Source organism: Notamacropus eugenii, chromosome 1 (genome assembly GCF_028372415.1).
Source record: "Notamacropus eugenii isolate mMacEug1 chromosome 1, mMacEug1.pri_v2, whole genome shotgun sequence".
NCBI classification, from domain to species: Eukaryota; Metazoa; Chordata; class Mammalia; order Diprotodontia; family Macropodidae; genus Notamacropus; species Notamacropus eugenii.
Genome location: NC_092872.1, coordinates 311,418,887 through 312,537,911, shown reverse-complemented (window position 1 = coordinate 312,537,911; position 1,119,025 = coordinate 311,418,887). Strand labels below are relative to the sequence as shown.

Sequence of the window (1,119,025 nt, the reverse complement as noted above, 5' to 3'; positions counted from 1 at the left end):
AAAAAGTCAATGAGGAGAAGAATGTCTTAAAAATCAGAATTGATCAAATGGAAAAGGAGGTCCAAAAGCTCACTGAAGAAAATAATTTCTTAAAAATTAGATGGATCTAATGGAAGCTAATGACTCTATGAGAAATCAAGAAATTATAAAACAAACCAAAAGAATGAATAAAATAGAAGAAAATGTGAAATATCTCATAAGCAAAATAACTGACCTGGAAAACAGATCCAAGAGAGAGAATTTAAAAATTATTGAACTACTTGAAAGCCATGATCAAAAAAAAAGTCTAGACATCATCTTTTAAGAAATTATCAAGGAAAACTGCCCTGATATTCTAGCACCAGAGGGTAAAATAGAAATTAAAAGAATTTGCTGATCACCTCCTGAGATTCCAAAATGGAAACTCCCAGGAATATTATAGCCAAATTCCAGAGTTTCCAGGTGAAGGAGAAAATATTGTAAGCAGCCAGAAAGAAACAATGCCAGTATGAGCCACAATCAGGATAAAACAAGAGTTAGCAGTTTCTATTTAAAAGATCAGAGAGCTTGGAATATGATAATCTGGAGGGCAAAGGAGCTAGGATTAAAATGAAGAATCACCTACCCAGCAAAACTGAAAATAATCCATGAGGGGAAAAAATTGACATTCGATGAGATAGATTAATTTCATGCATTCTTGAGAAAACACTAGAGCTAAATAGAAAATTTGACTTGCAAATACAAGACTCAAGAGAAGCATGAAAAGGTAAACAGGAAAGAGAAATCATAAGAGACTTATTAAAATTAAACTGTTTACATTCTTACATGGAAAGAGATGATATTTGTAATTCATAAGACCTTTCTCATTACTAGAGTAGTTAGAAGGAATATATGTATAGATAGAGGGCATGGGGTGCGTTCAATATGAAGGGATGATGTCTAAAAAAGAAAATTAAGGGGTGAGAGGAATATACTGGGAGAGAGAAAGGGAGAGGTAGGATGAATTATTTCACATAAAAGAAGGAAGAAAAAGCTTTTACAGTGGAGGGGAAGAGGGGGAAGGTGAGAAGGAGAAAGTGAACCTTACTCTCATCAGAATTGACTTAAAGAGGGAATAACATACTCAATTAGGGATAGAAATCTATATTACCCTACAGGAAAGTAGCGGGAGAAAGGGATAGGAGAGGGGGGGCTGATAGAAGGGAGGACAGATTGGAGGAGGGGATAATCAGAAGCAAACACTTATGAGGAGGGACAGGGTGAAAGGAGAGAATAGAATAAATGGGGGAAGGATAGGATGGAGGGAAATATAGTTAGTCTTTCATAACATGAGTACTATATAGGGAAGTGTTTTGCATGACTACACATGTATAACCTATATTGAATTGTTTGCCTTCTCAGTGGGGGGGGGGGAGGGGAGAGGAAGGGAGAGAATTTGGAACCCAAAGTATTACAAATGAATGTTACAAATTGTTTTTACATATAACTGGGAAATAAGATACACAGGCAATGGCCTATAGAAATCTATCTTATCCTACAGGAAAATAGAAGGCAAAGGGGATAAGAGGAGGGGGAAGGGGTGATCAAAGGGAGGATAGATTGGGGGAAGGGGTAGTCAGAAGCAAAACAGGATGAAAGGAGAGAGAATAGAATAAATGGGGTAGAAGAAATAGGATGGAGGAAAGTAGTTAGCAATAGTAACTGAAAAAAATTTTTTTGAAGCAAGTTTCTCTGATAAAGGCCTCATTTCTCTAACATATAGAGAACTATGTCAAATTTATAAAAATAAGAGCCATTTCCCAATTGAACAAAAGATATAATCAGTTTTCAGATGAAGTAATTAAAACTATCCATAGCCATGTAAAATATTCTAACTCACTACTAATTGGAGAAACGCAAATTAAAATAATTCTGATATACTACCTCATAGCTATTATATTAGCTAATAGGACAGAGAAGGTAAATAACAAATATTTAAGGGGATATGGGAAAAATGAGACATTGATGTACTGTTGTTGGAGTTGTGAACTGATTAAACCATTCTAGAGAGCAATTTGGAACTATGTCCAAATATAGCCCAAAAGGCTGTGAAACCTTTTCACACAGCAATACCACTACTAGGTCTGTATGCCAAAAGAGATAAAAAACAAAAATGAAAAAGACCTATATGTACAAAAACATGTGTAGCAGCTCTTTTCTCGGGGTAAAAAATTAGAAATTGAGGAGATGAACATCAACTGGGGAATGGCTCAACAAGTATGTAATTATGATGGAATACTATTGTGCTGTAAGAAATGATGAACAGGATGCTCTCAGAATGACTTGCATGGACAGATGCTGAGTGAAGTAAGTGGAATCAGGAGAATATTGCACTCAGTAACAGCAACATTGTGTGATAACTAACCTTGATAGACTTAGCTCTTCTCAGCGAAGCAAGGATCTAAGATAGCTTGAGGGACACTTGATAGAAAATGCTATCCACATCCAGAAAAAGAACTGTGGAGTCTGAATGCAGATCAAAACATACTATTTGCTCTTTCTTTTTTTGTTGTTTCTTCTTTCTCGTGGTTTTTCTCATTGGTTGTAATTTTTCTTTTCTTTTCAACATGACTAATGTGAAAATATGTTTAAAAAACAGAAAGGAAAAGGACCTACATGTACCTACATGAATAGCAACTCTTTTCTGGTGGCAAAGAATTGGAAATTGAGGGGATGTCCATCTATTGGGGAATAGCTGCACAAATTATCGTATATAATTGTGAAGGAATACTATTGTGCTATAAGAAATGATAAGCAAGAAGCCCATCAGAAAAACCTGAACTTACATGAGATGATGTAAAGTGAAATGTACTGTATACAAAGTAACAGCAATATTGTAAGTTGATCAGCTGTGAATGACTTAGCTATTCTCAGCATTACAGTGATCCAAGACAACTCTGAAGGACTTATGATGAAAAATGCTATCCATCCATAGAGAAAGAACTGATATCTGATACTGATTGAAGCATACTTTTTTACTTTTTTTCTTGAGTTTCTGTTTTCTTTCACAACATAGTTTATATGGAAATATTTTTTCATGATTACACATGTATAACCTATATTAAATTTCTTGCCTTCTCAGTGGAGAGTGGGGAGAGGGAAGGAGGGAGAGAATTTGGAACTCAAAAGTTTTAAAAACAAATGTTAAAATTGTTTTTACATGTAATTGGGGAAAACAAAATACTATGTATGTCTTTTAAAAATGTTAACTGAGAAGTTTACATTTTATCCTGGAAGTAAAAGGAAGCCAGCTAATGGAGTTGTTGAGTAGGGAAAATGATATGGTCAAATTTGTCCTTAAGGAAAATTACTTTAGAAAAAGTATGTAGGATTGACTGAAGTAGAGAGAGATGTAGCAGATAGACCAGTTAAAAGGTTGACTCAATAATCTAGGAGAAACTGAGTTTGATGTGAACCTGAACTAGGGTGGTGATAGCTATGTGAGTGAAGAGAAGGGATCAGATGTGAAAGATGTTGCCAAGATAGAGATGGGAAAATTTGGCAATTGATGGGATATGTGAAGTGAGGGAAAATAATAAGTCAAAGGTAATGCCAAGGTTACCAACTGGAACACTGGTGGTACTTCAACAGAAATAGGAGAGTTTGGAAGAGGGGAAAGTTTGGGAGGAAAGATAAGTTGAACTTGAAATGTCTTCAGAACATTCAGACAATAGACAATTAGTGGTATAGGATTGAGCTCAGGGGAGAAATGGGTTGAAGATATAAATGTAGCAGTCATCTTCATATAGATGATATTAGGAACTAATGAAGTTATCAGGAGAGTATAAACAATGAAGAAAAGAGGGGCTAGAATATAACTTTGGGAACACTCAGATTTAGGGGACATGTTATGAATAATGAGTTGGCAAAGGAGAGTAGGAAGGAGAATCATATCATTCTCCATCACAAAAACCCAGAGAAGAGAAAATTTACAGGAGAAGGTTGTCAACAGTATCAAGCACAGCTGATAGGTTGATAAGGACGAGGACTGAGAAAAGACCATCAGATTTGGCAATTAAGAGATTAGTAATTAAGAGAGGAGAAGGAGGAGGAAGAGAAGATAGAGAAGATGGAGGAGAAAAGAAAAGGAAGGAAGGAAGGAAGAAGGAAGGAAGGAAGGAAAGAAGGAAGATGAGCACATCTGATAAATACACTGCAAAAGTCTGAAAATGTTCAGCACCTGTGAACCTTCTACCTCCATGAAGGGATGGTCTTGGAGGTATTCTTTCATACTCATTGAAGTTATGCTTGATCTTTACAGTTTTGTTACACTTTTTGATTTTGTGTGTGTATGTGTGGTACCATTCTTTTTAACTGCATTGTTGTTACTGTGTTTATTGTTTTCTTAGCTCCATTTACTTCACTCTACATCATCTTTCCTTGCTTCTCTATATTCATCATATACATCATTTCTTACAGCACAGTAATGCTCCAGTACATTCATATACCATAATTTGCTTAGCCATAACCCCTCTATTTTGTTTCAATTCTTTGTTAAAGCAAAAATATTTTAATGAATATTGGAACTTTCTTCTCCCTGATAGTTTCTCTGAGTTATACACCCAGTAGTGGAGTGTCTGGTTCAAAGGGTCACTTTATAAGTCATTTTATTTGCATAATTCCAAATTGCTTTCCAAAATGGTTGTACTATTTCACAGCTCCACCAATGTATTAATATGTCTATATTTCCACAATCCCTCCAACACTATTTCCATTTTTTGTCATCTTTGCCAATTAGCAGAATGTGAGGTGAAACCTCAAAGTTATTTTGATTTGCATGTCTAAGCAAAATGTTTTAGTTGGGTGATAAAATGAGCAACCAGATTACAAACAGTAAGAAATGAGTGAGAGGAGAGGAAATAGAGGTAAAATTGTAGGTAGCTTCTTCAAGGAGTTTGGCTGAAAAAAACAGGAAAAATAGAGGAAGACAACTTGAGAGAAGAGTAGGACCCAGCGATCTTCTTGATAGTACCTATTATGTGCCAGGCTAATATGTACTGTGTACTGTGCACTTTACAAATATTAACTCATAACAACCCTGTTAGGTAGGTGCTATTAGTATCCCCATTTTACAGTTGAGAAAACTGAGGCAAACAGAGGTTAAGTGACTTGCCCAGGGGTTACACAGCTAGGATCTGATGCCAGATTTGAACTTAGTACTGCTTGATTCTGGGCCCAGTGCTCTAGCTACTGCATCACCTACATTGATCCCTGAAAACAGATAGTAGAATGTAGGTAGAGGTGCCAGGCACTGTGTTAATTGGTTTTAGTTTAGCTAAGATGGCTTATGGTAGAGACTTGGGGAAATTATAATGCAGGTATACCTTGTTTTATTGTGCTTTGCTTTACTGTGCTTCACAGATAAAACCTTTTATTTTTATTTTATTTTATTTCATTTCTTTTACAAATTGAAAGTTTCTGGCCACCCTGCATTGAGTAAGTCCATTTTTCCAACAGCATGTGCTCATATCATGTCTCTGTGTCACATTTTGGTAATTCTTGCGATATTTTAAACTTTTCTCATTATTATTACTGTTGTGGCAATTTTTGATCATTGATCTTTGATGTTACTAATGCAGTTGTTTTGGGGTGCCACAAACCATGCCCATATATGACAGAAAACTTAATAAATCTGGTATGTGACTCCAATTTTGAAAGAAGTTCTACTATGGGTAATATACTTCAAATAGTTTTGCATGCTGAAGAGAAATCTTTTGTAAAAGGAAGAGTCAATCAATGAAGCACATTTCATTGTTGCCTTATTTTAAGAAATTGTCACAGCCAACCTTCAGCAGCCGCCACCTTGATCAGTCAGCAGCCATCAACACTAAGGCAAGACTCTTCACAAGCAAAAAGATTATACTTGCTGAAGGCTCAGAGGATAGTTCACAATTTTTTAACATAAGGTATTTTTAATTTAGGTATGTACATTGTTTTTTAGACACAATACTATTACACACTTAATAGACTATAGTGTAGTGTAAACATAACTCTTATATGCATTGGGAAACAAAAAAATTCATGTGACTCACTTTATTGTGATGTTCACTTTATTATGGTGGGTTAGAACTGAACCTGTCACATCTCTGAGATATGGCTGTATTCAGAAATGACATATACAAACAAAATCATCATTAACATTTAGTTTTAAAATAAAAATCAACATCAATATCTACTTTACCTTCCCTTGATTTTGTAAACAAAATATTCTATTTTTCTTCCCCTTTAATACTAGAGTAGTCTTAATTTCATGGCTCTATTTATTCCTCAACTTCCTGCAATCTGGCTTCCCTGGTAACTATTCTGTTGAAACTTCCAGCTCCAACCCAAGGACCTGTTAGCTGCCATATTAAATTTTTATTTTTTTTTCTTTCTCAGTCCTCATCCAACTTGTCCTTTTTGTAGCATTTCCCACTGTTAACTACCCTCTCCTTGAGATTTCTTCCATTGATTTTTTTACACTCATATCTCCTATTTGTCTTCTTACCTGTCTTACAATTCCTTCTTGATCATTTTGCGTAATTCATCTTCTCTTTTCCCATAGCTTCAGTTACCACATCTTTATTAATGATTCCCAAATGTTTATGTCTAGCCCTAAACTATTTCCTGAGCTCTAGTTCAGCATTCCCAACTCCCTGTAAGACATCTCTGCCTGGATGTCCTGCTAGCTTATCAAATTTACCCTCGCCAAATCTTTCCCCACAAATCTACCCCTCCTTCCAACATCCTTACTATTTCTGTTCTACTATATTCTACTGTACCATTATCCTCTCACTAATACAGGTTTGAAATTTTAGTCATCTTCAGATGGACTTCAGATGGAGTGCTGAATAACACTACACTTTAACATAGTGCCTGGCCCATAGCAGGCGCTTAAGAAATGTTGATTGATTGATTTCTCTCTCATCCTTAAAGAATCCTCACTTGATCCATTCCCCCCATCCCTTACCCTACATCATTTCTTTTGTAGCTAAACTTGAGAATCCACAATCTGTGCCTCCATTTCTTTTTTCTCACTCTCTTCTTAACTTTACAATCTGGCTTTTGACTGAAGCCTACTCTCTATTCCCTAGACCACCAAAATACTCATAGCAGCAATTTTGTCATAGCAAAGTATTGGAAACAAAGGATAGATGGATGGATATAGATGTAGATATACCTATTGATTATATCATATGATTGTAATAGACCAAAATTGTCCCTGGAGAAGGGATGAGAAAATATACCACTCTTGTGGGACTATGGGTGTGCAGCATTACAGAGAATATTAGACTCAGTTGATATATAAGTTAGTTTTACTTAACTATTTTTTTCTTGCTTTTTTTTAAACTAAAGGATGTCTTTCTGGTAAAGGAGAGAGATATTCTGAAATAAAGGTGAGGTTAAAACAGAAGATATCAATAAAACTTTTTAAAAGGCACCCTGGTCACTTGTCTTTCTTTCTTTCAGTTTCTTCCTCTCTCTTTCTAGCTCCCTCTTCCCCTTTCTTTGTTTCACTTTCCCCTCACTTATCTCTATCTCTCCCTCTCTTTCCCTTTTTATTTTTTCTCTTTTCACAAATTTTTTTCCTCCAACTATCCCTAGCCCAGTGCTTAGGTGATAAAGGAGATACAGCACTGTACCTGGAATCAGGAAGATCTGAATTCAAATCCTTGCCTCAAATAGTTACTAGCTCTTGACTCTGGGAATGTCATTTAACCTCTGGGTCAATTTCCTCATTTGGAAGATGAGAATGATAATAGCATCTACTTCCTAAGATTGTTGTGAGGATAAAATGAGGTAATATCTATAAAATGTTTTGCAAGTCTTAAAGCACTAAATAAATGCTAGTTATGATGATGATAGTGATTGAATGTAGAACTAAAGCAGACATTTTTAGAACTTGTTATATTTATTGTATGAAGTTTTATATCCCTAAAAATATATACATACACATAAAATATATGTACCGTGTAATATATATGCATGTGTGTGTATTTCACACACATATATACATACACACACACACACACACACACATATATATCCTTATCCACAACTACCTGCCAGATATCTCCCCTTGATCATCCTATTGTCACCTTAAACGCAGCATATCTAATACTGATTTTGTCTTCACTCCTAAGCCAGCCTTAGTTTCTAGGAAGTCAAGTTCAAAAACTGAGATTCATCTTCGTATCTTCTCTCTCCTTCTTCCTCCAATCCTATTGATTCTTCCTTTGGAATGGGAGTGTGGTTTAGTGAAAAGAATATGGTACTTGGAGTTAGAGCCCCTGGGTTTAAATCCAAGTCCTGCCATTTATTAACTGTGCGTTCTTGGGTAAATCTTTTAACTTCTAGACTTCAGTTTCTTCATGTAAAATGAGATAGCCTCCAAGATTCCTTCTAGCTCTGTAACTATGATAGTATGATCTGAATGGCAGCAGCAGGAACACCTAGGGCAACCTTGGAAATATGACAAGCCTGGTCCTTCCTCACACCTACTTTAAAAACAACAACAACAACCATGGCTCATGGCCTATCACTGAGGGATCTAACTTTAATTCCTATGATTTGATGAAATATCTCTTAGAAAAACAATAGACTAGCAGAAGACATGGGTTCAGGTTATAATCTCTGAGTCTCACAGTTTTCATCTGTAATGTGGAGATAATATCTACCACATGTAGTTCTTGTGAAGATTAAATAGAACATGAATCAATCAGAACTGTGAAAGAACTTAAGAACTGAAAAGCATACTTTTTTCTCTTCCTCTCTTTCCTAAGCCTTTATCCCCTACACCTCAACTAGTAAAATAGCTTCCTACCTGATCTTTTTATTTCCTGTCTGTACTTTCTCTGGCCCTTATTTTGTTGCATTTCTCTGATAAAAATCCTATAATGGGGCTGAGCCAATATAATAAAAATGACAATTCTACCTAAATAATTTTCTTATTCAGTGTTCTACCAGTCAAACTACCAAAAGAATATTTTACAGAACGAGAAAAAAAGAGTAACAAAATTCATCTGGAAAAACAAAAGGTCAAGAATATCAAGGGAATTTATGAAAAAAAATGTGAAGAATGGTGGCCTAGCTGTACTAGATCTCAAACTGTATTACAAAGCAGTAATCATTAAAACAATCTGGTACTGACTAAGAAATAAGAGTGATGGATAAGTTAAATAGATTAGATATAAAATACACAGTAGTATATGACCATCATGATCTAGTGTTTGACAAACCAAAAGATCCAAGATTTTGGGACAAGAAATCACGATTCGTTAAAAATTGCTAGGAAAATAGAGCACCAACCCTGGAGTCAGGAGGACCTGATTTCAAATCTGGCCTCAGACACTTGACACTTAACAGCTGTATGATCCTGGGCAAGTCACTTAACCCCATTTGCCTTGCCAAAACAAAAAGTTTCGAGGAAAACTGGAAACTAGGAAGAACCAACATCTTTCAATGTTTACCAAGATAAAATCAAAATGGGTACATGATTTAGACATAAAGGGCAATACCATAAGCAAATTAGGGAAGCATGGAATATTTTCCTGTCAGATCTATGGATAAGGGAAGAATTTATGGCCAAACAAGATAGAGAATATTATGTGATATAAAATGAATAATTCTGATTGTACTAAAAAAGGTTTTGTACAAACAAAACCAACGTAGCAAAGATGAGAAGGAAAGCAGAAAACTGGGGGTGGGAGGTAGAATTTACAGCAAGTTTCTCTGATAAAGGCCTCATTTTCAAATATATAGGGAACTGAATCAAATTTATAAGAAAACAAGTCATTCCCCAACTGATAAATAGTTAAGGGATACGAACAGACAATTTTCAGAAGAAGAAATCAAAGCTATTCTATAGTCATATAAAAATGCTTTAAATTATTATTAATCAGAGAAATACAAATTAAAATAATTCTGAGATACTACCTCATACCTATCGGGTTGATTGGCTAATGTGACAAAAAAGTAAAATGACAAACTTAGGGGATGTAGAAAAATTGGGGCACTAATGCACTGTTGGTGGGTTATATGAATTGATCCAACTATTCTGGAGAGCAATCTGGAACTATGCCCAAAAGACTATAAAACTGTTTGTACCCTTTGACCCATTACTATGTCTGTATCCCAAAGAGATCAAACAAAAGAGAAAAGGATGTTTTGTACAAGAATAATTATAGCAGCTCTTTTTTCTGGTGGCAAAGAATTGGCAATTGAGGGAATACCCATCAGTTGGGGAATGACTGAACAAGTTGTGGCATATAATTGTGATGGAGATATTGTACTATAAGAAATGACAAGCAGGATGCTTTCAGGAAAATATGGGAAGACATTTTTAAAAAATTATTATTTTATTTGTTTTCAGTGCTCTATAATCACCTCCATATATCTTAGATTTTTTTCCCTCCCTTTGTCTCTTTTCCTCCTCCCTCCCCACTCTCTGCTCAAGTCAGCTTGCAGTCTATATAGGTTCTACACAAACATTCCTATTAAGTACAATTTCACCAAAGTCATGTTGCACGAAGAATTAAAATGAATGGGAGAAACCATAAAACAAAACAAAACATAACACAAAAGAAAATGGTCTGCTTCATTCTGTGATCCAATTCCATAGTTCTTTCTCTGGATGTGGAAAGTATTTTGCCTCAAAAGTCCATTGGGAATTTTTTTAGGTCCTTGCATTGCTATGAAGAACTAAGTCTACCAGAAAAATTCCTCACACGCTGTGGTTGTTGCTGTTTACAAAGTTTCCTGGTTCTGCCTCTTTCACTCAGCATCAGTTCATATAAGTCTTTCCAGACCTCTCTGAAGTCTTCCTGTTTATAATTTCTTACAGCACAATAGTATTCCATTTCCTTCATATACCACAACTTGTTTAGCCATTCCCCAATTGATAGACATCCCTTTGATTTCCAGTTTTTGGCCACCACAAAGAGAGCTGCTATAAATATTTTTGTACATGTGAGACTCTTTACTATTTTTATGATCTCTTTGGGATATAGTCCCAGAAGCAATATTGCTGGGTCAAAGGGTATGAACATTTTTGTAGTTCTTTGGGCATAGTTCCAAATTGCTCTCCAGAATGGTTGGATCAGCTCACAGCTCTACCAACAATGAATTAGTGTTCCAACTCTCCCACATCTTCTCCAACATTTATCATCTTCCTGTTTTGTCATGTTAGCCAATCTGATAAGTATGATGTGGTACCTCAGAGTTGTTTTGATTTGCATCTCTCTAATCAGTAGTGATTTAGAGCATTTTTTCATATGACTATAGATAGCTTTAATTTCTTCCTCTGAAAACTGCCTGTTCATATCCTTTGACCATTTATCAACTGGGGAATGACTTGTATTCTTGTATATTTGACTCAGTTCTCTATATATTTTAGAAATGAGGCCTTTATCACAAACACTGGTTGCAAAAATTGTTTCCCAGTTTTCTGCTTCCCTTCTAATCTTGGTTGCATTGGGTTTGCTTGTGCAAAAACTTTTCAATTTAATATAATCAAAATTATCCATTTTGTATTTCATAATATTTTCTCTCTCTTGTTTAGTCAAAAATTTCTCAATTCTCCATAAATTTGACAAATACATTATTCTTTGCTCCCCTAATTTGTTTATAGTTTCAATCTTTATACCTAGATTATGTACCCATTTGGACTTTATTCTTGTGTGCAGTGTCAGGCATTGGTTTAGTTTCCGCCACACTGTTATCCAGTTTTCCCAGGAATTTTTGTCAAACAGTGAGTTCTTATCCCAGAAGCTGGAGTCCTTGGGTTTATCAAACAGTGGATTGCTACAGTCATTGACTACTGTGTCTTGAGTACCTAACCTATTCCACTGGTCTACCCCTCTGTTTCTTAGCCAGTACCAAAGAGTTTTGACAATTACTGTTTTGTAATGCAATTTGAGATCAGGTAGGGCTAGGCCTGGGAAGACTTATATGAACTGATACAAAGTGAAATGAGCAGAACCAGTAGAACACTGTACATAATAACAGCAATATTGTACAATGATAGACATAGAATGACTCAGTTCTCAGCAATACAATGATGCAAGATAATTCTGAAGGACATATGATGGAAAAAGCTATCTACCTCCAGAGAAAGAACTGATGGAATCTGAATGCAGATTGAAACATAATTTTAAAAAAATTTTCTTGAGGTTGTTTGTTGTTTTGGTCTGTGTTTTCTTTTGCAGCATGGCTAGTATGTAAATATGTTTTATATGACTGCATATGTATAATCTATATCTAATTGCTTGCTATCTCAAGAAGGGTAGAAGGGAGGGAAGGAGAGAATTTAGAACTCAAATTTAGTGTTTGGGACTTGATAAAAGAGGAACAAATTTGAAACATATGCCCTGATAACTTTAATAGTCAATTAAAGGAGAACAAAAGGATTTCTGTGGAAGAACAAGAGAACAATAGAGATTAACTGACAAATTTGTAATGAATTCAGTCAACAAGATTGAATGACTTCCTCTAGTAGAGTTCAACAGCATGGAGAAAGGGGCAGAAAAAGGGTAACTCAGGGTTAGACTTTGGGAAGGGATGAACAGCAATAAGACCAGGGGGCAAGTGATATGAGGATAGAGTTCAGTATAAAAAGTTAAACTGGTTAGCCTCAGGATCAAGACAATAAAGAAAGAAAAATGAAGTCAGAACAAGAATATTGAGCAAGGGAAGCATAGAGAGGTGAAGCGTCATATAAGGATGAAGCATAGGTTTAAGAGAAGGAAAAGATGAGAAAATTAAGAGGCTATGGTGTGAGAGGAATTTCAGAGTTCTGGATCATGAAGATTGATTGATGGTTCTCTTTAGGGTATGATTAGCCCTGTGGGGCTTGAGGTGGAGTGAAAGTCTAGATCACATCAATTGAGTAGGTTGATAGACTGGGAGACCAGGCTATTTGAGGGAAGATTACACACACACACACACACACACACACACACACACACACACACACACACACGTATGTAACAGAGAAATGTATAATACATATATACTGTCTACGTATGTGTATATGATGTGCATATACATATATAATGTCTACATATACATATATACATATGCGTGTGTTAATTCATTAATTTATTTGTTCATTCAATTCATTTATTCTTTTATTTAGAGATACAGGTGGGGACCTGGGGCCTTGAGGCCACATGTGGCCCTCTAGATCCCCTTAATAAAAGAATTTGTTCTGTGAAGTTTGGATTCAATCAAAGGGCTCCACTTGAGGACCTAGAGGGCTACATGTGGCCTCAAGGCTGCAGGTTCCCCACCTCTGGCAGTAGACAAATAGGAGTATAGAATAAGATTCTGAACCAAGTGCAAATCTCACTGAAAAAGGATGAAGTGTATAAGAATTAGTATCTGGATAATATGAAATATTTAGATAGAGTAAACCTCAGAGGAGATATTGCTGAGAGATGGCAGCATTGGGAAGGTCTGGATGTGCTAGTGAGGAGCAAGGACTATGCCTACTCCTCCTTCTCCTGGCCCACTCTGTTGGGCCAAATGAAAGAAGGTGCATCCAGTGATAGAGAGGATTGTCAGGGATACAATGTCTTCTAATAGTAGCCAGGTCTTCATAAAAGTAAGAAGGTGAAAGGTTTATGACAGGAAGATATCAAATATGAAGGACAGTTTGTTAAAAAATAAAAATATGTGGAAGGGGAAGGCAGAAATAAATAGGGACTTTGGAGAAGTAGGGCTGAGGCTGGAGGTCATGAATGATCATTTAATTGATCAGTGGTCTTTTTTCAGTATCCATCCATCTCAACCTCCCTGTAGCACTTAGGTGACATTTCTCTTATCATGATTCTCTTCCATCTCAGTCTCCTTTGCAGTTTATCTGTTCCAGGTTCTCTCTTCTTTCTATATTCTCATAAACTCCTATGGATTCAATTATCATCTCTATTTATGTGACTCCTAAATCTACATATCTATCCTGCATCTCTCTCCTGAGCACCTGCCCTATATCTTCAACTGCCAGTCTGACATCCTCACCTGAAGTATTGTGTTGTCCATGGTTTAAGAACGTTGATAAGCTGAAGGTGGTTCTGAGGAGAGCAACTAGGATAGTAAAAGGCTTTGAGTTCATGACAGATGAGGATGGTGTAAAGTGACTTGGCATTTTTCCCCTGGAGAAAAGAAGAAAAGGGGATATATATGGAAGATGAATTAGATTTGTTTTGTTTGGCTACCGAGGAGCAATGGGTGGCAGTCTCAAAGAGGCAAATTCAAGCTTGATGTCAGGAAAAGCATCCTAACAATTATAGCTATCCAAAAGTACAGTAGCCTTCCTTGAGAGGTGGTAGGTTCCCTCTCTTTGGTTGGGTTCCCCTCCTTCAAGCAGAGGCTGGATAAGTATTGTCTGCCAGGGCAGCTAGGTGGTGCAGTGGATAGAGCACCAGTGCAGGAGTCAGGAGGACCTCAGTTCAAATCTCACCTCAGATACTTGACACTCACTAGCTGTGTGACCTTGGACAAGTCACTTAACCCTAACTGCCTCATCCTGGGTCATCTCCAGTCATCCTGATGAATATCTGGTCACTGGATTGTTGAGGGCCAGGGTGGAGTGCGGTTGACAAGATCAGGATAGACCTTCGGGGAAACTGTTCTTTGAGACTGTGCTTGTTATCATCTGGAATGCTCTCCATGCCCCCTGGGTGTTGCTGTCTCCACGAGACAAACTAGAGAACTACACAAAACAAGGGATATGTAAAATAGATGCCCTCTAGGCTAACAGTCTTTAAAACAATAAGACTGATCAAATCAAAAGGACAGGAGACAAGCAGATTGTCACATAGACTTGAAGTTTCTGTCTATATATACCCTGACCCTCAGATCAATAAATGGAGTTGGCCTATGTTTTCTAGCCTCCCTTGTCTTTCTTCTTCACCACATCACTGAGCCGCATGGCATCGCAGGCCGTCCACCACACTAGATTCAAATGGTTCTGGAGGAGAAAGTGAGGCTGGTGACCTGCACAGTCCTCCTTCACTCAAAACAAAGTCAAGTGCAAGTCATGTCATCATTTCTCTGATGGCATGGTCTTCTTTGGCAACGAAGGATGAACTCACACAGATTAAGTATTGTCTAATATGCGGATTTCATTTTTTATGTATGGGTTGGACTAAATGACTACTAAGGTCCTTTCTAGCTGTCATATTCTATGATTCTATGATTCCACTTGGATCTCCCATAGGTTTTTCAAACTTATCGCAACCAAAACATCTGATTTTCTCCCTTAAATCTACCCTTCTCATCTGTCTAACTTCTGCTGGGAAATCATAGATTTTTTTATCTCAATCAATTAGTTGCCAAATTATGCTGATTCTGTCTCCTTAGCATCTCTCATGTCCATCCCCTTCTCTGTACTCACACAACCATCCTAGTTCAGACCTAATCACTTCTTAACTTCCACTTAGACTCCATGTATTCCCTTCTCTAAACAGTCCCCTACACAGCTGCCATGTCATCACTGCTTGATAAGCTCCAGGGCTTCCAGTTGCTTCTAGGATCAAATCCAAAGTCCTCTACTGGGCATTTTTAAAGCCCTTCACAACATGGTTTTCAAACTATTTCAGGCTTATTACTCCCATTCATATACCCCATAGTACAGTCAAATTGGCTGCTGCTATTTCTCATATAAGACATCCCATCTCCTACTTCTGTGCCTTTGTCAGATTCCATATGCCCTCCACCCCCCATGCCTTTAATGCACTCTTTCCTATTTCTGCCTCTTGGAATCCCAGGTTCTCTTCAATGCTCAGCTCAAGCACTACCTCCACCAAGAAGCTTTTTCTGATCCTCCCCGCCCCCCCTTTGTTCATGCCCTCCAAATCACTGTGTATTTATTTTGTTTCTATCCTATATCAATCTATATACATTATATCTGCCTGGTAGAATGTAAGGTGCTTGAGGATAAGGGCTATTTTGGAAGTACCTGGCACTTGGGAGACACTTAACATCTTTTGATTTACTAAGGGGGGAGCAGGGAATAAAAAGGTGGAGGGTGAGGGGTAAGTTTTTACCAGTCTCCCACTTTGAATCACAGGGATTTGAAAAGACAAAAGAGAGGAATAAAGAGTTTGCTAGCCTTACAACAGGAGATTGTTGACTGCTTCTCAGTAAGCAATGGTTCTGCTCTGACCACAGTTAGAAGATTTATTTGATTTCCTCCCTTTGTTATGAGATGGAGTTGAAGTTAAAGACCTGATTATAGAGTAGCTGAGTGGCTCAGTGGCAACAGACCTGTGTCCGAACTCTCACTGGTTATAGTAAAATAAGATCTAGGAGTAATTGTGAGATGGTTATTTTTATTTTATAAGATTTAACTGGGACATAACATTTTGTGGTTTCTCTAAACTAGGGCTGTCAGACTATAGTTAAAATGTCCATATCATCAATTCTCAAAGTTTCCATTAAGAGTGAATTTTTAGGACAAGTTGGTGGCACCGTGGATAGAGCACTGGTCCAGGAATCAGTTGGAAGTGAGTTCAAATCTAATCTCAGACACTTCCTAGTTGTGTGACTATGGGCAAGTCACTTAACTGTCTTTGCCTCAGTGTCCTCATCTGTAAAATGAGCTGAAGAAGGTAATGGCAAACCACTCCAGTATCTTTGCCAAGAAAACCTCAAATGGATTTTACAAAGAGTCACACAGGACAGAAAAACAATACATCTTTACAAACAAGATTGCCAAATTCTTGACTCATTCAACAAAAGTAGATTGGGTATAGTAGAATTTGTTGACCAGTATTCCAGGCCTAATCCTGCCTCCATTTATTTGGGGCAAGTAATAGAAACTGTTTTGTAAAATAATAGCTAGCATTTATAAAGCCATTTAAGGTTTGCAAAGCACTTAGCATACAGCATCTCACTAGGCCCAAAGAAATTGAGATTAAGAGAGGTTAAGTGACTTGCGTAGCCCTAGGGTCTCACTACAGCATTTGAGGCCAAATTTGGATTTGGGTCTTTCCGACTCAAAAGTCCAGCACTCCACGCACTGAATCATCTAGCTACCACTAAGTGGACTGGACTAGAGGGCTGGAAGACCCTTTCCAGTACTATTGCCTTAGGATTCTGGGAATTTGCTTGGAATAATTCTGACCAATCCATTGTGAAAAGCAGTGCTGGAATTATGCAAAAAGAGTGACTAAATTATCTAAATTTTTCCACTCAAGAGATTTCTTAAGGAGGGCAATAAGAGAAAGGCCTCAGAGGCCGCAAAATATTTATAATAGCACTTTTTTATGGTTGCAGAGTAGATGCTCTTCGATTAGAGAATTGCTAAACAAATTGTGGTATATCAATGTAATGAAACATAATTACTGTGCTGTACATAAGACAGAGCATCATGGAAAGATTCAAATGAAGTCACATAAACATAACCTGGAAAATAATATACACGACTGCCACAATGTAACTGGAAACAACAAATGAAACAATGCCGTGAAATTGTAAGGATCAAAGGATGCCAAGGAAGAGAAACGGCCCCTCCCCCTTCTTTGGAGAAGTGTGGCCAATATGCGGGTTGTTTTTTGCTAAACTTTTTCCTTTTTTTTATTCTTTAAAGTTTAAGCTCTCCGGGACAGGACACAGGGAGAGCATACAGTGGTAACTGTAGGTGATGCAAAAACAAAATGTATCAATAAAAACATTTTTTAAAAAAGAAGGCATAGTAAAATCCTACACACGACAGTAGCTTTGGAATTAATGAATACAACAGAGAGTAACAGATTAAACTCGCCTTAGAAAGAGTGAGATAGGTACGGGCGACTTTAGCAAAGAACGACCAAAACTGGCAAAGTTCACACAGCTTTCTTTCAGCAGATTCCATGGGAACAATCCTCTGCACGTGGAAGCCCCGGAGCGCGGGGGCCAGCTGGGTGGGGCAGGGAGGAATCCCCAGGGGCTCACTGGCGCGGCGGGCCCACAAAAGCGCTCAGTTCTTTGTCCTCAGGTGAGGGCCGGCGCCACGCTGGCTGAGGCGGTGGAAACAGACCCCTTGGCAGCCAGCGGCCAGTCAGCCGCACCACCCAGGCCTAGGAATAGAACCGCCCGCCCTCGAGAGGAGACACACCTCCCCGCAGCTGCTCTTTCATTGGCCTACCGCACTTACTGGCCTTTGTGACGTCAGGGCCGGGAAACTGGAGAGAAGCCAGATTAGGAGGGGTGGAGTAAACCCAAAGCGAATGCAGGCGAGGTGGGCGGGGCTGTGGAGAAGGTGTGCCGGAGGCCCGCGGGGGGCGGAGCTTCGTGCGCGCAGCCCGTGACGCGGCCGGGGAGGGGGCGGGGCGTTACCGGCTCCGGGCTCGCGGAGGTACCCGAAGCGAGGTAAACTGCTCTCCTCGGAGAGGTATAAAGAGGAGCGGCTGCCGGCTCCCGCTAGCTCTTTGGGCCGCTGGCCTGCCGTCAGTCATGTCCCTGAGGAGCAGCCTCTCGAGGCTTCTTCAGAAGCAAGTGCTTTCCGTGCTCAAGAGATCCGTTCATTCGGTAGCTGTGATCGGAGCCCCGTTCTCCAAAGGGCAGGTGAGACCGGGGACTCGGTGCCGGGGTGCGCGGGGGGACTTGAAGGACCTCTTCCCCCCTTTTCCTGGAAGCCAGCTCACGGTCTCCCCCGCTGAGCATCTGGCGGGCAGCCTGACGGACCCTCCCTCTGGAGGATGGGGTTGGGGGAGGGGAGAAGCCGAGCCCCAGGGTTCCCCTCTTTGGGGGGAAGGTCAGGAGGGAGCACGTGGGATCTTCCCAGGAGCTGAGCGCGGGGAAGCCGGTAAATTTCCGCTGTGTGAGCTCCAAGTTTGGAGGAAAAGGAGGGAGAACACGAGGATATCTCCCTTGCTAGGGATGTTTGGTAAAAGAAAGAGATGGTTTCCCCCTGGGGCTGGAAGAGGAGAAATGGGCGGTTCCCCTCACCCCCCCAGAACCCCGTAGCATCGGGCAGCGTGAAGGAAAGCTAGCCTAGTGAGAATTTAAGGCTGGGGCTTGCAGGGAGGGGGGCTTGTCTTAGATGGGGAGAAGGCTTCGAAGGAGGGCAGCCAGCGGAGAAGACTTGAAGGTGCTGCTACTAGCCCAGGGAGGGGTTGTTTTGTTCTCCTTTAGATACAAGTAGGGGCGGGGTAGTGGAAAGAGCCGGTCTTGGGAATGGGAAGATTCAGCTAGTCTTAGCTCTGTGACCTTTAATGAGTCGTTTTACCTCTCTGGCTAGTCTCGACTTCCTTACTTGAAAATGAACGAGACTACATAAATGTCCAAGTCCCTAGCTCTGAAGTTCTGTGATCAAATTGTTTGTGGTTCTTTTCAAAGTGAAATGTTAATGTTAACGTTTGGTGATTTATTTGGTTAATCGGTGATTAATTGGTGATGTTAACCCTACTTTTCCAATTCTGAGGTCTCTCTGCCCCTATACCCTAGCATTTTTGTAAGCTAATAGAATCTTAGGGGCTGGATGTTATTGCTCCAAATACTTAATTTAACTCACATTCACTGGCAAATCGATCACGTGAAGTACAACTTTAAACAAAGTCTTCGCTCCCAATTTGTCACCAGTATCTGTGTTTATGTGACAGAAACGAAGAGGAGTAGAGCATGGTCCTGCAGCCATAAGAGAGGCAGGATTATTGAAAAGGCTCTCCAGTTTGGGTAAGTGATTTGTGTTTGTGCTCCATAGGGTTAACTGACCAGACTCAAAAGAAGAGAAAACTTTGAGTCGGTAGTAGAGTATAAACTAATGTGGCAAACTAGGTCATTTTCTCTGAAATCTGCTGTTGCCTTCGGTTGTATTATAGCATCAATCGAAATAAACTTTTAAAGAGAGCATATTTCAGTACTGGTCATTAGATCCTTGTGGTTCCAGGGAGTTGGAGCAGAGCTGAACCAAATTGTTAATATAGTCAGTGTTGCTTTCTGCCCTAAGTGACCAGAAAGTAAAGGAAGAGGAGCTCTCACTGGTTTAACCTGGTCCCCTTTTTTTCTCAGCAAGTCAAATAAGATAAATATAAAGGTATTTATAAATATAAAGGTAAAGAACTCAGTCCTCCCATCTTGCTCAATGCAGTCATAGCAGTGCCACTTATGACTCACCAGTCTTAGACCCATTTCCTCTTTTAAAATTCTGCTGTTGTCTCCCCTGGCCAGAGCTACATAGGGAAGTCACGTATTAGTATTACTGGAATAATTGACGTGTGTGAGCATTACCTAACAACTAGCAAAAAAAAAAAAATTAGTTAATGATGCATGATAATAGACAAGGTTTAGAAAGTAAAAAAAATTATTAAGAAAAAATAGTGACTAAAATATCAGTCATGATGTTTTATGATATCAGTCATGGAAAAACAATGTGGACAATTTAAATTTTCCAATTTTATCCCTAGGTTTCAGCTTTTACCAAAGCTGCCAACAAGTAACATGACTGAGTTTTCAGTATGTTGAAATGTTTGAGTGAGCTGGATTATTCAACCACTCCTATTTGCCCCTTCCCCCCCCCCCCCCCCCCCCCCCCCCACTATACTGACCTATACTGACTCATGGTCTATTTGAGTTTCCTGGTATAAATACTCCTCTTCTGTGGGAAGTTATATCAAAGGATCCTTCATTCTTCCCTGTTCCTCTTTGTCTCCCTTAGTTCCACCAAGATAGGGCTTTGGCAGAACATCTTTCTCTTACCATCTTGATATTTTGCCCCGCTCCCTCCACGGTATTCTTCCAATTGCTTTTTGGACAAGTACACCCAGACTAGCCTGTTAGTTCACTGTTTATAAAAAACAACTATACCTGATTCCAAGGGGAAACACTTGAGACTTAATTGAGAGAGCGCAAGAATAGAAAGATACAGTTACCACCTTGGGATCTGTAGGCCAAGATGGGCTTTCAGCAACACAGGCTCTCTCCTCTGACACTTGATCAGCCCAAACCTCATACCCTGTGTCCTGGCTCTCCTTCTTCTGGTAGCTGCTTTTGACCGCACTATCCCACCTAGGTTTCTCATGATTATCTTTTCTTCTCCACCTGTATGTTTCTTCCGGGAACTTCTTTTTTGAGATTGGGTTTAGGCAGGAGTCACTTAGACCAGCTTCACTGGGCTGCTAGCCTTTGCTGCCTCTATCTTCAAGCTTAACTATAATCATTTGCTTGGGGTAATGCAGTATTTTCCCCCCAGAAAGAGCAGGAATCATTACCCTAGTCACTTCTCTACTTCTACTTCCTTGGAGACTTGGCTTTGAGGCTTGCCAGAGAGAACAGCAGGGTGCTCACCCTTTAACAGTTTTTAGGTCTGGGCTCCTTAGTGAGAGAACTTGCTCCTAACTTATGTTGGCTATTTAATATTTGTCAGAACTTCATCTCTGCAAATTAGGCCATTAACTAGCCAGATATTTGCCCAGTAATCACCAAATAGCTCTGGAGTTCAGGGATCCCCAGTTTTTCTTTATACTCTTAAGTCTTTCATGACCTTGCAAATAAGTGAGTGAGTAGTATGAAGGCAATCAAGTTGACTGGGTCAAGTTTGGTATTTCTGCTGGGATGCTCAGTAGATGCTTTTTATGGTTGTTTCTTATGAAAATAGTCATTCAAAACCTCACCTACTTTACTAGATGCAAGGTGATCTTTGCCTCTGGAAAGAGGCTCACCATTTACTAGGTGCAAAATGGGTCTTATTAATTTACAACTTTACATATAAGTTGCAGATAATTTAGATGCTTGTTGTTTATCTACTTTCCTGACTTTCTTCCACTGTCTACATGTTGATGAGGCTGCTGATGATAGGTGAAAATACCTAAAAGGCAGATGGAGGGAGAAATCTGGATAATTATGTCATGAGTACAGAATAAGGAAGACATATATCTTGTGTAATATGCATAATAAATGCTCAGTAAATGTTTGTTGACCAACTGATTTGAAGTATTGTGCAAGAAAGATCCTGATAAGTCACAATAATTAAATCCGCTTGTTATATTCTAGACTAGATTTTGAAGCAGTCTAAGAAAGCTTATTTCTTTTTTTTTAAACTCCAGAGAAGGAATTCCTCCATCCTTAGTTAGAAATTTGTCTCAATTACACTTACATTCACTTACTTACTTGCATTTATTCTGTTGCTCTAAACAGCAGTGACTGTTCTCGTATTTTCAAGAGATCATTTCTGGGTATTTTTTGTTTTTGTTTCACCTACATTTTTCACAGTGTTTCTTTTATTCTAGAAAGCCATCCTTTTTAACCACCACAACAAAAAAAGTTCAAAACTAACCATCATATGAAAATTTGGTATCATACAGAGTTCTATGCCATAGTTCCCTTCCTCCAAAAAGAAGCAGAGGTGGGTGCTGTCTCCTACCCCTTCTTTGGGGGCCGGGCTTGGTTATTATGATTCCACAGCATTCGATTTTGATTGCTTTGTTCTTTTCATTTACATTGTTATTGTATACACTGTTTTCCTGGTTCTGCTTACTTTATATTGGTTCATATAAATATTCCATTCTTCTTTGAATTTTTATTCATATTTACTATTTCTAACAATATTGGTAAATATGCCATTATAGTCATGTACCACAACTTGCTTAGCCATCTCCTAATCTATGGGCAGTTTTTTATTTCTAGTTCATTACTACCACAAAAAATGTTAGTGTCCTAGAAGCTAGCTTAGCTACTTCTGTTTTAAAATTGTCCTTTCCTATCTGTTGAAATATACGTCTTGTACTCCTGCTTTCTTCTCTTTTTCTTTAAAATTCTATTTTTTTAAGCTCAGGAAGATGTCTGGCAGTTAAAACCAGTCTAAGTATCCTTAGCCAACCATTAATTTTCTGTCCTTCATTCTCTGTTTTATGATGGGATATTTAAATTCCAACAAAATTGGGGAAAATCTGGATTTAACAGATCCTGATATCCCAGATGTACTTTTTTCTTTTTTGTCGATATCCAAAGAGGACATAATCCTTTATGCCTAGAATATCACTTTTTAAAAGAAGTATTGTTCTACAGTCTTCTAATGAAATTTGAACAATCTTAAGCATTTCTAAAATGAGTAAATGTTTTTTATTCTACAACAGTGTAGCTGGGCCTTTTTTACTTCCTTGCGTGTATATATTAAGCAGTAGGATTTTTGAGTCAAAGGGAAATAAACATTTTAGTAATTTTTAAGCATAATTTCAAATTGCCTTTCAAAATATTTGAAGCATATTTACAGTTTAACCGACAATGCATTAACATAACTTATCCAGCAGTGACTATTTCCATCTTTTGTCATTTTTGCTAATTTTCTGGGTGTGAGGTAAAACCTTTTGATTTGAATTTCTCTTATTTGTGACTTGGTGGTTAGCAATTTAAAGTTCTTCTTTTGACAATTATTTGTTCATATCCATAGCTTATCCATTGATGAATGAATGATAGTTACTCCCTTTTGATCCCTTAATCTCCTTTGAAGTAGACTTCTCCTGTGAGCTCTATATTCTGGAGATGGCAAAAACAGATTCTGGAAATGGACTTCAAGCCATAAATGACTCAGACCTTGGCACTAACTCTGCTGAGTCATCCTAAGGGCATGAGTCCATTGCAAAAGTAGACCATCCTTCAGAGCCTAAACAATAGGGACCACAAAATCCCTTACCACCAAGATCCAATAACTTCAAGTATTTAAAAATTCTTATGTCTATATGTTACAATCTCTCCTATATTAATATTAAGCCATCATAATTTTCTTGGCATATATATATATGTATATATATATATATTCCTTCACTCCTTTACCCGTTGTAACATCTAATTGAATTCATGTCTCTTTGTGAAATAGTAAGAGTTGCTAAAGGACAAAGTATATAAAATTTAGTTTTGTTTTAAATATTACCAGTTAGGTGTATGAAATCTTTTTTTCCTTTTTTAAACTGATGCTACCTCTTTAAATTGGTTTCTGCATACTACTTTTTAAAAGGTTTATTTTCAACTGAAGAAAGCAGTCTTTTGCTCTAGTAATTGACCTTTTAATTGCTTAAGGGTTCTACAATTTTTAACTGGATCAAGTGGCTATAATGTATAAAAAATCTTCCTTGAGGGCTTTTCTGACAGGTAAAGGTTTCTTCATTCTGCCCAGGAGTCATTTGTGAAGATTCTTTTCTGGCTGCTGCATTAAGTAGAAGGGAACATTTCACATCATTTCCATTATTTATTCTTTATGTTCCTATTATTTTGGTATTTTTCTACCCCTAGAGGTCCCTACATTGATAGTGAAACTTCAGTTTTTATTGTTCTGTCCTTTTCATTTTTCAAACAGGATTTATGTTTTCATTGCATCACCCAATTACTGATTTGTCCAGTATAACCTTTCAGCAGTCTCACACAGAATTCTGTAGTAGCTAAACCGATAACCCTTAGAAGTCATCCAGCCTTCCTGGAACAGAAATAGGGAGAAACTTTAGTATTTGGAATTGTACAATATAACGAAGCAGTACTAATGTAATCTGAGGCCCATGGGCCACTAAGTAAAAAGGCAGCTAGGTGGCATAGTGGATAGAGCACAGGACCTGGAATCGGGAAGACCTCAGTTCAAATTTGGCTTCTGTCAGTTACTGGCTGTGTGATCGTGCACAAGTCATTTAACCTCCATTTGCCTCTATTTCAACTGTAAAATGGGGATAATAATAACACCTGCCTCCAAGGGTTGTTGCAGGATAAAATAGATATTATTTGTAAAAAAACACTTGTGACTGTACCTGGAACATAGTAGGCACTATAGCCTTCCTTCAAAAAAAATACCAAGGAGCTTTCAGACTAAATACATGAAAGTGACATCTCATGGAAAGCAATTGTTCTCCATCTTTTCTCCAACCCTGATGTCACAAGTACCCATTGTTGCCAGGAACCAATTTCTGCTTTTTGGAATAATTATCCAAAGTAGACAGTTCTTGTAGTTGTTTCTCTTTTCGGAGTAGAATAAAGGGAGCTTCTTGGTACATCCTCTCATGGATTTACTCATTTCAGATGGCACAAAGAGCCCAAAGGACCCACATAAGAGGCATTGCCCTGGTAGACTCAGGGTCCTTGTCCCTCTTTTGGGGGGTATTTATTTAGTATTAAAATTTCCCCCAGTTGCATATAAACAAGAGTTTTTAACATTTGTTTTTAAAACTGAGTAATTCTCTCCCTTCCCCCTCTCCCCACATTGAGAAGTCAAGCAATTCTGTATAGGTTATATATGTGCGGTCATACAAAACATACCCATCATAATCATGTTGTGAAAGAAAACAGATTTTAAAAAACCTCAAGAAAAATAAAGTGGAAAAAAGTGCTTCAATCTGGTCCTTGTCCTTTTTTGTAATGTTGGATAGTCATAATAACTACAGCAACTTTTTGATGAGGGTTTCTATTTTAGAATGTGGGAATTCTCTGAGGGAGAACTAAGTGTTCTGTAACTATATAGGAAAACTTAAATTTTAAGTCTCTGCCTTTGTAATTATGGTAGCTTGTCTTGGCTTTCTCCTCAACAGAGATATCCGTTTTTAAGGCAATAGGTCTATAGAATGAGTGGTTAGTTTTGGAGTCACTGCCACTGAGCTTCCTGCTGCTGATAATACACTAATCTTCTGATTCACTTAACCTCTCAGTGTCCCCAGGCAATTGTCTAAAAGAGTTAAAAAATTTGTCCTGGTACAAGGACTTTCACTGGGCATTCCCAACACTAACAGAATCACTTGTCCTGTTCTTTTAGTGACACCCTAGGCTTCCTATATCACTGGTACTTCATGAGACACTAAAGGTGCTATCTGTCTTCTGGGATGAGACCTAAGAATCTGGCTTGTTTTTGAGATAACTATTAACAAAAGAACTGTGACATTGTTTTTATCTGTAAGAAAAATGTGAGTGTCTGAAGTGGGGGAGAGAATGGCTCCATTTAAAAAAGAACGATAATTTCTTTAGTTGCCTACCAGGATGTGTATTAGGGAATTGTGTTTGCTTTTAGTTTTAAGTGTTAAAGATTTTGTCATAATAACTGGCATTTACTTAGCATTTTAAGGTTTGCCGAGTAGTTTACCTGTGTTACCTCATTTGATCCTCACAACTTTGTAAGTAAGGTAGATGTTATCCCTATTTAATAGATCAGGAAAGTTGAGTCTGGGAGAGGTTAAGGCATTTGCCCAGGGACATACGGGGAATAAATGTCTTGAGTCTGCACTTGAACTTGGGTCTTTCTGGCTTCAAGTCCGTCATTCTAGCCACTGCAACTAGTCTTTGTTGCTGTTTTGAAAAGTCCTTGCCATTTTCCAGTTTTTGGACCCCCCAGCTTTTAATGTTTCCATGACCTTCAGGGTACAACCTCAAGTGTTCAAGGGCTGATTTGCTACTGAAAGGGTCACATACGTTCAATTCTTTTGTTCTCGTGGGAGCAGTGGCTTTTCTTCAATTACTTTTTCTTTTACTGAGGATGTTTTTCCTGACAAGGACAATACTTTTTTCCACATTCCTTCTAGTATCTTGCAGTTTGTTTCAGACAGAGGTGTATCTTCAGAGAAAGTTAATGGACAAACGTTTCAGATTCTGTACTTAGAGGCTGAAGTTTAGTTGGGTGCTCATTCTGTAACCTTCTCAGTGTATATGCATTTATACACTGGTTGGCATAACTTTTTTTTCTTTTGCCTCTTTTTCTGTGCTTGGAAAGCCCTTAAATTTTCCAATCCTTTGATATAGATGTTTGGCCCTGTCTGGAACTGTCTTCAAAACAAAAGGGAGATTTTAAGTCTTAAAGTTGGTTCTTCAGATATATATGTTCAACTGGATATGAACTTTCATTTAGGGTTTTGAAGAAACCAGGGAATTGAGTCAATGAATCCTCTCCCCAGATTCTTCTTTGGCAACAAGGCTCCTTTTGACTTATTGATACTTGAACTACTTGCTATGTTAATCAGCTGCAAGAATCAGTAGTATTTCTGGAGATTGAGCCCAGATGTTTATGACAAAACTGCAACCTTGCACTCAACTGCTCTTTTATGAAAATTCATAAAGCATTGTCTCTGAGTATATAAGATGGCCCATTTAAAATAAAATTGGTTCATTATTTTCCAATTTTTAGGACTGATGTAATTCATCCAGAGAGCTCAAGGCTGATTGGATTACTAGGTCTCTGTGTATGCAGGCAGAGGAGGTTTGTGTTTGCACTATCTTCTGGAGTTTGCCATACTTCCATTGAAATCCCATCTGTTTTGCTTTTTTTTCTTCCCTGAGCACTCAGTATTTTTCTTGGGAAAAAAAAATCTTTTCTGATAAGTAATGATGTTTAGGAAGTTCCCTAATTCCTTCACTCTATTCTCAGTTTACTCTAGTTGTTTTTCCATTTTGGCTCTGTTCTGTGGAATCCTGATACAAAGAATAAGTAAGTACACAATCCCTCAGTTATTCTCCTGTTGAATTTGCCGTAGCTTCCCACTATTCGAAGATAGCTTACAATGAAAGGAAAGCTCTACTCAGCCTTTCAGTCAAAGCCTGACAGATATTTATTAATAGGCAGTCATTTTTGCTTAGAAAGAAACTGGCAAAGTTTTCCCTGCTAATTAGAATTCTCTGACTCCAGCAATTTCCAATTACGTTTTATTGTAATCCTAAGCCAAAAGACAGTTCTATCCGAAAGTAAAACAAAGGGATATGGTTTAAGTTTAGAGGTTTTAATTTGCTTAAAGAGAAGGGCAGTAATGTTAATGCCCAATTTTGGAGAAATGTCTTCCTGAACCAGTTACTCTGCTGGTTCTTCATCCCTGCCATGCCTTTTAACTGTGCGTATCCCTGAAGATTCTATCCTAGGTTCTTTATTTTTTTCCCATTCAGTTATATCACTTGGTGATTTCATCATGGATTCTATGTAGATGTTTCCCAGGCCTAGTCTTTCTCCTCAGTTTCAATCATGTATCATCAACTTCCTTTTCAAATCTTGAACTGGATGTCTTTGTAGGCATCTCAAACTCATCTTGTCAAAAACAACTCATCATCTTTTCCCCCTAATCCTCCTATCTTCTGAACCTTCCTATTACTCTTTAAGAACACCACCATCCTTCAAATCACTCAGGTCAGCAACCTGCGAATCACTTTTGACTCCCTGTCTTTCCCTCACCTGTCTAATTGGTTGCCAAATTGTTTTTTCTTTCTTTACAACATCCTTTGTATTTATGTCCCTTTCTCTTACACAGCTACCATCCTAATTTAGGCCCTTTTCACTTCTTATCTAGACAGCAATGAGAGAAATGTAAGATTTCGCCATACACTTAGCAAATTGGCAAAAACAACAAAAAATTGGAACAGGCTTTGGAGGGATTTTGAAGACATAAGTACACTAGTGCATTGTTGGTGGAGCTGTGAATTACTGCAGCCATTTTGGAAAGCACCTTATAATTACACAAATAAAGTGACTAAAATTTCCATCTCTTTTTTGTCTAGAGATTCCACTACTAGGCATATACTCCAAGGAAACGCTGATAAAAAGAAACCCCAAGTACAACAAAATCATTATGGCAACATTTTTTATGGTAGCTAAAAACTGGAAACAAAGTAGATAACTACCAGTTGCAGAATGGCTAAACACATTGTGGTCCATGAATATGATTGTACTGTAAGAAACAATGAATTATGATGAATACAGAAAATAATAGAAACACTTAAATGAACTGATGCAGAGTGACATGAATAGAGCCAGGAAAACAGTAGCACCTCCCCATTACACCCCCACTTCTTTACAGAGGTGGTGGGAAGGGCAGTCTATGGACATGGAACATTTCCTATATTGTCCTTTTTTTTTCAATATGTTCACTGAATTTACTGATTTTTTTTTCCCCCTTCCTCATCTTATAAAGAAAAGATTCCTTGTTTTATGGAGTATTTCTCAGGAAAGGAAAGGAGAGATGGGGTGAAGAGGAGGGCATTGGGCAGTGTAAAAAAGAAATCAATAAATTTTAAAAAAAATACATTGACATTCTTAGTTTGGTCTACATAAATGATAAAATTTGAATCTTATTTTCAAGGACTCAGTATTCTTACCTAAACTTCATTAACTTTTCTAGGCAAGGGTAGTTTATTGATCTTTGATGACCACGGGGTTTAGGTGAGACCAAGTTTAGGTTAGGACCCAGTCATAATTTTATTTCTTCATTTTTATAATCCAGCTGAACCTTTAGTGCTCTGTGCCTTCAGGGAAGATGGTGTCCTTGTGGGAAAGAATCCTTATTAATTAATTGGATTCCTACCTTCTTATGATAGAGAATGGTGCAGAAAAGAGGGAAGCAGCACCAAAGACAGGCCAGTTTTCTACTATTTTACTTGAGAGTTAATCTTGGCACTTTGTAGCTTTTGTTTTTCTGCTCCTGGTATTTTTATTTTGATTTTCTCTAGGCTCCTTGCAAGGGCTTAATTTTGTTTAGTCTTTGAAGTTATCAAGATCTTAAAGTAATTTTGGAGTTGGAAGGTATGGTGTTAGAAATGAGGTTCTCACTGCTCTTTGATTTGGGGACTCCTTCCCTGAAAAAGTCTTTTGTGTGGAGAACAATATGTGCAAGGACCACAGTGCTTTAAATAAAAACAGCACAGAAGGCAAGTGAGCCCACGACTAAATGCACGACTACTGGATCCAGAGGGCAGGTATCCCCAGAAGTGGGGTATGGACAGAGCCAGCTGGGGTTGCTAGTGGTCAGTTCTGCTGCATTGCTAACCTGTGTACAAGGGAGAACTCTGCATGGGTTTGGGGACTGGGGAAGGGAAATGATTGATGTGTGTCTTTTTTTCTTTTTTTGTTTCCCATCTATATACAAATAAATGTACCCAAAGTTTCTTCGAAAACTATATCTCCTTAAGTTTTACTGGCAAAGAGTAAAAATGATGCCCTTTCCTCTGCAATTTTCCTTCAGGCCCACGTACTTGGCCTCCTGCTTTGAATGTTTTGTGTCTTGGTTGTCAAAAATATCTATATCTATAGATGTACTGCGTGTATACACACACACATATATATGTATAGATAATAAATCCTTTTGACAAGAATTGTGAAGGGGAAAACAGGATCTAATTGTGAGTATTTTTATCATCAGAATCCTTATTATTTTAGTCACAAACTAACCCATCTCTTTGATTGTAATGAATATCCATCAATACTATTAATGGTAATAAGCTCACACTGTAGAAAGAGGCAACTGGTTATCTAGATTCTTAGTTTTGTTTTCCAAGAGTGAATACTGTAATTAAGTAAGACTGATATTCCCAAGAATAGGTTAGAGTTTTGTTTTTCAAGTTGATATGACACAGGGACAAAATTCTAACAGGGCATAAATAGTAAGAAATATTATTGCCTTGTGCAAGAGAAAACTCTCTAGGTTGAACATTGGAGGCATTCTGTACATCTGTAGCTGTGCCACATGGGACCTCCACCTTGAGCTAATTCCCTGTGCCTCAGTTTCTTCCATTTGGAACTCAAATAATTTTCTCAGGATTCTTTAAGAAGGTTCGACTAGATTAGTTCCAAGATCCTTTCTGCTTTGGTATCCTTTGATCCAGTGACAGGTCAAGTTGACAGTTTACCAGTTGTTTTCCTCACAATGAACCCATGAGGAACTTCAGTACTTCAAAAGGTACAGACTGAATGCCCTCTCATACTATGTAACTCTGGGTCCATGCCCTTTTGTAAGTTTCTGCAGAGGTTCCACTCAGCGTGTTGGGGGGGGTTTTCCTTTATATCTCTTGATGTTGCATGGATACCAGGGAAACAATCTCTTGCTCTCAGTACATGATTAGCCCATCTTCTTTTCAGGTCATAGATCTCTTGATATTCTTCTCCTGCTCAGTTCCTCATTGATAATATGCTACCTTTCTAATGCCATGGGTGACCCAGGTGTAAACTGGAATTCTTTGATACAGCATCATTGGAAGAATAGTTAAAAACATATGATTAGGCAATGCCTTAAACAAATTGTGGTACAAGAATGTAATGGACTACTACTGTGTAATAAGAAATAATGAGTATGAAGAATATAAAGAAGCTTGGAGAATGATGGAGAAAGGACTTGTAAGTTACGACAGTATGCACAATGGGCACAACAGTGACCACAGAAAGAAGAATAACAAGAAAATGAAAACTGAACAGTGAGCTTGGGTTTGGGCCCTGAAGAAGAGACAGGAGAATAGACTTTCCTTTCCTCTCTGCAGAGGTGAAAGCTTCTGAGTGTGAAACATGGCATATTCTGTTAGATTTGGTTGGTGTGTTAGTAAGTTTTGCAGAACTGCTTTTTGTCTGATTTTTTGTTAAAAGGGATGTTTCTCAGGGTGGGTGAGTATCTTGGGACATGATAATACAAAATAAATGATAACAATCAAAATTAAAAGCATTTTAAAATTGTGGGCTTTTTTGGTTCAGGGAGAAGTTTGAGGTTGATAAAAGTACCGTGCAGTACCCTAAGGGGATTTGAGTTTGTTCTACTTCCTTGGTTCTTTTCTGGGTCCAGTTCAGTGCCTATTCAACTGATAGACCCATCCAACTATATATCATAGTAGCTAAGTAGCACAGTGGATAGAATGCTGAGCCTAGACTCAGGAAGATTTGAGTTAAAATTTAGTCTAAGACACTTTCTAGTGTGACGCTGGCAAGTCACCTAACCCCTGTTTGCCTCAGTTTCCTCATCTGTAAAATGGGGATAATAATAGCACCTACCTCTTAGTATTGTTGTGAGGATCAAATGAGATATTAGAAAGTGCTTAACATGGTGCCTGGCACATAGTAAGCACTATATCAATGTTAGCTATTATTATTATAAATATTAAGTGACTTGCCCAAGGCATCCAGTTTGTATATTTTGGTCTAGGAAGGCTATTGAGACTGTCGACACTTCTTTTATTTCTATATTACCTTCATGTTCTTTTTATCTTTTTTCTTTTTTTTATTTTCTTTTTTTAAATTATTTCAGTTTTCTACAATCACTTCCATATCTTAGATTTTTTTCCCTTACCTTCCTCTCTTTCCTCCCCTCCCTCACCACTCCCTCCCCAAGACAACATGCAATCTGTATAGGTTCTACACATACATTCCTAATGAGTGCATTTTCACCTTAGTCATGTTGCATAGAAGAATTAAAATGAATGGGAGAAACTATAAAACAAAACAACATAAGAGAAAATGGCCTGCTTCATTCTGTGATCCAATTCCGTAGTTCTTTCTCTGGATGTGGAAGGCATTTTGCCTCAAGAGTCCATTGAGAACTTTTTAGGTCCTTGCATTGGTATGAAGCACTAAGTCTACCAGAAAAATTCTTCATACACTGTGGTTATGGCTGTGTACAAAGTTCCCCTGGTTCTGCTCCTTTCACTCAGCATCAGTTCATATAAGTCTCTTCCAGGCCTCTTCCTGTTCATCACTTCTTACAGCACAGTAGTATTCCATTACATTCATATACCACAACTTGTTCACCCATTCCTCAATTGATAGGCATACTCTTGATTTCCAGTTTTTGGCCACCACAAAGAGTGCTGCTGTAAGTATTTTTGTACATGTGGGACCCTTTCCCATTTCTGTGATCTCTTTGGGATACAGTCCTAGAAGCGATATTGCTGGGTCAAAGGGTATGCACATTTTTGTAGCCCTTTGGGCATAGTTCCAAATTGCTTTCCAGAATGATTGAATCAGCTCACAGCTCCACCAACAATGAATATGTTCCAACTCTCCCACATCTTCTCCAACATTTATCATCTTCCTGTTTTGTCCTGTTAGCCAATGTGATAGGTGTGATGTGGTACCTCAGAGTTGTTTTGATTTGCATCTCTCTAATCAATAGTGATTTAGAGCATTTTTTCATATGACTATAGATAGGTTTAATTTCTTCCTCTGAAAACTGCCTGTTCATATCCTTTGACCATTTATCACCTGGGGAATGACTTGTATTCTTGTAAGTTTGACTCAGTTCTCTATATACATTACCTTCATTTTCTCCTTTCCTGAGAGCCATCCTCCATTACAAAGAATAAAAAGCAGTGGCAGGAGGAGAGGGAGAAGGGTAGGCAGTTTAGCAAAACTAACTAATACCAACCGAATCTGATGCTGTAACACCCATAGTACCCACTTCTGCAAATAAGATACTCAACTTGCCTAAACTTCACAGTTTTCTAGGCCTCTTTCTAAAACAAAGATGCGGAAAAGGTGCCAACTTGCCTTGGTAGAGGGAGTTCCTCACTGGGAAATTCCTACACCAATGAAATCTTAAATCTTCTAGGACTTATTGCTGTCTCTGGGACCAACACCATATTCAGTTACTTGTTTTTGTTGCTATTCTTTCTGTCTACATTGTTGTCATTTTGTGCATATTGTTTTCCATACTAGTTTGACTTGCTTTATTCTGCAACATTTCATATAAGTCTTCTCTTGCTTTTCTGATTTTTCAGGTTCGTTATTTCTTCTTTTATAGTAATATTCTGTTGTATTCATACCCCACAGGTTGTTTAGCCATTTTCCAATCAGTGAGCATTTATTTTGTCTAATTCTTTGGTTCAGTAAAAAGTGTGTATTGGCACCTACATTTTAAGAAAAATTTTAGATAACCCTTTTGTTCTGACTTGATACTTGCTAACAATCACCTGAACAATTTTAACTCCTCCTGCAAATCATACAAAGATCCTTCCCTGAAATCAATTAAGCAAGTGTTGATAATAGCCACCCTTGTAACAGATCTACTTCATGACATGTTCAATGACTGTTATTAGAAATAGATTCTAGACTAGCACTCAGTGTATTTATGACCTATCTTTGTCTTCATTTCTCTGCATTATAGACTTATGATAAGAAACAAGCCTGTCTTCCATCTCAGAGGCTGAAGCTCTTGCCTGTGCCTACTAAGGTTGCTATTTCCTGTTTGTGCGATGCCTTCTTACATGTCTTTCAACTCAATTCTAGGATCCTTTGAAGTTGGTAGAGCTAATAGCCTGAACAGAAGCATGTCCTTCATTGGGTTCAGGTTGTGACAATTATTTCTGCTCTGCAGTCAACACATTTATGTTGACTAGCAGCTTCACCACATTAATGGAATCTTAAATTGAAGATATCAAAGACATCTTCTAATCCAACCTGAAGTATCAGTTCTCATCTATGATATTCAGAACTAATGTTCATCTAACATAGCTTTAAGACCTCTGGTGGTAAAGTTCTTCAGTGACTTGGTCATCTCAAGCATGAAAAGGTCATTGAAGAAGGCTAAGTTCTCTTATCATTCCTTCACTTTTTGAGATTTCAGTATCCTCTTAACCATTTTTATTCTAGGTTTCCCAAACTGAAGGTAACAGTGTTCTTGGGCAGTTCTTATATACCTTCAAGGGAATGTCTCCCTATCTTCCCCATCCTCTGATATCTCAAAAAGAAACACAGAGTGGTTATCTTCACTGACAAAATCAAGTTGTTGAAACCAAAAAGACCGAGGACCTGATGTGGCTGTGACTTAAATTGATGTAATATATCCAGAACCAATTTTTCTTTGTTTTGTCTTATTCATTCTAGCCTTGGGGAAATTTGTAGAATGTGATTTTTGTCATTTTGAGTGCATTTTTGCCACCCTGCCATAAAGGCACATAGTTTCTTTGCAGAATTCCTTTTTTTTTTTTAATTTGGTGCTCCTTTCTTGTTATTTTTTTAAATTAATTTATTTAATTTTTAACATTTTGGGTTCCAAATTTTCTCCCCATTTGTCCCCCCCACCCCACCCCAAAACACCGATCATTCTCATTGCCCCTATCACCAATCTGCCCCTCTCTTCTATCATCCCTCCCTTCCCTTGTCCCCATCTTCTCTTTTGTCCTGTAGGGCCAGATAACTTTCTATACCCCATTACCTGTATTTCTTATTTCCTAGTAGCAAGAACAGTACTCGACAGTTGTTCCTAAAACTTAGAGTTCCAACTTCTCTTCCTCCTTCCCTCCCCTCCCATTCCCTTTGGGAAGGCAAGCAATTCAATATAGGCCATATCTGTGTAGTTTTGCAGATGACTTCCATAATAGTAGTGTTGTATAAGATTAACTATATTTCCCTGCATCCTATCCTGCCCCCCATTGCTTCTATTCTCTCTTTTGATCCTGTCCCTCCCCAAGAGTATTGACTTCAAATTGCTCTCTCCTCCCACGGCCCTCCCTTCCATCATCCCCCCCACCCTGCTGATCCCCTTCTCCCCCACTTTCCTGTATTGTAAGATAGGTTTTCATACCAAAATGAGTGTGCATTTTATTCCTTCCTTTAGTTGAATGTGATGAGAGTAAGCTTCATGTTTTTTCTCTCACCTCCCCTCTGAAAAAGAGGGAAAACCTCCACTGAAAAGTCTTTTATTTGCCTCTTTTATGAGAGATAACCTGCCCCATTCCATTTCTCCCTTTCTCCTCCTAATATATTTCTCTCTTACCACTTAATTTCATATTTTTAAGATATGATCCCATCCTATTCAATTCACTCTGTGCTGTGTGTGTGTGTGTGTGTGTGTGTGTGTGTGTGTGTGTGTGTAATCCCACCAACTACCCTGATACTAAAAAGTTTCAAGAGTTACAAATATTGTCTTTCCATGTAGGAATGTAAACAGTTCAACTTTAGTAAGTCCCTTATGACTTCTCTTTGCTGTTTACCTTTTCATGCTTCTCTTCATTCTTGTGTTTCAAAGTCAAATTTTCTTTTCAGCTCTGGTCTTTTCATCAAGAATGCTTGAAAGTCCTTGATTTCGTTGAAAGACCATTTTTTCCCCTGAAGTATTATACTCAGTTTTGCTGGGTAGGTGATTCTTGGTTTTAGTCCTAGTTCCTTTGACTTCTGGAATATCATATTCCATGCCCTTCGATCCCTTAATGTAGAAGCTGCTAGATCTTGTGTTATCCTGATTGTATTCCCACAATACTTGAATTGTTTCTTTCTAGCTGCTCGCAATATTTTCTCCTTGACCAGGGAACTCTGGAATTTGGCCACCATGTTCCTAGGAGTTTCTCTTTTTGGATCTCTTTCAGGAGGGGATCGGTGGATTCCTTGAATACTTATTTTGCCCTCTGGTTCTAGAATATCAGGGCAGTTTTCCTTCATAATTTCATGAAAGATGATGTCTAGGCTCTTTTTTTGATCATGGCTTTCAGGCAGTCCCATAATTTTTAAATTGTCTCTCCTGGATCTATTTTCCAGGTCAGTTGTTTTTCCAATGAGATATTTCACATTATCTTCCATTTTTCCATTCTTTTGGTTTTGTTTTGTGATTTCTTGGTTTCTCATAAAGTCATTAGCCTCCATCTGTTCCATTCTAATTTTGAAAGAACTATTTTCTTCAGTGAGCTTTTGAACCTCCTTTTCCATTTGGCTAATTCTGCTTTTGAAAGCATTCTTCTCCTCACTGGCTTTTTGAACCTCTTTTGCCAATTGAGTTAGCCTATTTTTCAAGGTGTTATTTTCTTCAGCATTTTTTTGGGTCTCCTTTAGCAAGGTGTTGACCTGCTTTTCATGCTTTTCTTGCATCTCTCTCATTTCTCTTCCCAGTTTTTCCTCCACCTCTCTAACTTGATTTTCAAAATCCTTTTTGAGCTCTTCCATGGCCTGAGCCCATTGAATATTTATTTTGGATGTTTGGGATACAGAAGCCTTGACTTCTATGTCTTTCCCTGATGGTAAGCATTGTTCTTCCTCATCCAAAAGGATGGGAGAAGATATCTGTTCACCAAGAAAGTAACCTTCTATGGTCTTATTTTTTTTCCCTTTTCTGGGCATTTTCCCAGCCAATCATTTGACTTCTGAGTTTCCTCTCCACACCCACCTTGCCTTCAGATCTGCCCAGCTAGTGCTTGGGGTCTGAGATTCAAATGCTGCTTCCCAGCCTCAGGGCTTTGGGTGGGGCTGCTATTCAGTGTGAGATTAAGTTCAGGTGCTTGGGTGGGGGCAGGGCCACCACAAGGGGCTCAGTTCCCTCAGGGGGTTTATGTGGAGACCTTCAACAATGGAGCTGAGCTCCTGCCTGCTTTGGGAGCCTCTGTCTGCTGCTGCCTCCTGAGGGGGCCTGAGTTATGGAGACACCCTGCTCCCCTCTCGACAAGCTGAAAAGACCCTTTCACTGACCTTTGGCGCCTGTGGGTGGAGGGACATGTGCGGCCGCTGGAGATTCTGTCCCTGAAGCCTGCTCGGATCTGCTCCTCTTGGTGCTGTGTGGCCAAGGCAGGGCTGGGCTCTGCTCCGGTCTGGGGCACGAGGGACCTTTCGTGTCAGTTTTTCAGGTCTCTCTGGAACAGAAATCTCCTCCACTCTGTTGTTCTGTGGCTTCTGCTGCTCCAGAATTTGTTGGAAGTTCTTCTTTACAGGTATTTTTATGGGCTATGGGTTAGGAGGTAGCATATGTGTATCTTTCTACTCCGCCATCTTGGCTCCTCCGGTCCTTTCTTGTTTTTGTTTGTCTTTTAACACAATATTGTCTCATCCCAGTGATCTACACCCTCCCAAATAACAAGTGTAGTCAAACAAAGCAAAAGAAAGCAACACTGTGGTAATATCTGAAAATACATGCTTCCTGCTACACTAACTCTCTGCCAAGAAGTTGGAAGCATGATCTATCATCAGTCTCCTAGAGTCATGATTGATCATTAATCAGAGTTTTTTTTAAGCCCTTTCAGCGTTTCCCTTTATATTATTGTGGTCATTTCCTATTTATTTTGGTAGCATCAATTTTTACAAGTCTTCCCACTTTATTTCCAGTTCTTTTCTATTACAAAAATTCTGGGCAGGATTTCTCATTTGTATCTCTAAAAGACAGAATTGGTCTCAGAATGTTTTTAAGTGATTAAAATAAAATAGAATTACAAAGGAAACCAAATTCATGGACCCTCACTCAGAAGCCCTGGTCTAAATTATCCTTTTGCTCTAAATTTTGTGGTCTCTATTATCTCTACGAAGTAATTGATTTGCATTTCATCAAAGAATTCTAGTGCCATTCAGTTCTCAGAAGGGGCCCTTTTCCTTGCTAAGGCCGTGCACTCTTGTATTCTATCCCTTTGCTTTTAACCACCTTCTTTTTGTCTCTACTATCATCCTCCCTACCCGCTGCCTACAAAGATGGCCAGCAAAGCATTCCCATTCCTTAAATCCTCTCCGGAGCCTGCTGTTCCCACAAACATTGTCCTGGGTCTACTCCCTTTCTCATTCAAACTCCTTGAAAAAGCTAAATGTCTATATGCATTATCTTCAAGTCCTTTCTCTTGTCTTTTAAAGTTTGTATTTTTAAGCATCAAAAAAAATGAATATTTCCATATGCAAAATAGAACAGAGAATTATACACAAAACCTTAAATCTGTTACATAACATCATACATACTAAAGAGGAGGGAAACAAGCCTACTATGTGCCAGGAATTGTGTACTTTATGCATATTGTTTCATTTGATCCTCCAGAAATCTGCCTGTAGAAGGCAGACAGCAGTTAAGTGACTTGCCCAGGGGTTATGTAGTGAGTAGATCATATTTGAATTTGGGTCCTCCTGAGTATAAGCTCTATCCACTGCAGTATATACATGCTACCTAAGTTACTGAAAATAAATGAAAAAACTTTAAAGCTTGTCTATTTTCTTGTCTTTTGTGCATTAAAAAAAGTTGTGATAATTTTTTTAAACTTAATGTCTTCTAAAATCTATACAATTTAAATTCCAACTTACTCAACTGCAACTGCTTTTCTCAAATTTAATTTCTGACTGCCTACTGGCCATGGGATGGATATACTATTTTAAACTTGATGTCCTAAAGTATCTTAAACTTATGTTCAAAAGTGAACTCACTCTCTCTCCAGATCCCACTTTTTGAATTCCTTATTAAAAATTTCTCATATACATACCTGTTTTTCCACACATCCTAGTTAAGGTCTCCATCACATCTGGCCTGTACTATTACAATAACTTCTAAAAGGTTTCCCTGTCTCCACCCAGCTTCAAAATGATCTTTCAAAAGAACAGGTCTGAGCCTGTCACCCCAACACTCAAACTCCTCTCACCTTTAGGATAAAATACAAAGTCCTCTGGAGGTTTGACATTTATAGCTCTACACATCATTTCAAACTCCGACCCCTTCTCAGCCATTTCCAGCCACTTGCAGGCCTCTTGGTTTCATTTCTAATCTCCTTGCACTTATAGTGGCTGCACTTACTCATTATGTGGAATTCCTTTTTAAAAGACTCCCTCAACTCAAAAGCCTTTCTTGGTCTGTGCCCCTACCCACCCCGACCCCTGCCTCCATCTGCTTTCTTTGTCTTTTCATATACCTAGATGTGTATTTTTTTTTTCTACCATTAACATATAAACTCCTGGAAGATTAATTTGTTCTTTGTAATTCTCTAGGTTTTGGCACATAGGAGCTTAATAAATACTTGGTTGATAGTACATAGGTCAGCAGCAGTGGTTTACATGGGAAAAGGCTGCAATTAGGCCAGGAAAAGAAGGTGCTGAGAGCTATAAGCCCTCTTAGAAAAACCATCGGATTAGGAAGTACTCATCCAGCTGTGGCCTGTAACTCCACTGAACTAAGTTACAGAAAAGACTTAAGGTGCTTGATTTGGAATTAGGAAGATCTGACTTGCAATTCTACCTTAGATACTTGACTAGCTGTGGGACCCTGGGCAAGCCTCTTCATTACTGTCTACTCAATTTCCTTATCTTTAAAAACAGGAGTAATTATACCCACCTCAGAGGATTGTTGTTAGGATCAAAGGAGAATATATGTAAAGCACTTTACAGACCTTTAGCACTATGTAAATACTAGTTGATATCATTATCAAATCTTGACCATGCTTTGATTCTTTTGCTTTGGAGTTTATTTTTTTTCTACCTGAAGATCATCTTACAGCATAAGCTGCTACTAGCATTAATCTGTTTATCTTTATTTCTCTCTAGTCATACGCATGCCTGTTCACTGAATGGGAATTAACTCACTCAAAGTGAGATTCTGAAAAGGCCTTAGCCTAAAATGGGCAGGATCTCTCATTGCATCCTGGGCCATCTCCAGTCATCCTGATGCATATTTGGCCACTGGACCCACATGGCTCTGGAGGAGAAGTGAGGCTGGTGACCTTGCACAGCCCTCCCTCACTCAAATCAGTCAGCTGCAAGTCATATCATCATTTCCCTGATGTCATATTCCTCTTCAAAAATGAAGGACAAACACAACAATGCATTCAGATCCTATGCAATTTGAATTTATATATAGATAAGTTAGGTTTGGACCAGTAATTTCACTGTTATAGGACTATAGCTGCTGTCAGATGAGGAAACTCCCTCTACAGGTGCAGGTCAGCTCCTTCTTTGCACTTCCAGAGGCTTGGAGCACTGAAGAGTTAGGTGACTTGCCCAAAGTCCCAAGACCAGTATGGATGGTAGGTGAGACTTGAGTCCAGGTCCTCCCACTCAGCTTTTTATCCCCCCTACTCTGCACTCCCCTTATTTAACACAAGGTGTATACAGCCAGCATGTGAACATGGCATCTCCTCTCTTTATAAAGTCCCAAAGACCAGGGTCATACCAAGTCCAAATTCTCCATTTTATAGATGAGGAAACTGAGGTCCAGAAGGTGAAGAGGCTTTCCCTGTGTCCCAGAGCGGACAGAGTCAGGAGGTGAAGCCTTTGCCTCCAGGCTCAGCGTGCTGCCTGTTGAACCATAACCTTAGTCCAGCATCTTCATGGCCAAAAGCAATAGTTTTTCATTCCTGGTAGATTGAGGCAACATAGGAGCCAAATAGAGAGAAGCATGGAACTCTAGGCTCTAGGGAGTCTTTGCTGGGAAAAGAATATTAATATTCCCAGTTAATGTAACCTGATTTATTTACTTGCTAAGCTTGGCTTATTCAGGCCAATAATAAGTTTCTGAGCACTCTAAACTACTTGGCTCTGAAATCTGTACATTTTAAAGGAGTATTACCTTACTACATAGAAAATACACACACACACACACACACACACACACACACACGTTTGTTTTAGTGGTAGCAAATTACTTTATGTAGCATTTATAACAATTTACTGTCTTTCAGAAGGTATTTATTAAACTAATTCAGATTGTGTGGGGTGAAAAGGAAAGTTCAGCCAACTTTGTGAGTAATTTGGATTAACACAATATATTCTTAGTTAAGTCCCAATCTAACATTTCAGCCTTGTTGCTCATCAGCTATTTCAGCTGCAACTTTGATAGGATTTTTTTGCAGTTTTTCTAGGGCAGTTGTCCCTATTGCTTGCTCAAAAACACAGCCAGTCAGAGAATTTCTATTTGTAATTAGCTATGTATTTGCTTACTGGAAATGTTGCACAGTTCTGTATCTTTTAAATGCCTGACTAGCACTAGAGGGAACCTTTTTTTAAGTCTTAACAACTGTAACTGCTATAGCCTGCTATAGGCAGAGTATACCTGCCTCAAGTCTCTTCCCACTGCAATTCAGCGTTTATTCAGCCACTAAAACAATTTTCCTAAAGTTTCAGTCCTACCATGTCACATTACCCACCCCCTCAATAAACTTCAGTAACTCCCTGTTGCCTCCATGATCAAATACAAAATGCTCTGTGTGGCATTCAAAGCCCTTCATAACCTAGCCCTTTTCAATCTTCTTATATCTTACTCCTTGATGGGTAAGATCCAGTGCCTGGCTATTCCAAGAACAAGACACTCTATCTTTAGGCTCTAATCTTTTTTTCTGGCTGTTCCCCACACCTGGAATGCTCTCCCTACTTTGCTAGGCCCTGCTGGTCTCCATAGCTTCCTTTAAGTCTCACTTAAAATCCCATCTTTTACTGGAAACTTCTCCCAGCCCTTCTTAATTCTAGTGCCTTCCCTATGTTAATCATTAACTATTTATCTTGAATATAGCCTGTTCTGTATATATTTGCATGTACTTTCCCATAATAGATTGTAAACTCCTTGAAGGCATGGCCTTTTGCCTCTTTTTGTTTTCCTAGCACAAAGTCTGACTCACTAGTAGATATCTGATAAATGTTGACTGATTGAACTGGGATCCTTCTTTGTGTTTCTTAAAAATTGGGAATAAGTTCTGGTGATCCATAGTCTTAAAAGATGTGCAAAAAGGGGTAGTTTTAGAGGCCAATTCGAGTCTATAATCGCTTGGGGAGGGAGATGGAATGAAGCAACAAAGAAACACCTGGAGTGGATGATCAACTTTACATATTAACATAAAGAAATAAGTATATTTGTTTATTAAGCCATTTCCCCTCCTTTTTGAGCAAACATGTTTAGGTAAGATGTAGGAGGTGGGGAATAGGACTGAATTTGGATTAGAGGCCCTGAGGGGACCCATTAAATAATAGTATATGATTCCTGGAGCAATCTCAGCTGGCAGGCTTTTGGGGAGCCAGAAAAGGAAATGGGCAACTATGCATTCTGCCTGCCCTGTCCAGCCCTTCTTTTCAGCAAGGTAAGGTATCATTGTCTAGGTAAGACAGACACTAGGTATCATTATTTGAAGTGGAAAGAGAGAATTGGGAGCCTTGTGCCCTGATTCACTTTCCTTCTATACCCACTTAGTTTTTTGGTTTTCCTCAAGATTCACTGGGCTTATCATTGTTGACGAGCGATAAACTAGAGCCATAGACTACACAGAAGTTTCTGTTTACTAGAAGCTCTCCTGCCCCTGCACTTTCTCCACTTTCTCCAAATACTTTTCTTTGCAAGTTGACTACTAAACAGCTCTCAATTCTGTACTCAGTTCCTTGTTTGCTACTCTGAAAAATATGCTTTTCTTAATTTACCCAGTTACTTGGTAGTGACTGAAAATTTGAAAGCTATAGCATTCCCTTAAAGTAAATCAGAAGTGCAACCATTTAGAAACAAAATGCTTTTGATACTTTATGCTCATTAATTCCTTAAACAAATGAGACTTCAAAATTAATTATTTAATATAGTTTAAGCTTATCATTGGTTGTCTGGATTTTTATTGAACCTGAAAATTAGAGAATTACCAAGGTGAATGGAAACTTTGATTCCTTTCCCTCTCAAGTATTTCTGTCCCCAACTACTTTCCATCAAGGTCAGAAGTAACTTCTAGTTGGTCTAAAAGATCAGAGTTGGGTGCTAGAAGTTATAAGGCTGCCAGGAACTTGTGGGTCACTGTAACTGGAGATGGAATAAGTACAGAGGGAAATAACAGTCCTCATAAATTCAGTAACTGGGCTTGTCCTGGGCTGTTGGTATGAATAACTTCTCTGTATCCCAAAGCTACCACACTTAGTGAAAACCTAGTTTCCTTAGATTCCCCATGCATGACAAGCCCATCACCACAGTGGAGCAACTCTTCCTCTGGCTGCTTCAGGCCTAATGTCTAGAATTTATCTTGAACTCATCTTCCCCTACCTGCTCAGCTTCAAACACATTTTACTTTCAACTAGAACAGCCTGGTTTTTCTCCTTCAACAATCACATTCACTCCTATGAAATTAAATGCCACTTCTATGCGGGACACTCTGAAATCTTTTTCTCTAATCTTGACTTCTGTGCTCCAGGCCTAATCTTTAACTACCAACAGTATATAAGGGATAGAATGATTTCCCTCAAGGACTTTAATAAATCCAAAATTGTGAGCTTATCTTTCTCTTTAAGCCCTGTTCTCTTTTGGCTTCATGTTTAGGATTTGGGGATTATATGGGTTGGCTATAATCCTCTTTCTTTAAAAAAAAATATTTATTTTTAGTTTTCAACATTCACTTTTATAAGATTTTGAGTTCTAAATTTTTCCCCTCCCCAAGACAATATGCAATCTGCTATAGACTATAGATGTACAATCAATTTAACCATATTACCACATTAGTTATATTGTGAAAGAATCAGAACCAGAATCAGAATAGGGAGAAACGATGAGAAAGAAAAAAAAGGAGAAAAAATAATATGCTTTGATCTGCATTCAGACTCCATAGTTCTTTCTCTGGATGTGGATAGCATTTTCCATCATGAGTCTCTTAGAATTGTGTTAGATTATTGCATTGCTGAGAAGAGCCAAGTCTGTTAAAATTGGTCCTCACACAATGTTGCTGTCACTGTGTACAGTCTTCTCCTGGTTCTGCTCACTTCACTCAGCATCAGTTCATTCAAGTCTTTCCAGGTTTTTCTGAGGTCCACCTGCTCATCATTTCTTATGGAACAATGGTATTCCGAGTAATTCTTTCACCTCTCCTCTCCAATTGTGTCTGCTACATGGTGTAACATCTAGGGCACTGAGCCTGGAGTCAGGAAAGCCCGGGTTCAAATCCAGTCTCAGATACTAGCTGTATGACCTTGAGCAAGTCACTTAACTGTCTCAGTTTCCTCATCTGTAAAATGAGCTGGAGAAGAAAATGGCAAGCCACTCTGGTATCTTTGCAAAGAAAACCCTAAATGGAATTGTGAAGAATTGGACACTACTGAAAACAACTGAACAAGCCCTACCAATTGTGTGTTGAAGAGCCATTACATTCATCCCTTTCTCTTTATTCCCACTTCTAAATTTCAGTGCTGGTTACCACCTACCTGCACCATTGCAGTAGTCTCCCAACAGGTCCCAACACCTTCATTCTCTTCTCTATTTTTTTCATACTGCTGCCAGAATAATTTTCCTTGTGCCATATGGTTATATCAGGCCTCAGGCAAAAACCAAAACAAAATGTCAGTGGCTCCCTCTTGCTTCCTTGATGAATGCATCCTCCCTGCCTGGCACCACCCAGCCTTCCCCACCCTGCCTGTTGCTCCTCCCCATATCCTCTACACCTCAACCAAATTAGACAAGTTTCTTCTCTTCCTTTAGCCCAATACTGTTAAGTTCAGTGTGGGATACAGTAACCCTTACTCAAATTAAACTCAGAGGCTTCTCAAGGTAGAAGGCAAAATGGAATTTATTACAATCTCATGAGAAGGGGCACTTCCCGCGAGACCATGGGCAGTGTCAGCAAGGGAGTGCACCTGAGTGCAGTGAAGTGCAACATTATATAGTCCCTAATGCCGAAGCCCACTAGCCTTTCTTCCCATTGGCTGGGAATCCAGGTGTACAGTCTAAGTGCAGGAATCTACCCCAACATGGAAAGGATTGTTGCTCACTAATGAGGGTTTTTGTTACCAGATATGGAACTTAAGGGAAGAATGCTGATGTGGCATTAAAGGAGTGGTGAAGGGGAAGTGAAGTGGCAGAGGTATACACCAGGTTGAGTGACTGGAACTTTGGTGGTTCTCCTCCATCCTGGAACCTTTTTATTTGCCTAAGTGGGATACTTATTTTAGCTTTGGCAGGAAGAGTGAGGGTTTTGGGAAATTTATGCCTGAGGGGTCTTCACTTAACCTGATTTCACTCAATCCCTCCTCTTATTTTTGCCCCTCTGAAGACCCCTCACACTACTCTCGGAAGGCTGTCTCTGCTAAATCATCCTCCCTATCTTCTCACTATCTTCAGTTGGTGTCCAGCCTTGGCTCTTTAGGACCATGAGTCTAACTGACCCTTCAGCTTCAGTTTCTGGCCTAATCATCTTTGAAAGGGAATCTTGTACTAGTCTGGTTATTAGTTGTATCATGCAAGGGAGACAAACTGGGAGGAGTATAACTCCACTGATGGTAATGAGCCCAAACCATAATAGCCGTTTCCACCAGCTATCTCTGAACCAGGACCACCAAGAAGTGTTAAATGATAATGTCCAAGTCTGAACTGGAACATGAGCCAGTTTTCTAATATTCCTAGTGATTTCTTTTACTGCCTTTCCATTGTCATCTATTTTCATACAGCAGGTGGAGAGATTTAGTTTTCCACAAACTCCCTTTTTTCTTCATTAAAATTCCTGTTTCCACACCTAAATCCAATAAATACCTCCTCACATTCTCTCCCCTATGAATTCTTCCTTTCATCTGTCTTCCCTTTATATGAATATGGGAAGGGAGCAAAGTTGACTAATACATTGACAAATTACAAGGGGGCAGGGTCCTTTCATAAGTACAAATACAAAGACTTAAAATACAAAGTTAGATGAATTATCCATTCAGAGGTCCCATCTCATACAGCAGTCTAGGGAGGAACATCATCTGATGCAATTTCCTGGTCTGGATGCTCATTCAAGCTGTCTTCAGCACAGCATCTCAGCATCTTCCTCCCTTTATCTTCTTGTAGAAATCCAGATGTCCACTCCTACAAAACTGACCTTAATACCATTTTACATGACCATTTCTAAGCTTTATAGACTTATCACTTTTACAAAATCAAAACTAGAACTTTGGACAATTGTCATGTTTAAGAAATTCACATTAGAACCCAATTTTTATACATTACATTAATTTACTATTCATTTCCCCCATCAAGAAGATGAGATTTCACTAAGGAGTCAATAACAGGCTCCAATACTTACATAAATACAATAAATAATCATTTTTAACACAGTATCACCTCATAAAACAATTCCAACTTCTGGTCATGTGATACTTCTTTTAAAGCACTTACAATATAGATCACAAACCATTTTTCTTATAACATTAACCAACTGAGACAAAAATAATAACTATGTATGCTAACCTCACAAGCCCTTGACCAAATTTGTCTCTACACTATTAATAAGAATTAAAGGAACCTAACTTATTGTTGTTGGTCTAAAGTACTAAGCCTTATAGCTTAATTTTTGGACTTGAACTCAGATGTTTCCCTACCAACAATTTATTGTTTAATGGATCTGGTATTAAGCTTAGAAAACTTTTGATTGTAGGAAATTGCCACTAAGGGTAGGGACATTTCAGGGAAACAACATCTCCCTAACTAACTAACTAACTAACTTACTTCATGCCAGTTCCAGGCAGGAGTTGACTGTCAGCCGGCATTCAGCCAGGCTTAAAAGTCTGCCAAGTGTCAGTGGGGAAATTGAGTCAAGAGAATCCTACCTCAGCCCAGGCTGAACAGCTGCTCTCTCAACCTTCCCACGAGATCACCTTTTTGCAGTTCATACCAGCATCTCACAGGCTTACTGGCATCATGGATCTGGCTCAGACCACCTTTCTTGCTACCCATTCCTGGAGTTAGATTCAGAAATAACAGTCAATTAATAGTCCCATAAAATCATAAAATAGCAAGCTCCAATAATCAGTTCCAGATATGACTATAATTTCACATTGGCTAAGGAACATCTTTTGAGGCAAGTCTTAAGTGGCTTACATGCCTTTCTATACATGTTCTAGTTCTGATTAAATAACAATTATAAAATTAAATTTACCATTAAAACCTTAAGTTATTGCTCTAATAGATTTCAATCTGTTTCCCAACCTTCTCTATACCTTTCTAACCTCACTCAATCTAAAAGAATGGGCTACACATATAAGTTCAAACACTAACTTCAACTTATGTTCATGAAATGAATTTATATTAAAACAGAAACATTTAACTTTTCCATCAATGCAAAATATTACCAGAGGTTACCTGCCTCTAAGAAACTTAAGACTGAAATTATTTTCCCCAAATTGTCTTCATACAACAAATCTCTAACTCTTTTAAGAACAGTTTATAATTTATCACAAAACCCTCATGAACCTAAATGGCCAAAATTACAAGATCTAAAACCAAGGCCTTTGCATATTTGCTCATAAGCTTCCCTTTGCAAACATACTTTTGTAAGTGCTTGATTCATAGCAAAAACAATTTTAGGTAAAACTTCTTTCTTAACAGCAGAAATAAACTTTTAACATACTTAATATATCCTTAGATGGAACAGACTTGAAAATCATACCCATATATAAAAATGTATATGTATTTTTTCCTTATTTTCTCAATAGGAATTCTACAACACAGAAACTCTTATGTAGAATTTATAACAGCTTTTTAAACCAATTCATCATTAATTTAACAATACAATTCCTAAAATAAACTATTTAAGTTTACTTAAAACTTAAAATAAGCCATTAACCTATTCAGCTGAATGCATTTCCATGTCACTTTGCACAGTAATTCATCTCCTTACCACCATATGGGTGAACTCTATCACCCGAATCAGATAGTCATCTCAAGTTTAATTGAGCTATTAATTATCAAATCAAGTTACATGATTTTTCTGTCTTCTTAAAATACTTCCTCACACCCTCACTACTTACTGAAACCATTTGAAACTCACCCATTTTCAATCAAAACTTTTTTCTCTCCAAATCTCAGTCCCATTACTCAGATTATCCAGTTCCTCCACATCTTAACCATAACTGTCTACACTGGAGTCCCCTCCTAGCTTAAATCTACCATTATATAGCAAACATCAGCATTTTCACTGCTTATTTATAACCAAATCTAAGTTTCAAATTTCTATTACATACTTTTAAAACCCCAATCTACATAAATAACAAACTCCGAATTTAAAAATTGTGTAATGTTGCATCTAACATATACTCATCCTTATGTTAAACACTTTACAATCACAACTCACATGACCAATATTCTGGCAGCTCTTCCTGGCCAGAATCAGTCCTGTCCTTGCTCTGGAGTCTTTTTTTTTTTGACCTCCTGAGTTCCTCTCGTCAGGTGATTACCTGATCAGAATCCAATTTCAAGGACCTCCGAGAAAACCTCGGTTGGCGCCTGGTCCTTGTTAATGGTCTGGGAGACCCCTCACAAAGGGGAATAGTCCCGGGATGAGCCCCCAGAACTCTGTGGGATACAATGACCCTTACTCAAATTAAACTCAGAGGCTTCTCAAGGTAGAAGGCAAAATGGAATTTATTACAATCTCATGAAAAGGGGCACTTCCTGTGAGACCATGGCCAGTGTCAGCAAGGGAGCACCCGAGTGGAGTGGAGTGGAGTGCAATATTATATAGTCCCTAACGCCGACTAGCCTCTCTTCCCATTGGCTGGGAATCCAGATGTATAGTCGAAGTGCAGGAATCTACCCCAGAAACAAAAAACACTGAAAGGATTGTTGCTCACCAATGAGGATTTTTGTTACCTGATATGGAACTTAAGGGAAGAATGCTGATGTGGCATTAAAGGAGTGGTGAAGGGGGACTGGGGGGATACCAGGTCGAGTGACTGGAACTTTGGTGGTTCTCCTCCATCCTGGACCATTTTACTTGCCTAAGGAGAGATACTTAGTTATTTTAGCTTTGGCAGGAAGGGTGGGGGTTTTGGGGAATTCATACCTGAGGGGTCTTCACTTAACCTGATTTCACTCAGTCCTTTCCCCCTTCTTTGTTCCCTTTGCAATTTAATTTGCACCCATCCTTTTATGCCTAGTTTAGATGCTGCCTCCTCTTGGCCTTCTGTGATATGTCCTTTCTCCTTAAAATTCCCTGACGTAATAACTTGTTTTCCGATTGCTAATACACTTAATGCATCATTGTCTTATAGTTACACATTTGTCTTATCCTCCTACTAGAATGATGCCACAAAGCTAGGGACAGTACTTCAGTTTCCCTGGTATGCAGCTCACAGTAGGACCTTAATAAATAGATCACTGGACAAAATCCTCTCTTCAGCCCTAACAGTTGATAGGGTCATATCCCCAACCTTTCTATCAGGGGGCCATTTCTTTCTTAGAGTACACATAGTTGTAGATCTTAAATCTTGAAGAGAGGTTTGGGTTTATTATTTGGGAGGAAAAGGAGCAACCCTAGAAAACAAGTGTTTTACATACTTAGAATTAAAAAATGCCACTGCAATCAATTGCTGATGTTTGTGTCAACAATTTGCCTTCTTTCTATGGAGAAATCATATTCATTCTTTTGCAAATACTATGCTGCATCAAAGTAGAAATGGCTTTCAGGCTGAACTTGTTGGTTTTGAACTTAAGACTGTAGCTTGTGTGGTTAACATGTATAAATGGCCCTTTTAAGGAAGGGAAAGTAGTAATTTGCAGGTGTGAAAGTCAGTTTGTCTTGTCAGGATTTGTAAGTGAAGTATAAGGTGACCTTTGAAATACTCAAAGATAAAGGAACAGCTTCCTAGGTTAAAAGGAGAAAGGTGTATAAAATGCAAATACTCCTCCCATTATCTCAGCAACAACTGACCTTTCATTATCACTCCCAAAGATTGAAATGATCTTTCATCTCTCTTGAAAAAGAGCTAGGTAGAACATAATATATATTCCTTTTAAAAGACAAAGTTTCATGTACACTGTCAATCTTAACGGATTAAATCTTAAAACATTGTTTACAAGCAGCATTCTCCTATTTAGAAACTCACTTTAGCTTACCAGTCCCTACCTAGAAGATAGAGATCACATGACATTACCTTAGAAATCTAGTACAACTTTCTCATTTTACAGCTGAGAAAACTGAGCCTCAGGCTCATGGTAGAGTCAGGTCTTTCAATTTCTTTGTAGTTCTATGGGAAAAAACTCTGGAAATGCAGTACAATACAGGAATGGTAATTTTTGTTTTTCTGACCCTAACATTTAGAAATGTCAGTGGAGAATGCACTGTTAATCTTGTTCCTTTCCCCACTTTGTTTGGCTCTCAGGTTGTCAAGTAAATGATGTGGGAGATCTGAGTTTCACCCCCGTGACCAACGATGAGCTCTACAACAATCTAGTTGTGAACCCTCGCTCCGTGGGTCTTGCCAACCAGGAGCTGGCGGAGGCAGTTAGCAGGGCTGTGTCTTCTGGTCACCGCTGCCTCACTGTGGGAGGAGACCACAGGTGAATGGGATGTAGGGGTGTCACTTTAGTCCCCTCCATACATGTGACTTCGGGCAAAATACTTATTTGTCAGCTTTCTTATGAGGAATAAACTATCTTGCAGGGTTGCTGTGGAGATTAAATGAGATAATATATCTTTATAATTTATATGCTTTACATTATAATTCTTACTATTTATATGTTTTAATTGTATAAAGATAAAATAAAAGTAGTTTCTAAGTGAAGTCATAGAATCTTAAGGCTGTAAGGCCTAGAGATTCTCCCCATTTTAGACTGAGGGTTAGGAAACTGAGAACTGACCAAGTCTTCTATTAAGGAAGACTGACTAGGTCTTAGATTAATTTGAGATCAAAAACTTCTAGAGCATTATAATAATATTAATGTTAATATAACTGATGCCTTAGTTCGGTGTGCTTTCACACTGGAAAGGAGGTAAGTGCAACTGTCCACCCTACATCATTGGTGCTTCTGCTGAGTTTTGAAGGTCAGTCCTTTGAAGTTTAGGCCTTTCTTTGAGAGGTGGTTGTTAGTATTCTTATTCATCAGTTAGCCACTATTTACTGTGCACCCACTCGCTAAGAATAGTGCTTGGCAGTGAGAAATGAAAGGTTTGGGATTAGATTCAAGGAATCCTGTAGGATGAATTCACACTCATACATAAAAGTCAAGATGTAATTCCAAAGTAGGGCTTTAGAAAAGGAAGAGGTCTGTGGGTTGGAGTCTGAGAGAAGACAGGTAGGCTTCAAAGGTCAAAGTGGGGCTTGATAGGCTGGAGTGTGGTGAATGCTTAAAGTGCTTGTTGAAGTTAATGGAATTTGTTGAATTTCTAACTGGAAAATCCAAACATACATAGAATATTGAGGCAGTGATGAAGCAACTAGAAGTTAAGAATCCTACCTTACAGCTCAGTGCCGTGTTCAGTGGGCAGTTGTCACTGTCTTTTCAATCAACTCCCAGTCAATCAACTTCAATCTGTAGATAACCTCCACCCTGTGCTTTTATACTGTCCTTCTGCTAGCTACCTGTATTGCAGTGGTAATTAAGACTACTTCATGAATTCTTTAACATTCTCCATTTGTCATCTATCCCAGGCAAGCCAGGGGAGTTGGGGGTAGGAGGAAAGGGGAAGGGGGACAAAAAATAAGATGAGTCTCAAATTGATAACTTGATAGCAGCAGGTAAGAAAAAGCTTTGGTGGGGAAAGAGGTAAGGAAGGGGCTTGGTTACCTTGCCACCCCCCTCCTTAAATTTTGTTACCTTTTGCTTTGACACTGACATCATCACCACCACTTGCCTTTAACATACCCTGCCCCCAACCATCCTTTTCCCAAAAAAATCTTCCTTCTGTGTCTATCACTCTCAATTACCACGGATTTCCACATACACCCTAGAAAGCATACTTGAACAAATGTCTTCTAGAAAAGAAGTCAACACATTGGTCATGTCTGAAAATAAGCACTTCTGAGTTTCACTATTGGTCTTCTCTCAAGGCTGTTTTCCTTCACATCACTGGAGCTATTTTCTGATTATGTTTACTTTATATTCCTTTACTCACCTTATAAAATGTATTTCTCTTTGTTCTTTACATCACTTTTTACAGTGTACAAAATATCTTAGCAGCCAAGAAGTCCAGCTCTTCCACCTGTCACATTTCACACCTGTATACTGAGGGACATATTTCATCATCAAACCAAGATTGTTTATTCCAGTTCATGAGCTTGGCTAACATTTATCTTTACATTATAGTAGACATTACATATATTTTTATATACTGTTTATTATAAATGACAGATCTTATGTTCTACTTACCTAAAATGCTTTAAATTCAACCAATGGGTATTCAAACCCTGCTTTGTATGAGGTAATGAGCTAAGCTGAGGAGAAAGGAAAGGTTGAGATGAAAAGATTAGTTTCTACCCTCAAAGAACTGAATGCTTTACATGCAGTTCTTTGAGCTCATGGTTCATCACTTGGGTTTAAAGGTGATGAATCTCACCGATTGTGATCCTACAGACTGGACCCAACTACTAGTGAACTGTTCTCTCTTTTTCCAAGTTGGTGGACAGGTCATTTTTCCAGGGTTTTCATTACATCCAGGAAACAATGAAACACTGAACATTGAAAGGAATAAGCATGAGGAATACCTTTTGGTATCTGGATAACATGTAAATCCAATGTAAAATGTCACAAAATAAGGTTTTTTAAATTAATTTTTAAAAAAATTGGTGGCTTTAGTAATGAGTACTAATTTTTATCATCTTTATTTTTTTAAAGAATGTTTTCATTTTGATGCCTTCTAAAAAAATCAGTAATTTTCTCAATATTTTTCTTTTGTAAGAAAAGAAAAATAAGCAAAACTTTTGTTCTTTTTGAACTTCTAGGATAGTCTAGGGTGTTTTATTTTTATCTTATTTAAAAAAGCTGTATGCTTCAAATATTTGAATTTCCTAAATTAACAAATGTTTGATACTTTAAATCTACTGCTTAAGGCACCCTGCAAAGTATCACATGACTATCACATATATACATACAAACACAAACATGGATTCTATTTAGTTATACAGTGAGTGAACACCTATATCACTTATAAAAAATAAAATTTTATTGATTTTTTTCCATTACCAAAATTTCTGCATTATTTTTCCCTCTCTTAGAGAGTCATCCCATATGACAAGAATTATTCTTTAAAGAAAGGGGGGAAAAAGTTAGCAAAACCAATCATAGAAAAAGTATGAACATTTATGTAGTACATACGTCAACTGTGGACCTCCTATCTCTGCAAATGAAGCGGTGAGGGGCAGCTTCTTATCTCTTCTTGTTCCCTTTACATATCTGCAACATTCACTTTGGCTTGTCTTGATCTTCCCATTTACATTGTTTTAATCATTGTATGTGCTGTTTTCTTGGATCCACTTACTTCACTCTGCACCAGACTGTATCACTCCTAATATAAGCCCGTGTGATACACTCCTGACCTGTTAAGGGGTTCTGGTTCATAACTATCACGTGTCAATCACTACAGTACTCCTTTGCATCACTTGTTCTGCATTATCCAAACCCAACCTCATCAGTTTACAATTTTTGTCTAAAGTACAGACTAGGGGCAGCTAGATGGTGCAGTGGATAGAGCACCAGTGCAGGAGTCAGGAGGACCTGAGTTCAAATCTCACCTCAGACACTTGACACTCCCTAGCTGTGTGACCTTGGGCAAGTCACTTAACTCCAACTGCCTCATCCTGGGCCATCTCCAGTCATCCTGATGAGTATCTATCTGGACCCTGGATTCAGATGGCTCTGGAGGAGCAGTGAGGCTGGTGACTGCACAGCTCTCCCTTACTTAAAACAAAGTCAAGTGCAAGTCATGTCATCATTTCTCTGATGGCATGGTCTTCTTTGGCAACAAACGAACACACACCATAAAGTCCACACTGAGATTTAGAGGCATTTACTATGATGTTTACTGTATTTCTTCTTTGCAGTCTGGCAATTGGTTCCATCAGTGGCCATGTCCAGCACTGTCCAGACTTAGGTGTTATCTGGGTTGATGCTCATGCTGACATCAACACACCCCTTACCACTTCATCTGGGAGTCTGCATGGACAGCCAGTCTCCTTCCTTCTCAGAGAACTGCAGGACAAGGTCAGTGGGTTGAACTGGTTACCAGAGTGTTGAATGTTGACTCAAATAGGTAAACACAGCACTAATTATCCAGGGTTTGGGAGGCAGTTGTAGAGGATGGGATGAGTATGATGTGTTAGAGATGTTTACTATCCTAAGTAGAGAAGGAAAGAATGTTGCTCCCATAATGACCACAAACCTTTCTGTTATTTACTGAAGAACTATTTCCCTTAAGGATGCAGCATTTCTTCTGGCAACTTAGACAACAAAGGTTACCCTCATTGTGGCGTTTGGGTATATACATTGCCTTCTGAACTGTACCAGGATGTCAGTATACGTAAAGGACAAACCTCATCACCATCACCCCTGGCCCCTCCCCATTACCACTTCTGCCTTTACCCTCTTTTGGTGCAGGGTGTGTCTTCCTTGCCCCACTTTGAAAAGCTCAGGTATGTATTAAAGTAGCATTAAAACTCTGGCTTATCTCTTGGAAGGGAGCCAAATTAGGACAAGTGGCAGAATGGTATAATACAAGGGCTGCTCGTTATAGCAGACTTGAGCTTTTGCCATCAGCAGCTTGAAACAGCCCTAGTTACGCTTCACTAGGATCTGATCTGTAAACAGCTCTATAACATGCAAAGCAGCAGAGAAGGACTTAATCAGCAGTAGTTATGCTATTTAGATTAGTTAATGAAAAGCTGAGGCTACCCTCCAAGCGAGAGATGTTATTCCCTTTTGGAAAACTAAACTGCTGTTTTTAGCAACTATTTACAGCAAGCGGCCCCTTCGAAGTATTTTTCCAGGTCACCATGTCCTAATCTGCTTTTCACACATTCAGTGAACAATAGGGGTAAAAAGTAGATAGCAAAAGCTGTCCCATGAATGCAGTAGAAATCAAATTATTTTCCTGTTTGGGATCATGCCTATAGTTTTTAAATGATCAGAATGTTTTGGGCCAACAGAGCTACTTCTAATGCTTGTACTCAAAGTAAATTTCCATCTAAGTGATTTTCTTTAAGATTGGGAAATTTCCTGACTTTCAGTGAGAGTGTTAGCCTACCCCATTAAAGAATTTTTAGCTGTTGTATTGGATTCCCCATCCCCCTCACCCTTCCCATCCAGCTTTTTCCCTTGTGAATTTATTAAAGGTAAAGCTATATCATTAAGCATATGACAGGGTTCTAGAAATTATTTGAAGCTTTTAGCCCCATTCTGTACTACTACTTGACTTGACAGCTCTGTTCTGAAATGGAAAGATCATGGAGGAAAGAGTGCCGTGCTTAGCATTAGGAGGGGTTCTAATAGTAAGCAAAGTTTAAGCTTTCCCCTCCTTTTTTCACTTAGGTGCCATTACTCCCAGGATTCTCCTGGATCAAGCCCTGCCTCTCATCCCCAGATATTGTGTATATTGGCCTAAGGGATGTGGATCCTGCTGAACAGTAAGATTTGTAAATGATTGTCACGATTGAACCCTCTGACAGTGTCCTAGGCAGGGGGACTGCACCTTCTGCTCTTGAGGTTCTGGGCCTTCTGGACCTTGCTTGTTTTGAGCTTTGTTCTTTCAGTTCAGCGATCTTACCCAAATCCTAACCTTCCTACTACTGCCAAGAAGCTGGTATTCTTGGTGCCTGTCTTAGAATCTACTCCCGTCTCCTTCTGTGTTCTACCTCCACAAGTCACATGTTGACCTAAAAAAACCCAAAATTAACGTTACTTATGTTGTACTGTATTCTACTTTATTTTGTTAAAAATTTCCTAGTTTTCATCTGGTCCAAGAGCTTTGCAGCCTGAGTCTGATACTTTTGCTCTAGACCACATTTGTGTTTTTTACGCCTTTTTGTAAAGAAAAAGAGCATATGCAAAAACAAAAATAATGTAATACCAGAGTAGGGTAATTAGGAGGGCATTTTTCGTTTTCTTTTAAACTATCCTAAACTAGACTAAGTAGCACCTAAGCTTCCCATCTCAGTCCTTAACTAAAGCTAACCCATTCTAGTTGCTTCTGGGTCATGGTCTCTTCCCTTCAAGAACATATTTAACCCCCTTAGCTGAGGGTTCTAGATCAAACTCATTCACCTTGGTCCACAATTTTTAGGCTCTCTTGGCCAACCAGAAATTCTTCCTGGCTGGTGGATTTTTGAGTGCTCTACTATTACTACATATTTTAATTCACATTTATCTCTTAAATGTTTAGACAATATAAATAATTTTCCTCACAACAACCCCATGAGGTGTAGGCAGTCTAAGAATTAGTATGATTTTTAATAGGAGAATCCAAGCACCCTGGTCATACAGCCATTGTCCAGAACAGACCCATTCAAGTTCTAGGTTCTAAATCCTAGTGCTCTTTTTCTTCTCCATCAGGCTGAATCACTTGGCTAACTAACTAGTTTTCCCTTACTCCAAACAAGGATGTACAAAAAGACAAATGTGACAGGAATCAAAAGCAATTCAACTTGACATGGGTCTCCCTCAAAACTTGTAATAAATGGCTGTTTCTTCACAAGACTGGTCAACTTTCGTTAATGATTGTCTTTCATTTGGGAAGTTGCTGAGGTATGTTTGGCTAGGTAGGAAGTCATCTTTAAATGTGAATTATATTGGGAATGAATAGCTACTTTGGAATCCTTTAATATGCATGAGTTAAAACCAAATCATTAACTCAGGATTTCTTTTCTTTGCCTTTCCAGTTTTATTCTTAAAAAATATGGTATCTTATACTTTTCAATGAGGGACATTGACCGCCTTGGAATCCAGAAGGTCATGGAACAGACATTTGATCGACTGATCAGCAAGTAAGTAACTATAATGGAGAAGGGTTTGGATACTTATGTCCCTGGGTAATGGTGCAGGGATTTGCACATTGTAGGCCAATCTCCATTCTGTTAATTGGGATGTCAGTTCATTTCTGTCTAGTATTAGAGGTTATTTTAAGTATAAGAGAAAGACCTATTAGAATTTCATGCCTGTCCGATATAAAATTTATACTCATATAACAGCTATTACAGCTATTTGCTTTAAAAAAAAAATGCAATAGATCACATTCTAACTATTGCTTTTCCAGAATCACCATGTTTCCCTAAAAGCAGTTTCATTGAGTTTTTTTGAAGTTGAACAATTAGTCTAGAAAGGTAACTTGGCATCAGATTCAAGATTTCCAAGGCAGCCTTTTCCCCTGATATTAGATCTTCATTATTAAGTGGATTGCCATCTACTATTATGCTATGTCGCAAAAAAAGGAAATTTGAGCACTTCATATGCATCATCCTCACATTTCAATTTCAGCCTTTAGAGAGCTGGCATCAGTTGATGCTTGAACCAGAAAAGGAGTGGGTAATAAGATATGATGGGTAAGTTAAGGTCAGAATCAAATCATGCTATTGTGCCTGGTTGAGAGCAACAAACTGTAACCCAAATTAACCCAGTTTAATTTATGTCAGTAGGCTTGGATGGCTCATCAAGGTCACATGTCCAATGGAAGTAAAGAATTCTTTTTGTGGACAGTTCCAGTAGCATTAGGATCTTCTGTAAGGTAGTAAGATGACCTGGGGTCTTTCTGTTCCAGAAATACAGAATAAGTCAAGATTGTCTTAAAACAGTTTACATCCTTTAAGTCTGAAAATAGATACTTAGAATAACTTCCAGGAAAAGGAATCATTTTAAACCTGCAGGTTCAGGAGACCAAATTCCTACATGAGCAGGAAGCTACAGAGCTACTGGGCAGATGCAGATCAAAGTATGACTTAAATGATAAATGCTTCCTATTCTGTCTAGAAAACAAAGACCAATTCATCTAAGCTTTGATATTGATGCTTTCGACCCTTCACTGGCTCCAGCAACAGGGACTCCAGTTGTGGGTGGGTTGACTTATCGGGAAGGCATGTACATTACAGAAGAGATACATAATACAGGTACGTAGCAACTAAGTGCAGAAAAATTTTTGTTTGAATTCTTATGTGCAGGATATTTGCTCAATGTTCTGTGTTACAGATTTTGATTTGGACTTTAAGATATACTGTATTATCAAAAGGGCTACTACTTATTTACATTCATACATGTTACATCAGCACCATCCTGCTCAACATAAAATGGCTTTAAAGACTCCGAAACTTAACACAGAAATTTATCAGTAACCTGACCCTCTCCAAGCATTACTGCTCTGAAAGTCCCCCATCTTAACTCTCTCATAAAAAAAAGGGGGGGGTGGCCCTTCTTCCCCAGATGTTTCTTAGATACAAAAACTAAAAATGGATGCCTAGTCAGCTGGAAAAATCAGAAGTCCCATCATATTAAAAGTCTTTCTGTCTTGTTCCATGGAAGCAGGTAAAAATACAAATCCCATTTACTCAGCAGTAAATGTTTCTCTAAAGTTTTGTTGACTCCACCACCTGTGTTGAGTTTTGGGCAGGTTTCTTGGTCTAATCAAATAAAATCTATAGAAGTCCAACATGTATAATGAAACCCCGCAATCAGGGAGGAAGCAGGGTAGCTTTGCCCCCAAGAGTGACAAGGTAATAACTTGAACCATTTCTGTAGTTCGAGACTTTCCACAGTGATCAGGCAAGGAAGAAAAAAGTTAGAGAACTAGTCAAAGTCTTCCTAATGAGGAAGAAAGCATTTCTATGCTATCACCAGCCAGACAATATGCATCTTTAGATAGAGAAACAAACCTATCTACTTACACCCCACATGATCTCTAACTTTATTTTTCCTCTCAGTCATAATTATAAAGAATGGAAATTGAGCTTCCTCAGAGCAGAAAGAAAATGTGTATACTGGTTGTCTCTGCATTGATTATTGTCCTCCTCAGTGCAAAAAGTATTGGTGAAAAGGGCTGGGAAAAAAATCAGTTTTTTGTATATGGCAAGAACAGAAATCACCTTGAGTGATATTAGAGTAATGAACACAGGTTTAGTCTTAAGCAGCTAGAAAAGGAAAGGTCATATTAAGGTTTGTCTGAGGGTTTTAATTTTTTTTTTTTAAAGATCGAGAAATTAAAAGTGGCCAATAGCCTCTTATTTCAAGGAGATAGAGAAGTTGGAGAAGGCACAAATAGAACTGAGATGCATATTCTTGTGGAAACCACTAAACAAAAAACTCTCTTAGCCCACCAGAGTGTGATAGATGGCTGTATAAGCCTAGCTAGCTGATATTATTTGTTTCATCGAATACTTTTAAATTTCTTTTCTTATGGTAATATTAATGGCAACATAATTTGTTTAAGATGAAGTAGAAGTCAAAAGACTTGGGCTATAGGCCTTTTAAAAGGAGAGGGTTAGACTAGGTAATCTCTAGAAACCACAACCATGCTAGGTATCTGAGGAGGCTCGCAAACCTCACAGGTACTTTCCTCCCCCATTTCCCCCTGGTCTGCTCAGCTGCCCTCCAGCTTGGTGAAATACAACCAGTAAAGAAAATAGAGAGAAATGCTTAGTCATTTCAATTCCACTTTTACTTTCTAGAGCAAAAGCTGCATTCATAAAACATAGCAGCTAAATCATTAAGATATACTTCCACCCCTGAAATAAGCAGTTCAAGGCTGGCTACCTTTCTATCCCAGTCCTATTTACTTGACCTCTTTGGTAGGAGGGATCATATCATATAGTTTGTGTGGCTCTGCTCCCTCAGGTTTGCTGTCAGCCCTGGATCTAGTTGAAGTCAATCCTCTCTTGGCTACTTCAGCAGAAGAAGTGAAAGCCACAGCTGGGCTGGCTGTAGATGTGATCGCCTCAAGCTTCGGCCAGAAGAGGGAAGGCCAGCACGATGGTTATGACCATCTCCCCACTCCCAGTTCACCAGATGAATCCGACAGTGAAGAATGTGTTCGAATTTAGGGAGTCAGTATTTTTTTCACGTGATTTTTCCACAATGGGCATTCCAGAGTTCTACAGAGGCACTTAAAGGGATATTAAAATTGGCCATGTCAATACTGCCCTCATGAGAGCATTTTTCTCCCAATTGTTGAAAAAAAAATCCCTTCTCATTTTGGATGACCAATGTTACTGTATTCTGTATGTAACCGGCTTTATTTAGTTCATTGTGAGTTAATATATTAGAATACTCTATAAATTTAAAGAATAAACACAGCATTTGTTACCTTGGCATAGCACCCCAGCCTTGCTACCATTACTTCACATTTCCAATCGTCGTCTGCCTTCTCTCTTACACACAGTCTGAGTGCTTAAACTGCTAGCCCATAGCAGTGAAGATGGTCCTTTAGCTCTTTGATTTAGAGATCCACAAGGAAGGCAGAGAAGAGGCAGGGAATTTATTTTTTTCGAAAGAACTTGTAATAGACAAGACCTCCCAAGATGATCAGCTCCAGAAGGATAATCACGGAAAGCAGCAGTTTATTGGTTGCCACTCTACAAATGAAAAAAGGTAAAGGGACAGTATTAGGACTTGTAAGCCCCTGCTGGGTAGGATGGAAAAGCATTGTAGTTTAGTGGAATGATCAATATACTAAGTCAAATCTGCCAACTGTCCTCTCTATCACTGGTTATTTATGTCCAAGGGCAAACTCACTAAACTTCTTTAAGTGGAAAATGAGGATAGTATTTGTTTCAAGTGCTTGGTTTAAAGACTGGGGGAAAAAATGAAAGTCCAATATTTATGTTTACTGGGTCTGTTTTCTATAATCTAGCACAATAGCACAGGCTATATGCAATATAACAGGGTAGTGACACTTCTCTCTCCAAGATGTATCATTAGGGTAGCTTAAGTCTTCCATTTCCTTTCTACCCTTGATTTTAGTTATTACACATGGAAAATTGTGTCCTTGTTTTCTCAGATTTCTGTTTCTGATTGTCCACAAGAGTTAAACTAACCAATCTATTTGCCCCCTTTTATCTTTGTCATCAACATTTAACTCAAGAATTACCCCCCCCCAAAAAAAAATCAGCTTCCAACTGCTTTACACACTGTACACATCCCTAGGTCAGGCTACTTGCTGGTGGAGCCATCCACTAGTAACTGTAAGCAGATATATTTTTTGAAACCAATCTTCAAAGCTTGAGGCCAGAGTGGAAAGATGCAACAATAGCCAAATTGTGGGACTTACTATCAAACATCTATCATAGGCATATGATAACTGCATAACTTAAGGCATAACTTAACTGCTTAAGTAGGCCCCTAAAAAGCTGCCACTGGGAAAATCCTCACTTTTCTTCACCCTACATATTTAATCAGTTGTTAAATCTTGTTTCTACTTCATCTCTCCCATATGTTCTCTTGGCTCTACTTACAGCTGCCAACCTAGTTCATGTCTTTATCCTCTGAATTGGTATCTTCGTCTTGAATCATTTCATACAGCTGCTAAAGGGATTTTTTTTCTTCCCTAAAGTGTAGGTCTGACATGTCATCCCTCAATCCAGTGGCTTGCTTTCTACTAACTTAAACTTCATCATTTAAACACTTCTATTTTTGGAGTAAATTTTATAGTGTACAAAATTATATTTCATAAGTAAACAGACCCATGGTGGAGATGACTAAATATAAAGTGTACAAGTACTGATGGAGATGCAGGATCAAAAAAAAGGTTAGAGACCATCATTCTAGATGATTATACAATTCACGATAGAAAGGAAATACTCCTATACACTGCTGATATTTTTGTAAAGGAAAAGAATGGTTTAGTGACTTTTTATATTGTGTAATTTTATATTGTCTAATAAAAGAATGAACTGAATCACCTCATTGCCATACTACAGTCAGCTACATTTCCATCAAAGTGCTTCCAAAAATCTGTCAACAGTCTGTGGGGATCCATGGGATCAAGATTTAGAGCTGGAAGAGTCCTTTGAAGTAATCTAGTTCAACCCTAATTTTAACAAATGAGGACACCAAGGTTAAGTGACTTGCACAAGGTAATGGCAAAATAGGGTTTAAGTTTAGGTCCAAAGATCTTTCCATTGCACAGTGTTTCCTGGAGATAAATGTCATCATCGATTTATTCATAATGACAGAAATAGGAAAGTGTAACATAAATGTAACTGGTATTAATATCCAGTTTTAAACTCACTTTCTAGACATTGAACGCAATATCTTTCGGCTTCTGCTCAAGTTTTCATTTGTATTCACCAGCTGAAAAAAAGGGAGAAAACCTAAGTTATCTTCCAATTGTAGATTAAATTAAAAAAAACAAACAAACAAAACTGATTTTGTGATAGCTGAGAGATCCTGCTGAGTGTATAGAGTGAGAAACAGACACAAGTTCATTTCTTTTCTCTAGCTTAAACAATCTCAGGTCCTGTAACTGATTCTATGACAGTTTTCCAGGCTCCTCACCATTCTTTTCCTCCACCTTCCTTGGGATGTACTTGAGGCTTATCCATGTCCCCTCTAAAATGTACCATTTGGCACTATACTAGATGCATGCTGGACCGTGCATCTTAAACTGTGGGTCGAGATGCCATATGGGATTGAGAAAAATTTGGCAATGTGTAAAAGGTTTCTGAAAGCTCAATGATCAAAAGTTACAAATTACAAATCAAATGTGTAATGAATCTGAGGTGTTGTGGGCAGTGCCTGCCCATACTGCACTGAGCAACTTGACTGCAGCCTTGGTTCTGAATACAGCATGTAATCTGCACCACACAAGCCCTTAGGTCACTCTGCCAATGAACGCTGCCAAAACAAAAAGGGGTCCCAAGTGGAACAAGTTTGAGAGACCCTGAGCTAGACTACCACTTCCTTCCTCTAGAGAGCAGAGTAGCAGGTATTGCTTTATTTGCTGCTTCGTGGAACTTGACTGACAAAGTGCTGCGCCCGTTTGAGCCTGCCCAGTATTCTTTTGTAACGTGAATTGTGTTCTACCTTCTACTAATCCTATACTTGCACTTTTTTAACCCAAATGCACAAATTTACATTGAACTGTTGTTACATTTTGAGTCAACCCCTTAGCCTGTCAAAATATTTCTGAATTCCAATTCTATCCCTCAATGTGTTTTCCTAGCTTCACATAAAATTTGTAAAAGTTTGATGTGTTATCTCCATCTTCAACACTGATGAAAATGTCTTTAAAACAGGAGCAAGAATAATCCTTTGAGAATCTGCGGGAATTACAGAATCATTGCTGTAACTTGTCAGAAAGGGAAATGAATATGTTCTACATGGCATGGCTTTAAAAAAAAAAAACAACCTGCTTTCAAATTCTGGCAGGAATTGAATTTGTTAAATTCTCTTTTTGAAACCTGGAAAGTCTGTCCATATATGAGCAATATTTGTTGGAGGATTTAGGGCTAGAAGGGATCTTAGAGGTCATCCAGCCCTTATTTTACAGGTGAGAAAACAGAAAAATTAAGTGACTTTTTACAAAGGTAAAAAGATGACAATGTTAGTATTGAAATCCAAGTCTTTTGGCTCTAAATCTAATGTTTTTTCCACCAACTCATGTTGTCCACCGTCAAGTCACCAAGATGAAGGAAATGTTCATTGGTGTCTCTCTGGCACTACTCAAGGAAGCCTAGCAAAGTCATGAGGAGGTAGCTCTTAAGAGATGAATCATCTTCAGTTATTTGCTCCTACTCAGCCATGGTAGACTGATCTCCCTTTCTCATTCCCCACCTTTCAAATCCAACCAATCCACTTAGTAAGACTAGAACTTAAACTGCAGAAAACCAGTCTTTTTTCCAGTAGCTTCTTTTATGAGACTCTTGATCAGGGCTTGCTATAAATCTTAGAGAAATAACAAACAGATTGGAGAAAGCTGCCCTAAACCCCAACCAGTCACAATCTCCCTTCCCAGCTCTGACTAATCATTCTTTGGTCAGAGCTCATCAGCTTTATTAAATTCTATTACCACTCCTTTTATTCTTTTGGGAACAAATCAAATAATTTGAAGTGGGATTGTAGAAAATAAGAAATATTTTCATTCTCCAAAACCTTTCTGCACTTGAGCTGCCTACCAGGCAAGCCCAAGGTCAAGTTTTTCCTATAGGAGCCTGGTCTGCAATGTCACTTATGATTCTAGCCCTCATAGCTAATACTAAAAGAAGATGAGGCTACTCATAGCCAATCACTGATACTGCATGGGAAGTACCCCAAGCTAAAAATTATAGGGTAGCTATAGTCTGGGTCAATGAAATAAAAAAGTAACCTGACCTTCAAATATGGGAAAAGAAACAAACTCCTTTTTGTCAAGTGACTTTGAGGTCTCTCCCAACAGAAAAGAAAGATATAGAAATCAGTAAAAGGAATACTAGTCCTGTGACATTCTTCAATAAATAAGCAGCAACGTAGCATAGGGAATAGAGAGCTGGCCTTGAAGCCAATGAAATCTGGAGGAGTTAAATCACATAACTTCACAGTGTTCTAACCTTCTGGTCAAGTCAACAAGCATTTATTAAATACCTAGCATGTGCCAGGCACTAAGTGCTAGGGATACATAGGGATACAAAGGATGGTAAGAGACCTCTGTTCTCAAGGGAATCACAGTCTAATGAGGCAAACAACATAACAAAAAAAAGTTCAATCTTTATCCTCTTCCAACTAAATGCAGAAACTAAGATAAAAAGAGAACGGTAAAAGGTAAACCATCTACCTTGAAAGGTAATCTAGTCCACCTTGCTAAGAGTTCTAGCTCTAGACAGGCTCACAGAAAGCAAAATTCATAGAGCATAGACTCTTTAGAAAGAGACCTCACTCACCTCTTTACTTGCCCTTACCCTCTCACCCAACAGAACTTACTCGGCTCTTTGTGCGTTCCAGCTGGTCTCTTTGGTCCCCTAGTTCTTCAATTATCTCAGAACCAATCTGATCTGTCTCAGCAGCAATGCGGTGGGAGCGTTCAATGCTCTGAGTGGCTCGATTCAGGCTTTCAGTGCCTTGTAGAAGTAATGCCCTTTGAGATTGCAGCCGATTCTGACCAAAAAATGAGAAAGATTTAGGCACTTTAGTTGTTTTTTTCCAATTTGTTGGGAAAGGAGGCAAGGAGACACATTTTCAGTTGGGAAAAAGAATCCAGAATCTAGTCCACTGACTGCTATGATCCAGGATCTAGTAACATAGTTGCTCTCAACTCTTTATCTCCTGCTATTTTTGGGGTAAGTGGGAAAGAAGATATCAAAAAAGGGGAAACTTTTCCTATTTTTAAAGGCCATCATCTAGAAGCCCTCCCAGTGGGAGCTAGGCTAGTTTCAATGTTGTAGGAATGGTGTAGCTTTCTCTGTATTTACTGATAATAATTTTCCCTCTTCACTTATTAGAAATTATAGGTTTACAAAACACTATAGGAAAACAACATGGTTAGCTGAAGGGAAGGGGCTTTTTTAAGCACCTACTACATGCCAGGCACTTTAGATGGTACTGTGTGCTAAGCACTTTAAATTTCATTTGATTTTCGTTACAACCCTGGGAAATAGGTGCTATTTTACAGTTAAGGAAACTGAGGCAAACAGCACTGACTGACTTGCCCAGAATCACACAGCTAGCAAGTGCCCGAGGCTAGAGTGGAACTTGGGTCTTGCACAAGGCCCACATCACTATACACTCTTCACCATCTAGCTGCTTCCGAAGAACAATGATAAATTTTGTGTGTGTGTGTGTGTGTGCAAAATTATTAATTTTTAGAATTCTATACTTTAAAACAAAATAAAATATACTTTAGTTGTGGTCATGAATTTGTACCAACCAAGGAATTCATCTGTCTTGAGAAACAACTCTCCTGAAAGACTGAATATCTGGGAGGCATGGGGCCACAATTATAGTTCTAGGGACTGCATTGAGATATAGGAGGTAAGAGTTTAAAGAGTACCTAGTCTCATGAGAACAGGGGTGAGGAACCAACAGCCTCTAGGCCACACGTGGCCTTCTAGGTCCTTGGGTGCAGGCTTTTGACTGAGTCCAAGTTTTATTGAACAAATACTTTTATTAAGGGGATTTGTTATGTGAAGTTTGGATTCAGTCAAAGGTCCACACTTGAGGACCTAGAGGGCCTTGTGTGGCCTCAAGGCAGGTTCCCCACCCCTGCACTAGAACCTATTCTAAAAAATGACCTCAACAGGCTAATTAATTCATGAGATTTGCACCTGACAAGCTACTGGGAATTCATGTACTAATCTATCTGCCCTGCATATTTATGTTTAAATTGTTCTCATTGCTCTTCATCAAAAAAAAATTTATTACATTCTGGGGTGAGAGACCCATGCAGTTACACTCAGTGGCAATTTCAAGAAAGATATTACATCTCAGACAGCATAAACTTGTAAGTAATTAAACTGGTGATATCTCAAGCTGAATAGTAGCTTCTGTTGTCCCAATAGACCTAATTCCTAATTCTTAAAATCCCCATTAAATCTCCATTTACATTCCTTAGTAGAAGGTAGCCTAAGTACAAAAAACATACTTTTGTAAGAAGTTTTGACATGTTTTGTTTTTTACAATTACAGAATTTCTCCCAGCATGCCTCTTTTCCCCAGAAAGCCATCCCATATAACAAATTTAAAAAGCATATTTTTCTAACTCAGCATAAACAATATAAGATTATAAAACAATGCCAGTGGAAGAAATAAGGCTAGTGAAAGCTTTTTATTCTATCCTATGTATAATCAAAGAAGGGCAGGATCCTAGGAGGCCTACAGCAACTCTCTCATACATCAAAACAGTTGTCTTTCATTGGGCAAACAGTTCAGTAATTAACAGCCAGGTTAAATATAGAAAGAGCACTGGCTCCAGAGTAACAGGATCCAGATTCTAATTCTGCCTCCTATGTATGTAATCTTGTCACTTAACTTCCCTGGGCCTCAGTTTCCTCATTTGTAGAATGAGGAGTGTGGACGGGAGGCCTGAAGTCCCTTCTCCTATTCTAAGCCTAAAGTTGGCTTATTTTATTTAAAGTTGCATTATTCTTCTGATTCATGATCTATAAGGAACTTACTTTGACTGTAAACCTCCACCTTGTCCTCTTTGCAACCTCTTCCTCACCTAAGTCTCAGTGAACTTAATTTCATCCTTTCTGATCCAGAGCATTCATCCACCTCCCCTACTCCTCAAATTTCTCATATAAGAATCATAAACTTTAATATGAAGAGACCTAAAGTTTGAGTCATATATTTCAATCCCTCATTACTTTACAGAAAAAGAAAATAAGCTTATAAAGTGTTTTGGCAAAGCTGGGACCAAAATTCTTGAAACAGCTCAAAAGATGTTAAAAATCAACTAAGAAAGAGGAAAACCGAAAGGAAAGGAGAGTAATACAAAAAAAAATTATGAAGAGACAATTAACAGCTTGGTAAAAGAGGCACAAAAATCCACCACAGAGCTCACGTTTAAATTGGCCAAACAAAAAAAAAGGTTACAAAAATTCACTGAAGAAAATATTGCAAGCAGCCAGAAAGAAACTATTCAATATTGTAGAGCCACAGTCAGTATCACACCAGCTTCCACATCAAAGAACTAGAGGGCTTGGAAAATGTTATTTTGGGAGGCAAAGGAGCTAGGATTACAACCAAACATAACTTATCCAGAAAAACTGAGTATAATCTTTCAGGGGGAAAAATGGATATTTAAAGAAAAAGAGTTAGATATTCCTGATAAAAAGACCAGAGCTGAATAGAAAATCTGACTTTCAAATACAAGACTCAAGAGAGGCATAAAAAAGTAAACATGAAAGAGAAATCATAAAGAAATCAATAAGGGGAAATGGGAAGATGATACCTGTAACTCCTAAGAATTTTATCATTATTAGGGCAACAGGAAGGAGTATACAAAGACAGAGGGAATGGGTGTGAGATTACTATGATGGGATGATTTAAAAAAAAAAGTGAGAAAAAGGGATGTACTGGGAAAAGGGGGAAGGAAGAGGAAGAATGGACAAAATTATCATACATTAAAGAAGTGCAAAAGGAAGAGTTTTTACAACGGCAAGGAAGATGGGGGTGTAGGGACGACAAGCAATTATTATTGCACCTTACTCTCATCAGAATTGGCTTAAAGGAGGAATAACATACACACTCAATTGGGTACAGAATTCCATTTTACACTACAGGGAAGTAGGTGGGAAAGGGGTAAGAGAAGGGGAGAGATAGAAGGGAGGTGGGTTAAAGGAGGTAGTGGTCAGAAGTAAAACAGACTTCAGGAGGGACACGGTAAAAAGGATTAATGGGGTAAAAATAAGACCAATAATGGTAACTGTGAAGGTGAATGGGGGAAACTCCCCCATCAAATAGAAGTGAATAGCAGAATGGATGAGAAATCAGAATCCAACAATGCTACTTACAAAAGCGATAACTTCAAAGAGACAGACACACTAGAGTAAAACTAAAGTGCAGGAGCAGTATCTATATACATCAGTTGAGGTAAAAAAGGCATGGGTAGCAATCATGATTTCAGACAAAGTAAAAGCAAAAATAAACCTAATTATAAATGTACTCATAATGCAGGAACTTACCATGTGCTCGTCTTCTATGGTATATGCCCCATATCTGCTGTCTCCTCGGCCCCCAGGTGGCACTGTCAGTGGAGTGCTCCTCACCTCCCGCTGGAGCTTGGCCAGGTCTCTTCGGTAGCTTCGAAGCTTGGCCATCATGGGGTTACGAAAAGACAGCGGGGCATAGCGTAACTCCTCTTCCATCTCTGCCAACTGTCAAGTCAGGAGTATTAACAGCTTACATTTAGACATCATACTTTAGACAGAAATAGGGAATGCAGGCCTCTCTCAGAATCTCTAGCTGCCATAACAGTTTCTCTTACCAAGTTATAGAGTTGGTCATAACCCAACATAAATCATTAATCAACATTTACTAACCATACATCAACAAATACCGAGTACCTGCTGTGCATCATGGAGAGGTAGTAAGCTCATCATGCAGAGGTAGTAAGCATTCTCTTCAGTGTCACAGTTCCTACATAATAAAGCATCTGATCCCTTGGTCCAGGGTCTCCTAGAAATAGGAAGCCTGCCATCTCCTTATTCCAAATGGAAACTTACCTGGAAAGCACTGCAGGAACTGTAACCCAACAATTAGTTTCTACCTATACAAGTACCTCTCTAACTCGCAGGATCAACTGACCACTTAGTTTCTGTGAGTACTCCAGCCCTGAGGGGTGAAAACAAGTTCAAATTCTACCTGTGACACTAGCTGGGTGACCACTTAAGCCTTTTATCCTCAGGTTCCTCTTCCATAAAATATGAGCTAAATATTTGTTCTTAGGATTTTCTTTTTTAAATTTTTGTCCAGTGGAGGGAAGGAAGAGAAAAAATCTAAGAAAAAAATAATCAAGCTAAAGAAAACCTTTAACTACCTTATAAGTGTTGTTGTGAGGATCAAAAGAAATATGTGTAAAATGCTTTGCAGATTTGCACTAGATAAATGTCGCTTAAAATTATTACTACCAAAGTAGCTAAATGCAACCCTGGATCAAAGTGTGTACACCACTTCCCTAGAAGTCTTTCCTCAGTTTCCCTTCTAAATGATCAAAAATAGATCTACAGTATACACTAGAGAGAGATGACTATCTAATGAGGATGATCCCAAAAGCCTCCTTTGATTCCATTATTTTACTTACACAAAAATTCTTAAAATAAGATTAGGACAGATCCATTTTAGAGCAGCCACCATCACCAGGACCACCCCCAAGCCTCTCTTATCCACAAATGCCATCCAATCCCTCTCTACAGCACCCATCACCAACATTTGCCCCACCATTTAGTAAGGATGATATGCAAAATTAAGAGCCATAAAAGGGTGCAGTCACAGGGCCAGATCTCAGCACTGTTCTGGAGAAGTCAAATACTAGTAAAAGAAAGAAGAACGGATCTCACCGTTTCATTTGCTTCCTGTTGCTTTTCATCAAAATCTCTGATTAACTTCTTCTTCTCTTCTGGAAAAGAGAGAAACACATGTTTGAAATGATCCAATCTGCTATGACCTTTATACATGCCACTCACTCTACTTTGTGGTAATTCTATGGTAATAACCAATTATGGTAATAACAGTAACAACCAATAAATATTGGTATAGCTTTTTCACATTAACTCATCTGATCCCCAAAACAACGTGATGGAGGGAGGAAAGACAGTATCACTGCCTTCAAAACAAACTCAATACTTTAAAAAGAGGACCTTTTAAAAACATCTTTAGCTCTTGAAGAACACTGTGCTATTTTTTTCTCTCCTCAATGGTGGTGAATAGCATCCACCAAGGGTGGATTTGATTTCTCAAAATGGTCAGTAGCACCCATATCTGGAAAAAAAAAATGAGTAATCAATCAACAGGTATTTACTAAGATCTTGCTGTGCCAGGCATTGATGACAAAAATGAAACAGTCCCTACCCTCAAGAACATATACTCTATAGAAAGAGACAACCTAAGTCTTAGTTATATACAAGGTAATTTTGGGAGTAAGCCTCACAGGGCTGGGGAATTAGGATTTGAGTTGGTCTCTGAAACAAGGGAGGGACTAAGAGGCAGAGATGATGAGGGAGAGCAGTGCAGACATGGGCAACAGTAAGGGTGAAGCCACAGCGTCATTCGTGGGAGTTAGTGTCTTGTATAAGGAACAGTAACAGTGAGGCCAATTTGCCTAGACTGTGGGATCCAGAAAGGGAAGTAATATATAATGGACCTGGAAAGGCAGTTTTTACCTATGTTGTAAAGGGTTTTAAATGACAAACGAGTTATTACTTGATACTAAAGTTAACAAACAGCTAATGGAGTTAATTGGGCAGAAGAATGACATCAGACTTTTGTATGAAGACAGTCTAAAGATGAGAGAAACTTGAGGCAGACAGACCAATACTATCAAGCTGGATAAGATAATTTTTGGTCAAAAGCAAGGTATGGCTACAGAGTTATTAGACTCTTTTTCTTATGTGGCACAAATTAGTTCCCATATGGAGGACAGCACAAATCCGTATGCATTTTATTCTGCTTTTTTTAAAAGCTGGTCTGTTTTAGAGTCACAATTCCAGTTACTTTTCTCTTCATTCACAATTATGTATTCTGTACCCCAATTTGAGAGTAAATTTCTTAAAGGTAAGGAGCAGAGATTTGCTATTCATCTCAAAACCCTTCCATAGTATCTATTATAGAAGCTTTGCACAGAGCAGCAAAAAATCCTAATATCTGAAACACACTGACAAATTTAAGAATTAAAAAACACATTAACTCAAAATACACTTTCCCTCATGCTTTTCATTAATCTTCACATTCACTCTCCCAAACTTAATGCAACAGACAAACAACTCCGGCTCAAGAGAATGTACCACTGAAAAAAATAGAAGCTGGGTTTATTTTTTAAGTAGGAAACAAGGTGAGTAGAATCTATCTTGTTTCTACAGTAGTAGAATTCTTTGACAAAAGTGAAGCCAGTGCAGACTTGGGGGCTAGATGAACCCCAATTTACTAACTATAACTTTTCAGTTGGCTTTTCTTGATATTAGTGTAGATATGACCGCATCATTCCTAGCTATTAAGAGTAAAATGTTAGATTCTCCCACAAGGTAAACAACTTCAAAGTAAGTTGTCCCAAGTATCAGATTATCATTGCTTCTTGGGATTAACAGATCCTGGAATACGACCTCTCTTCTGCATACCCTGTCTTCTACCCTTAGTGAAATACACACTGTATAACAGATTTCTATACAGTCATATCTATCCTTCTGGCTCAATTTTTTTTTTTTAATGAGCAAATATGAATTGTCCTTTTCTTCTCTGCATGAGGAAACCAAGATGTGAGATCTTAGTGGTCAGATTCCAAATAGTATAGAAAGGGAATAAGCACTAACAGTAGGTTATGGGGCATGAATAGTGAGTTCTAAAGAACAGATCTCCTCACTGACTTTTGAAACTACCTACATGTAAATTTTTTATTTGGAGACACCTTCAAAAAATCCTTTATGGACATCACTTCTCAAACTGTGGATCATGACCCTATATGGAGTAGCAATGGAATGTGAGGATCTCAAAGAATTTGGCAACAGTAAAAGGTTTATGAACATGCAACGACCAAAAATTAATTAAAAATCAAATGTGCAATGAATTTGAGGTGTTTCTGGGAGTATTTGTCCATGTTATATCCTACAGCGATGCAGCCTTGGTTCTGGACACAAAGCAAGTCCAGTTTGCTCTGCACATGTCTTCAGGTAACATGATACCTAAAAAAGCTGGAAAAAGTTTAAGAAGCCCTGCTCTATGGCATGTGTTTTTTCGTTGTTGTTATCTACTGATTACAAAAACATATTTGCCATTTTTTCAGCCTTTAAAGCCTCTGCAACAGGGAACCTCACATGCATAATTAAGATACAAAATTCCTTGCTAAGTGCAAGCACTGGGAGATTCCTTGTAGGTAGGTGAGGAGCTTCAGTTCTGGTTTGCACCATGACAGGCTAATCAAGCCCCAGAACATGAGGAATCCTATGATTACAAAAAAGAGATCAGCCTAAGAACCAACCCATACAAGAAAAACCAAATGGGTTAAATTTTCCATACTATAATGTGAAGCTGGAGGCAGGAGTATTCTTACATAAGTACACACATATGGTTCAAAACATCTTATGGACAATGAAACTGGGCCCACAAAAGAAGAAAGCAAATTTGAATGCATTTGGGAAATAGAGGCAGTACTATAATTGATCTCAAGTTGCTTCCCAACACAAAAAAATTTATCTTTATTAACATTAATGTCCTCCAGTTCCAAAAGACCCATGAAGAAAATGCTATCCACCTCCAGAGAGAGAACTGATAAACTCTGGATGCAGACTGAAGCATACTTTTTAACCTTTACATTTTGGGGGGATTTTTTGTCTGTTTTCTTTTCAACATGGCTAATATGGAAATATATTTTGCATGACTTCATGTGTATAAGTGATATCAAACTGCTTGCCTTCTCAAGGAGAGAGGAGGGGAGGAGAAGGGAGAGAGTGAATTTAGAACTTAAAATTTTTAAAAAATAAATGTTAATTTTTTTTTACATGTAATTGCAAAATGTTTAACGAAATAAAAATATATTCTAAAAAATGCTGATGTTCTCTTGTTCATGCTGCATGGATGCAAATATGGAAACACCACAATGAATCAAATAAAGTTCTGGGTGTCCAAAAGGGCAAAGGAAAGACATACAGAGAGTTTGCAACGTGTTTCCAGTAATTATCTGTGTGCAAGAAGTGGTATAAGTCATAATTACTCCCTCCCTCCCCCCAATAAGGAAATGTACGATTAGAAAACGAACTTCTTCTTGCTCCAGGAACAATAATCAGACCAATATACCCATTTCACTGCCCCATGGTTCCATTAACAATTCCTGTTAGTCCTGAGTCCCAAATTCCCTTCCCTGGCCACTGTTCAGAGATGTGCACTGTATCTCTTTATTAGAATGTAATTTCCCTCATGGAAGGGAGCGTCTCATTGTTGTGTTTACATCTCCATGCCTAGTACAGTGTCTGGCATGTAGTAAGCACTTCACTGCTTTTTCATGCAATATTTACCCATGCTTAAAACCTCAATATTTCAAACCACTCTTCCACTCTGGGACAAAAGACAAGCTCCAAAAGAGTAGAAAATTGTCTGATTTAAAGGAATGGAGGCAGGAAGCAACGAACACTTTGCACATAAATGAATAAAATGAATGAACAAAATAATGAACAAATAAATGAACAAAAGAGAACTAGGTGATAATGCACTTGGCAAGCCTTCCCATGCTAACACTCTAGCCTGTCGGAAGAATATGAAAGGATCCCATGTATTTATACTGGCATTTCTAGTGCCATGCGTCTTTAGGCCAGGAAGAATGCTGGAGGCAGAGTACCTTAGGTTCAAAAATACCTTTAATGTATACATTGTATTGCTTTAGAACATAAACTACAGGATAGAGGGTAAAGGTAAGGATTATGAGGTGTATGTTTGTGGCACGGTACCTAATATTTCACACATATAGAAAAAATATTTTAAACAGCTAAGAAATGATCTCAGAGGCTAAGGAAAGGCCTAAAAGATAAAGAAGTAACTGACTGGACACAGTGCAATTTGAGTGGACACTACATTTATCTGAAAGACAGTTCTCCAAACCTGTCTCCTTCCTTCTTTGGCCATGATAAAGGACTAGGCAGAGAAGGTCAGGTTGAGAATGAAACAGATGCAATGTACTGAGTTTTCTGGTTTTCAAAGAAAGCTGTACTTATGCATCACATAGCACCAGGCTAGAAATCTCAAGCACTGCATGTTGCCACATGCACCTCTAAGCACAGAGAACATACTTCTTATCTCTAAAATGAATTCTCAAGTATTACTAGACTTTAGACGAAAGGTAAATCAAAAATGCATGCTGTTTTTCATTAATATTGTGGCTTATTTATGATCTCTTAAGTGAAAAGGAATACTATTTCCTCCTTAAAAACAGAAACACCTTGAACCCATAAGGATAAAAATTAGAAGGCCATACCTAAACCATCAGAGTTGAAAATCTATTCTATTTTTAAATATCCAGAAAAACAAGACATTCCTCAACTTCCCTTATTAACTTATCCCTAACTCTAATACCGTTTGACACAAATTCCCCATGTTTTGGCTTCAGCACAGTGCCTAAAGATTACTACTAATGGCATCTAACATTTACATAGGGCTTTGAGGTGTGCAAAGAGCTTAAGAAGTATTATTCTATCTGGTCAAGTTTCTTCAGTTGAATTAAACCAACTTTCTCTAATGCTGCTTCCAGTAAGGAACAGCTGAGATGGTGAGGAGAGCACATAGAAGACGGCTGACTTGACATAACTGAATCAGTTCAACAATGCAGGATACTTAGAAGAGTCTAAGAGGAGCTGTATCTGAAGTGAAGTTCCCAGAACTACAAAGCAGTTGAACTTTTGATACACTAGTACTGAAATAAGACTAGACAGGTGCCCTAAGTAAAAAGCAAAACTAGGGGAGAAGCACATCATCCCCAGCACTAGTCAGCGGCCCCACTAAGTAAGCAACACAAAGGAAGCTATGTTGGAAGGCACAGAGGAGGGAGGTGGCAGTGCCCTGTTGTCAGACCACACGGAATATTTCATTACTTTCCAGGCACCAGATTTTAGAAAGGACTTCAGTAAAGCAAACAGCTTCAGGAGGAGGGCAACCAGGAGAATGAAGGGTCCCATGCCCTTTAATGACACTGCTGCCTTCCCTCTGCAAGTATTTCCAATTTAACCTGTATATCTCCTTTGCTGTCAGAATGTCACCCCCACTAGACTGTAAGTTTCTTGAACACCTGGATTATTTTTTTGACTTTCTTTGTGTGCCTAGGGCTCAGCACAGTACTTGGTACATACCAAGCACAATAAAAGCTCAAAGACGTGACCTGACATATTTGAACTGGTGGAACAACGTAGGAATGTTTAGCTGGGAGAAGAGTGGAAAAGGAACTGGGATGCTGAAATGAGAGGAGGTAGTTTTGCTCGTTCCCACAGGGCAGAATGAAGAGGAATGGCCAAGAGGAAAATATAGGTTTGACTTAATGGAGGAAAAAAAGCTCCCCAACAGCTGTCCTTTGGTGAAATGGTGAGCCTCTGGCTGGTTCCCCAGTGGTAATGACTGTCCCCTCATTGGAGTCACCTCGGCATCTTGATGTCATGTTCCTCTTCGAGAACGAAGGACAAACACAACAACAAGACATCTTCAAGAAAAGGGTCGGGGGGTAGGTAGGTGGCCTACTATGCGCCAAACACGGGGTTAAGCCCGGGAAATGTCAGCTCCTGCTCCCCCAGACGTGGGTAAACTGAACACAACCAGCAGAAGGGGACAGAATTCAGAGGTACAGGGGAGAGCCTCCTGTTGTAGAAGGTGGGGTTTTAGATGAAATTTGAAGGAAATCGGGAGATGTCTACGAAGAGGGAGGGCACTCCAGGCATGGGGGACAAGCCAGAGGAAATGCCTGGAGTCTGGAGACGGCGGCGTCTGGACTTTTGGTTGTTTGTCTTGGTTTTTTTTTTTTTTTGGGGGGGGGGGATGACTTGGTCGGACTTGTGCTTTAATAAGATGGTTCTAGCAGCTGAGTGGTTAAGGACCTTGACGGCAGACATTATCTTCCCTTTTTATCCACTGTAATCCCAGCGTGCCTGGCACACAAAAGCGCTCCCAGAGGCACTTAGGAAACGACGACGGGTTAGCCTGGAGTTGGGGAGCCTCGGTGCCCCCCAAGAGCTTTCCTCGCAACTTTGCGATGGAAGCCCCAGGAGGAATGGAGAAATTTAAGAGAACGGGGGCGGGGGTCCCTGGCACCTCGGGATCCCCGGACACCAGCCCCCCTGGCCCAGAGGACTCACCGGTCCCCCCGGTTCCCAGGAGCCTGTCGGGGACCCCGCGCAGCTCATCGTACAGCCCGCGGAAGATCTCGTGCAACTTCTCGAAAGGCTCTGAGGACACAGCAGCCGCCATGGCGTAGGGCGAGCTTCCCCGACACCGGCAGGGCCGAGGTCCCGGGCCGAGGGGCCCGCTTCTAGCCCAGCGTCGGGCTCAACCGCCGTATTAGCGACTCCATGGCCCCCAGCTAGTTCGACCGTCGCCACAGCGGAAGGCTAGGCGCTTCCGGGAGACTGAAGCAGCGGGGTCCTTTAGAGCCGGAAATCGCTCCACGAGGTCCCACCTTGCCACCCACCGGGGGCAATCCAAGATATGCCTGATGAGAAACCTAAAACATTTCCGCGTAAGGCAGGGAGAAGCCGAAGCCACCCTATCTCTCTTCTCTCGTCCATGAGCCGTGCTGTGATTTGGGCGCCAGACTGGAGACGACTAAGCTGTCACAAGTGGGTGAGCGAGAGTTAAGAGTCACCCGTTGCACTAGGCGATAATGGAAGAGAGAAAAAAAAAAACAGGGCCGTAGGAAAGCTGTGGTTTCGCGGTGCATTGAGGGAGTTGTAGTTCGACGTAAGCGACTCGTGACAGTCCCGGTGATAAGGCGACATGCTTCCCCAAGACGCGATCGGATTGTGCGTCATCACGCATAGTCACGTGCCAGTCCACTGAGACTATCTGCTTCTCTCTTTTTTTTTTTCTCCAGCTAAGACTGGTTTATTAACTCTGAAGGCTTGATGCTTCCTCTTTTACAGGTCGGGCAACTGAGTCCCGGAGAGGATTTACACATAGCAGCCAAGGTGATTTTCCTAATCCTAGCAAGTTTTTATTTTTTAAACTTTATTGATATTTTGTTTAAAATTATAGATTATTCCCGCGTCGTTACGAGGTCTCTTAAAACAGGTACAACTCAATACAGGGACCTCGTCTGAAAGTGCAGGCGCCATATTTTTTTTTACTTGGTTTCTCTTGGGCTTTCTTGGTCTGCATTTTCTTTTGCAACATGTCTAATATGAAAATGTTTTGCCTGACTGCACCTGTATGATCAATATCAAATTGCTTGCCTTCGAGGGGGGGGAAGGAGGTGGAACTCCAAATTTTTTAAAAGAATGTTAAAAATTTTTGTTTGACATATAATTGAGGGGAAAAAATAAAAAATAGATTAAAATGTAATTGAGAAATATTTAACAATAAATTTAAAATCCACAAAAAAGAGGTAAAAAATAAAAAATAAATTAAAATGTAATTGAGAAATATTTAACAAAATAAATTTAAAATCCACAAAAAAAAAGTGCATGCAACACACCAAAAAAATCAGAAATTAACAGAATTAGGCGGATCAGGTATACTGGAATGAAGAAACATGAGAAGACACTCCTGTGGGAGGTCCAGGGGTGTTACACGTTGCACATGCTTTCTGATTTTTTCAGCATGTCAATCAGTGGTACTGATCTTTCTTCCAAAAAAAAAAAAATAACAAACTGCACCTATTTGTTACACAAAAGATGGCTCTCTGGGAAGGGGAGGGAAAAAGGATATGAGGGAGAGATATGTAAGGAAAAGAAAACATCAATAAAAATTTTTTTTTCACAGTAATCTATTTTCTCTCCCATTTTAAAAAAAGATTAAAAAAGGAAAGTTTTTGTAACAATTATACATTGTCAGTTATAAACAATTATAAATTTCTCTATTGACTATATCAAATTGTCTCCTCATCATCTCTCTAATAGTATATTTCATTGTCCCTCTTCTGCAGTTATGAAGTGTCATTGTATTAATCACAGTTCTTACAGCTTTCAAAGTTGTTTTTACAGTGTTTTTGTCTAGAATTATTGTGCTTCTGCTCATTTAATTTTTTAGTAGTTTATAAGAGCCTTCAAAATTGTTCATTTTGATCATATTGATGTTGTAGTATAAACTGTTCTTTTACGTCTTAATTGAGAGAAGGTTTTCACTTGTTTTTCCGTTGTGTCTGACTCTTTGGAGTTTTCTTAGCAAAGATGGTTCACCATTTCTTTCTCCAGCTTATTTTATAGATGAGAAAACTGAGGTAAATAGGGTGAAGGAACTTGCCCAAAGTCACGCAGCTAGGAATTTTCTGAGGCCAGATTTGAGCTCAGGAAGATGCTTTCCTGACTCCAGGCCCAGTGCACTATCCATTGTACCACCTAGTTCAGTATTCACTAAACTACTGTGGCTCCCTTTTATCTCCAAGATCAAATATAAATCTCTTTATTGTCATTTAAAGCCTTTCACAGCCTGACCCTTTCCTACCCTTCTAGCCTTCTTACACAGTTACTCCTCACCACCATCCATCCATACACTGGCCTACTGGCTGTTCCTTGATTGGGGCCCTGCCTGAAGGCTTCTCTGGACCTTCCTAGCTTGAGAGTGATTATCAATAGTAACTGTTGCTGTTTCCCATCCTGCCTGATGGCTTTCTTTTTCTTAACCTCATTAAAGGAGCCATGCCCTGGCTACTTCTTAAACAGACCTATTCAATGAATGGGAGTTGCCTCACCCTAAGTAAGTACCTGCAAAGACCTTGGCCTAAAGGTCTCCCATTGCATCTTGGGCCATCTCCAGTCATCCTGATGAATATCTGGTCACTGGATTCAGATGACTCTGGAGGAGAAGTGAGGCTGGTGACCTGCACAGCCCTCCCACACTCAAAACAAAGTCAAGTGCAAGTCATGTCATTATTTTTCTGATGGTATGATGTTCCTCAGCAGTGAAGGATGGACACAAAATGCCATTCCCTATTCCAACTCCATTCCTTTACATGAAGTTCCCTTCTAACTTCTGCTTCCTGGCTTCCTTCAAGTCTTGACTTAAATTCCATCTTCTGTAAGAAATCTTTTGCAGATACTTTGGGTTCTCTCCTGTATGTCTCAAAGGGATTGTGTATTGTTTTGTGCTTACAGGACCTCCCTTTGTACACAGTGCTGATTCCCAAGCCAAATCCCAAATTACAAGTAGGACTGCGAAAGGTGTTGAGGAGGGTCAAAAATTTTGAATTTTTTCCCAATTAAAAGTGACTGATCAGGAGTCATTTTCCAATCTATAGTAATACAATTTGGTTTTTGTTTAAGTTTGCCTTACTGATTGCAAACAGAATCACATAAGTCCTGGATGTTTGACCCCCTCACCCACTAGGGGCATCCCTTCTCCCAAGAACAAAGGGACATGTGCACCTATTCAGCAGTTGGTTCAGTTAAAGGCATAGCTGGCATGTTAGATCAGACACATAAATATTAGACTCTCCTGTTCTCCCAACCCCAAGGGCATAAAACTGGGCATAAAATGAAAACAGCAAATACATAGTTCATTCTTGAGGATTAGTGACATCAGGAAGGTGATGCCATGACTTGCAAGAGAATTGGAATTAAGTGAGGGAAGGCTGTGCAAAGTCAACAGCTTCACTCTCTCCTCCAGAACCATTCGGGTCCATTGGCAAGATATAGATCCGCACATATGGAGATGGCCAGAGATGTAGTGGGAGACCTTGGCTTTTTTAAGCTAAGGTCTTAGGTCTGTTTGTCTGAGGCAACACCCATACAGTGCTTAAGGATAGGTGGTGTTGTTTGTCCTTTGTTGACCAATAATAACATCAGGAAGGTGATGTCATGACTTGCAAGGGAATTGGATTTACTATGTGGAGTACCACCTCTGTCTCTAGTAGATAACAGGTGAAGGATTAGGTCCTAATTATTGGGTGAAACAAATAAGCCTTCAAAAAACAGTCATTGGTGTTGGGATCCTTTTCCAGGTTAACTGAGTCCATGAAGTCAATCAGGAATTTCTTCCTTTGCTGCTCAGAGGTCAGTCATGGCAGACTGATGTATTCAGGTCTTCCATTTATTAATCTTGGTGGCAGTATAACTGGTCAGCAGAATATGATAAAATCCCTACTGAATGACTCACTTGGTCTCTGTATACCACAACATACCTGTAGCCCATAGGCTTTGGCAGTTCAGCCTGCAGATTTTCTATTGGTACAGCCCATCACCTTCCCCCATTTTGTCACAGTTTTCTTCTTTGAGGAGTTAAACTGTTGACAAGAAAGGGAGCTAGAGACCATGAAATGGGTCTCTGCATTAAACACTGGGCAAACCATGACGTTACAACTTGCAGTTCAAAGTCCTTGGTTCCCAAATCATATCAATCCAAGCAGACAGGTAAAAGGTCCATTACACACATATGGCTAATAAAACAAGCAAAATTACAATAGGATGAATACAAAACCCAATATAGCTGTAGCTTAAAGAGTGTGAAGTCATTTGGCACCGACCATGATCTTCAGAAGTCTGATAAATACCTCTTGTACATCTCAAAGGGCTATGCATGGATCAAGCCAGGTTTGTGGAGGTATTTCCTCAACCATCTTCAGGTTCTAGGCACTTGTAGAGATTCTCTGGGTAATGCCTGCTAGTGATAAGACTTAATATAATTTTGTAAAATGTGACAAAATCTAATCAGATTGACCTTTAAGTAATTAGTTCCTTTGGTGAAACTCATTCAGACCTTATGGATCTAGTCCTATTAACAACAGAATTATAAGAAGAATATCAAATTAGAAACTCATAATTAACCGGGAACTTCAGAGAAATTCAGTTTTCACATAACACTTGTTCTTTCTGTCTTTACTCAAACCCTGGTATCTGGTATGGATATGGCCATCAAAAAACTGAAGGAAGAATCTTTAAAAAGAATCCATACTGTGTCCAGAAGGCTATAAAACTGTGCATACCCTTTGATCCAGCAACACCACTGCTAGGTCTATATTATAAAGATTTTTTTTTTGAAAGGAAAAAGACCTACTTGTACAAAAATACTTATAGCCACTCTTTTTGTGGTGGCTAAGAATTGGAAATCAAAGAGATGCCAATCAATTGGGGAATGGATAAACAAGCTATGGCATGTGATTGTGATGGAATATAATTGTATTATAAGAAATGACAAGCAGAATGGTTCCAGAAAAACCTGAAAAGACATATATGAACTGATGCAAAGTGAAGTGAACAGAACCAGGAAAATGTTGCACAGAGTAACAACAATATTGTAAAATGAAGAACTGTGAATGACTTATTTATTCTCAGCAATACAATGATCCAAGATAATCCCAAAGGACTAATGACAAAGTATACTATCTGCCTCCAGAAAAAGAACAGATATTCTTTGAATACAGACTAAAATATTGCTATTTTTCACTTTCCTTCTTTCCTTCTCTTTTATTCAAGTCTTCCTGTACATATTGACTACATGATTGCTAATGTGTAACCTATATCTGATTGCTTATTATCTGGGGGTGGGGTAGGAGGAAGAGATGAAAGGATAGAATTTGAAACTCAAAGCTTTTTTAAAAAATACAAATATTAAAAAATTGTTTTAATATGCAACTGGGGAAAATAAAACATTTTTAAAAAATGTTTTATAAAAAAGATCCATGGGGGCCTGACTTGGCAAATGAACCCTTTTGTCTTTGGTGAGGACTTCCCCAGGTGGTACAGGCAGATGAGAACAGTTTGTTTCATTAGCCATGAAGAGAGCAGAAGCAGGCACTGTAGAGGGTTTAGAGCTTGGTCAGACATCCACGATGCCAAGATCATCCGTCCGCTGCATCCCAGGCCATTGCCAGTCATCCTGACTTTTATTTGCCACTGGACTTTGATGACTCTGGAAAAAAGAATGAGCCTGACAACTTTGTGCAACTCTGCCTCACATAAATCCAATTCATGTTCGAGTCATGACATCACCTTCATGATATCATTGTCCTTTTTTCAAAACAAAGGACAATCAGAGACTTCAAAATGGGAAAAAGGTGATGTAAAAATTTCTTTAGAATTATAAATGCAATTTTATATATAAAATATTTAGTCCAATTTTTAGAACTTATTACTCATCGATTGTTGCCCTTCATTCATGAAGAGGACCAAAATGACATCACCATGATAAAATCAAGTTTCAGTGTGTCCAACTGTGGCTGATCAGACCAAGACGAGCTCAGAATGCTCTACCACAGGTCTGACATAAGTAGTCTGTGTGAACATTTGGGGTGGATACTCTAAATTTGCGCATCCTGTGTTTCCTTTGAGCTGTTTCAATTCTGCTTTGCCTAAAGAGCACAGCAACTTCTCTTATGTGGGCATGCCATGCTGAGCCATGTCAGTGTCTCCCATGTCACATAATCAGTTCCAGAGTTCTTAAGAGAGACCTTGAGAGTTTCCTTGTATCACTTCTTCTGACCACCATGTGAACATTTGCCCTGTGTGAGTTCTCTATAAAATAGTCTTTTTGGCAAGCATACATTTTGCCTTCAAACAGTGTGGCTAGCCCTTCAGAGTTGTGCTCTCTGAAGCAGAGTTTGAATGCTTGGCAGTTTAGTTCAAGTAAGGATGTCAGTGTCTGGTACCTTATCCTGCCACGTGATCTTCAGAATCTTTCTAAGACAATTCAAATGAAAATGATTTAGTTTTCTGAAATGGCATGGTAGACTGTCTAGGTTTCGTAGGCATACAACAATGAGGTCAGTACAGCGGTTTGGTATACCATCAGTTTGGTAGTCAGACTAATACCTCTCCTCTCCCATACTTTCATTTTGGGCCTCCCGAACACTGAGCTATCTGTGGCAATGTGTGCATCATTATCAATATGCACATCCCTGAAAAGTACACTACCAAGGTAAGTGAACTTATCCACAGCATTTGAAATTTCTCCATTTACTTTCCAAGAATGGATGATGTGATGGTGGCTGATAGAGTAAGTATGTTTTCTTGGTCTTGTTAGGCCAAAATTAGCACAAGCAGCAGAGAATTTATCCATGTTTTGTTGCCTCTCAGCTTCAGAGGCTGCAATGAATGCATAATCATCTGCAAACAGAAAATCATGTACCAGCTCTCCCTCCACTTTGGTCTTGGCTTGTAGCCTTTTCAAGTTGAAGAGTTCACCATCTGTGGGGTAGCTGACTTTGATTGCATGTTCATCCTCAATGAAAGCATTTGACAACATGGCTGAAAACATCACACTAAAAAAGCATGGGAGCAAGCACACAGCCCTGTTTCACTCCACTGGTGACTGGGAAAGCATGAGAGCATTGTCCGTTATCCAGAACTTGGGCAAGCATGCCATCATGAAATTGACATATGGTGCTGATGAACTTCTCCAGGCAACCAAATTTTGACATAATTTTCCATAAGTGCTCACAACTAACAGTATCAAAAGCCTTGGTCAACAAATCAGAGCTTTTCTCTGAGCGGGAATAGTTTGTTGCTAACTTGTAGGGAAAGTTGAGCCAACATGCAGTTGGCAACAGTGGAGCAGAAAAGGAGAAGGCAGCTTTCAGAGATTTGGTCTATGGTACTGCATTTGCCCATCTGGGTCAGAACAGTCGAAAACACCAAGACTAGTTTGATGAAAATGATGAGGAAATTCAGAAGCTTTTAAATGGAAAATCAGAACTCCATAGGGTTTGCCAACAGGATAGTCCATCTGTCTCTAAGAAGGCAGTATTTCATGCCTTCCAAAGTGAGGTACAAGCAAAGCTTAGAGAGATGCTGGATTCTTGACTCCACAAGAAGGCAGCTGAAATTCAGTTTTATGCTGATAATAACAATCCAAAGTACTTTGTGATGCCCTGAAAGCTATGGGTCAAAAACCTATGGTGCATCTCAACTACTCAGTGTTGACAGAGCCACATTGATTAATGATAAGGATATGATCCTAGGAGATGGGCTGAACACTTCCAGTGTTCTCAACAGACCATCATCAATCAGTGCTGAAGCCACTGACTGTTTACCTCAGGTTGAAGTCAATCCCCTCCAGCTGAAGTTCCAACTGAAGAAGAGGTTTTGAATGCCATTAGTCTCCTCTTGTGTGGCAAAGCACATGGTGCTGATTCTATTCCAGCTGAGATTTACAAGGTAGGGGGACCATTGCTCATACAAAAGCTGACTGAAACTTTTCAGGTTATATGGCAAGAGGAGGTTATCCACCAGGAGTTCAAGGATGCCTCCATTGCCCATGTCTATAAAGGTAAAGGAAATAGATTGTCCTGTGACAATCACAGGGGGAAGGGGATGGAGATGGAGATGGGGGGGAGGCTCTCTCTTAGTCATTACTGGCAAGATTCTTGCCAGAGTCCTCCTCAATAGACTGATCCTTCATCTGGAAGATGGTCATCTACCTCAGAGCCAGTGTGGCTTCCAAAAAGGCTGAGGAATGCTCAATGTAGTGTTTGCTGCCCAACAACTCCAGGAGAAATGTTAGGAGCAGAACAGAGGTCTGTTCACAGTGTTTGTAGAATTATTACTAAAACATACTTGAAGCCTGAATTTCCCATTAGAAACATTTGGAAGCCACCTAATCCTTAGATTTCCAACAGCCTAATCTTGTTGCTTTCTCAAAGTATACTACTCCATTAAATTCTCTCTCTGTCTTTTGAGTGTGTGTATATATATACGTATATATACATACATACATACATACATACATATATATATACATATATATATATACACACACACATAATCCTCATATCATTGTGGAAGAATAAGATATTTAAAGGACCCTGTGGAGGTGGATTAGTGCATGTGCAGACCACCCTCTATTGCAGGCTGGCTGCCCCGCTACCCAAAGATCAGACAGTTAAAAACTGGGGTCACTGACTGATTGCACCAGAGGTCGACTCTGCACGTATACACAGTTATTTGCACATTCTCCCATTAAAATGGGACTTCCTTGAGGGTAGGGGCAGTGTTTTTGCCTTTCTTTGTAACCCTAGTGCTTAGAGCATAGTAAACTCAATAAATATTTATTTGTAATGGGACGAGTTAGAGCCAACTCCTGTCCATCGCAGGATGCCACACTGAGAGCCTGCCTAGAAAACCTGGGGGCTTGTCAGTAGGGGTGGAACTAGATGGATTTCAGGAGGAAGGGTCTCGTCTTTGTTGGCAACGTGGCAGTTCTTTGTCCAGTTCCAGATGTGCAGTGGAGAAGACACCCATATAAGGAGTAATGTTAGGTGATAGGTTCAATGTATAGGCTTAGGAATGTTCATGTAATTAAGATTATATATGCATGTGAGCTAGCTGGAATAAACAGAATTCTCATTACCTTGTCTCCCGCCTCATTTCATTACTCACTAGATCAAGGCCTCTTGCTGGACAAGAGCCTTGGGTCGGGGTTTAGGCATTCCCGAAATGGTCTAGGGGACCCCAACAACTGGCACCCATACGCGGGGTGGAAAAAATCTACAGAACACAGCGCAGGGCCAAAAGTGTAGTCCTTTAGCGGGGGAAAAGACACATCTGCATGCCCTGAGGAGCCTCAGGATCAGGACCAGTCCGAGACGAATTTTGGTGCACTCAACCTCAGGAGGACAAGGAAAGGAAGACAGCAATCTGTGACTAACCTGTTCATAGAGCAGTGAAGTAAGAGAGAAAAGAAATCTTACTACGGGGCTAGCAGAATCAATAGAGATGGCCAACAAAGAAACTTTTGTTAAGATAATTTACAAATCAGCTAAGACACAGGGGGTCGTCATTAAATTGAAAGTGATTAGGGAGTTCTTAAAGGAAGTAGAAAGAATTTGTCCCTGGACAAAGGAGAGACCTCTGGTCTCTATAAGCTCATGGAAAGTTGTAGGAGAACAGTTAACTAGCTATGACTCCGAAAATCCTGGGGATCTGGAGCTAACAAGTTTCTTTATGTATAATATAGTAAAAGCGGCCCTTCAGGCTGTGGATGGCTGTTGTGACCGGCAACCCAGGCAATTCCCAGCCTCCACACAAACAACGCCTTCCGTTTCACCAGATTCCTCCCCCGAGCCATCCTGTGCGAATTCTCCCAGTCCACCTTTAATTTATCCTAATTTAGGACAGCTTCAGGAGCAGAATCAGAGGGAGAAGGAGAGAGAAAGAATGCAACAGGAGATAGATGAGTTAAAGAGTGGATTACAGGACTTAGAAGTGGAAACGAAAAAATCAGTGAAGTTCAAAGAGGAAGCGAAAGTTTCTGCCAGAAAAGAGGACACTGAAACAAAGAGAAGAGCAGAAGTTAGTGGGAAACAAAGGGAACTGGACCGGTCTCCAGCGAGAGAGAGCGCAAGGGAGACACCTAGTGGACAAGTAAAGACATTGCAAAATGAAAAATTCTGGTTAGAGGAATAGAGACATCTGATGGACAAGTAGAGGTATTACAGAAAAAGAATTTTTTGAAGGAATATGAGGAGACCCCTAGTGAGTACTTGTCGCTGTTACAATGAGCGATAAGGAAATTACAAAAGGAAGGTAAAGACGAGGTTCTAGAGTATCTTGGCTTTCAAAATGTTTTCCCCGTATTAGAAACACCTAGAGATGATAATAATCTGGCACAAAGGACACACTCTATGGTGTTTCCATATCTGATAAAAGAGCTCAAAAGAGCCATAACAGACTTTGGACTTAAATCACCATATGTGAAAGTCAGGATTAAAGATTTGGCCTCATATGTACTTACCCCCAATGACTGGAAGCTTGTTATGAGGGCCATCCTCACGCCAGGAGAGATGGTAGTATGGTTAGGGATGTTTTCTGAAGAATGCAGATTAATGGCAGTACACCATAATCCTGATGACCCTCAAAATGCTCAAAGATATTATGAGATGTTATTCAGTGGTGAATAGTATAGCACAAATAGGGCACAAATTCAGCACCCTGTGGAATTATATGAGCTGCTAGCACAATGTGTAGAGAGGGCTTATAACAAGTTGCCAGTTAAAGGTGAAAGTAAAACTTCATTGAGTGCCTTAAAGCAAAAACCCAATGAGCCTTTCACTGACTTTTGTGCAAGAGTTCAAGATGCTGTGACAAAGATCATGGGGGAAGTAGAAGGGACTGTAGTTGTAATCAAAGATATCTTGAGAAACAGTTGTAATACAGACTGCAAAAAGGCCATGACAGGATTGAAAAAGGATGCTGGGTTGGAAGAGATGTTACAAAGATGTGAGATAGTGGGTAGTGAGGTCTATGCTGCACAAGTTCTAGCCCAGGCATTTCATGACATGAAAAACAGGCTGACTGAAAAACCAGACAAAAAGTGCTTTCAATGTGGCAAGTTGGGACATTTCAAAAAGGATTGCAAAGTAAGGCCGACACAAAGTGGGGGAGCAAGGCCCAAGACACCCTGCCCAAAATGTAGAAAACCAGGGCATTGGGTGTCAGAATGTTGTAATGGCCCACCTCAGCAATATTTAAACACCCTAACGGACCCCTCCCCAGCCCAGGAACAAAGGGGAGGAAAGGGCTTTCTACCGCCCTCTGCCGACCAATGGCAGGACAATCCCAATGCCAGCACGATGGCATTCCGCCAGAGATATCAGGAATTGGCAGGAATGTGTCCTTTCAAATGGAGGACCTACATAGTGCTGGATATTTTTCTATTAATCCAATGACTACAGTCATGGTTCTCATACAGGAAAAAATCAAGCTCAAGCCAGATAGCATAGGAATACTGTTAGCACCTGCAGCTCATGAATATACAGGCATGATACCCATAACACATATGTTTCCACCTGATATGGAGTTTCAATATATTCCAATGATGAATACTATTAATATGGAGAGTTTATTAGATGCAGGACAAAAAATAGCAGTGTTATTACTATTTCCAAAAATGGCAGATTCGCAAGTATTCTTGACACAGCAAATTACTGTGGAGAGGCCACAACTTACAGTCATTATAGAAGGGAGGAGATGTACAGGCCTCATGGACACTGGGGCTGATCGTACAGTCTTTCTTTTAGAGCAGTGGAATTCTGCGTGGCCTTTAGGGCAAGCACAAAATTTATATGGTATAGGAGGTGTTCAGGCAGCGGTTGAAGCAAAACGGCCGTTGAGATGGGAATTTGAAGGAAAAACAGGAAAGGTTTGGCCACATGTATTACCAGGACTCCCAATCATTTTATGGGGTTGAGATCTGTTGTCACAAATCGGCCTTACCATATCTACAATAGAAAATTTTTAGTGGGGCCCCCTGGAATGGCTGTACAACCCATACCTGTTCCACAATTACCATGGATCAATGATGAACCAATTTGGGTTGACCAGCGGGCCTTGACTGATGATAAAAAGCAGCCTTAAAGGAGATTGTCAAAGAACAACTTAATTTAGGACATATAGAGGAATCTTTCAGTGCTTGGAATTCACCTGTGTTTGCTATAAAAAAGAGATCAGAAAAATGGAGAATGTTAACAGACCTAAGAAAAGTTAATGCATCCATGCTTACTATGGGTTCATTACAACCAGGACTTCCTTCACCAAATATGATACCAAAAGATTATAAAATATGGGTTATAGACATTAAAGATTGTTTTTGCAGTATTCCTATTCGTCCTCTGGATCGGCAGAGATTTGCTTTCTCCATACCTTCCATCAATTTGCAGGAACCCTATATGAGGTATCAATGGAAAGTACTGCCACAAGGTATGAAGAATAGTCCTACATTGTGCCAATGGTATGTGCATAAAGTGCTTCAACCTATGAGAGAGAAATATAAGGAGGCCATAATAAGACATTACATGGATGATATTTTGGCAGCACACAGAAATGGTGAACTGCTAGAAAATATGTTACAGGAAGGGATACAAACTCTTAGCAAGCATGGGCTACAGGTAGCACCAGAAAAAATACAGAAGGCACTACCAATTGATTACTTAGGGTATACGTTATCAGACAGAGAGATTCAAGTTAAGTTTCCAAATTTTGATATACAAAAGGTCAAAACTCTGAATGATTTCCAAAAACTGATAGGAGAAACTCAGTGGTGCAGGCCAAGGCTTGGTATCTCTACCTCTGCATTAGCACCACTATATGAATTATTGAAAGGCTCTCCTGACCTTAATTCAAGTAGGGATTGGACCCCTGAAGCTCTTACATGTATTAAGAATATTCAAAATACTCTCATACAACAAACCACTCAAAGATATGATAAGGGAGAGAAAATAAATTTAACTATACTTTTCACTCCAAACTTACCAACTGGGGTTTTACATCAGCAATTAGGAATCCTTGAGTGTATTCATTTACCACAGGTAAAAAACAGAACATGTTCTCCTTATACAAACCTAGTGGCTAAGGTGATTTGGAAAAGCATACAGAGGGCACAAGCTCTTAGTGGTATGGACCCTGCAAGTATTTTTACTTCTTATACCTCTCAACAATTAGAAAAATGTTTTATGGAAGATGCAGATTGGCAAATTATAATTGGGCAGGATTATCATTATGGCAATCCTATGCCATTTGCTGATCAACTCACTGCATGGCCATGGTCTTGGTCAGACAAGCATTCTGAGTCGCCTGTAGTAGGGATCAATGTTTTTACAGATGCCACAAAACATCAACGAGCATCTTTATACCTACCCTCTGAAAAGAGGTTACAAGTGTTTGAGACATCATTTACCTCTACTCAACAAAATGAACTGTTTGCTGTGCTTCAAGCTCTTTTAATTGATGTCCCTATTAATATTATCACAGATAATAAGTATGTATCAGGGTTAATACCCAATTTAGAGACTGCCTATATTCCTACACGTCAGGATTCTATCACACATCTTACCTTAGAAGCACAAAAGGCTATTAGAGGTAGATTTAATAAATTCCATGTTTTACATATTCAATCACATTCTAATTTACCAGGTTCTTTAACTGAAGGCAGTGCAATTGTTGATGAAGCCTTGCAAGTTTTTCATGTGGAGTCATCTCCAATATTAGCTCATTCCAAATTTCATTTGTCTGCACGATCTCTTAGACATTTATTTGGCATAACAAAAAGGGAAGCAAGGCAGATTGTAAAGGCATACACCCAATGTGCCCTGTTTCTTCCACCACCACCTATACACCCAAAAAATCCTATAGGTGACTGCCCAAATGATATTTGGCAGATGGATGTCACTCACTATTCGTCATTTGGACGTTCTCAACATATACATGTATGTGTAGATACTTTTTCAGGCTTTCTTATGGCAACTGCTCATTCCGGTGAAGCAGTCAAAGATGTGACAACTCACTAACTAGCATGTTTTGCTAATCATGGAGTGCCAAAATGTTTAAAAACAGATAATGGCCCAGCCTATATATCAGCTGCATTTAAAAAATTCTGCTATGAATTTTCCATCTATCATGTTACTGGTATTCCTTATAACCCTACAGGCCAAGCCATTGTTGAAAGGGCAAATTGTTCCCTCAAGGTTTACTTGCAAAAACAAAAGGGGGGAATTACACAAGGCCCTCAGGCATCTCTCAATTTAGCCTTATACACATTAAATTATTTAAAATTCAATGATAAGAATCTTTCAGTAGCCATGAAATATGCTATTGCTATAAAAACATCAAGGGGAACTTCACTTCTAGAAAAAACACAAATAGAGAATGAAGGAAAACAGGCAATGTGGCGTGATGCAGAAGGACAATGGCATGGTCCGGGAAAAATAATCATATGGGGAAAGGGTTATGCTTGTGTTTCCACAGGAAAAGAGAAAGAACAGTGGGTCCCAGTACGCAGGCTTCGGCTGATAGAAGAAAGAGACAACGGGAAGAAAATCACAGGGCAAGAGACTGAGAGCAGCAAAGTGGAGAAAGAAGCTGGAAGAACAAATAAGGAGTCTTTGTCTTCAAAATGAGGAGGTTGATTCTGTTTCTCTTACTAACTCTTGGGACCGGAGGACATCCAACTCCGACCCAGGAGGCAAGTGGGAATGCACATCACTGGGCATTCATCCCGAATCCTCCGTGGGTGAGGGTCATAAGATGGGGTGAAAAGATACCAACACCAGTATTACATGGCAGTTTATCACACATGTTTGGGAGTGCAGGCTTTGAATTTATAGGTAAATCAAATGGTTCACAGCCAAGAATGAACTTTACTGGATTGATCGCAGGATTACCGCTCTATCTTCAAAAGAAGGTTGATGGATGATAGACTGGCACTGCATGGGTTTTTAATGATATAGCGGCCCATATGACATGGTGTGTGAACATAAGTCTGGGACATGAGACTTTGGGTTATCGAGGGGACTCTAGACTCTTTCACCTATGGACTTGGGTCATTGAGGGACAAAATATGGATCTAAAACGAGAAATAGGTTTGAGAAATAGACCATATTGGACAAAAATGGATGGAGCACGAGACATGGGACAAAAACGAGAAATGATTTTAAGATCTGGGCCACAACGTAGCAAGAGAAATGATCCTAATGTCTCCATTTATCGTAATTATTCAGGTTTCGTACCATTTGAAGATTGTCAGTCACATCAATGTCAACAGACTGTGTTATTCTTAAAGCATTATAATGAGAGCCTTATTTCCTGTCACAACCAATTGTATTTTGCGCCAGATCGCTATGTCTCAGGATATCCTAGTCCTAGATATGTTACTAACAAGGGTTTTTATGTAGCAGGGATTGAACGGGTGATTGCCGCTATTGGGGGACAGACAGTACAAGGTTTTGTAGGACCATTTATTATTGTAGGACCAAATGGTACTATAATTACAAACCATATTAGTCTTACGGCACGAGTGTGTTTAGAATCATCTCATGCCTTTATGTGGGATCATGCAAGCCAGTCTACATTAGTGCTGCATATGAATATGACAGGGATATTCAATTTAACTTGTCTGAATTGTTCGGTACATGAATGCATGGGGCCACAATTTGATAAAGGAAGGCTTTACATCATTGCTAGGCCAAAGTATGCACTCACAATAGTGAAAACGCAAGGATGGTATCGCACTCTGGCTGACAATATGATGTCAGTATTAGATCAAAAGATAACAAGTATGATGCGATTCAAAAGATGTATCCCATGTGTGGCGTTAGGTATAACCTTATTAGTTGAGCTAATTGTTAGTTCTACTGCTCTCGCAATGTCTAACACACAGAATAGTGTCCAAGAAGTGAATGTTCTTCATGGTCTCATGCGCAATGTCTCAGAAGGATTTCAACGTCAGGCTTAAATGGATAAGGAATTTTACAATGCTGTTCGTACTTTACAGAAAGCAATACAGTTCTTGGGACATGAAGTTGCATATCTAGAATTACAAGCAAAGTTACAATGTGATTATAGGTATAATACTTTTTATCTTACTTGAAAACAATATAATGCAACTGAAATAGCATGGGAAAAGATTCGGGCTCAATTGCAAGGTGTGGTCAATGATAATATGACCTCAGAGCTCCAACAATTGATTCAATTGGCAGAATGTATCAATCAGGCTTCCCATAAAGACCTACTTCCACAAAAAACTGCTCAACATATCTTAGATTTTTTCCAACATGCTGATCCCTGGCACTCACTAAAAACTTGGCTAACTTCATTGGGATCAGAATTACTAACATTGTTTATATTAGTTGCTATTATACCAATACTATTAAAATGGATATTCATAATTTCCTCTTCTCCACTAAGCATACCATGTTGGCTATGAAAGAACAACTGTACCAAAACAAAAAGGGGGAGTTGTAACAGGATGAGTTAGAGCCGACCCCTGTCCATTGCAGGACGCCACACTGAGAGCCTGCCTAGAAAACCTGGGGGCTTGTCAGTAGGGGTGGAACTAGATGGATTTCAGGAGGAAGGGTCTCGTCTTTGTTGGCAACGTGGCAGTTCTTTGTCCAATTCCGGATGTGCAGTGGAGAAGACACCCATATAAGGAATAATGTTAGGTGATAGGTTCAATGTATAGGCTTAAGAATGTTCACATAATTAAGACTATATATGCATGTGAGCTAGCTGGAATAAACAGAGTTCTCACTACCTTGTTTCCCGCCTCATTTGATTACTCACTAGATCAAGGCCTCTTTCTGGATGAGAGCCTTGGGTCGGGGTTTAGGGATTCCCAAAAAAGTCTAGGGGACCCCAACATTTATTGACTGTTTTTCATTTAAAACCTGTCACTGCCTGGTTCCTGCTACCTTTCTTGGCTTATTTTATTACTTATCACTCCCCTCCGTGCACCCTGCAGTTCAGTCAAAGTGACCTAATTGTTGTTCTTCATCAATGTTAACAAGCCACCTCCCATGTCCATGCCTGTGCCCTATGCTTGGAATACATTTCCTTTTAGAAACCCCAGCTCCGTTCAAAGCTCAGCATATGCCCTCCTATATGAGGACTTGCCTGATTCCTTCGATTTCTAATGCCTCTCCACTGAAATTTCTTTGCATATGTCTATCTAAATATCTGTCTGTCTATCTATCTATCTATCTATCTATCTATCTATCTATCTATCTATCTATCTATCTATTTATATATAGAGAGATCTATATGACATATCCTTTAATAGACCATAACCAACCTCCCTGAGGGTCTTTCTTTTCTTTTAAACTGCATTAGGCTGCTTCTTATTGAGGTACTAGGAAGGAAGGAAAGCAACAGACATTTATCAAGTACCTACTGTCTGCCAAACACTGTACTAATTGCTTTGCAGCTATTATAACAACAATAACCCAACTGCTAGGTGCTACTATTATCCCTTTTTTACAGTTGAGGAAATTGAGGCAGAGGTTAAGTGACTTGACTCAGGTCACATAGCTAGTAAGTATCTGAGGCAGGACTTAGACTCAGGTCATCCTGACTCCAGGTCCAGCTCTTGTCACTGAGCCATTTAGTTGCCTACTGGTACAATTGACTCATAACATTTTCATCAGGCAGTAAGTGTTAGTGTTAAGCTTTATTGATCAGAGCACATTGAACCCCACCTCCTACTACCAAGTCCAAGCATGCTGACCATGCAGTTTCTATGACCTAGGTATCCCAGAGTAAACATCCTTCCATTAGGAGACCTATGCACTGTTTTGCAATTTGATAATTTAACTTCAATTAAGCAACTATTTAGTAATAATCTACTGTAGTATGTAGAGCAGCATGGCAGGAGTAAATATATATATTCAGATGTTAAAGGTTAAAGGGATCTTTTCTGGAAGCTCAACTCAGGAGTCTAGCAATTAAGCTTATTTCATTGCTCACATATGGAAATACTTTTAATTTTTTATACCTTTTTAAGTAAAGTTTTGAGTTCTAGATTCTATCCCTCCCGCCATTGCTCCCATCCTCCCTTCCTGAGCTGGTAAGCAATAAGGTACAGGTTATACATGTGCACTTATGTAAAGCACTTCCATATTAGTAACTTTGTACAAGAAGACATAAATAAAAGAAAAAATGAAAGAAAGTAAAAAATAGCATTCTTTAGTGCTATCAGTTCTTTCTCTAAAGGCAGACAGTGTGCTTCATCATTAGACCTTTGGGATTGATTGTCTTAGATCATTATATTGGTGAGAATAGCAAAGTCATTCAAAGTTCTTCATCGAACAATATTGTTATTATGTACAATGTTCTCCTGGTTCTGTTCACTTCACTAGGCATCAGGTCACATAAATCTTTTCAGGTTTTTCTGAAACTGCCCTGCTTACCATTTCTTATAGCACAGTAATATTCCATCACAATCATATACCACAGCTTGTTTAGCTATTCCTCAATTGACAGATATGCCTTTGATTTCTAATTCTTAGCCATGTGATGATACTTAATGTATACTTCAAGGAATCTGTAATGTACCTACCCACTCAAGCTAGGTACTCTCCTCTCTCCAGTACAGAATGTAACCCATCCATGCCTTTTCCTCCTCTGCCATTCTTTTCCATATTCTTCAATAGATCTTACACAAAAGGTCCAACACTTTCTGGAGGTTTTCTTCTAGGTCTTTTTTACAATACCCTCTGGCTATCTATTATCCTCCACTCTTCCAACAGGTTCAGCCCATTTCCTTGTCCCATCAGACATTGGTTTTTTTTGTAGTTATACCCCTTATAAATTACTTCTTGAATATATGTAATCATTGGAAATATACTACAGCCTGCTTGAATCCTTTGAATCATGTACAACTTTGATTCCTGGCTGTTCCAAGATTTGATTCCTAGTTATTCCAATCATATAGCATTGCTGAGGGAACATGTGCTGAAAAGATGAGTCTTAAGACTCTTTTGCCTCATTTGCTCATTTGACTTCATTTGCTGACTCTTCCACTCATGGCAAAAGACTGTGCTGTAAGGAGAGAAGCCTTAGGACAGATATGGCGTCATTCATGTGGCCATGAAAAGTGGGCCATTATCCTTGGCTTTTTCATTTATTCTTTCCATTTTTAGGTGAAGAGAATGGCATCTCCCACTTTAGGAGTTTCAAAGATCTGGAGAGCAGTCCACAGCAATCCAGTAGTCAGAATCCTGGACAAAGGACAAAGAAACAATGATCTTCGGTATTTGGGACCCCAGTCCAATGGAAAAAATACAGCTGTTTGAGCTAAGTTTTGCACCTACTTTCATAGCTACCAAGGTTGTATAAAGGATAGCATGCCTTAAGAGACACCAGGGAAAATATTTGTACATTTGTCCTTGCAATGTCTTTAAAGTAACTATGACTTCATAAAAACTATTTTATGTTAAGTGGCTAAACAGAACTAGGATGCTAGTCACTGGTCCCTAACGATGCAGGGATATCACCAGTAGGGGTTGTTAACCATGGCAAGAGGAGAAGAGATTCTTTCCAACCCTTCAGGGTACCCTAGATCCCTGAGAAGCAATGCAGCAGACCTGACCCTAAGAAAATGAACCAAAGCCTACTTAGAGACTTAAAAGTTCCCTTCTTGCATGGGAATAAAACTACCTATTCTATACCTGAAAAAGAAAACAAAAGATAGGTCTTGTGCTAGAAAGCAATTTGGGATCATTAAAAGCCCTGAAATTTCCTGAGTGGAATCTTTCAATCCTCTTTTTTTCATATTCAGATCTCATCCCAACTTATGGTTCAACTACAGTATCTCTCCCAAACATATGTATTGATATGTTAACTCCACGAACTGGCCATCTAACTGCCTATTGAAGTCTGGACAATAGGTATTTTTCATCTTTTTATTCAATGAAAAAAATATATGTTAAAAGGTATTTATACTTTTCTTTAAATTCTGATGTTAATGTAGATAAACCTGTATTATTTTTAAAGCAGGCCATTTCTCCCACATGACTTAGGGGAAAAGTGAATTTAATGTTTCAGATGCACAAAAAATAATAATTTGTATTAGTTTGAGTGTTTGCTTAGTTGAACTAACAGGTCATGAGTTAACTGAAATCTGGTCAACAAAAAATCTTCATTGCTGGCTTAAAAACCCTCAGAAAATCCTTCTTCAGCAAGCAGAACTCCATCATCAGACTCAGCATGTAATAAATTAAGCTTAATTTTCAACTGATTTGCATGATGAAGTTATCATTCTTCTAAATTCACATTGGTATTTTAGCTATCAGGATCTACAAGTTTCATTTCATATGGTCAGTCATAATTTGCTTTGGGTTGGCCAATCTTGTAGTCATATACTGTATTTGAAAGTCTCCAAGAGACTTTTTAAGCACAAGTCCATAGGTATCAATACAACAATCTCAGAACTATTAGGAAATAATTTTTATTTAAAATATTTATATTGCAATTTGATAAAAGGAAAAAGGAGGATGTTTTTGAAAGCTTTGCAGAGGGATTTGGAATTTATGATTATGCCACTGCTACTAATTCCATTGAAATAGCTGTATTCATATAGATTTTGCCCACTAATCTTGGATGGGACATTCCCCAAGGCCCTATCCTGGGCTCTCTTCTTTTCTATACTTTTTCACTTGGTAACATACACACTCACTTGGGTATAGAAATCTATCTTACCCTACAAGAAAGTAGGAGAGGAAGAGGATGAGAGAAAAGTAGAGGGTGCTGATAGAAGGGAGGGTAGATTGGGGGAGGCTGTAGTCAAAAGCGAAACACTTTTGAATATAGACAGGATGAAAGGAGAGAGTAGGATAAATGGAAATATAGTTATTATATTTCTGATAAAGACCTCCTTTCTCAAATTTATAAAAATAAGAACTGTTCCCCATTTGATAAACAGTTAAAGACTATGAACAGGCAGTTTTTAGATAAAGTAAGAAAATCTATCTACAGTGATATGAAAAAATGCTCTAAATTACTATTGATTAGAAGAATGGAAATTAAAACAACCCTGAGGTACCACCCCACACCTGTGTGTGTTCATCCTTCGTTGCTAAAGAAGACCATACCATCAGAGAAATGATGAGATGACTTGCACTTGACTTTGTTTTGAGTGAGGGAGGGCTGTGCAGGTCACCAGCCTCACTTCTCCTCCAGATTCATCTGAATCCAGTGACCAGATATTCATCAGGATGACTGGAGATGACCCAGGATGAGGCAATTGGGGTTAAGTGATTTGCCCAAGGTCACACAGCTAGTGAATGTCAAGTGTCTGAGGTGAGATTTGCACTCAGGTCCTGCTGACTCCTGCACTGGTACTCTATCCACTGTACCACCTAGCTGCCCTAACTACCCCACACCTATCAGATTGGCCAATATGATAGAAAAGGAAAATAACAAGTGTTGGAGGAGATGTGGAAATATTGAGACACTAATATGCTGTTGGTGGAATTGTGGACTGATTCAGCCATTCTGGGGAACAATTTGGAACTATGCCCAAAGGGCTATAAAACTATGCATACCCTTTAACCCAGTAATACCACTACTGGATGTATCCCAAAGAAATAAAAAACAAAGAGGAAAAGGATTTATATGTACAAAAATATTTATAGCAGCTCTTATTTCTTGTGGTGAAGAATTAAAAATTGAGGTGATGCTCATCAATTGGAGAATGGCTGAACAAGTTGTGGTATATGATTATGATGGAATACTATTGTGCCATAAGTAATAATGAGCAGGACGCTCTCAGAAAAACCTGGAAAGACTTACATGAACTGATGCAAAGTGTAGTGAGCAGAACCAGGAGAATGTTGTACATAATGGCAGCAATATTGTATGATAATCAAACATGAAGGACTTGGCTATCCTCAACAATATAGTGATCCAAGACAATTCTTAAGGACTTACGATGAAAAATGCTTTCCCTTTCCAGAGAAAGAACTGATGGAGTCTGAATACAGATTGAAGCAAACTTTTTTTGTGTTTTTGTGGGATGGGGGGAATGTTCTGTGTTTTCTTTTACAACATGACTAATGTGGAAATATGTTTTACATGACATCAAATTGCTATATCAAATTGCTTCCCTTCTCAGTGAGGAGATAGGGAAGGAGAGAATTTGGAACTCAAAATTTAAAAAAAGTTAAAATTGTTTTTACATGTAATTAGGGAAAAATAAAGTATGTATCAATTAAATGTTAAAAAAAATTTAAGTTTAAAAAAACTTTTTTAAGTTTTTAAAAAAGTATTTCACTGGTGATCTCATCAACTCCCATGGACTCAATTAGCATCTTATGCAATTGATTCTAATAAGTATTTTTTCAACCCTAATCTCTCTCCTGATCCCTAGTCATGCATTTCCAACTGCCTATTAAGCATTTTCTGAGGCATCACATTCCTCTTTAGTATGCTTTGATCCCTAGGAAGTTTTACCTGATCTAAGTCTCGAAAGGCAACGTGGCATGGTAGATAGAGAATCAGCCTCCAAGCCAGAAAGTCCTGGATTTATTTCCTGCCTGAGATCATACTGGACAAATTCTCTCAGTGTTCTAGGTCAGTGGTGTCAGACTCAAAGAGAAAAGAGGCCACAATCACAAAATCATATGTAAGGATCTCTATTGGTCATATACTGTCTTTTTAAAAAATTAATTTATTAGTTTTCAGTTTTCTACAATCACTTTCTTAAACCTTAGATTTTCCCCCCTCCCTCCCCCCTCCTTCCACCCTCCCTTTTCCTTCCCTCCCTGAGATGGTATGCAATCTTATATGGGTTCTACACATACATTCTTACTAAATACATTTTTACCTTAGTCATGTTGCATGAAAGGATTAAAATGAATGGGAGAAACTATGAAAAAAAACAAAACAAAGTACAAGAGAAAATAGTCTGCTTCATTCTGCAATCCGAAGGCATTTTGCCTTGAGTCCACTGGGAATTTTTTAGGTCCTTGCATTACTGTGAAGGGCTAAGTCTACCAGAAAAATTCCTCGCACATTATGGTTGTTACTGTGTACCATATATTGTGTTTAAAAATCACATAATAACATCATGTATGTTCTACTGCATTTTTATTTTGTTAAATATTTTCCAATTACATTTTAATCTGGTTCTGGCCACAATCAGAACTGTTTTAGCCTGACCCTAATGTCTGGCATCTCTATTTTAGGTCACTTTCTAAAATAAGGGAACCTCTTGGCCTGGAAGCAAATCAAAAACCTCCTTTTCATTTTCTCTAGAAATATTAAGAAACAACTTTTTTCTCTCTAAAACCCTCTCCAGAATTCTTGGAAAAGAATGAACAAAGGATTGACTTGGAAAGTCAGAACAAAAAGGGGAAGAAATGGGTGTGGTCTGAGAGGAATGAGATAGTGGTTTGATTATTCCACCCAGGAATGTTGACTCAGACTGAACCAGGTATTTAATTCAAGATTCCTATCTGTAAATGGTAACTGAAATTTTGGGGCAGTCACGCTGGAGGACATGGGGACAATGTTAGTCTGGACATTTCTCTCCAAGCCAGAGATGGCTTGGACATAGATAAATGATAAATAAAATTATTTGGGAAAGATAAGCCTAAAAATAAGGATTTTGGATTTTTTTCATTAATAATTATTTTTCATTAAAAAATTTTAGATTTGTTTTCATTGGTATTAGTAACATTTTTTTCTTGGATACCAGTGCATATCACATCATCCATGGCTTTTCATTTTATGCATCTCTTCTCCATGTAATCCAATAAATCCTGCAGGTCCTTTGGCATGCTGGTGGGGGGTTGGGTGTGAGACTTTAGATCATTGCATGGATCTATGCCAATGGAGCATAATGATAATCCACTGGTGACCCCTCATTATCATTACTTGATTATCCCACTATGTTTCCTAATCATACATCTCTCCATTAATGTTAAATCTCATCTTCTTAGCTTTGATCCAACATTCTAGCCTGACAAGATTTTTCTGGATATTGTCCTTTACCCAGTGTGTGTTTACTGATTATCGAAGATTTTTGTCATCTCTAAATCTGACAGGTATACTATCTTTGCCTTTATCCAAGTCACTGATAAAAATGTTATACAACATGGGACCAAGCACAAATTCCTGAGGCATTCAGGCACTGGATGATTCCTTCCACAATGACATCTTAACTATTAACAACTATTCTTAGGGACTGACCATTCAACCCTTTTAAAATATACCAAATCTAACCCCACATCTCTCCATTTTTTTCCAAAGGAATAGCATAAGAAATTTTCTCAGATGCTTTGCTAAACTTATTTATAACATTCTCTGAATTGCAAGTTTAACAATCTTATCAAAAAAAAAGAAATAGTTAATCTGATATGACTTTTTTAATTAATTTTTTTCAATTATTGAGCATCTGTTTTTTTTCTCTTACCTCCCTGAGCTCATTGGAAATAAAAAGAAAAACCAAGCCCCCAAAACTAATAAGAATAGGGAAGCAAAACAAAGTTACACATAATGGCTATGTGCAAAATGTGTCTCTTTAAAAGAATAGTAAATTGGCACAACCAGTTCTTAATGAAGAATGATGATGATGACCTGCTCCAGTTCCTGGTGGCCAACATTCTGGTGGTGAACCTCTATGAACTTAGCTGGGTTATTTATTAGGCCATAGAGTCTTCATCATCAAGTTCTTAAAGCCTTTCCAACTTGGTAGGAGCTACCTGAGCTTGTACTACAATAGCAAAGCCTTCAAGAATCCAAGGTCACCTCCATGCTGTGATGAGGCATCATAATAGGATTTTGTGGGAGGTTACATATACATAGCCCATAATTTTACTAGTAAAATACACTTCAGAATATTATCAGAATAAATCAGAGCTTATTTGGTGCTGCAGCTCCCAACAGTCTTTGTTCTAGCCATGGGGAAAAGGAAGGACATGGAATGAGGTTATCTGCTTTCTCTGAGAAAATAGCCACTGAACCACTCTTCTCCACAATCACATCCCTTGCTTGGGGGGGCGGGTGTTGTCAAATGAGATAATATTTTATAAAGCACTGAACACAATGGTTGCACAGTAGGTGCTTAATAAAAATTTTTTTTCCCATTCCCCCATCTCTACCTATAGAAGCTGGGATAAGATGGGAGAGAGTAGAAAGTGATACAGCTTCCCTTAGTACTCAATAGAGGAATGACCCCATTGGTAACCAAGATAATGGGGCTAGGTTCGAGCTGGCTTCCTGACTGGCTCCTTAAGGGCAGGGACTGTCTTTTGCCCTTTTTTGCGGGGTTTCCTCAGCACAGTGCCTGGACCTTAGTAGGCCCTTAATAAATGATAATTGATTTCTTGATTGAGAAGCACAGTAATAAAAGTGCACCTGTAAGGGATTGGCTGTGTCCTTTTGGGGCGCAGGTACCAGCAAGTTTTTCCTCCCTTTTTTTCCTTATAAATCTCTTCATATTTTCATTCTTTTGGTTTTGTTTTGTGATTGCTTGGTTTCTCATAAAGTCATTAGCCTCCATCTGTTCCATTCTAATTTTGAAAGAACTATTTTCTTCAGTGAGCTTTTGAACCTTCTTTTCCATTTGGCTAATTCTGCTTTTGAAAGCATTCTTCTCCTCGTTGGCTTTTTGAACCTCTTTTGCCAATTGAGTTTGCCTATTTTTCCTCCACCTCTCCAACATGATTTTGAAAATTTTTTGGGCTCTTTATGACCTTTTCCCAGAACTGATCCCATTGAGTGGGCTGGGATGTAGAAGTACTGATTTCCGTGTCTTCCCCTGATGGTGAGCACCGCTCTTCCTCATCAGAAGGGAGGGGAGGAGAAACCTGCTCACCAAGAAAGTAACCCTCTAGAGTCTTGGTTTTTTCCCTTTTCTGGGCATTTTCCCAGACAGTGACTTGAGCTCTGAATATTCTGCTCACACCCACCTCGCCTCCTGATCCTCCCAGCCAGCGCTTGGGGTCTGAGACTCAAATGCTGCTTCCCAGTCTCAGGGCTTTGGGTGGGGGCAGGGCTGCTATTCAGTGTGAGATTATGTTCAGGTGCTCAGGTGGGGACAGGGCCACCTCACGGGCTCAGTTCCCTCAGGGGGTTTATGCAGAGACCTTCATCAATGGATCCGGGCTCCTGCCTGCTTGGGGAGCCCCGGTCTGCTCCCGCCTCCGCTGTTGCCTCCCGAGGGAGCCTGAGTATGGGGGCACCCCACTCCCTTCTCGACCCACCAAAGAGACCTTCTCACCAACCCTCATCACCTGTGGGTGGAGGGACCCGTGCGGCCGCTGGAGATCCCGTCCCTGAAGTCCGCTCAGATCTGTTCCTCTCGGTGCCGGGGCCGGTGCAGGGCTGGGCTGGGCTCCGTGTCCGTAGCACGACGGACCTTTTGTGAGAGGTTTGCAGGTCCCTCTGGAACAGAAATCTTATCCGCTCCACTATTATGTGGCTTCTCCTGTTCCCGAATTTACTGGCAGCTCTTTACTACGGATATTTCATGGGCTGTGGGTTTGGAGCTAGCGTATTTGTGTGTTTCTACTCCACCATCTTGGCTCCGCCCCCAAGTTAGCCTATTTTTCAAGGTGTTATTTTCTTCAGCATTTTTTTGGGTCTCCTTTAGCAAGGTGTTGACCTGCTTTTCATGCTTTTCTTGCATCTCTCTCATTTCTCTTCCCAGTTTTTCCTCCACCTCTCTAACTTGATTTTCAAAATCTTTTTTGAGCTCTTCCATGGCCTGAGCCCATTGAATATTTATTTTGGATGTGTGGGATACAGAAGCCTTGACTTCTAAGTCCTTCCCTGATGGTAAGCATTGTTCTTCCTCATCCAAAAGGATGGGAGGAGATACCTGTTCCCCAAGAAAGTAGCCTTCTCTGGTCTTATTTTTTTCCCCCCCTTTTCTGGGCATTTTCCCAGCCAGTGACTTGACTTCTGAGTTTCCTCTCTACACCCACCTTGCCTCCAGATCTGCCCAGCTAGTGCTTGGGGTCTGAGATTCAAATGCTGCTTCCCAGCCTCAGGGCTTTCAGCAGTGTGAGATTAAGTTCAGGTGCTCAGGTGGGGGCAGGGCCGCCACAAGGGGCTTAGTTCCCTCAGGGCAACTGCTTTGGGAGCCCCTGTCTGCTGTTGCCTGAGATATGGAGACACCCCACTCCCCTCTCAACAAGCTGAAAAGACACTCTCACTGACCTTTGGCACCTGTGAGTGGAGGGACATGCGCAGCCACTGGAGATTCTATCCCTGAAACCTGCTCGGATCTGCTCCTCTTGGTGCCGAGCGGCCAAGGCAGGGCTGGGCTCTGCTCCAGGTCTGGTGCGTGACAGACCTTTGGTGTCGGTCCTTCAGGTCTCTCTGGAACAGAAATCTCCACTCTGTTGTTCTGTGGCTTCTGCTGCTCCAGAATTTGTTGGGAGTTCTTCTTTACAGGTATTTTATGGGCTGTGGGTTCGGAGCTAGCATATGTGTATCTTTCTACTCTGCCATCTTGGCTCCTCCCCTATAAATCTCTCTATAAAGGAAATTGTATCCTTCTTGCTAAAGAACTTCTTCTATCCCTGTTAGAATCTTTTTTAGATAGAAGGTGTAATGTATGGATCAAGGGGGAAATTAGAAAATAAGGAAAGAAACTGGGATGAGAAAATTCAGTATAATAATAGTGTCCAGTTTTCAACATAATCACCATTATCTATAGACCTAAATTTATATATTTTTGTCAAGTACATGGTAAACTAAGGGCTTCCCCTAAATAGGCATCTTACCCTGCCTTTCTCATTGGATAGATAATAATCTTTAGAAACAGAAAGCATGGCATAGTATAGCAATTCTCAAAGTGTGGCCCACATATGCCTGGAGGTCTCCAAGATCCTTTCTGGGTGTGCTCAAGGTCTATCTTTATACTAATACTGAGATGTTACTTGCATACTTAAAAACTCCCTTTTCCAAATTTCTATCTATGTGAGGCCAGATTTTCTTCAGGTATTTCAACCAAAACAACATATCACAAAAGACTGAGTGTAGAAGCAGATAAAAGAACCTAGCTGTCTTCTATTAAGTCAGACATGAAAGACATTTGCAAAAAAGTTATAAAACAAACCCACTAATTTTATTTTGTTTTAGAAAATGTAGTTATTTTCCATGCAGTTATTTATTTTAACATGTAATGGATTTGGCAGTTTAAAATTTATCTGTCTTAATTTCTAATACATTAAATACTGATAGATATAACCCATAGTTCTTCCATAATTTTTAAGAGTATAAAGGGTCCTCAGTACTTTTTAAGAATATAGAGGGGTCATGAGACCCAAAAACTTGGGAGAACTGCTGATACAGTGGACTCAAAATCAGGCAGGCTGCCTAGAGATTCTCTGCCTTTGTAACTATGGGAAAATTGCTCCAACCCCACCCAAAAGTGACAAAGGCAAAGACGATGCCTAGCAGAACAGATACTGAACTGTATTGGTGGAGGGAACTTCCTCACCAGGACTTCCTACATCCATCAAAGCACAAGTTCAGTCAAAAAACAACAGTAATACAAAATAAATAGCATTTATTTTTATTTGTCATGGGCCATTCCATATAAGTTAAAAACCAGTGTTAATTCAGTTGTTGTACCATAGTGTCTTATAAAGTGGAACAACCTCTCTGTAGCAGTAGCAGATACATTTTCTAGGCCATAATGATGACAATAAGGAAAGAAAGATGCGAAATGTTTAAATATGTAGAATCACGACTAGTCCCATAATTGTTTCCTTCAAAGTTATCAGTACAGGAAAAATAACATCCAAATTCCAGCAAGTCAACTGAATAGTTGAGGAAAATTTTTCTAATTCCTGTGTTTTATTTTGTAAACATTAATGTTGTAAAAAGTGAAATTCTATAAGTAACAATTCTGCCTGTGTCTACATCATCCCAATGGAAGACAAATGCTTTGAAATAATTATTATTATAATAGCTAACATTTACATAGCACTCACTCTATGCCAAGCAGCACTCTGTTAAGCACTTTCCAATTATTAGCTTATTTGATCCTTAATGCTGTAGGAGGTAGGTGCTATTGTTATCCCCATTTTACAGATGAGGAAACTAAGGTTACATGACTTGCCCAGGGTCACACAGCTAATAAGTATGTGAGGCTGGATTTGAATTTGTCTTCCTGACTCCAGACCCGACACCTAGCTGCCTGGAAATTGAATAAAATGATGCATAATCTCAGTATGATTCAATATCATAGGAAATGATATCTTGCAGTATGAAGGTGCTTTCCCCAGCTATATTAGTGCTGGTTGGGAACACCATTTTAGTTTATCCACTATTTTACAGACAGGTCTTTTTCATTCCTTATAGCCTTCCTCTTTAATCCCACAATCTGCCCTATCTTCTACTATTCATTCAACTTCCAATCATTTCTCTCCCTATTCTTGTCTAGTCTGCCTAGTTTCTCCACATGCTTCCCTACTATCTGCACACAGATACAGCTGAAGAAGGCCCAGTCATTTAACTGGTTTGTAATCATCAGTGGCACAGAAGGACAAAATTACAAAGAAAAGTAGAGTCTGTTGTAGATATGAAGATCAAATACCATTTGTTCCTCCTCTCACTCATATTATCTGTGGTGAAACAATGGCTCCAAGCTGCTCAAAGGAAAGAGCCAAAGTGAAGTCTAAATTTAATAAAGATTTTCCTGAGTGACTCTAGACATCAGTCTCAGACTGGTTTTTACCAAAGGGGGAACCTGACTGTGGTCTTGAAGAAGGATCTTCAGACTAAGTTACAGAACTGTTCTCCTGAAGATCAGCTCAGTAGGAACTAGATACTATCCAAAAAGGTCAAAGAGGGCTAACTTTCAGTATAATCCTTCCCTTTCCATAGTTTGGTCCCATTCACCTAGAGGTGAACAAAAGGAAAGAATGATCAGCACATGTAATATTGGGGTCTTACTATCCTGCATTATTACTAGTAGCCCTGGAAGGGACAGGGACAAGGGAAAGGCAAACAAGTAAAAGATACTTAGAAAGATCTGGCAGTGCATTGGGTTATTACCCAGAAGTCAGGTAGGCAAATGTATCATCAAAGGAAGGATTGGACTCCCTTTCAACCAACCTTGTAGGAATCCTTTTGGCACATTATAACAGAGCAGTCTAAAGCTGTTCTTTGGGATGGGCTACTCCCATCTACCAGTCCTGCTGGATTCCCAGCTGATCACAGCTGACATCCCATAACCGTCTTGCCGTTGTCATGTTGCGTCCCCGGGAAGAAATCCATGCAGGACTGCATTCACTAGAGTAGAAAAGAGAGAGGCTGATGTCACTGAGAGTGCACATGAAGCAGAATTGTTTGGTCCATACTTGGGACAGGGACAAGGCATAGTAATAATAAGTATCTAATATTTATATAGCACCATGTGTCAAGTGCTTTAGAATTATTATCTCATTTAATCCTCACAACAACCTGGTAGATAGGTGCTATCCCTGTCACTTTACAGATGAGGAAACTGAGGCAAACAAAGATTAAGAGACTTGCCCAGGGCCATGTAGCTAGTAAATGTTTGAGGCCAGATGTGAACTCAGGTCTTTCTGACTCTGTGCCCAGTGTTCTATCCACTGCACCACCTAGCTACCTAATATAGTAGAAAGAGCACTGCATTGGGTTTCACAGAACTTGAATTAAAGTCCTAGTCTGAGTCCTGAAACAAGTCCAGAGGATTGAAGATGAAACCCACCACCCACCTCCTGCCAGAAAGATGATAAGCTTAAATAGAGAATGACATTAATTTTTAGACATGGCCAATGTGTGAATTTGTTTTGCTAACTACTTATATTCATTATGAGGAACTTATTTTATTTATTTATTTAGAAAAATTGTCCCAATGGGGTGGGGAGGGAGGGACAATAAAAAACCTTGTTACTTTTACATATATCATGTTACCTTTCTTGCCCTCGGTTTTCTCAGCTGTAAAATTAGGAGGTTGGACAAGATGACCTAAGGTCCTTTCCAGGTCTAACATTTTTTGATTGTTGGATGGTAGTTGAAAACTACTGACTTCTATCGAAAACAGACTTTTACATTTACCACTTGGTAGTAGTTGGCAGTGTATGTTGTCACTATCAATCAGTAAGCCTTCTTAAGTACTTATGTGCCAGGCACTATGTTAGGTACTGCCGATACAAAGACAAAATTGAAAACAATCTTTGTGTTCAAGGAGATTCCATCCTCTCAGGAGAGGCAGCGTATTCATTTAAGAAAATATAAAATATATAGAAAGTAATTACAAGGTGATTTGAAGAGGAGGGTGAAACACAAGCATTTGGTGGAATCAGAAAAGGCCTCATGCAGGGGATGGTCATCAAGTGGAACTCTAAAAAAAGTGAGAGACTTTAACAGAAAGAGGTACAGAGGGAGTATGTTCTAGGCATGAGGAACTGTCAGTGAGAAGGGAGCTAAATTGCTGTGTGGAGAATAGCAAGGTGGGTTTGCTTAGCCACAGAGTGCACAAAGAGGATTAATATATAATAATATATTATATATATATATCTCTCCTTGAGCGCAGGGTCTGGTTTTGCCTTTCTTTGTATCCCTAACACTTAACACAAATACCTGGCACATAGAGGGTGCTTAATAAATGCTTTGTTCTTGCTTGCTAATAATACTAGAAAGGTAGACTGGAGCCTACCTTGAAATGCCAAACAAAGGAGTTTGATCCTAAAAGCAATGGAACTTACTCAATAAATAATTTAAAGATTAGACCTGTGTGGAAGATGGATTTGGCGGTTGGAGAGAAGTGACTGAAGGCAGTAGCTCATGTCACAAATAATGAGGGTCCGAATCACAATAGCGGTGATCTTGATATAGAGAAAAGGTGATGAATGCTAAAAATGCTGGAGGTAGAACTGAAAAGACTTAGCAATAAATAGATCTAAGTAGATTATCTCGACTACAAGCTCCATGAGGGCAAGGACTTTGTTTTATTTATCTTCATTGTATGTCCTATAAAATGTCATAGGTACTTGATAAATGCTTGTTGAATTTAATTACTGCAGTCTGACCAATAAAATCAGAGTAAAATTAAAGTCCATTGAATTGGAAAGGGATCCCTCTCCAAAGACCATCTTTGTCTCCATTCCAAGAAGGCTTTGCTCCTAAGTCAATGGAAATAAAGATTTATCTATTTTTTTAAAAAAAAATTTACAGATAAGGATATTTTAGAGCTGTATTTGGAAACCTGTCCTAGTATATAAGTGACTGGAACCTAAATCTCTTTACTCAAATGTAAATGCCTATATAGTTTATAGCCATGAGCTCTCAGCTAAATCAGACCTCTGGGAAACTGGCAACTCCATAGATGAATGGGGAGTGTCTGGGGGTAGATGTTGGAATACAGCTTAGATTCATAGGACATTAGAGCTGAAAGGAACCTTAGAAATGCCCACTGCAAGGCATGAGTGAAGCTTACTCTCATAGTATGTGGCTTAAGGAGGGAATAACATGTACACTCAATTTGGTATGAAAATCTATCTTACACTATAGGAAAGTAGGGAGGGGGAAGGGAATAAGCGGGGGGGGGGGTTTGGAGGGATGATATAAGGGAGAGCAAATGGGAGGAGGGGATAATTAGACATAAACACTTTTAAGGAGGGATAAGGGTCAAAAGAGAGAATAGAATAAATGGGGGGCAGGATAGGATAGAAGGAAACATAGTCCTTCACAAGGTGACTGTTATGTGAGTGTTTTGCATAACTACACATGTATAACCTATATTGAATTGCTAGCCTCAGTGGGGATGAGTGGGGAGGGAGGAAGGGAGAGAAGTTGGAACTCCAAGTTTTAAAAACAAATGTTAAAAATTGTTTTTATATGCAACTGGGAAATAAGATATACAGGCAAGTCCTACAAGAAAACAGAGGGGATGGGGATAAGGGAAGGGAGGGGTGTGATAGAAGGGAGGGTAGTTTGGGGAAAGTGATAATCAGAATGCACACTGTCTTGGGGTGGGTAGAGGGGAGACATGGGGAGAAAATTTGGAACTCAAAATCTTGTGGAAATGCCTGTTGAAAACTAACAATAAATAAATAAATAAAAGCTAAAAAAAACCCCCCCACAAATTGCCCACTCCAGTGATTCTCAAAGTGTTGGTGGAGGACCCCTTAGGGTCCCTAACACCTTTCAGGGAATCTACAACATGGAAACCATTTTCATAATAATACTGTAACAGGAAAAATCAATAGTTAATACCTTGAGTGCTTTGCTTCACATTGCTTTGCTAATCATCTATCAGCTACAGTCATTTCAGGATAAGAAGTAACCGTGAAAACCTCTGTAACTGAAACTATGATGTAGTCCTAGGGGAACATTCCTGGCTTAACTGACTCAGATATACTTGCTTTGTATGAATGCAGGTGTGCCTATGTTGGTTGACCTTAGGAGTGTGAGTGCCTGCGTTAGTTAGCTTTAGGAGTAGAACTATAATCATTATAAACTGTAATAATAACAATATAACCATTATGAAAATCTTTATATTAATCTTAAAGTAATGAAGAAACAAAGCCCCATAGTTTATTAGGATATCAGGGCTTACTGGAAAACCTTATATCATAAAATCCTGCAATCTTGTAAAGGACAATTGTACAGAACAAAATTGAGCCATACATGAATCAAGAGAACTATAAATAAGTATGAATTTTGTAATTCATGGTCTCAGACCATAGTATGTGGACTGTAGACTACCACCTTTGTTTCTCTTAGTAAAGCTTGGTTTCTTTACCCAGAAAGGCTTGCCATTTTCTTTTTTTCAATACTAAGATGTTACTTGGCTATTAAAATATTCCTCCCTTTTCCAACTCCCTATCTGTATGAGGCTGAATTTTCTTCAACCAAAACAACAGATAAAATGCAGAAGCAGATAGGAGAATCCAGCTGTGTTCTAGTAAATCAGACATTAGAGATTTGCAACAACAACTATACATATACAGATATAAATATACACACATACACATATATGTGTATATATGTAAAACCATGTCACTTCTCACTTTTTTGTTTTAGAAAATATTCTTCATAAAAATGTTATTTATGCTAATATGTAATATATTTATTATTATTTTAAAAGAATGAATAAATATTTTTAAAATATATCCATTTTAATTTCAAATTGGTTTTATTTTAATTTAATTTCAATAGTGGGCAGCTAAGTGGTACAGTAGATAGTGTCCTGGCATGGAGTCAGGAAGATTCATCTTCATGAGTTCAAATGTTGTCTCAGATACTTACTATCAGCGTGACACCAAGCAAGTTACTTAACTCCATTTGCCTCAGTTTCTCATCTATAAAATGAGCTGGAAAAAGTAGTAAACCACTCCAGTATCTTTGCCAAGACAACCCCAAGTGGGGTCATGAAGAGTCAAACACAACTGAAACAAAAATATCAATAGCTAATAATCCACACAATCAAAACCTCTTTGAGATCCTCAGTAATTTTTAAGAGTACAAAGGGGTCCTGGGACCAAAAAGTTTTAGAACTGCTGATCTAGTCCAATGCCCTCAGAGATGAAGAAATTAATGAGTCCTACAAAAGTGATTTCAAGTGATTTGCCCAAGATGGCAAGTATTTTGGGCAGGGATATCTAAGGTGGGTAGCTAGCTGCTGATAAAGTCCTTGCTCAAGTGTACATCTTCAGTGTGATTTGTAAAGGAAAAACAGTTCCGTCAAATGAACTGTGGTATGAGTGATGATAGATGCTCAGTGGGTAGAGCTCTGGGCCTGGAGTCAGGAAGACCCAAATTCAAATCCAACCTTGGACACTTCCTATTTGGGTGACCCTAGATCTACTGGAGAAGGAAATGGTAACCACTCCAACATCTTTGCTAAGAACACCCCATGGACAGTATTGGTGTGCTATGGTTCACGGGATCACAGAGGAAGAAGATGCTACTGAATGACTGAACAACAACAAGGGTGAGGATATCAAGAAGGTAGTACCTTAGCAGGAGCTAGAATCCACTAGCACATTTTCCTCAGCATCACAATTAAGATGCAGAAGATTCACACTTCAAATATGACTTGTTAGAAGAAGTATGATGGACAAACCATTTCAAGGACTGCCCAGCTTTATCAATATGCAAAAAAAAATTATCAATAATATTTATAAATAACATGAAAATCTTCCAATAATTTATATTTCCATCAATATATTAAAATTCTGGATATGTTGTCATACAACTGACATCCTTTGGGGAAAAAAATTTTTCTTCTATAAATAGAATTATACCTGAAATGTTTTCCACTCAGAGGCTCAAGGCCCTCAGTCAAGGCACAGTACAGGCTGGTCTGAGCTCCCTCCTGTGGGGTCTTAATGAAGGAGGAGAAAAGCTTCCACACTAGTTTCATACAAGTTGAATGCCGAATCAATTCAGAGTTGACGGTTCCAGGGTGTACAGAATATGTAGTAACCCCAGTACCTAGAATTAAAAGGACAAGAGTTATGGGAAGCCATATATAAGAACTCAAAATCTTGATGAGGGTAGAGAAAGTGGAAGAACTCTCAACATGAAGGTTTCCCATCATTGGATTATTACCAGCACCATCTTGGAAGTCTAGGGCATAAGGCAAGCTCCTGAGAGATATCAAGGGGGCTTATCTTTACACAGAATAGGCCTGGAAACCAGCTGCTTTGCTTTACTTAGAGATGGTGAGATTCCAAGCTTCCACCTTGATAAATGAAAATCAAGTCCCCAGATTCCTCAGGTTGTGGGTCCCTATATACTTTCTAACTGGCTACTGAATAAGACATGCTTGAGGAAACAGGAGACCAGGCCCAAATTGTACTACTATACATTTTGGAAAGAGAGATTCTGCCTAGGTAAAAGGGGAGGAAAGACAACCTTACCTATGTCTATTCTTCACCTTCTGTTCCACTACCCCCACTCTTCTGAAGGCCTACCTTTTAGTCTCCGAGCTAACTCCTGGGTAAAAAGCACATTGGCCAGCTTGCTGTGACAGTAGGCAAGGCCCGAGTTATAATACTTCTCGCCATGTAGGTTGTAAAAATGGATCCTGCCCAAGTGGAATGCCAAGGAAGACACATTTACCACCCTTGATGGGGCTGATTCCTTCAGCCTCTCCAGCAGCAGGTGGGTCAAAAGAAAATGACCTGGGAAGGGATGCAGAAAAGGAGAAGATTCAGAGTCAATAATAGTAGGAGGCCAATTACAAAAAATGGGAAGTTCAGGCCAAGCTCCTCATTTTATCTCATTGCTAGCATTTATTTACATAGTATTCTAAGATTCACAAAGTGTTTTACATACATTGTCTCATCTGATCCTCACCAAGAATTTGGGAAGATTGGTACTTAAAAGTATTATCATCATGACAGATGAGAGAACTAAGTTTCTGATTTTCCTGATGTTCCCCAACTAGTAAGCTGGGTCAGAAGGGAAATTTTAAGCCAAGTCTTCTAAAGCCAAGTTTAGCATGTTTTTCACTGTGCCATGCTGTCTTTTAAAAGAAAAATTAGAACTATTCCCACAGATAGATGTGCAGTAGCTGACATGACTATAAAAGTTGCTGGGCTTGAGAAGAGGGAACAAATACAGTGGCCTAGGTGGAGTACCAGATTCCAGTTCTTTGAACAAACAGATCTTTTTGTGTTCAGCTTAGATAAGGTGGCCTCAGAAGTCAGCTGCCAGAGAGCAGGTTCCATTCAACAGGAACAGCCAGAGAAAAGGGATTTCTCCTACAACAGGTTTAAAATATGAGTCCTCTAACATGGACCTAATGATAGGGATTATTGCTGAAGCAACCCTAGGTGTCAAAGCAGTGTGGTAATTGTGAAGATCCTAAGCAAAACTGAATCTAAATCAGAGAATTGTAAGAACGAGGGACTTAGTAGTATCTTCCACTTTCTTACCTAAGTGATTGACTCCCATATGCATCTCAAATCCATCTGCTGTCTTAGAGTAGGGGCACATCATCACTCCTGCATTGTTGATCAGGATGTGAAGCTGTTTTTCCTCTGCAAAGCACAACGGAGAAGATGAGGACTTTAGGGAGTTTAATAGCCACTGGCCAAGGCTACCCATGGCCTCAGTACCTGCCTAGCCTACCTGCATATAATTAAGCATGGAAAAAAAGAGACTCAAGTCAAGTCTTTATTTTCCTTTCACTTGCATAGGTTACATTCAATCAATCAATCAATTATCAATCCTGTATCCTACTAGATGTCAGACTTTATGTTAACTCTATATGCTACAAAGGAGATAGATTTACATGAAGAAGGCATGAAATTGACAGATGCAAGTGACCTTCAGAACCTTAAGAAAAGAATTAGAAGTCATCCCAGTGAGAATGACTTCCAGGGGACAGAAGAGACTTGAAATTCCTACCAGTGATTCAAGATCAGAGCCCAGTTCTAGTTATTCCTCCAGCTTACTGTTTCTACATTTGCATAGTTTTTTTTTTTTTTTACAACAACCAAGGGTAGGTCTGATAGGAGCCAGATAATGAGTGCACCATTCCCACCCTAGCTTCATGCCCCCTCTTTGACTCTTACCTCCTAATTGCCCAGTTTGACTCTCACCTGCCAGGAAGGCCTCAGCAAAGGCTTGGATTGATTTGGTGTCAGACAGGTCCAGCTTCCGCACCAGCACCTGCTGGTTCCCTGTCTTAGTCCGGATCTCATTGGCTGCCAACTCCCCCTTTTGCAAATCCCTACAAGCAATATATACTCGAGCTCCTAAGAGTAAAGATATAAATAAGTTTAATTTTTGTGTACAACACAATACAATTTTAATTTTATTTTGAAAACAAATCTGGTGGTGATGCCTCTGATGGAGTTAGAGGAGGTTCTTATACAGTGGAAGTGGCATCATCTCACAAGCCCTATATGCTATAATAGATTATGGGGGAAGACAAGAGGGGAAAAGTTAAATCATCCTGTCTGGGGGAGGGTGAGATGTCCCATTCAGTTCAATTTCTATCAGGTAAGGGAGCCCCACTGCTTTGGGACCAGGGGCAACAGGGGAAGACAAAATAGTAACTGAATAAATCTAAGGTAAGCAAAGGAGACAGGAAGGAGGAGGAGATGCCCAGAGTTCAGTATGGGTATAAATGGGGGTAGTATGAAGAGGGTATGAACATAGAGATTCTTAAAAAGTTAGCTCAGACCAATCTGATTGACCAGGATGAAATGAGTAATGTTCAATAATGATCTTTAATGTTTCAAAGGAGGAATCAGCCCTATTTTACAGAGAACGTAGCTAAGGCACAAAGTATCAGAACTTTATTCAGTAAATGACTAGCATGCCTAGGACACCTATGGTGGGTAAAGCTTGGTAAAGCACAGAGTCAGAACCTAATGGGTCAATTGAAACACAAATTCCAAGAATACTCTTAAATTCCGAGCCATGGGCACCTAAAACTAAGAGTGAAAGATAGAACACAATAAATAATAAGAGGAAGGAAATGGTAGAAGCTGGAGGGGACCCAAGGAACATAAACTTGCCTCTCTGAGCAAGGTCTTTGGCTGTCTCTTTCCCAATGCCTGTGTTGGCTCCAGTGACTATCACTACCTTCCCAGGCAGCTGCACAGTTGATGTACATACTCCTTTGGAAACTGCTTTCCTACACAGGGAGAAAAAAATAAATCATTCAATTTTTTTTCCAGTGAGTTTCTCACCTGTGTGATTAAGGAAATTTATGGTTCAGATTCGCACCTACAATAAGACACACTTGAGAAGAAGCTGGATATTTTATTGATTTACAGAAAAGGCAAATGCATGAACAGTTTAGAGCTATAGCAGAAATAATTAATATAGCCTAATACTAATATAATTATAGCAATATTAATATAGATATAAGAGGAAATAGAAAAACATCACCAATTCAGGGAAGCACCAACACCTGAATTTTCTCAGCTGGGGAATCCCGGGATACAGCTTTCAGGGTCTGAATTGGGAGTAAGTAGTCCCAGGCAGAGCGTCCTCTCCATGGGTGAGATTCCAAGGACTTACGCTAAACAAGGGGATTTTATAGGGACCTAGACAAAGAAGGCTTTTTGCCAATGGCTCTGTATACTGTCCCAAGCTAGTCAGGCACATAGCCATGGGAATGCAGGTGTTTATCCATCAAGGAGATATCATACGGGGGCCACAAGATATAAGTTAATTAATCATATACTGGGAGGATTAGCCAAATCTTCCAAGTATTATCTATGTGTTCCGGGAGTGGCTAGTTCCCAAAACATTAATACATGGCCAACTCGCGCATGTTATGTTCCTTGAGAAGTCACCAAAAGGACAGAGTGAACTTACTTTATTCAAGGGATATGAAATATTCCTTCACCACCTCGGCCTGGGTTTCTTGTACCTCAAGTCTCTCTCTACAGCTCAAGATTAGAATTTGCTTTGATTTTTTTCTATTACAGTGGCTCTCAAACATCCTTTGTTATCCTGTTAAAGATTTTTTGAGGGTGGGCTTTTCTATAGAGGGGAAAATGGGAGGATGATGCAGGGCAAGTTGTCTTAGGGCTCTCAGTTAAATGAATGACATCTTTTTCATGTTGATAGTAGAGGCAGCTACATGGCTCAGTGGATAAGACCTGAGTTCAAATCCAGCCTCATGTACTTACTAGCTATGTGACCCTGTGCAAGTCACTTAACCTCTGTTTATGTTAATCCACTGGGGAAGGAAGCTGAAGAACTAGTGCTAGGAAAAAATGGAAACAAAGTGGGTGCCCATCAACTGGGGAATTGTGGTATATGACTGTAATGGAATGTTACTATGCTATAAGAAATGATGAACCGGATGCTTTAGAAAAACCTGGAAAGTCTTGTAAGAACTGATACAAAGTGAAGTGAGCAAACCAGGAGAACACTTTATAATAGTATAATAATGATCAGAGAATGGTGTAATAATAAACACAGGGATGGAGTTAGAGCTAGAACGGGCATCATCTCCTAAGCCCTATCCACTATATACTCGCCCCCATCTCTAATCTTTCACCATAGGTGGAGGTCCAAAGTATGGGGGAAGCCAAGCCAAGCCAAGCCAAGAGGGATTATATGTAAAAGACTTAGCCATTCTGATCAAGACAATGCCCCAAGAACATTCCAAAGAACCCATGATGAAAGATGCTATCGACCTCCAGAGAGAGACTGATGAATACTGAGTATAGATTGAAGTGTATTTTTTTCACTTTTTTCTGGGTATTTTGATATGCAACATGGCTAATATGGAAATATGTTCTGCATGACTTCACATGTATAATCAATATATTGCTTGCCTTTTCAAAGGGGAGGGGACAGGTGGGAAGGAGAGAGAGAATTTGGAACCCAAAATTGAAAAAAAATGTTAAAAATTTGTAAATATAATTTGGAAATATTTCATGAAATAAAATATATTTTTTAAAAGAAGTAACAAACGAACAAAAAACATGGAAAGAAGTGCATGAACTGATGCAGAGTAAAGAAAGTAAAACATAGTATAGGTTTTTACTATAATGTAAACAAAGACAGCCACTTTCCTAGGAAAGACCAATCGTAGTACCAGAGAACAGGCATTGAAGGATATTTAACACTGAAGTGGAGAGTTTGAAGTACCCTGGGTATAGAATGTCAGAAAGTTGTCTTGTAAGTTGTTTAACTTTTTCTTTATTACAAGTGAGATTTCATTATGGAGGCATATTGGGAAATAACTGTGATGCGAAAGTGAAATTAAAATTTTTTTATGTTAAAATTGCAATTAAAAAAAAGAACTAGGGTCAGAACCTCAGTCAGCAGGGCACTAGGCTTTATTTTCAACAATTACATTCTGTCTTTGTATCCTAATACTGTGCTTGGCACACAGTAGGAGATCACAGGCCTCAGTCTGTAGAAAGATTACATCTCTGTTTGTTCCATCCTGGACATGCTTAATTTTAGGGACTGAAACACCAAAGTACTATGAGAAATAAGGAAGGAGGACCTGTTCTCTGCAAAGTAAGTTAGGTGGCTTTTTTTTTTTTTTAAATCAGCTCATATTGAATAGGAGTTTGTTACAACCATAAACAGCATCTAGGAGTGAGTGTATATTTGCATTGTGTTTTAAGCATTATAAAGTACTTCCCAACCCTTGAAGCAGGTAGTATGGATAAGTATTACCCCCCCTCCCCCTTCCCCCTTTTGCAGTTATGGAAACTTTGGCTCAGAGAGTTTAGCTGCCTTACCCAGGGTCACACAGCTAAAGTCAGCACCAGGTTTCAATCCCAGATGTCTCATTATATTTTGGGGTTTCAGTCCCTAAAGTTAAGAGTGTTTACCCACCTTTTTTTTTGTTTAGATCTGTGATTTCATCAAAGTAGCTTTACCAATGCTAATCAGTAACTTTTGCAATTTAAAGTGTAAGATTTGCCTGTGACATTGAATTTAAGGAATTTTCCCATTGTCACAAAATATTATGTGCCAGAGGCCAAACCTGAACCCAAGTCTCTCAAATCTCCAAGAGAGAGACAGAGAAAGTGAAGGGGGAAGGGAAGGAAGAAGGGAGAGAGAGAGAGAGAGAGAGAGAGAGAGAGAGAGAGAGAGAGAGAGAGAGAGAGAGAGAGAAGAAGGGAGGAAGAGAAAGAGAAAGGGAGAGAGAGAGAGGGAAAGGGAGAGAGGGGAGGAGAGAGAGAGAGGAAGAAGAAGGAGGAGGAGGAGGAGGAGGAGGGGAAAGAGAAGGAGGAGAATATAAGGAGTTGTTGAACATCACCAAATATGTCCGCAAGTGCTATATAATGCCCTTTATTGCCCACCATCTTTTGATGATCCATAACTATTCATTTAGACTGAACCAGTCACATCCTGACACACAGCTAACCCTCTTTAGGTGAAGTCTGTGTCCTCCCCTCCAACAAACTCCTGGAGGATTTAATTTGCCCATGGTTTGGAGGAAATGGAGCCTCTCAAAAAAGTGAGCAGTTTTAGTCTTACTATAACATCTTCTATGAATTTTTTTTAAAATTTAACTATGGGACAAAGAGAGCAACTGAGTATTTTTTTCCCTAGGTCAAACTCCCAGTTAATAATGGAATGGTTTACAAGTCTTTAGAGCCTAGGTCTTTCTCTATGGGATTGTAAGTATACCAAAGGTCAACAGAGAGAACAAGCAAAATATAACAAGAAGAGAGGACAAAGTGATTTTGCAATTTATTGGAGCTGGAGAGGACTAGGGTCTGGGAGAAACATGTGCTCTCTCTGCCTGAAGCCCCAGGTTAAGAATACTTATCTCTTTTTGGGGGGGAGGGATCGTCTACATCTATGATTTCATCAGACTACTCCTACTCATTTTGTAGAGGTTTCAGTAGGACAAAGGAGAACATGGGCTATCTTCTGCATTGGTCTCCCATGGTCTCTCCAAAACCACAACTGCTCCACAGCATCTCTTTGCAGGGCTCAGCTGACTCCACAGCCAAGAGCAAAGGAAACCTCCCAGATTAAAGGGATGCCCTGATCTAGAATTCTGGCCATTTTCAGTGGATCAGAGATTTCTGGAGGCCACCACACTACACCACACACACACTCCCCTCCAAGTTTAGCCTTCCTCTGCATTTGGCTAGGACCACCCTTTACAAGGAAGCACCAATCAGGCTCAGCTCCTAGGACCTCTAGGTATGAGTTTCATCCTTTCTCAGCTTCAGGAGAAGGAAGGTGAGGTGAGGTGAGGGGGAGGAGGATGGGGGGAAGAAACTGCAGCAGAGCAGCCAGTCAATCAACTGTCTCTCACCTGATATAGGGTGCTGCCAAGATCAGGAGGAAGATAAGTGAGGCCAGCAAGGCCAGAGCCCCGAACATCTTTCCCTAAATTTGCGATGGTGGAGGCCTGGACGAGGATGCTGCCGAAGCCTTGGGGCTGTATGTAGCTGACTCCAAATACTATGGCTGACTCTCTCTGGCCACACCCCATTTAAATTGCAATAGGAGCAACTGGGAAAGAAAGCAAAGGCTTCTGGGCAATGTAGTTCAATTTAAACTTCCTGGAAGCCACAGAACCCTGGAATGAGATTACTGCTACAGGATTTCTAGTAAATCCCATCCCAGAGGTCTTTACTTACTTGCGTTACCTCCCTCGAAGTGAGTACATCAAAAGGCCTAGCCTAAAAAAGGTCAAGGTCTCCCACTGCATCCTGGGCCCATTTCCAGTCATTCTGATGAATATCTGGTCACTGGATCCAGACCAATCAGGAGGAGAAATGAAGCTGATGACCTGCACAGCCCTCCCTTACTCAAATCAAAATCAAGTGCAAGTCATGTCATCACTTCTGTGATGGCATCGTCTTCTTCGGCAACGAAGGAGGACCTTGGGTCCAGAAGGGACAAAGATCCTTGGTCCAGACACCCCTCTCCATCTGTTCTGATAAGAGAATGTATTCTGCAACAAGGGAAAATTTTCTCGCAGGACAGGAGCCTACTGAGAAATTGGAAGACTTCCAGAGACATGATTTTAGGATTGAGGCCCAAGCACCCCATCACCTCCACCTTGTTTGCCTCAGTCTCCTCATCTGTAAAATTAGGTAGAGAAGGAATGGCAAACCACTCCAGTATCTTTGCCAAGAAAACTCCAACTGGGGTCGCAAGGAGTCAGACACAACTAATCAATAAAAAAATTATCTTTATCATGATTATTATATAGCTTAGGGGAGAGGGGAAGAGCGGGCTGTGTTTCAAGGACAGTGTCCTGCAGTAAAAGCTGACATTTATATAGTTTGTCAAGTGTTTTCCAAATATTATTACACTGGACTCTCACAACAAGTCAGTGTTATTTATTACCATCTCCCTTTTATGGATGAGGAAACTGAGGGTCAGTGATTTGCTCTTGGTCCCAGAGAAGTATCGGAGGCAGTGACTGAACCCAGATCTTCCAACTCAAAGCCTAGCATTCTTTTTTCACTATACCATGTAGCCTCTCTATTGTCTGTAGCAAACACTTAACTAATTTGTTTCTTGAGTGGAAAAATATTTAATTCAATCCCTATATCATTCAAAGTTAGAAAGCTTAAAATTAAGTTGGATTGATTACAATTTCTAGTGACATGTACATTAAAATTTTTCCGTTGGTTTGCCATGGATCTGCTCTGGGAGTTGCTTTATCAATGAAATCACTGATCCAGCACCTATAAATATTGCTGTTGATGTCAGTATCATTAGAGATATGGATATAGATGTCAATGCAGACACACATGCAGCCACATCTTGGAAAGAAACTACAAATGTATAATGATCTGGGACCAGAATGGAACAAGGGGAAGAAACCAGATTAGAAAGCCTTCAGGAAAATGTACAGTAGTTTTAATCACTCTAAGTTTCTGTCTGAAATAATAGGCCACTTTTTAAACAGTAGTATTCTTTGACTGAGCTATATGGTCATGGGTCATGGGTCAGTGGTTTCTGGTGAAGTAAAGTTCAAACTCATACAAAGAGTAATGAGGACGCACATATGGGGCATGGTGTGGCTTGTACCTCTTACCAAGGGAGAACTAACTACGCATAAGAAATGGCAAGTGACCAGCAAAGGAGATGAGTTGGTCATGTATGACAGTGAAGGGTAACTGAAAGACAGCCCACATTTTCTATTGGTCCCCAAACAATGTCAAAAAAGCTCAAAGAAAGCCTCCCAGTGCCTTGAGTGGAGGATTGGTAGGAGACCTTGAACAACTATTACGTAGGGTAGGCAAGCAGAGATGGGCCAGGATTTGCATTGTTGGAAATTGGAGGAAGCATCCAAATTAAGGAGATCATGATTCCATTCAAGTATATGCCAGTACTGTGCTAGGTGCTGTAGATATAAAGACAAACTGAAGCAGACTCTGCCTTCTAGGAGTTTAGAATCAGGGACTGAGAATGGGGACAGAGAATAACATTCCAAGCAAAGAAAAAAAATTAGGTTTTAAAAGATGAAAATGACAAATGTTTAATTTTATTTTCAGTTCTAATTCTCTCCCTTCCTTACCCCCAACTTAATAGACTTTAAAGAGAAAGACAATTTCTACTCTTCCTCTCTTCTGAACATGTGGCTTTGGACCCATACATCTTTCCTGGAACTTCTCGTCAAGGGAGAAGACGATTTCTTTTCTCTATACCCTCCCTTCCACTGCCCAAATATGGCAACTATGGGTATGTGGCAGTAAGTACATGTGCTTGTGTAGGGGTCCCTGAGATTGGACCTCAAATATCTGGTTATCTTTTGTGCTTTGGGTTTCTTGATCTGAGCATAGGTAACTAAACAGCAATCCTGGTGACTACCTCAAGAGGTCAGAAGCTCTTGGGTCTGAGTACTGATTATTCAGCAGGAGGTGATCTCTGAAACAACTACTTGAAGGAGAAGATGACCACCTCCTAGAGTCTGGGCCCAAGTAGAAAATACAGAACTTGAGCAAAATGTCCAGACATTTCTTATGGTGCAGTAATATCTCATTACACTGATGTACCAAAATATGTTTAGCAACTTCTCAGTTGATAGGTACATAAACATATTTGTTGCTTGGTTGATTGCTGCCCTTTGTTCTCAGAGAGGACCAAATGACAGCACGATGCTAGAGTCAAGTTTCAGTGTGTTCCACTGTGGTTGATCAAACCAAAATACAAGCTTGGAATGTTCTACCACAGATCAGGCACAAATAGTACATGTGAACATATGGGGTGGATACTTTACATGTCACTTTAGTCTCCAAGTCCATTGGTATGGGAACTTTCTCCTCATTAGTGGAGATCAATACACTGCTCCTCACATGGGTACATTAACAATCCTCAGAATTTCCAATATTACAAATAAATCAAATTGTTAGTCTTTGAACTAGTTTTAAATCTGTTTTTTTTAAAAAACAATATCTCATAGAGAAAGAATTTTCCAAACTATGGGTCATGTCCCCTGGAAGGTCACAAAACAAATGCCGCAAATTATTGGATATTTTTTAAGTCAGTTTCTACATAAATGTGGTTGAGTCATTTTTCGGTCATGTCCAACTCTTCATTACCTCATTTGGGGTTTTCTTGGCAAAGATACTGGAGTGGTTTGCATTTCCTTCTCTAGCTCATTTTACAGATAAGGAAACTGAGTCAAATAGGGTTAAGTGACTTGCCCAAGGTCACATAGCTAGTAAGTGTCTGAGACCAAATTTGAACATACATTTATTTAAAAAAAAAGAAAACCAAAGTCAACAAAAGTTAAGCCTAATGAGATTAATTTGTTTTAACTCTTTCTGCATAGGCAGAAGGAGAGTACGCTGGAGGAGGGTTGCAGCAGGCAGTAGACCTAGGTGCCAGGAGTAAGGGATGGTTCATTGAGCCTTGCTTCCTGCCTACTCCTCCGCCTTCACTTCCGCCTTCACCTTTAGCTCAAAACTCTGAGAGCTACACTCAACTCTTCCTTTGACTAGGGAAGGAAATCTGTGGGTGAAGATCACAACCGTTTGCTGGAGGGAAAGAGTAGGCAGTTTTCTGCCTTTCAGTAAGTCCATGTTACTATACCCTTAGTAATATGAAAACTTGCAAAGGTTTCCCAACGGTCATACTCCTTTCAGAGTCTGCTGCAAAGTCTTTGTTGTTGTTGTTCTGTCATGTCTAACACTTTGTGACCCCATTTGGGGTTTTCTTGGCAAAGATACTGGTATGGTTTACTATTTCCTTCTCCAGTTCATTTTACAGAAGAGGAAACTGAGGCAAACAGGGTGAAGGAACTTGCCCAGGATCACACAGCTGGTAAGTGTCTGAGGCTATATTTGATCTCAGGTTTCCTGACTCCAGGAAGTCCACTACATGTCTCAGGTTTCCCATGATCTCTGGAGATGAAGGAGTTTCCTGGAGCCAGGTTAGGCAGTTACTCATAAATGAGGTAGCAACACTGTGCTGTTCTGTTCTCCCACCTTTGGTCCCTGGCATAAGAGATTTAAAGATTTGAGGGGACCTATTTTTCTCATGTTTTCCTTTTCACTTTTTTGAGGCAGTATAGCATGCTGGAAAGCATACAAGATTTGACGTCAGGGGACATGGGTTCAAATTCTGTCTCTGCCACTCACTACTACCTGTATGATCTTAGGTTGGTCATTTAAATCACTCTGCATCTCAAGAGTAAAATAAGGGGGTTGACTAATTGATCTTGAAAGTACCTTTCCTACCTTATGGGACTGTTGTGTGGATAAAATGAAATAATGTGCTAGCACATACTAGGCGTTAGGTAAATACTCAATTCCTTCCCTTTCATCTCTAAATCGATTATTCTATGATAATGTAATACAGCTCTCACTGATGTTATGTCATGCCACTAGACTTCAATGATTCTGGAAGAGAAAGTGAAACTGACAGCTTTGTGCAACTCTGCCTCCCTTAAAGCCAATTCACAGACTAGTCAAGACATCACCTGTGATGTCATTGATTCTCTTCCAGACCAAAGGACCACCACCACCAATAGCAACAATGTATAACAGCCCACTTGTAACAGGGATAGAGACAAATATGGAGCTGTCCCATCTCACATTTTCAAAGAGACGATTTGGATACTCAATCCCTCATTCTCCTACCTGAAGGAGTATTGGACTTGGAATTATACCTCTTCAGAGGTTCTCAAAGTCATTTGGCCTACTGCCCTTTAAAAAAAAACCCAACTATTCAGCTTTCTTTAATTCTTTAATGGCCTCCCAGGGCATCCTGGGTCATCTCTAGTCATCCTGAGGAATATCAGGTCATTGGATTCAGATGGCTCTGGAGGAGAAGTGAGGCTGTTGACCTGTGCAGCCCTCCTTCACTCAAAACAAAGTCAAGTGCAAGTCATGTCATTATTTCTTTGATGGCATGGTCTTCTTTGGCAATGAAGGACGAACACGAATGGTCTTTTTTGAAATTTGCATTATTTCAAACTACTATCACCTTCTTGGATCGTTCCGCTGCCCTCCAGGGGATGGTATTGCCCACCTTGGAAACCTATGCTCTGTATTATAATCAGGTGTTAGAAATATCAACAAATATACTTTTCAGGTAAATTATCTGTAAAATGAGCTGGAGGAGGAAATTGCAAGACCACTCCAACTACCTTGCCAAGAAAACCCCAAATGGGGGTGAAGAATCAGATACAACTGAAATGAGTGAACATTTGGTCTCCTATGCTTTCTGTCTCAGATATCAGCAGATGAACCGTTTATCCCTAGAAAAATTTACGAGTACAATTATGTCCACTTTAAAATAAATTTTGCTCTTTTTCTATGTGTAATGGTAATTTAAATGGGAGGATCTTTCCTATTCATTAATAGACCCATGTGACCTGCTTAGATCATATGGAAACCTAAGTCACATATGGTGGGAGGAGTTTGCTGAACGGTGGAAGAGAAAGGGTGGAGCAGAATTGGGAGGAAGTTGGTGAGAGTGATTGGAGTAGAGGAAAGAGGATATAGGCAGGCAGGCAGGCAGGCAGGCATGCAGGCACAGCTAATCTTTTGAGTGTTTGTGGAAAGGCCACAGCAGGGGTGAGCGGAAGGCTTGGGGATGACTTTTTCTCCTGCAACGGTGATGTGTATTGACTTCTTGGTTACTATGACAAATTTGGTGTTCTAATGTTGAAATTTGTCTTTCTAGTGTCTGAATAAATGTTTTTCTTCTGCCTTCTCTATGGAGAGTATGTTATACTTTGTGATTCAGAATTATGCTGGCATATTCATAGTTGCCCTTGGTGCTATGAATATTGCCTTGGTGATACAGTATATTATTGTTTTAATCCTTCATTTTCAAAGAGGACTAATGACATCATAGGAGATGTATTGATTTGTGCAGGAATTGGATTTAAGTGAGGCAGAGTTGTGCAATGTTGTGAGCTCACTCTCCCTTCCTGAATTATTGAAGTCCAGTGATAAGACAAAAGTCAAAATGACTGGCAATAGCCTGGAATGCAGTAGATAACCTTAGTGTCTTTGATGCCTGCCTGACCAAGGCCTAAGGGCTCTACAGCACCTCCTGTGAACTAATTGTTATCATCTTCCAGTTTAGCTGGGGGAAAGTCTCTACATGCTTGGGGGTAAGTATTCCCCTAACATAACCACAAGTCTGAGGCCTCAATCTGGTTTAGCAATATTCCGAGAAAGTTTTTTACCAGAGTGTGACTGCTATGAGTGCTATAGCTTCTTAGAGCCACAGGTGAGAGTTGAGTGGCATGTAGACACCAAAGGTGGTTAAGTAGTCCTTGTCAAGGGTTCAGCAAGCACTCCCACCAGAGGTGCTAGTCCTTCTGAGCACCTCATACATCTCTTCGATTTATATTGTATATACTGAAAACATTAAGCAAGCAAATCTGAGATGACTAAATTAATTGTACAATTCAAAACATTCGGTAGTGGATTTTTACATTCACATTGAGTATGATACAAATGAGAGCCTAAAAACCAAAAAGAGAACCAAACTAATACAAAACCAAAAGGAGAAAGAAGAAAGAAAGAAAAATCAGTAGGCTATAAAACTCAGTGAAAACAAAAAGTGATTTTCTTTACAAGGTATCAGAGTCTTAAAACCACAACCAACAATTCTTTCCTCAAAATTGTGAAAATAAAACTAAACATAACTCTATCCTCAGAACATCAAAGAAAAAAATGGAATAAAATAATAAAAAGTAATATTTTTCAGAATGAAATTATGTCCAATGCTTATAGCAGTACTGGTGAAAAATACTGCTTTTGAAAAATAGGAAATGAGAAATACAAGTTAAAAACTAAATAAAGAGGGGGCGGAGCCAAGATGGCGGAGTAGAAAGACACATATACACGTAGCTCCGAACCCACAACCCATAGAACATCGGTAAAAAGGAACTCACGGCGAATTCTGGAGTAGTAGAGGCCGCAGCCCAGTGGAGCAAAGGATATTTCTGTTCCAGAGGGACCTGCAAACCTCTCGCAAAAGGTCTGTCGCGCTGCGGATGCAGAGCCCAGCCCAGCCCCGCTGCGGCCCTGGCACAGAGAGGAGCAGATCCGAGCGGAATTCAGGGACGGGATCTCCAGCGGCCGCGCGGGTCCCTCCACCCACAGGTGATGGGGGTCAGTGAGAGGGTCTTCTTGGCAGGTCGAGAGCGGAGTGGGGTGCCCCCATAACTCAGGCCCCCTCGGGAGGCAGTAGCTGACGCAGTGGCAGACCAGGGCTCCCCAAGAAGGCAGGAGCCTGGATCCATTGTTGAAGGTCTCTGCATAAACCCCCTGAGGGTACTGAGCCCAAGAGGCAACCCTGCCCTGACCTGAGTACCTGAACTTAATCTCACACTGAATAGCAGCCCCGCCCCTGTGGAAGCTATGAGGCTGGGAAGCAGCATTTGAATCTCAGACCCCAAGCTCTGGCTGGGAGGATCAGGAGGCGAGGTGGGTGTGAGGAGAATATTCAGAGGTCAAGTCACTGGCTGGGAAAATGCCCAGAAAAGGGAAAAGAAATAAGACTATAGAAGGTTACTTTCTTGGTGAACAGGCATCTCCTCCCTTCCCTTCTGATGAGGAGGAACAATGCTTACCATCAGGCAAAGACATAGAAGTCAAGGCCTCTGTATCCCAAACATCCAGACTAAATATTCTGTGGGCTCAGGCCATGGAAGAGCTCAAAAAGGATTTTGAAAATCAACTTAGAGAGGTGGAGGAAAAGCTGGGAAGAGAAATGAGAGATATGCAGTCAAAGCATGAACAGCAGGTCAGCACCCTGCTAAAGGAGACCCAAAAAAATGCTGAAGAAAATAACACCTTGAAAACTAGCCTAACTCAATAGGCAAAAGAGGTTCAAAAAGCCAATGAGGAGAAGAATGCTTTCAAAAGCAGAATTAGCCAAATGGAAAAGGAGATTCAAAAGCTCACTGAAGAAAATGGTTCTTTCAAAATTAGAATGGAACAGATGGAGACTAATGACTTTATGAGAAACCAAGAAATCACAAAACAAAACCAAAAGAATGAAAAAATGGAAGATAATGTCAAATATCTCATTGGAAAAACAACTGACCTGGAAAATAGATCCAGGAGAGACAATTTAAAAATTATGGGACTACCTGAAAGCCATGATCAAAAAAAGAGCCTAGACATCATCTTTCATGAAATTATCAAGGAAAACTGCCCTGAGATTCTAGAACCAGAGGGCAAAATAAGTATTCAAGGAATCCACAGAACACCGCCTGAAAGAGATCCAAAAAGAGAAACTCCTAGGAACATGGTGGCCAAATTCCAGAGTTCCCAGGTCAAGGAGAAAATATTGCAAGCAGCTAGAAAGAAACAATTCAAGTATTATGGAAATACAATCAGGATAACACAAGATCTAGCAGCTTCTACATTAAGGGATCAAAGGGCATGGAATAGGATATTCCAGAAGTCAAAGGAACTAGGACTAAAACCAAGAATCACCTACCCAGCAAAACTGAGTATAGTACTTCAGGGGAAAAAATGGTCTTTCAATGAAATTGAGGACTTTCAAGCATTCTTGATGAAAAGACCAGAGCTGAAAAGAAAATTTGACTTTCAAACACAAGAATGAAGAGAAGCATGAAAAGGTGAACAGCAAAGAGAAGTCATAAAGGACTTACTAAAGTTGAACTGTTTACATTCCTACATGGAAAGACAATATTTGTAACTCTTGAAACTTTTCAGTATCTGGGTACTGGGTGGGATTACACACACACACACACACATGCATACACGCACACACACATAGAGACAGAGTGCACAGAATGAATTGAAGAGGCTGGGATCATATCTTAAAAAAATGAAATCAAGCAGTGAGAGAGAAATATATTGGGAGGAGAAAGGGAGAAATGGAATGGGGCAAATTATCTCCTGTATTGTAAGTCTTATTAGTGAAGGGATAAAGAGGGGAGGTGAGAGAAAAACATGAAGTTTACTCTCATCACATCCCACTAAAGGAAGGAATAAAATGCACACTCATTTTGGTATGAAAACCTATCTTACAATACAGGAAAGTGGGGGATAAGGGGATAAGCAGGGTGAGGGGGGATGATGGAAGGGAGGGCATGGGGAGGAGGGAGCAATTTGAGGTCTACACTTATGGGGAGGGACAGGATCAAAAGAGAATAGAAGTAATGGGGGACAGGATAGGATGGAGGGAAATATAGTCAGTCTTATACTACACAACCATTATGGAAGTCATTTGCAAAACTACGCAGATTTGGCCTATATTGAATTGCTTGCCTTCCAAAGGGAAGGGGTGGGGAGGGAGGGAGGTAAAGAAGTTGGAACTCAAAGTGTTAGGATCAACTGTCGAGTAATGTTCTTGCCACTAGGAAATAAGAAATACAGGTAAAGGGGTATAGAAAGTTATCTGGCCCTACAGGACAAAAGAGAAGATGGAGACAAGGGCAGAGAGGGATGATAGAAGAGAGAGCAGATTGGTGATAGGGGCAATTAGAATACTCGGTGTTTGCGGGGGGAGGGGACAAAAGGGGAGAAAATTTGTAACCCAAAATTTTGTTAAAATGAATGTCAAATAAATTAAAAAAAAAAACTAAATAAAGAAATAAGTAAAAATAGTAAGGAAGAAATAAAATAGTATCCAAAGTCCCAAAGGTAAAGGAAACAGGAAGCTATTAAAAATTATTTTAAATTCAACATAAGCTCTTTTAATAGTGGTGGTGTGGGGTGGTGAGCTGGATCATCCAGTTACACTTATCTATCTACCCTACTGCTAACTCATTGCTAGTGTAAGACAAATGTCAATGGATCAGGAATTCCCTCCCCTACAAGAAAGAGGAAAAATCATCATCAATTTGAGTCAGTCTCTTACAAAAGATTTTTAGGGAGGTATTAGTAAGATTTTGCAACTTGCTGACCTTCAGATAGAATGCCAGGGGTGGAGTCAGGAAGACCCATCATTGTGAGTGCAAATCTGGCCTCAGATACTTACCAATTGTGCAACTGTGGGCAAGTCCCTGCACCCTTTTGGTCTCAGTTTCCTCATCTGTAAAATAAACTGGAGAAGGAAATGGCAAGCAACTCCAGTATCTTTGCCAAGAAAACCCCAAATGGGGTCACAAAGAATCAGAGATGACTAAAATGTGACTGAACAGCAGCAGCAATTAGCAAGAGTTACACAGGATAACTATGGACAGGTAGAAATCTGTACCCATTACTGGAAAAATCCTTGAAGTCAGATACATTGAACTATTGATATATGTATTCTTTTACCATCTTCCTATTAGGGAATGGGTATTACTTTTATAAATTTGTGTTACTTCCTTATAGATTCTTGAAGTCAATTTATTTTATTTTCAAATTCATTTATTTGTTTTCAATTTTCAACAATTACTTCCTTTTTTCTTTTTCTTTTTTTAATGTTTATTTATTTATAGTTTTCAACATTCATTTCCACAAAATTTTGAGTTCCAAATTTTCTCTCTATCTCTCCCCTCCCCCACCCCAAAACATCATGCATTCTGATTACCTCTTCCCCAAATCTGCCCTCCTCCCTTCCCTTATCCTCATCTTGTCTCTTTTCTTGTAGGGTAAGATAGATTTCTATACTCTATTACCTGTATTTCTTATTTCCCAGTTGTATGCAAAAACAATTCTCAACATTCATTCCTAAAACTTTGAATTCCAACTTATCTCCCTTCCTCCCTCCCCACCCATCCCCACTGAGAAGGCAAGCAATGCAGTAGAGACTATATATGTGTAGCTTTGCAAAAGACTTCCATAATAGTCATGCTGTTTAAGACTAATTATATTTCCTTCTGTCCTATCCTGCCCCCCATTAATTCTATTCTCTCTTTTGACCTTGTCCCTCCCCAAAAGTATTTATTTCTAATTACTCCCTCCTCCCATTTGCCCTCCTTTCTATCATCCCCCACCCCACTAATCCCCTTCTCCCCTACTTTCCTATAGTATAAGATAGATTTTCGTAACAAATTGAGTGTTCATGTTATTCCCTCCTTAAGCCAAATGTGATGAGAGTAAGCTTCACTTTTTTCCTCTCATCTCCCTCCTTTTCCTCTCCATTGAAAAAAGTTTTTCTTGCCTCTATTATGAGTGATAGTTTGCCCCATTCCATTTCTCCCTTTCTCCTCTCCATATATTCCTCTCTCTCTCCCCTTAATTTTATTTTTTTAGATATCATCCCTTCCTATTTAACTCACCCTCTGCCTTCTGTCTATATGGATATAATCCCTTCAACTACCCAAATACTGAGAAAAGTTTCAAGAGTTACAAATATAATCTTTCCATGTAGAAATGTAAACAGTTCAACTTTAGTAAGTCCCTTAGGATTTCTCTTTCCTGTTTACCTTTTAATATTTCTCTTGACTCTTGTGTTTGAAAGTCAAATTTTCTATTCAGCTCTGGTCTTTTCATCAAGAATTCTTGACAATCCTCTATTTCATTGAATAACCATTTTTTTCCCCTGAAGTATTATACTCAGTCTTGCTGGGCAGGTGATTCTTGGTTTTAATCCTAGTTCTTTTGACTTCTGGAATATCATATTCCAAGCCCTTCAATCCCTTAATGCAGAAGCTGCTAGATCTTGTGTTATCCTGATTGTATTTCCACAGTACTCGAATTGTTTCTTTCTAGCTGCTTGCAATATTTTCTCCTTGACTTAGGAACTCTGGAATTTGACTACAATATTCCTAGGAGTTTCTCTTTTCAGATCTCTTTCAGGAAGAGATCAATGAATTCTTTCAATATTTATTTTGCCCTCTGGTTCTAGAATATCAGGGCAATTTTACTTGATAATTTCATGAAAGATGATGTCTAGGCTCTTTTTTTGATCATGGCTTTCAGGTAGTCCCATAATTTTTAAATTGTCTCTCTTGGATCTATTTTCCAGGTCAGTTGTTTTTCCAATGAGATATTTCACATTGTCTTCAATTTTTTCATACTTCTGGTTTTGTTTCGTAATTTCTTGGTTTCTCATTAAGTCATTAACTTCCATCAGCTCCATTCTAATTTTTAAAGAACTATTTTCTTTAGTGACTTTTTGCACCTCTTTTTCCATTTGACTGATTCTGCTTTTTAAAGCATTCTTCTCCTCATTGGCTTTTTGGACCTCTTTTGATATTTGAGTTAGTCTATTTTTAAGGGTGTTATTTTCCTCAGCATTTTTTGGGTCTTGTTTAGCAAGCTGTTGACTTGCTTTTCATGATTTTCTTGCATCACTCTCATTTTTCTTCCCAATTTTTCCTCCATCTCTCTTACTTGATTTTCAAAGTCCTTTTTGAGCTCTTCCATAGCCTGAGACCATTGCATATTTATTTTGGAGGTTTTGGATGTAGAAGCCTTGATTTTTATGTCTTTCTCTAATGTTATGCATTGTTCTTCCTCATCTTCAAGGATGGAAGAAAATACCTATTCACCAAGGAAGTAACCTTCTATAGTTTTATTTTTTCCCTTTTTTGGATATTTTCCCAGCCAGTTACTTGACTTTTGAGTCCTTTGTCAAGAGGAGGGTATACTCTAAGGACCTGTAAGTTCTCAGTTTCTCCAAGGTACAATCAAGGGAGGGGAGTTTACTCCTCTACTGGTCTGCACTCTGGTCTGGGAGCTACTGCAAGCTTTTCTGCCTTGGGTCTGTGAGTAGAATTCCCTGTCCAGAGATTCTACCAGTTCCACCCCCAGCACCCCTCCTTGCCCCAGGGCCACCATTCAGGACTGAGATCCAGATCAGCCTCTCAGTTCCCCCAGAGTCTTTAGGTGGAGGGCTCCAAAAATGGATGCTGCCTCTGTAGTGGCTGCTGCCTGTGCGGCCAGACCACATTTGCTTCTCACCCAAGTGAAAGAGATTTCTCACTGACCTTTGAAGCTGTCTTTGGTGTTTGTGAGTTGAGCAATCTTGGAACCACCAGGGATTCTGCCCCATGAGGCCTGCTCCAGTCCTGTCTCAGTCAAGGCTGGGATGTGCTCTGTTCCATACCTGGTGTGATAGACCTTTCCTGTCAGCTTTTCAGGCTGTCTTGGGCTGGAATTCTCTTTCACTCTGTCGTTTTGTGGCTTCTGCTGCTCTAGAATTTGTTTAGAGTCATTTTTTACATGTATTTTATGAGCTATGGGGGAGAACTTTTACAGGTTTGTCCTTCTACTCTGCCATCTTGGCTCCTTAACAATTATCTCCATAAGTTTTAAATTTTCTTCCCCTCCCCAAGACAGCATGCAATCTTTTATGGACTTTACACATATGCTATTATTAAATACATTTTCACATTAGTCTTGCTTCATAGAAGAATTAAAACAAATGGGAGAAAGCATGAATAAAACTAAATAAAACCAAACATAACAAAAGAGAAAATAGTCTGCTTTATTCTATGTTCTGACTCCATAGTTCTTTCTCTGGATGTGGATGGCATTTTACATCACGAGTCCTTTGGAAATGTTTTAGGATCTTGCATTGCTGTGGAAGACCAGGTCTATGAAAAACAGTTTGAGGTGAATTTTTATCAGCTGTATTTGCATCAAAAGCTATTTTCAAAATCTATTTCTTTTTATTTTGGATACATCAGTTTTCTTATGCAAACCCCTTTATTTTCTATAGTAAAATCACCTCTTCCTTCTACAATAAATTCTTCCATGTCACATATAAGGATATGGGTTATAAACAAATGGTAGTAGAACTGAGAGTTTGGGACTTCCATAATAATATGCTAGCAAGTATATGTGAATCTTGTTTTGTTGAGCCAACCATCTCTGCCTCAGTTTTCTATGGATGATTATGTGCTAGGCAATCTGCTAAGTCCTGAAGATTTGAAAAAAGACAGACACAAGGTCTCTGCTCTCAAGGAACTCACATTATAAAATAGGAGACAACATGCAAACAATTACTTTATATGAAGTACATGCAGTATAAACAGGGAAAGCTAGGTGGTGCAATGGATAGAGTGTCAGTCCTGAAGTTAGAAAGACCTGAGTTCAAATCCGGCCTCAGACACTTACTAGCTGTGTGACCCTAGGCAAATGACTTCCCCCTGTTTGCCTCAGTTTCCTCCTCTGTAAAATGAGCTGAAGAAGGAAATGGCAAACCACTCCAGTATCTTTGCCAAGAAAACCCCAAATGGGGTCACGAAATGAATGAACAAAAACATTATAAATGGGAGGTAATCTCAGAGACAAGGCAGTGGGAAAAGGAGTCAGGAGAGATCAAAAGTGGCCTCATTCAGTGAGATTTGAGCTGAATCTCAAAGGAAGTCTAGAGGCAAAGGTGAGTAGGCAAAAAGTTCCAGGCATTGGGGACACCTATAGTGATGTATGGTCATGTGCAAGAATAACAAGGCCAGTACTATTAGATCACAGAGTTCACGGAACAGAGTAAAGGTAGGATGGACTAGGTTGTGAAGGACTTGGAAAGATAAACAGGATTTTATATTTCATCATAAAAGCAACAAATAGCTACTAGGTTTTATTGAATAAGAAAATGGCATGGTCGGAACAATGTTTTATGAAGACCATTTTAGCAGGTGAGTGGAGGATGGACTTGAGGCAAAGAAACTCATTGTAAAAGTCCACATATAAGGTGATGGGCATCTACACCAGGCATTGACCATGTGAGGGGAGAGAAGAGGACATATAAGAGAAATTTTGTGGAGGTAGAAGTGAGAAGACAGATTGCAAGTGAAGAATTGAGGATGACAGTGAGGTTGTGAGCTTGCGTGACTAGGAGGATATTTTGAAGGATTGCCCATGACACTAAAAGAAATTCTGGGAAGAGGAAGGGTAAGGCAATAAGTTCTGTTTGGACATGTTGAGTTTGAGATGCCTATGGGACATCTAGTTCAAGGTGCCTAATCGACAATTTATGATGTGAAACACCACATATTTCTCAGAAGAAAGGTAAGGGCTGGGTAAATATTTCTAAGAATGATCTACGTAGAGATAATACTTGAACCCAGGAGATCTGATAATATGACCAAACAAGAAAGTATAAAAAGAAACGAGGGCCCAGGACAGGGATATCCCCTTTTAATGGGTGGCTTGGAGGAAGATCCAGCAAAGAAGACCTGAGGAATGGTCAGACACTCAACAGGAGAAGCAGGTTGACAGCAGTTTCACAAAAACCTAGTGGAGAGATATCCAGAAGAGAGTGTTTAACAATATCAAAGGCTTCAGAGAGGTCAAGAAGAATGAAAAGTAAGAAGAAGTCATCAGATCTGGCAATTAAGAAATCATTGATTGCTTTGGAGAAAAGAGTTTCATTTTAATGATCAGGTTAAAAGACAGATTGCAGAGGATTTAGAGGAGAGTTAGAACAGCACGATTTATAGATAGATAGCTTTCTCATGGAGTTTAGACATGAAAAAGAGAAGAGAAATAGAACAAAATTGGAAGGGATTGTAGGGTTGAATGAGGGTTTTTAAGGATGGGCAAGATGAGAGTATTTATAGTCAAGAGCAGCCAGTACACAGGGAGAGATTGAAGAGGACCAGCACTCTGAACCCCCGAGTCTTGGGAATAGCAGTGTCCCTCAGACCACCAGCCCCTATAGCCATCACTGAGGGGATAAATCAGGGTGGAAAGGTGGCCCACCTTCTCATCACCACCAGCATCAACTGCTGATCTGGTGCCACCAACAAGCAGATAAATATAGGATCCCTGAGAATGGCAGTGTCCTCCCTCCCCAGACTTTCAGTCCTGCTTTCAGCAAAGCCCTCATAACCATCATCTGGGAAAGCAACTCTTGAGGAAAAGGGGCCAGACCATCCCACCAAATGCTCACCAACTGTCATTCACAGAGGAGACAAGACAACCTGATGCAGCAAGGCACTCCCAGGAAGAGACAGAAGATAGCATGCACTAGACAGCTCAAATCACCACCACCATCTTGACCACTATAGCCCTCTGACTCTGATGGATACAACTCAGGACCCTGAACCCAAGAGCCTTGGAAATAGCAATGTAGTCTCCATCATGGGTAGCAACCCCAGTGGAGATTCAGTCTGCCAGCTGCTCTTATAGATGCTACATCACAGCCACTGGAAACCCAGAAAGAAAGTTCTTGCTGTTGTTGATGAAGCTGTGATTTCCCCCAACCATTCTGGAATGTAATTTAGAGGTACTTTCCAAGTCTTTAAACCGTGTAGCAAAGAACTAGAAAAAAAAAACTAATCCATAATCATCTGACAAGCATTTATTAAGCTCTTACTGTGTGCCAGACATTGTGTTAGGTTTTTTTGTGTCATCCTTCATCTCTGAAGAAGACCATGCCATCAGAGAAATAATGACATGACTTGCACTTGACTTTGTTTTGAGTGAGGGAGAGCTGTGCAGGTCTCCTCCTGAGCCATCTGGATCCAGTGACCAGATATTCATCAGGTACTGTGTTAGGTACTGGGAATGCAAATACATTGAATGAAACAACTCCTACTGGCAAGGGGCTTACAAAGGTGATACTCTTCAACTGAGGAATGGAGAAAAAGCTGAGCAAATTATGAATAGAAGACTTAAGGGACTATGATGAGGGAAGGGTAGGATTCAAAGACATCTGGAAAGACTTGTATGAACTGATACAGAACTAAGTACAAACTCTATCCAATGACTAACTACAATCTTATGAAAGAATACAACTTTGAAAGACTTAAAAACTCAGTGTCCAAAAGGGCAATGACAAATCATGATTTCTACCTCTTCATAGAGAGGGAAATGACTAACGGTCATTCAGTATGAATGCAACATAAATCTTCAAACACAGCCAATGTGTGGGTTTGTTCTGCTTGGCTCTAATTATATGTTACTAAGAGGTCAGGAGACTGCTAAGAGTTATGGAAGGAAGGGTAGCTGTAATGGTGCAAAAAAAAAGAAAGAAAAGAAAGAAAAGAGCATCAGTGAAACAATTTAAAAGTACAAGGAGATAGCAGAAGGAAATTCAGAAAGAGACAAATAGAAACAGAAACACAGTTAAGGTAGTGCATTTGGATAGAGTGCAGGACTTGGAGTCAGAAAGACCTTAGTTCAAATACTACTTCAAACACTTAATTAGCTGTGTGATCCCCAGCAAGGAGTTTAATCGCTCCTAGCCTCAATTTCCTCAGCTGCAAAATGGGGATAATAACACCATCTGTTATTAGGACTGTTGTGAGGATAAAATGAAACAATATATGTAAAGTACTTTGCAAACCTCAAAGCACTATAAAAATCCTAGCTATTATTATTATTAAAAGCAAGATTATTAGAATTATTGTGTTATATTTATTACATACTTAAAAATAATCTGTATATAATAGAGATTTATAGTTTCACATACAATTCTTTTTTCTACTTTTCTTTGTATATAGGAATGATTGAGTCTGTTAATGTCTGTCAAATCCATAATAAAAAAAAGGAGGAAAATCATAAAAGAATAAAGAATCTCTGAGTCAAAGTAGCTGCTTCTCTTGAGCTGAATATTGTTGCAATTTTGGAAACACAGAAAGATTTTATCCAATATTTTGGTGATGTACAACAAATAGTGAAATTGACATAAATCTCATATGTAAGTGGGAAACAATAATATTATCTAAGTATTCTTTGTTGTTTCTAACTAGTTCGATTGGGAATTACATTGAGGTTAATTGCTCAAGGAAGAATAATGGAGTCTGCCCGGGGCGACTCCCGGGCCTTCGCCTTCTACTTACCTATCCCCGGTCTTCGGACGTCTCCGGTCCCTCTCCCGGTTGGGGGAGGGCAATAAACAGGCAGAGCACCCGAAAGGAGTTGCAGTCAGCAAGCTTTATTGCGTTTCTTCTCCTCTAGCTCTCGTGGTCATCCCCTTTTATTATCCCCTGTCTCCTCCCCCGTACCTCCCATGGGTGGGCGAGCTCCTCCCAAGTGCCTCCCTCTGGGTGGAGCCAGCCTGTTACCAGGGCCATCCCAGTACCCCACAAGGGGGCAGGTTCGGACCCTCAGGCGTCTCACGGTCCTCACGGGGGACCCTGGTCCAGAGCTGTCCCCCAACATCTCCCCCTTTTTGTTTTACACGGGTAGGTTGGGCGATTCCCCCCATGGGGACCTGCCCTCGCGGTGTCTCAGAGACAAGACATTGCCTTTAAGACTCTCCAGTGCCCGTGTCAATAATTGCAGGAGGCACTTCAGGAGGCACGGCAGGACGAGACACATAAGGACAAGAACTGCAACGGAGGAGAGCACGCCAGGCAGCCAATGCAAGTCCAGGATTCGTTGTAACCAATCGAAGATGGAACGCTCTTCTCGTTCACGCTTTTCCTCAAACGTTCTGGAGAGGTTATTCAGCTGATCAATGAGCAAGTCCAACTGATGAATGTCATCTGTGGCGTTATAAGCCAGCATAGCCCCCTGGAGGGCTTTGCGGACCGCCGGCCATTGATTGGGGAAGGTTGAGGAATCAATTGGGAGATTAAGCACGCAAAGCGGGCGATATTTATAATGGCATTGTAACATCTCATAGCGTTGATGTAACGCCATTTGGTCTCCTAGCCAAATTACCGTGTCTTGCAGAGCGGTGATTTGGCTTTGGAGGAGATGGTCTATGTGGTCCTGACGGTGCCACGCCGCTACCTCTGACTTCATGAAAGATTGGAGAGTGGAAGCTAATAATTGTCCTTCCTCTATTAGTTGTTGAATCTGAAACTCTTCATAAGGCGGGGAGTCCCTGTGCTAATGCCCAGTAGGTGTCGCCCCTTTGATCCGCGGCTCGCTGCTCTGCGGGGGTGGCGTTGTACCATTTGGACTGGACAGCCTTGGACCCCGGAAGAAACTGTTGTAAGGCCATCAGAAGTGTGAGCATGGTTATCTCATGCTGTTTGCACACCCGCTTCGGACGGTGCCTTCCTCTCCGCCCTCGTCTCCTCCTTGCTTTCGGCTTCTCGCAGCTCAACTGCCCATCGTGTGGGGATCCAGATCTCCGTCCCTGGGTCGGCTCCATCTGGTTGGACACAAAGATACCCCTGACCTCTCGCTATAACTACTCCAGGGCCATGCCATTTGCCTTCTTGGTCCCTCCACCAGATTCGAGCTCCGGTGAGGCAGGCAGTAGGGGCCTTTAACGGCCTTTCCCTTCTGCCTCCCATCTCGTGGAGATAAAATCTTTGTGCGGGGCATGTGCCATCGTCTCGGATTTGCAAAAAATTGTGAGTGAAGACGGCTTGTGCCAGATCACCTCGGGAGAGGCGCCCAGCCGCCCTTACTCCCCCTTTTTGTTTTAACAGAAGAGTTTTTATAGTGCGGTTAGCACGCTCAACAATGGCCTGACCTGTGGGATTATATGGGATGCCAGTAATATGAATAATAGAAAATTCTCTACAAAAGGCGGCAAAGGCAGAGGAAATATAAGCTGGCCCATTGTCTGTCTTTATGGCTCGAGGCACCCCAACCATGGCAAAGCAACCATAGAGGTGGTCGATCACTGCACAGGCTGTTTCCTTAGGCTGTATAGAGGCCATAATAAAATTGGAGGCCGTATCAATACAAACATGTATAAGAACTTTGCCAAAATGTGTTACATCCATTTGCCAAAGATGGTTAGGGAGATCACCACGGGGGTTAATTGCGATGTCTCGGGCAAGAGGGCAAAATGGGGCACAATTGATACACTGTTTGACTATTTGGCGAGCGTTTTCTCTGGACAATCCATAAAGGCGTCGCAAAGATCGGGCAGATAGGTGATACTTATCATGGGCTGCCTGTGCTTCTAAATGCAGAGGGAATATACGGGCTTTATCTACAATATCATTACCCTGATAAATGGGTCCTATGGTGGACATATGTGAGCGAATATGCAATACATTGAAGCACGGGGATTAATGAGGGCAAAAGGTAAAGCAGCAATAGCATTTGCACAATACAAGCTATCAGTAACAAGGTTAAAGCTCTCATTAGGTAATATGGAGAGAGCATATTGTATTGCCAGCAATTCATTTTTCTGGGCTGAGGAATGCTCGGTGGTGTACACCTTAAGGAATTGCCTGGAAGGGATATAAACCGCAGCCCTATGGTTTTTAGTAGCATCCGTAAAAACAGTGGGTCCCGTAACTGGCTGTAGAGATACAATAGTAAAAGGCATATGGATAGGAAGGACTTCCCATCCTCTAAGCGCTGGGGGGAGCGGAAGCTTTATGGTATTACACATACATAAAAGAGAGGCCCATTCTGGAATCTCATCGGAGAAGCACCTTAAGGCTTCCTCTGATGCCTCTAAATTCAAAATGGGAAATCTGCCAAAAGCCAATAGGCAGCGCTCGGCACCTAAAAGAAAAAATTGGGCGACCATTCGCCATTTATGTGGAAGGGCCTTTTTGTTGCGAGGGGGGTACAGCCACTCCAAAATGCCATGTGATTGATAGAGGCACCCAATGAAAGTACTGGCTTTTAATATAGTGGCATAAATGGGTTGGTTGGGTTCCTGCCGCACAACAACTGTGGAGCATCTGTTGAGGATGCTCTTGGCTGCCAATAAGGCCTCGGATGTCCAATGTCTGGGTGAAAGCAGAGCGGGATCCCCTCGCAGCAAATCATACAACGGGTATAATTCACCATCAGGGATAGGGGTAACTGCCCGCATCCACTGTATAGCGCCAATCAGCTTTTGAAAATCGTTGAGAGTGGTGAGCTGAGAAAGATCAATGCTCGGAGGACGGCGAGCAATCCGTCCTTGTTTCAATTCATGGCCAAGATACTGAAAAGGGGGTGTAGTCTGTACCTTGTCTGGAGCCACAGTTAGCCCGTGGGCAGCTAAGGTATCGACCATAAGTTGAGTAAGCGCCATCGTGGAATCCTGACTAGGTGTGGCAATAAGAATGTCATCCATATAATGAATGATAATGGCCTTGGGGAAGCACTGTCTGAGTGGGGAGAGGATGGCGTGGACATACATTTGGCACATAGTAGGACTGTTTGCCATCCCTTGAGGGAGCATGGTAAAATGATACCTTTCATATGGCTGCTGGCGATTTTCCGAGGGAATGGAAAAGGCAAATTTGACTCTATCTTATGGATGTAAGGGAATGCTATAGAAACAATCTTTGATGTCAATAATTGTCATACTAAAATCTCGGGGGATCGCAGCAGGGCTAGGGAGACCAGGTTGTAGCGCCCCCATAGGCAGCATGCATTTATTAATCTCTCTAAGGTCTATGAGCATGCGCCAAGATCCATTTTTCTTTTTTATAACAAAAACAGGAGAATTGTAAGGGCTTGTAGTGGGCTCAATGCGGCCCTGCTCCAAAAGGGAAGCAACTATAAAGCGTAAGGCGGTGAGCTTTTGAGGGGTTAGGGGCCACTGCTCAACCCACACAGGGGTCTCGGTTTTCCATGTTATAGGTGGGCTGCTCACCGTCACAGTGGCCCCGGAATGTTTAATTGAAGGTGTTCTGGGGTGGTAAGGTGTAACCCAAGTTGCTGAAGAAGGTCACGCCCCCAAAGGGCGTAGGCAAGGCCGGTCAATTTCAAAGGCCTAAAATACCCCTGATGATTCTCAAAGGTCCAATTCAAATGTTTAGCAGCCCGTAGTGCCAAACTGGCACCCCCTACTCCAGTAACCTGGGCAGCACCATCGTTCACCGCCCAACTGGGGTCCCATTGGGATGCATTAATAACTGACACATCTGCTCCAGTATCGAGCAGACCCATGATTGGACGCCCTTCAACCAAAACTTGTACCATGGGGCGATCGCCCACAATGGGAGAGCACCAATTAACTTGATGGGTTTCCTGCCTGGACTCTTCAACCCAAGGCAGAGAGATACCCCTCCCAACGGGAGTTCCTGGGGCAATGTTTATGGGATAACAATGAGGATTGTTCAAATAAATGGTAGAGGATCCGCTAGCCAACAATTGAGTATGGACTATAAATGGCACATAGCCAGAGGGTCCCACCACCAGATGGGGGAAAGGAGCGGGGGGCACGTTGATCCCTTCAGTATGCCAAGGTCTTATAACTAAATTGGCATCGGGGGAATCCGTGGTAGACGTGCATATTAGGGTTGCAATTTTTGGAGAGCCTGTTGATACTGCTGTGGGAACGATAGGGGTACAGAATTCCCGGGCTGGGGGGCAGGGACAGGGCCTACAGCCTCCACTGGGAAGATCTGTTTCTGGGGTCGGGGGCCCCCCCAAGGGAGGCCCCCTTTCCCATTTCCTGACTGAGGTGGTTGAGGCTGCTGCTTTAGACGGCAATGTTTGGCAATATGGCCCGGTTTCCCACAGCGAAAACAGGTGGGCAATGCTCCCATTTTAGCGACAGGGCACTGGCTCTTAAAGTGCCCCATTTGGCCACAGCGATAACATTGTTTCTGGGCCTTGGTACCTTGAAGGGCCTGAGTCACCCCTTGGGCCACCGCCGTCACCATGGCTTGGTGGGTGTCTTTAGGTGGAATGTCTAACAGCCTCTCTACTATCTCTTCGAGGGAGGCGAGAGGTCCCAAGCCCGCTAGGGCTTGGGAGCATTCTGGACACAAGCCATTTCGGACCAGCTGAGCTATCAGGGAATCCGTTCCTGGTCCCGAGCCAAGAGACCGCCGGACCGCAAGCTGGACCCGACTCACAAAATCAGTGGGGGACTCGCTAACCCTCTGCTTTAGCCCTACCAACTTGTCCCTCATAGTCCCCGGGGCGTCAATCTTGGCAAAACCCCTAATATGACAATACTGAACTGCAGCCATCACCCGAGGATCGAATTGGAGCTGGTCAATAAGCTGTGAGTATGGCCCTGCCCCTGTTATCATATTCACAGCGTCCTCTGTCTCTGCAATATTGTGTTCCTTGACATATCTGAGCGTCTCTTGTCTAACGGCGGCGCCATAAGCCACTAACTGTCCTGGTGTAAGGATAGCCCCCGACACTTCCTTCCAATCAGCTGGGGCCCATGGCCAAGTGGCTGTGGTATTCGCAAAGAGATGCTTCACATAAGGTGACGAAGGGCCATATTTGGAAACGGCCTCCTTCAGTTCTTTCAATAATTTGAAGGGCACCGGTCGATGGAAATGGTTCTCGTTTCTCATCGGATCCCGCTCCACAATGACAGGGTAAGCGCTGGCCCCCTCCCACTCCTCTAAATCTATCTCCCGTCCCTCCACCAAAGCTGCGGATAGGCTCTGAGTGAGTACACTCAGAGGCTCCGAGGGCCCGGACCACCAGTAGGTAAATGACCGCGCTCCTTGTGATGATTGTGACAAGGACATGGCGGCTGGGGAGAAGGGGAGGGCATTCAGCCCGACCTCGGGAGGACTGGGAGTTCCCAAATTCCGTTGAAACTTCTTCCTGCGAGTTCCCCAGCCCTCTCTTGCTGTTTCAGGGACTTCCCATTCCTTCTTGAGTGTTCCTGCCTCATCGGACTTTCCCTTTGTCTTGGGAACTTTCCACTCCCTCTTGGGCGTTCCCTCCTCATCAGACTTTCCCTTTGTCTCGGGGGCTTCCCACTCCCTCTTGGGCGTTCCCTCCTCATCAAACTTTCCCTTTGTCTTGGGGGCTTTCCACTCCCTCTTGGGGGTTCCCTCCTCATCAAACTTTCCCTTTGTTCTTCCCCTCGGGGCTCTAGAGACCTGCCCCTTGCTCAGCCATGCGCCATCTGGAAGGGCGCAGTTCTGGTCCCTGCCTGCACATTCTCTTAACATACCCCATGGATATAAAGGCTTGGGGTTGGGATCATCCTCATCGGATTCCTCTTCTTCTTCTGTCGTCCCTTGAAGGGACTGCCCTGTCTGGGTCTCGCCGTTTGATCGCCAGGGGGGACGGGGATCCGAGCACAAAAGTGAGGCGACCACTTGAAAGAACGTAAAGTCCTCCTCTGTTAATACACCCTGGTTCACCCTCTCATAGGCAACCATCTGTTGTCCCACTATGTCCCATTTAGCTGGGCGTAACCCACAATGCTCTAGCCAAGGGGAGACATCCCAGATCTTTTCCACAAATGCTCTACAGTCCCGAATGTGGGGCTTAAGCCCATGGATCTTACAAAGCTTATACAGCTGACAAGCAAGTACTCCTTTATCTTTGGGCTTTAAACTGGGAAAACTATTTCCCTGACCCATCCTGGCCACTTCCCAATATTAAGACTGCCTGAATCTTCCCGCAGTAGCGAGGCAAGGCCACTTCTCAATACTGAGGCTGCCTGAATCTTCCCGCAGTAGCGGAGCAAGGCTACTACTGCGGGGCAAGGTGGATTCTCCTCTCCCTACGGCGGTCCCTGTTCAGGGCGCCAGATGCCCGGGGCGACTCCCAGGCCTTCGCCTTCTACTTACCTATCCCCGGTCTTTGGACGTCTCCGGTCCCTCTCCCGGTTGGGGGAGGGCAATACACAGGCAGAGCACCCGAAAGGAGTTGCAGTCAGCAAGCTTTATTGCGTTTCTTCTCCTCTAGCTCTTGTGGTCATCCCCTTTTATTATCCCCTGTCTCCTCCCCCGTACCTCCCATGGGCAGGTGAGCTCCTCCCAAGTGCCTCCCTGTGGGTGGAGCCAGCCTGTTACCAGGGCCATCCCAGTACCCCACAAGGGGGCAGGTTCGGACCCTCAGGTGTCTCACGGTCCTCACGGGGGACCCCGGTCCAGAGCTGTCCCCCAACAGGAGTCCTTGTTTTAAGAAGTTATAGTTTTTCCATTGGATTTTGTATATGAAATGGACCTAGAAAGGAATGAGGGAGGAGGATTTCTACAGGATTCTAATATTAAGGAGAAAATGCTTCTACTTATCAATTTCATTGTGAATATCACTTATATTTACGTATGTATATGTGCATATACATATACATGCATTTATATATACATATATATTCTATATATATGGGTGTGGGTGTATGTATCCTCCATCAAGCAATATCCAGAAACACTAGTCAGAAGTTACGAAAATTCTAAGTAACGAGAAATTGTGAATAGAGATTATAAGATAACAGAAACCAAACATCATGGAAAGGATTGATTTGTTGGCCCTGTGGCAACAGGGTATATATAAGGTAGGCTAGTTTGTTTGGATTGTAGAGATAGGGTTGGGGGAGAGGTTGGTGGAACAATGGGAAATCATTCTTGCCCTTTGCCTTAGTGCTGTCTGGCTTTTATTGTAAGCTGTTGCGGGGGATAGGATTTGGTCAGGGGTTTTTAGAGTCTAGTACAGCACTATGAGTAAGTAGGCACATGCCTTTTGGTAATGATGAAAGTATTAATTATTATCTTCCTTATGTTGCAATACTAACATGACAGTATCCCAATACTGGGTTGAGAAACATTTGCCTTTTGATATTTTATTTTTTCATTTGAAGAAAGGAATTCTACAAAACCTATTCTACAAAACCTACTTTGGGTTATGAAGATCATGTTTAATAACTATTTTGTCAAGTTATTTCTGTGTTTCCACTTTAGGCCCTTACCACACAACCTAAACACTAGATGACTGAGATGTTTTATATCCCTTTCACCTATTGCCCCATGATACTGGAATGTGTTTCTCTTGGACTTTCCTGTCCCTAGGTCAAGCATGTTCCACTGAATCATGATCAGAGGAGATGAGATTCAATATAAAAAACAATCAGAAGCCACTGTAGATTTTAGTATGGGGACGTCACTTCACCCAGAGTGACAGCTACCTCCTTCCTCATCCCTTTAGTTCCTTATGACTGTCTTAGATTTTCTGGGGCACAGCAGAACTGCTGTAAGGGCCCCTCTGACCTTTGGTACCTCTGACCCTGTGCTCATCCTCCCTTCTCTTCTTCCTGTTTCCACTGCATTCTTACTGGCTCCTTCACCTATTTAATACTTTTTTTTTCCACTTCACCTACCGCTTCCATTTCTGGTTGGAAAAGACAGACTCAGAGTGGGCTAGCAACTCTAAAAATGTTATTTCTCTTGCCTGACAAGGAGTTTGTTAGCTTTTTTTTTTTTTTTTTTTGCTTCCCTCTTTCTCTGTAACACCCCAAAAAGGAAATGTCAACATCAGCTGGTGTGGTATGGAGGAAAAATGTACTCTTTAGGAAAATGTACTAAGAGCCAGATGACCCATATTCAAGACCAAGTTCTGCCATTGACTACCTGTGTGACCTTGAGCAAGTCAATCTGTCAGAGCCCCAATTTCTTCATTGGTAATATGATGATAGAGTACTTGTATGCTTTAGTTTCCTCAACTATAAAATGAAGGGCTAGAAACTAAAGGTTCCTTCTAGGTCTAAATTGTGTGGTATTATTTTTTTGAGTTATTCATTCATTCATTCATCATTCATTAAGTGCCTGCTATATGTCAGGCTCTATGCTAAATATTTTGGATACAAATACAAAATGCAAACGTTTCTGCCCTTAAAAAGTTTACATTCTATAAAAAAGGGAAAAGTACCTATATGTGCAAAAATATTTATAGTAGCCCTTTTTGTGGTGGAAAATACTAGAAAGTGAGGGATGTCCATCAGTTGAAGAATGGTTGAATAAGCTATATTATAGGAATGTAATGGCATACTATTGTGCAAGAAGGAATAATGAACAGGCAGATTTCAGAGAAACCTGTAAAGGCTTGTAAGAACTGAGGCAAAGTGAAATGAACAGAATCAGGAAAACACTGTACACAGTATCAGCAACATTTTGTGATAATTAACTATAAATGACTCAGCTCTTCTTAGTCATACAAAGATATAAGACAAGTACAGAGGACTCATGAAGGAAAATGCTATTCACATCCAGATAAAAGACTGATGGACTCAATACAGATTGAAGCATCCTTTCTTCAATTGCTTTATTTTTTCATATTTTTTTCCTTTTGATCTGTTTGTTCTTTCATAACTATGACCCACATGGAAATATATTTTTACATGATATAACCAATATCAAAAATTGAACTCAAAATGTAAAAATGAATGCTAAAAATAGTCTTGACAAGTAATTAGGATAAAATACTATTTTAAAATGTTTACATTCTATTAAGGGAAACAGTGTTCACACAGATGAGTAAAGACAAAGTAACATGGGATCAAAGGAGACCTTGTCTAGGAGGCCACCTTTGAAGGAACTTGGTCTTTCTCCAAGACAGAGTTGACAAAGAAGCGAAGTCTAGGCATAGAGATGGAAGGGACGGTGCTATAAAATATGAGATATTATCATTGCTCCTTTCTTCTGATTTTTCCCACAAAATGCTCTTAGGAAAACAAGCAGAAGATGAAAGCAGTCACTGTTCAAATGGGGCAGGAGAGATTTCTGTTCAGAGATTAGGTGGACCAGAAAGCCCCTAGGGTCCCTTCCAGCTCTATGATTCTATAAAGAAGAATTAATGTATATATAGCACTGTTTTCATTCTACTGTATTTCAAATAGCATCCCCTTCTATGTCATTTCCCCCATTAGAGTGTAAGCTCCTTGAGGAGAGGGACTCAATTTTTGCTTGTATTTCTATTCCCACTGATTAGCACAATGCCTGGAACATTATTAACATATTAAGTGAAGACTTAATAAATGTTTTATCTATTTATCAGATGATATAGTGGATAGAGCACTGGATCTGGAGGCAGGAAGATCTGAATTCAAATCTGGCCTCCAACACTTACTAGCTATATGACTGTGGGCAAGTCACTTAACCTCTGTTTGCTTCAGTTTCCTCATCTGCAAAATGGGGATAATAATAGTTCCTATCTCCTAGGGTTATTGTGAGGATCAAATGTGTTAATAATTGAGATAACAGTGCTAAGCACAGTGTCTGACACATAGTAAGTGCTGTATAAATGTTAGTGATCAATCAATTGTTGAAGTTGTTTGTAATTGTTTTTTTTAAAAGTTGCCTTTCAATACAAGACCCAGGAATAAAAAAAAAGGAACTGTCATATCTTAGGGATATAAATGTGATGGGATGAGTGAGCTGCAAAGATGTTTCTCCAGTTTCCCTATGTTCCCGCCCCTGAAGGTTTAGTTCAGAATTGGACTACATCTCCCAGCAGGCCATGCTCTCACAGCTCACAAATTTAAATCCGATTCCGAGTCGGGCTCTGATCCAGTCTGCTGGGAGTAGCAGAGAAAGCAGACGGGCAGGAACCCGAGAGTAGTGAGCATTACAGCAGCAGGAGCAGCAGCTTGGAAACATGATAGGCATCTTGGGACTGCTCACCTCCTTCCTTTCCTTCCTGTATGTGGCAGTTCCCTACATCAGGTCTGTGTTCATTCATTGGTTCACTAAAAGTCTTGACTTATTCCTGAATCAAGGACCACTTCTGTTAAGAGAGGAAAAAGTGATGGAAGCAGACTGGGAAAAAAAAGTGGGAGTAGGAACCAGAGGAAGGTAGTAATTATGGATACCACCCTGAAAGATGAGAAAGGAGGTCAAGCCAATTTGCCAAGTGCATCATGCAAGTGGAGGATGGGTGATTTTGAATCCTTTAGGAACTGGTAGGAAGAGTGAATGACCTTAGTAAATGACTTGCTGTTGGACTCTAACTGTATTGATTACTCTTAATGTATGCGTGCCTGCCTGTCTACTAAGCATCCCTCATCCAGATGGCACTGTTGAATGACATGATTGTTAAGGGATTAATTAATGAATGCTTAGGGGAATTCTGGGAAAGAAATGAAAAAATGAATAAACTCTTGTTTCATTTTAAAGTTCCATATCTTGACAAATCTAGTTTCTCATTCTGTTTTGTGATTTCTCTGTTGTGGTTAGACTTTTGTAGATGTCAAGGGCTGCTTGTTCTAAAGGAAAAATCCGGGAATTGTCAATAATTGAAAAATCTAAAGAGAAGGAACAGCCATATCCCATTTTGAAGCCAAAGCATCCCTTTAGGGCCTTGATATTCCTCTTTCATTAATCTTGAGTGACCATCTATGGGCAATAGGGAGGAGCTCTGGTCTCAAGAGTTCAGTCAGTCAGTTAGCAAGTGTTTGTTATTAGCATTACCACTATAGTAGAATAACAGCACTGTACCTCAGATGGCCGGCTTCCTAGACCCGTGGAGAAATGGAGAGGTGACCAGAGTGGAGTATTTCTATGGAGGGTGGCCAAAGGTTGACCCACTGATCGAATTGCTCAGAATTTTCCAGTGGTCCTGGGCAGATTAGTTTATTCAGCTAAGACTTGTTAAGTGTATTATACTTGGCATGATGTATATTATTTATAGGGTATTGAACCTACTTTTAAAGGACCCTACAGAAAATCATAAATACTTCAGTGATGTTACTGAAGGGATTCCTGCTCAATAGATCTGGCCAGGTGTCTTCAAAGTCATTTCTAACTCAAGTTCCTGGGACTCTATGTCCTCTGCTACCTCATGGACTTGATTCTGAGTTTTCATGGTCTCTGTTCTAGTTAGGGAACTTTCTTCTGATTTAGCTTAAAAACATTTTTTAATTGAAAAAAAATTTTTAATTTTAAAACAAAATGTTTAAAAATATTTTATTTTAAATATCAATCAGTATAAGCAAAAGGAATGGTTGCTGTACTTCATCTTTGAAGGGGACCAAAATGACATCACCATGATAAAGTGAAATTTCAGTGTGTCTGACATGACTGATCAGACCAATATGAGCTTGGAATGCTCTCCACAGGTTGGGCACAGATAGTTCGTGTGAATATTTGGTTTGGATATCCCAAATTTTCGCATCCTGTGTTTACTTTGTGCTGTCTCAATTCTACTTTGCTCAAAGAGCACAACACCCTTTCTGATGTGGGCACGCCATGCTGAGCGGTCCTGTGCCAGTGTCTCCCATGTTGTACAGTCAAATCCAAAGTTCTTGAGAGAGACTGTTAAGAGTGTCCTTGTATCGCATCTTCTGGCCACCATGTGATCCCTTGCCTCATGTGAGTTCTCCATAAAATAATCTTTTTGGCAAGTGTACATTTTGCATTCGAACAACATGGCCAGCCCATCTGAGTTGCACTCTCTGAAGCATCATTTGAATACTTGACAGTTCAGCTCAAGCAAGGACTTTAGTGTCTGGTACCTTATCCTTCCAAGTGATCCTCAGATAAGCCAACGAATAATAACAAAGGAAAAATACAGATCAAACAAAGCTCTCATCCTCTTTGCCCAGATGATTATCCCTTGTTCATAGGCATACATCACCTTCTAGCATGAAATTCTAACAGATTGCCCTCCCTGAGCCAAAAGTAATCTGTTGACCTTAAGAGGTCAAATAAGGTGAAGGAGCATGTTCTGTGTGTAATGCTGATTGCATAGAGAAAGCATGTAAGAAATTTATAATTATTTCTTATGCAAGTCAAATAGGTTCTGGGAAAGAAAATGAGTTTTAATAATCTTTTCTCTTGTATCTGTAGGAAATACTTTGCTGGTGGAGTTTGTACATCAACTGTGCAGCTTCCTGGAAAGGTAGTTGTGGTCACTGGAGCCAATACAGGCATTGGAAAGGAGACAGCCAAAGATCTTGCTCGTAGAGGCAAGTCCATACCCTTCCAGTTTTTGTCTTTTTTCCTGTTACAGTCCCCCACTTCCTCCCATTTCACCTATCTTTGCTGCTAATTGCTCTTGTTTTGGAGGCATGTGGCTAGAAGTTCAAGAACATGTTTAATAAGTTTCCTCATGTGTAAGAGAGGGGTTGGACTAATTTCAGTGGTTCTCAACATTTTTTGTTCTGTAAGCCCCTTTCAACTAAAAAAAAAAGTGTTATGAATCTCCAGGGTAATTTAATATACTATTAATAACATTCTTTGCAATTGCTTACTGTTTTATGGTACCATTAAATAATTTTTTGCTCAAATATCATAGACTAAAAGTATCAAACATGGGACCTGAGTTACGTTGTGGCCATGAGTGAGGTTGTAATTGGGAAATGTAATTAGGAAATATTTAATAGAATAAATAAAAATGCAAGAGAGCATAGATAATGTTAACATATAGTTTTCTAAGTTAATAGGAGTTTTTTAGGGATCCTTATGTATAATTTAGTGGCCCCAGTTTCTATTTAAGTTTGACACCTCTTTCTGTTGAAAGACATTGTTGAAAACTCATGAAGGTTGGGGACAACTTAATGGGAATCTCTGATCTAGGTGATCTTGAAAGTCTCTCTGTGGCTCTACTGTTATGATTCAGAACTGGGAGGTTTAAATTGAGTGAGACCACTGACTTGTTTTGTGGCCCTCTGTAAACCTTCTCTCCCTATTGTCCCTTCTCACAGCATAATGGGTGTAATTACTAGCATATTTATATAATTTTATTCTATCTTACTAGAAAAGCTGCAAGCATACATTCAACACCTGTGTTATTTCTCCTCTCCTTCCCATTAATGCAGCATACGAAGAACTAAAGACAGCCTGGAATCATGCTTATGTTAACAGATCTGAGTACACAGGTTCCTGAAAACCCTAAGAGAATAAAATTGTCCCCATGGTATTGAAGAAGATAGCCCATTTTTTCCTTTTGAGAGTACTCAGCTCTGGATACCTACTCATCAACCACCTCCTAACTCATCCAGAAGCTTTTATCCCCAGAAGTGAAATTAATTGGTTTATTTCCTCTTTCTTTTGCCTAGGAGCCAGAGTATATATTGCCTGCCGGGATATATTAAAGGGAGAGTCGGCAGCCAGTGAGATCCGGGCTGCCACAAAGAACCAGCAGGTGTTTGTTCGCAAGTTGGACTTGTCTGACACCAAGTCAATCCGAGCCTTTGCTGAGGGATTCCTTGCAGGTGATGAGGGAGCAGGGTTGTTGCTTGTCTTTCACTCTTGAAGAGGACCATGACATCAGAAATGTGATACCATGACTTGCAAGTGAATTGGATTTAAGTGAGGGAGGTTGTGTAGTCACCAGACTCACTCTCTCCTCCAGAGCCATCTGGGTCCAGTGGCAAGATGTAGATCAGAAAGACTAGAGAGATGACCCCAGATGCAGTGGGGGACTTTTGACCTTTTTAAGTTAAGGCCTTTCTCAGGTCTCAGTTTGACTGAGGCAAAGTCCATTCAGTGATTAAGGCTAAGGTAAGAAATGAGGCAAAGAATGGCCTCTTTTACCCAGTTAAAAAAAAAAAACACAACCCACAACAATCTGGGAGGGGAGGATCCTCAAGGTTTCTGGCCAAAACAGAAACAATTGCTATTTACACTCACTCTGAAGCAATCAGGGCCCAAACAATGACCAGGTGAGGCTTGGGACCTATTGTTGGCCAATCAATGACAGTCAGAGTGATTGTGTGTGAAGCATGATCCTTAAGAAAGAAATTTAGTTCTTGAACCCCATGATAAGCTAGAGAAGAAAGTATATAGATAGGAGTGACTCCTCCACCCAGAGATTTTCCCTTTGCATCAGCACCATCTTAGTCCCCACCCAACTGGTTCTTCTACTAGAACCTGCAGGACCTGATCAGGAGGCGGGAGAAGGGTAGGTGACAAATTAGATGGGGCCTTCTGTTTTCCTCTTGCTTCAGTGTGGGAATATGGGAAATGCCAGGCTCCTTGCCTGGGCTTGAACTATAACATCAAGGTGTAGAACCAGTGTTGCAAAGTCCCTACATTGCCCTTTATTGTTTGATGATCAGAGCCGACAACAGTTTGTGGCTATAGGTATACTAGGTATGGCATATCAATTGGGATCAGGGAAGATGTATAACCAGGTTTTACCTGCTGTTCAAAAAGGTTCATGAGCAAGACTTAAGTGGGGGGGCACAATCCTAGAGGAAAGGCCCTAGATGATGTGGCACCCAGATGGTTACTGGTGGGGAAGGTTATACGCAATGTTTGTAACTCTGTCAATGAGCACACTTTTATGCTTCCTATTTTGTGTTGTCTCCTCTCAATTAGATGCTAAGTTCTTTGTGGGCAGGGACTCTTTTTATTAATTGTATATCCAGCACTTAGGACAATGTCTGGCACATAGTAGGTGCTTAATGTTTATTGGATTAGATTGCATTGGATTAAATGAACCCTCTGTGGAACCAACATCGTGTAGTCTTGAATAAAGGCACAAGGCAGGTGCCCAGGACATTAATAGTTAAGATTGTGGCAGGCTGGTATCAGTCCCCCTTACTCATGTCTCATTCTCCTTTTGTTGTGTTTTTCCAGAAGAAAAACAGCTCCACATACTAATTAACAATGCAGGGGTGATGATGTGTCCCTACTCCAAGACAGCAGATGGCTTTGAGACCCACTTTGGAGTCAACTACTTGGGTAAGTCATTTTCCTATGGTGAATGCTGACTCATTCATGCTCTTCCTGTTCTCAAGCTCACATCTAGAGAAATGAGGCCATTTATGTCATCCTCCTTTGATGTGCGTAAGTGTACCTAGGGCTAGTTGTGGCATGCTCAGGCTTCCCCAGTATTCTTTTTTCCTGTATGGATAATGCCAAGGGCTCAGAACCATGACATCCAGCTGTAGCAACTGACAAAATGCTTTTCCCCAAATGTAAGCATTGTGCTATGGGAAGCTGTGCACTAATATGCACTCAGTTTTACATACTGAACACACAAACTAGGAGTGATTCTCAGTCTTCCCATGGTCCTCCTATAAATCAAGATTCATCCTTGGGACAAACCTGAACCCACTGGGGATTTACACCCAGTGTGCCCAGGGGCGTACATGTGACTACTTCCAGAAATGCATGTACTTTCTACACATTCATGTCATTCTCTAAATCATGCTCTCTCTCCCTCATCCTCACACTAATATTATACTCTCATTTTTGGTACTCATTCAATAACTGCTGTATGTTCAACACAAATATTCAGGGGTCAACTTCCTAACATGTCTGTTACACCAATTAATTACCAGAGTTAAGAGAATATTGTGACCATCCTGCATGACCTCAGGGTAGCTCTGGTTGTAAGTACCTGTGAGCCCTCAGCCCAACTGTGGACCCTTTAAGACTCTCAGCATACCCTGTTCTCCATACAGGGATGCCCCCAGAGAGCCCCAGCTCTGTGAATTCTCAATAGCTCTGTGGCAAGGCAAGGCAAGGGTTATGGCAGATTGAATCAGGGTCTTCAATAAATTGGCAAACTGATATCTAGCAGATTGATTAATGCTGGTTCATGTCTCTTTCCTGACTTCTTCTCTAAGATAGGTTTTTTTCCCCACATAGATCAGAACTTTCAGGAGATACTAGGATGACTAGTATCAGTCTAGTGTGGGGGTAGCCTCAGAGCAGGATATATTGAGAAAGGTCAGGCCTGGAAGGATCAGGCTAAAGGTAGAGTAGTTTATAGGTCGAGTCCAGGGAGACAGACAAGGTTGAAAATACTGGGCAGTCTCACAGACTGAAAAGCCAGTCAGGAAGAGAGGTGAAGGCTGCTGTGTGAATGGACAGCGTGGGAGCTCTTGGAAAGAGTATCTGATTTGGAGGGAAGGTCCTTAAGTTTGAATCTCAGCCCTGCTATTTAATAGGGCAGCTGGGTGACTCACTGGATAGAACACCTGGCCTGAGGTCAGGAAGACTCATCTTCCTGAGTTCAAGTCTGGCCTCAGGCACTTACTAGCTGTGTGACCCTGGGCAAATCACTTAACCCTTTTGCATCAGTTTTCTTATCTGTCAAATGACCTAGAGAAGGAAATGCAAACCACTCTAGTGTCTCTGCCAAGAAAATCCCAAATGGGATCACAAAGAGATCACATGATTGAACAACAACTTGCTACTTGGTACCTGTTTGGACTTAGGCAAGTCACCTAAACTTTGGGTCTGTAAAATAAGGAGGTTGAACTGGATGACCTCACAGATCACTTCGAGGATCCTACGGGGTCTTTGTGTCCTCTGCCCTCTTTTACCCTTCTCATCTATGGCTTGGGTTCACATATATGTAATCATGGCCAGAGAGAGAGGCAAAGGCTATTAGGCAATCTGTTTCTGATTGAGCAGGAGCAGAGATGATAGAATTATCAAGAGGTTATTATAGAGAGGGACAGGATAAATGAAAAAATTGCCTGGCCTTGCCCTTGTCCATTGGTTTGAAGAAAAGGGAAACACTGATTCCCTCATGGTAAAATTTCCCTTCTGGACTTCTTCTCTGATCTCATCCTTTAACAATGGGGCAGAGTAGCAATAACATTTGTATAGCATTTTAAAGTTTGTGGAAGGCCTTCTTCACAGTAGCCCGAGGAGATGGGTGTTGAGAGGTAGTATCATCTCAATTTTATAGATGAGGAAACTTGACCTTAGGTCAAAGTGACCTCAACCAATTAATCAATCAGTCAACAAACATTTATTAAGTAGTTACTGTTTGCCAGACATGGGTCAGTGTTAGGTGCTTGAGATACACCAAAAGAAGTGAAACAATTCCAATCATCAGGGGGCTTATATTCTATTGGAGGAAATAATATGTACATATATAATTATATGCAAAATAGATATAAAGGCACTAGCAGCCAGGGTGGGAGGGAGGGTGGACAGGGGTGGAAGGTGGCAATTGAATGTGAAGGAAACTAGAGATTCTAAAAGGTGGCAGTGAGGAGGGGGTGTGTGCCAGACATAGGGTACAGCCAGTGCAAAGGCATGGAGATGGGAAACAGAGTACTATATAAGAGAAAGAGTAAGAAGGCCACTTTGATGGGACTTTAGGATGCATACAAGGTAGTAATGTATAATAAAGCTGGAAAGATCATACCAAAGGTCAATTAGTATAAACAAGCATTTATTAAATGCCTAATAGGTGTTAAGTACTGTGCTAGGCAATGGATATATAAAAACAAAAAATGATTTTTGTTATTATGGAGCACATATATATGTATGTAAAAACATGTGTACAAGTACATGTATATACATATACACACAGAATGAATTTTAAAAATGAATATCAGGTAGTTATGGAAGGAGGGCACGAAGACTTGGGCAAATCAGGAAAAACTTCACATAGAAGATGGGGCTTAAGTTGAGGCTTGAAGGAAGTAAGGATTCTATAAAGCAGAGGTGAGGAGTGAGGGCATTCTAAGCAGTACAAAGGCATGGAAATAGGAGATGGGGTATCATGTGTGAGCAAAACAGAGGTCAGGTTAGCTGGACTGCAGAACATGGGAAGGGGAGAATATATAATGAGACTGGAAAGATAGATTGGGGCAGATTGTTAAGGACTTTGTAAGCCATCCATAGGAATTTATATTTTATCCTGGAAACAATAGGGAACCACTAGAGTTTATTAACTATGGGAGTGATATGGTCAGGCTTGCATACTTTAAGAAAAATCACTTTGGCAGCTTTGTGGAGGATGGATCAGAGTAGAGGGAGTCTTGACTCAGTGTTCTGCTGGTAAATATTTAACAACCAGCTCTCCAGGAAAAAATGAAACAAAACAAAATGTATGCACAGCTTAACTGTATTCATTTAACTTTAATTTGCATTATTAACATTTTATCCATACTTTCCTAAATCTAGACAATCAACATAACCTTGATTTGTGGCATTTGCTGATTTCTGAAGTTTAAGTGCTGACACTGAAAATTTAACAACTGGTTCAAGGTGGTTCCAGCCCACCCCTGGACTTGAGTCAGGGAGATTGTACAAGTGATAAATGTCGAGTCAGGATTTGAATCTGGTTCTCTCCTGGCTCTATGTCCAGCATTCTTTTTACTCTCAAGTAGGTCTAGGCAGTTTAGCTTCTCATTTCTCATTCTTGGACAACTGCTTTTATCTTCATAACTTTCTCCATCCTTCTAATCTTTTTGTTCTGCTTACAGGCCACTTTCTTCTGACTCACCTGCTCTTGGAGAGGCTGAAGGAGTCAGCTCCATCCCGTGTGGTAAATGTATCTTCCATAATTCACCATTTTGGCAGTATTTACTTCCGTAACCTGCAAGGAGAAAAGCACTACAATCGTTTTTTTGCTTACTGTCATAGCAAGCTGGCCAATGTGCTTTTTACCCGTGAATTAGCTTATCGGCTAAAAGGTGAGCCTAGAGCCTAAAGATGGGGATGGAGGGCATGGATTAAAATTTAAGGAAAAAAAAATAGTGGGAGTAAGGATCAGAAAAAAGTCAGAAAGATCCTCCACAATGGGAGGTCCTCCTTCTGATGAAGTCAAAGGTCTATATGCTGCCCTCTCTTCCCTTCACCTCACCCCCAATGCCCAAGAAAAAAGGAAAAGAAAAAGTAGAGAAGAACATTTCCTTGAATACGTGTCTAATGCTGGGCATAAAGAGAATTACTACTACTACTACTACTACTACTACTACTACTACTACTACTACTACAACTACTACAACAGTAACACTTCTATTACTACTACTATTTCTATCACTCCTAGTAGAACTACTACTACCATCATTACTAGTACTATTTCTTCTATTTCTTCTACTACTTCTATTACTACTAGTAGTACTGCTACTACCATTTTTACTACTACTGACTACAACCTGACATTTATACAGTGATAATGCTTTAAAATTTGGAAAACATTTTACATACATTATCTCATTGGAATCTTAAAACAATTTCATGATGTAGGCATTACAGGCATAGCATTTCTATTTTACAGATGAAGACACTAAGACCCAGAGGTTACATGACTTTCCCAAAGTCCCATAGCTAGTGTCAGGAGCAGGATTTTAATGTCTTTCTAACTCCAAGTACAGCAGTAGAAGACAGTCCTTGCTCTCAAAGAGTTTAAAATTTAATAGGAGCAAAATAGTAGGGTGAGTGGAGGCTTAATCCTGGAAAAATATACCGGAGCCTTGTAGTTAAGTCCTATCTTGAGGAGCCAAGATGGCAGAATAGAAAGATGCACATACACTAGTTCTTCCCCCACAGCCCATAAAATACCTGTAAAGAAAGACTCCCAACAAATTCTGGAGCAGCAGAAGCCACAGAACAACAGAGTGGAGGAGATTTCCAGCCCAGCATGACCTGAAAGGCTGATGGGAAATGTCTGTCGCACCCAGACATAGAGCAGAGCCCAGCCCAGCCTCGGCCACAAGGCACAGAGCAGGGAGGAGGATGCAAGCAGGCCTCAGGGGTGGAATCCCCAGCTGCAGTAGCAGTGGTTCCCACATCCCTCAACCCACAGGTGCCAAAGGTCAGTGAGAGGGTTTTTTCAGCTGGCTGAGAAGGGAGAAGGGCCTTCCCATAGTTCTAGCCTAAGGCGGCTGCAGCAGAAGCCATGGCAGGTGGCAGCAGCTCCCACAGCAGCCCCTACAGCAGCCCACATCCATTGCTGGATTATAAAATGCCAGGGGACACTGAGCAGCTGATTCTTACCTCAGCCCTGTGTATTGGCCCAGCCCCCACCTAATGCTCCTGGAGGATTTGAGCAGCTGATTTTTATCTCACACTGAATGGTGGCCTGGCCCCTGAAACTTATCTGAATCTCAGCCCCCAGTGCTGACTTGTTGGAACCAGAGGCCAGGTTAGCTGTGGAGAGGAAGCTCTACTACTCAGATTCATGGCAGAAAAATTTCTTGTTGCTCCCAGACCAGTCTACACATTTGATTGTGCCACGTTGGAGGAATTGAGATCTTACAGATACCCAGAGTATACCCTATTCTTGACAAAGGACCCAAAAGTCAAGTAACTGGTTGGGAAAATGCCCAAAAAAGGGAAAAAAAATAAAACTATAGAAGGTTACTTTCTTGGTGAACAGATATCTCCTCCCATCCTTTTGGATGAGGAAGAACAATGCTTACCATCAGGGAAAGACATAAAAGTCAAGGCTTCTGCATCCCAAACATCCAAAATAAATATTCAATGGTCTCAGGCCATAGAAGAGTTCAAAAAGGATTTTGAAAATCAGGTAAGAGAAGTGGAGGAAAAATTGGGAAGAGAAATGAGAGAGATGCAAGAAAATCATGAAAAGCGAGTCAACAACTTGCTAAAGGAGATCCAAAAAAATGCTGAAGAAAATAACACCTTGAAAAATAGGCTAACTCAATTGGCAAAAGAGGTGCAAAAAGCCAATGAGGAGAAGAATGCTTTAAAAAGCAGAATTAGTCAAATGGAAAAGGAGGTTCAAAAGCTCACTGAAGAAAATAGTTCTTTCAAAATTAGAATGGAACAGAAGGAGGCTAATGACTTTATGAGAAACCAAGAAATCACAAAACAAAACCAAAAGAATGAAAAAATGAAAGATAATGTGAAGTATCTCATTGGAAAAACAACTGACCTGGGAAAATAGATCCAGGAGAGACAATTTAAAAATCATGGGACTACCTGAAAGCCATGACCAAAAAAAGAGCCTAGACATCATCTTTCATGAAATTATCAAGAAAAACTGCCCTGATATGCTAGAACCAGGGGCCAGAATAAATATTGAAAGAATCCACCAATCACCTCCTGAAAGAGATCCAAAAAGAGAAACTCCTAGGAACATTGTAGCCAAATTTCAGAGTTATTAGGTCAAGGAGAAAATATTGCAAGCGGCTAGAAAGAAACAATTTGAGTATTGTGAAAAGTCCTATCTTGACTACTTACTAACTCTGTGAACTTCCACAAGCCAATTAAACTCTGTAGGTCTAGTTCCCTTATCTACAAAATGAAGGGTCTGGATATTATATTGTCTGTAAAGTTGCTTCCAACTCTAAAATTCTAAGATTCTCTGAAGTTTGAGAAAATTCTGGCTCTGACTTTCTGTAGGTCTTGGGGAAGGGATGAAGCATTTATTAAGTTCCTACTGTGTGGCAGGTGCTGGGCTTTACAAATATTATCTCATTTGAACCTTACAATAATCCTGGGAAATAGGTGCTATTATTATCCTCCTTGTAGAAACAGGCAAAACAGGGTTGAGTGACTTACCCAAGGTTACATAGCTAGTAAGTATCTGGTGAGCCAGGGAGGCTCGGTTTAAACTCAGGTCTACCTGACTCCAGGCCTAGCACTCTATCCACTGCACCACCTAGGTTCTAATTGATTATAGGAAAGAGTCTGTGATTTTATCTGATGAAAAGGAAAGATTATTTATCAATCTATACTCTGGTAGGAGGTGGCTTATATCAAACCCTGCCATAATTCATGTGTATGAAGTCTCTTCTCATCATTGTCCCTCTATAGGCTCTTATTCTATGAATCGTCTTCCACTATAACCCCTGTCCTTTGTGTTGTAGGAACCGGTGTCACCACATATGTCGTCCACCCAGGCATTGTCCGATCTGAATTGGTGCGTCACTCATTCATCATGTGTCTATTGTGGCGTCTGTTTACCTGTTTTGTGAAGTCAGCCCAACAGGGAGCTCAGACGAGCCTCTATTGTGCTTTGGCCGAGGGTATCGAGTCTCAGAGTGGCAGATATTTCAGGTGGGTGTTAGCCTGACTTTCTCTTTGTATGGAGGAAATGAAGGCTGTAAACTTTGGAGAAGAAGCAACAGCTTTTTGGCACAGTGGAAAGAATACTTGATTTAATGTCAGAGGAATTGGGTCCAAATCTCAGCTCAGTCATCTACTTATGTGACTTGAGACAAGTCATTTGTCCTTTCTGGGCTGCGTTTTCCTCATCTGTAAAATGAAGGGAAATTAGTGTGGGGTTCAAAATTGTTTGATCTACAATAAAAGAAACTGAGGCAGAAGTCCAAACCAATATCACTTTATTAAAGGATCCATGGCTCTCTCTACTGAAGTGGACATAAGATCTTCCTCATGATCTGAGACATTCCCTTTCTTTAAAGTCTTAATTTTATAGTGTTTGATTCCCAGATGATATAGAAGACTTAAAGTAAAACATATGGTCTCATTGACTATATCTTGACCTTCCAGGAGAATCTTCAGCTCACATGTGTGATAAATTGGCTAGTAGAGGATATCGAAGCAGAGCTTTCACTGGTCTTTCATTGCCTCATGTTGAGCTATAGATGGAGGAATAAATTCACAGACACCTCCAAATAGGGTCACCCATTGGTCAAGTACTAAGAGGACCTATTGGGCAAGTGCCATAGAGCTGTTTCCCTAGCAAATTGATGACAAGAGTGGAAATACAATTCACAAATAACCGGGGTACTTTCCATGCCATTGAGTCACCCCCTGCCACACTAGGCTTGGTCATCTACTCATCAAGTATCAAACTCATCAGAGTTCATCAAGTGGATTCATTGGATTGACTAAGTGCATATTAGTAGACAAGTATAGCAGTAATAATCATTACCTCAATGAAATCAAACTCAACTGCATAATACTAATTTGAAATAAACAAGGAATCTAAATTAATCATCTCCCATACTAGGTAACCTTGGATATTCCTTCTAGTACTAAATCTGTGAAAAGGAGGGAAAATGTTGAGCTAGTGGCTAGGGATACAGTTTAGAGTTGGAACAAGCTTTATACTAGTCTCTAAAAAAATTGGAAGTGTGAGTAGTTCACAGAATGAAGTTCTTTTAAGGGTATTCACTGGTGTTCTTCTACCTTATGGCTTGCTAACAGGTACCAGGAAGTGCAATATTTTTTAGATGTGCTGTAGCTTCTTCCTGCTCTTTTGCTCTTGGATTCTTGTCATAAATGGTAAGCAAGGAGCAAAATCAAGACAGTGTGGGTTAAGTAATGGCTTTGGTGTTATTATGTAGTCATTTTTCAGTAATGTACAACTCTTCATGACCACATTTGGGGTTTTCCTGGCAAAGATACTGGAGTGGTTTTGCCATTTCCTTTTCCAATTCATTTTACAAATGAGGAAACTTAGGCAAATAGGGTTAAGTGACTTACCCAGGGTCACACGGCTAGTAAGTGTTTGAGGCCAGATTTGAACTCAGGACAATGAGCCTTTTTGATTCTAGGCCTGGCACTGTATCCCCTGCACCATGTAGCTGCTCCATAAGTTAGATCAAGTATGTGAAAATTTAAAGTTTTATAAATTCAAAGTTATACTAGAATCCACATGCCTTTCTCCTTCTGTAGGATGTGTAATGTTCACTTTGCCACTGGTGATTTCCTAGGATTTCCTGGTGATCTAAATTCCAGTTTGTGCTTCTAAAAGTATATGATGGAAAGTCCAGACCCTCTTTGTCCCTCCCCTTCAGCTTTGTGTTTCCTTGTTAGTTTCTTTCCTGATTTGTTTATTCCTATGTAATACAAAGCACTGGGTGAAGGTCAGTCATAGCAGCCTGGATATAGGGCTAAAAGGGACCTCAGAGGACATCTACTTTTTGAACCCAGATCTTCTGAGTCCAGAGTCACTGTTCTTTAAGGTCCATCCTGATGTGTGCTCTGTTCTTAGCAATCAACTTTGCTAAGAAGAGAACTGTCCACCAGGGACATACAAAATAGAAATGTCATTGAACATTTGTCTGAGTTGGGTACCATAAGCTGGACCTCCGCACTTCTCTGTCATACTCTAAACATCTTCCTCTCTCAACCAGTGATTGCAGGAAAGCATGGGTGTCACCAAAGGGTCGCAACAACAAAACAGCCAAGCGCCTATGGGATGTCAGCTGTGAACTCCTGGGCATCTAGTGGGAATATGTGGTGGCAGAAGAGAAGGTGACTTCATATTCTTAGCCTGGACTAATTGAGCCTCAAAGAGAAGGCGCATTGACATGGGAAGGATCAACGATGACTTGTGAAAAAACTTTCTCCATTCTACCTCCATCATCTGTCTGAGAACTGTCCTCTCTGCCCTCTTGCCAGCTTGGCTCATTTGGATAGACATTCACATTTACATAATCTTCTTACCAAAGGGTATAGTGAGTAACATGTGTGCATGTTTGGATTAGGTCTAACAATTAGGTTTGGATTAGGCTGCTCACAAATAGTAACCCCTGAAGGGATTCCAGGGAAGCTAAAGTTGGTTTCCCCACACATCATACTTGATTCCAGCTGGTAGTCTTTCCATTTTAGAAGCACTCAACCTCAGATTCATTGAAAGGGGCCCAGAGTTATACCTCCCAAACTAGCAGGAGACCATGGTCTTCTTCTCTTTAGAAAACCAATGATATCAGGGCACTCTCTAGAAAATCCGCCCCAAATCTGTCTTCCCCTTTGGCCATTTCCTCTGAGCAGCCTTGCATTGCTGCCATGAAGACACTCTTTCCCATCTCCAGATATGGGGACAGTTTCCTTTTATAAGTGTTTTGCTTGTTTTGTTTTTTCTCCTCAATTTTTGGAGAAAATAAAGATCGAATAAGTTCTACATCTCTGCTTTTTTGTTGCTGTTTCTCAGAAATTAAGATCATGGAAGAGAAGCTGTTAGGGGGAGTTTGGGCCTTCTGGTTCCTATTAGTAGCCTTACATCCAACCTACCCTCTTTCTTTTTAGTTCACCATTGATCTGTGATTTCAGCCATTTAGAGAGTTTATGAAGAAACGAATTCTCTCCACCAATGCAGATCTAGCATTTGCTAGGCTCTCTGCAGTCTTGGGAGGTGACTGGGGGCACTGAGAAGTGACTTGCCTGGGGTCAGACAGCATGCTTCACAGCCAGGACTTGAACCTCTCCACTCATTCTTAACACTACTAAAACTGGGACCCATGGGCTCCCTGGAGACCCAGCACACTTTTTGCATAGCCTTAGGAGCATCAAGATAGAAGTCTTCTCATTTGTAACGTATCTCTAAGGTCGTATCAAATCCTAATAATTGATGATTCAGAGTATAAACCATGCTGGTGGTGGCCTAAGTCACATAGCTGTTGCCCTCTCCCACAGATTAAGCAAGAGACTTCTAATAGACAGCACAGGTCTTGGTAGAATAGTGAAACTCAGATATTTCCCTGATCTAGGTTATCTAAACTTTCATCATGACTCAGGCTCAAACTTGACCAGATCCTTACCTTCTTGCTTCTGTAGACAAGAGGTAGGAAGAAAGGAGATGCTATAGCCCCATAAGGGAGTGGTCAACTGATTCATCCCAGGTAGATCAGATCTGGGAACCTAGAGACCACAACCTTTCAAGTTAGTACCCTTCTAGACCTTCATAATAGCCAGATAGCACCAGTGTCTAACCTCTCAGCCAAGTACTAAAAGGAAGCCACATTGTCCTAACTCTAGCTTGGAGACAAATTCCATGAACCCCTTGGACATCAAGTCCCCTTCCATGGAGATGATTTGATTGTGAGATCTTCAAGATTTTTAATGCTATAAGAAAAGACTAGGCATTTCCCTTAACAGGATGGGGATAGGTTATATCACAATGTGATGGCTTTGTTCAGATATGACTTGCTCATATCAGGAGACCCTTGAACTGGGTTAGGTATGCAGGAGACAGGGCTGTGTAGGGATAAGAGAGGACAGGAAAAAGAGAAAGGGAAAAAATTAGCAGTGTTGGGTTGGAGACAGAACTGGTGAGAAGAACTGATGAACAAAACATAGTCAGACATGGAAGATTCTAGAAGATATTTGGAATGTTTAATCAGGAGTGCTGGGATTAGGAAAGAATCTGAGGATAAAGTCTCAGGGCAGAGAGAAAATAGAGAACACAGAAAAGAGTATCCCTGGGGGCAGTTCTAGAGAGATACTATTTGATGACCTCCAAATTCTCTTGATTCTCTAAAGTTATGTGACTCTATGTCATGAGGTAGGTATGTGGTTTTTCAGAAAAGAAATTTACCCCAAAGTCAATATTGCGTATACCTGGAATCCAAATTAGATCAAAATTCGACTAACTACTTATGGGTAAATGCTTATCTTGCTGCTACAGGAACCAGAGGTAGGTTATTTAATGGAGAAATTTCCCTTTGGATAGGTTCTACCCTTCACACAGAAGATGAACCCTAAATGTACCAGAGATAAGATAGGACACTTTGTTCTATTATCATACATCTCCACCCTCTAGAAAAACAAGGTTGTCAATATTCACAATTTTCATATTATCCAGAATACCCACACTGCCCAACTTTTCCCCAGTTTTCTTCTGGGAAAGACTCAACTTGGGATCGTAAGCTGTCATTCCCACAGATTTATGGGAAGGCTTGAGGCACAGTCTGTTCAGTGAGAGTATTGCTCAGATGGGGGAGCAGAGGTCTTCTTCCCATAGGACAGAGTGCCAGCCTTCAGCTGAAGGTAGTATTTCCAGAAGAGACTCTCCCAAAGTACTCTACAAATCTTGATGCCCTCAGTCATGGCACAATCTGTTGTTGATCTTTCTCATCCAGATACTAGTACAAAAACAGACACTATTTCTTAGTCTATCTCTGAGTGCCATAGGCAGGTCTCCAAACACCACCAAAAGCTATTAGGAACTGAGAGAAAAATACCCAGAGTGGCAAGGAAACAACAATCATGGTTCTTTCTTGGTTCCCCTATGCTGCATCTTTCCCTTCTCTATTTGTTCCATGCTACTATGTCTGCCCTGTTGCTGTTGTTGCTAGCTATTCAGAATTGAGGGGAAAATATCCTTTTCCACTAAGTCCAACTGAGACAAGGTGGGAATTTTCCCAAAGGAACTTTCCCTAGAAAACTGAAGGGGAAAAAAATGCAGAATCCCAAAAGGGAAGGAAAGGGGGAAGGGAAAAAGCATTTATTAAATGCCTACCATGTGTTAAGTGCTTTACAAATATTATCTTGTTTATCCTCACAGCATTCCTGGGAGGCAGGTGCTATTATGATCCTACGTATAAAAAAAACCCCAGTTTTTTACAGTTGAAGAAACAGAGGCAGACAGATGTTAAGTGACTTACTCAGAGTCACACAGTAAGGGACAGAGGCCAAATCTGAATTCAGGTCTTCCTGACTCTAGGCCCAGTACTCTATCTACTGTGCCATTTAACAAATAAATATTTGAAGGACATATTCCTTAACTAGGTCAACATTTTAATAAAGGCTTACTAAGTACAAAGTGTTACGTGTGAGATATTATCTAGCCATAGATTGTCTTGGTGAGTACACACAGTCCCTTTCTTTCTTTCTTTCTTTTTTTTTAATAAATTAATTTATTTGTTTTCAGTTTTCAACAATCACTTCCATAAGTCTTAAATTTTCTTCCCCTCCCTCCCCTGTCCCTTCCTGAGATGGCATGCAATCTTTTACCAGTTCTGAACATACATTCTTATTAAACATATTTTCACAATAGTCATGTTGCATAGAAGAGTTAAAATGAATGGGAGAAACCATGAGAAAAACCAAAACAAAACATAACACAAGAGAAAATAGTTTGCTTCATTCTGCATTGTGATTCTATAGTTTGTTCTCTGGATGTGGATGCCATTTTGCCTCAAGAGTCCATTGGTAATGTTTTAGGTCCTTGCATTCCTGTGAAGGGCTAAGTCTATCAGAAACAGTCCTCACACAGTGTGGCTGTTACTGTGTACAATGTTTTTCTGGTTCTGCTCATTTCACTCAGCATCACTTCATATAAGTCTTTCCAGACCTCTCTGAAGTCCTCTTATTCATCATTTCTTATAGCACAATAGTATTCCATTACATTCATATACTACAACTTGTTCAATCATTCCCCAGTTGATGGACATCCCCTTGATTTCCAGTTCTTGGCCACCACAAAGAGATCTGCTATAAATATTTTTGTATATGTGGGACCCTTTCCCATTTTTATGATCTCTTTGGGATACAGTCCTAGAAGCAATATTGCTGGGTCAAAGGATATGCACATTTTTGTAGCCCTTTGGGCATAGTTCCAAATTGCTCTTCAGAATGGTTGGATCAACCCACAATCCCACCAACAATGAATTAGTGTTCCAACTCTCCCACATCTTCTCCAACATTTATCATCTTCCTGTTTTGTCATGTTAGCCAATCTGATAGGTGTGATGTGGTACCTCAGAATTGTGTTGATTTGCATCTCTCTAATCAACAGTGATTTAGAGCATTTTTTCATATGACTATAGATAACTTTAATTTCTTCCTCTGAAAATTGCCTGTTCATATCCTTTGACCATTTATCATTTGGGGAATGACCTGTATTCTTGTGCATTTGACTCAGTTCTCTATATGTTCTAGAAATGAGGCATTTATCACAGGCATAAAAAGGTAAACGGGGGAGGGGGGGAACGAGCAAACTGTTTACATCCATATAAGGAAGGACGATACTTGTTAATCTTCAGAATTGTATATTTGTTATGATATTTAAAAGGGATATACATAGATAGTGAGAGCAGGTATAAATTAATTGATGTGATGATAAAAAATGTGATTTAAGGGTGCAAAGGGATTGTAACAGGAGATGTGAGAAGGCAGAGGCAGGAAAAAGTAAATTACGTCATAAGAAGGGACACAAAAACATATTATAGTAGAGGGAAAGAGGGGAGGGAGATGAGCACTGTTTAAGATTTACTCTCATCTTATTTGGTTCAAGGAGGGAACAACAAAATCAGTTAAATATAGACATCTAACTTGCCCTATAGGCAGTAGGATGGGAAAGGGGAATAAAAGGGAGGGGACTGATAGAAAGGAGGAAAGACTCAGGGAGGCAGTGGTCAAAAATTAAAACTCTTGTGGAGGGAAAGGGAGAAGGGAGAACTAAAAGCATAAACAGAGTCAGGGTGGGGAATAGGATGGAGAGAAACACACAGACAGTAATAATAACTGCAAATGTGAATGAGATGAACTCTCCCATAAAATGAAGGCATAGCAGAATGGATTAAAAAACATAATCTATAAATATGTTGTTTACAAGAAACATATTTGAAACAGGGGGATACACACAGGATAAAGGTAAAAGGTTGGAGCAGAATATATTATGCTTCAGCTGGTTTGAAAAAAAAGCAGGGGTAGCAATCCTAATCTCAGATAAAGCAAAAGCAGAAATAGATCTAATCGAAAGAGATAAGGAAGGAAAATATATCCTGCTAAAAGGCACCATAGACAATGAAACAATATATTACTAAACATATATGCACCAAGTGGTATAACATCTAAATTCTTAGAGGAGAAGTTAAGGGAGTTATGGGAAGAAATAGAAAGCAAAATTATAAATTTTCTATTGGGTTCTGGCCTTTTCATCAGGAAGGTCTGGAAATCCCTTATTTCATTGAAAGTCCATCTCCTTTCCTGAAATAGAATGCTCATTTTTGCTGGGTAATTGATCCTTGGAATATCATATTCCAATCCCTCGCATCTTTTAATGTAGCAGCTGCAAGGCCCTGTGTAATCCTGACTGTAGTTCCTCTATATTTGAATTGTTTCTTTCTGGCTGCTTGCAGCATTTTCTCCTTAACTTGATAGTTCTGGAATTTGGCAACAATATTCCTTGGCATTTTCAGTTTGGGATCTCTTTCAGGAGGTGAATGGTGAATGTTTTTCGTGACCATTTTGCCCTCTGGATCTGGGACCTGAGGGCAGTTTTCCTTGGAAATTTCTTGGAAGATATTGTTCAGGCTTTTTTTTTCATCATGGTTTTCTGATAGACCAATGATTCTTAGATTTTCTCTCCTGGATCTGTTTTCCAGGTCAGTTGTTTTTCCAATGAGATATTTTACATATTCTTTTATTTTTTCATTCTTTAGATTCCATTTGACTGATTCTTCATGTCTCATAGAGTCATTAGCTTCTATTTTCCCAATTTTAATTTTTAATAAGTTGATTTCTTCAACTAACTTTTGCATCTCCTTTTCTGTTTGTCCAATAGTTCCAGTTAGATTTTGTATTTCCTTATCCATTTGCCCAATTTTCCTTTTAAATTCTTCTGTGAATTTTTTTTCACATTTTTAAAATCACTGGCCATTTTTTCTTCTGCCTCTCTAATCTGACTTTTAAAATCCTTCTTGAGCTCTTCTAAGAATGCTCTTTGGGCTTGAGACCAGTTCATATTCACTTCTGAAGTTTTAGACTTGAATATAGTCTCAATGCTGACCTCTTCTGTATTCATATTTTGGTCTTTGTCCCCATAGTAAGATTCTCTGGTCTTTTCTTTTCTGGTTTTCTTCTTGCTCATGATGATTGCCTTTTTCTTGATTTTTTAAGTGGATCTCTCCTTCTGGGGCACAGCGGGGTCTGTCTCACAGTTCTTGTGCTGAGAACTTGAGGCTTTGTGTGTTGTGGTCTCTGGTTCTTTCAGCTAGAAGCTAGAATGCTGCAGCTTACCTGGTACTGAGCTGGCTGGTGTGCCAAGACAGAGGCCAGGTGAAGGCTTTCTGAGTTTCCCCAGCGTTACCCTAAAGCTTGCTGCATGAGGTGGGGGAGAGGGGTGTTCTGGCCTCAGGAGGTCTCTCCTTCTGAGCTAAAGCACAGGCAGGCTCAGTCTTTGGTGAACCCCTGTCTGTGATGGTGTCTTACCAATTCCCCTGGCTGTGGTAAGGCATGCCTAGGGTCCTGGTGTTGGTGCTTATGGGCTTCACCCCCCTGGGGCTCAGGATCTCCTCCTGGTTTGCTGAGGGGGGCTGTCTGGGACAGCTCTGGTCCTGCACTGATTTCCTACAGCCACAGTAAGAGGGACTCCTTGATGATTTTCCTAGCCTCTCCAGCGGCTGAGAGACTATTTACCCCTTCAGCTGATCCCATTATTCCAGGATTTTTCCTGGGAAAATATTCTCTGGGTTTTTCTAGGTCAACAATGGGAGGGTACAAGCACTTACAGATCACTCTGCCATCTTGACTCCTGGAAGTTCAAGTACACAGTGTTTCTTAGTCCTATGTGGGGAGTAAGGATGTCTCTATGGCACCAGGTCCTGGAAATTATCTATCCTTTGATGAAGCTCAGACTATGTAATTTATTAGCAGGGATATGGCATCAATCAATCAGTAGGCATTTATTAAGTGACTGCTGTGGGTCAGACTCTGTAATAAGCATCAGAGTAACAAAGACATAAATACAATAATAGTACTTCACCTCAAATTGCTTACATTCCATGAGGGGAGACAACATGTACATAAGCTATATATGTACATAATTGTAAATAAGCACATATAAAATACGTGCAAGATTTTAAAAAAGTAATATAAGAGATAAGGAACTATAGCAGAGAGTGAGAATTACAAACAAAAAAATATAATGCAAAATAGAGAGTGCTAAAGGCAAAGGAGAGATTCAGAAAAGGTGCTTTAGGAACATTTGAGGGGGAAAAAAAGAACATTTGAGGGAGGAGATAAAACTTTCAGTTGGTGGGACACTGTTGGAATCACAGGGAGTGCTTCAGGGAGGCACCAATAGATAGCCAAACATGCTAATCTTAGTTGAGTCTTGAAAGAGAAAGGAAGGCTTTCAATGGCTGGAAGTGAGCAATGAATGTATTCTAGGCATGTGGAGGAGACTATGTGAATGCATGGGGGCAGAAAAAGAGCATCAATGGCTTAGCAGTCCAGTTTGGCTGGATGTGAAAGAGGATAATAGGGATAGATAGGTGATCCAATGGATAGAGTGCTGGGTATGCGATTAGGAAGATCTGAGTTCAAATCCTGCTTCAGACACAAGCTGTGTGACCTTGAATAAATCAATTAATGCTCCTAGCCTCAGTTTCCTTACCTATAAAATGGGAAGAACACCTACTTCACAGGATTGTTGTGAGGATAAAGTGACAATTGTGAAGCATTTGCAAACCTTGAAGTTCTATATAAATGCTAGCTATTACTGTTATTAGCTTTTGTAAGTCCAGAAAGTTAGGATATAGTGAGATTGCAGAGGGCCTTAAGTATCAGAAGTTTGTATTTTATTCTTGAGGTAATAAGAGGCCACTGAAAGTTTTTCAATAAGGGAGGGACATAGTCAGGCCTGTACATTAGTACAGATGATAACAACAAGAAAAAGCTAGCATTCAATTTGGGGGCAGCTAGGAGGTACAGTGGATAGAGTGCCAAGTCTGGAGTCAGGAAGACCTAAGTTCATCTAGTTTCAGACACTCACTAGCTGTGTGACCCTAGGCAAGTCACTTAACCTTATTTGCCTCAGTTTCCTCATCTGTCAAAGGAGCTGGAGTAGGAAAAGGCCTCCAGTATCTTTTCCAAGAAAACCTCAAATGGGGTTGTAAAGCATTGGACATGACTGAAAAACAACTTAACAAAAGTATTCATATAGTACCTACTATGTGCTATACATTATGCTAAATACTCTGTAAATGTTACCTCATAACAACCTTGGGAGGTAGTGACTATTTTACAGTTGAGGAAAACTGAGGCTAATAGAGGTTTAAGAGACTTGCCCAAAGATACATAGCTGGTAATTATCTGAAGCTGAATTCGAATTCAAGTCTTCCTGACTCTCTGTCCATTCATCTAATCCACTGCATCACCCAGCTGTGGCAACTGTGTGAAGGATGTGTAACCTGTGGCTGTGATTACAGGTTCACACAGAACCCACCCACAGGATCCAATCCTGGAGGCTGACAGTTTCTCTGCTTGCCTTGTTCCAACCTCAGAGTAAAAATTAAAAATTTTTAATTTTTAAATTAAATTAAATCAATATATTAATTAAATGTATTAATTATTAATTAATTAAATTAAAATTTAAAATTTAAATCAGATTCAAAATCCAGAGTACTCACGGAAATAAAATGTACAGTTTGTGTCTGGGTTTCTCCAAAGCTGGGTTGAATTAGATTATGACAAGGTTAGATAACAAAGAGGACATAACTGTCCCTGTTTCTATGTGGATAATCTAAACCATAGGTTCATGCCTTGGGTTGTGATTATTTGGTGGATAATCTAAACCATAGGTTCATGCCTTGGGTTGTGATCATTTGGTAAACAGAGGTCCCTTGAGGAGTATAGTAAGGTCTCCTGTAGGCCCTGGAAGTCACCAAGTACACCTTTTTAGAGCAATGAAGAATTGTGGGAAGTCTTGTACTGTTCTTGTATTATTTGTTGAGAATGATAACCTATCTCACTAAAGCAACTATTTTATGTTGCCTTTGTGTCACTGGAACATCTTTATCTGAACTCCCACTCACTCTGATGGGTCAGGTCCTCTAGAACTCAAATAGAAATGGGTGTCACTAATCTGTACATAAGGATCCCTGCAGATGGCATATTGACTTAGTCTTAAATGTAGTATTATCTATGTTTTATTGTATTTTTTACTTATTTTGTTAAATTTTCCCAATTATATTTTAATCTGGTTATGAGGTGCACTTCGAAGTGTTTCACACCTCAGCGCTTGAAAGGCTACAGCTCCCCCTCTGGGTTCTAAGGGTACCACTGAAGGGTTGGGAATATTTTCTCTAATATCATTGACTTGAGGCTCTATTCTGATGACTCTAGGCATTTTCTGTGGTTGTCTTGCATGCCTGGAATGTTCTGTCTCCTCATTTCCACCTCCTAGTTTCCTTTCTCATTGTTGTTTAGTTGTTTCAATTGTGTCTGACACTTAGTGACCCCATCTGGGGTTTTCTTGGCAGAGATAGAGATGACTCCAGGAAAGATTTCTGAAGTACACTCATTAATAAGGGACATCAGACAAGTAAGGAAGCACCTACTATGTGCTGATCACTGTGATTAAAAAGGTAAAGACAAAATGTCCCTATCCTCAAGTAGGCTACTTTCACTTGGGGGACAAAATACAAATATATGCAAAGTAAACCCTAAGTACTGTGTGTGCAGGGAGAGGGGAAAGGTCATATGTAGTCAGAAGGTATTTAAGCAGAGCTTCAAAGGGAGTTTAGGGGATTCCAAGCATGAATGGACAGTTTCTTACAAAGATATGAAGGAGAGAAATAAACCATCGTGTACCAGGAACAGCCAGTAAATGAGTTTAGCTAGTCATAGAATGAGCGAAAGGAGTAATGTGTAATCCTGAATGGTAGGCAGAAGGCAGATTGTGAAAGGCTTTAAATGCCAGAAGAGTTTGTTTTTTTATCGTGAGGCAAAAGGAACCCATAGTAGCTTTTCGAGGAGAGAGTCAAGATTAGACTTTTGCTTTAGTAACATGACTTAGACAGCAGCAAAGAAAATTGAGGATTTTTTTTTACAGAGGGAGGAAAACTTTGAGGTGTCCTGGAAAGCCAGTAAGGAGTGAGCATTCAGGAGGGGAAGGAACCTCCTGGGATGGGATTAAGGGTATAAGAAGGGGAGCTGGCACTGGCAAAAAGTGTGTCTTCTTTCTTAGGGAATGAGCAAAGGTGGAGATCCTGGAGGTTTAAGTTATTTGCAAATTTATTGGGGAAAAAGTTGGGGAAAAGAGGGCTTGCAACAGATAGCCTCAAGCTTTTCTGTGAAGTGTGAGATGAGATCTTTGCTGAGATGCAAGAATGATGAAAGGGGCTTGAGAGAAGAAATGGTTTGGAACTGATGCTGTGGGGAGTGTGATAGACATCCAAACCAGATCTTAAGTTACCTCTGAGTTTCTCAGGTTTCTAAGCATCACAAAGTGTCTGACCTAGATTCAGTTTTTGTGCCTCTATCTTCTTCCCCTCTGGTGGATTTTTAAAAATGGATAGCTTTTGCTTTTTCATCGCTTTCATTTCCAAATATATCTACCTCTCTCTCCTCTCTAGAGAGTCATTTCTTGTAAAAAAAATTTTTTTTTTAAAAGACCAGAGCAACAGCCAGACTAACCAATACTTCAGTTGAGCAAAGAAGGTAGGGAGATGAATTCTCTCATCCTGCCTTTGAGTACCAAGTTTAATCACACAGCAGTTTCATTTTCTCTTGGTGTTCTTTCCATTTACATTGTTGTGGCACTTGTATATAATCTTTTCTAGTTTCAGCTTACTTCATTTTGTTATCAGATGCACTGAATTCTTCCTATTTCTTACGGGTGCTATGATATTCTATTACATTTATAAACCAAAATTTATTTAGTCAGTCTCCCATCAAAGGGCATCTACTTCATTTCCAATTCTTTGTTACTATCAAAAAAAATGCTGCTATGGTTATTGTGCTGTATATGGACATTTATGTGGACATATATGCAGCTATATGGGCATTTAGCAGTGGGATTTCTGGGTCAAAGGGTACAGGCATTTTAGTCATTTTATTAGCATAATTTTAAATTGCCTTCCACAATGGTTGGATCAGCTTCTGATGGATTTTAATTAGCAACGACTCCATGTGAATTATTTTCAAGGTCTGCTTTTATGGTACAGTGGAGTGGGAGTCAGAAATTTACTATGAGGCCATGAACAAGTTAATCCCTCTGGGGTGCTTAGTTTCTGCATCTTTAAACTATGAGGATTGAGAAAATAGTTTCTAAGATTTCTTCTAGCTCAAAATCCTATGATCTTACTAAGCAGTTATGGTAATTAAAAAAACCTTTATTTTTAGTGTTCAACATTCATTTCCATAAAGTTTTGAGTTCCAAATTTCTCCCCCTCCTTACCTTCCCCACTCCAAGACAGCATGAAATTGGATATAGGCGCTACATATACATTCATCTGAAACATATTTTCACATTAGTCATGTTATAAAGAAGAATTAAAACCCATAGGAGGAACCATGAGAAAGAAGAAACAAACAAAAGAGAGAGAGCAAATAGTGTGCTTTGATCTTGCTGCAGGATGTGGAGAGCATGTTCCATTATGAGTCTTTTGGAGTTGTCTTAGATCCTTGTATTGCTAAGAAGAGGTATGTCTATCAAAGTTAGTCATTGAACAATGTGGCTGTTACTGTGTACGATGTTCTCCTGGTTCTGCTCATTTCACTCAGCATCAGTTCATCTAAGTCTTTCCATGTTTTTCTGAAAGCATTCTGCTCATAATTTCTTATAGCAAGCACAATAGTATCCCATCACCATCAGATACCACAACTTGTTCAGTCATTCCTCAGGCATCCCCTCAATTTCTAATTCTTTGCCAACAACAAAAGAACTGCTGTAAATATTTTTGTACACATATACTCTTCTTTTTTTAAAAAAAATCTCTTTGGGATACAGACCTAGGAGTGATATTGCTGAATAAAAGGGTATGCATAGTTTTATAGCAAAGACGGTCTTTTCTGAGGAAGGCAACTTGATTGCCTTTGAAGTCTGTGTTCGTCCCTCATTGCTGAAGAAGACCATGCCATTAGGGAAGTAATGACATGACTTACACTTGACTTTGTTTTGAGTGAGGGAGGGCTGTGCTTGTCACCAGCCTCACTCCTCCAGAGCCATCTGAATCCAGTGACCAGATATTCATCAGGATGACTGGAGATGACGCAGTTGGGGTTAAGTGACTTGCCCAAGGTCACACAGCTAGTGACTGCCAAGTGCCTAAAGTGAGATTTGAACTCAGGTGGTCCTGACTCCTGCACAGGTGCTCTATCCACTGCACCACCTAGCTGCTCCTGCCTTTGAAGTGGAGAAAGAGAGAAAGGGAGAGGCAGACAGAAACAGACAGAGAGACAGACAGAGACAGGCACTCTGTGTATGTGTTGTATGTGTGCATGCGTATGTGTGTATAAAGATAGTAGCAGCATTGTGCTTAGTGTTTCTGGACTAAGTACTGTGAAGCAAACTTTAAAACTTATAAAGAGATGAAGAATATTCTTATTAAGTTTAAATTATGACTTTAATTTTGTTTTTTACTAGCCTTACCATTCTTGGCCAAAATTATTTTGAAGGAAAGAAACACTGACCATTCACACACACACACTCACACACATGGTGTTCTTTAAAAAAAAGATTTCATTTACATTTCTTTAAAGGATCTTCAAAAGACAAAGCAGGAAAAGATATTTTATTGGTGGTAGCTCTTCACTGAAAATTTTAAGAACATAAGACTGAGGCTTAATTATCTGATGAAGTCTTAACATGCTGCCTATAGTAGAATTAAAAGTATAAGCAGGGGTTAGCTACAATTTAATAGCTCAATATAAAAAGAAAAAATACAAGTTATTCTGAGTTAGATAAAATACTAAAACACTTGATTTTCTAGTTTGCTACATGATTTTCTAGTAAACTGTGTATCCAGTCAAAGGAATCTCTATTTACAGATATAAAAGATAAATGAAGATTTCCATTATATGTGTGTGTATATAATATATATATGTATATTTATATACAGAACCCAAGAGTACATGAGATAGATATTCTGAGCTGAGCAATGGAACTAGAATTTGTATGCACCACACACACACCTTGAACTCAGTATTCAGAATGTTTCAAATCCTGAATGTATTCTTGGGACAAAAGTCAAGACCTAGTAACTGACACAAAAGAGAGAAAAAGAAACTCTTCCTGTTTTAATTTTTCATCTGCATCAGTAGGCCCAGTATCCCTGAGATAGGAAGCACAGCAAAGAGAAGGGAAGATTCCTTTTGTTTAACTGCACTAATACCATTGTGGCCCATGCCCACCTCCCCCCCAGATTTTGGAACAAATACCACTTGCTCCTTTGAAGTTTAAGGTTCACTAGCACCGCGTTGGTTCATCATAGAGCCCCACCTCGCCATCTTCATAGAATAATCTGGTTTCCCACTGAACTTTCTCCTTCCTCTCGTTAGTTTTGTCTTTTAGCCTGTTTTGTTTGTTTAACGTTGCTGCTGCAGCAATATCTTTGATTTTTAAAGTGTGATAGGCTTCCAGAAATACCATGACATCCTCATTCTGGTCTACCTGCTTTCTGACTTTCTTGATTATAGGCATCTTACTCCTGTCTATAGACTTTTCTTTCCTGTTCAATATTTCATATCCACAGTATCGTAGAGATTTCTTGTAATTTGGAGGGAAAATTTCAGTTGTGCTTCTTGCCTCTATAAAAAGGCTTTTATGTGAAGGATGATGTTTGTGCAATAGCTGGTCTTGAAGCTATTAATATTAATATTACATTCGTCTCCTAACTTCACTGAATGTACAAGACAACACCTTCTATAACCGTTGGGAAAGTTGAGAACATAAAGCTCATCATTATGAGACACAACTTAGAGCTATATCAGGTATGCCAATGGAGATCCTCAAGGATTTGGATTTCCATATATGTATTGAACTAGATCCTCCTGCTAAAGAGATTGGACGGAAAAAGCTGAAGTAGGCGATAGGAAACCTGTTCTGCTACAAACATTGCAGTTTTTGGAAGCCCAAAGCACAAGATCTTCTGACATTGGCTCTGCATTCTCTTCATTCTCCATGGGCAGTATACAATGGCCTTGAAAAATTTCACCCAAAATGGAATTGTAAATCTTTTTTAAAAAGTTCCTATCCATCCTGCATAGAAGGCAACAAAGGCATCATTGTACAGTCTGTACTATTTGGTCCTTCAGATCTTTCTGATTACTGATGCTCACAAACAAATCTAGATAGGTGAAAAAAGTCAGCATATATTTCCAAAAGCATTCTTCCTTTGAGAATAAACATTAGGAGAACTATCTTGCTAAGATCTGTTCTTAGCCTAACCTCAGATAAGATGCATGATGCTCTTTTGCTTTTTGACAGAACCGGCCTCTCCGTTATCATAGGAATCAGAGGTCAGCCTTACTCATTCTACTAGATGTGGAAGAAACAAGGGAATCTGTGATATTGGAGTGTTTAAAAACTATACTCTGAACTGCTGTGTGTTAAGACAGAGGCAGACCTAGAGGAATCTCTTAAGTGCTTTAGAGAGGTGCTGCTTTGTTGGAACTTATTAGCATTATAGAAGCAATCTTTGCTGCTACATAACTGAGCAGGTTCTGAAGGTAAGGGAGCCTAGGTAGGCAGTGAGTGGATCACTGGTTCCAAGTGACTAGGTTAATACACTTCACCTACAGGGTTAATAGTACCAGTCATTCCATATGCATGCTTTTCTTCATGACTCATCTTGATACGTCAGTAAGAATACAAGGCAGTGTTTAATTGATTCTGTACTCATTTATAATCTGAGTGTTTTCGTTCTCTGCCATCTTTGCAGTTTTGAAACTTGTTATCAAAGAACTTAAGCTAATCTTTCAAGATTTGTTAGTATGCTTCAGCCTCTATAAGCTTCTTATCAAAATCCTGAACACTGCAAACAAATCCAGAATCCATACCACAGTAGGTGACCTTCAGCAGGACAGCATCCAGCCTACTGCACAAACTGCCCTTGGGCCATCTCAGTTTTGGGTCTGGCAGGTGGGGAGCAGCTAAGAGTGGCAGTGTGGAGCCTGCACATCACCTAGATGCAGTCATAATGAAAATGGTATTAATCATGGGAGGCATTATGGAATAGTGGAAAAAATATTGGCATAGAAGTCAAGAGGCTTGGGTTCTAGCCTTGGCGGTTAATGACTATTAGCTGAGTGACTTTGGGCTTGTTTCCTCACCTGCTAAGGTTGGAGGAAGTGATTCCTAATTCTCTTTTTGGATCAAACATTCTGTGATAAGAATTATTTAATGATGACCCAAGAGCCAGAGGTCACTGGACTTTCTCCTCCAAGAGTACACTACAAGGGGAAATACGGGAAAGTAGAAAGAACAAGAGAACAGAAAGACACATCAGAGGCAGAAGAGCTTGGAGGACAGACACTTTATTGTGATTAGTTTGTAAAAACACAACACATGAGAATGTACTTTCTCACTGGAGATTCCAGCATCAAGCTCAAAATCTTTAGCCCTTTTGCATACTGGGCCACCTACCATCTGGTTTAATTAGTCATGAGAGGGGGACACTGTGAGTTTAAAACCCAGGACTGAGCAGTAAAATCTGTAACTCATTAGTGTAAAGTGCATATGGTTCAGTGCGAAGAGGAAGGAATTTGAAGGGGATAGAAACATTTTCAGAGGGATGTGCCACTGGCCCCATGGAAAGAGTTCATTCTTTGCCAAAGGGAAGGAAAAATTGTTCATACTCTTCAAGTCTTCCCCAAAAAGGAGGTCTAACATTTCCTCTGGACCTCTAACTAGAGAGAAGCAATGTCTGGAAGATAACCAAAGCAGATGGTAGTTTAATTTCTAAAAGGTGGTTTGGAAGGAAAACATACAGACCCTCTGAGCACTACATCCACAGGAGTGTGGAACATCATCACCTGCATCATCACTCTGCATCACATGAGATGACCAGATTAAGTTCCAGTTGGCAAGATGTCTCTATAGGAGTTGGAGGATGGAAGGTCTTGACTGACAAGTCATTTTTAGACTCAAGTCAGTTAAGTACCATTGGCTCTATTTACTGAAGCCACATTTTTATTTGGAATCTAATTTTTTTTTTTAATCTTGGGGAAAACATTAAAAAAAAAGCAGCTTTGTACTACTGAGTGATTTTTCTCTTTTACCTTTTCTTCCTCCTCCTTCTGACTTCCCCCCCCCATAGGCTCAAGAAGAAACAAGTATTTTGTTTACAAATTCTTGACTATTTTCAGTTACAACATAGGGAAGAAACTGGCAACCTCCCTGATGGTGAGGGTAACCCATACCGTGGCTTTGAAGAGATGCCAGGAAATGAGGTAAAAGGGGGATTCCAGTCCACATGGCTCCACAACCCTATTTGAAGGTACAAAACTTCATTTTCTGGCACCAGCAATGAAATGTTGCTTTATTTGGTCAAAGCAGATGTCCAGTCCTAGGCAGTTGTTTTTCTTCTACCCTGAGAGGAGAATGGTGCTCTCTTACCTAATCATCCTCGTTGAAAAGGTGTTTCTAATTTGTGGAACTCACAAACGCCTGTGAATTCCTTCTTCCTTCAGAACTGGTAATCCCTGATTGGTTAAAGGCAGTACTGTGCTTTCAGACTTAGCATTACATCTAGTAAAAATGATTTGTTTCCTTTCTAGTATGCTGGCTTTGCAGTGATATGTACTTCCTGCCCACATCATGAACTGTCAGGCAGATGAGTGGCATGTCTCGATACTGACATTCATTGCCACAATTCTCAGACCCAAGGACCACGAGAATCCTTTTCCTACTCCATGAACTTCCAAAGCTTCATGTGAGAAGCTTGTGCTCATGAGAGAAGAGCATTCTACGGAAAAAAATCAATTTTATTTTGCAATAAACATGATCCTCAAAAAAAGGTCTGTGATTCTCACAGAAGATCTGGGAGAGAAGCAGAGTACTTTCTAGCAGTGCTTTGTAAAATCATTCCAGCTGAGACAATACAAAAACGTTTCTGCACCAAGGGGACTGCGTACAAACAGAATGTACTGGGTTAAGAACTAAAGCACACAGGGAGAGGTTCAAGATTGGCAAAAAGGCAAAATTAAAGTGCCTCTTCTCACTGGAAGAGAGTTTAGTTTGTTCAAAAAAGCCTGGGCACGCTGCGTACACACACAGACACAGACACACGCACATGCGCACACACGTGCGTGCGCACACACACATACATACACACACACACACACACACACACACACACACACTCTTACAATGTGAGGTAGAAAGAAGTGGCCATCCCACACCCACAGATACATGGCACTTGTGTGAAGAGACCTGTCCTTTGTGAAGAGGGTGAGCGGGCTTTCAACTCTACTCATTTAAAACTCAGGACAGAGCCATGTAAGAGCCATGCTTTGGGAAAATGTACAAAGCATGGCTACTATTTCTTGCTGCTGAGTTTCTTCCCAGAAATCACTTCCTAGAACTGAAGCCATGGGGACACCTGGTGCGGGAGGTTAGAAGCCATTGGGCACAGATGTCCTGGACCACTTCATCCCCACTGCTCTGGGCCGCCTGCTGCACCTGCCGGACGAGGTCTGTGGCCCTGGAGTGCTCTTGCTTCACTGCTATCAGGTAGGCGGAACGCAGCTTGCTGCACATCAGGTAGGCCAGTACCTTGGAGTCATGTGTGCAACCCAGAAAAAACAGAGTCCATTAGTAAGATCAGGGGGTCAGTGGGGAGTTTGTTTTATTGTTTTTCTAAATCAAAAAAACCCGCAAACAGCAAGAGGCTCTGGTGTCCACAACTGTCCCAATTCTCTCTATATGTCTCTAGACCAGTACCACAAGACTGACTCAGACTGGACTTAGGATGGTCATTGGCACCATCCCTCCCCAGTCATACTGTCCCCTTAGCCTGCACACTTACCAGCCTTAATGCTTAAGGGTCACTTCCTAGACCTTGAGACCTGGCCACCAGGGCACAAGGATCTCCTCTCTCCCTACTGTCTGACTTATGAGAGAAACGTACTTTGGGTTACTGAGTCTTCCTAGAGAAAGTTAGAGATTTTCAAAAGGAACTTTTACCAAGAAACTAAGGAGATGGGAAAGAATGAGTTTCAAGTTTCTAATCCCAAGCAAAATGACAGTTAAAAAATAGTCTGGCTAATAGCTTATAAATCACCCAGAGTCTGGTTCCTTTCCTTTGCCTCTGCCCACCTGGTTCGAAATGGCTAGCTCCCTTGCCGTTCATTGATCAGGCTGACAGGACTGCCTTTCGAGCTCTAAGATTAGCCTTTCTAATGATCATGTAGCTTTCATGGGAGGCAGTATTTTTACCCAGAGCTTTCCTGTAGTATCATAGCTTCTTCTTATACTCAAAAGGAGACCCTTCTCCTTCTGGCAATGTCAAAAACCCCTGTGCTCCCTTTGGCCCTATGCATCAATTTCTTGTCGGAAGAATGCCTTTAACTTTCAGCTGATTTGTAAAATAGAAATGACTGACAAGTTCTGACCTCAAGAATTATTATGTTAGTAGATTAGCTCACTTCCTTTGGAATGCTAAGGATTCAACCCACGAGTGGTCTTCTAGAATAACATCATTACTATCTGTTAATGTCAAAATATTTTAAACATTTATTAAAAGCAATACAAGTAAAATTCCCAAGAGAAAAGGGGCAATTTTTCTCCAAAGTCAGGCTCTCTCTGATACCTTGGAGGGTGGGGGTTATTGCTACTCAAGTATTCAATACATGCTAACAATCACATTGCCCCTTTTCGTGAGAAAATTATATACTAAGGGTTGAAGGAAGAATAATGATCAAGAACTATGAGTGTTGTCCTCAATGGATCTATCAAGAGCCTGTGTGACACCAAAAAGAATTGGGAGGTAGGGGGTGAAGTCTACCAGCACAGCACAGTTTTGGTTTTGGCTTTGCCACAGGGCCACTCTAGATTGTGGGGAAAATCATTTGCCATGTACAGGGCAACCTCTTCCACCTCTACACCATCCCATCTCCTCAACTTATGAAAATAAGTTAGAATAATACTTTTCTTTATTTCCCCAGGATGTTAAGGTAATAAATGAAGGAATACTAAGCATTATTTGGGAGGAAAATATTCTATAAATTACCTGTAACATCATCCTGATCACAGTTGATGAGATCAGGAGGCAGTTCTCTGAACATCAACTTTGCTCACAAGGGACCCATGGATAAACCAAGACAAGATGGTTGCACTGCCTGGGCCAAGGCAGGATAAAACCTGCCTCCCTGTCTTAGTGGCCAGGGAGGTCTCTGAGGAAGGCTTCATTAGTAACAAGAGTTCTCTGCTACCTAGACAAATAGGTACAAACTTCACACTGACCAAGGCAAGAAAAGAATCCACTAATTTCTGATTATTCCATACTCTTCCTCAATGTCCTTAGAAGTAGAAACCTGCTTTAGGGAATGAGGAGTAACCAGAACGTGTTGAGTAATGGATGGAGGTAGGTACTCCTTGATTGGAGGTAAGGAGACACAGGAAACTTTTTTGGAACCAGATTCAATTAGATGACTGAGTGACTGAAGAAGGCTCTCCACAAATAGGGCTCAATACAAAAAACAAGATTAGCAATAGCTTAGAGTCCCCAGTATATTTGTCTTAGGGATGAGGTAGTATAAGGCTTCCCCCTACCCACTCATTACTAATCCCACCACTAGCTAATAGAGCTAGACAAAAGGGTAACAAGGAGATATATACAGGGGGTAAAAGAACACTATAAGATCATCTGGAATCGGAGGACTGACCTGGGTTTGAATCCTGTCTCTGCTATGCACTACTTGGGTGACCTTAGGGAAATCTATGGACCTCTCTTTGAGTATCACTTTCTTCAGATATAAAAGATAGGGCTGGACTGAGAGGCTAAGGTACTATCTAGTTCTGAGGCTATGATCCTATCATGCTAGGACCAGGGGTAAAGAAGAAAACATTGAGTCTAAAGTACTTCTAATCAACTTAAGCCAGAAATGCAGAAAATTCAGATTTAAAGATGATTCCAACTACAGGGATTTGGGGAGGCAGGGAATTTCTGCTCACCTTGTTGTCATCACTGTGTATTGCGTGGATTAGGCCATCCAACTCCTGTGAAGAAGGAAAATACAGATATCATAAATGGAGGGTGGGGTTAGAGGAAGAGTCTGTTTCCTTCTCAGTTAAGCAATTCTGACACGAGGACTGGGAATGCCTTCCTAGCTCTTCTTTCCTAACTCAGATTCCATTACCAAAGGTAGCTAAAACAATTGTTAACACCAATTCTGGGCAATTTGAGAGATATAGGAAGAAGGAATGGTACCAAAAAAAATCCCAAAACCCAAAACTATGCTTGGTTTTCATGAATGGAAAAGGTAGTAACCTTTTTACCCCAAAAGGAAGATCAGTATAGGAAAAATCCTTTAAATATTGTTTGTCAATGAAGTTTAAAAAAAAAAAAGGAATGGTGGGCCTTGGCTAACTTCAAGATTAACAACTATGCCCTCAAAACTGCTAAACAGAATCACTTTAGAGAATTCCTAATTTAAGGCTCAAAGAAGACCCTATTTCCTTCAACAGAGCACGTTTCCAGTGTTGAAGAGAGGGTACTATCCTGATGTTTTGCCTTGTGTAAGATCAATCTAAAATTTCTAACATTTCAGATCTAAGATCTAAAATTTCATCAATCTGAAGGGCTCCCTACTATGGAAACTTTCTCCACTGATGGCAGTTCATTTGTACCTTACTGAATTGCCTGAAATATTGAGACTTGCTCAGGAACACAGAGCAGAAGTGGTTAAGAGGCAGTACCAGAGCCCAAGTCTTTCTGACTATACTATGTTACCTCTCTAGATTTATCACAAAAAAAATTTCTACTGGCTCTGAAAAGCAGAATTTTCTGTGGTTATAAAAATGACTATTTACAAAGTCATACTAAAGCAACTACTTTCTTCCACAAAGACTTAGTGCCAGGACATTGTCTCTTCTAGCACTGTAGGGAGACAGTATAACTTTTCTCTGGCTCCAAGGACATGTCCAAGGGCAACCTAAAGTAGCTGCAGAGATTGAAGGCTTCTTCCAGAGCTTATAGAAACAACAGAAGTTTACCAAGGCATAAGACTAGCAAAATTCTGTTTCCACAAGGAGAGCAACTAATGGTATCCCAGTTCTACTTAGGTGCTACACAAGCAGTTTTTACATGGAGATATCCTTTTATAAGTATGCCATCACTGTAAAGGGTTTAGGGAAACAAGAGCATCCTCAAGGGCATTAAGAGCATTTAAAGCAAAGAGATTAAAGAATAAGCCATTAGGACATCATAGAGAGAAGTGGATGAGAAGAATGGGAGAGAATGTTACCTGGGATGGGATGCTCCCAAATTTCTCCAGGCAACTAAGGAGTATAGTATCACCATCACTCTTGGCTGCCACACCAGACTCATTCACACACTTGAGTAGCTGGCGTATCTCACTGTATTTCTCTCTTTTCACCAATTGCTGGGCAGTTTTACAGTAAGTGGCAGGTGCATCCAGCTTGAAGTCCTAGAACAGAAAATAGGAGTAAAGCATTTGGGATGTCAGAGGACATGCATAATAGGATGGGAACACTGATTCCAAAAAGTGTTTTGTAAACATTCAGGCTATAACAAAGAGGCTCCCCAGAACATGATTTGAAGAGTCCTGACTAGCTACAGGTTGTGATTATAAGTCCTTGAACAAGCATCAGGTATGGATCTTAGGTTTTTAAAACACTAGTTAAAATATGTGCATCCAAAGAGGTAAGCACACATTTAGGGAGTATCTCCTTAAAATTCGGTATGAACTCCCAAGTTCAGAGCCGAAAAGGAAGGTTTTTGCCTTCTTCCTGGGGTCACTCTCTAAGAGAATTCTCAAGTCAGGACCACTTCACTCAGTCTTTCAGGAATCAATGTCTCTCCTCAAGAGGTAGTTTTTAGCTACTGCTGTCTCAGACAGAAGACTTTCTGATGCTTATATAATTATCTGCTTTTGCTCAGACGGGGCACTACAATCATAATTATGCTTCTCCTGTGATAGGAAGCTCTTGAAGAAAAAATGTTAGCACAATTAGATTAGATGACAGTACAATTAGGTATACTCTGAACTGGTTGAATGAACAGACAGCTGGGCTGTGAGTGTTTGTTTATGGGAAGGTGGGGGGGGGGGGGGGTTGGGAATGGCTTTGTCCTCTGCAGTGTTAACGTGTAGTGACTTCTTGGTTACTATGACTGATCTGGCTTTCTGGTGTCTGAATAAATGTTTTTCTTCTCCCTTCTATATGGAAAGTCTGTTATACTTTGTAATTCAGAACTATACCGGCATATTATCACCCTTGGTGCTGTGAATATTGCTTTGGCAATTCATCTGGTCAGACTATATCTGGAATATATTCGATTTGAGATGTCCAAAAAGGTGAAGATGTGGGCCTGAAGCTTGGCAGAGAGACCAGGACTAGATATACAATATAGATACAGATACAGAAATCATCCATACAGATTGTAGTTGAACCCATAGGAGCTAATGAGGGCCCTGAGAGATACGCTATTGAGCCAAAAAGAGAAGCAAGCTTGCTATGGAGCCTTGGAGGACATCCAAGGTTAGTGGGCATAATAAGATGAAAAACTAGCAAAGGAGGTTGAGAAGGAATGACTGGACAGATATGAGAACAAGTAGAGAGTAATATCACAAAAACCTGGAGAAGAGAGTCCACATAAAGAGGGGATCGACAGTTTCACATACTACAGAGAGTTCAAGGAGGATCAGGACTGAGAAATGGTCATTAGATTTGGAAGTAATCATCAGTAACTTTGGAGACCACATTTTTATTTGAATGAGGCCAAAAGCCAGATCGCAGAAAATTTAGAAGACAATGAAAGGAGAAGTACAGCTTAGGGCAAGCAGCTTTCGCAAACAGATTGTTACAAAAGGGGTGATATATAGGATGATATCTACTGGGGATGGTTAGCGTAAGTGCAGATCTTTTATGGATGGGGAAAACTTGTGCATGCTCGTAAGCAACAGGGAAATAGAGATGGCAGGGAGAGAGAGAGAGAAGGGGAGGGAGAGAGAGAAAAAAAGAGAGAAGGAGAAAGAGGGAGAGAGGAAAAAGATAATAATGGGAGCAATTTTCTGGAGAAGTTGGAAAGGGATGACATCAAGGGATTTTTCTTGACAAGAAGAAGGTTCAACTCTTCATCTAAGATTAAAGTAAAGGATGAAGAGGTGGAGGAAGATGTCGGAGTGACGTGAGATGAAGAGGAGAGGAGAAAAGAGAGCTCTTGATGCATATTTTTTTCAAAGAAATATGATGTGAGATTCCCAGCTAAGAGGGTAGAGCAAGAAGATACTGTGGTAGGCTTGAGAACAAACAAACTATAGAAGGTAGGTTTCCCTTCATTGACAGTCTTCAAGTGTAGGGTGCTGAACACTGATCAGACATATTGTAGAAAGGATTCCTTTTCAGGCATAGGGTGGATCAGATGACTTTTGAGGCTGTCTATAACTCTCTATGACTCTTATTGGACTGGGTTTAGGTACCATGGCCCCTTGGTACAACCTCATTATAATCCAAGCCATACCTGTAAAACGCGGAATGCTATTCCAAAGCCATCTTCCACATTCTTCCCTCCTAGCATTACCTAGAAGGGAAAGGAAATCTTTGACACGGCTGGAAAGGGCCATTCAAGCAAATCAGCAGGGAGCAATGGAAAGGGTGCAGAATTTGGAGTGAGAGCTGGAATCAGATCTCAGCTCTATCAGCAACAAACCGCAAGACCCTCAACAAGTCACTTTTCATCCTGGGCCTCAGTTTCCTCATGTAGAGGATGAGCAGGCTGTACTAAGTGCCTTCTGTAAGGTCCCTTCCATATTTAAGTCTATGATCTTATCACATGTGTGAATGGTTTATTGTGTTAGGCAGAGTCTGTAAAAATTAGCACATACTTTACAGGCAACGTCCATTTTCATGTTATTGTTTCCAAAGAGGGTTGGCAGGGGCAGGGCTGTAATCTGGGAGGTCCCAGCACTCTCACACCGATGTAGAAACCTGGTAACTTCCAGCTGCAGACCAACTGTATTCATGTGCCTGAAATTAGGCAATAAATAAGCAACAGTCAGTCTCCACCTGTTTTCCTAGGAGTAATGTTAACTGAGGCTGGAAACTGAAGCAGCATCAGTAGTAAGAACAGAAAGGGCATATTTTTCTGAGAGGCTACAGGAGGACAAAAACAGATTTCCCACAACACTCAACAGGCACTCGAATGACCCTTTGGAGCTGGAGAATTTGTGGTCTTAACCCTTCTAATTCCCCTCTGCAGTTTCTCTGGTTTCTGGGATAGAAATGACTTTCTGAGCCCTTCTACAATGAGACCTACTGCTAGAGTTTCTCCCTAAAGATCTGGAAATGGGGGAAAACTGCTCAATGTTTCACATGGCTTTCCTGAAGTAACAAACAAAAAAATCTAACTTCCTACCCCAGGCTGAAGTTTGCTTAGATTTTGATACTACCTTGATACATCAGCTGCATTCATCTTTTTTCGAAAAAAAGTGAATTTCTTCTTCCCTGAGCTCCGGGATGTCTCCTGTAGGTAGATCTTAAGGTGATCCTTAGCTTTAAGGAGCCATGTAAGTTTTTCTCCCAGTTCTGTGTATGTCTTTGCCTTATGACAAAAGAACCGGATGCAGGTCATGGCAGCACGGACTTGGTCCTGGCGAAGAGAAAATGGGTAGTTTAGAGAGATCAGGGATTTGGAAATGATAGTGGTGATCATTCCTACTGGGCCCAGGTCCACGAAGCCATCTTACCAGTATTTAGATAGATATAAATTAAAAAAGTCAAATCAATAACTTTTCTAAGTTTTCTCTTTATTAGCTCAACTGAATCACATAATCCTATACGAGACTGAGTTCTGCTTTCATTCAGAGTGATGATATGCTTTAAAAAGTAGGCATGGAGCATACAAGTTGCATGTTTCACTTAAGTATATTTCTGATTATTAGGTTTTTCCTAGTTTGTAGTTGAATAATTCCTTTGTTTTTGTTTTCTTATTGACAACCTTCAAATTTGATTCCACATAAGCATATTCCCTAAGACACATCCAAATTTCTTTTTATCATTGTCCTTTAATTTCTTAAGCATGTCTATAATTCTTTTACCAACTACCCCATGCTTATAGTAATGTGAGTCATCTGTATAAAGATGATAACTGTATCCAAGGTGCTGATAAAATCAAAAGGGAAGAGTGAAGAATAAGAAGAGTGGGTCCTTAATAAGATGAAGACTTACCTCTTAATGAACTGCTACCCATTTAAGAATGAAATCTGGAAAATGTTTAAGGAAGCTATAGAGCACCAGCCTTGCCTCCAAAGTCACTTAGTGGCATACTCAGGAACTAAATTATGGGGTCTTGTTTCCCAAACTCATGTAAGCTCAGCTCAACCAAATTCACATAGTTTCAAGGTTACACCAAAGACAATGGGTGGGGCTACTGTTACCTTCATGAATTGCTGTAGCTCATAGAGAAGGTGGTAGTAGTTTTTTTTCTGTAAGTGTTGGCAGGCAGCAATCAAGTACTTCCCCCAGCTCTCCAGAGTTGGATCAATGTCTTCTAGCAAATTTTCCAAAATGTGTAGCTTCCCACTTGTGTAGCTTGGTTGGAAGATGCCTTCAATAAAGACATCTGGGGGACTCTCCTACAGAAAGGTAAAGGAAGACATCAGAGAAGCATGTGGCAATTTGTGCCTTTAAATCAACATGGTGTAGTCTCCTAGGGCCTTGGGAAACAGATTAAGACTTGCATGCTAGCTGAATTGCCACTGCATAGAGAGAAATCTTCATGACTATTAATCTATACCAGAGGGAATCTACAGCCCAAAGAGATGGTTTCCAAGTACCAGCCTTAGAGTTGGATGAAGTTAGAAACTGCCTGCTGTGACTGCATCACCCACCTTCTTTTGGAGATGCTGCAGGGCTTCTCTCATGCAGTTGTGTCTCATGTAGAAGCTGATGATTGCCAGGTTGGTGCTGTAGTGATGTAAGTAGAAGAGGCACTCCTGGTAGTAAGTGTTGTGCATGGACTTTCCCTCTGGAATCACTTCTAGAGAAAGGCTCTTAGTTCTAAGAGTAGCTTCTAGTTCCTTCAAAGTGGCAAAATAGTCATCATCCTGCTATGAGGAAGAGGAAGAAAGAGCAGAAAAAACATTCTTTTTAATAAGTAATATTTCTTAAGCACTTACTATGTAGTGGGAACTAGGAGAGATACAAAATTTAGATGGCACTTGGACTCTGTCCTTAGGAATTTATAGGTTAAGAGGGGTATACGACACATGCAAAATTAAACATGTGATTGATATCACAGTGATATCTCCTTTTTTGAACTGCTTGCTGTTCTCTTACCACTGACAGGATAGGCTTTACTGTGGACTCCAGGTACTCAATGACATCCTGTACCAGCCTTGAGCCATGAGTTAGCTGATTGAGGTCAAGGGGTGGCTTGAGACATCGAGTGAACTTCTCACGTGCTGCTGTCAGGTTCCCAGCTTTGAGACAGGCCATACCCCAGGCATGCCATGCACCAGTGAGATCCAGTCCAGTTTTTGTGGACACCTAGAGGCAAAAATTATCCATCTGAGGTGTGGGTAGCCAAGAAAGCCAGAGTAACTCCATTTTGTCTGCAGTTTTTCTATCTTGCCCCTGATCCTGCTTGTATGGCAACCTCCTTACCCCATTCCATATATGACCTTATTGCTGAAATGGTAAGGATAGTCCTGTCAGGGTGGAGTTATAAGATACAGCTAACCTGAAGAAGAGTCTTTCCTATTGCTAGACCAGCAATAGGTCCTATTCAATCCTAAGTTAGCCCATACCCAATTTGCTTCCTACCAAAGTCAAAGCCTATATAAATTTTGTCCTTTTGTTCCTTTGAGAAGTCTCTGCCTGTGTGGCTGGGACTTCTTTGCTGGCAAACTCAACAAAACCTTGGTGATGCCTAAACTTATGGTACTTGGTTTGGTTCTAGTTTGCTGAGGCACCAACAATTTTACCCACAGTAAATGGTGGCAGGCAATGGGATTCCTAGACAGACTAGTGGAATTTCAGGGGTCACAACTTGGGAATGCTTTGGGCTCCTCTACTTGTGATAGACTTTATGGGTTGGTAATGAGAATCTGGTAAGTATTTGTACTTAGGCAGGTGAGGATTGGCCATACAGCCTCATCTGCAAATGGCAACAATCCCCCACCCTCTTCTGATCAAACTGGTGGTTTGGTTTGGTTCTGGGTCAGAAAATGGATTCTCTGGATAAACTAGAAATGATTTCACCAAAAAGTGCTGTTTCATCTTTGTTTCAATGGAAGTGTTTGTATTTAACATCAAGTATGTTATCACTGTCTTTGTTTTGAGTCTTGGTAAAAATCCAACTGACTTCTTCCTGTGGTCTAATCAGGCAAAGGAAAAAGGATGTAAAGAATGAAAACTTTTCTGCGGGGCTTTCTAAGCCTTCAAAAGAAATCTTTCTCTGTCTTTCTAACTCTGGCCAAGTTGGTGAGGCAGATGAAACAAAATAGATAAGAGAGAAGGGGATCTTTTCCTAGTCTGCAGAAATTTATGGCATTGTAAACTATAAAAGCAAGGACCCTGAAATACACAGGAGGGCCTGCTATCACAGGTTCTTAGATCTGCATTTCTAAAAGAAAAGCAACTTTTGAGGGGCCAACAATCTCTTTAATCAAGCACATGTGTCACTCACTTAGTTCAGGGTAAAAAGCACACTGAACTTCAAAAAAATACAAAGAAATCAAAATCAACAGACATGTTTCCAAATGTCTGACATAAGCAATACATAAGTTACCAGAGAGGGAAGCACCAACATCTGTGTTTTCAAAGCTGGGGCTGCTTAACAGCTTCCCAGACTCTCACCTAGCACACAAACCTTCTTCCAAACACTAAGCCCCAAAGTAAAACCACATCTCAGTCTTTAAACACTTTTTAAGAGCCAGGGGGCATCACAACCATGGAGAACAAGTGCCACATTAGAAAATCAACAAAAGGTGTGGGCCTTCTTACAAATCTTCCCTGGCCCATAAATGGTTGGGGAAGATCTTCCCTAATCACATTATTCAATTAGAGGCACTTTATACTAAAACAAAAACAGCAAAAGATCCTACTTTGCTTGCCTTAACATAAACTAATTAGAGACTGAATTTGTGACTGAAATGTAAGTTTTCTTCCATGAATTTCAAATTGTGGTCTGTATATTTTTTTATAAGTGTTGAAATATCAAAGTGAGTTTTAGGGTATCACTGTAGAATTTAAGGAAAAATAAGACTAAAATTCTGTGAAAGTTACATGGAAATAGCACCTAGACCATTTATAACTGTCTCCCTGGAGAGTGACAGATTTATTGTTTCAATGCAAGGAAGGAAGGTTATTTCACTGATTAGAGAGAAAGGGGGAAAAAAAGATAATTTGAAAGTGAAGTTCCAAAATGAAGAAAAAAATGAGTTTTCAGTTTAAATTTATCTGGTACTTAAGAGCTGCCTATTATTAAATATTTTTTTGACCATAAAAAGAGAGAAACTTGCTTAAATCAGGAAGCAACATAAAAGTAAGTAAAATTTAATTTGGGAAAATGTTTTGTGTTACCATTGTATTTTCTTCTATGAAGGATATAAAAGAATATAATTATACAGGTGAACTAGAATTAAAGTCACCTAAAAGAAATTGGAATGGCGTATGCATTTTCAAACTCTTCAGAACCCAAAAAAGTAACAGTATTATGATTAATTTGTATTGTATAATAAAAACTTGTGCTAAAAACTTGGAGAAATCCAATGAATTAAAGTTCTATAGAGAGTCTGGGATATGGGATATAATTGGGAAATAAAGATTAGAGGAATTAAGTAAATTTATGTAAGAAAAGTATTGTATAAAAATATGAAAGAAATAAGGACAGTTTTGAAGGACTTTAATCAAAGTTCACTGGAAGGATATTAAAAAAAGGAAGGAAAAAATGGAGGCAAGTAGGGATGAGAGAACAATCTGTAGAAAGTTAAAAAAAGTTGGAATCTGTTTACACTGTGGAGGGTTTTGAAAGTCACAGATTTGGAGTTTTGGAAAAAGGTTTGAGGGAGGTTTTGACCTCATTAAGATAAGAAGGAGGTGAGAAACTGTGTGGTTACTCTTTAGGATACTGAAAATTTTGTAACAGGTAACATTATGGAATTACTTGATGACAGTATACCAAAATTCTGTCCTTGAAGGGCCACTGGAAAGGTATATTTTAGTCATTATGTGAGGACTATAAGATCATGAACCCTACAAGACTGGGCTGAGAATACAAGACTGCCATTTTAAGTCTTTGGCAGTAGACTAAGTGAAAGTAGCAGGCCCTAGAAAGTGCTAGTAGTAAAATGGTCATTAGGAAAACTAAGATTCTGTATAATACCATTTGTAACTATGCATCCAGAAGTGATTTAACTTATTCTGGTCTCATTTTAAATGAGATGCTTTCTCCTATTAGGATAATTGTGATGTTTGACCCTTTATGAGTAAAATAGGCCTTAATGGAAAAAAATACTTAATATTTACAAGTAAAGCAATATGTTTTGATATAAATAACAAAAATAAATTTTGTTAAAGGCATAACTGGATTAAAATTACTCCATACTGGTCTTGAATGCAATCAGTATAGAATGCCAAAAGTGATAAAATGAAGTGACTTTCTGTATAAGATAATGTGGAAACTGAATTGAAACCTTATGACCGGCAATATGTTTTGCTTCATGTTTTAAATACATGATATTGTTATTTCATTATTGTGTTTCTAAATTTTATTGGATTGTAAAATTTGGGAAACCACTGTATAAGAAATCCTGTTAAGAGAATGATGTAATTTTATCATTGGAAAATCTAACTCCTTTTGATCTGGATACTGTAAAATTATTAAGTTAACAGAGTTTATTGTCATAATGTTAAAACCTATTAAGCTTTTAATTGGCAATATTTTTAAAAGGAAGAATAATAATTATTTACTTTGTAGGAAAAGAAAAAAAAGAAAACAACCTTATAAAATCTCCTTGCTTATAAACTTGACAGGTTTCTTGGGATCATTTGCTTGGACAAGGTCCTGAAATCTTATCAGCCCTGTGAAAATACTTGCTAATGTTGTGAAATTCTAAAATAATGAATTGACTTTCTGAGAAAATGGGACTTTCATCACAAACTCGCTGCCAAAGGGGGGAATTTATAAGTTTGCTTATGATATGGAAGTGATTTCTATGATTTGTGATTATGGGAATTACAAAATTATGCCTGGAAAAAAGTATGTACACACACACATACATATGTGCACACACACACACACACACACACCAGTTACATCCTGAGCCAACTTAGTTTCAACAGACTCTAGTCTTAAAGATTTATTTTTGCCTTATGGACTAATAACATACAATACCTTAATAGATGGATATCTGACAGTCTAGACTCTAGAGAATTATAATAAATATCCAGTATTTTCTGGGTTTTGAGTGAACTTTTCACTACCTATGTGGAACTCCAGAATGTGATTATTTTCTTAATTCTAATGATTTATTTTTATACTTATGAGTTTAAAATCAAGAAGAAAAAAAAAGGATGTGGAATGAATTTTTTGTTTTTGAAAAGCCTGGTAAATTCTTCATTGTTAACTGCAATGGCAACAGCACAAGAAATAACAACTATCTAGCCCTAGGCTGTGATCAGTGAGACTTGCTGCTTGAGGCACAATCCTTCGGGACTATAATTTGATATTGCTCTGAGTTCTGAATTTAGGTACAGATGTCTGAATTATCATTAAGGCAGTAGTCTGCCGTTGAAGGGAAATTCCACAAGCTGCTCAAAGGGAGGGTAACCTGAGAATGGCTGTAAGTGGATATCTGTGTCTGGGAAAGTTGAGGGGCCAATTTTGAGGAGGCGAAGGTAGGACCCGCACGACTCAATTTCTTCATTGCATTATTTCCTTTTTGAACAGGAATGTTTTCTACCTGGTTAATCCTAAGTCTGGCTATGCTACCTTGTGAATTAAGGTATTTGCTTTATGAATGACTATTCCAAAAAGTTAACAAGAGTCTTGCCTGAAATCAAATGGAACTAAGGATGCATTACCCTGTTACATTAAGTCACTCTTTGCCTTTAGGTTTGAGGCTGTTATAACCAGGTCCCTGTATCTTCCTTTCATAGGAAATCTTTCTAACCATAGCAGGTAAAACTATAATTTTTTTGTATCATGAATCCTGTTGCTGCAGTACCTTAGCACCTCTGAAGTGCTATAATGTACAAAGTACGAAGTATCGTATTATGCAGTGTACTTGATCGTCTATAGCTCTTCTGTTTATAAGGTTATCTCCATAAGGTTTGAACTGGTTTTCACCACGTGGAAGGCCAATTTGATTAGATTTTGTCATATTTTACTAAATTATCCTAAGTTTTATCACTAGCAGGTATTAGAAGCATTGCCCAGAGAATTTCTACAAGTGACCTTTCGGTTAAAGAGCTAGCTCTACAAACCATCCACAGATACCTGAAGATCACCACGGACGCTGCCAAAGGACTTGACACCCTTAAAACTTCAGCTATATTGGATTTCTTTATTCTCCCTATTGTAATTTTGCTTGTTTTATTAGTTCTCTGTGTGTTACCTATTCTGTAAGCTGCTTATTTGAACTGATTATTGACTTTGGAATTTTTTTTTTTAAAAAGTGAGACTATTTAGAATCTCAAAGGGGGAACCAGGTACCTAAGAAAGCTAAAGTAACTTTATTTTGTTGGTAGTTCCTCTCTCTTGTCCCTGACCCTGTTTGTATTGCAACTCCCTTCCTGTCTGTGATCTTCCTTACTACTGAAACAGCAAGGACAGTCCTGTCTACTCGGGTGGGGTTACAAGAGACAGCTAACTTGAAGAACAGTCTTTTCTGTTACCAGCCCAGCAGTAGCCCTGTCTAATCCTAGGTTCCCTATACCCAATTCACCTCCTGTCTCAATTGAAACCTATATAAGCTTTGTTCTTTTGTTTCTTTTGAGGAATCTGTAATTGTGTGGCTGAGGCTCCCTTGCTGGTGAACTCAATAAATCCTGGTTGGTTCCTGGTATGGCATTAGGTTTGGTTTACCCACAGATAAGTCTAAACTAAAAAACATATTCCACCACTCCAACTTGGCCATTGGCTCTGCTCTGGATACTTCCCTACTCCCATGAAGTGCTGACAAGAGTGATTTTTGAGACTAGCAAAAGGCAATTCATTCTCACGAGTTAGACGTAGTCTGTGTTCCTCTCTTACCTCAACACCCAGCTGATAGTATTCAGCTTCCAAAAGTTGGTTCCTTAGTCTCGTTACCGCAGCTGGTTGCAGGATCTGATCCAGAGATGGTATGTGTCGATAGGCAGCAGCAACTAAAATATTTAGTACATCCACCTTGCTGATGTAGCTATTAAGAAGAAAGGGGCATGGAAATGAATCTACACAGAACTCCTCCTAGAGTTACTGTTGCTTGAGCTCCTGCTTTAATTTTCTGCTATAGTCACTAGGAGCAGGAAGCAAAGCCTTTGCAGTAGCTAGTCTCAGGTTTTCCTTTTTAGGTCAGTCTGTCAACTAGCATTTAATAAACACCTACTGTGCCAAGCACTGTGCTAAACACTAGGGTCACAGAGAAAGGCAAATGACAGTCCCTTTCCCCAAGAAGCTCACAGTCTAAAGGGGGAGACAACCTGAAAACAGCTCTGTGCAAACAAGATACATACAGAGTAAGCTAGAGATGATCTTAGAGGGAAAGTACTAACATTAAAGAGGACTGGGAAAGGCTTCATGTAGAAGGTAGGGGTCTGCATGTATGCTCTTTGTTGGCCTGTTTGCTTCAGTGATGCTCTCACTGGAATCACTATCAGTTTAGATTCTATTTCAGACTAGATAGATAATGCCACTAATTTCTCTGTTCTTTTCACAGTCTCCCTACCCTTTTATTTAGATTCTCTCTTCCCTGCTTGGCTCAACTGAAGTTCTTTCATGGGCCCCTAGGTTCTGTTGCTTTGACTAGTTTGCAGGCACATATTCAAGCCTACAATAAGTTTTCACTTGGGTACCATCCCTGACACAGAGGGATTGTTCCAATATGGCAAAAAAAGCAGAGAGCCCAAAGGTCCATCCTACTCTGTGTGATACTGCTGGACAAATCCTTTCTGATCCATTCTGCCAGTGAAGTCCTTGACTCCTAATTCCAGTTAGGTGAACCCTATGATTCCTGGCAGTAGATTATGGCCTGTACAAGTATACAATCTTATTTGCTCATTGATTTTCCTAGAAGACGATTCTGAGCTATTTTGAGGCTGTACTCTGATACTTTTGCCTGGAAAAAAAGGGTTATTTATGAGCACAAAGTACTTCATAATCACCAGTCCTTCACATATTTTTATTAAGTGAGAAAAAGGTTGTTATGGTATAAGGTTAATGGTGGTTGGGGGGAAGAAGTTAAAAGGTCTTCCCTGCCCATTATTAGGCCTCAGACACCTTTTGTTACTTTCTAACGAGGCACAGGGTCTTGAAGGTCATGCCTTCTAACCTTGAAAAGAGTATATATACTCTGAGGTGAGGTTCTGCTTTGGGCAGCCAGCTTTGAAAACCCCGATGTTGGTGCTTCTCTCTCTGGGAATGATGTATGTATCGTCTATGGTCAGATAGTTGGAAGCCCAGTCAGTTGGTCTTTCTGTTTGTAATTTGTTTGTATGTTCTCTGAAGTTCAGAGCAAGGACTTTTCCCCCTGAACTAAGCAAATGATATATGTGCTTGATTAAAGTAAATTGTTGACCCCTCAAAAGTTGTTTTCCTTTTAGAAAGACAGATCTGAGAACCTGTTCAGCAGGCCCTCTTGTGTATGCCAGGGTCCATGTTGATGTATATGGTTTATTCTAGAGAAAGTGATAGCTATCTCTTCAAAAATTCACAGTATTTTCACACCAGAATGGATCTTAGAAGATCACCTTGTCTAACCCCCTTATTTAAAATATGAGGAAACTGAGGCCCAAATGACTTGCCCGAGATCATAAAATGAGTTAAATGTACTAAATCAATGGTGAGCCTCTTATCTGAAGAAAGATAATCTCTTTGTTTTCCATCCAGGACCACATTTCAGCTACCTATAGTCACTGCTAGATGTCTTTAAGTCTCCATGCATCTCCAGTACTGAATCTACACCCATCTTTTTGGGCCAAGTAGGTGGAGCTATAAAATTAGTTTCTGGTTTGCTTGTAGTTTGTAGGTGGGGATTCTAACGATTGTTGATGTTTATAAAGTAACTGAAAGTTTACAAAATCTTTTATATAGCTCCCTTGATCCTCATGATAACTATGTGAGGTAAATGCTACAGGTATTATTACCTCTGTTTTACAGATGAGAAAACTGAGGCTTAGGGAGGTTAAGTGACTTGCCCATGGTCATACGGCTGGTCAGCATCAGAGGTGGAACTTGAACTCAGATTTCTCTTAAATCCAAGAGCAGCACTCTTTCTACCACACCACACTGCCTTTATAATCTAAGGTACAAAGCAGGTTTATTGTCTGTGACAAAAGTAGGTCTAGAATGTGACACATTTGATATTGGCACTCTATTCACAAAATGACATAATTTTCTTGTTTACCACACCTACCTAATAAGACTCTAATGTCACTTAGTTTTAGCTGTTAGAAAAAGACAAGACTTAGTGAATTTTCCTTGGCACTAGAAAGCATTGGATACTGAATGCTGATCACACTCCAAAATCAAGGTTTGTCTTTTCTTCCTATTCTAGTTTCATTGATACAAATTTTATCCCCAGGGACTCAAGTATAGATACTTAAAGCACAGCGAAATGAAATCACATGGGATTTAGCAATTAACTCATTAACATGAACCAATTAGAGTGGGCTGAATTCCTGTCAACCCTATCTGTTTGAAGAAGGGGTTGTTTGTATAACCAGGAGTGGAGGATATAGAAGGAAACCCTCCTAGACCACAAGACAAGGCTACCTGTCACACAGTGCTAAGTCTTGGCTTTGGCCAGCTTTAACAAACATCATCTTGGCACTGAAGAGCAGCTGCTTCATGATATCTGTGAGTAGTCCAGCATCCACCTCAGGGTTGGTCAGATCTCGGGACAGTCGGCAGCAGTGATCAATCAACTGATGGCCACAGGCTATGCTGTCACGATGCAGGTTCAGGATGGCAATGCACAGGGAGGCACTGGGGGCCTAGTCAGGGAAAAGGAAGAAAGTAGTGTCCAAATGAAACATTTTTCAAGTACTGCTAAGGACTTACTTCCATTTTACAAATGGGCCAAGTGAAGGCCAGCTGTCACCCACACCGTGCCATTACCTGTTCATAGTAAAACTCGCTCCGGACAAGATTATTTTCTTCCTCATTCAAGTCTAGAGTCCACTCTGGCTGAGCTGCTTTGGGGACTCGTACCACAGCCAAGTATGGGGGGCTGTCACTTGAGGGGCTCTCTGAGGCTGAGGACAGAAATGCCATTCATTCATTCATTCATCAGTCAGGGCACCCCAGAAGTCAATGGTGCTCAGTCCTGACAGTAATTAACAGTGCAGACATTTGATTATGGTAATAACCTCCTCCTTTTTGTTGGGAAAATTCTGAAGGGACCAACATCTCTTCTAAGACAGATAGAGCTGAGGAAAGATCTACAATGTAGTACACAGAACTTTGATGCTTTATAGACAGTAGTAAATAATAAAGAATTTGATTCTCTGCATCTGCTCAGAATGAAATTTTTGTTCCCCCATAGTCATTTAACTTCGATTTGTGGGAACTTAAGACTGGAACTTAAAATTGTACAATCTTATATAGAAATCTGGGTAAGTTTTTAGCTCATCTGTTCTGTGGACTACACAACTAAGAAGTGGTCTGATTTCCAGGTAAAGTAATTGGCAGTAATTAAATACTGTAGGAATGACCTGCTGAGTTAAGAAACAGATGTACATGGAGAGGGTTATGGGATTAAATGAATGACTGACAGCAGTGGTTAAGAGAATGTTCTCGACATGCACAATGGATGAGGTCTTCATTGCAATAAGCCCTAAATATACAGGAAATCTGAGCTTAAAAACCAATATAAGAATATCAGAGTATCTTTCAGTCTCACCTTCTGAATGTCCTATACTCTCCTCTGGCAAACTAAAAATAGAAACAGAAAAATAAATTTCCTATCACAAATCTCATAACATAACAAAATAGGATAACAGGATCACAGATTTAAAGCTAGAAGGTACCTCAGAGGTCATCTAGTGTAACTCTCTCATTTTACAGACAAGAAAACTGAGGCCCAAGAAAGTTAAGTGGCTTGCCCAAGGTCATACAGAAAATAAATATTAGAGATAGGATTTGAACCTATCCTCTGACTCCAGACTGAGCTCTTTCCCATCTATGTATTGTCCCTCTGACAGTCGAAGGGAATTAGTCATTATTGTGATGAAAGAATTCCCAACACTGTCCAAAGACACAGAACAAAAGCCAGAGATGTGGACTTAGTCCATACTACCATGAATATAAAACTCTGCAAGTTCTCATGGTTTTTTGAAGTATGAGGCCAAATGGAAGATTTATTTAGGAATGGGTGACTACACAATCTGCTGATGATCTAAAAATTATGGATTACTAGCATAGGTAAGGTTACAATAATTCAAAAAGCTGATGTTTGCATATAACTAGGGTTTACAAAGTGAGTTTCATATATTATCTAATTGGATTTTACATGGTAAGTGGTGCCCAACTGGGATAGGAAACATTTAATTCCATGTAACAAACATTTAGTTAAGCATTCATGAGCTAGCTGTCCTTTTCAGTCAGGTGGGATACATGAGGTAGAGACTTGCTTCAAGTGGATAAGGAGTTAGTCACTTCATTAAGTACAGACACTGACTCTTGTAATCAGAATGAAGAAATAAATTCCTGCCACTGAGGAATCCATGATAGGAACTCTGCACACATATTTCTTCCTATCATGCCTGGAAAGGATTAGCTCTACCTACAGAGAGCTTGCCCTGCTATGAATCCACAAATACCTCACTCCAGAAGTTAATGCACATTTGTTTGAGTAGGCTTTTGGGGACCTGAAGGCTTAGGGGAAGGAGCAGAGCCCTTGCTACCCTTACTCACTGTTTATTGTAGTGACTGTAGCACTGGTCACACACCCGAGCCGGGCTCTCTCTGCTGCCCTCTACGACCATTTTCTTTGTGGAGCAAGAGCCACACACCAACCTGCCACAGCGACGGCAGTGATGACGGCGATTAAACTAAGAAGTAGAAGGGAAAAGCAAAGGTGAGATTAATAAATGCTTCTATCAATGGGATCTCCTTCCCTCCCTTCTTTCCTCAGTTATTTCATATTATATACTCAGAGGACATGGTGGTCTTGGTGCTAAGGCAAATACATTTAATCTGACTTCCCTGCCCTAAAGGAGCCTCTCTTTCAGTTGATTGGGAAAACTTCAAAGCTGCTTAAAGATTCTGCAGTGTTGGGGCTGATCATGAAAACTAGTTTTACCTTCTGGTGGGCACAATACAGTGGGAAAGAAGAGATACCCACATTTCTTTTTAACAACAGCTTTCAATTAAACAATCAACATTCATTAAGTGCCTACCACATGCAAGGCACCGTGCCAATCAGATCAACAAAACCAATCAAATAACCTATATTTCTCAATAATACCACTTTATTAAAGCACTTTTACCTTTCTATCACCTTGTTTCATCCTTATGGTCAAAGGGTGAGGTAGATAAGTTTTGTCATCCCCAATTTTACAGACAAGGAAGTACTTGTTATTGACAGGGTTGGGACTAGAACACAGGTCGTCTCTTTGTTTCAAGCTGAGGGTGCCTCTTGCTTAAGAAAAATGAGGCAGGTTACTGCTTACCATGGTGAAACGTTCACTTCTACACACCATACAGGTGATTTCCATCTCATCTGGTACCCACTGCTGCCTAGATGGGGGCTTTTCAGGGGGCACAAATTCCAAGGGATCACTCTGTGGGAAGCTTCTCTCCTTTATGCTTGGAGATCGTGCAAAGGAGACCCCTAAAGGTCAGAGGAAAAGTGAGAACTAAAGTTAGAGCTTAAATAGAGCTAAGTGGGCATACCCATATATCATCCTAGAACTTCTACATGGCTGTATTGGCTATCTTTTTTTTTTTTTTGAGACAAATATAATTTATTATATGGGGAAAAATGTCAGTCATTGCTTCCTGGTATCCAAGCAGCTTTTTTGGTCCCATTCAGAGCAAAGTTTTCTCAATATTATAGAAGAAAAAAAAATATCTAAGATTCTGAAGACCAGTTCAAAGATGAAAAGCTGCAAATCTACAAAGCACACTGTATCTCTAAATATTATAACATTGCTAATCCACAACTTTTAATCTCAATGTCATAAGACTTTTGGGAACTGCTCAACAAAAGCTAGGCCATAAAAGAGGGATATGAGGTCAGAATAGCAAGACAGAGATTCCAGTGACTGATTTCTACAATATACACGTACAATTGGAATAACTCAGGAGAACTCTGACTGGAGGTCTAGGAAACCAAGTTAGGCTTGGAATTTCCTCTGGGCTACATATCTATGATACCCACCTCCTGATAAAATTGAGAAATCTATCGTTGGACAGGGTTTGATTGGAAAATTTAACTCCTTAAGAGTTTTGAGGCATAAAAGATAGTTCATAAGGGGTTTTTTCTTATAAGGGGGAATCACTCCTATTATTTGGATTTGTAAGCCAGATTAGGCAAAGGGTTGCAATAAGAGACACTGTTTTTATTCCTGGAAGGCTTTATATGACAGTGACCAGGCAAGAACTTGAGAAGAGACCACCAGCTTACTTTTATGGAATAGGAGTTTAGAATATTTTCCTGATCTTACCTGTTATCTTTATAAAAAAGAAAATGATCATTTTTGTTTTACAAATGAGAAAACTGAGATATAAAAAATGTACTGTATCAGGTCTGAAAGTCAGTGAGTGACAGAGTCAAGAATTTAGGATTCCTGATTATAACGGTATTAGAGCATTAGAGTGAGTAATCTGCTCAAGGTCACATGGTTAACAAGTGGTACAGCCAGGTCCAGACAACAGGAGTTCACATTTACAAAAGAGTCCTATACAAGTTTCAAAATGCTTTTAGAGACCTCATCATTTGTTTCCTAGTTACTGACAACTATGAAATCAGTAGAGAATGTATCACTTTTTACAGATGAAATTACTGAGACTTAAGAGGGCTTAAGTGATTTACCTGAGGCCATATGGTTAGTAAGTACTGGGATTAGATAATAGCAGCTCATAGTTATGTTGCCTCTTAAGGTTTATAAAGCACGTTCTTCATAAAAATCTTGTGAGGTAGTAGAGTATTATCCCCATATTTCAGATGAGGAAACTGATACTTAGAGAAATGTTATAGTCCCATAGCCAGGAAGCATCAGAACTGGGGCTAAAACTAAAGTCTTTTGATTCTCAACCCACTGTTCAGATGTCTGTACATGAAGAGAACTAGTACAGAAAAATAAAGGTGCAATGTTGTGATGAAAACATTCTGGGAGCTCTCCACAGTGTCCAGTGCCTTTATCAGCCATACACAACAAGATATTTCCTGAGTACCTGAGCAGTGGTGTGAAACTCAAATAGAAATGGATCCCTGTGGCTGCGTATTGACTTAGAAAACCACAAACTAACATAACGTTTTACTGTATTTTGCTAAACATGTCCCCATTACATTTTAATCTGCTGGCAGTAAGTGTGATACTTCTGTACTTGAGGGATACTGCTTCGAGCACCACAGGGGTTATGAAGAAGTATAAAATATGTTCAGGGGTAATGAAGAAGTATAAAATATGTTCCCTCTCCTTAAGGTGTGGATGATGTAGTTGAGAAGTTGCTGGGCATAGCATAAATACATTTAAAAAGATGACAATGTAAGGACATATCAAAGGGCTAAACGAATAGTACAGATAATAAGTGCTATAGGAACCAGGGAGGTTAAAAATCTAATGGAGAAAGAACTGATAAACACAAGTATGCATGGAATAAATATATACATATATATACCTATATGTATAGGCCATGTCTAATGATAGCCATCTCTAGGGTGAAATGGGGAGGGAAGAAAAAAGGGAAAAAAGAAATTTGCGTGATAATTTGTTGTATATTTGAAAGTAATAGCAAGTTGTGCACAGCACATTTGCAGTTTCATACGCAATCATCTTTTTTATTGTACTATGTTATGGAAATACTTGTTTTATCTCAAATTAAAAATAAAGAGAACTATAAAAAATTTAAAAAGAAATAAAATGCTTGTATAAATCTTAATATTTATGGTCATTTAAAAAAATCTAATGGAGGAAGACTGGACTTTAAGACCAACTGTGAAAAACAGGTAGGAATCAGGAATGTACAAATAGATGGAGTAGGGACAGGCATTCCAGATAGGAGTAATTAAAAACCGAGAGGTTAGAACAGAGAGTTTAGCAGAGATTGGTGGGATTTAAGTTTTGAAAGGTAGGATCAATGGATTGATGGGACTTTAGAGATCATAGCCTAGTCTCTTATTTTTAGAGAAAAAGAAATTAAGTGATTAAAGTCAGAATGTAAAAGGAATTAAACTGGTAACAAAGTTTAGAGTTGAGTCTAAAAGCCTTGGGAAATCTTTGAAGATTTTTAAACAAGAAAATGACATGGGAATGACATAACAATAACATTTATGAAATATCTGAGGAAACTCATCAGATAATCTCTTCTGTGTAGGTACCAAGAGTGTGCCTATTTATGGAGGCTCCCTCCCCTCTGGATTCCTGGTAATGGATGCAGAAGAGTTTACTTCCTCTGCAGAGACAACTTTTTACCTTAGTTCAATAAATTAGGGGAACAGAACAAGATGAATTTAGTTTCTATGGCTCACCCAATGCTTGTTCTTTTCACTGAGCTTGAAAAAACACATTGGTTTTCTGAGTAGGTATCTGGATAGTGAGACATAGCCCCCAAAGCATTCACTAAATCCACAACTGGGTCATAAATTACCATCTCTGGTATAGAAATCTAGATCAAACTCAGAAAGAGGAGCTTGAAAGAATAATCTGCACAATGTCAGATGTGGAGTTTTTTTTTTTAAGAAAGAAGCAAACAAAGTAATATAAAGATAGCATTTGAAGAAAAAACCCCAAAAATTAGGGAAACTTTTGGAAACTTTTCTTACCAGGAAAAGTAGCAGCAGATAACTCAAGTGATGTTGACTTAGACAAGGTCTCAGGTTCTGACACCTGATTAAAAGTCTCTTGGAGGTGAATTGCAGAATCTAAGGAGGAAAAATTAAAAAAAAAATCAGGTAAATTATGGACAACATGTTGTTAAAAGCATAGCTCAAGAAAATATATCCTTGTTCATTTGAATGGGAAAAATTAACTCAAAGTCAGTTCAGTTTGGGTGATGAACATTTCACTGCTTTCTTGAGAATACAAAGAGAGCTAAAAGCCCCTATAACCCAAGAACATGTAGATCTTTCCCTGTGCTTTGGTACCTGAGTGAAGAGAACCAGAGGGCAAACGTAAACACTGAAGTTCTCTTAAACCAAGTCTCAACATGGACAAAGGAGGTGTCCAGATAGAAAGGATGCTACACCTAGAGATTAAACTTAGGTTGCTTCAAATACTGGTTTCACTTTACTTCAGCACTCTAAGAGGCTGCTAGTACCTCAGTAATGAACTGAGTTGTATTGCAATGATTCTAAGAGTAACAGAACTTAAATAATGACTGCCTATACCAGCAGCAGACATGTCATTTCAGACACACTGTTACTCCAGCATTCCTGCTCTTGTAAGCAGGGGCTCCAAATCCAGGGGTTTCATGCACAATAATTACCTTCCTATGACCTTCAGCAACTCAGGGAAACAAAAGGAGGGCAATCAGAAGTGCAGCATGGCTATATTGGTCCTCCGCCAACCCAAGGCCAGAGCATGCTATTGATAGTCACCTACCTGATCGCTTCTCTTTCAATGAATATGGGAAATCAAGTGCTTTCCCTGCATATCTGGAAAGCAGTGTATCAATATCCTCCAGGGTAAAGCCAATTTCTTGCCCAGTCAGCAGGTTGTGCAGGGTTTGCACAGCCACAGTAGCCCAGTCCACTTTCATGTTCATCAGCAGCTGCTCCAGCATGAGCAAGGGGCTGGAAGACAGGTGGGAGTAGCTGGCACGGTGTGGCTCAGGCAGAGTCAGCAGAACCTGTGTGCAAGTTTCATCACAGGAAGAATGGTAACATGTGAACTTTAGGGAGACGCTGAAGGCCTGTGGAATGCAACCTAACCCATAAGAACACAGGTTTTTCTTTGGAGAAGAGAGCCCCAATTCTGATCTAGACCCACAGGTTCTCTAATTCTATAGCCCAATTTCTCCAGACCCAGGAAGGAAGGATTCTGTTGAAATGGTGACTCAACCACCTGTCTCAGCCGTTCTGGTGAGTGAAAGAGTTCAACCACACTGAACTATTTTGGCTTAGCTAAGTTCTTGGATCTTTTAATCAATGGTTTTCCTATGGTCAATATAAACTACCTATAGAGGTTATGAAGGAAGCCCTTAAAAAAAATCAGGCAGAAAAACCTTATAAGACTATTGAAAAGTGAGCCATTATTGTATTTAAAACTAAAGAAAGGCACTGTGGAATAGAGGCTAGAAAACCAGTTCTGGAGTCAATCAGGAAAACCTCTGTTGAAATCTTACATCTTGATACATACTGGCTGCATGACCATAGGAGGCACTTAATTTTTTATCGCCCCAGGCTAGTCTCTAAGACTGCACTGGAAGAACAGATGACTATCTGCAGTAGTAAAAAGGTGTTTGTGCAAGAGAAATTCCCTCTACCAGTGAAATCCTAAGTCAGGAGCAAAAAATGACATTGGAGTCATACACTAATGGATGTATGTGTGTTCTCAAGGAATTCTCAAGAAGTGTTCTCAAAGGGCTCCAAACATGGTTTGTTTTTAAATTATTCAGTGAATCTTTATATTATTTTAGTGACACATGGGATAGACACTGCCATCATTTTAGCCATGGAATAACTGAGGCATTAGGATGCATAAGATCATACAGAATGTTGTAGCTTCTGAGATGGAAACAAGACAGTCTTTTTAGAACAGGATGTTAATCTGACATGTAACACTTGGAGGTCTGTATTTGTTTGAATCATCATGTATTCCATAATTATGACTTTCTGTTAAGGCACAAGCTCAGTTTTCACGAGAATGGTCTCGGGTCAGGTAAAGGTGAGGGCTTCTTGAAACCTCCGAGCTCTCACGAGGCCCCCCAGAAACAGCTGGGAATTGAGGGAGTGAGACACGAGTTATGTTGTTTTCCACCTCTTCTCAGTGGAAACTTGCTGGGGAGAGCATCCCACCCTTGAGATTGGTCCGTGGTCTGAGCACACCTTTTGTTAATTGGCTAAGGGGCTGAGAGCATGCACGGTCCATGACTGAACTATGCAGCTGGGAGAGCTTAAATGGGACCAGGAAAGCCTGAGAGAGGGGTTTTTTTTTTTCTTTTCCTTTCTCGTCAGGAATTTGAAGGGAGCTCTGGTGGGGAGAACTCGCCCTGCATGCTGACATGTAGCTTGTATCCGGAATAAAGCCTACACCTCGGCTTCACTCTGGCAGTCTCTTCTCTCATGTTTATCCGGCTGATCACCGAAGACCTGAGATAGGTAAGAGGACCTGGCAGCCCACGGTATTAGGCCGGACAACTTTCAGTATTCAAACTGTCATACACATAAAATATCATTTATTGGTTTTAAATGCATTGTGATGTCTATATCTGCATCACAGAAACTGCCTGCCAAAGTCCCAAATTCCTTCACAATTAAATATGATTCATCCAACCTCGCCGACATAAATTAAAAAAAGAATCAAGTAAATATTTTCAAAATCACAGGGCTCAAAATATTTTCATTGGCTCCACCCATATGATCAATATCAATATGTCCCACTCCTAAGTATTACTCCTTCACATTACTAGGCTGAGAAAATAAACACTAACCCACTTGCCACTTTCTCATACAGATTATCATTAGAACAAAAAGGAAAAAAAAGATAGGAAAAGAAGATGATTATGAGGTCAGGTATACTCAGTCTTTAAATTCTGGGCAATTATTTATTTTCATGATTGACTGTACCTAGTGCTGACTGCCACGCCCAGCACTACACATAAGTATGTAGCCATGGAGTTAGTATAAGCTGAGGACCCTAAGAGCCTTGAAATCAATCTCACACTATATTACTTCCTAGCCCAGGGTGGGGAACCCAAAGCCTCAAGGCCACAAGCGGCCTTCTATGTCCTTGGGTGTGGCCTTTTGACTCAGTTCAAGTTTTATAGAACAGAAGACTATTCTTTATGTTCCAATGCCAACCCCACATTTCTCAGTGGCAACAGATTAGTTTACGACTCATTAGTTGAGACTCTAGAAATCATTGGAATCTTGAATCCAAGGGAATGGGATTCAAGTAGTTTTTCCCAGTGGCGACAGGCATAGCGAGGATTCATCTAGAGAAGAAAGGTCTGGATAGAGTGGCCTAGTAAGGGTCACAGGCAGTGAAGGGAGGGTTTACAAAGAACACGAGAGTGCCACGTCAGGGAGGACAATCTCAGGGCAGGTAGCTGGGAGGAGAGGGGCTTGATACCTAAATGGCAGGATATCACAAAGACTATTTCTGAGTTCTAGATAGGGCTGGCCTTGCTTCCTTCACAGGGTTGCAGTTTTCTGTATGTGTATAAACTTTATACAATCTTTTCCTTACCTTAGACCCCACATATAGAGCTTGAATCTCATAGTGTCGAGTAGCTGTCAGTTCCCTATAGAAGTGAGTGGTGAGGTAGTTGGCTAAAAAGTGAGAGGCAGTCAGACTGGGATGCTGATCAAGGGAACGTTCCGTGACATCAAGGCGCATAGTGGGGTCAGAGATTCTCTGAAGGAGCTATAAGGAAGATGAGCAGAAGAAGAAGGTGAACCCTGGGGCTAACCACAACTATCTAGGTCAAGTTCTCCCATGGACCTGGAATTTAGTAGAATCCTGAACCTAGCTGTACTTAATAGATATAGAGAAACCTAGCTGGGCAACAGCCTCTCAACATGTCTATGTAACATGTTCTTAATTTCCACACAAAGCAAAGATCTGGGACTACTGATGCACTACACAGCTGTACCACTCCCAATCCCAACCAGCCTTTGGTCTGGACTTGTGTTTTCCCCACCATGTGGTAGTGGTGATGGCAGGGTGGGGATTAAACTCCTGGTGTGGAAATTTCCTTCACTGAGGCAGATCAACAGCTCAGCTGTAACTTCTCATCATCTCAAAGTTGCCAAGGAGTACTGAGAGTGAAGTGATTTGCCCATGCTTGTTCAGACAGAATATATCATAGGAAAGACTTGAACCAAGGTCTCTTTCGACTCAGCCTTTTTTTCCAGTGTGTCTTCATGGAGTTTAAAGTGAAACTTGACATCAGATTTGGCTCACTCTCTTTTCTAACCAAAAGGAGATGAATTTACCTGGAGGGCTTTTTCATGATCTCCACTCTCTAGAAGGTAGAGGAGATGTTTTTGGTTTAAGCTGATTAAATGTTCTCTTGAAATAGGATAGAGGCATCCCCACTCCTCACATAGCTCGTATTCCTGGCATGGAAAGAGAAAACGAAACACATGTACTTTTAATCCAATAAAGCCTTATCACACACCTAACTCCTGCCTGGTTTTTCCAGCATACACTTGGTCTGGGTCTGGGGCAGCACTAAGAAGATTTAGTAAGTGGTAAAGGGGCACTTACTATAGGACTTAAGCTAGAGAGATCAGGGTTAGAGTTGTATGAGGCCAGCATGGTGGTTCCTGGCTTTTGTCCCTGTGGTTGGTGGATTACTTGAGCTCAAGAGTTCTGAGTAACAGTCAGGATAAAAGCAATTGTGTGCCTGCACTAAATGTGGCACCAATATGATGAGCCACAGGGAGCAGGGGGCCACCAGGCTGCTGAAGGATAGGGAATCCAGCTAAGGTTGGGGAAAAAAAGGAGGTTAAAGCTTCTGTACTACACAGCATGGTGGCCACTGCACTTCCATCCTGGGCAAGACAGGGAGACCCAGCATCCAAAAACAAAATCACAAAAGCTGAGACTTGGCCATAGCCACACACCCAGTAATAAGGCTTAGAACTCAAACTTCCTGGTGCCTTTCCCAATACTCCCTTTACTCATGAGAACTGCGGTGCTCAGTCCAGTTTGTCTCCAGCTAATACACTAGCTGGCATCCCAGAAAGATGACAGAAAAGAAGGGGCTCTTTACTTGTTCTAAGTATTCTAAGCTTCTTATTCTTAGTGCTAGAACACCTCCTCATCAGCTAGGTGACACAGTGGATAGGGTTCTGACTGAAGTCTAGAAGACTCATTCATCTAACTGAGTTCAAATCTGGCCTCACACAATTCCTAGCTTTGGGACCTTGGACAAGTCATGTAACCCTGTTTGCCACAGTTCTTCATTTGTAAAAGGAGTTGGAAAAGGTGATGGCAAATCATAATAGTATCATTGCTAAGAAAACCCCAAATGAGATCATGAACAGTCAGACACACAGAAACAAATGGGTAACAAAGAACACCTGACACAGCTTGAGGAAGCCTCAGGCTACTGCCTGGATGAGAAGTCACCCGGTAACAGGCAGAGTGGAATAGTGGGAAAAATGTCAGATTAGGAGTTGTGAGGTAACCTTCGAACCTTACTTGCTGTGTGAGCTCATTTGGCCTCTATGAGTCTTGAGTTTCCTCATCTGCAAAATAGCAATCGCAGCCCCTACTAACAGGGCTACAGTGAGAACTAAAGGAGATCATGCAATTCATAAATCCTGAAATTCACAGGTTATGTGTTCTCATTAGTTCTCATTTAGATCCTTTAGAGACCGGGATAAGATCAAGGCATTGGAAGGAATGCTCTTCAGTCAGACCTACTCTTCTTTTATTTACCATTCCCAAACTTCGGTGCTTCTCACCTCACCTCTCCTCCAAAGGCAAAATGACAAAGCTCAAATAAAGGAGTGAAATGAACGGGTCAGCGAACCCTGAGTCCTAAATATTACTGGTTTTTTTTTGGTAGTTGGAAATGGGTTGAAACAAATGATCAGGGAGGTCTTTTGCTATACCCAAGAGTTCCCCAGACCAAGGAAGCTGGAGACCCACACGATTCAAATATACTAAAGAAGGACAACTTTCTGAGGTGGGGATGAAGGAGGGAACAGTTTGGGAAAACTGCACCTTTGCATCTAGAATCAAGTCCATGACCTCCAGTGGGCTGTCAGCACAACACTTCTTCAATGTCTGCCAGTCAGACCACAGTGGAGTAGACTGTAAATCCAGAATCTAAGGGAAGATAAGAAAAAAACACTAAAAAACACATGGCAGGTTTCTGATTCATAAGCAACTTCCTTGACTTCTGGAAATGAGCTATCCACAGATCCAGAAACACTTGCCAACAAAAAAGGAGGAATCAGATAGCAAACAGATTTAAAAGCTAAAAGCTTTGAGGGATCTGAGGACAGTGGGTTCAGACTCCTATTTTTTCAGCTTCCCTATTCTGGAAGAGGTAAAAGAAAGCACAGGGAGAAGGGAGGAGAAAAAGAGGGTGTAATTCACTGGTTGTGAGAACTCCCAGAGGTCAGGGGTCCATCTGAGATTATTAACTTTTTACAAGCCCCTTTATTTCAGGATTGAATTTAGCTTCTTGCTGGAAAGAAGCTGGAGAGGAGGGAGAAGAGCCTTTGTGAGCTGACATCTTGAGTTCTCCAAGCAGAATTCTGGACTCTATTTTTATTCCAGTTAGAGATTTCCCTAAGAGCCCTTTAATCCCACAGGTGGGATAAAACACCATAATAAACTTTTTTTACATGTTACTTATATGCATTCTTTAAAAACAGGCTTTCAGGTGTTTCTCAATCTTGAGTACAACATAAATCCAAGAGCAATGTTCTTAAAAATGTCACAATCCTTTCAAACTGAACTTTGAAATTTTAACAAGTATATAATCTTCTTTGCACATAATATACATGGAACCTAAATATTCTTTAAGTTTTGTCTGATACGTACTTAAGCATGAAATTGTAGTTGTAAGTGGATCTTATAAAAATAAAACAAGGATAAAGTATGAAGAGCTGAACAGATAGCGAAGGCAAATTTGTCCCAAAGTCCTTACTATCCTCACATAGTCATACAGAGAGAGTCTATACGGTCTATCTATTTTTTGATTGATCATGGTTTTACCTTCTGGTAAACTTGGAGCTCCTTCAGCTTTGTATGCAGCTCTGATAGTAATCCTCCTGGGACAGCTGGTTCCGAAATGCAAAAGGCCAAAAGTTCTAGGCAAGGCTCCAGGGGCCATCTCTCCACAAACCAAAGGGCCATTTGGCTTCTCAGAGTTGCATCCTTTATAGAAAACAGGTACTGCCAGCCATCTTTATCTAGGACAAAGACAGAAATCCCTGTAGTCAGCAGGCAGAGTGCCGAAGAAAGTTAACTCAAGTATCACGAAACAGCGTCAGAGGATTCATAAACTATCTCCTCTAAATTCAGCTCTGTCTTCCTCTCTGACCCCTCCCTCCAACCATCATTCAAGGACACACACTTATCTAATAGCTAATATGGAGATAATACGGACCCCAATCACAAGACTTACATAATGCAAGTTGTTAGCCCTTAAAGGTTTTCCATTCTCTCCCCAGAGGAATGTTTCAGGGATATTTGATCAACAGAACTATTAGGAGCATTCTCTACCATCTCCACCCCTGGGATATTCAACAGAGTATCACATAATTGAGAATAATTCAGCGTATTTGTTCCAATTCTGTTCTTTGCCAATATCATTAATAGCAAACTACAAGCAAACATGTCCCTGTCCAATTTCACAAATGTGACAAATCAGAGGAAAAAAATATCCAGGAGTGGGGACAAAATCTACTAGCTCTAATTTCTCTTATGAAGTATATTTTTCTCCTTCCAAATGCAACCTTTCTGTACTTATGATCCCACTTACCATTCACTGTGGCACAGCTCAGAACTGCATCCTTTATACTGCTTAATTCCTCCATGTCTTGTCCATACAAGTCTATGAGTTGAAGGGCCTGGGCCCAATTTCCAGCTACTAGTGCTTCCTCAAAGGCCTTCGTCAGTACATCCACAGCAATGGGAGAGTGCAAGCCCAGGAGAACAGTAGAGAGACAAGTCTGGCCACACAACCCCCCTGCAAAGCTCTGCTCCTCCTCACGGGTACCCCGGAGAGGCTCCCAGGCAGCCATGAGGAAGGTTTGTAACATAGGGACCTGATCTAGGAGGCTCTCACATTCCCGGGCTACCTGTTCTGGGGCCAAAGGAGCCTCTCTCCGGCCACACAGTTCCTTCCATGATAGACTGGGCTTGGAGACTTGTGGCCCCAGAATAGCTCCTAAGCATGCCAGCGCTGTCAGTAACTTTGAGTGGGACTTGAGGAAAGCTAAGGCAGAAGCAGTGAGAGCAGGGTGGGGTGAGTCACTTGAAAAGGAGGGAGAAGGAGGATCCGACATTGGTTTCTCTTTCAGTTCTGCTGGGGTAGGATTAGGGAGTGGAATGTCAGTCAGGTAATGGGAGGTATGTAACTGTGCTAATGCACCCAGATGGGTCAGAAGGGACCGAGTCTGTTGGCTCTGCCGAGGGGGACAAAGGGTAAGGGGTTCACAGCAGCAGCTGATGATAATCTGTGGCACACTCAGGCTCAGCTCCTCTTGGGCCAGAAGAGATGCCAGCCTGTAGAAAAAGGAGTAAGGGGGAGGGAAACATGAAAACTCACTATTTTGGTACAGGTAAGGGGAGGAAGGAAATCATGAAGATTAAAGTCATAGTGCAAGTGGAAGATGAGAGTTAGTTTGGTAATGAAATCTCAGTTCTAATTCCCTGCATGACTTCAATTTCCATATATTAAGAGCTTTTCTGATAGAGCAGAAATCAAAGGGATCTGTGTAGAACAATAGATCAAAGCACCCACCTGTCTGGGGGAATCTGTCTTTCAAGGAGGAGGTGGGACATGAGTTGGGAAGGGCTCTGATGCAGAATAACAAAAGGGTTCCCCACTTTTACTTTCACTGCATGATCTGTAAAGGATGGAAGGAAAAGGAGAAACATATCAGGGCAACTGTCTACATCAGTGGAAAGACGTATGCTTCTTGGAGGCATCGAGGAATGAAGCTGGAGAATGTGTCAGGAGCATGCTGAAATTCATCTCTTCATTCACACTAGGCCATACTTCTGACTTCAAGTTTACCTTCTCCCTACCAGTCCTGGTATAGGCATGATCTACGGTTAACACAAAAGGAAATGGAATCTGTAGAGAACAGATTTGATACTTCTCAAACTGAACCATTTGTAAATGAGAGACAGACCACCTTTCTTTTTAAGAGCACAAGTCCTACTTCCTGGATACCTAGCCAAACACTCATTATTCTGGGTCAAAGTCACACACCTGTACCGCAAGTCTTTGAGGTCATATTTAGGGCACCTGCTTAGGGTTCTCTCTAGGCTCAGAACCCTTCCAAACTATCAGGATCCCTACTATAATAAACTCCTATCCTCAAGAGCAGACATCTCCCTAAATCTGCTACTTACCAGGCTCAGAACTCAGGCTTCGAAGGAGCACAGAAGCCATGGTATTTGAGTAAGTGAAGAAGGCACCCACATAGTCAACTGGCCCACTGTCTACTGCGATCTGGTTGCTTAGGTTCTTTATGAGAAGATGCGTCTGGATCTTCACAGGGTGGGCTCCTATTTCAGGCAGCTTCTGAGATGCCTGTGCCACCAGTGAAGACAGTGGGTTGCCCTTAGGTTCTGAGGAGAATAATAAGAGAAGCAATAAAGGACTACTGTACATTCTGATGAATTTTCAATACAACTCATGAATTAGGATTCTCTGGCTTTACATCTGGCTTCTATCTGTAGTCTAAACTATTTGCTCATAACGCAGGGATAAATACAAATTTCTCCATATTTCAATTACCTAATCATTTCTCAAAGTGAGTGACTGAAGATTTATTACTGATTTAAATTGAGGAAAAGTTTGTGTCTGAAGGAATCACGTTAGGCAATGCTACACCTTTGTTCCAAGATCACTGTATGTAGAACACCTTAATTAGCGGCACAGAAATACTCAGGTGAAGGGTTTCAAGATTTATTGAACACTTCTGGGTACAAGACTGTGTAAATGGAGGTGATTTTCAACTACTTTGAAGAGCTTTATCATTCACCTTACAGACAGGAAAACTTATACACAAATATATGATATAGATCACCTGGGCAAGTCTCTGTAGAGTTGTCATTTAGCAGAAGGACCAAATTAAATGAGATAATATTTGTAACACGTGCCTGGCACACAATAGACACTATACAGAAACTTATTCCCCTCCCCTTTTTCCTAGACTTCTCCTTTTCCCCACAAGGCAAAAATAAGAACAAGGGACAGAACGTAAAAACTGGTAAAGGGGAGGTGAAATTTCCCTCAAACCTGAGCTGTCCAAAAGTGGAATGGGTTCTCCGTCACTAGAGGTCTTCATGCAAAGAACGCCTACTTGTTGGGGACAGTGCAAAACGAATAATGCCTGGGCAGGTAAGTACCAGTCAGGTTAGAAGGTCGCCAAGATCTCTCCCAAAGCTGGGCCTCTGTCTTAGGTCTCTGTCCTAAATGCCCAGTCTACCACGCCTCTCTAATTCCCAGCTTTATTTTTTCCCCTACTTGAGCCCTTGTTCTTTCTTTTCCATTTGCAATCTTTAGGAGATAGAGAAAGGTGTGGCCAACCTGGAAGCTGCAGTGCTTGCACCAGTGTCTGGAGAATCTGTTCTCGCTGCTGGCTGAGGGTGGCTTGATTTGACACACAGTCTTCCGTCAGGCTTGGGAGGCACATCTGAAGGAGCTCTCTAACACTGAACCGAGGGTGACTGCCTGTTTTTTCTTCTGCATTTTCTATGGGAAGCAAATGAGAGGGAGGTGCAAGAAAGAGCCTAATGACAAACTCCTAATGCATTAGTCCAGGAGAAAAGCATGAAAAGCAACTGACCAGATTTAGTTTGTCCTGCTGGCACAAAAGGGTAGTTGAAAAGTTTGCCAATTTGCTGAAGAACAACTGGAAAGCCTCTAATGCCATGAGAGTTCAGGAGAACACAGTCAAGCTTTCGACCTGGGAGCAGATGAAGGAACGGGAACATGGTGAGGTTAGGTGCATCTACAAATTAAAATTTTCAGTGCTATATGCCTGTTACATTTACTTTTTGATTTTCTCTCCTCCAGGGGAGATGAGGCTATACATTATTTTCTCTTTCTTTGCTGCGGGACCTCAATTGCTGTTAGTTGGAAAAACTTTCCACATGTGGCTCATAATGACAGCAATCCTGGCTTTGTGCCTATGGCCTGGCAATGACAGGCAGCAGTGGAAATGGAAACCTTCTGAATTCCTCTGAATTGTGGCCACTAGTTACTGTGGTACTCTGCCACCTGAGGGGTTTGTTGGGCTTGAATATTAATCCTTATGTTGTCTCATTTCTTTTGTATTCCCACCATCGAACCTGGCACACTGCTAGGAATGTAACAGATACTCAACAAATGACTAACTGATACAAGGCTATTGTTGCTGCAGCCTAAACAGAGCTCACACAATTCTGCTTCCCTTTTACAAAATAAAATACCAGTAGCCTAGTAGGCTGGCTGGTGAGGAAGAGTATCTATTTAATGTGGTAGTAATAAGTGCTAAAAATGAACAATTCTCAACAAAACAAAATGAAATGAAAATCAAATGGTACTTTAACCAAAAGGTCAGAAAGAATTTGGCAGATGAGACGGGACAGTTTTGCTTCTAGGCAGCAGCTCTCACTTCACAACTCATTTCTATTCCCCTCACTCTGCCATCTCTAAGGGTGAACAACTTATTTTTCACTAGTCAGGGTTCTATTAACATGTAGAACATATTGATGAGATAGGTTTAGTTGGATTAAGGCTTAGCTTAGTTGTCTTCTATCCTCAAGTTCCCTAATGCTTCATTAGTTCACCTTAGAGCATCATTCCCTCTCAATTTCCTTTCCTTCCAACCTTCAAGTTCAAAGTCTTTTCATTAAGAGAAATTTAATAAAATTTAAGGCAATGTCTGACTACTATCTTTTCTCTTGGAAAAAAAACCAAAACATTTCTTTCACGAAATTGTTCCTAAATTAGAGAGCATTTTACAAAGGTGATTAAGAACCATACTTGCTTAGATCACATAAATAAATGTGTTTTGTTTAGATATTAGGTTTTTAACAAGGCCATTCCTAATTACACAATTAGTTTGAACCATAGAGATAAAGAAGTAATAAGAAGAGGACTGAGGGGCAATTTTTTCTTCCTCCTGCTTTCAGAGAATCCCAGTTTTCTCCCTATAGAACAGAGGAGAAGAAATTTATTTCACTAGAAGTCAAAGGGACAAAGTACAAAGCATCCTCACCTCGGCTCTCGTGGCTGCTGTGCAAACGTCGTTCAGCTGTTTCCAGAAGCTGTTTGCAAGTTTTCCACAGTTGGCATTGGGTGCAGGCTAGGTCAAATGCAGCCATAGCTGGGGGGCTGAGGTCCTCCAGAATGTCCCTCAAGGGAGCAGTGGGCTCCACTTGCATGTTGCTTATCCAGAAGTCCTCTTGGAGGATGGGGATGGGGTCTCCAGAGATGCTAAGCAGTTTGTCAGTCACATCAGAAATAGAGTAAAATACCATACCTGGAAAAGGTAAAATAAAAAATATAAGAGATTGAAATGAGCATCATCAACCAATCAAATGGCATTTGGTAAGCACCTAATAAGGGTGAGATACCATGTTAGGGATACAAAGACAAAAAATGAACAGTTCTTGTCTTTAAGTAGCTTACACTCTACTGTATAACATGTACTGAATCAACATGTACAAATACAGATATTAAGTACAAAGTAGCTTTCTTTTCTGAGGGAAAAGACACTAAGAGTTGGGGAGGGGGAGATGAGGAAAGGCCTCAGGTAGGAGGCTGTACTTGGGCTGAACCTGGAAAGGAACTTGGGATTCTAAAAAGCAGAGGTGAGAAAGGACATACTCTTACCATAACAAAACCCAACTGTGCAAAGACAGGGAGACAACTTGAAATATTGTGTGTGAGGAACAGCAAGGAGGACAGTGTGGCTGGAACATAAGAGTGTATAAAGGAGAGAACTGTGGAATAAGGCAGGTAAGGTATGTTAGAGTCAGGTTGTGAAGTCAAGGGTGAGAGGTACCTACTTTCTCAAAAAGCAAGTGACATGGTCACACTTAGGTCAGGCTTAGGGCTAAGGTTCTAGGTGCTGTGTGGGGTGGGGGTAAGGGAGGTGAGGGAGGATGGGACAGACTTGAAGCAGGCTGACCAATTAGGAGGTTACTGCAGCAGTTCAGGTCTGATACACCAAATGCTGTGTAGTCAGCAACTCTGCTGACTGTAGCCCAACCACCTGGGAAATATTTAACAAAATAAATTAAGGTAAAATAGGACATAGATGTTAATGTATGGCCCTCATGTATGGTTTAGTTGCCTCATTCCTGTTTCAGCTTGACACAAATGGTATAGGAGAGAGTCAATAAGGGCCTGAACTAGGGAGGTGGCCATATATATGAGTGGGAGAGATGTGAAAATTCTCATTACAACTGTTGTCATTATTAACAAAGTTATGATCAAAATGACAGGAAATTCTTTACAGGTTAGTAGATAAACACATCCCACCCATCAGTGTCAAGAGAAAGTAAGGCAGCATATAGTTAAGGGAGACCAAGAGAAACCCTTAAAAGAGGTCAAGAACAGCTATATTTCCATATGGGATCTAAAAAAAGAAACCAATAAATCAACCAACAAACATATTAGGAGTTTACTATGTGCCAGAAATTGCACTAAGATCTGGGTGATACAAAGAAAAGCACAAATTGCTAAAACAATCTCTGCCCTCAAAGAGTTCATATACTAACAGGAGAGGCAGTATATAAATAAATAGGCACACACATGATACACAGAGCATGAAATGGCCACATTTGTAGGCAACAGGGAAAGGAAGAGATTAAAGATTAGAGTGAGAGTAGGAAGGATGTTGTAGGCATCCTCTGCTGGAGGAGGCCAGAAGGATATGTGTGCAGGGGTTGACCGATAAAAGAAGAAGAGCAACCCGTCCTTGTCAAGTCAAATGAGGATGCTCTTGTAATTGAGTTCTTAACTTCATGGTACCTCTACTAGACTGAATATTGGTAGGTGTGAGTAGATGTAGAAAGAAAAAGAGGGGTGTGAAGACATAGGGGAATAAGGGACCAACTTTCAAGAAGCAATTAAAAGAGGGTCTTTTTTTACACTGGAGCCCAGGTTGGAGTAGATAGCTGACTCCCAGTGGGTGGCAACAGTACTTGGTAATACACTCTTCTCTAAGAGTTGAACAAAATGATGATCTTTATAAAGCCTGAATAACTACAATGGGAAGGAAGCAAAATGCTCAGGCACATACAGAAGCATTGGGACTTATGCAAACAAAATGGAGAAGCAGCATGAAAAAATTTCTTTCAAGTCTAGACACAGTAAATAAGCTTAAAGGAGTGTCTAAAATGGCAGGCATCTGAAATGTATTGTAGTGGAGATGGAACGGATCTGAATTCCATAGTTTTCCTCTTCCCCAAGAAAGATATTACTCTTGGGCAGAAATTCTTAACCTAGGGGTCCATGAATTTGTTTAATATTTTGATAACTATATTTCAACATAATTGGCTTCTTCTATAATGTCATGTATCTTATTTATGCATTTAAAAACATTCTTCTCTTTCACAACATAACTAATGGGGAAATATGTTTACATGATTACACATATATAACCTTTATCAGACTGCTTGCCATCTTGGGGAGGTGAATGGAAGGAAGAGAGAAAAACATTTGGAAATCAAAATTTTATAAACAGTGAATGATCTTTATATGTAATTGGAAAAAATAAAATACCATAAAAAAAAATTCTTCTGAGAAGAAGTCCATAAGCTTTATTCAGCTGCCAAAGTGGTTCACATTCTTGAGGTTTTTTTCCCTCACTTCCAGTACCATGCAACATTTCCTACTTCACCTCCCCTATTTTGAAAAAGTATATCCTGACCTGCTGCAGCAGCACTGCCAATGGCCTGCAGGGTTGAGCGGCCACTGCAGGTTCGTCGAATGGTGGTACTGCCCCCATCTGAGATCGTGTTTTCAATTTTGTGCTCTACTTGGGCCAACTCTTGGATTACTTCTTGATAGCGCTCCATAAACATGAGCTCGCCACAGCTAGGAGAAGACTTCAGGTCAAACAAGAACACCACCTGTCATATGGGGATGGGAGGATGGATTATTTCTATGGCTGCACTCAGGAAATTCATAAATTTCTATGAAACTTAGATCTTGCAATTATCATGATAAGCATCTGACAGATCATGTCTTTAACGTCTGGGTGGACCTGGATCTAAGAGCAGATCAGAGAGTGTTGATGCAGCTCAGCTTCATGGAGGACTCAGAAGAAATAGGCTTGAGTCCTGGCTCTGATCCTTACCATCTGTTTGACATTAACTTTGTGACCATGGGCAAATCATAAGCTTGAATGAGTTTCAGTTTCTTTATCTGCAAAATGGGGATAAAAATATTTCCACTAACTCACATGGATACCTTTTCATTAAGGAAAATGCCATGTAAGCTACAAAGTACTATACAAAAGGGAGCTGTTATGATTGGCTGAAGGAATATTTCATATCCCTTGAATAAAGTAAGTTCACTCTGTCCTTTTGGTGACCTCTCAAGGAATATAACATATGTGAGTTGGCCATGTATTAATGTCCCGGGAACTAGCCACTCCTGGAACACATAGATAATACTTGGAAGATCTGGCTAATCCTCCCAGTATATGATTAATTAACATATCTTGTGGCCCCTGTATGGTATCTCCTTGATGGATAAACACCTGTATTCCCATGGCCATGTGCCTGACTAGCTTGGGACAGTATACAGAGCCGTTGGCAAAAAGCCTTCTTTGTCTAGGTCTATAAACTCTCCTTGCTTAGTGTAAGTCCTCGGAATCTCACCCATGGAGAGGACGCTCTGCCTGGGACTACTTGCTCCCAATCCAGACCCTGAAAGCTGTATCCCGGGATTCTCCAACTGACAAAATTCAGGTGTTGGTGCTTCCCTGAATTGGTGATGTTTTTCTATTTCCTCTTATATCTATATTAATATTGCTATAATTATATTAGTATTAGGCTATATTAATTATTTTTGCTATAGCTCTAAACTGTTCATGCGTTTGCCTTTTCTGTAAATCAATAAAATATCCATCTTTTTCTTCTCAAGTGTGTCTTATTGTAGGTGCGAATCTGAACCATAAATTTCCTTAATCACACATTGGCATGCAAAGGGAAGGAAAGGTAGCCAAAACATATTCAAGGGGAAAGGGACATGGGACTTCCAGTGGTTGGTGGGGATGCTATCTGGATTAGGATCATTGTTATCATTACTAGAGATGAGATAGAAAAGCAAGAAGATGAAGGAGTGCAAGGATGGCTCCTACCATCTGGGATTTTTTCCCAGTGGTATTACTATTAGATGAATAGTTGGCTATGGTTTATTTAGAGCCCCTGAAGAACTAAACTGCTGTCTAGGAAGGAAGTAAAATGCTCACCCACATGCTAAAGATAAGACAACATTGTGTGTGATTACAGAAGCTACAACTCAGCCTGTTTAAATAAGGCATTGACTTTTAGAGAAAAGAAAAGACTGATTCTCACTATATCATTTTAGTTGGCATGGCACACTGAACAGTGGACCAACCTCAGAGTCAGGAACAGTGGAAAGGACTTCAACTTCTAAGTAGTTTTCATAACAAAAAGGTTAAAAAGAACCACAATAGATAGATGGCAGCCCAGAACAGCAACTTAGAGTATAAGTTCATTTACAGTAGAAACACCCCAAAAACCAACAAAGTAGGGGAAAACATGAGTCTGCCAAAAGCTTGTGTAAGAGCCAACTAAATCCCACTATCCTGTGAGGATCTGGTGATAAAAACTGAAGGACAAAAACAAACAAAATCAAATTAGAATAGATCTCCCAACATTCCTATCATGATCTATTCACAGTGATGATAACACTTATGTATCTGTATACTAGGTGGTGACCTAATGTGCTAGGTGTGGGACTTAGGAAAATAAAGCCAGCAACAGTGGCTGGACCTGTCTTGGTACCTAAAAATAGTACTAGGCAGATAGTACACTCTTGATAATTGCTTCCTGATGGATCATTTTGATTTTTGCCTAGTACCAGAACAGAAGAAGGGAACAGACAAGACAAGCTTTGAACAAATGATTTTCTACAGAACACATCTTAAAAGTAAGGCAGTTGACAGAAGATATAAAGATGTTTGTTGATTTAAAAAATGTATTTGACTAGATGGAACAAAATTTATCCTAAAAAGCTCTCCTCAAACAAGTTCTCTCCCATACATGTTAACCTTATACAAAACTCCATGAACATGATGGCAGAGGTAACTTTGTTCTACGATTCTCTGAATACTGACACAAAGAGGGGTAAAAATGAAGAAGATATGATACCCTCTGGTTTTCACCAGTGTCATGGTATAACATCTTATGCAGAGTTCAAGCTGGATTCGAAATTCATGCTAAGGTTCTCCAAAGTGCTACCTAAACGATCCTCCTCCTTCTCCTCTGACTCCATACTCAGCAAGTGATCTTTTTACCTCAATCTGTTATTTCAAACAGGCTCTCCTGCTAGGTAATAGATGTCCTCTTTGGCTGACACAATAACCTTGTACATTTCTTCATAGTTCCATAGTGTTTTCAATAGGGCCAGGATAAGGGATCTGTGTCAACCTTTGGATCATAGACCCTGGTGCTGAGGACTGTGAACCAAATGGTTTTTACACTTTTAAATAAAATTTTATTATATTTCAATTTATTTTTTACTTTAAATTTATCATATATATATATGTATATACATTTTTATATAAATTATTTTTACATTTTAAAATAGTTTTACTATGACAAATGTAAAAAATTTAATGTAAAAACTATTCTTAACTCTGGGCCTTATGATAAACTGGTGCTGCCCCTAGGCAGTAGTTTGCTGACTCCTGATGTAATCTCATTTTAGGCCCAGAAAAATAAAAAGAGTAGACCAATGTGGTAGAGGTAATAAGTAATAGTAGACCAATGTGGTAGTGGTAATAAGTAATAGAAGTTAGATTTAAATCTGTTTCCTCTGACTCCAAACCTGTGAACTTTTGTGAACACATATCCTTTGTGCCCTGAAAACCTCAGCCTTTGCATATAATTTGATATCACAAAAAACTTGTATAGTATTAGAAATATGCCCCTCATTGCATTCTCTGTGTACTGCGGCTTAGGAGTTTGCCTACCTTACAAAGTTCTGGTCAAGCTCTGGGCTTCCCATATGTGTGATCATGTGATCCTCATGATGTTTTGTGAGTTAGGTAGGGTAAGAGCCATGTCACCTCTGTAGAGAAGAGGTATGACTTTTCAAATTTTCAGGTTCTCAGAGAGAACTTTGGAGAACTGGTGCAGTCAACTCTGTAACCCATTCCTGCTTCCTGAGCAACTCTGGCTCTCTACCAGTTTTGGGTCCTCATGGTTGTTAATTTCTTCTAGTTGCTCTTGGAGAAGCTTGAGAAAAGTCTCCATTGCTATTTCGTCAGCTAAAAACCCATTGCTACCACTAGTAAAGTGTCTGAGGTCCAGAAAGCCTTGTCCTTGATTCTTGCCTCTGAAATCAGACAGCTTGGAGAAGTGTGAGGTATGACTTTTCAAATTTTCAAATGACTTTTTCAAAAAGTCTAAAATGACTTTTCAAAGATCACAAGACTCCTTAAGAGCAAACTGAGGTCTTCTCATTCTCAGTCTAGTGCTCCATCACATGCCTACAAGATACCCTGGTCACTTGAAAATTACAGACATCTTTGCTTCAAAAATAAATAAAACAAAATTGATACTTTGGTAGATTGGGTTTTTATAAGCTGAATCCATTTTTGGGGGTCTGATCACTCCTTGGAATAGTTTAATAAGGCCGCAAAGCCTGGAATTTAAACTATGGCATGCCACCATTGAAAGAAGCAGTCACCTGTTGAGTACTGGCCTGAAACAGCCGTTTAGGCCTTCTTGTTTGCCCAGAGACACAGCCTAGATCAAAGTTGTTACCATTTGTGGGGTAGAGATAGTGAGTTCCTCCTTCTCACCTGATGAGCTTCCACAAAGTTCCCTCGGAGAATACAAGAAGCAAGAAGTGACTCAGGCTGAGACAGCATCATAGGGATAAGTAGGCTTTGCGTTTGGGGTTGTAGCTGGATCTGTAGCTCACTGTGGCCAGACATAGTACTCAGACTTCCCTCTATGAGGAGCACAGGATAAGGAGAAAATCAGGGTAGCACATGGTTTGCATTACAAACTCTTTAAATCACTTTCATCAGAATACCCCATGGAAAAACCTGGAGATAGGACCTGACTTCTCTTCAGGAGGAAGGACTATCTCCACATCTATATTAATTTAGCAAGTGACAGGAACTGAGAAACCTCTTTTTATCTTGACTAAAGGTAAGCAGGACTGACAAGGAAGCCTCTGAAAGGCTTTCTATAGTGTCAGTCTCAACCTTCCCTCTAACATCTGCCCGGAACACAGTACGCATTATCTCTTCAGTATTAACACAGAGTCAGGCTGTGCGACCCCAGTTTTTACACCACAGTGACGGACTCCTCTCTGCCAGGACAAAGTTGAGGAACAGGACCCGCCTGATCAATACCTGAGGTGCTCGTGCTTAGTTCACTACTTGTACTTTCTAGTGAGAGGCTGGAGATTCTGTCCCGACCATCTAAAGACATTAGAAAGAAGAGAAAAAAAATCTACCATCAATTTCTTGTAGCATAGAAAATGTCAAGTCCTCTCATTAACAGAACTGAGAGTAGTCTGAGCATGGAATGCATCCATACAGCAGGCAACTGCTGCCACACATACACACATACATACATAAAAACAAGCATCCATACAGCAATACTGGCTTTAGTGAACAGCAGGCAGAAAAGACCTCAGAGGCAGCTGGTCCCCTAATCCCATCTATAACAGCAGTTTTACTCCCTCTCTCAGTCAGTAGCTAATATTACATGTATTAGAGAAAATTACAACTCTACCCAGCACAGAAGTGAATGTATCAGGCTTCTTTGCATCACTTTCTATGACATCTCCTTTCTATAGGTAAGAAGCCCTGTGGCTACTGGGTCATTTTCTGACTGGCTTGGTCACTGCTGACCCCTGTCCTAGACAACGGCCCCACATGCCCTCCAGCTCTGCTATGATCACTGGCAAGCATGGCACACTTGTTCCTATCTGCCATTCTCTCATCTGGAATGGATATAATCCAGATCCATTGTGGGGAACCCATGGAGCTTCGTGCTCCCACATGGTCTCTTTATCTCATCTCTGAGCCACACAGATTTCTCAGATGGTATTTTATGCCACTTGCCCCAAACAAAATGGTCTCTCCTTTCTCATCCACTCATCTAATACATCTTTCAAGTCCCAGTTCAAGTCCTATCTTGTCCAAGAAGCCTTCCCCTTTCATGTTAGTCTATGTAAAAAGTAACCTTTGTTATCTTTAATGGTTGTTGGGAGGAAAATGTTAAATAAATACAAATTATTAGTAGTATTTTAACCCCTCATGCGCTCACAGTAGTAATTACAGCAGCTACCTTTGCAGACAGCATTCTTTTACATGGCACTCCAAGATTTGAAAAGGGCTTTATATATGTTACTTCTTTTGATCCTCACAACTCTGGGAGACAGTTGCTATTGTTATCACCATTTTATAGATAAGGAAACTGAGGCACAGGCTAAAGCAACTTACCTAGCGTCACACAGCTATCTGAATATCTGAAGTTGGATTTGAACTTAGGACTCCTGACTCCAGGCCTGGTGCTCTATCCATGGTACCACCAAATTTAGCACTTACTTGTTTTCCAGTTGTTTGAGGTATGTTACTTCTGTCTCCCTAACTAAACTATATGCTTTTGAGAGTAGAGACTATGCACTGTTGCTTTCCCTTTCCTGTATCTGTTGAAGTTTCCAGTGTGATGCTAGGTATAAATACGTCACTGACTTCAGACACAAACAGCAGCACATAAGTTGGCCAACGTATGGGAAGAAGTTTCTGAGCTCACCTGACTTATTCCTTCTTGCCCGGTGAGCACGGCGGAGACTGGAATGGCATGTGGAGAGGGTGCGGCATTTCTGGGAGGCTGTCAGCTGCTCCTCTGAAATGTTAACCACTACAGGTCACACAAAGAAGGATGCAGGCTTTATACTACCCTCTCCCTTGGGATAGCAGGTGGAGAAAACCTGCTAAGAAGTGGAACAATGTCCAACTTTTACAATATAGGTTATGATGGCATCTGGCCTTCTGAAAATTATCTGAGCCAAAGTAATGTGGGATTCTGAAACCCTTTCTTAGTTTTCTCCCTTTTCTTCCCACCCATCCAGCCTTATCTCTTCTCTTACCTGTGCTCTGGTTGCTGATTACCACCTTATATCTCCACTGTGCCTCAGAGAGAACTTTGGAGAACTGATGCAGTCGACTCTGTAACCCATTCCTGCTTCCTGAGCAGCTCTGGCTCTCTACCAGTTTTGGGTCCTCAGAGGGCTCATGGTTGTTAATTTCCTCTAGTTGCTCTTGGAGAAGCTTGAGAAAAGCCTCCATTGCTATTTCGTCAGCTAAAAACCCATTGCTACCACTAGTAAAGTGTTTGAGGTCCAGAAAGCCTTGTCCTTGTTTCTTGCCTGTTGCCTCTGAAATCAGACAGCTTGGAGAAGTGTGAGGAAGACCCCTGAGCACCTCAAGGGCAGTTCCTTCTGACTTCCTCTCAGGCTGGGGTATATGCTGGCGGTTTTCAGAGGGAGACTGTCCTAGATCTGGAGGACTGTTACCATCAGGGTCATCATCTTCAGCATAGTCCTCAGGCAGGACAGGCTCTGGGTGAAGGTCACTAGAGGTGATGAGGAGCAAAGAAAAAATATTTTCCAGAAGTTCTAGTCGCAGGGAATTTGGAATACTGCATAGGTAATGTTGACACTTGGCCAGGTAGGTTGAGAAGAGATTCGAGGCACCTAAGGGGATGAGGGGTTTCAGAGAAGTTGCCAGAAAAAGAAAAAATAAGTTCACATATATACTCACAGATGCCTCTGAGCCAAAAATAAAAAATAAAAATCATGTCTACTAGCCTCACAAACACTTTCTTATCTGGGGGCCTATCTTCTAAGCCAGGGGACTATAGTAATGGTCAAAAGACTAGTAAGATGTACTGCATGATACATGCCACAATAACACTGTAGTGTACCTTGGGAGGGTTTCAGGATCTTAGCAGAAATCAGAGATACTAGACACTAGTATTTCTAGGACTGACTCACTGGGTTGAAGCCTAGAACTGGCCAATGAGCTACTCCAGGGTCTTCATGCTTCTTGACTGAGGAGAACAAACTCCTCTAGCCCACCATATCTAGCCAGTTCCTTCATGTACCACTCATATGTCTATCTGGGTCACCTGCCCTGCTGTCCCACATAGCTTTCTCCTCCCCTCCCTTACACTCTCTTGCTCTGAGTACAATAATTAAATCAATACTACCACTGCTTTCTGGAAAGGCTACATCATGTAAGTCACCATATGGCTCAACTCACAATCCCAGTAACCTGCCAGACTAAAACTCCCTTCCTCAGCAACTACTCTTGTTTATGTGTTATCCACCCTCCCACCCCAACTCCCATTAGATACCTTGAAGGCAGGGATTGTCTCTTTCCAGTGCTAAATACAATGCTTGGCATATGCAAGTACATATTAAGTACCTAGCAGGTACAGATAAAAGCAAAGGAAGATCAGGAGGTCTGACTCTATTAGATATTGGTCAAATTATTTCTTTTTTTTCTTCCCATTTTGGTTTTTCCCTTTAAAGATAGTATTTGATAATACTAAAATAATTCTTGTGAAGAATAAAACCTCTAAATTGAAAACTGTAGTGAAAGTGATTATTAGTACTAAGAATATATGTTGGATTTTTATTACTAAGCCCATGTAAAAGATGGGGACCAATTACTGCACCTGGGGAAGAAGAGTCCTTCACTGGTTCCTGGTTAGTGGCCAGGTTCTCAGAGAGTCCTTCTTTGCAGACCTGGCACTGAGAGCGTTGGTGAGAATTCACACAGAGGGCATAAATGGCATACTTCATGGCACAGAACCCCTGGAAGAGTGTCAGGTTCTGACATTGGTTCAGATGGTTGGGGATTGAGACATCAGCTGAATATCAATTATGAGGAAGGAGAAAAGAAAGAGGTAAAATTCCTGAGGGTCAATTCTTTCATATTGCCACTGGCTGTAAGCACAAAATGAAGAGAAGGGGATATTCTGAGTCATTTAGAATGTGTCTTCTCTCCATACCATTTTTAATTTTTACTGAACAATTCCTCTTGTCTTTTTCTTTTATACCATTTGAGTTCAACATAATGATTCTTTTTTTCCGTCTTTCATTTACTCCCTAACCATAGAATCATAAAGCCTGAGTTCGGGAAGAGACCTCAGAAGACCCTGTTCTGTCTACCTTCCAAAACAGACAAGGCCTTAAAAATTCTTTCCTATATTCACTTATTGTAATACTTCTGCCCTCACCTGTAACAGAACTGAAGATGAACAGAATAGAATCCACATTGTCCTATACCTCTGACATAGGCATGGTAACATCATCTTTTCTTTTCTAAAGCACATGCCTATGTCCTAACACAAAAAAATAGTGCTCAAAATGAAATCAACTGAAAAAGTTTTATGTTTTTATATAAGAGAACCAGATAATTCTAATTTCTTTGAAGATTTGGGGTGGTGGTGGTAAAGCAGTCATATCTTATTCGCAATTGTGCAGGATCACTCTATTAACTTTCCAATGCCCTTTTCTCAGTCCTTAGCCTCTGACAATGTACAGAATTCAAAATGAAGCTTCTAATTTTGTTCAATTGGGGAATGTACTGAGAGTTCCAAGTTAAAGGCTGCTCAACTGTAACCTGAATTGCATCAGAAAGGCCAGAAGTCTTGTATTTGTGATTCTGTTCCAGAGATTCCCAACATCTCAGAGTTCCTACAAAAGGTGAGGAAACCCCACTTTTCTGGTGTGACTGAATCACTGGTGTTCCCTCAAGTTCAAGGACACTCTAGGGGACCACTGCTAGGTTGTCCATTTTGAGAAGTCATAGCAATAATTCTGATCAGACCTCCAGTTCACAGGGGATGGACATGATCTGGACCACCTCCACTTCAACTTACATTCATCCTGCTGTGGGGCCTTGATGAGCATTTTATGCAGTAGCTTCAGAACATCTTCCTCCCTAAGAGCAGGAAGGTTTGTGAGGTGATGAAGGGAGTAGAGTACCGAATGGCTGTCTCCACCATACAAATGATACAGGACCTCTCTCTCTGGTATGGGAAGGCTGCAAAGAGAAGATTAAGGAAGTGAGGACTGGTTTCATAGTACTGTCGTGGGATAGCCTGATTTCATTTACTCCTTGATCTTTCTGCTTCACTCCTCAGAGCACAGATCTCACCTCTCAGCACTGAAAAAGAGCCAGATCTAGGATGGAAACTGTCAGTACCTATCATTAATGTGCCTCTAGGAGATCTTGAAGGACAACCTTTTTACCACTAAGTCTTCTAATATCTGCTGACAGAAACTCCCCTGGAGTGAAGCACTTTTGGCAAGTGCTAGGATGGTGACCAAACAGAGACTACCATTCTCTTCTACTTCCATTTTCTACTTCTGAAAATCCTGATGAGGTGGGAAGGAGGTGAGCCTAGAACCACAGGTAAGCTGAGGTCATGGAAACATGAGCCAAGATGCTCCTTACATCAATCTCCTATGGTCAAGGAAAAACTAGCAACTTTATGTTTATGTTGAAGAAGACTAGAACAGGTGATGGGCAACATCATCAAAAAAGATTTACTATCCTTATTATAGGACAAGAGAAGGCATCACTTATCCTTACCTGTTTTGCTGCAGACACCACTCTAGGACCTCGACATGTGATGACAAACCATCACAGGCATCTCTGAGGAGCTTATCACACTCTTGATTCTGCTTTCAAATGGGAGAAAGGAGAGATGTTGACTCAGACACCTGGGGCCAGAGACTAGGACTACCCATATTAAGTCTAAGCTTTAAGCCTATAGTTCTAGACATCTCTCATTACTAGAGAAATCCAAGACTTCAGAATAGAAGATTTACCTCTGTCCTATGGAGGGTCTGGAGCAGCAACTTGGCCGACTCCAAGCTCTGACAATGAGTCCATCCCAGAAGCACAAGTAGTTGACTGAGAGGCCTGAATTCTCTGTCCAGCAAGCAACTCAGACTTGAAAAGTCTTCTTCCTTCAAGAGCTTTAGTGCTGTCATCTGCAAGCAAGAAGAGGGTTATAAGAGGCTGACAAATCCAAAAAAGGGGGGATTTGAGGTAGAGGAGGAGAGACTAGATCCTAGTCAGGAAGATGGAGGATGAATGAGTAATACAGATTATAGGAAGAGAAGGAAAAAAGGCAGCTGTATACTTAGAGCTAAATAACAGGCTTAAGGTTCTTCCCGAAGAGAAGGAAGCTCTGAAGAGGAGGCAGCTGCTTGTCCTCCAAGGAATCGAAGCTATCAGAGGGAGAAATCCTAGAATAAGAAATGAAGAGTGGGACAGTGACTGATGAATCCCTGCTTAGGGACACTGAGGTGGTTATTTGCTGGCATGCTAACAATAACAGAGAAGTCTATTGTCTTTCAGTGGCATATATCTAAGATTTATCAAAATGTAAGTCTGCCATGTAATTCTAGTGATTCACATAGGCACAAATAATACTGCCAGAAAGAGCCTAAAAAGTATTGCCAAAGATTATGAGGTTTTTGAGTAAGAGATTAAAGCTAATATAGGCAAAGATTGCTTTTTTTCTCACTGCTATTTACTGAGGGCAAATGGAAGAAAAGAAAAAAGCAATTTGGGAAGTAAGCAGTTGGCTAAAACAGTGGTGTCTGAGAATGGGATTTGGATTTCTGTACCATGACTCAAATGCAGTGATAAGAGATGTCGACCTGGGGATGGACTAGTCTTAATAAAAGCATATAAGAAAGTTAGGTGGGCCTGTGCAAACTTAATCAAAAGTTCTTTAAACTGAAAAAGGATTGGAAAGGGAGAAAATTGGCTAGCTTTAGGCGATTTTCTAAGCTAGATACCACAGATAGCTACAATGAAGAAAGAATAGCAGATGAGTCACTCAGAAATCATAGGAGATAAAATCCAAGTAAGGAGCCAGAGTAAACTCAATGGCCTCAACTACTTATAAATAACCAATGTTTAAGCAAGAAGAATTACGTTGTCCTAACATAAGGTAGCAAATTTGACCTGAGGCATCATTGAGATTGATGGGACAACATACATTATTTGAATATGGCTCTTGATGGGGGTACCTTATGTAAAAAACAAAACAAAACAAAACAGGACAGGTAAAGGAGAAGAATGGGGTACAGAAGTACTGAATATTAATAAGTTATTCTCATTTGAGGAAATCCAAGAATGTGAATGGGTAAGAATAGTGGAGAACATTTGGACAAAGACCAGTGGAAGAAGAAATACAAGCAATTTTGTATGCCACAGACCACCTGAGCAGAAAGAAATAGATGAATTCAGGAAACAGATCATGGATCTTGCATGGAAAAATAATCTAGATATCTTTTGGAACTCTCTCCCAAAAGGAAAACAGCTAATAACATCTTGATTTGCATTAACAATTTTATCCTTCAAAGGGTAGTGGAACTAACAAGAGGACAGTCTACACTATATCGAATTCTTACTAACTGGGAGGAGCTGGTTGCTGGGATGGAAATGGTGGCATCCTTGGAGGAAGTAATCATTCCTTCCTAGAGGTTGTGATCAAAAGAGAAGAAAAGTTGAATGTAGTTTGACATGTACCCTAGGTCTCAGGAAGGCTGCAGGGGAAGGATGAGTAGGACTCCATTCTACAGGGTAAGTTAGCCCAAGAAGAATGAAAAATTCTGGAGATCAAGGGAAATGATCCCAATAAGGAAGAAAAATGGAACCGTCTGAAGAGTAAGCTGTTGCTACACAAGAAACTGACCAAACAACTTATATTTTTTAAAAGACATGAACAGAAGATGGAAGCACAGGTAGGAAAAAGAAGATATATATAAAAATAAAAGAGCGGCATAGTCCTAGAAAAATAGTGTCAGGAATACTAATATCCAGAATGAGCTGACGCTGATAAAGGCAGCTATGGACACCAAAAAGGGCTTTCAAGAAGAGACAGGACTGCTGCTTGGGGTGGAGAGAGCATAACTGACCACAGACAGAACTTTGAGTGACTCAACTTTTACTTTGCTTTTGTTATCTCTGTCCAAAAGAATGACCTGTGGACTGGAAATGACAGAACAATAGCTGACAGAGCTGATATAAGGAGGTGACATCCAAAGTAAGCAAGTAAAATGACAGAAAGAGAGCACTCAGTCATCTCTGATGGATTTAAGTCACCTGGCCCAGATAAACTGCATCCTTGTATGCTTAAAGAATGGCTAAACGTGAGAGGCAAGCAAGCCACTGTAAGTCATAGATGACAAGCTATGGAAATTAGGAGGGGGTAATTCAGATGTGGACAAAAAGGGGAAGAGAATAAAGTCTATAAAATATAGGCTAATAAGCCTGAATTCTTGGGAGAATTCTATAATGGATCATTTTAAAAACCAGCCAGTGAACAACATAGAAAAGTGGCAATTACAAAGAGAAAATGCATGACTTCATCAAGCAATAAGTAATGCTAGACCAAGGGTGGGGAACCTGAAGCCATATGTGGCCTTCTAAATCCTAGGCCTTTTGACTGAGTCCAAGTTTTACAGAACAAATCCTTTTATTGTTCTGTGAAGTTTGGATTCAGTTAAAGGGTTGCACTTGAGGACTGAGAGGGCCACATGTGGCCCTGAGGCTACATATTCCCTACTCCTGTGCTAGACTATTATTTTTTTCCCCACAGGATTACTAAACTTGTAGGTGAGAATGCCTAAACATAGTTTGCCTAGATTTTTTAACAAAATGTGATAAAGTAGTTCAAATTATTCTTGTGCAGAAGATGGAGAAATGTGGACATAACTGCTTCAATGGACAAATTCATGGTAGTCATTCCATTAATAATTCAATGTCACTATGCAAGACATCTCCAAGGCCAGAGTGCCCTGGAGATAACATTTTTATCAGTGACTTGGATACAGGCAAGGAGGGCATGATCATCAAATTTAATGACACAAAGCTAGGAAATATTGTAGCTAATATGCTGGATGACCAAATCAGTATACAAAAATATGGCATCCTTCTTATGACTCATCAGCAGGGTCATAACTAAGCTCTGGTTGACACCCAAGGACAGCCATCCCAGACTGTTGCTCAGCTACTACTTGGTGCAGCTTCTATGTGATAGCAGTTCTAGAGGAAGAGCACTGGATTGAATCTAATTAAATGAAATTTGATAGGAGAGGGGGGACTTATACTTGGGTACAAAAAATCAACTTTAAAAAAGTACGTGACGGGGGAGCATGGTTAGAGAGCAGTTTGTCTGGAAAAGGTCTGGGAACTTTAGTGGACTGCAAACTCAATCAATACCAGTCAGCAGTGTGGGGTGGGCTGGTACTCAGAAAAAGCTGGGGCTACCCCAAGAGAGGCATTTCCTTCTAGGAATGAGGTAATGAGAGCACTTCTGTACTCTGTCCTTGTCAGACACTATCTGCACTACTTAGTTCAGTTCTGGAATGTTAGGCTGGTATCCAGAGAATAATCAGAGAACAACCAAAGCTCTTGCATCCACATCACATAGACTCCTGTTAAAGGAAATGAACATGTTTGGCCTGCAGAAGAAAAGACTGGGGGCACATGACTGTCTTCATGTATCTGAAGGGCTGTCATGTAGAGAAGGGATGAGAGTTCAGCTCTAGAGGGCAGAAACAAGTAGTGGATGGGAAGACACAAATCCAGGCTTGATGTCTTGGCAGACTTTCTAATGACTAGAACTGTCTAAAGTCTAAAATTGTATGAATAAACAGCTGAATTGGGAGGTGATGAGTTTTTCCCTCACTGAAAGTCTTCAGGGAGTCTGGATACCAGAGACAATATAAAGGGGGATTCTTTGGGCTTTGATTGGACCAACAATGCTAAATTCTGTGATTCTCCATGAAATATAGAATAACCTGATATGCCCATACCAGGATCTGCTCCAGGAGGTGTCTGTGGCTACTCAAGCAGTAAAAATAGGCCATCTTCCAGGCCTGGGTTGTATTAGGATTAGAGAACAGACTCAGCATTGCATTCTCAGGATCCAGATGTTCAGATGGAACTAGAAATCAAGAATACAAGAGAAGTTACTGAGGAAAAACCAGGATCCCAATTCCTATGATCTACTCCAGTTAAATAACTGATGTGATAGTTTGTAACTTCATAACTTTCAATAGCTTTCCCATTTCTCTATTTGTTCTGAAAAAACAAAAACAAAAACCTTTCTTTCTTATTGCTAATAACTTATCTGTCTCCTAAACAACAGGAGGGTCATGGTTTATGAAATGTTGCTTTGGCAAAATAATATCCAACACTCCCTAATCCCCATTACTACCTAGTTTTTCTTACCAGATATCATAGCTTACATGGAGGGTATGGACCCCAAAGAAGGTAGCATACCAGAATTTAGCAAAGGAAAGGCTTTGATCTCTGGATCCAGACGGGGTGAAAAGAAAAAAACTTACCTTTTCCAAATGTTTTAGAGCCCAATGGCTTTTCCTTCACCTGTTCTGCATAGATATTGCCATATACAGCAACCAGGCTCCAGTTTGGTCTCCTTATCAGGCACCCCAAGAGTTGCTCCTCTTGTAGGGGACCACCCTCAGTTTCACAAGCTCTAAGCAGCTCCTCACATAGGAGATGCCATTCAACCCCAAGTGGTTCTGCAGGGCAGTGTAGTATTCGCAGAGTCCCATAGATGGCGTCAGCTACCCCAGAGGGGATAGGGCTGGGACCCTTTAGGGACTTCAGTGCTTTCTGAATAAAGTTGATCAATAATTTCTGCAAAGGCCAGCTACAGGCTCCTGCGCCATTGTTGTCTCCAAGCAAGAGATCCAGCAGGGCCTGTGCCTTTGGGGGTGCCTGCCGCAGGAGGTCCCAGAGGGTGGAAACAGCTTTTGTGCTGAGCTGGGGTCCCCAATTCTCCCCCTTCCTAATGCTGTCAGTCAAAGGCTCTGTATCATCTTGTGGTATGACCTCATATAGCTCCTGTGGGAAGAGTAATTGGTCAGAAATGCCTAAAAAGCTACCCCTTCTGTGCTTTTTTTCCTCTTTCCTCCATTACCAATATAGAATTTGTTACCACAACCTGTTCCTTCCTTCAAAATGCCTCGAGTCATCCCTTCCTCTTCATTAGCATAGTTACCAGGCCTCATCACTTCATTTCTCAAACAACCTCCTAGCTGCCTTTCCTGCTTCCAGTCTTTCCCCAACCCAACATACCCTACATTGTTTGAGATAAGGACTGGCCCTCTGATTTCATTTATATAGAGCCCCTCCCTTCTGTAAACAACAGCACTTAAATTTAGTATCATACGGTTTAGTACCTAACTGCTCCAGGTATATTGTCATCTCCCCAATCAGACTTAGCATCTTGGGGATACTGACCATGTTTTCTATTTTTCTTGTATGTTGCATAATTTAGTATAGTGCAAGGTACATAGTGGATCAATAACAGTTTTTATATTCTCAGGAATGGCTCATGGAAATGTAGGGCCCCTACTTATGTAATGTGACAACTTATTTTCCTTTTCCTTCTAAAAACTAGTCTAACCAATCTATAAGCAGTATAGAATGTAGGTAAAATAAGTAGCTATAAGCTCTGGAAGGATGCCTAGAATACTGTAATAGATATGTCTCAAACTCCAATAGAACTTAAGGTGCTTGAAAGGCAGAGAGGGTTTCCTTCTTGTTTTTAGTACCCTGAATGGGACAGGTGATTAATAAATGTTTGCTAAATTAAATCAAACCTACTGGCATGGAAGGGAAAAGAACACTGTGTAGCCACTATCTTGAAAGTCAGCCTCTCCTAGAAACACATTAGCAAGGGGAACAACTTTAAGAACTTAGAATAGCCTGGCTAAAGAAACCTGCAATACAAGCTCCCTTCCTACTTTTTCCCCCAAAGAGGCTCACCTTAAGGATATCTTCTGGAATGCTATTTTGTAGATCTTCTGATAGCAAAAGAAACTCTGTCTTTCTTCGTAAAGTAGACAGGGGAAATTTCTGGAAGAATTGAAAAGGACCGTAGAGGCTAAAGTCAAAGTTGAAGGCAAACAAATTATAGGTAAATATCTTAACTGGATTAGCCTATGAGCTGAGGCTGTCTTGTAATAAAGTACATTTAATGCAGTGAAATCAGAATTGTATGCAAACCAATTACAACATTAAGAAAAAAAAATGGGAAAAGAAAGGAAAACAGGGCTAAATGTGAGAGAACTGTGGACAGACCTGGAAGGAGACAAATAACAAGAGCAACTCGTGTGCTTATTTGTTAATTATTTAAGTTCTGTATATTCCAAAAGTCAACTAAACTTTAGACTGTACTCTACATGACCCAACAATGCCACTACTACACGTATACCCTGAAAATATCAGAGATAAAGGGAAAGGACCCTTATTGTACAAAATACTAATATCATAACTTTTTGTGATACTACTGCTGCAGTAAAAAACTAGAAAATAAAAGAGATGCCCACCACCTGAAAACAGTTAAACAGGTTGTGGCAAGGCAGATGGGCACAGCTAGATCTCAAGGTAGCTCAGCAGAGGTCCAGTAAAGTCAGACCATCCCATACCACAAAGGTGAGGCCCAATACAAGCTGTGAATTCTCTGCCTGGACTCTTCCCCTATGGTTAATAAATCCTTACTTCCCTCTTACTCTCTCAGTCCCAGTGATACTGAATTCCTGTCTGAAAGAAAAATTACACCACCCCCTCCCCCTGTCTTTATCTCAGAGCCCCTTTATATCATCCCTCCATTCTCTCCTCCTTTATCCCAATCTTTTCCTGCCCTTGTCAAAGCTCTCCCCACTACGTATACTCTTGATAGAAAGCAGGGGTTGTTTTGTCTTTATATTTATAGCCCCAGCACCTAGCATAGTGCCTGGCATGTAGTAGATACTTAACAAATGCATGCTGATTAACTGATCTCATCCCCTAATGTCCTCTCCATCATACTGTGCTATCATTCCTTCTCTTTCTCTACTATTCATTCTCTACGTATTACTGATTCCTTCCCTGCTGCTTTCAAACATACTTACCAAACACATACCCTTCAAACACCCCACCCTTTCTCATCTCTGCTTCCTGGCTTCCTCAAAGTCCCAACTACATTTTCACTTTCCACAGGAAGCCTTTTCAATTCTAGTGCCTACCCTCTTTTATTTTTATTTATCTTGTGGATGGTTTGTTTGTACGTATTTGTTTGCTTGTTGTCTCTTATTAGAATGTGAGCTCATTGAGGGAGAGGACTGTCTTCTGTCCCTTTTTGTATCCCCAACAACTGGCACAGTGCTTGGCACACAGTAGGTCCTTAATAAATGATTATTGATTTCCCGGACTCCTGGTACTTCTTATTTGGTCTCCCTGCCTTGAGTCTTTCCCCTCTTCAGTCCTTCCTCCACACAGCTGTTAAAATGGTCTTCCTTAAGTGTTGACCCATGGTACTCTTCTACTCAAACTCCAGCAGCTTTGTGTTGCTTCTAGGCTCAAATATAAACTCTGTTTGGCATTTAAAGTCCTTTGCAATCTGACCCCAATCTACATTTCCTGCCTTTTTAGGAACACTACAGTCCTTCCAGACTGGTCTTCTTAAATGATCTTCCTTTACAACCCTGCATCTCTCACTTTGGCACTAGCCATCTCTCATGCCTGGAACGATCTTCCTTCTTCTTCACCTTAATCTTGTAGAGTCTCTAGTTTCCTTCAGGGCTTAAGTGAAGTGCTACTGCCTATATGAAGGCTTTTCTAAATGTCCCTAGAAACTAGTGGTTTCCCTAGAAAACCATCTTATATCTACACATGTATGAACATGTGGTATCTCCCAGCTAGACTGTAAGACACATGTGGGTAAAAAATGTTTCCACTTTTGTCAGTGTATACTGAAATCCCAACACAGTGCCTGGTACAGAGATGCTTAATAAATGTTAAGTGATTGATAATAAAAGGTCAGTCACTCTTATGCTCAAGTCCCCACTTTACTTCTAACTTGAGCAGATGAGACAAAAGGCCATAATAATTAGCTTTAAACATTGTGGATGACCCCTTTTTGTGCTGATCATGATGAGAAGTGGATAAGTGAATTATTCTCTAAGAATATCAAAGGCTTAAGGAAGTGCTGGATACTCATTTTTCAGTATTCTAGAATGGGTGATTTTATTTTACGTGAGAGGCAATGTGAACTGGCCTCAGAATCGTCTGAGTTCCAGTTCTATCTCTGATGGCACTAGCTCTGTAGCCCTATCCAGGTTCCTTAATTTCTCTGTACCTTAGGAAACTCTCTAAATCTACAAGTTATCAAGAAAGATGGCCATCCACATTGGCAGAAGTTCTTTACTCCACACTGTCTCTGTCAGAGAAATAAGAGGTCCAATTAGAAAAATGAAAAAAGAAGTCTTATCTTCTTATTTCACAATTACATTTAGCCTAGAGGCATAGTTCCTAAACCTTTAAGTTTCACAACCTTTTTCAGTTCAAAAATTAATCTCCTTGTCCCCCTGGACCAATAAGAACAAATCTGTGGTCTGAGGTGGGCCCATGGACCAATAAAAAACAATGCTATATATCAAAACCCTGATAACATCTGTTATAGGTCTGTTAAGTAAGAACTGTATAGAGGGTATCCCAATGTAAAGTAGGACGCACCTGCCAACATGAGGATGGATGCTGGATTTACCTACTTTCCACTCCAAATACAAAGGGATGGAAGGGAAAAGCTCTTCACACATAATCCTATTTCTTTGTTATTGTTTTTCTTGTTATTAATATATTGTTTAAAACTTAATACTGAACATGACTAAAACCAATTTTACTTGGTTAGGAACTAAAGTATTTAGGGTTAGTCATTGTCAAAATGCCCACCAAAATTCTCTGTACATTCATTTTCACTTACTTAGCTTATTTGATTGTAGTTCATGTACAGCTTTCTCGTTTAAAGCTTTTTCTATTTGCATTATTTCATAAGGATTTTTCCAGGTTTATTTGGAAATAAATTTTAATATAACTTATTATATTAAAATTCTGATCTTAATGTCAAATAAGTTAACGATTTTCATATGCAAAGAAAAAAAGAGTACATGAAGCTATGTCTTTAATTTTTAAGTATATAATTAATTCAACATATTTTCAAAACTGTCTTGCTTGTCTGTTTTCTACTAATATTCTCTTCTATGCATCTTTTAAAAATTCTACAAAGATTTATTACTTTTCTTTTTCTTATGTTCTGGTAACCCCGTCACTATCCCCCTTTTGGGCACCACTATACCCCTCCCCCAATGAAAGAAAGAAAAACTTATCAGATGTGAATAGTCCAGCAAACCAAATCTCCACATCAGACACATCTGAAAATGAACATTTCATTCTATACTGGGTTCATCATCTCTCTATCAGGATGTTATCACTGGCCATTTGCAATCTTGGTTTTTGTCACTGTATCAATTGTAGTTCTTAATCTTAATGATTTTCAAAATTGTTTTTTTTTATGATGTTGTTACAATATAAATTATTCTCTGAGTTCTGCTCACTTACCCCTGAATTAGCTGATTCAAGTCGTCCCAGATGTGCCTGAAACCACCCTTTCATTATTCTTTACGGTGCAATAAAATTCCACTACATTCATCACCATAATTTGTTCAACGACTCCCTAAATGAAAGATTTTTGACCATATGGGTTCGTTTTCTCTTTTTATCTCTTTGGGGTAAAGGCTTAATAGGGATTATCACTGAGTAAAAGGACATATGCACAGTTTAGTCAAGTTTAGGGAATAATTTTAAATTGCTTTCCAGAATGGATGAACGAATTTACAACTCTACCAATAATGCATTACTGTGCCTACATTCTTGGCAATCTCAACAACTGCTAACTTTGCCAATCTGAAAGGTATGAGGTGCAACTTCAGAGTTGTTTAATTTGCATTTTTTAAATTACTAATTTGGAGGTTTTTTTTAATGAGGATTTTGATAGCTTGAATTTATTCCTTTGAGAATTGCCTGTTCATATCCTTTCACCATTTCTCTATGGGGGAATGGCTCTTCTTATATATTTGAATCTGTTTCTTATATACGTTAGACATTAGATCTTTGCCAGAATAATTTGTTGCAAAGCAATTTTCTTTGTATCCTTCATACTTATCAGTATCAACGGCATTAAATTTAAATGCTTGTTGAACAAATGGTCTTCTATTCCATAATTTAATACAGATTATTTAATCATTTCCCTATTTTTGGACATTCAGGTTACTTCTAGTTTATTACAGCTACATTTCAAACTTTTATAATGATCTTGGAAGATGTAGTTTTTTCTCTTTTTTAAAAATTTAAATATTTCCATGGTATATTTCCAAAAATGAAACTGCTGGGTCAAAGGGGATGATTATTGCCATAGTTTTTAATGCATACTGCTCAAATAGGGTCTTTTCTTCCACAACCCTACCAATACTAAGCTCCACTGCCTTTTATTATTTTCACAATTCTGATGGGTATAAAGTGATATTTCAAAGTTATTTTAATATGCATCTGATTCTTAGCAAAGCTGAAGGTTTTTGAAGTGATTATTAGCAAGTTTTTTTTTTTTCCTGAAAATGAACTTATTCTTATCCTTTGATCATTTATTCACCGTGGAATGAAGGTTACCACAGCACATTATGAACAGCTCCCTACATATTTTAAATTTCAAGTTTTTTATGTATCACATTTGCTAATAAATATTTCCCCTAATTTATTATGTTTCATTATTTTTAATGTACTAAAGCATACATATTTGTACCTAATAATCCCTTCTATTTGTTGCACAGAAAAAATATTTATCCTCTTTTTACAAATGAGATAACTTCCAGTTTCTTCCAACTTTTTATATTAAAAAAAAAGATTAAATCCATCATCCTGCTGGATTTGGCCAGGGTAATAAGAGTACAAACTAAGAGTCTAAATCCCTTTCCCAAACTGCCAACAAATTTTCTTAAGTTCATAAATGAAATAATGAATTATTTCCCCAATTTTCCCTTTCTACAGGTTTTATCAAACACTAATTTTCCACATACATTTGTTTGGATAGCTGGTGTATTTTGCAATTTTTTGCCTAATACCAATTTTGGTGATAACCTCTTTATAATATTTTAAAACCTGAAAGTGCAAGACCACTTTCGTCAACTTTTCAATGTGCCCTTAGATATTCTTGGCTCTTTTTTTTTCCATATATACTGCATTATAATTTTTATCTCATTCTATAAAGAAAGTTCAATAATTTGATTGGATTAAATGTATAAATTCATTTGGGCAATCTGTCAATTTTACTATAGTAATTTAACCTATCATATTAATACCAAATGTCCCTCCAATTACTTAAGTCCTCCTCTATTTTGGTCATTCTAGTTTTATAGCCCTTATAATGGGTTTTGTTTTATTGTATGGGATTTCTGCTTTAGTTTTTTCTTCTTGATCTTTATAACTAGTGAATAAGAATGCAGATGATGTTTGTAGATTGATTTTTATGTCCTGCAAATCTGCTAAACTTATGTATGGTTTCCATTAATATTTTTGATGAGATAGTTCCTTATTTTTTTATATTTTCATTAATTTAGGTGTCAAAGTCTTTTCAGGAGGAATTAAAAAGGTGAAGGACTATGACAGCTGAAGAAAGAGAATTCATGTAGGAAAAAAGAGGCTTGTATATAGCTGCTGGGGTCTGTGAGATATTCTTAACTGCATATTCTTAATTGAAAGGAACAGGTTAGGGCTTCCACTGAGAATTTTAAAGCCAAGCTGATTAACAGTTATGCTGTTCATTACTTGACAATCATTATTCACAGATTCACAGATTTGATATTCATAGTTTTCTTCAATAGTCAAGAATTTACTTACTCTATCTAAGACACAGGTGCTAACCATCTTGAGTATAAGACCTACTCTGAAAATAATACCCAGAAAAATCATAACAAAATAAAAGGGAGAAAAGCAAAAATGGAACAGAGAAAAGGGGAAGAAGGTTACACACTAAACTGAAAATCAAAAAAGAAACATTTACCAGAAGTTAGGGGGTTTAGAAAAGGAAACACAGGAAGCAGTCTAGAAGAAAGTATGTCTTACTTGTCTGGTTTTGAAGCACTTTGCTAAGGAAGGTCAGAGGTTAATGTTGCAGGTTCTATGTAGGTTTTAGGGTAAGTTTAACAAGTTCCCAGAGGACTCATCACATCTTTGCAGTTGCTTTAGAAAACAGAGCTACTATGGTTTTAAGGGGCAAAACTATTTAGTTTAATCCTGGAGAAACCAAGACAAAAGCCACGCTCAGCCTGTGCAGTGAAATGGAGGAAAAGGACAGGCAGGGAAGGAGTGACTGGGGATAATGAAATCCCCTGTTGCAGGAAAAGTCCTGATCCAGCTGAGCAACCATTCATAAAGGAAGCAAATGAGAAAGGATAAGTTCACTTGGCTCAAGAAACCCAAGGTTTAAGACGGAAAGATCTTTAACCAGGAACAATAAACTTTTTCTCTTCAGAAACTGTTAAACATTTTATTTCAAATTCCTTCCATAAGTCTAAAAATAAATTATAATCACTGCTCTTGCAGGTATCCTGCTTCTTGTGTCTCCTTTTTCTTGCTTGATGCTGGGCATTATGTTGTCATTAGTATCTTCCCCAGGCAGATGGCGGAGGCAGGAAGATGAGGTCAATTTAAATTAGCCATCGTGGTTGCTTTTTGGCATTGCTGCTGCAAAGATTTAGTCTCTGGTGACAAAACCAGAGCAAAAAGCAAATTGGAATTAAAAAAAATGGTCTGAAGAGATGATTTAGAATATAAATGCAGGCTTACAAAAAACTTCTAATGTATACAGTAATTCAAATAAAAGCTAACAAATATTAATCAATATTGTCTCAGAGTAATCTTAAGAAATGTGTTTTGACTGATTTAGTATGTAAACTGTTTCTAGAGGGAAGAAAAAAATTGTTCTAATTAGATTTTTAAAAACGCTACTTGAGCTCTTAATATGGTTAACATTCTTTTAATCATATAAATGCACGCATGTGCATGGGTGTGTGCCTGTGTGTGTATGGATATGGGAAATGGCATCCTAAGCCACATATATTACAATGAGGTTTTAAAAATATTTCTGGATTTCAATTATTTACATATTCTCCCACTATCATATATAATTAACAACTGATTGCAGTTTATTAACTTTATTATTACTATTATGACCTTCATTCTTTCTTCTTTTTCCTATCCATCCTGGTGTTAAACAGTTGTCCACACTCACCAGCCTGTAAGAAGCCCCATTCAATGAAGCACTGTTAGGTAAACTTTGCTAAATCTCAGATGAAAAGAAATCACTAACAATAGACAACTTGAAGATTCCACAACTAACACCTCCTTCTCAATCTCCACTTCAGAGGCTAATGTGAATTGTAAATACTCTTACCTGGTCCCATTCTAGCCATTTTTCTAGCATCAGAAGCCAAATCCAGGCCAATCTTTGGGGACTGCTGTGCTGCCCACACCTGAAAAGGCAAGAAACAGAGTTGCTCAAGGCTTCACTACAGTTTATTTTGATGTCTCCTCTGTGACTTCAGACACAGGTTACCCCATTTCTGCCAAACCTGAAAGGGCAAGATGATTTCAACAGGTAACAAGCAGCCAAAAGTTTAAAAGCTTTTACTGAGGACCTCTCCCCTCCCCATACATGCAATACCCAAGATTTTATTTTTATTTTTTATTTTTGCAATGTGACTTTGGGATCTAAACTCCTCGAACTGGTCTTGGGAGTCAGAAGACTTCGGTTTAAGTGCTGGCACCAAAATACTAGTCAAATGATTGACAATTTTGGGAATCTAAGTTTCATTTTAAAAGCTGAAACAACCTACTTTACACGGCTGTGAATGGGAACAAATTTAGTGAAGACTTCTCAGGAATGTGGAGCCTTCTCCCTGGAGTGGAGGAGACCTTGGACCCAGGTTTCCATTCCTCCAGAGTCGGGTGGTTTCCATATAAGGCTATGTATTGCTTTAGGATCAGTGATTGATATGACTCACTAACTCCTCAATACCTAACTTGCACATAATGACGTGTATTTTCACGGGCTTTGTAACGTCCAGGAGTGGGAAATTTGAACCGAGTTTCAAAACGGATTGGTTAGATTTCGTGCCTAGAATGTAAGACCTTGCTTCTCAGTCAATGAGAATAATGGTCAGTAGTGGGAGGGAGACTTTTGAGTCAGAGTCTATATAAAAATGCCATTCTGCTTCTGTAAGTCTCCTCCCTACTCCAGCTTTACTGGTGAAGGGACAGCCCGGTCTCTCATGAGGACCAAATAAAGGAGATTTTCTGTTTTTACCTTCAGATGCCTCTGAGTAGTCAATTTGAGTAAGGATCTTGCCATCCCATACAGTTATAAAGTAAATTTAACAAATTTTTATTAAGTACTTCCTGTATACAGTACATTATACAAGATAGGAGGATGAAGAAAACATTTAGATAAGACACTATCCCTGCCTACATACTGTAGATCTTCTAGAGTCTAGGGATAAGACATACATAGGTAACTGTAATACAAAGTATTACATGGTAAGTGTATCAAAGTCGTTCAAAGTGCTATGTGACAGGAAGAGGGATGGGGATCAGGAAATGCTTTGTGGAAGTGGAAGAATATGAGTTAAGCTTTTAAAGAATGGGGAGAAATTCAATTGATGAAGAAGGCTAGGGAGGACATTCCAGGACCAGAGGAAAGCATAAAAAGCATTAAAGCAGAAGTGGACTGGGTGTATTCTGGAGAGGGAAAGTTTGTACTTTCCGCAGAATATATGGAAGGTCATAATATGAGATAATGCTGGGATGTAGTTTAGCACACACCTTATTCTAGCACGCCTTGAATGCCAAACCAGGGGGTATGAACTGTAGTTGAAGCTGCTAAGGATTTTGGAGCAGAGAAGTGACCTAACCACACTTAGGTTTGGTCATGAAAGATAGGCTGGAAAGGGAGAGGTAGAGATACCTCTTAAGTTAATGTGATAGTCCAGGGGAGGTGATGATGAGGTCCTATACCAGAAGGGATACATGCAAAGATAATGTGAGGTAAAACTACTAGGACTTGGTAAATGATTTCAAATGAGACGGGGTGGAGAAGTAACAGTCAAAGATAACAGGAAGGTTTTGTAGGGTGGATGGTGCTGGGTTCAGATGGCCACTCATGCAGCACCAATAAGCAGGGAGTCACTAACTAAAATAATTCTAGCATAATGGAGGATCATCAAGTCTTAAAATCTGCCCTGCTGCTAAGTTCTAAGAACCTGTGGGCTTTGCTATGTCATATAACTAAATTTATTCCTATAAATGTAATTTTCCCCAATGAGAAATGTGAATTTTATGAGCAATAGACAACTTTGATTTTCTTGCTTAGCACAGCTCTTAGCACATAGCAACCACTTGATAAAAGTTTTTTCATTCCTTCATTCATCAAATGATTAAAAAAAACAACAACCTGGTGAATTTGGCTATTAAGAAGTCAGTGGGGACCTTGGAACAGCTTCAGAAGTGTTCTGGAGGTAAAAGCTCAAATGACTGAGGCTGAGGATAGAATATGTGGTGACAAAGTGAAGAGACCCAGCATAAACAACTTTTTTCAAGAAGTTTAGCAGCAAATGAGAGGAGAGTGATGTTAACAGGATCTAGATAGGGCAGAATGGCCAAAAGAACGATTCTTTAGAATTGAGGAGACTAAAATATGTTTGTTGGCAGATAGGAAGGAACCAGTAGGGAGAAAATTGAAGATACATTAAAAAGAGGGAGTGACTGCTGAAGTGAGGTCCTAGAAAAGGCAGGAGGTAATGGGATTGAGTGGGATAGGTTTAGTGAAGACTTCTCAGATTGTAATTCTTCTCCCAGGGGTGAGGTAAGACCTAGAGGCTCAAGGTTACAATATTTTTAGAATAGAATAGTTTCATATAAGGATATAAAACTGTGTAGTGTATTAGGGTCTCAATGATTGAATAAAACTTACATAATTCCTCGATGTCTTCATTTCAAAAGGGATTGGTTAGATTTCGTGTCTAGAATGTAAGATCATATTCTCAGCTAATGAGAATAATGGTCAGTGAGGGGGGAGAGACTTGTGTTAGGGTCTACATAAATCACTGCCTTTTCTTTGTCTTCGGCTTTCCTACTCCAGGTGAACTGGCATAGGATTGTCCCGATTCTCGAGAATCTAGTAAATAAACTTTCTGTCATCACTTTGAGAGGCCTCTGAGTAATTGATTTAAGTAGGGATCTGAGCCATCCCACACAGGATCAAAGATGCAAGTGGGAAGAGTAACAAAATCTCTTCTTCTGACATCAGAGGAAAGGAAGAGATGGCAGGTGATGGTGGTGAGAAGTTCTGAGGAATGAAGAACTGAGTGACAAGAAGATGGCCTTGATCTTTTTGGTAAAGGCTACATCTTTCTCTCCTTTATTGATGAAAGCATTCAGCTGCACCCCACAAGTTCTAATAAGTCATCTCCTTATTGTTATTAGGTTAAATCCATCTGCTAAGAGAGCAGTCTATGATTCTGTCCTTGAAGAAAGGTGAAAATTTTTGTTAATAGTCATTCTGTAGAATGAACTTGGAAGTCAATAACAGAACAGAACAGAAGGAATTGAAATTGTAGATGAATTGTGTGAAGAGGACAAAGGATGGTGCAAGAGGATGAACCATCAACTTTACTTCAGCAAAGTCAATGAAGAAGTTGGCAATGACCTTGCTGTTGTGGTTCAGTTATATACAATTCTTTGCGACCCCATTTGGGATTTCCTTGGCAAAGATACTAAGATACTAGAGTAGTTTGCCATTTCCTTTTCCAGCTCATTTTACAGATGAGGCAACTGAGGTAAACAGGGTTTATAAGCCCAGGGTGACACAGCTATTAATTATCTGAAGCCCGATTTGAACTCAGGAAGATGTCTTCCAGACACTATCCAGTGTGCCACCTAGCAGAGACCTAGACCAGTAAAGGACTGCAATAACAAAGCGGATGGGCTGGTATGAAAGGAAGACATTGGCTTCCAAGGGAAAAAAAGGGGGCAACAAACTTAGAGAAAACACCCTGAAGACAATAGGGAACAAAGAACATACCACTCCTTCCTCTTAGCCTTTCTCAGAGTGGCCTCCAAGGGATATGGTTTCAATGAATACAGTAATTTTAGGGATAGTCAAGGTTAAATTAAAGGGAGAAGGGGAAGAAGTATTATTTTAAAATTATGAGGAGGCAGGGGAGTTTGAGAATGGTGAGGTCAAAGCTATGGTTGAAGAGGAGTTTAAGAAATTAAGATGAGAAAGTTAGTAGGATGGATAAATGAGACAAGGGAAGAATTTGGGACTAGGAAGACTTGAATATGTTCATAGGTACTTAGGAAGGAACTATTTAGAGGTGGTTTACTACCTTAATCTCTAGAATAAATTAACTTTGCTAAATAGAGCTGTGGTAAAGAAAGGGCTTTGTAGAACTTGGAGCACCAATTACATACAAGCTAGTATTGTTATTTTGTTTGTATAGGAGTACTGAACTAAATGCCTTTTAATCTTCCCTTTCATCGGCAGATCCCCCAAGCCTTCGCTAAAGTTGCAAATTTCTTAAAGAAAGAAACTATCTTTGTATTCTTAGCACCTGGAGTTGTTTGAAACCTAGTGTTTCCAACTGGGGGAACGTAATTCTTGTTGAACTGAAATTAAGTTTTGCTTCCTTAAAACAAGAATTTATTTTGAGGTATATATTGTTTCTTCAGTTCACTTTCCTTCCTTTCCTTTTTTCTTTGCATACAAAGAAAAGCATATGGGAGTTTGGCTTATTTTTTTGGTAGCTGACACACCAAATCCAACAGCCACAGCCTAGAACAAAACCTGTAAGAAAAGTACTTATCCAAAACTTGTGGAAGAAAGGGATTTATTAAGTTTCACCTCTCTACTAAGCTGAGGTACAAAAGGTGGAATAGAAAAAACAAGAGATTGAATAATATATTCAGCTTCTTCAGCAACAGCGGTTATTGGCAGGAACAATATTATGAATACAAGATGGAATTCCCTTTCATTTTTTTACTTAAGCTGCAACGAAATCTTCACCCACAAACGCGAAGTTAGGATTTGTATTTTTTGAAGGAATGAAAGAAAATACTCTCCAGAGATGTTCTACCCATTTTCTCTCAGAGTCTAGTTGTAAACAAGAGAAAGTTTGTCTCAGGAGTACTTTCTTGGACAGGCTCTGTATCAAGTTTTATATAACAGTCATAAGCAATTGCTTATAAATTAATACATGCCTGATAAAAATAAAGACTTGGAAAGAATCTAGACTTGTGATTTTTCCCTACTGTAAGGCAGTAGATCTCAAACTTTTTGGTCTCAGTACTTCTTTACACTCTTAAAAATTACTGAGGACTCCCTAAAAAGCTTGTTTATGTAGGTTATATCTAGAATGTCTCAGCAATACTATCAAAATAGTTTTACCTCTGTGTACCCCCTGTTGCCAAGAGCTAACTGTCCATTTTACTTTAGAAATATCTCTTGTATATATGCCCTCTTTTCTCCACTGCCACTACCACCATCTTACTGCAGGTGCTTATTGCCTCACTTTTATACTTCTATCCTTGTCCTCTGGTTGGTCTCTTTGTAACAGATCTCTCCCAATTCTAGTCTGTCTTCTACTATACTGTCACAATGGTCTTCTTAAAACACAGGTCTGACCATATTACTCCTCCAGGATCAAATATAAAATCTTGTTTGGCGTCCAAAGCTCTTCATAAGTTGGCCCCCTCTTAAGGTTCTAGTCTTCTTACACTGTATACAATTCTTCCCCCTACATACTCTGTGATCCAGTGATAGCAGCTTTCTTGCTGTTTCTTGCACAAAACCTTCCAGCTACCAACTCTGGGCATTTTCACTGGCTGTCCCCTGTTCCTGAATACTCCCCCTCCTCATCTCTGCCTATTAGTTTCTCTGACTTCCTTCAAGACCCAGCTAAAAATCTCACCTTCTACAGGAAGCCTTTTCCTAAACCCCCTCCATTCTTGTACCTTCCCTCTGTTGATTATTTCCAATTTATCCTCCATACTATATAGCTTGATTGCACATAAGTGTTTGTGTGCTATCATCACCATTAGATTGTAAGCTCTTTAAGAATAGGATTATCTTTAACCTTTAGATGTCTCCCTAGACTCCCTAGACTTAGTACAGTGCCAGACACATAGCAGGCATTTAATAAACATTTATTTATTGATATGAAAAGTCTAGAAGACTCCAAGTGGTCCCTGGATCGTACTTTGAGAACCATTAATGGGAATTCTCTCTATCAATGTAGGTCAGCAACTTCTCTGCAACTCAAGGATCTTAGAGACCTTGCCTAGCCCACTGAGAAATTAAGTCATGACAAATCAATAAGCACTTATCAGATTTGTACTATAGGCCAGGCATTGTACAAAGTACTACAGACATAAAGAAAGGCAAACAGTTTCAAGAAGCTCACAATATAATGGAGAAAACAACATGCAATGAATCACATACAAACAAGACCTATGCCAGATAAATTTGAGATAACCTCAGAAGGCACTAGTGCTAGATGAAGGAAGACCAGAAAAAGCTTCTTGCAGAAGGTGGGATTTGAGCTGAAACCATGAAAGAAGCCAGGAGGTAAAAATGAGGAAGGAAAAATTCTAGGCATAGGGTACATTTAGTCAAATGCACAGTCAGGAGATGGGTATCATATAAAAAACAGGAAGGAGGATGGTTTCACAGATCAAAAAGTACTTGGAGGGGAACAAGGTGTAAGAAAACTGGAAAGCTAGGAAAAGGCTGGGTTATAAAGGTCTTCAAAAGCCAAACTGGATTTTATATTCGATCCTGGAGGTGATAAGGATCCACTAGAATTTACTGTATAGGGGTTTGATACCATCAGACCTGCACTTTAGGAAGATCACTTTGACAGTTGAGTGAAAGGAAGGCCTGGAGAGAAGTAAGACTTGAATTAAAGAGACCAACTAACAGGCTACTGTAACGAAAGCCTGCACTAAGCGGGAGGCAGTGTCAGAGGAGAAAAGAGCTGTATGGGAGAGATGTTAGGAGTGTAGCAATGACAGCAATTGATCAATGACTGGATATGGGGGGTGGGGGAGAAGAGTGAGAAGTTGTTTTGAGTATATATGACTGGGAGGATGGTGGTTGCCTTGACAGCAATAATAAAGTTAAGAAGGGAGAGTTTTGGGAGAAAGATCCTAAGCTCAGTTTTAACTATGTTTAATTTAAGATGCCTAGGTAACATATACTTTGAGATATCCAAGTTAAGTGACTTGCCCAGGGAAACATAGCCAGTATGTATCAGAGGTGTTTCTGGCTTTGAGATTAGCTCTCTCTTTACTTTTAAAAGAAATTTCTCCTCTAGTTACTGAATGTCGGGAAATGCTACTAAATATTTCAGTATAAAGTTTAAGTGGCACTTATGTAAAGATTTATACACTCATTAAGTTGTGAATGAGCAGTGTTGGTGATGGAACACCTGGGGTACTTACCTCATCAGGTCTGGACAAGCCACCAGAGCCTGCAGGATCTGTTCCACCTTCTTGGGGATATCCCCATGTCCCTTGTGTAGTTGAGGGACACACGCCTGTGCCAGTTCCCATTCTCCACGTTTCAGGCACTCACAGAAAAATCCAAAGAGCTCTTCTACGGAGGCGGCTTCCTCTTGTCCAAATGGATGCATTTTCCCAGCACAGAGTGCAGGGGATAGAGGAAAGTGAGCTATACTAAACTGCTCTCCATCTTTCCATTCTTGGAGCACTTCCTAGAAATGGAAAAACACATAGGGAGAGTTAGAAAAGCAACAGAAAGACTTAGATTAATCTGCAATTGCTAGTTCCATCAAAGAAAGGTAGCATTCAAAACAAAAAAGTGATCAATTCTCATTTTGAAAGTTTAATCATTTTCCTCCCTTACCCCTGTTGGTATTTAACTGAACAAATAAGTGCCTGATATGTATAAGACAGTGTGTTACCTGCCAGGGAAACGATGACGAAAAGAATCTTAGTCTACTGAAGGATATACAAAATATACATTAATTAAGTGAAAACATGGTAATTGATGAGAGGCAGGAGAACTAAAGATGAGAGTGGTATAACTGCAGGAATACTGCACGGAGAAGCTAGCTGAGACTAGCTTTACAGGAAGAAAATATTCTAAAAAGGCAGAAACGAGGAGGGCAGGCATGGTGACAGCCTGTTCAAAGGCATGGAGACTGGAGATGTATCTCTTGGGACCATCCATTACCATTACCCAAGGCTGATTCACAACTCCTCACTCCTACCCTTCCTAAAACGACTCCTCCTTCCAGGGTTCAAGTCCCCCAAGGAAAACTCCCTCCCTCCCTCCTCCCCTGGAGGGAAACGTCGGAGGCAGGAAGCCCCTCTGGTTTGGAGAGTTCTGTCAAGACACTGGTTGTGGAGCCTGGACAAGTGCCGGGGCGGAAGGGCTCGGGTCCGAGCCGGGAGCCGGGGTTCGGGAACCGCCCCGCTTCGGGGGGTCGAGGAGGGCACCACGACTCCCCTGGGGCGCTCGGCACTCACCTACTCCCGGCACAGAGAACGGCGCCCAAGCCAGCGCCGCCATGTTTAGAGTTGAGTCAGGTGACAGTTCTCTCCCGGAAGGGAGAGGAATCAGCGACTACGGCCACGATTGGTGGAAGGACAGAAATATGCAAATGAGCCTCCATGCTTTTTAAGGGCATTTGAAGCCACAGAATGGAACCTGGAAAACAACCGGAAGTTTGGGATAGTACTATTCAACAGACTTCCGGCCAGAACCGGACTTAGCATTTGACCTTTGACAGTGCTCTTCCTACTAGTGGAGTGAACTCGGGACTTGTGCCGGGAAATGTTTGGCCACGGTTCTCATCCTCCCCAAACACGCACGGACACACGGACACACGGGTACATGGGCACTGAGACACATACACACTCTCGCTCTCTGTCTGTCTGTCGGTCCCCCCTCCCTATACTTAGTCTTTTATTTCTTTTTGAATTTTGAAGACTTCCGTACCCTTCTATATATATGTACACACACACACACAGACACACAGACACACAGACACAGACACCCAGACACACACACACAGACACACACACACACAGACACACACAGACACACACAGACACACACACACACACACACACACACACACACACACACACACACTCTTTTCTTTGTAACCTATTCCCGATGAGAGCAGGGATTCAGAACTACCAGCCCTCCTCCCCCATCGAATTCCCCTGTCAGTTCTTCATCTCCCTCATCTGATACAAGATAATTACTCTTAGCTTTTTCCCAAATGGTTTTACTTTTTTCAGTTGCATTATATCCCAATCTTGTGAACTCCCCAATTACTAATAGCAATCTTAGACATACATTTTACATTTCAAAGTAAACAGTCTGTCCTTTTCAGAGTCTTTGATGTGTACCGTATATTTCTCTTGGCTCTTGGGATGTCACATTTTTTTAAGTTCCAATATTTTTCAACAAAGTCCCGAAAGTCTGTCAATTCATTGAATATCCATTTTTTTCATGCAGGATTGTGCTTAACTTTGCTGGGTATGATATTTTCAGCTAAAACTTCAGTTCTTTTGTAATTCTATCCATGTTGTTTCTAGACCCTGTGGTCTTTTAGTTTCACCATTGTTACATCTTGGGTGATTTTAATGGTGGCCCTGCCATATTAGACTTTTTTTTCTTGTTGCTCTTACATTTTCAGAATTTGTGGTATTCATGTATTTTTTATGTATGATCCCTTTCAGGTGGTAAACAGTGGATTTTTTTTCCTATTTCTGCTTTAACCTTGTTCTAGAGTTTCAGGACAATTTTCTTGAATCATTTCTTGTATTATTGTACCAAGATTCTTTTTTTAATCATAGCTTTCAGGTTGTCCAATTATTCTTATGTTTTCCCTTCTTGGTCTGTCCTCCAGATCAGTTGTTTTTCTTATGAGATATGTCACATACTTCCATGTTTTCATTCTTTATATTTTGTTTTTATTATTTCTTGGTCTCTTGTAATTTTTCTTGCTTATCCTTGCCCAATACTAATTTTCAAGGAGTCATTTTCCTTAAGATTTTGAATCTTCCTTTCTAGTTGTTTGAGTTTTTTAATCTTTTTTTTTGAATATTTTCAAATTTTTTCTCAATCTTTCATTGACATTTTTAAAATCTTTTTTTTTTAAAGTTATTCTATGAATTCTCTTGGGCCGGTGGCCATTTGACATTTGGTTCAGTGTCCTGGTCTAAAGATGAAACACTTGTGAGTGGGATAGGTTTAGTGAAGACTTCTCAGATTGTAATTCTTCTCCCAGGGGTGAGGTAAGACTGAGAGGCTCAAGGTTACAATATTTTTAGAACAGAATAATTCTGTATAAGGATATAAAACTATGTAGTACATTAGGGTCTCAATGATTGGATAAAGTTTACCTAATTCTTCAATGTCTTTATTTCAAAAGGGATTGGTTAGATTTCGTGTCTAGACTGTAAGATCACATTCTCAGCTAATGAGAGTAATGGTCGGGGGTGGGGGGGGGTGGGGGGGGTGGAAGGGGGAGGGACTTGCATTAGAGTCTATATAAATCACTGCCTTTTCTTTGTCTTCGGCTTTCCTACTCCAGGTGAACTGCTGTAGGATTGTCCAGATTCTCGAGAATCAAATAAATCTCTTTTCTGTCATCACTTTGAGAGGCCTCTGAGTAATTGATTTATGTAGGGACCTGAGCCATCCCGCACACTTGGGATCTTTCTCCTTTGCTTATTTTATTTTTTTTATTTGTTGCAGCTTATTGTAATATCTAATAGGCCTGCATGATGGGGCCTGGTGCCTGTGTCTTCAAATCCTTCACTTCTCCTTTCTGGCCTGCAAAAACATAGCAAGAACTCTAGCCTCCTGTAAGTTCTCACATCCAGCTGTGTCCCTGCCCCACTGCTTCTGCACTCACCAGGTTATGTACTGGTCCTTCTTACCCAGGTCTATTTCTCAGCTGCACAGCTGGGTCTGGTGTCTCATATTAAGAGAGGTTCTCTCAGTCTTCTTCATCAGATGCCCAACTCCCCACACTGACCAAGAGGTGTAAATTCCTATAGCTGGAGCTGAGGCTTCCTTCCAACTCCAGCTAGTCCCAAGGCTTGCCAATTCCTAACTAGCCTGGAGGTGTTTAGATTTCACACTAAACCTCCATCTAGGCAGGATTTTTCTAATGATCTTCTCCAGTTGTCCCAGGAGGACCACTGTTCTGCCCCAACTCTTGTTTATTTTTCCTGCTGTACATTCTCCTGAAGCCTAGTTTGCATTTGTTTGTGTAGAAATTCTGGAGAACTTGAAATTTTCTGACCTTCTTACTGTCATCTTTCCGGAATTTTCCTTCCATCCTTTTATTTCTTAATTACCTGGCATGTACTGTCTTCTCCATGAAGTATCTGAACTCTTCCCCATTTAGAAGTGATTCTCTCCTTTCCCAGAGGGGATAGCAGGGCATTCTAGAAAAAGGGTTTGAAAACTGAGGATGATGAAAGGTGGGATGCCATGTGTAACAGTAAGTAAGTCAGTTTGATGTGTGATCAGTTTGGAAAGGAAGTTTGAAGCCAGATTTTGAGGGCTTTAAACAGAGGCTTTGCCTTTTGTCTTGGATATAATAGGTTCTGTAGCAGGGGAGTGACATTATTTGTGCTTTAGAGCATTATCTATGCTTTAGAGACATCAGATTCACAGCTGTATGGAGGATATATTGGAGAAGGGAATGGATGGTTGCAGATTGAGAGAAATGATTATTAAATAACCAAATGTTGGGCAGATCCAGGATTTGAAGATTTATTTTCTGAAGGGTGAGGCTGATGAGGAGATGAAATTTTGGAGCTGGTGCCCCACTTGACTAGAGAACCTTGCAAAAAATTTAAGGTGAATTCTGGCCCTTTGTGTTCTTAGATTGGCCTGGGGGTGGTCTGGAAATAAATGATATAACCAGTCAGGATTCACAATCCCTCATTAGAATAGGTCCACCTTATTATAACAAATTCTCTCATTACTTCTTAACCAGAGTTTATTGCCACCCTTAAGGAACACCCATTCTTCCAAAGGGCATATAGTCATTGCGTGGGTTCCGTGGGTTTTTGACATTCAAGACTACCACTAACTCTTTTGTTAATAATACTAATCATTATAATAATCATTACAATAATAATAATAACCATTAATAAAATGATTAGTTTTCTGGAAATTATCTCTCAGATTGTTTTTGTGTCACTAGACAGACCAATTAGGAAGCCATGTCAGTAGTAATTTAGGGGAGAGTTGATAAAGCCCAAACTAGGATGGCGGGGCACTGTGAGTACTAGAAAGGGGACTTTGGAGAGTGAATTGAATGGAGAATCATCTTCATCAGTTTCCCAATGGGTAGCTCTTGTTTAAATAGTGTTATTTCATTTCCTAGTGTGTATTTACTTTTTATTAAAATTTCATTACTATTATTATCTATATTTCCCATTGTGTATCTTTCTCCTCATCTCAGACACCCATTCCTTACTATTGAGAATAAAAAAGGGGAAAAAAACCCATTTCAGCTAACATTATATGAATTGTTCCACATTCATATAACCCACTTCTGCAAAGAAGTTCAGGGAAGTGTATTCAAAAGCAAACTTTGAAGGTGGAGGCACTTTGGGTAATTTTAAATAACGTTTAAGGTTTCTGTTTGTCTTTTTCCAATTACAGCCAACCAGACCTCACCTTTTCCTTAGCAGTGTTATTCCGGCACATTGCCAAGTCCACATCTGACTTTTGTTAACTGTATTACTTTTTAGCTTCTTCCCCCATCTTATGTACTGAGGATTTACTTATTGAGACTTAGCAGTTAGGGTTTCATGTGGTGCTCAAGCACCATACCTTATAACTTGGAAAGGAAATGATTGCTTTGGATACAGTTTTAGTTTAGTGGAGTTTAGTTTAGACTACAGACAATTGTGTTTTCTTATCTGTGGAATAATCTTCTTTCCTCTTCAAGAGTTGGCTGTTATTTGTGCTTTCCTGATGATGTATGAGAGCTCTGCATAACTAGTTATTTCTTTCCCACTTTTCCTTTAAATATTTACCTTTCCTAGCCCTTTGTCATTCAAATTCAATTTGGCTGTGTAATCCTAATAGTATTTTATTGGTGTGTTCTGTATGTATATAAATATTGTGTTTAGTTTTGAGTTGCCAGGAAGCAAATGACAAGAAAATTCTAACCCTGGCAAGTCCTCTCTGTTTAATCGTCATTGTTGTTGAAACCAGAAACAGAATTAAAACTGGAAATTTTGTGGTTTAGTTGTTAGAACTATGTGGAAGGAAGATTCTGTACTCTGCTTTGGGCATAAGCCTGCGTGAGATGAATTAGTTAATTAACTAAATTTAAATTTTGGGCATCTTTGCTTAGAAAACATCCAAAGGGGCAGAAATCCAACTAAACATTTATAAGGTTCAAGAACAAAGACAAATTCTGTAATCAAGATAAAACGAAGGGGTAAAGCCCAAGCAGAAGTTTTGATTCACTAAACAGAACAATAGTCACTTAACACTGGGGTCACCCTGGAGAATCAGTTTCTTAAAATCATTCATTTCCTCCTTTATCATTTCTTCTTTTAGCCCTAGTCAAGGTGAACTGAAGAGATAATTCTATTAATTGAATTAATCAAAGACTTTTCTTAGTCTGATCATTTGCCCATATCTCTGTGGTCACACCACAGAGAAAGAGAATACTGACTCTACTTTTCTCTTTTGGGGAGTCATCTCAATAATTGTACATGGAAGTGGAATAGAATTCCTCTCTGGAAGACAAAGGTCTTTAAAGAGGGTTAGACAACGGTATTAAAGAATTTCAAACCATGAGACCAATTAAGTTACAAATAATATTTTCCACTTAGATAGGACCAGTATTAATCTAATATTATTTTGTAGCATGTAGACTGAAGAGAGAACAAAGCAGGGAACACCACCGTGTGCTTTCATTGTGTGTAACTGCCTTCTAATAATAAAAGTTCAGTTTTTCAATGGAAAGTATTTATGTTCATTAAACCTAATAAAGAAATCTGTACCATAATTTATTAGGGTTTGAAGAAAAGGGAAGAGCATTTGAAAAGTATCTGTCTGAAAATTATTACATCAATACTTGATTTCTAATATAAAATACTCAGAACACTGACCAGAGTTTAGTGGGGAAGCCCAGTTACTTCCTTATAGAAGCAGATCATAATATCAATTTCTTCCCTTAGAATATGCTAAATCATAGCTTTAAAGTTTTGAAAATGCAAAGTATAGTTGTTTGAGTCCTTTACTATAGTTTGTTAAAGATGGTTTTATTTCTTTTTTAAGTGAAATGATGATAAAATCTTTTCCACTAAATTTTAAAGCATTTTTTTTGCAGATACTAACCAAGCAATTCTGAGGTCCATGGAACACCGGGAGTAAATTTCTAGTACTTAAAAGATGCTGGTTTCATAACCAATAATTAAAGTCTTGTCAACTTTCCCTACTTATTGATTGAACATGCAGAGAATCTTCACCTTGGAGACCTGTTTCAGATCTGTGTGGCTCAGAATGAGATACATTCTCTTCCCCAGGTTTTGATTCATTAGGAGAAATTCAGAACTAAGCCAGAACTACAACACAAAACGTAGCTCTGGTCTCAGATGAAAGCTGTTGTACCGGTGCTGCCCTCACTTTAATAGAGAAAAGCACTTTCATTTGTATTACCAACCTGGACCCCTAGTGTTACCTCTTGATTTGGGGATTTGAACATAGCTCTAGTTGAAGGTACAGATGGACATCATTTGGACCCTTCCAAATGGCAAACTTTTTCCAAACTTTTCCAAACTTTTTCTCAGCATTGACTGACTAGTCATTTTTCAGTGCTTCCTCTTTGCAGCTTGACTCTAATGGCTGGGGCTGGCTTGCTTTCTTATTTGCAGAGATCACACTCAGTGTTGACTGTAGCTGAACTTTGGCTAGCTGTTTGCTGATTGCCTTCTAATTATAATGATCAGTTTTGATGAGAACATCTAAACACTTTGTAAAGAAGTAAATAGTTTGGGAACATCTTGGTACTTGGAAGACTTTAACACCTTGTTGTCTCTGTTACTTGCCCCTTCTGTAGTTTTACCACTTGGCTTGGGAAGAAGTGACTTGATTGGAGTGTCTGATACACTGTCCCCTTTGCCACTTCACCCATGTCATTTTTATAGAGGGGATTATGTTCATTTTTGCCTCTTCTTTTTAAAAGCCTAGCTGAACATGCAGGACTTTGTAATAATTCTGGTAACCTTTAAGTTTTGATTGCATGCTTAAATTAATAGGTTACCTATATCAATTGGATTCATCGGTGCACCTCTTATCTCCTTAAAGTCAATGATTATCTTACTCATTTTGTGCCTCATTTCCTAGCATTGGAGTTTGTATCTATTACTCTTTCTAAAGATATTTGTGATCTCTTAATTGTTAAATATGATAGCCTTTTCTGAATTCTTATGGATTTTGACCTCTGTTGCACCTGACATGGCTCTCTGTCCTCTCCTGAATACTTTATACTCTGTTTCTATGATACTCCTCTCTTGGTTTGCCTCCTGCCTAACTGAGTTTCCTTTTTTGGGATCATCCTCTGTATTCTGACCTCTAAATGTGAATATATCCTACTGTTCCAAGGCTCCTTGGCTCTCACCATTTGCTTCATGCTTCCTCTTGGTGACTTAATCAGCTCTCATGGGTTCATTCGTCATTTCTATGTAGGTGATTCTACAGCTTATAATTCTATGTCTGATTTTTCAACTGAGCTCTTGTCCCACAGCACCAACTGTTAATTAGAAGTTTCAGACTGAGAATTTTCAATGCAACACACCTAGAACAGAACTCATTGTTTTCTCTGCCCTCACTCCCCCCATTCTATTAGGAACTTTCTTATTTCCATAGAGGATAGCAACATACTTTTGTCATCTCCTTACTCTCTTTTACATATCACATTAGTTCATGCTCTCATAACCTTTCACTTGTTGGATTCCTTTCAACCAATCTCCATCGTCCAGTACATCCTCCACAAAGCTGCCAATATGATATTCCTAAATCACAGATAGAGCAGTATCTCTATAAATGTCACTCACTCATTACTACAACTGTTATGAAATATCCTCTCTTTGGCATTTAAAGCCTTTACCCATTGAGTGGAAGAGGTATATTTAGTGAAGACCCCTCAGTGGCCCCTTTATGTCAGTTGGTCCTGAGAAACCGAATAGAGATTTTTTTTTCTTAAAATTCTTTTTGTGCTACGAGATAGTCCTTGACAGAGACTGATTTTGCTTACTCCCAGACTGCCTTTACTCACTCCCTTATCTTCTTTCCTAGACAATACTCCATGTTACCTGACAGTCCTTGAACAGAAGTTGCTCACTTCCTTACCTCCTCCCTTCCCCTTTTCTAAAAATTACTCTTGTACATTTATTCCTTGTTGCAGGGGTAGATTTTCCATGGATAGATTGTACCGTCAAGGCTCAGCCAATGAGCTAAGAGGAAGGGGGTTAGGGTGGGGGTATTGTGGTCAGGGTCTATAAAAGCTGCTGTGCAAGGCACACCCTCGCCCTCCTCAGCCATCGCCATCTTGAGCACAGGTGGGAGTGCTCTTTCTCGAGAAAGCTGAATAAATATCTTTCCTTTTTTCTCCTTTGGTCAAGACTCTAATTTTATTAAGGGGGTCATCCCACATACCACCGACGTTTTCTGGTCCATTATCATATACTTGTTTGGACAAACTGACTTTCATGGTGTTCCTCGCATGCAGGACTTTCTCCCATCATCTTCTTTCTGCATGGACCATTCCTCATGCCTGTTTGACTTTCCATTTAGATCAGACTACTCTGTTTGTTCCTCCTTCTTCAGCCTTTTTCCTGTTGCATGGTTGGTTGCTGCTGTCTGTGGAATGCAATCTCTCCTCACCCCCCAACTTTTAGAATCACTAGTTTCCTTCAAAGTACAGGTGAGCGTCCTCTTTCTTCATGAGATATTTCCTCATCCCTCTGGCTGCTAATCCTTACCCCTGTGAAAGTACTTTGTATTTATTTTCTACTAATCATATATGTATTTATGTGTGTATACATGATTCTTCTGTTGATAGATTATAAGCTCCTAAAGGGCAGACTTTTATTTTGTCCTTTGTATCCCTCTTGTTTGGCACATGGTAGGAACTTAATTAATACCTCTTGATTGATTAATTAGGAGACAACTCAGTAAATATTCAGGTGTATATAATGACTTCTGGCATGAAAAGACAGGAGTGTACAGATTTTCTCACAAACACTCTCATAAATCACACTGCGTTAGAAAAACAGTGATAAAGAAAACCAATGAGAAATGACTAAGCATCATTGAGTCCTAAGACTTTGTAAGAAGAATGACAAAGACCTGTGGTGTCTCTGAGCAGAGAAAAGGTAGTTTAGGCAGACAAAAGGCCTGGCCAATGTTCAGATACCTGAGGGTGCACTTTGAAGTCAGCTACCAGTGCTGTGGATGACATCTGACTGGGTTCAGTTAGGATCACAGCAGGGGAATGGGGAACCAACTCCATGTTTTGGGATTGCATAAAGAAAAGGAGATAAGAGAAGGGGATGAGGCTACAACTTGAGGCTACAGCTTATAGAAATAATACTGTGATCACCTTCTGAAAGATAGTCTAAAATGAAAATTCTCAGCAATGTCATAGCTAGAAATCAGTCTTTCTAGGTCAAAGGGAAAAAAAATGCAAGCACCCAGAAAGAAAAAAAAGTACCAAGGAATTACAGCTCCGATCACATAATACCTGCTAGCTGATACTGCAGAGGAAGGAAAGTCTTAGAATATTTTTTCAAAAGGTAAAAGATAAAGACTTACAAGGATAGTTTATCCTATCAAAATGAATATAATTTGAAAGGATAAAAAATGGAGCCTTAATACAATAGAGGATTTTCAAGAATTCCTATTGGAAACATGAAAGTTGAGTAGAATCTTTGAAATGCAAACTTGGGGATCAATAAGAAACTAGAAAGGTAAATGTCTTTGGGATTTGGAAAGGGGCTATATGATGGATAAGTGCTTAATATTCAAATAGGGGAAGAAAAAAGGATCACTCCAGAACTCTAAAATGTATTAAGTAAATTTCTTATTTTTTTATCCCCGTAGTTCCTTTACATTATAACAATATGCCCTTCAGATACCAAATTTTAAACATATATGCATTTAGTAATGTCAGTATGATTTTATAATTTAAGATGCTCTTGTTGCGTATATTTAAACTCTTCAGGAATTTTTATCAGAATCTTTGGAACTTCAAGCTTTACATTCTATAGGATAATTTCATTAGTAGAGCATTTCAGTTTGTTTTCCTTTCATTTTTGTTTATACAAATGACATTTCCTTCAGGTCACAGGTCTATCAGGTTGTGGCAAAACCCAGTTTTGTATGATGATGAGTATTTTAGCCATGATGCTCAGTGTCATGGAAAGATTAGAAAGGGCTGTTAAATATATAGACACAGAGTTAGCATTTTGTGCAGAAAGGTAAGATTTTTTTATTCATCTTCATCAGTATATTTTCACTGTTTCAGCTCCTTTTTAATGTAATATAAATATATAAATTTAATATAAATATATAGAAGGGCTCATATTTACCAATAACATAGAAAGTTGAACATGTAGATAGCTAATTGTTCTTCTAATATTCATTCTTAAAAGAGTAAAAAACAAATTTTCTCTTTTTGGGGGGTGAGACTTTCTCAGCTACCTCCCTATTTGCTCTTACTCTTCTGTCCACTAAGCTAGGCTTGCAAAAAGGCAACTAGAATTAGGGAAACTGTGAGGACATGATGCACATGGGAGAGGGAAATTGAAAAAAAGAGAAGAGAAAAGGATGAGTCAGAAAAGACAAAAAGGAAGCTTGTTTTTTTTTGTCCTTACAATGGTAGGTAGCTTTTACGTGCTGAATAAAGTGTTGTGCTTTTGCACGTAGTAGATTTGCTATAAATATTGATTGATTTAGAAATTAGTGATTTTTCACATCTGGGCCAACATCAGAGTCTTGATTGCAATGACAATAAATAAACCAGAGGGAGAAAATAAAGTTATTCTACTTTCCCTTTGATGGCTGCAGCCAATTAAGAAATGATCTCCAGAAGTGATTTAGACCTTAAAGACAAACTGATATTTTCTTCACTTGTCACTGCACTCCAGACCTTTCTTTGTGAAATTTTATTTCCTGAGAGTTCTGCATTTCAGATTTGCCTCAGTGGATCTTTCCTTTCTTCAGTGAGTTCATAATTGAACTCTTTTTTTTTTTTTTGCTAAAACCTTCTTTTGTATTGAATATTTCTCTTTCTGAGAAGGGCAACAGTAGTTACCTGGGATTAGAACTTTAAATCATCTCATTAGGACTTTATGAGATATTCAATTCCTGCCTCATCTTCACCCCACTGACTCAATCAGCTGCTGCATCTTGCTAACTCTACCTCTTACATCCATCTCCTTTCCTCTACACCCTTGGCTAGTCTCTTAATTGTTGTTGTGTTAGTCCTTCACTGCCAAAGAAGACCATGCCATCAGAGAAATGATGACATGACTTGCACTTGACTTTGTTTTGAGTGAGGGAGGGCTGTGCAGGTCACCAGCCTCACTTCTCCTCCAGAGCCATCTGAATCCAGTGACCAGATATTCTTCAGAATGACTGGAGATGACCCAGGATGCAATGGGAGATCTTGGCCCCTTTAGACCGAGGCCTATTCAGGTACTCACTTAGGGTGAGGTAATGCCCATTCAGTGAATAGACCTGTTTAAAAGAAATAGTCTCCCTCCCCTTCCTTCTCCTCCAAAAGAAGGTAAATTTGGATGGCCAAATGATGCCCAATTGACTTGGGTTTTATTGGCTAGTCTCCTTTCCCTTGCTTTGCCTTGCCTTCCCTTCCCTTGCCTTCCCTGAACCTCAGGCCTACTGCACTCTGTAGCTCAGACACCATGGGGCCCCTCCCCTCTGCCTAAAGGCTCTCTTCTGGACCCTCCTGGCTTCAAGGTGAATGTGACAAGTCAGTGAAGACTTCTCAGGGACCTAAGTCTAAAATAAAGCAGACATAAGGCCTGAGTTTCAATTTATCAAAAATTATATGATATGGGGAAACTTGAGGTTGTGAAACTGTCTGTCGCCCCTCTCCCCAGTTTCATTGACTCCCATTTTCTTATTTCTGAAAGTAGGATTGCTTGTTCAGGCTCTTGACCAAAAGAGTAAGGGGGAGTTTTGATCCTTTGAACCTTACATCTGCTTTTGTAAAATGCTTCCCCTCCTTCAATCTGCTTGGAGAGGAGTGAAGTCCGGTCCTTGCAAGAACCAAATAAAGGACTTTCTGTTTAATACTCTGAGATGCCTCTGAGCAGGCAATTTGAGTAGGGGTCTCGCCATCCCTCACAAGAGTGATTATCAGTAGTAAGTGTTGCTGTTTCTCTCACAGACTGATGTTATTTTTTTCTATGCCCCACTAAAGGGGCCATTCTCTGGCTACTTTTTAAAAGAGGACTATTCACTGAAGGGGTGTTACCTCACCCTAAGTGAGTTTCTGAATAGACCTTGGTCTAAAGGGACCAAGGTCTCCCAGAGCACCCCGGTCATCTTCAGTTATCCTGAGGATATCAGGTCCCTGGATTCAGATGGCTCTGGAGGAGAAGTGAGGCTGGTGACCTGCACAGCCCTCCCTCACTCAAAACAAAGTCAAGTGCAAGTCATGTCATCATTTCTCTGATGGCATGGTCTTTGAAAATGAAGGACAAACACAACCCTATGAGTAGACTCAACTCCTCCTCTCCTGTCTGTCTCCCCCTCCCCTTCTCCTCTCCAAAGGAAGGTGAATTTGGATGGCCAAAAGATGCCCAGGCCCTTAATTAAGACTTAGATCATCTGTTACCTGTACTGTTGCAATAGACTGACCATGTCCTAACCTGCTAAAAAAATCTTCTGTGGTTCCTGTTACCTCCACAATCAAATATTAACTTTTCTTGCCATTTAAAGCCATTTAGAACTGGGTTCCATCCTGCCATCCCAGGCTTAGTGTGGAACCAGACCAAGACACCCTTTTTAAGTACACAATTACAAAATAATATTAAAATAGTTCTTTGAGTCCTTGACCTCACTTGAACAAAAAGATAATTAGTTTTCCCTTAAAGAGTGCTGAGGACATCATTTTCCTTTTTTTAGAATCATTTTTAATTCATTGTGAAAGATTTAAATACTTAAAAATGCGTATTTAAAAAAATTTCTATCCCTTTCTTTTTCCACTCCTTGAGAGCCATCCCTTAAAAAACTTCTTTTTTTATAAAGGAAAGGAAAATAAATAGCAACAACTTGGAACAACTTGGAAAATATATGTAGAACTACATATCCATGGACTTCCAACGCCTTCAGCAGTGTGGAGACAGGGATCCACTCATTTCTAATTTGTTCTTTGTAATTTTCCAACGTTCAGTTTTGATTGCTTTTTTTTCAATTTGCATTGTTGTAGTTAGGCATTTTTTCTTGTTTATGGTTACTTGACATTGTATCAGTTCATGTCAGTCTTTCCTTGTTTCTGTTTTATTGCATTCATTGTTAACGAATAGCAATCTATTACATTCACATGCCATAATTTGTCTAGCCACTTCTCCCTTCTTAGTCTATATGTATTAATTTTTTTTGTTTGGAAGATTTTCAATTTCATGTAATCAATTAAGTTATTTAACAATATCTCCTACATCAATGAAGATTGTATGATCTGCTTCAATTCTGTTATTTTTAGTAGAGTGATCTGTAATATTAGGCTGCACAATCCATTTAAATTATTGCTGAATATGATGGAAGATGTTGATCTTAGATTAATTTCTACCAGACTAGTTTTCAGTTTTCTCAGCAGCTCTTAATTAGGGAGTTCTTTTCTAGGTAATTTATATTATATATTTTTTTATCTCTTTTTTTCCTTTTATTTATTTTCAGTGTTCTACAATCACTATCATATAACTTAGATTTTTTTCCCTCCCTCCCCCTCCCTCTCTGAGATGGCATGCAATTTTATATAGGTTCTACACATAAGTTCCTATTAAATATATTTTCACCATAATTATGTTGTATAGAAGAATTAAAATAAATGGGAGAAATCATATAACAAACCAAAAAGTAATACAAAAGAAAATGATCTGCTGCATTCTGCTATTGAATTCCATAGTTCTTTCTCTGCATGTGGAAGGTATTTTGCCTTAAAAGACCATTGGGAATTTTTTAAGTCCTTGCATTGCAATGAAGTTCTAAGTCTACCAGAAAAAAATCCTTGGACACTGTGGCTCTTGCTCTGTACAGAGTTCTCCGGGTTCTGCTCCTTTCACTCAGCATCAGATCATATAAGTCTTTCCAGGCCTCTCTGAAGTCTTCTTGTTTATCATTTCTTATAGCACAATAGTACTCTATTACATTCATATACCACAATTTGTTCAGCCATTCCTCAATTGATGGGCATCCCCTTGATTTCCAGTTTTTGGACACCACAAAGAGAGCTGCTATAAATATTTTTGTACATGTGGGACCCTTTCCCATTTTTATGATCTTATGGGGATACAGTCCTAGAAGCACTATTGCTGGGTCAAAGGGTATGCACATTTTTGTAGCCCTTTGGGTATAGTTCCAAATTGCTCTCCAGAATGGTTGGATGATCTCACACTCCACCAACAATGAATTAGCGTTCCAATTCTCCCATATCTTCTCCAACATTCATCATCTTCCTGTTTTGTCATGTTAGTCAATCTGATAGGTGTGATGTGGTATCTCAGAGTTGTTTTGATTTGCATCTCTCTAATCAATGGTGATTTAGAGCATTTATTCATTTGACTATAGATATCTTTAGTTTCTTCCTTTGATAACTGCCTGTTCATATTCTTTGACCATTTATCAATTGGGGAATGACTTCTAGTTTGTACATTTGACTCAGTTCTCAATATATTTTAGAAATTGAGGCCTTTATCACAGACACTAGTTGCAAAATTTCTTTCCCAGTTTTCTGCTTCCCTCTTAATCTTGGTTGCATTGGATTTGTCTGTACAAAAACTTTTCAATTTAATGTAATGAAAATTATCCATTTTGTACTTCATAATGTTCTCTATCTCTTGTTTGGTCAAAAATTTCTCCATTCTCCATAAATCTGACAAATACGCTATTCCTTGCTCCTTTAATTTGTTTATAGTATCAATCTTTATACCTAGATCATATATTCTTTTAGACGTTACTCTTGTGTATGGTGTGAGGCATTGTTCTATGCCCAGTTTCTGCCACACTGTTATCCAATTTTCCCAGCAATTTTTGTCAAACATTGAGTTCTTATCCTAGAAGCTGGGATCCTTGGTTTATCAAACAGTAGATTGCTGTATTCATTGAGTATCTTGAGTATCTAACATATTCCCCTGGTCTACCCCTCTGTTTCTTAGCCAGTACCAAGTGGCTTTGATGATTGCTGCTTTAAAATACGATTTGACATCTGGCAGGGCTAGGCCACCTTACCTAGCATTTCTTTTCATTAATTCCCTTGATATTCTGGACCTTTTGTTCTTCCAGATGAATTTTGATAGAAAATAATTATCTGGTAGTTTGGTTGGCATGGCACTGAATAAGTAAATTAATTTAGGTAGAATTGTCATTTTTATTACATTGGGTTGGCCTACCCACGAGCAACTGATGTTTTTCCACTTACTTAGATCTGAGTTTACTTGTATGAAAAAATGTCTTGTAATTGTGTTCATATGGTCCCTTGATTTGTTTTGGCAGGTAGACTCCCGAATATTTTATAGTGTCTGCCCTAGCTTTAAATGGGATTTTCTTTCTATCTCCTGCTGTTGAGCTTTGTTGGTAATATATAGAAATGCAGAAGATTTGTGTGGGTTTATTTTGTAACCTGCAACTTTGCCAAAGTTGTTTATTATTTCAAGTAGTTTTTTACTTGAATCTCTGGGATTCTCTAAGTATGTCATCATATCATCTGCAAAGAGTGATACACATTTTATACTTCTTAAATTTCCTTCTTTCCTTTTTTCCCCTTCCAGAGAACTATCCCTTATATTGAATACTGTCTTTTAAAATTTTTAGAATAAATATGTCACTAGCAAATAGGGTTAGTTTTTTTCCTCTTTACTTTTAGGTACACTTGTAGTTTCTCTTTTGCTTTATGGCTATTACTAGCATTTCCATAACTATATCAAATAATAACAGAGAAAGCAAGCATTCTTGCTTGCTCCTATATTTTTACTAAGAAAACATCTATTGAATCCCAGTCCTATGTATTGCTTGATTTTGGTTTCAGGTAATTTTTATGATATTAAAAGAAGATCCCCTTACGCTGTTATACTCTGTGTTTTTAGAATAATTGAGTATTGTACTTTGTCAAATGCTTTTTCTACATCTGTTCAGATAATTATGTGGTTCTATATATTTTTTTTATCATGATTAAGTATATTGATTGTTTTCCTAATGTTCAGTCATCCTGGCAACCCTGATATAAATCTAACTTGATCATAATGAATCATCTTACACAAATTTCTATAGTTCTACAGTATTTCATTTAAAAGTTTTGAATCAATATAATGGTCTTTAATTCTTGTTGACTTTATTTTTCCTTGATTTAGATGTTAGGAGTATATTTTTTTCTAAAGAGTTTGGTAGAGTACTTTGCTCAATTTTGAACATAATTTGCTTAGTGTTACTAGTAATTGTTCTTTTGAAAGCTTTATTGGTTCTCCTGTAAATCCATTGGGAGCATTAGATTTTCCCCCCAGTTGGTACTTCCTCTGTAGTTAGTTCTGTTTTCTTGTTCTAGATTAGGTTATTTAAGATTTCTATTTGGTCTTCTTTTAGTTTAGGTATTGTATATTTTTGCATGTATTCCTTTCTTTTTTTGTTCTCAATTTTGTTTTATGAGTGTGTAGTGAGGCAGCTAGGTGGTGTGGGGGAAGACTCATCTTAGTGCGTTCAAATATGGCCTCAGACATTTCCTGGCACTGTAACTCATTTGCCACTATTGCCTTATTTGTAAAATGAGCTAGAGAAGTAAATGACAAATCACTTCAGTATCTTTGTCAAGAAAATCCTAAATGAGTCATGAAGAGTGAGATGAAAACTGAACAACAAAAAGTTGTGTAGTAGATACTGATAATTCCTTTTATTCTTGGATTTGTTCAGATTTTACATTGTTTACTTGCTCTATTTTGTTTTGCACTTTGTTTTTTTAATTTGATTGCTTAAAAGTTTATCAATTTTATTAGTCTTTTTGAAGGATTGGCTTTCAGTTTTACCATTCCTATAATATTTCTGGATACCAGGTAATTTTTTTTTTAATTTTCAACATCTCTTAAAGCTTATTTTGAGTTTGTTGACTTATTTTGTTCCTAATGTTTGAAAATATATAGTCAGTACATTAATCCTCTTCCTAGTTTGTTAATGTATATTTTTTGGGAATATAATATATCCCAAGTGGACTGCTTTACCTGCTTCTTAGAAATCTTACTATAATGTTTGTCATTATAATTTTCTCTCACAAAATTAGTACTTTTTTCTGTGAGTTGTTCTTTTAAACTCTCCATTTTTGGATGCAATATCACTATACCTTAATAGTTTGTGTAAAAGTGCAATGTGGTACAGAAAAACACAAATGTTCTTTAAAGAGTTTAATTTAGAAGATTCCATAAGTCTTTTACCTCTATTTTCTTCAAGAATTTATTCAATCATATATTTTCCCGTGGTTTCTCTTTTAGTTTTGTCCAAATCTAAGACAAGGACATTAAAGTCTCCTACTATTGCAATGTAAATTTTCTAGGTTCTCTTTCAACCTAATGTAATTTTTTTTTACTTAATCTCTAAATTGTGGATTTTTGTTTTTGCTTTGTATAATGGCATGATTGTAGCTTCTTTTTTTGACTTCACCTGATGCATAGTAAATTTTGTTCCAGCCACTCATTTTTGTTATATATATGGCTTTTTTTAGGTTTGTTTTTTATGAGCAAGAGATTATGGCTTTGTTTAATTAGTCTATCTAATACACTTATTATTTTGTTTGTTTCATCCTTTAACATTTAAAGAGATTAGAATTAGATTTTATTTTTCTTTTGTTCTTTTATTGCTTTTTTTCTGAATTAGAATTTTTTTTTTTGCTTTTCTTTCATCTTTAAGACAAGACTTTATAATCAGTTTTCGATAATCTACCCTAAGGGGGCAACCTTTGTCCTACAAGTCTCCCCTTCTCCTTAATTTGCCTTTTGTATGTTATCTGTTTCTCTAGTTTGGAATTTTTGGTTCCTTTTAAATTTATTTAAGGTAATTCTTTCCCAGATTCCACACCTTTCCTTTTTTCTTTCAGTTAAGTAGGTAACGAAAATCTATCTCATCGACTTTTCTTTGCATTTTTTATTTTGTTTCTAAAAAGTATTTCTGTCTACTCTAAGTTTTATTATTTGTTTCATAGTTTTAAATATTTGTTTAGTATTTTATATTCTTTTTTCTCATAGATTTAAAGTTCTAAGGTGCTAATTTTAAGTTACCTAGTCTTTTCTGTTATGTCTTTATATGTCAGTGATTATATATAATTAAATCCAAAATGAAAAAGAATAGTGTAAAAAAAATAAAAGGTGTTACCCTAATGATGTGTGATTGAAAAAGCATGGTGATATAGTGGGAGTGGGGTATAACAGATGGACCATGCATGTGAATACTATGCTGTGTTGTGTAAAAGACCTAGAGGGAGACCTGTCTAGCAATTTGGGCTGTTTAGCATATAGGTCAGGATAAAAGTTGCACAGTCTGAGGGAATTTGAATAGGTTGCAGTTCATATTGCAATGAGTACCTATATGGATAAAATTAAACATCTGCTGAATGGTATCATTGAGTTAGAATTGGAAGAAATTGTAGCATTCAGTCCTTCCATTTTGCAGAGGATAAAACTAAAGTCTTGAAAGGTTACACAATGCATCCAGAGTTATACAAGTAGTCAGGTGTAGGGTCTGGAATTAAACACAGTTACCCTTATTCATATGCAGTAGTTTTTCAGTGTACCACAGTGAAGTACTGAAACAAAATTTTGATCTCTCATATTAGAAAAGAAAACATCCATCACCAATCTGTTGTCAGCTATAGCAATGACAACTCATGTCCCTAAAATTTAATCATTTGGATTTCTTCTTCTGGCCAGAAATAGGTAATAGTCATGGTTCAGCATAAATAGGTTTGTGAGAGGAGAGGGTAAATGCCCAGAGTTGGCTCCTTTAAAAATGAAGGAAGATGCACAATTTCTATTTGGATAGACTCTATTGCCATGCTTTTCTTTCTTCTTTTTTTTGTCTAGTACTGCTCTTGGGAGGAGATAGACAGTAGTGTCACTGAAAATCACTTCAAGAAATATTTTGGAGTAGAAATCTTTAAAGAGAAAAGGGAAAAACCATGCTCTGTTGGATAGCTTTTTAAAAAATATTTTTGGAAAGGGATTATGATTTAAAAAAGTAAAGCAAGTTATTGTTATCCTCAGAGTCAGGAAAGACTGGTTTTAAGTCCTCCCTATGACATGTCTTAGTTGTGTAATATGGCAAGTTACTTTGCTCCCCAGTAACCCAGGGAAATCTTTTTTAAGAAAGGAAATTGCAGAACACATATCCATTGATAATGGCAGAAGTAGGTATAACCAGAGGATAAGTACAGGTTTCCTCACTGGGAATTCTCTATACCAATGACATGGCATACCAAATTAAATTAAACAATCCAAATTAATAATTAAAATTACTATGCTGAAATAACCTTAGGAAAAAGTTGTCCAGTAGATGTCACTGTTTTCATATATTTGCTTCTACAGCTCTGCATTTTGATGACATCCCAATAAAAAGAGCTCTGATAATTTTTATCATAGTATGTAATCATGATCAATATGAGGCACATGGAACTTTGAATTTCTGTTTGGTTGAAAAGGTTTTGTTTTTCAGGTTTTATTTCCCTTCTAAAATTAAATTGAGGGAAGACATGGAAAATTTTGGGGGGTATGTTTGCATCTGAATAACCCATTTCATGTAGCAGTCTAGTTTTTGGTAGTTGTGAACAGTCAGTCAGTTGATGTCCTTATCTTAACCACCATTCCTTCCATAAGGGCTTAATGGGAAGAGAAACCAATAATCAGTTATAAGATTTTTTTCATTACTTAGACCCTTGTTGTAAAATCCATCCTAAGTCTGAGACTTAATATTGTCCATCAGCAATTCTATAGCCATTACCAAAGAGTTGGAGAGGTTTATGGCTGTTCCTGTTGACCTTGCATCTAGTCTACAAAAATATTGTTGATAGCCCTTTGCCTTATATTACCCACACCTACTCATTCTTTCACATCAGTTGATTAAATACCAGAGTAATTGATCTGTCTTCTTACAACCTCTTCTTATTAGGAGTCTTCTTACTTTAATTACATCTATCCTTTTATATATGCTTCAGAATATTCCACTAAAGTTTTTTCTATATTTTATCCTTTCATCATTTCTCTCATTTCTATTTCATTTTCTTTGCCTCTCCTAAACACTTCTCTAGAATCTTCCCCTATATACTTTTGAGTTAGGCTTGTCACAGACAGACCCCATGCTAGTTTGGGTCTGACAAAAAATAAAATGAGACTTTAATAGCTCCTTCACCAGTTAGCAAAAGGAGGTTTACTTAGCTATAGCATAAAATCAGTCAAGACATGGGTCAGTTGGGCTCTCTTCTACTGGACCAACATTTGAGTAGGAGCTCTTCCTACGTTCATTTTATTCCCAGCTTATTTGACTTTTCTTTCACCTCCTTGCCATCCACTTTTCTGAGTAACCTCTGCACTGACTCCCTATTCTTTCTCACCCAGAACTTCATTTAAGGAGGTAGAATAGTTAGAATATTTCTTGCTCATCTTTGACCCTTCTAGGTACTTGCCATACTGCTAATACTCAGTTACTTTATCTTCCAGCACCATTCTCTACTCAATTCAAATTTAGGTTAGGTTAGGTTAGATTAGGTTGTTGTCCGTCTTCGAAGAGGACAAAAATAATATCACCATCGTAAAGTGAAATTTCAGTGTGTCCAACTGTGGCTGATCAGACCAATACGAACTCGGCATGCTCTACCACAGGTTGGACACAGATGGTCTGTGTGAATATTTGGGGTGAATATCGTAAATTTGCACATCCTGCATTTACTTTGTGCTGTCTCAATTCTACTCTGCTCAAAGAGCACAACACTCTTTCTTGTGTGGGCACGCCATGCTGAGTGGTCCTGTGCCAGTGTCTCCCATGTTGCACAGTCAAATCCAAAGTTCTTGAGAGAGACCTTGAGAGTGTCCTTGTATCATTTCTTCTGGCCACCATGTGATTGCCTGCTCCATGCAAGTTCTCCATAAAATAGACTTTTTGGCAAGCATACATTTGGCATTTGAGCAACGTGGCCAGCCCGTCAGAGTTGAGCTCTCTGAAGCATAGTTTGAATACTTGGCAGTTCAGCTTGAGCAAGTACTTCAGTGTCTGGTACCTTATCCTGCCAGGTGATCCTCAGAATCTTCCTAAGACAGCTCAAATGGAAACGATTCAGTTTCCTGGCGTGGCGCTGGTAGACTGTCCATGTTTCACAGGCATACAACAATGATGCACCATACAAACCTATGGTGCATTTCAACTACTCAGTGCTGATGGAGCCACATTGATTAGTGATAAGAACATGAACCTAGAGAGATGGACTGAACAATTCCATAATATTCTCAACAGACCATCATCAATCAATGCTGAGGCCATCGACCATTTACCTCAGGTTGAAGTCAATCCCTCCTTAGCTGAACTTCCAACTGAAGAAGAGGTTTTGAGAGCCATTAGACTCCTTTCATGTGGCAAAACACCTGGTGCTGATTCTATTCCAGCTGAGATTTACAAGGTAGGGGGACCATTGCTCATACAAAAGCTGACTGAAATTTTATAGGTTATATGGAAAGAGGAGATTATCCCCCAGGAGTTCAATCCAAATTTATCACCAACAACAAGATCCTAATAACTATTATCTACCACCACTCAGGACGCACTTAACTTCCTTAAGGATTTTTGTGCCAGACTTGAAAGATGTTTTTACCTCTTCTCCCAATCTTCAGATCTGTTTATTCATCCCTACTTTCTTCCCTGATTTACAAGTCCAAGTCAGAACTCATTATTTTTTCTCTCCAACCCTCCTTCTTACAAACTTCATTATTATTGTTAAATGTACCACCATACCCTTATTCATATAAGCTTGCAACTTCAATGTCATCCTCTTTTCCTAACTTACTCAACCCACTTATGCAATAGTATACCATGTCTTTTTGTTTCTGCCTTTACAACATGTCTCACAATTCTTCTCTCTACTTATACAGTGACCATCCTGGTATACTTATCATCTTATGCTTGGACTATTTGAATAGTCTTCTGATTGTCACTTCAGTCATCAACTCAGCTACGTCATGGGGGACAATTACAGGTATGATGAAGTCAAACCCCTTATCTCCCACCCCCCTCACACCCACTCTATTAACTTTATTGACTCTCCATCACTTCCAGAATTAAGTATATTTGTATATTAAGTATTTGAAATACTTCATAATGCAGTCTTTTCCTCTCATTCCAGTATTCTTACAACTTACCTCAAGAGTATAATAATACTGCCTTTCTCCAGACTCTAGTGATTGTGGCTGGCTGTCCCTCATGCTTTGATTAATCTTTGTTCTCAACTGATCTACTTGCATTTTAATTAATATTTTATCTTTCGTGCTTATTTTAGGCTTGATTAGTTGTTGGCTTTCTAATTCTTAAACATATATTCAGTTCCTTAATCATCTTTTTTCTTTTTCTATTTTATTGATGTATTTTTATAACAATATGATTTTTCACCTGATGTTGGGATTGGAAGCTCAATTCCGTGTGGACGGTCTCGGGCGGGTAAAAGTGGGACTTCTAAATCTTAGAGTCTTACGAGGCCCTCCATGAACAGCGGGGATTTGAGAAGGTCAGACTGAGCTAGCTCGGCTAGCTCGGGTATTTCCGCCTCTCCCCGGGAGATACGTTATGGGTGGAGTCTCCCTGCCCTTGAGATTGTCCCGGATTGGAGCACACCTAGTTACCTAACAGCACGGTATTGAGATGCAAACTGTGTGGCTGAAGGTTAAGTAGGATTGAGGAAGCCTGAAAGTTCTCTCTTAGCACGTAAGGAGCCAAGAGGACAGTAGGCTCCGCTTCTCTTCTCTTCTCTCTCCCCTACCCCTCTCTCCCCGCTTGTACTTCTACTTCCAATCCCTTAAGATCTTAGCCTCCTTAGGAAATCTCCCCCTCTTCCTCCTAAGGAAGACCCCCCTGCACTTGTAACTAGACCCTGAAATAAAGCTCAACCCTTGTTCGACTCTGGAACGTCCTTTCTCTCATATGTGCATCCGGCATGGCCAGCCGAAGACCTCGGAGGTGAGGTAAGAAAGACTTGGGTAGCCCAATACAGGCCTCTAGGCCTGGCAACCTGAGGACTGCTTTAGCTGTATTTCAGAAATCTTGGCTTGCTTTTGTAGTGATTGTCTGTCACAAAATTGTTTTTTGTATGACATGTTCTTTGAATCACTTGATAGTTAGGATTTCATTAGAACTCCATTTGGGTCTTTGTTTTTTCTCTTTGTTTCCCGAACTGATTGTTACTTTTATTGAGTTATGGTCTCTAAAGAGTGTGTTTACTATTTCTGTCTTTATATTTGTTTGCAATGTCTTTGTGGCCTAATAGATAATTTTTTAATAAAAGTTTTATATGGTACTGAGAAATACATATATTTTGCAGTCCAGTTTAGAAGATTCAATAAATCTTTTTATCTATACTTTCTTCAGCAATTTTTCCCCCCATCCTTTGGCATATCTTTCTGTTAGATTTATCTGAAACTGAGAGAGGGACATTGAAATCTGCCACTATGATATATATATATATGTATATGTCAATTTATTTTTGTAGTTCAGCTAATTTTTCTTTTATGAATTTGCATGCTAAAACATTTGGAGCATATAAATTTTATACTTAGTTATCTGTGGTTTCAGCATGTTTTCTTATTTGTCTCTTCATATATGGTGAATGTTTTTGCATGATAAGCTTCATTGCAGCTACTGATTTTTAATTTACCTGATGCATAGTGTGTAAATATCTATATCTATAGACATAGATATAGATTAGCTATAGATACATATTTTGACCCTTCATTTTTATTCTGCATTTATGATTTATTTTTTTCAATGTGTTTTTTGTAAGAAACTGCTTGAGGAATTTTTTTCTTATGCAATCTGTTGCTTTTTTTTGTTCATTGGGTGCTTTAATCTATTTGCATTTAAAATTGAGATTTAGATTCATGTTTTCCTTTATTTGTCTGTAGTATTGTTTTTCTCTCCCAAATTAGAATTTTTTCCCCCTCTTTTTCTATAAATGTAGTACTTTTATCTCTTTAGTTATTTTATCTTAATCTACTTTAAGGAAATGCTTTTCTTATCTGCTCCCTTCCCTTCACATGCAACCCATACATGTCTTCTTCCTTTCCCACTATTTTGTCTTTTACTTAGTTTTGCTTAATTTATCAGCTTTTATTTCTCTTATCTGGTTATTTAATTTCCTCCTCTTTTTGGTCAAATAGTTACATAAGATCATTCTTTTCTTACCTTTAAACTTGTTTTGATCATTAATTTTAAAACTTTTCAGCACCTTTCCCTTCATTATTTTTTTAAATCCATTTTAGACTTTAATTCTTTGATCCATGGCCCATATACCTTATTAGTTCTAATCTAATCTCTCTACTCCTTACAGAGTGAATGCTTCTAAGGTGTCTTATTTTGAGTTTGTTTTTCTAAACATTTTCTGTTATTGTCTTGTAAGTTTTGTCTCCTGGACTTCATGTTCTCTTTAGCCTCACTTTTAGAAATAGCACTTTCTGTGGGTGAGTATATTGCCTCAGGAGTTTTCCTGTATCGCCTTTCATTTTTAGCCTCTTCATTGTTTTGTTCCCCGCCACACACACACATTTGTCATGTATTATCCTTCCTAGGTCCATTCCTTAGCAATCTTCAGGTTATCAGTTATCTCCCAAAGCTTCTGGAACAAGATGAGTGTTCTCTACCAAATCTCTCCAGATGAAACCCATTGTAACATCTCTGTCTCCCATTTATAGAACATCTTCCCCCCATAAGTATTCATCAGTGATAACCTCTACTCCTGAAATAAGAATTTCCTCCCCTTATTTCCCCTTTTGTCAGTGCCTTCTTTTGCCTCCTTGTCCATTTTCCTGCAGGCTTTCCTTTTCATAGGAAACTACAGGAATTTTTCATTCATTACCAAAGTGATTAGGGTACATCAAATATGTCCCTCTATCTTCTTACCTACTCCCCATTTATATGCTCTCCCATAGCTTAGTCTTTTTACAATGTGTGTGGGGTTGGGAATTTGTGCTACATGAACCTCTCAGGTAATTTAGCGGTGAATCTATCTATGCATATTTATCTCCAAATCTTTTGTTCTCCTTTGGTGCTGATGAATTGGCTATGCTGTGATTTGCAAGAAATTTAGCGACTTGGCTATAGCTATCACTGAATTTTTAAAAAATTTTTATTTTCACAGATTAATCAGGATAGCAGAATTCCATTTTCCCAGCTTTTTCAACACTGAAGAAAAACTGCTTTCAATGAGCAGTAAAATTCATTTGCATCAGGAACTTGCTTGCACAGATATACTGATTTCATCTCTCACATACAGCCATCTTCTCTCATATGTCATTTCAGCTCTCCTGGTGCAGGTCTTCGTCTCATCATGCTCAGACTATTACAATATGTACTGCTTGATCTCCTTGCCCCAAGCCTGTCCCCACTCCAGTCCATCCACATAGCTGCCAAAGTGATTTTTCTGAAGTGCTGATCTTAGTATGTCACATTCCTTACCCCACCCCCATCTTCACTCAGTAAACTCAATTTCTTCTGCATTACCTCTTGGATAGACTAGAAAATCCTCTGTTTGGTTTTCAAAGTCCTGTAAAACCAGTTCTCCATGCCATCTTTCCATCTTCTAATTCCATCTCACACTCTCCCACGTACTCTGAGATCATATGACACTGATCTTTTTGCTTTGCTGTTCTTTACACAAGATTCTACATCTTTTACTTCCAGGCATTTTCTTTTGCTGTCACTCATACCTGGAATGTTCTCTCATCTCATCCCAGCTTCCTCGGGTCCTTGGCATCTTTCAGGTTCCAGCCAAAATTCCAATTTCTATAAGGAAGAACTGTTTAATTGAATATCCCTTGAGTTTACCCTCCTTTTCAATCATCTATTTCTTTGAATGGCATCACTATCCTTCAGTTATTCTGATTTACAAGTTCGCAATTGTTTGTGACTCTTCTTGATCACCCTCTGTATGCCCCATGGCTGAAATGCTCTCCTTCCTCACCTTCACCTCAGCTTCTTTCTCTTCTTTCAAGTGGCAGACGATTTGTGGATTTAAAGCCCAACTTAAGTATTCAGTTAAAGTTTTTATAGCCAGATAAGAGCTCTTATTGACTTGGCAACCTCACCGAACAACTTTTTGGCCACTCTTGCCTTCTCTTCAATCTTATACCAAATTTCTAAATTTCCATCAATTGTCCCCAACTGCCAACTCGGATTTTTCCCAACCTCTAATTGTTCATCTTACCTTTGTCACCTAAAAATATGATATCTAATATTTTTATAGTGCCATGCAATGTATGAAGTACTTTCAAATATTCTCATTTGATCTCATAAAAAATTATAAGAAGTAAGGACTATTATTCCCATTTTAAAGTTGAAGAAACTGAGGCAAAAAGAGGTTGAATTATTTCCCCAGGATCTCATGGCTAGTAAGTTTCAGAGGCAGAACTTGAACTCCGGTCTTTAGGAGTTTAGGCCCAGCACTCTGTCCATTGCGCCACTCAGCCACAATTTGTTTAGTTGTAACCCAGGTGTGGATGGGCAATTTGTCTGCTTTGTTTCCAGTTCTAGACAGAAGATGTAGTGGATAGATTCCTGGACATGGAGTCAGGAAGACCTTAATTCAAGTCCAGGCTTCAGATACTTCTTACCTCTATGACCTTGAATAAAAAGTACTTAACTTCCTGTTTCCTGGTCTATAATAACTGGACAGCCCTCTCCCCAAATTATTGTGAAGATCAAATGAAATAATATGTATAAAGCACTTAGTAAACTGATTTTAAAAAGTACTATTGAAATCCTACATGTTCTTCTTTGCTACCACAAATAAAGAGCTCCTCCCTGTGTAATTTGATATATACTTTTTGGGTACTGCTTTTCATTGAAATCATTTATTTGTGTCAGCTCTCTAACAAGAAATGTTTTTTTTTCTCCAACAAACCCCATGTGTTTATGAAAGTCTACTTACATTGTGTGTCATGCCACCTAACTCTTATTTACATTCTGACGTGTTTTTTCTTACTTGTTCCAGGCCGTCAATCAACACCCAGTTAGTAAATGCTTACTCTACATTACTACAGTGCTAGATAATAGACACACATCCCTTCTCACATCTGTACCACCTTTCAGTTTTCCCCCCTCCCTTTTCCTGTTCCCTACTACCATAAAAAAAATGCTATTATAAATCAGTGTATATGGAGTAATTCTTTTTGTCAGTGACCTTTTTGGGGTATATCCCCAACCATGGAATATTTGGGTCAAAGGGTACAGATATTTTAGAACTTTTATTTGAGTAAGTCCAAATTGCTTTCCAGAATCATTGTATCTGATTGTAATTATAATAATTCAGGATTATGCCTGTCTCTTGATAACCCCTCCCATACTGAGTAGTCCAATCTTTTGACATCTTTGCCAGTTTTGTTGAGTATTACATGAAACTTGAGGGTTTAAAAATATTAGATCTTTACTAATCCTTCTATATCCTGTTTCATTCTCTTTTCTAGAGAACCATTCTTTATAATAAAGAATAAAAAAAGTGAAAATTTTTTAAAAGTAAAATCACTCAGTACTTTGAGAAAATCTGACATTACATGCACTTTTTCATCACTGTAGACTTCCATTTCTGCAAAAGTACACATACCTGTTCTTTTGGATCAAGACTTTTCTTTATAATTAGCCAATATTCATTATCAGTTTTGTCATTAATTTTTTCCATTTCCAGTTTTTGCTCTCACCTCCTTTTTGAGTCATTTGTCTCTCTGATGACATAATTTTTACTACTTGTGCATTTAATTTTTTTATGGTAATTTATTTATCCTTGCCTGTCAAGTTCTTTCCATTTCATTTGCCCTTTTGTATTTCCTCTACACCCTACTTTCTTTCTAATGGTGACAAAACCTATTCACATGAAAAATGAACAAAAATGTAAGTACATGAAATATCATTGATGTAACAAAACACTATAATTATAATGCTTGATTTAACTAAACACTACAATGTTCACAACAGTGTTGCTTTGGGTATAGGAAAGCTAAGGAAAGAAACTTCTTGTAAACTTGAGTACTGAGCAGTCTGGTTCAGTGAGTGACATAAAATAAACAAAATCCTGAGATGCTTGGAGAAAAAAATGTACATTTGAGTACCTGCAATATGGGAAAGGGACAACATGAATTTTTAAAGTTCAGTTTTTAACATTTTTAGTGACCTGTTGTCTTTTCTTCCATACAGTTAAATGTCTGTAAATATTTTCTTTTAAAGAATGGAGTCTTTGGAGGAAGAAATTATCTCCAATGAGTTAAACTTTTGATCATTGATTCCATTGCTTCTGTGGTCAGAAAGGAGTTTGATATACAACTTCAAGGCAATAAGAGAGAAAGAAGTAACATTTTGGCAAGAGAAGCATCATTATTGAAATATTTGGCTGAGGAATTTTCAATAATAGTAAGATTTTCTTTTTTTATAAAGCTCTCGACTTCTAGTATAAAGTCAAAATCATAGAAAGAGGAAAACTACAACCAGATGGCTGTTTTATTTTTAAACAGTCTGTGCAGTCTATTTGCCGTTAGCAAATAGCTTCATGGTGCTACTTATTTTGTTTCAATTTCTGCTTTCAGATTTAACTTGAGACAGACTTTAGAATTTTAGAATGTTTATCCAGTCATTCTTCCTGTACAGTCTGTGGCCACATTTCATATTTCTTTCCCCCCTTTTGTCACATTTGTGCAATTGACCTAGATAGAATTGACTAGGCAGAATCCCAGTTCTATCCCCATTGTTCCTTTATGATAGCATTTTCAAGTTATTTGTACTTATGCTTGATATCTAGAAGAATCTGGACATTAGTTCTAAATCTAGAATTAAAATTGTTAATAGACCCTTGAAGACTGTTGTTGGGATACATATATATTTATCTCATTTGCAGAAATTGTATTGACATCTGGGGATTTTGGTTTGCAAATATGAAAGATAAGGCTTGTTGTGACAGCTCTAAGGCATCATGCCTCATTTTGCATTTGGTCAGAGGTCTGAACGGTATTCTGGATGCTTTCTAATGATTTTAGATGGTGCTTGAATTCAGGGTTGGGATTTTTTTTTCTGTTAAGAGTAGTTTTCCAATTTTGGAAGGTCTTTAACAAAAATAACAAGTTGAAGGACATAAATTTCTAATCAGGTATTGACTTAAATCCTGGTCTAAGAATGATTTCTAATAGGAAGAGAATTCATCTTATCCATCTTGGACTTTTCAAATTATACACCCTTGATCCCGAAACATATCATGCTGGTGTCAAATAAAATGGAAAATAAGTAAAGACACTTTGATATAGTTGTTGACATACAACCAATAAATTAACAAACATTTATTAAGCATCTGCTATGTGTTATGTGAATATATCTGGGAATACTATTTTAATAATGAAAAAGTCTTTGCAATGAGCTTTAAATATATAGAAAAATATATCCAGCAAAAATGTAGGATACCATAAGCATAAATATAAAGTGTAATGTTACAAATATGTACAATGGTGTTGATTACATGCTCTTTTGGGAGGAAGTAAACTTAAGAAGTTGGGGTGGGAATCAGAAGGCTTCATGCAAAAAATGGTCCCTGAGATTTACCTTAAAGAGGAATTTTAATGTGGTGGCATTAAGGAGAGAATATATTGCAGGAACTGAGGTATGGCCAATACCAGAACATGGAGATGATGAGAACAGAGAGAAGGCCAGTTTGTCTGGATAGTATAATACGAAAGGGGCAATAATGTCCATTGAGGCTGGAAAGACAGGTTGGAGCCAAGTTGTGAAGGTCTTTAAAAAATGAAATGGAAAAATTTATATTTTATATTTTCAGCAGTGCATAGGATGAACTGAAATGGAAAGGCAGGGAGAATAATTAGGAGAAACCACTGTGGATCATGTCAGATCATCTGGAAATAAACACATACATGGTACACGAGCTTGCATGTATCTCACTATCCACCTTAGAGTTACTAGTAGTCAGTGCTACCCACAGCAATACTGGGGGAAGGTGGGACAGGGCAGTGTGGGAACCCTATGAACTAATGAAGGTAGATTTTGCAGGCTTTTTGAATGCCTTTCCTGTCAGTCACCACTCCCCTACCCCTATTTGAAGAAGAGTTGAGATGATTTTTTAAAATAATAATTTTAATTTAATTGAGAAAACTTTATGTCTGCATTATTGTAATTCATTTCTATTTTTGATTTCTACAGCTCTTTATAAACAACACACTTTTTAAAAAAACTTTTGCTTTCTACTTGGAGATTAGGATAGAAATACTGGGTTGGCAGTAGTAAATTTTTGTAGCCATAATTATGTGATTTTGAAAAAGGTATTATGTTAACTGTTCCTTTTTAATTGGATTAATATCTTAAACATTTCTTACTTTGCTAAGAACTTTCAAGATGTTCCAACATCCTACTTACTAAAAAGAGGATAAATTCCAAATATAATTCATACTTTATTTATTGTGAATATTGGACATGAGCAAAATAGGGAAAATAATGGAAAAACTTACAAAAATATTTGCTCACTCTTATTATATCCTTCATTTGATTATTTATCTAGATTGCAATTTTCTTGAGGACAGGGACCACATATTTTTTGTTTCCTCAAATTTTCATGTCTTGTGCTGAGTCGGTACTCAAAATATTTGTTGAAAAAACCTTTCTTATGCCTGTGTTCATAGTTCCTTATTATATAAAACATTTTTGAATTTGTGGTTCATGTAGGATATTTTGTTTGCACAATCTTGTTCAATGATACCTTTCATGTGTGTTCTTGGGAGAAAAAGTTTTCAAGAAAGCAGCAGTATCTTACAGATGAAAAGAAAGTATGATTTTGGTTTATTTTTGTTGGTGATGAGTTGTACTTATATAAATCTTGCTTTTTATAAGTTACTTGTCCATTAAAAAAATTAACATGCTTAGTCAATCATTAAAGATTTATTAAAACGTCTGCAAAGTGCCAGGCACTATGCTAGTTGCCGGAGATAAAAAGGCAAAAGCTGAACCAGTCTGATCTCTTAAGAGCTTACATTCTTCATTAGATTCTAAGGATTATTGTGATGAAAAAAATGATCATGCAGCACGGTATCAAAAACATGATTTCATGGGGACAGGGTGGTATTGTGCCTTGAAACTAAGATGAGATTTGGACATGACATTTCTAATGAGATTTCTGTTATCATTTTTCTGTGTGACTTTAGTAAATTTAACCCTTTTTTCTGCATATGAGAAATTGGAGATACCAAGTTTAATTTTTTTGACATTTTATGTAAATAGTATTTTTTTTTCAAATATGTGTAAAGATACCTTTCAACACTGATTTTTTAAATAAGATTTTGAATTCCAAGTTTTATTCCCTTCTTTCCCTCCCCCTCCCCAAGACAGCAAGCAATCTGAATTTGTATTGAAACATTTAAAATTAAGTAAGAAACCTGAAAAGTTTTTATGGTAATCGTTGGTACTCTTGAAAAAAAAATTTTGTAGAGGCACAAAGGCATTGTTTTTTAGATCTTCTGAGTGTAAGAGTTTATGATGTCTACTCTATTGCTAAATTTCCTGGAAGATACTTTTACCACAATTTGTACCGTATATCAAAGAAATGAAGGCAGTCCTAATAGATAAAACTCAATTTTATGTGTGTGTTTACATATGTGTTTATGTACACACCATATTTTTGAATTTGTTTTGATGCAATAGGCAAGCACTGTTGAGATATACTGTGAATGCATTTTGTGACCCCCTCTTGTTATATAGTCTGGGAGATTTAGGAGATGTGGAAGGGAATGTTAAGATTATATGTAGACTATTAAGTAGCAGAAAAGAAGCAATCCTAATATTTAGTATAGGAAAAAGTGAAAAAATCCTGATGATATCAAGGATTCAGAGCAAGTCCCATGGCATAGGACACAGCTAAATTCAGCACAGAAGCATAATTGAAGTACTCTTTATTTTTTTGTCTAATCACTGACTTTAATGTTTTGTGATAGCTTATCTTTTTCTTGTGTTCCTCTCTAATATTTTATGTTGAAATTTGATTGGAGACAAATGGGAGGGTGCTACTGGGCTGTTGTCAACCCCCTGAACTAGCAAAAAAAGACAAAATTTCCTTACCATGTCAGACCTGTTGCCAGAAGTCAAACTTTTGTTATTGTTTTTTTTTTTGTAATAATTTATTATTTTACTAATAGACATTATTTCCTATTCCTCATCATGATTTGGTTTGCTTTGGCCACGACTTTTTGGATTAATTTTTTTTTGGGGGGAATTTTTCATTCTGCTCAATACCTACTCCTGAGTAAGTGGTACCCACTAGAATTAGGCATAGAAGGTGTTATACAGCTCTAAAAGTGATTTGGTGAGCTGTACAAGTAAGTGTTGGGGACCTCTTGTACTATTTGTATAATCTGAGGGAAATGTGCTTACAGATTGATGGTCTTAAGGAATTACTTTTCTTTAAAGCTTTTATCCAATATTTTGTATAACTTGTAGGAAAAACAATGTACCCCAACATAAGAATAAGATTTATGCCTTTTTTTTAATCCTGGAATTAATTGGTCTGTGTTAGTTCAAGAATAACATTAGCTCACATTTGTATGATGCTTTATACCAAATACTTGACTTATAACCACCCTCATAAGTACATAAGAGTATTAATCATCCCCATTTATAAATGAAAGATGAAGGCTCAGAAAGGTTAAGGGATTAGATCCAAATCACACAGCTGGAGAGTGATGAATGTAGGACTTGAATCCAGTTTTTTGTATTTTAAGTCTATTTCCTTTTGTACTGTGCAATTTTATTTGCTAAACCTGGGAACCTCCTCCAGGCAAACAACAGACCCACTTAATCTTTTCTTTCCCATAAACTTCAAAGAATACTGTTTTTTCCTCCAATTACATGTAAAGACAATTTTGGACATTCATTTGGAGAAAAAATTTGAGTTCTAAATTTTCTCCATCCCTCTCTTGCCTCACCCTTCCCTGAGATTAACAATTTGATGTAGGTTATACATGTGTAATCATGCAAAACATATTTTCATATTAGTCATATTAAGAAACAAGACACAGACCAAAATAAAAGGAAGATACAAAAAAATTAAGTGAAAAAATGCTTAAATCTGCATTCAGATTCTATCAGCCCATTTTTCTGGACATGTATAGAATTTTCAACATGAATCCTTTGGAATTTCTTGAATCATTGTATTGCTAATCCTATACATATATAATCCTGTGACATAGCTAAGTCATTTATTATTTATCATAGTACAATACTTCTGTAACTATGTACAATATTCTCCTGGTTCTGTTCACTTAGCATCAGTTCCTCTAAGTCTTTCCAGTACAGATCCACTTGTCAAAGAAAACATTGTACGTCTATCTACAAGAAAATGAGTAAATAAACACCAAAACTTTTTTAAAAATTAAGTATCTAAAATGTATTGCCTTTACCTTTTAGAAGCCAGTATGCCTTTATTTCATGTTCACTTCTTATATCAGTGTCATCTTCAAGTCATCAGTATCACTTGTGACTCTCTACTTTAATAAGAATGAATGATTCAGGAGATAATAGTGACATATATAATATATTCCTTCCCCTACATTAAATACATACAGTAATTTTGCATTTTTTAATACTGGAACTATTCTGTGTTCCATAATACTAGCTCACATTTGTACATTACTCTGTTATAAAATACTTTTCATATAAGAATCATCTCCAGGAGAAGATTCTGCTGCCTTACTATCTTTTAACCTTGGTTATATGTGTAATATTTTTTAATGTTTTATATTTTGTTTTTGTCTGTGCCTGGGTTCTCTGCTCTTAATCTGCTGTAAATCAAGGAGAAAGAAGACTAACAGATTGGTTCAATAAAACACTGTGCTTAATTTTAGAAAGAGACACCTTATTTCCTTCCAGTCTTTATGATGACCTGGTAGTTTATCGGGATGATTGAGGCTGCAGTAAACCTCATTCTTCAATAGGGACTCAAATGTAAATGAGTTAACATGCAAGTTGCAACACAGCCTCAAAATTATTCTTGAAGGTCTTCTTACTGAGTTATGACAAGCAAAGTGTTGGTTATGAGTTGTTTGAAAAATTTTTTTGACTAATCCTTACTTTGCTTCTGAATACTTTATGAAAAAAAAATTAGACCATTTTAAAAAGCATACTGACAACAGGTATTTTTTTGCATTTAATTCAAAGATATTTTGTCACTTCTATATTGTTGGGAGGCTTTTGTATAGTGATAGCTGGTCATCTAGATAAATGTCCCATTACAAATAGGGAAACTGAGGACCAAAAAGAGGTGAAAGGATTAGTAGTAGTTCAAGACCATGCAGGTAGTACATATATCTCACAGGATGAAAATTGACCTTGCAGTCAGAAAGATATAGTTTAAAATTCTACCTCTGTTATATATATATTGGCTGTTTAAACCCAGATAAGTCTAGCTCACAAACTTAATCTGTTCTGAATAGTCTGCTCTCTTCAAGATCATGCGTGGTGGAGTGGTGATCTCTAGCCTGGTTGAAATTTAGTGTGGTACTGAGTCAGTTCCTAAAGGAGGCCTTGGCCAAGGAGCCCATGCCGATCCATATCCTTTCACCACTGGAATCTCTGCTCTTACCTCCTTTAATTCCCTATCCCAAATACATTGCATTATCAACTAAGCTATGCCTTGCAAACTACACTTTTCCTGTTAAGGTGTTAGCAACATGTCTGACATCTCTAACCAACCTCTGGATTGTGTGGGTCCTTTCCCTCCAGTGATTGAAGTATCTGTGAGTCCTCCATCTGTTGCCTTCCATCTTGTATGCCTACTCAAGCACTGGTTTTTCTGGTAGGATATGTTTTCTGTTGTCTGTGAGCTTGTCTGACTTTTTCTGTGGTTCTGGGATGGATGAATTAACTGATTGTTTTTTTGCTAGAGTAGGTGTATGGGAGCTGGGCTATCTTCCTCCATTTTAGTAATCATCTTAGAAATAAGTCCTCTTGTTCATTTATTTAAAAAATAATAATTTATTTTTAGTGATTAGGGGTCTTGTTGCTTCAGTGTTCCATATTTATAGTATGCCTCTAATTTTTGGTTGAAAGACACTTACAAATTGTATAATTATATGACTTCATTTTCTCAAAACCATTTAAAACTGGCTTTTTGTAATCATTTTCTGTTTATTTGCTTGCTGATAGTGTATATGAAATCTTGGCTTTAGCTATAGAGAGTAAAAGTGCTGAGACATATGATTTAAATCTGAAGTGCCTTAAACATTCTGTTCTCTAGGTAGTTTTCACTGATGGATACTTAAATTTCTTTCATTTTGGAGATGGTCCATCAATTTGGAGGCATGCCTGAACTGTTTGCCTCCCTTAAGGCACAAGAAAAATAGATTTCTATCAGTCTAAACCTATTTTTGTTCAGTCTCTTTTGGAAGTAGGTCCCATAACACATTCTTGACTTAAGCTTCAGAACTAACCAATTTACCTTACTGGTGCTTTTGAAAGTCACCAAAGTAGTTTATAAAGGTCACACTGTAGGTGAAACCTAAGGAGTGCTGAGACCTCTTCTCTTCCCCCAGTCTCTTCTCTAGAGTGGCTTGTTCTCCCCATCCTATATTCATGTTGATTGGCAGATTTTAGAGGAATTCTAGAAAGAAGCCGCCACCACATGACTATAACTTCAACTGTCCTCAGGGACATTGGAGAAGCCTGGTGTAGATAGGGACACACTCTTATTATTTCCCACTGTTACTCTGGAGTTAAATTGGAACTCAACTTCTTCTTAAGTTCAGGCGCAGACCTCTATCCAGAGACTCCCTAGCTGCCTCTAACTGCAATAATCATAACATAAATCAATTACTGAGCAGCTACTACGTTCTTACTGTGTGGGAGGAAGAGTGCTAAGCAATATGGAGATAAAAATCTAGGTTTTATTTTTATGCTTAAACAGAGTTCAGTCCTCAGAATAAACCCTGAATAACCATGAGGACTCTGACAAGGGTTCTTATCGACAAAATTAGATCAGTGGCAGAAGTGATTAATTTACATGTTGCAATCTTGTGTACAGTCCTTTTTGGCATAAAAGTATTCCTTTAATGACATAAAAGTTGAACAAACTTAATTAAACAGTCATAATCTCATCCATCCCTTAAGGAAACAAACCTCATTAAATAAGCTATAGGTAAACCGAGTCAGATTACAGATTAAGCAACATTTAGAGGATTCATACACAGACTGATCCATGAGGAGGATTTACATGTTGCCAAGGAGCCAGGGACAGTTGAGATTCTTTCTCTTCTTATTATCTAAGGAATGTATAAAGCCTTGAGCAAATTTTTATACCCCCATAAGAATAGTTTTGTTCATGTGAGGTTAATATTAAAATAGATTTGTTATTTTTCTTTAGTCATTTCAGTCAAGACTGATTCTTTTGTTGACCCCATTTGGTCGTTCTGTAGCTCATTTTACACATGAGGAACTGGGGCAAACAGGGTTAAGTGACTTACCTAAGGTCACACAGATATTAAGTATCTGAGGCCAGATTTGCACTCAGGAAGATAAGATTACCTGATTATTAAATCCAGTGCTTTATCCGGTGCCCCACCTACTTGTCCTTTGATAAAAGACAGACTTTTAGTTAACCAAAATTTGCAGAACATGTGGCCCTGAGTTCTGAATAATAAAAGAAATCAATTCTTTTAATGATCTCACTTTTGCTTGGTAGTTTCATGAATTTCTTGGATTTAGTTATCTCTATAGAGATGATTCCCAGATCCATTTATCTTGCCCTACCCTCCCTCCTGACCCTCTGTCTCACCACCAAGTCTCTTGGATATCTCAGACTGATATCCCATATTTCCTAGATATCTCACAGTCAACATATCCAAAACAAAATTCAATATCTTTCCCTCTAAACCCTCCCCTTTTCCTAACTTTCCTATTAGTTAGAAGGTTCCACCATTTACGGCCAAAAGGGACCTTTGGTTTGGAATGAATCTAAGCCAATGTGTGTGATGATGGTAGTGATGGGGAATGATATGATATCTGAGGAAACTGTCCAAATGTTCACTGTAAGAGCAATGCTATAAGAAAAGAAAAGTCAAAAAAGAAAAGCAATGAGAATTGTAGTTATTTTGCAATTCTTTATCCATCTATATGCCTTGTTTACCATGTAACACAATCATGAATTCTTTTTGGTTCAAACAGGAAACGTTGAAGATTTAGGCTTAGTCTTCATAGTTTGCTGCTTATGCAGTTTGCCTTTCTTGCTTGTAAGTCTAAAAAAAGATGTAAACCCTAATGGGGAATAATAACTCATCAAGAAATGGTGAAAAGCTTTTGCAAATATAAAGGTTCTATAGCTACCTAATGGTCATCGCAGAAAGCATGTTGTCTTCAGTTTCAGGTTTTTTTTCCCTCCTGCTTTAAACTTATTAGCAGCAACATTTGTCCTGTGAGTTTAGCTGGTGGTTTTCTTTTTGACCTGGGATTTTTTCTCTACTGAGATGTTCATAAGCTGTTCCAATAGGAAAATACCTTGCCTAGTTTTACAAAGATCTCACCCTTCAGAAAGTTTCTTTGTAATTGACTTCAGATGACCATGATACGATGGTCACAGAACAGTCAACTTGTAAAGAGCCAAAGGAACTCTGTTTTTGAGAAGTCAAGATTAGAATTTTTACTGCTTCAGATGTTACAGTTATTGTCATTTCGGTAGTGATCAAGCATCTGAACCCTTTTTGTTCTCTTGTTCTAACTTCTTCGTTCTGTTGTGTAAAATTTTCCTAATAAAAGGGGAAAATACTGTTTAACAGTGTGTGAGAAACACAGTAGATTCAAGAAACATTTTGGACATGATTGTTAGAACATGTTCTTGGAAGGCACAGTTTTGTTTTAGTTGCAAACGCCTATTTTTAAACCCTAAACATATTTTGCCAGTATCCAATTATAACCAGTTTCTGTTTCGTTGCTATCTTTGTACTTACTTGGTTATATGTTTTTTGAGAATATGTATCATAAATCCTCATGCTCGTAAAATATTTAAAGCTGTTGAGCAAAAGGAATCAGAAGTACTTATATTGGATATTTTCTCACTTTAAGAAGAGGAAACACCAACCACTAATTGAGAATTTATTTTTTTGAAGAAAAGAAAGAACTTGCCATGTGGAAACTTTTATTCTATCTGTTTGATGGTCTTTGACAAAAGTACCTTAGTCTGTATTTATTCAGCCTGCCTATTCCTTGCACCCTTTCAGGGACGCTCTCCTTGCTGTTCCTTCCACACACTTTATCTCCTGGTTCTGTATATAGTCACAGGCAGTGACCCACTGCTCATAATACTTTGTTTTCTCATTTTCACTTTTTACCTTCAAGCCCCAATTAAAACCCTGCCTTATTTGTTGCTGTGATTCATTCGGTTCACTTTTTGTGACTCCATTTGGCATTTTATTGGCAAAGATACTGGAATGATTTGCCATTTCCTTCTCCAGTTCATAGGAAACTGAGGCAAATAGGATTAAGAAACTTGCCCAACATGACAGAGCTAGGAAAAAGTGGCTGGGGCTATATTTGAACTTGGGTCTTTGATTCCAAGCCCTGTCATTCATTGTGCCACCAATCTGCTCCTCTACAGGAAGTCTCTCAGTCCTTTATAATTCTAGTCCTTCCCTCTGTGGATTACTTCCTATTTATGCTGTAAAAAATATATCATTTTTTTTTTGCATGTTATCTCATCTATTAGATTGGAATTTTTTTCATACATTCAGGGACAAGTGACTTTACCAAGGTCACATAGCTAGTCAGGGTCTGAGGTCACAATTCAACTGAGATCCTCCTAATTCTAAGGATGGTGCTCTAATCACCAAATCACAGAGCTGCGCCTTTCCCTCCATTTGATTGCCTTTTTCTCCCCACTGCTTACCACAGTGTCTGTTAGCTATTTGTTACTTAGTAAATAAATGCTTATTGATTATAAGTCAAGGATGGTATTTGACCTTTGCCTCTGATAAAATTCTATAAAATGGTGCTATGCTAAATAGACTTAATCTTCACAAGGTATATGTGCTCCCATCCTTTGGTATTCCTGAAAAGTTTTGTGCAGTTTGAATTTTGTAAATTAAATAATGTTTAGGGGAAATGTAAAGCAACTTGGGATAAGTCTATTTGATATAAACAATTACACTTTAATTTAGCTTTCTGAAGGAATGACACAACCGTGACACCATCTGCACAAAGGCATTTACATTCCATATTTACCAGTGTCAATAAAGTACATTTCATAATAATAAACCAGAATATTGCATTGGTACTGTCAAACATTTTGCATGTTACAAAATCATTCCCAAGTTTTTGGCACTTTTTTAACTTGTTCACTTCTCAGACTGCCCCCATTGAAATTAAGTGTCATGTCGTCTTGGGAAGCAAAAAACTTCTATTTAAGAAGGTGATGCCTGAGATTGAGATTTTGATTTCTGGACCATGCTTTTAAATATGGAAATATTTAAATATGGCTTCTTGCCAGAATGAATGCCAGGGAATGAAGGCATCTAACCAAGTAGTGGTGAGATTTTTCCCCTCCAGAAATCTTGCAAATCTAACCAAAAACCATAAAATGGAAAAGCAAGGGGCATGTCAGAAAACTGCCTGTGCATATCTGTCAAGTTGGTTGCAATATAGGAATATAAACAGCACCAGATATGCCTAGAAATGAAGGGTGGAAAAAAAATCCAGCAAAAAGGTAAATACATATTGGCCTCCCTCACTCACCTCCTTCTCGTACTTTGAGTCCCAGAAAGCAGCTGACATCTCTTGAGGGGAGTAGGAGTTTTAATATTATCATTTGTGAACTTCCCAGTATTGACTAATCAGTTAACATCAATTAGCTTTTCTGTGTGATTCCAATTATTTTTCAGTTTTGTCAAATTATTCATGAACCCAATTTTTGGGTTTTCTTAGCAAAGATACTGCAGTACTTTTCCCTTTCCTTCTCCAGCTCACTTTACAGAGGAGGAAACTGGAGCAAACTGGGTTAAGTGACTTGTCCAGGGTCACACAGGTGTTAGGTGTGTCTGAGACCAGATCTGAACTCATGCATTTTATCCACTACACCACCCAGCTACCCAAATTAACTTTTACAAAGCTTGCTTATTTTCCCTGGAAAGAATGGTTTAAATTTAGAACATAAAGACCAGTAAGTCACACAAGTAGGGAACATGTGGGCCTAGAGGGGTACATCACAACTCGTGGCCTGTCGATTTCTTTTCCCCCTTTGACACTAAGTTCATTTTAGGGTATTTTGACAAGGGGATGGAGTAAATCCATTGATGGGAAGGATGAAGAAGACCACTAGGCTCTTTGTTGGGCTGTCTCCTCACTGGACTCAGCTGATATTGTTCTGTTTCCCAGTGAGGCATCTTTGATATTTCTGAATATTCTCATGTTTATTCACTTAAGAATAAAAAAGAATAAAGCTAGCAAAAGAAACAGAGGCACCACATATTTGTCAACGTACGGTGGTGCATCAAGAGCCTGTTTTTGCGCATTGTTCATAGCAGTTCTTGGCCTCCAGTAAAGTGCCAAAGGGCAACGGGCAAGGCTTATCTTTGTGTATGGGAACTCAGTTATGGTTCCTTGGTCTTTGAGTCATCAATACTTCTGGCTTTTCATAAGATAAGAAAACTTCCTAGTAGATCTAGTATCCTACTCAGCTGTGGTAGGAAGTAGACACAGTTAAAGCTTCATGTGTTGAGATGGAATAAAGCTGAGAATATTAGACATATTCTATATAACTTACCCAGAAGGGCAAATTTGAGCATGCTCTGAGTACTGGGTTCTCATTAGTCAGTCCTTTTGTTGATACACAAATGGATAGAGTTGAGGTAACAGGTAAGTGAATTAGAAATCAAAATTTTTAGACATGAATGGATTTCCGTAACTCATAGTTCCTGATTTGCCTTAATGGTAGTTTCATCTTTCAAAAGTAGAGTCACCTGTAAGGGCAATTTATATTTTCTAATTTTTACCAGCATGGAGGAAATGGTGACTGTCTTAAGAGAATGGAAAAAATTTCTAATCCCACCTTTGATTTTGTTCTGGGTCAACCTAGGAGTTCATGAAGGTCAGACTGATGGTAGTTTAGGTTTAATATTGGGAAAAAAGTGACTCGTGCTATTCAATTTTACTTAGTCAAGATAGGAGAAAGATGTCTGTAAGAATAGGTATAATCACTTTGAGGTGATTCAGCTGAATGAAAGTTCCTTGACTGAGTTGCCCATCATTTTTTATTAGCCAAACATTAGAATGTGGCTGTTTTTGTACAGAGACAGTTAGGAAAGTGATGCCAGAAGCTTCAGCCTTTAGTACCTTGAACCAGCCAACCAAATCTTAAACATGCCATTAGTACCTTTTATGGAAAAACAGGTCTGACTTAGAACAAGGCAGATGTTATTTCCTACCACAGAAACTAGTCTCAGTTTCAGTTTTCTCTTCTTTAAAATGGGAAACATTTTATAAGCTAATCTTAACATTTCACCCTGTATTTGAGAAGAGTAGATTTTAAAGGGTCTAGAGGAAGCATGAATAGATTGAGCTCTGGAAGGCATTTTAAGAGGTTATCTAGTGCTCCTTTCATTTAACAGATGAGAAGAATGAAGCCCATAGAGGTGCCTTTTCTAGTTTATTGAGGTAGAAAATAGTGGAGTTGGGATTTAAACCCTAACCTGACTGTGTCTTCAAACCTACCATTTTCTCAAATTTCCTTCTAATCTGCCAGTTTTCTCACTTCAGTATTTATCCTTCCCTCCTCCCTACCCCACATCCCACACCTTCAACCATTGCTGTATTTTACTGTTATTACCTTTATGACATTCTCTCCTCCTTGTCAGTGGAGGTGATCAGCTGTGGTTAACTTGTGTACTCGGCAGAAGTTGAAGGATTTTGTCTTTTTCTATTACACACTCTCATACTCATACATATACATACATACACACATACAGAGAGTATAAATAGTTCCTATTAAAGCAAAGTATTTAACGTCAGGTAAAAATAGGAATTTTTTTTAATGAAGCTAACTGTAAGAATTAGCAATGTCTTCTGTTTTTTCCTCATTTCTCATTTCTTTGATGTGTAGTAGTGTAGACACTGTGGCCTTTTTATTTTTGAACTGATTATTTGATTCTATTGAATCTCTGATTTGGAAAGCACATGGTAATCTAGTCTAGTCTGTATCAGAGTAAGAATTGTTTCTGTAACATTACCCCAAATTGGTCTATTGCTTCTGCTTGAAGAATTGTACTTTGGTATCACTTTAATTAGAGCTGTCTTGTATGTGGAACTCATATTTACTTTCAAGCATTTTCCATAAATTTTTCCTATTTTTTTCCTGTGGCCCAGCTAATTAAATAAAATCTTTTCCATAGAGAAACCTTTCAGATACTTGAAGATATCTGTCATAGCCTCTCCAGTCTTTTTTTCCTCAAGGCTAAATTTCCCCAACTCTTTCAAATAATGCTTATTTGAGTCTCTTCATCTTAGTTGCCTTCCTCTGCATTTGTATGAGTTGTTGACAAACATACAAAATAAAGCGTTTAATGACTTAAAAAGTAATTGTATAACAAGGAGCTTTTCATAGTGAACAGAGAACTTTGTGACAGACAAATCAAAGTTCAAGACATGTCATATATATGTATATATATGTATGCACACACACACACACACACACACACACACACACACACATCTACATCCTGGCTGCGTTACCTTGGGCAACTCACATATCCAGATCATGGGATCAGAGGGAAACTCAAAAGGTATCTGATCTAAGGCTTTTATTTTGTAAATGAGGAAACTGAGCACTAGGGCAGATAGCTAAATGATTTATTCAAGATTTCCACAGGTAATGCCTGGGTCAGTGCTCTAAGAAAGCCATTTGCTGAACTTTTAACTGTCTGTATTGGTAGGAGGAGTTTTTTACATTGATCTCCTTTGGATTTTCTCACCAAACAAACAAAACTTGGTGGTCTTCCCCGCTATGTGAATACAGTTTAATTTCTGCTGATTGTTACTGTGAATTACTTCATAAAAAATGTCTTCACATTTTTATACATCTTCTGCATTTATTTTAATATCATAGTTTATCCAAAAGCATTCTCTGATTATTGGATAGTTTTTCATTTTTTATTTAAAACAACACTACAAAGCATCTATGAATATATTTTTATCCAGTTGATTTTTTCATGTTAATTCTAAAGAAAGTTTTGGCTATGGAATTACTGGATCAAAAGATGACTCACATTCTCAAGGTGTAGTAGCTAGTGAATTTTATCCACAGCATGATTATTGCTATTTGAAACAATTTTTCTATCAGTCTGTTGTTCCACCAAATATATATTGAGTAGCTATTTACCTTTAATTTCCCCAAACTGAATTATAGCATATTTTGGGGATACTTTTGCTTTTTGGAGTGGGTTTGGTCATTATTTTAATGTCTCTGATTATTAAGAAACTGGAGCATAATTTTGTATAGTTAGTAATATTTTTTTCTTTAGAAAATTCCATATTTACATCCTTTAACTATTGCTTTTAGTTGTAAGAATATATATGTATACACACACATACACATACACACACACACAACGTTCCAGCTACTTTGTGAATATTGTCTCATTTGATCATTACACAGTCCTTGGAGGCAAAATTTCCATTTTACAGTAGCTTACATGTATAACATTTACTATTTTATATGTTTTTATATTGTGTCTTTCAGACTTTTAGTTGGCATGTTTACTGTAAATACTATTTTGCAGTATGTTTCTTTTCATTTTTGAGATTTCACTATCTCTCTTGAGTATTTGTATTTCATGTGTTTAGGATAATGTTGGACCAGTCTTTCTTTTAGTTTTAAAGTCTATAGTTAAGAAAAGCATTTTTGAAAACTGGGTTTTGTTTTGAAGTCTCAACTTTTGTTTAATTAAACTCAGAGAATTCCCTGAAACATAATCCTTGTTGTTTAAGAGATTGGTCAAAGCATCAGTTTTTCAGTCAGTTTTTCAGAAGACAAATCATTCTTTTGACTTTAAAAAATGCTTTTTAGGCATTCATTAGTTTTTTCTTGAATGAATGTAGCTACTTTCCCTCTGTTATCAGTTTGTCTGTCTTTTTTTGCCTATTTTTAAGCTTCACTCTTTCCCCCTTTTTAAATCATCTCTGATTTCTTTTTTCCCTGAGGAAGAGCTTAAGTAATTTTCTGGCAACCTAAGATTTGACTAAACTTTTGGCAGCTTTTAATGTTTTTATTTCCGTCATGCATTGGTTTATTAAATCAAGTGAACCAGGCTTTCTGATAGTTTGTTTTAAAAGAGTTCTAAGTCTCATACAAAGTTATTGTCTTTTAAAAGATAACATGTGCTGTTTTGACTCTCACAGAACTTTTGAATTTAAGGGACCCCTTGAGAAATATATACATTAAAATCCCCTTGAGAAGTATATATATTCAAATAGGCAATTAGTTTAAAAAAATAAGTTTTTTAAAAAAAGCAGAGGAGATTAATAGGCAGATGCTTCAAGTAACTTACATGCATGTTCTTTTGGTGGCAAAATGATTTGTTGTGTGCTATAACCCTTATGTTTTAATATTAAGAGCAGTTCATTCACCTGTATCAGCAATTCCTAATTACTTTCTCATTGAGTATCTGACCTATACAAAAATTGAATGTATGTTTTGCTAACTGTTTAGATATAAACCATGAAGTATATTTGTGTTTTTGCTTGGTGGAGCTGTTATTCTGCGAGTTAGTGGTGGTAATTCTAGTCAGGCAGATAGAAATGATGACAATACCTGACTTTACTCATCACTTTAAGTCATTTACCTCATTTGATCCTTATAGCTACTCTCTGAAATGGGGAGGGCGTGTATCATTATATCCTATTTCACAGATGTGTAAATAATATGTATTAATGTGATAAAACAGAGAAATTTTTTTTGAAAAAGGTTAAATCTCTTGCCCAAGGTCACAAAGGTAATAAGTGACTGAACTGGATTTAAATGCATATTTTTTGTTTCTTAATCTATTGTTTAGATACCATTCTAAACACTTGTGTTTCTTGTCCATGTTTTAAAGTAATATAATACGGCACATTTCTAAATCCTTCAAATAGAATCCACTTAATGAACTGGAGTCATTCCTCTTGTTTTGTTTAGTGGTATTCCAGTTTTGTCCAACTCTTTGTGACCCCTGTTGGGATTTTCTTGGCAAAGATGGTTTGCCATTTTCTTCTCCAGCTTATTTCACGTATGAGAAAACAGAGATGGAGTAAAGTGACTTGGCCAGGGTTACACAGCTAGTAAATTTCTGAGGCCAGGTTTGAATTCACAAAGATGAGTATTCCTGACTCCAAGCCTGGCACTTTATCCACCGTACTGCCAGGATCACATAGCTAGTGAGTGTTTGAGGTTGGATTTGAACTCAGTCAGATGAGTCTTCCTGATGTTAAAGTCGAATGTAATATCCACTGTCCCAGGTAGTTGTCTTCCTTTTTCCTTTAGGTACTTGGAATTCTGTTGTTATTTTTTATACTTAATTAACTCATTTATGCCACTTTCTGTGCATAGATTGTCAATAACATAATATAGCACTGTGGATCCTTCCAGTGTGCATTTGATTGGCTAATTCAAGGATGTGTCCATCCAGTAGCATGTTGTGATGTGGATAATAGAACTTTTTTAAAAAAAATTAGTTATTTTATTTGTTTTCAATGTTCTATAATCACTTCCATATATCTTAGATTTTTTTCTCCTCCCTCCTTCTCTTTCTCTTCTCCCTCCCTGAGACATTTGTAATCTTATAGATTCTACACATACATTCCTATTAAATACAATTTCATCACAGTCATGTTGAATGGAAGAATTAAAATGAATGGGAGAAACCATAAAACAAAACACAAAAGAAAATGGTCTACTTCATTCTGCGATCCAATTCCATAGTTCTTTCTCTGGATGTGGAAGATGTTTTACCTCAAGTCCATTGCGAATTTTTTAGGTCCTTGCATTGCTATGAAGGACTAAGTCTACTTGAAAAATTCCTCGCACACTGGCTGTGGCTATGTACAAGGTTCTCCTGGTTCTGCTCCTTTCACTCAGCATCAGTTCATATAGGTCTTTCCAGGCCTCTCTGAAGTCTTCCTGTTCATCATTTCTTATAGCACAATAGTATTCCATTACATGCATATACCACAACTTGTTCAGCCATTCCCCAGTTGATGGGCATCCCCTTGATTTCCAGTTGTTGGCCACCACAAAGAGTGTTGCTATAAATATTTTTGTTCATGTGAAACCATTTCCCATTTTTATGATCTCTTTGGGATTCAATCCTAGAAGTGATATTGCTGGGTCAAAGGGTATGCACATTTTTGTAGCCCTTTGGGCACAATTCCAAATTGCTCTCCAGAATGGTTGGATCAGCTCACAATTCCATCAACAGTGAATTAGTGTTCCAACTCTCTCACATCTTCTCCAACATTCATCATCTTCCTGTTTTGTCATTTTAGCCAATCTGATAGATGTGATGTGGTATCTTAGAGTTGTTTTGATTTGCATCTCTCTAATCAATAGTGATTTAGAGCATTTTTTCATAAGACTACAGATATCTTTAGTTTCTTCCTCTGATAACGGCCTGTTCATATCCTTGGACCATTTATCAATTGGGGAATGACTTGTATTCTTGTACATTTGACTCAATTCTCTATCTATTTTAGAAATGAGGACTTTATCACAGATACTAGTTGCAAAAATTCTTTCCCAGTTTTCTGCTTCCCTCCTAATCTTGGTTGCACTGGGTTTGTCTGTGCAAAAACTTTTCAATTTAATGTAATCAAAACTATCCATTTTGTACTTCATAATGTTCTCTATCTCTTGTTTGGTCAAAAATTTCTCTGTTCTCCATAAATATGACAAGTACACTATTTCTTGCTCCCCTAATTTGTTTATAGTATAAGTCTTTATACCTAGATCATGTATTCTTTTAGATGTGTATGGTGCCAGACTTTGGTCTATGCCCAGTTTCTGCCACATTGTCATCCAGTTTTCCCAGTAATTTTTGTCAAATATTGAGTTCTTATCCTAGAAGCTGGGGTCTTTGGCTTTATCAAACAGTAGATTGCTGTATCCATTGACTGTGTATTGAGTATCTAACATATCCCCCTGGTCTACCCCTCTGTTTCTTAACCAGCATTAAGTGATTTTGATGATTTCTGCTTTATAATACAATCTGAGATCTGGTAGGGCTAGATCACCTTCCCTAACATTTCTTTTCATTAGTTCTCTTGTTATTCTGGACCTTTTGTTCTTCCAGATGAATTTTGACATTATTTTTTCTAGCTCTAGAAAATAATTACCTGGTAGTTTGGTTGGCATGGCACTAAATAAGTAAATTAATTTAGGTAGAATTGTCATTTTTTATTATATTGACTTGGCCTACTCATGAGCAATTGATGTTTTTCCACTTACTTAGATATGACTTTATTTGTGCAAAAGTTATTTTGTAATTGTGTTCATATAGTCCTTGGGTTTGTTTGACAGGTAGACTCCCAGGTATTTTATAGTGTCTAGGTAATTAGGAATTTTTATTCAGTTTGTTTTTGAATGTTGATGATTAATCATTCTTAATTTCATTGCTTTGTATTTCACTGATAAAGCTCATCCAGTCAGTGTACTAAGAATCGATACAGTATAATAATACTGTACGAAAAGGAGTATTTGTAGAATCTTACAATCTGATGGTGCAGTTGTTAACTGCTTTAATAACCCTTTGATAGTTGAATAAAACCTATGTACCCTTTCTCAGAATAATCTTTTACAATTCAAAACATGAAAGCCACAAAAGTACCAGCAAATTTGTTGGTATAAAAATAAAAATATAATAATAATAAAATACATGGGTTGTACAAAAGTAACCAGTTATATTGAAATACAGATGTCATTTTTTCCATGCACAGTCATAGAGCTTTTTAAATCTGTGAAATTCACTATAATTTTCAGTGGCATTAATGAAAATTGGTTCATTTGAAGTCAATATTCAGTTGCACTTTGTGTTTAAATATGCCAGTTTTTAAAATGAAGAGACTTTTTTTGTAGGTATTTAAGTTTTTGTACAAACAAATCCACACATATGTATTTATTTGTATCTCTTGATCTCCAGTGAATAAAGTAGAGGCTTGTAAATCCCAACATTTCTAGGTTAGACTTTATTGAGCTTTTGACTGACTTTTTAAAAGATGAATTACATTGCCATCTTTTGTGTTGTCTCCCCAGAACCACCTCCTCCCCTCCTCATAAGCAAAATAAAAAAGAGAGGAAAGAAAACCAGTTCAGGATAACTGACACTTTGAAAAAAGTCTGATTTTTGAAAATTCTACCATCAAAGTAACCTATCTCAGCAAAGGAGGGGAAAAGGATCCTAGGGGTAAACTGTTGTGTAGATATGATATAACAGGAATCTCTCTGAAGGGTTTTTTGTTGCAGTTTTGTACTTTGAGACCTCTGAAGTATACAGAGTTTCTGTAGAATTCTACTAAGAGGTTTAGCAAGAACCAGTGCATGCTGAGATTGGACACCAGGAATTTTTAGTTCATTTCAGAAGAGGGAATTGCATTTCCAGATGTATCCAGTAAATTTTCTACTTCTATATGTTAACATGGAAGCTTAGTGAATTTAATTAAAAGCTCCTAGTAACTTAAAACTTCAAGTAGTTTTTATAGGCATCATGACTCAAGGAGTCTTATGTTGCTTGTATGTACATGTTTTAAGGAACAGCATTACTTTTTAACACTAGAGTAAGGTGATACCCAAATGACTATCTGGACTGAGGTTGCCGTTCATTATGCTTAAGGTTTTTAAAAGTGTGATAGAAGCCAGATTTTCTTCACTCCCTAACTTAAACTTTATAAATTATGTTTTCCTTTATGGAATTGCTTGGAAATGAGGCTTACCGTGTTGTGTTGTTTTATGTTAGAATAGTTTAATGAGTTGTATAATAACCATTTCGTGGGCTTGCCCTGCAGTGTTTGAAAAGACATTTCTCTGTCAGCAGTATAGGTCTCTCTGCCAACTCCGGAACAGGAAGTCACACTACCTCTACCTTTTCTCCTTTGAAATTTAATGCATCAAATTCAAAATTAAGCATCTCTTTGTTGAATAGTGGAAAAAAGGTTGAACTAGTATTCAGTTTATAGACCCTGATCTATTAACTAGTCTTGTGACTTTAGGAAGTCATAACTTCTCTGTTCCTCTTAGAATCACAGAATACCACAATTGGAAGGGACTTTAGGGGTCTTAGCATTATAGGATTATAAATAATGATGTATCTAATTCAACCTGTACTTTGAAATAGAATACTTTCTACAGTATCTCCCATAAATGAACATCCAGCCACTATTTTTTCTTTTTTCTAGAAGAATTATTTTATTTGTTTTCAGTTTTCTACAATCACTTCCATATATCTTAGATTTCTCCCCCTTCCCCACTTTCCAAGATGATGTGCAATCTTATATATGTTCTACACATACATTCCTATTAAATACATTTTCACCTTAATCATGTTGCACAGAAGAATTAAAATGAATGGGAGAAACCATAAAACAAAACTAAACAGCACAAGAGAAAATGGTCTACTTCATTCTGCACTCTGATTCCATAGTTCTTTTGCTGGATGTGGAAGGTATTTTGCCTCAAGACTCCCCAGCCACTATTTTTAAAAATATTTCATTTTCCATTAAATATATATAAAAAATTTAAAAAAACATTTGTTACTGTTTGTCTTTTTTTTTTTTTTTTGTTATGAGTTCCAAATTCTAATCCTTGCTCCCTTTCCCACCAACTTCCTTGGGAACATACACATTCTGATACAAATTGTGAGAAGTGAGTAATAATGTAAAATATTTTTATATGAGTCAGTTTGTGCACGAATACCTAAATCAAAAAAGGAAGAAAAAGAAGAATAGTATACTTCATTCTGTATTCAGACATCACTTCTTTCTGTCCCATTGGACAGTATTTTGTTTATCATGAGTTCTTTGGGATTATCTTGGACCATTGTATTTCTGAGAACAGCCAAGTCATTCACAATTCGTCATCATACAATATTGTTACTGTGCACAAAGTTTTCCTGGTTCTGATTATTTTACTTTTTATCAGTTCATGTAAATCTTTTCAGATTTTTCTGAAATTGTCCTGCTTGTCATTTCTTATGCTAAAATAATATTCCATTATTATCATATTTTACAACTTGTTAAGCATCCCCTCAGTTTTCAGTTATTGCTATCAGCAATGAGTTGCTTTAAATTTTTTTCTATAAATGATTCCTTTTCCCTTTTTATTGATGTCTTTGGCATACTCTTTGGCATATAGTCTTAGTAGTGTTATTGATGTAGGACAGAATGAAAATGAAAGGTAATCTGAAGATCTTCCCTGACCTTTAATAGGACTATGAGACCTGTTTTGAGCTTTGACCCAGCACACAGCTAAAATCACATAGATCATGGATTGTGGGAGGAGCTTTGTTGGAGGAGCTAACTGAACCAGTACAGCAGGAAGGGAGAGTGAGGTAGAGCTGAGAGAGATGGAGAGAGAGAGGGAGAGAAAAGAGATGGGAGAGAGAGATGGGGAAATAGGTGGGGAAAGAGAGATGGGGAGAGAGGGAGGGAGAGAGATATGGAGGGAGAGATGGAGAGAGAATGGGAGGGAGACAAAGAAGAGCAGAGAAGGTAGTGTGAGTGAGAAAAGGAGCTATTTTGCCTAAGGGAGCTCATTTGTGGGAGGGCTGACAGGAGGAAAGATTTGGAAATGGCTATACTGCCTTTAGTGGTAGTGTGTATCAACTTCCTTGTTTCCACCTAGAATTGGCTTTCTGGTATCCAAATAATTAATATTTCGGTTTCATCTTTGAGGAAGAGAATTTTTAGTTTGCAAATTTACCCTGGAAATATGTGGCTTCTGTCAATATCACACTGGCACTACAAATGGCATTGAGGAGGGAATTGTGAAATATAAACCTCTACTTGGAGACACAAGGCTCTAGGGAAGGAAATGGGTATCCCAGGGGAATGGGCTAAAAGCACAGGGAATCTAGCCTGCAGAAGGAAAAACTTAGAGATTTCAAAAGATATTTCCAAGAAATACCAATAGAACTAGAAAAAGAAATGGTAGGAACACATAAAAGAAGATGGGCATTAGCAAGCTATGGCATTGTATGTAAAAGTAGAGACAAATTGCTGGAGGACAAGGTTCAACTTAAAATGGATTTAGTTGATTTGCACTTAAACTTCCATGCTACACCCTCCAAAGTTTTCTTTTGGAACAACAGGCTACAAAGTTATCCTTAACATCAAAGAAAGTTGTGAGAATGACTCAGAAAAAAAGGGAAAGTTAACAACAGGAAAGCGAATGCAACCTTTGTATCCAAAGGGGTTTGATTGGGGCCTAGACACCTGGAAGGAAGATGCCTAGGAGGAAAATGAAAAAAATGTACACGAGGAGGCTTCTGGGAATGTGCCACCCATCTAATTCTACTAACGAAGCAGGAGAACCTGGGGGGTGCCCCCAGTGTTTAAGGAAGTAACTGTGAATATTACTCCGCAGGAGGTCACAGATATTTTAAGTCAATTCACCCTCCAAAAATGGTACAACCATTAGTATCTTAGGTAATGAGAACAAGTTGACTATCTATAGGTGACTGTAGATGCCTTGTTATTTCTAGGTATTAGTCGGAATCCTTTTTTTTTGCACAACATGCTTTTTTAGGGATTACTATATTCATGGAGGTAACAGTGGAACTACTCTGTTATTTTTAGCTGCAGAGGGATGCAGTAAACAGCATCCCACTGACTGTATGTGGCCTAGTGGAGATAGACCCATGTATTCCCTTAGAGAATGTATGAGAAAGTTAAAGGAAGAGGTAATGAAAACTGCAGTAATGGTCAGAGATACTGAGACTTATCATAGCACTCCCTCCGTGGTTCCTCATAGAAATACAATAGTGAGGACTGCTCCTCTTGCACCTAATTCTAACTCCACTAATCAGGCAAATAGGGCACCCTCTTTCTGAGGTGCTGGGTAATATTTCACACTTAAGAGAGAAGAGCAAATAGCCAATGGATTCAAATTAAAAATTGAATAACAAGACAAAGAACAGGAAGAGATCTTGGAAGGATAGAATGTATTCCAACTGGTTAGTTGCTGTCCTTTGTCTTCAGAGATGACCAAAATGACATCACCACAATAAAGTGAAGTTTCAGTGTGTCTGACTGTGGCTGATCAGACCCATCCGAGCTCGGAATGCTCTACCACAGGTTGGGCATAGATAGTCCATGTGAATATTTGGGGTGGTTACCACAAATTTGTGCATCCTACATTTATTTTGTGCTGTCTCAAATCTGCTTTGCTCATAGAGCATAACACCCTTTCTGATGGGGGCACGCCAAGCTGAGAGGTCCTGTGCCAGTGTCTCCCATGTTGCACAGTCAAATCCAGAGTTCTTGAGAGAGACCTTGAGAGTGTTCTTGTATCCCTGCTTCTGACTACCATGTGATCGCCTGCGCCATCTTAATATTAGAATAGGGGAGGAAGAACTGCCCCTGCAGATCCTCCTGAATCACTGTATCCAAATGTGTCACACCTTCAGGGAGAATAGGAAATCCACTAAGTCTCAGCTCAGATTACAGAAATACACAGAAGGGATTACAGACCCTGTATAATTTCAACCATATACTGGAAAAAGGGATCAACTACTGTAACTAGGGCACAGAGTGTGGGGCAGAGGCACCTCTTATGTGTGGAAACCTGCAATTCCAGTGGGTTCCTTATTTATAGACCCTGCTTCTGGTTATTGTTTCTTTTTTCTTTTTGGCCTCTTGTTTGTTTGTTCAAACTGTTTGCTTGATTGGTCTCCTAAGGCTTAGTGCCCTCCACTTGTAGGTGATTGAAAGCTTAAGTTGGATATCACTTTCTGTCCAAGACTACAGTATGTCAGCCCTGGACCTGGCATTGACCAGGTTTCAGCTAAAGGATTGACTCCTTTCATGGGACCTCATGAGGCAGGCACAGCTCTATATCCCATCTCAACAGGAATTAGTTGTAGAAGACAACTTTGCCTCTTACCACAAGGGATTTTGGGCCCAATTTATTTGAGGGGGGAATGATGGAATTTTTATGCTTAAGCCCCACCCCAACATATTGATTTGCATGTTTCTTTTGTGCTTTGCCTGTGCAGTTAAGTTGATACCAGTTACCTCTAAATTCCCATTGACTTATTAATGAAATGAAAGATCTTGGGTCCAGTTGTAATGGTAAGGGAATTTAAAGATCTTCTCTGCCCCTTAATTGGTTCATGTGGCCTGCTTTGGGCTTTGGTTAAACCCCATAGATTGAGTCACATGAAATCCATGGTGGGAGGAGCTTGTAGAGTGGGTAAGCACAAGAAGGGTGGAACTGGAAGAGAATGAGGTAGAGCTGAGAGAGGGCAGGCAGAGCCAAAGCAGAACAGTTAGCTTGAGTGATGGAGGGAGGAAATTTGCCTAAGGAAGCTTGTTTGTGGGGAGGCTTAACTGGAAGGCTTGAGGATGCTGATGCTCCCTTTTTTGAGTGTATGAACTTCGTTGGTAGTGGAATTGGCTTTTTGGTATCTGAATAAATATCTTCATTTCCTCTTTGAGGAAGAAAATTTACTTTTTGCTCATTTACCCTGGAAATACTCATGCATATCCATAGGCTACTGTAGTTATGGCATTTGCTTAACAATATGAAACTATATCTCAACTAGATATAGCCTATTTTTCAAAATGTATTTCAAAATCAATGTACTTACATCAGTTCTGCACTCTTTCTTAACTTCCTGATCTTCTATTGCTATTTTCATTTTCTTTGAAATTATTCATTGAAACTTGCTTCTTTCTTTTTTTCACTATAAATAGTCTCCAAATTTACAAAAAAAATACTCTTCTCCCCCCCCCCCCCCCCCCCGCCCAACTCAAATCCTTCCTTTCAGGAAATATTGAAAAAGTAAAGTCAAACAAAACAAACCTTACATTTGACTGTGTCTTCCCCTCCCTCCCATCCCAATATTGGGCTATTTAAACATATCTTTCATTCTGTTAATCTGGATATTTAATATTTTCAGTAAATAGTCATCTGTTTTTTTCCTACATTTATGTGCATGTAAAATAGTTTGTCATAACTTTTAGTTTCACTTTCACTTCTTGTGAATTCTTTTACAATTTTGATGTAATTTGGTTGCCTCTTTACTTAATCAGACTAGTTTATCAGTAATAAAAACACCTCCCATTTTTAGTTTTTTTTTTGACTTCACATTTTTTAACCTTTTTGTAAAAAAAATTTCAGGATATCTAATTTGATATATATTTGGGGATTCTCCATTTTTAAAAAAGTTGTACTTCTAATTTAGTGATTAGTTCTTTTCCCCTTTTGTTGAGGAAAGAAAGATTTTGGAGATTTAAAAATTTCCCATAACTACTCTTTGGGCTTCATTTTAAAAGTCTTTTAGATTGTGTAATCATTGTAATTTTATTTGAATTTGGTTTTATTATTTTTGTGATTTTTTTCTTTGACCTACATATTCTTTCAGATTATATTATTCACAGTTAAGTTTCAATTGTTTCTTCAAATGTAAATTTATTACTTTGAATTTTTATTTCCCTGTAATCTTTAAAGGATGCATTTAATATTTTTACTTTAATAATTGGTAAATGAACTTTTTAACAACCTATTACATGATCATGAGAGGTTAGAAAACCTCTCATTCACAACTTTTTTATTTCCAATGCAGTAATTGCCAGAGATCTATCTCATCTAACATTTCTAAAATTTACTTTATTATGGTATTTTTTTCTCATTTATATATGTTAGAATGGTCAAGTTCTAAAAGGGACAGTCTTGTCCCAACAATTATAGTTTTGCTATATTTTCTTCTGGAATTGAATATTTTATTTAAGTCATTAGACACTTTGCCACTCAGTGCCTATGTTATCACACAGTGATATCCTTTTTGCATGTGATCTTTAAACATAATGTAGTTTTCTTGCTTATCTTTTTGTTATGTTTATTTTTATTGTTCCCTTATATGAAATTATTACTACTTTGAAAAATTTGTCAGAAACATTATTTTGTTACCATTTCTCATTTTGACTCCATAAATATTTTAATTTCAAGTGTCTTTCTTGTAAATAACATTGTGGTAGTCTATTTTCTAATCTATTCTGCAACTCTTCCATTTTCTGGGTAAATTTTTTCCATTTATGTTCATGGCCATGATTGTTAATTTTCCTCCAAGATATACTCTTATAAACCTTCTAATTTGTTATTGAATTGGTCTTCTTCCATATCATTATCCTCTTTCCTTGGTCTCACACAACACTGATCAGTGATTATCAGTTTTCTTGCTAATATACCATTTTTTGAAATTGAATTTTGTATTTGCCTGTATCTCTTCCATTTACCACACTATTATTCCTCCTTCACAACATTTCATAGTTTAGTTTAAAGTATTTTTTGCACTAAACTCATTGCAGATGTACATTTGTATTAGAGCTTTATTTGTTTCAGATAAAAGTGTATTTCACATGATTCCCACTTCCTCCAATTCATCTTCCACGTTTGTATACTCTCCTGGCACACATCAATTATGAGAAATAGTAATTGTCTATCTCTCCCTCATCTCTTCCCTGATATATTACATTACCTATCCTTTTCCTATAAATATTCATTTCATTAAGATCACTGGATTTATTGGCATATAATTGGGCAAAATGGCTTTTATTTCATCTTCATTGCTTGTGAAATTCACTGTTTTATTTGTTGTTATTTATTTATTTTTTTGTTTAATCTGTCTTTCTCTTTTATTAATCTTTAACTTGATTTTCAAGATTTATACTTTTGGATTTTAAATTTGTTACTTTTCTGTGGTTTTTCCTTTAGTTGTTTGCCCAATTTGTTGATTTGCTTTTTTTCTCTTTTATTGATGTCAGTGTTTTGAGATATACATATTTCCCTAAGAACTGCTTCACCTGCATTCCACCAAATTTGTGATGTTGTTTCATTGTTATTTTCTTAAAAGAAATAATTGATTGTTTCTATGGTTTGTTCTTTGACCTTTTTCTTTAGGATAAAATTATTTGATTCCCAATTTCTAATCTGTGTTGCAAAGGACTTTATTAAACTTTTAAAAATTGCATTGTGGTCTGGAAAGGGTGCATTTAGTATTTTTGCTTTTTGCAATCAGTTGTGAATTTTATCCAATTACATGTAAAAATAATTTTTAAGATGTAATATTTAATGTTTTCAAATTAAATGAAAAAATCAATTTTTTAACATATACTTTTTGAAATTTTTATTTTTAAATTTGCTTCATCTTTCCCTCTTCATTCCCCTCCTTCTTGAGAGACAAACAATTTGATATACATTATACATGTTCAAAACATTTCCATATTGGTCTTATTGTGGAGGAAAAAATACATAAAAACCCACCCAAACATGAAAAAATAAAATATAATAAAAAAATGCTATGCAAATAGTACAATACAATACAATACAAAAATACGGACTCCATCAGAGAGCATTTTTCTAATAAGGCCTTTGGAATTATCTTGGATTTTTATATTGCTGACAATAGCTAAGTTACTTACAATTGATGAACTTAGAGTATTGCTGTTACTGCATACAGTGTTCTGTTCTCTTGGTTTTACTTGCTTCACTTTGCATCACTTCCTGAAAGCATTTTTAGGTTTTTCCGAATGGATGACGTCTGTCATTGTTTTTAGCACTATAAATGTTATGCCTCCACAATCATGTACCACAACTTGTTCAGCTATTACCAAACTGAAGGAAATTCACCCAATTTCCTATTCTTTGACACCTCTAAAATACTGTCTCCAGTATTTTTGTACATAGAAATCAAAGTAAAAGAAAAAGGAACTATTTAAGATACAGATCTATGAATGATTTTGGAGTCAAAGGATACGTACAGTTTTATAGCTCTATTCATTTAATTCCAAGTTTGTGTATATTAGTTCACAACTCCACCAGCAGTACTTTAGTGTCTCAATTTCCCAAATGTTGGAGGGGATCTCCAATATTTGTTTTCCTTTTTTGTCATATTAGGTATTCTGATAGGTGTGAATTCATACCTGAAAAGTTGTTTTAATTTGCATTTTTCTATTCAATAGTGATTTACACCATATTTTTACACTATCTTAGCTAGCTTCGACATCTTCTATCTTTTGACAATTTATCAATTCTGGAATGACTTGCCATTACAAATTTGACTCAATTCTTTAGAAATGTAGTCTTTGTCAGAGAAACTTGCTTTATTCTCTCTCTCCTCCCACATTTTCTGCTTTCCATCTAATCTTGACTGTATAGCTTTTGTTTGTGCAAAACTTTTTAAATGTAATGTAATCAGCCTAATCATTTTAAATCCCTTATTGCTCTCAATGTTTTGGGTTCATTCATAAATTCTCCCCTTGTTCATAGATATGGCAGGTAACCTATATGATGCTCATGGCATCTCCTTTTATATCTAAATCATATACCATTTTTCACCTTACCTTGGAATACTCTGTGAAATGTTGGCTTATAAATCTAGTTTCTGCCAAACTGCTTTCCAGTTTTTCCAGAACTTTTTCTAAAATAGTTCCAAAAATTTGTATCTTTGTGTTTATTAAGCACTGCATTACTGTGGTGATTACCTGTTGTATATTTCGTCCCCAGTATTTTCTAAATGTTCTACTATTCTAAATCTCAACCAATATCACATGATTTTGATGATTACTCTTTTATAATATAGTTTGAGATCTGATATGGGTTTGAGGTTTCTATGTCCTAGTACTTGATTACTTTTTGTCAAAGTACTGTGTGTAGCTGAGAAATAGGTATACTACTTTCTGTTCTCGTTCAGTATTCTCCTAAGGTTTCTCTTATTTAAATTTTCTGAAATTCTTTTCATTTCCTTAATTTCTTCCCAGTTTCTTTTATAGTTAGATTTATGTATGTCTCAGAGGGTTAAACTGAACTCCACTCTTACAATTTTACTTTTTCTGTAATTCATTATTTTTAATTTCCAGAATTTTATATGTTCAGTACTTGATATTTTATTTCCTGTGGTACCTCTTTTTTTAAAAAAGCAAAATAGTTGTCTTTTGTTTTTTAAGTATGCATAAAATTCTTCTATCTCACTGAATGTCAATTTTTCCCCTTCATGAATAATTATACTCAGTTTTACTGGGTTGGTGATCATTGATTTTTAAACTGAACTCCTTTGACCTCTGGAATATAAGATTCCAAGCCCTGAGCCTTTAATGTTGAAGCAATTAAATCTTGTGTTATTCTGATTGTGCATTCACATTACTTGAATTGTTTCTTTCTGGCTACTTGGCAATATTTTCCCTTTGTCCTGGGAACCCTGGAATTTGGCTATAATATTCCTGAGAGTTTTTGCTTTGGAATCTCTTTCAGAAGGTGATCTGTGAATTCTCTCAATTTCCATTTTACTGTCTGGTCCCAGAAAACCAGGGCACTTTACCTTAATAATTTCTTGGAAGATGAAGTTTATGTTCTTTTTTTGGTAATGACCATCAGGTAGTCCAGTAACATTAAAATTCTCTCACCTGGATCTATTTTCAAGGTCAGTTGTTTTTCCAGTGAGATAATTTCATATTGTCTTCTATTCTTTTGGTTCTATTTTATAATTTCTTCATTTTTCATAGTCATTAGCATCCATTTGGCTCCATTCTAATTTTTAAGGAATTATTCTCTTCAGTGAGCTTTTTTAGATTTCCTTTTCTTTTTGGCCAATTCTGCTTTTTAAGGCATTTCTCTCCTCATTTGCATTTTGTATCTCTTGTGTCATTTGGCCTAGTCTACTTTTTTGAAGTGTTTTCTTCAAAATTTTTTTTGGGTCTCCTTTAGCAAGCTGTTGACTAGTTTTTCATGATTTTCTCATCACTCTCATTTCTCTTCCCAATTTTTCCTCTGTTTCTCTTACTTGATATTGAAAATCCTTTTTGAGCTCTTCCAAGGCCTGAGAGCAATTCATATTTTTCTTGGAGGCTTTGCATGTAGGAACTTTGACTTTGTCTTCTTCTGAGTGTATGTTTTGATCTTCCTTGTCACTAAAGTCTATAGTCTTCTATAGTCTGACTTTTTTTTCATTTGTTTGTTATTCAAGCCTGTTACTTGACTTTTTAACTCTTTGTTAGAGTAGGGCTCTGCTTGCTTCCAGGGTGAAGGCAGAACCATCCCAAATTTCAGGGGTTTTGTGCAGCTGTTTCCAGAAATACTTCTAGGGACTTGTAAATTTTCAGTTCTTCCAAGTTACTATGATGCAGTGATGTGTTTACTCATCTCCTGACCTGTGGTCTGGTCTGTGAGTGACTGCAAGCACTCTTTTCTGCCCTGCAGCTGTGAACAGGGTTCCCTCTCCACTGCTGCCACAGGCTCTGCTATGCTAATGTTCCTCTTTGTCCTGGTACTGCCACGCCAGACTGGGACCCAGATGCAAGTATGGGCAAAGCAACTGACTCTTACCAAAGTGCTAACAAAGAGACCCCTGTAATCTTCTTCTGACCAGTTGTTCAACCCCCTTACCATCTCTGGATAGAGCTCTGGAAGCAGTTGCTCCTATTGCCATCACTGGTACTGGTTTGCTGGCCCAGGGCTATACTGTGGTCCTCTATCATCCAGGATCCCGTAGACTACCGACCTTCTAAGTTACTGCCTTTGGTTTTTTCTCGACTGAGAAATCTGAAAACCATGACAGCTAGGAGTGATTTGGCCCTTGAGGCCTACTGTGGATTTGCTGGTGTCCCTTGTGCTAGACTGTGCTCCTCCCTCAGTCTTGTCAACAGACCTTTCCTGTCAACCTTCTAAGTTGTCTTGGGCTGGAAATTTATTTGACTTTGTCTTTTTATGGGAGCTGTTGCTCTAGAATTTGTTTAGAGTCATTTTTTATAGGTATTTGGAAGGGTGTGGGGGAGTTCTCATGTGAGTACCTGCCTTTACTTTGATACCTTAGCTATGGACCCCTCATGTTTACCTTTTAATGCTTCTCTTGAGTCTTGTGTTTAAATGTCATTTTCTATTCAGTTGTGTTATTTTTAAAATTAGGAGTATTAGAAATCCTCTATTTCATGAAATGTCTCCCTACCCCCACCCTGCCTGATTACCTAGGTAGGTATTCTAAGTTGTAATCCTAGTTCCTTTATCTTCTCCAATATCACATTTCATATTCCAGATGCCAGAGAGAGCTTATCACCTTTGCTGCAGTTCTCCCAAAACATTTTCAAAAACCACCTTGAGAATGCCCAAACAAAACCGATGAGAATGCAGAGAAAAGTCATAATAAGTCATTTTTCAAGTCCAGGGAAGTTAAGGAAAATGGAAAAATGTGTGGACCCTGGGGTCTTGTCCTGGCTAGAAGAATAGGGCATAAAAATAGCACCAGGCTAAATCAACAGAAGCAGCAGCAGCCCAACACACTGTTTCTGGTGATAGCTCCTGGTCTTGTGTGATCCTGACCTAATGTGGTTCCATGGTACTTTTAATTCATTTTGAATTCTTACTGTATTTTCTTCTTGATCTGGGCCTCTGGAATTTGGCTACAACATTACTGGGAGTTTTCATTTTAGAAGTTATTGCAAGAGGTGATTCTTAGTTTCTTTCAAATTTAATTTTCCCCTCTGTTTCTTCTTTCAAACTTCATGAATATAATGTGTAGTTTCATTATTTGTTTCTAATTTTAAGGTGGTCCAATGATTCTTAAATGATAATTTCTTAATTTCATTTTACAAGTCCCCTGGTTTTCCTATGAGATATTTCATATTTTCTCTTTTCCTTCATTGCATTCACTTTGTTTTATTTATTTGCATTTCATGATGTCATTGACTTCCACTTGCCTAATTCTAAGTTTTAAGGAAATTATTTTCTTCAGTGAGATTTTCTACCTCTTTTCCCATTTCATTAATTCTGCTTTTTAAGGAGTTTTTTTTTTAATTATTATTTTTTCTTTGTAACTCTTGGACCATTTGAAGAAATTTTAATTTTTGAGGAGTTATTTTCTGTAGAATATTTTGTGTTTCCTTAAGCAAGCTGCAAATTCTCTTTTAGTAATTCACTTGAATTCCTTCATCATTCTTAGGTGATTAAAAAGATTTCTTTATTAAAAATAATTTTCTTTCATTCTCCTATTAATTATTTTTGAAAGGCTTGTGTCCAGTCTCCCTTTTTCTTCCAGTCTTTGCTTCTTCCAGATGTTTTCAGGTTGTTGTGTTTCCCTGAATTTGTATTTTCAGCTTCCCAGTGACAATAGTAGCCTTTATTGCTCAAGTTCTTTTTTAAATTTTGTTATTTGCTCATTTTTCTATCCTACTTGTTTATTTTGGCCTTTATGTCAGAACTGGCTCTGCTCACCTTTCATGTGATGACTGGCTTGAGCATCTATGTTTTATGTCCTGCTGCTTTCACAGCTCAGTCTGGTGACCTGTAAGTTTTGGGGATTTCCATTTGGGTGTAATCGGGAAGAGGTTTCTTGACTGCTCTCTTGGTCTTTACACAGGTAGGACCCTTTCCCCCTCATGATTGCAATTGCTTTTCTCTGCCCTGGAACCATGACCTAGAATTGAAAATGGGTGACCTATCTAGTTTATAGATGTCATCCATTCCTGCTCCCAGTGTTATTACAGAGGTTACCTGGGACTTGTTTCTATCCAGATGTTCCATTATCATTCCCTCAGTGTTGGGCTGCTGCTGCTTCTGCTGATTTTGCCTGGTGCTATTTTTATTGCCCTATTCTCCTGGCCAGGACAAGATTCCAGCGTCCACACATCTTTCTATTTTCCTTAGCTGCCCTGGACTTGATAAATGACTCATTATGACTTTTCTCTGCATTCTCACCCAGTTTTGTTTGGGCATTCTCGAGGTGGTTTTTGAAAATGTTTTTGGGAAACTTCAGCAAAGGTGATAAGCTCTCTCTGGCATCTTCCTTCCCATCTTTTTTTTTTCCTCTCAATTTAAATGGAGATATACCATCCTGGCTCATGTGGACTTTAACTTCTTTTGTGACCCTATAAACTAATATAAAGTTGTGAAAAAGCACTTCAATTTTTTCCCTCATTGATAAGTTGTTCATCAGCATTTAATTCCATCTACTTTTCCCACTGTATGAAATGCTTTTCTTAAATCCCCTCTTTGCATGGATTTCAAATTTCTTCCCCACTCATGGCATTTCATTGGGAGTAATTATTGTAAATCCTTTTTCTTAAAGCTCCTGTTTCTCCTCCTTCACCACCCCCAAATCCCCCTGCCATAGTATCTATACTTATTATTGTAAGGTAATTTTCCAAAATTTTGTTACTTAGAATATAGGAGTATCGGAACCTTTTTTTTAAAAAAAACCCTCGATGGTAGTCCTTTGGTATATCAATTCTTTGTTTCCAGCTCCTTGAAGTAAATTTTTCTTTTCATCTTGTAACCTATGGATTTTTACTGTGATATTTTTCATTTTCAACTTGGTATTACAGGACATGATCAAATGGATTTTTTCCGTTTTCATTTTGTCTTATGCTTCTAAGAATTTGTATAGTTTTCTTTTAGGTTTTACTGAATTTGGTATCTTTGTTTTTGTTTTTTCATTGTTTTCAGCGATTCCAATTATTCTTAAATTCTGAGGTTAGTTGTTTTTGATTGCAGGTACAACATATTTTCTTCTGTCTTGACACATAATATTTCTTGTTTTTTCTTAGAGTCACTGAGTCATGTTTTTGCCTTTCTACTTTTCAGGAAGTTTACTCCTCAGGTAAGGTTTTCTGTTTACAGTTCTAAGCTATTTATTTCTTCCACTTTTTTCCTTTAGATCTCTTAATACATTTTTTTGGGCTTAATTTCTTGCAGTCCTTGTAGATCTTGTAGCCAAGTCTTTTTTTTCTGATTTGAACCTGTTCTTGTAATTGTGGAGCTACTTTCTCGTTTTGCTTTAACCTCTTGTGTAATTTCATTGTTTTTCTTCAGTATGTCCAGAATTTCTTTGTTTATTCACATCTCCAGCATCACTTTCTCATTTCAAACTTTTGCCAAGTCCATGTTACATCCCCTCTTGTACTCTGTATGGGATGGTCATATCCTTTATAGAGTTGTTCTTGCATTTACTGTCTTCTGCTTATTGTACTCAGAGGATTTCAGTCCTGTTAGAGCATTCTTTGTCAGAGGTAGATGTTAGAGCCTCCCCTGTTAGTGGTCTGGTTTTCTGATCCTTGGATCTTTTGTGATCAGAAGACTGGTGTCAATTTGGGGCTCCTCAGAATTATCCCAGGATTATCCCTGGGCTGTAGGTGTCTCCGGTTTCTTCAATATTTTCAGTCAGAAAACTAATATCCTCTAGGACCTGTACATTGTGATTGGTCACAGAACTTCAGGATTTGGGGCCCTTTGGAGCATATTTTCCTTCAAAAAGCTTCAGCCTTTTCTCAGATCCCTGAGGGTCTATATTCAGAGAACTGCTAGACTTTTCAGAACTGTTAATCATACACTTCTGATGGCTTTCTTGGCAGGAACCCTGCTCTTAGAACTAAAAGTCTTTCCTGTACCAGATACAATTGCTAATTTGTCCTTTTTGATTATTTTAAAAACTGAATGTATGGGAGAACCGAGATTCTCTGTGTGACCTTCCATTTCAATAACTTGTATTTCATTAACAAGAACTTGCCATTAGTTTTAAATTATCTTGATATTTGCCTTGCCAAAGTGTCTCAGATCTGGAAACTGATTGGTTGCATGAATAGGAACCAATTAAACAGTAATAGATCAGCATTTCCTGTGTTCAGATATTGTGCTAAAGGGAAAATAAAAGAAACTTGTCTGTACTTATGGAGCTTAAATCCTTCTATTGGGATAGGTAGGACATTAGCACTGAAGAAAAAGTAGATGAAATAACATAACCATTTATTTTTAGTAGAAAACAGGGACACAAAGGCAGATTTGCTACCACAGCAGAATATAGAACCAATTTAAAATCATGGGTTGCAAACATATGCAAAGTAAATTTCTGGGAATGGTAGAACGTACCAATTTGGGCATCAGGAAAGGTTTCATTGTGTGTGAGATGGCATTAAAGCTGTGTCTTTTAAAAAACTAAGGATTCTTGGAACTAGAGGAGTTGACCAACTCAAGTCTAAAATCTAAGAATAGACATGGTTGAGCCAGACATTCCCTTGGAGAATATCAAAAGAAGGCATTTTGTTGTGGTGACAACGGAACCCTTATTTGCCTTTTGACTGGACATCTGTTTATTTTGATTAAATTATAAATCTTAAAATAAATGCTGTTGCATAACAGAACAAGGAATCCAAATGAAGGATGGTTATAAAATATTTCTGATAATCATTTTAATTTTATGCTTATTCTGACTCAGCATTTTTATTGGATATGCTTTGATTGCTAAGGTCATAGTTAGACACTACTTGCTTTTTCGTTTCACTGACTTTTTACTGACAGATTTGTTCAGTGTCTCACATTCAGTGCCCACAGAATCCAGGTTGAAAAGTACAGCTCAACAGATGTAAGCTTTTAGGGGGTATCCTTCATGAGGTCCTCTAATTGAGTCAAGGTAGTTATGATCTGTTCTTAAAACCACAGCTTTTCTATTTCTGCTAGAGTGCAGAAAAAATGGAGAACCCTCATGAAATAAATAGTATGATTTGAAACACTCTTGCATTCCTTAAGTTGTAATACTTTTCTTTTTCAGAGTGTTATCCCTGAATTGTAAGTTCCTTCAAAGAGTATCTCTTCTCCAAATACTAAACATGTATGGTCACTTGTAGCTCAAGCTTTCTCTCTGGCAGGGAGAGTTTTGTTTCAAACAATAAATTTTCCTAGTCCAGGAATTCTCTGAGAATATGTTTTTTTCTTTATTTTACTTTTCTTAAAAATTGAGACCTTAAAGCACAAATTTTTAATTGTTTCTGTCTTCAGCTCTGCCAGCAAGTCTGGTGTTACTTTTGTGGCCTTGATTTTTTTGTTTGAACTAAAAAGTCTATGTTAGCAAACCAGGGTTTCTGTTACCAGAAATCACCCCCTTAACTTTTCCTGAAGTGATGTGTTCTTTTTCATTAGGAATATTTTTATTTAAAAAGTGATCAAAAGTGCAAGAGTGGAAATTCTGGGTCCAAAATATGCTAATTTCTATTTTCTCTTATTTCTATTTTTGTTGCCTTACCATAGCATTAATGACAAAGTCAGAGGCATGCATTTAGGTTAGGATTAATTAAAAAAATTTTATATTAACAATATTTTCATTACTTTTATTTTTTATGATTTATTGAAATGCATCCAGGTAAAGAAAAAAGTTATGAAACAATTCAGAAAGAATAATAAGAATTTAAAATAGGAGAAATAATGGATATTGAACTTAAAGGCAGGCATAGTAATATACTGTTTTTTTTCTTGGTAAGGTTAGAATGGAGAAAGACATTCTTGTTAGAGAAACTGGGATTCCAACAGTCTCTATCATTTTACTCAGCCTAAGGATATATAAAAATAAGTTGCAAATACCTGCATTGATTTTGAAGGAGACCATTACATTGAGACAGTGTGTAGAGTTGAAAAAAAAAAGAGCTCATGTTCCCATGGCATAAATACAGTATTTTCTTAAAATTAACTGAATCTTGAAATTAAAATCCTAACTATTTGTAGTTATATTATGTTTAGCAAACGAAGATATAAGAAATTCAGTAAGTGACATTTTACTTGAATAGCTGAGTGGCGCAGAGGAGAGAGTGTTGGCTCGAATTCAGAATGTCCTAAGTTCAAATATGGTCTTAGACACTTACTAGCTGTGTGACTCTGGGCAAATAACTTAATCCTGTTTGCATCAGTTTCTTCATCTGTAAAACGATCTGGAGAAGAAAATGTCAAACTGCTCCACTCTCTTTACCAAGAAAACCCCATGAAGCAACTTTCACCTTCCAATATGAATCAAAAATTCTTTTCCCATTTGAGTTTGACATAAAACTTTTTTGCGCTTCTGGTCCTTAATCAATATGTATGATGATTAATACTACTCAGTACAAAACTGAATTTCCCTGATTTGAATTGGAAGAGGATTTCAAGCTTTTTTGTTGATATCTATACTTCCTACTTTTGAGTATACGATGAAATGCTGTGGAGTGACAAAAGTCACATATGATCTAAGAATTCAATGTATAAGTAGTTTTGGTTCCTTCTCAATTTGTAGCTTTTCATAAAAATATTTTTAACTTTTCATCTCCTGTTCCAAGCTTTTCTGTATAGAAGGACAAGGAAGAGGAACAAGAAGACTGGCCAGTTCATGAATTGGATGATGATTCTGAAAACAGGTAAATTAATTGCATCTACATACAAGGAGATTGTGAGCTCCATGAGGGCATAGGGCATATTTCATTCTTCTTTGTATCTCTTAAAGTGATTACTATAATTCTTTGTGCATAGCAGGTGATCAGTAAATAGAAATTATTAACAAAAGGTTCACATGTAGTTGAATTGATCATACCTCCATAAGGAATACCTTGGAAAGAAAGATTGATTGATATATTTTCATACTTATTACAATTGAGTGAGTGTCTTATATTGGCTTAAGGTGCTTTGAACAAATTTCTACTCTAGATGGATAATGCTGCATATTCCTTCTCTCAAGAGTTGCCTGTGTGTTCTACCTACACTTCCATGCCACCTACTTGTTCTTTAAATCTTTGTATTCTGCCTTCTGCTTACTACCATTCTGTTGAAATCCTTCTTTTACAGTCACTTTTGCCTTCTTAGTCCATAATTCAGACTTCTAGCCCCATTACTTGACTAAAAGTTTTCTTACAATTTTCTGAACTATCTTTTAAAAAAAATGTCTTTTATTTTGCTGACAATCTTAGCACTTAGCACAGTGCCTATCTCACAGGTACTTAATAAATATTTATTCACTGCTTTCTTCTTTAATTGCCAATTCTGATGACTTTTTGTCAGTTCTCATCCTTCTTGACCTTTTAGGCAGGTTTTTATACTAGTGATCATGTCCACTCCTAGCCTTTAAAAGTTGTTTGTTTTATACCATTCTCCAGGCCCTGCTCATTGTTTCTACTTCTCTTTGACCATCTCAGTTATTTTTTTCTGGTCTCTTCTTTTTGCTCTTTGTTCCTCCCTCTTCCTTCTCTGCAACCCGTTAAATGTTCCCTTAATGTTCTGTAACTTTGCCTCTTAAATGTTCTTTTAATGATCTGTCATTGCTTCTATCCATATTATCTTCCTATAATAATCCCAAATCTGTTTTATGCTTTTGAATAGCATTGATTATTTCAAACTTCTACATTCAGCTCTCTCCCCAAGTTTTAGTCTTACATTTATCTTAACATTTCTAGTTATGTCCTGGACATTTTCACTTGAGTGCCTCAGGTCGTATCTCAAAATCAACATGTTCTAAATTGGACTCCTTATATTTCCTTCTTAACTAGCTTTTCCACATCTTTACTATTTTTATTTTTAGAGTTTGTCACCTAGTTTTCATTTTTTTCCTCCTTATTCCTTTTTTCCTTATCTCCTTTCAAATCCACAATTGGGCTGAATCCTCCTTTTAACTTTTTGCATCTATCTTTTCTTTTCCCTTCCCACTGTTTCCATTCCTAATTCAGGCTCGGTGACTATCACAGTCACTTGTTTTCTCCCTAAAATTTCTGTTGCACATACTGTCAGAGTAGTCTTCAAAAGCACTGCTCTGTGTATATGACTCCGTTTTAAGGAAACCTTTCATAACTATGAAAGTGTGAATTCTTCATCCTATTCATCATTTTAACTTCATGATGTCCTCACTTTATGAAGTCCCTCTTCCAGTAAATCATTAAGGACAAGCTAGGATTTAAGGAGGTAGAGATAGTATGATATTCTGTGTTGGTGAAAAGCGTTATGGGAGGAAGGCAGGGAATAACATCCTGGTTTTCTCAAGATTGTGACCATCATTGTGGTCAGAATAAAGTGGGTTATGAATCCTTAGAGAAATGTTTGTGGCTTACAACAGAACATTAGTCATATTGGCTAGTCTAGAATGAGACAGAAATTGAAGATGAGTAGACAGGGTTTGTAGAGAATGAGGGACAACTTCCATTTTCCCACATGTTACTCCTCCTTGCACACAGATGACCTTATTTATTCTTATAAATTTTGACCTCCTGACTTGCTTTTATAACAAAGGTAGGCAAGTCCTGGAAGGGTTGAATACCACACAGATAGCAGTTATGGTGTAAATGACAGTGATAATTCAGGGTGAAAAAATTAGAGGAAATCGGAGTGGTTCTCTTTAATAGCCATGAACTTCATACAAGCTTTTTCAATAGTCCTGCTTTTATGACTATGCCTCTAGTAATATTACAAACAGGAATGAAAGCCTAGGAATGCTCTTCTGAGACTTCCCTCCTTATCCATCCTAAAAATGTTTGGCAATATACTTGCAGAACACTTCACTCTTTAAGGTTGAGTAAAGTCACAATTCCAAGGGAAGATAGATTTATTTCTCTACTGGATATGTTATCCAGAAGGAAAGCTAATGGGAATTAAACAGAAAGAGGGGAAAAAAGAAAGGAGGAAGAAGAAAATTTGGGATTAATAAGAAACAAATATTTAAGTGTGAAGGGAGAAGCTGATAGTAGTGTTTACACCTTCTGTTAACTCACTTGGCAATATGAAATCCTGGGTTTTGTGATCTTTGTTTTTTCTGTGTATTTTAAGATTTTAAGAGTTAGAGCTGTTTTGGTAAATAATGATAGTCATGAGTATTGGCATGATGAGAAACTGAAAATTAATCTTTGACTTCCTATGTTCTAGTTATTCCAGAAGCCAAGAATTGAGGATGATATAGGTATTTGACAGATGCTTATTGAATGGACAAATGATTGAATGAAAGATTTATGGAATATGTTCAAGAAAATAAAGGCAATGAATAAATTCTTTGGGTAAGTGGAGCGGTTTTAATACTTGCCTCCTTTATTTTCTGATTTGCTGTCCCACTTTCACTCCACAACTGACCTCCCAGTGTCAGCCATTTGCTTCTTTCCTCTCCAACAGCAGATATGTTGTCCCATGCATTGGGGTGACCATACATTTAGGGCTGTTATAGAGAACTTAGAGCTCACCCAGTCTAATTGTTTCATTTTATAGATGAAGGAAGAGAGCCCAACAAGAGTGCTCAAGGTTACCCAGTGTCACATGATAGAGATGGGATTCAAATTTAGGTCTCTCACTCCTAATGAAGGTGTTCTTTAAGAACAATACAAGTTATAGGGATTTGACATTTTAGGTTTTCCTGACAGAAATTGTTTGCCCCATCAATTACTGTTGACAGAATTAAACAAAAGATTTCCCCTCAGTGTTTCTCTTGACTTTTAGGGGTAAAATTTGTGCATCTTCTTTAAACAGTTTACATTGTTGTGCCATGGAAATTAACATTTTCTATTGTCTAAAGTTGCAAAATTAAAAAAAAAAAAAGGTCTCCTTAAATTTTTCAGCTTGCCAGTATAATAAAGAAATACTCCTTTTGGAACCAGAGACCTTTTCCCTCTTTGGCTCTTGATTTAGAATAATGTGCAATTAAGACATTTGAGTAGGAGGAGGGGAAGTAATCGTTATCTCTCCCTCTCCCTCCTTTTTTGGTCTAGTTGCAATATATAATAGTTTTTAAAGTAAACCATTGAAAGAATGATTGGAAAATCTTGGATAAAATCTCATTCCATGTCCCTCAAAAGTCCCCTCTCACTAAGTGAAGATGGGAGGAAGCAAAAATTAATCTTTCAGTAGTGGTAGGAGATTCTAACATGAGTTTTTGTGGTTAGACCTTCATCTTCCTCATTTTGTAAGTAAGAAAGGCACAAAGGAGTTTCCTGTCTCTCAGATTTGTTTGCCTTTATTGAACCAGTCTATAGGTCTGTTAGCTCAGGACCAACTGAGTTTGGTTCTGACAGGTTTATCCCCAAGGTGGCTGCAGAATGATGAATTTTTGTCCACAACTTGTGTTGTGGAGGATCCTTGATTTGCCCAATGAAATCTCCATTCCTCAAAGTAATGATATCATCCCCCTAACAGTGATGGCCTCTCTTCTGCTAATGTAATTCTAACCTGTCTCACATTAGAGCTTAGTCAACATTTCTTCTTTTCCCTTGTTTCTTTCCCCTTCATCCTTTACTTCATCCTTCAGCCCACATTGATTTCTACCTTTTCTTAATTCTTTATAAACTTACCACTGGTTCTACATGAAAGTGCTTATCTCTTCTTTTATTGTTTCACATTCATTAATTGTGGCTCACTCACCAGATTTTAAATCTTAACACTGTTTTTCTCTCAAAATGCCTAGCACTGTTGATTTTCAGTAATAATTGTTTATTGATCCCTTATTCCCAAATAAAATGCATATATTTACAGGCTTCTGTGACAGAAATTCATGATGTTTTTTCTTAGACCTTTATTCTTAAACAAAATAGCAGGAAAATATATATTTTTTTCACACAAAATTGTTTTTGAATAAATTAAAACTCTTTTAAAAACATTAATTTTTTGTATATTGGTACAGGTGAAGACTGGCAAAGTCAGATTTATTTTCTTTGATCCATATTGCTCATGGATTTACTCATTTAATTACTCATTTCCCAGATGAAAATCCCCAGTCTTCTTCCAAATTGACTTTTTGTATGCCATTTCTAATTTATGTTAGTTAATGTTATGTTCTTAGAAGATACTGATGTTGACATTTTCCTTTTTTAGGTGCTTTTTAAATCAAGTCTTTTGGTGCTTCAGGTTGATTTTAAAAATACAAAACAACACAAAAGTTCATTGTTAGTGAAAATTTTGCAATCACAGATAATAATATAATTTGATATATCTCGACACATTTTTTTGGTACACTAGGTGCTTTTATATATTACAGAGGAGTGAAGTGATATATTAATTTTTGTAACTGAAATATAGAAATACCTATTTGGAATTTGTTTATAACTGACAGCTATTATGTGAATATTAAATTGGTGAAAATATTGAAAATTATTGTCCTCAGAATTGAATACACCAGTTTTCCCACTATTTAACTTTTGCACTAAAATATTTTGCAGAATAGGGCCAACTTCTTAGCACTTTATTTCTATTTCTATTATCTTTAATCTACATTCTGCTTATTGTGGTTTTTGTCTTATTTTGCTACTTTGTCTGTATTTAAGTGAATGGCGTTCCTAGAAATGTAAGATACAAGGAAATGATTTCTTGGGAGTAGATTAGAAATGCTTATTTTTATTGTTATTGTATTTTCCCCTTGTCCAGAGACTTGTTACACCTTGCTAAATTTCAAATCTCAGTTACCTCCACGTTCTCTGTTCTTAGTCACATGCTGCTAAACTCTGATGGATAATGTCACATAATCCTTTTCACAGGACTTACTGATTTAATCTTAACTGGACCAACCTCATTGCTACATGATGATTTATTTTTTCCTAATTGCTTTCTATCACACTGGCTACAATAGTTTTTTCAGACCTTTTCTCTCCACAAACCTCTTATAATACCTCTAATGCCTTTTCTCTCTCTTTCTGAGGCAGATAAGTCATGAAATAAATGGATAGAGCATTGGGCTTACAATCAAGAAAACCTGAATTCAAATTCAGTTTCAGCACTTATTAAACATATGACCTAGAAATAGCCACTTAACCTCTTGTGAAAAAAATGGGAGTAAAAATAACAACGACTTTAGGATTATTGTGAGAAACAAACCAGATATTATAAAGCCTTTAGCACAGTACCTGGTACAAAGTACCTGCTGTATCAATGCTTATTCCCTATTTCCCAACTGAGAAAATAGAATCCTTCCAGCTTGAGCTCCTCTTTTTTTTCCTCAGACCTCTTTTCATCACCTCCTATTTTACGCTCCTTTGCTAGAATTTCTTTCTGTTTTCTTTGCTACAATTTGTCGTGAGGAGAGGTCACCCTTTTCCTTAATGAGGGCAACATCCCATTTTATTAATTTTGACACTGACATACCCTTTGGCAACTTGACTCGGTGATCGTTTCTTCTTTCTCATTTACTCCTTCTTAACCACTGTCCACTCCTGTGAAAATGCCCCCATCCATAAAAAATCTTCACTTTGCCCTGCTATCCCTGCCAAATCTTAAGAATTGCCTTTGTTTTCTCAACTCCTGCTATTGCATTTGCCTTCGGATCCAGCTACTCAATAGGAATGTATGTCTCTCAGGTTACCTTTAACTGCTAAATCTAATGGCCTTTTCTTAGTCTCCTTGTCTTCTGTGTAGTGTTGACATTGTGATATGGTAGGATGACAGTCTCCTCTTGGATAGCTTTCTTTGTGTTCCATCACCCTATTCTTTTTTGACTGTACTTCATGTCTGGACTGACAGCTTATAGATTCCTTTTCTTCCTTACTGTCCTCTTGGTCTTCAACCATAATTGTCCTCCTTTTTTTATCCTGCCTTCTTTGGTGACCTCATCAGCTCCCTTAGTTTCAATTATCTTTATTGAGATAATTCCCTTTAAATAAAATGTTTTCGACTGGCCTTGTAATTTCATTGCTATAGGGTACTCCCAGTGAGAAAGTTCCCTTTGTCCATGCAGATTTGTTCCTGGTCTGAAAGTTACAGATGAGGAAACTTGCATGGTTCTTAAGAGGAAAAGTCACTTGTTTAGCATCACAGAGTTAGTGTGTATCATAGGTGGCCCTTAAATTTATGTTTTCTTGATGCTGAGCTCAGCTTTCTACTCATAAAAATGGCTATTTCATGCATGCATGTGTGTATTCATGTATGTATGTATATGTACGTGTTTGCACACACTGTAATCTCTCCTTTGAACTTCACTCAGGCCTGTGTTCCCTAGTTAGGGAATTCTAATTTGACACCCTATAGTCATCTTAAAATCTGCATGCCCACAGGGGAATGAATTTTTTTCTCTCTCCAAGCCATCTTAATTCTTTGAAGTATCATAATTTCTGTTGAGGGTATGACCATTCTTCTGCCCTTCCAGGTTTATCATCAGCAGGCCATAGGACTGTAGTACCCCCTCCAGGCTCACACCATGAACCTTCCATTTAGACCTGGCAGCTAGGTGGTTCAGCGGATAGTGCACCAGTGCAGGAGTCAGGAGGACCTGAGTTCAAATCTCACCTCAGACACTTGACACTCACTAGTTGTGTGACCTTGGGCAAATCACTTAACTCCAATTGCCTCACCCTGGGTCATCTCCAGTCATCCTGATGAATATCTGGTCACTAGACTCAGATGGCTCTGGAGGAGAAGTGAGGCTGGTGACCTGCACAGCCCTCCCTCACTCAAAACAAAGTCAAGTGCAAGTCATGTCGTCATTTCTCTGATGGCATGGTCTTCTTTGGCAATGAAGAAAGAACACACAGTTGGCCGTCTGGCTCTTGAGTCATTGCTTTTGCACAGGTGGTCTCTTCTCTGTCAGTGCACTCCTTCATCTGTATCTCTTACAATTCTTAGCTGTCTTCAGAGCCCAGCTTCTGTCACTTTTCTTCTCATGCCCACAAGTTAATAGTTAAGTTTTACTTATTCAGATGTGTACATGTATTTTCTGGTAGAATGTAAGTGGGCTGACGATTGGGACATGGTATATTTTTGTGTTTGCATCCCCAGTTTGAATGGTTTGAATTTAATTCAATTGAGTTCAGTTAGAAGTTTCAAAATCACTGTTGTCCTTCCCATCATCGCTCTGATAACTTGAACTACACTAGAGACTGAATTTAGAAGCAGGAAAACCTGAGTCCAAATTCTGCCTGAGACAGGTGTGTGATTCTGGACAGAACCTCTTAATCTCTCCAAACCTGTTTTCTCATCTATAAAATGTGTACAAGAATATTACCTATTTATTTCGTGGGGTTGATGAGGTCAAATGAGATGACATATTTTAAAGTGCTTTCCTAAAGTTAAAATGCTATACAAATGCTAGTTTTTGCTGCTATTATTATCAAGCACTTGAAAGACAGGGAATCTGGACGGAACGACAATATTAACATTTTCTTAATGATGTTACTGGAATAGAATAAGTAGAATCTGGGTTACTTTTAAATTTAAATGTAAATAATTAAAGAGTTTTTCAGTGTGACTAGAACAGCAGTTTATATTCTAACTTTTGCTCACTTGTAGATAAGAAAAGGACAAGTGTCTACTATTTGATGCAGTTAAAAATGGTTATCATGAGTGTGGAATACTTACATCAGTTCCAATTATCCCTTCTGAAATGAATGTTTTGTGATCACTTGGGTCTTAGAGGCTCAAGCTGCAGGGAGAATAGCCACCACTAGATGGAGCATTTTCATTAGAAAAGTGGAAAGGCAAGTCTTTGAGGCCAAGAAGTTCAGCCCATTGAAGTCACCTTAGATATCAATCTAATCTCCTCCCTCTTTGAATAAACTTAGTTAAGCAGTGCTTTTGAGTGCCTTTGGTTAGGACTAAGACATAATTATGTGACTGGTGGGAAAGAGATCACTAAGAATGAAGAAAAGAGAAAAAATCCTTACATGGTATAGGGGAGGGAGTGGTAGGTAATGATGATGGTGATAATCCACAGTTTTATAGATAATATTGCTCATTACTCATAATCCATCAAGGTTGTATGGGCTCTGGGGTACAGATTGCTTATCGTTGACCTAAGGAGCAAAAGAAACAGAAATTTTAAATAACTCTGGCCTCCCCCCTTTTTTGGGTCGCTTTTTAAATTAGTTTAAACACATTTAATCACCTTATCAAAGAAAAAATATTCCTTTGAATATAGTTTATATACATCATATTTTTACAATATAATTTTTTACCAATCATTTTTGTTTCACTAAGTATTTCTAAGTTATTAAAAATGTTCAAAAATTCATTTAAAAAATTTTGAGTTCTATATTCTATCCAACTCTACTACTCCTTCTCTGTTCATTCAGAATACAAAAATACACTCATACATATGTATGTAAAGAGTAAAATCACTCGTACATAAGAAGTCATGCAAAACATTTCCATACCATCCATATTGCAGAAGAAAACACAAACAAAACAAGATATAAAGTTTAAAAAATATGCTCTCCATCTTATGTCCTTTGGAATTGACTTGAATCATTGTCTTGATCATCAGAGTAGCTGTCTTCATGAATGTATTTTTTTTTGAAATTTTCTGGATGAGGAAGATTTTTATTTGGGGGAACTTCAGAGATTCTGTACATTGTGCCCTATCAGAGAGAATCTTGATTCTTGGGCTTTTATCTCAATAGATTTGCTACTGTAATAACTAGAGGGATCTCCTTATACTGCTTTCTTCTATAAGACAGTACAACCCTTGGACAGTGAAGCTACAGGCTAAATTGCATATTCAGGTCCTGTGAAATAGACAAGTGTTTACCATTTCTTTTGCTAAGTACTTTACAAATATTTCATTTGATCTGCATAACAAATACTGGGAGGTAGGTGCTGTTATTGTCCCTATTTTACAGTTGAGGAAACTGCACAGTTGAGACAGGCAGCTATGAAGTGACTTGCCCTAGGATTATGGAGCCCAGTACATATCTGAGGGAGGATTTAAATTTAGATTCCAGCACTTTATCCAATGTGCTACGGAGCAGCTAGGACTCAGCTACTTGTTGAATACAAACACAAGTAAAAATAAGGCATACTCTGCTCTCAAAAAGCTTCACTTCCCATGAGAGAAGAGCACACCTAAAAAGAAGCTGAGGGTTAAGTGATGTACCAGCCTAGAGATGGGAAAGCTGAATCAGAAGAGGAGTGTGGGAGCAAGTCTAGAGTGTGACCTAGTTGGAAATGAAGGTCTAGTTGCCCTTAAATGGAGGCTCAGAAAATAACCATTAGAAGGTGTAGCTATAGGGGATGGGAACTGGGTACTTAGAAATGGGAATTCCTGAGCTGAAATGATCTTCTAGGTTTAAGAGAGTCATAGAATGGAGAAGAGCTATGGCAGAGAAGTCAGGATTCTACCCTGGTGAGAAATGAAATATTATTCAAAGAGAATGACTGCAAGTCATACTATTCTGTATATATTCATTTCTTCTTTTTAAAAAGCATTTATGAATAGGGATGATCTTTTCATCATAGTCATTTCCCATTTCTACTCCAGATTCAACTCACCTCTATGTAAATGAAAAAGTATTACGCTGAAACATTTGATTCCCAAAGTGTCTACTGATGTTCTTTTAGTCCTTCACTTTTCTTACATGAATGGGGTGAGTTACAATTTCCACTATTTCTCTGTCCTCCCCACCCCCCAATGCATAGAGTTTAACTTCCGTTTAATGATCTTTTCATGCTCATTGATATAGTAATTCTTTGTGTGGCTGCTGCGCATACTGCAGCTTCTTGGAGCCACAGGTGAGAGTTAGGTGGAACAGGTGGACACCAAAGGTGGAAAGAGCCCGGAAAAGGGCTCAGCAGCCATCACACCAAAGGTACTGGTCCTCCACAAGGACATTCTCATGGTCTCTTTCAAGAACTTTGGATTTGACTGTGCAATATGGGAGACACTGGCACAGGACTGCTCAGCATGGCATGCCCACATCAGAAAGGGTGCTCTTTGAGCAAAGAAGAATTGAGGCAGCACAAAGTAAATGCAGCCTGCACAAATTTGGGATATCCACCCCAAATATTCACACGGACTATCTGTGCCCAGCCTGTGGTAGAGCATTCCGAGCTCATGTTAGTTTGATCAGCCATAGTCGGATACACTGAAATTTCACTTTATCATGGTGATGCCATTTTGATCCTTTTTGAAGATGGACAACAACCAACCAACTAACCAATTCTTTGTGTAGGGCTCTTGCTTCTGTTTATTTTGTTGTATCACTTCATATACATTTTCCTATGTTATTTTTAATTCTTGATATTTATTATTATCATGTAGTAATATTCTGGTACATTTGTAAGCCATAGCTTTTTTAGTCATTTCCTAATCCATGGGCACTCACTTTGTTGTTTGCAATCACAAAGATAATAATAACATATTTCATTTTAAGGTTCGCAAAGAGCTTTATAAGTACTTTTAATATTCCCCTCAATCTGATGAAGTGGATTTAGTATCTCCATTTTACAGATGAGGCTCAGGACTACACAAGAAGTTAGTGTCAGGCAGGATTTAAACTGAGGTCTTCCTGACTACAAGTTCAGCACTCTGTCGAATGTATCCTCTGGCTGCCTTTGTGCTGCCATAAATCTTTTGGTTCTTAGTGGATCTTTGCACTCCTTTAGGTACATATTCCTTGAATTAAGATCAATGGATCAACAAAGCACGGGAAATAGCATTCTTTTTCTTAATTCCAAATTGAAATCTGTTGTTTCATAGCTCCACAAGCTTGATTTTCCATATAGTCCTTCCATCAATGGCTATTTTTTATCATTTCTAATTTGCTTGATGTTAGGTAAAACCTTAGAATTGTTTTAATTTGCATGTCATTTCATAGTAATTTGGTGATAGTTCACAACTTCATTTTGAAAAAGTGTAAGATATATTTTTGAGAATAGCCCTTTTACTTTCTTGTTTATTTTGGATATTATATTTTTTCTCAGTATTTGATGAAATTATTTCCCCAATTCAATGTTTCTTTTCTCTCATCATTGATGTTATTTTGTAAAAACTTTAATTTTATGTAGTAAATTATCTATTTTATCTCTTCTGGTTTTCCTTTATACTTTATTTGATTGAATTTTTATTTTATTTTTGAGCTTATTGTGTTATATGATATGAAGTACTAATCTAAACCTAATTCCTGTCAAATTACTTTCTATTGTTTCTAGCATCTCTTATCAAAAAGAGTCGTCTCCATACTTTATGCTCGTGATTTATCAGATAGTGGAATATAGTTTTCTTTCTCTTTCCTTTTCTCTCCCCTCCCCCTAATCTGATATCTTCCATTGGTCTACTTTTATATTTTTAACTAGTACCAAACACTTTTGATTATCACTGGCTAAAAATAAAAATTGAAGTCTAGTCATGTTGATATCACCTTTGCTCATTTTTTAGTATTCTGGAAATTTTCTTCTTGACAATTGAGTTTGTTATTGTTATAGAAAGTTATCCTCATTTCTTCCCCGATGTTTATAACAATCAACATTTCTATAAATTTATATATTTAGAAATTTATACAGACATATAGTTCTGTTGAATTTTTCATTATGATTTCTTGAAATTTTCCATTTTCTTTTTTAGAGCCTATAATCCTTTGATTGTCTTTATGCATTCTATTGTCAGCTTTAGTATTCTAGTTTTGTTGAGTATTTATGTTCCTTTGATCTTTTTTTAATTTTGCTCCATTATTTTTGCCTTCTATCTTCATTCTCTGGAGCTGTCTTTTCCTATGTCTTTCTGTGTTGGCCTCACTGGCAATTGGCTTGACACCAATACTCACTTAAGAAATTACGTGTTGTTATCAGTGTCTGAGGCCTTAATGCTCTCTGTTCTGCTAGACTCCAAGGTTTGGATGACAGTTTTTTCCCCCTGCAGAAGAGGAAAGTGGTGGTCAACTTGGACATTGCTACATAGAAACTCTGTAAGTGACAACTATTATTAGGCCTTTACCAGTACCTTTCTTCTGAGTTCCCACTGTTCTGTTCTTTTTGGAACTGCTTTTTTTTTTTTTTTTAAACTTTCTCCACAATCCTGCTAGAGAAAATTATGTAGCATCTGTCTGAGAGGAAAGTTCTGGGAAACCGTTGCATTTAAGTCTCTCTCTTATATGTTTCTGTATTACTCAGCTTTTTCTTCTCGTGTTATTTTAATACATTTTCATTATCATCGCATTTCTGGTATCCTCCCTTAGTACTTTTTGTCTCCCAGGCTCCCCAGTACTCTGAATTCATCTCATTTCCCTTTTCCCTTGTGGCTGGTCAGATTGACAGACTTCTGGTCAGCTACCTGGTATTGGGGTTCCTCCATCATTCTACTATAGGGTTATCTCAAAATGTCTGCTCAAGAGTTGTGGGAGCCAGGGAGTCAAGTTGGAAGACTTGGGAAAATTAAAAGTGGGAACCTCCTTGTGAAACTGTAAAGGGATCAAGTGGAAAAACTCAGTGCCTAAAAGTATAGTGTCCTTAGCATGGCTGACTTTCCTGTCATATTTGAAAACAGGGAGTAGAGGGCTGGAGTAGGAGGATTGTCCTGAGTAACAGTTTGGTGAAGTGCTCAGTTAAAGTTTTCAAAGCAGTCAAAATTTTCAAAGGCAGATTCCTTCACTTTCTCTGAAGGATAAGTTTTTGAATTTTGGAGTGCTTTAAAAATTTTAGTGTTGTGGGAGACTTACCTGGATCTATGTGTCATGGATTCTATATACCCATCTGTCTTGAGTTTTCATCCTGGTTTTACCAGTGAAAATTCTAGGGGTGAAGATATCTATGTTTTTCTGCCACTGGCTCAAGGTTCCTATTGAGGACTTTTTACTTTACAAAATTGTCCTGTAATGTCTCCTCCTGTATACTATACACTCTACTAAGCACTAGGGAAACAAAAAGAAATAAAATACAGTCCACTCCCTCAAGGAGCTTAAAATCCAATAGACCAGGGAATACAACATGCACACAGATCTTAACAAAGCCAGCTAAGTAGAGGATAAATAGTAAGTAACTAAAAGAGGCACAGCACTGGAATTAAGAAGGATTAGGGAAAGCTTCTTGTAAAAGGTGGGATTTTAGCTGGAACTTAAAGAAAGCCAGTGCAGTAGTGGGAGAAGGTGAGGGAAAAGTGTTCCATGCATTGGAGACAGCCAGAAAAAATCCTCAGAGTGCAGAGAGGGAGCATCTAAATCACTGAAGTTGCTTCAGATTTTTAAAAACATCTAAATCTATGATGTCATTAAGATTGTGAGCTCCTGTTGAGGAACTTCCTCTACCAATATTGGTCAGAGCCTTCTCTGCACCTTACAGACTTACCACAGGCACTGGGAGATTAAGTCACTTGTACATTGTATATATGAGTGAGTATATATGAGAGTTATCAGAGAAATAATGACATGACTTGCGCTTGACTTTGTTTTGAGGGAGGGAGGGCTGTGCAGGTCACCAGGTTCACCTCTCCTCCAGAGTCATCTGAATCCAGTGACCAGATAGTCATCAGGATGACTGCAGATGACCCAGGATGTACTGGGAGACCTTGGGCCCTTTAGGCCAAGACCCATTCAGGTACTCACTTAGGGTGAGGCATTGTCCATTCATTGGTAAGGAAGGGTGAACACAACCCTGTGAGTAGACACAGCTGCCTGAATGGGGATCCAGCTAGCTGGGTAACTCATCTCCTCCTCTCCTCCTCTTCTCCTCTCCTCTCCTCTCCTCTCCTCTCCTTTCCTTTTCAAACACCTTAAACCTACTGCACTCTGAAGCTGGGACACCAATGGGCCCCTGCCTAAGGGCTCTTCTAGACCCTCCTGGCTTCAGAGTGATTATCAATAGTAACTGTTAACTGTTTCCCTCCCAGCCTGATGTCTTTCTTTTTCTTGGCCTCATTTAAGGGGCCATGCCCTGGCTACTTCTTAAACAGGCCTAATTAATGAATGGGCATTACCTCACCCTAAGTGACAACCTGTATAGACCTTGGCCTAAAGCGCCCAAGGTTTCCCAGTGCGTCCTGGGTCATCTCCAGTCATCCTGATGAGTATCTGGTCATTGGATCCAGATGGATCTGGAGGAGAAGTGAGGCTGGTGACCTGCACAGCCCTCCCTCACTCAAAACAAAGTCAAGTGCAAATCATATCATCATTTCTCTGATGGCATGGTCTTCTTCAGCAACGAAGGATGATCACAATGAGAGAGTTAGGACTTGACCTAGATCTGGTGCTGCCTTCTTGCTTTGTATTGTGAGATTAATTTCCTGAATCTGCACACATTTTCCACATAATACCTTTCTTTAAAACTCTTTGAACAAAACAAGTGTTAGGAAAGTGCTGGAGAGGTGAGATGGGTGAGGAGATCTCCATTCTTCAGAACTACTGTGGTTTTGGTTATAATATATTAAGGGATATTGCTGTGAAACAATATTTTTTTGGCAGCATTATTTAGTGTTTCTTCATTACATTTTAGAAAGACAATCCATAAACTGCCATATTTTCAGGTTTTTTTTCCTTTAGCAAATAAGAGTTAGAAAACCAATCATTTGTGTTGTGGTGTTGCTGGCCCTTCATTAATTTCTTTTGGTGATACTGGAAAACACTTGTGTGTGCTCATTCTTTCCTAGGCACCATAATTCTAGTGGTGCAGTGGGTAGAGCACCAGTGCAGGAGTTAGAAGGACCTGAGTTCAAATCTCACCTCAGACACTTGACACTCACTAGCTGTGTGACCTTGGGCAAGGCACTTAACCCCAATTGCCTCGTCCTGGGTCATCTCCAGTCATCCTGATGAATATCTGGTCACTGGATTCAGATGGCTCTGGAGAAGTGAGGCTGGTGACCTGCACAGCCCTCCCTCCCTCAAAACAAAGTCAAATGCAAGTCATGTCATTATTTCTCTGATGGCATAGTCTTCTTTGACAATGGATGAACACAATTCTACATTTCCATTTTATTTCATGGAAGGGATATTAATTAGATGGAATCCTAATGTTGTTGATCAAATATCACTGACTAATCACTTAGAAAAAGAGCACATCTGAGTATTAATAGATCTTTAAGAAAAAAATTTAATTGATCAGTTAATCCTGGAAAAACCAAACTGAGGGAAAAATGTTTATAGAATTTGTAAGTTTTCTGCTCTTTCCTGGACTTTACCCTCAGGATTACTTAGAAACTTAGAAATTTGCCCCAGTGTTCTGTATAGCAGCTGGTGACTCTTAACTAGCTACTTCATGCTTTCATACCACTTTGGAATTAATTCTATATCCATGGGAAATCTGGGGGTATTTGGTTGGCAGATGATTCCATATCAAGTTGACAAATAGGAAAAAATGGCAGCAAAATAAGTTTTGTTTTTAAAAAGGTTAAACTATTAAATATCTTAAATATATATTTCCCTAATTTTCATATAATACATAGAATACTTGATTATAAATACAAAATCTCTGTAGGCAAAGAACCAACATATTTTCTACTGTCTGCTGGACATCACCAACTGGATGTCCCATTACCACTACAAACTCGAAACATCCAAAACTGAACTCATTGCCTTTCTGGCATCTGGTTTTCTTTCAAGAATCAGCATTTTTGCAACCACTCAGGCTCACATCTAAAAGCCCTATCTTACTAATGCCCATATCTGATTGCTTGACAGGTTTAAGTCGATTCTACCTACTCAACATCTCTGATATCTATTCCTTTTTACATGTGCACTTCAACCACTCCGATAAAGTCTAATGTTACCACTTGTCTAGACAATTTTCAGTGATTACATCACTGTTTCTTTTTTAACTTCTCCTTTTTCCAATATATTTTCTATATTAGCCACCAGATTAATATTCATAAAGCACTCACAGATCTGACCCTGTCAAAAGCTTAAGAAACTTCTGTGGCTCCCTATTGTCTCCAAGACCATACCAACTTACTCCATCTGTAACTTAAGGACCCTTCACAGTCTTGTTCCAGGGTGATTTTGCATTACTCGTTTTCATGTACTCTTTCCTCTAGGCAAACTGATTTATTCACTGCTTCTTTCTACATGGTATTCCATGGTTTTATCTGAGCAATAGGATGTAGTTGCGAGAGTTCTGGAGTTAGTGGAATTGATTAAAAGTTCTGCCTTGACAGAATTTGGAAAAATCACTATTCCTTAGTTTATTTCATCTATAAAATGAGAGAATTAGATTAGATAGCCCTTGAGGTCCTTTTCAACTCTAAATCTATGATCTTAGAATTTTTTCTCTGTGCTTTTGTAGAAGTCTGTGCCTGGAATTCCTGCCTTTTTCTCATTTGTTTCTTTGGATCCAACAAAAAGAAAAAATGGTATTCTTTGGATCCATAGCCTTAGGAATCCTCCTCCATGATCAATTTTACTCATTTTGTATATATCCTTCATTTACCTATCTGAGAACATGTTTTATTCTCCCAATAAAATCTAAGCTTTTAGGGAATAGATTGTTATTATTAATATTATTTTTAAAATCCCCACTATTTACCATAGTTCCTTGCCAATTATACATCCTTATATGTACTCGGTAAATTTTAGACCATTTGAACTGGAAAGTAAACTTTATGCATTTGAAAGCATTAATAGACCCTTTATAAAATACAGTGTTGTGAATTCTTCAAAAGATTTACTTATTAGAAAAATTGAGACCCAAAAAAGGGTGGTAAAATGATGTTAATTTTTCTTTGCCTCCCCCTTCTCCTACCCAAACAAATTACAAGTTAGGTTAGAAGTGTTTTCACATGACCCATGTGTACTATTTCCCTGACCCCTATGGTTATATGCACTTAGTCCAGAACACAACTGATAGGTCAAAGGGATTCTGTCTGGACTAGCTTGCCAGACATTGAAGTATTCATTAGCTTTGCGCTTTCAAAAAAAATGGTGTTTGTGCAGGGTTTAGTTGGGGATTTTGAAATCCATGCAGGGTTCCCCCTCTTGCTGTGCACTTTCAGAATTCAGAGTTGTCAGCAGGAACAAAGAAAGACGCCGTTTCCTCTTTCATCTATGTGCCACATTGCAGTATCGTTCCCTGAAAATAGCACAGGTTTTCTGGGAAAGGGCATGACAGAGACTTTTTCTTACTCTCACCCCTCCTCTCCACTTCATGTTTTCTTCTTACAGATTGGTCATGTGTTTCTCCAAGTCTGTCGTATGAACTGTGCAGGGTATTTGTGGAGGTTTGTTTTTACATTCTACATTGTGCACGTGATGAAGTATTTAATTAGGAATGGGAGCTGAGTTCAGTCACACATACTTCTTGCGGTGTTTATCTTGGAACCCACAAGTGGGAGGGTAGCAGCACTTGGGCATTTTCTCCATCTGGACATTGTTCACAGGCCTCTTGTGACTTGGGAATTCTTTCTGGGGGTAGAATCCAAAGCATAATACTAAAAATATCCCTAAGTTAGGATGACATTTGAATAAAAACCTTTGGGAGTAGCCTCCTTATCCCAACAGAATTTGAGTTTGAGATGATGAAACTCTTCCAGTCTTGTGGTTCTCTGGTGGTTTGAATACATTGTTAGGATTATAGCGCTGCCAGACATCCTGATTTGCCTGAATGATTTCCAGGCCTTTTCATAGAAGGAAAAATAGATTATATATTTTAAAAATGTTTTGTATTGATGCCTTTCTTTTTCATGTGGTGTGATGGATGAGGTGAATCTTTTCCCCAGCCCCCGTACTCTCTTCTGATCTTTGTCTCCTGGGACTTTTAAGGCTCTAGAAATTTTTGCATCTCAGACCTAATAGGCATATTTACCCTACTGCCACTTCCTTCTTGCATCTGGGTTAGAATTGGGAGGTTGTAATTGAGAAGCAAGTCTGAATAACTTTTAGTTCTCATGACACATTAGCTAGTAGTACTCTTGTAAAAATTCTAAGTTAAAACATAGCATGATACAGTCACCCTTGTTATTATAAACTTTCCTTTTACCTAGTGCTTCTGAATAGTGAGAATCCTTTCAAAAAGAATGCCAGTGATTTAGAGATATGAAATGCTGATGCTATGAGACAATGTTTGCATATGGACCTTGTTGCTCTTTGACCCTGGCCTTATTTTCTTTGATTTCCACTTCTCATCTTTTATGCATCTGCTTAGAGCTGACTGAGAAAAGGTAAGGAAAGCCTTGAACAGATTTACACTTGAATAAGAGAAAGAATGATTACCCTTCTTCCTAGCGCTGAAACTGTTTTGGGAAAGAGCTGTTTGTGGGGGAAAAATCAAATAAAATCGTTCTACCTGGTAGTTATAATTCCCTCGGAATTTCTAAAAGCTTTTGATAAGTCTTTCATAAGAGATTATTAAGGAAAATAAATAACCCTAAGGTAAATTCCAACACGCTGTTGGTGATTAAGATCCAAATTGAGTATATAGAGAGTTTTCATTCCCTGGGCCAATCCTAAGAACTAGCTGTTTCTCCTCCCTCCCTCCCACCCCCATTTATCTTTTCCTTCCATCCCTTCTTTTTAACCTTTCTTTTGGGATTTTTCTATTCCGTAATATATTTTGCAAGTTTTAGTTAAAAAATAATCAACCAAAGCTTAAAAACTAGTCTAGGATTGAAATATTGAAATACCTCTCCCAATGACCCCTTTCAGCTCTTTGCTTGTTATCTGTAGGAAGGCATCCCAAGTATTGATACTGAGGTCATCTTTTTTTTTTCATGACTCAGGAGTGGAAATAAGGGAACCTGCTGATTGCATTAAGTTGCTTTTGCTGATGCACATGGAGGAGTTCTGGGAAACTTCAGGGTATTTGGAACATGTTAAGGAATTTGGAGATGTGGTTGAGGGATAAAATGATATGCATGAACCAAAGTCATGGATACATGGAGTTCCCAGTATCCTTAGAAAAAAAGACTAGGAAAGAATACACATAGCTTAGAGAAGGAAAGATCCACCAGGGTTCTTTGTTAGATTAAGACTTAAGTGTGATTAAGAAGGAATGTGATTGATTTTATTTTTAAACAAAGGAAATCTAATATGAAAAATATACATCTAAGTTTTCTACTTCTACAATCTCATGCTTCTTGACTTCTTTTCTGCAAGATGGTTGTAAGGGTCAATTTCTAGCAAGAAGACTGTATAGGAGAAAAGGAAGGTTCTATTTCTCTTCAGAAATTAATCAGAAGATAGAATTTGACATTGGCAGTCATTCTTTTCCTCTTTTCTCTTTCTTTTTGGGATAAAGTTGTATTCTATTTTTTCTTCTACCTGGTGGATAGTAGCCTAGCCAGCTTCCTATCCTTAAAACTTCCCCTTTTATTGTGAAGAATACTACTATCCTCCTAGTCATCCAAGCTAAAAAATCTAGGTTTCATCCCCAAATCTTCACTTTCACACCATATATCTAGCTAGTCAATGCTTAAGTCCTTTCATTTCCACCTTTGTAACATCTTTCATATTTGGCAATCAGTCATTTAGTTAATAAGTATTTTTTCAGCACTTACAATGTACCAGGCCCTGTTTTAAGCACTAGGGGTACAAAAAGAGGTAAAAGACAGTCCTTAGCTTCAAGGAGCTCAGTCTAATGGGAGAGATGATAAGAAAGGAGATAAATGCCATGTTTTGTACAGTTAATAGAGGGAAGGCACTAGAATTAAAAGACATCAGGAAAAAAGTTCCTGTAGGAGGTGAGATTTTTCCTTGAGACTTGAAGAAAGCCAGGGAAAGTAGTAGGTAGAGTTGAGGGAGAGCAGTCTTGGCATGAGGACAGCCAGAGAAAATGCTAGAAGCAAGGAGATATGGAGTATGTTGTTTGCATAATAGCCTGGAGGCTGGAGTCCTTGGGGCCTGGAGCTGGGGTCTAAAGTATAAGGAGACTTGAAAGGTGATGATGGGGGTAGATCTCCACTCTTTATAACTTTACTTTTTTTTTCCCAGTGTACCACTATCTGTGACTATGAATTCCTTGAAGAAGGAATTATGGGGTGTTTTTTTTTATCCCCAGAATTTAGTACAGTGCCTGGAGCATAGTATGTGCTCTTTGAATGAATAATTGAGTGAAGGAATAAATCATGTATTAAGTAGTCACTATTTACATAGTGAGACATGACTTATGGATGTCCAATAGAGAATAATTACAAACGCAAGTCAGATTCCTGTGATTTTAGATCTAAAAACTGTTGAAGAAACTGAGTTTTATTAGTTTATAAAATTTGGAATTTAAAAGACTAACCACAGTTTTGCCCTGTGTGTTTTGTTGTGTTTATTTGGTATAAGTCAAGGAGGGGAAGGCACTTGAAAGGACAAAGGAACCCAGAGGTGTTTCTGGATTTAGAGAAATCAGTATATCGAATTCCATTTTGCAAACATAGGCAGGGGTTCTGCATAAGTTTAGAAAGTTTGCACTCACCTGTAACATGTGAACTATTCTGTCTCCCTAGAGCTCCCTGTGAGATACCCATGTGGAGCATAGTTTTTATGGCTCAGGAGCTTTGCCCCAATTGAAATCACTACTTCTTGTCCATGTATTTCTCTTGAGATATCTCTGGGTCTTTGTTATCTTGTTACACCACTGTATTTCCCTCCTCACCACTTATTTTCTTCTTATCTTTCACCTGGACTACTGTAATGAGGTACTGCTTGGTCTTCCTGTCTCTTCCTGTATTACATCCATTCTGTAGACCAAACTCATGGCATGAGGGCTGCATGCAGCCTTCAAAACTTCAGAGTTTTGTTTTTGTCTCAGATGAAGACATAATTGGAAATGCTTAACAAAATATATAAAATACAATAAAGCATACATGCTATTTTGTGGTTTTCTAAGTCTATCTGTCTTATAGGGATCTGATTCTATTTGAATTTGATATCCCTGCTCTAGGCAGCTGCCAAAACAGTTTTCCTTAACTATATAGATCTGACCTTTTCTCTCCTTTACTCAATAACTTTTAGTGGCTCCCTAATATAAAATATCAATTCTTGTTTGGCTTCACAACTTGTTCCCATCCTATTTTTCTTGTCTCTTTATACATCATTCATTCACTTTCCACACTCTGTGGTTTAGCCAAACTGGTCTTCTGTTGCACACAATTTTCCATTTCCTGTCTTTCTGCTTTTTCACTGATCATTCCCCATGCCTTGAAAATCATCTCCTCTTCACTTCTACTTAATTTAATTTCTCTAACTACCTTGTGTTTTTATATATGTATATATACATAGACACATCTGAACAGAAATGTACACAGATACATGTACACTTGTTTTCTGAGGTAGAATGTAAGTTTCTTGAGAGCAAGGAGTTTTTCTTTCATTTCTTTATATCCCCAATATATATGTAGCACAATTATTGGCTCATAGTATGCATTTAATCAGTACTTCTTGAAAGAATTGATTGGAAATGGAATGATGCATCCAGGGAATATAAGATCAGTTTGGTTGGAATATATAGTGAACATGAAATAAACATGATAAAGGTAAGTGGGAAATATACTGTGGAATTTGTATATTATCGCAAAGAAAGAATCATTAAAGGTTTCTGATTAGGTTACATGTTCAGATCTTTAGGTAGAATGGAAATAGCAGTGTACTTAAAGTCAAAAGACTTGGGTTCAAACTTCTACTTGTTCGTTTAATAGCTATGTTCCTGGTTTAGCCAGTTTAACCAGTTTCCTCATTTGTAAAATTAGCAGATTGAACTAGAAGATTTGAGGCCATATTTTGTTCGAAATTCATGACTTGTGGCTTTGGAATGTCAAGTTTTCTGTTTTGTCAGATTTTAGAGGGCAGAAAATGGGATCAGGGACACCAATTGAGAAAGTGCTTCAGTGGATTTGTCTAGCTGTTTTCAGAGACAATTCTAGGGATGTGTAAATTTTTAGTTCTTCCAGTAGGATCAAGGGAGAAGGGTTTACTCTTCTCCTGTTCTGTCCTCTCCTCTGTGAGTGACCACAAGCAGGCTTTTTTCTGCCTTCAAACTGTGAAGAGGATTCCCTCTTTAGTGCCACCACAAGCTGCACCATGCCAGCCCTTTTCCTTATCCCTGGATGTCCTCCCAGGACTGTGACCAAAATCCAAGGAGAGGCAAAGCAAGAGAATCCTGCTTTAGTGCCAGTAAAGAGATCTCTACCATATCCTGCTCCAATCAGTTGTTTCAGCATCTTCCCCTGTCCCCCCTCAAAAAAATCTGAGTAGAAATCTCTAGGACCAGCTGCTGCTGCTATCTCTCTGAGAATGTGTCCTAACCCTGTCCTTTCTCTTGCATTGGAACATATCTTTCCCACTGGCTTATACTTTGTCTTTGGTCTTTAAGAAGTCTATAAACTTCCACAGCTGCCAGTGATTCAGTCCTCTGAGGCCTACTCGGTGTTGCAGGGGTCCTCTGTTCCTGTGATCCAAACTAGATTATGTTCTTCCGCCATCCCCATGCTATAGACCTTTTCTATTATTCTTCCAGATTTTTTTCAGTATAAATCTTTTTTCACAATTCCATTTTGCGTCCCTTGTGCTCCTAGAATTTGAGTCATTTTTTACATGTATTTGGAGGGTTTTGAGGGAGAGCTCAAAGAAATAGGTGTTGCTCCCTCTCTCCCCATGCTGTCCTAAGGTTAGTTTAGGCACTGTTCCTAACCAACCTCACTATCAAGTTGCACATCTGAGCCACTAGACCCAGCTGTGCTGTGAGGACAGGCAGTGTGGATCAGAAACCAGCACATGCTCATGAGTATAGTCCCTGTCTGTGGTAACTTACAGGAGGTTGGAGATTTCACTTTGGTTCCAGACTAGCAGGCAGAACTGAAGATTTTGAGCAAGAAGCAACATCTCTGAAAACTCAGGGTTACAAAAAAATGAGCTATTAACACAAAAAATGCATTGCAGAGGGGGAAAGAATCCAAAAATAGAGGTTTATGACTGGAATAGAGAACATAGAGTTCATCTTCAGAGGAGGATATTGAAGTACAGAAAGCCCCAGAGAATCTCATTAAAAGGTCACCTCCCCAAAGAGAATTCATCAAAGTCTTTAAAAAATACTTTAAAAATCAAATGACAGAGATGGAGGAAAAACTAAGAAATAATCCAAGAAAAAAAGATGATTATTAAAGAAAAGTCAACCAGTTAGAAAAAGAGATCCAGAATTGTAAGGAAGAAAATAACACCTTCAAACAATTGGGAAAGATGAAAGCCAGGGAAATTAATACTAAACAAAACATGAATAATGAAAAAATAATAGAGAAAGTGAAACTTAAAAAAAACCAAGTGAACTGCAGCATAAGTTCAAGAAGAGAAAACATAAAAATAATTGTACTCGATCTTGATATAATAATACAAGAGATTACTAAAGAATATTGACCTCAAGCATCATAAGAAAGGGAAGATAAGTAGAAAAAGAAAAGAAAATCCATTGATAGCCACATAAAAGAGATCCTATGAAGGAAACTTATCAAAATATTTATAGTCAAATTGTGAATCCCCAACTCAAGGATAAAAATTAAAAGGACCAAGAATAAAACAATTTAAATATGACAATACCACAATTAGAATCACAGAAGACCTGGCAGTGGATACAATAAAGTACCATGGATCTTGGAACACTATATATCAAGGAATAAAAAACTATGGTTCTGGCAGAAAATATCATACTAAAGTTTTATTTAAAAAAAAACCAAACCCTTAATGGAAGATTTGACGTAAGAGTTCAGAGAAGCAGAAGGTATATAACAAATACTGAATGCAAGGATTTAATATGGACAGGACGTTTACTTTTTATATACATAAAAGCAAAAATCCATCTCTAAGATTCATATTAATAATGAGTTAGCTCATAAGAAAGATAGTGGTAATCCTGAGTATGATATGAAGTAAAACCATTTAGGAACAGCTAAAAAGATTAAATATTTTATACAAGTGACATACAAAGGTGAAAAATCCATACAGAGGAATTAGATGGGTGAGGACGACTGGTAGTACTGGTAAACTTACTTTCATTGGGAATGGGTTTAAGAGGGAACATTATATGTATATATATTTATTAGAATATAAAAGTCTTCTAAATTCAGAAGAAATAAAATGGCAAGGGGATAGGTAGTTGGTGAGAGGACAAAGGAAGCATCTTTAGAAGGGATGATGAGGGAATAGATAAAGTGTGATCGTCCTTTGTTACCGAAGAAGACCATGCTCTTGACTTGTACTTGACTTTGTTTTCGAGTGAGGGAAGGCTGTGCAGGTCACCAGCCTCACTTCTCCTCCAGAGCCATCTGAATCCAGTGACCAGATATTCATCAGGATGACTGGAGATGACCCAGGATGAGGCAATTGGACTTAAGTGACTTGCCCAAGGTCACACAGTTAGTGAGTGTCAAGTGTCTGAGGTGACATTTGAACTCAGGTCCTCCTGACTGGTGCTCTATTCAATGCACCACTTAGCTGCCCCAATAACTAAAGTAGGACATTATAGAATGGTGTTTTGGTCAATGAGAATGAGAGTGTAAGGGATGTATCTCTAGGGTGAAGGGGTAAGGAATAAGTTAGAGGGGGCTTTAGAAATGTGTTTAGATTTCTTAAAATGTTAAGATAGGGGCAACCTAGCAGGGTAGAAGCAAGTAGAGGACTTAGGAGGGGTAGAAAATGAGTTATGTACCATCATAATAACAAAGATCAAGAGTAGAATTTTTCTCTGGAAAATCTATATATCTATGTGCATGTATGTATCTATAGAGAAATGTATCTGCACTTCATTGTAGATTTCTGAGAGTCAGGGGGAAGTAAAAATGAGCACAGAAAAAGAAAGTACATATCACGGAACAAAAGAGAAAATTACAAGGAATCAGACATGGACAGCTCAACACTTTAGTATTTATCATACAGCTTTCTTGAAATGAAGATTTATTGTTTCATATTTTGAATCCTATGTTCTTTTCCCCACAACAAACATCCTTCCTTCTCTTCTTCCCCACCATCTTACTTTGTATTTAAGTTTATGATATATTTTTGTTTTTTCTCTCTATTCAGTATTTATGTTCCGGTGTTTGAGATTAAAATAAAATGTAAACAAATTAGAAAAAAATAATTGGGAAAAATGGGCATGTGTTCACACATTATCTAAGTTGATTGCAGATGAGAGAGTACAATGGGAGCAATCAAAGAGGCATATTTTTTAGTTTGTCTTTATTTCCTATTTTGTTAATATAACAATTTTATCTAGTATGCTCTTCTCTGTCCTCTCCTGTCCACATTTTGCCCATTTTTCAAGGTCCTGCTAACTGACAATCCATGAAATCTTCCCTGATTATTGTGGCTTATTTTGATCTGTTCCTTCAATTAAAGGACCTTTGCTTTTAGTGTTGGAGAGGATTTGAAGAAACTGATTCATAGAAGAGAGACCTTAGTAATAATTACCTAGGGCCTTGAGGTTAAATGATTTATCTAGGCTTAGAAATATAGTATTTGAGGTATCATTTGAATCCAGTCTTTCTGACTCAATTCTAGTACCTTCCTCCCTGTGCCATTGTTTTTTTCCTTTTTCACAGATGTGGAAAATGGTCCAGAGAAGTTGGTAATTTAGGTAACAGATGTGGGATTCAAAACTAGGTCTTTCAGTTGCAAATCTAGTATTGTTTCCACTGTATCTAATTATTTTCTTTTGCTTACTGTATCTGTTCTCCTGTACCACTTATGCATTTAAAACCACTTACCATTTAGCACTTAATATTCTGTGGTATGCATAAGTCCCACTTCCTCAAGAATGTGTCCTATCCTCATGGTAAGTGGATGACTCATTGGATAGACCACCATACCTGTACTCAGGGAAACCTGAATTCAGATTTCTCCCCAGACACTTAAAAGCTAGACCCGGGTCTTATAATAAGGATCATGATAACAGTGTTTAACCTCCCACGGTTGTTACAAGTTATTAAATGAGATAATATTTCTAAAGTGCTGAGCATAGTAACTAGTATGTCATTCATTAATAAATGCTTGCTTCTTTCTTTCATGTATTCCCTTAGTATTTACCTTAGCAATTAGAATAGAGGAGACATTGAAAAACTTTTTGTTGTATCACTGAATGTGATATGCCTGATAATGCAGTGGCAGGCCCAGAAATGGAATTAAAAATTTCTGACCTTAAGTTTATTGAATTTTCATCATTTTGAGAAAAAAAATGGAAGGCTTAGCTTCAGATCACATATCGAATTTCTACCTGTTTTACCTTGGAAAGTCATTTAGCCTTGATGAGTGTCTGTTAGTTAATTTGTAAACTGAAATGATTGAGCTATGTGGTTTCTGTGGTTTTTTTTTAGCTCTGCCTCTGATCCTAAAATTTCTATGACTTGTTATGTACGGGAAATGTTTTTCAATAGTGCTGTCACTAATGCCATAACTTTAATATATTTGTATCCATATTTCTTAGTCATAAATGAAATTTCATTAAAAAATGAAATTTAGTCATTTTGTTTTGTTTTGATTCTATTTGTGTTTTTTTTCCCTAACAATGAGAATCAAGTAGGTTTATAAAGTGTTTAGATTGTATTCAAATAACTTAAAATGTAGACATAAGAGTAAGGAAGTACTGAAGTTCAGAGAGTTTGCATTAAGAAACTGAGAGCATTAGCCTTATACAAAAAGGACATGGTTTATAAATTTGAGCTTTATCACTTACCATCTCTGGGGGCCTTAGCCTCAGGTTCCTTATCCATAAAATGAGGCGATTAATGATGGTCTCTAAGCCTTCTTGTAGGACTAGATTTGTGATTTTAGTTTTTTTTAGATGGCTCCCTTTATTGGCAGGGTTCTTAAGCTTTTTTTATGTTATCAAATTCTGTGGTAGTTAGGCGAAGCCTGTGGACTCCTCAATATAATGTTCTACAATAATATACATCACATTGTGAAGAAAAGCAATTTCATTGACAAAAGATATAAATTTTAAAGGTGTAAATCTCCCTCAAATCTATCCACAAACTCCTTGGGGGATTAACAGTCCCAGATCATTGGGAAGACTTTCCTGATTTCTCTGCCTTATTGTTGTGAGAGTTGGGTAGAACAAGTACATACCAAAGGTGGAAAAAGGCCCTGAAAAAGGCTCTGCAGCCATCACACCAGAGGCACTTGAACTCCCTGTATACACCCTATACCTATACCTCAGACTGTACCATGTACAGTGGCCATACTCCTGTAAACTGTTTCTGCAGACAGGCTAAACCATGTTGAGGGTTAACCAAGGGGTCTCAAACCTATTGGTGAGTTAGGGGCTGTCTTTCTCAAGCATGTGAAGACTTCCCCTGGTGGAATGGGCAGATGAGAATAATTTTTTTTTAACAACTATGAAGGCAGCTGTAGCATGTGATGTCCAGCTGTTAGGTTATCCACTGTATCCTTGAGCCATAGCCATTTGTCTTTATTCTGTCATGCCACTAGACTGTGACTCTGGATGAGAGAGTGAGACTGATGAGACTGTATAACTCAGTCTCACTTAAATCCAGTTTACTCATGAATTGAATTAAAAAATGGGGTCTCAAACCTATTGGTGAGTTAGAGGGTCATCTTTTCCAAGCATGTGAAGACTTCCCCTGGTGGAATGGGTAGATGAGAACAATTTTTTTTCACAACTATGAAGCAGCTGAAGCAGGTGATGTAGAGCCATTGGGTTTTTCCAAATAACACCCTCTCAAGAGCTTTGCAATTGATTGTGTTGACATGGGAGACACTGGATCAGGACTACTCAGCATGGTCTGCCCACATCAGAGAATGTGCTGTGCTCTATGAGCAAAGCAGAATTGAAACAGTTCAAAGGAAATGTAGGATATGCAAATTTTGAGTGTCCACCCCAGATATTTACATGCACTATTGGTGCCCAATCTGTGGTAAAACACTCTGAGCTCCTATTGGCCTAATCAACCACAGCTGGACACGTTGAAACTTGACTTTATCATAGTGATGTCATTTTGGTCTTCTTCTAGAACAAAGGACAGCAACCAACCACCTTATAGTAGTTAATTTTCTCTCCCTCCTGAAATTATCTTGCATATCCTGCCTGTACCCCATCTTATATCTCATCAAATTCTGTGGTAATTAGGGCAGGAAACATTCTTTGTTTTTGTTTTGTGTGCCTACCTACTTTCACAAGGTCCTTGATCTTAATACTTAACACATAGCAACACATGAGAAATCTACTGTCATACATTCAAAAGGAAGTTTCAGAAATTTCAGAATCTGGCAGAACTAATATAAATAGGTAATATTTTTGGGAAAATATGTTTTGGTTCATTTGTAGAGAACAAGAAATCTCCATCAGACTGGAGTGAACGTAAAACAGGGAGAATGACTTTTAAACAAACCTTAAGTGTATTCTACAATGCAGTGTAATAAGTTTTTCAATTAATTGAAATGAGACTTTTATAAATGATACCCTTGTATTCATCTGGTATATTCTTATCTAAACATTATAATTCCAAATAATATATTGTGACCATTCCATAAGAGACCCAGCAAGAACTGGTTTTTAGGCTGGAAGTGTCAAACATGTGACCTATTTCACTTGCAAATGGGACCTGAACTGTATTAAAATATATTTGGGAATTATATAATAACATTCAAGTACGATCAAACTTGAATAGAGTTAATATTTGTTTTCAAAGTTAATATGCAGCTACAGAGATCCTTATGATTTAATGCCCCTTGTTCCTGTAACAGGACTGGTTAAGATCTTTCATAATAGACAATAGAAGCAGGAAATGTGAGCCATTCTGAACATATTTTACCCTGAGGATAGTTAAGAAACAAGAATACTTGCACAAGGAAAAGAATTCTGTACAGATAAATCTCCAGCTTGTTGTGTTCCTGCTGGGTTTGCTACTTGGAAAATTTAAGACATAATTTAGCCCTGAGTGTACAATAGGGAGCTGGTTTCTTTCAAAACATTGCCTATTTACTATTTGTTGGTTTCTTTTAATTTCTCTATTGTCTTATGTTTGCATCTTTTTTTTTTGGCCCTTTATTTTTGTGTTTTTTTTTCTAAAGTATCAACGTAAAATAACATTTCAACTACGCAGATTATTATTATAATAGATATATTTATATTGAAGCAGAAACTTAAGACCAACTTTTAAGATTTTTTTCTTCTCCTAACTGTATTTCTATATGTATCTGTATTTCAGCTTAGTGAAAGGTGTTTAAATTGAATGAACTTCTACTATTGTATTTCATGGGTCTTCCCTTTTCCAGGCATACACATGGTTTGTCTTTAGAATCACCCTTTTAAACTTGGCACAGGTTGTGTCTCTTTACAATAAATATTTATTAAATGACTAATACATCCATGTAACTAATAGGTATATGTCAGACTCTGTGGTTACATAAAGAAAGGGTGAAATGACAGTTGCTCGACAATAGCCTCTAATTTATTATTTGCCCTTTTTCCTTATTTCATATTTTCTCTCTTAAGGTATTTAAAATATATATTTTTTAAAAAGGACCCTGGGAATTTTGGACTTTTGGTGACCGAAAAGGAATTTTTTATCCTTGGCTAGTGATCACAACAAATCTTTGGATGCTGTGTTTCACTGCTTGATCATCGCTGCTACATTATTGTTGCATCCTGTATAGACAATTACCTCTCGTGCATTGTGAGTTCTCCGTGAATGTGCATTGTCAATGTTTCTGAAAGTGAACTTATATGGTTTGTCTAGAGCTCTGCAGTAATACCAGTATTGTCACTCAACCCAGTGAAGAGCCATAGCCACAAGGGTAGTGAACCAGCACTCAAAGCTGCCAGGAGTAACTGACATGATAAGGTAAGACTTTCATCTTCCTGCCCTATCTAAATTGTATAGTTCATCTGCCATTGGTATATCAATATGTGAAGAATTTCTTTCTGTTTATGGATGAATATAAAAACTATTCTGTAGGTTTCAAGCTGAAAGTGATTGTGTTTGCTGAATTTCATGGTCACAGAACATCCAAAAGACAGTTTTCATAGAGTAAAAATTTTGTGCAAGACTGGCAGAAGCAAAAAACTTTGTTGTTTGCACCTCACTTTTTTGCAAAAATTTTGCATGAAATCTGTGACAGCTGGTGAAATATGGTGTTTGAATAAACTTGGTTATCTAGGAACAACAGTGTTTTCAATTATAGATGGATATTTGGATGGGATTGAAGGAATCATATAGTCTAGCCTACTTAATAGAGGATTAAGTCCCAGAGAGTTCTAGCGATTTCTGCCAGGTCACACAGGTAATAAAATGGCCGAACTGGATGTTCCAAACACCCAAACTCTCAGTTTTACAGATTAGGGAAGTGATTCTCCCTGATTAATTCAATTCAGAGAACATTTTGTTGCTGTTTACTTGTACTTAGCTCTTTGTGACCCCATTTTGGCATGTTTTCTGGGCAAAGAAATTGGTTTACCATTTACTTCCCTAGCTCTTTTTACAAATCAGTAAACTGAGCCAAACAGGGTTAAGGTACTTGCCCAGCATCACGCAGCTAGTAATTCATTCTGAGTCTTGATTTACCTCATTAAGATGAGGATTTCTGACTTTAAGCCCAGTGCTTCATCCACTGAGCTACTTAGCTGCCCAAAACATTTTTTCGCACTTTAAGTGTAAAATAGTATGGTTACAAAGATAAAAAGAAGAGCACATTATTCAAGAGTTGAAAGAACCTTGGTGTCTCTTTAGTACAATGCACAACTAAAAGAAATCCCCACTGTAAGGTACCCAATAAGTTGCCTGATCCGTTCCTGAAGACCTCCAAGAAGGGAAACCTCTCATTCCACTTTGGGACAACTCTAATTATTAGGAAATAACTTTTCACACGAAGTCCAAATTTATCTCTTTCAAACTTCATTTATGTTATGGTTTAGACCTCTGTGATTACATTGGGTTGTGGCATGTATAGTTTATTCTCCAAATAACTGTCTTTCAAATTCTTGATGAGAGCCATTATTGCTCTCCTCTGGCCTCTCTCCATAATTCTTCCTTTTTAAAATTAATTCGTTTCTTTTCAGTTTTCTACAAGCACTTCCATAAGTCTTAGATTGTCTTCTCCTGTCTCTCTCCTCCCTCCCCGAGATGGCATGCAATCTTATATGGGTTCTACACATACATTCTTAGTAAACACATTTTCATATTAGTCAAGTTGTATAGAGAAAAAAACATAACACAAGAGAAAATATTCTGCTTCATTCTGCATTTTGATTCCATACTTCTTTCTCTGGATGTGCATGGCATTTTGCCTCAAGAGTCTTTTGGGAATGTTTTAGGCCCTTGCATTGCAATGAAATTCTAAGTCTACCAGAAAAATTCCTTGTACACCGTGGTTGTTGCTCTGTACAGAGTTCTCCGGGTTCTGCTTCTTTCACTCAGCATCAGTTCATATAAGTCTTTCCAGGTCTCTCTCAAGTCTTCCTGTTCACCATTTCTTATAGCATAATAGTATCCCTCCATTTCTTCTTGAGCTTAAACATGTCTGGTTTATTGTATTGGTATTCATATTACATGGAGTATGCTTTGTGTGCACTCCTTTGGATACTTTCCAGCTTTACAAAATCATGGGGCCCACAAATGAAACTCAGTACTTCTAATGATGTCTTGGGAGGGCAAAATACATACTATTCCCCTTTTAATGCAGTTTGAAATCATGTTAGTCTTTCTGCCTTACACATAACACTGCTGATTACTATTGAGCTTAAAGCCCATGAAAACTCACAAATTTTTCAGAAAAATTGCTTTATATCCATGACTTCTCTATCTTGATTTTAAGTAGCTGATTTTTGTTAGGCCAGTATAAGTTCACTTTTATCATTATTGAATGTCAGCTTTGAAAAATTCCTGTAATGCTTTAGCCCATGTATCTGCAAAGTAATATTTGGCTGTCATGCTAGATAGGGAACTTTTGCACATTTCATATGTTATCCCAAGCTAAGAATGGTTTGTAGATTTTTCAATACAATGTATTTAAAATACATTTTGAATACATTTGAAATACACTATTGGAAAATGTAAAAATCATTCTAAGCTCCCTGCCCTGCCAGATGTGTCCTGCTTGCCATAGTTTGCTGTAGCTTGTTGTCATCTAACAATATTTGTCCTTCCCAGATTTGTATCATATGCAAATTTGATCAGCATGTAACCTATTTATTCATGACACTGATAAAAATCCATAGTAGCACAAGGTAAAGCACATAATCTGAGTGTACTCAACTGGAGTCAATTCCCTGTTGATATTGAATCTTTGATTTTGTTTGTGCAACATATCTGCAATTTAACATAACTGAAATTATTTTTTTCTTTTCAATTTGTTTGGTTAAACACTCTCGTTTGGCCAAAACAAGATCTCAGATTTGTTTCTTTTCTATTTTTTTGGTGAGTGTTGTAATCATTTTGAAATGAGTGGTATTAATCTCCTCATCATCCTCCCTCTTCCCCTACCTACTTCCCCAGTAAGTAGATATTTCAAAGGCCAAATATCTAGTATAATGTCTTAATCACCTTTTTCCTAGACCTTCACCAACATTCATCAGTGGAACTTTCTCTTTCTTAAGTAACACCTCTTTCCTCTCTCCTTGCTCCTGCCTTTTTCATTTTTTCCTTCTCCTATTGAGACCATGACGTCTCTCCTCATTGTTCCTCTTGATTGGATCCTGGTGCATCACTTTCTCTTCTGCTACACTTCATGCTCATCATTCTGTGTAGTCCCACAAAAGAAGCATTCACCTGTCATCCTGGGGTCTCCCTGTGACGCCACCCCTTCACTGTTACCTCTGTTCACTTTCTACCCTCAACCTTATCTCCTTGGATATAGTTGGAAATCAGTCCTTCACTGTTCTCTGTTTTCACTTTGTTGCTGTTGCTATCCTTGCCTGTTTGTTTATTCACTCCTTCTGTATTTCTGTTGTTGCCTGCATTTGAGAGGTAAATAATATCTTCAGTTCTGATTTTCTTAATAAAAATATTTAATACTCTTATTTTTTGAAGTGCATATGGGATTGATCACTTTGAACTGCACCAGTGCTCATTGGAACACTTTATTTCATCCCCTCTCCTTTTTTTATTGGGTATAGAACAGCCTTGAATCCATTGAATTATTATCTTGTTTTTTTTGCATATGATTCTTCTATTGGCTTGCAGAACTTGCTAAAAGAATTGTTAAACACAAACACTATGTTTCTTCCAGTCTATAGCTGTAGCCTTCTTTCTTCCTATAGGCAATGTGGGGATTTTTTCCACTGGAATTAACTTTTCTGTTTAGAGGTTTTTCCACAGTATCTTTGATTATTTATCATATTAAAATCTTTTTTTGGTTCTCTCATGGTCTTCTGGGCACCTATGTTCCAAATCATTTTCCTTGCATAGTGAGCATGCAATTCTTTTCTCTTTCCTCTGCCACCATATTCAATTAGCTGTTCATAATGTTGCTCAAATATAACCCCACAGTTTTAATTCCTATTATCTAGTTCAAGCCCTTATGACTTTTGTGGAAACAGTTTTCCTTTATTCCTTATGATTAGATATTCAAACATAGAAGTATCATGTATGCTGCTACTGATGCAAATAACTTGCTAAGACAATCTTTCTCCTTCCCAATGTACAAAGTACAACTTAATTTTATGCTTAAATATGGATATTCCTGATTCACTAACAGATTTCTGAGTCACATTAACATTTATTTGCTCACTATTACATCAACTAACCTTTAGTATCTACTATGGGTTAAAAGCATTATTCTAAAAACTTAAATGTTAGCAGTGGTTTTGAATAAAGGAGGGCAAAAGGGGAGAAAGCCCATGTCTGTGTGCCACATAGAGAGTAGCTACACTCAGAAGAACTGTGGTTGAGTACCATGAACCTCATAGGAAAGAGAATCCAGGAAAGGAGGCAGCATTAAAACTCTTCTCTTCAAATGTGTCTGATTGAATGTACAAAGTTCAGGCAACATGAAAGAACCCTTGGAGACTTAATTCAAAGAGGCAAATTTTACCTTCTGGACACTTGGTTAGATGAAACCCATGATTAGAATATCCCTTCACCTGTTTCTTACTTAGAAGAAATAAGGTCATTGACCTTATTTAAAGGTCATCGAAAGGGTGGTATGATATTAATATATTAAGAAGGTATACTCAATGGGAAATCCAGGAAAAATGGTAGGGAGACATAGTAGAGGGCATTTTGGGTGAAGGTTAGTGGAAGGCAAAACAGTAGGGGTTTTGACAGACCACCTGGTTTTAAGGAAAAAATATTTCGGTTTGTGAAAACAAGTAACAGGCTTTTGCACGGAGGCAAGATATTATCTGAATGGAGAACTTCATGTAGACATCTGCATGATATCTCATTCTTATTAAAGTAGAAAAATCTAATAAGTTTTTTTTGCTATTAATTTTTGACTCCTTCATCAGTAAGGTAGCAAATCTTTATTTTATGTGCCAGGAACAGTGATTTCAGGTACCAAGTTTACAAATACAAGCAATTCAAATACATAGTAGTTACTCTCTGCCACTAACTTTTCTGAAAACTCAGATGACTTTAAGGTTGATGGTCCATATTTTTAAGGAGCTTACATCTCTCTGGTAGAGAAACCATAAAGTAGAATTGGACATAGCATGCAGTGAGTACCATGAAGGGGAATGGCATGGAACACTGTGGGACAGGGCATGGGGGATTGTGCCCCAGAAAGATAGGACAAAAGTTTGCCTGATTACCAGTGAAGAAGGACGTAGGAGCAGTCTACTTTAATTGCCCGTACCATTTATTTAGTTAAAAAAATGCTCCATCTAAATATAATTAGGCATAATATCTCCTGTCAATTTTTAATAAAATTTTTTGATTTCATCTTTTACATTTAGATGACATATTCATTTCATGCTTTTTGTGATATATTTTTTATCAGCTAACTCATGTTGACACCTATCTTTTGGAAGTAAGATTCAAAAGGTAGATAATATCACTGAAAGTTGTAGAGGAAGGAAAAGCATTTGTAGCAAACTATTCCTGCAATGTCGTGATAGTTACAAAATAAATAGCATTGTTAGGTCATAATATTGGAAAAGCACTTTCATATTTTCCAGAATATATAAGTTTTCCAATTCTTTGGTCCTGGAATAAAGCTTGGAATTTTGCCTAAACTATGCCTGCTGCAACTTCGTGTGACAAGGCTTCCTCCATCCAGTCTTGTATATATTTCTACTGTAGTTCCTACCATCTTTTCTAGCACATGAAAACAGTTGCCTTATGTTTGCAAATACACCAAATAAATAAACTGACATTTTAGAGTAGAAAGTCTCCATTCATATTACCTTGACAGAAAAAAAATCCAAAACACCACACACAGAAATGGGAATAATGAGACTGGGCAAGATGAGACTGATATGATGAACAATTTGGAATTTGCCAAAATAGTGTGCAAGTCATTTGGGGTTTTGATTCTTGATTTTTCTCCCATATTTCCTATTTTATCTGCTTTATACTTTGAATGCATTATTAAAAATATAATTGCTTTCTCTATTTTTATTAAAGTGTGAACTACTCATATTCTTCCTCTGTTTTATATTTACTGGCAAAAGTTTGGTTACTTAAAGCACTTAAAATTAATTTCAATGAGAAATTTAATTTTTTAAATTTCATTTTTAATTTCTGTACTATTGTATTTTACAAAAAAAAAATGTTCTCCTTAGGTTTCTGGATTTTAGTTTCTTCCCTTTCTAATTGACCCAGCAAATGACTACCATAATAATCTTCCTTAAAGTTCTAATCTCTACCATAATAATGTGACTTAAAGTTCTAATCTGATTTCTTCTCTTTTTTGTTTTTCTGCACATTCTGCTGATTTTGTCTTATGGCTCCTACCCTGTGACAACGTTTCCAACGTTATCTCCCCCTGATCCACCATTCTTCGTTCTGGCCTTCTTCCTGTCTTGCCTCCTCATTGACCTCTTTCTATTTACTCAGGGGAAAATAAACATTAATTCCATCATTACTGTGTAACTTTTTTGGGAGTTCTTAAACTTAATCCATTAAATTGTAAGCTCTGGGAGGGCAGGGACTGTCTTTTACTTTTTGTATCTTCAACACATATGGGACATTGTGCTTAATAAATGTTTATTGATTCATTGCTTATCCCATCTCCCACTTTCACACAATTTGGGTTCCAAAAGGAAGACTTGCAACTAATGATGTTGCAAGCCACCTCTAGGCTTTAGGGATACTTGGTAGAGGCTGGCATGTTTTTCTGATGCTGTTGGATCGATTCTCCACTCTGGTGTGTTCTCCCCAGTTTCAAGTACCAATAAAAATTTAGTTTTCTACTTCATTGACTGACCCAATGATTAGTTGTCCAGAATCATTTAGCCTATTAATATGCTAATGTCCTTTACAGAAGGACATTTTACTTGGAAATTTTGGCAATAACAGGAATAAAAACATAGACTTACAAACCGAAAGTATCCTTTTTCCTCTACCATCTCAGTCCCTGGATAGAATAGGATCCAAACATCCAAAGTCACTTCCAAATCTCGCACTGCCAAAGGATTGAGTAAGTTCCTTGCTAAACTATTGCACTTTACCTATGAGTCAATCCACTGCCTAGATGTTTCAATGGGCATAGTTGTTAATAAACTCTAGGGTAGGACTCTACTTCCAGGACTGCTGGTAGCTTGCTTTCCCAATCCTTGGAACTTCACCATGTTTTAGTTATTTCCAATACTTCACCTAAGAGGAGGAAATATCAGACACATGATTGAAAGAAAGTAGAAGCAGGGCCATGTACTCATAACCTTCACCTGCATGAGAGAGAATGCACACTTAATTTATAGAGTCTCGAAGTAACAGAAGGGGAATAGTGGGAATAACCATTAATTTTATCTTCTGTATGCCAGGCTCTGTGCTAAGTACTTAAAAAATGTGTCATTTGGTCCTCACAACACCTCAGCCAGGGAGGGACAGTGATTAAGTGATTTCACCTAGGTCCAATAACATGATCAGAGATATAAAGGATACATAGGAGAAATGAATTTTTTGGGAGTGTTGTGGAACATGCTGGTGACATGTCAGCAGATAGCACAAAAATAGTTTAGAAATGCATATTAACAAAGCAGTGAATTTTGGCTCCTACCATAGGTTGTGTTCCTTCTGACACAATATCTTAAACCAACACAAAGGTTATATTGGCTTACATGAAGGAACTATTTGGTCATCCTATTTAGCCACCAAATGCTTATCATATAAACATGGGATGGAGTCAATAAATACAGATGTGTATTTTGCATATATGTTACTTATACGGAGTTGTAAATCCATATCATAAGTATGCATACATATCCACAAGTGTGGATATAAATGTGTGCCTAGGCAGACACTATTCATACATAGTAGACATGTGTAGTATACGTCCACACATACACCCACACAACCATATGAGTACATGTACATCTTACATATTTGCATGTGTACAAAAGGTCAACATGCTTACTGCACATTACATGCATGTGTTTCACATGTACCCATCAGTGCATCAGCACATGTGTTCATCAAATGAATATCTTTCACACGTGTGGTGCATGTTTCCCATGTGACACCTGCCACACATGTATTTCAATGCTATATTCAAACTTGACTTATGTGGCATGGATATGACTCATGTATGACACGTGCACTACACATGTGTTATGTGTGACATGGAATGACACATGTCACACGCACCATGTCACCTGCACACTATATGTAAAAGGTGTAGTGAACATAAATACATGTGTAACACATGACATGTAGCTCACAGTTGGCATGTGTCAAGTGACATTTGTACTGTACACTACACATGTGCCATGTATACTGCTGTGAGTACACATGTCACAGTACACTACATGTGTGATACATGTGCATGAGATGTGTTATTCATATGACATGTGAATAAACACAATTGGCATGTATAGTGAAGATATGACACATGGGTGGCATTTGTGGCATACATGTGTGATGTGTAATGCATGACATGTTTAGCATGCATGTGAATGTGTAGTATACATGGGACATATTTTGAGATGGACATAAGTACATATGCATACATATGTACAACTTGTCACATATATATGCATTTTGCACCTGACAGACACTGTATATAGTATACACATATATGTGGATAAATGTGTGTAATTATTTGTATTTGTTCATGTAAATGTTTAAGTACAGATATACAATGCAAGTGTCCACATGTGTAATAATATATGAGCACATTGAATGTGCATGTAACGTGTGTATATATGTGTAATAAATAAGGACGTGAATACATACACATGTGCATATATTTGTTTGCTTGTTGTCTTAACGTGTGAATCACACAAATACAGATGCATATATCTATACATATTACACACACATGTACCACAGTTGTTTAAGTACTTGCATGCATATATATGTCCAATCACACATATACTTATATTCACATGCATATATGCATGCATGCATGCACATGCACATACATGTCTTATGTGTGTTTATATGCATGCAGTATTAGTTCACACTCATTTTGTTATTCTCCCAGATGATTTTTTTCCAATAATTTTTGTATCTTTGTAAAATATTTCTTAGTGATTTTGTTGGTACGACGCCAAAAAAGTAAACTAACTTGTTTACAATACTCATTCTATTAGCTCAACCTTAACTATAAACTATTCGTATTTTTCTGCCTGTTCTGATCTAACTTTATTGTCATAAAAATGTTTTGTAACTATTTTATAAGTTCTTGTGATCGTTCATTGTTGGGAAGAGATGGAAGTGCTAATTTACATGGGTTTATTTTAGTATCTCATGTAATTTGGCTGAAGCTGTTAATTAGATCAAGTAGTTTTTTAGATGGCTCTCTAGGATTCTCTTAGGCATATCATCATGTCATCTTCATAGTTTTTCCCTCATTGCCAATTTTAATTTTTCCAATTTCTTTTTATTGTCTTATTGCTAAAGTTGACACTTCTAGCAAAATATTAAATAGTAGTTGCTATAGCGTATATCCCTTGGTTCACCTCAGATCTCGTTGAGAATGCATCTAGTTTAACCCCGGTACATATGCTGCATACTGTTTTGGAGAAAAATCCCTTTTACTCCTTTGCTTGTTAAAATGTTATTATTTGGATGGATGCTGTATTTGGTCAAAGGTTTTTTTCTGTGTTTGATATAGCCATTTGATTTCTCTTACTTTTGTTATTGAGCTTGGCAATTATGGTAGTGATTTTCTTAATATTAAACCTGACATTATTTCCTTGTACTAAGTCTACCTGGTCATGATGCAATATCCTCATAATGAATTGTTGTAATTTATTTACTAAAATTTTATTTTAATTTTTGTCATTAATATTCATTACTAAATTTGTATCCTGATTTAGGTGTCACCATGTTTTAATAAAAGCAATTTGGTAGGGCACATTCTTTCATTTTTCTTGATCATTCATATGCTATGAGAGTTAATTGTTCTTTAATTCCTTGTCAGAGTTCACTTTTAAATCCATCTGGCCCTGGAGATTTTTTCTTAGGGAGTTCATTGATGCCTTGTTAAATTTCTTTTTCTCACATGAGGATATTTACATATTTTATTTCCTATTCTCTTAAGCTGGCAAATTTAGTTATTTGTAAGTGTTCATTTATTTAATTTAAGACTGTTTATTGCCATACAGTTTGGCAAAATAACTGCCAATCATTGCTTTAGTTTTACCTTTATTGGTGGCTAATTTACCCTTTTAATTTGGTGCTCATAATTTGGTTTTCTTCTTTTTAATTTCCAAACAAATTGGCATTATGTTTGTGTTTTTTCTCCCTCTTAGTTTTATTTGTTAGTTTCTTAGTTCTCTTAGTTTCAGTTTTATTAATCCTTCCTTTTATTTTTCAGAATATTTGTTTTGATATTTAATTGGGCAATTTTAATTTGTTTATTTTCTACCTTTTTTAGTTGCTTGCCTCCTAATTCATTCATGTTGTTCTTCTCTGTACACATGTAGAGACATAAAATTTCACCTAAGATACCATAAATTTTATTGTGTTGTCTTTATTGTTACTCTTTGACATTGTTGATTGTGTCTATGAATTGTCGTTTGTCTCACTCATTCTTTATGAAAACACTATTTAATTTCCAATTCATTTTTGCTCTTTCTATATCCATGGCCTGTTGTGCCACATAATTGTTATTGCACCATCATCTGAAATGTATGTAATTAACATTTCTGTCTTTCTCCATTTGATTCTGAGGTTTTTATGCCCTAATACTTGATTCTTTGACACCAAGTCCAGTGCTATTGTTACTAGACAAAATCTTTTTGTTTTCCTTTCAATATTCACAAGAGAAGTCTAAGGTACTTGTCTGGCCTAAATCCTATGGTCCTGTAAAATCACAAGGTTTTCTTCCAATTATTTTTCATTTCTTCAAAATGCAGAGTAATTAGGTAAAAACACTCACATAATTTTAATTTTTAAGGAATTATGTTATTCAGTCTCCTTTTTATGTCCTTTTACAATTGTATAATTGTACTTTTAAAGAAATTTTTTCTTGGGACTTCCCCTGCCCCAATTTTTTTTTTTAAGGAATTATTTTGGTCAGTTTTTGTCATTTGTCCAGTTCCTTGACTCTCTCTCGTATGTATCTCAATTCTTTCCAAAATTTTTCCTTTTACCTTTCTCATTTGATTTTAAAAATCCTTTTGACTTCTTCCAAGAAGAATTTTAGGTTTTGAAGACCTATTCATCTTCTCATTTGAGAATTTGCATTTTGATGTTTTCCTCTTCAGAGTTTGTGTTTTGATGTTCCCTGTTGCTCCCTACGGTCAGTGCTGTTTTTGTTTTTTTACTTATTTGTAAGAGTATTATTGACTTTTAAAATTAATCTGTGCTCTTGAGCCTCAGAGGGCACTGTCTCAAGCATCTTGTGCTGGTAGTCAGGCACCTGGTCACTGGCTTTGCTGGGCGCTGATAGTTTGTTCATTCCACTGGGGTGGCCCAGCCTAGGTATTTGTGCCTCGAGAGTTCTCAGGCTGCCAGTTTGCTTCCTGCTCCTGAGTCTAGGAATCTGATGACACAAATGCCAAAACCAAAGATTTCAGCAGATTCCTGGTATCAGGCCTCTTTCAATATGCTATGGAGATGGGGAACAAATCACACACTTTTGTATTTAGAAACGTAATGTTTAATTCTCTTTTGTAATTTACATTCTATTTATGTCTTACCTAAATTATTTTGTTATGCAATTTTGGCTTGCTTGATCTCTAAGTAAACAGTATATTGAAATGGTGTGGGCTTTGGCTATGATTTTTAGATGTGATTATCAAAAACATCCCTTTAGATTCAGAGATTTGGATCATTTTTATGGCCTTAATGTTAAAGAAAATGGAAGTCACTAAGCTAACATTTGAACTGAGACACTGGACTTCAAATCAAGTTCTATGGCCAGTTCATCATAAATCATTTGTATGTGCTTCTGGATAGTTTTCATTTTGAAATGTGAATGAGGATCTTTTAGTTGTGTGCTTATTTTCTTTTTCAAGGAAAAGACTTGTGTATTACAATCATATACGGAATGAGCGCTTCCACTGCAGGAGTTAGAAACAAAATTGAGTGGGTCTCTGCCTCATTTGTCAAAGACCAGAAATTTACTGTGGCTACCAAAACTAAAATGAAACTAAAATTTGAAATGTCTCACAAAATAACTCCAAAGAGTTTGTTCATAATGGAGAAGACACCATTTTTTCCTTTTGGGCTCTAAGTCCTGATGGAGATTGTGTGTTATTCCTTTATGTTGCTTGTGTTGATTTCTGTAGTTATGATTTCAATGTTCCTGCAAAGGCAAATCCCAGAAATTGTTGCATAACCACATTGACCAGATGAAATGTGCTTCCTCTCTCTACTCCATTCCTCCTGAATTTTTTCAGTGACACAGGAATGGTTGTTTTTAAATGTTTGCTTTGTTGGTGTGCTATCTCCCAGGGTTGTCAGGATCAAATGAGATAAGAATTATAAAAATGTTTCACACAATGTCTGTCATATAATGAAAGTATTAGTTATTATGTTATTGAAAAGCAAAATAGCAGGGTAGTTGCCCCCAGAAAATATACCTGAAATGAGTGGAAGGACAGACATAGTATACTTTAATGGTTTTAGGTTTGTTTTATAGAGTAATTGGAAATCATTGTAATTTTTTAAAGACGCAGACATAGTTAAAATTGATAGTCAAAGACTGGTTATTAAGGTAGTAATAACAGATTGGAAGAGGAGACAGCAGAGAGATGAAAATAGTCTAGATTCGATAGGAACAGGGCCCAGGCAAGTACTTTACTTTAATTCTGTGGAACCCTTAAGAACATGTGGGTAGGATCTTTGAGATCAATTGGCCTGACCACCTCCCATGATATTATAGATAAAGAAGCAGATCTCTGTGGGTTAAGTGAGTAACCTAAAGTCACATGGGTTGTAATCATCAGACATGAAATTTGGACCTCTGGATCCTGTGTTGCTTCCTTTTACACAGAACTGTTACCTTCCTACTCTAGGGCATGCTTATTGTCACTAATAAAGACTGAGAGAAAGTGAAAAGGATAATAATAGGCCTTTGAAAATAATGATAGTGGAAAAAGTTGTGGATTAGATTTAGTTAGACATCAGCTGTAGTTCTACCTCTAATATTTGCTATCTTTGACCATGGGCACAACATTTAACCTCTTCAAAATTTGGATTCCTCACTTGGAAAGTGAACAGATTGTAAACTATGAACTATATTGGAAATATAATATCTATAATATTCTGATTTTCTCTGTCTGTCTCCGTCTCTCTTTCTGTCTCTGCCTCTCTCTATCTCTCTGTCTCTGTCTTTCTCTCTCTCTCTCTCTCTCTCTCTCTCTCTCTGTTCAGTGAGGTAACAGACCTCAGTGGCGTTAAGTATCTAGCTGCCCTTCACCCATCATGACTGAAATGGTAGTGTCTGACTTTGTGTTCTGTTTATTCCATTGGTTTGTGTCTCTTTCCCTGAATGGCGATTCTGAGCTGCAAGTTATTAGCGTTGGAGATAGTTTTGTCAGTTCTAGATGTTAGGAGCCGAAGGGGTAGTAGGAGAAATGTTCTGCACTGGGGAGGATGTCCTCTTAAATGACAAACCCAATTCTGGCCTGGTGGGCTCAACCCCTTTGGAGTTGCCTTTGCCCCAATTTCTTGGACAAGTCAGGTGCCCCCAAAATAGTTAGTGAATGCCTCCATTAAATGGGATCAGAACTCCTATCACCTACATGGCAGCATGGTGTATAGTACTTGGCAGCAATCATAATGCCTTGGCATTGGTCAACACAGTCAAGCCTTATCAATGGCAATACATATAGCAGGACTCTAGCCAGATAATGTAGCAGAGAAACACTTAGTACAGTCGAGTTTTACTAGTACCCAGAACAGGAGAGTAAAGTACATTCTAAGGAATGCAATGGGCAACAGCAGAGGGGCTACTGTTAAGGAAGCTGCAGAGGCAGTGTCCTATGGCAGAATCATCAGTCAGTATTTGAATTCAAAAAGTGACCAAACAGTCACTCTAGCTTCATGGCTCTTTCTACCACCCCATGCTTCTCTATTTATTTTGTATAAATATTAGAGAATTCCCATAAGTCGTATGGGAAAATTTTATATTAACCCCCCCTTTTTTTATAATGACAGCTTACTGTAATTTGAATCGAGACCTATCTGCAATAAAAACTGTTCATTTGGGGTAGGCAGAGAGGTGGAAAATACCTGGTTTGAGTTTTTTAATTGAAAAGACCAAGTGAGATGTTATACCAAATTCATTAACCTGCCTGGCTAACTCAAAATAGTTCCCAAGATTGGCTGCATCTTTATGAATTCTTCCAGGGACAAGTCTGAGCTCACTAGACCCCATTCTGTGGAATATTATTATCAACACTTTGATGACAGTATAAATAGTTGAATCTATCTGCATCTTATATTAAACATTAGTTCATGTTGCCTAAAAATACTGTCTCTGACCAAGATCTGATTTGTGATACTTTTCGGAATATTGTGTCTGATGAGTACATGAAATTAGAAAATCATCATATAATATATTTTCTATTCTATAAGTAGCTTATTAGCTGGTGATAGAGTGGGAAATTGGCAAGAATCTTGGTTCATCGGCCCGAATAGAAAGTTCAAGAGGAGTCTCTAAACAAGCTTTTTAAAATGTCCTTTGTCTAAATTAGCATCTAAGTAGATATTATGTAGATTCTTCATAGTATATATTTTCATTATATAGTTCTCTTTCTTTGTACTTATTTGATGAAGTTTTTAAACAGTGGTTTTCTGGAGGGGGGAAAGCTAACCAAAAACAGTATGGGACAAATTGAATTACAAACCTGGTGTGGTCCTTTAACTTAATTATCCCTAATTCATGTTATTTCAGTCATCCTGGGTGGCAGCTATTCTGCGTGAATGACCACAAAATTTTTTTCATTGCAAGAATTTGCCCTGATTACTAGGTCTAGGGATTTGTAGGAAGGTATTTCTAGCATTTGAGTGGAAAGGTTTTTTGGGTATATATATGTGTGCCATTTGAGGAAATGAAAAGATTGTAATGTCCTTCAGAATTTCTTTTAATTGGGTCATCACCTTAATACTTGAAAATTCAGTTTAATTCAATCAGCATTTATTATTAAGTGGCAACTCTGTGTAAGGCACTGTCCTAAGGGATGGAAATACAAGATTAAAAAAGTCAGTAATTCCAGTCCACATCAACTTTAATTTCTGGTAGGTAGGAAGGTTTGATGTATACAAGAGATCTCAGTCTCTCTGGTTACTCCGCCTTATTTCCTGCCTCTACCCCTTCAACCCTTTCTGAATACTTCCTAAACTAATGTCCTCCTTATGTCAAATCAGATCATAGGGGCATACGTTTTTTAGAGTTAGATAAGATGTTAGAGGTTATCAGATCTCCCCCACCTTTTTTTAAATTTTTTAATTTTTTTACTGGTGATGAGACTGAGGTCCCATTCTTTCATCTATTCAGTAAATGTTTATTAAATACTTTCTGTGTGCCAGGTACTGTGGTAAATTCTCTGGGGTCACAAAAGGAAGGAAAATAGTCATTGCCTTCGTTGTGTGAAAATATAACGGGGGAGATGACATGCAAACATATATACAAAGTAAGCTATATATAGCCTAAGAAGCAAATCATCGACCAAGGGAATTAAAAGAGGTTGTGAAATGCTTCCATTAGCTGGTGGGATTTTAGATGAGACTTAAAGGAAGCTAGGGAGGTTAATAGAGTAGAGGAGGGAAAGCATTCCAGGCATGGCGGAAAGCCAAAGAAAATGCCCAGAGATAAGGTTTCCAGAGGTTAAATGGCAGATATTTGACATTTGAACTCCAATCTTCTGAATACAAATTTAGTGTTTTTCCCATTATTCCACTTAACTCTTTTCATATCTTCCTTCTCCCTCCTCCGTTTTAGAAATACTCCTTTATTTATCTAATGCACCAGGTTGTTGCTTCTCTGCGGCTTCTAAACCTGCCACAGTATGAGTGAACAGAGCATTGGATTTGACCCAGGAAGATTTCCTGGATTTGAATTCTCCCCTCAGAAATTTAGTAACTGTGTGATCGTGGACAAATTCCTTAATCTCTCCACATCTGTTTCCACATCTATAAAAATGAGGGGATTGGTTTTGATGACTTCTAAGTTCTTTTTCAGTTCTAGATCGATTTGTCAGACTTTTTGTTCCAGTATGGCTGGACTGTATTGTATCTCATATGCCCTATTCTGTTTATTTTGAATTCTGCTTCTCCAAATCCTATTCATTCTTTGGGCCTAACCTTTGTTCAAAAGACTTAGGTTCCAGATTTTTGATCTTTTCTTTTTTCCAAATTTTCCAAATTTCCATTTCACTTAGAGTGAGATGTCAGTACTTGGTTGTACTGTAGTAATTTGATTTGTGTCAATTTTGACTTTATTAACAATATTGAAGACATGGAAAACAGATAGGCCTTTCATATATATATATATGTATATATATAACATTTATATATATAAAATTTATATATTTAAAATTTGCATAGTGTTGAGCATTTGAGTTGCACTAGATATATACTTGCCTATATTTTAAAACAGATTTTAAAATCCTTTTCTGATGATAATATTGATGTATTATTCATCTCTTACAGATTTTTTAAAATTTCTGTACTTAGAGGATTAGTTGGTTCTCCAAGGAGAATATTTAGTAATACTGTATGAAATGATTAATCCAAAGAAACGTTCCCTCTGGCAAGCTATCAAAACTGGCTTTCAGCCTCAAAATATCAAAGTATAGGTTTTCAGCCCAGAGCAGAACAGGTATTAAGTAGCAAGAAGTTTATTGTTTCTGATTCTCAGCCTGAAAAAAAAGGAATACTCCTTGATCTTCTCCTTCCTGAAAGCTTTCCTTAGCTGAGACAGTAAGAAAGAGCAGATCAGTGAAATTGTGTCAGCATGTTGGAATTATTCTCCATGAAAAACCAAGAGTCTATACAACATCAAATCAGAAAGTGAACGTGCGAAAAACAGGAAAGGTAGCAACTTCTTTTCTTCTTAAGCTTGATGGGCTTTTCTTCAGTATGCACACTTTATTACTATTTTTTGAGTTTTAGAGTTGGTTCCATGCAAAGAAATAGAGTGAGAGCAAGAAGCAATATAGTTCTTTTTTTGGTTGAAGTTTAATTCCTAATTTTTGAATCGGTATAATAATTCCACCTTCTACCACCCTCTTCTTATATCCTTTCATTTTTTCTCTCAATGGCGTATCTTTCACTGTCTTTCTCTCTCTCTGTTTCTCTTTCTATCCGACCCTTGTCTTTCCCTCTCTGTCTGTTTCTTCTCTGTCTTTTCTCCCTCCCCCTCCTTATTCCCTTCTTCCTGCAGGGTCAATAGTCTTGGAAGTTAGAATTAGAGGGCACCCAAGTCATTACCCCAGGGATCTCCTTCATTTTACAAACTGGGAAATTAAAACATAAAGGCTGTGACTTGCCCAATCGTATATCAAGCAAGTGTGAAAGAGTGATCATTTGAATCCAAGTCTTAATAATTTTGCCATTAAACCTTGTTCCAGCGATTATATCTGATCTAGTGAAAAAGAGTGCTTGAATATGAATTGCAACACCTGGATTTGAATCCCAGCTTTGCTACTTTACTGCTTGTATGACCTTGGATCATCAATTCACAACCTCCCTGAGCCTTAGTTTCCTTATTTGTAAAGTGAGGAGAGTTAGACTAGATCATCTCCAAAGTCCCTTCTTCCTCTAATCTATGATGTTATACTTCCTTTTTTCCCTCCTGCCACCTTGATTAGATGTGTATTTATCATGTATGAATAGCATGATTTAGAATATTTTTGCTGCTTTTTACTTATTTTAATAAGAATCTATCATATTTTTTTCCAGTTTTAAACCCTCCTTATCTAGTGACTTGATTTTTTGTTACCTTTAAATATCACTTAAAAAAAAGTAAAAAAAGTCTGATAATGTCTTCCTCTAAAAAGAAGGAAATAATAACCCCCCCCCCCCCAATACCTTTTACTTTTTACATTAGATCTTTTATTCTAGACTCTACCTCTTCTTCCAGCTGTCTTTTCTGTTACTCTGTTTCTCTTGGTTACACTGCTTCTATTATTTTGTAAGTGAATTCAGTTGCACTTTGGTCTTAAGTATTCCACTGTTATCCTATGTTTCAAGACCAGTTCTCTATATGCTTAGCCATGTTAACTTCATGTTTCTTTCTAGACTGAGGTTAAATAATATTTTCTGCAGTTATTCTTTCCCTGTTTTGCCCCAGTGTTAGAATCTTTCACTCTGATGAATTTTGCATGGCCCTGCCTTACTGAAATCCAGTTCACCAGGAACTCAAGACACAACCTCCCTGATGTATTTATCCTCGTTGAGAATGAAGGACAAACACTGACAACTGATGGTCCTTTGGGACAAGTAAATAAACTCTTTTCTAATTTTTGTGGGAAGATTTCTTTGATTCTTAGTGCAGAAGACAGGAACAGATCTACTAGGTTCTAAGCAAAAATTGATAAAGGTAATCAACTAATAAAGAAGGCACTAATTTTAAGTCTGAAAATTTAAGTGTCCTCTGGAGGTTAGAATGCATCTTGATCTTATTTGAGAGTTACTATACTGTTTTTTAATCAGTGTACACAGTCTTTAGAATAGTCTCTTTAAAGCAAATTTGAAAATTATCTGTAGGAGAATTTTCATATGCTGAATTATATTACATGAAAATATTTATATTGCCTACTTTAAAATATGATTTTGAGTGTAGTAAAAGTTGAATATTTTGTTCAATTTTTAAATTCACAATCTGGATTCTTAGAGTTGTCAGGAGGAAAAATACTTATGGAAATTCCTCTTTAGCTTTTTTTACCTTGTCTTTTAATATTCCCTCATACTTCAGGGTCTTCTTTATTGTTTCTGACTTTTCTCCTTGATTTCTTTTGTATTGTTAATAATGCTGTCACAGATTCTTTGGCATATAAACTTGGGTCAATTTTTGGCTTGTTCCTTTTCTACTACTACCTTGTCACAAAATCCTATAGATTATTTTCTCACATCTGTCATGTCTTATTTTTTTCTTTGTAATTTTTTTTCAATCAGCAAGAAAATCTCCCCCAGTCCCATTGTGAATGAAAGAAAAGCAAAACCCCTGTTACAAATGCACATAATCAAATAAAACAAAATTACACATTGGCCATACCATATTTATTTGTCTTCCTATCTATCTGTGCATACTTGTACATATGTGTATGTATATATGCTTATGTCTTTTTCTCTATTATCAATAGTTGAATACTTTATCATTAATTCTTTGTAATCGTGGTTGATCGTTCCACTTATCAGAGCAGTTACATCAGTAGTCCCGACATGAGGTTAAGAAGGTTTGTTTGAGGGTTCTGGCCGTGTCACAGAAAAGAGTGGACATAGACAAGAAATGTTATGAAGGTGGAATTAACAAGACTTGGCAACAGTTTCTATGTATTGAGCAAGATTGAGCATTCAGGGATGATACCTAAATTGTGACCCTGGGTGATTAGGAGAAAGATGGAAACCTCCACAATAATAGGACATTTAGGAAGAAGGGAGGGTTCAGGGATGGGGGAAGATGATTTCCGTTTTTGACATGTTGAATTTCATATGTCTCTAAAATACACAATTTGGGATATCAGATAGGCAAATTTGAATACTTGGATTCATAGAATTTAAGACTTGAAGCAACAGGAGAGATCACTGCTGGTGATATTCTCTTCAGTTCTTTCACTTTCTAATGAAGATCTTAAGTCCCAGAGAAGTGAAGTGAATTGCCCAAGCTCACATAGCTCATGTCAGAGCTAGGCTCTGAACTGCAAACTCTGCCACATTAGGCAGCAAAATGTGCGAAATAAATCTCAGAAATCCTTAAACAATAGAGGAAGATAAAGGTTTATAAAATAGAGAGTAAAAAAAGATGAAACCTTGTTTCCTATAAAAAAAATCGACCTGCTACTTAAAAAGTCTGATTGTTCATTTTTTAACAAAGAAGTTATTAACAGATTGATTGTTAAAACTTTTTTCAAAGCATATATTCTTCATGAACATAGTATACAAGGACTTGAATATTCTACCTATCTGATATTTTTTCAGTTTATATAAAGTTTCTAGCCAATGTAAAATAAAATTCATTAACTTATGTATTCAAGGACTAATTCCAGTTTCACTATCTCTTGTTCACTGTGAAGTTGCATATTTTAATGTTTGTTCTTTGTTACCATTTTCTTAAATACAATTATAGTTTTCAACTCAAGATCTTTGGGGGCCTCCTGTTGTGATGATGTGTTTAGCTGGACAGGAGAATTATAACATACCATCACAAATGGGGAAACGTACGAACTAGAAAAATTAAACGAAGTAGCCTGTCTCTGCCCCAGAAGGTAGTGGTCAGTCTTTAGAAATTCATGTAGAATGCTTGATTTTATTCATTACAAGATGTGGTAATGGTCTCTCATTAGGATGAATTTTATGCTATTCTGTATATATCCCCATAATGTGAAAACCTTTTACTATGTAGTAAGTTTAGTGTGAGCACACAGTGAGCTAATTCTCCCAAATCTGTTTAATTGTTGCATGGTAGGAGTAATTTTGTGTAGCAGAAAGTACGAAATGAGCTTTGTTTCAGTTTTAGTTTCTCACTCATTCTAGAAAACTTTCCTTCTGTACATGGATACTAGGCTGTATCCTGAAGGAGAGGAATTCTGCCATCTGATCTAAGTAGCAAGGAAGTCAATTCTAGCACATGCAAAAAGCTGACAATGAGTCAGAGGAGAGGATTTTTGTAAAGAAGCCTGACTAGGATGGATGCAAAAGGTACAGCAATGTAGAAATAGAGAATGATGGCAGCAAGGGAGGATGGAGTACTTTGAGTGAGTTCTTTGAAGTTGTAAGGAGTTGGAAACTCATTTGAGGGAAGACGAAAATGAAAAGGATTCAAGTAGGAAAATGCTAAGCAAAGTGGTGTGTTTGACAGAAGACCCTGAGAAGAGTATGCAGGATGGATTTCAAGAAGCAAAAGATTATAACTATTTTAGTAGATGATCAGAATCTAGACTAAAGGAATGTATTGAGAATAGAAAATGGCTTGTAATTATATAATCACAGTCAAGGTAAAAGCCAAGTTTTTCTTTTAGGTAGTAGTGAGGAGTCTTTTACTGCAATAATAATTTATATTTGCATGACATTTCTTTTCTAAGGATCTCATAACACTTACATATTAATTATGTGTTGGCAAGAGTACATTCTTTATGTTATAGTTAATGAAACTAGAGTGGTCCTGCAGTAACTTGCCTAGGATGCAAGTAAATTAGTGGTAAACCTGGCAATATTCAGTTTTCTTTGATTCACAGATGAGGATAGTGGAACACCTGGTCATTTGACTGTTGGGTAATGGTATTGTGGAGAGAGACTTGGATTAGGAGGCAGACTCTTGGACCTGCCATTCCACTCTTCTGGTCATCAGTTTCCTTATCATTAAAGTGAAAGGTTGAATTAGAAGTTTAAAGTTCTTTTCTAGCTCTTTTGCCATCATCCTTTGAACTAGTAATGTCTATGTTAAAATAATATCTAACTCTCAGCTTCTTCCATGTTGAATAGTGGCAAACATGTGTCTTGTTATAAGATTACATCCTTGGCCAATAGATATGGAATTCAGGCTAGAGAATAGTTGTATAGAACCAGGGTTCAATTAAAGTGCTGATTTTTCTATGGTTTTCTTTTTTATTGGTGGGGATACAATTTACTTCATGTAAATGCCAGCAACTTAAATGATTTTAGGTGAAATTCAATAAAAATATGCCAAATGTAAAAGAAAATAAAATGATATTTTATTCTTAGAAATTAATTTAAGAACTAAGTGGTTTCCATATTTCTAGCCTCCCTATTTTTTTCTGTTCTGAACACAGCATCCAGCTTATGGTTTCTAAAAATAAGCTTTCTATATTTTAATCATTCATGTCACATTCTTGTTAAAAAACCTGCATTATAACAACCAACTTCCTTAGGCTTGGCTTTCAATGCCCTCAATAATCTAACTTACTATTACAATTCTATATCTTAACTGTTCTCACATCATTCTTACTTAAAATGGAGTATCCTAAATAAGCAAGTCATATTTTTACCTCCTCATCTTTGTGACCCTTTTATCACAGTATTCCTCTACCTGGAATGATCTACTCCTCCTCCCTAGTTTTTAATTTTAATGTCCTAATTATGCATTGAGCCCTCATTTAAGTCTCATCTCTTACATAAAGCCTTCCATGATCATTCTGTCCCATAGTGGTCTCTTCCTTCTTCAAACTCTATGTACTTATTATTTTTACCACTCATGCACTTAATCTTTTTTAGTATTGTTTTATATTATTATTTAATATTTACATAAGTAGCCAGATACGTATAAATCATTTAAGGACATAGAAGAAATAAAAGATCCGGAATAAAGAGTAGGTGGATTTGTCACATCATATGGGGACATAGGGACAATCAATGGCCTGTCTCCTTGTTCCATTGGTTAACATGACATGTAAAAAGAATTTTTTTTTAATGTCATGGGTTACTTTGGCTGACTGGTAAAGCCAATGAACTTGTCACAATCTTTTCAAATGCATAAAATAAAAGGATTTTTAAAGAAACTGATTATACCATAGTAAGAAAAAGTTTGTGGACTACAGGTTAAGAACTCTTGACCTAGAGAAAAGTCTCTGTGATGTTGATTTGATATTCTTGTCAGGGTCTGTTGGAGAATCTTTTCAGTTGAGACTGTACAGATGAGTTGAGACTTGAATCAAAAAAGGGAGATATTCATACTGAATAGATTACTGATTCATAGAAATATTTCAGCTAGTTTGTAAGTTCCTTAACAACCTGTACCTGGATTATTTCTTTATGTTACTCACAGAACCTAATACACGGATCTGGAAAAAGTAGTACCTATACCACACACATACAGCATTTTATCACATTGTAAACCAGTTTATCTATGGCAATTGTAACATTCTCTTCTTTGGATTAAGGTGTTTCAGTCTTTAATACAGAGATTGAAATATGTGGTTAATTGAAATTCATTAAAGATGCAGGGTAATGTGGTGACCATACCAATATTGTATTTGACTTATTAGAGAAAAATGGGCATAGTCCACAAAATATTGTGTGCCCTAGAAATTCATAAAAGTGACTTTTATAATTCATATTGCTGTGCAAGCCCTTTCCAAATTGCATTTGCCTCTTATCCAAAGTATGTTAGCTACATCCTAGCTTTTGTAGTTGTCTTGATATTTCAGTGGATGGTAAAACTGTCATGGGAAATCTTGCCTCTTTTGTTAATACTGCTAAAGGTTAGAGATACCTCAGGCTAGCAAAAATTTCTCTGTGTTTATTTTAGTTTGCGGTAGTTTGTGTTATTCCTGTTCTGTTGCCTTAATAAGTGTTCTGTGTTATATGAAAATGATGGATTAAAAACACTGGAGCTGCTTGTTGTTTTCAATTCAAAGGGTTTAAGAATACACTTCTTTAATGTATTGTGACTCTCATGATATACATATCTCCTGATTAAAGGTAGATGTTAAAGTTAAGCACCTTGTAAAGACACTGGATTTTAAATTCACTAAGCTTCAAAACATTGTCTGAGATTTATTTCCCTTTTGGTTTGATATGAACATTGGAATATAAAGGTTTACATAAGAAGCTGCTGAACTAACTACTGTCTGGGGTGGTTTTATATTTCATTTGATTATTTATTTTGGGGAGCCAATGCTAACTCTACATTCATCCAAACTTAGTGTAGAAGTCTTACTCAGCACATACTTTCGTAAAGACATTCTTGGGAGTAACGGCTGACATTTTCCATATTGTGGTTCTCCATCTGTATGCACATGTGTATAACTTGGCAGTTGCATCCTTAGTGAAATAAGAATTATTGTGGTTCAGCCAAAGTTTATAGGAATAAAATGACTGAAGTGGGAGGCTTTCTTTTTATAATGCTGAGTTGATTACATCCTTGATTCTTTTCTCTTAAAGATAATCTTTTTGTTGTGGTATTTTCTTTCTTTCAAAAAAACAAACAATCCCCAGGAAAGAAAGGCATTTTTAGGTTATTTGCCTCTCTTTGCCATTTCATCAAATCAAAAAATTCTTGCCCTGACTCAAATATACTAATACATGGTTGATTTAAATTTAATTTTAATGCTATCTTCTTCCTAATATGTAAAACAATCCCCCTTTCATCTCGCCCTCATCAATTCTTCCAGAAATGGAATATAATGGAAAACTGCTCTTGGTTCTTTGATTTACAAAGTTAAAGTATGGGAATATTTTTATAGTTTTCTTGCTCAGTACTCCAAATATCAAGGAAGAACCCTGAACTAGTAAATAAATGACCATGAAATAAACATGAGGTCAAAGGCCGAGAATTTTAAATACTCAATGCATTAGATCCTTTGTCTTTATAAGCTGTGTGTATATTATAAAATTAGATATTTATCTGCTCATAATGCTTTTTCTTTTATTTATTCATGATCAAAGTAGTACTGATTTTGTGTCTCTGTTGCTCCCAGGCCATAGGAAAGTTCATTGTTTTTTGGTATGTTCAATAGTGGACCAATACTTTATGTATCTATGCCTCAGTTTCCTTATGTAGAAGACTTGATCATATGATCCAAAAGTCCTTTCAAGTTTTTAAATTCTGATTCTGTGAAATACGTCAGATGTGCAAGCACAGTGAAATAAAATGTTTAAAAAAACTATTTTAGTGAAATTATTTCTTTTTTCATTGTCAAGTAAGACAAATAAAAAAATACACAGTTGAGATAGAGTTTCCACTAGGAATTTGATGTACTTTGCTAATATGAATGTCTTAAACTAGGGGTCATTATGACTTTCTTTAAAATTTCCTACTTGTTTATTTTTTCATACCTAAACCCAGATTTCTCCCACTGTAGGCAATTGCATACTCCACCTATGAATGGCCCTTAAATGTTTCAGTCTAATCCTAATTCATCAGTGGGAAATTATCAAGTGATGTTCTTGAGCAGTAGCCAGATTCAGGAACTGAAGTTTGAAAATGAATTTTCACTTTTTATCAGCCTCCCTAATGTGGTAATTTAATAAAATTGCAAATAGATCAACAGTAACACTCATTGAGTATTTTTAAAAGTAGAAGCCCAATACCTTTTTTCTTATTACTCTGTCTTTTCTCATGTACAAAAAAATAAAATGACAACATCTACCTCCTAGGGTTGTTGAAGATAAAATAAGATAATATTTGTAAAGCATCTTACAAGTCTAAAAAATGTTATACAAATGTATGATGATGATAATGATCATATTAATTTATACATTCCATACTTTTTTCTTTTGGTAGTTTTACTGGTATGCAGTGAATTTGTTCATTAGTTTAGGTAGACTTGTTATATTGGAACAGCCCAAATGTAGTCTCTTAATCTCTTGTTAATTGTCTTTTTTTTTGTAAAGAATATTTTGTAGTTATATTCAAATAATTCCTATATATTTTTTGGTAACTACATTCTATAGTTACTTGCAGTACAATCTTTTTCTTTTTCTTCCTGGGTTTTGTTGTTACAAAAAGACCAATTTTTATATATTTTCAAAAAATTTGATCCTTTATATTTAGCTAATTTTCAGTTGTGTTCAATTAAGTTTTTTAGTTGAAAATCTTTAGAGTTGTGCAAGTAATCTATCATCACTTGCAAAAAGTTAATTTTGTTTCCTTTTTGTTTGTTTATTCTCTCAATTTGCAGAGCTTTTTCAAAGGAGTTGCTAACAAATGGTTTCTTCATCTTTTCCTTATGAAGTTGATTTTTGTAAAAATTAAGTGCAAGTCATTGCATTTATTCTTATTGACTTTCAGTCCTAATGCTTGCTGGATTTTTTCTTTTGGTATTTCTCTATTGTTTACCTTATTAGCTATCCTTCCTACCTGTTCAATTTAATCAGCCCTTTTCTATGTCAAGGACAAAAGCAACAGTTACAAGCACAGATCCCTGGGGTCATTTCCTGGAGCCTTTCTGCCACACCAGTAGTGAAATGTTACAATTATTCTTTGTTTAGTTATCTCACCAGTTCTACATCCTATTGAATGCACTAAAGCATTCTAGAATCCTTTCTGTCATTTCTCACTGCTACCTTCCTAATAGAGATCTTAAATGGGTATTTAACCTCGACTTATTGGCTCCTTCAGTTCATTTTTCATGATAGTTTCAGCCAAATTTCCCTGTCATAGCTCTACTCATGTGTCTCCTCTTTTGAAAATTCTGCAGTGTCTTTCTTTGGCTTACTATGTAAAATTAAGAATGCTGTGGCTTTTTTTCACCTGTCCCATGTAGCAATATTGGACTATTTGCCATCACTAAAAGTTCTGCAGTTTCTTCAGTCTCATGCCCCTTTACTAACCCAAATTTGTTTTACTCCCATTGTTCTGAGGTCCCTTCTAAGTCTAGCTCCAAGACTATGATTTTACCCATCTTTTTGTTTCCTACTTTAGAAATTACTTCTTCCTGAGATCTCAAAAAGCATTTGGCTCCCATCATTCTTATATACGTAGCATGTACTGGAGTTATTTGTGTACATGCCATAATCTCCAACTCTAAACTCATTATTTTCAATTTTTATATTCAAAGCCCTCTTAGATCCTTGAATAAAATGTTTATAAAAACAAAAAAGAAGTTATCTAGCTACCTATCAATCCTGCAAATTCTTCTTTTCCTTCAAAGCTATTATTAAGACATTTGAAAAGTGAAAAAGTCTAAGGACTCTACAGCTTTGACTTCTGGATATTAGAAATTCATTTATGAATGCAAAAATGCTCTGAATTTTTAGCAATCTAGTATGTGTATACTACACAATATATACTATACTATATACTATAAATAGGAATTTGATCAAAATGAAGATCATGTAACTACATAATATAACTTCTAGTGATACTATTTTATGTTGCTAAGATGAATTATTTAAAAATGTGACAATAACCATCTATTGCCCCTTTAATTTTCTTACGGCTTAGTTATTATCCATATGTAGCAACTATTGGCAATCTGTATACCATTTTAAAAAATATTTGTAGAAAATCCTGGAAAATCTTGAATACCTCTTAACTAGTTTTTGGTAGCTTTCACTATTATTTAACCCACTTATATGATATTTGTGCTGGCCATATGCTTTCATTACTATAAGGAATTCCCAGTGAATAATTCTTTTCCCATGTACACCTGTGCCAACTCCACAACCAAGAATCTTACAAGATTACCTATGGCAACTAAAAGGTTAAGTGATTTGCCCAAGGTAATTTAACTAGTATCTGTTGCAGGCCTTTAGCTCAAGTCTTCCTGAATCTTATTCCAGCTCCCTATTTGCCATGCAAGACTGCCTCTTAATGATTTAATTCATATGAAAACAGAATGCCCCTTTCTATACAGGATACTATGTGATTTAGTTTTAGATGAAAATTGTTGGTTTGAATTTCACTTTTTTCACAGCTCTCTTTATTTGGAGTTTACCATTTCCCTCACTACTTCAATGTATTTGCTTATATTTTGGAAATGATTAACCTCCCCTTTTACTTTTAAAAGGAAAAATAAAATCTTCTGTGGAAGGTTTGAAAATACACATCAACCACTATTTATTTAAGAAAGGAACATTTCTTATCTAAAGTATGTCTGCAACCAACTTTTATTTTTTGATGTATGTTATTGCCAAGTTGACAGGAATGATCTTGAAGGAAAAAGTCTTTTGAAAAACCAAGTTAACAGAGGAGTTGCCTTGGGGATAAAGTTAATAGTTGAACATATTCATTGGTTGCTCAGCCAAGTTTTATCTTTAATTTGATTTAATTTCTGATATTTATAGTGTTTCATCTTCAAAGCACCCTTGCAAACCAGTAGTAGCTTATTAATCACTGTAATACGCAGGTGAGGTAGACCAGTAGTAAAGTGAAATCAGAAGTTGCCTCTGCTTTACATGACGTTATTAATTAGTGGCTTTGAATTGAGTTCATGGGGTGCTCAACTAAATGACTGAAATCTATCTTGCTAAGTTTTTTGCTATTGCCCTTTTACCTTAGTTTCTTCAATATTTCTTCTAGGAATAGAAGGAGCATAGATGTCCTTTCCCCCCACATTTGGACTCTACTTTCCAGTGTTCCTTTCTCTGTCTGTCTAGCTAGGTTTCTTAAAAATAAAAAAAAGATACCTAGCCATCTTTCAATCCTGCAAATTTTTCTTTTCCTTCAACGCAATAATAATTGATAATAATCAAGATAATCTTGATAATAATCAAGACTTCTGAAAAGTTAAAAACTCTAAGGACTCTACAGCTTTGTCTTCCAGACATTAGAAATTCATTTATGAAAGCATAGCAGATTCCTGATTTTTTCTTTTCATGAAATACATTCACAATATTTTACTTCATACAGTTGTTAACTATAAATTATCATGAATTGTAGAAAGATCTGTTAGACATTTATCGACCATTTCCTTTATTCCAGGCGCATGGCATATAAGCAAAAATAGTGACAGCTCCTCTGCAACAAGGAGCTTACATTTTAATGGGGGAAGCTACACAGAAAGGAGCTGAAAATGTGCCCTTAGAGGGATATTATGGGTAGTGGAGAGGTCTGGAGAGTCAGGAATGGAAGGTGAGAAGTAAGAATGACAGCTCTACTTTAAATGGAGGTTCTTGGGAAGAACTCACTAATTAGAGGATTGGGTGGTAGAGTTGGAGGCATATTTACTTTGAGAAAGACTACATGACCAGATTTTGGAAGGCTTGGATAGGCAGGAGCAGTAATTTTGTGCATTTTCACATACCCTTTATAAATATTTAATGACAAGGTGGGAGAGGCACTTCCTCAAAAGATCCACAGCTGATATTAATGGACAAAAATTTCATAACCTTGTTGTTTATAGGCTTTCACTGTCTAAGATTTTCTGGAAGACTTGTTTTCAAAAAAAAAAAGTATATTTTAAACATACTTCTGATGTGGTGCTTGGGTGCCTGTGCTTTGTCTCCAATTCTAAAATCACCTTACTTTCTAAAAATCACATTTTCGTAGCCTCAAAATACTATCCCTGGAAATTTTCCCCCAGACTAAGTAAGGACAGTCTGCCCTAGCAGAAGTTTTATCTCTGTTCCTGATGGAATAGCCAGCTGCACCTATGGAATTTATTAGTTTGAACCAGCTGTGTACAGGCTGAACTGACTGTGTACTGGATCATAAAGATTTTTACTGCTTACTGACCAATCATATGTATCCAAGACTTAGACATATGTGTACTCCCTTAAGTTTGTCTTGTCTAACCAGATGTTGATGGGAGTAGCCTGGGTATTTATCAGTCAGCCTGGATTGTTTGTTGAATTAGTGTGATTAGCTAATGTTAGTTTTAGGTCTAAAAACACACCTTCATGTAGGCCCACCTCCTACTCTCTCTCTCCCTCCCACTCCTGCTTTACAGGTGAACTCTGGGTAAAATACCTACATAGTAGATACTAAGATTACTTGTTCTTTTAAGAACTGACCTCTTCCTAATGCCCTCTTGAATCACCTAATTAGCATTTTTGGCACATGTTTTACTATGGAATATCCTATATAGACTGTAACTGTACCCCTATAATGTTGCAGGCTCCCTAAGAACTCTTGCCCCCTCAAAGGAGTGAAAATAAATGTTTGCCACCTTGAATTTAGAATACTTAAGTCTGTGAATTCATTCTGGTCTGTTGATCAGGGACTTCCAATTTGTAGTTCCTCCATTTTTCCAACACTAATCAGGATCATTTATTTATTAGAAAATGATTCATCATTTTTCCTGTGTTCCATAGAGTGAGAATTCTGTTTAATTCTGTGACCATATGGAAGTTTAGTAAACATTAATCCAATTTGTGGCATTTATGTATTTGTGTCATTTTTTCTGAATGTATTAATACAATTGTTGTGCTAGGCTGGCCCTGACTTCATTGCCAAAGCAATGCTGATTGACTAAATTTTGGGTATGGCAAAAAATAGAATACAGAGCCCCCAATATTTCCAGTTAACATGGGAAAGGTATTATTGAATAATGCTTGATGCAGATAGTTTACATGGATTCATCATCTTAGGGCATCTAGGTGACAAAGTGAATGGAGTGCTGGGCCTGGAGTCAGGGAAGACCTTCAGACTTCAGTAGTGAGATTTTTGGTAAATTGCTTAACCTTAGATTCCTCATAGGTAACATGGAGATCATAATTATATTTCCATCTCAAGCCTGTTTTGAAAATCAAATGAGATGATAATTACAAAGCAGAATAAGCATTATATAACTGTTAGCCATTATTATTTTCATCTCAGAACTCCATACTTTATTGAACTGTTGTACTTCTTTGAGTTAAATTCTTTTCCTTTAAGCCTTCAGGACTTTATTTGTGTGATGTCATTTTGAAATTACAGAACCAATGGTTTTCAGTATAAAAATTTTTAAGATTTTGTTAGTAGGTGACTTTAAGTATTTGTTCTAGCATAGAATTATGACTTCTTTTGATTTTCTTTTAATTTGGAATATATGCAGGCAAAATGATGGAGAAGAAATTCTGTTGTATCCTTGATAATTGTTGCCATCAGAAATGGAAAGAACATTAATTGTAGCTGCTTGGAAAATTGGCTTCCTGTTTAGAGTTCTAATGTTTCTGATGACCAAGTAACTTGAAAAACCATCTTTAATTTCCTTCTTTTCTTCTGTCCCACTCTCCCTCTTTACTGCTTTGTGAAAAAGATTTTCTGAGACTCCTGCTGTTATCTCTCCTCTGGTACTTCATGGGTGTAGAACCTATAAAGAGACTGCTTTATTTTTATGTTTGTTTCTCCATTTTCTTTTACTGGTCATGGTGAAGAGTATATTGTTTTCCAAACGCTTATTGATTTTAATTAAAGGATATTTTGCGGAAGAATCAGATAAAACAGCCAAAGTTATTCTACAGGATCAAAAGTTGAAAGCTCCTTTTTTTTTGTGGTGGGAAAGGATTGGAAAGAGAGGGGATGCCCATCAATTGGGGAATTGCTTAGCAAGTTGTGGTATTTGGTTGTGATGGAAAGAATGTGCTGTTAGAAATGATGAAAGGGATGGTTATAGAAAAATTTGGCAAGACTGATACAAGATAAAGTTAGCAGAATCAGGTTAACCAATAACAACAGCACAGTCAATTGTAAAAGACTTAGCTACCCTGATCAGTAGTTATCCACAATAATGTCAAAGGGCTATCTACCTCCAGAGAAAAGAAGAGATGAGCTCGGAGTGCAGTTTCAAGTATGTTTATTTCATCTTCTTTATTTTTCTTATATTTTTCCTACAAGATGCCTAATATAGAAACATATTTTCCATGACTTCATATTATTGGAAACATGCCATTCTCATGAAACTAACTCAAGGACAGAGCAGGCAGAGGAAGGCAAATTTATTTACAAGTCTGGACGTGGGTGCTGTTCTCAGCGAATTGAACCGAACAGAAAGTGGTATAGAACCAAAAAGAAGTTTAAATATTGTTTGGGTAATCAGACCTCCCTTTAGAGTCAGTATTGGTCCAGACTTCTCAGGTTCACAATCTTTCTGACAATCTCATTACATAACAATCCTTGGTATTCCCTCCTCTCAAACATGCTTCAACATAGATCTCATGATTAGATAATGGAAGGATAATTTTTTTGTGGGGTGTGTTAGTTTATAATCATGAAGCTTATTAAGCAAGCACAGCTGAGGGAATACCTTGTCCTCATCTTCCCTTTATTTTGGCACTGTCCTGGAAATGCAGGACCTTGAAACTTCTTTTGATCAGTACTCCTACAGTACTCCTTTTCTATCAGTTGGCTACTTCATTTTTCATTCTGGGGAGCACAAGCAAACTTTATCTCTTTCTATATCATATATGATGGGTATCATATTTCTTGCCATTTCAATGTGCGTGGAGGAAGAGGGAAAATTTGGAGCTGGAAGTAAAAAACAAAAATTCAAAAGACAAATTGGTTCTCTAATCTTCTAGAATGCCTCACAGGGAAACTATCATGGTTCAACACTGAGACCAATTTGGATGTTATTCTTCTGAATGAGGACTGTTGTGAAAGCCATGGCAACATTACTGTGGCAGTATTGGTTAGTAGGAAGCATAACCAGTTTTGAGGCACTGTGAGATATGGGTTACAAATCAGATTACATCATCTGGAAAAGACTGTCTTTTTTTTTTTTTTTATTAAATTTATTTATTTAACTTTTAACATTCATTTTCACAAAATTTTGGGTTACAAATTTTCTCCCCTTTTATCCCCTCCCCCCCCAAACACCAAGCATTCTAATTGCCCCTATGACCAATCTGCTCTCTCTTCTATCATCTCTCTCTGCCCTTGTCTCCATCTTCTCTTTTGTCCTGTAGGGGCAGATAGCTTTCTATACCCCTTTACCTGTTTATCTTATTTCCTAGTGGCAAGAACATTACTCGACAGTTGATCCTAACACTTTGAGTTCCAACTTCTCTTCCTCCCTCCCTCCCCACCCCTTCCCTTTGGAAGGCAAGCAATTCAATATAGGCCATATCTGTGTAGTTTTGCAAATGACTTCCATAATAGTTGTGTTGTATAGGACTAACTATATTTCCCTCCATCCTATCCTGTCCCCCATTACTTCTATTCTCTTTTGATCCTATCCCTCCCCATGAGTGTCGACCTCGAATTGCACTCTCCTCCTCATGCCCTGCCTTCTATCATCCCCCCCCACCCTGCTTGTCCCCTTATCCCCCACTTTCCTGTATTGTGAGATAGGTTTTCCTACCAAAATGAGTGTGCACTTTATTCTTTTCTTTAGTGGAATGTGATGAGAGTAGACTTCATGTTTTTCTCTCACCTCCCCTCTTTATCCCTCCACTAATGAGTCTTTTGAGTGCCTCTTTTATGAGAGATAATTTGCCCCATTCAATTTCTCCCTTTCTCTTCCCAATATATTTCTCTCTCACTGCTTGATTTCATTTTGTTTTAAAGATATGATCCCAACCTATTCAATTCACTCTGTGCACTCTGTCTCTATGTATGTGAGCGTGTGTGCATGTGTAATCCCACCCAGTACCCAGATACTGAAATGTTTCAAGAGTTACAAATATTGTCTTTCCATGTAGGAATGTAAACAGTTCAGCTTTAGTAAGTCCCTTATGACTTCACTTTGCTGTTCACCTTTTCATGGTTCTCTTCATTCTTGTGTTTGAAAGTCAAATTTTCTTTTCAGCTCTGGTCTTTTCATCAAGAATACTTGAAAATCCTCTATTTCATTGAAAGACCATTTTTTCCCCTGAAGTATTATAGTCAGTTTTGCTGGGTAGGTGATTCTTGGTTTTAGTCCTAGTTCCTTTGACTTCTGGAATATACTGCTCCATGCCCTTCGATCCCTTAATGTAGAGGCTGCTAGATCTTGTGTTATCCTGATTGTATTTCCACAATACTTGAATTGTTTCTTTCTAGCTGCCTGCAGTATTTTCTCCTTGACCTGGGAACTCTGGAATTTGGCCACAATGTTCCTAGGAGTTTCTCTTTTTGGATCTCTTTCAGGCGGTGTTCTGTGGATTCCTTGAATATTTATTTTGCCCTCTGGTTCTAGAATCTCAGGGCAGTTTTCCTTAATAATTTCATGAAGGATGATGTCTAGGCTCTTCTTTTGATCATGGCTTTCAGGTAGTCCCATAATTTTTAAATTGTCTCTCCTGGATCTATTTTCCAGGTCTGTTGTTTTTCCAATGAGATATTTCACATTATCTTCCATTTTTCCATTCTTCTCTCTTTGTTCTGTGATTTCTTGGTTTTGCATAAAGTCATTAGCCTCCATCTGTGCCATTCTAATTTTGAGAGAACTGTTTTCTTCAGTGAGCTTTTGAATCTCCTTTTCCATTTGGCTAATTCTGCTTTTGAAAGCATTCTTCTCCTCATTGGCTTTTTGAACCTCTTTTGCCAATTGAGTTAGGCTAGTTTTTAAGGTGGTAATTTCTTCAACATTTTTTTGGGTCTCCCTTAGCAGGGAGCTGATCTGCTGTTCATGCTTTGACTTCATGTCTCTCATTTCTCTTCCCAGCTTTTCCTCTACCTCTCTAACTTGATTTTCAAAATTCTTTTTGAGCTCTTCCATGGCCTGAGCCCATTGGGTGGGCTGGGACACAGAAGCCTTGATTTCTGTGTCTTTGCCTGATGGTAAGCATTGTTCTTCCTCATCAGAAAGGAAGGGAGGAAATGCCTGTTCGCCAAGAAAGTAACCTTCTATAGTCTTATTTCTTTTCCCTTTTCTGGGCATTTTCCCAGCCAGTGACTTGACCTCTGAATATTTTCCTCACACCCACCTCACCTCCTGATCCTCCCAGCCCGTGTTTGTGGTCTGAGATTCAAATGCTGCTTCCAGCCTCAGGGCTTTTGGCGGGGGCAGGGCTGCTATTCAGTATGAGATTATGATCTGGTGCTGAGATCGGGGCAGGGCCACCTCTCAGGCTCAGTTCCCTCAGGGGGTTTATGCGCAGACCTTCCGCAATGGATTCAGGCTCCCGCCCGCTTGGGGAGCCCCTGTCTGCAGCCGCCTCTCAGCTTCTACCTCCCGGGGGGGGGCCTGAATTATGGGGGCACCCCACTCCCCTCTCGACCCGCCAAAGAGACTCTCTCACCCACCCCTGTCACCTGTGGGTGGAGGGACTTGTGCGGCCGCTGGAGATCCCGTCCCTGAAGCCTGCTCGGATCTGTTTCTCTCGGTGCCGCAGCCGTGGCCGCAGCAGGTCTCGGCTGAGCTTTGTGTCTGCAGCGCGACGGACCTTTTGCGAGAGGTTTGCAGATCCCTCTGTGGGTGGAGGGACCCGTGTGGCCGCTGGAGATCCTGTCTGTGAAGCCTGCTCGGATCTTTTCCTCTCGGTGCCGCGGCCGCGGCAGGGCTGCGCTCAGCTCCCAGTCCCGGCGCCCAGTCCGCAGCGCGAAGGACCCCCCGCGAGAGGTTTGCAGGTCTCTCTGGAACAGAAATCTCCCTCGCTCCAATATTCCGTGGCCTCTGGGTGCGGAATTCGCCGTGAGTTACTTCCCTGTAGCCATTCTATGGGTTGTGGGTTCAGAGCTATGTGTATGTGCGTCTTTCTACTCCGCCATCTTGGCTCCGCCCCTGGAAAAGACTGTCTTTATAAATCTTAAATTTGAATGCAAACAAGAGAGCAAATCCTTAATACAAATATTTTTGAAACTCCTGGAAATGAGTTGATTATTGACTTCCTAGAATGAGATTCCATAGCAGGAAGTAGCACACTATAGCAACCTCCTCTTGTTTTCAGATGACCCCCTGCACAGGGACATTTCTTTTTGTGGCATCAGGGATAACTTCTGTATTATTAATGTATTCTTGCTTAATTTGATGATTTTTCCACCCATTAATAGGCCCATGTGACCTTGTTAAATCTCATGGAATCCTAAGTCACATGTGGTTGGAGGAGCTTGCTGATTAGATGGAACAGGAAGGTTGCAGCAGAACCAGGAGAAAGTTGGTGAGAGCAGTTATAGGGGAGGAGAAAGAGAACACAGGCAGGCATAGCTAGACTTGTGAGTGTTTGCTTCTAGGAAGGATTCAGGAAGAGAGGAAGTTTTAGGAATGGCATGGTCCCCTGCAGTGCAAATGTATATTGATTCCTTACTTACCATGATGGTTTGGCTTTCTGATATCTGAATTAATGTTTTTCTTCTACCTTCTGTATGGATAGTCTGTTATACTTTGCGATTCAGAACTATGCCAGCATATTCATAGCTAGGGTTGGTGCTATGAATATTGACTTGAGGATACACCTCCAATTTTTAAAAAATAAACATCAAATTAGAGTAAATGATTGAAGCGAGAAAGCAGAAAAAACAGGATAGAATGTCCTATGGTGGTAAATTGCTTAGACTTGTCTGTCAGTCTTTGCTCTCAAGTGATTGGGGTAGCATTGACGATGCCATAAGTTATGATTTATGTAATTTAGACTTCATAGTGCTCTAAATATAAACTGACTGATAGCTTTAGATATTACTACTTTAGTATTTGAATCATTGAACTAATCAGTGAGATGGCATTTTCTTCACCATTTTCCATAGAAACCCATCCATGCCCATGTCTGATTGTACCTAGAGTGCTTGAACCCTTGTGATTATTGTTCTTTAAGTAGTTTTAGAATAACAGTACAACCTTTGTATTGTATTGTGCTTGAGAGAGAGAGAGAGAGAGAGAGAGAGAGAGAGAGAGAGAGGGAAGGAGGGAGGGAGAGAGAGATGGACTTGTAGATTTCAGGACTTGAATATGAATCCCTTCTTATTTGGATACATGTGTATTAGGCATTTGTCACTTAAATTCTCTACATCTCAATTTCCTTAACAGTAAAATTGGGAACATAGTGGTTTCAGCAAGTACTCCATGGGATTTTTCAAGAGAATAAAATAAAATGATTTATATAAAGTGCTTTACAAATTTTATAGCATTTTGAAAACATAAGTTACTGTTGTTATTATTATAAGTTCTTTGGATCATGAACCAAGAATCACACGCAACCTCCAGCTGGGGAAGAGCATGTTGAGAAAAATGAGTTGTTTTTTTTTTTTATTAACAGCTTGGGATCATTAAAAAGTGCTCTGCACAAAACTGCAATCTGGTCTTTTTTATCCTTCTATTAAGTTATTGTCAGGTCAATGTGCTTCTGTGTTGTATGTCCAAGATATATGTACTGATGGACTGGTTATTGGGCTCCCCATCCAACTGCTTTTTATAGTTTCTACAGTTTTTATCCTTCATTTGTTATTTCCTTTTTGGTTTGTATGACTGATCTCTTTTGAGTTATCCTGGATCTCACTGAGGAGGCTTACATTATTATGCAGCTTGATACAATCAACACAGTGTCATCAATTAACAGATCTTCCAGGGCAGATCTCACCATATAAAAGGATATCATTTTCCACTTCTAGTGGGCAAAGTATGTCCTCCATTATGATAAATACCCTTGGTAAACATTATTTCTCATCATTGTACATCTGATAATGAAATGATTGTTAGCCTCTTTGGTAGTATCCAAGGAATCTTGAACTGCACTAAAATAACCCAAGATGATCGATTATGGGAAGAGAGCCTGTAAAGGCTTCATTTTTCTCTATTGAATCAAATGCTTTTTCTCATCCGCCAATACTTTTTTGTAATTTTCAAGTGTTAGAGACAGTTGATCTTGCACGTAAGTGTTTATCAGTTTTTTTTTTGACTAAAATATATTGATTTCTTCTGGAAAATCATCTCTGATAGCTTGCATGTCACATTTTTATACCTTTCATTAATGACAGCCTCAGAATACACATAGGCTGATTCCACAGTGCTTTGATTCAAAAGAGAAGAGCATATAGGTTAATAAATGCCATTCTCTTTTCCTCATTCCACTCCCTTCCTCCCTCCCTTCATCCTTCTCTCCCTTCATCGTTCCCTATCATTCTTCCTTCATCCTTCCCTCTGTTCCTTCCTTTCTTCCTACATTCTTTCCTTCCCCTTTTGATATATCTTGAGTCAGTGTGTGAATGCCTTCATAACTGTGTTACTTGGAGTTCTCTGTATATTTTCTTAAGTCCAGTCATTCTTTCTGACTTCATCTCAGAATTTTCTTCCTCATATAACGGATTAAGTACTGAGACATTAAGCTCCAAATATAGTAGTTCTATTGTCATTGCTGCTAAAAATAGATTGCTATAAAACTGGTGATAAATTTGCTTTATGTTACATGTGTTTGTTGTTCTCTTTTGTTTAATTGTAAGTGCTCTTAGGATAATCTAGCTTAATTGGGACTCATATCAAATGTTTTATAGTCTTGTTTTCTCCACCATTGCCTTTTACCTGTTTTGTATTCGTTATATTTTGTCAATCTCAAAAATGTTTTTTAAATAAGCTTGTACTGTAAACCAGTCTTTCTATTGGCCCACATGATTCTATATTTGTCAAGAGATGAAATATATGCTGATTGCAGTGGTTTACGGGATGTTAAGGCTTCCACTTTGTGGCAACCATCTTAATCAGAGTTCCTGTCTTTCCTATGATCATCTTCCTATTTTTTATTAACTGATTGTTAAAAACATTAGGTTGGAGATGTAACTGCAGCCAGTGTCTTTTTCTCATCTTTACCCTTATGTTAGTTTGGTTGGAGGTGTTGACTGTTGCTCTAGTTACTTGATAAATCGACTCCCCAAAGGCAGCTGGCTTTGTGATAACCAGTAATTAGTTATCACTTATTTTGTGTGCATTAAATTAATTTTTTTGTTAGTGACTTCTTCTCATCAGTAGCTTCTGACTCTTTTCTTTGTAAAAGTATTCATAGTATACAGGTTTGATATGTCTGGGTAATCCTCAAGCCTTTGGCATCTTTCATTTCTTAATTCCAATCCATGTTTTTCACCATATACATTTCAGCATGCTCCCCCTAGACCCAACTTTGTGTTGGTTAAAGGACCTCAAGGTTCTCAGGCCAGATAATTTATTAACTAATGGATTACTTGCTGGTGATAAGCCTCTTTAAACTAACAAGAATGATCATTTTAACAACAGACATGCTATTTATCACTGTACTGTTAAAAAAGCTTTTCCTTGTTCATGGAATCTGCCAAAACTTGCTCTTTGTTGCTATAGTCTTTGAGTGAATCCAGAGTTCCTTCTATACCATGTTGAGACATCTGAGTAGGACTTTTATGGAGCCCTGAAATAAATAAAAAATATCAAATACCATTCCTCTCACATAAACATTTACATCAATATCTTAGATTTTCTTTAACTGTTATGAAGAACTAATGTCAACCACTGTTCTTTTTAGCTGGCATTTTTTCAATATGTTTGGTTCACAGTACTGGATTCTATCAATTTATCTTTATTAGATACTTGCAAGGATATTGAAATCAGGTAAGATCTCAAATGTTTTCACATTTTAAAAATCAATGGTATGTATATCCAAATACTCTTATTCTTTAAATTTAGAAAATGCATATTACTTACTTTAATTTTTTGTCCTTTTGGTAATACTTCAGGCCCAATTTGAGCTTTGAATTTACAGACTACCAGTTTTTCAGATTATTATAGGATGAAAAGTTTTTGTTATTTATCTACATGGCCTTGTTTTTTTTAAGCCTTACATTTTTTGAGATGAGGGGTTGACCATTTGAGAGCACATTGTTAAGTGATAGAAAGCTGATTTCAAGTGTTGGTTTTTTTAAATTTTAGAGGTTTGCAGTACAGAAAATACTTTTGTAAATAGTATTAAGAAGTCTTAGAACTTATTTCAAAGATGTCATCAGTTTGGTTGTTAACCTGTCTACTGATAACTTAATCATTTCTCATTTATTACTTAAAGTTATGATGGACTAACTTCCTCCACCTCTGAAATCTTCAGAATACATAAATAACATATTTCAGCATTGGTAAGAGTGTACCCTTATGTTAGTTAGTGTTGTGCTTAGGTTCTTTTGTTAGCTGGATTTTTTTTTGCTTTTTATTTATTTATTTTTAGTTTTCAACATTCATTTCCACAAAATTTTGAGTTCCAAAATTTCTCCCCATCTCTCCCCTCCCCCCACACCAAGATACCATGCATTCTGATTACCCCTTCCCCAAATCTGCCTTCCCTTCTATCACACTCCTCTCTTCCCTTCCTCCATCTTCTCTCTTTTCTTGTAGAGGAAGATAGATTTCTATATCCCATTACCTGTATTTCTTATTTCCTGGTTGCATGCAAAAACAATTCTCAACATTCGTTCCTAAAACTTTGAGTTTCAAATTGTCTGCCTTCCTCCCTCTCCACTCATCCCCACTGAGAAAGCAATTAATTCAATATAAGCTATACATGTGTAGTTATGCAAAAGACTTCCATAGCAGTCATGTTGTGGGGGACTAACTACATTTCCCTCCATCCTGTCCTGCCCCCCATTTATTCTATTCTGTCTTTTAACCTTATCCCTCTCCAAAAGTGTTTACTTCTAATTACCCCCTCCTCCCATTTGCCCTCCCTTCTATCTTCCCCCCCCACATCCCACTTATCCCCTTCTCCCCTATTTTCCTGTAGTGTAAGATAGATTTTCATACCAAATTGAGTATGCATGTTATTCCCTCCTTAAGCCAAATGTTATGAGAGTAAGCTTCTCTTTTTCCCTGTCATCTTCCCTTTTCCCCCTCCATTGAAAAAACTTTTTCTTGCCTCTTTCATGAGAGACAATTTGCCCTATTCCATTTTTCCCTTTCTCCTCCCAATATATTCCTCTCTCAACCCTTTTATTTTTTAGATATCATCCCTTCCTATTCAACTCACCCTGACTATATGTATATAATCCCTCTAACTACCCAAATACTGAGAAAAGTCTCAAGAGTTTCAAATATTATCTTTCCATGTAGGAATGTAAACAGTTCAACTTTAGTAAGTCCCTTATGATTTCTCTTTTCTGTTAATCTTTTCATGCTTTTCTTGATTCTTGTGTTTGAAAGTCAAATTTTCTATTCAGTTCTGGTCTTTTCATCAAGAATGCTTGAAAGTCCTCTATTTCACTGAATGAACATTTTTTTCCCCTGAAGTATTATACTCAGTTTTGCTGGATAGGTGATTCTTGGTTTTATTTCTAGTTCCTTTGACTTGTAGAGTATCATATTCCAAGCCCAGCAATCCCTTAATGTAGAAGGTGCTAAATCTTGTGTTATCCTGATTGTATTTCCACAACACTTGAATTGTTTCTTGCTGCTTGCAATATTTTCTCCTTGACTTGAGAGCTCTGGAATTTGGCTACAACATTCTTAGGAGCTTTCCTTTGGGGACCTCTTTCAGGAGGTGATCTGTGGATTCTTTCAATATTTATTGAATGTCAGGGCAGTTTTCCTTGATAATTTCATGAAAGATGATGTCTGGGCTCTTTATTTGATGATGACTTTCGGGCAGTCTGATAATTTTTAAATTGTCTCTCCTGGATCTATTTTCCAGATCAGTTGTTCTTCCAATGAGATATTTCAAATTTTATTCTATTTTTTCATTCTTTTGGTTTTGTTTTGTAATTTCTTGGTTTCTCATAAAGTCATTAACTTCCATCTGCTACACTGTAATTTTTAAAGAACCATTTTCTTCAGTGAACTTTTGAACCTCCTCTTTCATTTGACTAATTCTGCTTTTTAAAGCATTCTCCTCATTGGCCTTTTGGACCTCTTTTGTCAATTGGGTTAGTCTATTTTAAAATTGGTTATTTTTTGAGGTTTTCTTTAGCAAACAGTTGACTTGCTTTTCATGATTTTCTTGCATCTCTCTTATTTCTCTTCCCAATTTTTCCTCCACCTCTCTTGCTTGATTTTCAAAATCTGTTTTGAACTCTTCAATAGCCTGAGACAAATGCATGTTTTTTTGGAGATTTTGGATGTAGAAACCTTGACTTTGATGTCTTCCTCTGATGGTATGCTTTGTTCTTCTTAATCTGAAAGGATGGAAGAATATATCTTTTTGCCAAGAAAATAACCTTTTATAGTCTTATTTTTTCCCCTTTTTTGGGAATTTTCCCAGCCAGTTACTTGACTTTTGAGTCCGATGTCAAGTGGAGGATATTCTCTAAGGACATGTAAGTTCTCAGTTCCTCCAAGGTTGCACAATCAAGGGAGAGGAGTTTACTCCTCTCCTGGTCCATCCTCTGATCTGGGATCAACCACAAGCTTTTTTGCCCAGGATTCTCTCCAAAGCCTCCACCAGCTCCACACCACAGCTCTTCCTTTCCCCCAGGGCCATCACTTAGAACTGAGACCCAGATCAGGTCTCTCAATTCCCCCAGGGTATTTAAGCAGAGGGTTCCAAAAATTGACTCTGCTACAGCAGTGACTGCTGCTGCCCTGGGGCTGGGCTGGACTTTACTCCTCTCTCACCCTGGTGAAAAAGCTTTCTGACTGACCTTTGAAGCTGTCTTTGGCTCTTGTGGAAATCTGGGAATCACAGCTGCTACCCATGATTCCATGCCCTGAAGCTTGCTCTGTTCCTATCTGAGCCCTATCATGCTGCCAACGCTGGGCTGAGCTCCACTCCAAGTCTGGTCCCACAGACCTTTCCTCTTGGGCTGGAAATATCTTTCACTCTGTCATTTTGTGACTTCTCCTGCTCTAAATTTGTTTGAAGTCATTTTTTACAAGTATTTTATGAGCTATGGGGGGAGAGCTCTAGCAGGTCTGTCCTTCTACTCCGCCATCTTGGCTCTGCCCCCTGTTAGTTGGATTTTTAAAAAGTAAGTAAATCCATCTGAAAATTTGCTTGCAGTGATATTTTAGGATTATAGGTTAGTTTTGAAGTCTCTGTGTAATTTTCAGATTACACACAGAAACAAATATTGGATAAAATTTGTTGCTATTTAATTTTGTATGTTGGAATCTTAAGCCTAGTAAAGAAAAAAGTTATGTGGAGTTTCTGCTAGAAACAATTTTTATGTCTTCTTTGATATATGTAATGAATTAGTGGAGACTTAAGAAAGATTTTCTAGAGGTACTCTATATTTACAGATGTTGAATTGGATTGAAATATGCACTACTCACTTGTAATGAATATAGTAAATTGCAACATGGTACTGTACTGGTGAATTAAATAATAAAAAAAAAATTGACCTCTCCACACGGCAGATACAGTCAACTTAGGCAAATGAAGAGATTTGACAAGAGAAGAGAGGGTCTAGAACAGGTTGTTGTGGTCATTGGAATAGAGCAATTAATTAGGGAAGAATATTATTCTATCTTAGTATAGTGACAAGTACCACACATTTGTAGTTGACCAATATAGCACTGTTTAATGATTTTCTCTGACTGCACTTACCAGCACATAAGTGAGAATAAAAAAGGGAGTAAAGGGAATAATTTTAGGATGAACATTGAACAAGGTGTTAAGATTTGTAAGAGAGCATGTGCTTTCAACAGGTTTGATGGTCTGAAGTTGTACTGAGAGAAAAAGTAAAGATGATGAACAGGTGTAGTAGTAGAATCATATTATGAGAGATGAAATAATAAAACATTATTTATCTAATGAAGGAATTTCAGAAATCTTGAACATGGAAGCCACTTGTGGATGATAGCACATTCAAAGGTAAGATCATTCCAATGTGTAAGCTGAGGTGCAGTGGAGTTGTAGGTCAATGAAATTGGCAAACCTCTTTTGAAATCCAAATTGTGGTAATAAGTCATCCTTCAGGGCTCTCATTGGTAAATATTAATACTAATTTGTGTGTAGATATTCACCATAGAAAATGCAAAAACTAGAAAAAGTTTATTTCTAATTTCAAATCAGCAGAAAATTCGCAGAACTGATTTATGAAGTTCTGTTTGAGGTGTTGTATAACTTACAGTTAAATAAGTATTACTGCTCACTTTTCTGGCATTAATCTGAATCACTAATTACTAAGAAATAATGGTAATTTACCAATTTTCTTGTTTCTTTGCATTTATTCAGATTTTTAAAAAAACACACCTCCTTGAAATTTTACTTAATTTTTGTTGGTAATGTAACATGTATAATTTTAAAAGAAAAATTGCTTTTGCACCTTTAATAGATGACATCTAAAAGTAGAAATATTATTTCATTTTCTTATACCTTTAAATTTTATTTTGTATTCATTTATATATTTTATAATTCATATGAATCATAAATTGGTGTAGTAGTACACCTATAAATTTATAACTAAATATTTATGTGCTACCTATGTGTCTATATGTAGAGAGAGAGTCGGAAGAGAGAAGATGAAGAAAAAGTATGTAAATTCAAATTTTTTTATTGTTTAATTTATATGATCAAAAAAATTTAGACCTCTGCCTTAATGATCCTCTTTTAATTAATTCTTTTAATTCAAAAATTAGCTACATATGCACATTGATAATATAAATATAACCTTCGTATGATTTCAAGAGAAAAATTGCTTTTGCACCCTTAATTTATAGCACCTAAATGTAGAAATATTTTTTCATTTATTTATACTTTTAGATTTTATTTTGTATGCATTTATATATTTTAACATCAATATACATAATAAATGCAAAAACAGCACACATTATGAACATGTTACATGTTTATACATGTGTGTGTGTATATATATTATACATATATATGAGAGAGAGAGAGAAGGAAGAGAGTAAGAAAAAGTGCAAATTCAAAATTTCTTCATTTTTTAGCTTACATGATTGAAAAAATTTAGAGATCTTTGCTTAAATCTCTTTTAATTTAAAAATGAACTTAAGTATGCACATTGATAATACAATTCCTGAAAAGTTTTTTAACATAGGTATTTTTCCAGGTACATGTAAAATAATTTTTTAACATTTGTTTTTAAAAATTCCATTTTCACCACAGGTTTTTATATACCCCTTTTGGCATAGTTCCAAATTGTTCTCCAGTAGAATTATAATAGTTCACAACTTATAGGATTTATGGAATATAAGATATTCTCTATCCATTAATAACCCTATATGACCACATATGTACTCTTTTCCTTTAGAAGAAGAGCCATTTTCCTACTTCTAAAGATACACAGGTATTTCAACCTCAGATTTCTTGGTGCTCGAACTTAAGCTCATTTCATAGCTGTAAAACATTCTGAGTCATGTAGAACTCTGGTAAGTGCTGAGTCAATTAGACACTGAATCACTTGGGTTTGTTGTGGTGCCTTCTTGCTCTGAGCCTATTAGCTGAAGACTCTCTGTCTGTCTCTTTTCTCTGTCTCTGTTTCTGTCTGTCTCTCTGTCTCTGTCTCTCTCTGTCTCTCTGTCTCTGTCTGTCTGTTTCTCTCTCTCTCTCTCTCTCTCTCTCTCTCTCTCTCTCTCTCTCTCTCTCTCTCTCTCTCTCTCTCTCCCTTTAGAAGGTGATATTTTACTTTGGGACTTACTCATGGGGAAGATTGTTCTCCTGGGGTCTTTGTGTTTTTTCCAGTTGAGGCTCTGGGTAGCCGTTAAGTGTTGGGAGGCTCTCTGCCACTCCACCCCACCGTGAATCCATATTTTAGTGCTCACTTTTCTGGTGATTATGTATCTATTATTCTGTTTAGATAGTTGTATCCCTGTTTATTGGATTCTTGGATACTCATCCCTCTCTATTTAAAAATCTTTCTCATTGTTTATTTAAGGTAAGATTACTAATACCTTTGAATCTATCTTTCCTTTAGAAAAGCAGTTCAAGAACCTGTGTTAGCAGCACTTCCGTATGCTGGTGTTATTAAATTTACACCTCCACAACAGCTACTAGTGGCATTAATGTTATATAACTCCACCAGTATTTCATTAGTGCTCCAATTTTGTCACATCCCCTCCAGGATCTGTCATTTTCCTTTTCTGTTATATTATCCAATCTGAAGGAGTGACATAGTGCCTAAATTGTTTTAATTCTTATTTCTCCAATCAATATTGACTTTAGAGCATTTTTATATGACATATAAGTACAATTACTTCATCTGAAAACTGCTTATTCATTTTCTTTGACTATCAATTTGTGATTGACTTGTAGTCAATCTGACTCTATTTTATATTTGAGAAATGAGGCCTTTGTTAGCAAAACTTGTGATAAACTATCCCCTTCCTCGTTTTTTGCTTTCCTTCTAATCTTGATTGCATTGTTTTTTGTTTTTTTTGCAACATCTCTTTAATTTAATAAAAATCAGTTTTATACCCAGCAGTGCACTCTATCTCTTCTTTTTTGATTCATAGATCTGATGAGTAAACCATTCCGTGCTCCCCTAACTTCCTTATATCACCATTTATGTTTAAGTCACAAACACATATGGTGTGAGATGTTTTCTTCCTTGTTTTTGTGAAACAACTTTCCAGTTTTTCCAGCAATTTCTGTCAAACAGTCAGTGGGATCTTTGTGTTTACTATATTGCTGTGATAATTATGTACACTTTTGATTGGTTGTCATCCTTCATTCTTGCAGAAGAACAAAATGGCATCACCATGTAGCTGTCAAGTACTGTGTGTCCACCTGTGGCTGATCAAACCAATATGAGCTGTGAAATGCGCTTGCACAGATTGGGCACAAATTGATCATATAAACATTTGGAGTGGAGGTGCCTCTAAATAGTGTGATTTACATTTCTTCTGAGCTACAACAATTCTGCTTTGCTATGAAAGTGAAGCACCTTGTTCTCTTGGTGTTGGGGTCTGCTGGGCAGGTATGTCCCAATGTATCCCATGTCTCATGCAGTTTATTCTTGGAGACCTTGATAGTTTTCTTGTGTTGCTTCTCCTGACTTCCATGCGAACACTTGCCTTTTCTTATTTCTCCATGAAATAGTCTTTTAGGCAAATATACATCTGGTTTCCAAATAATTTTTCGAGTTGTGTTCTCTATTGTAGAATTTGAATGCTTGGCAGTTCAACTCAAGACAGGACCTGTGTCTGTTTCCTTGTCTTGCCAGTTGAACTTCAGAATCTTAGGACAATTAAAGTACAAGTAATTCAGTGTGTTGGCATGATGCTGCTATATTGTCCATGTGTACCAGGCATACAACAATGACGTAGAGACAATGGCTCCACAAGCCTTCAGTTTATTATGCAGTCCAATACCATTTCTCTCCCACATTTTGTTTTGGAGCCTCTCAAACACTGAGGTAGCTCTGGTAATAAGCATCAATCTTATCACTTATATGTCCATCGCTGTATACTGCCAAAGTAAGTTAACTTATGCACAGCATGAAGAATTTCTCCATTTGTTGTAACCAGTGGTTCCCTGTATGAATGATGGTGATGACTGCTGGAGAACTTTTTTTTTTTTTGGTTTTAATTGTTTGGCCAAAATTTATAAAAATAACACAGAATCCATACTTTCTTGCATCTGAGCCAAAGACAATGCATTAAGTGCTCATCATATGTCAACAAAATCCATCTTATATTCTGCAGTGCTCCTTATCTCTTGTTTGGTCCTCAAATCATCTCTTTTTCATAGATCTTAAAGTTGTAAACTATTCCATTCATCTCTCCCACCTACTATTGTGTATGCTGTACCTTAACTATGATACATTGGTATTTCTTAGATGGTATCTGATTGGTGTGATGATTACTGCTTTATAATACCATTTGAGGTTACATTTTTTAATGTGATTTTTCATTAATTCCCTTGATATTCTTAACCTTTTACCCTTCAAGATGAATTTTTTTTACTACCTTTTTGAGCAATATTTGATATTGTTTGGTATTTTGATTGGTATCCAATGAATAAGCAAATTTATTTAGGTAAAATTGTCATTTTTAGCCAGGCCTACCTGTGAGCAAAATTAGTATCTTTCTAGTCCTTCAGATATCACTTTCTTAAAGGAAACAGTGTATTAAACAAATTTTGGTATATGAATGTAATGGAATACTATTGTGCTATAAGAAATGAGAACTTGAAGACTTCAGAGAGGACTAGAAGGGCTTATATGAACTGATAATAAGTGAAAGGAGTAGAATCATGAGAACTTTGTACACAGTAACAACTACAGTGTGTGAGGAATTTTTGTGGTAGAATTAACCCTTCACAGCAATGCAAGGACCTAAAAAATTCTCAATGGACTCTTGAGGCAAAATGCCTTCCACATCCAGAGAAAGAACTATGGAATCAGAACGTAGAATGAAGCAGAGTATTTTCTCTTGTGTTTTATTTTGTTTTGGTTTTTCTCATAGTTTCTCTCATCTATTTTAACTCTTCCTTGCAACATGACTAAGGTGAAAATGTATTTAGTAAGAATGTGTGTGTAGAACCCATATAAGATTGCATATTGTCTTGGGAAGGGAGGAGGGAGGAAAGGGGGAAGGAGGAGGGAGGGAGGGAGAGAAAACCTAAGATTTATGGAAGTGATTGTAGAAAACTGAAATCAAATTAATTAATTAATCAAAAGCAGTGTATTAAAATTAAATTCATAAAGTTGCTAGGTTTGTCTTTGCAGGTAATCTTCAAAGTATTTTATTTTTTTCAAAGTTGTTTTAAATGGAATTTCTGTTTAGCTGCTGGACATCTTTTGCAATATTAATACTGAGGATTTATTTTATATTCTGCTACTTTGCTGAAGACGTCCTTGTTTCATCCCTGATCTCACTGAGAATGCGTCTATTTTATCCCTATTACTGACAATAGTTGCTTATGTTTTTTTATACATACTGTCAGACATTTTAAGGAAAACTCTTTTTATTCCTACACTGCCTAGAGTTTTTAATAGGAAAGGGTGCTCTTATCTTGTTAAATGCTTTTTTTTTTTGTTGCATCTTTAGAGATAATCATGATTTGTGTTGGTTTTGTTATTGATATGTATAGTTATGGTGATAGTTTTTCTAATACTGAATTAGCTGTGCACATCTGGTATAATAAATCCCACCTGGTTATAAGATAGGAATTTTTTGATATGTTGTGGTCTCTTTGCTTACATTTTACTTAAATTTTTTGCTTTAATGTTCATTAGGGTAATTGCTTTATAGTTTTCTTTCTCTGTTTTTGATCTTCCTGCTTTAGGTATCAGCACCACTTTTATGTCATAAATCAAATTTGGAGCAACTCTTTTATTTTTCAAAATAGTTTATATAGTATTAGAATTAATTGTTCTTTAAGTGTTTAGTAGATTTCACTTGCGAATACATCTGATCCTGTGCACTGTTTTCTTAAGGAATTCATTGATGGCTTGTTCAATTTGTTTTTTTTTTTGTGATTACTTCAGAATTAACTTTCCGTTTCAGTTGATCTGGCAATCTATGTTTCTATAAATATTCATTTATTTCATATTTTCAGATTTCTTGGTAGCAGAATAGCCCCCTGTAATTGCTTAATTTTTTTCTTCATTGATGGTGAACTCATTTTTTTAATTTTAAAATTTTTTAAAAATTTCAATTTTTGGTACTTAAAACACATTCCAGGAATGGCTTATCAACTTTAAAACAGCTCATAATTTTATTAGTTCAGTGGTTTTCTTATTTCTAATTTTATTCAATCTCTTTAATTTTGAGAATTTCCATTTTATTTTTGAGAATTTTTAACTGAGAATGCTTTTTTTAGTTGCATGCCTAATTCATTGATTTCTTCTTTCTATATTTAATTCGTATAAGCACTTGCAGAGAGATATTTTCCCCTAACTCCTTCTTTGGTTGCATCTCGTAAATATCGGTATGTTGTTTCTTTGTTGCCATTCTCTTTAATGATATTATTGACTATTTCTATGATTTGCTCTTTGACCTACTCATTCCTTAGTATAAGATTTTTTCATTTCTATTTTTTGGGTAATTTTTTTTCATTTTTAAACTTAAATACCAAATAAGAACAAAGAAGCATTGCTATGTACAATGTAGACCATAATACAGTATTCTGTATAAAACAACAAATTTCCATGCAATTAATCTTTAATCTGTTCTTCCATTGCCATTTATAGAATGTAATTTTTATTGCATTATGATCTTTAAAAATGCATTTAATATTTTTGCCTTTCTGCATTGAATTGTGAAGCTTTTATGGTCAATTTTTATTTAAGTGCCATGCACCACTTTTCCAGAGGTTTGTCATGTATAACTCTCATAAAATTCTATTTAGCTTCATCACTTCAAGTTCATTTTTTAGGTGAATTTATCTAGTTCTCAGGAGGAAATTTGATGTCCCTCACTCGTACAGTTTTGCAATCATTTATTTACTCCTTAGACTCCATTAAGTTCTCTTAGATTTTGACTGTTACATTTTTTTAGTGTATGTCTTTAGTATTTATAATACTTCATTGTCTATGGTACCTTGACTATTTCTGTTAATTGGATGTATTTTTGTGTGTTTTTTGTCAGAGACCGCGATTGTTACTCTCGCCTTTTTTTTAAACTTTAGCTATAGCATAATAGATTCTGTTCCAGATTTTTAACTTTATCATGTGCGTGGGTGTGTGTTCTTCAACTGTTTTTATTTCAAAGAAAATAAAAGATTCTACTTTTTAATCTACTCTGCTATCTACTTCCATATGATAAGTGATTTTTACCCCATTGCCATTCACAGTTATGATTGCTGTACATTTCCTTCCATCCTGTTTTTACCTTGTTTATCCTTCACTCTCTCCTTTCACTCTGTCCTTCCTCACAAGTGTTTTTGCTTCTGGCCACTGCCTCCCCTAATCTCCCTTACCCATCATTTTCTCTTGTGTCTCCTTTTTTTGCTTCCCTATACGTTTCTATGTCTCAGTTTTTAAGTTAATCCCTCTTTGAACCAATTGTAATGGAAATAACATTCAAACATTGCCTACCTACTACCTCTACCCCACCCACTGGCCCCCATTTTCCTTACATTGTAAAAAGCTCTTTTAATTTTTTTTTACATGAGATGTTTTACCCCGTTCTAAATAAATTTTGGGTCATTCTTTTAAAGTTCATTAGAGGAGAATTTGGGATCTGAGTTGAAGTCCTTTCTCTTTTCAGTCTTGGCTCTCCCTTGTCTCTATTTAAGCAAGAAATTCACTATTTATATAAATAATCAATATCCCATTCTCAAAGACTTCCAAGATTGGAAGTTCATTGAGGGTGAAATTTGCTGGAATTGGTTCTGTGATGGTTAATCTATTTTTCCATGTCAGTTTAGTGGATATTTTATTGTGCACCTGCTATATATGCAAAATGCTTTGAAATATAAGGATCAACATTAGATGGGTCAAACACTTGTGGCCTGCATGACACCAGTATCACTCCTCAGTGTCTTCTGTGGTAGCTAAAAATGTAATTAGGAAATACTTAGCATAATATTATAAAGTCAAATATAAGTAACATTTTAAAACTAAATCAATATTGGAACCCCAAGGATCCTTATATACTTACTTTATTATGTACATATTAACAAGGGTTTCATTACTATAGTTGGGCATATTAGCAATGCAGGGAATTGATTAAGTCAAGTAAGGTGGAGAGGTTTACCAGATATTTGCTGGAAGAGATACAGGAAAAACATAATTTTAACTACAGAGATGAGGATGTCTTATGTAGAGACAGCAACACCTGAGTGGAGTCATAATGGATGTTTAACATTTAATAAGTCAAGGTAGGTAGTGAATGCACTGGAGTTGGGACACTGAGATTGTAACGGGGCTAGAGTATTAGATTTGAAATCACATAGATACTATTGACCTTAGTAAATCTTTAAACTTTTCTTAGTCATCTTTCCCCTTTGTGAGATGGGGATAATAACAGGACTTACCTCACATGTAGAATAATATGTGAATTACTTTGTTCATGTCAAAGCACTATATAATTTTAATTGTTGGCTGTTATTACTATTACATATTATTGCTGTTACTATTTTTATTAGTAATCATAGTAATTGTAGCTAGTGATTGTATGAGTAGAGGTATAGAATTCAGGAATGATGAGATGAATCTACCTGAAATTTGAAAATTTTATTTTTTCCAATTACATGTAAAAAATTAACTTTAATATTGAGTTTCAAATTGTCTCCCCTTCTTCATCCCCTCCCCCCTCAATAACTTCTACATATGCAGTCACATAAAACATTTCCATATTAGTTATGTTGTCAAAGAAAACACAACACCCTCACTCCTTCCACTCCAAAAAAACAAAAGAAAAATCTAATAAAGCAGTATGCTTTGGTCTGCATTCAGATTCTTTCAGTTTTTTCTCTGAAGGGGGGATAGCATTTTTTTTCCATTATAGATGCTTTAGAATCTTCTTAGATCTTCGTAGTGCTAAGAATACCTAAGTCATTCATACTGCTGTTAATGTGTACAATATTCTAATTTTGTTTATCTTCTTTTGAGTCAGTTCATGTATGTCTTTGAAGCTTTTTCTGAAAACATACTGCTCATTATTTCTAATAGCACTATAGTATTGCATCACAATCATATACCACAACTTGTGCATCCCTGCAATTTTCATTTTTTTCCACCACAGAAAGAGCTGCTATCAATATTTTTCTACATCTATTTTTCCTTTTCTTTCTTTTTTTAAAAAATCTCTTTGGGCTACAAACCTAGTAGTGGTATTGCTGGTTCAAGGAGTATATAGAGTTTCAATTCCCTTTGTGTATTGTTCCAAATTGATCTCCATGATGGTGAGATCTGTTCCCAACTATACCAATACATTAGTGTTAATGGAATTAATTTAAAAGAGCCCTTAAGTAATCCTGTATGGGAATACCTGAAGGGTCAACTAGTATTATTCAATAAAGCACCAAAAACTTATTTTGGAGCCAGATTGAAGAGGGCTTTCAGTTCTAGGTATAGGGATTTTATTTGGTAATTAGGGACGATCTTTTGAAAATTCTCAAGGAGAGGTTGAAGTTATAGGTTTGGAAGATTACTCCAGCTTGGGGTGGTAGGAGGTATTACAGCAAGGAAAAACTTAAGAGATGAGTATTACAGTACTCTAGATAAGAAGTAGCACTTCAACTGGAATGGTAGAAGTTTGAATAGAAACCGGACACAGTTTAGAAATCTTACAAAGAAATGGCAAAAATAATAGTATTTAGAATTGTAAAGTGGCCTCACATTCCATTCAATACCTTTACCTTTGTGTGGGATGAAGGAACCATTTCTACAATATCTCTTTGAAATGATAATTCAGCTTGAAATAAAATACTTTACAAATATATAATTTTGTATGTTATGTGACCCAATTTATTTCATTACAAATCTCTAATTCTTAGAATGTTTTTACTTATTGACTTGAAATCTCCCTTTCTGAAGTTTTTTTCCATCAGTCTTTGGCCTTTTGTATATGCTGCAGCAGAATAAGTTTAACATTTCTTTTACATAATACATAATACTTTTTCAGATATGTGAAGATACCTTCTTAATGCTGACCATAATTTGCCCCTTGGATGGATCATTTGTCATAAAGTTTGGAATCTCCTCATCATCTTTGCTACCCTAAGTCTATCTAAACTCCTATTTGTACATTTCAGTATTTGATTGGATGTGGGATTAAGAGAGAAAGCTGAGTTAAAGACGATTATGAGATTTTAGGTTCTTTGATAATATGATGCTTTTGACCTCTCTAGTTCAACCCAAGAAAGTATACAATGACAAGTTCTTTTGCCCTAAACCCTGAAACTCACACAAATTTCTATAACTAGTAGAGTTCTGCCATGGATATTTAAAATGTCTAAGTGGGCCAAATTTGCCCCAGTTTCTTGGAAGTTTCATTATTTCTTTTTTCAGTTTTTAAGAATTCATTGTTTTATAGCTCTTTTTGAGCTCTTCTTTCAAGTTTCTTTCTTTGCCTAAACGTATATTTTTGTTTGGCTTATCATTAAAATAGGCTTGTCTTTTTGACTGAAATCATTTAACCTAATGTGCAGCTAATCCTCTATGTTTTCATGGGGCCACTTGAGAACATCAGCCTAGAGAAAACTGATAAGCTCTTTTCTTAACCAGATTATGATTTTCCTTAACAACTGCTTTTGTAAAGGACCTTGCAGTTTGACATTGGCTGTACCACTTCAGTTAAAACAAATGGCCTTTTATCCTGCTTCTGTACTAATTAGGAAATTTATTTATTTGATCTAGGATACAGTGGCATAGCCTGTTAGCAGCTACAAATTTGGTTGATTTAGCTATGCATAGAAAAATTTACAAGGGGAATTGTTGCCTGAAAAATTCCAGTGCACTGACATATGAAGGTAGCCTAGCCATTTCTTACCATTTTCCACTCTTTCTTGCCAAATAAAATAAGCATTTTCTTGCAAAGCATTGACACACACTGTAGGTTAGAAGTGTTCAGTGTTTTATCGATTATACTGAGCTGTCTTGAATTTTAGTAAACAAAGAGGTATCCATGTAGCCACTCAGAGCTCTTGTCAGCATTGGGATATAGTATTTATTTGTTTCTGGGAGAGTTACAGATATCTTTTGTGTCCATTAGCCAAGTATATATTAAGAGACACTTAGTAGCATTGGAAACTATAGGATTCTTCAGTTTAGATTTTCACTTAATTGATTGATCAAGATTTTTGAGTTTACTGAAGTTTTGTTTTTTTGACAATCACAATTGGATATACCCCAGCAATAAAGAATGTCCTACTATTTTAAAAAAACATTTTATTGTTTTCATGTTTTATAAGATATATTTTAGGTTTTTAGGAACAATTTTCTGCCCTTTTCCCTTTAGATAGCCAGTGTCTTATTTATACATAATCGTATTTTTTGGGAGGTGTGAGGGATTGTGTTTATTTTAAAAACCAGCTTAAAATTTCATGGAAGCAGGCAGGGTTTTTAGTACAGACTACATGATAAACCTTTACCACTTCGAACTTTTTATTTAATAGAAGACCTTATTAATTTTACATCTCACCTGTGGAACTGTTGATCTAACAATTTCAGTGTACTTTAGATACTTCTTGGTTTTCCATATATTACTATTATTAAACCAGCAGTATAAGGAAATTGAGGGAATTCACATCAGCTGGGGAATAGCTGATTAAATTTTAGTATATGAATATAATGGAATACCATTTAGCTATAGAAAGTGATGAACATGTGGATTTCAGATAAACCTGGAAATATTTATATGAGTGAAGTGAACACAACAAGGTGAACTTTGTACACAGGAACTGTGCATAGGAATAGTAGCATTGTGCCATGATTAGCCATAATAGATTTAGCTCTAAGCAATACAATGGTCCAAGAAATTTACAAAGACATGTTAGAAAGAGCTATGGAGTCTGAATGCAATTTAAGGCATATTATTTTTACTTATTTTCTCCCTCATGATTTTCCCCTGTTTGTCTTTTTTCTTTCTTTCACAGCATTAGACATGTCAGCACATGTTTTTTACATAATTGCATATATATAATCTAAATTAGATTTCTTGTTGTCTTTGGGAGGTGCAAGAGGAGAGAGGCAGGGAAAAAAATTTGAAACACAAAATCACATAAATGAATTATTAAAATCTATCTTTAAATGTAATTTGAAAAAAAATTATTATGGGAAAAATAATAAAAAATAACAAAATTCCACCACACATTATGAAATATTCAACTATTCAGCCATTTTATGATATGTAAGGAGAGGTCAGTCATGTAGGAATCTATCCAAATAGAATTTTAGAGATCAAAGGAAACCCATAACTCTGAACTTCTAAGAAAATATGCATAATAGGGTTAAGGGGAAAAAAATCTCTGATCTTATTTTATTTAAAGCAAAATATATCACAACTTTAGTCTTTTTAAAGTAGGGAATCTAAGACAAACCTTCATTTTCTTGAATCAGGGTACAGCAAAGAAACTTGAGATTTATGCCTTCTTTGGGGTCAGTTGGTACGCGTTGATAGGTGTCTTAGACAAAACTTTGCTGAGTAGTTAGGGTTTTGAAGGCCTGATCCTCTGGACCTGAATCTTTTGTTTGAGGTGAACTGCCCATGTTGTTATTAACAGTGGTGCAAGTCTATAACAACACTGTGTACACAACTACGTGGGACACTACCACCACTTATCCTCCGGATCCATCTGAATCCAGATATCCATCAGAATGACTGGAGATGACCCAGGATGCAATAGGAGGGAGACCTTGACCCCTTTAGGCCAAGGTCTATTCAGGAACTCACTTAGGGTGAGGTAACACCCATTCAATGAATAGGCTTCTTTAAAAAGTAGCCAGGGGATGGCCCCTTTAGTGAGGCATAGAAAAAAATGACACCACACTGGGAGGGAAACAGCAACAGTTACTATTGATAATCACTTTGAAGCCAGGAGGGTCCAGAAGTCAGTCCTTAGAAAGGGCCCTGGTGTCCTCCAATGCGTGAACTTCATATTGCAGTACGTTTAAAGTTTTGAGAAAGGAAAGGAAAGGTAGAAAAGGAAAGAAGAAAGGAATCTAGCCAGTAAAACCCAAATTAACTGGGCATCTTCTGGACATCCAAATTTACCTTCCTTTGGAATGGAGAAGGAATGGGAGGGGAAGACAGATAGGAGAGGAGGAACTGAGTTACCTAGGTAGCTGGGTCCCCATTCAAGCAACTGTGTCCACTTGTTGGGTAGTTAAGTGCCATAGGGGATAGAGCACTGCCCTAGAAGTCAGGAGAACTTATGTTCAAATCTGGCCTCAGATACTAGAACCTGGGTGAGTTGCTTAACCCCAAATGTTTCCACAAACATCTTTTTTATAGCAAGGAATTGAGATAAAAATCCAGTCCTTCCATTTACCAGTGATGGTATCTTTTGGCAAATCACCTATATTGTCAGTCTGTTTGCTTATTCATAAAGTAAGGAGCTAGGATCAGATCACATCTATTGTCACTTCAAGGCTTAGCTCTATGATCGATCACAAGACATAGAAAGTAATTTGTGGTAGGATCAAGGAGATCTTCACATAAGCTTTATCTTCCCTCTGTTTTTCTGAATTGTGGGATTGTGGAATTACTTATCATTTCTCATAATCATTCCTTTTATTGGAACCAATTACTGTTTTACTTCATTTCATTATGTTTTTTGTAATTTCATTTTTTCCTTTCATTTTTTCATTTTGTTTTATCTTCAGAAAATTCAGTTGTAGTTTGTGATGCTACTCTTAGCGGTTCATAATTTTTTTTTACCTTTTCCCTTTGACTTTAATAGAAATCTCATTTTAGCATTCTTGTGAGCTTTCCTAATTTTCCTAATTCAAAAATTATTGGAATATAAAATGGAGTATTTTAAGTACATACATTTCATTTCAGTTAGAAGAGACCAGGGAAAGCTTAAAAGAAAAGCTGGCTTTTGAACTGGGCCTAGAAGCATGGGTGAGATCACAACAGGTAGAAATATAAAAGAGCACGGATATTTCAGGTGTTAGGAATGGCATTATGGTTGTGGGAAATTTGTGGTTGTATTTTGGTGTTACATTTAAATTTGACTAGAGAATAGAGTGTTCAGAGGTTTAATGCAAAGTTATGAAATAGTACAGAAAGCAATAGAAGAGATATTGCAAGTCTGTGCATATAATTGTCCAATGAATGTTGTGAATTCATAAAAGACAGATATCATAGTTGATGTCATGGAAGTGGCATTTGTTTTATGTAAGCTGAGATGATTTTATTTTTCTGTAAGGGTACAAGGATGTGATTCTTGGGAATTGATTGATTTTTGTGAGCAGTGCTTTGACCAGTGGAATTTCTTCCTTGTTATCTGAATAAAAATTCCACGCTATGGAGGTCTGGTATGTAGGAGATCTTAATTCTCTTTAGGATATCACAAGATGAAAGAGTATCAAAAAATAAAAATGTATGTCTTTTAGCAATCAAAAGATCATTGGTAATTCTGGAGAGAGGACTTTCTAAAGTTAGATTGCAAAATGCTGAGGAGCAAATTAGAGGAGAGACAATGGAGACAGTGTGTGTAGAAAGTTTTTTCAAGGAGTTAGCCTAATAAAGTGAGTAGAGATACATTATAGTTAGCTTGAAAGGTGGTAGTAGGATGTAGTGAATTTTTTTTTTAAGAATGGAGGAGACTTAGATATGCTTAATGGTACTAGAGAAGGAACCAGCAGATATCTATAGCTGAGATTTTACAAAGGATCATAGATGATGGAATGTGGTTGAATGTAAGGTTGAGAGTAGGATAATGTAGTTATTGTTGAATTGACTTAAATATTAAGGTCAGCATTGGGAACAATGGAAAGTGAAATCTGAGTGAGGGCATATATGTATAGGTTTGGGAGCAATAAGGCATAGCTCAGAGATAGAGTGATAAAAGTTTATGGTCAGATAGAGGAATTTCAGAGTTTTTAATTAGGGAAGTGAAAGACTTGTTAGTAGTCATTACATCTATTGTATGTGAGCATTCCTGTGCATAGCTGAGATAACATGGAGATTTTGGTCATTGGATTTTAGGAGACTCTGGGACTGGAAATGGGAGAGATTGAGGAGAAGTATTATTATGAAGACTGAAATCTCCTAATACAAAGGTGTATCCTGAGGAGGACTGAAAGATGGTGAGTCATATGCTGAACTCTTTGATAAAAGAAAGAGTAAATGGTATTAGCATAATTTCATACTCTGAATGACAAAGGAGGTTGGAATTTGTTAAATGGTGGTGTTAAAATTGGAATCTGGAAGGGGCAGTGGGAAGCAAGGAGTATTTTTACACTCCCTTTCTTTGCCATGATAAGTCTGCTAAAGTTGGTGGTAGAAAATAAGTACTAAGAAGTAGTGTTGTGGCTGCATGGGGTGGGTAATGGGACATGGAACCACGAAATAGTTGCTGGAAGGAGAATGGGAAAAAGCAATGCAGAAAGAAGGGGAACTGTAGAACATAGGGGTGAGAGAGCAGGAAGTGGAGGCTGGAGATAGTATTATTGTATGTAGTCAAGTGTTAGATTAATAAACACCCCTCCCAGCTTCAAGTGTTGCTCCAGTCTATATACTATTCTCTTGCAAAAGTGATTTTCCTAAATAAATTTTCCTAAGACCTGGGTCTAACCCTATAGTTATCACCTTTTACTGCACAAATTCCAAAAGTTCCCTTTTCCCACCAGCCCCAAATATGGAATCGGGTTTCACATTTAAAATTCATCATAATCCAGGTTCTTCCTATCAGAACAATCATTTTACACCTAATAAGTATGTCTATTGTGGATTAGATGATTTTAGTCTTTAACGTGGACTGTATAATCCAGCTAGACTGGACTATTTACTATTAATGAAAGATGACTTCTATCATTGAAATACTTGTAATCAATCTCTACTGTAATTCTCAGTCTCTCTGACACCTTTTAAGCCTCAAAACTGATGTTGAATATTCTACAGGCTATTCTGAATCCCTGCTGAGCCTATCTCTTATTGACTCTGAATATATACTTTATATGTACCCAATTAAATCCTTTTTGGATTATTAATCTACCACCTATTTGAAGGAATACATGACTTAAAGCTCGACATTGACATCATAAAAAATTTTGAATAGCCAGGACAAAGTTACCTTTTAGATCTTATGGTTAGGGAAAGAATTCACAACCAAATAAGAGATAGAGAGGATTATGAAAGATAAACTGGACTATTTTAGTTGAATAAAATTAAAAAGTTTGGCACAAACAAATTCAGTTCAACCAAATTCAAAAAAGAAACAGATAAACTGAGTATAAATTAGTTTCTCTGATAAGAATTCCATTTCTAATTTATATAAGGAAGTAATTTTGAATTTTTCAGAGCAATAGCCATTCACTAGTAGTTAAAAGATATTAAGAGGAAGTTTTCATTGTAATAAATCCAAGCTACAAATAGGTATATAAAAAAAGTTTGAATCAGCAATAATTAGAGAAATGCAAATTAAAGAAACTTTGAGTTATACCAACTCACATCAATCAATTTTTGAAAGTAACCAACTAAATAAAATGATAAATGTTGGGGTGGTTCTGGGAAAACAGGCTCATTAATGTACTGTTGTGTGTGCCATGAATTGAGCAAGTTGTTCTGGAAAGAAATTCAGAATTATGCCTCCAAAGCTACTAAATGCTGAACAAGCTGTGTGTGTTGGTGTCTCCATGTAATCCCTTTTACTGATTTGCTGAGGCAAATAGACCTTTTGAACCCCGAGAATTCCAACTTGTGGTAGGGATAATGCTGATTAATTGTTGGTACTAAGTCTGGAACCAATAAAATGAAAAGATCAGAAGTTCCCTAGACTGGCTAAGGAGGGCTCTACCAGCCTGATTTTGAAGAAGGGTAGATCAAAACTTGTCTGCTGTTCAGAATTGAGAACACCCCCTGAGAACAGGCCTTCCAATTTAGACAAGACAAGATAGTCTTACAATAAGCCAACAAACAAAGAAGGAAAGGACTCATATAGAAGAAAAAATGCTTCCTATTTTTTTTTTTGTAGTCGCAAAGAACTGGAAAGTAAAGGATTGCTCATCATTTTGGGGATGGCTCATCAGATGATAATATATGAATCTAATGGAATATTCCTGTGCTATAAGAAATGAAGGGGATGGTTTCTGAAAATCTTGGGTCTGAACTGATGCAGGTTAATGCAAATAAAATCCTGAAAGTTACACAATAACTGAAATATTTTAAGGGCTAGTAACTTTGAAATACATTAGAACTCTTTTCAATATAATGACCAATTACAATTCGAGAGACACTTCCTACCTCATGATAGGTAATTGGTTTAATCAGTATCTTTTTGAACAGCACAGGGAGCGAATTGTTTTATGTGACAATGATTATTTTTTACAAGTGTTTTCTTTTTCTTTTTTGTCCCAGTGGAGTGACAAATAGTAAAGATAATAAATGGTTGTTAATTGAAAAAATTAATTAAAAGAACACAAAGAAGTAAGAGGGACAGGGAAAAAGTTACCTTTCTCAAGTATGAATAGTGGAAGATTACTGACCAAAGAATAGAGAAGATCAGAGTATATAATATGCATAATTTTAATTACATAAATTGAAAGGCTTTTCCACAAACAAAATCAGTACAGTCAGAAGGAAGTCAATTTACTAGCAAAAAGTATTTGCAGTAAGTTTTAGAGAAAAGTATAATAGCTAAAAGATATAGGGAACTAGTTTTAAATATGTGACAAGAACCATTACCAAACAATAAATACTAAAGGACGTGATCAGTTGTTCTCGACAGAAAAAAAGGAGGTTTTCACACAAATGAAAAAAAATCAATTAAGTAATGATAAGTGAAATGCAAGAGATTTCATTATATACCTACAACACAAATAGATATTGTCAGTAGTTGAAGGAGTTGTTGTGTCAAGTTGGCAAGCATTCTTCAAGCACTCATTGTGTCCCAGGCACTGTTCTAAGCCTATCAATTACAAAGCAAGGCTAAAATTGCCCTTTATTTCAAGGAGCTGTTCATACATAATGTTGGAATTCAGCAAGCAACTATGTACAGAAAAGATATATGCAGCATAAACTGAAGATAATCTCAGTGGGAATACAGTAATATTTAGGTTGACTAGGAAAGGTTTCTTGTGGAAGGTGGGATTTTTGTTGAGACTTTAAGGAAGGCAGGTAATCTGGAAGAGGGACTTGATTTAGGAGATCAAATGTCTTGATTAAGGAATAGTATGGAGACTTGAGTCTTTGTATTAAGGAGTATACTGACAGGTAAAAAAAAAAAGTAGGTTAGGTGAATTGGTGCCATGAATTGGTCTAGGCATTTTAAAAAATAATATGAATTAGTTCCTCAAAAGCAATTATTTTGTGGAAATCCAGCAGTATTTTTATATATGCCAAATAGGTAAAAGAGGGAAGCAACTCAAATATACATTAATATTCATAGCACCTCTTATGTTTACAGCACAAATAGAGAAGCTAAGGGATGCCTTTTAAAATTGTGGAATGGCTGAATAAATTATCATACAAGCATATAATATAACATTATTACATCCCCAAAACCTCATAAAGTCTTGGAAAGACATGGATGATGTGTGCAGACTGAAGTGATCAGAACATTGAGAATAATTTATTAAATGACATATTGTAAAAAAACACAACTGTGACCCTCCCCCCAAGATTCTTAAAGTTCTATGATGTAGCATACTTCCTGCTTTTTAAGAAAAGAGTTGTATTGCCAAAATAATGAAGATGAAAATAAATTGTCATGATAGATTCAGCCCAAGTTAGGAATGGATGGAAATGCACTGCTAATTCTTAATCAATCATTCCTGAAAGTTAGTAGGGCAAGTATTTTAGTCAGTTCTAGTTTTGGTGAAGGAAGTTATGCTTATTGGTGCTTACCAATTGGCTGCAAATATGAGATTCAAATTGTCTCACTTTCAGTATTCATTGGAGAATGTCCTAAATCCTGTTGATAATAGGGCTCCAATTTAACCAAAACACAAGGAGTGAATATGAGAGTTGGTAATCCCAGTGGTGAGAAGAGTCCCTTGGCTAAGTCAATTTCTATTCTCTTGAGAAGTTACATAATTTATAGAGGAGTCCCTGAGTAACTCTATTTTTATCACTTAAGGCATCTGAGAAGCTGCTGTAGAGGATGTTTAACAGTACAGTGAGTCACTGGCATGATGGCTTTTGAGGGTAGTCGAATGGGACCAGTGTTGTCTATAGCATTCCATCAGCTTGAATCGATCAGAAAAGATTTAGTTTTGAAAATTGTTATTTTATTTAGAGATCTTAGAGCAGAATTGACCTTTGTTATTTTTACATGGGGTCATTTTGTATTCCTGGTTTCAGAAAAATGAATTCCCTTTGCAGTCAGCAAGGAAGGTCATGAAATTCCCCAAGGAGATGGGTTATGTAAGTTGGACATATGTTCTCTTTACATACTTTTTCTCTTCTCTATGACTAGCTTACATCAGATCTCTTTTTGCTGAGCAGAGTCCTTCTTTTGAGTGGCATTAGGCTTTAGTTACGGTTTTCTGTAGCCACAGAAATATAAAGATTTGGGCAAATTAGCTGGTAAAATTTGACTGGGATTTTTGGGCAGCCTCAGTAGCTGTTTAGGCAAATGTGGTTGCCCATATATAGGTGCTTTTGGGATGTTGAGAAGAGGCTCCATGTCTATTTCCACATCAGTTCATTAGTTATATTGGTAATGATTATGCCTTATTATATAAGAACCTTTGGATGTGTGTGACTGTCAAAAAACTTGGTTAAGAGAAGATTGTCATCCTATTAGTCTATTAGAAAATTGGCATCGTGGCTGGGATCAGAACAAGAAGTTCTTTCAGCTCCACCCAAATTTAGGTATTCCCAAATCCCATTTGGCTCAGATCCTCTGAACATACAAGTAACAGGCTTAAGGGACTCTTGGGAAGAACTTGAGACTGAACAGTAATGACGTTGACATTTCAGTTGATGGTATATTGAGGAAAATCATGATATAAATATTTTCCTTTTACTTTGTATGCCATAGGTAATTGGATTAATCATGCATTAACCCTCAGAAATACTCTTGCTACACCTTTGCTTTCCCAAATGATGTAATATTTTAAACTAGCTACTGATAAAGGGTGCTCAGAGATTTGTGGCTAGTCCTGGTTTTTATATGATGCTTGTTTCTATGCATATATATTCTGGAACAATTTGAAAAACTCAAGGAAATTCCAATACAAGATAATACAAACCAAGAATGATTAAAATTGGCAAAAATAATGAATTATACATATTACAGCATAATCCAGTGAATCAGTTTGTAAAGATTTGTGTTAAAGTTTCTTAAAATGCTAATCAGTTTGCTAAGTGCGTATAAAATATATTTAATCAAAAGAGCATATTTATCAAATTTTAATAATTTATTTTACATGCCTTTATTATATGCCCCAACTTCCTTTTACACTCCCCCCATCCCCACTGAGAAAAAAATAAAAGAAAAAGAAAATTCCCATCATTAACACATAAGTTGGCAAAGCAAAATTCCTACATTGACTATACCCTAAGTGTATTTCTTTCTCTGCATTTTAAGTTTATGAACTCCCCTGCCAGTTTGTTACTACATTGATCAGAATTCTGAAGTCTTTCAAAGTTCTTTTTCTTTGCTATGCTATCATTTCCTATGATTTTATGACAACGTAATATTCCATTACTCTCATATTATTATGATTTGTGTAGCCATTCCCTAGTCCCTTAGGTTCCAATTTTTTTCTACCACTTAAAAATTGCCATATTCTGGTAAATATATGTCTTTTCTTCCTTTTTTTTAATTTAGGGTGTAAGCATGGTAGTAATATAGATCTATAAAGGAGTATGCACAGTTTGGTAATTGATTTGGCATAACTCCAAATTGCTTTTCACTATGACTGGAGTATTTTTCTATTTTGTCAAAGTCTGTGTGCCTTTTTTTTTTCCACAGCCCACATAGAGTGTGTATTTTCCTCTTTGGGTCATCCTACCAATGTGAGTGAGTAAGGTGAAACTTTTGAGTTGTATTAGTTTGTATTTCTTTAAGTATTAGTGATTTAGAATATTTTTCTCATGGTTGATAGTTTGCTTTTTTGCCTTTGAAATCTTCTTTATATCCTTTGTGAAATTATCATGTGGGGAATGACTCTAAATTTAATAAATTTCAATTTAGTCTTGTATATTATTGATATAACACCTTTATCAGAGAAATTTTCTGATGAAATTTTCCCCATTTAAAACTGTTTTTTTCAAATTTTAATTACCTTAGATTTGTTTGTTCAAATAGTTTTAATATTGTACAATCAGAATTGCATATATTTTCTTTTTTGTTTCTTTCTATTATTTATTTTGTCAGGAACTCTTCCCTTATCCATGGATCTGAAAGCTAATTTCTTCCTGCTCCTCTAATTTGTTTATTGTGTTATCAATTATATCTTGGTCTTCTATCCATTTGAAGGTAATCTCAGTAAATGGTGGAAGATGTTGGTTAAAACATAATGCCTGCCAGACTGTTACCCAGTTTTTCCTAAAGTATTCGTCAAATAGTGAATGCTTCATCCAGTAATGTTGGTTTATTGAACACTTTCCTACCTTATTTTTCATTCAATATGTTGTATACTTAAATATCTTCTATTCCTCAAGATTTTACTTTTTAAATGTAGCAAATCATTTTAATGATTAATTCTTGGTACTGATAATCTTCTTTCTCTTCTGTTTTTTTTCTTGTTACCATTAAGAATTTTGACATTTTGTACAGCTAGGTCAACTTTTCCTCCCCAATTTCATAAGATGATCATTTTATTTTTTGATTAGTGTAGCATGAAGAAGTAAACTAATTTAGGCATCACTGACATTTTTTAAAAATATTGGATCATTCTCCCCATTAGCAATGAATTTTTTCTAGAAATTATCCAGGCATTTCTTTATTTTATAATTGGAGTCATAGATTTCCTGCATGCATCTTGTTAGAAACATTTGTCATGTGTTTTTTCATAGTTATTTTCAATGGTATTTTTCTTTTCAGCTCTTTTCTGTTTTGGGTCTATCAAACAGTAACACAAATCATTTATATAGATTTATTTCCTCCAACTTTGGTGAATTTATTGTTTCAATTAATTTTTTGTTTGGTTGGAGTTTTCTAAATACATTGTCTTGTCATCTCCAGAAAGTAATAATTTTGTTTATTCTTTGCCTTTACCTATTCCCTTGATTTCTCCTTTCTTATTTGCAATTGTAAAGGTTCCATGTACAACTGAGATGCAGGTAAATTACTTATGATACCCATTCTCTAGTCACTAGAGAGAGATCATTTCTCATTATTCTAATATTCAATTTTTATGCTAATTTTTCCTTATCTTTTATTTAGATCTTGGTCTAGGTCTTATAGTGATAAACTAAGTTTTCCCACTATTATAGTTTTTCTTTCAAGAAGGTAAATGCTAAGATGTTAGGTCCCTTTATATTAATTACTGTCACTAATTTGTTATAAATGGTACTTTTTAATGTAATTTAGTTTCCCTTCTTATTTCTATTTATAATATGATTGCCTTATAAAATAATAGCTAATTCCTTGTATTTATGTCATGCTGCAACATTTGTAATTTCGTTCAGTCATTTTGGATGTTATCAGACTCTTCACTATTTTATTTGGAACTTTCATTTCAAAAATACTGGAATTGTTTGCCATTTTTTTCTCCAGCTCATTTCATAAATGAGTAACTTACTTAAATACTGCTAAGTAATTTGCCCAGGATAACATAGCTTGTAAGTGTCTGAGGCCATATTTGAACTCATGGTGATTAGTGTTCTTGACTCTGTGTGCTTCCACCTAGCTGCCCCTTAAGATTTGTAAAGGGCTTTACAAATATTAATTCTTTCTATCCTCAGAATCCTTGGAGATATACACGATATTATTAGCTATATTTTATCATTTGAGGAAACTGAAGCATAATAGATGTTAAGTGTATTGGATCACACGGCTAATAAGGATCTTAAGTCAGATTAAATCTTTCTATTCCCTTTGCCACCTTAAATAAAATTATGATTTCTACTTCTGCTTTTTTGAGTTGAATTGAAGCATAATAGATTTTCCTCCAAAAATGTTTTGCATGCAAATTTTTGCATTTCAAATAATACATGATAATACATGAGATTCAGCTTTCTAATCTGTTTTGATGTGTTCCTCTGTTCATGAATTTATCAATTGACTGTTAGCTATTTCCATCATATCCCCTTTTACTTGGCCTTCTCTTTGCTACCATCCCCATTTGCCAATAAGACGATAAAAAGAGAAACTTTGTCTTACAATTGTGATCTATTAATAAAATAACCAGCGGTACCCTATCTATGAGAACTTAATATAATCCTATAGGCAAAAAATTGAATCTTTAATGGAATAGGTGATTTCCAAGCATTCCTGATGATAAAATAAAGAAATGAATAGATATTTAGAAATGGAGATTTCTGAAAGCCTTCTGTGTTTCCTACAACTGAGTAGGAGTCTATAGTAATTCTTCTTAACCCCTTTGACAGTGGTACATTTCTAATATCAAAACTTTGTTTGCATAAAATCTAGGTGCTTCTATGTCCTAATCTGCCCTTAATCTCTGGCTCCGTATTTCAAGCCTTTTAAAAATCATATCTTTGTTTACCCTCCTTCTCTCTGTCATGTCAGCTCATTTCCTTGTGGTATTTTGTGTTTTCCAGCAGTCTCAGTATATATGTTAAGGACTCTTTGTTCATGTATTAGGCCTTTCAAATGAATGATGTGGTGAGGACTTGCCTGGTCCCATGTATGGTGGTTATGACTATATCTCTCCTTCATAGCACACTAGGACTACTTCAGTGCTGGGCTCTACCTGTCAGCTTTCTCTTGCCTCAGGCCTCTGGGACCTCTCCTTGTATGAAAGGCCTGCCTGTAGTCTTTTACCCTTGCTCTAGGTCTAGGTGCTGTTTATATACTGGACCACGAACAAGCCCTTCAGAGATATCTCATCATAACCTCGTTCTAGCACTTTTCTTCTCCTTCTGACTTTAGTCTTTTACTGCTACTGACCATGCCTAGAACTCCATACTGGACTCTCCTGTTGTAACCTGTGGCTTCTTAGCAAGCTGTGTGCCCGTTCTTGTGTCTGACCAGGATGCTTGGGTTACTCTTTGCCCTTCCACTAGACTTTGTGCCCTTGCTGATCAGTGGTCTCTATTATGATGCCAACAGGTTTATTCTGTCTGCCATATCCTACCTGCCCAAACTAGTCTTTCTCAAGATCTCTGCAGGATTCCTTGCACCTTCTGTGGATCCCCAGCTTCAGTGAGAAATTTATAGGTGATTTTTCTTAACTCTTCCTGAAGGATTCTTGAAAGTCCTTTATTTCATCAAAGATCCTTTCCCCCCTATATGATTATACTTAGTTTTGCTGAGCAAGTTATTCTTGACTTAATTCTTTATCCTTTGATTCCTGGAATAAAATATCATAACTCAAAGGATCCTGCCTATGACTCTTTGGTACTTGAATTTTTTCTTTCTGGAAGTTCTGGATTTTGACTCTAATTTTCATGGGATGTTTTACTCATTTACTGGTCTCTTTTGAGAAGATACTAGTAAATTATATTTCTACTTTACCCCTTTGTCATATGAGATGTCTATTCTCCCCCCTCTCATCCTTTCCCCCATCTCTTTTTTGGCTTTAATGGATTTCAATGATATTTATACTAACTTTATTATAAAATTTGACTATAAAATGATTGGCAGATCAATGATGTTTCCTCCCCTCACTCCAATTCTGCAAATATATTTTTGTGTCACCTTAGTTTGATCCAACTTATATGGTGAAGGGAATACATGTAGTGAAAAGAATATGGTTCCAAAGTTTGAAGACCTTAGTCTGGGGTTCAACTTCAGTTTCATCTCCTAGCCATGTTATCTGGAAAATGTTTTTCTCTTTAGTGTGCTGCACTTGCCAGGAGTGTGTTCTCTCACCCTTACTCATAGCCTCAGTCTAGGATCACTGGGGATCACCTTTTAACCTCCATCCAAATACCACTTTTTGTGCTCCCTACTTACGTGACCTTGGTCAAGTCAATTAATCTCAGTGTGGCATAGTTTCCTCATTTAAAAAATCCTTTCTCATCTCTGCATCGATGCTTGAATGATTATATTTATTTTGCCTTCTCCTTACTTACCATTTGGCAAATTAATTTGAATGCTACGTCAAGTAAATTATTCATTGTGTACCTCATTGTGCTAAGCTATCAGGATTCAATGAAAGGCAAAAAACAATTCTTCCACTTTTAAGGAGCTTACCTTCTGATGGAGGAGACACCGTACAAACCATTCCATTAGAAATTTCAAAGGGAAGGCACTAGTATTGAAGGTTTTTCATTGAAAATACAATTTTTTTCCTGTAACTTGATAGGAGGTAAGGAAGCTAGAAGGTGGAAAATGAGAGCATTCCTGGATTGGAAAACAGTCTTTGTAAAGTCATGGAGGTGGGTGTTGGAATGTCAAGATAGGAGGTCAGTGGTTTTATTTGTGTATTTAAAAAAAAAGATCTTTTATTTTTCCCCATTTAGATGTAAAAATAATTTTTAACATTTGCTTTAAAATTTTTTTTGAGTGCTAAATTCTCTCCTCATTTCTCTCCCCCAGCCCTAAGATGGTTAGTGGTTAAGGAAATCATAGTGTATTTGGAAGACTGTAAAGTATAAGAAGACTAGAAAGGTAGCATGAAGCCAGTTTCAATGATTTTATATTTGATCATGAAGGTAACAAGGAAGTTATTGGAGGTTATTGACTGGGAGGAGTATGTGGCATGATTGGGTTTATGCTTTAAGAAGATCACTTTGATAACTATATGGAGAATGGACTGAGAAGCTGAGAGCATTGTGGCAGCATGAACAGCAGCATACTATTGTAGTAGGTTCAGTATGATATCATGAGGATTTGGCAACGAATTAGACATAGGCATTAGTGAGAGTTTGAAATTGAGGATACCTAGATTATATGTCTTGGTCCCTGGGAGAAGATGTTACCCTTGATAGTTATAAGGAAATTCATAGAAAAGAAGGGTTTCAAGGGAAATGACAAATTTAGTTTTAGATAGGATGAGTTTACAATGTTGATGGGATATCCGTCTTGTCATATTGAACTGGAAATTGGAGACGTGATACTGGAGCAAGATGGATCTTAGGGCTGGACAATTAGATCTGACAGTTTTCTGAATACAGGTGATAATTACTGATGAGCTCACCAAGCAAGATAGTAGAGAGAGAAAAGAACCCAAGACTAAAGTGATATTGATATTGGCAGCTGTTATCCCAGTTGTGACTCAGAATTTATGCTCCTAAAGACACAATGTTACACAATTAAGTTATTGTAGCATAGTTGTTTTATTAGTTGTGAACTACTTAAATAGATTCCTCTTGAACCTTTTTACTATACATGATTAAATTAAGCCCAATTTGTGACAGTAGGAATGATGCTGTCCTTGGAGTCCCAAATCTAACACTCTTTGTCCCTGTGACCATGGCCAAATCACTTAATTTTTTCTGACCTCAGTTTTCTCAAGTGTAGAATGAGTCTTTGGGACTACATGAACTTTAGGTTTCCTTCTGAATCTTTAATGATGCTAAGATCTACTCACATTACCACAGTAATGAAGTAGAGGGATATGAGATCTGTTTGAAGTATAGGATTCAGAATGCAGTCTTTTGTATATTGAGAGTTCTGAAATGTGGTGTGTGTGTGTGTGAGCATGAGCATGTACATGTCAATCTGTACACATATTCTTTAAGTACATGGAACTTTTACTCTCTGTAATTTAATCCTAAAGATTCAAACTAGCCACTAAATAGATGTTGAAAATTGAGACATTCCTTCTCTCCTTGAACTAGGTCAGCTCTGGCCAAAAATTTTTAAATTGTTAAGTATTTTGCATTACTAGTTTAATGACAACATGATAATTTTATTTACATTGGTTTATTTTTTAAAAAAAATTTAAAGTTTGTGTTCTCTTGTGTTTATTCTAGTACACTAATTCTCTGATTTTTGTCCAACTTTTGAAATGTCACACTGTAAGATCTGAGGACATATAAAAGGTCATATTGGCTTAATACATCATTCTTTCAGTCTCGGATCAAAGGGCAGTGCTGGTAGGCAGTGTTTGGGATTTTTTCCATGTTTCCTAATATTTAATCTAGTACATATTGCAAAAATGTTCTTCTAGCTCTAACTCCCAACCCCAAAGAGAGACTCCTTCCAAACCCTAGGCAAATGAAAAATCACTCCAAATGATATTATTTAAAGTTTGCAAATTACTATTCATATCTTGCTAAACACCAATATTAGTTAGAATTTAGGGCTGCTTAAGATCAATTTTTCTGATAGCTTTTATGCTTTTTTTGAAAAGGAGAATTTAGAAATATACAGACTTACTGTTTTCTGATGAAATATCACATTTTCAATCCCAACATAGTTCCTTGTAATTAAATAGGGCAATGTGCATTATATATATATGAATAAAATTATTATTTTTTCATTCCATTGGGAAGATTGTAGACATATACCATTTGCTAATAGATTTTCTGCCAAATGAGTTTATTCAACTATATTTATGCTGTACGTTGAATTCCACTTCTAGTGCAAATATTGTTAGGACAGTCTTTCCGTGGGGGATCTTGTGAGAAGCTTTTTTATTTTTTAATGGAGTTGATTTAAATCCTTTAGATTTCAGATCAAGTATGCTGAGCTTATTTTTAGACTACATTGTTCTCTCATTATTTCATGTAGTTATATTTTGCCCCTGTTATTCTACTATGAAGTCTTTGATGTTGGTTCATCCACGTTATGTATATCTCAAAAGAAATACTATAGTGCTTATTATAAAAAAATGGGATGTTTAAATACTTTATTAGTCAATAATGAATGATTTTTCCTGGTGACCATTGGGTCAATCCTAGTCAGACAGGAGAAAGGACATGTAAGGATGCTATTATATAGTATCAGAAATGACCATTTAGATCATTTAATACAATCTCATTTTATTTTTTTTATTTTTCATTTTTAACAGAGTTCATATCACATAAAACAATTCCAACTTTTGGTCAGGTGATACTTCTTTTAAAGCATTTACAATATAGACCACTAACGAATTTTATTTTTTTTAACATTAACCAACTGAGACACAAATAATAACTATGTGTGCTAACTTCACAAACCCTTGACCTAATTGTCTCCACACTATTACTAGGAATTAAAGGACCCTAACTTATTGTTATTGGTCTAAAGTCCTAAGGCTAATAGCTTAATTTTAGACTTAACCTTGGATGTTCCTCTACCAACAATCTATAATTTAATAGATCTGGTATTAAACTTACAAACCTTTTGACTACAGGAAATTGCCACTAAGAGTAGGGACATTGCAGGGAAACAATATCTCCCCAACTTTATGTCAATTCCAGGCAGGAGTAGATTGTCAACTTACATTCAGTCAAGTTTAAAGTGTGCCAGGTGTCAGTGGGGGAATTGAGTCAGGAGAATCCTACCTCAGCCCCATCTGAACAGCTGCTCTCCCACCCTTCCCATGAGATCACCTTTTGCAGTTCATATCAGCATCTCGCAAGCTTACTGGCATCATGGATGGGAGGCTCAGACCTTATTTCTTGCTATCCATACCTGGAATTAGATTCAGAAGAACAGTTAGTTAATAGTCCCATAGAATCTTAAAATAGCAAGTTCCAATAACCAGGTTTCAGATCTGACTATAATTTCACATTGGCTAAGGAAAATCTTTTGAGGCAAGTCTTAAGTGACTTACATGCCTTTCTATACATGTTCTAGTTCCTGATTAAATAACAATCACAAAATCAAATTTACCATTAAAACCTTCACTTTTCCATCAATGCCAAATTTTACCTGAGGTTACCTACCTCTAAGAAACTTAGACTAAAATTCTTTTCCCCAAACTAAAGATTTCTCTTATTTAGTCTCAGTAATTAATTCAGTCAATTGTTTTAATACTATATTGCTTTTACATCACTTTGTAATATGTCTGATTTTTCTCCCCATCTCTCCCCTCCCCCACCCCTAAAACCTTGCATTCTGATTACCCCTTCCCTCAATGTACTCTCCCTGTTATCACATCCCTCCCTTCCATTATCTTCATCTTCTCTCTTTTCTTGTAGGGCAAGATAAATTTTTATACCCCATTACCTGTGCTTCTTATTTCCTGGTTATATGCAATAATAGTTCTCAACATTCATTTCTAATACTTTGAATTCCAATTTCTCTCTCCTTCCCTCCCTCCCCATCCCACTGAGAAGGCAAGCAATTCAATACGGACTAAATATGTGTCATTTTGCAAAAGACTTCCATAATAATCATGTTGTGTAATACTAACTGTATTGACCTCTAACCTACTCTGTCCCCCCCTTATTTTTCTATTCCCTCGTTTGACCTTGTCCCTTCCCAAAAGCGTTTATTTCTAGTTACTCCCTTCTCCCATTTGTCCTCCCATCTATCATTCCCCTCATCCCACTTGTCACCTCCTCTACTACTTTCCTGTAGTGTAAGATAGATTTTCATACCAAATTTATTGAGCATATTATTCCCTCCTTAAGCCATATTTGAAGAGAGTAAGCTTCATTTTCCCCCTATCCCTTTCTCCCTTTTCTCCTCCACTGAACCAGATTTTTCTTATCTCTTTTATGAGTTATAGCCTGCTCCATTCCTTTTCTCCCTTTCTCCTCCCAGTATTTTCCTCCGTCACCCCTTAATTTTTATTTTATTTTATTTTTTTTAATGGATATCATCTCTTCTGATTCAACTCAACCTGTATTCTCTGTCTATGTGTGTGTGTGTGTGTGTGTGTGTGTGTATGTACAATCCCTCCACCTACCCAAATACTGAGAAAAGTCTCAAGAGCTATAAATATTATCTTTCCATGAAAGAATGTAAACAGTTCAACTTTAGAAAGTCTTTTATGATTTCTCTTTCCTGTTTACCTTTTCATGCTTCTCTTGATTCTTGTGTTTGAAAGTCAAATTTTCTCTTCAGTTCTTGTCTTTTCATCATGAATGCTTGAAAGTCCTCTATATCATTGAATGACCATTTATTCCCTTGAAGTATTATACTCAGTTTTGCTGGGTAGGTGATTTAATCCCAGTTCCTTTGACTTCTGGAATGTCCTATTCCAAGCCCTTAATGTTGAAGCTGTCAGATCCTGTGTTATCCTGATTGTATTTCCATAATACTCAAATTGTTTCTTTCTAGCTGTATTTTCTCCTTGACCTGGGAACTCTGAAATTTGGTCACAATTCCTAGGAGTTTCTCTCATTGTGTCTCTTTTAGGAGTGATCAGTGGATTCTTTCAATATTTATTTTGCCCTAAATATTAGGACAGTTTTCCCTGATGATTTAATGGAAGATAATGTCCAGGTTCTTTTTTTGATCATGGCTTTCAGGTAGTCCCATAATTTTTAAATTGTCTCTCCTGCATCTATTTTCCAGGTCAGTTGTTTTTCCAATGAGATGTTTCACATTATCTTGTATTTTTTCAAACTTTTTGGTTTTGTTTTTTAACTGCTTGGTTTATCTCATGGTCATTCAGTTCCCTGAACTCAATTCTCTTTCAAAGAACTATTTTGTTCAGTGAGTTTGTGAACCTTCTCCTTCATTTGGCTAATTCTGCTTTTAAAAACCCCCTTCTCCTCATTGGCTTTTTGGACCTCTTTTTCCAACTGAGTTAGCCTCTTTTTAAAGCTGTTATTTTCCTCAGAATTTTTTTTGGTTCTCCTTTAGCAAGCTGCTAACTTGCTTTTCTTCTATTGCCTGAGTGCATTTTAAGTTTCCTTTGGAGGCCCTGGAGGCAGGGGCCTTGACTTCCTGTGACAGTATGCCTTGTTCTTCCTCATCTCAAAGGATGGGAGGAGACACCTGTTCACCAAGAAAGTAACCTTCTATAGTATTATTTTTTTCTCCTTTTTGGGGCATTTTTCCCAGTCAGTTACTTGACTTCTGAATCTTTTGTCAAGAGGATAGTCCTATTGCCCCTAATCTCCCCAGTACCATGTTCCAGGATGAGATTTGACGCAGTTTCTTGGTTTCTCTGGTCTTTGGGTGGGGGCAGGGCCATTACTGAGGGCTTAGGTTTAGGTCAGCTGCTCCCTACTGCCAGAGGCTTTAAGCTGAACTGCCTGGACAATGGACCCAGGTTGCTTCCCAGCCAGAGTAGCTGCCTGTAGTCTGCTGCTGCTGCCTGGGGCTATTGCTGGAGGAAATCCATTCCCCTCTTGCCCAGCTGGGAAAACCTTCCCACACTGACCTTTGGAGCTTTCTTTCTTGTTTGTAGGTTGAGGGATCTGGGACCCTCCCTGCTGGGAACTCTGCCTGGAGGTCTGTTCAGGCCCTGTTCCTCCCAGTGCTGCATGGCCAGGGTTGAGCTCCGTTCTGTTCAGCATCCCATGAGATAGACCTTCCCTGTTGGCCTTCTAAGTTACCTTTGTCTGGAAACCTCTTTTGCTCTGTTGTTCTGTGGCTTTTGCTGCTCTAGAATTTGTTGAGAGTCATTTTTTACAAGTATTTTGTGGGCTGTGGGGGAAGCGCTAGAGTATATGAGTCTTTCTACTCCACCATCTTGGCTCTGGCCCCCTCCTTACTTCAATAAATGAGGAAACTGATGATTTTTGTTAGGAAAATGAATATTTTAGAGCACTTGGATGGTTGTTACTTTCTTTTTAAGAACTTCTTTTCTTCAGTTTGTTTATTTCCTGTTTCTTTATTCCCCCTCATCCTACAATCTTTTTCGAGGTCATTGAGCTGGCAACATGGAATAAAAAGAAATTTGGAGAATGTCAGTGAATTAAACATATTTTTTAAAGCAAATTTTCTGCTGATTATCAGATCTGAAATTTTTTTTATGAATAGTTTTCTTTGGAGTTAATCTTCATTAGATAAGAGAATGATAAGCCTTTTATGCTCAGGAATGATAGTATTAAACTCTTCATTTCCAGATGAGATTGGAGTTATATAATAATAACAAATTTATTGACACAGGACCTTAGTTTTTGCAGCATTCATTACATAAATTATCTTACTTGATTTGAGGGATAATTAAATTTAAATGGCTTCTATAAGTCTATGTAAGAAGATGACTGAAATAAATTCATGTTAAACTCAGAAAAAATTTTCTTCTTAAAACAATGATATTATCCTTAGAATTAATATCAAGGTTGTGTGTTAAAATAATGTTTCATTCTTATACTTATTCTGTGCTAGCACAGGCAACAAATTATAGAAACTGAATGTTGGAATATACCCTAGATGTAGCTTGGTGACAGATAGAATGTTGGTTGTATAATTAGGAAGACTGGATTTCAAGCCTGGTGTGTGACATTTCCTTCTCCAATTCATTTTACAAAGAAGAAAACTAAAGGAAATGTGATTAAATGACTTGCTTAGGTCATCCAGCCACTAAATGTTTGAGGCCAGATGTGAATTTAGCAACATGAATCTTCCATACTTCAGACCCCACACTCTATCCACTCTGCCATCTAGCTGCCCAGTTGGAACATTAGCAGCTGTTCAATCGTATGTGTTTTTGTAAGTGAGTTAGTCGTAAGTAGTTATTGTGTGCTGATAGCTTCTAGTAGTACTTAATTTTCTGAGGATAAGCTCAGTTAACTCATTTTAGAATGTGAGTTCTATCTGTGTTTGTTCCCTGCTTTTCTAGCAGTTAACTCTTCTAATTCTGATGCTGACTGAGTGTGTGCTTCTAGAGTGAAACCAACACTCAGCATTGGCAAAGATGAATTGGCACAGTGGAGAAGGTCTAAGCACTAAACACCTAAAGGCACTCTCATCCTTAAGTAACTGCTCTGTTTTTATCCCACTCATTGTTAAATTAAAAAAAAAAAACTCTGTCCAGGTTAGTTTGATGCAGCCCCTTTCCCAACCCCTGCTTTTCCCAATGAGTTGATAGAGTTCCTGATGCAGTCAACCTCTTACCATTTCAGCTTTTTGGCAAGCCCCAGCATGTAGAGATGGGCTCAAAGAAATTTCTCTGCATATATACCCCTCTTTTTTTCTACAGCCAGAAGTAAGAACAGTGAGATAGGAGAAAGAGCACTGGCTCAGAAGAAGAGTTTGAATATCTATGTAGTGCTCTAGTTTTCACCTTTGCGGACCCCACTTTCCTTACCTGCAAAATGGGTACAATAATATTATGCTATGTACTGCACAGGGCTTTTTTTAGGTAAACACTTTCCAAATTATAATTTTGTATTGTTATTTCATAACAGTGGTGGTAGTGTTGCTTGCTAAACGAGCCTGGTTAGATTAGCTGGACATCAGTTCTGTCGGTCACTCTTATTCACCCACTTGTCTTTTTGTGGTTCAGCATACTCTTCTCCTTGGATATGAATTCTTATCTAAGCATTTTTTTCACTTCTTATTTTTTTCTCATGGCAGAGGCTTTCCTCTCAAACTAGGCTTGTGCAGATAGAAAAAAAATGATGGAGGCCATGCCTCACTATCAGCCCTGAACCACTGCTTTGGCCATTGTCAACCAACTCAGTTTTCTAGAAGAAGCTTCTTATAATTAATTTTTCAACGCTCTTGGAAGTTACAAAATTAATCTCTAGCTGTTCTATAGCTCTGAGCCCCTAGCTAAAGATCTAGCAATGATAAAATTCTGCAGTTTAAGTCTCTCTTCCTTTTTTAGCTCCTGCCAATTGTTTTTCCTTAACTACATTTGCATAAGAATGATACATTCAGGTAGATTAGCAAAGCAATGGTTCAAGTGCTTTTATCACAAAAGAGATATTACTTTTGATCTGATGGACATTTTACAACTTTACTATACAGAATACAAATTGTATTGGACTTTGCAAAACTAGAAGGATTTCATGTGAATCCAGAATGAAATATATATTTGTTTTCAAATGACTAGCTAAGTTGGGAGAACTGTATTACCAAAATTTTTTTTAGCCTTAGAAATGAATGAACTCACGCATTGAAGACTTGATCATTTGTGCCTGTGGAAGGAGGCAGTACCCACACTGATGAAATCCTGTATCTTTTGTCTTCCATATATAATGTGAGCTTCCTTCGGACTGTTTCCTTTTTGTCCTACTGTAAAACAGATGTCAAGAATTCTTCCTATGAGCTGCAATAAACTTTGGAAAAGTTCTTTAGTCATACTTAGAGGGATATAGCCATTTTGTCATGAGTTGAAGGCAACTGACACCACCTTGGAAACTATATCATGACTGGCTGAGTCAAACACATCTCCACCATCTTTGAGGAGATTAAGCTTTGGTGACTGAGAAGAGAGCCAACAATCAAGGAAACACTCAGCTCTAAATGTTCTTCCTTACCTTTTCCCCTTTTATAAAATGTAGTCGGAATAGGGTAAATCTCTTCCTTCTCTGTCCATAAAAGTACCTTGAAGAAAAAAGTATACAGCTATCCTGGTGCCTTTTTCTTTGATCTTTCCCTATCAATGACAAGTGGAAGAGAAGAGGATTAATAAAAAAAAAGAGTGGTCTGCTGGGCAATGCAGTTATGGAATACAGTGAAACAATTCAGTGATAAGAGTAGAGAATCTTAGGGTGCTGCTGTAATGTTGCTCAGCAGAGGAGATGGTAGGTCTAAGAGTCAACACTCCCACTGGTTCTGCTGATTATCCAGTTCTTTCTTAAAGAACATAGTGGAACTCTAGACCAGGATTTCATCTGAGTCCAGTCCTAGAGTTAGTGGGAGGCCATAATAAAATTTTTGACCAAGGAACAGGTCCTGGTGCCCTATTGAACAAGTCTCCCTGCACAGATGCCACTTCCCATGAGAATGAGTTAAGGATATCATTACAATACATTTGATGGCAATGCAGTACAGTTGTATGTTGTCTTGAATGTTACTTTTGTGTTTGCCTATACAGTTATGAACTCTGTGGGTGTCAACTTTTCCCTGTGTATATTTCTAGGGGAATATGCATTTTTGGGTGAAACTTACTACTGTACCACGAATGCTACTGTTTTATATCATACTATGTCATGACCTGTTTTTTACTATTCCTTTGCCTTGAGGCAAATGTCAGTAAGAATTTATTAAGCGTCTGTCTTGTGCTAGGCAATGTGTTAAGTGCTGGTGATAACAGGAGAAGTGCAACTCCCCCTTCTTCCCTCCAAAAACCACTCCTCTTAAGTAGTAGGAGAGAACATGCAAGCAATGTTATACAAACATAATATATACTGGGTGAATTGGAGATTATCAACAGAGGGAACCCACTAGTCATTATGGTGGTCAGGAAAGGTCCCTTGTAGATGTTGGCTATTTAGCGGGAAGGAAACCAAGGAAGACAGGAAGGGGATGTGAGGAGGGAGAGCATTGGAGTGGTTTGTTTCAGCATTCTGTATTGCAGAATATGTGGGAGAGGGGTGAGGATAATAAGCTAAGTATAAGAAGACTGGAGGAGCAGGAGGTGTCAGGTTAAAAAGGGGTTTTATATACCAAAGACAGAATTTTAAATTTGATCTTAGAAGTGCTAGGGAGCCTTTGAAGATTAATGAACGGGAGGTTTAAGTGTGACATAGTCACACTTGTTCTTTGGTAATATCAGGGATGCACTATCATGGAGAAAAACTTAAAGCAAGGGCAGTAATCCATAGTATTAACTAGTCAACTTTTGTGATACTCTAGGTAATGGTAGCACTGTCATTGGAAAGAAGGGGACATATATATTTCAAATATTATATTGATAGGATTTGGCCACAAATTGGTTATAGGAAGAGGTGCTAAGAAGAGGAGTCACAGTCGTCAACTTGGTTTTGGACCTGTGTGACTGGAAGGATTGTGTTGCCCTGAATAGAAACAGGAAAGTTAGGAAAGCGGATATGTCTCTTAAAGATAAGTGTATCTTCTGACAGACCTACATTAAAAGTAAACATAGAGATAGGCCCTTGTAAGCTACTGCTAAGTGGTTCAGTGGATAGAACACCAGTGCAGGAGTCAGGAGGACCTGAGTTCAAATCTCACCTCAGACACTTGACACTCACTGTGTGACCTTGGGCAAGTCATTTAACCCCAATTGCCTTGTCCTGGGTCATCTCTAGTCATCCTGATGAATATCTGGTCACTGGATTCAGATGGCTCTGGAGGAGAAGTGAGGCTGGTGACCTGCACAGCCCTCCCTCACTCAAAAGAAAGTCAAGTGCAAGTCATGTCATTATTTCTCCAATGGAATGGTCTTCTTCAGCAACGAAGGATGAACACACATCTATAGAGTACCCTGACCCTTTGTTATTCTTTCTCCAAGAAGACTCATTATGTGAATTAAAGGGAGCTAGAGTTGAGTGAATTCGTCAGCTTCCCTCTTTCCTCTAGTCATTGGAGTCCAGTTTGAAAGGAAAGGTTAAAACAACTAGTGTTGTCCCAGCATGAAGTGGGTAGCCTTTGCTTCTCTTAAATTGAGTTCTTTTCCATGTCTCAGACCCTGAACCATTAGTTTTTATGTGGCCTCTCATCCCTTGCAAGACCAAATTTGAAAGTAGGAATTGGGGAGGTATATCTCAAAGGGAGTGCTATAATTGTATCTTCATCACCTACAGTAGCCACAGTGCCTAGCACCAAAGCAATTATTAAATTATTTATGGTTTCATACATTTTGAAGAATGTTTGTATTAGTAAAAAGAATAAGTAATGTTTGTGAGAGTTTTTCCAGGAGTAAGTGTCTTGTATGTTCCCTGTCATCCATGCAGATGTAATAGTTAATCCCATGACAATAAACTATAAATGCCCTCCTAAGTATTTCAGGATACATGTTATTTTAAATAGACATTTTTTGAAGGTTAGGAAGAGGGTATATGGTTCTTTTGAGGCACATAAGAATTATTTTTCCTGGGTTACGAAGGTAGAATCAAAGAGAACCAGAAATAGACTCTTTAGGTCTTATGATTTCCAATCTTAGGTGTTATTCAGTAGGCTATTTGACCTTTCTCTTAGAATTATACACAGTTGGCATTTTTCAGGCAATGGTGGAAAGTATGTGTGTGGAAGTATTCCACTGCTGGGTTACACCTTGCTTTGATGGAGTAAGGATTGGAGTGTCCTGAAGAAATTAGAGAAACAGTGAAACTTTATTTAGTCTTCTTGGTTCTGTAAGTGAAAGTCTTGTTCAGAAGCTTATTTATTTACAATGGGGTACCTTTTCCCTTTTGATATTTAAACCAATGATTCAGAAGGGATTTTGTTCAGAGTTCCTCGGACTTTGAGACGTGTGGTGAAATTTGGCTTCATGGAAGCTACATAGGGAAAATAAGATGTTTTTAATATTTTAAAAAAATTGTAATATTGGAACATGTTTAGAGAGGCTATTTCAGATGACTAAAATTTGCTATTTTTTCCCCCATGTACACTTAGTCTAGCATGTTTGCTCCTTTTTTTTTTATGAGTAGTCCTTCAAATTCGGCCAAAATTTTAACGCTATCCATTTGTGGGATTCATGGTTTTTTTAAAAAGGTAAATATATTTTCTCTTACCTAGTGTTGTCCGTATCCTAAGATTTAATTTAAACTTGGATTTATTTTTAATTTCTTGTCATTATGCAGGTATTATTTTTGGTTAGTTTTACTTTTTCATTTCTTTTTCACTAGCCAAAATGCTTTCTTGGCACCTACAATGTACCACACGAATTGTTTTTCTCTTTTCCCTTTTTTCAAGGGCTGTTTCTCAAATTAACCTGCATGCCTGGACCTGTGTTGTAATTTCACAAAGAACAGTTGAAAATATTACAAATGATCTCTTCTGAAGACTAGCCTGAATCCACTATTCTGGCTGATCTGTTAAACATGGCAATTTCTGTAAACTCTTCCATATGCATCCAGCATCTTAAATTTGTGAACAAACCTCACTATATGTATCCTTATTATGTTCATCCATTTATTTGTTTTGCAATGTAATAACACTTGACAGTTCTAAATTTTTCCATGTGCCCCATCTTGTGGAGATAAACAGTGCATATACTGTACGTTTTCCTGGACTTTGAAGATTTACTTTTGGAAATAAATAGTTCCATAGGATTTTATAATAGGTTATGGAAAGTGCATTTTTCATGCAATGGGAGACAGTTGAATTATTATCTATTTCCTTTTGTTAATACAACTTTTCCTAAGGAATACCAAAGACCTACCTTGATTTTCAAAGATTTTTTCCAAGTGAAACATTAAATATGTATTTCAAAATATAGGAAGTGTTAATTTGTATGAAAGTGACTACCTTACTGAATATATGAAGTCCTCTAATTCTTTATATGGTACTGTATTTAGAACTTGTGAACAGTATATTTTTAACTTATGTGATTGGTTATTGTGAAACAATCCTATAACACTGGGTGATAGGATGATTTATGTTAATTTTTTTTTTACATCAAATGATGCATTATATGATCCACAATCTACTTGTGAATAAATTACTATTTGTATAAAATAGTTGAATAAAGTGTTTGCCCCAGTTTGATCGGTGCAGATTTTATCTTCTTGGTTTGATGTCCTTCTTCATACAGTAAGAATCTTCTGAGCTTGAGTGTTTTTATTTTATACCGGGATATGTAGGTGCTTTTAATTCCTACAAAAATGAACAAAAACTTTTTAGTTCTATTTAGCATCTCTTTTTTCCATGTTTACTATGATACTTTTTATATAAATTGAAACTGTTACAGCTTTTGTTTGTGTATATGTGTGTTTGCATGTGTGTGTGTGCATGTGTGTGCGTGTGTGTGTGTGTGTGTGTGTGTGTGTGTGTGTGTGTGTACTTTAGAACTTTGGGTCATTGCATTAATCCTGATGAGTTCAACTCAATAGAGAAAAAAATAAAAACAATTTTCCATTTAAAGAACGTTAGTGAGGGACAATGAAAACCCTTACGTTTCAAAGGAGTCAGACCGATAACTCGTGTGCAGGTATACACTTAACAATTAGAGCCTTGAAACATGTTGTAAAACCAGTTTAGAGTGACAGTCATAATGGATCATATCTGTATAGTGCTTTAAGGCTGGTAAAGCAGTTTGTAAATATTATCACATTTTTATCCTCATGACAACTCTTTGAGGTAGATGCTACTATTGTTCCCACTGTACAAATGAGGAAACTGAGGCACAGTATCATGTAGCTCATACCTGTCTAAATTTGAATTTGAAATCAAGTCTACCTGACTAAAGAACTACGTTACTCATGTCACTCTCTTCTCTGTATTGCCTAACTTCCTATCACTGTCATTTCTGGAACTGCATATTCCTATTTCCTGATCCCTTCTTTGTCACAAGAAAAACAATGAAAACCAACTGAGTGCTGACTAGCCATAGCTCCCTTACTTCTTTGCTAAGAAGAGGGAATATTTGCGTTCTGACATCTATTCTATGAGAGTACAATTTGTTGTTAAAATTATTCAGGGCATAGCTTGGTAAACCTTATGTTTCTTTAATTATAATAATCTCCCTCCTTTCCAGCTTAAATTTTGCCCTAATGTGTCTTTCTTAGGTCTGTTCTGAAAGTACCTTGGTTTATGTGTGATTACAATTGCATGTTTATAGATGGCTGTCACGGACCATAGTATCATAAAAAATGGGAGGATACAGTCATCCTGATTGGTCTTTTTTTAAAAACAAGTTAAATTCCTCATCTCAGAAAAAAACTTGTCAAATTAACAATTTCCAAAATGAAAATGTAGAAGTCATGTCACCTGTCTGCTTGATTTCATAAGAAATGTAGTATCAATCTATGTCTTCAAGGTTATGTGTAGAAATTATGTTGTGTGTAAGGGAAGAATCCTTGAAAAGTGTCCAGTTTTGATTTAGATCCTGTGCGTGTGTTGTTCTTATTACAGAGATCTCATCAAACATATGTGTCTGGCTGCTCTGATGAGTATGTATTTCCTATTATCCTGGCAGTTAGCGTTTAGTCATCACAAACCCTATGCATTTTTCTAACGCTCTCCTCTACTCATGGCATTACTTGGCCTTCTGGTTGTAGGTCCCTTATGTTGTTCTGATTGCTCAGATCTGGTTTTTATTTTTCTTCCCTGGCACTTTCTGCAGCCTCAGTTGAAATGGTTTCCCATACCTTAATGAATTACACTTTCATCAGTGTGGGTGGGTATAGTAGATATTTTTCTGAGCATCTGCAGCCAACTCTTCCATCATGAGCTTCTCTGCTTTTTTATTCTCACTTGATAGATACCAGGTAGTTATTAAGACCTGCTTTTTGATGTTTGCAGAGCTCAGGAACTGTCAAAACAGCAGTTAAAACCCAAGATCACCCAAAAGTGTATCAGTTGAAATAATTTCTTGTTCTTCTACATAGACAAAAATCTACCTCTTGCATAGAAAATGGCTAAAACATATTGAATAGGGGTATTATATGTTGGGGATGGAACTGGTCAGAGAGCCCTCCTTGCTAAATCACACAGTCCGATCCTGTGAGAGATTTAATTGCTTACCTTCCATCATTTCCAAGATAGGACCAAGAGGTTATAGGAAGGAAGTATGATCTCAGTAAGATATCATGCTGGAAAATTTGTTAAATCTTACTGAGATCCATGCTCATACATAGCAGACACTGGTGATCATTCAGGAATGTAGTGAGGAGGTGGACTTTGAACTGCTGGCAACCCTCTCTACCTTCTTCATACTATTCATTTTTTATGAAACTGGGAGGATGTCCATTTCTAAAACTAACTTTTTTAAGGTAGTGTTAATTTGGTCACAGAACTTTACTATTTTCAAATAACTTTTAAAATATTGATCTGATGAATATATATGAACCAAAATTTAGAAATACTGACTAGATAAGACCATTCCTTTTGTTACAGATACTGTGTCTTTTCTTGCCATCAGGAGTGCTCTGGAAAATATGGAACATATTGGTACCATTACCATAACTTTAAGGAAATTATTCTTAATGAACAACTCAAAAGCTATTTGGTAGAGAAGTAAAGTTGTATCAGGTTTATGTATAAACTTATAATGCTATGCTGTTTTACACTTTATAAGGTTTTTGACCTTTAAATTTTCATTGGCTTCCTTATTCCCTCAAAACACACATCTAATCAGTCAGCAAATCTTTCTATTTTTACCTGCACAGCATGTCTCAGATCACTTCTCTCCATTCAAATAATTACCACTTTAGTATAAACTTTATTCCCCTCTCACCTAATCTGTTCATTTGCATTTTTTCCCCAAGTCTCTTGCTTCACCAAACCTTGCTAGATGATGCTAATAAAGTGGTTTTCCTTAAGTACAGATCTGGCCCTGTTACTCTTTTTCTCAGTCCACTCCTTTGGCTTCTAAACAATATATCCATTTCTTTGTTTTTCTTTTACAGATCTCTACTACTTGGCTCCAACCTACATTTTTAACTTTTTTGGATCCCACTCCCCATTTGCCAGTCTCCAATCCAGTCAAATTGGATTTGTTTATGTTAGTCCCACATGACACTCCCAAATCCTGCCTCCAAGCCTTTCCCCTGGTTCTCCCACTGCCCAGAAGACACTCACTGCTTACTTCCATCTAATAGAGTCCCTCTTCTTTTTGAGTTGAAGCTTAGTTGCTGTCTTTTGTATGAATTCTTTTCTGGATACCCCCAATTCCTAGTGTTGTCCCTCACAAAATACTTCGTAGATTTTCATTCCTTTTTAAATTTGGTGTATGTACTTGTTCCCCATGCCCACTTCCCTCCACCCTTCATTAGATTGTAAGCTTCTTTCAAATTGACATTCTTTCATTCATTGTACTTGTATCTCCTGCACAGTGCCTGGCACATGGTAGGTGCTTTATAATTGCTTACATTATATCATGAATTCTACAATATACATGCATACATACATACATACATACATACATACATACACCTATTCCTTTATAAAGAATACTGTCGTGTTACAAGAGCTCTACATTTGGAATCAGGACCAGTGTTCATATCCCGGTTCTGCTGTGTTCTACCTATATGAAGTTGGAAAGGAAAGGATATAAGTATTAATTAATTGTGTATAAAACAGGCATTGTGTGTAAAGTGCTTTTACAAATATTGTCTTGTCCTTTGAGCTCTTGTATCATCTATTATTTTCTGAGCCCTGTTCAGGCAAGCACTATCTTTGCCTCTTTTGTATCTCCAGTAATTGGCACAGTGTCTGGCACATAGCACATTTGAAAGATGTTAATTAATTGTTTCAAAATCAAGCAAAAATGATCTCATTTCAGTTTCCCAATAACCCTGGAAGGTAGATGCTATTTGCTCCTATTTTACAGTTCAGAAAATTGAGACAGAGTTTGAATGACTCACCCAGGGTCATATAGTTAGTAAAAGTGTTAGGGCTAAATTTTAACTCAGGTCTTCCTGATTTTTGGCCCAGTCTTCTAACTACTGCTTGCGTTTTTTTTTCTCTCTCTCTTCCTCTCTCTCTTTCTCTCTCCCTATCTCTGTTTCTCTCTCTCTAACTTTGGGCAACTCACTTCATGCCTCTCTCTTGGCCTCAGTTTAAATCTGATCCTTTGATAATAACCTGTGTATTATACTCCAGTCCTCATTCTTACTCATTCTATGTATCCTAATAGTTCTCAAATCTTGTTTCTGCTTCCTTAATATTTCTCATCTACACCCATCTCACCATACAACATGGCCAATATCTTACTTCCAGCACTCATTTCTCCTTGGCTCAATTACCTTGATTTAATAACCTTCCAGCTCTTCAAAAGATTTGCCTGATGTATTATTCAATCATCTCTTATTTTCAGTTTCTTTATCTACAAACCCTTTCTTCAACGACTAAAAATATGCTCAGATATCCTCTGTAGTCTAATGGATAGAGCTGTTGGGCTGGGAGTCAGAGAGACATGAGTTCAAATACAGGTATAATATTTAATAACCCTATGACCCTAAGCAAGTAGCTTAACGGATGTCTGTTTCAGTTTCTGTAACTGTAAAATAAGGTTAATAATAGCACCTACCTCCTAAGGCTGTTATGAAGATTTAATGAATTAATACTTATAAAAACTGTTATCAAAATGCCTAATATATTATTATACACTTAATATAAGTACCTCCCTCACCTACCCCCTTCCTTCATTTCTTTTTTCCTTCCTTCTGTCCTTCCTTTCTTTCCTCAGTAACCCCAGCCCAATTCACTCCAGTCAATATACTCTACTCAGCTGCAAAAAGTGTTTTTTTTTTTTAACTCACCATTTCCTTTATTTGTACAAAATAGTGAATAATCATACCCCAGCTGGGAAAAACCGGTGGGTTAGGGTTTAAACAAGTCCTTCTGTCCTGAAGCATCTATTTTGAAGGTTTGGGACTAGCAGCTTTAGCACCAGCATCTTTGGGTTTGGATTCGGCTGGCTTGGGGTCAATAGGCTTAGCAGCCTTAGAATCACTGGGCTTTGTGGCCTTGGCTGCCTTGGGATCAGACTTGGCAGCTTTGGGGCCAGATTTGGTAGCCTTGGGATCAGATTTGCTGACCTTGGTGGCAGACTTGGTGACCTTGGGGTCAGTGGGCTTGGCAGCCTTGGGGTCAGTGGTTCTGGCAACCTTAGAGTCAAGCTTCATGATCCTGGGGCCTGGATGTCTGATGCTGACCCTAGAGCCTGGATGCTTTGTGGCCATCTTGCGGCCTGCATGCCGGGCACTGCCGTTGGGGATCTTGGGCCTGAGGAGTTTGGCCGTGGAGGCCTTGGTGCTCAGGGCCTTGATGGCCTCTGCTTGAGCCTTGATGATTTTGGCATTATTGGCCTGCATCTTCTTCAGCCCCTTCTTGTTGTGTTTCTTGGCAAAATGCATATTTCTCAGAAACTTGGGGTCAACTCCTTTCAGAGACTCGTATGTCTGTCTTGATGCCATTTTTGTACCATTTTCGTGATTGGTTGTGGGTGGTATGGTTCTTAGATTTGGCCATCTTTACAACGCAGCCTGCGCTACCAGGCTCTCCACGGACCAGAAGAGGCAAAAGTGTTTTTTTTAATGCACAGGTTTGACCAGATCATTCTCCTCAAAAAATCCCATTATGTTCTGGTCCCATTTCTACCCTTTGGGCCTTATTAAATCCTCTGCTTCACAATACTTTTATCTAGCCAATCCCACTCTACTCTCTTCATTTCTTTCCACTGGCTATTGACTATGAACGTACAATTTTTCTTTAAAATCTGCCTTTCAGGACTCAAGTGTCTTCTTCTAAATGGAACCTCAAACTATTCTCTCCCTCTGTCTCTTTCACTTTCTCCTTCCTGAAATGATCTTATTTCTAACTGCATATGGTTTCCTCTCCTAGCTAGGTGACCCAAGGAGTGTTTCACTTTTTGTCTTTATATCTCTGGGGCATAGAATTTAAGAAATGTCTGGAATTTAAGAAATGTTCGATCATTTTTCATTGGAAATAGTCATAGCTTTATCTTATCTCACTTCCAATATGTTTGTGAGGCTTCTCCCTAAAAAAGACATGTAGCTTTACTTATCCTTCCTTACCTTAACTTGTAAGAATTCTTTTCTGAGATGCAAATAAAAAGAAAAAATTTGGTTCATTAAAAAAGAGACAGTTCTCTTTTGCTTTATGGCAACTCTGACCTGAGATAGTAATATGAAAGATTGGGTAGATTTTGAATATAGTATATAGCCTCATCCCTCCAAACTTAGAATGTTGCTGTTACCTAGGTTTTAATCTAAATAATTTGTTTCTAAATATGAGATGATGAGAAGCAATTTTAACTTAAAGGTACTTAAAATACTCTTAGTTGTCTCTTTCACAGTGACTATATTTCTAGTTATGCCTATGCTTTTGCTCTAGAAAGATAAGTCTTTCTCTGATTCTCCTAGTAATGGGAGTATAAGCACACTATTTTGGCTTTGGAGATTTCTACAGTTCCTCCTCTGCTGAGAGGTAGTAAGAACTGATAGGGAAAGTGGTTTCATCAGGGATCACCATCAGTTCAAAAGTAATAGAAAGACAGTGGCTAAATTTAGGAATATTTTTGTGGTATAGAAATGTTAAAGGGTAACAGGGAATCAAATGCAAAAACCACTGTTTTAAACTTTTCAAGTTTCTTGAGCTTTTTAGGTTCAGATTTTTTTCTTTTGCATAAGTTATTTTCTGTAGAATTACTTAGGAGGCCCCCTTAAAGTCTCAGGCCTGAGTTTTTGTTTTTTTTTTTAAAGGAGTAATAGATACCTTAATCCAAGCCTGTGATTCTTTTCTATTGTGGTTGGTTCACCTGGAAAAATGATGAAATCCCTGGCACGATCCAGTGCAACCTAGATTTGCTGATAAGTTCATTTATAGTTATGGACAGGTAATTGTGTGTTTTATTTACGAATTTTAGATGGTTAAAGAAAAAAAAACCCAGCATTTTACCATCCCAATTTTAGATGGTAAGGAAAAAGTGTTTCCCTTTATGAGGATTTGTGAAGGTGAAACCACAGAGGGAATGCTTGTATCTTTCAGGCGTAATTTCAGACCCAAAGAGTTGTTCACTAGCCAGCTTCAGACACTCCTACCCCCGACCCAGATTTTTTATTAAGTCCAGTGTTTGTAAAGAGCTTTGCAGCCATTTAGAATTCAGTCATGTTTCTCTTCTGCCACATTTATTTGCACACACCCTTCTTCCCTGCCTTTGACACACCTTTGTTTCCTTGAGAAAAAGAGTCCCTCCTAGAGTATAAAATAAACATTTCTTTCTGAAGTGTGACTTATTCATGCTCTAGGGTGAAAGCTCAACCTGTCAATGTATACACAGTGGGAAAGGTGATAGAGGTAACTCCAACTTGCCAAGGCAGAGCTTTGTACATGTTCAGGCCAAAGAGCATATTATACAGGCTGCAGAAGTTTTAACAAGTCAGAACGTTTTTACAATTTCCATATTTATCAAAAGTGTTAGGGAAGAGCATGACAAAACCTTCCAGGGATTAATTTATGGTAGAACTTGGGTTGTTTTATTAAGGGACTGGAAGCCACATTCTCAGCAGCCCACCACATCTCTCTAATAACCCCAAGTGTGAGACAACATTACTTGAAATATAGAGAGAATTGAAAGATGATCCTCATTTTCGAGGGTCTTCCTGAATAAAGAAGGGGAATAAAAAAGATCTCTTTGAACAGTGAACTATGTGAAAGCCCTGATCTTGACAGACCTTTGAGTATTGAAGTATTTTTGCCAGAGAACTTAAATTTTATTATTTGTTATGATGGTGTATAAGCCCAGGTTATTATGTACTGAGCTAAATCTGAACTCCAGGGCAAGATGCTCTTAATTGACCCACAGAGGGTGCTTTATAACAATTACACTTATGCATATGTTGTTTTCAAAGGTGGATAGGTGAAAGCTTCTTCTTGCTTTTTGGGGTTTGGTGAAACATTCCAGTCTACTACTTGTTTTCATATCTGAGGTCTGGCACAACTGAAAAGTGCATTTTGCCAAGCATCCTCTCATTTATCTTTGAAATGATAGAACATTTTAGGTGGAATTTAATCTTTCATTTATACTCTAAGCTATACTGTATTGGAAAAAATAACTGAAGTTGGAGAAGACTTGAGGAATCTAAACATTATTTTCATGTAGCATTTTTTTTTTTGTCAGATAGGAAGAGCTTTAGTATCCTCAAGACAGGGAAAAAAACCTCCTCAAATTTTGGCAGTATCTTCTCCTCCAAATCAGTCATGTTCTATTCCTCTAACTTCTTTTGACAATTCACGGACAAGTTCCAGAGCTAATTTACAACCTGGCTCCACCTATATATTTGAAAAATTAGAATACATTTTTGAGTTAGATAAGTTGATTAAGCAGTTCCTTGAAACAGACAAACAGGACAGGAGTTCAAAAAAAGTTAAACCACAAGAACAAACCAGGGGACTCATGACAAAGCCCCTGAGAATATTAAAGTTTATGAGCTTCCTAACTCCATCAATAATCCTTTTCCCTTTTTGTTTAGTTAGGAGGGCAATGGAAGAAGGTGATATATGGAGAATCTACAAACAAGGATGAAGCCATAACCTTTAAAACAATAGGTTGACTTTGTCAACCAAGTGGTTTTCTGTTGGTAATCTTGTATGTTTTGTAACTGACCCAGAAGCCTCTCTACTTGTAAAACTCAAAGTCCATGTTCTGGATCACCTATATCTTGAAGTTCCAAATAAACATTCCTTTTATTTATATATACATATATAATATTTCCTTTCCCCATGTCAAGACAGTTTCCCCAAGGTAGGTAAAAGCAGTACAGAAGATAAAAGCAAATAAAAGCTGCGAGCATAGAGGTCAAAAACAAGGAATTGAGGAGGTTTTCAGGAACTCACAGTTACTCTTAGAGGCGACTTTTTATCTTGCTTAGCATGGCCTATATCTGGTTCTCAGAGCAATCTTTTCTGGCCAAAGTTAATTCAAACTGTACCTGGTTTGCTATGTAAAGCAACTTTTTTTTTTCATGAAAAATTTTAGTTGCTGTTGTGGGAGTGCGGGGGTTAACTTGAGTCTCCTTAGTTCCACCATTATCTTTGACCATAAGAATTCCTTTCAGGAAAACAAACAGGCAAATCAGACTCTTCCTGGAAAAAAGGAATAAGCACTTTGAATGAATTGATCTGACTTTTTTCATTTCATAGTATCATAAAACCAATTTGAAGAAAGTCTTCTGAATTCCCAAATGGTTACGTGAATATAAAGAGATGGAAAATATGATGAGGACTCTTTCATATACTTCAGTTGCTAAATTTGACAAGTGCTTGAAACTTATCATTGGATGACCATTGTTTTTTTTCTCTCTCACTTAACTCAAATATTCCTTGGATAGTGGCCATACCAAAATATATGAGACACAGGAAAAATCTTTTCAACACTCAAAATGTTATACTGACACCAACAAAGTTGCTCAGAGTATTGGGAGCAAAATTCATACTTGTTTGGTTTTAAAATTCTTATTTGTTAGCTTCTAGTTTTACATTTTTCTGTTTCATGAAATGCCATTGTCAGAACATCTATCCCTTTGTGTGTTCTTTCTGTGCTTATTGAGACTTGGCACTGGCAAGTAGATGTATAGCATTATGAATGAATAATGAATTACGCAGAAATATTTCTAGAGAGTTGCACAACTAGAAACAGAAGTAGGGTGAATGTGTCCTGAAAGTAAAGGATAGGTAATATCTTGGCATTAGAATCAATGTGATAGCAATGTATCTAGAGAAGTGGCCTTCTGAGGGTTTCCTGACACCAAGGCTTGATGAAGTAATCAAAAATGATAAGTTGGGTCTCACATCCTTCCTTCCTCCCTCCACTTTCTGAGATTGTCTCTATCTCAACCCTGCTTGCCTACTTTATCCCCCAACCCTTCCCAATCCAGTATTCAAATGTCCACTTTCCATACTTCTAAGCCCAGTGCTAGGCTGTCATGAGATTTAGAACCTAGGTAGTACTTGGGCTTCCTCAGCAGAAGCTGTGCAGACACTAAATAGAGACATCCCACTCTTTTAAAATCATCTTCCTGCATCTCAGAATATTTCCGGGCTGAAGATAGTATCATTCCGAGGGTGTGGGGATCTGGTGCTGTATTTGGGGAATTAAAGCCCTATCTCCATCCTTTTTGTTTAGGTTGCATAGAGGGAGATGCACAGGATGAGGAGGCAGTTGGCTGTGATCTCTATCACAGATATCATTATATCATTATTTTAAAGTAGATATTGTTATGATTTTCCCTTTAAAACACTTAGTACCTAAGAATTTTCTGATTTTTCTACCATGGTCTTTCTAGTCACCCAGCTCCTTGAACTTGGTGTTGTTTTTGAATCCTCATAGTCCCTCACTTGACATATCAACTCAGTTGCCAAACTTGTATTTTCTGTTTCCGAGACATCTCTCTCCTCTTCTTTTTTCTCCCATAGCTAAGCTGTCTATTTCATCTAGTCGAGATCATTGTGGTAAACTCCTGTCTCAAGTCTCTCCTGTCTATTCACTTTGTAGATGACAAAGTGATTTTCCTATAGTAATTTATCAATTAATCACTATTTATTAAGTGCCTTCTACTTCTTAGATACTATGAGAAACTCTGGGAATACAAAGACAAAAATCAATTCAATTGCTCTCTCAGGGGCTTCCAATCTCTTGGTGGAACCAACATAAAAATACACACACACACACACACACACACACACACACAAATTTACTCCCAGTGGAAAAAAAAATGAAACCCTTATAAGTACTTGATAATGCAGAATGAAAAAAAAACACAAACTAATGTTGTGACCAGACCCAAAAATACATTTCATATTTTGCACCCTGAATCTATCACCTATTGGTAGGTGGATATCATGCCTATTACTCATGCTTTGGAATCACTGTTGATCATTGGATTGATCAGAGTTCTAAAATCTTTCAAAGTTATTTACCTTTATGAGATTGTTATTGTATAAATTGTTCTACTCTTGCTACTCACTTTACTCTGCATCACTTCATACAAGTTTTCTTAGGTTTCTTTGAAACTATGCTCTTCATAATCTCTTATTTCACAACAGTAATTCTTTCCCTTTTCATCACTTCATTTGTGCAGTCATTCCTCAAGTGATTTTCCTTCCTTTTAATTTCTGGCTCTTTTACATTGTGACAAATACTTTTTGCACATATGGTGTTCTTTTTCATCTTTTTCTTTAAAAAATATCTCTTGGAAGCATTAGTCCTAATATTGACATATTTGTCCACAGTCTCCAAAATTTGCTTTTCCTTTATTTGTCATATTTTATATGACATATAATATGATGGGTGAGATGAAACATCAAAATATTTTAATTTTCATTTCTCTAATTGATTTGAAATATTTCATAATGTTGATTGCTTGAAAATATTTGGAAAACTGTTCATATTCAGCATACATTAAATAGGCAGTGACTCATTCTCATAAATATTCATCAGTTTCTGATATTTTAGAAATGAAACTTGAAGAAATTTGCTATTGAAAATTTTTTTGAGTTACCTGTTTTCCTTTTGATTTCGTGTTTGTTTGGGTCAGAGACTTTAAATTATGCTTATTTCCTTAATTTTTAACAGAAAACTCTTACTTCTTCCTCTGGAAATTAGAGTTTCACATGTCATTTTACAAAGGAAATTGGAAATAGTTTATTTCCACATAATTGCTTCAAGCTTTTGAAGTATTTGGGGCATTTCTACTTAAAGCTTTTTAAAAAGCTGATTTTGATGATATATTTTTTCATTATATTGATATTTTCACCTGTATTCATCCTCTTCCCCTTCCTGTCCCCCTTCCAGAGAACCATTCATTGTATCAATAGTAATGTTTTTAAATAGAGAGAAAAGCAAGAGGAAAAAATTTGAGTAAAACCAATCAAGAACTATATCAAACAAATCTGACATTTTATGTGGTGTTTCTCCTTTGCATGCCTCTGATTTTTACATATGAGTTGGGAGAGTTGTCCTCCTCAATTTTTTCTTTATCTCATGCTTATTCTTTGTTTTTCCATTTCATTTCATTTTGAAATTAAAATTGATTTCATTTTGGTTTCTCCTTTGTCGTCATTTCTATTCACATTGTTTTAGTTATTGTGTATATTGTTTTCCTGGTTCTCCTTAATTTTCAATTCATGTAAGTCTTGCAGTGTCTTTTTCATCAATTTTGACAATTTTTCCACAACAATAATATTTTATTACTTGTTTGCCACATTTTATTTAACTATTTCCCAACTGATGGATATCTACTTTGTTTCTAGTTTTTTGCCACCATAAAAAGAAGTATTGGTAGAAATAAGTAAATCTGTTGCATATGAATGGAGCCTTTCTTTTTGTCATTGGTCTCCTTGGGGTTCCAAGCAGTGGAATTTCTGGGCCGACCAATGTGGAAATTTTAGCCACTTTATTTCCATATTTCCAAATTGGTTTCCAGGATGATGGTACTGATTCCCAGCACCATTTCTGTGATTTTTTTTTTTTACATACATTCCAAGATTTGATAGTGTCATCCTTTGTTATTTTTGCCAGTGTGCCACTAAAAACTTTTAAAGTTGTATATAATATTTGCAGCTTATCACACAATTGGGAACATCCACTTGTAATAATTACATGGTTTACAATATGAAACTGACTCAGAGTCAGATCTATCTTCTACAGAAGTTTCCTTTGGGTTGATTTGGATAACATTTCTCATATTAACCCCATTTTTCTCCCATGATACTGGCACCATTTGGTGCATACCTTTCTGTCTTCAGGAGTGTATTACTTGTAGTAGACTTTTCATTGATTTCCCTACATCAAGCATTTCCCCACTCCAGTCTGTCTTCCTATAAACTGTCATATTGATCCCCTTTATTCAGAGATCTGAGTATTATTCATATTCTTTCTCTTACTCCCTCATTCATGAAATTTCACTGGTTCCCTTTTATCTCTAGGATCACCAAGCAGATTGCATGTTTCACATTCAGAACACTTGATTTTCTACCAACATCCTACCTTTCTGGATGTCTTACATCCTACTTAGCCCCACATACTCTATGTTCCAGTGACACTCAGTTCTTTGTTATTCTTCGAGCTTAAATTGTGTTCTCTTGACTTTGAACATTTTCACTCGTTGTCTTTCTCCCCCACCCCTCTTTGCCCACAAGGTTCTTCCCCCTCTTTTCTGTTTCTTGGCTTCCCTGTTTTCTTTTAAATCCCGCTTAAAATCCTATCAAGCCTTTCTTGATCACCCTTAAACCTAGTGTCATTGCTCTGATGATTATTTCCTATTTTTCTTATCTATATCTTATTTGTACATCATTTGCCTGTCAGGTTTCTATTTCCCCCTACAACCTTTGAGCTCCTTGAGAACAATGTCTTGAACTTAATGGTCACTCAGTAAATGTTTTTTGACTAACTGATTGACTATAATGTTTGGTAGTTAGAGTGTTATTTTTTTAAAGAAAAAAGGTATTTAAAGATTAGTGAACATGTTGATCAATTTGCTATTATAGTGCTAAGGTTTATACTTTAGGGTTATTAAGTAAGAATTATTCTGTTTGCTAAGTTCCTACATTATGTGAAGCACCCTATATGAGAATGATTGTTAGAATTGTGCATGATGAATGAAGCATAAAGAGTTTGAATTCAGGTCCCCTAGTTCTGTTCATAATATTTTCCCCATAATACCTTGCTACTTCACACAAAAATATGAATTTCTTGTGGTTTTTGTGATTTTTTTCACCAGTGATTTTGAGCAACATGATAGCAAGTAACAGAGATATTGTATATGTTAGAGGCTACCAAAGGTTCTGTATTATTGTATGGAGAATGGCAAGGCATTGATGGAAGGGAAAGAGCCAACATGACTTTTTGGGTCATGACTAGTGAAAGAGTCAGTTAAACACTTATTAAATACCCACTATTTTTCAGACACTAACCTGAGCTAAAATTCATGTGGCAGACCTAAGACTATAGAAGCAAGTAAGGTAGGAATGAGGAAATTAGAATGTGTCAAGGAACTTGAAGTTATGGAATGTATGACAAATAGATAGTTAAGAGTGAGAGGTTAGAAAGTTTTATAATGTTAGGATTGGAGATTGCAGTTTTGAAGTTTAAGGTCTCATAAATGGTACACTTTTCATGAACTCTATTTAAGACCAATGTTGGGAGGCTCAAATGATACAATGGAAACAAAGCATTTTGCAAACATTATGAAAGTTATATAAATTCCATTTAATATTGTTGCTTAGCCTCCAGTCTGGTGATAACCTTCTTCCCTAAGCCTTCTCTTGTACTGCTGAGCTCAAACAATGTTTTAGAGCACATGTGCATGTATGTGGGTGTTTAACAACTGGACTTTCCAGAAAGAAAAATGTGAGCACATACTTTTAAAATTAATCTATATTATTAATACTTTATTAAGCCTAAACCATCAATAGAATAATATTACAAACCCCGATTTTTGGGAATTAATGATTTCTGGTGCATAAATGCTCACACTGACAAATGAACAAGCAGCTCTCCAGTGATGATTCAGACTGGTTTTAGCACTCAAAGTGTGGTCTGTGAAATACTCAAGATTCTTTCAGAAGGTAAGTGAGTTCAAAACTATTTTTGTAACAATATTAATATACTTAAATTTCTAATATGGTAAATAACAACAGTTGTTTTCAGTCATTTCTTGTTTGACTCTTTGTGACACCATACAGGGTTTTACTGCTAAAGATATTGGCATAGTTTTCCACTGTTATCTCATTTTCCAGTTGCCCAGTTCAGACAGACATGGTGAAGTGAATTGCCCAAGATCACATAGCTAATAAGTTACTGAGGCCAGAGTTGAACTAAGCAAGATGAGCCTTCTGATGCTGAATTGAATACTCTGTCCTTGGTGCTACCTAGCTGCCCCTAAATACCAACAAATACAATCCATCTAAGCAAAAACTTTTTAGGATCCTTAATAATTTTAAGAGTGTGAAGGGATCCAGTGAACAAAAAGCTCAAAACTCATTGGTCCAAAGTGTGACCATATCAGGGAAACAGAAAATGTTGGATTTAGGGAGAAATGATATGGATAAGCAATTAGGTGCATCATCAACATGAATTTTAATTTTCTGATCATGGTGGTAGGGGATCGGCCAGACTGAATATGATGAAGATGTTAAAGCTATTGAAAATCTGGGGACAGTGCCATGGAAGAAGACAATTTTGAAGAAACATAATAGATTGTTTCCATTTTGTAAAAAGAACGATTCTTGGGGAATCTATGTAGGAATACATTTGGCCACACATCAACAAAAAAAGATTTACTTAAAAATTCAGAGCTTTAATAATTAGACTTTTTGAATAGCTCAAAATTGGGGAGAAGGAACAAAAATTATCGAGGGTAGGAGAGCATGGAGAAAATGCAGGTTAGGGAACAGTAAACAAAGCAGAACAGTACGAGAGGAAGGTGGGTAGAGTGAGGCTGAGGGATGGTTGAAAAGTAGAAGACATAATTGGATTTTAGTAGCCGGTAGTCTCTACAGGTAATAAGACCTCGGCCCCCATATTCCCTTCTCTGCTTGCTCTCCTTAAGTCTTTTTCTACTCAGGAGGGTTTTATTTTTTCCAGGTTGATTTTATAACTATGACATCCCTGAAATTTACATTTGAATCACTCTCTTCTGTTTTGAGGAGATTCTAACAAGTTCAGTGTTACTGTTGTGTGAATGTCTATCTTGTATTTATTGCTTTTCCTTTTGTGGTCTTCCTTGGATTTTGATTTCCAAAGGTTTCCTATATTTCTGTGAAGCTTCAGACTTGTGCCTGTCAAAATGTTATCCTTAGAAAAGTTTGTTCCTTTAAGTAGGCATCATTGTATGAAAAGAATGTAAACCACAAGATACACGTATCTAGCTGTTTATTTTCATGCATTTTTTGGTCGGGTACTTCATTTTATACGTAACAAGAATTTATCTTAAGCCATAATATGATTTAACTGAGCTCTTATCAACATGGTAAAACATGTCGACAAATTTTAACTTGTGAAGAATTCTTATCAGAAACAAGTAAGCTTTTAGGAGGCTATCAACATATTTGATGGGTGTTTTGCCATTCCAAAGACTGAAGTGTACACAGGCATAAGTAAATTTTACAATGTTTAGATAGCTATATGTTGAGTAATCAAATCATTCTTTTGTTACAAATTAGAGGTAAAGTTCAGTCGCTATCGCACACTTTATTTAATACAGCCTGGCCAGCAATTTAGAAACTATCAGCAGTCATAAAATGGCATTTTACAGGTACTGTTTGTCTAGATTAGTGCTATCAGTTGAATGTGTCAGGACATATGAGTGTGCTCCAACTTCAGTACTTTACTAATTGGTCAGGCTTAGCCCTGCTGAGAAGTCCAACCTATAGTATGTCACTCTTTTAAATGTTAATCCATTTATAATGCAGCAATTGACTTAAACCCACATATACTTCAGATGCAGGTGGGCTGGGTTTTTTTTTTTCCTAATCTGATAACTCTCCTAATGCCTTCCCCTAAAGATCTGTGATTTCTATTATAGTTGCAGTTATTTTAGGAAGAAATTGTCAACAGTTTTTTGAAATGTGTCTTGGGGTTGCTCTTCTCTGTTTGAGCTACGACCACTGTAGTCCAGGCCCTCATTGACTTATAGCTCCATTCACTCCACTCAACCCTCAATATGGCTTCCATTGTAACTTTTCTAAAGTATTGCTTTTGTGATATCACTTTTATGCTCAGGAACCTATTATGGCTATTACATGACTACTTCCATGACTACTGTACTATTACACATCCTTTAAATTCTGCATGGCTTCCAAGGGCCACTCACTTATCAACCATATTTCCTACCGTTAGCCAAAGAGCTAAGTAATCACACCAGCATCATTCTTATCTATACTCACGATGTTACCTAGGGTACCATTGCTTCTCCTTTCTCTCTTTGTTTTCGTGTAGTTCTTTTTTAGTTATGTCCAGACCTTTGTGATCCTTCTTTTTTTGGGTGTGTTTTCTTCACCAAGATACTGGAGCAGTTTGCTATTTCCTCCTCTAGCTCACTTTACAGATGAGTAACTGAGGCAGACAGGGTTACATGAGTTGCCCCAGGTTCCACAACTATTAATCTGAGGCCAGATTTGAAGTCAGGATGATGAGACCTGTGCTGTATGCAATGTGCTACCTACCTGCTCTGTCTGTCTACTGTGTTCTTTAAAATTATTTTTTCCCTCAATTTAAACACACATACACACACACACATACACACACAAACTTTCATACACACAGTAGACCACAAATGAGTATTACCTGTGAAGCATTGAGCATTGATACAGTTCTACAGGTTATATTCACAACTGCCCTGTTTATCTGTGATTCCCTCTTAAATTCTGTTCTCCTCTGTACATTTTTCGAAAGTGTTTTGGTGATTTTTTTTTTACATGTTACAGTTCTTCCTTCCCCCAGCCCTATTACCCTATTAACTGGATGAGGGAAGGAAAAGGCAAAAGTGAGGCAACAAATAAGGGTAGCCAGGCCAACTTAATCCACACAATGACCATATGTTTAAAAAAGTGCTTGCTGTATCTGTATATATCTCTTTCTGTATCTATAAAATTGTATATCTATGTATCTATTTGCTTTTATTTATCTATCTATATATCTTTCTGCACCTTGTTTCCATTACCTCTTTGTCAAGAGATGAATAAAGTGATTTATCATCAGTTCTCTTGAAAGATGACATAGATCAATTCCTAAATCTTTCATAGTTATATTTCTTTTCTTTGTTGTGATCCTTGTATAAATTGTTCTCTTGGTTCTTGTCATTTTACTCTATATCTTTTCATATCTAGATTCTCTGAAATAGTTTCTTTCTTGTTCCTTATACCAGAAGAACATTTCATTACATTCCTATTGGACAATTTATTTATAAACTAGCTGTCTGGGAGTCAATCAAAGACATTCATTTTTATTCTAATTATTGCCCCCAAACCCCACAGCCCTTTTTTTCTTCAGAATCTAAAATTTTATTTTGCTTACAGTTATTCCCAATTTGATATTATTTTGTCATTTACCTGCTCTTTCCCACTTCCACTGCCCCTCTTTTGTTTTAACCATTTCTCTAGCAAACCATCCTTTAGTGTATGAGTATGTATAGTGCTCTGCAGTTATGAAAAATAGCAAGTTCTTCCTTCTTCCTCCTTTCTGAAGTAGTGTATTCCTTTTATCCTACCTTCTTCCCCTCTTCAAATCCTCAAAATAGAACTGATCTATTCTGAGAACTCCTGTTATTCCAATTTAATTATCTTGATCTCTTTAGAATATACTAAGGTTTTGAATGGACATTTATTTCTTCTATCATTATTAGAATAGTAGCACTTTGTGATCCTTAATCTTTCCAGTTGTTTAATTAATCTTACCTTTCTAGGTTTCTCTGCATTTTTATATTCACATTTTAGATTTTGTGTTCAACAGTGGTCTTTTTATCAAGAATATTTTGAAGTCTTGTATTCCATTAAAAGTCCATTGTCATCCCTAGGGCAAATTATATTGAGTTTTGCTTTTCAACTTATTATTGCTTGTTAACCTATACTTTTTTCCTGTTTGGAATGTGGTATTCCAATAATTTCTGATGCTCAATGTGGTCTCTTGGTACTTGTGCTACTTTGTTTTTTATGGATCCTTGCAGTAATGTTTGGCTATGCTATTCCTGATCCTTTTCGCTTTGGGATTTTGTTCAGAAGGTGTCATGTGGTTCTACTACATTTCCCCTTTACCCTCTGGCTCTACAAACTTAACTATTTTTATTTATGATTTATTGAATTATTTTTATTATATATTTATATGTTGCATATAATAATTATATTAATATATAATATATATAATTATTATTTTAATATATATTTATTATTTATGCCTAAAGACTTTTTGGAAGTGTGATTTTCAAATGATGTCTCTAACCTATTTTCTAAATCTCTTGTTTCTGATATTATTTCATTTTCTTGTATTTTTGTGCAATCTTTATTTTCTTCAAATATTTCTCACTATCTCTTAGTATATATTTCATAAAATAATTGGTTTTTCTTTGGTCCATTTTATTTTTTTAGAAGTTGAACTTGTGAATCAGCAATTCATGGTAGCTGGTTGATGCTACCTTTGCTGGTGACCCCCTTTCCAGTTGCCCAGGGGCTTTTTGCTAACTTTTCATGCAACTGTGTTAAAGAAAAATCCTCTAAACCATAGTCATTATTTAGTTATACAGGAATAGCTATACTGGAGCTGGTTGATCTACATTCCTTTCATACATGTATCTTGTTCAGAAGAAATTCCTGTTTAGTCTTACTCATCTTTATCTGCTTCAGTGGCAGTTTCTATCTCAACTACATCGATTCACATGGAGGAAACAATGCATATGTGGCCAGTCATGTTAATAGCATCAATTCTCAAAATCAATGATGTGACAAACTTCATAAACTGTTCTTTCAACCACAGTTGTTATTCTATAACCAATTAATATGGTAGAATCATATTCATTTTCAAAATTACTTAGATCAATCTTTGTACAAATGAATATGCCTGGAAATACAAATACAGACGTGAAATATTGATGGAGATTATATTTTTCTAGAACATTCTCTCTGTATGTTGTCTATTCACACATACACATTGATAAGTCAATTTTGTGTAATTTGAGGAAAGAGCAACTATTAATGATGATTGAAACTTTTCTCTAGAGGAGACCACTTGACCTGAGCTTTCAATGAAAGTAAGAATTCTAAGATAGACTCTGTGGTCTTTAGGGTTTGAGTTAAGGTCAGGGTTATATAGGGGATATACTGCACCAATGGGAGATGAAATACTGAATTCAAGAACTAGCATGAGGAGTGATGTGAAATAAATGCAAAAATATAAAGATGTACTGTCAGCACATGATAATAATCTAGAATTATATACCTCCATCTTCATGTATCATTAACTTCTCCTTAACTCAAAATGTTTAAAATGACAATAAATATGTTTCTGCCCAAACTAATTTCTCTTCATATTTTCTATTTTGCTGAGGAAAAGGTATAGTGATGGAAGAGGTGCTGCAGGCTCTAGTAGTCTTGGCAAGCAGTAGGGAATCAGGATGACACACAGGACAGAGTAAATAGAGTCTGGTATTTGGCCATTGACTCTTGGAGACAGATCCAAAAGGTTACTAACCTTATCTGATAGAGACAGATGCTAGCAAAAGCCAGCCACTAGCCAACATGGTTGCCTTGATGGAAGGCAGACTACCTATCTCCCATATGAACAGTATAAAACTCTGAAGTTTGTACCAGGCCAAATAATGATCAAAATAACCAATGACAAAGGATGGAGAGTGACTTCTTCCACATGAGAAACTGCACAAGGATCACCATGAAACCTGAGGAAAATAGGACTGGGGATCATCTGCAAACCTTATGTGTTATATCTATTCTCCTCTTGATTCCTGTTAGGGGAAACAGCCATTGTCCTTTGCCATTGTATCAGTATTCCTGTTATTGCCATATTTAGAGTTCCTGTATAAATCAATTGACAGCAATCAGTATGTTTAGCCTGGAGAAGGGAAGATCTATGAGGATATGATAGCTGTCTTCAGGTATTTCAAAGACCTGTCATATGTAAGAGTGATTACATTTGTTCTGCCTTTTGCCTGGTTATAGATATAGGAGCAATGAGTTGACTTTGAGGGGCAGATTTAGGCTTTATTGAAGGGAAAAAATCATAACTGTTTGAATTTTGAAAAGTGCAGCTGGAGACCATTGTATGGTCTTCTCCTTCTGAAGGGTCTTTTGGCAGAAGCTGGATGCAATTGTAAGTTATATTCCAGAGGGGATTCCTGTTCAATCACACTTTTGATTACATGGCTATTGACAGTGCTTCTAACTCCGATGCTTCCATTTGATACCAAAATGCAGGTGTAGATGATCTGGTCATTTGTTTGAGTAGGATACTCTCAGAGAATGTTCCAGATTTTTCCATACTGTGCTCATGTTCCCTTTTTTTATTCCCATTCTCTATCTTTGAGCTCCTTTAATTTCCCTCTCTCTTTTCTGTCTCGGAATTTGCATTTATTTTCTTTTTATGCTATCCTTTCCCTTTCAGTTGTCAGAGGAAGAGTTATTTCTTTTTGAAGACTAATTCCCATTCGATGTCCATAATATATTACTGGAATCAGGAACATCTGAAATAAAATCTGACCTCTACCACTTACCAGCTGCTTGACCCTGGGTAAGTCACTTGACCTCTGTTTCCTTATCTGTAAAATGAAAATAATAATAGCAGGTCCCTTGCAGAGTCGTTGTGAGGATCAATTGAGATACTAATTGTAAAGCACTTAGAATAGTTCCTGGCATATTAGCAAGCACTATACAAATGTGCAGTGTAAAAGTAGCAACTATTATTATTATAGATACTTTTTTCCATCTTCTAAGATCTTTCTTTAATCCGTTATTCTTCCCCTTGCATTTTAAATTTCAAGCTTCTATAACTTGACACAATGAGTGGAAAAAATCTTGGCACTGGAGTCAGAGGTCTTTGCTTCAAATTCCTCTTCTGACTCTTATTACTAGTGTGAACTTGGGCAAGTCACTTAATCTCTAAGTTCTTTCATTTATAACATGAGAGGGACATTTGAGTTTTCTTTTGAGTTCTAGAAACCTGATCTCTGACTTCTTTCTCTTCTACTTTCACTTTTATTCAGCCTTATATTCTTAGATAATAATGCTTCTTTAAAATGTTCCTTTTTAATATAACAAATGTAACCAACATGCCTCATAACAAGGAACAGAGAGAACTGCATTTGAAACTGAATCTTGACTCTGTATATATCTGTATTTTCTTACATATGTATAGCTTGTGAAGTAAGGTGTATTTCTAAAAAAGGGTTTATTATTATTAGTAGTAGATTATTAGTAATATTATCATTTTAATCTTCTCATGTTTTCTAATGGGGCACCCAGAATAATAGTTCCAAGAAAAATCTCTGTCTTTAAATTCTTTAAATTTCATTTTTTTGGTTTGCAGACTGTTGCACAGGTGATTTAAATAATGGCTTTTTTTAGTTGCATAAAATTAGTAAGTTATACATTCATCTTTGTTAGATTGACTGAAAACATCCACAGCAGAACTTCAGTAGCAAATATAACAACAGTGATGGATATGTACTTTATTCTCTTCTTATATGATATTCATCTCCCTGGTCAATTGAACCCTTTTAGTTCCATGTTGCTAAATGAGCATTTGGAATTATGACATCTATTTAAAAAATATCTCTCTTTTATTCAATAGGTGTTAAACTTATAAACAGTATTTGCTGTATCCTTGCTTCATCTACACCGATCACTAAATTTGGGGCTTTTGCAAAAACAAGCTTTCTGTAATTTTTGGTGGTATTTCCCTGGTACTGAATTGTCCTTATTAACTCCAATATTCTCAGAATCTCATTTGTTTGACTCGCCAAATTTGTGGATTCTCTGTCACGTCATTGTTGTCTAGGTCTGACTGTATATTACCTATGAAATGACTTTTGATTATATTTTTGTGTCTTAGTAATTTTTTAGTCCCCCTGTAGAGATAAGCCATTTCTAGTTATGTAGAACAACTGCAATGTTAGGTACTCATTAGCAGAATTTACTCTTGCTTAGTGAATTAATGTCTGCTTATATTGAAAGTATTTCTTTAGGGTTTTTATTCGTTCATCATGTTCTTCAGAAAGTCTGTCAATTCTCTTCCTTTTTTGATCGGTATGTAGAAGTATTAATTCTTAGACCACTCCTTTAGGGTAATAGGCTCTTTGTTTTGGTAATAATAATAATGATTGTCATTTATATATCACCTACTGTTTGCCAGGTACTATGCTAAAGCATTTTACAATTATTTCATTTGAGCCTTGCAACAATATTGGGGAGGTGATTGCTATTATTATTTCCATTTTACAGGGGAGGAAACTGCAGCAAACAATTTAAGTGACTTGCCCAGGGTCCCTCAAGTATAAATTGCCCAAGGCTATATCAGAACTCATGTCTTTCTGACTTCAGGCCAAGCTCACTATCCATTGAGCCACATAGATGCCTCCATTGTTTGTATCTGTTAATATTCTGTGCATGTTTATTTTGTTAATTTCCAAATCTGTCATGTTTAACTTCACAATTTTTAAAGTGTGCATTTGGTCTCAATTGTATTGGCGTTGAATGCTTTAAATATATTCTTCTCATTCAGTTTTAATGTCAAAATGTCAGTAAATCTCATAATTTTTTCAATCACATTCTTCTCTTTAACATCTTGCTGTTTAATGTATCTTACCCAGTGGAGACCAAAGTATTTATAATTGCCTTAATCCATCACATCAATGTGTTCTTCTGGACTCAAGCTTGAAGTATTTAGTCTCTATCGTTCCATAATAATTCCAAAGGAATTTTTATATTATTTGTGAAGATTTCGGGAGATAAATGAGCTATTTCATTTGTTTTTGGTGAAGCCAGATAGCTTGATGACATCCACATATATCAAGTGGTTAATATGCTGTGTGTAAACTCAATTCTTTCCTTGATTTTGAAGCTATAATCAGTTCTGTTTAGAGGAGTTGTTAATGGATTGAAGGCTAAGCAGAACAATAATAACTTTAATCTATCTCCTTGAAAACTGATGTGTTCTATGAACACTATGGACGTTATTGTGTTGTTGCTATGTTTTAAATGGATACCAGCTTTTCATGTCAGCGTTGTATACTCTAGCGTTCCCATTATGTTTGGGTCTGTTTAATATAATTTGGAGTATGTGAAACAGCCTTGTATTCAGAATGAGGGAAGAGGCTTTGCAATAATCAAGAGAAGCAGTATGTATCTTTTAGAACTTTGGGACATCTAAGTTTCTCTTATTACTTCTTCTGTACTACTGGGTTTCCTGGAACATGGCTTGGATGTTATTCACTTATTTTGCAATTGTACTATTGTTGCTTATATAGTTCCTGGTTCAAATTATGGTGGCAATAAGGAAAAAGAATTACAACATAGTTGAAAAAAAGGTGATAAAGAGTGAACAAAGAAGCTCATGCTTCTAGTAGCAGAATTTCCTGTAAGTGGTCACCCGTACAGGAACCTTCTGGCATTACAGGTTGGGTCTTGACAAAAATTTCCTTCAGTCAATTAGCACAGTCTTGTGTCTGTAACCTAGAGTAATGCTAGTCTTTTAATGTATTTGTTAGAAATAAGGAAAATCTGTTTTTTGCCTTGGGTCAAGCAGTGGGTTGATCAGGTGTTACATCTACCTAATAATGTGTTTTTCTGTCCTTGTTCAAACAACAGTCACCAATATTCTTGTGTGTGTTTGTGTGTGTGTGTATGTGTGTGTGTGTGTATGTGTGTGTGTGTGTTTGTGAGAGAGAGAGAGAGAGGGTGAGAGAGAGAGAGAGAGAGCGCTTTTTTATCTTACCTTTCTGTAGAAAATTTTCCATAATTCCCTGTCCCTTATACTCCTACTAATCACAACTTGGACAGTATGCTGGGTTTTGAGGCACTTATTATCACCAGCAACAATGGTGTTTTACATAACTTTGTAAATCATTTAAAAAATGTCATTTCACCTAGGATTGGATGATATAAGCAGCCTAAGATGATATTTGTTATTGAAGTTGAAACTTTTATTTTCTACATATTCTTCATTGTTCCTGAAATGTTCTCTTTTCTTCCGTTTAACTGTTTTAGTCTCCCTGCCCTCAAGTATAACTTCCTCCTTGAGGTCTTCTGATGAACAGTCCACCTCAACATGGCTATATTTTACATTGGACCTGATCTTGTTATGTACCTCGTTAATGTATTTATATTGTATTACTACTGTATATTTAGTGTTTGTATCTCTTTGTGCACCTACCATAGTGCTTTACACATAGTAGGTATTTAATGTCAATATTAAATTGAATTGTTGGGCAAAAAATTATCCAAGTTCACTCATGTTCTTTGTTAATATATAATACCACAAATCATCTACATATTTATTAACAACCATCTTTAATGACTACTCTCACTACTCTTGCAGTGATGTCAGCAAAATCAGTGGTGGGTACTCAGTCTCTCACAGTCTCTCTATGAATAGGTATGCTTCATAAGTTGCTTTTGTCAAAAAAAATAATTCATCATCCTGTCTCCAACATGGATATGGCCTCTTTGAAAATTACAAAGGTGTCTGTCATTGGACCTGTACTATCTTGTTAGTTTGCCAGAACTGTTTACAGCTTGTTCTCTGTTGGCTTAATCTCTAAGAACTGAGAAAAATTCCCATGCTACCATTGTATATTCACAGCTACTTTAGGGATCCTATTTCAGGCTGTATAGAATGGTTCAAAAGTAGTTTGTCTTTTTACCATCTTTTATTACACATTTGTGTGAATTTTTGTCCTAAAACATGTACTGATCTACAGTCATTTCTTCGCTTTGTGCATTTTATCTGGCTTTCCCCCATACCAGGAATGCTTTCCCATTCTGATTCTGTCTCCTGAGTTTCCTGACTTCCTTTCCACCTTATATAGGAAGCTTTTCTCAATCTTAATTCTTATGCTTTCCTTCATGTCACTTGATTGTCTAGGGCTGTTTGCATGTTGTCTCCCTCACTGGACTGTGAGCTCCTTGGAAACAAGGGCTACTTTTTGCCTTTCTTTGTATGTCCAGGACTTTGCATGATGCTTGTTTTTCTAGATGATCTTTTATTTGTAGAATTCCATATCTCTGTGTCACAGTATTGAAAGTTAGTCCTCATTCCTCATTGTGAAGGAAACTACTGATTCAGATGGTTAGTCCACATGCCTAGTTGAAGTACCAGGCTGTGGAGGTTGTCACTATGAAGTTATATCTGAACCAAAGAAAAAGTCTAAATGTCATGATATTCCATGTAATAATAGTTAGCATTCATTGCACCATTTAAAATTAACAAAGTGTTCTGTGTGCTATTTTTTTTTTTTTTGGTTTTCATAACAACCTTGTTTGATGAGTAGTTCAGATTATTATTCCCATTTTACATAAAAATAAACTGAATCTCTGAAAGGTACCATCGTTTTCCTCAGCTAACACAGCTGAAAAGTGTCAAATTCAATGTTCTATTCATTACACCATGCATTTATCAAGGTAAATTTTCTTTTATTTTTAACAAATACAAAAAAGGACAGTTTAAATTTGGTTCATTCACTTTCTCATTTGATTGTTCTCTGTACCCCACAATCCAACATTTTAGTAACTCTAAAATATTTTACCAAAATTATTAGCCCTGACTTTGCATGAAAAACTTATGTGTTCACCTGTGTTTTGTCAACTAAGATGGTGTATTTTTCCTTTCTCCTTTTTCTGGGTTGTGAGTGTGTTATGTTGAGGAAATATTTGTCTGCTTGGACAGGAGAAAGGAGTCTATCTGCATTAATAATGCAGTAATAGTGTCTAATTACATTGGGGTTCTACGAAATCTGTATAAACCTTCCTCTTTTTTGACAAGCGAGGAATTTACTGATAAACCTTTCAAGGACAAACTTAGTGTCTCTTCAGTAATATTCATAGTTCTTATACTAAAGCTTCAAACATCTTGCAACATTTTATCAAATGAATTGTGTACAGTTGCATAATGGTTAGTTATTTTAAGCTTTAACAGATACATTTTTAAGTGCTCCATTTGTAGATTTTTTTCATCATAAACTACCCTAAAATCTTAGTGTGTGAAGATGCACATAGATCTATTTTTGAGTAACTTTTAAAACAAAATTTGTAACATAAAAGGAGAAAGCTTTGGAAAATTTAGTTGTGTTTACAAATATACAGTAAGGCATTTGAAATGTAAAAATGGCACAGAATTGGAGAACGTGCTGAAAAAGCTTTTGGGGCTTCTAATTAAGTTACCTGAAATCACTGTCATTTTTAGGAAGAATTGAAAGTGAATAAGATATTTTTTAAGTTGCCTATTCATGTTTTTTCTCATAAATACTTTATTGTAGTTGGAAAGAGGACATAGAAAGCTGTTTATCTCCCAAATAGCCATATTTTTCTCTTTTTAATCTTTCTCTCACTCATGATTGTGGGTCAGACATTTGGTTTGTATAGGCTGACCAGGGAAGGGGGCAATCAAGTCAATTATTTACATATGGACGAGTCATCTTCTGTGTTTTTCCTGACTCTGTTCTCCTACCATTCAACTATGGCTTGGTTTTGTTTTGTTTTATGTTCAGCAGTTTCATTGGCCTTTCCACTAGAGGGCACAGAGGAAGAAAGAATTGAAACTGGAGTTATTTGTTAAAGCTATTATTTAGAATACTCACATCCTGCATTACTTATACACTGCAGACATGAGCTAGACCATTTAGGTCAAGTGCTATTTAGTTGTTTTTGCATTATAATAATTTTTGCTTATTCTATTCAATTATTCTTTTATTCATTCTATTAACTATTAAATTTTTTTCAGGGCATTTTTCCAAATATTGAACTGTATGGTTAGTATCATGGGATTTTAAATATAAAAATCATTTAGTCCACCAACACCTTCCCCCTGCCCCCACCTCCTGCCATGAGGATGCTGAATTCTAGAGTAATTAAATGGCTTGGAATTGTAGAACTGCATGAACAGTCAGGGACCTCAGCATTCTGGTATAGCCCCTACCGTGGCATGAATGCTGCCTTTGAAGTCCCCAGTTGTCATTAAAACTCAACTCCCCAGGCATTCTTAAGGTTTTGGCTAATTTTAATTATTTGGACCTATTTTCCTTATATTGAATCAAAATCTTTTTCCTGTGATATTAACTCATTTGTCCTTAGGAACATTTTACCCTGAGATTCATGGTATTACCTTCCTCCTGGGTAACTTTCCAATATTATTTCATATAACTGTTTTTTATTTACTCTGATTTCTAGCCAAACAAGATTAGTAGCTGTCCCCTGCATTAGATGTACTATTTTTTGCCTAGATGTAGAATGTACTACTTCTTATCTTTTAGAATCCATCTTTGTTCAAGGATTAACTTAGATGTCACCTCCTCCATCACTACAGTTGAAAATAGTCTCCCTGCTTTAAATTTTGTAGGAACAATATGTTTCCTTTGATCTCTTAAGTCTCATTGAATTATATGTACTTCTTTATATCCAAATCTAGTCAAACAACAGCTTCTTGAGGGACTATTATATTTTCAAAATTTCAGTCATTAGATCCTAGCACAAATTCCCTGTGTCTTACATTTATAAGACAGCCCCTTTTTAAAATTTGGACAAGTGGCATAAACAACTATAGTTATTAGAAAAGCACTCCTAAAGTATCATCATCATCATCATCATCATCATCATCATCATCGTCATCGTCGTCATCATCATCACATACTTACACACAAATGCACCTAACAAGGATTAAATTGGTTGACATATTCTGTTTTCCAGCATCAAATTGAAAATAACTACTGTGAAAATTTGGTTTCTAGAACTGTCTAATAATAATGAGATAATAATGAGATAAATGCATATTGTCTAGGTATGGTATAGATAATAATGGTAGTAAATGTAAGAAATGTTGGTTATACCATGTCACCAAGAGACAGAGGAGAGTCACTTCAATGAAGTGTTGCTAATTTTCATTAATGGTACTGAGGAGAGTTCAGGAACATTAAGCTGTGCTGAGGTGAGGGTTTATGGAAGAACTCAGAGGGTTTATGGAAGACTTCAGAAGAGACCTTTGTTAAGTTGTATCCTGCAAGATTGCATTGACTTCTGCTTCTTGAAAGAGAGGACTGGAGGAAAAAAGGCATTGCACTGTCCTCTGTATTCTACACTCCACTGTAGCACTGTATTCTGTCCTTGTTAGACCATAAACTGGAATATTGTATCTGGTATCCAAAGTGAGGTAGATCATATAATCCTATTTTACTCTGTCCTAATAAGAACACAGCTGGAATACTGTGTTTAGCATTGGGTGCTGTGTTTTGGAAAAGATTCTGATTGAAAAGTTGGAAGAAGATGATCAGGTTGATGAGAAAACTTGAAACCATGATATTCAGGAACTGATTAAAGGGAATAGAGATGCTTAACTGGAAAATTATGAGGGCCACAATGACTTTTTACAAAAAATTTTAATGGTATGTTATATGGAAGATGGGTGTGATTTGTTACTGGGGGAAGGCAGAAATAGGATTAATTGAAAAAATCATTTATTAAGCACTTGGGTATATCACCTAATACACCATCCTTCTCTCGTACTGTTTTGGGTCGTTCACCTCAATCTATACCCCATTACTCTCAGGTTAGCTGGGTCTGAGAAAGTGTGACCATGTTACAACTCCCTCCCTCAGAGATCTAGGGGTAACCCAGGAAAGGGTTTATACCTGGAGAAACTTTGTAGATGTGTCTTAGTTTTCATTGCTTTCGCTGAAATTAGGCAATATTGCTTCAGAGAGCAGTCAAGGGAGTACTCTTTGAAAAGGTCTAAAGATTTTATATTTTGGCTTTCTGTTTTAGGTGTTTTTAGGAACTTAAGTTCCAAGCCTACCTTGGCAACCTGCATTTGGAGTAGCCTCAGTGCAAAGGAGTAAGCTAAGAAATGTTCCTAACCAGCAAGGGAGTGAAGAAGTCCTGTAGGGGAGTAGCTATTGAAGATATAGTCCTATGCCTCAGTGATTTTGACTGTTCTTGGGGGAGAAAAAAGGACTTTAGGCCATACAACCCAGAATTGTGAGATGTCCTATCCACATGTGATGATTACACTTGCTTTTCCTTCTGTTTAGTTTTTAATCTGGAGTTATTTCTGGCCATTTGGCTAATTTATTACATGGAATGCTTATGAATTGGGACTCAGGTGTGTCGTAGTAGTATATTCCCTTTCCTTGGTTGTCCCTACTCTGTGATAGAGGAAATTGTTACACAGTGGCAACTTGCTTTGAGAAACCATGGTTACTTGTCAAGGTTTGTGTATAGACTGGGGTAAACAACCTAATCCAAAAAGTGGAGATGGGAGGGGATAGTCAGATATAATGCTCATGTTTTTCCTTAATAATTATTTTTGTTATTGAATTATTTCTATTCATGTCTTCCCCAATGAACAAATCCTATTCGTCTTTCACATGAGGATTCATAAAATATTTAAAAGTAGCCATCTGATTCTTCATAATTTTCCTGGGTAATATCCCGATTTTCCCTTAATTTGTCCTTGAGTAGCATGCTTCAAGTTTTCTCACTATCCTGATCATACTCCTGATCCAGGCTGTCAATCAGTATTTATTTTTTACATGTGGCACTGAAAGCTATATACAGCATACATACACAATATGGTCTTTTTTTAAAGGAAAGAGTACAGTAGGATTATTTCACTTTGGCTACTAACACTTCTGTTAATTGATCTAAGACCTCATTAAGTTTTTGGGTTTCCATATCACACTGCTGAGTCATATTGAACATGCATCTTTGAAAAATCAGGTAAGCTAGTTAGCTCACTGCCTAGAATCCACGGCTGGGAGTCAGGAAGACATCTTTGTGATTTCAGATCTGGTCTTGGACAGACCTTGGCTATGTGACCCTGGGCAAGTCATTTCACTCTGTTTGCCTCAATTTCCTCATTTGGAAAATGAACTAGAACTCAAATTGTCAAATCACTCCTGTATCTCTGCCAAGAAGACCTCAAATGGAATCTTGAAGACTTGGACATGACTGTAATAAAAAACAAAAAAACCCTAAAGTTTATCACTAGTTCTGTATTTGAAATATTTTAAGATTCAAATAACCCATAATGCTTATATCTTTTTATATAAACTCATGTCAGTCTGGGTTAGAACCCAGCTGTCTTGACCTACTAGTCCTATATTTCTGTTTATCACTTATATGCTTGTGGAGCTAAACTAAGTAGGAGCCAGGGTCAGCAAATCTGTACCATGGTACCATTGACCTAGTTTCTAGTCTCATCTCTGTTACTTAACTAACTGTGACTTTGGGTGAGTCAGTTAAATAATGTCTTTGGGTCTTAAGCTTCTTTACCAGTAAAATAAAGAAGTTAGATCTGCTGTATGGGAATGGAATAAGCATTTACGTAGGATCTATTATATTACCTGAACTGTGCTAACTGTGGTTTCTCCTTCTCTCCCTGCCCCCTCCCTTAAAAGCCATTTACTCATTTGGTCCTCATAACAAACCTGAAATGGAGGTGCTGTAATTATGCCCATTTTAACAGTTGTGTTGTATGAGCAAAGTAGAATTGAAACATACAAAGTCAACATAGGATGTGCAAATTTGGAGTATGCACTCCAAATATTCACAAGAACTATCTGTGCCCAACCTGTGGTAGATCATTCCGAGCTCGTATTGGTTTGATCAGTCACAGTCAGACACACTGAAACTTCACTTTATCATGGTGATGTCCTTTTGGTCCTCTTTGACAATGAAGGACAACAACCAAACAACTAACTTATGTGATATTTTTAAGCATTCCTCCTGTAAGTTTGTGTGTATTTGTGTAAAAGGCAATGTGATACCCACAGCAGCAACCATGGATATTTGAATATATTTCCAAGGTAAATTCACAAAATATAAACTTTCTTCTTCAAAGATGAAATCACTATTTATTCAGATATCAGAAAACAATTACACCTTAGTATCAAGGAAGTTTGTTCCCCAACAGAGGGAGGACAGCTGCCATCCCCAAGTCTTGTCTTTCTGAGGCATCCCCACAAACATGGTACCTTAGACAAAATGCCCCTCTCTCACCCAGGCCACCTGCTGTGCTCTGCTGTTACTGCTGCCCTTTCTCAGCTTCACCTCTCTCTCTCTTCCTGCTGTTCCCTTCCTATTCCATTCCTCTGCAAAGCTCCTTCCACCCTGGGCATTATGTTACTTAAGCTGTGGGCCTGGCCAAAGCTCAAAGCAATTTACATGGGCCTATTAAGGGCCAGGGAACATAAATATTCAAATTACCTTAACATTACAACATTTAATTGTTCTTTAGTCATTGTCAATTCTTTGTGATCTGTTGAATTTGTGCATGAAGTTTTCTTGATGAGGATAATGTATTGGTTTGCCCCTTCTATCTCCCTGGTTTCCTAATTTTACAAATAAAAAACTGAGACAAATATGGTTTAAGTGACTTACCCAGTATCACATGTTTGGTTGAGGTTAAACTTGAGCTCAGATCTTCCTCACTCCTGGCCAGTGCCACTGCACCACCTTTCTCCCCCATGGAATTGCTGTTTATCCTTTGTTTTTGATGATGACTAGTGACATCATGATGGGGATATCTTGGATTATTTGTGAATTTGATTTAAGTGAGGCAGAGTTAGTTTTCCTTCTTTTTTACCTATCTCAATTCTCTTTCCTCCAGTATTCCTCCCACTGATAGGTGACTTTCACGTGAAGGTTGGACTCTTCTACTCAATAAACTTAAGTACCTTAAATTTAACTCTAGAATCAAATATTTTTCATCATTTTATAATTCATTAAAAAAAATACACAATTATCAGTATGGTATTGCAGTATTACATTACATTTCTCTTGACAGGATCAGCAGATGAAAACACTTTGTTCCAACAGCCCTAAAGGCGACTGCAGTAGTATGGAGCTTAGCATTTGATGAGACAATGAAGTTGCCAAGGTCATCCACTGCATCCTGGGCCTTCATCAGTTTTCTTGTCTTTTGTCTTACCATTGTACTTGAGTGACTATAAAAGCAATGCTAATGACTTTGTGCCTTGGAGTATTTTAGCCATGTGTAATAGTGATCTGACAAAGGGTGATGGCTGTAGGGTAGAAAGAATGGACAGATGGGAGGGATGTCAGGAAGGTAGAAAATATTAGATTTGTTCATTGATTTAATTATGTAGGGTGAGTGAGAGTGAGGAGTCAAAAGGTGATGCCAAGTTATAGACAAGTGACTGGAAGAAAAATTTTACTATTAATATTAATAGGAAAGTTTGGAAGGAGGGTATGGATTGGAGGTAAGATAACATGAAATCTCTTTGGAAAGTCACAATCTATTGAGTCTTTTCATAACTTACTGCCATGTACTCTTTGACTGGGGGACAATACCTTCATTACTATTCAACTAACTAGAAGACACTGTCTCTTAGGTTTCTTTGGTTGTCCTCCATTCTCAGAATTCTCTTCCTTCTCTTCTCCACATGCTTGCCTCTCTTTTTTTTAAAATCCTGATTAAAATTCTATCTTTTGCCAGAAGCTTTTCCTAACTCCTCTTTTTCATAGGGTGTCCTTTATTTTATTTGCTTTTTATTTATCTTCTGTATAGCTTGTTTTGACATATTTGTTTGCTTCCTCTTGCCTCCATCGGATTGTGATCCTTTTTAGGGATGATTCTGTCTTTTACTTTTTATCTTTTTTTTTTTTTTTTTTTGTATCCTCGAAGCCTAGGACATTGCTTGGCACGTTGTAGGTACTTAGTGTTTACTCACTGACTGAACCTATCCATGCCTATTTATATACTATCTGACTCACTCTGTTCCACTTAAAATGAAAAGGAGTGAAGAACTCTTTCTTGCCACCTACTGCAAACTCCATATTTTCAGTGATTCCTTCCATAGCTCTCAGATGAGCTGTGAGGCAGGAGTGTCCTTCTCATGACAGGGATTTTCTCAGTGGTATTTGTATGTTTGCTTCCATAGATGGCTGGATAGTAGTTAGTTTATAACTTCTCTGAGAGGCTTATAGCCATCTTAGGTATTGGTGTGGGGTGACTTTCAAGATTTTTGGAGAGGGTGGTTGCTTCTAGAATGGAGGAAGCTGGTGGAGTTTAAGATTGTTGGGGAATAGAGGCAGGTATGGTTATATTGAAGATGAGCCCCAGGACTGTCTGTTTTGAGAAAGTTTCAATGTAATACAACTTATCCCTTTTTATTGGTTGTTTCATAACCTCTCTGGTGGAGACCACTGAACTTACAAGGTCCTCCTGGTTCTAATTTTATAAGTCTATGTGTTGCCAAATATGTCTATATCCAAATTTCTAACAAATAAATTTGAAAATCAATGAGATAGAAATGATTCATGGAATATAATACCACCACTTTATTTTTGCATTACAAAATGCTTTTATCCCTTTCCAGACAATTTCAGCATTTAAAGTTCATGTGGAAAGGCAGTATGGTGGAAAAATCACTGAACTTGGAGTTAAAAAATTTATATTTCAATCCAGTAGATTTATTTACCACATGTGTGAGTTTAGAAAAATTAAACACCCTAAGTTTCAGTTTCCTCATCTGTAGAACAATGCATTTGAATTCTGTGATTCAGGTACTTTGCAGCCTCGAATCTGACTTCTGCTTTGTCACTTTCTACCTTGGACCTAATCAGTATTATTTTTTCTACAGATAAGGTGAGGTCCCATGAATTGCTCTGGGGATAAAATCAAAATATTTGCTTCCAAACACATGTATTGGTTTTTCTGGATGAATTTCACTTGAAGATAATATTGCTTAATTTTATGTGATTGTTTAGCAGATCGGAAGGCCAGACTCCGTATTTTGTTCTCCAGCCTACATTTTTGAGTGAGGTACCTTAAAATATAGTGTTATCTCAGAAACTGCATGAATTCTCTCATGAGAATAAAAGGGAGGAAACTAGGTAGTTTTAACCTGGGAAATAAAAGATTTCAGGGGCATATGTGGTAGGAGAAACATTTTTTCATTCTGGGTCTATATCCTTACCTTCCCTCTCCAACCTGTGACACTACCTTTGAAACATAATTAGTCTGGGGGAATAAGGTGAAACCTTGCTTACCTACAATGTCAAAGTCCCAGTTTATGAGAAGCGTTTTATTTTTATTCTTAAATTTATTTTTAGTTTTAAACATTCTAGAAGATTTTGATTTCCAGATTTTTTCCCCTTCTTTTCCCTCCCCCTACCCCATAAAGCATGCATTCTGATTAGCTCTTCCCCCAGTCTGCACAACTTTTTTATTACACTTCCCCCTCTCACCCTCCCGTTCCCGCCCCCATCCCCTCCCCCCTTAATTTCTTGTACGACAATATAGATTTGTATACTGCCACTTTCCAGTGGCATGTAAAAACAGTTTTTAACATTTGTTTTCAAAAGTTTGTGTTCCAAACTCTCTTCCTTCTTCCTTCTCCACCCACCCTCATTGAAATGGCAAACCATTCAATGTAATTTCCCAGCCATACACTTTACTTTCTAACTCTTTGTCAAGGTAGTACTCTGCTTTGAGTCCTGGTCAGGGTAGGGGTGAGTACATATCGTTGTAGGCTTCAGGTATTTTTTATCAGCCACTTTATCCAGAGATCTGGACGCTGCCTTTGCCACTGCCCTGGGGGTGGGGCTGTATCCAGTCAGACCAATGCCATTCTTTTACTACGGTCCCACTGAGTTTTCCTAGTGTTCTTTTTAGCGTTTGTGGTTGGAGAGGTGTGGAAAATGCCACAGCTGACAAAAGGTTCAGTCCATGCAAGACCATTCCCTGCCCCTGCCCTGTGTGAAAGACCCTTCCTGTCATATCCAGGTGGTCTTGTCCTGGAGATTTGTTTCACTGTGCAATTTTGTGGCTTCTGTAGTTCTAGAATTTGTTTAGAGTCATTTTTTACAGTTATTTGGCGGCTTGTTGGGAAGATATCAGGCTTGTCTAACCCTAAATGTGAGTTGGCTGCTACTCCCCCCACCCTAAGTATATTGTTCCATTCTGTTAGTGAGTATTTAGCATAGCCATTTGAAGTTCCATGGACTGACCTTGTAGTTGAAGTCCAAAAAGGACAATTTGAAGAGATATGATTGCTGTTACAGGAATCTGATATTCTCTGCCCTTGTGACATCCTTGTTGCTGTATTTACTCTGGCATACTTTGCATTGTAAGAAGGAAATCCCATTCCCTTTTGGGTGTTTTGTTTCAGGATGATGGTAGAAAGCTGAATTACCCACATAGGGAAATGGATAGTAGACTATCTGCCTTCATTCACCAAGTAGCAGCAGAAATTCTGGATATTTAAGAACCATTCCTAGAAGGTAAAGGGGCAATTAATTGACTTAGCCGTTTTTTTACTGGGGCTCACATCATCTGATTTGAGATTGTCTAAGTATTTATTAGACATTTCTTATAGATTTACTTGTGCAAGCTAGTGGCAGATCATCATTATAATCATCATCGCTATCCCTAGTATTTATATAGTACCTATTTTGTGCCAGGAAGGTGCTGTGGTCAAACCAGTAACTGCCTTTACCCTCTGACAAAGGGGCAGAATATTTTGGGGAGTGACTTGTTTCGCAGAACCATGAGACGGAGTTGTTGGGATTGTTCTTGGCTTTATAATGACAATAATGTTTTTGAAACTACTAGTACAACTCTCTAGCTCCTGCCACAAATAAGAGGTAGTCATCAGCAGAGGCTTCTAATTAAGCAAAGATTTGCTCTCATTTCCCCCTTCCCTTTACTCAGGGTTGAAGAGGGAAAATGCATGAAGTGGGGCTGCTACGCTGGGGTAGATTCTGGATGATAGGCTTGGGGCAGTGATTACAAGGTGGGATTGCATAAGACTTGAATTGGGGACAGGTTGTATGCAAAAGGGTAACGTTATCATAGATGTTCTTGACTTTTGTGAAGATTGCTGGTGACAATTGTCTATGTGGCCCTGATGTTTCCATCACTTTTCCTTGTTATCACCCCTTTACGTTGGGAGATCCACTGTGAACTACCTCTGATATCAAACACCATATAATCAGATTATTAAAATTTGAAGTATAGTCTTTTGGAAGAGCAGAGACAAAGTCTTTGGTCTCTGTTCTCCTCCACATTCAGTCACCATGGTCACACTCACTGGATGAACTACAATTGTCCCTAACTGTGGGAGACAGGGAAACATTTGGACAGGTGCCATTTCTGACTCCCAGGAGTTCTTCCACCATGCTATAGAAGACTTATGACCCTGCGTGTTCACTGTTCTCAAGTGTGCTCCTCAACCTGGATGTTCACTCCATGCATGGCTTTCTTACACTTGAGTTTAACTCTATGATTGTGGACCCTTCCTCTAATTCATCAACTACTTTTAGAACCTCCATTTTATGGAGATTGCCCAGGCTAAATCCTCTCTACCCTCTACTCCTTACTCTCTACACTTCCTTCACCATCTCCCCATGTGGATGTCTTCTCTCTCTTCCCACTTGTGCTTTCAACTTTTTTAATATGTTGTCTTCTGTTCTATTAGAATGCAAACTCCTTGAGGTTAGAGACTGTCCTTTTACTTGCATTTTCAGTACCCATGCTTAGTCCTGTTCTTAGTACATAGTAAACAGTTAAACTCCTGTGGACTTAACTTGCAGTCTTTCAATAGGCTGTTGGTTATCTGTTTTGTCTTACTACTTTTTAAAAAAAATGGTTTAAACTTCTTTTCTGACACTGACTAGGTCATAGTTGTAATGTCACTCTGACCATTTAAGTATTCAAGCTACCCTAGAAGACTTTCATGACCTTGTATTAAGGACCATGATGTGGGAGGAGCAACATCTGCTCCAGTGTATGCTTAGTTAATTTTTCTCTAAAAAGTTAATGAAACCATCACTAATACTATTTCATTGCCTGAGTGACTAAGGCTTGCACACTAAACATAATATTGTGTTCACTAAATTATTAAAAAAAAAAATTGCTCCAAAGTAGTCAGTTCTCAGTAGTCAGGCTTAATCATCTTCTAATTTTCATGAATGTCAATGCACTCTTCTGACCCTCCCTTTTCCCTTTAAGAGAAAGGGATATAAATCCACATGAACCAATGCTTACTCCTTGCTGAATATATTTTCTCCAATACTGGTAAGTAAACTCCCATTGCTTGATTTTACTTTGTAGGACAGGATATGGTGGAATATGTATGCTGCTTGAAAGACTGAGAGTGGTGGATTGCTTAAACTTGGGATTCCCTAGATGCAGAAGGAAAGTGTTCATATTAAGTCCAACATAAATATGATGACTTCCTAAGAGATAGGGTTAGAGGGTGTGGAGAGAGAAACCATTTGCCACAGTAGGGGCAATCAATTCCAGGCAGGACATGGAGGAAGTCAAAGCTCTTGTGCTAATAAATCATAGGATTAGTTGTTGTTCCATTTTCTACTGAGACAAGATAATGGAGAACCAGTATTTTAAAAAATGTTTTGTGATTGATAAATGTCTGATTTTGCCTCAATCCTGAGTCTGAACCATCAAAATGGCCTGAGACACTGTTGTAGTAATTATTATGGAAGATATAATAGAAGTAGGGCCAATTGATGGAAGTTCAGGAAGAATGACTTTTGACTAAATGTATAGATTAGTTGTGTAATAATAATTAAACCTCTTCAACAGTGAGATGAGATGCCTTGAAAAATTAGTAAATTTCTTGTTGTTGTAAACATATGGTTAGAGATGATATGACCCATCACCAGGAATATTATGGAAGAGATTTAAGGACCTAGGTGGAAATTGGGACGTATCAGCTCTAAGCTGCTTATAGTTCCAGAAATCTCAGTTCCTTAATATTTATGAGATAGTGCTAAAAACTAGGGTCTTCCCATTAACCTTTAAAATTAACTTTATAATAATGTGAGATTAAGAGCATAACTTGAGAGACCATTTTGTGAAAATACTAAATGGTAGATTTCAATCTGTTAACCTATACTTATTCAAAAAATTTAGTGCCTTATATCCTTTCTAGCCTTATGTTACCTCACATTTTCTCTGTTTCTGATGAAGTAGGCCATTTTCTGGTTTCTAGGCTTTTCCTGTGCCCTACTGTATCTGTGCCTTTTTTGCATGTCATTTCCTGTGCCTTGAATGTTCATTATCTTTTCACTAGTTGAATTTCTCATCATGTTTTAGAGCCCAGTTTATGCCTCCCAGAAGCAATAATTTTCTTTTTTTGACCTCATATATCATCTATTTCTTCTTCCCCACCAGAGTGTTAGCTCCAAGTGGGCAGGCACCATGTCTTTATTAATGCTTGTATTTCTACCACCACCTGTCACAATGCTCTAAATGTAGAATGTATTTAATTAGTTTTGTTGAATTTATTTAGTAACAATTGATGAGCTACACTATATCTTGGTGTAGTCCTCAGGGTAGGGTAGTAAAGGAATTCAAGCTCATGTATTGAGAATTGAGTCAGGGAACTGGGAATATTTAGTTTATAGAGGAGAGTGTGATAGCTGTTTTATACAGTAGTGAGCCCCCAAAAGGTTTTAAGGCTTAGTATTAGCTTATTCTAGGAATGGCAAATGTGAGTAAGGTTTAAGAGGAATAGAAAGTTGAGAAGATGGTCAATTATGAAACACTTTTAATGCCAAACAAAAGACTTTATATTTTATCCTGCACATAAGAGGGAACCACTGAAATTTGTTGAATAAGGATCAGAATGTCAATTTAATAGGTCAACTGAAGGATGCATGGGAGCAGTGAGAGACGTGAGTCAGGGAGAACAGTTAGAATGTTATTGGAGTAGTAGAGGTGTAAATTAATAAGGATTTGCTTCAGGTTTGTGGTAGTGTCAGATTAGAGAAAAAGGATAAATGTGAAAAATGTTAGTATAGCAGAAATGAAGAGACTTAACAATTTATTGGATATAGAAGTTGATATATGTTAGGTGCTGAGGATGACTCATAAGTTGTGAGCTTCTGTGACTGGGCGGGTGGTGGTACCATTCATAGTAATAGTGAAGTTAGGCAGAGAGGAGTCCAGTTATCACTTTTTTTTAATTTAATAGGGCTGGATAAGTAGATCAGAGAGTCATCTGTTGGTAGAGAATAATTGAAACCATGAGAGGTGAGAAAATAGCCAAAGACAGGATGGAATGAGATCATTTGCGAATATAGAGAATCTTGCCTAGGTTCCCAGAGGTGGAGATCCTTCACATCAAAGGCCACATGTACCTTCTAGGTCCTTGATTATAGCCTTTTTGACTGAGTACAAGTTTTACAGAACAAATTCTTTTATTAAGGTTTTTTTTTCTGTGGGATTTGGATATAGTCAAAGGGATACACTTGAGGACCTCGAGGATCAAATGTGGCCTTTGGCCACCCTTTCCCTCCCTGCTGCTGGCCCTGGTATCAAATTCAAATAGAAACAGAGCCACTTAGCTGTAGACTGCATATTTACTCAAAAAATATGTCAACATTATTTTCTAGTGTATTTTTATTTATTTTGTTAAATGTTTCTCAATTGCATTTTAATCTTTCTTAGGTTAAATTTTGAGATAGTTGTGGATTATAACGTGAATTGTAAGTCACATGCTTGAGACCTTTGTTTTAGTTCTTGAAAATGGCCACTTCTTCCCATGGGACAAGAATGAGGAGAAAATAGAAGAAGATAGGACCTAAGTAATATAAGGAGGGGAGAAAGGGCAATTTTCAGCAAATTGTCTAAATTTTATGGTGATATGAGGCATGATTCTTAGCTCAATGACTGAGGGAAGAAGAGACTATGGGAGGCTTAAGCAGGGATGGAAAAGTTTGAAAAACAATGAATTGATTAGGGGGATGTAAAAGAAGTGCTTTACTGCAATGAGAACCTAATTGAGGTTTTGTAATATTTGTAGTGAATATAGTTAACACAGTTCTATGATTTTTGTCTATCTTTGTACTGCAGCTAGTGAGTAAGAACAAATAGTAGATGGTGGGCATAATTCAAGAACTAGGTTTGGTGAGACCTTCTAAGAGAAGAGGATTGTGTTGAGTTGGAACGTTTAGCCAAGGGATGAAGATGGAGAAGGAAAGGGAATGTAGTCCTGGTGAACTGGGAAAGAAATGGGAATTTTACAAGGGAATTTCAGAGTTCATGAACATGGAAGTGAAAGAATTGTTGGTGGTGGCAAAAGAAAGACCTAAAGGGCCCACGGTCACCCAGTGCATCCTGGCCCATCTCCAGTCATCCTGATGAATATCTGGTCACTGAATTCATATGGCTCTGAAGGAGAAGTGAGGCTGGTGACCTGCACAGTCCACCCTTACTCAAAACAAAGTCAAGTGCAAGTCATGTCATCATTTCTTTGATGGCATGGTCTTCTTTGGCAATGAAAGACGAACATACAATCTTGATCTTGCAAAGGGTATGACCATTTCTTCAGCTTTGTTGGGTTGGAGGTAGAGGTAATAGCATGCATGAGTGCGCATTCATACAAACATATGTACAATGAGTTCAATGTTACAGCCCTTCCTCCTTAGCTCCTGCCCTCACATATGTTTCATTTTGTACTTATGGTTTCATCTTTTTAGGGAACTCCTTGGAACCAAAGAAGATAAGCAACTGGTTTGTGACTTTTATAATCTTAAGAATGTTTATTGTCACATGGTTTATAGCAGAGACATTTCAAATTTTTTAGCCTAGGTTGGTACATTGATCCCTATTCCATGTTGCTTCTCATGGAAAATTGATTTAAAAGTATAACTGGATGTTGAATTACTAGGTCTTTTTTTATTACTTTAACCCCTGTCACTTTGTCCCTTTGTCCTTTTTTCCCCTGTCTCTGTGTCTGTCTCTTTGTCTCTTTCCCTTTCCTTCTAATTCTCTCTCCTTCCATCTTCTCTTGGAAACTTGAAAAATGCAATTTCAGATTTTGTTGACGTTTGGTCTTTCTCTTTCTTCCTGTTATGCTAGAAAACCTTATATTCCACACATTCTTTGGCAGCTTGACCTGTTTTTCATTCTTGTGTACTTCTTGGTTTATTTGTCAATTGTTCTTTTCTCTACCAGAAGAAGTCTACAGGGAGTTGCAGGTGAATGGAGTATCATGTTACCAGCCTCTTGTTCCAATTAGGTATGTTTTCTAGCAGGTTTTTATTTTATATGTTATATGGGAAAATACTTTGTTTTCATAGAAAAGCACTATCACTTTTAACAAAACCCTATATCTCCTGGTTTGACCTATTTTAAAACCACAGGGCTGTTTGAATGGCTTCCTGAATACTTTCAGGCTGCACAAAGATTACCACAGTAGACTTTCTTTTGAAACCAAATGTATCTTTGTGAAATCTGCAGATGTCTACTCTAATCTTTGTTAGTGTACCACAGATATTTGCCAGAGTCTGTTTAAGAAAAAAATTAGAGCTTGTTTACTTCTTTCCTGAGTACTGTTTATTTTAATTGAGTTTCTTCTTACGTTATTCACATATTAGGTGCTTTGTGTCCTCCTTGTTCAATTAATTTTAGGAAGTAAGTATTTAAGAATTATACTCAATCAAAATATATAATATATTAACTTTTGCAAACTTTTTGTAGTTTATTCCTGTAAATTTTATTTAATCTAGGGGCAAAATTTTAGCACTCCCTTCAATGCCTATTAAAGCTTGCTTTCCACCAGTGGAGTATTTTTTTATGGGCCTCTTTTTTTGTACTCAACTATCTTTTCCTTAAGAAAGCAAGAACTTCTTGGCTATATTGGTATTAGATTATCCATATAAATTCTGATACATTTAGAGAACAGTTAGGAACAAAATGCTTTCTCATTTTAATTACATTTTAAGTTACAATATACTTTTGTTGTTAGTATATAGGGCATAATGTAAATAACACAAATTACTATTAGAATTATCTAAATTTGTTGAACCTTATTTTGAAATCAAAGCCTTATGGTGCCTTTTTAAATTTTTTTAACTTGTACCACATACTGCTCTATCTTGATTGTAGAGGAGCCAAAATGCAAGTGGCAAAAGCCTTTTGTTTTAAATTTCATCATCCTTCTGTGGTTGGAAAAATGCCCTTTATAATGTGGATTTGCATTCAAAATGAGGAGGTTGGATTAGATCTTTAGACCAGATAAATGCCTGTTGAATTGATTTCAAGGGATTGGAATGATGTCTTATTTTCCTTAGAAGTGTAACATTTGGATTCTATTTTGTTGGTTTTTTTGAGTCCCTTTAAAAAAAAAAAAATTCCTCCCTCAAGTTTATTTGCATTAAAGTGATTACTCATTGTTATGATGGCAGTGATAAGAAAGTTTATATGCTTGCTGAAGCATAGGTAGGTATCACACGTGGCAACTTGGCATAAGAAAAATATCATTGTAGGAGACTTAGTGTTAGACTTTCTTCAGAGGTTATTCCTTGGAGGCCCCTACAAATATTTTTGCTTTTCTGTTCCTCAGTTTTCCTGTTTTGTCCCTTATTTTGTCCAAATCTCAAAGACTTTCAGCATAAACAGAAAAACCAATAGGGAAGACATTAAAGGTAGAAGGAAAACAGTTTCCAAATCTAGTAAACTAGTTCTAACATCTCAGAATTTGTGTTTGTCCTTTGTTTTCAAAGAGGACCGTGCTGACAGTTAAATGATGAGTTGACTTGCAGTTGACTTTGATTTGAGTGAAGGAGTGCTAGGTCACCAGCCTCACTTCTCCTTCTGAGTCATCTGGATCAATTGACCAGATGTATCATCAGGATGATTGGAGATGGCCCTGGATGCAATGGGAGACCCTGATCCTTTTAGGCTAAGGCTTTTTCAGGTACTCAGAGTGAATAACATTCAGTGAATAGGCCTCTTTAAGAAGTAGAAAAGGGATGGCCCCTTTATTTAGAAAAAGAAAAAAATAACAAGATGGGGAGGGCAAGAGCCTCAGGTTTCCTGTTCCATAGAGAAGTAGTTGCCTTTGAGATTCACTCTAAGCTAAGAGGGTCCATAAACAGCCATAAGTGGACCTTGGGCAGGGACCTATTGTGTCCAATCTATGGGATTCAGAGTGAACTGGATTTAAGATTTTAGTCAAGAAAGGAAGGAAGGAAGGAAAAAAGGAGAGAAAGACAAGAAAGAAATCTAGCCAGTAAACCCCAAGGTAACTGGATACCTTCTGGCCACCAAAATTTCCCTTCCTTTGAAAAGGAGAAGGAAAGGAAGAGGAAGAGGTAGAGGCCAAGCTGAGTTACCCAGCTAGCTGGGTCTCCATTCAGGCAGCTCGTTCTACTCAAAGTCTGTGTTTGTCCTTCATTTTTGAAGAGGAGCATGCCATCAGGGAAATGATGACGACTTGCATTTGACTTTGATTTGATTGAGGGAGGGTTGTTCAATATCTCCAATCTCACTTTGTCCTCCAGAGCCATCTGGATCCAGGACTACATATTGATAAGCTTACTGGAGATGACCCAGGATGAAATGAGAGGCCCTGCGCCTTTTAAGCTAAGGCCTTTTCAGGTACTTCGAGTGAGGTGATGCCCATTCAGTGACTAGGACTCTTTAAAAAGTAGAAAAGGGATGACCCCTTTAATTAGAAAAGAAAAAAATGTCAAGATGGGAGGTCAAGACCCTTAGGGTTGCTGTTCCAAAGAGAAACAGTTACCATTGCTATTCCCTCTAACTTAGGAGGGTCCAAAATCAGCCATTAAGTGGAACTTGGGCAGGAACCTATTGTGGTCCAATCTATGAGCTTTAGAGTGAACTCGGTTTACAATTTTAAGAAAGTAAGAAGGAAAGAAAGAAGAAAAGAAATCCAAGGAAGAAATCTAGTCAGTAAACCCAAAGTTAAGTTGGCAGCTTCTTGTCACCAAAATTTATCCTCCTTTGGAGTGAAGGAAAGGGGCAGGAAGAAGGAGAGGGAGAGAACTAGCTGAGTTACTCAGCTAGTTGAGTCCCCATTCTGGCAGCTTGGTGTATTCGCAGCTTGTGTTCGTCCTTCATTTTTAGGAAGCCAACATCGCTGAATAAATACTGTAGAAGAAAATGCTCCAATACCTGATGAGATAAACACTATTTGGATTTTAAGGAGAACACGTGCTTTCCGCATGGTGTTTCTGAGTGATTTAAAGAAAAAATGAGAATTGAGGTCAGTATTTATGGCCTGTATATGGGGAATAATGGACAGAATAGAAAAACTTAAATTCATGGTTGGAAATATTGCCACAAAGCAACAAAAGATAGGAAAGCTGCTTTGGCTATGCAAATACATGGAAGTTAAAGAGAATCTGGAAGAAAAGAAGATGGAGAGAGGTTTAGAGAGAGGACAGTGCCAAGGTGCTAAGAATCATGAAAAAAATAAATTTCCTCATCCTGTTTGAGGATTAAAATGAGGAAAAAGTAAAAAAAAAGCAAAAACTTGAAATTACGAGGATGCCAAACAATAGTAATGTCATATTGGAGTATTATTGAGCCATGAGAAACAATGAGAAGCAATTTCAGAGCATCCTGGAAAGTAGGGACTGGTAAAGAGTATAATGAGAAGAAATAGAAGAACAATTTATTCGTGATATTTTTAAAGAAAAGCCCCTTAGAAAATGGATGAAGTGTGATCTAAGCAATCATTTTCCACATCTTCAGAGGACTTTTAATAAATTGTTGTGATATTGGTCTTCTGACAGAGATACTATAGACTCATGGTATGGATGGAGACTTACATTTTTTTGATATGGCTACTGTATGTATTTATTTTCCTTGATGAAACTTACTAGTTATATGTTTTTTTCCTGTTTTAATTGTGCGCGCGCGCGCGCGCGTGTGTGTGTGTGTGTGTGTGTGTGTGTGTGATGATTAGAAAAATGAAATGAAACCGAAAAAGAATAGGGCCATTAAAATAAAAAGTGTACTAAGGAATGCAGAAGGAATTTCAAAAGAACGCACAGATCAGCAGGACACTTATGAAAGTAACATGTTGAATTTATTACATACTTTTTAAAAAAAAAATATTTATCAAATAGAAAATAATGGTTTCATGTACAGGGATACTTTGGGATCTGTTTTTTTAGGGTCATCATTTTTGCAGGGGTATGTTGTTTGTGAAGTTCAAAAGGAAAAGAAAAATGAATTTTCCTTCTGCATTTAACCTATAATTCCAAAATTGTATTCCAAAGATAATTCTTAGTTTTAGTACTATATATGCTGCTTCCAGATGCCACACTATAATGGATAATATTTTCAGGATAAAGCCAGAATCTTTAGAAAGGAGGAGAAAGAACTATTAAATTTAGTGTTTCAGTGACAATTATATGAAAAAAGCATCAAAAATTTTTATGAAAGTGTACTGTGCTCAATTTTCACAGCCTTTTGCTATGATGTTTTGCTTTAAGTGGTTAATGTGACATTGATTAAAATGAAGATAGAGTCCTACATCTATAATGGAAGTAATCTTCCTAGCCAACTAGTGTGACCTCCTCATTTTACAAATGTGGAAATTGACATTCATAGATGTTGAACAACTTGTTCATTACTCTGTCCAATTCTCCACCATGGAACATTCCAGAAAGGAAATACAAAAAGAAAAAAGTAAAATTTAGGTCAGTTCTTTCAAACATGGGAAAGGAAACATAATAGCTGTATCAAACCATATAATCTAACATATTTGAGGGACAAGAAAAAAATTGTATTTATAAAACAATTTCACTACTGAATAATGACTCAAATTTTATAATAAAATATTAGCCTAAAACTACATTAATTTCTTTTAAAAAATTAACTATGGCCAAGTTGGATTTAAAACAGGAATACAAGTATAGTTTGGCAGTAGGAAAGTTACTGACATATTTAATCATATAATACTAAATACAATCCAAACTACATGGCTAGATCAATAATAAAGGAAAAAAAATTTTCAGGGCCTTACTGTATGCCAGATGCTGTGCTCTGTTCTCTGACTACACATATTCAAAAGCATGGGTACTCCTTATTCATTCTTATTCAAGGAGACATCCTACATCTTGGTGAGTGGTATCTAAACAACACCACTGTTTTGTTTGTGAAATTCTAAGTATATCAATTAAAGTCATGTTGTTGTTGGGTCATTCAATCTTGTCTGACTCTTCATAATTCTTTTGGAGCATATCACATCAGGCCCTTCTAACCTCTATCATTTTACTAAGTCTGTCCAAGCTCATGTTTGTTGCTTTCATGATCCATCTCACCCTCTGCAATACCCTTGCTTTGCCTTCAGTCTCTCCCATCATCAGGTTGTTTTCCAGTGAGTCTTGACTTCCGTTTCCATGGTCAAAGTATTTAAATTTCAGTCTCATTATTTGTCCTAATAAGTTGTCTGGATTAATTTTTTTAAGCGTTGGCTGATTTGATCTCTTTGATGTTAGATGTATTTGATTCTTTGGGGTTTTCTTGGTATGTATCTTAGAGTGGTCTGCCATTTCCTTCTCTTGTTCATCATATAGAGTTAGAACTTGTGACAAAAAGGTTTAAATGAATTTCCCAGGGTCACATATAGCAAGTGTCTGAGGCCAACTTTGAACTCAGCTGGCTCTTCCTGACCTCGAGTCTGGTACTCTATTTAATGTGCCAAGCAGTTGTAGAAGTAGACAAACTCCCTCCACTAATGTTACTCAGGATCACTACATCTAGCTGACCCCAGCCAGGACTAACATTCTACTGGGGCCATCTTTCTTCCAACCACTTATGTGCTACTTCATTGTCTCACCACCATACTTCATCATCTAATTTAACAACTGTGCCTTTCAGGTCAAGGACTGTGCCTTGAGGGACCTTATTATCTTGGTCATTACACTGTAGTGAAAGGAGTCCCTATTGTCTTGATTGGTGACTGTCTTATGACCTAGGGATCTACCTGGTCCCATCCATGCTTAATCTTTCACCTCAGACACCTACCCTCCTGTGGTTGTATCTTGCCAAGAAAATATGCAAATGCTGACACAATTGAAAAACAACAAACAAAGCTTTTGATGTCTATACTCTAAGGTGGTGGTTCCCAGTCCTTTAAACTTCTAAACATTAATCAGTTTCATAGTCCCCTCCCTCTACAACATATTACTAATAGTGTTCATTGATTGTGAAAATACATGACAAAAAACTATACATTCAGTAATGATTTAAAATAAATTAATTTATTATTCACAATAGTAAATGTAAGTATTTGGAAAAGAGCAATATAGGTAGAAAAGGCATTATTTAGTCTATAGGAGCCATGTTTGTATATTATATTGAATCATGTTGCAAAGTCTTAAAGCTAAAGAATTAATGAAAGGAAAATTATTTATGCTCATACAAGTTTGAGAATCTTTTGTAATACTACCTTGATCTTTCCCAGTGTTCTAAGCTGTTTCTATTGGGAATTATTAAGAAATGCTCTGGATAATTTTATGTTTTGAGATTCTGAATCCTTATGTAAAGTATTTCTTTTTAAAGGTCAAAATGAAAAAAAAATTCACAATTCTTTCTCCAAGTCTGGATCATTCCATCTGTAATCCCGGGTCAACTGACAATGGATTTTCGTTTGTCGTTATGCACAGAGAGATCAAATATTTGAATAGCACTGTTCTTGAAAATAAATCCCCTCCTTATTGAATCCTTTTCTTTGGTCTTGGTATGGAGGATGATTTTCTTTCTGACAAAGTGATGGAACTCCTCCTTGGACTTCCTAAATCCATTTTCCCTGCTTAAACCTTGCCTTCTTTCCTTCCTTCTTCCTCTTCTACACATTTTGGAAAATTCCTCATGTGGTACCATCAGCATCTGTTGATTATGCCTGGAACGCTCCTGGTGTGTGTGTGTGTGTGTGTGTGTGTGTGTGTGTGTGTGTGTGTGTGTGTGTTGGTATGTACACTAATTATGGGACTCTTTATGTTTTGGTTTTTTTTTCCTTTGAAAGTGTGTTTGTATAGATGAAGCCTGACAGGATTGGCACTTACGACCTTACACAGCAATGGTGCTGGTCAATATTTTTAGGTTTTGTTTTTCCTTAAATTGTCAGACTTCTACAGTTTAGGAAGGGGGTAGGGGTATCTCAGTCCTTGTGCTTCTAAGATATTTTCTAAATAATTGCCCTGAAAAAATGTTTTATAATCTCATGATGTCCCCTTTGCCCGTCTTCTCTCATCGCCCCCTCCCAATTCCATATTATCTTTTTGAATTAGACCACCTTTTTTTAATTCTGTGTGCTCCAAAGGTTTGTTTGGCAAGATTGTATCCTCCCATCTTCTCAGCAGTGGCCTCTCCCAGGTACTGAATAGGATAACACAAGTGTCTCCCTGCTACTGTCTCTTTGTTCTACTGCTTTTGCTCATAGCTGGGAAATGAGCTGAAAACTGAACCCATCCTCCAAACACAAAAGGCTAGATGTGTTGTCACTCCTGGTAGCACACTGTGAGGTTTGTTCCCACCTCTCCTTCACGACTCATTAGCCCCTATGTACAGAAAAGGTTGCTTCTCTGGAATAAAAGGAATAGGCCTAAGTCGGAGTCCTTTTTCGCCTTTTCCTGTGTTTTATTTGGGTGCATTCATAGCTCTCCATCTTCATTAGTGGCCCATCAGGGGGCTGGCACCATGCTGTGGCCAGCTTTTGCTGACTCCCTGGGGTGTATCAGAGACCTCAGAACTCAATACCCCACTATAAAAATAAAACACTGAGCTTCAAACAGACCTTTTGATGGAACAAAGCCATATATACCAATCTGCTTGGGCATATCAAATTGCCCTCCCTGCTTAAGCTTCTCTCTGCCTTTTTCTTTTCTGAATGTCCTTGCTTCTTTTGATGGCTTCTGTTCAGTAAAGACCCCTTCTTCATTTCAGGTCAGTGTTTCTGTGCAGATGAGAAAAACTCCCTTTCTGGGCAAAAATCTTTTGTATCTAAATCATCACGAAACTTTTTATGAGTGATGTAGGTAGAAGGCATTCATAATTAAGCTCTTTGCCCTCAGTAACATAATTTCAAGTTTGTCTCGGAAATTTAGGAGAGGAAGCATACCCTAAAACATTGTTTGGAAGGAAAAAGCAATACAACCAGAATTGAAGTGTCATGAAATATTTAATTTAGGTCACAAATTATTCATTTGTTGTAATATAAATGTGGGCCCATATTTGTCTCCACTCTTATATTAGCATGGAATAGATTGACTCCAAAGATGAGTCAGGGTGCAGGATGCTGGTTTAGTAGTTTGGGGAAGGGATTATCGAGTTATTTTAAAGTATCATTGAAGTAGAAATCAGAACTGTATAGTTTCTTTGGTTTCTGATGATCTGTGTCCCATTCAAAGGATTTAATCTCCCTTTGCTTCAGTGGTTGTCTGGTCACTATAGGAATGCTATAATAGTCTTAGTAATTAAATTATAATTGCCTTTAGATCTTTCAACAGCATCTGTAAGTATGAGATGTTCTTATTTCTTTGAACTATAACTTCCTTTTAAAAGTCAAGTCTCTTATTTTATCCATAGAGATTTTTACAAGTTATCCCAACATCACAAAATCCTCTAATAACAAAGATGCACAACTCTATTTTGGAGACATTGGTTTGATTTAGCTGTAATTCACATTTGCTATTTTTGCTGAATCTTCTGCTGAGTCAGGAAAATTTTGATGATTACTGATTCATTCATGAGAAAAATTTAACTAAAATTTAAAATGAATTATTATTAAAAAGATATAGGGTATCTTCATTGACATATTCCATGAGAGCTTAGACACGATTTTTAGAAATCTAAATTTACACATCTGCACACATCCACAATAAAGTGTATAGACTTGAAAATTATGTGCAATATACTATAGGCATATTTTTCCACTACTCCATTAAAAGAATGTGCATTTCTTCATTTCTTCTTTGTGCCCACATTTATTCATTACAATTACACAGCATTTAGTCTTTTCTTCATTTCTCCCCCTTCTTTACAGTGTTATAGTTGTCTTATATATTCTGTTCTGAAATAGAACAGCTGTTGTTCTTTGAACTTGAATTGTATACTTGTCCTAAAATGAATTGAATGGTTAATACTGAGCTTAGTTTCTTTTCATGTTATTTTGGGTTCTTTTCGTTCAAATTCATATTCTTCACAAACATCTGTGATCTATCCGAAAATGTTCTTTTTGGCCAATCCTTAGCCTTGAATTTTGGTAACCTGTTGGTGACTTTCTATAGGTGAATACATTTTTTATTCACTTTTCTTCTGGAGAAACATCACTATTTGCAGTTTTTCTTCAAAACAAAAGACAATAAACAACTAGATAATTTCTTGGAAGAAAGGGAAGACAAAAGAGGTTATTGAATAAGTACTAAGATAGCATTTGATTTAAATATTAAAAGCTGATGTTCCACTTCTTTTCACGAAGCATGTGTTATTTCTACATTACCACTGAGTTTTCTTATTTTCTAGTAGATCCTTCTGTGAAATTCTTTAAGAATTATATAGTTTAAGTACAATTTATTTTGAATATATCTCTATCACATTTTTGCTAAAAATGTCACATTATATGTTGCTCTACCTTACTTAACTCATTTTTATTGTTTATTGTTCAAATCGCTTTATGTCATTTATTCTTAGAAATTTCCTGATGGAGAACTAGCTTGACAACACATTGCAAGTTCATATCTTTTGTTCACTTAAAAAATGGGTCTGTCACTCTGTTTTTAAGGTACCTCCATTAAGATCTTAAAGTATAGATGGAGTGGGGGGAAAGTAGAGAAGGGAGGGAAATCTTGTAGCATGTAATCATGGTTAAACAAATTTATGTTGAAATATGTTTTATTTCTTTACCTTGAGTCCATCACTTTTCTTTCTGAGCATTGAGAATATGTTTTATCCTTGGTTCTCTAAAGTCATGGTTTATATTCATTTTGCTTACATTTTTCTTATTCTTTCTTGGTTTGCTCTTCTGATTCTACTCACTTTATTCTGCATCAATTTATACTGTTTCTCTGAAACCATCTCGTCATGTCATACATTGCTATAATATTCTATTACTTTTATTTACTATAATTTATTTACCATTTGACAATTAGATTGTAGTTAAGTTGTCCATTTTATTTTCTCTCTACTATTTTCATTTTGTTTTAACATTTTTTTTTGCTGTGCCATGGACTCATTGGTTTTTTGTTCTGTTTCAGTTTAATCGGCTACTTATTAATACTTTTTTTCTGAACTGTTTATTATCTTTTTAATTCTTTCTTCCAGAGCTTTTATTTCATCAAAATAGCATCTATTTTTCTTCCTTTGAGACTTCATTCACATTCATTTTGTTGCTACTTTTTGTATCTGGGCTGTATTTTGGAAGCATTTCTAGATTTTTTTTTAAACTTGTGTTTCTTTTGCTTTGTTTTTAGTTTTACTTCCTGAGTTGAGGCACTTTTGTGTGAAGTGGTTATCCCTTCTTGTTCATAGTTTGGTTTCTGGAATCTCTGTACTGACTGACTGTTACACCTCCTAAGGTTCCCCCTTTCCACATTAATTTTTGATGTTGATCATCCCTAGTTCATTAGAACTCTCTCTGGAAACAGAATTCCCAGGAACTTCAGAAAGTCTGGGGCCCTAAACTGTCAGTGTTTTAGTACTGCTGTTCCCCATTTATCCCTCCTACTCTATTCATTTCTCTAGTTCTCCCTTTGCCTTTCAGACCACCCTGAAGTTTTCTCTAGGGTATTTTTCTCTCTTGCTACCTTCAGACATAGGGTCTTGTGGACTACAACATCTCTGATCATTCTTTGAGCCCTCTACGGTTGTTTGCTTTGTTCCTGGCTTCTCTAACTCCTTTTTTTTATTGCCAGTGAATTTCTCAATTTCTGGCTGAATTTTTGTGCATTTCTGAGATGGAAGTAATCACTGTAGTTTCTCATTAAATTTCTTGATCATTATTTAGTCTGGAATGAATTTAACTTATTCTGGAGCAGGTATGTGAGAGCTAGGTGGTCTGTATTTCTTCTTACAATTGTCTTAATTACAAGTCCAAAACAGTCATTTCAAAAAATAGATTTTTGAATGTTTTTGTTCAAAATAATGGAAAATGTTCTGGAAGTAGAGTCAGATGACCTGAGTTTGAATCCATACTCCACTACTTGGGACGCTGGGAAAGTCTTTTAGCGATTTTGGTCTTCATTTTCCTTGGCTGTAAAATGAGATATTGTGGTGTAGATGACATCTAAGATTCCTTTCACCAGTAATTCTATAACCTTGACATTTTCTCTTTGTTCTTGGGGTTGCTGTAAGATGGGGTGAGTCAGTCATCTCACAATGTGGTGGTACTGGTGATTTCTTCATATCTTAAAATCTGGTATCATTGTTTGATATATTTACAGTTAGTTTCTCTTCTGGTCTATTGCATGCCACCTTTCTTAATTCTTTAATTTTTGAAGAAGTACATGAAGGAATAACTCATTTTTAAAACTTATTCTATTATATTAATCAATTATTAACAATAAATTAATATTAATAAATGTAAAGCATTCATTATGTGGCAGGCACTGAGTCCAGGCCAGTGATATCAGATGGGATTATTCCATCGGGAGTTTTGTAGACTGCCCCTATAAATAGGAAGGTAAAGGGAATTAGAATTCATGTAGCACCTAATGTGTGTCAGGAATGGTGTTACATGTTTTACACATAATATGTCAGTTTATCCTTAGAACAACCCTCAAAACTAGGTGCTACCATTTTTATTTTATGGTTGAGGAAATTGAGGTAGAGAGATGTTGATTGTCTTTCCCCAAGTCACACAGCAAGTACGTATATGAGGCTGTATTTGTCCTTTCTGTCTTGAGAGCCATTACTCCATTCACTGAACCCCTTAGCTGACAATTTCATCATTATTCAGTGATAATAATCCACATCTCAGTTTTGGAACCACTCTTTGAAGGTGATGTTAAAAGAAATGTCTCCCTTCTGTAACCAGTCATATCCCAATTGTCTCCTGAATAAAAACTTTGTAACGTCCCTTTACATAAGTACAGAAAAGAATACCCAGAATTTCGCTATCCTATTTCTTGTCCTGCTATTCACTTGCATTCATCTGTTTAAAATAGTCTCTCCCTTTATGACAGTGTTTCCTTATTCATGAATTAGACATCTTGCCAGGCAAGTTATGAAGGTTTGCGTTTGAATAAGCTTTATATTTCCTTGGTGGATGGTGGCTTTTTTAAAAGAAAAGTTGTAAAAGCATAACGAGGAAATTATGTTCTGGAAAATTTCAAATTTGTCTTCTCCTAGAGGTAACTGGCAGGTTGAGTGACAACTCCACTAAGTAGCAATAAAGTCATTGGGGCAGCACAAAATGTAGCTAAAATTTGTGTGATTGTATGCCACCTTTTGTATGAAAGGAGTCTAATCAAGCATAATAATTTTCATGGTTTATTAACGTTAGGAACTGTCAAACAAGAAAAACTGATTAAACATTTGACAGACCTTTCTTTGACATTTGAGGAAACTAGGATGTCATCCTTTTGAATAGTGGCAGTTTGGGGTCAGAGGGAGGTAATATTTCGATGAACTTTTTTCTTGGTTTCTTCCTGATCAGACAGTTTTCTTATGTCTTAGTTCATCCTCTGATGAAGTCTACTCATAAGTGAAATATGTGAAAATCTAATGGAAGAGAAAGAAAGATCAATGTTATTTTTTGTCAGCATTTTCAAGGAGAAACATCTATAATGCAAAGTTGTTTTGTTTTCTTTTTAACTTTTTCTTTAGTTGTCAACCTTTATGATATTTGAGCAAAACCTATAGATTCCTTCTCAGAATAACATTTTCAGCAGCAAGTTAAGGAACACACCCTTATTTATCAATAGCCAGTGTGCCAAGTGTTTTTTTTACAGAAATGATCTCATTTGATCCCTTCTTAAACATATGAAATACATGGGATTACAAAGGAAACCAATTACATTTCAATCCCATTTAAATATATTCATAAAAATATATTCAAAAAAGAAAAAGAGAACAAATTGATGAACTTTGGGCTGCAATCTCTCTGCTTTACACAGAACACTTAGGTCATGATTTGTGCCTTCTTATCACATATTCATTTTCCTATTGAACATTTTAATACTTCATCCAGGTAGAAATAATTGTAATTATGAATGTAGCTGATCTTGTAAAACATTTATTTTTGGTTGTTTTCAAATTAAGTAAAAAAACAAAATTATGAGCTAATTTTTCTGGAAATCCAAACACCAAACTTCATGTCCTGGTCTCTTGAAACTGCTATTTTATGGTATGAGAATGAGCATTGTAGGCTTTTTTCTAGGCTCTGATGTTCTTAGGTTTCCATTATCAGAAATTTCACTTGATCCTGACTTAGGTACCCTAGAAAAGGTTGACATTCTAAAAATTTTGAGTCCTTTGAGGCTTTTAGATTTTTTTTCCATAGAAAAAGCATAGGAAATAACTTTGCCTTTTCTCATTTGTAAGATTATGAAGAATGGCTAAAGTAATGAAATATAAAGTAAGTCAACTCAATTATATGAATAGTTAAATGATACCTAGAGAATCTCAAGTTTTTGTTTTTTTTTTTAGGTGACTACTTCTACACTTTTCTCATTCCCAATCTGTGCCAGAATTCCTAAGACAAAAGAAAACAAAATTGTTGAATATCTGAATTTCTGGTCAGTATACTTTTCCTGCCAATCTTTGGGAGAAATTGCTAATGATCCAAGAAATGGCCAAAAGGTAGGCAGGAGAAAGAAAATAGTAGAAATTAAGAAGTATGTTTATTTACGTCTAAGTAATTCAGATTTATATGTATTATTACACTTAAATTCTTTATATAAGTGAGTACTACTTTTGTTTTTGAAGGGGCCTGTTACTCTTTCAAAACCCATTACAACTATCTATTCTCTAGTCTATAGAATTTGGCAAATACTTGAGTCGCGATGCAAGGAGAGCTTAGGTCTGTAAGTTTCCATGACTCATCATTAAAAGTTGAATGAATGAGGGTCTGGACCCTCACTAGTATAATAAACCTGACAGTGTGTAGCATGTTTTCCACTTACATGTTATATAAGGAAAATAATTTTTAAAACTTTTCCTTGAGGACTTTTGAATTATTGTTTGAACTCCTAAAATGAAAATACAAAGTAAATGCTTTAAAAAAAAAACCATTGAATTCATTGCTTTTTTTTCCTGATGATGGTAGGTTTTGAATATTTATTATATTTTATATTAGAAAAAATAATTTAAAGTGTTGGAATTGTCATTCTTCTGGCACATACTCTTGGGTACATGGTAATTTTGGAAATGACCCAGCCTCAGTGTTCAGGACTGAAGCAGACTGGCTCAGTCTGACACCAATCCTCTATATTTACGTTGGCTGTGCATCCCAGAAACTCAAGGCAACAACATTCACCAAATATACAAATGTGTAAGGGGATAATTTTACTTGGCATTTTTATAGGTTACAATACAGAAGTTATAGTACTGAATGCCAAATCTGCCCTTAGGGATGGGGGAAAAGTGGAATTTCTATTTCTGTATGAGCTTTAAAGGTATAAAGAATCAGAAGATGTCACAATAGATAATGGGAACGTAGTCTGCTCTGTAACCTTGGAAAGAAATGTAAGGAAAGGTGACAAATTTTACCATAGCTCCCTGCTGCTCTCCTAATTCCTCCTTCCTAGAACTCCTTGTAGTTCTTTTTGTTTTTTTGATAACTTAAAAAGCATGGTCAACTTCTATTATATATCTATCATACCCTTTGAAAATTTCAAATGGATTTATTATTATTGATAAAACATTTTGATATCCATAAATAACTAAATATATCACTAATAATAGTGTTAATAAGAATAGATGATGATAGAAAGTTTGGATCTTTTCAAATGTCACATAATGTGAGCAAGACAGAATTCATAGTCTTAAGACACAGTTATCTAATCTCCCCTCTCCAGTGCATTTTGTCCAACAGTCCTTGGGTTAAGTGCTTTTCATCACCATACAGCCTTACTAAACCACAGAGCTTCACTAAACTGAGTCCCTTTGGAGGCAGGGTTATCTCTAGACACCGTTGACATCATGTCTCTTTTCACATACCATATGGATGAATATTAGCCCACATCATTATTGTAAGTGGATTACAAGAAAGCCACAGAAGATTTCATTCAATTCAGAAATGGCTTGTTTGTGTTTTTTAAATGAACTAGAGAACCACACTTAGGATTCAGGTTTGAGCTTAACCATAAGGGCATGCATGTAATAAGCCCTCAAAATGGAATTCATCATTTGTGTCTGTGGAAGAGTTCATTCAATTTAAAAGTTTCATATGTCCCAAGGTACAATGGATAAAGAACTAATCTCAGAGGCAGGAAGACATGAGACCTGACCGTTAACTACCTGGGAGATCCAACATAGTTCTCTAGGAAAACAGTCAGTGCTGTAGCCATTCTCTTAGACTAAAAGCTGTGCAGAAGCTGAAAAACTTCTCTGACCCTGGGCAAGTCACTTAACCTCTACTTGTCTCAGTTTCCCCATCTATCAAATGGAATAATAATGTCGTGATGGGAAATTTAGTAAAGTAGCTTTGCATCTCTGCCCCACCTATATTCCTAGACTCTGTTATGAAAAAGTTTCCAGGTTTGGGGAGGGAAAGGATATTCTGTTCTGTTTTGTTGAATATGGAGAACTGGGTTCAATTCCAGGTACCACCTTTTACCTGGGATTTTAGTAAGGTAGTAGGATAATGACTTTATCAAGACATTTGTTAAGTGCTTACTATGTGCCAAGCACAGGGTTAAGCTGTGGGGATACAAATAGAACAATCTAAGCTGTACTTGCTTTCAAGGATTTCATACTTCTTTTGGGGAGAATCCACATAACAGAAATATTCAAGAGTGCAAATGAGAAGGCGTGGAGGAGTACTAAAGATGCTGTCTTTAGATCAGTGGTTAAGCCCAGACATTCTTAGGTTCCTTAAGTCATTAAGAAAATCATTCTCCCTGACTGCTCCGCATAGAAGTAAAGTAGCTACTAAGAGCTAAGATCCCCTGTTATGGAGTGCAGCATTTTAAGAAGGAGTGGTAGGGCAGAGAGTAAAGAATAATGATCTTCCATCTCATGTGAAGGAATGGAGTTTTTGATTTCTATGTGTCATGGTAATTTAAATGGGAAGATCTTTCTCATTCATTACTAGGCCCATGAGACCTACTTAATTCACATGGAACCCCAAGTCACACATGGTGGGAATGAGCTGGGAGGAAGTTATTGAGTGCATATAGGATGGCTGGGGAGAGGCCACAGGCAAGCAGGCACAGGTAGACTTATGAGTATTTGTTTCTCCCTAGCATGGGAGGAGGCTTGGGAATGGCTTGTCTTCTGCTGTTCTAATGTGTATTGACATCTTGGTTACTATGACAGATTTGGCTTTTTGATGTTGGGATTTGACTTTGTGGTGTCTGAATAAATGTTTTTCTTCTCCCTTCTATATGATGAGTCTGTTGTACTTTGCAATTCAGAATTTCTCTGGTATATTCATAGTTGCCACTGCTTCTGTGAATGTTGCCTGGGTGATAACACGTATGTCATTCACATTACAATCCATTTAATGGGGAAGGCACATTAATAGGAAGTTCACATTGATAATGTTCTCCTTCCCGGTTGTCGTTGGAGAGTTCTTGTTCAGCCAAGGTTGGTGAGTGGCAGAAATATATTGGGTACAGTGCTCAAAGTTATGGCAGCAGCTCAGCTGACCTTCTTGAGTAGGTTCTTGGATATTTGGGTGCTGGGAAAAGGAAAAGATGTGTAGGGTGCCTCAGGATGATGAAGCATTTTAAGATCATGCTTTGTGAAGATTCCTTCAAGAAACCAGGGATGTTTTGTCTGGACAAGAAAAAACTTGGATGACCATTATAGCTGTCTTCAGGTGTTTGAAGAATCATCAAAAGGAAGAGTAATTAGCCTTTTTTTTTTCTAATCCGGAAAGCTAAACTAAAGGCATTTGGTTGAAATTGCAGAGGGAAATTTTGTCTTGATTATAGGGGGAAAACCCCCTTTGAGATAATTAGAGCTACCTAAAATGGAATAGGCTGTTTTGGGAGGTAGGAAATTTCTGTTTCCAGAAGTAAAGATTGACTCTGTTAGGTTTTCTCTATAGGCATTGTTACACAAATGCAGGTTGAACAAGATCAGAATAGTGTTGCAGAATAACCCTGCTAGTTCTGGACATGGCCACTAAAATTCCTACTAATTCTGTGATTCTAAGACTAAAACTCTGTGCATATTACTATTGTATATAACAATTAAAATTTTATAGGCAGATCATCACACATTTAGCAAAATGACTCAGCAGTCCATACTATCCCCAGTCAAGACAATAAGTCAACAAACAATTTTTAAGTGAATACTATGTGTTAGATATTGTTCTTAGTGCTAGAAGTCAGAACAAAGACAGCTCCTGCTCTCAAGGAGCTTATATTTTCTCCCCTCCTAATTTATTAATTTATTTGTTTTCAGTTTTCAACAACCACCCTTATATTCTTTTTTAAAATTTATTTTTGTTTATAAATTAACAGAAGCATTTCCATAATACAGCATAACAAAAACATGATTGTGCCTAAAACTGCAAATCTGGTATGTATAACTTGCTATTTCTTATAAACGTGTACTAAAGTTATCTTGTAAATTTCTTTTCTCTCACTTTTTTTACTTCCCTTTCCCTACTCTGCCCTGAAGATAGCTACCATTAGACATAGATATGGGTGTGTGTGTATGTATGTATGTATGTATGTATATATGCATACACACACAAATATATATATATATAATTGCTCTATACATAACTTCTGTTTATCACTTCTTTCTCTGGATGATAGTCATTATCTCTGCTGATAGTGCCTTCATATATCCACAATAGTCTATATTACCTATTTGCTCAAAGTTGTTTTTAAACTACTATTTCAGTTACTGTTTGCAAAGTTCTCTTGTGTCTGCTTATTTCACTTTTTTACCATTTCATGCAATTCTTTTCATGTTTTTCTAAGATCATTGAGGTAATCCTTTCTTAAAGTACAGTAGTATTCCATGATAATGATACATCACAGCTTGTTCAGCCATTCCCTTACTGATGGTCATCCCTATAATTTCATTCTTTGCCACTACAAAGAGACCTCTATAATAATTTTAGAACAGATAGATTCTTTTCCTTTTCCTCTCTTCATCTATACTCCTTGACTCAGCAATATCACTCCTCAGCCTATTTCAAGAAGCTTCTGTTCTAATAAGGAAAGATAGTTAATAAATGGGAAGGAAAAAGTGGAGAAGGCACTGCGGTAGAAAAAGTCTAGTGGTGATAAGAGTTGTGCAACATTGAGGGAGATGAAGGCTTCTTAGTCCTGTATCTGTTCCTTAAATCAAAGTTACTATTGCGAAATAGCCAATCAGATGGTGAGCCCTCAGGGTTAGAGATTCAATGTGAGAAGTAGCCCAGGCTGGGAATGAGCTTCCAGGGTTAAGAGGTTTCTGTAGTATAGTAGAAAACATCCTGTGGAAATGAGATATTGCTGCTTGGGGAATAAAGAATCACCTGGGCACCTCACACTGAAGCCAAATGAAGATCTGCAGCACCAGGGGACTATCACATGATGCTTGGAACACAAAACACTTATAGTTTTTGAAGGTGTCCTCCTACCAGAACAGTTCTTATTTGGGCCCACTCTGCTTTAGTATAGCATGGAGCTAATTCCAGGGTTGAGATTACACATGGAAAAGCAAACAGAGGAGGGGGTAGTTCCACAACCTAAGTCAAACTGCCATGAGACTGAGCCAAAATTCAGGAATTCCTGTAGTGAGAGAGGTGCCCAGTTTTAGCCATCATATCTAGGACCAAGTAGGGTCTCCTAACCTCTGTCAAGAGGGTTGGGGAGAGCAGAGTCTGACCCAAGCATAAGCCCCTAATCTAGAAACTTAAAATTATGAATAAACTGATGAAAATGCTTTCTATGATAAAGAAATAACACACATGGAGGGAAACCAACTCAGAAGAAAAGAATTATGCTACCATAAATTCATACAGAGTCTCAAAGAAAAGAACAATTTGTCCAGAAGCAATGTAAGATTTCTTTGAGCTGAAAAATATACAAAATGTAATGTTAAATGAAATGACAGTGAGGAAAGAATGCATAGATCACAGAGCTATTTAGTTAGAATGGAAGATGGTAAGCTTTACCCAAGAACTTGACTCATTGAAGAATTAAATGGGCCAAACAAAGGAATTTCTCCATGAAATAACAATATTAAAAGAATGCCCAAAGTTTTTGGAAAAAAAGTAAGGAATATACTCTCAAAAATGAGGAGGTATCCTGGTGACTCATTACAGAGTACATGATGTTTTACCCTGGTGATGTCACTTAACCTCTGTTGTTCTTAATCCTCTGGAAAAGAAATGCCTGTCCCCTTGGGTATCCTTGTCCAAAAAAATTGCATAGACAATACGGTGCACAGGATCATGAAAATTTGGATACTACTAAACAATAACAGATACAACTAATAAGAAGCAATTGACCTAGAAAAGACATCTAGGAATGATACTCTTACCATCACTGGAATAGCTGAAAATTATGTTTTTTTCTTTCCTTCCAAACTGCAGATCTTATATTTTAAGAAGCTATAAATGACAATTTCCTATGTCTTATTAGAGCCACAGATCAAAGTCAGAACTAGAAACAATCTACTGGTCACCAGTAAAAGTGAAAATTCACAAGAACATTCTAGTTAAAATTTAGAGATTCCATATAGAAGGAGAAAAAAAACCCTAACAATGGGAATCAATGAGAAAAAAGGCTTTTGGCACCAAGAAGCTCTAGTTATATCACATCACTTTGCTACAACTATCATAAAGGAGACGAAATCTCAGAAATTGATATTCCAAAATGGAAAACATTGAATTTTACCATTAAATCAGCAGCTATGTGTCCTAGTGCCTGGAGTCAGATAGACCTGAGTTCAAATTCAGCCTTAAACATTTGACTCATACTAGTTGTGTGACTTAACTTTGATTGTTGCAACCTCTATTCTTTCTACAAGAAGCTGATAAAATGAGTATGATACTATAGAAAAAAAAATGAATCTGTAAGTAAATAAAATATTTTAAGGCATTCCTGCCACTAATAAACCCATTTTGATTGCCGTTCCTATATTTAGCATTCTTTTTTATTTTTATTTTTTTTAAAATTTACTTATTTGACATTCATTTTAACAAAATTTGGGGTTCCAAATTTTCTTCCCTTTTGTCCCCTCCCCCCCCAAACACCGAGCATTCTAATTGCCCCTATCACCAATCTGCTCTCTCTTCTATCATCCCTCTCTGCCCTTGTCTCCATCTTCTCTTTTGTCTTGTAGGGACAGATAACTTTCTATACCCCTTTACCTGTATTTCTTATTTCCTAGTGGCAAGAACATTATTCGACAGTTGTTCCTAACACTTTGAGTTCCAACTTCTTTACCTCCCTCCCTCCCCACTCCTTCCCTTTGGAAGGCAAGCAATTCAATATAGGCCAAATCTGTGTAGTTTTGCAAATGACTTCCATAATAGTTGTGTTGTATAAGACTGACTATATTTCCCTCCATCCTGTCCTGTCCCCCATTACTTCTATTCTCTTTTGATCCTGTCCCTCCCCATGAGTGTCTACCTCAAATTGCTCCCTACTCCCCATGCCCTCCCTTCCATCATCCCCCCCACCCTGCTTATCCCCTTATCCCCCACTTTCCTGTATTGTAAGATAGGTTTTCATACCAAAATGACCGTGCATTTTATTCCTTCCTTTAGTGGGATGTGATGAGAGTAAACTTCATTTTTTTCTCTCACCTCCCCTCTTTATCCCTCCACTAATAAGTCTTTTGCTTGCCTCTTTTATGAGAGATAATTTGCCCCATTCCATTTCTCCTTTTCTCCTCCCAATATATTTCTCTCTCACTGCTTGATTTCATTTTTTTAAGATATGATCCTATCCTCTTCAATTCACTCTGTGCACTCTGTCTCTATGTGTGTATGTGTGTGTGTGTGTGTGTGTGTGTGTGTGTGTGTGTGCATGTGTGCGTGTGTAATCCCACCCAGTACCCAGATACTGAAAAGTTTCAAGAGTTACAAATATTGTCTTTCCATGTAGGAATGTAAACAGTTCAACTTTAGTAAGTCCTTTATGACTTCTCTTTGCTGTTCACCTTTTCATGGTTCTCTTCATTCTTGTGTTTGAAAGTCAAATTTTCTTTTCAGCTCTGGTCTTTTCATCAAGAATGCTTGAAAGTCCTCAATTTCATTGAAAGACCATTTTTTCCCCTGAAGTACTATACTCAGTTTGGCTGGGTAGGTGATTCTTGGTTTTAGTCCTAGTTCCTTTGACTTCTGGAATATCCTATTCCATGCCCTTCAATCCCTTAATGTAGAAGCTGCTAGATCTTGTGTTATCCTGATTGTATTTCCATAATACTTGAATTGTTTCTTTCTAGCTGCTTGCAATATTTTCTCCTTGACCTGGGAACTCTGGAATTTGGCCACAATGTTCCTAGGAGTTTCTCTTTTTGGATCTCTTTCAGGAGGTGTTTTGTGGATTCCTTGAATATTTATTTTGCCCTCTGGTTCTAGAATCTCAGGGCAGTTTTCCTTGATAATTTCATGAAAGATGATGTCTAGGCTCTTTTTTTGATCATGGCTTTCAGGTAGTCCCATAATTTTTAAATTGTCTCTCCTGGATCTATTTTCCAAGTCAGTTGTTTTTCCAATGAGATATTTCACATTATCTTCCATTTTTTCATTCTTTTGGTTTTGTTTTGTGATTTCTTGGTTTCTCATAAAGTCATTAGCCTCCATCTGTTCCATTCTAATTTTGAAAGAACTATTTTCTTCAGTGAGCTTTTGAATCTCCTTTTCCATTTGGCTAATTCTGCTTTTGAAAACATTCTTCTCCTCATTGGCTTTTTGAACCTCTTTTGCCAATTGAGTTAGCCTGTTTTTCAAGGTGTTATTTTCTTCAGCATTTTTTTGGGTCTCCTTTAGCAGGGTGCTGACCTGCTGTTCATGCTTTGATTGCATATCTCTCATTTCTCTTCCCAGCTTTTCCTCCACCTCTCTAAGTTGATTTTCAAAATCCTTTTTGAGCTCTTCCATGGCCTGAGCCCACAGAATATTTAGTCTGGATGTTTGGGATACAGAGGCCTTGACTTCTATGTCTTTGCCTGATGGTAAGCATTGTTCTTCCTCATCAGAAGGGAAGGGAGGAGATGCCTGTTCACCAAGAAAGTAACCTTCTATAGTCTTATTTCTTTTCCCTTTTCTGGGCATTTTCCCAGCCAGTGACTTGACCTCTGAATATTCTCCTCACACCCACCTTGCCTCCTGATCCTCCCAGCCAGCGTTTGGGGTCTGAGATTCTAATGCTGCTTCCCAGCCTCAGGGCTTCTGCAGGGGCGGGGCTGCTATTCAGTGTGAGATTAAGTTCAGGTACTCAGGTCAGGGCAGGGCCGCCTCTCGGGCTCAGTTCCCTCAGGGGGTTTATGCAGAGACCTTCAACAATGGATCCAGGCTCCTGCCTGCTTGGGGAGCCCTGGTCTGATGCTGTGTCAGCTACTGCCTCCCAAGGGGGCCTGAGTTATGGGGGCACCCCACTCCCCTCTCGACCTGCCAAGAAGACCCTCTCACTGACCCCCGTCACCTGTGGGTGGAGGGACCCGCGTGGCCGCTGGAGATCCCATCCCTGAAGCCTGCTCAGATCTGCTCCTCTCCGTGCCACAGCCGCGGCAGGGCTGGGCTGGTCTCTGCGTCCACAGTGCGACGGACCTTTTGCGAGAGGTTTGCAGGTCCTCTGGAACAGAAATCTCCTTTGCTCCACTGTGCTGTGGCCTCTACTACTCCAGAATTCGCTGTGAATTCCTTTTTACCGATGTTCTATGGGTTGTGGGTTCGGAGCTATGTGTATGTGCGTCTTTCTACTCCGCCATCTTGGCTCCGCCCCTAGCATTCTTTTTTATAAGGTGCTAAAGACTTGGATAAAATTTCTCACCTATTTTTACTTGATAGCCTTGAGTTCTGTTTTAATTTCTTTCATGTTATGGACTTAATGCTACCAGTCAATCAATAAACAGTTACTAAGTGCCTACTATGTGCCAGGATTTGTTCAGAGCACTGTCAGTACTAAAAGTGCAAAAGACAGTTCAACTTATAATGGTATTCTAATAATTTAATTTATTATTTACTGTGTTGGGGGCAAATAATTATTGTGGAGATTGGAGAGTTCATGATGTATCATTGCTTTTTCATTTATCATAAAGATATTGTCTTCTGTAGCAGGATTGATCAAATTGATGTTGAGATACTTCCTTCCACTTGAATGAATCAATGAGGAAGCATCAGGCATGAATTCTGAAGGTGCAAAGCTGTATTCTACATGGTATACTACTGAGAGAGACACAATCACAGTTAAACAGTTGTGCTGAGAAATGGAAGGAATGAAGCCCAGCTTTTAGATGGTGTTAAGTCTACTTCTGCAGTCCAGTAACCTCACATAGACCCACCAAAAGCTTCAGAGTGACCCTACATATGTACTTACATTAGAGATATACATGAAATTGAATTTGGACTATATCCCTTAATGAGGCTGTCTTTATTAGACATGGTGCCACAATTTTATGGGGACTCTGCTGAACCTTTGGGTTGATAAATGGAACCTACTAGGAGGGTCTCTTCTTAATGGTTGGAAAATATAATGTCTTAACAAATGATTAACTTCTTTTTAGCTTACTGTTTCTGGAGAATAATGGGAAGATAAAGGAACTAAAATAAAGGAACTAAAGTACATTATATTTGAGGGTCTCATATTGTTCATAAAGCTCATAATGTATATTTAGATTATTTGGGTCACCTCATTATCTACTTTAATCCACAAAGTGAAATCTTTGTGAGAGATTTTTTAAAATCTCTGTTATCCCAATACCTTCCATAAGGTAGGCATTTAACAAAATTACTTTAAATTGAATTGATTAAAAGTAATTCCGACTCCTTTTAAAGTCAAGATGAACTGTGATTTCTTTTTCTGAAGTTTTAGCAACGTTTATTAAGAACAGGCAGAAACTGGTATATGATGTAATTTTTGTTTTCATTTTCTTCATCCTCAAAAAATACTATTTTAGCCATTCTCAGAGTAAGTATGTCATATTGTTATAATTACATCATTTGTAAAGGTGTTTATCCCAAGGAGTCCTGATTTGGTTTAGGAACTGCTTTTCCTGCTTCCTGCTTTTCCTGTTATTCATGGCAGTTTATGGCCATCTTTACTGTAGTGAAACTTAACAGTTATGTATTTGAAATAGCTCAAGGATCTATTGATGCTGGTTGTGAGTTGAGAAGGGAAATGATTCAAAATTTAATAAAATGCAGACAGATTGAATAAAACTTTAATTATTTGGCTGTGAGCCCAGTTTATACTATGAATTCATCCAAGTCTCTGTCATCTGTAAACATCAGGATGAAATGGACTTTTTTCTTTAGTACCCTTGACGTTTGTTTTTGTAGTCATAGGGGTCAGTTTCCATCCTAAGTTCTGTATGACAGACAGGAAACTTGTTTTGTGGGAAATGAAGAATTTCTTATATTAGAAATGAAAGATATTTCTTCAAGTGATTGTATCTTCTTGTTTGAGGTTTCTAAAATAGTTTTTCAATGATGAGTCTACTCTTTTGCTTTAGTAATTGGGCATCTTTAATTCCCTCTTTTAAGTGTGACTGTAAGAAGAACCAATTATTTGAGGCCTAAAGAATGGATAGCAAAGAGTCAAAGGTCTAGATGTGGTACCTGCTCTGCGAGATGCTGGAAATATGGAACTGGGGAAGAAAGCATGGACAATATATGATAATACAAAGGACTGTCACCATCCCCTGTACTTTTGGTTTTCCGTTTTAAAATCACTTGAATTCTTTCTTGTTCGATTCAATGATGAGTATCTTCAAGTGATGTTTAAGAAGACAGCACGCATACTGAAAAATTTATAATATGGCTACAGCTTCTACCAACGTTGAAAATATGAATTTTAATTAGCCTTTTTGCAAGCTATTTAATAACCTTGTTTTCCCTCCTCTTTTAGGCACCTTACCTTCTGTTGCTTCTACTCATGCATTCTTAGTCAAGGAAGAGTAGTGTTTTCCTCAGCTTTTGCTTTTGATTCTTTCCTGATCCAGTCAAATCAAGCACCGTGATATAGTGATGTGAGCCACAAAGGATAATTCACCTGGTTACACACCTGCTTATGAACATCTGCGGCAGCCATTTTCCCCTCTTTCTCTATAGAATTTCTGTTTGGAAATAAGCTTCTACTGATGACTTTTTAAAAATATCATTTTAAGTTTCATCAGTATATTTTCCCTTCCCTTCACAGACAGTCATCATATTTAACAAATGATATTTTTTAAAAAGGTAAGAAGAAAGAAAAAGTAAAATCAACATAACTGATCAATACATAGTAAAAGTCTGAAAATGTGCAGCATCTGGCATAAGTGAACTTTTTGCCTCAGCAAAGAGATGAAATTGAGTTATCATATTCAACTAAATTTGACTTAATTATTTCTTATTTTCATATCAGTAATTACAAAATTTATTTGAGGGCTGATTTTTGTGTTTCTTCCCTTGGTCACTAAAATTATTATTTCCAGATCTGAGTGGTTATTGGCATTTTTGGCAGTACATGTTCTCAGTAGTGACTGTGGTCTTCACCATGGCTTCTGGAATAGAAGCAGGTTTGAATGCAAAAATAGAAGTTAGAAAACTAGTTTATGCAATAAAGCCTATGTAGTGAATGGTTCTCACTTCTCCTCTTGGAACAAATATTTAGATTGAGTATTTCAACTGATTAAGCATCATTTTATTGAAAGCTTTCTTAAGAAGGTAATTAATCCGTTCCAATGCTGAATAACTCCTAAGCTCATGAAATATATCTTTTATTATAATAACACATTGCTTTTTTTATGACGCATTGGATCTACATCATTTATGCCATTCAAAACCTTTTTATAAGGTAGATGTGATAAGATTAGTATCTGTTCTGTAACATGGGTTAAGCTAAATTTTCTCTAAAAAAGTAGCAGAGTCACTACGTGATTTCCCCAAGCATAGGGCTAGGCTTTGTTGGCCTCTGGATGTCTTGGTGTGTCTTTCTGGTCCTAGGGTCTTTATAGGATAAAAAGTTTATTAATTGACTATTCAAGGATCCCATTGGTGTTCATATCAGTGTCCTTCTGGTTTGGTGGACATCCAAGGACCACACAAGTCACCATACCCTATTCTCCTGATGAGATAGGTTTCATATGGAAAAAAAATGGGGATCGTTAATTGTCCCTTAATGCCAATATTCTTGTTGCATATCCTTCCTATATTTGTGCTAAGTAATCCTTTTTAAAATGTCCAATGACTTGTGAATGCTTCATTTACTCCCATTGCTAACCTTGAACTAACAGAATGCTAGCAACAGACTTTCCCCAACAACGTTCCAAGTAAATCTGAGATTTGGAAACATTTCATCAGGTGTGGGGAACCTGTGGCTTCAAGACCACATGTGGGTATTCCCAGTCTTCAGGTGAGGCCTTTTGACTGAGTCCACATGTTTCAGGATAAATCCTTTTATTAAAGTGATTTGTTCTGTAGAGATTGGATTCAGTCAAAGGTATGCATTTGAGGATCTACAAGGAAATATATAGCCTTGATGCAGTAGGTTTCTCACTTCTAGACTAAATACTTTACCCAAAGTCAAATGGTTAGTAAGTGGAACAACCAATATTAAAACTCAAATTTTCTTTTAGTCTTGAACCTGTTATATTGAGAGGAGCAGTAGTCTTGCATCTAAGAGATCTAGTTCAAGTGGTAGCTTGTGTCTTATAAGATTTTGGCCAAATCAGCTTTCTGGGCTTCAGTTCCTGGTGGTGGTGGTGGTGGTAGGGGTTCCCTTTTGAGCTCTAACATTTGTAGTTCTGTGACTCTTCTTGCTACAGTTTGGCACCATTTCCTTTTGTTCTGTTTGAATTGAATATAAGAAAGCAAATCGTGTCATATCTCACTATTTACTTCTTCCAAATTATGTCCTTTTAATGTTTTTCTTGTGTCCTAGCTTTAAAAAAAAATCATTCTTTTCCTTATCACTGTATTCTCTTCATTTTAAAAAAATGTTTTCTCTAAATTATTAACCCTAGGGAATGATACAGTATTGGACTGGTGTTTATTCTTGAACCTAAATATATAAAGAGAAAAATGTGTCCTTAGAAAAAGACACACACCTTGAAACACAATTCAGAGGAAGATGTAGGGGTGCTGGGAACTCCCTGGTGGAGTTTTGAGTGCTTCTCTTCCAGCCATCTCAGCAGTTAAGGGATATAAACTTGCCGATAAAACTGTCGTCATCTACTTGTTTAATAATTGTTTTTTTCTGTGTTTAAGTTAAGCTTAAAATTCTTCTGAAAGGAATTTAGGTAGTGTTGGAGATAGATTCTTTTAAAGGCAAGTTGAGGCGGAAAGAAAATACAGGTAGGATTATACTAAAACTGATGTAATCCTGTGCTGTTTAAGATAAGGGAGGAGGAAAAACTAGATGAATCATTAGTTCCAGACCCAGAATAGACAGAAACCAGCTAGAATATGGGAACCATTTTTTTCCCCTGACTTTTATTCTCCCTTATCACATGCATAGTTTTAGGTCTATGTCCTTATCCAATTTTCCCCATTAAATTGTAGTACAGAATAGTCAAAGAATATCTTGCTTTATTGGTTCAAATGCTGTGAGAATCCACTGTTTAAAGGAGCAATTTCCCAGACTGTATTTGATAGATCTTGCACTGTGAAGAAAGTTTCAATGACCAAAATCATAAATAGCATTATGTCCAAAAATCTTCATTTACTTTTAGTCCATTAAAGATGAAAACTGCTGTCCTTTATTTTCCTATACAATATTGAATATAAAATTATATATGTATCAAAAATACTGTGTGTATCAATTTTTCTGTGTGAAAATAAGTTTTGCATCTTTTGCTTCAAAGTTTCCCTGACAGTTTTACTTTCCCCAGTCATATCCCAAGCCCTTAGGATCTTAAATCATAACTTATAGACCAGGATTTATGGATTGCATCAATATTTCCCAACCCAAGTATTGCTAAACTTGAGATGCCTCAAGGCAGTTTGTTGGTCTTCAAGTGTGGACCTTTGATTAATTTCATAAATTAGCCTGAGAAGTGCTGAATTGGTAAGAAAAGCCTCAGTTATCTTTAAAGAATTGAAAGTAATGGAGAGTTTGGGTTAGGAATTCCTTTAAGCTCAAATTAGGTATCACTTCCTCAAACATGGAACCATTTTTTCCTGATCTCCTTATTTGTTAGTTCTTCAGCCATTAATGAGTTCTCAAAGAAGGGCATATTATGTGCTAGGCAGTATCTATGTTAATGTCCAGTACATTACAAGTCTTGAATGTCGGGGCTGATTTTCATTTTGTCATTTCTCCAACATCTAACACTGTAACTTGTGCATATATATATATATGTGTGTGTGTGTGTGTGTGTGTGTGTGTGTGTGTGTTTAATAAAGGTATGTGGAAATTAATTTAATTGAGGGACTTTAATTAAAAACCTCAGCATGACTTTTGAGAGACGTGTAAGTTTTAAGACATCCTCTAGGAATATCAGAGAGGAAACTTTTGGAAATCTCAGTACTTTTGATAGATAATTCCCTATATCAATGGGTCAGGTAATTGGCTCCATTAGGTAGTTAGTATTGAAAAGTAGGAACACTGAAGGTGATGTTTATAAAATCAAGAAAATTTTCCTCTCTTTAATAATCCTAAAGTGTATGTGAGACTGCCAAAGTGCTCCTTCCACTTTGCCCATTAAGTTTGCTTCCTATTAGATTTTAGTGTGTGAGAATCAACATTACGGGGCAAACTCCATAGATTAAAGGCTTAATTAACTCAGGTTGCTATTCCCTTTTAGACTTTGGAATGGCAGAGCTTTTGATGGGGAAGCTATTGGAACCTACTGGTTTAATAAGATTACTTGAGAGTTTTATTTCGTTATCTCTTCTTGCATATGCACTTCAAGGTCTTTTTGCTTGTTAAAGATCAACTGTTTATTTCTAACTCTTAGTTTGTTAGTCCCTATGATTTTTAGTTCCTTTTTTTTCCCTGAATTTTCATTTGACCCAACTTCCAAGGTCCACTTTGATTTACTTCCGACCATTCCCTCATTGCTTCCGCCCTACCTTTTAAATCTCCTTTTCTCTTTTGCTGTCCCCATTTGTTTCTTGTGGAATTGGACATATTTCTACCCCCCCAGTTCTTTGTTAGTATATATGTGTTCCACCCTCCTTTGTCTGGTAGAGATTATGGTGATATTCTGACATGCATGTTGTCCCTATATTTTTTCTTGATGATTGTAAAGTCTTTTTCTCACATAAACTAATTTTATGAAAGAGTAAATTGCTTCCTCTTCTTCCTTTTTATTCTCTTATGTGACTTTTTTCATCATCTATTTCTTCTCTCTCTTAAGAAAATGAAAGACTCCTCTCAAGATAAATGAAAGAGAAGATTCAGATGTATTCTATTTCTTTTCTTTCTTAAGACCATTGAAAGAGAAAATTCAATATCTTCTGTTTGTCTTATTAAATCTCTTTGTGGCCCTTTAGAACAGTGGGATTCTGCAAGGACACTATTTCTCTTCCCCCTGTTATTGAGGAAGCATGTCTATATTTAGCAATTTTTCTTTGCTCATGAACATTTTTTCTCTTTATTCTTAAGAATATTTGAATTTAATTGCTTCTATCTTTTTTAGAAAGAATCTTTGAAAGTTCTCCATTCTGGTAGAGTGGTTCATTTTTTCCCTACTAAGATCTGTTTTGCAGCATAAATAATTCTGGATTATAAACTTTTATCTTTTGAAATAATCATGCTCTAAGATTTTCATTCTTTTAAAGTAATCTGGTATGACATCTTCTTGACGGATCATTACTGACTCTCTGTCATTCACTGTGACTCTTTTTAGAGTTTCATCAATTGTTCCTTTAAGGATTTTTTTGGTATTTTCAAGAAATTAAAAGTCAAGCTCAGTAGCCTGTTGTTTAAAAGATTTTGTTTTCTTCCTTACTCCCTCTTTTTTTAATTGGGACAATATTTAATTATTTCCCATCTTGTAGTACCTCTCCCATTTCCCATATTCCTTTTACCTATCAATGCCAACAACTCAGCAGTCACATTCTGCCAATTCTATCAGGACTTGAAGATGTAGTTCCTTAGGGCTGAATATGAATAGATAGATGTATATAAATAGATATATGAAGGACAGCCAGGTGCTGTCCCTTTATTTATTTATCTCTATCTGTCCGTTCATTCATTCATTCATTTCTGCAGTGAAAATACAAGCAAAGTAAGAAGTGAATAGATAGATAAGTAGACTAAACATCTATTTAATACTTACTGTTGACCAGTCACAGGGCTATATTCTGAGCATCAACATACAAGTACCCAAGACAATTCTAACCCTCAAAGAACTTCTAATGGAGAACAATAACATATAGAAGTTAGCTGATGGACACATGGGTTGCAGATGGCTGGGAAGTGCTATGGAGGCCTGTTTATAGCTAAGATACAGCAAAATTCACCTGTTGGAGTCTTATGGTATGGTACAGAATCTTGGTTAGGAGAAGGGGGTGGATGAGGCTGATGGCTGGACTATAAGAGATGTGTAGAACATCTACTTGATTCTGTTGTCAGTTATTGTCATCCCATCCACCCATCATATAAAGATCTTATCCCTTCTTGGATCCTCCTTTTTCTAACAATATTGCCCCAAACAAGACAGAAACCTCTTTTGTTGTCTTTAACTTCCCTTAACAACTTCGATTATTTCTGAGCTGTAGCATACATGACACCATTTTTATAGAACCATGCCTTATACTTATATCTATCTGCTGTTGACTGATCTTGCTTCTGTCTTTTGTACTTTTCTTTATTAAACCTAAGTGGTTTGATAGGTTCCCTGTGTATCTACATGCATCTCCTCAGTCAAATGCCCCTCCTCATTGAAATAAATTCAGTTTTTGTCTCCATAATTCATTTCTTAAGCATCTCTCATCATTCCTGGGTATACTTTGGAAAAATTACTTTGGAAAAATTATATTTATGAAATCCTATCCATATTTGCTCTGAATCCTTTGAAATCTGCTCATATAAATTCTGAGTTACGTTTTAGAATATCTCTAGATTTTCTTTCCTTAATTACACAGTCTAAGTAGACCTGGTCCCTTTCCTCTAGGGTTCTCATGAATTTCACTCCAACAATCCTTTATTGTTTTTTTGTGCGAATCAGATCCAGAATAGAATTTCTATTTGTTTTCTGTTCTCTCTTGATCCTTTCCTGCTAAGTGAAAAAGAAAATGAAAACTATTACAGCACATAATACAGCCAAACAAAGCCAATTCCCATATTGCCCATATCTTCAGAGGTGTGTTTCTTTTTGCATCATTCGTCCAATTCTTCTCTGTCAGGAGATAGTTAGAATTCTTCATCTTTAGTCTTATGGAATTATTACTCCCCTCCACCCAGTTTACTGATTAGTAAACTGGGGCTGAGTGAAGTTAAGTGACTTGCTTAGAACTGCCCAGGTAGATCGTGCCTGAGGTAGGATTTGAACTCAAATCATTCTGACTCAGAGACCAGTTATCTATTCTCTGTACCACATGGCTAATTCAGGTTACCTCTCTCTTCTTCCCCTCCTCTTAATTGTCTATCATACACTTCAGTTTACAAATTATTTCTGCCTTTCACTCCACTTACTTTCACCCACATACTCTTCAGTTTTTTCATTCCTGGGTTTCCTCACTTAAATATACCATCTTGATGTACATTGCTTCCTGCCTTCTTCCTCGTAGTTAATCAGTGAACTCCTGTGTGCCAAGCACAGTTGTAAGTATTGGAGGTACCAAGAATGGAAAAAGAAGTTCCTGATCTTAGAGAGCTTGCAGTCTGATGTGCAATACAGAAGCAACCTCTATGTATTCTGAGTTTTATTGATCTCATTTCTTTAGAATAAAACAAAGTCTTCCAGAGCCATAATTCAGTCATGGATTTCATCCCACTATGTCTCTTTCATATTTTTATGGGCAATCAGCTGCTATATCCCTTCTTTGTGTCATAAAATAACACAAGGCATGGTGAAGGGGAGAGAAACAAGAGTTTTCAGTTTTTTCTCTAGTTCCTCTTATGTGTTTCCTAGATTCAGTCATTTGTGCATAAATACGTACGGCCATCACTTTATACTGGCTCCTTCCTGGGATAGCGACTGTTGTGATTTTTTACATATCTCAGATGCCATCCTTCCTTCTGTGTGCCAACTGTATTGTAGCAACACGTGGAATAGGTATAGACAGTGTCATACATGCCCAATCCCTTCTTGTTTAAAGCCCTTTCCATACTTTGTTACTAGCCTTTGTTCTATTTGCACCATGTCTGCCCAGGGGTCTGTTAAGTCAATATTGTAAATCAGCCATTGAGAAATACAGATCCTATTCCCATCATTTTTTTCTAGCCACATATTAATTTCCAAAAATTAAGTGCCCTCTTTGCTATCAATATGGAAAAGATGATTTTTGTTCTTATAGTTTTCAAACTTGAGAATCATTGGCATTGTTCGTCAGATTTCTTGTAGAAACATCATGCATTTGTCACACAGCTCATCATCAGAAATAAGTTATCTAATATCTTGATTTATTCTTTGGATATTCTCTGTTATATCTTGGTTATATGCTCTAAAATGTTAGTAAAACACTATTCTTTTCAGATCAACAAATAGCATTTTTAGTAGGCTGGAACTGGCAGTCATCAAGTTCTACTAACCATTTTTTGTTCCTCTGCCTCTTACTGTATACCAGATAATTTCTCTGGTTCAATCAATCCTTAGATATTTATGTAGCACCTCATATCTGGTAGGTATTGTACTATGTGTTGGGAATGTAAAAAGAAGTAAAAGACAAGTAGCTTCTTTCTCCTCAAAGCATCTAATTCTCTTCTCTTAAGTTAGCAAGGAAGGAAAAAAAATAAGAATTTCTTAAGTGTCTCTTATTTACCAGGCACTGTACTCAAGAGCTTTACAAATATTATTTCATTTGATCCACAGTACATAATGAGAGGGTGGTGCTATTATAATCTTCATTTTATAGTTGAAGAAATCGAAGGGGACAAAGGTTATAACCTCCAATCTGTTTTTAAGCTCTAATTGTAAAAAGGCCCTTTTTCATCCCACTCTCTTTGTAGTAATTTTCCCTTTTCTTCCTGACAAAAAGTCAAGACTCACCTTGTCAAGTTTAGATCCCATTCTTCCTCCATTGAATCATGCCTTCTGTCTCCTTTAGGAATCTTATTAACCTGGAGCAAGGTAAAGTGTTTTTTCTAATCCTTTTACCATGTTCTCCTGGAGGTAGATCTGCCTTCACTTGAAAGGCAGAAAATAATCAGTTCATTTAATAAGAAATATAAACATCATACCTCCAGTGTAATTAACTTTACCAATTCTTTTGCTATCCCTATTGGTTGAGTTTTTCTGCTTTATTTCTTGAAGCTATATGTGATTGTTTACACTTCAAGTTTAACTCCTTGGATAAAATGTTTTAGCCAATTTTTCAATCAAGATTTTTTACAACCATACCCAACTCACCTTTCGGTCCTCTTCCTGACTTTTTTGCACTTCAAAATATGTCTCTTCTGAATTGTCTTCACCTTGAAATATCTGCCTTGCTCAGAAATATTCAAATGTCCCTGTGGCCTTCTTAGACTTGAATATTTCTCTTCAAGCCATACTTCCTTCTCTCTATAGGTGCTTCCCTCCAGGGAGCTATGTTCTATGATCTTCATCGATTCTACCATTCTGCCCTGCTTCTTTCCTCCAATTTTCATCTTTTTTTAAAAAAAATTATTTTAGACTCAAACACCAGAATAAAAATACAGAATAGAGAAAAGAGACAAAAATATATCATCATCTTATAAACTGGTACTTAAAAGGACAGAGGAAAAAAGCATGTCATGTGAGTAGCAGATCATAAGAAATGATTTAAAATATGTAGCAAAAAATTTTCAAGAAAGCCTGTATGATAAATATTACACATGTCAAGTATTGTCCGTCTTTACTTCCTTGTAAGTTTTCTTTTGTTCTCTGCTGTGCAATTTTTTAGCTTTGTTCTTCTGTCACTTAGGCTACAATTGAGTGTGGATATGTTCCTATATAGTTTTATATATATATATATATATATATATATATACACTCATATACGTACATACGTATGTAGATATATACTTTCCCAAACACTTCCTACTTCTGATCATTCCTTTTATATTTGTGTATATTTCTTGTTTCCTATCCCTCCCAATTCCTCTACTTTACTTCCACCAGCTACCTTGTCCTAGTGTTACTTGCCTACCCCCCCTCCAAGGATCCCTCCACTATCCTACCATTCTCAGAAATCTAAACACCCTTCTATACCCACCTTTCCCTATTCCCTAACCCTTCTGTCTAAAAATCTTTCCCTTAGATGCTCCAGTTACCCTCTCGCTCCTGTTTTATTTCTTCTGAATTTAGAATACTTTTATTCTCTTCTAAATATGTATTGTTCCTTCCTAAACCCATTCCACATGAAAGCACGCTACCAGAATTACCAGCCCTCCTTCTACATCCAATTCCTCCGTTATCAGTTCTTTGTCTTGCGCCTCATTTGTATAAAATAATTCCTCTTTTTTGATTTTCCTAAATGGTTTTACTTTTTAAATTCATGTCATACTCACGTTTAGCCCAGTCTTTCTTATGAGCTACTTTATCCAGAATCTTAGACAAACATTTTACATTTTGCTTGCATAATAAGTAAACAGTCTGTCTTTATTCAATCCCTTTTAATAAGTCTTGTACCTTGTATTTCTCTTGGATCTTTTATGTGAAATCTTCTATTAAGTCTAGGTTTTTATTTTAAACAAAATCTTCAACATCTTTTAGTTGATCATATGTCCCCCCCTTTTTTTTCCATTCAGTATTATAATTAACTTTGATAGGGATGATACTTTTGGCCAGGGCTCCACTTCTTCTGTTCTTTGATACATGGTATTTAAGATCTGTGGTACTTCAATGTTTCTTTTGCTAAGTCTTGTGCAATTCTAATTGTGGTGACATATTTCAATTGTTTTATTCTTGTTCCTTTGAATATTTTATCCTTTAGCTTGGGGTTTCAGAAACTGACTATGATATTCATACGAGTTTTCCTCATAGGATCTCTTTTAAGTGATGATGGATGGATGTTTCCTATTTGTACTTATCCCCCTTGTTCTAATGCTTCAGGGAAACTTTATTTATTGTATTATGATATCACCATTTTTGAAATTATAATTTTCTGTTATCTTATTTTTATATTTTTTCTTCTTGGTCTATTCTCCAAATATGTTTTTTCTTATAACATATTTAACTTTCTCTTCTATTATTCCTTTTTCATGGTTTGTTCATTTTTTCCCTTGTCTCTTATTATTTGGCAGGCTTCACCTTGCCCAATTCTAATTTTCAGTGTCTTATTTTTTTCCTTAAGATTCTGAATCTCATTTCCTCTTTGGCTGACTTTCTTTTCATAATCTTGTTTTTCCTGGATTATTTTTATTTATTTATTTAGTTTTTCTTCCCTCTCTGTCTTTTGATTTTTAGAATATTTTTAAAGATCTTCTGTTAATTGCTTTTGGGCTGATGACCATTTGATGTTACTCTTTGGTGGTTTCTTTACTTCAACATCCTCCTCTGAAGATGAACTTGGGTCTTCTCTATTTCAATAATAGTTTTATATGGTTGGATTCTTTCTCCTTTGCACATTTTTTGTGGTAATTGCTTAATTTTTTTAATCACCTCTAGCCCTAGATGTATGGGGGATGGTGCCCTCTATCCATGATCTTCAGTTGCCACCTCTAGCTTGGAACCAAAGCCAACCCTCCAGCCTCTCCTGTAAAGTAGCCACAGCCAGGGACTTTCTGCCCCACTGCTTCTGCCCTCACATTCTGGTTCCTTTTTGCCCAGCCCCTCTTCACAGCACAGCTGGGCCTGGTGTTCCTTGTCAGTAGAGGTTCCCTTTATCTTACTAGGCCTTAGAAATCCACCTCCCCTTCCTTTCCTGAGGATAAAAGTTTCTTTTGTTAGACCTAGGCAGACTCCTAAAGCAAGTAACCCCAGGGCTTACCACTTGTTAAAGTAGATCCTTGCCTGGAGATGTTTACTCTTCATGGCTACCAAATCTTCTATTTTCTTCTGATCTTCTCACCTTGTTCTTGGAAGACTTGGTTCTTGTGCCTATTCTTGTTTATTTTTACTTGCAGTTTGTTCACCCTATTGTGCTATTTTATGTCTTTTTTGGTGGAAATTCTTAAGAGTTTGGCGTTTTCTGACTTTCTCCAACATTTTTCCAGAATTCATTTCTTCATCTTCCTTTTGTGAATTATCTACACTATTAAAATATAAAGTCCTTAGGGGCTTTCATGGTCCTTTTCATCCCCTGCATTTAACACCTAATACCTGGCATAGAGAATGTAATTGATCGCAATTCTTTCTTCCAAGCAATTTGCTGCATGTCTCAATCTGTTCTACCAGTTTTCTTTACCTTTTTCATTCTACTTGGCTTTCCTTGCAATGCCCTATTTTCCCACCTACTTTTTCCTTATTCCTCTTTAGTCTTCAAATTTTGATGTTGCTCCCTAATCCTCCTTATTCCATTTTTTATTCTTCCTCCTTAATTGTTTATGAGATTGTTTCTTTGGCAACTTGGGAATAGAATCTTGACCAATCGTTGAACCTGGAAATTGTTTTCCTACACATTTTCAATTTCTCTAAATTTTTTCTCCTAGAAAACTTGATCCTAACACCAGAAAGTTAAATCTGCCATATTAGCAAAGAAGTCAATATACATTAGCACTGCTAGGATTAAAGGCATTTTCAAACTTCCCCACCTCCTACCCCACCTCTCCCAGGGCTTTTTCACAAGCAAACTTTCAAAAGCCAAGCTGTGCCAGCTAGCCTTTATCATCTCTCTTCTGCCTAACTTCCTCAAGGTTTTGATCCATACTTCCTGTTCCACCCCTTCATCATGCTCCTCCCACCACATGTGACTTAGCCTTCCAGGTGACTTAGGAATCACGTGGATCTATTAATGAATGGGAAATACCTTTCCATTTAAGTTGCTATTACAACTTCCTTCATTTTTCAGTTTTTCCCCTTTCCCTTCCTCCTCCCTCCCCCAGATGGTAACAAATCTCATGTAGGCTCTCTCTGTATATTACTATTAAACATATTTTCACATAGTCATGTTCTATAGATTAATAATAAGAAATGGGAGAAACCAGGAAAAAGAAGAAACAAAACAAAAAACAAACTAGTCTGCTTTACTGTACATTCAGACCCTATAGTTCTTTCTCTGGATATGGATGGCATTTTCCATTATGAGTCCTGTGGAAAATCAATCATAGCAGACTGTGACTATTATTATTTACAATGTTCTTGTGGTTCTACTCCCTTTTCCCACCATCAATTCATATAAACGTTTCCCAGTTTTTCTGAAGTACACCTGCTCATCATTTCATATAGCACAATATTTTTCCATTACTTTCATATACCCCAATTTGCTCAGCCATTCCCCAGTTGATAAGTACCTCCTCAATTTCCAGTTCTTGGCCACCACAAAGTGAGTTGTTATAAATAATTTTGTACATGTAGGGCCTTCTCCCATTATTATGATCTCCTTGGGATAAAGTCCTAGAAGTAGTATTGCTTTGTCAAGGAATATGGACATTTTTATAACCTGTTTGTCATAGTTCCAAATTGCTTTCCAGAATAGTTGGATCATCTCACAGCTCCACCAACCATGAATAGTGTTCCAACTTTCCTACATCTTCAGCATTTATCATTTTCCTGTTTTGTCTTGTTAACCAATTTTGATAGGTGTGATGTGGTACCTCAGAGCTTTGTTTTGCTTCTCTCTAATCAAGAGTGATTTAGAGCATTTTTTTTATTATGATTAGAGATAGTTTTAATTGCTTTCTCTGAAAATTTCCTGTTATCCTTTTATCAATTGATGAATCACTTGTATTCTTGGAAGTTTGACTCAGTTTTCTTTATACTTTAGAAAATAAGCCTTTATCTCAGACAGTAGTTTATGTAAATTCTTTCCTAGTTTCTGCTTCCCTCCTAATCCATTGGTTTTGTTCATACACAAGCCTTTCAATTTAATGTAATCAAAATGATCCATTTTGCATTTCACAATATTCTCTATCTCTTGTTTGGTCATACATTCCTCCTTTCTCCATAAATCTGACAGATAAACTATTCCCTGATGCCCTAATTTATTTATAGTACCAGATTTTATATTTAAGTCATGTACCCATTTGGACTTTATTTTGGTATAAGATGTTAGATGTTGGTCTATGCCCAGTTTCTGCCATACTAATTTCCAATTTTCCCAGCAGTTTTTCTCAAATAGTGAGTTCTTATCCCTGAAGCTGGAGTCTTTGGGTTTATCAAATAGTAGATTGCTATAATCATTGACTTCTGTGTTCTGTGTACCTAACCTATTCCCTGATCTACCCCTTTATTTCTTTGCCAGTACAAAGTGCTTTTGATGATTGCTGTTTTATAATACAATTTAAGATCTGGAATGGCTAGGCCACCTTCCCTAATGTTTCTTTTCCTTAATTCCCTTGATAATTCTGGACCTTTTGGTCTTCCAGGTGAATTTTGATATTATATATTCTCCCTCTCTGAAATAATTTTTTGGTAGTTTGATTGGTATGGCACTGAATAGGTAAATTAATTAAGTAGAACAGTTATTATATTAACATGGCCTACCCACAACCAACTAATGATTTTCTAGTCATTTAGATCTGAATTTATTTGTGCAAAAAGTGTTTTGTAATTGTGTTCATACAGTGCCTGGGTTTGTTTTGGCAGATAGACTTCCAAATATTTTATAATTTCAACGGTAACTTGAAATGGAATTTCTCTATCTCTTACTGTTGGGCTTTGTTGTAGATATGCAGAGGATTCCTGTGGGTTTATTTTGTATCTTGCATCTTTGTTAAGTTATTTCTTATTTTAAGTAGTTTTTTACTTGATTCTTTAGGATTCCTTAAGTATATCATCATATCATCTGCAAAGAGTCATAACTTAGTTTCTTCTTTGCCTATTCTAATTCTTTCAATTCCTCTTTCTTCTCTTATTGCTAAATCTAACATTTCTATTGCCATATGGAATAGCAGTGATGATAATGGATATCCTTGTTTCACATACAGGCACACACACATCTTATTGGAAATGCATCTAGCTTATCACTATTATATATAATTCTTGCTGATGGTTTTAGTTAGACACTACTTATCATTTTAAGGAAGATTCCATTTATTTCTCTTTATAGGAATTGGTGTTGTATTTTAACAAAAAGCTTTTTCTACATCTATTGTGATGATTATATGGTTTCTGTTAGTTTTGTTGTTGATATGATCAATTATGCTGATAGTTTTCCTAGTATTGAATCAGTCCTGAATCTGTTATAAATCCTCCCTGATCAAAGTGTATTATTCTCATGATAAGTTACTGTAATCTTTTTGCTACTATCTTATTTAAAATTTTTATATCTTTACTCATTAGGGAAATTTGTGTACAGTTTTCTTTCTCTGTTTTGGCTCTTCCCAGTTTAGATATCAAAACTGTATTTGTATCTTAAAAAGAATTTGATAGACTCCTTTTTCGCTAGTTTTCCCAAATGTTCTTCATAGTATTGGAATTAATTGTTCTTTAAATGTTTGATAGAATTGGCTTTTAAATGCCTTCAACTACCCTAATACTAAGAAAACTCTCAAGGGTTACAAATTTTATCTTTCCATATAGGCATGTCAACAGTTCAACTTTCATAAATCCCTTATGATTTCTCTTTTCTGTTTACTTTTTCATGCGTTTCTTGTGTCTTGTATTTGAAATCTCAATTTTCTATTTAGCTCTGGTCTTTTCATCAAGAATGCTTGAAAGTCTTTTTTTTCATTGAATTACCTTTTCCCCTCTGAAGTATTATAACCAGTTGATCATTTTTGTTTTAAATCCTAGCTCCGTTGACTTCCAGAATACCATTTTCCAAGCCCTTTGATTCTTTAATGTAGAAGAAACTAGATCTTGTGTTATCCTGATTGTGGTTCCACAAAACTCGAATTGTTTCTTTCTGCTGTAATATATCTTCCTTGACCTGGAACTCTGGAATTTAGCTCCAATATTTCTTGGAATTTTCTTTTTGGGATCTCTTTCAGGAGTTCATTGGTGCATTCTTTCAATATCTCTTTCCCCCTCAGATTCTATAATATCAGAGCAGTTTCTCTTTATAATTTCTTGACAGAGAATGTCTAGGCTCTTTTATTGATCATGGCTTTCAGGTATTTCAATAAGTTTTAAGTTGTCTCTTATGAATATTTATTCCAGGTCAGTAGTTTTTCCAATGAGATATCTAACATTGTCTTCTATTTTATCCTTTTTTTTTATTAGTAATTTCTTGATTTCTCATAAAGTCCTTAGCTTCCATCTGCTCATCTCAAACTTTTAACTAATTATTTTCTACATTGAGCTTTTGGGTCTCCTTTTCTATCTGGCCAATTTTGCTTTTTTTAGGCATTTTTCTCCTTATTGGCTTTTTGGATTTTGTGGGTTTGTTTGTGTTTTTTTGACTTTTTTTCCCCCTAGGCCTAGGTTGTACTCTTCCAGACCTCTTATTCTGGGTGCTAGGGTCCTTGTTACCATTTTTCTGTACTAGGGACTTCAGGTGCTTGCAGTATGTTGTAACAGTCTTGTAGTTCACCTGGTTCTGAGCTGGAGGCAGTGTTTTTGTGGTGTTGGTGCTTGCCTCTTCATCCATCCTGGGGCTTAGGATCTGTATTACCAAGGTGGGGTCTGCTGTTGGCTGGTTGGGAAGTCTCCCATCCTGTACTAATCCACTTCAGACACAGGAAGAGGGAGCCTTCCTGATAATTCTCCTAGTCTCCTGAACTGGAGCTAAAACATTCTCCCATCTCATTGCTTGCTCCACTATTCCAGGATTTTAGCGTGGCAATATTCTCTAACTTTTTCAAGGACAACAGAGGATGAGAGCAATTTAATTTTTACTCTGCCATTCAGGGCCTCTGAACTTTACACATGTAAATTTCAAACATTCAGTTTCCTGTTGTCACTGATGCCACTGGCCCCAACAAAAACCTGACCCCTCTCACCTCACTACAGGAGACTCCCTCCTGCACCTACACATCTATTTGTCACCACTGCTGCTGGTAGTTCAGTCTTCTGGGGTCTTCTCAGTCTGGGCTATGATCAGTTCCATGCTGGAACTGCCGGTGGGCTCTGTGCTCCTTTCCCAGCCCTTATATTAACCATCAGGGTTGTCCTGGCCTTGAAATCTGAAACACTGTCTCTTTGTGGAATCTGCTGCATTAAAATTTGTTCACATTCACTCTTTAGAGGCATCTGAAGAAGTCTGTCACATAGGTCAGGAGAGTCCCTGCTTTCACTCCCCAATCTTGACTCTATTTCCATTGGCTCTGTTTTATGACATAATGTCATTCCTAATGTTTTGTTTTTGAATTTTTATTTCTCTTATGACCATTTGGCAATTTTATCCTTTTTTTTTCACATGACAAGGTGTCTGATCGAATCTCTTTTCTTTTTTTTTTATTTTGCTTCATTTTGTTGCATTTTGATATACTTATTCTTTGCATTGTGGCCTTTAAAACAATTTTTAAGGTAAGTTTTCTGCCTTTTTGAATCTTTGCTGTCTTTTCTGCTTGTATAGGCTAGTTTTATATTATCTTTCTAACCTCAACTTTTTCCTCTTACAATCTTGTATTTTTCCCTTTGCTTATCTATGGTTTCCCTCCTCATTCTTTGGTCTCCTTTCACTGCTGCAAAAAATGTTATAACCACTCATGGTCTATGCCCTTAGAAGTCTGGCTTTGGTCAGGCTCCTTGAATTGGAGGTGGTGGGTGTCTGTCCTTCAATTCTGCCCAGAGATCTGGCCCCACTTAGCTTTTCATTTTTCCTTCTCTTAGGCATTGAAAGTAATATTCCTTTCAGTTGACTTTCTCCTGGATATATCTTCAGCTCACTTCTACTCTGAAGTCGTTCACTTTTTCTTTTTCGATAGTTATAGTCTATAGTGTCTTTTCTGATACGAGTGGGTTTAGGTTGAGGCATTTCTTTGGGGTGGCATAGGCTGGAATTCTCAAATCTGGACCCCAAGGTAGAAGTGCCTTAGATTCTTTGTATTCCCTGTTCCTAGTTTGCATTGCCCATTGGCCAATTGGGGCTTTTGCTATTATAATTGTACAGTGTTAATTCTTGAGTTTTTTACTTTGTTTTTTGTTTCTGTCTTCTTGCCTTGTGAGTTCATCTTTCCCTTATTCTCTTCCTGGTATATAATTTCTTTTTCTTAGCTTTTGGGGTTAGCAAGATTTGTCAAAAACAATTAATTCTATGGTTTTTTTCTAATTTTCTGATCCCATAATTCAACTTCAATAGTTTATGAAACTTATCATCTCCAGGAATCTAGGGAAAATGGATTTTTCAGTTTTCTTATGTGTGTAGCATGAAAAAGTTTGTATGTCACCAGAAGAAATAAATTTAAGACAGCTGTTTGGGAAAGAACTGTGAGAAATTGATGTGACTAATTCAAAGGCTCAATGAAAGAAGAATAAAATTGAAAAATTTTCAGAAATTGGATATCAGTGATCTTTTTAGTAAGGAAATTTCCATGCAAAAAATCATTTCATGTGTGCTGTTTTTCTTTTAAATCCACCCAATGGTAAGTTTTGCTCTGGATGAAGGAGGTTCATAGTTCATGTATAAAATGTTTAATGAACACGGAAGAATATTGTTCTACATGCCCCCTCCAACTAATTAATTACAGAAGGTATATACATCTTTGTTCAATCAGACAGTATATCACAAGTATTGTAAACCAGTTGTGAACAAATCCTAAATCACTCTTGGAGGACTGAGATATTTTGATCATGGATTGAAATCAGGTCATGGCACACAGGATTGGGACTGGCTGAGAGAATTAGACATACATTTAGGTTAATGTTAGAGTGAAGCATGCAGGCAGGAACATTCAAAAACGAGCCATACTAGTGGTGGTTCAGGTACCTGTTTTTGGGTGAGGTGGATTAAGTTCCTTTCCTTTTACTCATCTCTACATTGGCCAGAAGATGACTTTTCAAACTTTGAAAGGTTTGCAGATTTTAATCATGACTCTCTCTTGTATCAGTGTCCCACAAACACCCATGGCTGATGTGTGTCTCCAGTGGGAGTTTAGAGACACACATTAAGGAGAAATTGAACACACTCAAGCAAAGGAGTTTTAAAATTTCAGAACACTTACCCTTATTAGAAAGGTATACCTAAGAGTTCCAGTGCCCAGAATCAGCCTGCAATTCTCGTTGAAAATAGCAACTGTTGTTGGGTTTTCATTGTACCCGAGATGTTTAGTATAGTGCTTAGAATATAGCTTTGTTTATTCATTTTAGTTGTATCAAACTCTTTGTGATGCCATTGGGATTGTCTTGGCAACAGTCATCAAGTACTTTGCCATTTCTTTCTCTAGTTCATTTTATAGATGAGGAAAATGAGGCAAACAGTGTTAAGTGACTTACCCTGGGTCACACAGGTAGTAAGTAAGTAGATATGAACTCATGCTTTATCCTGTGCCACCTACCTGTTTTAATATAGTACAATATATAGTAGGCACTTAATAAAGAAATTCATTGACTGACTGACTTTGTAGGTTTTTTTTTTTTTATAATAACTGTTCTTCCCTTACCTTCCCTTAAAACTTTTCTCAATGTTTATTGTACCTACTTGGTTATCAATAAGAAGTACACTGGATGGGGACTTATGACTGATTATTACCCAGGGATCCCTGAGGGCACACTGTGGTTGACTATTTTTGCATTGTTATTAGAGAACTGTCCTTGTACTGAGTGCTACACAGGCCAGGGCTAATCCAGGACAGATTTTTTGTACATCTACACATGCAATTTATGGGAAAAGTGGGATTGAATTTGGATAGCACATGTGGCAAAGGGTTAACTCCATGCTTTTGCTTCCTGGAATTCCTTTTTTTCTTTCATGACTTTGGTCATAAAGTTCCCTGTAGGTACATTTGCGGAATCCTGATTTTTCCACAACGTCTGAATTTAGATATGTTGTCCTTAAACACAGAGTAAGGCAAGGACATGAAGGTAAGTATTACTGGAGGATCTCTTAGGTAATAGTTATCTAATGATCACTTAGACTGGACCAGATTTAACAACTGTCCAGACATTTTCTTCCGCATGAGAATATATAATTTGTGGGGAAAGGTAGAGAACGGATGGGTTGAATCTTTCAAACAACATGAAAAGGACAATTTTTAAATATAGGTATTTAAGACAAGCTGACTTGTACAATCTCAGTCTCCTCTTTTCCCTTGTACAAACAAAGGTAAAAATGGTAATTCTTTTAGGGCCATTTACAGACCTTGATGAAATGTTAGTAGAGTTCAAAGAGCATGTAGATTCTTGGCAGGAGGAAAAGGAGAATTAGAATCCCAGAAGAGATATTTCCCTCTTCTGGTTGGAAGATAACCCAAGATCAGCCATTGAAAAAGTAAGGAAAGATCCCTGATTGGAGTGATGAGGTTCAAAGAGAGGTAAGTACTAAGAAAAATTATAACCCCTCCCCCTTGTCTGGGTTCTGGAAAGCAGTCTCATTGGCTTTGTTTTGTAGACCATTGAAGAGGGTAAGCCAAAGTGGGAAGGATTAGAGAAGGACAGAATCTCACAAAAGATGAGATAAATTGCAGGGACTATAGAAAGCTGCCTTTGTACGCCAACATCTCACCTGAGGTTCCTTTTGTTTATACTCAGAAGACAATAGCAGGAAATACAAGTGTTACTACGTAGAGATACCTCCTCCCTTTCATCTTGCAAGTAGGAACAGTAGCTCATTTGGTTCTGTATCCTCAGCCATTTTGAGGCAGCTAAGTTGTACAGTGAATAGACCACTGGGTTGGGAATCAGGAATACTAACCTTCCTTTGTTCAAATCTTGCCTCAGACACTCACCAGCTGTGGTACCCTAGGTAAATCATGTAACCTGTTTGCCTCGGTTTCCTCAGCTGTAAAATGAACTGGAGATGTCATGGCAAACCACTAAAGGATTACTGCCAAGAATATCCCACATTGGGTAATGAAGAGTTGGACACAGCCACCACTCCTGTTAAGAACTGGGCCATAGACCCTATATAGTTCTGTTTTGTTATAGGAAGCTGGCAACACGGTCCAAAATGTTATTAATATCAAAGAATTAAGAGAGGATAGTAAACAAAGTTATTTCTACAAAGAAAACTAAAGATTCAAAATCCAAATTAATGACCTTAAAAGTAGAAAAAGGTCAAGATCTACATGCATTTTCAACATTTCCATAAATAGCACTATTTTCTTAACACTTATAAAATCCTGCACACTATTAGTTCACCCCTGTTGTTAAAAAGTGCACATGCTGAACATATCAGTGGTTACTGAAATTGTAGTCTAACATTATTCTAACATTACTAATACAACATTAATTCATCCAAGTTCTACTTAGGAAAGAAGAAAGGGAATAAGCATTTATTAAGTGCCTTCTAGTGCCAGTCAGTAGTATATTGTATACCAGTAGTACTACGCTAAGTATCACAAATGTGTGCTAAGACAAAGGAAAAGACATTCCCTGACTTTGAGGATTTTACATTCTGGGGCAAATCAACACATTCGAGGGAGTTAAAATCAGGGAGGGAGAGAAAGAAGGGAAGAGGTCATTTTTAAGCCTGGAATATTCCAAGAAGGAAATTAAAGCCATCTTGGGCTCTTCGACCAAATGGAGGTTTCAGGGGTAGCTCACTAGTGGAGGAAGGGAGCAAGACTTTACAGAGGTGTATTCCAGTATGACAAGGCCACAGGGATAGTTGGATGGTCTAGGGTGAGGAGGCACTCATGGAAATTCTGGGATGAGATATCACCAAGTTTGAGGTTCAGAAAACAGGTGAGGAGCCAGGTGAGGAAATGTAACATGCATTGTAGTCTATCAAGTAAGTATAATTTACAATATCGGAATGGTTTATCACTGTAGACTCCAGCAGTACTTATCAAATCATCAGGCTTATAGAGTTTTTGTATCTCTTGTGGAGATCTTCTTTTAGAGTTAGTGTAATGTTGAGATAACAGGCAATTTTTCACATTATTTATCCAGGTACGTGCCACACAAGACATATCTTTCACATTATGGGTCAATCTATGTATTTCAAACTCTAATCAAAGGAATAATTAAAATGTGCTAGTCTTATAAGTGATTTTCTGAAGAAAATGTTTCTGATAGCCATATCTGTCATGTTCAACTACAATTCCTAAAACTATAAATGAGTTAGAATAACGTTCTAGTAAATGAACTTTTATATATATGTGTGTGCTTATAAACACACACATATATATAAAAGTTTATTCACTAGAATGTACATTAGTAATAACCCTCAACTGTATGTTAGTAATAAATAGAAAAAGTGGAGGTAAATACATTGGAGACTGAAATAAGAGTTTCCAGGAGGAGAAGCAATTCACTACATCCAGTTTGACTCAGCTTAAATTAATCATTTATAAACTATATAAGCAGCTTCTGCAGTTTTAGAACATGTGCATTCTCGAGGCTTCAGAGGATATTTTCAAAATTCCTAAAGTTCTTGTCTGCAATTAAACAATTACATTTCAAAATTTTACATATTTTCTCCATATTTTCAAGTGATATACATTTTTGTGTGTATATATTTGCATATCTGCATGTCTGCAAATAGGCAAAAGAAGTTTAATAGCATGTGACATAATGTAATGAAATTATTGTTTAGACTGAAAGAATTTTTGGTAATGAAGATTAGAATTTTACCCTGGCAGCTGCTCATAGATTTTCGATGCTCATATTTGATCGCTGACAAGAACTTTAATCTTTGTCCAGTGATGACCAAATTCTTTTTTTTATGTTATTAACTGAGTTGTTTTTTTCTTTGCCTTGCAGAGGTTTTTTGAATAAGCTCTGAAAAATTTCATATGAAAAAGAATGTTTTCTCTAATAACAATTGTCATTACCAACATGTTATTCCATATGTCAGAGGGTGTTTTTTCACCTTTGAAATCATCAGTTTATAAGCTTGGAATTGCCTTTAGGCGATACTGTGTCCTGTACAATGTAAATGGAACATAACAGTAGGAATACAAACTTCTTTATTTAAAAAGGAAATAGTTTCTGCTGTGATTGGTTTATAAATGAGATTTCCTTTTAGACAATCTCATGTAAGCTAGAGTCTCCTTGGAAAATGAAGGAAAATAAAAAAAAAACACCCTGTACACTCAAAAAATCTTCTCAATATTACCATTTATAATGAGATCCCCGATATGAATACAGCGAAATATGTGTTTTGAAATTAATTGTATACTCTGCAAAAGAAAGACTAAATTTTCTTTTACGATACTTACAGGTAACATCTGCAGTATTAGGGAGTTGTTCTAGGCAAGTTTTTGCAGAGTTATTTTAATCAGTAGCAGAAAAGTTAAACTGTTTTCATCCATTTCAAGGCTATTTAACCTTTCTATTTAAAATAAGAACTCATACAATTTCCCCCTCCAACCACATATTCAACTTAAATTATTACAGATATAAACTTTAAAATACCAAACATAGTCTGGTCAGAAGGAAGGGGTTTACCTAACAGCTCCTAGTTCCTGCAATAAATCATCCTGAACCTACTTTACCTCATAAAGCAATAAATAACGAGTAGCCAAACACTCAGTCTTTCCTGGGACTGGTCCATTTTGGTATGCATGACAAACATCCTAATCTTTAACTCCCATTCTAATGCAGTTTAGCAAGATATAACTGATTCCAACAGTTCATTTAATTTTGAACTATTTTTCTCCATTTCATAGAGTAAGTAGTATGTAATAAATTTTATAGATGGAGGTTTTCCATATCCCAAAATAAGGCAGCTAAGTTAAAAGCAGTTTACCATCCACACTAAACAGATCACACTACACATATAGACACTCTTAAAGAAAGACAGGCACTCTTCCTGACAAACATTAACCCACAGAGCATTCCTTTTCTGAGATCTATGCCAGGTTTTGAGATTTCCCCTTTACTTTGCAATTGGGACTCTCCTGATGAGAGAATTTCCATATGGGTTGCAGTTGTCTTTTTCTCTGGAGAGGTAAATGTTGCAGTTTTTTGTTGAATAAGACCAGTTTCTCAGTTGTGATTTCTGAATCTGTATGATTCAGAATAACTTAGAAGCTTCTGTGTTCATATACATGGTGGTCCTCAAGTTAAACAAGAGCTTCCTCAAACAATATAATTGTCAATTTTTTCAACCACTCTGTAAGAGAAAATATAAATAAAATTTTACTTGTCTAAGCAAATATAGATTTAATATTCATATGAGATAAGCCAAATATGCCTTCATGCTGATCTAGTTCTGTCAATCTTCCTTTTCTCTAAGCACTAACTCTTTAGTTCCATTTATTCCCCATAAACCTTTTTTAAATTTACAGTTACCTCAGCCTTGATTCTTAGATATTATTAAGTTTCAAATTTATTTCTAATTCTAATTACCTGGACTTAATCTAGGTCAGAAGTTTACCTTGTCCTTTGTCATTTAGTATTTCGTCATTTGTTTGCCTTTGGGAAAATTTGTCTAGTTGAAACAATGTTGAGTTCAGCAGGGTTCACTACTATTATGTGAAGTCTGGTTTGCCTAGCATAGTCCCAATATTCAACGTTATAATTGCCAATTAGCAGAAAAAAAATGTGCCCTTGCTTTCTGGGTCATTAGAGTGGCTACTTAGTATTCAGATTTTTTTTTTTTTTATTATATCAAGCTGTTTTCCAAAGTCTCTGGGAACCTAGTAGTTCATCTTTGACTTGATTATGATGAATGCATTCTTGGAGTTAATCTTAGGCATACTATCCTTCTGTGATTTAGGATAAAGTTCTGATAGGCAACATTTTTCTTCTGTATTAGAGTGAAATTTCTTTTTGACTAAATTACTCTTTCAACATTGTCCACCAATATCAAATATACATTCTCCTCAATAAAAACCCTGATAACAAGGAAATTGGATCTCTTTGCTCAAATAGATATTACTAAAAAGGTGGTGTGATGATGTGGAAAGAGCCCTGCACCAGTGTCTAAGGACTAGGGTTCATATCCTGCTTGCTGCTTCTTTTGTTAGCCCCTTATCCACTCTTGGCCACAGTTTCTTCATATATAAAGTGTACTGGTTGGACTAGATGGCCTCTGAGGTCTTGTTAAATTCATGATCTAATGTTTGACAAGCTCAATGTGGAGAATTTAAAAGCATGCCTTTATAGCCTACAAGTCCTCCTAGGCATGTAGAAATGCAAGATCTTCCTGTCTCCTACCAGACAGATGCAGGGAGTATTAGAGATTTAAGTGGAAATCTGCCCCCGTCCCCCCATATGAATCATTGTGAATAAAATCACTTTCTCAGTCAAGGTTCCTCATAGTTTTTATTTAAAAAGAAACACAGTTTGCCAATCTGGGGTACACAATTTTTTTTATAAAGAGTCTCTTAGTGTTAAAAGGATCCAATTGTCTCTTATATAAATGCATACATATATTTGTATACATACAAGTATACACACATATATACATTCATACACACATAAATTCAACTGAATTTTAAAAAAAATTAAAAAAAAAACACAAACCCTAAACCCCAAAGCCTAAAAACCTTAAATGCATGTGAGAAGGATCAAGATATTTGTTTGATTTAGACTTCTTCACAATGTCTCATTTCAGGCATCTTGTCATAAAAACAGGCGTATTGAAGGATATGAATTTAGGGGTTACATAGGAGTCATTGAGATTACACTGTCTTCAAACAGCTGGAAAACATCTCCTTAAGTACAAAGAGTAGGGTGGGGGAAATTCAAGGTTCTGAGATGTGTGCTTCCTTGCTTTAAATGGGAGGAAAAGGACAGCTTTAAATAACATAACATGACATTTAAACCAAACTACTCTCTACACAAGGTAAAATCCAAATGGAAGAAGTATTCACTGCAGATAGTAATATGCTCTACATTAATTCCCAGAATGTTGCAGGATACCTTCATTGAAATCAATAACCACTCAAAAGAGTTCATCCTCACTCAAAAGTCTGACTTCTGTTGTGTAGGCTAAGCTATTGTCTAGGATGACCAATGACTATAAAAGAAGAATGATTTGGATACATAATTCAGTTGAAGGAAGAAAATGTTCTGGAGTGCATTTGGGAAACTGAGCAGTTCTTTCACTGAACCTAAGGTTCTTTCTGGAATCTCACCTCTTTTTAATAATTATTTTTAATTTTCATTTTTATTTTGAATTCAGTTAGTAACACATTTAAACATTTCTGGAAGCAATCTATTCTTTCACTCGATGGCTTTCTATATTCTGAAATAGAAGCATTTTTCCTGTATTATGTTATCTGTTATGACAAATTTGTTATGATAAGTCAGACTTTTTTTAACTTATTATCTTGTTGCTATCTTACTATTATTATCTTATCTTGTTATAGAACTACGTTACTTGAGTTGTTTCAGTGTCCTTGAGTTTAGTGTGTTTTGATAATACAGACATTATGTCTTTTTAAAAGATAACCTTTCTTGTTTAGGCAAAAGCTATTAGTCAAGGAAACTGAGTTTGAATTCTGCCTCAGTCAGTTAGTAGCTGAGTGACTTTCAGTCTCAGTTTCCTTATCTGGAGATAAGTAATTCTTAAATTTATTTTAAATTAAATTAAATAAGTAAATCTTAAATTTAAAATAATTAAATGGAAAGAACAATAGCATCTATCTTACAGGGTTGTGGTGAAGACCAAATAATGCAATGTAAGGAAGAAGTATTATAAATCCTTAAAGCACTATGTGAATTATTATCATCATTATTTTTCTTAATTTTATCCTATATTCTCACTTCAGCTTATTTATATTCCCAATTAATTTTTTTTTGCTGCTTTGGAGAATCTTTTCACTATTTATTAAAGTTTTTTCTATCTTGCCATTTATTTCTGCTGTATTGGTCATAAATTCTGGTGATTATTTCTTTTTTATCTTTTTTGTAGATTTTGATTTCTCTCATAGAAACATCCTGCTCCTATTCTTTTCTCTGTTGTAAATCCATAGGTTCCTTTGATTCATTAGCACTTGATTCGGTTTCCTTTGTAGATGCTGGTTCAGGCTCCTTTGTGTTCTAGTATTTACTTAGATACGTGTTCATATATTTTGTCTTAGTAGCTATGTTGTCTTCTGTTTTAACATCTTGGCTAAATGGTCTAGAATATGAAATTCACCAAAAATCCTCATGAATCTGTTGTTCAGCCAGTATTAGCATAGGGAGACAGAAAGACTAATCTAGGGATATTGGACCAAAATGAGAATTTGCTGCCCTGAAGAACCCTAACACTCAGGAAATATCTTTACAACAAGGTGAGAGAAGGTCTCAGATCCACACTATGGTGCTAGGATGGAGATATTTACCAACTTGTAGCCTTTTAGCTCACTCGCTAGTCCTGCATGAAACATCTTGGGCAGAGTGAGAAGAGAACCTTTTCCTAGCAGTGTCATTTCCTGGTGAGGATGTTCTATGCCTCCATGAAGAAAAGAATAAATTCAGAAGGCAGTAGCATTTGGAGTCGAAGCAGCAGCATCAGTAGGCATGGAGATGTCATTGGTGACTCAGACCTCAGGTACAGAGGCTGTTTTCACTTCCAATATGTTGCCTATCCTGCAAAGGAAAATCCAAGGAATGAATCTCACACCCACAGAGGTGCTACAATTCTACTGTTCTGAGTCAGTTTTCCAATTCACTGCTCAGGGCAGCAGTATGGACCTTACACAGATCAGATCAAGGAGGTAGTAATCAGATTTTCTTCTGGATTTGGCCACTTCCAGAACACTGAAAACCTGAAGATCATTATCCTGTCTGTGAGATCCTGAAATGATACATCATTCAATACCCAAGAAAGCAGCAACAGGTGCAGCTTAGTACTTCCATATGGCAGAACTCAGCCCTAACATCATATCTGAAATCAGGAAGTAAGCTGAAAGAATGTTTAAACAAACAAACAAAAAAAGCCCCACCATAATGAATTCTGATGTTGAAAGGAATGCTCAAGATATAAAGAGAGAAGAGGATGATTCCAAAACATTACCTGAGATAAAACATAGCTCGGGTACACACTTAAGTAAAATTTATAGAGAGATGATGCAAGAGTTTGAAAAAAAAAGTTTAGCTATTTTTATAAATGAAATGAAAGGCCTTGATAGAAAAAGTAGAGAAGAAATGAGAGTTATGGAAGAAAGAATTAGAAATGGAATTTGTAGCTTGACCAAAAATGTACAAAACTTCGATCAAGTAACAAACTCCGGGTAAATTTGAATGAGTTAAATAGAAGACAATGATTACATGAGGTAACAGGAACCTTTACAGCAAAGTCAAGAGGTTTAAAAAATAAAAGAATGTATGTTATCAACTCATAGAAGAAATAATTTACCAGAACAATAGATTGAAGGAAAGAAAAAATTTAAAAATCATTGAACTCTCTGAAAGCCATGTCAAAATAAAAGAGCTTAGATATTATCTTTCAGGAGATTCTCAAAGTAAACTGCCTAGATCTTTTAGAATCAGAAGCCAAAGGGGAAATAGCAAGAATTCACCTGTTACACTCTGCAAAAAACCCCAAATGAAAACTCTTAGAGCATCATAGTGAAAATCAAGCTCAAGCTCCAGCTCTAAGGAAGATAATACAAGCAGCCAGAAAGAAACAATTTAAGTGCTAACAAGCTACATAGTAATTAACACACATGATCTTGCAGCTACTATCCGGAAAGTGCAGAGATCTCAGAATATGATGTTCCAGATGGCGAAGAATATTGACTTACAGCCGTATATACCTTACCTTGCATAATGAAGTTTAATGTTAAGGGAGTTGGTGTTGGTAGGTAGAAGGGGACAGATTGGACCTTTGATGAAATAGAGGATTGTCTTGCATCCCTGATGCAAAGTACTGATCTATGGAGAAACTTTGAAGCACAAACTAGAGTCACTAGAAACATAATTAATTAAACCTAGGAAGGGAAACATGAATGAAAGTGATAAAGGTTCAAATTTAAATTCTTATTGATAAATATATCCCCTATGATTCCTATCATCATTAGGGTTCATAGAAGTAGTTTAGTTAGACAATGCCAGAGAGTTGTTCTGTTATGCTTGGATTATCTTGAGAAAAAATTGGAAACACAGATGAAGTGTAATACACTGGTACTACGAGGACTGGAAAAAAAGATTAGTGTAAAATTATGTGATATAGTGATGGTGCATGAAAAAACACCGCTAGAGTCCAGGAGGATGACTTTGAGTGAAGCAGCTGACACTTTAACCTCACTCTCCAAGATTAACTAAATTGTTGACTGAATAATTGTTGACTGGATAAAAGAAAGACGAATACACAAACAAGTAGTTGGAGAAAAACATTTCAATGAACAGTGACAGAAACAAATGAAGAGATTGGGAGAGAGAAGGTTAGGAAGGGTAGCTTAAGGAAGAGATTAGTTCTAAACAAAGCAAATTCTAAAGATGTGCAAAAGTATTTATTTTCGAAGTACAGTATACAGCTTTTTAAAAAAAATCATGGTTTTCAAGAAAGTTCAGTGATTTTTAAGTTTTGTTTTCCTAGCTAACTTTCCATCCCCTGAGAGGGGAAGTTGTGGAAAAAGCCAATCTTTTCTTGAGAGTTCGCTTACTTAGTCCTTGATTTCAGAGGCACATAGTGTCAGTCTTCTGGTTTAAGATTTGTGTAGGGCCACTGAACCTACTTGGTAATTTCATTTTCTTTTTTTAGCTCAGTCTTATCTTCTCTTTCATTTGATCATTACCCAGGGCTATTAGTTCTTGATTCTTCTCTGTGTGATTTTAATTTTCTTTTTTCCAGATCCCCCAAATCTCTATCTCCTTCTGAGATAGTTCTTTTTTTTTTTCAAATTAATTAGGGTATAACTGAGTTACTCTTGCAATGACATTGATTTGAACATTCCCCAGGTCTGACTATGTCAGGACATCAGTCATTCTCACATATCTAATAAGAACTGGAAGGAGCCCTAGCACCTATCTAGTTCACCTTGTGCATTGATGGGATCTGTACTATAACAACCCAGTTTCTCCTTTAAGACTAACAAGGAGTGAAACCTGTTATCTCTCAGTGAAGCCCATCTTACTTTCCTTCATGTTCTCTATCCTGCCCCTGATACCCCTGGCAATGACTACTTGACTTTGCTCCTTAGATATTTCCCCTTAAGTTTTTAAGTTAATTGTGTGTACCCCTTTTCCAGTTTTTGAAGCATAATCAAATCGGCTTTGCAATAGCTTTTGGAAAGGGCATGTCCATCTACTCCCCCATGACTCTAATTTCCATTCCTGTAACTTTCCAAACCAAAATTTCTTGATCTCCATTCTTCTTTGTTTGCTGTATCCTGTGATGCAATCTCTTTGAAAGCAAGGACTGAGTTTTTCTCCTTGCATTCCAGAACTAAGTATAGTACTTGGCACATGGTAAGCATTTAAATGTCCCTCCTCTTTCTGTCCTCCTTTTTCCTCCCTGTTCTTTTCTCTTTCCTTCTTCCTCATCCTTTCCATATCCTCTCTTTCCCTTTTCCCTGTTTATCTTCCTTTCCCCATCGCCCTTCCTTTTCCTCCTTTCCTGTTGTTCTATTTGGAGGTTCTGAGCTATTGGTATATTTTCCTGTGTAGGCACAACAGTAGTAGCTACTTGAAATCTACATTAGAATTTGATTAAGTGCTGAGTGGGAATGAGAAATTGAGTGATATTTTTCTTTGTCTTAGCCTGTGTTTCCTCTGGAATGCATCAGCCAGCGCCACTTTTTGTTTTGTGCATCATCTTTCTTTAGCTGGAATCTTGCTTTTACCAGGTTTCCTTAAACCTAAAAAACTCATCCTTTTATTCCAGTATCCCTCCAGTGATATTATATGGCCATAATTTTTAAGAAATCAAATTTATGTCTTCACCAAAGAGAAATGGAGAAATGTTTAGTAGATACATTGTTTAAAACATATATTCAGGGATGAGTTGCATGTAAGAAGTCATATAAGAGGCATAAAGTATGAACGTAAAAGGAAATGACCTTTTCATGCAGCAAGATGAGAAGATATTAGAAGGATGTCATACATATCAGTTAGTGCTAGGCTATATGTTAAGTGCTTTAGATACAATGATGAAATGAAATTGTTCCTATCATAAAGGAACTTGCATTCTATTTATGTGAGTTGGGAAGATAACCTGACCTAAAAGGTCTGTCTAGTTGATTTTCAATATTCACATGTTTAACTTTCATGTATTCAAGCATTGTCATTTTATCAAAAGACTCATTTTCACTTTCATGAAATCAGTACTTGAGTTGAGCTTTTAAGGATACAAGACATTCTAGGTGATAGAGATAGGGAAAGAGTAAATTCAAGGTGTGGGGAATAAGCCTGCTTGAGCCTGGAATTTGGAGCATCATATGTGAGGAACAGCAAAAAGACTTCTTAGATTATTGCATGTATTTGAGATAATTGTACGCATTCCATGAGATAATTGTGTGCATGAAGGACAGCAATGTGTGAAAAGTCCAAAAGTAGGTTCCTACTGGTTTAGAAAAATCTTTAAATTCTAATGAGAGGAGTTTATATTTGGCTCTCAAAAGCAATATGGAGCCATCTGAGTTTATTGAATCAGATGATTGACATAGTCATACATGACTTTTCCAAATATCACATTGGTATTTGTGAGCAGAATAAATTAGGATCGATATTAAGGACTCATCATTAAGAATCTGTTGCCATAGGCCTGTTTAGAGACTACAAAGGCCTGAACTACATTGAGGGGCTATAGGAGTGGAGAAAAAATATTGGGTGTGAGAAATTTGGTGATAAAAAAGACAAGTCTTGGATGTAGTATTGGAGAGTGAGGATGACCGATCTCGAAAACCTGGGAAACTGTCAGGATGGCGATAATACTCTGAACTCAAATAGGGATGTTAATTATAGGGCTTGGTTTGGGGGAAAAGGTAATGATAAGTTTTTAACATGATCAGTTTGAAATGTCTGTGGGACATCCTGTTTGAAATGTCCAGCAAGCAGTCCAACAAGAGAGTGCAGTTCTTCTGTGGCTTAGGATGTCATCTGTACAGAGATGAAAATTTACCCCTTGCAGCTGACAAGGTCAGTGAAGAAGTATGTAACATACTAAGGGACTTAGAAGAAGACCCTTAATTTCTTTCAAGGGGAGCCCTGTGGAAATTTTTTTTTTGTTTTTTTTTGTTTTTTTCTTTTTCATTTTTAACACAGTTAATATCACATAAAACATTTCCAACTTTTGGTCAGGTAATAACTTCTTTTAAAGCATTTACAATATAGACCACAAATGAATTTTTTTTTAACATTAGCCAACTGAGACACAAATAGTAACTATGTATGCTAACTTTGCAAGCCCTTCTTAATTGTCTCCACACTATTACTAAGAATTAAAGGACCCTAACTTATTGTTGTTGGTCTAAAGTTCCAAGCCTAATAGCTTAATTTTAGACTTAACCTCAGATGTTCCTCTACCAACAATCTGTAATTTAATAGATCTGGTATTAAACTTACAAACCTTTTGACTATAGGAAATTGCCACTAAGAGTAGGGACATTGCAGGGAAAGAATACCTCCTCAACTTCATGTCAATTCCAAGCAGGAACAGATTGTGAACTTGCTTAACTTAAGTCAGGCTTAAAGGCTGCCAGGTGTCAATGGGGAAACTGAGTCAGGAGAATCCTACCTCAGCCCAGCTCTCCCATCCTTCCCATGAGATCACCTTTTGCAGTTCATACCAGCATCTCACAGGCTTAATGGCATCATGGATTGGAGGCTCAGATTACCTTTGTTGCTATTCATACCTGGAGTTAGACTCAGAAGAACAGTCACTGAATAGTCCCATAGCATCTTAAAATAGCAAGTTCCAATAACCAGGTTTCAGATATGACTGTAATTTCACATTGGATAAAGAACATCTTTTGAGGCAAGTCTTAAGTGACTTACATGCCTTTCTATCCATGTTCTAGTTCCTGATTAAATAACAATCACAAAATCAAATTTACCATTAAAACCTTCACTTTTCCATCAATGCCAAATTTTAGTTGAGGTTACCTACCTGTAGGAAACTTGGACTAAAATTCTTTTCCCCAAAGTAAAGATGTCTCTGATTTAATTTCAGTAATTAATTCAATCAATTGTTTTTAATACTAATTGCTTTTACATCACTTTGTAATATGTCCAATTTTTCTCCCTATCTCTTCCCTCCCTGCACCCCCTAATACCTTGCATTCTGATTACCCCTTCCCTCAGTGTATCCTCCTTTCTATCACATGCCACCCTTCCCTTATCCCTATCTTCTCTCTTTTCTTGTAGGGCAAGATAACTTTCTATACCTCATTACCTGTGTTTCTTATTTCCCAGTTATATGTAATAATAATTCTCAACATTTGTTTCTAATACTTTGAATTCCAAATTCTCTCCCTCCCTCTCTCCCCATCCCCACTGAGAAGGCAAGCAATTCAGTACAGACTAAATATGTGTCATTTTGCAGAAGACTTCCATAATAATCATGTTGTGTAATACTAATTATATTACCCTCTATCCTACCCTATCCCCCCTTATTTTTTTATTCCCTCATTTGATCTTGTCCCTTCCCAAAAGTGTTTATTTCTAGTTACTCCCTTCTCCCATTTGCCCTCTCATCTATCATTCCCCTCACCCCACTTGTCACCTCCTCCCCTACTTTCCTGTAGTGTAAGATAGATTTTCATACCAGATTTAGTGAGCATGTTGTTCCTTCCTTAAGCCATATGTGAAGAGAGTAAGCTTCACTTTTTTTGTCTCCCCTTCTCTCTTTTCTCCTCCATTGAACAAGACTTTTCTAATCTCTTTTATGAGTTATAGCCTGCCCCATTCCCTTTCTCCCTTTCTCCTCCTGATATTTTCCTCCCTGACCCCTTAATTTTTTTTTTTATGGATATGATCTCTTCTGATTCAACTCAACATGTACTCTCTGTCTATGAGTATGTGTGTGTGTGTGTGTGTGTGTGTACAATCCCTCCACCTACCCAAATACTGAGAAAAGTCTCAAGAGTTACAAATATTATCTTTACATGTAGGAATGTAAACAGTTCAGCTTTAAAAAGTCTTTTATGAGTTCTCTTTCCTCTTTACCTTTTCATGCTTCTCTTGATTCTGGTGTTTGAAAGTCAAATTTTCTCTTCAGTTCTGGTCTTTTCATCATGAATGCTTGAAAGTCCTCTACATCATTGAATGACTGTTTATTCCCTTGAAGCATTATGCTCAGTTTTGCTAGGTAGGTGATTGTTGGTTTTAATCCCAGTTCCTTTGACTTCTGGAATATTCTGTTCCAAGCCCTTTGATCCCTTAATGCTGAAGCTGCCAGATCCTGTGTTATCCTGATTGTATTTCCACAATACTTGAATTGCTTTTTTCTAGCTGTTTGCAGTATTTTCTCCTTGACCTGGGTACTCTGAAATTTGATCACAGTATTCCTAGGAGGTTCTCTCCTTGGGTCTCTTTTAGGAGGTGATTGGTGGATTCTTTCAATATTTATTTTGCCCTCTGGTTCTAGAATATCAGGACAGTTTTTCTTGATGATTTCATGGAAGATAATGTCTACTCTTTTTTTGATCATGGCTTTCAGGTAGTCCCATAATTTTTAAATTGTCTCTCCTGGATCTATTTTCCAGGTCAGTTGTTTTTCCAATGAGATGTTTCACATTATCTTCTATTTTTTCAAACTTTTGGTTTTGTTTTTTAACTGTTTGGTTTATCTCATGGTCATTCATTTCCCTGAACTCAATTCTCTCTTTCAAAGAACTATTTTGTTCAGTGAGTTTTTGGAACTTCTCCTTCATTTGGCTAATTCTGCTTTTAAAAGCCTCCTTCTCCTTATTGGCTTTTTGGATCTCTTTTTCCAACTGATATAGCCTCTTTTTAAAGCTGTTATTTTCCTCATCATTTTTTTGGTTCTCCTTTAGCAAGCTGCTAACTCACTTTTCAAGCTCTTCTATTGCCTGAGTCCATTTAAGTTCCCTTTGGAGGCACTGGAGCCAGGGGCCTTGACTTCCTGTGACAGCATGCCTTGTTCTTCCTCTTCTGAAAGGATGGGAGGAGACACCTGTTCACCAAGAAAGTAACCTTCTGTGGTCTTATTTTTTTTCCCTCTTTTGGGCATTTTCCCAGCCAGTTACTTGACTTCTGAATCCTTTGTCAAGAGGAGGGTCCTATTTCCTTTCTTCTCCCCAGTACCATGTTCAAAGCTGAGATTTGACTCAGGTCTTGATTCCCTGGGGCTTTGGATGGGGGTGGGGACATCAGCTGAGGGTTAAGGTTTAGAGCAGCTGCTCCCTACTGCCAGAGGCTTTAAGCTGAACTGCCTGGACAATGGACCCAGGTTACTTCCCAGTCACAGTAGCTACCTGCAGTCTGCTGCTGCTGCTGTTGCCTGGAGCTATTTCTGGAGGAACCCAATTCCCCTCTCACCCAGCTGGGAAAGCCCTCCCACACTGACCTTTGGAGCTTTCCTTGTTGCTTGTGGGTTGAGGGATCTGGGACCCTCCCTGCTGGGAACTCTGCCTGGAGATCTCTTCAGGTCCTGTTCCTCCCAGTGCTGTATGGCCAGACCTGGGCTTTGTTCTGCTCAGTGTCCTGTGAGATAGACCTTTCCTCTTGGCCTTTTAAGTTACCTTTGGCTGGAAACCTCTTTTGCCCTGTTGTTCTATGGCTTCTGCTGCTCTAGAATTTGTTGAGAGTCATTTTCTACAAGTATTTTGTGGGCTGTGGTGGAAGTACTAGAGTATATGCATCTTTCTACCCTGCCATCTTGGCTCTGTCCCCCATCCCCCATGGAAATTTTATTGCAGAATGAGGATGACATTCACAAAGGATAAGTTTTCTATAAGGTACAATTTGTACTTTTGAAGGGAGTACCTGCAAAGAACAGATCACAAATTCACTTTAGTCTTCAAGTAGCTTTATCTATTTTGGGTCTCTGTGATGGTCAAATGAGATTCCTTAAAATGGCCTATATAGAGAAAGTCATCACAGTTATTATCATTTTTGTTTCCATTGGGATAGCCCTGGCCTAGCTTCCCAAGAACATTTCTCTTCATTCTTTTTAGGGTGACTATGAGGTCTTTACAAATCTCACTTTGCAGGTCTGGTCTGAAATTAACGAATTCCATGGGAGCTAAGGAATATATCACTTCCTGTTATCTTTAACTCTCTTTATCAAAAACATGTTGGTAGTGCTATGCTTGAGTCAGTGGAGTTAGTTCATTTCAGTACACCCTGTCTCTCATCATTCTTTCATTTATTCAATAGAAAACATTTTCAAATTATCTAAAATGTGACTAGCATTTTGCCAGATGTTAGATTGGAGCTATAAAGCCAAGGAATGAAACAATTACTAATTTAAGGAATTTACATTCTATTGTGGAGATAAGTATAGGGGTGTGTGTGCGTGTGTGTGTTTGTGTATGTATATATGTATGTATGTGTGTATGCAATAAATAAATATAAATACCAGGTGATTAATGAGACAGACAGAAGATAAGCACTTTGGGGTTGTGAAATGTGGCACATGAGTTTTATCTTGAAGGAGAGGGATTCATTGAGGCAGAAATTTCAAGAGGATATGTTTTAGATACGGGAACATCCAGTGAAGAGATAGAAAAATAGGATATAGAGTGCTAGGAAGAGAGAAAAGATCAGTTTGTCTTGCTTGCCGAGCACAAAATGGAGAGTAATGATCATTGAGATTGGAAAGATAAAGGCTAGATTGTGAAGAACACTAAAAGGTATTTTATTTTAGAGGGAGTGGGAAGTCACCAGAGTTTATTAAGAAGCGTAGTAGATTGGCCAGATGGTTACAAATATGACTTGCAAACTGTGGGACAATGGAAGGTTTGAGACAATGAGATAATTCTGGAAGACATTGAAAACAATGCAGGTGAGCTGTGAGGTGACTTTGTGTTGGCTATCCAGTAGATCCAATTCTTATTTTGGGGTGTAGGTAGCAGTCTGTAAGGATGGAAGAATTTTTCTTAAGTGGTGTGATATTTCATACAAATTCCTTTTACTGAAGTTATACACCATTAAGTACTTCACTGTTTCCTGAGTTAGCAAGTATAAAATGTCATGTTTTCTAAATATATTCTTTAACGTTGCCTCTTTGTTAGATGCATATGAATTGATTGATGTAGGCTGAAACAGCTGCTATCTGACAGGCGAAAAAGGAAAGTACAGCAAAATATCTCACTCTGTGGACTCTTTCATCATTCATACATCTTGGCAAGTTTTAAAATTTTCAGTGTTTTAAAATTTGCCTGTAGTAATTCAGCTTTAATTATCATATGATCAAGGTTGGATTCTTCTTTTCATGCAGACTAGGGAAATAAGATCTGACAGCTGGGCTTCAGCTGGGTCCCAGCTGTGTGTTCTACTAAACTGAATCTTGAGGGGAAAAGTGGAAGCTTTTATTTTTTTTAAAAATTCCATCAATGTTGAGCTATGAAGTGTTCTTATCTTGTTAGGCAATGGAATGCCTTTCGGGTTAATGTTTAGGAAATGGTATATTCTTTAGTGATACTTGAAGCCTAAAATACTTTGAATACAGTCTCATCCTTAATTTTTCTTTGTAAATTATGCAAACTCACTATGAAGAATAAAGCAGTTGTACTAAATATTCTGGTAATTCAAAGCCTGAGCCCTCAGGTAGTGTTCAATCTACACAGTCAAGAATTGATATCAACACATAACTTCTTCTTACCTTACGGTCCTTGATGGCATCTAATTATTTGGGCATAAATTTCTTTTATAGCTACTCTGTAATAGGTTAGAACATATACACCAAATATCTACTTTTTGCACATTTACTTTATATTTAGTGACATTGTAATTTTACAATTAAAAGATTTGTATATAAATACTTAATATTTTATTATCCTTGATATTAATTATAGGAATCAATAGTGGATAAGCAATTTTAAAAATCATTACTAGGATAATAAATGGTTGCATTATTATGTGGAGGTCGGATTTTGCAATCAGGAAGATGTGCAAGTTCAAATCTTACTTCTGACACATATACTTGGTGATTATGGTAAATCACTTATCAACTCAGCACTTCCAGGTAGTCTTCTGACACTGTGAGTTAGAGGTTGTGGTTTTCCATACTTGGAGTAATTTTCTACCCTCCGGGATTCCACATATCTCTCAAGTCATAGGTCCAAACCAAAATAAGTTTGAAAAATTATCAAACATTAGGACTTCAGGTAGTATCTAATATACAGTAGTTATTAGATAAGTATTTGTGAAATGAATGAATATTCTGTAAGCATTTCTTTCTTAATTGTGAAAAAGATATGCCAGTGAGGAAATCTAGAAAGATAGCCAGCTAATGTATATGAAGCTTTCTTAGTGGCCAAAGTCTTGAATTTGATGTTCTTTTATTTCCGTATTTCCTTTTCTTTCAATGTTGCTGCTTTTGTAGCAACAATCTTGAGCCCATGTTTTGTCCTTGACACAGGAATGAAGGTCAGAGAGAGGTCATCAGTTGGGATAGGGTTTTACATTTGGAAGAATTATAGATTTTGCCCTGGTGAGAGATAAGAGCTACACTTCCTTTTCTCTAACATGACTAGGAGCAGATAAAGGAATGTTGGAGTATCTTAGTGGTTTTCAGACCATTTGCTCTGCAATTGCTCCTGGTGTATCATCTGAGAAGTTTTATATGGTATTCTATAACTGGAGCCAAGATCCTGACCAGTAGAAGTGATGTAGAATAGGCATCCATAATTGTACCAATTGACCTCTTGAGGCATATATGGTGGTTTTGTGGTGAAGACCAATAGGTAAAGCCTACTGCCATTTCAGTGGAGCTTTGCTGGAAAAGGTATGTATGTAATGACATCTTATCACAGATAAAACGAAGTCTGGTGGAGGAGGTATAAATCTAGCATAATAAATCCATCCCTATCAAAAATTAAAAAAAAAATTTCTTTATTAAATCATGTTTTTTTCCTACATTGGATTGGCTTTGTATTGTACCCTTGGCTTCTTTTAGGGTTCATTGTGTGACTATAAGAAATAGGTGCACATTTGCTGGTTTGTAGGAAGGATCTATTTGGAAAATTGGCTGGGAGGCCCATGCACATTTTCTTGACAGTCTGCTTAGATGCTCTGAAGGAGGCAAAGCAAGCTTAAGCCAGGCCTCCAATTAGATGAAGGAAACTTGAAAGTCTAACTGCCTGGGAGGAGGAGCTAAGATGTCAGAGTAGCAGCACTGACCTGCTTGAGTTCTCCCCCAAAAGCTCTTAAAATATATGTAAAAAATGACTATAAACAAATTCTAGAGCAGTAGAAGCCACAAAATGACAAAGTGAAACAGATTTCCAGCCCAAGACAGCCTGGAAGGCCTGCAGGAATGGTCTATCGCACTGTGTTGGATTGAAGCAGACAAGACTGGAGCACCTTGTCTTCACAGAATCATGTGATTCTGTGACCTGCTGCAGTTTCCAGATATCTCAATACAGAAACAACAGACAGCTTCAAAGGTCAGTGAGAAAGCTCTTTCACCTGGATGAGGAGGAGCATTGTCAGGCCCCAGACCCAGTCCCAGGGCAGTTGCAGCCAGTGGCACATCAGGGACCACTTCTGGAGCTTTCTGCCTATAGTCCCTGGGGGAACTGAGCTGCTGTTCTGTGTCTCAGTCTTGAGTGATGGTCTTGGGGTGAGGAGAAGTGCTATTGTTGGGGAGCTGGTGGTGGCTGTGGAGAGGGAATCCTTCTCGAGTTTCCAGATCCAAAAAGAGTGATTTTGGTTGCTCACAGACCAGAGTGCAGGCCAGAAGAGGAGTAAACACCTCTCTCTTAACTATGCCACTTTGGAGGAACTGAAAACTTACATATCCCTAGAGATAACTCAGTGAACAGCTGCACAAAAACTCTGAAGCCTGAGATAGTATACCCTGCACTTGACAAAGGGCTCAAAACTCAAGTAATTGACTGGAAAAATGCCATAAAGGAGGAAAAATAAGACTTTTGAAGGTTACTTTCTTGTTCAAAAAGTATTTTCTTCCATCCTTTCATATGAGGAAGAGCAAAGCCTACCATCAGAAGAAGACCAAAGGATATAACTGGAGGAAGACATCAAGGTCAAGGTTCCTATATCCAAAGCTTTCAAAAACATATGCAATGATATCAGGCTGTGGAAGAGTTCAAAAAGGATTTTGAAAACCAAGTAATAGAAGTGGAAGTAAAATTGGGAAGAGAAATGAGAGCAATGCATGAAAATCATGAAAAGAGTGTCAACAGCTTGCTAAAGAAGACACTAAAAAATGCTGTCAAAAATAATACCTTTAAAAATAGACTAACCCAAAGAGCAAAACAGGTCCAAAAAGCTAATGAGGAGAATAATGCCTTTAAAAGCAGAATTGGAGAAATGGAAAAAGAGGTCCAAAAGCTCAGTGAAGAAAATAGTGACTTCATGAGAAATCAAGAAATTATAAAACAAAACCAAAGGAATGAAAAAATGAAAGACAATATGTGAACTATCTCATTGGAAAAACAACTGACCTGGAAAATAATTCCAGGAGATTTTCAGCTCTACCCGAAAACCATGATCAAAAAAAGAGTCTAGACATCATCTTCCAAGAAATGATCAAGGAAAACTGCACTGATATTCTAGAACCAGAAGGTCAAATAAAGATAGAAAGAATTCACTGGTCACCTCCTGAAAGAGACTCCACAAGGAAAACTCCTGGAAAAATTGTAGCCAAATTCCAGAGTTCCCAGGTGAAGGAGAAGATATTTCAAGAAGCCAGAAAGAAACACTTCAAAGTATTGTGGAAATTCAATCAAGATAACACAGGATTTATCAATTTCTACACTAAGGGATTTAGGCTTCAAAATATGATATTCCAGAGGTCAAAGGAGGTAGAATTAAAACCAAGAATCACCTACCCAGCGAAATCGAGTATAATATATCAGGTGAAAGAAATGGAATTTCAATGAAAAGATGACTTCCAATCATTGTTATTGAAAAGGCCATAGATGAATAGAAAATCTGACTTACAAATACAAGAATGAAGAGAAACATGAAAAGAAAAACAGGAAAGAGAAGCCATAAGGACTTATTAAAATTGAACTATTTACATTCCTAAAAACAACTCATGAGACCTTTCTCAGTATTAGAGTAATTAGAGGGTATGTATGTGTGTGAGTATATGTGTGTGTATCTGTGTGTATGTATGTATGCACGTATATATGTAGGCATATACATATGTAGGTGTGTATATATATATATGTAAGTGTATATCTATGTAGGTGTATATATATGTAGGTATACATGGGTATGTATGCATGTGTATATTATATCTGTAAGTGTGTATATGTACATGGGTGTATGTGTATGTATGCACACACACACACACACACACAGAGGGCACAGTGTGAGTTGAACATGAAGGGAGAATATCTAAAAAAAAAAAGTTTCCTGCTGAGTGGGATGTACTAGAAGTGAGCCAAAGAAAGAGGTAGAATATAGCAAATCATCTCAAGTAAAAGTGGCAAGAAAGAGTTTTCACAATGGAGGGGAAGAGGGAGGAGTTGAAAGGGAATAAGTGAGCCTTACTATCATGGAAATTGTCTCATGGAGGGAATAACATGCCCTCAATTGAATATGGAAATCTAATTTACCCTGCAGGAAGGCAGAGGGGGAAGGGGATAGGAGAGAGAAGATAATAGAATGGACAGCAAATTGGGAAAAGGGGATAATCAGAAGCAAACACTATTGTGGGAGGACAGGTCATGGGAAAGAATATAATAAATGGAGGGCAGGATTAAACTGAGGGAAATGTGGTTACTTTTTCTCAACATAACTATTATGGATGCATTTTGCATGGCTACACATGTATGACCTACATTGAGTTGTTTGCTTTCTCAATAAGGGTGGGTAGGGAGGGAGGAAGAGAGAGAATATGGAACTTAATGCTTTAATAATAAATGTTAAAATTTGTTTTTTCATGTAGTTGAGAAATATGATGTACAGGTCATGGGGTATAAAAATCTATTTTTCTACATAGGAAAATAGAGAGGAGGGGTATGAAAGAAAAGAAAGTAATAGAAGGGCAGACAGACTGGAGGAAGGGGTGGATGGGATGCATGCTGTCCTCCAATGGGGGGGTGGGGAGAGAAGGGGAGAAAATTTTGAATTCAAATTCTTGTAAAAGTGAATGTTGAATACTGAAAAATAAATAAATTATATATATGTATTTTTATAAGTGTATCTTCCCATCACAGTTGACGTCCAGTTTCTTCATCATTCAATCCAGAACACCAGGTTCCTTCTCATTATGTGTGAAGGAAGACAGCTCTATATTCATGAAGGTCAGGAACCCAGTTGTGGAATTTGTATCTGGGGAGTTAATTATCTTACGGCCAGCATTGTTTTGGAAAATGGCTGTTATGGACTCAATGCAGCTTTCTGTTTCAGTTGGCATGACTTTTTTTTTTCTTTTGGCCACTGTGGTGGGAGGAGAATCTGGAACTGAAGCCTGTCTAGAGAGCAGTGTCAGAGAATAAGTAAATGTTATAAGGAATGAATTCATGAGGTTTGGAAATTATCTCAGGATGACCCCCTTTGAAAAATTTCTCCACTTTCTTTGGTATTGCCTTTCAAAAATCAACTGCAGTGGAAATTCAATTCCAAGGGTGTAGTGCCTTCAACAAAGAGAATTAGTAATGGGATGGGCTTGAGGCTCTCTTCTCAATCATCCTAATTTATTCCCAGTCTTATTCCCTAATAATCCTAATCTCAGCTGGGTTCAATGCATTCTTGAGCTAAAACTGTTGATCAGTGACCATATTTCCACATATAGCCTATCAGTCCCCCATTCACACAGCCACTTTCAGATGTACAAACACCACCTCACCTTCTGTTTAATGCACTGCTTTTAAATACCAAAAGTGCATTCATTGTTGAATAAAATAGTCTTTTTTCATTTCATTTCCCTTACATTGTTGTTCCAACCTGTTAATAAAAGCCAAGGGTTAGTCTGTCCTGTACTTTTATGGATTTCCTATCAAGCTTCTTTTGCTTCTGTAAATATCTATTGAATCAGCAGGAGCTTTTTCCTTATCCCAATGAAAGGATTTCCCACATATGCCTACAATATTTGTAGCTATACTTGTCTCTGTCAATCTAATCACTTGGTGATCCCTTTCTCTGACATGTTGTTAGGGATGGGCAGCATATTGTAAGTGTAGGCTGAATGTTAGGATGAATTGAGACACTTGAAGTTCATTGCACAGTTAACAAAATGAGGTTTCCTTAGCTCTGATATAACAAAAATAAACAGTAGTTCTTACTTTATTTAGCTCTGATCTATCATGTATATAACAGTAGCACTGTCCATCTGCTTTAGCAAAGGAATTATCCATTAAATTATTACTATCAACTCCTGCCCCACTAATCCCAAATATTCTAAGTCATACCTGGGCGAACACGATGAGATACTATTGTACCATGAAATATAATTAAAATCACTTCTAATAAGAATTAAAAATATATACTTGTTAATTATATTCAAATAAAATTTTACTCCCCCTTGCCTCTAAATTTACCACACAATTAATTAGCAATGATAGGTCTCTGTAAGTCTTAAATCTCTGGAATGCCATTTTCCTATGATCTGCTTCTCATGACTCAAAGGTCAAGGAATCAAACCAGTAATTCAAGCCCTAGACAGATGTTTTTTAACCCAGAGGGTCCTGTCTCTTCCTCTTTAGGAAAAAACCTCCTAGTTTTTGTTTAATTAAAAGTGTTCCCAAGTGTTTCTTCTTGCCTTTATTTTCCCCCTGATATTCTTCAAATTCCAGTTTCTGAAAACTCTTTTTACTTTAATTTTCTGTAGCATGTTAAATTGTTGACTCTTCCCATTGGTATTTCATCCTGACTTGGCAATCATGGCACCGCTTTCTCCTTGCTCTTCCACATCTGACTAGTTCATTTGTCACTGCTGGTTTATCCTTCTCGTTTCTGACCCTTATGTGTAAAATCAGTAAAACAATGTTAGAAAAAGATTTCTGTTGAAGCCCTAATTACCAGAATATTGCTTATAGCTATATTGTTGTTTTTATTAAAAGTTCGTTGTAGTGGAATAGCTGTAGTTGGTATGAAAAAAATTTGCCCAGGACAGTGTTGATTTGCTTCAATGATAATACTTCATGAAAACTGCATTGACTTCCACAGTCAATTTTATGTTATCATATAAAATGCAGGAAAATTTCAGAGGTCTTACTTCCTTTCTGTTTGAATGTTCCAAATGTTTGCATTCTCTGTAATAGTAAGTGTCCTTCGAAAAAGGTAAAAGCTATTTTTTTAAGAGTCCTCTAAGAATTGAACTTTGTAGTGCTTTTTACTTGGATGGAAGTTCTGTTGTAAAAGGTCACATTTTCCAGCTCTCTGGCCCCCTTATTATCTTCATAAATGCAAAGTATTTGAACACGAATTAAAATCAGATAAGAATGGCTCTGGATTCTAGTCAAGATACAATGGGTTCTCTTGCAAAATTTTTATTATCATTTATTAATACTTGAAAGTTTATTGGATTAGAAGACAGAACAAGAAGGGTCAATGCTGCTTTGTATTTCTCTGCTTGGTGTCTTTTAATATATGCTACATTTGGAATCTGACTGAAGAACACTGAAAAGCAGTGACTTAGCTGGCTGTATCTACAATATGATGAATCCAACAATGTCCATAAAGCCCCTTAGAAATAGAAGAATCAAAGTAAGAAATTAGTTGTAATGTTAGTTTTAATAATTGTCCATTTATAATTTATATGATATTTGAAGATATGTCCTTTTCACTTATATAGACGGGTCAGTTAGTATGTTATTTGGAGGAGTATATCCAATAACTTTTACCCATGTTTCTTCATTTCTTTAGAAGTCAGTGATTTTACTGTAACTTGGTACTCCTTTTATAGATACGTTATAGATACTTAATAGTCTTCATTAGCTGGTATTGATGAAAAATTCAAAATGAAGTGGCCAAGACTTAGCTAGATTATAATAATTGGTCATCAAGTCTATTTTTGAAATCTTTTCAACTTAACTTTTAATTCCTTTAAGGTCATCTGTATAATCTGATCTATAATCAAGTAGTTCTTTCGTGGTGGCTTCGTACTTTTAAGGGGTATTAAAAAATAGATGTGCTTCCAGCTCTTCCTCCTAAGATTTTACTTTAACAAAAGTCACTCTGTTAAGTACTATTAGGCATCTGGTATCCTGTGCATTAGAAGGGGTTAATGAACAAATCTTGCATAAATACTAAGTTCGATATTTGTGATATTATTTGCCATCAACAAAATTAAGATCTAGCAAAATGTATACAATTTTTATTTAGTATATTTTATTTTTCCCCATTTCCATGTTGAAACACATTTTTAACATTTAAAAGAAAGTATTTTGAGTTCCAAATTCTATCACTTCATCCTCTCTGCCCTCCCTGAGAAAATATCTAATTAGACAGAGGTTTTATACATGCAATCATGTGAAACATTTCCATAGTAGTCAAAGAATAAAACAAAGTGGGAAATATTATTTGTAAGTTTGTATTTAAACAGCATCAGTTCTTTCTCTGTACAAGGATAGTATACTTTTTTATTAGTCCTTTGGGATTGTCTTGGATCATTGTATTTCTGAGCACAGCTAAGTCATTCACAATTCTTTATCACATAATATTGCTGTTACTTTGTACAATTTCTCCCAGTTCTTCTTACTTCATTATGCCTCAGTTTATGTAAAATCTTTCCAGGTTTTTCTGAAATTATGCTGAGGTTCATTGTTTATGGCCCAATAATATTCCATCGCAATCATAATTCATGACTTACTTAGTCATTCCCCATTGATGGGCATCTCTTTGATTTTAAATTCTTAGCAACCAGAAAAAGAGCTGTCACAAATAGTCTTCTCCCCCCAAACCCTCTTCCTTTTTTAGATGTCCTTGGGATATAGATCCAGCTATGGTATTGCTGTATCAAAGGGTATGCATAGTTTTATAGTTCTTTAGGCAAAGTTGCAAATTGCTCTGCAGAAAGGTTTGTCTAGTTCACAGCTCCCCCAGCAGTACGTTAATGTCCCAGTTTCCTCACATCCTCTCCAACATCTGTCATTTTCCTTTTTTGTCTTATTAGCTAATCAGAGAGGTTGTAGATCGATAGATATAGGTATGGGTAATATGCATAGGTTGTATCTGAAGTGGTACCTCACAGTTGTTTCAATTTGCATTTATCTAGTAAACAGTAATTTAGAACTTTTTTTTTCATATGACAGTAGGTAGTAGTAAACAACTTAGCAAAGTTTCAGGATACAAAATAAACTCACATAAATCATCAGCATTTTTAAATATTACTGACAAAGCCCAGCAACCAGAAATAGATTCTTTCCATTTAAAATAAATGTAAAGAATACAAATTGCATCATCATCTACCTGCCAAGTATGAAACACTTCACAGAAGGAAAGTCAGATCTAAACAATTGGAAAAATATCAATTCCTCATGGGTACAGTGAATCAATACAATAAAATGATAATTGTACCTAATTTAATCTATTTATTCAGTGCCATACCAGTCAAACTATTAAGAAATATTTTACAGAGCTAGGGAAAATTAAAAACAAAATTCATCTGGAAGAATTAAATATGAAAGATATCAAGCAAATCAATTAAAAAAATGTGAAGGAAGGTTGTCAGAGCATATAAAGATTCAAGATTTTGGAATAAAAGCTCATTATTTGGCAAAACCTGCTGGGAAAATTGGAAAACAATATGGCAGAATGTAGGTATAGAACATTTTTCACCATAACAATATAAGGTCAAAATGGGTGCATGATTTACCCATAAGGGGTGATAACCTAAGCCAATGAGGAGAGCTTGAATTAGTTTTTCATTGTCAGATCAGTGGATAAGGGAAGAATTTATAACTAAAGAAAATATAGAGAGTATTGCAAAATATAAAAGAAATAACTTGCATAGATACCCAGCGGAACCAAAATTAAAAGCAAAAAAATGGGATTTTTTTTTTGGAATAGGTATCTTGCATAAAGGCCTTTTTCCTCAAATATATGGAAAAATGAGTCAAGTTTAATAAAATAAAAGTTATTCCCAAATTGACAAACATGAAGGATTGTTTATAATTTTTATTACATGTTATTTCATGATTAATAATTTTTTAAAAAGCCTTTTTACCTCTCATGAGTTTAGATGTATCATACATACATGTGCACATGTGGAAGCATTTGAGTATGTATATAAACATGTGGGTATGTGTGTATAGACACACAATAATACATGTGTTATAGTCATATTAGGGACAGCTTTTCAAGAAATTCTGAAATTTACAACTTCAATCTACTTTCCTGATAGTGTGATAATATCTCTATTAAGCTTTGCATTTATGACTTTTCATTGAGAGTTTCAAAATTATATTACTTCCCCAGTCTCCTTCTTCCCATTTATCCAATCAGCTGCCATGTCTTGTAATTTCAATTTTCATAATATTTTATTTAAGACTCTCTCTTGTCATGCTTACCACCTGAGTGCAGGCCTTTATCACTTCTCACCTACCTTAATAGGACATTCTCCTAACTGGGCTTCCTGCTTTGTCTCTTTCTCCTTCAGTCTTTCCTATGCTCTATCACCAGATTAATTTTTCTTAAGGTAACATCTGATCATATAACTTTGTTAGTCTGCCAAACACAGTGCCTTCCTATTACTTCTAGAATAAAAGAAAAATTCTTCTGTTTAGCTTTTAAAGCCCTTTCAAATCTGGACCTAACCTATCTTCATGGCCTTGTTGGACATTACTCCACTTCTAGCAGTCTTCTGCTTGAGCCAACTTGCCTTACATTCTTTTTCCCAGAAGATATTTCAGTCCCCATCTCCATAATTTTGCACTAGACATTCTCCATGCCTGCAGTTACCTTTTTACAGAATCCCTCTCTTCCTTCAAAATGCAGTTTAGGGAGATGATTCTGGGAAGATAGCAGAGTAGATCATTAAATTTCAAGCTGTTCAGATTTCCTCCACGAACAAGACAAAGGCCTCAGTGTCAACTTAGATTGACAAAAATAAAGAAAATTTGGGACAGATCAGTGGTCCTCATGGGACAATTGGAGAAGATCCAAAGATACAACTGCAGAACATCAAAAGAAAGATCCCAGAAACTAGATTTGGCCTAAATGAAGAGTATACACCTCCAGGCTAGTTCCACTAAGAAAAAAAGCAGTGACCACTAGGGGCAGCTGGTTTGGGAGGTAGCCTTCATGTCAGCCATAGTAATGTTCTCCTCTCAGATAGGGTTGGGATTCATGCATATGGGAGGCCCAAGATTGAGGGAACCTGTGGTTACATGTGATGCCAGGATACCCAGTCATAATTCTGGGTTAGAAGAAACCAACATAAGCCGTGAAATGCAGAAGCTATCTGGTGGGGTTTGTGGCTAGCTGTAGTCACTTACAGGTGAACTGAGTTTGAGGTCTCAGTTACAAGCCAGAGAAGAGAACTGGAGGGTTTGGAGGGAGCAAGAACATTTTAGCATAGTTTGCAAAGGTGCCCTAACCGTGTCTTGGAGGGTTAAAGGAGTGCAGAGTTTGGGCCCTAGAGGCCAGAAGCACCACCAGGATTAGATTTATTTATCAGAAATTGTTAAAAATGAAAAAAAAAATGAGCAGGGAAAGGAGAAAAAACCCAACCATAGACTGTTACTATGGGAACAGAGAAGACTGGAACTCATCTTCAGAGGAGGATACTAAAGCAAAAAGTATCTCTTTCACCCTAAAGAATAATTTAAAATGGTCTCCTGTCTAAAAAGAATTCATAGAAGAACTCAAAAAAGTTTTCAAATACAAAATGAGAGACTGAGGAAAGTTGTTTATTTAAAAAAGTAAGAATAATTTGAGGAAAATGAGATGATTATTAGAAGAAAATCAAGTAAGTATCTGGAAAAGGAGATCCAGAATCTTAATGAAGAAAACAACTTGAAAATCAGAACTGGCCAAGGGCAAGCTAGTGAAGTCATAAGATAACTCAAAATAATAAAACAAAATATAAACTGAAAAAAATGTGAAACATCTTATAAGAAAAGCAACTGATTTGTAGGAGAGATCAAGAGAAAACATAAGGATATTTGGACTACCTGAAATAAAAAAAGCAGAATAAGAATCTGCATACAATAATACAAGAAATAATTAAAGAAAATTATCCTGAAGCATTGGAACAACAAAAAAAGGTAGAAATGGAAAAAAAAAATCCACCAGAAATCGATTCCTGGAAGGAAACCTACAGCAATATCATAGCCAAATGCTAAAATTTCCAATTATAACAGAAAATATTATGATTAACAAGAAAAAAGCAATTCAAATATGGCAGAACTTCAGTTAGAATTACATATGACCGAATGTCAGCTATTCCAAAAGGTCACAGGAATAGGAATACTAAATATTGAGGAGCAAAGGAACTGGTTCATTGTCAGAAATATACCAAGTAATGTTAAGTATAATTCTGAATGGAAAAAAGGATATCCAATGAATTGACAGACTTTTAGCATTTTACTGCAAAAATAACAAAACTAAATAGAAAACTTGGCATACTTGGCATACATGATCTCTGAGAAATGTAAGAGAAATATCACAGACAAGGGATTCAGTAAGAACAAACTACTTTTGATATTTGGAAATGTAAATTGTATGTCTATGATTATTATTAGTAATTTTGTAGTTTGAAAGAAAGAGACCACTCTTTATGCCAGTACGATGAGTTTGATGTGATTCTCAAAAGGAAAATGACAGGAAAAGGCCAAAAGAGTAATTATCTCAAACAATGAGATGGGATAGGAAGAACTGATAGAGAGGAATTAGATTGGAGAGGAAGGTGGATAGTTCTGGAAACCTACTCTCATCTAGAATGGGTTAAAGAGGGAACAATATCTTTCTATGTATGTATCTATATCTAGTAGCATACATGTCTTTGAAATTCAGAAAGAAATAAAAGGTTAAGGTGATGGAAGGAGGGATGGGATAAGGGAGCTATAAGGAATATGATAATAGAAGGATGTATAGAGTAATGGTAATATGATAAAGAAGGAGCAACCTATTTAAAAGGGTTTAAAAATCTAAATTTGGAAAGAAATAATAGGCTAAGGGGATTAGATAAGGTTGAGAGAAATTACAAGGGTCTGATCTTAAGGGTCTAAGTTAAGGAATGGGAGCGCAAGGTAGAGGGTAGAAATACAGTAGAGGAGTGATGAGGGATAGGAATTGAGTGAGAAGGACAGTGACAAAAATAGGAAAGAGGAAAATATTGAACTCAAGAGTTTAGGATGTGAATGGGATGAATTTACCCATAAAATGGAAACTGATAGAATATTAACAATTTGAATTCAACAATATGTTGCTTTTAGAAAATATTATAATAATAAGAGATACCCACAAACATAATATAAAAATCAGGAGTAGAATTTGATAATACCTTAAATCATATCATAAGGTGAGAACAATTTTGAAGTTTAAAATCGATAATGTTGTTTATTTTAAATTAAAATATTGCTATGTAAATAAAATGTTTGCAGCCAAGAATAGCAGGGTTCCCAAAAAATTTTTGGGGAAAACTTATAGTCATTCTTTCATACAGAAAGTTATTGCATGGGAATATTGTTGTGGTTTCAGAAATGATCACCTGGTCTATTTAGAAAAATATTGTGTTACATGGACATATGAAGGAAAATGATACCTCAGAGAGAAACGGGTGACAAGTGGAAAAGGGGTCTTACATATATGTGTTTCAATGTGTGCATTTGGTTATATCTATGTATATGCATTTATATGTGTACATGTATATTTATGTGCAAATATATGTCTCTATATAATATTTTATATATATATATTTCATGTGTATCCATGTTTAATTGTAGTCTTTTTGAGGGGGTGGAAGGGGAAAAAGTAAATAGTGCACATTGGAGCATACAAGAAAACATACAAGGAAGCAAAGAGAAGAAGGGCAGCTTTGAAAATAATGTGGGATGTTTATTATACAGGTTTTCTTGAAATGGAAATAGATTCCTTTATATTGAAATGTCTCTTATGTTCTTACATAAACATGGCAATGATTTTTTTTCTTTTCTTATTTAATATTTGTGTTTAAACCAAATTTAAATACAATTAGAAAGAAAACATATCATTCCTTCTCAGGAATCCTTTGCTGATTTTCCCCCACTTGTAGTGTCTTCCCTCTCAAACGACTAGATGCCTCCAAAGTTACCATATATTTAACTTTATATAGATTTGTAATTTTTAAATTTATAATTATGTTGTATGTATTTTTGCATTTACATGTTTTGTTTCTCATTAGATTGTAAAATTGTTTTACTCTTTTTAGATGCATTCCCAGTACCTAAGTGTCTGGCACATAAGAGGCAATAATAAATACTCACTAATTGATTGATCTCTTAAAGAAGGTATGTGGGAGACTTCTTTATTCATCTTACATGTATTGTTCTGAGGATGTGGGTATTCTAAAATAGATGCTTTACCTCTCAAAGCTGAATCAGTAGTGAGCCATGTTTTGGATACTTATGATATATTATTTTAAAAATCTTGACACAAGGATAATGTTTTTAAAAGCTATGTAATGCAATAATGACAGAAAAGAACAATTTAGGTACTTCAGAGAGTTGGTCCCAGCATTTCAAAAGTTACATTGAAAGTCATGATTAACTTTATTAACTTGAGATTTAGTTTATTTTATCCTCTTGATGAGCAAATTATTTAAAAAAAACCAATTATTTATGTTTAGCTTTTAATCTTCCCTTCCATAAGATTTTGAGTTTGAAATTTTCTCCCCTTTCCTCTCCTCCACTCTCCTCAAGAGCACCTGCAGTATGATATAGGTTCTATATACACATTTGGTTTAAACATATTGTCACATTAGTCGTTCTGTAACAAAGAATTAAAATCAATAGGGAAACCATGAAAAAGAAATAGAACAAAAGAAGAAAAGAGAAACAGGGTAAATTGTGTTTCCATCTGCATTCAGACTCCATAGTTCTTTCTCTGAATGTGGATAACATTTTCCATCTAGCGTGTTTTGGAGTTGTCTTAGATCCTTGCATTGCTGAGAAGAGCTAAGTCCTTTAAAGTGAGTCATTGTACATTGTGGCTGTTATGGTGTGCAATCTTCTACTGGTTCTCCTAATTTCACTCATTGTCAGATCGTATAAATCTTTCCAAGTTTTTATGTAACAATAGTACTCCATTGCATTCATATACCACAGCTTGTTCAACCATTCCACAATTGATGGACATCCCTTCAATTTCTTCTTCTTGACCACCACAAGAAGTGTTATAAATATTTTTGTACATGTGGGTCCTTTCCCTATTTTTATGATCTCTTTTGCATACAGTTCTCCAAGTGGTATTTCTTGGTTATTCACAGTTTTATAGCCCTTTGTGCATATATTGCTCATCAGAGTGGTTTGAAAAGTCCATAACTCCACCAACAATGCATTATTGTTCCAATTTTCCCATATCTTCTTTATCATTTTCCTGTTTTTTGATGTTAGCCAATGTGTTTATCTAGGAGTTATTTTGATAATTAATAGTGATTTAGGGTATTTTTTCACATGACTACATAGTTTTAATTTTCTGCCTCTGAAAACTGCCCTTTCATATCCCTTGACCATTTATCAATTAGACAATGACTTTTATTCTTATAAATATGACACAGTTCTCTATATATTTTAGAATTGAGTCCTTCATTAGAGCCACTTATTGTTAAAATTGTTTCCTAGATTTCTCCTTTGCTTCTAATCTTTGTTGCATTGGCTTTGTGCAAAAAATTTTCAATTTAATTTAATCAAAACTATCTATTTTTCATTTTACAATGTTCTCTAATCTCTTGTTTGGTCACAAATTTTTCCCTTCTTCATTAGACTGACAGGTAAACTTTTCTTTGCCCTCCTAATTTGGTTATAGTATCAGTCTTTAAATCTAAATCATGTTCCCATTTTTACTTTTTCTTGGTATAGGATGAATGATGTTTGTCTATATCTAGTTTCTGCCATACAATTTTCCAGTTTTCCCAGTAGTTTTTGTTAAATAATGAGTTCTTATCCCAGTATTTGCAGTATTTGGATTTGTCAAATAGCACATTACCATAGTTACCTACTACTATATCTTGTGTACCTATCCTATTCTCTATTTCTTCATCAGAATAAAGTAGTTTTGATGATTGTGACTTTATGGTATCATGATCTACCCGTAAACATCTGATATTTTTCCAGTTATTTTGAGCTGACTTTATTTGTGTGAAAAGTGTTTTGTAATTATGTTCATGTACTTCCTGGGTTTGTTTGTGCAGATAGACTCCAAAATATTTTGTCATGTCTGTAGTACCTTTAAATGGAATTTTTCTTCCTATTTCTTTCTTTTGTGCTCTTTTAGTAATATATAGAAATGCTGATGATTTATTTGGGTTTTATTTTATATTCTGTAACTTTGTTAAAGTTGTTTATTATTTCATGTATTTTTTTTACTTGATTCTCCAGGATTCTCTATGCATACCATTACATCAGCTACAAAGTGATAGCTTTGTTTCTTTTTCATCTATTCTAATTCCTTCAATTTCTTTTTCTTCTATTATTGCTAAAAGTAACATTTCTAGTACCATACTGAATAACAGTGGTAATAATGGACATCCTTGTTTCATCACTGATCTTCTTGGAAATCCTTTTATCTTATCCTCATTACATATAATGCTTGCCGATCATTTTAGATAGATGCTGTCTATGGCTCTAAGGATAACTCTATTCATATGTTCTCTATTGTTTTTAATAGGAATGGGTGCTGCATTTTATCACTGTTTTTCTGCATCTATTGATATAATATGATTTCTGTAAGTTTTTTTATATCATCCATTATGCTGATAGTTTTCTAAATATTGAATTCCTGCATTTCTGTTATCAATTGTCTGTGGTAATAGTGTATTATCTCCCTGGTATGTAGTTATAATGTTTTTCCTAATATTTTATTTAAAATTTTTGCATCTATATTCATTTTGGAAATTAATGTGTAATTTTCTTTCTCCATTTTGGCCATTCCTGCTTTAGGCATCAGCACCATATTTGTATCATACAAAGAATTTGATTGGATTCCTTTGCCTATTTTCCCCAAACAATTTATATTGTATTGGAATTAATTGTTCTTTAAATGATTGATAAAATTGGCTTGGAAAATTCATCTGGTCCTGGAGAGTTTTTCTTAGAGAATTCATTGATGACTTGTTCAATTTCTTTTTTCTGAAATGGGATTATTTTATTTCCTTTTTTGTTAATCTGGGTAATTTATATTTTTGTAAATATTCATCTTTTTTACTAAGATTGTCAAATTTATTGGCATACAGTGTGGCAAAAGATCCTAATTATTTTTTGTTTTGTTTTCATTCATGGTGAATTCACCCTTTTCAATTTTGATGCTGGTAATTTGGTTTTCTTTTTTTTTAAGATTTAAATTAATCGAGGGTTCATCTTTTATTGGTTTTTTTCTTAGAACCAATTCTTAGTTTTTTTTATATATTCAATAGTTTACTTAATTTTTATTTTTTTAATTTCTACTTTAGTTTTCAGAATTTCTAGTTGTAAATTTCATTGGGGATTTTTAATTTGTTTTTCAACTAAATTGGCATTCCCAATTCATTGATTCCTTCTTTTTCTAATATATATATATATATATATATATATATATATATATATATATATATATATATATATATATATATATATATATATATATGTATTTAGAGATATAAAAATTTCCCTAAGAATTGTTTTTATTGTATCCCATATGTTTTGGTATGTTGCTTCATTGTTGCAATTCTCTTCAATGAAGTAATTTGTACTTTACCCACTAATTCTTTAGGGATTAGACTATTTACCTTCCAATTCATTTTTAATCACTCTTTCCATGGCCCTTTGTTACATATAATTTTTATTGCATCTTGATTTGAAAAGGGTGCATTTAATATTTATACCTTTCTGAGTTGGACTATGAGGTTTTTATGCCCTAATTGATCAATTTTTGTTTAGGTGCCATGGACCACCAAGGAAAAGGTATATTCGTTTCTGTCCCCATTCAATTTTTTCCAGATATCAACCATGTCTAACTTTTCTAAAATTCTGTTCCTTTCATGTACTTTCTTTTTGTTTTGTAGCTAGATTTATCTTGTTCTGAATTGGGCTGCTTGTTCTGTTATATATTTCTTCCTGTTACTCTTTTAACTTCTCTAAGAACTTGCATGTTATACCATTTTGTGCATATATTTTCATAGTGATTTTACTTCATTGTCTATTGTTACTTTTAGCAGGATGTTGTTTATTTCTTTATATCTTTTAATTAGTTCTATTTTTGCTTTTGCTTTGTCTGAGATCTGGATAGCTACCCCTGCTTTTTTTGTTACTTCTGCTTAAGCAAAATACATTCTACTCCACATTTTACATTTACTCTGTGTGCATTCCTCTTTTTAAATGTGTTCTTTTGTCAGCATATTGTAGAATTATGGTTTGTTATCCACTTTGGAGAGTTCTTCACATTAACATTCACTGTTATGTTTACCGTGTCTTTCTCTCTCCATTCTGTTTTCCCCTGTTTTTGGTTTTCTCTTTTCTTTCTCCCTTTCCCTCTTCACTAGACTTTTGCTTTTGACCAGTGCCTCCCTCAGTCTCTCTCAGTTCCCTCTTACTGCTTCTTCTCACCCTTCTCTCCACCTCCTTCATTTTCTTTCTCATTTCCCCTCCTACTTCCTATAGGCTAAGTTAGATTTCTATACCTGAGCATATTGTTCCCTGTTTGACCAAATCCAAACATTCTTCATCTTCCTCCTTTCTTTCTCTCTACTGTAATATGTCTTTGTGCCTTTTCATGTGATGTAATTTACCCTTGTCTGCCTCCCAACCCTTTTCTCTTCTCCTAGTGAAATTTCTTTTCAACACTTATTTTCATTTTTATTATCACATCAAGATCAACTTATACCCACTCCCTCTGACTATGTATACCCCTTTCTAATGGTAATAATGATACAGTTCTCAGGATTGCAGGTGTCACTATCCTTTGTAGGTATGTGAACAGTTTCCTCTTATTAATAACATATTTTTTTCTTTCATGTTTATCTTTTTATGCCTCTTGGTTCTTGCATTGATCAAGTTTTCTGTTGTGCTCTGGTCTTTTCATCAGGTGTATTTGGAAGTCCCCTATTCTGTTGCTTGTCCATCTCCTCTGAAAGATTGTGCTTAGTTTTGCTGGTCATTTGATCCTTGGTTGTAATCCAAGCTCTTTTGCCTTATGAAATATCTTATTCCATGCCCTCTAATGTTTTAAGGTAGAAGCTGTAGAGTACTGTCTAATCCTGACTCTGGTTTTGTGATTGTTTCTTTCTGGGTGCTTGTAGCATTTTCTCTTTGCCCTGATAATTTTGCAATTTGGCTACAATATTCCTTGGCATTTTCAATTCGATATCTCTTAGTGGGTGTTTGATGGATTCCTTTGATGACTATTTTACATTCTTGTTCTTGGAAATGAGGGCAGTTTTCCTTGATTTTTTCTTTAAAGATACTGTCTAGGCTTTTTTTTTCATCATGTCTTTCAGGAAGACCAATAATTTTCAAGTTATCTTTCCTGGATCTATTTTTCAGGTCAGTTGTTTTACCAATGAGGTATTTTTCAGTGTCTTCTATTTTTTCATTATTTTGTTTTTGTTTGCTTGCTTCTTGATATCTGATATTCATTAGCTTCCCCCTTGACCAATTCTAATTTTAACAATTTTCTTCACTTAGATTTTGTATTTGTTTTTGCATTTGTCCCATTTTACTTTTTAAGGAGTTTTTCTCTTCAGTGAGTTTTTGTCCATCCCTTTCCATTTGATCAATTGTACTTTGAAAGGACTTGTTTCCTTCATTGTGTTTTTCCATTTACCAATTGTACTTTTGAAGGACTTATATATTACAGTCAATTTTTGTACTTCCTTTTCCAAGCTGTTGACCTTCTCTTTCTATCTTTCATTTCTTTTCCCAATGTTTCTTCTACTTCTCTTATTTTTCTTTTAAAATATTCTTTTTCACAAATTGAGCAGGTATTTGGACTTAAAAATCTCTCAATCCAGTACAGCCAGGCAGATATAGTCAATGCATTCTTTCCAAACATCATGCCATTAATATTATATGTAACAAATTGCCATGGAAAGATAGACCAAAAGTTAATTGGAAACTAAATAATCCAATTGTGAAGAATGAGTGGGTCAAAAAAACAAATCATTGACACAATAACTTCATTCAACAGAATGACAATAATGAGACAACCTACCAAAACTTATGAGATGCAGTGAAAGTAGTTCTTTGGGGAAGTTTTAAATCTCTGAATGCTTACATGAATGAAATGGGGAAAGAGGAGATCAATGAATTGAGCATGTAACTGAAAAAGGCTAGGTAAAGAATAAATTCAAAATTAAATATCAAATTAGAAATGCTGAAAACCAAAGGAGAGACTAGTTAAATTGAAATAAAAAAAAACTATTGAACTAATAAATAAAACTAAGAACTAGTTTTTAGGGAAAAAAATCAAATAAAATTGATAAACATTTGGTCAATATGATTAATACAAAGAAAGAAGAAAGCCAAGTTACCAGTATGAAAAATGAGAAGAATGAATTCACCTCCTATGAAGAGGAAATCAAAACAATAATTAAAAATTGTTTTCCCGAGAAGGTGGAGGACATACCTGTAAAAAATGACTCTAAACAAATTCTAGAGCAGCAGAAACTGCAAAAGGACAGAGTAAAAGAGATTTCCAGCACAAGACAGCCTGGAAGGCCAACATGAAAGGTCTATCACACTGGGTTCAGAGTGGAGCGCAGCCCAGCCTTGGTCTCACTACACAGCTGGGACAGGACTGGAGCTAGTTTCATGGCATGAAATCTCGGGTAGCAGCTGCTGTTTCCAGATTTCTCAACACACAATCACCAAAGACAGCTTCAAAGTTCAGTAAGAAAGCTCTTTCACCTGGGTGAGAGGGCAGCATAGGTCTGGCCTAAGCCCAGGCCCCAGGGCCACGGAAGTCACTTCAGCAGCTTCCCCTTTTGGAACCCTGGGCCTAAAGACCCTGAGGAAATCAAGCTGCTGATCTGCGTTGACAGTCCTGAGGTGAGGAGGAGTTCTGACTTGGTGGAGCTGGTGGTGATGGTGGAGAGGGAACTCTACTCACAGATCTGGGGCACAACACAGTACTTGTGGTTGCTCTCAGACAACAGCATAGGCCAAGAGAGGAGTAAACTCCTCTCCCTTGACTGTGCCACCTTGGAGGAACTGAGAACTGACAGGTGCCTACAGTATATTTTCCACTTGACAAAGGACTCAAAAGTCAAGGAACTAGCTGGGAAAATGCCCAGAAAAGGGGAAAAAAATAAGAGTATAGAAGGTTACTTTCTTGGTGAAAAGGCATTTTCTTCCATCCTTTTGGATGAGGAAGAACAAAGCACCATCAGAGAAAGATATCAAAGTCAAGGCTTCTAAATCCAAAATCTTCAAAGAAAATATTCATTGGTCTCAGGCCATGGAAGAGCTCAAAAAAGGATTTTGAAAACCCACCAGGAAAAGTGGAGGAAAAGTTGGGAAGAGAAATGGGAGTGATGCAAGAAAATCAAGAAAAGTAAGTCAACAGCTTGCTAAAAGAAACCCCCCCCCCCCCCAAAAAAAAGCTGAAGAAAATAACACTTTTAAAAATAGATTAACTCAAATGCCAAAAGAGGTCCAAAAAGCCAATGAGGAGAAGAATTCTTTAAAACGCAGAACTGGCCAGATGGAAAAGGAGATCCAAAAGCTCACTGAAGAAAATATTTGTTTAAAAAATTAGTATGGAGAAGATGGAAGGTAATGACTTTGAGAAACTGAGAAATTACAAAACAAAACCAAAAGAATAAAAAAGTAGAAGAAAATATGAAATATCTCATTGGAAAAACAATAGACCTGGAAAATAGATCCAGGAGAGATAATTTAAAATTATTGGTCTACCTGAAAACCACGAGGAAACAAAGAGCCTAGATAACATCTTCCAAGAAATTATGAAGGAAAATGCCTTGATATGCTAGAACCAGAGGGTAAAATAGAAATAGAAAGAATTCACTAATCACTTCCTGAAAGAGATCCCCAGAGGAAAATTCCTGGCAATATTGTATCCAGATTCCAGAGTTCTCAGGTCAAGGAGAAAATATTACAAGCAGCCAGAAAGCAACAATTCAAGTATTGTGAAAATACAATCAGGATAACACAAGTTTTAGCAGTTTCTTCACTAAGGAATGGAAGGTCTTGGAATATGATATTCTAGAGCTCAAAGGAGAGATGATAAAAAGCAAGAATCACTGACCCAGCAAAACTGAAAATTTTTTGAGGGGAAAAAATAGTCATTCAATGAAATAGAGGACTTCCAAGCATTCTTGTTGAAAAGACCAGAGCTGAATAGAAAATTTGACTTTCAAATGTAAGAATAGAGAAACATCAAAAGGTAAACAGGAAAGAGAAGCCTTGAGGAACTCATTACATTGTTTATTCATTCCTTCATGGAATTCCTCCATGAACTGTTTACATTCCTCCTTGGAAAGATGTTATTTTTAACTCATGAGATCTTTTTAAGTATTAGGGTAGTTAGAGGGAATATATATATACATATATATGTATATACCCACATATACATATACATATATATGTAGGTGCATATGGGTATGTATGTATGTGTATATTATATATGTGCAGGTATGTATATGTACATGGGTGTATGTCTGTATATATATATATGTGTGTGTGTGTGTGTGTGTGTGTGTGTGTATGCACACATACACAGAAAAAAGGCACAGTGTGAGCTGAATTTGAAGGAAGAATACCTAAAAAAAATAAAATTTACTGCTGAATGGAATGTGCTAGGAATAAGAGAAAAGGAATAGTAAAATGTAGTAAATCACCTCACATAAAAGAGGAAAGAAAGACCTTTTACAATGGAGGGGAAGGGGGGGCGATGAAAAGAAATAATTGAGCCTTACTCTCATGGGATTTGGTTTAAGGAGGGAATATCACACACTCAATTGGTTATGGATATCTTTTTTACTCTGAAGGAAGGCAAGGGGGAACAGGATAGGAGAGGGAAGATAATAGAAGGGACAGCAAACTGGGAAAAGGGATAATCAGAAGCAAACACTATTGTGGGAGGATAGGTCAAGGGAGAGACTGGAATAAATAAAGGCCAGGATAGGACAGAAGGAAATATGGTTAATCTTTTACAACATAAATATTATGGAAGTGCTTTGCATTGTTACATATGTATGACCTATATTGAGTTGCTAGTTTTCTCAATGAGGTTGGGTGGGGAGGGAAGGAGAGAATATGGAACTCTAAGCTTTAAAAGTGAATGTCAAAAATTGTTTTATCATGCAGCTGGAAATTAAGGTATACAGGCAATGGAATATAGAAATCTATTCTGCCCTACAGGAGAATAGAGGGCAAGGGGAATGGATGAAGAGTGGGTAATAGAAGGGACAATAGACTCAAGGTAGGGGTGAATGGGGTGCATGCTGCCCTGTGGTAGGTGGTGGGGATAGATGGGGAGAAAATTTTGAATTCAAATTCTTGTGGAAGTAAATGTTAAGAACTAAAAAAAAAATTATATATTAAAAAATTATTTTTCCTGTGTATGCTATAAATTTGAGAATCTTAGTGAAATTCATAAATATTTACAAAAATATAGATTGCCCAGATTAACAGAAGAGGAATTAAAAGACTTAACCCAATCTCAGATATAGAAATTGACCAAGCCATCATTGAACTGCCTTGGAAAAGATCTCTTGGGCCAGATGGATTTTCATGCAAATTCTATCAATTATTTAATGAACAGTTAATTCTAATACCATATGGACTATTTAGGAAAATTGAAGGAGTCCAACCAAATTCTTTTTATGATACAAATATAGTGCTGATGCCTAAACCAGAAACAGCCAAAACAGAGAAAGAAAAATATAGATCACTTTCTCTAATGAATATAGATGCAAAAATTTTAAATAAAATATTAACAAAAAGATTAGAGGAAATTATCACAAAAATAATATACTTCCATCACGTAGTATTTATACAAGGAATGCAGGGCTCATTAATTATTAGGAAAACTATCACCATAATTAATCATATCAATAACAAAACTCACAGAAACTATATGATTATCTCAATAGATGTAGAAAAAGCTTTCAACAAATTACAACACCCATTCCTACTGAAAACCCTGGAGAGCATAGGAATAAGTGGAATCTTCTTTAAAATAATAAGTAATCTCTACCAAAAACCATCAGAGTGCATTATGTGTAATAGGGATGAGCTAGATGCATTTCCAATAAGACTGAGGGTGAAACAAGGATGTCCGTTAACAGCACTATTATTCCACATTGTCATAGAAACGTTAGCTTTAGCAATAAGAGAAGATAAAGAAATATAAAGAAATGTAACAAACAAAGAAGAAACATACATTATCACTCTTTGGAAATGATATACTTAGAGAATCCTAGATAATCAAATAAAAAATAGACTACTTGAAATGATACACAATGTTAGCAAAGTTACAGGATACAAAATAAACCCACATAAATCAACTACATTTCTACATATTACTAACAAAGTCCAACAGTGAGAGAGAAAGAGAAATTCCATTTAAAGGTACTGTCGACATGATAAAATATTTGGGAATCTACCTGTCACAACAAACCCAGGGACTATATGAACACAATTACAAAACCCTTTTTGCACAAATCAAGTCAGATCTAAATAATTGGGAAAACATTACGTGATCATGGCCCAGTTAATATAACACAAATAACAATTTTATCTAAATTAATATATTTAGTAAGTGCCATACTAATCAAAATACCAAAAGTTATTTTACAGCCTGGGAAAAATGGGTCCAGAATATCAAGGGAATTAATGAAAAGAAATGCCAAGGGAGGTGGTCTTGGCATACCAGATGTTAAATTGTATTATAAAGCAGCAATCATCAAAACGACTTACTATTGACTGAAAAATAGAGGGGTACTCTAGTGGAAAAAGTTACTTACACAAGACATAGTAGTTAATGACTGTAGCAGTCTGTTGTTTAATAAACCTAACATCCCCAGCTTGTGAGATAAGAACTTCTTGTCTCATAAAAATTGCTGGGAAATGTGGAAAATAGTGTGGCCAAAACTGGGCATAGACCAATGCCTGACATCTTATACCAGTATAAAGTCTAAATGGGTAAACAATCTAGCTATAAGAGGTGATTCTATAAACAAACTATGAGAGCAAGGTATAGTTCATTTGTCAGATTTATAGAGAATGGAAGAATTTATGACTAAACAGGAGATAGAGGACATTGTGAAACACAAAATGGATAACTTTGATTACATGAAATTGAAAAGTTTTTGCACAAAGTCAGTACAACTATTGTTTATGATAAAGGCCTCATTTCTAAAATACATAGAGAACTGAGTCAAATTTACAAGAATACAGGTCATTCTCCAATTGATCAATAGTTAAAGGATATGAATAGGCAAAAGTTGTCAGAGGAAAAAATTAAAGCTATCTATAGGTATATGAAAAGATGCTGGAAATCACTATTGATTAGGTAAATACAAATCAAAACAACCCTGAGGTATCACATCTTGCCTATCAGCTTAGTTAAAAAGACAAAACCGGAAGATGATAAATGTTAGAGAAGATGTAGGAGAGTTGGAACACTAACTCATTGTTGGTGAAGCTGTCAACTTATCCAACCATTCTGGAGAGCAATTTGGAACTATGCCCAAAAGGCTATAAAAATGCGCATACTCTTTGCCCCAACAGTAACACTTCTAGGGATGAATCCAAAAGAAATCATATAAATGGAAATAGGACCCACTTTTACAAAAATATTTATAGCAGCTCTTTTTGTTGTGGCCAAGAACTGCAAATGGAGGGATGCCCATCAATTGGGGATTGGCTGATCAAATTGTGGTATACAAATGCAGTGGAATACTATTGTGGTATAAGAAATGATAAACAGATGGATTTCAGAAAAACCTGGAAAACCTTATATGAATTGATGCTGAGTAAAGTGAGTAGTGCCAGGAAGATGTGAAACACAGTAACAGCCACATTGTGCGAGGCCTGTTTTTGATAGAATTAGCCCTTTTTACTAATGCAAAGACCTAAAACATTTCTAAAGGTCTCTTGATGGAGGATTACATCCATATCCAGAAAAGGTTATACAGTTGGATCATACAATGAAGCAGACTGTTTTCTCCTTTGTTATGTTTTGTTTTTCTCATTGTTTCTCCCATTCATCTTAATTTTTCTATGTAACATGACTAATGTGAATTTTTATAAGAACGCATGTGTACGACTCATATAAAATTGCATACTGTCTTCAGGAGGGAGAGGGAGAAAATTTGGATGTTTTGGAAGTGATTGTTGAAAACTGAAAAAAAATTAATAAATTTCAACAGAAAAAGAGAATCCTTTTTGTTTTCTTCCAAGATGGCCTTTTGGGCTTGTAACCTGTTCATATTCCATTCCCCTTTGAGGTTTGGGGTGTAGGTATATTGACAATGTTTTCTTCTTCTGAATTTCTGCCTTGATCTTCATTGTCCCCATAACAAGAATATATGGTGATTGTCTGTTTCTACTTTTTTCTCATGATGTTTTACTTTTTTCCTGGTTTTTAAAGTTGAGCTGTCCTGCTGGAGCACAGGGGACAATGATCCAAGCTTCTTGTGCTGGGAGCCTTTGGGTCTTGTTGCTATTCTAGGACCTCAGTGGCTTGCACCTGGAGGTTGTAGGTGTCTGGCAGCTTACCTGATGCTAAGCTTTGGTTCAGCAATACTGCAGCTCTTCTGCTAGGGGTAGGGATTCTGGCTCCTGGAGGACATCTGTTCACCTGGACTTCTTTAAAGCATTGGAAGGTTTGACTGTTGAGGAATGCCTGCCAGCCTGGAGTTGTACCTTTTGGAGTTCTGCTTCCTGGAGTTGTGCTGAAGCACCAGAATGTTTGGCTTTTGGAGGAGGTCTTCCCACTGGTGGACTTTGGGGTTTTCTGAGATGGTGTCTAATGGTTTCCCTGCCTGTGGTCAGGCACCCACAGAATCCTGATGTTGGTACACTTGTCTGCTCCACCATCCTGGGTTTCAGGATCTCCCCCCAGGTTGTTGAGGTGTGGCTTGCTGCTGGCTTGCTGGGAAGCCTCCAGTCCTGTACTGCTACCCCTCCACCATAGCAACAAGGGTCTTTCTTGTTAATCTTCTGAGCTTCCCAGGCCATTGTACCCTGTGTTTTTGAGCCATTCCAAAACTTTTAGAGGTCAGTAATGGAGAGGGATTTATTTCTTCCTGTACCATCTTGACTTCCAAAAGTACATAATCAGTAAATTATTTAATTTTAATTTTATCTTTCCTCTTGCCCATGTGAGGGCACCAAGACTTTGCATTATTTACTCTCATGGAGGAGATGGATCAAAGTGTTTCTGGGACAAAAATAATTTCTGTAAGTATAATATTGGGTTCTGGTCCCACTCCAGTTTATCACAGATGATCCAGAAATTCAAGTGGATTAATCAATCAATCAGAAGTATAAACTTGGAACAAACAAGTCTCTAATCAATTTGAATGAATAAAGTTTTTTGATTTTTGGCTAAAGACAGATGATTATATGCAGGAAATAATCTTGTGATTGTCAGGAAGAACCAACACTCCTTTGGGTTACATCTAAAAGCAGCAATCTAGTTAGGTGCCACTCAACTAAGACCTGACTGAATTCTGAGGTGAAGGCCTCCTAAGAGGGAACCAATTAGTGGTGGTGGTGGGGGGAAGGTGAGGATCACGTTTTTTCTCCTCTCCCCCACTGAAGAGAAGTCATCTTGTGACCTTTGAGAAGATGGAATGATATGGAGATCCCCCTTAACACTGGTAACATTATCTTTGAATCATTGGTGGATTTTAGCAGCTACTGCGTTCAGGCAGCAAGAGACACATGAGCCCAAACCAGACACCAAGGAAAGGTTCCTGCAGGAAGCATAACCCCGTGAGGTATAGCATAGTATCTTTCATGTTCTTTTCATGGAAACTGACTTTTAGATGCCTGCAGAGAGCTATACTTAAGCTGAATTTTATCCAAAGTACAAAAGGAGAAAAGAATCCCCAGTGATCAGGAGTTGAGAATTCATTATCATACATGGTTTCTATATGGTGTGGTATACTCGCAAACTTTTTGCTTTGTTTGAGCCTGCTCTCCCCATGGAGTTGTGTGTGGAAGAGGAAAACATGTAGTAATGGTTAGTTTGCTATATCTTCCTAGTATATTCTTTTTTTCAAACCTAATTATTATCAATATCAATAGGATGCACACAGATGGGTGTTTGTGAGCAATAGTTATAGAAATCCACTAGTTCCTCAAAGTTAACCCTAGAAACTTAAGGGATTGTACTATCCCCTTTATGAAGGATTCCAAAATTCACACAGTACTTTGGATTAGAGAAATAATTTATTCTTGTTTTAAGTATGGAAAACTGAAGCATGTTTAGTGGTTTCATACCTTTTTTTATGTTTCCCTAAAAACTAATTGCCATGATTTTTTTAAAAGTCATTTTCATGGAGAAACTGCCTTTTCAGCTAAAACATCACTTCAAATAATGTGGCACTGATTATGGAATGCTTTAAAAAAATCAAAACTTAAATTCATAGTGACAGTAGCAGTAGAATTTAGGAGGTGAGAGATGAACTTTTTAGCATTTTTTCCCTTCCTCCCATTTTTTGTAATCTTACTCATTTGCCTTGGTTGTTGGCCTTCTCATATGATAGAGAATCACTATTGCCAGTTGCCTTTGCTTTTTTGACCTGCCCAGAGCTTTGGTAATCACTGTGTTTACATGGAAACAGAGAAACGATGAAATGGGAAAAAGTACATGGTGGTTTGCATCTAACTGTCAAGAGAACATTTAGTGTCCTGTGTCTCCCTAAATATGAAGTCCAAATTGGGATCTGCTGGGATCTGCTGGGTTCAGTGGATGTTGTTTGCCAGTTGTAAAAGTTGTAGCCGTTCTACTGTGGGGCACAGTTGCAGTTGGCTTATTCTGAAAGACTGCTTAATAGTTAGTCTTATGGGTTACCAGGTAGACCTGACCTTAGTGAACAGAATAGAAAAATGACTTTTTTCTTTGGAGGATATTAACTGTTTAAAAATACTAGGCTGTTGAATAGATTTTGTTTTCTCATGAGAAACATTATGGTAGAGTGGAAAAAGTCTTGCATTTGGAGTCATAGAATCTTTATCTGATTCCCAATTCAGTTCATTTAGCTTCCCTTGCCTCAGTTTTCTCTTCTATAAAATTGTAAAACTGGGCTCAGTGATCTGTGAGGCCCTTTACAACTCTAAATCCATGATCTTGTCATGACAGTCTGTAGAGTACTGTTCATGAAACTTGGTGGTTAGCCCTATTCTTAGATCTTTATTTATTTCTATTGAAGACCTGGCTTTTACATTTATAACAGTCTGTTAGGTTGTGCCTGAAATCAGGAAGACCTGAATTGTGTGTTTGTTCTTCATTGCCAGAGAAGACCATGACATCAGAGAAATGATGACATGACTTGCACTTGACTTTGTTTTGAGTGGGGGAGGGCTGAGATACTTACTAGCTATGTGACTCTATAAAAGTCACTTATTCGCTACTTGCATCAAGTTTCTCTTCTGAAAATTCAGTATAAAAATTACACCTTTCTCTCATGAATGTTTGGAGGAAAAAAATGAGATATTTGCAAAGTTCTTTGCAAACTGTAAAGTTCAAATATGTGTAAATATTTACATATAGAAACAGATTTAGACAACTAACCAGTGAAGATACCCAGTGACTTAAGATCTGTAACTAGATAGTATGTTCACCTGTACTATCTGAGATCTACCTACTAGTTTCTCAACTACTAAATGTTGGTGGCTATATCTATACTTATTCAAGTTGTTACTCTTTGGAAATGATTATGATTAACATTAAAATCTAAGTAAATTCAGTTTCTTTTGTTATCTTTTGTTATCAACTATGATAATAGACCTTGCATATGTATGCATATATGGCTCAGAAATAGCAAAGATAATGAAAACAGAAATTGAATTAAATGTAGCTACCTCTGTCAGTTATACCAATATGCATTGGTACAGGGCCAATTTTGTTTATGTTTGTGAATACTACCTCTTTTTCTTTTATAGTCTATTATATCATCTGTTATTTAGTAGCATTTTTTATAATTCCCTGAATACATTACTGTATTCCTAGACCACTCCCATTATTTTGGTTATGTCAGTGAATATGTGCCTGCCTACACTTAGCCCTTAAATAGTCAATAAGTCATTTTTGTGCCTTAAAGTTTGCAAAAGAAGGAATTTTATGGTTTGGTGCATATAAATGTCTTTTAATCTTATGCCTTTGGTTTTTAATAATTATTTTCTTCCTATACTCTTATATCTTCCCTTCTCTTCTTTGGAACTATGGAACGTGCTGGACTACTTACACAAACCTTTTTATTTTCTTTTAAATGTTAACCCTATGACCAGTGTCGCAGTGTGATGGAGCTGAAGACAAATGTACGGTTTCTCTTCATGGTACAGGAGTTTTTTTTTTATTACATCAAATTCCTAAACTTCAACATTTCTTTTATACCAAGTGAAAATGCTCATTTATGTAATAAAAGTAGCTACTCTTAAAAAACTGAAACTGTTAATAATCTATATTGCTTAATTTGTATTTGGCATTTTATAGTTCCTGGTGTGTTTAAACCATTTCTTCTTTTAACTATACAAATTTAATTGATGATCTGTGAATAAGAGGGCATGAGAGAGCTTTAAAGTTGAATATATCAATTCAACAAGAAACCATTTGCTTTTGCTTTGTAAGGGTGTGAGAAACTAAGGGAATATATGAAATTATATTCTGATACTCTAATAACTAGTTGGTGTCCCCTGGTATTAAAATCTTCTAAATTACAAAGCATTGGACTTCTTTATTTGTATCAAATCTGATGCATTTCCCATTGCCAAATGCCTCTATTAACATTAGTATACCAGCTTTTGAAGCACATCTTCTCTTTTATTACTCAAACTCATGAAACATCTAGTCTCTAAACTTCACAGACAGAATGTATGAGACTTCTTGGTATTGATCTCATTAGTTTGGAGTCATCTAATAGACCTTACCAGAGTTATTTGAGGTCACCCAGATTCTAATACAGAGTAGAGAATTTCAGCAATGGCATTGACTTTTTGAATTCAGGAGCTCTTTTCTTGCTTTCAATTTTTTTTGTTTGTAGTGTTTTCCATTTTTAATTAAATATCTTTATTAACATCACATTTATATTAAAATATATACATCCATGCTACTTTACCCAGTAAGAAATTCTGTCTCACAAATACTAGAAATGCAAGAATTCTTTAAAAAGTAAGGGTGACATCATAAAGAAATCAGGTGAACATAGAGACCTCATTTCTCACATATATAGAAAACAGAGTCAAATTTATAAGTATACTAATTATTCACCAATTGATAAGTGATCAGAGGGGATATATATAGGCAGTTTTAGAAGAAGAAATCAAAAGTATAGCCTCGTGAAAAACACTCAATCTCCATTGATTAGAGCAATGCAGTATGACCTGAGCTGTCATCTCACACGTATTAGATTGGCTAATATGAGAAAAAAGAAAATTATAAATACTAGAGGGGATTTGGTAAAATTGGGACCCTAATGCATTGTTGGTATAATTTTGAACTGATGCAGCCATTCTGGAAGGCCATTTGGAATTAAATCCAAAGAGCTATCAAACTGTGCATATTCTTTGATCCAGCAATACCACTCTAGGTCTGTATCCCAATGATATTAAAGAATAACCTTAAGGCCCTCACGTACAAAAATATTTATAATAGCTCTTTTTCTTGTAACAAAGAATTGGAAATTCTTGCCTATCAGCTGGGGAATGGTTGAACAAGTTGTCGTTCATGATTGTGATAAAATAGTATTGTGCTTTAAGAAATGACAAGCTGGATAGTTTCAGAAAAATCTGAGAAGGCTTATGTGAACTGATGCAAAATGAAGTGAGCAGAACAAGCAGATCATTGTATACAGTAACAGTAATATTGTACAACATTCAATTGTGAATGAATTATCTTGTCTCTGCTCGACAAGGATCCAAGATCTTTCTCCAGGACTTATGATGAAAGATTCTATCCACCTCCAGAGAAAGAGCTGATTAAATGAATGTAGATTGAATCATACTATTTAAAAACCTTCTTTATTTTACTTGTTCTTTACTCTATTTTTTTTATTTTAGAACATTGCACATATGCAGATATATTTTGCATCACTACACATGTATATTTTATATAAAATTGCTGGCTTTCCCAAGGAAGGTGGAGGAGACAGAGTCAGGGAAAGAATTAGGAACTTGCAAATTATAAAAAAATGACTGTTAAATTTGGAAAGAATATTAAAACATTTAAACCAAATCTCCCCTAAAATAAAATGATACAATGGTCCTAAGGCCAAAAAAGCAATTCAACAAAAACTAACCAGTACATCAAACAAATGTGATAATATCTGCCATATTCCATACTTATAAGTTCCTCTATATCCATGATAAAGAAGGAAAGAGAGGTACACTTTAAAACCTTTTCTTCAAGGTACAAAGTTGGGTTATTATAATTACACACTGTGTCTTCTATCTCCTCTCCCCCTCCCCACCTGCTCCTGCTTTTTTACATTGTCTTTTGTTTTTGTTTTTGGCTTCTCCAACAGTAATTTAAATGGGAATCTCCCATTCATTAATAGGCCCATGAGACGTCCCTCAGTCACAGGGAAGTCTGAGTCACACAGAGCCTGTGGTGGGAGGAATTTGTTGAATGGGTAGAAAAGGGAAGGTAGAATAGGAAGGATGGAGCATAGCTGAGAGTAAATTAGTCTGAGGGCAGTCAGAAGTAGAACTGAGGGAGAGAGAGAAAAGCAGATAGCTGCTTAGCTTGAGTGATAGAGCTTGTCTGTTATTTTGTTTAAGGGAGCTTGTTTGTGATTTGTTTAGAAGAGATGGTTTGTGGAAAGCCCAACAGAGGGAAGGTTTGGGGATGATAGCGTCTGCTGCTTCGTTTTTGTATATGGATTTCTTTAGTGCTATGATGTATTTGGCTTTCTGGTGTCTGAATAAATATTTTGGTTTGGTCTTCCATGTGGAGAGTCTGTCTGTATTTCATGATTCAGTATTTCTTCATGCCCCCATAGGCACTGGGAATATCTCATCAGAGCTACAGCTTCTTCAGTCTGTACCAATTCATCTTCAACTCTTCATTCACTGAATTCTTCATTTTTATAGTTTTTTGAATGCAATAATATTCTATTATTTTTTCCTGGGGTCCATTTTTAATGCTAATCTGTTACTAATTATCTTCAGTGTAAACTCTAAAATGCATGAAGTAACTAACAGAAAATTCTGACATAAAAATATAATTGCCCATATAGAATGTATATACTTAATGTATAGTGTTATGGTAATTAATTTTGTAGCAGTGATGGTCATACAAGTGACATTTCACTAGCACTAAGCTGAATTAGGATATCAGATTCTGATCCTTTTGATTCAGACTATGTGAATGAGTTTTTTCACCTTTTATTTCTTGATGAGTACTTGATTTTGTAACATATTCATGTTCTCTTTTTTATTTTATTTGTAATTTCATGATTTTAAGAAAGGATATTTCTCTAATGATTCATGGAGAATTGTAGCTCCTTTGCAGGACACTTCAAGATAGGTTAAGGTTATCGTTGACTTTATTGGGAAGAGAAAATCAAGTATTTCAAGTATTGTTCAAGCACATAATCAGATGCATGTAATTGAAAAATAAAATATGAAATGAAATAAAATGTGAAAATGAAAAAGAATTCAAAGAATGATAATGAAGTACTCTATAATAGCCTAATTTATCCTTAGAAACCAAGCAAAGACCTTCACAGAGGGATCTGTTAACTGAAGCATTGCTCTTGATTTCACTACAGTATTGAATAGATTTCTTTAGTTTAGAAGACCCACATGAAAGATAGAAAAAAAATCTGGGGGAAAAAAGCCCAACCATTAACCAGTGCTAGGAAGGAAAAAAAGTAATTTTTTTCTGATGAAACAATTCTTTTGTTCAAGAATATAGCAATACCTTAATCAGAAAAAGTCCACATGAGTCTATATGATCTAGATAGCTTTATCAAGATTTATTCAGAAGGTGGAGGTGAAATGTTTTGATAACCTGGGAACCTATCTAACTTAAACACCATTGAAAAGCTATGGACCATATTACAAACCTTAGAAAAATGGTCTATTTGTCAAAGGCATCTTTAATATGAAATATGATGTGTGTTTTCTTGAAAAAGAATTTAAAAATATCTGTCAATTTTTAAAACTGATTTCCAAATCATGTAAAGAAAGTGACTATATCAAAAGAATAATGGGTTGCATGTTTTTATAAATAAAAATATTTGTAAGATTTATTGCATGAATCAATACATTTAATCATTTTACTTTGTCCAAAATAATTCAAATACTACCAAGGGTAGCATTCCTTTGAAAAGCTGAACATAAGCATGTTGGTCATTATATTACTTATATACTGTAATATATTTGCTATAAATTATAAGTGAAGTGTACCAATGACTCCTTTATTTAAAGGAATCCAAGAATGCAATCTTATAGTCCTAAAGACTTAAACCACCCGATATTTTCCTCATCTTCATGTAACAAGATTTCAGCTTTACATCTGCCTTAATTTTAGCCCTGAATAGTTTGCTGAGTAATACCTCTGAACAATCTTGCTTTTCCTTTTATAGAATACTTTTTCAGGAGAGTGTTTTGTAGTCCTTGGAGAAGAAGAGCACAATACTATACACGAGAGCTCCTACAATTTTCTACTCCTACTTCATTTCCTGATGTTTTGAGACATTTTATATAAACTATTTCATTTTCTCTGTCTGAAATCATCAGCCTCAAACAAACACTTTGCTGAAAGAAAATAAATGTCATTAGTTTATAGAAGCACATCCTTCTGTCATGCCATTAATACCAGTGAAGTGTAAATTTTCTTGTGACTTTATCTTTTTTGCTTCATATCTTGGTCATACTCCTTTTAATTTTGAATTTAAAGTTAATTTATAATAGAGATAATTTCACCTTCTAATAAGTTCTTCATAGATTATGTCATTGTTGCATAATTTATCTTTAAATTAGGTAAATTTAATTAAATCCTTCAACTAGCTTTGATTTTCTTACCATTTTAAAGTCTTTTTCAAGTAACTTGTTATTAAAATAAATCAGTTAATTCCATCTCTCCTTCTCTTCAACCGTTATTTCTCTGTCATTGGAATTTGTCATTTCTTTGTCATTTATTATATAAGAAACACAATAAAAAGGAGGACATATCCAATATTGTTGACTATGTTCTGTCCTTTGCTCTTGGGGTTTTAAAATGGACAGTTTTTGACTGTTCCTTCTGCATTTGTCTCCTTGGTAAATTTAGCACTGCCCTTTTGTCATTTAATCTTCTGTTTCCTTTCTCCACGGCTAGAAGATACTCCATCCTCATCTTTGCTTTGTAGAGTTTCTCTACCATTTTCTTTGTGCATGCATTCTTTTTCTATCCTGCAATTATTAGTGAATTCTCTTCCAGATCATCTTGCAGCACAAAATAAAAAATGCTTCAAACTAACTTTTTTCTGTGCATATGTGTATACATTTTATTAACTTTCTATTTATGCCATGAACATTTTTATCTGTACTTGTTTCCCTCTCCCTTATAGTATAAGCTCATTTGAAGGAGGGGATTTTTTTCTTATTCTTGCTTAAATCTCCAGTAAATCATAATAAATAAGCCAATCAAGCAACAAATGATCTATCCCAACTCCTCATTGAACAGATGAAGAAAGTATAACACAACACAGAAAGTCTCAATGACTTAGCTGTTTCCCAGAATTGTGAAACATGGCTATGTTTCCTAATTCCTGCTCCAGAATTTTTTTCCCATGTTTTTTTCATACATGTTTCCTAATTCTTGCTCTAGAACTTTTTTCAGTGTGTTCTTTTTCTCTAGATAAATAAAATCATATATTTTTATCTCAAAACATATCTTGATTGCCCAAGTTTGACAAGGAAAGGTTATATGCCACCTGTTGAAGGTGCAGTTAGGAGATCCATTGGATAGAGTGCCAGGCCTGGAGTCAGGAAGACCCGTCTTCCTGAGTTTGCATCTGACCTCAGACACTTACTAGCTTTGTAACTCTAGGTAAGTCACTTAATCATGTTTGCCTCCAATATCTTTGGCAGGAAAACCCCAAATGATCTCATGAAATGTCAGATATATCTGCAAAACAATTGAACAACAATATTGTATGCTTTTTGAATGTCCCTTGTACATGTCAAAATCAATATGTACAAAACAGAGCTCATTATCTTTCCTTTTAAACCAACCCCTATATATTTTTGTCAGAAGCATACCATTCTTTCAGGCTACCAGGGTATGCAATTCTTTATTTTTTCTTGGCTCTTAACTCTACTTGTTCCTCTCCTTCTACCTTGCTTCTCCCCCTGCCCTCTGCCATTTTTAATCAATTGTCAAGTCTTGTTATTTCAACCTTTCATCTGTATCGACACATAGCCACCACCATAGTTTGGACCTTGTCACTTACCTCAGTGATTGCAACCACCTTCCAATTGGTGTTCTTGTTTTCACTTCATCTCTTTTCTCTGATGGCATGGTCTTCTTAGCCAATGAAGGACAAACATGATAACGATCTCTTTTCTAATCTATCCTACACATAACTGCCAAAATAACACTCTTTAAGTACAAGTCTTACCATGTCACTTCCCTGCTCATGAATTTTTGGTGGCTTACTGCTGTTACTAGGATATAATATAATTTCTCTGTTGGGTATTGAAAGCCACTGGCCAGCTGCCTTCATTTTGCCTTTCCAGATGTGTTTTATATTCATCCTTTTTATACACCCTGCATTCCAATGAAACTGGTCTTCGCACTGTTATGTGAGTATATCATTGTTTCTCCTGCTTCCATGCCTTTTCACAAGTCAAATGGACTCATGTCCCCTCCGTGTTCATTGTCTAATTCCTTCTGCTTCTTTGAATCCCTGACTTCATTCATGACATAGCTCAGGGCCTTCCATCAAGGACTCACACTTCATACATAGGGTCTATTCTGATCACCTCAGTTGTTAATGCTCTCTGTATCCTGAATTTATTTCATATTTATCTTGCATTTGCCCTTTATTGATTTATCCAGATACAAGTTGTATCACTCCAGTGGGATGTACATATGGTCAGAGATTGAATCATTTTTTAATTTCTATTTAATGAATTGGAACTGGTAACATCACTAGAGGCACCTTAATTCTTTAACTCCCTCCCCTTTCTTCTAGCTTAGCTGTCCCATGGTCCACTGGCCATGGCTGAGCAGGATGAATACCAGTAACAGCTCTGCCCCTCTTCCTTACCTTCCTTCCTTGCCTATGGTGTTTGATTGCTCTGGTTTTTCTGTATGGAAGTCAACAGTTGTATTCTTTATGGTGAGATAAAGGAACACCATGACTTATCACCTGCTTGGGTACTGCCCCTTCAGATCTTCTAGTCCTGTTTTTCTGACCTTTTCATCTTACCTATTTAACAACCCAAAAACCCTCTGGGCTTTCCCATTCATTCCTGTTGTATGCTTAGGATTTTTGAGTATTCCCAGAAACCCTGCTTCTGAATTTTATGTTTTTTGTTTCTCTCTGTCAGTGTGTGAGTGAATTCCTTGAGAGCAGAGACTCTCTACATCTTTTACTTGTATCCTCAATACTTAGCACATAGTGAATGTTTAATAAATGCTTATTCATTCTTTGATTCATTCAGTACTTTGCATAATGTCTGTCATATACTGGGCACTTAATAAGTATTTATTGAATTGAATAATTGTCTTCAAAATCCTTCATTTGAAATCTATGTCTGGAGTAATGTAATGCTGTATGTAAAGGGTGTACCTGTAGGCAAACTGTGACCAATTGGGATATCTGTATTCTTTATAAGTGAAGAATTTCTAAAAAAAATCAGAGCTCTAATGCAACAGAACAAACCTGTGAGGTAGGTAGTAAGCTTCCCTCATTGGATATGTTTCAGCAAAATCTAAGGAAGACAGTGATGTGTTAGAGTTGATTTTTATAATGGATGGGAGATTGAATCACGTCTTAAAGTTCCACTTGGATATGGAGAGTCTGTGATTATAAATGTTGTCTATAGTATAATGAATACATATTCATTTAAAACATTTAGTTTTATAACAAGACATCATTTTCTTCTATGCCAACATTTTCCCTATTGGTTTTTATCTCAAGGATTAAATCCTTAGGAAATTTTGAATAAAATTGTCCAAATCTCTTGAATTTGTAGATGCGGAAACATACTTTTTCTGTTCTAAAAATATATTTCACATTTTTTTTTGGTCAGCCACAAATATAAAAAGTTAAACTTTAGCATGTGGGTTACCCTCAAAGAAACAGAATGTCCTTGTTTTTGAACAAACTGTTCTAACTAATGAAGGACTGTGTCCTGTACATATATGACTGGGCTGCTCAACTCTAAAGTACCTAATTACTTGAATTACCACTTAGTTTTGCAATTCTAGAATGTTTTTGAAGAGAGGTTTTTTTTTTTTAATTCCCCAGAGTGGTGATTTCTGAGATGAATGGAGTTACACAAATACACAGTTGGATAATTTCATGATAGGATGGTCATGCGTTTACCTTTCTTTGCATATTTCTCCTCCCACCTCTTTAATGATGGTTTGGATTATAGGTAGAAGGAGGAAATCCAGGTGCACTTAGTAAAGCATTTTTGTTTCGAATTTCAGTGAGGCTTAATAACAGACTGTCGAAAAAGAGACCATTTGTTCTGGTTCCTGCTAAGCCACTGATGTCTTCTGAAAAATAGAGTACATTATCCACAGTATACCTTACATTATGCTTATTTCCATTGTCCAGAATTCACCACATAATTGAATAGCATCCTGTTTTTTTGTTTTTTTGGGTTTTTTTGGTGAAAATCTATGTGTTGTTGTCTCCTTTTTGGCAGTCTTTTTTTCCCTAAGGAGTTAGTCAATTGAATGCATCTTATTTTTTCTTGTGTGTGCTGATATCATTCATTCATTCATTGATTCATTCATTCATTCATCAGGTATAGTGTAATGGAGAGTGTCCAGTCAGAAGAGCTGAGTTTTATGTTCTAGATTTCATGCTTGCTTTTTTGTGTGACCATGAGGAGATTATTTCACCTCTTTGAATCTCAGCTTACCATTTTGGAAAATAATTTTTAAGCTTCTTATTTGGTGAAATAGTGCTTTGTAAACCTTAACAAATATAAAATTGTAAGTTATTTTTGTTATTATTATCATCATTGTTATCTCATTCTGATCTTTTTTGATAGTGTTCAGATGGAAAAGGTATGAGGATAGTTCTTTGATTTCTGATATTTCTGAATAGATGGATAAAATGACTACTTTTTATAATCAAATAAAAGTACTCATTTATAAGTTCTTTTAGACTCACTGAAATCATCTTTGAGTTGGCTCTTGTAGGAGAGAAGATAATGGAGAACATATACCTTATCTTTTTTTCCCATGTGGTTCATTTTCTTCTTCTGGGTCTCTATAGTTTAAAAGTTTTTCGTTCCACAAAGTTTAGCGTTTGAGTATTTAATATGGTGGCATTCATTAAAAATGTCAAATTTCTATGTATGAATATTTTGTCCAGGTGGTTGTGGTTGTATATAATTTTACTTTGATTCCAGTTTATTTAATTGGCTGCATTTTCAAGGATTCAAATTTTTTCCAAGAAGAATTTTTGTTAGCTTATAAAGAATATTTAATTTTTGATATGTAATTTTAGACACTTAATTGTGACTTTCTAGCTACCAGTAGGTATGGACAATGATAATAACTAATAATATTTTTCTTATTATTATCATGATGATGATGTTCATGATCTTGTACTTCTCTACCAGGTCCTGGGGGAAATCCAAGACTTAAAAAAAAATCAGTCATCATTTACAGCCATAATAGTATGGTAATACAAAGATAAAAATGAGCCATTCTATATCCTCAAGGAGTTTACATTCTGTCCAGAACATAAAATTTACACAAATAAATGTATGAAAGATATATACATAATAAAAGGGTAGTTTAATGGAGGGAAGAGCAATAGTAGCTAGAAAGTTCTGGAAAAGTTTCATGAAGATGATGTTGCTTGAATATGAAGTAAGTGATTCTAAGAGATAGAGGTGAGGTGATGTTACATTGTACATATGGGGGACTGCCAATGCCAGATTTTTGAGATGAGAGATGGAATACCATATGTGAGGAAAAGCAAGAGGGCCAGTGTAGTTAGTGTTGGAATGCAGAGTGTTGGAAGGAGTATAATGTGTAAGATTGGAAGCATCATAATGTGTATGACTGGACAGATGGCTTGGAGCCAGATTGTGAAAGACAGCTTAGACAGTGGAAGTTGTTTTTTGTCTTAGGGCCTTTGGAGTTTTTTGAATGGGGGTATGATATCATATTTGTAAGCTATGGAAATCATTTGGGCAGCTATACTGAGGATAGATTAGAGCTGAATGAGTTTTCTTTAAAGAGAACAGTATTATCCCCTAGTATTGGTGGAAAGTGATTAAAACTTGAGCTACCATGGTTTCCAATTAAATAGAGCTAAAAGACACATGATGTACATATCCTGTCATTATAAATGAGAAGTTATCACATTTGATTGGATTTATGGTGTAAGGCAGAATAAACAGTAGAGGATAAGCTAAGGTTGTGAATCTGGTAACTAGAAATGCCATTGTTCTGGATTGAAACTGTCATCATTGAACTCTGTATCCGCAGCTTGGAATCTCCATAGGAAAGTCCTCACAGCTATCCTAGTGCAGCTCCCTTTCACTCAATGCTGTTCTCTACATCACTGAATCCTTTGAGCTCTTAGGTTTGGCAGTTTGGTTGAGGGTTGAAGCTGTTTGTAAGGGAGGTAGCTGAATCCCTTCCACTTTGTGTCAAGTATGTCTTGCCAATCCCCAGCCTTGGATTCCTCCACTCACATGCTCCTGAATAGAGCTGTAGGAAGTCATGAAACTATGCTGATCTGGTCCATTGCAAATTTGTGTTTATATCATCTCAGTGCAATAAAGACAAATCTACTTTTTAATTCATTCTCTGCGCCACTTTTCTTTCTAAACCTCCTTCAACATCCCTTCTCCCACATTTCAGCTGATGACTTTGTCTTAAGCAATAACAATAAAAATATTGAGACCGTTTTGTTCCTTAATGTCCAATGTAAAGGTCATTCATCTCCCAAAGAGAATTAAGCAGTTTGGCCTTTTCCCTGTTATTGATTAAAGTTGTGACACCCATTCCAATCATCACTTCTACTATAGCACTCCAATCCTACGTCTTTGAGCCTTTTGAATGACTTTCTACCATGCTTTGAATGTATTGCTGTGTCATCTTATATCATCCTTCTTTTTCTTCACAGTGTAACCCATGCGCTAACTTTCTACCTGAAGCCTTTCAAGATTCCCCACCCTCTTGTCTATCCCCAAATGCTTGTATGCTAGCTACTTTTTATTTATCTTCCTCCTATGGGTTTTTTAAATCTTTATACTGTTATGTCCTTGCTATCTATCTCTGAGAATGTAACTTCAGGAAAGCTAAAATTGTGTCATTCTTTCTATTTGTCTTTCCATCGTTCAGCACATGGTTATTACAATTGTCGCTATTTTATTAATCATGAGAAACATACCCCCCTCATTCAGTTTTTTTTTCAGGATGACTAATATCTTTTCCCAAGAATTCTCTAAATGTTCATAAATGTTAAACTTTCTTTCAGGAAATCTCTCTTCAGGCAGGGCCAAGGTTGTGGAGTGAAACCAGGCATTTACTTGAGTTCACCCCCAAACCTGTCCAAATACCTGTAAAAATGACTATAAACAAACTCTAGAGCAATAGAACCCACAGAATGAAACAAATTTCCAGACGATGATTACCTGTAAGATTGATAGAAAAGCTCTGTTGCACCAATCTGAGAGGAGAGCATAGTCTAGTGTGGTTGGTGGCAGCATAGCTGGGGCTGTAGCATACCTCAGTGGATTAGATCAGTGGCATCTGTGGCAGTTTCTAGACTTCTCAAACCATAACTGCCAAAGACAACTTGAAAGGTCAGCAGGAAAGGTCTTTCACCCAGGGTGAGAGAAGGCCAGGGTCTAGCCCTAGCTCCAGGTCGGTTCAGCTGAGGCTTTGGAGAAACTTCTTCTAGAGATCTAGGTTGACAGACTGTGATGAGTCATCTCTTTGCTGTGGTTCAGGCAGTATCCTCTTCCTTTGCCCTACCTACATCTGGGTTGTAGTCCTGGATGTGGGTCCTGGAGTGATGAGGACTGTTGACTTTCCAGAGTTTGTGGCAGTAGTAGAGAGAGAATCTGCTTCAGAGTTCAAAGGCAGTAAAGAAGGCAAAATAGAAACAAAGAATCCATCCATCAGGTCCAGAAAAAGATCCCAAAAGAATAACTCCTAGGAATATTTTAGCCAAATTCCAGAGTTCCCAGGTCAAGGAGAAAATATTGCAAGCAACCAGAAACAAACAATTCCAGTATTATGGAAATACAATCAGGATAACACAAGATCTAGCAGCTTTTATGTTAAGGGATCAGAGGGGTGGAATATGATATTCCATGGGTCAAAGGAGCTAGGATTAAAAACCAAGAATCACCTACCCAGAAAAACCATGTATAATAAATACTTCAAGGGAATATATGGGAATTCAATGAAATAGGAGAGCTTTAAGGATTCTTAATGAAAAGATCAGAGCTGAATAGAAAATTTGACTTTTAAATACAAGAATCAAGTGAAAAATGAAAAGTAAAGAGGAATGAGAATGCATAAGGGAGTTATTAAAGTTGATCTGTTTACATTCCTACTGGAAAGATGATATTTGTAACTCATGGGACCTTCCTCTGTATTTGTAGGGTTCATATCTAAAAAATAAAACTATGGGGTGAGAGAGCAACGTACTGTCAGAACGAGAAAGGGGAGAGTATAATGGAGTAAATTATCTCACATAAAAGAGGCAAGAAAAAAGCTTTTAGAGTGGAGGGGAGGGGAAGGGGTGAGAGGGAATGAGTGAACCTTACCCCCATCAGATCTGACTGTCAGAATGAATAACATACCACATCAACTGGGTATGGAAATCTATCTTGTCCTACTGGAAGGTAGGAGTGATGGGGATAAGAGAGTTGGGGGATGATAGAAAAGAGGGCAGATGGGGGGAATGGTCATTAGAAGCAAACACTTTTTAGGTGTGACAGAGTCAAAGGAGAGAATAGATAAATGGATGCCAGGATAGGATAGAGGAAATATAGTTAGTCTTTGATAATATGGCTTATGAAGTGTTTTGCATGACTATACCTGCATAACTTATATTGAAGTGCTTGCCTTCTCAATGACGATTGGTTGGGGAGGGAGGAAGGAACAGAATGTGGAACTTATAAAGTTTTAAAAATGAATGTTACAGACAGTTGCATAGAGAAATCTATCTTACTCTCCAGGAAAATAGAAATAAATGGAATAAGAGAAGGAGAGGGGGTAATAGAAAGGAGAACAGATCGGTGATTGCATAATCAGAATGCACACTGGCTTTGCCTGGCAGGAGGGGATTGATTGGAGGAAAATTTGAAACTCAACCTTCTGGAAGAGAATATTGAAAACTAAAATTAAGTTAAAAAAACAAAAATGTAGGGAAAAGTTACTCTATAGTGGAAAGAGTAGGGGGTTGGAGAGTGTGATAGTTGTCTTCGGGTATTTGAAGGATGACAGTGTGGAAATGGGATTCTCCTTATTATCACTGATAGTAAAGGGCAGAGCTAGGAAAAATGGAAGAAAGTCACAAGGATTTAATTTGCATCTTGATGCTATGACAAAACTTTGTCATAATTAAAGCTATGGAAAGGTGGAATAGGCTTCATTAGAAAGTAATGGGTATTATTGGAGGTATTATAGAAAAAAACTAGATATTCTTGGTATACTGCAGTGGAAATACCTTTTCAGCTATATGTAACACTAGAACACTACTGAGTTCCCCTTACACCTCTGAGAATCTGTGATTTTGCAAAAACTTTTAGTCACTGACCCTTAAATGGAATGGACTGCCTCTTGGGTTCTTAAATTCTCTTAAACTGGAGGGGTCAGGGAAGAGGTTAGATGCCCACTTTTAGGAATGTTACAGATGCAAATCCTTGCATCAAATACAAAGATCAGGGGATTTCTAAAGTCATTTCTAACCCTGGGATTGCACTTTTTTCAATCAATAACTAAGCATGATAGTGAGAGGAGAAAAAGCTGTCTTGGTGTGCCAGTCAGTGGTCTTTGATGTTTTTCCTGTTTTTACCAGTAGAGACTTCTTTCTCCTTCACATCTTTTGAAGATGAAACAATATCTCATTGGGTAAAGTGACTTAAGAAATACTCCACATGTTATGGTGTCATTGGTGGAACTCAAGACATCAATGAATCAACAAATATCTGGGAGTACTAAACACATTTATTGTGGTAATTTTAATCCTTGGAGTGCATTACAAACATTTTCCAAATTGTTCCTTCAATGTGTCATATTTGATGCCTTACTTTCCTCTAGAACAGATATTAAGTTTGTCTTTCAACTTCACTCTGCCACAACAGCCTCTCTTCTTAAGTCTCAAGTTGTCTTGATTGCTGGTAAAAAATATTAAGAATGAAACGATTTACTATTGCTCTTATCATTAGTTTGAAGCATTTGGTTTGTATTTATCAACCTACTAAGACTGACGAGAAAAAAGTAGAATGAAAAATTAAATGTTATGGTAAATGTTGTCTGGAAAAGTCTATGGATGATCAAACCATTCAAAAATTATGTTTTAAGCTGGAGTTATTTTGACTTATTTCCTTTAAAATAAAAAGACATACAATAAAGCAACAACAAAGAAAAAAGAAATCTTTTCAGTCAATTCTGTTCATAGTTTCTATATAATGACATATAAACTTCTAGAATCTCGAGATTTTCTGGTCTTTTTAAGATATATTAACAGTCAGGAGACAAGCAAAATTGGTGACATAACTTTGCTTAGCTTTGCCTGACTACTCCAAGAAAGACCTGGAAAGAGTTAGACCCAGAGGTGTGTTTGTAAAATCCAAGGAGAAGAATGAGGAATTTTTCCAACCCAGATCCAAACAGGAAGACAGATAAAAGGCACTGGAGTTTAGCTAGAAAAAGTGTTGTGTGAAAATGTCCATTGTGACTGTAGATTTGGTCCTAATAACTGGCAGCTACAAGGCTTGGACAAGGAGAGGTGTTCGATTTGAGCCCACATACTAGGCAAGCAGAAGGATCAGAGTTGAGCAGCTGCTGTGTAAATCAAACCTCCTAGAAGGGTCACAGAGTCAGCTATCAGCCTAGCCCTATGTCTGAAACTGAGTGACCAGTGAATAAACCTTACCCAAAGGGAAGCTTGCTTGTCTATCACTTGGAAACTGTAGTCTTCAAGCCAGTTGACCAGGGCACAGGCAAGCAGCCATCTCTCGGCAACTAGAGAAACGCCTAGAATTGGGTCGATCAGGCCAAAACTGTGGTCAAGAGTTTGGGAATTTCAGACCACTGGGACAGTGATCAAACTTTGCCCTGGATTTGACCACTTTCAGAACACTGAAAATTTTTAGGACCTTGTCCCAGCCTCCTTTGAGATCCTTGAACTACAATGCTTTTAGTGCTAGCTGGAGAATAAAAAACAAGATGAAGCAAGGCTCAGAAATTTCCTCCAGACTTTCACTGAGCTTGGCCCTTAAATTTCCAATTTTGGAAGTAAGAAAGAATGAATAAAAAGGAAATGACTCCCACAATAATGAGCAAGTATTGAGATAAGGATGCACAAGACATAAACTTAGAAGAAAACTATTTTAAGACATTTTAAAAATACAAAGCCTTGAAGAAAAACATTACTCTAAATACAAAGTTAACTAGAATTCCTGGAAGAAAGGAAGCAAGCATTAAAAACAAAAGTTGAAAATTACTTTGTACATGAAAATGAAGTCCTTAAGGAAAAAATTGGAAAAAAATTGAGTTCTATGGAGGAATGATTTGGAAGAAAAATAACACTTTAGTATGAGAGGCATAAGCAAACAAGAAATTATTTGAAAATTAGAATGGACTAAATAGAAATTAATGACTCCACAAGACATGAAATAAATAGTAAAAAAAATAGAGAAATAAAACAAAATATAAAGAATCTCAAATCAGAAACAACTAACATGGAAAACAGATCAAGAAAAGATAATATAAGAATGATTGATTTGGAAGTCATTAAGAAAATTGAACCTGAAAATCATATTTCAAAAAAAACCATGAAAGATCGTTTCCAGATCTCATATCACCAAAGAGCAAAATGAAGGGATGGAAGGAAGAACTTGTGATTGGGGTCTAGTGAAAAGAAAAGGATGGTGGGATAGCTAGGTGTTAAAGTAGAGAGATCCCACAGGAAACCCTGAGTTCAAATGCAGACACTTGACACTTATACTAGCTATGCAACCGTGGACAAGTCACTTAACTCTGATTGCCTTGAAAAAATCAGACAGAAAAATAGAAAGTGAAGTTCAGGCAATAGAAGCTGATTCCCCAATTGTAGAGCATGATAAAAATACATTATTTCTTTACACTCTTGTATTTTGTAAAAAGGGGGTGATGAGCAAAGAGAAAAAATATAAAAGGATTGACAGAAACATAAAATTGCAGTCAGAAACTGTCATTTGGATTAATTTATGCCTGCATTAAAAGAGAGTAACAGGATGGATTCGAAAACAGAATCTAATAATATATAAAGACATGGTTTAGGTAAGGAGTCGAAAAAATCTTATGTTTTATCTAATCTCAAAAAAGCAGAGGCAACATTGTGATCTCAGACATGAGAACAGTAATAATGAAGTTAATTAAAACATATAATATGCATAACCTTAAGGAACAAATGAATTTTAGGGAGCAATAGAAAGTAAAACTCTAATAGTAAAGCATCTCAGTGTATTCCTGTCATAACCCAATAGATGTAACCCCACAGTTTCTACTGTGGGGAGGGGAGCTAAATACTAGAATTTCAGAAGAATTAGATATACTAGAACTCTCGCAACTATTGAATGGGAACAGGAGGGAGTGTATATATATTGTACCCGTTCTTGGAATCATTACAAGTATACTAAAATCTTCTTAAAGAAATGCAGAAAAGCTGGAATTTTAAACATACTTTACTGAGTATAGTGAAATAAACGTTATACTTAATAAGGGCTCACTGAAGAAGGATGGAAAATGAAGTAGCTACTAAATAACTTATTCCTAAAGAATTGATTAATAAAAGAACAAATCTTTAAATCACTTTTGTTATATTGTATTATTTTTTAGTAATAACAGCCTGGAGACAGCATAACAAAATTAGTGTGATGCGGCCAAAGTAGTCTTTTTAAGACAAAATTTAAATCTCTAATTTTTTCATTAACAAAAGAAGAAACAGATCAATGAATTCAGCATAGAATTTAAAATTCTAGAAAAGCAACAATCTTTTGCAAAATCAATTTAAAATACCAAAATAGGAACTATGAAACTCAGATAAAAGAACAAATATTTACAAAAACATAAAATGCCCAGATTAATAGAACTACAGAACTTAACTCATTAAAAGAAATCGAGTAAGAAATAAATGAATTTCCAATAGAAAACAAAATCCCAAGGCCAGATAGTCTCTTTTAAAGATTTAATAAGAAAGATTTGTGATGATTGCTATGGAAACAAATGTATTTGTTGTGGTTGTTGTTTTCATAATATCTTGTTAAGTTATGTATCAGGGGAATTGAAACTGGGGCTTCTGCTTAAAAAGAAGAAAGTAAAAACAAGCAAGAGACAGATGTCAGGAAAACTGAAAATTAAAGAAAGAAGTGCTTTTGACTGGTTGTCAAATGTAAGGGCAGTTTTGTATTATTGAAGGGGGTTCACACTCTAAAGACACAATTATGTTTTCTGCTTCACCATGAAGCAGGAGAGGATTGAAGGGAAACAAAGGGAAATGCATTGGGGAGATATTCTAATTGACAGGAATGCTTTCATCTTGAGCTACAGGTGTCACTCTAATTAACTCTAGGAGCAGAATGCAGAGATTTGAACTGGGGTATGATCAATAGATTGTAGAATCACACTCGTTTTTGAGCCGAATGAAATGCTTCCCCGGTGATTGGCAGCTGAACTAAGACTTACAGAGGTAACAGGAAGAATTATGTTTCCTGGCTCATGAAATGGCCCTCATGCTATTTAAATTGTTCTTTCTGTCTCTCTCTTTAATTTTTTTCTGTCTCACTATCAGTCTTTCTGGCTCATGTCTGTTTGATGCAATTCCATTGTTTGTTCAAGTAAAGAACTTTGTAAGTCACAATTCATTTCCTGGGCACTGCAAACAAGAATATGACATCACTAAGAGCCAATGGGAAAAAAAATAACCTCTCTTATTTGAACCATTCATTCTCCGGCTTTTTCAGAAGATACTTCTTCATATTTTATTCATGTTTTGTGGTTTGAGACTGTCTTCCTTATCTAGCCATTCTCTGGGTACAGAAATGCAGTTTCATTAACAGTGATGCAGGGACAGTTGTAGATTTGTAGAAGAGATGAAAGCTTCCCTCAAAACAAACAAACAAAAATCCCTCATGCATCAGGGATTTTATTTACAGAATTTACCACATGTTAACTTCAAGCATTGAGGGGTGGCTGTTGAAAGTTGAAGCCTGTATAAGATAAAAAGATACTGATCAATTAAAATATCTGATAAGTATAGGTTAGTCACCTAATTGCATGAAAGACGTTTTGTCTTTGTGTTACACTGTCCTTATGTTTTCTTTAAATACAATAAAATAACATTTTTATAGGAAAAGCTCCTCTGAAAATTTATGTAACTGAGGAAAGTAGTTAATATAAACATTATCAAGGGGACGGCTAGTGTATATAATTCTTTATCCTCAGGCGACAAAAACCAAACTATTTTAAATATCTTTGAGAATTAAGAAGTTTAGATAAAATACATCTGTCTGTTGTCCTAAAGTTTTTTTTACAACTCAGTTTTGCCTCAGTGTCTGGTCACATGAAATTAAGCTTCATCAACAGAGAATTTTGTTGATTAAATATCTCTAATTGCTTCCCTATTTTCCTCAACTCAAAACACATCTTGATTAGTTCTTTATACTTTTACAAAGAAATTGGTGATTTAATTTTTATTCTTGTTGAAGCTGAGGTATTGAGGAATCAGGTAACACACGCCTCTTGGGAATACATTGATTGTAAAACTACTCACTGAGAAATCCAGTTGTATTGCTTGCCTTTCTGCATGAAGCTCAGAATTTGTAGTCTATTCCATATCTGAATCATTTTTGATATAGTTAGAAAGGCTCTATTTATGAAATACACCTGTTTTGTGTAAGGTGTAGCAGGTTTATACTATAGATAATTTTATTTTAATTTTTCTCTGTCATATTGTGTACTTCAAAATTGTTTATTTCTTTATACAGAAATACTGATGATTTTTGTTGATTTATTTTGTATTTTTCTACTTTATTGAAGCTATTAATTTCCTTATTTTCTTTCTTTGATGATTCTTTGGGGTTTTTGTAAGTGAAACAGCATTTTGTCTGCAAAAAAAATGATTTTATCTCTCCCCTCAAAAATACCTCTCTGTTTCTTAATTTGTTACTAATTTGAAGATTTTTGAAAAATATTTATCTTCCAGATAAGAACTTTATGATATTTTTAAGCTTGATAATATGTACACATGCATACACACATATCTATCGATATCCATTGCTTGATTGTTTATATTCATGTATGTATATATCAAATGTAAATTTTATTAAACTTTAAGAGAATTTATACATACATTGTATGATTATAAAATATATACATGATTATAAAAATGAATATGTATTTACATTTAGGGTTAGGATTTGCTAACTACTCTTTGTTGTACAATCAGTGTACTCCTAAGAGTGCAATAATGCCTCAAACTTCCAAAAACGTATTGCAAAATTTTAATTTCATTGTAAAAGCATAGATGCCTAATTAATATATAATGTATATGGCATGTAATACTCATATGTAATCATATTTTATTTACACATGTGCCTGATTGTTGTAATTGGTTGTATTCGTCCTTTGTTTTCGAAGAAGACCATGACATCAGAGAAATGATGACATGACTTGCACTTGACTTTGTTTTGAGTGAGGGAGGGCTGTGCAAGGTCACCAGCCTCACTTTCTCCTCCTGAGTCATCTGGATCCAGTGACCAGATACTCATCAGGATGACTGGAGATGGCCCTGGATGCAGTGGGAGACCTTGGCCTTTTTCAGGTAAGCCTTTTGACGTACTCACTTCAAGGGAGATAACATCCATTAAGTGAATAGGCCTCTTTAAGAAGTAGTCAGGGAATGGCCCCTTTTGATAAACAAAACAATAAAAAATAACTAAACCAAATTGGGAGGGAAAGAGAAACTTTTACAATTGATAATCACTTTAAGCCAGCCACTAAGTGGAACTTGGGCAGGGTCCCATTGTTGTCCAACCTATGAGAAAGGAAGGAAGGAGGGAGGGAAGGAATGAAGGAAGGACATCTAGCCAGTAAACCCCAAAGGAAGGGGAGAGGGAGACAGAATAGAGAAGAGCTGGGTTACCCAGCTATCTGGGCCCACACTCAGGCAGCATGGTCTACTCACAGATTGTACTCATCCTTCATTTTTGAAGAAGACCATGACATCAAAGAAATGATGACATGACTTGTACTTGACTTTGATTTGAATAAGGGAGGGGCGTAAAAGGTCACCTTTCACACTTTCTCCTCCAGAGTCATTTGAGTCCAGTGGCTGGACAGTGATTAGGAGAATTGGAAATGAAATTGGAAAGGGAAACCTGGCAACATGAAGTGAGTGAGATAGCACTCATTCGGTGAATAGGCCTCTTTACAGAGTGAGTCAAGGGATAGCCCCTGTCATTTAAAAATATCAAACTGTGATGGGAAGAGGCTTGGGATTACTGGTCCAAAGGGAAAGAGTTACTAATGACAAGCATTCTGAGCCTGGTGGGCCCAAAATAGAACCATTAAATCATGCTTGGGCATGGAGCAATTGTGGTTCAATCTGCGAGCACCAAAGGGAAATGGGGTTTATGAGTTGACCTCTGAGAAAAGAGATAAAGTCAAACAAAAACTAAGAAAGAAAAAAGAAAGAAGGAAACCAAGAAACAAAGAAAGAAGGAAAGAAAAAGAAAGAAAAAAGAAAGGAAGGAAGAAAGGGTGAAAAGGAAAGAATTGGAGAAAGAAAAAGGAAGGTAGGAAGGAAGACAAGAAAATTAGAAAGGAAGTAATGAGAGAGGGAAAAAAAAATGAAGAGGTAGGAAGGAAGGCAGGAAGGAAAGAATCTAGCCAGTAATCAATCAAAATTTCACTTCCTTAGGAGAGGAGAGAGATGGAGAAGGAGAGGAAGAGGAGGAGGGAGAGGACGAACTGAGTTACCGAACTGTCTGGTTCCCCACTGAAGCAGGTCGGATTAATCACCGGTTCTGTTTGTCTATTTTTCGAAAAGGATCATGACTTCAGGGAAATGATGACATGACTTGTAGTTAACATTGATTTGAGTAAGGGAGGGCTGTGAAAGATCACCATTCACACTTTCTCCTCCAGAGCAATTTGGATCCAGTGGCCGGATATTGATCAGGAGAACTGGGGATGATTCAAGATCCCAAAGAGACCCTAAGGTCTTTTCACGTTCTCGGTTTGCGTGAGCTAGCAGTCATTCACGTATGTGCCTACATGTGTGTATATACGTATCTCTGAATGTGTGTGTGTGTGTGTGTGTATATATATATGTATATATATACACACACATATACAGAGTTATCCAATTTTTAAAATCCTTTGAATCTCTTAGAAGAAAGGTCTTATATAAGTATTGAGTTTATACATATACATGTACCCATAAATACATTTATACATCTAATTATAAACATATATACATGCTTATGTGTTTGTATATAAAACAGCACCTAATCACCTTGATTTGTCCCTAGTCATTGATTGTTATTAATAATAATGAAGTTGCATAGTATCTCAGAGATTCTCAGTAAAGCATCATCAGGCACATTATAAAAATTAATTTTATGTTGACGTTTCTAAAAAGCTCTTTGAAGTATTTGAAAATATTGTTTTATTATTTAATAGTTGAATAAACTGAGGCATAGAATAAATATTGTTTATATAGTTGCTCACAAAAATAGATGTTGGATACCCTAGGCACTCCTTCCCCCCAAACCATTTTCCCAATGTGAAATTTTTGCTGTATCTTCATATCAAATTCTCCTAATTTTCTATGATAGCAAGCATTATTCTAACTGAATTATTAGAAGAAAAGAAATGATTGCTGAATTGGTATATGAGTCCTTTTCTTCCCTGCATATGTTAGTTCTGTCAATGCTTCCTTATTTGACATAAAACTCTTATTACTCATCTTTTACAGCTATCCTTATGCTTCCCCTCCCCTTGGTTGTTTCATCTGAACTAGTATTTGCCACTCCCTACTTGAGGATTGTTGTAACGATTAACGAGTTATTGTAGATAAAATGCTTTTGAGGTCTTATGTAAGTGTGGAGTCTATTAGTGAAAGCTATTTTTCCAATCATGTGTTTTTTAAGTGTGACTCCATAAGCCCACTATATGGTTGAACAAGATCCCCTTTGTTAACAAAAATGGCAGAGCATGGTATGTGGTCTTCGGCCTTTAGAACACACATCTGGTTTGTGATGTTCAAAACCAGGTGAAATATTTAAGACAGCTACATAGAAATTTCCGTTTATTTCTCCCATTTCCTGCCATTTTGGGGGAGAGGTATATACCTCAGGAGGAAACCTTCCAGAGTCTTTATGCAACAAAATAGAGCATTACACCAGTCTTTTTAAATGAAAAACGATATTAGATTTTTCTCTGTGAATATGACCCAGAATTTCTCTGATGCTTGAGAGGAAATATCAATTCAACACTTGGTTTAACAAAAATTTAAGGAAGACTTCTGTTATTTAGAATTTTCTGGGAGATTGTGTTGGTATTATTCAATATATGGAAACAAAATTTAAAGGAAGACTTCATTTACTTTCATTTGGATGAGAGTAACAAATCCCACTTGATCCATCTTCTTTTTTCTTTGACTTTACCTCATCTAGTCTGCAGGTTTAGTGTAGTTTGGTTTCCATTTTTAGAGTTTGAAAAGAGAGTCATTATTGAAAATCCCTGACACACACTTCCCCTGGAATGCTGGTGATGTCACAGAAAAGTGGGACTTTAGCAATTACCCCTAACAACTGGAGCTACAGTAAACAGTAAATATTACCTCCATCAAGATACTGGTTTTTAAAGAGTCTGAACAAGATCCTACCTGCCAGCCACTAGTCATAAAAATTGTCTTATAATCTTACCATAGTGTTTCTACAAGTACTGGGTGGCTACTGAGATTTCATTGTAGTTGGGGGATATATAATGCCAAATTAATTCCTTTTAAAGCTTCAGTAGTCAGAATTCACAACTCTTATTTTCGTTCCTCTCCTCTCCCCCTTTTAACTGCTGCCTGTGCTCCAGAGTAAACTTAAAAGGAATTGTTGTAGGCTCAGCTTAATACTTTTTCAAAGATGTTTCCTCTCCTCCCTAAGTACCATAAATTGTTAGGATTGGATGGCTAGTTACTGTAGTCATTATGTACACTTTCATTATTGTTGCAAGCATTTTACTCTTTTCAGGTATTATAGGATAGTGTCTGAGTTCTGCATGTTCAAATGTAAATTCATTTGGAAATAATGGGAAATTTTGCAAGTCAAAATGTTTTCCCTCTATCTTCCTGTAGATATTAAAGCTGACAACTCCTGGTGTGTAGCTGGACATTCCTTGTCTCTGCAGATTATAATTTTGTTACCCAGTTTCAGAAACGAACAATATTTGCCATCTCTCTGCTATATTCAGGATATAGCAGGATATATATCAGAATCAATCAATCTTCATTGATAAGAGATGGGGCGAGATGACAAAGTAAATGAAACTTTTCCCTGGTATAAAAACCAATGTCCAATTCGCAAGATGATTTTTGTGCAGATATTGTAAACTGGACTCTGGTTTTTCTGTCTTATTTTAGAATCTCCGAGTTCTCATTAGAAATCTGATGAAGAAATGAATTAATCAATCCTTTAACATGTATTCATTAAATCTTTGGGATAACAAAAATGAAAATCAGTCACTATCCTTAAGGAGCTTATGTGCTACACATTCTATCAATTGGGGGGAATAAGATGTACTCTAGCCAATATCTCTATCTAAACAGAGATATAGATTTTAGGGGATGACCCTTGCCCCTTGCTTTTCTCTGGCATATACATCTAATTTGGAGAAAATAATTTCCTCAGTCAATTTTGCTTTGTCTATTACTCATGTGAGACATGGTTTTACCTCAGAGGTCTGAGAAAGTATTTCTTCATCGTCATGTGATATAACTTTAAGTGACAAGTTGGAGACCCTTGGAATGTATAGAGAATAATTTACGCTACCATGATTTGCATATGAATAAGTGAAGAACTGAAGAAGTTTTATCTATCTGATCACTGATAAGATGAAAATTTGAGTCCTAATTATAAGCTAAGGAGGGGTCATTCTTAGAGGAGACCCATTTTCTGAACCAAGAACATTAGGAGATGATAACATGAGAAGTGAAAACAGATTTTAGTATGTCAGAGAAAGAGTAGAAGAGCAGAGTTGGAGAGATTTTTTTTTTTGTAAAAAATAAAGGTCATTGCCTTTTCTAAAATGAGTATAATGCTACTTTATGTGAAGGCATCTGCCAGACCTAAAACTGAATATGATGCTGTCAGGGATTAAGTCCCACTGAACACAGGCAAGCTTGGGAGGAAAGAATCAGGGCAGTAGCTCAGAGGTTAAACCAGTATTATTAGTTAAATACAAGATAGATCAGTTCAGTTTAGTAATAGATGATCCTCTCCTCAAGGAAATTTTAATAGTTCTCAAGACAGAAGGAAGACATGAAAGTGTGACTTCTGAACGATGAGCTGTCTTGACCATATATATTCACTAAATGTATGCTTTACCTATATAGGATTGCAGGTGTTTGCATATTTTTCATCAGCACTGTGTACATGAATGGGAAGTGTAATTGTGGCTTTTTCATGGAATATTATGTAAATATTATGAGTTTGCTTTGCTTTACAGGAAATATTTTGGTTCAGAATGAGAATTAATGATTGGTTTGCTAATTATGGGTATTAATGTACTATATTTTTGGTGGTTGTCATCACCAAGGCTTATCCCTCAGATTCTGATAGTATGAGAAGCAACTGCATGGCTATTCCTCTGTGGAACTACTCTGGTCTGACTTGCAATTGGTGAGCAAGGTTTTTCCAGCCCATAGAGAAAATCTAGGGAGAGTTGGGCTCAGTGCCATACCTGGGCTATATATAATATAAGATCATTTGAGTTGAGGGTACGGAAAGGCACTTGCAGCTGGGAAGATTAGGAAATACCTCATGGAGAAAGTGAGACAAGATTGAGCTATTCTAGCAGATGGAAGTGAGAAACGTATGTATTCTACGTATGGGAGACATGCTGTGTAATGTCGTCTAGATCAGAGATGATGCATGATGTAGGTAGGGGTCTAGTAAGAAGACATGTTTATGTTAAAATATACCCCTTAATCACCTTCACTTGTCCTTAAGGCCTCCACTGGTAATAATATTTAAGTTGTATCAAATAGGGCTAATTTGATTGGGCTGTGAAGTGAGTGAAAAGGAATGACACGTAGTAAAGCTGGAAAGGTATGTTGGAGCCACATTATGTCAATCTCATTATCTCAGTCAGAAAATAACTCTTGATGTCTAAAAATTTCTATTCAAAATTTCTATAAATTCTTTTTATAAAAGAATTTCTATTGGTAAATAAATTTTATATAATTAGATGATATACAATAAGGGAAATCCTAACAAAATACCGTGATGATAGCATTTTTCCTATATGTAGCTTTTCCCTCATCACACAAAATAACACAAATGAAAAACTACTGAATGGAGAAAAGTTGGCAATTATGTTAAGAAAAATGAATGAGCCTTGCTTCCCTCTATAGGTATTGAAAAAATCTCAACAAATTAGGGCAACTTAAAAGTCCTTTGTATCTCAAGTTCCTGTCCTTGGCATACACCTCCATTCTACCATAGCCCCTTCATTTTAACTCTTGTTGTAGAGGAGATTATTGGCACTAGATTATTTGAGTTAGCACTATTTCACAGGGATTTCCAGTTTCAAGCCAAGATAAGACTAACCTCACCGCTCAAGAAAGAGGAAATGGGCTTAATGTGGAGTGTGTAGCTTGAGGGATAAGAAAATAGAGACAATAGATCAGAAATATCATATTCATAAAAATTAATATGACATGGAAGGAAACAGGTAGCCAGGAAGAAGAGTAGGAAAAGTTATTGAAGAAATTCAAGAACAAAAGCAACTCAGAGTGTCCCTCTCAAAAATATCCTAGGCTATATTCACCCAAACCTATCACCACAAGCCTCTAAATGCTTTGCCAGAGTCTGGATAAAGTCTGTTGCAGTGTAATTGAGGAGAATGGAACTAGTCAAGGTGCCTTCTGCATTGACTGACGATCTGTTTGGATCGGTCACCTAAATGTTCACCATTACCTTCCAAGGCAAACAGACTTCATTGGAAACTTACTGGTGGAGATGTACTATAGCACTGTATCTTTTGAATAGAAAAGTTTGAGGGTAAGTAGGCTTTCTTCTAGCACATCATAGGGAAATCAGTAGGAACAGACAAAAGCCTTTCAAGGTAGAGAAATTAGGAACCATGTAAAAGAAAAGAGCCATTTCAGTGAATAAGCCATTCACAGAAAAGGAAATTCAACCACAATCCTCTGAGGAAGGTGTAGGTGTAAAAACAGATTCTACTAAGTACCTTGATGTAGGAATGGTTTCAAAGAGCAAGAAAAGTAGGAATTGGAAAATATAAAAAAGATGCAAGGAAGCTGATGGGTTTACTCAATCAAATCACCCCCATCACATAAAGTAAGTGACAAGATGTCCAATGTATAAATCTGGATTATTCCTCTCCACTAAGTGTTAAAAGGCCTTAGAACTAAGATGACCTTACACAGGAAAAGGGTAAACAAAGATAAACAAGGAAGTTGACCTTGCTCTAGGTGTTGTCTATAAATTATCAAGTCAATTTAGAGGCCATGGCCATTTGTGAAGTTGAAATGTGTGATTTCCATTAATACCCTTGGAGAAGAACCATGTGTTTGGGGGACTGAGTAGGGAAGGAAGTCTCTTCTTTTACTTTGGTCACATATCCTTCTCTCTCCCACCTTTGTTTGGAGTAGGGCTTTGCAAGCTTTGAACGGTTTATGGGTTTGGGATTTCCCATTATTGTCTAGTTCTGTCCCTATGACCTCTCTTTTGCAGAGCTGATGACATTGCTTAATAGCTCTCTTGGAAGTTCAGCAAGGAGACTATATTCTTCCTCACCATAATTTCTTTGAGCTCCCCTTCTATAGAAGAACTTTTGAGTGGCCAGGAGTACTGATTTCTCCTTTTGTTTCATGTATTATCTAAGTTGGAGCTTACTTTTTCTTCCACTCTATATATACAAATGGGAATATGGGTCCCAGGCTTTTGGAGCAATTTCTTGTACAAACTTGTCTTAATATATCAACTTATTAAATAACCCTTTCTAAAAGTTACATTAAGTCTGGCCCAGTAAAGTGCTTCTCAACTGATGTTCTTTGTGGGTGGTTGATGACATCACAAAATCACCTCCAGCTCCAAAAAGATACTCATAGAACCTGATAAGAAGATGTAGCCTTGATTCTGGACCTGAGAGTTATTTGTGAGTTTTCACATATTACAGGCCTTTTATTGGCCATGTGTAAAATAGTTAATGAACAACTTCACAATTGATTCTAACAATACTGTGAGTCTTTATAGTTCAGCATTTTTCAATGTAGGGTTAAAGTTACCTTTTCCATATTTATTTCAGATATTCAGCCTTTCCTCTCACATTTTTCTCCCCCGTCCTCACCCTGGTCCTCTCAATATTCCTTAGACAAGTGCTGAAGACAGAATTTTTCACCTGGAATCTGAGATGGGTCTAGAACAGAAATGGACAAAACCTAGCCTTCTATTGAAGTGAGTGACAACAATTAATAAAGAGCAAATTGAGAGGACTAGCAAAAAGGAGGATTTGGTGAAGTTCACCAGCCCTCTTGGTTCTCACCAAGCCATCTCACCATCCCAATCTAGCTTGAGCAGTCAGCAACATTTTCCCAAAATGGAGCATGCAGCCTTTAAAAATAGTGATATCACCATTACTCTCCACTTGGAGACTTCATGATTCCTGGCATGTTAAGAAGATTCATGCTTCTAGTATGGTTTGAACTAGATGACTTTTATGGTCCAACAGAAAGATTGAAAGATTCTGATTCTCTGACAAATGACTTTTAGGTCACTATTTCTTCTCTCTAAAATAAGTTTGGACTAGATAGATCTCTAGGAGCCTTTCCAACTTTGTGATTTGGTAAATATTATTTACTTTCTTCTGTGTTATGATATCATATTCCTCTAGACCTTTAAATGAAAAAACACAACCATGCTGTGGTCTATCTTATGGAGATATGCCACAAGAAGAAGAAAAAGAAACCCTGGCAGATGAGCATGGAAATGGCAAGAATGAACCAGAGCTGACACATGAATGCTACATTTCCTGAAGATCCTTCCTTTTAAAAAGACCCGAGTCTGCTAACTCCCGTAGGATATCAAGGGGAGAAGCTGTCATTTCCAATCTCGAGCAGTTTGTCTCTTTTTGCATTTGTGCTTTTTAGTTGTCATTCTGTTATGCCAAATTCCTTCCCCTTTGCTTTTTCTCATCACCCAGCATGTGCTGTCATCTATATGACTTTGAACCAGGGCATTGAAAACGATAACAGTAACAATTATAATAACTAACATTTACAGAACAATTTAAAGTTTGCAAAATACTTTACATGTCTTTACATGTATTTATCATTTTATGTATATATATGCATATATATATATTATATATATATATTACAAAATGTTAATGGGGTGTGTGTGAGAGTGAGGGAGGCAGATAGATAGAAGAGGAGGTCATATCAGAATCAATAGGAACTTTGACTTGAAGGGAATTAGAATCAAGTATGTGATCTTCATTTTCAAAACAGGACTGATGGCTTTCATTTTTTTTCACCTTCTTCCTTCTCTTTGGGAAATTTCTTTCAATATTGTTTTCCCTTTTTGTTTACAAACATCTTGCGGGAGACTCGGTTTTGGGTTCTTGCTAGGCTTCTTTTTTTCTGCCTCTCTCACAAAATATTTATATATGAGGCAGAGGGAGATGGATAGGCAAAGTTTCTGCTCTCTCAGAATCATATAACATTTCCCTTTGCAACACAGATAATAGAGTTTCCACCACTAAGTCCCTTAAGGCCCAGTGAGCTCTTGGTGGCATGATTTCTATTTTCCTGTGTACCATGGAAGGCTAACCTATATTTCCATTCACCTTTGGTTTACCTGATATTCCCCACAGGGCTTACAGGCATCCATTCCATTCTGGCTCTTACATGATGACAGCTGAGGCAAAAGTCACTTGGTTTTCCTTCATTTTGGAAACAAGAAAAGCATCAGGAAATTGGACCAGTACACTTGGGTAGAAGTCTGTAAGAGAAAGACTATATACACTGGAGGTTTTAACTCGAGTTATTGTGTAGATTAGCCTGCTTAAGACAAAAAATAGAACCATTGAATTTAGAACTACAAAGAATTTCAGAGGCTAGAGAATCATTGGTTTTGAATTGGAGAGGACTCCAGAAGTTATCTCATCCGACCCCTTTATGTTAAAGATCTGGTAACTGAGATTGGAAGATATTTTATACTATTAATTTTTTGTATTAATTGATATCAAAGTTGATCTTTCCCATCTCAGATTTGCTTTCGACATAATCACATAGGATTTTATAGACCAGTACAAGGTAGCTGGAGGTGTAGTGGATACAGAACTTGGCCTGCAATCAGGAAGACCTGAGTTCACATCTATCATCATACACATCCTAGCTTCCATTGCATATAGTCTTTCTGTAACAAACTTTTACCAAACAGTCCTAGTCAAGTTTCCTAACTTTTCTCTAGTTTTCTAAAATAAAGAAAACCAAAGTGACCCATGCCTCAGCTGTCATCATACAGAGTCTGGAATTGATCCTGTTGTATGACCCAGAATGGAAATAATAAAAGCACTTAGTTTACAGGGTTTCTGTGAACACAAAATGAGATATTTGTTAAAAAAATGTTTAGCAAATGATTGGCATATAGAAGGTGCTGTATAAATATTTATCCCCTTCCTTTCTTTCTTCCCTACCCCATATAGTCCAACCTCTTTATTTTAGAGATGAGCAAACTTGAGGCCTAGGGATATTTAATGATTTGCCCAAAGTTCTGAAAGTAGTAAAATGTCAATGACCTGATTCTGTGACCCAAGAGACAGCAGCACTCTTCTTACTGGATCATGTTTCTTTTCTTTTCTTTGCCTTCATTTTCCTTGAATAAATGAAAAACAAGAAAAATAAATCTATTACACACTTCCCATTGCATAGCACTGTGCTTTACAGTGGGCATACAAATAGCAGAGCAGAAATAGTCATAGTCTAGTGGGGACCCAACTCCTACAGGAGATTTCACCTCCAAGTCAGGTGGCAAGGTCTCATCCTCATGGTTCTTCAGAGACAGGAGGTGATGCTGCTTCTTGAATGTCATTTCTATAGATAATATCACATCTATTTCTGATGTTCATCTAAAGATTTCTGTCACCTTGATTGAAAAGGAGGTAAAGGCTTCCTGTACCTCGAGAAGCAATTCTCAGCTTCTAGCTCCTGTTGTAGCTCTTGCATTTCTTGGACTCGTGGCCTCTCTTGCTGCCCTTGGCAGATAGTCAGTAACCGGTAGTGGGAGTGGAGAGCAACGTAGGGCCTATTCTCTAAAGAAATTTCTCAGTGATCACTGTGGGGGACAGGTAGAAAGTACAGCTATTGTTTGGGTGTGGGGTACTAAGCACTGCTCTCAGGAGGGATCTTCTGTTTGCATTCTTAGGCTGCCTTCATTGGGGTTTGAGGAGAGGAAGTAGTGAAAGGTTCTTCAGTAAAATTTATTAGTTAATTTCCACAAGGATTGATTGTGCTATATTGTTCTAATTATTGTTTCTCAGATAAACTCCATGATTCATTTTTATATTATCCTTTTGTTTCTAATATATCTGTTTTTCCTTCCTTCCTTCTTTCCTTCTTTCCTTCTTTCCTTCCTTCCTTTTTTAGAGTTTGAAGTAGATTTTTGATATCATCTCATCTTATTGTTTTATTTTGTAGATTAAGAACCTGAGGCATATTGAAATGATTTGTCCAAGGCTATATGGCTTCACTCTAAAAATCTAGTCATTTTTATTCCTAGTACTGTATTCTTTCAATACTTTTTCATACTTTTCATGAATGATCTTGTGATGGAATTGAAGTGATGTATAGAGGATGCTGTTAATAAGGCCTGTTGTGCATGAATGAAATGGTTTGGTGTGATATAATAGAGAGAATGCTAAATTTGAAGTAGGGAGAGATAGGATCTCACTATTATCAAATCTAATGGGGCTTTTTCAATCTTTAATCCTTCTTTGCTTCTCTAGATCCTTGGACACTGTTGATGACTGTCTTCTTGATATACCCACTTCTCTCTAGGTTTTCAAGACCTTGCTCTTTCTTGGTTCTTCTACTTGTTCAATCACTCTGCACGCTCCTTTGAATTCTCATCCAGATCACACCTACTAAACAGGATGTATTCCTAGGTTTCTATCTTGTGCTGTGTTCTCTCTCTTTATAAACTACTTCAATTAGTGATCTCATCAACTTCCGTGGATTTAGTCATCATATCTACACCAGTGATTCTCAGATCTGTTTATATCCATTTAACATCTCTCCTAAGATGTCTCTCCACTCTTGAATCAACCAAATGCTTATTGGATATTTCAAGCTGAATATGCTGTAGAGTTATTAATCTCAAATGTCCAACACTGAACTCAATATCATTCCGCTCAAGTCTTTTCCTCTTCCTAACTTTCCTACTATTATCTAGGACATCACCATCTTTTTAGTCACCCAGGCTCTCAACATAGGTATCACACACTCTCTCAGCCCTCCACATATCCAGCCTGTCAACAAGTCTTGACTATTCTATTTTTGTAATATCTCTTGTATATGCCCCGACCCTGATATAGACCTTTGCTGTCTCATAAACTTTCTAAGCCTGCTATTTGTTCCCTTTACCTTAAGCCTCTCTCCTCTCTACCAGTCTATCATTCCCTGTGCTGTCAAAATGGTTGTCCAAGAGCACATCTGTTATTTAGTTATTCTCCTTTCCCTTAGTGTCTTCATATGTAATTGGCAGATCATTGGCTAAGTTTATTTTTATTTTTGACCAAAATATTTTTCACAAGTTGAAGTAAGAACAGACGTGTGTCCCTTAGATTAGCTTATTCTTTTCTTCCAAATTCAACAACACAAAGTTGAGCTAGAATAATACAGGTTCCAAATGTGCAAAATGCATAGCTAAACTCTTATAATTTAGAGTTTTCTGGAAGCCCACTTTCTTGTGTAATGAATAGCTTCCATTGTGTTTGTTTTGTATGTTTCCCTCCTGGCTATAAATAGAAATTGTCATTTATATGCTTAATTCAAATACCTCTCTTTTTTGAAGGTGTGAATCTTGATTTTTGTTAGCTACAAGATTGAAATGATGCTGAGCACAGATATATAGGACATAAAAATGTTAGAAAGTCATACACAGGATGATTTTCCACTTCCAATCACACAACTCAAGTGTTAATCAACACCTTTTTGATGTTCTCATCAAGACTTTGAAATCTTTTTTCTGTGGTTATTACTACTGAAATAGCTCTATCTGAAGTTATTAAGGAACTTCCTAATCAGTAAATACATAATAGGAAATGATGATGCTCTATATATTTTTTATGTGTCCTCATCCTCCTTGGTGTCTGCGTAGCATTTGAAATCATGAATCACTGCTTTCTTCTTGATTCCTTTTTCCTTTCCATTGACATTTTATCTCATGCTTCTTTTTCCCCTTTTGATGAATCTTTATTTTCATTTGCTCCTACTTCATCTTTTCTCTGCTCTTTAACCATCAGTCTCCCTCCTTGCTCATGCCCCAGGGTTCTGTTCTTGATCCTCTTTTCTCTCTACAATTGGTGATCTCATCCATTTTTAGGGTTTCACTTTTCACTCCTTCGCAGCCCACTGTCAAGTAGAGATCTTCACCTTCAAACTTTACTGAGTAGCCTAGTATTTCCATCTGTCTGCATGGAGTTCTCACCTGAATGTCTCACCAGCATCTCACCTTCCACATGTCTCTCATGAAACTCATCTTCTTGTTCACAAACTTGATCTTTCCCCTAACACTTTTGTTCCTCTTGATGATTTTTTTCAGTCATTTCAGTAATGTCAGACTCTTTGTCACATCATTTGTGGTTTTCTTGAAAAAGATATTTAAGTGATTCACCATGTCCTCATTTCTATTGATGGTAGCACCGATCAATCACCTTGGTCCATAACTTAGAGTCATCTTCAGCTTTTTTCTTGCTCCTCACTTCCATACAATTGCCATCTTTAGTTTTTTCTTCCTCCACAATATTTATGTATATCTTTCCCCTCTTAATATCCATACCCAAGTCCATTTCTCTTTCTCATAGATTAGCCTCCCAATAATCTTCCTTGGTCCTATCTATCCCCTCACACTGATCCCTAAGTAATCTTTCTAAAGAAAAATCTCTTATCTTCAAAAATCTTCACTGACTCCCTATTACTTACAAACAAAAACCAATGATTCCAGAGTCTGGTATTCAAGGCTTTCTGAAGTGTTGCAAATACCATTCCAGCCATATCTTATTCTCCTCACCTTCATAAGCTCTCTGTTTCAACCAAACTGAAGGATTCTTGTGTTGTCAGATTTCATCCTACTTTCCACTGGCTTTATGAATTTACTCTCATATCCAACTTGAGAACCATTCAAGTATCAGATCAGTTGCCAGCTACATCATTGAAGCCTTTTTTACCCTCTTGGTTGAAAGTGGCTTTTCCTTCTTCAGATTTCTACTAGCCTTTTGCCTAGACTTCTAGCTTGTACTTCTCTAACTCTCTCTTGTAGCATTATTATTTGTGTACCTATATTTTTTTCCCATTGGATTATAAACCATTTAAAAGTGAAATCTGTGTTGTGTCATTTTTTTTGTCCCTTTTGCCTAGCACAATGCCTTTTATGTAATGTATACTTTATCCATGTCATTTGAATTGAATTTATGGAGAAACTAGAGTCTAATAAAGAAGGCAGTTGAGTCAGGAAGTTTGAGAAGTAGCTAGTTCAGAGAGATTTATGTGAGTGTGGCTTTGCTTGGTTTGTTGGGAGGTTAATGCCTTGGAATGCAGTAGAGTGTCTGCTTTAGAGGCCATGTCATGGGCAAATCCCTCCCTTTCCAAATAGCCTTTCATGATAGTAAATGATGATGATCTATATATAATTATATAGATTATAGTTAAATAGCATCTTCTTTCTTATGAAGTGCTTTTCTCACAACAGACCTGTTAAGTAGGTAATATATTACCATCCCATTTCAGATGAAGAAAACCAAGATTCCTTATTGTAAAACAGTGATGACAAAGTTATGCCTGGTACTTAGGCAGGGTTTGGGCATCTTTTAAGGGAGAAGTTCCATTTTGGCATTATAATCTCAAAATATAATTTTCATAGGACCAAAATGAGTATAATTTTGCTAAAATCGAGGTATGATCATGTCACCAGTCCACTCAACAATTTCCTGTGGCTCTTCCTTCTAGCATAAAATATCAAATCCTCTGGCATTTAAAACTTTTTGAACTTTCCTGATATTCTTAACACCGTACTCCTCTCTGTACTTTCTGTGATCCAGTTAGAAGGTCCTCCTTTCAGTTCCAGAGACACTATATCTCCTATCTTTGTATTATCCATCTTCCACACCTGAAATGCTCTGCTTCTCCATCTCACCTCTGGCCCATTTGGTCCTAGGGTACCTGTAGAATGTCTTTTCTCTACTACTATTGACTGAAGCCTCCACCAACTATGTTTCATAATTTCAAGAGTAACAATGACTAGCATCCAAATTCCATTTAACCATTTAACACTGGTTACCTTTTATAGAGGGTATTTACTTTAAAGACATAGTCAGAATAAATATACAAACACTTTTAGGTCATACTCTCACCTGCACCAACTTATCTCTGGGTGTAAGTAGACTTGACTTAGTGCATTTCCTATATAGCATTATTCTGATTAAATTCCCATCTAAACACATCATCTCTGCCAGATAAGTCTTCATCTTAACTTCTGCTGGCTGAGGAAATCAAAGGACCTCCTGAAGGATCTTTGCTCTTTTCACCTGGGATGATTGATTAATCCTTTGATGACTACAACACTTAACATGGGCTCAGATTCCCAGATCCCTGTGGTTTCCTCTCCTGATCTTTTGAAACTCTCAAATTGAGACTCCATTTTAGTTAATCATTCAACAAGGATTTAGTAAGCACTTTATATGTCCTGGGTACTGTACTAAGCACTGAGGATATAAAAAGTACCAAAACAAAAGATAGTACCTGACTTTAAAGATCTTAGATTCTAATGTTGGATAGCAAAGTAAAAAGTGAGTGTAAAGCAGGGATAGAGTGGTGGGTGGTACCTGGGGACATGTTGGTGTAGTATGGAGAATGAGGGATACTTGATCTCACACCTTCCCCCAAAAAAGTAGCTTCTGGGAAAAACTTACTAGTCTGTAATGGGAACAGTAGAAGTAGAGTCAAGTGTCACCAGATGCATATGTTGTGGTCTAGAGAATGAGGGATTGTTGGTCCTTCACCAGGAACCATGAACACAGGAGTCACCCAGACACTCCAGCAGTGATGGAGACCAAGTTTCAGTAGCTATAGCTACCAGTACTTTATGAATGGATGGACAGCCAAAGAGCTCAATCTTTAACATGTGATTATCTGCTCAGAACCAGTTACAGCATGATCCATATATCCATAGGCTTTTTTTTCCAAAAGAACTTCCCATATACATCATTACAATTCTGCAAGCAGGTTTTCAAGGCTTGCTCTTGGAGAGATGCCATCTCAGGTACCCTGAGCAGATTCACAAGACCTCATTCATACATATTTTTGTAATTTAATTTATATAAGGTTATATACCAAGTCTTTTTTACTATGGTTCTGTGTTAATAATTGTAATTCTTTCTCTCCAAAAGATCCTTATTATAATGTATATCTGTGGCCTAGAAGTTGAGAAGAGCATTCAGTGGTTCTACAGAGCTTTCCTCCTGTGATCACATTAGTATAGTTAATTGATCAGATTAACTAATTGTCACTGAGACATCAATGAGGACCTGACCTTGAGTAAATGAGGTATGAAACTGAGAGGTAAAGTGTGGAAGAAATTAAGGTAGTGATCAGCAGTGGGAACTATGGGAGAGATAGGAAATATTAGAAATGGGTGGTAGATGAGAATGAGCCGCTTTGCAGGCTCTGTGGTGGGGGCAGTAGCAAGAAGTCAGAGTCTAGCCCTGAGCTCTACTTGTCTCCAAGATGATGGAGTCACTGTTCCTCTGTTCTCAGTAATTTGACTCATTTGTTTGCTTTGGCTCAAAGAGCCCTATATGTATTTAAAGAGCCTAGTAACTCCACGCTTCCAGTTGCTGACACACATATGATGGATAGAAGCAGGATGGACTTAGGAAATGGAAAACTACCACATAAATCCTGACTCATAGTATATACTCAATAACCATTTGTTATAATTGATTAGTAGAGTAGAATTTTCCAGGAACTAGTAGCATGACAAATTCTCGAAGGTGATGGGGTTGGGTTTTTTAATGCTGTTTTTAGGCACCTGTAATTTTTTTGCTCGTATACAATTCATTTCATGAAAAGTCTTTTTGAAGGGGTAAATTGGTGTATACTCATTTTCTCCATTTCCTGTCATCTTAACTCCTTGAAATTTATATTAATGAAATTATCAACTTCTAATTACTAAATCCAATGGTCCTTTCATAGTTATTAATTAAATTCAATTTACTAAGCATTCATTATGTTTCTGCTGTAGGCAAGACACTGCTAATTACTGGGGATATAAAGAGAAAAACCAAATGATCTCTTGGACTACACAATAAATTCATTGCTATATATATTTATGCATGTATATACTATATTTATAGTGTATACAAAGGAAATTCAAATTAATTTCAGAGACATGTGGGTTGAGTAGGCTTGAACATTAATAACTGAGAGAATCAGAAAAGGCTTTATGTAAATCTTTACACCTAAGCCGGACCTTGAAGGGAGTTAGGGATTTATATGACGTTGAGTTGAGGGAGGAGGGAAGGCAGGCTTGCACCCTGAGTGTCATCCTTGATTCCTCACTCTCTCTCATTCAGCATATCTAATCTGTATCCAAGGCTGTTTGATTTTAACTTTGTAATATCTCTTACATTTGCCCCCTTATCCCTTCTGACCCTGCTACTCCCCTGGTCCAGGCTCTTATCACCTGGACCATTGCAGTAATCTGTTGGTTAAGCTCCCTGCCACACATCTCTGTCTACTCTAATTCACCCTTCCTTCAACACTCAAAGTGATTTCCTAAAACGAAAATCTTACACACGCCTACCTCTACCTCAGCAAATTCCAGGGGCTCTCTGTCATTTCTAGGATCAAATATAAAATCCCTTTGGCATTCAAAACCATTCACAAACCTCCTCCATCACCCTTTTTAGTCTTCTTGGACCTTGCATCCTGTCCAACTTCCTCTGGTGTACTCCTTATTGTTGTTGGTCATACCAGACTCTCCAATTTCTGACTCCAGGCATTTCCATTGACTGATTTCCACATGTGGAATCCTCTCCCTCCTCATTTCTAATTCCTGGCTTTCTGAGCTTTCTTCCCATATAGATTTCCTATATCCTTCTTAAGTCTAACACCTCTTTTTTGAATATTTCCAATTTATCTTGTATAATTTGTTTGTACATAGTTGTTTTAGATCCTAAACTCCTTGAGAGTAGATGCTTTTGCATTTCTTTTACCCCCTGTACTTAGCACAGTGCCTGCAACACAGTAGGAACTTAGTAAATATTTATTGATTGATTGATTGAATGTACAGTACATGAGATGGAGTAATCTGAAATAAGTCTAGGTCTTTAAATACCAAATAGATCCCTCCCAGCTTGATTTACTTGTTTTTTTTTCCGCTTGCTCATTAAAGGGGCCATTCCCTGATTACTTCTTAAAGAGACCTATTCACTGAATGGGTCTTACCTCACTCTAAGCGAGTACCTGAATAGGCCAAGTTCTCTCAGTGCATCCTGGGCCTTCTCCAGTCTTCATGATGAATATCTGGTCATTGGATCCAGATGGCTCGGGAGGGAAAAGTGAGGCTGGTGTCCTTGCACAGCCCTCCCTCACTCAAAACAAAGTCAATGGCAAGTCTTTTTATCATTTCTCTGATGTCATGGTCTTCTTCAAAAACGAAGGACAAACACAGATGGACATACAGAGAAGTTAAATCTTCAACCTTTTGCAGCATTTCACAATGCTGATCAATTTGAAACTCAAAACTTTTTTTTCATTAGTTTCCATGATACAGCTCTGAAGTTCTGACTATTTCTCTCATTTCTTCTTCATTTTTTAAATTGTCTCTTCCTTCTCCCACCTTTTAAATGTAAACAGTGCCAATGATTCTCTCCTTGGTTTTTTTCTCCTCCTTATCCTTTAGTGATCTTAGCTATTTCCATGGCTTCAGCTATTACCCCTGTATAAATGAATCTCATTGATTTTTACAGGGTTATAAATATGGACCCTGGGATGGAACTTCTTAATTAACCAATTGTGGCAGCAAGTGGGGTGGGATTTGTTTGTTTGGAGTTGCTTTTCAGACTCAGTCTAGGTTGTGAGAACCTGAGGGTTCAGTCCCCTTTGAGCCCTGATGGTTCACAGCTGTGCTGAGTCATGTGGTTTTTGTGCCTGATGATTCTGAACCAATCAGAAGCCACCTTTTAGTTATATATACTGGAAGGTTAGTATTTTACTTTGGGGATTCGCTTATGAGAAGGAACTTGTGACTCTCTGGTCGAGACTCTGAGTGGCCGTATGTTCAGACCCCCAATGGCTCAGATGTAAAGGCTCTCTTGATCCAGGGATGTACGTAAATTGCATGGCAATATGGCTCTGATTCAATCAGTAGAGTCCTGTCTGTTGGAAATAAGGAAGATAAAAAGGCTATTTGTTGAATAGATTGAAGGCTTGCTCACTTTGAGAATGTAAAAGATAAAAAGGTGTGTCTGGAAGCATTTGTTTGATCTGATTAAAGTGATTGTGGACCCCTTAAAACTTGCCTTTCCTTTTATAAATGCAGATTTAAGAACCTGTGATAATAGGACCCCCTGTGTATGTTGGGGTACTTACTGATACACCAATTCAATCTTCTCATTTTACAGACGAGGAACTGGTACCTAAACAATTCAAAGGACTGGCCCAAAGTCACATAGTATGTATCAGAGCTGGCATTCAATCCTCAGTCCTCAGACACCATCTAGAATGCTTCCCACTGCACTAGCATCCCTCCTCAATTTTGCTGGTCTACTCACTTGCCTGGGGTCCGTGTCAGAATCCTAACCATTAGCTCTTACCTTCTGGTAGTCCTCTGGCACTTCTAATTCAAAATCCCTCAAATGGAAGGGTGGCGTAATTATAGAGAACTGGGCTTGGAGTTAGAAAGCACATTCCACCTCGGAGACATTGGTCATGTAATCCTGGGCAAGTCACTCAGTTTCCTCATCTTTACAATTGGAGTAAAAATATCACCTACCTCTAAACTGTTGAGAATGAATCAAGATAATATGTAAAACATTCTACAAACCTTAAAATGCTATATAAATGTTACCTATTATCATATTTATTTATATCTATGTACTCTTTCCACCCAAAGACTGACTTTTCTTATGATGTTCCTATTTTGTTAATGATATTATTTTCCTAGTAACTTAGCCTTAAAAAAGTAGTTTTTTTTTCTTATTCCTGCTCCTAAGTTCTATTGATTCTTCCTTTCCAGTGTCTCTGGAGACTTTTTCTATTCCCACTGCTGTCATCATGCTTCTGACTCAATACCTTCTTGCTATTATATTATAACACAGGAAATTAAAAAGTTGCCTAACTTTTATTTATTCATTTATTCCAGAGCAGGATTTCTTATTCCTTTCAAATTAATCTTTCTAAAATTCATCCTTGCTTGTGTTGCTCCCCTGTTTTGAAGGTTTGGATGTTTTTCTTCAGCGATACCCTCTTGATACCCTCAAAGAAAATCCAAATTTTTCAACAATTTTATAGAGGCCTTCCAAAATCATGACCCAGTTAACTTTTCCATCCTTATCTAGCACTATTTCTCTATAAACTTTTTAATGCTTCCTAGGTGCTCAGGAGAACAACATGTACAGAAACATAGTCTCTGCTTTTAGGTTGTTTAATTCAATCTGGACTCCTGCCTCTTTGTTTATGCTGCTGCTGCTGCATATGGAATAACTTCCTCCCCTATCAATTATGACAATAAAAATGTTCCCAGTTCTTCAAAGCTCAGTTGTCACTTTCTCCTTGAAGTCTTCTAGAGCCCTTTATAACACCCTTATGGGACATATTTCTAAGCTCTGTGAGGGCAGGGACCATATCTTTGTAGCCCTCTGTAGCACTTGACCTCGTGTTTTATGGATAAGGACATGGTCAAAAAATATTTGTTGAATAAATGAATGAATGAAATGGTTTCTTGTATCTTAAACAACTGGTAGGAGGCTAACTCTTCAGAAGAGAATGAAGGGACAAATACTTTGATTCCAAAGTTGTACTCTGTAAAATATGGTCGGTCCAGCACAATAACAATTATACGAGATAAGAGGGACTCTGTTTTACAGGATCTGAAAGATGAAATCATTATAACTTTTTCCTTCTTTTACCAGACTTAGTAAGTATAAGCACTTTGTAGAATTTAAATATTTATGAGTTTCACAGATGATGAATAATGACTAATTTGAAAAGGAAACAAACTTTGTGCACAAACAGAAGTATTAGGAAGTCATGTGACTGTCATGCAGTATGAAAAGATTCATATTATAAATTTCTAGTTGGGTTATATATGCCTTGAAAACACAAAGAAATCCCTGGCAACTTTGACTAGTTTTACCTTCTCTTTTGTTTTCTCTTAAGGTAATTAAAATATAACAAAGCTATTTTTATGCTCTCTGCCTTATTTAATCAAGCTATGACACTTGAAGGTTCTTAGGGGATACTTGTTTCTTTTCCTATTAGAATGTAAATGCTTCATCATCCTATATAGTCCGTTCTAAGCCCTCAGATACATTTTCCTTTCTTTGTTCCCTCTTTTCTCTGGCAGTTGCATTTCCAAATATCTGCTGAGCTGGATGTCTTCATCAGGATCACTTTTAGTCCTTATATTTCAATAAAGATTGATTTCCCAATCATAATTAACTTGTCTAGGTAAGTTATTCTTAGCCGTAAGCCTTTATCCTTTGCTTCTAAAATATATTCCAAGTGTTCCTTTCTTCATGGTTGTAACTGCCAGGGTCTTATGTAATCTTGACTGTGGCTTTTTTTTGTATTTGAATTCTTTCTTTCTGATGATTTCCATATTTTTCTTTGACCTAGAAGTTCTGGACTTTGTTTTTGACATGCGTGGGAATTTATATCTTGAGGTTTCTTTTTGTTTGTGATGTTTTCCCTTTTCTGGTTCAAATAGGCTTGAGCAGTTTTTTTTCTTGATTTTTTTTGACATTGCATCTAGGCTTTCATATATTCAAGATTATCATGTAGTTAGATGTTTCTTTAATTTTCTTTCAAACTGTTCTTCAGGTAAGTTGTTTTAACCTTATACTAACTGATATTTTATAATTCCTTTCATTTCTTTCCCCCAGTATTTCTTGTTGTCCCATAGTGAATTTCAAGGAGTCTTTAAATTTACAAGAGGTTTGTTTTTTTTTACCTCTTTTAGCAAATTATTTATTTTTCCAATTAATTTCTATACCCCTTTCATTTCCTTTCCCAGTATTGCCTTTAGAATTCACTTTTAATATCAATTTTAACTTATTTCAATTTTTTCAATAATTACAATTGAATTTGCTGAAAATCTATGTTTGCTTATAGATGATGTGGAGTATTTAATAGGTTTGTGTCTGAGTTCCCCCATTATTCCCCTGCAATATTTCTTTATTATTGGTGTTATTTTAGGCGTTTTTATTTTCCCAGACTTCTTGAAGTGGGACTGTGTTTCAGTATCAGGCTCTGTGTATAGTTAATCTCTTCTGGGGCAAGGCGCTCCTGCAATACTGAGAACCTGTGTAAAATTTTTTGATCCTCCCTAGCACCAGAGAATAAGTCTAAATTTTTTCTTTTTTCCTTTGATTGGGTATTTACAGTGCCTTATTGTAAATTTTGAGTTAAATATTTTGTCATGGACCATATGTAGGTCTATATTAAGTAAAATTACTAGCCTTTGTGTGTCTTCTGCTGAAGAAAGTGAAAATTCTTTTTTCAAACTTTAACTTTTTATTTTTTTTACCTTTATAAAAGACATTGTGTATATTTATGGTATTAAAACATAAAATGCCTTGATATTATACACTATTGTGTCTGTATGTCTGTATGTATAAATTCACTTCTGAGTTTCACAACTTATTCTGTGTTGTCTGCGGCTTCTGTAAATATCCCCACAAATTCCCATCAGTATCTTATGCCAGTCTTCAAGTTATTGAAACCAATATGGGGAAAGTTATGATGTGAATGGGATAACTGTACTTCTGAAAGGAAAAATGAGTTGTTTTTTCCTACTGAGTTATATTTTCTGGGAGCTGAGTAATGAGATCCATGTATTTTAGGTACCTCTGGAGGGGCCCCAGCCAGCACACTTGTGCAAGGGTGATTTGTACAGGTACAGTCTCATTGAGAAGCAGTCTTCTCCAATACTGATCATTCACTGCCTCTTCTTTGCCCTTTTTGTCAGTATCACAGAGCTGCAGGCCCAGTTGTCCTTGGTATTACATTAGTGTGACCTCTTCACTGTATGACTCTGGAACACAGATGTTCACTTCTCTCATTGGTACTGAAAGGCATCATCACACTGTGTTTTCAAGATGGGACCTTTTTCTGGAACCCTTTACCAGTTACTGCAGACTTCTATTGCTTTTTTTGATTACCCGAACTAGTAAAATATACTTACTGAAGTTCTTCTATGGATTTCTTAATCATTGATCAATCTGGTCCTTCCCTCCCCCCATTTCCTACCCCCAAATCCTTACTTGAGTAGTTGGGAGAGATTTGGGCTATTTTGCCTAAATCTGATTGAAGCCATTTGCCTAAATCCAACTCACTGTCATTTTGAAGAAAGTCTACAATTTTAAGTATTTATAAAGAAAAAGATTAGGTGTTGATCTTGTATTGTTATAGATGCCATTAATTAATTAGCAATTTATGCTGTTAGTAAGACTTGTCAAAATTAAACATTGATAATAACTAGGACTATGCTGGTAAATGTTTAACAACTAGTTTCCTGAGGGGGTTGTACGTGTTGAGGTGTCATGTCACACATGATACATTTTCAAATTTAATTTGCGTTAACATTTTCTCTATCACTTGTTTAAGTGTAGACAATCAACAGAATGATATGTCTAACCCTGATTTATAGCATTTGTCAGGTTTCAAGGTAAAAATGCTCACAGTAAAAAATTTAACTACTTAAAGTAGAATATTTTAAAAATAATATTTTATTCCCACCCCGCAATAACATGCAAAAACAATTTTGAGTATTGTTTTTTTTGTTTTGAGTTCCAAATTCTATTCCTCTCTTCCTTACTTCCCCACCAAGTAGTCTGATATAGTTAAATGTGTGCCATCATGCAAAACTTTTCCATATTTGTCATTTGTTTCAAAAGGAAGGAAGGAAGGAAGAGATGAAGGAAAATAGTATGCTTCAGCCTGTATTCATACAACATCACCTCTTTTTCTGGAGGAGTATATAGCATTTTTCATCATGAGTTCTGTGGGGTTGTCTTGGATCATTCTGTTATTGAGAATGGCCAAGTTCTTCATTGTTAAATTTTGTTGTTACTGTGTACAAGGTTCTTCTTGTTCTGTTCAATTCACTTGTATCAGTTCGTGTAAGTCCCATTTTTTTCTGGAGTCATTCTGCTTGTCATTTCTTATAGCACAATAATGTCTTATTACAGTCATATGCTTCAACTTGTTCAGCCATTTCCTAATTTTGACACCCTCTCAATTTCTGTTTCTTTGCCACCACAAAAAGAGCTGTTACAAATAGGTCTTTTACTCCCCCCTTCCTTTTTTTTCATCTCTGTGCTACTGCTGGGTCAAAGGGTATGCACAATTTTATATCTCTCTGGTCATAGTTCCAAATTGTTCTCCAGAATAGTTGGATCACTTCACTACTCTACTAGCAGTGCATTAATGTCCCATTAACTACTTGTTTTTTGAGGTGGTACGAGCCAGGTCTCACATCAGTAGTTGAAAAGTTTTCTTCCTTTCTTCTCTCCCTTCCTTTCTCTGTCCCATCATCATTTTCCTCCTTCTGTTTCTTCCTCTCATCCATACAAAATGAAAATTCATCTTACATAAAGACTTAATAAATAGCTGATCTTTTTGGGACAATCCTTTTGATCTGTAACAGTGGGTCCTGAGGAACTTAACAAACCCTCAACCCCCCCCCTTTTTTAAGAGGGTGAGGGGTTATTCATTTTAAAATAATGTCATGATTCATCACATACTTCTGAGTCAATTATTTAAGGCTTATTGATATCAATAGAATCATTAGAAGAATGGAAAAGTGACAATGAGTACATTTCCACAGGAAAAGATTTTTATTTGTTAATGATTTGAAACTAAACTTAATATAATTTCAGGTCATATTCAAACCTTTTTTATGGGAAGAAAGTTCCTCAAACTCTAGCCCAAATCTTGTTTTCACTTTTTGAGCGGACCCACATTTTACAACAGTGTGATAACCTGACCCAGAATGAACAGTGGGAAAGATGGTTGGATATGTGTAATTGGAGAGCAGGACAAAGATTAGGGTTGAACACATAGAATTGGGAATTATCTGCATAAAGAGGATAAACTTGTAGGAACTGATTAGGTCACAGTGTGAATTAGTGAAGGATCCTTTCCCTAGTACTTAGTAATAGGGAAATCACACTGTTTAGCTATCTTGATTTTGGTTCTCTGATTGTTCTGAGTCACTTATAAGTGGATGGAAAAGTTTTATGTATTAATAAAGTATTTGAGCAAGTCTGTGTTAATTCTGTGGTAGAAGTCAAAATGGTTAAAATTTATAGAACAAGTTTGCTTCAATCAACATACATACTTAGGTCTGTCATGATAGACAGCCCTTAAGATCTAGTTGCTAAAGCAACTGTTACTGTTTCATTTTGGAGGGGAATAAGAAAGAAACCCTATCTCTTAGTTTGGAGTGTAAATACCTTTTTTGTACCTTGAGCCCAAGATGTGATCCAGAGACTTTTCTAAATCTTTCTGAACTGAGGGAGGAAAAGTGTTTGTCAGAGGAGAAGCATTTAAATGAAGTTATGTTTTTCAGCCTTGTTACTCACCCCCTTTGCCACTTAATCTTTAAGCCGGTCACAGGTAATACAGCTCATGGGAGGCTGAACCTGACCTCCTCTGCAAGACTCTTTTGGTCCTTGTAAATACTTTGACCAAATGGAGTCAAGGGGAATCTTTGTATGAGTAGAAATGAAAATATATTAAATATACAAAATTTTAATGCTATAAAAATACCCCGTACTGAGTTGGAAACTGCATCATCTGTGCCTGCAGCACTGTGGATTAATCCCAGATTGTGTAATTCTCTAATATAATAAGTAGGTAATTTTTACAACTGCCAAGCAAATGGTTAAGATTTGAAACCATTGAAATGATGAACTTAATTATTCAATTCTCATGAACTTGTGGTTTTTTGTTTCCTACTTTTTCACCTTTTTTCATATATTTACTTATTCATTGATTTACTGCTAAAAGAATCACTGCCTAATGAAAATCTATATAAGCTTCCAGGGGACACTTGAGGAGTTAGTAGAGAATTTTTGAGTGCTCATAAAATATAAAACATTTATCTTTTTGGGGGTGTTTTGATCCAAATAATGTGAAAGATTTAATATGTCACAGTAACAGAGCACAAGGTATCACAGAAATAGAGAGTCACAGACTATGGGCGTTGGGAGGGACCTCAGAGATCATTTAGTCCAATACCTATCTGAAAAAAATATCCTCTATAACATACTAGACAAGTGGTCATGCACCCTCTCAACTTTTCAGATGATATCCCAATGATACTTCTGGACAACTCTTAATTTTTAGGAAGTTTTTGCTGTCATTAAGCCTAAATTTTCCTTTTTGCAACTTTTACCCATTACATCTGATTCTGCCCTTTGGACATAAACAAAACCAGTTGAATCTTTTTTCTACATTACAGCACATTAAATACTTGATCATAGTTATAATGTCTTCTCTCTTTGTTAAACATCCCTAGGTCTTAACCACTGATCTACATGTGATTATTCCCCATCTTGTTTGCTCTGGTCTGGATACTTTTCAATATATCCATGTCTTTCTTAAGCTGTGATGCTTAGAACCGAACACAATAATCCCTCTGTCAACAAGTACTTATTAAGTATTTACTATATGCTAAGGACCATGCTAGGTGCCAGAGATACAAATGCAAGGGATAAAATAACTCCTAGTCTTTGTAAAATTCCAATGGGTGATATAAGTACACATAAAAGGATAGTTCTGCTTTTGGCACATTCCCCTTTCCAACCTGTACTCACAGCTTTACATATTGGGTCTCCACTGGACAATTGCTACTTCCTTGCTCTAGAGGTACTCTGTGGCCACCCATTCCTGCACAATGGTTCCCATTAAAAGTTAAACAGGACATAAAATTGGCTCTTTCCAAATGAGTTTACTAAGATGACACAGTTAGAACAGTAATTGCAATAAGTTCTCTTCATAAACATTGGTGTACTCTTTCATAAATACACATGGCTTCCATATGTCGAGGGGGTATGTACATAGAGTATAATGGTGGCAAGGTACATGTATAGAATACATCTAGCCAAGGCTGCTCATTCCTCTAGTCTTATATAGCCTTGAATTCCTTTTTTTACTGGGGAATTCTTACAAAGCTTCTTTTCCTTCCCAGGACCAAAGTTTCTACTGAGCAGTTGTTTAGCTGACTTCCCAGGGTTTGTTTATCTCCAGTGGTCAGTTCTGGATTGTCCAGGTTAGCTCCCTCTTGAATTCATAGCCAGATCCTATTTCATCTGCCAGAGTTCCTGCTCTTTAGTCTTGTTTCCAGTGACTGCCTCTCTGTATCTGTATTTTGTGCATATGTCTTTGCTTTTGTCTGGGTGCATTGTTTCCTGTGATTTGAGTAGCTCCACTTGTACATAGCAAAGTAGAGGGTTTGAGGAGAGAAAAATTGCTTCCTACCCCCCAATCAATCCATCAATTGTTCAATCAACAAACTTTTATTAAGTTCTTACTAAATTCTAGGCGCTGGAATAGGTTCGAAAACTATAAATATCAAGAATGAGACAATTACTATTCCTGAAGAGCTTACATTTGGGGATTCCTCCAAAAAGTTTGGGTTCCTCCTCCACTTCTAGATCCAGGCTTGGACCATTTACGTGCTAGCAAGTTAACCCTTTAGTGGTCATCAGAGATGTAGCTGATCTGTTCAGGCAGTGCCAAACTACTCATTTACCATCAGGTAATGGTGTTAATACATTGTAAAAGGATTACCAGGTATTAATACCTTTTAAATGTATGAAAACTTTATTCTTTCTTATTATATCACCTGGCAGGTGGGGGGGTTTATCAAAGATTGAAGAATAGGAGGAAAGTGTGGGAGATGATGCCCAAGAGTTTTGAGATGAAGAAAACAGGAGAAGAGGAAGCTTGAGGCAAATTGTCTAAATTTTCTTTAAAGTAAAATGAGAGGTTATTTTGTCATCTGAGAGGATGTGAGGAGGGAGAAATGTGAGAAGCCTCAGGAAAGAAGAAAAACTTTTGAACAGTTTCTATTGTCAGTAGGATAAAGAAACTAGTAGGGATTAATAAAAAGATTGTAATGATTCAGCAAGGACCCAGCTGGGTTATAGGAATTTTTAGTGCACATAGTCAGCAGGGTTTTATGACTATTTCCAGCTCTGCTCAGCAATACTGAGTAGCGATGGAGATTGTAGGAATAATCCAAGACTCAATTTGGCAAGAAAAGAGCTACAATAGACAAGAGGGCAGGGATTGGAGAGTATATGAAAGGGTAGACTTGAAACTCTTGAATAATTGGGTCATGGAAAGGGACAAAAGTGAAGTTGAGAGCAGTGGTAATAAATGTCCTGAGAAGGTACTGAGATATAGAGGAATCAGAGTTTTGATGATATTAGGTTTAACCAGGGTGAGGAATAGGGAAGACTTGAATAATATTATGGTCAAATAAATGAATGTCAGGGTCATTGTGAGAAACAGCTTCTTGCTGTTTCTGTATGGGGCTGAGGTGGAATGGGATTTAAGAAGATTGAGAAATTGGTAGTCTAGAGAGTTCCAAAGAGTATTAACATGTATGCTTAACTTCTGTAGCATAAGGGATATACATTGCGGAGGAAAGGAAGAAGTAAAGATTAAATTCTGACATCCTTGAGAGAAGAGGCAGGCCTAACCCCACTACTGTCCAAATCCACACTAACCAGACCTAAGAAAGATGAGATCAGGGTATTTGCTTACAGGCACCTCCTTTTTACTTCTTCAATCCACTAACAGAAGGAATGAGACTTGGACCCAATGCAAACATGAAAAGGCATAAACATCTCTCCTAAATATACTCAGTAAGAAGCAAAAGAAGAGTACTCCCATCTGATCATGAGATGGTTTCATTTCTTTGTGTCTCTCTCTACCTTCTGGAATTCTGCCTAGTACACAGTAGACAATAAATGTTTGATTGATTCATTTCCTGGGCCAAAATTGATCACGATAATTATGTAGTTTTATTTTTTCACATTACTTTAATCAATGTGTATATTGTTTTCTTGCTTTGGTTTACTTTACCTTTCATGTTTCTTTGAATTCCTTATATTTGTAAGCTCTTATAGTAATGGATTTCATTTATATTACACAACTTGTTTTGTTAGTCTCCAGTTTATGTACATTTATTTCCAGTTATTTGTTAACCATGAAAGAATTCTTAGGAATTTGTTGGTATGTATGGGAAATTTTTTTTGTGATTTCCTTGAGGTATTTTCCTGATTTTAGCCTGAGAATCATTTGTTAATATTTATAGAGTTGGTTTTTTTTTTTTTTTTTGGCCAGAATTACAAATCAAATCCACTCAGCTCTTAGCTAAGTCAGTAGAACCCAACTCTGCTGCACTAATGTTTTCTTTGATTTCAACTGTCTTTAATTTGTGAAATAACTTGATCAAATGACCAGCTTTCTTGAGTTTGTCTTCCTCAATTTCCCCACCTGCTATGGTGATAATAATAACACTTGCCTCTCCCAGGGTTTGTTGTGAGGACCAAATAAAACAACATATGTGAAACACTTAGTACAGTGCATGTCACATGGTAACTATTTTGCAGCTTCCTTCCATCTTTCCTTTCTTTGTTCATTCATTCGTCCCTTCCCGAAATTTACACAACCCTACCGATACATTCACCTAACCAAAGTGTAGGAGCAGACCCACCCTCCTTTATATAACAACTAGGCATCCCTGTGGCTTTCAGCTTTCTCTTCAAAGGTCACACCCCTTCCATTACTTAATTTAATAAACATCTCTTCTTCTGTTCCTTTTTTGTTTAGCTCCTCACCTCCTGCCATAGCTCTTCACCTATTCTCATTCCATAAATCCTTTTCCTTAATCCGCATTCCCTAACCCCAACCTCCATCCTGTTTTCTATCCTTATACTGGCTACAAGCCCAGCTGTTTGACTCACTGCTGTTCACCAAAATATATTTAGTACTCAAATGGAAAGAGAGACCATATTTTCCTAATTGCTGATTTTCTTAGGTGAATGTTGTATCAAAAATATGTGAACTTAAGAATAGGAAATAGGGATTCTAATTTACAAGAAGATATAATTTTAGTAGCTTTTCCTGGGAGAAAGTCTATTACTTCCTATTTGAAACCCATGGTTATCTAAGATTATTATTTTGCAGCAGAATAAAAACTTTTTTTAAAAATCAATTTTTTTCACTTAAATAGGGTTAAGCACCCAGAGCAGTGTTTCAGAAGCACTGGAAGATTTTTGGACAAATAATCCAAACTACTTATTAATACAGTCCAACTGTTGACCTATGTTCCTTAAGAATTTCTCTAGAGTATTTTACATTTCTTTAGCTTTTTCAGTTTGCAAATATACTTCTGGTTTGATGGTTAATCATTCTTTCTAACTACTCTTTGAGGTAGAGTTAGTGTTCTCTCATTTTTGCAGACTAGAAAGCTGAGACTTTGAGGCCTAAAGTGACTGGTGGAGAATTTCAGCAGGTTCATTACAGAGCCAAGATAAAGGCTTCTAACTCTTGAGTTTCTCCTTTCTTGTACAGCTCAGTTGGGATAAATCTAAAATAATTTACTGCACTCCTCAATGTTTAATTACAAGTACATCTTAGAAATTTTCCTTTCCTTTAATAAAAAAAACAAAACAAAACCTGAAAACTGTTACTTGTGAAAGAAAATGACAAGGTCGAAAAGTGAGAAACTGGATTCTAGACTCTTTGGCTTTACTGTAGGCTTGTTTTCTGATTTTCATCCAACAAGCACTTATTAAATCCCTATTATGTATAAGCCAGATTCTGCTCCTGGAGATTCTAAGATAAATGAGGTTGGGTCTGTGCCCTCCAGGAGTTTGCTCATTTAGCTGTAGGCTTTGTGGGAACTTCACCTGCTTCCCAGGTTGTGAGGTTTGTATGCCTTGTTAGTAAAGTGCTTTGAAGTCCACTCACAAAAACAGCTTGAAGTGCAAAATGCCATTATTGATTAACTTGAAATGACCCCTCTTTGTCTGCATACTTCCCAGTGCTCCCTGAGGCAGGAGGGTTTTGGTGGACATGTTAGGTAGGGTGTGGTGGGAACCAGTTTGCACCTCAGTGATTTGTTTTTAGTTATCTTGAAAATTTTTTGTTTTCCTGGTCATTCTGAAGTCAAGAAAAAACAAAAAAAATCCTGCTAAACTGGCTGTGGTGAAGCCAGGAATCTGTTTGTGAATGTAAGTTGCATTCCATTGGTGCTGTTAGGGGGATGGATGTTGGCTGTTCAGGAAAAGTAGCCCAAAGTTAATGTCTCCCACTCACTTTTTCAGTAACATGTACCAGATGTGAATAGTTAATTATTCTCAGATCTGATAAGTACCTGCCAGCCAAGGCTAATTTTATTTTCAGTAAACAGTGGTCAAAGGTTCCTAGCTGTTCATTTGATAGGATGGAGGCTATTTGCACTTATCTATTAATAAAAGCCAACCCTCCTTTCGTTTTCCTTTCCCAGGGCCAGATAAAACATTTCAGACACTCCAAAGTGCATTTGTCTTACTAAATCAGACAAAGTAAACAAATCTGGTAGATTAACTTGGTAAACAGATGGTGGTTAAATGTTACGTTTGTAGTTATATAAATAGCATTATTTACATGATATTTTCACTCACTTTTGTGGTTACTTTTGTTTCATAAATTTAGAACTAGAAAGGACCTCAGAGATTATCTCGTACAATCTCTTTGTTTTTCATGTGAGGAAATTGAGGCTTGGAAAAGTTATATGACTTGACTAAGGTCACACAACTAGCAAGCAGCAGCACTAAGATTGAAATTCAGCCCCTCAGACTAAGATTTAAGCTTTCTTTTCTGCTCTTTTCTTTTTTTTAACCTTTCATTCTTGTATTTTAAAATAACTTCCCTTGAGTTTGAATACTTTTGTTCTTCCAAATGAAATTTTTTATTGATTTCCTTCACTCTATAAAGTATTTCCTTCACTCTATAAAGTATTTCCTTGTTAATTTGGTTAGAATTTTTATTTTTATTTTGCTTTATCACTCTTTAAATTGCTAGAGACTTGAGTGTGCTTTGTTAGCACTTTCAGATATCCTTTGGAAAAAATCTATTCAGTTTCTTTCCTTTCCTTATTAATTCATAGGAGGTTTGTGTAATGATCACAGCCAATTTATTCATTTATGATGTGATTGGTAAAGGTGATGATAACCCAGGATATACCAGATGGCCATCCCAAAAGACAGGAGTATACAGGGGCACAGGAGCATTTGTATACCAAGACAAACACTCATTCATGGACTGTACTTCCCTACGGGGACTAGCCTTTTGGAGTGGAGAACAAAATACTACTTTTATTTTATGGTGAGTGGGCTAGTTTTGGCTTTATTTAACTGGCTCCCTCCCTGCCTGTATCCCATCCCCCAAGGCCAAGGAGGACCAAGAATAGTGTTTGTTTTATGATATAGATACTTGTCATTTAAGAACCATATTTAAACAACTTGAGTTTTCCCTTCTAGCCAACAATGAGTTATTGTGACTTGTCACTGTAAGTCTGGACTGGATTTGTAGTTGACTAGAGGTATAGGGCTTCCACATCCCGCTGCTAGTTGTTTAAATAGGCTTGTTTTTCCCATTATACTTTTTTCCAGTTAATGATTGAAAATAGTAACTTTATTAAGATTTGCTTTTTTCATTAGATTTATTTTTGAGATTGTGTGAACTGTATAAAACATTACTTTTTAAAGTTTTTCATGTCCTGTCTTATTAGTTCTTGTTTGTGCAGAGGTATCAGAATGGTCTCAGAGGAGCCATTAGCCTTCCCCACCACCAAAATACTTTCTTCTGTTAATTTCTTCTCACATCAGAAAGTTGTCTGGCATGGTATTCTGTATATGGTGCCATGTGCCCAGAGGGAAGGAACTAAATGTTCATTGATGATAATGATAGTCTGGTAAAGAGAACATTAAGGCTGAATTAAGAGACGTATATTCCCTTTCCAGCTCTGCTAATGACATACCTATGTGAGTCAATAGATTTCTGCTCTTATGTTGTGGTTTTTCTAACTATACAATGTGCATAATAATCTCCGTATATTTGCCTACCTGACAGGCATGCTGTTAGAATGAATGGGAGAATATGTAAAGTTCTCAGAGTTCCGTGAATGAAAGAAGGTGCTATTACCAGAAGTTTCAAAATACATCCTTTGTATTTCTGTAGCTCCAAATTCCTATTCAGGTCCTGTTAATACAACTTCTCCTTTATTTTCATTAGCTTCATGTTTATCAATCCTTAGGTATGACTCAACTAAAACAATTTCCTTCTAAACTCAAGTTATATTAGTTTTAATGTTAAGGGTGTCACTTTTAGCATTTCATATAATCATAGAAGGCCCAAACTCTCAACAATCAATCACTTAATCAATCAGTAGATTAATTCAAAAAGTAAACTAGGTATGAACAAGTCCTAAAACAACTTGAGAAGAATAAAGATATTTGAAAATTGGGTAAATGTAAATTACTTCATGGAAGAAAGAACTTGCGAATGACTGCAAAAATTAAACACACCCCTGGCCCCAGGGTATAACCCAGGAAGCCAGGATCACACATTAGACTCTAGTAGCACTCAGGTGAATGATGGTCCAATTGAAACTGGCATTTTTCCTCTCTCCCTTCCCTTCCCTCCCTTCCTTTCTCTTTCTTCCTCCTCACTCCTCCCCTCCTACTCTTCTTCCTCTCTCATCAGTCTTCCTTTCCCTCCTTTCTTATTGACCTAGTGGATGATCTTATGAACTCAAAAGGTCAAAAATCCTATAGTCTCCATCTCTGTAGGCAGCAATTGCTGAAGGCAATACCTACACTGGCAATTTACAGATACACCATGGATAAATTACACAAATTTAGGCAAGGCAGCATCTAAACCTTTAAGGGCCCCAACTCTCGGAGCCCAGCAGAGAAAAAAGACTTCTAGTAACCAGATCTGTGACTTGACCCTTTGTCTGCATGTGTTCTCCAAGTTTGAACCCACTTCCTCTGGGGACCTTTTTTGTGCACAGAGGGAGGTTTTTTTTGGGGGGGTGTATTTTCTTTAAGAATTGCCCTTGCTATACCTGCTTACTAGACTATCCTTTCTAAGAACTAATTAATTCTGGGCAAAAATAATCATGGATCACTCAGACTAGAGCTTGTTAGTGACAGTATTAGACACCCCAAACCCTCAGGGTTATCTGTAGAACCCTAAGAGAAGAAGAATATTAGTCTGAGGAGTTGAGGAAGTAGATTCAGAGCAGTGCTACGCTGGAATCAATGGTAAGATTTTTGGGTGTTAACAATTCTCTTTCTGCTATTACTACTATTTCTTTCATTGAAAAATTCAAATTCCTTAGTGTATGGGGCACAACAGTTAGTTCTTTCCAAACTTATGAGACAAAGTAGAAAGATAGTCTGAAGCAGCAGAAAGAATACTGGATTTGGAGTCAGAGAATATGGATTTTTTTCCCTTTGTTCTACTATTTAGTAATGTGACCTTTGTCAAATAAATTTGCGTTTCATTTTTCTTGTGGTTTTTAAAAGTTCTTACCCTGGGGACCATGACCTTTCAAAAATATTTTTATAGTTATTCCAATATAATTGATTTCCTTTATAATCTTATATATTGTACGCACTGGTCTATAGACTTTGCCAGTCTGTCAAAAGGGTCTAGGATGCAAAACAAAACAAAACTGAGGAACCCCTCTAAGTCCTTTGCATCTAAATTTTGAGTTCTTGCAGTCTCTGTCATCTCCTAAGAACAATATAAACACTGTTTTTACTTTTTACTTTGTTTAGCTATTAAGCAATTTGACTGCTTTCAAACTACCTTCAATTTTGAAATGTTTGCCTGGGATCATCGATTTAGATGTAGGGCTGTTTAAGTAAAGAATCGCCCATGACCACATGCAGCGTACACAGAATCAGCACCTGATACTCTCCCACTTCTAACCCCTGCTGTGGATATGGTGGGAGTGGCCTTAATGGCAGCCACCAGAAATTCATTTTGAGATTTATATTAGGATAAGGTAGGTGGGATGGCACTTCACTACGTGGCATGATTTTAGGGGTTTTATCAATGCTTCTCCCTAAATATTTCTCCTACCTACCTGCCAAAAGCCCTGCAATTCACTCTTAACATGATACTCCTTTGGTTTAATGAATTGCCTCTCATAGACATCTTTTAAAATGGTCTTGAAAGGACGTGTTAATCTATTAGTATGACTTATTATATAGCAAATTAAGGTTTACAAAATCCCTTTCATCACTGCAAAAATCTGTAACTTCTATCACCACTATGAATTTAGTGAAGGGGCAATAAGTAGAAGGAAATACACATTATTTTCCTGATTTTGTAGGTGAAGAAATTCAAACACTCAGTGGTTTGGTGTCACAGGTATTAAGGGTCATTCACTTAGGAATTATTTGAGGTGGAATTTGAACCCAGGTCTTCTCACTCCTAAGCTAAACACTCTTATCTATTATACCAGACTGTCTTTCTTTTAGTTATTAACAATCATGAAATAAATAATAATACATATATGTATATATATATTCTCCATGATATTTGGGTTATGATGCTAGCCACTGAGATACTGCTACAGATAATTTTGTAGCCATACCCCAAGACATAAGTCTGGTGGGCATGCAGTATGTTAGTACCCTGAAAGTACTCAGAGTGTAATTGAGGGCTTAGAGGAATGAAGAGTGTTAAAGACAATGGAAATACAAAGTCACAGAAGATATGCTTTGTCTGTTTCCCAGTTTTGCCTAGGACTACTCCTGTTAATTTGTTCTGACTAATTTTGCCATACCTGAGTGTTATATTATCTTTTTACTAAAAGTGGTTCTAATGTAATGCCAAGGACACTTTGACATTTCAATTAACTTGAGGTCATGAATTTGGAAAGTCTTCCTATCCTTAATATTTTATTAATAAAACAAGGTGTTCAAAAATATCTTGATGAATTTTTTACATTGGCCATATTTAGTTATTTCTATGTTCTAGATAACATTTCTAAGATTGTGGTTTTTCTGTCATTTGTGAACTGAGATAAGTGCATGACGTCAACATATGTGATAATATTCGCTCATCATCTCTTTCCCATTGGTGAGCCCCTTCCAGGAGTTCCATTTTGGGAATGGGCCCAGGTCAGTTGCATGTCTGACTCTCTGGATTTTGCTGTGCTGCTTTCTCATCCAATTACATTAAAAGCTCCTTGAAGAGCTGGGGCTATCTTTCTTTTTGCTTGTATTCATATACTCAGTTCTTAACCCGGTGCTTTTTGCTTGCCTCCCTCATCTTCCTGCATAGTTGATCCTAATTTTTCCATTATTTCATTCATTCAACAAGTATTTAGTGAGTGTCTACTGAAACTTGGTATAGCACCTGTTGTTCAAGGGTCCTTGACTTGTAAGGCCTTTCTTTGCTCTTACTTTTTTCTTGAGAGAGGCAAATATAACAAATATTCTTTAATATTTTACTCACACAGCTTTTCAATCAGTTCAGTGGTTGTGATTTCCACAGAATACATTATTTTTTAAGGTCAAGTACCTAAAACTAAGTACCTTTATATTCATAATGTAAGAATTCACATAAGTTCAGAAATGAGCAGTCCTTCATGTAGGAGGATAGGAACACAACTCTAATTAAATGAAAGTGAGTGGTTTTTGGAATAACCTGAACCATTCTTATATCAGGTACTATCACTAAAAGCACCTTGATGACTCCTGGGTATAAAACTTTTTTATTTAAAAAAAAAACACTTAAAAACATTTTTTGCAGACCTCTCAGGGAATTGATACTTACTACATCATAGGTTTCTACTGGTTTCGCCATTTCAAAGAATTCTTAAGTCTGCATTATGGCTAAAGTTACAGGATGAATCTTGAAATTTTATAAGTAGGAATTAATCAATCAACAAGCATTTATAAAGTGTGTACTGTGTTAGCTTCTGTTCTAGTTCTCTGAGGATGCAAATATAAAATCCTTTTCTTCAAAGAACTTACATCCTACTGGGAAAACAGAGCATGTTCACAGCTAAGTAAATACATAATATATACAAAATATCTTCCTAGTGATCTGCCTGGTCTGGTTCTAACAACTAAGGCAATCAGGAGGGGGAATTGGAGCTGAGCCTTGGAAGAGGATTGAGGAGTTTGAAGCGTCAGGCACACCAAAGGAACAACAAGGAGGAGTAAAAAAGTCAGAGCTACACTTCAGGAAAATCACTTTGTCAGCTTAGGAGAGGATAGATTAGAGTGCGGAGAGTCTTGAGACTGAGAGACTGATTAAAAAACTATTGAAATGGTTCAGTTGAGGGGTGATGAGGACCTGAATAAGGGTGGATCTTGTAGAAGTAGAGGGAAGAAGACACATTATGTTAAATGTGAACAGAGGAATAAGATTTGGATAGGTGGTGTGAGTATGAGTAGTTGAGGATGCCACTGTGGTTGTGAACCTGGGTCTAAGTGTGTGGTATTATCCTTGACAGTAATATGGAAGTTCAAAATTGGAGAGCTGGGGTAAATATAATGCGAAGTGGGACTTTGAATTACATGTATCCAAGAGGTAGTTGGTAGAGTGGGATTGCGACTACTTGGGCTACACACACACACACACACACATACACACACACACACACACACACACACACACACAGACATCTAGTAGTCACTTACGTAGAGATGGTAACAAAATCAGTAGGAACTGATAAGATTTTTAAGCAAGATTGTATAATTAAGAATTCATTGGCAATTTCATAGAGGGCAGTTTTAGTTGAATAATGAATAATTAAGTTTGAAGCCAGGTGGTTGAGGAGGTTTGCCATCAAGTATAAATGCCTTTTTCAAGTTTAGCTAAGAAGGGAAGGAGAGCTATAATATTATATCATGGAGTGAAAATTGGATAGTAGCTAGGTAGCAAAATTGGTTGAGCGCTGGAATTAGAAACAGAAAGATCTGAGTTCAGATCCTGTCTCCTACACCACAGTAGCTGTCTGACTCTAGGTAAGTTACTGAACCCCTCTTGGTTTCATCAAGTATAAAATGGGAATATTAATCCCTACCTAGCAGTTTTGTTTTGTAGACTTAATGAGATAATATGTGTAAAGCAATTTGCAAACCTTTAAATGCTTTATAAATACCAGTTATTATTAGGATCAAGTGACTTCTTTTTTATGATTGTAGGGACGACATGGGCATATTTGTAAACAGTAGGGAATGATCCAGTGGAGATAGGGAGAAGTTCAAAAATTATAGAGAGAATGAAGATGTTAGTGGGTCAGTTAGCCTTGGTGATAAGAAGGGCCTGTTTTGTACAATGGCTTCTCTGGGACCATGTTCAGAAAATCCTGTTTGCCAGGATATCAACATGCTTTTGATGATGGTGATTTAGCAATAGATTTTTTTTTTTATTTTTGGTTTTAGTATATACATTATCAAGATTAAACATATCAAACCTGGGAGGGCAATGATTTTCATAGACCTCAGGTTTAAATTCCCTCCTTCATACTACTGGGAACTAATAAATTCTGAGTGATTACACAAACACTTTGGAATTTAAATTACACAGCAGTTCAATTTGAAAGTCTAATCACATCATGTAAATATCATTAAGTTATAATAGGTTGATTGATAGGGACCCAACTGTTTTTTCCTATTCCTGCATGCCTTTTATTCAACCAGCCTTTTCAGACCAAGATTCTGATTTCAGAAAAGACCCTATAAATCTTAAAGGTTGGAGGCAATTTAAAATCATGGTTCACTGGGATAGGGCACACCCACTTAAGTGACTTATTTCACATACTTAAAAAATGGGTTAATTAGCTTAATAGAAATAATGGGACTCCCATATTGATATGTAATTACCATTAAAGAAGTTTTCTTTCACCTTTGGAAGACAATTTCATCATGAAACTGAGCACAAAATAACCAAGCATGGCTAGATTTTGTTCCATTAGGAATGGAAATTCCTCCCCCTCAACTCCTCTTCTTATATTCATTGTTTGTCTTTTATCCTCTTCTGTTAGTCATGGTGGGGGGTGGGGAATGACCCTCTAGCAAACATTTCAGTTTTTTTAAGGCAATGATGGTGGTAGGTATTTTACTTCTAATATCCTACTATAATAACTACTATTGTTTTAAATTGTTTTTATCTTAGTATTATTCACAGTATCTCTTCCTGAGTAACATGAGAATAGTAACAAACTAAATATATTTTAACTTCTGTTACATTTGACCTGATTTTATACCTTTCAGCCTTCTAATTTGAATATTTAATTTTTAACATATTTATAGATCCTCATATCTCACCGCTTCTTCCTTTTTTTTTTTTTTAAAGGAAGAAGCATTTTGGTCAGTCGTGCAAGAAAATGTTTGATCCATCCGCCCTATGAGACTCTTCTGCTAATTTTTGGGTGAAATTGCCTCAGTTTCTTTTTCTGAAGAATAAATGCTTTAATGAATTTTATTAAGTCCAATTCTCTCCTTAACTGGTTTGATATTGGTAAATCTGCTGAATAGAGATTGACAGCTTTAGGGTACAGAATAAAGAGTGAGTTGGGAGAAGGAAAGAAGGGAATAAGAATTTATGCTTTTGTGCACTATGCAAAGTGATTTAAAATTATTGATTCTGTTATCATCCCCTTATTGTAGTTAAGGAAATGGAGTGACTTGCCTAAGGTCATACAACTGGTAAATGGTAGGATTTGAACTCATGTCTTCTTGACTCCAGGCTGAATCTTCTATCCACTGTGTCTCCTTTGAGAGAATAACTTACCAGAGCAAGAGTTAGTCAACTACACTTGTACAAAGAAGAACTGAACACATAAGATGCTATTTAGATGGCTTATAAATATAAAGGTGAAAAGAAATTTTTTTCCGAAGTCCTCCATAAGGTAGTCCATGATAGTTTTTGTTGTTCTGTCTGTCTGTCTCTTTGTGACCCCATTTGGGGTTTTCTTTTCTTTAAGTTTCATTAGTTTATTTTCAGTTTTCTACAATAATTTCCATAAATCTTAGATTTTTCTCCTCCTTCCTCACTCCTCCCACCCTGAGATGGCATGAAATCTTATATGTATATGTATATGTATATGTATATACATTCATTCTTATTTAGGCACATTTGCACATTAGCCCTGATACATAAAGGAATTTAAATGAATGGGGGGAAACCATGAGAAAATACAAACAAAACAAAACATAACATGAGAAAACATTCTACTTCATTATTCGTTCCAATTCCATAGTTCTTTCTCTGGATATGAATGGACTCGAGTCCTTTGGGAATATTTCAGGTCCTTGCATTGCTGTGAAGGGCTAAGTCTACCAGAAAAATTGTTACTGTGTACAATGTTCCATTTGGGGTTTTCTTTGCAAAGATACTAGAGTGGTTTGCCATTTCCTCTTCCAGCTCATTTTACAAATGAGGAAATTGAGGCTAACAGGGTTAAATGACTTCCCCCAGGTCACACAAGTAATATGTGTGTGGGGTCAGCTTTGAACTCAGTTTTTCCTTTCTCCAGGACTATCCACTGAACCAAAACAGTATATCAAAATACCACAAAACAGTAGTATTGTCAAGTGAAAGAAAGATCAGGGAATAAAAACCTTATTGATAATCAAAACTGGCTTTTTCACAAATCAAAGTTTAGTATTTTAGTAATATACTCCCCTAGTCCTAACCTCTGCTTAGAATAAAGTGCATTTCAATCAGTTCCCCACTTTTGGTTAATAGTAGGTGTCAACTGAAGGGGTTGTTAGATAAGATATTGGTTCTCTTAAACCAGTGCTCTTTTATTTGCTCTCTTGACTCCAATCAATCCTCCAGCCACCAAAGATGGGAGATGGCAAGGACTTGACAAAGGTGAAAGACTTTTCCTCAAGTGTAGGTCTGATCATGTTTCTCCTACTCAGTAACCTAAAATGGCCCCCTATTGCCTCCAGAATCAAATAAAAAAAGTCCTCTGCTTGACATTCAACCTAGCTCCCTCCTACCTTTCCAGTCTTATATCTTACTTCCCAACAAATGCTTTTCAACTGAATGACACTGGCCTCTTGGCCATTTCCCAAACAAGACACTCCATCTCATGGTTCTGGACATTTTCTCTGGCTGCCCTCCATCCCTGGAATGCTCTCTGTCCTCTACTCAGCCTACTGACCTTCACAGGTTCTTTTAAGACCAATGAAAATCCTTACTTTTACTGGAAACTTTCTCCAACTCTTCTTAATTCTAGTGTCTTCCTTCTGTTAATTGTTTCCTATTTATCCTTATGTAACTTCATTTGTATATGTTAATTTGTTTGTGTGTTTTTTCCCTCTTTAGATTGTAAGGTTGTTGAGGTCAGGAACTGCCTTTGCCTCTTTTTCCATTCTCCAGAGCTTAGCACAATGTCTAGAATATATTAGTCACTTAATAAATGTTTATTCATTGATCAATTTCATGGTGATGGCAATATATTCTTTTTTTCTGTGTAGTCCATTGTTGTGGTGCCCAGGTGGGAGTCCAGGTTCACTCATCGACATCAGGTGCACACTTCTTGTTGGAGGTATATCAATTTAGTTAACCTTTTATCTTTGTAATTTTAAATGCTCAACCCACAATTTCATCCTCCCCCTTTGAAAGCACAGATAAATATATTAATACATAATTAAGTAGTTTATCCTATGTCAAGACACCTTGGGTAGAGAATGTCAAATGTTTGTCAAGGGTTGTTTGTCTTTCCCTCCTCCATGTGTGTGTTCCCCCCTGCCCTCCCCAAGGATGACGGTATCATTGTATGACTTGAAAGGAGTAAGAGTACACATTTTTAGCCTCTTCTCCCCACCCCCTTCTCCAAGGGAACTTTAATTCCTCCCAGCAGGAGAAGCAGGAAGTTGGAGTCAGAAGTTTGGCCATTTTGCTCTTTTCAAAAAGAGTGGGTAACAGATTATAATTCTATCTGTCTGCTTCTTTGAATATTATTAGTCATGGGAATATGATCAGGTTCTATTTAACTTTTTGCTGTGTGTCATTTTGGAGGATGATCCTGAGTTTTATATCTAAGGCTTCACCCCTTTTTCACCAAATGCAGCTTCCACATAGTGAATAGCCATTAATCCAAATTGGTAGCAAAAGAGAAATCAGAGGTGTATATATATATATATATATATATATATATATATATATGATAATATATATCAATATCAAGTGAAAGAACTCTCCAAGTTTCCTCAGTTCAACTAAGAGAGGGATCCCCAAAGTCTTTAGTGGAGCAAGTTGGGAATAAGAACATGATGGAGACTTCCGACTCCTATCCTGTCTTCAATTTTTTTCTGTCAACAACCTGAAATAGGGTTGGCCTCTTCCATCTTTTTTCTTCAAGCTGGGAGCCAGAAGTTCCCAAAGCCACTCAACAGTGAAAAAAAATTGAAGAACTCTCTTCTTTCCTAGTCTTGCCAATTCTATGTAGCTTACCCCTCTCACAGGAATGGGCATTCATCTTCACCAATAAGGGGAGAGTCTTATACCAATGGGCTTTGGGACATTGATTATATTCCCTTTAATTAAGTAATTAAACTATCATTGAACAGCATTCATTCATCTGCACGGCATTTTGCAAATAAGAAAGACACTGTACTCTTGTACAAGAAATGTGTTCCCTTTTCTCAAACAGCTTATGGTTTGTAGGAAAGATAAGACATAATCTAATCAGTATAATTCAAGATAGAATGCTATGAGAAGGGATGTATTTGCTAAGGGATTATATAAGAGTGACAGAAGTAAAGAACCGTGGATGAACTGGAGACACTTCTTTGGATGGGTACTTAATAACATTCTTCCTTAGGGAAAATATTCATATTGTATATCTAGAAGAGACAGCAAAGACTGTCATTAAAATATGTGTTCTTAACCTGAGATCTGTGAATTTATTTCACAAATATTCTGATAACTATATTTTAACATAATTGGCCTCTCTTTTAATCTTTTACATTTTATGCATTTAAAACATTATTCTGAGGAGTCCATAGGCTTCACCAGACCATCAAAAGTCTGTGACACACAAAAAAGTCTAAACTCCAGTACTTACGACATTGTTTGGCATGTAGAAAGTGCTTAATAAGTGATTATTGATTCATCTGTTCTTAAGTAATCTCTGAGTCTCTGTCTCCTTTTTTCTCTGACAGCCTCTCCTGCTTCTGAACTCTTACCCACTCTTCCCATTCTCACCCAGGGTCACGTACAACACAGTGATTTCCTATCTACCAACTTTTAAAATGAGAAGGGATACACAAAGAATTGAAAGGGGCTTACATTTATGTGAACTGAGCCCTACTTCTTTGAATAATTTTCTTTCTGTTACGACTTTTTGTTGTTGTTCAGCCGGGTGTGTCTCCAGATAGTTAGGTCTGTTATGAAAGAAGAATCAAACAGTGAATCCTGTGGATGATTAACTTTCATTGGTTTCCTTCTCAATTAACCACTTTACTTTTGAGCCAAATCTTTGAAATATCTTATCTTAGTATTTCACATAAAGGAAGTTGGTGTTTTTGTTTTATTCTGGTAAAGAATGCTGGTTCCAGATTTATAAGCATTTAAATCTTTCAAAATTAAAAAAAGGTAATTCCTTGTGAAAATACAAGTAATTGAATAGCATTGTCTCATTTTGTTCACAGGGTAGTTGAGGTCCAGGCTTTATTTGCTTTGCCACGTTCACACAGTGAGTCAGTAATGAAATTCATATTTCTATCTTCCTAAGCTTCTCAGCTCACAGCCTATTTCTCTGGGACCTAGGATTTTATTCTTTGTTACTTTCATGTATTGAGAATGGTGCTGGACTCTGCTGTTCATTGTTCATATCATAGTTTGGACACACGGACACATTTGTGTAGTGTTGAATGGAGTTCCTACCCCTGTAGTTGGGATCATTGGGGTTTTCAAACATTAAGCCACTATTTTCATTTGCTTCTGGATTGCACTAATCAGCTTTTCTGTTTTTAACCAAACCAAATAGTTCTGATAATTTCTACTATGTTAATAAATTTTGCAATCTAGTACTACTAGGCTCCCTTTCTTATCATTTTCCCCCTTACTATTTCCCTTAAGATTCTTGCCTTTTTTTCCTTAATTTTCTTAACATTATTTTCTAACTCTACATTGGTAGTTTTATATGTTTGGGTTTGAAAAAGTAATCTAATATTTTCATTTTTATTATATTGATATGGTATAACCAAAAACAAATGATATCCCTCCAATTATTTAGGTCTTTACTTGTTTCTCTTAAATGTTTTGTAGTTGAATTCATAGAATTCCTGTATGTGCCTTGATAGGGGAACTCCTGAATATTTTATACATTCTGTTTTTATTTTTAATCAATTTTTCCTTTCTTTTTGCTGGGTTTTGTTGGTAACATGCAGAAAAAGCTTGTCATTTGTTTTGGTTTATTTTATATCCTTCCACTTTGTTGAAGTTATTATTTTTAATATTTTTGTTTGTTCTCAAGAGTTTTCACAATTATTATTTGCAAATTTGATCTTTTGTTTCCTCTTTGACAGTACTTACTCCCTCAATTTTTTTTCTTGTCTTATTTCTACAGCTACCATTTTTCACTGTATGGCAAATAATAACAGTAATGCATATCCTTATTTTATTAGTGTTCTTAATAGAAAAACTTCTGTGAATTAAACCTCAGTAAAATACAATAATATAGACTTTCCAAGAGTAATGACTTAGTTTATTTGATTATGGCTATGATCCTGAAAAAGGGGTAAAGATATAGCATATTAGGTTTTGCTAGTGAAGGTGTACTTCCTTCTTTTCTCAGTTTTGCAAATTGAGAATGTTTATGTAACATTTAAATCAATAAGTATTTATTAAATATTTAAATTCATGTGACAGCATTTGCTTGTAAATTTGTGTGGTCCTGAAGTATTTTTCTTAACAATTCATTCATTTTATTTAATTTTTCTTGACTTTGAGTTATTTTAAAATCTCCATTTCTTATTCTTTAAATCTCTAGATTTTATATTTTTGTAAGTATTCATCTATTTTATTTATGTCACAAGATTTCATAGCACATAATGGGGGGGATTAGTGTCTAGTAAATTTCCTTTATTTACTTTTCATTTTTGGGAATTCTTTGGTATGCTATATCCATTTTAAATTTTTTGATCATTGTCAATTTCATTTTATTTTCTTTCTGATTTCTAGAATTTCTACTTTTGTGTTCAAGTTTTTTGATTTGTTGCTTTTACATTATTTTAAAAAAAAATTATGACCCTATATTGTTCTGGTTTGCTTAGTGTTTGTTTTATTTTTAATGAATTTTTAGTGATCTAAATTTTCCCTTTAGCACTGCTTTGACTGAATCCCCCTAAATTGTTTCATTGTTGTCAGTTTCTGAAAAGGATACATTGTGCCCTTTCATTATCATACTTTTGCTTTCTATTTCTTCATGTAATTCAATTAACTTTTCCTTTCACTATGTAGATGCTTTGCTATTTGGTGCATAGATATTAAATACTAACATTATTTCATTTTTCTGTTGTCTTTAAGCGTAATGTGGTTTCTTTCTTATGTCTTTTTAACCATGAATATTTTTACTGTTGCCCTGTCTGAAGTCTTGACTGTTACTCATGGGTTTTAGAGTTGGCTAAAACAAATTGTTCTTCAACCCCTTATTTTTCACATGGTATAAATCTTTGCTTCAATTATGTTTCTTGTTAACAACATATTTTTGGATTCAGCTTTCTAATCTATTCTGCTAATATCTTGTACTTTGCTGATGAATTCATCCTGTTTATATTCAGTCATGATTGATAATTATGCATTTGCCTTTTTCACATGCTATTGTGCCTTTTCTTTACATGGCTCCCCTGGTCCCCCCCCCCCCCCCCCCCTGCCCCCTTTTATTTAACAAAGAACACTGTGGTAAAAAGAGGAATATGACAAATAAGAGTTTTTGATAATTGAAGTGATCTGCTTTCTTTCCACTATCCCTCTTCTGTCCCCCAACTAAGATCTTGAATACGCATTCTTACTCCTTTTGTTCTTTCCTTTTAATAACATTTCAGTATTTCAGTGGATCTGTCAACTCATTGATGTGGTTACCATCATCAGTGTTGGAGATCCCATCCATCCTGTTCGAATTTTGTCCTCCTACAAGTCCTGTGTAGAATGCGTTTCTAACGTGTTAATGTGTATATGTGTATGTGTGTGTGTTCGTCCTTCATTACCAAAGAAGACCATGGCATCAGAGAAATAATGACATGACTTGCACTTGACTTTGTTTTGAGTGAGGGAGGGCTGTGCAGGTCACCAGCCTCACTTCTCCTTCAGAACCATCTGAATCCAGTGACCAGATATTCATCAGGATGACTGGAGATGACCCAGGATGAGGCAACTGGGGTTAAGCGACTTGCCCAAGGTCACCCAGCTAGTGAGTGTCAAGTGTCTGAGGTGAGATTTGAACTCAGGTCCTCCTGACTCCTGCACTGATGCTGTATCCACTGCACCACCTAGCTGCCCCAATGTGTTAATAGCCCTTCATATAGATCTCTTGTTCTATGGATACTAGCGTAGGACAAACATATGTCTCTCACTCTTGATTAGAAATAATAATTGCTAACTTGTAGCACTTCCCTTGTGCCAGTCTCCGTGCTAAGCACTTTACAATCATTATCTCGCTTGAAAAAATGATGACTGTTACTTTTTCCAGTGATACATTTCTCGGATAATACCTCTTACACCACTCCTTTTCCATTATCACTTTTTGGTGATATCCTGTAGCCTGCTCACATCTAACATTCATCTGTTGTCATTTGGATAAAATTCAACCTTCTCTGTTTGGAGTCTGGAATTTTGTGGGTTTTTTTCCAGCCATGTAGAACAATTGGGAGAATGTAGTTATGTAAAAGATGGGCCTTATTTTAGGGTGAAACTTGGAATGGAATATTATTGTGCCCTATGAAACAACAAGCTGGATGATTTCAGAAATTCTGGAAAGACTTATATGAACTAATGCAAAATGAAGTGATCAGAACCTGGAGAACAACATATAATAATAGCAAATATTGTACAATGAAAAACTGTTCATTACTTAGTTATTCTCAATAATCTAATGATATAAGATAGTTGCAAACAACTAATAATGAAACGTATTATCTGCCTTTCAGAGAAAGAACAATTATCATTTGCTTGAAGATACAATTTTTCACTTTCTTTCATTTTTCTTTTATTTGAGTCTTCTTGTACGAAATGACTAATATAGAAATGTTTTACATGATTGCACATGTATAACCTACATTTGATTACTTTCTATTTCTAGGAGGGGGAGGGTCAGGAGGGAGGAAGGCATAGAACTTTGAGTTCAAAATGTACAAAAAACATGTTAAAAAAATTTTAACATATAATTGTGGAAAATTTTTTTTAAAAATTTCAAAATAGCCTACAATTTCTTCAGTGCAATCTGATTTACTCTGCTTTTTATTTTCAACTTTTTGCTTAGTTCATTATTCATCTTTCTTGGCTGATAGGCATACATATGTGCACATATGTGTATGTACATATACATGTGCTTATATATATATATAATACACTCACTAGTATATGAGCTTTATAGTTTGTCATTTCAACTGTGTATCATAACCAAGATGATAGGCATTCCTCTTCCACTTGGTTTTTCCTACATAGGAAGTTAAAGTGAAATCTTTTGTCATGATTAATGTCATTTAGGTGATGCTGCAATGTAGTAGGGATTAATACATAACATTTCCATTTAGACTTTCCCTTGGACATCTTTTATGATAGGACTAGCATTTTAGTATTTGTCTCCTTGTTTCATGTTTGGCTTATGCCTCTGTTTTATGCCTTGTGTGGTATTTATGATCATAGTGTTAATGAAGAGTTAGTTATCTTTGTTATTCTTTATTTTAAATGAGCTTCTATAATTTTAATATATACATATGAGGCACCTTTTTGGAGGATTGTCATTGAAGTATCAGTTTATTGAATCATATGCTTTCATGTAGTTAGTAAGTAATAAATTACAAGTTATAATATGATAAGTACATTGTAGATATAAAAATAAGCAGTATTAGGGAATTTAAACTGAGAAAAATCATATGATGTTGGGAGGAAAGGAAGAGAGGAAAATTTAACTATCATGGAACCTTCCCTTGACCATAAAGATTTCAAAGGAAAGACAAGTATGGGGGACAGTGCGTGAAAAGTCATAGTAGACTGTAAGCTTTCTGAACATAAAGACTGGTTTTTGTCTTTGTATTTTTAGTGACTGGCATAGTCACCGATTCATTCATTCATTCATAATAGGAATTAATAAATCTCTGCTGATTTGAATTGTTTAAAGAGCAGTATAGTAATGTTAAAGATCCAGTTTGGCTAGAATGTTGAATGTGTCAGTGAAAGCAACCTGTAAAAATAAAAGGCCAGAAAAGCCAGGTTCAAGTTAGACTGTAGAGTGGACTTGATAACTGAAGAATAAATTCGTTGCATATAAAAGCTAATATATAAATAGAAACAATAGACCTTGGTAACTGATTAGATGTAAATAGATTAGGCAAGAGGGAAGTTCAGATATAATTCTGAGGTCATATAATCCTGAGTGATTGATAATGGTGGTACCCTGAAGAGAATAGGAAACTTATGATGAGGAGCAAGCTTGACATGGGAAATAATAAGTTCACTTTTCAGTTTGAGCTACCTCCTAATATAAAGTACATCAGAATCCAGATTTTCTACCTATGAGTCTGTGTACTGTTTTCATTATAACAGACTTTGTCTCTTAAAGAGGGGACCAGCCACTTAGTGTCTTACTGGGATCTTAGTATCATCTCATCAAGTAGACAAGTAGAAGCTAATGACTCTATGAGACATCAAGAATCAGTCAAACAGAATCTAAAGAAAGAAAAGATAGAAGAAAATGTAAAATATCTAATTGGAAAAACAACTGACCTGGAAAATAGATCCGGGAGAGAAAAGCAAAGGATCATTGGTCCACCGAAAAGCCATGATGAGAAAAAAAGCCTGGACAATATCGTCCAAGAAATCATCAAGGAAAATTGCTCAGAAGTCCTAGATCCAGAGGGCAAAATCGTCATCAAAAGAATCCACCTTTCACCTCCTGAAGGGAATCCCAAACCTAAAAACACCAAGGAATATCATTGCCAAATTCCAGAACTATCAAGTGAAGGAGAAAATACTTCAGGCAGCCAGAAAGAAATCATTCAAATATTGAGGAGCTACGGTCAGAATCACACAGGACCTTGTAGCTTCTGCAGTAAAAGACTGAAGGATTTGGAATATGATATTCCATAAAGCAAAGGAGCTGGAACTACAACCAAGGATCAATTGGAAGTTGAGCATAATATTTTAGTCAAGGAGATGGACATTCAATGAAATAAGGGATTTCTAGACCTTCCTGATGAAAAGGCCAGAGCTCAATAGAAAATTCAATCTTCAAATGCAGGTCTCAAAAGAGGCATAAAAAGGTAAACAGGGAAAGAAAAACCCAAATTTGTTATTCAATATGGGCAAACTGTTTACATCCTTATAAGGCAAAATGATACTTGCTAATATTAAGAATTGTATATTTATTATGATATATAAAAGGGATATGCATAGATAGAGGGAGTGGTATAAAGTATATGATATCATGATAAAAATGTGATTTAAGAGGGTGAAGAGAGTGTAATGGGAAATGTGAGTAGTCAGAAAAAAGTAAATTGCATCACAAGAAGAGGCACAAAAATATGTTACAGTAGGGAAAGAGGGGAGGGAGATGAGCATTGTTTGAGAGTGACTCTCATCTGATTGACTTCAAGGAGAGAACAACAAACTCAGGTAAGTACAGAAGTACAACTAGCTCTATAGGCAGTAGGAGGGGAAGGGGGAAAGAAAAGGGAGGGGAGGCTAAAAGGGAGGGAAGAAATAATAAGGGGAAAGGGAGGGGAGGTGAAAGAAGGGAGGGAAGACTGAAGAAGGTGGTCAAAAATTTAAACTATTGTGGAGGGGAAAGAAGAAGGGAGAACTAAAAGCATAAACAAAGGGAAAGGGGATGGAGGGAAAGACATAAATAGTAATAATAACTGTGAGTGATGAACTCTCTCATAAAACGGAGATGGAGAGCAGAATGGATTAAAAACTATCATCCAACAATATGTTGTTTACAAGAAACACATCTGAAATGGGGGCATACAAACAGTGTAAAGGTAAAAAGTTGGAACAGAATATGTTGTGTTTCAGCTGATGTAAAAAAAAGCAGGGGTAGCAATCCTAATCTCAGACAAAGCAAAAGCAGAAATAGATATAATCAAAAGAGATAAGGAAGGAAACTATATCCTGCTACAAACTATATCCTGCACCATAGACAGTGGAGCAATTTCATTACTAAACATATTCGTTCCAAGTGTTATAGCATCCAGATTCTTAGAGGAGAAGTTAAGGGAATTACAGGAAGAAATAGACAGCAAAACTATACTAGTCAGGGACCTCAGCCTCCCCCTTTCTGAACTTGATAAATCTAACCTCAAAATAAACAAGAAAGAAGTTAAGGAGGTGAGTAAAACTCTGGATAAGATAGATATGATAGATCTCTGGAGAAAATTGAATGAGGATAGAAAGGAATATATCTTTTTCTCAGTGGTATGTGGCATATATACAAAAATTGACCATGTATTAGGCCATAGAAACCTCACTACCTAGTGCAGAAAGGCAAAGATAATCAATGCATCCTTCTCAGGTTATAATGCAATAAAAATTATATGTAATCAAAGGCCATGGAAATATAAACCAAAAATTAATTGGAAACTAAACTATCTAATCCTAAAGAATGAGTGGATTAAACAACAAGTTGCAGAAACAGTCAACAACTTCATTCAAAAGAATGACAATAATGAGACAACCTACCAAATCTTATGGGATACTGCAAAAGTGGTTCTTAGGGGAAGTTTTATATCTTTGAATGCCTACATGAATAAAATGAGAAAGAGGAGATAAATGAATTGGGCATGGAGCTGAAAAAGCTAGAAAAAGAACAAATTGAAAATCCTCAAATAAATATCAATAGACATATTGAAAACCAAAGGAGAGATTAATAAAACTGAAATTAAGAAAACTATTGAATTAATAAATAAAACAAAGAGTTGGTTTTATGAAAAAATCAATAAAATTGATAAACCTTTGGTCAATTTGATTTAAAAAGAAAAAGAAAACCAAATTACCAATATCAAAAATGAAAAGGGTGAACTAACCTCTAATGAGGAGAAAATTAAAACAATAATAAGAAATTACTTTGCCCAACTCTATGCCCGTAAATCCAACAATCTAAATGAGATGAATAATTATTTTAAGAAATATAAATTTCCCAGATTAACAGAAGAGAAAGTTGAGTACTTAAATAACCCCATCTCAGAAAAAGAAATTTAACAAGCCATCAATGAACACCCTAGGAAAAAAATCTCCAGGGCCAGATGATTTACAAGTGAATTCTATCAAACATGTAAAGAACAGCTAATTCCAGTACTATATAGACTATTTGGGAAAATTTCTGAAGAAGGAGTCCTCCCAAATTCTATGATACAAATATGGTTTTGATACCTAAACCAGTAAGATCCAAAACAGAGAAAGAAAATTATAGACCAATTTCTCTAATGAATATAGATGCAAAAATTTTAAATAAGATATTAGCAAAAAGAATACAGCAACTAATCATGAGAATAATGCATTATGATCAGGGAGGATTTATACTAGGAATGCAGGGCTGGTTCAATATTAGGAAAACTATTAGCATTATTGATCATATCAACAACAAAGCTAACAGAAACCACATGATTATCTTAACAGATGCAGAAAAAGTTTTTGAAAAAATGCAATACCCTTTCCTATTGAAAATACTGGAAAGCATAGGAATAAGTGGAACTTTCCATGAAATAATAAATAGTATCTACCTAAAACCATCATCAATCACTATATGAAATGGAGAGAAAATTTGGTACTCAAAATTTTGTTGAAGTGAATGTTTAAAACTACAAATTAATTAATGAAAAAATCCAAAACAAATAGAAAAGGTAGCTTTCTTCATCCAGGATCAAACAGAGAGTAGCAAAACTTAGGTTCAAATCCTTATCCAATAGATGCTAATTCAGCAAGGTTGCTATCTTTGATAAAGAAGCAGGTTTATCAGATGTCTCCAAAAAAATTTGTCTAAAATTCTTTTAAAATCCTACGTGGAAAAACTCAGATTATTAGAGGTGAATAGGTGACAGAAGAAGGGATGTTTGAAAACCCTTTCTGATACTTAGTACTTGTATGGTGTTGTTCAAAAATAATTTTAACCTGTTTAACTCTTTTCTCAACTGTAAAATGAGGAGGATGGACTAGATTCTGGACCCTTTTGTTAAGGATCTATGACTATGAATTGTCTTCCAGGATATTGTTTTTAAATGCATAAAATAAATTTTTTTTAAACTTAAAATTTTCAACCCTATCTTAAGTACATTTGGAGAACAAGATGGGTGGAAACATTGGGAGGAGGAAGTATAGTTTCATTTCCAGTTTTAGTCATTGCTTTCCGTGAGAGCAGCTGAGTAGCAGAAGCTGAAAAGAAACTACAGTAATTCTTTCCTGATCTCGACTTTCCCTGTTTTTGTTTTGTTATATCATGGGTCAGCATAAGAAATTAGAATTTTTAGGGAGTTTTGTTGAAGCAGTAGAAGACCCAGTAAAAGTTCAGAAACTAAAAAATGCATAAAATATGTGCATAATATTGAATTACATCAGCATATTTTATCCTTTAGTACCATAAATATACACAATTTCTTTTTCTCTGGTATGAAGGTAGGGTGGAAAAATTTTACGTGAATTTTTCAGATCACCAGGGTGTCATGCTCCTAACTCCGCAGAATAGCTGTAATTCTTATGCATCTCAGTGTCCAACTGCCCTGACTAATAGATAATATTAGTAGTTGATAGCAGGGTAGAATGAATTGACAAGAAGATTTCTTAGTGTAATATAGAACTAGTTAAATGTAAGAATCAGATAAAGAAGATGAGAAAAGAATCTGCAAAGAATATGATTTAATGAAAAGCCTTGAATGTGTTGAATGCCTTAATAATGGAATAATTCTTCATAATTATTTTTAACAAAGAATAAGTAAATCATGCCATCCAGTCACTGAAAAACACATAAATAACAGTGGATGCTATGAAATGCAGAGGAAAAAAAGTCACAGTTATATACAAGCAAGTCAAAATTGGTCATCAGATTGAGGATATACAAGACCATTTGGAAGATATGATGGAAGATGCAAAAGAAATCCAGGAGACATTGACTCATAGTTATGGAGCATCAGACACTGACAGAGGTGACCTAAAAACAGAACGGGATACACAGTTTGATGAAGCAAATACTTGTACCAGCAATTCTTGAAGGTGGAAGAGTGATGCACAATAGAAAGATGAAGTCCTGGTGGATGAATTTACATCAACATAAATCACGATTATATGTTGCTTAATCTTATTGTTATATGTATTTATATCTACATGCACACATACACACATGCATACATATGTGTGTGTATATATATATATATATAGACATATATACTCATTTGTCATATGCAATCCGTATTAATTAAAGAAACTGGTAGATATTTTGCCTTTTCATTGTCACCATAATCCATTTACATGTTCTTGTTACTTTCCTTGAAGAAAGTTTTATTAGACTAATTTTTTCAATCATATGATAAATTTACCTAACAGAAGTTTTCTTCATATAGGTTTTAAAAATTTCTTCTCTGTCCCTCATGCCTGAAATGTTCTCTCTTCATTTCTGCTGCCTGGCTTCCTTGCCTTCCTTCAGTTCTCAGCCAATATATTGCCTCTCTACAAGAGAGTTTTCCTGTCCTCTTTAATCCTAATGCCTTTCCTGTGAGACTACTCTTAATTTATCACATATATATGTGGTTTGTAACATACTTGTTTGCCTTTTGCCTCCCCAGTTAGCCAGTGAGCTCCTTGAGAACAGGAATTGATCTTCAAAAATATATTTATTTGTTATTTTACTTATTTAGTATTCCCAGTGCTTAGTTAGCATAGTGCCTGGCACATAGTAGGTGCTTAATAAAAGCTTGTAGACTTACTGTGAAATAGTGGTGACTATGTAGAACTTCAGTTTACATTCAGGTATGATTTATTTAATTTTTCAAAAATTCTCTTATAACTTGATAAAACAAATGATTTATAAAAATAATCCAGTTCCTTTTCAGGATAATGTGTACTATTCCTGTAATTCTTGTTATAGTTCAAATATACATACTATTTTGGAATCAAGAGGTTCAGAGCAGCAACCTTTTTTTGAGATACAGGTTTCCTTGTGTGATCTTGTCAATGAATCATTATTATCTTTAATATTTGATCGAGTTTTTTCTCTGCCTTTTGTCTTAAGGTTGGTAGAAAGTATAAATCCAAGATTTCCTTAGTGTTACAGTTTAGTTGTGATCAACAGTAAAATTATATCCTAAATACTTAATGCATATATCTTTTAGTTATATTCAAAAAATATTTTTCCCAAGGAAAAAAGAAGGGAACAAAACCTGGATAGGTAATATCCACAATCTCTCCCGGTCCTATATCTATGATCTTCCAATCTCACTTTTCTGGGATCTTTTCCCATGTTATAATTATGAGTCAATACAGACATAGGGACAGCTAGGTTGCACAGTGGATAGAAAACTGGCCCTCCACTCAGGATAACTTGAATTCAAATCTTGCCTCAGGCACTACCTATACGACCCTTGGCAAAACACTCAACCCTGTTTGTTTGTATTGCCAAAGTGATATTCACAGCACCTATGATGATTGTGAATATCCTGGCACAATTCTGACTCTTGAAACACAACAGACTCTCCACACAGAAGGCAGAGCCAAAACATTTATTCAGATGCCAGAAAGCCAAATCCATCATAATCTATACCCAATAACAATGTAGAGGACAACACCATCCCCAAAACTTCCCCCTGCTAGGTTTCCCACAAACCAGTTCCATTAAATAAATCAAAAGCAGGCTCCCTTAAACAAAATCACAAACAAGCTCTTTCCCTCACCCTGCTGGCTAAGCAGCCTGCTTACCTGTATCCTTCCTAGCTCTGACTAGCCTCCTGACAAACTTCCTCCCAGCTCTATACTAGTTCATCTTTTCCTTTTCTACCCTTTCAGTTCCACCTTTTTAGCAAAATTCTCCCACCATAGGCTTCATGTGACTCAGACTTTAGAAGTGTGACCTAGGCAGGTCACATGGGCCTATTAATGAATGGGAAAGATCTTCCTATTTAAATTACCATTACATTGCCTCAATTTCTTCATCTGTAAAATGAGCTGGTGATAGAAATGGCAAACCATTCCAATATCTCTGCCATGAAAATCCCTAATGGGGTCATGTAGAAGTGGACATGACTAAAAATGATTGAATATAAAGATTCTACATGTTTACTCAATGAAGAATGTGTGGATTTGAAAAAAATATAGTAAAAATAAGAGAGGTAAATAATATCAAAATATTTAACTGTATATATATATATATCATTATTTAGACATCTGGGAGTCCCTTATTGATTTGTGAAGGGAAAATCTTAGCCAATGAAACCACAGCCCCTAAATCTTTATACTGTAGGACTTCCTTGTAATTCTACATTGACTAGTCCAAATCATTCCTCTCCACATGTTTCTCATGAAGATGCCCTTTACCCATAATAACTGTCAACATGGTAATAGCTGTTTCTCAACCTTTATCTCACTATGGTCTTCTTAATGCTCTCGGGTTCATTTTGCTAGCTACGTTTATCCTGCCTATACTGGTTTTGTGGTCAGAGTCTTACTGAATTGCAGGAAAAATTCACTTTCCTAGTAGATTATAAGCATAACTTGTCTTAGAAAAGATATAGTTCTTCATTTAAGTTTGGTTCAACTCTTTGTGATGCCATTTGTGGTTTTCTTGGCAGAGATACTGGAGTGGTTTGCCCTTTCCTTCTCCAACTCTTTTTACAGATGAGGAACTGAGGCACACAGGTCTAAAGTGACTTACCCACGGTCACACAGCTAGTATATGTGTGAGGTCAGAAATGACCTCAGCTTTTTCTAACTCCAGGTCTGGAGCTCTTATCTATCCATTACACTACAAACATACAAGTATAATTTTGGCACCTGGGTATATAATCCCCATTTTGCATCTTCATATCTGGGATTTTGTGGTTCCAAGAGGATTTAAATTCAGGATTAAGCTCACAGCTTAACTCAGTTCCTATATAGCATAGTTCCACCAGATTCTTCATTCTTCTACTCTCCTCATGCCATTTCTGCCTTCTCCCTCACCCCCTCCATAGATTTCCTTGCTAGACTGGCAACTTATGGCCTGTGATTCTGCCTCCAGATACTCTGTGGTACAAACTCATAGGTCTGGGGACCCCAATCACCTGAGCCTAGAACTGAACAAGAACAACTGAACAAACTAAATGGCCAATAGATCCAATTTTTTTAGGTCCTAGGGCCTCAAAGCAGGGAAAAGCAAGTATTTCTTTCCCCCACATCCATCTAAGTACATCATGTTCATACTTCTAATGTGAAAACCATCACCCTGTGGACAAAAAAGAGGATTATCCCAGTCGGCTAATTTTTAAACATGTAGGCAATCTTGGCTATAAGACTAATGGAAAGATGCTGCTCCCACCCATGTGGTAGGTGAGCATAATAATGCTAAATTATAATATAACATAATTATAATATAATAACATTTACATAGCACTTAGTATGTGCCAGATACTGTGCTAAGTGCTTTATACTATTATCTCAACTGAGCTCACAACAAATCTGTAAGGTAGTTACTATAATTATTCCCTTTTTACTGATAATGAAACTGAAGCAACTGGAGGTTAAGTGACTTCCCCTCTGTTACCACTGGTAATTGTTTAAGGCAGGATTTGAACGTGGATCTTCCTGACTCCAGGCCCAGTATTCTATCCCCTGCGCTAACAAGTATAGATTGCGTTATCCCACAAATTCACCTTTGCTGTCTTCCACATTGGTGCCTACCTATTAGGTAATTTCACTACATTCAAAGTCAGGTTCATGAGCATTGTATTTCTTATTTAAAAACACTCCCATGTTTAATACAGAATCTGGTATCACTATATTCTAGTCGATAGAGATATAGCCTCTAATGCAGAAAGACATGGGTTCATGCCATCATACCTTGACAAATCCCTTAAATTCTTATTGCCCCAAGCAACTCCCTGAGAGTCTAAATTGTAGAGAAGGTTCTGAGCTTTATGAATGGATAGAGGAAGTCTTTTCCCAGGACATTCTTACATTAATGATGTCTTAAGTCCAGTTTAAAAAAAAAAATGAGAATGATATTTTAGCTGCACAGACTATATTAAAGAGGTAATGAATTCTTTAATGAAATATATTTTAATTCATAATAGGACAGAAGTTAGGGTAGATAATGTCTAAATTTCTTTCCAATTCTGAAGTTCTCTGATTCTAATATTTAGAAGCATGGAGAAGTTCTAGAATAAATTCTAAAACATATAGGCTGATATATGTAGTAAACAGGGTCTAATGAATGAGATGCAAGTGTTTCCATGGTGGATAACAGTAAAATTTTACAGGGAAACAATTGCAGGAGACTGTAACATTTTTCCTTGCATGCAGAGTTTTACAAAACACAAGATGGAGCCTCTCTGTAATTTGTGAATGTGATTGGTTTGTATCCCTTTCTGAGAATGTCGTTGGTACTTTGAACACAATAAAGACATTGTTCCAATGGGGAAGAAGCAAATGAAATGAAAAGATTTCATATTTTAATACAAGGGAAGATGGCAGCATTTCCCTTGATCTGAGCTATTACTTTGTTCCATCTAGGGTTCAAAACAACCAGAATGCAAACAAAATGCAAAATCAAAACAACCACTGTGCAAAGACAAGATTTGCCTCTTAACTCTTTCGATAATCTCTTGCTATCTTGAAACAGATTGTTTGAAACTCTTTTGTGGCAAACTGGGCCTGTATCATGCCACTGGCTTGGTAGTTTAGACCCAATATTGGAATGAAATGAGACACTCATAAACCATTGATCATTTAACAAAAGAATTGTACTTAATCATAGCAGAAAAGGTATGCTCATAAGGATGCTGCATTGGCTTTTAAGAGATTTGCACCTCCAGACCCATGGAAACATCTCTCTTCTGCGCAGCAGGGTGTGTTGATGTTTAAAGGAAAATTGTTCATTTGGGCTTTGGCCCTAAAAAGGCAGAAGTGAGGACAAAGAAAATTAAAAAGAGTTTATTAAAATATAAATAAAATAAAATCAAAGTAGCAAGATGTTGATTGGCTGACTCCTAAAGATCAATAATGTCTTCATGATGAAGCCAGCTTTTCTTGACCTAATGAAATAAAGGCAATGTAGGTAGGTCCATATCAATAAAAAGGGATGCCTTTTAGTTCTCAGTTCCTCCCCAGTTTCCTGTACATTTATCAAGTACAAGCAGGTAGGAGGCAATTTCATACAGGATAAATGGCAGGTAATACAAAGCTGCAGACTGGGTGATGCCTCTTCCAAGACTGATTGCCAAGTAGTTCTGGGAACAATGGGCCACTGAGTCAGCATAGCTTTCAGTAGTGATTGTTGTGCCTTGTAACATTAAATCTCAAGGCTTTTGGACTGCAGATGGATGAGCTTTTTAATGTATGACTTTAAATGAAAAACAATCCTTATCAGAACTGCCTGAAATCACAAGGCTGTCTCCAGCTACAGGACTTGATGAGCCTTCGCCCCTTGAGTCCATCAAATCTTAGGGACAGATTTCTTGGGTTTTAGGAAAAGAAGTAGCCTAACCCCACATAGCAATGGTGGTGTGTGGGAGGGAGGGATATTGGACTATTATGCCTCCCTTTAATCTTATTACAAGCATTCATGAGGGAAAAAATTCAATATGCTTTTATAGAAGTCTATGTACATATTATAAGAGCAAAATAGATCCAGAGATGTGTAGTATTTGGATTCCATCAATCATTCAGAAGACTCTAAGTATTAAATTCATTAGACAGATTATTTACTTTTTATTCATCATGTGTGTGACTTTAAGAATTCTCATGCATTTATCAATGACTTTACCATCTGGGATATGAATTCATCATATTTCATAGTCTAAACAGAATTGAACTGCACTGGCCTTTGCAAGGGAAATCTCCTAGGAACACACCTGTTTCAGGTTCTAAAGAAACAGCTGTTAGTGATTCATTTAGTGGGTTTTCTTTCTCTTTAGAGTAACTCCTTGAGCATTCCACTAAGTGGTAAGTATTCTTAGAAATGCTTTCTTTTGGATAAAATGTCAAAGTAAGTCTTACCAGGCCACCACTGAATGTAGGCCATTTTTGCAGTTCCTGAGTCTAATACAAATTGAGGTTCAATATTTGCTTTATAACTTAAATTTCTTGGCTTAATTCCATGACTTTAGCTTGTGTCTTAAACCACTCACTCAGTAGGCACACCCTTTGTATAAGGTAGATATATTTTGTGATTACTTCATTACCAGATGGAGTCCTAAAATGGAAAGAGGGTTGCTAACTGTGATTCCTAAAATATTAAATGACTTGGTAGGGAATAAAAGTTAAAAGTCTGTAGCCATTATTCTTCATTTTTTCACCTTTTATCTAATGGATGCTGATTAATCTTTACTGTGTCCTAATTGATACCTTCTCACAGCATGGAGGTGACTTACAAAATTCATATGTGCCTACTGGAAACACTCATGGATTCTAGAAAGGCCTCAGTCATGGTCTAGACAATAGACTGAGTCTGCTTTCCATTGACCAGTCAGAGGACAGAGACACTCAGTTTTTTTGCGTATGAAACAGAAAAACACAAAATGGCTTTGAATCCAGTTTAACCTTTTTATACTTATCTAGTAACAGTGTTAGAGTGGGATAGAGAGAACAGAAAGTGGTAAGAATCACATAATTTTTAGACCATTTATAAACTTTAATTCAACATGGTCTCCTAATGATTGGGGACAAACTGAAATAGAAAGACAGATGACTAATTCATACACAAGCATCCCTGTGGACTGTATGTTGACTTAGTTTTAAATAAAACATCATCTGTCTTTTATTTTATTTTACTTATTTTTAAAATATTTCCCAAATACATTTTAATCTGATTCAGGCCAAGCTTAAGATTGTTGAAGGCCACATGTGGTTCATAGGCCTCATGTTTTCCTCCTCTGATCTAACTCACCAATGAATGAACATGCTGTTGGAGAAGATGAATCATCTCCATCCTTGCTATAAATGAAACCAGAAGAAGGAAGTTGCAACTACATGGAAAGATAGACTATGGGTACTACTTGGAGCCTCAAAGAAAGGAATTAGATTTTATGCTCCAAAGCCAAAAGAAACAATATACGTTGGGTATCAGAGTGTCTTGTATTTCAATACCAGGGATAATAATTTGTACGAAGACCACCATGAAAGCATGTGCAATTGACGTAACACTTGTAAATCTTTTAGAAACTTTATGCTTATGTATCATTAATATTTTCTTTGATAAAAGAATTCCATTGAGAACTGCTATATATGCAAGTCCGAATATTATCTCAAAAAATAAAATAGATTTTATTGTAACTGAAAAGAAAAAACATTATTGATATGGGAGTTATTCCTAAATCAGTGGTTTGTTTACAATCCAACCACTGACTTGTTGTGGCAGCAATCAAAAATTAATAAAAAAAAAAGGAAAAGATATGGCATACTAGCATCAAACCTAAATAATCAGCAGTTAGAAATTGGAAATACACATTATAAGGGTTATCAACACTGATTATAGTTATATGCATTTGGAGCTATTTGGAGCTCTATCCTCAGAGCATAAGAAGCATGCTTTGCCTGGTTCCAGCCTACATACAAAAGGTTGCAGAACCTGCTGTCATAGAAACAAAAGAAAGTCCGTTGAAAAGGAGTGACATCAACTCTTCCATTGGCTTTGCCACATTCAGACGTGAACTCTTTGTAAGAAGGTTATTAGATAGAAACTGCTTTCAATTTTGGCCCGCTCTCCCCAAGGACTCTAGGTGTTGGAAGGAAATGTTTGTATTTCTGTTTTTTCTATCCTCAACAAATATTTCTTTGTAAAATTAATTGATCTTAATTGGTTAAATAAAACTATGGTCTTGATCAATGGCAGTTTATAGTGGGAGAAAAACGCTAGAATGAACATCTGAGCCCATAGCATTAGAGAAAGCCTTGCGCAGAAACCCTAAAGGGAGAGATGTAGCCAGCCAGGGGTGAACCTTTTCTCTGTTGAGCTCAATTTGTCTGTATCATTGGGATTTGTGATGAAAATGCTTCAGAGCTAATGAAGTCTATATACAGAAAGTTAACTATTGTGTTTGTGTTTCCAGATATGCACACATATATTTGTATTCACATCTATATAACTATATACATGTGTATATATGTATAGATACTGTTATATGTATATTATAGATCACAGGTACATTTGAATATTTTTAGTATCTCTAGAGCCTTGCTCATATTAAGTGCTTAATAAATATTTGTTGAATTAAATAGAAAAATTACTCTGAAAGTTTGTGATACTCTTGGATAAGTAACTACTTAGTTCCTAGTATAATGGTTAATGAAGGAGCATAACATCTACAGGACTAATTACATGAAATCCCAAATTGAATGAGTGGCAACTTGGTAGTTCAGTCAATAGAGAAAGCTCTGAAAGAAGGAATACCTGAATTCAAATTTGACCTCAGACATTTACTAGCTGTGTGACCCTTGACAAGTCACTTAATAATACATACCCCTAGAAAATCTGTAAAGATCAAATCAGATAATATTTTAAAGCTCTTAGCACTGCATCTGGCAAATAGCCAGCACTCTGTAAATTCTTATATGTTCAAGAAATATTCAGGTATATATATATGTATATTCAGGTATATATATATGTATGTATATATATATATATATATATTCAAGAAACATAATGAGTGGAGAATATTTCACTGGGTTCGAATGAGAAGGCTTGAATTCAATCCTCATTTGCCCCACTGGTTTGCTGCTTGGCCTCAGACAACCTACAGAGCTTTTTTCATTTCTCCATTATTAAAATAATGATCATTATGACTATCACTCTGAAGTGATATGAGAAATAAAAATAAAATATCTTTAAAGTACTCTGAGTTCCCATGTTGGAATGGCATTGTAGAAATGTAGTATTATAATTTTTAGTTGAAGCTTCTAAGTATAAAAAAATTCATTTGTACTATATGATTTCTCATTTTTCCAATTACATGGTTTCCACCCTTAACATGGGAAAAAAAGAGAAGCATCTATTAAAACAGTGTCAAAGAGAAGTTGCACAAATCATCCAACTCCTGGAGAACTTCACTGAGAACATCTGGATTTTTATAATTGGCAGGCAATATGTATTCCTTAAGAGTCAACACTAAAAATGGGATTTGAACTCAGATATCCAAGTAATCATAGTTAGCCCTATATATATATGAAAGCAAACACCGAACCTGATTTGATAGGTATACCAATACCAATGCAGATCAGTACTTAATTTGCAACTTAGTCTTATTGTGTTTCCTGTGGGACACTGAGAACTACACTGATTTCCCTTGGGTTATATAGTGAGTATATAGCAGAGATTTTGAACCCAGGTTTTCCTAACTCACAAGTCAACTTTCAATCTACTACCTCAAGCTATGTCTCATATCTTTCTTTCTAATCCTGATATATGATGCTTCCTTTTAATTCATTCTTTTAATTCAATTCTGTAAACATTCATTTAGTACCTACTAATTGTAAGATATTGTGTGTGCTAGTCTACAGGGAAACTACTGAGTTATGGATAGACAGAAAAGAAATTCTTCCTGTCATCAGAGAACATATGTTTTATTGGATATTGGGGTTGGGGACCATAGATAAGTAAATACAAGGTTATTTGCAAAGAGTTGAGGCAGCAACAAATCATGAGTTGAGGGAAGATATCTGAGAATAGCCTGGAAAGATAATAATCGTTCAGAGAGGAGGAAATGGAAAGACATTTGTTCTAGACTTGGGGGCAATCTGTATAAAGGAAGAGGTGTTGGAGAACCAAATTCAGGTAATAGCTAATAGACCAATGAGGAGGCTGTTACCAGAATTCAGAAAATAAATAGGTGGTGGTCATGTGAGTGGAGACAATCAAATAGATGGGGTAAAAACCTCTATGATTTTACCACCAAATGAAGGTAGTGAGTGAGGGAAAAGCAATTCTTTACTTCTCTAAAGCTTTTCAATTTTCCATTCAAGCTGAGATCTTCCTAACACCAACTCCAAAACACTTTCCATTATATCACATTGCATGTCTGGAATACTAAGTAATATAGTTGGCACACTGAACCTAGTAGTGTATGGCCTAGGGAAGAACGTTACTTTTACAAGCACATCTGATACTATCCAGTTTTCAATATTTAGCCCTGCTCTCTGATAAGGGACAGTCATGCGTCTCTAATTTCCTCATAGACATCTCAAAGTGGATGTGTGTAGGTGTCTCAGAGTCAGTATGTCCAGTACAGAACCATCCTGAGTCTTTGGAAATTGTTTGAGATAGTTGCGTTGCTGAGAAGAGCCAAGTCTAACAAAGTTGGTCATTTCATGATGTTTCTGTTACTATGTGCAATGTCCTCCTCACTCAGCTCACTTCACCCAGCATCAATTCATGTAAGTCTCCAGATTTTTTTGAAATCTGTCTGCTCATCAGTTCTTATGGAGCAATAATATTCCATTACATTTATATACCACAGCTTGTTCAGCCATTCCGCAATTGATGGGCATCCCCTTAATTCTAGTTTCTGACAACCACAAAAAGAATTGACATAAATATTTTGTACATGTGGGTCCTTTCCCAATTTTTATATCTTTGGGATAGAGACCTAATAGTGCTATTACTGGGTCAAAGGGTATGCTCAGTTATATAGCCCTTTGGGTATAGTTCCAAATTGCTCTCCAGAATGTTTGGATCAGTCCACAATTCTGATGTTCCCACATCTTTTCCAACATTTATCATTTTCTGTTTTGTCATGTTAGCCAATCTGATAGGTATGATGTGGTAACTTAGAGTTGTTTTGATTTGCATTTCTCTAATCAATAGTAATTTAGAACATTTTTATATGACTATAGGGAGCTTTAATTTCTTCATCTGAAAACTGCCTGTTCATATCCATTTACCATTTATCAATTGGGGAATGACTTGTATTCTTATAAATTTGACTCAGTTCTTTATATAATTTATAAATAAGCCCTTTTTCAGAGACACTGGCTGTAAAACTTATTTCCCAGCTTTCTGCTTCTCTTCTAATCTTGGTTGCATTGGCTTTGTTTGTGTGAAAATTTTTTAATTTAATGTCCTCAAAATTATCCATTTTGCATTTCATAACATTCTCTCTCTCTTATTTGGTCATAAATTCTTCCCTTCTCCATTGATCTGACAGATAAACTACTCCTTGCCCTGCTAATTTATTTATAGTATCAACCTTTATATCTAAATCTTGTACCCATTTTGACTTTATCTTGCTATATGGTGTAAGATGTTGATCTATGCCTAGTTTTTGCTATCCCATTTTCCAGTTTTTCCAGAAGTTTTTGTCAAATAGTTCTTGTCCCAGAACCTGTAGTCTTTGTTTTTATCAAACAGTAGATTACTATAATCATTGACTACTGTGTCTTTTGTACCTAACCTATTCCCCTGATCCACCATTCTATTTCTTAGCCACTACCAAATAGTTTTCAAGATTGCTGCTTTATAATTCAATTTAAGATCGGGTATGACTAGGCCATCTTCCCTTGCATTTCTTTTCATCAATTCCCTTGATATTCTGTGCCTTTTGTTCTTCCACATGAATTTTATTATTTTTTCCAGCTCTATAAAATATCTCCCCCCACAAACCCTCTTGTCTGCCAAACTTTCTTATTACTCTCTAGCATACTACTAGCCTTTCAGGGCCTCTGATTTTTTTGTTATTGTTTAGTCATGTCTGACTCTTTGTGACCCCATTTGAGGTTTTCTTGGCAAAGATACTGGAATGGTTTGCCATTTCCTTCTCTGGCTTATTTAGTTGATGAGAAAACAGGCAAACAGGGTGGAGGAACATGCCCAGGGTCTCACAGTTGGTGTTTGAGGCTGCAGCTTGACTTAGGAAGATGAGTCTTCCTGACTTCCAGTCTGTCCCTCTGTCCCCAGCACCACTCAGCTGCTTTGTAATCACCTCTGATTTACAACCTCAACATCATCTTCAATTCCTCACTTTTACTCATCCCAGCTGTCCAATCACTTGTTAACCTTGTTTTTCTCCTTGACCCCCCTACTCAATCATATACGCTATATCTTAGGTCAGGCCTTTGTTACTTTTCTGCCTTTAGTCTCTTTGCTCCAATCTATCCTCAGCTCAGTTGTCAAAGTGATTCCGTTAAAATGCAAGTCTGATGTCCCCCCTCTGCTAATTGGGATCCAGTCCTTAAAAAATACAGTTCTCTGTTTGGCATCTAGGGCTTTATAATCTTACTCCATCCTATTCTTTTCTGCCTTCTTACACCTTACTCACACTCCCCACAATTATAATTCTGGTACGTGAAGTACCATGCTTTTTCTCTGGTTGTCCTATGGGGCAACTAGGTAGCACCATGGAGAGCCCTCCAGATCTGCAGATAGGAAGATCTGAGTTCCAACTGGCCTCAGACACTTACTAGCTTTGTGACCCTGAGCAAATCCCTTAATCTTTTTTGCCTCAGTTTCCTAATCTGTAAAGTGAATTGGAAAAGGAAATGTCAAACCACTCCTTTATGTTTACCAAGGAAACCCCAAATAGGGTCACGAAGAGTTAGACACAATTAAAATTGAAGAACAAAGTCCCCCATACTTGGAGTTCTATGTTTCTTTACCTCTGCCTCTTAGTTTCCCTGGCTTCCTTCAAGAATCAACTTAAATCCTACCTTCTGTAGACCTTTTTCAGTCCTCCATCCTCTTCCTCATGCCCTTAGTGGTAATCCTACTCTTTTCAGATTGCCTTCCATCTATTCTGTATGTATCTTTTATGTACCTAATTACATATTGTCTCTCCCAAATCAAATGAGACAGTATCTTTAAAGTGCTTAACACAATGCTTGGCACGTAGCAAGTACTTGTTAGATATTCATTTCCTCCCTCCCATTAGAATGTATTCTCCTTAAGATCAAGGACTGTTTGTTTTTGTAGGGGTTGAGGGGGAGAATACTTTCTTTGTGATCTCTGCTCTTAGTGCCATGCCTGGTACATAGTAAGCCCTTAAATGCTTGTTGATTGCTCTAACTTGTGGTCTCATGATCCAACTAATTGACTTAATCAGTGAAATTTCTCTTATACTTTATCTTGTAATATTTGGTTACCCAGATTTGCATGGTTTTCCATTGCTGCTGACATTGCTTGTGTTATTTTAATAAAACATCCAGCCCTTACTTTTCAATTCATTCCCATGTTTGGGTTCCTTGAGGGTCAAAACAGCATTGAAACCTTCTGTTTTCTTGAACCTGAAGTAGGACATGCCTTGAAGAAAATATCCAGATACAATTGTTGTTCTAGTCTCTATCATAGCAAATCCAAATATCCTGCAAGAGTGGTGAGAGTGTTTTCCTGATTGGTCTTTTGATCTAAATGGTACTAAGATCCATTGCTATTTCCTCTTTGAAAGCAGAGATAGTATGTCTAGTAAGTGTGAAACATTATTCCACAATTAATAAACTCTACTTCTATGTGAGTCTCTAGAAGATGATGGATTTTTTTTCTCTATTTTAACTATAATCTGCTTTGCTTTTATGATGAGGTGATCTTTTAGTAGAGAAATAGTTTGGGAAATGTCACATTCTGTATACCAAAATGTAAATAAGAATTCCAATTTATGTTTTCTTTTGTCTAAAGAGCTCAAAGCACTAACAGCCATAATGCTTTGAACTTTCTTATTAATCCTGTGAAGTGATTTGGGAGAGAGGGGGCTGGGTGCAGTCAGAAAGACATGAGTTCAAATCCTGCCTCAAACACTTGCTAAAATGTGTGATCTAAGTCATTTCATTTTTATCAGTTTCATTTTCCTTTTATGTAAAATGAAGAAGTTGGACTAGTTAAGGTTCCTGTAAGCTCTAAATTTCCTAATTCTTTGATTCACTGTACTCAACACCAAAGGATCTCAAAAAACAGATCTATAGAAACTCTTATTGACATTTATAGCCCATGGAGAGACAACATAAAAGACAATGTAAATGCCATCATAAGAAGTAGAGACTTCAGTATCTTACCTAGCGCTAGAAGTATCTTGAGAGCTCTTTTCTCATTGATGTTTTGATAAAAGAAAATGTGACATCAAAACCACATTCCTTGTAACAGGTTTGTTTTTTGGAAGTCATTTAAAAACCTAGGGGAATAGTCCCTAATTTCTGTCTGTCAGAGAAACTCTTCCTTCCCTCCCACTATTCTTGTGAATATTCCTTGGTTTACCGTAAGTTGCTCTCAAATCCAGAAGGTGACTGAGTTAATAAACTGAGACACCTCTTACTCATTTATTTGTAGTGAGACTCCGGACCTATGCTGGAGAAGAATAAAGCTAGGTGTATGTCCCTCTACGGGGACCACTGAGGGATTGTGGAAACCTTTCTCTAATACTATCTGCTCAAGCCCTTCTTCTAGTGTGTTCTCACCACTCTTAACTGCCAGTGAGTAGTGCCAAGGTTCAGTTGATCAACTGATATCAATTTTTACAAAGATATTTACTACGAAGATAAAATATGATCATAAGTTATAAACATTTTCCCCCATATCTGGTGGTGCATTCTTTCCTATACTACCTTGTTCTCAGGGGTAGGCGGCCTCATACTTAATGCATCTTCTACACAACATTCATTTCCAAATATGTCATGGTTGATGGATGAATTTTCATCTCTGCTACTGCTGGACTTGGCCAGGCATGTTGCTCAAGGACTTTTCTCTTCACCATCTGGATTTAAGCATATGCTGACATGGACTTCATCCATCAAAATTCTTGTGGTTCACTGTCCTGACTTTTTGAAGTATACAAATTAATAGTATTTTCCAATCTTTTTTACCTAAAAGCAGGATAAAAAAAATGATATAAATAGAGACAGGAGAAACAGCAAGACCATGTGTTCATAGGCTGCATTTCTTTTATTTAGCTAGCACTTAACATCGTGCTTTAAGGCTCCGAAAGTTCTTTACAAATATTTTGTCACTTTATCCTCACAGCATCCCTGGGAGGTAGGTGTTATTATTCCTGTTTTGTAAATGAAAAAATTAAGGCAGACAGAGGTTAAGTGACTTGCCCATGATCACGTAGCTAGGAAATGCCCCTGACCAGATTTAAGCTCATGTGTTTTTGACTCCAGGTCCAGTGTTCCATCCTTTGTGTCACTTCACTACTCACTTGCAGTAGCTCCAGTGGGGAAGATAAAAGCCTAAAATCTCTTTTCCTCTCTTGGACTTTCAGCAGTTCTTCACTGCAGGAATGAAGACTAGTTCTGCCTTGTTTTGGCTGGTTAGATGATTTGGAACATCACCCAGTTCTCAATTCATAGCTAATCAAAGAGGCTTCTCTTCAAACCATTGTTAATGACCTGGAATTAGTTCCTGGATGTGTAAGCATGTTTCAGTGTTCACACAGAGATTACGTTAGATAAGCACACTGTGCATATTCATAAGGAGTGGGCTTCTTGGACAGTACCCTGTTAGACTTTCATTCATTCACAGAAGCAAAAACTATTTCTTGAGCAGCAAGATAGCATATGTGCTACAACGGTAGGCCTGGAGTCAGGACATCTTGAATCCAAATCTGGCCTTATATGTTAATAGCTGTGTAACAGGGGTTAATTACCTAACCTCTATCTGCCTCCTTTTCCTCAACTGTAATAACACCTGTCTCCCCAAGATGTGATGATTCAATGAGATAATATTTGGAAACCATTAGCACATAGTAGGCACTTAAAAAACCCCTCCTGCCTCCCTTTCTCCCTCCCTCCCTTCCTTCCTTCCTTCCTTCCTTCCTTCCTTCCTTCCTTCCTTCCTTCCTTCCTTCCTTCCTTCCTTCCTTCCTTCCTTCCTTCCTTTTCTTTTCCATATACATCACACTGTTCTCAGTGTTGGGAGATAAAAAGCAGCACAAAATGTGGTTATTTCTCCCTTTTAGCCCACCACTGCCTAGGGATGGTTCCCTCCTCTACCCAACCCCTGCTTTTCTTCACCATCTCTATGCCTTTGTAATGACTGTCCTTCTAACCTAACATGCTTGTTCTCATGAATTTTGTCCTTTAGCATCTATGATTTCATTCAGAACTCAGCTCAAATACCACCTTTTGGAGGAGGACTTTCCCACAGCCATTATCTGCTGGTGCCTTTCCCTCCAAAGTTACCTTATTGCTGTACTGTATATATGTATCATGGCCTCACAGATGGCCTTCTGGGCTTCAAGTACAGATATCTAGGTTTGAATCCTCCCCTGATATTTTTTTTTGCTGTGTGACCTTGAACAAATTACATAACCTCTTAGAGTGAAGTCTCAGTTTTCTCATATATAATACAAGGATAATAATAGCCCCCATCTTACAGGATTGTTGTGTGAACCCAAAGAGATAATACTTGTAACTTGTTGTTGTTCAGTCATTTTCCAGTCATGTTTACTCCTCATGACCCTCATTTCAAGTTTTGTCAAAGGAGTTGGAGTGGTTTGACATTTCCTTCTTTAGGTCATTTAAACTGAGACAAATATGGTTAAGTGACTTGCCCAAGGTCACACAATTAGTAAGTGTATGAAGCTAGATTTAAACTCATGAACATGAGTCTTCCTGACCCCAGAGCTGACCCTGTAACCACTGCACCACCCATAATTCTTGTAAAGTGCTTTGCAAATATTAAAAGTACCATATGGATTTTAGATATTATTATTCATAGTTATGTACTACCTCTGTCATGCAGCTTTGGAGTAGAGCTCACTTGAAAGGCATGTAGTACCATTAAGATGGATTAAAGTAGTTTACTGCTATAACCAACCATAGCAAAGGAGGGTATGGACAGAGGGACAGAAATTTCGTCAGTTATTGCACCTCTAACTTCCCCCATTTCTCCTGTTCCACACGGCACAGGTGATGCCCCAGACCAGCAGTGGGTTGGTTACTCCATTTGAAGACTCAGAGCTGCTGCTGGGGGCTTGGATTTCCACCAAGTTTTCGGACAAAGGGCCAGCCTTGGCAACTGCCACATCACTTGTGGGGTGATGGGGTCAAGAAACAAGGACAAGTAGTAAAAGGGAATTTTCTGGAGATACATCAAGAAAGTCTATTCTAATTTGTGTCATAAGCCATCAAGATGAGGAAGGTGGCACTATAGCTGTGCAGCATCAACCAAGCTTGTGGGAGATTTTCAGCGGCCTGTTATAACTAATATGACTAGCACCTAAGACTTAAAGAGGACCAGCATTTTATAGAAGGAACCAAGCCTAAAAGAGAGGGACCAGTCACTCCTCCAGCTTTTCAGTCTCCATTAAAAAGCAAACTCTTTTGAGGTAGGGGGAGAAAAAAATAGGAAAGAGAAAAGAAATTTACATGATAACTTTGTTGTATATGGAAGGAATGACAAGTAGTACTTGGTAGATTTGTAGTTTCATGTACCATCATTTTTTTTTATTGTACTGTGTTATGGAAATACTTGTTTTGTTTTTGTGAATTGTAAATAAAATTTTTTAAAAAAGAAAAGAAACAAAGGGCTACATAAAGACAATGTCTGTTTTGGCTCTTTGGTCCTCCAAATACAGCACAGTACTTGGCATAAATTGAGAGATTCATAACTGGTTTTTGATTGATTGCCTTGGTGAATAGACTATTCAGGGTGTTCTACTCAAGTGAGGGGAAAATAAAGGGTAAATCTTTGAAGATACTTCTCTGAAATGCACTACCACTGCTATTCCCCTACTCACCCTGTGAACCCAGTCCCTGCCCTCTTTCCCGCAGCACTGGTCTAGTATCCATAATACATAATACTTCTTACCTATCTTTTTATCTCTGGGTTTCACCAATTCTAGAACAAATGTTTATACTCAAATTACTCCCTGTCAAAAAGTGCCTAGGATAATTTGAGTCTGGTCCCTTTTTTTTCCTCCTCCCAATACAGATAAATCTTACTTTAATCTATCCCATACCAAAAGAAGCTGTTTTAATTTATATGATATATTGTCCTTTTCTTAGAAGTCTAAGTGGAAGAAAAAAAGAGAGGGGCATAAGGGGGATCTTCCTCTGCTTTCCTTATCCCCTAATCTTTTTTCCCTGTCACTTGCAGTAAAACTCTTAGAAAATCTCAAAATTGCTATAAAAGAACAGAAATATATTTTTTGAACTTTTAAGATTGGTCTGAGGGTCTGAATTTATTTATATTGATTATTCTGATATATTATATATATTTATTATTCTGATTTTGAGATGAGAATTTAATTATTTACCAGTTTGCATTTCCTTTGCTATCTCCTGCATACAGAGTTGAATTTAGATATCTAATTATAATATTTATGTGGTTACTGGCCTGAGCACTATAAAACTACCATGCCATTAGCCAAGAAAAAATTTTCTAAGAGGAGAATATACAAATGAACTCAGCACAGAGAGATTAAGGGGTGCAATCTCAAATTTAGTTTACAAGTATTTTAAGAAAAAAATTCTTATCATCCCCTCCCCCCAATATTTTCTTCAGCATTTTTTTGGGTCTCCTTTAGCAAGTTGTTGATTTGCTTTTCATGATTTTCTTGCATCACTCTCATTTCTCTTCCTAATTTTTCCTCCATCTTTCTTATGTGATTTTCAAAGTCCTTTTTGAGCTCTTCCATGGCCTGGGACCATTGCATATTTATTTTGGAGGTCTTGGATGAAGAAGCCTTGATGTTTATGTCATCCCCTGATGGTAAACATTGTTCTTCCTCATCCAAAAAGATGGGAGAGAATATCTGTTTACCAAGAAAGTAACCTTCTATAGTCTTATTTTTTTCCCCTTTTTTGGTCATTTACCCAATCAATTACTTGACTTTTGGGTCCTTTGTCAAGAGTAGGGTATACTCTGGGAGTCTATAAGTTCTCAGTTCCTCCAAGGTGGTAAAATCAAGGGAGAGGAGTTTACTCCCTGACCTGGCTCCTGGCTGAGATTCATCTCAGCTGCCCAATTCCCCCAGGGTCTTTATCCAGCAATGGAAACCAGTTGCTGCCTGCCCAGCCACCTTAGCTGTGGCCTGCTGCTTCTGCTGCCACTGCCCATGGCAATTGCCTGGAGCCAGAGCTAGGGGAGAGCCCTGCTTTCTTGTCATGGAGGTAAAAAAGCTCTCTCACTGACCTTTGAAGCTGCCTTTGGCACCTGTGGGTTCAGGGATATGCGAACCATCACTGCTCCTGGGGATTCCACCCCTGAGGCCTGCTCTGGTCCTCCTTGGGTCATGCTGCCAAGGCTGGGCTGGGCTTCCACTTCCCTGTGCAGCAGACCTTTCCTGTTGGCCTTCCAGGTCACCCTGGGCTGGAAATTTCCTCCACTCTGTCATTCTGTAGCTTCTGCTGCTCTAGAATTTGTTGAGAGTCTTTATTTATAGGTATTTTATGGGCTATGGGGGAAGAGCTGGAGTATGTGCATCTTTATATTCCACCATCTGGGCTCCGCCTCCCCCTAATTTTTATCAGTGGATTAAAAGATCCTCCTGATGCAGCCAGTCTTCGAATGGTATCATGTTTGTTTTTTGTAGCAAGGAATGAAATATGCTTTCCCTGGGACAACTCTATATACAATAGGTTAGGAAATTTAGGATGACCTTATCTGAATCTTTTTCCATTTAGAATTATTTTAACCTAGTGTTTTTTTCCTAATTTTTATATAATCTTCTTTCCCTTAGAAAGAAACTCTAGAAACTATACTTGTGTGGTTTGGAGTGTATGGAAATGGGGTAAAAGGGAAGAAAGAATGAAATATAAAGAAAAAGACATTAAGTGACGGAGGAAATTTGTGTTGTTCAGTCATTTCAATCACATCCTCTTGTCCAGCTCTTTGTGACCCCCATTTGCAGTTTGCTTGGGTCAGAGACTAGATTGGTTTTCCATTCCTTCTCCAACTTATTTTACAGATAAGGAAACTGAGGTAAACATGGTCAAGTGACTTGCCAAAGGTCAAACAACTAGTAAGCATCTGAAGCCAGATTAGAACTCAGGAAGATGAATCATCCTGACTTCAGGTCTGCTACTCTATTGAGACACTTCCCTGCATAAGAAGGGGAGCTAGGTAATTGGAACTGACTGTGATAATTCTCTGTATGGTTTTTAGTTCAACTCTGGGTCTAGGCAAGTCAGGAAGATCAACTCACTGATTTCAAATTTAGGGATTAGGAAATTTTAGCAAGGAATGAAACATGTACCTGTAAGTTGCTTTTGGGAGAGATAGCATGTCCATAATACAATAATAATAATAATAATAGTAGCTAGCATTGCTGTAGAACTTTAAGTTTTACAAAGCACTTCACATGTGTTATTTTATCCTGTAAGGATTAAAATTGTCCGACCTGCAATAAAGGAGACTGAAGCAGATCTCTGAGTCAATGACACATTAGGTTCCATGGTCCCCTCTGTTTCAGAAATAAGACATGGGAAACATTGGAGTTTTTGGTCTCCAGCCTCTAACAGGTTTACTCTTGATATGGTCAGACAGGAAGGAGAGGAAGACAGCTTCAGGGGGGGTAATAATCTTATTTTATTCTAGTCTAGTCTTCTCAAAGGAAGTTGCTGATAATGGGAGCATCAGCTCCAACAGCATTCTCCAATAGCCCTTCTCACGTGGGGGGGGGGGGCAAGAAAGGGGGCAATTATCCCCCTCTAGATCATGTCAATCTAGACAGGCACAGCTTGTGCACTTCCCTAAGTCCCCTCAAGCCTTGATGGGGGCTGATCAAAGCACACACAGCATTACGCTGTCATATTCCCCTACAGGTTCCCCACTTACTGACCAGTGTCCACTTGTTTTATAGGGCAACAGACAGAGAAAGCCTATTGCCAGTAATAGCCTCAAAGGTTAACTTTAGCAAATATTTTCATTTGGCACAAGTATAGTAAATCTCACATTATGTCACTCCTTATCTCACTATGCAGTCTTAGTAGGACTGTCTGTCATTATGGTTCTAGGAATTACTATTTGGGATCTTTAAATTGCCGCCTGAGGCAGATATCAGTTAAATGACTTATCTGGCTGTGTTAGTGGAGAAAAGAAGACACAAGCAAGAAATGTTGTAGAGAATAAATTGCAAATTAGACAACTGATTTAATATGTGGAATGAGGAAGAATTCTGGGGATTATTATCTAACACCTGGAAACTAGACATTGCCATGGCCCTGGATCCTGAGGAATTACACTCTAAAAAGGATAACAAAATCCTTTGTTTACACCCTGTAATGAAGTAGACCTCAGATCTTCTACATGATCTGACATGTCGCCTTTTTCCAAAACCCTTTTTTTATAGGGTTTGATATCCAAATATGCAGAATAGGCATGGGAAAACAGAGAAGCTCATATGTTGATATTCCTTGCTCCTGAGTGTCAAAATTGATACAGCAGGGGGTCATAGGCTGGGTGAAGCATGGGCCATTTATACTGACTAAGTGATCATAACATGGTCACCTGCTTATTTTGGGCAGGAGAAAATGGTCTGGTGATACAAAAATAAGTTAGGGGACTTTTGAAAATGTCAAGGCATCCTACCCATTTAGGGTTTTGACATAGAATTTGAGTAAAACAGGATGGAGACATTATTGTTAGCATTCTTATGGTTGTGCAAGTGACCCTCATCTCTTGGTAAACAAGTAGTGACAATTACATTAAAATTTGAAGTCCACTATAAGAACCTGCATATCCCTATATAATTCATGCAAAATATCAAACTGATTAATACTGATTGGAAAAGAATAGGTGTCCAAATGAATTAGTTCTCACATTCCTCCCAGCTATACTGGGTACCAGTTGTTATTATCATCCCTATTTTATAGATGAGGAAACTGAGTGGTAGAAATGATCATTAAAACTAATGAGATTCAGAGTTCCCCCCTTTTCTATTTTATAAAACTCAGTCTTTGAAGGTTAAGTTAACCTTCTTTATAGACTCAACCCAACCTTACAAGGAATCTCTAGTCTAAATTGAATTACATTCATTCAAGCTTGGATGGAGACAGATGCTCTTGTCTAAATTGCCTAAGTCTGGGTCTGGTCTGGGTGTATATTCTCTCAGTTCAACGGAGACATGATGTCACTCTCAGCAGTTCATTTTAGTATTTGTTTTAATTAATTAATTAATAGTTAATTAATTAATTAAAAGTCAGGGTCTACTCCCATCCTGGGGAACACTTTACTCTTTGAAGTATCTAAAAACTATCTTTGATGTAAGAGCTGGCCAAATGACCATCCTTTTATTAAAAAATTTGCTGACCTTATTAATAAAATCATTAAAATACCCCCAAACTATGTCTCTTGAACATTTTTAAATCACCACCTGAGGCAGACTTCAGTTAAGTGACTTATTCAAGATCACATAGCTAGTGTTTGAGATCCAACTGAGGTCTTCTAGACTCAAGTTAGAATAAGCATTTATGGAACAGATGAAATAGTGTTCAACGAGTAGACACTAACAGCTCAGGGGACTGCAAAAAACTTTTTCCAGGAACTGGCATTTGAATGCACTCTTAAAGGAAGTTAGGGATATTAAGGAGCAGAGGTTATGGGGGAGAACATTTCAGGCATGGGAAATAGCCACCACAAAATCATAGAGAAGGAAAAAAGGATGTCATGTGTAAGGAACAGTAAACTGATCAGAATGAGATCATGAAGGATTGCATAAGAAGACTGGAAAGATATGTTGTGGCCAGGTGGTTATGAAGAGTTTTAGATGCAGGCAAGCACTCATATGGTGTTCAGTAGGGTGCAAGGACACTCTCCAAGTCTTTCTGAAGAATTTTGTAATCTAATGCATGACATGGCCCAGCATGTTGCACCTCCATCAAAGAAGGTTCTGGGCTCTGTGAGCAAAGCAGAATTGTAGTAGATCAAAAGCCACATGAGATGTGCAAATTTTGTATGGACTCCCTGTGCCTGACTGAGTTCATATTGGTCTGATCAGTCATGGTTGGATATACTGTACCTTGACTCTGACATACTGATGTTAATCACTGCGTCAGTCACATACCAAAAAGAGGAACTTATATTTTAAAAATAGTGGGAAGCCTCTGGAGTTTATTGAGGATGAGGATGTCACGGTGGGACCCACATTATATGAAAATCATTCGGAGTTGCATAAAGGATATAGTGTAGCAGGGAGAGATTCGAGGTTAGAAGTCTTATTAGAAGATGTATTACACTTTTCCAAGTGATAAGGGCTTGTGCTGAGGTGGCTGTGTTAATGGAAAAAAGAACATACAAGCAGGAAATGCTGCAGAGGATAAGCTGCAAATTAGACAATTGATTCAATATGTGGAATGAAGAAGAATTAGTTGAAGATGCACTGAGGTTGTGAACCTTGGTCATTGGAAGGATGCAGGATACCCTCAATAATAATATGGAAGCTTGAAAGAGAAGTGCGTTCAATTGAGGAAGGGAGGTAGTAATGACAAATTCTGATTTGTGTATGTTGATTTTGAGATTTCTGCAGGAATCCAGTTTGAAATTAGAGACTAGGAGTTCAGAGGACACAGTGAAAAGGGCAAATATGTATATAGAGGGTGACACATTGGCAGGAGAGGGATGAGATAAATGGAATTAAAGAAATGGTCAGCTGGGATTAGAGAGGAGAAAATGATGATAAAAAAAGCAAGAGGGAGAGGGTGCATGCTAGCCATTGGGGTATGATTCTAGGCAGAGTTCCTGGGAGATCTCCTTATAAAGGCAAGCTATCTCAAGTTTAAAAGTAGACCCTTGACATTTTGACACAGTGTTTTACTGACCAATCTTTAGTATTGCTGTTACCTTTGAGGCTTCTGGTAAATGGCATTGATGAGCAGGAGGTAACACATTCCTGCTCAGGGGACTTCCGTATCCTGAGCCTACTGAGAGAAAGCCTGCTGATTTTATGCCTCTTAGAGTATCTGGAAATCTAGCACAGACAAAATCCAACTTTCTTCGCACCAGCTTTGAGAAAACTCTGGCTGTGTAGTGTCCTATGGGGACTTGGGAAGCTTAGCAAGGAGACAGGAATTGGCACATCTCAGCCAGGTCTTACACTGGCCCCAAGTAGGGTCAGCCTTGGAAGAGGGCTACTTTAAACCTGGATTGAGAGGAGGTGGTATGTCTCTAGTTGAGCTGGGTGAAGCAAAGTATCTTCTGATAAGGACATACAAACTAACTTCTCACTTCAGGGCCAATAGAGTGAAGAAAAAGCTATGAAATTTTGTTCAATACCATGGAAAAGCTGGTGGCAGTAGGAAGGTAGCATGTGAAGCAATCCTTTGGACTTATAGAAACTAATGAATGACTCTCTAAGAAGCCATCCTGGTACTAAGAAAAATACCTGTGGAAAATAGTCTTCAGAGTTCTTTTCCTCTGATCCCTTGTAGATAATTTTTCTTGCTCATCATTCTAGAATCTCCTTTTCCGTTTCTTTTCTTCCATTATATTCTATTAGAACCCATGTCCATTAGAACAATTAGCAATTTGGAGCTAGGGGAAACCTCATGTCCACTTCCTAGATAAAGAGAGAAATCAGAGTTGAAAGTTAAAGTTTTGAATGCATTTTCCCATAGAAACATTGTCACAGGGTGGTTGGTATGTTATACAGCAATACTATTATAGTACTGTCTTTCAGCTGCATTGTAGGTTAGCTATGCAACTTTAAATAGACTTTTTTGGGCTGTTCTAAAAAACCAAATCACCATTTATGATTATTTCTGTGGTAAGTAGACCCTGAGTTTCAAACATTTGGGATTTGTGATTAGTCATTGCATTGAATGGATAACATATAAATATATATTTTATATATATATATATATATATATATATATATATATATATATATACACATATAAATATATATTTATTTATAACATATAAATATATATTATATATGTTATATATATAATGTAACATATAAATAACATATAAATGTTATTTTTCCCTTACATTTTTGTAATCATTGTATAAATTGCTCTCTTGCATTTGAATCCATTGGTGGTCCCTTTTGTATTCCTTATGGTGCAATAATATTTTACTCCGTCTAAAATTACTTTAAGAATTTCTCAATTGATGGGCACACTCGGTTCCCAATTCTTTGCTACTGCAAAAAGTACTGTTGCAAACATTTTTGCTCATGGAGGTCCTGACCGCCCCCATCCCATCTTTGACCTCTTTCTTAATGTGTGTGTGACAGATCTTTTCTTTTTTCTTTTTTTCTTAATAGTATTTTTTCCAATTAAATGTAAAGATGATTTTTAACATTCACTTTTATAAGATTTTTAGTTACAATTTCTTCTCCCTCCCTTCCCAAGCCTTCCTCCCCAATACAGCATGCAATCTAATATAGGCTATACATATACTGTCACATGAAACATATTTCCACATCAGTCTTGTTGTGAAAGAAGAATCAGAGCAGAAGGGAAAAAAACAAGAGAAGTATAAAAGAGAGGAAATATTATGCTTCAATCTGTCTTTAGACTCCATAGTTCTTTCTCTGGATGTGGATAGCATTTTGTATTTTGAGTCTTTTGTAGTGTTAGATCATTATATTGCTGATAAGAGATATATCTATCAGAGCTGGTCATCGTATAGTGTTAATGTTATTTTGTACAGTGTTCTCCTGGTTCTGCTCATTTCACTCAGCATCAGTTCATATAAGTCTTTCCAGGTTTTTCTGAAAGCTGCTTGGTCATCATTTCTTATAGAACAATAGTATTTTATTACATTTAAAAAATTATTTTATTTGTTTTCAGTTTTCAACAATCACTTCCATAAGTCTTAAATTTTCTCCCCCTTCTTCCCACCTCCCTCTCCAAGATGGCATTCAGTCTTATATGGGTTCTACCCATACATGCTTATTGAACACATTTTCACATTAGACATGTTGCATAGAAGAATTACAATGAATTGGAGAAACCGTGAGAAAAAACAAACCAAAATAAAACATAACACAAAAGAAAATAATCTACTTCATTCTGCATTCCAATCCAATAGTTCTTTCTCTGGATATGGATGGCATTTTGCCTCAAGAGTCCTTTGGCAATGTTTTAAGTCCTTACATTGCTGTGAAAGGCTATGTCTATCAGAAGTAGTCTCTCATACTCTAGATGTTACTGTATACAATGTTCTCATGGTTCTCCTCATTTCACTCCTTTTACACACATGGTTCTCCTCATTTCACACATTTAAGTCCTTCCAGGACTCTCTGAAGTTCTTCTGTTTATCATTTCTTATAGCACAATAGTATTCTATTACATTCATATACCACAACTTGTTCAGCCACTCCCCAACTGATGGACATCCCCTCAATTTCCAATTCTTGACCACCACAAATAGAGCTGCTATAAATATTTTTGTACATGTGGGTCCTTTATCCTTTTTTCATGATCTCTTTGGGATATAGACCTAATAGTGGTATTGCTGGATCAAAGGGTGTGCACAATTGATCTCTTTGATATATATGCCCCATAGTATCTTAGGATCAATGGGTATGCAGTATTTAATAACTTCTGAGGTAAAGTTTCAAATTCTTTTCCTAAATAGTTGAGCTGATTATCAGTTCCAATAACATAGTATTAGTGTGCCTCCCACATTCCCTAATATTTTTTTTTGCCATTTGGTCATTTTTTTTTTTTTTACCAGTCTGATGAGTACGAGATAGAATGTGATCTGTTTTAATATGCATTTCTCTTACTATTAAAATATGAAATATTTTTCAAATGTTTGTCTTTCTTTTTCTGAGAATTACATGTTCAAATCCTCTTCCATAATGTTTTTTCCTATATTTGATTCAATTCCATATATATATCTTGAATATTAAAACTTTTTTGGACAACCTTGCAGTAAATACCTTCATACCCTGCATTTAACTATTTTTTTTCCTGATTCCCTCTGTACTGGTTTTGTTTTTCCAAAAACTTTTCAATTTTATGCAATTAGTATAAATTTTACATTTTATCTGCTATCATCCTCTAATACTTATTTGGTCAAGAATTCTTTCCTTACCCATAGTTGTGAAAGGTATCTTCTTCCTTTCTTCTATGGTTTGTATGTGGTACTCACCATATCTGTGATCTCATTGACTTAGGACTTCACTTGCAAATCACATGCTTGCCCATGTTCTACAACTCATGTCCAGTTTCTTACAAAAGTTTGTCATAAGATGCCCATCTACTGTACTTTCCTCACTTTCACTTGACATCAAGAGGGTACCAGTGGAACACCTTGAGTTTCCATTGACATTCTTTCATTCTTGCCATATTTCAGGTCTTCTTTTTTTGTTGTTGTTATACAACTCATTGGAGACATTCTTCACTCCCTTCTTCAGAGTTCCTCCTTGTTATATGTTGTAGCCTGTTAACACCCACCATTTGCCTCCTTGTAGATTTCTGTATTATCGTCATCTCTAATTCTCCAGAGACAGTGTATATATTTATAAACATATGTGTTTATGTATATATAGGTTTATATTTACATGTGTATATATGTGTATGTGTGTGCATATATGTGTATATGCATATAGAGAGTTTCATAATCACAAAAGGATTTTAATCCAAATACATGTAATAATCTAATCAATAGACAATCTTTATAAATGGTTTTATTGATTATAGATATTTTTCAATTGATTGTAATAATTTTTTGTCTCTTTTCCCCCATTAGAAATGTTAGTATTTCTTTATTTAACCCCATTTGATTGCTGAATTTTATTTACTTTTTTATGTTTCACTGGATTCTTGTGGTTTACATCTCAGATATTCTACCCAGTTAAATTCTTTTCATCCAAAATACTTGAAAGTACTCTATTAAATGTCCATTAAAATAACCTCAAAGATTATTTATAATCACTTTTGTAGAGAAATTATTGTTGTAAGTCTTTTTATTTTGCCTTACAATACACTGTATTCTAAGCTTTCTTTTCCTTTTTAATAATAGGTGTGGCATAGTTTTGTAGGATTCTGATATTGACTCCTTGCTACCTGTAATTTTTCTTTCTGGCTCCTTGCAATATTTTTTTCTTTAACTTGGAAGCTTTGAACTTTGACCCTGACAGTTTTGGGCATATCTATTTGTAAATAAATGATGCATGCTTTCTGTTTTTACCTTGAGCTTCTGATGAGCCAACTCTGTCCACTAATGCAGATTTGCAGCTGTTCTTCCACTTATAGCCTTTAGAGAGTTGTCCACAAAATTGAGAAATTAAGTGACTTTCCCCAAATGACAGAATTTGTCTCAGAGGCAGTTTTCAAATCCAAGTTCTTCTGATTCTGAGACTGGCTTTGTGTCTACTACCCTTAGCTGAGTATTTCATTTACCAGAGTTGTGCTCTAAATGATTTTAGAATAGATTGCTACAATTTTCAGTGTAAGCATCTGTACCTACCAATTCAGCAAATGTTACAAATCAGAGCTTGATTTATTACTTTTTGATTGTCTAGACCAGGGGTGGGTAACCTGCAGTCTCAAGGAGACATGTGTCCCTCTAGGTCCTCAAGTGCAGCCCTTTGACTGAATCCAAATTCACAGAACAAATCACCTTAATAAAAGGATTTGTTCTGTAAAACTCATATTTAATCTAAAGGTTGTACCCAAGGACCTAGAAGGCCACATGTGGCCTTGAGTCTACAGGTTCCTCACCCCTGGTCTAGATTTAAGTGATGGAGAATATCTCAAATAATGAAGATTAAACTGAAAAGTGTTGGAGGTATTTTTATTTTCTGAAGAACTTGTATCTTTACTCTAATCAAGTCAGTTAGTGCTTCCCAGACTTCATTTTTATTTTGTTTTTTACAATATTTTTTTTTTACAATTTTTGTTTTTTTTACAATATTCTGATGTCCCCCAATTGCATTTTAAAACAATTTGTTAACATTTAAAATTGTTTGATTTCCAAATTCTTACCCTCCCCTCCCCCTTCCTTGAGATGGTAAGCAATCCTATACATGTTATACTTGTGCAGTCATGCAAAACATTTCCATATTAGTCATTTTGCTCAAGAAGACTCAAATAAAAAAGAAGGAAATAAAGGGAGCAAGGAAAGAAGGAAGGAAGTAAAAAATAGTATGTATCAGTGAATAGTCAGTCAATATCACTTCTTTCTTTAGGGGCATGTTAGAAACACTGTTGACACTAATTGGGTATCAAGGAAAATTTATTGCAACAGAGTTCAGAGGAATTGAACACTTTGGTCAAAGTGGGCTCCCACCCTCTTTTCAGGAGGAGGGAGCACTGAGTACAGAAGCAAGATGAGCTATATACAGTTAACTCAAAACAAATCCTCCCATCAGGGGATGGATTGGTCCATTCCCTTTTAGGTCACCACCTTCTTTATATCCATTACTTATCTCCTTCATATGTTTCCCCTCCCTTCTCTAACATATGAAATATGCCTAATTTTGTACTTTTTCTCCCCTCGGGCAGAGAAGTTATTATGCAAATAGCTTATTAAGCAAGCACAAAGAAGAAAAGCCTTCTCCTGGTTATTCCTGGTCATATTTCTGAACCGGTTCAGGCTTGATCAATCCCTTTCCTGATTCTGTGGTTTTCTGAAGGCCTATGTCTGTCTCCTGATTGGTTGAGTCCACCTGTAATCTGCTAGCCTTCTTATTATCTGACTTATTCTCAATGGCTTCGTCAACTAATAATGACTTCTATGGAAACTTAACATTTTGGCATCTCTCACAGGCCAATAGCATGCTTCATCATAAATCTTTTGTGATTGTCTTGGATCATTGTATTGCTGTAAATAGCTAAGTCATTCATAGTTCTTTATCATACTATATGGCTGTTACTATATATAACCTTCTGGTTCTGCTCATTCTATTTTGTGTCAGTTTATATAAGTCTTTCCAGGTTTTTCTGAAATCATCTTACTTGTCACTTCTCATAGCAGAATTCCATCACAATCATATACCACAGCTTGTTTAGCCATTCCCCAATTGACAGCCATTCCTTTGGTTTGTAATCCTTAGCCACCCCCAAAAAGAACTGTTATAAATATAGCAGCTCAATCTTTTTAAAAAAAAACAAAAAAGCTATAGCTTTTATATCTACTTGTAGATTGCCAAATTTGCCTAACAAGGACAAGAATTCAACATGAAGTGAGTAGAACAGGAAAACTATATGTTTAATAATAACAAACAACATGAATAGAAAGAAGCAGAATGTTAACAGACCAGACAAAGCACTATTGAATGATAATTACCACACTTAACCTACAAGAAGGAAAATTCACTCTTATCTTTGTAGAAATGAGGCATTACATATGCTTTGAGACTTGCCTAATGGTTTGCTTAGTTCATATTATCAGAGGTTTAGAGTGGAAAGATATTTTTAGAGGCCTTGCAGTTCACTGGAGTCCAGATAAGTGACTCATGCCAAGTCACACAAAGTAAGCAGGAGAACTGAGCTGAAGTCGTTGACTCCAAATCTAGTAATTTCTCTACTCGGCTTCCAGTTTTACTAAACTGCTTACTTTTTCCTCTTTCTTTTGAAATTTTTGTTACAAGGGATAGCTTCCAGGGAGCAAGAGATATATTTAGAAATGATTGTACTATAAAAATGAAAGCTATCAGTTAAAAAATTAAACTTAAAAAACCATTTTGCTCGGAAAAATCGTCACATGACAGTAAGTTGTCAAGGCCATTAGTGAACTTTAATTCATTTGTACTGGGCAGTACAAAGTTGGGCAGTACAAGTTGATAAGAAGATTATTAACCAGAATAACGTAAAAGGATGAAGCAAATACAAGAGGGAGAAAAGGGGAGGGGAAAAAGCAGGGAGGGAGGGAAGTGGTGGAACTAATCACCTGAATAGCACCCAGTAATTATGGTATCTAAGCTCCTCTGGGGAGCTTGTATTGTAATAGGAGTCAGAATACTTAAGCCTGGGTTAAGCCTGGAGCAGGGTTCTGTTTCCAGAGGATGAATTAAAATAGGGTTGAGGCAGGAAGGATGACAAGTGTAGAACTAACAGGACTGTGGCTCCTCCTCCTCTCACTCCCAGCTCCAGGCAGAGTTGGAATTTCAGATAGCATGGATTGCAGCAACACAGCCACAAAATGGTGAGGTGTCCCCTACATGTGGTTTGGGAAACACTGAAGTAGGTAGCAATCTGGTAGCATTACCTTCGGATTTCAGGTGAGAAAATTGAACCACTGAGATAAAGTAAATTGCATTTCTACTTAAATCAACCAGTATATTGACATGAAAACTCAAAAGTTAGGTACATTAAAATTTAGATGCTCCTTGAGGAAATTCTTTAGAGAGATATAAAGCAGATTGGAGAGTGGGCTTTTGCTTTGGCCCTTTTCATCTCCCATCACAATGAAGCTATTGAGTTTGAACTGCAGTAATGGATCTGAAAGTGTGTTTACATAGATGGGTTGTGGCATTTAGGTGGTGATAATAGCTTTTAGATAATCTAGGGTTCAGCCTTTCATGAATAGGTAAGCATGCTGTGTACTTAAGCTGCTAGATTACTGTAGGTTTTTATAAAAATGGGTTACAGGAAGAATGGAGATGAAATCCCACCTACTTTACCTCTTGAATCTGGGACTCACTAATGCACTGCAGGTGTACAGCCTGCCTAAGATTTCAACTTTGGATGCCGCAAAGAGGAACTTTCATCCCAAAGGGGGAGGTTTTGAAGCACACTAAGAGCTTCCTCCCAACACGCTCATGTCTTTCATTATTTCCCTTCCCACATTTGGTAACTGGAGATATTTGTGGTGTTTAATCCATGCCTTGCTCCTTCTCAGCCTACCCAACTCCTGCAGTGAAACCATAAACCTGTGGCTCCGAATTTGCCAGATTGTGATTTCACTGTAGGATCCATCAAAAGCAAGAGAAAAATAGATGAAATACTAGAAACACACTATAGGAATCACCAAACAACAACTTTCCAGTTCTCTAAGTGCTTTCATCTGAGAACAAGAGCTGTAGAACAATGTATCTCTAATAGGGGGTGTGCACTAAATAATTATCTCCAGTTTATAGACCAAGCAGCAAGAACACACAAAAAGCGCCATCTACAGTGTCACAGAATGAGTCACTGGAAAAATAATGAGTAAAAGCCAGGAATCCTGCTTGCTAATCTCCTATTGTTAATAAATTTAGTTAGCTTTAATACATACATATATATGTGTATATATATCTATATATACATCTTTATATATATCTTTGTGAATGTTAAATCGATATTTTCAATTTTATCTTAAATGCTATTTTTATTCTGGCCTTATCAGATGAGTCAGGACATGGTGAGGTAAGTATACTCATAAAAAGAGTGAAAAGTAACTCTTGTTCATATAGATGTGCAGGTAGGATTTTTCAAGCTTCCTAGACATAGGCCAATTCATTGTTTTCATTGCTACGTTTAAGTTATATTTTGCCTTACCTATATAAGTTTCTACTTTAAGACCTATTTTCTAGGGCTAAATGAGCTGGTTTTGCTGAGGTTAGAAGGGTGCTGGGGACCCCGAGATACTGACACACCAGGTCCTGCTCAAATGAATTCGATTCAAGACTTCTTTAAACCAAAGAGAAACAAAGTTTATTAAAAAATTCATATTGGGTTGACTCTTAAGGAGCCTAAGGACTTGTAACACTTGTATTCACAAGTGGGACAGATAGAATCTCAGCTAGACTGACTCTGAGCTGGATTGAATCTGAGTGCCTTCATGGAGGCAAGATGGAACTAAAATACAGAAAAAGACAGGGAAGAATCCAGGTGTTGCCAAGTAGTCTGGGGTCCCAGGGATGGTCTTGATAGATCAAACCCAGGGAGGATCCTGATAGGAGTGGTTGGTAAGAGGATCAAAGGGAAGAATATCAAAAGAATGCTAAATAGAAGATAGGGAGTATCTGGCCTGGGAGAAATGGAAGAGGAATCCAAGGAGTCCCTCCCCGCCAAGGCCAGACTTTCCAGGGCCCTTCAGACAAATGTGACAAAAGTCCTCCCAATCCAAGGGGAAAAGGTCTTGGCTTGGGCTTGTACTCCATCAGTTTGAAGTTTAACTACGTTATATTACATAAATACATTGTAGGTTTACTTGTTCCAGAGGGAACATTTTCAGCCATTCAATTCTCAAGGGATTGATTCAGATTTGTATGTTTGTTTTAGCTTTACTTCAGAGACTATCTGAGCTTTTATAAACTTGAATATGTAATTACAGGGTTTGATGGGGTTAAAAGTAGGATTGTTTTTTTCTGAAAGGAAAACATGAAACATTGTGAAATTTTTCTTCTATTTTGTTTAGTTTACATTTTTATCCAGTTGTCCTCTTTTCATGAATATTGCAAACTATGGATTAAAAAATCATTACCTGAAATACAAAGAGTTAAGTCATATGTATGTATTTTGTGGTTTTTTTTCCTTCAGTCACTTCAGTCATGTCCAACTTTTAATGATTCCACTTCAGGTTTTCTTGGCAAAGATGTTGAAGTGGTTTTGCCATTTTCTTCTCTAGCTCATCTTCCATATGAGGAACTGAGGCTAACAGGGCTAAGTATAATTTGCCCAGGTCATACAGCTAGGAAGTAAGCAGATTTGAATTCAGGAAGATGAGTCTTTCTGACTTCAAGTCCACTGTTGTATCCACTGAGCCACTGACTTGCCCATATGTATTCATGTATTCGCTTATTTCAGGACTTCAGTGGTTCTGACTTGAGTTTTCAAGAGTGACCTCACTGAGGAGGAGCGTTACCTCCAGGCATACCATTCACAACTCATGTGGGATGATTCAAAAGGTTCAAGAGACATAGTTTCTTGGTAGTTTAATCATCTTATTAATATTACCAGCACATTATTAATCAAAGGATGGCCATGTGACCATCTTTTTTAGACCAAAGACAATCAATATGGTGAATTTTTAATGAACTTTGTTTTCCTTTGATTTAAAGAAGTCTTGAGTCAAATTCATTTGAGCAGGACCTGGTGTGTCGGTACTTCGGGGTCCCCAGCACCCCCCAAGCTGTAGTTTATATACCTTCTAAAGAGTAAGTGTTCCTGAGGGATGGAATCACTTTCATTGTGTAACACATTGGGAAGTGGATTATCTTAAATGAGGGGCTGAGGGTGACTTCATGTTGATTTTGCTTAGACTATCTCTATATCCCAACCACTCCCAGCCTTGGGCAATTTATGAAAAGAATTTATGCCCCACCCAAGCAGAACACCTCAGCCACCCCACCTGATTGTCTTAGTCCAATCTTATTATCAGTAAGATAAGAGATAAGAGGCTGAACTTTTAAAATCAAGACTTTAGAAAAACGTGGGGATAGGTCTGGGAGAACTCTGGATTTCCCCAGATCATTGGTTATTAGTAATCATTTCTCTCACATCTGTGCTGTGTAACTTGAGCTCATGTCTAACTCTTGTCTATAGCCTCTCATCAGTCCTCTGTAGAAGATCCATTCAGTAAGCTAAAGTCTTTTCTTTAAATCTTCTAATTTTCTATGAATCTATCAGCCAGTCAGTATGCATAGACAGTTTTAACCTATAGAACTTAAAATGGCACTTAAAGACATCTAAGACACCCTGTTTTAAGTGCCTACTGTGTGCCAGCACTGTGCTAGGTGTTAGGGACACAGATAAAAGTGAGATAGTTCCTCGCCTGGAAGAGCTCACCTTATGCAGGGGAGATACAACATGTACACCCAGAAGTGAATACAGGATGGTTGGAAAAGTAATACAAAGTTTTTTTTGTGAGGGGTATAATTGTAGAAATCAGGAAAAGACTCTTGAAAGAAGTATCTCTTGAAATTAGCCTTTGAAAAAGTTAGGAGCTCCAGGGGGTAAAAGCAAGTGTGCAGAATATTCCAAGAATAGGGCACAGATAGTCTGTGCAGAAGCACAGGAGTAAGAGAGAGACTCTTCTGAAGACAGAATAGCTGCTTGAGGGTCAGGAACTGCTTCTTTTGGCTGGAACTTCAAGTGATTGAAGGGGTGTGACCACCCTGGGAAAGTAAGCTGGAGTGAAATTGCTAAGGGCCCTTAATGTCAAGCAGAAGAGTTTGGATTTATTCCACAGGCACTAAGGAGGCACCAAAGCATTTTGAGCAAATGAAGGCACACAGTCATAGGCAGAAAGAGAGTTCAGTGGGCAGCAGGCTGAACTTACAGTCAGGAAGTTCTGTGTTCAAATATGGACTTAGATACTTACCTCCCAGAGTTGTTTTGGGAATTAAAATGTGATGACAGCACTTGAAACACAGTAAGCATTATATAAATCCTAACTATTGTGATGTTGATAACCAGAAGTCAGTTTTAGAAATATCCATTTAGCAGTTATGTGGAGAAAGGTTCAGAGAGAAGAACTGCTGGATACAGGGACATTAGGTAGAAAGCTATTGAAACTGTTCTGCCAAGAGGTAATGAGAGACTTTGTTAGGGTGGTTATGTGAATGGAGAGCAGGACAAAGAGGACAAAGAATCAGCATAATTTTGCAGCTGACTGAATATGTGGAGAGTGGTCAGTGAGAGTGAAGAGTTGAAGATGACACCTAGATTGTAAACCTGGGTGACCAGATGGATGGTGATGTCCTCAACAAAAATAGGGAAGTTAGGTGGAGGGATGGGTATAGGACCAAAGGTAATGAATTATACTGTAGTCATGTTGAATTTGAGATACCTATAGGACATCGAGGTGGAGATGTCCAGCAAAGAGTTAGAGATGTGAGGTATGTAGTGTTGTCAGGGATGTCCAACAGAGAGAGATGCAGGGTGCAAAACCAACACTCAGTTGCAGGTCCTTTGATGTCAAGGCTACACTGTATTGCCTCATATATTTGTACATGAGTGCTTTTACTCACAATACCTCTGTCTCTGTATCTCTCTTTCTGCCTGTCTATCTCTCTGTTTATTTCTTGGAGAATCTTGAATGTATTAAAAGTGTTGTGTAGTTCACCAATTACAATCTAGCCTGGTCTCTTCCTCCTGTTCAATTCTCTCTCCAGTTCGTTGTCCATATGTAATACCTGTCCAAGATTATGTGTACTATGGGCTGGTCAAGAGTAATAATAACTGTTGTAATTGTTATCGTGTTTAGATCTGAATTCTATTCCTAGGGCTATCACTTTGTTTCTCTTTTTCAAAATTTTCTTTTTTCATTTTATATTTAACAAACACTAAAAAAGAGCATTTCTATGTGCAAAATTGAACTATGACTATGAATGAGAATATGAATGAAATAAATGAAACTTTATTATGTGTAGCTTTCTTTTCAAAGTAATATAAAATGGGAAATTTGTATAAACAAAATCAGTACAATTAAAATTATAAGGGAAATATTAGTCTGGGAAAAATTTTATAGGAAGTTTCTCTGAAGTTCTGATATCTAAGGTATATAAGTATCTGATCCAAATATTTAAGAATAAAAGCCATTTTCTAATAGATAAATAGTCAGAAAAAAAGTAGGGAAAGAAGCAATTATTCAGTGCTGACTATGTGCCAGGCACAGTGCAAATATTATCTCATTTGATCCTCAGTATAACCTTGTGAAATAGGTACTATTATTCTCCTGATTTTTCCATTTGAGGAAATGAAGGCAGACAAAGATTTAGTGACTTGAGAGGATCACATAATTAGTAAGTAAAAGGAGTTATTAAACAAAGAAATTCAAAGTCATCAATAGTCATATGAAAAAATTCTCATAATCAGTAATAATTAGATAAATGTAAATTAAAATAACTTATCAGATTGACAGAGTTGACAACAAGAGAAAATGATAATTGTTGGAAGGGATTGGAGGGGTAGTTGCACTACTGATGAGGTGTGAAGTCTTTCAGAATTTCTGGAAAGCAATTTAGTACTGCACCTCGAAAGCCCCTAGATTATGTATACTTTACAACCTATTATTACAACTGTTACTTGGGGGAGACATCCCCCCCTAACTCACTAATGGGTTTGAGACCCCTTGGTTACCCTGAATCTGTTTTGGCCCACTGCCAAAATAGTTTACTGGGATGTGGCTGCTGCACATGCTACAACTTCTTGCAGCCACAGGTGAGAGCTGGGTGGAACAGGTGGATACCACAGATGGGAAGCAGCCCTGAAAAGGGCTCAGCAGCCATCATAACAGAGGTACTGGTCCTCCCTGAACACACCCTACCAGAAGAGTTAATGTCAACAAATTAGAGCTCTTTTCCGAGCATGAACAGTTTGTTGCTAACTTGGAGGGAAAGTTGGGCGAGCACACAGCTGGCAACGGTGGAGCAGAAAAGGAGCGGGCAGCTTTCAGAGATATGGTGTACAGCACTACGTCTGCTTATCTGGGTCAGAACACTTGCAAACACCAAGACTGGTTTGATGAAAGTGATGGGGAAATTCAGAAGTTGCTAAATGAAAAATGAGAACTTCACAGGATTTACCAGCAGGATAGTTCATCCATCTCCAAGAAGGCAGCATTTAATTCCCTCAAAAGTAAAGTATAAACAAAGCTTAGAGATGCAGCATTCCTGACTCAGTAAGAAGGCTGATGAAATTCAGCTTTATGCTGATAGTAATAAACCAAAGAACTTTTATGATTCCCTGAAGGCTATTTATGGACCACAAACTTATGGTGCACCGCAGCTACTCAGTTCTGATGGAGCCACATTGATTAGTGATAAGGACATGATCCTAGAGAGATGGACTGAACACTTCCATAATGTTTTCAACAGACCATCATCAATCAAAGCTGAGGCCATCGACTATTGTCCAGAGAAGTTCATCAGTGTTGTATGTCAGTTTCATGACAGCAAGCTTGCCTGGGTTCTGCATACTGAACAATGCTCTCCTGCCTTCCCAGTTACCAGTGGAGCAAAACAGGGCTGTGTGCTTGCTCCCATGCTTTTTAGTATGATGTTTTCAGCCATGTTGTCAAATGCTTTCAATGACGATGAATATGGCATCAAGGTCAGCTACAACACTGATGGTAAATTCTTTGATTTGAAAAGGTTACAAGCCAAGACCAAAGTAGAGAGGGAGTGTTGGTGCATGATTTTTTGTTTGCAGATGATTGTGCACTCAATGCAGCCTCTGAAGCTGAGATAAAATGAAGTATGGATCAATTCTCTGCTGCCTGTGCTAATTTTGGCCTAACAATTAACACCAAGTAAACACAGGTGCTCCGTCAGCTACCACCATGCCATCCATACATAGAACCATTGGTTACAACAAATGGAAAAGTTTTGGATACTGTGGATAAATTCACTTACCTTAGTAGTATACTTTCTAGGGAAATACACATTGATAATGAGGTTGATACACACATTGCCAGAGCTAGCCCAGTGTTTGGAAGAAAAAAAGAAGAGGTATTAGACTGACTACCAAACTGGTCTACAGAATTATTGTGCTGACCTCATTGTTGTATGTCTGTGAAACATGAACAGTCTACCAGTGCCATGCCAGGAAACTGAATCGCTTCCATTTGAATTGTCTTCAGAAGATTCTGAGGATCACCTGGCAGGATAAGGTACCAGACACTGAGGTCCTTACTTGAACTAAAATGCCAAGTATTCAAACTATGCTTCAAGGAGTGCAACTCTGATGGGCTGGCCATGTTGTTCAAATGTAAAACATATGCTTGTTGAAAAGAATATTTTATGGAGAACTCACATGGGGCAGGTGATCACATGGTGGTCAGAAGAGGTGATACAAGGACACTCTCACGGTCTCTTTCTCAAGAACTTTGGAATTGATTGGGTAACATGGGAGACACTGGTAGAGGACTGCTCAACAAGAAGTGCCCATGTTAGAGAAGGTACTGTGCTCTGTGAGTAAAACAGAGTTGAAACAGCTCAAAGGAAACATAGGATGCACAAATTTAGAGTATCCACCCCAAATATTCACACTGACTATCTGTGCCTGATCTGTGACAGAGCATTCCAAACTCGTGTTGGTCTGATCAGCCACAGTCAGATACATTGAAACTTGACTGTATCATAGTAATGTCATTTTGGTCCTCTTGAAAAACAACCAACCAACCAACAACAACTATTAGGACTGTTAACCCAAAGAGCTCCAAAAAGAGAAGAAAGAACCACATAACACAAAAATATTAATAGTTCTATTTGTTGTTTCAAGGAACTGTATTTTAAGGGGCTACTCTTCAATTAGGTAAAGGCTGAAAAAATAGAGGCATATGAATGTAACTAAATATTATTGTACCCCCCCCAAAATGATGAAAGGGACAGTTTCAGGGAAATCTGGGAAAACTTTTTTGAAATGATACAGAGGGAAGTAAGCATAAATCAACTATTTATTTATTAACAGCAATGAATACTGCTAAAATTGAAAATTGAAAAGATAAGCAACTGAAAAACATGCAATATGTTCAGTGGAACTGATGAATTCTGACTCCAGAAGACAGATGATAAAACATTCTACCTGCCTACCAATGGTTTCAAGGTAAGTAATGAGACAATACATTTTTGGCCCTTACCAATTTGTGGATTTATATTTGTTTGATTATGCATATTTGTTACAAGGGCTTTGTTTTTCCTTTAATTTTTTTTTCATTTGGGGAGAAGAGAGAGAGAAGCAAGCAACAGTCTTGTCAAAAACAGCAAAAGAAAGAAAAGAAACATTTTTAAACACACAGAAGAGAACAGAAGGAAGTTCAGAAAGAATGAAATCAAAATAACCTTGAAATTATTATACTAAAAGTACACTATTAGAAAGAAAGGAAAAATGAAACTTAATAACTTAAGAAAAACAAGTTGTATAAAATAGTGATTCTTAATTTCATGTACAATTTTCATTATCTACTCTTATTTTGTACATGGAAATGCTAATTTTATTTGATAATTAAATACCTAATGCATTTTTTAGAAAAGAAAAATATTCCTGAGGTCATTGCAATAAAAACCATGGACTCTGGCAACTCCCCTTCATTGAGACAGAGATCATGGGACATGATCTTCCCTTCCAGATTATGAAGGAAGTATAGTTTTGCCATTCAAGCACCCTAGTTTGGCTTTTCAGTATAAATCAGCCAAAACAAGTCTTCCACTAGTTGAATAGCCAGCTGCACTGGGAGATTTCCCTCACTTTGAGAGCAGAGAAACTCGGTATGTGTCATTAATCACACAAGAGTTGTTTGTTTTCTTTCTTTAATCTAGGAATATTTGCCCAAGGCTGGCTGTAAAGTTAACTTAGTTGTGTAAGAATAAGAGTGTTTGACTGGGAAAGTTCATGAATGTTAATAGCATTCCAGTGCTGTCTGGAACCAACCAATTGCTTTTGTTTTTGACCTGTGTTTTAGAAACCACCTTTATACCGTCCAATCTCAGTGAGAAAAGTGGGGGTTCCCCTTAGTTGCGATAATACTGGTTTTCCAGTCGTGTGACACAGCTTTGTTGGAGTCTGGGTTAAATTTCAACCCAGGTGTCTCACTTCAAGGCAGGTCACTCACTGGCCAGACAAAACCAAGGTTATGTATAGAACGGATATAAGGAGCTTTGTTGGTTCCAGTAACTATAATGCTATGCCTTGTTTGAAATACTATACCACCATTTATCATAAATTGCACCTGCTGTGTCCTTTTGTTTTTGCGTTCTTAATTAACTAGACATAGGAAGGCTCACTGTTTCAAAGGAACCTTTATGAGATACTTTTATTTGATAACTTCTTCCACCTTTATTGTGAAAGGAAGACCCATGAGAGTGATCAAAAGTTCTCTGCTAGGTTTTCAAAAGTCATAGGCTTTCCTACCCAGAAGCCTATAATAATTTTTTTCTTTTCAAATAAGGAAAACTTCCTAGCCCAATTTTATTAAGGCTTCCCCACTTTTATGGTCCAAAAGTCTTCTTGAGACTGAGGAAATAACTTAAGTGACCAGTATAGAAATAATATTGCAATAATAATGGTGTTTTAAGGTATGGGAATCTTATCTCCCACTGCAACCCAGTGACATGGGTAGTGTGTATATTAACACTTCTGTTTTACAGATGAAAAATATGAGGCCAATAGAGGTTATTGTGACTTGTTCTAGCAAATGTGAGAGGCAACGTTCTAATCCACACCATGATTCCAATTCAGTGTTCTTTTTACTTTGTTAGTTAGGTTTATTTTAGTTACCTTAACTTACTTTATTGCATACCTTTTTTTTTTTTACCTTTTTGTTAGAAGAGAGTAATGTTTATAATAACATTTAGAATTTGAATATATTTAATTATATGAAGTCTTTTGCATTTCTAAATGCTTTGTTTGAGGGTATTTTTTAAACCTTCAGGTACTATATTAATTTAATTACTTAAAATGATATTGATAAAAATCCAGACCAAATTTTAGATTACTTGAATAGGCAAGCTTCATCTCAAATTAAATTAATATTATGTGTAATTTTAAAGCGCTTTACCTCTGAGACACTAAACATTTTTTGTCAATTTGAAAATTACAATGGATTTTTGCAAATGATTATTTGGTATATATCATCAAAGTATCACTTTTCATTCATTCTGATGTTTTCATGTTCATTTAAGTCCTTTCATTCGCCTGTGTCTAATCTTCATTCATAAAATAAATTTAAATAAATAAAATGAACAAAATAAATAAAAGTCTTCTTGACTAATAGAAAAAACTGCAGTTTTACATAGAATTCTAGAGGTTTTCAAAGTACGTTCCTTACAACAATCCTGTACAAACATTGTCTCAATTTTAACTGATGAGAAACGTAAGACTTAAATATGATTACGACTTTTCGAGTTATGATTTGAACCTAGTTTTCCAGATTCCAAGCCCAGAAGTCTTCAGCTACACTAACTCATTTCTCTTTATTGCTGTGTTCCAGGGCTAAGAAACTTAATTATATCAAATAATCAGACAGATACGCTATCATTTGAGTTTCTGTGTGGCAAATATATGTTGCCTTTTCCTAAGAGACCTAGAATCTGTATTGGACAACAGCCTGAACTAGTTGTACATGAATGTTTTGTTTAGTTCTCTTTGAGCCTCTTGATCTCCATCTTCATCATCAGTCATATCTGTTCTTTCATTCATCTTTTTGGTGGAAGGTGGTAGGTTTGCTGTGAGGGATGTTCATCTCCTTCATTGGAGTAACAACCAAGTTGCCTCCTGTGCAAGTAAGCTAACTCAACCCTCTTTTCCCCTAGAGAATCAGTGAAAATGGAATGAGTGGTAAAATGCAGGAAATGAGATGTGCCTGGATAAAAAGAATAAGATGATTTAATTTGTGTTGAAAACTGTACTTTAAAATCTCACTTCTTCCCTCCCCCTTTCTTGCAGCAGAGATAAAAATCTTTGCTTGGAGAACATTTCAACATCACATTTGCAAGTGTAACTTCCCAATGGAAAATCTTTTTCATTTTGGAAAGAGATGACTTATTTTGCAATGGGAGGCAAACACAATTGCAGCTAAGACATGTATGCAAAGTTTACACAGCTTGGTGGAGGCATTGTAGCCTGATTTTGTAAACAGAATCCTGAAGTTAAGAGATCTGGCTTTTCATCTTAGCTCTGTTCGAATCAGAAAGAATTTAAGAGCTAGTTCTGCTCCTTTTTCTGATTGCTTTTTCCTGATCATTGTTGCAGGAAGTCAAACTGTCTACCACAAATTTATTTTATATGATTGCAACTGGGCTCTCCCTGTTGTGCTTTAAGCCCTTTACTCATTCCCAACTGCCCCACTATCTCATTCTCCTGAGTTTTGGTTGCAGGCTTTCTCTGATATCTTCAAGCCATCTACAGAATCTTCTTTCTCGTTCCTCTCAACAAAGGATCTTGACTTGTAGTTGATGAAAAAGTTAAGCCATTTTAAGTGAGCTTCCCTCTTCTCCCCAACTTTATACTCCAAATCACCTAAACATCATTACCTCACTTTCCTTCTCTGTTCCAGTCTCAGAGAGAGGTGACTCTTGCAAATGCCAGCCTTCACTTATGTCCTTGGTCCCATATCTTTTCTATCTTTTGGGGGAGGTTTTCCTTTTGAACATCCCCCTCCTCACTCCCTAATTTTCAAGTTCTCTTTGCCCTCTTTCTCTACTGCTTACAAATGTATCCCTATTTCCCCAATCCTTAAAACAAAACCAAAAAATTTCACTTGATCTAACTGTCTCCTCAGCCTTTCTTTTTGTCTACCCTTCCTTTCAAAGTTAAACTCCAGGAAAAGTTGGTTAGGCTTGCTGCTTCCATGTAATTATCTCATACTCCATTTATTCTACTTCCATCTCATTTGCTTATTGCCAGATCTGATATCCTTTTTTTTTTCATCTCTTACCCTTCTTCTCTTCAGAACTCTTTGCAGCATTTTTGATGTTTGTGGACTCCCTCCAGCTGCTTCAATATTCCCTCTTCCCTGGTTCTCATGATTCTGTTCCTTCCAGGTTCTGCTTGTCTCATCATTTTTCCCTGTCCTTTGTTCTATCTTTATCTATGTCATTAGGGTTGCTACACCCAAGAAATCTGACCTGTACTTGTTACTTTTCTCTCTACAGATACCTTCTCTTGGTAACCTCACCAGCTCCCATTAGTTCAACTATTTTCTTAATGCAGACTCTATGTATTCTTCCAGAGTGTTTCTCCTGAACTCTAGTTCTATATCACTTTGAGTTAGATGTCCTGTGAACATCTTAGGCTCAGCAACTTCCAAGAAGGAGTCGTCACCTTCCCCTATCATCTGTCTCCCCAGATCCTTCCCTCTTCATACCTCCTCTGTTTCTGCAAAGGAATCACCATCCTTAGAGTCACACTGGTTGCCAATCTTGGACACATACTAAATTCTTCCCTCTTGCTCATTCTTTATATTCAGTAGGTTTTAAAATCTTATCTTTTCTCCTTCCACAGTATCTCTTAGATCTGACCCCTTCTCTTTATTCACATAACCATCAACCTGCTTCAGATCCTCAATACCCCTCACTTGGACTAATGCAATATTTTCTCTACTTCTAGTCTCTTCCTCCTCCAATATATTTCCCACACAAATGACAAATTGTTAAAGGACAGGTTACCTATAAGATGCAGACTCTTCAGCTTTGTGTTTAAAGTCCTTCCCAGTTTGATCTCCATCTACCTTGCAGTTCATTTCTCAATCAAACTGAGCATCTCATTATACCCTACAGATGACATTCCATATCCTGTATCTAGTTTCTGAACAGGCTGTGCCTCATGTCTGCAATATAGTCCATTGTCATCCATGCCTCACTGATTCCTTCTTTTTGTTTAGTTGTTTGGTCATGTTCAACTCTTTGTGACCCTGTATAGGATTGCCATTTCCTTCTCCAGTGGATCAAAGCAAATAGAGGTTAAGAGGCTTGGTCAGGGACACACAGCTAGTGAATACCTGTGGCCAGATTTGAACTTAGCTCTTCCCGACTCAAGGAGCAGCACTCTCTCCACTGAGCCACCATCTTGCCTCCAAATCCATAGAGCTCCTAACTGCCTTCATACCTCAGCTCAAATATGGACTCTTGAAGCAGAAAGTTACTTTGAACATATTTTATATTGAGTTTTTAATGCATTTTTTTCTCTATAGTGGAATGTAAATTCCTTGAGATTCTTCAGTTTTTGTATTTTATCTCCAGTGCCTAGCACATATTTGTGCTTAATAAAAACTTATTAAATGAATGAATATTCAGCACTGTTGCTAATCACTCTTTGCCATACAGTAGGAAATAATGGTCTCCAGCCTCATGCAGTTGGTGAGATAGTAGACAGAGCATGGGGCTGGAAATCAAGAAGACTTATCTTCCTCAGTTCAAATCTGGCTTCAGACACTTACTAGTTGTGTGGCCCTGGGCAAATCACTTAACCTTGTTTGCCTAGATGACCCTGGACAAGTCACTTTACCCTGTTGCCTCAGTTTCCTCATCTGTAAAAAGAGCTGAAGAGGGAAATGGCAAGAAAATTGCCAAGAAAACTCCATATGGGGTCATGAAGAGTCAGACAGAGATGAACCAGTATCTGACTGAACATGAGCAACAGGACTTCCTTTCCTCAGTGGCTGCACTGTATTTGGGGAGATAACTTATGCATATATGCATTTATAAGAAAGTAGTCTGAGGAAATCTTTCTTATTTAAGCTTTGGTTCCCCACCCAACAACATTCCTGATCTTGTAGTAAGAATTATAAGAGGGTTTCTGAAGGCATGTCTTTCTTGGCTCTGTTGTTGGGCTGCTTTATAGGTTTTCGCTTTTCTTTGTAACTCAGTTTACTCATTTGTAAACTGGGAATAGTGTCATCCTACTGCCTATTATCCAGGAATAATTTGACTTACACATTATTTTAGTATTCTGTCATGTGCTTTGAGCCTATTTATTGGTGCATAGGGGGATATTATGAGCTGTGCTAGGGGCAGTGTTACAATTACTACTTTTCAAGATAACACTGAAGCAAACCTTAATCTGAGGGTTGTTAATATTTTATAGTACATTGAAAAACATGCCTCTGTTGTTGTTTATTTTATTGGAGGGGGACAACTCATAGTCTTAGCTAATTATAGAAATGAGAAGTTAAGTGACTTACCCATTATGAGGTAGGTTTTGAACTCGGGTCTTCTGTATTCAGAAGCTGTCCCTGAATTAACCACACCTCTCATGCCCACTGTGCAGTAATTCCAATGAATTGTATGAATTGTCATCTGCATCTTTTATGCCACTTTCCTAGTTCTGATCTGTAGGTTTCAACTGATAAGAAATTTGCATATACCTAGAAAGAAATCTATTTTTTCTTCCTTAAATGTGGAGAGATGTGGAAACGTTCTATGATGTCATGTATATCACACAAGTTTTGGATGAGGAAATAAGTTCTCTATCCTTTGAATAATCATGATAGATTAAAAATCTTTTCATAAATAAGGCATTTTATGTGTTGCTGGGTATGTGATCACTTGGGGCAGCTAGGTGGCACAACAGATAGAGGATTGGACTTTGAATTAGGAAGACATCTTTGTGGGTTCAAATCTAGCCTCAGAAACTTACTAGCTATATGACTCTGGGCAAGTCACTTAACCCACTTTGCTTCAGTTCCTGATCTGTAAAATGAGCTGGAGAAAGAAATGGCAAACCACTTGAGTATTTTTGCTGAGAAGTCCCCAGATGGCTTCACAAAGAGTTTTACTTGACTGAAACAACCAAACAATAACAATATGTGATCACCCTCTTAAGGGACTTCAGATTTATATTGAAGAAAGAATTAGTAACAGTGCTAGAACATTCATAAACAAATATTCTTTTTGTCTTAAGAATCTAATTGGTGGAAAATTTTCTTTCTTATTAATAGCATAATCTCATCTAATAGTAAGTTTCTTGAGGGCAAAGATTATTTTGCTTTTATATGTGTATCTGTAAAACTTGTCACAAAATAGATATTTAATAATTGCTTGTTCAATGCCACAGAGCTAAGATAAATATTGAATGAATATGAATACATTAAATTTCAAATAACTGGAAACAAATTCATTTTTTTCTTTGTGGTTTCTGTTCACAAGATCATAGGATCATAGAAATCTTAGAGAATATAGTAGAGCCCTTCATTTTTAGACCTGTATTCACCATATAATTTGTAGACCTCAGACCAGTTCAAAATGATAAATCTTATAGTTGGACAGGACTTCAACCATCATTTAGTTAAACTCTGCTCAGTGTAGGAGTTCTGTTTGCAGTATCTGATGGTCATTCTTTGCCCACACACTTCCAGTGATAATGAACTTCATCAGATGAGAAAGATCATGTCATTTTAAAAATACTTCTTTTGTCTTCTCTTTCCATTCTCTCTCACTTAGAATCCTCCTAGGCTCTCCTGGGTATAATTTTCAACTCTATGCACATGACTCCCAGATCAGTGCATCTGCCCATAGTAGCTCTCCTGAGCTCTAAGTGTCCCATTTCAGTTACCTTTTGAACATTTCAAACTGGATGTCCCATGGGTATCTAAATATGTCTAAATTCATTATTTCCAAAACAGTACTCATTTTCCCCCCCAAACCTGCCTTTCTTCCACACTTCTCTTATTGTCAAAGGCACCACCATTTTTCAACCTTAATTTTCTCTTTGTATCTTCACTCTCATTTGTAGCAGTCAGTTGCCCAATCTTGTCAGCTCTACCTCCAGAAACATTTCTAGCATCTGTTCCTTCCTCTCTGTTTACATAGCTGCCAACCTTTCAGACCCATATTATTTCTCACCTGGACCACTGCAATTCCCTCTTAATTGCCTTATATCTCTCCTAAACTTCAATCTGTTCTCCACAAAGCTGCCAAAGTGATCTTCCTAAAGTACAAATCTGACCATCTTGTTCTCTATTGGTTCCCTATTGCCTTTAGAATCAAATATAAACTCATTTGTTTGTCTTTTCATTCTCGTCACAACTTGGCCCCTACTTTCCAACTTGATCAAGTCTTTCTCCTTCATATATTCTATGATGCAGCCAAACTGTTCATCTTAGTGTTCCTCACAAATAAAAATCTATTTCTTTTCTCTGTGTCTTTTTTCCTTATAGCTATCTCTTTTGTCTTTCTTTTTAATAGCACTTTTCTTAATTTTTACAAGTTAGCTGCGTTTTTTAAACTGATATGTCCCTCCCCCCAAATTGAACAAAAATTTTAAAAAATCCCCTAATACATACCTATATTACCTGACAAAACAAATGTCCATATTAGCCTAGTAAAAAATGTATGTCACTTTCTTAAGTTCATCACTTGTCTGAACTTCTGCATTGTCTGTTTTCTGTTATTGGATTTTACTCATTCTCCATCTTCATTTCTTATAATCCCTGGTTTTATTTCAAAACTTATGAATCGCATCTTACATACAGGTTTTCCTGTTCTCTCCAGCTACTACTGACCTAATGCGAAAATGACCTTGTGTCTATTTTATATTTCTTTTAGATTCTTATTTATGTATACATTTTCTCCATCCTGTTAGAGTGGAAGTTCCCTGAAACCAGAAACTGTTGCATATCTTTCTTAGTGTTCCCACAACCTTACACAGTTGTTGGTGTATTGCTCTTACTGTTGTTGTTAAGGTGTGTTTAGCTTCATGACCCTGTGGACCATCTGCCCATGGGATTTTCTTGGCAAAGATACTGGAGTGGTTTGCCATTTCCTTCTCCAGTGAATTAAGTCAATCAGAGATTAAGTGACATGCCAAAGATCACACAACTAGTAAGCATCTGAGGCCAGATTTGAATTTGGTTCTTTCTGATTTCAGGTCCAGTTCTCTATCCATTGAGCCACCTAGTTGCCTCTGGTTGGTACATAAAATAGGTACTTAATAAATGCTTATTAAATGATGAGCTGGCAGACTTCAGAAAAACATGGAAAGACTTACATGAACTAATACTGAGTGAAGTGAGCAGAACCAGGAGAACATAGTACAGAGTAACAGCCACATTATTTGATGACTGACTTTGATAGACTTAGCTCTTCTATGCAATGCACATGAAAATATGTTTAATGCAAATGTATATGTGGAGCCTATTTCTGACTGCATGCCATCTTGAGGGTTGGAGAAGAGTGGGAAAGAGAAAATTTAAAACTTAGGGAAGTGAATGTTCCAAACTAAAAATAAATAAATTAATTTGAAAACAAATAAATAAATGCTTGTTCATTAATTGCTAGAATTTTTTTCTTCATATCAAATTGAACCTGCCTCTCCCGTAGCTTTCACCTATTGATCATAGTTCTACCTTGTAGAGAAGTGGTCTCCATAGTGAGGGCTAGACCCATCTGTGCGTCCATGGCTTGACCTCACTAGGTCCTGGTCTGAAACCTTGGATGTCTATGATCAATTTGAGGATAGGAAGACAGGTTAGATCCCACCTTTAGTTGCTATAGCCAATTGTATGGCTTGTGTACAGCATTCATGTCTACCCTCTTCCTTCAACACTTCTGTACTCTACCCCTTCCCTCTGCTATGTAAATTACTACTCTTCTTCTGAGGCAGGTGTTAGACATGAGGAGCGATTATAACCTAATTATTACCTAGGCTCCCATAGCAGTAGCTGTTCAGGTTGCTTTAGAAAAATTGCTTCTTCACCAACAAACCTACCCTGTCCCCCAGATTGCTATGTGATTATAGCAGATACCTTTTAAGGGCCTCTTTGGTGGGGCAGAACCAAGATGGCAGAGTAGAAACAGGGACCTGTAGCAGAAGCCACAAAATGAAGGACTGAAGCAAATTTCCAGCCCAATGCAATCTGGAAAGTCAACAAGAAGGATTTATTGTCCAAAACTGGGAAAGGAGCACAGTTCAGTGTGGGCTGCAGCAGTATGGACAGAGCTGGAGCAGGCCATATGGGACTGAATTGCTGACAGCTGCAATTTCTAGACTTCTCAACCCACAAGCATCAAATAGCTTCAAAGGTCAATGGGAAGGGTCTTTCATCTGACTGAGAGAGGAGCATGGTCTGGATGGAACCCTAGGGCAGCAGCAGTCATTGCTGAAGCAGTAAATGCTTCTGGAACTCCTCACTTCACAAAGAGCTCAAAAGTCAAGTAACTGACTGGGAAAATGAGCAAAGGGGGTAGGTGGGAAAGAAAAAGATTATAAATTCTTACTTTCTTGGTGAAGAGGTATTTTCTTATGTCATTGATGTTAAGGAAGATCAAAACATGCAACCAGAATAAGACAACAAAGCCAAAGCTCCCGTATCCAAAGTCTCCAAGAAATTTGCGAATTTGTCTCAGTCCATGGAAGAACTCAAAAAGGATTTTGAAAATCAAGTAAGAGAATTAGAGGAAAAATTGGAAAGAAAAATGAGAGTGATGTAAGAAAATCATGAAAAATGAGTCAACAGCTTGCTAAAGAAAACCTAAAAAATGCTGAAGAAAATAATAGCTTTAAAATTAGACTAACTCAAATGGCAAAAGAAGTTCAAAAAGCCAATGAGGAGACAAATGCCTTAAAAAGTAGAATGAGCCAAATGGAAAAAGAGGTCCAAAAGCTCACCAAAGAAAATAATTTCTTAAAAATTAGACTGGAGCAAATGGAAACTAATGAATTTATGAGGAATCAAGAAATTACAAAACAAAACCAAAAGAATGAAAAAATAGAAGAAAATGTGAAGTTCCTCATTGGAAAAACAACTGACCTGGAAAATAGATCCTGGAGAGATAATTTTAAAATTATTGGACTACCTGAAAGCCATGATCACAAAACGAGCCTAGCTATCATTGTTCAAGAAATTATCAAGATAACCTGCCCTGATATTCTAGAATCAGAGGGTAAAATAGAAATGGAAAGAATCCACTGATCACCTCCTGAAAAAGATCCCAAATGGAAAATTCCTGGGAATATTGTAGCCAAATTCCAGAGTTCCAAGGTCAAGGAGAAAATAGTACAAGCATCCAGAAAGAAACAATTCAAGGAAACACAATCAGGATAGTACAAGATTTAAAAGCTTCTACATTAAGGGATCAGAGGGTTGGGAATATGATATTCCAGAGGTCAAAGGAGATAAAATTAAAACCAAAAATCACCTACCCAGCAAAACTGAGTATAATCCTTCAGGAGAAAAAATGAAACTTCAATGAAATAGAGGACTTCCAAGCATTCTTGTTGAAAAGACCAGATCCAGATAGAAAATTTGACTTTCAAATACAGGAATCAGGAGAAGCATGAAAAGATAAACAGGAAAGAGAAATCATAAAAGACTCATTGAAGTTGAACTGTCCATATTCTTACATGGAAAGATGATATTTGTAGCTCATGAGACCTTTCTCAGTATTAGGATAGTTTGAAGGAACGTGTGTGTGTGTATGTGTGTGTGTGTGTGTGTGTGTGTGTGTGTATGTGTGTGTGTGTAAAGAGAGACAGAGACAGAGGGCATGGGGTGAGCTGAATATGAAGGGATGATATCTAAAAAAGAAAATTAAACATTGAGATGAACATATTAGGAGAAAGAGAAAGGGGGAGATGGAATATAGTAAATCATCTCACATAAAAGAGTCAAGAAACAGCTTTTACAATGAAGGAGAAGAAGGGGAAAGTGAGAGGGAATAAATGAACCTTCCTTTCATTGGATTTGTTTTCAGGTGGGAATAACATATATACTCAATTGGGTATGGAAGTTTATCTTACCCTATAGGAAAGCGTGGGGAATAGATAGAAGGGACTGAAGATAAAGGGAATCAGAAGCAAACACTTAGGTAGAGGGACAGGTCAAGGGAGAGAATGGAATAAATAGAGGGCAGGACAGTGTAGAGGGAAACATAGTTAGTCTTCACAACATGACTGTTATGGAAGTGTTTTGCATGATCACACATGAAAACCTATATCAAATTGCTTGCCTTCTCAATGAGAATGGGGTGGGGGGGGGAAGGGGGAAGGGAGAGAATATGGAACTCAAAGCTTTAAAAATTATTGTTAAAAAATTTTTTTTATATATAACTAGGAGATAAGACATATAGGCTACGGCATATAGAAATCTATCTTGCCCTATAGGAAAATAAAAGGGAAGCATATGGGGGATGATAGAAGGGAGGGCAGATTGGAGGAAAGGGTAATAATTAAAATACATGCTGTCCTGGGGTGGAGGGAGGGGGGAGATGGGAAGAAAATTTGAAATTCAAAATTATGTGGAAGTGAATGTTGAAAACTGAAAATAAATAAGTTTAGAAAAAGAAGAAATGTGTAAAATTTGCAACAATGCATTTCTTTTGCTAATGAAAGTGAGAGAGAGCAAATCTATTATACACAACAACTTTTAAATATCTAATAAAGTCATGTAAATTTTTTTCTTTAAAAAAATAAGCAATGTACTTCCTCTGTGTTAAGGGCAATGGGAAAAGCAAGAATCCTGCCACCCATCCTTTTAATTTTGATTGAGATAGAGTGAGTTGTACAGCATAAACCTACTTAGATGAACTGTGATCAAAATCACAGATACCACAGATACCACCAAACCCTTTTAAGGGCTCTACTCTCCTTCTAGTCATACGGGTTCCTTAACCTTGGCATCATTTTCAACTCTTCTTTCTCACCTTATATATCTCAATCTTATCAGTTCAGCTTCAGCATCTCTCATATCTGTCTCCTCTCTATTTACACTTCAGTTCAGGACCTTTTTACCTCTTGCCTGGACTATTGCGCTGACCTCCTGATTTATCTCTCTGCCTCAAGCCTCACCTTTCTACAATCTCTTCTTTAAACAATTGCTAAAGTGATTTTCCTAAAGTACAGTTCTGACCATGTCACTCCACCAACTCAATAAACTCTAGTGCCTCCCTATTGAATTTGGGATCAAACATTGCATCTTTATTTCGTCCTTTTTTGGTTTCCATTTTTGTGTAAGACTTACAATATATATTATTAGTACAGAAGCTCATGCATACAATTTATATGTATGTATGTATATGTACATATACATGTATATATACATATATGTATCTGTGTATATATATACATATATGCATCTCTGGGTATATATATATCAGAGAAGCATGTTCAGTTTTCTATTATTATTTTTAAAGGCATATTGTCAAAGCAGTTTAGAGACGACTACTGTAGGCCTACACAGAATAAGTCTTTTATATTAAAACAAACACACAAAAAACACAGTCCAAGTTGTTGGGCTGTCTTGCTCACTAGCAGATTCAATCTGTGGATTGATATAGACTGGTTTTATTCATAGAAAAACCTGACCTTGAAAGCAGAGTCATCACACATTTTCTCAAACTCTCTAGCTCGTTATACCCCACACAGGAGCCCTGGGATTTTCCTCTTAGAAAAATCTCTCAGAGCTTAAGTTTGACTCATCTAAGGTCTCCCTAATAGGGCTTAAGAGAGTTACTTTCAGAAAAGCTGACTATTCCAAAGTGAGGAACAGTCAATATAGAGAATTATATTGGAAACTTTACTGTGATCATAGAGATAGAGTCCAAAGTTTGAGTCCTTTTCTCCTAGATATTTCACACAGATATTTTATACAAGCAAAGAAAATTTTATCAGTTAAACAATTTATAATTTGCTGGGGAACTGGGCACAGGGCATTTTGAAAGGAATAACTAAGTGACTTTAGCTACATTTAACTTCCCCTGTAACATCAAAGCAATTACAGATGCCCGAAGGTTCCTGGAACTGGATTCTTGCTTTATCAGCAAGGTTTTACACAGGTCTGTTGGATTAAAGGAGTCACTTTATGCAGAGAGCAGCATTCAGCTCCTTAGACTTTTCATATCCTTGTTGAAGTTAAGCATTTCAAGGACTTTACAACTTTATCACTCTTCTTCCCACAAAATAAATGCTTAAAACAAAGGGCTCATAAATTCTCATTGAGAAGTACTTAAAGCAGGATATAATAACTCATCACTCCTATTATACTCTCTCAGAAGATTGATACTAAATACATAACATGAAATACTTTCAGGCCCTGAAAAATAAGGACCCCTTCACCTTGGCTCTGCACTGTCTAAGGGATTCACTCAAAATTCCTATCTTCTAGAAAATGAAGACTAGGCTCATTAACTCAAGATAAGTCCTGTTGGTGATCATTTTCTTCTTAGAGAAGTGGTTTCAGAAGTCACTGCCTCCTGGGTAATCAGTACCCCAACTCTGAAGTTTCCTGCCTCTCTAACTCATGAAGTGAAAACCCATATGAAGACTGATATTCAGCCACCTATACCTAGCAGAAGACAAAGAAGAGTTACCCAAGGTCTAGGCCCATCCCCCTTCTGTCAAAAACAGGAATTAACTGCCATGGATGAGTAGCTACTACAGGGGTTTAGGAAGTGAAGTAACATTTCCTCCATTTTGCTCACAGGATATAAAAACACAAATTGTTGCCACCTTTCAAATCCACTGAATATGAGGCATTTTCAGCACAATTATCAATCTTCTTCTAAGTAGTCCCTAATTGGAAGTACTTGGGTATATGAGGGCTAAGCAGAAAGAAGCCTTTGCTTGTGTTATGTCCTTTATCAAGAGGCCAAAGCACATTCCTCATGAAAAGTTGCCTGGGTGAATGCTCAGTGCCCTGGAGGAAGAGCCTTAGCTCAAAATATATTAACAAAAGTCTCTAGGGTTCAACCCTGTCACTATGAATGCTTTATGAGACAGTCACTGTTATAAATATCAAAACAGTTCGGGGATTTGAAGACAGATATCATGTCTCCCTTGAGACTTCTCCTTTTCATGATAACCTCAGTTCCATCAACCATTTTCCATTTTTCATGACATTCAGAGGTCTTGCCTCTGAATGGTAACCATTCTTTGAATATTCTTCCGTCTGGTACCCAGATATGAACACAGTATCCCAGATGAGGTCTGGGCACTATAGAGTTATATGATTTCTCTTATTCCTGAAATTACATATCTATGAATGTAGGCCAACATTGCCTTATCAGTGGTGTATTATAGTGAGTTTGCTGTCAACCAAATAGTTTTTGTCATCTTTACATAAAGTGATGTAAAAACCCATCTTTCCTGTCATGTACTTTTTTCTTGTTGATTTTTTACAACAAAATGTACTGCTTTATATTGTTTTGGGTGGTTGGTCATTGCTTGTTAGTAGGATTGCCGGATTGCCATGGATAGAAAGAGAAACTTTCTATCTTATACTATAGTTTAGTTGTTTACGTTGAAATTAGAAGGGAAAAAATACTCAGCTCAATTTAAGTTTTGTAACTTTTCTCTCTTCCTCCAATGTTTTATTTTGGGATTGAATTTGGAATCCAGTCTTTATTCTCCACCTCTCCTCGTTCAGTAATAGTCATGAGCTGTCTTTGCCAAAGGCTCTGTAGGTATGGGAGCATCTTCTAGCTTTATTGAGAAAATCTTACTTGCTTAGCAATGGTGAATGTCACCTGTTTAATGTTGCAATCTTGGACAGACTTTGCTCAGCTTGTCTTCCAGAGGGAACAGAATGCCCTCTCATTTCTTTTGTCCACACAATTCAGCTATGGAAAATATCTGAAGGCTACTGGCTAGTTTCCTCTACTCCCTCATCCCCCAATAATTTGAGTAGGAGAAAATGTGGTAAATTAACTGCATGACAGCAGAGAAGGAATTTATTAAAGAAACTGAGATGAATTCTTCTCAAGTTTCAGACTTTCAAGTGAAAGCCACAAAGAAATAATCATCTTCTTGTTTTTTTAAATCACTTCCTTTGTGGCACCTTCCTTGTCCATGAAACTGATCTCATTGTTAGACATAGGGGAGTTTGAGAACATAAGAAATACTAATGGAGGCTTTGATTTGGGGATTATTGCAGCACTTCCTTCCAGCTTCGGTTATGGCCAGCTCTAGGAAAACACTGGACCGTGTCATTGCTATTATTTTTACTTAACCCATCACCTACCAGAAACAGTAGCTGATCTTTAAGATCATTTTTTTGCTTTAAATCCTGTAATTGTGGGATGTTCTTTATTCTTACAATTTTGCTCCTTAAAAGTATTAGAGCAACTGGTAGAAAAAAATGTTTGGGGTGTTACAATGTTCTTGCTTATATCCTAAAAAATGAACTGTGGTAGTAATTGAATTAATATTGATGCATTTAGTCATTATTATAAGATTAAATTCTTGGTTTCCCAATAAAATTTTATAATGGATCGCCCTTCTAAGTCAATCCTAATTCTTATTATGTACTTGAAAAACATCTCTTATTTAATGAGCCCCAAGGTTCTACAATGGTTGATTGACTATGCTAATTAGACTTAATGATGACTATTAATGCATTTTCTGTATGCAGAGCTGTTAATTGAATTTTTCAAAATGGGCCAAAGTAATTTCTGCATTTCATAGTAAAAAAAATGAGTCCATCATATTGTTAGAGACATGATCAGTACTCAAGTCCAGCTCTCCTAAGTAGACCTAGCTGCTTGCTGTATCCTTTGAACTCTGTTAATGCTGTTCTTCTAGTTATTAAATCTAAACAGCAGAAACAGCTACCACAGTTCCTTGAAATTAACAAAGCATTTTTTTATGCAGTATCATATTTGAGGGAACCATGTGAAACAAGTAAATGCTAAATTAATTTTCTTAAAGAAAGGGCAGATTTGGAGTTATTTATGTTCATAGTTCATTTTAAATTATTACATTTTATATTTGTTCCACAGGTGGACTTTTCCTTTTAGTTTCTCTTCTGGAGAGTATCAATTGATTTTTACTTTGTCATTTTTTTTTTCTAACTCTGCAAAGAGCCACTTTTGTTTCACAGATCGAGGAGAGATTATTGAGCATGTGATTGTTATAGGAGAACTATCTCCCCTTTGAATTCTTTTGATGGAACTGCTGCCAAATGTATATATTTGCTGCAACACAGAAATTATGATGATAAAAACCTAAGTTTTGTGATTATGCTCAATCATAGATTCAGGTCTCAGAGAAAACCTGAACGCCAATTAAGACTCTGACAAGACTTCTAACAGCAAAATTATGTCAGAATGACAAAGAAATAATTCTTTTACATCTTTCAGTCTTGTATATTCCTCTTAGGCCATAAAAGTTAATGAGAAGATATGTGTATCTATCTGTCTATCTATCTATCTATCTATCTATCTATCTATCTATCTATCTATCTATCTATCTATCTATCTATCTATCTTTCTTTCTTTCTATTTATCTATCTATCCAATCCTACATTTCCTTCAGTGTCCCAAAAGTTGAAAAACTTACTTATATTGTCATCTTCTCCCTAAGTAAACATATCTCATCAAACAAACTCCATAGATAAATCGTCAGGTTACAGATTAAATTGTATTCATAAACAGTTTATTTGAAGAGGAAGCTTCATATGTCAAGAAGGAGGCTTATCTCATTAGGCATGAGATTCTTCCTCTGGCTCTAATTCAGTTTTTACACCCCACGGGACAGGTTTTGGTCAGGTAAGGTTATTATTTTATTATTATTATTATTTTTGGAGGGGAGAAAGCAGGGCAATTGGGATTAAAGGACTTGCCCAAGTTCATACAGCTAGTAAGTATCAAGCGTCTGAAGGCTGGATTTGAACTCAGATCCTGCTGATTTCTGGGCTAGTGCTCTATTCACTGTGTAACCTAGCTGCCCCTGAGATTAATCAATAACTTCAGGAGGAATAAAAGGAAATATAAATTCCCATAACATGGCTCTCTCACTCACTTTATTTCTCATTACTTCCTTTCACTATATGGATTTGTTTTACCCATTAGAAGCCAGGATTTTTAAACTATGAGATTATAATCTGGGCTACCACTATCTAACTGGTGGTAACATAACCAAATACCTTCATATAAGTTTGTCTCAGATTGTAACATAAGCAGGAAATGGATTATAACTTCCAGGAACACAAGGGCTGTGTCTTAATTATCCTTGTTTCTCCTCTAGCATCTCTAATAAATACTTAATAATGGCTTTTGAATGTAAACTCTTTGAGGACAGGAAGCATTGAATTTTTATTTTTTCCCAGTGCCTAGCATGATGCCTTGAAGATAGTAGATACTCAAATGTTTGTTAAATTAAATTGAATTGAATTATCATATTCTGTGTTCCATCTAAAGTGGACTATTAGCTCTTTCCCCAACTTACTCATCTCCATTCATTTTGTCCTGAAGTTGGTCCTGAATTGCTTACTCTTCTCATTTCTGGAAAAGGAAATTGTCTTTCTTCAAAGCTCATCTCAAACACCACCACCTTTATGATTCACTTTGTTGAAAATCATATCGCTCAATTTTTCTTCCACTACCTTCTCTTGGTCACATCTTTGTCTCTATCACACAATAACTTCTATCCTGTTTATTTGTGTACCTGTCATATTCTCACTTCTCTGTCCCTTGAGGGCAGGTCAGATTTTATCTTTCATTTTCCTATGCCCAGCACCTAGTGTAGGATGATGCAAAAAATTGCAAATACATTTATGTCACTCAAATTGAGCAGTATTCCCTTGGGTGACTAGGTTTTTAGCACAGTGAGGATAATGGAGAATTCACATTCCATGTCTGAGTTGCCTTCAAAGAAATCTGAGTGGTTATATTATCATGGAATCATAAATATAGAATCTCAAGGGACTTTAGAAGCCCTAGAGTATCCAGTTCACTCATTGTAAATCAAGGAAACTGAGATCCAGGGGATTTAAGTACCTTGCCCAACATAGATAGTAAGTATCAGAGATGAGATTTAAACTTCAAACCAATGAATCTTTTAATTTCATTTCATTACTTTCACATCACTTCAATGACATGGTAATCACGTGGGCAATAGTTATGATTCAGCTTTTTAGTGAAAAAACTGTTTAGAAAACAACTAGTCACATAGCCAACTGTAACTGGTTTTTTTTTTAAAAAAGAGTTATCTAGACATTTGAGGAATCCCCAGTTTATTTATTTAGCTAAGTCATTTATCAGAATTAGAAGTGTGTCCCATTTACATTTTTTATTTCACTTTCCTATTCTGTTCTTTAAAAATCAAGCAGTTTCCATCTGTGTCCATTTTCTTTCATTTTCTGGTTCCTGAATTTCAGTGGAATGCCAGCATACTTAGTTTTCCCTCATTTAAGTGTTTCCATTATTGCAGTCTTTTCCTATCAAGGAAGTACTTTTCTCTGACTCACCCACTATGCTAAGAATGAAGAATATTATTCATGGTTATTTTTTTTTATGAAAGGTATTCATTTTCTTATTATAATATGGATTTGCTCTGGCCTCACTCTGAGGGCCAGGCCTATTACACTTTTCCCTCATCCCATGCTTCTTCAGTACTCTGAATGGTTCAGGGGAGACTCTCTTTCCCTGGTTCAAGTTCTTTGCTGTTAGCTCCTCTTAGCCACTTAACATCAGATTAACTTTTTAGAAGGAAAATTTGCTTTAAAAATATTGCAAGAAGAAAAATAAAAACATTTTCCCCAACATTTCAGTCATAATCCTCCCTACACCACCTGACCCAGAGAAGAGGAAATTAGGCTCATAGGTTTGCTCAGTTCTCATATAGCATTAGTAGCACAAAATTCTAATCCAAAGACCTGTCAGGTTAGTGTCCTGGACCCTTGTCACTCAAGGCTTCATTGCTGAGCTGGTTGTTAACATCTGGCCTGAAATCTAGGCTCTAAGATCCCCATGTTTTGAACTAACTTGTCAGAGACTCCATTCCCTGTCCCTAAAAATGAAAAAGAGAAATGAAACCAGACCAAAATCTGGAGCTTATTTCTCTGGGCCACATAGCCTAAGGGAAAGTCAGGGGGACATGGTCTTCAGGCCCTCCCTCTTACCACATGGAGTGCCCTACTGTGTGTAGAATAAGTCCTTCACCCTCTAGACATGAATGCTAAAAAGAGAGATGATGTGTTCAATCAGGTGAATTTGCAGAGTTCCAGCTAGGCTCTATGGAAAGAGCTTTCCCTTAACAATCATATGAGAGGCCAACTCAACATATCCACATATGTACATATCAGTTCTCTCATCTCTCAGAAGCAATTCCCATGAGAGTCCCTGTGAAACAAGTCTCCATGAAGCACATCTTATGAATGACTTTATCTTAGGTGATCTGGGCTTAGGGCCAAATCCTTATTACATGATTTTTCAACCTTGGGATCTTAATTCTTCTAGAATGACCTCAAATTTTGACCTCAAATACATTTCAAGAATCTCTCAATGTTTGCTAACCAGTTTATCTGTTCTTTTATATAATTTCACAGTGTTTCCAAAATCTTCTCTAGCAATGTTCTCTTCCAAGGCAGACTCTTGGAGGTCTAAATCCAAGGTCTCTCCACTATTTTGGAATTAAGATATTCAGAAGCCAAGACAACTCATTATTTTCTAATCTCTTTGTCACAGATAAATCTGTACGGTAGATTTGGAAATCATGATAGTTCAATTTTGTGTTTAAAAGGCAAGATGCATCCTTAAAAGTGTAAATTTAAGTGATCTCTCCCTCTTCCAAAACACACATTTAAATGACACTGTAATAATAAGTGAACTTAATTCTGAGGTTTAAATAGCTTGGCCATGTACTAAGAAGACAGCACTCATTGGAAAAGGCCCTGATGTTGGGAAAGATTAGAGGCAAAAGGAAAAGATTTTAAAAATTTAGATAAAAAAACCAGTATGACACTATAGGCAATATGACTTGGAACATGAGAAGCTCTCAAAAGTGAAAATAGTACTATAACAATTCAGGTACTCTTAAAGAATAAAAAAAAAATTGGGAGGGACTGTGGAGGGATATCTGGAAATTGTTTACACAAGGAGCGTTGGAGGACTTCAGTTTTAAAAATAATATGTACAAGAGGAGGGGCACATAATCAAGGAGAAATACAAAAGTGTCATGCATCAGGAAAGGTTTTAAAAGTTCTTTCTAGAGCGAAAAAATGAATGGCAAAGAAGCAGAACTACTGTTTGGGGGGGAAGGCATGATGTGACATATTACAAAGATAAACAGAAATACCCAATTCCTATTTTGCTTGTTTTTTCAGGAAGGAAAATGATATTCAAGCTTAAAAAGGGAAGACCAAGATTTATAAGGGGAAGAGATGACTAAAATAGAAAATAGTAAAAGAAAACAAAGTATCCACTTAAGACTCACATTGCAGACTAGTGAAAGAATTTAGAAATCTTTGAGAAATCATTGAAAACTGAAGAGCTGCCAAAAGAACAAAAACTCTCAAATGTCTCTGTATTAAAAGATTAAAAAAAAAAAAAGATAGGTTCCAGTATAGAAACTGTAGCCCCATAGTCTTGACATCAATTTATGTACAATTTATGTTACAATTCTGTAACAGATTATTTAAACTAAAAGTTTTTGATGACTTAGAAATGAAACATGATCGCTATAGCCAGGAGGAATTCAACTAAGAACAAGAAAAGCTAAATTAAATTCATTTATTAGGGAACTTCTGCCCTGGGGGTGCAATGTCTTCCTTCATCTGGTCCACTATTTTATTCAGACTTGAGCCATGCCTTTACCTCACTCCATATAAGGCAAGCACTCACATGGTGGTTAGAAGAAGCAATAGCAGCTAGGTGGTGCAGTGGATAGAGCACCAGCACAGGAGTCAGGAGGATCTGACTTCAACTCAAACACTTGATACTCACTAGCTGTGTAACCTTAGGCAAGTCACTTAACCCCAATTGCCTCATCCTGGGTCATCTCCAGTCATCCTGATGAATATCTGGTCACTGGATTCAGATAGCTCTGGAGGACAAATGAGGCTGGTGACCAGCACAGCCCTTCCTAACTCAAAACAAAGTCAAGTGCGAGTCATGTCATTATTTCTCTCATGGCATGGTCTCCTTTGGCAAGAAAGCACAAACACACACAAAGACACTCTCAAGGTCTCTCTGAAGACATTTGGAATTGATTGTGTGACATGGAAGATACTGGCACAGGACCACCCAGCATGGCAATACCTTATTAAAGAAGGTTCTGTGCTCTACGAGCAAAGTAGAATTGAAGTAGCTCAAAAAAAAATGTGAGATGTACAGATGTAGACAACCCTTCCTAAATGTTCCCATGGACTATTTGTGCCCAATCTGTGGTTCTGAGTTCACATTGGTTGAGCAGCCACAGCTGAACACGCTGTAACTTGATTCTAACATAATGATGTCATTTTCTTCCTCTTTGAGAATGGATAACCAACCAATCAACCAAATCTCTTGCCATTTTGTTCACCACCTTCTTCAGTATTTTTGATGCCATTTGTCTTCTCTTGCCATTGTCCCCTCAGGTCTTGAACCACGATCAAGCCAACTCTACCATCACTCCTGAAAGGGGTGCTGATTTACTCTCCCCTGCCCTTCTCACCACACTTATGAAACCATGCTCTGTGATGATTGAGAACTTAATACAGGCTCATGGTTTTTCTTATAATCCTGGTCTCATGAGTTCATTTTTGTTCTTTCCCCCTGCTATTTTGGGGAACTAAATTGTACTGAGTATTTATGGAATGCATTAAGATTAGATTCCCTATACAAGGGAAGAAATCAAGTTACAGGGCATACTGTGGGGAATACAGATCTTGACAAGTATTCCCAAGTGAGCCACATGACTGCCATGTGAGAGAAACTTGAGGGATGTGTTGGATAAACTCTTCATCTACACTAACTCCTAGATGGTGACCACAGGTTTCACCTAATGATCTGTGGTCTGAAGATAACAGAACCGGACAATCAATGGATCTCCTCTTTGGTATAAAGACCAATGGCAGAACTTTTTCTTGTACTTCCCGCTGCATGCACAGGGTATTCCAAAAGTCTTAGAGAAGTCTTATTCTATTAAAACATTTTTGTTGTTGTTATTTCATTTTTCTTATCATTATTATACTGACTGAATGCATTTGTGAGACTGTTTTGTTAGTGGGTGATGTCACTATGCATCAGAGACAATATTTGGGAACTAAATTACTAGGTAGAAGCTGTTGCAAGAAAGACAAATATTGGAGAATAGGTCCATTACCAATCCTAACATAAGAGCTGTTATGCCATGTTGTGTTAGGCATGGATCATGTGATCCTCTTACCTAACATTGTGTTAGTGACTCTTGATGAGCTTCTTATACAAATCAGTGCCCACCCAACTTTTGCCATGAACCTAACCTGCCACAGCTAATCAGTATCATCATGATGCCCTTAACTGCCAAGGTCATGTGTCCATCATTCAAGAGGCCATGTTCATGAAAGTCAGGGCTACCTTTAGAAGGGGTAGGAATTTCTGGTCCAGCAGTTTCTTAGATCTAGACTCCAGAAAGATTTACTCAATAAGGAAAGACTGCTTTTGGATAAAGTCCAATTGATGTTCACTGGTTCTTCTGTATTTTTCCATTGGCACAGAATCTCTCAGGCATCAAGGTTCTTGCCCCTTCCAAGCACCCTAGGGAAAGAGCTTGGGTCCATCCACTTCAATTGGCAGGTTTCTTTTCCTCAGAGATGGTTTGAACAACTTTTGTTGGGAGGTACCTTTCCTTCTAAAAGCAGGGGAAACATGAAACTGTTGCTTATATAACTATTGTGGATGTGTATTTACTTGTTAGAGAATTCTCTCTCTGATTTGGTAGTGATTCTGGATAAAGCTGAAAGAAGGGAGAATCCTCTCAGCAGAGATCTATGCAGGGTAGAAATTTGTTATTATTTCCCCAGTGAGGATCTCAAGGAGGCTAGTAGACTGGGAAATAGTGAAGCAGGCTGAGTTGGTACAGGGTACATTTTGGTATTAGGAAAAGCTGTATGTAAGTAAGCTGGCTTACTACAGATAATCCTGACCTATAATGAAGTATTGATTGTGCTACAAATGTCACCATCTTGGCTCTTGCCCTAATCTGTCTGGTGCTCATTGTCATCTCTTTACATGAGGAGACACACTATGAGTTTCACCAGAGGGCTGAGTGTATTAGGATTTGATTCTTCCAAAGTAAAGTCCAGGGTATCTAGTCTCAATTCTCTTCCACCTTTGGTCAACCTTTTCATCAAGGGGTCATTACATTTTTCATTTGATTGTTTGGTTGTTGCTTTCATTTGAAATGAGGTTCTTTTTCCCTGCTCCTTGTTCTCCCAAAATGATTTTCTTAAAATGTATGCTTAGTCCTATCACTCTCTTGAGATTCTATTGGTTTGTTATCACCTGGAATAAATAAAAACCCATCATTTCTCATTTAAAGCCTGATCCCTTCCTCTGTTTTCAGTCTTCTGCTTTCCTGTTATACTGGCCTAAATAAATTGATGATCCTCATATAAGACATTTCATTTTCCGATTCCATGCCTTTTCACTGTTTGTCCCCCATAGCTGGGATTTTCTCTTTTCTTATCTTTATCTCTTCATTTCCTTGGTTTCCTTCAAGCTCTCAATCAAATCAGACCATTTACAAGAGGCCTTTCCCAGCTGCACCCCCTCCCCCCCACTACTAGTACCTTCTCTCTGAGATGACTTTTCATTTTCTTGTTACTTATCTTACATGTATGCATATGTCTATTTTCATACATGTATATCTATTGGCATGTTGTTTGCCTCATTAGAATGTCAGGGCAGGGAGGACTTTCTTGCCTTTATTTATATTCCTGGCACATAGCACAATATCTGGCACACAGTAAGTGCTTAATAAGTGCTTGTTGACCAACTGAAACAATTACCAAAGTGATTTTTCTTAATTGAAGACTTAGTCATTTCACTCCTCTACTCCAGTTGTTTCCTCATATGTTCGATCAAATATGAATTCTTCCATTTAGCTTTTATGGCCCTTCCCAATCCTTACTCTAGTCTAAACCATCTCTCTAGTCTGATTGGAGCGCTGTGTGCTCCTGTCAAACTGGTCTTTTCTCTGTTCCTCACAGAGAGCATTCCATATTCCTTCTACATGACTTTTTCCTGACTAGCTCACATGTTTGGGGTCCCTTGTTCCTCACCCTTGTCTCATAGATTCACTATGTTCCTTCAAGTCACAGTTTAAGCATCACCTTATAGATGATGCCACAAAGAAAAAACCCTTAGCAATACTCCTTCCCGCATTCAAATATATAAAAAGAAATTCTTTAAAGTGTTATATTATGCTTCAAATGAGTGAGAAAGTATTTAAGTTCTATCAGGTTCCAAGGACCAGGTTCCAGGGGTATATATAGGGTATATATAGGGGTTGAGTCTGAGAAGTAGAGTCAAAGGTCAATAGAATGACGTGCCCTTTCCAGGGATAATAGTGCTGATTTGATTGTTTATTGTCTTGATTATTTAAAGTCTGTTTTTTAAGTGCATATAAACTTTAACAAGATAATAACAAATATTTCCTGCTTGTGCACGGAAACAAAAAATGTTCCCATTTTGAATGCTTTCATAGATGAATAGAGCCTTAATTAAGTGCTTACTCCCTTTACCCATGCAAATGACAACACAGGTGTAAAAGATCTTCGGGACATCATTAAGAGATTTGTCAAAAACTTGAGAATTGCTTCTGTGTCGGGAGCAACATCTACCAGTCACCCGCCATGATGCTGGGTGAGTTCTTTTTCTTGAATGTTGTCAAGGTCCTTGGTTGTCAAGACTTAATTAGCTGAGGAGCATAAAGGCTTGGGTTATTTATAAGAACGGCAGCTCTTCCCTGATGTTTAATGTGACAGCTTTGGGTAATGAAGAGGCAAGGGGAAACTGTGCTTAGCTGAGTCACTTAATATCTGTTGAATATCCTTCCCCTAATATGGTTAAATAAAGCTGCTTTTGGTAACTGTCAGCTTTATGACTAGTGTTTGCTTTCCTTCTAATATTGGACCTAAACTACCTAAGGAATGACCTGAATCAGGTCTTTCCCATGATAGTTGCCAACTTTATATTGCAGAAATGTAGAATAGTGAATAGACATGGTTTGTAATTATGTGTACACTACGTGTCTCCTCATTTCCATCTACTTACTTTCTTAGCCACCTTTGAGACTTAGCTCAAATCAGATTCTCTCTGATTTGAGAAAAGAGGCTTTTCTCAGTCCCTCCCATTAGTAATGCCTTTCTCTGAGACACCCTTTCATTTACACTGTGCTTATCTTGTATATTATGTAGCTATTTGCAAGTCCTACTGCCACCCTACATTCAACTTGTCTAAAACTAAAGCTATCACCTTCTCCTTTCAACTTGTCCCTTTTCCCATAATTAATACCACTGCTCATCCTCCCATTATTGAGACTCATAATCTTGGAGCCATCTTTGATTTTTCCCTTTCTACGACATTTCTTGCACTGTTTCCCTCATTTCTATCACTTCGTCATCACCCTAGCACAAACCGTCATCAGCCTCTCATCTAACCTGCACTAACTACAAATACTGCAAATAAAAGTTTTGAAGTCTTCTTTTCTCCCATATTCCTTTCATCCTTCCTATACAGTAGTTGCTATTATTAATTTTCCTATTGTACTGACCATTCTGTTCTCCTGTCTCAATTTTTTTCATTGACTTTCTTTTTACTTTGGGATAAAATACACACTCCTCATCCTAGTATTGAAGGTCCTCTACAATTTTTTAAAGCAATTTCAGCACTTTCACATCTACATTTCTTTGGCAAAGAGAAGGAGGAAAAATGAAAGTAGAGTCAGATTTTATATTCTTGCACTCAAAATTCACTGCTAATGCCAAATGCAACCATGAAATTAAAAGACTCTTCCTCCTTGGGAGAAAAGTTATAGCAAATTTGGACAACATACTAAAAAGCAGAAATGTCTCCTTGCTGACAAATGTCCATATAGTCAATGCTATGTTTTTTCTAGTAGCAATGTATGGATGTAAGAGTTGAACGATGAGGAAAGCTGAGAGCCACAGAATTGACACTTTCAAGTTGTGCTGAAGAAGACTTTTGAGAGTCCTTTGGACAGCAAGGAGATTAAATTTGTCAATGCTTAACGAAATTAACTCCGGCTGCTCACTGGAAGGTCAAATACTGAAGGTGAAGCCAAAATGCTTTGGCTACATTATGAGAAGGCAGAACTCATGGGAAAAGACCCTGATGTTGAGAAAGATCAAAGACAAAAAGAAAAGGGGATAGCAGATAATGAGATGGATAGTGTCATGAAAATGAGCTTGGCCAGACTTTGGGAGATAATGGAGCAGAGAAGGGTCCATGAGAACAGGGAGAGTTGGACATGACTGAATAACAACAAACTTGTGACTTTTTTATTTGTGTATGTATCATATCCCCTCCATTAAATTGTGAACTCCTTTTGAGGTCCCTCAGATGGTGTATTATATATGTGGGAAGTACTTACTAAATATGTACTTAATCTTTGATATGAATAAAAATTGGCTGTTATTCACTCCTTTTCATGTGACTGTCAAGAGATATAAAGGCATAAGTTGGCTGACAACCAAACTTCTGAGTTAAATTGGTTATTCTTTTAGGGTCACAATTTATAGTTGGCCAGTGAGGCAATAGAATACTCTGAGCTTTAGTGTTACAGATGGTTCCCTTCTGGATTGTGGATCTAGTCCAAATGCACACCAGTGTTTTGAGTTAAAGAGAATGACAGCTTCCAAATTTATGCATATGACACTTCTTAGAATAAAATACGTCAAATTTTGGCCTGATAGCCACATGCAACAAATAGAGAGTTTTGTCTTTCCCTCAGGGTTTAGTTAGCAAGCCTCTTTATTGTGCTGCGTTGTAGTAATAGTTTCCCAGTTTTGTGGGCAATCTGTGAAAATAGCAGTCACTTCAGTTCCACTCTGTTGTTATTGTCTGTGTGCTTTGATTAAAAGGAAATCTCCAGGGGCTCTTAAGTATATTTAGTAAATAAAAACTTGAAGTTCCAAGAATTTGGAGAACATTTTGTTTTTCTTTGTCAGATACTTGTGTCATGGCAGGAAAATCCATCTATTACAATTTAGAACACAAGTCAGCAAAAAGTTTTACTACATACATTGCCACAAGCCTAAGAAGGGAGAAGCTTCAGTTGACACATGGAGATATATGTCTCTGGGGACAAATAGACTTCTGGATATGTCATTTATTTTCCATAGGTAATGATTATAATATATATGAAATGCACCATGATGCTAGTTCACAACTGGCCACTCATTGGCCTTTGGAACAGTTTGTTGTGTTTCTGGGAAGTGGAAACAGAATCTTTCTGATCTGTTATCCTGTTCTTGGCTTTGGGGCTTCAGGTCATTGTGGATGCTATTTTGTTGTTTGGTTTTCCTTGGACAAGAATTGTAAGATAAAACAGAAGTATTAGTTGCAATTTCCCATAGAAATGGAGGCTTTTTCTACGATGGTATTACTCATTGTCATGAAGAACAAATACTCTCTTTCACTGCATCCATACTTGTGATTTTTAATATTTGTGCCAGTTCATGAAATTTATCCTCATATTGGATCTTAGTCACTTAAGTAAGAAAATAGTACTGTACCCTTTGAGCTTGAGCAGGAAGCAAGGTGAAAGTTGTTGCCAGATTATACTTTTGTAACATGAGGTTTTCTCTATTTTTTTTATTCAGAGTTGAAGAAGAAAATCCTAGATGTTTTCTTGATGGCATACCTAAAGTCAGCTGATCATCATTTGTCTTTTTTAAAAAAATTAAATTGTTTTTCAATCATCAAAAATCATGCCTTCCATCTACTAGCCATTGCTGATATGTTCCCCATTGGTGATAAGGCCTCCCTAAAGCCACCCTTTCCAATATTGGTTGCATCTTCACTCATTCCCCTTGGCCACTTTCTTCTGTTACACAATAACCTCTCCTTCTTTTAGGTTCATGCTTTTCATATCTACTACCTGATCAAATTCCTGGTAGCTATAGTCTACAGATCTTCAAGTAACTCCTCTTCTTTTCTCAATGAGTTCAGTACATGGTTTACAATTTCAATCTCTTCGTCAAGTGCTTCCTTCATACTAGTGTCACTACTTCGTTCCTCAGCCTGCTCACTTCCCATTAGCTGCTCTCTGCCACATACAAAGATGGTCATACATACCCTTGATCTTACCATCACTTGCAAATGTTCCATCTCCATGTTCAAGAATTCTGAAATCTCCTTATCTGAGCATAATCTATTGCCTTTTCACATCTCTCTCTGCTTTTCTTTACAAAACCCTACTTTTCATCTGCACTGTGACCTTCAATCCCTTGACCTCTCTATTTCTCTTATGCCATGTCCCTTGCACTAGCCACTTTCTCCTCTTTTCCCCATCTTGTCCCCTTGGTGAACCAGCTCAACTCTGTACCAACCTCCTCTCTTGATTTCCTAACTTCCTTGTCATTTCACCAATTATGTTCTGTCAAGCCTCAGCCTTGGATCACTCCCACCATTTTTTACCTTCACTACTACACATGTGCTATTGAACAAAGATGGAAAAAATTATGGAACCATTCTGACTGGGACCACTATAAATTTACGTTGTTCAACCTCAACGGAACTCTCAGCGATGCTAATGATTCTTGTATACCTCCCTTTTCAGATTATGATCCCATTCTCCATAGTGGTTCCAGATTTTTTCATCCCTCCTCAAACCTCCAGTGACTCTCCCTTCCTCCACCCTCTCAACTGAGAAACTTGCCACTTATTTTATGAAAAAAAAAAAAACTAAGATCTTTTGCCATGAGCTCTCCGTTTTCCCCTCTTCCTCATCTCCCATCACTCAGATGCTACTATCTCCTCCTTCAACTATTTCCTCCTTTACCCCTGTCTCACATGTCTCCACCATCCCACCATCCTCAAAAGCCCTTCATTTGATCCTTCCATTTCTGTTAAGTATCATTTTATGCCTTTTACTCTCTGTGGCTAAATTCCTTGAAATAGGAAATAGGAATCACTCTTTTCGCACAATCTCTCTCCAAAGTTATCAGTGATCTCTGACTTGCTCAATCCAATGACCTTTTCCCAATCTTCATTTTTTTTAAACTTTCTTAAATGGTTGACACTATAAATCACTCTTTCTTTCTTAATAATTTCTTCTACCTAGATTTACAAGATACTACCCTTCATCATATTATCTTCATCCAGATAATACCCTTTAACCACAGGTATACCTCAGGGGTCTGTCCTCAACCCTCTTCTCTTCTTTTCCTATGCTACTTTACTTGGTGATATTATCAGCTTTCATGGATTTAATGATCATCTTTGTTCTGAAAATTATCAAATCTACCTGTCCTATCCCAAACTCTTTGCTGATCTCCAGTCTCACATCTCCATCTGCCTTTCAGACATCTTGAAGCGAATGTCCTAGAGACATCTTAAACTCAGCAAGTCCAAAATGGAGTTCATTATCTTTCTCCCTGTAATCTCTCCTCCCTACCTTCCCTGTTACTTTAGAAGGCATCACATTCCTCCCAGTTCCTCAGGCTTGCAACCTAGTTTTCATCCTCAACTTCTCATTATCTCTCCCACTCCCACCCCCATATCTAATCTGTTGCCAAAGCCCTGTTGATTTCGCATTTGTAAAATCTCTTCTATATTCCGCTTTCTCTTCTCTGATACTGTCACAGCTGTGGGACAGGCTTTCATCATGCCAGTTGATGAATCTGCCTGCCTCAGGTCTCTCCTTCCTTCAATCCATCATCCATTTAGCCACCAAAGTGATTTTCTTAAAGTGAAGATCTGCCCATTGCACTCCACTATTGCGTTCAGGATCAAATACAAAATCCTCTGCTCATCATTCAAAGCCAACAATAATTTAACCCCTCCTACTTTTCCAATCTTCTTATCCCTTACTCCCTTCCCCATATTCTTCAATCTGATGACATTGACCTCCTGGCTGTTCCACAAACAAAACATTTCATCTCTTGGCTCTGGGCACTGTTTTTAGCAATTCCCCATACCTGGGATGTTCTTTCTTTTCATCTCTTTCTTGTGTTCCTGGTTTCTTTTAAATTCCAACTAAAATAAAACTCCAATCTTATACTGGCTGACTTTTGAAATTCCTTTTAAGTCTTTTCCTCCCCTGTGTTAATTATCCCTTATGTACCTAATATGGATGTTCAAGGAGGACTGGCACCTCTGCTGTGAGTGCTTGCTGAGCTTTTTTAGGACTGCTCATTCACCTTTGGTGTTCACTTTACACTCAGCTCTCACTTGTGGGGTTACAAGAACTTGTAGCACTTGCAGCAGCCACTCCCTGGCAAACTGTGTGAGCCGACAGGCTAATCTAGGTTGAGGGCAACCAATGGTCCACAAACCTGTCGGTGAGTTATGTGGTGGTGTACCCCATGCATGTGAAGATGTCCCTAGGTGGAGTGGGTGGATGACAGTAACTCATTCCAATAGCCATGTGAGTGGCTAAAGTGGGCACTATGGTGTGTGTAGGGCTTGGTTAGACATCAAAGATGCCAAGTTCATCCGGTGCATTCTGAGTTATTGTCAGTCGTCTTGGCTTTTGTCTTGCCATAGGACTTTGATGACTCTGGAAGAATGAAGTGCAAGAGAGAGTGAAGCTGATGACTTTAAGTCCAATTTACTCCAATTCACCCAGAAGTCAAGACACCACCCTGTGATATCCTTAGTCCTCTTGGAAAATGAAGGACAAACAACATTTGTCCTGTATTTAGTTTGTGTGTGTGTGTATGTATATATGTATCTGTATATATGTATATATATACGTATATATATGTGTGTGTGTGTATATATGTTTGCTTGTGATTTCTCTCCTTAGACTGTAGGCTTTTAGAGACCACAGACTTTCTTTTGCATCTTTTAGCATCCATGCTTTTCACATGGCCTGGCTCATAGTAAGTGTTTAGTAAATGTTTTTTGATTGCTTGATTCTCCCCACACCCCAATCATAACACAGTGTAATAAAAAGATGTTTACACATGAAACTGGAAATCTGTTATGTGTATCTTGGTATCCCTTTTAAATATATAATAAAGTCATGAAATTTCTTTTTTTCTGCCCCTGCCTTCAAGATGACTACCGTTAGACACAAATATATATTTATATCGTATATTATTATATTTATATTTTATAATATATACATACACATACACACATATATCCATATATATGTATACATATACATCTATGTGTTTACATATATATGTAAAATTATTTTATACTTGTATTTATCAGTTCTTTCTTTGGATTCAGACAGCATCTTTCTTCATATATCCTTTATAGTTAATTTGGGTATTCATCATACTTAAAATGACTTATTCATTTCAAAGTTGTTCTTAAAACAATATTGCTGTTCTCTTAGGTGCGCTCATTTCACTCCATTATTTTGTGCAAGTCTTTCCATGTTTTTCTAAGATCATTGAGCTCATTATTTCTTTTAGCATGGTAATATTCCATCATAATCCTATACCACAACTTGTTCAGTCATTTGATTGATAGATTCTTGAAGGTGGTTCTCTATTGCTATCTGAGCAATATCCTGTTTGGAGCTTCAATATACCATTGGTGAACTCAGACACTTCCAGTGGGCTGAAAATCTATGTAGTTTCAGAACAAGAGAACTGCCGTTTCTGGGATTTCTGCCCTGGTTATTCCTGCATAAGCTTCAGGCTGGACTGGAGACTGGAACTGAAATCATACTTTGCTCCAGGGGTCTGAGATACATAGATGCTACTTATTTCTAAACTTGCTCCTTACTTAGTATGCAGCCTAGAGTCACAACCACCCCCTACCCTGAAATATCACTTTGAGGCACTGCTCCATGTCTCATTTTGACCTGGATCTCTGACTTGGGACTGCAGAGTGATTGTGTCTGAGCTGTCAGTAGGCACCCTTTTCCACTCCCTACACAAGTTGAGACTTCTCCATGATAGATCTCAGACATCTTTTTATTCTGGGGCATACCTTCTCCCAGTGCTGGAGTGCTTTGGTCAGCATGCCCCTGGCTGGACTCTGACTCCCTATGTCCACAATACTTGCTTTTTATCTTCCCACACTGACATGGGCTAGAAAAAAATTACTGTTTTTTTTTCCTTATATTTCCCAATCAGAATTCATTGTGGTCTATTTTCTAGATTTGTTTGGAAGAGTTTTGTGGGGAAAGAAAGTTGTTTTAATTCTTCCTGCTACTCCACCATCTTTGCTCTACCTCTGACATTTGTCTTATCGAAAGGAAGGAATTTATAACAGTAAGATCTGTCTAAAAATGGAATTTCCAGTTTTGTAAGATGAGAGCCTTTTTGTCACTCATTATATTAAAGTTGAGTACTAATGACCATCTGTCAAGCTTTATAGGACTATGCACTGAAACCGACATTAGAGGTCAAACCATTTGTTTTAGAGAAGAATTATTGTTATTATCATTATATTAATATTTATAATTTAGATATATCATGTATAACAATTATAATTATATTAATAACATATTATTATAAGTTATTACTTATGGCAGGCAATTTTACAAGTGAATATTGTCATTTTTGAGGAAATAGATCCTTATCTTAGAGTTTTCCATTTGTTATTTTCTACCCCTACTTCATTCTGGGGAAATTTGTAGAAGAAAAATAGCACCCTTGGATTAGTATTTCAGAAACCCATCATTCCTCCCCAAAAGCCTCCTCAAAGACCTATGGTAAATCTTCACCAGAGAATCTGATCTGCATGGTTTTCTTTCTCTTTCTAATTTCTTATAGTAAAAAGCCAGTAATTATGAAGTTTTTCACTAGTGTTATGATCCTGTATCACATAAGACAACAATTTTTTTCCTTTATATTGCTCTCTTCTACTGATTTATATTTAATGGTGCCGGCTGGACGGTGGCAGTGTCAGTCCTCGAAACATACACAAACTTTTCATAGTTAGTTTGAATTCTCTGAATATGTACAGAGCTTCTTTGCCTGCTTTCAATCAAACCATGGGGAACCTTTAGGGAACCAGTTAACAGCCATGAATGTTTCAGAGTTTGGTACTATGTGATGACTCTCCCACAAATCTTCTAATTGGCTTTGGAGCCAAACGGTTGATGACTTAGGGGATGTTGAGCTAAAACTGAATGTGTATACACACCTGTACTTCAAGCCCCTGAAGGAGATAGAATACACATCTTTCAGACACTTCTAATTGTTAGGAAGTCTTTCCTGACATTGAACCACAATTTGCCTCTTTGTAACTTCTACACAGTTGCTCCTATTTCGCTTTTGGAGACCAAACAGAACAAGTCTGCTTCTTCTTCTACCTGACTGTGTTTTAGAATATTTGAAGACATCCATCACATCCCTCCTGAGTTTTGTAATTTCAGACCAACTGTGCCCAGTTCTTTAAATTGATTCTCATATGATATGGACTCAAGGTCTTTCACTGTTGTTCTTGCCTTTCTCTCAATGGTCTTCCTAAAATGGGGTCCTGAAAACTGACCACAGTACTCCAGTTGCTGGTGAGGGCACAGTTCAGCAAGACTGTCAGCTCCCTATTTTTGGAAGTACCTCATCACATTAGTTTTGGGATTTTTTTTGACTGTCACCACTCTGTTAACCCACATTGAGACTGAAGTCCACCAAAATCCAAGATCTTCTTTTGGGGGGGTGGGGAAACAACTGTTATTTATATGTCCTTCATTTTATACTTATAAAAACTGATATTTTTGGTAATAGTTGTAAGAATATGCATTTTTAATTGAATTTTATTTTAGTTGACTCATCTCTATTCTATTGAGATACTTTTTGAATTCTGACTTTATTATGCATTTTTAAGCCATCTTTTTTTTCTTTGTGGCATTTACAAATTTGATTAGTAAGCCTTCTACGCTTTTATTTAAGTCCTTGATAAAGGAAAACCAATTTTGCCTTCTCTTTCCTCATATTTTATTCTCAGAAGTTTAGACATTGTCATTTATTTTCCCATGTTTGCTTTTCCTCTATCTTATATGTGTATTTATTATATATATTGTTATTATATTATGTTACTATATAATGAATGAAAAAACAGTGATCTTTCCCTGTTCATCAGCATTAGAGTATGGAACCACACAATTATTTTGGTCTGGGCTTTATTAGTCTGTGTAAATGTTTCAACACAAAAGATCACCAATGCAGAAACAAAAAGTCAAAGCATACCCAAGTGCTGTGGGGTATCATTAGCATCATCATCAAATGCTAGACACAACATAGCCCAATAGCCTCTTTTTAGCCCATTCAGCTGTCTACAAATTTGTCTAGTGGATAGACTTATGTCTCAGTCTCACTCCTATTAACAACAGACTTCCTTTGCCTTCTTCTGTTGGCTTCAAACATAACTAAAAGTAACAGCGATAAATAGCTCAGTTTAAGACAACATGGTGTAGTAGGAATAATAATGTTAGCTATCTTTTATTTATTATGGTTACCAAAGGACTTTCATATACATTATCTTGTTTGATTCCCAAAGCAACTCCATGAGATACATGGAGTTGTTCTTCAGTTTATTCAGTTGTGTCTGACTCTCTTTGACCCCATTTGGGTTTTTGGGGTTTTTTTGATTTTTTTTGGCAAAGAAACTAGAGTGCTTTTCCATTTCCTTCTCCAGCTCACTTTATACATGTGGAAACAAGGCAAATAGGGTTAAGTGACTTGCCCGGGGTCACACAGATAGGAAGTTATCTGAAGCTGGATTTGAACTCAGGTTCTCCTGACTCCAGCCCTGACTCTATATCCATGGAACTACTCAGCTGTCCATGAGATATATAGTGCAAGTGTTATTTTTCCTTTTCTTTCCAATGGTGAAACTGAAGCTCAGAGACATTCTGTGAAAATAGAATCAGACTGGGATTAAGGCAACATGTTCTAGTCCTTCATCTGCTACTATTTATTTTGTGGGGTATTAGGCAAATCACTTCCATTTTTCAGATTATTGTTTTCCTCTTCCACAACATAAGGGATTGGACAGACTGAGTTACTTTCTCGTTTTTTGATCCTGTGGCTATCCATGAACTCTAAACACTTTTACTCAGAGGCAGTCTAATCTACTCATTGATTCCCTACGACCTTAGAATAATCAGATGGGATATTTAGAAAAAATTCCTTTAAGGTAAGACTGATTTAAAGCCACTGAAGCAACTTTGTTGCTCTACCTTGTCTTTTGAAATTTTGTTTTCCCCCCTTTGTTTTGATTTGTACTACATATGCTGTCATTGTGCTATAAACTGAAAACAAATGGACTGGTCCTGCTGAGATGCTTTAGGATCAGAGTTCAGAGAACATTTTATTTGCTTTATGGTTCCATGGAATCATTGGCTTAACTGTGTCCTTAATCCCACAGTGGAGTTCTTGGCTGTTAAGGGTATTTCTATAGCTCTCTCAGAGGATTTGAAGATTAGGTGAGCACAGTATCACACCTCCATCTTGTGTGAGAATTTATGAGTTATGAACAGAGGCAATGAAAGAATTTTCCAGTCTAATACTTGATCTTTATTCCAAGAAGGGGTATGACTGGTAGTTTCCAGTTCACTTAACTTCAATGTGGGATTTAATTTACCATTTACTGGGGTTCCATATGTTGCAGGATGAGAGAAGAATGATCCCAGAGTGTAGAATTCTGTAATCCATTACTGCAGGCTCAGAATTCCTCAGGGAATAGAAGAGTTAATTGAAGTATCTGTAAATGTTTATCTTAGAGAAGAGAAAACTTGCAGTGGAGGGGGGACCATACTAGGTTTCTTCAAGAATTTGAGGGACTATTTTGTAAAAGAGGAATGAAATTTGGTCTGCTTAATCTCAGAGGACAAAACAAGGAGAAAGAGCTACAAACTGGTTTCACACATTTTACAACCTGAAACTTCTGAAATTATTGTTTCAATTAATTTTGAGTTTGACTCTCTAGGGACCTCTAAGAAAAGAGAACCATCATGTTATCTACAAAACATGCCAATTTTGTTTCCTTTTTACCTGTGCTTATTCCCTTAATGTCTCTCTCTTGTTTTATTGCAATACTGCCTTCTAGCACTGTATCAAGCAATAGCAGTGTCAGCTCATAGCCTTGCTTTATTCCTGATCTTATTACAAAAGTATTTAATTTATCCCTCTTTGATATAATGCTGTCTCTTGTTTTGAGATAGGTTGGTTGGTTGCCCTTTGTGATCGAAGAAGACCAAAATTATATCACTTTTGTTGGCGTCAAGGTACAGTCTGTCCGGCTGGCTCATCAGACCAATATGAGACCCTACCACAGGTCTGGCACAAATAGTCCATATGAACATTTGGAGTGGAGATGTCTCTAAATTTGTGCATTTCATGCTTCTTTTCAGCTACTGAAATTCTACTTTGCAAACAGAGCACAAGGATTCTTTGATGTGGCCATGCTATGTTAGGCAGTCCTGTGCCAGTGTCTTCCATGTCTTCCAGAGTTCTACAGAGAGACTTTGGGAATGTCTTGTATTGCTTCTTCTGACCTCTGTGTGAGTACTTGCCTTGTGTGAGTTCTCCATAAAATAGTCTTTTAGGTAAACATAAATCTGACATTAAACAACGTGACCAGGCCATTGAAGTTGCGCTTTGTATAGGAGAGTTTGAATGTCTGGCAGTCCAGCTTGACAAAAGAGCTCAGAGTCTGTTACCTTATCTTGCCAGGTGACTGTAATCTTCCTAAGTTAATTCAAATAGAAGCAGTTCAATTTTCTGGCGTGGTGCTGGTAGACTGTCCAGGTTTCACAGCCCTGCAATATCCAATTTGAAGTGTCTAACAGGCAGCTGGTGACACAGGAACTTTTCAGATTTCTCAAGAGAGCTAAGCTTTAGACATATGGTTTTTCCTTTGAGTCATTATTCTCTGAACTAGCTTTGCTCCACAGTTGGTAAAACTTATTATTGTCTAAGTCCTATAGAAACCAGAAGATTGAATGCTGGATTTGGAGTACAAAACTCTGGGTTGGAATCCCAGCTCTGCCACTTTTGTGATCTTTGGCAAGGCATTCAACATCTTTGAATTTCAGTTTCAATGAAGAGCTTGGATGAGATGTCCTCATAGGTCCCTTCTAATGCTAACTTTATGATCCTAGCAAGAGCCTGAGGAAATGTCTAAACATAATCCACCAGCAGGATAGGAAATATATATCCTTTCTATCTGGATATGTCAATTGGTTTCAATGTTTTTGGCATAAAATGTATTGTGAAAATTATTTGAATGTTATTAAAATGAGTATTATAATCACAATGAGTCTACTTGTAAGACTAGCTTACATAGCATGAATTTGTTTCATCATTAAAGGGTATTTCTGGTAATTTTCGATAGTTGGGTGGTCTGACGACGCAAATCTTTGAGGACTGAATATGGTTACTAAATCTAAGCAGATTAGGAGAAACATCTTTCTGTTTCCAAAAAGAAAGATTTGCTGTAACAAATCATATATCAAAATATATTTTAATAACAGAGAATTGTTTTTAATGAGATGACACATTTTTTTGGAAAGCTTTTTCCATCTGTATTTACTTATTCCTGGATCAAGCTTCCTTTCCCAAATGATTGAACGGCTGGATGCCAACTTCCATACTCCCTCTTTCTTTTTCTCAGCCTTTTTTCTTCTGCTCTTTTTCCTTTACCTACATTTCCTTCTTTCTCCAATTTTCATTTTTTTACCTTCTTTCACACTTTTCTTCTCTTTTATTTCTTTTCTTTTCCCTGATATTCTTTTCCATATATTACTCCTAAAATTAAATTTAGTTCCTACCCTTCCCCCCTTCCTTCAGTTTTGTCTCATTAATCAGTTGCTAGAGATCAAAGTTATCTATATCCTGTAAAATAAGTGACATGATTCCTTGCCTAGTGACCTGTTAACAGAATGGATTAGAAGCCAGCTAATGAAATTTTACTTGAATCTTCTCTCATATAGCAGTTTTCAAAGGACTGGTTTGTCTGGATGGGCAGGTAGTAGGAATCTAAATACGTCTTGAAGTGCTGTAAAAGAATATATAGGACAAAAGAGAGATTTGGACATGAGTCTAGTAGACTAAAAGGCACTAGGATGCATTAATGGCAGACACAGGGGAAAATTATAGAAAGTAATGACAAAATCAAAAGCAGCAAAGCTGATGAAGTCAGGAGTGGAAATAAATGTTAATGCAGTTAATGTGATTTAAATATTGAAATGAAAGCAAGATGAAAAGGGAGTTGGGAGTTAACCTCTGCAGGTACTATACAAGCATGGGGGAATGGACGAAGGAGAGGCATAAGTGTGTTAGAGAAGGCTTTAGCTGAGTTTCAAGGTTAAACCAATAGATGTTAGGTAGAGTCCATAAAACCACCCAGCTGTTTTCTCAAGGCAATAAAACAATCACCAATAAAAGGGAATTGAAGTGGAAAGCAAAAAAAATGCAATTAAAGAACTTGGTCATACAGCTTATTTTCCTTCAGGGAAGTAGGACCTGGACATTGCTAGATGAAATATTCTATCATAACACCTCTTGAAAGTGGCATATCTGATAAAGGTAACCTGATAGGAAGCCTGAAACAAGAAATGAAAACACAAGTGATAGAGGTACACAATTACCAGGAAATTTAAAGGATAAGGGGAAAAGATAGCTAAAATAATATTGACTTGTGAACAAAATGGAAACAGAAAGGAAAAGACAAATATAAATGGTGTGCCCTGAGAGGGTTTGATGAAATGAAAACTGAGCTATAAAGGTCAAATTGACAAAACAGAAAATAAAAGAAAATGAAGGAATGGAATGAAGATACTTGTGGAGAGGAAGAATTAGAAGGAATAAACTGAGGCAATATCATAAAACAAGATAGTTAAATCCCAACAATTAAAGACAACTGTTTTGTGTATTGTCAGAAGTATCCTATCGCTGTTTTAAATCAATTGTGTTTTTATCCAGAGGTCAAGGAACAAATAGCAAACAATCCTAGTGATTTCAGCCATGGAAATCCCCTGTGTTTCCAGCTGCTTCAGTCTGCAGCTCAACAAGGCTTTACTCACAGGGTGGCTCTTTCCCAGCCTTCAAACATCTACAATTCGGTTAATCATTTTCTTGCCTTGACTCATTTGAAGCCACTAGAAAATGAGTTCCAGTATTCATTGGACTAAGTTTTGATCAGAAGGATCAGTTAAATTGGCTCAATGTCAGACAAAGAGAAAAACAATTAATTTAGTGACTAGAACATTGAAGCACACTGAACTAAAATGTCCATATATCAGGTCTTGCAACTCCCACAAAGTTCTATGTAGATGTCACAGAATGATTGGAGGGGAATGACAAAGCCATGCTGGTAAAACACAAGCTTTGACAGGTTTTATTAAAGTGGAAAGGCTTGCAGTACAAGCCCTGTGATCAGATGTGTATCTGCTCTGATGACCAGCCTAATTTAATTTTGTGGGGATTCATCGCCAGAGAGTTGGCTACTACATGCTGACTTTATTGACCCCTTTACTTACCTTATTGACGAGTAAGTATGAAGGATTTACTCAGCATTTGGGATTGGGGAAGAATACACAAACCAATGAAGTTGTAGATTGTTTAAAAATAATCTTTTTATTATTATGAAATTCACAAAGATAAACTAACATGATTTTTCCTTATAGAGAGAACAGGAAAAAAGGAGACAAGTAAAAAAAAATTAAGGAAGCACCAGGAATCTTTATTACATAGAAGTTGCCTTTTTTTTAAAGTGCTTATAAAATTTAATTGCTTCCTTCTCCATCACTGTCAGCACTACATTGTTACCTGGCATCACTCTGTCCTGATTAAAAAAAGGCCTCTCTTGTAAAAAAAATAAATATATCCAAATGACATAATGTCATATGTTGATTGTATATGGAAATAAGTACCTGAATTTGCACCTCTAGAGCATCACCGTTCTGCCAAGAGAAATGAAGCATGACTCATCTCAATCTTCTGGAGTCATGATCAGTCATGATATTGGTCAGGGTTCTTAATTTTCTCAGGCATTTTTTGCCAAGCTGTCTTCATTATACAAATTGTTCTCTTGTTTTTTCTTACTCTACTCTTTATCAGTTTACATAGTTCTTCCCAGGTTTCTCTGAATCCTTGCTTTTTGTTATTTCTTATGGTACGATAGCATTACCTTACTTTCTACATACATAATTTGTTCATTCATTCTGTAATTAATGGTGTAGCCCCAATGCGATACCCACAACAGCTGTTATGGATATGCAGGCATATTTTTAGGGCAAATTTTCAAAATATAAATTCACTTATTCAAAGATGAAACTAAAATATTTATTCAGATGCCAGAAAGTCAATTCTACCATGGTAACAAGGAAGTTTCACATTACCAACAGAGGGAGAACTGCTATCCCCAAGCCTTTCCTCAGCCAGGCCTCTCCACAAATAAGCTGCCCTAGGTAAAATGCCCCTCTTTCACCCAAGGCAGCTATTCTGCTCTGCTCTGCATGCTGTCTCTCTCTCAGCTCCACTCCACCCTCTCTTCCTGCTTAACCAGGTTGGCAAGCTCCTCCCACCATTGGTTCCCTGTGACTCAGGCTGTGGCTTGGGCCAAAGCTCAAAGCAGGGCACCTGGGCCTCTTCGGGGGCAGGGAAGATCTTCAAATTATGTTAACATTAAAGTTGGACCCCCATTTTGTTTCCAGTTCTTTGCCACAATATACACTACTATATATACATATTTGTACAAGTGATTCCTTCCCCTTTGTCTTTAGTCTTTTTGGGGGGATTACATAGACCTATTAATGGTATTGATAGGTATGCACAGCTTAATTACTTTTTGGGTATGGTTCTAAATTGCTCTCCAGAATGGTTAGATTCATGGTCTCAAACTGCAGCATATTAGTATGCCAATCTTCCCATATGTAGCAGCAAGAACCCTGACATCCACTGGAGGGCCAGTTGTACAGGTTCTTAGATCTGCTTCTCTAAAAGGAAAGCAACTTTTGAAGGGCAAACAATCACTTTAATCATTTACTTAGTTCAGGGGAAAAAGTCAGCACCCTGAACTTCGGAGAAAAAACAAAGAAATAATAATCAACAGACAGGGTCTCCAACTGTCTGATCATATGAAATACATACACCACAGATCAACAGACATAGTTACCAGAGAGACAAACACCAACATCTGGGTTTTCAAAGCTGGGGGACACTTCAGTGGCTATACAGAGTCTCATCTGGCTAAACAAACACTTCCAGTGAGTAAGGCCCAAAGTAAAACCTCATCTCAGAGTATTTATATACTTTTCAGAGCCAGAGGGCATCACAACCCTTGAGAACCAGTACCTAATTAGAAATTAAGAATAGGTGTGCACCTCCCCTAATCAAGCTTCCCTTAATGGGTAGGCCCATTATTGGGTGGGGAAGATCTTTAATTCTCATTAGCATTACCCCATAGCTCCTCCAATAACTCTCATTTCCTTTAATGTCATGTTGGGCAGTGTGATTGGTGTGAAATAGAACCTCAGAGTTAATTTTGCCTTTCTTTTTTAATTGTATGGATCATTTTTCCCTCTGTATTTCTTGATAACATATTTCATCTCTTGAGAATGGCCTTTTCATATTCTTTCACTATTTATTTGGGAATAATTTGTTTTTATGGTGGATGATGATGATGTTTGAGTGTAGTACTTCATCTTATGAAATCTTTTTTCATGGTTTCCCATGGTGAAATAGCCACGTGAGAAGACATCTATGCTTTTTACAGTATAAAGGACCTCTTTTCTTAGATTCTGGTTAGCTTGCAAAATTTATTCTTTGATATCCAGGGATACAAGTCACTTTAATTTGTTAATCTCTCTCTATTTCTACTTGAGCCTGCTAGGAAATACTATTGTAGAGTAACACCAAAATGTTCCCAATTCCTAGGGGCTAATCACTAAATCTATTACCTCCCTATGGAGTCTCTCTTCCATCTCTACTGAGACTCACTTACTGCTCCCAAATTTCTTTGGCATTGTTAACATTTGGTACTGTTAACATTAACTGCATAGTAAAGATTAGCAGCTCCTAGCTTTTCTTTACGTAAAAGGTGGATGAACAGTAGCAATCATGGGAGGGGTGTAATTTGTGGATCCACATAGTTCATGTTGAGGGCTTAAACCTTTAGCAGAAAGTTTATTTTAGATTTTCCTTGTGGGAATTAGTCAAGGCAAACACCAGAGGAGTGGAGCAGTTGACAACAGCTGTTTCCTTCCTATGGAGTTAGGGGAAAAAAATGCCTCTGAGGGATCGCTTGGGTCATCTCTCCATACCATTACATCAACACACTCAGTAGCACTGTAAGAGTAGTTACTTGTCTCAAGTTTTTCCCAGAAGGTGAGTTTGAGGAGCAGAATGCCAGGACCCAGTAGCAACCATAGACATGGTCAATGCACTATGAATTCTGAATTTCTTACTCCCATTTTGCTTTGTCTCTTTCTTGTGTTTTTCTCTCAGAAATACCCAGCAAGCCATCTCAGAACATCCATTTTTTACATAGTGTTACTATGTGGCACAATTTGGGCTAATGTCTTAATGCAAATTTGAGTTACACAGCATTATATACATTTTAATAGCTTAAAATGGCATGAAGACCTTTGGGATACCATGCATATTTTTTATTAATTTATTATTTATCTTGGATAGCAAATCTTATCAAAGACATTTGCTTTAAATATTTTTCTAGTTAATTTGTTTCCTAGTTTGTTTCTCCTATAATTCTGAATATATTGATTTTGTTTGTATAAAACTTTTCAATTTTATATAATTAAATTGTAGATTCTAGCTTCTGTGGTCCTATCTCTTCCTTGACTGGGCATGAACTCTAACCCAACCATTATTGTGAAACTGGTTATTTCCTATTTTCTTCTACTTTGTTTATAGCATGAATTTTTAAAACTGGGTCCTCTGTCCATTTGGAGTTTTTTGTGTTATGTGGTTTGAGATGGTGATCTAAATTTTATTTCTGCAAGTCTTTTTAACAATTTCCCCAGGAGTTTTCTTAAATAGTGAACCCTTAACCTAGTAGTTGGAATCCTTGGATTTATCACTTAGCCTAATCTATTCCATATGTCACCTTCTAAATTGGTACCAAGTAGTCTTGGTAAGTATTTGAAATCTTGACCCCATTCCTTTCCACTTTTCCCTCCATTATTGACCTTAAGATTTTTGACCTTTTGTTCCTCAAGTTGCAGTGTAATTATTTTATTTAAATCCACAAAGTTGGTAGTTTGATATCTCAGTGCATCTGTAAATTAATTTAGGTTGCATTGTCATTTTAGTATATCGATATGGCCCAACCATGAACAGCTAATATGTTTCCTACTTTTAAGTCCTATTTTTACCTATTTTTAAATTTTTATTTCTATAATGTGTTCTGTAGTTGTATTTATACAATTATTGTGCATATTTATGTTGTTAGATGGACTCAACAGTATCTTATACATTCTATATTTACTTTACATGGAATTTCTTTTTCTATCTCTTCTTGTGTTTTACCTGTAATATATATGAAAGTTGATGATTTTGTGGTTTTATTTTACACATACCTACTGTGCTGAAGTTAGAATTTTTCAGTGAATTTAGTTGAATCTGTAGCATTTTCTAAGTCAGCCATATCTTTTGCAAAAGGTAGTGATTTTGTTTCTTCTTTGCTTTCAACTTCCTCCTCAATTTATTTTTTGTCTTGATGCCATATCTAACATTTTTAGAATTATATCTGATAGTAGTGGTGACATTTGGCATCCTTGTTTTATCCCTGATCTTATTGGAAAGTTTGCTAGTGTTTCTCCATTACAAATCATGGTTTTTAGATAGATACTCATGATTTAGATAGATAGTTCATGATTTTAAGGAACAGTCCATTTATTATCGTGCTTAAAAAAATTTTTTTTAACATAAATGGGCATTGTTAAAACTTGTTTTTATACTCAGCCTACTTTCTTTGTACTCCCTAGGTGATTAATACTTTGATCTTTCTGTATCTTTTAAATAGTCAGAAAACTTTACTCATCATTTCCTACAGAAATTGATGACAAGGTACTATTATCTGCCTTCTTTATAGGAAAAATCTGTTATACTAATTGGCGAAGGAACTTACTCTTGAAGGTGAGTCATTAGTGAATTAAAATATTGTTCCCAGATTGCAAAAGATCTATTGTTTTAATGTGACATGGGTTTGTTTAGACTTACTTCTTAATGCAACAGATTCTTCCCATATGTGTTGTGATCTGTAGTTAATATCAGTCTTAAATGACTGAAGATTTCAACAGATTTCACTCATACTAAATTCATGTAGTCCTTGTTTTTTTCTCCCCCAGCGAACGATAAACATGTTTTGCATTGTTTTAATGTAAAAATGATCAGAGGGACAAAAATTAAACAGGATGGAAGTTAAAAATAATAAGAGTTCTCCTTAGACTAGGTGTGTTAACAATCTTTACTAGCTTATTATATTTATAGATAGCAAAATATCTGATCTACTGGCCAGAATATGTTCATATAGTGTTCATATGGCTCTTGCTTAGTACATAAATTGGTAATGTTTTCCATTGTGTTCTTGGTTTCATACTTGAAATTCAATGTGAGTCACCTGGTAGAAAGCCCAGATGTATGGTCTGGTTTGTTTGTTTGTTTTTTTGTCTGTAGATGTTACTTGGATGATTTGCATCATCCACCAAATTTCCCTTGTTAATACGAAAATATATTGATGAATATTTTTATCATAGATCACCTGACTTGATGTGTGATTTTCCTAATGTAGTCTTTAGTTTCACCAAATATCATGACTAATTTCAGAAACAAATTAAAGTTTTTGGTATCATCTGAGTTGAGCTAATAATGAAGACCTGTGACATGTAGCCTTTTTGTTTTCTAGTTCTTAATATATGGTTTTTGTGTCACTTGTCATTTTTTTCCCACCTTACTCCAACAAGCATTTATTTAATGGGAGATACTCTGCTAGATCCTAGGGTTACAAAGATAAAACCAAAACAATCCATGCCCCTGAGGTCCTTGCATTCCAACAAAGGCATGGTAGGGGTGTTAAGGGTAGGGTTGTAGGTTTAGGGGAGGGGAAACAATGTGGAATTAGAGAAGTATACTTATCAGTATTACTTAAAGAGGGAGAATTTACTAATTGAGCTCTGTAACCAATGTTAATGAACTTAGATCAAGGAACCACAAGTTTAGAGTTGGAAGGGACCTTAGAGGATAGCTAGTTCAACCCATTCATTTTAGAGATGAGGGTATTTAAGTGACATGTCCATTGTCACAAAGTAGTAAATGTCTGAATCAGCTTTTGAGTTAGTTTTTCCTGACTTTAAGTTCAGGATGCTATTCACTACTACTCCCTACCCTTCAACTTGTACAAGTAGTTGTGGCCCTCTTTTCATTATTTTTCATTTTATTTAACCTAATAATGTCTTCCTTATCTGTTCCTTTCTTTATGTTCCTACTGCAACTACCCTGATTCAGGTCCTCTTGAAGCCTCATGTAAACCCATAGTCCAAAGTCCATGGATGAACATCAATGTTCGGCCCCCTCCTCTCCCTCCACTTCCCACCTGCATGAATTTGTTGGACAGTAGACTAGAGAAGAGCTCTTCAATTTCTTCAAAGAATGTCTTTGTTCTCTGGAATTTTTTTGGATTTTTTTCTGTTTGGAAGTTACTTTGGGTGCTTATGACTTCTAGCTTCAGGAAAGAAGATGGGTAATAACAATCCCACTTCAGAATTACTGATGGGAGAATAAGACTCTGGTAAGATGCTGACATGAGAGGTGCTGGCAGTCTCCATCATGTCCCTAATCCCCAATTTGCTCCACTAGAGACTGGGAATTTTCTCCTATGGGTGAGATCTGGTACTCTTTCTCTTGGTTGAGCTGTAATAATTTGTTCCCAATGGGAGAGCCCCTTCACTCTATAGTTTTGGGTATATATTCTTCTCTATATGTCTTTTCTGGTTTCTCTTTTGTTATAGTCTTAAATAAATGGGGTTTTTTTGCTATTCATTATGTGTGTTCATTGTAGACCTTGGTGGGAAACAGGTCAAATTTTTCCCCATTAAGAAACAGCAATCAGAAGGATAGTTTGAACCTGAAAACCATATCCCCTAGGCTAAGAATATGTAAAGGACTAGATTGACATAATTCTTGGTACCCCTTCTCTCTGAGAAGAGTATAGTAGCCAACCTTTTTGCCCCAACCTATTGCTTCCCTTCCTGGCAGGAATTAAAGTCCTCTTTGGAGAAAGGGAGGCTAGAGATGTCAAGCCACACAGTGATATTCTCATAATACATATGTGGACAGCCTCATTATACTTATATAATAGCCTCATAACTAGACTCCCTGCCTCTCGATTCTCCCAAGTATTAGTGCCACATTATTCTCCTAGAGCACTGATTTGATTGTCATTGCATAATATCCTATATAAAATATCTGACTATTCAGTGATTCCCCATTGTCTACTAAATTAAGTCCATATTTCTGAGTTTACCATTCAAGGCCCTTTGCAGTCTGGCTCACATCTTGCTCTCCGGTTTTATCTCATTCTATTCTCTAAAACAAACCTATGTTCTAGCTGTTCCATACTTTTACCCTTCTTCAGTGTCATCATTGTACTTTCTTGCCTCAATACCTTTTCTTATATCATTCCTTCTTTCTAGAATACCCTCCCTGCATCAAAATCCTACATGTTATTCCAGTTCCAGCCCTTCCATAATATCTTACCTTAGCTAGAGGAGATCCCTCCTTCCTCTGCATCATTAGAAAATTTGTTGTGTACTTCTAGGATACTTACAAGAGCACAGAATTTTTGTGTGTAGGAATCTTTAAATGTCAGAGGACCTGCGACATTATGGATGATACGTTGACTTGGGTTTAAGTGAAGCAGAGTTGCACATAGTTGTTAGTCTCACTCTCTCTTCTATAGTCATTGAAGTCCAGTAGCAAGACAAAAGTCAAGATGACTGGCAATGGCCTAGGATGCATTGGATGACTTTGACAGCTTCAAAGTCTGACCAAACTCTAAGTACTTCCACACCTGCCTTTGTGGTCTTTGGAAAAAATTGTTTCCATCCACCCTTTCCAACAGAGAAATCTTCACATGCTTGGTGCAGACATTGCCCTAACTCACTGAAGCCTGTCCTCAGCCTGGTTTAGCCTGTCTGCTAAGATGGTTTTACTAGCTGCTGTGCATGCCCTAACAAGCACTTAGCAAGCTTTCCACCAGAGGTGCTAATCTTCCCTATACACGCTATACAACCCTTAAGAGAAGAGACCATTGCATTTTTGTCTTTAAATCTCCATCAGTTCTATTAGATTGAATTGTACACAGTAGTTGCTTAATAAATGATTTTGTTTTAAATTGAATGAAAAATGAATGATGGATAGCTCACTCTTGATAATGAGTCATAATGAAATACCTCAGTTTTCCTTCTCTTTTATCTTCTTATCTATTAGTTTACCCTGACATTTGAACACATGTAAATGTGACTTTAACATGAGTGATCTTGGAAATGCAGTCTCTAGGAATTTGCTACATCTATAAACAATCTGTACCTATTGCAGAAATTCTATAATATATGAAGGAATCTTTTTTTTTATCATTACTTGTTCCTTTACTTGGTTCTGATGAGACAAAGAAATTTACATAATTTTATTGCTTGTTCAGAATTCTGAAGACATTTCACATGGCAGTGTAGCTACTTATTTTTGTTGATTTTTTTATGTTACAAGTTTTTTAGTTACTTTAATGCACCTATTTTAATTTTTTCTATTTTTTTTATAGTTTCTTCTCTTTGAGGGAAATCAGTTTTTCTTGGTGATAGTAGTAAAATAATAGTTGTAATAAGTCATTTCATTATTAATTTCACATAATCAATTGTTGTTTAATATTTGATTCATTTTCTGAAATTTCCTTAGAATTTACTGGTCTTCTGTTCTGATATTTTTTATTTTGGTTTGTATGCTACTTTGCATTAGCAAGTATTGTTGTGTTTTGTGGTTATGTTAAAACCCTTTGCTCTTATTGCTATAAATGCCATATGGGAAATTTAACTGTAGCATTTTGGTGTATCCATAATTCCATTGGTGTATGTGCTCTCTTCACCAATGAGATTGTTGCCTTTTTAGATCCTGGTACTTCGGTTTCATCGATAGAATGTGGAACTTGGAGTCAGGAAGACTCTTCATTCAAATCCTCTCTTACGTAATTGCTAGCTGTTTCACTTTGGGCAATTCACTTAACCTTTCAACTTTAGTTTCTCCATTTGTAAAATGAATGTAATAACAGAACCTACTTCCCAAGGATGGAAAAATCAAATAAGATAACATACGTGAAGTACCGTGCAAACCTTAAAGTCCAATATAAATGTTAGCTGTTATTGTTATTTTCTCATCTTGTGAAAATCTGGCCTAAGATTTTTCATGAATTCTCCTTAGAGGATCTATTTAGCTCCTCAGTGTTTGCCTTAAACCCCAGATCACTTTGTATTTATCTGTATATGCTCAGAGTTGTCTCAATGTTTCTAAGTAGAATCTAAACATCTTGAGGGCAGACATTTTTTTTTCTTTGTATCCCTAGCATTTTGTTCCATGTTGGGTAGGTAATTGATGCAGTAAATGGTTGTTGACTAATTTATATATACATATATATATATGTCATTGGCATAGCACATTGCAGGAAATCCTTTAGCATTTCTTATTTCAGTTGAATTTGATGTCTTCTACTTCCCAGTGCTCTGGCAACTGTTAAAAGTCTTCAGTAAGACTAGAGATGGATGTTTATTTTTCCATTTTTAATCAACTTGAAAGAAAATTTTCTCAGGGGTATAAATATGCCATTTTCATTTCAGTATAGTGATTTTCATTTTTTTTCTACATGACCTGCTTTTTCCCTTGTCTAGGTCATATGTATCCTCAATAATGTCATGCAATTATACATATATTTCCTTCTTTCATTTGTATATCAAGTTAAATTATACCCCTCCTTTAGAGGTATTTTTAAGAAACTTTCTTAATTTGCTGAACTCTTACCCTTAAGAACTGTCATGGCATCATTAACTTTCTAAAATAATTGGCTTTTCATTTATAATTCTGTGGATTCCTAATCACCAGTGAATCTAGCTCTATCATCATCATATGTTGATTTATAATCAAGAGAGTATACTTCTCTATTTTTTAATCAATTACAGGCTGGAGACTTTCCAGATTATGATATTCACTTCAGATTTACAAAACAGATTTTTATTTCTAAAAATAACCTTCCTCCAGTCCCCTTAGGCCTCTTTCTCCAGTGGCTCCAACAATGTCTGCCATGTTCTACGAGGAACCTATTCCTCACAACTAACTTGACTTAAGTATATTCTCAAATGACTAAAAATATGGAAGTGTCATTTCCTAGGAAATCCTGGATATTTTCCATATTTGAGAGTGATAAAGAGTATCTCAAAGACGTTGAATTAGATACAACTTTTGGCAACAACCAAAAATTTTTATATATTATTTGTCATAATATATAATGCAACAGGATTATAATATGTATACATGCATTTAATATATACTTATATATTATATATATACTTATGTATATACTTATATATATGTATATATGTGTGTATAATTATGTATATATGTATACACACATGTGTATATGTGTCTCACTGTGTATATACACACACACACACACACACACACATATACACATACTTCTTACTCTCTCCCTCCTAATGCCCCCAAATCAGTAAACTCCCTTGTTTCTCTGTCACCTCGGGTACCGGTATTGAATATAAAATCCTGTTTTCTTTTAAAGCCTTTCACAACCTGGCCCCTTCTTATTTCCTTGTCCTCTTATACTTTGCTCCCCTCTGCTTATGATATAATCCTATTGTATTTTCTTTCAACTGGCTCTCCCTCTGGACTGTTCTCCCTTTTGGCCTCCAACTCCTGCCTTTTCTGGCTTCTTTTAAGACTGAGATCAAATCACAACTTCTGCAAGAGGCCTTTCCTGCTTTGTCCCTTCCCTCTGAGATTAACTACCATTTAAAACGTATAGAAGTTGTATATACGTAGTTGATTGCATGTTATTTCCTTCCATTAGAACAAGAACTACTAGAAGATAGGTGCTATAGTTCTACTTTTCTGGGAATCTTCATGCTTAGCACAATGATTAACACTTGTATTTCATTAAATGTGTATTTTTTACCAGTAAAATTATACTTATTTTTGTAGGGCTAAGTTACTCTTGGTTGTAAGTCTTTGTCTTTTACCTTTTGGAATAGTGTAACCCAAGATTTTTTGTCCTTTATTATTGTAGTTGCAAAGTCTTGTGTGAGCCTGACTACAGTTCCTTGGTACTAGAACTCTTTCTTTCTGGCTGCTTGTAGTACTTTTTTCATTGACCTGGAAGCTCTGCATTGTGATTCTGGCACCTGGGAGTTCTCATTTTCGTGTTTTTTTCAAATGGTGACCAATAAATTCTTTCTTTTTCAACTTTGTACTCTGTTCTCCTAGAAATTTAGGCAGTTTTCATTTATGGTGTCTTGAAAATTAGTTTGTTTTTGGTTATGGTTTTCAGGGAGTAGGATGATTTTTAAATTAGCTCTCTTTATTCTGCTTTCTAGACCAGTTGGTTTTGATAGTAGATACCTTATATTTTCTTTTTCTCCCCAATATTTTGAATTTGTTCCAATATTTATTATTTTTTCTAGACAGTGATTTTTGTTGAGGCTATTCTAATTTTTAGGGAGTCTTTACTTGTATCTGATTTACTATATTTCTTTTGAAGCTATTTATTTTCCTTACAATCCTCTCTTTCAGCTAACCTATTTTATTTATAATTTTATTTTATCCTTTGATTTATTTATTCTAGAATTTTTACAGTCTTTGTGGCCAAACTATTTTTCTTTTTTTTGAGCCTCTAGTTATACTTTCTCTAAAGTTATTCTTGTCTTTTGGATTTGTCTCTTGGGCTTCACTGGATCAATAATATTTTTTCATATTGTTTGGTTTCTTTTTTGCCTCCTTCTACAGTACTCCTAGATGGGATGGTCATGCTATATTTGGTCCTGAGATTGATTTTTCTGGACTGCTGTTGTTGATTTACACTTTCCTGATATGTATGTGCTCAGAGTGTTAGTGAGTTTCAGCCACCCAGGTAGTCTGGGTTCGAAGTGCTATGGTCTTCAACACCTCTTGGAGATTCTTCTTTCAGAGTGCTATAAACATTTATCCTTGTGAGAACTCTGTTCTGAGGACTGCCAGCTCCTGTCTCAGCATTCATAATTTGGTCAGTCAGAGCTCTGAGCATTTCCAGCCACCTTGAAGTTTCCTTCTCTGTACCCTTCTATGTTTCTACCCCAAGGTATAGAGCATTGCAGGCTTCAGGTGCCCTTAGAGCATCTCTGGTCCACACTTGAAGGCTTCTGGTTTCCTTTTTTCACTCAGCTTTGCAGGCTTTGACTGTTTTTTCTGTTCAGCTCTGAGATGCATGAAGGTACTTACTGTGTTTTCTGTTTAGATTTCTTGACATTATTCAGTCTGGTGCTCTTTTTAGACCTTTGTTGGAGCTCATGTGTGAGAGCTAGGTTTCTGTATTATCCTCTCACAGCTATATTAATTGGAAATGCCCTACTTTTGACAGTACATAGTATCCTTTCTATTTGTTGACCCTAAATAATAGAGGGACAGCTATTCATTTTTGATTTCCAATTTAGTGACTGTCTCTTTTTTCTTTATCCTTGTGTAAGATCTTTCCTGAAGAACAGAACTTTATCCTAGTCTGTCCCTTCAAAGTTAATTTTCAAAGTTTTTCTGGAATGGCCTGCCGATCAGGATTTCTCTGTTCACAGTAGAGTCATTTTAGGCAGAAACATTTTTAGAAATAATCAGTTTTTGATTATAAAAAAAAAAAAACTAAGCCATAGAGGGAATTTTTCCACATGTTTTATTGCTCTAATGGAATACTTTCTTATTGTATCATTCTTTTAACCACAAAACCACTGGGGTAAGAGTTAGTTGACTTGTAACAGAACCTCACTAAGTAATGTGCACTGGGCAGGAATGCTATTGTCGTTTGTGTGTTTTTGAAACAGGGCTCATGAACAAAATGGCAAAAAGTGTATTTTGAAAGAAAATGTTCTTTGTATTTTAAAATAACATTATGGCTTGTAAAAGCAAAGCGATTTCTTAAAAATCCGTCTTTCCAGTATCTATTTAAGTTTTGTGTACTTTTTTCTCTCTGATCTTTGAAGACAGAAAGTGCACTAGTGGTTATTTTCCTCTCCAGCACTATGTGGTTTCATTTCTTGGTTCTCATACCCACAGTATTGCTGTATTCACATTTACATACGTAAAATATTTTCACTGGAATTCTTTGAAAAAATCATTAAAATGGGTATTTTTTTTAAGGTATGTTTGTTGAGCTTATTTTCAGCTTGTAAAATTCCACCTTCTTTCCCAGACAATGTTATGTATTTAAATGGCTGAAAATTGACCACAGTATTAACCCCCACGATCAATTCTGATGCCTAGACTAAGTGAATAGATGGGTGTTAGGTCTTAGGGACAATGCATTTGAGTTAAAAAATTTTTAAAAAATATCCCCCTTTTTTCTGTCATGGAACTTTGTATGCCTGTTCTAGATTTGCTGTTTAGCTTGGACAGAGCACTAGGTGTCAGAGTAGCTACATCACAAAATCCCCTCTTCCGAGAGTCTCTTTACTTTAGAGTGCCGAAACCAAATCTTAAGACATAACCATCTGTGGCTATGTGAGATTTAACCAAATAATATCTTAGCCAACTTTTTCTTGACAGGGAACTGGCCGAAATAATTCCCAAACAGATGCTTCCAAGATACTGACTTTGGGGTTTTTGTTTCAGATCCTTCCTCCCTATGTGATCCCACCCCCACCTCTACACCACCTCTCTCCCCACTACTTTCATTTTAATTTTTTCAGCCCCACTGCTTTACACAGCTTGGGCTAAAGAGAACTGTGGCCTGTATGTCTAGAGGGCAATGACTGCAGTGTCCTAAGTAAACTTCTGGGCAGACAAGAATACTAATAATGATTATGGTGTGTAAATAAGAAACAGTTTATTTCACAGCTGCTTCACTAATATGTGTTTGACACATTTTCCCATAAGAAATTATTTTTGAAATTTTTTCTGTTTATATAAGTATCCAATTCAGCAAATATTTATTGGGTCCATTCTTTGTGCAAGACACTGATCTAAGATTAGAAATTTCAGAATTCTCAGCCTTCAGCTTACAGTTTTTAGGGAAGAGAAGTACACAAATAAATGTTTTTTTAGGGGGGGCTTGTTTTTAATAATTTTATTGGCACACCTAGTGAGAATACTTCCAATATAGATCTGAAATGTTTCTGCAACAGTTCTCCCACAGGGTGGTACAGTGGATAGAGTGCTGAACTTGGAATTGGAAATACGGCAAGTCATTTAATGTCTCTCAGCCTCAATTTTTCCATCTGTAAAATATGGTAATAACAGCACCTCTCTGCCAGGGTTGTTGTGAACATCAAAGGAGATAACATAAGTCCAGTACTTCCCAAGCTTTAAAGCACTAGGTGAATACTAGCAATTGTTCAGCTTATACTCTAGAGGATTGGCTGCCAGACTGAGGTTAATGACTTGCTTAGGGTCACACAGACAGTATGTAGAGGGATAATTTAAGCCCTGGTTGTCCTAACTCTAAGGCCTATCTGATGTCCACTATGCCCTTGTTTCTATGACAGTAGAACATGAAAAGTTCCTGGGGAGCAGATCTGCACAACTTGTAAACTTCTTTGGGCCACAGATCAGTTAGACAAGAGACAGACTGACCATGGTTGTTTGCCTAGGGTCATGTAACAAACAGGAGAGCACTCAGTGGCAGCCCTACATTTTTCACAGGCCGCTGAAATCCTTTGGCAAGGCCATATGTTGTGTAGGTCTGCCATAGAGGGTCGAGACAAAGTTCCATAGCGGATCAAAAAGGAAGGCTTAATCACATCTGGATGGAGAGGGAGGGCAAATATTAGAAGGTTGTCCTTGAGAGAAATGGTATTTGAGCTGGATCTTGAAGGAAGAATAGGATTTCAGCATGCAAAAGTGGTATTGCAAGTTGAAGAACTAGTACAAACACAGGCAGAGATGTTGAAAAATGCAGCATCCACTCTCAAGCAAGTATTCTATCAAATAAGGTATAGCCTAATTTGGAGATTAGGATGGGTGCTTTAGGATGAGTAGGGGAAATAAACCTGATTTTTATGGAACACTTTTCTCAGGACACTAGTGAATGTATGATCAAAGGTACCATCTTTTAAATCAGGGGATGGGGAGGGATAACTCATAGGAAATGAATTTGCTGTTGTCTCAGGACCACTGTCATTTATGTCCAGGACAGTCTATGCAAAAAACCAAATAGTATGGCTATAGTAAGGTAGAAAAGTTACACAATTGTAGCATTATCCTTTTGGATGCTCTGAAATACATAGCTATTAACTAGAGAAACAAAATTTGTAGAACTTCAGTAAGAGGAAAACATATAAAAATCATAGTGTCTAGAGCTGACAATGTGGGTGTGCCTCACCTTAAGAAGAATGGTATAAAAATACTGGTATTTTAATAAATGATAAATTAGAGGGTGGTTATTATCATTACAAAAGCATTCTTTGCTTTATGAGAAGAGTAGTAACCGGGCCGTTCCAAATAATGAATCACGAATGTACATTTAAAATTATTTCATTTCTTCATAATTGATTTTTATGCCTTTTCACAGAAGTGCAGAATTTGAGAGTTAGTTCCAAGGGACTTCATTTGCTATTTAGTTTAGTCTCTACATGAAAGGAACCTTGATAATAACACACTGAAGTGGTCATTAAGCTTCTGTTTGAAGGCTTCCACAGAAGGGGGAATTCATCACCTCTTGAGGCAGCCAGGGACACTTTTGAATAGCCCTAATTGTTAGGAAAATTTTCTTGACATCAGGCCTAAATTTTTCTCTTTGCATCTTCTACCCATTGCTTCTGGTTTTGTGCTCTAGGGCAAAGCAGAATGTATCTATTAATCTCTCCTCCACATGACAGCCCTTCAAATGCTGGAAGGTGACTGTCATTTCTCCCTGTTTTCTTCTTCAAACTACACATCCTTAGTTTTTCCAACTGACATTAGTATGAAATATACTCAATACCTCTCACCGCCCTCATTGCCTTCCTTTCAAAACTCTCTGGCTTATCAATATCCTTCTTAAATTATGGCTCTCATAACTGAACGCAGTATTTCAAATGGAATGTAACAAGGGCTGATGACAGTGGTACTATGATTTCCATATTCCTGGAATTTTAACTCAAGGCAATCCCAGTTCATATGAACATTTTTGGCTCCCATCTAAAACTGGTGACACATCTTGAAGTTATGTTCCATTAAAACCCTCAAATCTTTTTTCAGAATAACTGTTGTCTAACTATACCTTCCCATTCTTGTACTGGCAAAACTGATTCTCTGTCTCTGTCTCTCTATCCCTCTTTCTCTCTCTGTCTCTGTCTTTGTCTCTCTCTGTGCTGAAATACAAGAACTTACACTAATTCCTAATGAATTTCATCTTTTCAGCCCTTATTTTAGCCTGTCAGCATTTGGATATTGATTCTTGTCATCCAGTGTGTTAGCTATCTTAGCATTGTGTCATCTTTAAATTGAATACACATGCTATCTGTGCTTTTATCCAAGTCACTGATAAAAAGGTTGATAGCCCAGGCGCAAGTACAGATCCCTGGTGTGCTCCGTAGGAGTCCTCTTGCTATATCGACTTGAAACCATTCGTTCTTTGAGACCGGCAGTCCACCCAGTTCCAAATCTGTCTGGTTATCTTATCATCTAATTCTTACCTGTCCATTTTCTCTAGAAATATAGCATGACGTACATTGTTAAAAACTTAGCTAAAATCTAGGTAGACTAAATCCGCACTATTCCCCTTACATACCAGTTAGATAGTCCTGTTGAAAAAGGAAATGTGCTTATTCAGTCATGGCTTATTTCTGACGAAGCTGTTCTAGCTTATTATATTCACTACTTATCTTTCTAGATGTTCACAAATCATCTATTTGGTGATATTTTCCTGAATGTATCAGGAATAGAAAATAAACTCACTATTACACAGATTGCAGATTCTGGCCCACTCACCTTTACCACCTCCAAAAAAATATCAGGAGAGCATTTGACTTTCGTTAGTTTTGTGGTACATCTCTAGTTTTCCATGGTTCTTCTAATGTGGCTGAGCAATCCCATGTATAATTTCTTTGAGTGAGCAGTAGTTTATCTGAGGTTAGGTAACTTGAATTTATCAAGGGCACGTAGGTATTCTCTTGCTACATCAGTACTTACCTTGGGTATCAATTTCTGTGTCTCAGAAAAGGACTACAGTACATTTGTGTGTGTTTATACACACATATATGCACATACATGTGCCTAAATATGTATGTATGTGTATATCTATATAGATATATCTATACCAGCTAGGTGGCACGGTGGAGAGAGTACTTGGCTTGAAATCAGGAAGACTCATCTTCCTGAATTCAAATCTGGCCCCGGACATTTACTACCTGTGTGACCCTGAGCAAATTGCTTATCCGTCTTTGCCTTAGAGAAGGAAATGGCAAATCATTCCAGTACCTCAGCAAAGGAAACCCCTAATGGAGTCACAAAGCTGGACATGACTAAAATGACTGAAGAACAACAGATATATACATATGTATACACACATACATGCAAATATACACACATATATGTATATATCTACAATATTATATATATATACACATACATACACATATACCTATATTCTAGCTTGGAATCTTAAGGTACTTTAAAAATGACTAGCTGGCGGGGGGTGTGGTGGGGGTGGGTCCTAGAAAGGGGGAAGCTAAGGAGTCTTACCCAAGTACACATGATGACTCATTTGAATTATCCCAGACTTCTCAGGTGAAAACTTTTTTCTTTTGCTGTGACCTCTAACTTCCTCTACCAGAAATAAAATTATTACTCTTTTGAAGGGACCTAATGGACTGCAAACAGATAAGAACAGTACTCTCAACCCAGCACTATTTCTGCAATAATTCTTTGAGCCAGGATGGGTAATCGTGCATCTTTCTCATTTACTTTAATGTTGCTTGAAATGAAATGTCATGAAAATTCCAAAGCAGCGGTACAATTTCTAAGGGGGCCCTTCTTTATTGTTTCCCTTTAATAGCCTCTTTGGTGCCTTAGTGAGTACATGTGTTTCTCAAATAACCCTGTTTCAGTCATTGAACTATAGTTTAGATTTTCTCCTGGTTTTAAAGTTTAGTATTCAGTTCAGATTATTTCTTTATTAGGTGTTTGTTTTGTAGATGTTTCCCCTGCCATTTGCCTCTCCTTTTTGGTCTCACCCTTCTGAGTAACTGATATTCCCCCACCCCCAGCATGAAAAAAAAGATGTGTTAGGGCATTTTTGCTCAGACCTTTGCTCCATAGGCCTTGTTTTTAACTTTCTGGAATAGAACATTGGTAAAAATGAGTCACAGCTTCTTTCTATATTTGTTTCTGAGTCAAGAAGCCTAATTTTCTTGTAATTTTTAATGTACATTATTTTAATTTGAAGGGAAATAGCTGAAATTTAACCCACTTCCTGTTAATTACATGTTTGCAAATACTATATAATTCTTTGTATTTATATTTTCCAAAATAAATAATATGGGGATACTGATTTCATTTGTCTTTACCAATAGCGAAAAGAAAAACACCAAATATTTAGAGCAGTCATCCAAATTTTAGAGCTTTTTGTGTATTGCCCTGCTGTTCCATTAACTTTAAGATTACCAACATATATCAAGTTTGTTACATACACCAATTTATATAAATAGGCACAACAGTACGGAGAATAAACTTGACTTTGATACCTGGGAAAATTCTAAAATAGGGCATTAAAGGAGTTGTTAAAGAACATTTAGAGAGGGAAGTAATGATTACAAAGAGCCAGCATGGCTTCATCACATCAAGTCAGATTAATCTCCTTTCCTTTTTTGACAAGATTACTAAAAAACTAGTGAATGAGGAGAATGTTATGGATATAGTTTGTACAGATTTTAACAAAGCTTTTGATAAAATATCTACTATTTTGTGGAATAAATGGAGACACATGGATTATATAATAACATACTCAGATGAATTCAGAACTGTTTGCTTGGTCAGCCTCAAAGAGTGGTTATTAATGGTTCCATGTCATTATAGAAGGAAGTCTCTAGTTGAATCATTTTATTCATCACCTGCAGCTTCCAGCTTTGCTTATGCACTTCTGAACTCTGTTTTCTGTGTTTCTGTCTCTATCTGTGTCTTTCAGTTTTCTTGAATCAGACTGTGGATCACTTTTGCGAAGGTTCTTAGTCATCACGTTCTCATCTTCTGTCTATAATCTGATAAATTAATATTTGTCTCATAATTATAGAACTATTCTGGTGTCCATTATCACTCCAGTATATTCCAATTTGAAATATTCAAATGGCAACAACTATCTCAGAATTCTTGAGTGAGAGTAATTACTTCTCTTAGAACTCTGAGAAAATCTTCTTTCTAGGTAAGTTAATTTCCACTCTCTTACAAAGGCGCAAATAATATGCTTATCAAATTTTCAGATGACACAGATCTGAAAGGGATATTCTGACTGACAGAGCAGGATCTAAAAGTCTCTTGGCATGCTTAAGTATTGCACTGAATCTATTAAGATGGAATTGCATAGAGGTAAATGTAAAGTGTTGTACATAGGTGTAAATAATCAACTTCACAAATATAAGATCAAGGAAGATGGTAACAGTAGTTGTTCTGAAAGAGATCTTGGAGTTCTAGTGAACTTTTAATTCAATAGGAATCACCAGTGTGATGTGACAGATGAAAAACTAATGTGAGCTTGGGATTTAGGCTTCTAAGAATATGAAGGCAATATTCCCACTATACTCTATACTTGTCAGTCCTCATGTTGAAAGACTGTTTTTAGTTGTGGGTGTCATGGTTTCAGAAGGACATTGGTGAGCTGGCTACTGTCCAGGGGAGGGTAAGCAAGATTATGAAGGGCCTTAAGTCCGTGCCATGTGTACATTGATGAAAGGAAATGGAGACATTTTGCCTGGAGAAGGGGAGATTTAGGGGTGGCGAGGCATAAGTAAGAGCAGAATTCAAGTACTTGAAGATCTATCATATTGAGAAGAAATGAGTTGTTCTCTTCGGCACTAGAGGATAGAACCTGAAGTTACATGTAGCAGTGGCAAAAAGGCAACTGTGGACTTACATGGGGGAAAAGTCTTGTCTACATTTAGAGCTGTCGAAATGTAGAATTTGCTGCCTCGGGATATGATTTCTTTTTTCTCGGAAATCTTCAAACAGAGAACTGAAAGGAACTTTATAGGTCATCTATTCTAACCCCTCCTTTTTTGCAAATGAGGAAACTGAGGTGCAGAGAATGAAATGATTTGCTGAGTAAGACAGGTAGTGACAATTTGAATTCAAATTCAGATCTTCTGCCTACAATACCAACTTCTCTATGTAAAGTATAAGATTTCTTTGTATATATGTATGTGTGGTGTGTATGTATGTGTACCCATGCTCACTCACATGAATGTGCATACATGAGTAGGTAGAGGCAAAAAGGTATGACAGACAAAAAGAGAAAGTATTGACAAATCTCAATGATATATACAAATGGTTTCTGTCTCAATTCATTGATGATGTTTCAGTAAGAAGAGAAACCAGCTGTTCAGTTGCTTACATCTCTCTGGTCTCAAGGTCCATATTTGATCATTGTAGCATAAACAGTGCAACTAATGTCTTTGATTCTAAACACATCAAGCTTTCCAGACCAGACTTGTTATTCATATTAACTACATGTGAAAGGAATGAGTACTTTCAGGGAGAAGATTGACACTGGACAACAATTTTAAATTCACTTCTGTTCTGTTTCATTGACAGATCCTGGATTTTTACTTGATGGGCCAAGAAAAAAGCAAAAGGAGTGATCTTTTCCTGTTTTACTTTTCACACAGAGCTTTTCACAGATTTTGTTTATAGACATAACACTGTTGGCAAGTTTCAATGTACTTAGACTCATAGTACAATACAACTTGCTTCTATGCTTCTTTCCCCTAATCCTTTACTTATAGAGAAGACTCTTTCCATTAAAATTCCTTCATGAATGCATCAAGTGAAAGATCCAAGTATATGTTGTTTATTCAAAGGAAAAGGTAGCTAAGGCATTGAAGACATCCCAGACTCTTTCCTATTTTGACCAAGGTAAATAAGTTGAATCCTTTTAAAGCATTTAAAGGAATGTGGATGGGTCATCGTTCTAGATCTAATATTTAGGAGAATAAAAGGAAACTCACTTTCAGGGAAGAAACTTTCCCAGGCCAGATTGTATTCCCTGAAGTGCCACATTGAATTTCAAGGTTGAATCTAAATATAGGTACTGTCAAATAGCTGCTAAAAGCAAAAATGACATACGAAAGAAATTCATGGCTGCTTAACTTACTTATTCACGGCCCTACTCTCTGTTTCTTTCTTTAGGTCTTCATTTCCTAAACACAGCCTTATATGTGCAAGGACAGGGGCAGAGGCAGGATTTCTTTCCTAAAGAGTGATGCAGTATTACACTGGAAACCAAGAAAGGAAGAAGAAAGAAAAGTCAGCAAGGAAGAAAGGGGGTAAGATAGTTCTTTTATTTTCTGGTGTTAGAAGAATACCAGGCATCATGATTAACCAAAATGTTCATTCATCTATGTTACAACAGCAATGCCAATAAATATTTACATACTTCTCATTTTTAGAATTAGTAGAATTTAGAGTTGGAGAGGGTCCTTAGAAATCATCTAATCCAACCTTTTCATTTTACAGGTAAGGAAACTGAGACCAATTCATATTTATTAAGAATTACTAAAGTGTATAGTCAGTGTCAGACACAAAGAATCTCCTCTTGTTTAGACCCAAGATTTGGATTTGAAAGAGACTTCAGAGTCTATCTGGCCCATTCCCCCTTCCCCATTTTACAAGTGAGGAAACTGAGGTATAGGTTGGCCAAATAACCTGTCTAAATTTATACGGCCAAGGAAAGCCAGGATTCCAGCCCAGTTCCTTTTACTGCAAATCTGATGTTCATGTAAAAGTTATCTTTGGCAATATGTTTCATCCTACTTATACCTGCCACACATCTTTCTGTTTTCTTTTGAGTCATTTGCAATTTTTACTTGTTTGTGATTGTGCTTTTCTATGTTTTATAGCTATACCAGGCATTTGGGTAGAAACCTACTAATTCAGAGAAAAAAATTAGATTCCCACAAATAAAGCAAATTGATAAAGTGATTCTTGGTCACTACAAACTTTGTTTCTTGCCTTCCCACTTTGATTAAACAGAGTGTGGCTCACAATGGAACAGTATCTCAGAGTTTTAGGAAATCTCACCTATTTGAACCCATAAGTCAAACAAGAATACCCTCTATTACTTCCTCCCCAAATGGTCATCTAGCCTCTGTATGAAGATCTCCATTAAGGGAGGAACCCACAACCACCTGAAGAAGCCTCACTCTATTTAAGGAGAGCTATAATTATTAGGGAATTTTTTTCCTTCATTGTAGCCAAGAATATGCTTCTTTTCAACTTCCACATCCAGGTCCTAGTTTTGCCTTCTCGGGCAATGCTGAACAAGTCAAATACCTCTTGTGACATGGCAGCCCTTCAAATATTTGAAGGCAGTGATCACATCCTTTCTTTCTTTTTTTTCTTCTCCAGGCTAAACATTCCTAGTTCTTTTTAGTTGATATTTATATGGCATGATTTTGTGTCCTCTTGCCATCTTCATTACTGTTCTATGGATGTTTTCCAGCTTATTATCTTTGTTCTTAACTAAATCATAGTGCCAAGAGCTGAATACAATACTTAAGATGTGATCCAAGCAAGGCAAAGTGTGTTGAGATGGTCACATCCTTCTTTCTAGACACTGTGTTTCTATTAACACAGTCTAAGATTGTATTCTGCATTAGCCTTTTTTAGTGCTGTCAACTCATATCAAGGCTGCTCTCCACTAAAATAGCCCTCTCTTTTTCACATGAACCTTTTATGTAGCCATATTTCCCCTACCTTGTGTTGGTGCAGTCATTTTTTTAAACCTGGATGTTGTATCTTCTTGTGTACTCTAAAGCCACCCCTTTAATGATAGATTCTGAAATTTTGCCAGGAATACAAATCAGACATATAATTGAAAGAATGCATCTTCTGCCTAGTTTTCAAAATAAGTTAAATGTTTACCCATCTCTAGTCCTATTGCAATTTTCATTCTTTGCATTTCTGGAAAGATCTTTGAATGAATGAATGATTAAGTATTTACTCAATACCTGCCAGACACTATGCCCAGTACTGTGGATACAAATAGAAAGAGCAAGACAGTCTCTACCCTCAAGGAGCTCACAATTATAATCGTCGTTTAGTTGTTCTCAGTTGTGTTTGGTTCTTCCTGATCCCATTTGGGATTTACATGGCAGAGACACCAAAGTGGTTTACCATTTCCTTCTCCAGCTCATTTTATGGATGAGGAAACTGAGGCAAACACGGTTAACAAGTAGTAAGTGTTTGAGGCTGAATTTGAACTCAAGAAGTCGAGTCCTCCTGATTCCAGGCCCAGCACTCAATTCACTACACCACTTAGCTGTCCTTCTGTTTTAGAAGAGGTAGGCAAGGTATGTGAGGTGGTGGCGGCTAGTAAACGATGTTTTCCTAAGAAAAGTCATATGGATAATAAGTGGAGTTTAAGTATAAGACAAAATTGATTGAACCGTTAGACATTTACTGTACCCAGAACTAGAGGTGGAAAACTTGAGGCAGAAGTGAGACTAAAGGTATGAAAGGTGGCCAAAGAGCATCATTGTCAGTCTGGGTTGGGCTAGATGTGGTGAACTTCTGTCCATCAGAATCTTAACACTAGAGCAAGATCATATTAGAGGTAGAGTCTGGAACATGGCAGCAGAGTACAAATATTATTAGCAGTAATCGTATCCAGAGGTCCTTTTCATGTCCTGATACTTACTGTAGTTCATATACATCTGGTTCCTTGGATTCATTTACCTTAGATTTCAATTCACTAGACGTTTTTTATGAAGGCATGTTTACTTAGAAGCTATAACAAGAATAAACATACCACCAACATTCTCCTCACCCCATTCACATTATTATCATCATAGCTAGCATTTATATATAGTGCATTCTATGTGCTAGGGCACTATGCTAAACACTTTACAAATGTTAACTCATCTGATCTTCACAACAGCCTCAAGAGGTAGAAGCTATTATCATCTCCATTTTGCAGTGGATGAAATTGAGGGAGGTAGAAATTAGGTGACTTGTTCAAGGTCACACTGCTAGTAAGTGTCTGATGCTGAATTTGAACTCGGGTCTTCCTGACTCCAGGTGTAATGGTCTATTATTCACTGTATCACCTACCTGCCTTGGGGCCCACATCTGCAGGTGGCACAGGGTATATAATTCCCCTTGTATCACCTCAGTCTCTAAGGAGGGGAGGGGGATTAGATTCAGAACTTAGTTTCTACATAGCCTGAGTTTCACTACGTTCCAAATTCAAACTTTCCCTTCCAGGACTCAGTGCTTCCCTGCAGGACTGGTTGCAACATTCAGACTTGAATCCTTATCCCAGGCCTCTCCCTTCTGGGTCTGTGAATCCAATCCTTCCACTTAGAATTGAAACGGACAAACCAAACAGATTCAAATCCCAAACGCCAGGAAAGGGCGACCTGATGCTCAGGCCTTTCCCTATGTCATGCCCTTTATTGAGTGAACAAGTCCTTCACCCCTGAATATTGCTGGAATAGAGTGAGGTCAGTTCCATTTTCTTTGGTTCTGTCTTTTCTAGTCTGTAGTTTAATCTCCAGTCATAAATATAAGGGCAAAGCATGAGTTCATTAGTTTTGGCTTCTTTCCTTTGTATGATCCAAGTTATCCCAGGTAGTGACCCTAACCCTCTAATTCCTCTTGTCACTGTTTCTCCAAAGAAGCTCTTTCTGTTGCCTTTAGGATTTTCTCCCCCAAACTTCAACTTATTCACATTTCCTCTCCTGACAATCTCACAGGATGATGACACTCTCCTATGTTTATCCCCAGTTACCCAAGCAGCCTGATAGGCATCTATTGTTCATCCTTCATTCTTCAAGAGGATCAGTGACATCAAGAGGGTGATGTCTTGACTTGCAAGTGAATTTGATTTAAGTGAAGTAGAACCATGTAGAACAAGCTGAAAGAGCAACAAACTGCAAGTCAGGAGAAAACTGATTTTGAGGTTTGTCTTTAATGCTTATATTATGCAACCTCAGAGCCTCACTTTCCTCAGCTGTAAAATGGGGATGATGTACCTCACAGAGTCATTGTGATGATCAAATGAGATCATATATTACAGTGCTTTCTTTGCAAACCTCAAAGGTCTAACTAAATGACAGTAGCTCTTGCTCTCATCTCCTAAGCATAGTTTTCTAAAATCTAAAATCTCCACTCGTTAGTGAGTTTCTTGTGTAGTACCATCAGTTCTCTTTAAAGAGACATTTTACCCATTTCTTCATTATTAGAATAATTTGTGTTTGCAATGTCCGAATTTCATTTTGATTTCTTTTGTAGAATCTTAGTCAGTGGGATCCTGCCTATCCTGATGTCTTTGAAAACCAGTCTCCCCAAATCAAGGGTTCATGTCTTTCCTTTTTCAGTCAAGTATGATCCTTTGTGACCCAATTTGGGGTTTTCTTGGCAGAAATATTGGGATGGTTTGCCATTTTCTTCTCTAATTCAGTTTACAGATTAGGAGATGGAGGCAAACAGTTAAGTGACTTGCCCACGATAACACAGTTAAAAAGTGTCTGAGGCTGGATTTGAACTCCTGAAGATTTTTCCTGTTTCCAAGACCAGTACTCTATCCACTTGTCTAAGTATCAGCAATTACCACTTCTTTATCTATCACAAATCCTTAAGATGCTGTAGCTATCACGCAATATATTTACAGTTAGTAAAAATATACACTTAAATTTTCAAGTGATCAAATCACTTTACTTTATAATGGAATGTCAGCAAGAGACACTCAAGTATTCAAGATGATTTGATTATCCATCTATCTTGATTTCTGTAGAATTATCCTATGTTAGAATTCTCAATATAAGCAACTCTTCATTATCTGTGTCCTTGGATGAGGTGGTGGAAGAGAATATAGGAAAGGGAAAGCAGTGTAACAGATAATCCAAAGTAATTTCATTTTTGTATTTTCTCTTAATTTGGATAATTCTTATGTATCTATATGTATATATATATATATAGATATCTATCTATATATATATATATATATCTATATATATCTATATATATCTATATATATATATTACTGGTGGGTAGCTAGGTGGTGCAGTGAATTGAGGACCAGCCCTGGAATCAGTGGGACCTGAATTCAAATTCGACCTCAGACACTTGACACTTACTAGCTGTGTGACCTTGGGAAAGTCACTTAACCCTGATTCCTTCACCTCCCAAATATATATATATATATACATATATATGTATTACTCTTAAAGATCATTAATCTCATCCATGAAGTTACTTCTTCCAACAGTGTAGATCACAACCCATCCTGTGTGTTTATTATCTATACCCTCCTTTAAATCCTCCATACAGTGTCTATCCACTGTTCTTGAAGTTTTCCTCTTGATTTCTTGATGGGGTATCCCTTAATCTCACTATATAATGGGTCCAATTCTTTTTAGTCATGTGTCAAACGTCCCATTGTGCCTGCAATCAGCCTTCTATTATTAGAATTCCCACCTCTGCACAGTAGAACTTTGCCAGTTTTTGTCTAATTTCTTTTGAGATTAAGATTTACTTTATTCAAGAAATAATCAATCCTAGCCATATTCCATGTTGAATGTTTCATTGGTTTATGTTCCCTTAGTTCTTATGTATAGAGTTTGTATTCTATAACTAAGTTAGGTGACTATAAGCTACTAGGTAATGCAGTGGATAGCGTGATAAAGTCAAGGTCTGAAGATTCCAGTTCAGTTTCTGCCTCAGACACTTACCAGCTGTGTGATCTGCACAAGTGACATAACCTTTGTCTGCATCAGTTTCCTCCTCTATAAAATGGGGATATTAGTATCTACCTCTCAGGATTGTTGTGAAGGTAGAATGAGAAATTAAGTGTGAAGAGTTTTTGAAACTTTCAAGAATTATATAAATGTTAGCTATTATTTTTGTTATTACATAATCATGTAGATAGTATTATTCTTTAATTTTTTATATCTTTTGTCTCATATCCTCAGTTCAATTTTAAACCCCTTAATGTCTGAGACTGCTTTTATTTTTTTAATTATCCATTAGATTCTAGCAAGCTCTGAACAGACAAGAAGTGCTCTATAAATAAATATTGGTTGAATGCTGAATGAATCAAAATCATGGAGACAGAACATGGAAGGAACTGGAAAAATTTCCAGCTCCCTCATATTTTGTCCTCTGGTTGAGCTTATTCTTATCTCCCTCTGACTCCATTCAGTTTCATCCCCTATGAAAGTGAATCTAAGCATCAGCCTAAGTGGATCAGTTCATTCTTTGTCTTTGTTTTGTCTTACTTGTTTACATCTTCCAGGGGTCCTGGGTAGGGAATTCATTAAGTATTTTCATAAATCTTTGCCTCCCAGTTCTTTCTGGGCTGAAAATAAATACAAGAGAATGATTAAATAGAGATAGTGTCAATGGAAAGCTGACAGGAAAGGGGGTAATAATTCAACCAGAAGTTGAAGACGTCTTACCATTGCTATGAATATTGGGGATAAGCTTCAGATGAATAATTAAGATGTGACTATGAAGAAATAATAGCTTTTCTTCAGTGCTTTTTTCATAAGAAAGAACAGGTATTATTATTGACATCTCATAGGATATTGATTCTACCGCTCCCCCTTGTTAATGTTCTCTTTTTCCTCAAATTATTTTGGTTTTTTTGTTTTTCTGCATGAATACTATATCCCCTAGTAGAATATAAATTCCTTGTTGCTATGACTTGTTTTTCATTTTTGTCTTTGTACCCCAAGAGCCTATCCCAGAACTTTACATTGAGTAAGCACATAATAAATATTACAACATGGAATTCATGAAATCAGTACAAACCTATGTCTTCTGACTACGCATCCAGTGTTTTTTTCTCCATGTCATGATAAACATGACTCATAATGTTTGAATTTGTTGTTGTGGTTGAGTCATTCAGTCATATTCAATGTTTTGTTACCCCTGTGGGGTTTTCTAGGTAAAAATACTGAAGCAGTTTGCCATTTCCTTCTCCAGTTTTCCCCATTTTATGCTTGAGGAAACTGAGGTAAATGGTTATGTTACTGCCAAGGATCATACATTTAGTGTCTTAAGACTGAATTTGAATTCAGGTCTCTATTGACTAAGCCATTTAGCTGTCCATGTTTGTCAAGACCAGGGGTTGAGAATCTGCAGGATCAAGGCCACATGTGGCCTTCTAGGTCCTCAAGTGTGGCCTTTTGACTGAGTATGAGTTTTAAAGAATAAATCCTTTTATTAAGGGGATTTGTTCTGTGAAATTTGGATTCAGTCAAAGGGCCACATTTGGGGACCTAGAAGACCACATGTGCCCTTGAGGCCTCAGGTTCCCCACCCCTGGTCTAGATGGAGGTAATAATAATAACAAAAACAATAATAATAACAGGTATTTAAACAATGATTTATGATTTACAAAGCCCTTCCTCACAACAACCCTGGGAAGTAGAAACAATTATTATCTCCATTTTATAGGCGAGGAAACTTTGGCATAAAGGGGTTGAGTGATTTGACCTGAGTCATACAGATTAAAAGTGTTAGAAGCAGAATTTGAACTCAAGTTTCCTTGACTCTGCCTCCAGCTTTCTATCCATTGTGCCATGTAGCTATCTTACAGTACATCCTAAGTCTCCCTTTTACATTCTCTGATCAGACTCTTTTAATTATGTTTACCTTAGAGGACATAAAATAATCATACACTCTAATTTTCAAAACACCTATAGAACCTCATAATGAAAGTGTAATAATGTTTCTATTATTTCTTTCTTGTTGGTTGGAAGGTTATAGAACTTTTGAGCTATTTATAATCTCTACAACCAAAATGAGCCATGAGTATCATCACTGTTTTTTTCTTAGAATAGTAGTTTTGATAATGGGACTGAAGCATTCTCTGGTTTCAGAGTGTTTCTTGCCAGCTGGAGTCAAGATAGCAGAGTAGAAAGACACACATACTCTAGCTCTTCCCCCACAGCCCATAAAATACCTGTAAAAATGATTGTAAACACATTCTAGAGCAGCAGAAGCTACAAAATGACAAAGTAAAAGAGATTTCCAGCCCAAGGTAGACTGGAAAGGTCTATGGCACAGGGCTTGGAGCAGAGTGCAGACCATGGAGCCCAGCCCAGCCCTGGCTGTTTGGCAGAAACAGGGCTAGAACAGGCCTTGGGGGCAGAATTCCAAGCAGAAATGGTGGTTCTCAGATCCTTCAACACACAAATGCCAAAAAAAGCTTCAAAGGTCGGTAAAAAAGCTTTTTCATCTGGATGAGAAAGGAACATGGTCTGGCCCTGCCAGCAGCAGCCACTGCAGTGGCAGCATCCATTTTTGGAGCCCTATGCCTAAAGCTCCTAGGGGAATTGAGCAGCTGATCTGAATCCCAGCCCTGAGCTAGGCCCTGGGGTGAGGAGGAGAACCAGTGGCTTGGTAGAGCTGGAGGCGGCTGTGGAGAGGGAATTCTAATACTTGCAGATTCTGGGCAGAAAAGTTTTTGGTTGCTCCCAGACCAGTGCACAAGAGTAAACTCCTCTCTCTTAACTGTGCCACCTCGGAGAAACTGAGAACTTACAGGTACCCAGAGTATATCCTCCTCTTGACAAAGGACTCACAAAGTCAAGTAATTGGCTATAAAAATGCCCAAAAAGGGGGAAAAAAATAAGACTATAGCAGGTTACTTTCTTGGTGAATGGATATTTTCTTCCATCCTTTCAGATGAGGAAGAACAACGCATACTATCAGATGAAGTCAAGGTTACTGCATCCAATACCTCCAGAGTGGTTCTTGCCAGAGTATTTGCTACCTGGTGAATATTGACTCAGGTATGATCGATATTTATATAATGAATATGTACATATATGTCCTATGCATAGAGTTCCTGTCCTCTTTCTCTAAAAGTGAGGGCTGCTTCAGTGATGGAACCATGCTTTCTTTACCTGAAACTTTAGGCCTTCGTATTGTTAACAGGAATGAAAAGGAGTGGAGGAAGGAAGATAAAGAGAGCAAATGAATTGTTTACATAAAATGTTCCAGTTTCATTTTATTTGCCCTGTCATCTTAGAAGAATGAATGCCAATTAAATTGTTTCCAACTTCTCCAAACATTCCACTAAATTGATTAGATTAATAAATAGTGAGTAACTAAGCTTCATTTGAATCCAGGACCTTGATTTTTAGTCCATGGGAGAAATTTTGTCTGCATAGTGAGCCACCATTTCAATTCATGGACAGGTTAGACCTGGGTTTTTAAAAATCAACATTGGAAAACAAAGTGGATGCCCTTGTCTGAGGGGATATCTGAACAAATGGTGGCATGTGAAAATAACAGAACATTGTTATGTCATAAAAAAAGCAAATAAGAATTCAGAAAAATTAGTATAGACTAGTATGAATGGATGTAGAGCAAAGAAAGCAGAAACAGAACACTCTAGCAGTGACTATCATAAAGGAACAGATAATAATAATAAAAGACAGTTGAAATAAGATCAGCTATTATCTTGGTTCCAGACAACAGATGATGAAACATACCTCTTTCTCCTCAGTAGAGGGTTATGGTAATTTGGGACTTGAGTGTTGCTAAAAATGTGTTCAGATGTTGTCACTTAATCAGTTGACTTTGTTTAATTTTTCTCTTATTATTGTAAAGATGATGCAATGGGAGGGGGAATATTGAGAAATAATTGTGATGTAGACCACCAAAAGACAGAAATAATTTTTTAAAAAACTTATCATAGGAAAATCTTTGTGTTTCAGTAGAGAGGATAAGAGGGATCAAATGTGATCTCTGACACTTATTAGTTGTGTGACCCTAGGCAAGTCACTTAACCCTTATTTGCCTCATTGCTTAATCTATAAAATGGGAACACACTGGAGAAGAAAATGGCAAACCACTCCAGTATCTTTGTCAAGAAAACCCCATGGATAGGACTATGGGGTCACAAAGAGTCAGGCAAGACTGAATGACTGAAGAAAACAGCTCCCTGTTCTTGACTTATCTTCTTGATTTAAAATCTAGCTTCTGACCCTTCCTAACTGTGTAACCCTGGTCAAGTCACTTAACCCTGTTTGCCTCAGTTTCCTCATCTATAAAGTGATATAGAGAAGGAAAGGGCAAACCTCCTCAATATCTCTGCCAAAAACCAAACAAACACAAATGAGGTTCACAAAGAGTTGAACCCAACTCAACAGCATTTCAGTTTTCCAGCATTTTGGTAGAAAGAGATTGGTAGTCAAGGGACTCAAGTTCTGTTCCCAGTAACTGCGTGACCATGGGCAAATCATTGAACTTCTTGTGAGACTCACTTTCCACATCTATAATATTTGGAGTCTGTGAACTCCAAGTTTCCTTTCAACTCCAAAATTCTATGACGCTAAATGTCCTAGCAGGTGTTCCAAAAGTCTTAGTGAAGTTTTAAGTTATTAACACTTTCAAATACTTTGTATTTGAAAGTAGACTAATTCTCTATTTCTTACTATATCCAATTTTTTTTGTCTGGCTTTTATGCCTTGTATAGTCTAAAATCATTGTACTATCCAAATTGATTTTACTCCCCAGTGTCCCTTGCATGCAAGTCAAGTCTGTTTCTTTATACTCTCATGATCACACTGTGTTCATTCCTGACTCTGTGCTTAGTTCATGCTTTTTCATGATACCTTTTCTTTTCCCCTCGTGGTCAAGAACCTAGCCATCCTTCAAAGCCCATTTCTCCATAAAGATTTTCCCTATCCACCCATTTTTCTTTCCTACTAATTTCTATTTTAATCACCATCTATACTATACAATTTATAATTTCATTATGTGCTGTCTTTTACTATTCACTATTAGTTTTTACATACTATACTTGGATCCCAAATTAGACTATGAACTTCCTGCATCAGATACTGTATTTCATATTTCTTCTGTCCCTGGCATAGTTCTGAGTACATAATAGATACTCAGTCAATATCTGGTGACTGAGAAGAAACCTAACAAATCCAAACAAAGAGAAAAAGAAATCATACAACTATTAATTGATTACTATGATCCTAGAGAAGTCACAGAGGTCACAAAGTATCTCTCTACCCTTAATGTATCTTAACCAGTTAGTATTCTGTGATTAAAATGACTAAACTTGCATACTGTTTGTCAGAACAAATTTCTATAACATTATACTTTAAAAATATAATTTTCCCCTTACAGAGGCAATGTGGAAAGAGCATAAGACTTGGAGAGAGAAGACCTAAGGATCTAAGCTCTGACACAAGACACAAGACCTTGGACAAGGCACTTAGTCTCTGAGTCTCAATTTCATTGTCTGGAAAATGGAAATAATAGTGTTATTAATCTTTCAGTGTTGTTTCAAGGAAAAAACGCTTTGTAAATTATCAATTTTTATAGGAATGTGAGTTATTATTATTTAATAACATCATCCCTACTGGTGTATAATCTCAGCAAAGCAGATGAATAATCCATTCAGCTTTAAGGGGTTTGGGTTCTGTACCACTTCCTTCTTCACTAAGAGGCCCTTCTTTTCTGAACTTTGACATTCCTTTTTGGCCAGCTTCAGTCATGGAGAAGCTTGACTTGTAACAAATACGAGTTAGGTTCCCTTTTCTAACACTCTTTATTACCTATTTCCCTCTCAGCAGTCTGGTGTCAGAGTATTGAAATTTTAGTTGTAAGCTCACTTCTAGGGTTCCCCAAATGAAAGAAGTACAAAAGTATTCAATGTGCAGTATAAATAAGGTATGGGACAGGTATTAATTTCTTACACACAACAGGAAAGCTCAACATGGAATACTCAAAAGCATACAGTTGAGAAAAGCAAACTTAAAACATGATTAAGTAATTTGACTTATAACTACTATTACAACATGTTGGGACACTGACAATTAAACCTCATGTGAACATAAAGCAGTTTGAAGGATTACTTATTCAGCATTTTACATTTCACCTCAACTTTCCACTGTCTAAACCACTCATTTGCCTTATTTTCGAAACATCTCCCAGGACAGGTCTGCTGATAAAATAAGCCTAGGCTTGTGCCAGCTCTCCTTTTGTTGGGGGTTGTCTTGTCAAATGTCCATGGTTTTCAGCTGTTGAATCACCAAGTTTGGAAGCAAGCCTCAAAACTTCCATGGGGTTGACTGGAACCACGAAAGATAACTCTGATTATGTTCTAGGGAGTGGTCCTGTTGTCACTCTTCCCTCAGTTAAATATTTGATATCATCAGAAAATTGACTGAGGTATATTTGATGTATTTCTCCCCTTTAACCCTGGGGTGGTTCAAGCATTGTCTTTGCAGATACCTCCCCAAGTGTCTTGCACTAAAGAATCTCTTTTTTCCTTCAAATTTTTTAAATTTGAGCTTATTAAACACCCTCTTCCCCATAAACATTTCCAAATAAACATCATAACAGAAAAAGAGAATTATATATGTAACCATGACAGCCCTTGCTTTAAAAAAATATAATAAATTCCATGTTACTGTCAAAACCATCTTGCTTGTCTGTGCTTCTGCTCAAACTTTCCTCTGTCTATTTAAAAAGATATTTCAATGGTCCTCTTTTTTCATCAATATTATAATCCTCCCCAAACCCTTCTGTCCTCAGTTTTTAAAAAAAAGTGTGGAAAAAATGCTTTTAATAATCAAACAAAACAAATCCACACAGTAATCATGTCCAAAAATGTAAGTCTCTTTCTACATGTTGAGTCTGTTACTTTTCATCCAGTCATATGACTCATGCCTGACTCTTTGTGACCCCATGTGGAGTTTTCTTGGCAGAAATATTGGAGTATCTTGCCATTTCCATCTCCAACTCATTTCAGAGATGAGGATACTGAGGCAAGCAGGGTTAAGTGACTTGCTCAGGGTCATATAGCTAGTACATGTTTGAGACCAAATTTGAATGCAGGAAAATGAGTCTCCAAGCCTAGTAGATATTCACTGTACCACATAGCCTCTGTTACTGGACGTGAGTAACGTGCTTCATTGGAAATGTGATTGATCTTTGATCAGAATTCTTTAAGTCTTAAATTGTCTTGGAAGGCAGAGCCAAGATGGTGGTGAAAGCAGAAGTTTGTCTGAACTCTCCCCCAAACCACTTGAAATACCTTTAAATAGTGGCTAAAACAAATTCTAGAGCAGCAGAACTCACAAAAAGACATAATAAAATAATTGTTCAGCCCATAACAATTTAAAAGTTTTGCAGGAAAGGTTACTTGCACCAAGGTGTGAGTAGAGCACAGTCCAGAGCAGGCCTTACTCTAGAAAACCAGCAGTAGGCCTTGGGGATAATGGAATTAGTGGCATCAGTGGCAGTTTCCAGATCTCTTAGCTTGCAGATGGCAAAAGGGTCAAACAACCAGTTAGAAGGAGATTACAGGGGCCTGTTTGTTGGCACTGGGAATAGAACTCTGTTGAATCAATCATTCTGGGATCTGAGTTATAGTCTTGGGTCTTAGTCCCATAGCAAGAAGGAACATGAGCATACCAAAACTTGTGGTCTCAGGGGAGTTGGGATTGGTCCAGGGTGGGAAAAAATGCTTGTGTTCACTGACAGACCAGTGCACAGTAGAGGAGAGTAGTAAACATACCTATCCCTAGATCATACCACCTTGGAAGAACTGAAAACTTACAGGTCCCCAGAATTACCTTTGAAAACAGATGCACAAAAAAAAACCCTATAGCTTGGGACACTGCCCCCTCCACCTTGCAAGCAGAGCATAGAGTTAAAAGTAAAGAGTAAATGGAAAATAAGCAAACAACAAAAGATCAAAATACAAACCCAGATGATAATAAAGTCAAAATTTCTACATCCAAAGTCTCAAAGAAAAATATGAATTAGCTCCAGACCATGGAAGATTTCAAAAAGGATTTTAAAACTCAAGTATGAGAGGTAGAGGAAAAGTGAGAAGAGATGATAACAATGCAAGAAAATCATAAAAAAAGAGTCAACAGTTTGATAAAAGCGGCACAAAAAAAATTGAAGAAAATAACACCTTAAAAACCAGAAGAGGCCAGATGGCAAAAGAGGCACAGAAATCCAATGAAAAGAGGAATGCTTTGATAAGTGAAATTGGCCAAATGGAAAAGAAGGTATAAAAGCTCACTGAAGAAAATAACTCTTTAAAAATTAGAGTTGAGCAAGTGGAAGCTAATGACTTCATGAGATATGAGACTTCAAGAAACAGCAAAACAATATCAAAAGAATGAAAAAAAATTGAAGAAAATGTGAAATATCTCATTGGAAAAACAACTAACCAGGCAAATAAATTCAGGAGAGAAAATTTTGAAATAGACTACATGAAAATTCATGATCAAAAAAAGATCCTAGATATATCATCTTTCCAGAAACTATAGAGAAAAATTGCCTGGATATTCTAGAACCAGAGGGTAAAATAGAAATGGAAAAAAATCGTCGATCACTTCCTGAAAGAGATCCCAAAATGAGGACTGCCAGGAATATTATAGTCAAATTGAAGAGCTTTTAGGTCAAGGAGAAAATACTGCCAGCAGCCAGAAAGAAACAAAATATAGTGGAGGCACAGTCAGAATAATATGAGAGTTAATAGTTTGTACATTAAACATTAGTTTTTTAAAAGGCTTAGAATATGATAATCTTGATTGCAAAGGAGCTAGAATTATAACCAAGAATCACTTACTTAGCAAAAATGAGTATAATCCTTCAGGGAAAAAATGGGTATTTGATGAAATAGAGGACTTTCAAGCATTCCTGATTAAAAAAAAAACAAACTAGAGTGGAATAGAAAATTTGAATTTCAAATAAAGAGGTAAACAGGAAAGAGAAATCATTAGGGATTCAATAAGGCCAAACTGTTTATATTCCTACATGGGAAGATGATACTTGTAACTCCTAAAAATTTCTCCTTACTAGGGAAGTTAGGAAGTTAGAAGGAATATAAATAGATGGAAAGCACTGGTGTGAGTTGAATGTGGTGGGATGATTATCTAAAAAATAAAATTAGGGGGTGAGAAAGAAGAGTGTGCTGGGAGAAGGAGAAAAAGAAAGGAAGAATGGGGTGAGTTATCTGACATAAAGGAGGTCAAAAGAGATTTTACAGTGAAGAAAAAGATAGGGGAAGGGGACAGGGATATTCGTGAACCTTATTCTCCGCAGAATTAGCTCAAAGAGGGAATAGCATACATACTTACTTAGGTGCAGAAATCAATCTTACCATACAGGAAAGTAGGAGGGGAAGAGGCTGAGAAAGGATGGGTGGTGCTAATAGAAGGGAAGGCAGATTGGCAGAGGTAAAAGTCAGAAGCAAAACACTTTTGAGAATGGGTGGGGTGAAAGGAGAGAGAATAGAATAAGGAGGAGAAAAATAGGACAGAGGGAAATACATAGTTGATAATCATTATTGTGGAGGGGCAGACTTTTCAAAGTAGGTTTTTCTGATAAAGACCTCATTTCTCAAAATAGAATACCGAGTGAAATTTATAGAAATGGGAGCCATTCCTCAACTGATAAATGGTCAAAGGATATGAACAGGCAGATTTCAGAGGAAGTAATCTAAGCTGTCTATAGTCATATGAAAAAAATGCTCTAAATCACTATTGATTAGAGAATTACAAATTAAAACAACTCTCCACTACCACCACATACCTATAAGATTAGCTAATATAACAGAAAAGGAAAATGCCAAATATTCAAGGGGATATGGGAAAATTAAAACACTAATTCACTACTGGTGAAAATTTATATTGATTCGACCATTCTGGAGAGAAGTTTATAGCCAAAGACCCATAAAACTATTCATGCCCTTTGACTAAGCAATACCACTACTAGGTATGAATGAAAAAATAAATAAAAAGAAATAAATACATAATAAATAAATAAAAAGAAATAACAAAAAAAGAAATAAGTGCAAAATAAATAAAATAATAAACATATAAAATACAAATAAAAAGGAAAAAGGTCTATATGTACAAAAATATTTATACCAGCTCTTTTTCTGGCAAAGAATTGGAAATTGAGGAAAATCAATTGGGGAATGGCTGAACTAGTTGTGGTGTATGTGATTGTGATGGAATACTATTGTGCTATTGAAAACAATGAGCAGGATGCTTTCAGAAAAATCTTGACTTAGATGAACTGATGGAAAGTGAAATGAGCAGAATCAGGAGAACATTGTACACAGTAACAGTCACATTGTGTGATGACTGACCTTGATAGACTTAGCTCTTCTCAGTAATGCAAAGATCTAAGCAAATTCCAAAAGACTCATGATAGAAAATGCTTTCCACACTCAGAGAAAGAACTTTGGAGTCTGAATGCAGATGGGAGAATACTATTTGCTCTCCTTTTCTTTTCTTTTTTTGTTTTGTTTTATTTCTTCTTTCTCTTGGATCTTCCCATTAGTTATAATTCTTCTTTACATCATACCTAATGTGAAAATATGCTAAATACGAATGTATAAGTAGAGTCTATATTAGATTGCACACTTTGTTGGGGAGGGGGAAGGAAAAGGAGGGGAAGAAAATTCAAAACTCAAAATCTTATGGAAGTAATGTTGAAAACTAAAAATAAATTAATTAATGATTTTTAAAAGGAAAGAAAGAACTGGTGAAGCCTGAATGCAGATCAAAGATTCTTTTTATTTCCTTTGTTTATTTTTCTTCTTGTTGTTTTTTATTTGTCTTTCTCAGAGTGACTTACATGAAAATGTGTTTTGCATGACTACATTTGTATAACATATGTCAAATTGCCTTCTCAATGAGGTAGGGAAGGGATTGAGGAAGAGAATTTGGAACCCCCAAAGAAAGAACTCAAAAAGAATTTGAAACTAAAAAGAATTAAAATTGTTTTTACATCTAATTGGGATAAACAAAAAGTTAAATTTTTTAAAAAGTTTTTTTCTTTACAATATTGTTGTTCTTGTATAACTTGTTCTCCTCATTCTTCTCATTTTACTGTTTCACATCATCTTCCAAGGATTCTCTGAAATTGTCTCATTTCTCAATGCAAAACATATTTTATTAATTCGTAAACCAGATTTTGCTCAGTCCCTTCCTAATTGATAGGCAACTCCTTAAGATTCTAATTTTTTTCTCCTTCCCACTCTTCCCCCCCCAAATTTACTGATTTGTTTTCAGTTTTCAACAGTCACTTCTAGAAATTCCAGATTTTCTCCCCCTCTTCTCTCCTCCCTCCCCAAGATGATATCCAGTCTTATATGGACTTTACACATGCATTCCTATTAAACTAATTTTCACATTAGCCATGTTACATAGAAGAATTAAAATTAGCGGGAGAAATCTTGAGCAAAACAAAACACAACAAAAGAGAAAATAGTCTGCTTCATTCTAGGTTCCAACTCCATAGTTCTCTGAATGTGGATGGCATTTTGCACTGTGAGTCCTTTGGAAATGTCTTAATTCCATGTATTGCTATGAAGGGCTAAGTCTATCAAAAATAGTCCTCAAACACTGTGGCTATTACTGTGAGTAATGTTCTCCAGGTTCTGATAATTTTACTCAGCATCAGTTCATGTAAGTCTTTACTGAAGTCTACCTGCTCATCATTTCTTATAGGAAAATAGTATTCCATTACATTCATATACTGCGACTTTTTCAGCCATTCCCAACTGATGGACATCCCCTCTATTTCCATTTCTTGGCCACCACAAAAAGAGCTGCTATAAATATTTTCGTACATGTGGCTCCTTTCCCCATTTTCATAATCTCTTTTGGATACAGCCCCAGAAGCAATATTGCTAGATCAAAGGGTATACACATTTTTAAAGCCCTTTGGGCATATTTCCAAATTGCTCTCCAGAATGGTTGGATCAGTTTGCAGCTCCACCAACAATAAATTAGTGTTCCAACTCTCCCACATCTTCTCCAACATTTTTCATTTTCCTCTTTGTCATGGCTAGCCAATCTGACAGGTGCAATGTGGTACCTCAGAGTTGTTTTGATATGCATCTCTCTAATCAGTAGTGATTTAGAGTATTTTTTCATATGGCTATAGATAGCTTTAATTTCTTCCTCTGAAAATTCTCTGTTCATGTCCTTTGAACATTTATGAATTGGGGAATGACACTGGCATTTCTAGGTTCTCTCGTTGGTAAGGAGATCTGTCACCACTAAGGCACCATGCCCTTTTGTCCATAGATGAACCATGCTAACTTATGATATTAAGGACTGCTCAGAACCCATCCAGGTTGCTTTACCACTCATGGGTCTTCAATAAATGGAAGTCACCAACTTTATTGATGCCAGACCTTTAGACCTTCCCTTGCCACTGCCTCCTACTACCACACTCCCTCTTCCAGGCCTCAGCAACAGCTCTGACTCTATACCCAGATACACATTGACCCTGTCTACTAACAGAGCCTGTGGACCCTTTGGCCTGCCTATTCACCAGGATACTAACGCTTTTGGGCCTTTTTTTAATACTGCACCAGAATTTTATCTCATGTGTTGTCTCCCTTAATCCAAGTGTGATTTTCTGAGCAGGGGTAATCTTGCCCTTTCTTTTTGTATCCCTAGCACTCAGCACAGTACTTGGCACATAATACTTAATGCACTTAATAAATGCATTTTAAATAAATGCATTAACAAATGTTTTTTGTTTCATCAGTCTCTCTTCCTTTAATGTTCATGCCATTCAAATATATCTCCCAGTGTCCCATTATCTACTGACTACAAGAATTTCTTTCCTTCCTCAGTGAGTTAATTGCCTTCCAATGGTTTTTTTCTCTTCTATTTCTGCCTTAATACTGGAGAACTTCAACATACACACTGATATTCTCTCCACTTTCAGTTCCTCAATTTTCTCAATTCCCATAATTCCTTCTGCTCTACCTCAGCTATCTACACAGATGATCATACCTTCATCTTGCCATCACTCACGTGTTCCTTTTTCATGTTTACAGACTCCAAGATATGCTTATCTGATTTAAATCTTTAATCATTCCATTTTTCTTTATGCTTAGTAATTCCCGATCCTGTTCTTTGGTTTCATGATAATCTCCATATCTTCTATCTTCATTTCATCCCCAGGACATCATTTCTACCTTGACTATGCTCTTTTCTCTTCTAAATTTCAGTCTCTTAGTGACCTAAGTCTACCTTACCAAGGATTCTATACTCAAGTCCTTTGTCCCCTTGTCTTGTTGCCTTGCCAAACTTTATCCCTAGGTGGCTGTCATCATCTGCCTTCTTCTCTCCGATTCATGTGCTGCTGATTGAAGCTGAGAAAGTCATGGCAGCACGCTGCTCTGGAGACACTACAAATTTATGTTATCTAATCTCAAGTGGGCCCTTGCTGTAGCAAGGCTATCATTCAACTCCCCACTAATTGATTCCCTATTCCACTCTCCATAGCAGCTACTTCTTCTCACCTTCCCTCAGACCTCCTGTGACAGTCTCCCCTCCCCTCTTATAAGAGTTTCTCACTTCATATGTCACTAGAAATATTTGACAATATTTGCTGTGAACTGTGTCATTTCCTGTCCTCATCTTATTTTATTCAGACATAGTCCTTAAGTATCTCTACCTTCACTCCTTTCTTGGAGGAAGATATCCTCCCCTTTTTTCCAAAGGCCAACTCCTGTATATGCATCCTTGATCTTGTCCCTACTCCTTCCAGCTGATTTTCCCACTATTATTACTGTCATTTTTACTCTCTTTTCTTCAGTTTCTCCCTGTCTACTGACTCACATCTGCTGCTTCTAAACAAGCCCATGCAGAGATTTATTTTTTCTCTTTTGGGTGTGTTTTGCTTTACTCTTTGCTTTTATGAAATTTTAAGGTTTGGTCATGCTAGAATCAAATCAGAATTATACTTTCTATAAATATTTAATATCATAAGTTAGCATGGTTCATCTATGGAATATATTTAAGTAATTTAAAGTATACATCATTCTATTTGTCGTCTATCTCAATCTCAGTCTCAAGCAGCCAATCTTGAAATAATCTGTACCTTAACACATAAAAGATTCATTTCTGAATACAAATTCTATGCAGCAGCAAATTGTGCTTCATACAGTAGTTCATTAATTATATCTGTACATTCCTTGTGACAGAAGTGCCTGTTAAGATTCCCTAGTAAGCAATAAAGATTAGTCCAAGTTTTAAAAAATCCAATGTATCACTCATATCTTAAGAAATCCCCACTTAAACCTCACCATCATTGCTTGTCATTGTCCTATATCTATCTCTCCTCTCTCTTCTTGGCTAATTTCTTTGAGAAATCATCTATAGTAAGTGTCTCTATTTCCTCTCCCTTGAAGTCTGATTTCTGTTGTCATTATTCATCTGAAACTTTTCTATGTTACCAATATTCTCTTCATTGCCAAACCTAATGAACTATTCTCAGTCCTCACTCTTCTTGATTTTTTTCTTCAGCATTTAACATGACTGACTCCCTTATACTCTTGGATATTTTGTGCTTTCCAGGTTGTTGGTTTGGGAGTAAGTTTTTTGAACTATGTTTTGTCCTGATTCCGCTATTATCTATCTGACCATTCATCCTCAGTTTCCTTTGCTGATTCTTCATTCATGTCGTGACCACTAACCATCAGTGTCATCCAAAGCTTTGTCCTTGGCCCTCTTTTCTTTTTTTTCTGTATTATCTCACTTGGTAACCTCATCAGATCCCATGGGTTCAATTACCCCCTCTATAGATGGTTCTACATCTATATAATTAGCCCTAGTCTCTCTCCTGATCTCTATTTTCAAATCAGCTGTCTCTTGTACATCTCAAATCAAATACACTGTAGACATCTCAAACTGAGAATGTCCAAAAACAAGTTCAGTGTCTTCCCACCCTAACATTCCTCTCTCCTGAGTTTTCCTTTTTTGTTGAAGCCACCATCAGTGTCCTACTCCTACCTAGACTTGAAATCTCAGTGTCATTTTTGAATCTTCATTCTCATTCATCTCACATTTCAATCCATATACCTTCACAGCATATCTCATATATGTCTTCATCTTTTCTTTTCCAGAACCATAATGCTAGTTTAGGCTGCATTATCTATTCCCAATATTATTCCAACAACCTTTTAATCACCTTCCTTGCCTCAGTTCTCTCACCACTGCTATCTATTCTCTCTTCAGATATCAAAGAGATTTTTCTAAACTGTAAATCTGGCCACCCTCCCCCTCTCCATACACACATGAGTAAATTCTGGAGGTTCCCTATTACATCCAGGATCAGATATAGAGTTTTTCTTTTTGACTTTTAAAGCTCTTACTTATCTGGCCCCTTCCTACCTTTCCAATCTTCTTATACCTTATTCCTCTACACATTCTCTATAATCCAGTTACATTAGCCTTCTTTCAGTTCCTCAAATATGATGTTTCTTCATACTTTTGCACATCCATGTCTGGAATGGTCTCTTTCCTCGCTTCTACTTATTATCTCTCTGGCCTTTTTCAAGACTTGATTCTCCTTCTGTAGAAGACCTTTTGCATCTGCTAATTGCTGGTGTCTTCCCTTCTGAGATTCCTTTCCAGGTATTCTTCCTACATTTTGTGTGTCCCTGGCTATTAACATGTCATCTATCCTCATTAGAATATGAGCTCCTTGAGAGAAGTAATTTTTTTGGCCTTTATTGATATCCTTAGTATTTAGCTCAAAGTGTTTAATAAATATTTTTTGACTTATTAACTGATTCAGTTATACTTCACACCCCTTGAAATTTCTTGGTGAAAATCTTTTTAAAATAAGTTTAATATTGTATTTTTTCCCATATTATAATGTATAAAGAACTTTACCCTTTGTTTTATTTGTAATTTTAAGTTCCAAATTCTGTTCCCCCTTCTCTTCTACTCCTCCCCCCCCATTGAGAAGGCAAGCAATTTGATAAAGGTTGTACATGTGCAGTCATACAAAACATATTTCCATATTCGTCATGTTGTAAAAGAAAACATAGACCCCAAAAAAATAAAGTAGAAAAAAACCCCAATATGCTTTGATCTACATTCAGATTCAATCAATTCTTTCTCAGGAGGTGGATGACATTTGTCATCTAGGTCCTTCAGGATTGTCTTACATCTTTATATTATTGACAGCAGCTAAGTCACTTACAGTTAATCATTGTACAACATTGCTACTATTGTGTACAATCTTCTTCTGGTTCTACTCATTTCACCTGGCATTAGTTCATGTAAGTCTTTCCAGGTTTTTCTGAAAGCATCCTCCTCATCAATTTTTATAGCACAAGAGTATTTCACCAAAATTATATACCACAACTTGTTCAGCAATTGATGCGCATTCCCTCAATTTCCAATCCTTTGCCCCTACAAAAAGAACTCATATTTTTGTACATATAAATTCTTTTTCTGTTTCTTTGCTCTCTTTATCATATAGCCCTAGCAGTGATATTGCTGGGTCAAAGGGTATACACAGTTTTATAATCCTTTGGGCATAGTTCTAAATTCCTCTCCAGAATGGGTGAATCAGTTAACAATTCCACCAACACATGCAGTCTTTTATTCTTCAGGCAATATATTGCTTTATTTAAGAGTGTGTAGGATTTTTCTTAGTGATACAAGTTATGAATTCTTTGTTTAACTTGCATCAGTATATCATTGACTTATATTTAGTGTTATTAGAGGTGGTTTTCTCTCTCTCTCTCTCTCTGCCTCTTTATGTCTCTCTGTCTCTGTCTCTCTCTGTCTCTCTCTCTGTGTCTCTATCTCTCCCTGGCAATAAGCTTGCCTTCTTTTAAGAGAGATGGAATGAGGTTTGCATGTGAGAGGAAGCTGGTAAAATGTTTTCCTGATAATTCATGCTTCTCTGTGAGCCATTTGATCCAATAATTATGGATCTTATCTGACCCCACCACTTTCTCGTTTCCCAGAAAAGCTAGAATTTCAGTCTGCTTCCCTTGATATAACTGTTCTGTCACTCATAAATTTTCTGCTTCTTGTCTGATCCAAGCTGCATTTTTGTTGAGTTGTACTTTTTATCGACCAGAGAGATAGTCAGACATTGTCTACATCTTCCTTCTTTAGAGGTTCTCTCTTTCTCCTTCTCTCCCTTCTTTCCCTTTCTCACTCAATCTCTTCCCCTTCCTCTTTCCTACTCTTTCTCTTTCTCTCTCCTTCCCTCCCTCTTTCTCTTTTTCTCTCCCTTCTTCCCTCCCTTCCTAGCTCTCTCTTTCTCTGCTTCTCTCCTTTCAATATCTGCTTTTAATTTCTGCTGCTAAATGGGGCAGTAGATGGAGTTTTGGGCTTGGAGTCAGGAAGACCTAAGTTTATTGCCAGCTTCCGACATTTACTAGCTGTGTAACCCTGGGCAAGTTATTTAACCTCTTTTTTTTTTAATCCTTTGCTAAATGAGGATAATAGTAGCCCCACCTCCCAGGGTTATTGTGAGGGTCAAATGAAATACTAATTTGTAATATGCCTAGCACAGTGCCTGGCATATAATAGGTACTTAATAAATGCTTATTTCCTTTATTCCTTCAATTACTGATTAAGAGAATCTAGGATTTCTGGCAACTTTAAAAATTTTCTAGAGTCTGTCTGTATGTCCTTTTTAAATCACCTTTAATCAGGTAATATAACTTTTAAGTTTTCTACTGTGTGTACCATATAGATATTGGCGTAATCTTCTCATGTCTTTCTACAGATCCTTTAAAAATTCTCTGAAATTACTTCTGCTGTAGTCATGTTTGATGACACTCTTTAGTGTCATAGTGATAGCTCCACCATTTCTTCGGTGGCTTTGATCATTCAATGCCACATATACTGTTGTATGTAAGTATTCAAATATTTACACAGTACCTGTCAAATACGATGGGACAATTAATGGTTTGTTACAGTGAATGCCTTCTTTTAAAAATTGGTCTACTTGTTAGATTCATGCCATCAAATTCAAAAAAGGGCATTTAGAATTCCAGTCTAAGTATTCCCATCTCCTTTTCAAAAATCATTTGAGACGGTACTATTCTTTTTGTCCTCTGCTTCATTTTTAGGTATAATTTCTGGAGTTTAAATTGAAGGGAGGTTTTCAGTGACCTCAGGTTCTTTAACTTGTTTCCTTCTCTAGATTTTAGTAATTCTATCTTTTATTTCATCTACATTTGGGGATGAAGTTATTTCTTACAAGTGCCCTACCCTGGTCAGCGAAACAGTATTTTGATTATAATTATTTTTGTTATTATGCTTCCTCTTTCCATGTCAGAAAAATGACTCTTAGGAAATAGAATAGGAAGCTTCTTACCTTTCAATAAATTATATGACAAATATGAAAAATTCATCTCTAAAAAATGTATAGGTATTTTCTTTCCCTTATATTCTGGTTAGCAGTCACTTGTTTTAGATATGTTTAGTTTGAGATATCTAATCTGAAATATTCAATGGATAAATAGTAATGCAGCATGGTAGCTTTATGAGAGAGTTGGGCTGAGAAGAGAATGTTTATGACAGAGTGTTGAATGGGAGTTACATGAACCATTGTGCTTGAAGGGGTCCATGACATCAGGAAGGAGATGTTGTGACTTGAAAATGAATTGGATTTAAGTAAAGGAGTCTAGGCAAGGTTACTAGCCTCTCTTTCTTCTCTGGATCCATCTCATTCCAGTGCCAAGATATAGATCAGGATAACTGGAGATTCACCCATATATGAATGATGAGCCAGCTTAAGGGACTGAGAAGGAAAGGTTGGATGATAGGAGGACTACCAGGAAAGAGAAACATCAAGAAAATCCAGAGAGTAAAGAATTTTATGGGAAATGAGGAGGGACAAAAATCTCAAATGCAACAGACAAATGTAAAAGGATTAGGCCCAAGAAAAGACCATCAGATCTAGCAATTAAAGTACAATTGGTCATTTTGGAGAGATGGGGTTCTGTTTGTGCAATGAGACTGGAAGTCTACAAAGACTCAAAAACCTAGAAGAGAGAAATGGAATCAGCATTGTTTTAGATGTTTGGCTGAAAAAGGGAGCAAAAACATAGAATGATAACTTAAAGGGACAGTAGGAGGATTTTAAAAGATTGGGGAGATTTGGGCATGTTTGAGGGCAGTAGGGAAAGAACTAGTCAAAAGGTAGAGATGAAATATTTGAAAGGGGGAGTGATTGAGGCTGTAATTTGACAGACAGGATGAAAGAATCTGGTGCCAAGGGTGCAAATAAAGGATGGCCCTTAGCAAAGAGAAAGATCACTTCATTGTCAGAAGTTGGTAGGAAGGAGGAGAAAGTAAGAGAAATGAGGTCAACGGAGTTTGAGATGTAGAGAAAAGGGAAATGAGGGAGCCCCTGGCTAATGGCCTCTGTTCTGAGATGTAAGATATTTGCAGTATTCATATTTTCTCTGAGATTGCTAAGGGCATGATTTTCCATCTTTCTTTAAAAAAAACTCAACTATCTAAATAGAGCATCTAGATGGTCCAGTGGATAGATGGAGTTCTGGGCCTGGAGTCAGGAAGGCCTGAGTTTAGCTCCAGCCTCTGACTCTTACTAGCTGTGTGACTCTGAGCAAATCACTTAACAACTCTGTTTGCCTTAATTTGCTGAAGAAGGAAACTGTAAACCATTCCAGTATCTTTGAGAAGAAAACTCCCTAAGACAACGTGATCCATAGGGTCACAAAGAGTAGGACATGACTAAATTGACTGAACAATAAGCTAAACAGTTGATATCAATGTTAAGGAATAATATTTATTTTAAGTGATTTTCACATGGTCATATTATTGTCAGTGAAGTTACAGGTCCAGCCTCTATCTATATCTCCATTCCTTTCCCTTATTACCAGTATTAATAGTTCTTTTCATCCGAAGCTCAGTCCAGTCTTAGATTATCTCTGGGTTTATATTAGAATGCTCCTTTCTAGTACATAATAGATCTCCTCCCAGAATCATCTCTCTCCCAGGCTTGGTACATGGCTCTAGAACATCTGGCCAACTTGTCATCAGAAATTTCTTTGGTTTTCAGAGTTGCCAACTCTGTGTACTTTAGCAGAAAGAGTCATTCCTCCTACAGCCATTTTTCCTAAACCACTGCTGATGTCATTGCCCACAAATTTCAGATCCTCTCTCTTTCAAAGCCTTTCTTTTGTCCTTCCCAGATGGCAGAGAAAACAGACTAAGGGGTCACTGTGAAAGAACACCCTTGTTTTATTTTACTTTTCTTGACTGGGTGATTTTATTTCTTTGGCAAGGCATCCACAATTGGCCTGTTTCATATAATTGTGTACTAGAAGTCTGAGCAGATTGCCTTGGAAAATATTGTAAAATACCTGTGTGCACTTAAGTAAGTGGTGAGTGGTTGTGGGAGTCATTCCTTATTCTTTTTCTCCCATTCCAGATGAAATAGGTTAGTTGATCATCATAAGAACAAAGGGTAAAGCAGAAAGATGAGTATGGAGATGTGAAAAACAGCATACTTGGTAATCTGAGGTTTGAGAAATTCTAGAGTTATGATCTTCGTCACAGGCCAACAAAGAACCCAAAGATTAGAGGAAGAGGAAGCTGAAAAGTAGTGTCTGGGGAGATTGCTTAGTGCTTTGAAGCCAGGGCTACCAGTGATTAGCACCAAGATTGTATTGAGTGATTTTACACGAATGTGATGAACTTTATTGAGTCTAGTTCCTAGTGATACGTAGACCTCATCCTGAAATCTCCCTCTCCATGTTTGTATCTTGTATATATAACCTGCCCCTCATGAATCAAAAAGCATTTATATAGTAACTACTATATGCCAGACACTGTGCAAAAGCTTTTTACACATGTTATCTCATTTGACCCTCACAACAATCCTGCAAAGTAAGTAATTATTCCTATTTTACAAATGAGGAAACTGAGGCAAACAGATTAAATGACTTGCCCTGGGTCACACATCTAGTAATTGTCTGAGGCCAGATTTTAACTCAGATCTTCCCAACTCCAGTCCCAGTACTCTATTTACTGCACCAGCCACCTCAAATAAATAAAAAATAAATAAACAGGTCACAAAGTTAAATGCAGCCCATGCATTCAGTATCTCTTGGAGAAGATGTCAAAGTAGAGGAATTTTACGAAGAACTTGACAAGATCTTCCAAACTAACTCAACACATCCCTTACTGCTTGGTCTTTGTTGTCTTTTTTTTTTTTGTTTGGAAGGTATTTCTGTAAAGCTAGAATGATATATTAATGTTAATCATTACTATTATTTTGCAGAACCTTTGAAATCTCCCTCTGCAATGACGCTAGGCAACTGTCCTTCAATTTATAGTCATCAGAGAGTTGCCTGGGACCCTCAGAGTATAGCAACTTCCCCAGGCTTATGAAAATAATCAGAGGGTGGACTTGAACTCAGATGTCCATGATCCTAGGGCCAACTCATTTTCTGTAATGTCATGCTGCCTCCCAAAATTACTTGGCTACTTTGATATAAAATTAGGCTTGACTTAATGACAAAAATCTGTGTTGAAAAATGTGGATAAAATATGAAATATTTTGATGATAAAGAAATGAAGTAAGCTAAAGTTTTATGCCTTTAAGTCACTCTGAAGTTTCATACTTATCTTTAATAATTTCTTTAAGAAAAGGGTCAGGATGTATTGGACATGGTTAATACTAAGCAACATCATAAAAGTTGAAATTTACTGAATCTTGAAAAACAGGAAATGACAATATAACAGTCATTTTAGGATCAGTGACTATTTGCCATCAGATAATTGACATCATTATCATCATTATCATTTAAGGAGATCCCACCATTCCTCTAGTACTGTTCTCTGATTGGTGACTTCCTCTGGGAGCTTCCATTTTGAAGACATGCTCAAACCAGTCCTATACTCATTCCTTTACTGTTTTTTCAGCTCTGCTCCTGACTTTCCATCTTCACTACCACCCCCTGTCTCCTTTTTATGTTTTATGTATTGTCTTCCACCATTAGAGTATAAGCTAAATGAGGGTAAGGCCTGCCTTTCTTTTTGCTTACATTTATATTTCTAGTACTTAACACAATGCCTGGCACATAGTAAATGCCTGTTAACTTGACTAACATTTATATAGCACTTTGAAATTTATGAATCATTTTACATCGTTTCATTTATTCTCAGAGGAACTCAAGTAAACTGGGAGAAGACTAAGCAGGGTGAACCACACCACATAGAAGTGCCACAGGAAGTAGAGACTGACCTTAGCACAAAGCCCTAGGTCAGCAACTAAGGCTAGAGAGATGAGCAAGGAGAAGAAACTACGGACCACACTTTTGCTTAGCATAGTGCCTGGTACGTAGTAGGTGCTTAATAAAGCATTATTATATATTATAATTATGTGTTCTATACAAAAAGCATCATTATATGTTATAAAGAATTACAATCGATTCAGAAATACCCCAAAATCCACCATAGGAAGAACAACTCCGTAACAACTGCAAGCCGACTCAAAGGGGGACAAAAGGATTTTCCTTAAGAACTGCACGGGTACCTAAAAGGAATAAAGCAACAGATTAAAAGATCAAAGAAAAGCTGTAAAATAGCAGTTCTCAAGCTTCTTATCCCAAAAAATTGAGACCAATAGCTTTTGTTGATGTGGTTCATACTTATTAGTATTTACCATATTAGAAATTAGAGCATCTTTGTATTATTATGAAAATAGACCTCTTGAAAGGGTGTAGGGTAATCACCCTCTTGGGGACCCTGCATCAGAATTTGAGAACTGCTGCACTAGAGGAAAAAATTGGAAAGGGGAGTGTTTGCATAGCATATAAAGTGTAGCTACAGTATGTGACATTTGGCAAGACATTATTTCTTTTGCCTCAACTTTCTCAGGTGTAATTGAGAATATATTATCCAAGACATAGACATCCTCAGTCAAAACCTCAATTACCTTTTCTAAGTTCAAATTGTACAGCTGTCCTTTTCCTTACCTTTCTTACATTCTTCAGCATCCTGACAAAGATCCCATTGAAGCATCAATTATTTCTTTTTGGAATACTTGATTGTCCCAAGTACTGAGAACAGTGTGAAGGTTGTTAGTGTCCCTTTTAGAATATGACCTCTAGACCAGAATAAAGCCATCCAGAAGTATCCCAACCAGTGCAGAGTCAAGTGGGATTATTATGTCTCTTGTTCTGGACACTACCTTACTTTCATAGTTTGCAGGATCTGTGATTTTATGTCTTGGTATTTTCTCCACCAAGGAAAAAAATCACAACTCTTTTAAGTGTTTCTGTGACTGAAAAATTCATCACCTGGTAACCTGACTTCTGAGGATGAATGCTATTTCACTCAACTAGCCTAATCTGAAGAAGATAGACACCCAGTTTCGCCCTGTATTCCATCTTTCTGACTTTATTCTCATAGCCTTTCCAGGCTACAGCAGGTGGTACAAGACTGGAAAAGCATCCAATAAACCAGGATTACCTTGATGTTCTAAGGAGACCTTGGAGAAGGACTGTAGCAGAAGGTTTTGGACTTGTTTTTCTTTTCACATAACCTAACATTGCCCGAGGTTTCTTCTTCCTTCCTTCCTTCCTTCCTTCCTTCCTTCCTTCCTTCCTTCCTTCCTTCCTTCCTTCCTTCCTTCCTTCCTTCCTTCCTTCTTTCCTTCCTTCCTTCCTTCCTTCTTTCCTTTCTTTCTTTGTTTTGCTACACATCCTATTGTTGACTCATTGAGTCTGTAATTTGTTAAAACCTCTGAGTCTTTCACATGCTCACTATTTGACCTACAGTATTTTGACCCCATTAGTGAGTCAAGCATGTGCTTTGTCTTGGGTTTTCCAAGGGTGATGATAGATCTGCTCAGATCCATCCACACATTTTTGTCTGGCTACCTTAAGAACAGCAATGTTCATTTATGAGACATCTGGCTGGGCTTGTGGGTGCCATCTGTAGCCATGGGACAGACTGATTTTTAAACCTGTGGCCTTGGATGATTTAGCATGGTACTTCACCAAAAGAGCCAACTTATGAGTAGACTTCTAAGTAAAAAATATTTAAATATTTTAGAAAAATAAAGTAATGGACTAAAACTATATAAACTGAACAACAAATTCCGGCCAACATAAAACCTGATATCCTGCCAGTAGATGAAATTAATAATGTTGTGAAATTTGTTGATACAATAAGTTTACATTTTAAACTGGCCCATTTTTCATTGTTTCATTGAGAAAATAGAAAAGAATAGCATTTTTGAGGACTGGAAGACCCCTACAGGTGACCTATTGAGACTTGGTCCTTAAAGTACTGCTTCCTACTTTTCAGTTCCTATCCTCTTCCTTTGAGGGTATGGAAAAGAGAGCTATCTACAGTCTAAAAGCATATAATATCCCTCACCAGTAGGAACTCAAAGGGGGCATAATATTTTGAACTGGCAAAGAGTACTTGCTTTGCAGTAAGAACTTTTTGAATCCTGCCTTTGTATCCTGTTGGTTACAGTATGTGACACTGGGCAAGCCATAACCTCTCTTTGCCTTAACATTTTTGGATGTAATTGAGAATATTAATACTTACCTACCACATATTCCAAGACTAAAGAATTTTCAGTGAATTATCTACTTATAAATTGATTTGATTTATCTATAGATTTTGAAGAATCTGAAGACATTAATTCTATGGTAATTATATGTGGAAAATATTTTGTAATTATCAAATGCTGTATGAATATCCTCTGCCATCATCAGTGTTATTTTTAGGGGGGACTGCTTTCACATTCAGTAGATCTTCGTATTGCTTTTGCAAATCTTCCTGCCCTTCTGTATGTCTTTTCATTATCTCTTTGATCCTAAAGAATGTACCCATACCCAATTAGGAAGACTTACCTATAGCTATTACATCTGAAGAAATGTTGCAAAGACTTTTGAAAGTTAACATTGAGTTCTAGAAGTGGAACTAAGGCAAATGGGGAAATTAAGCAATGGCAAAGTGGAACCAATTATTTTAGTGACTGATACAGTAGTATATGTATTAAATGAGCTCCTTTCATATCCTTTAAAGATCCAATTCAGATCTCATCTCCTCCAGGAAGCCCCTTCTGACCACCCATAACTGAAAACAATCTCTTTCCTGAATTCCCATATCCTATACTGCTGAGATCACATATTTGGAATTTATCATCTATTCCAATCATTAAATTGGTATAGTGAATGAAAAGATCTATCTCATAAGATTGTTATGAAGAAAGCTTTTTAAAGTGCTATACAAATGTGAGTTATTATTATTATAGCTTCCCCTCTAGGCTACTTTCCCAAATCCCACTCCCAGTAACTACATCTCCTCTTAGAGTTCTATTGTTAGATAGCTCTAAGGGAGCTGGGATATTTTAATGCTACACATCTTTATATACATTCAATCTTAATGGAGGAGTTAAAATTTAGGATGATTGGTGCAAAATATTTCCTCTGTTCCCCAATCTAGGACTACAAAAAAGTGGGCTAGGGAAAATGTGCTCAAACTTGAAACAGAGAGATACTGAAACACTTATGGAAGACAGAACATGTGTGGTTGAGGGTTGCATCCTGGAGTTGGGAATCTTCATAGAGTTCCCATCTATTTCATTTCTGTATTTAATGTAGACCTGATTGAAGGAAAGGTTACTTTCTTGCTCTGTTGTCTTATCTACTTGTAGGAAGTTCTGTCTTGGCACTGGCTCAACCTAGTCCAGGTTGATCCTTGTGGCTGATTCCTCACTAACCTCAGCTATTGCTGCTCCCTGCCCCAGTGGTCTTAACTGCCAACTCTGGTTGCTGAGGGGATCTCTGATGATTCTTCCAGCTTTTTCCATTCTGTATCTGGATACCCATCCACCTAAAATCAAGAAAGAATAATACAAAAGAGACACCGTATACTTGGCGACACATGGCAACAAAGCAGGGGCATAAGACAAGCTCCCCTTTTCTCACTCAGAAACTCATAGAAATCCTCATTACTGAAAAGCTGTCAGGGAAGGGAAAAGTGAGAAGGGGGTGATATGTAATCTTTTTTGTGTTATACAAACTCAGTTCTGGCACTATCATCATCCCTTCAGACTCAAAGCCACTTAGAAAATGCCTTTTCACTATATAAATATTATGCCCTTAATGACTGGAAAGTGATTTCCCAAAGTTCCAGATGTTGGATTAAAACCATGTAGGAAACATTGTTCATTTGCTGTTTAACCACAAGGAAAACCTATCTGTGCATGTTCTAACAACTAGTCTCTCATTGTCCAGTATCTATTATATTTTCACATGTCTCACTGTATTCATGTATCTTCCATACATCTATAGCTATACCTTTATCAACTTGATGGTTAAAAAAAATAAATCCAGGTGCCACAACTGTAAATTTTGACATTCAGATTCCATTGTCCTAGTATCAAATCTCTGAGCCTGACTCCTAGACTGTACTTCATTAATTAGTTCAAGACCATTGACATCTGAGCCCTCTGTTCAGCTCCCTATGTCTTCAACAACTGACTCCAACTCTGCATGATCAATCTCAGGATAATTAAGGGTTAAGGTAAATAAAAACTTCTTAACTATCAGAGCTGCTCTGAAATGGACATGGTTGCCTGAGGATTTAGCAAGTTCCTCTTCATTGAAGGCCTTAGGAGAAAAAAATTAGATGACCGATTTACAATGTGTTGTAATTTCTTTGTTTGTAGATTTTGTATTAGATAATCTCTGAGGTCACTTTCAACTTGGAGATTCTCTGATGATGTGAGCTCCTTGAAGGAAGAGACTGGGATACTTCTTTGTATCTGTGTTAGCACCTAGATCCAGCATGACACTGTGGAAGTACATTGCACTAGATCTGGGAGACTTGGTTTTGGGTCCCAGCCTTTACCATGCATGTAATCTAGGGCTTACTTCTATAAGCATTAGTTTCTTCACTTGTTTAATATAGAGATACTACAATTGTACAAGGAGTTGTTATGAAGACCTAGCTTTCTCTATAAGGTATACTGAAACAACAATTATTAATGGTTCAATGTCAAGTGGTAGGAAATCTCCAGTGGACTATCTCAGAGTGTTATGCTTGTGCTTGCACTAATTAATGTTTTCATTGGCAATTTGGACAAAGATAGAGATGACATTTATCAGATTTGAGCTGGAAAGGAGAGCCTGACACACTGAATTTGATACTTAGGATGCAAAGAATTCTTGATGAGTTAGAACATTGGGTGGAATATAAAATATCAAATTCAGTAGAAATAATTTGACATTTGATATTGTTAAATCGAAAGTCTCACACTTAGCTTCAAAAAACCCCACAACTTCTCAAGTATAATATATAAGAGGAATGGTTAGAAAACAGTAATCTGAAAAAATTGGGAAGTTTTTGTAGACTGCAAGCTTGGATTGGATCAGCATTATGATGTAATTGCAAAAGAGCTAATGTGATCTTTAAATTATGATATATAGTTTTCATTAAAGGCGTGTTGATCATGTCTCTGTGCTCTGCTCTGATCAGGCCATGCCTAGAGTACTAATATTCGTTTCTGGGCAAAATCTTTAAAATGTATATTGATAAGCTAAAGACTGTTCAGAGGAGGGCAGCCAGGATGGTAAAGGGCCTTGGTTTCATGTCAAGGGCCTTTTTAAATTAAAGAAAATTTAGATTTGATGTCAGCAAAAGTTTCCTAAATTAGAGCTGATGGAAAGTGAAATAGGCTGCCTTAAGAAGTTTGGGGTTTTCCCCTCATTGGCATTTAGAAGAGAGTGTATGATGACCTGTTATGTTATATGTTATGGTAGGGATTCCTTTCAGTCATGTGCTGGACTAGATGTTCAGCAAGGTTTCTTTCAACTCCCAAATTCTGCGATTCTATGAATACATGTCAGTTGATTTATTATCAGTCTATCATGCTTTAATATTAATTTATAAGTAAAATCTGGATAAGGAGTTAAAGAAAACAACCATCCAGGGCAAAACATACATAGGACAGAGAGGTATTTTAATGTCTTTTAATTAATAAATACATATTTTAATATAAGGACATTTTGTTCTCCCCAACGCATAGGACTTTATTTTTTAATTTCAAAGTTTCATGGTTTAGAGTGGAGTTTGTGCTGAATAGTAGTAACCCATTTTCAAATGTGACAAGGGAGAGAGAGGTGGTTAGATGAAGAATGTGTTATAATTTCTAGGCTTTATTTAGGGAATACAAAATCTTGTGATTCTGTTTAAAGAATAGTACTTCTAGACATTTGCTGTTTTGCCAGAAGATTACCATATCAACACTAGGCATTGCTTAGCTCATGGAAAATCATTTTTGTGAGTGGTGAAGGAGAGTAGGCCCTTTACAAAATTTTGCTTGTGAGTGCAGAATTTAAACCTAGGTCACTGATCTCAGCAAAAGATTATTCAAGCATATTTGCCTACCTCAGTACATATATTTCTGACAAGTTAACATTAGATGAATTAAAATAAGATAATAGTATTTAAATTAGTATAATTTTCAATGTTCCATGATAATGAGTTAGAGAATCCATTTAATACTGTCTCCTGCCTCCTGCTTTTAAGGCATATAGTTCTTAGTATCCCTATCCTTCTAAAGGGAAACTGAACCTTTCAGAGATCAAATGATTTTCCACCAGTTTTCAAATTTTTTAGTCTTTCTGTAAATTAACTGTGGTTTGAAACAAGTGAATTAAATGCCATTTTTTAAAGGAAAAGTTGGAGTGGAAAGGAGAGCTAACAACAGCAAATATCTCAGACAGAATCCCAAAGCATCTCCTTGAGTAACATTATAAAAAAAGCATTGTGCTCTCTGTTAACAGAGAAAACCTGGCCAATTTTGTCTTCCCTCTGGGAAATATCCTTTTCGACACACTTGTCAAACAATCTTATATGTATGAGTTTTTCTTCTTTTTTTGAACTATTAAAATATGTATATGTATATATTTCTCTATCCACATAAACACATACACACACCCAATATTGTATTTGTGTGTATGTGTATGTATGCATTTGTATAAATTGTACATCTTCAAAGAGACAAATGATTACCAGCTGTTCACTCTCACTTCCTCTTGGGGGCATTTTGGAACCCAAACTCCTAGAGAAGTGAAACCCATGGTGGGTTGGGAAAGTTTGAATTTGCTGAAGTGGTTGAATCAGCACTTGCATATTCGTGGATGATCTTTGCCTCATTCTGGAGGGTAATGGGTGAAAGATTTGCAAATGATCTGATCACGTTTGACATTCATAGGTGCCTCATTGTGATGACAAAGTAGTATAGTCAAAAGAAAACAGACTAGCAGTCAAAAGAATGAATGGGTTTTAGTCCTGGCTTTGGCACTAAGTTGCTTTGACCTTGGTTGAGTCACTAACTTCTCTGAGCTTCAATTTCCTTATTAAAAAAATGAAAAGTTTGGAGAAGGTTATCTCTGAGGTGCCTTCTGGCCCTAGTATTCTTTGATTCTATGGCTTCTGGCCTTCCAAGTTCCTCCTTCACCACCACCCCACATCGATCATGCCATATTTTTTTTTTATCTGAAATTTCCTCCCACCTCCTCTGTACCTGTGTTCCTTCCAAGAAACATTTCTATATTTACTCATTGGTCCTACCCTAAACATTCCAAGACTTCACACCTTTTATTGTTCCCTTCATAAATCCCCGGATATTTTAGTGTTATCTATATACATATGAAAAAACTTTTTAAAGTTGTATCTTGTATGTATTGGCATGTAATTTATGATTTATATTTTTTTTTGTCCTGTCTTCTCCATTAGGCCCTCAAATACTTAAGGGTAGAGTCCAATCTTCTCCTTGTGTAGTTCATTGCGTATCATGGATGTCCAATAAACATTTGCTGACTTACTGAAACAGTGAGACCACATCCTGTTCCTAACTACATTATGATTAACATTCCACATGTTTCTAGATAGACATATTTTATTTCAGTACTGTTGCTGCTGCTATGATCCAGCTGTGACAAGAGCAGGGTGATGATACATGTTCTCCCACAGATGTCATTCTTCTGGATCTGGTGGTAGGATGAGACTGAAGATTGAAGATCACACCTGTGATTCCACTTCCTTGGCTAGACAAGTACTGCTCTCTGGACTTACCTTCCTATTCCTTGGGAGCACCACCACTCACAACTGTTGGCAACTTGAGGAAACAATTGGAATTTAGCAGAGATTGTTTCATTTTTCTTAAACAGGCAGAATTGGATGCCCTCAAGTCTATTGAGTGAGTTTTGAGGGACAATGAGTTCCAGAACTTTCTAAAGAGAGGGTAAATGAGTCTCAGCTTCTTCAGAAGTTTTAGCTTTATTCTTGACTCTCTTGTTATTTCCTTTTTTTCTTTATTATCCTCTCATTTTAGGGAAATGGAAGACAATGTTGCCTGTTAGTGATTGGGCACAAGTATTAGGGCCACAATCATTAGTTTACCTCCTCTCCTGCTCTGTAACTTTGGACCTGGCAAACCTATTAGTTCTTTTGAAGCTATCATCATGGAATCACTTTTGATGATCAGTTTAGCAGTAAAATGTTTAGCAAGAACAGGGCTTGTACTTGGTTTGCTTTCTCAAAAATCATATTTGTGAGAATCTATGTGGAAGGTACAGTAATTGAGGCCAGGGTTGCATGTTATGTACGTGGTGATACCAGTGCATGAGCACCTTTCAAGAGAAATGAAGCCACTTCTCCCCCTTTAAAATAGGCTTTTGTCTTCCAACAGAGAAGCAGAGACCTAGTAAGGTGCTTTAGAATGTTGCTGCTCTTTGTCCTTTATTTTTGAAGAGGACCATGATATCAGGGATGTGATGCCATAACGTGCAAGTGAATTGGATTTAAGTGAGGGAGGGCTATGCAAAATCACCAGCCTCTCTTTCTCCTCTGGAACCAGCTAAGTCTAGTGCAAGATACAGATGTAAATGGCCTTTGCCGAAGGATGGGGAAGATGATATAACTGGAGGCCATTCACTATCTGGTTGTAATGAGAAACCTAACTTGTTATAGTTTGAAGGCCACTAGACTGCAGCCCAAGAGAGTTGGCTTTGGTCCAGCTTTAGCCCAACAGAGCTTGTGATCTAGAGTAAATCTCTTCCCTTCTCCAAATCTCATTTTCCTAATCTGAAAATGGAAGAGATTGTGATCTCTAAAGCCTTTCCTAGATTTGATGTTCTACAATTTGTTGACACCCCCCCCCCCAAATCAAGCACCTGCACCCAGCATGAAACCATGAAACCAAGCTTGTTAGAAAGCACATGTTTAGGTGGTAGTAGGGGGAGCTTCCTGATGACCCTTGCAGTATATTCAGATCACTTTGAGGGCTAGAATAGTCTTTGTATTCTTAGGGAAAGTATAATGCAGTCTGACTTGCTTGCATTTTTTTGGAGGCATCACCTCTAGGTCACAGGGTCTCAGTAAATCTTGGCTGATGTCCCAAAAGGATTGTAGAGTTGTTTTATTGAAAGGTTTCATAGTATGAGCATCCATATACTAAGCTAGACTGAAATACTTTCCATATCACATGAAAAAAGCCACCAGAAACTAAACAGGAGATAATTACTAAACAGATAAAGTATTTTAACATCCTTTTTCCTCCCTTTCTGCAACTGTTCATCTGTGTACTCAATCTGTGACCTAGCATTAATAAATGGTATTTTTGCCTCAACATATATATTTAGAAAGGAGACAGCCTTTGACTTTGTAACTTAGGACTTCTCAGCCTCTGTTGGTTTTCCAAATGATGGTAGGATGAAGTTCCTAGCCAGAGGAGTTGAAGATTTCTCTCAGACTATCCAGGGGATGTACACATTGATATGATGAAAAACAGTGTTTGGATGAGGAGATCTACTTAAAACTGTTGAAGACCGCTAAACTGATTTCCTCAATCTACCTGGTCCTCACTCTACCTATATATGGGATTTGGGGATGGATTCTAAAAGTCTGGGACTATTCCCCTTTCTCTAAGAAGAGGAAGGGCAAAAACTCTGGAGTGGTCTCTGGGTGGTATTTGTTTCACCTTGAAAGTGCAACAAGGAACTTTCTGAGAGCAGTATATTTTTGTGCTCTGTTATTTTTATTTACTTTTTCTTTTTATCAGGTGAGATTGTTGTTATTTTTTATGCGATTGTATATTTATTTATTATCTGAGTCTGATTTCCCCATAGAATCCATCAGAAGAAGGTTAGAATGGACTTATATAACCAAGGTATTTATTATCTCAGGCCTCCATTCAGAGTTAATCCAATTGGTTAGAGTGGCCACTTTCATTGAGTTATAATCTCTCAAATGCTTCTTCAGCTTGCTACTCTCTTCACAAAGGCAACATGGTTTCCGATGGATTATGAATCAGAAAAATCATAATTTTTGTCCAGTGCTGACTTGCTCTATCTGCTTTGTCACGTGACCTGCATTTTCTGAGCCTCAGATCCTTCTTCCTTTGTAAAATTAGGGTGCTCAAGTGCCATGGTTTTCCAACTTTTTAAAAAACATTCTTTCATGATTTTTTTTAAAGCCCAATTGTCCCTGCCACTCATGGTGTCCAGTTAGGGCCTAGTGTTCAGTGAACTGAAATGCCCTTGTCTCCACCAGCATTTCTACTTAGACCTAAGAGAATTCTTGAAAAAAAGGAACAAAGATTGGCCACCCTATGTTCCCTGTGGGTAGTAAAACCCTCTATTATTCAGAGCAGTAGAGGAAAAAATTAGCAAAGAGTTAACTAATTTGTTTCATTTGTTAAAATTTCAATTTAAACTGTCCTTTGAACTTTGCAAACTTGATAAAAAGATTTTAAAGCCTTTCCTCAACAGTGCAACCCTGCAGTGACAAAACTAGCCAGAAGAGAAAGGGACTCTTTTTGAGAATCATTTCCCAAAGAAACTGACTGAAAGATTGTTTGTTGAATCCCCCCATTGTAGGAATAGGCAAACCTAGCTCCACCCTCTCTCATTCTGGAGTTTATCTTTAATGGTTTGTTTGCAGGACAAGAAGTGCAGTATATTGATGATCACAAGTATAATCTGGTGCATTTTTTGCTTGTAAAGTGGGAAACCACAAGAAATAGGTATTAACAACCCCGAGTCATTTGAGAATTGTTGTTTTTTGTTGTTGTTGTTAGTATTTTGAAAGTCAGTTACCTAGGTTGATAAGATAGTTTTTCTTAAGATTTCCCCTTAGGCTTCATTTCCTGTGAAATGCTTTTTCCCTTTACGCTGCAACCCTTTCATGGGTATCAGACTAGTTTTGTAAAAAAATTTGGTAAAGTTGAAACCTTACATACACACACACACACACACACACACACACACACACACACACACACACACACACACACACACACACACACACACACACCCACTTGTCCCTTACAACTGAGGGATTGTCTTTTGCTCTATTGGGCCCACTCCATTGGCAGAAAGGGTATTGAAATGTCTTGCTTTCAGTATTCCAGCTCTTCTCTGAAAGGGTGGGATGTTCAGGCTCTGAAAGCTGAATACATTGTGTTGAATGGAAGAAAAGTTCTCAGAAGGCTGCCCTTCATTAGTGCCCCTCTGCTAGGTGCCTTGTTACCATGCTTCCTTTCAAACATCTTCTAATCAGCAACGGATTCTCTGCCTAAATGCCTGATTCTTAAATAGCCGCTCTTCTACACAAAATTATGCTCCCTTAGCTTTTCACTAGTTTTCAATCATCAAGAGCTTGATATTCTACTTACTAACGTTTTCTGTAGAGTAAAAACTTTGAAATACTGCTCTTAAACAATATTCTCAAATAATAAGTAGGGATTTTTTCTGCACTGGGTACAGTGTAAGTTTCTTCTTCTGAAAGGTTAAAATTCTCTAGTTTCCTTTAAGGCCTCCAACAGAGGAGCCTAAATGTGGAGAGTGACTTCATAAGTCTTACAAATTGAGAGGTTTCAAAAATTCCCCTGGCCAGTGACTGTACTGGTTATTCACAAGTGCCTGAAATTCCCACAATTATAGATATCCACTCTAAAAAATGACTAATGGTATGAATTTGTATCTTTATAGGCAGGTTTTGTCCCTATCCACATCTTAGAATTTAAATATATTAACTTGAAGAGGCAAATATTAATATTTTATTAGACATGAGTTTATCAGATTAGCTAGCCTCAGTGAACAGAGCCCTGAGGGAATATCAGGGCAGATATGTTTTTTTCACAGGAAGGATCAAAAATTCCAGAGTTGTGTTATAGCCCAAGGAAAGGAGTCTCAGGTGAGTGGGCACCTTGGAAAGCCACTAGCCACAAGGAGACCCTGAATAGCCAAAATGAGGGTGCAGGGAAATCCCTGAATAGAGGGGGATTGTGGGAGTGGAGGTGTACCTTCTTCATGGCTTTTTCTAGCCTCTGCCCTTTTTCTCAAATAGAATTTTGTCTCTACCTAAGACCTCAGCTTCCTTCTCAGATTTTCTCAATCCTTTCCTATATGATAAGATTCAATATCTTATAAAATCAGTAACATCAGTGAGGGAGAATAGTTCTTATGTCCCTACATAGAGTTGGAAATGGTTCTTTATGGAACTCTTTCTAAGATAGCACTGTGACCTACAATACAACTTTATAGACAGTAACAATTATCTTGGTGATAAATTCATTAGACTATTGTTTCACCTCAGTGAAATGGGAGCTCCTTAATGGTAGGGATTATCTTTACTTTTGTCTTTGAATCCTGGCACATTGTGGGCATTTAATTTTTGATTTAATTTAATATTTATTGGATTTAATGGAGATGTCTATTTCTCTTTTAATATTTCATATATAAAAACACCTTACCAATAAAGACAACATTCTTTCTTGTTTCAGCTACATACTGAGACTCTAACTCTAAGAAGTGCCTCTTTCCAACAGAAATAACATGCTTGTATTCATTCTGACTCTTTGGACTCTGATATTTCAAGAGGTCTTGATCTGTCAGTTTGTGGTCACCTTTTATTCAGGTAGATTGCAATCCCTTTACATTAATGTAACTCTTACAAGTTGCTTCAACTCCCAGATTCATCATCCTGTAGTCAACAAAGTGATCAGCCTCTTTAAACTTAGTGAGGTTCATTCTGAGAGAAAAGACATACTGGGAAAAAGTTTGTCACTGAGCTCATCTTCAAAACCTTTCCAGTTTGATAGATAGTCCAGAGTTTATGCTTCACTTGGCATAACCCTTAATGAGCCCAGGATCCCCTACATGGGGGCGGCATGATAAGCCATTGGAAGTAACATTTTCAATATTGAAAATTTACAGTATTCCAGAATAGAAAGACAGAAATAAAAATGGTCCTACCTTAAAGGAATGTACATTCCACTGAGATGAAACAATAAGTATAATGTGCTACAGTCTAATGAGCTAAATAGCCTGAGGAAGTCCTCCATTGTTTAGTTAGAATTTAATTTTTCTCCTTTATGTTTCGCTCCTGACTTTGTTGTCATGGGTAGATCCATGTTGAGTTGTGAGGATCACAGATAGGTGTTGTATGTAAGGAGGATTTTGCTGTCCTTCTTAGAATTAGTTTCTCAGGATCCATGACCATGGGAACGTCTAGTTTCCAGGTGTTAGATAGTAACTCCCAGAATATTCCCAAGGATTCTAGATAGTAGTTCCCAGAATCATAGTGACAGACAGTCCTACTGAGGCTGTACCTTGAGATATGGGGTGACATAATGTGATATCTACTACACTTGTGGAGAATGATGATTTTGCTAGAGTTAACCTGTGAGGCTATTATTGGCAAGATGCTTTCTTTCTCTGTTGCCCTATAAAGCAGGTGGGCACTGATCATTAAGTGGGAAAACTGCAGGGAACCCATAAGGGAATCTGCATGTGCCTCAACTAGTCCCCATCGAGGTTTGAGGAAATTTAAGGGAGTACACAAGTGTACCTGTCTTGAATGACCCCATTGAGATGCAGGTGAAGTTACCCCCTCCCGCCTTTTTTCCAGTCCCTGTGAGAAGAGTGATTAGGGAATAATGTAGGAGCTGGTTCTCCCACAACTCTTTGAGAAGACTAGACTAGAAAAAAGTTGATTATTAACCCCTCTGAAGCTGTCTACCTGTCTGACCAGATCAAGAGAGTGTCTGGTTACTGAAAACTCCCCTGTCTTCTCTGTGTTATCTGTGAAACAGGAATGCTATGTAGCTGCTAGATTGTATGGCATTGAAAAGATAGCCATGCCTATTGATACTTCAACTTTCCCATCTGTGAAATGGGACAGAAAACTAATTGTATCTAAGGTAACTGGAGAAGAAATGGTGTCTGAGAAAAAAGGAACAGTTGATTGAAACAGCAATGTTTCTTTTCCTACCCCCAGCCCATTTGTTTCAGGAAAACATAGGAAGAAACCACTACGTCCAGAGAATACAAGCCAACAGTTAGGTTATTTAGTGGATAGAGCTCTGGACCAAAATTCAAATTCTGCTTCAGACACTTACTAGGTATGTGACCTTGGGCAAATCACTCAACATCTCTCAGCCTTAGTTTTTTCATTTGCAAAATGAGGATACGGTAAGCACCTACCTTCCAGGAATGTGGTAAGGATTAAGCGAGATAATCTATATAAAGCTCTGCAAACCTTAAGGTGCTATATAAATTCTGCCTATTATTAAAAGTGATTGTTTCTAATAGATTACATCACTCCAGTTTTCTTTGTCATCAGTAAATATTAATTAAGCCCCATGTTCCACATTTTCCATTGCCAGATGAGGGAAGAGTTTTGAATTGGAATGAGAGGAAGAGGGAGTGACCCTGAGTACGGCATTTAACTTCTCAAAGTCCCCCAGACAACTCTTTGTTGTCTCTGAGATAGCTGTCAGTATTGATCAGTGAGAGGCATTTCCATACTGAGAGTTCCAAATATTTTTGAAAACACAGGAAGCAAATAAAACTTGCTTCCATTACCATCTTAGCCACTAATGATCTCTGTGACTTTGAATATGTCACATATTCTTCTCTTTAATCTCCGCAGGACCCAGTTTCCACATTTGTAAATTTAAGGAATTGAACCAGATTGCTTTCAAGGACCTTTGACATCTCTAAAGCCTATGATTTTATGTTTTCTTTTTATTATTCTCATTATTATTTCATTTTTATTATTGGGAATAAAGACTGAGAGAGTTGGCTGTGGATGGATGGAGAGGGTAGGGAATTCAAATTGTTGTTATTGTTTAGAAGGAAAAGAATTATAAGCCTTGGAGGAGAGTTGACCTTCCCCATAGTCCTGAGCCTGCTGAGTCACTGTCTCAGTCTGTTACCCTGTGATCTTTGGCCGAGCTGATGGAATACAGCACAAACCACAAAAAACCAGCTCTAATAAATGGCAGATCATTTTGAGGGATTTTTGTTTTCGTTCTTGTACTTGCTCTCCCAGCGAGATAGGAAGCCTTTAATAAGACTTTTCCTAAATGATGCTGCATGTGAATTTTTCTCTGTTCTACAAATAAATGGCCATTTCATGAGGTTGAATTTTTTTCTCCTCTTACCCCACCTCCCCTCCTCTTTGGGTACATTCCACAAAGGGTTTATTCCTATACTGGTTACTGATTGATGGTTCTACTACAAAGTCCCCTTTAATTTTTCAATAAGCCAACAAGGAGTCTTAGACCACAAACTTAAAGGGAATTGACTTATTTACTTGACTCAGTTCACTAGGATGATAGGCAGTTAGTCATGTCAGTGTGGTCCTTGGGAGGGGAGGAGGAGTCCATGAGAAGCAACACTATATAAATAACTATCTCATTAAAAAATCTTGCTTATTCTTCTATTTAAAAGAGGCCTTGGTTGGCGGTTCTTCCAAAGAAAGCATGCCATCAATGATATATTTATCATTTTAAAAGAGATGTATATGTCATTTTACAAGCAGTGGACAGCCCACGTGTTCCATTGTTATCTGAACCATATCAAGAGAATATGAAGAAGACCCTTAACACATTGCAGGGACCCCATGTGATGAAGCAGTCAGTCAATAAGCATTGATTGAGTACTTTCTGTTTTCCAGGCACTGTGCTTTAAGCACTGGTGATATATAAAAGAGGTAAAAGATCCTCTGGGCCCTTAAGGAGCTAACAATAAACAATTTGTATACAGGATAAATAAGAATTAACAGAGGGAAGGCCCTAGAATTAAGAGATGTTGGCAAAAGTTGCTATAGAAGATGGCATTTTCTTTGGGGCTTGAAGGAAGCCAAGCAAGTCAGTAGGCAGAGATGGGGAGAGAGAGCATTCCAAGCATTCAGGACAGCTGGAGAAAATGCCCAGAGCCCAGATGGAGCATCTTGTTTGTGGAGCGGCCAATGTCACTGGAAGCAACGCATTGGAGAATAAGGTATAAGAAGATTGGAAAGGTAGGAGGAGGCTTGGGTTATAAAGGGCTTTAAACACTGAATAGAGGATTTGGTATTTGATCCTGGAGTGTATCTTGTAGGGAATGACATGGTTGGACCTGAACTTTAGCACAATGAGGATGGATGGTAATGGGGAGAGTCTTGAGGCAGGTGGACTCACCAGCTGACTGTTACAATAGTCCAGGCATGAGATGATATACAGCCTACATTAGAGTGGTGTAAGTTGCAGAGGAGAGAAGAGGCATATTTGAGAGAGGCTGCAGAGGTGAAATTTATAAACTTATAGAAGAACATGAATAATCTGAATAGGTGTGTCACATATGGAATGATTGTGAGCTTGTATCATTGGATGAAATACCTATGTTGAGAGTACAGATGTATTGGCATTTTGGAGCACTGGAGAACCAAGTTAGTTTACCAAATATGTGCGTTGCTAAATGTGATATAGTATAAGGACCGAGATGTCCGTGGTTTGAGTCACTGCTCTTCTAGGCAAGTGGATGACGCAGGAGATTGAGTGCTGCACTTGGAGTCAGGAGGATCTAAGTTCAAATCTTACTTTAGATACTTAGCAAGGGGCCCCTGGGTGGGGCACTTAATTTCTATATTCCTCAGTTTCTTCATTTGTAAAATGTGAACAATGATATCTACCCCCTGGGGTTGCTGTGAGTATGAAATGAGGTATTATTATCGTCATAAATACTAACTTCATTATTAGTATGATTATTTTCCTATATATTCATGAGAAAGTCACTTCATTTCTGCGCCTTAGTTTCCTCATCTGTAATATTAGAATCAGACTAGCTTAGCCATGAAAGATGCCTTATAGCCCTAAGAGTTTGTGATTCTGTATTGCAAGTAAAACTCAAATATTCTTTTAAGTTTTTATACATACATACATATGTGTGTCTACATGCATATATGTATATATACATATGCATACACACGTAAATGTGTATATTATTGAGTAGCTCTTAGACACCTGAACATAGTTTTAAGCAAGGCAACGTTTAATCCTGGAAAATGATAATAAAAAGGGGAAAAAATAAGGCAACTGATTATTTTCATCGAATTCCATTTAGAATAAATTTGAAGATATCCTATATATCATCCTCAAGTGTTTAAAAATGGCATTGGTAATGCTTCCCTATGTATATGAGAGTGATTGGAAAACAGTTAACTCCAAGAACAACATGTTCCAACTGTAGCTGCGTTTACAGACGCTGGTGCTCTTTGTGGCTGTCCCACATTTAGTCAGATAACTGTCCGGTCTCATTTAGCTATTTGCTATTGTCTAGCACCTCTCTTGCAAAGCGTTCATCACCACCTTTTAACAGAAGTGAAAATGGTCTTGCAGTGAATTTCCAAAGCTCATTCAGCTGGTTAGTGACAAAGGCAGAAATAGAAGCCAGGACGTCTGGTCTTGTGGTCCTGTGCTCTAACCACTAGAGCATGCTTCCTCGCTGTTTGGATTGCTAAATATTTCAGAGTTTCAGTATTATTATGGTGAGCAGTGTTCTAACTGTCACACTAGTTCCTATTTAGGGGCCACCTAATTAACTTAATTCTTTCAAATATACAATTTTATCCATAAAATTCCATGCTTTATAAAATAGAAGAAGACAATCAAACAACGAATGCCTCTCTCTGAGGTAGTGTGTTGTAACCGCTACTAAATGCGAGTGTGACCCTGAAGAAGTCATTTATCCACTTTGGTCCTCAGTTTCCATCAATTGTAAAGTGAAGAGGATTGGATTAGATGACCTTTAAGTTCTCTTATAGATCTACATCTATGGTCATACAAAAATATACTTAGTTTAGCCAATTTTTTCATTATGAACTCAACTACCACCAACAAATGCACGTGTCCAAATATATAAACCAGATATAAAGTGATTTTCATAAATTGAAAAATTCTATTGTTTTCATTATTTTTAAAAGTTAAAGTTGTGAGGCTTTAATAGAGCAATTAAAAATCATGCTTTCTATTCTGTGACCTTTCTGACCTTTCTTAATATCTCTTGAATATTTTTGTCATTGCTGTTATTATTGCTATGATATAGTCATTTTTCTCAGCAAGGTTAAAGTCCTCAAACTAGTAACTATTGGGCTATTATTTCACATTTAATATTCTACATATTAGTACATTTTAAATAGCACAACTGCTCTTCATAGTTGAATAGAAACATTAGAATGCAAGCTCAAACTCTGTAGGATCACTGAAAATGTCTCTGTACAACTCCAGTAGCAAATAGGACAGTGGAAATGACATCTGTCTCATCCTGTTCTCATAATATTTTAATTGCTCCTGTATTTTGACCTAGACCTCTGTATTTTGAAAGTTTTTTGATGCTTGTAACTTGTAGATTGTGCATGTATGATGACACCTACTAAAACACTATTTTTAAGGTTTTAAGGATAAGTGTTACAATTGAGTGATTATGGACAATAGTTCTGTCTGGGATGGTGGTCTTGTTCAAGTGTAGTTTGTTGCTTAAATTCTCAAGAATATTTGAGTGTCTCTATTTAAAGTACTGGATTTGTCCTCTATTAGTACACGGAAGATTGTGAGCTTCTGAAATGTACAGTTCTCTGCCAGGTCAGGTTTTGCTTGGTTTTTGTACAGTTTCTATGTACAGTTTCTCTTTTTTTCTTGTAGGAGCTATGTTGAACGTTAAGTCTAGCTCATCAAGAATAACTCTTCTGTAATTTCTGGTGGCAGTTACCTGGTCCTGAGTTGCCATCATAAACTCATTCTCTTTCCATAAACCTATTCACACAACTCGGCCATTTGTTCTATACTCTTTTGCCACCTTATTGTTCAAGCTGAATTCGTGGTGATGTCACCCATGAAGGGGCTTTTGATTCTACTGCTGGATCTTCATAATCTACTAAGAGGTAAACTATCCCAGTGGTATGAGCACTGGATTTAGAGTGAGAGGTTCCTGGGTTCAAATCAGGTCTTCAGTTTCTTCATCAGTCAAGTTGAACTAAATGTTCTCTAAGGTCCCTTCCATCTAAAACGTAATGATACTGTCCACAATCCTGTGATTGGTGAGGTAATGTCTGCTTTGTCCAAAAGTATTTCTCTAGATTTTTTGATTGTTTATCACATATCCTAAAAACGTCTATTGGTCCTCTTTCTCCTTCCTGGAAAGGGAGTTTTAATCTTTGTATAGCTTCCTTAGGACTGTAGGCCCTGTGTTTCATTAATACTAAATACGTTTTTGTTAGGTTACTTTCCAGGTCTGTTATGGTTCATTTTATAGCTAAAATAATGTATTAGGACCAGCATCATGTAGATACTTTGAATGGTTTCTTCCAATTAAGCTTTAATTTCAGGGTACCATTAAGTTTCTTCATATACTTAGCCCCAGTCTTTTCTTGGATATCTTTACATTTTTTGTGTCTTGCTTGGAGGACATCAAATATTTGTAGGTTTCACCTTCATCTATGATTTTAATTGTGCCTTTGAATTCAAACTTGAAGGCTGCAGTCTATCCTTAGAATTTGTTAAGAATGTTTTACTTTATTAAGTCCAAATGACATGTGCCTAATTATTGGGAAAAGATTGCACCCCCTGAATGAACTGTTTAATATATGTCATCCATAGACACAAAACAGTTAACAAGATATTTTTGTTTGACTCCTTTCATTTAGAAACCATATTTAGTTATATTTAGGAGAGAGGATAATAGATTTAAGACTACACAGAACCGTAGTGTGGGCAAAGAGATGGTGCGTGAATAGAGGACTAGGCCTGGAGTAAGGAAATTCTGAGTTCAAATCCAGCCTCAGACACTTCTAAGCTGTGTGACACTGGTCAAGGCACTTAATCCCTATTTGCTTCAGTTCCTCATCTGTAAAAAGGAGACACACTGGAGAAGGAAATGGCAAACCACTCCTATATCTTTGCCAAGAAAACCCCATGGATAGAAGTCCATGGAATCAGACACAACGGAATATCTGAACAACAATGAGAGGATCATAATGGGGCTTAAACTGCCTTATAGAAGGCAGTCTTGAGCACTTAGCACAGTACCTAGCATGGGGTAAGTGCTTCATAAATGCTGATTGACTGACTGGATCAGACTTATGTCTGAGAACAAGCTGATGAAGTGCTTTGTTAGTCATTTACATGGCCTGATAAAACATTTGAGCCAATAACTGTCTGGTCTTTCCCTTTCCTGGTTTTGTCAATAAGTGAGTTTTAGCCTTTTCCTTTTATGTAACTCTTCTGTTACTCATTATATTAAAAGTGCCTAAGTTTTGTCAAATGATCCAGCTTATGTGTTCATTATGCAACCATAAAAACTATCAGAATTTTTCTACATGTTCCTCCTTGAGGGATATTCTCTTCTCTGATTTTGCTTCTTAAGTCTCTGCAAAAAAGACTTTGGTTAACATTGAGTTGTTTTATTTTGATCTTTGGGCTGTTTTGTTAAACACTGGGCTTAAAGTCAGAAAGACCTGAATTCAGATTCTGCCTCTGACACTTCGCTATATGACTTTGGCCAAGTCACTTAATCTCTCTTTACTTTTGTTTCCTCAACGACAAAATGTGGATATAATAGCAACCACCTCCTCAGGTTGTTACGAGGATCAAATGAGATAATATTTATAAGGTATTTAACACAATGACTTCATGTAGTAGTTGCTTAATAAATGTTTCTTTCCTACCATTCCTTTCATTCCTTTTGACTTCTGCCTTTTGCTGATTAAAAGTACGCAGAATTTCTGATATGTATTTGCTTTCTGGATCTTGGACTGCATCTTTTTCATTGTTTTGTGTGATATGGTATTCAAGTTTTCTACTGTGGTTACCAGCTTGATATACTCTTTCCATGTCTTTCCATACATCTTCAATAATTCTCATAATTCCCTTCTTCTATGGAGTTGTGTGATGAATTTCCTTAGGGATAGCTATTCCTTGAATGTTTTGTGTTTTCTCTTGAAGCTCTTGCCTTGATAAATGACTATTGCACATACTCCTGTGTATAGATCTTAAAGTGTTTTATACTTTATTTGATACCATAGGAGAATATGTATGATTATGATGGTTATAGGAGATGCCATTGGTTTAAAAAGTACTCTTTTAATTGGTTTGCCAGTTTGGTGAATGCCATTATACTCAGAAAGGGCTTTTAAAAATTTTAGTCTACTCATGCCTGCTTTCTTTTCAAAATCATTTGAGTTATCTGTACTTGTAAAAACTCCATTTTGTTATTGGGCATAAATTTCTAGCATTTGCATTAAGGAGATTTTTTAAATGATCTCAGATTATTCAATCTTTGTCTTATACAATCGTATGTAGTAGCTTTTTTATTTCATCACATTTTGCACATAGTCTAGGCTTAGGAATGAAGTTATTTTCAATGATTGCAAGATACTAGCTAAGGGCACCATTGACAGACAGTAGTATGGAACTTTTGCCAATTGCTGGTAAGATTTTTTCCAATTTATCTTTTATATAACATTGCCACATAAAGTAAATATTCATGCCTTCAGTCTGTTTCACACCCCCAGTGTTGTTTGCCCATGTTAGTGGTCTATGCCACCTTTACTGAAGCATTTCCATCATGTGTAGAATTGCTATTTCTGATTTGTTCTGATGCATCATGCTTTTTTGTGGTACCAGAACACAATGGAACTCTATTCACTCCACTGTCCCCCATTTTAATCAGATCATCACTGCAGTTTTAAGTAGGGGCAGTCTATATAACCTCCTGTCACTCTATTTTTTAGATTCATAAGAGCAGTTTCGTTATGCCACTGCACTGACCAAGGTGCCAACCTAGTCAGTGGTATTGCTAGAGGCTGATTGGCCAGCATTTCAAGATTTCTGGCAGGCCTTTACTGCTACTAGAGAGTCCTCAAGGTACACAGAATCCTTATGGTACATCATCCTGACTTGATTCCCTTTAGCTAGCCATCTTCTTTCTTGCCCCAGTGACAGGGTTATAGGGTTGGGTTGTATTAATACTAACAATAGTTATCACAATTATGATTAACATGGTAGAATGGTGGAACAGTGGATAGAGCACTGGGCTTGGAATCAAGAAGACATCTTCCAGAGATCAAATCTAACCTCAGACACTTACTAGCTGTGAGACCCTGGGCAAGTCATTTAACCCTGTTTATGTCAATTCTTCTTCTGTAAAATGAACTGGAGAAGAAAATGGGAAACTGCTTCAGTATCTTTGCCAAGAACTCCTCAAATGGGTCAAGAAGAGTTGGACATGACTGAAACCAATGAAAAACAACAACAGTCACATTATACAGAGTTGGGAATGAGCACAGCATGTTTCAGTTTATTTATTTGCATAATGAGCTGTATATCACTTAGCTTTCTCTGAGAGTTGTGAAGTTTGGGTGAGAACAATATATGTAAAAATATTTTGAAAAGTATAAAGTGCTATGTAGAATAAAAATAGTATTGTTATTACTAATTATTAATTTAGATTGAGCACTGAAAAACGACCAAAGCTCTTGGCTTTGAGACACAAGGAAATTGCCTAAATTAAAATTTGCAAGTAATATTAGTGTCTATGCCTTAGCTTTCAGCTGCCCATTGGTGAAATCATTGTGTTAAAGATTTAGAGCTAGAAGGAAACTAGTAGGTGATCATCAACATCTTCATTTTTCTAGATGAGAAAACCAAGGCCTATAAAGATGAAGTCTTTGAATGACCAATATCATATAAAGAGTTTCAGAGCAGGGATCCAAAATTAGCTCCCCTAGTTCTAAATCCTTTCCTCTTTTAAGACCATGACACAATGCAAGTTAATAGATTACTGCTCTGAAGAACAGCCTGCTACATGGTCTGCAGAATGCCCTAACTAGTGCTGGATGTTAAGGACGATGGAAGATCTCTGTATTCAGCTGTTGCTGTTCACCCTTAGTTCTCAAAGAGAATCAATGATATCACAAGGGTGTCTTTACTTGCACGTGATTGAATATGACTGGGGCAGAGCTGCACAAAGCCATTAGTCGCACTCTCTCCTCCAGAGTCATCAAAGTCCAGTGGCAAGTCAAAGGTCAAGACAACTGGTGATGCTTCAGGATGCAAAGAAAATAAGCTACAAAGAGTACAAAGGCCTTAAAGGCAATTGCTATGTGATCTCATTTAAGTGATGATTTATCTTTCTGGTAAAATACCTTCCAACATGTATAATCCTTATCTTATGTGATTCTTGTCAGTGACATCTGGAAAATCTTCCAGAGGGAGCATACTTAAAGCAATGGTGGTCTTCCTATGGTTTTTTTAATATTTCATGAAAACCAGAATGGGGCTGTCCATCCTCCAATCCCTTAGCCTTTCAATTCTCTGCCAGCCATGACCCTTGCACTAACTGTATTTATTCTCCTCCTTTCCCTATCTTGACCTTCTTTAGTAGTTCATCTGTACACTCTCCTCTTCTCTTGAGTCCCCAGGCTTTTCATCATGTCACTGATCTTGCTCTGGGCCAACCCTCAGTCTTGGGCGCAGGATAGAGAGAGTAGAAAATTCCTTAAGAAGAATTAAACATTGCTGAAGTTTGAAAGAACCTTAAAGGACATCTAGTTCAAGCCTCTCATGTTAATTACGAAGCAAACTGAGGCCTAGAGGTTAAGTAACTGGCCCACTATCAATACAGCTAATGAGTGACAGAGATAGGCCTTCATCCCCACTTCACTGAGTGAAGCTTGCCATGATTTATAACATAAATATTTAGCCATTTTAATGTGTTTATTCTGTGCCTAGTCTTAGCGTGTCTGTTATGTATTGAATCAGTTTTTGTATTTGTTTGTCTACATTGACATCATCCATTCAAGCTGGATAAACCCGTTGAAGACTGAGACCACATAGAGGCATAGATTTAGAGCTAGAAGGAATCTCAGAAGGCACTTAGCCCAATACCCTTATTTTAAAGATGACCAAACTGAGATCCAGGGAAATTGTGTCCTGCCCAAGGTAAATAGCCCTGCAAAGATTCAAACTCAGCCTTCAGAATAAAAGTCCAACATTCTTTCCACTATTCCATGTATCATCATCTCTTCAGCCTTCTTTTTCCATAGTGCCTAACAGAGAAATCAAATAGATTTTTTTTGGAGGGGTTCGTTTTTATATTTTATAAGATTCCTGACCATGGGCATAGGTACATCAGTTGTGCCCTTCCTGAACAAACAGGCTATGACTTGTGTGCCTCTTTTCCAGAGGATACCTCATTTTCTACCTCTATTTGAGCGAGAGTTAAATGGAGAGCTAGAATTGTCTGCAACAATTTAGCTAATGGCTTTCAAAGTACTTTCTAACTCAGGATTTGGAGTAAGGCAACCTGGGTTCAAATTCCAGATTTTCCGCTTACTATGTAAATGACAATAAGCAAATGCTCTGGGCCACAGTTCCTTAGTTATAAAATGAAGTTGCATTAGACCAGGGTTTCTTAACCCAGGGTCTCTGAAAGCATTTTTAAACAATATTTTCAAAAGTATTTCAGTATAATTGGTTTCTTTTGTAACTCATTTATTTTATGCAGTTAAAAATATCATTTTGAGAAAAGGTGCAGAGGACTCATTGGATTGCTGAAGTAGTCCATGATACAAAAAAAAGATTAAAAATTCCTGAATTAGATGTTATCCAAGCTCAAAATTTTTGCCCCTATGATTCTCTATTGTCAACCAGAGACTCACTTAGCTCTGGACCCACTCTAAGGGTAAGGATGTAGGCCAGGACAAGGAGCCTTTCTGGGATACTGGGGATGCCAGGATGAGTCTGAGCATTCTGTGGGACTTCAGATCCATACTAGATGTTCTCCAAAAGAGGGTGGCTGACAAAATCGATTGTTGCTGATCTTCATCAAGTTGAGACCTTGCCACGTGTCATTTTCTAGGCCCACCCCCACCAAAAGGGAGTGACTCAATAGAACTGTTTTTCAGTTCTAAATGAGGTCCCCACATCTGAAAGCAAGAGGAAAATGAGCTAATAATACACAGTCTGCATGACCACTTACTATGGACTTGTCTCTTTGTAGTTCTTCTTTCAAATTAAAATAAGGGGGATTCCCCAGAGCATAGAATATATGTGAATAGAAAGCACTTTCAAATAACTAGAACATTCCCCCCAAAAGTCAATAGAAACTCAGGATGCTGGTGGAAATTCACCTCCCTTGTTTATATTAGTGGGTAGGTGAGGAAATGGAAATGCTTCCCCTAATACATCTCAACGGCTAAAAAGACTTGGCCCTTGAAATTTTACCATGCAACATACCACAGTAGGAAAGTTGGTTTCATATCTGTTTAAACATCAAAGTCATCTGATATTGGGCTTCTTGATTTGGTTTTTTTTTTTCTCTCCTAAACCCTTGCTGACCTGAAATATTCTTTTGACTGCCTTCAGACTGCTAATTGCACACAATAGGCAAATGCTCCATTTTAAGGCATTGTGAGCACAGCTTGCAATTTCAGCCCATTACATGCTACTTCCTGCTGGGGGCTGAAGAATACTCAAAGGATGCTGAGGTTACGTGGAAGATGGAAATGTCACACCCCCTCTGTTGTTTGTGGCTCTCGTGACTGTCAGCAGCTCCCAGGCCCAAGAAGCACAACTTGTTAACCTCAGTCTCCTCACTGCTGGTGGGACAGATCTATGACACCAGAATATGTTTGGCCACATGGTTTTGTCCTGTGGACCATCTGACGCTTTCCACTTGAGTCCCTCTGCGTGTGTGGATGAAGAGAAGTAAGCCAAGAAGACAGGCCTCCTCTGTGGGGGTAACTTGCCTAATGTAGCTGAGTGTTTATTTGGGCTAAAGAGCAGGCATATTTCTACCCTACAGTGTATTTCCTCTGGATGTACACGGTCACGGCAGTGACAGAAATGCAGGAAAAACTCCAATTTCTTTGTGTGTGATTGTAGGTTTATACTGAGACAAAGATGTTTCCCCCTGTCTACAGCTGCCTTATATATCCCCAGCCTGGGTGCTTTTCTGTCAATTTTTTTGAGTTTTTTTTTTTTTTTTTTTTAAGACAAAGGACTTTCTTCAAGGTCACTAATAATAGCTTGGCTCTAACTACACAGCTCCACTTTAAGTCTCTGTGAACAAACTCTTGATTTAATACAAAGATAGATTACTTCCTGCTGCAGGCCTCAGAGCTCTTACAGGATGTCAAGGCTGTATTGAAGATGGAACCATCAAACCACCCTGCTGCCTGTGACCCAGGCTATGGAACAAAATGGAAGAAAAATACTGCCTAGCTGGGGTTATTAAGAGACTGAAGCAGTACTAATTCAGGTCCCTTACTGGTGTATTATGTCTCTAAGACCAGGGATCTTTCCACTGTGTAATAGAATTTCTATTTTGTTAAAATTAGACCCATCTTTCTCTTTGTCTTTTTCCTCCTCGTACTTTTTAATGAAAACTTTCATAAAGATTTTAACAGAGAAGGAAAATATCAATTAAATAAATTGATTACTGTCAGTTAAAATTTTGCAGTGATTTGGCATGTATATGGTATTTTTCCCATGATGTGAAGGCATATACAGATATGGTTGTGTTAATCCTTCCACTGTATTTGTGAAAGTACTTGAGGATTAGGGCAACTAGGTGGTGCAGTGGATAGAGTGCCGAGTCTGCCATACCTAAGTTCAAATCAGCCTCAGACACATCCTAGCTGTGTGATCCTGGGCAAGCTAATTAACCCTGTTTGCTTCAGTTTCCTCTTCTGTAAAATGAGCTAGAGAAGGAAATGGCAACTTACTTCAGCATCTTTGCCAAGAAAACTCTAAGTGGGGTCACAAAGAGTTGGACACGACTAAAACGATTGAACAACGGCAACAACAACAGGAAGAGAGTTCTGGGAGCCAAGGTGGCAGAGTAAGCAACAGATCTCTGTCTTTTTCCCATTCTCATCCCTAAACACCCATAAAACAGTGCCCCAAGATCCTGGAATAGTGGATTCAGTGGAAACATGGGGTGGACCAATCTTTTGATCCAGGAGACTTAGAGGATAGGCAAATGAGGTCTATATCACTTGGGTAAAAGGGGAACACAGCCCAGGACAGGAAATGTCCCAGCAAGCCAGTGGCAGACTCTATCTCATGAAACTAGGGGGAGATTCGGAGTCCCAGAGCAGTAGAGCAGACAAACGCTAACACCAAGATCTCCCACATGCCTTAGCATAGACAGGGAAATTGGTAGACTCTATCTTGGAGAACCACTACATGTGCCAATACAGACCTGTGTAGACAAGCATCCTCCAGCAGTGGGCCTACCAATTATTCAGCACAGCACAGGGCCTGCAGGTAACCTTCCCATGCTTCAATGCAGCCCTGGGGAAATGCAGAAAAACCTCATCTGTCTTCAGCACACACCAGATTAGGTCTCCAGCTCAGCACCAGGTAAACTGTTAGACATCTACAGCCTCTAGCAGCTGGCTCCTGAGGCCCCAGGGCATAAAGTTAGTGACCAGACCCCTGAACCCCTACCAAGAAAGAGTCTTGGTACAGTGCTTCTTATGCTCCAGTAGGAGAGCTCAACTTTAAAAAGCATGAAATAGGTGCAAAAAGCAAAAAGAAAAATGAAAACTGACCATAGACTGTTTATATGGGGACAGGGAAAATCAAAACACAAACTCAGAAGAGAACAATCCTGTCAATATACCCAAATCTGAAACCTCAAAGGGGAATATGAACTAGTCTTAAGCCCAAAAAGCGTTTTTGGAAGAGCTCAAGTCAAATAGGAGAGTTAGAAGAAAAATGGGGAAAAGAAACAAAAGGTATGCAAGAGAGAATCAACAACTCAGAAAAGGAAGGATAAAAATTGAACGTAGAAAACAATTCCTTAAAAATACAATTGGCCAAATGGAAAAAAGAGGTACAAAAACTCTTTACTCCTTAAAAAGTACAATTGGCCAAACAGAAAAGGAGGTCCAAAAGCTAACTGAAGAAAATAATTCATTAAAAATTAGAATTGGGAAAGTGGAAGTTAATGACTCGAGACATCAAGAATCAGTCAAACAAAATCAAAAGCATGAAAAAAATAGAAGACAATGTAAAATATCTCATTGGAAAAGCAACTGACCTGGAAAGTAGATCCAGGAGAGATAATTTAAGAATTATTGTTCTACCTGACCACAATGATAAAAAAAAAATAAAGAGCCTGGACAGTATCTTTCAAGAAATTATCAAGGAAAATTGCCCTGACATCCTAGAACCAGAGGATAAAATAGTCATTGAAAGAATCCACAAATCATCTCCTGAAAGAGACCTCAAAATGAAAACTCCAAGGAATATTGTATAACATTTACATTCAGTTGGTTATAGAAATCTTATCTTACTCTATACAGAAGCAGGAGGAGAAAGGGGAAAGAGAAAAGGAGGTGGTGGATAGAAGGGAGGGAAGATGTAGTAGGGGAAAGGGGAAAGAAAAGGAAAGGGAGCTCATGATAGAGGGGAGAGGAAATTAAAGGAGGTAGTGATCAGAAGCAAAACACTGCTGTGGAGGGAAAGGGTAAAAGGAGAGGAAAAAAGTATAAATGGGGAAAAATGGGATGGAGGGAAAGATAGAGTAATCATAATTGTGAATGTGAATGGGATGAATTCTCCCATAAAATGGAAATGGATAGCAGAGTAGATTAAATATCATAACCCTACAATATGTTATTTATAGGAAACACATTTAAAGTAGAGAGATCCAAACTGGATATTCGACTGGAGCAGAATATATTATACATCAGATGAAGTTAAAAAAAGCAGGGGTAGCAATTTGATCTCAGGCAAAGCAGAAGCAAAATTAAATCTAATTAAAAGAGATAAAGAAAAGAAACTACACATTGCTAAAAAGTACCATAGACAGTGAAGTGATATCAATACTGAACATATATACACCCAATATTATAGCATCCAGATTCTTAGAGGAGAAGTTTAGTGAGTTATAGGAAGAAATAGACAGCAAAACTATACTGGGGTAGGGAGGAGATTAGGGAACCTCCCCCTCCCCCTCTCAGAACTAGATAAATGTAACCACAAAATAAGCAAGAAAAAAGTAAAAGAATTGAATAGAATTTGAGAAAAGTTAGATATGGCAGAACTCAAAATCTTATAAAAGTGAATTTTGAAAACTAAAAATAAATAAATAAATGAATTTTTAAAAAGAAAAACAATAACAACAATCCAAGGGTTATATTTCTAGAGGAGAGACTCTCAGTGCAGAGAGGCTAAGAAAGTAGACCAGAATTGCATAGCAAGTTAGCAGCAAATCCAGAAATAGAACTCGGGGGTCCACCTCCCACACAGGTGTCTGCTTTAGCCAAACCCAGAGTTTCGTTCTCTCACCGCAATTATTTTGAAAGGGGAAAACCCAAAACCTATCATATTATCTCAAAAAAAAATTGTCACATGACTCTTCAAGATGGAAATTGTGCATTGGCATACTATATCATCAGTTCTTTGTTCTAGCATTGGCATTTTATATGTGCTAAGATGAAGTAAGAGAAAAGTAATTTTTTAAAGGAAGGAATGACTTGTGGTTTTCCATATTTTAGCAAAACTAAGCCAGTAATACTAAAACCAAATTTGTTTTCATGACTGTTAAATTTTAGAATATTTGGTATAGTGTTTCTGTACCAAAATATTTATACAAAATTGATGGTCCTATGATTTTACTGATGCACATACTCCTTCTAGTGGTAGCTTATGAATATCTTCTCAGTTTGTGTGACTTTTCTCTTCACCTCAATCATATGGGGCAGCAGGCATAAGAAGATGTTATCAAAGAAATGTGGGCACCACTGTGGGCACCCTTACCTCTTATCTTCTTTTGCCTTCACTCCATAGGACAGCCAGTCTGGAAGAATTGAATGACATTTGCTTGAAATAAGAGTCACCAACTCTAATCCATCTGGTGAACTGGAGGACTGCCAGGTTTTTATACCCTGCATGCTAAGATCCTCCAGGTCTTACCATGAGTCCTGCCTCAATGTCCTCTCTACTCTTGGGCATTGTCATCTAGACTTTGCTATCATCTCTCCTACTAAAACCTTTAGGACCTATACTTGCTCTGCAGTTCCATTTTTGTTTATTAAACACTTCGAGAGCTATGGTTAGGTTTTCTATTAGTAACCCTAGGGATTAATACAATGCTTAGTACATATTAAGTACTTAAAAAATTATTCTCCTTTCATTTTTGTCCCTCTCCTCACATAAGTCCTTCACATAAAATCTTACTAACCTACTTATGTCTCTTGACATAAGTGCAACCAGTGGTGCACAAAAGCCCCCCATCTATTATTTCTTACTCTCAGCAAATCAATGATCCAGTTCCTTTTTCAAGAATACATTTCTTTGATAACATCTTTTACATCACTTCTCTTGTACAAATTTTGAACAACAAAATTTGTTGGCGATGTACTGCATTAACTCTTGTCTAAGATGCTTTCCCCTCCACTGCCCTTTGGTTAACCAACAACTTTAATTTTTTTAGAAACTGTGGTATGTTATGTTTTTTAGCCATATGAGAAGCATATAGATGTTGAAAAAATAGACTTTAATTTCCAGGTGTTGCTTAATGTCATTAAAATCATTGTTGTCCATCAGCAGTGATTCTCCAGGTTATATGTGCAAATGGACCAGTTCTACAATGTTCAGCCAACTGTATTATGTTGTATCATGGTCTGATCAATAGTCATCCTTCATTTACTTAAGTTTTGCTGAGTTTCTGAATGTTCTCTGAAGCTCCATGGTTTCTTCTATGGATCTTCAGGTAAGTCATCATTGTATTGTACCTGAATCCTATGCTTACTTGGTCTCTGAAAAACAAGTTAGCCTATTAACCATTTTTTGGCAGAGCTCAGATTAGAACTCCAAGTTCCTGACTGAATGTCACAATTGGGAGTCAAGCCTTTCTTTGATGCCTCAAACTGGTGTGGAGACCAACCGTGACTTCATGAAGATTATTATGCATATTAGGAAAGGTTTCAAATATAGGCCTGTCAGTGGACAGTATGTCTATCCTATTAGGAGGGTGAAACTACATGAAGAAAGGCTAACCATTAAGTGATGATTTTTTTTTTCATCAACAGCAACTTTTGAAGGTTAGATCCACTTAAGCATAAAGGAATCGTGATCTACATTGGTGGATGGAGTCCACACCTTGTTGAAGTCATGGATTCTTTCAGAAGTTGAGTTGACTGAGGCTTCATTGCTGCCATGGCTGGCAATAGGGGCCATTTTCACTTTACAAAGTAAAGCTTTGTATGAAACAGTAAAGTATGCTATTGGACTAATGTAGGTCAGAAAAGGCCAGTGATTTCACGAGCATGGGGGAAACCCCACCATGGACTCTCTCTACCAAGGCAGATTTGCAAGTCATCTGGAACTGGTGGGTTTAGAAAGTCACCCGAGGCACTGAGAGGTTAAGTGACTTGCTCAGAATATGAGATATAGGTAGAAACTAAGTCTTCCTGAATGCTAAAGGAAGGAAGGAAACAAACATTTATTAAGTGCCTACCAAGCACTAAGCTAAGCACTTTACAGATATGATCTCATCTGATCCTCAAAATAAGCCTTTGAGGTAGGTGCTATTGTGATCCATGTTTTACAGTTGAAGAAACAGTTTAAGTTGATTTGCCCAGGGTCACACTAGCTAGCAAATATCTGTCTGAGGTGAGCTTTGTACTGGGCTTTTACATCTCTTCATTGTGCCACCATTTTGTCATTCAGTCATTTCAGTCCTATCCAACTCTTTGTGACCCTGTGTGGAGTTTCTTGCCAGAGATATTGGAGTGGTTTGCCATTTTCTTCTCCAGCTCATTTTGCAATTGAGGAACTGGGGCAAACAGGGTTAAGTGACTTACCCAGGGTCACTCAGCTAGTAAATCTCGGAGGTCACATTTGAACTCAGGAAGATGAGTCTTCATCACTTAAGACTGAGCACTCTATTGACGGTGGCACCCAGTTGCCCAGAAAAGGCAAGGTACAGTTTTTGAATGACGTTTTCCTTGACTCTGCTCTCATTTTAATAGAGGAAGTTCACAGTGGTAGCTTTGGACCTTGTCTTGGTCTCCAAATCAAAACCTTTTGAAAAATACTCATTCGTGATTTGACTAACACTACTTCTCACTGCCTCTCTCCTCTCCACCCCCACATACCATTCTCATTGCAGAAATAGCCATATAAATCATCACACTTAACTATAGTACACATTCTGTAAAATGATTCTAAAGTTTCTGTGACTCTTTGCTCTAGGATGTGGCACCTTTAGGGGTAGGGTGGGGGAAGAGAGAAGGAAGTGGATGTTTTGGTAGGGGTTAGAAACTGCCCTGAAATGGTTAGCATTGCATCCCTGACTTTTCTTTTTTTTTTTTGAGAGACAGAGTAAAGAGGACAGAGAGAGAGAGAGAGAGAGAGAGAGAGAGAGAGAGAGAGAAGAGAAGAAGAAGAAGGAGGAGGAGGAGGAGGAGGAGGAGAAGGAGGAGGAGGAAAGGGAGGGGGAGAAGAGAGAAAAACCAGCACTTTCAGCAGAGATATGTCAGTATTGTTAAGAAATCCAATCTCTCTGTGACCCTATTTTGGGGTTTTCTTGGCGAAGATATTGTAGTGGTTTGTCGTTTCCTTCTCCAGTTCATTTACAGAGGACAAACTGAGGCAAGCAGACTAGATCTGAGACCAGGTTTGAACTCTTGAACATGTCTTCTTGATTCCAAGCTCAGTCCTCTATCCATTGTGCCACCTAGTTCCCACATCACTTACAAGGAGTGGAATACCAAGCCTGGTGAAGACTCATCTTCCTGTGTTCAAATCTGTCCTTAGATCCTTACTGGCTGGGTGCCCCTGTACAAGTTACCCATGTTTGCCTTGAAACCTCATCTATAAAATGAGCTGAAGAAGGAAATGGCAAATTGTTCCAGTGTCTTTGCCAAAAAAACCCCAAGAGTGTTCACAGGATTCTGAAATGACTGAAAATAACTGAACGCTTGAACTCTGTCTGCCTATGGATGCCTCTTCACAGAATTTTATTTCTCAAGTCTGTAGATCTGTAGATGTAGGAGATAAGTTAACTATATGCAGTCAGGTCACTTAATATTGTCAAAAAGGCTGATAAGATTTGTTTTGAATTGCCTCACTTGTTTTGGATTGCCTCACATGCTTTGCATTTTTTGTAGTAGCTGTTGAGAGCTAATTGCTGTCTATTAGAATTTGACTCCTAAGCAGTTTATTGCACAAGCTGTATGTGGAAGAGATTAGGCTTGTTAGCATTTTCTAGTATAGGTTCATTTAAGTGGGTTGATTTAGGTTTCATTTCCCATCATAGAATATCATAGCAAAATCCAAGGAAGTGACTTCTCCACTGTTAGTCAGTGAAATTCTAAATCAGAGCCCTTCATTCTACTTAGCTTACCAAACTATACTACTTTGCTGCCATGGTGGCAGTGTATGGAGAGGTAGGTAGACAAGAAATAGCTAAGTCCTTCTCCTAGCTGTCATATTGATGGTGGATGAAGACCTCAAAGTTCTCTCTGCCTCAGTAATTCTGTGGAAAATGAGGTTACTAATAGTGATAGCTCCTATTTTTAAAGTGTTTTTCAAAGTGTTCAGTAGTTTACAAAGAATCTTTTTTGCAACAGTTCTGTGAAGTAGATAGTAAAAATACGCCTGTTTTACAGATGGAAAAACTGAGTCTTAGAGTAAAAGTGTTTGGCATTTACTTACTTCAGAAAAGATCAGTAAAAAGTTATAATATTTGTCACATTTTCATGCTTTGTAGAAAAAAACCTTGCTATATATAGCAAGAATTTGTTTCCATTAACTTATTGACAGACATCTCCTTGTGACAAAATGTTGCATAACATAATCCAGTGATGTGCTGGTAAATGTTTAGCAACTGGCTCTCCAAAATAGTCCAGTCTTTAATAAGAAAAATATCAGGTATACCTTTTAACTTTGGGTAATGAAAGTTAAAAAGAGAGAGAGAGAGATGAGTTGGGATAAGCCGACCATGTTTTATTACATTCCTTTATGACATGTCAAGCCAAAGAGGAAGTTAAGTCAGCATTTGTATTAGCAATAAATATTGTTTAGGGAAAAAAGACTTTCTTTTTTCAAAAGATACAGCAGGTCATTCTCCCTCAAGAGATGAATACTCCATGCTAGAATAAGTATGGGAACCCTGACTTACAACTGAACTGCATTCAGGCTCGCATTATTTTGAGTTGTAAGGTTCTAAGTTTTAGGTAGGTGCCTTCTTTCTTTCTATGTGCATACTATAACCCCTGTAGACTGGGTTTTGGAGAAACATCCTTGAATTTTAAAAAATTGATCTTTTGTTCATATCTTTCCAGATATAGTCCTCTCATATACTCCCTCACTCTGAGAACCTCCTTTATAACAAGGAATAAAACAGCAGAAAGTCAGCCTGGCAGAACTAAGTTGACATCAAGTCCAATCATATAAGCAGTGTTTCACAGGAATGAATGAATGAATGAATGAATGAATGAATGAATGAATGAATGAATGACAAAGCATTTAAGTGCTTTTGTTGATGTTTAGTTGAGTCTGACTCTTTATGACCCCATTTGGGATTTTCTTTGCAAAGATACTGGAGTGGTTTGCCATTTCCTTCTCTAGCTCATGAGGAAATTGAGGCAAACAGAGTTAAGTGACTTGTCCACAGTCACACAGCCAGTAAATGTCTAATGCCAAATTTGAATTCAGGTCTTCCTGATTCCACGTTTGGTACTCTATCCACTGCAGCACCTACCTGCCCTCATTTAAGTGCTAAATATATTCCAAACACTGTGTTAACTGCTAACACATTCCTTGTTTCCAAGGAACTCCTCACACTTTAATTGGGGGAGACAAAACATAAAAGATAGTTCACTGTTGGGTTCCCTTTATCTTTGCAAAAAAAGAGAGTTGGGAGCATTCTCACAGATCCTCTTTAGAATAACTTTTGAATATACTGTACATTGTTTCAATTTTTTTATATTTCTTTACATTTACTTTGTTGAAATAATTTCATATATATTTTTCCCTGGTTTTGCTTACCTCAGTTCATCTGAGTGTTATGTCTCCTTCATACTTATAATTCCTTGTGGCAGTACTATTACATTTATGTATCACAGTTTAACTCCCCAACAAATGAATAATACCTACTTTCTTTCTAGTTCTTTGCTTCTACAAAAAGTGTAAATCAGTATTTTTACTGATGCAACAGGAGATTATGGGGATCTCAGATTCAGTTCTACATGGGACCCTCTGGGTTATCTACTCCAAGTCCTCTTCATTCATTTCTCAGTCATGTCCAACTGTTTGTGACCCCAATTGCTGTTTTCATGGCAAAGATACTGGAGTGGTTTGCTGTTCTGTCTCCAGCTCATTTTATAGAGAAAGAAATTGAGGCAAACAGGGTTAAGTGACTTGACCAGGGTCATACAGCTAGGAATTATCTGAGGCAGAATTTGAACTCAGGTCTTCCTGACTCCAGGTCTAGCACTCTATATATTGCACCATCTAGCTGCCCACTTTGTGTGGCAAAGCTAAACAATGCTATCAAAGAAGAGAAGGACGGGTGAACATTGTGATGCCTAGTTTTTCTAGATGAGGCAAAAACACCAGCAAGTTACACATGGCAGTGTCTGTGAATATGGGAAAGAACATATTACTGGTATTTTAGTGATGCTCATGACTTTTTCTGATTTTTGATGAGTTGATAGATAAGCTTCTTGAACAAAGGTAATTTTAATTCTAGTGGGAAAATTCATAGATCTTTTTGCTTGGTTTGTGATTGTCTCTAACGGACACTAATTGAAAGTATGCTTTTCTCTCAGTTTGCCAAACAAAACTTCTGAAAAACAAAGAAACACCATGCTGTGGCATTCAAGTCAAATCAAGTGAAAAAGCACTTGTTCTGTCATGTTTAACTCTTCAAGATCCCATTTGGAGTTTCCTTGGCAGAGATACTGGAGTGGTTTGCCGTTTCCTTCTCTAGCTCATTTTACAGTTAAGGAAACTAAGGCAAACAAGGATCAGTGACTTGTTCAGAGTCACATAGCTAGAAAGTGTCTACAGTTGGATTTGAACTCAGGGTGATGAGTTTTTCTGACTCCAGGCCTCACACTCTATCCACTGAGCCATCTAAGTGCCCTATATAAAGAACTTATTGTCTATATAATTCCAAACACTGTGATAATGACTTGTTCATTATTTGCCCTCGGAGAGGACTGGTGACATCAGGAGGGTCATGTCTTGACATGCAATGAATTGGATCTAAGTGAGGCAGAGCCATAAAAAGTCATCAGCCTCACTCTCTCCTCCAGAGTCATTGGACAAAACATAGATCATAATGACTGGTGATGGCACCTGGGATGCTAATCTCTAGGGATACGAAGAAATGCAGAAACCAGTTCTTGCCCTCAAAGATTTCACAGGCAAAAGGGAGAGACAACAGATAACAGCTAGGCACAAACAAGAGTGCAAATGCAAGACAGGAGAAAGGCACTAGCATTAAGGGGGTCTAGGAAAGGCTTCTCATAGATGAGAGGAAAATAAGGTGTAAGAGTAATAAAAACATACAAAGGGACCAGGCTATGAAGGGCTTTAAAAACCAGAAGATTTTCTATTTGATCCTGGAGGTAGTAAGAGGGAGGAATTGGAATTTACCAAATAGGGAGGTATTATGGTCAAATCTGACCTTTAGGAAGATCAATTGGACAATTGAATAGAAAATGGAATGAAATGGAGAAAGACTAGAGGGTGGGAGACCAAGAAGCAAGTCCAGTACAGTCTAGATATGAGCTGATGAGGCCTGCATCAGGGTGGTGACAGTCTCAGAAAGAAAGAGGAGAATATATGTTATAAAGATGTTATAAAAGCAGATGTTATCATTAAGAGAAGCACAATGAGAAAGCTCTGATAGCTTTTTTTGCCTCTCTGCCATTTTATTTTTTTCAGGATCTTTTTTTTAAAGGAAGGGTTAGAGTGGTTTGGGTTTGTAGGAACTATTGTTAACTCCCCAACCCCCATGAATAAAAATCAAGTCCTCTATTTACCTCTTCTTCTGGTGTTGCCATAGATATAGAGGTATACTTTATGGTTTACTCTTAGGTCTTAAATAATGTAATTTCATTAGTTGAGTGATAAATGAGCCCATCAGAAGCTCAAAACAAATTTACAAGCAGTCAACGTGAAATAAAAAATAAAAAAAATTAATGCAGTTGAATTTATTAAGCATTCATTAAATGTCTGTGATATATAAGGCACTGTTCTAGGCCCCAAGTATAGAAAATGGTCCTTCTCAAGGATCTTTTATTCCACTGTGGCATAAACACAGATGCATATATACATACAAATCTGTGTGTATATTTATATATGTATGTGTGTGTGTACATTTATATACACATATATTCAAGTAAATTGAAGAAGGAGAGATAAAATGGAAAAAATAAAAGTATGTTTTAGTACATTTAATATATTTTAATCATTCATAACAAATGTTTCAAACTTCTAGAACCAAAGGTTCTTGACTTGGGGTCTATTAACTTATTTTTAAAAATTCTTAAATCTATTTAAATAGAATTGGTTTCCTTTGCAATCCATGTATTTTATTTTATGCATTAAATATATTCTAAAAAGTGGTTTATGGGCTTGGTCAGGGTGCCAGAGAGGGATATGACACACAGAAAGGTTAAGAATCCTGTCACAGAGGGTTAGAAACCATATGACCAATTATTTTTATAAATTAACATATTTTTAGTTTTCAACATTCACTTTTCTCCCCTGCCTCCTCCCCAAGATGGCATGCCATCTGATATAGGCTCTACATATTCATTCTTATTAAACATATTTTCACATTAGTCAGTTACGTAGAAGAATTAGAATGAATAGGAAGAAAAGGAGAAAGTAAAAACAAAATAAAGCAAAAAAAGAGAGCAAATAATATGCTTCAATCTGCATTCAAACTTCATATTTCTTTTTCTAGACACGGATGGCATTTTCTGTCATGAGTTTTGTGGAGCTGTTTTCGGTCCTTGCATGGCTAAGAAGAGCCAAGTCTATTAAAGTCAGTCATCGCACAATATGGTTGTTACTCTCCTGGTTCTACCCACTTTCCTCAGCATCAGTTCATATAAGTCTTTTCAGGTTTTTCTGAAGTCCACCTGCTCATCATTTCTTATAGAGCAGTAGTATTCCACTACATTCATCATATGACTATTTTGAGATCATATGGGAAGTGTTTCTCCTTGTTTTGCCTCAGGCAAGTCTAGGGAATGGGTGCACAAGACTCAGGCTGATTTTCAGAGTTCTGTGGATCCAGTTGAAAGTCTTCAAGTTGGGGATTGGGATTGGGAAGTTCAGAATCAGAATGCTTCATAATATGCCAGAACCAATAGCTAGGGTATAAGTTACTCTTCTGAATGACCAGAGGACAAAACCTTAGGGAACACATGCATTTAGGAAATATTTTGTGGGTGAAGAGACTGAAAGAGAGCAGTCAGACAGGTAGAAGGCAAGCAAAGAGAGAGTGATGACCCAAAACCCCAAGTGGAGAGAGGTAATCAGTAGTGTCAAATACAGGAGAGAGGCTGAGGGTAGGGCTTAGAAAAAACACAAGGTAAGTTATAATCAAGTTCACTAGGTAATAATTTCATGAGAGTAAGATGGTGGTCTACATGTAGAAACAGAATACAACTGTCTCAGCACTGTTAGGGGACACTGATAGCAGTGGTCTGCTCTGCTTGAAAGCCAACTGTAAGTGAAAAAAGTTTCATCAAGGTTAGCATGGCTTGATAACAGTATCCTTTAAGTAATAAAAAGTCATACAATATTAGAGTTAGCCAGAACCTCAGAAATTCTCTAGTTCAAATCCCTCCTTTGACAAAGGAAGAAAGAGGTGATGGATTTTTTCAAACTTACGTAGCTGATGAATGGTATAACCATGACTTGAGACAAGGTTTCTTGATTTTCAATGGAGATAATGTCTTCTCTATTATATTCTCTTTCAAGCTTCTTCCTCCTGGGTGCTGACCAAATTATGAGTGTTTCTGTATGCTTGGTGATTATATTTCTCATTAATAATTAATAAAGTCATTATTCTGATTATTCAGTTGTATTTTCGGTTAATGTGAATTAAGTCACCACACCCTAGTAAAATGAAGCCCTGAGCATGAAGCACTCAGGACTTGATCAACTTAGGAAACTCAACCAAGCACACATGTGCACATGCGCGCACACACACACACACACACACACACACATCTTCTCCTTCCTCTACTTCCTCTCTCCCTCACCTTTAACTTTGTACCAACATCTGATCCTTCACATGTTTCTCTAAACTATTCTGAAAAGTCTGTAACACTGAGTAGTCTTAAGTCAATAGGGGAAATTGAAGGACTTTTAAGCCTACATCCTAAAAAAACCTCTTTGTGCTGCTCTAATTCTGTTCCTACTTGAATTTAGACTGCCCGCAGATGAAAAATATCATTATTAAAGACTATTCAAGCTGACTTGAAACACAAATGAGTTGATGGATTAATGATGGACAAATACATATCTGATTCTCTTTCCTGAAGAACAATTTCTTCTGGATAATGGGTCAAATGATGAGATGAGATAATATAAACCTTATAGTGACATGTAAATGTTTATTGTTTGTGGTTGTTATGTTTTCTGAGATGCTGGCATCTTCCAGTTATGGTAGGAATACTCTGTCCTTAGCAAATTTAACCACTTTGTTAAAATTTAGTTGCCCATTTCTGTATATAAACTCAGAGACCAAAAGATGTCTGCAGTCACAAGCCCAATCTAGTTGTGTCCTTTAATGTTTTTTCCTTCTCCCTCTATGGTCCTTCTAATTCCTTCTCTTGACCCTGCTATCCAGTCACTCTCTCAGCCTCCCATTAAGATGTCACAGGTACAGGATTTATAATGTGTCACTACCCCCATGAGACATGAGTGGAAGTGTGGATGAAAAGCTTTTCAAACATCAACTTGGTGTCAGGGAATGGAGATGATTTCCATTTCTGTTCAAGTCAGAGTCACAAAAGAAAGCATCACTGACCCTTGAGATGAGACTGAAAAAGCTTGTCAAATGTTCTGCGTATTGAGTTACCCAATAATGCTCAGTGGTCCTTTCCAAAGAAGTATTTTCTTTGGATTAAGTGCTGGGAATGTTTGATATTTGTGAAGTCCAATGCCTTGCACTAAGAGGCACTTAATAAATATTTGTTGATTGATTAATTGACTGATTGGATGCACGATTGGTGCCCAAGATGCCAGGAGTTTTCAACTACAATGAGGATGCTCTAACTGGTAAAATAGACGACACTGTTGTAATGCTTTATAAAATTTTCTTTCACATACATTATCTCCTTGGAGACATACAACAAGCTTACAAAACAGGTACTACTATTATTATTTTTATCCCCATTTTATAGATGAGGAAACTGAGACTTACGGAAATTTGTGGAGGTTATGGAGTGATCCATGATCACTCAGCTTCGTAAGGTTTAGAGATTATACCCTCTTTTTGTAAGGTAATTGCTATGAGTATGGCCTAATTTTTCCATCCATTATCTAAACTTCTAAATCATGAAGTGAGATTTTTGTATAGCTGTTTTCAAAGAAGATTACAAATTTTTAAATGTATCTAGTGGGGAAAATGCCATATGACTGTGTAGCAATGTGATTTTTGTAGCCTGAAGGCCTGTTGTTGAACATGTGATATATAGTGATAGAGCAAAAATAGTTAATTTTACTCAGGAGATATTATTGTTTTTTTGGCACATTTTTAAAAAAATTTATCTAGTTGGAGAGAAACAGCATAATTATACTGGCTTAGGGAGATGAGTTTACTATTTAGCAGATTATTGCCCCCATTTTATAGATCTGACTAGTTAAAGGAGAGGCATACTAGTTACCTGCTAAGTCAGTAAAATGGAAGGCACTCTCCCATGAAAAATGATAATGCTATAACTTTTCTAAATGGAATTATTATTATTAATAACCACCAATACATTAAATATAGTCAATCAACAGAGATTTATCAGTGGCTATATGTGTTGGGCATTGTGCTAGGACCTGATGGTACAAAGAGAAAAAGGTCTTTGTCCCCCAAAAGTTAGAAGTTATAATTTGTTTTAAAACACAGATGTAGGCAGGACTGACGACTGAGGTGTTTTCTAATTTATAACCAATTTTCTGTCAGTAGACTTACAATGCAACCTCTTTCAATTTGGAGTTTTGTGTATTTATAATTTAAATCATGATCCTCTTTGACATTATAAGCTTAGAAAAAACCTACCTGAGTACCTAGTATTTCTGCATCATCAATGGCTGATAGGCAGCATAATCCATTTTGGCCTAGAGATAAAGTTGCTGAAAGTCAGAGCTGGTGCCTTCCTGTAAGCTATCATTCTTCACCTAGTCCACAATCTGCTTTCTGATAGCTCTAATAATTAATTTGGCTGTTTTCTCCTTCTTTCTTCTTCTGTCCCCCACCTCCTGTTCCCCCAACTTTCTCCCTGTCTGTTCACAGGTTATCTTGATGAATCAAATTACAACCCATCTGAGCGGAGACCTCACTACTCAGGCAGACCTGGTGTCTCCAGCCGATGATTTTTCCCTGTGGGGAGGTAAGAGATCTGTCCTATGGAGGCTGAAACTTGACACTGACATATATCTGCCTCTCAGCCTCCTGTTGATAGTTGAGGGACATGGTTAGTAAATTCTGGCCAGTGAACCAATCCAGAGCTTTGTGAATTTGTCTTCTTCATCTTTTCTCTGTATTCAATCCCTTGTTTTTGGAGACTCCCTTACTGTGTCTGAGATGCCCCAATTTGGTGTCACAAGAGAGCCATATTCAGGGGGCACCCATCATCTTCATTTATATTTCCTTTGGTCTTTATTTCCACTATGCTTAGTGAGCGGATATGAATAGCTTTTTCTTTTACTTGCATATAGTCTTTGACCTTCACAAATTAGCTATGTTGATTACCATATAGAAATTAACTATAAATTATGATGTTGGGCACTTTGTGGAATATCCTAAAATATATATGCACTCCATCAGAAATCAATGCTGACATTTGTGTTGACTGTAAAAAAGATTCAGAAAATCCTTCTGTTCATAAAAGCAGCAAAATTTTCTTCCACTTTCAGGATATTACGCCCTTGATAGCAATAAGCCTTAGCAGATAGATGAATTAGAACAGTTTATGATTTGGGGATTTTAGGTAGTTCAGTGAACAGTGTTGGATTTGGAGTCGGGAAGAGCTAGCTGGGTTTATATTTTGCCTCAGACACTTAGATATCTGCATGACCCAAGGCAAGTGACTTACCCTCTGCTTGCCTCAGTGTCTTCATCTATGAAATGGGAATGATAAGAACACCCACTGAAAAGCTCATTGAAAATATTCAAAAATTATATAAATGCTGTTGCTAGGATCATCATGATTATTATTTTAGATCTGACTCTCAGGATGAAGGATATGGTCTAACACATACATTTAAAATTATTCACCACCTTTTAGTGCTTGTTTTTTATGTGTCCTTTGTGAGTTAATCTTTAGGTCTTCTTAATCCTTGAATTGGATTTTGGCTTCTCCTCTGCCGCTGTTCTCCTCTTCTTGTCCCCTTAACTTGTCTACTTTACTGTTTTGCGTTGTTCAGTCATATCTAACTCTTCATAACCTTGTATGGAGTTTTCTTGGGAAAGATACTGGAGTGGTTTGCCATTTTCTTCTCCAATACATTAAGGAAAAAAGGTTAAGTGACTTGCCCAAGGTCACACAATTAGTGAATGTCTGAGGTCAGAGCCTTGTGCTCTATCCACTGAGCAATCTAGCTGTCCTGTTTTACTATAGTATCTGTCAGATTGTTAAGTTCTATGTTTGATTCTCTGCAATAGATTCCAGAAATTAATTAACTACTTGATAAGATGCTTATGCATATGCTGTTCAGTCATTTTCAGTCATGTCCAGCACTCTGACCCTATTTGGGGTTTTATTGACAAAGGCACTGGAGTGGTTTGCCATTTCCTTGACTGGTTCATTTTACAGATGAGGAATTGAAGCAAAAAGAGTTAAATGTCACATAATTAGTACGTCTGAGGGTAGATTTGAACTCTAGAAGATGACACCACTTAGTTGCCCCTAAGATGCTTATAGGCATGATATATGAACTATTTCTACAAAACAAACAAAAAAACAATGTCCTAATTCTAAGAGTTGCCAAGACTCAAAACCCCAGTCATCTTTGGTGTTTCCCTTTTCTTCATCCCCTTTTCTTGCTTCCTTCATAATTAACATTAAATTTATAATTCCTTTTTTCCATTTATATTGACATTACCTTACTTTAGGGCTCTATTTCCAAATAATTATTATACTCTTTTAAATTACTCCCTTGGATCCAGATTTCTTCTAGTCCATCTTGGATACTGTCCCTGGATTAATTTTCCTAAGACCATGGCTTTCAGAAATGTGAACAGAAATCTTCAGTGACTATGCATTGATGAATTATAGAGCCCAAACTTCATATCGTGGAGTTCAACGCCCTTCACATCCAGCTGCAACTTTCTTTTCCCACCTTATTTTGTAGGATCATGGATTTACAGCTGGAAGGGACCTTGTTGTTTAGTCATGTCCAATTCTTCATGGTCCAATGCTATCCCTAGGCTTTTCTTGGCAAAGACACTGGGGTGGTTAGTTATTTCCTTCTCCAGTGGATCTGTCTTCCCTAGACGAGAGAATGAGGCTGATGACTTGGTGCAATTCTGCCTCACTTAAATCCAGTTCAGTCACAAGTCAAGATGTCACCTGTGATGTCATTGGTACCTGAGGGATGAACAACATGACAGACAGAGAATTTTAAGTGACTTGCACAGCTAGTAAGTTTTGGAGGCCAGATTTTATTTCAGATCTTCCTGACTCCAGGCCCAGAGCTCTATTCGCTGAGTTGCCACCATGGAACCCACCTTTTCTGACTCTACTTTTGCACATAAGTATTTGATGTTAAGTGAATTGCCCAAGGTCTCACAATTAGTAAGTATTTGAGATGGAATTTGAACCCAGCCAAGTTTCATGTTCTATCCATTATAACATCCTACTTCTATTATTTCCTGAAAGAAATCCTCCCTCACAGCTACACTTGTCTATTGACCCCCAATACATTAGGAAAATATATATTCCATAGAAGGGTATGCCCAGTGTATACTTACAAGGCAGACAGGCAGTACAGTAGATTGAGCACTGGTCCTGTAGTCAGGAAAAACTGAATTCAAATCCTTCTTCAGAAACTTACTAGCTATGTGACCTTGATCAAGTCACTTAACCTCTGCCTAGCTGAGTTTCTTCAATTGTAAAATGAAGATACCTAGCGCCTAATTTCCAGGGTGATTATAATGATGAAATGAAATAATATCTGTAAAGTGTCTAGCACACTTCCTGACACATAGCAGATGCTACATAAAGACTTATTCCCTTTCCTTTCCTCTCTGACCTCTGAACATTTGCACTCAACCTTTTCCTTTGAGAGGCAGCATGGTATAGTAGTAAGAGAACAATAGCCTGGGTTCAAATCCCTGTTCTGCTGCTTCCTACTTATATTACTTTGGACAAGTCACTTAACCTTTCCTCCTCTTTGAAGAAAAGAAGTTGAACTAAATGACCTATACATTCCCTTCCATCTCTAATCTGTTATCCTCTGATAAATGATGGCCCTATACCAAAATCCAGGCCAACATCTGTATTTGTATGCACACCAACTAAAAATGGTTTTTATATTTTAAAATAAAATTGCATTTGAAATAAAAGGCTCTACTAAACTGGAATCTTTTCTGGTACAGGCCCAGTGATAGACTTTACTTTGTGTCTATCTTTTAAGGATAACCTTGTTAAGGTAAAAAATTCTCATTGTCAGGTTGACTAATGAGTAATGAATTATTTTTCATATAATAACTTTTAAAAACTTTCTGGTAGGTTATAAAAGGGTCTGGGATCTGCATTTGTAGAAAGAGGGTGATATGAGGCTACCTCTGTGAAATCCCTGAAGAACTGAAATGAGTAAAATTGGATAATGGTATGATGATGATATAAAATATTTATTATTATAACTAGCATTTAAATAGCAATTTAAGCTTTTCAGAACACTTTACAAATAATACCTCATTTGAGCTTCACAACCTATGAGGTAGATAGTGTTATTATCCCCATTTTATAGATCAATAAGCTCAGGCAGGCAGAGGTTAAGTGATTTGCCCAGGGTCACAGAGTTAGAAAGTACTGGTGAACTCCCCTTGTGATGGCAATCAAAATAGGATCTTTTACTGTTTTTGTTTTAGTACAATCACGTGCCTCTGATTGAATCTTGCCTATTTCAATCAGGAGTCTTTACAAGGAATAAAGTACAGAAACAAGAGTTTCTCTAACTAGAAACTTGTATGTATTTGCATTGTTAATTATTCTATGTGATTAAAGATTTTTTCCACTCATTGATGGGCCTGCCAATTGTGGGAAGCTTGATTAGGGAAGTTGTTTTGTAGGAGAGTCCCAAGTACTTTTTGTTTTTCTATTAAGGCAGTGGGTCAGAGGATTGTGATGCCCTCTGCCTCTAAAAATGGTATAAATGCTCTAAGTTGAGGTTTTACTTTGGTGCTTAGTTTTTGTAAGAGTGTTTTTTTTGACCAGATGAGGGACTCTGGGAAGCTGCTAAGTAGCCCCCTGCTTTGAGAACCCAGATGTCTTTTGCTTCCCTCTCTTGTAACTATGGTCAGACAGCTGTGTACCTGTCTGTTGAATTATGGTCAGGCAGAGGAGGCCATGTCTGTTGATCTTTTGATTTCTCTGTATTTTCTTTGAAATTCATCGTGCTGACTCCCTGAACTAACTGAATGATATATGTACTTGGTTAAAGGAATGTTACAAGTGCTTGATTAAAGTGATTGTTAACCCCTTGAAAGTTGTTTTCCTTTTATGAATACCGATGTAAGAACCTGTGATAGCAGGCTCCCCTGTGCATGTTGGGGTGCTTACTGATATCCCCTTCTCTTGTCATCGGGTCATATATTTAGAGCTTAGAAACTCTCTAATTCAATGTCTCATTTTACAAATGAGGAAACTAAGTCCCCTAAAGGTTGTGACTTGACCAAGGTCACATAGTGCAGAGGAAAGATTTGAACTCAGATTCTCTTACCTCAAAGCAAGTGCATTTTCTACTACTCCATAATGAAGAAGGAAGACATTGCAGACATGGAAAAAAAACTTTATTTTGTGAACAGATCAATGAATTTATCAAGAAATATTTGTTATGTGCCTACTTACTATGTGTTAAGGGCTGTTAAGGGGTCCCCTGAACTTGTCTTTTTTAGGCACCCACCATATTCCAGGCACACTGCTATGTGCTGGGCATACAAAAAGAAACAAAAGATGATCCCTGCCCCTCAAGGAGCTCACAATCTAATGGGGAAGAGGGACAATATACAAATAAATATATACAAAGAAAGCTTTACATAGGATAAATAGGAAATAATTAACAGAGGAAAGGCACTGAATTTAAGAGGGGTTGGGGAAGGCTTCCTGTAGAAGGTAGAATTTTTACTTGGACTTAAAGGAAGTCCAGTAGAGTATAGTGAGAAAATTAGACAAAATTTTTTTTCAGCAATGGGGAAAAGTTCTCTTGAAACCTATAAATGTTTTGTTTTTCTTTTCTTTTCCTTTCTTTTCTTTTCCTTTTTTCCTTTCCTTTTTCCTTTCCTTTCCTTTCCTTTTTCCTTTCCTTTCCTTTTTTCCTTTCCTTTCCTTTTTCCTTTCCTTTCCTTTTTCCTTTCCTTTTTCCTTTCCTTTTTCCTTTCCTTTTTCCTTTCCTTTTTTCCTTTCCTTTTTTCCTTTCCTTTCCTTTCCTTTCCTTTCCTTTCCTTTCCTTTCCTTTCCTTTCCTTTCCTTTCCTTTCCTTTCCTTTCCTTTTTCCTTTCCTTTCCTTTCCTTTCCTTTCCTTTCCTTTCCTTTGCCTTTTCCTTTCCTTTCCTTTCCTTTCCTTTCCTTTCCTTTTTCCTTTCCTTTCCTTTCCTTTTTCCTTTCCTTTCCTTTCCTTTCCTTTCCTTTCCTTTTCCTTTCCTTTCCTTTCCTTTCCTTTCCTTTTTCCTTTCCTTTCCTTTCCTTTTTCCTTTCCTTTCCTTTCCTTTCCTTTTTCCTTTCCTTTCCTTTCCTTTCCTTTCCTTTCCTTTCCTTTCCTTTCCTTTCCTTTCCTTTCCTTTCCTTTCCTTTCCTTTCCTTTCCTTTCCTTTCCTTTCCTTTCCTTTCCTTTCCTTTCCTTTCCTTTCCTTTTTCCTTTTCTTTGTTCTATGAACTCCTAAGGATGGGAATAGTCCAGATCATTGTTTTTTTTTAAGGCTAGGCTGTTCTTTGTTCAGCAGGACTCTTACTGAGGGCATACAGATACATTTACCCAAAAGATTTGTGGTGAAGTCACTTGCCAATGAGATTAAATGGATGAATGCCTTAGAACACTGATATCCATTTTTAAGGTTATTGTTTATGGTTATTCATGTTACTATGGTTTTATATGTTTGAACTGTGTTTTAAAAAAGAATTTTAAAGTTATATTTTAACTCTGTGTGTGCCCTGGAATATGGAGCAGTCAGTCACTAAAGCTTCACTAAGATGCTAGATATCATTTGTAGGGGACTGGTAATGGGTGCACAGGGAAGTTTGGAAAAGGACAGCTTTAGGGGGATGACAAAGGGCATTTTCTCTGGCTATCCCCACACCTGGAATGCCATCTCTCTCCGTCTCTATCTCCTGGCTTCCCTATCTTCCTTCAATTTCCAGTTAAATCTCATCTTCTACAGGAAGCCTTTCCCCAGTTCCCTTAATTCTAGTGCCTTCCCTCTGATGATTTTTTCCAGCTTACCCTGTGTATAAGTTTGTTTGCATGCATTGTTTACATGTTGTCTCCCCCATTAGAATGGGAGCTTCTTGCAGGCAGGCACCTGCTTTTGCCTTTCCTTGTATCTCCTGTACTTAGTACAAAATTTGCCACACAGTAGGTGCCTAATTGAATAGCTCATCAGTATAGTATTGACACCTTCTGTATACCTATATAAGCCTAAAAAATGCCTCCTTTCTTCCTCTCCTACTTGCTCTATACATCTCTCTGTCTCTATTTCTTTCAGTCCCCTTCTGTTTCTATCTCTATCATGTGCAAACCAACAAGAAACATAGGGATGTGAGGAGGAGCAAAGGGTCAAGTGAGTCTTATTTGTTTTCCATCAGATGACAAGTAATAGGTTTCAGCTGTAGGAGAAAAGATACTCCTTAAATAGTTCTCCTTTAACAGCAATGATGAGAAGAGAGCCAGTGACCAAGAGTGGCCACTGATAAAGTGATTTGAGTGGAGTTAAGATGTTCTCTCAGCGGGGGATGGTTCAAGGAAATGAAATCACCCCTGCTATAATGCAGAAAAGGGACTATAAGTGACCGTCCTACCTCCAGATCCTTTCCACCCCAGAAGATCCTGGGATATTAATATCTGTCAGCTGCAGACCCAGAGCCTCCCCCTGCTGAGATCAAAAGAGAGCCCCTATCTTAGCTGGAACAAGGTCATCTGCACACTGCTGTAAACGAGAGCAAAGCCCTGTCCCTGCTGGCTGGAAGGGAAGTCGTTGGGGGAGGAGAAGTCAGGAGATGGGGAGGCATTCTCTCAGGCTCCTTTTATCTCAGCTGACCAGCTGCTGCCTGTCCTGTGTTTGAAAATTGAGAGTTGCCTTTATTTTTGTGCTTTCTCAATTAAACTTGTTTTGTGTACTTTTGCTTATGTTTGGCAATTTCTTGCTCGTTGGATGAGTTTACAATCATCAGTTCAGATCATTGGCTCAGTTCACATCATCCTCGTCAATGTGTTTTCATTCCACTGTGAAATTAATTGTAGGGTTCTATGCCAGAAGAATCCACACTAGGGAACGGGTTCCCAGAGGACAAATGCTTAGGTTTTCTTTCTTCTGGCCTAGAATTTTAGGATGACACTGTCCATGACCTCTTCCTTTGCTTCTGCAGCTAGAGGAGGCTAGGAACTTCTGAAGCCCAGAGGAAGAGACCAAAAGTTTTAAAGGAAATCTAAGTAGCAGAAGTCATTATCCTTGATTCGATCCATTATTCTCTAGTCTGGACATTGGTACAACTAACCACTGTTTTGTTTACCAAAGCCCTGGTATTTCTTGAGCTATGAGGCTGATCTAAGAAACATAGTTCTTAGAGAAGTACATACATTGGGAGTTCTTTCTTGTAATCTTAGAGATAATATAGAACTATAAGAATATCCATGGCATCTCAATAGTAGATAGTATCTCTTTCTTCCTCATGGACAAACTTTGAACAAGTAGGGATCATATGCCTACCTACATGTTACTTGGGAGGTAATCAGTAAGGGAGGTAATCACTTGGGATGTAAGCAGTAAGGAGAGACAGCTGATAGTACATCTGGCCAGACAATGTAGGATAGGCTAGAGCAACATGAGATGTCAGTGGGAATAATGTAAAGCAGATGCATTGTTTGGTGTAGTGAGAACATAGGAATGGATCTTAGAAATCACTTAGAAACCAATCTCCTTACTTTACAGTTTAGGAAACAGTCCTGGACACATTGTGGAATGAAAAAAGTAAAGAAAGAAGGGAGGTAGGGAGAAAAGAATAAAAAAAGGAAAGAGGGAGAGAGGAAGAAAGGAAGGAAAAGAAGAAGGAAGAAAGAGAAAGGGAGAGGAAAGAAGAAAGGGAGGAAAGGGGAGAGGGAGGAAGGAAAGAAAGAAAAGAAGGGAGGGACCCAGTAAGGAAGAAAACAAAGAATGGAGAGGAGGAAGGAATCTAGAAAAAAAAAGAAGAGAGGGAGGGAGGGGAAAAAGGAAGAGATAGAGGGAAATAATGAGGAAAGAAAGGAGAGAGAAAGTAAGGGAGGAAGGAAGGACAGGGAGGGAGGGAGAAGAAGGAGGAAGGAAAAAGGGAAAGGGGAGAGGTAGGGAGGAAATAAGCCTTTATTAAGTGCTCATTATGTGGCAGGCATTATGCTAAGTTCTTTACAAATATTATCTCATTTAATCCTTACAGTAACCTTGGGAGGTAGGCACTATTATTATCCACTTTATGAATATATATGTATGTATATTTATGTATATATATATCTATCTCCTCATAGCTAATAATAGTTCTATTTCTTTCTCTAAAATCACAAGGGAGATCTCCCCAAATGTGTACTTTTCCAAGGTAGATTTAAGAAATATGTTTCTTAGATCAGCCATAGTTCCAGAAGGACAAATACTTTTGCATACAAAAAAGTGGGTTACATGTACTAATAATGTCCCCCTGAAGAAACTAAAGAAGACAGAAGTTAAATGACTTGCCCAGGGGCACAGATCTTCTAAAGTGTCTGAGGCCACATTTGAACTGCCTTCCTGACTCCAGGACCAGTGCACTAACCACTGTGTCCCTTAGAAGCTAAGCTTACAGCTAAGGTTTTGATCAGCCTTACTTTTTTATAATTTTTTAAAATGAGTTTGCAACCATTTTCTATAGATTGTTTTAAGTTTCTCAGTGTGGGCACTTAATCTGTATGTTTGTTGAATGAATGGACATATAGGAAAAATTGACCAATTTGCCATTTTGAATACTCTGTGTATTCTTCTCTTTTTTCTTCTCCTTTTAGCTTCCACTCTCTTTGTTCTCATTATTGATGTTCTTTTATAGGTCACAGAACTAGGTAACCTAAAATAAATATACATGTAAGGAAAACAACACAAGTTGGAGCAGGGGTGGGAGCTGGGGGAGGAAGGGAAGGAGTTGGAGAAAATAGCGTCAAAAGGAAATGAAGGTTCTTCTTTTAATAGTGGAGATCTTTCTGTTCACCAAACTGCCTGTGTCTAGGCACTTGACAACTGATTTCATCTGCTAGAGAAAGTATTTGGGGATTTATGCTCCCTGGCAAGCCATTCTGACCAGAAGTTGGAGTCTGTTTGTGAGCTTACATGGGAGCGTATGGCTTGCTTTTACAAATCTGACCACGCCAGAGTAGCTCAGGATGGTTGAGGGGGTGGGGTGGGGGACCTGGAGGCTGGTGGTTGTGAACGAAAAAGACTTCAAAACGAGCTGTACACTCTGGGGCTCTAACACCACTGTTGATTTCCAGCTGGATAGACTTGGATTTACTGCAGGATGTTTGAAAATGTGGTTCCCTGCTAATCTCAGACAGTCGCTATGATCAATGGTCTTTTTTATTTCCGATTAAAAAAAAAAAACTCACTGGTGTTTCTGCTCAAATTGTGTGTCCTTTCAGCTTTGTTACTGTAGTTGTGATTTACTGTCCTTTGTTACCCAAATTTGTAATACATTAACCACAAAAGTTGGGATGGATGGGTCAAGTTAACAGAATTCTCCCACCAGTGTACCTTGGAGTCATTCCCCAGCCAAAATGGAAACCAAATGTAAATTGGTTTAAAGAAGATTGTGGAGTATGGGGTGTGGTTGGAAGTGTTCTAAGGACCCACCTCCTTGGAGTGTCTTGGGGGTTAACAGATTAGTTTGTGCTTTGACAACATAGTGCCAGAGTTAATATTACCTAGGATGAAACCATCTATCCCTGATGCTGATGTTAGCATTTCCATAGATTTTGAAAATGCTTTAAAGTGATGAATTTCTTAATCCACCTAAAGTAACCAAAGGATAAAGAAGGGAAATGAATTGTTTCAGAGGCCACACAGCAAGTGAGTGGCAGCGCCAGGAACAGAATTCACAGTTCCTGACTTTAAATCCTAGGCTTAAATGGGGCTGTCTTGGAGAGAGTGATTATTGGATGAAGATACATAAATGTCCTCGTGGCCTTCTGCTTTCAGCTCTGAAGCAGCAGACATATAGTGTATACGCATAGAAACTGCCACTCATATCAGAGATAGACAAAGAGCCATGCGAGGCATGGCATATGGTGGGCCTATACTCTATCCTCTGCAGTCTCTCAGGACTGTGCAGATGCCAACAAAGAGGACTTCCAGCTCTACAAGAAAGGAAATGCCTGGTTTATGGAAGAATAAAAACCCCAAGTATGTGTAGTATAACCAGAGGATGACTAAGTTTTGTGTAATGGCGTTAAGGTTTTGGGAGTTTAGAAGCACTTGTGAAATAGAGATAACAATTATTCTTTTTTGGGAGTATTGTCCTGAGAATTGGAGGAGATAATGTATGTATAACACTATATAAATTCCAGCTATTCTTTCTCTTATTATTATTATAAATCTTGAAAGACTATGAACATTGAAGATGAGAGGAAATGATGTGGTTTTCAGTAACAGGATCCACTTAAGAACTATGAGATCAAAATAAGAAAAGAAACATTAAAATTGAACACCACAGACTTCTTGACCTAGAGTTTGGTTTGGCAAGGAGGAGCATCTCACACGGAGAAGCATTTGAACCCTGACATCTGGATGTCAAAATAGGTGAGGACTAGCGTGTCCTGCACAGGGAACAGTCTTTTGTTGGTTTGTGGGAAGAAAAAGTCAAATGATCCAAAGTCTTTTCTTCTCGTTCTTTTCATACATGTATACTCCCCTGCCCCGGATCCTCCCTTCTTGCATTCCAGGATTCACTGGCCAGTTTCCCAGATTTGCATATGTCCCTATAGATGCTTGGATGCCAAGAGGACAGAGAGAGGCATAAATAAACAATAAACAAAACCAAACCAGTCTCTATTGAAGCTCCATAGAAGTGGAAGTTTAAAAAAAAAGTATAGAAGAAGGGACTCCAAGGGAGCCCCCTTCAAGGGACATCAATATATTCAGGAGCTATTCTGAACTATAGATTTGGAACAATTCAATGAGAAGGAAACTTGTTTATCACTATCCAAGGAATTTTACACCAAGACTGAGAGGCCCACAAGACAAGAAGTATTATAATGAATGGAAGAATGACTGTCTTCTGGATTGTCCCCAGGGGACAAATTAGCTTGTCTTGTAATGTGGCATGACAGGACTTCAGAAAACAGGTGTTACGTTTACTACGCTCTTTTTTGGGGGGGAAGTGGGGGGATTATAAATGTTGTTTTGACCAGGGCTGAACAGTGTGGCTGTGAAATGGTCTCCTAAATTTTAATGCCTTTTGAAATCTCGTTTCTTCGTCTTATATTACTTAGGCATTCATTAAATAGAAAGTAGTCACACTGACCTCCCTTTATAAATAGACAAATTCCTGAAAGGTAGATTTGTGTATCCTGTTTTTACATATTTGGTGATACAGTCTCACTGGAGGAAAGTTACATTTGGGCCCACATATAAAAATCTGTACATTTACGTCAAGGAGGATTTTGCCTTTGTCAATCTTTATTACTTAATTCTCTTATGCGAACCCTGAAGAAAAAGTTAGTCAAATGAAACTAGATCCATGTGATCTTTATTCATAGTTCAAAAACACCCAGTCTTAAAATATACCACACGCTTAATTGTCATGTTGCCAATTCTTATTGACTTAATTTGGATGATCTTGCCCAAATAGCTTATCTTGCTAGGCTGTTGTTCCAGGCAGAAAGAAATCCCTGTTATATCCCTATATATTCCTATATATTTCAGTATTAATAAAAGCAACAACTAACATTTTTATAACGCTTTAAAGTTTGCAAAACCCCTTACGAATATCTCATTTTATCTTCACAACGCCCTGGGAAGTAGGTGCTCTTGTTATCCCCATTTTAGAGATGAGGAAGCAGAGCCAGAGAAAGTATAGGTGATATGTCCAGAGTCACGTAGCTAGCAAGTGTCTGAGTCAAGATTTGAACTGGTGTTCATGCCCCAATAGAATTGTCATTTTAGTGATGTAGGTGCCCATTTTCCCTCATTCTGTGTTTTTCTTATCTATGTTCTTTCTCCATAGTAAAGAAAATAAAACACATACACAGATAATCCAAGGCAAAATATTAGTGTGGTGAAATATACAAACAAAATTCAGTAAGCTTCAGAGAATAGGGAAGTGATTTGGGACATTAGGGATAGTTTCCTGTAGGAGGTGGTAGCTGAGCTGGGCATGTTGGAACAATGGAACAACATATTATTTTTCTAGTCCAGGGGTAGGGAACCTGCAACCTTGGACATTTGGATTCAGTTAAAGGACCACACTTGAGGACCTAGATGGCCACACATGACCTTGAGGCCAGAGATTCTCTATCCCTATTCTAGTCATTCAGGCTTGATTCTGTGCTGATGGGGAAGCATTCCAAATCCAGTGAGGGTGCAGAATCAGCAAAATTAAGGATGTGTGAAAGAACAGGGCTTTGGGGGAAGTAATAAGTGACTTAATTTGGCTAGAATTTGAAGTATTTGCAGAATAGTGAGAGATGAATCTGGAAAGGTTGGTTGGCGTCAAAACATGGCCAGCTGGTAAAAGACTAAGGAGTATGGATTTAGGTGAATTGTCTAAGATCCCTTCCAAACCTAAGGCCTGTGATCTATGACTTTAACTTATATAGAGTGGGGAAATATTGAAGATTTCTAAGTGAGGGATTTATATAGTTAAGAGCTATTCTTAGAATTAATTGGGCAGTGGTATATAAGATGAAAAGCAGCATGGTAGAGTGTGTCAGGAAGACCCGAGCTCAAGTCCGGCCCTGAAACATACTAGGTTTGTGGCTAAGGGTAAGTCATTTAACCACTCAGTGCCTCAGGCGACTTTGTAAGACTGTTAGTTACAGATAAGATGATGATATGCATCACAGGAGGGAATTTCCATATGAGGGAGTTCCCCTATACCAATGAAATCATAGGTCTAGACCCCCATAGCTCCCCACTCCCCACCCCAACCAAATGCAGAGAGATCAGTTAAGAGACTACTGCCATCATCTCTGAGCAAAGTATATTAATGAATGGCCTAAACCAGGATGGTGGCAGTGAAAATGGAAAGGAGGGGCCTTCAACATGTTTTGGAGGTAAAATCCATAATACGTTGTGACTGAATCGCTTTTGAGTTTAAGGAAAGGGAAGAAATGAAACATGATACTGAGATTTCCAGCCTGAATAACTAGAAAAATAGTGGGACCACTAACAGAAATAGGAAAGTCCAGAGAAATAGCTGGTTTGGAGGGATGGGAACCAGAGTTTAGTTTTGTAAATTAATTGTTATGTGTTGGTCTTCTTGATCGAATTCTTAAGACGGGGTCTTTGCAGAAGGCAAGACAACTCATAGGAAACTGAAATGTATATAGTGTTAGAGATGTCTCTATATAAATTTTATAATGTCCAGAATTTTTATAAATTTTTTTTTAATATGAACTAAGTATCAACAAACATCTTCTTCGTAGCTAGCATTCATATAGTACTTACTATGGGCCAGGCACCGTGCTAAGCACTTTACAAATATTATTTCACTTGTTCCTTACAACAACCCTGCAAGGTAGGTGCTGTTATTATCCTCACTTTATAGATAAGGAAACTGAGGCAAATAGAGATTAAGTGACTTGTTCAAGGTCTATGACTTGTCCATAAACTTTTCGACACTTGGACACTTGGATGTGTTGGATGCCGGACTTGAAGTTAAGTCTTCCTGACTCTAGGCCCAAAGTTCTAGCTTGTAGGCCACCTAGCTGCCTACATGGACACTTTAATGTACAAATAACACAAAGAGAGGATTGCATATAAGATTATGATCCCCATTACACAAAACAGGGTGTTTTTAGAGTAAATATTAAGTTTAACAGGATCGTGTCAAGTTTGGGCTTTTTATCCTTGTTGACCTTCCTTTTCTTCTCCTCTGTGTAATTTTTAAATGTTTCATGGATGCTTTATTCTCTGCTTTGTTCCTTTTTTTGGCATCACTATCACTACCCACCAGTTTCCCCTTCCATTCCTTCTCATCCCCATGCCCTTGAAAATAAAAACTCTTCCTTGTGACAAATAAACATAGCCATCTAAAGAAAATCCACACTTTGACCTTGTCTGACAGTAGTCTTCTACACCGCTTGGTCAAGTGGTTGGAGTCAAGATTCATCACAGGTGTGGTGGAACCATGATTGGAGATTACATTTTTCGAAGTCCATAAACTTTTAGAAATTATTTTTGTATATGTCACTGCAGTCGTTATGTAAATGATTCTCTTGGTTCTGCTTACATTATGTACCTCAGTCCCCTCAAATTTCCCTAATTTTGCTGAACCCATGCAATGTGTCATTTCTCGAGGCACAATAAGATTCCATAATGTTCATTTATCATCATTTGCTCAGCTATTCCTATTTGTTTGGCACCCACTTTATTTAAAGGTCTTTGTTACAACAAAAACAAAAAAAATACCCTATTTTTGTACCTATGGGTCCTTTCCCTGTGTCTTTGACCTCTTTGATGTATAAGCTTAGTGTATTTCTAGATTAAGAGGTATGCCTGGTCTAGTGACTTTTGGAATTGTTTTTTTCCAGATAATGCTAGTTCTTTCGTTTTTGTAGTTATTACTTACCATAGTGAGGAACAGATTATTTTTCTAATGCTTTTGAATTTTTTTTTAACATAAATGGATGTTGGAATTTCTTAGAAGCTTTTTCTGCCTCTATTGCTATAATCATGTGAATTTTAATGTTTTCTTAAGTTATTGTCTAGTATGTTTGTAATTTTCCTAATATTGAAACAACCTTGCATTCCTGTTATAAATCAAAGTTGGTCATAAATTTTTGGTTATGATCATTTTAATATGTTTCCATCACCTTTTTGTTAATATTCAATAAATTCAATGTAGTTGCATTCGTATTCATTAGCAATAATGACCTGTAGTCTATTTGTTCTGCTTTGTGTCTCCTGGTTTTAGGATTATATTTGTCTGATAAAGGAGTTTGGTAAAATCCCTCCATTCTATTTTTTGTGAGCAATTTATATAATATTGAAATTGTTTTTGCATGTTTAATCAAATTCACTTGTAAATATAGCGATTCTGTGCTTCCTTCAGGGAATATGGAGGTACATTTAATTTGTGACTTGTTCAATTTTTTTTCTGTGACATTTAAATTTTCTACTTTTTATTGTACTAATCCAGGTATTTTGTATTTTTGTAAACTGGAAATGTTTATCTATTTCCTTAATCAGTTTTGTTGGCATATATTTAGACAAAATTATTTCAAATAATATACTTTATTGCCTCTTCGTTTATTGTAAATCTTTAAAAATTTTTAATATTGCCAATTTCCCCCGCTCCCATGTCTTTAGTCAGATTAAACATCAGTTTATCTGTTTTATTAGAATCTGCTTCTAGGTTTGTTTGTTTTTTATTTTGCTTTTTTTTGTATTGGGTTTTTTCTTTGATTTTCAGAATGTCTCTTTTTGTGTTAGCAAAGTGATTTGTTGTTTTTCTGAAATTTTTAGTTCCATGTCGATTTCATTTATTTTTTTCTTTCTTTTGCTGATAGAACATTTAGAAGTATATAGTTTCTCCTAGAAATAATTTGGCTGCAAGCCAAAAGTTTTAGCATATTTTTTCATTGTAATTTTCTTTAATCAAAATTTCTCTTGTTTTTAAGACTTCTTTGATCCATCACTACTTTTGTATTAAATTTTGTATCACCATTTAAATTGGAACATTTTTTTCAAATTTCCCTTATTGATTATAACTGATATTACTTTGTAGACAGTAAAGGATACATTCAGAATTTCTTCTTTTCCTGTATTTGTTTATGAATTTTCAATACCTTAGTATATGACCACATTTTGTAAAAGTGGCATATATAGCTGAGAAACATACACACAAATACATGCAGTATGTACAAACATACATATATATTTATATGTACATACATATGCACAACTTCTGTACACACATATATGTGTGTGTGTATATATATATATATATACACACACATATATGTGTGTGTATATATATATATATATATACATATATATATATATATACATGTATTTCTACCCAGTTCTTTTTAGTCAGGAATACTTCAAAATCCCCTAATGTCTTAAAGGTCTTCTCCCTCCCCCATAAAATTATACTTCATTTTGGTGGATGTTATTCTTGGTTCTAATCCTTTTGTGTTCGTCTTTTTAAATATTGTATTACAAGATTTTTCTCTACTTCATATAATCTGTAACCAAATCATATATGATCCTGATTGTGAATCCTTGATACTTTCATACTTTTTGGCATACCATGAAGCATTTTTTTCTTTGACTCAAAAGCTCTGAATTTTGGCGGTGGCATTCCTGTGTATTTTCAGTTCAGGGTTTCCTTCAGAAGATGACCAACGCATTCTTTCTGTTTTCACTTTGTTTTCTTGTTCTGACTGTTTTCTTTTTTGATTTTTGGAAATATTATATCCACATTTTTTGTTTGATTATAGTTTGTCAGGCTATCTGATAATTTTTATCTCTCCTCTCCCTGTTTTCCAGATCATTTTTTTAAAATTATAGATACCTTACATTTTCTTTTTTTTTCAAATTTCTGAATTCCTTTTCTAATATTTCTTTTGTCTCACGGAATCAGGAGTTCACTTTATTCTGTTTTTCAGGATGTTCACTTCTTATGTAAGATTTTTCACCTTCTGGTCTAAGTTGTTTGTTCTCTTTCCATGTATTTCTCTTTTGTCCTCCTAAACTCTAATTTCATTTGTCACTTTTTAATACTTTACTTCTTCTGGAGTTCTTACGGTCTTTGTGGCCAAGATGTTTCTCCTTTGAAACTTTTCTTGTGGTTATCATTGGTTACTCTTTTCTTTTGAATTGACCTCTTGATCATCTCTTAGTATTTCTTCATTGTTTTTTGTTTTCTTTCATTTACTCATATTTTCAGCTTAAGTACTTAGATTGGAACTTTGTGCATGGACCAGTCCTTTCACTGAGATTGTTACTGTTGCCAAGTCATTTTTCAGTTCAATTCTTCATGACCTCATTTGGGATTTTTTTGGACAAAGATACTGGAGTGGTTTTTCATTTCCCTCTTTAGCTGAGGCAAACAGGGTTAAGTGACTTCCTCAGGGTCACTCAGCTAGTGTGTGAAGCCAGATTTGAACTCAGTAAGATGAGTCTTCTTGGCTTCTTTTTGGCAGTTTGGACTAGCTTACCTGGCCCAACCCCTTTCCTAGCCCTTGAAAGAGTTTGTCTCATAAAATTCTTGATTTTTGTTTGTTGCATTCTATCTAGGAATCCACATGTTGAATAAAGTTTTTTCTCTTATTCTAAGATATTTCTTTTCTTTCCAATGCTTATCACAATGCTTGGCACACAGTAGATGCTAAATAAATTCTAGTTGATTGATGGACCTACTTCCAATTTTTTTCTTTATAAGCTCTAATTTCATTTTTAAAACTCCTGCTTCATTTCTTCTTGCCACTCTTGGGGTCCCTGAGACCATATGATTGTTTTCTCTGAGTCTTGGCATGTAGTTTTTATAAGGTTACTCTCCTTATAGGTGGATCTCTTTGACTTCTTTTATCCTGTAGAGTTTCTTCATTTTATTCACTTTTTCTCTCTTTACTCATATTTTAAAACAGTTCTTGGGTTGAAACTTGGCCAGTCCCTCATCTGCCCTTCCCCCCACACACATTCATGGTTGGGGTGGGAAGGTTATCTTTATCGTTGGTCCTTTCTCCTTTTTAATCTGTATGCTGCTATTGATGTAGTTCCAAACCTGAGACCAGGTTGTCTTGTGCTTGACCCTGACTTTTCTCCTCCATCTCCTGTTGTCCTAATGTTGACCTCTCTCTGAGCTGCTTATGTCTCTTTCTCCTTGACAAGCCCCAAGTGGTACCTGGCTCCATTCTCTGCTGCAGTCTGGACAAGCTCCATGTCAGAGATCATCTTGAGTTCAGGTCCCCAGATACATGGCACTCCCTGGCTATTATTATCTTACTGTGTAGAGACCTATCATGGGCTGATTGTGTTCCACACTATAGGCCCAATATGTTAGACCTTTGACTTCACCCCCATTTTTCACAGTTTGTGTTGGTTTCCATCTCCTGATTTATCTCTACTCCTAAAACCCATTGGTTTCTGTCTTTCTTCTTAGGTAGTTCTGGGTTGGATGGATATGCTTACTGCTGGGTTTGTTGTTTTTTTTATTTTTGATCATTGTTTTCTCTATATTATGACTCAATCCCTTGGTGCTCCAAGTCCAGGGCAATATATAAGATCCTTTTATCTACAAAAAGTTGATTCTTTCTATGAACACTCTCTTTCTTTTGAAGGCAAAGTCCCAGAACTTTCAGATTTGGGGTGTCTAAACTCTCCAGGCGTTGTCTAGGAAATCCTTCCTCTGTCCTGGAGACTGAATGTGTGAATCTTTCCTGTCTGTGGTCATCTAGTTAAGAAGCCTTACCACTGCCTCTTATTGCTATTAGTAGAAAGAGTCCATAAGAAAGCTGCTACCCTCATCCCTTGAGAAATAGGTCTCTGCTGCTCTCCCTGGATCTTTCTGACAAGGGAGGACTCTGTGACCGACATTTAACAGTCCCATGGTCCCAGGGGTGGCTCTGAGACACAAGAACCCAAGCCAATCAGCTCATTCCCAATAACTGAGTCCCTTAGGTCAGGAAATGTTCTTAATTCTTTCAATAAAATATCAATGGCATGTCCATACCTGCCAGAGGAAGATGTACCTCCCAGTGACCTCAGTAAGTCAATCAATCAATTCAGCACCAGGATTAGCTGGTCAGAGGGGGAAAGTTTGAGAGAACAATTCTCTAGACTAGAACATGCTAAGAGGAAAAGTGGGAGAGGGGTAATAGAAAGAGACGAGAATCCCCAAGGAAGGAGCTAAAAGGTTCAACAACTGAGTAGATGAGAGATAGCAATTATGACCAGAAATCAAAGTGGGAGGATGAACTTGCTGGGAAAGTCCTTCCACCATACACCCAAAGGGGGTAAAAACGAAACTACGTGGCCTTGGATCCAGAGGTGTGCTGGTAAATGTTTAACAACTGGCTGTCTTTAAAAAACAAAGAAATTATGCCCACAACACTTTTAAATTTAATCTTCATTATTACCATTTTCTCTACCGCTTTCTTAGGTCTAAACAGTCAACAAGACAAATCAAGCCCTAATTTACTTAATTACAAGTCATATGCTTTACAGTGAAAATTTAATATCCGCTTTCACAAAGTGGTATGAGCGGTCTACAGCACACACTGGTGGAAAGTAAAGGTGAACGAGGTAGACCAATAACAAAATAAATTTAATCCCAGAGGTTGGAAACTTGAAGAAGGGTCTAAAGATATAAAGAGAGAATGATAAGGTGAAAAAGGGGGTAAGGAAAATGCTGATAAGGTCCATGAGAGAAGACAAGCAGCACGGTGTAGGGGAGGAAACCTGGATTTGGAACCAGAGCACCAGAGTGTGCTGCTGTTCAATATTGTGTCTCAGCTACTTACTAGCAGACCTTGGTCATGGTGCAGTGGATAGAGCATTGGACCTCGAGTCAGGAAGACCTGAGTTAAAATCAACTGTTTGACCCTGGGAGTGTCACCTAACCTCTTTTTGCCCGAGTTTCCTCATGTTTGAAATGGGCATACTAACAGTACCTACCTTCCAAGGTTGTTATGAGAATCAAATGAGATTGTAAACCTTGAAGGTTTAATTTTACTTTGCAGACCTTAAAAGAGCTGTATCAGCTATTACTTAACCACCACGGAGCTCAATTTCCGCTTTTTGTAAAATCGGGACAGTTGACCTATATGACCCAACTAGATAGTTCCTTCCAGCTCTAAGTCTTAGAGTTCTAAAAGGACACTAACAAATTAAGTAAGCATTGCAACACTCAGCAAAGGACAAAATGAATATTTGATAGAGAGCGTTCAAGGAATTTAGAGAAAGGGTGTGATTCCTGGGACAGTTGGGTAATCTTCATATCAGATCAGGCCTTACCAAGATGCCCTTACCTCTACTGTGTCTAACTTGCCCTGTGCTCCTGCTGCACCCTAGATTCCCATCAGCAGGCCACCTTGGTGTCTGTGTGGTGCCCCACTCAGCCTGGGGTTTCACAGAGAGCTTGCCAATCTGGCCAAGGTAGCACCATGTAGCTTTAGCACCTGAGCTGGGTAACTGGGTTTTTCTTGACCAGTTGTTTAATGAACCCCAAATCAGATAAACTGCCACTTGGCTGCATGCTTGCTTCAGACACAAACAATTAAAACTCATCCTTGTTGTATGGTTATGTAGGGGAAACCATGCTTTCCTGGGTAGATCACCTGGTTTACAGGCCCCAGGGGCCAGTACTGGAAAAGCAGTAGAAGTGATGGTACCTTTACCACATCTTCCCAAGAATAACATGAACTTCTCAAAGTGTAGCAATCTCAAGTGCTTCTCTCCTACTCTTCACTCACTAAGAAACTAGAAGATGTTAGAGGCTCTAATTCTTAAACATAAAAGTCTTTTTTTTTTTTAACAAATGGCCAAAATAAATGTTTAATATTTCATTTCCTTTCTTTTTCCTTGAGATGGAGTAAGGAATCAGAACTTGTGGGTTCTTCTGATTCTGACTGTGGCACATGACTCACCTCTGTTAATTCCTCTGTGATCTCTGCTGAAATTGCATATTCTCTTTGTGAAACTCAAGGTATTAATCTAAGCACAGGAAACACCATCTAATTCGCATCTTGGCTTTGTGAGAAATTACCTCACCCAGTGAGAACACTTGGGCCACTTGAGTCTAGCATAATATGTCTGAACTTACTTCCAGACATGAGTGCAGATGAGCTAAAATTCAGTTGCCTTCCAAGGACACTACCATAATAGTAGTAGACAATGAAGCCGAGAGTCTTAATGTAATCTTTGTTATTGAGATCTCTGATGTTATGTTTTCCCAGTCTTTTGTCAGTCTTTTGTCTTGGTGATGAACATTCTTGTAAATTTATGTGTGTCTTCAAATTCATGCAATGGATATCTTTAGAAACTTACATAAAAATATTTAAGTTAATAAAACCTACATCTCTGGGGAGTGTGCCCATGAAATTTCTTTATTGCCACTAATGAGATCCTGATGGGATGGGCATAGTGGAGGAGTAGGGGAATGATCTTTTGGTGGGTCACTGGGCCCCAGATTGTTATGCATCAAAAAAGGGATTATTCTTTACTGACAAATGAATTACACCATCACAAAGAAGTCTAGAAAGGGGAGGAGAATAATCAGAAAAGGAGTGGCTTGTGTTTATACACCAAGTTCTCAATCAGACTTATCAGAGATAAGAAAGGAAATCCATAAACCTATATGCCAACTTCTCTTGATTTGGATGAAAATATCATATTCTTTTTGCTGGCTAGAGTTTGACAGGGTCAGTTCATGTCTGGGTTTTCTGTGCTCAGTACAGGGCCCTTTTGTCTTGGGAGGCGGCTGGACTGGTTTTTCCTCCAGGCAGGTGCACAGAGAGCATTTACTGTAGCCTGAAACGCAAACACTGGGATCCAAGGCCCTGATCCAAGCACCCCCCAGTATACCTTAGAAAAGCAAAGTGAACAATGTTTCTTGCAACTGGTGAGCATTGTAAATGCCACTCCTGAATGAAATATTTCTTAAAACTTTGTATCTGTAACTTGATCGTCTCTTAAAATGTAATTATATGTCAGAGAAAGGGAACCCATTGGCTCCTCCATCTGTCCAGGTTGGACAAAAGTGCACAATGGAGCATATCCAATTCACAGCACTACTTAGGTAATCAGATTAATATCTGCTGAATTGAATTTACCCTTTTGATACGGAGTCTTTTAGATGCCTTGTTTCACATCTCAAATTCTGACAAAGCTCTGAGGCCTTTGAGTAATTTCCCTGAAATCTATATGCGGGAAGTCTGTGCTCTTTTGAGCATTTTTTGGGACTTCTACCAATTAAATCTGTTTCTGGCACAGTTTTAATGGCATACTTTCCCTTGAGTCAACAACCGGTCCAAAACCTGAAGTCATTTGTTTAATTTAAAAGCAAAGGTTATGGAACAACAATTTCAGACTTTACCAGCCAAACCTCTGTGGCTTTGAAAGTGGTGATGAAGTGGGGCGAGAAGCTAATAAATTGAATTTCTAAGGTACAAAAGAAATTAATTACTGCATTTCTGTTAAACCAGGATCAAATTTCAATAAGGTTTGCCAGTACCCTCCTCACCCACCTTGCTCTTCTTTTCTTTACAAAATTCTTATGGGGTTTCTAGCCTCATGACTGAGGCTACTGCGTTCCTGTAAAACAAAGATCTGGGCTGGATCTGGTCAGTTGGAGTTGACAAAACTGTAAATGATGCAGTAATTTTTTTTCCTTCTTATTAAATTTATTTATAGTAAGTCTGAAGTCAGGAAACATGTTTTTATGTTAGCGTGCTTGATTGGTGGTTCTCTAGGAATGTACCATGAATGGTATTTTCCCCCCTGCTATTTTCTAAAAAATCCTGAGGGTGGTATTACATAATGCCTCCATTTGCATTTCCTTTTCTTTTTCTTTCTTATCTTCTTTGGGGAACGCTTCTTTGGAACATTCCATCTGTCAGAGGTCTTCTATTGTATCAATTAATCCAATATGATTTCTTCTTAATCACTATGAGAAAAAGAAACATAGTTGTCACTATTCTTTCAAGGGATGGTGGAAATTGAGAATGAGTTTCTAGTGGTTAGAGCACGGTCCGTGGATACGAACATTTCCTTTTGCCAGAAGGAAAAGACTTGGATAGTATTCCTCCCTCTTTCACTTAAGCATGCTCTATGATCTTAAACTACTTAATCTCACTGTAACTTATTTTTCCATCTTTCAGATGGGCATGTCCCTTCCTGGGAAGTTTTAAAAAGTACTTTAAAATGTTTTATAGCTTTAAATGAGATAATATTGAATTCCAAAGTATTGTAGCTTTTTAAAAGAATAATTATCATAAAATATATATGAAATCTGGACCAGATGAGCTCTTGAGATCTCTTCTAATTTCGAATCTGTCAACCCATAGCACAGTGGATGAAGTGCCAGGTCTGGAGTTAGGAAGACTCAGCTTCCTGAGTTCAAATCTGGCCTCAGACATTTACTAGCTGTGTGACCCTGGGCAAGTCATTTAACTCTGCTTCAGTTTGTCATCTGTAAAATGAGCTGGAGAAGGAAGTGGCAAAACATACCATTATTTTTGCTAAGAACATTCCAAATAGGGCCAATAAAAGTTGGACACAACTGAAAAAGTGACAACAACAATGAATCCATGACATGCTGGAAATGACTGCTATGTGAAAACCAAAGACATCAGTTAGATTTTTTTAAAGAATGGGGTAAAATAAGGTGGAAATAGAATATGGTTCTTAAAAAAAGAAAGAAAATATAGTGATACAGTGGGATAAAAGAAAGTGAGGTCAAATCTCCATGGGAAAAAATAATAAAATGGTTCCAACTTAACCTCTAGAAATGACTAAATAATGCACAGAGGGGTATGAAAGCTTAATAAAATAAAGATCAAAATTTGAGCTCTTAAGGGAGAATTTGAAAAGACAAGAGAATTAATAGTTTAGGGCACAAGGTGAAAAATTCTAATAAAGCAATAGGCATTTTGAAAAAGAAAATGTCAGAAACAAAGAAGAGACAAAGAACAAAGAGATTCATTTAGAAATGCTGAAATAAATTATAAGTACAGAAAGACTGGAAAACCATTTGCAGTCATCTTACAAGACAATGCTACTGGTCTTGAGGGAAAGACTTGGTGAGACTATCTGAGTGTTAGGAGAGTAGTCCCACACCACTATCTAAATCATTATGGAATAGAGCCGAGATTTCTCCTTTGGATCAGTCCATCAGAGATATGAACAAGGCCCTCTGCTGAATCAATTAGAAGCATTTTAATCAGGTACAAAAAAAGTTCTTGATCAATTTAGGAGGAGTGTGAGCCAGTGAAAGTGAAACAATGCTATGAAAGAAGATTTTTGGGGATTCTAATACTATGCCAGCAGAGATCAGTTCCAGCTAAATCCCAAATATGAAATCATTTGTGTGGAGAGGACAAAAGGCTCCATCTCCTTCCCTCAACCTCTGACCAGAGGAAGACTTTGTTAATTATAGAGGGCTGGAAAATTTGGACGTTTTCATCAGCACACGATCAGTGTCCAAATGGCAGTGATGATTGGCAATATCTTTATTGGGTGCTTAGATCAAATTGGACATACTGAGCAAAGGTAGCTTCAAGATGCTAAGAAGAGCCCAATAGAAGAGCTACATTATCTTAGAACTTTATGAATATACTATGAAGAGAATAAAATAACTCTTTAGCAACCAGGAGAAACAAGTTACTCCTTTGCCTAATGTGGTCTCTGACCCCTTACCTTTGGTCTCTCTATGTACTGGTGGGAGAATGTGTCACAGATGTTCTTTTGGAGAAGGGAGAGAATGCTTTATTTATATCAACTGTTTTTATAATAACACCTTAGTAAAATACCCCCTTTTAAAAGCTAAACAAGTTTCTCTGTCTAGTTGATATCAAATAATAATCATTGTGAAGAAGTATACAGGTTAAGGTGCCAGTAAGCTACCCCCAGTTCCTCAGAGTTAACCCATAGAACCCTGTGGAGAGAAGTAGCAGCATTTTGCACACTGCCTGCCAATGGGAATAGGGAAAATAAATCCAGGTTATATATATACTACATAAAGGCCATTGTCCTCCCAGGGAGGAGAAAAAAAGGACAGTGAAACAAAAGGCTTGAATATCTTTTTTGAGGAAATAATTCAAACAAATTACCAGCAAGAATTAGATTTAGAGGACAAATTATACATCAGTGGAACTTACCAGATACTTGCAAAGAGGAACACTACTTTTAACTCATCTAGAAATCTCATCCGTAAGGTCCAGACTTGCCAAGAAGCGGTAGTTCCCTTATTAGGAAATTCCATTTTAAATCATGCAGTTCTGCTCAAAGATGAGAAATGAGAAAAAGTACTAGAATATGATATATAGAAAAAGAAAATGGCAAGGACACAAGGATGACTTAATCTCTAAAGATGAGTACCTTTCTACAAATAAAAAATATTTTTTTTCAACAGAATCAATGAGATCCAGTCATTTCTCTCAAGGAAGTGAGAAATGAGCAGAATTTTTGACATACAAACAATGAACAAAAGAAACATAATAAAATCAAACAACATACAGAATGAAAAAACCAAGTGGTGACTCATTGTTTAAATTCTGCCAGGAGGAGACAACACTATCCCTTAAAAGTTTCATCTTTTCTAAGGGTAATTAAGTGAAATAAGAGAGAACAGCTGTTAGAGTATTCAGACTGAAAGGAAGGAAGGAGAGGTGAGGCAAAGAAGTAACTTACACATTTTTGAAATTGGGATACCAAAGGTGAAAGTAATTCAGACCGAAATGTGGATGTGTAGGAAAAATAAGGTGAGAGAGTCATGAGCCATACTTAACTAGGCTGAAAAAAAGGAAGTGTAAAAAATATTGTATCAGTAAAAGTAAAATCGAGAGTTATGGGATTGGCCTTGGCAAGGGAGGGGGAAAGTGCGGCCAAGGGTGAATTTGGAGATCAGATTGCTTCAAGTAAAACAAGTAGCAAATAGTTCAAGCTGATTTTTAAATTTTTTATTCAATAAATTTTATCAGTCTTTTAAAAAGAATCACCCCAATTTCTCCCAGAATCCTTTCCTTTCCTCCCAGAGCAAAGAATATTTTAAAAGAAAAAAGAGAGAAAATATCAGCAAAACTGATCAATAAAGCGTGAAAAGTCTAAAAATGTATTAAATATTTAACACCTTAGACTTTCTACATCTGCAAAGGAATGAGAGAAAGATTCTTGTACCTCTTCTTTGGGGTCATGCTAGTTTTTTGTTATTTTGTAACATTTGATTTTAATTGTTTTGCGGTGGTTATTTCTATTTAGATTGCTGCAGTCATTTTATATATATATATATATATATATATATATATATATATATATATATATATATACACTATATATTTACATATATATGTTGTTTTTCTAGATCTGCATTTGACTTCTGTATTTTTCTATGGTTTTCTGTATTCATCAAATTCGTAATTTTGAACGTCATAGTATTATTTCACTACATTCATGTTCCACAATTTGTTTAGCTAATTCTTCAATTGATGAATATCTATTTTGTTTCCAGTTCTTTGCTACCACAAAAAATGCTTCTCTAAAAATCTTGATGCATATGAAGAATTCTTACCAACAACCTTGTAGTGTAATTTCTCAGTTAAAGGATATGACCATTTTAGTAACTATTAGAATAATTCCAAATTACTTTTTAGAATATTTGTATAATTCACAGTCCCACCAAGATCAAAATAATGTCCCCTAACTTCTCACAACCCCTCCTAAATTGATATTACCGTCTTTTGTCATCATTGCCATTTTTCAGGGTGTTAGGTAAAGTCTTAGGGTTGTTTTGAATTTCATTTCTCTTATTATTAGTTCTTTGAAGCAAAGGTGTCAAACACACGGCCACATATGGCCCACAAATACTCCTAAGTGCTACCTTTGCGATTTTTATGTGATTTATTAATAAAAAAGAAGACATAAATATGTGGTTTTCTAAGTCAATATGTGGTCCACCGATTTCTTTATGTATGAATTCTTGACCTTCAGTGCTATTTGAGTTTGACACCCTGATTTGGAACATTTTTTCTTATGGTTATTAAGAATCTGCAAATTTGTTTTTGAAAAAATACTTGTTCATGTTCTTTGACCACATATATATTAGGGAATGACTTATGAACATTCCTTTCTTGTGTTTCAATGTCTTAGATACCAAACAAGAAAACAGATCCAAAGATTTCCACCCATTCAACTGTTATGCTTCTCATCTAGATATATTAATTTTGTTTATGTAAAACTTTTCAATTTCACATAATCAAAATGATATGTTTTATTTTTTGTAATTTTTAAGAATATATCTCCTATCCATAGCTATGAAAGATGATCTTTTTATTTTTAAAGTTATGCTCTTTAATATCAAACTCACGTATCCATTTTGAATTTTTTATGGACTATGATGTAAGTTTCCATCTAAACATAATTTCTTCCAGATTGTTTTCCAGTTTTCCCAGAAGTTCTTATCAAATAATTTTTTTCCTAAGTAATTTATGTTTTGGGATTCATTGAACAATGAATTATTGAGTTGCATTGTTTCTGATTTTCCATTCTCTTTAAAAAAAAAACACCAAACCATTACAAATGTTTTTGATGACTTCATTTATAAAATATTTTGACTTTTGGAAATACTATTCTCTGTTCATCCCTACCTGTTTTAGTTTTTTCTCTTCCTATTCTAGATCTTTTGTTTCTCTGAGTGAATTTTGTTATTATTTTATCCATTTTTGTAAAGTATCCCTTTGATAGTTTGGTATAACACTAAAACTGCAAATTAAATTTAGTAATGTTGTTTTTTTTTATTATATTAGCATGGTCCAGACATAAGCATTGAAAATTTCTTTAGTATTTAAATTGCTTTTTATTTCTTTAAGGTACACTTTGTGTTTGAAACTATATTAGTATTTGTGTGCTTAGCAGATTGGCTCCTACCCCAGTATTTTAGGCATTTTATACTTATTTGAATGATATTTCCCTTTTCATTATCATATTTTTTATTTTGTTATTAATGTTTACTTTTGAGGTTTTATTTTGTGGCCTGCAACTTTGCTGAAAGATTTTGTCTCAGTATCTTTGCTGAGTTGCTAAGATTTTCTAAGCAAGCCAGTATGCCAGCAACAATTAGATTTATCTCCTCTTTGCCTATCTTTACACTTTTAATTTCTTTGTCTTGTTTTATTTCTATTTCTAACATTTTTATAATTATGTCAAATAGTATTGAAAAAGTGGACAATCTTGAAGTGTTCCTTTATTTTTGGGAAACCTAGATTATCCCCATTGTACACGATTGTTTACTTTTAATTTCACACATTTCTTATAATATTAAACAAGGTCCCTCTATGCATATACCTTGTAGGGTTTGCAAGTGCTTTACATTGTTAAAGGATTTTTCTGCATCTGTTGAGATGTAGTTTGGGATGTTTGTATTTTTAATATAGCTGTTCTGATTGTTTTACTAATGTTTGATCATCATTGTATATTTATTAGAAATCTAAATTGGTCATAAAGAATGTTGTCTTGGATGAAATTGTTTCACTCTGACAGGATTTTATTTAAAATTTTAAAATTGATTTTCTTTTTTAAAAACAAATTAATTTTTAGTTTGCAACATTCACTTCCATAAGATTTTGAGTTCCATATTTTCTCTCCATCTCTCCCCTCGACCCACCCCAAGACAGCATGCATTCTGATTGTCCCTTCCCCCAGTCTGCCTTCCTTTCTATCACACCCCTCCCTTCTCTTATCCCCATCTATTGTCTTGTAGGGCAAAATAGATTTCTATACCCCATTGCCTGTATATCTTATTTCCTGGTTGCATGTAAAAACAAATTTTAACATTGATTTTTAAAACTTTGAGTTCCAATTACTCTCCCTTCCTCCCTCCCTCTGTATCCCCATTGGGAAGGCAAGCAATTCAATATAGGTCATACATGTGTAGTTATGCAAAACACTATATTTTCCTCCATCCTATCCTGCCTCCTATTTATTCTATTCTCTCTTTTGACCCTGTCCCTCCTCAAAAGTGTTTACTTCTAATTCCCTGCTTCTCCCATTTGCTTTCTGTTCTATTATTCCTCCATCCCTTGTTTATCCCCCTCCCCTTACTTTCCTGTAGTGTAAGATAGATTTTCATAACAAATTGAGTGTGCATGTTATTCCATCCTTATGTCAAATGCTATGAGAGTAAGGTTTATTCTTTCCCTCTCACCTTCCCTCTCTTCCCCTCCATTGCCTCTTTTACATGAGAGATAATTTGCCCCATTCTATTTCTCCCTTTCTCCTCCCAACATATTCCTCTCTCACTCCTTAATTATATATATTTTTAGATGTTATCCTTTCTGATTCAACTCACCTTGTCTCCTCTGTCTGTATGTATATAATCCCTCCAACTATCCTAATACTGAGACAAGTCTCAAGAGTTACAAATATTATCTCTCCATGTAGGAATTTAAACAGTTCAACTTTAATAAGTCCCTTGTGATGTCTCTTTCCTGTTTACCTTTTCATGATTCTCTTCATTCTTATGTTTGAAAGTCAAATTTTCTATTCAAGTCTGGTCTTTTCATTAAGAATGCTTGAAAGTGTTTTTTTTTTGTTGTTGTTGTTGTTATTTTGCTTTTTGGTCGGTTCCTGGAGCAAAGATAATGGAGTGATTGGTCATTGCTATCTCAATCCCCTTGTTGACCTTGAAGAGCCCAGAGAATATATCCCCAGGAAAAACCCTGGAAGAGTGGGAGCAGCAGAAGGGGTAAACAGTCTCTTAGCCTGTGAGACTAGGAAAATTGCTAAGGAGGATCCCTCTTCCTGTGACTGAAGGGGACCAGTGCAGGATCAGAGCTGTCCCAGACAGCACCACCTCAGCAATACAAGAGAAGATCCTGAGCTCCAGGGGGGTGAAGTACACAACTTCCAACACCAGGACCCCAGGAATCCCTCAGCACCCCAGGGGAATTAGGAAAACACTAGCACAACTTCTGAGCTTGCCTATGCTCTAGCTCATCAGAGGAGACCTCCTGTGGCCAGACCACCCCTCCCCCACACTTGATGAGCTAGCTCCAGGGTAACTGTGGGGAAACCCAAAAAGACATCACCTGTCCTCAGTTTTCCAACACCAGTCAGCTCAGCACCAGATAAGTTGCAGCATTTTAGCTTCTAGCTGAAAGAATCAGAGGCCACAACACACAAAGCCTCAAGTTTTAGGCACCAGAACTGTGGGACAGAGCCCCCTGTGCCCCCGACACAGAGATCTACTTTGAAAGCCAGGAAAAGGGTGATTATCATGAGTAAGAAGCAAAGCAGGAAAGAAAAGACCATAGAATCTTTCTATGGGGACAAGGGCCAAAACATGAATACCAAAGAAGTCACCTTTAAGACTGTATTCCCATCTGAAACTTCAGAAGGGAATATGAACTGATCTGAAGCACAAAGAGCCTTCTTGGAAGAATTCAGGAAGGATTTTAAAAGCCAAATTAGAGAAACAGATGAAAAACAGAACCAATGACTTTAAAAATGTGAAAAAAGAAATCACAGAAAAATTTAAAAGGACAATTGGACAAATGGAAAAGGAAGTACAAAACCTAACTGGAGAAAATAAGTCCTTAAAAGGAACAATTGGACAGATGGAAAAGGAGATGCAACAGTTAACTGCAGAAAACAATTTGATAATGATTAGAATCAGGCAAGTAAAAGATAATGAATCTATGAGACATCAAGAATCAGTCAAACAGAATCTAAAGAATGAAAAGATAGAAGAAAATGTAAAATATCTAATTGGAAAAACAAGTGAGTTGGAAAATAGATCCAGGAGAGAAAATCTAAGGATTATTGGTCTACAAGAAAGCCATAATGAAAGAAAGAGCCTGAACAATATCATCCAAGAAATCATCAAGGAAAATTGCCCAGAAGTCCTAGATCCATAGGACAAAGTAGTCATTGAAAGAATCTACTGCTCACCTCCTGAAGAGGACCCAAACTAAAAACACCAAGGAATATTGTTGTAAAATTCAAGTGAAGGAGAAAATACTATAGACAGCCAGAAAGAAACAATTCAAATATCTAGAAGTTGCAGTCAGGATCACACAAGACCTTGCAGCTTCTATATTAAAAGATTGAAGGATGTGGAATATGATATTCTGTAAGGTGAAGGAGCTGGGACTACAACCAAGGATTAATTACCCAGCAAAGTTTAGTATAATATTTCAGGCAAGGAGATGGACATTCAATGAAATAAGGAATTTCCAGACCTTCCTGATGAAAACGCCAGAACTCAGTAGAAAATTTGATCTTCAAATGCAGGTCTCAAGAGAGGTATAAAAAGGTAAAAGGAAAAAAAACCAACTTGTTACTTAATGAACAAACTGTTTACATCCCTATAAGAAAAGATGATATTTGTTAATCTTGAGAATTGTATATTTATTATGATATATAAAAGAGTTAAACAAATATAGAGGTAGTGTTATAAAGTAAATGATGTCATGATAAAAATGTGATTTAAGAATGTGAAGGGATTGTAATCAAAGATGTGAAAAGGAGAAGTCAGAAAAAGGTAAATCACATCACAAGAAGAGGCATAAAAGTATATTACAGTAGAAGGAAAGTGGGGAGGGAGATGAGCATTGTTTGAGAGGTACCCTCATCTAATTGGGTTCAAGGAGGGAACAAAACCTCAGTTAAGTATAGAAATACAACTAGCTCTATAGGCAGTAAGAGGGGAAGGGGGAAAGAAAAGGGGGGAAGCTAAAAGAGAGGGAAACAGTAAAGGAAAAAGGGATTAAAAGGGAGGGGAGCTGAAAGAAAGGAGGGAAGACTGAGGGAGGCAGTGGTCAAAAATTAAAACTTGTGGAGGGGAAGGGAGAAGGGAGAACTAAAATCATAAACAAGAGGAAAGGGGGTGGAGGGGAAGACACAGATAATAATGATAACTGTGAATGTGAATGGGATGAACTCTGATAAAATAGAGACAGATAGCAGAATGGATTGAAAACCGTAATCCAACAGTATATTGTTTACAAGAAACACATTTGAAATGGGGGCATACATACAGGGTAAAGGAAAAAGGTTGGAGCAGAATATATTGTGCTTCAGCTGATGTAAAAAAAAGCAGGGGTAGCAATCCTAATCTCAGACAAAGCAAAAGCAGAGATAGATCTAATTGAAGGAGATAAGGAAGGAAACTATATCCTGCTAAAAGGCACCATAGACAATGAAGCAACTTCATTACTAAACATATATGTTCCAAGTGGTATAGCATCCAAATTTTTAAAGAAGAAGTTAAGGGAATTACAGGAAGAAATAGAGAGCAAAACTATACTAATAGGGGACCTCAACTTCCCCCTCTCTGAACTTGATAAATCTAACCACAAAATGAGCAAGAAAGAAGTTAAAGAAGTGAATAAAACTCTGGATAAGGTAGATATGATAGATCTCTGGAGAAAATTGAATGGGGATAGAAAGGAATATACCTATTTTTCTCAGTGGTACATGGCACATATACAAAAATTGACCATGCACTAAACCATAAAAACCTCACAATCCAGTGCAGGAAGGCAGAGATAGTCAACACATCCTTCTTAGATCATAATGCAATAAAAATTATACATAATCAAAGGCTATGGAAATATAAACAAAAAATTAATTGGAAACTAAATAATCTAATCCTGAAGAATGAGTGGGTTAAACAACAAACTATAGAAACAATTAACAACGTCATTCAAGAGAATGACAATAAAAAGACAACCTACCAAATCTTATGGGATACTACAAAAGCAGTTCTTACAGGAAGTTTTTTATCTTTGAATGCCTACATGAATAAAATAGAGAAAGAGGAGATCAGTGAATTGGACATGTGGCTGAAAAAGCTGGAAAAAGAACAAATTGAAAATCTCCAAATAAATACCAAATTATAAATATGGAAAGCCAAAGGAGAGATTAATAAAATTAAAAGAAGGAAACTACTGAACCAATAAATAAAACGGAGTCAGTTTTATGAAAAAAAACTTTTGTCAATTTGATTAAAAAAAAGTAGAAAACCAAATTACCAATATCAAAACTGAAACGGGTGAACTAACCTCCAACGAGGTGGAAATCGAAACAACAGTTAGAAACTACTTTGCCCAACTGTATGCCCATAAATCCAACAATCTAAATGAGATGGATGATTATTTTAAAAAATATAAATTGCCCAGATTAACAGAAGAGGGAGTTGAGTACTTAAATAACCCCATCTCAAAAAAGAAATTGAACAAGCCATCGATGAACTCCCTAGGAAAAAATCTTCAGGGTCAGATGGATTTACTAGTAAATTCAATCAAACATTTAAAGAACAGTTAATTCCAATACTATATAGACTATTTTGGAAAATTGCTGAAGAAGGAGTCCTACCAAATTCTTTTTATGGTACAAATATAGTTCTGATACCTAAATGAGAAAGAGCCAAAACAGAGAAAGAAAATTATAGACCAATTTCTCTAACGAATATAGATGCAAAAATTTTACATAAGGTATTAGAAAAAAGAATATGGCAACTTATCATAAGAATAATACATTATGAGTAGGTAGAATTTATACCAGGAATGCGGGGCTGGTTCAATATTAGAAAAATCTTTTCCATTACTGATCATATCAATAACAAAACTAACAGAAACCACATGATTATCTCAATAGATGTAGAAAAAGCTTTTGACAAAATGCAGCACCCATTCCTATGTCCATAAAATAATAAGCAGTGTCTACCTAAAACTATCAGCAAGCATTATATGCAATGGGGACAAGCTAGATGCATTTCCCATAAGATCAGGGGTGAAACAAGGATGACCATTATCACCACTGTTATTCAATATGGTATTAGAAATGCTAGCTATAGCAATAAGAGAAGAAAAAGAAATTGAAGGAATTAGAATAGGCAAAGGAGAAACTAAGTTATCACTCTTTGCAGATGATATGATGATATACTTGGAGTATCCCAGAGAATTAAATAAAAAAGTACTTGAAATAAAAACAACTTTGACAAAGATGCAGGTTACAAAATAAACCCACATAAAGCATTTGCAATTCTATATATTACTAACAAAGCCCAACAACAAGAGATAGAAAGAGAAATCCCATTTAAAGTAATGGTAGACATTATAAAATATCTGGGAGTCTATGTGCCAAAACAAACTCAGGGATGAAATGAACACAATTGCAAATCACTTTTCACACAAATAAAGTTGGATCTAAGTAAGTGGAAAAACATCACTTGGTCATTGGTAGGCTGAGCCAATATAATAAAAATGACAATTCCACCTAAATTAATTTACTTATTCAGTGTCATACCAATCAAACTACCAGATAATTATTTTCCAGAGCTAGACAAAATAAAATAATATCAAAATTTGTCCCACGGAACAAAAGGTTCAGAATACCAAGGGGACTAATGAAAGGAAATGCTAGAGAACGTGACCTAGCCCTACCAGATCTCAAATTGTATTCTGAAGCAGCAATCATCAAAACCACTTGGTACTGGCTAAGAAATAGAGGAGTAGACCAGTGGAATATGTAAAGTACTCAAGACACAGTAGTCAATGAATGTAGCCATCTGTTGTTTGATAAACCCAAGGGCCCCAGCTTCTGGGATAAGAACTTACTGTTTGACAAAAATTGCTTGGAAAGGTGGATAGCATTGTGGTGGAAACTGAGCATAGACCAATACCAGACACTGTACACAAGAATAAAGTCCAAATGGATACATGATCTAGGTATAAAGATTGATACTATAAACAAATTGAGGGAGCAAAGAATGGTATATTTGTCATATTTATGCAGAATGGAGAAATTTATGACCAAACAAGAGATAGAGAACACTGTGAAGTGCCAAATGGGTAATTTTAATTACATGAAATTGAAAAGTTTTTGTACAACCAAACCCAATGCAACCAAGATTGGGAGGGAAGAAGAAAACTGGGAAAGAACTTTTGCAACTGGTGTCTGTAATAAAGATCCCATTTCTAAAATATATAGAGAACTAAGTCAAATGTACAAAAATACAAGTCATTCCCCAATTGATAAATTGTCAAAGGATATGAAGAGAGAATCTTTGGAGGAAGAAATTAAAGCTATCTATAATCATATGAAAAAATGCTCTAAATCACTGTTGATTAGACAGATGCAAATCATAACAGCTCTGAGGTACCACATCACACCTATCATATCGACTAACATGACAAAAGATGAAGATGATAAAGTGTTAGAAAAGATATGAGAGAGTTTGAACACTAATTCATTGTTGGTGGAGCTGTGAGTTAATCCAACTATTCTGGAGAGCAATTTGGAACTATGCCCAAGGGCTACAAAAATGTGCATACCCTTTGACCCAACAATATTGCTTCTGGGATTCTTTCCCAAAAAGATCATAGAAATGGGAAAGGGTCCCATATGTACAAAAATATTTATAGCAGCTCTTTTTATGGTGGCCAAAAACTGGAAATCAAGGGAATGCCCATCAATTGGGGAATGGCTGAGCAAGCTATGGTATATGAATGTAATGGAATACTATTTGCTAAAGAAACAATGAATAGGAAGACTTCAGAGAAACCTGGACAGACTTATATGAACTGATATTGAGTAAAAGGAGCAGAACCAGGAGAACTTTGTACACAGCAACAACCACAGTATGCGAGGAATTTCTCTGGTGGACTTAATACTTCATTGAAATGCATGGACTTAAAAAATTTCCACTGGACTCTTGAGGCAAAATGCCTTCCATATCCAGAGAAAGAACTATGGAATTGGATCATAGATAGAAACAGACCATTTTCTTTTGTATTATGTTTTGTTTTATTTTATGGTTTCTCCCATTCATTTTAATTCTCCTGTGTAACATGCATTTAATTGGAATATACATGTAGAACCTATAAAAGATTGTATGCCATCTCATGGAGGGAATTGAGAGGGAGGGGGAAAAGAAGGGGAGGGAGTGAAAAAAAATCTAAGACATATGAAAGTGATTGTTGAACACTGAAGACAAATAAAATAATTCAATTAAAAAAAAGAAATATAGGCCTGTAGCATTTTAATCAATGTCACAGTTAGGACAAGAGGTAAATAAATTTCAGTTGCCTTATGTTGTCAAAAAAAATAAAAAGAGTGCTTAAAAGTCCTCTGTTTCATTGAATGACCATTCTTCCCCGTGAAGTATTATACTCAGTTTTGCTCGGTAGGTGATTCTTGACTTTAATCCTAGTTCCTTAGACCTCTGGAATATAATATTCCAGAGTTTCTGATCCCTTAATGTAGAAGCTGCAAGACCTTGTGTTATCCTGATTATGTTTCCACAATACTCGAATTGTTTCTTTCTGCCTGCTTACAATATTTTCTACTTGATGTAGGAGCTCTGAAATTTGGCTACATTATTCCTAGGAGTTTTCCTTTTGGGATATTTATCAGGAGATGATTGGTAGCTTCTTACAATATCTACTTTACCCTCTGGTTCTAGAATATCAGGGAAGTTTTCTGTGATAATTTCATGAAAGATGACATCTAGCCTCATTTTTGATCATGGCTTTCAGGTAGTCCCATAATTTTTAAATTGTCTCTCCTGGATCTATTTCCCAGATCAGTTCTTTTTCCAATGAGATGTTTCACATTGTCTTCTAATTTTTATTCCTTTGGTTTTGTTTTATAATTTCTTGATTTTTCATAAAGTCATTACCTCCCATCTGCTCTATTTTAATCTTTAAGGAATTATTTTCTTTAGGGAGCTTTTGGACCTCTTTTTCCATCTGGCAAATTCTACTTTTTAAGGCATTCTCCTCATTGACTTTTTGGGTCTCTTTTGCCATTTAGTTTAGTCTATTTTTTAAAAGTGTTATTTTCTTCAGCATTTTTTTGGGGGTCTCCTTTAGGAAGCAGTTGACTCATTTTTCATGATTTTCTTGCATCACTCTCATTTCTCTTTCCCAATTTTCCTCTACTTCTCTTACTTGATTTTCAAAATCCTTTTTGAGTTCTTACATGGCCTGAGACCAATTCATATTTTTCTTGGAGGCTTTGGATCTAGGAACTTTAATCTTGTTATTTTCTGTTTGTATGTTTTAGTCTTCCTTGTCACCAAAGTAAGATTCTATAGTCTGATTTTTTTTTCCTGATTTTTGCTTATTTCTACATTTATTTACTTGACTTTTGAGCTCTTTGTCAAGGTAGTTCTCTGCTTTCAGTGGGGGTGACAGTGTGTTCTGTCAGTTGCTGGATTCCCCCATAATCTGTGGCCTGTGAGCTCCAGAAACAGCAGCTGCTATTGTCCCTGCCCCTACTGCTGCTGTGGTGGGTTGCTCTGTCCCCTCGGCAGCCCTGCATCTGGGGCTGGACAACTCTCCTTTCTCACACAGGTCCCACAGGTTTTCCTCTGATCTTCCAATTTGTCCTCAGCATTTTGGGGTTTTGAAGTCTGGAAAATGTCACAGATACCAGAGATTGAGGCAGGCCTGCTCAGTTCCCATCTATGCCTGGGGTGGCCCATGGTGGACTGTGTGCTGCTCCCAGTCCAGTCTGATAGATGCTTCTCATTTGCCTTCCAGTCTGTCTTATGCTAGAAATTTGTTTCACTCCATCATTCTGTGAGTTCTGCTGCTTCAGAATTTGTTTAAAGTTGTTTTTATAGGTATTTAGCTGGGTTTGGGGGAGAACTCTAGCAAGTCCATCATCTTGGCTCCACCCCCCCTAAAATTGATTTTCATTAATTATATTTGTATATAGTTGTCCTTCTTTCCTTTGTCCTTCCCTGATTTAACTATTAGGAATATAATTGTCTCATAAAATGAATGTGATAGAATGCTTTCTCAATTTTGGAGAATAATTTGTGTAGTATTAGTACTAATAATTCTTTAAAAGTTTTGACAGCATTCTCCATCATGTTTAGCATATTCCAACCCTATGCCAATGAATCTGAAACTTCAGCTATAATTGTGCAAACCTCATCCCCTGTTCCCTCACTCCATTCCTCCTCAGTTCCCTCTCCCCACAATGTTCTATTCCAGATCTATCCCCAATCTCCCTTTCATTGTACTTTTTGGAATGCCTTCTCCATAGTTTAAAAACTTCTTTTCTTATTAAAACTTTTCCTTCCCACTTTTTCCATTTTCTAGAATTTACTGAGAGCTAACTCCCTCCTTACTCCTGACCACCCTTTCCAGTACTGATTGCTTTTTCACTCATAATCTCACATTCATCTGTAGTGGTGGAGAAATTACAACATGTACTCCTTATTCCTAATAGTCACTTCCACACTCTCCTCTTAAATTCATTCAATTCAGAATATTATTGTAGTTCTTTCTGTGGTTTCTGGTGCATGCAAAATAGTCTTATGTTATTCAAATTGTCTTTTCTTTATATTTGAATGTCTTTCTCCTGGTTGCTTGCAGAATTTACCTCTTGTCATTGGAACTGTTAAATTAAATCACTTTGTGTCTTGGAGTTTTCAGCAGATCTCCCCCCACCCTCTTTCCCCAGAGGACATGTTTGGATTTTGGATGGCAGATATTCTCTTCCCTTCCTATCTTTCTCTTCCACTTTTCAGCTTCCTTGTGTGCTTCCTTCCCCCACTGGATTGTAAGGTCTTTGAGGGGAGAGACTGTCTCTGTCTTACACGTGTTCTCAGTGCACAATATGGTGTCTGGCTTATAGTAAGCATTTAATAAATGTGCATGATATTGTATGGTATGATATGATATGATATTTTATCCTTAACTTCAGGATATTTGTATTTCTGATCAATTATTTTTTTTTGTGCTCCTGGAGTTCAGGTTAATTATTTTGCTGTGCAGGTCATAAGCTGTCATGTTGTTTCCTTTTAGATTTTGCTTTGTAGATTCTTTTTTCTCTCCTGAAACATTCAGCAACATGCTGCTTTATCCCATAGTCTCTTGAGAATCCATATAGTCCTCTGCCTTATTAATTATTGGCTCAATTTTCTTTGTCTTGCAATATGTATCTATGGATTTTATACACATTTAGATATCTTGGTGGTCATCTTCCTTTCTATTTTAATATCTCCCTATTTATTTATCTATTTATGCTCTAGGTTCTTTTTTTTGTTTTGTTTGGTTTGTGTTTTTTGCTGAAGATTTTTCCCTCTTCAGGTCTTTGGTGTTTTAGGCTCTTTTCCTTATATTCCCGATGTTGGATCCCAAAGTATCTAGACCTCAGAGCTGTCTCAGCCTCCTGTCAGAATAGTGAATTGACTTTTCATTATTGCCACTCCCTGTCACCAGTGACTTCTAGAGAAAAAGGAACAGAATTGGCTCCAACAGGATGCCAGTCCCCTTCTCTTTAGGCATAGTACAACCCCCAACACTCTGGTGCACTGACCCAGTTTCCTCTGTTTACTAGTTCTCTAGCTGAGAGGTGTTGCAGAGCTCTCTTCACTTACCTATACCTCTCTTTCCTTTGCACATGAGTAGGAAGAGTTCACATCTGCTATTTATTATTATAGAACAGTTAGGGAGGGAGGAGGATAGGTTGGATGTGTTGGTAGAGACAGCAGGACGGAAATTTCTGATTGGGTTCTAGAACACAAGTCAGTGGGTCAAGCTATGCATCCTGCCAGAGCATGGAGGCTTCTAGGAGAAAGGGTTACTGTAATACATTAATGATTAGCCTTCTCTGTTTTTAATTTTAAAGGCTGATACATTGTTAGTCTCCTTGCTGTTTTGGCCATTGGATATGGCTTCAATTGCCTTACATTTTGTACAGATTTCTATTTGGCAAAATTTTTGAGAATTTGTATGTATTCCTCCATCTTATTGGTCATGTGATCTGTCAGCTCTCGAGGTTATTATTAAAAATCCAGTTTTTCAGAAGGGAAGAGAAAATTGAGGCACAGAGAAAGGAAAAGACTAACTTCATATGGTTACAAAGTTGTCAAGTAGACCATCTGGATCCTTCAACCATGTCTATGGACTAAATTTCCAGAGCTTTGCTGACATGGCTTAAAAGCCTGTTCCCCTGACTTCTGATACTGTGGTCAAACAACCTCCAACCAGAATTGGGAAGTCTTGGAGGATATATTGTTAGATTACAGGATTCGGTACTATATGGAGCATTAGAGTTCCTGTCTCTGGAAATCAAATTTTTTTTATTTGTGCATAATTAGACTTCTTAATGAAGAAGAGCTGGGTTTGCATCTTGCCTCCATTACTGGCTGAACCTAAATTTCTTGTATCTATAAAATAGAAATAATAACACATGCAGCACCTGCTTATTGAGGTGTTTTCAAGATGATGTATGCAAAGGACTTGGCAAGCTTTAAAATGTTAGAAGTTATCTGTTATGTTTATATTATCAATCCGTACAATGAGAAACTTGTACTTCCTGACTCTACATGCTATGATCAGATGGTGGAATGTTCTCCAGGGTCTTTTCTAATTCTAATATTTTATATCTCTAAAGTAGGAGTTTGTGTGTGTGTGTGTGTGTGTGTGTGTGTGTGTGTGTGTGTGTGTGAGAGAGAGAGAGAGAGAGAGAGAGAGAGAGAGAGAGAGAGAGAGAGAGAGAGAACAGAGAGAGAGAGATGAAGCCCTTTGACAAAATGGTGAAGCCTATTTTCATATTTCTAAATCCATAAATAAAATACATAGGATTACAAAGAAAAATAATTGTATTTCAAAAAAATTGTTACCAAACATTTTAATAAGTAACTTCACAGATCCCAGGGTAAGAATCTTAGCTCTAAACAAGCTTGGATTTATAAGATCTAGATTCTAATTCTTACTCTGCCAGTTACTAGATTCATGTATACTTTTAAGAAAGTCAGTTTCCCTTCTCTGCCTCTCAAATTCCTCCTCTAATGATTGTAATGAAATTCCTTTGGAGGAGGAAGGAGAGGAGGTTGAAGTGTGTTTAAAATCCATGTCATTTGCTGGAAAATGTTACTATTTATTCAGAAATAAGGAATTGACCCACTAATCAATACTGAATTATATATAGAATTCTACTAACAAAAAAAGAAAAAAAAATTAAATAATGAAATTATTGTCTCATCTGCAGTTCTTGTAGAATTTCAATAGATTTTAATGGTACAGCACAAGCCACACTATTAGACATGCCATATTATTGCACATGCCATGCATAGTGTTTTCATTTTGCTGGAATTCATGGGAAAATAAGATTTTGCTGAAATGGGCAAGAATTTCTGGGGTTTTAAGGTGTTATTTAAGCCACTTATTTTGATATTAGAGATTGGAGCCATCATTAGGTGTAAGACTTATTTCACCTAGGCTACTGCCATCTCATAATTCAAGTGCTAGGAACAATAAAATTGGTCTCTAAATGAACCTCAAAAATGGCTTCTGTAGTTTTAAAAAGAATGTAGCTAAGCCAGCCACATCTGTCTTACTTAAAATTGCTGGGTGCCTCTTGGCCTCATGACTTCCTCCTGTTTTGGCACCTTCAGTCTAGTGTGGTATTGGGTGGAAATGAAATCAGATGCCCTATTTACTTTCGGGTGGAAAAGATGACATCCAAGCTGTGTGGAGGTCTGTTTTCGCCTCAAGCCCCAAACCTGACTTCCTCTTTTCACCTGATATTTTTTTTAACTGACATTCAAATTATTAAATGCTATTTTTCTTTTTCTTTGCTTGAGCATATCAGTCAGATAAAGAGTTTCACTCTTGTTCCTATCTCTTACCTTTTATAATCATTTTCAAAGTCAAAATTATCTCTCTTTTTCTCCAATGGTTGATTTGTCAAAAGGCAAAAAGATTAAACTTGAAGAAAATCAAGCAAATACTGCCTTGTGTGTTACATCCTTTTCCTGTGCTTTTCTGTCTGCTTTTTTCCTCTTTTTTATATATTTTTTATTTTTAACTTAGCAAACACAAAAGACATTTCCATCAATATAGTAGAACAGAAAAGAGTATTGTACACAAAAGTGCCAATCTGTCTACTTTGTTCTTATTTTTTAGCATATAATACACTCATTGTGTAACTTTCAAAGCTGTCTTGCTGGTCTATGATTCTTTCTGGCCTTTCTTCTGTTCTATTTATGAAAAAAAATCCATCAATGACTTTTTCTTTCTTTTTACAAAACTGTTTCTATTGCCCCCTTTTTCTTCATCCTCCTCTGACAATTCCCCTGGAAAAGAGGAAAATAGAATCTTTGTAACTATGCATAATCAATCTCAACAAATTCCCACAAATATATGTTTTATTCTGTATCTTGAATCCATCATCTCTTTGTCAAGAAATGTGTCATACTTTATTATGGGTCCTCTGGAGTCATGATTGGTTGGAGTTCTTAAGTCTTTCAGAATTGTTTTTCTTTCCCATATGCTTGTGGTTGTGTAAATTGTTCTCCTGCCTAAGCTCATGACACTCTGTATCAGTTTATTTAAATCTTACCAGGTTTTTCTGAAACCATTTCTTTCATCATTTCATGAAGAGCAGCGTTCCATTCCATTCATATAACAAGTTGTTCAGGTGTTCCTCACTTAATGGACACTCAGTTGGTTTCCAGGTCATTACTATAACAACAACAGCAAACAAACAAACAAAAAGAACTAATTTAAATATTCTTGTATTTATGGGTCCTTTTCCCTTTGTCTTTGATCTCTGTGGTTCATGCCTTCTAATGGTATTACTAAGTCAAAGGGAATGCACAATTTAATGTCTTTGGGAGCATAGTTCCAAATTGTTTAGAAAAATGGCTGGATCACTTTAAAGTTTCATCAACAGTACATTAGTGTGCTTGCCTTCCCATAGTCCATAGTTCCAACAACTGTTACTTCTTTTTTTGTCATCTTTTCCAGTCTGATCATTGTAAGGCAGAACCTCAGAATTGTATTTCTCTCATTATTGTGGTTTAAGGCATTTTTTTCATATGGTTGATGATAGTTAGGACCTCTTTCTTGAGAATTGGTTGTTCATGTCCTTTGACCATTTTTCTCTTGGAACATGGTGGTCATTCTTACATATTTGAATTAGTTCCCTATAAATCTTGAATATAATAGCAGTGTTAGAGAAAGTTACTGTAAAGTCCCTTCTCCTCACCTTAGTTACCTGTTTCTTTTATAATTTTTTCTATGTTCATTTTATTTATGTAAAAACTTTAATTTTATGTAATGAAAATTATCCATTTTATCATCTATGAACTTCTCTATCCTTTGATTAGTGATTAACTCTTCCCCTGTACATTGACCCAAAAAGTAATTTCTTCCTGTTCCCCAAATTTGTTTATGATATAAAAGTTTGTGAACTTTTATATTTGTCACCTATTCATATACAGTTTATCTTAGTATAAAATGTGTGATGATGTTCAGTTTCTAATTTCTGCCATACTGCTTTCCAGTTTTCCCAACAATTCTTGTCAAATAGTGAAGCTTTACCCAAATCATTGGCGTTATGGCAGTTAAAACATCTACTCATGAACAATTAATGTTACTCTAATTGTCTTTATTTTGGTAAAGATTGTTTTGTAGCAGTTCATGAAGGTTTTGCATATTTTGTGTTTTACTCATTGTCTAGTTCTTTTGAGTTGCATTTCCTTCCTGCTGGATTTGGTAGTAATGATGATGTGAGTGGATGAATTTTTATCCTACACTTCTGCTACATTTATTGTTTAATTTTAGCTTTTTATTTTGAGGTCTCTAGAATCGTTGGTAAAAAACAAATAAACAAACACACGTGGTTTTATTTTCCTTTTTGTCTATACTTGTTCTTTTAATGTCTTTTTCTTGTTATGTTGCTATAGGTAGCATTTTGGGAACTATATCAAATAATGGTGAAGATAGCATCTTTCCTTTCCCTCTCATCTTAGTTAAAAGGCTTCTAACCTTTCTCTGTTATATGTAATATTGGCTCTTAGTTTTGCTATTTTGAGGAAAGGACTATACATTCCTATGCTTTCTAGTTATTTTTAAAGAAATACAAAAATTAGATTTTGTCAAAAGCTTTTTCAACATCTTTTGATATAATCTTGTATTTTTAAAAATTATTCTAAATATGTTCTATTATGTTTATAATATTGAATCAAGTCTACATTGTTGAAACAGATCCAATCTAGTCATACTATTTAATCTTTTAAATGTATTGTTGTAGCTTATTTGCTACTATTTTAATATTTTTATATCAGTGTTCATTAGGTATACCAATCTATAATTTCCTGTGTTTTGTCTCTCCCTATTTTAGTTATCAGGATCATATTTGTATAATAAAAAGTTTGAAAGTGTCTTTTCCCCTCTATTTTTTCAAATTGTTTATATAATATTAGAACTAATTGTTCTTTAAGTGTTTGATAGAATTCACTTTCAAATCTATTTGATCTCGGATTTTTTTCCTTTGGAAATTTATTTATGGTTTGTTTCATTTCTTTTTTTTGATATTGGAGTTTTTAAATAATTTTTTCCTATTTGGATATGTTATATTTTCATAAATATATATCCTATATAGGTTACCAATTTTATTGGCATGTAATTGAGCAAAATAATTTCTAATTATTCTCTTATTTTAGGGATTGGATTACATGGATTTGTTTTTTTTTTAATTGGATTCCATGAACTTGTTTTTTTTTAAATTGTCAACTATTTCAATATAATTGAATTCATTTGAAATGATATATATTTTATTTTATGCATTTAAGCACATTGTTCAGAAGAAGAAGTTAATAGGCTTCATCAGACTGCCAAAGAGGTCTATAGCACAAAATAGGTTAATAATGTCTACTTTGTATCATCTTCACTTGTGAATTCTCTTGCTGTGGCTCAGGTATAGATTGCAGATGTGCTAGAAGTTTGAGTGATAAGACTGATCTGACCTTCTCTTCTGCTATATTTTAGGGCCAGGCTGCCTATGTTCTGGTTTTGGCATGGGATGCTGAGGTAGACATGGACTGCCTGAGTCCTGAATTATCCCCATCACCCCATGTTATGGCTTGTGTTCAGGAAGAGTTCTTGTGGACATTCTGGGTTATCCCTGACTCCTGTTATAGCTATGGCTCAGGGTCCAGGTCTGCATTGGATGCTAGTTCTGCTGCGGAACTCAAAGTTTCTCTTCTTGTTACCCTGACTTCTGTCTGCTCATATCCACCACAGAATTCTAACAGTCTTATGCACTTCTGACACTGATAAGAGAATGTAACTGCTGTTTTCTTCCTTTGATTTTCTTTATCATTTTTCTTTCTTTTTCTGTTTTGTTTTTTAGAGTCTTACTGGTCTTTTTGTGGGAAATCTGAGCTCCCCTTGGTCCTATCATTCTGCCTCTTCCTCCAATCCCCCCTTGCCTTTTCTTTCCATCCCTCTCACTGATTTATAAATTTCAAAACTGGAAAGGATCTTGGGGCTAGAAGAATTCCATAAAGATGAAGTGACTTGTTTGATGACACATAAATATTAAATAGCAGAGATAGAATTTGAGCCCATGTCCCCTGGCTGCAAAATTAGTGTCTGTTCTATGATATATGCCATGCATTCTATTCAATCCCTTTTCTTTTTTTCTCATTTTTCCCCCTTCTTACATCTCTCCAGAAATATCTCAGGAAAGCTACAGCTCCATATTGGTTGGTTTTATTTGTTCTAGTTGGATTAATATCCTGACATGATACAGGCTTTTTTCCAATACCAGAATGGTTTTTGAACCTAAAACTTACTATAGCTAGATAATAGCCTTTCCCTCTTTCCTTCTTTTCCTCATCAGTCCCTGCTTTTCATTCTGAGTAATATCTTTTTCTCTTTTTGTTTGACTGAAATTTTGTCTCATTGGAAAGTTTTAATGTATAAGTAGAAATCAGAGTAGACCATCAGTATTCTGTGACCACTTAATCACTGGTTATGGGCAGCTTGACATGTACCCCAGAGGAGAAAAGCCACAGAAGAAGATGGGTCAGGCTATTTCCAAGATACCTAAGTCTGACAAGGAAATTATTACAAGACAGGCGAATTAAGTAGCCCTTATGGTATTAGAGCTGTTCTGAACACACTGTGGTTATTTGTGTAAGTGTATCTCTCCCTCCCCCATCTCTTTAAAATGGGTAACAGCTTATATCAGGAAAAAATGCAGGGAGGAAAATGTCATTTTTATTGCCAGGAAATCTGGTCACTGTTTTGTTGCAATCCATGAGAAACTAAAATGACCTAGGACATCCTGCATCCCTGGTCTCATGGAGAACTTGCAATCTTTTTTGAAAGTATATCCTGTTCCTTTTGTAATTTACTTACTAATTCAACTCATGACTGTTTTTTTTTTCTCTCATTCCCAAAATAGTATTAATGATGTGTGCTAGGTATGGATTATTCTTGTTGATGCTCCGTGAAAAAAGTAACTGAATGCAATGTGAAAAGTGGATTGAATTCGAGAGCGAGGTTAAATCTTGAGGAGGAAAAAACAGCCTAGAGAAAAAGTAGTGTGCTTACAGGTAAAATTAAATTAGAACTCTTCTGTATAATGATAATTAATGGAATCAATTGGTCTAAATTGATGCAACTTAAGTCAATGAGATAAGAGAAATTCAGTTCTCTAGGGCCCTTCCTTTACTATACATATATAGTTATTAAGAAGCTGACTCAGTATGCTGTTTCTCAATAGTCTCCCATCCAGAAAAGAAAGAAGAAAGGGACAAGCATTTAAGAAGCAACTACTACATGCCAGGCACTATACTAAGCACTTTACAAATAATATCTGGTTTAAACCATATGAAGTCTTTGAGGGAAAAGACTTTTATGTAGCATGGATGTAATAAGCAGACTTAGTGTATCCCATGGGAATAGTTCCCGCATTACCTTTCTCTCTCTTGTATGGTTCACTCACCTCAAATTGCCTTCACACCAGAAGGTCTGTGGGTTTTTTGTTTTGTTTTTGTTTTCTTTTACCCCTAGAATGGGTGGATGGCTATGTTTTTGACCATGACCATATGACCACAAGAGTGCTATTCACAATTCTCCCTCAGGGTCCTAGGTTCAGCCCTTCTGTGAGGAGAATGGGGAATAACTACTACCAGACTCCACTAATACGTTTATGATTTACACAAACTAAATCAGTCACACTGACACGATTCTTTTTTTTTTTGTAAATAGTATTTAATTATTTCTAATTATATGTAAAGATAGTTTTTGACATTCATTTTTATAAGATTTTGAGTTCCAAATTTTTCTTCTTTCCTCCTCTCCAAGACAGCAAACAATCTAATATAGGTTATACCTGTGCAATCGTATTAAACATAGTTCTACATTCATCATGTTGTGAAAGAAGAAACAGAGCAAAAAGGGAAAACCATGAAGAAACAAAACAAAAAGAAAGTAAAAACTGTATGTTTTGATCAGATTCGATAGTTCTTTCTCTGGATGCAGATAGCCTTTTCCATCATAAGTCTTTTGAAGTTGTCTTGGATCATTGTATTGCTGAGGCAAGCTAAATCCATCAGAGTTGATCGTCACACAATATTGCTGTTACTGAGTACAACGTTTTCTTGGTTTGGTTCATTTCACTCAGTATCAGTTCATGTAAGTCTTTCCAGGTTTTTTCTGAACTCTGCCTGCTCATTATTTATTATAGCACAATAGTATTCTATTACATTATATACTATAACTTGTTCAGCCATTCCCTAATTGATGGGCATCCCCTCAATTTCTAATTCTTTGCCACCACAAAAAGAGCTGCTATAAATATTTTTGCAACCATTAATTCTTAAACATAAAGCATTTACTAAATGATAAGGAAAAGACAATGACAGTCACAGCAGTTATTATCACTAGAAAGTAAGAAAAGAAATAGTTATAACAATTATCTAATAGAAAACAAAACCAAGAATGATTAATACATCACAGTTTGCTCATAAACCTGGGTCACACTCTCCCACCAGGGCATACGGTAGCCATGGGGATGAGAGGACAAATAGTTTTCGAAACCTAGAGGGGATGCCCTTGACTGGGGAAAACTGTGTGCCTAGAGTAACTCAAAACTTTGGACCACTTGCCTTGGTTCTTTGAGGAACAATCTATATCACATAACTTCTATGCTAGCTGAACCTTTTCAGGTCCTAACCATTCACTGCCTGGGCAAAGCCTACTCCATTTTTGAACTGTTTTTATTCACAGCCACCCATAGTAGATCAGCAAGAAAAAAAGTATTATTCTCTTTCAGTGTCAAGTTGTTCCCTAAAGTTCACTGCTCAAATATGCAAACAGCAGGGAATTCTGCTTTATCCAGTCTGCTCAAAGTTTTTCTCGCCCCAAATTGTAGCTTACAGTAGGATAGGTGTGTTTTCTCTTCTGTTTCTCCCTCTAAAACTAGAGAAGACAGTCAATGAAGCATTTATTAAATACCTATTATATGCCACTGTGCTAAACCTGGGGGACACAAGGAGAGTCAAGAGACAACATGCCAATACCATTGTGGAAACAGACTATGTACTGGATAAGTTGGAAGTGATTAATAGAGGGAAGGCCCTACAATGAAGGGGGTTTGAGAAGTTTGTGCTGTAAAAAGTGGTATTTTAGCTGCAACCTGAAAGAATTCAAGGGGTAGAAATGAGGAGGGAGAGCATTCCAGGCATGCAGGACAGGCAGCACAAATTCCCAGAGTCAGAAGATGGAGTATCTAGTTTATAGAAAAGTAAAGAGTGTCCCTGAATCCGAGAAGACATGGGATTGGGAGATGGGGCAAGGTTTAATAAGACTGGAAAGGTAGATCATCTAGGTTAGGAAGCATTTTAAACACTAAAAGCTGATCTCATATTTGACCCAGGAAATGACAGGGGACCACTGGAGTTGACTGAGTGGGGGGGGGGGGGGGGGGGAGAGGAGGAAGGGAGAGATGACATAGTCATGTCTGAGCTTTTGAAAGATCCTTTTGACAGCTGAGTGGAGAACAAATCAGAATGGCAAGTGATTTGTAGCAGGCAGATTAACCACAGGCTATTACAAAAGTCCAGGTGAGAGGTGATAAGGGCCTATACCAGACTGATGAAAGTATCAGAGGAGAGAAGCGGACATAGAGTCAACCAAGGCTTTGAGTTAGCAATGTGGTAGTGCATTTAGAAAGTGATGACCTTATCCTGGGAGGGGCATTTTGTTCTGTGGAGTTGAAACCAGGCCAGGAAACAGATGCACGATGGAGTTCACCAAGGAAGATTTCAGCAACTGAAAGTCATCCCATGGTCTAGAGAGCTTAGGCATACATCTCCCTGGGAATGGTCACTAGAATCCTATTCTTAAATCTAAAGTTCCTACTGATTTGCAGCTCCCTTGGCTTGCTGCTCTTATGACAATTTTGTTTATCTCAGAGAACTTTTAGGGTTCATTTGAGAACCACTTCAAGTTGTGATGTTGTCTTGTTCCCATTAGCTGAATTTGGGGAGAAGCTTCTCTTTTGCTTTGCTACTGCCTATAGATTTGGGGCAGCTAGGTGGTGCAGTAGATACAGCACAAGTGCAGGAGTCAGGAGGACCTGAATTCAAATCTCATCTCAGACACTTGATACTCACTAGCTGTGTAACCTTAGGCAAGTCACTTAACCCCAATTGCCTCATCCTGGGTCATCATCAGTCATCCTGATGAATATCTGGTCACTAGATTCAGATGGCTCTGGAGGAGAAGTGAGGCTGGGGATCTGCACAGCCCTCCCTCACTCAAAACAAAGTCAAGTGCAAGTCATATCATTAGTTCTCTGATGGCATGGTCTTCTTCATCAACAAAGGATGAACATACATGCCTATAGATTCTAAGTATTTCACTTCCAAACCTGGGTTGCATTGTGTTTTTAATGCTGGGCAAACTGGGACTTTAGATTTTCATTTTGTAGCCTTCTGAGTAATTTGAAGATACTTTTTATTGTGGCACTAAGAATAATATGTTATACTGTAATAGAAATTAGATGGAAGGTACCATTCCTTTTCGGCTTTCATCTTTCCTGGAGCCATTACAGATTGGATTACAACTAAAGAAGGGAATGAGAAAAACATTGTTACAGAGGTTCAGACATGAAATGGAGAACAATTAACTTTATTCACTGACTGTATATTTCATCTAGAAATCATGTAATACCTAGGCACATAGATAGACTTGTCTTTTATTCTTTAAATTCTTTTGAAATATGGGAAGGAGAATTCCATGGCCCAGGACCTCTAACTGATACTGTTCCTTAAGGCTGTCAGTCCAAACCTAGAGAAAGAAAACAATTATATAAAGGTCCATAGACCATTATAAACATGCTATCAATAGTTCTGAGATATTGTGTGTAGATAAAACCCAGAACAATGTTAAATGATCAATCTGCTCCCTGAACCTCCTTTCCTTATCAGCTGCTCTTTTAGGAAGACAACCACTCACTTTTCAGAGAAGCATCTGGAAAGAATAGTTCCAAGAGTGATGACAACCCTTTTATTATGATCAGACAGACTGTCTCAATTGTCTCCACTTAGGACTAGGCAGTAGAACAGAGCTGTATCTTCTTCAGGGTGGGGTGGGTATTCTTTAAACTTTTTCTATATTTCAAAGAGTCTATTTTTTCCTTTACCTTACAGTATATTGCTGGCGCTCATGTCAATTTAAATCTAGAAATTTCCATTTGGTCTAACACACTGGACATGATATTAACAGGCAACATCATGCTTATGGATAAAACCTTATTACACTTCCAATGAGAAAGTATTATTACCGTATTAATCTTGACTATAGCTGAGATAGTTGACTCACTTAAGTTCAGTAATATGCCCAGAGTGACCCAGGTCCATGGCAGACTGAGAGAGGACCCCTGGATTCTTGGTTCTCTGTTCCTTTATGATAATCACCAACAACACCACCCCACAATAACTGCATCTAATTTAACTAGTTACATATACTAGATTATGGCTTTCTCTTCTGTGATAACTCCCAGAGCTCAAAGGATCCTTTTGAAGAGAGCTGGCTAATGGCATTATCTCTGCTCTAGAAGGACTTGAATGGAATGCATTTTTTGCTTCACATTAGTGTTATATTCTGACCAAGGAAATAGACTCTTTCACAAGTAAATTGTGTAAAATGGTAGCACTTGCTAGCCATCTCCACGCAGTGCCTTCTACCAACTTGATCTCTGATCATGAATTCTCTCAGATATGTATGAGAGGTGATTATCTTGTCAGGATCCAAGGCTCCACCACACTTTTCTATTCCTTTCATGCATTCATGAAAAATCTTTGCCTCCTTTCCAGTTCCCCTCTAGGTGTTGTTTTGCCCCATTAGAATGTAAGCTTCTTCAGGGTAGGGTCTGTCTCACTTGATTAAATTTGTATGCTCCGTGCTAAGTTCTGTATCTGGCACATGGTAAACGTTTAATAACTATTTTGCCTACTTGCCTATCTAAAATGAATTCCCTCTAGCATTCAGTGGGTAATCCTTGGAAGGACTTTGGGAAGTATCTTCCTATACGTCACCTTCAGCCTGAGGAACTTTGCTATTGGGTAAGATGAGTGATTCTCAGTGCTTTTGTGTATCTGTGTAGGAGTAAAAGAGGAATGTATAGTCTCTGCCCAACTAGACTCTTCCACATGGTTCAAGGTAAAGGGCCATTTTGTTTCAAATTAGGAAAAAAATCCAGAGTATTTTGGCAATAGATCTGTGACTGTGTAATAAATCTAAAGAATATAGCTTTCTTCTTCACAGGAGATTAAGGGACACCCTCGCTGGTCAGATCAAAGCAGAAATCCTGGATAATCTGATCTTTGCAAAAAGACCCCAAGTTGGCCCAACCTAAAAGACTTTCCATGCATCCCTTTCTACATTAAAAAGCAAATTTAAGACAGATTGATGTGCTTAAATAATTCTTCTTGATAGCATTTGTCACTTTTACATGAGTAGCAAAGCAAGACCTAGCTTTATTTCTGCTTTCTGCTTATGAAGCATGCCAGTCTCCTGGAGTTTGAAATGATGTGGATGTTAACTAGTGATGTCTGAATGGGTGGGGCACAAGTTTCAGTAGTCTAACGGTAAATAACACCTCATATTTATATGACGCATCGCCCAGGGAGTCAAAATAATGTATGTATACCCTAGTATTTTGTTTTGTTTTTAAACTATTTTTAACATTCTTTTTTAAAAATTTAAGTTACAAATTCTCTCCCTTTTTCTAAGCTCTCCCACTCACTGAGAAAGAAATATGATATCAATTATACATGTAAAATCATGCAAAACATATTTTCATGTTAGCCATGCCACAAAAAAAGCAAGAAGAAGAGGAGAAAAGTATACTTCAATTTGTATTCAGAATTTATCAGCTCTCTCTCTGGAGGTGGATTGCATTTTAATTATGGGTCCTTTGGAATTGTCTTAGGTCATTGTATTGATTCTAGTAGCCAAGTCTTTCACAGTTCATCATAGTTACAATATTGCTATTACTGTATACAATGATCTCCTGTTCTACTCATTTCACTTTATATCAGGTCACATAGGTCTTCTCAGGTTTTCTCAAACCATCCCCCTCATTGCTTCTTATATCACAATAGTATTCCATCACAATCATATACCAGAACTTGTTTAGCCATTCACCAATCAATGGGCATTCTCAAAAATTTCCAATTTCCAATTCTTTGCAACCATAAAAAATAGCTGCTCTAAATACTTTTGTCCATATAGGTTCTTTTCCTGTGTTCTCTTTGAGATGCAAACTTAGTTGTGGTGTTTCTGGGTTGCACAGTTTTATAGCCCTTTGATCTTAGTTCCAAATTGTTCTCCAGAATGGTTGGACCAATATACAACTCCACCAACAGTACATTAGTGTTTCTATTTTCCCAGCATTTCCATGCTGAATGAGAAAAGAAAGGAACTTAGAGGTTCATGGCACCTTTACAAAAACTAACAGTGTATTAGGGCATCCAATTCTCACAAATAAATTCAGAAAATACTAAATAAATTCTTCAATGATCACAACATAGTAAATATACATATATATATACGCACACACACACACACACACACACACACACACACATATATATATATAAGGGCCTTTGAACAGAGGATTAAAAGTCATTTTGACACTAAATAATTTCTAAATAATTGGTTGGTCCAAGAACAAATCATATAAAACCAGAAAATTTCATCAAAGAAAGTATACCAAAATTTATTTGATATTTATAAACACTATCATCAATAAAAGAACAAGCAAATAGATTAATTGGGTATACAACATAAAAATTGAAAAACAGAAAATCAGAAAGCCCAAAATAAACACCAAAGGACCTTGGGTCCATGACATATGAGAATCAGTTAGAAAAACTAATCATGTTTAAGGTAGAGAAAAGAAAATACCACACTCCTTCAGCATTTGTCATTTTTGATAGGTGTGAATATTTTAAATATTCTTCAGAGTTGTTTTTATTTTCATTTCTCTAATCAGTAGTGATTTAGAGAATTTTTCATATGATTATAGATAGCTCTGATTTCTCCTTTTGAAAGCTGCCTATTCATATTCCTTGACTATCATTTGGAGAATGGTTCTTATTTTTATAAATTTGACTCAGTTCCCCATACATTTGAGAAATGAAGCCTTTATCAGAGAAACTGGCTGTGCAGATTTTTGATATTACTTCATTGTTTATAGTACCTTTTAACAAAATGTAGTTTTCCCTGATTATCATTTTTAATTAGGTCTATTTTTATTTCTGTTTTGTCTGAGATCATGATTGCTACACCTGCCTTCTTTTTTTACTTTAACTGGAGCGTAATAGATTCTGCTCTAACCCTTTGTTTTAACTCTGTGTGTGTACCTTTCTGTTTTAAATGTGTTCTTATAAACAATATATTGGATTCTGGTTTATAATCTCTTCTGATATTTGCTTCCATTTTATGGGTGAGTTCATCCCATTCATGTTCATAATTTTGATTGCTATCTATTTTATTTTCTTCCATTCTATTTTCTCATGGTTGTTCTTCTCTTCTTTTACCTTGTCCCTCCTCAAAAGTTTGTTTTGCTTCTGACCACTGCCTCCCATAATTCACCCTCTTTTTTATCATTTCTCCTTTTTACTATTTTATATGTTTCTATATATTTTGTTTAAGCAATATTTTAAAGTTTGGAGGGGAATGTTGGGAGAGTTTGGTTGGGCTGCTGCCTCTGCTCTGTCACCTTGTCCTGTTCCTATCATTCATTCTTAATATATCCCATTGTGATAGTTTAGAGACCAATAATACTCTTTCTATTTTGCATATGGGATCACTGAATTGAAGAATTTGAGTCTGAAGGCACCCTCCTCAGTAGTCTTCTAAGTCCAAACCATACACCGGAAGAATTCCAAGTAATAACATACCCAAATGACCTTGTAGCCTTTGCCTAAGACCTTCAAGGAAGGAATATCTACAATTTAGCTCATTCCAGTTTTGGAGAGCTCTAATTGTGATGACATCAAGTCTAAACTATCTTTACAACTTCTACCCATTGCTCCTGATTCTGCTCTGTGGAAACAAACACAACAAACCTAATCCCTCTTCCACAGGACAACCTTTCAAATACTTGAAGACAGCTATCACATTCCCCATGTGTTTTCTCTACCTTAAACATGACTAGTTTTTCAAACTGATTTTCATATGTCATGGACCCAAGGTCCTTTGGTGTTTATTTTGGGCTTTCTGATTTCCTGTTTTTCATTCTTTTTGTTGCATACTCAATTAATCTACTTGCTTGTTCTTTTATTGATGATAGCATTTATAAATATCAAATAAATTTTGGTATATTTTCTTTGATGAAATTTTCTGGTTTTATATGATTTGTTCTTGGACCAACCAATTACTTAGAACTTAGTTATTTAGTGTCAAAATAACTTTTAATCCTCTATTCAAAGGCCCTTACATATACATATATATATATATATATATTACTATGTTGTGATCATTGAAGAATTTATTTAGTATTTTCTGAATTTAATTGTGAGATTTGTATGCCTTAATACATTGTTAGTTTTTGTAAAGGTGCCATGAACTTCTAAGTTCTTTTCTTTTCTTGTTCAGTAATCACCAGAAATCTATTGCCTGTGATTTTTCTAAAGTTCTCTTCAGATCCTCAACTTCTTTCTTATTTATCTTTTTGTTAGATGTTAGAAAGGGATCGAATTGAAGTCCCCTGTTATTATAGTTTTTATGGTCTTACAACATGTCAGTGACAATGATTCATCAATCATATCTCCCACTTCTTCCAGGACCCAAGTGTGTAGATCATCTGGGCCAGATGAGTTACATTCATTAAATGTGTTTAGGTGTTTTCTTACTATTTCCTTTCGTGCCTTTCAGTTTTCTCTTAGCCATTTTTTCCCTGTCATTTCAATGTAAAAATCATTCCCTTTGTATAAAAAATAAATAAATTAAGAATCTGCAACTTTACCTTTTCTCTGTAATCAGTTTCATTGTCCTAGCCACCTCTAAGCAAAAGTTCTCTCCTTTCTTATATTCTTCCCTTCACTCAATGTAACTTTTTTAAAAAATCCTTTTTTATGGTCATCTTCAGCTTCCTTCACTAGACTTAGCTTATTTGAGTTTTAGCATTCCTGACACTATTTTTATAGGACTTTACCATGCTCTTATATTCATCTTTTTTATCTGACCTGCTTCTGTGTTATATTTCTTTTAAAATTTAAATTATTTATGAGTTTCCCATGCCCTTACCTTATTCTTTTCAGACAAATTCCATTTTTTTCTCTTTACTGGAATTTTTCCACCTTATGTCTTTAGAATTACTTTACTGAGCATCTCCCATTCCTTTTGCACTAACTTCCCCTGAAGCAAGGAGTTCTATAAGATTCTACCTGATTTTTTCTCTGAATGCTTTGAAGTTTACTTTCCCCAAATTAAGGGAAAAATTGAAGTACCAGCTTTGGTAAATGGTAAGATTTTGTTTTGTTTTTCGGACTAGACCTGCAGTTTCTTCAGTCAGAAGAACTCCTAGTGAAGAAACATTTATTAAGGCAAATTAGCAATTTTTCAGCAGAGTTGCCTCAAACATAGGTAGGTCCCATGTAATTGTCACCACCACATAATTGTTGCATCCTGTTTTTTCAGTCCAAAAATTGGTTTATAGCTTTTCATCATGTAACCATCACATAGTGTAATTCTGTTCATCACATTAAAAGTAAACAGCAATGATTTATCCACCAGTGCCACACTGATACACATTTATCTCTTATGTACTGAGCCAGGAGCCTAGAATTCTCAGCACATGCTCAGTATATTTCCAAAAGCCAACTTGTGTGGCTTGTTTAGAGCACTATAGTACTAACAGCATCGTCGCTCAATCCAATGAAGAGCAGTAGGTGAAAGGGCAGTGGGCAAGAAGATGAAGCTGCCATGAGTAGTCACGTGAAATGGTAAGACTTGCATCTTCTGTGCTAACTAAGTTGTGCAGTTTGTGATACAATTTAGTAATAAGTGATTTTTTAAAGTAATAGCAACACAATAACAAAAAAAGCTTCTCATAATAGTTGCACCTCCCCCGCCCCTTTTTGCAAAAACATTTGGCATAAAATCCTTGATGATTATGAGGTGAAATATGTCAGAGATGGGACTTGAACATCACTCTTCCTCATTTTGAGACCAGTTTTTCTATCCCCTATGTCATGCTCCCCCCAGTCATTCCTGTTAATCACAAGTATTCCAGCTTTAGGGGATCATCTCAGCTCTAGAGAGACTAAAAATAATAATACCAGACTTTGTTAGTCATGACTATTATACTCCTAGCACTTAAGATACCCCAGAGAAGGCCAGGCTGAGTGTTTGACAGGGAGCAAGGCTTGGCAGGGCACAATGAAGCTCCAGAATAAAATCCTGCTTAGTCTGGGTAACACAATATAAGTAGTTCCAGTTTGCCAATCTGATGCATATTATATACTCAGCAAGGAGATCTCTCTAGATCCCTGGGGAAATCCATTGATGTTTTGATGATGGTGCCTTTCATAATTTTGAATAGGTCGATTTGAAATCATCCTAGAACACTTTTTCTGAGTTCTTTATTGCTATTAATAAGCAAGCAGCACTAGGAAGAAGAAAAGGGATGCTTTCTATAGACCTCTTCTCTGGGTGGTCCAAATGCTACATATTTTTATTAGGAATTTAAGAGACCGTTACTGTTATTCTACTGCTTTCCCTTCTGCTAAAAGATAGGACAATGGAGTTTTGTGAGGTTCATTCCAGAAATATTTATGTTTGATGATCTGTTTGAGCCAGGACTAATGAACCTTCTAATTATATTATAGTAGTTTGCTATTATTGTAGACATGGAAGGTTACATGCAAAATTAAATTATTTCCCTCTCATTGGTGGGATAAAGCATTTTCAAACCATCAGGTATTTCACATATTCAAAATTGTAATGGCAATTAAATTGTAGATCAAATAAGGATTCAGAATTGGAACAGGGCTAGCCAATTTCTCAAGGTTCATAATCCACTAGATGCTGTGACATTTCTGTTTTAAAGTAAATTTTCCTCTTTGGGAATCAGTCACAATATTTTTGTTTGCTCTACTATGACTTGAGAAAGGATTTGTCCCCAGGACTGGACCTGATATTTTTTTTCAGTGGGTTCTAGGTGAAATCATTATCAATTAATATTCATATAAGGCTAGTACCTTACAAAGGTATGTGGGTAGAGAAGGCAATGTGCATGGGTTCTGTTTTGATAAAGAACACAGCGTATTTTGAATAAAGGAAATAACCTCATGGGCAACAGACACAAAATATCTTCAGGCCTCTGATATCATTGTTGTGTGGATGTTCTGATATGAAAACTCCATCCACTGAGGCAGATCAACAACTCATTTGTAACTTATAGCCTTAAAAGTCACCTGAGTCATTTTTCAGTCATGTCCTACACTTTTTTGATCCCATTCAGAGTTTTCTTGACAAAGATACTAGAGTGGTTTGCCACTTCCTTCCCTGGGGAGGAATTAATACGAACAGGGTTAAGTGACTTTCCCAGGGTCACACACTTCATATCTGATGCTAGATTTGAACTCAGGAATATGAGTCTCCCTAAATTAAGACCCAGTACTCTATCCACTGTTCCATCTAGTCTTGTTATTTCTGCCTCCACATCCCTTGTATCCATCCCTTTCTCTCCATTCATGTGGGCACCATCCTAGCTCAGGGCTGCCCCCTCCCCTCTACTTCTCACCTGGACTATAGTAGTGGCTTCCTACTTGGTCTCCTTGCCTTAAGACTCATCCCTTTAGCCTATCTTTAGTAGAGCTTCTTGTATTTTTCCTAACAGGGAGGTCTGACCATGTCACTCCCCTACTTAATAATTTCTAGTGGCTCCCTGTTATCTCTAGAGTAAAGTAAAAACTACTGGGCTCTTTACAACTTAGCTCCAAGCTATTTTTCCATCCTTGTTCTACATCACTCCCTTCGACATCCTCACACATGTAACAGGCCATCTTCTGTCCAAGTGCCTTTGCACAGACAGTCCTCCCTCCCTGGTGTGCATTCTTTCATCACCTACCCCTCTTAAAATCCTGACTTTCCTTCAAAGCTCATCTCAAGTACTATCTCCTGAGTAAAGCCTCTCATGAGCCAGCAAATTACCTTGCATTTACCTCTTTATTTTGTATGTCTTTTAAATATACATCTCTCCCTACTTCTTGTTGATGGATTGACAATGAGGGTCTCTCCTGATCACTTAGACCAAGCAATTTACCCTTGATCTATGCATATAGCTAATCAAACGTGGGACTTCAACCAAAATCTTCTTGACTCCAATGTTGGCCTTCTGTCCACTAGGCTGTGCTGACTGTCATCTAGGTGTCTGTGTTTGTATATTTTACTTATCTGTGTTCCTTCCTGTCATGTCAGAGGAGAAATACTGGTTGAATTGTGACTGGAGATGAATAATTATTTTTCTTCTACTTTAATCAAGGAAGACTTCCTCTCTGGTATAAGGTGTCTCAAAGAATACCTTATGCCAGAGGACATGAGGATCTCTTTATTCCTCAGTTCCTTTTTCTTTCCTCTCTTTTACTACTACATATTGTTTAGCTGTTTAATATGAATCCTTCTTGAAGATTTGAAGAAATTATTGTTATTGAGATTTCTACCTTATCAAACGTAACTACTGTACAATTGTATTCTTGTAGCCCTGGCCTTTAGTAGATCTTATTTGATAGTTCTCTAAAGGGTGAATTAGAGAAGAGAACTGAGTAAAAGAGACCAATGAGAAGGCTCTTGTAGTATTTCATGGGGTAATAAGGGCCTGAACTAGGATGGTAACTGAGTGGAAAGAAGAAAAAGGGTGGAGAAAACATTTGTAGGTTCAGCATTGTTAGAAGTGTGAGTTGTGGACTTCCTGTGTCAAGATGGTGGAGTGAGGAAGGAACCATTTGAAGCCCTCCCAAATCGCCCTCCAATTGATCTAGGAGCAGGGAGGCAAATTATCAGCAGAGCAAGAAAGGTTTGTGTCATTTGGGTGGGAAGGGAGCGAGATCCAAGAGCAGTAGCAGCAGCTAACCTCAGAGTAGGGGATTGAATGATAGACCAAAAAACAAAATAAAGGGTTGAGAAAGAAAATTGCACTGGAAGAAGAAGCAGGGGGGCGATTGAATGGGGTAAATTATCCCACATAAAAGAGGAATGACAGAGCTTTTATAATGGAGGGGAAGATGTTGGGTGGGGATGGTGGGTGAAGCTTAAATCTTACTCTCACCAAAATTGTCTCAAAAAGGGAATAACATACTCAGTTGAATATAGAAATCTATCTTGCCCTATAAGGAAATAAAAAGGGATGGGGATAGCAGAAGGGGGAAGGAGAACTAAAGGAAGGGAATATTCAGGAAGGCAATGATCAGAAGTAAAACACTTGTGAAGAGAGGAAGGGTGGGAGATAAGTGGGGAGGGGTAAACAGGTGAAAAATAACATGGAGGGAAATGCACAGCTAGTTACCATAACTATAAATGTGAATGGGATAAACTCACATATAAAACATAAGCAGATAGCAGAATGGATTAAAACCCAGAATGTACAAATATATTGTTTATAAGAAACACTTTTGAAGCAGAGAGATACACACAGGGTAAAGATAAAGGACTGGAGCAGAATCTCTTTTGCTTCAGCTAAAGCAAAGAAAGCTGGGGTGTAGCAATCATGATCTCAGACAAAGCAAAAGCAAAAGTAGATCTAATTAAAAGAGATAAAGGAGGAAACTATATCTTGCTAAAAGGTACTGTAGATAGTGAAGAAAATAAACAAAGTTAAGGAGGTGAATAAAAATTCTGGAAAAGTTAGACATGATATATCTTGGGAGAAAACTGAATGGGAATAGAAAGGAATACACCTTTTTTTCAGCTCTGTATGGCACCTACACAAACATTGACTATGTTTTAGGATATAATAACCTCACAACAAACTGCAGAAAAGCAGAAATAGTAAACACAATAAAAATTACACTCAATAATAGACCATGAAAAGAAAAATTAAAAATTAAATGAAAATTAAATAATGTCATCCTAAAAAACAAGTGGGTCAAAGAACAAATCATAGATATAGTTGATAATTTCATTTAAGAAAATGACAACAAGGAGACAGCATAGCAAAATTGATGGGATGTAGCCAAAGCAGAACTTGGGGGAAATTTTATGTATCTAATTGCTTACATCAGTAAAATAGAGAAAAAGCAGATCAGTGAATTTGACATGCAATTAAAATACTAGAAAAAGAATAAATTAAAAATCCCCAATTAAACACCAAATTGGAAATCCCGAAAATAAAAGGAGAGACCAATCAAACTGAAAGTAAGAAAACCATTGAACTAATAAATAAAACTCAAAACTGGTTTTATGGGGAAAAAACACAATAAAATAGATAAACCATTGGTTAATTTGGTTTTAAAGAAGAAAAAAGAAAACCAAATTACTAGTATCAAAAATTAAAAGAATGAATTCGCCACCAATAAAAAGGAAGTTAAGACAATTGTTAGATGCTATTCTGCCCAATTATATGTCAATAAATCAGACAATCTAAATGAAATTCATGAATATCTAAAAAATATGTACAGTACCCAGATTAACAACAGAAGAAGGAAGAAAAAATACTTAAATAACCCAATCCTAGAAAAAAGAAATTGAACAAGCCATCAATGAACTTCCTAAGAAATAATCCCCAGGACCAGATGGATTCACAAGCAAATTCTATCAAACATTTAAAGAATAATTAATCCCAATACTGTATAAGCTATTTAGAAAAATAGGCAAAGAAGGAGTGCTACCAAATTCTTTTTATGACACAAATATGGTGCTGATATGCAAAACAGGGAGAACCAAAACACAGAAAGAAAATTATAGACCAATTTCCCTAATGAATATTGATTAAAAAATTTTAAATAAAATACTAGCAAAGAGATTGTAACAATTTAGGATCATACACCATGATCAGGTGGGATTTACACCAGGAATTCTGGGTTTGGTTCAATATTAGGAAAACTGCCATCATAATTGACCATATTAATAAAGAAACTGACAGAAATCATATGATTATTTCAATCAATGCAGAAAAAACCTTTAGCAAAGTACAACACCCATTCCTACTAAAAACATTAGAGAGCATAGAAAAAAATGGCACTTACCTTGAAAGGACAAGTAATATTTATCTATCATCATCAATAAGCATTATTTATAATTGGAAAAAAAGTAGAAGCCCTCCCAATGCAATCATGGGTGAAGTGAGAATGCCCATTATCACCTCCATTATTTAATATTGTACTTGAAATGTTAACTATAGCAATAAGAGAAGAAAAACAATAAAGGAATTATAATAGGCAATGAGGAAACAAAACTAGAACTCTGCAGGTGATATGATATTATACTTAGAAAATTTAGAGAATCAGCTGAAAAACTTCTTCAAATTATTAGCAACTTTAGCAAAGATGCAGGATACCAAATAAACCCACATGAATCATTAGCATTTCTATATATTACCAACACAGTCCAGCATCATGAGATAGAGGAATTTCATTTAAAATATCTGTAGACAATATGAAATGGTTGGGAGTCTATCTACCAAGATAAAGCCAGGAACTATATGAATACAACTATAAAACACTTTTCACACAAATAAAGACAGATCTAAACAATTGAAAAAATATAAATTGCTCATGGGTAGGCTGAGACAATATAATAAAAATGGCAGTTCTACCTAATCCATTCAGTGCTATGCCAATTAAACTGCCAAAAAATATTTTATAGAGCTAGAAAAAATAATAACAAAATTGGTCTCTAAGAACAAAAGCTCAAGGATATCAAGGGAAGCAATGAAAAAAATTGAAAGAAGGTGGTCTAGCTACACCAGATTTCAAACTGTATTATAAAGTGGCAATTATCAATACATTCTGTTGATGGCTAAGAAATAGAGTGGTGGATCAGTGGAATGGTTAGACACAAAGTATATTATAGTAAATAGCTATAATAATATGATAAACCTAATTTGGATCTAAGCTTTTTTGAACAAAAACTCACTATTTAACAAAAACTGCTTAGAAAACTAGAAAATGGTATGACAGAAACAAGGTATAGACCAACATCTCACAACATATACCAAGATAAAGTAACATGGGCATATGAAGTACACATAAAGGGAGATATCATAAGCAAATTAAGAGAGCATAGAATAGTTTGTCTGTCAAATTAGGGATTAGGGAAGAATTTAGGATCAAAGAAGATATAGAGAGGATTATAAAATATAAAATAGATAATTTTGTTTTATAAAATTTAAGTTTTTGCACAAACAAAACAAATGTACCCAAAATTATAATGAAAGAAAATTGGGAAACATATTTGCAACACGTATCTCTCATAATGGTTTCATTTCTCAAGTATGTACAGAGCCAAGTCAAATTTATAAAACTGCAAGTCATTCCCCAATTGATAAATGGTAAAAGGATATGAACAGGAAGTTTTGAGACAAAGAAATCAAAGCTATCTATAGTAATATGAAAAAATGCTCAATCACTATTAATCAGAGAAATACAAATTAAAATAATTCTGAGATACTACCTTATACCTATCAGAATGGCTAGCATGACAAAAAAAGAAAATGTTGAATGTTGGTTTGGATGTGGGAAAACTGGGACACATGCATTGTTGGTAGAGTTGTGAACTGATCTAACCATTTTGGAGAGCAATTTGGAACTATGCTCAAAGGACTTTCAAATTGTGCATACCCACTGATTCGACAATACCACTATTGGGTCTATATCCCAACATATACAAAAAAAGAAAAAAGGACTAATTTGTACAAACATATTTACAGCAGCTCTTTTTGTGGTGGTTAAAAATCAAAGGGATACTTATCAAATGGGGAATGGCTAAACAAGTTGTGGTATATGATTGTAATGGAATGTTATTGTGCTATAAGAAATGACAAGCAGGATAATTTCAGAAATACCAGGAAAGACTTAACATGAATTGATTCATAGTGAAGTAAACAGAACCAGGAGAATGGCTCACACAGTAAAAGCAACATCGTTTGATGAAGAACTGTGAATGATTTAGTTATTCTCAGCAGTACAATGATCCAAGACAATCCCAAAGGACATATGCTGAAGCATACTATTATCCTCCAGAGAAAGAACTGATACGGTTTGAATGCAGACTGAAGCATGCTATTTTTCATTTTCTTTCACTTTTTTCTTTTATCCAAATCTTCTTGTACAAAATGACCGATATGGAAATGTTTTACTTAATTGCACATGTATAACCTATATCTGATTGCTTATCATCTCGAGGAGGGGGAAAGGGAGAGAGAAAGAGAGGGAAGAAGAGATAGCATTTGGAACTCTAAACTTTAAATAAAAATGTAAAATAAAAAAAACAAAAACAAAAGAAAGTATGAATTGTCCTTTCATGAAAGTTCGCTGGCTCCTCATATTCCCTCTGTGTGTGCTCTTCATATGTGATCCCTAGGTGAGCCCATTGTTCCCATTAATGGTAAGGATGGTTGTAGAAGGGTGTTCCCCAGGTTTGTGTTATCTCTTTTCTTACTATGCTTTTTCACAAAATTCCTTTATTTTGAACTAATTGTATCTTCTGACTGAATAGGAAAAGGTAAATATATCCGTGGGGGCTCTTGAGCCAGGGTATTACAGACCCACAGAGTATCCTGAACCTAGGATAACTTAACACACACACACACACACGCACACACATGCACACACATAGATACACACACACACACAGCTGTCAGTGTAGAATTGCCAGTGTCCTGGAAGTCTATATAAATTTAATCACATAAAAAGAGAGACAACTATCATCTGGACAAGTTGTAAGCATAAAAACATATTCTTCAAAGTAGACCTCTGTCTGAATCTGAAATGATGTTGAGTACAGGGCTATGAACTTGGTGCTTTTGGGGGATATTTCAGAAAGAAAGGAATTGTGTTAGATAACAGCCAAAAAGAAAAAAAAACTTTTTTGGTTTTCTTATAACTTAAAAAAGAATTTTATTTTCCTTTATTTTGTACATTCCACCTCCTGTGTAGTCTTGTTCATCACACAACTGGCCTTTATTGGTAGGGTCATCATGAACGTCCAAAGAGCAGCTGACGTTGGTATTCATTGTAGACCAGTGCTCTTTGTTCAGACTACATCTTCATTTAATGACAAAATTCTAAATACCCCAGAAAATGATGCTATATAATTTTGAAAAGCACACATTTTCTTTTCTTTTTTCGTTTAGTTTGCAACATTCACTATTATAAGATTTTGAGTTCTAAATTTTTTTCGTCTTCCTTCTCCCCTTTCCTCAAGACAGCATGCAATCTGATATAGACTATGCGCGTACAATCATATTAAACGTATTTCCACATTAGTTATGTTGGGAAAGCACATATTTTCTAAAGAATAAGAAGACTATTTGGAAGAATATTACTTAGCTTGGTGACCTTTACGTGACAAATAAACAGAAAATCTCAAGAGGTCAATACTTTGATATTCTGGTAAATAGTATTTTCTTAAATGCCAGTCTATTAAATATCATTCAAATACCACCCAAAGGGAAGTTCCCTTCCACTGTTTTTGTTTTAACTTAGATTGGAGACCTTTAAAAATCCCCTCAGTGGGAAATGTTCATAAGTGTGGTTTTATACATATATGTGTGTGTTTACATTTTGTCTGAGTTTAAATATATGAGAATAAATGACAGCACTGGAAACTGACTTTCTATATTTTCCAGTGACATGCTCATTATAGGAAATTAAATTTATGTTTTTTTCTTTGTTAGAAAGTATTATCACCATGTATCTTGTCCCTGTTCTGTGCAGGCTCTATGATTGTTTAGTTATATTTTAGAGATAGGTTTTATGAAATTATTTAATACTATAAATAACTATTTCATCAAAAGATTGCACTGAAACTTCCTTCCCTGTAGTTACCAAATGGATGTTAAATTAATTTATTTTTGCATCTCCAAGTCAGTTATGTAAAAGTCAAAAGCTTCATTCCAAATTCCTTCCTCCTGTGACTAAAGTGTAACTGAATTGGGATTAGGAGGAGAAGGACCAGGTACCTCATTCTCCATTTGTAGAGGCTAATCTGTTTATAGCTGGTCCTCCAGGTTAATGATACCTTGAAGGTTCACATCAGGCATTGGTGTCCCAGGCTAAACTCAATTGACATGGATTTCCCAGGACCTCCAAGCCAACCATCCAGGGTTGCTGTAGAACACAGTAGTTCCTAAATCCTGCGTTGGACCTGCCAGTACCTCCAGAGGAGGGATGTGACTGAACAAGCCTCTGGAAATGTGGCCGAATAGCCTTTGTTCTTCCTCTCCTTCAGGATTTAGCTTGCTGTCAGACCAACCCTTTTTCTATATCATACCTTGCTGTCTGGAAGTCATTAAAGCTTTTCATGTCTGAAAATTGCCTTAAGCAGTGACTGAATGTTTGTCTCATGTAGCTTTGCAAATGACATGGAAATCTGGGAGTTGGAAGATATTAGTATTGGCAGCTTCCTATTTTCTATGAAAAATGATTCAACCAAGGAGAAAAAATCTAGAAACTTTATTACAACATTTTAAAATGTGTCATCATTTTAATATTCTTAAGAAAGCCCTGATGGGATCTAGAAAATGAGAGAATCTGGAGAGTTGCATTGTAAATAGCTAAAAATTACATCATGGGACAGCCAGCTTCCATATGAATCACATGATTGTTCCAAAATGAAGTTGGCCAGATTCACAACTAACAGAAACATTTCAGTGCCCAGCTAATTGTATAATAGAACCCAGATTGCTTCCTTTCCCCCACTGTTGTCCTATAATGAAATAAAACCTATAAGCCCTGCATATTTCCTTTTTTACCAGCTCTATCTGTCTCTTTTTTCTATATGTTTCTTCCTCTCTGCCCTCACACTATCTAGGATACTTTGAATAAAATGAATGCAAGTTGGCATACATAGGGCTGGGTTAAGTCTCCACTCATAATGTAATACCTTCTGTTTCTTACCTAGGCCTATGGACCCCTACTTATCCTCAAGATTGACTCATTCTAACCTGCTCTCTTATTGCCATGTCTGGGTTCCCTGAGAACTGCTACCCTCACAAGATGTTCACATTTTCTTAGCATCTTAGAAGTAACTCTGTTGAGGGGGAATAGACTCCATCTTTTCACCTCTTTAGCTTTGAGCCCCCACTAATCCATTTCTACTTACAAAAAATAGCCACTCACAATGATGACACTTTTTATCTCCAGCATAACCATTTACTTAATATTGAAGGAGAAAGACAACAGCGTCACAGGAACTCCTATAGTAAATCTAATGTAGGGATAATATATATTGAAATTCATACATAAGTCTAGGCTCTTCCACCTTCCACCAGTGCACTCAGGATTGGGGGAAGAGTGAGCATGTATTTATAGAAACATGGGAAGAAATCATATTAAGGATGTAGACCAGTGTTGTGGTGTTAACTCACAGTTCTGTTCCACAGGCTTTGATATCATTGGTGTTTATTCAGCAACAATTGCAACAAACAAAGCTGCTTCCATGTTGACTGCTTATCTGCTGTCCCTTACCATTCTGAACAAATCCACTTCACGTTTAAACTCAAACTAATGGAGCATTTAAAGTAATGGATTTAAAGTCAGGAAGACCCGATTTTAAAATACTGCCTCAAACATTTATTAGCTAGATTCGACTTGACCCTGGCAAGGCAGTTAAACTTGCTGTGCCTTCATTTTCTCATCTGTAAAATGAGAATGTTGGATTTGATAGGCTACAAGCTGCCTTCCATCTCCAAATCAGTGATCTATGTTCAACTTAGAGTTTCTCTTAAAAGGATATTGGCATTCACAAGTGAATTCTATCAAACATTTAAAGAACTGTTAATTCCAATACTACATACACTATTCTTGAAAATTGGGGAAGAAGGAGTCCTCCCAAATTCTTTCTATGATACAAATATGGTTTTGATACCCAAACCAGGAAGAGACAAAACAGAGAAAGAAAATTATAGACCAATTTCCCTAATGAATATAGATGCAAAAATTTTAAATAAGATTCTAGCAAAACGAATACAGCATCTTATCACGAGATTAATACATTATGATCAGGTAGGATTCATACCAGGACTACAGGGCTGGTTCAATATTAGGAAAACTATTAGCATTATCGATCACATCAACAACAAAGCTAACAAAAACCACATGATTATCTCAATAGATGCAGAAAAAGCTTTTGACAAAATACAACATCCATTCCTACTAAAAACATTGGAGAATGTGGGAATAAAGGGAACTTTCCATAAAATAATAAGCAGTATCTATCTAAAACCTTCAGCAAGCATTATATGCAATGGGGATAAGCTAGATGCATTCCCAATAAGATCAGGGGTGAAAGAAGGTTGTCCATTATCACCACTATTATTTAATATGGTACTAGAAATGTTAGCTGTAGCAATTAGACAAGATAAAGATATCCAAGGAATTAAAATAGCCAAAGAAGAAACTAAGTTATCACTCTTTGCAGATGATATGATGATTTACCTAGAGAATCCCAGAGATTCAAGTAAAAAATTACTAGAATTAATAAACAACTTTGGCAAAGTTGCAGGGTACAAAATAAACCCACACAAATCTTCTGCATTCCTATATATTAGCAACAAAGTCCAACAGCAAGAGATAGAAAGAGAAATCCCATTTAAAGTTAGGGTAGACAGTATAAAATACTTAGGAGTCTACCTGCCAAAACAAACCCAGGGATTATATGAACACAATTACAAGACACTTTTTGCACAAATAAAGTCAGATTTAAGTAAATGGAAAAACATTAGTTGCTCATGGGTAGGCCAGGCTAATATAATAAAAATGACAATTCTACCCAAATTAATATACCTATTTAGTGCCATACCAATTAAACTATCAGACAATTACTTTCTAGAGCTGGACAAAATAATATCAAAATTCATTTGGAAAAACAAAAGGTCCAGAATATCAAAGGGACTAATGAAAAGAAATGCTTGGGAAGGTGGCCTAGTGCTACCAGACCTCAAACTCTACTATAAAGCAGCAATTATCAAAACCACTTGGTATTGGCTAAGAAACAGAGAGGTAGACAAGTGGAATAGACTTGGCACTCAAGATGCAGTAGGCAAGGAATATAGCAACCTTCTGTTTGATAAACCCAAGGACCCCAGCTTCTGGGATAAGAACTCATTGTCTGACAAAAATTGCTGGGAAAACTGGATAACAGTGTGGCAGAAATTAGGCATAGACCCATACCTGACACCGTACACAAGAATAAAGTCCAAATCAGTACATGATTTAGGTATAAAGATTGATACCATGAATAAACTGGAGAAGCAAGGAATAGTGTATTTATCAGATCTATGGAGAAGGGAAGAATTCTTTACTAAAGGAGAGATAGAATGCATTATGAAATGCAAAATGGATAACTTTGATTACATTAAACTGAGAAGTTTTTGCACAACCAAACCCAATGCAACCAAAATCCGGAGGGATGTAGTAAATTGGGAAAGAATTTTTACAGCTAAGCTCGGGGATAAAGGCCTCATTTCTAGAATATATAGAGAACTGATCCAAATGTATAATCATACAAGTCATTCCCCAATTGATAAATGGTCAAAGGATATGAACAGGCAATTTTCAGAGGAAGAAATTAAAGCTATCTATAATCATATGAAAAAATGCTCTAAATCACTATTGATTAGAGAGATGCAAATCAAAACAACTCTGAGGTACCACATCACACCTATAAGATTGGCAAACATGACAGAACAAGAAAATGATAAATGCTGGAGAGGATGTGGAAAAGTTGGAACACTAATTCATTGTTGGTGGAGCTGCGAGCGCATCCAACCATTCTGGAGAGCAATTTGGAACTATGCCCAAAGGGCTACAAAAATGTGCATACCCTTTGACCCAGCAATATCGCTACTAGGACTATATCCCCAAGAGATCATAAAAATGGGAAAGGGTCCCACATGTACAAAAATATTTATAGCAGCACTCTATGTAGTTGCCAAAAACTGGAAGTCAAGGGGATGTCCATCAATTGGGGAATGGCTGAATAAATTATGGTATATGAATGTAATGGAGTACTATTGTGCCATAAGAAATGATGAACAAGAAGACTTCAGAGAGGCCTGGAAGGACTTATATGACCTGATGCTGAGTGAAAGGAGCAGAACCAGGAGAACTTTATGCACAGCTACAACCACAGTGTGTGAGAGTTTTTTCTGGTAGACTTAGATTTGTGTAATAACACAAGAACTTCTTACCAAAAAAAAAAAAATCCCAATGGTGGATCTCAAGGCAAAATGCCTGCCACACTCAGAGAGAGAAATATGGAAGTCACTCACATATTGTAGCAGATCATGTTTGTGTATGTGTATGTGTTTGTGTATCATGTTCTGATTTGTTATACGATTTCTTTCATTTATCTTAGTCTGACTACATAGCATGACTATAGTGAAAATATACTCAATAGGAAAGTATATGTAGAATCTATACAGAATTGTATGCAGTCGTGGGGAGGGAGGGGGGTAGTGGGGGGTAGGTGGGGGGGATAAAATCACAATTGTATGGCAGTGATTGTTAAACATTACAAAATAAAAAAAAATAAAAAAGGATATTGGCAAAATTTTGCATTTTTTCAGTATGTGAACTGGAGGAGTTCATCCGCTTGGCTATTACTGGGCTACCATCAGTTGCTCACTCTATAGGATGCCCAATAGTTCAAGGGTCACATCAAATATCTTAGGTTGACTCACTGAGCAAGGCAAACTAGCTTAACCAACTTCTTATTCACCAGGATTTTGTGTAATGCAATTAAGCCTCAGTATCAACAAAGTAGCTCCAAAAAACCAAAAAACAAACAAACAAACAAAAACCTCTTTCCTTTTTCTGCTTTTCCTCTGTCCAACTCTTCATGACCCTATGAACCATAGCATAACAATACTGTCCATAGTGTTTTCTTAAGAAAGATACTGGAGTAGTTTACTTTTTCTTCTCCAGTGGATTAAGGCAAACAGAAGTTAAGTGACTTGCACAGGTTCACACATCTGTAAATGTCTGAGTCCAGATTTGAATTCAAGTCTTCCTGACTCCAGGTCCAGCATTCTATCCACTGAGCTATCTAGTGTCCTTGAATCATGTTATTGTTGTGCAACTATGTTCAACTCTTTGTGACCCCACTTGGAGTTTTCTTGGCAAAGATACTGCAGTAGTTGTCATTTCCTTCTCCAGCTTATTTTATAGATGAGGAAACTGAGACAAACAGGCATAAGTGACTTGCACAGGTTTACACATCTATTAAGTGTCTGAGGTCAGATTTGAACTCGGGAAGATGAGTCTTCCTGATTCCAGGTGTGGCACTTTATCCATTGAGCCATCTAGCTGACCCAAACCATAGGGATATAACAAACAACAACACATGTCATAACAGTCTTCCTCTCTCTTCAGCTTTAGGAGACATTCAAGAATGATAGCTGGAATTCCAGCTCTTGTGCAATGAGACTGAGCTTCTCAACCAATCAGGATTCAATTATTGGCATCACAAGTCTGTTCCAACAGCTCTAACAAAGCTATTTTTCCTCCTCTGAAAGAGGAAAGCATAAAAGCTGGCTGGAAGTTTAACATTAAAAAAAAGATCTTGGCAACTGGTCCCATCATCTCCTGGCAAACAGAGAGAGAAGAAATAGAAATAACATTCGGTTTTATATTCTTGAGCTCAAAGCTCCATGCTGATGGTGACTGCACCTATGAAATTAAAAAACCTTATCCCTCTTGGAAGGAAAGCTATGGCAAATCTGGACAACATACTAAAAAGCAGAGACATCACCTTGCCTACAGAGGTCCCATATGTAGTTAAAACTATGGCTTTTCCAGAAGCAATGTATGGCTATTAGAGTAGGACTATAAAGAAAACTGAACTCAGCAGAATCAATGCTTTCAAATTGTGGCCCTGGAGACGACTTTTGAGAGCCCCTCGGACATTAAGGAGATCAAATCAATCAATACGTAAAGTAATTAATTCAGGCTCTTCACTGAAAGGTCAAATACTGAAGCTTAAATACTTTGGCCACATAATGAGAAAACAGGACTCATCAGAAAAGGCCCTGATGTTGGGAAAGGTTGACAGCAAAAGGAGAAGTGAACAACAGTGGATGAGATGGATAGATAGTGTCATGGAAATAAAAACATGAACTTGGACAGATTTTGAGAGATAGTGGAGGACAGAACAGCCATGAGGTCATGAAGAGTAGGATCCAACAAGTCCAAATGAAACTCTTCAGGTTCCCTTTCTTCTGTCTTCTACATTATTTTTCCAGTAGCTTAAATCAGAGCTTTATTGACTCTCTTTTCACTAGAAATGTAACAACTCACAAAATTTTCCCTAGGAAATTAGCAGCGCTTTTTAATTATACTCTTAATTCCAAGCAGTTATATGAATTCACGTTTTTATTTAACTTTGCCCTCTAAAGTCTTAAAATATCCATATACAGATGAATTATAGAACCATGGTGCCCTGTAGCATCAGGTTCCCAACAAAGTCTTCCATCTCCTTTTGCGTCCTTGAAAGTATGTTCTTTGTATCTATGGGTTTTTTTCAGTTTCAAATACATAAAATATTTTTGTCACTTTTAAACCATCAACATTTTGACATGCAAATGAAGCAGTGTCCTACATATTTATAAGTGATTTAAATTGTGCATTTTTGACCAAAACTTCAGATCCTATCTGAAAATGATTTTTTCATGCATATACTCTTTTCAGGCATAAAAACGTTAATCTGTGATGGATCCTTTGCTAATTAATATAGCTATTTTTCTTCACATGAAAGTATTTTACAGCATTGTTGTTCAATCATTTCAGTCATGTCTGATTCTTTGTGACCTCATTTGGGTTTTTCTTGGCAAAGGTCCTAGAGTGGTTTGTCATTTCTCTCTCCAGCTCATTTTACAGATGAGGAACTGAGGCAAACAGGATTAAGTGACTTACCCAGTGTCACACAGGTAATAAGTGTCCAAGACTGGTATTTAACTGAAGGAGATGAGTCTTCTTGACTCCAGGCCTAACAGTCTTTTCATTGTGCCACTTAGCTGCCCTTTTATAGCATTAAACATTGTATACATTGTAGTATCCTGCCTGCCCCAAGTCTTTCCTCATTCCAATCTATCTTCCATCTAGCATCCAAAGTGATTTTTCTTCTTTTAAAAATGAAAATGTGCTCTTTTTATTTATTTTAATAGTATTTTATTTTTTCCCAATTACATATCAAGACAATTTTTGGCATTTATTTTTAGAAGATTTTGAGGTCTAAGTCTTTCTTCCTTCTCTCTTCCCTTCTTTGTTAAATGGTAGACAATTTATATAGATTATACATGTGCTATCATGTAAAATATATGCCACAATTGTGAAAGAAGAAACAGATCAAAAGGAACAAAAAACATGGAAAAAGAATAAAGTAAGTGAAAAAAATATGCTTCAATCTGCATTCAGAATCCATCAGTTCTTTATCTGGATGTGGATAGCATTTTCCTTTATGAGTCCTTTGTACTTTTCTTGGATCATTGTGTTGCTGAGAAGAGCCGAGTCACTCATAGCTGATCATCACACAATGTTGCTGATACTGTGTATAGTGTTCTAGTTCTTCTCATTTCACTTTGCATCACTTCATACAAGTCTTTCCAGGATTTTCTGAAATCTGCCTGCTCATCATTTCTTATTGCACAATAGTATTCCATTATGTTCATAAACCACAACTCGTTCAACATTCCCCAATTGATGAGGATTCCCTCAGTTTCCAATATTTTGCCACAATGAAAAGGGTTGCTTTAAATTTTTTGCACATGTAGGTCCTTTCCCCCTTTTTTATGATCTCTTTGGGATACTGACCTAATAGTGGTATTGCTGGATCAAAGGGTATGCACAGTTTGATGGTCATTTGGGCATAGTTCCAAATTCCTCTCCAGAATGATGGATCAGGTCACCATTCAAGCAACAGTGCATTAGTGTCCCAATTGTTCCACATCCTCTCCAACAGTTGTCATTTTTCCTTTTTGTCATATTAGTCAATCTGCTAGGTGTGAGGTGGAACTTCAGAGTTGTTTTAATTTGCATATCTCCAATCAAAAGTGATTTAGAACACTTCTTGATGTGCCTATACATAGCTTTGATTTGTTCATCCGAAAACTGCCTGTTCATATACTTTGACCATTTATCAATTATGGAGTGACTTGCATTTTTACATATTTGACTAAGTTCCCTATATATTTGAGAAATGATGCCTTTATCAGAGACCCTGGCTGTAAAGATTGCTTTCCAGCTTTTTGTTTTCCTTCTAAGCTTAGTTGCATTGGTTTTGTTTGTGCAAAAGGTTTTAAATTTAGTTTGATCAACATTATCTATTCTACATTTTGTAATGCTCTCTGTCTCTTGTTTGATCATGATCCTGTAATTCACTTAACTACTCCTTTAAGAATTTGGAAACCATACCACTTTGTGCATATATGTTCAGTATTGATATTACTTCATTATCTACAGTACCTTTAGAAACATGTAGTTTCCTTAGTTATCTCTTTTAATTAGGTTTGTTTTTTTCTTTTGTTTTGTGTGAGATCAGGATTACTACTCCTGTTTTTTACTTCACCTGAAGCATAATAGATTCTACTCCAGTCCCTTACCTTGTTGTAGTCCTAACTCCTTTGCCTTCTGAAATGTCGTGTTCCATGACCTCAGATCTTTTAATGTTGCAACTGCTAAGTCATGTGTAATCCTGATTGTAGCTCCCCAATTTTTGAATGGCTTCTTTCTGGCCACTTGCAATATTTCTTTCTTGACTGGATAGTTCTGCATTTTGGCCATAATGTTCCTTGGATTTTTATTTTGGAATCTCTTTCCCAAGGTGGGCTCTTTCAATACCTATTTTTGCCTTCTGATTCTAGGATATCAGAGCAGTTTTTTTTGATAATTTCTTGAAAGATGTTATCAAGGTCCTTTTGATTATGGCTTTCAGGTAGTCCAGTGATTCTGACATTGTTTCTCCTGGATCTATTTTCCAGTTCAGTTATTTTTTTCCCATGAGGTAGTTTACATTTTCCTGTATTTTTTCATTCTTTTGAATTTCTTTGATTGAAGTTTTCATTTGCTTAATTCTTACTTTTAAAGAGTTGTTTTCCTCCATTAGCTTTTGTACTTTTTTTTTCCATTTAACCAATTGTTCTTTTTAAGGAGTTATTTTCTTCAATGGATTTTTTTGTATCTCCTTTTCCATATGGCTAGTTATAGTTTTTAAATAATTGTGTCTTTCCCTAAGATGTTGACTCCTTTTTCATAATTCTCTTGAATCATTCTCATTTCTTTTCCTAATTTTTTTCTACCTCTCTTGTATGATTTTTAAGCTCATTTTGAAGTCTTCCATGAGTTTTTTCTGAGTTTCTGTCTTGATTTTCCCTGTCAGTGTAATAACTTTCCATGGTCTGATTATTTTTTGGGGGGTGGGAGGGTTTGCATACCTTTTTTGTCTCTTTTTTTAAAAAAAATATTTATTTAGTATTTAATTTTCCCCAGTTATATGCAAATAACAATTTTTAACATTTATTTTTAAAATTTGAGTTCCAAATTCTCTTCCTTCCTCCATCCCCACCCCACCCCCAGTAAGAAGGCAAGCAATTCCATGTAGGTTATATATGTGTAGTCATGCAAAACATATCCATGATAGTCATGTAGTGAAAGAAAACAGATTTTAAAAACTGAAGAAAAATAAAGAAAGTGAAAAAAGTTCCTTTAATCTGTATTTAGATACAGTCAGTTCTTTCTCTGCGGATGGATAGCATTTTCATCCTAAGTCCTTCAGAATTGTTGTGGATTGTTGTGTTGATGAGAATAGCTAAATCATTCACAGCTGGTCATCCTACAATATTGCTATTCCTTTGTACCCATTACATTTCACTTTGTATCAACCCATGTGAGTCTTTCTAGGTTTTTCTGGGAGCATCCTGCTCATCATTTCTCATTAGCATAATAGTATTCCATCACAATAACATACCACAAGTTATTCAGCATTTGCCAATTGATGTGCATCCCTTCAGTTTCCAAATTCTTTACCCCCAGAAAAGAGTTGCTATAAATATTTTTGTGTGTATAGGTCCTTTTCCTTTTTGTTTTTATCTCTTTTGAGATAGAGACCTAGTAGTGGTACTGCTAGGTCAAAGGGTATGCATGAGTTTTTAGCCTTTTGGGAATAGTTCCAAATTTCTCTATAGAATAGTTTAGTCAGTTCACAATTCTGACAACAGTATATTAATGAATCATTTTTGCTAAGTCCCCTCCAACAGTTGTCATTTACCTCTTCTGTCCTATCTAAGAGGTATGCGGTAGTACCTCAGAATTGTTTTAACTTGCATTTCTCCAATCAATAAGGAATTAGAATATTTTTTCATATGGCTATAGATAGCTTTAATTACTTCATTTGAAAACTGATTATATATTTTGATCATTTCTCAATTGGAGAATGACTTGTTTTTATAAATTTGACACACTTCTTTCTCTGTTAGAGAAACGAAGACTTTATCAGAGAACCTGATTTTTTTCACAGTTACTATCGCTCACTATCCTATCCTCCTACCCCTATTTATTTTATTCTCTCTCTTCTTTCACCCCTGTTCCTCCTCAAAAGTGTTTTGCTTCTTTTTACATCTTTCTCCCATTCTGCCTTCCTTTCTCTTATTCCCTTCCCCTTCTATTTTCCTGTAGGATAAGATAGATTTTTATATTCCATTCCTGTGTATCTTATTTTCCAGCTACATGCAAAAACAATTTTTAACATTCATTTTTATAATTTTGAGTTCCAAATTCTCACCTTTCCTCCCGCTCTGTCCACTCTTATTGGGAAGGCAAGCAATTTGATATAGGTTATACACATGTAATAATTCAAAACACACACACACTTACACATACACACACATTATATATACATATATATTCTCTCCAACTAACTCAATAGTGATAAAAGTCTCAGTTGTTACAAATTTCATCTTTTCATATAGGAATGTAAACAGTTTAACTTAATATGTCCCTTATGATTCTTTTTCCTATTTACCTTTCCATATTTCTCTTGAGTCTTGTATTTTAAAGTCAAATTCCTATCAAATTTAGGTTTTTTTCTTAAGAATGCATTAAATTCCTCTATGCCATCGAATGCCAACTTTTTCCACTCATTCGTTACACTCAGTTTTACTGGGTAAGTGATTCTTGCTTTTAATCCTTGCTCCTTTCACCTCTGGAATATCTTATTCTAGGCCCTCTGATCCCTTAATGTAGAAGCTGCTAAATCTTGTGTTATCCTGATTGTGATTCCATAATACTTCATTTTTTTTTTTCTGGCTGCTTGCAATATTTCCTCCTTGATCTGGGAAATCTGGAATTTGGCTATATTCCTGGGAGTTTTTGTTTGCGGATCTCTTTCAAGAGGTGATTGGTAGATTCTTTTAATTTCTATTTTCCTCTCTGTTTCTAGAATATCAGGGTAGTTTTCCTTGACAGGTTCTTGAAAGGCGATATCTAGGTTCTTTTCATTCTTCTCATTGGCTTTTGGGACCTCTTTTGCTGTTTGATCTAGTCTATTTTTAAGGTGTTATTTTCTGTAGTATTTTCTGGGTCTCCTTTACCAAACCATTGAATCATTTTTATGACTTTCTTGCATCACTCTCATTTCTCTTCCCAATTTTTCCTCAACTTCTCTTACTTGATTTTCAAAATCATTTTTGAGCTCTTCCATGGCCCGAGACCAATTCATATTTTTCTTGCAGGTTTTGGATGTAGGACTTTTGACATTCTTGTTTTCTTCTGAGTGTGTGTTTTGATCTTCCTTGTTGCCAAACTACAGTTTGTTCATGTGATTTTTTCCCCCTCTGTTTGCTCTTTTTCCCAGGCTATTCTTTGACTTTTAAGCTCTTTGTTAGGTAGGAATCTGCTTCAATGGTGGAAGACACAGCATCCCAGCTTCAGGGTTGTTTTGTGGCTGTTTTCAAAAATACTTCTAGGGACCTATAAATTTTCATTTCTTCCAAGGTGGTATGATCTAAGGAAGGGTGTTTACTCCTCTCCTGGTCTGTGAATGACAACAAGCACTCTTTTCTACCCTGGAACTACGAGGAGGGTCCCTTTTCAACTGCTGCTACTAGCTCTATTATGACAGTGCTCCTCTTGGCCCCAGGACTGCCACTCAGACCTGTGACCCAGATCCAGGCATGGACAAAGCAACAGAGTCCTGCCCCAGTGCCAGCAAAGAGACCCTTGTAATTTCCTTCTGAGTAGTTGTTTGATTTTTTTTTTTACCATCTGTTGGCAGAGAGCTCCACAAATATCTGCTATAGCCTCTGCTACTGCTACTGATTCATTCACTCCCCAGGCATGCTCCTAGTTTGCTGGGACCAGGGCTGAACTGAGCTCCTCTCTCACCCAGATCTGACAGACCTTTCTTACTGACTTTCTAAGTGTCTTTTCCGTTCATGGATTGAGAAGTTTGGAAACCACTGCAGCTGCCAGTGATTCAGTCCCCTGAGGCCTCCTCTTGAGTTTGCTGGGGCCAAGTCTGTGCTGGTGCCTATGCTGGATTGTGCTCCTCTCCCAGCCTAGAGCAACACACTATTCCTATCAACCTTCCACATTGTCTTGGCTTGGAGATTTGTTTCACTCTGTCTTTTTTGTGGGTTCTGCTGCTCTAGAATTTGTTTAGTTATTTTTACAGGTATTTGGAGGGGTTTTGGAGATAGCTCCAGTGAATCTCTTTGTTTACTCTGCCATCTTGTCTTTTCAAATCCTTTTCTTTTAAATTTGTGGTCTGTTTCCTGAAGTGGTAGTGGCATTGTATAAGACTTCTTGTGCCTGGGGAGTAGGTGTTGGCTGTCTACCTGGTGCTTCACTGATGTTGCCCTGGGCCTACTTGGTGCCTGCATGTCTGATGCTGTCCTCATGGGATAGGGTAACTGTTGCTGTTGGAGGCCATAGGTGTCTGGCACCTTACCTGATGTTGAGCCACGGTCCTAGTACTGGTTTCTGGCACATACTGAGTCTTGTGGGGGTGCTTCTGTGTTTCTACAGAGCTACACTGAAGCACATGGTGGTCTGACTGCTGAAGGTTGCCTGGTTGTCCAGGACTATGCTGAAGCAAGTGGCTGGGCTGGTGCTGTCAGCCTCCTGTTTCCTTAGGCACCCATAGGGTTGTCATCCACCTGTTTACCCGGTTCTACATTGAAGCATGTGGTGGTTCTCGGAGCCTCCGCAGTCCTCTGGCTATACTGAGGCATTTAGCAGGGTGGGTCCTGGTGTTGGTGTTTCACCTGCTCCACTGCAATGGGACTCAGAATCAGCCACTGGTTTGCTGAGGTTGAGCTTGTTGGAATACTTCCAATCCTGTACCGCTCTCAAGTTTCTTGGCCAAAAAAGATTGTGTTTTTTTGTCTTTTTGCTCATTTTGGTGTTCCAGGATTTGTTTGGGGGAGCTATTTTATGGTTGTTTGGAGTGAATATGGGAGAGTTTTGTGATTTACTGCTTACTCCACCATCTTGGCCCCTAGAATTGCCAAAGTGATTTTTCTAAAGTACAGCTCTGACTACATTACTTCCCTTTCCCCACCCCTCAATACTTGTAATAACTTGCTGTAGCTCAATGGCCTCTGCCCTCAAATACAAAAATCCTTTTATTTGGCATTCAAAGTTCTTCATAAGCTAGTGCTATTCTATGCCTTCTCCAAACAATAATTTAGCCCTTCATACCCTTTTACCTTTTTCCCCTTCAAGTACTCTTCAACTCATCTGTTCCATTAACAATTTCTTAGCTCTGGGCATGTTCTCTGGCTGCTCCAATGCCTGGAATGCTCTCCATCCTCTCTGCCTTCTGGCTTCCTTGCCTTCCTTCAAGTCCTGACTAAAAATCTCATGTTCCATAGGAACTCTTTCCCAATTTCCTAATTCTAATGCCTTCCCTCTGTTAATCTATCAGGTAGCTTGTTGGTATATATTTGTTTGCTTTTTGTCTGCCCCATTAAATTGTGAGTTGGGGCAGGGGTTGTCTTTTGCTTTTCTTTCTATGACCACTTAAACACATTGCATAGCACAAAGTAGACACAATGGATGAAAAAGGCAGTACCTCAAAGGGACAGTATTGTACATCAGCACTTTTTAAAACTCATAAAGAAAAAGAATTCTTTTTCCCTTCTGGGAGAAACATTCCATTCTTATCCTCCCCAAACAATGCTTTCAGTATAAAATACTGAACATACACCTCTAAAGGTGTGGTCTAACACATTAGAAGAATGTTTCTTAAACTGAAGATGGATAGGTCACAACCTTCTGAGGTCTGGAATAGTTTCAGAAGGTCACATAAGAACACTGCCTCCACCTCAGTTTTTTTTCCTTCTGCTCTCCCTCTCTTCCTTTTTTATTTCTAGAGCAGGGTCAGAGTCATTGAGAAAATGTCCTTAATAGAAAAATATACACCTGTGGCTACAGAGCATTGAGCCTACAATCACATAATGGAGGAATTGCCAACTGGTCTCTTCCTTTCTCTCCCTTTATTTCTGGGATGATCATATACCCCTCACTCCTTTTGATTTCTGGTCCTGATTGTGCTTTTTTTTCCTTTTATTTTCTTCTTATTCTAACTCCTAGGTTTAGCTTCTTGGGGTACAGTGGGAAAAGTACTATTGCTTTTAGCAACACAGGAATTTGTCAAGTACTGTTTATTCTAATTTCCCTGTGTAAATGGCTCCCCATCACTGAATTAAACACCTACTTATAATGCTACAGAAGACCAAATAGTGAATGGATAAAATGATTAATTTCATATTCATTTTTAGGAGGCACGTGGGAAATGTAAGCATGGTTGGCCAAAGGAAAGCTTTTTGTTTTGTTTTTTTTTATTGAAAATTACCTTCTACCTAAAATGACTTCTTCAACTTCTTATTTTGACACAATTCAACTCATGTTCAATCCCCCTTCCCAAATATTAAGCCCACATACTAATAGTTGTATTGAGGCTATTGATCTTTGCTGATTCTACTATCCATGTTTTGAGGGCATCATGAAGGTAGCTACTCTTAACTAGAGCTAACATTCCAAGCAGCTGGGATGGTTTGGAAGGGGTATCTATCCCTAGTATTAAAGTTTTGTTTATATGAGAAATTGTAAATTCTGTGGCTACAGTGATTGTATATGAAATGTGCCAGTCTGCCCTTTGGTGGGGTGGGAATGTCTTTCAAGTCTCCCAATCCTATATTTTAAAAGGAAGACAGTCAGAATGTCAGTGCATAAGTACTGCTAAAATTAAACAGTGATAAGAGTTTGAAATGACTGCTCGTACCCTGGGGGAGATTTTCTAAATGGACACAACTATTAATGCCAACATAGGCTACTTAGTCCTGATCTTTGTATCCATCCTTATTTTCCAGAGACAGAAAAGATATTTCTAATAACTAGGTCACAAGGTTTTCCAAAATCCCCTTTTTTCTTTTGTTTGGATCATTCCACTAAAGTGATTGAAAGTGGGTGCCACTAACTAAAGAATAATTTCTTGACCTTGTCAGCAATAATAACTAAAATTCAATAGGCATAGAGAGAGAGGATGAACAAAATCAGTCAAATTAAAGGTACTCCTAATTATGAAATATTTGTAGGATGTGTGTGTGTGTTTATGTGCCCATGTAAATAATTAGTCTAGTTTTTAAGAGGCATTAGATATTTGAGAAATATTGATTCTCTCCCCATCTTGAGGACACAATGGAAAGGGCCATGAGGTCTGCATGTTTTCCCAGTCTCTGAGAGGGATATTGGACTAGGATTATTACCTATTTGTCCCACTAAATAGTGTTGGTCTAGGGGCACAATTTTGGTTCAAAACAAAATCCACTTCCATGGTTGCTAGCCCTTTGACTTAGGGACCACTAGTTACTGTAATAAATAGGGTGCTGGCCCTGAATTCAGGAAGCCTCACCTTGCTGAATTCAAATTTGACCTCAGACACTTAATTAGCTTGTGACCCTGGGCAAGTCACTTGATTCTGTTTGCCTCAGTTTACTCATGAGTAAAATGAGCTGGAGAAGGAAATAGCAAACCACTCCAATATCTCTGCCAAGAAAACCCTAGATAGGATCACAAAGAGTCAGACACAACTGAAATAACTGAATAGAAGCCCTTAGCTTATTCATACTCTCAGTGTGACTCCTTCCAAAGAAATGCTAGTTACAAAGAAGACAAACACAAATAGTCAATGAGTATGCCCATTTATCTACCAACCTACAAATAAAAGTCAGAGAAGTTATACTAATTAAGCTATACCTGAAAATATACTGTGTGAATGTGCTTGCCAGCTGAGAGGGATATATTTAAATTCAAACCAGGAGAGAAGCTATGATCAAGTGGCATGCTGGATCTGGTTTTCTAGAGCCTAATTTTAAATTCTCAGTGTGAGAATTTATACTTTGGAAATTGGCAAAATGATACAAATTGATTTATTGCTTCATTGATTGTCTAGATTTAAGAACGTGATGGAGAAAATGTTGTTCATCCTTCGTTTTTGAAGAAGACTAACGACATCATGGGTGATTTCATGACTTGCCCAAATTGGATTTAAGAGAGGTAGAGTTGCACAGAGTCATCAGCTTCACTCTCTCTTCCAGAGTCACTGAAGTCTAGTAGTAAGACAAAAGTCAAGACTGGGATGATGACCCTGGGATATAGTGGGTAACCTTGGTATCTTTGATACCACTCTAAGTGATGCACAGTGCATGCTTCAGCCACCTTCATGACCATTAGAATAACTTGTTCTTATCCACACATCCTACCAGGGGAACCCTTCACATTCTTGGGGTTGACATCCCCACCTAACTCATTGATGAATTTGATTTCCATCAATTACCTTCAACCTGAGTTAGCTCATCTGCTGAGGTGGTTTACTGGAATATAACTACCATGCATGCTACAGCTACCCATGGTGAGAGTTGAGTGAACATGGACACCAAAGGTGGATGAGCTGCAGCCCTGGAAAGTACTTGGGAAGCCCTCCAACTAGAGATGCTAGTCTAATAATGCAGCTAAAACTGAAAAGTGTGTTACGTGTACTTTTTTTTTGAGAGCCACTTGTTAGATATTTTGCCAGCATAATTCTTTCATTTTTACCTAAAAGGAAATTCTCTAGAGAGACTATCAGAAATCAGAGACAAGATGATGAGCCAGTATCTCCTATATGTGTGCAGCTTCCAAATTCTTTCTCTCTCTCCTTGTGTATGTAGAGTCAGTCCTGAAAACAGTCTGAAACCATGACTCTCTCAAAGAATGAATATTACTCTTCTCTGAAAGAAGAATATCAGAGGGTGGAGCCAAGATTGAAGTATGCATCTCAAGGAGCTCTCCACCCACAGCCCATAAAATACCTGTAAAAAATGGCTCTAAACAAACTCTAGAGCAATAGAAGCCACAGAACAACAGAGTGAGAAACATTTCCAGCCCAAGGCATCCTGAAAGGCCAACAGGAAAGGTGTGTTGAACTGGGTGCAGAGTAGAGCACAGAATAGTGTGTGCTGCTCAGCAGGGACAGGACCCGAGCAGGCTTCGAGGCACAACCTGCATCAGCTGTGTTTCCTGGATCCATCAACTCACAAATGCCACAGGCAGCTTCAAAGGTCAGTGAGAAAACTCTTTCACCTGTGTGAGAAGGGAAGGCAGCTGTCTAGCCCCAGCCCCAAGCAGCAGCAGATTCCATTGTTGGATTCCTGGCCTAAAGACCCTGGAGGAATTGAGTTGCTGATCTGGATCTCAGCCCTGAGTGGCAGCCCTGGGGTGAGGAGGAGCACTGGCTGGCCTGCTGGAGCTGGAGGCAGTTGCAGAAAGGGAATTCTATTGGCAGATTCTGGGTAGAAAAGAATGCGTGTAGCTGCTCCCAGACCAGAGTGCAGGTCAGGAGAGGAGTAACTCCTCTCCATTGGTTGTGCTACCTTGGAGGAATTGAGAGCTTACAGATCCCCCAGAGTATACCCTCCTCTTGATAAAGAACTCAAAAGTCAAGTAACTGGCTGGGAAAATTCCCCCAAAAGGGAAAAATAATAAGACAATAGAAAGTTACTTTCTTGGAGAGCAGATATTTTCTCCCATCCTTTCAGAGGAGGAAGAACACTGCTTGCCATCAGGGAAAGACATAAAAGTCAAGGCTCTGCATCCCAAGCATCCAAAATAAATATGCAATGGTCTCAAACCATGGAAGAGCTCAAAAAGGATTTTGAAAATCAAGTAAGAGAGGTGGAGGAAACATTGGGAAGAGAAATGAGAGAGATGCAAGAAAATCATGAAAAGCAAGTCAACTGCTTGCTAAAGGAGACCCCCCAAAATGCTGAAGAATATAACACCTTTAAAAATAGACTAACCCAGATGGGAAAAGAGGCTGGAAAAGTCAATGAGGAGAGGAATGCTTTAAAAAGCAGAACTAGCCAAATGGAAAAGGAGGTTCAAAAGCTCACTGAAGAAAATAGTTCTTTAAAAATTAGAATGGAGCAGATGGAAGCTAATGACTTTATGAAAAAACCAAGAAATCACAAAACAAAACCAAAAGAATGAAAAAATGGATGATAATGTGAAATATGTCATTGGAAAAACAACTGACCTGGAAAACAGATCCAAGAGAGACAACTTGAAAATTATGGAGCTACCTGAAAGCCATGATCAAAAAAAAAAAAGAGCCTAGATATCATCTTTCAGGAAATTATCAAGGAAAACTGTCCTGATATTCTGGAACTAGAGAGTAAAATAAATATTGAAAAAATTCACTGATCACCTCCTGAATGAGATCCAAAAAGAAAAACTCCTAGGAATATTATAACCAAATTCCAGAGTTTCCTGGTCAAGGAGAAAATATTGCAAGCAGCTAGAAGGAAACAATTTGAGTATTGTGGAAATACAATCAAGATAACACAGAACCTGGCAGCTTCTATACTAAGCGATTGAAGGACTTGGAATATGATATTCCAGAAGTCAAAGGAACTAGGATTAAAACCAAGAATCACCTATCCAGCAAAACTGAGTATAATACTTCAAGGAATAAATGGTCATTCAATGAAATAGAGGACTTTCAGGCATTCTTGATGAAAAGACCAGAGTTGAATAGAAAATTTGACTTTCAAACACAAGACTCAAGAGAAGCATGAAAAGATAAACAGGAAAGAGAAATCATAAATGACTTACTAAAGTTGAACTATTTACATTCCTACATGGAAATATAATATTTGTAACTCTTGAAACTTTTCTCAGTATTGGGGGAGTTGGAGGGATTATACAGACACACACATATATATGTGTATATATATATATACACATATATATGAGTGTATACATATATATATATATATATATATATAGGGCACAGAGGGAGTTGAATAGGAAGGGATGATATCTAAAAAAATAAAATTAGGAGGTGAGAGGAATATAACGGAAGGAGAAAGGAAGAAATATAATGGAACAAATTATCTCTCATAAAAAAGGCAAGAAAAAGCTTTCTCAATGGAGGGGAAAAGGGGGAGGTGAGGGAAAAAGTGAAGCTTACTCTCATCACATTTGATTTAAAGAGGGAATAATATGTACACTCAATTTAGTATGAAAATATATCTTACACTACAGGAAAGTAGGGGAGAATGGGATAAGTGGAGTGTTGGGGTAAAGATAGAAGGGAGGGCAAATGAGAGGAGGGTGATAATTAGACATAAACACTTTGGGGGAAGGATAAGGTCAAAAAAGAGAAGAGTATTAATGGGGGGCAGGTTTGGATGGAGGGAAATATAGTCAGTCTTTCACAACATGACTACTATGGAAGTCTTTAGCAAAACTACACATATATAGCTTATATTGAATTGCTTGCCTTCTCAGTGGGGATGGGTGGGGAGGGAGGAAGGGAGAGAAGTTGCAACTCAAAGTTTTAGCAACAATGTTGAGAACTGTTTTTGCATGTAACTGGGAAATAAGAAATATATGTAATGGGGTATAGAAATCTATCCTGCCCTACAAGAAAAGAGAGAAGATGGGGATAAGGGAAAGGAAGGGTGTGATAGAAGGGAGGGTAGATTGGGGTAATGGGTAATTAGAATGCATGGTGTTTGGGGGGAGGGGGAGGAGAGAGATGGGGAGAAAATTTGAAACTCAAAATCTTATGGAAATGAATGTTGAAAACTAAAAAGAAAGAAAGAAAGAAAGAAAGAAAGAAAGAAAGAAAGAAAGAAAGAAAGAAAGAAAGAAAGAAAGAAAGAAAGAAAGAAAGAAAGAAAGAAAGAAAGAAAGAAAGGAAGGAAGGAAGAAAGAAAGAAAGAAAGAAAACCAAAAGGAGAATGTCTGTAACCTTCACATAGGTGTGAAGCCTCACATCAGCATTCTTCCACCAATTAGGATTTGCCTTCTGCAAACGCAGCAGCATGCAAACTTCCCCAGGCTTGTCTAAAAACTAGTTATGTAGATAGTATAGACACTGTAATAGTTCTACTTCTTAGGGCACAGCAGAACCATAAAACCTCAAGGCTGAGTATGAAGGTAATGGTCTGCTCCCGTAGTCCTACTCAGCTCTCTCTGTAGCTCCCTGACTACCTAGTCTAGGTCACAAAGGGGTAGTAGCAGAAGCAGAGAGGTAGACACTTGAAGTCACAGGGATCCTATAATTGTCAATGTCAACTTCTGTCCAGGAAATTATTGAGTTCTTAGTTTATTGTATATGTGGGAAATGTAGAAAAACTCCCTGTCAGACATACTTATAGAACTATAGAACACAGAAGAATGAGCGGAGTGGTTGATTTATTTCGCATTCCTAATAAAGAGACACAGTAAGTAGGAATTGCCATATTTTTAAAATTCACAATGGCCTCCTCACCAAAACAGATTTCATAGTACTGAGCTTGGAGTCACAGTACCTGAGTTCAGATTCTGTTTCTGCGACTTATTATCTACATGATATTGGCAAATCGCTTAATGTCTCTCAGCCTGACTTTCTTCATCTGCAAAATGAAGGAGTTGGAGTAGAAAACTTCTTTGGTTCCTTCTAGCTTTAGATAGATTGGGTGGTCCTAATAGCCTCCTGAACTTCTCTTTATCATGTTACTTATAACACAAATGGAAAATGCTAAAAGAAGGGCAAAACTAAACAAAGTTTTACATGTGTTTTGGTCTCCAACCTTAGCCAGTATACATTTGGGTAAGTAGGTGGAAAATTTGTGTGTGTGTGTGCGTGTGTGTGTGTGTGTGTGTGTGTGTGTATTCTTTTCTAAGGGAAGGATGGTAAGAGGAACATAAGATCTTTGTTATGTAATGTAATTTTTAGAAATAGGGTCTTTGGAGGACTGTAAACAAGTTTTATTCTCAGAGGCTTTCTACAGTTGTCAAGGAAAGAGATATTTTGTTATAGTTGAAGTGTACTGGATTCTTAGAAAGTTTAACATCTTAAGGCGTCCATTAAGAAATCTATACTATTTTATCAGAGGTGTAGGGTGTGTTCAAAGAAAACTAGTACCTCTGGTATAATGACTGCTGAGCCCTTTTCAGGGCTGCTTTCCACCTGTTCTACCCAGCTCTCACCTGTGGCTCCAAGAAGCTGTAGCATGTGAGTGGCCACACCCTGGTAAACTGTTTCAGCAGATAGACTAAACCAGGTTGAGGGTAAACAAGGGGTCTCAAACCCTTTGTTGAGTTAAGGGGGTATCTATCCCAATCATGTGAAGACTTTCCTTGGTGGAATGGGTGGATGAGAACAGTTTTTTCCAGCAGCCATGAAGGCAGCTGAAGCAGATGCTGTGGAGTGCTTAAAGCTTGGTTAGACATCAAAGACACCAAGGTCATCCACTGCATTCTGAACTGTCACCAGTAGTCTTGATTCTGTCCTGCCACTGGATTGTGATGACTCTGGAGGAGAGAATGAGGCTTATGACTTTGTGCAACTCTGCCTCACTTACATGCAATCTACACACAAATCAAAAGACATCACTCATGCCATTTTATTATTATACCTATCTCAAAATCCTGTGGCAATACACAAGTGCAAAGCAGCAGGTACAGATATACGGGAAGCTGTAGTCACAACCCTACACACAGGTGGCCCAGGCTATAGGGTTGTTCCTCACTAGAAGCAGAAGTGGGATTCAGCAGCCCCTAAGTGTCTGAGCAGCTTTTTAAGGATTTCACTGATAACCTTCTGGTATGAGGAAGGGGCTAGTAAAGTTGCCCTAAACATTGTCTACTTACCCAACCCTGGCCTAATTACCACAGCAGACTAAAGTAGACTCAGACTACCAAACTTGGTAGGGAGTCCTAGGAAGGAATGGAATTAGAAACTGCAAGAGCTATGTCACTTACTACTGAAGACTTGTGCATGTCATGACCTTCTCATCATCAACAATGTCTTCCGTTTTCCTAAATTCAATAAAACTTCATGCATGCACCCTCACAGCAAACATTGGCTTCTAATGAACTATGTGATTGTAAGGAGAAGAGACAGACAAGATGTGAAAGTGACAAAGGCAATGTGTGGTGCAGAGTGCTGGACTGATCATAGACTTATTCTTTTCAAGCTAAATATTCTCATTCATTGAGAGTGGCAGCCCTAAGGCAAAAGGGCTACCAGAAGAATTAATATCTGCAAACTAGAGCTCTTCTCTGAGCATGAACAGCTTGTTGCTAACTTGGAGGGAAAATTGAACCAACACAGAGTTGGCAACAGTGAAGCAGAAAAGGAGTGGGCACCTTTCAGGGATTTGGTGTACAGCACTGCATTTGCTCATCTGGGTCAGAGCACTTCAAAACACCAAGACTGATTTTGATGAAAATGATGGGGAAATTCAGAAGCTGCTAAATGAAAAATGAGGACTCCACAGGGTTTACCAGCAGGATAGTTCATCCATCCCTAAGAAAGCAGCATTTAATTCCCTCAAAAGTAAAGTACAAACAAAGCTTAGAGAGATGCAGGATTCTTGGCTCAGTAAGAAGGCAGATGAAATTTAGTTTTATGATGATGGCAAGTATCCAAAGCACTTTTATGATTCCCTGAAGGCTGTTTATGAACCACAAAATTGTGGTGCATCACAAATACTCAGTGCTGATAGAGCCACATTGATTAGTGATAAGGACAATCCTAGAGAAATGGGCTGAATCCCCATAGTATTCTCAACAGACCATCATCAATCAATGCTGAGGCCATTGACCTTTACCTCAGGTTGAAGTCAATCCCTCCCTAGCTGAACTTCCAACTGAAGAAGAGGTTTTGAATGTCATTAGGTTCCTTTCATATGGCAGAGCACCTGGTGCTGATTTTATTTCAGCTGAGATTTACAAGTTAGGGCATCCATTGCTCATAAAAAAGCTGACTGTAATTTTCCAGATTATATGGCAAGAGGAGGTTATTCCCCAGGAGTTCAAGGGTTCCTCCATTGTCCATCTCTATAAAGGAAAAAGACATAGATTGTCTTGTGACAATCACAGAGGGGTCTTTCTCTTAGTCATTGTTGGCAAGATTCTTGCCTTAATAGTCAATCCTTCACCTGGAAGATGGTCATCTACCTGAGAGCCAGTGAGGTTTCAGAAAGGGCTGAGGAACAGTTGATATGGCATTTACTGCCTGGCAATTCCAGGAGAAATACCAGGAGCAGAACAGAGGTCTGTACACAACATTTGTAGATCTGACCAAGACTTTTGATACTGCTAGTCATGAGGGCTTATGGAAAATTATGTCAAAATTTGGTTGTCTGAAGAAGTTCATCAGTATTGTTCCTCAATTTCATGATGGTATGCTTGCCCAGGTTCTGGATAGTGGACAATGCTCTCGTGCCTTCCCAGGCACCTGCATTGCCAGAGCTAGCTCACTGTTTTCTTGATAAAAATAGTTGTTGTTGTCATCCTTCATTCTAGAAGAGGATCAAAATGACATCACTATGATAAAGTGAGGGCAGGATTATTCTGTCAGGTGATTGTGTAGATGAGGAATTAGACTTCTTTTTCTTGGCAGAACCAGGAAAAACTAGGGTTAGGTTTAGGGTTAGAGTTTCTTGAGCATTTGTTGCCCTTGTCATTGGGTATGCAGGGTTTGGGGGTGGGGGGAAGGAAATGCCTCTGCCCTCAGGAAAGTATGGGAGAGAAGAAGGTCTACAGAGCCATTGTGCTGATTTCATTATTGTATGCCTATGAAACATAGACAATCTACCAATGCCATGCTGGGAAACTGAATCACCTCCATTTGAATAGTCTTAGACAGATTCTGAAGATTACCTGACAAAATAAGCTACCAGACACTGAGGTACTTATTTGCACTAAACTGCCAAGCATTCAAACTATACTTCAGAAAGCACAGTTCCAATGGGCTGGTCACATTGTTCGAATGCAAAACTTACACTTGCCGAAAAGACTATTTTATGGAGAGCTCACACAGGGCAGGTGATCAAATCATGGTCAGAAGTGATAGAAGGACACTCTCAAGTTCTCTCTCAAGAACTTTTGATTTGATTGTGTGACATGGGAGACACTGGCACAGGACCACTCAGCATGGCATGCCCACATCAGAAAAGGGGCTGTGCTTTATGAACAAAGCAGAATTGAAATAACTCAAAGAAAATGCAGTATGTACAAATTTAGAGTGCACCCCAAATGCTCACATGGACTATTTGTGCTCAATCTATAGTCAAACATTCTGAGCTCCTATTGGTCTGATCAGCCACAGTTGAACACTTTGAAGTTTGACTTTATCATAGTGATGTCATTTTGATCCTCTTTGAGAATTAAGGATGACAACAACAACTATTTTATCAAGAAATTGTTCCTAGTATATACCTTGAAATTCTCCTATTTTAAATTATTCTCAAAATAATGAGGTATAACACTTTGATTACTATTATAACCCAGACACCCCTCCAAAAAGAACAAAGGGTCTGTGAACCAAATTGCAATTCAGTTCAATTCACAAAATAATAATTAAACTCAGATGTCTATTCAGCATTTACTTGAAGACTTCCAGTGAAGGGAAACCCACTACCTCTGATCATACTCCATTCCCACCATTTAATTTCTCTAATCTTTAAGATTTTTTCCTTAAATCAAATCTAAATTTGTTTCATTGTCTTTCACTAGTTTTTCCTGATTCTTCCAAGGAAAATAAATGTAATTCCTTATCTACACAGTCATCATGCACTGCCCAGCTCTGCCATTCAATTCAATAAACCTTTCTTGAGTACTTATTGCCCTCGTCATTGGGTATGCAGGATTTCCGGGGGGAAGGAAATGCCCCTGCCCTCATGAAGTTTAAATTCCACTGGGAAGGGATGGGTAGGTAGAGTTCACACATGAATAAATACAAGGTAATTTAAGAATATTAGTAACTGTGAGGATTAGGAAATATTTCACACAAGTGCCACCAGAGCTGAGTCTTGAAGGAACTTAAAATTTTGAGAAGTTGAGGTAAGATGAGTTCATTCCTACCTTTTTCTAGAGGATGGTTTCAAGAAATGTACCAAGATAGGGAGCAGAGCATTAAATTGTTCATATGTGCAAAAACATTTTCTCTGCCTGTCCCCTATGCTTGGAATGCTCTCTCTCCTCATCTTCACTTCCTGCCTTCATTCAAATCCCAATTAAAATACTATCTTCTCTAGAAAGTCTTCCCCAATTCCTCTTAATTGCAGTGCTTTTCCTCTGTTAAATATTCCCTATTTATCCTGTACATAGGTTGAATGTACACATTTTTTTGCTTGTTGTTTCTTCCATTTGACTGTGAGATCCTGGAAGGCAAGAAATGTCCTTTTTTTGAGGACTTTCAAGCATTCGTGATGTAAAGACCAGAACCGAATAGAAAATTTGACTTTCAAACACAAGAATCAAGAGAAACATGAAAAGGTAAACAGAAAAGAGAAATCATAAAGGACTTTCTAAAGCTGAACTGTTTACATTCCTATACGGAAAGATAATATTTGTAACTCTTGAGTCTTTTCTCAGTGATTGGATAGGTGGAAGGATTACACACACACACACACACACACACACACACACACACACACACACACACACACATACACACACACACATACACACACACAAATATATATATAGACAGATAATACAGGTTGAGTTGAATCAGAAGAGATGATATTCCTAAAAAAAAATAAAATAAAAATTAAGGAATGAGAGAGGAAAATATTGGGAAGAGAAAAGGGAAAATGGAATGGGGCAGACTATCACTCATAAAAGAGATAAGAACAGTCTTTTTCAACGGAGGAGAAAAGAGAAGAGGTGAGAGGGAAAAAGTGAAGCTTACTCTCTTCACATATGGCTTAAGGAGGTAATAACATGCTCGCTAAATTTGGTATGAAAATCTATCTTACACTACAGGAAAGTAGGGGAGAAGGGAACAAGTGGGGTGATGGGGATGATAGAAGGGAGGGCAAATGGGAGAAAGGAGTAACTAGAAGTAAACACTTTTGGGAAGCGACAAGGTCAAATGAGAGAATAGAAAGAAAACACTTGAAATAATAAACAACTTTGGCAAAGTTGCAGGTTACATAATAAACCCACAGAAATCTTCTGCATTTCTATATATCAGTAACAAAGCCCAACAGCAAGAGATAGAAACAGAAATCCCATTTAAAGCTAAGATAGACACTATAAAATATGTGGGAGTTTACCTGCCAAAACAAACCCAGGGGCTATATGAACACAACTACAAGATACTTTTCACACAAATAAAGTCAGATCTAAGTAAGTGGAAAAAGATCAGTTGTTTGTGGGTAGGCCAAGCCAATATAATGAAAATGACAATTCCACCTAAATTAATTTACTTATTTAGTGCCATACCTATTAAACTATCAGATAATTATTTTCTGGAGCTGGAAAAAATAGTATCAAAATTCATCTGGAAGAACAAAAAGTCTGGAATATCAAGGGGACTAATGAATAGAAACGCTAGGGAAGGTGGCCTAGCACTACCAGATCTCAAATCGTATTATAAAGCAGCAATTATCAAAACCACTTGGTACTGGCTAAGAAACAGAAGGGTAGACCAGTAGAATATACTAGGTACTCAAGACACAGAAGACAGTGAATATAGTAATCTGCTGTTTGATAAACCCAAGGACCCCAGCTGGGTCCTTGCTGGGAAAACTGGATAACAGCTGCTTTTCAAAAGGGCTATATTGAATTCCAGATGAAGAGAGTTTCCTAGACCAAGACCTAAGGGTACATTTTGATTTTGTTGTTTTTACCATAAACTCCAGTTTGCATATTCGTCCTATACATATAATTTCACTGGACCACTTTGCAGGGGCCATATATCTAGGGCCAATTTTATAGCAGCCTTTGTTTCTTCAAAACCTTTACTCTGCTCAAATCCCCAAACAAATTCATATTTTTTCCTAGTAATTTTATATAAGTATAAGGGTCTCAAAATTTGTCCTACATGTGTTATCTGATGTCACCAATATCCTCTAAATTTTGGAACCTCTTTCTTATTGGTGGGGATAGGAAAATCCTGAATCTTTCCTTGGGCTTGTGGGAGAATCCCTTGGAGCCCCTTATTCCATTGTATACTCCAAAATTTAACATTTTGAGCTGGCCCTTGAATCTTTGCAGGGTGTATTTCCCACCCTTTGCTTTTCATATGCTCAATTAAAAGCATCAAATGCTTCTCTACATCTTTTTCATTTTTTCCCTATATCATCTATTTAGTAGGTAAGCTGTACCCCATGTAGCTGTAATTCATCTAAATGTTCAGTCAGAATCCTGTGACAAATAGTGCGGCTATGCAGATAGAAAGAGAGCACAGGATGAGTTGAATAGCAAGGGATGATATCTCAAAAAATAAAATTAAGGGGTAACAGAGGAATATATTGGGAAGGAAGAAATTGAGTGTGGCAAATCATCTCTCATAAAAGAGGCAAGAAAAAGCTGTATCATTATAAGGACAGTTAGGGAGGAGTCTACATAGAATAAGGGCATGAGAGTAAATTGAATATGTTGGAATGATGTAAAAAAAGGATAAGTGAGAAACAGAGATGACCTGGGAGAAGGAGGAAAGGAGAGGTATAATGGGGGAAATTATCTCACATAAAAGAGGTGCATAAGAGAAGAGCTTTTATTTCATTCACATTTAAATTAGTTCAAAGAGGGAAAAATACACACACACACACACACACACACACACACACACACACACACACCATTGGTAATAGAAGTCTATCTTACCAAATAGGAAAGTAGAAAAGGAAGTGGATATGAGAAACTGAGTGGGGGTGGTGATGATAAAAGGGAAGGCAAATAAAAGAAGGCAAGTGATTAGAGGCGAAATAGATTTCGAAGAGAGACAGGATAAAAAGAGAGAATCATAAATAAAAGAAAATAAAATGGAGATAAATGTACAAAGTAATCATAACTGTGTATGTGAATGGAATGAACTCACCTGTGAAAGGGAAGCTGCTAGCAGAACAAATTAGAAATCAGAATCCAAAAATATGTTGCTTACAAGAAACACACGTGAAACATAGAGTCATATACAGAATTAAAATAAGGGACTGCAGCAGAATCTATTATATATCAGCTGAAGTTAAAAAAGGCAAAGGTAACAATTATGTTCTCAGAAAAAAGCAAAAGAAAAATAAATCCACTTATAAATCTAATTAATAGACCTGCTTATCTAAGTAGAGAAACTACATTTTGCTAAAAGGAGCCATAAACAATGAAGTAATATCAATACTGAACACATGTGCACCAAATGGCATAGCATCCACATTCTTAAAAGAAAAATTGAATGAATTATGTGAGGAAATAGACAGTAAAACTATACTACTGGGGCACCTAAACTTTTCCCTCTCAGAGCTAGATAAATCTAACCATAAAATAAATAAGAAAGAAATTAAGTAGATGAATAGAATCTTGAAAAATTTAGACATGATAGACCTCTGGAGAAAACTGAATGGAAATATAAAAGAGTATATCTTTTTCTCAGCTGTAGATGGTACCTTCACAAAAATTGACCATGTATTTAGTGCATAAAAAAACTTCACAATCAAATGCAAAACTATTAAATGCCCTCGTTTCAGACAGTAATGAAAATAAAACTGCATCTAACAAAGGGCCATGGAAGCCTAAATAAAAAATTAATTGGAAACTAAACAATCTGATCCTAAAGAATGAATGGTGTCAAAGAACACATCAAAGAAATAATCAATAATGTCGTTAAATAGGATGACAACAATGAGACAATATTCCCAAATGTATGGGTTGCAACCAAAGCAGTATATAGGAAAAAATGTTTACCTATAAACACATACATCAATAAAAGAGAGAAAGAGTAGATCAAAGAATTAGGCATTCAAGTAAAAGACTAAAAGAACAAATTAAAAATTCCTAATTAAGCACCAAATGAATGTATACCAGGAATTCAGGGTAGTTCAATATTACAGAAACTATTGGCATAATTAGGGAAACTAATTGGCATAATACACACATACAGACACATGTGTGTATATATATATAATGTATGTATGTATGTATATCAAAAACAACCAGAATCATATGATTACTTCAATAGATACAGAAAACGACTTTGACAAAATACAATACACATTCCTATGAAAAATTCTTGTCAAATCAGGAAGTATAGAAATCAATGAAGCCTTTCTTAAAATGATAAGTAGTGTCTATCTAAAACCAAGAGCAAGCGCTATTTGTAATAGGGATAAATTTGAAGACCTCCCAGTAATATCAGGAATGAAACAATCAATATTGTACTAGAAATATTAGCTGTAGCACTAAAACAAGAAAAATAATTTTTTAAAAATTAATTTGTTTTCAGTTTTTTACAGTCATTTCCATAAGTCTTAAATTTTCTCTCCCTCCCTCCCCAAGATGGCATGCCATCTTATATGGTTCTAAACATACAAAGAAAAAGAAATTTGAAGGAATAAGAATTGGCATTGATGAAAAAAGACTCACTCTTTACAGATCATATGATGGTATGTTTAGAGAACCCTAGAGAATAAACTAAAAAGAACACAGCTAAAACAATTAACAGCTTTTGCAAAGTTGCAGGAAATATGCTCACATAAATCACCAATATTTTATATATTACCAAAAAATCCAGCAGAAAGAATAGAAAGAGAAATTTATTTAAAATAATTGTTGACAGTGTAAAAGACTTGGCGTTCTACCTGCCATGACAAACACAGGAACTCTTTTAATATAAATAAAGAAAGATGTAAACAAGTGGGGGAATATTAATTGCTTATTTCTAGGCTAAGCCAATATAATAAAATGAGAATTCTACCTAAGTTAACTTACTCATTCAGTGCCATGCCAATCATACTATCAATGACTTATTTTATAGAACTGGAAAAAATAATAATAAAATTTATTATATATAAGATGTCAAGAATGTCAAGGGATTCAATTTTTTGAAATGTGAAGGAAAGTGGCCTAGTAGTACCAGATTTCAAACTACATTACAAACTGGTAATCATCAAAGTAATCTTATACTGGATAATAGATAGAGTCAGGGAGAAGTGGAATAGATAAAGTACACAGTCCACAGTAATAAATGACCATATTCATCTAATGTTTCATAAGCCCAAAGATTCAAGCTTTGGGCAGTTAAGAATTTATCATTTGACAAAAATTCCTGGGAAAACTTAGAAAGCAGTTTGACAGAAATTAGGCATATAGATCAACATCTCATATCGTATACCATGGTAAAATGAAAATGGGTATATGATTTAGCTGTGGGTAGGGAACGTGTGACCTCCAGGACACATGTCCTATCATGCAGCCTTTTGACTGAGTTCAAATTTTACAGAACAAACCCTTTTATTAAGGGTATTTGTTCTGTGAAGTTTGGATTCAGTCAAAGGGTCTCACTTGAGGACCTAGAGGGCCCTATGTGGCCTCAAGGCCATAGGTTCGCTACCCCTGATTTAGACAGAAAGAGTGATACCATAAATCAATTAAGGGAGCATGGGAAAATATACCTTTAGATCTGTGGATAAGGGAAGAGCTTATAAATAAACAAGATAGAGAGTATCACAGGAAAGAAAATGATACTTTTGATTACATGAAATTAAAACAAATGCAATCAAAATTGGAAGGAAAACAGGAAACTGGGAAAATTTTACAACCAATTTTTTTTCTGATAAAAGCCTTATTTCTAAAATATATATGGAACTGAGTCAAACAAAAACTAAGGACCATTCCTCAGCTGATAAGTGATCAAAGGATATGAACAGATAGTTTTCTGGAGAAGAAATCAAAGCTATCAATAGTCACATGATAAAATGCTCAAAATCACTACTGATTGGAGAAATGCAAATTAAACAGCTCTGAGATACCACCTCATACCTACCAGATTGACTAACATGACAGAAAAAGTAAATGACAAATGCTGGAGGGGATATAAAAAAAATGCTCCATGAATGCACTGTTGGTGGAGTTGTGAACTAGTCTAACCATTCTGAAGAATAATTTGGAACTATGCCTAAAGGGTTATAAAACTGTGTATACCCTTTGACCCAGCAATGCCATTATTAGGTCTATATCCCAAAGAGATCAAAGAAAAGGGGAAAACACTTATTTGCACAGAAATATTTATAGCAGCTCTTTTTTTTGTGGTGGCAAAGTATCCATTGAGACGATGCCCATCAATTAGGGAATGGATGAATAAGTTGTGGTATATGATTATGATGAAATACTATTGTCCAATAAGAAATGACAAGCAATATGGTCTCAGAAAAACTTGGGAAGAGTTATATGATCTCATACAGAGTAAAGTGAGCAGAACCAGAACACTGTGGACAGTAACAGAAACATTGTAAATATGGTCAACTCTCAACTGTCAAAGACGTAACTGTTCTGATCAAGACAATGAATGATTCAAGATAATCCTGAAGGACTGATAATGACAAATGCTTTCCACTTCCAAAAAGAGAACTGATGAACTCTGAAAGTAGATCGAAGCATGCTTTATTTTACTTTCTTTATTGTTCTTGCTTTATTTTTGTCTGCTTTTTTTTTTTTGGTAACATGGGTAATATGGAAATATATATTGCCTGATTTCACATGTATACTTAATGTGAAATTATTTGCCTTGTCAAGGAGAGGGGAAGGACTAGAGGGAGGGAGAGAATTTGGAACTCAAAAAAAATGAATATTAAAAATTTTTCACATGTAATTGGGAAACATTTAAAGAAGTGAATAAAAATATATTTAAAAAATAAAATAAGTGCAAGCAATTCCTGGACATCTCCCTGGGTGCAACAGGAAGTCTGTTCTGATTCACCAAAGAGCATGGTCATAGATTGGGAGGTTTGTGTAGAACCTAGCAGCTAGTTTGGAATTGGGGGTTCAAGAGTCTGGCAACATAAAAGAAGGCGTTGGGAAGTTAAGAACTTAGCTAAAAGGCGTCAGTAGCAGAAAGGCAACAGAGAGAAGAAGAAAGAATAGGACTGAATCATGGCAGGGAATGGAAAGCCTGAGGAGCAAAAGATTCAGGCTGAATTTACCAGTTGTACCCACCTCCTCAATGCCTGAAGGAAGTTCCAATGAAAGATTTGCCTGTGCCTGAGCTTTATCTCCTGGCGCCTGCCTATTTACAGATAATGTAACATACTCTGCTGCTTCTTTACCCAAATGTTTCTAGTAATCTGCATTTTGATTCATACACAAAGAGCCCAGGGATTATCTAGAGATAAAAAAAATACATTTAAAATGTTAGGAATTTTCTTAAATGAGAGTTCTGAGCAGTTTATATCATTACTTTAAAACTTTTGTTTATTACTAACTTCATAAAGCAGCAGAGAGGGGTACCACATAAACTTGAGGGGCCCTGATATTGCTCCTAGGCTTAAACTGAGCTAATTATTGTAATACAACATGACAAATATTATCTTCAGAGATAAAGGAACTAAAGAGGAAAGAATTGTGAGGACCATTAAACTTTTGACTATTGGTGATCACCTGCATCTTCCACAGTGATACCTTCTTTACTAGTATTAAATATGGATGATAAAGCTAAGCATCAAGAAGGATGAGTGACACCTATCTCTATAAACCTCCATGTGATTCCATTTTTTGTATCTATCCTATCTTTAATGGCAAGTTACTCTGGTACTACTAAAATCTTTTCAATAGAATCCCAAGGGGCCAGGAATTTCCTTCAGAGAATTTCTCATTAAGGATTTTAAAAAAATACTTTATTTTCCCCCAATTACATGTTAGAACAATTAACATTTGTTTTTTTTTTCTAAATTTTGAGTTCCAAATTGTATCCTCTCCTTCTTCCCCTCCCTCTGCTCTGAGTGCAGTCATGTAAAACATTTCCATATTTGTAATTTTATATAAGATGAGAGAGAGAGAGAGTAGTGTGTTTCAGTCTATATCCAGACAATATCAATTCGTTCTCTGGAAGCAGATAGCATATTTCATCATGAGTCATTTGAGATTGCCTTGGTTCATTGTATTTCTAAGAACAGCTAAGTCATTCACTGTTCTTCATCATGCAATATTGCTATTATTCTGTACAACATTCTCCTGGTTCTGCTCACTTCATTTTACATCAGTTCATGTAAGTTTTTCTAGGCTTTTTTGAAATCATTCTGCTTGTCATTTCTTATAGCCCAATAATATTCCATGACAATCATATACCACAGCATGTTTAGCAATTCCCCAATTGATGGACATCCTCTTGATTTCTAATTCTTAGCTTCCTTCACAGACCCAAAGAAGTAGATCTAATATGTATGTTGCCTTCCATGGATTAAACTTTTATCTTTTTCTAAACTTGATCTTGTGGAACACCTACCCATGCCATTTTCTTCTTGCATACATCCATAAGCAATGCTACTGTGTGTGATTGTATTTTTTTTTAATGTGTTGTGTTTGGAGGAAAGGGAAGATTTGAATTGTGGAAGGAAAGGCAGGGAAAACTTAAAACTTGGCAATATTTACCTGTCAGAGTTTTCCCAATGCAATTCCTCTATGACTTATGTTGAGTTGTACCCACAGAGGTCACCAATTCCAGCTAAGTGTTTCTTGGCATAAGCCATTTGACCAGTGACTCTAAGAAGGCTGTAGAGGAAGGTACTATGGTATGGTGCAAAGAGGATCAGAAAGGACAGAGTTATAGAATTAGATCTAGAAGAGATCTTAGAAGCCATCTTGTCCAACTCCTTCATTTTACAGATGAAAAAGTACCTTGCCTAAGGTCCCACATGTACTAAGAGGTAGAGCTGTAAGGCTAACTCAGGTTCTCTGATCCTAGATATAGGATCTTTCCACTTTTACACAGAACACTTAAATTCAGGAGAAACCTGAATTCATATCCTCTCTTTGACACTTAATAGCTTGTTTACTTTCATCCAAAACTTCTCTTGAGTTTCAATTTCTTCATCTCATTGTGAGGAAAAGCTCTTTATGAACCTTAAAATGCTAAATAAAAGTGAGTTATCCTCTTCTGCTATCATTTAAGTTCTAATGGGCTATTCTTTAAATTTTTTTAAAAAATTGTTAAGTTGTTTCAGTCCAACTCTTCATGAGCCTATTTGGAGATTTCTTAGCAAAGATACTGTGATTTGCGATTTCCTTCTCCAGTTCATTTTACAAATGAGTAGGGAACTGAAGTAAACAGAGTTAAGTGACTTGCTCAGGGTCATACAGCTAGTAAGTGCCTGAGACCAAATCTGAAATTGGGACGATGAGTCTTCTTGACTCCAGGCCTGGCACTCTACCCACTGTGCCATCTAGCTGACACCCCAATATCAATATCCTTTGTTTTTATACATCTTCATTTGCCAGTATATTTCTTCTTTCTTCCTCTCACAGAAAGTTGTCTTTTATTATAAGAAGTGAAAAAGAAGAGAAAAACAATTCAGCAAAACTAAGACATTATTCATGTCCAACATTACACACGTGTTCTACACATATAATCCCTCACTTCTACCAAAATGGAAGGGAAGGAGGATTAATCTTCAGGATTAGGTCTTGTCCATTAGAGGAGAGGTAGGAGTACTTACATTCTGATGGATGACTGACATTGTCATCCATCTCCCACTACCCGGTTCCTTATGTCCATCCTCCTCATCTAATCCTCACCCCTACTGAAGTCCTAACAAAGTATTATCCACCCCTTTCATTGTGTCCTCTGGAATACCTACTTCACAGGAAACACTTGCTCTCATCATAAATCTTTTATCCCCCATTCCTTCTATCTCTCCCATCAAGACTGACTTCCTCTTGATGAAGCATCCTCCCTAGTCATCCTTTCCAGGATGCTTTTTAACTCATTCCCTTTGACTCACTTGTCAAGGTAAGAGAGTTACAACACTCTTTGCTCCCCATTGACACTTGTGGGTTCTCTCCCCACCACAATCATGCACTAACCTCTCCTCCTTTGAGGTCAATACAGTCCTCACCTACCACTCAATGAAAATCCTGGTAGCTGTGGTCAAGAGATTTCCAGGACATTCTCCTTTCTTCTTCAATAAGTTCAGTGGCTGACTCACAATCTTTCCTCCCCAATCTTCTCTGCCCTCAAACTCAGGACTTCAGCATATATACTGATACTCTTTCAAAAGTATAAATAACGAGTTTCTCATTCTACTCACTTCCCATAATCTACTCCTCTTCATAGAAACAATCAACAATTTCATTCAAGAGAATGACAATAGTGAGACAACATACCAAAACTTATGGAATACTGCAAAAGCAGTTATTAGGGGAAGTTTTATATCTTTGAATGCTTACATAAATAAAATAGAGAAAGAGGAGATCAATGACTTAGGCTTGCAGTTGAAAAAGCTAGAAAAAGAACAAATTGAAAATCCCCAAGTAAATACCAAATTAGAAATACTGAAAACCAAAGGAGAGATTAATAAAATTGAAATTAAGAAAACTACTGAATTAATAAATAAAACCAATAGTTGGTTTTATGAAAAAACTAATAAAATTGATAAACCTTTGGTCAATCTGATTAAAAAAAAGAAAGAAGAAAACCAAATTACTAATATTAAAAATGAAAGGGGTGAACTCACCTCCAATGAGGAGGAAATTAAAACAATAATTAGAAACTACTTTGCCCAACTTTATGCCCACAAATTCGATAATCTAAACGAGATGGATGAATATTTTAAAAAATACAAATTGCCCAGATTAACAGAAGAGGAAGTTGAATACTTAAACAACCCCATCTCAGAAAAAGAAATTGAACAAGCCATCAACGAACTCCCTAGGAAAAAATCTCCAGGGCCAGATGGATTCACAAGTGAATTCTATCAAACATTTAAAGAACAGTTAATTCCAATACTATATAGACTATTTTTGAAAATTGGGGAAGAAGGAGTCCTCCCAAATTCTTTCTATGATACAAATATGGTTTTGATACCCAAACCAGGAAGAGACAAAACAGAGAAAGAAAATTATAGACCAATTTCCCTAATGAATATAGATGCAAAAATTTTAAATAAGATTTTAGCAAAACGAATACAGCATCTTATCACGAGATTAATACATTATGATCAGGTAGGATTCATACCAGGACTACAGGGCTGGTTCAATATTAGGAAAACTATTAGCATTATCGATCACATCAACAACAAAGCTAACAAAAACCGCATGATTATCTCAATAGATGCAGAAAAAGCTTTTGACAAAATACAACATCCATTCCTACTAAAAACATTGGAGAATGTAGGAATAAAGGGAACTTTCCATAAAAAATAAGCAGTATCTATCTAAAACCTTCAGCAAGCATTATATGCAATGGGGATAAGCTAGATGCATTCCCAATAAGATCAGGGGTGAAAGAAGGTTGTCCATTATCACCACTATTATTCAATATGGTACTAGAAATGTTAGCTGTAGCAATTAGACAAGATAAAGATATTCAAGGAATAAGAATAGCCAAAGAAGAAACTAAGTTATCACTCTTTGCAGATGATATGATGATTTACCTAGAGAATCCCAGAGATTCAAGTAAAAAATTACTTGAATTAATAAACAACTTTGGCAAAGTTGCAGGGTACAAAATAAACCCACACAAATCTTCTGCATTCCTATATATTAGCAACAAAGTCCAACAGCAAGAGATAGAAAGAGAAATCCCATTTAAAGCTAGGGTAGACAGTATAAAATACTTAGGAGTCTACCTGCCAAAACAAACCCAGGGATTATATGAACACAATTACAAGACACTTTTTGCACAAATAAAGTCAGATTTAAGTAAGTGGAAAAACATTAGTTGCTCATGGGTAGGCCATGCTAATATAATAAAAATGACAATTCTACCCAAATTAATATACTTATTTAGTGCCATACCAATTAAACTATCAGACAATTACTTTCTAGAGCTGGACAAAATAATATCAAAATTCATTTGGAAAAACAAAAGGTCCAGAATATCAAAGGGACTAATGAAAAGAAATGCTTGGGAAGGTGGCCTAGTGCTACCAGACCTCAAACTCTACTATAAAGCAGCAATTATCAAAACCACTTGGTATTGGCTAAGAAACAGAGAGGTAGACAAGTGGAATAGACTTGGCACTCAAGATGCAGTAGGCAAGGAATATAGCAACCTTCTGTTTGATAAACCCAAGGACCCCAGCTTCTGGGATAAGAACTCATTGTCTGACAAAAATTGCTGGGAAAACTGGATAACAGTGTGGCGGAAATTAGGCATAGACCCATACCTGACACCGTACACAAGAATAAAGTCCAAATCGGTACATGATTTAGGTATAAAGATTGATACCATGAATAAACTGGAGAAGCAAGGAATAGTGTATTTATCAGATCTATGGAGAAGGGAAGAATTCTTTACTAAAGGAGAGATAGAAAGCATTATGAAATGCAAAATGGATAACTTTGATTACATTAAACTGAGAAGTTTTTGCACAACCAAACCCAATGCAATCAAAATCCGGAGGGATGTAGTAAATCGGGAAAGAATTTTTACAGCTAAGCTCGGGGATAAAGGCCTCATTTCTAGAATATATAGAGAACTGACCCAAATGTATAATCATACAAGTCATTCCCCAATTGATAAATGGTCAAAGGATATGAACAGGCAATTTTCAGAGGAAGAAATTAAAGCTATCTATAATCATATGAAAAAATGCTCTAAATCACTATTGGTTAGAGAGATGCAAATCAAAACAACTCTGAGGTACCACATCACACTTATGAGATTGGCAAACATGACAGAACAAGAAAATGATAAATGCTGGAGAGGATGTCGGAGAGTTGGAACACTAATTCATTGTTGGTGGAGCTGCGAGCGCATCCAACCATTCTGGAGAGCAATTTGGAACTATGCCCAAAGGGCTACAAAAATGTGCATACCCTTTGACCCAGCAATATCGCTACTAGGATTATACCCCCAAGAGATCATAAAAATGGGAAAGGGTCCCACATGTACAAAAATATTTATAGCAGCACTCTATGTAGTTGCCAAAAACTGGAAGTCAAGGGGATGTCCATCAACTGGGGAATGGCTGAATAAATTATGGTATATGAATGTAATGGAGTACTATTGTGCCATAAGAAATGATGAACAAGAAGACTTCAGAGAGGCCAGGAAGGACTTATATGACCTGATGCTGAGTGAAAGGAGCAGAACCAGGAGAACTTTATGCACAGCAACGATCACAGTGTGTGAGAGTTTTTTCTGGTAGACTTAGATTTTTGTAATAACACAAGAACTTCTTACAAAAAAAAAAAAAAATCCCAATGGTGGATCTCAAGGCAAAATGCCTTCCACACTCAGAGAGGGAAATATGGAAGTCACTCACATAATGTAGCAGATCATGTTTGTGTATGTGTATGTGTTTGTGTATCATGTTCTGATTTATTATACGATTTCTTTCATTTATCTTAGTCTGACTACATAGCATGACTATAGTGAAAATATACTCAATAGGAAAGTATATGTAGAATCTATACAGAATTGTATGCAGTCATGGGGAGGGAGGGGGGTAGTGGGGGGTAGGTGGGGGGGGATAAAATCGCAATTGTATGGCAGTGATTGTTAAACATTAAAAAATAAAAATAAAAAAAATAAAAAAAATAATCTGCTCCTCTAATCTAGCTCAGTATTACAGTCATACCCTTGATCTTGCAGTCACCAACAAATGCACCACTTCTGTGTTCAAGAACTCTCAAACACTCTTATTTGAGCAAACTCTATCAGCATCCCACCTCTTTTTATGCCTTCCCGTACCAAACACTACTCTTGAGGCATGATTTAAAGTTGCTTCTAGGGGAATTGGGTACAGCTCAGACAACTTTCAGCCTTTTCTCTGCCATCTTGACACCACCCCTTAAACCTTACTCTTTATCCATATTGTGACTATTACTCTCAGTGCTCTCCTAGGCTATCACGCCTGCACCACCTAGACTCTTCCCTTTCCCCATTTTGATCATCTGATGAACCAGTTCAATGTTACACTGTTCACTTCTCTAGAATACCTGGCTCCTTTATTACACCACTGATTGTGCCCTGCTTCAGCCTTAGATCACTCCCGCCATCTATTACCAATCACACCTACACATGTGCTGCTGAACAAAAGTGGAGAAAATTATGCAGCCGTTCTGACTAGGTCTACTACAGATTGGTTACTTTACTTCAACTAGACCCTCATTGCTTCTAGCCAATCCTAACTTACCACCTTTATCAACTTACTATCCCACTCTCCATGGTAGTTCTTATGAAAGTTTTCATGCCATTTCAATCCCCTCAAAAGTTCCCTCCCTTTCCCTCCTTCCCCTCATCTTTGCCTCCTGCCTTTCTAGACTTCTTTCAAGTCCCAGCTAAAACTTCACCTTCCATAGGAAGTCTTTCCCAATCCCTGAATTCTAGTGCCTTCTCTTTGTAAATTATTTCCTTTAATTCCAGTAAATAGCTTGTTTATACATATTTGTTTGCTTGTTTTCTCCCCCATTAGATTGTAAGCTTCTGGAGGGCAAAAACTGCCTCTTGCCTTTCTTTGTATTTCCAGGACTTAGAACAGTGCATGGTACATACTAGGTTTTTAATAAATGTTTATTGGCTGACTGCCATTACAATTTTACAGCATTCAGTTTTGATTTTTTTGGTTGTTCTTTCCATTTATATCATTTCAGTTGTTTTGTATTTTATTTCCTGAATTTGTTATTTCATTTTATATGCGTTCTCTATATATCAGTTCTTTTATATTGGTCTTCAATTGCTTTTGTGAATTCTTCATATTCAGTATTTTTTATGGTACTACATACCATAAATTATTTATTCCCTAATTGATGGGCATTTACTTTGTTTCTAATTCTCTATTGTTAAAAAAAAAAAAAAAGCCCTTTTACAAATATTTGGCATATACGATACCTTTGCTTTTATCATTGGCTTCCGTATTCTCATCAATTAGTCAAAGCACATAGACATTTTATTTACTTTTTTGCAAAATTCCAAATTGTTTCAAGATTCATAGCTTGGTCAGCAGTGTGTTTCTCTTTCCATAACCCCTCTTTATGATTTGCATTTCTTTAATTAGTGAATTGGAGAGGTCATTCCAATGGTTTTTAATACTTTTGTCATTTTTTTCTTTTGAGAATTATTTATTCATAACCTTTGAATATTTATCCATTTATGATGACTTTTGAGCTTATATATTTGTTAGTCCCTTATTTATTCTGACTATCACTTATCAGAAATAATTAATTCAAAGATTTTTTTCCCAGTTGACCATCTCCCTTATTCTTATTGTATTGATTTTGCTATTACAAAAGCTTTTTAATTTAATGAAATAAAAATTATCTATTTTATCTTTTGCAGTCTTCTCCATCTTGTTTGATTAAGAATTTATTCCCTAAAAGAATTTTTACAACTAGTGTCTGTGATAAAGGCCTCATTTCTAAAATATATAGAGAATTGAGTCAAATTTACAAGAATACATATGAACATTCAGTTTTCAGAGGAAGAAATTAAATCTAGCTATAGTCATATGAAAAAATTCTCTCAATCACTATTGATTAGAGTGATGCAAATCAAACCAACTCTGAGGTAACACATTACACCTGTCAGATTGGCTAACATGACAAAACAGGAGAATGATAAATGTTGGAGAAAGTGTGGGAGAGTGAGAACACTAATTCATTGTTGGTGGAGCTGTGAGCTGATCCAACCATTCTGGAAAGCAATTTGCAACTCCACCTAAAGGGCCACAAAAATGTGCATAGCCTTTGACCCAGCAATATTACTTCTAGGGCTGTATCCCAAATAGATCATAAAAATGGGAAAAGATCCCACATGCACAAAAATATTTATAGCGACTCTTTTTGTGGTGGCCAAGAAGTGGAAATAGAGGGAATATCCATCAGTTGGGGAACGGCTGAACAAGCTGAGGTACATGAATGTAATGGAGTACTTTTGTGCTATAAGTAATGATGAACAGGCGGACTTCAGAAAAAGTTGGAGAGACTTCTATGAACTGATTCTTAGTGAAATGAGCAAAACCAGGAGAACATTATACACAGTAACAGCCGCAGTGTGTGAGGACGGTTTCTGATAGACTTAGCCCTTCAGAGCAATGCAAGGACCTAAAACATTCCCAAAGGACTCGGTGCAAAATGCCCGCCACATCCAGAGAAAGAATTAGAACACAGAATGAAGCACATTGTTTTCTCTTGTGTTATGTTTTGTTTTGGTTTTTCTCATAGTTTCTCTCATTCATTTTAACTCTTCTTTGCAACATGGCTAATATGAAAATGCGTTTAATAGGAATGTGTGTGTGGAGCCTATATCAGATTGCATACCACCTTGGGGAGAGAAGGGAGAGGGGGGAGAAAATTTAAAACTTATGGAAGTGAATGTTGAAAACCAAAAATAAATAAACTAATAAAAAAACTTTAAAAATTTTATTCCCTAGTCATAAATGTAAAAAGCATATGATCTAGTTATGTTTTAGTTTTTTAATAGTATGAATTTCGATATTCAGGTCACTTTTTTTAGTGTATTGTGGCATTTGGTATAACATGTTGGTTTAACCCTAGTTTTTGGTTTTCAATTTTGCCAGTAATTCTTATCAAATAGGGAATTTTCCCTCAAATAATTGTGTTCTTGAGTTTATTGAACACTAGATTACTGAGTTAATTTGTTTCTAATTTTCCATATCTTCTCTGTTTCATTGATCTTCTTTTCTGCTTATTAATACCAAATTGTTAAACGAAAACATTTTTCTTTATAGTGTAATTTGAGTTTGCTTAAGAACTATTCTTCCTTCATTCCTACTTTTTCCCCCATAATTCCCCTTAAGTATTTAGTCCTTTTTCCCACTAAATGAATTTTGTTATGAATTTTTTATGCCCTTTCATATATCCCCTTGGTATTTTGATAGTTATGGCACCAAATCTGTAATTTCATTTAGGTAGCATCATAATTTTTATTATATTGGTGAAACTCAACCACATGGGATAACTTTGCAATCATTTAAGTTCTTTATTTACCTAAGAAACTTTTTGTAATTATATCTCTGTATATACAGCACATTGTGTTCATCCTTCATTGCTGAAGAAGACCATGCTATCAGAGAAATGATGACATGACTTGCACTTGACTTTGTTTTGAGTGAGGGAGGGCTGTGCAAGGTCACCAACCTCATTTCTCCTCCAGAGCCATCTGAATCCAGTGACCAGATATTTATCAGGATGACTGGAGATGATCCAGAATTCTCCCAATACGGCACATAACAGTGTCTGACACATAGTTGGTGCTTAATAAATGTTGATTGATTGTATATCTTGTGTATGCCTTAGTAGATTGTCTCCCACCACTTTAGGCATTGTGTTGTCTTCTCAATCCTCAGTTCTGAAAGTACTTTAACATATACTTATCTGTTCTTTATTTTCCCTCCCCTATAGAATGGGGACAGGACCATTTAGTCTCTGCCTTTGTGTTCTCTGTGGCTACCATAGTGTTTGATACGTAAAAGATGTTTACTAAATGTGTGTTGACCAAATGAAGAAATAATAACATTTTCATGGCATTGATCAATCAAGTCCAGTTTTTTTCCATAGAAAATTTATTGGAATATTTTGAGAATTAATCATGTTTTTCTAGTTATCTGTATGAGTTAATATAACTCTGCAAAAATGGTAGTGGTATATAATATCAGGAGACTAATCCTGCTAAATATTTTTTTCCATTACATTCAGAATTAGGATACTTTGAAATGAATCTTGTATTAAACTTCCATGTATTAGACTTCCACTTTATTTTTGTATTTTAGAAGGATGTCACAAGCAATCAAAATGATTAAAAGCATGGAAACTAAGATCTGTGACTAAAGGTGAAAGAAAATTTACCTTTTAACTTAAAAAAAAAGGACAAATGGGTGACAATAATGACCTCCAAGGAGGAAAACCAGATGACTTCTACCAAAGAAGTTGGCTACATGTTTTATACCTTCATAGAGCATGCAGCCATAAAAAAAAGTGGACTTAGGTATTCTCATTGAGCAGAGGAAGAATTTTTTAATTATAAAAATTTCCTAACTGAATTGGAAGTTGAACACATTGACCACTAAAGTCCTTTTTTGAGTTTGAGTTTCTATTGACTGTACTAGAATTAGTTATGAAATACTTGTGAAATCCTTCATTTGAGGGTAGTTTATGTTCTTTTCTTCCCAAGAACAAGGACCTAGATTAAATGATTAAGTTACATCCAGTTCTAAGATGTCATGGTTTTAGATTCATCATACCCTAGCGAAGTAGAAATCCTTTTATATGGGCAAACTGAAAAAAAGAACAGTAAACTCATTTGAGCTAGTGATCGTAAGTCATAAAAGCAAGGATTTCTGATTTCCTCCTCTTTCAATTTAACCATTATGCCATGATTCAAAGTTTCTGCAATAACCATCAAGATGATGCAAGTCATGGGATATCTAGGAATCAGTGCCAGCAATCTAAGAATATAGAATTAAATGTATGGGTTCCATATTAAGTCATGACATTGCATATTGGGTTCAATTGTTGGCCATCTCAATTAAGTACCTGGCAAATTTCCTATTGTGAGTTGACTTGGTTAATTTGGGATCCAGAGACTTCAAACTGAGATGTTGGAAAATGGATTCTCCTCAGGAAACCATTTCCAGGTTTTATGTATGGAAAAGTCATAATAAAAAACAATAGTTTTGGCATTGAAAACCTAGGCTTGTTTCAAAGTTTAAAAGCCAGATGTTGCTTCACTAAACTGGGTTTATTTGACATTTTTCTATACTACCTGGACTATTGAATAGTTCTTTGTGACAACTAAGCACATTTTTCTGCAAAGTAAAAACTCTTTTGCTCATAGATTTCATGAAATCCCCACATCCCCTAAATAGCACCATAATTGAGTTCTGCAATTTCCCTTGGTCACTCAGCTCAGACTCTGGAGTTTCTGCATGTTAGGTACTAGCAATCATTTCCCCTTCATGGAGCCTACATGGTGATTTTAATTTGTCCAGGATACTTTCCAGCCATTGAGAAAAATTGCTAATGAGCAGATACGGAATGGCTTCAAAATTAATTTATTCTGATTAGATCTTAACAATAATTTCTAGGTTTGCAGGTTTCAAGTGAAAGTTGCAATGAATGGGAGTGCTTGTGAGTGGAAGTGGAGGAGAACATCAGTATACCAATCATGGAATAAAGAGAAACTGAGGTATGATGGTAGTTGTAGTGGGCAGTCTTACCTTGTCTTGAGCTACTCCCTCCCAATGTTAATTGCCCAGCTGAGAAAGTCTAGTTGAAGGGGAAATAAAAAATAAGCTTTCATGTTGTGTCTACATTTAATTTATTTTATTGATCTAAAAATAAGGAACTAGTTTCTTAGTTTATTACCATACTTGACTTTTAAATCCCTTATGTCAAAAAATTCAAAATGTCAAGTTCTCTTCCACTATTTCCTTTCAATAGAATTTACTGTATTTTCCTCAAACACAAATGACTGAAACAGATGTATCTTTCTTTTGTAATATAGACACAAGCATATTTGTTGTTATTCAGATACAGATTACATATAACTGCAAGTATATGACTATATTTTAACAGAATATATATCTCATTAATCAAAATCGAATCCATTTTTAACATTATCAGCTTGGTTGAAGGTCAAAACTTGAGTAGAATAAGCAGCTTTTTACATTGTGTTTTCTTGTGAAGACCTCTTCAGTTTTCATGGCTCTTTACCATGGAAGAATATTAGAGGTCAAACAAGGAGTTAGTGCTTTCTCTCCAATGGGGAAAACAACAACAATAACAACAAAACAGTGGTTGAAATATTAGGAGATTTCTATTCTGAAAAGATTCTGGCTAGATAGCTGATGCTGGGCAAAGGCACTTTATGAAGGAAAAGATTTTGCTTCTATTACTGTCAATAGTCAGCAAATATTATTACCTGCCAGGCACTGTGCTGAAGATACAAAGAAAGGCAAAAGGTAGTACCAGTCCTCAAAGAGTTTATAAACTAATAAGGAAAGAAAATACATTAAAAGAAGCTCAAAAGTGAGGAGGACTCATGGGAAATGATGAGATTCTTGCCCTAGGCCCCTTTCTTAGGTAGAGGATCTGGGTGGAGCTCTCCAATGTCAACCCTGAGGATGTGTGAGTTTCAAAGGAAATTGAAGTATTTCTGGAAACAGTAGGAAAGTCCTACAGAGCAACCAGGAGGGAAGTGATGATGTTATTATTATATTTCTCTAATCCCAGAACTTCTAACAGTTAACCCCAAGGTAGAGAGGACAAGTATACTGTTCCCATTTCCCAGATGAGGAAACTGAAGTATATGTAAGTAAAGTAAAAGATAAACACTCTAAAAGCATCTCCTTTCTACGTTAGACAAATCATTACCACTATGAGTATCAGTTTTCTTCATCTATAAAATGAACGGGGTGGGGAGAATAGACTAGATGAGCTTGTAAGGTTCCTCTCAATCCTATGATCCATAATAAACTCTGGTTCTACTAATCGTTTCTCTGGAACTGAAAGACTTAATGAGGAAGCTTTGAATGGTCACTGAAGAACGTAGCTGCTTATACTATTGTTGCTTTACTTCTTTACTCATGGGTCCTGGGGTGAGCCTTGGAATTCAGTGCAAGTCCACCCCTTTTTGGAGCACACAGAATATGTCAGCTCTGCTACCATTCCAGCAAACAAATCAGGTGATTTTTGGGCATAGTCTGGACCAAACAGTGACCCTCAAATGATACTAAAGCATTATAAAGGTGCTGGTCTTAAGGTTCAGTCAGTCATGGAATTGAATGGAATCATCAAAATATTTTGTGTTTAATGTACTGTCTCAACTGCCCCTCTTTTGTTCTTTGTTTAAGCTGGAAGCATGATTTTCAGTCATATTGAAAAAGCTATTCAGGCTGCACCAAGGCTTACTTATCTGCCCAGAGCAGGCTCTTTGACTGATCATGGTGATGGGGTTTATAAAGTGGGAGATAAAGTCAGAGAGCCACAAGAAACTAGAATCATGCCATTATAAATCTACCATTTCACAACAATTCCAATATCAAGTAGAGGTAGGGTCATAACCAGAAATTATAATAGTCCAAGAAAGAATCAGCAAAGGAGTGAGATCTAGGATTCTGTCTGCAATAGCTTAATACATAGCAAGGCAGACAAAGAGTTAATTGGAATTTACAATACTTGCTTTGTGAGTAAGTGAATTTCTTTTTACTTTGAGGAGTGTATAGTCATCCTAAGCCTCCAGTTCCTTCTCAGTTTCTGCTTTTGCCTTCTCTTCCAAGTTCAAAGAGCAGCTAACAAGATCTTGCCCTCAGGAAGTGTATACTTTAATATCATGTATTACCAGTTGTCTCTCTGTGCCCTCAAACTCTCTAAGATATTCATTTCATACAGAAAGTCAGAGACTTGATCCTTGCTTTATTTGAATTGATTTTTCAGGAAAGCTTTCCAAATCCAAAATCAGAAGCTACTGGTTTCTTAAAATTCCTATCAATGTATACATTATCAGTACTTCCAAAATAATTGACTTTGTCTTTATTCTCTCCATTCTTTGTAATACATTAGTGGATCTGGGGAGTCTGAGTACTGTGGAATGGGATTGAATCTTTGAGTTAAATGTTTTGGCTGTTGAACTACATAGCACTGCGAGGGGAGAAAGCAAAAGAACCTGCTAAGAGATTTCATGATGGCAGAGTAGGGCAGTTCTGGGGAGTCTGCTTAACTGGATAGTTTTTCTTACATGTTTATATTCGTCTCAAATTATATATTTTTAAAAAATTTGGGGAGGGAGAGAAGAACATCTAGAATACTACTGATTTCCTTCCAAGGATTTTTGCTTGTTCTTGTGGTACAGTATAAACAGTGCTGGGTTTGGAATAAAAGGATCTGGGTTTAATTCCTGGCACTGCTGTATGGAAGTGGCCTCTTAGACTAAAGACTAAAGACTAAGACTAAACCCCATAGTTCTAAACCTATGATACGATGTTATAATGTTTTGTTCCATCCACTTCAAAAAATGATTTAATCTCTAAATGTGGAGTAAATTCCTTTGTTAATTTAATACATTGTTGTTGTTTTTGCTGTTGTTTTTTGAGTATTTTATTTTTTCCCAATTGCATGTCAAGACATTTTTTAGCATTCATTTTTACAAGATTTTTGAGTTCCAAAATTTTCTCCTTCCCTCCCTTCCCCTCTTCCTTAAATGACAGGCAATTTGATATAGGTTGTACATGAAAAACATATTTCCATTAGTCACAGTAAGGAAGAAGAAACAGATCAAATGAAAAAAAAAACACAAAGAATAGAGAAAAATATTTTTCAATTTACATTCGGAGTCCATCAGTTCTTTATTTGCATGAGGATAGCATTTTCCTCTGTGAGTCCTTTGTGCTTGTCTTGTATCATTGCATTGCTGAGAAGAGCAGAGTCATTCATAGTTAATCATCACACAATATTGCTGATAGTGTGTACAATGTTTTCCTGGTTCTGCTCATTTCACTTTGCTTCAGTTCATGCAAGTCTTTCCAGGTTTTTCTGAAATCTACCTGTTCATCATTTCTTACTGCACAGTAGTATTCCATTACATTCATATTCAGCCATTCCCCAATTGATGGCATCCCTTCCATTTCCAATATTTTGCCACCATGAAAAGGGATTCTATAAGTATTTTTACACATGTAGGTCCTTTCCCCTGTTTTGCGATCTTTTAGGGATATAGACCTAGTAGTGGTATTGCTGGATCAAAGGGTACGCATAGTTTGGTTGTGATTTGGGTATAGTTCCAAATTGCTCTCCAGAATGATTGGATCAGTTCACCACTCAACCAACAGTGCATTAGTGACCCAATTTTCCCACATCCTTTCCAACATTTATCATTTTCATTTTTTGTCATGTTAGCCAAATCTGATAGTTTGTCACGATAGCCAATCAGAGTTGTTTTAATTTGCATTTCTCTAATCAAAAGTTATTTAGAGCATTTCTTGGTAGATAGCTTTGATTTCTTTGTCTAAAAACTGCCTGGTCATATGCTTTGACCATTTATCAATTGGGGAATGACTTGTATTCTTATAAATTTTACTCCGTTCTCTATATATTTGAGAAATGAGGTTTTATTCAGAGACGTTGACTGTAAAGGTTGTTTCCCAGCTTTCTGCTTTTCTTCTAATCTACCTTATAACATTGGTTTTATTTGTATGAAAGTTATTTATTGTAGTATGATGCAAATTATCTATTTTACATTTCATAATGCCTGTAATTCACTTAACTTCCTTAAGAAATTGGATCCTATGCCACTTGGTGCATTTACTTTTAGTATTGATATTGCTTCGTTGTCTGTGATGCCTTTTAGCAAGATGTAGTTTCCTTAGCTACCTCTTTTAATTAGGTCTGTTTTTGCTTTTACTTTGTCTGAAATAAAAATTACTACCCCTACTTTTTTTCTTCAGCTAAAGCATAATAGATTCTGTTCCAGTCCCTTACTTTTACTTGCTGTGTGTCTCTCTGCTTTAAGTATGTTTCTTGTAAACAACATATTATAGGATTCTGGTTTTTGATCCACTCTGCTATTTACTTCTGTTTTATGGGAGAGTTCATCCCATTCACATTCACAGTTATGATTACTAATTGTGTATTTCCCTTCACTCTTTCCCTACTGGCCAGCATTTTGCCTGTTTTGCCAGTGTTTTGTCTACCATCTTCAGTGACCTGCCCTCCCTTCTGTCAGTTCCTTCTCACTTTATTTAATCTTCTCCCCTCCTATTTTCCTGTCAAATTAGATAGATTTTTATATTAAACTGATTGTGTATTATTCCCTCTTTGAGGGAGTACCAATGAGAATAAGGTTCAAGTGATATCCTTCACTCACCCTCCTATCTTCTTTTCCACCGTAATAAGTTTTTTGTACCTCTTCATGTGAAATAATTTACCCTATTCTACCTCTCCCTTCTTTCTACACCCAGTGTACTCTTCTTTTTCATCCCTTAATTATTTTTATGTCATTCTCTCAAATTCACCTCATACCTTAATTCCTTCTAGTTATACTATTAGTGATATAACTTTTAAGAATTACAAGTATCATCTTCCCATGTAGGGATGTAAACAGTTTAGCTCTATTGAATCCCTTTTTTTCTTTTCCCTTTTTATCTGTTTGTTCTTCTCTTGGGTGTTGATGTTGAAGATCAAATTTTTGGTTCAATTCTAGTCTTCTTATGAAAGCTTGAAATCCTTCTATTTCATTGAATGACCATTCCCCATCCCACCCCATCCCTGATATATTATGCTTAATTTTGTTGGGTGTTTCTTTGTTGTAGTCCTAGCTCCTTTGCCTTCTGGAATATCATGTTCCAAGAGCTCAGACCTTTCTAAGTTGCAACTGCTAAGTCCTGTATAATCCTGATTGTGGCTACCCAATATCTGCACGGTTTCTTTCTGGCTACGTGCACTATTTTTTTCCCTTCACCTGACACTTCTGCAATTTGGCTGTTTTTATGTTCCTTAGACTTTTTATTTTGGGATCTCTTTGCTGAGTGACTGGTGGATTCTTTCAATGTCTATTTTGCCAGGATATCAGGACCATTTTTCTTAATAACTTCCTGAAAGATGCTGTCCAGGTGCTCCTTTTAATTACGGTTTTCAGATAGTCCAGTGATTCTGACATTGTGTCTCCTGGATCTATTTTCCAGGTCAGTTCTTTTTCCCATGAGGTATTTTACATTTTCTTCTATTTTTTTTTCATTCTTTTGAATTTGTTTGATTGGTTCTTGATGTCTCAGAGTCATTAGCTTCTACTTGACCAGTTCTAACTTTTAAGATGTTGTTTTCCTCAATTAGTTTTTGTACTTCCTTTTCCATTTGCCCAATTGTACATTTTAAGAAGTTTGTTTCTTCTTCTTCTTTAAGAAGTTTTCATATTTCCTGTCCTGTTTGGCCAGTTCTACTTTTTAAGAAGTTTTTTTTCCAAGCTGTTGACTCTTTTTTCATAGTTCTCTTACAACACTCTTTCTTTTCCCAATTTTGCTTTTACCTCATCTATATGCTTTTTAAGCTCCTATTTGAGCTCTTCCACAAGTTTTTTTCTGGGCTTTTTCTTTGGGGTTTTGCCCATAGGTGTTTTGATATTGTTATCTTATTTAGTTTATGTCTTGATTTTCCATATCATCATAATATTCTATGGTCAGATTTTTGTTGTTATTGTTTGCTAATCTTTGTTGGCCTTTTTTCCTTTCTTTTAAATTTGAAGTCTGTTCTCTAGGTTTGAAGGGGCACTGTCTCAGGCTTCTTGTTCCAGGAACTGCAGGCCCTGAATGTTTACCTGGTGTTGCACCAATGTTGTCTGGAGGCCCACAGGGGACCTTAGTGTTTAGTGCTGTACTGAGTAGGTGGGGTAGGGGTGGCTGGTGCTGTTGGAAGTCATAGAGGTCTGGCAGCTTACCTGGTGCTAAGCCAGGGTCCTAATGTTGGTGTCTGGCATGTCCTGAGCCTTGTGGGGTGTTTCTGTGTTTCCCTGGAACTACGCTAAAGCACATGGTGAACTGGCTGCTGGAGGTTGCCTGTTTGTTCAGGGTTAGACCACAGTACATGGTAGTCTGGCCACTGGAGACCTCATCTTCACATAAAGCTGTGTTGAAGCAAGTGACTGGGCTGGTGCCTGCTTGCTTAGGTACCCACAGTGTTGGCATCTACCTATTTGCCTGGTTCTATACTGCAGCATGTGGTGGTTTTCTCAGCTGGGATCTGCCTGGGCCCCTGGCTATGCTGAGGCATTTGGGGGGTCCTGGTGTTGGTGTCTGCCTGCTTCACCACACTGGAGCTCAAGATATATTGCTGGTTTGCTAAAGTGGGGTTTGCTGGGATGCTTCCTTTCCTGGACTAAGCTTCCCTTTTACTTGAGTGAGACAGATCTTTTCTGTTGATCCTCCAAGTTTCTCAAGCTCAAAAGTTGTTTCACTCCATCTTTATGTTGGCTCTGCTGTTGCAGGATTTGTTTTGGGGCTCTATTTTATGGTTATTTGGAGGTGAATATGGGAGAGTTACAGTGATTTTACTGCTTTCTCTGCCATCTTGGCTCCTGGAAGTCCGAACTGTTGTTACTGTGTGTGTCCCGGTAAGCAGTGGGGGAGATTTCACTTTTACATTTACTCACTAATTTCTCTCTAATTTGGGTGTTAACCTTGCCCTTGGATGAATACAATAATCTTTTGGTATCAATTTCCTTCCTGTCCAAGGAAGAATTTTATACAAAATTCCTATCTAATTGCCTCTTTTGCACATACCCACTGTTTATTTTCATTTAATGCTTACCCCAGTCCATCACAACCTATAATTGTCTACCTAAATAATATTTTTTAAGACTTAGAGCTCCCAGACCCCAAAATGATTTAGATTAAAAACTGCAGTGGATAGTTTAGTAATGTGTGACTGAAGCCTGAAATACTTAGACCTCTTGGAACCATAAAACTTCTAATGCTTTCCATCCTTCCAGGCTGGATGAATGAAATGGATAACAGTTTGCTAGATTTGGAGGGAATCTGATTTAATATTAAACGGAAGTTTTGTTTGGGTGTTATGGGGCCTAAGTCATTCTTTATTTAACATATATCATTGTTATCCTAACACCCCATCACTGCCCCCCCAACCCAGCTCCTTCTCTTTTGTGCTCTGTGTTACGTACTTGTATGTACATGAACATGAATACCCTTCTTTACTACCTCCCAGTCCCACCCTGGTGGCACTCTGTAGCTGGGCCTACAGTCAGGAAGACCTGAGTTCAAATACAGCTTTAGATATTTACTAGAGGTATCACCCTGGGCAAGTCACTTAACATATGTTTGTTGATATATGGTTCACAAACTGTAAGGAAACTCCAGTGTAGTTTCCTCAACTGTAAAATGAGAACAATAAAAGCCCCTACACAGGGTTGTTGTAAGGATCAAATGAGGTAATAATCACTTAGCCTGGTGTCTTACGTCTTATAAATGATTGTTTATTTCCACCCTTCTTTCTTTCTTGTTACTCCATAAATTACTTGGTTCTAAGAGTATATAAGTATTTCATGTTACTATATGTAAAACGTCTCAGGATAAAAGTTAGGCTATAACTATGTGTAATCAATCAGCTCACCTTCCTCCAAACCTGTAATTGTATCAATGTTAATTAACTTTAAAAGATATCACAAGAAATCTATCTCTGGGAAACAGGAAAAATGAGAAAGAGCGTAACAAGATAGCAAATGAATGCTGTAATATGTGCATTCTTAGTATGCTACTACTACTACTGCTACATGTCGTATGCTACATAGTTATTCTTTCTAGTTAACATGCTTCTTTCCTATACTTGTTAACATTCTTTCCTTCTTGAAAATTATTTTGTACTCATTTGTATTTTCTTCATATTTACTTGTATATACACTGTATTCCATTTAGAATGTAAGGTCATGGAGAGCAGGAACTACTTTGTGTCTGACTTTTGTATCTCCAATGCTCTCTTCAGTGTTGGCACAAAGTAGACACTTTGTAAGCATTTGTGAACTGAATTATTCAGAGCATTTGATGAGAAGATGGGCCCAGATTCCAGAATGTTAGGAGAAGGGCAAAAATATTTTAGTATTTGTTTTTAAGTTCACATAGGATGTATGTATTCTTTTCACAGAACACATCTCACAGTGGTGGGGCAGTAGGAAAACAGATAAACAAACCTGGATGGCATCATAGGTTGAGTAACTCCTGAAATCATGTTCCTGACGTTCTTGATTCAAATCATTGCTTTCTTCAATGGCAAGGAAAGGAAAGGTCAAGGTCTTAAGTTTTTAAAGAAAGAGTAAATAACCCAGGTTTTAAAAGTGTGTCAGAGGTAGTGAAGTATAGTAGGAAAAAAACCACATTTGAACTCAGAGTTTAAGCATTTAAGCTCACTGGACCTCACCTCTTGGTTTAGTTAACCTTTAAAATTTCTTTTAGTTCTGGTGCCTTAGGGGAGTTTCTCAATAATGATGCACTTATACTGTGAATGCTCTTAAATCATGGTTGGATTCCTACTGGGGCTGCTGATCCCTGCATCTATTACTTCTGTAGCCCTAGAGAGACAGGACTGGATCAATGGCAACCTAAGCCAAGACTAGTTCTAGTCTATTTTTCCAACTTTATCTCATGTGACTTCCCTTCACATATTTAACTTTCCAGGAAAACTGTAGGACTTTGTAATCTCCCTCTCCCCACTCCCCCATCATTCTCTTCTTGTCTTCTCTCATCTCCATACTCATCACAACCATGCGCCAACCTAGAATGAGCTCCCCTCCTCTTTCTTATCTTTGTCTAAGTTCCATCTTTCCTTCAAGGTTCAACTCAAGTGCTGCCCATTCATTGTTTTCCTTTATTCTCCAGTAAATGTTTTGTAACATTTTGTCTGAATTCTCCTTTGCATTTACCTATTATAGTTATTATAGTGCATGGCACACACCATCTTTGCCCTCCTTCATTCGATTATAAACTCCTTGAGAAAAGAGTGTGTCAATATCTATTTTTGTATACCCAATGCCTACTGCTGTGCTTTGCACAGATACCTGTCAATCAATTTATAGTGTGCCAATGCTCTGTTAAGTACTGAGAATTCAAAGAAAAAGTAGTCTCTTCCATCAAGGACATTCTAACTGGGAGATAACAAATACAAATCAATGCATTCTAGAAAAATACAGCTGATGGAAGGTAACCTTAGAGGGACAATGGCACTAGCAGCTTATGGGACCAGGAAAGTCTTTCTGGAGGAGGTAGCCCTTGAGTTAGGAGTCTTAAAGGAAACTAAGGATTCTCAGAGTCAGTTATTGAGAAGGAGAGGATTCAGGCAATAGGGAGAAGCAGCCAGTGCAAAGGCAAAGAGATATGTGTAAGGAAGGGCAAGTATATATTATGTGGATACCTAGTTATCTACATGTTGACTCCCTTATTAGAATATGATCTCTTTGTGGTCAGGAACTGTTTTTGCCTTTTTTTGTATCTCAGTGTTGCTAGCACATGGTAAATGCTTATTGATTAACTGGCAGACTTTTAGGGAGACCATGATTTTAAGAAACAACATTTAACAAGCAACATTATCTGTAAATAACACTACCAATTACATTTTTAGTCATCCAACTAAACAAATATTCATTAATTAATTATTGTATGAAAGACACAATATTTTGTGCAGTATGGAAAGCACCAGTGTTTGTAAATTGGTCTCTTCCAGAACAGTCAATGAGTGATATACCTCAGTAGCATCAACTTGAGAGGGAAAGGACAGTAGTATATAAAGAGAGAATTCTTTAAAAATAGCAGAGCTACTCAGTTATCTGAGATTAAGAATGATTGTGCCTGAAAGTTGGAAGAAGAATTAAATATGTCTCAGAAGTCCTTTTGCCACATTGTGTGTGTGTGTGCACATATGTGATGAAGACAGACAAACAGAGATGGGAGAAGGGAGGACAGAGAGAAAAGGAGATGGGGGAAAGGAAGGGGGGAAAGGAAGGGAGAGTGAGGGAATTCATTAAATAACAGACTCAGAATTAGAAGGAAACTTAGAAGCTTTCTAGTCCAACCCATTCATGAATAAGAATCTTCTCCGCAGTATATCTGACAAATCATCATCCAGTCTTTGCTTGAAGACTTCCAATGAAGGGAAACACCACCTGCCAAGGTTGCTGACTCCACTTGGACCTTTCCCACTCTGGCTGCCCTCCTCCAAATGCTTTCCTCTTAGTCCCTGGTGCCCAGAACTGAATGTAACCCTCCAAATGTGGTCTGGCCAGAACTATCATCTCCTTCCCTCTGAACATCATGACTCTTCAAAAATGTACTCAGATATTTAAGACAAAATTAAGTTATCAATGAGCAAATAGCATGTGAACACTATAGTTTTGTGGGGTCTTTTAAGCAGAAAGGTTATTTAGAGGAGACTCAACATGACCAACCTCTCATTTTACAGATAAAGAAACTGAGGTAGAGAAGACTTTGCTCAAGGTCATACAGTAAATAAATAAATGGTTGCATCAGGTTTAGAATCTTTGTCTCCTGATTCTCAGACCAGGATACTTTCTACCACACCACATTGATAAATAATAAGTGAAAAATATATTCCCCTCAGAGTTGAGAATAGTGAACTATTAAAAGGATGCCATGTACAGGGTGTCCCAAAAGTTTTAGTGCAGCTTTTTTTAAGCTTAAGAATTCTTTAAGACTTTGGGGAAATCAGGTGTGTGTGTGTGTGTGTGTGTGTGTGTGTGTGTGTGTGTGTGTAACAGAAGCAAGCATTTATATGATGCCTACTATGCACCAAGCACTGTGTTAAGTGCTTTACAAATATTACTGCATATTATTACATGACAACACTGGGGAAGGGGAGGTAGATCCCATTATTATCCCCATTTTACAGTTTAAGAAACTGAGATGGACAGGCTAAGTGATTGCCCATGATCACCCAGTTAGGAAGTTTCTGAGGTTAGATTTTAACTCAGGTTTCCTTGACTCTAGGTCCACACTCTATTGCATCACCAAGCTGCCTCTTTCTCTCTCTCTCTCTCTCTCTCTCTCTTTCTCTCTCTCTCTCTCTCTCTCTCTCTCCCCATATATATATGTATACATATATACATATACTCACATATATAATCTTTATGCATGTATGTACACACATGTATAGATATTTGTAGGCACATATATAAGCTTATCAAGACAGAGAGATATAGAAGGAGAGCATATTTTTTTAATTACCTAAAATTATAAATTACCTTATGAAGCACAGGTAATTCACACGGACATGTTAATGAAGCAAGTACTAGGGTCAAATTCCCACCTTCTTCAAATGCACTAACAGCTCCAGAAGGTTGAAACTGCTTGGAGTAGTTGAAAAGTGATGGGTCTGTGATATGCTAATGGATTTAAATGGTTTATGGGTAAATTTCTGGGTGTTTGAGAAAACTCCACTAGTACTTCAGTGGATAATTGCCCTCTTCTATAAACAGGGCCAAATGGACAATACCACATGGCAAAACTCCAGGGCCCCCAGGCTTCAATTTGTGAAATGAGTGGAGATGAACATTTATTACCTAAGCTGGTGACAAGCTTTTCACTTGGGTCTGTCTTTGGTTTCAGTGTCTGACCGAATGAGCATGTGAAATCTTGGGCTTATTGGTTCTGACGGCCGAATTGTCAGGCGCCAAAGCAGAAAGCAAGGATTGGCTGTGTGAAACGATTCCCATTCCTTTCCCAATTTTCCTCTCCTTGAAGTTGGAGAAGTGGGTGTCTAGACCCATGATTTGATCAGCATAGGGAACTGCAAGTGTAGAAACTTCGTCCACTGAAGCAGATTGGAAACTTTAACGTCAGGGCATTTTCTTGGAGGCACTAGGAGTTTAAATGGTTTGCTTACCATCACATAGCTTATATAGAGAGACAGGATGTGATCTCATGTGTGCAAGACTCTAGGCACTAGGTAGTGCAATGTGCATAACACTGGACCTTGAGTCAGAAAGACCTGAGTTCAAATGCAGTCTCAGATACTTTCTATTTGTGTGGCCCTGAGCAAGTTGTTTATCTTCTTTCAGCCTCCATTTCCTCATCTATAAAATGAGGGTCATGATAGTACCTAACTCCTCAGGTTGTTGTAAAGATAAAATGAGATGGTGCTTCTAAATTACTTTGCAAACTTTAAAATGCTATGTAAATGCTAGAAATACTAATTATTCCTGATTCCCAGGCTAGACTTTTTTGCACTGCTATACCCTGTCTATAATAAAAAATGATAAGTTTAATGTCTTTTTAATAATAGAACAGTCCCATTGCCCAATCTTTTAAAATGTCCTGAAAATCTCTAGAGTTTTGATAGCCCAAGCAACAAAATCATAGATTCATAAATCTGAAAGAGACTGTAGAGGTCAGTTAGTTAACTCCCTTCATGTTACCCAGGGAGAAACTGAGGGCTACAGAAGTTAAGTTGCTTTCTTCTTGTGACTTGAAGTTACATGAATTTCATTTAGCTACGACTAGAACCAGTCTTGTGTTCTTGGTAGGAAGATGTAGCTCTTGAGCATCTGTTGCCCAGACTTGCTCATGAATAGAGAAAGCAGGAAAAAAATATCTATTAATTGCATAGCTAAAAAGAAATCTCTGTAAATTTCTCATGTATGTGTGCACATATTTTATAACTCAAAATATAGTCAGCAAAAAAGAAAGAAAGAAAGAAAAGTAAAGAAAAGAAAAAATGCATTTGCACTGGGAGGAAACCAGTGTCTTTGAAATTGAATACCCCTGCCATTGGCATATCCATGCCTGAAACCCAACTGCAGCTATTAGCTTCTACCTCATGTTTACATTGGAAATCTTTCTGTGCGCATATAGAGTTTGTTCTCTTATGAAATCATGTCTCTAGGGAAGGATAGTTTAAAGCCATTTCCGTTTGTTATGTCTGAGCTGAATGAGACTATTAGGGCTTGTTAACGCTGGATAAACTTGAGCCCTATAACTACCTTCATCTGCGGATTAGAGCATCTGTCCAACAAATTGCATTCTGATGTTTGCAGAGTGAAGGCTAAGCAAGAGAGGGCCTTTTAAAATTAGTATTCTATCACCATGATTGAGCCAGGAATCACAGTCTTGAGTTTCATCTCTCCTTGGTATACTAGAGAAGATTTGACTCTTGGAAGAGCCAGTTCCAGATGTAATTGACACAGAATCCACATCTGCCTGTTATATGACACTTTGGCAAAGCATTCAGTGCCCATCAATGGGAAAACTGCTGGCTAAGCTTTTCTGGTAGGGACTAGGGGGTTAGCATAAATCACTATTGCACTGAGTGTGAAATAATCTGTGTGGTCCTTATTTATGAAGAATTTTATTTCAAAGTTGTTGCTATATGGTAACCTTATGACAGGTGGATAAAATAAAATAATTTTTCTGTCATACCATATATTGTCAAGTAAATATAATTGAATGAAGAGATGTAGCTTTCTCCAACTAAATTAAAGGACAATCATAATAGCTACCATTTCTATAATAGCATACTATTTATAAAGTACTTCCTTCATATTACTGTGAGGTAGCTATTGCCAGCATTTTATGTTTATTTAACATATGAAGAAACTGAGGGATGTTAATGTACTCCTTTATGTAAATAACGTAACTGTTTGCTAGTTGATGTGGAATCCAGGCGGGGATATACTGGTAACAGTATATATATATAACAAGCAGCTTTCCAAGGGGAAAGAATATACTCATGACACACTTTTAAGTTTAATCTGTATTAATAAAATTTTTGCATTACTTTCTTAAGTCTAGGCAATCAGCAAAACAATAGCTCAAACACTGATTTGTGGTATTTGTTAGTTTCCAAGGTCTAAATGCTCACACTGAAAATTTAACAATCTCTTTGGAAGCTAAACTCATTTGAGCCAGTTCCAGCACACACTGAACCAAGTCTGGTCTGCTGACTTGGGTTCCAAATCATTGCTTTTGCCAGCATCCCACACTATCCTTCCGATTGCCCTAAAATACACATGTGTGTATACATACAAATTTCAGTCGCTTCCCTATTGAATCTATTCACCCCTTTTATTTATACATAATATAAATATATAATTTATATAATTATTTTTGTATGTGTTCATATTCTTCAGCAACAAAAAATTAACCAATGCTTATTAATGTCCTGCTGTGTATACAAGGATGTATGATAGGTGCTAGGGATAAAAAGAGAAAATGAAATCATCTCAGCCCTCAAGAAGCTTACGTTTATAATACTGCTTGCTATTTTACTATTTTTTTTGAATTATGGATGTCAGAAAGACAAGAACTATGTCTACCTAGGTTTCTATAGTAAACTAGCACAGCCCTACCCTCTTAATCAGTGTTTCGATGCTGATTCTGTAACTTACGAAACCTTGTGAATTAAAGAACAAGATATAACCAATGTATTTAGAGCAGGATTGCCTGCTTCTTGCGTTACTAATTATCCTCCAACCAAAACTTGCAGCAGTCAACTCTTTAAAAAGTTTTTCTATAATAGACTTGGCAAATATTAACAAAAACAAACATTTCCATATTTAATTTCAAAAAACCAGAAAAACAGGATTGTATGTGAAACTGTGAATCTCTGTTTCATACAACTTGTTTTGTTAAAGAATTGATCACATTTAACACAGTAGTACCCACATTGCATTATTGTCTGAATTGTTTTCTCCACTTCATTCAGTTTTCTGTCATGTGTTTCTAAAGTGTGACTTTAACAGGCTTTCTTTATTTCTTTTTTCATATCATTATCACTAACCTCAACTCTTCGCTCCCCACCTGTCACATTCCTTCCCTCTTCCAAACAAAAGGAGAGCCCTCTCCTGTAACAAACAATCAAGCAAAGGAAATTTGCACATTGGTCAATCTCATTTTGTGACCTATAGCTTGCTTGTAGATAGTCGTTTGCATGTTTTCTCTTCTATTAGACGATGAACTCCTGGAGAACAAGAACTGCTTTTGAGCTTAATAAATATTGATTGACTGACAACCTAAGACAGCAATCTCTGCAAAGGGAGGTAAAACATGATTCATCTTTAGTATTTTGGAGTCTGGATTGAACATTACACTGATCAGAGTTCTCAAGTCTTTCAAAGTTTTCCCCTACAATGTCGCAGTCATATAAATTGCTTTCCCAGTTCTGCTCCTTTTCCTCTGCATCAATTCATAGAAGTCTTATCCTGTTTTTCTAAATCCATCCATCAATGGATCAAAGTCTCTCTTAGGCTTATACCATAATTTGTTCAGCCATTTCCCAGGTAATGAACACTCGCTTTGTTTACAGTTTATTGCCACAGCAAAGAAGTGCTGCTATAAATACTTGTGTCCATATATGTCTTTTCAGTCTATCTTTGAACTCTGTGGGGTATTTACCTAGTAGTAATATTTGGGGACCAAAGGAAAGGGTATAGCTCCAAATTGTTTTCCAGAATGTTTTAACTACTTCAAAGCTTCATTGACAGTGCATTAGTATGCCGGTCTTCCCATAACCCTTCCAACAATTATCATTTCCTCTTTTTTGGGTCATTTTCCCTAATCTGAAGAGTATGAGATAGGACCTCAGAATTGTTTTGATTTGCACTACAATTATTAGTGATATCACGCCAATTATTTTTCTGTATTTCAGGAAAGAAAGTTTAGTAGTTCTATTCATAGAATTCTTTTATGTGTCTTGGTAAGTGTACTCCCAGGTATTTTCTATATTCTAAAATGATTTTGAATTTAATTTTATTTTCTATCTTTTCTTACTGGCCTTTGTTGGTAATGTACAGTCTGTAAATTTTGTGGGCTTAATTTACATCCTACTACATTATTTTGAAGTTATTGGTTTTTTTCAGTTTATAACAGTCAAATATCTATGAATCTCTAAATCGTCATTTAATCTGCAAAAAGCAATGATTTTATTTCTTCTTTGCCTATGTTTATTCTTTCTTCCTTGCTTGCTTGCTTTCCTTCCTTCTTAATTTCTTTCTTTCTTTCCTTCTTTCTTTCCTTCTTTCTTTTCTTTCTTTCTTTCCTTCCATCCTTCCTTTCTTTCTTTCCTTCTTTCTTTCCTCCTTTCTTTCTTCCTTTCTGTTCTTTCTTTCTTCCTTTCTGTTCTTTCTTTCTTCCTTTCTTTCTTTCTTTCTTTCTTTCTTTCTTTCTTTCTTTCTTTCTTTCTTTCTTTCTTTCTTTCTTTCTCTTTCTTTCTTTCTTTCTTTCTTTTTTTCTTTCTTTCTTTCTTTCTTTCTTTCTTTCTTTCTTTCTTTCTTTCTTTCTTTCTTTCTTTCTTTCTTTCTTTCTTTCTTTCCTTGTCCTATTTGTAAAGCTATCATTTTAGGATACTTTGAAGAGTTGGTGGGTTTCATTTGTCTACTGCCTCTGTCTCAAGCCCCCCCTCATCTTAAAACATGTCCCAAACTGAATCCATTATCTTTCTCCCCAAACCCTTCTCTTTTCCTAACTTCCTTATTACCATCGAGGGATACCACCACCCTCCCAATAACCCAAGCTCTTCACCTAGATGCTACACTTAGCTCTTCATTCTCTTTCACCCCATATCCAATCATTTGCCAAGTTTCTACCTTTGTAACATCTCTTGTATATGCCTCCTTCTCTCCTCTACCCCATCACCAACAATGGTGCAACTCTTCATTGGTTCATGCCTGTGATGGGGGGTCGCTGTACCTCCATCTCATCCTTCACTCAGCTGTCAAATTACTCTTTCTAAAGCACAAGTCTGACTGTGTCAAACTCCAAGGGCTCACTATTGCCAACAGGATTAAATATAAATGCCTCTGTTTGGAATTTACTTGGCTCCTTCCTACCTTTCTAGCCTTCTTATGCCTTACTCTCCTCCATGTACTCTATGATGCAATCACACTGGCTGCCTTGCTGTTTCTCAAACTGAACATTCCATCACTTAACTCCAAGCATTTTCACAGGCTTCCCCTGATTCCTAGAAATTTGTCTCTCACCATCCTGACTTCCCAAGTTTCCTTCAACTCTCAGGTAAAATCCCACCTTCTCAAGGAGCCTTTTCTGGGTCTCCTTAATTTTGGTGCTTTCCCACTGAGATTATCTCTGATTTATCTTGTGTATAACTTGTTTGTACATAATTGTTTGTAAGATTGTTTCTCCTAATAGCTTGAGACCTCCTTGAGAGCAGGGATTATTTTGTTGTGCTATTCTTGTCATTGTTTTTGCCTTTCTTTGTATCCCTAGCAATTGGCACAGTACCTGACATATAGTAAGTACTTAATAAATACTTGATGATTTAACTTAGCTGTGCATCACTCTCTATCCCACCCCCCTAAAGCTAGGTTCCAGTAATTAGCAGCCTGGTGTCATTTACATACTTAACAACAATAAGCTTTTAAAAGAGATATTTACTTCAAAGATATGGCAGAAATAAATGGACAAACATTTCCTTCAACACTTTGGGGGCACACACACACCCATACCACCTTGATCTCTGGAGCAGTAAACTCAACCTAACTTAGTTTCTACCTATACTAGACCTGCTAAGTTTATGCGTAACTTTGGTATCTCTTCTGGATGAATCCTTGTATCAGTTTCTGCTGGGATAGGGTCCCAAACGTCTCCCTGAAAGATGCTCCTTGATCCTTAGGACATGACTTCAACACTTGGCCTGAACCCTTATTCTTAGATTACTTAGTTTCCCAACCCTTTGAAACTTCCTAAATTAGAGACACAACACTCTTTATCTAAAATAGAAAAGGACAAATAGAGACCAAATATTTTGAGTCTTGTTTCTTGAGTCTATATGGTTGCAGCAGGCTTCTGGCTCAACTAGACCTTCTATACCCCTAGTGCTACAGGTATCTGGCCTTCCTGGATTGTTTCATAAGAAGGCTCACTAACTGGGGCATGGGTTGGCTTCTGCTTCTCTTCTTCTTTGTCAGCATCCTCAGGCTTCTGGTCATCCTTGTAAACCAACCTGCACTATGAGTGGAAGGTTTATTTTATTCCCTTTCATCTTCTTGATCATTATTTTTTTTTATCATTATTCACATCTGGCAGGCTTCCTAGATCTTTGCTGGAATGAATTTAGGAGAACTAGATTCCTTAATGACATTTTTTCAATGTTATCTTGACCCCAAGATGCCAGGAGTCAACTCTTCATAATTTCTGAATAATCACTAAATATAACCATATGGTTATAAAATCCTAGAATTTTAGATCAGGAAGGCTCCTTTAGAATCAAGTTCAGTGTTTCCCAACACAATCCAGACTGGAGATTGCTAAAATTACTAAATTTTCTACCACTTCCTCTAGCTCCAGTATGGCCAGAGAAGGGACAACCAATTCAAGCCAACAAATATTGATTTAAGTTGATACAGGAAGAAAGATGAGGGGGAATAGGTTTGTTTTTTAATCTATAGATTTTAAGAAAAGAAAGGACTTTTTAGGATAAAAAGTAGACTAGTAAAAATTCACTGCTCACTTTCTATATTCAACACACTGCATTAAGTTCCAGGAATAAAAAGACAAACAAAATACAATTCCTGCCTTCAAGGAGTTTATATTCTAAGAAAGATTCTAACAAGTAATAATCTAGCTCTATTCTTCCTACCCACAGACTTCAATTCCATTTTGACCCCTGTTCTCTTAGCAACTGTACAATTCTACAAGATAAAATGGTCACATTGTTTTTGTGCTAAATGTCTTTTTTTCTTCTTGTTCGTATTCCTTTCCCTTTGGTTTTGTGTTCTTGAGGAAACATTTATTTTTCTTTTTTCATCAATAAAACAAAACCTAGAAAACCACTTTTACAATGAAAAATGGTGATTAAGATTAGGTATGTCTCCTTTATGGTATTTCCCTTGTATAGTTGCTGCTCTTGGATAAGGTAGTCTGTGTAATGATCTTGTAGCTTCAAGCAGTTTTCCTTATTTTTTTACAACGGGAAAGTGCATGAATCTTTTTGTTCAGCCTTTTCTGTAATACCTGGTTTAGATTTAGACATAAATCTACCCCATAACTATAAAATGAAGCCTGATTCCATATGCCTCTTAAGAAAAACCTGACATTACTTTATGAGCACACATTTCAGGAGCAGATTTTAACTTTTGGTAGTGGGGTCACCCATCCCCAATTAGTTAGATGCTGGGAATATTTCCTTTTCTTTCTCCTTTGTGCTCTTCTCTAAGTTAGTCATTGCATAGTTAGCTCACCTGAATCCAAGAAGTTCATTAGATATGTTGTCTCAAGAAGTACAAGTGGTATATCGATGGATAGAACACTGGACAGAGAATCAGGTGTCCTGGGTTTTAGCCATAGCTCTGCTCTAACTTAGAGTGCAAGCGTAAGATAGTGATCTAAACTCTCTAGGGTTTCAGTTTGACCCATAAAATTAGAGTTGAACTAGATGATCTGTCTCTGAGTTCTCTTCCAGCTTTAAAATTTTATGTCTATACTGCCTGCCATTATAGCGTCTACCTTGGTAGTGCTGTTTCTAGGAATGTACACATTGGCAATGAGATTGATACACACATTGCTAGAGTTAGCTCAGTGTTTGGGAGACTCTGAAGGAAAGTATAGGAGAGAAGAGATATTAGACTGATCACCAAACAGAAGGTCTATAGAGTCATTATGTTGACCTCGTTGTTTTCCTGTGAAACTGGAAAGTATATCAGCACCATGCCAAGGAATCACTTCCATTTGAAGTGTCTTAGGAAGAGTCTAAAGATCACCTGGTAGGACAAGATACCAGACACGGAGGTCCTTTCTTGAGCTAAACTGCCACACATTCAAACTGCTTCAGAGAACACAACTCCAATGGATTGGTCATATAGTTTGAATGCAAAATGCATGCTTGCAAAACAGACTGTTTTATGGAGAATTCACACAGGGCAAGTATTCACATAGTGGTCAGAAGAGGCAATACAAGGACTATCTCAAAGTCTGTCTTAAGAACTCTGGAACTGATTGTGTGACATTGGAAACTCTGACACAGGACCAATCAGCATGGTGTGCCCACGTCAGAGAAAGTACTATGCTCTAAGAGCAAAACAGAATTGAAACAGCTCAAAGGAAATGCAGGATGTGAAAATTTAGAGAATCCACCCTAAATGTTCACATGGACTATTTTTGCCCGAATTGTGGTAGAGCATTCTGATCTTGTATTGGTCTGATTAGGTACAGTCAGATACACTGAAACTTGACTCTAGCATAGTGATGTCACTTTGGTCCTCTTTGAGAACACAGGACAACAACCAACCAGCCAACCAACCAACAAACCAGTATCTACCATTTACAGATTTGTATGTGCTTGGTAAATAGAATTTAAGAGTGATACTTGATATTTGTTCAGTTGTTTCTAAAATCTATTTCTATGAAAAGCATCAAGATATGGACACCCTATACCACTGCAAAATTTGTGTGATGACATTTGATGGGGTTGAAAAAACTAAAAGAACATATTAATTAATAGGTATTAACATATCCAATTATTTTGACAATCTTAACAGTCAGTATGAATTGAGAATCATTCAGCTGTAAATATCAGTATTTCATATAAAAATGGCCCTATCCTATTCTGTGGTCAGATTTGGTGACTTCTTATAGACACAACTTAAAAGGAATCATAGATTCAAAGAACTGAAATGAACCCAGAAAGATCTACCAGACTTCCTCCTTGCTCTCAAGAAGATACATATTCAAACTACCTGCAGACACTGCACTTTTAATAGAACTTGAACACATTCCCATGACCTATTGCATGAAATGGATCCTAGAATATTTTAATCAATTGGTTAGTTCTTTTTGGAAATACATTATGAATATAAAATGAAAAATTAGGAAAAAGAAATATAGTATTATCTATCTCCACAATATCTCTCATACTCAACCCCTTCTTTCTACTTACAAAGCCACCACTTCAATTGAAGCCCTCATCACCTCTTATCTGTACTACTACAATGGCCTCCTAATTGGTCTCCCTGTCTCAACTCTTTCCCCCCCTACAATGCATCTTTCACACAGTGATTTCTTTAAGCACAGATTTATTCATACTACCCTCCCTAATTCAATAAATTCTAATAGCTCCCTATTTCCTCTATGATAAAATATCAACTCTTTTGTTTGGGTTTTAAAGCCTTTCAAACTTGGCCCCGTTCTCTTCATTTGCATCATACTTTTCAACTTTTCATCCACGTTATAATATGCAACCTTTTTCACACTCTGTTTTCCAGTCAAACAGACCTTCTCTCTTTCTTCACAGTGTCACATTAGGCGCTGCTTTCCAGAGTTGAGTAGCAGCAACAGACAGCTACAAATCCAACATAGCCAGGGAATAATAATATGCCCTGTCCCAAAGGCCATGAGATGCTGAAGCTACAGTAGCACTAAGAAAAGGAGTAAAAACTGATACCCAGGCTGCTGGACTACAACCAAACCACAGTTATCACTGAGAGTTTGTAGCATCCACCAGATAGTCTGCTCAAAGCATATGTGAACTTTGTTTCATTGAACTAACCTTCTCTGACTTAGTTGTCTGTAGATGACTGGAACTGAAAGCAAATGGCTAATGAAGGACTGTGAAGTGAGATAAGCCAAGACATGACACAATGCTAGAGAATTCACATTCCAATCCTATGAAAGCATCCTAATGTTGAGACAATGGCAGAAGTTGGAGTTGTGCAATGGAGTCCTGGAATGAACTGTCACTGATCCAACACATGGTACCAGGAAAGAGTTGGTGCCAAGCATATGGGTCAAAAGAGGACTCTTGACTTAGTATGGAACCTATTTTTCTGGCCCCAAATAGACACAGATGTCACTAAAAGTATGAGGGTTATGCTTGTGTACGAAGAAAAGTACTACCAATTCATGCTTCGTATTTATAGGCCATTATACTAATCCACAAAAGAAATGATGAGGGGCCTGAACCAGCAGGGCAGTCATGTGAATACAGAAGACAATAAATGTAAAAGATCTTCTAGTGGTAGAATTGACAAAACTTGGTGCCACTGATTGGATATATGACATAAAAAAGATTATAGAACCAAGAATGACTTCAGTGTTACATATCTAAGTCACTGAAAGGATGATGGTACTGTCAAAGACAATGAGGAAGTTAGGGAGAAAGAAAGATTTGATTAGGATTGATGGGGAGGTGTGTGTGATGGAGTTAGGGTGAGAAGAAAAATAATGAGGTTTAGACACACTGAGTTTGCCTGGGAGACATCTCATTCAAAATATTCAATAGGTAACTGTTGATGCAATTCTGAAGTTCAGGAAAGATATGAGGACTGGATGGATATATAGTTCTGGGAGTTATCTACATCCAGGTAATTATTGAATCCATGGAAACTAACGAAGTCATCAAGAGAGAATAGACAGTGAGAAGATATATGTATCTCCAATATCTAAGTATCTAAAGTAAACACTGTAATGGAAACATCTTGAAAATAATCATGACTCAAGGGTCAAAAACAAAGAAACAACATTAGAATGGGCTATATGGTAATTAAGCAATAAAATGATAGTCCTTATAGAAACTTAATAGCTTTTGTTTTGCCTTTTTTCCTTTGGTTCAGTTTTCCTGTGATTTGCTAGGTCTCGCTGTTCCATTAGTCCATTAAGATTAGAAACAGCAGAAGGTAAGGAGTACTACGTCATAGATGCAGAATGTTAGAACCAAAAGTATCCTGAAGTTTGCCAATGGGAAAACTGAGGTTCAGTGAAATTAAGCGACACAGCCAGCCAAATTAGTAGAACAGAAATTCGTAGAAATACTGGGCTAAGATCTAGATTTCCTGGCTGTTCTCTTTCTATTCTTTTGGTGGCATACAAAAATATTTTGCGCAAAAAATATTTTTCCCATACTTTCTTTTTTCTCAGTAGGAAACTTTGGTACAAAAACCAAGATTGCCCAAAGTGAGAAGATAGTCTGATACAAAAAGATTCTCAGTACAAAATGGATTTATATGCTTACACTTGTCCACCACAGACTTTCTCTAGTTTCCCCTGAGGTGGGAAAACACTATTTCACAAGCTATGAGGGAACAGTAACCTCCCATATAACACACAAATGGCATGTTATGTAGGACCACAGAAACCCTGGATCCCTTCCCAGAAGGGTTATCCAGGGATCAGAATGTGAATCCCAGGTCATTCTATTTGTCATAAAATCTTGTTGGGGGATATTTCTATTCCCTTGGAGGGATAGTGGGAAGATGGATATCAGACTATCTGACTACCCAGAGGAGGGTCAATCCAGTCAATAAGATACACATGCATAGCATCAAACTTTATGGAAAGATAGTCATAAGACTGAGAGTCATAAGACCTAAGTTTTAGTCATGGTTCTACAGCTAACTCCTTATGTGGTACTGGACAAGTCAATGAGGATTACAGGTTTAGAGCTAGATGAAATCTGAGAGGTCATCTAGTTTAATTTATTCGCTTTGCAGATGAGGAAACTGAGGCCCAGGGAAAGATTGAGTTACTTGCTCAAGGTCACATAAATAGCAAGTGTCAGGGGTGGTGTTTAAACATGAGTCTTCTGACCTCTGGAAAGGTTTGTACCTGGCACAAAGTAAGTACTTAATGATGCTTATTGACTGACTAATTCCATCAAGTAAGAAAGTCAAAAGCAACAATTAATAATTCTATGAAATATTATTCTTCAACTTATTCTATGCTGATAGCATCTAACCTCACACCTCCTCTTCTTTAGCATTCCTCTCACAATGTAAGTTGGCCTGGAAAGGTCATTCCCCAAGTATAGATGGTGGCAGAGTGATAGTGGGTTGTGGACTCTCAACATTATGTAAGATGAGATATTAAAATATAGATGGTTACAGTGTTGTTCCCTGGCCAGAGCACTGAACTATGATACAGAAAACTCAGTGTTCTTTTCCTTTCTTTGCCGCTGACTGACCCCAGGCTGTCCTTCACCTTAGTGTTTTTTGGTTATCTGGACAATGAGAATGGCCTCAACAGACGTTGGTCTATATTGCAGAGATCCTGTGAGATGAGATAGGATGAGATGATATGAGTTAAGATGAACTATATGAAGCAATTCAAGTTCCTTGGGATACAAATAACTCCCCAATTTTCCATTACAAAAACATGCATTCACTCAATTGACTGGTCCAGACACTTTTTTGTAGTATATGCTTCAACTTCTCTTGTCCTAATTTGACCAGTCACTTTTTCCCCTTTGTTCATTTACTTCTGTGACTTGTCCACTTCCACATGCACATGCTTTTCTGTTTTAATTCATTCTGTCCCTTTTTTTCTGTCCTCACTGTTCCTTTGTCCCTTCCAACCTTCCTATGCCATACCTTCGTTGCTCTCCTATTCTCTAATTATTCCCTTCTTTCTGGCATTTGTGAACACACCAGTATTAAGAAACCCATTAAATGGAAGGAGACACTAGCAATCATCAAAACACTTTGTAGGGCTAACCAATTAGAATGGTTTGACTAGGGTGAGCTTTAGGACATCCAAAAAGACCGCTTTGCTTTTGGGGAATAGGAGTTTAATCCCGTTACTGGCTGGATTGAGTCTCCCAGGGCAATTGTAAAGGGGACAGAGGAATACAACACATATTCCCTGCTGTGCTTGGGGTGGGGGGTGGTTACCATTGGAAGAGAGAACAGTGGCAAGCTCTGGCTCTGCTGTAGCTCCCCTCCCTCCTTCCCCCAAGCCCCTCGTTTCTCTTTTCTTTTGCAATGACACACACTGTAGTGGCTCTGAGGTCATTTGTTTCCCACAGCTTCACAGAGCACTGTGACAAGAGGGACAATGGTCTCTCAGAGCTATGATGGGAAGCCCTGTTTAGCCTTAAATAAGCCCCTTCACGGGAGCAGTAAGGACTGTTGTGTGTTTTTCAGTGAATCTTCTTGCATATAGTTTCTAGTGCGATGTACTTAGGCAGCTTCAAATGACATAAAGACTGTTATGTGTGTGAATTTAATTTCATTTTTATTGCTATGTTGAGACTAGAAGTGTGTTTTCAGTTCTACTCATTAACCCTTTTTCCCCTTCTCCTTGCACATTTTCTAGAGACCACAGTCCATTGGGCAGATACACATAGCAATTGACAGGTGTTGGGAAAGCAGTCCCTTCACCCACAGTAAGTGTGTGGGCACACTCACACACACACACACACACACACACACACATACACACACACACACACACACACACACACACACACACTATGCTGGCATCTGGTTGTCCTGGGAGTTTGGGAGAGAGAGAGCACTTAAATGAATGAAGTGATTTTTTTCAAATTTCCCATCTCAGCTTAGATCCAAGAAAGGCCTTTCAAACTGAAAATCTAGAGTTAGCATTAGTACAGAATGTAAATGATGATTTGAACAGATGGAATTCAATGAAAAGGAATGTCCTAAAAATATCCAATAGATTATGACAAGTCAGGACTTCAGTGGGATGTACAGTAAGTGTGAGGATTATGCAGAGAAGAAATGAGTTCAGGCTTTGTTTCTAATTTTTCTTTTGTATTCTGAAGGAGAGTTAAAGTTTCTTTATAGCTAAATTCTGATAACCCTACTAGAAGATTGCTGGAAGAACAGACCTCTTTGCTGTATTTCTGTGTCTTGTACACTCTGCAAACTACTTAAAATATTTTAGTCCTCAAAACATGTTATTGAACAGGGATATTATTGTACAACTGTACATTGTATACATTGTATTGTGTGGCCAGTGCTGTACCTCATCATCCTAATTTTCCATAGAAGGAAACTGAGGCCCTAGGTCACATAGCACATTAACCTTGGAACTGAAAATTAAATTAATTAAATAAAAACCCAGGTCTTTTAATTTCCAACTCAGAATTTTATTTGGCATGAGTCCATTTCCCATAGATCATCTCTCCTCATTCTTATGAAATCAATATATTATTTGCCCATTTAATCAATACATTGTCAGAAAATTCCAATAATATAAAATCATATGGAAAAATATTTTTCTAGAGCATATTTTAAACCTTTGTAAGTTACTTATGAAAGTTTAATTCTGATACATTTATTAGCTTAGGAAAAATCTAGTTTTCTGATTAATAGAGTTTAATAATTTTCCTCTTATCTTTTAGTTTCCAATTCTTTCTTCAGTGTTAATTTTCATGGAAAATTGTTGGCTTTTATTCATGAAATATAAAGGCAGACATATGAGTTTTCCAGATGTTTATGTTGATGAGACCTTCAAGAATGCACCAAAGAAATTAAAAAGAATGCCAGAGTTCCTTAGTTAATTAGAGGGGGAAATAAAATATACCCAGATTAGTAGAATAAGAAATAGAGAATTTAAACATCCCAACCTCAGAAACAGAAATTGAACAAGCCATAATGAACTTTCAAAGCAAAAAAAAACCAACAACAACAGCAAAAAACAATCTAAGTCAAATTAAATATGAATCATGTCGAGCATTCAAGAATAAATACCTTCTACTTTACATAAATAATTTACCAAAATGAGATCAAAAGCAGCAAGGTGCCTTACCATACTCCTCTGATGAGACAGATATGATCTTGACACCCAAAACAGGGAGAAGTGAATCAAAGAAAGAACAACAGAGAATACTATTACTTTTGAATATTGATATTAATTATTGAATAAGATATTAGCAAAATGGCTATAGTAGCAATATTTTTAACACTGTAACCAAGTTGGATTTATACTGGGAATGGATGGGTGCTTCAAAACTATGAACACAATAGACAATAGTAATAATAAACAAGAGATTATATTCTTACATCAAGAGACGCAGGAAATATCTTGGAAAAATACAGCCCTCATAACATTAAAAACACTAAAAAGCAAATCTTTCTTTAACAGGATAAACAGCAACTATCCAAAACCAAGAGCTAGCCTTATTTTTAATGGAGAAACACTTGAAACCTTTTTCAAATGATCAGGGCTAAAGGAAAGATGTCCATCATCCCAGCTGCTGTTTGACATAGTTCTAAAAGTTCTGGCAGTAGCAATGGAGGTGGGGAGGGCAGAAGAACCTGAGATGGTAAGTGTTGACAAAATTATTTCTGCATTCATATGCTAGCTTGTTTACATGGGCAATTCTGGTGATTCAATGAAAAAATCAATTAGTAATCTCAGTAAGTGCCAAAGTAAAATAAAATAAATCATCAGTATTTTTATATTAAAACCTAGCAGGTCATGGAAAAAGAAAATAGTTTTGAAATAGCTCAAAATGTAACAAACATTTGGCTGTCCACCTATCAGACTACACTCAGGACACAGCACGCTTCACACAAATTAAAGAAGACTAAAAAATAGACAGATAACCATTGTTCATATTTGGCCATGGCAATATAGTTTTAAAATGATGATACTAACTATACTATTTTATAGACTTAGTGTCATATTGAATCAAACTACCAATGAATATTTTTTAGATTTAGACAAGATAAAAGGAAAAGTCATCCAGAGGTACAAAAGGTCAAAAGCCTCAAGAGAAGTAACAAAAAAGTAGGTATAAAAGGGACCTAGCATATGGTTATCATCCTATGAAGCAGTATTCATCAAAACTATTCAGTTATAGATAAAAAGAAGAAAAGTTGATAGATGGAACAGATTAGATAAGCAAAACCAAAGGCAATTGTATATAGAATCAGTTGCCAAACCCAAGTGCACCAAATACTGGATTCTCTAACAAAAAATGTTTAAGAAGACTAAAAACAGTTTGGCAGAAATAAAGGTTAAACAAGCAGCTTATACCACATACTATAATAAGCTTCAGATGGATACTTGACCTAAGTGTAAGAGGTTTGGTCATTTATCAAAACTAGAAAATAGTGGAAGGAAGTACTTTGTGCAAGGGGAAAATTCTTAATTTAGAAAGGGATAGAGGGAATTATAGATAATATAATGAATAATTCTGATTTTATAAAATTGAAAGACTTTTGTATAAAATCAGAAAGGATTGGAAAGGAATCTTCAACAAATATCAGCAAAAGGTGTGACAGCTAAGATATATAAGAAATTGATGTAAATATATAGACACATAAGCCAATCACCGTAGAAAAATGGTTGAAATTTATGAATGGGCAGTTTGCAGTAGAGAAAATCTAAGCTACTAACAGTCAATCAATCAATAATCATTTATTAAGTAACTACTATGGGACAGGTATTGTCCTATGCACTGGGAATATAAAGAGAAGACTGAAGCAATCCTTGTTCTCTAGGGGCTTAGCTTTTATCAGAGAAGATATGTATGTATATAAGCATATGCAGAATAAATACAAAGTAATTTAGTTCAGAGGGAGCAAGAAGGGTTTCATGTAGGTGATAGTGAATAGTATTCCTTGAGGTAGAGATAAAGAGGGAGTGCGTTATAGGATTGGAGATGGCCAGTGCAAAAGGCATAGCAAAAGAAATATAATACCATGTATTAGGAACAGAGAGAGAAGGTTAGTTTGGCTAGCTAGAATCGAGAGCCACTAGAGTTTTTTGAATAAAGATGTAACATGCTAAGGTTTGTACATTGGCAACTGAGTGGAGAAAGAATTGTATTGGGGAGAGACTTGAGGCAGGAAAGCTAATGAGGTGGTCATTGCAATAGCCCAGGTAGAGAGATGATTTGACTCTAATTAGAACTAAGAAGGTGACTGTAAGGGTAATGAGAAGGGTACAGGTAGGTGTAAGAGATGTTGTGGAGATTGAAATGCCAACATTTGGCAACTTATTCTATATATGTACGCATGTATATGTGTGTATGTATGGGTGTGCATGTATACACACATACATTTGTGTGTATATATGTATACGTATAGCATTGGATGATGAGGAGATCAAAATATCAAAGTCATGAATCTGGGAAACTGGAAAGATCATAGTGCCCCTGACAGAAATAGGGGTGCAGATAGGGGGGTGTGTATGTGTCTGTGTGTTTGTGTGTGTGTCCATGAGTGTGCATGTGTGCATTATTTTGGGGGAAGTTAATAAATTCTGTTTTGACTTGATTTTGAGATTTCTATGGGTCATACATTTTGAAATCTCTATGCCCATATGAAAGAATGCTCCAAATCACTTAATAAGAGAAGTACAAATTAAAATAATTCTGAGGTCTTATCCTATATCCTTCAAATTTTCAAAGATGACAAAATATAAAATGGAAAGATGGGAATACTAATACACTCTTAGTGAAGCTGTGAATTGGTTCAATTGCTCTAAAAACATTTGGAAATTTAATTTTTAAATAGGACTCAACTAGCTATGCAAACGTTTTGATCTAGTGGTACTAGTATTCTAATATATGCCAGAGGTTAAAAAAATAGAAAATCTCATGCATGTAAAGCAGTTCTTTTCTTAGTAACAAAGAACTAGGGGGGCATATCCATCAATGAACAAATTTTGGTGTGTGAATGTAATAGAATATTTTGTTACCATGAGAAAAGAGGAATTTGAAGAATGCCAAGGAATTTGAAGAAAGCTGAGGAATTTGGGAATACTTTTATTATTTGAAATAGGATGAAGAAAGCAAAATTAAAACAGTTTATAAGATGATTATAATAACATAAAGGGAAACAATATTGAAAGACTTAACACTGAAAAATGAAGTGACGTATGCCCTCGGGAGTGACGTATGCCTCCTACTTCTCAACAGAGAAGTGGTAGACTGTAGGTATGGAATAAAACATACATTTTCAAATATGATCAATGCTGTTAATATGTTTTGTTTGATTGTACTTATTTGTTACTAGGGAGGTTTCTATGGGGCATGTCATTGGAGGAAAAGAGGATATAAGAAAAGAAAAGAACACCAATAAAACATTTCAAAATGAAATAAAGTGAAGGAACCTATATTTCCTGACAATTGCTAATCTCTCAAGTTAATATTAGTATTTGCTTTATAAATTAGTAATATCATTTTAGTAATCAACAGACTTCATCCAGAAAGCCTAGAACATTTTGATAAATGAATTGACAGGTTGTCTTTCTTCCCCTGAGCCATCTGTCAAATGATTTATTCGTAACAAAAATGTCATTTTGTGCTTTATGATGATTTTCTAAAATTTAATATTGATATGAAATGGTATTTTGTAGCTTCAAGTAACACATACTGCATTGTGCATTCCAGCAAGATATCTTATGTCTCCACTGGTAGCACAGCATAGACTAAATTATTTTCTTTTTAGTCAATAATATAAGCACGTCTTTCTTGATTGACACTGACTAAATCAGGTTTTTTTACATTGGTAAAATACATTGGTGGATAGGGGCAGAGATCTGAAACAAAAAACACCCACTAACAGGAGACCCATAAAGGTCAGAGACACTAATGGCAAAATTGCAGTCAATATCATATGTTCCTTCATAATTTGATTTCAGAGCTTTTGCTCAAAGGGAATATGAAATGTCATTATTCTGCGTCTGTGGGCCGACCAGGCACTCTCCAGGGATAGCTTGAGAATCTCCCCAGAGGGGATGATAAACCCCATCCATTTCTTCCAAAGGCACAGAAGAACATTTGACTCAATCCAAAATGGTGACCAAAATTGTTGAACAGCGGAAAACCAGCTTTGGGAGCTGGTAAATAAATAACGGGCTTGTTGTCCCACACCCTAGTTTAATGCTCTCAAGAGGTTCTTATGTTGCTTGTATTTAGCAGGCATGTAAATGAAACCCCTGTTGGCCTTGGCAGATATTAGCCTCTTCAGTGACCTTGTTTGATGGAAACAAAAAGTCATTGGTGGAACAAAAATTCAGAGCTCTGAACTTGATTGAAAGAAAAGGGCAATTCTCTGAATTGAGTAATTGGATCACCCTCCCAAGTGCCCTAGGGCTTATATCAAACATATAAGAAGGGGATTAATAACATCAGTGTATAAATGAGCTTCAAGTAACTTTCAGCTGTAACATTTCACTCTCAGGAACTATAAGACGTGAAAACAGATTTTTAAAAATGTTTTTTTCCCTCTGAGCATTTGAAGCGTTCTTTATGAAAAGGTCTTCAAACTACTATGGAATCTTTATAATTGTGTAGGGTCCAGTTTGAGAAACTGTAAATCATAAATCTTCTGGGGAAAAAAATGCCTGCTTGATAAGGCCTCCTTCCATGCTAAGTATAGGAATATAATTTTAGAGCTGGAAGGGACTAAAGATACCATCTAGTCTAATCCCTTCAGTTTACAAATGAGAAAATCAAGGCCAAGAGGGTTCAGTGACTCTCCCTCAGTCGTGCAGGTAGTAAGTGTCTGAGACAGGAATTCAACCCAGGTAAGCACTGCCATACTTTCCATATATATGTAAATTTCAAAAGGCAAAAAGGTATTATGATTATAATGTCTTTTAAAATGTAGTTGGTATTTATTTTCTAGAGAATTAGGCACACCAACTGAAAAACTAACCTTTTTACATCTTATTGGTGTAATGGTCATTTAAATGGGAAGATCTTTCCCATTCATTAATAGGCCCATGTGACATGCCTGGGTCACATGGAAACCTGAGTCACATGAGTCTAAATCACATGGAGTCTGTGGTGGGAGAAGTTTGCTGCATGAGTGGAACAGGAAGAGGCAGAGCTAGAGCACAACTAAGAGGAAACTGGTCAGAGTCTAGTCAGAGCTAGGAAGGAGGCAGGCAAGCAGGCTGCTGGCTAGTGTGAGTGAAAATCTTTGTGATTTTGTTTCAGGGGGCCTGTTTGTGGTTTGTTTAATGGAGCTGGTTTGTGGGAGGCCTAGCAGGGGGAAGGCTTGGGGATGCTCTTGTTCTCTGCATTGTTATTTTCTATATATTTTTGTTACTATGATGGATTTGGCTTTCTGGTGTTTGAATAAATATTTTGGTTCTGTCTTCCATGTGAAGAGTCTGTTGTATTTTGCAATTCAGAATTGCGCTGAGTTATTCATGGCTGCCATGGGTGCTGTGAATATCTCTTTGGTGCTACAATTTATTAGTTTTGTATACTCCCAAGATCTATGTCAGGCCAATGTGCTGAAGTGTCACTATGACATGGGTATATGAAATGAAGTTTACCTACTAGAAGAGAAGGCAAAATGATTGGAAAGGTCATCTCTATAGCTTATTAGAGGTAATGAAGGGAGTATTAATGAAAAGAATAGATGAAGTTCTTAAGAAAGGAAGGAAAGGAAAGGAAGAAAAGGAGGGAGGGAAGAAAGAAGGAAAGGAAGGAAGAAGAATGAAAAATATGGGGAAAGAGAAGGAAAATATCTGAAGGTACAGGAGATTGGAGAAGGGGAAAATATGATACAAGGAAGGAAGGAGAAACGGGCCACTCAGCATTGGGAGCTAGATGGACTATCTCAGAAAGGACAGAATTGGTAGAGGGACCTGGATTTGGAGTCAAAGGACATGGTTTCAAATCCCTGAGATTGACTTCCTAGTGTGGACTTGAGCAAGTCACTTCACTTCTAAGACTTCTAAACCTCAAGATTCCTCATCTGTAAAATGAGGGGACTAGACTAGAGGGTTTCCAAGGTTGCCTTCCAACTCTAAATCTACAGTCCCTCCAATCCCCTTAACATGGAGCTGTTGAAGGATAACTGAGAAGATGAGAACACTTCCTTCTGTTAAGCATAAGGGAGTGTTATGGGCCAAATGGGTGCCATGTATGTACCATTCGAAGGATGTGGTTCAAATGCTTAATTCATTCTCATTCTTCTTGAGCAAAGGAAAAATTAAGAGGTGGTCCTGTTGACTCCTTAGGATGCCAAGTACTCTTTGTGACTTGCAGAGAATTGTGTGTCTCACAATATAACATAGCTAGATTATAAAGAATAGAGAAAAAAAAGAAAAATTTGCGAAGGCACCAATTGGAATGTCTCCAGAGACATGTTCATTCTAAGTCTTCTGTCCAATAGTGCCTTAAAGGTAGTTAAAGAAGAATGGAACTGGGGGTGTGGGGAGAGTTCTAGATATGTCCCTTGCCTTAAATTGCTATGGTACTGTTTTGCTAAAGATAACTAGTAGACTTCTGCAATTTATTTATGGTATAAAAAGGGGATATTTTACTGGAAGGTAAGTTGCAAAACAGTCACATTAATAAATATTTATTGTTGTTGTTGTTGTTGTATTAAGTATTGGGAGCATAAGTACATGTAAAACAAAAGCAAGACTACAGATAAGAACCCCAAAGCAACTTCAAACCAATGAACATGTACCATGTTGAGATGGTACACAGTCAAAATAGGAAATCTAATGGCATTTTTGTTGGCAAGAAGTTAAAAATGAGATGTTATCAATTAAATCAGTCCTACAGGTTTATAGGAGCTTCTACTCCTGAAAGAGAAAGATTAATTCAATTCAACAATGAGTTAGGTTCCTGCAAAATGAGTATAGATTACCTTGTTTCTTCAATTCTTATTAAATTTCTTAATGGAGGAAGCAGCAGAGTCCTTGGAAGTACAGGACTGAGGAACCCAGATTGCATTCACTGGTTAAGAAAATGCTTCATGCTGAATAAAGAAATCAGGAGGGCAAAAAAAGGTCTGAGATGTGCTATAAGGAATGGCAGTAAAAGCTTGGAGGAGACTGTGCCTAAAAGTGAGAAAGACAAAATAAGGTATGGGCGAAGTACGTCTTCAGTTCAGGCTAGCTTCCTAGAATGTAATTTTTGCTTTTGCTCTTCTGTACATGTAATGGGATGGCAAGTAAAGACAAAGAACATCTTTCCTTAGTCCCTTGACTATATAATTCAGTCAATCCCCAGCTCTCCTCCCTTCAGCCATCACTTGCTTGTCCTGAAGAGGCCGGATGATTCATCTCTCTTGGGATATGAAACATGGTTTTGTGTTGATATCATCTATGAGTGTGGATCATCCTTTGGGCACATCATTTCAATCTTTGGACTCTTAGAGACAGTGTAGTGTTTGATACACATTTCCAACGAGAAGTCATTTAAGGGGAATGACTCCAGTGCAGATGGTTTGGGCTGTTTAGGAAATTTGGAAGCCCAACTACAAGTGTTGAAAATTACAGAAAGATGTTTTCTTAAAGTTGCAGTCAGGATGTGTGGACAGTGCACATCCATGATACCTTGAATTGGCATCTGTTGAGTCCTCCTGTGAAAAATCTTTATGGAAAAATAGGAGAATTGCAGTAAAGTGTTGATGGTGGGCAAGTCAGATCTCTTTTTTTTTTTTTTTTTTTTGAAATTCCACTGGCTCATGCACAGTTCACTGTTGTCTTTTGGAAGAGTTATCAAGTGGAAGGTATAACCACAAGCCCTTTGTGACAAATTTCTCAAGGACAAGTATGCAGTCCTCTGGGATCTGAATTCTGGTGTAACATGGTCAGTGACATTGTTCTATTTCCATGAATTACTCTTGTACTTTAAATGCATTTGACAGCATTTATTTTCCTATCCTGAGATGTCATACATTAATTTTGTGTGTCTTAAGACAGCTGCCCTATTCCATTCCAGAGATTACTGCACTCAAGTGGAAGGAGGAACTACCCCCATAAACAGTCCCTTCAGCATTTCAGAATGGGATGCACTGGAAGAACGATTACTTTAGGTCATCCAGATGTTACTTCTGGTCAAGAAAGGCTTTATTCAATGTATATTTTTACATGATCTTAGGCCTTTTATGCTATAAAAACAAATTTTTAGCTGACAGTCATCCCACAGGATATGGAAATGTCCTAGGATTGTGTTCAGACCAGCTGTTCCTTCCTGCAAAAGACTTTCCACATCTTTATGGAGTCAGGGGTTTTGCATGTCAGCTAAATTATGACATGAAAATTATATTGAATATATAAATATATATTTTAAATTAAATTAATTAAATTAAAATTTTAAAAGTTAATATATAAAATATATATATTTAATTAGTTACATTAATCAGAATGAAAGGCCATACCCTTTATGCACTGTGCTCTAACCCATATTCAATTACAATAATCAAGGCAAGAATTTAAAAGTTCTATTCTACACTGAGTATTCCCTTCCTAACTAATGTTCAGAAGAGAAACTTAGTAAGAAAAAACACTTCTCTGGTTCTACATTATAAGACCAGAGAAAGATAACAGCAGGACATCAAATGCATCCACAAATATCAGTAGTCAGGTTAGTCTGTAAATTTTGTGGCCAATTCAGATGTTTGTATTTAAATGGATCTCTCAGATGTCATGATCCTTTTTGAGAATGAAGAATAAACAACAACAACAACAACCTCCACTTCTGCAAAGAAGTTGGGAGTAAGGCCTTTTCATTTCTCTTTTTTGGGATCAAACTTGTTTATTTTAGTTTTATATCATTCATTTGATTATTTCATTGTTTTTTATTGTTGTAGTCATTCAGTTTGTTGTTTCCTCCCTTCACATCATTGCATGTAAGTCAGGAAGAGTAATTTTAAAACACAAATGCTTTTTTTGACTTGAGCAATCTGAAGGGAAGAGAAATGAGAGTCATTAGAAAGAAGCACAGGAAACCCTTGTTACTTGGCCCCACAATTATGAGATTGCATTTTAGTTTGTTCTGTATTATATTTCATTGGCGTGAGGATGTTGCAGTGAGGAAACTCCCTCTACCAATGAAGAATTACCGTTGTTTTGCGGTTTAGAATCTGAGAGATACCTATTGAGCTAGGTTAAATGTCTTACCAGGGTCACATAAGTAGTATGTGTCAGAGGTGAGACTTGAACTCAATCCTTTATGATTCTGAGGCCACCTCTTGAAGCTGCTGTAGATGCTTCAAAAGAGAATGAATCAACAGAGGACCAAGAAATGCCCTGCGGAAAATAATCAAGCTTGAAAAATATTTTTGCAATAATAATCCTTTTTATAACAGAAAAAAAGAGAAAATTAAAAGTGAGCAGTATCCTTTGATCCTCTCATCCCATTTCGTAAGAAAAATTAGACTGAGAAAAATAACATTTGAGTCATTCTTTTTCCTAACAATTAGCACACAATTACAGATATTAAATATTATTTTTCTTAATATTTAGTTTTATTTTTGAAGTCAATTAAAATAAAATCCCGATCAAATCATTTTCGTTATTGACTGTTATTGGTCCCCATTTTATGCGGATTATCTTTGTTACTTTTTTCCAGGTGTAATTATCCTGGGATGTCAAGGAACTCCTGCATATTTGTACGTTTCTCCTTAATCTCTTTAATGAAAATAATACCCTTTCCTATATTTTTGTTTCCAACTAAGTGAAAATCCTTGCTCTTCAGCTTCTCTCTCCATAAATCTCAATGTTCACTGAACTCTGCTTTTAGTGAATTCTTATAGTAATGTTAAATATTTGTTTTCCCTTTTCTTTCAATTTCAGTTGAAAACAGGCAAAATGCAAATATGACTTTATCTTATAGCCCTCCTAGAGACAACTAAATGGAATTTTGCTCCTTAAGTGATGCTGGATCCATTGTCTATAATGAATCATGCTTTATGGCTAAATGATTTGCATTTATGAGTGCATACCTTTCATGTGAAAGCATTCTATACATGTTATCTTGTTACTTTCTGACAGGCAGCTACGAGATGTAGGGATGGAGTTCTGGACCTCAAGCCAGGAAGAATTGATTTCAAATCTTGCCTAAGCTTGTTGGCCACATGACCCTAGGCAAGTCAGTTAATCTCTGTCTCCCTCAGTTTTCTTGTCTCTAAAACAGAGATGATGTAGTAGCTCTTTTTGTGGTGGCAAAGAATTGCAAATCAAGTGGATGCCCATCAATTGAGGAATGGTTGAACAAGTTGTGGTATATGATTGTAATGGAATACTATTGATTTGTAAGAAATAACAGGTGGGATGGTTTCAGAAAAACCTAGAAAGACTTACATGAACTGATACAAAATGAAGTGAGCAGAACCAGAAGAATATTGTATACTGTAACAATAAGCAATTGTGCAACTGTGAATTGCTATCTTCGGCAATACAATGATCCAAGACAATTCTGAAGGACTTATGATGAAAAATGCTATCCGCCTCCAGAAAGAGAACTGATAGAGTCTGAAAGCAGATTGAAGCATACTATTTTTCATTTTCTTTAGTTGTGTCTGTGTTTGTGTGTTTTTTGTCTATGTTTTCTTTTATAACATGGAAATGCGTTTTGCATGATTGCATATGTACAACCTATATCATATTACTTACCTTCTCAGGGAGGGGAGGAAAGAAGGAAGAGAATTTGGAATTCAAAATTTAATGTTAAAAATTATTTTGACATATGATTGGGAAAAAGAAAATATTATTCATAAAAATAAAATGAGCATAATAGCACCTACTTCTCAGTGTTGTTCTGAGAAAATATGAGAAAATATTTGTGAAACTTTTTGTAAACCTTTAAAACTCTATATAACTGTTATTATTAATTTGACCAGTATCTTAACAATATTGGAACTAGGCAGGTGACAGGATTGCAATTCTTTAGATAAAAAAGGGACAGAAGTTTATGACCTCATAAGTAGAAGATTTGGTAGTAGAACTTGGGCCTTGTGATTCTCTTCCTATAGGCATAACCGCTGAAGATTGCTGCAGTCTTGTTAATGCTATAGCTCTCCATAAATCTGGTACTTAATCATTTAAGGACATGGTAATTTGTCTTAAATATTCTCCTATAATGGATGTTGTGACACGCTTAGCACAGATGGCTTTAGTTCGTTTTTTCTGGCTTCTCTTACCCTACACTGTGTCTAGTAAGTTAATGTCAATATTAGCTTTACTGTTTTTAGGTAACCTTGGTCTGCTTCTTGTTAGTTAGACTGTAAAGAACTCAGTTTTACCTGCGCCAAGGGATCGCTAAATTCCTGTTGGCATCTGACAGCGCAGTTCTGTGTTGAAAGTGAAGTCATGTTTCCCTCGGATTGTTCTTCTATCTGATGAGCTTGGGCTGGCGTGAATCCGAGACAATGAAATAATCACACCCATTAGCTCACTGGGGCTCTATTAAGATGTGACCTGACTTTCCATCCATTTCTCTTGCTTGGAAAAATTGACACAGGCATGGCCTGTGTAGGTTAGCATAGAGGGAGCTGTTTCAGCAACTAAAATTCAATGTATTCCAAGTCCTATGTGAGAGCTGGGCCACTAGTGTTTAAGGTGAGTTGCTTCTCAATATTCAGGTGTTGTTGACTTGGTAGTCTAGATCTAGGGGAGATCTTTCATCTCCTACTCCTGCATTGTGTAATCAGGTTTTCCCAACATGCCCCACTTCAAATCTTATTAATAGAACCTTGGTTGTTATGGTAATGTGTCAGCCAAGCATGGCATACCAAGTAGCCACCTGCTGTTGATTTAATCTGTATAGCACATAGCAATGCCACACCAGCTAAGGAGTTTGCAGAATCACTGAAGTTTTCTTTGTTGGTGTCTGTTGAGGTATTAGAAGCTAAGCCAAATCAAGCCTTCTTTTTCTCTCGTTTCTCCCTGTCTACTCCCCACTATCCTGAATAGATTACCCAGTGGAACAGACTACTAAAAGCCAGTCCATCATTCAATTGGCAAGTATCTCCTAAGACATGTATCACTGGAATCTTAATTAGATTATATTTTTGTCTTGCCTTGAACTTTCTGGATCTTTCTGACTAAGGCAACCAGACACATTGGCTTTTACAGAAACTTGGTTCTATAATAAAGCATCTTATGAGCTGATAACATTTGTTCTGACATCCTCCTGTGCGGGCTGTAATGTTTGGTAGGTATCAGAGATTTCTTAGAAAAGTCCTAGTACCTGCCAACATTTCTGAAACTGTTTCTCTTGGGCAATGACTCACTTGGGTTGACTCTGAGACGTTGCATTCAAAGACCACCTAGGACCAGAAGTTTGCTTAGCCCAGCTCACTGGGGAATGTCAGAAAAGCAAGCCCAGTCAGTTCTCTTGTGAGATTGCAATCAAAAGTGGCTTGATAAATCAGCAAAGGCTGCAAATGTTCTTGGCAGGTTAAGCAGGGCACTGGTAAGAGAATGCTCTCTTTAGCTACAATGAATTCATTATCCAAGAGCCAAAAGTGACCAGAATCCTTGATTGGCTAATTATAAGTAACACAAGGGTCATAATACTTCAGTCATTATGTGGGAATATTCATAATGAACTTGGATCCAGTTATAATAAGGGGGAGGGGGAATCCACCCAGGGAAATTGCAGGGTAAAGGTCTGGGAATGTAGATAGTATAGGATGTTACTGGTTGGAAATGGAAGGGTTTAATGTATCCTTGGTTTTGTGCAACCAAATTCCTGGAAAACAGATTCTTTTAAGTCTTTCTGACTTTCAGATGAGATATAAAACTAGAAGTTTATCCTTTACTTGTGGTTGTCTGAAAGCCCACCCTACCTTTCATATGAACTAAAGTGATTGCCCCAGCATCCTGGCCAGGTTCCCACTTTGTACAGGGTGGCCCATTTAAAACAGGCCCATGAATGCCTTGGCGTGTTCGAAGGGGCCTGTTGTAAAGTACCACATGTATGTGGGTGTTTAATAAATACTAACTGATTAAATTGGCCACCCTGAAAAACATCATACCTTCTGCAGTTTCTCCTGCATTTTTAACTAGAGATGGTATTTTGGTATCCTTTGTCTTTTCCTAGGCTTTATAACATCATATTTATCATATCATAATTCATGTATATCAATATAATTTCAGTAGTGTTACTGATATTAAAACATCTCCTCTACTACAAATGTTTCTGTATTTCAGTGGAGAGAGGGGGAAACAAAATAATCCAGCCACAGAAACCAACTTCCAAAGCAGTATGCCCACCAAAAGCTTGTTTTTCATTGGCTATCCTTGCTCTTTTTCATGGGTACTTTTCATGGGTCTCCTCTATCACTGAGTTAGTTACTTCGGTAAGGCTTTCTGCCTCTTGTATTAAGCTGTTGCTTCTCCTTGCAAGTCTTTCCTTCAAAGCTCTAATTTCTTTTTTTTTTAAGGCAATTTAATTTTTTTCAGCATTCCCTTTCATAAGTTTTAAATTTTCTCTCCCTCCCTCTCTTCCCCAAGACAGCATGCAATCTGATACAGGTTCAGCGTATATATATATATATATATATATACATATATATGTATATATATGTGTATATATACGTATATACGTATATACGTATATATATGTATATACGTATATACGTATATATGTATATATATGTATACGTTCCTATTAAACATATTTTCACATTAGTCATGTTGTATAGAAGAATTAGAATGCATGGGAGGAATCATGAGAAAGAAACAAACTAAACCAAAAAAAATAGTTTGCTTTGCTCTGTATTCAGACTCCATAGTTCTTTCTGTGGATATGGGTGGCATTTTCTATCATGAGTCCTTTGGAATTCAAAGGTCTCATTTCTTCTCAAATTATTTGCTATAACACCTTCATTTCATTTGTAAAATAATTTTTAACTTCCTTCCTTAATTCTTGCTTTATTTCTTCCAGAGATTCTAGTTGATCTTGTATCTAAGCTATGTCTTTCTTTGAAACTTTGCTTATAGGTATTTTAGAGTTTTCCTCCTCTTCCAGGTTTGTGCCTTGGTGTCTCTGGCACTATAATTGATTTTATCACTGGATCCTTTTTTTGGTTTAATTATTTTTGGAGCCTTACTTCCCAAATTGGGACTTTGTGTTAGAGTCTGGTTTTTCCATTTCTAGAGGGAATATCTGGGCTTTATTTGGTCTTGATTCATATTACATGGTATCTTGCTACTGCTTTCTCTGAGTATTGTATTTTGCATTTCATATTTCAGGGAAGGTTAAGACTAGAGAACTGCAAACTTTCAGTGTATCCAAAATGGTCAGATCTATGAAGACTTCCTCTGGAAGAATGGGAAGATAAGAACACTGTTCCAATGGCCATGAAGGTGGCTGAAGCACGTACTGTGGAGGACTTAGAGCCTTAGTCAAACACTGAAGACACCACACATATCCATTGTATCCTGGATCATCTCCAGTTGTCTTGACTTTTGTCTTGCCACTGGACTTTGATGATTCTGGAAAAAAGAGTAAGGATGATGACTTTCTGCAGTTCTGCCTAGCTTAAATCCAATTCACACTCAAGTCAAGACATCATCCTGTGATGTCATTTGTCCTCTTCAAAAACAAAGGGTGAGCAAAAATTACCTTACCAGATTAATATAGACTATGTGTTTATATTCTAAAGTTTCTACTTAACGCTAATCTTTTTCATCAGGAATGCTTGAAAGTCATCTATTTAATCAAAGGCTTATTTTTCCCATTGTAGGATTATTGGTTTTGTTGGGCCAGTTATAATTAGAAGTTAAGTGGTACTAAGCTCAAGTAGTTATATTGTTGGGCTTACAGTAAGGAAGATCTGAGGTCAAAATCTTTCTCTGGGGATTTATTTCACCAAGCTAATATTCACAGCAACAAGGATGACTATGAATATACCAGAATGGTTCTGAATCACAAAGTGAAACAGACTCTCCATATAGAAGGCAGAAGAAAAGCATTTATTCAGACACCAGAAAGCCAAATCTGTCATAGTAACCAAGAAGTCAATACACATTAGCACTGTAGGGGACAAAGCCACTTCCAAGCCTTCCTCCTCCCAACTCCAAACCCCCACCTGGGGCCTTCCCACAAACAAACACTCACAAGACTAGCAGTGCCTGCCTGTGTCCTCTCTCCTCTGCCCCTAACCATTTTTGCCAACTTCCTACCAGCTCTGCTCCATCCTTTCTGTTCCTCCCATTCAGAAAGCTCCTCCTACCATATGTGACTTAGACTTCCATGTGATTTAAGCAGGTCACATGAGTCTATTAATGAATGGGAAAGATCTTCCCATTTAAATTATGATTACATTTGACCCCAAGATCTTTCATATTCATTACATAGATCAGTGGGACAACTAGTATCAATAGAACTGTAACAGAGATAACAGAAAATAAGCATACAAAACAATATCTTAGGCAATTGGTGTCAACAGAACTTTACAACAATAAAACAGGAATCACACAAAATAAACACATAAAACACTATCTTAGGGTGGGGCTTGATCACAAGCACCCTACCATTCCCTCCTTGAATGAATGGGGCCTAAAATCTTGGGATAAGAGGTGAAGGGCTCTTCCATAGCTACTTCCTGCTGAAATTGGACATAGAGCCATCCCTGCCTGAAGAGATCCCATTCAAGAGGTCAGTTCTTTAGCTGCTATCTGGAGCTTGGTCAATGACAGGTCCAGGGGTGACAGTCATGGACAGAGGGTGACATCCAGCTTAAGTAATCAGGCATCTCCAGGAGGACAGTACTAAGCCTGCAGGAAACAAATCTAACAAACAAGTTTAACAGACATAAAGCCAAAAAGAAACAAGGAGAAAATAACCAGAAGCAGGGGAGGTAGGATCAAGCATGCTTCTGGAGTCCATGAACCCACAATCATAACCTCTTTTATGGTAGAATATATGAGTTAAAAGCATAATTTGTTAATCATCTTCTGAATAAACAAGAGTTTACGACATTATCCTTCCTGTGTGCTATAATTTCCACAGTCTTTGGAACATCTCCTGGCTTCCATTTACCCATACTTTCGCTCCTAATTTTATTCTATCAGTAGAACCCAACCCTTTAGTTCCTCTGCTAGTTATTCTGGAAGGAGGGTCCATTTTCACAAGGGGTATTGTTTCACAAGGAATAATAATGACTTGAACCATTCTATATTTTTTTACAAAAGTTTTATGGGTCCTTTAGTTAATTTTTGGAATGTCTCAATAATTTTTCCTTGATAATTAGAATCTATCACTCTAGCCAATAAATATATTCATTGATCTGCTAATCCTGATTTAGGTAATATCTCTCCAAAATGATTTTTAGGGATTCTCAAACATATCCCAGTAGAGATTTTAAAAATTTCTTTTCTATCCAGTTCAAAGTTCTCTAAACAATCTAAATCACATCCTGCCAAACCAGTCATCCCAGGATATGGTGCTGGGACATCTGACCTGACAGCCCAATACTCAATATTTGAGATATTATGTGTTTGTTGTTTTCTAATTTGTAGATTTGAGGGTCATCATTCTGGCTAGAGGTGTACTTCCTCCCAATGGTATATTATTCAAATTATATAAAGCAGTGAACAATCTTTCCAATGTTGATAAGAATTATAGAGCTTAACTTCCTTAACTGTTCTTTCAATAATCCATTAATTCTTTCAATTCTTTGTATTTGACTGTGCAACATGGGAGACACTGGTGCAAGACCACTCAGAATGGCGTGCCCACATAAGAAAGGGTACTGTGTCTTTGAGCAAAGCAGAATTGAGACAGTACAAAGTGAATATAGAATGCACAAATTTGAGATATCCACCCCAAATATTCTCAAGTACTATCTATGCCCAACCTATGGTAGAGCATTCTGAGCTTGTATTGGTCTGATCAGCTAGAGTCGGACACATTGAAATTTCACCTTATCATGATGATGTCATTTTGGTCCTCTTTGAAGTCCAAGGGCAACAACAAATTCTTTCAATTAACTCAGACCCTTGTAGATAGTATGGAATATGATATATCCATTCTATAGTGTATAATATGCAGTATCTCTTCGTTTCATTACCTTTGAAATGTGACCCATTGTCACTTTGAATCTGCATTGGGGTTTCATAATATAGACTTATGATAGCTAGAGTTTTTCAGCTGGCTTTCTGGGTCACATTCTTATAGGCACTACACTAGTACATCTGAATGAGTGTCAGCAAAAGAACATATAAATTTGCATCTTTTATCTTGGGGCAGGGGTCCCATATAAATATAATCTATTTGCCATATCTGGATGGATACTTTTCCCCTTGCTATCTCTCCATCTGAGGAACAGTCTGTCCCTTTTCCAATTGACATATATGACGTTCCTCTGCTACTTGTTTTAACAATGAATGAGAGATAGAATACCTCAGTCTTGTGTATACTGGTGTGTGACCTGGACCCCTAAATGGCCAGTCATTTGATGGACCCATTTTGCTAGTACTGGATCATCAGTTGGTATCAGTAGTCAATCAGCATGTGTATTGTACTCGCATTCTGGCATTGTGAGGGCCACAAAAGCACCTACATGAAAAGCTGACAAATTGGTAACAAAAGACATGTCTCATATATCCTCCCATAATTCTTTGCCCCAGAATTCTTTGCCATGAATTTCCCAATTTTGATTTCTTTTGATTTCCACATAGGCATCCATGTAGCTAACCCACTGGCTACTGCTTATGAATCAGTGAACATATGACGCTGTCCTCCTTGTTGTGTTTTGATAGCTTAATGTACTACCATAAGTTCAACATATTGACTACTTCTCCCTGGCCCAGTACTTTCCAAAGTTTGCCTAGCATATAGGTTATAGGCTACTGCTTTCCAATATCTTTTGTTGCCCAGATATTTTGCTGTCCCATTAGTAAACCATGCATGCCTCTTTTGTTCTTCAGTTAAGCCATCATATTCCTTATTCCATGTTACTGAGGACTGTACCAACTGTTGCTTTAGTGCAAGTGGTGTACCATTTCCCTCAGTATTTATGTTTGCTATAGATTCATATAAAGCAGAAACTTCACTTTTGCCTGCTTTAGATCTATTTTAAATATACTATTTCCATTTAACAATGCTAGCCTTTTGAGCACGGTTAATTCTGTGAGAAGCTGGGGTACTCATTACCCAGGTCAAAATCAGGATCTCAGGCCTTAATATTATGGCCCAAAGTCAGTTCTTCAGTCTCTATCACAGCACAATATGCAGCTATGAACTGCTTTTCAAAACAGATATGTTGAAGGGAGTTTCTTAGACCAAAATCCTAAAGGTATATTTCAGCTTTGTTGTTTTTGCCATAAACTCCAGTTTGCATATTCATCCTGTACAGTCATTTGTAATTCCACTGGGCCACTTTGCATAGGCCATATATCTAGAGCAAACTGTATAGTGCCCTTTGATTCTTCAAAAACTTTTTGCTCTGCTCAAGTCCCCATTCAAATTCATATCTTTTCCTAGTAATTTTATATGAGTTTCAAAAATTGTCCATATTTGGTATGTGATGTCACCAATATCCAAATGATTCTCTAAACTTTTGGGCCTCTTATTTATTGATAAGGATAGGATATTCTTGAATCCTTTGTCCGACTTGTGGCAGAATCTCTTGTAGCCCCTTATTCCATTGTATGCCCAAAATTTTTATGGTTTGAGCTGGCCCTTGAATCTGAGCAGGATTAATTTCCCACTCCTTGCTTTTCATATGCTCAATTAAAAACATCAAACTCTTCTCCACTTCTTTTACATTTTTTCCCTGTATCATAATATGATCTACGTAGTGTGTAAGTTGTGTACCAGGTACCTCTAATACATCTAAATGTTCAGTCACAATCCTATGACAAATAGTGGGGTTATGCAGATGTCCCTGTGGTAAGCATATAAAAGTATATTGCCAGCTCTGCCAAATAAAAGCAAATTGGTCCCATTGTTTAAAATCTATTGGGATAGTAAAGAAAGCATTGGCTAAATCAACAACTTCATACCAAGTCCCATCATATTTCTGGATCCTTTCTATTAAGGCAATGGTATCTGGAACAACAGCAGACAAGGGAGGAGTCACCTTATTCAATTCTTTATAATACACCATCATCCTCCATGTTCCATCTTACTTTTGTACTGGCCAGACAGGATTATTCCATCGAGCGGTTTTAGGGACAAGCATTCCTGTCTCAACATATTCCTTCATAGTATTAGTAATTTCATCTTGTTTACCAGGTACATGATACCGCTTTAAAGTAATTACTTCAGAAGGTTCAGGTAAAGTGAATGAGGTTCATTTTTATTTTATCCACTAAAATTGTACTAATTTCTATCTTCCTGACTACTATACTGAGGGATATCTCCCCTCAGTAAAGTCATACTTCTCCATATATCTATTCTAATGATGTAGTCAGGTAATTATACCACAGTATATTCATTCTTGGGCAATTGTCCAATTTTCATCACTGGTTTGACTTGTCTGGTTGATATTTCAGTCTCTCCCAGTTCTCTGATGGTGATAAGAGTTCCATGTTTAAACTTAAAAGAGTTTTCATATACAAGGGAGGCCTCTGCCCTATTATCTATTAATGTCACAGTTGATCCATTTTTCCAATATATGGTCAAATTGATATAGCATCTATAATATTGTGTGTTATTTCTTTAATATGAACTGGAGCTCAACCAATTTCCTATTTTCCCTGAAAGTATGACAAACTTGGATACAAGGGTTCAGGATGATCTATAGAGGCAATTCTTACTTCTCTATTCTGTGTGGTCTCAGGCCCCTTTTCCCGGTACATTTTGTATAGTTCATTAGTTGGAATACAATCTATGCTTCCAAAATCTACCCCTGTTCTCAATAGAGCAGTAAACAATTCTTTTCTTGTCGATCTATTCTGACTTTGAATCCACTGGTTGTCTACTCTTCTCTCTTGAGGAAGTTTATTTTTTACCAACTCCCCTAAGTCACTTAACTGTGAAATCTTGTCTAGCACCTCTGAAAAGGGTGCCCTATTTCCTCAATTGGTAGAGTAAGAACTAGTGGCTTGTAAGCAGGAGGAACCTCCTTCATTCTTATACTCCTATGGGAAATTGCTAAGGGGGTATCATAGTACACATCTGCATTTCTGATCATTATGGCAGTCTTCATTACCTCTTCCTTTAACTTTCTCAGATATTCTCTAAGTAATTACCATGGTCTATCTCCACTAGGCCACATAGAGTCATTAGGATACTGCTTATTGCACTCTTCTGCAGCCAAAGCTAACAGATAGTCATATTGTTACTTCTTTGCATATTGTAATCTCTAAAAGCTTGCTGTACAAAAGGATTCTGACTGATACCTATAAATTTCAAGCAATCCACACTATCTATCGATACTCCTCCACCACCTTCATCACTGATTCTTACCATCCAAGATATTATCAATTCTCCCAAACTTTGGTGAACCCACTCAAAATATCTATGACCTCCTGCTGAATAAAACCCTCAATTATCTTCCTAAATACCATATCACTCCCCTGGTTCTCCTGTTTTCACCTTAGTATGGGGCATGCTCCTGCCTGAGAAGTTTCTCCCTTTAATATTTTTTTCATTTTTCAATGCTGACTTTGTTACTTTTTCCTCACACACACTCTCCTGGCAGTCATCAATGTGGCAACTGGGCTGGATCTGTACAAAGGTTGTATGTACTTCTTTTGCCAGCTTTTCTCTTCTTCTGAGCTTACTGAACAGCTTTTTCTTCCACCACCTGAGACCCTCCAGCTTGCTAGAGAGGAAAAAGGTAAATCCTCCCATCCTGGGATATCCCTTTCTTCCTCTAAAGCCTTTCTGCCTCCAAATAGAGATTTTATACCCTGTGATCCTGTTTATTACACCAAATGTATCACTAAGGCAATATTCACAACACCAGTGGTGACTATGAATATGCCAGTGTAGTTCTGAATCGCAAAGTATAATGGACTCTCCATATAGAAGGCAGAATAAAAACATTTATTCAGACACAAGAAAGCCAAATCTTAATACCAGAAAGCCAAATCTGTCATAGTAAACAAGAAGTACTAACTTCTTGTTAATTAAGTGCTAACATATTAGCAGTATTAAAGCCATTCCCAAACCTTCCCTCCCAAACCCCCATCTGGGGCCTTCCCACAAACAAACACTCACAAAACTAGCTGTGCCTGCCTATGTCCTTTCTCTTCCACCCCTAACTGCTCTAACCAATTTCCTCCCAGTTCTGCTCTACCCTTCTTGTTCTACCCATTCAGCAAGATCCTCCCACCACATGTGACTTAGGGTTCCATATGATTTAAGCAGGCCCTGTGGGTCTATTAATGAATGTGAACAACCTTCCCATTTAAATCACCATTACAGGATTACTAGACATGACTAGGTATGTGACCATGTGCCCCTGTGACCTGGGCAAATCACTTAGACTAATTGAGTCTTAGTTTCCCCATCTGTAAAATGGGAATAATAACAACACCTATCTCACAGGACTGTCAGGAGAATCAAATGAGACAACCTACGTAAAATGTTTTGCCAATCAAAGTGACACAGTAAATAGAGCACAGGACCTGGAGTCAGGGACACCTGAGTTAAAATCTGTCTTCAGACACTTATCAGCTATGTAACCCTGGGCAAGTCACTTAACTTTGTTTGCCTCAGCTCCTCATCTATAAAATGAGTAAGAAGAGGAAATGACAAACCATGCAACATTTTGCCAAGAATATCTCAAAAGGAGCCATGAAGAGTTAAACATAACTGAAACAAATGAATGACAACTATGATGATCATCATTTTTATAAGCTTATTTTTAATAATTTATTTTATACACTTCTTAGTTATCTTTTGCTTTTCTTAGAATCTCATATTCCAAGAATAGCCTAGAATGATCCTGACTGTGATTTGTTGGTCTTTGAATTCTTTCTTTTTTGGCTGTCTATAGTATTTTTTTTCTTTAACTTGGAAGCTCTAGATTTTGGCTACTATAATCCTACTTTCAGTTTGGGGTTTCAGGAGGTGATCAGTAAAGTCTTTCTATTTTTTACTTTGTTTCGTAGTTCTATTTGACTTGGGCAGTTATCTTTGATGATTTCTTGAAATATAGTATCCAGACTTTTTGATTAGTCTTATTTTTCAGGGAGTCTGATGATTCTTTTTATTGTAATTGATTATTCTTAAATTAACCCCTCATCTTGTTTTAGAAGTCTGTTATTTTTGATAACCTTGAATTTGCTCCTTTTTAACAAAATTTTTTGATTTGGTTCTAATATTCCCTGTTGTATCACTGAGTCATTGAGGTCTCGTTGCTCCATTCTTTTTTCTAGAGAGTCTGCTATTTGGGTGATTTCTGTTCAAAGCTATTTATCCTCCTTCCAGGTTATTGTTGTTGTTTTTTTCCTACAGAGCTCTCATTTCAATTCTAATTTCATCTTTTAAAAGTCTCTTACACCATTTCTTCATGCAATCCTTACAGTCCTTGTGACAAAGCTATTTTTTTTCCCTCTGAGTCCCTGTTTGTGGTTTGGAGTTATGCTCTTTGGGCTTACCTCTTGCACTTCTTTTCATCATTTGGTATTTTCTTCTGTTTATTTATGTTTTCCCTTATACAGCTCTTCTTCGAACATACATAGACTTCCAGTCTGTTTGCTGGGGTTGGAAATGACTTCCCTGGTGCATGACTTCTCCCACTCTTCCTGATCTCTAGTCTTCCTTTTTGTAGTGATACATACATACATACATACATACATACACATATGTGTATATATATATATACATAGATAGATAGATAGATAGATAGATAGATAGATAGATAGATAGATAGATATGTAGAGAGAGAGAGAGAGAGAGTTAAAAAAGTTTTTTTCCTTCTTGATTGATGTTCCTTCTGTGATCCTCATCATTAGATCTTTGCTAGGGTACATGTGGAAGAGCTGGTCTCCTCCATAACCTTTTATATTACCATCTTTACTAAAGTATGATGTGAATTCTATTGTTCACAGTCTTTACTGAGTGTTGTTATGTGGAAAAGTCCAGGAAGACTGGACCTGGATCACACAGATGGTCATCTGGTATATGATGCTGGGAAAGGAGTCCACTGGGTCTTCTGCATTCCATTGTTGCCTTCTGTTCTGGGTAGGGGTTGTGGAGTGGAGGTCAGAGCAAGGAGCCCCTCCCTAGTGGGTTCCTTGGGGCTTCCTCCTAGGGAGGTGGTGGGAGAGGCGCTTGAGGGACGTTCACTGATCCTTCACCAAAGTCTCCTCTAGGCTGAGTGAAAGAGGAAGTTTGGGGGGTAGAATACTGAGGCATGCAACCCCTCCTTGTCTACAGAGATATTTACAAAATGAAAGCAGGAAACAAAAGCACAAGAATGTATTTCATAATGCGGTCATGGTCTGGTTTTTGCTTCATTGACATAAAAAACTTATTTTTGTTCACTCTATAGCAATACTTGCATACTGGTGAAGCCTGAAAATAGACATTTGGAAAAAATGCTGAAAAAAATATTGAAATAGATATGAGGTGATAGATACCTTGTAAAATTTGTTACCATGAGCTAGAGTGAGGATGACCACAGAGACCACAAACTCAGGATCCAGAAAGTTGAATACTAAGAAATTATTAAGTCATTCGTTATCTAGGAAGACCTGCTCTTTTTATTTTCTTTAATAAGAATGTGGCAGCTGGGGGTAGAGAACTTCCTGCTGGAAACGTTGGAGAATTTGTAGTCTAGCCAGGGCTCTGAAGACAATAAGGCAAGAGAATGCAAGGGAAGACTTATTGCTGAAGCTGAGCAAGGTTTTCTAACTTTTTCTGAAAGAATTATAGTAGGTAAAAGTGAATGAACCTACAAGAACATGGCAGTGCCCGCTCTTCCTTTGAAGAGGAGAGGGCCAAGGATTTCAGTGGAGCAGAAAGAACAGGAACCGCTGGGGACATACCTGGAGGGAGCACTGCCTGGACATAACAAGAACAGTTAGAGGAACTCAGTAGTGTTAGAAGAGTGAGTTGCCTCTCTGTATATATTCCTCTACATGTGTACATTTCCTGGACACATTTGTTCTTTGCATGTGTATCCCTCTGAACATTTTTACTACATATACCTATTCATTTTCTGCTGAGGTTGAATGTATTTTTAGGAAACTATGCTCCAGTTTTGTGTGTTCTGACAAGCCATTAAAAGTAAACACATTAACCAAGTAATCGACAAGTATGTCTAATTTACCTACTATGTACCAGAGAGAGGCAGGTAATACATTGGAAAAAAGCACTGATTCAGGAATAAGAAGATCAGTATTCAAAGTCTACCTCTGATACACACTACATGTATACTCTTGGGCAGATACAGCCTTTACACAAGGACAAAATGAGGGAATTGGATTAGATGACCTCTGAAGTCCCTCCCACCAGTAGGGGACAGTGTGGCAAACTGGACAGAGAGTTATTCTCAGAACAAGAAAAACCTGAGTTCACATCTTACCTCTGGCACACATTAGTTGTGTGACTCTGGATAAGTCACTTCAGTTCTCAGGGTTTCAGATAACTGTCTATAAATTGCAGAAAATTGTCTACCTGCATTGGTAAAGGGAGTTTCACAAGAGTTCTCTGTACATAAGAAATTAAATGAGAATTTGGGGGGAGTTTTGTAGAAGCTATAGAAAACATACAAAGGCCAGCAGATAATTTATAAACAGAAATTTATAAACTCAGAAATGCATTAAATATATGTGTAGTGTTATATAATATCCACTTATTTTACAATAAGGTACTGTAAACACCCTGTAAAAGAAAAAAAGATCAAACTCAGACTTCTTCTCTGGTACGAAGGGAGGGTCAAATAATTTTAGGAGAATTCTCCAGATCTTGGGGGTACCATATTCCCAATCTCCACAAGGTGGAAGGGATAACTGTATTAGTAGATTCGCAGATCTAGTCCCTATGCCTATGTAGTAGACAATATGCTAGGGCTAGGGCTACAAAGATAAAAAGGAAATTTCATAGATGAGGAATCAGTTTTTGGTGCATATATAATATGCTTTGCCCAGTTCTACTCCATGTGAAGGCTTAGTGTCTGCTTCTGGGCATTATTGATTGATAAATTGATTGATAACACAATTGAGGGACCCTTCTCCAAGTTTCAGAGAATGTGCAAGCATCCTGTTTTTCAGCTGATATACCATATGTTGGTTAAAAAAAAGTCTCCTAATTGGTCATTAAGCTAGAACAGAGTGTGTACACAAAAGGTTCAAGCAGGTGCTCTCTTATTCTCCTCTTTAGTGTCTTTTGAGTTAGGGCAGTTGCTATGAAGCACCTATGGGAAAAGGAAGGCTGCCTCTCTCCCACCTGGGCATCATGTATCTATGAACATATAGCTCTTGTTTCTTTTGTCTCTTGTGTTTAGTCTTTCCTGGTCATAGGTGACTGAGAATTCAGAGGTAGATTTGACCAGATTACAATCTTTTGGACTGTGAAAGGTCCAATAGCCATCAGAGTTCTCCTCAGAAACTAGAGTCCACAGCAGAGACCATAGGAGTCAGTATAGGTAGTAGCTATCCAATGAAGAATCAGTCTTAAGGAGTGATAATAGTAGGTAACATTCGTTTAGTTCTTACTATGTACCAGTCACTGTGCTAAGTTCTTTACAATTGTTATCTTATTTGATCCTCACAACTACCCTGAGAGGTAGGTGCTATTATTATTCCCATTTTATAGATGAGGAAACTGAGGCACATAGAGGTTAAGTGACTTGCTCTGGGTCATATAGCTCGATGAGGATTTTAGAACTCATGTCTTCTTGACTACAGGCCCAGTGCTCTATATACCTAGATGCCCATCTCTTTGGTTCAACCCAGCAATGCATTGATCCACCAACTGAGATATCACATCATGTAAGAAGCCAGCCAAGTTTCATATACTGGGAGACACCATTCCCCAAAATGAATTTAGTGAAAACTCCTCAAACGGAGAAAGAGAATTCTAGGGCCAGAAGTCACAAGATCTTTGCGCTGTTTCCTATATTTGCATCTCTGGGGCAGCAAAGTGGCACTGGATAGAGTACTGGACCTGGATTCAGAAGGACTCATCTCTCTGAATTAAAATGTGGCCTCAGATGCTTATTAGCTGTGTGGCTCTGGCCAAGTCACTTAACCCTGTTTGCCTCAGTTTCCTCATCTGTAAAATGAGTTGGAGAAGAAAATGGCAAACCACTCCAGTGTCTTTGCCAAGAAAACCTTAAACAGGATCACAAAGAGTTTGACAAAACTGAAAATGACAGAACAGCAACAACAAAAATTACCTTTGTGCTTCAAGTCTGAGCCCACTCTCTCCAGGAACAGAGTGTATGCAGAGCACTGAGTGTGCTCCCATGGTGGGAGGAGAGTAGGAATGTTTTGTATCCTCTATTTCTGTAATGTTTCTGCAATAATATCTCTTTATCAAAGCTAATTGATATTGACTGGTTAATGGACATTGGAAAACACACTAGATGGGAGCTCATGAGTCATAGTACTAGAAACCACCTGGGAGGGAAAAGTGGTTGGCTGCCTTCTAGTTCAAATGGAAGCTCTGTGGCTTAGTGAGTGAAGAAGAAGGTGCTACATGTGAAAACCCAACTGAGAAAATATCAGGACCTTTGCATTTCTGGGGACCCACTGTGGACATTATCTGACCAAGATGATCATTATTTGGAAGACCTATTTTTAAGGGTCTGCCAAAGAAAAATGAGCTCTTTTTCTTAACTTAAACTGTAAATATATGGTTTTCTGGTGTGTTTCCTTAGAAGTAAAATAAATTTCCTTGGTCTTACCAGTAACTTTGGTTTATTTGATTGCTTTTACAGTGTTATCTTTTGTATTTCTATATCTACTTGTTCAAATCCATCCAGTGTCTAGCAGTTTGCCAAGAGTATACTATACCGTCAATGTTCTTTTCTTCTCCCCTTTTCACTTTTTAATCATATTTAGACTGTATTCTTTATATGGACTGAAGGGATTATAAGATATGGCTTACCTGCTCCTCTAGACCCCCAGGTCATCAACCTCAAGTGTTTGAGATCAATCCCTACACATGTTTGGGGCTTACCTCATCCTGTTTTCTTTCTTTTTGAACTAAACCTGCTTGTTCTATCATTGGTAGAGGATGGAATTCCATTTCATGCCCTTACAGTGGCAGGGGCCTAATGGGAAAACTGAAGGTACCCTTCGGTATAGAAATGTTCAGGAAATTTGTCTGGATTTTCAAGGGAATGACTTATGGTCCAGGATCCCTTGAAGGAATTTTGGTGTGCCTGGAGTAAAAAGGGAAACCTAGACATTTTGTCCAGATACTAGATGGATGACCTTGTGTACTGAATGAATCATAGAAAACTTTTCACCCAGGCAATTGGTTTCTTACTTAAGCACAAGGGGGTGACATCCAGTTTACCCCAGTTCTTAAGCCCCATACGGAGAAAGCTTTATGTATCCTGAGAAGATCTATAGGAACCAAGTCTTCTTCTGAGATCCCAAGTCCCCCCCTTTTAATTTTCTTTGTTGCCAGTGGATTGGGAAGACCATTTCAGGTACTAAGTCAGGCCCTTGTAAAGCACTAAACAAGCAATAACTTCCAATGAACTTTGTAAAATTATCTTTATTGAATTTATATTACTCTCTATCGAGTAGCACTTATGATTTCTGCTTGTGCATATGGGTCTGTATAAAATCAGCGCCATGTCGATTGTTTTGACATTCTTTCCAGTTTAACAATGAGGAAGCAAGTAAAAAGATAATATTTAAGCATCTCCAGGAACCCAGTGAATTTTTTCTAGATTGACAACATGGACAATGAATCAAAATTATCATCACTAATTTACTGAGGGAAGTGATTTTTATTTATTTATTCATTCATTTGTTTGTCTATTTGCTTACTTGCTTGTTTTACCAAAGGAAGAAGGTAATGTGTAAAAATCCAGTCCTTCAAAAATGTGCTATATTCCCTTGTGGAGGTCTGGTGAGCCTGCTTCTGAGAATGTTTAATGGAGGGGTTCTTCCTCCTACTTTACAGCATCCACAGGTGTTCTCTGATTATTCCCTCTTGGCATATAATATGGTAACAAAAAAACCTTTAAATCAACCACTGGGCCAGAATTGAGTGTGCCAACAAAGTCTCAGGACTTTATATTTTATCCTAGAGGCAATAGAAATCAATGGAGTTGACTGTTGGTGTAGGCAGTGAAATGGTCAGATATGCACTTTAAAATTCCTTAGGCAGCTTTGTGGAGGACTGGAGTGAGGAGAGATCTGAGAATTTAGGAGTTATCTAGAATTAGGAGTCCATGGCAGCAATCCAGGCAAGAGCTTAGGAGGGTCTGAACTAAGATAGTGATTATGTAAGTAAAAGAAAAGGGGTCAAATGTATGAAATGTTGTGAAAGTAGAAACAGCAAGTTTTGTCAGCTGATTAGATATCTGGAAAAATAGGAAAATCCAAAAAGAACACCAAGATCATAAATTTGGGAACCTGGAAGAATGGTGGTGCTTTAAATTGAAATAGGAAAACTTGGTAGAGCAGTGGTTTTGGGAGGATGTTTAGGATATGTTGACATGCACTTTGAAATGTCTAATAGGCAATTGGTAGTGTTTGAGTAGAGCTGAGGAGAACGATTGGGACTTGACATAGGTATAGATATAGATAGATGAATTTCAAGCTCTATAAGTGATCTGCATAGAGATTATATTTAAACCCATGAAAGTTACTGGTATCACCCAAAAAGAGAGGATAGAGTGAGAAAAGAAGGCCTTGGGGATAAACTCAGAGTTTGGGACCATATTATGAAGATTCAGCAAAGGAGGCTGAGGAATGGTTAGTAAGGTAGAAGAACCAGCAGAGAATTGTATCATGGAAACTCAAAGAGGAAGGAGTGTCCAGTAGAAGAAGGTGATCAACAGTGTCAAATGTCATAGAGAGATCAAGAAATCAAGAAGGATGAGAACTGAGAAATGACCATCTGAATTAGCAATGAGATAGCTGCTATTTTTTAAAAATTTTATTTATTTTATTCTGAACTTTAGAAATAAAATGAGCATTTCCATATTGGAATAGAGAAAAAGATGATTGTATGTGAAACTTCAAATCTATTATATGTAACTTGTTATTCCTTTTAAATATATAATAATGTTTTATGTAACTTCCTTTTTTCCCCTTTATTTTTCTCCCACCCCCCTCTCTAGAGTTAGCTACTGTTAGACACAAATACATGTGTGAGTATGTATGTATGTATGTACATATATATATAAAACCATTCTATAAATACTTCTATTCATTAGTTCTTTCTCTGGATGCACATAGCATCTTCCTTCCTATGTCCTTTGCAGTTAATTTGGGTATTTATAATAGTCAAAATGACTTAGTCACTCAAAGCTGTTCTCCAAACAACATTGCTATTACAGTGTATGACATTCTTTGTTTCTCTCATTTTACTCTTCATTATTTCATGCAAGTTTTTCCATGTTTTTCTAAGATCATCAAGCTCATCATTTCTTCTAGCCCAGTAGTATTTCATCATACCACAACTTGTTCATTGCTAACTTTGGAGAGAACACTGTCAATTGACCCTGGAAGACAAACTTCAAAGGGTTGAAGAGTAAGGAAAAGGAAATGGAGTAGAGGCAACAAAGCATAGACAGCTTTTCTAGGAGTTTGGTTGAGAAAGAAATGAAAGAGATAGCGTGACAGTTGAAGGACATGGTAGATTCTGTAAAAAAAAATTTTAAGGAACAGAGAGACTTGGACATATCTGAAACCAATGCCAAAACACAACTAGGTAGAAAGATAATGAAGATTAAAGAGGAAGAGAGGATGATAGCAATAGCAATCTATTGCAAAAGACTGGAGGGTATGAGAACAAGAGCACACATAGAGAAGGACCTTGGCAAAAAGGCCATCATCAGAGATTGGAGGAAATGAAGAGAGAGAATTTAATGATGGGTCTGAGAAGACAAAGAAGAAAAGAAAGTTGACAGCCAATGGATTGTTTGTTTTTGCTTTTCCAGGAAAGAAGCAAGGTTCTCAGCTGAGAGAGGCAGGACAGGGAAGAGGTACAGGAATCTTCTGCAGAGAAGAAAAGGTTTAGAACAGTTCTGTGGAGAATGGGATAGAAAATTAATTAGTGAAGAGTAAAATGATTGCTTTAGTGCAGTGAGGACCCAGTTGAGGTTAGATAGTAGCTTGGTTGCATAAATTGTTTTGGCTCCTATCAGAAACATGTGAGTAGAAGCAAAGGAAGTGAATTATGGGAGTAATATGAGGATGGGGCTTGACAAATGAATGAGAGAAAGCAGGTTGAGCAAGCAAGGAATTAAAGAATAGGGGATGGTTTGATGGTGAACTGATTAACAGTAAGGTCTATGTGGGAAGAGAAGGTGAAGCCAAAGCAATGGTAACGGCCTGAGACAGCAGTGAGGAATTGAGGGGCTGAAGGTCATGGTGAGGGGTGAGGAATAGGAAGTTATGGTCAGATAAAGGAATATCAGATTTTTTTTTAAAATTATGGAAGTAGAACAGTTGTGAGTAATGGTGAGATCCAAGATGTTGAACATCTCTGAACAAGGTTGAAGTGGAGGAATACAGTGTGAGATCTGAGGAGATTAGTGAACTAGGAGATTAGTATATTTGAGGGAGATGCAGCAACATAATTATTGACATCCTACAACAAAAAGGAAAGAAAGGAAGAAAATCATCATATGCTGAATTCCTTGAGAAAGAAAGGAGTTGACAACCACCATGATCTATATAATGAACAAAAACTTTGACAGCATGACTTCAAAAGGATGAGGGATCATGGAGCAATGTTAGAAAAGGGAATATATGCAAGTGACAGTGAGAAGCAAGGACTATTCCATGCCCCCTTTTAAGACCAGTGTGATGTAGGTTATCAGAGCAGGTATGGTCAGTGGTAGAGAGGATGGCTAGGGATGCACTGTCATCTGAGGATGCTAAGTCATCTCATATTATGGAATATGAGAAAAAGAAGTCTGTTCATTATGGAATGGGAATTTCTTTTTTTTAATAATTATTTTGTTTGTTTTCAGTGTTCTACAATCACCTCCATGTATCTTAGATTTTTCCCCTCCCTTCCTCTCTTCCCCCCCACTCCCTCCCCGAGAAGACTTTGGTTCTGTACAAACATTCTTATCAAATACAATTTCACCATAGTCATGTTGAAGAGAAGGATTAAAATTAAAAGAAATAAAATGAATGAGAGAAACCATAAAACAAAACAAAACATAACACAAAAGAAAATGGTCTGTTTCATTCTGCGATCCAATTCCATAGTTCTTTCTCTGGATGTGGAAAGTGTTTTGCCTCAAAAGTCCATTGGGAATTTTTTAGGTCCTTGCATTGCTATGAAGGACTAAGTCTACCAGAAAAAATTCCTCACACACTGTGGTTACTGCTGTGTGCAAAGCTCTCCTGGTTCTGCTTCTTTCACTCAGCACCAGTTCATACAAATCTTTCCAGGCCTCTATGAAGTCTTCCTGTTCATCATTTCTTATAGCACAATAGTCTTCCATTACATGCGTATACCACAGCTTGTTCAGCCATTCCCCAGTTGATGGACAACCCTTTGATTTCCAGGTTTTGGCCACCACAAAGAGAGTTGCTATGAATATTTTTGTTCATGAGGGACCCTTTCCCATTTTTATGATCTCTTTGGGATATAATCCTAGAAGCAATATTGCTGGGTCAAAGGGTATGCACATTTTTGTAGCTCTTTGGGCATAGTTCCAAATTGCTCTCCAGAATGGTTGGATGAGCTCACAGTACCACCAACAACGAATTAGTGTTCCAACTCTCCCACATCTTCTCTAACATTCGTCATCTTCCTGCTTTGTCATGTTAACCAATCTGATAGGTGTGATGTAGTCAGAGTTGTTTTGATTTGCATCTCTCTAATCAATAGTAATTTACAAACTGAATAGTAATCATATAGTCATATGACTATAGATAGCTTTTATTTCTTCCTCTGAAAACTCCCTGTTCATATCCTTTGACCATTTATCAATTGGGGAATGAGTTGTATTCTTGTACATTTAACTCAGTTTTCTATATATTTTAGAAATGAGGCCTTTATCATAGACATTAGTTGCAAAAATTCTTTCCCAGTTTTCTGCTTCCCTCCTAATCTTGGTTGCATTGGGTTTGTTTGTGGAAAAACTTTTCAATTTAATGTAATCAGAATTATCCATTTTGCACTTCATAATGTTTTCTATCTCTTGTTTAGTCAAAAATTTCTCCATTCTCCATAAATTCGACAAATACACTATTCCTTGCTCCACTAATTTGTTTATAGTATCAATCTTTATACCTAAATCATGTACCCATTTGGACTTTATTCTTGTGTACCGTGTCAGGCATTGGTCAATGCCTAGTTTCCGCCACACTGTTATCCAGTTTTCCCAGGAATTTTTGACAAACAGTGAGTTCTTATCCCTTGGTCCTTGGGTTTATCAAACAGTAGATTGCTATATTCATTGACTACTGTGTCTTGAGTACCTAGTCTATTTGGAATAGGAATTTCAAAGGGCACAGTGACAGGCAGAATTGGAATGGGACATGTTAGGAATGGAGTTGAGGAGGATAGTTATGAGAGAATGAGAGATGGATTTTTTAGAGGGACCCATAGGCTACCTTAAACCTGACATAGACATTTTCTAGGGGATTCATTTTGTGAACTGAAACATCACCAGGTTGTACATATTTGTATTCTTAAATCAGCATAAAAACAACCAGAACTCAATAAAAATAAGTTTGTTTCCTTGTTAGAATCAGGAATTTGACATCGATCTAATAGACTAAAAGGAATCCTTCCACTCCTGCCCTAAATTGTTGAGGATTCTGGTTTTAGGAAATTATTTTATGCCTATAATTTCTTTTCATGCAAGTAGATTATATGCGATCATGAGCATGTGTGATGGAAGGAAAAGCAACGGGGAGGATTTAGAAAGGAGGCGATTGAAAAGGTTGCAACATGTACATGGTGTGAGCAGAGAGAGGAGAGTTAAATTACCACAATCACCATCTGTCTCTATTTTGCTAACCTACTTGCTGTGACACCACATTGTGTTAGTTCCCATTTCCTCTCACAGTAAACCTGAGCCAAACCTAAAGAGAAGAGTATCAGTATCTCTGGATAAACAGACCATTCGGTCTGTCTCTACATCAGCTGGACTACAGTCCTTTTGCTTGCCAGCTGTGCCATCCTGGGCTGTTTGCTGTGGGAGGGAGATCAACTCTCCCCACTGAGATGAAGCCCTCCCTTCCCCACCTCCGCTTTCCCTCAATAGCAAGAATGGAAATCTACAGGCTCAGTACAGTTTCTATCATTTTAAATGATCATTTAAAGGATCCTTCCTGGCACTGTGCTGTACTTAGGGTTTTAACTATCCCAACCTCGTCTCTTACAGGTTTCAACTGGCCCTAATAGTCCTTTCATTACAGAGGGGTTTTATTAGAGCATTCCTCAGGTCTGACTCAAGAATGAACCATTTCTAACCTCATCCGTAAATTCTGATAAATTTTCTTGCATCAGTTCTAAGAACAGCCCACTACTCCAGTATGTCCCTAATCTTTGCCTTTCAGAAGAGGAGCTGCCAGAGAGCAATAAGACATAGGGTATTATATTTAAACTTTGCTCTGGGATTTTACACAGGATTGCATATTTTGTTACTTAATGTGATCAAGTTTTTAGATCTTCTGTTGATTATGAGCTTCTCCACTGGCTCCTCAAGGGCAAGGACTGTCTTTTATTATTTTTGCACCCCCAAAGTACGTGCTGGTACATAGTAGGTGCTTGATAAATGTTTACTGACTGAGTGAAGTTTCTGCAACTTTATGCCAGTTTCATATCTGTGAAAGTGAGAGAGGTTTAATAGCATCCATTTAAAATTCAATTCAACACACGTTATTTAAATGTCTTCTATATGCACACCTGGGCAGCCAGGTGGCACAGTGGATAGAGTACTGGGCCTCCAGTCAGGAAGACTCCTTTTCTTAAATTCAAATCTGGCCTCAGACACTTACAAGCCATGTGACCCTGGGCAAGTAACTTCACCTTGTTTGCCTCAGTTTCCTCATCTGTAAAATGAGCTGGAGAAGGAAATGGCAAAACTGCTCTGGTATCTTTGACAAGAAAATCCCAAATGGGGTTACAAAGAATCAGACATAACTGAAAGAATACTGAACAATGATAATATAGGCAGTGCATGAGCTGAGGATAAAAGGGGAAATAGGAGGTAGTAACCCCTGTCCTCAAGGAGTTTGCAATCTTATGGAGAATCAAGACATTCTAGGATGTATTAATTACAAAGAAGTCCCAAAATATGACAAATTCTAGAAGGGAGAAATCACTTTTATCAGGGAGGAGGAGAAGGATCAGGGAAGACTGGAGAATGTAGAACCAGAACTGGTCTCTGGGAAAGGAAATACTTTCCATGTATAATGGGCAGCATGTGCAGATGGATGGAGGTAAGATAAGACAGAACAAGATTGTAAAATGCCTACTAGTCCAGTTTTTCTGAAACTGTCTTATGGAGATAGATATGAAATAGACTGGAAGGGTGTATTGGAAATCAAGTCCTTGAGAGGCAGGATAAGGAATTGGTATTTCATCCTATAAGCAAAGATGATCTACTGAAAATCTTTGGTTAAAGGAGTAGTGTGATCACACTTGTACAGGAGGACAGCTATTTACAGAGGGAAGAAATTAGAGGGAAGGAAACCAGTTAGGAGGCTGCTAGAATAGTTAACATAGAAATGTGATGAGATTCTAAACAGGATTGTTACAGTGGAAATACAGAGGAAGAAATGAATAAAAAATTAGAGATATTGGAGATGTAGAACAAATAGGATTTGACAGCTGCTTAGATGTGGGAAGTGATATCTCCAAGGTTTTGAGCTGAGTTGATGGTGAATATAGTGGTGCCATTAACAGAGATATGGAAATTAGGAGAGAGAGCAGATGGAGGGCAGGGGGGAATGATTATTTCAGTTTTGGACAAGTTGAACTTGAAGGTGGAGACATCCAGATGTCCGGATAATAAGTTGGAAATGAAGGACTGGCATTTAAAAGAAAAAAAGTTAGGAGAAAATATATAAATTTGAGTATTTCCTCATCTATAAAATGGCTGATCACTATGATCCAATCCGATTCTTCCAAATATTAAAAGTTTTCAGTGTAGGACTGAGTGTGCAATAGTCCCTTAGCAGTATAATATTTTTCAACTGCCCCAGCACCTCCTTCCAAGAAGTTTTAGACTTCACAAATGTTCTCATTAATTTTTGTGGCACTTTTCCCCCTCTTATAAGTGGAAATGTTGACATGGAAGAATGATTTACAGAAAGCTACTCTAAAGTAATTGGCAGAACCCAAGAGTCCTGATTCCCACTTCAAGTTCTATTTCCTAAGTCTTTCTCCCAAAGTTATGATAAGCAGAAAACTTAAAATTTTGGGTGAGACCTCTAATCTGTTTAACCTTTTCAACTAGGACACAGGAAAAAAATACTATAGGTTAGTTTTCTAAGCTACTGTATGATTGATGGAGAATACAAAGCCACATATAAGTTTGTGACTCGTGAAAATGAAGGTCATTAAAGCTTCTCCACTCTACTCCTAGGAGAACACCATACGCCTCTCTGGATGGCTGTACTGAAGTACAGCCAGTACTTCAAAATGCTCTTCCTACAGATTCACTCACAGACCACACGCTAGTCTGCATGAGATCTATGAATTTTAGCTGCAGGAGGTGGAAGTGACAGAGACCTCTAGCTGAGGGTATGATGTCTCCCTGACTTTGGCCACCTAGGTTCCTGCTAGCCCAACTAGTCCTTGCCCAGTTTGCTCATACCCCATTTGGGGTTCTAAAAACCCTGTTACCAAAGATTGCAACAGAATATGGTCTCTCTCTTGTCCCACTCCAACATGCCTTTGATAATGATGTAGTAGGAAGAGCACTGAATTTGAAATCAAGAAAGACATCTCTGAGCTGAAATTCTCTTTTATTTACCAGTTGTGTGACTGGACTAGTCACTTAACTCTTCTAGACCCCAGCTCCCTCATCTCCAAACTAGAGATGGTAATAGCACCTGCCTCACAAGGTTGTTGTGAGGACCAAAGGAGATGCATGCCAAGTGCCTTGTAAATAAATAAGTGTGGCTATAAATGGTGACAGTCACTTTATTAGCAATAATTCACTTTGATATAAAGCATTATGGGTAACACTTTGCTTTAGGTACTTAAACTTAAAGGTTCACTTGAACCTTGTAACAACAAGTGAGGTAATTAGTGCAAGTATTAGTCCCATTCATCAGATGAGAAAACTGAGTATGGAAGGTTAAATGATTTTCTTGATAAGGTCCCACAACTAGTGAATAACCAAGCTGGGGGCTAATAGTCTTCTGACTAGCACCTAGCACTGGACTTTTCCCTTAAGTTTTTATCAGAAGGGTATGGAAGGACCAAGCATTTATTAAGTACCTACTATGTGCCAAGCACTGTGCTGGCACTTTACAAATATTATCTCATTCGATCCTCATAACAAACTTGTGAGATAGGTGGTATTTTGGTCCCCATCTTACAGTAGAGATAGACAAAAGTTAAGTGAAGCTAGAGTGACATAGCTAAAAAGTATCTAAGGCTGAAACTGAATTCAGGTCTTCTTGACTCCAGGCTCAGAGGTCTATCCATTGTACTACCAGAAAACTGTTTACTGTCAGGAATGGCATGGAAGTAATTTACTGTAGCAGTGATGTCGAGGCTTTAAGAAAGTCCTGGTTTTTAAAATATCATTCTTAAAATGGGATGGAGTTACAACTAGAAGATGTTGGGACAGACTTTTCTTAGATAATTTTAAAAGTACTTCCCAACTCCATCATCCAATGATTTAGAGGAACACTAATCCCTGTTAGCCTGGAGCCAGGATGACCTCAGTTTAAATCTGGTTTCAGATAACTTACTAGCTGTGGGACCTTAGACAAGTCATTTAACGTCTATTTGCCTCAGTTTCCACATCTGTAAAATGGGGATGATAATAATAGCAACTGCCAACCAGGGCTGTTGTGAGGATCAATTGAGATAATATTTGTAAAGCACTTAGTACAGCTCCTGATACATAGTAGGTGCTAAATAATGTAATTACTATTATTTATTGTTATACCTAATAAAAAAACTAAAATACAAACTTGTTTTGAAGGGGCTCAGAACCTAGTTACCACTGATCCTAGATGAAGTCAAGTAGCACTTTTCTATCCTCTTCTGTAATTCTATGTTTAACTAAACACATGTCAAAATAAAGGTGCCTGCAAGTTAACAAGAAAACCGGTCTCAAGCTAAAACAGGAAGGGCACTGTTTGATAGAAGAGCTGTTATTTTAATCTGTTTATAATGCAGCAATTTCTGGTCCATAGGATCTCCGTAACTTGTTGTGTTTGCACCTTATTAAACTGCTGTTTTAATCAGAATTTGCAGGACTGAAGCCCCTGTAATATTTCAAGCTACAACTTAACTTGGTGTGAATTATGCACAAAAAGAAAATGGGAAGACCAGCTTGGGACTAGAAACACAAATCATCAAAGAGCCCAAAGCAAATCATAGGGAACCTTCTCTATGGAGAAGAGGGCATATTCTGAACAGCGACTTCATTCCATGTTACCTACTTTTTCAAAATTCAATATCCCCTTCCCTTCTAAATGCCCTGCCTTTCTGATTATGGGAGCAGGATTTCCTCTTCCACAGTTCCTCCTCCCCTCTCCCTTTCCTAAGAGGGATACATAACATGGCCTACATATAGCTGGGGAGATTGGTCCAAACAAAGCCATGGATATCTCCCCTATCCTGGTTAATGTGCCATTTGTCAGCATATTGATAACAGACTGGTGATGGTAAGCAAGTTTGTCTAAAAAGAGCTTTTTCATACAAATTAAGACCTGTGCTGTATATCTCAGTGCTCACATCTAATTCTCTGTGCTCCCTCCTATGGATCTTTTTAAATAACACTTTGAAATATCTGTTTGTGTTCATGACCAGCCTGTTTATTCCTTATGTCCCCTTTGTGTCTTCAGGATTCTAGTAGAAAAGGTAACCCTCCAGCTCATACCTTTCCTTGCAATATATATGAATACAGATATATATGTGTGTATATATGTATAATTATGCATACTATATATAGTGTTTATATATAATTTTTTTTTGCCCAAAGTCTCTCTTCTCTCCAATCTATATTCCACACAACTTTCAAAGCGATATTTCTAAACCAATCAATAAGTACTATTATCAACTATTATCAAAGTGAGACAGTCTCTGTGTGTCAAAAAGGAGCTTGCTTTCTAACGGGGGTTACAATGCAAAAAATACAATAAATGATCAGTATTTATTAAGCATCTAGTATATGCCAGGCACTGTGCTAAATGCTGGATATACAAATAATGAAAGGACAAATAAGGCATTAGGGGTAAAATAATAAAGCTATGGTCTAGATCAGAGGGCCTTAACCTGGAGTCTTCAGGCCCCCAAGAAGCTCATGGGTAAATTTCAGGGGGTTGGTGAATTTAGGTTGGAAAAAATCACATCTTTATTCTAACTAAACTCTAACTAAAATTTTGCATTTCCTTTTATTATGAACGTAGGCAGCATTGAGAAAGGGTCCATAGGCTTCCCCAGACTGTCAGAAGGGTCCATGACATAAATAAAGTTTAAAAACTCATCATCTAGGCAGTCATAAGGATTGTGAGTCATAAGACAGTAAGTTGTTACTCTTTCTAGGAATAATAGTAGTATTGATCTGATCACTGGTCCCAGAACAAGAACAAAATGTAGGAAGAGGTTGGTAAAGGGAGTATTTGGTGTGCAGCAAGGCAGATGACTAGGTATCCCTTCTGAATACCCGCTGGTGATCTAGTATTTGGCTGCATAGTATGTGAAGCAAAGTCTAGGGACATCTAAATATAGTAGAACAAAGTGAGTTTTCACCCACAATTCATCAGGAGAGTTCAGTACCAGGAAGGAGTTAAAGCTAGTGGTCTGCCACTTCCTTGCTTAAAAAGGGGATGCCTACTGCTTCTAGGATAAAATATAACCTTAATTTGACATTTGAAGCCTTTCATAATCTATCTCCAGCCTACTTTTATAGATATATTGTGGATTATTCCCATTCGTGTAATCTATGACCAGGTCACACTGACCTTCCTACACAACACTCCATTTTGTGTGTGTGTGTGTGTGTGTGTGTGTGTGTGTGTGTGTGTATGTGTGTGTGTGTGTGCTTCGTGTAGGTATATCCAGCACCTAGCATGGTTCTTGGCACATTACAGATACTTAGTAAAAGCTTGTTGATCAAGTCTCTCAATTCAGTCAGGCATCTTTATGGTAATTAATCTCTAACTGTGAAATTTAGCATTTTCTTCAATTGCTTGGTTGTTGTCCTTCTTTCTCAAAAAGGACCAAATGATATCACTATATTAGAGTTAAATTTCAGTGTATCCGACTGTGACTGATCTGACCAATCAGACAGATCAATCAGAAGAATCAGTCAGGCACAAACAGTCAGTGTGAACATTTGGGGTGGATACTCTAAATTTGCACATCCTGCATTTCCTTTGAGCTGTTTCAATTCTGCTTTGCTCATAGGGCACAGCACCTTCTCTGATGTGGGCATGCCATGCTGAACAGTCCTATACCAGTGTCTCCCAGGTCACACAATCAGTTCCAAAGTTCTTAAGTGAGATCTTGAGAGTGTCCTTGTATTGCTTCTTCTGAACACCATGTGAACACTTAACCTATGTAAGTTCTCCATAGAATAGTTTTCTTGGCAAGCGTAAGTTTTGCATTTGAACAACATGACCAGCCCATCAGAGTTGCACTCTCTGAAGCATAGTTCAAATGTTTGGCAGTTTAGTTTGAGTAAAGACCTGGTACCATATCCTGCTGGGTGATCTTCAGAATCTTCCTAAGACGGTTCAAGGGGAGGTGATTCAGTTTCCCGGCATGGCACTGGTACACTGTCTACGTTTCACAGCATGCAACAATGAAGACAGCACAATGGCTCTGTAGACCTTCACTTTGGTAGTCAGTCTATTACCTCTTCTCTCCCATACTTTTCTTCAGAGCCTCCCAAACACTGAGCTAGCTCTAGCAATGCATGCGTCAACCTCATTGTCAGCGTGTACATCCCAGGAAAGTATACTACCATCTTGAGTGAACTTATCCCCAGCATTCAAAACTTCTCCATTTGCTGTAACTGATAGTTCCATGGATGGATGGTGCAGTAGTGGCTAATGGAGGGCCTATGCTTTCTTGGTGTTAATTGTTAGGCCAAAATTAAGCAATGGACCATTATTCTGAAAGTCTTCCCCAAGTGACAAAGGAGCCCATGACACAAAAGCATTTTAAGAACTCCTGAACTAGGTGGTCAGAGGGATTGTGAATGGAGTCATGGGGCAATAAGTTACTACTCTTTCCGGTAACAATGGTAGTATGTTTGCTTGATTATAGCTCCCTGATCAAGAACAAAAAGTAGGAAAGGGCTTGGGGTGGAGAGGTATGTATGCTATGCAGTAAAGCAGATGACAAGATGATCTGGGGCAGAGGCTTGATCTCAAAAGCCTTTCCCACCAGTAGCTTCTCATTCTCATTCCCATTCTTCCTCCTATGACAATGATAAAGGAGACCTTAGTTGACCCCTTTCCTTTGGTCAACCAGGGAACTCATGGCTCTAGATGCTAAAGTGTGTCTAGAACTAAATAATGGGCTAGTATGTTGAAGACTCGCTTCTGTTTGCCAGATTCAGGGAAGCAACATCAATCTGAGTTCTAGTGGAGGCAATGTTGACTACCTCACAAATTGGAGCCCACTCCACTCCTATTTAACCTGACCTCAGGCAAGTTTTCCTTTTATCATGACTATAGAGATGGCCTTGGCTATCCATGACTTCAGCACACCTTTCTTTTCACTGCCTGCACCATTAGGTCAGGTGGTTTCCAGTTGAAGCACTATTTCCAGTGACTTATATGGCCAAATTCTAGAAGACTAAGGTTTCCAACTAGCTCCTTTTTTAAAGTAGTTCCTAAGGCTCCCCTTGCCTGCCTAAGCACATTGTTCATGTTGCCTTTTTCAAACGAATGAATAAATGAAAAAAAAAAAGGAAAAAAACCATTCATTTACTTACTATGTACAAAGCACTGCCCTAAACCCTATCCCAAACCAAATAGAAAAATGCTCCCTACTCTCAAGGAGCTCACAGTTTTGAGGAGGAGATTACACATTTAGGATGCTCAGGGGTCTTGTGACATCATAATCATACCATATGGTCTTCCTTGTCCTTGAAGCTACATGGTATAGTGGATAGAGTTCTGGACCTAGAGTCAGTAAGATCAGAGTTCAAATCCATCTTCAGATACTTCCTAGCTGTTTGTCCCTGAGCAAACCATTTAATTTCTGTATTCTTCAGTTTCATTGTCTGTAAAATGAGGATACTTCCCTACTTCCCAAGATTGTTCTGAAGATTAAAGTGTGATAATATTTGCACAGTGCTCTGCAAACCTTTAAGCATTATGTAAACAGGCAGTTCTATGATACAGTAGATAGAGTGCCAGTCCTGGAGTCAGGAGGACCTGAGTTCAAATCTGGCCTCAGAAACTAGCTGTGTGACCCTGGGCAAGTTATTTAACCCTGTTCACCTCAATTCTTCAATCTGTAAAACAAGCTGGGGAAGGAAATAGCAAACTGCTCCAGTATCTTTGCCAAGAAAACTCCAAATAGGCTCACAAAGAGCTGGACATGACTGGATTGACTGCATGATGACAACAACAGCAACAAAAATACTCTCATTAAGCCCACCCCTTCCTCCTCTTATTTTCTAGACAGCCATTCATTTGTATAGTCATATCAATTAAGAGTTCTAAATCGTTAGGCATAGGATTCTCTGCCAAGCCCCCTTTAAGCTCTTATTTAAGCCCTCTCAAAATGCTTCCATTAGCATTTCTCCCAGCCCAACTTGGCTCTCAGTTTGCAGAATTAATTTATATAGGATATTAAAGCTGATCCTCCCTGTTGAATGGCTAGCATAGTAGTCACCATATACCTTTTGCAATGAGGGTACCCTTAAAGTCCCTGCCTTAAAATATAGTAGAGAAAGCTGTTCCATTCAAGGCACTGCCTAGCCTAGGCGGCACCCCCCAAAAAAGAAATTTGGCAACAATAAATAACACCTTTGTCAGATTTACAGAACAGAACAGCGACTGGATCTTTAAGACTAGCTGCCGTTGGCCTAGGAAAGTCCCTGGACTGTGTATGAGGAAAGCAGTGTTGCCACTGAAGGAAAAGTTCAGTGCTGCCTCAGCTGGGGATGCTCATGAAGGTGCTATGAATGCATGTAAGGGGAGATTTTTATGGCACCCAAACCAATCCATCACCTTTTATAATTTCTGCAGCTGTTTTTCCAGTGTATGGATAACCTTCAGACTTATGGAATTTGGATATTGGATGATGTCCCTAGTGCTTATGTTACTTATTTGTAGTCCAGGATTAGTGATATGGACATCCCTGTAGAATAAGTGATGACTGCTTATTCTTTTAGTGTATTCTGTTCCTATTAGTAAGGGTCATTGCATGTAACATTTCCTAGGACCACCCATACCATAGGGAAACACAAATAAAGGCATATATAGAAAGTCACCTAGGTATCCAGACTGCCCCCCCACCCCGGCAAAGTGCACTACTGTACCACAACAAGGTCATATCTGTTGCTCTTATCAACACACTTAGTTTTATATTCATAGTGTAAGTGCCAGAACAGGGAATCCTAGCCCATGGGCCTATACTGTTTTTATAAACTTCCTACAAGTAGTCTCAGAATGGGAGACAAACAGGTGCCCTTGTAATGGCTGTTGCCAGCAGCGACTGTCTTCTTACTTTTATGGCTCAAATGCCCTACCTCCCAACTATGGTAACGGCAGCACTGTTTCTGCAGTTCACTTCCATGGTAGTCATCTGTCTGCAGGGAGTATCCCTCTTAAGTGTCTGCTTCTGGCCAAGACCATCCGCCTTCTCAGTCAGTCTTGGGTGTGGATTAAATACAAACACATTTTCACCTTAAATCATCTTAAATAAATGTGAGCTTTGCCAGAGGAGATGTGAATGATACCAATACTCAGGGGCTTTTAGATAAACCCCACCCTCCATTGACCTAAATCTGTGTTGTTGCTGCCTTGTCTGGTGCAGAGTCAGGTCCAAGACTCTGTTTATCAAAAATGGTGTTTTGAACAATCCTCTTCCTTCTCTAGGGAATTATTTTTATGGAAAGTGTGTTACAACAATCATCAGGGGAAAAAAAGCAGTCTTAAAAATAAATACCACTTTGCAGATAAATTCCCAGGGTGCTATAGTTTAAAGATACAGGGAAGATATAATCTTTCATGTAGTGTAGTGTAATGTGTTTGTCCTTTGTTGCCCAAGAAGACCATGCCATCAGAGAAATAATGAAATGACTTACACTTGACTTTGTTTTGAGTGAGGGAGGGCTGTGCAGGTCACCAGCCTCACTTCTCCAGAGCCATGTGAATCCAGTGACCAGATATTCATCAGGATGACTGGAGATGGCCCAGGATGAGGCAATTGTGGTTAAGTGACTTGCCCAAGGTCACACATCTAGTGAGTGTCAAGTGTCTGAGGTGACATTTGAAATCAGATCCTCCTGACTCCTGCACTGCTGCTCTATCCACTGCACCACCTGGCTGCCCAATCTTCCACGTATGAATCTGGTGTAAGAATTTGAGTTTAGACTCAGCATTTGATATATGTGAGTAATACTCTGATCATACTTAACAAACAGTGACCCTGAGTACTTCTAGCTGGAAAATATCAGACGAAAGCATTTCCTTGCTCCTATCTAACAGGATTAGAGTCTACACTGAATTGATAGGTGCAATACAGACCTGAAAAGGGGACAGGGGAGAAGGAAAGGGTGGGAGGCAGTTAGATGTTCACATCAAACAGGGAACATCCATTGTAATACATTTAAGTCATCTTTGTGTCTCCAAAACTGGCCCAGATTGGCTCAGGAAAGATTAGAATGGAGATAGGGGATTTGTGCCAAAGATATTTAAATGGGACAGAATTCCCTCTCGCAGACTCACAGAGTTCTAGGGCTGAAGGTAGTGTTGTTGTATTTGTTAATTAGTTTTGTTCAATCATGTCCAACTCTTCATGATCCCATTTGGGATTTTCTTGGCAGAGATGCTGGAGTGGTTTGCCATTTCCTTCTCCATCTCAGAGTTAAATGACTTGCCCAAGGTCACACAGTTAGTATTTGAGGCCAAATCTAAACTCATGAAGATTAGTCTTCCTGATTCCAAGCCCAGTGCTCTATTCACTGTGCCACCTAGCTGCCCAAAGGTGACCTTGGAGATCATCAAATTTCTAATCTGACTCATTTTATTGATGAAGAAACTGACGAGGTAGTGGCTTTGACCAGGTCCTACTACAGCTCCACAGAATCTCAGTTGCTATACCTTTCATAGAATTAAAATGAGGAAGTATTCCCAGGATGGTAGCATTATAAGACTGTAATTATGATGAAGCAGCCAGAAGGAGGGGTAGGAAAGAGGTCGGAGTAGGGTGTGATGGGACAGGGTCAAGAAGTCTAGAAAAGCAGGGTTAGAAAGCTGAGACTCTCACCATTGATGCAGTAGTTATTGAGAGCTAGGATGAACCTCTATGAAGAGCTTAGAAAGGCAAGGAGAGCCACAACCATCTGCAATTGCTATTAGTTTTGACTTCTCATCCAGTATTCTTAATTGATTATACTCCTGTATCCTCAGATTATCTTAGTAAAAGCATAGTTTTTACTGTGCATTTGAGTGCTTTTTCTTTGCAGAGTTAAGAATTCATGGTATCTCAGGATAATTTAAGAGATCCAGGAATATTATGGCATAATATTTCATGTTCAAATTGAGTCCAGGGTCCACATCTCCTAACTTCTCTTATTTTGTTCTTTCTAAAATAAAAAAATTAAAAATTAAAATTTTATTCTTTCTAATTAAAACATGACATGGCACAGCAGATAGAGAGTCGGTAGATCCTGAAATGAAGAAGACCCAGATTCAAGTTCTTCCTTTGATAAAGGGAATTTCTACAGTGAGAATTCCCTGAAAAAATCATGGATCTGGATTACCCCCTCAAAAATGTGTAATTGAAGACAAAGGAAATATATTGTTTAACTCTCTTTGAAGGGAGTTAGGTCAGAGCCCTGAGCCTGGAGTCAAGAAGACCTGAGTTCAAATCAGACCTTAGATACTTACTAGCTGTGGGACTTTGAACAAAGGTCACTTAATTTCTTTCTTGGTTTCCTCATCTGTAAAATAGGTAAGATAATAGCAGGGTTGTTGTTAGGATCAAAGGAGATAATAATGATAAGGTATTTAGTGCCTGACATATACTAAGCATTATATAAATGTTACATTATACAAATGATAGCTATTTTTTTTAGCTACTATTACTTGAGGAAGGAGAGTTATTAAAGACTGGGTTCTTTTACTCCTGTTTTAGTGAATTTTCTTAACATCTCTGTACTCTCTCTCTGAAACATGTAATAGTTCCAATGATACTCAACATGTTATATATATATGGAATTTTAGTCTCTTGATTGGTCTCCTGAGCTTATTTTCAAGTTTTGGTGCCTTTCCTGACTCATTATATAGCATGAGGAAAATCTTTTAATGTTCCTTATTTGTAAAGAAAGGCTGTTTCTCTTTATTTTTGGTAAAGATCAGAAGATATTTATCTTAGGGTCTCTATATTAAAAGTCTATGAAGCTTCATTGTGATCTTAACATATTCTAAAATCAAAGAATGTTAGAACTAGAAGGAACCTTAAAATCAGCTAGGGCAACCCCAGAAAATGTCCCATACATGAGATTAACTGGACTACAAGCGTAGTTAGTTGCAGAACTAAACTTAAAATCCAGATCCTCTGACTTTAAATCCCATACTCTTTCCACTGTACTATGGATTTGTTCAAGGTGATACATGTTGTTATTATGTTGTTTAGTTGTGTCTGACTTTATGTGACACCATGGACTTTTGTCCATAGGGTTTTGTTGGCAAAGATACTGCAGTGATTTGCCACCTCCTTCTCCACTGTGTTCCCATTTTACAGATGAGGAACTCATGCAAATAGGGGTTAAGTGGCTTGCCCAGGGTCATACAGCTATGAAGTGTTGGAGGACAGACTTGAACTCAGATTTTCCGGTCTCCAGTGCTCTGTACAATGTGCCACCTAGCTTCTTCAGTCATACAGGTGGGCAGTGGCTATTGGTACTGGGTCCAGATACATGGGGTACAATGGCTCAGTATGTCATAACCAGCCAAAATCTTGTGCAATGGAAAATCTAGCCCAAGGTTCTGGAGTGTTGATACTCTTACTAGAAAAGTCACATTTATTTCATATCTCTTGTCTCTGTGAAGTTAATGTACTATTCTTTATCTATTTATATACCTATATTTCCCATTTTTGGTCACCATCAATATCAATTCTGAAAAATACCCATTCTGGTAAGGTGTATTCCATTGGGGAAGTCTTATCAGTTACCTTTCTGAAATTGTTTCCACAATATAGGATTGATGGAAGCAAGCATATCTGTTTGTCAATAGAGCTTGAACACATGATTCTATGACTCACTGGTGACACAGGGAGTATCCTAGCCTCTGGGGGAAGAGAGGAGCCAACTAGAGTTGGAGAGAGCCAACTATAATATTAGTGACTAGATCAGAGACTAGTATCTGAATAGCACTGAATTGCAGCTCTAGAAGAGGGCTTAGAGAATATTTGACAGAAGAGAAAATTGAAGCTCAGAGAGGTTACAGTACAGGGCTAGAATTAGAATCCAGGTTTCCTGGCTAATTGTTGTGGTCTTCTCATTCATTATACTACACTATTTCAGTGCTGAATGAGAATGTTTGCAATCACCACTGTGTTCGAATTGGACATGGTGTAGAAGAAAAAATCCACAGCCTTCTCTAAGATCAGTTCAGACAGGTGTCTTATCAGGTAGTATGTGCTAAAGTTAGTATCTGGATTCCTCCCTACTTCCCCAAACTACCATACCAGACTATCTTCCAGTACGATGCTTCAATAAGAGTTATAGGATGCTTCAGTAAGAGTTTACTCAGGGGGATTTAACTCAATTTGAATAAGGTCATTGGCAATTTAACATTCTGTATAAGTGTTTGAATAGGATGATTTAATAGAAGGATTTAATGGATTTAAAAAGAGTCTTTTCCTCCAGATTGGAAAGTTTGGGCTTCTAGCCTGTCCAGTCCCTTAGCCATCATTGAGGGGTACAGTTCTTGTAGAAAAAAAGAACCATCATTCCTGCTACTACCAGTACTATTGACTGATTGCCACCAACAGGGCAGGCCAACCAGTCAGCCTGTCTACGTGAAGCAACAAGGCAGCCTGAGGAAGAGACATGAGGGAGTACATGCCAAAGCAAGTTGAACCTCCACCACCACCTTTAAAAAACACCTCTGCGCAGACATAGTTGAGAGAACTCAGGACCCTGAGCCCAAGGGCCCCAAGAACAGTGGTGCCTCCCAGATCACTAGCCCTGCTTCTTGTCCTGGCCTGAGCAGCTATCGTCAAGAGGAATAATCCTTGTAGAAAACAGACCTACCATCCCTGCTACCACCAACAATCACTAACGAATGGCTGCTAATGGTTAGGTAAGTCCAACATCTCCTGGTATAGCAATGCCCTCCTCTCCCACAACACCCATCCTCCTTCCGTACTGGTCCCGTTAACCACTTTCCCTTTGGACCTAAAACTGGCAAACACTGCTGCAAGTATGATAAGGCAACCCTTGCCACCTCAGCAGTCACAGCTACTAATGATCCAGAAGACAAAGTTATTGACACCATAGACCTCTGAAGGGGCACATAGTTAAATATCACAAATGGATATCAATGGAAGTGACACTAAGAAGGGTTTTGCTACTCTATCCTAAGGACCCTCGAGTCTTTCCATCTGACTTGCTGCTGTGTTGTCTCCCCCATTAGCATGTAAAACTCCTAATTTTTCCATTTATATTTATATCCATTATCCATTTATATCCCTGAAGCTTAGCACAAGTGCTTAATAAATACTTTGTCCATTCATCGTTTCCAGTTAACTTCTGATAAGCTATTTTAAAACACGTTGTTTATTTCTTCTGTTTTTATTTTAATGTAACATTAATTTCCAAGTATGCTTTCCATTCCCAATGAACCCACCCTTGTACTAAAAAAATAAGTAAAACTGACCAAGAAATCAAACCTCTATGATAGCATAAACACTATTGTATCTCTGTAATCTTTCGCATTTCTACTCGTGGAGAGATTAGAGTGTTTATCCTGATGAGCGCTTCATTTCTAGGGTTCCAAATCCAGTTGAATTAATGTGTTACAGAACGTTCCCTTTCCCACCCCCAGCCATATATATGAGTGGTGATGAGCTAAGCTTACAAGCCTGGGGTCTTTCCCTCCTGGCCATGAGGAAAACAGAAAATTTCCAAGTCATTGCATACCACTTTGGCCTTGAGCAGCCAAGGGATCTGAATCACCACCTCAGGGAGGCCCTTGCAGTCTGTCACAGTTGGCAAGCTCAGGTCCTGGGCTAAGCCTGGAAACCATCTGACCTCCTGGACAGAAGGTTCTACTTGGTCAGCAAGAAGAACGCTGAGAAGGAAAGGAAGGGAAAGCTTGGATCAGTTGCCTCCCCAACATCCCTTGAGATGAATAAATCTACATGAGTTCTTTGGACTGTTAGTCCTTTGACTTTCAAGAGAACACTTACCTGCCCTCCACTCCCTTTTCCATGAATGAAAAGCATTTTTAAAAGTGCATCTGAAAAAATAATAAAAATTAAAATAAAAAACAAAAAAAAAAATGCATCTCAGTCACTAGATAGGAAGCCAGCAAGCTTGTTAGCTCCGTTTCCATAGTGAATGCATAGAAGAATAGAGCAATAGAAATAGTTCAGATATTACAAAAATGTCTTTCTCCCTGGCAGCAGCAGAGTGAGTCCTTTATATTCAGTCCCTGTAATCTGTTCTATCACCCAAACCTCACTCTGAGGGCATTATTCTCTGTGTGGGGGCTGATTCTTCCCTTAAACAAATGTTGGTTTCTACCCAATATCCTTTCTTTCCAACTTTCATCATATCAAAAGATTTCTTATCTTCCTCTACCAAAAGAGGGTGCCAGGTGGTACAGCGGATAGAGTACAAGGTCCAAAATTAGAAAGACGAGTTCAAATCCAGTCTCAGATGCATATTAGCTGAGTGACCTTGGACAAGTCACCAAGCCTTTATGTGCCTCATTTTCTTGACTACAAAATGGGGATAATAATAACAATAGCACATACCTCCCAGGGTTGTTGTAAGGAGAATGAAATAATATTTGTAACATGCTTAGCGTAGTTCTTGGCAAAGAGTAAGCACTTCATAAATGCTTGGTTTTTTTTTCTGCTTCCTTCTTTCATCTCCTTTTTCCCTGCTTCCCTCCTTCCTTCCCTCCTGCCTTCTTTCCCTTGTTTCCCCTTCTTTCCTTCCCCCTTCCTTTCCTCCTTCCCTACTTTCATCCATCCTTCCCTCTTTCCTTCCTTCCTTCTCTCTTTCCTTCCTTCCTTCCTTCCTTCCTTCCTTCCTTCCTTCCTTCCTTCCTTCCTTCCTTCCTTCCTTCCTTCCTTCCTAAAGCATGACTTAAAAGAGGAAAGCGGAAAAGTTAGACATAGCATTGTAGGTTTTCTGAACACCTGAGTCTGTTCTGTCAGGCATGGGATGCCTGACAGAAATTAATAATAGAAAATAATAGAAAAATAATAGAAAATAATAGAAAAATAATAGAAAATAATAGAAAAAGATCTATGGGTCACATGACAAAGGTAAGAGATGATGCATGGACAGACAACCAAGGTGCTCTTTTTGGTATACTTGTGATTTCAAAATAAAGTGAGGAAGGCTTCCAGCATTTTGGTGGATTCCTGTATGGAGAACTTATTGGAGGACACAGATAAAAATTGCACAGGATGAGCAGCCATGCGATCTACACTGTGAGAGAGGATATTTGAATTGATGAGATCACAGACTCATTTTACTAAAACAAAACTATTTTTTATCAATTAGGGTGATGGCCAGCCACATGGACAAGTCCTTGTGAAGGTATCCCTTCTATAAGGTGATTGATTTTGGTTTGGTGATTTGAATTTGTTGAAATTTGACCAGCAGAGTACTTTGAGACATGGAAATAGCTTCAAGGCAAGGCAACAAAGCATTTATTAAGTACTTACTTATTCCCAGGCACTGCTCTAAACACTGGGGGCACAAATACAAGCAAAAAGACAGATAGTCCCTTGCCTCAAAGTGCTTTCATTTTAATGAGTTAAGACAATACACAAGGGAGTTAGAAAGGATTGGGGGGAGGGAAGGTAGTCAAAGGGCAAGGGGTCAAAATCTGGAATGAATTTTGGCCCACCTGTACCCCTCCCCAAAATGGAGACTTTGAGAGGAGCTCATTAAATAGAATGTGCTCTTTTTAAAACGGTTCTTACTTCTATTGTGAAGTCTAAATCTAGCTTTTAAGGGATGGTGAGATTTCATTTTAAATATGATAGTATCATAGCATCCTAGATTTGGAATTAGAAGAGACTTAGAGGTCAACTGGTTCAGCCCCCTCATTTTATAGATGAGAAAATTGAGGTTAGGTGATAGCAAATGACTTGCCAAGGTCATCAAGATAGTAAGACTGACTACACATGCAGGACTCTTGTTCTATAGTCATCATGGAGAAAGTAGATCAACCAGGGAACTACTTAAAGCATCCCACAATGCTCTAGTAACAAGCATGACCAGTCCTACTTTGTAGTTAAAGAAACAAGATGGAGACAATAATAAAGTGACCCAGAAAAAACTTAAGACCATCTTTTATGACTCTGAATTCAGTAACCTTCTAACTTGTGCCACTGTACCGCTTGTTAAAAGAAGACAAACTGTTAAGAACTGAGAGATCTTCTAGTCTAATCTTGTTTTACTGAGGCTTAAAGATGAAGTGACTTGTCTTGGACACTTTTCCGTTTTCACTCTATCCTATCTCATTGAGTGTTCCCATCAACTCCCATGGATTCAGTTCTCTTCTCTGTGCAGATTATTCATACACACACACACATATCTGTATGTATGTATATATGTGTATAGTCATATATGTATGTGGGTACATGTATATTTGTCCCTGCCTCACTCTTTTCCCATAGTGCAGGATCTAGGGAGCAATAGAAGCTGACTGTCCATCCTTTCCTCTCCTCTCTCTCACGCTCCTCTCCCCTCTCCTCTCCTTTCCTTTTCTTTGCCTTCCTTTCTCAAAACTTTAAACCTGCTGCACTCTGAAACTCATACTTTGGAGGACACTAGGCCCCTGCCTAAGGTCTCTGCTGTAGCTTCCTGGCTTAAGAGTGATTATCAGTATTAACTGTTGCTGTTTTCCTCCCAGCCTGATGTCGTTTTTTTTCTGTGCTTCATTAAAGGAACCATTCCCCTGGCTACTTCTTAAAGAGGCCTATTCACTAAATGGGCTTTACCTTACCCTAAGTGAGTTCCTGAATAGATCTTGGCCAAAAGGGACCAAGGTCTCCTATTGCATCCTGGGTCATCTCCTGTCATCCGGATAGGTATCTGGTCACTGGATCCAGATGGTTCAGAAGGAGAAAGTGAGGCTGGTGACCCTGCACAGCCCTCCCTCACTCCAAACAAAGTCAAGTGCAAGTCATGTCATCATTTCTCTCATGGCATGGTCTTCTTTGGTAATGAAGGACGAACATAATAACAATAACACACACACATACATACGCAACACAATATATTTTATGTATATTTGTTTATATGTATGTATGTATATATTTATGTGTGTATGTGTATACGTGTGTGTATACGTGTGTGTGTGTGTGTGTGTGTGTGTGTGTGTACCCAACCCTCGTCTCTCTCTTGAGCTCCAGTCGTATCATTATCTATCTTTTGCACATCTTTACCTGGATGTCTTGCAAGTATCTCAAACTCCTACCTTTGATCTTATATTCATGCATAAATATACCACTTCCATGTTCATGAACTCTGAAATTCCCTTATCTGTTCACAATTTGTTATTATTCCACCTCTCCTTCTGCCTTGCAATCCCAACTAAATGAGACTAAGTGGGCACAGACAATTAAACTCAACATGTTCCAAACTGAATTTATACTCATTTTCCCTAAACTCTCTCCTTGAGGGTATCACCATTCTCCTAGTAACTCAGGTTCAAAACCTAGGTGTAATCCTTGACTCTTCACTCTCTCTTACCTCCCCCCCCACTATAAAATATATTGTCTAGTCATGTCAGTTTTAACTTTTTAACATCTTTCATACATCTCTACACCCTTCTTTCCTCTGACACTGCCACCATCCTGGTACAGACCATTATTACCTGACACTTGGACTATTGAAATATCCAGATGATTGATCTCTATGCCTCAAATTTCTACATTTCAGTCCATCTTCCACTCAGTTGTGAAAATGATCTTTCTAAAGTACAGAGTTGACCATGTCATCCCCTCTCAAATAAACTCCAGTGACTCCCTATTACCTTCAGGATCCAATATAAAATCCTTTTAAAAAAAAAAATTAAATCTCTTCCTAACCTGACCTCTTCCTGCCTTTCCAGTCTTCTTATCTTATTCGCACCCCACTTCCCAAATCCTCCCATACTCTGTGATTCAGTGACTTGGGCCTCCTTGCTGTTCCTCATAGAAGACACTCCATTCCCTGACTCTGAGCACTCTCCCTGGAAGTGCCCCTTGCCTGGAACATTTTCCTTCCTCATCTCAGTCTCCTGGTTTCCTTTAAGTCCCAGCTAAAATCCCACCTTCTACAGAAGTCTTTCCTACCCCCCCCCCTTTAATGCTTTCCCCTTCCTTTTGTGTATTATTTCCACTTTATCCTACTTATTTTTTTGTATACAGTTGTTTCTGTTTTGTCTTCCCCCACTGCACTGAGTTTCTTGGGAGCAAGGACTTGGGTTTGTTCTGTTTTTTGCCTTTCTTTGTATCCTTTAATGAATGCTTATTGACTGACTAACTCAGCTAGTCCTAAACAGGGCTCTGTCTCATCCTTATCCAAACCCTCTTCTTTTCTAAAGGCACAGTTTTCCTTTGAGTCACCCATGGTGGCAATGTCAGCATCCCCTTTGATTCCTTCCTCTCATTCACCCCCTATATAGCCCAATCCAGTGCTACACCTTGCTGTTTCCAATGTCTCTTTCTCATACGCTTCCCCTTCTCTTTATGTACATGGCTACCACCATCGGACAGATCCTCCATTCTTCTTACATGGAACGTTGGAATTGATCTCTTTGCCTCAGTTTCTCCCTACTCTAATTCATCTTCCACTTAGCTGCCAGGGTTAATTTCTCAAAGCATGGACCTAATCATGTCACAACCTCCCCCCTACAGCCCTAATTCAATGAACTCCAATAGTTTCCTGTTACCTCCAGATCAAATGTAAACTCTTCTTTTGGCATTTAAAGCCTTTTACAACCTGGACCTTTTCAATCTTTCCAGTTTTCCTATGCTGTACTCCCCTCCCAAGACTACAGTGCTCTCCCTCCTGACCTCTGCCTCTTAATTTTTCTGACCTTCTTCATGACTAGGTTCAAATTCCACCTTCTGCAGGAGGACTTTTGCCATCCAGCCAACTGCTAGGGACTTGCCCTCTCAGATTACCTTCAGTCAACTCTGTATATATCTTGCATATACCTTATTATTTATGTGCTATCTCCCTTGAATGTAGAATGTAGAATCCTTGAAGGCAGGGATCTATTGCCTTTCTTTGTATATTCCCCATGCCTGGCATGTAATAAACATTTAATAAATGCTTGTCAAATGGCTGACTCATTTTCCCACAGTCACAAAACTAATTGATGTCAGAACTGGCTTCTGCCAGGTCTCCTGATTGCAGATCCAGAGGGTTTTCCATGACAATCTCCCATTACTTCTTGTTTATGGACCTGTTGAATACAAAACCTTCTACAAGTCACGAAGGTCTAGTCTGTCAGTGAGATAGCTTTACTACTTGTTGTATGACTTGCAGATCGGTAGTCAGGAAAATTCCTAGATTTTTATTTCCGTCTTTGCCACTTGATCTGTTGCCTTGAGTAGGTCCCTTTCCTCTCATCTTGTTTTCTCTGTTGGCCGGGAGGGAATAAAGATCCCTGTTATCTCTCAGACTTTCTTGCAGGTTGTGAAGAATAATGAAATGATGCTGTAAAGGACCTGGGAGAAGGGGAAAGGGAAAGACAGTGTTAGATCAGTAAAAAAAATATATATATATTCACTGAATGTGCTTGTTCTTTGAAATGCTTATCAATTATTCCAAGTAACAATAATAGAGTGTCCATCTAAGGAATGACCTTTATTTGAATATGAAAATGATTATGAGACCTAATAGATGTTTTATTTCTCTAACATGCTCAGAATAACATCAGACTAAGAAAGGGAAGCCCCTTCTTCTGACTCTAAATATTCTAACCATCCTGTAAGAGTGACAGAGTCTGATTGACTTCTCTTCCCACGTAACTCCAGATGCTGTGTTTTTGGTATGGTTATTAAGCAGACTATTTCCCCAGAAAAAGACTGCCTTTTGGAGACTAAAAGTGATTTATATGCATTGACTGTTGTTATGTGATTAATCAGAGAAGCTTCTAAATTTAGGGACCAATTTGGGTGGAAGAAAATAAAAGAAAAGGTTTTTATCGTAAGTTAGATTTTTTTTAAACTGTCATATTTAGGAATTTTTTTCGGTGATATTCAATGTGATAGTGCCAGAGCTCTATTACTACATCTTCCCTTATGTGAAAAGGCCTGCTCTTGGATGAAGATGAATGCCTGCAGAGATCAGTGAGTGTATTTACATAAAGCATCCCACTTTTTTCTAAACATTCACTGTTCCCACAGAAAGCTAAGGCAACTTTAGATGACAGATGTGGGTCATTTAAAAGTGCCTGGAATTCGGGGGAATGTTCACAAGGGCACCTGTCCCATGATTTGAAATACAGTCCCTGATGTGGAATCTCTTACACCACTTTTGTGAGATCCTCAAGTCCTGAATATTTCAGTTTTTTTTGAAGCCAAAGAAAGAAAGTAAGGGTATGCGAGATGTTTAGTGCTTACGTAACTAAGCTGTGGATAGATTTATTAGTAGTGAGCCAGGAAGTGTATACAACACTTTGGAGTATGCAAAGAGCAAGACCAAATTTTATCTTCAGGCTCTTTTGCAAAGGGAAATGTCAGGAGGTTGTCTGAAAGATTATTTTCTAGAACAAAGTCACATTAAAGAAATTGCACCGATTGTATCTTAGTCATCTAAAATTTATAAGCCCCTTTATAGCCCTCTCTTCACTAATCCTCACTGCCCCCTCTCTGTGTGAATCCATCTGCAAGAACACACTGTCTGGCATTCCCCTCCCAAACAGGCTGTAACATAAGTTGGCCAGAGGTTCCAAATACTATTTTTTTTAATGATTTGTGAGTCACTAATAATAAAAAAACTCCCCAAATGTTGTGCAACTAGAAATAATTGGCCCCCAAACAGTCTCCATGTGCCTAGTTTATAATTATAAATATGTACTGTGTATCAAGACAGATTTACCTTCAGCATCTGTTTCTTTGGCTATCCAGAGTTCTTTCTGGCTACTCAAATACTAGCCCTGTGGTAGAGTCAGGGTGGGGAGGCCCTTCTTTCTTCTCCCAACTCTACCATCTTGTTTGTACCGTCATAGGCAAGTTACTTCTCTACTCTGGGCCTCCGGGCGGTGGGGGAATGCATTTATTTGATAAAGAGCTTGAAGCTTCTTAGAGATGACTGAGCCAGCAGATTTATAGGGGTCGTAGCAATCATTTCATCCTTCCCTCAGTCTTTTCTCTAGCACTGAATACTCCTGTCCTTGGAGTTTATAGTTAGTATTAAAGTCTTTTTAGCTCTTATCTCATCCCTGCTCCCCAAGTGTTTCATCTCCGAAATCTCTCCATTGAGTGGGGAGGAGACAAAGATTTTTATCCTCTGCCCATGGTGCTGTTTCCCTCCCTAGGGGTTACATGATGATTAGAAACCATCAAGTAAAAAGCTTGACTGCAAGGAACTGTCCTTTCTTTCACCTCTGCATGGGGCAAAGACCAGCAGCTCGGGGTTGACCCCTCCACAGAGCCTGGGTCTGAAAAGAAGGATGTGAAAGGCTACAAACATCCAACCCCACCCCTCTCCCCAAAGCTGGGCTCTGTGACCAGAGAAAGGCAGCTGTTTCAGCTTTTCTGGGAGTTTGCTATTGGTCTCCTTCCCCGCCCTCCCCTCCATCTTCCCCCTTGTATGGCCCAGCGTTGGGCTTCCTGCCACATCTGTTTGTTTCCCTCTCCCTCTTGTATGGTGTTTTTCTCAAAGAGCCACAGCACCAGTGGCCCCTAGTGAGCCACTGGGAACAGGTTTCTCCTTTGTCTTGGCCTCCGCTCTGCACATCAGAATATTCAGGCTTGAATGGGAAACAGCAAGATCTATCAACATCCCCCTTTTCTTCAGAGCTTTGAGAGCTACGTTCTCCACAGACATCTGTTCCCTTTCACCCCTTTGGACCATGGTGCTTTTATATATCTTTATCTGCATCTATATCTCTCTATACACACATATATGTACCATAGACTCTTGGGATTTTATCCCCTCATCTTTTTCTCTTCTCTTTCCACATCACTCCATAACTTTGCTTGTCAGCTCTCTGTTCCTCTCCTTCTCTCTGTCATCTTCTCTCTCTCTTTCTCTCCCACTCTCTTTTTCTATCTCTTCTTTATCTTCTCTCTATCTCTCTGTCTCACTCTGTCTCTCTCTCTCCCTTCCTCCATCTCTTGCTCTCAACTTCTCTTTAAATGACACTTATCTGGAAACTGTTTGCAATAACCATGTTATTTGGATATTTTTAAACTCACAATTTACTGCTTTGTAAATTCATTGTATTCTTGAGGTGTGTGTTGATTTTTTGGAGGATTGGGGGAGGATGGAGAAGAAGAAAACTGCTTTTTAGTCAAGGAAAAAAAAATGTAGTACAGATGACCATCTTCTGCTTTTTGCTTTTATGGATCTTCCTTCCCTTAGGGGTGGCTCAAGGAATTCTTGATGCCCTAGAGAGATTTCACTCATTTTTATTGTTTTATTAATCTAGAATTGAGGTTGCTACCAAGCAGGTAGAGTGGGAATCATTGCCATAAATAGTTGTTTGCAGTTCCTTCCCAGTAGTGCCTGGGATTGGCTAAGAAGCCAGTAGCACTGAAACCTACAGAAGGAGGGAAAGATTTTTCCCTTCCAGTGCTACCTCTGGTGACTCATTGTATGGTCTTAAGCAAGTCACTTTCCTTCTCTTTACTTCAGTTTCCTTATTAATAACATTGACATCCTTCCAAGGGAAATGAAGAGGCTTAGTGAAAATGTTTTATGTTTTCATTGTGCTCCATACATGACTCATTTTAATTATTTTACTTTATTTTCATCACTCAGATGAATCTGTTGCAATTTCATTGTAACTTTATGAAACAAAGTCAAATAATAGAAAAGAGGCAGTTGTTGTGCTAGAAATTTCCTGGTGGTATGGCAAGTGTCTAGAGTTCCACTTTCTGAATTATCACCAAAGTATAAACAGGTATTGACCCATCCCTCTTCTGTGAAAAATCCAACAGTACAAAAGTCACATAGTTACCAAGATTAATGTTTCCTTATTGGAATCATAAAGCATAGAATTTTAGAACAAGAATAGAAGCCATCTAGCTTTCTTGAAATCCTTATTTTGTAGATGAGGAAGGAAACTGAAGTCCAGAGATGTTAAATGACACTTGCCCAAGGTCACACAACTGCTGAGTGACAGAGCTGGGATCTGAACCCAGGGCTCCTGATTGGCCACTGGTGTTCCATCAATCACCATAACACATTCAGGAATATTGTTTTATTTTTCCACTGTAGAATGTTATTATTTAGTTTAGTTGTTATTGATTAAAAACTATACTTACTGATAAATAATAATGTATTTTTGATATCACTGTTCTACTTCACAGCATGAGAACCTATAGGGAATGAAAGAATAGTGTACATGACAGAGAGATGAAACTGAAGTGGAGATCAACAAATATCCAGAAAAGCTAGTCATCTAAGCAATCAATGTGGCTGAGATATATTGAGAACCTTGGGATTTATTGATCATTTTTGTTTATTCAGAAGATATTATTTCTAGAAACTTGTCATATAACTGATACTTCTCCAAAATATATTTTTATTATGTTCTTACCTAGTAGAACCTAGGTAACTATTATGTTTGGAGATCATATTAATTTGAATAATAATGTATTATACTATAATAAAAAGTATAAAAATAATAACTTTATGATTATAAAATTGAATCCATCTAGGAAGGAGGTGCACTTTGTATTAAAGGAAGAATTTAAGGTTTTTCTATATTGCCCAAGAAATAAGTGGCAGACATCATTGTGCCCATTTTCTGAAAGTACTGAGAAGTGAAAGTACAGATAGTATTAAACTGTTAAATCTGGAGAGAGAGAGAAAAGCGCTGGGATTATCTATTCTGACCACTTAATTTTATATATTAGAAATCTGGGGATCAAAATGGTTAAGGAACATATTAAGATCATGTGACAGCTTAATGACAAATCTCAGATGAGAACCCCTGTGTTTTGACTTCTCACCCAGTGTTTTTTCATTGCATTAGGATAATCTTTAGGAGCACATACTAAACAGAAAGAAAAATTGCAAAAGTGAATCTTATAATTACTTTGGTCCAATACTGCTCTGTTCACTGGACCAAGAGTCCTGGTTTTAGTCTTAGACATAAGCTTATATAAATACGCATGACTATCTCAATAAACAAAGATCTAAAATGTAGCAAATATTAACACCACAGTTGGAAATCATTGACTTTTGTGTTAGTCATTTCTATTTTAAAACATATGATTGTGGCCATGGTCACATGACTGACAAAATGGCACAGTAGTTATTTTCCTCAAACCTTTCCACCACCTAAACCTCAGAAAAAAATTATGAACAAGTTACGGAGTGACTAAAGTTGAACCCACAAGATAAGACAGAAACACTGCACAAGGTAAAAATGTCAAAGAAATAACATAATAGAACACATATACTTAGTAAACATCCCCAGCCCACCTACCCCAATCCTCCACTAGTGAACACAAACAACCTTGCAGGCTTCTGCCTCAGGATCTCGCTTATGGGGGTGGTCTCTATCTACTCCCCCACAATAGTCATCTCAGCCTGAAACTCCCTTCCCTTTTCCCTTCTGCCTCTAAGAGGTGACAGACACTGAGAGAACAGCTGGAGGAGTGGATTGTGTAGGACAAGGGAATCATTGAGCCAATTATATAAGTAAAGCATTTCCTTATCTTAGAAGTAAGGAACTGGAAACTCAACTGGAGTCAGTTTTTGCTCCCTACAATATATTGTGGACAGGGACCTGGGCTATCCCTTCAACCTCCTTCTTGTTTCCCCCAACCTCCAATGCAAAGAAAGCTGAAGTCCAGCTTTGAGGGAAACAAGTAACTAAGAATACAAAAGAAAGACTGGAAAACCAAGGAAGAAAAGTGAGTGAAATCCTAGGTCAGGAGTAAACAAACAGAGAGCCTCATAAAGACAGATACAAGAATGAACAAAAACTCAAATAGAAGCCAGAGCACTGAACAAAAGGTCATTCTTTGAAACAACTAATCAAACTCTTTTATCAGAAAAGATAATTTATGTAGACTCTTTAAACATCTTAGAACAAGAACAAGAAACTTTGAATGTCACAAAGTGAAATAAAATTTTTAGAAGAAAACTTAAAAATTAAGTTAGACCAGAAAGAAACTCTCAACACAAAACTTGAAAAGGATAGAGGGCTACAGAACTTAAAAGATAACACATAAACCCTTTAAAAAAAGGGAGACTTTGAGAAAGAGAGATTAGATTTGTAACCCAAAAACATGGAAATGAAAGAAAAATTGGCAGAAGACAAGCAAAAGGTGTAGATTTAAAAGTAATAACTGACTTGGAAACTTACCAAAACAACTAACCTTTAAGGACTGTAAGACTCCCAGAAGATAATAAAATGGCCTGGATGCCATAGGAGTACTAACATACTAACATAAGACAATATACTAGAACGTTTGGAAAGAGACAACAAAGCACTGGTCAAGCTAATCCATAGATCACAGCTAGAGGAAAAGGTCTTGTGCTTAAAATTCCAAGGAATGTAAGGATTAAATGTCATAATTTCAGTAACAACAAGTTTTGTGACAGGAGAAAAACCTTGAAATGATCAGTTCAGTAACCCAGAATCATTAAGATTTTCAAAAGAGAATGGAAAACTTTCATGTATTGATGGTGGCATAGTAGGTCAAACAGACCCCCAACTCTCTGACTTTTACTGCAGCAATAATATAAAAACAGCATTAGATTGAACAATGAGCAAGAATTCCAAAGAAGGCATATCAGTAAGCTCCTTTGTCCAGTTCAGGATTCTACAAAAACAGCCAAACACTCTGAATACTGCAAGCAGAGAACTGTCCGGGAATCTAGCATGAGTGTGGGTAAACAAACTTGAAATCTGCCATAAATGGGGAAGCCCAAGGCAAAAAACCCTGGCAGTGGAAACCTCAGGGAATACTCAAAGCACATAATGTCCCAAGTGAAATAACCTCAGGGGTTTATGTGAGACAATTTATCCCATTCTCCTTCTCCCAATATACTCCTCTCTCATGCCTTAATTTTATTTTTCAGATGTCATCCCTTCATAATCAACTCACCCTGTGCCCTATGTGTGTGTGTATATACACACACACACACACACACACACACACACATATAATATATATCCATCTATCTATCTATCTATCTATCTATCTATCTATCTATCTACCTATCATGTATCTACCTATCTAAAATTACCCTAATACTGAGAAAGGTCTCCATGTAAACAGTTCAGCTTTAATAAGTCCCTTATGATTTCTCTTTCCTGTTCATCTTTTCATGCTTCTCTTGATTCTTGTATTTGAAAGCCAAATTTTCTATTGAGCTCTGGTCTTTTCATCAAGAATGCTTGGAAGTCATCTATTTCACTGAATGTCCTTTTTCCCCCTGAAGTATTGACTCAGGAAGATGATTCCTGGTTTTAATCTTAGCTCCTTTGACCTCTGGAATATCATATTCCAAGCCCTTCATTTCCTTAATGTAGAAGCTGCTAGATCTTGTGTTATCCTGATTGTGTTTCTACAATACTCAAATTGTTTCTTTCTGGCTGCTTGCAATATTTTCTCTTTGACCTGGGAACTGTGGAATTTGACTACAATATTCCTAGGAGTTTTCCTTTTGGGATCTCTTCCCAGAGGCAATCAGTGGATTCTTTCAATTTCTATTTTACCCTCTGGTTCTAGAATGTCAGGGCAGTTTACCTTGATAATTTCTTGAAAGATGATGTTTTTCATATGGCTTGCAGGTAGCACAATAATTTTTAAATGATCTCTCCTCAATATATTTTCCAGGTCAGTTGTTTGTTTCAATGAGATATTTTACATTGTCTTTTTCTTTTTGCATTCTTTTGGTTCTGTTATACAATTTCTTGATTTCTCATAAAGTCATTAGTTTCCATTTGCTCCATTCTAATTTTGAAGGAAGTATTTTTTCAGGGAGATTTTGGACCTCCTTTTCTATTTGGTCAATTCTGCTTTTTAAGGCATTCTTCTCCCTATTGTATTCTTCTGCCATTTGAGTTCATCTATTTTTTAAGGTATAATTTTCTTCAGTATTTTTTGAGTCTCCTTTAGCAAGCTGTTGACTCTTTTTTCATGATTTTCTTGTGTCACTCACTTCTCTTCTCGATTTTTCCTCTACTTCTCTTACTTGATTTTCAAAATCCTTTTTTAGCTCTTCCATGTCCTGGGACCAATTCATATTTTTCTTGGAGGCTTTAGATGTAGGAGCTTTGACTTTGTTGTCTTCTTCTTGTGGTATGTTTTAATCTTCCTTGTCACCAAAGTAAGATTCTATAGTCTGAATTGTTTTACACTGTCTGCTCACTTTTCTAGCCAAATACTTGACTTTCTAATTCTTTGTCAAGTAGGACTCTGCTTCCAGTGGGGGAGAGGTTGTGTACTCTCCCAAACTTCCAGGATTTTGTGCAACTACTTCTAGGGGCCTGCAAATTTTAAATTTTTCGAAGACAGTAGGATCAAAAGAGAGGTGTTTACTCCTTTCCTGTCCTGTGTTCTGGTCTGTGAGTGACCACAAGCACAATCTTCTACCTTGGAATTGTGAGGAGGATTACCTCTCTACTGCACCACAAACTCCACCACACGAGTGTTCCTCTTCACTCCAGGACCACCACCTATGACTGCCACTGAGATTGAAGCAGGGCAAAGCAAGAGAATCCTGCCTCAGTACCAGCAAAGAGATCCCTACAATTGCCTTCTGATCAGCTGCTCAATCCCCACACCATCTGTAGGCTGAGAGTTCTGGAAGCAGCCACTTCTGCTGCTGCTGTTGCCACTGTTGTTGCCACCCTGAAGCTGGGGCATGACCCTGCTCCTCTTTCACCCAGGTTTGACAGAGTTTTCCCCATTGACCTTCTATGCTGTCTTTGACATTTGTGGGATGTCTGGAAAAACCCCCAACTGCCAGTGACTCAGTCCTCTGAGGCCTGCGCCAGTCCTGTCTATGCTGGTGTGGTTCTCACTGGATTGTACTCTTCTCCCAGTCTGATGAGATAGACCCTTCCTTCAGACCTTCCAGGCTATCTTGGGCTGCAAACTTGTTTCACTCTGTCATTTTGTGGGTTCTGCAGCTTTAAATTTGTTTAGAGTCATTTTACAGGTATTTGGAGGGGCTTGGGGGGAGAACTCAAGCAAGTCCCTGCTTTTACTCTGCCATCTTGGCTCCAATCCCCCCTGCTCCCACATTCTTGAAGGGGTACCCAAGAGGACCTCCAAACTTGTGCTTTGGGACATACTTGCTGCCTTTGCACTCTCTGTCAGAAAGTCCTATACTGCCCCCACCCCACAATTTTGGGAAAATAAGAGGTAGATTTCAGTGCTCTTCCCACTGATACCCCTATTTGGAAGAGATGGGAGTATAGGGAAGCAGAGAATTGAGAACAGGGAAAACTGGGGCAAGGGGCCAGTGGTGAGTGTGTGTGTGTGTGTGTGTGTGTGTGTGTGTGTGTGTGTGTGTGTGTACACCAGACCTGAAGGAAAGGAAAGGAGAAGGAAAGGAGAGTGACATTCAGATGGGGCCAGTACTCTCCACCCAGTAGTCATTTGATAAAAAGATCGAGGTCAGTGAAATGTGAATTCCCCAGCATGGAAAAAGATTGAGACAATTTGAGGTTCAGCCCTCAGGGAACCCACCATCAAAGATAAAGGAGTAGGAGAGTGAGTGAAGGGGAAATATGAAGGGAAAAGACTGAAATTGCTAAAGATCTCAGGAGGGAGAAAACTCACTTAAAAACCTTGAGCACAAGTAGATAAACTAATGGGGAGGATATTGATAGTAGAATTGAAGATGAACTTTAGGACGTGTACATTAGTCTGAACATTTCTGAATAAAGGGAACAAGACAAGGAAAAATGTATCAACACCTGATGAGGGAGAGGATCCACTCTGTGGATTCCTAAGAGAACATGGAACCACATCAGGCTGTTCCAGAATGGTTCAAGAGAGAAATAAAGAATTGTGAAAGTAGAATTTATGGCCTATATAACAGTAGAAAAAATTAGCAGGTTAGAAAAACTTGAATCCAAAGTGGCAACCTCACTAAAGAAACAAATACACAGAAATGATGGACAATCTGGAAAAAGAAAAGGAAAAACCGATGATATCAGAAAAAAATATGATGTCTAAGTAAGCAAAACATATTGACCTAGGAAGCAGGATGCATAGACACAGCTTAAAATCTCCCCAGAAAAACACAAATCAAGACAGCTTGAATGCCATAATGCACAAAATAAGAGGACAAAAACTGATCAGATCTTCTATACACAGAAACCAAAATGCCAATCAAAAGAATCCTCAGACCACCTCCAATAAAAAATGCTGTGGTTTACACTCCCAATGGTTAAATTTAACAGTTACAATGACAAACAACATGCAACTAGGAGAAATGTCTTCAAATATAAATGAAAAGAAATTCAAATAATACAAGACTATTCTGCTTCCACTAGACATCACAGAAGGGAATGGAATGTATTCCAAGCAGCAAAGGAAGGAGCTCAAGTGCCCTCAAAGTGACATACTCTACATACTTGAGCCTGATAATCAATGAAAAAGAGATGGATATTAAATAAAAGGGAAGCATTTGAAGCATTCCTATATTTTTTAAAAAAGAAATAGACTTGAAAAAGAAATAGGCTGAAAAGACCCCAGACAATAAAAGCAGAAGAAAGGTTAAAATAAAATAACTGCAACCAGGGAAGTTACAAGTAATCAGGGGAAATTACCACAGTAAAAGGAAAAATAAATAGAAAGATAGACACTTACACATTTAAAATCAATCTCATCACTACCCCTAAAAACAACAACAATTAAATAACAACAAAGGGACCATTGAGAGATTTTTTTTTCTAAAAGTATGATGGAATATTTCTATTCTGGGTCAAAACTTTCATCCTCTCTGTCCCCAGCAGCAATGGCTATTTATGAGTGTAAAGCACAACAGGAACAAAAGAGGAGGGAAGGCACAAGATCTACAAGACAATAACAATAGAAACTAGTTACAAAAGGAAACTCAAAGTAATATCTTAGAAATTTTAATTCTCTGAGGAATACTACCACTACAGAAGGAACAAATAAGGATAGGTACTATGACTCAATGAAAGAAATTTCTAAAATAGACAAAAAGGGAAGAGAATTAATGAAGAGAATGAGATAAATTCTTTTTTAAAAAAAATGAAAAATTCTTTTTAGAAAAAATTTAAAATCCTTAAAAAACAAAAGAAAGGAGTGGAAAGGGAGAAAAAGCAGAGGGCTTTTACTTAAAGGAGAGGGAAAGAATTAAATAACTAGATTAAAAAGGAGGAAAAAAGAAAGGTAAAAACTTCAAACATAGGAAAAGGGGTAACAGTTGAAATAGAGTAGGACTTGAGGGTAAGAGGAGAGCTTGCGGAAATAAATTTTCCCCAAAATATAATAAGAAAAATAATTGAAAGACAAACTTTTGTCTTTATGGAGGAAATAAAAAATCTTAATTCAAGAAAAAAATAAAGACAAATGAAGGAACATAAAAAACTAACTCTCAGAACTTTGATGTGAATGAATTAAGCAATAAAATTAAGCAAAAAGGAATGACATATTAGATAAAAAAATAAAACCTCACAATCTGTGGCTCACAAGGAACATACTTAAAAAGCAAAAACATACATAGAATAAAAATGAAGGGCTGGACAAAATTTCCTATGAACCAGATAAATCCAAAAAGGAAAGAGTTGTCATCACTGTTAGATAATAAAACCACAAATTTACAACATAAAAAGAGATAAGAAAACTATGTTGTGCCAGAAGAAACAATAAATAAACCTATTAGCAGTATTAAATTCTTGAGCATCTAAATTCATAAAGGAAAAATTAACTGAATTACAAGAAGACATAGAGAATAATCCAATAATAGCAGGAGACATTAATGTCCCTTTCTCAGTATGGGATACATCTAACAGAAAAAGCAAAAGAGAAAATTCAGGAACAAATTGCTAGAAATACTAGAGCTAAAAGATTCATCGTATCTTCTAATTGAGACTTGTAACACTAACCCACTGCTGGTAGAGTTGTGAATGCATCCAAAATTTCTGGAGAGCAATTTGGAACTATGCCCAAAGGGCTATAAAATTGTGCATACCCTTTGATCCACAAATACTACTACTAAGGCTGTATCCCAAAGAGATTCCTCCCTCCCCAAAAGCACCTACATGTATAAAAATATTTATAGCAGTTCTTTTGGTGGTGGCAATGAATTGGAAACTGAGGGGACATCCATCAGTTGAGGAATAACTTGAACAAGTGCTGATGTATGATTGTGATGGAAAACCCTTATGCTATAAGAAATGATAAACAGGATGCTTTCAGAAAAACCTGAAAAGACTTACTTGAATAAAGTGAAGCAAACAGACTGTACACGGTAGTAACAGTATAGTACAACGATCAAATGTTAATGACAGTTATTCTTAGCAATAAATCTCAATGATCCAAGACAATTCTGAAGAATTTAAGATAAAAAATGCTATCAACCTCTAGAGAAAGAACTGAAGCAAATTGAAGCATACTTTTTTCTTTATTATTCTTGGATTTTGGGGGCGGGGTATGTGCTTTCTTTTGTAACATGGCTACCATGGAAAAGTTTTGAATGATTTTATACATACAATCTTTATCAAATTGTTTGCCTTCTCAAGGAGGGGGGAGAGGTGGGAGGGAGAGAACATGGTACTCAACATTTTTTTAAAAAACAAATATTAAAAAATTTTGTTTACATGTGACTGAGAAAAAAATAAAATAAAAAAGAGACATCCCTAAAAAGCATATGTATTTCTCAACACCAAATGGAACTTCTACAAATATTGGTCATGGTGGCACATAGCTATAATCCTTGTTATGGGGAGAGGCTGAGGCTGGTAGATCACTTGAGGTCAAGAATTCTGTATCACAATAGGGCTACAGCTTATCAAGTGTCCACGCTGAGTCGGACACCAATATGTTGAGCTGGTAGGAGCAGGGGAGGATCTTAAGGATGCTTAATCTTAATGAAGGACTAATCAGCCCAAGCCAGAAAAATGAAGCTTCCATGTGACTTAGTATTGGGATAAAATCTCTGAGTGGTCTCTTTACTTTCAACCTGGCAAGAGTGGGATTCAGCATAAAAAAGAAATAATACATATATTTACAGATTATAATGCAATGGCAATAGCAATCAGTTCAGGGAGGAAAAACAAAAGACATACAAAAATGGAGACTTAACAATGAAATCTTAAGTAATGAATGAGTCAAAGAACAAATCATAGAAATAATAATTATATGAACAAAAATGACAATGAGGAAACAAAATAGCAAAATATTTGGAATGCAAAGGTCTTTGGGGTAAAAATGATACGCTTATTCCCCAACTGATAAATGATCAAAGGATATAAACAGGCAGTTTTCAGAGGAAGAAATTATAGTCATAAGAAAAAATGCTTTAAATCACTATTGATTAGAGAAATGCAAATCAAAACAACTCTGATGTACCACATCACACCTATCAGATTGGCTGACATGACACAACAGGAAGATGATAAATGCTGGAGAAGATGTGGGAGAACTGGAACAGTAATTCATTGTTAGTAGAACCGTGAGCTAAAACCATTCTGGAGAGCAACTTGGAACTATACCCAAAGGGTTACAAAAATGTACAAACCTTTTGACCCAGCATCCTGGGTCATCTCCAGTCATTCTGATGAATATCTGGTCACTGGATTCAGATGGCTCTGGAGGAGAAGTGAGGCTGCTGACCTGCACAGCCCTTCTTCACTCAAAACAAAGTCAAATGCAAGTCATGTCATCATTTATCTGATGGCAGGGTCTTCTTCGGCAATAAAGGATGAACACACACATCACTTCTACGACTGTATCCCAAAGAGATCATAAAAATGGAAAAACAGTCCCACATGTACAAAAATATTTATACCAACTCTCTTTGTAGTGACCAAGAACTGAAAATTGAGGGGATGCGCATAAATTGGGGAATGGCTGTACAAGTTGTGGTATATAAATGTAATGGAATACTACTGGACTATAAGAAATGATGAACAGGAAGACTTCAGAGAGACCTGGAAGGACTTATGTGAACTGATGCTGAGTGAAATGAGCAGAACCAGGAGAACATTGTACACAGTAACAACCACAGTGTGAGAGGAATTTTTCTGATAGACTTAGCCCTTAAGAGCAATGCAAAGAAGGACCTAAAACATTGTCAAAGGACTCTTGAGGCAAAATGTCATCCATATCCAGAGAAAGAGCTATGGGATTGAAATGCAGAATGAAGCAGACTATTTTCTCTTATGTTATGTTTTGTTTTGGTTTTTTTTTTCTCATGGTTTCCCGCATTTATTTTAATTCCTCTATGCAACATGACTAACGTGAAAATGTACTTAATAAGACTGTATGTATAGAAACCATGTAAGACTGCATGCAGTCTCAGGGAAGGAAGAGAGAGGAAGGGGGAGAAATCTAAGACTTACGGAAGTGATTGTAGAAAACTGATAACAAATAAATTAATAAGAAAGAAAAAATGATATGCTTAAAATCATACATTAACAAAATAAAAAAAGAAAAGATTAGTTGACCGTGCATTTTTAAAAATTAGCCAACAAATAAACCCAAAAGAAGCACAAAAAAGGAGGTATTGAAAATTAAAGGAGAAATAAGCTGGAAACCAAAAGGACTATAATGGAAATGAGAATGAAAGTTTTTTTGAATAGACTAACAAAATTGATAACTCTTTAGCCAATCTGATTTAAAGATGAGGGCAGAAAAATCAAATCAACAAAACAGGAAATGAACAAAGTAAAATCACAACAAAACCAGAAAAAAAGAATTTTCCAAATGTACGGTTCAAATAAAACTGAAAACCTTCAAAAATATAAAGCACCCAAACTGATGAAAACAAAATAGAGATCTTAAATTATCCATTCTCAGAAAAGGAAATAGAACAACCTATAAAGGAACTACTAAGGGAGAAGGGGGGAAAACACCTAGTCCTATAGATTTCACAGAAAAATTCTATGAAAGTTTTCAAGAGTAATTAGTATTAATAGGACAAAAATTATTCTCAAAAACAGAGAAGGCATTTTGTTGAATTCCTCTTAAAAAGACAAAGACTAATAGCTAAACCACAGAAGGCTCAAGCAAAGAAGGAAAACTCTGTATAGACCAATATCATTGATTCAAAAATTTAAACAAGATGTAGTCTGTTTGACTATAATAACCATGAAAGCAATCATTTACTACGATCAAGTTGATGCCAGGCATGCAAGGATGGTTCAACATTAGGGAAACAATCAACATAATTAATCATACTAAAAACAAAAACATCCAAATCTACATAATTGTCTCAATATGTATGGAATAAGCCTTTGATGAAAGGGAGGGAAAATGAGTCTTGAGCCCCAATTCCAAAGTCTTTAGAATCTAAAGATTCTAAAAGGCAGACAGAAGGAGGGAATGCATTCCAGTCATCACTCAACAATTGTCCATTAAACATATTGAGGTGGATATCATGAAAGCATCTCTAATTCAACATGTCTGAAACTGGATTTATCTTGTGTCTATGTGTCAAAATCATGACCATCTTTCCAGTCTCCTTCATACCATAGGTCCAACCAGCAAAATCTTGCTTTTTCTGCCTCCACCACAGCTCTTGTTTCAAACCCCTTCTCTTTATCCATACAGCCATCACCTTAGTTCAGGCATTTATTACCTCTTACCAACATGATTGCAGCAGTCTCCTAATTGGTCTCTCTGTCTAAGATCTCATTCCACTTTAGTCCATCCTTCATACTGATGCCAAAGTGATTTTCTTAAAACAGAGATCTGACCATGCCTTTCTCCTATTCCATCAAATCCCCATTGCTACCTACTGCTACTAAGATAAACCATATCTGTTTAGCTCTTCAAGTCCTTCAAAATTAGACCTAAACCTTTTTTTCCATCTTCAATATACATTATTCTTCCTCCTGCATTCTGTGATTCATTCCTTATACATGACACACTGCATCTCTCATCTCAGTGTCCTTTCCCTGGCTGCCTCCCATGCCTGGAGTGTACTAACCTCTATCTTACAGAATAGGAGATGCTATGGCTGGAGCATTGGACTTTGAGTCAGGAAGTTTGTTATGGTTCATTTGTAAGTGCACCTGACTCTTTGTGACCTATTGGGGTTGTCTTGGCAAAAATACTGGAGTAGTTTCCCATTTCTGTCTCCAGTTCATTTTTTTTCCTTTTTTAAAAATTTATTTATTTCTTGTTAGTTTTCAACATTCAATTCCACAAGATTTTGAGTTCCAAATTTTCTCTCCATTTTCTCTCCTCTCCTCTAACGCAAAACACCATGCATTCTGATTATCCCTTCCCCCAATCTGCCCCCTCTTCTATCACACCCCTCCCTTCCCTTATCCCCATCTTCTCTCTTTCTTTGTAGGGCAAGATAGATTTCTGTACCCCATTACCTGTATTTCTTATTTCCCAGCTGCATGCAAAAACAATTCTCAACATTCATTCCTTAAACTTTGAGTTCCGACTTCTCTCCCTTCCTCCCTCCCCACCCATCCCCACTGAGAAGGCAAGCAATTCAATGTAAGCTATATATGTGTATATGTGTAGTTTTGCTTAAAACTTCCATAATATTCATGTTGTGAAAGAACAACTATATTTCCCTCCATCCTATCCTGTCCCTATTTATTCTATTCTCTCTTTAGACCTTGTCCCTCCCCTAAAGTGTTTACTTCTAATTACTCCCTCCTCCTATTTACCCTCCCTTCTATCATCCCCGTTCACACTCCACTTATCCCCTTCTCCCCTACTTCCTATAATGTAAGATAGATTTTCATACTTAACTGAGTGTGCATGTTATTTCTTCTTTAATCCAAATGTGATGAGAGTAAGCTTCACTTTATTTCTCTCACCTCCCCCTTTTTTCCCTCCACTGAAAAATCTTTTTCTTGCCTCTTTTATGAGAGATAATTTGCCCTATTCCATTTCTCCCTTTCTCCTCCCAATATATTCCTCTCTCAACCCTTAATTTCACTTTTTTTAGATATCATCCCTTCCTATTCAACTCATGCTGTGCCCTCTGTCTGTACATATGTGTGTGTGTCTGTGTGTAATCCCTCCAACTACCCAAATACTGAGAAAAGTTTCAAGAGTTACAAATATTATCTTTTCATTTAAGAATGTAATCAGTTCAACTTTAGTAAGTCCTTTATGATTTCTCTTTCCTGTTTACCTTTTCATGTTTCTCTTGATTCTTATGTTTGAAAGTCCAATTTTGTATCCAGCTCTGGTCTTTTCAACAAGAATGCTTGAAAGTCCTCTATTTCTTTGAACGACCATTTTTTCCCCTGAAGTATTATACTCAGTTTTGCTGAGAAGTTGATTCTTGGTTTTAATCCTAGTTCCTTTGACTTCTGGAATATCATATTCCAAGCCCTTTGATCCCTTAATGTACAAACTGCTAGATCTTGTGTTATCCTGATTGTATTTTCACAATACTTGAATTGTTTCTTTCTGACTGCTTGCAATATTTTCTCCTTGACCTGGAAACTCTGGCATTTGGCTACAATATTCCTAAGAGTTTCTCTATTTGAATGTAGTTCAGGAGGTGATCAATGGATTCTTTCAATATTTATTTTGTCCTCTGGTTCTAGAATATCAGGGCAGTTTTCTTTGATAATTTCATGAAAGATGATGTCTAAGCTCTTTTTTTGATCATGGCTTTCAGGTAGTCCCATAATTTTTAAATTGTCTCTCCTGGACCTATTTTCCAGGTCAGTTGTTTTTCCGATGAGGTATTTCACATTGTCTTCTGTCTTTCCATTCTTTTTGGTCTTGTTTTGTGATTTCCTGGTTTCTCATAAAGTCATTAGTTTCCATCTGTTCCATTCTAATTTTTAAAGAGCTATTTTGTTCAGTGTGCTTTTGAACCTCCTTTTCCACTTGGCTAATTTTGCTATTTAAAGCATTCTTCCTCTCATTGGCTTTTTGGGCCTCTTCTGCCATTTGAGTTAGTCTATTTTTAAAGGTGTTACTTTCTTCAGAATTTTTTGGGTCTCCTTTAGCAAGCTGTTGACTTGCTTTTCATGATTTTCTTGCATAGCTCTCATTTCTCTTCCCAATTTTTCTTCCACTTCTCTTACTTGATTTTCAAAATCCTTTTTGAGCTCTTCCATGGCCTGAGACATATTTGTTTTTGGAAGTTTTGGATTCAGAAGCCTTGACTTTTGTGTCTTCCTCTGATGGTATGTATTGTTCTTCCTCATCTGACAGAATGGAAAAAAAATGCCTGTTCACCAAGAAAATAACCTTCTATAGTCCTATTTTTCCCCCTTTATTGGGCATATTCCCAGTCAGTTACTTAACTTTTGAGTCCTTTGTCAAGAGGAGGGTATACTCTGGGGACCTGTAAGTTCTCAGTTCCTCCGAGGTGGCACAATCAAGGGAGAGGAGTAAACTCCTCTCCTGGCCTGCGTTCTGGTCTGGGAGCTACCACAAGCTTTTCTGCCCAGAATCTGTGAGTAGAATTCCCTCTCCAGAGCCTCCACCAGCTCCACCACCAGTGCTCCTCTTCACCCCAGGGCAGCCACTCAGGACTGAGACCCAGATCAGCTGTTTGATTCCCCCATGGTCTTTAGACCAAGGGCTCCAAAAATGGATGCTGCTAGTGGTGCTGCCTGGGGCTGGGGCTAAGGGAGGACCCTGCTCCCTTCTCACCCAGGTTAAAGAGCTTTCTTACTGATCTTTGAAGCTGTCTCTGGTGTTTGTGGGTTGAGGGATCTGGGAACCACAGCTCCTGCCAGTGGCACCCTGAAGCCTGCTCCAGTCCTGTCCTTGCTGCACAGCCAAGGCTGGGCTGTGTTTCAATCCAAGCCCAGTGAGATAGACCTTTCCTGCTGGCCTTCCAGGCTGCCTTGGGCTGGAAATCTCTTTCACTCTGTCATTTTGTGGTTTCTACTGCTCTAGAATTTGTTTAGAGTCATTTTTTACAGGTATTTTATGGGCTACATTGGGAGAGCTCCTACAGGTAGTCCTTCTACTGTATCATCTTGGCTCCACCCCTCCAGCTCATTTTTGAAAGATCAGAGAAAAGGGGTTTAATGACTTGTCCAGGGTCACACAGTTAGTAAATGTCTAAGGCCAGATTTGAACTCAGAAAGATGAGTCTTCCTTCCTCCAGGCCCAGCATTCTATCCACTGTGTCACCTAGCTGCCCTGGAGTCAGGAACCTGAGTTCCAACCCAGACTCAGAAATTGACTAGTTATGGAACTTTACACAAGTCACATAATTTCTGTCTGTCTCTCTTTCCATGAATATAAAATGGAAATAATAGCACCTACCTTCTAGAGTTGTTGTGAAGATCGATTGAGATAATATTGGTAAATTACTTAGAACAATGCCTGTCATATAGTAGGTGCTTAATAAATGCTTGTTCCTTTTCCTTACTTCTTTTAAGACACAGCTGAAGCATCATCTATACATAAAACCTTTTTAATCTCCCAATGGTTAGTGCCCTTTCTCTAACTACTTGTAATTAACTATTTTCTAATCCATATGAATACACACCTACATACACACACAGATACCTGTTGTTTTACATGTTAGAATGTAAGCTTTTTGTGAGTAGAGATTGTTTCATTATTTCTCCTTGTTTCCCCAGTGCCTATCATAGTTTTTTACACATGGTAGACATTTAATAAATGTTCATTCATTCATTCATTCATTCATTTATCCTAGAAGCAATAGAGTCACCAGGAACAGTTCTATCGTTTAAATAACTATGTTTATATGTGCACATTTTTTTCAGTTCCACAAATATTTATTAAATGTCAACCATGTGTAAGTCCTCTCCTCCAAAAGACCAGAGGGATTGAATCAATGATTAAAAATGAAGCAACCAAGAACCAAAGTAGGGGCTTAATAAATGCTTGCTGATTAAGTGATTGACTCCTTCACCCAAGTTTGCTGATGGATGATAAAGGAGTTACTCCCATCCCACAGATCTGCACCAGCTTCACACTATAACCAGAAATCTAATCCTGAAGAGTGCTTGTATTTTCAATACTTTTGTTTTTCTTTATGTATTCTTCCTGATTTTTGATTCCCTACCTCATTCCAAGAAGGGTTTTTAGAACAGGGACCATAAGGTCTATTGAATGTCAAGGGCATCTCAGTGGTGCGTGTCAAGATAGCAAAAGCATAGCAGTTTCTCTTGTCCTTAACTCAGGAAGTGCCAAATCCAAATGTTGGGGAAAGAAAAGCAGAGCCTGATAAAACTTAACAACTGAGTACCATGAAAGGCTTCTCATCATGCAGATCTATAACTCAGTGTGCTAGGAAGTCTGAAGCCTCCTTGACTGAGCTGGTCTAAATTTCCTTTTTGTTGTTTTTCTCAGAGCCCTTAGGGGTAGATGTAATAGGCAATTTTTGCATTCTGCTCTCTCCCACACCCCAAAATATTCTGATCATATCATAATTAGTCTGATTCCCAAAGGGGAGGTGGAGTCAAGGGGCAGGAAGGTAGGATGGAAGAAAAACAATAAATCTTAGCACCATGGGTAAGGTGTTAATTAAAAGCATTCTCCAGATCTTTCTGTTCTCTATTGCCAAAAACAGGCTTCATGGATGTCAAGATTTCTCAATAGGACCATGAACTGTGTGTCCTGAGTACATGCAGACTAGACAATTACTTTTTAGTTGAGTCTGCTGGATGAAATTGAATGCCTTGAGTTTTTATACATCTACACCCAGGACTCCCATGATTTTCCTCTCTCTTCTCCTCATGTCTTTAAAACAAAAAGAGACGCTTGAATGTTGGAGGCAGATTAGGGTTTAGCTTATAGAAAAACACGAAAGTTTAGAGATTTGAGTAAGAGCTATCTCTCTGAACTGTGTGTCTGGGGACAGTCCCCCATCTTGGTCCATTTCATATGTCATATAGCTGTCAGTAGCTCCTCACATACAATGAATGTGTTCCCTCCAGGTCTTGGGTAGATGCTTTGGAAGCAACTCAGACTTCCTGGTTTCTTGCATTTTGAAACAGCTCTTCCATCTCTCCTCTCCTCTCTATCTTTATCCCCCTTTTTTTCTGAGGGAGTCAAGTCAATAGGCAAGGATCTTGCAAATTTGACTAAAATGGCTTCCTAAAGAAAATGGATTCCAACAATATCCTACTAGCACTAGGTTTGGAGATTCCCAAAAGCAAATGTGTTGATTTCTTTGGATGGACTATTTGTTAATAAATAACATTGCTCCATCTCCTCTTTCCTTCTCTATGGATTGCAAGGAGAGCATGACTTTCTGTAGAGAGGAACAAAACTAACTGGCCTATTGGTCAACGGTAGGCTAAGGAGTAAGGAATCCCTGACTTCTAAGTCTGGGCTTTCCCATAATTATATTGATTGACAAAAACACACATTGCATTAATCAGATTGGTTTCCTTTTCGGTGGATAGTTTCCAGACAAATGTGGACAAAGAGAGTAGCCCCTATCTTCCACTGAGAATGCTTTATGTGTATGTCCTTGAATGTAAGATATACCAAATCCCATCTCCCACTTGGTTCAGCTATTTGCAGAACTCTCACTGTATAGATGATGCCTTAGTTAGTTATGATTTTCCCACCCTGCTCCAAATCCCCTTACCTTAACCAGCATATCTGATGATTTTTCAAGCAATGAAGCTCAGAGACCAAGTCTCAGATTACAAAAGGCAGCTGTGCTCCTTTCTTCTCAGTTTTGCCTATAACAAATATCATAGGGTTGAAAAGTGAGCACTGATTAAATCAGTCAATAAGCATTTATTAGATACCTATTGTTTGCCATAGATTATACCTCTAGACCTGGAAAGGATCTCAGAGGTTATCAAGAGTACCCTTTTCATTTTATGGATGAGGAAGCAACTTGTTCAACACAGAAAGAATAGGGAGTAGAGGTAGGTCTGGAAGCCAGGTCCTCTCATCCACAGACTGTATGTAGTCTGTTGTCTCCCAGTAAGGTTACCCCTGTTGGTATGGCTTGAGGCACCATAGATTTTGGTCTTGGTCTTTTGTCACTGCTTTCACGTCTGTGTTATGAACTGAAATACATCGTGTAGGTCAATAGCACTAGCCAACATAATTTAAAAAGCATAAGAAGAGGTGTGGGGGAAGAATTTATTAGTAACTCCCCTAGTCTGCCTTTAATGAAAGCTCGATTCGAGTAGAGGGGCAGCTAGATGATACAGTGAATAGAGAACCAGGGCTTGAGTCCACTTGAGTTCAAATCCAGCTTAAGATACTAGCTGTGTGACCCTAGGGAAGTCACTTATCCTTATTTGCCTCAATTTCTCATCTGTAAAATTGGGACACATTGGAGAAGGAAATGGCAAATCACTCCCTTATCTTTGCCAAGAAAATCCCATAAACAAAAAGTCCAAGAGATTACATAGAGGCAGATACAACTAAACAACAACAATTAATCAAGTAGAAGTTTCTTTGGGTGTCCTTTAAAATTATAATGTTTTTAAGAAAAGTATTGGTATTCAGGAGTTTTCATAAATGATCAAAAAAATCTCTCTCTCTCTCATACACACACACATACACACACACACACACACACACACACACCCTCACACAAATATTTTCCCAACAGGTTGGGGATTCAAATGTAGGTTAGGGCTTAGTCACTGATAGATCTACTTTACAAAAAGCATCAACCACCAAGGATGTATGTCCTTAGGGCTCTGGCAGGGAAAATGAGTATAACTGGGTGATATAATACATCTCATGGGAGCATGTTCTCCCTAAGAGTATTGGAGTGGAGTTCTATTCAAGAGCCCTGGGCTTATTCTTTTCCTTTCACTTACAGTCTTATTAAACCCAGTTGTTTCTCTAACTTTATTGGAGGTCTTTGATTCTTGTCATTCCATACAGCAGGGAAGCCTTGTACTGGGGGCCTCCTGGAAGACTGTCACAAGGAAGAACTTAGCATTTTTTTTGCAGGGTGCCTGGTCTCAGGTTGATCCTGGAAATTTCTTTAATGATATCTTTGGAAAACATGTTATTTGATCCCTTTGATATTAATTCCCTGACAGTTAACTATCTATAGAAGTGGTCTCAAGTGTGTTAATGCATACTACTCTTTATTCTAGTACAATGGCAACGTCCTAACCTATGTAGTTCTTTTTCACCTTCAGCTGGGTTGAATCAATCATTTTCCTTCTACTCTTTTACACCAGTGGGAAGGCATAGGGAAAAGTCTTAGATGCCACACCCCCTTTTATTCTACTCTTCTTTGTTCCCACTCCTCCATATCTCTTAGTGAGTCCTGAGTAGGTTTCCTTTAGAAAAGTCTATGAATCAAATTTGTGTAATCTTGAGCCAATCACCAAAAGAGCTATGGTCTCCTCCTTGCTTTACCCAGGAAAAAAGCAATCTTCGTTCATCACTAGACCAGAACAATGTCTGATGCATTGGTGACCTTAGGCAAGTAACTAATTTCACTGTTATATGCTTCGGTTTCCTCATATATAAAATGGAGAAATTAGTAATATGATGTGAAGTATTTTGAGCTTCTTCGAATTCTGAGCACTGTATATAACTCCAGGTATTTTTTTTCTCCATTAAAATAGAAGCAAAGGTATTGTGACCACCTACTTAATAGATAGCGTGTGTTTTCTGGGCCATTTACAACATGATGGGTTTTTCCAGTGCTCTATTTATAGAGATAGGTCAAAAATATCACTTCCTTTGGTCATAGACCTAAAGTCATATGTCAGTTCTAGAGACCTGGTTAAGTATAGCTCACACAAAATACAGCTGGCTTCCAGGTTCAGTCAGTGAACCACAAGCCCCCAAGGAAACTCATTCTACTAGAAGATGGATTTCTGAGCTTGCCCCAGTGGCCTCATTTGTTAAAATTTCAACTATGGCCTAATGGAGCTTGGGGTCACAGCAGTCTACCTTTCCCTCTACCAGGCATTCTCCAAATCAGACCCCCATCTATCACATGCTGTCTGTACATTTTTTTCTCTTCTACTTTGGATGTCAGCTGTTTAAACTTGGGTTTTAAAGAGTTGAATTTCTTCTGCTTTGATTCCAGAAGTGACTTTGCAATTCTCTGAATGACTTTCTTTAAACTTCTGAGAATTTTATATCCATTAGTGTTTCCATTGCTATAATAATGGGGACTGGATCAGAGAAAAGGTTAGACATAACCTGACTTAATTCAAGTGAGATACCAATGAGTGTTGTAGTAAATATAAAACTCTCTCTCTATCCCTCTCCCTCTCTCCCTCTCTCTGCTCCATACACAAGCAGACAATTTAGGGTGTGTGTGTTTGTGTGTGTTCGTGTATGTGTATGGTGAGGAAGGGCGGAGGAAGTAGACTGGTTCACTCTCAAGGATTCAAGGCAGACCCTTGCACTTCTTTATCCCCACAACAGGGAACAATATCTACCTATGAGTAAAACAAATGAGCAACTGAAACCATTCACTGTATCAGTTTTTTTACTGAAATAGCCAAGAAAAGGTATCCAGATAGGCTGTTATTTCTCCCCAGGGGAGATCTTCCTGTCAGTCCTTTCCCATCAAAAACAGACAGTCAGACAAATAACATATGATAATTTTTTCCTTCAAAAATACTCATTTTAACTGGATACTCAGAACTCAATCCTGTTTAATTCAGTTTCTTGAGCATTTCTTAAGCATATGTGCAAAACACATAGGCTTAAGGCTATAGAGATAAAAATGAAACAGACCCTTCTCTTAAAGAGTTTACAGTCTAATAGACAGAAAATGAAATGTACCTAAATAATTTCTTCTCTTTATGCTTTGGTTATATCCTAGAGTTTTGTTTGTTCTATTTACTCACAGCAACTGTTTATACACTAACAGCAATGCCTCCCTTTCTGCTTCTTCCTATCTTAACTTAGCTTTATTGCCTATGGTAGCCTAAGAATTTCTGCTTTCCCATTCTTTAGGTTAATTTAAAGAATGAACTGTCTCTATACTCTTCAGGCAATTTGAAAGAATAGGGCGCAGGTAATTCTAAGAAGTTTTCTGATATAAAGTATTATTAACTCCTTGGGGAGCTAATATTATTATTAACTTTTAATTTTAATTAAGATTTTTTATGTAAAGTATTATTAACTCCTTGGGTAGAGGGAGCAGGGTACTAGACTGAGAACCAGAATAAAAAGATTTCAAAGAACTAGAGAATAATGGGGCAGCTTGGTGGTTCAGCCGATAGAGCGCAGCACCTGGAGTCATTAAGACTCATCTTTTGTTTTGCAGCTGTTTTTGACTCTTCATGACTGCATTTGCAGTTTTCTTGGCAAAGATACAGGAGTGGGTTTGCCATTTCCTTCTCCATCTCATTTTACAGATGAGCAGATTGAGGCAGATAGGGTTAAGTGACTTGTTCAGGGTCACACATCTAACAAATGTCTAAGGCCAGACCTGAACTCAGGAAGATGACTAGATGGTGCAATGGATAGAGTACTGGGCCTGAAGACATAAAGACTCATGTTTTTGACATTATATCTAGCCTCACACATTAGCTATGTGACCCTGAGAAAGTCACTTAACCCTGTTTGCTTCAATTTCCTCATTTGTAAAAAGAACCAGAGAAGGAAATGACAAACCAGTATCTTTGCCAAGAAAACCCCAAATGGGGCCATGAAGAGCTGAAAATGATTGAATGTGAATGAAGAATGTCAGTGTTTGAAGGCACCTATATGTAGCGTAGCCTACTGATTTTGTAGACAGGGAAGCTGAGCCCATGTTAAACTTTTTTTACTCTTGACCCTTTCTGGGCTTCTTAAACTGTGGATCATGACCCCATATGGAGCCACAACCCGTAAGTGACTTACTTGACCAAGATCAGTTAGCTGGTTAATGTTAGAGTCAGGATTAGCACAGTCTCCTGATTTTTCACTGCCATACTGTTGAACACATTGTCTCTTCTAATTCCTATAGTGCCTGTTCTTTGTCTATCTCTGGCTTTTCTTTCTCTGTCTCTCTCCTTCCACTTCCTTCTCCCTTTTCCCTATCCCAACACACAAACACACACACACACACACACACGCATGCATGCAAATGGCAGTAACCGACTCAAAAATAGAGCCCCACTCAGGATCAGTCCATAATCTACTATGCATTAAATAGAACCATACTCTGGTAAAAAAGAAAAACAAACACAAACCATCCCATCTCCTTCCATGAGTTTATTTAAGTCCAGATAGCATGTGTAGGAATTTTCATTCAATTTCTTGACATTTCCTCTTTCCTAGTCTTGATAATTTTTTTTTTCAATCTGGAGTGAGACAAAGGTCAGGATATTCAACTGTACTTGGCCTTGAACCTTTGTGTCATGGGTACTTGGGAGTCCCTGGTTTGTTTGCACATTTGCTATTCTAAAATGTAAGAAATTGTCTTTTGGAATGGGGAATTTGCTGAAGATTAGCTTTGCTCCCTGAGAACTGTCTTGCACCATAGCCATAAATTGAGATATTTTCAGAGGAGGAGATTTCCCATCAGAGGCTGGCCTCTCCCTCCTACAAGCTCCTACACAAACTCCTTCCAAATGCTGACACAGCCTGGTATAAGTGGGTTTATGATTTGGGGAAACCAAGTATATACAATAGTGATGATCCTGATTGCTCAAGGAACTAACCAAGCTCAGCATATTTGTAGGCTGGAATAGCCCTTTGGTTTAAGTGAAAGACTGACTTTCCTGCCCCATTTTACCCCACTCCCCCAACTATTTCCCCATCCTCAGCAAATATATCAAAGATAGTTCCTACAACCCAAATTTCTAGAGTTTTAACTACATTAGTGGTGAATTCTACTATGCTGACTGTCATTAACAAAAGTTAAAATATTAAAGGACAATGACCAAAGTGCAGGTCTTCTCTAGTTTAAATTGTGTTTCATATTTATCACCATCATTGTCATTTTTATGTATCTATTTACCTTCATCTAAAAGGTCACCAAGGACCTTTTGTTACCTGGAGGCAAGTATAACTATTCAAATTTTACAGATGGAAAAACAATCACAGAGCTAGTTATATGATTTACCAAAGGTCCCTAAGAGAGACACTGAGAATTCTGGGAGTTGTACCTAAGATATCAATTACAGGTCAGATCCTGCTATGGCAAAAAATGCTTGGTTAATGAAAAGATTTTTAAAACCCCAGTTCATTTATTTTTAGCAACCTTGGGCACAATAAAATACTACAATATGCTTTGAGCAGTTCTAAACCCCTCAGTCATAAAGAATTATACCTCTAATTTTGCAACTTCAGTTTGGTTTAGAACAAATTCACATGTCCGGTGGTCTAGAGATGGAAGGGCTTTGGAGGTCATCCAGTCTACCCCTTCTTTTTACAGGTGAAGAAACTGAGATCTAGAGTAGCAAAGTTAAGTGACTTGTTCAAGGTAACATAGGTAGTAAGCAATAGAGCAAGGATTAAAATTCAGGTCCAGTGGCTTTCAAGTTCAGCACTCTTCCCACTAGGCATAATAGGTTCAGTTTTATATTTCACTGTCAGGTCAGTTAGGTCATTGACATAGGTCACTGACATTACATTGTTGCACAATTCAACAATGTAAGTCTGGGTTAATTTTTTTCGGAAAAACAAACAAATTCCTCCTTGCGTCAGTTTCTTCCATGAAAAATGAAGATGATTTCTGTCACTTCTTTATGGAAATATTTGCAATTCAAGAGAGTAAAAATATTTTTAAAAAACAAAACATTGAGTTTCCTTATTGGAAAAGTATTAGACAAAAGATGTTTCTAAACAGCAGTACCTGAAGGGATTCCACTTCACATATTTGCTTATACGCTTTTGTTAAGTGTTAATAAGTTTATAATTGAATCATTATTTCAAAATGTGAAATAATATCTATCTGGTTTGTCCCTATTTCCTGCCCCCAAACAACCTCAACCAACCCTTCCTCATCCCTTTAACTATTTCCCAATATTTTCTTAAAATTCAAGTCACTGTTACATAAAGTCAAACCAAAAACATCCTAACTCTCCATTCTGTTCAGCATTGTCAATCATATATCCAGGGTCTGTTCATTTCCAAGCCACCTGTTCTGTGTGGGGCCAACTGAAGGGCTCACTGAATCAGGTTAAGCAACTTGCCAAACTGGGACACATATTGCATTTCTGGAAACCCCTTGCCCTCGTTTATCAGTGTACATCAAACCAGAGGAAGTTAAACACTTGCCTGAGGGATGTGCAGAGTTCAGATGTTTGATAAGATGCTGACATCACACCCTTAGTCAGTGTCCAAAGACCAGTCATCCATAAGATTTTTCAGTCTTCTTTGGGGCCTAATATCAGCTGAGAAGGCAGAACCAGACTTAGTTCATTTGAGAGATCACTTTGTCATCTTCTAAGAGTCTGTCATCTTTACCCTTGTGATGGTGTAACATTTTTAAGCCTTTAGTGAAGGAAGTGTTTACTCAAGTTTGCTTGTCAGTATTTCAGTAGTGCAGTTGGTGCTGGGGAAAGCATTGACCTTTGGATAAACTCTAACTCACCTACTCAGAGACCATCGAGCAGTATGACATGTGTTTTACCCTATCTCCTATGACTAAAGTAAAGAGCTGGAATACCTTTAGAACTGTTTCCTTATCTGTAAAATGAGTGAGTTGGACTAAAAGACTTCAAAGATCTCTTCTACTTCGAAGCCTGTGATTCTGTGACTCTGATTTCTAGGCATTACTTCTACCAGTAAAAAGTAACCTCATCTTTCTATCCTCTGGGATTACTATTACCCCTCTTCCCTCCAAAAAACATTCCTAATCAACTGATTTAAGTTTCCTAGTAAATGAGGGTCACAGGAAAAAACCAAGTTGATAAATAATTAATATTCCCAGTCTACTTATACAGTTCAATGGACAGCCCATTAAGCAGGTCCTTCATTGCGTAAATCAAATGGACCATGAGCTAAGCTCAGAATTGGGTCATTATGGATTAGAGGACAGATCTATAAAGGGTTTGCTATAAATTCTAATTTATAGAAAGCCTTTATGGGACCTGACAAAGTTAAGGGTTATTTCTGATTCAGAAGATAAATATGTAAAACATACTAGACATGTAAAGTGACTGGAGTGTGCTAGGGTGCTTGCTAATACAGCTCCACACAATGAGCTCCCTACACAGGTAAAATCACAAATCTGAATATCTCACCTCGCCCCTCCAGAAAAAATTCTTGAATTTGTTAACTTTGTGGCTATCAACATAATCCCCATGGATACTTTATAAACAATGAATACAAACTGTACTTCTATCTATGATGGTTAATTTTTCTTTAATTTCAGGTACCTCTGGATCTAGTTGTATGACAGTTGCTCTAGGGAACACTTGGAGTCACAGTGTGAACACCAGGCTGATTGTCCAATATCTTGACTCAAAGAAAAAACAGGTAAACCCCTTGTCTATAGTATGTCTTGTATTCATTCCCTCATTTATATTCCCATTTCTATCATACTGGAGTAGGTTGTCATAACATCTCACTTGCCTCCTAATCAGTCTCCATACCTCTACTTTCCTCTTTCTTTCCACACTATACAATGCTATCTCATCAAAATTGCTAATATACAGTTCTGATTACGTCGGTCACCACCCAAAAACTCCATTAATCCCATATTAATAATAGCTAAGTATATAGCGTTTACTATATACCACACACTGTACTAAGGACTTTGATTATCTCATTTGATCCTTACAGCAACTCTGGGAGGTAGGTGTATTATTATCCCCATTTTTCAGAGGAAGAAACTGAGGCAAACATAGAGTGATGATTCAGTGCCTTGCCCAGAATCCTAGAACTAGTAAATGTCTGAGGCTGGGTTTGAGTTTGGGTCCTCCCAACTCCAGACCCAGTTCTCTATCCACTGTGCCACCTAGTTACCTACAAAACAAAGTCTAAACATAGCTCTTTACAATATTGTTGCAACCTACCTTTCCATATTCATCTTACATTCTTTTGGGTAAGACAAGAGGGAAGGGAATAAACATTTATTAAGCATCTACTCTATGCCAGGTAGCTAGAGAAGAAGAAAAGTAGTAGTTGAAGGGATGAGGAAAGTCTCACTCTTGAAGGAAGAAAGGAATCTTCTAAGGTGGAGATGAGTAAGAGTGAAGTACAGGTATTCGGACAAGCTAGTAGAAAGGTATAGAATGAGTGCTCTCTTTGTTTATTTCCTCTCCTCTTCTCCTGCTTACTCTCTACCCATTGCAATCTGACTTCTGATCTCTCTCAACTGAAACTGCTCCCTCTAATTTTACCAATGATCTCTTAATTTCAAAATCCTATGAACTTTTCCAGTCCTCATCCTTCTTAATTATCAGCCACTTTTGACACCTTGACCACACCTTCCTTCTGGATTTCTCACTCTTTCTTCAGCTTTTGTGGCAATTCTGGTTCTCCTCTTGCCTGTTTGACAGCATGTTCTCAATCTTCTTGGAGGGATCATCATTGATTTCCCACCTCTTCAATGCAGGAAGCCCCAGGGCTGTCTCAGCCCTTCGCTTTTTTCTCTAGATTCTTTCTTTTGATTATTCCATCAGCATCCCAGATTACTTCCAAGGGAAGATAATAATGAAGCATGTATTAAACATTTACTATGTATGTGCTAGGCAATGTGCTAAGCATGGGGTGAGGGTATGTGTGATCCAAATTTAAGTGTGCAAGACAGTCACTGTCCTCAAAGACCTTGACTTCCACAAGGGAAAGATAAAACATAAATTGAGGATCTATAAGAATTGGGAGGGAGGAATGTGCACAACAGCATCATGATTTGGAAACAATTGATAAGTGAAGTAGAGGCCTGGTTCTAGGTAAAATAAGGTGGAAACTGATCTATCAGAATCCTGTGTCCAACTATCAGGTGGGAGGGAGATAAAGAAAATGAGAATGACATCTAGAGTACCAGGATTATGGTTTGGAAGTGGCCTGATCTCCAGTCCTGGAGAGTCACCAAATCCAGGACATTTTCATTTGGGCATCTCAACTGTATCACAGACTTATTATTCTGCCCCTTTAAACCCCACCTATTCCTCTACCTTTCCAAACTTCCCTATTTCTGTTAAGAGCATCACCTTTTACATTACTTTATCTTTATCTTTACGTTATTTACGTTATTTTCAGTCACTCAGGTTCACAAGCTTGTAATCCTCCTGGACTCTAACTTCCCCTATCCAATCAGTTGCTAAATTTTGTTAATTTTTTCACCTGGATTTGAATTATTACAATACTTTCCTGAAACACAGGTCTGACCATACCACCCTTCTGCACAAGAAACTAAAATGGGTCGCCATCGCCTTTAGGATAATCTGCACGTTTCTTTACTTGGCCTTCAAAACCCTCCACAATCTGCCCCCCACAACTTTCCAGACTTATAGCACATTCTGCTTTCAGGTCCAGCTAGCCTGTTTGCTTTTCCTTGAATATTATACTCTATCTCCCACCTTAATGCCTTTGAAAAATTTGTCCTCCCACACCCAGAGTGTACTGCTCTGCCATACTTCATACTTCAAGGCTCTGCTCAGGTTACATTCCCTACTCGAGGCCTTTTCTGAACAGTTAGTGTCTCCCCATCCGTATCCCCAGAAACTATTTTGAATTTATTTTACATACAGTTTGTATATAATTTTTCTTTTTCTTAAATTTTCTTTTATCTATGTATATATTGTCTTCTGTCCCCAGGTTCCCTCCCTCCCAGTAGTCTGTAACCTCCTAGAAGACAGAAACTATTTTTCATTTTTCATTTGCATGGAGTAGGAACTCAATAAATGCCTAGTAAATTGTGTTAAATACTGCACAATTTTCTGAGCATCCAATCAGAGAGATGCATACAGCATTCCACACTCAGGTCCTGACCATATTTTCAGTCAGTTAAAAACATACTTGTTATTTTCAGTATTCATATTTTTCATTATTAAGGCACACAGATCCATAACATACTTAATGATAGCCAGACTGGAGGGGTTTTTTTGTTCATTTATTTTAAGAAAAAAGAAAGTGGAGGAGTAGAAAGCAGAGCCTTCAAGGAATAGCTAGAAAGATATTGAAGATGATGATGGGCCTTAGATGGAAACAAAAAGAGATATTCAGGACATATGCTTTAGCACCTTTCAATGGTTGCCCCCTCTTATCTGTCACCTCACTACCACCACCTCCTACACACATACAAACATATTTTCTCTTTTAAAGCCAAGGATGATGCATGCTACTATTCAACTGCTCTGCCTTCCCATGTTCCACAGTCTGCTGGAAATATACTGTATATGTATATGGTTTGTCCTTTGTTCTAGAAGAGGACCATGACATCAGGGAGACGATGACATGACTTGCAGTTGAATTGGATTTAAGTGAGGGAGGACTATGCAAAGTCACCAGCCTAACTTTCTCCTCCAGAGCCATCTGGGTCCAGTGACCAGATTTAGATCAGAATCACTGGAGATGGCCCACCATGTAGTGGGAGACCTCTGTCTTTTAGGGTAAGATATTTTCAACTTCTCTCTTTGAGTGAGGCAATGCCCATTCAGTGAATGGTCCTCTTTAAGAAGTGAATCAAGGGATGACCCCTTTAATAAAAAAAAAAAAATCAAACTGGCAAGGGAAGATCCTTAAGGTTGTAGTGTTTACTCACTACTTAGTGAGTAAACTCCAAGTCAACTAGGTAGGTTTTGGCAATTAAAATTTTTCTTCAGGTAAGGGCATGATACAAGAGGAGGAGAGGAGAGAGGGGAGAGAAGGGAGAGGAGTAGGGAGGATAAGCTAAGTTGCCCAATTGGAACTGGTCAGCTGGGTCTTTAATAGAGCAGTTTGGACTACTCACAGGTTGTGGTTTCTCCTTCATTCTGGAAGAGGACCATGACATCAGGGAGATGATGCCATGACTTGCAACTGGATTTGAGTAAGGGAGGGGTGTGAAGAGTCACCAGCCTCACTTTCTCTTCCAGAGCCATCTGGGTCCAGTGACAAGATATCCATCAGGATGACCACGCTGTATGTGAGGGCAGGAGAAGGGCTGTTTTCTAAACACTCCCTTGAAAACTTAATTAGAATCAGTTTCTGGAAAGGGGCCTGGGCCTGACTACTACATTCAAGTAATGCAAACTGAGGGAGGAGGTCTGCCAGCTCTTTTCAGTAAGGGTAGGAGAGGAAACTGGTGGATAAAGAAACATTGTCTCTTTCCATTATTGTTCATGGTATTCTAAGATGAAATGAGCAATACTTGTATATATCTTTACTTACACTAAGTGTGGGGGATTGATGTAAGATTTCATGATTCTGGTTAAAGAAAAAATTAAATCTTCTGTCATCTCCAGGTTAGCAGAAGGTGTATCCTCTTTCCCCGCAAAAAACAAAAAACAAAAAAAACAAAAACAAAAAAAACTAGTACAGATGCTTTCTCTGATTCATTGAGATTCAAATTTTTTTGTCCTTGCCCTCACCTTTCCAAAAGGGGATTCAGTCTTAGTTGTTCTGACTTGGATATAAATCCCCTTATCCTTACAAAAATTCCTACAAGTCATAATGCTTTGTGCCTCATTTATGGGACCAGTCCCTTTCCAGTATTCAGGCAAGTAGGGAATTATTTTATATTCATAGGATCTAGTCTAAGAAGAAGCATGATTATGTGGCAGGGAAATTCAGGGGAGGGAAAGACCTTTATTTAAGTGCAATGCTCCACAGTGATAGCAAAGGGAACACAGAATTCCAGCCAAGTACATTGCTTTGGTTATAAATGTTCTCTACCTTTTCAGAGTTGCTCATGTGTGAAATCTAACCCCCTGGCCTCCCCCTTTTCTCTTCCCTCCCCCACACTCCTACAGTCAAAGCATCCCTAGGAAAGGGTGACCAAATTAGAAATATGGCAAAAAGGGACAGGTAGAACTCTAGAAAGTTAATTCTAGAAGATTTTTTTCAGGACACCAAGTAAACTGTGGGATTAACCCACCAAGGTACAATACTTGGTCAATTTAGCCCAGGTGTAGTTTTCCAAAAAGGTGCAGTATTAAAGTCTGAATAAACAAATGTGGTGAGCTCAGAGCATATAGATTGGTACCATCCTCAGTGTCATCTGAAGGAAATAGAACACATGCCAACGTAGACAATTCCTATTTCTACCTTTGCATTCAGAAAAAAGATAGAAAATTGATGATTCCCAAAATACTTCTTGGGTAACTAGATGGCAAAGTGGATAGTGTCCTGGGCCAGGAGTCAGGAAGACCTGAATTCAAATTTGGACTCACATAACGACTAGCTGTATGACCTTGGTCAAGTCACTTAACCTCTTTTACTTTAGCTTTCTCATCTGTAAAATGAGCTGAAGAAAGGAATGTCAAAGTCCTCCCCAAATAGGGTCACAAAGAGTTGGGCAGGATTAAACAACAACAGAAATAGGTTACTTCTTGAGACAATGTTTTCAAGCCCAAAGATATTCCCACCTAATTAATTAAGGAAGATGGGTAATGCAGTATCATTAAGCTCTCTGATCAGATTAAAAGATGAACCCAATTCTAGAATAACAAAGGGAAATGATGAAAAGAGGTAGAAACAGAGGGAGAATAGCACTTCCAGACCTCAGACTGTATTATAAAGCAGCAGTCATCAAGACCATCTGGTAATGGTTAAAAAACAGAGTGGTAAATCAATGGAATAGACTAGACAAGGGAGAATCAGAAATAATGGAACTCAATAACCCAGCATCCAAAAAACCAGAAAAAAAATCATCTGGGCTATATCCAGAATGGAGGTGATTTAGAGGTGATCTAGTGTTAAGGTTGCTCAATGCCATCACATGTACTTCTTTAGGGACAGGGAATCAGGGGCAAGCTCAGCTGGCACGGTCCAGATTGGCAGCACTGGATTGGAGCTGACTTCACGCTTGTCCTTATTTGCTCCCTACACTGGAACATTGCTGCATAGGAAGGCCTGAGCAGCACAAGCCACAAACTTTGTTGGACACAGACACCTGGGAACACCCTTCACACCTTTCAATGACAGTGCAAGGGAGAACACCCAAGGCCAAATACCCAAAGTGCTACTCTGTACCTCCCAACTCTTGCTAATCTCTCCTTACTAAGCCCTCCACTAACTTTCACCAGTGTCCACTGGCTCTCTCCAAAACTGCAGTGCTTTCTCTTATCTACAAGGCTAGCCAGCCCTTGTTATTTGTCCTTGAACTTGAAGGGGATCAATGACATCACAAGGATGATGTCTTGACTCGCGTGTGAATTGGATTCAAGACAGAGCTGGGCAAAGTCATCAGTCTCACTTTCTCCTTCAGAATCACTGAACTGGCAATGGTTAGGGATGCAACTGGTGACCTTGGTTCTTCTAAATTAGAGCTTTCTTTCTCAGGTCTCAGTTTGTTAAAGGCAACACCCATTTACTGTATCCATTAAATCACTTGTACAATCACCATCTTTCTTACTCCCTAGACTTCCTAAATATTTAGTTCAGTGGTTCTCAGATTGTGGTCTTTGAAGACCTTTCAAAGGGCCTTTTAGATCAAAACTGTTTTCATAATAATACTAAGATGTTTTAATTTCTAATATGGTAAATATTGGCAGATGTAGCTCATAAATAAAAGCTCTTTGACGAGGAGTGGGGAATTCTCAGTGATTTTTAAGAGTATAAAGGGGTCCTGACATCAAAATGATTGTGAACTCCTAGTCTAAAAGAATAGTTTTATTTTCTTGAAGTATTCTTTGCTATAAGGAAGGGTCCAGTTGGGACAGGGGAAGTTTACAGGAAATGACAGGGATGGAAAAGCAGAAGGCAACAGTTAAACCTTTTAAAAATGACTTAGCAAAAGTTTGCACACTGTCAGCCTCCACTGACCTTAGCTGATCTCCACAACAACCAGAGTAGCCCTGGGTATCATACTACACAAGCCAGGTCTGGTCCTTGCTGCTGTCTCACAGCTCCTCAACACTGTTCAAAATAATAAATGTCAGAAAGGATCTTGGAAGTCATATTAGTGATTTTTCTAGATAAATTTTATAGTTGAATAAGTTGAAGTCCAGAGAAGAGAAAGGATTTTTCCAAAGTCACACAGCAATTGAGGCAGAGCCAGGACTCTACCCTAAGGCCTCCAGGAACCATCTACTCCACACTAAAAGAATCCCCATGATGAGGTGCCAAAGTAGTTGTTCAACTTCTCTTAAAGACCTCCAGGGACTGTAAGCAGTTCATTTCTGGTCAATTATATTTGTTAGGGAAGATTTTCTTGACTTAAAGCCAGAATTTATGTCCTTTCACCTTTACTCACTGCTCTCAGTTCTGCTTTCTTTGGCCTAACAGAACTTGTCTAACCCATCCTCCAAGAGTGAGGCTGATGACTTTGCACAGCTCTGCTTCACTTAAATCCATTTCACTTGCAAATCAAGATATCACCCTCCAGATGTCATTGGTCTTCTTGCAGAACAAAGGACAGACAACAATCTGTGAAAATCTGTGAGTAATGGTAGTAGCTGCCCCACTGAGGACCCAACTGGCCAATTCCATTTGGGCAATGACTGTTATTCCTTCCTTCCTTCCTCCCCTCCCTCTGTCCACATGGGAAGTCATACCCTTAAATGGGTACTACCTTCAAAGGAATATAAATTTTGATTGCTTATACTTCACAAGGTATCTTGGGGTTTGCAGGCTAAATTTTTTTCTTCCCTACTTATTTGTATAATCCCTCCCCCAGCTGGGACAATTAACTCTGTCTCATCTAGTTTTCATTTATGATTTCTTGAAATATAGCTCTGAAAAATCAGGCTTTGATAAAACCCATTGGGATTCAAATGGACCTATTTAACTACGCCTTTAAACCCAAATCACTCTGTTTCTCACTGATTGACCAATAGGTCCCAGCCCAAGCCTCACTTGCTTATTGTTTAGGTTTTGATGACTCAGAGTGAATATAAATAGCAGTTGTTTCTGTTCCGACCAGAAACTCTGATAGTTTTCCCTTCCCAGATTGATTCTTTTGAGAAAGGAAACTAGATCATTTTTTGCCTCAATTCTCAGACAGATTGAGACCTGGGGAAGACCTTAGCTGAAAAAGGCCAAGGTCTCCCACTGCATCCAGGGCCACTACCAGTCATTCCAACTATATCTTGTCACTGGACTCCAAATGACTCTGGAGGAGAGAGTGAAGCTGGTGACTCTACACAGCCCTGCCTCACTTAAATCCAGTTCACATGCAAGTCAAGATATCACCATCCTGTTGTAACTGGTCCTCTTCCAGAACAAAGGAAAGACAGCCACCACCCATCTGTCACACATTAGTTCTTCAGATTCTTAGGGAAAAAAAAACAAACTATCCTATCCCCTTTAGTCTTCTTTCCTACAGGATAAATGTGACCAGTTCCTTCAACCAGTCCTCATGTGATAGACTTAAGTCCCTTCACCATCCTATTTGCTGTTTTCTGTCCTCTATTTTGTAAAAGGCTTCAGAAGTTTTCTGCTATGTTGTGGCTAGGTACACCAAGAGGTGTAGGGTGTGTTCAGGGAGAACTAGCACCTCTGGTATGATGAGTCCTTTTCAGAGCTGTTCATCTACCTTTGGTGTCTACGAGGCACTCAACTCTCATCTGTAGGTCCAAGAAGCTGTTAGCTAAACCAGGTTGAGGGTAACCAATGGGCCTCAAACTTGTTGGCAAGTAAGGGGGATGTCTACCCTGAGCATGTGAAGACTTCCCCCAGTGGAATGGATGAATGAGAACAATTTATTCCAATGACCATGAAGGTGACTGAAGCAGGAGCTTGAGTGGACATGGAAGAAGCCAGGGTCATCCACCGCATGTCAGCCAGGATCAGTTGTTGCGCTGACTTTTGTCTTGCCACTGGACTTCAAGGACTCTGGAAGAGACAGTGAGACTGATGACTTTGTGCAACTCTACTTCATTTAAATCCAGTTCACACGCTCCACGATGTCATTCATCCTCTTCTAAAACAAGGAGAAACAACAGGTATTGTAGAGCACGAAATCACCAGCTACTACTCTTGTTCCCTCTGCCCTTTACTGGATAAACTTTTACCTGATCACTTCGAAGGCTCTACTGTCTCATTTTTGGAAGTACAATTCCCTTCTTCCTGCTCAAATATGTTTTTAAGCTCTAATTGTATAGGTGTTGTTTTCTCTTGCCTTTCTCCTTTGCATAACACTCTTACATTCTTTAACATCCTGAAAAGGGTCAAATCTCCCCTCCACCATCTCAGATTCTCCTCATTCCCTCTGATAGCCTGGAGTGTAGAGAGGCATTGTCAAAGCCCCTTTGCCTTCATTTCCAGAAGGGAAATGAAACTACATTTGAAGTACAAAGAATAGGGTGACTATGGCAGAGATACAAATATCACAATCAGTATAAGACACTGCACAATTTCCCATCTCCACAAGGTTTGAAATGTTCAGCCCTGTGTCTTGAAAATGATTTCTGGATGTTAGCACATCACCTTAAGTATCTAGTTAAAACTGTATACAGCCAATTATCACTCCTTAATAACGTAACAACCCGACTTTAATACCTTTCCTTTATCTCAACAACTTCATAGCCATGACCACTATCTCCTCTTTAGCCTTGCACCAATTCTGTTTCAGGTCAGCTAGGGGGCCACGGGACAGTGTGCCAGACTGGGGTTTAGGAAGACTCATCTTCCTGAGTTCAAATCTGGACTTAGACACTTACTAACTGTGTGACCCTGGGTAAGTCACTTTACTCCATTTGCCTCAGTCTCCTCCTCTGTAAAATGAGAAGGAAATGGCAAACCGCTCCAGTATCTTTGCCAAGAAAACCCCAAACAGGGTCAGGAAGAGTCAGAAAGGAATGAAAAAACAACTAAACAATAATTCTGTTTCATCAGTTTGCCCCATCCACCAATCTACTCTAATTGTTCTACTTACCTTTCCTTCCTTTCCTTACCTTTTCTTGCCAGCTATTTACTTTTTATCTTTCTTAGATTTGCTTCTTCTAGTTTTATTCCCAAGCCTTCTTAATCCTCTTTAATTCTTTTGTATCCTCTTTAATTGTCCTTGATCCTGCTTCTCTTAAGGAAGTAGAATCTGGACCAATTTCTGTGCTTAGAGATTATTCTCCAAATTTTCCAAAGAGTCTTCTCACCAAATTCATCCTCTTCCTAGTGCCCCTTCAAGTCACCTACACAATTTTCTTCTTATTTAGCCCAAGTTCTCTCTTCTTCTGCTCCCCTCTGTCACAGAAGAGTCTCAGTTAGGTCTCTTGTCTTCTAATCCACTCCTTTGTCTGCTATTCTACCACAATTCTCTATGGGTCCCTAAATTTAATACCAAGGAAGAGGTCAAATGGTGCATGTACAGAGGAAAGATCACTGACTCTTTAGTCCGAGGACCTTTTTTCTAATATGATGCCTACCGTCTGTGTAACTGAGTGGTTCACTGGGCTTCAGTTTTCTCATGAATGAAATGAAGGGACTTGAAAAGACGGCCTCTGAGATCCATTCTAATTTATATTTTATAAGAAATAGCTGGAGAGAGTGATGGGCCTGCAGTCAGGGAAGCCTAAATTCAAATCTGACTTCAGATGCTTACTAGCTGTATGACCCTGGACAAGTTACTTCTCTGCTTCCTGCCTCAGTTTCCTTGAGTGTCAAATTAGGATGACAATAGCAAGGTTGTTGTGAGGATCAAATGATGTAATTGTGAAAGACAGAACACTGTAGGCACTATGTTTATTCAGACACATACACACACTTATCCTATGATCCTATGGTACATCCCATCTCAAGGACCTTGGATGAACCATTTAAACCCAACTGGGCCTTAGTTTCCTCATCTATAAAATGAGGGGGTTGGATTAAATGACCTCTTGGTTTCCTTCTGGTTCTAGATCTGTAATTGTGCAGTATTGCCAAGATAGCCACTGAGAGCTGGGAATTATCTGTAGAGTTCTTAGGGTGGCCACATTGTATAGAACCTCTGTATCTGCCAATGACATTTTAATGGCCATAGCAGGGTTTCCAGAGTTCCAGCACAGCTTTGCAGATAATTTAAAGAAAAATAGCAATATGGCTTACCTACCTGCTAAGTTCCAAAGCAATCATGCCAAAAGCTAGCTTTTCAAATTCCTGAAGCCAGGCATATGAACAAGTAACACAGTCACAAAATTCTCCCTAAAGGTAATATCCTTGTGCTCACAGACACATGCTTGGAATCCTAAATCTTTCTTTTGCCCAACTTCACAAACTTTAGGTTTGGAGGAGGTGGGTGAGGAGAGCATACAAGGGAGGTGGAGGAGGGCAGTACATTTTCAATTGTGTTATTTCACAGTAACCTCATTTAGTCTTTCCAACCTGGGAGAAATGGTAGCTACTCTGTGTTCATCATACTCCTAGGTTTCACCTTGCCCTATTTTTGGCTAACTAGGCACCCTCTGGCTTCTGGTTTGGGTGGTAGGACTGTATCCCCTAAATGATTATGGGAGATGACCACTTAGGTAAGAGTAAAGGGTTCCATTGTACATTTTTCAAATATTACTGGGCATAGGGGTAATACTAGTTTGAGTTCTTCCTTTACTGAAACGAGCCAGGGTTATGAGGATGTTAATGATCATATTTTATTCTAAAGCAAAATGGGATATCTGCAAGTGAACTCTTTGTTCTGCACAGATTCTTCGGACTGAGTAAGTGAATAGTAGTATTGTTTCTCCCTTAGCTATCAGTGAGGAGGACTAGATCTGAAGACTCTGGATTTTATTAAAGTAGTATCTCCCACTATGGGGCAGAGGGTCAAAGGTTCATGTCTGTTTATCACCATAAGCATTCTGGGTCTGTTCTTCATAGAGGAAAGTGGGAGGAAGGAAAGCAGAGGTAGCCGTGGATGAGGGCATGACTTTTCTCCCTTTGCTCATAACATTATCCTTTTGCTAAAAAAATACTCTTTCCCTTCATAAAATTTGGGTTTTGAAATGTTCCTTGCTTGTTTGCCTGCATTTAAGTTGGGAGTGTTGTGTGCTATGCATGTGGCAGAAGTGAATCGGATACAAAGAGAATCATGACAATGGATCAGTTGGTGGGTGTTACTGGAAGCCGGTGGACTCACGGTCATAAGGTAAAGCCTGGCAAGGGCATAATGGCAAAAGATGCCTCCACTGGTAGTTCTATATGGCATATAGGTTCACAAAGTCATGGAATGACTCTCTAAAGATACTAGGTTTTTATTTCCTATCATTGACTCGAGGGTTTTAGTCACAGACTTTTGTTAGTTTTTTTTCTCTCTTAAATTCCTGGAAACAGAAAAAATGAGCATAGTAAAGAAGAAGAAGGGGAACCCAGAATCTTTCTTTATAGCTATGTTTAGGTTTGGTATGCTACTGCAGTTTTTTGTTTGGTTTGGCTTGATTTTTGCAATACCATACAGTATCTCAGATGTAGCCTGTTCTCTAAAATGAACTAAGCTGAGGAATTAACTTGGCTCTGAGCTTCTGTAAATGATTTGGAACTTTTAGTTACCATGGTGATCGCTCACTTCCCTATCACTTTCCTCATCCTGTCCCGCACTGACCTTCACAGCTTTTAAGAGCAGTCAGGAGTTCCTGCCAATCTTCTCTGTGTTTGTATGCTGTAAAGAGAACTTTTTTTCCTCCTAGGGTCCACACCTGTAGGCTTACCCTATTGGTCTGGCAGAATTTGACATTGCTGGCATTCAAGACAAAGAATAAGTGTGCTTGAGTGTTTCTCCCTTGTTTCATGGACCTCAGCAAGCCAATCCACTGCCAGTGCAATTTTGAGAAAGCCAAGCTAGATTGTTTTCTGTATCCTTAAAACCTTTTTTGCTGAATCATCAGCTCATTTCTGCCCACAGGCTTGATGGCATATGGGGATGGTAAGGATAAATAAGTAAGTATTCTGAACTGCAAAACTGGGGGACTTCCAGAAACAGAAATGGTTTTACAAGGCTTGGAAAGTCAGAAGTGAGGTTAGAGGTCCCGGGAGGATCTGGAAGTGATTGAGACTGAATCCACCTGGAACCCCATACTGTTGACTTTCTAGTTCCTTTGCTGCTTATAACCACATGTTAACATTGGGCTGCTCCAGCAAGCAGATTGGAATCAGTTGAGAGGAATTTCTGCATTCACCCATGAGTTTGTGGTCATCCTCCGTGACATGGAGAAGATGCGTGAGTTAGAATATTTTCCTTGAAAGGTAGAATGGTTCTTTCCCCCTAGATACCCTCCCTCTCTTAGTCTGTTTTAATGACCAGTCTTGCCACTTACTGCCAAAAATTTGGGCCCCTGACTGGTCAGTAGAGTTAGTTACTCCTAAAAAGGATGAAATAAGAAAGATTCCCTTGAATCAATCTATTCAATCATAGGTAACTGAAAACATATTGTCATGATGAAAAAAGCACTGAATTCAGAGGTTAGGGGGCCTGGATTCAAATCTTGGCCTACCTACTTGATGGCAGACAATTTAATTCACCTCTCTGGGCCTCAGTTTGCTCATTTATGAAATGGGAAGGCAGAGGTGACAGTGGATGAGGGCATATTTAGATAACCTGTAAGGTCCCTTCCAGCTCTAAATCTATGAAGCTATAATCCTAGCTCTTTCCACTCTGATTGTCCACAGATGACCTTTTAAAGAAAAGACAGATTAGTGAATAGGAGAAAAGACTTGGAAGAAGAGCTCAGTGCCTGATGAGAGGCACATGAACCTAGGGAAGGAGAGACTGCAAGAAGCTGTGTAAAGCTGGGAGACAAGCCTGGAGAGAAGCTCGAATAGAGGTAACCACCATAAAGTGAGACTGTTTAGACCAAGTGGGCCCAAAGAATGCCTGGACAAGTTCTAAGGCAGTAATTCTTTATCTTTCTCCTTCTCTTGGTCTCCTTTACAGGAGCCTGAAGCCTTTCCTTCTGGGTATAGGCAAAGTCTATTTATCCTTATTTGTTTGAAATATTTATTTTGTCTTTATTAGCAATGTTAAGTACCATCACTTCTTTGCTAGTCTGGGTGTACTTATTAGGAATGCAGCTAGGAAAAGGCATTTGAGGAAGAAGCATTCCCCAGAGAAGAAAGAGATAAAAAACTGAGGAGTTTTGCCAGAAGTGCTGCCTCTGACTGGGAACTCAGAGCTAAAGAAGATATAGAGAATTGCAGATCCTTCAGTAAAACTTCCCAGGACAGAGAAGTTGTATTTTACCAGAAAACCTATGTAGACAATGAGTCAGTAGTGGACAATGACTCGGTATAAGTAGGAGTGATGGAGTGGTTGAACCCCTCTGCTCACCATGTTTGCCACCATTGCTACATATAAAATGACAAGATTTGACTAGATATTATCTAAAATCCCTTCCAACCCTAATATCTATAGTGGCATGAGTTTAACCCCTAAATAGGGCTTAATTGTGTTCATACTTTGTTTCCAAAGAAGACCATGCTATCAGAGAAATAATGACATGACTTGCACTTGACTTTGTTTTGAGTGAGGGAGGGCTGTGCAGGTCCCCAGCCTCACTTTCTCCTCCTGAGCCATCTAGATCCAGTGACCAGATATTCACCAGGATGACTGGAGATGACCCAGGATGAACTGGGAGACCTTGGGCCCTTTAGGCCAAGGTCTTTGCAGGTACTCAGTTAGGGTGAGGCAATGGCCATTCGTTGAATAGGCCTGTTGAAGAAGTAGCCAGGGCATGGCCCCTTTAATGAGGTGAAGAAAAAGAAAGACATCAGGCTGGGTGCAACACAGCTATTGTGTTACTATTGATAGTGTTACTATTGATAGTGACTGTAAAGCTAGGGGGGTCCAGGATCCCTAGGAAGGGGCCCCTTGGAGTCCCAATTTCTGAGTGTAGTAGGTTAAAGGTTTTGGGAGAGGTCAGGAGACGAGAGAGAGGGAAGGGGAGGGAAGGGAAGGGAAGGGAAGGAAGGGGAGGGAAGGAAGGGAAGGGGCGGGGAGGGGAGGGGAGGGGAGGGACAGAACTAGATGAAGAGCTCACAATGATTCTAAATCTCTTTATATGCCTTTCCTCCTGTTCCCTAATGTGGTTATTGTCCAAATCTAAATGGATGAGAAGAGACCGTAGATAGAAGGGCATTTGGGAGTGTGTTGTATTCTCAGAAATGGGGGAGGGGAGAGGGGTTTGAGTCGAATTGAAGCCATCTAGAGAAAAAAGCACACAGCACTATCTCAGCTCAAATATTGATTGTAAACTGTCTCAGACAAAGGAGAATCTATGTTGTTAGGGGAAAAAAACCTTAGAGACAAGAGAGCTAGTAAATGATGAGGTGAATTTATAACATTTGGAAATTCTATCTTACCTAATTTAAACTTCTGCCATTAGAACATGGAAAACAGAAAATGTCTTGTGTTCTGTAGAGCAACCTTTCATATACTTTGATGGTTATCAATGCCTCCAGCATTCTGGTAGCCTTCTCTTCTGTGTGATAAATAATACCTACTCATAAACTCAGTATTCCATTTTTGGCTCTTCTCTGTAAACTATCTCTAAGTTGTGTACATCCTCCTTAAATTATGGAACTCAGTATCAAACATAGCCTGGCCAGTGTTGAGTAAAATGAAATGACATCTTACAATTTCTTTGTGCTTTATTCCTTTTTATGTAGTCCTAAAGCACAAGTACTTTACACTGACCATTTATGGACCTTAAATCTTCTTTCATCATAATTGCACAAAACTATTTCTTATTTTCAATTACTTGTATATGTCTGTAGTGAATTTTTATTTAATTCTTTGTAGGTCATTTTACATTTCATCTTTGAATTCCGTATTAGTTTTGTCAGTATGTCAATACAGGCTTATGATTTTTTTTCAGTTTGGGAATCCTTTCCAAAAAAGCAGGTTGCCACTCATCTATTACTTATTTTTGAGAGTTGTCTAATGCTCAAAGTAACTGAGTCAAGGCATCACCCCATGATGTCATTGGTCCTCTTTGAAAACGATGGACAAACAACAGCTTTTACTTCCAACTGTGGCCATTTATTCACCTTCTTTATTAAAGACAATGGAAGGAAGAGTATGCTTCAGGCACAAACACTCAATACCACCTCCCTCTTCCTCCTCCCAATCCTCAGGCCTCACTCACAATCCAGGCCTGACATGTTGGTAGTTCCATACAGGATCTCTAGTCAGTTAAAGCAATTGGGTGATATGGGGAGAAATAGATCCTGTTAGCTCTAGGCATTTTCAAGGGATTGTTGGTAGCAATAATCAGCCTAATTGTGTAGCTTGAGGTCAATGGTTGCTGCTGAGATGACAGATCCCTTCAGTAAGGTGCAGGTCTTCTGGAGGCCTGTTTGGGGGTGGGGGAAGTTGTCAAAGCCAGGTAAGCTGCTTGAGACCAAGAAGACACAAGCAGGGATGAGGTGCCCTTTTATTTCCAATCAGTTACTGTCCCTGGGCTAACTGATAATTATAGCCAATTCTGGTAGTTACCTTTACAAAATCACTGGTTTTTGCTGAGGTCCAAGGGCACCTCTACTCAAATGGATGCTGACTTGTGCCCTAGTTTGGATAAGTCTGATAAGAACTGGGGCTAGGGGAAAGGAATGTCCCCCTGAACCCATCAGACAGGGCCCTCACAAGCCTAGGACATCTCAGACTAATTTAAATTGCCTAGTATTTGCAACGATTATTATCTAAAACAAGGCTAGTATTGTATTGCATTGAGGCTTTGCCCATTGTAACTGTACAAAAGCCAAGAATTTCAAAGAGCTTGTGATGAGTTAGATGAGTAGCAGTCCAGTGAACTCTAATATATTTGACAACATGTCCAAAAAATGTGGTGTTATGTTCTCAATCAAGAAATGGTGTTTAATACATTTTAAAATCTTTAACCATAAATAAGCCTTATCATGCCTGCAGCTGGAAAAGTAGCTTTCTTTGTGCCTTCTGGGATATATGTAGATAGACAGATAGATAGATATAATATATATAATATGTGTGTGTATATATGTGTATGTGTGTGTATCTCTGCATGTATGTATATAAATATATGTGTGTATATGCATCTCTAGTTTCTCCCATTCACACATACACAAGATTAGTAAGTATTCTCTATATTTGCATCTGCACCATTCCCACTAGTCTACTTCCTTTCAAGCCATGTTACAGAATTCATCTTTGTTATTATTATTAGGGATTCACTTGCAGATGTAGAAAGTGTTCAGATTTGAAATCAACAGATCTAGTGTGCTAGACACCATAGATGAGAAGAGTGAAGGGAGTGTCTTCCTGAAGGTAGTTAAAAAGCTAGTAGAGGTGATAAGGAAAGCATGCTTATAGCTGTAACAACAATAATTTTGTTGTTCAGTCGCGTCTAACTCTTCATGACTCCATTTGGGATGTTCTTGGCAAAGATATGGGAGTGATTTGCCATTTCCTTCTCCGGTTCATTTTACAAATGAGATGAACTGGGTTAAGTGACTTGCCTAGGGTAAGGTGGCCAAGGCCAGATTTGAACTCAGGGAGATGAGCCTTCTTGACTCCAGGCCTGGCACTCTATCCACTATATCACCTAGCTGCTCATGTTTCTGTGGCATTTTAATATGTGCAAAGTCTTACATACATTATCTTATCCCTATCTACAACAATCCTATGAAGCAAGTACTATTATTAATTCATTCTAAAAGTCCATCTTCTATAAGACTTTCCTGATCCCCCTTAATTCCCTCTATTGGTTATCTCCAGTTTATCCTGTATATACTTTGTTTGTTCTAAGTTATTTGCATGTTGTCTCCCCTGTTGGACTGTCCTTGAAAGCAAGGATTGTCTTTACCGTTTTTTTTTCTTTTATATCCCCAGAGCTTGCTGACATGTAGTGGGCACTTCATAAATTCTAATTGACTGACTGAGGCTCAAATACGGCTTGCCTAGGCTCATACAACTAGTAATCCTCTGTGGTGAGTGAGGTGAGATTCAAACCCAGATTTTTCTATGGCTCTATCTACTACACAATGCAGGATTGAAATTATTATTTAAACAAAGAGAGGAAAATAGGGAATGTCCAAAAAAAACTGTTTCCTATTGGCTGAAACAGTGCATATGTGTTGCATCCAAAAGTTGTGGATTTTCTGTGGAGGGCTTTGTATTCCAGGAAGACCTATGTGGGCTATATTTTGTGGAGGGCCTTTGTGGACAGTTTTGAATCCCAGGATTTAGGGATGTTTAGGTATTATTTTATAGGCATCAGTAAACAATCTGGGATTCTACTTCAGAAAGATTAATTTGGCAGAGATTGATTGCAAAGGGGAAAACAGGAGTCCTAGGGGACCAGTTACAATCCTTCTGCAGAAAAACATGAGTGGCATAATAATGTGAAATGGGTAGGGGCAGTGGGAATGGAATAGATGGGACATACAATATAAGGAAGAAATACTCTGAAGGAAAACTCAATAGGACTTAGAACCTGATCGAATGTACAGAAAGCAAAGGAGGAGAAGGAGTCTAGATGACTGGGAGAATGGTGATGCCATTAACAGAAATAGAGTAGCCTAAAAGAGGACCTGGTTATGTAGGAGGAAAGATAAAGTGAGAGGTGTGTGTTCGTCCTTCATTGCCAAAGAAGACTATGCCATCAGAGAAATGATGACATGACTTGCACTTGACTTTGTTTTTTTGAGTGAGGGAGGGCTGTGCCGGTCACCAGCCTCACTTCTCCTCCAGAGCCATCTGAATCCAGTGACCAGATAGTCATCAGGATGACTGGAGATGACCCAGGAGGAGGCATTGGGGTTAAGTGACTTGCCCAAGGTCACACAGCTAGTGAGTGTCAAGTGTCTGAGGTGAGATTTGAACTCAGGTCCTCCTGACTCCTGCACTGGTGCTCTATCCACTGCACCACCTAGCTGCCCAAAGTGAGGGGTATGTTGAAGCCAGCTCACAGGACTAGTGAGCTGATTGTTAAATTTTTGGTTGTGAACATTGACACCTTCGAAATCTGCAAGCAAAAACAAACAAACAAACAAGGACTTGATTTACTGTTTTGTTGATTGTCTAGACTTAAGAAACAGAGAGAGAAAATGCTAATAATGCAGAAGTGTGTCCGGTGTACTTTTTTATTTTTAGAGAGCCAGTTGTCAAACATTGTCCACTTTAGATATTACATTTTGAGATTATAGACTGAGAAATCTGAGGTGCAACAGAATATCTTTCTAGCACATTTATCAGGTTTTTGGAAATGTAGGATTGGTGTTTTCAATTAAGATCAAACCAGAATAGTAGGAGGTAAACAAATTCAAAGGGCTAAGCAAAAGGAGTTCACAACTAGAATCCAAAGGTTGGAGTAGGAGGTCAGTGTGGAATACATCTGGAAGACTTTATGAAGGGAGCAACATTAGGTACTGGTGAAGATGATAGTTGATCTAACACAGCTATCTGCCCAGTAATAATGACTCCATTTCTCTGCCTTATCAGTTTTATCATATACCTAGACATAGCTGGCAGAGGCAAGGGGAAGGGAAGGGTCATTTGCTACAGTCCTACTATGTGCTAGACATTGTGCATAGCTCTTTTCAAGTATTATCTCATATGATCCTCACAACAACCCTTTGAAGTAGGTATCATTATTATCTCCATTTTACAATGGAGGAAAATGAGAAAACAGAGGTTAAATGACTTGCCCAGGTCATGCAGCTAGTAAGTATCTAAAGCCAGATTTGAATTCAGGTCTTCCTGATTACAAGTCTGGTGCTCTGTCTGCTCAGCCATCTAGGTGCCTCTACTAGAAGAAGACAGAGCAGTAGTGATACCCTGCCTAGAATGATGTAGAAAGGTAAAGGGACTGATGGTTTCAGATGAGAATGAGGAGCAAGTTTAGTAGGGTCAAGAAAGCAAGAGAGGTAAACAAACTAGAGATCATAGAGAAAGAGAGGAATTCTGTGATTTCAATCTTGGAGATACATTAATTCCTATTCATGGATTGGAAACTTCCCTAGAGATTGTGATACTGAATTTTTAGTACTTATTTTTAGATTCTTCAGAGGATGGTGACTACAGGGTATAATTACTGATTATTTTTGATATAGGTCAGTAATTAGTATAAATAATTGTTGAATAATTGATGGACATGATCATTAAAATGTCCATAGTTACAGTGTCTAGAATTGAAGAATTAACTCACTTTTTAAAGAGCTAGCTGTTCTTTCATGTAAAAAATGTCGACTCCTTGGAGTGTCCTATCACTCATTGCACCCCTTTGCAGCCCCCTACTTGTCCATCCCCCCAACCAGACTCCTTCAAAGGCAGCCCAGTGCTTTGTGCTCCAAAGCCCTATAAATAAGAGTGCGCCTGCAAACCACTGGCCCTGCTTCCATCCCAACCATCTTTCCTACCTCAGCCATCATACAGAGAAGCAATCCTTATGGAAGTGTGATTTGGCAATTTCTCATTTAGATGCTGCAGCCTCTACCTCCTCAGGAGCCAATTTAAAAAAAAAAGTTCTTTAGTCTAAAATCTTTGGTATTATCAAATGGGTCAGGATCAGAAGCAGATTTGGTTTTATCCATGGAAATGACCCTGAAGACAACACATTGCTATGTGCTTAGTGGATCTTTTAAATAGGGACTCAGGGAGGGTAAGTGACTTGTCAGTCATACACAAATAATGGATACCAGAAGCTGGATTTGAATCCACATCCTCTGACTCCAGAATCAGCATTCTTCCCACTGTATTATTCTGCCTCAAGATACTGATCTTTCAAAACTACTAAAAATGTAAAGGTTTTATTTCAGATGCCTAATTATTATTATTTTGGCCATGAAGGGTTATTTTTCTTTTCCTAAAAGTTAATAATTCCCTTGGGCATGGTGCAGATAGTAAAGTCCCTGATCAATGTGAAAAAAGGGATATATTTGGCTATACTTCCCTTACCAGTGCAGCAGACATTCTGTCTTCAGCATGGGGGTACAATTTGGTAAGACACAGAAAAAGCACACAAGTTGAGTGATAGGTTAGGTCCCAGCATTCTGGTTAGACACCTTTGCCTATGAATTCTAATTTATAGACAAGCAGCAGAGGTTGGTATGGAATTCATGCTAATCAGATGCCCTGGGAATGGGTCCCATTTGTCTTACAGCACAAAGGATTCCTCTCCTTCTCTGTCATGCTCAGCATTGAAGAGTTAGGCTTCCCAGTGTCATGGGGTTAAATGGACTCTCCTGTAAGGCAATCATTCTGTGCACTGTTTCCTGAATGGCATGAGAAAAGGAGATCTTTTGGCCTAGTCCCCTTCCTCTGGGATTTTCCAAAACTTTCCAGATGTACCTGAAACTCAGGAAACATTTTAATGGCAGACATGGCTGGGAGTCATGTCTCAGAGGGGTTAGGAGCTTAGAATCAGGAGAGGCTCATCTGAAAAGAGATGTGTTGATTCATCCAAGTTTCATGACTCCTTCACTGGAAGGAGGGCAGACTCCCATGCACTAATAATGAGTTTATGTGTCACAGGAGGGGAGGTTGGCATCCTCAGAATGTACAATGTGCTAGATAGTCTCTTTGCTGCTGCGATCTACCAGATGAAGAGTCTTTTCCCAGGAGGGAAAGAAGGATGATTAAGTAATTAAAGCTGTATGTTGGATTTTAATTTAATGTCACCACATAGCTAAAGCACTTTAGAGAGAATGGCAGTTCACCCCTTATCCTCGGAAGCATTAGTTTGTTAGTGTTGCTTATAAGATTGGACTTGTAAGATAAGAGGCCTTGGGTTCAAAACCTGCCTCTGACACTTACTATAACTTTGAACAAATAGCTTAACCTCTCTGGGCCTCAGTCTTCTCATCTGTAAAATGAAGATGCTGGATTACATGACTTCCAAAGTCACTTTCCATACTAAATAGAGGTGCTGTTTGTGAACCTCACCACATTTAAATACTTTGAATTACTTGATAGGACCAAAGCCTTATTGGTTATTTCTAGATCGTTTACACAAGATTTCAAGAAGGATAATGCATAGGGGTCAAAAGGTAGCCAAGTCTCTCTGGTCTCTCAGTTTTAAGGCAGGGGCTGTGGGAAGAAAAAAGTGGAGAGTATAAAAGTATTTATTTTGTCATGTGGTCCCTTTGAACTGGGAATTTGAGTGTAATTAAGAACTCTACTCTGTGGCAATGAGACCCCTACAAGTTTCCACAAGAGCCTTCAAAACAATCTGGATTTTCTTATATATCTCCATATATTTAATAAACAATACATGTTCCCAGGCCCTTTTTGAGAACAGTTACAAATTCTTTCCCATGTTGACTCACTGAGTCAAAGAAGCCCTCTGTTTCTTTTATATAGAGAATATCAAACATATAGTGTGATGTTGTGCAGAGCATGTTAATGTATGTAGACCCAACTCGTGCTGTGTTTTATGTTGGGTAAGTGACAACAAAGAAGTCATTAGCTCTCATGGGAGTAAGAACAAGGTACTGTGTCATTGGAGCATCCAGTATAACTAGCAGTTCATCATTGAACCTTTTTGGATGGTGGAACCATGATAACTGAGGATAGAGTTTTTTTTCATTTGTTTGTATAAGGCATCTTACTGAATGAGTCCAGCCCCTAGGACTACAGTGAAAAGAGTGTTGAACTTGACTACATGCTAATTCTGATGACAAGATTAAATCTTAGATTCTAATGCATGTGGTAGAACCAGTAGCAACCTGCCTTCTCTTATCTCTATGCTTTTAATCACATTGTTCCATTTCTGGACATTTGCCTCCATGTCTGAAAGTCTCTTTCATTTCAAGACTCAACTCAGATATCATCTTATCCATTGAGCTTTCCTTGACTACCTTCATTCCCTCTTTCCTTATTATATTCACATATGGGCACTGAAAATAATTATCATTTTCCCACAAAGTACAGCTAGGTACCAATTAATGTGAATAATGAAGTTGTCCCATATATTCAAATTCATACAGTATGAGTCCTTTGTATGAAATTTTGATTCTACTAAGTGGTAGTGTGACCATTAAGTTAAATTACTTAGCCTCTCTCTTAGTTTCACATTAAAGGTCATTTATTCAACAAACATTGACAGAGCACCCATTGTATACTAAAAAACTGGTTTAGCACCAGGGATGCAAAGAGATATACAATGATGACTTTAGCCCTCAAAGAACATATAGATCTAGGAAAAATGATATGTAATTTCATCTGCATAAATACTCCCTCTAGTATCACAGATTACAATTTCTCTATATCTTAGTAGATAGGGAAGGTAGATGGCACAGTGGATAGAGTGCCAGGCCTGGAGTCAGAAACACTCATCCTTCTGAGTTCAAATCTAGCCTCAGACACCCAGTGGCTGTGTAACTCTGGACAAGTTACTTAACCCTGTTTGCCTTAGTTTCCTCATTTGTAAAATGAGCTGGAGAAGGAACAGCAAAGCACTCTAGTATCTTTGTCAGGAAAACCTAAGAGTCTAACACTACTGAAAATGACTGAACAACAATATATTTTAGTAGACCATCTACAAATTACTGTGACTGAACAACTCACCACCCTGCCGCCAAAATAATAACGCAACTTCCCTGACATTAGCCAGACTGGTCCTTCAGGGAAAGAACCTCAGAATTTCAAAATCAGAAGGGATCTCAGAGGCCAACGTGTACCCAGAAAAGAATCTTCTCTACAACTTAATTAATTTAATATTATCCAGCTTTGTTCCGAAGATCTTAAGGGAGGAGGAACCCACTTTCAATCAAAGAACAGATAGTTGTTAAGCACCTACTATGTGCCAACCACTATGCCAGGCACCAGGGTACAACTGCAAAGAATATAATAACTCCTACTCAACGGGAGCTTACATTTTAATAGGAAGACAATAAATATAAATTTAACAAGAATAAACATATGCAGAGTAATTAAATGCAAGATAGTTTAATAGGTAGGTGACTCAGTGGATAATGTGCTGGGCCTGGAGTTAGGAAGACTTGAATTCAAATCCAGCCTCAGACACTTACTAGCTGTGTGATCCTGGGCAAGTCACTTAACCCATGTTTGCCTCAAGCCACTGGAGAAAGAAATGGCATACCACTCCAGTATCTTTGTCAAGAAAATCCCATGGACCTTGGGGTCAAGAGGAATCAAATACAACTTACTGACTGAACAACAGTTGGGAGGGAAAGCTTTATGCAGCAGATAAATGCTTGAGCTACATCTTGGAGAAAGAGAGGGAATCTATGAGATCAAGTTAGGAGTAAACTGATTCTAGAAATGGGAGATAACCAATGCCATGATATAGAACTTGGGAGATGATGAGTTACATGCAAGTAATATGGAGAATGGTAGTTTAACTAAATCTCTAAGTGCAGGAGGGAGAATAATGTCCAGTAAGGGTATAAAGATAGGATGAGTCCAAGAAGGATAGGGCTTTAAGAGTCACTCTGAGGAAGCGTGTATGTTTATTCTAGAGCCAATAGGGAGCCACAGGGATTGCTTGTGTCAAGAAGTGACATGGTTCAATCTGCACTTAAGGAAAATCTCCTGGGCAGTGGTGTGAACTTCTGACCAGAATCAGGGGAGAGACTTGAAACAGGGAGACAATTAGGAGGCTGTTGTGCAATAATCCATGTGGGAAATGATAAAGGCCTGAGGTATAATTAAGATGTATCAACTGGTTGGATATGTGAGGTGAGGCATTGAGGAAAATGCAGAGATTATAACCTCAGAAGACTGGGATGGCCATGCCTTTGATATAAATGGGACAGTTTAGAAGAAGGGGAGGGCTAGAAGAAGATAATGACTTCAGTTTTAGACAGTTTAAGATGTCTCTAGGACACCCAGTTTGAAATGTCCAGAAGATAATTAGTGATGCAGGACTTGAAGCTTGGGAGAGAACTTGGGGCTGGATATGCATAGATCTGGGAGTCATGGGATCTGCTGAGATCATTAAGAGAGGGACAGTATAGAGTGAGAGTTCTTAACCTGAGATCCTTGAACTTATTTTCTGTAATGTTTTGATCACCATTTCAGTATAATTAGTTTCTGTTATATATGAAATATTTTATACATTTAAAACCATTTTTCTGAAAAGTCTACAGATTTCACTAGACTGTCAAAGGGGTCTATGACACACAAAGAGTTAACTTCACAGAGGGGAAAAAGAAGGCCTAGAAAAGAGGCTTGGGTGGATATCTCTGAAGGGAGTAACTTTTAGAGACTCTAATTGTTAGGAATTTTTTCCTTAATCAAACCTAAATTTAATCCATTTGCACCTTTGATACTTTTCTCCCAGTTCTTTCCTCTGGGGTAAAGTAGAACAATTTGAATCCTAGATTGGACCCTTCAAGGACTGCTTCTTGAAAGTTTGAAGAAAGCTTTACTGTTACCTTCAAGTCTTAATTTCTCTAGGCTAAATATCACTTCATCAGCGGATTCCTATTATCTTCAGGCCCTTTATCATCTTATTTGCCTTCCTCTGGAGATCTTTAGTGTAGTGTTCTCAGATTGTGATACCAGAGACTGAATTCAATATAGCAGATGTGGCCTGGTCAAGGAAGAATACAATGGCATTATCACCTCCCTCATTCTGGACAGATTCCTAAATGACCTAAAATCACATTACTTTTTTTGGAAACCGTATCACACTGTTGACTCCCAGTTCTTCCATGTGATCTTGGGAAAATCACTCTGGGCCTCAATTTCCTCATCCATATAATGAGATGGGGTCAAACTGGATAATTGCTATGGTATCTTTTAACCTTAATCTGTGATCCTGTGTCTTATGTTAATATGTAATCTCCTAAAACTCTAGATCCCTTTCATGTGAACTCATGTTTACCCATATTTTCTTCATCCCATATCATCACACTGATGACTATTCTTTAGGTCTAGTCTTTCAATCATTTTCATATTTACCTAACTATATACCTAACCATATACTAGACTATTGTCTGGTCCACATCTCTCTATTTTGCCTAAGACAATAATACAAGCAAGAGTCTTTGTCAAATGCCTTAACAAAATCTATGGGAACTGTATCTATTCTGCTTGTGTAGTACCCCTGTGAAGAAAAGGAAACAAGGTATGTCTGGTATGACCTATCTTTGATGAAGCCATGCTGGCTCCTTGGGATCACCATTTTCTTTTGTAGATCTTCTCTAGCCATTATTTTACTAATTTGTTCTACAGTTAGGTCAGGAGCTCAGCCAACCTCCCATAAAAAAATTTTGTTTGCAAATGTTACTTTCTCTCTTTTTGAAAATCAGGACATTTGCTCATCCATATTCCTTCCATACCTCCTTCATATCCCATGTTGTTCTTTCCAATCACATTTGCCAACTTATTTAATTTCCTAAGGCAAAGTTTATCTAGGCCTGATCATTTTAACTCACCAAAAGCTCTCTCATAATCTTTCTATTTATCTTGGGCTTCAACTCCCTATGAACTTTTTTTTTTCTATCCTTTCTAGTTCAAAGATAATTCTTCCTGGCAGAGAAAAACAGTAGCAAAGTATGAGCTTTTCCTTCTCCTTGCCACTGTGAGTGGATGTTTTTCTCTTTTTCGATTCTCATTCCCCCTCCCCATAAAAACAAATTCTTTTTAAAAATTTTCCTTATCTTCCCATGCCGCTCTTGCCAATAATAAGAGATGGTGTTGTTATCTGCTGCTTCCATCTTCTCTGCAACAATAAGAACAAGCATTTATTCATTGCCTACTGTGTGCCAGATACTATGCTAAGTGCTGGGAACACGAAGAAAGGCAAAAACCAGTCCTGTTCTCAGAGAACTCACAGTCTAATGGGTAGACAACATGCAAGCCACTATGTACAAAAAATGGTATGCACAGGATAAGTTGGGGCAGGTAGTGCCAGCAGTGAAGAAGTGGAAACAACTTCTTGCAAAAGATGGAATTTTAACTATGATTTATAGAGAGGTAGAAAAGCCAGTAGAAAGAGATGATCAAAGAGAAGAGGGTTCTTGGCTTGGAAGATGGAGTGTTGCGTTCAAAGAACAAACAAGAAGTCCAGTGGAACTGGATTATAGAGTGTGGAGAGCAGAAAAGTAGAATGGGACTAGGTTATGAAGGGCTTCAAAAGCCAAAGAGGAGATTTAATATTTGATCTTGGAGATGATAGCAAACCAGTGGAATTTATTGAATAGGAAGGAGAGTGACATGATCAGATCAGCTGTTTAGGAAGATCAGTTTGGCAGCCAAGGGGAGAATGGAATGGAGTATTGCCATAAAATGAGTCACATGGATTTTTTGGTTTCCTGGTACATATAAAAGTTATGTTTACACTATAGTGTAGTCTATTAAGCGTGCAATAGAATTTCATCTAAAAAAGCCATACATACATTACTTTCAAAATGCATTATTGCTAAAAAAAAAAAAAAATGCTAACCATCATCTGAGCCTTCAGCAAGATGGTTGCTGAAGGTTGGAAGATGGAAATTTCTTAAAATAAGACACCAATGAAGTTTGTCTCATTAATTGCCTCTTCCTTTTACTTGAATACTTGGAGGCTATTGTAGAGGCATTAATTGGCTTGATTTCAATATTGCTGTGTCTCAGGAAGAGGGAGGCCCAGGGAGAGGGAGACAGGGAACCTCTGGTTGGTGGAGTAGTCAGAACACATAACATTTATCTATTAAATTCACCTTCTTATATGGGCAGGGTTTGTGGTGCCCCCAAATAATTAGAGTAGTAACATCAAAGATCCCTGATCACAGATCACCATAACAGATATAATAATAATAATGTAAAAGTTTGGAAAATTGCAAGAATTTCCAAAATGTGATACAAAGACATGATATGAACACAAGCTATTGGACAAACGGCACTGATAGACTTGCTCAATGCAGGGTTGCCATAAACCTTTATTTTGTAAAAATTACAATACCTGCAAAGAACAATATAGTAAGGTACGCTTGTAACGGAGAGCGTTTATATGGTGTTTCAAAGTTGGTAAAGCTCCTTACACATGTTATCTCTTTGATATCTCATGACAATTCTATCAAATAGATAGTACTGTTATCTCCATTTTACAGATGAAGAAACTGAGGCTGAAAGGTTACCTAACTTGCCAAGGGTCAGCTAGCAAGTGTCTGAGGGAGGATTTCTACTTGCGTCTTCACAATTTCAAATTCAGTGACCTATTCACAATGCCAGCTTGATACCTTCATACCCCCATGCTATTAAAATACCTTCCTGTTTGGTGCACCTCTCATGAAAGATTTATGGGAAGACATGGGCAAGAATAGATCAGGAATAAGAACCCTGGATAGACTGTGATTTATACTGTTGAAGGAGTGCCCATTGTGATTTCTTATTTCATAGTTCTCTTACTCCAATGGATCTATGATCTCATCCTTCTGATTATTCCTTTCAGTGAAATAGATCATAACCTATCCATGCCTCCCCCTCCATGCCAGCTCATCCAAGACCAAATATGGAAGTTCTTTCTTTGGCATTCAAAGCCATTCATAACCTAATCCCCTCTTTCCTTTCCAGTCTTCTTACACCTTATTCCTCATCTCATACTCTTTGATCCAGTGTTACTAGCCTTTTGGCTGTTCCTTGAATAAGACGCTCCATTTCCAGACTCCCCAAGATTTTCTCTCCCTATCCCCCCATCTACTGTCCCTCCTCATCTCTTCCTGCTGGCTTCCTTGGCTTTTTAAAAATCCCAATTAAAAACTTTTCCCAACCTCTTTGAATTCCAGGGCCTTCCCTCGCTTAATTATTTCTTGCTTATGCTGTGCATAGCTTGTTTTTACGTATTTTTATGCATGTTATTCCTCATTAGATTTTCAAGTCCTTGAGGATAGGAATTGGGTTTTGCCTCTTTTTGTATCCCCAGCATTTAGCACAATGCCTGGGACAGAGTAGACACTTAAGAAATATTTATTGACTGGTTATATAATACTCCTCTGTCCTCCCATCCTTTTCACCACTGGAGATCAGTGTGCTGAGGGTCATCTTCTTGACCCCTTGACACTGCATGAGAGCTCATGGACTGTCCTTCTGTTGGTCTTCCCCCTTTCCATGTGGCTGATCTATATTATTAATAAATAATGCTTGCACAAAACTTGGAGAAGGAAGTAGAAGTAGAAGCAGATGCTGATTTCATCCTTAAAAGAAAATCCTATAAGGTTCACTGGTGCCAGAAGAAGTATTTAAAGTAAAAATAAAAATAAAAATTCACCTGCCATGAAAAAAGAATGATCCATGTTTACTTGTGTCCACATGAAGGCAAGGGGCTAGATTTCTCTGCTGCATCAAATATAATACCCAGATCCTCATTCAGTAAATTAGTGATGTGCTATGATGTGATGTGCTAAGAAACCACTTGGTGTAGTAGATCAAGGGTTGTACTTGGAGTCCTGGTTTCAAATCCTGCCTTAAACACTAACAGGGAAACACAAAACAAGGCATTAACCTATCTTGATCTTATTTTTCTTATCTGTGAAATAATGGGGTTGGGCTTTATAGCCTCTAAGGTGGCTTTCAGCCATGATCTGATGTGATATGACATTCTCTCTTCTCGTGCAATGCTGCATGTATTTAAGGGGAGCTAAGCTACAAGGGATTAAGGTTGACATATACAGAATGTGATTGGAATAAATTAAGCTGGAGAAATGTGTATCAGAAGAGTCATCTTAGATTTCCCCAAGAGTTTCTAGTTCCCCATAGAGCTCAAAAGATAATTCTGAAGCCAGTATGCCATTTATTCACCTTGTGTTCCACTGCCCTAGCAAAAATTGGGCTTCATATGTGTTTTCTTGGTTTCATATTTTAGAATTTGACTATTTTGCTCAATAGCAATGAGAGGACAAAAAACCCTCTTAGGGCTGGAAACATTTTGTTTCCTACAAAAAACCCAATTTTTTAGCCAGCTCTGTGGTTGAAAATATTTCTTCTGTGGTCTAGGAACTGGTTGGATCTCATCACTTGTTGGCCAGTGTCTGAGACTTTTAGCTTGTGGCTTCCCATCAAGTAAGTATGCAGGACATATTTTTTTAAAACTAATGTGTAGTGATTTTGAGTATATACGTATGAGTAAATAAACCTGTTTTGGTATATTAGAATAGACACATGTAGATCTAGCCCCTTCTGGAGCAGAGTAAACATTGATTTTTTTCCCACATACAATACATATCAACATAGCTTTTAAGTTTTCATCACTAAGATGACAACAAAACCAATTCAGATGAGGACAAAATGATAGAAGGGTGATATGTGAGTCATAAGCAGATTCATAACAGATCCACAAACCAAAGGAATCTGAGATTTGACCTGTTCCATTTTTTTTTTTGCATTTTTTATCTACTAGAAGCAGAATATGAGGTTTATTTTATCAAAAGACAGGGTGGTCCAAAGACCTTCTCATGATGGTGGAATGAATAGGGACACAATAACTTAAGGTAGGATAAAGAAAGCATCAGACTGAGTAATTATCAATAAATCAAGAAAAAAACTGAAGTGCATTTTTCCAGTGCAGGACAGCACAAAGACAGCCAGAGGCCTATGGGTACTACAGAAGGAGTCTCACCAGAAAAATCTGGCTCAGGAACATAGCACAGAGAAATTTTCCAGCTTATGGATAAGAGAAGCCAGGAAAGCCAGAACCTGATGTTGAGTATCCTAGGGCATGGAGACTACAGTGTGGACTCATGGGGCCTGGATCTATGTTAATCTGATACCTGAGTGGAGGTCAGGGGACTGAGAAACTTGAACCCAAAGAGATAGACTGGCACTTACTGGCACAGTTTGCTGGCCTGAACTACCCTTGAGGTCCATAAAGAATGCACCACTCAGTACCTGGAAGAAGCAGTGGCAGTACCCCAGACAAAACAAATGAAAACTAAATAAGGCTCTGCCGTGCCTGACACAAAGCCCCAATTCAGGAAATAAAGCAGGAATAATGACTAAATAAGAGAAAACACTGATGATAAAGAAATACAGACCCAGGGATGTCTAAGATACAAACTCAGAAGAAGAAAAAAACTCTGCAGTTTTACAAGAAAGACTTCAAGTAAAGACATTTTTAAAGCACGACTTTATTGCAAAGTCCACTAGAATTCCTGGATGTAATAAAGCAAGAGTCTAAAACGATATTACAAATGAAACAAAAGCTCAAGAAGAAAGAATGGAAAAATCAATGAGAGTTTTAGAGGAAAGAACTGGAAGAAAAATAAACAGTTTAGGAGGGGAAGTGCAAAACCTCACCAAATTAACAAAGTTCCAGGACAAAAAAAACATACTACAAGCAGCCAGAAAAAGCTAATTTAAATCCCTAAGATCCACAGTCAGGATCATACAAGATCTGGAAACTCCCCCTATAATAAAGAGAGCAGCTTGTAAGGCACTATTGCAGAAGGCAAGTGATAAAAACTTACAGCCATGAATAGCTTTGGAGAGATTATAGTAAAATAACCACACAGACACTTTATTGGTCAGGCTCTGAACTGGTCTAGCTATTCCTACAAAAGTCATTAAACCATGTATACCTTTTGACCCAGCATTACCATTACTAAGCCTATATTCCCCAAAGAGCAGAGATAGGAAAAAGACCCATATGTACATGAATGCTTATAGCAAGCATCTCTTGTTGTTATAACAAAGACCTGGAAACAAAGGGAGTGATCATAAAAAACAACTTTGAAAGTCTTGAGAACTTTGTTAAATACAATGACCAACTATGGTTCCAGAGGCTAATGATGATGAAGCATACTACTTTCTGACATGCCCAGAATAGAATTTTATTTTTCATTACCATGCATATGTGTTAAAAAAAATTTTTGTTTTTTATTTTTTTCTCAATTGGTAATAGTGGGGGAGGGAGTTTGGAAAGAGAAGAGGATTAGCACAGAGTTGCCAGAATAGACAAGAGGGTCATTGAAGAATGTTTTTTAATATATAAAAGTGGATAGGAGGGAAACGCAGACAAGTAGGGCAGATTTAAAAGTTAGGTTTTGAATTTATTCAAAATAGAGATAGAGATTCATGATTTTATATTCAATTTTCCTTATTTGTTCTGCTTGTATTTGGAAATACTCATTTTACGAAGTTTAAAATTTTAAAAGATATTCATAAAATCTCTCTCTTTCTCTCCCCCCCCCCCAAAGAGAAGTGAGGTGCTTTGTCTACAACCAGTCAGAGCCCAGTGGCCTATATTCCATGAGTGGTCAAGTTGGAAGCTTATCGGACAGAGAGAGAGAGAGAGAGAGGCAGTGAATATCTAATAGTAATATACCAGATTGGGGAGGTGGGGGTGGAGTCAAGATGGTGGAGTAAAAGAAGGGACTTGCTTGATCTCTCCTTCAAATCTCTCCCAAATACCTGTAAAAAATGACTCTAAACAAATTTTAGAGCAGCAGAACCCACAAAATGACAGAGTGAAACAAATTTCCAGAGCAAGACAACCTGAAATGTCAACAAGAAAGTTCTATTGCACCAGTCTGAGAGAAGAGCACAGTCCAGTGTGGGCCACACCAGCACAGACAGGACTGGAGCAGACCTCAGGGGACTGAATCACTGGCAGCTGTGGCAGTTTCCAGATGTCTCAACCCAAAAACACTAAAGACAACTTCGAAGGTTAGTAGGAAAGGTCTGTGGGACCTGGGTGAGAGAAGAATGTGATCAAACCCCAGTCCCAGGGCAGCAGCAGTGGCTGGGAACTCTCCGCCCACAAAGGGTGGGGGTTTCAAGCAGCTGATCACAGGGCGATTGCAGGGATCTCTTTGCTGGTACTGAATCAGGATTCTTTTGCTTTGTCCTGCCTGGATCTGAGTCATAGCCCTGGTTGGCAGTCCTGGGGTGAGGAGGAGCACTAGTACAGTAGAGCTTGTGGCAGCAGTGAAGAGGGAATCCTCCTCACAGTTTCAAGGTAGAAAAGAGTGTCTGTGATCACCAGAGCACAGACCAGGAGAGGAGTAAATACTGTTTGTTTGATCATACAACCTTGGAAGAACTAAAAATTTATAGGATCCTAGGAATATCTCTGAAAACAGCTGTACAAAACCCCTGAAGCTTGGGAAGTCCACTCTCCACTCTGTAAGCAGACTCCTACCTTAACAAAGAGCTCAGATGTCAAGTATTTGACTGGAAAAATGGGTAAATAGAGGGAAAAAAATCAGAGTATAGACTCTTACTTTTGTGACAGGGAAGATCCCAACATACAACCAGAAGAAGACAACAAAGTCAAAGCTCCTACATCCAAAACCTCCAAGAAGAATATGAATTGGTATCATGCCATAGAAGAGCTCCAAAAGGATTTTGAAAATCGAATAAGAGAAGTAGAGGAAAAATTGGGTAGAGAAATGAGAGTGATGCAAGAAAATCATGAAAAACAAGCCAACAGCTTGCTAAAGGAGACCCTCCAAAATTACTGAAGAAAATAACACCTTAAAAAATAGACTAAGCCAAATGGGAAAAGACATCCAAAAATATCAATAAGGAGAAAAATGCCTTTAATATACCAAATGAGATCAGCTTCCAACTCAGCCACTCATAGAATACAGGTCAGTGGGCTCTAACTGGTTGTAGACAAGGCACCTCACTTTTTTGGGACTTAGTTTCTTCCATCTGAGGGCATCAGTCTGCAAAAAGTCTTTCTGATTCAGAAAGAAAGTATTTTTCTATTATGATATGAAATCCTAATGTTTGGGAAAAGCTCATAAAATAAGAATATCTCATTTTGGGCGCTGATGTTTCCCTTGAGATATACCTAGTATTTTCTTATAATCAGGTGCTTACTAAATGGGTACATATATCCATGTTTTATACTATTGGAATATTACCTAAACTGTTCAGTAAGAAGACCCTAACCTAGTAGTTGTCATTTCAAAATTCTCTTGTATGAAACTCTTTTGTTGCCATCTAACCAGGGTCATGTAGAACAATAATCACGACAATAGACAGCTTGAAATCTATACCATCCATGTGGTTAAAAGCACATTCACTCAGAATTTGGAGCAGCTTAAAAAGAAGTAACTAGATCATAGAGGTTAAAGAGTCTTACTAAGTAAAGGAGAACTAATTTTAGAACTTATATGTATTTAAAAGGATCATTAGGGGACCTGTTAGAAATGCAATATTTGAAAAACTGAAATGTTAAGGAAACTCCCTCCCCCCACTTCTCTCTTACCAGGACCAGGGGTGGAAGTGGTGATCCATGGGATGTCACTTTGGAGACCTATCCCTAGCAGAATGAGACTGAAATTCCACCCTGAAAAGCAGAACTTACTGAGTGGGAAATCAGCTCGCTGAAAATGAAACTGACCCATCCTTGCCCCCTAACCTCAAGGGAGGAGGAACAGAAAGGAGAGAGAGAGAGAGAAAGAGAGAGACACAAGGGTGGGGGGGAGGGAGGAAGGAAAGAGAGGGAGGGAGAGGGAAAGGGAGAAGGAGAGGGAGGGAAAGACAGAGAGAGAGAGGCAGAGAAAAGGAGAGAGAATCAATCACCAAGGGGGAAGGCTGGGCAAGAGTTTTCATAAGGCATTTTGTTCCATTTCATGAAACAAAGGTGTAGGAAAGGGGTAGTATTTAATATGGTGGGAATAAGAGTGCAAAAATTTTCTGATAACGGAGACATTGTTGATGTTACCCCCATAATAATGAGACAACAATCAAAACAACAGCTCTCTCAATGCACAGAAATGTCAAGGCTAAATGAAATGGTGGAATTTTTGTGGCTTTGGCTCTTGGTGTGCAAGCATATTCATGAATTAGGGCCATGGTTTGGCAATAAAGAAGGCGGCTGTGTGGATCCTGGGGGATTTCTCTTGCTCTGTGGCTTTCTTTGATATGCCATCGAACATTGGCAAATTTCTCTCTCTCAAGGCTATGTTTATGAGGTCCAGGGGGTAAGCAGAGACCCTCATTACAAAGCCCCAAGCAAAAACCAAGTTAGAACTCCCAGATGCTTTCCCACATTCACACATCCTTGCTTGCAAGCTAAGGGGCTGACCCACCAAGCTAGAAGCAAAGGGGCAAGCTACTGGGAAAGGACAGCTGGGTTCTAATCTCAGAATTACAAAATACTTTCTGTTATCTTAGTCAAGTCACTTAGGCTTTCCTTACTTCTAGTGCTTGCTACTAGTTTTCCTATTACTAAAAGTCAGAGAATCCTCTCTACTTCAAGCTATTTTAAGGACTTATGATTTCAAGAAAGGTTTTGTGATTACCATAAAACACAAGATTTCCATCAAATACAAGGTACACTTTGTATTGTTGTTGTTCAGTTGTTTCAGTTGTGTCTGACTCTCTGTGACCCCATTTAGAGTTTTCTTGGAAAAGATAGTGGAGTGTTTTGCCATTTCCTTCTCTGACTCATTTTACAAAAAGTGAGGTTAATGACTTGCTCAGCGTCACACACCTAGGAAGTACCTGAGGCTGTATTTGAACTGAGATCTTCCTGACTCCAGCACTGGCGCTCGATCCACTGTGCAATCTAACTGCCCACAATTTTGTAGAAGAGCCCTAAAATTTGCCACCCTTCCTGTTCCCCATGTTCTCCCAAACTAGCTACACCACCTATTCCAGCAATAATGAAGTACATGAAATTAACATACTTCATTGTTGGCCTGTGATAAGTTGTTACTGATCACGTGGACCTTTTCAGGTCTATTTCCGTATTTGGCAATTTGAACATGGGCCTTTCATGGAGATCCAGATACACATGACTGGCATTATAGATATAGTGGACACCTGAAGTGTCCACCTGTTTGCATATTGAAAACGAAATTAGTATGGCACTGTCCTGAAGGACTTAAGGAACTGGGGAAGGTTGTGGGTTTGTTCAGGTAATGAGGTTCAAGCCAAATTATTCCATTAGCAGATGATTAGCATCTAATCTGTGGCTACAAGATCTTTTTCCCTCCTTGTTCTATCACATCAATTTGTGCATCTGTCTACAAAGAAGCAGCTGACAATGGAAGTGCCTATGCAAGTGTGGTAACCACAGAAATAACAGGTTGGAGAAAGTAAAGGTTATTTCATTGGTGGGGGGAAGCTTAGTTTAAAAAACAATCGGCATCTTAGATCATCTTGTCTGAGCTGACGGTAGTGACCTAGATAAGGTAAATGAACCTAGATCTTCATCTATTATACCACATCTATTATACCACATCACTATCCCCAATCTTTGTCCTTTATTTATCCGCTAGGTATATAAAATGGGAGCACTGGCCAGTTCCTTAGAACATGCCGAGATTAGCTAGGTAGCCCAGTGGATAGAGTACTAGACCAAGAGTCAGGAAGACCTGAATTCATATGAGGCCTCAGAAACTTACTAGCTGTGTGACCCTGAGCAAGTCATTGAAACTCTTCGACTCAATTTCCTAAACTCTAAAGTTGGAATAATAATAACATCTACCCCTCAGGGTTATTGTGAGGATCAAATGAAATAATAATCTGTAACATGATAAGCATTATATAACTATTAACTCTACTGTTACTACTTTTGCCATTCTTGGTGGAAGGTAGGGTGCAGATATTCCCCGCCTGCTTCCAGTCTAACATATGGAACTTTGGAACCTTTTATCCAACCACAAAGGGAGAAAAGGACATCCAATGACCAGGACCCTACATGCATCTTACACATAGGTTCCATTTGCATTATTTATGGTATTCATACCATGTAGAGATTCACATGATACTAGGTGGTATAGGACAGAGTGCTAGCCCTGAAGTTAGGAAGACCCATCTTTCTGAATTTAAATTTGGCCTCAGACGCTTACTAGTTATGTGAAACTGGGCAAGTCACTTAACTGTTTGCCTCAGCTTCCTCTTCTGGAAAATGAGCTGGAGAAGGAAATGGCAAACCTCTCCAATATCTTTGCCAAGGACACCCCAAATGGGGTCATGAAGAGTCAGATGTGATTGGAAGGATTGAACAACAACATTCATAGGAGAAAGTGCTCAAACTTGAAGTATGATGGTAATCAGGCACACTTGTAGAGGAAGGGTATAATGAAGGAGTACCTCCTTCTTCTGGGTCCTAGAAATTCTGTTTCCCTTTATGATAGCTCTTCTTACCCAGCTCTCTATTGGCCTCTGAGGTCACAGGAACAATGTCTTTCTAGAATTAATAACCATCACATCTCTCCTTGACAAGGACTCATTTTCCCTAAAGTTGATGCCATCTTCATGTGACTGTCTCTCCATATTCATCTCCAGGTGTTTCTTCTATCATAGGCTACTGCTGTTTCAGTGGGGATCACTGCTACCATCTCCAGTGGACTCTACTCCTAATTCTAGTTGCCAGGGGACCCTTCCCTGGCTCTAATAACTCTCTCAGGGAATTCATTCACCTAAAATCAGGAAAGAATAACCACAAAAGAAATGAGGATTACAGGAGGACAAGTAGGACCTTCCCCCTACCCACCAGCTCATAGCTGTTTTTCTTGCCAGCAGGAAAAGAAAAGTGAGAGATAGGCAGCTTATCACTTTTGTTTGTATACTCTGTTCCAACTCAGCACCTCCAGAGTCTTTTATCACACAGTACTAGCCCCTCAATCACATGCGGCTGGAAACACTGGGAATATCTGTAGTTGAGAATCTGAGTTCAATCTAAGGATCGGGCCATCATTAGTCAGTCTGCCCTTTCTAGATCTAGAGCTAGATAATGATAGATCACTCAGGGACTATTTACTGAAATTCTGAATTATGAGTGTCTTTTACTCCTCTTCATTTTTATCTTTTCTTACTTGTGTTTCTTTTCCTGGCCAAAAGAATGTAAGATCCTTGAGAGCAGGGATTGTTTCATTATTTCTATTTTTTTTTTTTTGGCCTGACACATACTAGGTCATAGTATTGATAAATGCTTGTTAATTGATTGGTTGACCACCTTCTGTCTATTTCACTGTTGAATAATTATTAGAGAAAGAGGTAAAACAAATCAGGAGGGTTTGCAGTTTATTTATTTATTTAAATATCTCTAGAAAATGATTCAGTTGAAGAGTAGTTTAAAGGAAATGGCTTTAAAAAGGTTTTTGAATTTGTTGTGGGTTTTTTTTGTCCATCCCATCCTTGTCCTCTAAGCCACAAAGAAGAGCTAGATGACAAATACTCAAGATTTCTCCTCTTGCTCCTATAACTTCACCAAATAGTCGAGGTTAAAAAGCTTAAAAACCTTCCTTTCAGCTAAAATGACTGTTTGAATCTAAGTAGTTAGTCATTCAGCAAAGCTGAAAAGAGCTAACATATTAGACTTTTGGAAAGGGTCTTGGGAGCTTTAATGACCAAGGGATGAAGACTTGAGGGAAAGTGGGGTATTGACTTACTCACAGAGGTAGAAGTATCATCTCCTGAATCAACGTCTATAAGAACCTACCAGGAAATCTCTTGTATTTATCAACTAGGCCAAATCTTTCTTCATATTGAAATATTAGAAATTCATTCTAGTGAAGTCAAGCACATTTCTCAATAGGGACCACTCTGGGGAAGATAGCTTCACAATGAGTTTCGCCATCTGAATCCTAGAGGTCTGGGTAAACATCACGTTTCTCTATGCTGATGATGTCAAGGACCATGTCTTACTCATCTTTTGTGTTCCCGACACTGATGAGCAGAGTAACTTTCATATCTAACAAATATTTTTTAAATGAATGAATGACTGTAATACAAAGCAAGTCTGATGAATGGGAAATGATTTCTTGTGCGTAACATCTTTTTTAGGTAGGTGCTCAGTTTTCAGACATCTGTGTCTCTGCCTTTTCTTTTGTCTGCCAGTACCAGGATTTTTGCCTGCTTTAATATTATCCACTGTTAAAGCCTAGTCATTGCATGCAGTTAATTTTGGGTTCTCAAAGATTATAGCAGCTGACCCAAAGCTCAGGCAGGCCCTGTGAAGCCAGAAAGACTTTGAGTATAATAGCCTTCCTAATACACAAGCCTGAACAAGTCACTCCCCTGCTCAAGAAATTTCAGGGATTCCCTATTACTTCTAAGATAAAATACAAGTTCCTTAGCTTGGCATTTAAAACCATTTGCAATCTGACTCCTTTCTGGATTTATTTCACATTATTCCCTTTCCTATATTATAGCTGGTGGCACAGTAGATAGAGCGCTGAGCCTAGAGACAAGAAGACTTGAGTTTAAATTTAGCCTCAGACACTTACTAGCTGTGTGACCCTGGCCAAGTCACTTAACCTCTGAAGACCTCAGTTTCTTCAAACTATCAAGTGGTAATTGTAATAGTACTTACCTCCCAGAGTGTTGTGAAGATCAGATGAGATATTTGTAAAGTGCTTAGCCTAGTGCTTGGAATATAATAAAGCATTTAATAAGTACTCGCTTCCTTCCATTGTTCCTTCCTTCCTACATTCTTTCCTTTCCCTTCTCTCTCATTTCTTCCTTTCTTTCCTCTCTACCTCCTTTCTTTTTTCCTTTCCTACCTCCCTCATTCCTACCTTTCTGCCAAACTGACCTATTTGCTGTTCTCCAAATTCAGCCTCCCAAACCCCACCTCAGTGCTTCCTCACAAGCTGTCCTTCCTTCCCTCCTCACCTTCTCCTCTTATAATATCTTGTTTTCTTCAAGGATCAGTTCATGTACCCATCACCTACTGAAAACCATTCTGACCCATATAGTACTCTCTTTGAAACTTTGAATCACCTATCTATTTACATGTTTTCCTCCTGAGTAGTATGCTCCTTGATGGCTAGGGTCATTTTCCACTTTTTCTTTGCATGTACAGTGCCTTGCTCATAGTAATAACTAATGATTGTTTGAATGGATTGGAACATGGGTCCAACAATTATCTATATGTCTATAGCCAGAGGATTAGCTCAGTTTGGAGAGGCTCATCCACCTAATGGTTAGCCACTAACTCCTAGTTTGGTTTACAATTAGTAAAGACTCAGCTGAAGCATGGTGGAGGCCTTGATCTGTAACTGGACATGGAATACCCACAATGATGAAATTATGTATCCTGGGGCTCCTGGGCTGCAGGAATGCTAGTTCCACATCACTGTTGAACCGTTCTGCATTTTTTACCTGAGAGGGATGCTGGAGAGGAAAACAAATATTATACAAAGATTTCTGGCACATGTTTTTATACAGTAAGTACAGGATGGCTCATTCAGTGCAGGCTCTGTCTCCTTCAAGTGTCCTTAGATAGGACCTGGCTTAGTTAAGAACTCCTTAGTTATATTTCTGATATTACAAGAAGGAAAGGAAAACATAAAAGACTGCTTTAGGTCACTTAGCAAATGAGAGTGGAGCATGGAGTGGAATATGAGACCCTTGCATCCCCATCCCCTGATCTGTCCTTGAGATCACACTCCCTTATCTTGTGTTTTCTCTTTCTGAAGCCAGAAATTCTGCAGCTGTGTGTGATGAGTGCTAAGATCTCAAATGTCTTGTATGGCTGAACCCATTGTTTATGAAGAACTTTCTCAATTTTTTTCCCATTCTCTTCTGCTGTACTCCCTCTCCTCCCAACCCCCTTCCCACTCCCCCTTTGGTGTCTCTTTCCATTTGGATTACTGAAAGCCCAGGGGATGAATCTACCAGCTTGTGTGTACAGGAATCTGCAGTGTCATTATAAACGGTTATCTCTCATTCACTCTTCCTCATTATTAGAAAAGCTATTCCAGGGCATTGAAGAGAACTCATGTGGGCTCTTGTCTTTATAATAGAGGCCTTTGTCCCACAGTAATTAGGCAGAGCTCTGGGTTGCTTCTACAACATTATTAACTCCTAGGAAAAAAGAAAAAGGAGGGAAAAAAAATTAGCTGTTATTTAAAATTGGTACCCTGGGGGACAATGGGGAAAGCTTTTCACATGTTTCCCCTCCTAATCAGGCCAAGCCCAAGGTTGTTGGCATGTTACTCAAAGCTTTTTGCCTGTTTAATGTAAGAAGCTGAACAAAGTGAGAAGAATGTGTCCTCTTCCCAGAGGGGTTGATTTTATTATTTGTGAGGACATCGTCCAGAGGTTTTGGAATTGGTTCATACTCCTCTCAATAACAGATGGGGGGTCAAGTGTGGAACCCGTTGACTGCAACTTATAATTCTTAATGCTAACATAGTCTTGTGTTTATAGTTGGATAGATTTTCACAATTCAATTCGATTCTATCAGTTCATTTCAACAGACATCTCATAAATTTGTAGTGTGTACAAAGCACTGTGCTAAGGAGAGGAGACAAATATATGTTCAGGTCCTGCTGTCAAGGAGCTGATGTTTTAAAAGGGGGGAAACTCAGGCAAAAATAACTGTGATAAAAGTGTAAGTTCAAAGGAAAAGTATGGAGGGCAGAAGGAGCGAGAAGGAGAAGCTTTGCCAAAGTGTGTGATGGTGACTTACTACGCCTTTCCTTCTGAATTGAGTAGACCATAAGTTCCTTTAGGTCGGGGACTACCGTGGCCTTTTTTTCCTCTGCTGCCTGGTTCAATGCCTTGCACATGATAAGTGCATGATGAACATTTGTTCGAATTAAAATGAATTGAATCAAAGTCAAAAGCAGAGATAGACTGCAAAATTATAGTGTTCAAAGGACTCCTGGCTATTTTGAATAAGAGTTGGCCATGACTAAAATTGGGAAACCAGTGAAATTTACTATGTTCCTCACTTCAGTTCTCCAGCTTCTTCTTAGCATTCTCTCCTTCCTTGGGGGATTCAAAATGGATATCTACTGCTGTCCTTCTATGTAGAAAATCCCACCCAGACCAACCTTCTCCCCTGATTACCCAGTGAGATTTTTTTTGTAAAAGTGATGTAATGAACCTTCTATTTTGTCAAGTTCCTACTTTCTTTTTCTTCCTGCATTGGTCCGGAGGTCAGACAGACCTGAGTTCAAATCTTACCTCAGACAATTGACTGCTTGACCCTGGGCAAATCACTTAAACTCTAGTTTGCTACAGCTTTGTCAGCTGTAAAATGTGGATAATAAAACCACAAGGTTGTTATGAGGATCAAATGAAAGCTATCAAAATCAAATGAAATAATATTTGTAAAAAGCAGTGCCTGGCCCATAGTAATTGCCATATAAATGTTTCTTAGCTTTCCCCTTCCCTAAGGTTAACTAATCTTATCAAAAAATCTCCATTTAAAGGAGGTTTTTATATCTTAGCCCAAAGGAATCATAGTTGATATGTGCTTCAGGTCATCAAGAATGAGGAGGGTTCTCCCAGTTCATTTAACAGTTAAGGAAACTGAGGCAAATAGGGTTAAGCGACTTATCCAAGGCCACACAGCTAGTAAGTGTCCAAGGCTGTATTTGAACTCAGGTCTTCCTGACTCCAGGCCAGCACTCTATCTATTGCCACTTAGCTGCCCATCTCTACAGAAGGCTGCATATGTAAATGACTTTCCCCACCTCGTTTTCAGGTAATATATACTCTTCTCAGATATAGAAAATTATAGATATGTGAAGCAAAACCCTTCTTTTATTTGTTTTATCCCATTTCTTTAGGGTGTATAACCTTGTTCAATTGAAAAGTTCTTATTTCCATAGGGAGAGAGAATAGGGAATATTTTTGTTTATTTTTTTTTATTGTGAATTTAACTATAATCAACAAACATGAACACTTTAATATCCAAATGAGAACAGAAAAGAAGAAAGAAGATCGCATAAAAATTGTTAACTTCAATTATGTAGTTCTAAAATAAAAAAATTATTCCAAACTCAACAATGAGCATTTCTACATAAAAGCAGAACAGAGAAAGAGGATCACACATACATTCATGAATCTGTGACGTGCAGCTTGCTTTTCCCACCAAGTGTGTGTTAAATTTAACATGTCATTTTCAAAGTTGCCCTGCTTGTCTATTTCGTATTGACCTCTCTTCTGGTCTCTTCTTGTCATTTACAAAAATGCTTCTGTGACTGTCTTTTCTTCCTTTTTTGTTTACTTTAGTAACCCTGTTGCTTAACACTGTGCTCTCCCCCAGTCCTCCTAACAACAAAACAAATTTAAGGGATGACAAACAAATCCATGTATTCAATATACATAGTCAAGCAAAATAAATCCCCATATTGGACATGTCCAAAAACGCATGTCCCCTTCTGCACCTTGTGTCCTTTGCTTTGGTTTCTGGAAATAGGTAGTATGTTTTAAAACCGGTCTTTGGGAATCATAGTTGAAACAGAATTCTTAAGTTACTTGTTTTTCTTTTTCTGTATTATATATTTTCTCAGATTTATGTGAAAACATTCCACTTACTTTACATAGTGCAATAACATTCCATCAAATTCATTTACCATAATTTGTTCAGCCAAAATCCAATTAATGAGTTCTAACCTTGGTTTCAAGTCCTCTGCTTGTATAAAGAGGCAAATTTATAAAATTTTTGTGTACATATGGATTTTTTTTCTTTGTTCTCTAACATATAAGACATCACAATGACATCACAGTTTAGTGATTTTTGGAGGATGTTGTGAACATCTCATCTGTTCTGGCTGTTAGTGTCTTTCAGTCTAAGTTACCTTATTTCTACTTTTATGTTTCTTTTATATGGTAAATATATATGTGTTGTTTCCCCCATTAAAATGTAAGTTTCTATTTGGGGGTAAAAAAAAGAGTATGTGAACTTCTTGAGGGCAGGGATTGTTTTATTTTTCCCTTTGTATACACATTACATAATGCTTAGGAGTTAGGCATAGGGATAGGAACTGAACCTGTGATATCTTTGATAGAAGTTAATCATTTTTCCAGATAAGGAAACTTTTACCAAGGAGGATTAGCATTTTCTTTGCAACTCATAATTTTAGAGAGTTACTTAAGCAATTGACTTGCCAAGGATCACAAAGTGAGTGACTATCAGTCAAGATTTGAACTCAGATCATTCTGGCTTCAAGGCCAGCTCTCTATGCTTTGGTTACCTTTCATTCCTGGAGCATGATAATTGCTTAATAAATCTTATTGATTGATGCACAGTGCAGAAATGGAGATATAGGTGGTTGGGATTTGATTTGATTTCAAGGAGTTGAAATTCTAGTCAGGGAAAATAATATTTATAGGAAAAACTCAATACAAAGTAATTTCCAGGCAGATAATGCTAGTCTACTACAAAGCACTGTATATTAATGGTAATACAGAGGTCCCAGAAATTACCATAAGTAGGATAGGGATGTGGAAGGGATAGGGCTATTAAAGATGGGTTTGAGGAGCAGAGATGGTGACCAGGGAAAGAATCTCATTATTAGCCTGAAAATCACAGAGATTCTGAGGGGAGTCATAAAGCAGTAGAAGATCATAGATTTCTAAGTAGCAATGATAATGTTGATTTGATTATCAGTTCCCAAATAAGAGGAAGGGGAGGGTCTTTGTTCCTTGCGGTGATTGATGTGAAGGGACATAGGACTCCAGAACTTGTGGACTGTTGACTGACTGACCTACACTTACTACCTGTGTGACCCATGAACATTCCACTTAACCTCCATCAGCCTCAGTTTTCTCATCTATAAAATGAACAGATTGCACTAAATGACCTCAGGGTATGTTCCAGCTCTAGGTCTATGATCCTGTGGAAGCGGATAGGCCAAATATCAAGTTCTTGGTCCTACCTGATGTTCTACCAGAGCCCTGAGACCTGGCTGGTCATACAAAAATATGATTATTAGAATCTTATTCTCAGACAGGTCAGCTCTGTCCTGGAGCTCACTGCATTGTTCAGTAGGCAATGGGAGAGATGATGAGAATCTTTGATAAAGGCCAATGGATGACGGCCAGTGAGGAGGAGTGGTCCTAACCTACAGATCAGGCTAGTGATCTATAGATCACACTGAAGAAAAACTTCTGTGAGAAGCCTTAAACCAAATTCTAATATCTTATTACGTTCCTCAAAGAGGATACAGTTCATTTGCCCAAGACAGTAGGTCTACTCCAAGCACTAAAGAAGAAACAAGTTTAAATTCTAACAAAGGACATCCGTGGTGATGGAGGAATTGTTCTCTCCTTTTTGTACTTTGAAACCCCACTGGCTGTCTATTCACATTCTAAAACTCATTTTAAAATGTCTCTCACCTATGTCCCTCTTGGCCTCTGCCCTTATTTTGTGGGTGGAAGGGCTTAGGGAAACAGTAAGAAGGATGTGGTAACGGGGATTAATTCCACTCTGCTGTGAAGAGAGAGCTTGTTGATTTCTCACCAGCATAGTTTCCTCCACCCATCTTGAAGAGTGCCAGGGATGGAGTACATTACACAAACCATTCCCACTTGACCAGCTGTTTTTGGACAAGACAACCCAGAGAAACATATTAGGAGACCAAAGGAAACCCCCAGTGGCTCAACTCATGATGTAACACCTCAAGCACAAGGACTTGGGCTTTAGATTTCTAAGACACACCCTCCAAGCCTCTGGCACCTAGTCACCAAAACAATCAAGCAGCCACAGCTTTCCCTTTCTGACCTTCCAAGCCTAGAACTTTGCCTTGGCTTCATTTCAGAGCTCGCTAAGCCATAAGGGCCCAACTCCTTCTTTATATGGGTCTGTAGTATAAGTCATGGATTAGAAAGCCCTGTTTGTTGCCAAGAGGCCTTGGTTTCCTGCAGATGTAATAGGTGTCCTGTGCATCTGGTTTTCTTGTAATTTTTATGCCCCTGATTTAGTGTTGAGAAAGGGAATGGGTCACTGTTGCTTTAAATTGTCTGTGACAATATTTGGCTGATTTTTGTTTTGAATTGGATTGAAGTTTCTAAGTACTGATGACCATGAGAACAGAACTTAATTGTTCATGTTTCTTTTGGAAGTTAGTTTCAGTTACAGCTCTCTTAGCTTTATTTAGAGTGTTTTTTTAAAGCAAAGTCTAAATGTTAAACTTAATTCCTAGTAACTGACTAGTAGCCTGTCCAGTCAGTCCTTAAGCCTTCCTTTAATAAGGACCAATGCTAGCAACTTCATTAAAGATTTTAATTCTCATAAGTAATCTAAATGTTCAGTGCTGTCGTGCAGGGGTTTGTTTGTGCTAAACACACCTCCCCCTGCCACCACACACACACACGCACACACACACAGTAGCAGCAGAAGCTACTGGATAGACTACTGAAGTGGAAATCATTCCACTTGTCCTTGGAGAAATCACTAACTTCCTTCTGCTTCTATTTCCCTATGTATTTGGCCTAGACCATGTTAAGGCCCTGTGGGGATAACTTATTTAAGTTTTTAAAAACATCTTAAGCATTTCAGAAGTGTTACCAGTTCATAGACTCATAGATCTAGGACCACAAAGGAACTTACAGGTCAACTACTCCCTTCGTTTCATTTTATAGATGAGATAGAAGAACATCTGCTGTGAATATCTACATCTATATAATCTATATGTATGTAGATAGATATATAGATATAGACATATGTGTATGTATGTATATGTATATATACACACACATATATAGATATATAAAATTTTAAGGTTCGGATCATACAGTATAATAAGCACTCTATTTTACTCAAAACTAAACCTTGAGCCAAGAAACTAAAACATAGCATTAAGTATGTATTACCAGGAAGGCCAGATGGCCTTAAACAGACACAAAAGTAATTTGCCCTTTTCCCCTCAACAGGTATGGACACAAGGCCTGAAGCAAAGCATATAATTCAGTATAACATAGCATACCCTTCACCTTATACGTTCTTCGGCGGCCAAAATCTTTGGGGAGTGGGCAACCAGATCCTCCTCATTCAGGTACTGTCCCAAAATACTGTTTATACAATCAGGGGGTCTCAGGCCAGGGTCCTCCCTTACCACAACACATCCTCAGAGATGTGTTGCAGGCTCCTATCTGGCACTCTCAGGTGCACACATGCTCTAGTGAGTCAGAGTTCAAGCCCTAACACTACTCCAGCCCTCCCGCCTCACCTCCTTCTTACTTCCAAGACCTGAGGGGTGGCTGGATGACAAAGCCACCAGGGTGGGTCCCTGGAGGTTATGGCACTTCCCCTATCCCACCACGGACAACTCCACAACCTATCCCAGGGGGAGGTAGCAGGAAAGCACTCTCACTGCTCCTGTCTTGATGCAAAGTTTTCATCTTGAGTCTGTGTCCTGAACTCCAGGATTCCTCCTCCTGCAGGTCCAGGGGCTGACCATTCTCTGTTCCTGCCAAGAACCTCATACAGGCAGCTCTCTGCCCCTGCTTCTTGTCTCACCTCAAAGGGGAAGGGACTGCTCCATTCCAAGCTCTCCCTGATCCCACCTGGGTCTAGGCACAGCAGGCTCCAGGGGTTGCTGCCCCCAGCTTCTGTCTCTGGCCCACACCACCCCAACTCTGGGCAGCTCATCCTCCCCCAGCCTCATATGGGGCGGGGTCACTCCAGCCTGGACTCTAGCCACAGCAAAATAACACAATAATTGGGAAATAACAGACAACTATCTCAGTTCCACTAAGCCTCATATGTTCCTTTAGTATTTTATTTTAGTCCAATGTTCCAGTGTTCTCATAAGGTTGGTATCAGAGGTCTCCTTTCTCTATTCACATTATCCACTTATTCAGGGAAAAGGTCAGCACCCTGAAACTGGAGAAAATACACCAGATCAAGAAAGCACCAACATCTGTGTTCACATTCATAGTCAAGGAGGCCCCTTAACAATGGATACCCAGTCTCATCCAGGACATCAGAATGATCTTTTCATGAGTGAGTCTCAAGCCAATATTAATCTACCAGAAGATATATACAACTATATACATACATACATACATATATATATGTATATACATATATATATGAAACTATATATTTCAACTAATAGGTGCACAACCAGAAAGCACAAAAGCCTATTTGACTCAGTACCTGATTAGCTCAGAGCAAAAAGGTGCAAAAGCCTAGGTGACTCAGCAATGGCTGTGTTACAGCTGTGAACTAGGCCAGAGTTCAAAGGAGTAAGACATCTGTGTTTGATCCTTTAGATATTTACAATTTAGCATGAGTCTGGGAAACTGAGATGGCCATAGATCCTGGAAATTAAACTCTAAGAAATAATAATAAAAATCTCACCTTGCTTATGCTTACAGTGAGGAAAATGAGTTCCGGACAAGTGTAAGTAACTTTCCCAAGGTTACACAGAGCCAGAATTTGAATGCAAGTCCTATAACTCCAAGTTCAGATGTTTGATCAGTATCAGTGGTGTATCACCAAGGCAATATTCACAGCACCAAGAATGGCTATGAATATGCCAATGTAGTTCTGAATCACGAACTATAACAGGTTCTCCATATACAACGCAGAAGAAAAACATTTATTCAGATACTAGAAAGTCAAATCCCAAAACCAGAACACCAGATCTGTCATAGTAACCAAGAAGTCAATCCATTTTATCACTGCAGGGGCCAAAGCCATCCCCAAGCCTCTCCCCCTCACTCCTAGCCTTTCCACAAACAAACACTCACTAGCCTAGCTGTGCCTGCTTGCCTGTGTCCTCTCCTCTTTCCACCCTAACTACTCTTACCAACTACCTCCCAGTTCTGCCTCACCTTTCCTATTCCACCCATTCAGCAAGCTCCTCCCACCACATGTGACTTAGACTTCCATGTGATTTAAGCAGGTTACATAGGCCTATTAATAAATGGGAAAGAACTTCCCCTTTAAATTACCATTGCATTTAGCCACAAGATCTTTTGTATTCTGTATACAGGATGGTGGAACAACTGGTATCAACACAATTGTAACAGGGATAACAGAAAATAAGCATATAAAACAATGTCTTAGACAACTGGTATCAATAGAACTTTACAATATAACAAAGATCAAACAAAATAGCATACAAAACAATATCTTAGGGTGTGGCTTGAGCACAAGCACCCCATCATTCCCCCTTTGAACAAATGGGGCCCAAAATCTTGAGATAAGGGGTGAAAGTCTCTTCTTCTATAGCTATTTTCTGCTGAAATTGGACATAGAGCTGTCTCTGCCCCCAACAGGTCCCATTCAATAAGTCAGTTCTTTAACTGGTATCCAGAGCTTAGTTGACACCAGGTCCAGGGATGACACATCACAGTCATGGACAGGGGGTGACATTCAGCTTAAACAATCAGACATCTATCTACAGATGTAGGGTGCTAAGCCTGCAGGAAACAAATCTAGCAAACAAATTTGACAGACAAAAAGCCAAAAGGAAACAAGGAGACAATAACCAGAAGCAGGGTAGGTAGGATCAACCATGCTTCTGGAGTCCATGAACCTACTATCATAGCCTCATTCGCAGTAGAATGTATGCGTTAAGGGTACAATTTGGTGATCATCTTCTCCTGAATAAACAACAGTTAGGGTATTATCTTTCCTGTGTTCTGTAATTTCCACAGCCTTTGGAACATCTTCTGGCTTCTGTTTTACCCACACTTTAGCTCCCAATTTTATTCTATCAGTAGAACCCAACCTCTCAATTCCTCTGCTAGTTATTATGGAAAGAGAGACAGTTTTCACAAGGGGTATTGTTTCACAAGGAATAATAATCATTTGAACTATTCTATTGTTTTTACAAAGCTGTATGGGTTCATCACCTAAATTTTGGAATGTCACAATAATTTCTCCTTGATAATTAGAATCTATCACTGCAGACAATACATGTATTCCTCAAGCTGCCAATCCTGATTTAGGTAATATCCATCCAAAATGATTCTTAGGGATTCTCATATATATTCCAGTAAAGATTGTTCTTATTTCTTTTCTATCCAACCAAAAGTCCCCTAAACAATGGAAATCGTATGCTGCCAAATCAGGTGTCCCTGGATATAGTGCTGGGACATCTAACTTCACAGTCCAGTACTCAATATTTGTAATCTTATGTATTTTTTGTTTTCTAATTTGCAGATTTGGGGTGATCAATTTGGCTAGAGGTGTACTTCCTCGCAATAGTCTATTATTCAAATTACATAAAGCAATAAGCAAATTATCTTTCCAATGTTGATAAGAATTATTAGAATTTCACTTCCTTAAGTGTTCTTTCAATAATCCATTCATTCTTTCAATTAACCCAGATGCTTGTGGATAATGCAGAATGAGATATCAATTCTATGTTGTTTAATACATAATATCTTTTAATTTAATTACCTTCAAAATATGACCCATTATCACTTTGAATCTGAATTGGGCTTCCTTAATATAGACTTATGATATCTAGAGTTTTCCAGGTGGTTTTCTGGGTCACATTCTTATAGGGACAAGCCACTAGTAAACCTGAATAGGTGTCAACACAAGCACATATAAATTTGCATCCTTTATCTTGGGGTAGGAGTCCAATATAATCTATTTGCTAAATTAGGGCTGGTACTTTTCCCCTTGCTGTCTCTCCAGTTACTACCTGAGGAACAGTTTCTTCCTTTTCCTATTGACATATATAATATTCCTCTGCTACTGGTTTTTAACAATGAAGGAGAGATACTAATACCTCAGTCTTGTGCCCACTGATATGTGGCCTGGACTTCTAAATGGTCAGCTGTTTGTTGGACCCATTTTACTAGTACCGGATCATCATTTGGTGTCAGAGTAGGGACAAAATGTTGAGCAGCAATCTTTGCTAGTCGATCAGGATGTGCACTGTACTCACATTCTGGTGTGGTGAGGGCCACATGAGTATCTACATGAAAAAGTGACAAATTAGAAACCAAAGAAATGTCCCATATATCTTCCCATATTTCTTTGCCCCAGACTTGTTTGCCATGAATTTCTCCTTTTTGATTTTTCCACATGGGCATCCATGCAGCTAATCCATTAGCTCCCACCCATGAATCAGTGAATATATGATACTGTCATACTTGTTCTGTTTTGATAACTTGATATATTACCATAAGTTCAACATCTTGACTGCTTCAACCTATCCCAGTACTTTCCAAAGTCCACCTAGTACATGGGTTATAGGTTACCGTTTTCCAAAATCTTTGAGGCCCAATCAGTAAACTATGCATGTCTCTTTTATTTTTCAGTTAATCTATCATATCCCTTATTCCATTTTACCAAGGACTGTACCAATTGTTGCTTTGTTGTAGTGGGGCGTATCATTTTCCTCGGTATCTATATTTGCTATAGATTCATGTAAAGCAGAAACTTCACTTTTGCCTGCTTTAGATATATTTTGAATATAGCATTGTATACCCCCAAATTTTGCAGTTTGAGCTGACCCTTGAATCTTTGCGGGGTTAATTTCCCACCCTGTGTTTTTCATATGCTCAATTAAATGTGTCAAACTCTTCTTCATTTCTTTTATATTTGTTCCCTGCATCATAATATCATCTATGTAATGGGTAAGCTATATACCATTTAGCTAGCTCTAATTCATCTAAATGTTTAGCCACAATACTATGACAAATAGTGGGGCTATGCAGATATCCTTGTGGCAAGAATATAAAAGTACATTGTCGGACCTACCAAGTAAAAGCAAATTGATCCCATTGTTTAGGATCTATTGGAATAGTAAAGAAAACATTGGCTAAATCAATAACTGTGTACCAAGTCCCATCCTATTTCTAGATCTTTTCTATTAAGGTAAAGGTATCTGAAACAGCAGCATACAAGTTCACAGATATTTTGAGTCTCTAATCCACTATTATCCTCCATGTTCCATCTGACTTTCTTACTGGCCAGACTGGATTATACCATCAAGTGGTTGTAGGGACAAACACTCTTGCCTCATCATATTCCTTTATAGTATTTATAATTTTATCTTGCCACCTGGCATAAGATACTGCATTAAAATAATTACTTCAGAAGGTTCAAATAAAGTGATTGGGTCTATTTTTATTTTACTCACTAAAACTGTACTAATTCCTATCTTCCTTACTACAAATTGGTATCTCCCCTCAGGTAAATTTAAAATCACACCTCTCCATATATCTATTCCAATAATGTTTTCAGGAATAGGCACAATTACTATGGTATATTCATTCTTAGGTAATTGTCCAATTTTCATCATTAGTTTGACTTATCTGGCTGATATTTCAGACCCTCCAAGTCTTGTGATGATGATATGAGTTCCATTTTTAAACTTGTCAGGGTTTCCATATATAAGGGAGATCTCTGCCCCAGTATTTATTAATACCTAGTTACTGTATTTGATCCATTTTTCCACTATATGGTCAAATTGATATGGGGTTGTAATACCATGCATGTATTTCTTTAATCTGAGCTGGGGCTTGGTCAATTTCCTATTCTCCCTGAAGGTGTGACAAATTTGGGTGCAAGGGTTCAGGATGATCTGTAGGGGCAATTCTTCCTTTATTCTGTCTAGTATCAAGCCCCTTTTCCTGGTACATTCCAACATTAGTTGGAACACAAATCTTTCAAAATCTATCCCTGCTCTCAATAGAGCAGTAAACAATTCTTTTCTTGTTAATCTATTCTGACTTTGAATCCATTGGCTATTTATTCTTCTCTCTCGAGGAAATTTATCTTTCCCCAGTCCCCTAAGTCACTTAATTGGGGCAGCTAGGTGGTGCAGTGGATAGAACACCAGTGCAGGAGTCAAGAGTTCAAATCTCACCTCAGACACTTGACACTCACTAGCTGTGTGACCTTGGGCAAGTCACTTATCCCCCAGTTGCCTCATTCTGGGTCATCTCCAGTCATCCTGATGAATATTTGGTCATTGAATTCAGGTGGCTCTGGAGGAGAAGTGAGGCTGGTGACCTGCAGCCCTCCCTCACACAAAACAAAGTCAAGTGCAAGTCATGTCATGATTTCTCTGATGGCATGGTCTTCTTCAGAAACGAAGGACAAACACACACACACAAGTCACTTAACTGTGAAATCTTGTCCAGCACCCCTGAAAGAGAATTCCCTATTTTCTCAATTATTAGAGTCAAAACTAGGTCCTTGTAAGCAGGAGTCTTCACTATTATATTCCTATGGGAAACTGCTTAGGGGTATCATAGTATGTGTGTTTCTGATCATTATGGGATAGTCTTCATTACCTCCTCCTTTAACTGTCTTATATGGTCCTGAAGTGAAGAGTCAGTAGGATACTGCTTATTGCACCTTCTGCAGCCAAAGCTAACAGATTAGTCATATTGTTACCTCCTTACATATTGTAATCTCTATAAGATTGCTATACAAAAGGATTCTGACTAATACCTAGGAATTGCAAGTAATTCACACTATCTATAGGTGTGGAATAGAGATATTCCTCTAGCCTCTTCATCACTGATTCTCACCATCCCAGATATTAATGATTCTTCCAATCTTTGGGCAAACTCACTCAAAATATCTGTGACCTTCTACTGAGTGAAATCCTCAATTATCTCCCTAAACACTGTGTTCACTACTTGGTTCTCTTGTTTTCACCTTTGTATGGAGCATGCTTCTGCCCAAGAAGTCTCCTCCAGTAACATTGCTTCATTTTCCTCCCCATGTACTCTGTGGCAACTAGGCTGGGCCTGTACAAAGGTTGTATGCACACTTCTTATACCAACCTTCTGTTTCTTCTTCTGAGCTAAGTAAACAGTTTTTTCTTTCATCTGAGACTCCCCCCCCCCACCAAAGCTTGCTCTTTTAAAGGAGAACCCAAATGCTGAGAATTCCCATGCAAATTATCTAACTTTTTTTCCATCTGAATTTTTTCCTTCAATAGTTTATCTCTGCTTTTACACATAATACGGTAACCTGTTAATAAAATCCAGCCTCTCCTACACACTCCTGCCAGCTCTTTCCCTTGTTTTATTGGTATTCTTTGCAAGCACCTTTCAAAATCTCCAGGTTCCCCCTCCTGTAACCTCAGTTCCCAGTTTTCACAGGGTCCAATGCTTTTAGCCCATTCCTCTGCTAGGGAGGAATAAAGTAAATCCTCCCATCCTGGGATATCCATTTCTTCCTCTAACACCTTTCTCCCTCCAAATAGAGATTTTTACCCTGAGATCCTGTTCATAATGCCAAATATATTGCTAAGACAATATTCATAGCACCGACAGTGGCTATGACTATGCCAATGTAGTTCTGAATCTCAAAGTATGCATATAAAAGGCAGAGGAAAAACATTTATTCAGACACTAGAGAGACAGACCCCCAAACCATAAAGCCAAATCTATCATAATAACCAAGAAATCAATACACTTTATCACTGCTGGGGACAAAGTGATTCCCAAGCCTTTCCCTCTAACCCCCCACTTCCCCACCTTCTCACAAATAAACACGATCCTAGTTGTGCTTGCTTCCCTGTGTCCTGTCCTCCTTCCACCCTAACTGCTCTCACCAACTTCCTCCCAGTTCTGCTCCACCCTTCCTGTTCCACCTATTCAGCAAGCTCCTCCTACCATGTGTAACTTAGACTTCCATGTGATTTAAGCAGGTCACATGAGCCTGTTAATGGATGGGAAAGATCTTCCAATTTAAATTAGCCTTGCAAGCAGGTACCAGGTTGGTACTTATGTGCCTAGTTCTTAAGTAAAAGGCTATGGTGCCTGGTGGTTAAAGGGCCAGTCAGGAAGACCTAGATTTAAGTTCTTTCTCTGACACATAATAGGTTTGTAACTATGGATGAGTCACTTACATATTCAGTATGTTGGGCAAATAATAGTATAATTTGTAGAAAAGTGCCTGATCTGTCTCAGTGGCAGTAATTTCCACGCTGAGTGCTTCCTTATACAAATGAAATCACGGGTCAGAACCTCTTCCCCACCAAAAAAGTACCTAAGCATTTGCATTTCAAATCAACAGTATGATAGTGCCTTTATCAGAGAAAGTGCACATGACAGAAAGCAGATACCTGTCTGGTGGTTACATATAGGTGGAGAAGAAAATGTGCTGCCCCATTTTTCCAGAAAGATGAACACATCATATATATATGACATACGATCATCATCATCCAAGGATGATGGTAGAGACATTTTCCTGCAAGGTAAGCACATTAACTTGTTTGCCCAGGGATGAATTCACACATTTAAAGTGATGCTCTTTCATGTGGACCTCTTATGCATAGTGGTATATTTCTGTGAGATAGTTGTCTGGGGTCAAGGGCTGCTGTGGGATTCACTCAACAATTCCTTTACTACTGCTATATTTTCTGCTAGCATACATACTCTGTCCCACCCCTTACCCCACTATTCTCTAGCAGAGAATAATGAAGAGAAGAGCTCCACTTTGCCCACCTACCACTCAACACACACACACACACACACACACACACACACACACACACACAAAAACACATACATTCCTGTAAGGAGGAGGTTAAAATATAGGAAAGTGTAAAGTTTGCTCTGCTTGAAGGAGCAATGCTCAGCCAGAGAACTAGGGTATAGAAGGAACTGGGACAGGTGCCCCACTCATTTTCTGGAGGTAAATAGCATGTTTTATAACCAGTATTTGGGGTAAAACACCAGCATATATGTGTGTGGTATTGGGGGTGAGGGTTGGATTCTACCAGGAATGGAATCCAGATGAAGTCAATTCTATTCCCCTAGAAGTCACTTAGAGCAGAAACTGAAAGGTAAATTCCCAGTGTCAAGGTCTAGCCCATGGGAAATCCCAGAAAGTCCTCAAAAGAGCAATATAAAGGGAAAAGACTAAAATTACCAAAAATCTCAGAAGAAAAAAACTGAGTTGAAAATGCTGAGTATAAGCAGATAAACCAGTAGGAAAGACATTAGTAACAGATGGGACGATAGCCTCTAGGACATCTAAATGAGTTTAAACATCTCTGAAGAGATACTGCAAGACAAAAGAAAATAAATCAATACCTGATGAGGCAGAGCACCCTGTTGATTTCCAAAATAGTCTGAAATCATATCAGGATGTTCCTAATTGGCTCTAGACAAATAGGAATCATGAAAGAAATTATGACCTCCACTGCAGAAATAATTGGCAGAACAAAAATATTTGAATCCAAGGTGGCAGTTTCACTTAAGAAATTAAAGAGAGAACAAATAATTCAGCATGCACATTCACAGAAGCAAATGTGAATCTGGGAGAGAAACAAAAAACCAATGACACTGAAAGAAAATCATCTCTATCCGAGTAAAACACATTGATCTCAAAGACAAGATGCATATAGACTACTTAAGGATCATAGTAGTCGCAGAAGAAATTGACAAACCGTACACACACACACACACACAACCTGGTGGATCATAGCTTACTTAAAGGAAGGAAAAGCCCCAAATAGGGTTATATTAATCTTTTTTTATGTAAACTGTTCTAGCTTTATGCCTCCTTACTCATCAATTCTTGTAGCTTCTCAGCCAACCAGAAGATTACTCCTCACCATGCATCATCCATCAGCCTCACCTAGTTACTCCTAGATAGAAGTAGGCTCACCAAGCCTCCACATGTTGCTTTGGCAGCGTGCAGAGAATGCCTGTATCTGCTTCCAGGACTGGAGCCTTATTGGTCAGTCCTTTTCCCTGCTCCAGTATATCAAAACTGTACCAAAAGAAAGCCAGAAGCCTTTGGGCCTCATGTTTCTGTCTTCCAAAGATGCTAGGGCAAACCAGTTAAAAAAAACTGTAGAAGGCTTCCAGAGCTTCCAGACCATGCTCACCTGAGACCTGCAGCACTCTGTTCCTGAAAACACGAGAAATCCAGAGATTCAGTTGGTCAGTCAGTCAACAAGCTTACTACGTGAGCACTGGACATACAAAGAAAGGCAAAATATGGTCCCTGCCTTCCAGGAGTTCAGTCTAGTAGGGAAGACAACATGCAAACATCTATCTATAAGCCAGCTATAGACAGAATAAATTGGAAATAATCAATGAAGAAAAAGCATAACCATTAAGAGGGATCAGGAAAGACTTCCTGCAGAAGGTGGGATTTTAACTGAGGGAAGGAAGGGAAGCTTGAGGGAAAGCAGGGGAGCCAGGTGGTGAAAGAAATGAGGGGGCAGAGAATTTCAGGTTTAGGCGACAGCCAGGTAAAAGACACAAAGTCAGGAGATGGAGTGTTTTCCTTGAGGATTCACTGGATCACAAAGTACATAGAGGGTGAGTGTGTGTGTGTGTGTGTTCATCCTTTGTTGCCGAAGACCATGCCATCAGAGAAATAATGACATGACTTGCACTTGACTTTGCTTTTTGAGTGAGGGAGGGCTATGCAGGTCACCAGCCTCACTTCTCCTCCAGAGCCACCTGAATCCAATGACCAGATATTCATCAGGATGACTAGAGATGACCCAGGATGAGGCAATTGTGGTTAAGTGACTTGCCCAAGGTCACACAGCTAATGAGTGTCAAGTGTCTGAGGTGAGATTTGAACTCAGGTCCTCCTGACTCCTGCACTGGTGCTCTATCCACTGGCGTATGAAGTACAGAATATATTAAGTTGTATAAAACCTGCTCTAAGTTCAGTTCAGCCCAATTGTTGTGGTTTCATGGTGTGTTGTGGTGGCATCATCTCAAAGAATTCAGAGTCAGACCACCTCTAATCCAAGTTTAGGCATTTATTGAGATTTATGCCTCTCAGAAGCAAGCTAGCTTCCAAGAGGAACTAGCAACTTAGTTAGAAAATACAGGCCAATATGTAGTGTCTTGATGCTGATTGCACAACAGAAATTGTGAATATTAAAAAGGCAAGAGAGATTTGTTAAGGATCAGGTATAGGGGAGGGTTCTTTGTGTGGTTCAGTGGTCAAATGTCCTGATCATGCTGCTTTCTGATTGGCTAGCAACACAATTCAGTTTAACAAAGTTTTATTTAACATCTTCTTTGTTCTAGGCATTAAACGCATCCTCAAACTCATCCTCCTTGTTCTTCAGGTAAGAAGACTAAGGCACACAGATTCTTACTCAGCATTGCAGATCTAGAAAGTGGCTAAAGAAGGATTTCAACTCAGGTCTTCCTGACTCCAACTCTAGTATTCTATCCCCTATACCATGTCACCTCTTCTCTTAAAATGAAGTACTCCCTGCCTTCAGGGAGCTTACATTCTAACTAATCCCAGATCTCAACAAGTTGCTTCACACTTCTCTATTGTACTTGTCATGTATTTTTGCACATTATAGCTTTTCCTATGTATTTTCTTTATCCTTCTGCTAGACCAAGGGTTCTTAACTCCTTGGGGCTGCAGAGTTAGATTTCAGGGGGTACATGAACTTGGATGGGGAAAGAAATCATCTTTACTTTCACTAATCTCTAACTGAAATTTACTTAAGTTATGACTACGTTAAATTACGAATAGAGTCACCAAACTTAATTCTGAGAAGTGATTCTTAAGTTTCAACAGACAACCTAAGGGGTGCCTGACACAAAGAAATTTAACAATCCCATGCCAGACCAGTTCCAGGGAGGCATGGACTATTGTTTAAGTTTTGTACTTCCTTAGCACAGTGCTCAGCACACAGTAGGTGCTTAATAAAAGTCTCTTAAATTGAACTAAAGATTGCCTATTTCACAAATGAAACAGAACTAAGAGCTATAGATTGCTAACTCCTTTACTTTTAGCAAAATAAGCACCACCTCAGATACCTTACACATACAGCACTTGTACATGTCACAGAGAAGCTGGAAAGGGCGGTATAGGAAACTGGAAAGCTCCAACCCTGAGGACTAGAAGCCAGCAGTTCTCATACCATAGGAAGTATAAGACACATATACATGACCAGCCAGGTCTCATGACCTAGAGATGAAAGAGGGGAAAGACCTATGTAACAATAACAACAGTAACAATAATAATAATTATTATTATTATATTATATAATTATATTACATTAAAGTGCAAAGCACCTTACATATGTTACCTAAGTTGACTCTCACAGCAATCCTGTGAGTAGGTGTTACTATGATCCCTATTTTACAAATGAGAGAACTGAGGTCTAGAGATCAGTGACTTACCCAGGGTCATATCAACACATATAGAAACATTCACATCACCACCCTTTATTATTGGTGGTGTTATTTTTATCATTATTATTATAATATTATAGAACCAGAAACTAAGAATATGACCATTAATTGGGAAATAAAAGAATAGATTATAGTGTATGAATAAAATGGAATAAAACTATAAGAAATTTTAAAAAACAAATTAAGAGAACCCTGAGGAGACTTGTTTGAGATGATGTAGAATGAAGTGGAACCAAAAGAACAGTTTATATAATTTTTGCTATCCTTATTATAAGCAAATTTAAAAAACAAAAAGTAGGGAGAGGGGGTATAATTGGGAAAGAAAAGGAGATAGGTGACAGCAGAATATAAAAAAATAGAAAGAATGAAAATCCATGAAACAATTTTTAGAAATACATGGTAGGGAAAAGAAGGTAGTTCAGAGGTCAGGACAGATAAGCAGACCAGCTCTGAAACTTACATGCAAGTTTCATGTAAAAAACTATATATATATATGTATATATGCATATATATATATAAAAGAGATTCATGGTTTCATATACAATCCTTTTTTTCTGTTCTTCTTATATGTAAATGTTCTTTATTTTGGTATTTTTCATGTCTTCAATTCAAGAAGATGACATTTTTTACTTTATTGGCAATACCATAAGAGAATTTTAAACGTTGTGTTATGATGCCTTTTTGTATCCCTCGCACCTAGTACGTAATTCCTTGATTTAAAAAATACTTAGTTTGGGGCTTTGACAACCAACCCAACCCACCCCCAAATTAATGTAAGTAATAAAGGACTTTAGCTAAGTAGTCTGATACAAGATAAATAGAAACAAATATCAGTACTCTGTCTGTCCCTATCAATAATTAAATGAAACTGATACAAAGAGAAATACCCTTTATGATGATTTTTAAAATGTAAGAAATTTCGGAGCATTTACTTATCATAATGCTCAAAATGTCAAAATGCTCATAATGTCAAAAGACATAAATACAAAAGAAAACTTAAAAATTATTTTGACCAAGGCAAGAATAACATGTGGAAGAGAAGGAAAGGATAGCCTTTGCTTTTTAGATTGTTAACATTTCTAATTTATAGATTGAATGTAATATCAAAAAGACACAATTTTGATTTTTTAAAAGTTAAAACAACAATAAATAGTTCCAAAGAGCTTCTCTTGCCAGCTGGAAAAGTACACAAATGCTAAAAATTGATATGTCTAAGGAAAATACCTGGTTAAGATTAGAACCCACATTCATGCTATGAAAATGAAAAAAAAAAATGCTTTAAAATGCTTTAATAATAAGAGCTAACATTTATAAAGTGCTTACTATGTTATGTTCACTGCGTTAAGTGCTTTGTAATAATTATTTCATTTGATCATCACAACAATTCTGGCAAGTAGGTGCCATTATTGTCCTTATTTTTGAAATGAGGAAACCCAAGCAAGCAGATGTAAAATGACACGGTCACTCAGCTAGTAAGTAAGGTTGTACTTGAACTTAGGTCTTTCTGATTTCAAGCCCACCACTTTATCTGCTGTGCCATGTAACTGCCCCAAGCATCTTTTTTAAGACAAATGGAAAAAAAATATTAAAAGCAACATTTAACATTTCATAAATTTTCAAAAAAAGGACCAAAATTTCCCTCTTCAACTTTTTTCCCTTAAATTTGCTGTTAGGTAACAAGGAGAACAAGATTTATTGCCCTTCTACTTGACCACAGTTTATGTATATCTAGGTTCCAATTATGAAGTGGTCACATGTAACCTCATTAACTCCGATGAGTTCAGTTATCATCTTTGTGGAGATTACTGTCTTATCAATGTATCTAGCCATAGTCTCTGTCTTAAACTGAAGTCTCAGATTATGATCTGCTTCCTGGATGTTTCAAATTGGAAATCTCATAAACATCTCAAACTCAACATGTCTAAAATCAAATTTATTTTTGCTGATAGACTCCTCTTTCAAACTTCCCTATTTCTGTTGAGGGTACCATCATCCTAATAATTTTATAATCATACTCAATTTCTCACTTTCTCTTATCCCGTATATGTGATCAATGGTCAAATATTTTTATTTTAATCTCCAAAAGAGCTCCCATATACCTCTTCTTCTGTTGTAAACCAGACCTAACTCAGACCATTCTGGTTGTTCTGGTAGTTAGGCCACCAGGAAGTTGTGTGTTACATGTTTTTCCCCAGAAATGCTGGGATAGGGGTGTAATGAGTGAAAAAGAGTCTGACCCTTTTTTATGTGGTCAAACTCCTTAGTTCTTAACCTTGTTCAGAATGAATTTGAGGGTCCAGAGTATATGAGCCCCTTAGTAGAGAGGTAAAAAATTTCATGCTTCAGTCCTTTGGCTCAGTTTGAAGTTTTAATTTTAAGATTAGAATCTTAAATTTGGGACTTGTGGGGACTTTAGAGACCATCTAGTCCAGCCTCTTAATTTTACAGATGAGTAACTGAGGCCCAGAGAGATAAAATAATTTCCCAAGACCATTTGGGTAAAATGGTAGAGTCAGGATCCCAACCCAGGCTCTCTGACTCCAAGTTTAACTAGAAATAGATTTTTTTTCCTTTTTGTATTGTCGTTTTACTCTTAAGATAGAAAGAAAGTCCCACTAAATAGCTCTGATTTGTATATTTTCCTGTTCCTTGGGACCTCTTGGGTTATGGGGTAAAGATGGTTGGACCATTTTTCTATAAATAAAATTTTAAGTATTTTTTTAAAAAAAGTTTAACCCGACATTTTGCAACCAAGCGGCACAAACATAATGTATCCTATGACAAAAAAAAAAATCTGCATGGAATTAAAGCTATTAGGTAGAATTTATGCATAGTTGCAACACAGCAGTTGACCTATATAAAATATTTAATGAACACTGCCTCTCATCTTGGAAGCGGAAGTGATTTACACAATGCCTAGTGGTGATTCATTGGGGAAGTTGGATGAACATATGGTGATGCTCATCCCCAAAATACTATTTACTGGACTTACGTCCTGATTGAGAAAGAGGAGCTACTCAGAACTGACGTTAATCCATTCAGAGTATGTCCTTTCTTTCTAGCTGTTGAAGGCCTGTGTCCTAGCTCAATACTTTGATCTTTAAGCTGCCAAGGACTTAGACTTGGCAACCTTATTAAAGAATAAATGCAAAAAAAAAAGAATAAATGCTAACCTGTTTTGATAGATGCAGTTACTTACCAAATATTCCCTATACCAGTGAAATCAGAGGCAGAATCCTAGTCCAAGTTAAAGAATTCAACTATTTCTTGATTGACCTTTTCCTTCTTTTATATCCCCTTGGTACAAATGATCTATTTCAATTGGTTCTACAGCTTAATGTCAATCTAGTAGTGGTTTGGATGGCAAGAGGAAGTTTAAGGTGAGTTTGTGTGGACATTTCCATTCCAAGTTACTTATAAGTAACTTTTAATCTCAAGAACCAAGAGATATCCTTGTAATTAATTTTTCTTTTTGTCAAGTAGCTAGAATCTTAGATTAGCTATCAAGAACCTTGGGTTCTATTTCTGGTAATTGACTTACTTGACAAATGTAGTTTCAATTTCTCAGGTAAACACTGTTATTATTCCTACTTTACAGATGAGGAAACAGAGTTGAAATGGAAGTTAAGTGATTTGCTTACAGTCACACAGCTAGTAAATATATGGGGTCAAATTTGACTCCTGATTCCCAGCCCAGTGCTTTTCCTATTATCCATGTTGTTTCCATTAAATATATCATTGGTAGTGAGAATTAAAAATTAATTAATCAAATTATCTGATCGTATATTATTGATATTTTTGCATAACATCATACCCATAGATACTCTGATTCTATTAGTTAGAGAATGAACATTAACTCTTTTTTTAAAAAAAACTTTAAATGTTGTATTATACATTCTATCACTACAACCAACTAAACTTATCTAGAAACTCTTTTAAATTAATTGATTTCAATGCTTAAGGTATCATAAGTTTTTCAGTTATACCCTCTAATTTATAGGATTATAGCCTTAGATCAGGGAGGAACATTAGAGGTCTTCTAGTTCACTCTCCCTCTTTTACCAATGAGGAAACAAATATAAAATGAGAGAAGATGACTTGTCCAAGGTCACACTGATAAAGCTAGTGATTAAGGATTTGAAACTAGGCTCTCCTATGCCAAATCTCGTGTCTCATCAAGTAGCACTTAAGGCAATGTTTGCTTGCTCCATTGATTAATTGATTCATCTTATTCACTTATCATCTTATATGATCCCAATTATTGTATATTCCATTCTTTTGGTTCTACTTTTTTTGGCTTTGTATTGTCTCATAAAAAAAAAATTTCCAAATTCCTTTTGTATTCTTCATACTTGTCCACCTTACTCTCTACTATATTAATATGAATAAGGATAGGAATAGGGATAAGATCTGGACCTATGATTCCATTAATATAAGGGGCTCCAATGAGAAACTTCAATCCTTTACTAGTATAGTCCAGCACCATCTTTGAAACTTAGAGAGAATTGTCTAGGACACTATGGGGTTACTTCAGCTGCTCTGGGTCACACAGCTAATATATATCAGAGGCAAGACTTGAATCCAGATCTTCCTAGATCTGAGATCAGTTCTCCATCAATTATGCAATGCTAGACATGAACATACCACAATTCATCTAACCATTCTTTTATGGTTAAATATTTTGGTTAGTTTCAGTTTTTAAATATATATATACGTGTGTGTGTATGTGTGTGTACATATATGTACATATATATATACAATTATAGAATTCATCTGTGTAAATCTTTAAATAGGTTGATAGCTCTTCTGTTGTTTAGTTATGTTTTCAGGGTATATTCCCAACAATGGAATCACTGGATCAAAAGATATGGTCATATATATAATTTTAATGTGCATTTCCAAATTTTATGAATTGGGTTTATTAGCCCTTTCAGGTCATTAAGGTACTATTTAGTTCTCTTGAATTCAGGCCCAGCACTCTATGCACTGTGTCAAGTAGCTGAAAACACAGGTGCTCCATCAGCCACCACCATACTATCCATACATGGAACTATTGGTTACAGCAAATGGAAAAATTTCAAATGCTGTGGATAAGTTCACTTACCTGAGCAGTGTACTTTCCAGGGATGTACACATTGATAATGAGGTTGATGCACTCATTGCCAGAGCTAGCTCAGTGTTTGGGAAGCTCTGGAGGAAAGTATGAAAGAGTAGAGGTATTAGTCTGACTACCAAACTGAAGATCTACAGAGCCATTGTGCTCACCTCATTGTTGTATGCCTGTGAAACATGAGCAGTCTACCAGTGCCATGCCAGGAAACTGAATCACTTCTATTTAAACTGTCTTAGAAAAATTCTGAAGATCACCCGGCAGGATAAGGCACCAGACACTGAGGTCCTTACTCAAACTAAACCACCAACATTCAAACTATACTTCAGAGAGAGCAATTCCAATGGACTGGCTATGTTGCTCGATTGCAAAATGTATGCTTGCTAAAAGATAATTTTATGGAGAACTCACATGGGGCAGGAAATTACATGGTGGTCAGAAGAGGCAATACAAGGATACTCTCAAAAACTCTCAAGGTCTCTCTCAAGAACTTTGGAATTAATTGTGTGACCCAGGATACACTGGCATGGGACCACTCAACCTTGCTTGTAGACATCAGAGAAGGTGCTGTGCTCTATGAGCAAAGCAGAATTGAAACAGCTCAAAGGAAATATAGGATGTGCGAATTTAGAGTATCCACCCCAAATGTTCACACAGACTATCTGTGCTCAATCTGTGGTAGAACATTCTAAGCTTATATTGGTCTGATCAGCCACAGTTGGACACATTGAAACTTGCGTTTATCATGGTGATGTAATTTTGGTCCTCTTCAAGAATGAAGGACAACCACCAACCAACCAACCATTTAGTTCACTGAAGCAATAGTAACCTGAGTATGAATTTTGATGTATAATCTCATATTTAACTCATGATCCAAGGGAGCTAATGCATCTTTTCAGAGGACCCAGCTTTTCCCCAGGAAGTGGGATGATCACCTATTGGTTGTGAAGGTACATGAAGTCACTTGCCTGAAGAATGCTTTACTGAGGAGGCGAATCATAGACTTAGACTTGTGACCACAGTGCTGAACCCTGCAACACCACATTACTCAGGTCTACAATTACATTTCAGAGGAAGTATCAGCCTTGGTAATACTACTTTCTTTCCCAAAGAGGTATGCTTACAAGTAAAGAAACAACTTCTTTCCAGCAAAAGATCAAAATATAGGCAAGGAGCTAAATCTCTGCCATCCTTTCTACCAGATTTCCTTAGCCTAGGCAATGACTAGAGAATTCGTTTGGAGATCTCTGGGTACCATTCTAAAATCACTGATTCCAATGGCTTCATTTCAGCCAGAAAGAGCTTCCTGTCTACAGTGTTTCTGCTGCCCTGTTCTCCTAGTGCAGAGAGTTGCGTGGATCCATCTGAGGAAGTGATAGAAGAAGCAAGGTTATCAAAAGCCTGTTGAATTATCTGACGCAAGAGTGACTGCCTTGTTTTCCTCCCTGGCTCCTTTCCTGGGTTCCAAAGCAGCTGAAAAAACAACCTAAGTTTTAGACAAGGAAGAAAAATTCTGGCATGAAGGGTGTCTGTCGCAGGGTCTTGGCACAGCCAGAGGAAAGGTTTGTTTAGCTTTAGCTTTGGGTTTTATTAAGGCAGAATCTAATTGAAACCTCTAAGATAATAGGCTCCCTGTTGAAGGACATTACAGATTCAATGGATTTCCTTCCCAGTCTCTCAGCAAGGCCCTTTCCATGCAGATGCAAATATCAAGTTCACAAAGAAGGGATCTCTGCTGGGAATTCTCAAGGAACACACAGCTCTGCTCCTCCCTCCTGGTAGAGCAATAAGAAGGAGAACGGGAGTGGGATGGGGGTGGGTGGGGTGGGTGGGGTGGGGTGAAGGGAGACAAATGGAGAAGACCCCCTCAGACTTTCCTTAGTGCAGTCCCCTGAACTGAGCACATTTTGGACATAGTAGCGAAACGAACAGGAAGGAGAAGCCAGACTTCTCTCTGATCTTTTCCTTACTAATTTCTCTGGTTTAGGCTCTTTTTGCCAGTTCAGTTAATAGCGGTCTACATTTCCCATCACAGCTGTGGCCATCTCACCCACACTCACATTGCTAAAGAAGATTTAGAGATGGCAGAAGACTTAGAAGCCATTTATCTAAAACCCCTTATCTTGAAGATGATAAAAATGACCTAAAGACATTGAATGACTTCCCTTGGGGGACTCAGGGAGTGAAAAAGCAGAGCAGGAATCTGAACCCAACTCCTCTGATTTCAAAACCGTTGCTTTTTCAAATAGTTGCCAGTTCAGCTAAAATATGTGACCATGGAGTAAAAGGAAGGGGAATAGGGGAAGGGGGAAAATTACAAGGAGGCATTAAGGGATCAGAAAGGAAACCTGGCAGTGGAACTAGAAAAAGGGAAAGCTTGAGAAGAAAATCACATTCCCCAGCTCCTGGTTCAGAATCATAGCCCTATACAAACACAAGCAGAATTTACTTTTCCTTCGTTAACACTCCATAACCAGGATCATAGGCAAACTCAGATGACTATAACTTTTAAAAATTAGACACATCATTCAAGATAGATCTAATTCCTTTATCAAGTCATCCCCACACTTAAGGTTGTTTGTTGCAGATCTTAGACAAAACCATGCAATAAAGGGCTGCTAGTCATTTTGGCAGCTGAGCAGCACAGTGGATAGATTGCTCGGCCTGGAGTCAGGAAGACCTGAGTTTCAATCTGGCCTTAAACACTTGTTTGTTGTGTAACCCTTGGCAAGTCACTCAATCCTGTTTACTCAATTTCCTCATCTGTAAAATGATCTAGAGAAGGAGCTGGGATAAACTACTTCAGTATCTTTGCCAAGAAAACCCCCAAATGGGGTCATGAAGAATCAGATGTGACTGAATAACATTCCACGGGAGCCACTATTCCACAGGATGAATGAGTGACTAACTGAAATGAAATATAGGATTTGTGATTATACAGGGATTGGTTAGAATATAATAACAATGTTATTGATGGTCCAGGCAACTTTATGGGCAGTATACCTATATGAAAATCCTGATGAAGGCAATAATAATTGAATACAACAGATATGATTAATAAGCACTAACTGTATCTAAAGTCATAGCTAGATGGAGCAATGGATAAAGTGCCCAGCCTGGAGTCAGAAAGACTTATCTTCCTGAGTTCAAATCTGACCTCAGACACTTACTAGCTGTGTGACCCTGGGCAAGTCACTTAACCCTATTTACTTCAGTTCTTCATCTGTAAAATGAGCTGGAGAAGGAAATGGCAAACTCCTCCAGTATCTTTGCTAAGAAAACCCCAAATGGGGTCATGAAGAATCAGCCACAATTGAAATGACAGAACAACAACAGAGTGCTATGGTGGAAACTGAGGCAGGGGTGGGAGGGGGGTGGTATAAAAATGAGATTAGACACACCTCCTGACCTAATAAGGCTTCTAACTAGGAAGAAGATATGAAAAATACTCAAATAGCTTTCATATTTAATATTAATATAAAATAATTTATGAGATATCTATAAGATAGGTTAAACCAAAGTGATACATGAATTCCAAAGGAAAAGAATTTGACTTCACATTTGTCTTCTGCTTTATAGATCACAGAATTCTCTCTTCCCAATGACTGATTAGTGCAGATATTATTGTCCTTGTTTTATACATGAGGAAACTGAGCCAGAAGGGTTAGACTTATTCATAGTCACACAGCTAGAAAAGCTAGGATCTACATCTGGAAGAGACTATTTAAAGATTGTTTAGTCCAATGTCCTCATTTTATTGTTGAGGAAAATGAGTCCCAGAGAGGGGAAAATGACTTGTCTGAGGCTACATAAGTAGTCTTCAGCTGAAGCAGTCTGAAGAGTCCAAATCCAGTCATGGTAACCAAATGTCAGAGCCAGGTCTTCTGACTCCTAGTCCAAAACTCTTTATGTCCATGCTAGGAAACATTAAGGAGGGTAAGCACCAACCCCATACTCCCAATCTGCCCTGAGAAGATCCACTCACATGCAGAAAAACTTCAAACATCTATACTTTAAGTGGAAGGCACAATGACATTGTCCCTCATCATCCTGGGGACACAAAACCTTCCTGCCTTAAGTCCTTTCTAGTCGTCATCCCCTTTCCACTTCCAGTGACTCTTGTAGTTGGACCCAGCCAGAAAAAATAAAAAGAAGAAAAAAAAGTGTCACTGTAACAAGTTCAAACCAAACAAAGATGACTTTAGACCTGCCCATGTTAAGAATCTTGGCAGAGACCTAGCTGGGCAGTCTACTCTTCTATCTACCATCTTCCAAGCCCACCAGCTTGTGGGTGGTGCTGGAGCTAGACTGTTAGGCATGTGTGATCCAGCAGAGTCCCTGTGGGCATTTGTGGGAGCTTGTGAATAACTGGAGTCAACTTTGACTTGTGCCCAGACTAATTTCCTCCACTTTCTTAGATTTGGAAAAGAATAGATTTTGCCTGAATTATGCATTCTTCCTTAGCTTTCCAGGTTACCCTGGGGAAGGGACTTGATCTGTGTTTTTCAGGAGCAGACAGTTGCTTACATGGTGTGATTACGGAGACAGTAGGAAGACTCCTTTGTCTCTAATTATCTCTGTTGGAGGACATGAAGTTCTATGATAGTAGAGTCAGTCTACATAGCATTCAGAACACATAAACAAGTTTAAGGATACTTACATACTTAAAGCCTTTCTACTGAAATGGTACCCATAGTAGAAATAGCTTCTGAAGTCATAAGATCATATGATCCTACTTTATCCTATCCTCCCCTGGTAAGAGTCAGAAAAAAACTTTAGAAGGAGTTAGGTGATGGGGGCCTATATTCAAACCCAGGGCCTCTGACTCCAGATCTAGCATTTGAACCCATTGGATCAGTCATTTATCAGCTAATATCTGTGCCCAACCTGTGGTAGAGCATTCCAAGCTTGTATTGGCCTGATCAGCCACAGTTGGACACATGGAAATTTCACCTTATGATAGTCCTCTTTGAAAATGAAGGACAACAACTAATATCTTGAGGAAGAAGTAGTTGGCTGCTACTAAGAATGACATAGCACCTAAAGGAAAAGCCAGGAAGAGGAAGAAGGGTCCTGGAAATGAGACACGCCCATCTGTTTCACAGTTTTGTCTGTGGACCATGTTGTATTATTCTCTTTGATAAAATAGAGGTAACACAAACACATCTTGAAGGGACATAGAGGAGAATAACCAGTTAGAACAATCAGTTTATTGAATGGCCATGTTGTGCAGAGCACTGTTCAAGACACTTTGGGGACTGCACAATAAATCAAAAGAAATGATCGATGGCCTCAGGAAAATTATAATGCAATTGGAGAATCTGATGACAAATACATAAGGCAAGTCTAAGAATACTTCTATAGCAACATTGCAACAATATTTGAAGTTGGAAAACCCAGGTTCAAGTTCTGGCTCTGATGTTTACTAGCTGTTGGATTACAGGCACATACCTTAATAACTCAGCCTCAGTTTCCCCATCTATAAAATGAGACTAATATATATACACATATGTGTATATATATGTGTGTGTGTGTATGTATATATATATACATATATGTGTGTGTGTGTGTGTGTGTGTGTGTGTGTGTGTGTACTGCCTGTTTCTCATGTTTATTGCTTCAGCACAGAAAGTACTTTGTAATTCCCCAGCAGATAAATGATCAAAGGATATGAACAGGCAATTTTCAGATGAAGAAATCAAAGGTATCCATAGCTATATTTTAAAAAATGCTCTAAATCACTATTGATTAGAGAAATGCAAATTAAATAAACTCTGGTAAAACTTCACACCTATCTGACTAGCTAATGACAGAAAAGAAAAGTGACAAATCTCAGAGGGCATGTAGGAATATTGGGCTACTAATGCACTATTGGTGGAGTTGTGAATTGATCCAATCATTCTGGAAAACAATTTGAAATTATGCCCAAAGGACTATAAAGGTTTGACCCAGCAATACCACTACTAGGTCTTTATCACAAAGAGATGTGAAAAAGCAAAATAGAAAGGGCATATATGGACAAAAATATTTAAAACATCTCTTTTTGTGGAGCAAAGAATTGGAAATTGAAGTGATGCCCATCAGTTGGGGAATGGCTGAACATCTATTAAGTACTTACTCTGTGTTTGGAACTGTGCAATTCAATGAGGAGACAAAGACAAAAATTCAAAAGTTTTACTATCCTCAAGGAGCTTACATTCTGTGGGAAGACACAGTAGAGAAGTAAAGACAAATAATATAAAGAGAAAGAAAATGTTAAATATTACAAAGATCAGACAAGACTTCCCAAAGGAGGTTACACCTGAATAGAACCTTGAAGGAAAGGAAGATTCTTAGAAGGAACCAGTAAAGAGGGATAAATTTAAGGTATAAGCTGCAGAGGGAAAAAATGGGATGCTGAGTTGGGGGAATGGCAGGAATGGCAACCAGTGTGCCCAGAACATAGGTACATAGGGTGGAGGTTGAAAACTCAGCTGGCCAAACGTGGTGACAACCTGCTCAAAAATCCATCCATTTACTCTCAGAAAATTCTTTTGGGTGCCTACAATACCATGCACCCAAAGCCTGACTCAAAAAATTTTCCGAGCTCTGTGTCTGCACTTGTTCCTGGATAATTATTAGCCTTAGTTAAGCCTCCAAGCCACAGAGTTTCCAAGTGGATTCCACACATGGCATACAGTGCTGAACATTGTTGGGGGGAGCCTTGCAATGTTATTAGAACTGCCATGCCTTTCCTGATGGGCAGGATAAGAAGAAGGCAGTGAAAGAAGATGGTATAGTAATTGTACAACACCTACAACTGATGGTGTAGATACTCACCTGAAACTAAACATTTGTGTAATTATCTACAAGGGTTGGGGTTTTTTTAATTTTTTTCCTTTAGAGAAGTATAATTTGTAAAGAAGGAAGGAAGGAAGAAAGTAAGGAAGGAAAAGGAGAGAATTAGAGAGAGAGGAAGAAGATGAGGAGGGGATAGAGGAAATGAGGAAAAGATGAAAGGAAGGTAAAAGGAAGGAAGAAAGGAAGATAAGGAGGAAAGGGAGGAGGGAGGAAAGGAAAGAAGGAAGGGAGGGAGTAAAGGAGGAAGATGGAAGGAAGTAGAAGGAAAGCAAAAAGGAAGGAAGAAAAGAAGGAAGGGGGAAAGGAAGAAAATAAACATTTAAGCACCTACTATATGCCAAGTGCTTTACAGGTATTTTGGTTCTCAGAACAACCTTGCTTGGTAGGTTCTATTACTATCCCTATTTTATAGTTGAGGAAACTGAGGCAGATGGAGCTTAAGTGACTTGCCCAGGGTCACACAGCTAGTACACATCTGAAGTTGGATTTGAACTCAGTTTTTCCTGAGTCTAGTCTCCATGTTCTCTTCACTGTGGTGCCGTTGTGTGTGTATGTGTATGTGAGTGTGTGTGCGTGTGTGTGTTTGCAAATATTCTTGGCTAACATCACTGCTCAAGAATTCACTGGACTGGAAAGCTACTTTATACCTCCTGTTCTTGTCTTTAGAAAACCTGCATAAAGCTGTTTACGGTGAGCTCCCTGAGAGTACGGATTATCTTTTGCCTTCCTTTGTATCCCCAGAGATTAACAAAAAGACAAAAGACACATAATAAATGTTTATTGACTAAGTGTTGTCTGAGTGCATAGAAATCCAGTACTTCTGATTTCCCTCATCCATAGGGGTATGTGCTTTTAATTATTTTTTTCAAGGAGGAGTTAAGGGTCACACCAATCTGGCCATACTTTCTCCCATGGCTATCTACTTTATAATCTTTGGTAACACTTTCCAAGACAATTGACAAAGGGGAGGATATAGAGAGTAGCACAGAACAAAATTTTCCTCTATGCAAAGTTATCCACTCCCATAGTAACCAAGAGCCATAACTAGTAGTTTCTACACTTGGGCCCATCTAAAAGGATATACTCTCCTGGGAAACCACTTCAGAAAGTGGGGAGAAAGCATCCAAGAAACAGTCAGAATGGATAAGCACCCCCAGAATGGTGTTGTTAATGCCTTTTAACTTTCCTATTTTTGGGGAAAAGCCCCAGTCATACTGCCATAGTAATGGTATGGGGGGGAGTTACAAAATGCAAGGCATCCATGTTTGAAATGGATGTTTAGCCTCTTTCGTTTCAGAATATCGACTCAGAGACCACAGCAACATTTTTTAAATGTTAGTGGTAGCAAATTATTAATCCTTTGAACATATATAAGATTGTTTTAGAAATTGCCAAAAGAATGTCAAATTCAAGGTTGGTGAAAAAAAGAGTAGTGAACAAGTTGTGTAATGCCATTTTGGATTTAAAGTTTAGATAAGTATAATATCAAAATTTAAAACCTAAATGACATTTCTGTGTGCATTATAAATAGGATCTACCATGAATTCCAAGGGAGAAGCTCCAAACAGATTTTACATAGTGGCAGCCTCACTCTCTCTACTACTTGCATATCCCCAAAGGTGACTACTTGGAAGGAGATATATAGTCAGTCAATCAACAGACATTTATTAAGTGCCAACTGTGTACCAGTTGGAGATTCAAATATAATGAATGAAACAATCCCTACTTATAAGGAGTTCATGCGTTAATGGGGGAAATAATAAGTACACATATAAAAATGTAAAGAGAACAAATACAAAATAGTCAAATACAAGGTACTCTGGGAGAGAGGGCACTAGCGGTTGACAGGGTCAGGAAAGACTTCACACAGAAGATGGTGTTAAAGCTAAATCTTGAAGGTAAAGATGGATTCTCTGAGGCAAAGGTGATGGGCAAGTACATTCCAGGCATGGGGCATAACCAGGGCAAAGAGATGGAGAGAGGAAATGGAGTGTCCTATGTGGGAAACAAAGGACAAGTTTGGAGAGATCACAGAGTAGAGAAGTGATGTGATGTGAAATGAGGCTGGAGAAATTGGTTGAGTTCAGAATGTGAAGGCTTTAAAAGCTAAGCAAAAGAGTTTATATTTTATCCCTAGAAGCAACAGGGAGTCATTGGAGCTGATTAAGGGAGTCACATGTTTAGATCTGGGTTTAAGGAAAATCACTTTGGCAGCAGTGTGTAGGGAGAATAGACTGAAGTGGTGAGAAACTTGGGACAGGGAAACCAATCAGAAGCTTGCTGCAATAATGAAGGCAGGAAGTAATTGATGAGGGTTTGAACTAAAGTAGTGTCTGTGTGAGGAGGGAGAAAAGGTCAGATGCAAGATAAAAATGTCAATATTTGATAACTTTGGTTCTGCAGAATAAGGGAGAGTGAAGAATTCAGGAAAATGACAAGATTACGAACCTGAGAAGCTGCAAACATTGGTGATATCATCTACAGAAAGAAGAGGGGTTTGGAAGAGGGGAGAATTTGGGAAGAAAAATGTCTAGCATATTGTTGACTCCAGGAGGTGCCTCCAAGACATCGAATTTGAAATGTCTAATAGACAGTTGGTGATTCAGGACTGAAATCTAGAGACAGACTGGAATATAGATCTGTGTGTCATCTACATTGAAAGGACAATCAAACCCATGAGAGCTGAAGAGTTTACAGAGAGACCGAGAGAGAGAGAGAGAGAGAGAGAGAGAGAGAGAGAGAGAGAGAGAGAGAGAGAGAGAGAGAGACCGAGAGACTGAGAGACTGAGAGAGAAAGAGAGACAGAGAGAGAAAGAGAAATAGAGAGAGAAAGAGAGACAGAGAGAGAAATAGAGAAAGAGAGGGAGGCAGAAGGAGAGGACAGGACCTTTGGTATAGCCAAAGTTAAAGGTCCTGTTATGGATGATGATCTAGCAAAGAAGATGAAGAAGGAGCCCTCAGACTGGTAGAAGAACCAGAAGAAGGGTAAGGTCATGAATACACATAGTGGAGGGGGAATCTAGGAGGAAAAGCTAGTCATCACAGTCAAATGTGATACTTTGGTCAAGGATAAGAACCAAGACAAGACAATCAGAATGAGCTATTAAGAGATCATTAGTAATAATTTCAGTTGAGTAAATGAGGTCTAGATTGTGAGTGAGAGAAAAGAAAGTGGAGGTAATAACTGTAGGCAGCTTTTTCTCAAGGAGTTTGGCTACAAAAGGTAGAAAATATATAGGATGATAATGAGGGGATAGTAGGATAGAGTGAAGGCAGTTTAAGAATGGGGGTACTTTTTGAAGGCAATAGGGAAGGAGCCAGCAGATACAGAGAGACAGAAAATTTTAGAGGTCGGAAGATGATAGATTTGCAGCCTGCTGGAGAAGTCAGAAGTGAATGAGGTCAAGTGGACATTATAATGGGATTGGTCTTAACAAAGAGAAGAGATACCTTTTTATCAGATACTGGGGGAAAGATAGAGTGAGTGATGGTATTAAAGAGTTTTAAAATGAAGAGAAAGGGAGGAGAGGAAATTCATATCAGATGGCCTCAGTTTTCTCAGAAAGGTAAGAGGGTGCTCAGCTTAGGGGAGGTATGGGAAGCTTGAGGATAGAGACAAAGTTTGAAATAGCTTGTGGAGAGTAAGATAAGGAGTCAATTAAGGAAGAATAAAGGACTCACTAGAATGAGACACAGTTCAAATTGGATATCACAAATTTATATTGAGCCTGTCATGATGGTTGGATGGCATCTTTCAACTTCAGCAGCATGTGAATAAAAACAGAACAGATGGGAAGAAGAAGAAATGGTGGGAATGGGCCAGGAGTGAGATTTGACAAGAGTTGAACAGCAATAGGAAAAAAAGGACAAGATATTCAAGAACAAAAGACACCATAGAGTTGAAATAACTAAAATAAAGTTGAAATTAGGAAGGAAGGAAGGAAAGAGAAATTAGAGCAGGACTAATGGCAAGAGAATGGACTGAAGAGTGGAGGAATTGGAGATCTAAATGAGGACAAAGATTAGATTTTTAGGAGGTTTAAGGCATAGGGACAAAGGGAATATTTCTGAAACTGTGTCTACAGGCACTTCAGATAATCATTTGTAACTCGTACAATTAAATCTTAGGGAAGGTTATTTTCAATTATATAATTATATTCAATTATATAATTCAATTCAGTTATATAATATATAATTCAAATATATAATATATAAAGGTAAATATAATTTTCAATTATAGTCACCTTTAACTGTAAACATTTCTAAAGAGTCATTTTCTTCTTTTTAAGTAAACTTTTAATTTAATTTATTATTTTAGGTAAACTTTAAATTTTGTCTTTTAACATAGATGTAACATTTGCTTCTTGAAGCAACATGTTTAAATCATTGAGTTTTTTTAATATTTTGAAAAAAATATTTGATAAATAATAGTTTTGAAAGCCATAAGTCATTATGGAAAAAAATTAACCTTATCAGTTTCTACTCAGTCAAAAATATACACCTTCGTCTTTCCATTTCAATAATATGTTTAAACTTCACCCTCTTGAGAACCACCTTACCTCTGCATGTAATAATAAGCTTTTGTAATCAGAGTTCAACTCTTTCTAAAGGTTTGAAAACAAATTACTGTTAAGGGCATTGCTTTTAACGAAGTTAATCATTTTGAGATTATCACAAAGCACATCTAACTAGTGATCTTATATTTTTGGCTACAAGTGTCTCCCGATGGATTATGAAGTGAGTAAAAGTGATATGTTCATTGCCACCAGCTTCAACTTTTGCTATAAATCCAGTGTCTGTTAGACTCAATGCATCTTTTCCACTGTAAGCATTCATTTGTGAAAAATTCATCAGCTTTAAGATATATATCTTCCCTTCTTGTGAGCTGTTCCAAAGGGAAACAAAACAATAATTCCTCATGTATTCTCCCTTCATAAACATATCTTATATGAAGTAACAACTGTGCCATGTTAGAAATATCAGTTGTTTCATGTAACTGAATTGTAGACTTTGGACTGTCCTTAAGCCTGGTAATAAGCTGCTAGGATTGAACATTACTAATTTCAGAAATTATTTTGGAAGCAGTATCATTCAGTGACAGAATTTTGTGAATTTCATCCCCATACTTTTTCCCATGAACTGTTTCTGACATTTTAATAGCAACAGATACCATGGGATCTTCTTCAGTCATGTAGGGCTTTATAGTTTTTGCAATTAAATATAAAGTTTCATAAGATGAAAGTAGGTACCTTTCTTTAACAGTAACAGATTTCTCAAAACATTATTTTTCTTTGAAGATTTTCAAAGTCATTCAAAATATTCCTTTGGTTTATTGCAGTATGCTGAATGCTTAGTATTAAGATGTCGTTTTAGTTTGTCTCTTTTCATGCTCTCTGAAGCCAAAACTTCATTTCAGATTAAGCCAACAGGTTTTTCCACATCATCATCATTATTAGAAGTAAATCCATTTTTCAAAAATGATTCCACGTTTTTTCTTTTTTTTGCCACTTTAGGTGTACTACAACCTGATAGTAAAGACTTCCACATTATCAGCAGCATTTTTACTGTCTAAATTTAGCTACTTATTCATAACCAAAAAATATTTTTGTCCTAAAATATAAATATTGTTAATAATTTCTCAAATAAATACCAGCTTTAGTGTGTGAAATTATATTCGTGCTTAATGTAAAAAATTAATGTTCACATTTATACATTTGTCTTGCTACACTTAAATACGTTTCTGAAAAAGGAGATAACAGCAATTTTAAAAATCAAACATTCTAACGCAATACAATTCAAAGATATACTAATGTGATACTTGCATGCTGAAGAACAATGGCAGAAAAATATTAAAAGTCTTTATTTTTTATAATTAAACTATTATTTTTCTATAAGAGCAGAAAACTTTGTGTATAGTAAAAATACTGCAATTCATAACAGACAATAGACTTGAATTTGAGCCAAGGTGTTTCTGGCAGCATTCATTGATGTTATGTGACATGGATGGCATGCTCAGTGCAAAGTGGGCATACTGTGTGTTCAGAACCAAGGCTGCAGTGAAGTTGCACGATGTAATGTGGGCAAGTGCTGCCAGAAGCACCTGGCTTTCATTACAAGTTTGATTTTGAATTAAGTTTTGGTCACTGAATATGCAGAAACCTTTTACTGTTGCCAGATTTTTCACAATCCCCCACATTCCATTACATGACCCCGAATGGGGTGGCAACGCATAGTTTAAGAAGCCCTGACATAGAGGAAAGTCAGCATTTTGAATTAAGGAAGTATAACACTTGTTGTAATGGGGAAATCTCTATGTGTGGCTATCTCTGTGTGTGACTGAGGTGGAATGAAAGAGTAGGTCATGGGATTTAAGGAGACTGAGGAATTGGGGGGTAAGGGAGTTAGACAGAAACATCAGTGTGTTTAAAAAGTGTTTAAACAGACATAAGGAGAAGAGCAAAAGGAGAAGGAAAAATTGGAAGATACTACAAAATTTAGTCAGGAGTCCAATACTCCTGACTAAATACACTAATATACTAAGGCAACCTGGAGGAAGATAAGCAGTGTTATGGAAACAGCAAAGACCTGAATTCAAATTCCAGCTCTGCCATATTTACTGGTTGCATAACCTCAGGCAAATCAACTCTATACCTTAGTTTATCTGCAAAAATGAGGTGGGGGTTTGAACAAGATAATCTCTATGCCCCCCCCCCCAACTCTAATGGTCTGTGGAATTCTGGAAACCATTGGAATGTAAGTCATGTAGCAATTTGGCAATTTGAAATGTACCTCTAATTCATAGCATCATAGAATCAGAATTGGAAGGAATTTCAGAAGTCATGAATTTCCCTCCTACCAAATTTCTAACAAGCGGTCATCTATCCTGTCTAAATATCTCTAGAGATGGGAAAATCACTGCCCAATAATTGCATGTTCCCACAGTTCTGATTACTAAGGATTTCTTTTTGTTTTCCTGTGATTTCCATCAGTCTTCTTTCTTCCCTCCTGGAACTATGTAAAATATCCCTCATTGTTCTTGAGTAGCAGTCTGTTAAACATTTGGTAGCAATAATCATGTCCCATCAAATTCTTTTAAGCTAAATATTCCAAGTTTCTTCAGCTGATCTTCATGACCTGGTTTTCAATTCTTAGAATATCCTGCAACTTCTTTCAGTACACACTGGAATGAAATTTGCCCAAGCTGAGTCAAATCCTAGATTGGCAGGCCACCGATCCATTAAGAAACTGAGAAAGTTGATGGGCTTAGGCCAACCATCAAAGGGCACTGACTTCTACAGATCCCTATTAATCTTTACTTCACCTTTGACTTTCCATCTGCCTATCTACATTTCCCTACACTGGCTTATTAGTCAGTTCTGGTCTGTTTATTTTTACCCAGCTTTGTTGACATAGCATTCTTCCTTCCTACCTGGATCTCCAATTCCCATGACTTGTGTTTCAGGCTCATTCTCTTATCTCCCCTGGCTCTGTTCCTTTGGGAATCTTGCTCCTTTGGTTTTGGCTGGATTCCCTAATATGTAATTTGTATATGTGAACCCTCGTTCTTTGGAAGATTCCTAAAAACATTGATATAGGACTACCCAGTGCAAACTGGCCATCCAAGATGGTATCTTTGATTAAAACAGTCAAGTGACTGGAACTCATTTAGAGCACTTACGTGCTCTGTACGATGCACCCACTTCTCTTGGGCTTCAGTATTCTCTTAATTTTTTTAATTCTACTTTTCAATCAGAAGATTTGGGGGGGGGGATGGAAAAGAGGGTTATATGCTTACCCTCCTCCACCCTCTCTTAACCTTACAACATCTATCCCCCACAGCAGGGCTTATCTTTTCCTTGTCCCTTTTCTTGACTTAAATATATTTGTGCATATACAATATACATGTTGACCTTTGTAGTTTTTTACACCACAATCACTTATGAAAAGGTCATGTCAGTCAACTGTTCTATTGTTCCACTCACCATCCTTGTGATCTCCCACACCCCTCTCAGAGTAAACACTCTTCCCTGGCCACCATTGCCCTGTATGTGTGCATGTGTTGCTTCTTTCCTCTCTCTCTCTCCACCCACCCCTTAGAAGGTAAGATCCTTGAGGACAAGGCCTGTCTTATACATTTGTTTTTGCCAGTGCCTAGCACATAGTAATTGCTTTATAAATGCTTTTTCATTCATTTATTCTCCCTGGAATACAATCCTCTAAATGCAACAAGGAAATACAATTAAGTAAAACCAACTGTTATAGTATCATATCAGTGCTGGACAGAACTTTAAAATCCCTTTTGGTTCCCTTTAATATTTTTCACAAACCTCATCACATTCTGGACTTTAAACTTCTTGACCCAATTCTTTGTCCTCACAGTATTTGTCCTTGGTTACATATTCCTGGTTCTATTTTTTGCACATATCATTTTAAAATTTGATTTTATCAAATTGCTTCCTGTCAACATTAACCATGATAAGGGTAACAGTAATGGTATTTTGGAGTTTATGATTTACAAAGCACTTTACATATATGATGTCATTTGATCAGAGAGGCAGCACAGTACGCTAACGTGCTGGACTTGGAGTCAAGAAGACCTAGGTTCAAATATGTCTCAGACACTTATCTGCTCTGTGATCACAGGCAAGCTAATTAACCTCTCTGAACCTCAGGTTCCTCATTTGTAAAATAAAGGAGTTGAATTAGATAACCTTTGAGCTTTAAAACTTTGGTCTTGTGAGTTATGTTTTCTGTATGGAACTTTTATTTACCTCTTCTTTTTATTCTTATTGGGATCATTTGTAATTTTGTCAACAGATTCTTTTTTCCCTTCATTCTTCTTGAGTCATCATCTCTTTCAGAACTTCTGGCCAGCAAATCAAGTCTCTTTCCAATGAACTTTTTGAAATCTCCTTTCTTATAGTTGCAGTTTCCTTTGGGGGCTATTTTCCCAACTTCTACATCAATGGACTGAATCCTTAGAGAGTCATTACCGCTACTCCTTCAGAGTTGTAATCATAACCCTGAGGTGTTGGAGAGAATAGAGCCCCCACCAGTTTGCTTTAAGCCAGTTAACATCTTCTTAATATTAATTAAAATTAACACAATCTAGCTTTTACAAAGGAATACTAACTTAGAAAGTTTTCAAAAGACTAATGTATGAAATCTCCCCTCTATAAACCCACTTGGTCCCTAGGGCACTATAAAACATTTCCCACCCCAACTCAGGGTGGGGAGGGGTGAGGTACAGAAATTTCTGGTCTTGAAAGTCCTTTCCTCCCTTAGTGAATTCTGTACCAAGTTCACTTCTAAATGTGGTATAGTTCATGAATAAGTCTCTCCCTCATCCAGGATTGTTTCAGCTAAATATCAATTTTTTTGATATACAGGTTCATCATCATTCTATATAACGTAGCTTTTAAATTGTTTTCCTGATTTGTTCTTTAATCCACTCATCTAGGTGTGGCATACATTTTGCTTATGTACGTTTTCTATATTAATTTTTCATTACATCATAGTCTGTATGTAATTAGTATTTCTACTTTTTTGAACATTTACTTTTAATTTCTCTGTGCCTTAGAATATGGTCTATTTTTGTAGAAGTATGTCCAGCAAAGTAGTTTACAGTCTTCCCTCATTCCCTCCCCTGAAAACTTTTATTTTTAGTAACTTTCTTTTCTGTGCCTTTTTCTAAGAAATTTTCCTTTGCTTTGTTCTAGAACTCCATTCTTTCTCTTCCAGAGATTTTATTTCCTGCTTCACAGGCCGTACTCATTCTTGTTCTTTCCTTACTCTTTGTTTTCTGTGGGGCTGGAGTTACTGATTACCCAGTTTGACATCCCTCTTCTGTTCACTACCTCTCTTTATTCTGCTGTGTCTCCTTCTTAGAAATATCAATCGATGAAGGAAGTAATGTCAGACAGAAGCAGCGTTAGGTGGTATGTGTTACCTTTTACCCTAAACCTGGTGGTCCAATCTTTCCACCTGGCCTCACTATGACCATGGTCCATTCTAAAGACCATGTTTCATCACTTTTAACTTTACATTCTAACCCAAATCACTCTGAGTACTAGCTGACCCTAGGAACTCACACATCCTTTCTTTTGGGCATAATGCTGCCCATTGAGGCACAAAACTCTCTCAGAAAAAGCAGACTCCCCATGCACAGACTTCCCTGTAGGAGTCTCTTGTACTTTGCTCCACATTATAATATTTGCTAATTGTACTTCAGTTTCTCTTTGAAGTTTTTATTCATTATTCTTCCTGTTTCCCTCAGACTGAAGTCACCTTAAGGATTCATCCACCCACCAGAGTCATTGTTCTTCCTCCTTGGGAATGCTCTTCAATAAGACCCTCTGCCACCTCTGTCTGCTTCTTCCACAACCCATCTTTCTAAGACTTTAATAATCTGTCCACTAATTCAATCATTGACTTGGTAGGTAGGAGTGCGTCATTGTCCTTTCTGTCCCAACCTTCTGCTATTCCTTCCCACAAAAGACAGTGATTCCTTTACCTGTGGGAGGGTCAGGGATCTAAGTCCATGAGCCCGTCAGTTGAGAGCCTTTGATTCTCATGAGTATTTTAAATTCCCCTAAATTCTTAAACCCCTTAGATCCTTTTTATCCCTTGGGCTTTCTTTATTCTTTCTTTTATCTCAAAGATCAACTTTTTAACAATAGCCTATAAACACGAATTTAATTGATTTTTGTATTTAGTTTCTTTTTAATAATCATATTTGTTTTCTAGTCTTTTGTGTGTGTGTTTGCAAGTCAAACTGCCTACTCAGCTCTGTTTTCTTATTGTCTCAATTGCCTGGGTTTTTCTTTTGTTGACTGCTTGTCTTTTTTTACATTAATAACTAGGCTCAGTTTTGAAGGATACGTAATTTTGAATGACAACTTTAGCTTCATTGTTTCTTTGGAATATATGATCAATTATCAATTCCTTTCTCTGATTTTGTGTAACTATTCAATAATCCTATGATATTCTAATTGCCTTTCTCTCATAATAGCAGATCTTTCTTCTCAGTGCTTCCAGAATTTGTTTTTTGACACTGAAATTATTAAACTTAACCAGTGCAGTTTAAAATGCAGGCTTTTTCCCCATTGTGATCTGTAGATTCTTTTAGTTGATACTTAGTTGTCTATAATCAGAAGTTCTAGGGAATTTTCTCATATTAGATCATTTGCTTTGATTTATATAAAATTCACGAATCCTTTTATGTTATGTTTATTCTGTTAAATTTTCCTATACTTCAGCTTCTATGTTGTTAGAGATTCTCCATTATAGATTCAATATCTTCTACTCTGATAATTATGCTTTCATATTTTGTATTACGAGCTCTATTTTATTCATTGAGAGCCTTCATTTCTGACTTGTTTCATTCCTAATTATTTCATGAATTTTATTTCTTTTTTGAACCCTCCTGAAATATTTTGTCGGTGTTCCATAATCTCTAGCTAGCCCACAAGAATTTGTCTTTTACTTTCCTCGACACATAATATTGCTAATAATTGACTTTGAAGTTTTTACTCATTCTTCCTCTTGTTTTTAGGATTCTCTTTGTTGGCCTGTTTGCATACAGGACTTTTATTGAGGCCTTTTCTCTTAAAAAGGCAGACTTGCTTCAGGTACGGAGAGGTTCCTGTCTTGACGTCCCTGGAGGACTTCGGTGAACAGCGCTCACTGCAGCTGTTTTCTTCCTTCTGTCAGGCCTGGTGTAACTCACTGTCCAGCAGATTTTTAGCTCACCTAATCCCTTTTTCTCTCTTCTTCCTTCACATGGCTCATCAGAATCGGTCCATTGCCTCCTGTTGAATATGAGTGGAGGGGTGTTTGGCTAGAATCACTTTGGCCTGCCTCACAACCAGGTCTTGCCCAGGTAGAGTGAGAGGAGGGCTGCTTTTATCTTGTGGACTTGGCTCTACATTACACTGCATTTACTTCATAATTTCTTTCTTCTGAGGTTGAATAGTAGAAGAGGTTTGTAGAAAGAAACTAACCCACCATCTTGCTGGTTAAAATCTTCCTCTACCTTTTGAGAATTAAATTATCAGTGAAGAAATTTAAGAATTTATCAGAGGCTCTGCTTTTTGATGGACTGAGGCCAGCAAATGTCTGGATTGTTAAAGTCATTCATCATCCGTCTGTCTTGCCAGTGATCTCATTATTCATATCTTTCATCTGGCTGGAATGTTTGTAATATTCCCACAACGATATCATTCTTTTAAACAAGGTTTGCCCTTCTATTGCAAAACTCGTAAGTGTCATTCTAAGTGTCTATGATGCCTTGTGGTTCAGTTGTTTTTCAGTCATGTGACCCCATTTGGAGTTTTCTTAGCAAAGATACTGGCATGGTTTGCCATTTCCTTCTCTAGCTCATTTTACAGAGGAGGAAATTGAGGCAAATGGAGTTAAATGACTCACCCAGGGTCACACAGCTAGCTAGTATCTAAAGCCAGATTTCAACTCAGGAAGATGAGTGTTCTTGACTCCAGTCCCAGTTCTTTATCAACTGTACCATTTAGCTGTCCTTCATCCTCATAATAGCTAACATTTATGTAGTTCTATAAGGTCTTATTAACTTCTTTGAGTTAAAATCTCAGGTTGACTTTGCTTTTATAATTGGGCAGCTAGTCTGTTGAGAATAATTCAGACACATCCATGGTATTCATATTTCCCTCATTCCTCACAGGCTTATGAATCTTTGAAGCATCAGTATTTCAGAGAAGCTAGTTATCCCCTCTAGTTACCATCTGTCTCATTTCATCTTATGGCTCTTCTCATTCATTTTGGAACATTGCATCAGTGGCATCCATGGTGGGGTTTCAGACCTCTTCCACGCTGGGTCTTGTGAAATGAACTCAGAGCCCTGAGAAATGTGAGTTGTGTTCGAGATTACAACACTCTTCAGCCTGCTCCTGGAACTTACAACTGAAGAGGCAGCAATCTAGGTGGGGAGCCGGTATCACCTGAAACACCTCTGGATAAGAAAGGAGATTACTTAAGTTAAAAAGGGAGGAACAAGGATCTTTGACCTTGTGAGCAATATTTCAGATATTTGGGGCCATTTGTCCATTGAACAGAGCTTGCCCAAGGTCTCTCACTGAGGTACATAGGATGAAAATGTGTCTCAGGCTGAATGACAGGCTCACCTGTGGAGATGCAGAAGATCTGCATCTGGGCAACTAAGTGGCCTAGGGGGATAGAGACCCAGACTTGCAGTTAGGAAGATCTGAGTCAAAATCCAGTCTCAGACATATACTAGCTGTGTGACTGTAGGTACGTCATTTGACCTCTATTTGGCCTTAGTTTCCCCATCTGTAAAAAGCAAAGCATTCACTAGCTCCCAGGGTTGTCATGAAGGTCAAGCAAAAAGATAATTGTAAAGCACTTAGTACAGCACTTGGCATGTAAGTGCTACCTAAATATAATTATTATCATCTGTCCTGTACTATAAGTGATTATATTCCCATGAAGCTCCATAGTACGGGCAAGCGGCCTTTGATAGGGGAGATTTTCTCTTGTAAGTTTCAGTAGAGGCCAAGTCACATAGTGGATAGAGAAGTGGTCCCAGAACCAGAAGCCCTGGATTTGAATTAAATCTTGCCTCTCTCTCACACTGACTGAAAGACTCCAGGCAAGTTTCTTAATGTCTCAGTGGCCTCAGACAGTTTTCTATAAGTCACAGATGGGCACTGGCAGAGAAAATTTCCTTTTCCAAAGTTCCCTACACCAATGAAATCACCAGTCTAAACTGAATCAAAGAGGTTTAATAGGTTCATTGGTTTTGTGAGCTAGACTGTTTGAGCTGTATTCCAATGGAAACATTTTGCAGTGTAAAAGACTAACAGACATTCCACGGGGTTGTTTGGGAAGCGTTTTCTATCTTGACAGAAACAGAGTTCTCCATTTTCCCATTCCTTCCCTTTTGGAAATGTTTTTTCTCCATCATAGAATCTGGAAACAATTATTTATTTTGGTAGGGACTCCTGGGTGCAGGAAAATTTGGGCAAAGGGACTGTTGCTCTTTGCTCTTTAGCCTTTGACTCTTGGTGTTTAAGATCAGATCATTGGTAAATATTTCCTTTATAACTGCAAATATTGTTTTCTGACAGAGAATAGGAGAGTAAGGACAGATTAACAAAAGCAAACCAAAGATCCTTTGTTACATATTCTCCAAGGGCATGCAATCAGAAAGCTGAACTTTTATTTTTTTAGTGCACAGACTAGCTTTTGAGACTTTGGGGAAAGGTTAAGCTTTAATTAAATAACAAATGGGAAAGAATCAAAGGTTCTTAGGGGCTGTGTATAGAGTCAATCTTGGGAGGAAGGCAGATTCTGCCTGGATAATTCCTCTTCCTTTTCCTCTTTCTCTTCATCATCAATCTATTACACTGTAAATGGAAAAAACAAAAAAATACAATGAACACTATGTAATTAAAGTGCTACATATGCATATCAGCTATTATTATCATTAATATTAATAATCAGTCATTTGTTACTTATAAACAATGAATTACTGATTTATTGTTTCTAAAGAATTTATTATTAAATTATATCAATGAAATTGTTGATAATAAATTATTACGATTAATGATTACAATAGCTAATGTGCTTTGTTTTACACACATTAACTCATTTGATTTTCACAACAGCCCTGGGAGGTAGGTGCCATTGTAATCCCTATTTTTACAGATGAGGAAACTGAGGCTGAAAGAGATTGAGTGACATACCTGGGGTCACACGGCTAGCAAGTACCTGAAGTAGGATTTGAGCTCAGGTCTTCCACTCTCCCAACCCTGACACTTTATCCACTTTGCAAATTTGCTACAACTTCATGCTAAATACATGTCCTGGCTCAGGGGTGGGGAACCTGAGGCCTCAAGGCCGCATGTGGTCCTCTAGGTCTTCAAGTGTGGTCCTTTGACTGAATCCAAATTTCACAGAACAAATTCCCTTAATAAAAGGACCTACTTTGTTGTTCTGTCTGCCTACTTAATGTATTATTTAAGCCGGTAGCAATAACATCAAAAAACTAGACAATATGACAAAGCTTCATCACATACAAGTCCTCTAAATAGGTTGGTATGGTACAATGAAGAGAAGACTAGCCCTGGAGTCAGAGTAAGTGGGCTCAAATCCTGCCTGACACTTAATACCTGTGTTCTGTTGCACAAGGCACTTAAGCTCACTTGGCTCTAATTTCCTTTCTATAAAATTAGGGGATTGAAATAGTTCTAGATTTATGAGCTTAATTTATGGTATGGCTTGTGTTTATAACCCTTTGTTTCTCTCTATATAGGGAAATTTTGTTTTTCAAATGTGAGAGCGTCGTTAGAAATTTTTATTGTTGATTTGGGGGCAGGGGAGAGGGAAGTGAGACTCAAAGGCATGTTAAATGACAGGCATCATAGAGGATGAAGGAGAGAGTAAGGAAGAAGTCTAAAAAGGGAATCATTTAAAGTGAAAGAAAACAGGTTGAAAGGCTATAGTGAATGATAATTAGAATATTCTGATTTCAAAAATAAGAGAAAAGGTGAGGCATCTAAAAGTATCTAACCAGGAACTTTGTGATAGAGAGAGAGAGAGAGAGAGAGAGAGAGAGAGACCACCATCAAAGCCCTGACCAGCAACGCTGATGTCCAGAAATAGCAATAAAAAGTGTGATTTCACATCAAAATTTGAAGACATTTGGGAAAGGGGGACCCTGTGAGCAGAAACCCTAGGAGACATTGAGGCCCAGAAAGCTATTGACTATTGACAGTAGGAGAAGTCTCTGGGATGTTGGGGGGAAGGTAGGCCTGAGAGGAACTTTCTTGGCATTTAAGGGGGGTAATAGAAAATGGGGAGCAGGGGACAACAAACAGGGGGAGAAGCCATCTAGAGCTTCCTGTATTAAATAATTGTTTTTGCTAATAATGTTGTTTCTACAGATGCTGAAGGAGATAAAATGTTTTCAAGACTCTATATAAAGACTTCTAAGAACTGAAATAAGCAGAATCAGGAAAACAATATGCATTACAATGTCTATTACGCTGCAATGGAAAAAGCAGAAAATAAAGCGAACTCTCTGCAGTGATCATGACCAAGCTTGGCCCTGGAAAAGACTTTATAAAATGTTCCTCCGCCATCATTTCTTTGCAGAGAAAGGGAACTATGAAGGTGGAATATCGCATTTACTATCAAAAGTGCTAGTTGGCTTTGCTAAGCTATTTTTATTCTTTTTGTTTATTCCTTGTTATAGGAGGTTCATTCATTAAGGAAGGGTAGAGGGAAATATCTGGAATTGAAGGTGTTGTAAAAATAAAAGATAGTAATGTATAGTATTTTTAAACTATATATCTGGTTCTGAGGCAGAGTCCTGGTCCTAGGTTATGACTCTGCCGGGCTACGGCTCTGGTTATTAATCTGCCCAGAACAGTATCACTGTCCTAGACTGAACTAAGGCAACTGAGGAAACCAGGCAGAACATACTTTGGTTCCTCAGTAATCAGAGAGCTCATCAAGAAAGTTCTAGCAGGGTTGCAGATAGAAACACTTTGAATTTAGTTTTAAAAGGAGGCAGAAATGTCAAAATTAAGCAGGGATAACTGTAAAGCCTTATATTTAGATTCAAGAATTAGTTTCCCACATTCCTTAGACAGAATAGCTTTATCCTCTGTATTCCTTTCTTTATCCCTTTACTACAGATCCTTTCCTCCCTCTGCAGTCCTCTCATTCACAATAAAAAGACTCAAAACAATGAAAAAGCTATAATTAATAATATTATAATATTATTAATATAATTAATAATTGACTTACATAAGGGATCTTAAATCAGGACTTGGAAGCAATTTAAAGAAATGAAGAGATCATGTGGAAATTGCCTGCCCTCAAAAAAGGGAGAGCGAGGGGTACAAAGAGTTAAATTTTCTCTCTGGTTTTACTGATCTCAAAGGATTAACAATAGCCAGCAGCTCCAATCCATTTCAGCCACCCCTATCAGAATTGTTTTTCTAAAGAGCAGAGGCCTTGGCTGCTGGGATCAAGTTCATAATGCCCAGATTCAAGATTCTGAGCTGGCATCTATTTCTCCAACCACCATCACTAACATCTTATTCATTCTATTCCAACCCCAAACTCTGACCCAGTTTTAGACTCCACCACTTTGCCACCTGTGTGTCTGTGCCAGAGACTCATAAGAGAAACTTTCCCTTGCATGTCACGGAGAAAACAACACTGTTCAATGACTACAGTTCCCATGATTCACAGACAGGGTTAGGTTTCAAACCCTCTCCCTGCCTACTGGGAAAATCCGAATACACAGTTACACAACTATATGGTCAGAACATGTCAGGAATATTTTATTCAGTTCTGAAAATCTTGTCTTAGGAAAACAGTTCCAAGCTGGGATACATCCAAGATTATTAGAGTTCTTAAAATTATGCCATATAAGCATTGGCACTATTTAACCTGGAGAAGTGGGGGGAGATGATAGCTATCTTGAAGCTTTTGAAGGGTTAGCATGTGGAAGAGGAATTAGCATTTTTTTCCCTTGGTTTTAGAAGATGAACTAGGAACATCGGGAAGAGAAGCAGCAGAGAGGCAGATTTTGGCTGAATGGAAGTAGAAGCTTCCTAACAATTGGATCTATCCAAAACTGGAATGGGATGTGTTCACTAGAGAGTTTGAGAGGAAGACCAGATAAGTACTTCTTAAGTATAAGTAGTTAGAGTTAACAGATAACAATTGGGTTATCTAATGTAGGGATATCATTGAGGGGAAATCTTATTCCTCTGTAACCTCTGAGGTCCCTTCCTACTCTTAAGACTCTTTGCAGTGTTGTGTGATATAGAGAATCCCAAGTAGATTGGATAGATCCCAGTAGATTGGAACCTGCCTGTAGCCTCAAAGCATTGCTTTAAAAACCATTTGTTGCCACCATATCTCCCTGTCTCCCACACCTCCACCTCTAAAATTTGCCAGGAAAACAAAGTCATCTGGGAGGACATGGCTAACATAGCTGTAAGAAGTGTGCCTTTCTCTCATTCTGCTCAAGGGCTTTGACTTATCTTGGAACTGTTTTCCTAAAACAAGAAGCCCATGGATTGATCTCAAGGCTTAAGGTAAGTAAAAGTGATTTATTTGTCCTTAGAACAGTTGGGTTATCTGGTATAAGGAAGGAGACATGAGATATATTTTCATTTTGGTTCTTGGCCTAATTTGCTGTGGAATCTTGATGAAGGCACTAGGCCTCTCTTTAAAATAAGGAAAATGGATTAGATGTTCTTCTAAAGTTATTTCCAAGTTTAAATTTCAGTGCTCTGTCTTTCTAATTTATGTCTCCAATACCAATTTGTATCCTGAGGTCTCACAGTACTTTGACAGCTTTGTGACATCATCAATGTGATCTCTTGCGTTGAAGTAATTCAACAATAAGAATTTATTAGGCACCTATTATGTGCCAGTCACTGTCATAGGTACTGGGGATACCAAGATAAAAAGAAATAATTCCTTCTCTCAAGGGTTTTACATTTTACTGAACTTAAAAAAAAAATTCTTTTGGCAACTTAGCCAGCTGATTGGCACCAGGAAGAGAGGTATCATAGAGAAATAAAAGAGAAAACCCCAATTCTGGGGTACAAAGAAAAGAAACCCCTGATCCCCTGAGTAGTGATAATAGAAATTTACCACTGTAGTATTAGTGGGGAACCTCTTGTCTGGGCCTACCTTGGGACACATGTCAAATTCCTCAAAACAACCACGCTGCCTCAGAGTAGATATAAAGGCTGGTAAATGGTATGAATTGGAGTAGATAGCCTATGAAGTCTCCAGTGTTAAAATTCAATGCTTCTATGACCATTTAAGAGAGAAAGTAATAGTCATAGGACCAGAGTATCATAGGATTTGTAACTCAAAGGAAACTTCAAAACCACCCAACCCCGCCCCCCTCAAACACACATCCAGCTGAGGAAAGTGAGTTTCAAAGAAATTAAGTGACTTGTGTAAGGTCATACAAATAATTAAGAAGAAGATTCAGTTTTTGAATCCACATCCGTTGGCTTCAAATCCAAGCTGTTTCCTTTAGACCATATAGCCAATAAAGTTGTATTATGAAAGAGTTGTTAGGTATAGTAGTGGCCACTGGTGTAAGAGTATTCTTCTCCTAGCCTAGACCAACTTGTACCTTTGACTTCATCCTTCTTCTCTACCCTCGGGGTAGACTGTCCCTGAAACCATTCCCTCTCCTTAATCTTTAGTCCTCTTAGCTCCTTCCCTGATGCCTACAGGCACACCCAGATCTCCTCATGCTTAAACAAAGAAAAGCAAAAAAAAAAAAAACCTTCACTTGATCCTATGATCCCTTCACATTATGGTCCTATGTCTGTCCTCACTTTAAGAACCAAACTCCTAGAAAAAAACTATCCACGTTCAATTCCTCCATTTCCTCTCCTCTCACTTTACATCTTAACTCTTTGCAGTCTAGCTTTAGATCCCATCATTCAACTCAAAAGGCTCTCCCTAAAGTTGTCAGTCTTCTCATAATTGCCAAATTTGGTAGCCTTTTCTCAGTCTTCCTCTTTCCTGACCTCTGTGGGGTATCTGGCTATGTTACCCACCCTCTCCTCTCACGCATTCTCAGGTGGCACAGTGAATGAAGCCAGGGCATGAAGTCACTGGATTTCAAAACCAGCCTCAGATACTTGCCTTGCTACCCTGGAAACATTGTTTAACCTCTGCTGATTTTCTTAACTGTAGAATGAGGATGATAATAGCACATACCTTCCAGAGCTGTGATGATCAAATGAGATAAAGGAAGGGAAAGAAAAGGAAATATATATTTATAAAGCACCTACTGTATGCCAGGTGGGACAGCTAGGTGGCTTAGTGGATAGAATGCCAGACCTAGAGTCAGGAAGACCTGAGTTAAAATCCAGCATCAGACTCTAGCTGTGTGACCCTGGACAAGTCACTTAACCCTGTTTGCCTCAGTTTCCTTGTCTAGAAAATGAGCTGGAGAAGAAAATAGCATGACTGAAAACAACTAAACTATAATAACAATATGCTAGACACTGTGCTAAACACCTTACAAATAGGATCTCATTGTTGTAGAGGGCAGCACCATCCTCCCAAGCCCCTGGCACCCTAGGTGTCATTCTGGACTCCTCACTATCTCTCCTCCCTCCCCTAAGTCTACTCTGTTGCCAAGGCCTGTCAATTTCACCTTTGCAACATCTCTCAAACATGCTCCCTTCTCTCCTCTGACACCTGTCACCATGTCTCTCCCTTGCTTTGAGAAACATCAGTCCTTCAAGGCCTTCACAATGTGTCTCCGAACTGCCTTCTCAGGCTTATTACAGAACATTACCCCGCATAAATATTCTGTGATCCAGTCACTCTGGCCTGCTCTTTGTTAGAATCCCTAGACTCCTTTCAAAACTCAAGTGAGACCTCCTATGTAAGGCCTTTCCTTATCTTTCCAACTTTTCGTTGACTTTGTACATTTTAAAACTTTATTTGTCTGAGTTCTTATAGTTTTATCCATAGCAGGTAATTTCCTTGAAGGCTGAATCTGTTTCCTTTTTGTCTCTGTGTCCCCAGTGACTCACAAGCAGCTCTGGGGTGACATGGTATAGTGAATAGACAGCCATCCCTAAAATCAAGAAGCCCTGAGTTCAAGTCCCCTTCTGATACATACTAGCTATGGGAAAGTCACTCAATTTTTCAGCACCCCAGGCCACTCTGTAAAACTATAATTTGCAGAGAATTTCATCATCTGAATTGGTCAAAGAAGTTCTTCACCTAGATCTCCATACACTGGTGAAGTTATAAGTTCAGTCCCATACCCAGTGCCTAGTACAGTACCTGGCACATAATAAGTCCTTAATAAATACATGCTGATTGATTAATAGTAAAATTTAGTATCCAGGTTGCCAGCTTAAAAAAAAAAAAAGAAGCCATTTCCCTGCTGCCTCCGATTTCTCCACTTCAGTCTTTGTGGCCAGAGGCAGCCTGGATCATAGGGAGAGACAGATCAGCCCATCCAGGGAAATAACAGTGTGGGAATAAGCCTACAATCCCTTTCATCCTTGGGCTGAGGAGTTACACCCCAAGCCTGCTAGCCAGGAGGCCTTAATCAAAGCAATCCATGAAAAGGTACCTGAAAAGCTTCCAGGAGAAGGGGAAGGGAATAAAAGGTGAAGCAAACATTTGATTCATCATCTCCACAGGCCATTCTCATTGCAGGCTCCCAGGGATTAGGAGGCTGAGAGCGGCGCCAGCCAATGGAGGCCTTAAACCCGACTCGGAGTCTTTGTTCCCCAGAGTTGGGAAAGATAATAAAACGGCAGGAGAGGCGGTGCGGTCAGTTAGGGATTTCACGGGCGACCATTTGAAACACTTGAAGGAGCCCTTCTATGCAATTGTAGCTGTAAAATAGAAAGCGGAACTGTTCTCCATTAAAAAAAAATACATGAATCCTCTCAGCATCTTCAGGAGGTTGCTCACAAGAGGCCATTAACATAGTAATGCCATTCTGTTTGCATGTCCTTTGTTGCCCTAAGCCAGTACTTGGTGTTGCCTTGGCTTTTCTGTCTCTCATGGTAGGACTTTGGAAACTGGGGGAAAAGGAGGGCAAACACATTGCCCCAAACCTCCGGTAGTTTAGCTTCTAAGAGTGGGGTCCAACCTCCCCAAGGCACCAGCAGGAGACCTTGATCCTTTTGTGAAACAGAATTGGAAAAAGGAGCCACTTAATTTCTTTTCTCTCTGGAGGCTGAGGTGAAAACCTCAGCATCCACCGTATGGAGAAAACATGAAGGTTTAGCTAACCAAGGATATGGCCCAAGGAAAAGGAAGTGAAGGAGGCAGGGCCCACCACTAGTAGAAAAGAACAGGTGTTATGTTGAAGAATGGCTCAAATATTTCCCAGGCCCACCCAAGCAACCTGAAGGGAAGGGCCTCCGTATGTGTTCTCTCCCGAACATCTTCTGATCTAGTGCATCATGGTCATTAGCAAGTCTAACACTGTGCATGGTCCCTGCCAGCACCGCCAACACCCCACCCAGGATCAGAGAATCCAGCTGGGATCTTTTGGCCTGTTGTGTTGCAGCCAAGAATAAAGATTCCATAACTGTAACCAGCCTGCCTCTTTTGCTGATGTTGCAGGAGACCAGGGAGAATTCAGAGCTTGGCTCTCTCAGTTCCTGTGGGGCTCATGGGAATAAATGTTTGTCTGACTGAGGAAAGCAAAGAAATACAAAATGAATGAACCTGTAGCAGAGAACAGGGAAAATGGGTTGATTTAGAGGAAGGCTCTTTGCTGATGACTCATCCTCTTCTGGCTTAGGGTTAATAATAGGAGTGATTAAAAGTTTTAGACAACAAAAACCAAATTGGTTGTTAAGGGCAGAGTAAAATCATTTCTACTTCTCAGAGTGAAGAATTAGTTGGTATGTGGTAGGGATATTGATTTTCATCAAGACCTGCTTAATTCTCTGGATTCAATGAAATAGATCCAAGTAATATCCTTGAGAGCAGTGATTGACTTATTTTTGTATCCCCAGCACCTAATAACATAATGTGCACACAGTTTGCTGAAGTCTTTGAATTGATCCATACTTTGGCCCCTACAAGTGTGGGTATGGCAATAGAAGGTTGAGGGTGGCTGGGACAGAGTAAGGATATCTCAAGATTGCATGGAAAGTATATGTTGGAGAAGATGGTGCAGACTCCCTAAACACTGATATTTCTCTAACTACCAAATCCAAGGATTGAAAAGAGTCCTGAAAACAAAGGGACAGAAATTTTTATAAAGTTGGGAATCTCTGCATCTCATTTTTTTCCTGTTGTCTTTCAAAACAACTTTCTATTTGATTTTGAGGACAGGAATGAAGGGTTCATCTTGCCCCAAACACAGAAGATCTGAACTCCTTGATTCAATTAATCAATCAACTGATCAATCACTCTATCCAATTATGTAACTACCACCTGATACCTTTATTTGATGAGAGAGCCAAATTAGGTTGATTTACAGAATCAATAAAATGTATTCTTTATCCATGAACAAATTTTAGGTACTTCTGTTGGAAGGCAAAGGCATATGTAAACTAAGGTAAGAACAATTGAGTTAGTCCATTTGGGAAGTAGTGAAGTGTTTCCAGACATATTAGATAAAATAAGATTTTGATTCAAAGTTGAAAGAATTAGCCACATCTCTGGGCTTCAGTTTATAAGAGAAGGCAATTCTAGCAAAAGTATTCAAACAACTACTTTGGGAGTCCAATCAAATTTGGGAAGCAAATTTCAGGTGTTTGGGGAAGCTCATCCCCTTGCTTCCATACCAGAGTTCAGCAAGGGAGGTAAGGAGTAACCCCAGAGTGAGTGTTAACCTCCTATCCATGCCCTACGCTGGAAAAATTGGATCAATGCGAATTGATTCATCTTTTCACATCAATTTTTTTACAACGCTGGTTATTGTTGTTTTCATCCTTCATTGCCGAAGAAGACCAAGCCATCAGAGAAATGATGACATGACTTGCACTTGACTGTGTTTTGAGTGAGGGAGGGCTGTGCAAGGTCATCAGTCTCACTCCTCCTCAGAGTCATCTGAGTCTAGTGACCAGATATTCATCAGGATGACTGGAGATGGCTCAGGATGCAATGGGAGACCTTGGCCCCTTTAGGCCAATTCAAGAATTCACCTAGGGTAAGGTAACACCCATTCAGTGAATAGGCCTCTTTAAGAAGTAGCCAGGAGATGGCCCCTTTAGTGAGGCATAGGAAATAAAAACAAAACAACATCAGGCTAGGAGGGAAACAGCAACAGTTACTATTGATAATCATTCTTAAGCCAGGTGGGTCCAGAAGCCAGTCCTTAGGCAGGGGCCTAGTGTCCTCCAGTGTGAACTTCAGAGTGCAGTAGGTTTAAGGTTTTGGGAGAGGATAGGAAAAAAATGTACCTTTTGGGAACTGAGAGAAGACAAATTAATCAGGTGGAGAGAAGTACATCTTTAGGACTAGACTCAAGCACCCCAAGTGTTGTGGAGCTATGTACACTTCAAGACAACTTCATGAGGACCCTATGAAGAAAGAAATGGATTTCTATAGGATCAAGACTTGTTACTTATCCCTTTGTATGTGCTCACTAAGCTTGGGCCCTTCTTCCTTGGACTCTGTATGTACTTATGGGAGAGATTATCCCAGGCTTTTGTGAGAGATGTAAATACTAATGATATTAATTGGCTAATCAATCTTGGGGAGATATCAACTGGTTAAATGATACTGGAAAACTGATGAGGAATCATGAGCAAAGTAGAAATGTCCCACTACCCCCTTGAGCTCAGACCTGAAGAGTTATCCTTGTAGTCCTAAGGGCAGAAATAGTCAATTCCCTCCTCACAACTCAGCCCACTAATGTGAGTTTGAGTTGGTGTAATGTTAATAGA

General features: G+C 37.4%; 7 protein-coding genes, 2 long non-coding RNA genes and 2 pseudogenes across 15 annotated transcripts; 4 read left to right on the top strand and 7 right to left on the bottom strand.

Annotated features, from left to right (window-relative positions):
* Positions 1-18,209: 18,209 nt before the first annotated feature.
* Positions 18,210-60,309, top strand: ARG2 (arginase 2). Its single transcript, XM_072629527.1, has 8 exons — positions 18,210-18,543; positions 19,581-19,653; positions 50,405-50,582; positions 54,062-54,221; positions 55,545-55,639; positions 56,891-56,995; positions 57,975-58,111; positions 59,829-60,309. The coding sequence occupies exons 1-8, from the start codon at positions 18,433-18,435 to the stop codon at positions 60,032-60,034; spliced, it is 1,065 nt and encodes a 354-aa protein (XP_072485628.1). The 5' UTR covers positions 18,210-18,432; the 3' UTR covers positions 60,035-60,309.
* LOC140517896 (uncharacterized) lies at positions 35,283-54,068 on the bottom strand. Of its 4 annotated transcripts, none has more exons than XM_072629524.1 (3): positions 52,138-54,068; positions 44,477-49,021; positions 35,283-40,750 (listed from the first exon to the last, which is right to left on the bottom strand). In XM_072629524.1, exon 3 carries the CDS (start codon positions 36,716-36,718, stop codon positions 35,618-35,620), a length of 1,101 nt encoding a protein of 366 aa, XP_072485625.1. In that variant the 5' UTR covers positions 36,719-40,750; positions 44,477-49,021; positions 52,138-54,068; the 3' UTR covers positions 35,283-35,617. The 4 variants fall into 4 exon arrangements, with proteins under 4 accessions (XP_072485625.1, XP_072485627.1, XP_072485626.1 ...); XM_072629526.1 differs by having other exon boundaries at positions 44,477-46,981; XM_072629525.1 differs by lacking the exon at positions 52,138-54,068 and having other exon boundaries at positions 44,477-46,981; positions 48,894-50,410.
* VTI1B (vesicle transport through interaction with t-SNAREs 1B) lies at positions 59,635-77,016 on the bottom strand. Its single transcript, XM_072629528.1, has 6 exons — positions 76,438-77,016; positions 69,961-70,019; positions 68,587-68,778; positions 64,887-65,060; positions 62,221-62,282; positions 59,635-60,565 (listed from the first exon to the last, which is right to left on the bottom strand). The coding sequence occupies exons 1-6, from the start codon at positions 76,547-76,549 to the stop codon at positions 60,469-60,471; spliced, it is 696 nt and encodes a 231-aa protein (XP_072485629.1). The 5' UTR covers positions 76,550-77,016; the 3' UTR covers positions 59,635-60,468.
* Positions 77,017-105,006: 27,990 nt separating this feature from the next.
* LOC140517892 (retinol dehydrogenase 11-like) lies at positions 105,007-119,362 on the bottom strand. The gene is made up of 7 exons (XM_072629517.1): positions 119,201-119,362; positions 114,963-115,081; positions 114,039-114,194; positions 113,370-113,474; positions 112,404-112,613; positions 111,732-111,921; positions 105,007-106,746 (listed from the first exon to the last, which is right to left on the bottom strand). Exons 1-7 carry the CDS (start codon positions 119,266-119,268, stop codon positions 106,641-106,643), a joined length of 954 nt encoding a protein of 317 aa, XP_072485618.1. The 5' UTR covers positions 119,269-119,362; the 3' UTR covers positions 105,007-106,640.
* A 27,947-nt stretch (positions 119,363-147,309) lies between these two features.
* On the top strand, positions 147,310-162,272 carry RDH12 (retinol dehydrogenase 12). Its single transcript, XM_072629516.1, has 7 exons — positions 147,310-147,454; positions 149,576-149,694; positions 150,787-150,942; positions 152,312-152,416; positions 155,911-156,120; positions 159,265-159,454; positions 161,503-162,272. The coding sequence occupies exons 1-7, from the start codon at positions 147,387-147,389 to the stop codon at positions 161,594-161,596; spliced, it is 942 nt and encodes a 313-aa protein (XP_072485617.1). The 5' UTR covers positions 147,310-147,386; the 3' UTR covers positions 161,597-162,272.
* Positions 162,273-175,156: 12,884 nt separating this feature from the next.
* On the bottom strand, positions 175,157-177,872 carry LOC140517253 (oxysterol-binding protein-related protein 9-like; annotated as a pseudogene).
* ZFYVE26 (zinc finger FYVE-type containing 26) lies at positions 177,340-250,085 on the bottom strand. Of its 3 annotated transcripts, none has more exons than XM_072629513.1 (42): positions 250,001-250,085; positions 248,951-249,222; positions 241,848-241,926; positions 234,350-234,439; positions 232,900-233,422; positions 232,366-232,496; positions 228,358-228,522; positions 228,119-228,210; positions 227,403-227,566; positions 226,194-226,388; positions 224,602-225,207; positions 224,265-224,357; positions 222,854-222,922; positions 222,293-222,444; positions 218,162-218,363; positions 215,501-215,764; positions 214,085-214,204; positions 213,826-213,990; positions 212,643-212,861; positions 212,026-212,131; positions 211,042-211,787; positions 210,273-210,469; positions 209,271-209,375; positions 207,530-207,652; positions 206,781-206,957; positions 203,973-204,219; positions 203,195-203,293; positions 199,878-200,038; positions 199,120-199,256; positions 198,107-198,138; positions 197,323-197,459; positions 196,978-197,198; positions 194,260-194,407; positions 188,340-188,549; positions 187,892-188,110; positions 187,439-187,636; positions 186,452-186,651; positions 185,888-186,029; positions 185,524-185,583; positions 183,287-183,469; positions 181,995-182,039; positions 177,340-179,594 (listed from the first exon to the last, which is right to left on the bottom strand). In XM_072629513.1, the coding sequence occupies exons 2-42, from the start codon at positions 249,139-249,141 to the stop codon at positions 179,391-179,393; spliced, it is 7,617 nt and encodes a 2,538-aa protein (XP_072485614.1). In that variant the 5' UTR covers positions 249,142-249,222; positions 250,001-250,085; the 3' UTR covers positions 177,340-179,390. The 3 variants fall into 3 exon arrangements, with proteins under 3 accessions (XP_072485614.1, XP_072485616.1, XP_072485615.1); XM_072629515.1 differs by having other exon boundaries at positions 187,892-188,107; XM_072629514.1 differs by having other exon boundaries at positions 228,119-228,207.
* A 9,612-nt stretch (positions 250,086-259,697) lies between these two features.
* RAD51B (RAD51 paralog B) lies at positions 259,698-1,110,684 on the top strand. Its single transcript, XM_072628343.1, is given in 10 exon segments — positions 259,698-259,703; positions 259,875-260,011; positions 275,137-275,252; positions 278,210-278,245; positions 278,248-278,396; positions 804,276-804,372; positions 1,024,340-1,024,443; positions 1,070,453-1,070,574; positions 1,081,520-1,081,560; positions 1,110,533-1,110,684. Coding segments are annotated over 8 exon segments (678 nt in total). The 3' UTR covers positions 1,070,486-1,070,574; positions 1,081,520-1,081,560; positions 1,110,533-1,110,684.
* On the bottom strand, positions 432,214-432,829 carry LOC140525437 (uncharacterized; annotated as a pseudogene).
* LOC140517889 (uncharacterized) lies at positions 664,907-751,074 on the top strand. 2 transcript variants are annotated; one of them, XR_011971779.1, is made up of 6 exons: positions 664,907-665,246; positions 673,363-673,497; positions 710,572-710,721; positions 734,792-734,928; positions 743,297-743,403; positions 745,760-751,074. It is a non-coding gene; the product is annotated as an uncharacterized lncRNA (long non-coding RNA). The 2 variants fall into 2 exon arrangements; XR_011971778.1 differs by lacking the exon at positions 710,572-710,721 and having other exon boundaries at positions 664,917-665,246.
* LOC140525430 (uncharacterized) lies at positions 826,715-830,091 on the bottom strand. Its single transcript, XR_011974040.1, has 3 exons — positions 829,986-830,091; positions 829,454-829,573; positions 826,715-827,241 (listed from the first exon to the last, which is right to left on the bottom strand). It is a non-coding gene; the product is annotated as an uncharacterized lncRNA (long non-coding RNA).
* Positions 1,110,685-1,119,025: the final 8,341 nt, after the last annotated feature.

Excerpts from the sequence above, each read along its gene's own strand:
- RDH12 (XM_072629516.1), top strand. The coding sequence starts at position 147,387 with ATGATAGGCATCTTGGGACTGCTCACCTCCTTCCTTTCCTTCCTGTAT. Across the intron at positions 150,943-152,311 it reads TGCTGAGGGATTCCTTGCAG|AAGAAAAACAGCTCCACATA; the intron begins GTGATGAGGGAG and ends GTGTTTTTCCAG. Across the intron at positions 159,455-161,502 it reads CAGAGTGGCAGATATTTCAG|TGATTGCAGGAAAGCATGGG; the intron begins GTGGGTGTTAGC and ends TCTCTCAACCAG.
- ZFYVE26 (XM_072629513.1), bottom strand. The coding sequence starts at position 249,141 with ATGCATCCATTTGGACAAGAGGAAGCCGCCTCCGTAGAAGAGCTCTTT. Across the intron at positions 210,470-211,041 it reads GAGCTGTGCCACAGTGAATG|ATAAAGATGGCTGGCAGTAC; the intron begins GTAAGTGGGATC and ends TCTTTGTCCTAG. Across the intron at positions 197,460-198,106 it reads GAGTATAGGACATTCAGAAG|CCTCAGAGAGCCCCTCAAGT; the intron begins GTGAGACTGAAA and ends TTCTGTCCTCAG.
- VTI1B (XM_072629528.1), bottom strand. The coding sequence starts at position 76,549 with ATGGCGGCTGCTGTGTCCTCAGAGCCTTTCGAGAAGTTGCACGAGATC. Across the intron at positions 65,061-68,586 it reads CCATAGAAGACGAGCACATG|AATCGGCTGCAATCTCAAAG; the intron begins GTAAGTTCCTGC and ends TTTTTTGGTCAG. Across the intron at positions 60,566-62,220 it reads TTGCGTTCAATGTCTAGAAA|AGTGGCAACCAATAAACTGC; the intron begins GTGAGTTTAAAA and ends TTTCATTTGTAG.
- ARG2 (XM_072629527.1), top strand. The coding sequence starts at position 18,433 with ATGTCCCTGAGGAGCAGCCTCTCGAGGCTTCTTCAGAAGCAAGTGCTT. Across the intron at positions 50,583-54,061 it reads ACTGTGGGAGGAGACCACAG|TCTGGCAATTGGTTCCATCA; the intron begins GTGAATGGGATG and ends TCTTCTTTGCAG. Across the intron at positions 55,640-56,890 it reads GATGTGGATCCTGCTGAACA|TTTTATTCTTAAAAAATATG; the intron begins GTAAGATTTGTA and ends TTGCCTTTCCAG.
- LOC140517896 (XM_072629524.1), bottom strand. The coding sequence starts at position 36,718 with ATGCCCAGAAAAGGGAAAAAAAATAAGACCATAGAAGGTTACTTTCTT.
- LOC140517892 (XM_072629517.1), bottom strand. The coding sequence starts at position 119,268 with ATGTTCGGGGCTCTGGCCTTGCTGGCCTCACTTATCTTCCTCCTGATC. Across the intron at positions 115,082-119,200 it reads TTGGCAGCACCCTATATCAG|GAAAGCAGTTTCCAAAGGAG; the intron begins GTGAGAGACAGT and ends CTCCCTGTGTAG. Across the intron at positions 114,195-114,962 it reads CAAAGACCTTGCTCAGAGAG|GAGCTCGAGTATATATTGCT; the intron begins GCAAGTTTATGT and ends CTTTACTCTTAG.